The sequence below is a fragment of the Pleurodeles waltl genome, chromosome 5 (assembly GCF_031143425.1).
Source record: "Pleurodeles waltl isolate 20211129_DDA chromosome 5, aPleWal1.hap1.20221129, whole genome shotgun sequence".
Taxonomy (NCBI): Eukaryota; Metazoa; Chordata; class Amphibia; order Caudata; family Salamandridae; genus Pleurodeles; species Pleurodeles waltl.
This window is the reverse complement of record NC_090444.1, coordinates 1,333,326,014-1,334,479,446: the sequence shown is the minus strand read 5'-3', so window position 1 is coordinate 1,334,479,446 and position 1,153,433 is coordinate 1,333,326,014. Positions and strand designations below refer to the sequence as shown.

The 1,153,433-nt window shown below is 45.9% G+C and overlaps 1 protein-coding gene across 1 annotated transcript; it reads right to left on the bottom strand.

The window, feature by feature from the left end:
• Positions 1-294,231: 294,231 nt before the first annotated feature.
• On the bottom strand, positions 294,232-991,659 carry CEP162 (centrosomal protein 162). The gene is made up of 27 exons (XM_069235591.1): positions 991,548-991,659; positions 967,886-967,981; positions 923,250-923,391; positions 888,256-888,408; positions 877,678-877,864; positions 859,966-860,042; positions 815,672-815,793; positions 788,718-788,748; positions 761,659-761,775; positions 739,513-739,695; positions 707,450-707,531; positions 692,114-692,396; positions 676,268-676,526; positions 649,692-649,831; positions 646,033-646,302; positions 625,180-625,317; positions 575,116-575,228; positions 564,633-564,738; positions 535,652-535,778; positions 535,178-535,341; positions 481,086-481,184; positions 443,629-443,847; positions 365,476-366,146; positions 363,386-363,527; positions 343,168-343,266; positions 320,602-320,736; positions 294,232-295,727 (listed from the first exon to the last, which is right to left on the bottom strand). The coding sequence occupies exons 2-27, from the start codon at positions 967,943-967,945 to the stop codon at positions 295,509-295,511; spliced, it is 4,338 nt and encodes a 1,445-aa protein (XP_069091692.1). The 5' UTR covers positions 967,946-967,981; positions 991,548-991,659; the 3' UTR covers positions 294,232-295,508.
• Positions 991,660-1,153,433: the final 161,774 nt, after the last annotated feature.

The window sequence follows — 1,153,433 nt, the reverse complement described above, 5'->3', positions numbered from 1 at the left end:
TTGGGACCATGCACCTACACACCTTGCACAAATGCTTGGATACCCTCTCAAGTGATTAGTGCGCTTTACAAGTCAACATAACATAACCTAACATATTCTGTTCTACATGTCTCCACTCAATGTCACTATACTCTATGCCACTCCACTCTACTTCTCTCCACTCTATGCTATTCCACTGTATGCCACTCCATTCTACAACACTGCACTGAACACCACTCCACAGTATGCTATTACACTGTCTGCCACTATGGTCTACCCACTACACTCCACCCCACTCCATGCAAATCCATCAAACTCCCTCCAGTGTGTGCCACTGCAATCTATACCACTCCACTCTACACCACTCCCCTGAATGCTACTCCAGAAAGGCCCCTCTACGATACTCCACTCCTCTGTATCCACTGTACGCAGCTCCACTCTTGCCACTGCAGTCTATGCTATTCGATTCTATGCCAATCCACTCCAATGTACTATATGCTATAACACTCTATGCCACTACACACTTCAACACTCCACTTTACAGCACTCTATTATATGTTATACCACTCTACACCACTGCACTCTATGCTACTTGGCTGTATGCACTCTACGCTACTTCACTGTATGCTTTTGCACTACACTCTATGCCAATCCACTCTTCGCCACTCCTCTTTATGATACTCTACTGTATGCCACTCCACTCTACGCTATTCCACTCTACATCATTCCATTATATGCTACTCCACTGTGCCTCACTGTGCAACACTCCACTCTATACCACTCCACTCTACACCACTCAACTGTATGCTATTCCACTGTACGCCACTGTACTGTGCAACATTCTGCTCCACTCCACTAAACTCTATGATAGTACACATTATGACACTCTACTCCACTGTACTGCACCACACACGACTTAATAACATTCCATTCAATTACTGTAAACACTATGGTTTCAAAAAATGCTTTATTAAAAATAAGTTAAAAAAAGGTGGAATTCAATTGAAAATGAATGAAACAAACAAAGGTTGTTATAGTTTGTAAATCTTCACTTATTCTTTCTATACAAACCAGACTTAAAATACACAAGCATTAGAAATTCTTGTTATCGTTACACATTAAATTTATAATTTACACACCACCTTTAAATTTATATAACTTTATCTATTATTTAGCTACAAACAAAAGAACACAGAAATGTTAGTGTCTATTCTTAAGACTAAGGGCCTCATTTCAACCGTGGCGGTCACCGACTGCCAGGGTTAAAGTGGCGTTTGTACCGCCAACAGGCTGGCGGTACGAAATGCCACATTTTGACCCTGGCGGTACCGCCGCGGTCACACCGCTGGGACCGGCAGTTTACCGCCATGGCTGTCCCGGCGGTCACAATCCACCAGGGCAGCGCTGCAAGCAGCGCTGCCCTGGGGATTTTAACTCCCCTTACCGCCAGCCTGTCCATGGCGGTAGACACCGCCATGGAAAGGCTGCTGTTAAGGGGACTCGTGGGGCCCCTAGGGACCCCTGCACTGCCCATGCACTTGGTATAGGCAGTGCAGTGGCCCCCAGGCACAGCCCCATCGCAATTTCCACTGTCTGCTTTGCAGACAGTGGAAACCGTGACGGGTGCTGCTGCACCGCCGCACCGCCACATTGCCGCCGGCTCCATTAGGAGCCGGCTGCAATGTTACAGCCCAGCGGGGATGTTGAAATGCAGCAGTTTGGCGATTCAACCTTGGCGGGCAGCCTCCGTTGCCCGCCAAGGTTGAAATGAGGGCCTAAATATATTGTTTTTTGTATTAACCATTCATCATCGCACACAAAACATTGCACAGAACGCCAATGAAATGACAAGCTGATCCACCGATTAAAATTGCATGGTAATGAGAGTATGCATAAAGGCAAGCACATGGTCTGCCCCTCCTTGAACCCTCCCAGCAGCAGACTCCTTGACACCATTGTCCTCACTCCAGATCTTTGAAATTCCTATTCGGCTCCCTCCTCCATAGGACCAAATCTCCTAGTCCAAAGTGCAACCAGCTTTCTCTGGTATCTGCAGTGTGATACTTGGATACTGGCACCACAATGTCCATATCTTTTAGTGTTTAAGGGGACAGCCTCTGGCCTTATACATACACATTTCGAAAGTAATGCTGCAATCCAGCCCCTGTTTCCACCGTGATGTTCCTTATTGCTATCACCAGCCTCAACCACAACAGAGCAGAGCGATATCTGCCGGCTTCTAGTTCTTCAGTTGTGTGGAGGAAACCAACTTAGGGTCCCGGTACAGTACCCATCTGAACCCTTTCCCCACGCACTCCAAGACCTCCTCCCAAAACAGGACAAGTCAGCTGCATGTCCAATTTGTGTGAAGGAAGTCCCCTTTTTCCGGCTGGCATCTCAGGCAGGTCGGTGTGTTTATGGTACCCATCCTCCACAGCTTCTCTTGGGTGCAGTAAACCCTGTCTAGATACTTCCACTGTATAAGGTGGAACCGTGAGATAATCACTGCCTCTCTGAGGGAGATGCAGGCTTCCCTCCAGTCGGAATCTGTCAGTTGTCCCAGTTCGCCTGCCCAGGCCTCTCTCAGCCGATCAAATGTGTCAAAGGTGTTAATCACTAATGTTCGGTACATCTGGGAGACTTTGTGCTCATTTAGGTCTTCCGCTTTTCTGTAAGTATTTTGGCCTCCAGGGGATTGTATTCTGGAATGTTTATGCATCCTCTAATGTATGGGGTACTGAAGTGTCTCAATTGCAGATATCTGAACGATTTTTAACAGTGTAGGTCATAGTGCACCTATAGTTCCTGAAATTATTTCATATTGGACCCTGACATGATGTCTCCCAGTTTTGTGATACGGATAATGTCCCAGGACCTAGAACCTTCTAGGACCACAACTTGTGACAGTTCCATGCCATAATGGGGTTTCTTGAGTCAGTTGTCCCCTCCAGCCAAGGGCTCTATGAGAGTCCCACCAAGTCTGGACTCCCACCTGAGTGGCTGCTGGGAGTTGCACCACTGGTGCTCCTCCATACAACAGATGAGGAGGGGGATTCCCTGCGTCACCCACCATTCAGTGGTGAAGGGAGGGTCATCTGCACTGGTGAACCACCACTCATTGATGACATTAATGTGAAATGCTCTGTAGCAGGAAAGTATGTCGAAAGTGGTAATTCCCTTGCCATATGTGGATATGTAGCACTTGTAAAGAGCAATCCTCGGGGTGCAGTTCCACCACAGAAAAGCCCTCAGCAGGGATTCTAGTCTCCTAAAGACCAAAGGTGGGAAGGGGTCATTCTGCAGTTGATTTAGCAGACGGGGCAGTATGACCATTTCATATTGTAAGACCTGACATGCTAAGGTAGTGTTTCCTCAATTTTTTTTGCTTTTCCTCTAGGTTTTGCTTATTCTCTTTTAGTGGACTTAGGGCTCTGTAGCACTTTCCCACTATGAGTACAGAGGAAAAGTGCGTGCGCCCATCCTACATATGTTAGAAAGTGGTGCTAACCAGTACGTGCACGCTTGCACAATGATGTTTTAATATGCAGTGAGCTTGCCAATCCAGGCCAGTGTGTGTACACTTAGGTTAACATGCAGAAAGTTTACTATTACTCTTAACTACAAAAGTGGATTACAGTGGAACAGCCTCATGTTTCCTATTATTGAAATCGTCCTGACAAATCCCTTCCCATGGTAAAAGTGGGTTTGTCAATGAGCACTGAGAAATGCCACTTCTAGAAAGTCGTCATGCTCTAAAACACTTTGGGGCAGAGTCCACTTTCCCTGCGCCCCTTACCGCCCCCCTACTACCATCATGTGTGCGCTATTTTTAAAATATGGTGCACCATGGCACAAGGTAGGGGACAATAGCTTAATTTTTCATGACGCTATTGATGTACTCTGCAGGAGTAGCGCCAAAATATTGGCGCTACTCCTGCAGAGTACATAAGATAACATTATAAATAATGGAAGCCACCTTTTAACACCTGATCTAAGCAGGCATTAAAAGTAACGTACAAAATGATGTAAGAAAGTCTCTTATATTTCCGTGTGCCATATTTTTGCCCCCCTTTGCATACATTATGCCTGGCACAGGCGCAAAGGGTTACAAAGTGGAGCAATGCATGCATTGTGCCGCTTTGTAAATATGGTGCTAGGATTTTGGCCTCGTTGGGCCACATTAGCGTAAAAATAAATGACACTAATGTGGCACAAGCGGCGCTAGGGGCTTATAAATATGCCCCTTTGTGTGCCTTGTTATGTTTAACTCTATTCCACACTGGAGGCTGGGGAGCACTCTGTGCATTCCCCAGCGACAGTTATAAACCTTGGCCACACAAATGGAACAACAGACTTCTTCCATTTGAGGGCCTGGCTTGGTGGAATTGGACGGAGAGGTTTTGACACTAGGCCTTTCGGGGCCAGATCATGGCCCCACTAAAGATTAAGGGGGTCATTCTGACCCTGGCGGTAATTACCGCCATGGCGGAGGTCGGCGGTAGCACCGCCAACAGGCTGGCGGTGCACCGCTGGGCATTCTGACCGCGGCGGTTCAGCCGAGGCCAGAAACGCTGCCCTTGAGAATCCTCCATGGCGGCGGAGCGCGCTCCGCCGCCATGGGGATTCTGACACCCCCTACCGCCATCCTGTTCCTGGCGGGTCTCCCGCCAGGAACAGGATGGCGGTAGGGGGTGCCACGGGGCCCCCGTAAGAGGGCCCCACGAAGAATTTCAGTGTCTGCTTTGCAGACACTGAAATTCGCGACAGGTGCAACTGCACCCGTCGCACCTTCCCACTCCGCCGGCTCCATTCTGAGCCGGCGTCCTCGTGGGAAGGGTGTTTCCCGCTGGGCTGGCAGGCGGACTTTCGGCGGTCGCCCGCCAGCCCAGTGGGAAAGCCAGAATGACCGCCGCGGTCTTTTGACCGCGGAGCGGTCTTTCGGCGGAACCGCTTGGCGGGCGGTGCCCGCCGTCCGCCGCGGTCAGAATCACCCCCTAAGATCTGTGTTCCAAGGCGCCATGGCAGACAGGACTAAAATTTAAGGGAGACAGCTGTGGTTCAAAGGGGAACCCTCTGAACCACCCCCAACTTCAAAGGCACACTACAGTATAACTACTGGTCCCACCCTGCAGCAAGCAAGAGATGCACTTGCAGGGATGTGAGACTGTAGAGCCTGGACCACATGGTGCACACTGCCACAGGAATCTTTTGTACACAGGAGTACTTACTGCCCTTGGGAGGGACAGTGCACCCTTCCTGCATCATAGCTGGCCTGAGCAGACTGCCTGTTGCTGTGTGACACTCCAAGGGCTTGTTTGCTTGCCCCCTGTTCTCAGTTGAGGTCTCAGGGACATCAAAGACCTTCTGCGAGGGACCTACACCTTCTACCTGTGTCATCTGGAGAGTAGTGCCCTCCTAAGTGGCTACAACGTCTGCTGGATTCCACCTGGTTGCAGCGGTGTGAGTGTGGGCCTAAGTATTGTGCCTGGAGACAGGATTCCCTGGTGCAGAACCTTCAAAGTACTGCCCACATTCAAGGAGTGTGGCCCTTCATCATGGGGCCATGACACGTTCAGGTGTTTGGTAGGTTGTGAGCGGATTCACAGGTTGCCGTACCCCTCGTGGCCTGCTTTGTCAAACATGCAGCATTTCTCTCATGCAACACATAGACTGCACGTTCATTGCGTGTGGCGTCCAATTCACAGGTTGTGACCCTCGGAAGTGGGGGGGTATGTGGAGCAGTGCCACATTCTACCTCATGTGGCAATGCTGAACTTGCGTCTTTTGTAAGTGGCCAGAATTGTCTGGTGCAACTCAAATCATTGTGCACCAAAAATTGTGCCTCATTCCAAGGAGGTGCGGAAGTTGATAGCTCTTCATGTGTGTTGGAATTGTCTGGTGCAACTCAAGTCATTGTGCACCAGATGTTGTGCCTCATTCCAGGGAGGTATGGCATTGGTAACTTTCTAGGTGCAAGCGGAATTATCTGGTAGTCATTGCGCACTAGGCTTTGTGCCTCATTCTAGGGAGGTACAGCATGTGTGTGCAATCGGAATTGTCTGGTGTGACTAAAGTCATTGCGCACCAGATGTGGTGCCTCATTCCAGGGAGGTGCAGATTTGGTAACCATTTGTGTACTGAAGTGCATGGCCTAAGAGGGCACTGTTGTGATCAGCGTATATCCTATGGTGACCCTCTCCCTGTGCTTTGCAGACCTGGGCCCACACCAAAAGGCACGGTGTGGAGGCTTTTGAGTGAACTTCCCGAGTGCTGGCCAAATCTCCATTTTTTGACTGTGGCCTGATAAACCTGCTATCAATTCTTTCTCTCCACCTTTCCCCCCGGGACCCTGAAGAAGTATGACACCAGCCACGATCGGCCTAGTATCTGGGGAAAGGTTGCTTTCATCTCCACTTTCTGAGGGAACAGGTTAGTGGGGAATGGTTGAAGGAGGAGGGAGGTTTGGGCCCATGGCTTCTGACAGTACAGTGACAACTGACCTGCCAGATATCAGTGCACCGCATTAGGGTGCTGAGAGTGAGTGTGTGCAAGTGCGTGCTATTCGAGCTTGCCTGATATCTGTGGCACCGCTTAGCGGTGTGGAGTTAGTGTGCAGGAGTGACTGTCTGTAGTTGACACGTCGGTGTTGCCGTACACATTTTTTGCTTGCCAAAAGGCTATCATGGTTGGCAGTGGTTCTTACCCGTGTGTCCTAGGCTGTGACGCTATTTAAAACAGCTGGAGCTATCTGTGTGTACACATTGCTGCTAACATTGTGAACCGGGTGCACCCTAGAACTGTGTGATACCGAATTGGGGTACTTCCTTGGGTGGGCCTCATGTAGACAACGTTTTGCACTGCATTGGGGTGTTGGGAGGGAATTTAGGTTTTTTTCCAAGTGTTCATATTGCTAATATTGGCCCATATTTAAAAGAAAATGACGGATCATGAAGCTGCAAAAAATTGGCAGCACCGCGCTCCATCATTTTAACAACACCTTTCCACACATAAACAAACCCCTCAACGCAGACATCCTTGCATGATGGTGCAAGGATGCCTGGGTTGGCACTAAGAAGCTCAATTTAGCACCAGCGCAGGGGACAACACAAGGGTACGCCCTATTCAAATAAATACGGCATTTTGCTCTTTCTATGCGTGTTGCAGAAAAAGGAAAAAACGAGGAGGAATAAAAGTATTCCTTCTTGTTGCGCCTTGCTAACGCCACCCTTGGGGTGGCGTTAGATTTTAGCGCTACCTCCGGTTTACAAAATCTCGTAAATCTGAGGCAGCGTCAAAATACACTAGGTGTTCCTGTGGCATGCCCACAGTAAACACCCATTGCACGCCCCTTCCACGCAAAGGGCTGCATGTGAAGGGGCCGTATTTACAAGATGGCGTTAAGCCACAAAATTTAGCTTAACGCCACCTTGTAAATGCGGTGAAGGGCATAGCGCCACCGGAGTGGCACTAAAAATGACCCTCGGGTGGCACTAGAGGCTTTTAAATATGTCCCATTGTTTTTAACACGGTTGGACCTAGTATCGCTGGTGATATTTCTGAATGTGATTTATGACCAGATTGACATGATGTTCATGTAATGTAAACTGATTTGCGTGTTCAATCAATCAATCAAGAAATTTGTATAGCGCGCTACTCACCCGGAGGGTCTCAAGGCGCTGGGGGAGGGGGGACCGCCACTGCTCGAACAGCCAGGTCTTGAGTTGCTTCCTGAAGGAGAGGTGGTCTTGGGTCAGACGGAGGTGGATGGGGAGGGAGTTCCAAGTCTTGGCTGCCAGGTAGGAGAAGGATCTTCCTCCCATGGTGGCTTTTCTAATGCGTGGCACGGCGGCGAGGGCGTGGCTGGTCGATCGTAGCTGGCGGGTGGGAGTGTAGAAGGTCAGGCGGTTGTTGAGGTACCTGGGGCCCAGGTCGTGGAGGGCCTTGTGTGCGTGGGTGAGGAGGCGGAACGTGATTCTCTTGCTGACGGGGAGCCAGTGCAAGTCTCTCAGGTGTCCGGAGATGTGGCTGTGTCGGGGGATGTCAAGAATGAGGCGTGCGGAGGCGTTCTGGATGCGTTGGAGTCTTTTCTGTAGTTTGGCCGTGGTTCCGGTGTAGAGGGTGTTACCGTAGTCCAGTCGGCTGGTAACGAGTGCCTGGGTGACCGTCTTCCTGGTTTCGGTGGGGATCCATCGGAAGATCTTTCGGAGCATGCGTAGGATGTTGAAGCATGATGATGAGACGGCGTTGACTTGTCTGGTCATCGAGAGGGAGGAGTCCAGGATGAAGCCCAGGTTGCGTGCGTGGTCCGTTGGTTTGGGTGCGCTGCCCAGGGCAGGGGGCCTCCAGGAGTCGTCCCAGGCAGAGGGTGATGATCCAAGGATGAGGACTTCCGTCTTGTCTGAGTTCAGTTTCAGGCGGCTGTTCATCATCCACTCGGCTACGTCTTTCATCCCTTCGTGCAGGTTGGTTCTGGCGGTGGCTGGGTCGCTGGTGAGGGAGAGGATCAGCTGGGTGTCGTCGGCGTAGGAGATGATGTTGAGGTTGTGATGGCGTGCGATGGCTGCGAGGGGGCTCATGTAGACGTTGAAGAGGGTGGGGCTGAGTGATGATCCTTGTGGTACGCCGCAGATGACTTCGGTGGCCTCGGATCTGAACAGGGGGAGGCGGACTCTCTGGGTTCTTCCGGCGAGGAACGAGATGATCCACTCTAGTGCCTTCTCTTGGATTCCGATGTTGCTGAGGCGCTGCACTAGGGTGCGGTGGCAGACAGTGTCGAACGCTGCGGAGAGGTCCAGGAGGATCAGGGCCGCTGTTTCCCCGTTGTCGAGCAGGTCTCGGATGTCGTCAGTGGCTGCGATGAGGGCGGTCTCGGTGCTGTGGTTGGCTCGGAAGCCGGACTGCGAGTGGTCGAGGGATCCATTAGTCTCGAGGAAGGCGGCTAGCTGTCTGTTGACGGTCTTCTCGATGACTTTGGCAGGAAACGGGAGGAGCGAGATGGGGCGGTAGTTCTTGAGGTCGGTAGGGTCTGCTGATGGTTTCTTCAGGAGGGCGCTGAGTTCGGCATGCTTCCAGCTCTCCGGGAAGGTAGCGGTGTTGAAGGAGCAATTGATGATGTCCCGGAGATGGGGTGCAATGACGGAGTCGGCCTTGTTGAAGACGTGGTGGGGGCATGGGTCGGTTGGTGATCCGGAATGGATGGTGTTCATCGTGTGGATGGTGTCTTCGGTGCTGACTGGGGTCCAAGCGCGGAGGGTGGTGTTGGGGGGCGTCGGTGTGGTGGTTGGGTGCGTGGCCTGTGCGCCGAAGCTGTTGTGTATGTCGGCGATCTTGCGGTGAAAGAACGAGGCGAGTGAGTCGCAGAGGTCTTGTGAGGGGGTGATGTCGTTGTTTCCGGCGCTGGGGTTGGAGAGCTCTTTGACGATGCTGAAGAGTTCCTTGCTGTTGTGTGCGTTGTTGTCTAGTCGTTCTTTGAATGCTGTCTTCTTGGTGGTGTGGATCAGCTGGTGGTGTTTGCGGGAGGCGTGCTTGAGGGCGGTCATGTTGTCTGTAGTCGGGTTTTTTCGCCAGGCTTTTTCGAGGGTGCGACAGTTCTTCTTGGAGTTCTTGAGGTCGTTGTTGAACCAGGAGGCTTTCTTGCTGTTGGGCCTGATGGGATGGGTTTTCAGAGGTGCGAGGTTGTCAGCGCAGTTGGTGATCCACTGTGTGAGGTTGTTGGCTGCTTGGTTGGGGTCCGCTGAGCTGGCGGGAGGGTTCTGGCTTAGTGATGTGGAGAGCTGGTCGGTGGTAATCTTGTTCCAGCTTCTGCGGGGAGCCTTTTGTGGGTGGTGGTGAGTTGTGGTTCTTCTGAAGCTGAAGTGGACGCAGCTGTGGTCTGTCCAGTGGAGTCCGGTGGAGTGGCTGAAGGAGATGTACTTGCTGGAGGAGAAGACTGGGTCAAGCGTGTGTCCGGCATAGTGGGTGGGGGTGTTCACCAGTTGCTTGAGTCCGAGGTTGGCGAGGTTGTCCAGCAGGGTGGTTGTGTTGTTGTCGTTGTTGTTCTCCAGGTGGAAGTTGAGGTCCCCTAGGAGGATGTAGTCAGCGGAGGAGAGGGCGTGAGGGCTGATGAAGTCTGCGATGTCTTCGCTGAATTGTTTGCGGGGTCCTGGGGGTCTGTAGATGAGGGTGCCTCTGAGTGTGGTCTTGGGGTCGGTGTGAATCTGGAAGTGGAGATGTTCGGCAGCTGTGAGGGTGTCGTCGGAGTTGGTCGTGATGCGGATGGTGTTCTTGTGGACGATGGCAATGCCTCCTCCTGTCTGGTTGACGCGGTCCCTCCGGGTGATCTTGTATCCGTCTGGGATGGCGATGGCGATGTCGGGCGCTGAGGAGGCGTTCATCCAGGTTTCTGTGAGGAAGGCGACGTCTGGAGATGTGGTGTCGAGCAGGTTCCAGAGTTCCACGGCGTGTCTGTGGATGGAGCGGGTGTTGAGCAGGATGCACTTCAGGTGGTTGCTGCTGGTGCTTGGCTTGGCGGGTGCGGTGCGGGTCTGGATGCAGGAGAACTTGCATGATTGGCAGGCGAAGGGTCCGTGGGTGCGTCTTGGGTCGGCACAGCAGCACCCGGGGATCCGGCTGGTGTTGAGTGCGAGGAGGGTGCCGGCGTCGTAGGTCCGGCGGGTAGGCTGGCTGCGGCGGGGGACAGGTCTGGCGCTGGGCGCGGTCCAGGCACGGACGGGCGCAGACTGGCTTGCCTTTGGCGCACCTTCGGCGCGCCGGTGGCGCGCTCGCTGCACGGCCTCCATATGAGGGGAAGAGGGAGGGAGGAGCAGCTGGGAGGTGGGAGCGGGTTGGCCAATGAGGTGCAAGGGGGCAGAGCTACCCGGACGCGGCAGCGGGAAGAACGGGCGGCGAGGGCAAGACGAGGGAAGCTGAGAAAGGGAGCACAGTCAAGGCAAGGCAACAGGTAAGGGAGAGCAATCAGGGCAACAATACAGATACAATACCAGGGACGCAGGCACTCGGGGCACAGGATCGGCGGACACTGGCGCTCGGTCACAGGAGGCAGACACAGGCAGTCAGGGCACGGCAGCGAGAGCGGTCACACTGGGGGCTGCGTGGCGGTGAGGGGAGCGACCTACCTGGGAACCAGGGTCAGAGGTCACTCACTCCGCCGCTGCGCGGCCTCCATATGAGGGGAAGAGGGAGGGAGGAGCAGCTGGGAGGTGGGAGCGGGGCGGCCAATGAGGTGCAAGGGGGCAGAGCTACCGGGACGCGGCGGTGGGAAGAACGGGCGGCGAGGGCAAGACGAGGGAAGCTGAGAAAGGGAGCACAGTCAAGGCAAGGCAACAGGTAAGGGAGAGCAATCAGGGCAACAATACAGATACAATACCAGGGACGCAGGCACTCGGGGCACAGGATCGGCGGACACTGGCGCTCGGTCACAGGAGGCAGGCACAGGCAGTCAGGGCACGGCAGCGAGAGCGGTCACACTGGGGGCTGCGTGGCGGTGAGGGGAGCGACCTGCCTGGGAACCAGGGTCAGAGGTCACTCACTCCGCCGCTGCGCGGCCTCCATATGAGGGGAAGAGGGAGGGATGAGCAGCTGGGAGGTGGGAGCGGGGCGGCCAATGAGGTGCAAGGGGGCGGAGCTACCGGGACGCGGCGGCGGGAAGAACGGGCGGCGAGGGCAAGACGAGGGAAGCTGAGAAAGGGAGCACAGTAAAGGCAAGGCAACAGGTAAGGGAGAGCAATCAGGGCAACAATACAGATACAATACCAGGGACGCAGGCACTCGGGGCACAGGATCGGCGGACACTGGCGCTCGGTCACAGGAGGCAGGCACAGGCAGTCAGGGCACGGCAGCGAGAGCGGTCACACTGGGGGCTGCGTGGCGGTGAGGGGAGCGACCTGCCTGGGAACCAGGGTCAGAGGTCACTCACTCTGCCGCTGCGCGGCCTCCATATGAGGGGAAGAGGGAGGGAGGAGCAGCTGGGAGGTGGGAGCGGGGCGGCCAATGAGGTGCAAGGGGGCGGAGCTACCGGGACGCGGCGGAGGGAAGAACGGGCGGCGAGGGCAAGACGAGGGAAGCTGAGAAAGGGAGCACAGTCAAGGCAAGGCAACAGGTAAGGGAGAGCAATCAGGGCAACAATACAGATACAATACCAGGGACGCAGACACTCGGGGCACAGGATCGGCGGACACTGGCGCTCGGTCACAGGAGGCAGGCACAGGCAGTCAGGGCACGGCAGCGAGAGCGGTCACACTGGGGGCTGCGTGGCGGTGAGGGGAGCGACCTGCCTGGGAACCAGGGTCAGAGGTTGAATACAAACTTTTCTTTACAACTTGTGTGAAGTCTCTTTTGTGACAAATAGTGTATTTATTGTACAATTGTGCTGTGCCAAAGCTTTATACATTGCCCCTGTGATTAGCCTGACTGCTCAATGCCAAGCTACTCAAGGGTGAGAGCAGGTTATAAAGAGAGTGTAATCACCCATCCCTGATAGGAGTGGTAGGTTCTGCCTGGCTAAGGCCTCACCTCTGCCAGTCAGGACATGCCACCTCCAACACATATATAGCTGACCGTCCCATACTGGATAGTGACATTGTTTCCCAATAGGCCAGATCCTGGGTCACCAGATCAAGATGGGGTTAGATGCTTCATTCCCAGCCCGGTGCAGGGTCATTGGTCACGTACACTCCCAGGGATTGAAAAACCTCCCTACGGATCTGTAATTTTGTTGCCCATTCCAGTGCTCCAGAGTCACAGGCCATGGGATACACCGAGGATTTGGAGTACTCACCGAAAACTGCCATTATCTGTTGAGCTTGGGGACCCAAGTAAGGGGGTCATCCAGAAAAACCAAGACATCATTGGCATATAAGGTGATCCTTTCTGATGTCTCAGGCTCCCACTCCAGGTCCCTGATCAAGGCATCTATTCTCAAGGACGCTGTCATGTGCTCAGTCGCAAACAACAGAGGTGACAGTGGGCAGTCCTGTCTCATCCCACTGTACAATGGGAAGTGGCCAGAGAGGGAGCCTCCCACCGTCACTGTCACCTGACAATCAGTGTATAGTAGTTGCACCCAGGAGATGAATTGAGACCAAAGTTGAGCTTCTGCAGCAGAGGTTCTGCAGCAGGCAAATCAGGAAAGCCCAAAGCACAGAGATAAAAGCCTTGTGAAAATCCACCAACAGAAGCACATAGGCTCCTGGTCGTCTGTGGGCTAGTGCCATTGCACTGTGCACCTGCTGAATATATTGGTCCGTGTTGCTCTCTTAGACATAAAAGCAGATTGTTTAGCATGACTAAAGTGGAAATCACAGAATGTAACCTGGTGGCCTTTGCCCAGAATTTTGCCTCTGTATTAAACAGGGAACTAGGACAGTACGATGAAAAATCATCTGGTACATGTCCCTGCTTATCTATGACAACTATTTCAGCTAGTTGAAGGTCGGGAGGGAGCTTGCTGTCAAGCAACAAACCCCTGTATACCTTAAAAAAGTAAACCTGTAGTTCATTAGGGCTTTGAGTTTTGCCCGAGTGGGGCTGCAATAAAGACATCCCCAGCTCTTCCCATGTGATGTTTCTGTCCAGATAGTCCCCAGCTTTATGAGATAAGGGGCACATGGGCAAGTCTCTCACAAACTCTCTGAGGGCCTCAGGATTACCCTCAGGTGGTTGGTCATAGAGCAACCTGAACAGGTAGCAAAGCACTGGGCAATAGCAACGTTCCTAGCTTGTCTTACCCCTGCCCCATCTGTTATGGAAGCAATAGGTCTGTGGTGTGCAGTGTTGGTACATAGCCAGTGCATGGTCTTACTCGTCTTGTCTTCCATTGATAAATCTGGCTGTGTGTAGCGATTTAAGCCACTCTAGCCTCATCCATAAGCGATTGATAAACTATTTCTTGTTGGTGTAGGGTATCTTGCACTGGGTAAGGGAGCAACTTGGCTATGTGGGACTCCAGGTCAGTTATTTCTCATCTTCGCTGCTTGCCTATACCGGAGATATGGCTAATGATGTTGTCCCAGGCTATTGCCTTTAAGGCCTCCCAGAAGGTCTCTGGGAACTATATTGTACCTGTATTGATGTCAATGTATCCCTTAACCGCAGTGTAGATGGGAGTCTTAGCCTCAGTATCCTCAAGCCACCAGGCATTTAGACGCCAGCCCAGCAGTGAATGCCGCAGTCTGATATGTAGCTGCAGTTCCAGGGGAGAATGGTCTAACAGGCAGCGGGAATCGGTAGGAGTGCCTTGCACCCTGTGGGACTCTGATGAAGGTAAAAGGAAGTAGTCAAGTAGGATGAGGACTTTGTGGGCTCCAAAGTAGAAAATATATCCCTGTTCTTCTGGATGGAAAGCCAGGCCCATGGCCTTGATAAATCAAGCAAGGGGGGCATACTCATCTATTGACGCCCCCAGTCTCATAATAATTACATCTAAAGAAATTAAAAGTTCTTTAACCATGTTCAACTGAGACATTAAAACCACTGAACATTGACTCATTATCAAAATATTGTCTAGATAAATTATTAGACGAGCTCCTCTTTCTCTTAAGAAATCTACAACAGCTACAACATTGACTTTGTAAAGCACCATGGTTCTGAGTCTCATCCAAATGAAAGGCATAAGAATTTAAACAACTGCCCTTTCCACCTGAGCTGCAAAGATGTTTGGCTGTGCACAGCCACTGGAACAGTGAAATGTGCATCTTTTAGATCCATTTTTAATAACCAGTCTCCATCTAACAACACATCCCTGACAAGATGGATCCTCTCAATCTTAAAATGTCTGTAGGTCTCAACATAATTCAATTCCCTTAGGTTTATCACCTGACAACCCTTGTACTTCTTCTCTACTACACATAATGTGCTTACAAAACCTACTTCTTTGTTGCTCACCTTCTTTATTGCACCTTTCGTCAACATTCAATCTAATGCGCAACTTACTGCTTCCTGTAATTCTGAGCTGAAACAGAGTTCTTTTGGTTCTCAAGCTTGCCAAGGACTTGGATCGAGCTCTATCTGATATCGTGAGACCATGGAAAGAACCCAAGCATCGCCTGTGATCAATTTCTATTTCTCCACATGGTAACTCAACCTTCCTCCCATGTTCATGTGGATAAAACCAGTAATATTGCTCATACTCACCTGCTCCTGAAGAAGACAAGTGTTCTCTCCCACGTGATACTCTTGCTCTTGCTCTAGTGCCTCTTCCTCTTTGAGGGTAGAAACCTCCACTGCTTGATCCTTGGGCACGTCTAATTGATCCTCTTCCTTCATAGTGGGACTGATAACAGGCACAGCCAAGAGGTTGCCCTGTTCTCCCAGCCCTGCTATATAAATTACTTTGTGCAAAAACCTTCTTCATTGAATAAGGTGTCTTATCTAAGGCTGTGAAAGTTTGTTCATATTTTCCCAAGCCTTTACCACTCCCTCTCCAAATAAGAATACTTTTACTTCTTCACAGACAGTGCCCATTTCAATGGTGCTGGGCAGCGGGACCCAATGGCATGGGCAGTTCAGGGGCCCCTCCTGTGGCCCCCTGCACTTGTCCTCTGCCAGCCTTTTCATGGCAGTGGTACCACCATGAAAAGGCTGGTGAAGAACAAAGTTATAATCAGCAGGGCGGCGCTGACTTCAGCGCCAACCTGGCCGATTGGAACCCGCAGCCAGCCTCATAATCTGGCCCTTAATGTTAAATTAATAATTTTTAGGGGCATATTTATACTCCGTTTGTGCCGAATTTGCGTCGTTTTTTTCGACGCAAATTCGGAGCAAAACTAACGCCATATTTATACTTTGGCGTTAGACGCGTCTAGCGCCAAAGTATGAGGAATGAGCGTCATTTTTTTGCGTGAACGCCTTCCTTGCGTTAATGAGATGCAAGGTAGGCGTTCCCGTCTAAAAAAATGACTGCGACGCAAATGCGTCGTATTTATACTCCCGGGCAAAAATCACGCCCGGGAGTGGGCGGGGCAAAAAACCCTGCATTTGCGCCTCTTTTTAACGCCTGGGTCAGGGCAGGCGTTAAGGGACCTGTGGGCTCAAAATGAGCCCACAGCTGCCCTCCCATGCCCCCAGGGACCCCTCCTGCCACCCTTGCCCACCCCAGGAGGACACCCAAGGATGGAGGGACCCATCCCAGGGACATTCAGGTAAGTTCAGGTAAGTATAATTATTATTTTTTTTAATATTTTTTTTTGGCATAGGGGGGCCTGATTTGTGCCCCCCTACATGCCACAATGCCCAATGACCATGCCCAGGGGACATAAGTCCCCTGGGCATGGCCGTTGGGCAAGGGGGCATGACTCCTGTCTTTACTAAGACAGGACTCATGTAAATGGCGTCTGGGCGTCGTTAAAAATGGCGCAAATCGGGTGGAGGCGATTTTTTTGCCTCAACCTGACTTGCCCCATTTTAAGACGCCCTAACGCCATTTTTCCCTACGCCGTCGCTGCCTGGTGTACGTGGGTTTTTTCCACGCACACCAGGCAGCGCCGGTCTGCTAGCGCCGGCTAACGCCATTCAATAAATACGGCGCCCACATGGCGCTTCAGAATGGCGTTAGCCGGCGCAAATCTTTTTGGCGCAAAACTGCAGTTTTGCGTCAAAAAGTATAAATATGGCCCTTAGTGTTTTGTGGGAGATTCTTCTCCCAATCTGCTTTGCTTCACGGTGTGGTTATTCCTCACATCAAATGGGCCCCGCACACCTGATTCCTTTTGAAAACACAGTGTTTGACCTTAATATAGATGGCCACCCGCACTAATTCAAGACTGGGACATTTTTACCACAGTACATAAGTGAGCATAGTGCGAGCAGTGGTTCAACTGCCAATTTGGAGGACTTTGATCTCAATATATTTCTAGAATTTTTCTTTAACCAAACAGCATTTAGAATCTGTTTCTAGCACACTGACAAAACAAAATATATTTTGAAATCTGCAAAGATTTGCCACTCACATGGAAAGATTCAGCCCTTCAAAACTCTCACATGAAAGATCACAAGTGAAATGGCGATTGCACAAGTCTGTCAAAATATAAAGAACTGTCTTCAAAATACACCTCCTTTTTTAAATCATTTTGCTTATAACAGTAGATGAGATTTCAGATTTTTTAACCAGATCAACCACTTAAGAAACCTACAAAATCCATATGTTGCATTATCAAACACACACAAACACTCTCAAAAGGGTTAACAACTGTTCGAAATTCATCACAACACCAGTAATACAGTAAATTAGCAAAACGAGGCCCAGGCGTAGTACTCCATTCTGCCAGTGGAGTTTGTGGAATTTGGGCACTTCGTGCTACACACAGTAGTGTGGAGTTCCGCAGTCCAGAGCGGAGTTCGTTTGCGTGTGCAAGGTTGCGTTTTGGTGTTCTCCAGTGAGCACCACAATACCCCCAGGCCACTAGCGAAAGCATGCTACACCTTGAGTTCACTAGTGCTGTTACAGTCCGCATGTGCAAGACTTTGCTCACGCTGCTTCCGGCCACGGCAGCGGCCAAAACAGTCCCATCCCACTTGCAAGCGTGAATGCACCTGGAGTAGATTTTCTACTCCAGATACATCAAAATCTAGTCAAAAAGTGGTTTTTGAGTGGATTTTCTTCTCCAATGGACCCTTCAAGTTGTTTTTTATATTGATAAGTCTTTTTTTTTCAAACAGGAAGGAAGTGCCCCAGAGACTCCAACTTCCTGTGCCTGTCTAGCAGCTTATCTCAGTGCTTTCTCCATCTCCTGGTTACTGTTCATTTGGATTTCGAGGTAAAAGGATCACTCTCTTTGTCTCCTGGATATTCCCTTGGATTTTAAGACTTTGGGGCATATTTATACTCTGCTCGCGCAGGATTTGCATCATTTGTTTTACACAAATTTGGCACAAAATTAACACCATATTTATATTTTGACGCTAGACCCATCTAACGTCAAAATATCTCCGTGTGCATCATTTTCTGGATGTGTGAAACCACCTTGCGTTAATGACATGCAAGATAGGCGTTCCCATCCAAAAAATAACTTAAACACTTGTGCGCCCTATTTATCCAACTGTGCAAAAATCCTGCACTGCTGGGAGGCGGAGTCAAAAAATGACGCACAGCCCGATTTGTGTAAAAAATTAACGCCTGGGTCAGGGCAGGCGTTAAAATGGGGCAAACACACCAGTACTTAAGGAAAACACACAGAAGCAACATCAGAGCTCCATAAGGAAGAAATGGAGGTGCTATTCATCCAGCATGCATGAAGACGCAGAGCACAGGACCAACAGCTGCAGCTTCCACCACACCAGCAGGGACCCCAAAGGCAACACAGAAGGCAGGAAAGGATATTCTGGACCAGGACAACCCTTCAGGGCCTCAGGGAACATGACATCATCCAGAGGTACAGACTAAACTGGCAAGCCATACAGCAGCTGCTGTGCCACATTAAGCCACAGTTGGCACCCAGCTTGCAGGCACCCCACATCATTCCACCAGAGACCAAGCTGTTACCCGTCCTTCACATGTTGGCAAGTGGCTCTTTTCAAACAAGTGGTGCCCTGGTTGCAGGGATCTCACAGCCCTCATTCTCTGCCTTCCTACCCAAGGTATTGGATGCCATCATCTCCCTCACACCCCACCACATCAGCTTCCCCAACACACAGCAGAAGCAGCAGGAGACCACACAGGGCTTTTATCAAATCAATGGCTTCCCGCACGTGCTTGGTGCTATTCACTGCACACATGTACGGATTGTGCCACCTGCTGCAACTAAGCATCTATACCGCAACAGGAAGCACACACACTCCATCAATGTGCAGGCCATTGTGGATCACCGGGGATTGATCACCAACATCGTGGCTAAGTATCCTGGGAGTGTACACGATTAATTCATCTTCTGACACTGCACCATCAATCAACACTTCCAGGATGGACGATATGGAAATGGCCTACTTGTTGGTAAGAACAGAAACCTAGTTATATACACACTGCACAGCAACCCTGTAGGACATACAACACATACACCACTACATGGACACTTTGGCCAGGAAGACACTGAGGTTGTGACACTGCTAGTCATGTTTGAAATCCTGACCCAATGGGATACACACCTATAGACAAATGACAGATGCAAATAACAATAGATGCCACGCCAGAGCCATAAGGGACCAATTTAAAACCACACAGTGACAATGACATGGCCTTGACTGGCAGTACAACTTGGAAGATGAATCTTACAATATCACATCAATAACACTCAATCATACACCCTTCCAAGCAATACATACTGTGTAAGGGGTGTGTAATGTGTTTCACTGCAGGTCAAACACCATGAGACACATAACATGATGATGCTGACTCTAATCAAGGTGACATGGAATCATTGAGGCAGTACCAACATCTCACATCACTCCTGGTGTGACATTGGCCGCTAGCAATAAGGAAGTGAACTGTACAATGAACACATATTGATGTGACACAAATGCAAAGTGCACACTGCTGCACATACAGATTGAGACAATTACACATATACACAACAGATGTACAGGCACATGGACTTTCTGACACTTAAACCTTCACCCCTACAACCAAGTTAGCCAGCTTACCTGGACCAGGTTCAGTAGTGTAGGTACACATTTGCACATGAGTCAAAGCGGTGAGGGCACAAAAACAGGTTTGCATAGAACTAGTCACACATGGGATATTTGTGCATTGTCAATTGTGAGCACTTCAGTCCTGCAAACTTATGGAGATGTGTTGTACATTGTCAGTTAGCCAAATAAAAGGGTATCACTGTGTTTTTCACTTGCTATTACATATGTTGAATTGGATGGGTTGTTCAGGCCATATAGTGCAACCGTGTTACCACCACAGTGGAATCGATTCTGTGTGTGGAGTATCATGTCACCTCCAGTGAAGGCACATGGACACTTCTTTCACATGACATAATGCATGGGAGATACACAATGAACTGCAAGTTTACAAATATACTGCAGATATCAGGTCAATCAGCATAACACCAGTTTAGATAAATAAACAACCCAATGCTGAAAGAACATCCTAGAAGCCTAGGATCCCACACAATAACACAAACACCGATGAGTCACAGACAACACAAGATAACAACTGCCATGCAAAGTGATAAACAAGGTGCAACCAACATCCAAATATTTACACTCATTTTCTCTTTCAGCTGATCAGGGTTATGGGATCCATCCATGGATCATGACCCCATTTGCCAACCCAAGCACAGCAGCAGAGCGTGCCTATAATGAGGCACATCGGAGGGCACGCACCATAGTAGAGAGGACCTTTGGCATCCTGAAGTCAAGATTCAGGTGCCTCGACATCACCGGAGACAGCCTCTTATATTCACCTGAAATGTTCTGCAAGATCATTCTGACCTGTGCCATCCTGCACAACATTTGTGTAAGGAGGAACATTCCCCTCTATGAACCAGACCCACAAATGTCTGAAGAGGAGGATGCTGTTGGTCAACATGAGGGGGACCATCCAAACAATGCAGCAGGATTGCGTCGGAGACAACACATTGTACAAAACGTCTTCGAACTATAATCACCATCACCACTTTCTTACCATATGTCATTAAACACCTCACTTCATCACTCAGTCATGCTCTGGGTAATTTTATATGCATCACCTGATCCCTAGGAATCATAATCAGAGTTTAGCCTCATGGAGCATTGCAGTAATACAGATTAGGATACTGAAAAAGCAACATCACATTTGATGGGTATGAATGTACAGCCAACATAACACACAGTGTAAATGACATATGTCCTGTCTATTTCACATGTGAAGGGCAGAATCAGAGGACCACAGATATGACACACATCCATGTTGCCAACATGGTTCATTGCAGCACATGACAGACAACTAAGACACCATCAATCATAAGGTAAAAAAGTGTTTCATACATGAGGCAGTGGATGTGCTATTGCATTGGTAACAGGAATGTATGACCAGAACCATGACAGCACTAAGTGTGACATCAGCTATCTCTGCAAGGAGCATGTGTGACAAGGAGTCCAACTATGCTGAAAATGGATAGCACAAGTGCCCCAGTTATGACAAGCATTGCTCACAAGACATGCCCTCCGCAGTCCATCCCAGGTAATAAGTCCTGCCACTGCCATGTTTTCAGTCTCTGTACACCATTCTCTAGGAGGCCCTGTAAATGGACTCTCTGTACCCTGATAACTTTCATCTACACACACCCAGACTCCGATTCTGACTCCTGTTCGCTTCCCTCTTCAGTATGGCATGCCATAGGCATAGTTCATCAGTCTGCATGGACTTCAGGTCCAATAATGCACTGCCTGGTAGTCGGTAGGACCTGTAATCAGCTGTCCATTGCTTCCCATGTGAAAAGTCCAGTCAGCCCTTTTAACTTGATTCTCAACTACAGGACTTGTGAGAGACTGAAGCTGCACACACCTGTGAGCACTTCCATGCAGACCAGCCACATTGAACCTACATTGCCATTGCTGCTGCCTGGAACTGCTGAGAAGCTGCCATTTTCTGAATATCCTTGTTGTGCATTGCCGTATCAATCACTTGTGTAACAGAGCCCTTGGGGGATTCTGTAACATTGCAGACCACAGCACAAATACAGTTTTTAGTTCCCACAGTGTTGTTCCAGCTTTTCCCAGTCAGAGTCTGCTCACTGTGTATTTGCCTTGTTCATGTTTGTTCCTGACAGAGCCTGCATCCTGTTAGCCTGACTGGTTCCTGTCTTTGCGTTAACCATAGAGGTTCCCTGTGGCTGCATTTGTCTCATAGTTGCTTTCCATGCCCTCTCTTTCCTCATGGGGTATTATGTCTGTTAGGTCTACGATGAATCCTCAAATAGATAGTATAGTGTAATCAGTTTACTGATCGTATTATGGTCTGGGACATGTATTCAAATTGCCTAATCCAGCCCCCATCCCTTGTCTGGGTTTCATGAATTCATGAGTGACAAACAGTGACAGTGTACTATGGGTGTATGCATGGATTTAGTACGGTGCCTCCAGCACAACCAACAACGTTTGCTAATGTGTATGAAAGGACAAAGCATGTTTGTGCCCTGACAGTCTACACACAGATTCACATTGGCTGCAACCTATTGATGGTGCTTGCGCGGTGACTAGCTATGAGATTAATCAGCACAGAGGCACTGATGTTCCCTATTGCAGTGGGAATTTTAAAGGCCAGCCTGTGTACAAATGTTGTGATGAAACCTGCCTGTTTCCTATTACTGATCCATAAAGTTCTTGAGGACACCAAGGTTGCCCTGTTGTCAGCCTTATACAAGTTCTGCAGTGCCATAGCTGGAATATCCCCATGTGTGTCATCAATTTATGTTTGGCTTTAGGTCACTTCTGCTTTGAAGGATACTCTGTTAATGCATGGAATGGCTCCACAGACTCATGACTAGACCTGCACGTAACTGTGACAACATGTAGGCCAATACTGACACAGGGTACACATGGCCACACACTTGTACTGGACACCTTTGTGCAATGAACCACTGGAAATATGTGAACACATGCAGCATGGTCTGCTGGTTCTCCACTGCCACAGGAGAAACATAGGTCATTTATATGACTCAAACTGTGGTGTAACATAACATTTTAGGATTGGTTTTGGGACTCTGTGTCACAAACACTGTACCTATCTAGCATGTTCGAATGCCTGACTCATGGGTAGTATACAAACAAGTGACCAGGAAGTGGTATCCAACATTCCAGTACATGTGATGGCTTACCCTTGTAACATTGCCATTATCAACTGTCCTCTATCTATCCTGTGCATAGTTTGTCATGGGAGATGTTTTGTCTCCAAAGACAGGGAAGTTCAAACAGCATTAGACGCTACGGGGGAATGACAAACACATATCCTGACTGATGTACCGCAATGAATGGCATCTGATCGTTATCCACATTTACAACACATGCATACAAGCACATTATTCAAAACACGTCTTGTGACGTTCCCACAGGGGCACAACAACAATTGAAATATCCAATTCACAGACATATACACACAGGCCATGAGTGAAGGTATTAAGTTGCGTAGCCTTGCTATCCTCTGTTGACGCAACACCTGTTCAAACTAGGGAAGACCAATTTTTATTCCAAATGTTTGGGTTGCTGTTGCGTCAGTTAAGAGTGCTAATCCGGCACAACAACATGAGTATTATTGTCCGCAGTAGTGTGGTCTGCCACATGTGCCCAAACACTGGAACACACTCAGCAGGCCCTAATAGCCTATCTCTGTTTAGTTACAGCTTTCATGCACGTTACAAATGAGAAAAATGACACAAACACAGTTAAAGACAGATATTTTGACGCAAACACATCAAAAAAGAGGCATATGCATAACATTTTGTCGCATATGCGTTGAAAAATGACGCTCACAGCCATTACACAGCCATTGGTCCCTAGCGGTAATTCCAACACTGCACCCCATGAAATTGGTTATCCATGAAAAATATATTGATCTTTGAATGCGGGGAATTTTTAAGCACTTGCGTCAAAAGATTTTGAAGCAAAGCCCGTAAGCGTCATAAATTTTTCACGCATCATAATAAAAACACACCACTTTTGAGACAGGAAGTGATGTAATAGGATATCCTGTTTACAGAAATGGTACAGTGGGTGTACTTTCACTTTCACTTTGCAGTCTGTGATTCTTCTAGACTGTGTGGCTGTGCTGAGAGTTTTGTCTGTCCAAATTGTGCTTTTATCTCCTGTGTGCCATTCCAATTGTCATCTGTTGTTTTTGTAATTGTCTCAGTGAATCAGTGTAAGTGTGTATTTGTCATTTTTTGTGTCTGATTTTGTCTTTGTACTGTTGGGAATGTGTAGTGCGTATTGTTAGTTGGGGTATTGTTGGGCTGTTTGTGGGTTATTTCAGTTTCATTTTCCTCCCTCCTTTCCCTGTATTTTCCTCTTTACCCTTTCCTATCCCTATTATTTTTGTCATGTTTGGAAGGCCACATCTGGGGAGAATGGGTGAGGAGGAGCTGGGGGCTTTCATTTGGCTGGTGTGCAACTTCCTCCCCCGATGTTAGAGGCTGGTGGCAGGGTTGTACAGGGGTATCACACGGAGGCGAGGAGGCTCAGGTGGTCCAAGGTGCTTGTTGCAGGATTGACACGAGTAATAGCACGATAGTCGTTGAATATATGGATGAATGTTATTTTATTGGTTGCATACAGCAGTCTAATGTAATGGATGTTCGTCTTGGGTTGTAATCTCTCTCCAGGTATCTACTCCAAACAGGGGTTCATGGTTTCTTCCTCTTCTCTTTTCTTCCTTTAGGTCTCTCGGGAAGCACATGTGAGAAGAAGAAGAATAGTCTCAGTAAGTGTTTGTGTTTTTTCTGTTTTCTTCCTGTCTCTGTCTTTCCCTTTTCCACTGGTTTTCACTTCTTGGTCTTTGAGTTTACTTTTTCCTCTCTTTCTCTGTTTCTCTCCCTCTCTGTCGATACCTCTTTTCCTTTTCTCTTTCTGCTCTGCGGTGTCTTCTCTGGTTGCTATTCTACTCCTTTCATCTGGGTTGTTCCCCTTTTGTTCCTGGTGCGCTGTCACTGTATTGCTTGCACCTAGTTTATCTTTTCCTGCTTAATATCCCTTTTTTCACTTGCCGCAATTATCGTTACCCCTTCTCCTTTAATCCCGATTTTCTCCCCCCCCTTTGTGCCTTTGTCATTGATATTATGTGCTCTCCACCCCCGTAACTATGTCTTTTACATATATGTCTTCCAACTCTGGTGTTTTTACTTCCCCTCCCGTCCTCCCTAACCCTGCTCAGGCCACTGCCACGCACCTGCCTTAGCCGCGCTCCTCCTGGAGCGTGGCGGGTAGTCGCGTTCTGCTCCCCTGAGTCTGCACTCTTCGTCCCCAATTGGGACCACCAACTTCCTTGGCGTCTCCCTCCTCCCGTCCTCGAATGGAGCAGATTGCTCCGTGAGGACACTGGTTCGTATTGGATGTTCTGCTAGCTGTGTTCGTCCAGGACGTTTGGAAAAGACATCATGGTATTTCTCAATTACTTGTATTAGTTGTCTATGATGTGTCTCTGTGAGGGTGGGATTTGTTTGGGGACAAGAGTCCTCAGTAAGATGCTGCGTGGGGAAGGACAGATAGGGGATTTCATCTGTGGTCACATTAGTGATATACCGAATGGGTTGCACGTCTGTCGGCTCTTGCCATTTTTTAAAGAGGTTTATATGATATATCTGTTCTCTACCTTGGCCGTGGGGAAAAGCTAGTTTATACGTAGTGGCATTAACTTGCTCAAGAACTTCGTAGGGACCTTGCCACTGGGCCAGTAGTTTGTTTTCACAACTGGGAAGGAGAATCAAGGCCCTGTACCCTACGTTCAGACTACGGAGCACACTTTTAGCATCATACCATTTTTTTGTTTCTCTTGTGATTCTCGTAAGGAGTTGTGGGCTTCTTCCCATACGGTATGGAGTGTATCCCTCAACTCCCGAGTGTAAGTCAAAAGGTCTTTGGTCTCGTCTTCAGACTCTTCCCATTGCTCAGCCAGCATCTCGAGGAGAGTACGAGGAGGTCGGCCGAACAATAATTCAAGGGGGCTGTGCCCTAGAGAGGACTGAACGTGTGTACGAATAGCATAAAGTATGAGGGGTAATTTCTTCTCCCAATCTCTACCTCCTTCGGAAATTCTCTTCCTGAGTAAGGATTTAATGGTTCTATTATACCTCTCCACGAGGCCGTCTGTTTGTGGGTGATATACTGATATACTGATGTTCTGATCTGTTTCACTCCTAGGCCCTCATTCCAACTGACCATATGGCCGCTCCGCGGTCGGAAGACCACTGGGGCCATTCTGACCTTCCCGCTGGGCCGGCGGGCGCTAACATTGTTAGCGCCCGCCGGCCCAGCGGGAAGGCTGCCTGCAACACAGAAGCTGGCTCCGAATGGAGCCGGCGGTGTTGCAGGTGTGCGACGGGTGCAGTTGCACCCGTCGCGCTTTTCACTGTCTGCTAAGCAGGCAGTGAAAAGTTTCATGGGGCCCTGTTAGGGGGCCCCTGCACTGCCCATGCCAGTGGCATGGGCAGTGCAGGGGCCCCCAGGGGCCCCAGGACACCCGTTCCCGCCATCCTGTTCCTGGCGGTAAAAACCGCCAGAAACAGGCTGGCGGGAAGGGGGTCAGAATCCCCATGGCGGCGCTGCTTGCAGCGCCGCCATGGCGGATTGGACCAACCGGGGTTAATCCGGCGGGAAACCGCCGGACCCGGTTTTCTGACCGCTGCTTTTCCGCCGCGGTCAGAATGGCCCAGGAAGCACTGCCAGCCTGTTGGCGGTGCTTTCCGTCGTTCGCGGCCCTGGCGGTTTTTACCGCCAGGGTCGGAATGACCCCCCTAGTGTTTGCTTACTTCTGCCATGAGCCTAGACATAAAAGGGGTCCCCTGGTCTGTTAGTATCTCTTTGGGGAAACCTACCCTAGAAAATAAATCGATCATTGCCTGTGCGATCACCTTAGTATGCATACTAGGGAGGGGAATGGCTTCTGGGTAACGGGTGTCATAGTCCACTGATACTAAAACATATTGCCGTCCCCTACTGGACGGTGTGAGTGGACCAATAATATCCATGCCTACTCGTGAAAAAGGGGTCTCTATGACTGGCAGGGGCTGGAGCGGAGCAGGTTGGTGTGGAGGTGGATTGAACAATTGACATTTGGGACAGTCAGAGCAGTGCCTACGTATGTCCCCGAAAACCCCAGTTCAATAGAACCGCCGGAGTATTGCCTCCTCAGTTTTTTCTCTTCCGAGATGCCCCTCTCCATTGTCTCCATGAGCTAGATGCAAGACCTGCTGTCTGTGACTTCTAGGAACTATCAATTGTTTTTGCCGCCCCTCTTCTGTATTTGGTATTCGATATAAGAGGTGATTTTGTATAAGGAATTTTGGACCTACTGCATGCTCCTCTGGGTTCAGTGCTTGTTGCCACGCATTTTTCAGTGAGGGGTCATCTCGTTGATGCTGTCTGAAGTCCCCTGAAGCGGTATACACCTTGCTTGCTACGGCCGGACTAGAACTGGGTGAGGTATTGTGGTTTTGCATATATTGTTGTCGCTGTACTCTTTTTTGTTGTCTACTGAGGGGTTCCTTTAGGTTTCGACTTACTCCCTCACCTGCTCCCAAGGGTACTTCCTCCCACCAAGTTTTAAGAGTGTGCTCCTGACCTGCTTTTGTTAATAAAGTGGGAAAGTCCTTATAGTCGGTTCCGATGATGATGTCCTCTTCCAGGTTTGGTAGTATGCCTGCTTTGAGGGTTTCTTTTTCTTCTCTCCACTGTAAGTGTATCAGCGCTACCGGGTAATACTTTTGATCCCCATGGACACATGCGATCAACACTTGTGATTAGGGAATTTCTTGTCCGTGTTCTGCTAACTCCTGTCGTATTACACTCTGGCTACACCCAGAATCGATTAGTGCTGTCCTCTCCAGGCCATTGAGCAGGATAGGGAGAGTGTAGGTAGGTTTGTCTCCACCGGCCCAGAAGACTCTTCCTTTTACTACTCCGATCTACATGGGTTCCTCCATGTCCTTTTTATGTGGACAATATTGTGCTATATGACCCCACTCAGAGCAGTTGTAACACTGAGGAACCATGGTGGGATAGGTGGGGTGAGAAGGGTTGTTCACTAGAGAATGCTCTTGCCCCTGTAACAACATTGGCCTTTGTGTTGTTCCTCTCCCCACAGTTGGGCGCACAGGAGCAGGGGTTGGGTGTCTACTAGGGTTGGCCCTGAAATCCGAACCCCTGTGATACGCACAAGCGAGATCAATAGCTGTTTCATTGGTCAGCCCTGGATGTTGTCTCACCCAGTTACGGGTGGTACTGGGTAATGCATCCAAATACTGTTCCAGGACTATGATATCAAACATTTCATCTCGTTTTTTTCGATTGGGTGCAACCATCGTCCTGCTGCATGTTGAACCCGATAGTAAAGTGTGCGGGGATTCTCTTGTGGTTGCCACTTCGTTTGGCGAAATCTGGAACTGTAGCTTTTGCTGTCTAGCCCTACCCGTTCTAGTATTGTTTTTTTGATAACTTTATAGGGAAGAGTACCACTGGGGTTGAAAGCTTGATAGGTGGCTTGTAGGTGCCCCGACAGTAGGGGTGCGATATAATGTCCCCATTTCTCCTCTGGCCAGCTCGCAGTGCTTGCTACTCTCTCAAAGTTAGTGAAAAAGGAATCCGGATCCTCATGTTCCTGGTACCTTTGCAACACGCTGCTGGGCACATTGGGATGCACCTTCGTGTGTGCTATGGTGTCTGTGAGCTTCCCCAGGGCAGTTTCATGTACCAGTTGATTGTTCGCCATTATTGTGGCTTGGTTCTTGAGAGCGGTCTGTAGGGCTTCTCGCTCTTCTCCGGCTTCCTTCATTTGCTGCTCCCACATTAGTTGCAGGTGACGCTGTCCCTCCACCAGCTGGGCAATGACGTCTGCCATGGTGTGTTTCTCCTCCATTATGACGTGTTGCGAATCCCACTTCTGACACCACTCGTTGCAGGATTGACGCAAGTAATAGCACGAGAGTCGTTGAATATATGGATGAATGTTATTTTATTGGTTGCATACAGCAGTCTAACGTAATGGATGTTCGTCTTGGGTTGTAATCTCTCTCCAGGTATCTACTCCAAACACGGGTTCACGGTTTCTTCCTCTTCTCTTTTCTTCCTTTAGTTCTCTCGGGATGCACATGTGGGAAGAAGAAGAATAGTCTCTGTAAGTGTTTGTGTTTTTTCTGTTTTCTTCCTGTCTCTGTCTTTCCCTTTTCCACTGGTTTTCACTTCTTGGTCTTTGAGTTTACTTTTTCCTCTCTTTCTCTGTTTCTCTCCCTCTCTGTCGATACCTCTTTTCCTTTTCTCTTTCTGCTCTGCGGTGTCTTCTCTGGTTGCTATTCTACTCCTTTCGTCTGGGTTGTTCCCCTTTTGTTCCTGCTGCGCTGTCACTGTATTGCTTGCACCTTGTTTATCTTTTCCTGTTTAACATCCCTTTTTTCCCTTGCTGCAATTATTGTTACCCCTTCTCCTTTAATCCCGATTTTCTCCCCCCCCTTTGTGCTTTTGTCATTGATATTACAAGCTCTCCACCCCGTGACTATGGGGGTCATTATAACCCTGGCGGACGGTGTTAAAGCTGCGGTAATACCGCAAACAGGCCGGCGGACCAATAAAAAGGGAATTATGACCGTGGCGGAAACCGCCAACATAGTCAGCCACTTTAACACTCCGACCGCCACCGCGGTACAGACAAGCAGCACGGTGGTCACCGCCAACAGACAGGCGGAAGACAAAGTACCGCCCACAGTATCACAACCCGCCAATCCGCCACCTTTTCCGGGGCGGATTCACCGTGGATAAAAACACGGCGGAAACAGCTTTTGCAATGCGAAAACGCTCACCTGAACACACTCCACGACGGAAGGAGGCTACCATGGAGCCCGAACTACAAATACTCCCTGCGCTTGTCTTCCTGCTCCTGTACAATCACCAGCAACGTAGGCGCTGAAGACAACGGTGAGTACTGCACCTACGACAGAGGGGAGGGGGGAGGCAAACGTCAGGGGGACACACACGGATCACCCCCACCCCCAACCCGACCCTCGCACACTACAACACACACACCAATGCAGTTCCAAACAGCACAGTAACAACCCCCCCGGAAGAATGCAAAGACAAAACGAAATCAGTTCAAACATTGTAATGTATCAAAATACAGTAACTTACTATATACAGATAGATATACACTTTCCAAATATATACATCACGATTAGTAGTGCAGGTATGCACATTTCAGTGTCTGTGGACCACTGGGCCCAAAATGCATGGGCGAGGCCCACACTAGATACCTGTCCACAAACGGAGAGAACACTGCAGGGGCATCAGATAGAAATACAACAGGCACCACAGGGGGAAGGGAAGAGGGGCACCTCAGCCGGATTACAGCACCACGCCAGATCCACGACGGGGCTCCATGCCCATTGATGTATCCTGGGGAGTGCAAAGCCACAGTCTCTCAAGTCTCTACAGTGGGTGGCTTGCCCACTGTACCATACTGGGGAGTGCAAAGCCACAGTCTCTCAAGTCTCTACAGTGGGTGGGTTGCCCACTGTACCATCCTGGGGAGTGCAAAGCCACAGTCTCTCAAGTCTCTACAGTGGGTGGTTTGCCCACTGTACCATCCTGGGGAGTGCAAAGCCACAGTCTCTCAAGTCTCTACAGTGGGTGGGTTGCCCACTGTACCATCCTGGGGAGTGCAAAGCCACAGTCTCTCAAGTCCCTACAGTGGGTGGGTTGCCCACTGTACCATCCTATCCTGGGGAGTGCAAAGCCACAGTCTCTCAAATCGATAACAGTGGGTGGGTTGCCCACTGTACCACCCTGGGGAGTGCAAAGCCACAGTCTCTCAAGTGGATAACAGTCTCCACTGGTTCTGGAGGGGGACTGGTGCCCAGAGTGCTTCATCCTGTGAAGGACAGACAGAGTGGATGCAGGTCTCCACTGGTTCTGGAGGGGTACTGGTGCCCGGAGTGCATCACCCTCCCCGTGACAGACCCTGTTCCGTCACTGTCCCAGCTGCACATGGGCTAACGATGCTTGATTTGGCAGTGCCTTGCCCTGTTCAGCGGTCTTCACCATGTCGGTCTTTGGCCTGTTCAGCGGTGCTTTGCCATGGCGGTGCTTTGCCCTGTTCAGCGGTCTTCACCATGGCGGTGCTTTGCCCTGTTCAGCTGTGCTTTGCCATGGCGGTGCTTTGCCCTGTTCAGCGGTCTTCACCATGGCGGTGCTTTGCCCTGTTCAACGGTGCTTTGCCATGGCGGTGCTTTGCCCTGTTCAACGGTCTTCACCATGGCGGTGCTTTGCCCTGTTCAGGGGTGCTTTGCCATGGCGGTGCTTTGCCCTGTTCAGTGGTCTTCACCATGTCGGTCTTTGGCCTGTTCAGCGGTGCTTTGCCATGGCGGTGCTTTGCCCTGTTCAGCGGTCTTTACCATGGCGGTGCTTTGCCCTGTTCAGCGGTGCTTTGCCATGGCGGTGCTTTGCCCTGTTCAGCGGTCTTCACCATTTCGGTCTTTGGCCTGTTCAGTGGTGCTTGCCTTTGCTGTCTCTGACCTGTGCAGCGGTGTGCGGCATTACGGTCCCTCAGTGCCCAGCGGGGCTGTGGCTGCTGGGGCCCTCCAGGTCACTGACTCCGGTGGTGGTCTCCTGACCTGTGATGATACTGGTGCCCTCCAGGGCACTGACTCTGGCGGTGGTCTCCTGACCTGTGACGATACTGGTGCCCTCCAGGGCACTGACTCCGGTGGTGGTCTCCTGACCTGTGACGATACTGCTGGCGGTGGCGTCCCGGACGGCGGGGAGGATGGCGGCCTTCTCCGCCGTGCTGCTCTTCCCAGACTTTGGAGACTTCTTCTGCCCCTTCAACACCTTGGGAGGAGTCACAGCAGACTCAGCACTCCCCCCGGGACCCTTGTGAGCTGTTTTTCCGCCAGGAGTCTTCACCCTCTCCCGTCGGCCACTTTCCAACTTAAGGTGCTTTACAGGGGGTGGACTGGCAGTGCTTTGGCTCCGTGTCACACTGGCTGCCCTGGTGGCCGGTGCACTCCACACACCTTTAACACGCAACACTGGTACCGGACTTTTTTTGGCTGAGGTGCTACTACGGGACCTATGAATTGGAGGGGTGGGGGTGGGGGGAAAGAGGTCAACGTAGCGGAGGAAGAGTTTCTGACGAACCTTGGGATGGGTAGCTGGAGGGGGTCTGGGAGTGGAGGAAGAGGAGGTGGTTGTAGGAGGTGTCACTTTAGGTGATTTGGGTGCAGGTGCAGGTACTGGAGGCTGTCGTGAGGTGGATGGATGTTGGGTGTGTGGGTGCCCGCGTTTGTGTACTTTGGGAGGGGGCGTCACAGACACACTGGGAGTAGACACAGGGGACGTGTAAATGGTAGTGGGGGTGGTGAGTGCAGGTGAGCGGGGTATGGTGGTGGGTGTTCTGGTGCGAGTCCTAGTGCCTGTAGATGTAGTGCATGCAGGTGAGAGTGTAGACGACACTGGGAGGGAGGAGGGAGACGACGAGGAGTAGGACACAGTGGAGGCAGTGGATGTTGCTGTGTCTGTATGTGGGTGATGCTTGTGTAAGTGCCTGTGGGATGTGTGGTGCTTCTGTTTGCCTGAGCTACTTTTGTGTGTTGGGGTGTGTGCATGCTTGTCTGATGGTGTGCTTGGGATAGGCTGGGGTACAGGGGATTGGGTCTGGGTGGAGGAAGTTGGAGGGGGGAGACTAGACACAGGGACAATGGCTGCCATCAGTGCTGTGGCCAGAGATTGCAGGGTTCGATGAAGGGCAGCCTGACCAGAATGAATGCCCTCCAGGAATGCATTACTGTGTTGCAACTCCCTTTCTACACCCTGGATGGCATTCACAATGGTAGACTGCCCAACAGTGAGTGACCTGAGGAGGTCAATGGCCTCCTCACTGAGGGCAGCAGGGGTGACTGGGGCAGGGCCTGAGGTGCCTGGGGCGAAGGTGATGCCCACCCTCCTGGGTGAGCGGTCACAGAGCAAAGGCTGAGGGGCTGCTGGGAGGGTGGTGCTGGTAGGGGGGGTGGCGGCTGTACCTGTAGAAGTGGGGGGCACAGATGGTGCCGCCACCACAAGGGAGCTCCCATCGGCAGACGAGTCCGTGTCGCTGTTTGGTGATCCGGTGACCGACGTGAAGCTCCCCTCGCCCTCCGTCCCACTGGTGTATTCAGAGTCTGTGGTGTGGCCCTCCATGGCCATGTGGGATGCAGCTCCCTCGTGCTCTGGTGCCACTGTACCTCCGCCTGATGATGCTGATGCACAAAAGAACAGGGAGAGCACAAAAAGGGGGGGGACAGAAGAAAGACAGGTTGAGTGCATGGCTTACCGCTACTGTTGGCGGACAAAACAGACACATCAGCCCCCTGCACTATGCCGTGCTCTTGGCCTCTACAGATGCAATTCCTGGGATCTGGCCTACATGGCTATAGTGGACTTCTGCACACATAGATGACACAGGGGCATGTATACCTGTACTTGGCACTCTACAGAGGTGGGGTGGAGTGCCACATGGCATGCATTACGGAGGGGCCTAGCCTACCTAACTCGCCCTGGCCTAGGGGAACTCACAGCCCTCCTCCCCCACCCAGACCCCTCCACTGTGCGCAAAGTCCGCAGAATGATGTTGTACTCCCCCTCTTGTGTCTGCTGTGATGCCCTCAAGCACCCATCCAACTCAGGGTAGGCCACCGCCAGGACCCGGAACATCAGGGGGGTCATGGTGCGACGGGCACCCCTCCCACGTTGGGAGGCCATCCCCAGCTGAGCCTCCACCATCTTCTTGCTCCAGCGGCGAATGTCCTCCCATCTTTTACGGCAGTGGGTGCCCTGTCTCTGGTGGACCCCCAGGGTCCGGACGTCCTTGGCGATGGCATGCCAAATGTCCTTCTTCTGGTGGGCGCTAACCTACATGACATGTACAGGGGAAGAAGAGAAGTCATTAACAAGTGCACCGTCGAAGTGAGTGGCCCCCATCCCTACCCTTGCCATGTGGCACATGCATTCACAGTCCTTCATGGTCGCTTAACTCTGCCCCCTTGCTACTGACATCCAGCCCTCTCCACCCAGCATAGCCCATACAACATGCTCCCTGTGTACTTATCTGTTGGTCTGGAGGACCGTAGAGTAGCGTGTACTGGGGGAGGACCACGTCGACTAGCTTCTCCAACTCCTGAGCAGTGAAGGCAGGGGCCCTTTCCCCAGACGCAGCAGCCATTGTCTCTTCCAGACCGAGGTCACAGCAGCACTTGCAGTATAGGTCCTCTCCTGTCGAAGATCAGGTATCGAGTGATTGAACAGATAGTAAATGGCGGTCACGTCTGCGGCAGTGACGTCCGCGGCGGTGCGTATCATCACCGCCGGCGCACTTCGTCATTGGCTCCTGGGACCCATAGGGTCCAATGTTAACCAATGCAGCATTGCGCCGCGGTCTACGACCGCCTACCGCGACGGTGTACAACGCCAGCGCAGATACCTCACACCCCATTGTCCCACTTTAGAGGTCAGGCAGCCGCCATTTCAGGGGCCCACATGGCTTCATTTACTACTGCGTCACACATACCTAGGCCTACACTCAACACACATACATGATGAGTTTTGTATTTGGTGTCGTGTTCTGTGTAGCTGTGGGTACATACCTGGGATTTTGTTGACTCTGTGGTCGCTGTTGTCCTTTTTAGGCACCGTCAGCTGGGACATTTGAGGAGATGGCGGAATCCTCCGGTGTACCGACCGCTGGTGGACCTGTTAACAATGGAGGAGCGACATTTGATCATCACCTACAGGTTTGACCGTGCCACAATCCAGGAACTGTGTACCCAGTTGGAGCCAGACCTGATCTCACCAATCCGCCATCCCACAGGAATACCCCCTGACGTGCAGGTGCCATCAGTGCTCCATTTCCTTGCAAGTGGATCATTTCAAACAACAGTGGCCATGGCATCAGGGATGTCCCAGCCTATGTTTTCCAACGTGCTGTCCAGAGTGTTGTCTGCCCTGCTGAAACACGTAAGGAGCTACATCGTTTTCCCTCAGGTAGAGGATTTGGCTACAGTGAAGGGTGACTTCTATGCCCTGGGACATATCCCCAACATCATAGGTGCTATTGATGGCACCCATGTAGCTCTGGTCCCCCCACGCAGGAGTGAACAGGTGTACAGGAACCGGAAGAGTTATCATTCCATGAATGTCCAGATGGTATGTTTGGCAGACCAGTACATCTCCCAGGTGAATGCTATGTTCCCTGGCTCAGTGCATAACGCCTACATCCTGCGGAAAAGCAGCATCCCTTATGTGATGGGTCAACTCCAGAGGCACCGTGTGTGGCTATTAGGGGATTCTGGTTATCCCAACCTGTCATGGCTACTGACCCCAGTGAGGAATCCCAGGACCAGGGCAGAGGAACGCTACAATGAGGCCCATGGGCGGACTAGGAGGGTGATCGAACGCACCTTCGGGCTCCTGAAGGTCAGGTTCAGGTGCCTCCATATGACAGGTGGTTCCCTATTCTACTCACCAAGGAAGGTGTGCCAGATCATCATCGCCTGCTCCATGCTTTACAATCTTGCTTTGCGATGCCAGGTGCCTTTTCTGCAGGAGGATGGTCCAGATGATGGTGTTGTGGCAGCTGTGGAGCCTGTGGATAGTGATGAGGATGAAGCTGAGGAAGAAGACATAGACAACAGGGAGTCAGTCATACAGCAATATTTCCAGTGACACACAGGTGAGAATTTTTTTTTAACTATCACATTCACTTTCACAATTCTACCTCTATCCTGTCTGTCAATTTGTAGCAGTATATGGTAACTGAGTTGTACATTTCCATTACGGTTTCACAGGTGTGGTTACCAACGTGTGTCATCTGCTTGCATCCTTCATGGACTTGTGATGTGTGACATAGGTATGTTGACATTACATTTTCGAACAGATTTTGCCATTGTCATAGTTAATACACATTTTCATAATCACAGACTGACTCCAGATTGTTTTGTGGTTCAAGGGTGTTTATTGAAGTGCTAATTATTGGAGGGGGTGGCAAAATGGTGATGGGTGATGGTGGAGGAATGTCCATGGCAGAGTCCAGTCTATTAGTCACACAGGTGCATTGCCCATATGGGCATAGGAAGTGGAGCTGGGGCAGTTCAAATCTGGACAGGGTAACAAAGTGGGACAGTGGGAGGACAATCAGGGTGGTCTCATTTCCTGGCGGGTGTCTTGCCATCTTGCTCTGTCCTGTTCCTGGATCTCAGGGACTGCTCGTGGGGTGGTTCTCCGTCTGCAGGGGGTGGGGTGCTGGTGTGGTGGTCCTGTGGTGGGGCGTCCTGTCCACTAGCGCCGGCAGAGGTGGTGGGCAGTTCATCGTCCATGCTAGTGTCAGGGGCCCCTTGTAGTGCCACGGTGTCCCTCATGGTCTTTTGTATGTCCTTCAGCACCCCTACGATGGTGCCCAGGGTGGAGCTGATGGTTCTAAGTTCCTCCCTGAACCCCAAATACTGTTCGTCTTGCAGGCGCTGGGTCTCCTGAAACTTGGCCAGGACCGTCGCCATCGTCTCCTGGGAGTGGTGGTAGGCTCCCATGATGGAGGAGAGGGCCTCGTGGAGAGTGGGTTCCCTTGGCCTGTCCGCCCCCTGTCGCACAGCAGCCCTCCCAGTTCCCCTGTGTTCCTGTGCCTCCGTCCCCTGGACCGTGTGTCCACTACCACTGCCCCCAGGTCCCTGTTGTTGTTGGGGTGGTGGGTTACCCTGGGTTCCCTGTAGTGGTGGACACACCGCTGATTGACGTGTCCTGGGTACGGAGGTATGGGCCCGCTGGGTGGGTGCTGTGCTGGTGTTACCGAGGGTGGAAGGTCAGTGTTGGGCTGTGCCTGTGCAAGGGGAACCGACTGTCCCAAGGCCCACGATGGTCCGGGCTGGTCATCTGGATCCAGTTGGCCAGAGCTGCTGCCATCACTGTGGGCCTCTTCTGTGGGTGGGGTAGAGATGTCTGGACCCTCCTGTCTGGTGACGTTGGGTAGTGGTCCTGCAGGGGTATAAAAGCATGATTATTGCATGTGTGTGTGTCATTGTGTGCAATGGGTGGGTGTGCGTGTACCCCAGTGCTAGCATTCCAGTGTTGGGGCTTGTGTGATGATGGTTGGGGGGGTGTTAAGGGTATGTGCTGTGGGCATGCTTTAGTGAGGGGTGACCATGCTTTGGTGTTGCATGCAGGGCTTGGTGTTGGGATGTGTGGTTTGTGTATTGAGTACATTAGTGAGGATTTGGCGTGATAGGGTAGGGGGTGAGGGTGGGGTTGTGAGATAGCATGCAGGTAGGGTGGGGGATATGATAGTTAAGATTTGACTTACCAGTGTCCCATCCTCCACCGACTCCTCTGAGGCCCTCAGGATGCATGATGGTCAAGACCTTCTCCTCCCATGTTGTTAGTTGTGGGGGAGGAGGTGGGGGTCCGCCGCCAGTCCGCTGAATCGCGATGTTGTGCCTGGATATCACGGAACGCACCTTCCCCCGTAGGTCGTTCCACCTCTTCCGGATGTCCTCCCGATTTCTTGGATGCTGTCCCACAGCGTTGACCCTGTCGACGATTCTTCGCCATAGCTCCATCTTCCTGGCTATGGAGGTGTGCTGCACCTGTGCTCCAAATAGCTGTGGCTCTACCGGTAGGATTTCCCCCACCATGACCCTGAGCTCCTCCTCGGAAAACCTGGGGTGTCTTTGGCGTGACATGGGGTGGTGTAGGTGATGTGTGGGGTGGTGTATGTGTTGATGAGTGTGGTGATGTGTGGTGGTGTGGGGTGTTTTGAGCGTGGATATTGTATGGGTGATGGTGTTGTGTGCCTCTGTGTGGTGGGGTTGTCTATTGCTGTTGTCTCTCTCTGGCCTTCTTTCAGATATTTTGGTCATAGGGGTTTGTGGGTGATGTGGGTGTGTGTTTTATATTGTATTGGGTGTGTGGGAGTGGTGTGTGTATGTGTATCAGGTGTGTGTATTTTGAATTGTCCAATGTGGCGGTGTTTTGTATATGTGTGTGTATTTTGAGCGCGGCAGTGTGTACCGCCAATGGAATACCGCGGTTGTAAGACCGCCGCGTGGATTCGTGGGTTGTAATAGCATGGGCGTGTTTCTGTTGGCGTGACGGTTGAGGTTTTGTTTTTGCCAGCTTATCACTGACCATTGGTGTGGCGGAGTTGTGTGGGTGTCTGAATTTCGGCAGATTCCGAACTGTGGGTCATAATAGCTGTGGCGGGATTCCGCGGCCACGGCGGTGTGTTGGCGGTCTTATGTACGGCGGTAAGCGGCTTTTACCGCCAATGTTGTAATGACCCCCCATGTCTTTTACATATATGTCTTCCAACCCTGGTGTTTTTACTTCCCCTCCCGACCTCCCTAACCCTGCTCAGGCCACTGCCACGCTCCTGCCTTTGCCACGCTCCTCCTGGAGCATGGCGGGTAGTCGCGTTCTGCTCCCCGGAGTCCGCACTCTTCGTCCCCGATTGGGACCACCAACTTCCTTGGCGTCTCCCTCCTCCTGTCCTCGAATGGAGCGGATTCCTCCGTGAGGACACTGGATCATCCGGTCACCTCCTCCGTTGCTCTCTCGTCCTGTCCCTTTTCCGTCGTCTCCTTCGTCGTTCTCCTCTCGTTCCTTCCTCTCTCGTTCGTCTCCATCCCTGCATAACGCGATGCCCGGTATTTTAAAGGGCTAAGTCCCCCCAAGGGCTGACGTAGGACCTCGCGATAGGTGGGACCTGGAGATGCTTCCGGGTCAGCAGGGGCAGCGACGGCACAAGAAGGGGCATAGTGCGGGCCGACCCAGTCCGGCCCGTCACAGTGCTGTTCCATCTGAAGAGAATATTCAACACCCAACGACCACCAACTCAAGCATCGCTGGGCAAGACCTGCTGGACCACCTGCGTGTGGTGATTGGTGGCCCTGTTGGTGAGTACAAATCAGACTAATGTGCACATTTAAATGCTCTGTAGTGACAGTAGCAGATTTGTTGACATGTTGCATGCAATGTTTGGGGACATGTGGAATGCAAGTTATATATACAGTGGCCCTGATTTATACAATATTTGCTACACATTACCATCATTTGTTGACCCAAAAGCTGCACAGACTTATAAAACACAACTTGATATTGTCAATTAGTGCTGCTTTGACGTCAATAGATGATGGTAATGCGGCTCAAACATATGTTTTATTCATGGTCTGTGAGTGTACCAGGAATGAGATGTATGTCACATGCTAAAGCAAGGAATGAATGTAGTCCCCAATTATTTGGAATACATGTCTGAACTGTATTAATGGCTATACGTACAAAGTTCTTCCTAACCTCTGGTAATATCTTAGGCTGATACTTTGACCTGGTTTGTGCTGCATTTAAATTAGAATTGGATGCCAAAGTAATGCACACGGGATAAAATCTAAATGTTTGGTGCTACTTTCCATAGCTGGAGCGTAAAAACATAAAGCAAAGGCTACACATTGAAGAAAAAAAAATCTGGCCCTATGTTCTTTGTTCCTGTGTGTTTTAATTTGCCTTGGACCCAATTGCTGGAACGGAGCTGATGCATTTGCCATCTGTGTCACTTTATAGCCATGCAATTCTCATACGTTAATGGGTCATCATGGGATACCTGAACTTGGTGAATGCATGGTCACAAATTATTTATTTGCATGATGTTGTGCAAGGGACCCCTGACCACTTCCATCATACATATAAAGTGACGGAATAGTTTGCTAGTTTACATTTGGTACACCCCTGCTGATCTACTGCAGCAAATGTACAATAGTTAACTTCTCAGTATGAAGGCTATCACAGACATGGGTGTATGCTAAGATCAGCAGACCAGCATTCCTGTGACTGCTGCCATTCCCAAGGTGCATACAAATTGAGACCTACCTCATCAAGATTGCCACAGTAGGACCTTTGCTAAACCATGTTTCAATTAGGGGACAGTGTCAGTTCTTTGCATAACCACAGATCACCCAATTTGGCAAATATAAGATGATGAATCTGGCTAACTGTGATTTACAATACCTGATATAGGTACACAGGGCAATGCGTAACACATTACAGGTGCAATGACTACACCTGTGCCCATGCATTCTGTCACGGATTATCAAAATAGACACTGTCAGCATCTATTTCTTTGTTGTATTGATTTAGATGAATGGCCAATCCATGTTTAGCGTAAGATTGTCATCAAGTAACACACAGGATCCCTGCCATCATGGTGTCATAGGGGGCATATACGGCTCTGGGTATACTGGCAATGTGGCATATGTAACCTACAGACAACACAGGCCCACATATAATGGACCATAGAAAGCATAATAATTAATGAGCTAAACTCAACCTACATGAGCATCACACAGTTACTGATTGTCCCTTGATGCACAAGCCACAAAAGCTGAGTGACTGGTATTGCAGTGCACCAGGAATGTGGCTTTGCATGTCTCTCATAACAACAAATGAAAAAATGGAGTACCCTCTATAAATAAATCTGCACCCAATTGAGTAATCATGTTTGTCACCACATGATTGTTAGGGCCACTGCATGTGTGCATATGTGTGTGTATCACCACTGGAGTGACAGGGTCAATACATGTTTGCAGTGGTATGTCTGTTGGGGTGTCTACATGCCTGAGGTGCTGGTCTATCATATATAGGGCCGTATTTATACTTTTTGGTGCACAACTGCGCCAACGCAGTTGTGCGTCAAAAAATTTAACGCCGGCTAACGCCATTCCAAAGCGCCATGCGGGCGCCTTATTTATGGAATGACGTTAGCCGGCGGAGGTGACTGGTGTGCGTCAAAAAAAATTACCCACACCAGGCAGCGCCGGCGTAGGGGAAAATGGAGCTTGGGCGTCAAAGAATGGGGCAAGTCGGTCTGAGGCAAAAAATCTGCCTCAACCCGATTTGCGCCATTTTTTTTTTACTCCCACCCTCCATTGACATGACTCCTGTCTTAGCAAAGACAGGAGTCATGCCCCCTTGCCCAATGGCAATGCGCAGGGGACTTCTGTCCCCTGGGCATGGTCATTGGGCATAGTGGCATGTAGGGGGGCACAAATCAGGCCCCCCTATGCCACAATTTAATAAAAACAAAAAATACTTACCTGAACTTATGCCACAAAAAAAAAAAAAAAAAACTTACCTGAACTTACCTTAGGTTCCCTGGGATGGGTCCCTCCATCCTTGGGCGTCCTCCTGGGGTGGGCAAGGGTGGCAGGGGGTGTCCCTGGGGGCATGGGAGGGCACCTCTGGGCTCCTTCCGAGCCCACAGGTCCCCTAACGCCTGCCCTGACCAGGAGCTAAAAAATTACGCTAAAGCGGCTAGACGTCATTTTTTTTGACCCGCCCACTTCCGGGCGTCATTTTTGCCCGGGAGTATAAAAACTGCGCACATGCCTCGGAGTAATTTTTTAGACGGGAACGCCTACCTTGCATATCATTAACGCAAGGAAGGTGTCCACGCTACAAAATGACGCAAACTCCAAGATCTTTGGCGCTAGACGGGTCTAACGCCAAAGTATAAATATGGAGTTCGTTTTGCGTCGGATTTGCGTAAAAAAAAACGACGCAATTCCGGCGCAAACAGAGTATAAATATGCCCCATAATGTCACACACAGTGAGTTGTTGTTCCAAGTGTTGTACAGTGCACAGACATTGAGCACATTTCACCCTTCCATGTTTTACAGGTGGACCAGCCCCCTACACAATTGGAGAAGTGGCTCGATTTGCGGACCCAGACATATACGGTAAGTGTTGATATGTTAGTTCTGTGTTGTGTTTGCAGCTGTTGTGTGATTGACTCCTGTGTGTCAGACACATAGCAAGGCATGATGTGCTGGCACATGATCTGATATGTGACTTGACTAGAGCTTGACTTGTTTTTCCATATTTGAGTTGGACAATCAGTGGCGAAGTGTCATATTTTGGGAATCTAGTGCTGCACTGTAGGCATGGGCAGGTGAACAGAGTGATATTTGTTGCTACATTTATGGCAATTAAAATTTTGGAGGTAGCCATTTTCATGATTTAGTCAGCAAGTCATACCCTGATTCACACCGAACAGTGATGCCGAAGTATTACCCACAGACTTGAGCCTCCCTGTTAACTAATGAACATGTAGGACTGTATGTTTGACTTCCTAGCAGCATCTAGCTCCACATGTTGTGCTACGTTTATGTGGCACTTGAGTAGAATGTCATAGGTGTGCATGCAGCTCAAGCCCAGATGGGTGCTTATATGTCCAATTTTTGTGTCTATCCTAGTTGGAAGCCTTCCTTACCTGTGGCGGACTGACTAAACCCATGGACAGCTGTCCACAGCTTCCTGGCTGTCCTTGATGTTTGAAAGTATGTGTTGCATGTCCATCACCCCCTGAGGCACAGGGTTAGGTTTATGAAATATGTGTAGCTAGGTGTGAGGATCCCAGTGTAGAAGACAGACATGTAATTCTAACATTCATTTGTTCCAACCTAGTATACCCCCTCATGATTAGCAACTGCATACCGTCCTGGCAATTCCATTTACAAATCACAGTTCTTGTGGCCCTTCATTGTCATCCAGAAGATAGTCATTAGTTGGCCTGTCACATGTGGAGTACTTGCAGCATTTGTTATGTGACTAATGGCAGAACAATGAGGCATAGATCATTTAAGTAGGTACACACCTTATTGAGCATTGCTGTGCTGTTGGATGAGAGATTTGTAGGCTGCATTGGCATGTAATTCCTCAGGGACAATCTATGATCTGTACTGTGATTTGGGCTGTTTAAGCTAATTTTGAGGCAGTGTTTGAATATCATCAGCAGATGTATCACACAATGATGTCACTAATGTTTGGCTTTCCCTTTTTTTACAGCTGCCAACATGGATGCCAACCATATCCAAGAATTCCAGAGGAGGGCGATGCATTACCGCCACATTCTGGATGTGGAGTCTCGGTTCCGCAACATGGCACGGCGTTATCACCATGAGAGAGCCACAGGGGTCTGGAGGGCATTTGCCCAAGGGGGGCCATCCATGGCCACAACAGCCGCCACCACCAGCACCACCACTCCGACCACATTGGCACCAAGGATGACAGCCACTGTTGTAGGTCCCTCTACATCAGAGGTCTTCAAACTTTTTGATGCCGGGACACCCTCTTAAAAAAATTTAGGTGTAAGGACCCCCTTCTGATAAAAATTTCTAGAACCCGGAACACCTCATCATCAACAACAATAATAAACGTCCCCATTTCCCACAGCAAATCATTTTTACTGTGAGGAAATAATATTAAACAGTGTTTAGCAAACCAAAGGTCAGTGAGTGTGGGGGTGTGGTCAAGGGTGTGGCTAAAAACAAAGGTACTCATTTATGAGGATTTGGCATAGGAGAGTGCCACAAGTCTTCTTGCTACACTGCCCCACGCCAATACAAAAGGGCAGGAATGTACCGTATTTATGAAATACAGTGCATTCCTGTCCTTTCCCCCGCGCTGGAGCTCAATTGTTGCCTAGCGCCAATATAGACAGGATTGTATTTGTGAAGGAAGGGGCACCTTCCGGCGCAAAAACAATCCAGAGAGGCATTGTACCTTTTTCTATATGTGCGGCAGATAGCAACACACATGGAAAGAGGAAAAAACAATGAGAAATGAAAACATTTCTCCTCATTATGCCTCTGGGGAGGCGTAAGGTTTTGGCACTGCTCCAGTTTTCGTGATTTTGTAAATATGGGGCAGCGTCAAAATCCATGCGTGTTGCATGGGAACACCCACCACTACTCCCATGGAACGCCTCCTCGACGCAAAGTAAGGCAATGCAGCAGCTTGCGCTGCTTTGCCTTTCTCCGTATCTACAACGCCATTCAAAGCCACTCAGGAAGGCTTTGCGTCACCTCATAGGTATGATTGAGAGGCCTGTGCCGCTGGAGCATCAAAAAAGGTGATGCTCCAGCAGCGCAAGCCTCTCATAAATAAACTCAAAATATTCTCTATGTTTTTTTTAGGTCTTTCACTGTCAGATAGCTACATATAAAATAACAGCCTGCTTAAATGAAAAATAAATAAAAGAAAGTTGTTACTTATTGGTAAATGCATTGTAGTGCATTATGAAACCTCTATTAGTTAATGCACTGCAGAGGTCTGCGTGTAACCAGAGAGCGACAGAACGAAATCTTGGTTAGTGCAGTTGAGAATAGTGACTTGTGTATTTTTAGTGCCATGAGGTCACAGACTGTGACAGAAAGCATTGTGAATATGTGAGGCATTATTTTATACTTGCATTACACACAGTATAAGATAGGCCACTACAAAAAGGTTTAAGACAAAACTGTGGACCTCTGCTCTACATCATCAGCTCCAGGCCCACAGACAGCAGCTCCTGCACCTCCCCTCCAAGCATGGCACTGGCACCAGCACAACCATCCACTAGTGGCACACAAACAATCCCTGCTGCAGTCATAGACAATGCCGAATTTATGAACATGAGACGTGACATGCAACGGATGTTGCGCAGGATGGACAGGCTGCAGCAGGAGGTGTCCCACAATAGCAGGAGACTGCGTGGGATAAAGAAGATCCTGCAGAGGGCAAACTTGTGACTTTGTGACCCTCAGTCATGATTCCCTCCCCTCCCTCCTCTTTCCTGGTTCTTATATTTAGTGGGTTTAGGGGGCTTAGTGTTAGGTTAGAATAGGCTGTTAGTTTAGTTAGTATAAGTGGGTTGGGGTGGAGGGTGTTATATTATTACATGTGTTTTTTTGTGGGTGGGTGGGCGGGGGATGATGTTGGTGGTTATGTTTATAAAAGAATAGAAAATACAAAAAATATATATATATAAAAATAAAAAAAAATAATTTAGGATAAGATAGTGTGGGGGTCATTACGACCTTGGCGGGCGGCTACCGCCGCCCGCCAGGCGGTAAACGCTGTGCGGCCGCATTCACGCGGCCCCCATTACGACATCCCTGCTGGGCCGGCAGGCACAAACCAACTTTGCGCCCGCCGGCCCAGCGGGGATGAGGCCGCAACATAGGAGCCGGCTCCTAATGCAGTTGCACCCGTCGCGCTTTTCACTGTCTGCTATGCAGACAGTGAAAAGCTGGACGGGGCCCTGTTAGGGGGCCCCTGCACTGCCCATGCCAGTGGCATGGGCAGTGCAGGGGCCCCCAGGACACCCCTTACCGCCAGCCTCTTCCTGGCGGTGCAAACCGCCAGAAACAGGCTGGCGGTAGGGGTGTCATAATCCCCAGGGCAGCGCTGCTTGTATAGGAAAAGTGTTGCACATCTCAGTACCTGTCGTTTTCTACATGTTTGTAACATTTCAATATTATTTTACTATGTGACCTAGATTTCTAAATGGCCATCCAGCCTGTAGGCCCAGTACTAGTTGTCATCAGTGCATGAAATAAATATTTCAGTGGTATATGTTTTTAAAACTTAATTTAGGGCAGGGATGGCATTAGAATAAATTAAAAATGATTTGCATTTCATTTTTTTTTAGCAAAAATGGTACATGTTGTGTGGTAACATTTGATTGCATAGGAGGATGTGTGCACTGTTGCTGTGAAATGTTTACAGCTCAGTTAATTTTCATGTTTTTCACTGCTGAATTATTGTTAGTGCTTTCTTTAGCATTACCACCATATATGTGTGTTTGTCATCGGCCACCATTTGTCTTTGTTCTCCATGCCATGTGGCCAGGGGCCATTTTGTGTGGTCTATGTCCAGAAGCTTGCATGTGTTCTTTTTTCTTCGTGCCTCCTTGTTCGGAGATCTTGTTTGACCATGTGGCTGGAGGGCATTTTCTAAATCTAGCTAGTGTGTCTTTGCCATAGGCTTGCATGTGTTTTTCTTTGTTCTCCTTGCTCCTTGTTGTTGTTGTTTCCCCATGTGGCTGGCAGCCATTTTGTTCATGCAGCCAGTGTTCCTTTGCCATAAGCTTGCATGTGTTCTTTCTTTGTTCTCCATGCCTCCTTGCTCCTTGTTCTTGTTGTTTGATCATGTGGCCTGTGGCTATTTTGTGCATGCAGACATTGTTGCTTTGCCATATACTTGCATGTTTTCTTTCTTTGTTCACCATGCCTCCTTGCTCCTTACTGTTGTTGTTTGAGCATGTGGCTGGCGGCCATTTTGTCCATCCAGCCAGTGTTCTTTTGCCACAGACTTGCATGTGTTCTTTGTTCCCCATGCCTCCTTGCTCCTTATTGTTGTTGTTTGACCATGTGGCTGGTGGCCATTTTGTGCATTCCTTTGCCATAGGGTTGCATGTGTTTTTCATTGCTTCCATATCTCCTTGCTCCTTGTTCTTGTTGTTTGACGATGGGGCTGGCAGCCATTTTGTGCATGCAACCAGTGTCCCTTTGCCATAGGCAAGAACAAGTGTTCTTTCTTTGTTCTCCATGCCTCCTTGCTTCCTATTGTTGTCAGTTGACCATTTATTTTCTATTTTAATTTTAATTTTTTATTTTTATTATTTTATTTTTCTAATTAAATGTTTTATTTCATTTTTTTATTTCATTTTTTTATTTATTTATTTTAATTTTTTACTTTTATTTTTTAATTTTATTTTTCTAGTTTCTTATATTTTCTTGTAATTGTCATTTCATTTTTTGATTTATTTTAAAGACCTTTTTATTTTTTAAACTATTTATTTCAATGTATTTAATTCTGCATTTTGCCTTGATCCATCCATCCACCTACCTCCATTTCTCCATTCACCCATCCATCCATCCTTCGATCTATCCATCCATCCAATCACTAAAGGCACACAGCCGCTCTACAGCATTTGGTTCTTTTGGTGTACTGTATAATAATTTCATTTCTTCCTGGACACCCTGGCTGCAGCGCACTGCAGACAAATCACTGTACTGTAATTCATTTTTAATGATTATTCCATTTCCCTGGGCCACCTTGACGCCATAGAATTTTTAAAGATTGTTCCATTTACCCATGCACCTCTCTCTGACTACCACTGGCGTCTCCTTTAAAACAGATGGAGATAAAACAAAGAGCTTTATGTGCATGGTGTGCTGCCTGATTTGACATGAGATTTTATGGGGTTGTGGTGTGGTGTGATGTTACAATGTTTGATTAAATTGGTATTTATTACATAAATAACCAACCGTACTAAGATTGCATTTGTTTGTACTATTTTGACCTGCAACAATGCCATGTTTCACTAACTACATGTTTTTCTTTCTTTCTTGCTTTTAGGTTCACAAGAAAAGAGACATTATATCACCTGCAGTACTGCCAAAGAGAAGGCCTGTACAGTTAAGTCCTCATATCTCTTCCACTTGTGTAGCTTAGTGCCACTGCCAACTGAGAGCTTTAAGATGGCCCCAAAGAAGTTGCTTCCAAGAAAGTGGTGATGAACAGAAGCTGCTTTCCACCAGTGGTCTGTCAACTGCAATAATTTTAGGAGATGTGTGCCGCCTGCCACACCGGACTCCGGAGAGAAACACGGAAGCAGCACTTCTGCATCTACAGCACCACCCCAACCTAAGCCCAAGACAATGTGTGTCAGTAAGGCAGACACTGTAATTTTCAACAAGCAGTGACGTTGAATTGGGTTTGTCTCTTTTGCAATGTAGTACCCAATCATTTCAGGAAACAGAGCAAAGTGGACAGCAGCCATTAATAGTGGATCTTCCTGAAATTGGAGCAGGAGGTTGAGCTTCCTGCTAAGCAAGAGCCTCCTCTTTTATAATCAATGGCTCTAAGATCTCCAGCAATAAAAAGGAAGGGTACTACTCCACCATCTTCTCCAAGCATGAAGTACAATGATAGGGACATGGAGTGGACCCCGGCAGACTCTAGGAGACCCCAGGAGGGGCAAGGGAAAAGAAAAATTCCCAAAAGCCTTAGATTCATGGAACGGGGTGATAGTGAGGAGGATGATGACAACAAGCCAATCATTGTGGGAGCTGGCACAGAGAAATCCGACCTTACTATCCAACCTGCTTCGAGGGATGTGGCACAAGCAGGACAGCACCGCCAGATTCCATATTTGTAAGATCCCAGCAGAGACCTGCACCAACCCATACCTTAGTAGAAGTATGCACTACAGAGAGGCAATCGACACACCCACCTAGCTCCAGTTCTTCTTCAGGCATTTGCCCAGTAAGAAAGTACTCCTCCCCAGTTTGGGACCTTTTTACAATTAGCAAACAGGAGAACTTTGTGATATGCTCCATTTGTGATATGCTCCATTTGTCACACAAGTGTTTGTTGAGGTAAGCCTGGTTCACATTATGGTACTGGAAGTCAGATGACCCATATGAAAACACATCACGCAATCCGGTGGGAGGAGCACCTAAAAAGATTACTGAACATGCTTGTGGTGGTGAAGGTGAGGAGAGCCTGGAAACATCAGCTACAATTGGTCAAATCACAGTGGAAGGTGAGGAAGAAGAGGGTGACATTCTTACTCAAAGCAGCCCTGTCCCCAGCAGTGTCCCAGAATCACTTGCATCAGCAACCTCACAATGAAACAGGAAGATTCAGAGTCAGATGGAGACATCGCAGCACATAGTGACTGCACCACGATGAATATTGAGTCTACCACACCATCTCAAACATCGTCTGCATCAGTGGCCCCTGAAAAGAAGAAAATCCAGGCTACAATTAAAGGCATGTTTAGGCAGGAGGGGGCCTATGACTGCAACCACTCAATGACACCTATGCACAATGGGAAACTGGCAAAAATGTTAGCGCTGTACCTCTGCCCTTTTTCATTTGTGGAAGGAGTGGGACTCTTACAGTTTGTGGCAGCCGCCAGACCAAAATGGAAGGTTCCAAGCTGGACCTGTTTTGCCCAAGTTGCTGTTCCAGTGCTGCATCACAATGCGCTGCAATTGGTTGGATAAGCTTTGCAAAGTGTTGTCCACACTATCCATCTGATGGCAGACATTTGGACCAGTTGTCAGGCTACTGATTACATGTGCATCACTGCATACTAGATCTCTTTTGTGGGGGCAAAGCAAAAGCTATCCATTCGTCTTGTCCCTGAAGAAATTTGTAGGAGCAGTCCGCGGCATGCAACATAGCCATCTTTGTCATGGAGAAATCACCCACAGCTGCAAACATGTTGGATGAATTTAATATCAAGGTGTCTAAATGGCTGCAACCCAGAGGTCTCAGAATTGGATTTGTTGCCACGGACAATGGCAATAACATAGTCAAGGCCATGGCAGACTGTGGCTATTTCAGGGCCCTGTGTGTGGCGTACTGCATCAATCTGGTTGTGTAAGACTTTCTTAAAAAAGAATACATGGTCAGCATCAGACTGACCACCTGCAGATGAATCTGCACTCATTTTAGCGATTTTTTGAAAGCCCAGAAAATAAAGCCCTGATACAGGAGGTGCCGACACATTGGAACTCAATCTATTATATGTTGCAATGTCTGTTTGAGCAGTACATATAGATCAATGACTATGTCATTCTAAGAGGGAATGCAATTGGGAAAGCTATGACCAGGGATGAGGACAAATGGGGCCTAGTCAAATGCCTGACACAGATGAGGCTTCCCTTTGAGGTTTTCACATGCAAAGTTAGCAAGGAGGACAGTACAATAAGCCAAGCTATCCCATTGTTGCATGTGCTACAGGAGCATCTGAAGAAGGTGTATGAAAGGTTTCCATTCGGAGGTGTGAAAGAAAACCCAGATGCACATGCCTTAGTTGAGAGTTTAATCCTTCCCTTGACTTGTAATGAAAGGCTAAAAATGACATAATTTCACCCAAAAAGTGCATCTGTGCCACCCTGCTTGATCCACACTACAAAAAATTCTTCACACGTTCATTCCTTTTTCTGATGGGGATGTTTCAAAATACAAGAGGTGGATTGTTGAGCAAATCAGAGAACTGGAAGAAGAATGACTTGAACTTAGAGTTCCACTCCGCAGTTCTGGCGTGCTGCCTTCAACTTCCAGAGAGGGCAGTCTTGTCTCATATCAGTCTAAGCCAGCAACAAGAACACCAGCAACAACAGCATCAGGTGAATTGGACCCAACCTCTGCATTGGCTTGGTTTCAAGTGGCAGGTCTTAAGTCTTCTGCAGAGGCAAAGGCAAAAGAGGTTAAGCAAGTAGCAGCACCAACAACACTTCAGAGTATGGTCCAGGAGTATCTGGATGACCCCAAAAAAGGTGTATGTGGATCAAAACCCATTGGTGTATTGGTATGGGAAGATGCACTACAGGGCAGTACTCAGCAGGCTGACAATAAAGTATCTGGCTTGTCCTGTAGCCAGCATGTCTGCTGAATGTGTATTCAGTGCAGCTAGTGCAGTTGTAGCAGTGAGAAGACAGACCACTCTCGCACCTCAAAACATGGAAAGATTAACCATGATCAAAATGAACCAGCACTTTATACCACCTGCTTACACCATTCCCGAAACAGCACAGGAGGAGGAAGTGGATGATTGGTCAGAATGTTATGTTATGTTATGTTATGCGTATTTATATAGCGCCTAACTGCCCTAAGGCCTCGTAGCGCTTCAAGTGCCATCGCAAAGATGAAACTATTTCTATTCGTTGAAGAATTTAGGTTTTAAATAACCATGTTTTCAGGTCCTTCCTAAAGGAAGTTTCTTGAGAATTGGATCTTATACTGAAAGGCAGGTTGTTCCACAGCACAGCACCTTGATATGCCAGTGATCTTCCTCCCCATCTTGCCTTCCTAACCAACGGTACCATGATCAGGTTCGCTGATGAGGATCTGAGTGGCCTAGCTGGAACATAAATCTGTGCTAGTGTTTTAAGCATTTCAGGACCCTTATTAAAGATGGCCCTGTGAATATGACAGAGGGCCTTAAACTGAATCCTCTCTGCAACCGGAAGCCAGTGTAAGGAGACGATTCCTGCTCTTATAGAGTGTTGTTTAGGGATGTTTAAAAGTAGGCGTGCCGCGGCATTCTGTACTCTTTGTAGTCTTTGGATAACAAATTTAGGAGATCCTATAAACAAGGCGTTGCCATAGTCAATTCGCGAGCCTATTACCGCCTGGATGACCAATCTTCTGGCCAAAAAAGGTAGTATTGTTAGAACCTTTCTGAGCATTCTAAGCAGGGCAAATGAAGTTCCTGCTATTCTATTGGCATGTTGTGCCATTGATAGTAGGGGATCCAACCAGACGCCCAAGCTTTTAATAAGGCTTTTGGGAGGAGGCAGAGTGGAGGCTCCGTCTAGATTGCTGGACATAGCTAAGGGCTTATTATTCCCAAAGTACATCACCTCTGTTTTTTCATTGTTAAGCTTCATTTTACTACCCGCCATCCATGTAGCCACTGCTTCCAGGCATGGTCCTAATGCCGTGCCCAGGTCTGGTCGGGCTTTCGAGAAGGAGACAACTAGTTGGGTATCATCTGCATATGAGACCAATTTTACTCCAAATGGTTCTACGATCCCTGCCAAAGGCCGCATATAGACATTAAAGAGTAGCGGACTCAGCGCCGACCCCTGAGGAACACTGCAAGTACTGAAGGTGCGCTTAGAGATGTAGGATCTATCCAGTACCTGAAAGGATCTACCATATACATATGAGTTGATCCATACTAGTGCCGTGCCCGCGATTCCACATTCCCGTAATCTAGTTGCGAGGATGCTTAGATCAACTGTATCAAATGCTGCGCTCAGATCTAAAAGGATGATTGCGGTCTCACATCCGTTATCCATCCTTTTTTTTGCTTCCTCCGTGATGGCAATCAGTGCGGTTTCTGTTCCATGTTTAGGCCTAAAACCCATCTGAGTATGATGTAAGAGTTTTTCTTCCTCCAGAAGCGTAGACAGCTGGCTATGTACATGCTTCTCTGTCAGTTTAGCCATTAAGGGTAGCAGCGAGATTGGTCTATAATTATTCAATATTTTAGAATCTGCATTGGGTTTTTTCAGCAGAGGTTTCACAATTGCTTGTTTCCAAGAATCTGGCACCCTACCAGAAACTAATGAGGTGTTAATCAGTTTAGTGATTAATGGGCCTAAGATGGGTAATCCCATAGTTAAAATCTGGGGGGGCGCAGGGTCCAACGGGGATCCTGATTTTATTGAATTCAGTGATTTTTCCACTATATCCAAACTAATAGGCATAAAATTTGTAAAGCAGATGTCCTCCTGCTCTTCCTGATGCCCCATCTCCTGTTCTTTACTTTGGAAATTAGGAAATGTTTCATAAATATTCTGAATTTTGCTCAAAAAGAAGCTTGCCAGATCCTCTACGTGTTGCTGTGGAAAATCCCTATTTTCTACTTCCTCGGTGGGATTAATGAGGTCTTTTAAAGCATTAAATATCTCTTTAGATGAGTTAGCTGCTGCCTCAATTTTTCCAGCATAATATGCCGCCTGTGTTTCCCGAATTTCTGAGTGATACTCTCGAATCATAGTCTTATACTCCTTTTTGATAGAGTCATCTTGAGTATATCTCCATTTCCTTTCTAGTTTCCTACAGCCTCTTTTCTTCTCTAGGAGGCGGTCATTAAACCAGGGTGCCGAATTCTTTCGGCCTATATTTCTGGTGTAGTAGAAAGGTATTGTATCATTCAAGCTATCCTTTATCCATTTATTCATGGATTGCGTGAAGTCTGATATATTGTTTGTATTTATCTGCCCTGGCTTCTTTTTTTCGAGTGCCTTAATCCACTCAGTGGCTTTTAGTTTATGCCACTTTCTTCTGCATGAAGAGGCGGCCGTATTCAAAAACCTCTGCTGTGAAATAGATAGTTCTAATTCTACCAGATAATGATCTGACCATGCAAGTGGAAGTGAAGATATAAATTCTAAACGTGATACGTTAGAGAAAACTAAATCAAGTGTATGTCCTCTGTTGTGAGTAGGTCCCTGAATTAACTGTACTAAGTCACAGGCCATCATATCTGAAATCAACATCCTAGTAGAGGCCTTATCCATCTTTTCGGCCTGTAAATTAAAATCTCCCAACACTAGAAAGTTAGGTTTAGTATATATTGATTGTGAAATATTTTCCGCTAGTGAGGTCATAAAATCTCCCATAGGGCCTGGAGGTCGATAGATTAGAACCCCCGATAAAGTATAATGAGGATTCACATTGATGGAGAAAGACATGCTTTCACCATCTTTAATTGACGTGGGTGCTGTAGTAATCTTACAGGAGTCTCTATAAATTACTGCTATACCACCTCCTCTAGAACGTCTATCTAGTCTACTCATCTTATATCCGCTTGGAAGAGCCATTACAATATCTGGCGCAGAGCTCTCATTCAGCCATGTTTCAGTCAGGAACATGGCCAGAGGCTCTCTTTGTTCCACCAAGAGATGAATATCCAGTGTATGAGCTCCTAACGAACGGCAATTGAGTAAGAAAATGGGTAGATTGTCAGGACCCTTGTCCTCTCGTCGGGCCAGGTCAACTTGGAAGGACCAGGCACAAGAAGGGCATCTAAACTGACCATTGTGGAGGTCAGTGCTCTTTCCACACCTCTTGTAATGAACATTATTTAAGCTGCACAGATCCTCTCTTGAGTAGGTAATGATTTCTTTCCCTAAGGGATTTTGAGCATAATTTCTTGGCTCTTGGCTCGTTCTGGCGCGGACGGGCGCAGACGGGTTTGCCTTTGGCGGGCCTTCGGCGCGCCCGCTGCGCGCCGCGGTCATGTACTGTTTAAATAGTTTACTAACAGAAACTAGAATGCCAACCTCCAAAATGGCGGCCGTTTTCCGCTTCTTATCTCCAAGAAAGCTTCCTATATTTAATATGATTTTAACGTTGCTAATGTATAGAATAACTTATTTAAAACAGATTTAAAACAGATTTAGCATTAAACCAGCATGTCTTCAACAGCGAAATTCATACAAATAAAAACACTTTCAAGAAACGATTAAAACGAGTGTTTCATTAGGCAGAATACCCACTGCACACACGTATTCTATGGGACAATCAAATTCAGTTTTTAGCTTTTAACCCTTTTTGCACTTTTCTTCAACCAGAAAAATAGTTTGCTGTAGGCACATAAGCGTAGGTAAGGCGCAAAAGCTCTCCCTACCTGCCGCTGCGCGCCGCGGTCATGTACTGTTTAAATAGTTTACTAACAGAAACTAGAATGCCAACCTCCAAAATGGCGGCCGTTTTCCGCTTCTTATCTCCAAGAAAGCTTCCTATATTTAATATGATTTTAACGTTGCTAATGTATAGAATAACTTATTTAAAACAGATTTAAAACAGATTTAGCATTAAACCAGCATGTCTTCAACAGCGAAATTCATACAAATAAAAACACTTTCAAGAAACGATTAAAACGAGTGTTTCATTAGGCAGAATACCCACTGCACACACGTATTCTATGGGACAATCAAATTCAGTTTTTAGCTTTTAACCCTTTTTGCACTTTTCTTCAACCAGAAAAATAGTTTGCTGTAGGCACATAAGCGTAGGTAAGGCGCAAAAGCTCTCCCTACCTGCCGCCGAATCAAGTGTGCTTGTTGATCAACTTCTAGGTGAACCACCTGAGTTTGAGGATGAACTCTACTTTTCGGACTGAGTATGTCAGCTCCACCAAATACTTTTTAATTATTTCTCATTTAACTTTTTTCTTTCTGTGCAAAATAAAATTCAAGTGGAACGTTATGTTTTTGTCGGATTTATGCTGCCTGTTAGGACTCACACATGAAACGCTTCTTGCTGTACTCTTACAAAATAAATCAGCATGTATGAAGAACGATGAAACATGTCATGAATGTTTTTACAGCACAGCACTTCCCTGCAACTTGTGAGGAAAACTGCATTGTATGTTTGTTTATATTGAGAAAAGCAAGTGTTGTTCCATTTGTGAACTGTGTGCCAAGTGGTTTATGAGACATTGAGGGCCGTATTTATACTCTGGTTGCGCCGAATTTGCGTCGTTTTTTTCGACGCAAATTCGACGCTAAACTAACGCCAACTAACGCCATATTTATACTATGGCGTTAGACGCTTCGGGCGCCAAAGTGCCCGGAGTGAGCGTCATTTTTTAGCGTGAACCCCTTCCTTGCGTTAATGAGATGCAAGGGAGGCGTTCCCGTCTTAAAAAATGACTCCCAGGCCTTTACGTGGTATTTATACTCCCGGGCAAAACTGACGCCCGGGAGTGGGCGTGGCCAAAAACGGCGCATTTGCGCCGCTTTTTAACGCCTGGGTCAGGGATGGCGTTAAGGGACAAGTGGGCTCAAAATGAGCCCACAGTGCCCTCCCCTGCCCCCAGGGACCCCCCCTGCCACCCTTGCCCACCCCAGGAGGACACCCAAGGACGGAGGGACCCATCCCATGGACATTAAGGTAAGTTCAGGTAAGTATTTTATTTTTTATTTTTTGTGGCATAGGGGGGCCTGATTTGTGCCCCCCTACATGCCACTATGCCCAATGACCATGCCCAGGGGACAGAAGTCCCCTGGGCATGGCCATTGGGCAAGGGGGCATGACTCCTATCTTTACAATGATAGGAGTCATGTTGATGGGGGATGGGCGTCGAAAAAAAATGGCGCAAGTCGGGTTACGACGATTTTTTCGACGTAACCTGACTTGCCCCATTTTAAGACGCCCATACGCCATTTTCCCCCTACGCCGGCGCTGTCTGGTGTACGTGTTTTTTTTCCACGCAAACCAGGCAGCGCCGGTCTGCTTGCGCCGGCTAACGCCATTCCATAAATACGGCGCCCGCATGGCGCTTCAGAATGGCGTTAGACGGCGCAAAATTTTTTGACGCTAAACTGCGTTAGCGCAGTTTACCGTCAAAAAGTATAAATATGGGCCTGAATTCCTTCATATAAATTATCAGAAGAGTTTGATGACTTATCACCAGCATGTGTCTGATGACTCATCACCAGAATTCCTTCATATGAATTATCAGAAGTGATTGATAACTCATCACCAGCATGTCTATAAATAGAACTGCCAAGGTGTTTCCTGTGCTTGGCTTTGAGTCTTCCTTCGCTCGCAGGTGTTCCCAGTTCAGATGGAGTTTCTCTGATTCTTTCTGGAGTCATCATTTCAGTGCGAGGGTTCCTCAAAGCTTCCCTCTCTGGAGCGGATTACTTTCGCAGCGGCTGGAGAATTTATGAACAGTATTCCATCTCCCTCAAATAAGCAAAAACATTCCAGGAGAAGTTGGTTTGTGAGTAATCCCCTCTCGTTACCATGTTTTCAGCCTTCTCGAAGTTAGTGATCTTTTAGTGCACTAGGAAAAAAAATTGTCGATGCTGAGAAACCTGAGATACAAGACTATTTTCCAAAGACAGATTGAGAAGTATTTTTAAAGGCAGCATTGAAGTTAAGTGTTGTGAACTCCTGAAAGCATCAGTCGACATCTATGCAAAATTAGATGTTTAGTCGGATTATTTTTGGAGCAAGTCTATTGTGTGAAAACAAATAATAAAACACAAATTCATAAGTTTGACTTTATAACGATTTTATTGTGACTTACAAAAGCGTATTTAATAGTTGAGCATTCAAGTGCTAATAATTATTGTGATTTTGCTGAAAGGCTTGGTGATTGCTCAATGGAATAATAATAATTATTGTTATTTTGCTGAAAGACTCTGTGATATTTGTAGTTCTTTTGTTTTTGATTTGTTTTTGGTCTTAGAAATTCCTGCACCAAACCCTGAGGCAACTTTCTAAGAACAACAGTGATGCTCCTTTGTGAACCAGTGTTTTGTTTCTCTTCCCTTCTCAAATCCCTGTTCCCTATCCCTTTCCCCCACAGAATATTCTCTCATTCCCTGTTGAGTTCAGATACGAGAGAGTAGTGTTTAGGGGTGAGGGTTTTATTTTCTTTGCTCCCGCGAAAACTGGAATTCAGGTGAGTGGACATGGTCTTGTCACTGCCCAACAATTTTCAGTCATATATATCTATGGCTGGCTTGGAATTCGACCCATGTGCAATGAAGAAGCCCCCACATTCCCTTCAGGACATTGGACATGATGCCTGCCTCCCTCACATGCCATTGCATATCCTTTTTTACACCACCTGGCAGGGCTCTCACAGAAAATCACTGATTAAACGACTGCCAGTGCCAATGCCAAATTCCAATGTGTTGAGGCCATCAAAGAGGAGATAATATTTTCAACCACTGTGCTTGGATTGGAAGAGGTAACTACTAACTATTGCACCAATGAGTGGTGATATATTGGGTGATTGTGAGTGATGATTGATGATTTGTGTGGTTGCTGACAGTGAGGGAGGGAGTTCAACATATTGTAAACTTGTTTCCGATCATTTGCAATGTTTGGGAGTTGATGAGTGATCATTGTTTCCTGAAAGTAATTGGCCTTTCAAACTTAGTGAAATTTATCTGCAGGGTCCACTCCTTTTTTCTGGTTCCTCAGACCATTCACTTTAGATAACAAGCACAGATCTACACAAAATACTCCAGTTCTGTTTCTATATTTGTTCTTCAACAGCAGTGTACTACACAGTGTACTACCTTGCTTGGTTTGGTACTGTGACAGAGTTACTCAGAATCAGAAGGAGGATTGAAGGACTCAGGGCAGGGCTACCTCAATAGCTAAAAGGACAAAGTTGTCTACTTCAAAGAGAAACCATGATAGTGGTGAAGACTCTGTGGCCTCGTACTCACTCAGCTCTGTGCACTGGAGAGAGGTGCGTTGATTTGGGAAATGCTGCTGAGTTTGTGTTTGCTCCATTTCTGGCTGAAACGTGAAACTCCTCTTATGTTTTTGCTCTATCTCTGAGTTCTTGGCACACTCCTGACTCCTCATTAAGCTTACCTTGCTTCCTTTTGTCCTTCTCCTTTACTCTAGTTACTGTTTTTTTCAATATGCAGGCCTTCTACCAGTCCTCTCCTGCATGAACAAAACTTGATGAAAGCACAAGACCCAGGCTTACCTACTGGACATTTTCAGCCAGGCACCCAAGAGTGATGGACATTCCAAGAATGGAAATGTGCCACCCAAATTTGGTAATACAGTATCATTTTCATTTTAACAGTCATGATTTTCAGACCTGGGTGGGTTAACTTCAATCCTCAATAATTAGTATTTTTCAAACCTAGAAGACATAACATTTAGGGATATAGGGGTATATTTATACTCTGTATGCGCTAAACTTGCGTCATTTTTTTAATTCAAATTTGATGTAAACATAACTCCATATTTATAATTTGATGCTAGGCCTGTCAAGCGTCAAAATATAGGAGTTAACGCAATTTTTTGGATGCATGAAACCACCTTGCATTAATGAGATGCAAGTTAGGTGTTCCCGTTAAAAAATGACTCAAAACCCCTAGCGCCTTATTTATCCACCCGTGCATGGGAGGTGGGCCTAAATAATGGTCCTAAGCCTGCTCAGGGCCATTATTTAACACCGGGTCAGAGCAGGCGTTAGGGGACCTGTGGGCCCACTTTCATGGTCAATCACCATGGAATGGGCCCACAGGTGCTAACTCAAAGCCCCAGGAACACCCCCACCCACACCAGAGAGACATCAGAGGATGGGGGACCCCATTGCAAGTAAGTAGGGTAAGTATAGGTAAGTATTTGAAAAAAAATTAAGTGCAATTAGGGGCCCTGGAACGGATCCCCCTGCATGGCACTGGATGCAATGGCCATGCCCGGGGGACACTGGCCCCCTGTGCTGGCCACCGGGGTGGTGGACATGACTCCTGTCTTTTATAAGACAGGAGTCATGTGGTATGGATGGTTTTGCGTCAGGAAATGACACCTAGCTGGTTAACGGCATTTTCTTTGCCTCTAACGAGCCACCCCCTTCCCCCTTACCGCCACTCCCACCTGGCTAACGGCATTTTTCCTGATGCTAGCCCACCCTTAGCACAGGCTTGTGGGATTCCATAAATTTGCCGCCCGGGTGACGCATTGGAATGACGCAAGCCAGCACTATACTTTTTGCTGCAAAACTGTGTTTGCGCAGTTTTGCTGCAAAAAGTATAAATATAGGACTTACTATCTTGGGTCTTTGGAGGCAGAAGGACTGTTTGCAATGCATTTAACTTAACTATGTCATACTTATCCTTTCATCATTTCCTTTCACAGCGGATTGATGATGGTGTGCTGCTCAGGGTCTCAATGAATATTGTCATGGTTTCTTTTGTGTAGATTTTGTCTTTGTCACACCTTTCTTCAAATCAACTTTCTTATTGATTCATCGAGCCCCAAATCCTCTCCCCCAGGGCTCTGTGATTTATCGAGGTATGACTTAATTTTACACCATAAATGTTCACACACCTGCTGGGGCGGATGTGGTGAAAGAGGCACCAACTAACTGCATGACCTTCTATTACCTGATCAATATTTCACACTGACCCCATCAACATCATCATTCATGCCTTGTGTTGTGTGTTGCATAAACACTTAACCTTCTCCAACCACTCTTGACTCTGAGCCCACGTCTCCTGACTCCATGATTTCATTTTCTAAGTTTAGTGATTAAATACCAGCTCCCCTCATTGCTCATAAGAAGTTCACATTGCTAGTCTTTATTATCATATCAAATCTTCGTTGTTGAGTGTCAAATACTGTCATTGTGACAGTCTGGTCTCAGTCTTCCTAAAGGTATAATTTAATATGAACTACTAACTCTCTGTTTTCTTTTAATCTAGTTGCCAGTGATGAATAATCCTTTGATTAATCCTGCTGTTGGAGTTCGCATAGGTGGGAGTGGCACCTTCTGTCTTCCCTGTTAGCGCACTAGCCTGCTGCAACTACTACTACAACCCCCTTAGAGAACAAAGATGTCAACTTTGGGAAAACTCCTACAGTAAGAACACTCCCTATCTTCATCTATTCAGGTAAGAGAAGAACTATGGATTGAAGTGAACTTATTTAGATAGTAATTAACTCCTACTGAAGAAGATGTTGTCTGTCTGTATCTAGGTTTTTGTAGGCAAAATAGTATCATAGCATAATACCATCCCGTAGTGGTCAATATAGTTGCAGAGGACAGTAGAGCAAGGGTATAAGCAGATGACCTACACTTTCTTTAAAAAACAGGCTTCACCAAAAGACAGCAGTGCAAACTAAAACACCAAAATACACATTTGAGGCTTAAATCAAGTCAAATAAATTATCCCCTTTTTATGTTTAATAAATACAAAAAGCTACCCTTCCCGCCCACAAAATGCCAACCCCTCTCCCCAAACAAATAGCCCTGTCCCCAAAAAGTCCAACAAAAAGTCCAATGTGAAACTCGGTCCCAACTCCATCCCACCCTCTCCACCCATAAGTCCATCCCACCAAAAGAAAACGTTAGAATAAGGGCTTAGAAGAGGGCACTATCTATATGGTTCTGGAGCTGCTGCAGGCTCTGCTTGATCCTGATGAGTCGGCTCTCCAATCGGTCCATCTGCTGCAGGATAGAGTGCATAACACCTCTACGTTTGTTGTGTACCACCACCTCCGAAGGAGGTGATTTAATTGGGACAATTTTCAAAATGATTTGGTGACTATGTTTGTTTTGTGCAAATGTTGTAGTTTGATGTGACACAAATGTTTTTTCTGTGTTATTTAGTTTCTGTAATAGGGACAATTTGTCTCATTGGTGATTCTCTTTGCCCTATATGAGTAATACATTTTATTTGATAAAGAAATAATCATGCCAAGAAAATATTGAGTATTTTGCTTGTTAGAAATTAGTTCAATTTATCCCAGCTGTATGACCAATGTTTAATGCATATACGTATCCTTACCCAGGTCAGGTAGGGTTTTTGGGTAAACCTCTTTTTTGTTTCTGCAGGATAGAGTAAAGCAATGCCCTGTCAGAGCTGAAAGGGACGGCAGCAGGTGCAGTCAGGGACCCTGACAGCTGGAGGTGGCACTGGCAATATAGTGGCTGGGAGGCTGACAGCTGGGGTTGGAATGCTGCTGAGCTGGATCCTGGGACTGAGGCAGCTATTCACCCTGTTCCTTCTTCAGGACCACCAGCCGGCAGTATTCAGCCTGGATGTTCGCCAGTCTCTGCCACTGCAGATGGGCTGCTATCTCCTGCTTGGTGGGTGGTGCTGGTCTACCAGCAGGAGTAGCTATATCGAGAAAAACTAAAATAAAAAAGACAAATTGTAAAGAATGCTCTTGACAAACACTTTTAAAAGTAGGTAGTGGGTGACATTGTAGCAGTACATTGCTGGTCCCTTAGGGACATTAGAATTTGATGTGATTTTAATGATTAGGAGAGTCACAGGGCCAGTTTTACTTGTTTACCCACACACATCTCACATAAAAAACACTGATTGTCTGGTAACAAAGAATTGAGGCAGAGAAACACCAGATTAAAGAAACAGTGATTTCATTTTTTTCTTTTAAAGGCTTTTCTAGTAACCAAACAGACACTTTTAATGTAAAAATAAAAAAAATACCTCTCATTTATGCGTAAGGCATAATGCACTAAGGAGTACAAGTTGTTGTGACAAATTAATGGAGGCATGCTAGCCAGCACTTCGATTACTTTGCTACTGTCTGCAGCTGCGGCAGCTGTATTTGACAATTAACTATTGTTAACTCTAATGGTCCTGCTCTTCCCCAAAATCCTTTCACTTAGTTTTTACCCTGACTCCAAGGAGGCAGATGAATAAAAGGATATGTCATGCATATCACACATAAAATACAGATACTGTATCCTGTCTGATGTAAGTAGAAAGTGGATAAAATGTTGCACTGCACTACAGGGAAAGGAATGGGATATATAGTTTGTATTTGTCACGTTTGTCACAGAGTTTTCCTTAAACCAAACTTGAAATCAAATCGGGCACTCAGTGTCCCACTTTACTCACTGGCATCGTCCATCACCACAAATTCTTTCCAACAAATTCCTTTGCTGGGTAGTAAGGAAAAGAAGCTTGACTTACTCTACTACAGAGTAAGGCAGGAGGATTAAGCGGGTAGGTAGAGCTTTTGCTATAGGATACAGAGGTGTCACTGATCCTCGAATCAACATGTGCCTAAACTTTGACTTATTCAGTCTTTGTCTAAACGAAAGTCTAATGGGAAAAATCTGGACAGGCATAAAATAAATCTGTCATCTGAAACCATGAAATATATTTTGGAAACACTTGACATAGCTGTTAAAATGTGGCACATGCCAAGAATAGATTTTTTTAATTTGTTTGCTAGGCTGGGATGGAGGAATTTAGGAAAGAATAAAGAAATGAAGTACTAGGAGATGACTGAGTGGGTGAAGGGAAACAACACATCTTGTGTGTTCGGTTTGCAATACATTGAAAACAGTGTAAATGTTGCACCAACTGAAGCAGGTGCACATTGCATAGCCACACTGTGGGCATGAATTGAACCACACTGCACTTCTTCTGTCATGGGTGGCAAAATCAAGTGCCATGGGTGGGGGGTTGATGAATGATGATGGGTGGGATACATATCAGTCTTGTTTAACAAATACAGTGAGTCAAAGGGTTAGAACACAAATTAAAATACCCCCACTTTAAACCATAACTTTGAGAACCATATAACACAAAGTAATTGAAGTAGGTGAGCAGCATGCCCCCCCAGAAGAGCTCCCTTGTTTCTTCATCCAAGCAATTATACAATCATCCTTTCATTCTTCCTACTATATTCACCCATAGCCACAATGATTTAAGCATTACTTTCTCTTATCCAGTGTTTTACCAAAATTCACAATCTATTATCCATTCATTCAGTATCCACTATCCACCCTTCATTTCAATTATACTTTAACCCATCCATCCATTTACCCAAAACTCACCTACGCATCCTTTCACCCACCAATTCATCCTTTACTTTTACTAATTTCACCCATACTTTCCTTTAACCTTCTGTTCTTTCCCGTTTCCATCAAGCCACCATTTTTAGCCTACATTATGTGTTCTTTAGCTGAGTTGCAGAAAGATGAAGCCATAAGTAACCCAATCACCACTGTAGCTTGTAATGCGGCGGGTTCAGGATCACGATGGCACCCTTGTAGCTAGTGAGTAATAGTAATTGTCAATAAGCAAGCAATGTGACTTACCACTGCTCTACCTGCTCCTGCAGCAGAACTTAAGGCAGCTCTACTGGTGGTCGGTGTAGCTAGAAAAAAACAGTATGCAGTTTTTATACTTAAAGAAGCTGTTAAAAAGACGCACTCATTGTCATTAATGGGCCTCCTTGCACTTCGCTCCACTAGCAAAAAATGCTTTGATGCTAGTGGAGCAAAGCACCACAATAGCATTAAAAATGATGTTGTTAGGTGGCAGTCGGGGCACGCAAGAAAAGTGGTGCTTCGGGACCGATGCACCACTTTCTTGTAAATCTAGCCTGTGTTTCAACTGCACCAGTTCGTTATAGCCCCTCAGAATTGTCTATTACTCAGATTACAATTGGAATAGGAATACTCTAATCCATAATTCGTTTGCAAAGAAAATACATAAAATGCTTAGCTACAGAGTTAAAGTGGTCGTTTTCATAAATCCATTTTAGTCTTAACAGTATGAATAAACTGTTTGGCTTTTCATACCCCTTAGTGAATCCATGGACATTGTAAAACAATGCTTAGTGTTCCATGAGTACATTTCAGTATTGGTATGGCCACATTCCTAAATCTTGCAGAATCTTGCAGAACTACAACATTTTACATCCAAGTTCCAAACCAGTGTAGTAACATGACAACATATGGTATAAAATATTACTACTCCAATTTCATAACTTTTGTGGCACACATTATGGGCTTGATTCACAAAATTAATGTAACTTCATGTACTACAAAATGCAATTCACAGACCTGCTGCCCGAGACCTCCATCTTTGCCTCATCTATCCTTTCTGTACAGAGATCTCAGTTCGACTGACCGATACTTCCTCAAATGTAAATATAGGATTTAGTAGTTAAAGTGGGGGTTCTAAGAAAATGGGGAATAGTTAGTTCAAAACAGGTGGGGTTAGTAAAAAGTTAAGGTGGGCTTTAGGGAGGGGCATTGTAATACAAAATACACACTTACACAATAATAAGTTTTATTCTAAAAATACAAGTCTAATTCCACTACAGCCATAACAGTGACAAAACAGGCTTTATGTATACTCCAGGCCAGCCCTGGGGTAAGTCAAGCACTGCCTATGGCCAACCAGTAGTACTGCAACACACTATCATAGACAACAATGAAGGCAGGCAAGAACACTAGCAGGCTATACCACGAACACCCCTCAAAAAAGAATGTAAAATAAATTACAATATGTCAAATGACAATGTGCATGCGAATAGAGTCAAAGTTGTACCTAGTTTATTGTTCAGAATACAATTCAATATTTTTTTCCTAAGTCATGTGTCTCCTCCCTTCTCTTTCCACACCTTGTATTCTCTCATTGATTTCTGTGAATCACCTGAGCACTGAGCGGGTTTGTCCACACTGGTCAGTCAAAATGAAACAATAGTCATGTCATAGTATCCTTGCTTCTGTGTTTTAAGTTTTTGGGAATTTGTATTGAGGCATTCACTGTCATGGAGTTTTGACTTCTCTTTATAACGATTCACTCAGGTACCTTTGTTCTCATATATTACATATCCTGAATGTTCTCAAATGGAAACAAAGTGGCTGGAATACCTCTGGAAAATGTTCAGCAGCCAGATATCTTGCTTCCATGATTTCACAAAACAAAGGTCTATGAGGGGAAAAGGTGTGCATCTCTAAACGAAAACACTTCCAGATGCTAACAAACATCAGGATGATTAAAGGTGGAGAAACAAGCAGTATGGTGGTGGAGGTGAGAGAAAAGTTAAAAGGTCTTAACCACCAGCTGAACCTGACCTGCTAAGCACCAGGGAAGTTTGACTAAAGCACCCCTGTGTTGTCTCAGAGCTGTGGTGCTGTTAAAGACTATGGCTCCTGGTCATGATCAAGGGGAAGGTAGGATTACATGAGGCCCATCAAGAGCATATCAGACACTCAGACCTGCCCGAGAGCAAACAAAGATTGCAGTTGCTCCCTCCCTGGGCTTTGCTCAGGGTCAAATAAGTGTTGAGATGGACTACATAATTTCATTTCCCCTGACCTTGCACAAGAGCTTGAGTGGGTCGTACTGCCCATGTAGGACTGGCCTATAAGCATACTGAGTGGGAATTGAGAAAACAAAAGTTTGTAAAAGTTCACAAACTGATGAGTTTGTGTCCATTCACAAACTTTCAAAACAAATCACCCCTTGAACGGCCTACTTGCCCACTCCCCAGACAATATCATGCTAATGTAGTGTAATATTGTGGTAAAATGAATGTATTTTACTGGTTGAGATTCTAAAGCTTTGATAAATCCAGCCTTGTTTGGTCCTCATGTATTTACAGCCAACCATGGTTTGGTGAATCGAGCTTTATGAGTATGCCATCCCTTTATGAACGTAAATTGCAAATGTTCAAGGTCCCTGCATGCGTATTTCGTTATTCGTCTAAAAGATTCTTAGGGGCATATTTATACTCTGTTTGCGCCGAATGTGCGTCAAAAGTTTGACGCACATTCGGCGCAAACCTTGCCCCATATTTAAATTTTGACGCCGTACTCCGCAGACGTCAAAATTCCACTGTGTGCGTAATTTTTTGGAAGCGGGAAACTGCCTTGCGTTAATGACATGCAAGGTAGGCGTTCCCTTCCAAAAAATGACTTTAAGGCCTGTGTGCCTTATTTACACCCCAGCCTCATTTTGACGCACAGAAGAGGGTGGGCCTTAAAAAACAGCACACAGCCTGATGTGCGTCGTTTCTTAATGCCTGGGTCAGGGCAGGTGTTAAGGGACCTGTGGGCTCGGAAGGAGTCCAGAGTTGCCCTCCTGTGCCCCCAGGGACACACCCTGCCACCCCCATCCACCCCTGGAGGACACCCATGGATGGGGGGACCCATCCCAGGTAAGTGCAGGTAAGTTAAGGTAAGTAGATTTTTCTGTTTTTTTTAAAGTGGCATAGGGGGGCCTAATTAGGGCCCCCCTACATGCCACTGTGCCCAATGTCCATGCCCAAGGGACAGAAGTCCCCTGGGCATGGACATTGGGCAAGGGGGCATGACTTCTGTCTTTGCTAAGACAGGAGTCATTGCCATAGGGCTTGTGTGTCAAAAAATGGCACAAGTCCGGTTTGAGGACTGATTTTTGCCTCAGACCTGACTTGCACCATTTTTTGACGCACAACCCCCATTTTCCCCTACGCCGGCGCTGCCTGGTGTGAGTCATTTGTTTTGACTCAGACCAGTCCGCAGCGCCGGATAACGTCGTTCCTTAAATAGGGCACCCGCACGGTGCGTTGGAATGGCGTTAGCCGGCGGAAAAAGTTTTGACGCACAACTGCGTTGGCGCAGTTGTGCGTCAAAAAGTATAAATATGGCCCTTAGTTCCTGAATGCTTAGCCTTAAATCTATGCGTGAAGAGGTGTGTGAATTTTTAAGGTTGAGTAATGGGGGCTATTTAGAAAGGATTTATGAAGGCCCAAGTATAGCACTAAGCGACGTGAAGTGATGAAAAGCATTGCGTTAATTTACTTATCATTATAAAAGCCTGCAGCCAACGTGCTGAGTTAGCGCAGAGCCATGCGAGCACCCACCAAACATTTTTAGAAACACCCCAAGGTTTCCCTCTGGCTCCTGAGAATAGAGTATTATACCAGCATCAGATGTAGGACTCACATTGACAAAGATTTCAAAGATTTCAAATATATGGTGTAAACGCATGATGTGATTCATTAACTCTGTGAAGTACTGTGCCACACAAGATATTCTATGACTGGAGGTTTTTTACATGTATGATTGCCATGTTATGACAGTCTGGACAAGCAGTAGCTGGAGGTACACACAATAAACGATGCCAGTAAGTGTATTACCAGAAACATATCGTTAGAAACTGATATTTCTGAATATATGGGAAATAATAACTTTGACTTCGATGAGTTGCAAGAAAGGTTTGTTATTTGAACATAAATTTAGGCAGAATATATGTTGGTTCCAGTACGTACCAGTACCGGCCAGGTTTTGAGCATATCATTCATGGCACAGGCACAAACACGGATCCCGGTTGGTCCAAGGTGGCTGCCCTCAAATTTCCTCTTGTCTTAACATCCGTAATCCATCTTGGAGTCAACATGGTATACCCCCGCTAGACATGGTATACTAATACCATGCGATGTGCTGTACCTAATCCTGCACAGCATCACCCTGTGCACTGCCTCTATGTCCCACAGTAGTTCAAAAATTATGTAGTTAATAAATAATGGATCTTGTTTATCCAGTGTCATGTATTTATTGCCGTACATTGCACCATGTTCTGGAGGATTCTCCATACCTGCCCACATTTTGTTATTGTAACGCACAGTACACCATGTTTGAACATAGCGTACCAGGGAAGGAACGGGACGCTAGACATTGTGATATCATATTATAGATTTGAAACTATAAATATTGCAATTGTTAACCTTTCTGATGAAGGGAAATTTGCCCGAAATAATACTTATAAATGACAAAAGAATGCTTCTGTAATGAAACTGAATGCCAATCTAACACACATTTTAGAGAACAACTTTGCGAGATTAATTAAGTGTTAAAATAAGTTTATGTATAGAGCACGCAGAACAAGACATACATGATTTATTCACAAAGACGTTTTGAAACCCTATTGGACATGGAAACACTTCAAGGGTTGACACTGTGCAGGATTCGATAGTGCATTGCATGGAAAGTGAACAAACCTGTCCATTTAAAAATTAATGGAAAATTACCACACCACTCTGCTTGCTTTGAGTGAAAAAGACCGCTTTGTTCTTAGCAGTAAAGCAGAGTACCTAGCCCTTCGGCTGAGCCGCACAATCTACTCTGTCAACTGGGCAAACATAAGGTTCTTACCAGCCTGTTTCCCCTAGGCAACCCTCCACCCCCACATCCTACCCCTCAAACACTTCTGACCTGCACACAACCTTTGAAATGCCACATGTCCTTGTGGTTGTTGCACCAGAACCACATTAACCAACTTGTAGTGCTCACACTGGAACACACAATAACCATCTTGTCGAGCCTGCCCGCTCAAGGACAAGATCTTCATCCTTGACCCAAGTCTTGGCTCCATTGTTCTTAACCCATTCTTAACTCCTATCATCTTTCTTCCAATCCCCCAACACAGTTGGCCTTCTACCACCACCTAAAAGACCTTCCCAGAGATACAATTACTGTTCCCCCCAACTCAGAGTTTACTATGTTCATTCATCCACCCTTCCAGTGACCTTGTCATCCTTTCCAAATACAGGTTATTGCCCTGATCAGTCAAATGCACCCATTGTTCCGGAAAAGGTGTGGGGACCCAAAAAGAGTGCTCTGGTTCACCACCACCTGTACCCCTCTCACCTTGCAAAAATAGTCATCTCACTATGCAGCTCCTTCCTTTCTCTGTTGATCATAGCTGACCACTATGCACTTCCCAACTGCCTAGGGAGAAGCCTAGTCCAAAACACATCTGTGTCACCCCAGCTGACCTTCAACATTTCCATATCCCACCTCATGGACTTTACCAATTCTGACCCAGTGATTTCACCAAGTCATTCTCTCCCAGGTGACTGACCAACAGGCTAACACATCAGGCTTGCTGAACTGTGCCTTGTAGTCCCATAAAACCGGCACCGGTTGCCCTCAACGAATCCCACCTAAACCGAACCAGTACTCCTTGCACCATCTTTCTGCAGCCTCAGCTTGTTTTAACCAAATTGTCTCTCGCCTGTACTCTGGTGCACTTCACAAAGGAGTCCAAGCAGATCTATATTTCAGTCCTGTGCGACTTCACACAAGAAGCACTTGCCAATAAACCAAACATCCCATTAGTTAAGTAACTGCTGTATATACCTCCTTACACAATTGCTCCATCATCTGCCCAAACCCTTCAATCTGTTCTCCACTATCACCAGGCAGAAGCCCTCAGTTGCAGCCCCTATCCAAAACAAGTGCATACCAAAGTCCCATGGAGATAAGCCCTAAGCCTGTAAGCATCTTCTCAACACTCCCAGCACTTGCCCTGAGCATACTGCAGAGGTGTTGCCCCACTAAAAAATGGGGCCCTCACTCCATCCCCTTAACTCTAAAAAGGCCCATAACAGCAACCAAGGGCATACCTGTTCCTCACACGAATGATGTAGGTGCACCACTGACTGCTACCTTTCTGGTCAATCTAAGACCTCCTCAAATGCACTTTCAAACCCTTTGCCTTCCATACAAGATCGGCCAACACCACCTGCATGCTGCCTTTCCCACCTATCACCTCTGAACCCCTAAAATCAGACTGAATTTCACTCTGAAGAGCTGTGCCTCACAGGCAGAACCGCATGCAACTCTTGCCTGCCCCACTAGTGCCGTTAGAACCCCAATCAAAATTGGACACCTTACCCGGGGCACCTTGCCATGCAGTCAGGACCAGCTGTCTTATATTTTCTGACACAGCTCATCACTGCATGGGACATACGCCCATTACATCTTCCCATAGAATGAGATACCTGCCAGCTTGTCCCCTATGGTGATTGCGGACGTTTCCTTGTTGACTCTGCCAGTGAAATACCACTATTATGTGCACTTTCACAGCCCCATGTCCCACAAGTCATCTGGAACCTGAAGCTCTTCATTTGTCACATTTATAGCCAAACCAAAGGACCTCTCCCACTGTGAGTGAGAAAGTGCATTGGCCACTCTGTTGTCCAGACCCATAATGTGCTTCGATTTAAACAAGATGTTCTTCACCAAGCATAACAAAGCTATTTCTCTCAGAATCTTCAACACCTAAATATCAGAAGCACTCATCCTCTTCATCACTTGTACAGCTGCTGAACTATCAGACACAAATGGCACCTTCCTATTCTTTAGCTCATTGCCCCGAATACACACTGCCAGCAGTAACTGAAAAAAATCCAAAAGACAGTACTATGCCCCTTGTCTTTCTACATACCAATGCCCCTCCTGGAAAGCCCCAAAAACCCACATTCCTGAGACAACTAAAAAATCTCCTTATTCACATCATCACTTCGTTATAACCCCCACCCCCCAAGAAGCACTTCCATACCAACATGTCATTCTTTAACTGGCTGAACAAGCAGATCTTATGATGGAGTTTTACGGCCCCCACAATGCAAATGTGATGCTCCTCAAAAAGATACACCCCAGGGCTACTATTCTACATGCAAAATTTAGATGACACAACACCTTTTGGCCAGAAGCAGCTCACACTTCCTTCTCCACAGTAGTTCATCAATCAGCCAATTCAGCACCTCCAAATTGTCACTTTGAGTCCAACTCAGTCCACAAAAATGTCAACTTGGTTGCTGACACCTCATTCTTTCCAGCTGCCAAAGGTACACCAAATCAGTTAGCCACCCCGCCAGTGTCTTCATCAGTGTTGCACACTCACCTGTTGCCCCACTGTCCCAACTAGCAAGAAAATGTTCAAGTAACGAAGAACCTGCTATGATGCCACCACTGTGTGAACAACCCATTCTAGGAAGGTGCCAAATTTCTCAAACACTGCACACACAACCAAACAACCCATAAGCATACACTGATCTACCAAGTAGCCACCCAAATACTGTATTGCCAACAACTGTGCATCATTTGTGTGCATCAGCAGAAGGCGAAAAGCCAATATAATATCCTCTTTGCCCATTTCTGCATCGGTCCCACAACTCTGCACTAACTAAATGGCTATGTCTATGCTGGAATATGGCACTAAACATTCCCCCTAGTTAAAAAAATCATTTACAGATCCTCCTTCAGGCCATGACAGGTATTGTATCAGCCTAAACTCTCTAGAATTCTTCAGAACCACACCTAGTGAAGACACCATCATGTTCCTTGATGGCTGGAATGGGAATGGGCCTTCCATCCTCCCCTAACTCACTCTTTTCCCTAGCTTCACCCTCACTAGTTCCTCCATGGCTTTGCATGACTTCAAGTTGTCTAACTGACAACCAGTCTAGAGACCTGTGTAAAGTATGCAAAAAACTAAAATGAAAACACTTCTACAAGAGAACCGTCACTGCACCATAAAGATACTTTTGGGGGGTTGCTTACCAGTCCTCCCTACCCTGTTCTTGATGGTGTGTCTCAGAAAGGGCCAGTGAGGAATATGCTGCCCAATCGAAGTATGAGTTGAGTGCACTGGTCGCAGGTGTCATGTCCAGTCGCCAAAAGTTCCTAGTCAGTATCCCCCCATAATTTAGACAGCATGGAACTCTTCTGTGCTCTCAACTGCTTGTCATATTTTAACGATTCATTGCCCCCAAAGCTAATGCTTGCCATCCTAATGACATCCAAATATTTCCATAAGTTCACACTCTACTCTAGGGTATTTTCACAGATGATGCAAGTGAATATAGTGATTGCTACCCTCCAAGTGTTAAGGTTAGTGGGCACCATAGGCCTCCTAGCCAGCTATTTTTTCGCTGATTTTGAGCCTTCTCTGCTCACCGTCTCTCTGTGCAGCAATTGAAACAAACCAACATACCCATAGGCCCAAATCTTATCCTTGGTCGCCTGCGTCAAGTGACCCCCAAAGTGGCCCATAGCCCTGTTTTATGACAAGAGCACATCAGTCCCCTTTGCCGTCCTCCACTATGCTATGCCCCTTCTGGCCCACCTGTGTCATTGTTGAGGCTGCCCCTACCCCGCTGTACTGACCTCTACAGTCTGAGCTACACTCATCCCCACTGTTGCTTCCTCCCTCTGCACCTCATCACTAAAATTCCCCACATTGGCTACTTGGTTTCCCACTTCCACTTTCAGCTGTGCCACCAAAAACTGCTCTCACAATTTCCAGCATATCTTCTGCATCCTCTAAAATTCCACTGTTCCCCAAAGACCCCTGGAACCCTGTTGTCCCTTCCTCCCCCATCTACCTCCCTAGCTCTCCCTCCATGAGTCTGCCCAGACCTTATCTTACTCACCCCCTGGCCCTTTTTCCTGGGAGTGCCAGCTGTCTCTTTTCTTTGGCCGCTTGCCACCTTCCTGATGCTGATTGATTTCACGCCATTGTCGCACATGGGTCTTGCCCTGATGTTCACCTCTCCTGCCCAGACTACTCTCCCCACTGTCCGAGGCCTCACCCTTTCCCTGTTACCCTTCTGGACAATGACCACAGTTGTTCTGAGCTTGCGCCAGGCCAGTAGCTGACTCCTCTCCTCCTGACGAGTAGGTCCCATTCTCTGGCAATCGTTATCATCCACACCAGACAGGTGGTCATCCCTAGCCAAAGCATCCCGTGGCCTTTGCATCACTCCTTGGTATGCCCCTCAATTGCGCTGCTGGCTCCATGATCCTTACCACAACTCACCTGGGAGCAGCCCTATAATTGAACCCTGCTCCTCACCTGCAGCTCTTCCGGGGCCACCAGGACCACTTATATACCCGCCAGCCTTCTCCTGCTGTCTGTTCCAAGTTACTGTTCAAGAACCCAATAACTCTCCTTCTAGTGAGAGAGCCCACAACAGGGCCTGATCCCCACACTGCAGAAATCCTTACCCTGGTGAAGTCTCTAGGAGGCCTTCCATGCTCCTCTGTGGGCCCCGTCCTAACATTGTCCCAGGGAGTCTGCCACAGGCTGCTCACTCTAGCTCCTGCATGCCACTAACTATTCTGAAGAAGTGGTGCTGTAAAGTCTGGAGCCCCCCACCCCTCACTCTGCCTTACCGCTGGCCATAGAGATTGCCAGCATTTGGGGCTGCACCCAAAGCTCTCTTGTCCACCACGGAGAGAAACAAAGATGACCTGAACTTCTGTAAGCACCTTCTGACTGGGGCACCCATCAGGCTCAGCTCCCCAGGCCTCTCCCCCCCATAGGGGAGATAACTAAACAGGGGCCTTACACCAGACTTACTGTGTGATGTCACCAAAGACTTGCCTGAAGTCGTGCCCACACCAGGACCAGTCAGGTCTGCTCTTTCACCTGCATCTATCTGAGGCCTGATTCCTCCAGAAGTCCTAGTTCAATACCTGTCCACTCTATGACTGGTGTTGCTGTTCTTCCGTAGAGCACGAGACCACAGCAGAGCCAAAGTGACGGGGACGGCCACGGGTCACTTGACCCACCCGCCAGAGGTCGATGCCAGAGGGAAGACACCCCAAGGCTTGCAGAAATATGCACTAAATCTCAAGTTATGTAGAGGAAATTGTAGCTATCATGCGCCTTGAGTTCTAAAAATTAACATCAACCTGTGCCAGGTACAGCCAACATGAGGCCTTCCGAAAGCTGTGTCACAAAGCTGAGAGATTTGCTTTCACCCGATGGCATGCACAGCAGAAAGCGTGGTAACGCTGGATGCTCTGACGCTACGTGGGTGGCCCCACGGCCGCCACATCACTGCTTCGTTCCTCCCTTTCCTCTCCACACCCAAGTGAAGATCACGCTGCACTGCTCGCACTCAAACAAAGCCCGGATTGTGAAAGACAAACAGGTATGCATTTGAAAGATGTCAGTTGTGAACAAAATGTTTTAAATATATTTTTCAACCATTTGTATTAGTGTTAATACAAAATAACAGCAAAAAAATATACAGTACACTTCTCTGACAGAATCTTTTACACGGGGGTAATTGCGGGAACAGAGAATATTTGTGATCCAAAATATTCTTAGATGGAATTTTATTTGATGCTGCAGTTCGTTCCCTGTGACAGTGATTATGTTATGTTCGCAGCTGTCAGTTTCCTATTTACTGAAAGGTAAATATGACATGAATATTACTTGTGTATATTTACATCTACACCTAGGTGTAAGTCTACACTTTGTTGGTATTCACCGAGTCTAGATTTACATCAAATTGAAGACTTACATGCCTCCCCCTCATAGTGAAGCCTCCTGTTCAGGACTTACAAATGCAACTTTTCACACAAAGGCAGAGTCCGCTACCACCATGGCAGAGATCTCCCTATAGGAAAGAATATGGCAAATTGTAAACGTTTATTAAACTTTCAAAACATGATTAAAAATGTAATCTAAAATTATTTTAAATATTTGTTTTTTAACCTAGAACTAAGAACTAATCAAATAAAATGTTACAGCACATTATCATATTAAATTAAATGTGTACTGAATAAATTATTAATGAAAATATATTTATTTAATTTATAATTAACATTTCCTAAATAATATAATTTTTTAAAAACCTCGCCCACAGTAACATTTTTATTCTCATTTAGTATGTATTCATATGTATGAAAAGTTATGTGCAATCTTAATTTACATTATTTCTATTTTTTGTAAACAGAATAATACTTTAATTTCATTTTAATTTTAAAATAAATGTATTATTACATTTTAAAATAATATAACATTATTCATTCTATATATTTTTTACGATGTTATATATGTTTTCACGCTTCACAGCATACAGATATATATTTATGTTAAAAGTCAAAATATTTGTATTAATTTAACATTATTATCCATGGGGAGTTATTTTATTTCCATTGTTTTCTCTGTGAGTTTGTTGCAGTCCCTATGAGTAGACGTGTTGTGCACCACATACGTCAAAGCTGCACTGGAGTGCATTTACTATTGTTTTGGGACATTTTTGGCTGTGGTAACTTTAGAAGTGTAATTAGTTTTATTTTGTAAGTGGGTGTTTGTACTTAAATGTCCCATCCCCAACTCGCCCCCCCCCAAACCCCACCCTTTTATGTGTAAGTATACCCCATTTTCTGGCCACTCCTCCCTGCCTCTCTCACATTTACTACTAAAAGGTGCACTTACATGTGTGGAGCTCTGCTCTCTGAACAGAATAGACACAGAGGAGGTCTAGATTAGTGAATAGCACTTTGTCGTACATGAGTAGTACTGCAGCAGCAATACTTCTACAAAATTAAGTTCATGAATCGAGCCTTTTATATATTTTTGTGTCAAATACATCCACCTACCACAAAGACTGAATGTACTAGAATAAGGACATTCAGGTTTAATAAACTGTCAAAAACATAGAGATGGGTTAGTCAACAAACAAACAGGAAGAGCTGAGCAAAGGACCTGGCTTGGTGCTAAGAGTCTGTGCACAAACAAAGCTCTGGAAATGTTTGGCAAGTAAATCATGTCACACATATCATGAAAAAATATGATAAGGTCTCTTTCAAATTAAAAGCAGTGTATTTATTTAGCACGTAGAAGCTTCTCACCTTAGTGCATCAGATTATATCACAGCATTGAGAAGGGTTTATGAAATAGAATAGATTTTAAATGTGAACTTGGAAATAATCCTGTCATTCCCTACCCTTCCTCCAACTACAATGGCATTAATAAACTAAGAGGTTAGTCAATTGTCATATATACCATAAAAGTTGCCCAGATACTTTTAAATGGATCAACATTTTAATCTATTAAATCAAACAAAAAAGTGATTTTTTGAACAGCGCATACCCTTAACTCGTGCATCTGAAAGTGCTCTCATATGTGGAGTTAAAGAAAAGAGAGAATCGTTGAACCAAAATACTTGCCTAGGATAACACAATTTAGGACTATGGCAGCCTAGAATGATCACTGGTTTTCTTGTTGCACATTGTGCAAATCAGCCCGTAGATGCATAACTTTTTCTTTCTCATATTTTAATGCTTAATTAATGCTTTGTCTTCAATTTCTTTCTCCTATTTTAATGCTTAATCAATGCTTCGTCTTCAATTCTCGGTGCACAAGATCAAAGCAGGATGGCAGCCAGAAGCCACATGAAAGCATAGCTCATGTTGGGCTCCGAGGTGCATGAATACCTTGAGCTGAGCCATTGCCAGGCATGCGTTTGGAGCCTGGCTCAAGCTTTCAGTGGTCCACACACCTCTAGAAAATGATACCGCGCTGCAAAGGTTTAAAGCATGGCCGACTAGGGAACAAAAAGCAGCCATAGTAAAATTGCTCAAACCAGCCCCATAATCTCCGACTTTTCTCTCTCTCTTTCCATCCAATCTGTTTCTCTTTTCCTCCCTCTCTGATCACTTTCTTTCCACACTTCCTTCCTCTCTCTTTTGAAACCTCCCTGCAATTAACCTCTTGAAACTGGGGAAAGTAACACAGGCTCCATTAGCAACCCTTGGCTTTGAAAACCGGCCTCCAAGGGCTCCAGCCCACCGGAGAATTGCCCAGTGGAATAAAAGGCTTATCCAACCTTGTTTAAAAGAGCATATTTCACCTAGAGAGCGGACTGCTCCAATAAATAGAACATGTGCAAGGGTGGGGGCTTGACAGATAATAGCCCTTATTCATTTTAGGTTAGTCTATTGTCATTTGCAATCAAAAGCCGTGGCGTAACAAAGGCCTCCGCAGCCCCCAAGGTGCGAGGGGAACCCGAGCTCCAGGGGGCCCCGCAGCACAGTACCCTGGTCAGAGAGCTCCTGAGTGCATCTGGAGGGGGGGCCCTCCATGTAATTTGCAGGGAGTGCGGGGCTTCAAGTTTTGATACGCCACTGATCAACAACTCTTGGATTGTAGTACCCCCCTCCTAAGGCTGTTCAAACAGACAATATATTCTCTCGCCAGGTTCCAGAAGCGTCTTCCGCACCTGGAGTGACCTCAATCAAAAGGTCTACTAAAGGCTCGTCGTCTGGTGATGGCTGTTATTACTTCCTTGATAGAGAAACTGACACATTAGCAGAAGGTCCCGCTGTTTTCCACCAATGTGGGTATTAGATCGAGAGCCAAGCGTTACCTGTAAACACTGGTGTCACATATTATATCCAACATCACACAGTAGCAGCAGCAGTATGGAAGGCTCTATTAGCAAGCACTAGGGTCTAACAACTCCCATCGAGCTTCAACATACTAGAATTTAGTAAAGTTTCAAACTGTCTCTTTCCTTCGGCTTTTACTGTTTACCTCTCTATTGCATTAAGGCTTGCACTTGCCTCGTTTTGTACAGATTTATAGACAACCTGCTATTAACTCGACTCCTTAAGAAGAGGATGCCAATGTTTTTGTAGACTGCTTTTTTAAAGAAATGTTTTTACTCTGGAAATGAGTGATAATGAATGTTAAATATTACTATTAAAACAATATCGCAGTTAAGAATTGTACAATATTGAAACAGTCTTATCAAGCAGATTATAAACACTATTTTCACAATACCTTATGACATAGCTGGCCACTGTAAACTATTGTTTAAGAATACAGCCATGACGAGAAAGAGTAGAAGGGAAACTGGAAAAAAGGTAAAAGCGGGGTAGAAAAGGGCGATAGGGGTAAACCTACATTTAAACACAATATTACATCATGATCTGTCCTGCAATGAGTTTTATATCATTAGAGGCAATAAGAATCGAACTGGGGGCTGTCACATAAAAATCCTGCCAAGTGTCGTTGATTTCTCTGGAAATTATAGATCAAATATTAGCTAACACCAATAAATTAGGTTGAACAAACCTTGCATAAAAAACGTAATTAGGTCAACAAGCATGCTCCGGCTTTGACAGACCCACATGTCCCAGTGCTTATGCGTTTTTAAAAAGGTCATAAATATTGTAAGGCTAACGTAATGTCAAATTGCGTTTAGTAGGATCCCAGCTGTGAGAAAACGTGTGAAAGTCCCTATCAAGGTTCGTGGTGTATACCTTTGTTGGTTTTGGCTGCCCTCTGTGTGTCTGTTCTTATGGTGACGTAGTGTTTTCTAAGCCTGTATGTGGTGTGAGAGAGTGTTTTCTGTTCCGTGTGCCACTCAGTTGGTGGTTGGGACCAAACAGAAAAGATGCCGCCTCTGGTTTGAGCGTCTACGTCTTAGCTTAACTGACTGACTGGTAGCAGTTCTTAACTACATAATACCCAAAGGGTCACTTATTATTATTGTCTTCTGTAATGTAAGAATAAGGAATCCACGTTTTAAGTGTGAAATTAGAACTTTGTCTTTTCTAGGGCAGGATGTGACCTTTTCTCTATTCATTCTTGTGGGTAGAGGACATCATTTCTTAAATGTTTGGCTAGATTGGTATCTTGGTGAACGAGGCCAATAGACAAGTCATTTTCCAAAGGGCTCTATCTGGTTGCATTCTTACACTAATGTGCATATTTATGAGAGCTTCCCGTCATGATTGCACCATGCAATGTGGTAAAAGCGTGACGCAAATCTCTAAGTAAGATTTTTAAAGTCAGGCAAAGCCAATTAGCGTGGCTTTGAATGTCTTCAAAGACCTAATGCCAAATATATGAGGGGTTTGCGCCATGCTTGCACTCCACAACATGATACATGCATGGCACAAACCACGAAGTCATATTATTGAAGTCACGCAAAGCCACTTTGTGTGGCTTTGACGGGCTACAAAAATATCTAGTAAGGCAAGGCTACGCAAATCACTGCATTGCCTTACTGTGTGCTAGGAAGGTGTTCCAAGGGTGTTGCATGGGTGTTCCCATGCAACACCCATGATTTTTGATGCATTCCAAGAGTTACCAACCCTGGTAAACCTGGAAATGTGCCAAAATCCTATGCCTTCTCAGGTGCAGCATAACAAGGAGAAATATCTTTATTTCTCTTTTTTTTTTACTCTTGCTATGTGTGCTGTATAATGCAGCACTCATACAAAGAGGAAAAAGGCGCTCTGATTTTTTTTTGTACAGGAAGGTGCCCCTTCCTGCACAAAACCAATCCTGCCTAAAACATAGGCACCCTTGTACCATTTTGCAAGTGTGTCTTAATTGGTGCTAGGCTGCCAAAACAATGCAAGAGCAGGTGAAAAGGACAGGAATGCACCATATTGGATAAATATTGGCACATTCCTGCCTTTTCCCTGTGGCACAGAGCAGCAAGGTGACTTGCTGCCTGCCCTGCACCACAAAAGACATAAATATTCCCCTAAGTGCTTAGCACGTGATGCCTGAGACATAAATTCTCACCAGCATCCCCAAATTCTTAAATCCAGTCCAGTGTATCCGAGAATAAAGGAAATCTTTGCATTTACACTTTGGTTGCTTGAAGACTAGCTGGACCCCTGCGGATGACCAAAATGGTAATCCTCAGATCTCCCTCCCCAATGAGGTTGAAACTATAGTGTTGGTATCATCTTAATACAGTGGTTCGGACTGGCTGGTGATGAAGCATGCCAGCAAAGATAAATACCTTTATGCTCTGTCTGGGTAATTATCCTGTAGCACATAATGATTTTTTATCCCTGACAAAATACAGGTAATCAACTCCTGTAATGCTAGTTATGTGTTATAGGTCAATTATTCTAACATGAATGTCAATGACTTATTTTTAACATAAATCATCTACAAAGCCACTGCCTGCAACAATATTTGTGCTCCAAAATGTTTTTGGTGTTTCTGAATGCAGAGTTCTCCCAAGCGCCTGCCCAGAAGAAGACTAGCAGTTGAGGGATACTTTCACCCTTTATGCACCCGAGCCCTCATGTTTTTCCCACTCTCTTCCTCCTAATTATCTTTCTTTGACTGCTCTTAAAGAGATCCTGAGGCCCATTGAAGTGGTTCAATGATCAATCTCTCAGGATGTCTGTATGTTAGTAGGAGAGATAAGGATACTTAGAAAGTATATAAGTGAATAGCTTCAGACATTGTATGACTGTAGGAAGCTGGCTCTGTATATACTATCTCAAAGTAAGAGATAGTGTGCAGAGTCCAAGGGTTCGCCTTAAAGGTAAGATAATGGCAACATTAGATAATTCTAATGCTCTATTTTGTGGTAGTGTGGTCGAGCAGTAGGCTTATCACAGGGTAGTGTTAAGCATTTGTTGTACACACACAGGCAATAAATGAGGAACACATACTCAAAGACTTAACTCCAGGCCAATAGTTTGTTATATAGAAAAATATATTTTTGTAATTTATTTTTAGAACCACAAGTTCAGGATTTAAAGTAAATACATAAAATGCAAGGTACTCCACACAGGTAAGTTAGGAACTTTGAATTAGAGCAGTAGCATACACAGTAGCAAAAATGACAATAAGCTATTTTAAAAGTGGACACTGCAAAAATCAACAGTTCGGGGGGAGGTAAGTAATGGTTAGTTTATCAGGTAAGCACTGGGGGGGGACACAAGAAGGCACACAAAACACACCCTCAGCGGCACAGGGGCGGCCAGGTGCAGTGTGCAAAGCAGGCATCGGGTTGGTAATAGAAATCAATGGAGGGACCTTGGGTCACTCTAGCGGTGCAGGCAGCGCACAGGGGGGCTTCATGGGCCAGCCACTGACTGGGCTAGGCAGAGGGTCACCTGATGGTCACTCCTGCACTGAAGTTCGGTTCCTTCTGGTCCTGGGAGCTGCTGGTGCAGTGCTTGGTCCAGGCATCAGGTTCCTTGTTACAGACAGTCACAGTCAGGGGGAGCCTCTGGATTCTCTCTGCATGCGTCGCTGTGGGGGTTCAGAGGGGTCATCTCGGCTACTCATGAGGTCGCAGTCACCTGGGAGTCATCCCTGTGGTGTTGGTTCTCTGGAGCTCGAGTCGGCGGCATTGGGTGCAAAAGGTGAAGTCTCACGCTTCCGGCGGAAAGAGTGAAGTCTTTGAAAGTTGCAAAGTTGATGTTGGATTTGAACAGAGCCGCTGTTTACGGGAGTTTCTTGGTCCTTTGGTTCAGGGCAATCCTCTGAGGATTCAGAGTTCGCTGGTCCCTGTCGGATGTGTTGCTGTTGCAGTTTTCTTCGAGCCAGGAGACAGGCTGGTAGGGCTGGAGCCAAAGCAGTTGTCGTTTCCATCGTCTCTGCAGGGCTTTCAGATCAGCAGTCCTTCTTCTTGTTTCAGGTTGCAGGAATTTGATTTCCTGGGTTCAGGGTCACCCCTAAATACTCAATTTAGGGGTGTGTTTAGGTCTGGGGGCGGTAGCCAATGGCTACTGTCCTTGAGGGTAGCTACACCCTATTGTGCCTCCTCCCTGAGGGGCAGGGGGCACATCCCTATTCCTATTGAGGGAATCCTCCAAAATCAAGAAGGAGGATTTCTAAAGGCAGGGGTCACCTCAGCTCAGGACACCTTAAGGGCTGTCCTGACTGGTGGGTGACTCCTCCTTGGTTTTCTCATTATCTCTCCTGGACTTGCCGCCAAAAGTGGGGGCTCTGTCCGGGGGGCAGGCATCTCCACTAGCTGGAGTGCCGTGGGGCATTGAAACACGAAGCCTGAGCCTTTGAGGCTCACTGCTAGGTGTGACAGCTTCTGCAGGAGAGAGGTGTGAAGCACCTACACCCAGAGCATGCTTTGTTTCTGGCCTCAGAGGTCACAAAGGCCCTCACCTCATGGGGTCAGAAACTCGTCTCTCAGCAGCCGGCTGGCACAGTCCAGTCAGCCCTGCACTGAAGGATTTGGTAAAATAAAGGGGGCATCTCTAAGATGCCCTCTGTGTGCATTTTTTAATAAACCCAACACTGGCTTCAGTGTGGGTTTATTATTCTGAGAAGTTTGATACCAAACTTCAGAGTATTCAGTGTAGCCATTATGGAGCTGTGGAGTTCGTTTTTGACAAACTCCCAGACCATATACTTAATATGGCCACACTGTACTTACAATGTCAAAGAATAGACTTAGACACTGTAGGGGCATATTGCTCATGCAGCTATGCCCTCACCTGTGGTAAAGGGCATCCTGACTTAGGGCTGTAAGGCCTGCTAGAGGGGTGACTTACCTATGCCACAGGCAGTATTTTGTGGGCATGGCATCCTGAGGAGGATGTCATGTCGACTTTGCCTTTTTCTCCCCACCAATGCACATAATCTACAATGGCAGTGTGCTTCTGTTAGGTGAGGGGTCCCTTAGGGTGGCACAACTTGTGCTGCAGCCCTTAGGCACCTTCCCTGGTCACAAGGCCCTTGGTACCACTGGTACATTTTACAAGGGACTTATCTGTGTGCCAGGGGTGTGCCAATTGTGGAAACAATGGTACATTTTTAGTGAAAGAACACTGGTGCTGGGGCCTGGTTACCAGGGTCCCAGCACACTTCTCAGTCAAGTCATCATCAATATCAGGCAAAATGTGGGGGGTAACTGCAACAGGGAGCCTTTTTCCTACAATGACCCTATGATTTCCTTGATAGTAGACATAATGGGGGTCATTACGACCTCGGCGGTCTTTTCAAAAGACCGCCGAGGCCTCGGGAGACAGAATACCGCCATTGCCGGCGGTATTTCTGTCTCCCTATTATGACATTTCTGCTGGGCCAGCGGACGGTAACAGTGGAAATGTCACATCAACATTGCAGCCGGCTCGTAATTGAGCCGGCGGCAATGCTGATGTGCAGCGGGTGCAGTAGCACTCGTCGCACATTTCACTGCCCAAAATTCGGGCAGTGAAATGCGCGATGGGGCTATGCCTGGCGGCCCCTGCACTGCCCATGCCAAGTGCATGGGCAGTGCAGGGGCCCCCAGGGGCACCCCAAGTCCCCTTACCGCCGGCCTTTCCATGGCGGTGTGTACCGCCATGGACAGCCCGTCGGTCGGGGGACTCATAATCCCCAGGGCAGCGGTGCATGCACCGCTGTCCTGGGGATTATGACTGCCAGGCGGAATCCTGGCAGCAAAGTGGAGGGGCCGGCGGTCTGGCTGTGGCTTTTCCGCCACGGTCATAATTGCTGGCAGAACTCTGCCAGCCTGTTGGCGGTGTTACCGCCAACATACCGCCGGCCGCCAGGGTCGCAATGACCCCCAATGTCTCATCTATCTTCCCAACCCACTCAATCTTCTGGAGTTCTGTCTCCCGGTTTGTCTGTCTTACATGTTTCTCTACTAACCCCAGTGCATCAAATTCCCGGTGGTCACCAGTCTTGCACGGCCATTCATTCTACATCCTCTTCAGGGGAGGAGGAGAATCTTGTGGTGATCAAGTCTAAGCCAGACGATGGCCTTTGCTTGCAAGCCAGGAACATGACTCAAATACTACTTCTGGCTTTGGGGTCTGATTTTATACTTATTTTAGACATTGGATATAGATTTCCTTTGAACAGCTCATATTTTAAGGTCGTTTGACTATTTTATAACAGAGTGCTTTTGTTGGACATTTTTTTAATTCTTAGAATTTTCTTTTTCCCCTTTGTAACTTAAACTTGTCCCTGATATTTCCCAAAATGTTTTTTTATTTTGCCACTCCCTCCAAGTTTAAAAGTTCCCTCTAAAAATGCCCAGTTCAAAACATAATATATATTTTTTATTAAATATCCTTGTTCTCCTGTTCTTCTTTTTCTTGGTTAGTTTTACTACTGAGATAGTTGCTTGGACAAGCATTGAAATTTCTCCTGGGATTGCCCGCCCTCCTTTTTGTAGATGGTTCAGCATCATCATAAGACTCAGTGGTCCAGTATCTGCCAGAAGACGATTAAAAAAGTTATAAAAACTTCAAACAAAGTGTTGTCTTAATTTATCTACAGATCACTTTAATTAAAAAAATATATATATATGTGAGAAGATAGACATCTGAAGGTAAGGATTGATCCTTGCATGGAATTGTTACTCCTCTTAACTCATCGGTTCCTGCCGCAGATGCTTCCCTTCTGGATGTCCACCTTAACACCAGTTGCTGAAACAGTGCTCTTGAAGTTGGAGGTTGCATGCTATCCCCTGATCCAGCAGTTGGAAAGAAGATTAATGTGAAATGAGAACTTGAGATTTTTTTAAAATATAAATATAAAAGTAAAATTTTATGCAAATGATGTCAAAATAGAGACAAGTGTTTGAAAGATAAACAATAAAGCATTATAAAATAAAATACTAAAAATAAAACAACATACAGATTATGCTGTGTAGGTGAACATGATGAGATATAGAAGTAAAGATCAGAAGTTTCCAGATCAACTGATGGTAGAGGACCTAACTGCTGCTGCCATGCTGTCCCCTGATTTCATCTGTGGGTTGATCGCAATGATAACATGAGGGGCTGCTGTCTGACTCCAGCTGACAGAAAAAAGAGAGAGAAATATATAGTGGCATAAGCAATAAAAGCCATACTTAATGAGGCTATATTGACAGTTCAAACAGAGTATGCACACACACAAGTTAACACCAGGCTCAACAACAATAATATAGTGGTGCCATTACAATGGCAAATCTAGGGCTAAATATAAATGAGACAGTATAACATAATAAACACTTACAATAAGTATGGACATGGATGAATATAGGATTGTGGCAGAGTAGACATTAAAGTATCATGTTACTTCCTAAGAGTGAGCTAGGTTAGACAAAACCCCAAAGATGACAGACAGTGTACTTACCAGATTCTACCCTGCATCTGCTCTGAGTAGGTAGCCCTGGTTTAGCTGCAGTGCTAAGAGCAGAAGTTTAGGTGATGGATGGGACAACAAGAAAGGGCCTTAAAAGTACATAGAAATTACCTGTATGGCCATGCCATTTTTAGGTTATATTTCCAACTTTTATTTAAATACTCTCAATAATCACAATAAATGACCATTTTAAAATAAAGTGAGGAACAAAAACAAAGATATACAAATTCCATATACTGTGATAGTGAGATTGCTATCATTAGAGTTTACTTTTGGGTGCTGCATGGTTTCTTTTAGAGAACAGTCATCTGTTTTGCTTTGCCACATTACAAAGTAATCCTGTTCCAGGTGTAGCAACTACTTTCCTTGGGATAATGACTGCGTGAGAAGAAGGAAGTATAGAGTGAAATTAATATAAACTTCAACTTATTTTAATGGTGTTTGTTAGAGGCTGTGTTTGAGGAGTATATATGTGATGCTTTGAAATCAGTGTAGGTTTAGGGAAAGGGCAGAGTTGGTTGAGTGTTTGTGGAAGGTACTTTGGAGACAGAGGCAGTCTATTTTACCTGGTGTAACACTTGTGTTGTGTGCAACAGGCAGCCCATGAAGCAAGTGTTGAACGTACTGTGGAGAGGACAGCCCCCTCGAGGGGGATGAAACAGAGATTGGATCCCAGTGCTCTTTGCTGAATCTTCCCACCGTCTCTCAAGCTGCCATTTTTCCTTTATCACCCCCATGATGTGTGGCTCCTCCTCCAATGCAGTAACAGAATCTGTCCCCTCATGCCATAGGATGCCTTCCACTGAGGTGCTATCTGTATTGAACCACCGATTCCATCTTGACCATTGACTCCATTTTGTGCTTAGCTTAGCTTCGAATGCTATCACTTTGGTGACACAGGTATTTTGACTTGCACAGTTTGTTCTCTACATTGAACGTATTTTAGCTTTTCTTACCAGGGATGGGAACATAACATGGGGGATTTAACGATGATAAGAGTGTACAAGGATGAGAATGTTTAATGCAGAAAAGGGTACAGCTCTGTCTTATAAATATACCTTGGGATCTGGCCAATCCTTTTGTGTGTGTTTTGAACACTGACCAAGTACAGCCAGCTCTTGAATTTCACAACTTATTCAAAGGGAGGGGGGAGCTTACCAGAAACCTTCCTCTTAAGTTTGTTTAAGGTATATAAAGTGGGGAAACTTGGTGCTTAGGCAGAAGGAACTCATTGGGGAAAATGTCACCTCTCTCAGCTGTCCAGGGTTCCACAGCTTGATGTTGGCAAAGACAAGGATGATGTTAGATTTAATCCCCAGGGTGATGCATTTTTAATTCTTAATTATCTAGCTTTGCTGTGTGCATGCATATAAATGATATATATATATATATATATATCTTCACTGCATACATATTCATTGTTGATATATTGCACTTTTTCTGATTATTATTATTCTACTGTTGTGTTTATTTTAGTAGCTGCACATGTTTTGCTGCATTCAAGTTAAATGCTCATGTTTATATCTTTGTATACTTTTGTTTGAGCAGTGTGTGTGTGTGTGTGTGTGTGTGTGTGTGCCTTTGTGAGTCTACTGAACTAGTAGAGCACAGAGTAACAACTTTCTAAAAGGGGCCTACCTTTAATAAATATATTAATTTTGACCTGGTCATCAGGTCGCATTTAATGCCACAATTAATTTGAAACCTCACATGACCCAGTTTGGTAGTCCCAGTCAAACGTTAGCTGGATTGGGATGCCACCCGGTAAACGTGTTAGCCAATGGGGCTACCAACAGCAAAACGACAATTTATATAGCTGCTAAGACATATCAGAAAACATATGTCTCACTTAACAGAATACAGCTCCCTACCATAGGACTCCACAGGACTGGCTTAGGTGTGACTTATATATAACTTTAAGGGATAAGGTGGGTTTACAATTGGTTTGAATGGCAAAGTCGAACTGGCAGTGAAAACACTGTCCTTCCAGTCTCCATTGGCAGGCCATGAGACATTTTGTACCTTGTCACTCAAAGGGTGACACAAACAGTTTTGCAGCCCTGAGTGGACCCTCTGGGGCTGATTCACAAAGGGCCTCTGCACTTGTGGCAGAGGCCCAACACTCGTGGTGGAACCTCTGCAATGTGGAGGCCCTTTGTGAATTGGCCATCCTGTCTTACATGCCTTGGGTACACTGGGTACCATATAGTAGGGCCTTTTATTTAAGTCAGGCCTCGACAATTGGGTTTATCCAAATTGGCATGTACTTTGTATGGGGTTAAAACACTGGCACTGAGGTCTGGTTAGCAGGCCTCAGTGCACTCAGAGCAGCATCAGTCCAAAAATATGGGGGTGAACATGCAAAAAGTGGCATTTCCTTACACCTGCATCCAGAGATCTCCACCTAGGTGGCAGAGTTTTTCATCTCCAATGCAGGGTTCTGCCTTGTATGCCACGACCTGTCTGCCAAGAAGGCAAAACTTAAAATACAGTGGTAAAGTTAGTAGTAGTAACTTTACAGTCATAAATTAATTTGCAGGAGGCTCCACCTCCTGGACTGGGGGCTGAAGTTTTGTAAATTCATACCTAGGTCTAAATCTACATTTGAAATGGTTAATAGCAAAAAAATATAGACTTTCACGTAGGTTTAGTAGTAAATATACTCTTGTGTGAATCTACATGTGTAAATGTACTTTTGTGAATAGCCCCATAGTGGTTTAAAAATAATATGCCTTACCTCTGATCTCAAAAAGCTTCAGCACGATACTCACAGCCTTAATTTGATTTTTGTATTTAATTCTTGTCCCTTTACCTTCGCTCCCACTAGAAAAATAATTTTATTTGCAGCGTTGTTCTGTCCTACAGAAAGCTCTCTTTCATGGACAACACGCCTGTCTTATAGATAAGCTTACTACCTCTGGTCCATTTTATCTTATTTGAAGAAAGTCAGCATTAAATTTTGATTCGTTACTATGACAGTTTTTCTTCTGTGCTGTGGTACTCCCCATGTCTTCCGGATGGACTACAATGATTTACTTGGGCTACCTGTATTCAATGTATGCATGAGGATCACTCACCTGTTGCTCCAGGGCAATACGTAGACCAGTTGGTATGACTGCCTAGATCCAGTGCATGCCGTGGGCTGCTTCTCTGTCACTCAGGCACAGCAACGAATTGATGTAAAATATATGCGTCTAATGCTCCCTCTTTACCCTCTCTCCCTCTGTGGAGAAGTGTGGCATAATGGTTAGAGCGGCAGACCCTGATGCAGATATCTGGCCTGGGACCAGGGTTCAATTCCCACCTCAGTGGGTCTTGGGCTCAATTCCCTTGGACCAGATCATTTTCGCCCTCACTGCCTACTCTAATTAATGGGTCCAACTCTGGGCAATAACTTGCTTAATCTCCACAATGGCCCTGACAGTGCTTGGATGCCTGGGGTTGCCAAGGAGTGGGCACCTCACGGGGAAAAGCCACAAGGGGTTTCACAGCAGTAGGTATACAGTGCCTTGAGACCCTAACTGGTGAGTAGTGCACTATACAAGTGCAAAGTTTACAGTTTTTTTTTTTTTTACCCCTGGTTTAGGCAGGGTAAACTAAAGTCTAGGTAAGACCAGCACGACGGTCACTCAAGCACAACACCAGATCACTTCCCAATATTAATTCAACTCTTTTTTAATCAAGCACTTCCTCCCAAACCAGGTAGCATTTGTTTAGTCTACTAAAGTGCTGCAGCGCCTTAGCGCAGTGTCAGGGGTTTGACGTTCTATATTAATGCAATCACAGTACATTATTATACCATGTTCAGTTCAGATTCATTTCAGACTTTTTCTGGTAATGCTCCAGCTGATGGGATACCCTTGGAACAGCGCCTCTGTCCCTGAGCCTGGTTCATCTAGTATTATCTCCGAGTAATCCGAAAGCATTTTTCCATGTTCTCTCACACTGGCTAGTGGATTTCGTATGAACTATTGATTGTATAGGCGTCATTCAGAAGTCAACTCTAGTGGTAAAACCGTTGCCAACGTTCTGTTTTGCTAATATTAGTTCTGCTTTCATTGTGCTTCCCAAGGTTCACTTCTTACCTTTAACACTAGATACAAGCTGGTGTGAAAAGCTGAGCAGTACATGATGGGAATGATGTGAAAGTGGGCAAAAACCGACGAAAGAACGTCTGAGGACCACATACCTCATGCTTTTAAGCACTTATTTGTAAAATGGGAAGTAAAACTTCTCGAAGTTATATGCAAATTTCATGTTTGCCAGTGAACTCCCGCTCCACTTTTCTGTGCAGAGATTTGAATTACTTGTTTTCTGTTTCTGCTTTTTGTATCGTCCTAAAAACTGTAGCCATCCACGTACATTGTTTTTTCCTTACATTATTATTCAGATTTCGGTGGGACTGAAAACTGTAGCTATCCACGTACATTGTTTTGTCTGTACATTACTATTATTGATATTTCTGTGGGACTGAAACTGTATCCATCCATGTACATTTTTTTTTCTTACATTGTTATTAATATTTCGGTGGCACTGACGTTCCAGCCTGAGGCTATGATCCTTAATTGTAGGCAAACAGGTGCCTTTTGTGAAATGTATTGGATTGATTCATGCTTTTCTTCTATCTAGTGGTAGAATGACTCACATTTTAGGGCCTGTGACCTCCAACGTCTTTGCTCCTGATGTCAGTTTGATTACTGTTTTTTATTATTTAATTTTATGGTGCGACCATTTATTTTATCGTTCCAGGTATCGCGAACTTTGCACAATCTGTGATGCTCTTGTGTCCAGTGACCTCTGGATAAGCGCTCTGATGCACGTTTACGTTGTACTTGCTACATAAAACTCTCAATAAATAAAAAATAAATAGCTCTTTCACATTAAAGAGCACAGCCTTGACTCTTCTATCAGGCAAAAAAAAGCCTGAGAGTTGAGTCAGTCTAATGGGAAATGAGGAAGGGGTTGGGAACGCTTAGTGTGCCCCTAGTCTGTAGCTGCTGGTGATCACTACAGACAGTGCAAGCTTTTCAGAAGTGCAGGCATTAATCACTTTTTGGGTTTGTTTGCTCTTTATGAGACTACTAAACAGCTAAACATTCCATTTCACTGTTACTGTCTGTGCCAAAATGGCTGTGTAGAACAGGCCTCTTATTTCTTAGTACTTTGTTTCTTTAACCAATTTTTATTGAATTTTTCAAAGGTACACGCATATGTCAGGTACATTCGGATTCATATTTGGGTTATATTGCCTACAGTCGCATCAGGAGTATCATACATGTGGTGGAACATAATATATGTGGCAGGAGTCCTTGGTCCATTTTAAGAACATGAGAACAATTAGAAACAGGAAGTCATAACAGTTATATAGTCGTTTACCAAAAAGTAGGAAATACAACATACTTATTTTACTTATCATGTGCCAGATGTAAACTTTACAAACAAAATATAATCATGGAGTTTATGTCTGGAGCATCATGTGATGCTCGTGACATAACCTCTCGGCAGCATCCTACATTTTTTAATCTAGTCAAGTGTATCCTATAATAAATTAAATCTTTGGTTTTACACTTAGGTTGTTTTAAGACTAGCTGGATGGACCCCATGGATGACCAGAACAGTAATCTTTTGCTCTCCCTCTTCAATGAGGTTGAGACCACTGTGTTGGTATCACCTGTTTCAGGTCCTGAGCTCGCCCCCCACGACCGCAGCACCAACCTGCTGCCTTCTGCCTCTGTCCCACGAGCACGCTGCCGTTTGCGTGTTCGAGGCCCTCCTCCACCCGCAGGCATCCTCCTGCGCCTCATCCCTGGTGGCTAGTGGGCTCACTTGACCCGTGTGCCGCTTCCGCCGTCCTGTAAGTGTTTTTTGGCTTTTTCGTTTTTTCAGCGCCTCGCCGCCGGCGCTTCTGCCCCCTTTGTGCCCCCCTGATTGCTGTCTCCCTGATCGTGTATTGTGCCATTATTGTATTTCTGATTGTATTTCTGATTGTATTTTCTCTTTGTAACTGCTTGTAGTTTTGCTCGTTTTCAGTGTTTTTTGCCCCTTGTGCGCTCCCCGTTCCCTGCCGCTGCCTCCCTGCGGCCCCGCTCCCCTCGCGCCCCCATTTGCCGCTCCCTCCCGCCTCCCGCCTCCCAGCTGCTCCTCCCTCCCCCCTCCCTTCTTAATGGCTGGCGCTGCGCGTCGCGAGTGAGCGAACTCTGACCTGTTTCAGGTCCTGAGCTCGCCCCCCACGACCGCAGCACCAACCTGCTGCCTTCTGCCTCTGTCCCACGAGCACGCTGCCGTTTGCGTGTTCGAGGCCCTCCTCCACCTGCAGGCATCCTCCTGCGCCTCATCCCTGGTGGCTAGTGGGCTCACTTGACCCGTGTGCCGCTTCCGCCGTCCTGTAAGTGTTTTTTGGCTTTTTCGTTTTTTCAGCGCCTCGCCGCCGGCGCTTCTGCCCCCTTTGTGCCCCCCTGATTGCTGTCTCCCCGATCGTGTATTGTGCCATTATTGTATTTCTGATTGTATTTCTGATTGTATTTTCTCTTTGTAACTGCTTGTAGTTTTGCTCGTTTTCAGTGTTTTTTGCCCCTTGTGCGCTCCCCGTTCCCTGCCGCTGCCTCCCTGCGGCCCCGCCCCCCTCGCGCCCCCATTTGCCGCTCCCTCCCGCCTCCCGCCTCCCAGCTGCTCCTCCCTCCCCCTCCCTTCTTAATGGCTGGCGCTGCGCGTCGCGAGTGAGCGAACTCTGACCTGTTTCAGGTCCTGAGCTCGCCCCCCACGACCGCAGCACCAACCTGCTGCCTTCTGCCTCTGTCCCACGAGCACGCTGCCGTTTGCGTGTTCGAGGCCCTCCTCCACCCGCAGGCATCCTCCTGCGCCTCATCCCTGGTGGCTAGTGGGCTCACTTGACCCGTGTGCCGCTTCCGCCGTCCTGTAAGTGTTTTTTGGCTTTTTCGGTTTTTCAGCGCCTCGCCGCCGGCGCTTCTGCCCCCTTTGTGCCCCCCTGATTGCTGTCTCCCCGATCGTGTATTGTGCCATTATTGTATTTCTGATTGTATTTCTGATTGTATTTTCTCTTTGTAACTGCTTGTAGTTTTGCTCGTTTTCAGTGTTTTTTGCCCCTTGTGCGAACCCCCGTTCCCTGCCGCTGCCTCCCTGCGGCCCACCCCCCTCGCGCCCCCATTTGCCGCTCCCTCCCGCCTCCCGCCTCCCAGCTGCTCCTCCCTCCCCCCTCCCTTCTTAATGGCTGGCGCTGCGCGTCGCGAGTGAGCGAACTCTGACCTGTTTCAGGTCCTGAGCTCGCCCCCCACGACCGCAGCACCAACCTGCTGCCTTCTGCCTCTGTCCCACGAGCACGCTGCAGTTTGCGTGTTCGAGGCCCTCCTCCACCCGCAGGCATCCTCCTGCGCCTCATCCCTGGTGGCTAGTGGGCTCACTTGACCCGTGTGCCGCTTCCGCCGTCCTGTAAGTGTTTTTTGGCTTTTTCGTTTTTTCAGCGCCTCGCCGCCGGCGCTTCTGCCCCCTTTGTGCCCCCCTGATTGCTGTCTCCCCGATCGTGTATTGTGCCATTATTGTATTTCTGATTGTATTTCTGATTGTATTTTCTCTTTGTAACTGCTTGTAGTTTTGCTCGTTTTCAGTGTTTTTTGCCCCTTGTGCGCTCCCCGTTCCCTGCCGCTGCCTCCCTGCGGCCCCGCCCCCCTCGCGCCCCCAATTGCCGCTCCCTCCCGCCTCCCGCCTCCCAGCTGCTCCTCCCTCCCCCCTCCCTTCTTAATGGCTGGCGCTGCGCGTCGCGAGTGAGCGAACTCTGACCTGTTTCAGGTCCTGAGCTCGCCCCCCACGACCGCAGCACCAACCTGCTGCCTTCTGCCTCTGTCCCACGAGCACGCTGCCGTTTGCGTGTTCGAGGCCCTCCTCCACCCGCAGGCATCCTCCTGCGCCTCATCCCTGGTGGCTAGTGGGCTCACTTGACCCGTGTGCCGCTTCCGCCGTCCTGTAAGTGTTTTTTTGCTTTTTCGTTTTTTCAGCGCCTCGCCGCCGGTGCTTCTGCCCCCTTTGTGCCCCCCTGATTGCTGTCTCCCCGATCGTGTATTGTGCCATTATTGTATTTCTGATTGTATTTCTGATTGTATTTTCTCTTTGTAACTGCTTGTAGTTTTGCTCGTTTTCAGTGTTTTTTGCCCCTTGTGCGCTCCCCGTTCCCTGCCGCTGCCTCCCTGCGGCCCCGCCCCCCTCGCGCCCCCATTTGCCGCTCACTCCCGCCTCCCGCCTCCCAGCTGCTCCTCCCTCCCCCCTCCCTTCTTAATGGCTGGCGCTGCGCGTCGCGAGTGAGCGAACTCTGACCTGTTTCAGGTCCTGAGCTCGCCCCCCACGACCGCAGCACCAACCTGCTGCCTTCTGCCTCTGACCCACGAGCACGCTGCCGTTTGCGTGTTCGAGGCCCTCCTCCACCCGCAGGCATCCTCCTGCGCCTCATCCCTGGTGGCTAGTGGGCTCACTTGACCCGTGTGCCGCTTCCGCCGTCCTGTAAGTGTTTTTTGGCTTTTTCGTTTTTTCAGCGCCTCGCCGCCGGCGCTACTGCCCCCTTTGTGCCCCCCTGATTGCTGTCTCCCCGATCGTGTATTGTGCCATTATTGTATTTCTGATTGTATTTCTGATTGTATTTTCTCTTTGTAACTGCTTGTAGTTTTGCTCGTTTTCAGTGTTTTTTGCCCCTTGTGCGCTCCCCGTTCCCTGCCGCTGCCTCCCTGCGGCCCCGCCCCCCTCGCGCCCCCATTTGCCGCTCCCTCCCGCCTCCCAGCTGCTCCTCCCTCCCCCCTCCCTTCTTAATGGCTGGCGCTGCGCGTCGCGAGTGAGCGAACTCTGACCTGTTTCAGGTCCTGAGCTCGCCCCCCACGACCGCAGCACCAACCTGCTGCCTTCTGCCTCTGTCCCACGAGCACGCTGCCGTTTGCCTGTTCGAGGCCCTCCTCCACCCGCAGGCATCCTCCTGCGCCTCATCCCTGGTGGCTAGTGGGCTCACTTGACCCGTGTGCCGCTTCCGCCGTCCTGTAAGTGTTTTTTGGCTTTTTCGTTTTTTCAGCGCCTCGCCGCCGGCGCTACTGCCCCCTTTGTGCCCCCCTGATTGCTGTCTCCCCGATCGTGTATTGTGCCATTATTGTATTTCTGATTGTATTTCTGATTGTATTTTCTCTTTGTAACTGCTTGTAGTTTTGCTCGTTTTCAGTGTTTTTTGCCCCTTGTGCGCTCCCCGTTCCCTGCCGCTGCCTCCCTGCGGCCCCGCCCCCCTCGTGCCCCCATTTGCCGCTCCCTCCCGCCTCCCGCCTCCCGCCTCCCAGCTGCTTCTCCCTCCCCCCTCCCTTCTTAATGGCTGGCGCTGCGCGTCGCGAGTGAGCGAACTCTGACCTGTTTCAGGTCCTGAGCTCGCCCCCCACGACCGCAGCACCAACCTGCTGCCTTCTGCCTCTGTCCCACGAGCACGCTGCCGTTTGCGTGTTCGAGGCCCTCCTCCACCCGCAGGCATCCTCCTGCGCCTCATCCCTGGTGGCTAGTGGGCTCACTTGACCCGTGTGCCGCTTCCGCCATCCTGTAAGTGTTTTTTGGCTTTTTCGTTTTTTCAGCGCCTCGCCGCCGGCGCTTCTGCCCCCTTTGTGCCCCCCTGATTGCTGTCTCCCCGATCGTGTATTGTGCCATTATTGTATTTCTGATTGTATTTCTGATTGTATTTTCTCTTTGTAACTGCTTGTAGTTTTGCTCGTTTTCAGTGTTTTTTGCCCCTTGTGCGCTCCCCGTTCCCTGCCGCTGCCTCCCTGCGGCCCGCCCCCCTCGCGCCCCCATTTGCCGCTCCCTCCCGCCTCCCGCCTCCCAGCTGCTCCTCCCTCCCCCTCCCTTCTTAATGGCTGGCGCTGCGCGTCGCGAGTGAGCGAACTCTGACCTGTTTCAGGTCCTGAGCTCGCCCCCCACGACCGCAGCACCAACCTGCTGCCTTCTGCCTCTGTCCCACGAGCACGCTGCAGTTTGCGTGTTCGAGGCCCTCCTCCACCCGCAGGCATCCTCCTGCGCCTCATCCCTGGTGGCTAGTGGGCTCACTTGACCCGTGTGCCGCTTCCGCCGTCCTGTAAGTGTTTTTTGGCTTTTTCGTTTTTTCAGCGCCTCGCCGCCGGCGCTTCTGCCCCCTTTGTGCCCCCCTGATTGCTGTCTCCCCGATCGTGTATTGTGCCATTATTGTATTTCTGATTGTATTTTCTCTTTGTAACTGCTTGTAGTTTTGCTCGTTTTCAGTGTTTTTTGCCCCTTGTGCGCTCCCTGTTCCCTGCCGCTGCCTCCCTGCGCCCCCCTTTGCTGCTCCCTCCCGCCTCCCAGCTGCTCCTCCCTCCCCCTCCCTTCTTAATGGCTGGCGCTGCGCGTCCGCGCCGCTGGCGCGCCGTAGGCGCGCCAGAGGCAAGCCCGTCTGCGCCCGTCCGCGCCTGGACCGCGCCCAGCGCCACACCCCCTGGCCCTCGCGCCCCCCGCATCCGCTACTCGATCAACGAACTCCGCACCTTCAACCCCGGCCCCTCCACTGAATACTGCCGGGCATCCCCGAAGCACACTAAAGGACCTTTTTCCTGCCGTACCTGCAACTTCTCCTGCATCAGAACGACCAATCCAACTACTGAAACATTCAACCCCAACCACCTGAACTGCATCCTCATCAACACCCGCTCCGCACGAAAACACGCCATCGAGCTCTGGGATTTGCTCGACACCACTGCTCCTGACGTGGCTTTCCTGACCGAAACCTGGTGGAACGACTCCTCGTCTCCGGACATCGCCATCGCCATACCGGACGGCTACAAAATCACCAGAAGAGATCGAACCAACGGAATCGGCGGCGGAATAGCCATCGCTCACAAAGCTACCCTCAAAATCCACACCCACTCGGACGACACCCTCAAGACAGCCAAACACCTCCACTTTCAGATCCACACGGACCCCAACACGACCCTCAGAGGAACCCTCATATACCGCCCTCCAGGACCAAGAGCCCCCTTCAGCTACACCATCGCCGACCTTGCAAGCACCCACGCCCTCGCTTCCCCGGATTACATCCTCCTGGGAGATCTGAACTACCATCTGGAAAATGCCAACGACGTCAACACCGCATCACTGACCTCCAACCTCCTCAACCTCGGACTCCGCCAGCTAGTCAACACGCCCACCCACATCGCCGGACACACCCTTGACCCCCTCTTCACCTCAAGCAACCACGTTTCCTTCAGCCACACCTCCGAACTCCACTGGACCGACCATCACTGCGTCCATTTCACCTATAAGAAAACCACAGAGCAACACCGCATCCAGCTACCTCCCCACCGCCGCTGGGGGAAAGTCACCCAAGACCAACTGACCAGCACCCTCATCAACAACCTTCCACCCGACGCAACCGACCCGAGCACAGCCGCCATCAACCTCCATCAATGGATCCTTGACTGCGCCAACACCCTTGCCCCTCTCAAGAAACCCACCGCCATCCAAGGAAAGAAAAAACCAGCCTGGTTCACAGACGATCTAACCACCTCCAAAAGCATCTGCCAGAAGCTCAAAAAGAAATGGATCCAAGAACGCACACCCGACAACCTCGTGGCCCTCAAAAACGCCAACTGCGAACACCACCAACGGATCCGCATCGCCAAGCGCGCCCACTTCACCGAACGCATCAACAACAACGGCCACGACTGCAAAGAACTCTTCAGCATCGTGAAGGAACTCTCCAATCCAAAAGCCAACTCCAACGACATCCCGCCCTCCCAGAAACTCTGCGACGACCTCTCCACCTTCTTCCACCAGAAAATCGCTACCATCCACGACAGCTTCAACACCGGTCCACCGCCAGACCCCACCCCGACGTCTCCTCCCGCGACTGCCGCCTCACCGCCTGGACCCACGTGGACGAGGCAGAAACCATAACAACCATGAACACCATCCACTCAGGCTCCCCCACGGACCCCTGCCCCCATCATGTTTTCAACTCAGCCAACGCCACCATCGCCCCCGAACTCCGCAAGATCATCAACCTCTCCTTCACTTCTGCCACCTTCCCGGACAGCTGGAAACACGCAGAAATCCAACCCGTCCTCAAAAAACCCAAGGCCGACCCCAACGATCTCAAAAACTTCCGTCCGATCTCTCTCCTCCCTTTTCCAGCGAAAGTCATCGAGAAGACCGTCAACACTCACTTCCTCGAAGACAATTCCATCCTGGACCCCTCACAATCCGGATTCAGACGAAACCACAGCACTGAGACTGCTCTCCTCGCCGCCACAGATGACATCAGACATCAAATGGACAACGGCGAAACCTCAGCCCTCATCCTCCTCGACCTATCAGCCGCCTTTGACACCGTCTGCCACCGCACCCTACTGACCCGCCTCCAGGAAGCCGGCATCCAAGACAAAGCCCTCCACTGGATCTCATCCTTCCTCTCCGACAGAACGCAGAGAGTCCGTCTCTCCCCTTTCCGCTCCAAAGCCACCAACCTCATCTGCGGCGTCCCCCAAGGATCCTCCCTCAGCCCTACGTTGTTCAACGTCTACATGGCCCCCCTCGCTCAACTGGCCCGCCAACATCATCTCAGCATCATCTCCTACGCCGACGACACCCAGCTCGTCCTCTCCCTGACCAAAGACCCGCTCACCGCCAAAACAAACCTCCACGAGGGACTAAAATCCATCGCCGATTGGATGAACAACAGTCGCCTGAAACTCAACTCCGACAAGACGGAAGTCCTCATCCTCGGGCGCACTCCCTCGGCCTGGAACGACTCATGGTGGCCCTCCGTCCTCGGACCCCCGCCCACCCCTGCCAGCCACGCAAGAAACCTCGGCTTCATCCTGGACTCCGCCCTCACCATGTCCAAACAGGTCAGCGTCGTCTCCTCCTCCTGTTTCAACACCCTTCGAATGCTCCGCAGAATCTTCAAGTGGATTCCAACAGAAACCAGAAAGACGGTGACCCAGGCCCTCGTCAGCAGCAGACTTGACTACGGCAACGCACTCTACACAGGCATCCCAACCAAAGACATCAAACGACTCCAACGCATCCAAAATGCTTCCGCCCGACTGATCCTCGACATACCCCGCCGAAGTCACATCTCCCCTCACCTAAAGAAACTCCACTGGCTCCCGGTAGACAAGAGGATCACCTTTAAACTCCTGACCCACGCTCACAAGGCACTTCACAACACCGTACCCTCCTACCTCAACACCAGACTTAACTTCTACACTCCAACACGTCAACTCCGATCCGCCAACCTCGCCCTCGCCATCGTACCCCGAATCCAGCGCAAGACATCCAGCGGCAGATCCTTCTCCTTCCTCGCCGCCAAGACCTGGAACTCTCTCCCCACATCTCTTTGCCAGACCCAGGACCTCCTCGCATTCAGAAGGCTCCTCAAGACCTGGATCTTCGACCGCTAAATCAGCAGCGCTCCCCCCCCCCTCTCAGCGCCTCGAAACCCTGACGGGTACATAGCGCGCTTTATAAATACTATGATTGATTGATTGATTGATTGATTGATCTTAAAAATTAACCCAGTGTATTGGACTGGCCAATGATGAAGCATGCCACAAAAGAGTGGAACACCAATATGTTTTTTACTTGTGTTGTTGCTATGGCACACGTCATAATACAATGTAGTGATTCTATGGGAGAATGGTAAAGAGGACGGTTGAGGATGGTTGTGTGCCGACTTTGTGAGGCTAGACGCAGTTACCTGCTCTTCCGCTTTACAAGAATAAGCTCTTACTAAAATTGTTTCTTGTTCGCCTTGTCAATCGTGGAAATTCATAAAGCAGCTGCAACATTGGTGATGATCGTTAGCATGTACAGCGGGGAAGAGTAGGCGATGTACCAGAGCGGAGTTGATCAGTGCTAAGCCAAGGGCCATCGCGGTGTGATTTTGATCATCTGCTGTTGAGGTACTGTGTGGCAAATCTGTGTTGGCATTTCTACGGATTTTATGATAGTGTGAGGCCTGTGTGGAGACAGTGCAGTCACAAACAAGCGCAGACGAGACGCCTTAACAGAAGCGTGCAGCACTGTGTATGCAGCGTTATATGGCAGAGTCATTCGAAGCAGCTATCTTAATAGTATAAGAAGGAGACTGTGGAATCACGCACAAGTGCAGATGCTGTAGCAGCAGCATGCAACACTGCACGTGCAGCATCACACGCAGCGGACATCTTGATTGTATAAAAGACTGGTGAGTCGCTCGCAGACGAAGGTGTCATTTGTTGTAGGCAGAAGCAAGCTATTTCAGAGCAGGATTTCTCGCGCAGTGGCACGCACTCCTATTGCAGGTTGTGTGTGAGGAACCTTGTAGAGGAATTACATATAGGCCCTGATTCTAAGCTTGGCGGGCGGCGGGAGCCGCCCGCCTAGCGGGAACCGCCAGAAGACCGTACCGCGGTCAAAAGACCGCGGCGGTCATTCTGGGTTTCCCACTGGGCTGGCGGGCGACCGCCAAAAGGCCGCCCGCCAGCCCAGCGGGAAACACCCTTCCCACGAGGAAGCCGGCTCAGAATGGAGCCGGCGGAGTGGGAAGGTGCGACGGGTGCCGTTGCACCCGTCGCGAATTTCAGTGTCTGCAAAGCAGACACTGAAATTCTTTGTGGGGCCCTCTTACGGGGGCCCCACGACACCCCATACCACCATCCTGTTCCTGGCGGGTGAACCGCCAGGAACTGGATGGCGGTATGGGGTGCCAGAATCCCCATGGCGGCGCAGCAAGCTGCGCCGCCATGGCGGATTCCCATGGGCAGCGGAAAGTCGGCGGTACACCGCCGGCTTTCCGCTTCTGGCCGCGTCTGTACCGCCGCGGTCAGAATGCCCGGCGGTGCACCGCCAGCCTGTTGGCGGTGCTACCGCCGACCCCGGCCCTGGTGGTATTTACCGCCAGGGTCAGAATGACCCCCATAGTGATCCTCATGTCCTGCAGCTTTAGTGTTTCACAGTATCTAGCAGTGTTACACACATTAAAAGGTTATCACTATAATATAAGAAAATTATCAATTTGGCTACAGAGACATTATTGATTGCCAGCGTATCACAACAATGTACTGCATCAACAGTGATACGCACACTATAATTATAGACAATATAGTCAAATTGTTATGTAATTTTTAGTGTTACATTTGCTATCCCTTATATATTAAGTGTTACAGAGTATTAGGTAGTTGGTCATAATTATAAAGAATTTACTTATGTGTGTCCAAACGTTTTTATTTACCTCTCCCTTACCTTTTCTACCATGTACTGGTGAACCTGAAATGAAATGGCCAGAATGGAAAGAGTACTTTTTAAATTACATTTAAGCCATTGAAGAAGAATGGTCAGAAGAATTTTCCGCTGTTAGGAAGAAGAAAATTCTTCTAGGTAGCTTAGGTCAATAAGGATTAGGAGTTTTAAACAAAATGGAAAAAAGCCAGATCTAATGAGGAACAAAATGTATTTCAAAATGCATTAGAAGATCTTGACGGGTATTACCAACCTACATTTTGTGTAGCTATAGATAGATATAATTTCTTTCAGATGAAACAAGGGAAGTCTGAACTAGTAGAAGATTATGTTTCAGCCTTGAAATAATTGGCAATATCTTGTAGATTTGGAGCACTGCATGATGATTTGATATGCAATCAAATTATCATGCACACCAGTGATGCTAATTTGCAAGATAGATTATGGTTTAGTGAGGATTTCTCACTTAAGGATATTGCTGCTTTAGTCAAAAAGAGCGAATTATCGAAGAGTTATACAAAGGCAGCTATGTCTAATGTGACTATCTCATCTGAGAGTAAAGGAAATTAAACTGTCTGCAAAGTCTCTAGTGCACACAATAATAAAATTAAAGAGAGTGAGGGTACTAAAAAGAAGCACAAGAGTCTTTTTAAAAATAAAAGTATAAGCTGTTTTAGGTGTGGTAGTAAAGACCACCTTGCAAAAGATAATGCACTTAGAGTAATATGTTTGTTTTGTGGAATTATGGGACACTATGCAAAATTATGTAGAAAAAAAGAACAAGAAAAACCATAGTGTGAAATTGATTTCTGATTAGTCAGATTCCAACCCCTCAGAAGGTGACTACAGGGACAATATTGAAAATGTGTTGTGTGTGGAGTGTCCAGTACTCAGTGTGCAAATGATACCAAAAAATAAACCAATATGTGGGATGACCGTAGGTGGTGTAGGAATAAATATAATTGCAGATTCAGGATCACTGAACACTATGCTCAATAAGAAAATGTGTAAAGAATGTTTCACACAAGTATTGGGTGAAAACTTAAGAACTACAGACATTCATCCTGTCACATTTACTGGGGAGAAAATTCCCATGTTAGGTTACTGTGGATTATCATTTGAATTTAAGGATAGGAAAACTATAGGGAAGTTGTATGTAGCTAAAGTTGGACCTTTTGTTTTGGGGTGTAAGGACCAAAAAGCCTTGAATATATTATTGAATCCCAATGGGGAGAATCAAGTTCTTTTGTTGGAAGAATCGGAGCAAGCCTTAGTGACTAAACTCAAGAGTGATTATCCTGAAGTGTTTTCAGTTAAAATAGGGAAACTGGAAGATGGTGTACATAAGATAATTTTGAAGGGAAATGAAAATCATGTAAGTCATAAAGTAAGGAATTGACCTTTGATTGTCAGGAATGAAGTGTAGGTTGAACTTCACAGACTGGTTGAGGAAGGTATTATTGATCCTATGGAGTGTGCAGAGTGGCTGGCACCCTTAGTAAATGCCAGAAAAGCAAATGGTAAATTAAGACTGTGCATTGACCTTAGAGACTGTAATAAAAATATTACAGTATACAAATTTCCCTTACCAGAAATTTCTGAACTATTGGCAAGGACTAAAGGAATTTCATGGTTTTGTAAGATCAATTTGATATCAGTCTATCACAAAATAGCATTACAGAATGAGAGTAGGAAAATGACTACCTTCATGAGGCCAATAGGATGTTTCCAATTTTATGCATGTCATTTAGATTAGCTACTGCTGCAGCAGTCTTCTAAAGGTTAATGCATAAGCTTTTGAAAGACATATCAGGTGTAATCTACTTTCAAGATAATATCCTGATCATGGGAAGGGATAAAATTGAACGTGATAATAACTTATACAGACTGTTAAAGAAATTAAAAAAATTCGGGTTAATAACGGAATTAGATAAATGCAAATTTTGTAGGCACTCAGTTACATGTCTGGGTAACGAAGTAAAGAAAGATTATCACCTAAAAAGAAAATTGTAGAATCTATCAGAAATGCCATGGCACCTATATGTAAGGATGAGGTTAGATCGTTTATGGGTCTTGCAGAATTTTACGCAAAAATTTGTAAAAAACAATTGCAGAAAAAAATACATTATTCGCAAAAGCAGAGTTTTGAATGGAATAGGACAAGGCAAACAGAATTTCTGAAGAATAAAAAGGATATCTATAATACCATTTCTTTACAAGGATTTGACCCCAAAGCTCGTACAGTTCTAACTACAGATGCTAATGGGAAAGGATTGGGTGCTGATTTGATCCACATTTCAGGCAAAGAAACAGTGAGTACCACATCCTTTGCTTCCCAATCTCTGATGTCTTCAGAAGGAAAGTATTCTGTCATAGGAAGGGAAATGTTAGCTTGCGTATGGGCCGTTAGGATGTTCAGACAGTTTGTATGGGGTATGAAATTTATCTTGGGTACTGATCACAAGCCACTGTTAAAGGTTTCAACCATCGAAGGTTCAGCCAATGCTACTCCTCGTATAGCTAGAATGTCCTTGCAACTACTAGATTATACCTGTGAAGTAGAAAATGTGCCGGGAAGGAAGAATAAGGTAGCAGATTATCTGAGTAGATCACCAATAAAGGGGGAAGTACCATGCTCTAATGAATGGGATGACTATAGTGTAGCAATTGTAGAAAGTGAGACAGGAACTATTTTGGAGAATGAATGGAAGACAGGATATGAGGAAGATGTGGTTTGAAACACAGTATCCAAATATGTATTACAAGGAGGGAGAGACAAATGTAAAATCTCCAAAGGGTGTAAAACATTTTGGGAATTGAGAGAGGAATTATAGCCTTTTTAGAGGAAATGAAGTAATTCCTCCACTCAGTTTGCATTAAAGAATTTTAGAATTAAACGGTGTGTAATGCGAGAAAGCTGATAAAACTTGAGACCTTTGGGTCTCAATGAAATACCTATGTGGCTTTGGAAAATACCGGCAATTGGCATTTTAGGTTGTATTTTAGATAAGAATGGGAATCCAAAGAATATTATTGTGTTACAGACATATATTCTAAATTGCCTTAACTGGAAATATGTGAAAGAATAGATGCAACACGTATTGTTGCATTCCTAGAAATAATCTTTCTGAGGGAAGGAATACCAAAATCATTCTTAAGTGATCCACAATTTGTGGCTGAGAAATTCCCTATATTTATCACAACGATTGGCATTAAGGTGAAAAAACACCAGTGTATCATCCTGCCAGTAGTGGAGCTGTTGAGAGATTCAACAGAGTGATCATGGGATGTATTCAGGCTGCCGTCAATATAGGGAGGAATTGGGAAACATAATTAGACAAATTGGTATGGGAATACCGTATAACTTCTACTGTGACTGGGTACAGCCCCTTTACATTTTTGAAGGGAAAGGATCCCTTCTCTAAAGACAACGTAGTGTGGATGTCATAAAGCATTCAAAATAAATGGTCACCAGAAATAGACAGAAGTAATCTGGAGAAGGTACGCCACAAATACCAAAATCACTACGATAAACATCATAAGGTGAAGAAAGTTACCTTAAAGAAAGGAGATTTGGTATACATTAAATTGAATAAAAATGTGAAAAAGGGAAAAGTCTATTTTCTAATCTACTTCAAGTGAACAAAGTGTATTCATGTTCAGCCGAGCTAAGTAATGGGAACTTTTTTAGTAAATTATCTAAATGTGATAAGCCTGTATATGTGGAGAGTAGCAAACCAAGAATTTCTGGAGCAATGCTATGGGAAGAAGACTACATGTATCCTGTCCCAGCACTACTCTCGCATTGCAAAATAATCCATTGTTAATCCTGTGAACTCATCACAAGAAAGAAGATGTGACAATGCATCTACAGATGCAAAAAGAAGGAATCAGTTTAACAAATTGGATTATGGCATCACAGGAATGAGGAGTTTCACCATAGCTACATCATCACTCAGCAATTTTAAAGATTTTGTAATAGGATGATGTGAGGTTATTTATGATTTTATATGAACTTACACAAGTTGTTCTTATGTGAACGTAAACAATTTTGTTTATAAGGCTTTGTACATCTATTAGCATACCTAGTTTAGCCTAATTTATGTTATTGTGTAAATCTCTTGTAGTAAAGTTTTATTATCCCATGATCAACATGTGGGGAAGAACTACTGGTTACGAAGGAGGAGGATGTGTGATGTTGCTTAGGTGTTGCTATGCCACACGTCATAATACAATGTAGTGATTCTAGGGGAGAACGCTAAGGAGGACAGTTGAGGACGGTTGTGTGCGAACTCTGCAAGGGTAGATGTACTTACCTGCTCTTCCCCTTTACGAGAATAAACTCTTACTAAAATCATTTCTCGTTCGCCTTGTCACAACAATGCTCTGCCAGAGTAATTATCCAGTAGCACATACATTTTTTAAACCTGACAAATTATGGGGAATTAGTTCCTGCCAAACCAGTTATGTAAATCTAAGTTTTACCACTCTAGGTAAACCCACTTTTTCCACAAAAGTCTGTTGAATCTGATCTTCGTTTTAATCTGTTTTAAATTGATTTTAGTGTTTAGCTTTCTTTGCACATTTTGTGTATTGGGGCATTGCTTCAAATGGGAAACGACGGTAGGAGAGCAGGTACTAGTTTTGCTCAGGGGGAAGGCAGCCTTTTATACCCCTATTGACAACTAGAGGTGCCATTTTTTGGCAGTGTGCACTCTAGTTTTCAAAGGAGGTTAGGCTCACATGTAGAAAGCACATACAGCGGACGTGCACGATGGGCACATCACTGGCGCACCAAAGGCAAACCCGTTTGAACCCGTCAGCGACCAGCGCCAGCCATTCTGCCTGTGGTGTGTCAGGTTGTTTCCCTTTCTTTCGCTATTCACTAGATCACTTATATAGGCTGGGCACCTCGCAGAAGTGTTCCTTGCCAGTCCACTCGCTTATTATCAAAGATTTTTATTCCACTTCCAGGTGCGGTTTCCAAGTTAATCTTAATCCCAATTGTAAAGTTCCCACCCCTGCCTCACAGGTCAGTTGGTCTAGTGTGATGTATTCTGACTCTTTGTTATGTGTTTGCTCTTTGTAGAAACATGCTAATGCCTTTTTTTTTTTTCTATGTGACAAACAGCAAGATGGTCTATTCATGATAGGTGGTAGGATAGCTATATTTTACAGGGAAGACTATAGCTGCTCGTTGTTCCCTACAGAGGAGCTGGAGATGTGAATAATCTGTTTTTCTCTCACATTGACCCCTCACCAATCCTTAGCAGGGTTGCTGATTTACAGACCACCTTGGCCCGGTGGAACCTTTCCTTCATTTCTTGGATAATGCTTTATGAACATTTGGCCCTATGGTTTGTGCATTTTATGGTGCTGGGAGATTTTAATTCACACATGAATTGTCTAGCTAATAAAGAGATTTCCATGCTATTACACACTATGGCATCTATCGAGCTGGACTAACATGTATGTAAGCCTGTTCATCAGGCAGGGCATGTGCTGGATCAAGTGTTTTCCAATGTCAAGCTGCAAACACGTGACTCTAATCTGCTAGGCAGGACTGACCATTTTTGATTAAGTTCAGAGGCCAACTCTGTTAAAAACAAAGGCCCAAATTGATGGAAAATGGTGCACAACTGCACTAATGCAGTTGTGTGTCATTTTTTTTTAACGCTGGCTAATGCCATTCCCTAACACCATCCGTGCACCATATTTATAAAATGAAGCACAATGGCACTAAGGAATGGCTACCTTCTCAAAAAAAGACGCTAGCCGGTGAGGGATGGTGTTAGGGGAAATGGCACTAGTGGGTCAGAAATAACATTAGGCTGGTTAGCGTCAAATAGTCTTCTGCTAGTCAGCCTATCATAATTGTTTGATGCACAAGCAGCAAAAAAATGATTCCTGTATAGACAGGAGTCACTCCCCCTGGCCCAATGCCCACCACAGGGAACCAGTGTCCGCTGGGCCAGCCAAACATACCCCAGTGCCAGGCAGGAGGCCCCATGTGAAGGGGCCCCAATGGCACACAACACTTGCACACATACACTTACCTGCAAATTACCTAGGATGGGCTCCCTCCTCCTGCAGTGTTCCTCCTGCAGTTTTCCTGTGGTGTGGGTGGTGGTGTTGCTGCAGCTTGCGGTGGGCATCTTTTTACCCATTCCATGGTGTTTCCCTATGGAAATGGGCCTACCTGCGCTTTAATGCCTGGTGTGACCAGGCGTTAAATAATGTTGCAAAACGGTCTTAGTGTCATTATGTAGACCCACCTCCCAGTTGCGTGTCATTTCTGCGTCAGGAGTTAAATATGGTGCTGGGGGCTAGCGTAATTTTTAGAAGGGAACGCCTACCTTGCAGCTCATTTACGCAAGGTGGGTTGGCGCTTCCTAGAAATTGCAATAACTCAATAACCTTGTTGCTAGATGGGTTTAGCATCAAATTATATATATATGGAGTTAGGTTAGTGCTGATTTAGTGCTAAAATAAATGGTGCTAAGGCGATGCAAACCTCCCATAAATATGGGTCTAAGGAACTAAAGCTACTTAAGGGGAAAGATTGTTCAATAAGATCAAACAAACTAAGCTGCTTCATTCGCTGGAGGAGAGTACTCCCACTCTTTGGTGCGGTCAAGTACGAAGCAACTAAGGTCGACAGTTAGATATGAAATGTGGTGGAACAGTTGGCCCTTGCATCCATCACTGCATAAACCTTGTAGAAATAAGTCTTCAGGTCCCTGGTTTTTGGATAGTATCAGGCTAGACAAAAAATCCTGTAAGAACGGGGAAATACACTGGTGTAAAGGCTACAAGGATAAAGACAGAGCTGCATATAAGACAGCATTAAGTAATTACCATGCCTTGATCAAAAGAGCTAAGAAGCTCTACTTTACAGAAAAGATTGAGGAAGGGATAACAAATCCAGGGAAATCTTTAAGGTGGTGAAAAATGTAATTTCGCCTCCGGCATGCACCAGAAGCCAACAACCATCAACTGTATGGTGTGCACAACTTGCCTGCTTTTTTCAAAGCAAAATCTCTATTATCCAAGCCAGTTTTATCACTGGTGCCCTGGCTGATGGGGGAAATCGGTGGACGCAATTAAGAAGCTGTTGGCTATAGAATTGGAGTGCTCACTATTGTCCTTTGACCACATTCCTCCGGAAGAGACACTTGCAGCTATCTGAGGACTCAAATCAGAATCACCTGTGGATCCTTGTCCTCCTAACCACCTAGGGTTGGGAGCAAATGCAATTAATCCTTCAGTTAACAACGTGCCTAATGACTCTTTGTCTATGGCGGTATAATGAAAGTTTGGAAACAGGCTAAAATTCTCCCTCTGCTATAAAAATCCCCAGGAGACTCTAAAGTACTGTTCAATTACACACCAATACTTTGCTTCCAGCTCTGTCTAAAGTGCAAGAGAACTTTGTAAACAAGCAACTATCCCAGTACCTAGAGGCCAACAACATCCTGCACCCAAGCCAGTCAGGCTTCAGACTTAACTGTAGCACTGAAACCACACTGCTCGAGGTAACAGAGTACATCAGAGACAATGGGGAAGGCTGTGCTGATACTATTAGATCTGTCAGCAGCCTTTGATACGGTTACCCACTTCAGGCTCCTAGGTCACTTCGAGTCAATTGGACTGAAACGGCAGGCCTTGATTTGGCTAGCACCCTTCTTGAGTGGCAGGGGACAGGAGGTGGGATCCCTCCATTTTCTTCCGGGTCCTCGGAGTTAACAGTGGGGGTTCTCAGGGCTCTGCCCTGAGTCCCACTTCGTTCAACATTTATCTCACGCCACTAGCACAGCTGGCAAAAGCTTGTGAGGGCAAAAATAATCTCTTAAGCCAACAACACACAGCTGCTCTTCTCTTGAAAGAAGGGCAAAGAGATTGCAGGGGATTTGATTACATCCTGCTAAGTGGCTGTATTGCATTGGATGACCCTCAATCAATTAAAATGTAATGCAGATAAAACCAATGTCTTGCTCTTCAGTCAAAATCCCCTGGCAACTTTGCAGACCTTTTGGTTGCATGGAGCCCACCCGCTTAGCCCACAGGCTCGAGTGGCCAAAAATCTTGGTGTCAAGTTTAGTAATCTTCTATCCTTACAACCACAAATCAAGTATGTGGTGGGTTTCTGCTTTGGTCTTTCACACATATTGAAAACATTTCTGCATTTTCTCTCCTCCGCCAGGCAATCAGTTATACATGCACTCATCACATCTAGGTTGGACTATGCAAATGCCCTGTATTTGAGTCTGCCGGGATACCTGGTTAGCAGACTCCAGGTTGTCTAGAATGCCGGAGCCCATTTTCTCCTCAACCTGCATTTTGAATGCATGTGTCCTCTTACATTCACTTTCTACATTGGCTCCCGATGCAGAAGCGAATTCTATTTAAAGCTCTGGTTATTACTCACAAAGGGATTCATCATACTGGGCCGGGCTATCTGGTCTTTAGAATCAGATTCTTTTAACCCACTAGGAATCTGCACTCCCCTAACAAGCTACTGGCAAGGGTTCCTAAAATATGCCGTATCAGAGAAGGAGGGCGTGCTTTCTCCTATTTGGGGACCTTCGCTTGGAATAAGCTCCCTCAAGATCTGAGCACAGTTGAATTAATTTCCATTTCTCAAAAGAGGTTGAAAAAAGGGCTTTTTGTTCAAAATAAGTGGTCTTTCCATGAGTTGAGCGCTGGGACACTCCTAGAAGTAGCTGTGCACTGTGCAAAACCTGTTTCATCATATTAATCATCATTATGTGTTATGTTATAGAGGGTGTGTGGAAGGTAGATCTCTAGTTCTTCCTTTGTGTGACTCAGAAAAATTTACTTCACTATGTGAGTGATTATAGTTGTCTTCTAAGTGAAAAGTGCTTGAATTATCTGAAAAGGAAGTATAAATATAACAAAAAGCTAGAGTACGGCATATTTGATTGTGACACTATGTTAATTAAACAGTGTTGCCTCTGGACAGTATATGTGGATGATGTACTAGCTCAAAATTCATCATTAACTAGACACTGTCCAACCACAGAAATACAGCTATAAAACTAGAAATTCACGTGAAAAATATATTTATCAGTTGACCCACACCTCTGATATATGTCCCACCCCTGGAACCCAGATATCTTCATAGATTCTGGCTAATGTCTATACGTAAGCCACATCATTTTGTGATATTTTGCTACACTACACACAATAGGCTACTTCAGTCTTGCACACAGCATTGGGGAGTACACCAGCACCCTCCCTGTGTGAGCAATACACATTAATCATGACAAAGGAACCCAAAAGTCTGATGACTCATGTACTTGTGTGTGCCCTATTGTACCTCTTTTGAGGTAGTGTCGTTGGATAGCTCAAAGGTGTGAGGAGAGAGCATACCCAGCATCATGTGCAACAAAGTCAAGTAACATTTTCATACATGTGCTTCTAGCATAATTGTGGAGTGCTGAGTGAGTGTGTTTGAGCTCCCACCCCCCAGTTGCCTACCCTACTGCAACACCAGTGTGAAATATTTTTACTTACTGAAGTTCCACATGACACTAAAATCTCAGGAACCAAGCAACATGAAAGAGGTAATTCACCGAAGATGTAGCTGTCATGTGTGCTGCCACCAAAGGGAGCATACAGGAGCAGCCCCTAGCATTGCAAACAACATGCACATTGATGGAGTGCCAGCGGTGTCTGTTGCTGAAAACGTGTTTTCTATGGTGGGGTGGCTGAACTGCCACATGGGTGCAATCAATCTCACCTAAAACACGAGGGAAGTGGGCAAAGGCATAGAATTCCCTTTTCACACTTTGCCTTTCTCCCAAGAACTGTAGGGAGTATATAAAGTGGTGCACTCTTCTGCTGATGCATCTCTGTACCTGATGGCAAACATCAAAACTGGCTTGCCTATGAGATGCCTGCAATGTCAGAAGTGGCCTTCTTGAAAGACCCGGTGGGCAAAAAATGGAGTGCAACCAAAAATATTTTTCACAGTTTAATATATCACAAACTCGACAAGAAGGTATTTGAGCACTTTACTCGAACATCAGTTACATTACAAAATTCACATTTGTGTTTTTAGTTTGAATACATTTTGGGGACATTCAGAAAGCGTCCCTGGGAATGCATTCTGCCCATTGCTTATCATTGGCTTAGTGGTCTGTAACTCACATTTCCCTGCTTTCTATTAGCTGACTCTATTTGTTTTAGGCTGTCTAGTTTGAGTTTATCCTTCCCTTGCCCAAACCTTGTTTACTGTAACCTTCCAAGATCTCACTTTCTGTAGACAGCCCTTTAAGTTGTGTTCTTCTCTTGTCACATTTGTTGTGCATTAAAACACAAAGGTCAAATGTCAGGCTCTGTCTCCCAAGTGACTTCAAAATAGGAGCGTTTATAGGAAAGCAAGAGGAATGCAGACTACTCTTCTCCTGGAGCCTGTTCATGCTTCTCCTGTGCTCCAGTTTACAAGTCTATAACACAACCCTTAAAACAGGCATCGAGGGAGGTAGTGCACACACTTTCTTTGCCAGCAAATATTCATGTCGAGGTGCTTCTATTAAAGCGCTGTTGGCTTTTCCTTAATGTTACCATCTAGTGAATGTCTAATGATCTTTCTGTTTTCAGTCAGCGAGTACCAAACCCTTTTAATAATAACACGCATTGACAAGACAAAAGGTATAGCCTACACAACTACACTTAATGAGCAATAGCCTCAGTATGTGCAACATATGCAGTAGCTCTGTGCCATAAAAGCCTAGATAACACAGATTACTGCTTTCCAAAAAAGTACAAACAGTGCAGCCCTAAGCATCCTACCTATTTCAAAACATAGGGGGTCATTATGAACACGGCGGGAATACCCACCGTGTTCATGCTGGCGGTCTTATTGCAGACCGCCAGCTCCCTTGAGACCCTGCCGGCCGAATTCTAAACATTCTGCTGGGCTGGCAGGCGGAAACAGTGTTTCTGACAGCTGGACCAATGGAATGCTGGGCCAGGGCATCCACATGGAGCCGTCGTCAATGCTGCTGTGCGGCGGGTGCAGTACCACCCGTCGTGCAGATCACTGCCCATAAATCGGGCAGTGACCTGCTCAATGGGGCTGTGCACGGGGGCACCTGCACTGTCTATGACAAAGGGCCCCTGCACTGCCCATGCTAAGTGCATGGGCAGTGCAGGGGACCCCAGGGGGGCTCCGGAGCACCCCTTCTGTCAGCCTTTTCCTGGCAGGGGAAATCGCCAGGGAATGGCTGGCAGAACAAGGGTTCTTTATCCAGAGGGCATCACTGCTTGAAGCGCTGCCCTGTTGGATGAAGAATTCTGCCATCGTCAGGCTGTCTGTCAGCAGTAGCCTGGCGGTGGTGGAAGGCCACCTGTGGCGGTCCCCAATGTCTGACCGCCAAGTTCATAATGAGGGCCATAGGTTTTATACTATTTGGTGGATCCGTGTGTTGTCAACAGTGAAATAGGTGAACATGTTCCACTGAAACATCAACATACTGCAAGGGCCAGCTTTGCATTCTATGCCTCTCAACTCTACGCTGTACAATTCTACTCTATGCAAGTGCACTCTACAACACTCTTATGGACCACTGTACTCTTTTCCACTGCACTATACACCACTCCAGTCAAAGTCACTCTGATGTACTCTACACTACTCCACTCTATGACAATAGACTCTATGCCATACTACTCTGTAACACTGCACTCTGTGCCACTGAATTTTATGCCAATGCACTTTATGCCACAACCCAATGCCACTGCACTCCACCCTGTACCACTTTACTCTACGCCACTTCATCCTGCTCTGAAGCAATCTACTTTACACCACTGTACTCTATGCTACTCTACTCTGCGACACTCCCAGTTTATGCCACTCTGCTCTGCACCACTCTGTGTGCCACTGCACTTCATGGTACTAGTCTATGCTACTGTACTCTACCCTGCACCACTCCACTCCACTTTACTCTACCTGAAACAATCTACTCAATGCCACTGCACTCTATGCCAATGCACTCTAGGGCACACTACTCCACTCTGCACCACTCTACATCACAGCATTCTATGCTGCACAACTCTACTCTGCAGCACTCTACTCTATACCACTACCATCTAAGCCAATCTACTCTGCACCACTCTACTCTATGCCACTGCCTTCTACACCACTCTACCCTAACTCATTGTACACTACACCAATGCACTCAACACCACTTTTCTCAAAACCAATGCACTCCACACCACTGCACACTGTGCCACTCTAGTCTACTATGCACTACTGTACTCTGTGCCACTGCTCTGCTCTGCACCACTCTATTCTATGCCACTGCACTCTACACCATTGCGCTCTATGTCACTGCACTTTATGTCACTCTATTCTACTATGCAACACTGTATTCTGTGCCACTGCTCTACTCTGCACCACTCTACTTTATGCCACTGCACTCTACTCTGCACCACTCAACTCTACGGCACTCTACTCCGCTCTTCGACATTACTCTCTGCATCCCTCCATGCCACTCTAATCTATTCTGCATCACTGCACTCCACAACATTGCACTGTTTGCCACTTTCCTCTACACCTCTACACTATCCACCACTCGACTCTGCACTCTACCCCACACCATCCCACTCTGTCCTGAACGCCTTCACTCTACACCGCTTCACGCTACTATTAAACAATCTACTCTATGCCATTGCACTCTACGTCAATGCACTCTACTCTGCACCACTGTGCTCTACACTACTGCACTCTATGCCACTCTACTAAAAACCAATGCCCTCTATTCCACTGCACTCTATGCCAATCTACTGTGCACCGCTGTACTTTACGCCTCTTCACTCTATGCCACTCTACAACACTACACTCCAAGATACTCCCGCCTATGAGCTGTACTCTATTAAACTCTACTCCCCTCTATGCCACTCTACTCCACTCTACAACACTCTACTCCACTCTATAACACTTCTCCTCTCTAAGATGCTCTACTTCTCACTCTCTATTCCTCTCCATGGCACTTTATTCTGTTCTGCTCTATGCCACTCTACTCTATGCCACTCCACTGTATGCCACTCTATGCTACTCCACACCATTCTAGTCTACGCCACTTCATGCCACTCTATTCTATGCCAATCCCCCTCTATGCCACTCTAATCTACACCACTCTACTCTATGTAACTCCACTCCACTCTGCACCACTTCACTCTGCACCACCCCACTCTATGCCACTTCACTCTACAACACTTGACTCCACTGTATGCCATTCCACTCTTCTACACTACTCCACTCTATGCCACTCCACTCTACGACAATCTACTCTGCTTTACACCACTCTACTCTAGAATACTCTACTCAACTTTACGCAAAACCCTCTACACCACCCCTCTGCTCTACACCATTTCACACACACTCTCCATGCCACTCCACAACACTCTACTCCACTCTGACACTCTACGCCACTCAATTGCACGCCACTCCCTTCCACTCTATGACACCCTACTCCCACCCTGAAACCCCACACCACTCTATGACAGTCCACTTCACTCTACGCCATGCCACTGAACTGTAAACCACTCCACGCTGCTCCATAACACTCTACTCCACTTTATGACAGTCCACTCCATGCCACTCCCTTTTACCCCACTAACTTTTGGCCATGTGATCAGAAGCCACACTGGTGTGCAACATGGCTAAAACATACTGGCAAAGGCAATAGCTCTTGCATAGGCAAGTTCCATTGGCTTTGCCAAAGCTTGTTTTTTTGGCACATGGACATTAGGTGATGTGCCAGGAGTCAAAGATAACTCCAGGTGAGAAGTGGCATCTTGCAATGAATGCTTCCTTGGACATGCCAAAGATGTTGACCCTTTGCCTGCTATCTTCTCCCACCCCCCAACACATGTAAATGGGTGTTAGAGTTCACAATCAATTGCCTCACTTACAATACCAGGTTAACTGTAAGCATAGTAAGCCTTGTTACACATATTTTAAAAAGGAAAAGTAGAAATTATGTAAACTAAGCTTCTTTTAGGTCTGGAGTTAATCAAGACCTTTTGTTTTCCCCAAAGATCCCCTAAACATACACATATATAAAAAAAAATACATAGCGGGGCTTTCAGTCAGCCCTCTTCATCCATTAATCTGTTGTGGTGTCTTTCATATTCTTCTGCCACCCACCACATCATACAGTATGGAGCAGTGAGTCTGCCAGCTTCACCTATAGGCTTGCGTCATTTTGTGTGATGGCATTTTACCTCACTTCTGTTTTGTGAAGTTGATCGTTATTAAAGTGTGAGCAAGTGCGTAGCTACAGGTGGGGTGTTTGAAATGTATTTTATGAAAAATTGTTGGGTACAGATGCTTTCAGTTGGTTGTGGTGAGGTGTCTGTTGGATTTCACAAGGAAATTTTACATACACAGAGACAAAAATGCACACAAACTTTCTCCCTCTCTGCTTTGAAAGTCTTTACAAATGTTGGGTATTTCACAAAATATTCTGTTTTCTCTCACTTAGTACCCCTACCAACCCGCATTTGTCCCCCTTTTCACTGCCCCTTTATCCCCTCTTGTGTGCCCTGCTTGTCGTATAATGTTTTGTGACATTATATGCCAACGCGATTATGGGAAAATCTAAAGCTCACCCCCCAAATCTTACTGACCAAGCTATGCCCCTGAGTGCAAGATTTGAGAACAGTTGCAGCTTCTGTGCAGCTTTGGGCTCAAAACCACCAGCCGTGACCACCACATTAAAGCAGAGGAGCGTCGCCCTCCTGATGCCAGTGCAGCTAAAGTGAAAATAAAATGGTAATAAAATGAATTACCATTTTATTTTCCACTGCTACCAGCACAGCAGTGTCTGTGGGTGGGGACATTGCTGCTGACTGGCAGCAGTGGAGTGACACTCACTTCACCAGTGTACACTGAGCAAGTTATATGTCCGGCTGTCTTCTGACAGCCAGCCTGACATGCGCAGTGCAAACCTCTCCACCTAACTGTCTTAGACAGCTGGGTGGAGAGAAGGCACAGGCACCCAGTGCCTGCTGGAGCATGAAGGCTTCCCACTCCAGCCAATCCTGGTGCTGTGCTCATGCTGCCCATCTGAAGCATGAGAGCAGCAACTGGATTTGCAGAAGGGGGTTGGCTGAGACTCCATGAGGTGCGGTCGCGCTGACTGCATTCAAAAAGGAAAGAGGAGGAGGAAGAATCGTAGGTAGGTCCATGTTTTATTTTCTTATACTTTTTGGCCCACTGACAGGCACTGTGAGAAACTAGCAGTGCCTTAATTCTCAGTTCTAGAGCTCTCAGTCAGGGCCCGTTTTAAATCTGTTAATGAGCCATGATTGAGAGCTTTGGCCTTTGAGTCTAAAGGTATTGTGATTTATTATAATGGCTGTCATTGCCTTTGCCTCTCTGTCCGCTCCATGCCCCTGATGACGCAGAAAAGAAGGTCCGACATATATTCATGTATACCGTGTGATCAATACATAATGAAGTGTGATTTTAATTAAAGAAATAATGAACGAGGGAAATTGTGCCCTCGGGGTAGTTCGCCATCATTATAAACGAGCTTTATTAATCACGAAGTATTAAAAATTGTAGTAATCCGTTATAATCGCAAATGTACGCCATGATTTCTTGTTTGAAAACTGTTTTGCTTAGCTTAAATTTAGTACAGGCTTTGGCCTAGTTGCTTGGTTTCAAATTCTAACTGCGTGATTTTTTTCCTTGAACTAATGAAACATATATTCTTGCTTGAAGTTGTATTTTTCCAGTAGAAACTGGCTGGTACACTTATCTCCAAGGTTTCGTGCTAGGCCGGTTACATCCCCTTTGATACAAGGTCAGTCTCTGCAGGCGCGGACAATGAAGGTACAGATAGTAAAATAATTGGCAAACCATGATACAATTTGTGTTCCAAGGCTCCAAGGACAGTGTATGCATAAATGGGCGCTAGTAAAAGACAATTTTTGATTGGACAATTTGAAGCCAACCTATGAACCCTCCAATGGAAGACCCTGCAGAATTTGGAATGTTTCTTACTTAAACCCACCGGACAAAGAGAAGTCAGCCATTTTCCTCGATGCCAGTTTGAAGCCTGATGCCAGACTCCATTTTGGACGACACCCTGATGCCCTTTTCTCTATCTGAGAGAAAGAGACTTTAAGAATTCTCACCCTAGAGACTTTAACTTTGATTTGCCCCCGTCTTGCCCATGCAGTAGCTTTGCCCTATTCTCCTTGCCGTTGCAAGGAAGCTTGCCCTTAACTTTGCCCCTTTGAAACTTACCCCATGCTGATCAACCGGTACCTGAAGGACGAAGACTTTTCTTGAATGCTGATTGTATTTGGTAAATATGAAAGGATAAATGTATTATGCATTGTGTTTTTCCTTTTAGGTACCAACTGCTATTTTGATAGGATCCTAACTAGAAGTTTTCCAAATTTGTGTTGACTAAATTTGTTTTGCATGAAGTCCCACATGCCAATGCTAATTAGAGGTTAGTCGAGGTATTCATTCAATGTATCATGAAGAATTGAAATCGTGTTATGCTGACCGAATGTATGCAATTAGTCAAATACAGTTAGTCACATTGGTGATTTGCATTGCTATAACAGAGTGTATCATTATTCAGATTTTGCGTAGATTGCGTTTCTTCCGCCGTTATGGACAGCTAGTAATGTTCATTTACATATATCAATTGGTTTTGAGACATATATACATTGTGCTAGCTTTGTTAATATAGGGAAATAAATTCACTAACTTTTAATTAAACTGGTGTGGTTATTCATGACTGAAAGGTCATGGTGCGCCGAAATACCAACTGTTATTGATTTCTGATGTGTTATATTGATCTATTAATTGAGTACTGATTACCGATTGCAACAGTTATTGATTATTGATCTGAGTGACTCGACTATTGAGGATGAGGAGAGCCCGACTCGGTTAAAAGATTCACCGACCTCCAACGTGTCCAGGTACAGATAGTTTATAAGGGCTGGACGCGTTATCACCCCTCCTGCTACTGAAAACCACCTCTTAAAACATAGATCAGAAGCTTCGCTGCTTTTTTATTACAAATTCTTAAAGTAACCTAATAATAGGTAAGCAGCGCGCCCTGCTTCATGTGAGCTCCACCCAACCCTTGATTCTGAAGCTGCAGGAAAGGAATCCTCTGTGGGGGTTCTTGCTCGGCACGATGCCCACTTTAATATTCTGTAAGCGAACCTATCTCTATTACAACGAAGTGGATATAAAAGTTTAAAAAAATGCTTACATTGCTGTGCCGTGTCTGTATGTGTGTGTCTGAGTCCAAGCATTGTATTTAGTTGTTGCAAGTTTGCACAACTGTACACATATTGCATACACAATCTCCCCTGCATGTAAACTGACCCACAGAACCTCATCGCTTCACAGAGGAGACCTACACCTTTGTAAAAGAGAGCAGCAACACGTGTCAGTAGTCCACAAGTGGAACGCCCATTCCTAAACATCAATAACAATATTCATAGTTATTGTCCTTGTACAGTGGGTACGGTTGTGGTTGCAGACTCAACCGCTAGCATCCGCTATTTCTTCTAACCCCACACCTCATCTCTCGAGGAGATTTCAGTGTGCTGACGGCACTGTAGACAAATGAAAAAGTTCAGCTTAATCGTGTTCAGTTCACGCTTTCTGCCTCTCACTTGCGCTGACTGACACGCCTTGCGGGTGAGAGAATCCAAAGTGCACAAAACCTGGCCAGGAATTCAGAACTAGGAATAGTGAACATAAATCTGCCGTACACAATAGGAGAACTGGAGCACCTTTGGTTGAGCATTGAACACAGATGGGTCACATAGAACGATAACTCACTTGGATTATCCTGGAAAAAATTGAATCTACAAAAAGCAAGGACGATATCAAATTGCGGAAAAAGGGAAGTGTCCTGGATTTTTACTTTAGGAACACAAAACAAGGGCTCAATTAAATAATTCCGTGGGAGAATGCTATTATTTAGATATATATGGTTTTTAGGTCGAGCGCCCAAGTGCTCTGACGTGTTGTAATCTATCTGTGGGCTTTTCCCCACAGGCCCATCACTATCACTTGTTCATGGGCTTGCCTTTCAACAATCCTTTACCATCATTGGTAAATGCTTTACATTTGTCCCTCCATGGGGCGAATTTGTTACCGCCTTGGCCATCAACCCTGTTACATGGATAATTGCACGTTTGCCAATACGTTTGACTGCAAGATAATTTCTTTTTCATTTTGTGTCTCTCCTTCACACTTATGGTGGCCATGGGGCTTTAAATTGGCTCGCTTATGTCAACTGTTTTACTTTTTATTTTCAATTTATATCCCAAGAAAAGTCTAGTTATGAATTTACAACGCAAATAGCTCCAACGCGATCAAACGCGAGACCAATTGCATCACAAATGCTTGTTTGTTTTGTCATTTTTAGCAGGATGTCAGTAGGTGAATTTAATGGTTCTGGTTTTCTATTCTGCATTTTTCTGCTTTTCTATACTGCTTTGTTGTGGTTTATTGAGGCGGAGCAGACTTTGTTCTCCCCACTATTCATCCAGCGACTTCGTCTCCTTGGCATGTACCTGTAAGCAATTCTTTTCTTTGTTTTGGTCTTTTTTCTTGTGTTAAGAGTGAGGTAGGCCATTTTCCCTTCTTTCTTCACAGCGCCTATGTGCTATCCCTTCTGTTATCCCGAGGGACAGGAATGTTCTCCCTGGTGGGAGCGGGAATTTTTTAGTTTCCAGCCCTGTCCCTATATTCCATTATTTTGTGTTGATTTTTTAGATAGATCGAACAGTAGTGTGCCCATTCTTTTATACAGTTCTTTGTTCTATTGAGGCTGTGCAAGTTTTTGCTTCCCTCTCTATTCATCCAGTGGTCTGGTCCCCTTGGGAGGAACTTCTGTGCATTTTTTCCTTTGGTTTGATCTTCTTTATCAATTTAGGGGAGTGGTGGAGTTCTGTTCCCCACTTTCAACATGGCTCCAATGTGCTATCCCCATTCTTTTGCTCAGGGAGGTAACTGTTTTCCCTGGATAGAGCGGATAATTGCTCAGCATTTGTCCCTGTCCTTAGATCTTATTATCATGCTTTGATCTTAAGATGCATATAACAGTTAGACATATCTTATCGACTGGTACAGGCTGGTCCTTTTAATCTTTTTTTCTTTGTCATAAACAGGTTATACCTCCCCATCACGTTATTGCCAGTTAATCATCACCTCTTCCTTCCCTCTCCAAGATGGGGCATTTTGTACAAGCCTTTCGGTTTTAGGACACTTTTGTCTTTGTTTGTCATTTCTGGATCCACGCCTATTTGAAGTGTATTTCAGCAAAGATGCCGTTGTTGGCAATCCCTGGCTTAAAGAACTACATTGACAAGCTGTTTTCCATGTGGTTATTGGACTGCAAGAAACAAATAACTAGGCAATCTTGGGAGCAAAAGGGCGCTTTATTAGGACAGGTATTCAGACTCATATTAAGTTAACGAAACATAACTTAACAACCGCGGCCTCGATAATACAACAGAATTCCAAACACCCCCTGCTCCTTAAACTTCCCCCACAACAAAACAGTACCCCAAAGTCAACCAAACACTCATTCGTCCTAACCACCTTCTTTCCTACTCTGCCGTTCAGAACTCCACCCCAACCATCTGTTCCCTGCATTCCCTGAGCCCCGTCTAACCTGCCAGGTCCCCATCCCTTCTGTCCTGTCTTGAGGTTCCCCTTCTCTGCAATTTGTCCTAAGCGACAATTAAATCTGCTGCCCTACTCCATCAAGCTGTGCCTGAACAACCCTCAAATTGAGGGAGGGAGAGAGGGGTCACAAACTGAACAGCTCCTACCGCCGAGATCATCTGTGCTAGAAAGTGGATTAACCCAAGTGACATTGACCTAAAACTGTCACCATAACCCCACTCCTGAATCTAAATTGCTCAATGAATACCCCCCTTGCCTGTCTCGTCATACCACCCACCCGAATATTCCCAGGGGTTGACATCCATGGGATGCCACCCCCGCAGCGCCATCAGGCAGAAAGGCATGAATAATCCGGCAATCTTGAGAGCAAAAGACCGCTTTATTAGGACAACAATGCAAACTCATATTAAGTTAACAAAACATAATTAAACCACCCCGGCCTCACTAATACAACAGAATTCATAACATCCCCACCCTTAAACTCCCCCCCTACAAAAATGCACCCAAAGTTAACCAAACACTCCATCCTCCTAATCACCGTCCTTCCTACTCTGCCCTTCTGAACTTCACCCAACCACCTGTGCCCTGCATTCCCTGAGCCCTGCCTACCCTGCCAGGCCCCCAACCCTTCCGTCCTTTCTTGAGGTTCCCCTTTTCTGCCACCAAGAAAAATTCCTGAACAGGCGTTATTCTTATCCACACCCCCCCCCATTAGGTGTGTTTGTGTAGCTAACAATGCTACAACATAGAAACTGATGCCAAAACAGTGCTGTGACTGTCGCCAACAGCCTTTATCATGCAGACTCAACTGTATGAGGAGACAATGGTTTTGAAATAGAAATTAATACTTAATACAAGACTATTGCCAAACAGTCATTAATACCAGCCTCTCTTGTACGGAAAGCTAGTTAATGTATCTTTAATCTCTAAGAGGTATAATTCCTTACCTAAAAAAGATAAATGCACCCCATCTATAAGATTCTTATAGTCTCACCTGACAGTTTCACATGTTCGACTGCCAGTCATCCCACCATTCTTCCCCACAAAAGTTCTGAGATCCTAAAAGCACCAAAAAGTAACCAAATCATACAAAGGTGGAACAACCTATTGTCAAATTTGGAAGAGCAATGCTGCTGCAAACCTTGAACTAAATTGGCCAACTTACCCATAGCAATGGGCTCTCTTATGAAGACCTTCTCTGGCTTACTGTGCCCATCCAGACAAAATTTGTTTCCCCAATTCACATGAGGATGGTTCATACCCCCAGAAAAGTTTGCTATAGAAACTAACGCCTGACAACTTGCCAGCTATGCTGATGGACGATACTCTGTTGTCAAAGTTGAACATAATGAACCTTACTACATCATTGTGCCACATCCAATGAGACCTAAAGTGAGCTCCACTTCCTAAAAACTCAGCCCAAGCTCTTCTGTATGCATCCCTTGTACTTGGAGCAATAGATTATTCTACTAGGTCCAAGACCCTCTTCTGCCAGGTCCCAAACCTCCTGAGGTACCACTATCTTCTGCAGATCCGCTCTGGGCACCACACCACAGAATCTCTGCTACAGCAAATGAGATGAAGCATCCACAATGTTATTATCCTTACCTGGCACACGCTGAGCTCAGAAAACAATGTTTTGCATTAAGCATCCTAACCTGAAGGGCTGTAAATGTTTAATCAGCCTCTTGTCTTTCACTCTCTGCTAAGTCCTGTCCTGTTGTCTATGTGTAAAAACACAGTATTGTTTGCTTGCTGCCCACCCAAGACCACCAGAGCCACTAATAAAGGAAAGAACTCAAAGAAAGCAATACTCCTGCCTTCGGTGTTCCAGTGTTGCAGCCATTGATCTGCATACCACCCGGAGTCCCAAAAAACTCCAAAGCCTTCAAAACCTGCAGTGTCTGAATAAATCTGAACCTGACACTGAAAATCCTCCTCCAAGGACTACATTGACACCCCATTGAAGAGTTCGAGAACAAACAACCACACTTCAAAATCAAGCTTCAAGGCTGCAGAAATTCACACCCTGTGAATGAGGGAAATATGCACCTGTCATCAGAAAACCTAATCTACGACAAAAGGCTCTTCCTGCTCTGAAGACAGCAAGCAAAGTTGAGATGACCTAATAACTGTTGTAGTTGCCTAAGTTGCATCTTGTGTGCTTTAAGGCCTGGTGTAACAAACTGACCAACTCTTGTACTTTTGAAGCCGGCAAACTTGCTTCAATCTTCACCGTGTCTATTTGAATGCCTGGGAATACTAGCTGCGTACTACCCCGATCTCTTTTGCAACTGCATGAAAAGCCTGCAAAGCAAATTCGCAAACCACTGTACGCGCGCTACCAACAAAAAATGTCATCTAATTAATGAGCAACTCTCTTACGACCGGTATGAGCAGTAAAGCATCACTGACGCTTCCTTAAATTCCACTCCAAGAAGAGAAACCATAATATCAGGTAATGGCTAAGAGCTCTAGGGACCAGACATCCTTCCTTCTGAAACCTCTTTTTCCAAATTAGCTTTAACCCCCATAGAATGTTTCCTAGCTGACACCAACTTTTCTGCAAAGCATCTGACCCTAGCGCCCTGATAACCAAAGCGAAAACCTAGCTCAAAACCCTACTGTAGTGTCACTGCTGCCTCTCTAGTGGGATAGAAACCAAGCCATTTTTTCAATGCCTCTAAATTAACCAGGGTAAAAGCCGATGAAACCCCAACCTCTACCTTGGACCTCTGGTCCTCCATGCTATTATTCCACCTAACACGGGAGTACTGCAGTTCTCCTACCACATCTGGAGCATTCATTCTTATATTTATAAAAGGCTCTGTTACAGAAACCTCTGTTGAAGTCACAACAAGCCCCCGAAGTACTGATGTGCCCCTTGTTCCAGATTTCCAACCCCAGGGCTGGGCTTCCCTTGAAAATGCTGATGAGGTACCGCTAAACCACTAGCCGTATGCATAGTGGGTGGTCGCCTCTGTGGATTCATCCATTGCACTCACAGTTCATTATCTACCTCCCTTCAAGGTTTGTCCATTTTCAAAACTATCCTGGCCCTGAACTCCTCATCATAATGAAGCCATGCATAGCCTCCAAACTCTGCATGCGCTTTCCTGATGGTATCGCCACCAATCAGGGAATTTTGAGCAGTAGACACTTAAGCAGATAAAAATCACAGAGGTCTACATATCTATATTTGTTGGAACTCTCAGGTGACTAGCTAACTCTCAAGCCTCTTCCCTAGAACCATCTTTTGCCTGTAACTCCCTATGTAATAATTTATAGACATCAATGAACTCACCTTTCCAAATGTTCTCCTTCATTGCATTAGAAAGATAAGCCCCCAGTGGCATCCATGTAAGGAAGCCACTGAAAAACAGCCGTTTTATCAGTGTCCTCTTTGGCCTCTTCAGATATACTGTCAAGTTTCGAGGAGTCCGTCTGTTGTTTTATCTGTCCCTTTGGTTTGTTCCAAAACAAACCCCTCATTTTGCACCTTTTTTCCCTTTTTTTTGTAACATTCTCCTCCCCAATTTTCACTGTGTTCCCCTTATTTTCCCTGTAGGAAAGTACCACTGTTGATATGGTTACCCCCCACTTTTTGCCTACTGTTGAAGCCAACTTTGATTAAAAGTATGCTGGGACCCTGCTAACCAGGCCCCTGCACCAGTGAGCTTTCTCAAAAACTGTACCTTTGTTTCCACAATTACACACCCCTGGCACACAGTTAAGTCCCTTGTAAAAGGTACCCATGGTACCAAGGGCCCTGTGGCCAGGGAAGGTCTCTAAGGGCTGAAACATGTATTGTACCACCCTGGGGGATCACTCACCCAGCACATACCCACTGCCTTGCAGCTTGTGTGTGCGGGTGAGGAGAAAAAGACACGGTCAACATGGCACCCCTCACAGGGTGCCATGCCCACCAAACACTACTTGTGGCATAGGTAAGTCAACCCTCTAGCAGGCCTTACAGCCCTAAGGCAGGGTTCACTATACCACAGGTGAGGGCATAGCTTCATGAGCAATATGCCCCTACAGTGTCTAAGTCCATTTGGAGGCATTGTAAGTGCAGTGTAGCCATATTGAGTATATCATTACGAGCTCCAAAGCTCCATAATGGCTTCACTGAATACTGGGAAGTTTGGTATCAAACGTTTCAGCACAATAAACCCACACTGATTCCAGTGTGGGATTTATTGAAAATGCACACAGAGGACATCTTAGAGATACCCCCTGTATGTTAGTCAAACTGCTAGTGTCAGTCTGTGCCAGCCTGTACTGGGTGGATGTGCTTCACACCTCCCCCTACAGGAACTGTAACACCTGGTGGCGAGCCTCAAAGGCTCAAGCCTCGGATTACAGTGCCCCAGGGCACTCTAGCTAGTGAAGATGCCCACCCCGGACAAAGCCCCACTTTTGGTGGCAAGTCCAGCGGAAAAATTAGGGAAAACAGGAAGCAGTGACCACCCCAGCCAGGACCACCCCTAAGGTATCCAGACCTGAGGTGACCCCTCCCTGCAGAATCCTCCATCTTATTTGGAGGAAAGGGACCAAAAGGGTTAGGTTTGGGCCCCTCTCCCCAAAGGGAGTGGGCACAGGGAGGGTGTAGCCACCCTCAGGCACAGTAGCCATTGGCAACTGCCCTCTGACCCCTAAAACACCCTAAATCTAGGATTTAAGGGCCTCCCTGAACTTAGCTCACCAGATTCCTGGTGACCTGACTAGAAGAAGAAGGGCTGCTTAGCTGAAACCCCCAGCAGAGAAGAAGGAAGACGACAACTGCTTTGGCCCCAGCCCTACCGGCCTGTCTCCTGCTCTAAAGAACCTGCAAAAGAGCAGCAGCACATCCAGCAGGAACTCAACCTCACCCCTTACCTCCAACTAGAGATGGCAGAGTTAAGGTCCCTCTGTAAAATGAAAAAGATTAGGACAGGTTCCAACCCTACCAAGGTCAAGCACCAGAAGCTGTTGACAGAGTTCTCACCCCCCCCCCCAAGGGGGAACACCTCCTTTGCATACATTATGCCTGGCACAGGCATAATGTAGTACAAAGGGTTACAAAGTGGCGGCATGCAATGCGCCACTTTGTAAATGTGACGCAAGGATTTTGGCCTCGTTGGGTCACATTAACATTTAAAAAATTATGCTAATGTGGTGCAAGGTGGTACTAGGGACTTATAAATATGCCCCAAAATACCTAGAGGTGTACCACTGTGTTTACATTTGTGCCATAGGTTCCTCAACTGTGTGGCCTGGGTGTCTGTAACTCTGACAGTATGTGTTATCTTGATTTTTGTGACTCTGAAGTGTTGTGTGATTTTTTGGCATTTGTGCAACTGAAACAGAGTGCAATCATAGTTGAATTGTACACCTCCCACCATCATATTGTCAGATGAGCATCCAGAGACGGCCTCCTTGCAGAATTCCACCATCGAGCCCCCTATAGATTGCATAGGCATGCTTGGTGTGGTATTTGTATCTGTCAGATTAATTTAACTCTGGAGATTTGTGGTTCTAACATGGTGTGAGCTTTTTTTTACATCAGACACTGTGATCTTGGTACCTTTGCACCCAGCACTGTCTGATCTTGTTTTAAACTAGCATCTCTATCTTTTTTATTTTTGTGGCGACGACTTACAATAGAAACAAATTAAAAATCATTGCAATTTCTGTCCAAGGCCAGACTTATTGGTTTTGCCAGTTCTTGCTCTCTATTTTTATTTTGTGCCTCCATTATTTTCTATGGGAGTGGTCTGAAGTATCGATGAGTAGCCACATATGGTGCTAGACTTACTCCAAAGCTGAGCTGAAGTACTCAGTGGCCCAGATCTACAAAAGTTTTACGCAGCAGCCAAAAATGCTGCACAGCGTGAGAATGAGAGTGCAGGAGAACACCATATTTACAGAGATATGGCACTCTCCTCTCTCCCTAGCGGCAGTGTAGAAATTTGATGCCGTGCACCATGCGCACCCCTTTGCACCATGCTGCAAGGGTGTATGTGTGAGTCTAGCACAGATTTTGCACGGGAAGAATACCATTCCAGTACAATATACTATGCTTACACTAACTTTAAGACTTTTCCCACTTTGTATGTGTGCTGTACAGTGCAGCACACATGCCAAGTTGGATAAAAAAGAGAAATAAAGCATTTCTCCGTGATAAAGCCTATTTGAAATGGGCTAATGAAACACCCCTTAGGGCTAAATAATGTAAAGCAGCTCTATGCGCTGCTTTGCTCTACTTTCGAGGGTTTTTTCAGTGCATACAAGTTTTGCGCTAGAAAGTAAATTAGTAAATGAAGATTGCATCAATGTGCGTCACTTTTGTGACGGAAACACAGCGCAAAATCTTAGTAAATATACCCATATAACTCCACTATCAGTTTCTCACTGAACATAGACTGAGCATGGGCCATGCAGCCATGCGGTTCTACAAGTGGATGAAAAAGGATCACTCTTGCAATTTAAACAGCTGACAAAGATATTAGAGGTAAAGGGGACAAATGCAAGGCAGGGAAGAAAGAAATGAATTTAAAAAATCAATGGAAATAATGTATATGTTTTCTGCAGCCTTCTTGCCATTAAACTTCACAGCTTCATTCTTGCCCCCAGGGAAGAAAGGCTCCGGATGAACAGAAGGCCTTGGAAACAACCATCACACTCATAATGTGAAATGCTCTGTATCGATTCTACTGACCGGAGGCCGTTTACGGATGTTTTGTTGGAAAAAATTAAGAAAGTCAGCCACTAACCGTTTTTCATAACATCTTTTGCCTTAAGAGTTCATTCTTACAGCTTTGAATGTTACTGGAAAAAGCCATGCGTGAAGTATAAACATACTGTAAGTAGTCCAATATGAAAAAAATATTTTAATTAATAATGTGCAAATTAATGCACAATCGAGATATTAGCTTCCACAAAATGAATCCATGGTCTTGAAGGCTAGGGCAATGCTCTATTATTCATTACGCATCATAGTTTAGTTTGAAGTTTACAGTATATACATGTGTATATATATATATATATATATTTATACATATAGTAGGTAGTTATAGTTAGGACCTAGTTTCCACAGGAAAAGCATTTTTTGTTTTGCTAAATAACTTTGGCGCTCTGTTGACGAATCTTCACACCATTTTCAAAACTAGTTTGCTAATCACTTCATCTGCTTTTGTGACAAGAATTTCAATTCTATTAAGGACACAGAGGCAAGGGTTATCCCACCCTGTATTTATGGCGGAGCATATACTGTAGTATTGTATTGCTGCATTCATTGTATACAATGTTTATATTTCTGTGTTTATATTGTTTCCCACCCTGATTGTGAGCGAAGATGTCAGCTGCTGCCTAATTTTTATGGGCGAGCACAAAGTGCTCCGTCCATTCTGTAATCTCTCTTTGGGCTTTAAACCACGCCCATGACACGTCAGTCACTTACATTGGTTCGTGGGCTTGCCTTTTAAAATCTGCTTGCTTTCATTTGTGAAAGGCATACATACGTCATGCCTTTTCCGGTGTTTAGCCCACCTACACAGCACCAATAAAGTACCAAAAACATACGAGGCTCGATGTTTTCAGCCTGGAGTCCGGAATACTTTATCTGTTTATTTTACACGCAGCACGATTGCGCTGCATTTTACATTGCGTGATCGCGCTGTGTTTTTTTTTGCTTTACAACGCTAATAGCTCTAACTCGAACAAATGCGAGACCCGTTGCATTGAAAATGCTTGTTGTTCTTGTTGCAGGTACAGAGCCAGTTGAGATTCAGAGAGCTAGCAGGAGTATACCCTGTTGGTGTATTGCCTCTTGAAGTTTGAACCATTTGCTGTTTACAATATTGGAATTGCTGTTTGTCTTCTTCGTCACTGATAACTGGACTGGCTTCACAAAGAAAGAGGTAGCAATATGGTGTTTCTCAGTTTTGACGACATTGAGGTGCAGTGATTGGTGGACTGGGTAGGAGGTGTAAAAGGATGTGTGTTTTGATACTCTTGGGATTTGTAGTTTTGTTTACTGATGTTTCGATTGGCTGCTGTGATTTAAGCAGTAAAGTAAGAGACGCATAATCCTCGCCTCTGTCCTTAATAGAATAAAAAATTCTTGTTGCGAAAGCTGGAATCTTTTTTTATTAGGGATCAGGCCGGAATGCAGATCAGGCCCACTTTGCATCTTACTGCTGTGACCATTATTAAACTATCCAGGCCCCTTCTTTGGCCCCAACTATGGCCTCACTTGAGCTGACAGTGGCTGGCTTGGAACCTGCAGAGAACTAGGAAGCCAGCCAAGTCAGGAGCGACTCCACAGCCAGTCACAGTCAACAGGACATCAGAGGGTCAAGCTTTAGGTGGCAGTTAGCAACCTATCCATTCAGCACCCTAATCCTGAACAATTGTTTTTTTGCCAGCTCCATGGTGCTTGGTGTGAGCCGCTTTTCCCCAAGAAGTGGGCGCATACAGATAGCTCTCACTTCCCTAATCAGTTGGTGGTCTGGTTGTCCTCAGCGAATAGAAAATAGCACTTCTTGGGACATAACAACTGGAGCAGGCCTTCCTTCACCAGTGTGCCCTTCCCTCTTGGGGAGCCGGGGAGGGGTTGGGCATACAGAAGGGTGGGGTCAGGGGTCTTTGGCTCATTTTGTGTAAGGGGTGCTGTTCATATAAACAGAAGGAGCCGCACAAGGTGGACTGATCATAGGATTTGCATAGACGTAATTGGAATGAATCTAGTGTAGGAAGCTCACCTGGTGTGTGGTGAATACCTAGGGTATTATCTCCTTATACCAGGTCCAGGTATCCCCTTATTAGTGAAGTGTAGGCAGTGTCTAGAATTCAGGCTCTCTAGAGGTAGCTGTGAATGAGTAGCCAAGACTTAACTAAGAGACATGCAAAGCTCATGCAACACCACTTATAGTCACACAGCACTTACACACATGAACGCACCACAGTGTTGCAAAAATAAAAGTACTTTACTTTAGTGACACAAATACTAAACTACTAGGTAGGCAATTCTCCAATAGGAGGTAAGTAAGCACACTATTGTATGTACAGTAGCAATCAGAAATAGGCATAAAAAGTAATTGACAGAGTGAAAAACAATAGGCAATACTGAAAGCCTGGGGGGGACCAAACCACGCACTAAAAAAGTGCAATGCAAAGGTCGGTCCCCAACCAAGAAAGTGGAACAGTAGAGGGGAGCTGGAGGAACTAGGAAACCCCAAAGGTAAGAACCAGAGTACTCCCTAGTGACCAAGAGGAAAGAGGGAAATTACTGGTTCTACCCAAACCAACCCACAGGACTTCAGAGAATGGTGTTGCAAGACCCAGACAAGACTGCAAGAAACCAAAGGTGGATCCTGGAAGAGGAAGACCTGCAAAGGAAGGGGACCAAGTCCAGTTCCAGTTGGAGTGTCCGGTGGTGGCAGGAGCCACTACCCACCCGTCAGTGGATGCAGGAGTTGGTCAACGGTGAGACGAAGACGGTCAGCAATGCAGCACTGGAGCAGACGAAGAGTTTCTGGGTGATGCAGTCGATGTCCCACGCTTTATGAAGGATTGCAGTCACTCTGTGGTGTTGAAAAACCACCAACAAGCCTTGGCAAAAGCAAATGTCACGGTTGGTGGAAAAGTGGAGCTGCCAGGGACCAGCAAAGTCCAAAGGGAACTCAACCCATTGAGAGAGTCCCAGGCGACCCTCAGCAGAGAGTCCAAAGAAGAAGAGGCAGCCCCCACAGAAGACCCACAGGCAAGGAGCCCAAGAGTCGCAGATAGGCCCACGCAGCACACCTGAGAAGAGGTTCCACATCACAGGAGAAGCACACAGAGTCTGTGCATCGCAGGGAAGAGTGCTGGAGCTACACAGAGCCTGAAGGTCCCTTGGATGAGATGCCAACAAGCCTCAGTAGCTGCAAGATACGCGGTGCACTGGGGTACCGTCCTTCATGGGAAGGCAAGGGCTTACCTTTACCAAAGTTGGACAGCTGGACCAAGGTGACCACTCTAGACCACCACCCGTGATGCAGGATCCACGCAGCTCAGGATGAGAAGAGATCCACTTAGCCGGTCGTTATTACAGTTGGTGCCTGCGGATGCAGGGAAGTGACTCCTCCTCTCCAAGAAAGATTGCTTCTTGTGCAGACTGAAGACTTGCTGCCCTCAGAGGATGCACAGCCGGGGAAATGTTGCAGTTGCTGGAAGGACCCAGAGAAACAATGTTGCAGAGCAGAGTCATCGCTGTTGCTGCAGATTGTAGGTTCCTGTAGAGTCCATTTGCAGTTCCAGTGGCCAGAAGTCAAAGTAAACATTGCAGAGGATTCCTGCTGGAGTCTTGCATGTCGAATCTGAGGACCCATTGAAGAGGGAGACCCTAAATAGCCCTGGAAGGGGGACTGGTCACCTAGCCAGGTGACCACCTATCAGGAGGGGGCTCTGACATCACCTGCCTGATCTGGCCACTCAGATGCTCTCACAGGCCTCTGCCAACCTTGGATTCAAGATGGCAGAATCCAGGGGACATCTGGAGGAGCTCTGGGCACCCCCCTGGGGTGGTGATGGTCAGGAGAGTGGTCACTCCCCTTTTCATTGTCCAGTTTTCACGTCAGGGCAGGGAAGGAGGTGCTGTGAGGGATCCTGGCTGAGCATCAGACAGAAACCAGCATATTCTGAAGCAATTGAATTTAAGTATAGAGCACAATAATGGTCTGAGAGGGCGTGGCCAACTGCAGAGGTAAATGCACCACCAACACAATCCTGCAAAAATCCACCCATGATCTGTCCACAGTGGTGAATAAACTCAAAATTTGTCAGCGTCTCACCACAGAGATACCAATGTGCTGAATCCATGTGATTCCAGGTGCCCTGTGGTCATAAACTGGGACAGGACATAAACAACAGGGAGATCCCGGCCTGAAGTAAGGATTGAGTCCCAGCCGTGAATGTTGGCGGGAAAGGGAGGCCGCAACTCTGAAGCAACCCCAATCAGCGGAGCAGCTCTGAGCTCTGGTGTTGAAGACCCCTACCAGGACTGCATCGCTGTGTAAGAGAGGGGAGAAAAGTATAGGGGAGCTGGCAGCCGAGTTCTAGAGCAAGGAGATTGCCTCAGGGCCACAGTGGTCCAATATCAGACATAGCAACAGCTCTGCCACCAAGGAGACCAGTGCAGTGGCTGTCCCGAATAGCGGTGCCCGTGGGTGGTCCACTATCAGACTGGGGCGTTGAGGTGGAGCAGCCCCTGAGACCAGATACAGCCACCCCGAAAAGTGAAAAAGATCCACTTGCGGCGAGTTCCATGATGCAGGGAGCCACAGACTACGAACACCCACAGTGGCAATAAGAAATGGATGGCCCTGTGCCATGCTGCTGACAAGGGTTAGGACTTTTAATTGTATGACACACAGGTGAGAGCCACAATGCTTTGAGAGCGCACCTGCTGAGCCCACCCCTACAGAAAACTCCTGCGCGACCTGAAGCTCAGGCACTGCTGCCACTTAACACTTCCATGAGTACAGGTGACTTCTTACGAGAGCAATGAGCCCCACATAGCTTCCTCTTAGCCTGAAATAGGCCCTGTGGGTCCTTTGAGAAATAATGCCTCCATGATACTTTACCAGCACTGCAGGGCACTGGGGGTTTGACTATCCCTTCAAAGTGGGCTCCCCTGGGCAGAGTGATCTTCTTAGGCCGCTATCAAAGTGCTTTCTCCACTGCTCGCTTGAGAGCGCTGTGCCGGGGACTGGAGGGGATCAGAGGGGAACAGTGAGAAACCCGAAAGGCCGTGAGGTGCACTGAGGTTGCGCCCAAGCAGGCAGCAGTGAGTACTGCACCCTCCCTTGCGTCCTGATCACTTAATTTCATTGCCTCCGAAGAAGTACTATTGCAGACCCTACTAGTGAACCATTACAAGTGGCAAGGGAGCTAAGGAAGCTCACCAGACCAAGCAGGACAAGTATGCACGCCCCAGAGAGATGCCCACAGCAGAAGGGGGTCATGTGGATCCGGTGTCCCCGGCGAGTGAACAGCTCACACTTCATGGCATAATGACAGCGGTTCAGGGTACCTACTTGGAGACAAAAACTGATTCCATCACGACAGAAGTCATGCTGGCAAGAGCAAATCTGCGCAACCTGGGTGACCACAAGAAGGAAGTGGAGGACTCTACCGTGGCCCTCAAGGGAGAGAAGATGGCTCTGAAAACATAGGTTAATGAGTTGCATACCATGACTAAGGCTCTGGAGTCTCGGCTAGAAGACTACGAAGGCAGTTCGAGACACAACAATGTTCTTATAATAGGAGTGCCTGAACGCTCGGAGGTTCTGGCAGTGGACTTGTTTGTTGAGGACCTGACACTGAAAATATTGCAGCCGCAAAATCTCTCCAAGTATTTCTCAGTGGAGCACACTCACTGAATCCCAGGCATTCAGCCGAAGCCTCGCCCACTACAGCAGGAATATTGAACTACTGTGAACGCAATGTTATTCTACAAACAGCTTGCAGCGTCCCACCACTCGTCTTTGAAAATGCCACGATTACCTTCCTTCTAGACTTCACACTCAAAGTGCAAAGAATGTGCAGTAGCTTCTTCAAAGTCAAGAGAGACCTGAGGGGCCACAGAATTGAATATTCAATGACCTTTCCTGCAAAATTAGAAGTTGAGACTGAAGTACTTTTCAGTACTTGGTACTTTTCCTCCCCTGAAGAAAGCTGGGGCTGGCTCGACAGCTGGAGATCCGTGGCTGGGCCTAAACATCATGCGTGCTCCGAGAGACAGAGACAAGTGACTAGCACTCAGGAATCACTGATGTTGGCATACAGCCGGAGCGCAGTGACTTCTCACAGCAACAGATATCATGCAGGACTATACGTTGAAACCTGTAGTGCACCTACCTAAGGAGCACATACCAGCGGTTTGCATGTGGTCTGATACTGTCAGTCGATAGAGACATCTTTTTTGTTTGATATTCATGGCGCCCACTGACTATGTCCTAGCTTTCCACCTTGATGATCGTATGATTTTGCAGAATCTCATGGAACATTGGTAACATCTTTCAATTTTACTTATGGGGTGGATAGAGAGCAGCTTGGCATTGACCTTATTCACATCTTGTTAGACATATTATACTGCGGCAAATGGTGCTCTGCAAAGTTGGAGTTGGGCATTCATGCAGAGAGGCAGGGAGGGAGTATTTGTTGGAAGTTTTGTTTATTTTGTTCTTTGTTTTCTTGAAACAATGTTTTATGCTTTTCTTGTTATATCAGTTTATTTGTGACAATCAGTCATCTACGCGGCAGCAGCACATGCGGAATACATACCTATCTAGATCCTGGGTCAACCCTACGATTGGATCACTCCCCATGATGCCCAAAATACAGACACTCCTATGGCCTCCAAAGCAATCCCACTACTATCCCCACTACTTTCTTGACCCACTCATAGCCCCGGAACTGGACTCAGTTCCGGGCTTCTCCGACAACCCTTAATCACTGGTATCCATGGCCTAACCCAAACTTTAAAATCTTTTCCTGAAATGTTAATAGATTGGAGAACAAAATTAAATGTGGAGTGGTATTACAATGCCTTAAGAAACACTCTCCTGACATAGTGCTCCTACAGGAGACCCACCTTCTGGGGAATACTTACCACACCTTGGATAGATGGGGATATAAGCTGGTTGTTCACACAGGCTATACAACAGGTTCTAGGGGAGTAGGTACCCTAATGCATAAGTCACAACCATTTATCGTACAAAACACCTGGTCTGATATACATGTGTGAAATGTGGCGATCTCTGGATATTCTTAACATTATTTCACTCTGTATACACACACAACTCCATGCTGTGGCTCTCTCTGACCTTAGTGCACTACTCCTCCAGCTTCCAGATAGTGGAGTGTTACTGGAAGGAGACTTTAACACTACCTTTGTGATATCAACGACCATTGTCCCTCTCACCCAACAGAGTCCACATGTCCGCCTCTGGCTGGGTTTGTCAAGTTGCTCAGACTGGTCGATGTATGGGGTGCATTTCACCCCGCAGAGTAATAATACACATTTCATTCAGGAGCTTAGAGCAGCCTTTCACACATTGCTTACATTCTCACTTTAGCCCACTAGCTCCCCCATATCCTTCAGATACGCCACCTCGCTAGGGGCATATCCGATCACTCCCCAGTTTGGGCAGCATACGGCCTGCTTGCCCATAAAAAACACCCACGAACTATACTCAGTCCCTGGTCTGTTAAACTACCCACATCCAGGTGGGGCTCCATGAGGCCACGGACGAATATTTTGAAGCAAACAAGGGCTTGGTGATCACTCAGCAGACCTTGTGAGAGGCATATAAGGCAGTCATACGGGGTCAGGGCCTGTCATTGATAGCGGGCATAAAAAAGAAAAGAGGGCCCATTTACGAAGGCTTGAATGAGAAATTCAAGACCTAGAATCCCAACTCATTGGGGCTGGTCAAAGGAAGGCAATATAGAGATGCTACAATAGTAGCCGCTGAAGTCACCTACGACGCAATCCAGCATCACCTCTATAATGTGAGAGATAAGGCTGGAAAGCTACTGGCCTGGCTCGACAAAAAGAAAAAAGAAAACCATTGGGTTCTCAAGACATCGAGCACCACAGGTGCAAATACTTGAAACAGGTAGGTCATAGCTAATGCCTTTGCAACATATTGCATCATATTGCATCCAACGATATTCTCCAGCAGTCTGGCTAAGGTAGAGTCGTCCCGTGAGTTGCTCTCAGACATTCAGCTCCCATGCCTTTTGCAGACAGATAAGGTACTCCCAAAACAGGAAGTTACAGAAACTGAAGTGGTACAAGCTATCCAAGACTTGAACGCTCAGACTACTTATTGAGATCTACAAGCTTACTGCTTCTAAATCGCTCCCCACCACCTTTGAATGTTTCAAAAGTGCCACAAAACTGGTATCCTGCCTGATGACCAAGGACTGGCTAGAATAGTAGTAATTCACAAGGAGGGCAAACCACCAGAGGATTGGGCCTCCTACCACCCCGTTTTTCTTTTAAATATGGAGGTTTAAATCCTATTGAAACTCTTAGCTTCATGTCTCATACGGTGATCCAGATGTTTGTTCACCGGGACCAATCCGGGTTCATGCCGGGGAGAAACACCTCACTTAAATTGTGGTTTCTGCACTGCGTTCTTGATCATGTAGGAGTGTTCTGAGAAGATGCTCCTGTGCTTTCCCTGGTTGCATGATGGGCCTTTGACACAGTTGAGTGGCCTTTAATGTTTGAAGTTCAGACTAAACTAGGATTCAGCACCAGTTTCAGGTCCTGGATTCACCTCTGATACACAGATCCCCCAGCCCAAGTGACAGTAAATGGTGCCACATCCCCGGTGTTTCAACTCTGGAGGGGTACCAGACAGGGTTGTCTGCTTTCCCTCCTAATTGTTGATCTTGTCTTAGAGCCGTTGGCTGCTTGGAAAAGAGAGGACCCCCTGATCAGAGGGCTGAGATGGATTGCAGACTGGGAAGATAGAATCTCCCTCTAAGTAGACGATATCTACCTCCTTCACGAATCTGAGCCATGCTTGCCGAGAGAGTGCGCAGCTCGAGTAGTTACAGAAGAATTCTGCTATTTGGGGATCTACATCACTGGAGACCTCATATTTTTCACACTTATAATCTTCACCCACCCTTGGTGCTCCTATGGAGAGATGTTCAATATTGGAGAACCCTGCCTCTGACACTTTTAGGTAAGGTCGTCCTATTTAAAATGATGCCCTTGCCTCGTTTTTTATATGTGCTCCAAAATACACCCTACCCTGTCTTGAACTCCTATATAAAAATGATCGAAAGCGAAACCCATACGGGGATGGCGATCCCTCCCGAATAGTTCTTAAGAAATTGACAAGGAGCTGGTATGATGGCAGGACTGCCCTGCCTGATTTACAAACTATTGGGCGGTGCAGGTTGTCGCAATTAACCAGTGGATCCACTTGCCGGAAGACGAACCAGCATATCGAATGGATAAGAGAGTTATGCAACCTGGGGGCTACCTCAGAGGCCTTTATAGGGGATGTGCCCACCAAGTCTTTCCCAAGCCCTACCACAGTCACACTTACCCTTTGGCATACCGCACTTTATGCTTTGGGTTAGAGAGGCAGAATCACACTGGCCACCCCTCTGTGGGTTACGAAACAACTAGGTACCCTCGCTACACAACAGGGCTTCGATAATTGGGATTTAATTGGCCTGTCTAGGGTGGAAGACATGTGGATACGGAGTGAGGTAATTCGATTCACAGATTTATAGAAAATGTACCAACTTGCACCCACCAAAACTTACTGATATTTACAAATCTGACATGCCTTGCAGAATGCACTGAATGCACTGCCAAACGGTGCAGACCTCCCTGACGTCCCCATTTGAAAACAGGATACCAGATGATCATATGTCAAGAATGGCAATTTCCCTCACCAATAACAAATTGATAAATAACTCTCCAGATCTCTTGACTCACCTGCGGGAGAGCTGGGAGTGAGATCTTGATGGCTTGAAGGATGATGAGTTGCCCCATGCCCTGGCGTCCCCCAGGGAGGTGGCTATTACATCAAGGTTCTGCTTAGTGCAATTGAAAGTCCTACATACATGTTACTATGCCTGCACCAGAATGGTCAAGATGGGCAATGCAGTGTCTTCACTGTGCCCAAAGCAATGCAGTAAGGAGGGGACGTTCTTCACATGATATGGAGCTGCCGATGTTTCAGCGAGACTGGGGTTCGGTAGTTTCCTGTCCAAATATTATATGTGGAAGCATCATTGTGTCAGCTGCAAAACGGTGACTACTGAACATATGGGACACAACAGACTTTACTCACATGGATCAACTCTAGATGACACTGGGGCAGATGGTGGCCAATAGGGGACAATTGTGTAAAGGCTCAAAGGGAGCACACATAAGATAGTAGAGAACTAGATTTAAGCCCCACTGAGGCATAAGAAAGGGCATAGAAAGAAATATATGTACAAACCTTTTAAGAAATCTATTTACAATAGGAGATTTGAAGAATGAAGGCTGATCAGGCAGCCAAAGAAAAGCCGATAAGGCAGTGTCCAATGCAAAGCCATGGAGGGCAAGGGACAAGCTAAAGAGAAGAATGTCAGAGAGAGACGCAGAAAGAGGATCAATAGGTCTTTCTATACAATAATATACAAAGTGCCTCCAACGGCAGGCGCATAACGTCATGGTGGAGGGACGCCTGGCTTCCAAAATAACTTTACAGACTTCGGGAGGGCAGTCAAAAGCTGTCAACAGCAGCAGCTCAGTCCCATGCATGAAGACGCAGCGTTGACAGGTTCAGGTGGAGATCTTTCCCCTGCTGCTGCCACAGAAGATATTCCCGAAGGGGCAGCCTGATCAGCAGATCGATGCTTGTTTTCAGGAGCTCGGATACCAAACTTTCCTTGCCCAGTCCAGAGCCACCATGATTACTCAGGCCCGTCGTTCCTGAACTTCTTGAGAACTCTGGGCAGAAGTGGTATGGGTGGAAAGGTGTACAGAAGGCCTGAGCTCCACTTGTGACGAAGAGTGTCACCAAGCAAGTGCCGCCTTGGAAACTACTACGTGCAATACTGCTGACATTGTGCGTATTCTGTGGAGGTGAACAGATCTAAGTAAGTCTCTTCCCACTGCTGAAAGAGTCCTTGTGCCACCTCCGGATGAAGATGCCACTTGTGATCCACTAGGCATCGATGGCTGAGTTCATATGCTCTGGGGTTCAGTGAACTTGCCAGCGGTTGAACCACCAGTGTATGCCCTGCTGTTCCAGCCATGTCCAGAGACACAAGGCCTTTTGACAAAGGGTCCACGACCCCACACCACCCTGCTTATCACAATACCATATTGTGGTGGTATTGTCTGTAAACACCTGCACTTACCCTTGACAACTGGAAGAAATGCCTTCAATGCTAGCCGGATCGCCAGGAGCTCCAGTAAGTTGATTTGGAGCCCGGAACCCACTGGAGACCAGAGGCCTCTGATCTCCACCACTCCCAGCTGGCCATCCAAACCCAGAAGTGATGTATCAGTCACTACTATAAAATCTGGTTGGGGAAGGGAGAGGAGTCTGTCTCTGACTCAATCGCGATTCATTAACCACCAAAGCAGATCTTTTTCAGTTCTCTCCGACATCTGAACAATGTCGGTGAGATGTCCCTGATGCTGTGCCCACTGGAACTTCAGATCCCACTGCACAGCCCTCATACACCAACTGGCATGTTTTACTAACAGGATGCAGGAGGCCACCAGGCCCAGCAGCCTCAGAGTATGTCTCTCCAAAATCCAGGATAGAAGCTGAAACATCGGAATCATAACCTGAATATCCTGGAGTTGCTGCTCGGGATGATAGGCCCAAAACTGCACTTAGTCCAGAACAGCTCCGATAAAAGGGAGCATCTGAGAGAGAGTCAGGTGTGACTTCAGCACTTTTATAGTGAACCTCAGCGAATGCAGGAGGTTTGCCGTAGTCTGAAGGTGGGTGAGTACAGCATGGGGTGAAGAAGTCTTCAACAGCCATTCGTCGCGGCAGGGGAAGACTGAAACCCCTAGCCTGCACAGATGAGCTGCGACCATCGCCATCACCTTGGTGAGCATCCGAGGGGCACTGGTAAGGCTGAAGGGTAGCACGGTAAACTAAAAGTGCTCGTAGCGTACCTTGAACCACAAGTAAAGCATGTGGGCAGACAGGATGGGGAAATATGCATCCTGCAAGTCCAACGCTACCATCTATTCTCCTTGGTGCAGGGCAGACAAGACCTGAGCCATAATGAGCATTTTGAATTTCTCCTTTTGAGGAAGAGATTGACGTCCTGTAAATCCAAAATAGGGCCAACGTCCTTGTTCTTTTTGGGCATCAGAAAGTAGCGGGAATAACAACCACTGCCTACCTCTGATATGGGAACCATTTCTATGGCTCCCTTTGCCAAGAGAGCAGCAAATTCCTCCCAGAGCAAAACAAAGTGATCCTCCATCAGCTGTTCGTTTGAGGGAGGCATTGGGGGAGGGAAAGACCGGAAGGAGAAGGAATAGCCCTTCTGTATGATCTGCAAGACCTATTTGTCCGATGTTATGCACCACCAGTGAGGGAGATGAAATGGCATCCTCCCACCAACTGGATGTATATGGTCATGCAGAATCACACTAGGAGGGTTTGGACGCTGTAGAGGTGGGAGGGCTGGGTGGCATAGGACGTCGGGCCAGACCGTCTGGGTCTGAAGGCATCATGACCACGTACCCGCACAAGATGCTGGCCTGACGGGGGATGGTGGTTCATCTGTGGATGGCGTTGAAAGGGGCGATAGATAGGCTGTTGGCGAGGGGTTGCCGAGAGGCCCAAGGACTTGGCCGTAGCCCGGGAGTCCTTAAAGCACTCCAGAGCCGAGTCTGCCATTTCCCCACATAGGCGGGACCCATCGAAGGGCAGGTCCATGAAGTTTGCCTGGACATCACCCGAAAAGCCAGATGTATGAAGCCAGGCGTGTCGACGAACTCGCTCTACCCAGTGAGTCAGTGGTGTCCAAGCCACACCTTATGGTAAACTTTGCTGCGTTTCTCCCGCCCTTAACTACTTGGGAAAGAATGGCCTATTCATCCTCTGGGACCTGAGGCAGCACCTGCCCCACCGAATCCCACAAAGTGTGGGTAAAATGGCCCAATAGACAAGAGTTGTTTACCAACCTCAATGCCAGGCTGTTGGAAGAAAACATCTTCTTTCCAAGCTGATCCAGCTCTTGGATTCCCAATCCGGAGGTGAGGAAGAAAGCACCATGGGATGTAGATGCTTGGACTACCAAGTTCTCTGGGTAGGGTGTTGGATCAGGAACTAGGGTCATCTGGAGCCGGGCGATGGCAGTAGCCGATTGTCCTATTTACAGGAGCCCCTCTGCTGGGTTTGGACCATGTCCCCAGCTGGACATCAGTGAGGGCTTCATTAAAGGGCTACATCGGTTCTGACATGGAAGCCCCTGGATGGAGTACCTTTGTTAGGAGGTTAGTACATAGGCAGATCAAGGTCAAGAACCTCCACAGCCCTACACACCAACACTGCATATTTTGCACCTTCTTCCGTAGCCACCGTATGAGGAGAGAGCAAGCCAGTATCTGGAGAGGTATCCAGTCCACTGGCCTCTCCTAGTTCCTCATACCAGTCCAATGGTTCCATGTGGGTCTCTCGAGGGTCCAAAGAACCCTCCTATTCTTTACCAGTGCCTGGCTAGTCAAGAAAATGCTCAGACATAGATCTGGCACCTGTGGGCACTGTCGAAATCGGCATTGTGCACCGCTGTTGTAGTTCCGGATTGTCAGTGATCCGAATGGGGCTCGCGCCACCAGTGGGCGTCGGTGATTCAGGGAGCGGTGCCCGAGAGTCAGGCTCCGTTCCGGATCCATGAGGCCCCATCAAAGCCGAGGCCAAAGCCGCTGGTGTGGAATCTGATGGGGCCTCTGTCGACTCTGCAGGGCCCAAGGGTACTCTGACAGCCCTGACCTGCTCAAAAAGGGGCCCATGGCCTCATAAAACTCTTGAAGTTGAACGGGGTCGCCCCTGCTTCAGGAAAGGGAAGAAGGTGCGGAGTTGGCCCTGGAATCAGTTCCATGGAACCGTGACTGGAACGTTGACGTTCCCAAGTCACCTCGTCTAAGTCTGCTTGTACTTCCTCTTGTGCCTCTTCCAGAGTGCCTGGAGGACCTCGAGTGGGACGAAGAGGACTTTGGGCTCCTGGAGCAGTCCTGCGATCTTCTCCTTGACCTCCGAGGAGTCACACCAGCCAATATTGAATGCCGGGCTGCCATAAGTTTCAGGGACGACTACCACAAAGCTTTCAGAGCCATGGGCCGGCAGTCCAAGAACGACTTTGAATCGTAGTCGTGTTCGAGACACCATAAACATACCTGGTGTGGCTCTGTCACCGACGTGGCGGAATGGCAGGTGCCACATAGCTTGAATCCAGTCTTTCTCGAAGTCACCCTCGCACAGACACAAAAAGTCTCAATAAAAAGGTTGAAAAAAGCCATGTAAAAAAAGACAGTGGGTAGCTCTGTTCATGATCTGCACTTAACCGGAGCGGAAAAAAAGGAACTAACGTATGCATGGCTGGGTGGTGACTCTATAGGCACCCGTGATGTCACATAAGGCTCCAACGACGCAGAGGACGCCACGAGGATCCGAACGATGCCAACCGACCATGTGCGCAAGGGTACTTCTCAGCAAAAGTTATAGATTCAAAATTGACGCCTGGAAATTCTAAAGGTAAGGAATCTGCAGCTAGAAGCTTCTCTTAGCTACATCACATTGATTAAGACTGTCCAGACATATCAGTTATAGAACTACCCTCATCACTTCATTCAGTTAAGGAAGTGCCCTCTAACTTATCACCATGAATCCCAATGATTTTAGACAATGCTGATTCCCAATAACTAAATTGTTAGACCTGGCATCCTTGGCGTGGTATCCCCTGTCCTTTTTGCATCTGCTTCCCATGTTTTGACTGTGTGCTGGACTTTGTTTTTGCAGTTACTTTGGGCACTTTACCACTGCTGACCAGTGCTAACGTGCAAGTGCTCCTTGTGTAAACTATGGGGGTCATTCCAACCCTAGCGGTCGGTGTTAAAGCGGCGGCCAACCCGCCAACAGGCAGGCGGTGCAAAAAATGGAATTCTGACCCTGGCGGAAACCGCCAACAGAGACCGCCACTTTAACACTCCGACCTCCACAGCGGGATAAACAAACAGCGCGGCGGTCACCGCCAACAAACAGGCGGGAGACAATGTACCGCCCACCCTATCACAACTCACTAATCCGCCACCTTTTCGGGAGCCCCGCCGATAAAAAACACAGCGGAAACAGACCACGAACGGGAAAACGCTCACCTCTACACACTCCACGAGGAATCTGGACAGCATGGAACCTGAATTACACATCCTACCAGCTATTGTCTACCTGCTCCTCTACCAGGAGCACGAACGCCGCCGCAGGAGACAACGGTGAGTACTGCACCTACGACACAGGGAAGGGGGGAGGAGAAAAGATTACGGGCACACACATACGCGACACACCCACCCTCACCCACAACTACCTACACATCAATGCAGAGCAACAACTCAGAGTGACACCCCCCAAACCCCCTGGAAGAATGCAAAGACAAAATAAAATGATCATGAAATTCAAAATATATTGTAAGGCTACGTAAAACTATTTTTTAAATAAATCCATAACTATATACACATATGTAAATTGTCCGGTCCAAATTGGGTTTCAGTCATTGTACGTGGGCCGATGGGCCTCAACACATGGGCAAAGCCCACACAGGAGACCCGAATCCATTGGAGAGAACACTGCAGGGGCATCAGATAGAAAAACTACAGGCACCTCAGGGGGAAGGGCAGGGGAGGCACCTCAGCCAGATGAGTCCACGACGCCAGATCCACGAGGGGCCTCCATGCCCACTGTGCCATCCTGGGGAGTGCAAAGCCACAGTCTCACAAGTCTCTACAGTGGGTGGGTTGCCCACTGTGCCATCCTGGGGAGTGCAAAGCCACAGTCTCACAAGTCTATACAGTGGGTGGATTGCCCACTGTGCCATCCTGGGGAGTGCAAAGCCACAGTCTCACAAGTCTATACAGTGGGTGGATTGCTCACTGTGCCATCCTGGGGAGTGCAAAGCCACAGTCTCACAAGTCTATACAGTGGGTGGATTGCCCACTGTTCCATCCTGGGGAGTGCAAAGCCACAGTCTCACAAGTGGATTACAGACGCCACTGGTACTGGAGGAGGCATGGTGCCCAGAGTGCATCGTGCAGCCCTGCCCGACACAGATCCGGCCTTGCCCATTCTGCCAATGGGCCAGCTGTGCTTGAGACGGCGGTGCCCAGCGGAGCGGTGCTTGAGATGAAGGGCCCAGCGGAGCGGTGAAGAGACGGCGGTGCCCAGCGCAGCGGTGCTTGAGATGAAGGGCCCAGCGGAGCGGTGCTTGAGACGGCGGTGCCCAGCGCAGCGGTGCTTGAGATGAAGGGCCCAGCGGAGCGGGCTTGAGATGAAGGGCCCAGCGCAGCGGTGCTTGAGATGAAGGGCCCAGCGGAGCGGTGCTTGAGATGAAGGGCCCAGCGGAGCGGTGCTTGAGATGAAGGGCCCAGCGGAGCGGTGCTTGAGATGAAGGGCCCAGCGGAGCAGTGCTTGAGATGAAGGGCCCAGCGGAGCAGTGAAGAGACGGCGGTGCCCAGCGCAGCAGTGCTTGAGATGAAGGGCGCAGCAGTGCTTGAGATGAAGGGCCCAGCGGAGCGGTGCTTGAGACGGCGGTGCCCAGCGCAGCGGTGCTTGAGATGAAGGGCCCAGCGGAGCGGTGCTTGAGATGAAGGGCCCAGCGCAGCGGTGCTTGATATGAAGGGCCCAGCGGAGCGGTGCTTGATATGAAGGGCCCAGCGGAGCGGTGCTTGAGATGAAGGGCCCAGCGCAGCGGTGCTTGTCTTGAAGGGCCATGTTCAGCGGTGCTTGTCTTGAAGGGCCCTGTTCAGCAGTTCTTGTCTTGAAGGGCCCTGTTCAGCGGTTCTTGACACGGCGGTGGCCTGTTCAGCGGTGCTTGTCTTGAAGGGCCCTGTTCAGCGGTGCTTGTCTTGAAGGGCCCTGTTCAGCGGTTCTTGTCTTGAAGGGCCCTGTTCAGCGGTTCTTGACACGGCGGTGGCCTGTTCATCGGTGCTTGTCTTGAACGGCCCTGTTCAGCGGTTCTTGTCTTGAAGGGCCCTGTTCAGCGGTTCTTGACACAGCGGTGGCCTGTTCAGCGGTGCTTGTCTTGAAGGGCCCTGTTCAGCGGTTCTGGTCTTGAAGGGCCCTGTTCAGCGGTTCTTGACACGGCGGTGGCCTGTTCAGCGGTGCTTGTCTTGAAGGGCCCTGTTCAGCAGTGCTTGTCTTGAAGGGCCCTGTTCAGCGGTGCTTGTCTTGAAGGGCCCTGTTCAGCGGTGCTTGTCTTGAAGGGCCCTGTTCAGCGGTTCTTGCCTTGAAGGGCCCTGTTCAGCGGTTCTTGACACGGCGGTGGCCTGTTCAGCGGTGCTTGTCTTGAAGGGCCCTGTTCAGCGGTGCTTGTCTTGAAGGGCCCTGTTCAGCGGTTCTTCACATGTGTCTCCAGGGCACCATATCCGGCCAATCTCTGGAGTTCACTCGCCATCCGACTTCTCGCTTGCGGGGCCCTCCTGTGCTGGAGTCCCGGGCCCGTGGGTGTCCTCCTTCACACCCGGAATGGGGCTGGTGGGGCCCTCCTGGGCAGCTCGCCTGCTGCCGGACTTGTCGGCCGTGCTGCCCTTGCCATCCTTCCGTGAGTCTCTGTGGCCCTTGCCTCCCTTTGTAGATGTGCCAGGTGGCACCCCACTTCCTGACAGTGCCAGGGTAGTGCCTTTGGAGGCTGCCGTCTCCGGCCTCTCGCGCCGGGCCTTGCCTTTTTTGTTTTTTTTCCCAGGGGGTGGGCTGGCTGTCCCTTTACTGCTGGCCGATGTAGCTGCCCTTGAAGGTGCTGGACTCCAATATCCCTGTACTATGGTCCTTGTAGGTCCAGGGGTGGTGGTGGCTGAGGTGCAGATTGGACTCTTACGAGATGGAGGGGGTGGGTCAGGTGATGGAAAGAGGTTAATTTTGGACAGGAAAAACATTTTAGGAGCAGTGGGAAGGGTAGGTGCAGTGGGTATGGGAGTGGAGGAAGAGGATGTGGTTGTAGGAGAGTCAAGTCTGGTGTCTTTGGGTGCAGGTGCTTGTAACGGAGGCTGTCGTGAGGTGGATGGCTGTTGGGTGGGTGGCTGCCTGCGTTTGTGTGGTTTGGAAGAGGGGGTGACAGACACACTGGGAGAGGACACAGGGGACGTGTAAATGGCAGTGGGGGTGGTGACTGCACGTGTGCGGACTGTTCTGGTGGGTGTGCTGGTGATGGACGTAGTGCCTGATGATGTTGTGCATGCAGGTGTGAGTGGAGACGTCACAGGGAGGGAGGAGGGAGATGACGAGGAGGGGGACACAGAGGAGGCAGTGGCTGTTGGTATGTCTGCATGTGGCTGTTGCATGTGTGAATGCTTGTGTGATTTGTGGTGCTTATGTCTGGATGAGCTGCCCTTGGGTGTTGAGGTGTGTGCGGGCTGGTCTGTAGGTGTGTCTGGGATAGGCAGAGGAACAGGGGAGTGGGACTGGGTGGAGGAAGTTGGAGGAGGGAGGCAGGAGACAGGAACAATTGCTGCCGTCAGTGCTGAGGCCAGAGCGTTGAACGATCGTTGATGGGCAGCCTGACCCGAATGAATGCCCTCCAGGTATGCATTGCTACGGTGCACCTCCCTTTCTACCCCCTGGATGGCATTCAAAAGGGTAGACTGCCCAACAATGAGCGTCCTGAGGAAGTCAATGACCTCCTCACTGAGGGCAGCAGGGGTAACTGGGGCAGGGCCTGAGGTGCCTGGGGCAAAGGAGATGCCCACCTTCCTGGGTGTGTGGGCACGGGGCGAACGCTGAGGGGCTGCTTGGAGGGCGGAGCTGGTGCGCGGGGTGGCGGCTGTACCTGTTGTTGCGGTGGGCACGGATGTTGCCGCCACCACAAGGGAGCTCCCTTCCGAGGACGTGTCTGTGTCGCTGATGTCTCCACTTGTCCCCGTTGTGGAGCTCCCCTCGCCCTCCGTCTCACTGGTGAACTCCGAGTCGGTTGCATGGCCCTCCAGGGCCATGTGAGATGCAGCTCCCTCGTGCTCCGATGCCACTTCTCCTCCGCCTGATGATGCTAATGCACACATGAACAGGAAGACCACAAAAAAGGGGGGGAGAAAATAAAGACATGTTGAGTGCATGCATTGGCAACACAGTTGGCGGAGAGGACAGACACAGAAGCCCCCTGCACTACGCTGCGCACTTGGGGTACACTACTCAATCATTGGGACTTGGCCTACAAGCCTATGGACGACAACTGCACACATAGGTGACACAGGGCCATGGATAGCTGTACTTGGCACCCTACATAGGTGGGGGGCGGGGGCACAGGGCCATGCCTTACGGAGGGGCCTAGCCTACAGAAATCGCCCTGGCCTAGGGAGACCCACAGCCCTCCTCCCCCACCCAGACACCTCCACTGCGTGCTAAGATTGCAGAACGTGCTGGTACTCACCCCCTTGTGTCTGCTGTGATGTCCTCACGCGCCCATCCAAATCTGGGTAGGCCACCGCCAGGATCCGAGACATCAGGGGGGTCAATTGACGAGTGGCACCCCTCCTACGTTGGGAGGCCATCCCCAGCAGAGCCTCCGCGGTCTTCCTGCTCCCACGGCGGATGTCCTCCCACCTCTTGCGGCAGTGGGTGCCCCGTCTGTTGTGGACCCCCAGGGTCCGGACGTCCTTGGCGATGGCACGCCAAATGTCGATTTTCTGATGGGCGCTGACCTATGTGACATGTACAGAGGGAGAAATAACATTATTAGGATTTTCTGCATGCTCGATGTGAGTGGTCCCCCCTCCCCACCCTTGCCATGTGGCACATACTCTCATCCGTCCTTTGATGCATGCCTCAATCGCTCCCCTCCCCACCATCTTACATCCACCCGACTCAACCCAGGCATAGCCCCCAAAGCATGGTCCCAGTGTACTTACCTGTTGGTCTGGAGGACCGTAGAGTAGCGCATACTGGGGGAGGTCCCCATCCACGAGTTTCTCCAATTCTTCAGAAGTGAAGGCAGGGGCCCTTTCCCCAGTCACAGCAGCCATTGTATCTTCCAGACCGAGGTCACAGCAGCACTTGCAATATAGGTCCTCTCCTGTGGATGATCAGGTCTCGAGTGATTAAGCAGATAGAAAATGGCGGTCACGACCGCGGCGGTGCGTACCGCGGCGGTGCGTCCCGCGACCACCGGCGCACTTCGTCATTGGCTCCTGAAACCCATAGGGTTCAATGTTAACCAATGCGGCTTTGCACCGTGGTCTTCGTCCGCCTACCGCCACGGTGTGCCACGCCAGCGCATTGACCTCACATCCCATTGTCGCACTTCACAGGTCAGGCAGCCGCCATTTCAAGGGCCCACATGGCTTAATTTCTACTGCGTTGCACATGCCTAGGCCTTGCATCGACACTCATACAAGCCATTCAATGCATAGAGAATCATGTACTGTGCAAGCTGTGGGAACTTACCTGTGGGTTGATTGACTCTGTGCTCGCTGTTGTCCTTCCTAGTCACCGTCCGCTGGGACTTGCGAGGAGATGGAGGAATGTTCCCGTGTACAGACCGCTGGTGGACCTGTCGACAATGGAGGAACGACATGTCATTCTGACATACAGGCTTGACCGAGCCACTATACAGGAACTGTGTGCCCAGCTGGAGCCAGACCTGATGTCACCCATCCGCCAACCCACAGGGATCCCCCCTCTAGTGCAGGTTCTGTCAGTACTCCATTTCTTAGCAAGTGGGTCATTTCAAACAACAGTGGCCATTTCATCAGGGATGTCTCAGCCTATGTTTTCAAAGGTGTTGTCCAGAGTGTTGTCTGCCCTGCTCAAACACATGCGAAGATACATCGTTTTCCCTGAGGTGGGGGATTTGCCTACAGTGAAGGGTGATTTCTATGCCCTTGGACACATTCCCAACATCATTGGTGCCATTGATGGGACACATGTGGCTTTGGTACCCCCCAGGGAAAGTGAACAGGTGTACAGGAACAAAAAAAGTTATCATTCGATGAATGTCCAGGTGGTCTGTTTGGCTGATCAGTACATCTCCCATGTAAATGCCAAGTTCCCTGGGTCAATGCATGACGTGTACATCATGCGAAATAGCAGCATCCCTTATGTGATGGAACAACTACGGAGACACCGTGTGTGGCTAATTGGTGACTCAGGTTACCCCAACCTGTCGTGGTTACTGACCCCAGTGAGGAATCCCAGGACAAGGGCAGAGGAACGCTACAATGAGGCCCATGCGCGTACTAGGAGGATCATAGAAAGAACCTTCGGCCTCCTGAAGGCCAGGTTTAGGTGCCTGCATATGACAGGTGGATCCCTAATGTACTCACCAAAGAAGGTGTGCCAGATCATCGTGGCCTGCTGTATGCTTCACAACCTGGCATTGCGACGCCAGGTGCCTTTTCTGCAGGAGGATGGTCCAGATGGTGGTGTTGAAGCAGCTGTGGAGCCTGCGGAGAGTGAAGAGGAGGAAGACGAAGAGGACGACACAGACAACGGGGACACAGTGATACAACAGTATTTTCAATAACACACAGGTAAGAATCAACAACGGCATTTTACATTTACTTACAGTCTCCTGCCTCTCTACTGTCTCTCCTTTTCACCCGTGTATGCTAACAGAGTTGTGACTTTCCCTTCAATTTCAGAGCTGTGGGCCCCACTGCGTGACCTCTGCTTTGTTTGCCCATGGACTACAGCTGTGTGACAGTGGTATGTTGTCATCACAATGTAACTAGTCATTTTTGCACGTTTATGTCTAATACATATTTTTAAAAATACAGGCAGACTCCAGATTATTTGTGTGCAATAAGTGTGTTTATTAAAGTGCTCAATTTTGGGACATGGTTGAAAATCGGTGATGGGTGATGGTGGAGGAATGTCCATGGCAGAGTCCAGATTTTCAGTCTCACAGGTGCATTGTCCATATGCCTGTGGAAGGTGGAGCAGGGGCAGATTAAGGTTGGACAGGGTGACAATGTGGGACAGTGGGATGACATCAGGGGGTATCCTTTCCTGGCGGGGGTCTTGGCATCCTACTCTGTCTTCTTCCTAGATCTCAGGCCCCGCTTGCGGGTGGTTCTTCTTCTGCAGGAGGTGGGGTTCTGGTGGCAGGTTGTTGCTGTGTCGGGGCCTCCTGTCCACTAGCGCCGGCGGAGGTGGTAGGCTGTTCCTGGTCCATGCTAGTGACAAGGGCCCTTTGTGGTGCCACATGGTCCCGCAATGTGGTGACAATCTGGTTGAGAGCCACAACGATGGTGCCCATTGCGCAACTAATGTTTCTCAGTTCTTCCCTGAACCCCATAAACTGTTCCTCCTGCAGTACCTGGATCTCCTGGAACCAGGCCAGGACCGTCGCCATCGTCTCCTGGGAGTGGTGGTATGCTCCCATGATGGAGGTGAGGGCCTTGTGGAGAATGGGTTCCCTGGGCCTGTCCCCCCCCTGTCGCACAGCAGCTCTCCCAGTTCCCCTGTTTCCCTGGGCCTCTGTCCCCTGGACCGTGTGCCCACTACCACTGCCCCCAGGTCCCTGTTGTTGTTGGGGTGGTGGGTTAACCTGGGTGCCCTGTAGTGGTGGACACACCGCTGATTGACGTGTCCTGGAGACAGAGGCATGGGCCCGCTGGGTGGGTGCTGTGCTGGTGTTCCCAGAGGGGGGTAGGTCTGCTGTAGCCTGTGGCTGTGTGAGGGGAACCGACTGTCCTGAGGTCCCCGATGGGCCGGGCTGGTCATCTGGGTCCAGGGAGACAGAGCTGCTGTCATCACTGGGGGCCTCTTCTGGGGGTGGGATGGACATTTCTGGACCCTCCTGGGCGGTGTGGTGGCGTTCGGGTCCTGCAGGGGTATAAGAGTATGGTTATTGCTTCTGTGTGTGCCATTTCATGAAATGGGTGGGTGCCCGTGTACCCCAGTGCTGGCATTCCTTTGTGGGGGCTGTTGTGACGGCGGTTTGTGGGGGAGATGGGTATGTGCAGTGGGCATGCTTAGGTGATGGGTGTCGATGGTTTGTGGTGGCATGCAGGGTTTGGTGTTGGGATGGGTGGGTTGTGATGGAGGGACAGCAAAGAGGATGTGTGATGGTGGTGGGCAGGAGGGTGGGGGTATGAGTTGGCATGCTGGTGGGGTGGGGGGGATGAAGTAGTGGAGATTTGACTTACCAGAGTCCATTCCTCCGCCTACTCCTGCGAGGCCCTCAGGATGCAGGATGTTCAAGACCTGTTCCTCCCATGTTGTAAATTCTGGGGGTTGAGGTGGGGGTCCCGCCGCCAGTCCGCTGCACCGCGATGTTGTGCCTGGATACCATGGAACGCACCTTCCCCCGTAGGTCGTTCCACCGCTTCCTGATGTCGTCACGATTTCGTGGATGCTGTCCCACAGCGTTGACCCTGTCCACTATTCTTTGCCATAGCTCCATCTTCCTGGCAATGGTGGTGTGCTGCACCTGTGTCCCGAAAAGCTGGGGCTCTACCCAAACTATTTCCTCCACCATGACCCTGAGTTCTGCGTCTGAGAACCTGGGGTGTCTTTGGGGTGCCATGGGGTGGTGTGGATGAGGTGTGGGGTGGTGTTTGCGGTGATGAGTGTGGTGAGTGTAGTGGTGTGTGGTGTTTTGTGCGTGGTTGTTGTGTGGGTGATGGTGTAGTGTGCCTCTGTGTGATGGTGTTCTCTATTCTGTGCTGTCTCTCTCTGGGCTTCTTCTCTGATTAGTGGTCGTAGGGGTTTGTGGGTGATGTGGGTGTGTGTTTTATAGTTAATTGGGTGTGTGGGAGTGTTGTGTGTATGTGTCTCAGGTGTGTGTATTTCAAATTGTCCAATGTGGCTGTGTTTTGTAAGTGTGTGTGTATTTTGAGCGCGGCGGTGTGTACCACCAATGGAATACCGCGGTTGAAAGACCGCCGCGTGGATTCGTGGGTCGTAATTGTAGGAAAGTACCATCTTGCCTGGCATGTTACCCCCATTTTTCACTGTATATATGTTGTTTTAGTTGTATGTGTCACTGGGACCCTGCTAGTCAGGGCCCCAGTGCTCATAAGTGTGCCTGAATGTGTTACCTGTGTTATGACTAACTGTCTCACTGAGGCTCTGCTAATCAGAACCTCAGTGGTTATGCTCTCTCATTTCTTTCAAATTGTCACTAACAGGCTAGTGACCAATTTTACCAATTTACATTGGCTTACTGGAACACCCTTATAATTCCCTAGTATATGGTACTGAGGTACCCAGGGTATTGGGGTTCCAGGAGATCCCTATGGGCTGCAGCATTTCTTTTGCCACCCATAGGGAGCTCTGACAATTCTTACACAGGCCTGCCACTGCAGCCTGAGTGAAATAACGTCCACGTTATTTCACAGCCATTTTACACTGCACTTAAGTAACTTATAAGTCACCTATATGTCTAACCTTTACCTGGGAAAGGTTGGGTGCTAAGTTACTTAGTGTGTGGGCACCCTGGCACTAGCCAAGGTGCCCCCACATTGTTCAGGGCCAATTCCCCGGACTTTGTGAGTGCAGGGACACCATTACACGCGTGCACTACATATAGGTCACTACCTATATGTAGCTTCACAATGGTAACTCCGAATATGGCCATGTAACATGTCTATGATCATGGAATTGCCCCCTCTATGCCATCCTGGCATAGTTGGCACAATCCCATGATCCCAGTGGTCTGTAGCACAGACCCTGGTACTGCCAAACTGCCTTTCCCGGGGTTTCACTGCAGCTGCTGCTGCTGCCAACCCCTCAGACAGGCTTCTGCCCTCCTGGGGTCCAGCCAGGCCTGGCCCAGGATGGCAGAACAAAGGACTTCCTCTGAGAGAGGGTGTTACACCCTCTCCCTTTGGAAAATGGTGTGGAGGCAGGGGAGGAGTAGCCTCCCCCAGCCTCTGGAAATGCTTTCATGGGCACACATGGTGCCCATTTCTGCATAAGCCAGTCTACACCAGTTCAGGGACCCCTTAGCCCTGCTCTGGCGCGAAACTGGACAAAGGAAAGGGGAGTGACCACTCCCCTGACCTGCACCTCCCCTGGGAGGTGCCCAGAGCTCCTCCAGTGTGCTCCAGACCTCTGCCATCTTGGAAACAGAGGTGCTGCTGGCACACTGGACTGCTCTGAGTGGCCAGTGCCAGCAGGTGATGTCAGAGACTCCTTCTGATAGGCTCCTTCAGGTGTTGCTAGCCTAACTTCTCTCCTAAGTAGCCAAACCCTCTTTTCTGGCTATTTAGGGTCTCTGTCTTTGGGGATTCTTTAGATAACGAATGCAAGAGCTCATCCGAGTTCCTCTGCATCTCTCTCTTCACCTTCTGCCAAGGAATCGACTGCTGACCGCGCTGGAAGCCTGCAAAACTGCAACATAGTAGCGAAGACGACTACTGCAACTCTGTAACGCTGATCCTGCCGCCTTCTCGACTGTTTTCCTGGTGGTGCATGCTGTGGGGGTAGTCTGCCTCCTCTCTGCACTAGAAGCTCCAAAGAAATCTCCCGGTGGTCAACGGAATCGTCCCCCTGCAACCGCAGGCACCAAAGAACTGCATCACCGGTACCTTGGGTCTCCTCTCAGCACGACGAGCGAGGTCCCTTGAATACAGCAACTCTGTCCAAGTGACTCCCACAGTCCAGTGACTCTTCAGTCCAAGTTTGGTGGAGGTAAGTCCTTGCCTCCCCACGCCAGACTGCATTGCTGGGAACTGTGACTTTTGCAGCTACTCCGGCCTCCGTGCACTTCCGGCGGAAATCCTTTGTGCACAGTCCAGCCTGGGTCCACGGCACTCTAACCTGCATTTCACGACCTCCTAAGTTGTTCTCCGGCGACGTGGGACTCCTTTGTGCGACTTCGGGTGAGCACCGTTTCACGCATCCTCGTAGTGCCTGTTTCTGACACTTCTGCGGGTGCTGCCTGCTGCTGAGAGGGCTTCTTATCTTGCTCGACGCCCCCCTCTGTCCCCTGACACAATTGGCGACATCCTGGTCCCTCCTGGGCCACAGCAGCATCCAAAAACACTAACCGCATGATTTACAGCTAGCAAGGCTTGTTGGTGGTCTTTTGGCGGGAAAACACTTCTGCACGACTCTCCACGGCGTGACGGATCAGTCCTCCAAAGGGGAAGTCTCTAGCCCTTGTCGTTCTTGTAGAAACCTACGCTTCTACTGTCCAGTAGCAGCATCTTTGCACCCATAGCTGGCATTTCCTGGGCATCTGCCCATCTCCGACTTGCTTGTGACTTTTGGACTTGGTCCCCTTGTTCCACAGGTACCCTCGACCGGAAATCCATCATTGTTGCATTGTTGGTTTGTGTCTTTCCTGCAGAATTCCCCTATCACGACTTCTATGTCCTTTGGGGAACTTTAGTGCACTTTGCACTCACTTTTCAGGGTCTTGGGGTGGGCTATTTTTTTAACCCTTACTATTTTCTAATAGTCCCAGCGACCCTCTACAAGTTCACATAGGTTTGGGGTCCATTCGTGGTTCGCATTCCACTTTTGGAGTATATGGTTTGTGTTGCCCCTATCCCTATGTGTCCCCATTGCATCCTATTGTAACTATACATTGTTTGCACTGTTTTCTAATACTATTACTGCATATTTTGGTAGTGTGTACATATATCTTGTGTATATTTGCTATCCTCATACTGAGGGTACTCACTGAGATACTTTTGGCATATTGTCATAAAAATAAAGTACCTTTATTTTTAGTATATTTGTGTATTGTGTTTTCTTATGATATTGTGCATATGACACTAAGTGGTACTGTAGGAGCTTCACTCGTCTCCTAGTTCAGCCTAAGCTGCTCTGCTAAGCTACCATTATCTATCAGCCTATGCTGCTAGACACCCTATACACTAATAAGGGATAACTGGGCCTGGTGCAAGGTGCAAGTACCCCTAGGTACTCACTACAAGCCAGTCCAGCCTCCTACAGTAATGGCATGGGCGTTTTTCTGTTGGCATGACGGTGGAGGTTTGGTCTTCGCCAGTTTAACGCTGGCCGTTGGTGTGGCGGACTTTTGTGGATGTCGGGTTTTTGGCGGTTTGCCTCTTGAGGGTCAGAATGACCGTGGCGGTTTACCGCGACCGCAGCGGTGTTGTGGTGGCCTTCTGTCCGGCGGTAAGTGGCTTTTTTCCGCCGAGGTCAGAATGACCCCCTATATGTGTAATTGTCTTTTCCATGATAGGTGTCTTTGATTTAGTAGTAATCCCTAGTAAAGTGCACTAGAGGTACACTGGGCCTGTAAATCAAATGCTACTAGTGGGCCTGCAGCACTGGTTGTGCCAGTCACGAGTAGCCCTGTAAACATGGCCCAGACCGGCCACTGCAGTGTCTGTGTGTGTAGTTTTAAACTGCCAATTCAACCTGGCATGTGTACCCACTTACCAGGCCCAAACCTTCCCTTTTTGTACATGTAAGGCACCCCTAAGGTAGGCCCTACGTAGCCCCATGGGCAGGGTGCAGTGTATGTGAAAGGTGGAACATGTAGTTACGTGTTTTACATGTCCTGACAGTGAATTACTACCAAATTCGTTTTTTACTGTTGCAAGGCCTATCTCTCTCCTAGGTTAACATGGGGGCATGTATCCATTTTATAGTGTTTTCACTGTATTACTGTGTGTTTTGGTACAAATACTTTACACACTGCCTTTAAAATAAGCCTGACTGCATGTGCCAAGGTACCAAGGGGGTGCGCAGGGGTTATCTTGAGTATCTCCCTTGCCCTGACTAGAGTGAGGGTCCCTGCTTGGACTGAGTGTAAATTGAGTGCCATCTAGAGACCCCATTTCTACCATAAATGATCAAGAGTTAGACGCCCCCAGAAATGCTGAAATCACTTATAGACCATCTCAAATCTTTGAATTCCATGTGCAACGAGACAGCTGGTACACTCACAAAAGAGACAATACACATGTCTTTTAGAGTGTTTGCCCTTGACTCCCTGCCTCTCATTGACTCAGTAAAAGAGAACCAGAAAATCCTGGGTACAACAGTTAATAACAAGCATCTAGCCAGTGAACTCCATTCTTTTGAGAAAAGAAATTCAGATTTTAAGCAATAAACTCAGAAGGAAAATAAGTAATTAAAGAAACAATCTAAGTCCAACAGAACCTTGACCAATGGGAATGCATTAGAAGGGAAGATAAAATCTATCCTATCTATGTAAACAAGCAATGGACAAAGAAGGAAAAAACTACACCCTCAAAATGACAAAACAAATGCCCCATTATAGAGAAACATCAGATTATATTCCCAGCAAAGTTATTTCATATCTATAAATAGCAAAACAGGCAAAGTTACACTAGAGCAACAAATACAGCAAGCTTTGGGGACATCTAACACATTCTCTATACAAGGTCCTCTGCTTTCAAAAGGCATCAGAAATTATAAACAAGGTCCTTGAAAATCATTGTAGCAGGCCTGAGGGCAACAATATAGTTCCCAGCTAATTCAGCTGTAAACAAGAAACCTCCCCATAATGAAATTAATCATGAAGACAGAAAAATTCAGTCCTGGCTTTACCACCTCTTCAAATACACTCAATTTCTCCTCAGACTACTAACACTAACGTCCTCATTACGAGTTTGGCGGTCCGTGCCCTACCATGTTGGCCGTGGTGGTCAGACCACCATCAGCTTGGCAGTCAGAACACTTTATTATGATGGTGGCAGTCCCAGAGAGTAAAGACCGCCACGGTCCCACCAGCACAGCCAGGCAGCGCAGACCACCGGAATGACAAGGCAGGACAAAGAGATCAACAGACCCAGTGTTGCTGCTGGACACCTTATAATGTTGTGCACCGCCAATGTGACCTTGGTGGTCCAACCAATACATCCCAGCAGGTGGAAATGGAGAGTATAAAGGGGGCAATTCACCTGTAGGTAGCGCTACACGTCCGGTGCCACCATGGAGCCCATCACACATGTCCTGCTGCTGCTATTGCTGCTCATCAAAGGCACTCAAAATCCACACCACCATGGGCACAACCGACAGTAAGTACACACACCTACCTGTGTCATTACACTCAACAGATCGTTGCACCATCATCCACATGATATGGGGGTCAGACTACGGTCACTAAGTACACGTGTCATTGTGTCCACAGTCTGAGTTATTCACAATGAATGACACATTCACAGCTATTAAATGCCCCATTTGGGCAGGTCACTGACACTGCACCGCAACACTACACAAAAACACACGTCTGCTCATCTCAGACACAGGGACAGCAAAGTGTACACAGCACTGTGTCACACAACAGCAACACCTCAACAACATCACATCTACCAATACAACTGGCACCCTCACATTGCACACATGCCATCGACTGTTGTCAGATTGAACACACATATGTATGGATGTGGCACGACTGAGCACGCTCTATGTCTGGACAAACAAAACTCAAGCTTCCACACGTGAGACAAATGTACAATCCATAACAGGGGGACAAGTCTAACACAACACATGCTCACATTGGACAACACAAGATGAAATACTTACCATACCAAATATAACACAACACAATGTAATGACACCCCAAATGCATTAACATCCACATATCCATACAGTCAACATCTACCCTTGTCTTTGGTGACATCTGCACTGCCCATAAAGTCAGATATTGCAAACAACAGCAAATGGATCAGTAATCAGGCCAAAACACACAACTGTAGGCATACAACTCAAGTTACTCAGGAACAACATAAAGGTAGAAAAGAAATTGCAGGACAAATGTGTACCCAAAAAAACAACTTGAGTTTATTAAAGGCACAATAATGAGAATCAAAGGCCAGTGGCCAGTCCATTTCAAAGTCTCTGCACAGTACTGTGCCCACACTTGACTCCAATCACTGCCATGGAACCTTCAAAGGAAGGGGCAGCAAATGAACAAAGAGGCACCTCAGGGTTCATCCTTGGGGGGTGGGGTGGGGGATTTGGGATGTGTGGGTTTAGGCTTGGGAAGGGGGGTCTTTTTCTTTGGAGGGGTGGGCTTCTTCTTGGGGGAGGGATATGAGTGTGGGGGCAGGTGTAACAGGGGAGGACGTGGATGTGGAAGGGATAGTTTGGAATGTGGGTGGGGCCTCTTGGGTTTGGGAGGTAGGGTGGAGGGAACAGGGGAAAGGGCAAGCTCAAAAAGGAAACTCTCCTTGGGAACACGGGGCGGTCTGCACAAGGGGTTGGGGATTTGGAGATTGAGGGAGTGGTTGTCTGGTGAGTGAATGTAGATGTCTTGGATGTGTGTATGTGTGAGGAATGCTTCTGTTTGGGTGGTGTCTGTTGCATGTGTGAATGTGGGCGTTTTCGTGTCTTCAGGGGTTTGGAGGTGGAGGTGTTGAGCGATGGAGTGGTTGATGTGTTTGTCTGTTGGGGTGGTGTCTGTGGGTATGCTGAATGTTGTGGATGTTTCTGTGTCTATTGGGGTGGTGTCTGCAGGTATGCTGGATGTGGTGGATGTGTCTGTGGGTATTGTGGTGGTGTCTGCAAGTATGCTGGATGTGGTGGATGTGCCTGTGTGTGTTGTGCTGGTGTCTGTGGGGATGGTGGGTACAGTGGATGTGTCACTGGCTGGTCTGGTGGTGTCTGTGGGTATGCATGATGTGGTGTATGGGTCGGTGGGGGTGGCGGGAGTGTCTTGTGAAGTGGTGGCTGATGTGTTTGTGGGTGTATGTTGAGTGCCTGCATGCTGGTGTGTCTTGTGGTATTTGTGTTGATGTGTGCTGCTTGTGTGTGTTGCGGTGGGTGCATGTGGATGTGTCTGTGTGCTTGGGACAGATAGGAGAAAAGGGGATTTGGACTGGGAAGGAGGGGGAGGAATGTACAGGGTGACTGGCTGTCATCAGTGAGGAGTCCAGAGCCTAAAAAGATCTCAGTAGGCCAGACATGACACTATGAATGCCTTCCAGGAAAGCAGTGGTCTGCTGAAGTTGGCTGGACAACCCCTGGATGGCATTTACAATGGCAGTCTGCCCCACAGAGATACTCTTCAGGAGGTCAATAGCCTCCTCACGTAGGGCAGCAGGGGTAACAGGGGCTGTGGTCTGGGGTTTGCCTGTGGCTAAGGAGATGCCCACCCTCTTGCATGAGCGGATACGGCCAACTGGGTGGGGAGCAACAGGGAGGGTGGCAATAGAACTGGGAGTGGCAAACAAAGATGGTACAGGAGTAGGTCCTGATGGGTCGGCCACCACTAGGGAGTGGGAAACTGGAGGTAGAACCTGATGATGAAGACATTGATCCTATCTTCTTCGTGGCACTCCCTTCACATTCTGGGCCACTGGGTCCCTCTGTGTCAGTGGTCTCATGCCGGGAGGTACTGTGGCCAAATGCTTCCCCAGTTGGGTGAGCCTTGTTTCCTTTGTTTGCCTGGGCTGATGCCGCAAATACAAAGAGGAAAAGGGCCACCACATGTTCAAGAACACATTTGAACAACAGCTGTGGTGAGCAAACATTACCATGACGTCAAGTAGACCCCAGCAACAAACTACATCAAAGTGCCTCCTACATGTAAAATACCATGTGCATGCCTGTCATCTGAACTGTCAACTGCTGCCCACAGGAAAATCAGGATCTCACACATCTACAATTGCATGGCTAAAGCTGTGCGCTCATAGTAACCATTGAACAAGTAGGAAAACACATCACCTTCAATACTTTGCCTCACTGAGTATACCTCAGTTGCCTCTTGTCATACAATAGTAGGCCAATGCCAAATTAATTCTCACAGATCCCACACAAGGTCATGCAAACACCTATTAGTCACATACACAATAAGAAATTATGTTAAAAAAATCTGACGTTGCTGACAACAGTACAGTAGCCTGGAGAAGGTGACATGGAAATACTCATGTCACACTGGAAACATATCAACAATGCACACTTCACCATGTGAAATTTGTCCCAGTGGAGTCATGGAGGTAGTACCAATGTTGCTCAGATATGCTACACTTTCACATGGAAATGTACACTGTAGACAAAATGGGCGAATTGTCTGGGAGATATATCTCTAAAATCCACAACACCATGAATCAGCAAGCCCCTGGGAAATCACCACTGATGTCTAGCACCCCTTACATTGACATACTCTGATTGCATCACTAGATGCCATCAGTCCTTTGTATCTTAGAGAGGCCCAGAGATTTGAAAGTACTTATAGAAAGCCCTCAATGTGTTGCCAATGGGAAGCTACATCACTGTCTCTATTTTGGTCCTGCAAACCCATATATCAATGGATGAATGGTTGTCCCGACCCAAATATGATTGTAGCATAACTGCAAGTCACACCATGATGCACGCCGACAGTCAGGTAACAAACCTTACCCATTACACATGTGCAATGTTCTTTTCTACATTATGCCACATAAAATGCATGGAAATGCACATTGTGTGTAAAAACTGTAGTCCTACCCATCACATCCCTCATTGCTACTGCAGTTGTACATGCCAAATGACATGCTATGATGAGTGAGGGTATGTTTCAGCCACCAATCAATGGTGACACATTCCTGTCTGTGGCACCACATGGCATGTATCCCCATTGTAAATGGGCTATACCACACACAGATTGGCATGCATATATATGTGAGGAATACAGAAATTATCCCTTGAACACAGATAGACCATGCATGAAACAGCAGAGTATACATTTTGTCAGAAGAGAAAGGGATGGCACAAGGAATATTGGCAACAGTAATGTAACATAAATCATGTCAATGGGCATTCCCCACTTACCAAGGGAAAATTCTGATCGGTAGCTGACCCAAAGAAAAACAATGGTATGCTCTGTCACATGTATGATGACCATCTGCACATTACAGACAGTAGTGAGGCACCACTGAAGACAAGTGGCTTCTGGGTGGTAGATGCCTATTTACTTACTTAATCTGACACTTGGCTGAGGACTGTTATCCATCACTTCATTTTCTTTGGACTGGAACACTGAGGAGTAGTGGTCTGTAGTGTAGAATGTACACCCATTATGACAACAAACATTACTTGATTGATGAATGTACACAGCCATGTGTTGTTCCTGGAGAGCAAATTGTGAGGGGATTGTACACAGTTGTGTCCTAGGTCCCTGGGCCAATAGGCAAGACACATCAGTATGCACGACATTACACATCCACACAAACAGCTACTCATCTACTGTGTCACACACGGCTCATCCCTAATCATCAGGCAGAGGTTTCAGAACTTAACACATTAACTTGGAAATGTGACAGGCAGGAACATGCCCTGTACTCATGCCCTTGTGGCTGCTGTGCTCTCCTCAAATGCCCATCAAGGTCTGGGTATGCCACCACCAGAATGCGGGCCATAAGGGGATTATGGTCTGACATACCCAGATTGGGAGGACAGCCCCAGCTGGACCTCCACGATCTTCCGTGCCCAGCGTCCCAGGTCCTCCCAACTCTTGCGACAGTGAGTGCTCTGCCTGCTGTAAACCCCCAGGGTCCGCACCTTCCAGACGATGGCTCACCATATCTCCTTCTTCTGATGGGTGTTTACCTGTATGGATGCAAGAGACAAATCAAGCGATTTTGCCCAAATGGTTGTGTCACAAACATTAAAAATACAGAGCAAAAAATGGCCAATTTGTCAGCACACCACAAGTGTAAAGCACACAAGCCCATCAGTACAGGGACATGACTACAGATTTTTGAATCAATCTGCAGACTAACCCACTACCCTGCTCATGGCCTACAATGGCGAAACAAACCTCGTGACATCAGGTAGCCCATGCTCCAGCAACATGTACTGTGATGTAAGCCACAATGAAACACCACACATATGTGGTTTCTGAAGGGCAAAATCCTCAGGCTTGACTGGACCAACACATTCATAGGCCTTCATTACAACCCTGGAAAAAAAATGGGATTACGACCGTGGTGGAAACCGCCAACATAGACAGCCACTTTAAAACTCCGACCGCCCCGGTGGTACAAACAAACAGCGCGGCAGACACCGCCAACAGACAGGCGGAAGACAATGTACCGCCCACCCTATTACAACAGGCCTAGCCGCCACCTTTTCCGGGGCGGAACCAACGCAAACAAAAACACAGCGGAAACAGTACACAGAGGGGAAAACACTCACCTCTCCACACTCCACGAGAAACCAGGACGCCATGGAGCCCGAACTGCAGATACTGCCGATGATGGCCTTCCTCCTCTTCTATCAGGAGCACCAACGATGGCGGCGACAACCTCGGTGAGTACTGCACGTACAACACAGGGCAGGGGGGAGGGAAAAGAGAGTGACACACACACACACGTAACATCCCCACCCCCACCCACAACACCATACACACAAATACATGCAGCAACAGTACACATACACGCCCCCACCACCTGGAAGAATGCAAAGACAAATGGAATTGATTTGAACGAATGTAATCATGTGAAATCTCATTATCAAAGTTCAAAATCCAGTAAATGCAATTATGTACACCACCTACACAAGTCTGGATGGTGCACCACTCATTGTCCGTGGACCACTTGCCCAAAATACATGGGCCAAGCCCACACATGACACATGACTGTAAACGGAGAGAACACTGCAGGGGCATCAGATCGAAATGAAACAGGCACCTCAGGGGGAAGAGGAGGGGGGGGCACCTCAGCCAGATGAAAGCACAACGCCACTGTTGCACGAGGGGGCTCCATGCCCACTGCTTTATCCTGGGTAATGCAAAGCCACTGTCTCTCAAGTCTCTCAAGTGGGTGGTTTGCCCACTGCTTTATCCTGAGGAGTGCAAAGCCACAGTCTCTCAAGTCTCTCAAGTGGGTGGTTTGCCCACTGCTTTATCCTGTGGAGTGCAAAGCCACTGTCTCTCAAGTCTCTCAAGTGGGTGGTTTGCCCACTGCTTTATCCTGGGGAGTGCAAAGCCACAGTTTCTCAAGTGGGTGGTTTGCCCACTGCTTTATCCTGTGGAGTGCAAAGCCACAGTCTCTCAAATGGGTGGTTTGCCCACTGCTTTATCATGGGGAGTGCAAAGCCACAGTCTCTCAAGTGGATAGCAGTCTCCACTGGTTCTGGAGGGGGCCTTGTGCCCAGAGTGCTTCATCCTGCCAAGGACTGGATTAGTGGATGCCTTTCTCCACTGGTTCTGGAGGGGGCTTGGTGCCCAGAGTGCTTCATCCTGCCAAGGACTGAGGTAGTGGATGGGGCTTGGTGCCCAGAGTGCTTCATCCTGCCAAGGACTGAGGTAGTGGATGTGATACTCCACTGGTTCTGGAGGGGGCTTGGTGCCCAGAGTGCTTCATCCTGCCAAGTACTGAGGTAGTGGATGCCTTTTTCCAGTGGTTCTGGAGGGGGCTTGGTGCCCAGAGTGCTCCACGTGCAGTGTGGCCGGTACAATTCCCTCACCTGGGTGTGTGTGCCACGAGATTGCTGAGGTACAGGTACCATGATACACCATGGAGGCTGCGACATACCCCACACTGCTGCGGCTTCGCATTCCACCTGCAGGTGACTACTGTGATGTCTGTAATGCTTCATGGAAGCTGCCCAGGGTCCTTGAACTCACCACCAGCCTTGGACGACTGGCCACTGGGGATGGCAGGCATGTCTGTGGTGGTGCCACTGTCCGAGGACATCGCGCTTCCGCTGGCGATGCTTGTGGCGGTGCTTGCGGCAGTGTCAGTTGTGGCAGTGCTGGCTGCGGGGTCTGTGGCGGCGGTGATGGCTGCGGGGTCTGTGGCAGCGGTGCTGGCTGTGGGGTCTTTGGCGGCAGTTCTGGTGGCGGGGTCTTTGGCGGCGGTGCTGGTGGCGGGGTCTGTGGTGGTGGTGCTGGCGGAGGGGTCCGTGGCGGCAGTGCTGGTGGCAGGGTCCGAGGCGGCGGTGCTGGCAGCGGGGTCTGTGGCGGGGGGGACATGTGTCAGCACCTGCTGAGGGAGAAAGCTGGATTTCTCCTGCAGCCTCGGACGGCTGCCCACCGGGGAAGAGGCTGGGGACTGTTGCAGCGGCTGTAGACGTGCTGGAGGCGGTGCAGGTGGTGGTGCAGCTAGCCGTACAGGTTGGCGTGGACGTGGACAGAAGGTGTGACACTGGTCCCTCTCTTGACCTGCCCTTCATTTTTTGGCCCTTCCCCACCTTTGATGGTGGCGCTGTTGTCTTGCCACTTTCCCCTTTTGTTTTCACGGACCCCTTGGTGGCAGGTGTTTTCGGCTTCTCCCTCTGGGATGTGGGCAACTTTTTAACCTTGGCAGGTGGCAGAATGTCCTTGCCCTCGCTCCGTGGCACACTGGCAGCCCTGATGGTTGGCGCACTCCATGATCCCGTAGTTGCTGGCACCACTGTGCCTGGGGATGTGGTGGCTGAGGTGCTGGGCTGGGACCTGGAAAGTCTGGCCCTAGGGGAAGGACGTGGGAGAGGTGTAGGCAAGAGGTCAATGTTAGCCAGGAAAAGTTTTTTAGACACACTGGGATGGGTAGATGGAGGGGTTTGGAAGTGGAGGAAGAGGTAGTGGTTGTAGGAGGTGTAAGCTTGCTGAATATGGGTGAAGGTGCATGGGCTGGAGGTTGTTGCGAGGTGGATGGCTGTTGGGTGGGTGTGTGCCTGCTTTTGTACTTTGGGAGGATGGCTCACTGACACACTGGGAGAGGACACTGGGGATGTGTGAATGGTAGTGGGGCTGGTGAGTGCACGTGAGCGGTGTGTGGTGATGGGTGTGCTGGTGATGGAGGTAGTAGCTGAGGATGTAGTGCATGCAGGTGTGAGTGGAGACGAGACTGGGAGGGAGGAGGGAGATGTGGAGGAGGGGGACACAGTGGAGGAAGTGGATGTTGGTATGTGTGCATGGGTATGTTGCTTGTGTGAGTGCCCATGGGATGTGTGGTGCGTATGTTTGCCTGAGCCACTCTTGTGTGTTCATGCTGGTCTGATGGTGTGCTTGGGATAGGCTGAGGTACAGGGGATTGGGTCTGGGTGGGGGAGGTCGGTGGGGGGAGGCTGGACACAGGGACAATGGCTGCCATCAGTGCTGAGGCCAGAGCCTGAAATGCTCTCTGTTGGGCTGCCTGGCCAGAATGAATGCCCTCCAGGTATGCATTTGTTTGATGCAAATGCCTCTCAACACCCTGGATGGCATTCAGAATGGTAGACTGCCCAACAGTGATGGATCTTAGGAGGTCAATAGCCTCCTCACTGAGGGCAGCAGAGCTGACTGGAGCAGGGCCTGAGGTGCCTGGGGCGAAGGAGATGCCCACCCTCCTGGGTGAGCGGGCACGGAAAACATGCTGAGGGCGGCTGGGAGGGCGGTGCTGGTGGGGGTGGTGGCGGCTGTACCTGTTGATGTGGTGGGCACAGAGGGGCCCGCAACCGCAAGGGAGCTCCCATCAGAGGAGGAGTCGCTGTTGCTGGTCTCTGCTCCTGTCCCCGCTGTGAAGCTCCCCTCGCCATCCGACCCACTGGTGGCTTCAGACTCCGTTGCTTCACCCTCCAGGCCCAAGCGGGATGCAGCTCCCTCCTGCTGGTGCCAAAGCTCCTCCGCCTGATGATGCTATTGCACACAAGAACAGGGAGACCACAAAAAGGGGGGGGGAGACAGAAGAAAGACATGGTCAGTGCATGCAACACCACTACCGTTGGTGGACACAACACACAGGGAGCAGCCCTCTGCACTAGGCCATGCACTAACAGTTCCTAGAAATTTCATCTGACCATGGGGTACGAGGCCTAAGCCCAATTGCTGCACACCTGGAAGTCACAGGAGCCTGACTAGGTGTAGATTGCTCTAACCACTAGTGGGGTTGGGGTGCCACATAGCCTGCCTCACAAGGGACCTTGCCTCACAAGATCGCCCTGGCCTAGGGGAACCCACTGGCCACCTCCCCCGCCCAGATACCTCATAATGCGCGTAACATCAGCTGAATGAGAGTGTGGCTGCTGTGATTCCCTCAAGCACCCATCCAACTCTGGATACGCCACCGCCAGGATCCGTAACATCAGGGGGTCATGGTGCGACGGGCACCCCTCCCATGTTGGGAGGCCATCCCCAGCTGCGCCTCCGCCGTCTTCTTGCTCCAGCGGCGCAGGTCCTCCCATCTTTTCCGGCAGTGGGTGCTTCGTCTGTCGTGGACCGCCAGGGTCCGGACGTACTTGGCGATGGCACGCCAAATACCCTTCTTCTGGTGGGCGCTGACCTACAGGTATGGTACAGGGGGAAAGGACATTATTTACCCGTCTGGACCGTCATACTCATTGCCCCCCGTTCCCACCCTTGCCCTGACGCACATACACTCCCCATCTGCAAATCCAGGCATCAGCACCCCCCCATGTATCTTCCATCCACACCACTCACAACAGGGATTGCCCATGCAGCATGCTCACAGTGTACCCACCTGTCTGTCTGGAGGACCGTACAGTTGCGTGTACTGGGGGAGGACCCCATCCACTAGTCTCTCCAACTCCTCTGAAGTGAAGGCAGGGGACCTTTCCCCAGACACATGAGCCATCGTCGTTCCAGACACAGGTCACAGCAGCACTTGCAGTGTAGGTCCTCTCCTGTTGAAGGTCAGGTATCAAGTGAGTGAACAGGCAGAAAATGGCTGTCACGTCCGCAGCGGTGCATACCGTCACCACCTGCGTACATCGTCATTGGCTCCTGGGACCCATAGGGCCCAATGTAAACCAATGCTGAATAGCGCTGCGCTCCTCGACCGCCCACTGCGACGGTGTAGAACGCCAGTGCAGTTACCTCATATCCCCTTGCCCCACCTTACAGGTCAGGCAGCCGCCATTTCAGGGGGCCACATGGCATTAATAATAACTGCGTCACACCTATGTAGGCCTGGAATACTCACAGTTACAGGCACATTGCGTATTAATATATTTGTGCAAATTACATTTTGGGATACCTCAGTGTTGGCTGACTCTCTGCTCGCTGTTCTCCTCCATAGGGCACGTCTGCTGGGACAGGTGATGAGATGGCGGCATCCTCCGGTGTACAGACCCCTGGTGGACCTGTCCACAATGGAAGAGAAACACATAATTATCACATACAGACTTGATCGTGCAACAATCCAGGAACTGAGTGCCCAGTTGGAGCCAGACTTGATGTCAGCTATCTGCCATCCCACAGGGATACCCCCTCTAGTGCAGGTCCTGTCAGTACTCCATTTCCTGGCAAGTGGTTCATTTCAAACAACAGTGGCCTTTGCATCAGGGATGTCCAAGCCAATGTTCGCTAACGTGTTGTCCAGAGTGTTGTCTGCCCTGCTGAAACACATGCGCAGCTACATCGTGTTCCCTCAGGTGGAGGATTTGCCAACAGTGAAAGGTGACTTCTATGCCATGGGACATAGCCCCAACATCATTGGTGCCATTGATGGGACACATGTGGCATTGGTACCCCCACTCCCTGCAGGAGTGAACAAGTGTACAGAAACCGAAAGAGCTACCATTCAATGAATGTGCAGATGGTGTGTTTGGAAGACCAGTACATCTCCCATGTGAATGGCAAGTTTCCTGGCTCAGTGCATGACGCTTACATTTTGAGGAACAGCAGCATCCCTTCTGTGATGGGGCAACTCCAGAGGCACCGTGTGTGGCTAATAGGTGAGGCCAAGGACCCAATGCAGTGTGATAGGTATCTGGGTATGGGCTTGTCCCTAGGGGTTAGTGTGTGTCTAACAGTTGTCCCTCGATATTTGCAGGTGACTCTGGTTACCCCAACCTGTCATGGCTACTGACCCCAGTGAGGAATCCCAGGACAAGGGCAGAGGAATGCTAAAATGAGGCACATGGGCAAACTAGGAGGGTGATTGAACGAACTTTCGGCCTCATGAAGGCCAGATTCCGGTGCCTCCATATGACAGGTGGTTCCTTCTACTACTCACCGAAGAAGGTGTGCCAGATAATCATGGCCTGCTGTATACTGCACAACCTGGCTTTGCGACGCCAGGTGCCTTTTCTGCAGGAGGATGGTCCAGCTGGTGGTCTAGTGGCAGCTGTGGAGCCTGTGGACAGTGAAGAAGAGGAGGCAGAAGAAGAGGATATCAACAACTGAAACAACATAATCAGGCAATACTTCCAGTGAGACACAGGTAAGAACATGTCACTGCTTCCCACATCTCATACAATTTCTGGAGCTAGCATAAGTCTATCATTTTCACTCAGTGAATGAACCCTGACTTGTCACTTTGCCTTTACATTTCACAGGTGTGGGTCCCACTTTGTGCCCTCTGCTATATTTTTCTCCAGGCCAACAGCAGTGTTACATCGGTATGTGCACAAGTAAATTGACATTACTATATTCCATGGTTATTGCAATTACACGTTTGTGAAAGCACAGACTGACTCCAGTTTGTTTTGTGATTGAAGTGTATTTATTTATTTCTGTGCAAATAAGTGGAGGGGGTTGTAAAATGGGCTGGGGGTATGGTGGAGGAATGTCCATGGCAGAGTCCAGTCTATTTGTTTCACAGGTACATTGTCCAAAGGGGCATAGGAAGTGGAGCAATGGCAGTTGAAGGATGGACAGGGTGACATAGTGGGACAGAAAGGTGACATTCAGGGGGGTCTCAGTCTTGGCAATGTTCTCTGTCTTGTTCCTGGATCTCAGGGACCATTTGCGGGGTGGTTCGCCATCTGCAGGGGGTGGGGTGCTGGTGTCGTGTTCCTGTGGCGGTGCCTCCTGTCCACTAGGGCCGGCGGAGGTGGAGGGCTGTTCATCATCCAGGCTAGTGTCAGGGCCCCTTGTTGTGCCACTGTGTCCCTCCTGGTGTTGACAAGGTCTTGCAGCACCCCTGCAATGGTGACCAGGGTGTTGTTAATGGACCTCAAGTCCTCCCTGATCCCAAGGTAGTGTTCCTCCTGCAGCCGCTGGGTCTCCTGAAACTTGGCCAGTACCGTTGTCATCGTCTCCTGGGAATGATGGTAAGCTCCCATGATGTTGGAGAGTGCCGCGTGGAGAGTGGGTTCCCTGGGCCTGTCCTCCCCCTGTCGCACAGCAGTCCTCCCAGCTTCCCTGTTTTCCTGTGCCTCTGTCCCCTGAACCATGTCCCCACTGCCACTGCCCCCAGGTCCCTGATTTTCTTGGGTTTGTGGGGTTGCCTGGGTTCCCTGTAGTGGTGAACACACTGCTGATTGACGTGTCCTGGGGACAGAGGGATGGGCCCGCTGGGTGGGTGCTGTGCTGGTGTTACCTGCGGGGGGAGGTTTAGTGGTGGTTTGTGACTGTGTCAGGGGAACCGACTGTCCCGAGGTCCCTGATGGGCCGGGCTGGTCATCTTGATCCAGTTGTGCAGAGCTGCTGTCATCACTCTGGGTCTCTTCTGTGGGGGGACTGGCTATGTCTGGCACCTCCTGTCTGGTGATGTTGGCGTGTAAGGGCATGATTATTGTATCTGTGTGTGCCATTGTGTGCAATGGGTGAGTGATCCTGTACTCCAGTGCTTGCATTCTTGGCTTGGTCCTTGTGTGATAGTTGGTTTGGGGTCTGTGTGGGTATCTGTAGTGGACATGCTTTGGTAATAGGTGTCCATGCTTTGGTGTTACATGCAGGGCTTGGTATTGGGATGTGTGGGTTGTGAGGCCTATGTGAGGTGTTGGAGTAATGGGGGTGAGGGTGGGGGTATGTGATGTCATGCAGGTACTAAAGATTTGCCTTACCAGAGTCCAGTCCTCCTGCTAATCCTGCGAGGCCCTCAGGATGCAGTATTGCGAAGACTTGCTCCTCCCATGTTGCCATGTTGTTAGTTGTGGGGGAGGAGGTGGGGGTCCACCGCCAGTCCTCTGTACAGCAATCTGGTGTCTGGAGACCATGGAACGCACCTTTCCTCGTAGGTCGTTCCACCTCTTTCTGATGTCATCCCATGTTCTTGGATGCAGTCCCACTGCGTTGACCCTGTCGACAATTCTGCACCAAAGCTCCATCTTCCTTGCAATGGAGGTGTGCTGCACCTGTGATCCGAATAGCTGTGGCTCTACCCGGACGATTTCCTCCACCATGACCCTGAGCTCCTCCTCAGAGAACCTGGGGTGTCGTTGAGGTGCCATGATGTGGTGTGGGTGATGTGTGAGGTGGTGTGTGCTGTGATGTGTGAGGGGATGTGTTGTTTAAGGTGCGTGGATGTTGTGTAAGTGATGGTGTTGTGTGTCTGTGGATGCTGGTGTTGTTTTAGGTAGTGTATCTCTCTGGCCTGCTTTCAAATTTCTGGTAGTAAGGGTTTGTGGGTAATGTGGGGGTGTGTTTTATAGTGTTGTGAGTGTGTGGGAGTAGTGTGTGTATGTGTATTAGGTGTGTGTATTTTGAATTGTCCAATGTGGTTGTGTTTTGTAAGTGTGTGTGTATTTTGAGCGCGGCGGTGTGTATCGCCAATGGATTACCACAGTTGAAAGACTGCTGCGTTGATTTGTGGGTCATGATAGTGTGGGCGTATTCCTGTTGGCGTGACGGTGTCGGTTTTGTTATCGCCAGTTTATCACTGACCTTTGGTGTGGCGGACTTGTGTGGGTGTCTGTATTATGGCGGATCCTGAGCTGTGGGTCGTAATAGCTGTAGCGGAATTCCGCGGCCGCAGCGGTATGTTGGCGGTCTACTGAACGACGGTAAGCGGCATTTACTGCCAGGGTTGTAATGAGGGCCATAGTCTGCAAGACTCACTACCATACTACAGACTTCAGCCTTACACATAAATAACAATGAAGGGGCTGGCATGGTGGGTACAGTAAGTATCCTTCCTGTACATGTGTGGACATGTGGACTACCAAATGCAGACTCATGCCACTCCGGGGCTGGGGGGGGGTCTGTGGTAAGTACCTGTACTACAGAACACTTCTTTGGACATCTGTGTCTAAGTAAAGAGATGGCATCCAACATACAAAGGTATGCATTGTGCAATTTCTGCTATTTGATCAAGCTACATGTCATGGCCTCCCAAGAATCTACACACTGCACTGTGTGTCTGTCAATTGTGAAATAAGCCTGTACAGGACAATTGTGACTAATGTGAAGGTGACAACAGAGCTGTGGGGGTAAGGGACCTGTCACGAGTCACAGACACACACTGACAATGATACTAAATGCACATATGGACTAGTTCAGGGTTGTACCTCTGTACCCATTCCTGACCTAGTCAATGGACTGAGGCATCCAGGGCACGTTTTGCCACTAGAATATCATATTGGCAATATGACAGGATCCACTGGTGTACAGGGAGTAGGCACAGTGCAACAGTTGGATAGCTACAGTGACTCTCTCACATCCTGGACTATGCCCCACACTTGGAGATACATTTGACAGGCCCTGGTTTCTGCAGGATGAGCATAAAAACTTACATTACACTCACATTTCTATCACTTCTATGCATAACAGTACATCATATGGCCATCTGCAGTGAGGCTTGTGGTTTGTGTGACAATCTGAAGGGCACAGTGAGTCCTGATATGCCTTCCAGACAACAATTTTGCAAGGCCAGATGTGGGGTGAAAGATCTGTGGCACTATCCACATTGCTCACAAGATCCTCAAATGGCTCAGACAAGATGCATACACAGCTTATGCATTCATGCACATACATGTTGTCTATTATTTACAACCATCATAAACAAAGAAATCTCATTGTATGGCAGTAGATTCTCCATGCCTAATTATGTGCATCCAACACTAGGAAGATCTAGGAGCCCAAAAAACATCACACAACGCAATGTTAATGTCCACAACATATAGTATTGGTCACCAATACCTGCACCTTGTACTTCCCTTGACGCAGTTCAGGTAGTGGAGGTACTGCTGGCAGCAGTGTCAAGAGTCAAGTGAGTGAATTTGCACAACATGGCTGTCACATATGCCACGTAGGTGGTCATCACCGCCAACAGACACTGCCATTGGGCCGTGACCACCACATGCATTAATGTTAGCCTATGGCTGTGTCTGCCCCTACCGTGTGTATGACTTCCGCTGGCAGACGCGGGCGGTTCTTAATGTTCGCTGTTTGAGATAATGCATAAGGCTGTCTAAAATGTGTCACACATATACAATATATGTGTAGGATTGTTGATTTGGCCCTTTTTGCAGGGTCATTCTCAATCTTTTTGCCTCCTTCCTCCTATTTTTTTCTAACCTGTTTTTGTTGGCTTTAGGACTCTGGGCACTTTACCACTGCTAACCGGTGCTAAAGTGCATATGCTGTCTGTGTAAATTGTATTGTTGATTGGTTTATTCAAGATTGGCATATTTGATTTACTAGTAAGTCCTTAGTAAAGTGCTCTAGAGGTGCCCAGGGCCTGTATTTCAAATGCTACTAGTGGGCCTGCAGCACTGGTTGTGCCACCCACACTAGTAGCCCTGTAAACATGACTCAGACCTGCCACTGCAGTGTTTGTGTTTGCAGTTTTAAACTGCCAATTTGACTTGGCAAGTGTACTCACATACCAGGCCTAAACCTTCCCTTTCTATACATGTATGGCACCCCTAAGGCAGGCCCTAGGTAGCCTCATGGGCACGGTGCAGTGTATGTTAAAGGTGGGACATGTACTTATGTGTTTTACATGTCCTGACAGTGAAATACTGCCAGATTCGTTTTTCACTGTTGCAAGGCCTATCTCTCTCCTAGGTTAATATGGAGGCTGCCTTTAAATATTATTAAAGCGCAGATTCCCTTTGGGAGCAGATAAAAATATGGGGTCTCTGAACTCACAATGTAAAAATACATCTTTCAGTAAAATTTGTTTTTAGATTGTGTAGAAAATGCCACTTTTAGAAAGGAGGCATTTTCTTGCTTAAACCATTCTGTAACTCTGCTTGTTTCAGGATTCCCTGCCTAGGTAAGTTTGACAATTGGGCTGTTTGCACCTCTTCTCTAGACAGTGACACAGAGGGAGCTGGGGTGTAGCCTGCATATCCTGATGAGCCATCTGTGCTAGGAGGGAGAGGAGGGAGGGAAGGAGTAGAAAGGGCTGTGCCTAACCTCACACAAAGCAGCCTCCAACCCCCTGGTGTGTGTCCGAGGCCTGGCCTGGGCAAGGCAGGATCTTGAAAATAACAGAGACTTCTCTTTGAAGTAGGCTACTTCAAGGGCAGAACGGATCACTCCTCAAATCAAGATGAACCTCTGCGAAGGAGAAGAGCTGAGCAGAAGTGCTACCCCTGCCTGTGACTGTGCTTTGTTGGGCTATCCTGCACTTGCTGCTTCTGCCTGTGAAAGGGGACAAAGATTGGCCTTTGTTGTGCGTTCCTGCTTGAGAAGAATCTCCAAGGGCTTGGACTGAGCTTGCCTTCTGTTGTTGAAGTCTCAGGGACAACAAGGACTTCTCTCTGCTAGCACTTGGGCTTTCTGCTGAGAGACCTGCCTGCCAGGTGGTGCCCTAGCCTGTTTCTGGGCCCTTGAAAAGTACAGCTGGTTGAAAAGGACAGAAATCCATGCAAAGACCGCTGTGCGGGGAAACCTTCGACGTACCACCCGCTTTGTTGCTGATAAACGATGGTCCACTGGCCTTGTGGCTAAAATCAACTCTCCACCTGCATCACAGCTGGAAGATCGACGCAACATGGCTGGAGAAACGACATGCAACACCCGTAGCAGCTGCTCTTAATGACGCAAGTCCCCACACAGCGCGGTTTCTTGACATCATGCGACTGGATTTCAACGCAACATTGGTGGGCGCGGGAAATCAACGCAAAGCCTGCCCAGACCCGAGGTGCACGTCCGATGCATCGCTCTCTTACAGGACAGAAGGAATGATGCACGCTGACCTGACTGGAGAAGGAACAACGCACGTTCTTACTTGCGGGTGAGAAATCAACGCATCGCTGGCCTTTTTTGATGCACACTCGCCCATGCAGCTTTATTTTGACGCTACCCAGGTACTTTTGCGAAATAACAGTGTTCTCACTGTTTTGTAAGGATTAAGACTCTTATTCTTTTTAAAATTCATAACTTGACTTGTGTATGTTGGATTTTTGTTGCTTTGGTCTTGTTTTCTTTAGAGAAATATTACCTATTTTCTAAACCTGTGTTGTGTCATTTTGTAGTGTTATCACTGGGTTACTTTGTGTGTTGGTACAAATACTTCACACCTTTACCTTGACTAGAGTGAGGGTCCTTGCTCGGACAAGGGGTAACCTGACTGCCAACCCCTGCCACTGCGTCCCCGTGGCACCACCCCCTCCCTCCACCTCAGTTCTCTTTCCTGCCGCTGGGTCCCTGCAGCCCGCCCCCCTGCTCTCACATTCGCTGTTTCCCCTCCCTCCTCCCTGCTGCCACTCCCTCCCACCTCCCCTCATATAGCAGCCACGGTGCAGACATGCCTGAGGAAAGCCCGTCTGCACCTGTCCGCGCCCTGACCGCACCACCTGTCCCCCTGGCCCACGCGCCCCCCTGCATCTTCACCAGCACCCTCACCACCAAGCTCCGATACAGAGCTGCAGACAACCACCTCAGCTGCATTCTGCTCAACACCCGCTCCGTCCACAAGCACGCAAACGAACTCTGGGACCTGCTGACCTCATCATCACCTGATGTCGCATTTCTCACCGAAACCTGGATGAATTTGGCCTCAGAACCAGACATAGCCATAGCCATACCTGAAGGCTACAAGATCACTAGAAGAGACCGCAACAACAAACCAGGAGGAGGAATCGCCATAGTCCACAAAAGCACCATCAGAGTCTCCACCAGCTCTCACGAGATCATCAACTCCGCCGAGCACCTCCATTTCAAAATCCACGTCAACGCCAACACCACCCTCAGAGGAACACTGGTCTACAGACCCCGGGGCCCCCGACCTTACTACTATGACGACATCGCCGACATCATCAGCGCCCAAGCCCTCGCCTCAACTGACTACATCCTACTCGGCGACCTGAACTTCCACCTAGAAAAAATAATGATATCAACACCATCAACCTACTCGACAACCTCGACAACCTCGGCCTCAAGCAACTCGTCACGTCACCCACCCACACCTCAGGACAAACACTCGACCCCATCTTCTCAGCCAGCAACCACGTCTCCTTCAGCCACACCACCGAACTCCACTGGACCGACCATCACTGCATCCATTTCTCCTTTCAGAAGCCGGTCACTCACCACCTCAACACTCAACCCCCCTGCTGCTATTGGAACAGAATCTCGACAGAACAGCTGAGCTCCACCCTCGCCCAGGTACCTCCTCCTAGGACCCGGAACCCCAGCACAGCCACCACCAACCTGCATCAATGGATAGACGACTGTGCCAACACCCTCGTGCCACTCAAACAACCCTCAGTCATCCACCACACAGCCAAGGCCAGCTGGTTCACCCCGACCTACAGGCCTCCAAACGGGAATGCTGAAGAATGGAGAAGACCTGGTGCCTTGTACCTACCGAATCCAACCACATCGCCCTCAAGACTGCCATCCGCAAACATCACCAGCTGATCCGCACCACCAAAAGAACCTACTACAAAAGCCGCATAGACACCAACGCTCACAACAACAGAGAGCTCTTCGGCATCATCAAAAAATTCTCCAATCCCAGGCACTGTTCCTACAAACTCCAGCCATCCCAGGAGCTCTACAACTCCCTCGCCATTTACTTCCATCGAAAGATCGAAGACATCCACAACAGCATCAAACCCCAGACCCACCAGCCAACCACAGACAGCCACGAACCAGACACACCAAGCAACATCAACCCTCTATGCGCCTGGACCCACGTCAACAATGAAGACACCATCAACACCATGACCTCCATCCACTCCGGCTCCCCCCTCGGACCCCTGCCCACACCAGATCTTCAACAAAGCCAGCGACATCATCGCCCCCCACCTCCGCGCCATCATCTACAGCTCCTTCGAGACAGCCACCTTCTCGGACAGATGGAAACACGCTGATGTCAACGCCCTGTTGAAGAAACCCAAGACGGACCCGGATGACCCCAAAAACTACGGGCCCATCTCCCTCCTCCTCTTCCCAGCGAAGGTCATTGAGAAAATCGTGAACAGCCAACTATCCCACTTCCTGGAAGACAGCAAAGCGCTTGATACCTCCCAATCCGGATTTCGCAAGAACCACAGCACTGAGACCGCACTCATTGCTGCTACAGATGACATCAGGACCATGCTCGACGAAGGCAAAATCACAGTGCTCATCCTCCTGGACCTCTCCGCAGCCTTCGACACCGTTTGTCACCACACCCTTCGAACACACCTCCACAACGCCGGGATCCACGGCAAGAACATCGACTGGATCTCTTCATTCCTCTCCGGCAGAACCCAGAGAGTCCGCCTTCCGCCTTACCTGTCCGAATCCTCCAAAACCATCTGTAGCGTACACCAGGGATCCTCCCTCAGCCCAACACTCTTCAACATTTACATGGCTCCTCTCACCAACATCGCACGATCTCACCGCATCAACATAGTATCCTACGCAGACGACACCCAGCTGATCATCTCCCTCACGAAAGACCCTACAACTGCAAGAAACAACCTCCACAATGGACTTCACGCCATCACCAACTGGATGGAATCAAGCTGCCTCAAGTTAAACACAGACAAAACAGAGATCCTCAACTTTGGCAGCAACTCCTCCACTTGGAACGACTCCTGGTGGCCTACCTCCCTAGGAGCTGCACCCACACCCACCACCCAAGTACGAAACCTGGGAATCATCTTGGACTCAGCACTGTGCATGGCTCAGCAGGTCAACACAGTCTCCTCTTCCTGCTACAACACCCTTTGCATGCTCCGCAAGATTTTCAAGTGGATTCCCGTCACAACCAGAAAGACAGTCACCCACGCCCTGGTCAGTAGCCGACTGGACTATGGCAATGCACTCTATGCAGGAACCACTGCCGAACTACAAACGAAAATGAAACGTATCCAAAACGCCTCCGCCCGACTCATCCTCGACGTCCCACGCCACGACCACATCTCTGCCCACCTCAGAGACCTACACTGGCTACCCGTATCGAAGAGGATTACCTTCAAACTACTCACCCATGCACACAAAGCCCTCCACAACACAAGTCCGGCCTACATCAACAACAGACTCACCTTCCACACTCCCATCCGCCAGCTCCTCTCCGCCAGCCTCGCCCTCCCCTCGGTCCCCCGCATTCGCCGCACCACCGCCGGAGGAAGATCCTTCTCTCACCTCGCCGCCAAGACCTGGAATTCCCTACCGCTCCACCTACGCCATACCCAGGACTTCCTGACCTTCAGGAAACGCCTCAAGACATGGCTATTTGACCAGTAGCTCCCCCCCCACAGCGCCTTGAGACCCTGACGGGTGAGTAGCGCACTTTATAAATTATGTGATTGATTGATTGATTTCTAACACTGGTGATTAGCGGTTGGGATTGGACTTGTATTTGTACTTGACATACAGTGATTAAGTGTACACTACTGCTTTCAGTGCAGACCATTACGTGACCACATACTGTTTTTACTTTTTGTTCTCTGGTGTCCTCCTGGATACATTGTTTATACATGGACTTTGTTTTTTGATTGCACCTGTGAAGCCTTTCCGAAATGGAAGTCAACTTCTGGCACTTGGAGATCTATTCAAAGAGGGAGCTAAACGTTTTCTGCAAGGAGAGGGGGCTGGCTGTGAAGAGAAGTTCCCAAAGGTGTGTTCTTGAGACAGCCCTGTTTCAGTATGAGATGAAACGCTGGGAAGCAAACATATCAGATGATTCTGAAGAGGAGGACCCCTCTGAGGAGGAGGGCTGTGGCCCTGAGAGAACAGAAAGAGAGGAATGGGTCCTAGCTCAAGAGCAGAGGCTGAGAGAGCTAGATGAAGAGCTTGGGAGAGCTGAGGTTGAGAGCTGGAAGCCATGAGTGCTGAGTCCAGTTCAGATGGCAGCAGCCAAAATCTTATGTTCAGTGCTGATGAAGAAGTGCACATGCCCAGAGACTTAGGTGGTCATTCCGAGTTTGGAGGTAACTGAACCGCCACGCCGGCAGCAGTCTTGTGACTGCTGCCAGGGTTGCAGTGCAGACTGCCATATAACGAGTAAAGCGGTGAACCCAACGCAACACAGACAACCTACCGCCAGCACCGCCAACGCAGACGAGCAGCATCCAGCAGCGGAAGCCGACTCCATGCAGGTGGAAGCCAATGTCCCGCCCTCCATATTCCGAGTAACCACTCCGCCAGGATTTCCTGTGCGGCATTGCAGCCATTAAAAACCTGGCAGAAACAGAAAGTATAAAAGGAAACACACACCTTCCGCGGCTGCCATGGCAAACAAACTGCTAGTCTTCCCAGCGTTGTATCTTGCCATACACCATCAGGGCTACCGACAACGATGAAGACGACAACTGTAAGTAGACCTAGCACAGAGGGGAGGAAATTGCAGTGATACACTCCCACAGAGAACACACATACCTCACACAAACAGCAAAGGCCAGACATAGGCACACACAACATACGTCAATGCAAAGTACCCAATACACGCACAAAGCCAAGCAGATACATGCCAAACATACAGCACAACACACACCAACACCACTAACACACCCCATAACCACACAACAACTAGACCACAAACACCTCAACGTTAGCATAGACAGGTACATTGTGTGACACACATACACACACACACACCATGAACTCCATGTAGCATTGACACACAATCAATAGCTGTGAACACACATCCAAACAATCATATGGGTGACACAACATGTACAACCAACATACAAGGAAATCCACACATGCAGCATTATACACACAGACGCACACAACACCCCATACAATCACACAAGCAAGCAGTCACACACATCACAACATCCCCATGGCCCAAACCATCTATCCAGCGCATGCAACAACACAGACACAATCCAAACACAGACCTCACACACCAATGCACACAGATGTCACAACACCATGTAGAAGGAAACCAGGACAAGCATCTCATCTTGCCAAATACAGCAATGTGGGCAGATGTATTCATAAACAAAGAAATAAACTATATACAAAATGTGCCAATGGCAAGTCCAATGACCACAACTGCAGGACACATTGTCCATCAAACATGGGCCAACTTGACTCCTGACTGCAAATAGGCCTCCATGGCCGAGGGGAAGCAATGGGACAGGCAGGCACCTCAGGGGTTGTAGGGGAGGCTTGGATATGGAAGGGGCACGTTTAGGTTTGGGCTTAGGAGTGGTGAGTTTGGCACTGGGAGGGTTGGAATGCTTACTGGTTACTGGTTGGAGGAGCAGGGGAAACACCAAAGTGGGCACCCGAGGAATGGGAGGTGGAAGGGCCTGAGATGGGCAAGGGGACACGCCGTTTACAGGGAAGACGGGTGGGAGAGGAGTAGGGAAGAGGTCAAGGGCGGCAAAGAAAACTTTCTTAGGTACACAGGGCAGTCACATGATTGAGGGATAGGAGTTGAGATAGAGGAAGTTCTTCTCTGATGTGTCTGTGTGCTGTATGTGGATGATGGTGTGTGCAATGTCTGTATGAGTGTGGTGGCTGAATGTTGGGTAGGTGAGTGGGTACGTATGCATTTTTGGGAGGAGGGGGGCAAAGATGCAGGGAGAGGGAATGGGAGATGTGTGAGTGAATGTTGTGGTGGTGTGTGCAAGTGAGGTAGATGTGCTGCCGGTGGCAGGGACGGTAGTCGTGGTGAGTGCAGATGTGTTGTGTGGGGTGTGTTTCTGTGAGTCTGCTGTTGTGGTGATTCACGGTATGACAGGAATGGTAGTAGGGCCAGTGTGTGATGATGCTGTGCTGGCAGGTGTGAGTGGATATGTGACTACAAGGGAGGAGGTGGTGGGGGAAGTGTCTGTTGTTGTGTCTGCAGATGTGTGTTGTATGTGTGCATGCCTGTGTGAACTGCGACTGTCTTTGCACACCTGGTCTGTTGTATTGGGTGTATGCTGGTCTGTAGGTGTGCTTCGGACAGGTGTAGGGAGAGAGGTTGTGGATTGGGAACAGGTAGCTGGAGGGGGTACAGAAGAAGAAGGTACACTGGCTGCCATCAAGGAGGAGGCCAGAGCCTGAAACAATCTCTGGTGTCCAGACAAGGCACGGTGAATGCGTACCAGGAACACATTTGTCTGCTGCATCTGGGATGCCAGTCCCTGGATGGCATTCATGATCGTTGTGTGCCCCACAGAGATGGACCTCAGGAGGTCAATAGCCTCCTCATTGAGGGCAGCAGGGCTGACAGAAGCAGGGGCAGGGGCAGAGGTGCCTGCAGAGAAGGAGATGCCCACCCTCCTAGGTGAGCAGGCACGGGCAACTGGGTGGGGTGCTACAGGGAGGGCGGTGCTGGTAAGAGGGGTGGCAGACAACAATGGTGTTGGTGGGGTCCCAGAAGGGTCTGCCACTGACAGGGAGCCACCATCAGAGGAGGAATCTGAATCAGATGTGTTGGTAGCTCCAGTCTCCCCCGTGGTGCTCTCCTCGCCCTATGTCCCAGTGGTCCCCTCGGCTTCGCTGGTGCCAGCCTCCTGGGTCCTGTGGGCTGCTGCATCCCCACTCGCTGGTGTCCTTCCTCCTTCGCCAGAGGATGCTAATGCACACATGGACAGAGGAGGAGAAAGAAAAGGAGGGTGGGAGAAATAGAAAGGGAGTAAATGATGAGAACCCACACATCCATGTAAATAATACCAATACAGCAGTAAGCTTTGGCGCCACACAACAAACTCAGACGATGCACACTGCCAATATCCCACACATATCATGTGCATGCTACACGCCTGATTAATAATGACATGTCAATGTGCACACATATACATCGTCATACATCACTCAACATGTACGACAAAGGACGTTGTACTAACCTATTGCCCTGGAGCACCGAACAACTGCCCATACTGGGGCAGGACCCCTTCCACCAGTTTCTGTAGTTCCTCTGTAGAGAAGGTTGGGGCCCTTTCCCCTGAAGTGCGTGCCATCATTGCTCCAAGAGACAGGACACAACAGCCCACAAAGTGGAGGTCTGTTGTGCCCGAATGCCAGGAGTCAAGTGAGCTAGCCCACACAAAATGGCGGTTACGACTGCAGCGGTCATGACCATCACCACCAGCGGTGATCGTCATTGGTCCCAGTCTCCCATAGACATCAATGTCAACCAATGAGGAATTGCACGGCGGTTCAGACCGCCCTCTGCCACAACGACTTCTGCCGGCGGAACAAATTCACTTCCAGCTGTCCAATGCATGCTGGACACGCAGATGCCATATTATTCTGTGCCATTACTGTCCGGAGTTTACACAGCATAACTACCTACATGTCCTCACAAACACATACTTTAGGTCACACATTGTGGATATTGACACATGTAGTGCGTCATTACCACACTTGTCACAGCATTTGTCAGCATATATGAACACATGGAAGGTGTATGTGTACATGTCCTATATATGTCCATTCCCACAGGAAACATGTGACATCGTCTGGTTAGGAATGGAGGGTGGATTAATGTGTTTTCCCACAGCATGACAGGCAACTTGCATGACTAAAACCTCATGGCTGTTATGTGTCATACTTGGTAGCCTACATTGTGGGATGTTCACAGAGTGTTGTTTGTGTCTCCACACAGATATCGCCAATATGGAGTGATGAGGAATGCACCAATTTACCGGCCACTCATAGATCTTGAAACCCTGAAAGAGCGCCACATTATCATGACCTATCGACTAAACCGTTTGTGCATCAAGAAACTGGTCGCCCAGTTGAAGCCAGACCTCCTGCCGGGTTTGAGGAATCCCCTTGTCACACCTGCTGGAGTATCCCACTACGTCTGTGACTTTGACATTATTGTTGTGTAGACACGTGTATTCTTTTGTTGTCCTGTGACAAAATTGCCAGTACAAACAATGAAGAGACATACACCATGACTTGTGATAAGTGGTGTTTATTAAGTGTTAACTATCACAGTCCTGAGGCATGGGGTAATGCTCTATGAGATGGTCAGAGTGGGTGGTACAGCTGTTTGGTTCACAGTTCCTTTATCCATTTGCCTCGGAAAGATGTGACCTTGGTATTGGACAGTCAACTGGGTTTAACAGTGGAACACAAGGGTGACAGTTCAGAAGGGGGATCTCTTCCTGGTAGGGGGATTGGTCTTTGGCTGAGGTTCTGCAGGGTGTCTTGTTGGGTGACCTCTTTTTGCGGGCGGGTTCCTCAGCTGCAGGAGTAGTGGTGGTGGTGGTGGCCTGTGGGTCCTCCTGCTGGGCCTCCATTCCAGAAGCAGGTGCTGATGTTGAGGGCAGTGGTGTTACTGGATGGGGCCTGCTGATGGGTGGAGAATGTCCGCAGGATGTTATTGAGTTCCTTGAACTCCCCTAATATGGAGACCATGGTGGCATTGAGTGCCTGCCACTGCTGCCTGGCCTCCTGGTGGTATTTTCCTTGCAGCTTTGGGTGTCCTGCAAGGTTGTGAGGGGCATATTTATACTCCGTTTGCGCTGAATTTGCGTCGTTTTTTTTACGCAAAATCGTCGCAAAACTAACTCCATATTTATACTTTGGCGTTAGATGCGTCTAGCGCCAAAGTTCCTGGAATTAGCGTCATTTTTTTGCGTGAACACCTTCCTTGCATTAATGATATGCAAGGTAGGCGTTCCCGTCTTAAAAAATGACTCCGATGCTATTGCGTCGGATTTATACTCCCGGGCAAAAATGACGCCCGGGAGTGGGCGGGTCTAAAAAACCCGCATTTGCACCGGATTTTAGCGCCTGGGTCAGGGCAGGCGTTAAGGGACCTGTGGGCTCAGTGTGCCCTCCCCTGCCCCATGGACCCCCCCTGCCACCCTTGCCCACCCCAGGAGGACACCCAAGGATGGAGGGACCCACCCCAGGGACATTAAGGTAAGTCCAGGTAAGTATTTAAAAAAAAAAAATAATTGTGGCATAGGGGGGCCTGATTTGTGCCCCCCTACATGCCACTATGCCCAATGACCATGCCCAGGAGACAGAAGTCCCCTGGGCATGGCCATTGGGCAAGGGGGCATGACTCCTGTCTTTCCTAAGACAGGAGTCATTTCAATGGGGGATGGGCGTCGTAAAAAAATGACGCAAATCGGGTTAAGACGTTTTTTTTGCCTCAGCCTGACTTGCCCCATTTTTAGACGGCCAAACGCCATTTTTCCCTACGCCGGCGCTGCCTGGTGTATGTGGTTTTTTTTCACACACACCAGGCAGCGGCGGTCGGCTAACGCCGGCTAACGCCATTCAATAAATACGGCGCCCGCATGGCGCATCAGAATGGCGTTAGCCAGCGCTAATTTTTTTGGCGCAAAACTGCGTTAGCGCAGTTTTGCGTCAAAAAGTATAAATATGGGCCTGAGTATCTGGCCTATCTTGTCCTGGGTTTGCGGTAGACTTCCAGGACTCTGGAGATGGCCTCCTGGCCAGTTGTGTCCTGTACCTGCCTCATCCCTTGGCCCACAATTGCCCTCCCACAGTGCCCTGGTGCAGTGTGACCCCCCGAATGACAACAGGACAGTAAATGTCTTGTGTTTTGTTGACTCCTGCCCATGTCCTGTGGGGCCCACTGATGATTGATGTGACCTAGGGACATAGGTATGGAAAGGTAGGCTCTGCTGTGCACTGGCTGCCACAGGGGAGGTGGTTTGAGTTGTGGGCAGGGCGAGGCTGGTGGTGGTAGACTGACCACTTCAGCCTGATAGGCCCGGTTTGTCCTCCGAATCAAGCAGTCCTCCCGTATTGAACCTGCTTCCAGGTCAGAGCTTTCTGTCACCCGGCTGCTCTGCTGTGTAACAGTACTTGGGAGACCTGCATAATGAGAGGTATTGTGTCAGATGATGGTACTGTTGCAGTGACACACATGGTTGTATGCCGTCATTAACTGTATTTGCAAATTAGTAATGGCATTGACAGTTACCAGTCCACTGCTTTTGTTACCATCAGCGGAAAGTTGCATGGGCCTATTTTGGAGTACATTTATTATTTGTCTTGCTACTGTCATTGCCATGTACTGATGTGCATTACTACTACTTATTGGTGATGGGAAGTGACATGGTTTGATGTACAATTGCAGAGAAGTGATCTTGATGTAGCAGTCAGGCAACAGCAGGGAGTGTTGCATTGTGGTACTTGCTGCTGTGTGAGGCATACATGCACTAGGTGGGGCTGTGAGGGAATGGTGTGAGTGGGGAGCTGTGGCATGCAGGGGTGTATAGGGTCCATAGAGGTATAGGGTCCATAGTGGGTTGGTGCACGTTAGTGTGGTGTAAGGGGGTGATAGGGTGGTGGGGATACATCCTGTGCATGGGGACATGTTGGCCGGTGAGTACAGTGGACTTATCAGTGTCCAGTCCAGTAGCTATTCCCTTCAGCCCTTCCGGGTGTAGTGTGGCCAGGACCATCTCCTCCCATGGTGACATTTCTGGGGGCGGTGGTAGGGATCCTCCACCAGTCCTCATGACGGCTACTTGATGCCTGGAAGCCATGGCCTGTATCAAGCCATGGCCTGTATCTTCCCCCAAAGGCCATTCAACCTCTTCCTTATGTCCTCCCTTGTGCGTGGATGGTTCCCCACTGCATTCACCCTGTTGACTAGCCTCTGCCTTAAGTCATTCTTCTGGGCTATGGATATTTGCTGGATCTGTGCTCCAAATAGTTGCGGTTCCACTTTGAAGATTTCTTCTACCATTACCCTGAGCTCCTCTTCTGTGAATTTCTATTTTTTATGTGGTGCCATGATGGTTGTGCTGTGTGTGGGGGTGTATGGTGTGCAGTGCCTGTGGTATCTAGGTGCAGTGCCTCCTTTCAGTGTTCTTTTCTCTCGTTCTATCACAGTTTTTAGTTGCAATGGGTTCTGGTTATGTGTGGGGGGTGTTTTGTAGTGCTGTGGACAGGTGTGTGTATGTGTCTCAGGTGTTGGGTATTGGTGTTGTCCACTCTGGTGCAGTGTTAAAGCAGTGGTCTCTATTTTCCCGCAGCGGTTTGGGCCGCCAATGGATTGGAGCCATGTTGGGATCCGCAATTCTGATTTGTGACTCATAATTTGGCGGGCGGTATATTCTAGGTGTGGCGGTGGTGGTGGTGCAGCCGCCTCCTTCACACCGTCGTTTGGGCCGACGGTGTATTTTTTTTCCGTTGATTTTTGGCGGTGTTGTGTGGGTTACTCATAATGCGGCGTTCTTCACTCCGCCATCGCTGGCGGTGTTTCGGCAGCCCTTTGCACGGCCGTCTTTGATTATGTCTTCGGTTATGCCTGCCAAACTCGGAATGACCACCTTAGTGCCCAGCTTGAAGGAGGGGGTTTACACACACCAGGAAGTTCAGGGGTATAAGGTAGCTCCAGTGGTGTGAAGGGTCCCTGAGGTGGACTGGGGAACTGGCATGAGGGGTCATATTCCTTGTGATAGGAGGGACACTACTGGCTCTAGGTGAGAGTGACAGGTAGAGGGTTCCGCCCAGGTAGAGGTCTTGGTTGTGGAGTGTGGAGACACACCAGAAGAGTGTGGGTTGAGTGTCAGGGACAGTGAGGTGCTGTCTCACCAGTCTCGGGAGTTATGCCAATTCCAGGTGGAGTGGTGTGAGTTCTCTGGCCCCAGGGAACTTTCAAGGGAGGCAGACCTCTGGGTGAGTACCAGACAGTCTGAAGAGGCATTTGGGGGTGCTCCTGAAGGGAGTCTTCTGGGTATTTCCCAACCAGATGAGGTGGGAAAGGATTGCAGGGACCCAGGTAGGTCCCAGTGTAGTGGGATAGGTGAGGGATCCCATGTCCAGTCTCATAGGAGAGGGGATGGTCTGAGTCCCAGAGTGCCCGAGATCCAGTCCCAGGTCCTGGGGGATTCCATGAGTGAACACCTGGCGGGAAGCCTCGCCTGTACCATAGGACCATCTGCTGAGGGAGTCCCCATAGTATCAGGAGAACTTGGGGGGTGTCTGTAGCCAGCAACCCACTGGTTCTGGTGTCTGGCAATACCACTCCTATTGAGGGGATGCAGAAGTCCAGACAGAGGGTTGGGGGATTGTGGGCTCCAGTGGAGAGCCTGGAGGGTCAGGGTTTAGCTCTGAGGTCAGAGCCCCCCAGGAATGAAGTTGGTGACACCATTTCTGACCTGGGGGGAACCAGGCTCTACCAGGTGGGCAGGGATCAGGGGACCAGCGCCAGCCAGACTCTCATGTGGCACTTAGGGACGGTGTTTCCCTTGTGGGTGGTAGGTGTGCTCCCCAGGAAGTCCTAGCTCGCCAGGCAGTGGTCCAGTCGGAGGATACAGACCCTAGGCTGGAGGGTAAGGTGCTGGGGTAAACCCTGACCTGATGGTGGGGAGCTTTGTCCAATCACCCCCCCTGGTGTGACTTCTAGGGGTACTCTTTATGGTGGGGGGTGCAGAACCCTGAGAGTAAGGGCATGGGAGAGAGAGCCTCACCCCTGGCCCCAGTTCAATCCAAGGGTACAGACTCTGGGTTGAAGGGCCAGGTTCAGGGTCCCCCCTGACCTGGAGGGAGGGGCTACTGCTAACTGTGCCCCTACCATGTTGTATTCTGGGGGGATACTCCTAGCGGGGGTGCAGGACCCCAGAAGAGAGGGCAGGGGAGAGAAGCCTTGCTCCTGGCCCTGGTCCAACCTGAGGTACAGACCCCAGGTTGGAAGACCAGTTGCTGGTTAACATCCCTGCACTGGTCGAAGAATTGTGCAGGATTACTTCTACAAGTAGCCTGACAATTCTGGATTCTGGGGGTGCATCTCCTAGAGGGAGGGTACAGAACCCCAGAGGGGAGGACCGGTGTCAGGCTGTCATCCCTGACCTGGTGGAAGGGAGAGTGGTAAAAGGGTGCCAGGCACCTATGGCTACTGCTCCCCACTCCCCACAGTCACAGTGGCTGGAGAGCCTTGAAAGGCCTGGGGCCTGGTTCTCATCCCTGACAGCTGTCAGTGGCCACTGTGGCTTGCTTTCCTGGTGGCCAGAGTTGCCCCTGGGGGGGGGAAGGAGTCACACCCCGGGGGGATAGAGTGGACCACACTACTGTCTTGGCCGTGGTGGTACTGTCTCCCCCCTGGGATGCATCTGTGAGCCATATAAGGTTAGGTGGTACACAAATGGTATCTGCGGATGAGGAGAAGGGTTCCTCAGGGGTTAGCTTAGTGGGCCCTGAGAGTATAGACAGAGGGATCCAACTGGAATCAGGAAGGTGTAGAACTGGAACATTCCCCTGCTGTTGTGGGTCTAAGTCCCTGTTCTATCGCCCCAATCAGGGAAGTCCATCAAGGTATTGATTAGTCTCCCCTGGCTTTAGGCTAGTTGGGGGTTGTGTTGGACGTGGCCCTTTTCGCAGGGTCATCCCCAATCTTTTTGCCTCCTTCCTCCTATTTTTTCTGACCTGTTTTTATTGGCTTTAGGACTCTGGGCACTTTACCACTGCTAACCAATGCTAAGGTACATAATTGGCATATTTGATTTACTCGTAGTCCCTAGTAAAGTGCACTAGAGGTGTCCAAGGCCTGTATATCAAATGCTACTAGTGGGCCAGCAGCACTGGTTGTGCCACCCACACTAGTAGCCCTGTAAATATGGCTCAGACCTGACACTACAATGTCTGTATGTACAGTTTTAAACTGCCAATTTGACTTGGCAGGTGTACCGACTTGCCAGGCCTAAATCTTCCCTTTTTATACATGTAATGTACCCCTAAGGTAGGACCTAGGTAACCCCAGGGGCAAGGTGCAGTTTATGTTAAAGGTGGGACATGTACTTATGTGTTTTACATGTCCTGACAGTGAAACACTGCCAAATTATTTTTTTCACTGTTGCAAGGCCTATCTCTCTCATAGGTTAACATGGGGGCTGCCTTTAAATATTACTAAAGCACAGATTCCCTTTGGGAGTTTAGGGTCTCTGAACTCACAATTTAAAAATACATATTTTAGTAAAATTTGTTTTTAGATTGTGTGTTTGAAAATGCCACTTTTAGAAAGTAGGCATTTTCTTGCTTAAACTATTCAGTGACTCTGCTTGTTTGTGGATTCCCTGTCTGGGTCAGTTTGACAGTTGGGCTGTTTGCACCTCTCCTCAAGACAGTGACACAAAGGGAGCTGGGGTGTAGCCTGCATAGCCTGATTTGCCATCTGTGGTTATAGGCAGGGGAGGAGTCACTTACACCTGAAAGGGCTGTGCCGACCCTCACACAAAGCAGTCTACAAACCCCTGGTGTGTGTCTGGGGCCTGGCCTGGGCAAGGCAGAATCTTGAAAACAACAGAGACTCCTCTTTGAAGTAGGCCTACTTCAAAGGCAGAAAGGGGTGTAAGAAGAGCGCCTCAGACTCCTGAAAATTCAATCACTTCTGGAATCAAGAGGAATCTCTGCCAAGGAGAAGAGCTAAGGAGAAGTGCTGCCCCTGCCTGTGACTGTGCTTTGTTGGGCTATCTTGCAGTTGCTGCTTCTGCCTGTGAAAGGGGACAACGATTGGAGTTTGTTGTGCATTCCTGCTTGAGAAGAATCTCCAAGGGCTTGGACTGAGCTGGCCTCCTGTTTTTGAAGTCTCAGGGACAACAAAGACTTCTCTCTGCCAGCACTTGGGCTTTCTGCTGAGAGTCCTGCCTGCCAAGTGGTGCCCTAGCCTGTCTCTGGGCCCTTGAAAGGTACAGCTGGTGGAAACGAACAAAAATCCACGCAAAGACTCTCATGCAGGGAAACATTCGATCCACTACCAGCTTTACAGTTGATAAATGACGCATTGCCGGCCTCTTGATTAAAATTGATGCTCCACCTGCATTGCGGCTGGAAGATCGACGCAACGCGGTTGGAGAAACAATGCGCAACATCCCCAGTGGCTGCAGTTAATGACACAAACCCCCAAACAGTGTTTCTTGACACCTTTCAACCGGATTTTAAAGCAACATCACTGGGCGTGAAAAATCGATGCAAGGTCTGCCCAGACCCTCGGTGCACGTCCGGGATCAACACATCACTCTCTTGCAGGAGAGAAGAAACGACGCACGCTAACCTGAGCCGAGGAGGAACGACGCACATTCTCGCTTGCAGATGAGAAATCGACACATCGCTGGCCTTTTTCGATGCACACTCGCCCGTGCGGCTTTATTTTGACGATACCCAGGAACTTTTTTGAAATAACAGCGTTCTCACTGTTTTCTAAAGATTAAGAATCTTATTCTTTTTAAAATTCATAACTTGACTTGTGTATGTCGGAATTTTGTCATTTTGGTCTTGATTTGTTTAGATAAATATTACCAATTTTCTAAACCTGTGTTGTGTCATTTTGTAGTGCTTTTACTGAGTTACTGTGTGTGTTGGTACAAATATTTTATACATTGCTTGTGAAGTTCTACCTGCTTTTGCCAAGCTACCAAGGGGTTGAGCGGGGGTTAACTGAGGGTGATTCTCCTTTACCCTGGCTAGAGTGAGGGTCCTTGCTTGGACAGCCAACCAAAGACCCCATTTCTAACGAGGATCATCACAAATAACATAATTCTGTCTTGTTATGTCGGTCCTACTACACAACCACAAGTGTAATGGTAATGGTAATGTAACATTTCGAGGGGCCATTGTGTAGCAGATAGTTGGGTATCGCCCAAATCCATGTAGTGGACACATGTGTGGACACCCATGGGGATCACATGTGACCCTTGTGTACTTGCCAGCTGGGATGTGTACTGTGTGTCCTATCTATCCAGTCAGAAATGCGTTGTCACATGATATTGTTGGCATGCATCATGAATGTTGCTATGGACACACTGACTAATGTTACAAATCATGTCTTTTTACACATAGGTACCCTGGGAGAGGGAGGATGCGACAGCCTCCTGTCTACCGTCCACTGCCAGACCGACAGACCTTAGGAATAACGGCACATCATACAGTTACACCGTCTGAAGAGGCAAACAGTAGTGGACTTATGCTATCAGTTGGAGTCAGATCTGATGCCAGCTATCAGTAATTCAACCAGCATACCACCCATTGTACAAGTCATGTCAGTATTGCACTTTCTGGCCAGAGGGTCCTTCCAACATACAGGAACCATATCTGCTGGTATGTTCCAGTCTATGTTCAGTCTGGTTTTAAAGGATTTCCTCAATGCAACGTTGAAACATATGGACAGCTATATCAGGTTCTCCGATGTGAGGATTTAACCAATGTGAAAGCTGACTTTTATGGATTGCCCGCCTCCCACATATGGTGAGGGCAATTGATAGCACACATGTAGGCTTGGTGCCACCGCAGGCCACTGAACAAGTCCATCACAACAGAAAGAACTTACATTCCATCGACATGCAAGTGGTCTGTTTGGCAGATCTCTATCTCTCAAATGTGTTTGCCCATTATCCTGGATCAGTCCATGATTCCTTCATAATGCGGAACAACACCTTACCCCATCTGATGTCACAAATGCACCCAGAGAGGGCCTGGCTGGTTGGTAAGTCACATCTGGCCTGCCTGTTTATGAGCAATGTCAAGTGCTACAATCATGTAGTGACTGACTCACTGTTGCACTTATGTCCCATTCCTTAACAGGAGACTCAGCATATACAAACTGTCCTTAGTTGTTGAAGCCACTGAGGAATCCAACTACGCCAGGGGAAGTCCACTTCATTGAGGCCCATGGAAGAACACGACGGCCAGTGGAGTGTGCTTTTGGATCCTGAAGGCCATATTTCTGCATCTGGGCCAGACTGGTGGAGTCCTTCTCTACTCACCCGGGAAAGGGTGTCAAATCACTGTGGCATGCTGCATGCTCCACAACATCACCCTGTGGAGGAATATCCTATACATCCCAAAGGAGGAGAGCCTCCAGTGCCACCAGGTGAGAATCCTGAAATGCCAGGTGAGAATGGCAGTGGTGAAGAGGAAGGAGCTGACTTGTGAGAAGATCTCCTCCACAGCTACTTCTCACGAGTGTAAGTATGTCATGTGCCGTCATGACTGTGACTGTACAATGAACTGTAGTTTTGAGAGTGTGTGGAGTTGTGTTTTGGAAACTGTCAGGGAGTTGATACTCTGCAATATTCAGCCTAAGGCTGCTTGATAAGATCGCTTTTGACACATACCCACCTTGATGATGTTGCTTTGTTTGTGTCAGTTTCCTTACAATGCACTTTGTTTTCCAGATGCTTGCTATGTGACTTGTGTCAGGACTGGGGGGCATGCGATGGTAGACACTGTGCTAGGGACTCAGGTTGGGGGACAAACGGTTACCTGGGATGTTGAAGCAACAGGGTTGGGAGGTCATGTGGGCACACTGAGACTCACTGTTACCGTCTGACCAGTTGCACAGATGGGCCAGAACCGTCCTCCACGTTCAGATATCCAGGGGTAATGTTGTCACTGGGGGCTTCATCCAGGGGGGTAGTGGCAGTCTATTCTGTGGCCTCAGTGTGCCCAGTGGCAGATCCACCTGTTGATGTAAAATGTACAATGTTACTAGATTGTGACTTCTACGTCTAACGGTTCAGAGTTACAGTAAGCAGAGAACGTGTACAAAGTAAAGTTGTAGTTAATCCATTTGTAGCAAGTAACCATGGTATTGGGTGTATTGACATACCATGTGTGAAGCATGTCAAATCATTCTGACTCAAGCTGCTGCTGAGATGAGCAGATAAGTTGCACTTGGGAGGATGGCATGAAAATGGCAACTTGCCACCAGTGCAGCCAACATAGTGGTTAGGCAAGATATGGCTTGACCATTTGGAGGCCCAGTTGACTGTGAAGCAGGCAGGCCCAGGACTTTGTTGTATATGTGACTGGAGTCATCCTGTGCACAGTGCTGTGTCAATGTATCTGCTGACAATACCAATCTGGTGATGCAGTTTGAGGCCTTAGGAATACTTGTTGTACACACTGGGTGAGGTGTCATGCCTGTCCTCAATAGTTTCATCTTGGCTTAGCTGGTCAGGATGGAGCTATGTAGACAGACATGTCTCTGATTTGAACGTGATCTGTGCTTGATCACTCCCAGGTGAGTACACTTCAATTGAGAGTTAAAAAACAGGTGTATCTGGGCAAGTGACCACTGGGCTGGTGTTTAGAGTTACGGACACAAGGCCTCATGGGAGTTTCAGACAGGTCACACCCTCTACTACACACACTATACGAATGGTATCTTCTCAGGTAAGAACACTTTAATTGAGAGTTAAGAAACAGGGGTATTTGAACAAGTGAACAGTGGGCTGAGTGTTGGAGTTCCTGAAACAGGGCCTGCTGGGATTTACAGTCAGGTCACTCTCTCTACTCTCCAATGCTTGACAGTTATTCTCCTCCAAGGTGAGTAAACTTCATATGTGAGTTGGCACTGGGTTGGTGGTTGGAGTTGGAGAAACAGTGCCTGCTGTGAGTTGCAGTTAGTTCACTTCCTCTCCTACACTTCACAAATGTTCTGCCCCCAGGTGAGTAAACTTCATTTGTGAGTTCATTTACAGGTGTATTAGGGCACGCAAACACTGGGCTGGTGGTTAGAGTTAGAGGAACAGTGCATGCTGGGAGTTGTCAATCCCTGTGACACACACACTATGCAAATGTTAACCCCCCAGGTGAGTACACTTCATTTGTGAGTTAACAAACAGATGTACTGGGGCAAGTGACCACTGTGTTGGTGGTTGGAGTTAGAGAAGCAGGGCCTGCTGGGATTTTCAGTCGAACTTGACAGTTGTTCTTCTCCCAGCTGAGTAGACTTTGTTTGTGAGTTGACAAGCAGGGGTCTTTGGACAAGAGGACACTGGTCTGGTGTTTGGAGTTACTGAAGCAGGGCCTGCTGGGAGTTGCGGTCAGGTCACTATCTCTACTTCCAGACACTTGACAAATGGTATCCCCCCAGGTGAGTAAACTTTATTTGTGAGTTAACAAACAGGGGTATTGGGGCAAGTAACCACTGGTCTTGGGGTTGGCATTACAGAAACAGTGTCTCCTGGGAGTAGCAGTCATGTCACTTCCTCTACTACACACACTATACAAATGGTATCCTTCCAGGTGAGTACACTTCTTTTGAGATTTCACAAACAAGGGTATTTGGGCAAGTGACCACTTGACTGGTGTTTGAAGTTACTGAAACAGTGCCTCCTTAGAGCTGCAGTCAGGTCACTCTCTCTACTGCACACACTATATAAATCGTGGGTATTACATATCTGTATGCAGACTGCATTTAAGGTTTGGGCATACATTTACATGTTGAAGCATATCATGAGTCCTGGGATTATTGTTGCATATTGGAAGACTTGCAGGCACCATTTGGACATATGGCATGTAATGGGCCTTAGTAGCTGTGATGTTTGGTCCAACAATACACACTGACAGTGTTTAAACTCAGATAATCTGGGTATTGAATATTGGTGGGGTACATGAACCAAGACAGTGGCAAAATGTGAGCAGTGAGCATGCATGACATTACACTTTTGAGACTTTTCCAGTGTGGCAACTTACCAGACTCCACTCCCCCAGGTATTCCTGTCAAGCCCTCAGGGTGAAATATGGCCAGGACCTTCTCCTCCCAGGGAAAGAGTATTAACAGGGCACTGGGAGGGCCACCGCCAGTCTTCTTGGCCTGCAGCTGGTGCCTGAAGACCAGGTAAGGGACCTTGCCCAGGAGGTCATTCCACCTCTTCCTAATATCCTCCTTTGTGCACAGGGTGGTGCCTACAGCTTTCACTCTGTCAACGATCCTATCCCACAATTCAATTTTCCTACTGAGATGAGTGTGCTGGACTTGTGCTCCAAACAATTGTGGCTCTACACTTATGATTTCATCCACCATGACTCTTAACTCATCTTCTGAAAAACAAGGATTTTTTTAAGGTGACATGGTGGGGAAAAAAACTACTGGTGACAGACTTAGTGAACTGGGGATTTGTAATAGGGTGTGAATGGACAAAAGGGTGTGCAGGGTGTTCTATGGGATGGTGAAAGAAAGGGGTGCATAGTCAATGTATTCTACATAAAAAATGTGCTCGGGCTTCTGTGTCTTGCAGTGGAAATGCAAAGGATTGTGGTCTGTGAAGCGGTGTGTATTATAGTGTCCTTTGCAGGTGTGTCTACTTGGCCAATGTGTATCAGCTGTGTTGTTTTTTTAACTTATCCAACGTGCAGTTGCCTATTACTTTGCTGACCGCGAACCACTGTGGTCCTGACAGCCCTTGACTGACCACCACAAGGGGACCTCCATGGCGACTGTGTGCTTGTAATAAGCTCAGTGGATGGTTGCAGCACTGATGGCGCTGGAGGTCAGATCGCCTATATCCAGCGCGCCGATGGCAGTCTGCCTTTTCTATTTTGTGGTCAGCGGTCCTGCCTATGTAACTCAATAGGTTGGAAGAACTCTGGCATGGCGGTCTTTTCAGGGCCGCCAACATGGCAGTCTGGTGACCCGACCACCAAACTCGTAATCAGGCCCTAAGACACTCATTCAGTATTTCAAGGTACAAACTCAGAAACATTCTAGGCTGTAGAAAGGCCAACTTCTGAAGCTCCATACAAGAATCCCAACGGTCTCATTCTACAGTGGAGGAGTTACAGTGGAATAGCACTGAAGGGGAAGATGTGACATCTTGAATAGAAGTAATGTACTGCAGCTAATAACTAATATTCCAGCTCTAGGGGGATTAACCTCTTATGACACTATTAGCATTCATTTCGAACTGTGTGAAAATTCCATAGGGCTTGAGGCAATAAAGGTAATATGGAAGTCACACAAGATAGCAGAGACAGTATATAAGGCCAAGACAGACATTGAGAAATTAGGCAAATATGAAAAATAGACAGACATCTTGCCATCTTGAGAAATATCTCTGAATGCTCTCCTTGTCATTCCCAACAATCAATACTAGAAGGATGTCTTGGTGCCATGATTTCTTTCCTTCACTCAATATCAGTGGGTTTGTGCAGATTACCCTACAGAAAGACTAAGGTTGGCAGTGCCAGATCACCTCTTTTGATGATCAAATGAGCTCATCAGACTGAGCTGGTTACCCTTGGCTTTGGGTCTTGGTACTAGGCGGCAATCCTAGCCAGCCTTCAACAGAGTTAGCAGTCTACTTATCCACTGCATCTATCCATTTCACAATTATTTCCTAGAGTGTTGCTGACTTGCACAGATTGCTCCAGAGCCCAGGCAATGCCTCATATTTTTTTTAACTCAATGGGATATCATTTGTCCCCAAGAAACCTGTAGCACACAACCAGTTCATTTAAACTATCACCAAGAATTGTTTGAGCTGGCGATCTCCAGCAGAGTTCATGGTAGGCTGTCAGGAGGCCTAGCCAAATATGTATCCACGGCCATTAAAGTTAGGATAACGAAGTCAATATCACCTGCAGCTTTTTTGAAGCAATAGCCTTTCAGAACTTAAGTTTTATCAATAGAAAAATCATAATGATTTTTATAAATGTCTACTTAAATATCCTCACTAAAGATTGATAGGCCACAATTACAAAATGTATTGCCAAGTTTAAAAAATGTTAATCTTCTTACTTACAGGATATGAGCTTATTATCACAGGAGACTTCAACCTGATCTTATTAGAGGACAAGAATCCTTCTCTTCATCGAATGTTGTGTATTGCAAAGACATGGTGAAACAAGACACGCCAGGAAGATTAACTGATTCCTTTTTTCCCCCATCCAGCTACTCCCCTTGACAAGATGCAGTAACTTCAAAACAGCAGAAAACACAGCCCATATTTCCCATGGAAGATGTGCCATTCCTGATAATACTTACATCTTGGAATTTCCCTTTTTGATATGCTCAAACTACTCAATCATTGATAGACGTGAAAGTGACTGCCATACAGCAATAACTTATTTGTTTGCTTTAATAACACCTTCCAATCAGCTGCCCTAAATTGGAGATAGTACATCCCCTTTGACACTATAGAGGGTCACTTGGAAGCCACTTAAGGTTAAAACAATGGCAAATTAGTCTGGAGTGTCTGAAAGAAAGGACTTGTTCGCTAACACAAGTCCTGATCTCTTACTAGTTTGGTCAATAGTAATACATTCTTTGCAGAATAATATGAATTCTGGAAGCAGCAATTTAAATACTTTTAAACAAAGCAAATGAAATCATAAAAGATAGTTCACCCCAGAATTAAAACAACTAAAAGTAGAAAATGGCAAACAAAAGCACCTTTTGGCTAAAACGGCTCCAGACTGATTTTTAGATTTCGCCTGCATGCACGCTTGCGAAATCAATTGTGAATAAAAACCCTTAAAAGGCACCTAGAACCAGACCCTTACTTACCTAAACTTACTATTGGTTTATTCGAACGTCACTCGAATGTCCTTGCATCTGATTGGCCAGTACCTCGTCTGCTTTCACTTCCTGCTCTCTGCTGCTTGCTGCTTTGCCCTCCTGCTGTCGTTTTGCCTCAGGACCAAGTATTCCTTCTAGTCACTGCCATTGGCTAATTGTCAATGTCCTTCCACTAACCATATCCTTCCAAAGGTACTTTTTGGTTTACTTCCACAGTGTATGGGGCTGCATGAAGTACATCCTGGAGATGCTGCCTGTTTGTTAGTTCCACCCGTGAATGGAGACTGTGAGACCAGCACAACATAACCAGTTAGTTTGTTCACAAGAAAGTTTTGTCTATGGGCTTGCGTTTCTGCGATGTTGTGTGTTGTTCAGATGGTCATGGTGGGAAGACAGTGACCAGCCCACTGTCATCCCTGTATCCTTTAACCTACGCCACACCACCAATGAGACTTTCTTATATTGGGAGACTATCGATGTGGCCGGACGATGAGTGCGGGATGATGGTGAGTGTGGTACTGGGTTTCCCTAGCCCTACTGCGCAGTTAGTATGGCTATCTAGAGCTTTTGCATGTCTGCCACTACAACTAAACCACAGGGAGGTCACCCAGTTATTTGGGGAAGAGGTGCGTTTCCTTCATTCTGGACAGCCAGCAGGGGAATGAAAGACTATGTTCATTTTTAGGATGATGTATAACTGTATAAACGCTGGTTTGGTATTTGACCCCCGGTGATGAACCTTCTTAGTCTTGTATATAATGAGTGATAGATGTAGGGTGGGCTCTGTTCATGCTTTCTTGCACATCACATTTTCTCTAGTAGCTTTAGAAGAGTACATGTATCTTGTTTGCTTTGCAGTTTAGGAATGTGGCGGAGGCCTTTGGTGGAGTGATTTCTGTTTTGTTGATTCAGTAGCAGTGGGCACAGTAAAACGTGTTTATCTGGGGTTGACTAAACAGGGTGTGCTAATGTGTAAATTAGTGATAAGCTCAAGTTAAATGCAATATATTAAGTAATCACCTTTGGTGTATGGCTGATTTAACAATGTAGGAGACTGGCCATCTATTTAGTGTGCAAAGAAAGCATACTGTGCAGGAGGTTCAGGCAACCACACGTTGGTTCACAGAGGTAAAAACTGGACCACCTAATTTATATGGTAGCTTGGTAGAGCAGTTAAGCTAATCTTGGAGAAGTGTAATGCATTTGTTGTACTCACAGTCAAAAGAATAACTCAAGACCAATTTACAAAAACACTTCAGATTCTTATAAAATGTTTAGGACCAAGATCATCAAAATTGAGTAAGTCCTTTTTAAGTTACAAATTTTGAAAGTTTTAATAAAGTTAGTATTTCTGTGCGTAGTTACGCACCATGGGTATCAATGGAGAAAATTCACAGTAAAGCAGACAATGCATTTACCAATGTCTCCTTTTGCAGGTAGGTCGAGGTCGTCGATGAGTACCCTGGACCAGCTGGAGAAGTTCAGGGGACTCCTGGTTCCGGCGGGAGCAGCTGCAGAAATTCGAAGGAGCTGGTGCCAGGCCACTAGGGGGATCACTTGCAAAAGCACTGTGCAGGCGTAATTAAAGGTAAGTCCAGTGGGGCCACTTGGGGTGTTGAGGTCACAAGGGGTGTGGGACCCTTGGGTCACAGCTGGAACTTTGGTGCAGGGCACAGGGCGTCCGGGTGCAGAGCGAATTGGTGAGCCAGGAGCTGTGCACAAAGGTGCCCTTGGAAGCAGGAGGTATGTCACTTTGAGGGTTGCTTGCAGGTAAGCAAGGGGACTCTGGTGGGAGGTCTAGGTGGTTCCTGAAGTCCATCAATAGGGGCTTCCTTCTGGTCCTTTTTCAGTTAGGAATGGACTGTCCTACTGGGTGTCTGGGGTGAGGAGACCAGTATCTAGGGCTATTGCACAGTCTGGCCACTAGAGGTAACAGTCCCACCAAACTTGACTCACTGGTAGGATTCATCCCCATGGTCTGACAGGTGAAGTTTGGTCTAGCTGCGGTATCCAGTTCTGTGGTCAGCAGCCAGTCAGTGAAGTGGCCTTCACTGGGTCTTTGGTTCCTTGGGGTTGTAGAGTGATGCCTTCACTCTGGAGAGAGATCTTTGGTGAATTTTGAAGAGTGGAGGTCCTATGGGGGTTTGTATAGTTTCAAGTTCCAAGCAACTCCTCAGTGGTGATTGTCGAGTCCTGGGCGCAGCAGGCAGGGTTTAGTGCCTTTTCTTGGTGCAGCAGTACTACAGTTCTCGAACCTTTGGTCTTCCTTGTTGCTGGTGTTTTTTGTCCATGGAATCTGATTTCTTGGTCTAAGGATCCCCACTGAATTGGACTAAGGATCCCCACTAAATACTGTATTTAGTGGGTATATTAGGGCGGAACCTAGTAGTGACCAATGGGTCATCTAGCTTGGGGTGGCTACACCCACTAGGTGACCCCTTCCTGTGGGCAGAGGTCACTTCCCTACACCTGATTGGCTATTTTCCTTCCATGCAAGATGGAGGAAAATTAAATGGAGAGGTCACCTTGCATGCAACACCTGAGGGGTTGTGCAACCCAGAACTGACCACTCCTCCTGTCCTTTGTCTGGTTTCCTGCCATTGCTCCTGCCAAAAGTGGGGATTTGCAATGGGAGCAGCCATCTGCTGCTACCAGCAGGCTTGGGATCGGGTTTATAGAGTGGTAAGCCCTTTGAAGCTCGCTAGCTAGATGGAGGGGGTGTTAGCACCTCTGCCCAGGAAGGGCTTTGTTCTGAATCCCAGGGAGCAGGATCTCTCACCCCAGGGATTCAAACTCTCATATGGTGGTGGCAGGCTCGTTGTGACTGGCCAGCAACCATGCCAGGGTTGTTAGCTTTTGTAGGGGGCACCTCTAAGGTGACCCGGGTACAATTTGCAGAAAATCCAATGCTGGTATCAGTTTGGATTTATCAGTCTGAGTTGTTTGATACCAAACAACCCAGAATTCAGAGTGGCCATCACATAGCTGTGAAACTCAGATTGACCAGTGTCCAGCACACACACTAAAAAATGGCTGCTCTGTTCACTCACCATGTCTCAGGTTTGGCAACGACACAGTGGGAGCATATTGCTCATGCATCTATGCCCACACATACCATAAAGTGCACCCTGCCCTAGGGCTGGAAGGCCTGCCAGAAGGGTGGCTTACCTATAGGGCATGTAGTGTATGGTGGACTTCCCTCAGGGGCCTAGCCTTAATACCCCATGCCCTGAGTATCTAAGTGACATTTACTAGGGGCTTATAGTGGCAGTGAAAGGTGTCTCCAACTTTGCCAATGCAGCACAACAGTTTTGGGGAAAGAGATGTGGCCCAGGGAATCTGATTAGCAGGGGCCCTGGGCACTTACAACTTTGAGGCTACAACATTTATCAAGAAAAAAGTGGTGGGCTAACCATGTCCGAAGAGGCGTTTTCTCACAACAGAAAAGCATAAAATGCATGTTGATTACTGCTTACCTAGCAGATGTGATATAAGTCACACATTTCTTAAAATATAGTCAGGATATGTATCTATGTGTAAACTACCTTGTAAACAGATCACAGATTGTTGACAGAAACACTTCTATCCTGGAGAATAAAGAGTCTGGGCCAATTAGTACCCATCCAACCAGTCTTCTGCGACAGACTGATAAAAAGAGGCCTGTGCCACTGGATACACTACAGATGGATTCCTAATTTACTTGTTGTCGATTTCTTGCAACAGACAACTCTGAAACACCAATGCCTGCTGGGTAGCCTGCTCTTTCCTTAGTGTAAGACTTATGCATCCCTACAGACCTTGGCTTACAAACAATGTGAGATGGGTCCTTTCACTCATAGAAACATACTGCATATAACAAGCAGTATGTACCAACTTGAACACTACTGAGTTAGGTAATATTTTTACAAGTTACTGATTTCTTTGTTCCCTCTTGTTTATGTTGTGATGTAAATTGAAGTAATAAACAATAACATAAAAAACTAATAACGGTTTATCAAATTTAAAACAAAAAGTATTATAAACATTTTTCTGTATTTATAATCCAGTTAGATAGCAAGATAGAATACAAAAGAAAAGGCAAAGGCGAAACCTATGGGCTTTGCCAATGATTGTTTTTTCAGCAAATAAATACTAGAAAGAGAATATAAGCTTAAACTCTGAGAATTCAGAACCCTAGTGGCAAATCCTTTACAAGTTATCCAGATTAAAAAACAATAGTAAATTACGTAATATCTTTAAAAAACTGGATCATTGTTGCTGCTCTGTAACAGAAAATTGAGTCAGCATCACAACATGGGAGCTTCATATATTGCAACTATACTCTGCTGAGAACTTAACAGTTCCTGCTTTTTCCATCAATATCAACATTTCAGTCACAAGGGAAAGTTCATTAACATGCAAAGTACAATGTTTGCCTTACAAAAGAGCAGATCAAGTGGTGCCCTGTGCCCTAATGGTATAACCAGCTCAGTGCTGAAGGCCGAAATAGTCTTTTAGTCATCCAGGTTAACTTCCTTGTGCAAGGAATCATTTCAACTGTCTTTAGTTAAGGACTCCTGGTGAGGATTGGTCCTTTACCCACATTTTTTTTAAAAAGGAAATCTGGAGGGTCTAACCTGCTACAGTCTTATCGCCTTATTGGATATGAAGGTAAAGAGTATGCATGAACTGTATTAAACAAATTAGAATCATGGATCGAAGAAAAGTAAATTATTCCATTCTATAAGTCAATTTTCAAGTCAGGATGCAGCATGGTAGACAACATAGTGACTGCTATTTTTGGTACAGCTGGCTATCTTGAAGAACAATCTTTCTTCATCAACTACTCTGCATCTTTTGATAAGGTTGACAGACACATCCTATGAAAAAACTGTATCTATGGGGGATTCCAACTGCCTTATTACAGACCTTAATATTCCTATATAGGCATCATGTCCCCTGCTCTCTTCATCCTCTGCAAAGCAGACATTAGTGATGCAGTGGGTACAGATACATAATTTCCACCAAGAATACATAATTATCACATTCAACTTCTGCAATACACCAATGATATCATACTTTTAACTTGAAAAATGAGCTTACTTTCAACTAATCTAAATCAAAGGTAATGATTTTCATGAAATATACAAATAAAGCCGCAAAATGGTATGCTTACCCAGCAACTTTGAATTACATTGCTGCATACAACTACCTTGGTGTCTGGTTTATGGTCAAACGGTCCCCAAGAATTCACTTAGCAAACTTAAGGCACAGAGGCACAGAGGGATCGACCGCACCTTTGGATTATGCAGACTTCAAGCCAGACTCCACAGCCCTTCCGCCTCCATTTTAACAGAAACCAGAGCAAAACTTCTCCCAGCCTTGAACTATGGGCATCAAGGGTATCTTGAATGGTGTTTGCTGTAAGGTTGCATTGACAAAGAATATCTGGAGGGTTCTGAGTGGGAATTCCACACGGAGTCGGTTGAATTGCCCTTACTGGTGCGGGAGGACTACGAGGAGCTGTCGTTGAGGAAAGTACTTTACCCAAAAAGACATACTTGCAAGAATATTCTCTTTGATACAACATATTTTTGGATACGATTCACCAGTTCAGCTGTGAGGACAGCTTGTAGTCCGAAGGAACCTACGTTATCCAGGCTGTTTAATCGGAGACTTGGAGAAACGTTTGTTTCCCTAACGATCAGAAGGTACTATCATCAACCTAACCAAGCGTTAACTGAGGGTTATGTTCAGAACACAATTTATTAGGCCAGGTTGCATACCGGTACTTGCGTGAGCAGTACAAGCGCGAGGTGACCACTATTCAAGCGCGCGTGCCGCATAAGCGCGTGGTGCATGCATTCAAGTCATCAACCATCAACGGTGTCATCAAATATCATTGCCGTACATCATTTGATTGAAAATCTTACCCAAAGCGCATTTACATACCATCGATGTATATATATATATATATATATATATATATATATATATATATATATATATATTTGCTTTCTTAATTGGAAATTTTACCTGAAATGCATTCTTTCTTTGAGGGAGTGCGTTTCTCTAGGCTGCCAGCAATGTAATAAACACAGACGAAGGACTACTGGTTAAGTTACAAAAAAACAAAAAAGGACCACTGATTGAGCTACAAAAATCAAAGAAGGACTAAGAGCTTGAAGATACAACACATCTGGTATAGAAAGAAGACTTTACTGTTGGAAAATGGTATTATTACTGGTATAGGATTTTATTCTTGGATAACAACAATGTTCCCAATTCAATTACAGATTCAGCAATAATTCCACCACCATTGTTTTTGCAGGACATAGGTTCTCCTTCCATCGAATGGGAAGAATGGATTGACACATTTGAAAACTGTTTAGAAGCGTTGGATGGCCCAGATTTCTGGACTACACGTAAAAAAGCAATTTTAGTAAGTGTGTTAGGTAAAGAATGTCAACATGTCTAAGTATTTACCTGTTGCCACCAATGAGGATGGAACACAAATTGAGGATGTTTACTTAGAGGTTAAACTACGATTACATAAAAGATTTGCTAAAGACACTAACGTAGTTATGTGCAGATACAAATTTTACACACAACAACAGAAACTTGATGAATCTATTAATGATTTCGTATCCAGACGAAGGAAGTTATCTACTAAGTGCCAGTTTGGCGGACTGATTGACGAATTGACGAATTAATATGTGACCAACTTATTGTACAGTGCAAAAGCAAGAAAATACAAGAAAGGTTATGGGCAACTAAAAACCCTACACTAAAGGATGCTTTGGAAGTTGCTAAGGTGGTAGAATAATCAGAATTTTACATGAAGGAGATGGGAAAAAAAGAAATAAACAGTGATGAAGTTACATTCACTTCTGAAGTGTTACCTATGACTAGTCAGGGCTTTGTGAACAAAACAACGGGGAGTTATAAGCCTAACAATAGAACATGTTTCAGGTGTGGAGTAGTCTCCATAATGCAGACTTCAAAGGATATATAGCGGTAGGAAAAGAGTGTAAGAAATGTGGACGCAAAGAACATTTTGTGAGAGTATGTAGGTTAGGTCTCATGCTCAATCTAAGGTGGCAGCAATTTAAGACGGACACAACATCAGCAGTGACAACACTGAAGGATATGATGGAGAGGAAAGGATTCTTTGTGTTGAAGATGCAGATTTGGATTCTGGGAGGCGAATTAGACCTAAAGCGAACTTTGTTATGTTGAACAAGGTTGTGCAGCTCATGGTAGATTCTGGCTCTCTATATACTATTGTATCTAAGAGCATGTTCTTACGGGAATGGCCTGGAGTTCGTTTATTACCCAGAAATATAAATCCGGGGGGTTACCAAGTCGAAAACATCAATATTATTGGATACATGTTAACAAAACTGGAATTTCTAGATAGATTGATGTTCTTACGGGAATGGCCTGGAGTTCGTTTATTACCCAGAAATATAAATCCGGGGGGTTACCAAGTCGAAAACATCAATATTATTGGATACATGTTAACAAAACTGGAATTTCTAGATAGATTGATAGAGGGCAAGATACGTGTGGCTGGGTCAAGACCTCCAATTTTAGGGTGGCAACATCAATATGATCTCCACATCATTATTACTCCCAGGGCACCTAACCAGGTTATGGTTGTTGAAGAAATGAGCATAGAGGAGATCATTGATGGTGCCAAAACAGTGTTTTCTGAAAAACTGGGTGAATTGAAGGGATACGTACACAAAATAATAGTAAAGAATGATGCAGTACCTATACAGCATACTTTACGGAAAATACCAGTGGTAGTTAGGGAAGAAGTAAGTAAAAAGATTGAAAGTATGGTATCTGAGGGAATCATTGAACCCGTTGAGAGTTTAGAATGGGTTTCTCTGGTGGTGATTACAAAGAAATCAGACAGCAGTTTGCGGTTCTGTGTGGATTTGTGTAGCATAAATCATAACATAGTAACTGACAATTTTCTGTTACCTACTATTAACAAGATGGTACTATTACTTGAAGGAGGGCACTTTTTCAGCAAATTGGACTTGAAAAGTGCAGATAACCAGATTAAATTACACCATGAATCAAAACAAATCACAACTTTTATAACCATGGAAGGCATTTTTCAGTTTAACAGAATGCCTTTTGGTTTATCAGCTGAGAATGTTTTTCAAAGAATGATGGCAGATATTATTAAAGGTTTGAACAATGTCATATTTTTCAGGATGACATTTTGGTGTTTGGAGAAACTATAAAAGCTCACAACTTTGCTTTAAAACAGGTTTTAGACAGACTCATGACTGCAGGTTTGACACTTAAAAAACAGAAAAACAAATGTTTGGTTGAAGAGATTGAATATTTAGGATATTCTCTCTCTAAGCATGGTGTGAAGCCAAATAAAGATTTGCTTAAGGCTATTAAAGATGCTCCGGCACCTCACAATAAGGATCAGTTGAGATCGTTTATGGGGATCATAGAGTATTATTCAAAATGTATCAAGAACTTTGCATACAAAACAGAAAAACCTCCAAGTGCTGTAAAAAAAAGAAAAACAGTTTTGTATGGGGTGAGAGACAAATGATAACATTCAATACCCTTAAGGATGAGTTGTGTAATGCTGAATTTTTGTCCACGTTTGACATAGGTCTCAAGACTATTATCACTGTGGATGCAAGTGCTGCAGGGTTGCGGGCAGTGTTGTCTCAATCGCATAATGGAGCCTTTGCATCAAGGTCTCTCACTGTTGGTGAAAGAAATGATTCAGTTATCGAGAGAGAGGCATTGGCTGCAGCATAGGCATTGGAGTACTTTCGCACATACATCTGGAGAATATCTATAACTCTGCGCCCAGACCACAAACCCTTAGTCAAGGTATTAACACCAGGGGGGGCAGGAAAGGGTTCTGCAAGATCAGCGAGATTGGCTTCTTGTCTCTTGGAATACATGTACAACATAGAATATATACCGAGGTGGCGTACTGTTCAAGCAGATTGTTTGTCACGCTTGCAGTTGAATGGGAGAAGATGGACAAAGCGAACTTTGAAAAATGGGAGAGGGAAGGTGCAGTTGCAAGCATAGAGGATATATTGGAGTATGGTCAGGGAACAGTATCTAAGGATGAGTGGCACCTAGCAATGAGGGAGGACGTTTCCCTGGTGGAAGTAGCATCTTTGGTAAAATTCGGTGGTAGGAGAGAAAGTTCAGTGAGTGAGCCAACACATCCGTATTTAAAGGTGTTGGATGAGTTGTCAGCGGAAAGGAGTGAGATACTTATGAGAGGTAATAAATTTATACCCTGAGTAGTTTACGCTTGATATTGTTTAGACTAACTCATGAGGGCCATTTGGGGCAAACGTTGCCGAAAAGAAGATTGAGAGAGAATTTTTGGTGGCCAGGTATGGATGGAGATATGGAAGAATGGGTAGAAAAATGTAAAGAATGTAAAGAGAGTGAGAAAAGACTGAAGGTAGGAAACCAAAATTAGGGTGAAAGTGTGGACGATTCTGGTAGTCTGGCATAGTGTTTGTATGGATTGTATTGGTCCGCTTGGTGGTTTGAGTGGAGAGATCAAGTTTGCTTTAGTCATGGTAGATGTTCATTCAAAATGGCTTATTGTGAAATTTCTTAGTGAAATCACAACTAAATCCACTATAAGAACCATGGAAGAAATTTTCAAGGAAGAGGGGTATCCCAACAGGATTATAACTGATAATGGGACACAATTGTTGTCTGAAGAAATTAAGTGTTATTTGGAAAATCTGGTATCAGACACTCACATACTATTCTTCACAACCCACAAGCCAATGGCATTGTTGAAAGGGCTAACCGTATGGTAAAGGGTGCTATTCATATGGCAGTAACTAATGGTATGAATGTGAAATCCACAATTTTGGACCTGGTATGGACATGTCGTACAACCAAGAATGGAGTAACTGGGAAAGTACCTTTTGAATTAATTAGAGGAAGGTCAGCAGGGACAAAAAAATTCTCAGCATGGATGAGAAATTTATTGGATACAGGGTTGGAAACTAAGGCGGACATTCAAGACAACAAAAGTAGTATCAAAAACAAAATACAGGTTGGAGATTTAGTTAAAATAAAATCAGGCAGGATGTCGGGGAGTTGGAGGAAATTTCGGGGACCATTCAAAATGAAAGCAGTGCATCGCTATTTCCTTGTATTAGAAATTGGGGAAAGATGGATCTTGAGGAAGGTGGCAAGGCACGGTAATGCGAATTCTGTTACTATGAAAAAAGAAGATAGATGCAATTATCTTCTTTTTTATTAGATAGTAATTATATGTTAATAGATGATGAAGCACTTTTACATATTGATATCAAACAAGGAAGTTCAGTTGGGGAAGAATTTGAGAATGGAAACATACGAATAGAAGAAATTGGCACTGATAATAAAACTATGGAACTGAGGAAGACACAGAGAAATCTCAGTCCCTGGTTGCCTTTAAGGATTTTGTGATGTAGTTGGAATTTTTATGTATTCATATTTGGGTTTGTGTAGGTGTTGCTACAACTTTGTGATGTCATACATTATAGTGCAATTGACTGAAACGTGTATATAATCATTCATGGTTTTATTTCTGTTAAAGGTATGTAGCATTGTTATTTTGTTTGTTTTTTAATGCCTTTATTGTTTTCTTGTTGTTTCATTTATAAAGAAAGGAGATGTGTTATATTTTGAATGGTGTTTACTGTAAGGTTGCCATGAAAAGAATGTCAGGAGGGTACTGAGTGGGAATTCCATTTATAAAGAAAGGAGATGTGTTATATCTTGAATGGTGTTTACTGTAAGGTTGCCATGAAAAGAATGTCAGGAGGGTACTGAGTGGGAATTCCACACGGAGTCGTTGAATTGAGCTGACTGGTGCGGGAGGATTACGAGGAGCTGTCCTTGAGAAATAAAGTACTTTACCCAAAGACGTACTTGCAAGAATATTCTCTTTGATACAACAGTATCCAGGTTAGATTGCTTCTGCTCTTGATCAGATTCAAAGTAATGCATACAGGAAACCACTTAATATGCCAAACAGCTCCTCAAGGGCAGAGCTGTGCCTGTAGCTTGGTTGAAAAAGGCAAACCTTAGCTTGCAAAGCAGACTTCTGAAAATAATGTCATCAGGTCACTAGCACAAAGGCAAGCAGCAAAAATACATAATTCGTTTTTTTTTGGTAGTTGGAAAAGCTGTAACCCACGGTCCAAGTGTCTGAATGAAGCGATACAAGCTCTTGAAATTGGCCATATATGGGGAGAGAAACTGATGAGACCGACCCTGATTCAACACTCAAAACCCAATTAATGTGATAAGCATGGGTGTCAATTCATCAAAATGCCAGGGTAGCAGAAGTGACATCACATGCCATTTGACCTTTACTGTGACTCATACACACATGCTTACATATACACACACATTCTCTCACATAAACACACTCACCCGCAACATACATACCACGTACATTTGAAAGCATTTTTACATATCTTAGCTGCTAGTCATAATGGAGCGAATTGTACTCCACTTTTATTACACGAAAAGTGAATAATGTTATTCACTATTCATGTAATAAAAACATTGAAAAAAAACAGGTAAATAGACTTCAACTGAAGCCCATTCGGACGAGCTGCCCCTGTGTTCCAGGTACTGATTTTGCCACCTCTGAGGCCAGGGGTCGCAAAGGAAGTGCCAGGGGTCGCAAGGGGAAGCTAAGGGTCGCAGCTGCAATCCCCGACGACCCACGAATGACTTCCATGATTATAAGCCCATCAGAAGACACAGCAGAGTTCGCCACGAACACATTTTCACCATTAATCCATTATAATCATGAATTCCTATCACTCATTAAATACACAATAATAGTTACATACAAACACACATAATTCATTAAGGCCGAAAATAATGCGAATGAGATTCATGTCGTTCCCAGAATAAGAGTACAGAGCATCACGGCCCTCACAATAACACCCTAGCTTAAGATGCATTCTCTGTAACTACAAATACGAGTCATTCATTCATCTTCTGTGCTGTTGTCAGGCAGTCAGCAGGGAGAGGAAAATCTACTTAAAACAGATAATGCTAACAGACAACCTAAACCACCTGTAATGAAGCAGCAAGGCACTGTGTGAATACAAAAGACATAACTGAACTTTGTTCATGTGCACAATATCTACAAACTGGTTTTGAAAAGCTCATTGATTTCCTTTCGTGCTAGCTAGCCTAGTCTTTTTAACCTTTAAACTACTAGATACATTTTATAAATTAATCGTGTTAGTGTTATATATCCTCATAAATCTTTTCGTCTGTATTTGCAGTGGCTTTAATTATTCAAGGAAATTAATTGCTCGTGATGCTCTAGCAAGGCAGCAGGGCCCCGGATGGACTCAACCTATAGCCTACCAGGAATCGGTACGTCCCTGCACATGCCTTTTTCTGAGACGTTCCTTACAATGAGCCCACCGTTGTCATCTGGAAGAAGCCTGTTGCCTCTTGCAACGAGCCTGCTCCATCCACAAGTACCCTGATATGAGCGCACCTGAGCAAGCCAGGGGGGCCAGTGCAACTGATTAGGATCTGCATCACCCAGCTATAGCCCTGTTCTACACCATGCTTAACTTCAGCCGGTGGGTGCACAGGCACTCATTTTTGGGGACCGCATTTATTTCTGATGTTTCCCCATCAGACATTTCCTGAGAGCAAGAGAGGGAAAAACAAACAAAGAGGAAAGTCAAGAGAGGAGAAAGATGGAAAAGATGTCCGAAAGGAAGAAAGAGGGAGCCTGTAAGAATAAGATAATGGGGCAAGGAGTATCTGGCAGTAGATTAAAGAGGCCTGAGGTGGATTCAGGACTACACAGCCTTGGTATTCTGCACACTGCATTTAATAGCGCTGGCCGCAGGCTTCTGAGCAGCGCCTTGGGCACCAGCACTCATTATTTTTGCAAATTCACACTGGTTCTACACCAGCAATGACCCACCCCTCTTTCGAAATGGCCTCTTCCATGTCTAATTAACAGAGCCAACTTCAAGACCCAATCAGATTTGTTTTGGTGGGCCAGCTCTTAAAGGTATCAAGATTCTGCATTTTAATTTTATGACCAATTCAGGATGGAAGTCAACTTTCTTCACCAGGGAAAAGGCTCATATATACGCATATGCAGCGCTACTTTTTACCTGAAACAGCGGGATCACTTGCTTTCATTTTTTTCTACCAACGTGAACTTGACTGACCTTTTTGGTGTACGTCTGAGCGTGAAAAGAAAGGTGAAGGCAATAGGAGAAGTTAACAGAATTTGCCACAGCCGTAAAACAAGCAGTGACAAAGCCAATAGTATGTCTTTTGTACAGTGCTCTGGATTTTGGGTTTATGTGTGTGTTGCACGCACAAAATTAGTGTATTAGACTGATATACTGTATGAGAAATACGTGAGAGAGGTGAGGTACAATGTGCAAAGTGCAAGTGTCTCTAGATCACACTGTATGTTGCATCACGTTTTTTATCGCCCAAAATACTCTTTCCTGTAATACAATGCTGCACTAATTTAACCCAACCCAAGTATTAGTGCTGGGCATTTGAGACATGCTTTATTTTATTTAATAAGTGGGTGCCTCCTTACCATTTATGTCAATGTACCTATTGTTGTTGCAATGTTCTTTTTGATATGAAGTAGTCCTCACTCAGGCTCAGTTTTCAGTTCTCACCTCCAACAGAGCATGCGCACTCGCTTGCAAAATATATTGTTTTCTACAAGGGACTTGAAGCCCACCCATTGCTTACCATTTGTGGGGTTCATTGTCACTCTCATTTGCTGCCCTCTAATTGGGCAGCATGTGAATGCATCACTTCCTCTTCTATCGTCTGGAGCATGGACCAAATACTGATTGCTCCATCTCGATAAGAGTCCTTCCTCTGCTGGTGCCATGTTTGAGGTACTATTTGGCTTTCTGGCTAGCACAGTCGTCCTTGTTGCTTCCCCCCGCCCATCCCCAGGCCTGTCTTGTCCTGTCGCTTCTTCCCTCCCACCCCACCCCTCATCCATGTTGCTTCTTCCCTGAAACCCCACCCCATGTTACTCATGTTGCTTCTTCCCTCTCATGCCCCAACACCCTCCCGTTGTCTGTGTTGCTTCTTCCCTAACCCCATTGTACATGTTACCTCTTGCCTCAAACCCCTCATTGTCAGTGTTTGTTCTTCCCGCCCACTCCTCTACGCTCGTGTTGTCTTTGTTGCTCCCACTCTCACCTGCCATAAGAAAAAAAAGCGATATGATGCGGCCAGCGCTGGCTGTGTCACCGTGCTTTTTTGTTTAGCTTCCCGTTCCTGCTTCATAGCACTTTTTTGGAACTTTCAGCTATGCTGCACAGCAGTCACACTGCTATGCAACATGGCTAAAAGACATTGACAAAGCTAAAGTCTCCCACATAGGTGAGACCTATTGGCTTTGTGATGCTTTTTCTACGTTGAGATATGCATAAGACCCTTGATAACACAAGGTTGATAAAAATAGGTTCTGGCAGTTTAATGGTTCTGAAAGAAGTAAGCTAAAGGGCGGAATCACCTGTAAACCAGAAAAAGTATTCATAAGAGTTGATTTTAAGTGCCACCTTAAAGAGATTAAAAGACTAAGGCCCGTATTAATACTTTTTTAGTGCTGCATTTATGGCGTTTCTTTACTCAAAATCGGCGCAAACTTACAAAATACAACTGTATTTTGTAAGTTTGAGCTGCTTTTGGTAAACAAATTACGCAAGTGCGGCGCTAAAAAAGTATAAATATGGGCCTAAAAACTTGTTCACAAATAGAATCTACATTCCACTCACTTTTCTAGCAGCTATAATGGTTTTCAGAAAAGCTAGGTTTAAATTTAGTATTTAAGTTAGTATATCTTCATTGACTCAAATGGGGCACCCATCAAATTTGATAGAATACTGTTAAGATGCCTGGACTCTGAGGGTAGGAGCCAAGATGGCCGACAAACAAGACGCAGCGGCACTGAGCCCTGTCCAAACGCATAATTTGGACCCCTCCAGGACTCATAGGAGATACTTGGTCCCCCCCATGACAAGGCACATGCCTTGAGCACAGAGACGCTAGAGCACGGTACCCCCGACAGGGACTGCAGCGAAGGCGCAGGCTGCCTGAAAAAGGACCTGCACCACCTGGGCAGAGCTACGGAGGTCAGGATCACCTGCTGGTGAGAGTCCGGTGACCGGTGGGGATCGGACCCGGCTGGGCCTTCACCCCGGGAGCACTCTTGGTGACATACGCCATGACATGGCGACATATGAGCACGGTGTCCCGCTCAATTGCACAGCGAGGAATGAGGTGAGGCTGGGCAGCCTTCCAAATACACAGGGAGCCTCGTACACATATTGAAGCACGAAATGAGGATCGTTGTCGGTCCACCTCACCGCCTTGCAAGAGATCCCAACTAATAACGGGCAAAGGAACTGAAAGTGGGAGAGTATTGCCGCACGCAGAAGGGAGCCAATACACAGAAACACAGTGGGGATAACAGAGATTAAAACAACAGGACCCCCAAGAACACTAATATTAAGGGATACTGAGGCCTATTAGAACGCGCAACAAGCTGGAGGTACGAAAAGGGTTGCTTAGACATTTTTAGCCAGCACAAGCAGTTTATTTCCACTTGTGCAAGCCCACCCTAGCTGGCAACTGTGACCTTGCTGCAGGAAGGTAGGGCAGCGCAGGACATCAGGAAGGAGGCCACCAATATGTGAGGTGAGCACCCTCTCTCAGACGGACTGAGACTGCCTGGTGGTGTGTGTCTGAGCAGGGGCATCCGGGGGACCTGGACTGGAGTTTCACCTGTATATCTCCCCTTCATGTGAATGCCTCCTAAAATAAAAGGGGGTCCGGTGTGGCTCCTAAACCACGCCACACAACAGAGGAGGACATTGCCAAAATGTCATGGGGGGCACTTCGGAGTGGGAGCTGCAGACAAGTGAGATGATGACACCAACTGCCCTAGATATCAAGAACCTGATCCTGGAGGGGAACAGGGCCATCAACACGAAACTCAATGGTGAGGCAGTCACTGTGACACTGTTTCATCAGAATATGGAGAAAATGAGAGTGAGAGGGTGAAAGATTTAAGCACCAGGGCCTACGGTGCGGAGGAGACCTTGCAACCACTAGTCAGCTGGCAGACCAAGAGCAGCGACTGCAACAACTGGAGGTCAAACAGCAAATCTGGAGGTCACGCTGAAATACTGTGCGAATCCTGGGAGTGCCAGAGGGCACTGAATGAGCACCAGTTGAACATTTTCTGAAGAAATGGCTGCCTACGGTGCTGCTAGGGCTGGACACTGGGACTGAATACCAATGGACAGAGTGCATAAGACGCCAAGTGGCAGGCTCACCCCTGGTGCGCAACCTTGTATGCTGCTTGCCCGGATGCTACGGTATAAGGGCAAGCTGGGTATACTGGCAGCAGCTGGACAGCAAGATAAGATTGAATACAATGGGGACCGTATATCGTTTTTCCCCAGATTACGGAGGGGAGACACAGAAGAGACGCAGAACATTTATAGCGGTGAAGAGAAAACTTTGCTATAAAGGCTGGGCCTACGCTTTGCTGCCTCCCACACATTTAAGAGTTGACTTCGGGGGGAGAGGTATTTTTTCAGTCAGACTGGGGAAGCCATGCAATTCACTGAGAGTCACTGACCGACTGGCCGAGATGCACGTTATCTGTGCTGCTCCCAGCTGTTGAGATATATTAGTTACTCACATAAAGAAGAATGCTGTAGACCAGCTTATAGAAGTTTGAGGAGACTGGGGGGTAATCACCAACAGCTACCTTCCAATGACCAAAGAGGGGGTCATCGCAGACAATTACTATACTATGTAAGTTGGATGGGGGCAGGGACCATCACATGTGGCTGTTCCTTGATGCAAGTTTGCTCCATGATGATGTAGTCCCTGGGGTGCCCAACACCAGGGAGCACAGGGGACAGCACGCTGTAAAAGGGGTGACTCTTTCTGATGTTAGGAGGGGTATAATGGACACTATTGGGGTCATTCTGACCCCGGCCAGCGGCGGTAGCCGCCGGCCTGGCTGGGACCGCCAGAAGACCGTACCGCGGTCAAAAGACCGCGGCGGTCATTCTGGGTTTCCCACTGGGCTGGCGGGCGACCGCCAAAAGGCCGCCCGCCAGCCCAGCGGGAAACACCCTTCCACGATGAAGCCGGCTCCGAATGGAGCCGGCGGAGTGGAAGGTGTGCGACGGGTGCAGTAGCACCCGTCGCGAATTTCAGTGTCTGCTGAGCAGACACTGAAATTCAAATTGGGGCCCTCTTACGGGGGCCCCTGCAGTGCCCATGCCATTGTACAGGATGGCGGTGAGGGGGTCGGAATCCCCATGGCGGCGCAGCCATGGGCAGCGGAAAGTCGGCGGTACACCACCGACTTTCCGTTTCTGGCCGCGGCTGTACCGCCGCAGTCAGAATGCCCGGCGGAGCACCGCCAGCCTGTTGGCGGTGCTCCCGCCGACCCCGGCCCCGGCGGTCCTTGACCGCCGGGGTCGGAATGACCCCCTATATCTGTCACTTGTGTTGGCCAGGTTGGGGTCGGCCACACAGGAGGGTGTTGGAGGGAAGTTAAGGTTTTTGACCCAGAGAGAGGAAGCACACACAACTGGAAGGGTATGGACAGGATGAGGCACACAGCAAGTGGACACCTGGGAATGTTAAAGGTCCACAACCCCATTAAAAAGCAAAGAATATGGTCATACATACGTAAACAACATGCCAAGATAGTGATGCTCCAAGAAACACATTTATCACCACAGAAGCATGAGAAACTGTGTGAAAAGTGGGACGGCATAATGTAGTATGCTAGCTTTAACTCCTCAGTGCACAGGGTACTATTGTGGGTAGACGCTAGTGTCCCCCTGAGATTAGATAGTGAATTCAAAGCATCATATGGATGGTATATCGGAGTCATAGGGGAGATTGGTGGCATGCCTACAGTACTATTGAACACATATGCTCCTAACACAGACACCTCAGACTTTTTTTGAAAAAGTTATGAATCTTTTGGTGCCTTATGTACATTATTATAAGATAATGTGGATGAGAGACTGTAATTGTATATGAGACACTGGCCTGAATAGTTTCAGATCTACAGCTAGACCACTGAAAAGGGCCTCGAAGGCATTATCAACAGCTATGGGCACACTGAACCTAGTGTAATTATGGAAGGAGACACATGACAGCACACAGGGGTATTCCTTTTACTCACATCCTCATGGTACATTCTCTAGGATCGATTACCTATTCACACAAACACAGCAGGCAGTATACTTAGGGGAGGTCCATTATTTAGACTGCACATTCTCGGACCATGCTCCCCTGGTGGCAGAATCGACAGGTCGGGTATATATGACGTCACTGCCGCAGTGGCGGCTCCAGCCCCGGGCACTAGGGGACCAAGCATACAGAGAAATAATTAGAAACATAATCAGAGAATACTTTGCCCTAAATACGGGGTTGTGGCATTCACTGGGACACTGTGGGAGGCTTTTAAGGTAACAATAAGGGAAAATGTATGGCCACCAGCTACAAGTACGCAGGTTCTTGACACACATGGTGAAACAATTGGAACACCAAATAGGTGACATTGATAGGCAGGCTCCACATACAGCTGAAACATGGGAAGAACGACGCCGACTACAAAGTGAATTGGGGAAGCCCCGGACACACTGGGGAAACATGACTATAGGACATACACAGAAGTTCAACACAAACACACTGGGTGGTCTCGCATGGTTAATCAATAGAGAGAAAGGAGGGGACGCAGTAACAACAGTAAAGGACTCTGCTGGGGTGGATCTTACAGAGCAGGAAGATATTCTGAGCCATTTCGCAGAGTTCTACTCTGGACTATACACACAAGAGGCACATAGGGGGGGTCACACGAATTCTAGACAAAGCATGCCTGCCCCGAGTGGGGACCGAGGCAAAATAGGTTCTGAATGCCCTGTATCCCACAGCGTTTGTTTTGCTTTGTTTTGCTTTGCCCTGATAAATAAAACAGATATCAGGTGAGCCATCAAAAAGATGAATATGTGGAAAAGTCTGGTATTGATGGCTTACCTGTGGACTTCTACCGGGAATATCTGGATCTCCTAAGTGCACCACTCTTGGAGATGTACCAGGAGGCATTTGAGGCAGGGGTACTCCCAGAAGCGCTTAGAGAGGCATGTATAATGATTTTTCCCAAGAAGGGCAGGGATCCCACCAACTGCGAATCATACCGACTCCTATTGTTGATTAACACAGAGGCTAAGATTTTAGGTAAAATTTTGGCACACCATCTGGCTAAAGTGGCTGGGGACATTGGCTAAAGTGGCTGGGGACAATATACACACAGACCCGGCAGGCTTTGTAGTAGGTTGTACTACTACAACCAATATCAGGAAAGAATTCCTAATAATGGAATAGATCAAGAAAGAAGGGGAGCCCTATGCTTTAGGACGCACACAAAGCTTTCGATATGGTGGATTGGCAGTTTATGGACCAGAGATTAACACAATATGAATTGGGAACACATTACTTGAAGTGGGTTAGTCTCCTGTACAGCAGCAGCAAGACGAGAGTAAGAGTGGGAAGGATATATGACTTTTGGCTGGTGGAGCGGGGCACCCCAAAGGGATGCCCCTCTCTCCCCTCATATTTGCCCTAGTCATCAAGCCGCTGACCTGCATAGTCAGAACTAAACTTGCAGACAATGGTGTACAGATAGGGGATAAAAGGTAAATTATATATCTATAAGTGGATGATATTTTATTGACTATCCAGAATCCAGAGACTACTTTGCTGGCAGTCTATAATACAAGTGCAACAGTGGGGACGCACTCAAGGTCCAGCTCAACGCAGATACATCAGCGTTATCCCCCATGGGGCATGACCTGGTGGTGGGCAATGGCTACTCTAACATACATCATCAAACGACCCCGGTTAAATCTTTAGGTACATATCTAAGCTTGAATATGTCGGAAGTATATTAATCAATTGTGGGCAATACGATCACATCATTAAAGAAATATATACATAGATGGTTGAAGTTCCTGATGTCCTTAAAGATACGCATAGCGCTGAGTAAAATGTTAATGTCACCTAGAGTTCTATATACATTGCAACACATGCCTAAGCGTATCCCAGAGACTTGTTTCAAACATCTTGATGAGCTGCTACGACTCATATACTGGGGAGAAGGTAGGGCGCGTATCAGCCTGGAGGTGCTGTGCTTGCCTTGGACTGGGGGAGGACCGCAGGCTTCAAGCTCCATACATACTATAGGGCCTCCCAATTGCTATATGTGACACACTGGTTCAAGGAGAAGGACACCGTCCCAGTTACTGACCTTTTGGACAGATTGGTTGCACCACGTAGATTGCTAGCCCTACCCCTCAATCATAAGAAAACACGAATGCGGATGCCAATGCAATTTAGAACCATACTGAAGATATGGGAAGAAGCCTCACAAAAGGCGGGTGATGACCATATAGATCTACAACAGTTAATACCATGGTACACGGGGATCAGCCCAGCTATGGCCCCTCCTCTGTGGAGCAGGGAGGTAGGCACTGCCCCACGGACAATGGGCAACCTATATGAAGACAGTCATTTAATGGGATATGCCGCCTTCCGCACTAGGTGGGCTTTGACGGAGGGCTGTCTTTTGGCCTATGCAGTCCTATTGCAGGCAATACATAGGGCCTGGGTGGGTTCCCCTAGAAGCCAGACACACACACATATTAAATTAAACCTTTTCAGATATGGGGGGAGAGAGCAAACTGACCACATAATTACAAGCTTTGTTGTTTCTACAAACAGCCCCACGCATAGATACACTGAAATCACAGTGGGAACAAGATCTGAGGGAGTAAATCCGAGATAATGAATGTACATCCATGTTAAGCAACTGCAGTAAGGTGACACGCAATGCAAAACTGAAACTAATCCATTATAAATGCGTTCCAAGAGACTATGGCCCTCATTCTGACCTTGGCGGGCGGCGGAGGCCGCCCGCCAAAGTCCCGCCGTCAGGTTACCGTTCCGCGGTCGAAAGACCGCGGCGGTAATTCTGACTTTCCCGCTGGACTGGCGGGCGGTCGCCTTCAGACCGCCCGCCAGCCCAGCGGGAAAGAGGCTTCCACGATGAAGCCGGCTCGGAATCGAGCCGGCGGAGTGGAAGCTGTGCGACGGGTGCAGTTGCACCCGTCGCGTATTTCACTGTCTGCGCAGCAGACAGTGAAATACATGTAGGGGCCCTCTTACGGGGGCCCCTGCAATGCCCATGCCAGTGGCATGGGCACTGCAGGGGCCCCCAGGGGCCCCGCGACCCCCCCTACCGCCATCCGGATCCCGGCGGTCGGACCGCCGGGATCTGGATGGCGGTAGGGGGGGTCGGAATCCCCGCGGCGGTGCAGCAAGCTGCGCCGCCGTGGAGGATTCAATGGGGCGGCGGTACACTGGCGGGAGCCCGCCAGTGGTGCCGGTCCGACCGCGGCTTTACCGCCGCGGTCGGAATCCCCATTGGAGCACCGCCGGCCTGTCGGCGGTGCTCCCGCGGTCCTCCGCCCTGGCGGTCTTTGACCGCCAGGGTCAGAATGAGGGCCTATGTTACACCCAGTTGGGTTCATCGGATAGATCAGACTAAGCCCGAGGGTTGCCCCAAATGCAAGATATCACCAAGTCCCTACATACACATATGGTGGTCATCCCCAGTGGTCAGGGGTTACTGGGAGGTCGTGGTGACTGAACTCACGCTGAGACCAACGATTCAGCTAAACCTACTAGGCCTAGTGAAGGGGGGTTAACATACTAAACATGCAGAGAAAATATTGGAACTTGGGCTAGCGGTAGCGAAGAAATGCGTAGCTGTAAGATGGATAACAACTCATTTACCAACTTGTAAACAGTGGATGCACGAATTAAGGAAATGGATATATACTGAGGCCCATATTTATACATTTTTAGCACCGCATTTGCGACGCTTTTTGACGCTAAAGCGGCGCAAACTTACAAAATTAGGCCCATATTTATACTTTTTGACGCAAAACTGCGCTGGCGCAGTTTTGCGTCAAAAATATTACCTCGGCTAACGGCATTTTGGTGGGCCGTGCCGGCGTCATATTTATACTTTGACGCACGGCGGCACAAACAACAGGTGGGAGTTGTAGGAAGTTGGCTCTGTATGTGCTATTTCAAAGTAAGGAATAGCATGCACAGAGTCCAAGGGTTCCCCTTAGAGGTAAAATAGTGGTAAAAATAGATAATACTAATGCTCTATTTTGTGGTAGTGTGGTCGAGCAGTAGGCTTATCCAAGGAGTAGTGTTAAGCATTTGTTGTACATACACATAGACAATAAATGAGGTACACACACTCAGAGACAAATCCAGCCAATAGGTTTTTGTATAGAAAAATATCTTTTCTTAGTTTATTTTAAGAACCACAGGTTCAAATTCTACATGTAATATCTCATTCGAAAGGTATTGCAGGTAAGTACTTTAGGAACTTTAAATCATAAAAATTGCATGTATACTTTTCAAGTTATTGACAAATAGCTGTTTTAAAAGTGGACACAGTGCAATTTTCACAGTTCCTGGGGGAGGTAAGTTTTTGTTAGTTTTACCAGGTAAGTAAGACACTTACAGGGTTCAGTTCTTGGTCCAAGGTAGCCCACCGTTGGGGGTTCAGAGCAACCCCAAAGTTACCACACCAGCAGCTCAGGGCCGGTCAGGTGCAGAGTTCAAAGTGGTGCCCAAAACGCATAGGCTAGAATGGAGAGAAGGGGGTGCCCCGGTTCCGGTCTGCTTGCAGGTAAGTACCCGCGTCTTCGGAGGGCAGACCAGGGGGGTTTTGTAGGGCACCGGGGGGGACACAAGCCCACACAGAAATTTCACCCTCAGCAGCGCGGGGGCGGCCGGGTGCAGTGTAGAAACAGGCGTCGGGTTCGCAATGTTAGTCTATGAGAGATCTCGGGATCTCTTCAGCGCTGCAGGCAGGCAAGGGGGGGATTCCTCGGGGAAACCTCCACTTGGGCAAGGGAGAGGGACTCCTGGGGGTCACTTCTCCAGTGAAAGTCCGGTCCTTCAAGTCCTGGGGGCTGCGGGTGCAGGGTCTCTCCCAGGCGTCGGGACTTTGGATTCAAAGAGTCGCGGTCAGGGGAAGCCTCGGGATTCCCTCTGCAGGCGGCGCTGTGGGGGCTCAGGGGGGACAGGTTTTGGTACTCACAGTATCAGAGTAGTCCTGGGGTCCCTCCTGAGGTGTTGGATCTCCACCAGCCGAGTCGGGGTCGCCGGGTGCAGTGTTGCAAGTCTCACGCTTCTTGCGGGGAGCTTGCAGGGTTCTTTCAAGGCTGCTGGAAACAAAGTTGCAGCCTTTCTTGGAGCAGGTCCGCTGTCCTCGGGAGTTTCTTGTCTTTTCGAAGCAGGGGCAGTCCTCAGAGGATGTCGAGGTCGCTGGTCCCTTTGGAAGGCGTCGCTGGAGCAGGATCTTTGGAAGGCAGGAGACAGGCCGGTGAGTTTCTGGAGCCAAGGCAGTTGTCGTCTTCTGGTCTTCCTCTGCAGGGGTTTTCAGCTAGGCAGTCCTTCTTCTTGTAGTTGCAGGAATCTAATTTTCTAGGGTTCAGGGTAGCCCTTAAATACTAAATTTAAGGGCGTGTTTAGGTCTGGGGGGTTAGTAGCCAATGGCTACTAGCCCTGAGGGTGGGTACACCCTCTTTGTGCCTCCTCCCAAGGGGAGGGGGTCACAATCCTAACCCTATTGGGGGAATCCTCCACCTGCAAGATGGAGGATTTCTAAAAGTCAGAGTCACCTCAGCTCAGGACACCTTAGGGGCTGTCCTGACTGGCCAGTGACTCCTCCTTGTTGCTTTCTTTGTTCCCTCCAGCCTTGCCGCCAAAAGTGGGGGCCGTGGCCGGAGGGGGCGGGCAACTCCACTAAGCTGGAGTGCCCTGCTGGGCTGTGACAAAGGGGTGAGCCTTTGAGGCTCACCGCCAGGTGTCACAGCTCCTGCCTGGGGGAGGTGTTAGCATCTCCACCCAGTGCAGGCTTTGTTACTGGCCTCAGAGTGACAAAGGCACTCTCCCCATGGGGCCAGCAACATGTCTCTGGTGTGGCAGGCTGCTGGAACTAGTCAGCCTACACAGACAGTCGGTTAAGTTTCAGGGGGCACCTCTAAGGTGCCCTCTGGGGTGTATTTTACAATAAAATGTACACTGGCATCAGTGTGCATTTATTGTGCTGAGAAGTTTGATACCAAACTTCCCAGTTTTCAGTGTAGCCATTATGGTGCTGTGGAGTTCGTGTATGACAGACTCCCAGACCATATACTCTTATGGCTACCCTGCACTTACAATGTCTAAGGTTTTGTTTAGACACTGTAGGGGTACCATGCTCATGCACTGGTACCCTCACCTATGGTATAGTGCACCCAGCCTTAGGGCTGTAAGGCCTGCTAGAGGGGTGTCTTACCTATACTGCATAGGCAGTGAGAGGCTGGCATGGCACCCTGAGGGGAGTGCCATGTCGACTTACTCGTTTTGTCCTCACTAGCACACACAAGCTGGCAAGCAGTGTGTCTGTGCTGAGTGAGAGGTCTCCAGGGTGGCATAAGACATGCTGCAGCCCTTAGAGACCTTCCTTGGCATCAGGGCCCTTGGTACTAGAAGTACCAGTTACAAGGGACTTATCTGGATGCCAGGGTCTGCCAATTGTGGATACAAAAGTACAGGTTAGGGAAAGAACACTGGTGCTGGGGCCTGGTTAGCAGGCCTCAGCACACTTTCAATTGTAAACATAGCATCAGCAAAGGCAAAAAGTCAGGGGGCAACCATGCCAAGGAGGCATTTCCTTACAGGAGTCATTATTTTTTACGCACACCGCGGCGTCAAGTCGTAAAGGAAAACAGCGTTAACGCGGCGGAAATGACTGTGGTCGATTTACGACACCGCAAACCGGATATGCGCCGGTTTTTTTTACGCAATAGCGTCAAAAAACCCTGCGAACACAGCCATTTCACCAGAGGAGAGCCAAAATGGATCCCAGATGCCACTACAGACCCCAGGAAGATGACAGCAGACCAGGAACCAGCCAGGAGGACCCACACAAGAACCAGGACACATTTAAGAAGAAAATAAAGTGTTGCTTTAGTGCAGAGGAGCAGGAAATTCTGGTTAAAGAGGTGCCGGAACACCAGCACCAACTGTTTGTCACATCAAAGTTGCCAATCAGTAGGAGAGAGGCCATATGGCAACAAATTGTCGACAAGATTAACAGTGTGGCTGAAGTACGCAGAACAGTCATCGAGTGCAAGAAACGCTGGCATGACTGCAAGCGCAGGACCAAGGAAAAGATGGCCAGGAACAGGAAGGCAGCACTGCAGACTGGAGGTGGGAGTCCAGTACACCAGGAGGCCCTGGACCACATGGAGGAGATGGTCGCAGCCGTCATCCCTGAGGAGATCGTCACAGGGATTCAAGGACAGGACAGCGCAGACTACCAGGAGACAATGCACATGCAGGGTAAGTCGCATGGGGAATTAAAATGCAATAATGTCAACTGTAAGCATGGAGGGGATACCGACCACAAAATGCATGGAAGTCATCATATACATGGAGTGGCATGGGTAAAGGGGCACAGCATGGGGGCATGGCTTGCACAGACAGAAGCTGGGGCACACCATTACACTACACCAACAACAGTCCCATGGGGGCATGCTGTCATGCCAACGATGGAGCAAAGGGAAAGCCACGCCAGGAGGGAAGGCCACTACGTCAAACTGACATCCTGGCACTCGTCAGCCAACATACCCCCTACATTAACTAGGGCCCTATTAGCAATCCTCTAGTCATACCGACAACTGCAATGTAACTGCGACAACAGTTGCCACTACCACCTCTGCTCTGTGTGCAGCTCAAGTAGCCAATGGCAGTAACCTCCCCATGGATTATACACACCTAAATTAGGGGGTGAGGATGACAACTGCAACAATCCCCAGAAACAAGACAAAGGCCCCAGTACTCTCAAATGTCAATGCCCATAGTTGTCACAAACATCAGCAAATGTAAACAACAATAGGAGCTACACAGCACTAAGGACACACCCATGCTGCATATGTCAGGGTCCATCCTGTGCCTGGGTAACAATGCAACATCCCAAATGTCATACTGCTCAGACAACAGCATTGAGGGGGGGACACATGTAACTGGTCACTGAAATACACCTGCACAGTCAGAGGAGGAAATAGGACACTGATACGACTATCAGGGCAATCCAATGTAACACACATTCCCCAACATCAGCAGGACACATTAACAATGTCAACATCCATATCGGATCTGTAACATTGCCTTGCATAGGATATGCCACATGTCAATTACATTTAAGTGGATGTGAACGATCAGGGATTGGGGCAGGTCCAGATTGTTAAGTGTGCTGCCAGGGCCATCAGTACACCCACAGCCAGTGAAAGGTCTCACCATTAGAATGGATGTACACGGAGGGTCGAGTAGGAAAAGAAGGTGGCAATTCTCTATTTGGCAAAAATCAACACCTAGAGGCGATGAGGCTGACAAGTCTGATAACTCAATAACATACATGTGACACACAGGTGGGCCATAGGCCTGGAAGAATGCCCATCTGAAGGACTGGAGAAATTAACACAAAACAAGATCACAAAGTGAATTCATCAAAAGGCAGGCACGTCACATCAAAATTGCCACAACACAGACACACTAATTGTACCCTGTTTCATTGCAGAGGAAGATGGATCTCCTGCCGATATGCCTGTCCCAGATTTCCCTGATGACATGGATGATGAGCCGATAAACATTCCCCAGGAGACCATCCAAAAGGTCCTTGAAACCCTCCAGACCCCACCTTCTGTCACAAGGAGGAGCACAGAACAAGCAGCCATCGCAGAGGAACCACCCACCACCCCAATTGTAAGACCTGCCAGCTCCAATACAGCTGAGGACTCAGACGACACTGGCACCAGCTTTGAGAGAACTGTAGTGGGAGTACAGCGGGAGCTGGCCAAGGAGGTGCGGGTGGGGATGCAAACTATGGCAGCCAGCCTAGAGGGGGTGCGTTTGTGCATGATGTCATCTGCAGATCAGGCAGCAGCTATGCAAGCCCTAACATCTATCTTGCAGGAACTGCAGAAAACCCAGAAGGAAATCAGCACAGCTGTAATAAAGTTGACCCAACACCTACAACAGCAATCCTGTCAACGCGTGCACGAATGCAACATTGAACCCCTCAGGGCCGACCTGGCTGCCTACCATTGTGATGTGGCTGCTATTCTCAAGAACCAGCAGGCCCTCCTTGCAGCAGTACTGCCCTTAAGACCTTCACAGGGAGCATCGACCGGGATGTCTGACTCCACGTCTTCTAACACTGAGGTGTGTGTTGCCCCTTCACAACCAACAACAAGGACAAAGCAGGCAACACACACATCAGAAGAAGAAGACATGGAACAGATCACATTCACAAGGAAAATTACCCGGAAGCACTAGTCCCTGCCACATGGCCAACTATTACCAAGGTCCTGCGCTTTGTAACTTGCCAGTCTTGAAACAACTGTACTCAAGCACTGTTCTGAAACCACTGTATATCTTGTCACCCACCCCAGTGATTGTCTCTCTCCTACTCATTGGCTAAGTCTGTCCCTCTGCAATGTCTGAAACAGCAACCCCAGCATGACAAAAGCATTTTGGTAAACCCTTGTGTTGGATCACAATGTAAGATGTCACTATAATGGACTCACAATCATGGACAATGTACAGATAGCACTACAGCACTTTTCAATAAATAGCACTTACACAACAAATCTGTCTCTGGGTAATGTGACATATCAACTGTGCAGTAGATAACTGAAATGTGCCTACTGTCAAATTACGTAGATTGTCAATACAACTGTCCTGATAATATGTAGTTAGAGAAATCTGCACAGTGCCCATGATTGCATCATACTCTGCCCATCCTGAGGGACAAATCTCATGAAGTGAGAAACCATACACCACCATGCTGTGTAGGACAGAAGAATGCTTCCTCAGGGGATAACTAAGTCATCAAATAGTGTTAGCAAAATGTTGTAAACATGCAAAAATAACAAAATAAACATGCCACACTAATCTAAGTAAACACTAAAAAAAACTGCACAAATGAAGGTGTTTGAGTTAACATACAAATAGGTAATCATGCCGAACTGTGTCACAAATGATGTATGAGGGTCATGAAGACAAGAATACAAGATTGCCAATGAGAACTCATCTTATAAGGGTGTGCATGATCATCACACTGCAGTCAGACCTAAAACTGTTTCCCCAATATCAAGTCTGGAAGCACTGTTAGTGACTTTGAAAACACACTTATCAACAGAAACACATTGGGATCCATATTAACTGTGATTGGTGGTTGCAACAAAGGGTAGACACTTTGCAAGGTAGCTCTGGGCTAGCTGCCAATCGTACAGCTCAGTTGGGATTTGTTTGTAGCATAGGACACAAATGTAATAGAGCAACATTTATGTACACTGAATCCAAACCCACGATCAAGTACCATTCAACCAATACTATTAAGGGGTAACCAAATATTTGCTAAAAGCTAACCATAGATGTATGTATGTATGTATTGAGTATTTATAAAGCGCGTTCCGGCCCAAGGGCATCGAAGCGCTAACTGGATGAGGCGGGGTAACTTAACCGGAAAACTCCCAAACTTATTGAGGAAACAGCCAAGTCTTGACCAATTTCCTAAATATTAGATAGTTATGTTCTTGCCTTATGTTCAATGGTAGAGAGTTCCAGATTTTAGCAGCCGCAATGGTAAATGCTCTGTCTCCCCACTTTACTTTCTTAGTGCGGGATGTTTGAATTTGATAGGCACAGGCCGAGCGCAACAGCCGATTCGGCCTGTGCCATTGCAGCTTGGTGGTTAGAGCCTTAGGCCCAATCCCATGGACAGCCTTATGGGTGATGCAGAGAGCCTTAAAAGAGAGCCGCTGGATTACCAGAAGCCAGTGTAGATCTTTAAGGCACCTCTTAACAGAGGCCCCGCGAGGCAGATTTAATAAAAGCCTGGCAGCAGTGTTCTGCATCAGCTGTAGTTTGTGCAAAGATTCTTTATCCAGATTGAGTAAAAGCGCATTTCCATAATCTAATCTGGAAATGACTAAAGCCAAAATGACCGTAGTTCTGCAGGTTTGTGGAATAAAAGGAAATATTTTTTTTAATTTCTTCATAGTCCACATACAGGTCTTAATTATCAGATTGACCTGAGGTTTAAATGATAGTTGCTTATCAAATACTACTCCTAAATTTTTTGAGGCAGACCGTGGAACAGGAAGCGTCCCACATTCTTCAGGCCACCAGCTGGAAGACCAATGTACCCTTCCAATTCCAAAGCACAAAATCTCAGTTTTTTCACAGTTGAGTTTCAACCAGTTGGTCTTCATCCAGTGATTCACTGCTGTCATACAGGCGTTGAAGCGGATGGCCACTTCTTCAAGATCTTTATTAATAGGGATGATGATTTGAGTATCGTCTCCATATGAAGTAGGAATAAAGCCAAAAGAGCGAACCAACTCTGCCAGCGGTGCTACGTACACGTTGAATAGCGTCAGGCTTAAGGAGGAGCCCTGAGGGACCCCACACGGCAAAAGGTAGGCAGGGGATCTAAAGTCGCCACTACTAACTGTGGCCCACCTGTCAGATAGAAAAGATTCGATCAACTTAAGAGCCTGGTCTCTAATACCTGCCTGATATAAACGGTCTAGCAGGATATGGGGAGCAATGGTGTCAAAAGCTGCCGACAGGTCCAATAGCACCAGAAAGACTATCCACCAGTCTGCGTATGGTGTCCGATGATGCAATGAGAGCTGATTCAGTGCTGTGGGATTTCCGAAAACCATGTTGCGAGCTGTCCAAGCCCTTAGAGGCAGACAGGAAATCAACCAATTCTTTATTAAGATGTTTTTCTAAGATTTTGGCCGCATACAGGAGAAGGGCTATTGGGCGTAAGTTCGTCAAGTCATCGGGTTTGCCAGCTGCCTTCTTTTTTAACGGAATAATAGTGGTTTCTTTCCATGCCCTGGGGTATGAGCCTGTTGCAAGCACTTCCTGAAAGATAGGGGCCAGCCTAGAAACCGCTAGCTCTGGTACTAATTGGAGGATAGCAGGGGGGCAGGGATCCATAGGGGAGCCTGATTTACCTTCCAAGAGCAGTTTACACAAGGCCTCATGAGAGGGCATCTTAAACTTTGAGAGTAAGAGTGGCTTGTCTGGCACCCCGTTAATTGTCACCCCAGGGTGCAAATAAGTAGGATGAGGAAACTGAAGGAAAAATCTTACCTACCCTAATCTACCCTGACTACTCATTACCCACAACTGTCCCTAACTAACCTAAGCTACACGTACTTATCACATGTAACGAAACGTTCTAAACATCTACCCTCCACCCCCCTTATGAGACGGGACACATTGAGGACAACACATACTAACCTAAACACATACTATCATTAACAAATATATATTTTGTTGTATTTTTTTTTTTTTTTTTACACACAAGAACCCCAACATAGCATACACATGTAATAAGTAAAAAAAGAAACAAGCAGGCCCCCCCACCCCACACCCACTAACACTAACTAAACTAACAGCCTATACTAACCTAACACTAAGCCCCCTAAGCCCACTATAAGAACACGGAAAGAGGAGGGAGGGGAGGGTATCATGTCCATCAAATCAAGTGTCTAGAGGTTGGCCCTCCGGAGGGTCCTCTTAATATCCTTGACCCGCCATTTAATGTGCCGCACATCCCAGCACAGGTGGCTCACCTTGCGCAGCACTTTGTCCATCTTATGTTCCATTCTGTTGAAGGCTGCAGGGTCAACAGATGGAGCAGTGGCAGTCTGGGTACCGGTGGAGGAGGTCTGTGTGGGCTGTCCTGCACCGGTGGCAATGCTGGGGCCAGGAAGTCCTGCAGATGTTGGATCAACAGTGGCAGCTGTGGATGGGGCCACCTGGCTCTGATTGGTGGTTGTGCTTGTGGTGGCTGTGGTGGGCAAAGTAGGCCCACCCTGTGGGAAGGCTCGCCATGCCCCAGAGGCACGTTTATGGCGATATCGCCGGGCCATCCTCCGGAACCCCGACTCCACCAGCAGGATGTGCTGGTATCGCATGGCCCGGCGCTGAAATTCACGGACCTGGTCTGGAGTCATGTTAGCTGCTGTGAAGACAAATGCAGATATGCTACATTAGTAACTGCATTGTGTGAAACGGCACAGCAAATTAATCAGACATTACAGCTACTGCACTTGTAACAGCTCATATCACGATACAGAGCATTGAATGTCCCAGAGGAAGTATATGGCAGGCCAGACAACAAAGGTCACATCACACAAAGCACATCCATAACCTACAAGATGGGTAACAACTGGCTTTGACTTGCAATCTGACTTCTGACAGTTATCATCTAAGAATCATGCTGCATATCCTCCGCCAAGAGCTGGGCTACAAATGTCAGTGTACGGAAAGCAAAACTAAAGCCACATGGTCTGCAAGTTGTAACTGGACTTTCCAATATAGTACCAAGTGCCAAACCTAAGAGTGTATACTAGTATGCAACCAAACCGTCACTTATTCACATGTATGTGTAACATACTGGTAGCATCAGTACTAGGTACCCCATTCACAAACCCATGGCCGTGTTTGAGGGGGGTCGGTGGATACACAACTATAATTTGCCAACAAAATGTACACCGAGGAGTGTATAGGCAACTCCACACATGTTTGTCTCTACAAACACACCACAGGTAAGGTCTATCTACAATTAGGAGTCAGCAAACCCTAGAGCACTCATAGGGTCAGACATGTCAGGAAATGCAGAACTTAGTACACAACATATACTTCCAGTGAGGCCTGACTTACATCAGACACAGAGTTGCTAGAACACCCATGATCATGAATTGCATGCACACCTAGGCCATTACACTCAGGTTCCACAGACTTGATGCACTACATGTGGAAGTACATGCTGCTAGGAGGTTCTACCTACTGTTTCAAACTTACGTAGGTAAATAGGGAAGCAGATGTCTATTGGAAAGCTATTAGCTCTACCAATCTTAGAGAATGTGGGTCTGACAGGCTGACTAAATTGGGGCTGACTTCCATTGCGACTCTTGGTGATACAAGTGTCATACACATGACTATCCCCTGTACTCACAGTGGGGCCTACAGAGATGTCCTACAATCCCTACATGATACCATTGCATACGCATTGGCAAACTCAAAACATGTGAGGACTGCATTCCCACTCATGGAACAAGTGAAAAGCTTGCCCAACGCATCACACCTTGCTATGCGTCCAACTCACATGAGTCCATAACCAGCAAACACAACACATAACAGACATATCAACACTTACTGGAGTGGTCGGGTCCTCAAATGTCGCCACCTCTCCCACAGTGTAGTGTGCCGGTCCACCTGTAAGGTATGAAAGGAAGAAATGTGCTCAAAATCTGTGCACAGTGCAACAATTTCATAAACATTTACAATGTGTAGGCTGAGTAAGGAAATGGAAGCCATTCAGACATGATGGTACTGCATCTGATATTTCACGGCCAACTTGTACATAGCATGGGTCTCCTGTGACAGTTACACACATATCTGCACACATACACTGGCCCTAACTATCATGTGGTTGCAAACATGCCCCATAATTGGTGAGTACTAAGAAATATGGAGTGTAATCGTCTCATCATGTGCATCCAAGAGAGACATCCAAAGCCTGGTTACTTGAGGACTGCAGTACCAGTCAAACATGCCTTGTAGCCATGACACATTTATTGCACATAGGCCCAATGTACAGAGGGAGGGGCAGGGACTCTTGTAAGCCATCCTGTTGTTATAGTATAGTCAATTGATGTGGCCCAGCTATGGTGATTTGCACCAACCGTGGAGATGTGAAGCCATGTGCATACACTTGGACTGCCATCCATATTTGGATTGTTGCTCAACTAATTCCAACAAACATCTTAAGATGTTAGCTGAGGGCACCTTACACCTTTTCACGATGTTTTCAAATCAAGAACTGACATGTATCCAAAAAGATCAAGAAGCGCAATAATCCCACACATTCATAGTACTTCTGTGAACGCTTTCCTTCCACACTCACCAAATCTCACACGAGACAAATGTCTGAGCCACTTTGCTATTATCAATTGACGTGAAGGCAGCACTCATTTTCTGCATCATGTAGTGATTCTAAAGTCAGTCTAGCAATTGCGTCAACATAGTTGGCCTAAATGTTGGTACATCTGTACTTCTCTGTCAATAGTACCCTATATAGACATGATTGGCTCCTATTTTTGTTAGCTGGTCTGACAAAAAGGCCGCACCAATTTCCTTCATGGAAAAGTAACCTGTAAGTTTTCTGAGCACGTGCTACCTGACAGCTAGCAATTGTGATCCTTGCCATAGTGCATCAATGATCCCCTTATATTTCCCCAGCATTACACAAAGTCAGCAAGTTAGCTGGCAGACATTGCACTAATCCCCTGATGTCACTACAGAGCATTTAATGGTGCACATTAACATTAGTCGTACTCACCAACAGTGCCACCAATCATGATTCCCAGGTGGTCCAAGAGATCCTGCTCCCTGGTTATGAGGTCAGCCCACCGGTGCTTCAGCTGGTGGTCACTCCTCTGGCTGGCATACACATGCTGCAGGTGATGCAGCACTTTTCCCCACCGGATTCTGCGCGCCTCTGTCGGATACCCCTGTATAACCCTGCCCCCTGCCTGGATCATGAGCGGCAAGAAATGTGTCACCAGCCAGATGAAGCCCCCCAACTCCTCTTCCCCCATCCTGCCAAGACGTGGCCTACCAGACATACTAATAATTGACGATAAGGAATAGGGGTAAAAGAAATAGAAAGGGGAAAAGGGTGAAAGTAGGGGTACAAAGACAGAAAAAAAGTAAACCTAAACTCTAAAGGAGCCCAACTATCCCCAAACTATCACTACCCACAACAGACTCCCACAAACAAGAAAAACACAAGATAAATGGACAAATGTAGACAAAACACAGTACTACAGTATACACAAACAATATTTATTTCACAAAAGGACTTTACAGATAGCACACAGGACAAAAACAGCACACAATCTCAGGACAACACTCTGTACACAGCCACACAGTTTAGAAGGATCATAGACTGCAAAGTGAAAGTAAAAGTACACCCACTGTACATGATCTGTAAACAGAATATCCTATGACATCACTTCCTGTATGAAAAGTCCCACCTTTTTCACGTTATGCGTCATTTTTCGTTTACCAAAACTGTATTTGCGTCATTTTTTTTTACGCACAGACGTGAATATTAACCCGCATCCACATAATGATACATGGACTGTACAAATATCTGGATGCGGGCTAAATTTCACTCCTGTGCATCAAAAAAAAATACGCAAATACAGTTTTGGTAAACAAAAAATGAGGCACACTGCTAGGGACGTCAAAATTACAGTGCATTAACTGGTTTGGGGCATTTTTACTTGTTTTTTGGTTATTTTACATTTGGAACACATCAGAGATTGGCTAACTGAAGACAGTATGGTGTTGATGGTGTATGTTCACATGTGTGACATCATACTGCAGCAGAACATCATACACTACACCCTTCACAGTATTTTTACAGTTGGCTGACGCAATAGATGGTCATAAGTGTGGCCTACATATATGTGTTGCACATAACGAGAGAATAGCAATGTGACGCACATATGTACAATACCTAAATGCCTTTGGCTCAAAGTGTTTGCTTTGACAACTAATGTGTTGGTTGACCAAATGTGTGTGTATCACATGAAGCATAATTGCACATATGATTGTATGAATGTAACGTCCATGTGTCCAATCCTTAGATGCAAGTCAAATTGAAAATGAGCAAGGGCATGTGTTAGTCATACATGTAACAACACCCGTAAAGTGTACTTCCAAGTTTTAGGCTCACGTAGACACCACATGTGACATAGCATGCACCAGATGGATGGCAGATGCTTGTTCATGTCAATGGTCCACATTTTCTACAGCCTATGTCTTAGAGTATTGGTAAGAGCTTCCTAGGCACTAATTGGTGAATCCCACAGTGAGTCATACACATGCATTGAGGAAGTGGGTACCATGTTGTTTGCACAGACAGACAAGGGTGAATCTCATATGTATGATGACACCACAGTTGAGGCCATAGCAGTGAGACCCAACTATCAAGTGGCTGGGGTGGACCAGCATACAAGACAGCACGTGTCCACATATTTCCAGTGATCAATTGCACATAGGTGTCTTGTTCATGTGTGTGGTCCAATGATGATCCTGTAGATTGTTAGGGGTGTAATTTGTCACAGTTCGGTCCAGGACTCATCATGGGTCAGTGGCAGCTATTACTGTAACTACTGAGTATCCTTGGTTGATCAATGTGAGTAAAGTAGATGTGGACATGTGAACCAACATGTGGATGGTCCCACCCTGCCTCATCACTAAAGACGTGTAATGAGACAGTCAACAGGACAACCTTGGTGTGCTGAGTGAGATAATGTCTCAGGTATCATGTTCCGGCAGGTGTCATTACAACATTTGTACACAGGTTGGCCTCTGCACTTCCCACTGCATCTGGGAACATCATAGCCTCTGTGCTGATTATTCTCGCAGCTATTCACCACACAAGGCTCATCACTATGTTGTGCGCACTGTGATGCTGTGTGTGAACTGTCATGGTCCTGACATTTGTGTATTATTCATGGACATTATCAGAGGTTGCTGGTTATGCTTAAAGCCCCATACCCAATCCCTGCCTACGGCCCTGGGACACTGTCACACTTTGTCATTCATGCATAAATGCAACCCAGACAAGGGATGGGCCATGAATTTTGTTTTTCCAAGAGGATGTAACTCAAATGGTGCAGTTAATAGGTAGATGATGCTATACAAGGTATTTGGGTATGCATGGAAGAAGCCCATGCCCAATGCCCCCTGATGAATGGCAGGTTTGCTAACGCAAGTGTGATACATATGTAGACACAGGGATACTTTAGTGTGATGCACAGACAGTTGCCAGTGAGGCTGACAGAATGCAAGGTGATTCAGGATCCAGTTACTTGACAAGTTACGTAATCAGTGGTCTGACTGAGACTGTTTTGAGGACAAAGTAGGCAGTTGACAAGTCAAACTGTGTACGTCCTGTGTTTTTGAAGGTGACAAATGAACCCAGTGGCTGTGTTACACGGCTTAATTAGTATCAATGGTTGACGGTGTAGTTGATATTATGGCAACCCTTATGCTGTTCCAGGCATCATCTGGGGCAGTGCTTTTTGAAATGTGTGGTGTGCATGGAGGTGATCATAGGTGTGGGCTGCATCTGTTTCTCACCAGTCCTGTAGGTGAGACTTGCATTCTAGGGGCCAACAGACATTTTCACAAGGGGAAGCAATCTACATGTGCTAACAGGGCTTTGAAACTAGAAGACAGTGTATAAATTGACCTGACATCCTTGCAGTCAAATGTTCTATGACAATGGCATACCATAGGAAAGGGTATAGCACACTGGTTTGCTAATGTTGGTCTGTGTGTGTAGAGGAAGTATTATCAAGGTACACATCTTAGTATTCCAGGGACGTCTTCCGACAGGTGGGTTGTGACCAGGTGCATGGGTGTGTAATGAGTTAGGAAATGGCCTGACATGTACATGGAATGTCATGTGCGCAATGCATGTCTTATGTGTGGCACTTGTGCTGTCTATGTTCTGCTTCTATGGAACTCTGGTCACAGATAGTCCTTGCAAATATTGGATGCAGTTGGACTAACTGCTGTCAAGGGTCTGGTCAGACATTCCTGTTACTGATGCCAAAGCACATTGACTGCCTCATGTATGAGGCTTGTTTTCTCCTTATTGACTGATGGTGTCTTAGTTGTGTGCCATATGCTGCGTTGGACCTTGCTTTCAACATGTATGTGTGAAATAGTTGTGGTCCTCTGCTATTGGCCTTCAAAGGAGATATGTGCATGATATATGTCATTAAGAGTGTGTGTGTATGTGACCATTGTGTGTTAGGCATCACATTAGCTCTGGGATGTTCCGTGTCCTACTCAGTATCTCAGCAATGCTCCATGAGGCAACACTCTTATTCTGATAAGTAGAGATGAAGGTGTGCAAAAAGGAATAGCCAGACCATGATATGGTGATTAGAATAGGTGTTTATTTAAATTAGTTAACTAAAGTGGTGAAGGTGATCATATTCAGAAGAAATTATTTACAATCTGTTGCCGCCTGCGTATACCAGCGGCCGTGTTCAGTAGTTCCCCCTCCTGTTGCAGGCCAGCATCCTCCTCTTCCTCCTCTTCAGGCATGTGTGGCTCTGGTTCCAGGAGGGGAATGTTTCTATTGATACAAATGTTGTGCAATATTGCACATGTGAGGATGATCCTACAGACCATCTGGGGGGAATATAGGAGGCTACCACCAGTGATGTTGAGGCAGCGGAACCTTGACTTGAGGATGCCGAAGGTCCGCTCGACAATGCTGCGTGTCCTCCTATGGGCGTCGTTGTATGCACGCTCTGCAGCAGTACTCGGGTTGCCAAATGGTGTCATAATCCATGGCTGGATGCCATGCCCCTGATCAGCTGCAAGAGAAAATGAATGGGATCATGTTGATGTAGCTGGCACTATTGAGAAGACCTTTCATGGCAGTAGTTGTCTTGTGTTGTCTGTGACTCTTTTGTGTACTAATGTGGCATCCTATGCTTGTATGGCTGTACCATCTCCATTGTGTTGTTTCCTTGGCTGAACGAGTGTTTGTCTGCTAAATGTTTGTCATCAGTATGTTCTGGGATTTGCAGTACAGTGTGCCCTCCCTAGCATTGTGACTTGTGATACAGGTGTCCGTGTGTCTTCACTGGGGGTGAGATGATAGTTCCATGCACAGTTAAAATTGAAAGTGTTGTTAACACGTTCATATCATAGTACCCTGGACATCCCATACCTTGAAACTTATGCAATGTATTAATGTAAAGGTCATTGGGACACTTACAATTTGCAAGGTGACATTTAGGCAACCACACTCATTGACGTCTTAACATTAGGCTGTACAGTAATTTCCGATGTGTGACAGGTTCAATGGTGACTTAAGAAACATGGGTAGTGATGTCACGCCCTCAGTGTGTTCCTGTTGACATGTTGCTGTTGTGGTGTATGTGTTGTGTGTTCTAGAGGGTTGCTGTGCAGTGTGTATATAAGTAGGTTTTTGTACTTATCAACAAGTAGTCCATTGCCATACCGTCCATCCTGGAAGTGTTCATTGATGGTGCAGTGACTGAAGATGTATGAGTCATGTACACTCCCAGGATATTTAGCCATGATGTTGGTGATCAATCCCTGGTGATCGACTATGGCCAGCACTTTGATGGAATGTGTGTGCTTCCTGTTGCAGTAGAGGTGTTCAGTTGCAGCAGGTGGCACAAGGCGTACATGTGTGCAGTCAATTGCACCAAGGACGTGTGGGAAGCCACTGATGAGGTAGAACCCCTGTTTTGTTTCCTGCTGCTTCTGCAGTGTGTTAGGGAAGCAGATGTGGCAGGGTGGCAGTCGAACGATGGCATCCAGTACTTTGGGCAAAAAGGCAGAGAATGATGGTTGTGATATTCCGCCAACCAGGGCACCAGTTGTTTGGAAAGAGACACTTGCCAGCATATGAAGTACGGCAAGCAGCTTTGTTTCTGTTGGGATGGTGTGGGGTGTCACCAAAGTGGGGGCCAACTGCTGTTCAATGTTGCGCAGCAGCTGCTGAATTGCCTGCCAGTTCAACCGGTACCTCTGTATGATGTCGTGTTCCCTGAGGCCCTGCAGGGTGGTTCTTGGGCAGAATATCCTCTCCTGCCTTCTGCGCAGCCTTTGGTGTCCCTGCTGGTGTTGTGGTAGCTGCTGTTGTTGCGGCTGGGCTCTGCGTCTCCGTGCACACTGGATTAGTATCACCTCCATGGCTCCCTGTTGCTGCTCTGCTGTTTGTTCTGTGTGTTCTGATTAAATACAGTTGTGTTTGCCCCATTTTAACGCCTGCCCTGACCCAGGTGTTAATTTTTTACGCAAATCGGGCTGTGCGTCATTTTCTGGCTCCGCCTCCCAGGAGTGTGTCATTTTTGCCCGAAAGCATAAATACGACGCATGGCCCTTTAAGCCATTTTTTGGACGGTAACGCCTACCTTGCATATAATTAACGCAAGGCGGGTTGCCACATCCCAAAAATGACGCACACGGTGGAATTTTGTTGTTTGCAGCCTCGGACGTCAAAGTTTAAATACGGGGCAACGTTTGCGCTGATTGTGCGTCAAATGTTTTGACGCACAATCGGCGCAGACGGAGTATAAATATGCCCCTTAATTTGTATTTAGTAAGTTTGCGCCGCTTTTGCGTCAAAAAGTGACGCAAATGCAGCGCTAAAAAAGTGTAAAAATGGGCCCGAATGCAGCGTGAGACACAGATTAAAAACCACAGGAATGGTACAGGGTGGCAGGATGACCTGGGACAGGGCAGAGATTCGTTTACAGCTTTACAGCAGGAAATTGGGTTAGATGCGGAGATACAATCGAATAGGACACTGCTATTCACTTGGAATAATGTAATGTGATAAATCTGCCTGTACTACTCAGAGATAAGAATTATTATGTTCATCTCATTCTCCACGTTCGGGGGTGGGGGGTGGGGCGTGGGGAGGAATTTCACACTGTTTTTGACTTTATGACTGAAGACCAATAAAATATTTATTTTTTTAAAAAGATGCCTGGACTCTGGACTGAGGAAATGTTCAATAAAAAATAATGTACAAAGGGATTTTAAATAAATGTATTCTTGAAGAGATTTCCTGTATGCATTTATAGTTGAATGATTGACTTTGATCAAGGTATAGTGGTCAGCTTTTGCCAGATAAAATAGAAATGAAAAAAAGTGTTTTACTGTGTGACCAGGAACTTGTCGACATGAAAGACTGACCAAGTGTAACTCATGTAATACTTAAGCAAATAACAGTTCCTCTTAGAGGGACGGTGTTCTTCTCTCAAAACTTTCATATAGCCTTTTGGAAATTTCTACTGTCCACACTGGAGGACTCCAGAAGCCAAGCTGTCAAGGTAAGGGTTGTCAAGTTCGGATAGAGAATGTTCTCTCCGTTCCTAGACAGTGGGACTGGTTTGAAAGGGAGTATATGGTGCGAGATGCTACAGACAATTAAGACAGGTGAAGGCAACAAATATGCCTCTCCCAATTAGGAATCGAGAGAATCTTTGATTCAGAGCTCCTGAATATTCGTACAGAGAACAGAATCAACAGATTATGAGAAAACGCATATAATGATGTCCTGTCCTAATCTAGTATGCCTCTGAATGCTGGACTTGGCTGTCTTGGTTAGTAGAGCTGGCATTTCTGGCTTTCTTCTGTGGTTAAAATATATATGTAAGAATATTCCTATAAGGCAGAGATCAAACTATGCCTAGGAAACATTCCCATTTGTGGGCTCATGAGAAGTATTTGCGTACGGTGTCCGGTCACTTGCTATGGATTTATTAAAGCAAGACCTGTATCTCTAAAATGTTGACTTACATAAACTCACACCAGTGCATCATGCTTGCAACGATACACAGCAGTGAAAGCACACTTTTTACGGAGGAACACAATGTGAAGCATGCCCTAGTTCTCAATGGCATGCACCACTCTAGCAATACCAATGTAATAGTTTAACAATCAGTAGGATTTGGGGATACCTTTCCTCATCATTCAAAAAGTGACAGCTGTCCCGCCCCCTTTGAAGTGATGTCACATCCGTTACCGGGACTTCTGGTGACCCCTGGGAGTCCGTCCCAGAACTGATATGATGTGATGACGTGTTATTCACTTGCCCTGTTGCTGTCCCTAGGGTCTGGGTGTATGTGTTGTATAAAATGGCTGCCGTGCAGGTGTGCACTGTGTTTCTGGACCTAAGAGGACAGGTCTGGGGATGTTCATGCCATCAGGCTTGTTGGGCTGCAGTGTGGCTCCTCAGAGGGAGGTGCGGTGGAACTACGGAGCCCCCACCCACCCTCCCTGAGCGTTGCATAACCTGGAGGGAATATACGATGGTGACCTTTTTAATAAAAAAGAATAAAAATCTTAAAGCCCACAGGCACAGAAAGGGTCAAGCAGGGTGTATATGGACATAGAGTGTGACCTTTAAAAACACAAGTCATAGCTACCTAAGGAATGTAGCTGTGTGTAAGGCAAAGATAAGTGAGTCCTAACAGGCCACGTGGGGATCTTCAGGCAGATACGCAGTTTCTAGAGGAGCTGCCGCCCACCACCCCTATTATCTTAGCAGTCCTGCTTGTTACTGCTTACATCCAGCGTTGAACTTTCAACCTCTGTTTTTGAAAGTCAGAGTGACCCATACATGCTTAGCAGATGTCAACATAGAAAGTGATAGCCCCCAGGTGACATGTTATGATATTGTAACCATAAAACATAATATGTTTCTGAGCCCACCTCTTCACAATGCCTAAGTATAATTAGCCTGTCGTAGCAAGTATAAAAGCCCCCCAAATGTATCATACACACAAGTATCTCACAAGACTCTTTTTGTGAGCAGTGTATTGAAGCTTGTGGAGCGCAGGTCTTCCCCACTGACCATCAAGAAGAAAAATATGAAGGCCAGAGCGCAAACTAGTAATGCAAACCAGTTTCTACTTAAGGTAAATAACTATGGCCTGTTTGTATATTTTTGTAATTTAATTTCAGCCTGATTTTGTCTTTAGCCTCTTTCCCTAGGTCACACAGAGCGTAATGTATGCCATGTACTTTGAACACTATTTTCTAAGGGCATGTTTTCTATTTTATCTGTTTATTATTACTATATTCTATTTGTGTGGCACGCATAATGTGTTTTTAATTATGATAAAATGGGCTTGGGGTGCCCATCGTGAATCCTTACATCCCTCAGCACCACAAATGGCTACGCTCAAGGAGGGTGGGGGCACAGAACCAGGTGCTCCCACCCAAAGTGGCCATTACCTTAAAGGTGGGGGCATAGGGGTGTCCAGCATTTTGAGCGTTTTGGGTCACTCCAGCACCCCAAAGACCAGGGACTGGTTTAGGTAGGTGCTAGCGAGGGGAGGCCACACCGAGTGCAACCCTGGATAGGGGTGCTAACTGTGAAGCCTACCATTTAGAAGCACATGTTGAAAAGTTCCTAGTGTATGCAGCCTTTAGGAAACAAAAATGTTTCAATATACCGCTCATAATTAATGTGGCTACTAGTGAGCGCTAGTTTTGACTCTCCATAAAGTGCCACGGAGTGTTAATACATATGCTGTAAAGAACAGAACTATATTTTATGTGGATAGCTGCCAGGAAAGGCAAAGCATGCCTTTAAATGTGCTTGTAAATAATACCAATGGAGTACTGTGGAGAGGTGTGGGGCACATTGTTTTTATTGGTGGGTAGGGTGGGTGCCAAAATGATTGTTGCATGGGGCCGCAGACTATAACCCTGAGAGCACGCATGCAAAGTTATGGGCTGCAGGGTGGGGGGGCACCGAGCACATGTGGCTCGGCGTTCTCCGTAATTAACCTAACAATGCCGGTTCTCAGGGTCCCGAGCCTTATAGCCTGCGGTCCGTGAGGCTGACATGTTAAGTTAATAATGGTGGTCGCCATGCGATTTGTGGCTCGGCGACCTGTTATTAGCATAACAAACCTGATCACAGAGGACGCGCCTTTAAAAAAAATATATATATATATTAATTAAAATAGAAATAATAAAATAAAAAAAATTAAAAAGTTTTAAAAATAAACAAATAAAATAAACATAATCACATCAAGGGTTGGGTGGCATTCAATACTTGTGGTTGGGCTCATGATGTCCTGCGGAAATGCTGAGCACGACGCAGGGGCCCCCCATGCTCCCTCCACAGCCTGTAATTTTTCAAAAATACTGTGTCCAGGGTGGTGGAGCTGGCTCTGCCTATCTGCTCCACCCTCTAGGCTGTACCTTAGAGTGAGCTCTGCCCCAACATATGGTCCAGAGCATGGGGTAGCTAGGGCAAAAACACAGAATTGGTACCAGGATCAAGCTGCCATTCTATTGTACATGTATATATACAATGAACTGTAATGTTTCAAATTGTTTTGAGTTATATAGTTTTATAATTAGTGTAATTATGTGGCATTATAAAGATTATAGGCGGCATTGTAATATGAGTAAAATAAGGCGGCTGAACCATATAAAATAATGCCTTATTGAGAGATTCCTAGATCTTATGTTGTGCAGCAGCGCCACCCTGTGGACTTTTAAATAAACAGTGTCTGGTTTTTGAGAAATGTGAACAAGAGGCTTTGGGCCAGATGTACGAACTGTTTTTGCATGGAGCAAACTGCGATTTTTGCAGTTTGCACCATGCAAAACGGCCATCGCGATGCATATTCCCATTTTGCGAGTCGGTACTGACTCGCAAAATGGGAATGCGACTTGCAAATAGGAAGGGGTGTTCCCTTCCTATTTGCGACTCGCACCGTGATGCAGAATTGCTTTGTGACCGCGAAAGCGGTCGCAAAGCAATTTGATGTTAGCACCCACTTGAGGTGGGTGCTAACTCATTCACAAAAGGGAAGGGATCCCAATGAGACCCCTTCCCCTTTGTGAATGTCGCAAAACATGTTTTTTCAGAGCTGTTTCAAAAATGGTTTCATTTTTTATTTTGTATTGCAACTCGTTTTCCTTTAAGAAAAACGGGCTGCAATACAAAAAAAATAAAAACTGCTATATTGAAAAAGCAGTCACAGACATTGAGGTCTGCTGTCTCCAGCAGGCCACCATCCCTGTGAGTGCAGGGAATCTCAAGGGGGACTCAAATTGCGACCCACCTCATTAATATTAATGAGGTAGGTCTTTCCGACCCCCTTTAGATTCGCAGAAGGTGTCTGAGACACCATTCTGCATACGATTTTGCGAATCGGAAATTGCGAGTTGCACCGACTCACAATTTCCGATTCGCAAAATCGCATCTTCCTACATCTGGCCCTTAGTGTATTGTACTTTAAGAACAATGTAGGGTCTGATAGTGTACTTAATAGTTAACATCCTGAGTGAGATTGTTTAATTGTGTATGTAAAATTCAGGGGAAATTTGACTGTTGCCTTAGCATATACCTCTGAAATTACATATACCCCCACTATTTAATAATGATTACAGTCGTTAGCCAGGGGTAACGTTTCAAATCTTAATTATTCAAGTAAGCACTTTTACAGTCTTATGGTATATTTATGAATGTGATATGACGGTACCATAAAAATGAATGGTGGTCTAAAATCAAGTATGTTTCTTTTTTGTACATAGGATCCCCAAGAGCAAGCGCCGACCCCTGAGGAAATGGATGCTTTTCAGTTAGGTACAGCTACCTATAGCTTTGTAGTTAGAGAACCGTGTCAATGACCTAGTCTTATTACTTATTTTGCTTTATTTCTAATAATGTTTTCTGGTACTTTTCTTTCTTTATACAGGATATGAGGCTGAAGTTCAAACGGCTGTCAAAGCTCTACAGCAGATCCTAGAGGCTCAAGACGCACAGTCTTCAGCGCAACAAGATACAGCTCTTATGGGTAAATAAAATTATCCGATGCCTCAGAGGATGCTAATAGTGACTGGTTTATATTATAAGTGTGACATTGTTTTTCCGACTTCTGTACAGAGCCCCTGGCATACACGTACAGAGCGTCATTGGCGCAAAATGTGCAACACAGCGTTAAAAAGGCAGGCCAGAAAGGGAAGTCTACAGCAACTAAAGATGGACCACCTATAAAGAAAGGTCCCAACCGTGGAAACAAATCAGGTGTGTTTTAAAAATGTAAAGCCAAAATAATCCTAACCTCTTTCTCTCTCTCTCTCTCTCTCGCTCAACCTACTTTTTTTTCTCTCTCTAGCTTCTAGCAGTTCTAGCAATACCTAAAATGTATTCTTTTATCATTCACATCGTAGAACCGTCACAGAATATCTCAGAAGGTGTCCGCCATAAAACCAAGCGGTCTGCATCGCCTCTAAAGGACATCACAGGAGTCTTACAAAACACAAAGTCGTCAACAGCTGCGAAGATCGGCGCAGGGCGTCAGGACAAGCAAGGACCCGGGTCTACAGATAATTGTCATAGACCAGGTGGAGCCCTTAACCACTGCACCACTTTACAAATAAGCACCGCCACCGATACATTGACAACTTCTACAGAAAGTACATTTCTGCAAGGGTTGGTACACACAGGTGATGGAGCTGTTACACCCGCAGACACACAACATCAAGTACTGTTTAAAACAGCTGAAGGGGATCCAAAACAGTGCAACAACCCTAAAATAAACCGTCTTTCCTGAAAGAATCGTAAGAAGAAGCAAACGGTCCCTGAGCTACAAACGGTTCTCTCAGTTAAAAACACAGCTACGCCTCTGACAGGACCCCGTAGTCCACAGAGGTCTAAGTGCTTTACGGATGAAACGGGTAATGTAGCAGCGGTTCTGAGCGGATCGGTCCCAAAAACTCATATAATTATTTTGGACTCTAGGTTTGAAAATGATCACATCATAGAGGACCCTTTTGCCGGCTGTCCTAGCCCCTGCGCATCCCAAACATCCACGGCCCTAAGCTATTGCAATCACGATTTTGGTTCCCCATATCTGATGTCCCCAATCACACCTCCAAGAGCGTACGTTCCCACCAGTCCCCCATAAAGTGTATACGTTCCTTAGTCTTCTCCCTCTTCAACATACCCTGATAGTAGCACAGGTGGCAGCAGGTCACAACATCTAAGTCTTGGAACCCCGTCTAGCGAGGAACAGTCCTCTGAAACACCCGGGTGTTCGCATTGAAGCCCTGTTTTTATGACCCGTCCTGGTCCAGCTATTCAGGAAGCAGGTATTGCTGTTAACAAAGAAACTACAGCTGGTATGGCTCTGGGAAATATCAACCCACATCTAACGCCTCAAGTAATGACTCAGAACATGACGTTTTGAACTGCACTAGAGTCCTGGACACATATATGAAAGAAATACACCAGTCTGTTAGAAAACAAAAATTCAGACTGAGCCTCAAGACTTTAAAACTGGGGAAGGGGGATCACGATACTGCATGCTCCAGAGCTGTCCTGAGGGCTTTAACCCAGAGGTTGGCGTTGTGTAGGAGGAAGGTGGTCCTATCATCTGAATCAGACGCTGCAGACATAACTAATATACAGGAGTGACTAGGCATGCAGGGTAGACTAAGGAGTGTAAGAACCGCATTTATTAATACTAGTGTCCACAGGTCTAAATCTAAAAAGAAGACCCAGGATATACTCACTAAAGCTCTACGGATCTTACGAGCACTCAAAATAAAAAAAACGCAAGAGCCACCCAACAACTGTGTAAAACCCATAAAATCAGCACCCATAACATATAAAATGACTCCCACTAGACTTAAAACATAAAGTTAGGAGAAAACATCACAAACATAGGGGTTTTTAAGACCTCAGGGGGTAGAGTCCAGAGCCTGGTTACCCCCGAACATCCTGCAAGACCTCCACCCGTAGTAGGTGAAGTGGCAAGGACACAGCTCGTAAATACACCGACTATTGTTCAAATAGGCTGCAGGTGATTACCTAAAACCAGCTGGGCTTGTAAGAAACAGAAGTGGGCTAGTAGCGCTAGAAACCGTAAGCTTTTAATAAGGAAATTAAAGAAAGCCAGATTAAGTGTTACAAGGAGATATAAAAATACGCCAACAATGACACATAGTCAACTACCAGTGAATGATACCCCAGTGAGCCCATCATCCTGCTCAAGCTGAGGATTCAGAACCGGTGTTTTTAGAAAGTGTAAAAAGGTACAGTAATACTGTAAAGAGGTTTAACACCACAGAGCATTTAAGGAATTCCGTTTTGTTAACCTGGATCGTATAAATTCCTCTGATCATGACATTATAGCTATCCATCCAGCCGTACAAACGCTCATAGAAAGGCTGTTACATGATGTGGGTCCTAACGATTTCTTCCAACTACGCTTCCAGAAGCAGGGCATTGACAGCCCCTTGTTCAGCCATCAAACACCCTGCCTGTGTTTGACGCTGTAGAATTTCTAAAAAACCTCTCTAGCCTGCTACAGAATAAGGCTGAAATAGTACCATATGTCACCTTCAGAGTCATCGACCTTGTTGTCAGGGGTCACAAGGGTGGTGTTTACAGACCGTTAAAGAGAATCTTGTATAGTAAGATAATTGGTAAGAAACAAAGATGGTTGCTCAACTTTAACACATGGGCATCCAACACGTGTCTGGCTGCTAGCATAGCAGGGTTACTGATGGATCGCACAACACCTGATGCTCACATTATGTCTAGAGCTGGTGAAGCCCATAGGGCGCTTGAAATACCGCACAACAGAATGGTCAGTTTTGGGGACCTAGGGCTTTTTGAGAACTATTTTGCCATTACAGTAAAAGTTGTTTACAACAACGGTTCCTAGAAGTACTTCACGACCGGGGAGAGGACAAAAAACAAGACTGTGTATGTTCTCCATCATGAAAATCACTTTTGCGGTATTTTGAACCTGAGGGGTTTTCTAGGAGCCAAGTACATGTGCACCCATTACGACCATATCCACAACATACATGTGCCAGAGAGATGGGTGTATTGAGATCGCAGGGCAGAAGGTATGGTGCCGAATGTGTAATATGTTTTGTCGCTCGCAAAACTGTTTGAGTTTACATAACAGACTTGTTCGCTGTGTCTCTAAAGCAGACTGTAAGAGATGCGGGCACTACGTCGCCTACATGGTTAAAGGATTCCCTCAGACTAAAACCAAAGACTACATAGTGTTTGATACAGAGTGTACACAGGAGACGGGTGTACATCAGTCTAATTATATTTATGCTCATCATCTAACTTCCGATGACAGCTGGGAGTTTGAAGGGCGTACGTCCGTGAAAGATTTCCTCACCACTTTCATGCAACCGAAATTCTACGGGTATACTATGCTGGCTCATAACTCAAAAGCGTACGACTCCTTCTTTATGTCGCAGACCATGATTGGTGAAAAGATGGCTGTAGAACTCATCACCGAGGGTTCCAAACTGATGTTGTTAAAGGCAGTGCCTTTTCAAATAAGGTTCATCGAAACCCTACATTTTCTACCCATGAAATTGAGCAAATTACCAAAAGCCTTTCGTTTCCCAGGGTGCAAAGGTTATTTCCCCCACTTTTTCAACACCTGAGCCAATCAGAATTATGAAGGTCCCATGCCACCACCACACAGCTACGGTGTTGAGTATATAATGCCTGCTGAGAAGAGAGCTTTCTACAGTAGTACGATCAAAACTGTGAAAATCACTTTCATTTTCAAACAGAGTTGAAAGCGTACAGTCAGGCGGATGTAAAGATATTAGGAAAAGCCCACAACTTTTTTAGAGATATGGTGATGGAAATTACCAAAAGGGTTAAGGTTTTGAAGCGCAATACCCGAACGGTGAAAAAGACAGCACATTACATAGACCCTTTCCAAAATATCACACTGGCTTCCATGTGTATGTCTATCTACAAACACATGTTTCTGAAGCCCTGCACCATAGCTCTAGTACCGCGTGATCTCTATAACGGCAAACAGAAACGTTATTCAACCCCCTCCATCCAATGGCTCATGTACGTCTCTGACAAGGAAAACATCTTCATTCAACACGCCTTACAGGGCGGTGAACACAGAGTGGGGCCTTATTATCTAGATGGCTACACTATAATTAACGTGTGCCTACGGCTTTCGAGTACAACGGTTGTTTTTACCACGGTTGTCCCAGCTGTTACAAGGCCCATGAGTTTAACAGACTGTTGGGCACCAAGTTTGAACACTTACACTGCTGTACTCTGATGAAGGCAGAATAGATTGAAAGCTGTGGCTTTGTAATGAGAACCCTATAGGAACATGAATGGCTAGATATGCTAGCTTTGGATGCAGAACTCGCGTCTTTTAAGAGGCAACAGTTAACCGAGCCTTTGGAACCGCGCAACGTCTTATTTGGCGGTCGTACAAATGCTATACATTTGTACAGGGCTGCGGGTGATGGCGAAAAAATACACTATTATGACTTCACAAACTTGTACCCATTTGTGAATAAACAGAAGTTATACCCTGTAGGCCACCCCACCATCATTTATAGGAAGTTTAAGCCCATAGGTGAATATTGTTGATCCGGCCTCTAAGCAAAAGTACATTGAGGATTACCATGCTCAGAAAGGCATAAGATTGAGACCCAAGTTCATCGAAGTCAACCCCGCCAGGCGTCAGTTAGCCAAGCTCTGCCTAAACTCCTTATGGGGAAAATTTGCCCAACGTACAAACCTACCAAACACTAACATAATAACAAATACTGATGAGTTGTTTTAGTACCTTTTTTCACCTAGTTATGATGTGTCCAGAGGCGAGTTTATCAATGATGAGACCGCCGCTCTCTGCTGATAATACACAAAAGAGTACCCCACCACATGTAACAATATCAATATTTTCCTAGCTTGTTTCACAACGGCTTACACTCGTTTAGAGCTTTACAGGGTGCTGGATAAACTTCAGGAGCGCTGCCTGTATCACAATACCGAGACTATGATTTTTGTAAAGATGGTGATGAAGACCCACCCCTAGGTGATTATCTATGAGATTTGACCAGCGAATTAGATAAGGACGACTACAGAGTAGAATTCACTTCATCGGGACCTAAGACCTAGTCCTACAAAATGGTAACCAACGCCATGTGTATGAAAGTGAAAGGTATCACCTTAAATATTAACAACATAGTCAAAATCAATTTTGACAGTTTAAAGGATTTGGTGAACGAATACCCTATATCAAAAGATGGCGATAATAATAAAACCATTGTTGTACAACAGCCTGGCATTGTGCGGTCCAGAAAGTGGTGGGAAATTACAACCAAGCCTTTACATAAAACCTTACGTGTAGTGTTTGATAAAAGGGTCCTTACTGAAGACTACAAAACCCTGCCATACGGTTACTAAAGGTGCTTTAGAATCTTGAATCCCCACAACTATGGACACAAGATTGCAACACCCATTCTCCTGCATTTTAGCAGGCCCCTCAAATTGCGGTAAAAGTTATTTTATGAAGAAGTTGTTGGAAAACGCTCCGGGGGTTTTATTCAAGACCCCGAACAACATTGTATGGCTTTATCTATGCTGGCAAGATCTTTATGCGGATCTATCCCTAAGGATCCCTCACATTAAATTTATAGAAGGCATACCCGACACCCTCAACGACGATGCCTTGTTAACTAAACACCTTATAAACATGGTGATTGTAGATGATCTTATGCGCGAGGGCGGGGACCATCCCGAAATAGAAAAAGCTTTTACCCAATGTAAGGAAATGCCTCCTTGGCATGGTTACCCCCTGACTTTTTGCCTTTGCTGATGCCAAGTTATGATTTGAAAGTGTGCTGAGGCCTGCTAACCATGACCCAGCAGCAGTGTTCTTTCCCTAAAACTGTACCTTTGTCTCCACAATTGGCACACCCTGGCATCCAGGTAAGTCCCTTCTAACTGGTACCCCTGGTACCAAGGGCCCTGATGCCAGGGAAGGTCTCTAAGGGCTGCAGCATGTCTTATGCCACCCTGGGGACCCCTCACTCAGCACAGACTCACTGCTTGCCAGCTTGCGTGTGCTGGTGGGGAGAAAATGACTAAGTCGACATGGCACTCCCCTCAGGGTGCCATGCCAACCTCACACTGCCAATGGTATAGATAAGTCACCCCTCTAGCAGGCCTTACAGCCCTAAGGCAGGGTGCACTATACCATGGGTGAGATGAGCACTATGCTCCTACAGTGTCTAAGCAAAACCTTAGACATTGTAAGTGCAGGGTAGCCATAAGAGGATATGGTCTGGGAGTCTGTCATACACGAACTCCACAGCACCATAATGGCTACACTGAAAACTGGGAAGTTTGGTTTCAAACTTCTCAGCACAATAAATTCACACTGATGCCAGTGTACATTTTATTGTGAAATACACCACAGAGGGCATCTTAGAGATGCCCCCTGAAAACATACCTGACTTCCAGTGTGGGCTGACTAGTTTTGCCAGCCTGCCACACACCAGACATGTTGCTGGCCACATGGGGAGAGTGGCTTTGTCACTCTGTGGCTAGTAACAAAGCCTGTACTGGGTGGAGGTGCTTCTCACCCCCCCACCCCCCTGCAGGAGCTGTAACACCTGGCGGTGAGCCTCAAAGGCTCACCCCCTTTGTTATAGCGCCACAGGGCATTCCAGCTAGTGGAGATGCCCGCCCCCTCCAGCCACGGCCCCACTTTTGGCGGCAAGGCTGGAGGAGATAATGAGAAAAACAAGGAGGAGTCACTCGCCAGTCAGGACAACCCCTAAGGTGTCCTGAACTGAGGTGACTCTGACTTTTAGAAATCCTCCATCTTGCAGATGGAGGATTCCCCGAATAGGATTAGGGATGTGCCCCCTTCCCCTCAGGGAGGAGGCACAAATAGGGTGTAGCCACCCTCAGGGCTAATAGCCATTGCCTACTAACCCCCCAGACCTAAACACACCCCTAAATTGAGTATTTAGGGGCCCCCAGAACCAAGGAAAACAGATTCCTGCAACTTGAAGACGAAGAAGGACTGCTGACCTAAAAGCCCTGCACAGAAGATGGACACACCAACTGCTTTGGCCCCAGCCCTACCGGCCTGTCTCCCCACTTCAAGAAAAACTGCAACAGCGACGCGTCCCCCAGGGTTCAGCGACCTCTGAAGCCTCAGAGGACTACCCTGCATCTAAAAGGACCAAGAACTCCCGAGGACAGCGGCTCTGTTCCGAAGAAGCTACAACTTTGCAAACAAAGAAACAACTTTTAAACGACTGCACGCTTCCTGCCGGAAGCGTGAGACTTTCCACTCTGCACCCGACGCCACCAGTTCGACCTGCGGCGAACCAACACTACAGGGAGGACTCCCCGGCAACTGCGACCCTGTGAGTAGCCAGAGTTGACCCCCCTGAACCCCCCCCAGCGATGCCTGCAGAGGGAATCCAGAGGCAACCCCTGACCGCGACTGCCTGCTTCTAAGAACCCGACGCCTGGTAAAGACACTGCACCCGCAGCCCCCAGGACCTGAAGGATCCGACCTCCAGTGCAGAAGCAACCCCCAGGTGGCCCTCTCCCTTGCCCAGGTGGTGGCTACCCCGAGGAGCCCCCCCCTTGCCTGCCTGCTTCGCTGAAGAGACCCCTGGGTCTCCCATTGAACTCCATTGCAAACCCGACGCCTGTTTGCACTCTGCACCTGGCCGCCCCCGTGCCACTGAGGGTGTACTTTCTGTGCTGACTTGTGTCCCCCTCGGTGCCCTACAAAACCCCCCTGGTCTGCCCTCCTAAGGCGTGGGTACTTACCTGCTGGCAGACTGGAACCGGGGCACCCCCTTCTCCATTGAAGCCTACGCATTTTGGGCACCACTTTGACCTCTGCACCTGGCCGGCCCTGAGCTGCTGGTGTGGTAACTTTGGGGTTGCCCTGAACCCCCAACGGTGGGCTACCTTGGTCCCAACTTTGAACCCTGTAGGTGGTTTACTTACCTGCAAAACTAACCAATACTTACCTCCCCCAGGAACTGTTGAAATTTGCACTGTCTGATTCAAGGTTCCTATGATACCTAAGTGAAGTACCTTTCATTTGAAGTATTGATTGTAAAATTTGAACCTGTGGTTCTTAAAATAAACTAAGAAAAGATATTTTTCTATATAAAAACCTATTGGCCTGGAATTGTCTTTGAGTGTGTGTTCTTCATTTATTGCCTGTGTGTGTACAACAAATGCTTAACACTACCCTCTGATAAGCCTACTGCTCGACCACACTACCACAAAACAGAGCATTAGAGTTATCTCTTTTTGCCACTATCTTACCTCTAAGGGGAACCCTTGGACTCTGTTCATGCTATTTCTTACTTTGAAATAGTACATACAGAGCCAACTTCCTACACCCAATATTCACACCATCGCAATCTAAGCATATGCTACATTGTGCAGAACTTGTTTTACAAGAGTAAGACCAGTCGTTCTGTAGCTCTGAACGCCTCATACCTCGTCCTATTTAAAATAAAACATGACAAACAGCAGATATCTATCATCGCTAAACAGATTTACCCCAGAAACACCCAGTTTTTCTTGGAAGCCTTTAACAACGCTACCACTAAACCTCATGGCTACCTGCTGGTAGACTTGAAACCCAACACTCTAGAAGAAGACAACAGACTACGTGCTGATATTTTCCCATCCAACTTCCCCGTTGCTTACATTCCTAAAACCAAACCCAAATCTTTTAAAAAGAATTGTTAAAAAGACTTTTGCAACATTTACACTCTAAGCCTTATAATATAAGATGCTGACCATGTTCGTGCATCTACACCGCAATTTAGCCCTCCTAAAAATGCTGGTCACAGCTAGTCCCCAACAAAGAAAGGCCATCCTTTGCTCGGCTTCAGACGACTTAGTCGCTGCTATTTCAGAAATCACGCTAAATACCCTAAAAGGCAACGTCCTTATATCAGAGAGTCAGTTCTGTGTGCTGAAGAAGCTTAACCTCATCAAAAAGATTAGTAATAAAAGGGCTTCCCTTGTTTCTAAGAAACAACTTGTAAAACAGTTGGGCGGCTTTATAGGAGCGCTTCTGGGCATAGCGATTCCTTTAATTACAAACCTCCTAACCAGGAACTAATGGATTACAGCCAAAAGATGGGCTTGGTACCGCGCCAACAGCTGGAACAGTTAGGCCCTTCTATGAGCGACGCTTGGTATATATGAAAAAATGAAACACTACGCCTAGATGCCGAAATTAGAAACATTTTAAATTAAATCTTACAACAAAGCCCATCTTTACTCCAGAGTTTGTCAAAACGTTCTACCTTATTACAAGCAATGGCAGTCAGAAAAAATATTCTACTGTTGAGTCTCATAAGTACGACCTCGTCAAAGGTTTCACACACCCCAAAACCCTATCACTCCAGAAAGTGCCTGGAGGTTGGGACCAGTTTCTACAGGCTGCTGTAGAACTCAGCGTTCCTTCTACGATTGTTGGTAATGCTGAACCCAGACAGCTGTTTGAAAGTTTGAAAGATCCTACTTACAGCCCCCCAAGTACTCCAACACCTGTTGTTTTTAAATCTGGCCCTACAGTGCCCGCCACCCCGCTTATCCCCCGGCTACACCCTCATGGAACACATCGCCTCTTCCTTTAGATACTAAAAAGACATCGTCCAAAAGTTACACTTGATTAAATATTTGATACTCCTACCTTTTGAACCTATGTATATATTTTACACTGTCTGCGTGTAAAGTTTTACACCAATTAATGTATTTAGTGATTTCTTTCATCATTTATTTTCTTTAGTATGTTTGGTTGCTAGTACTAAAATTATGTGTAATAAACACATTTTAACCGTTTCACCACTCTTTTGTCATTTTTTAACGTGTGCCCCGCAGGAACAATGAAAATGTATGGTTTGATTTCGAGTTTAAATTCTTTTATTGTAGACAATTATAGTTGCATGTATATAAGCATTACATGGCCTTACACTTTTGACAAACATTGTATTCTGTTTTAACAACGGTCATCGTAGACCCCGCACATTCTTTTACATACTTCACAACCATACGGTCGTTATTCACTAGATCACTCAAATATAGATTTAGAAAATTTCTAAACGTCAAACCCTCAGACATTTTACTAATAAAATATATACAGTGTTCCTCACATGTGACTGATAAAGAACCCTGCACCCGCATCTTGTTATACTCGACCCTACCTGCAGCTTTTTTACATACTTGAATATGGGTTTTGTATAGATGCTATGCTTGGGGAATGCCGCTGAACTGTCAAACACTGTAACCTTGTCAATATTCAGAAACATTCCCACCCAGTGTGTTCCACCCTTGTGATGTGGCTCTGTGTTAAAGACTAGCGAGTGCGGTCTTTCTACACCAGCTTCCTCGGGTAGCCCATCACTCGGAAAAACATCTAAAAAGTATCTCCTTGCATATTTATGTCTCCTTAAGGACTCACATATCTGCACAGTGTCCATTTTGGAATATTTTAAAGATAGTCAAACATGATTTGGTGGGCATGGGTGACCTGGATGATTCTGTCGAACACTGCAAATACAATCATGTTCACATTGGTAGCCAAGGGTTGACTAAAACGTATTTCAGCTTTTAGATTTCCATTTTTTATCAGGTTTTAATGATCACCGTCTTCTATGTCGGGCATCAGATCGAAAGTGAACAGCGTGTAGCCGGCCCCATATCCTTCTCTTGAAACGACGACTCTAGAGTCCCTCAGATGTTTTCCTGTTATCGACACCAGTCCAAGATATTCCCTGATAAAATTAAATGTTCCAAAACTGGGTGTGTACGGTTTCGCAGGAATCACAGCCCCCTTGTGTACCAGCGCCACGTAGTTGATGTCGTAGTGTTTGAACGTGAATGGGTTTGAGGTATATTGACAGGTAAAAGCTGTATTGTCCAAACCCTTTAATAATGAGTTTCGGTAGCTGTCCAAGAAATACATTTTGCTGCTGTGTTAATCTGGTACCGGTTGGAATACTACATATCTTCAGGGCTACTCTTTCCACAGCGTACTTGGGGTTCGATAGTTGTAAGGCCTCGACATGAGCCAGTCTGACACTTGGTGACACTTTCACTCACTTTACAAACAAACTGGCGGACAGTGTAATGAGTTTATACTGTTCCGCATCCCCACTGATGAGACAGAATGAATCCTTGTTGCGGATTAGTTTGATCTTAAGATTGATGCCGTTGACAAGTAGTTTATCTTGGTATAAAAGGTCCGAGTGTATGCGGCCTAGTAGGTCAAACTGCCTACTGCCGGCAGCAAAGCTTTCTCTTTTTACAAAAACCTGACTGCAAACGTCCAGAGCAGTAGCTTCAAAATGACCATAAGTATCTTTGTAGAAGAGTCCCGCTGAAAGCTGTGTGTCCAGGGCATCGCTGCTGTACTTAAGAACACTCTGAATGTATGCCCTATACGCATATATGTTGTCACTTTGCGTGATAAGGCGATCACCGAGGTTAATGTCCACCTGATTAAACATGGTTGCTACGGGGTAAGCAATCGTTGCTACTTCAGCGTCATTTGCTATATCGGAACCATCAGCCTTTACAATTTTACAGATGAGGTGAAGCAGCGTGTTGTTGAGATCCAAATACATATCCGTGGAACCTGACACATAAACCTCAATTGGCGCCAAAGGTGTAAAGCGGCTAGCGGTGATACCTCCATGAAAAAACTGTTTTCGATGCTAGTCTGCGTTAGTTTTACAGAAAACAGGTCTAACTCTGATTTAGCACATTCACCCAATGCGCAATGTACGAAGGTTTATGTTTGCAGGTTGATCAGCTTTTTAAAAAATATTTACATTAGAGACACTTCTCTTCTTCTTCTTCTTCAAAGCTCTGTTACGACTTACGGATCTTCGTTTGTGAGTGGTTTTTGAAGATTGTCATCTTTTTTTATAGGGGGCCGGTGGGCCCCTGCGCTTTGAAGCACCACGCTTCCTTTCAACAGGTGTGCGAGACTTGAACACCAGCCCTGCTGCTTCTTAAGGTTGTTTATTCAAATGTTCAACAACTGCAGACGTCACAGAACCCACCACGTCCTGTGCAGCCGCTTTAACATGCGTTTTTGCCATTTCATAGCCTCTTCTCAAGAAAGGCATAGCTCTTCTAAACAAACTACGGAAGAAACTCCCCAAGCCTGCCCCATACATAACTGGGGCCTCTTGAAAGTACATCGGCAGGGCTCCATATCCAGCCTGGTTTCTGTAATAATCCCTATACATAGAGGGGTCGCCGTATGTTTTCATATTCGCCATGATGACTCATTAATAGTCGCTCTCGCATCGCAGTCTTAAATGAAGCTCAACAATAACTTTCCCATATTTAAAGGACACCAGCTCAGCCTGATCGTCAGAGATTGTGATCGTAATGGTGTCAAAATGTTTTTTAGAAATTGATACGTAGTCGGGTTTGTTGTATTGTAAATTAACCATTGTGTTATTTTCACCCTTTACCTGGACCCATCTCAGCGAAGGTGAATAACTATCCCCTATCCTATGCGACTCTACGATGTCACCATACACGTAGAGTGTATAGAAACCTCAGTTAATATCAGGGCACGACCGGTCCGGTTCTACTTGACTTCTTAAATTTTGCACTGTTCCTAAAACCCTTTTTAATTTACCCAAACAGTCAAACATTGTATTGCGATTTGGAGTTTTAAGAAACACCTTACGTCTAATGTTATCTAACACTAACTGAATATTCGCATACGACTCATTGCTGGCTTTGGATTTGTTGATGGCTTCGACCACCGCAGCTACAGATGGGTAATAACCGTGAGGAAACCCGGCGTGGATGCTCAAAGCGTCCTGAGCACGCTTTATATTAAATGTGGCGTTGTACATTGAAAATGTATTCCATGTTCTGGGGTATTGGGTTTCTGTTAGGGCTACCTCTCAATCCCCTTCCAGGTCAATGGGTTTAGCCAATTTCACTGTATAATTAGAAATTCTGTTGTCAGGGAACATGTCCTTCGAGGCGTTGGACGGCAGAGTGATATAATATGGCACTGTATCCACCTTCGCATCTACACTGAGCTCCCCATTGTACTCACACAACCTGCACGGAATGCCATCTGCGCCATTTGACAAAAACCTGATGGTTAGCTCCGCTACCTTTCCTTTTCAGAATCTTTTCAACCCAGTACATCCTGTGCGGATCATTAGGTATCTTCTGCAGCTGTTCCTTGTAAAAGACACCCGACACGTTTTCCCCGTCATAGACCTTTAGTCTGTAAATATATACATCCTCTTTAAGCTCCACACTTTCCACTATGACTATCTCGTAACTAAAAGTCTGTTAGTAGCCCTTCGTAAAAACCCCTTTCAATTTTGAAACTCTAACATGGTGACCTTCTTTTAAAAGTGGCTTCTTTATATCTGCAGCGATCTGGCTCCCATACACAGTTCATCACACCTTTAACGAATTGTCAGCCGTTACGTCTACGGGTGCCATTTTGATGGTTCTGTGGTAAGTGGTGTTATAAACATCTAAAAAAACTTGTAGAACATCCACGGACCGGTAGGTGTTATAAGCCGTGAAATGTCTCCACATCTTAGACTTTAAGGTTCTGTTAAAATGCTCTATAACAGATGCTCTTACCTCCGTGTGTGTTACAAAATGTTTAACATTATGCTGCTTTAACAATTTCTGAAACACTTTGTTTAAAAATTATTTTCCTGCGTCTGTTAGCAGTTTTTGAGGGGTTTGCCCTTTCCTGAAGATTGCTTTAAAGACTTCAGTAAGACTGGGGCCACTTATAGCGCTTAGCACTTCTGCATAGACGTACTTGGACACCACATCTGTAACCATTATTATGTATCGAGCACGGTTATTTTGCTTTGCTAAATCTTGAAGACTGATTATGTCCGCCTGCAATTGGTAATCTACTTGCGCATTAACGATGGTAGGTCTTCTCTTAAAATATTTCCTGGCGGGCTTATGGAGTAAATACACCTCTTCCCCAGATAACCACGTCTTCCCCACTGCTCTGTTTACCAGTTCATTTTCAACTAGAGGCCTTCTAAACTGTGCTTCAGCGCCACCTAAGCTATCAACACTGCTTGTATCGTAATAAAGCTTCCTTAATCCATCACTCGACATATTGTCATCTCTTACAAACCATGAAATGAAAGACACTGGTTTTGTGTAATGCCATTTTATTAAAAATAAAAAATATTAGCAGGGAATAAAATTATATACTTTACATTTCTAGATACAGATATTATGGTGGGGTATTGTTGGACATTAGGTTGTCTTTTGACTACGTGTACATACTACCACACTCGCTACATACGTTACTAGGCACCATGTCGCTAATCTACACAAGTTTTGCTATTTTTATAGATATACACTCGATAGCTCTAGACACAACTTCCCTCTTACCCCTCCTATAATCTTGTACACACAGGATACTGACAGCATTCATAAGAACGTGCAGTTCAAGGGCCAACAATACTAAACCCCTCTTTGTGAAATAATCATCTGTCAGAAGCTCCAATGCTGTGTGTAACGCGATCGTCGGCAAAAGCCTTAACTTGCACATACGCCTTTTGTACACGCTCCAATATTTATCAGCTGTGGTCATCCACACGTTGATACACCATTTGGTTACACATTCAGGACTGTTGCACATCATCGTAGTGGGCGGCTCAGAAATGTTCAAATAATGCAGAGTTACAGGGTGTATTTCATCTGCACGTATACCATTCTGCCAATGCAAATGTATCCAGGGTGTAACTCGTAGACATCTTGCACCTTGACATTCTGATACACGTCCTAAAAGTGAGTTAGTATGTATGTTAAATAACAGCGTGATGACCCTCTACCCAGGACTCTAAATTTTTTTTAAACAGTCTTCGTGGAGCTAATGGACCGATTCTTCTATTTTTAAAATAAACATCACACAAACGTCTCCCTATAACCCTTTCTATCATCTTTCTATCAAAGTACGTACACATCCCCTAGTTTGTTCGAGCATTGGATCTCTTTGAACGCTGCTGCTATGATCTTAACCATATCGGGTGTACATTTTTCTTTTCCTCAGACATCCCATACACAACTCCTAAAATTTTATTCACCTTGTATGGGTCTAGCCTGCTACATATATATCGAATTGTTCTTGGTGTGTACGACTCATGTAGACACTCGTGAGCCTCCAGTCGTGGTTTGTTAATTTTATGACCATAACAAAGATTATAATAGTTGCGTTTCAAATATGTGTTCACAACAGTCGCTGCAAAACCTTTAACAGGCCATACTGCGCCTTGTGGGACGCCCATATTTCCTTTTCGAAAACACCGCCATTGTAGGTACAAACACAATTCTCACGCAGCTCTTTGTGCTGGCTTGTGGAACTTTCAGACTGTTTTGAACAACATAAGCAGTAAAAATTTACATCATTAACCTTTGATGATGACCCTTCTCCCACAGCGCTTTTTGTTATTGTTTTCTACGGTTCAATCAGAAACAAAAACATACTATTAGTTAAAGGTAACAAAATATACACATAAATGCGTTAAGTGTCTATTTCGTATTCTTTACTAACCTCTTCATTTTCTGGATACTCAGTGGCGCCTCTGAAATCTTGAGGATCGCACAGATACATTGATGCGTAAGTGGCGTCGGTATTTATACACAGCTGCTGCACAATAACTGAGTCCAATGCCTTTTACTCCAAAAACCCTATATCTTCATAGACAGGGGAGTTGGGAGGCGCTACAGATTCTTCGACATCGTCAACGACGGTGAAAATGTTTCCAACATTTAACTCTTTACTAGGTGCATCGCTGCCGCTGCTGTCGCACTTAATAGGAGATATCAGCTGTGGTAAATTCTTGAGGCTGAGCTTTTCAAGCCGATGGCAAAGATCCTCTTGAAATCCCATAACATCGCACCCCTCGTCTTTAGGAGTGCCCTGCTGTGCGTTCTCATCCAATACCAAAGGTTTTAGGGCCCCTCTCAGGCTGCCTTTGTGATGAGGGGGTTGTATTTCTTCACCTTATGGGTGGGATTATCTAGAGGTGGTACACGTCTACTGACTAGCTAACTTTCCCACCTGTCCAGGTGCCTTATGGGTCTCAGGGCAGGGGCGGGTACACCCAGGACTGGGGAAGCTGGGGGATATGCATACCAAAGATGGCAGGGTCTTTGATGATATTGGCTTTGGTTTGCAGACATGCTAGCCAACCTGCTGGAGTAGATGGTAACACCCCTCTACAGAGCAGGCACTGTTTCTGCCCTCTCAGAGCATGGGCTCTCACCTCCAGGGGCTCAGAAATGTGCCTGGTAGTGGCAGACTGGACAAAACTAGTCAGTCAGTACACCAAGGGGCTGGTGATGTTCAGGCTACACGTCCAAATAAATCCAATGCTGGAATCAACCTGTATTTATTAAGATGAGGTGTTTGATACCAAACACCATGGGGTTCAATGAAGCAATTATGTGTCTGGGTCACTAGTGTTAACGAGTGTCCTGCACATACCTTAAAATGGCTTCCTAGTTCACTTGCAATGCTCAGCAGTGGGGCTGAGCATCACAGGGCCATATGCACTTGCACAGATGTGTTCATGCACTAAGGCCCATATTTATGCTTTTTGCCACAAAACTGCGCTACCGCAGTTTTGCAGCAAAAGGTTTACTGCTGGCTTGCCTCATTTAACAACGCCAGCCAGGCACCGTATTTATTGAATGGCGCAAGCCGGCGCTAAACTAGATGCTAGCCGGGTGGGGGTGGCAGAAGGGAAGGAGGCGGTTGTGCATCAGAAAATGACGCTAGCCAGGTTAGGGGCAAAAGAACATGCCTCTAACCAGACTAGCGTCATTTTTCTGGCGCACAACCAGCAAAAAAATTACTCCTGTCTTAGGAAAAACAGGAGTCATGCCCACCATCCCAATGGCCAGCACAGGGGACAAGTGTCCCCTGGGCATGGGCATTGCACCCTGTGCCATGCAGGAGGCCCCAAGTTAGGGCCCCGGATGGCACTTAAAAAAAAAAAAAAAACATACTTATCTATACTTACCCTACTCACCTGGGATGGGGTTCCCCATCCTCTGGGGTCCCTCTGGTGTGGGTGGGGGTGTTCCTGGGACTTGGGGAGAACACCTGTGGACCCATTCCATGGTGTCTAATGCCTGGTTTGACCCAGCATTAAATAATAGTGCAAAGCAAGCTTTGCACTATTATTTAGACCCTCCTCCCACCAGTGCTTCATTTTCGCACAGGGGGATAACTCAATTTTTTAGTTGGGAACGACTACCTTGCATCTCATTGACGCAAGGTAGGTGCACGCATCCAAAAAATGGTGCAAACTCCTATATATTGAGGTTAGACGTGTCAAACCTCAAAATATAAATATGGAATTAAGTTTGCGCCGAATTGGCATAAAAAATATGCAAATTCAGTGGAACTGAAGTATAAATATGGGCCCAAGTGTACTGCATCCTGCCTTAGGGCTCTTAGGCCTGTCTTAGGGGTGACTTCCATATACTGAGCTGCAGTGATGATGGCATAGCACACCAAGGGAGTTCCATGTTGTGTTTTCTCCTGATTTGCACTAGGTCACACAAACTGCTATGGCAGCGGTGTGTTTCTTGTTTGTGGTGGGGGGGGGGGTCCTGAGGGTGGCACAATCTGTGCTGCAGCACTTAGAGACCCTCTCCTCTATCCAGGCCCTCGGTACCAGCGGTATCATTTACTAGGGTCTTACATGGGTGGAGGAGTATGCCAATTGTGCACCATTTTACCTGTTTTGGGGAAAGAGCACTGGCACTGGGGGCCTGTTTAGTAGGAACCCAGAGCAGCTCTGTCGAACAACTTCAGTACCAGTGAACAAAGAGGGTGGAGAAAGAGGGGTGACCATGTTAAAAAGGAGCATGTTCTTACACTCCCGATGCAGAAGTGAAGTCTTTAGTTGTGTATGTCTAAGTAATGTCCAACTAATACACACTTGTTGCTTATGACGGGGGGGGCTTTTGGAGGTAAACAATCGACATAGTTATGGCTTAGAAATGCTGTTTGATTGTCTGCCCGATGCTTGTTTTTCATAGATTAGCACTGTAATACTCTGTCATACATTCATCAGTTGCCCTCTTAACACACTCCTTTGAAATGGCAAATACATTCTAAATGCGTGTGGAAGGGTCTTTATGATACTTCACATTCAACTGCTGTGATCGATCAGGTCACCCCTGCACGGATGGCCACGACACTCAAAACCCAAACTCCAAGTTCTGATTATATCAGGAGTTGACTAAAGTAATATGCTATACCTGGTGGCTGAAAAGGCTGTAGTCCGGCGCCTGCAAATAGTACAGAACGCAGCTGCCAGATTACTTTTTCAGTTACCACAACATGTGTTCCAGGAACTGCACTGGCTCCCCATAGGCAAACGCATACAGTTTAAAGCTCTATGACATATGTATATGGCTAGCTCAGGCTCTGCACCGCAATACTTACAAGACTTTGTGACTGCATACCAGCCCACCTGCATGCTTCAATCAGCTTCGCTGTCCCGTTCCAAAGTGCCAAGAATTCACCGAGCATGCATGGGAGGGCACTTGTTTGCTTATTTAGTCCCCAAATTGTGGAATGATCTGCCAGAGACCCTGCAGAATAGTCCGTCTCTGGTGGCACTTTGCAATGGTTTTAAGACCTGGCTTTTTTAGTGGGTTTAGAGCAGGAGTGCTTTTACTTCATTTGGCTCAGCTCCAGGAAACCCTCTCTGGTGCCTCTGCGCTTTATAAGACACAAAAATAAATAAAATAAACATGACATGATGCCTTTTTATTTCAGTAATGATTGATTGAAGCATAATTATGCTGTGCTACTGTGCCATAATACACCTTAATCCAAGAAAGCATTTCAGACCCGCAGCACTTCAGGCCTGGTTTCCGACACCAAACTTGTACCGTCATCAGGCCGCTTGTGCGGCCTGAAAACCACAGCTCTATTAGGAGTTCACCGCAGGGCCGGCGGGCAGAAACAGGGTTTGGTTATGGGTCTATCTGTTCTCTGTTTGTCCTTCTTCTTGTCAGGAACTCACCATGTTCTAAGTATTGGTCTCTCCTTTTTCCACCTCTCCCTCTGGGGCCGCCTCTGCCAAAAAGCGTTTTGACCCCTGGGTGCTGAAAGTTAGTGGCAGAGGGTCCGGGGGTGTCTTACTCCGAGTCTGATGAAATGTCGGAGAATGTTATGCACCTTCTCCGTGATCTCGTTTGGAATTGTGGGGCATATTTACAATCTTTTGACATAGGGTAGCGCTGCAAGCTTTCTTGCAGCACTGTCCTGTGTCAAGAGAAAAGGGCTGGATTGCGCCGTATCCACAAGATATGGCATATTCCTGTCCTTTTGCCCTGCTCTGGTGCACAATGGGCTGCGGTGCGCCAAGGCAGGAACCCTTGCACTGTGGTGCAAGGGGTCTGCATTGTAGGGATGATTGTTTTTGTGCAGGAAAGGACACCTTCTTGCACAAAAACACTCATAAGAGGCATTTTTCTCTTTCTATGTGTGCTGCAGAATGCAGCACACATAGAAAAAGGAAATAAACGTGGAGAACTAAAGGTGTTTCTCTTCGTTGCACTTCCCTTATGCCTCCACTGAGGAGGCGTAGACTTTTGACACATCACCGGTTTAGAAATCCTTGTAAATCTGGGAATGTGTAAAAATCCATGAGTGTTGCATGGGAACACCCACCGCAAAACCCATGGAATGCCTCTTTGCTGCAGAGCAAGGCAATGCAGCAACTTGCGCTGAGTTGCCTTACTCTGTATCTACAAGGCCATGAAAAACCATACATATGGCCTTCTAGATATTGGCCTGCAGTCTGCCCCCGTCAGTACGTCAATAAATGTGATGCACTGGAGGCACAAGCCGCTTGTAAATAAGGCCCTGTATATTTAAATTGCTTGGATTGTTATTTTTATAGAAATCCTCTTTTAAGAAGGGGTAGACATTTTCAAATGTAATTTCTTTGGTATCTCTTGAGACCTTAGTGGTTTTCTGGTTGACCATATGGGTTTTAAAGTTAGCTATGGTCTCATCTACAGTTTCTAGCAGCATCTTGGCTTTCTGAATTGTTGGGTCACTAGCTATGTCCCTTTCCAGTGCTTTGATCTCTTTAATTTGAACGTTGCTTGTGGTAAGGCTCTTTCTATGTTTAGTGCCAAACAATCGCAGGAGCACTTTGTGCCTATGCAGCTAAATTGTGATAAATGCGTTTTGTCAAAAATGAAGATCACAGGAATAGTCTTAACTAAGAGGTATTGTGTTATTCTTAAGGTGCTTTAACTGCACTTGTGCATGTAATTGTGTTCTTAATTTTTTTTCAGTTGTTTCAGTCTTTCTACTTTGCCAAGATTTCTCATTGCTGGAGTTGCTTGGTCCCCACTCAATAGGGAGGGGTGTTCTAATAATCTATTTATTTGAGCGTCTATATAGCTGACCATGTGAAGGTCTGACATGTCTACTAACTGAATGCATATGAGCAATCTATTTTTTTTTTCTATTAACAAAATATTGTTTCTCTAATATTTTTTATCGACACCCACGCACCTAACCAGGCCGCTTTGGTGTGCATTAGGGTTCACTAATGACTTGTGGAAGAGTTGTTGCGGCTTACCCTCATACATCAAATACAAGTGGATGAAGGGTAGGACACAGACATCTACTTTTTGTACCACTGACAAGACATTAAACCAATGTTTCGGAGGAAAACATGCTCCTCACTGGGAAAAAACATTGCTGTGAAGAAAAAATAACCAGTAACTCTGATGAAAAAGCTCTTAATAATAGAGGAAGACTTTGATCCTCAAGAATAAAAGAAAGGAGGAATGCATGTGACAGGCACAGATGGCACCATCCATAATTTGCTCGGTCATGTCTGGTGGAGTGCAGTGTATCGGTGGATGGATTTGCAACAGTGCCATCTAGTGCTGGAATGCAGCTATAGTGCAATTGAAAAGATTTTCCACATACAGTCTGATGCCTATTGAGAACTCAAAGATGAGAAATTCAGGAATACGTATCTATCAAGATATCAGACAATGAAAAAAGAAATGGAGCACAAGTCGGACATCCCTGCACATAGACACACCCATCGACAGAATGGAAGTGGGAGTAGAGGAAGACAAATCCTCAGAAGTATGCACATAAAATGGTTCTGAAAGGATTCATTCAAATCAATGTCATCATTTATATGAGCAGAAAAGTGCCAGCTATACCCCAATTATAAAACAACATAGTTCTTATTGCACAAATACAATAGTATTATTCACAAAAATCATATGTTTCTGATTTTTTTTATCAACTCAAAATTGCTCAAAAATGACCACAAAGTGAAAATGTACAAATGTCAAAGTTTACATATAAAATAGAAATCATCCAAGGACCAACTACAAAGACAGGCCATTGGAAACTGGAATGGACAGTCCTGTAGATGTTTAGATATATAATATTGAGTTTTTAATATTGTGGTAGCAGAATATTGTCCCAAGAATATCGTGATGTAGGAAACATCAACAGCAATATTGCAGTTAAAAATATTGTTTTAGGTATGTTTCTGATATCATTGTTAAATATATCCTTTAAAAATATTGCTTTTACTATCATTTTATCAATATATATTTTTGAAATGTATTTGTTGTTTTGTAGGTGATTTTTAATTTTTTGTAAAATATTTCATAAAAATATGTAAAATTATATATATTTTTCTCTAGCAGCAGGATGTTGGATTTATTGGGGAAAAGGGTGGAGAAAGTTTTTTAAAAAAAAATTGTAAGTGTTACTTTAAAAATTAAATTACATTTATAATGTGTTTTTACACTTCATAGGTTTCAATATTTTATTTTCATGGTAGAGTTTAGAAATGTGTTTTCTATTTTATTTACTTTTGATTCATGAATATTTATTTTACTTTTTATGTTTCATTTCAAAGCTATTACTCTGATATTTCTTGTACATTATTTAAAATGCTTGCATATTTTTATAATTGTTAAACAAAATATTTTACAATGTTAAGTATTTCCTAAATTAAAATTTTAAATGTTGTTAAATATGTATTTTTTTTAATTGGCTTTTGGGTTGATGTAGTTATTTAACAACTATTATATATAGATAACATTATTTTATCTAAATGCTTTTTTATGTTTTGTTTTAGTGTTTAAATATTTATTTACTGCATTTGTTATTGTGTTTAAGTAAATGTAAAAGTTATTTGGTATTGTGTTTAAGTATTTTTGTGTGTGTTGCATCTGTTCATTTCTATATCTATATCAATATGAGCACGTTACATGTTGTAGTACATAATGTAAGTATTTTATTGTGCTATCCCTTGTCTAAAATGGTTTATAATGGATTGGGAAGAGTTAATTTGACCACTTTGATTTAGAACAACGTTCCCAAAATGTTTTAAATTGGAGTTCCAATAGCCAATTTGACCCCTTTAATTTGAGTTCTGTATGCATTTGTTTTGATAAAGTAAAGTGTTATATTATTGTTCTGGTTTAATTTATAGTAGTCTAGTGCTTGTTTTGTCATAAATAAAAAACACAGTTACAGTTTTTAATATATTATATTTATAGTTGTAAAATATTTTTGAATGTTACTATTCATACTTTATTTTTAACATATGCATTTCTTATTACACAAAACTAGTATCATTTTATAGTATTTGTTTACATTTAGATACATGTATAAATATAATTTATAAAAATTACAAACATGTTGTAATGTTTAATGACCCGTTTATGCTAAATACATATTAATTTGTTTTTACACATAATAAATATTTGTTTCTTAACATATTTATTTTTCCCACAAGTATACTGCTTACCAACATTTTTGTAACATTAAGTTCACTTTTCCATATAAATGATTTTGAACTACTTTTTATTATGTATATGTTTTTCAGTACTTTTAAAAATATGTGTATATACATTGGTAGTGGTTTAATACATTTTTTTTAAATAATACAAATTGTATACAATTCTTTGAGACATATGTATATATTTTACTTCAACATTTGCATTTATTTTCACTGGAAAATATATTTTTTGGTGGACATTTAATTACCATTATCTGCATTTTATAATGTCCATCATCATTGTTTTTTATTATAAGCATGATTACGAGTCTGGAGGTCTCGAGACGGGGTCGAACCGCCGCACTGTGGCGGTCGACTGCCACATTACAACCCTAGAGGTCCAACTGGAAGGGGACTGCCGTCTCTGCCAGGATTTCTGATCCCGACAGGATGATGGTGGTCTTGGTTAGGATTAGTCAGGTAGGCACTGAAGTCAGTGCCGCCCTGCTGATTACAACCTTGTTCTCCACCAACTTTTTCATGGCAGCCTGACCGCCATGTAAAGACTGGTAGAGAACAAGTGCAGGAGGCCCCCCTGCCCAACACCCTTGAGCAGAGTGTGCATTTAAAGGGTGCTGGTGCACCCTGCGTGTGGCAGAATTGCCACTGGTTCAATTATGAGCCAGGAACAATGCTACTGCACCTTTACCACTGGGATGATGGGCAGGAAACTTGGTCAGCCCAGTAGGAAAGTTGTAATGGGGATGGTGAGGAGTCCACCAGCACCGTGGCGGTCTCCTCATCGGGAGTTAGGTGGTCGGAAGCTTCCAACCACCAAATTTGTAATGACCCCCTACATTTTTCATCTTGTTTCGTAGTTTTGGTTTGTGGGGATGCAGTTCCCTGCTGCTGCTCAAGTTATAAGGTAAGACTTTTCACACAGGTTTGTTTTGTTAGGATTTTGGTGTTGCACAGTGTAATGTTGTAGGCCTTACTTTAGTTTTTGTTGTGTAGTTACTTATAACCATTATTGTAGTTACATTAGTAATGTGTGTGATGTATTGTTGAAATATTTGCAGTGTTTTTGCATGTATGTTTTGTGAGGGTGTTCTGCTTTCCTACATATCTCCTATCGGAGCTTACAGAACCTCTCTGGAATGCACTTCTGACTTCAAAGAAGACCTTTATTGTTGTTAATTCTCCCCCACCCACAAGTTCCTGAGAGACTAAATTAGTAGATTTCAAGCACACAACGTAGTCGCAGCAATGAAAGCAAAATATATCACAGTACTTCTCAGATGCAATGTACACAGCAAATATATATGATTATAGTATCAAAGCAAAGCATAAAAGTCAAATTCATCACCGTATGGGCAAGGCGGCAGGGCCTATATATTCAGCTTCATCTTTCTGGGGTCTGCAAGTTGATGACTCCGGTCAACTCCGAAAAAGAGATTATCTACCCAAACGGGAGACTGGCAACTGACGTCTAGCTCCAGCCTGAAGTCAAGCAGATTCGAATCCAACTCACTGTAGCCCAGAGTCATCCTTAAAAGCAAACTCAGTGTGAGACTTGAACGACCTTGGAGAATGGCCAATTCTCTGAGCCATTCCGCTCTCAGACTGGATTGCGAGGTAAACACAAAATCTACGTGCTCTTATCAGCTAAGGTCTGGTGTGAAGAAAACAGCTTGGTTCATCTTGTAGAAAAACACAGCTCGGAAGAATACAGACATCTGCGATGTTTCAACTGCAATGTCTAACTCCACGTTAAAGCCAATAGGCAGCTAACCTAAATATCAAATGTAATGTCTAATGTCATGTCAAAACCAATAGGCAGCTAACCTCAAATGTAATGTCTAATATCATGTCAAAGCCAATAGGCAGCTGAGCTGAATACAGAATGTAATGTCTAATATCATGTCAAGGCCAATAGGCAGCTGAACTGAATACAACATGTCAAAGCCAATAGGCAGAATACAGAATGTAATGGCTAATACCATGTCAAAGCCAATAGGCAGAATACAGAATGTAATGGCTAATGTCATGTCAAAGCCAATAGGCGGCTAAACTGAATAAAACATACAATATGCTACTGGTGAACATTGAGCTACTAATATGCGCAGTGGTGAAACACAAAGTCATTGGTCAAACACAATTAATAGCATCACATTCCACCCTATGACCAATGAATTTTTGTTTCACATACCTCTTATTTCAAACAAAAACAAAAAACAACTAATAGCATCACAAAAAACATTATAAGCAAATCAGAATTGAATAATCAAAGCCATCACTGTAAAGCAATGGAAGTGGATTAACATATTGATCTCATAACCTTTCACATCAGATACATCTACACAGAAAAGACTGAAACTTTTATACTCTGAATGAGATTATAGTGTCTCTAAAATAGCAATTTGATGTAGCATGAGTTCTACTCATGTAAAGGTGCACGGTCCACCTGAAAGGTTTGCTGGAATGTAAGCGAAAGTCAGAGTTCCACACGAAAAAACACAGACAGTTAACTGTTAAGGTTGATTAGTTCCGGTGGAAGAATGTAATCAAACAAGTTGAACTTGAACTGAAGGCGCCATTTGCGCAAAATGGATCCATGGTGCTTGCACTTTACTCAGTCAGGTTCAGGTTGGGGGTTCGGTCCCTTCCCCGACCCCACACGCACACACCCAAAGGGGGACCACACAGCACACTCAGGGTCAGTGGCGAAACATGGTAGGATCTGCAAAAGAAAAAAGTATGACTTTTCTTGCAAATAACATTTGTCATCTGAAATGTGCCCTTCCTCTTACTTTCCCTGTTTTATAATCAGCAGGACGTTTTTAGGGCCCTTTGTTATAATTTCTGCAGGTTCTGGAGGGTCATCTGGGGCTTCAACCCACACCTCAGCACAGAGTTTTTTATCTGCTGCACCACAGCTTACCTTTCCTTGCACTGTCAGAAGGGTTGGGGCAGACTCATTCTTTACCAAACCTCCATTCACTGCATTTTTTACAAGTTGGGCCATTCTGTCTCCAATTTGTATGAATGAATCAGATTATTTTCTAGTTATCAACATAATTTTGATTTCTCCTTGGTAATCTGCAGCAATCACTCCCCCTAAAACCTGATCAATTTGCCAATCTGTCCTGGTAACTTTCCTCTCCCCAACTGCTCTGTGACTGTTTGTGGGACAGATCTCTCTTGTGCATGCTGCACAGTTTTTATCAAATCTAGGGGAATGTGCATCTCACCCATCTCTGCCCACCTGTAAGTGGCTTTTTCTCCCAGCTGTTCACATTTCTGGTGCACCCACTTTGCCATCCCCACTAAGTCAGAATTCTGGGTGAACACTTCAGACTCTGAATTTTTCTCTTCAACATCTGCAAGGGAATTGAACCAGTTATATACAAGCCATGTGGAAAACCAAACGGCTAAACCATTGGCAGTGAACCAAGAATCAGTGTAAAAATGACACATCTCACGCAGCTCTTGCTTTAAAGTCTGACACACATTGTACAACACTGTTCCTTCTCCTGTGCTAGAAAACAACATTTCAGTCAATGAATCATTAGTCAAACAAACATGCTTTTTATCCTCAGGGGACACATATTCAAATGGTGCACTCAATTTCACTGGTGACTCTTTTACCTGTGGTACTCCCTGCACCCTCTCCACATCCTGAAAAGGGGCTTGTGGCACCTGTTCATGTAGGGCTGCAGTGACTCTAGCCCTGTCTTTCATGTACCAGATCCAGTGTATGATCCTAGCTAGGGGCACTCTTTTCTTCCCCTGTCCCTGATTTGCATGTAAATCAGTGTTTCCCTCTTGCACTGCACAGAAACCTAAAGTCTGCATTATTTCATTTGCCAAATCAAAAGCGCGCAGCTGCTTATATTTTTTCCTAGTGTCTTTATACCAAAGTGTTAAGATTTCACTCAGATGAGGGCTATACTGTTTCCAAAAATCAAACAAACTAATGAAACTCAGTGTCTCTTGCTTAGTGCAAACAGTAAGAAACTCTAAAATCTTTTGTTTTACTTGCACATTTTGCAACGGTAACTCGTAAATCACATTCTGAGCTCTGTTCTCCGTGTTATCAGTTAAGGAATGCACTTCAACTGCCAAAAAGCCTAGCTCACACGGAGGCTCAGACTGGCTCACAGCTGTCTTAACCCCCTCATTACTGGAATGGGAAAATACAGATTTTTCTAAAACAGCAGTTTTATAGATTTCAGCATTATCTTGCATTAATGTGTTCTGGCTAATTTGCTCACGTAAATTCTTATTTTCATGTTCTAACTGCCTACATCACTCCTGCATTTTTCTGTAAGCAGATAAAGGTATCCAAACCCTTCTGTCAAGAACAAAAGGAACATCATTGCTTTCAAAAGGCACATTTTCTAAATATGCTTTATCACAGCAAGAAAACATGTTTCTCACAGCACCATCAGACAGTTTAACTACACATGCATTTTCAAACATGGTCTGCTGTGCTTCTGTAATTCTCTAAACAACAAAAAAACAATTGCACTTTTAAATTGTGCACGTAGAAATCTCCAATGGCAGACTCTGAATCTGCCGACTACGCCACAATGTTCTGCTTTCCTACATATCTCCTATCGGAGCTTACAGAACCTCTCTGGAATGCACTTCTGAGTTCAAAGAAGCCCTTGTTGTTAATTCTCCCCCACCTACAAGTTCCTGAGAGACGAAATTAGTAGATTTCAAGCACACAACGTAGTCGCAGCAATGAAAGCAAAATATATCACAGTACTTCTCAGTTGCAATGTACACAGCAAATATATATGATTATAGTATCAAAGCAAAGCATAAAAGTCAAATTCATCACCGTATGGGAAAGGCGGCATGGCCTATATATTCAGCTTCATCTTTCTGGGGTCTGCAAGTTGATGACTCCGGTCAACTGCGAGAAAGAGATTATCTACCCAAACGGGAGACTAGCAACTGACGTCTAGCTCCCGCCTGAAGTCAAGCAGATTCGAAACCAACTCACTGCAGCCCAGAGTCATCCTTAAAAGCAAACTCAGTGTGAGGCTTGAACGACCTTGGAGAATGGCCAGTTCTCTGAGCCATTTCGCTCTCGGACTGGATTGCGAGGTAAACACAAAATCTACGTGCTCTTATCAGCTAAGGTCTGGTGTGAAGAAAACAGCTTGGTTCATCTTGTGGAAAAACACAGCTTGGAAGAATACAGACATCTGCGATGTTTCAACTACAATGTCTAACTCCACGTTAAAGCCAATAGGCAGCTAACCTAAATATCAAATGTAATGTCTAATGTCATGTCAAAGCCAATAGGCAGCTAAACTGCTAATGTCATGTCAAAGCCAATAGGCAGCTAACCTCAAATGTAATGTCTAATATCATGTCAAAGCCAATAAGCAGCTGAGCTGAATACAGAATGTAATGTCTAATATCATGTCAAAGCCAATAGGCAGCTGAGCTGAATACAACATGTCAAAGCCAATAGGCAGAATACAGAATGTAATGGCTAATGCCATGTCAAAGCCAATAGGCAGCTAAACTGAATACAGCATGTCAAAGCCAATAGGCAGAATACAGAATGTAATGGCTAATGCCATGTCAAAGCCAATAGGCGGCTAAACTGAATAAAACATACAATGTGCTACTGGTGAACATTGAGCAACTAATATGCGCAGTGGTGAAACACAAAGTCATTGGTCAAACACAATTAATAGCATCACAGAGGGTCATTATGTTATTCATTATTTCAGTTCATTCAGTCACGAGAGAGGATTTTGTGATGCTGTTTTATTTAGAGAAGGACATTTTATTGGTTATATTTTAACCAACATTATTTTTACATTTCCCTTTTTTTCAGTTTTCCTGGAGCATTTTTTAATGATTTCCTTGGATTATGCAGCATTTCTGTGGATTTATTTTTGAAACACTGCTCTTTGCATTTTTCTGGAGTTTATTTTGGCCTATTTAGAAGGATTTGTTTTATTTTTGTGGAGGCAAACAAGTTGCTTACCTTTGGTAATGCATTACCTAATAGAGTCTATATGTAGCTGCTGATTCCTTGCCTTTGAATTTCCCAGGTATCAGAGTTGATCTGGACACTTTTGATTGAGCAGTACCCGTGCGTGCCGTCGGGTGGCTTTGTTCTGTTCCATGCAGCAGCATCAGTGCCAGGAAGGACATTGCATTTACCTATATAGGCGCCACCGAGGTGCGTGGACATCAGTTCTTTTCTTTTCATGGCAGTAAGTGCTAATCCGGAGAAGAGCTAACCCTCTAAGGCCTTTTTGGACTTTTTATTGAAGATTTTTTTCTCGTTGTGTGTTGAGGATTAAATCTAGAAGGGTGGGGTTCAAGCCATTTGGCACCTGTCACCGCGCCATGGTGGTTACCAACCTGTGCCTTCTCTGCTTGTGATTCAAAGTCGTGCTCGGACTGCTGAACCATGGTAATGAAGGCTTTCAGGGAGTGGTCCCTAAAGCTGCTTGCAGCCTGGCAGTCAATGTCACTAAGCGCAACTCTTCAGAGATCTCGCTCCCAATCAACAAGAAGGTCATGGGACCGCTCCAGGAGCCCCAAGTCCTATTTGTCCCACTCAAGGTCCTCTGGACATTCAGAGAGGAGGCACATGAAGAAGAAGTCCAATTGGACTTTGACTTCACCTCGTCCATTAGCTGACGCAACAAGGCTTGGAATGTCAGCACTCCAGGCACAGTTCCTCAGAGCCGGACGTTCAGATACACTGCGGCCACTAGATTCGGGAACGCTGCGGGTGAATAAGACCGCGCGGCGTTTTTCCCCTTTTTTCCGATATTGAGTCACTCTGACACTTTGATGGAGATAATATTCGATGACTACCTAACGATATGATTATTGTGAATATATGAAGTACAGTAAGCCCTGATGAAGTCCTTAATGAGAGATACTTCTCAGAGGATGAAACACGTGTTGGCTGTTCTTATGGAGGATATCTGAACATTATAAATAGGCTGTTCCTTTGGAGGATTTCTGAACAGTACTAATAAAACTTGGACCTTGATACAAACACAAGTTTGGTTGATAATTTACGAAGAAGACTGGATATACGTACAACGTCTAACTCTGTTTTTATACCACGAGTGCTACGCCTTTTGTTTGTATGTTTTTGTGTTTCTCTGGAAACATTGGAGGATTGAGGGAGATCCTCCTGTCAGAAGCACCGTGCCATGAACTAAATGTGTGATTTATTCTATGGACTTTCTGTGAGCGCCCATATCCTATGAGTATCTTCCTCATTGTCACTTTTTGATTACAGTTCCTCAGAGCTGTTGCCAGGTCTGACTCTGTGCTTCCCCCGTATCCGATAGCCAGAGCGACTCTCACTCAAGTTAAGGAATTCTACGAGGCCATGCGCCATATATTTGGGTGAACTGACCCCTCCAGAGCGCCTTCGGGTCCGCAGGGTTGTAGGAGGCCCCATTAGGTTCCACACCAACTGTCCCAGCCTCTGCTCTGATGGGGTCTCACGGATCTGATCACGGATCGGGATAGACACTGCTCATAGCCAACGCAATCCTTCTTCAGTGCTGGTCCCAATGTTCACAGTGTTGCCAGCGGTGCCAGCCCCATTCTGATCCCCGATGACTCAAAGTCAGAACGGCATTGTTTAATGCTGATTCTGGCTCCGGTAGGGCCCATAGGTCCTAGGTCATTACCTGAGTGTTATGTGGAGCAGCCAGGCATGGTAGAAGAGTGGGAGGGGTCACTGGACCCTTTAGTACACCAGTTATACACCCCAAGTGAGACTTTGGACTGGTATGAGGAGATGCCAGTGGACTGGACACCTCTCCAGATACTGGCTTGCTCTCTCCACCCACCATGGCTACGGAGCAGGAAGCATCTTATGCAATGATGGTGAAGAGCGCAGTGGAGGTCCTTGACCACAAACTTCCCACGGTGGCGATCAAGACTAACCTCTTGACCAAAGTGCTTCAACCTAGGGCTTTCTCATCTGAACCCTTATTGCCCTTTAATGAAGGCCTTATAGATGTCCTTCTGGAATCTTGGTCCAAGCCCAGCACAGGGCCTACTGCCATCACCCAGCCCCAGGAGATCCTAGTTTCCTCAGTCAAAACCCCACCCCTGAGAGCTTGGTGGTCCAAGCTTCAACTTCCCATGGCACGTTCCCTGGCACCCCCCTGAACATGGAATCAAAGAGGCTGGACACAACATGGGAAGAAGATGTTTTCTTCTGCCAGCCTGGCATTGCGGTCAGTGAACACTGCATGCCTTGGACTTGCAGGATGCGTATTTCCACATTCCCATCTTGCTTATCCACAGGCGTTACTTGCGGTTCAAGGTAGCCACGAACACTTTCAGTTCACCGTGCTACCTTTTGGCCTTACCAGTGCGCCTCGGGTGTTCACCAAGGTGATGCCAGTGGTCGCAGTTTATATATGCAGTTTATGTGTTTCAGTCTTCCCCTACCTCGACGAATGACTTTTGAAGGTGGGCTCAACCCAGGCTATCTTCTCCCATCTCCAGACTACGGCAAACCTCCTGCAATCGCTGGGGTTCACTATGAACATGTCAAAGTCACACCTGACAACTCCTCAGATGATCCCTTTCATTGGAGCTGTTATGGACACAGTGCAGTTTCTGGCTTATCCTCCTGAGCAGCAAGTCAAGGATATTCAGGTTATGATACCGATGTTTCAGCCTCTATCCTGGATTTTAGTGAGAATGAATCTGAGGCTGCTGGGCCTCATGGCCTCCTGCATCCAGCCAGTGAATCATGCCAGATAGCATATGCGGGCTTTGCAGTGGGACCTGAAGTTTCAGTGGGCATAGCACCAGGGGAATATCTTCGACATAGTCCAGATCTTGGAGGGAACTGCAAAAGATCTGCAGTGGTGGCTCGCAAACCCTAACTGGCTCAAAGGCAGACTCCTCTCCCTTCTCTAACTAGGTCTGACAGTAGTGACAGATGTGTCACTCCCGGGATCGGGCAGCCATCTGGGAGAGATGAAGATCAGACGACTCTGGTTTCCAGCGGACTGTGGGCTGCACATAAACTTGTTGGAACCCCGGGCAATTCGGGTAGCATTGAAAGCATTTCTTCCCTTTGTCACGGGGAAGTACAAGTGTTCATGAAAAACACCACAGCTATGTGGTGCTGCAACAAGTTGGGTGGGGTGGCATCATGGACCCTCTGTAAAGAGGCTCTGCGTCTCTGGGCATGGCTGGAACAACAGGGCATGGTTCAACACCTGGCAGGTGCTCTGAACACCAGGGCGGACAAACTCAGCTGTCAATGCCTAGTGGATCACGAGTGGCGTCTCCATTCGTAGGTAGCACAACAACTCTTTCAGCAGTGGGGAGAGCCTTTGGTAGATCTGTTTGTCTCCTCAGAGGATGCGCAATGCCAGCAGTATTGAACATTGGAGTTTCAAAGGCAGCAAACGCTTTGGGACGCTTTTGCTCTCGAGTGGCGTTCAGACCTCCTGTACGCCTTTTCACCCATACCACTTCTGCCCAGAGTTCTCAAGAAGATCAAGAACGACTGGGCCCAAGTGATCCTTGTGGCTGTGGACTGAGCATGGAGAGCCTGGTATCCCGAGCTTCTGAAAATGAGCATTGATCCCCCAATCAGGCTGCCCCTTCAGGAGGATCTTCTGTTGCAGCTGCAGGGGAGGGTCCTCCATCCAAACCTGTTACCTCTCCACCACCTTGCCTGGAGATTGAGCTGTGAAAATTGATATTTTTGACCTTCCTACCGATGTCTATAAAGTTATCTTAGAGGCCAGGTGGCCCTCCACTAATATAGAATACGCCTGTCATTGGCAGAAATGTTTAAAATATAATACAGAAAAGTCTATTTACACTCTTTCAGCTTCTATTTCTGATAGTTTTCTCTTCATTCTTACCCTTGCTCAACAGGGCTCTGCTCTAGGCATTCTTGAGGGTTATTTCTCTGCTCTGTCTGCCTTCCTGTGGCTGCCTGACCAACCCTCTTTATTTAAGCACCCTTTTATACATAGGTTTCTCAAAGGGCTTGTACATATATTTCCCCTTCGCCCTTTATCATGCCTCAGAGGAGGCATCTAAACTTAGTTCTAATCTACCTTATGTGTGCTCTCTTTGAGCAGCTGCACAATTGTTTCTTCTGGCTGCTTACCATCAAGACAGCCTTCCTAGTGGTGGTAACATCTACCTGGAGGTTGAGTGAGCTGCAACCTTTATCATGCAATACTCCTTATCTCTCTGTGTTCCCAGGCAAGTTGGTGATTCACACCAGGGCCTCTTTCTTACCAAAAGTGGTGACCCCATTTAATTTGGGACAATCTGTCACTCTGCCCACCTTTTATGCTCCTCCACATCCCTCTAAAGAAGAGGAGCGACTCCACAGTCTGGACCCAAAAAGAGTGAGTGTTGCTGTCCTACCTTGACCGCACAAAAGAGTTCAGGGTGGACGACCAAATCTTCGTGGGGCATGTTGGAGCGAAGAAAGGTCAGATAGTACAGAAACAAACCATTTCACGACAGGGCATTCTTTTTATTAAGATCTCCTACGCCCTGGCCAAAAATCAACCTCCTAAGAGCTTATGGGCCCATTCTACCAGAGGAAAAGCTGCGACAACGGCGTTAGCTCATGGAGTTCCAGTCCTGGACATCTGCCAGGCAGCAACATGGGCGTCCCTTCACACATTTGCCAAACACTACTGCCTGGCCAGTCAGTTCTGCAGATACAGGCATTTCACCCGTTCGGTCCTGCAGGACTTTTTGGTATAGTCAATTTGTCCACAGCCCACCACCAGGAAGGTATGGCTTGGGTATGTGTTCAAAGGTAAGGAATCTGCAGCTAGAAATCTCTCTCAGATGACAACTTGTTTACCTTAGGTAATGCATTATCTGGAAAATACTTAGGGGCTGATTACTAGTTTGGCGGTCTCAATGCAGGACTTCCAAACTCACGGGGAGGACGCCATGATGGTGGAGCCCCCCCTACCCTAATACAAGTTTTTTGCCGGTCTGAATTAGAATCCTTGAATAGAGCCTTCCCACAGGACAGTGCTACAAGATAGTACTCAGGTCCATTAAAGGAGCTGAGACCTATCTCGTAGCACAGAGGGGGACGACCAGCACACTCAGAAGCAGACAGTGCACATTCCAAGGATGCTGGGCAGGGGGCCCCCTGCACATGTTCTCCGCCAACCTTTTAATGGTGGGGAAACTGCCATGAAAAGGTTGGCAGAGAACAAGGTTGTCATCAACAGTGCAGCGCTGAGTTCAGTTCAGTGCCGCCCCAGGTTATTACAACCAAGACCGCCATCAGTCCGTTGGGATCTTGGATCCTGGTGGAGATGGCAGTCGGTTGGCAGGTCCGCCCACCAACCTCATAATGTAGGTCTAACCACCACCAAGAGTCTGGTGGTCTTGTGTCTGCCAGACGTGTATTCAGGCCCTATATCTAGCTGCAGATTCCTTACACCCACCCATGCCTCCCTGCTCTGCAGATTTTTAGGGCTAAGATCGATCCCTTTCAGGACCCTAGGAAAAGCAACTGATGTCCACGCACCATGGTAGCGCCTAAATTGATGACCACACCGTCACTTCCGACGCCAATGACGACAACGTGCGGATCCAAATGAAAACACCCAATGGCATGCACAGAAAATTTCTTGATCCAGTCTGACATCTGGAAAATTAAAAGATAAGGAATCTGCAGTTAGATGTCACTATCAGATATGGTGAATCACAGACATCAGATGCAAAACCATAAGTTTATTTTACTTTTCTTTCTATATTTTGAGCTAGGTAATGTTATTGTTGCAATAAGTATGTATTTATATATATAAAAGTGAAAATGTCTTGTATTTTGTTTGTATTTGATGTTATAATATGAATGCATTTTAATTTAATCTGATTTTCTTTTACACTGTTTGGAGGTATATTTTAAATAGTTTTTACCTTATAAGATTTGTATCTCACTGTTTGTTGCATGTTCGACACAGTATAGATTTTTGGAGGTGTCCCCAAATTCTTTGATTAAAATGATAACAGCAAACTTGTACGGCTGTGTGTGGGTAGATATTGCGAATTGTTTGTATCATTGCATGATCAAAATGTATTATTTTTTTGGGATAGGAGTTGTTTGTTTGAATACATTGTGTTAAACATATTATTGTAATTATAACTAACAGATCAAAATAATTTTTTTACATTTCATACTTACATATCTGCTGTGCTTTGAACAACGTGTTTCTTTTCTTCTGATTATGTTTAAATCATTTTAAATGTGGGACAGGTGAGACGTCTTATCGTTAGGTAGAAAGTAGGGTAAAGGTAGAAAGTTTGCTTAATTTAGAGTTTAAAATATATTTTAGTTTGGCTTAGGAGTTTGTTTGGGGTATGTTTAATTTTCAGGTTTTAGGGGATAGTGCGTGTTGTACTTGTACTAGTTTTACTTTTAAAGTGTATTAGTTCAGGTTGACATTTATGGGGTTCATGTTGTTGGTGTTAGATGGAGTATTTCTTCAAAATGGTGAAGTGTAAGCTATAGTTGGGAGATAGAAACTGAAAGATTAATTGTAGTTATATATTTTAAATTAAGGTGAAAATTAATTTAAGTTACATTGCAGTTTGTTAATGTATTTTACTTACTTGTAGTGATTTGTAGTTAGGTTTGTGAATTGCTGCTGCTGGATTTTGTTGTGGAAATCTGGCAGAGTTTTGTTTTCTTGTAGTTGTACCATTTTTGCTGTAAAATGTAGTTGTTTTCCGTGCTCTTTTAGTGGTATATGAATTAGGTAAAGGTTTCTATTGGTTATTTTGTTTCATGCTGATTGTTATTGGTTAGTTGGCATGTTTTCTGGATATTTATTTTAGTTTGTTCTTTATTTGGTAGACTCTAGTTGAGGTTACTTTTTTGATTATATAAATATATAGTGCATGTAGGAAGCTGGCTCTTTATACAGTGGACCAAAATGGGGTACACTGTGCAAAGAGTCCAGACAAACCTCAGAGGCACAAATTACATCTCACATATTCTCTTTTGGGGTGGTGTGGTCAAACAGCTAGGCATATCAGAGGGTAGTGCTAAGCATGTAAGGCACACACTCATACAGTAAGTGAGACACACACTCAATTAAGTAGTCCGAAACCAATTTATAAAATTAACGCATACTTTTATATAAACTTTGATTCCAAGATCACCAGAATCAGGTGAGTAGTTTTCAAGATATAGATTTTTAATTTTCAGTGACAGTGCAATTTTTGGGTGTGGTAATGTTATCCTATGGGGGAAAAACATGTACTGCATTTGGACACTTCACAGCGACTTACGGGACTGTTCTATGAGACTTACAGTGAGTAGGGGGCAAGGTGCAAAGCATCACCAACAGTTCACTTCAGGAGGCACTGAGACGTCCAGATGCAGAGGTGCTTTTCAGCCTCTAGTGCCCCCATGTTATCCTATGGGAAAGAAACAGACACTGCATACGGGCACTCAGCAACTACTTACAGGACTGCTGTTCTGGCCTTGAAGTGAGTATGGGGAAAGGTCCAAGGCCACATCAAAAGGTTACCACGGGAGGCCCTGGGACGTTCGGGTGCAGAGCTGTGTTACTGCATCTAATGTCCCATTCACTTCAAGGGGGAACAGTCCGGTCACAAAGTGGCTGCAGAGATGGACTGTAAGATCAGTCCAGGGGAACCCACAGAGAGGCTTGACCCTTGAGGTTCTCGGTCTCATGGGGACACCGTTGGTCCACTCCTCCTCAGGCTGTAGCACGCGGGTGCAGTGGTGTCTTCTGGTGTCGGGTCCGGTGCAGGAGTTCTTTGCGGTTGCAGGGGGTACCGCAGAAATACTGTGCAGGCATAGACTGGGGATCCAGTCTGACCCAGCCAACAAGTGGGCTTAGGTCTCATGAGGCTGGGAGACATGGCGACAACCTTGGTCTTCTCCTCGGTCCGGAGCAGACAGGTGCAGAGGTGTCCTGAGGGGTTGGGTCTCTGTCTCCTGGTCACTCATGGTTGCAGGAGGGTCTGCAGAAACAGGCTGGAGACGCTGTTGTGAAGTCCACAGTGAGCACACTCAAGGTGGACTTCATTTCTGAAGGGCCTGGGGACTACACTGGCACCAGTTGGGGACTATACTGACACCTTTGGCCCATTTCAACACAGACTAGGAGGCTCTAGTGCAGTGGTGATGCCGGTGTCGGGTTTTGGCGGTCCCGGTCCTCTCAGCTTTTTATTGGGTGCCTGCACATGCAGGGGAGCAGCTCCTCTACTCCCAGGGAGTTCTTCTTGGTGATTTGCGAAGAACTGTCCGCTCTCCCAGTTTCTTGGAGGCTGCAGTGGCAGGAAAGGTCAGTTGCTCCTCTAGGGTCAGGTGCAGCAGGCAGGCCGGCAGGGTTGGTGACAACTCAATCGTGCTCCTCAGTTCTCGGGTTCAGCAGGATTCTTGTCCGCTCCTTCTTTTGTGTCCAGCGAAGATCTGAAATCCTGGTATCAGAGGTCCATGGGGTGTTAAGGGGAGTGAAGAGTAGTAGCCAATGGGCCCAGATGATAATTTCCAGTGGGGAGTGGGCATCACCCTGTCCAGAGTTTGTAAATTCCAATACACACAAGATGGGGGGATTTCCTAAGTTGTGTCCACTTCAGGCTGGTCACCCTAGGGATGTGTCCAGCCTGGAACAGTGACAAGCCACATGCATAGCTAATTTCCCACCTGTCCAGGTGCCAGATGGGCCTTGGGGCAGGGGGAGTTGGCATCCTCCTCTGAAGAAAGCCAGTTCTGCAAATCAAAGGTGATGGGCTTCTTTGAAGGTCCCTGGCTTGGAATGCAGAACTGCAGGTCATCCTGTTAGGAGGGGTGTATTAACACCCCAGACCAAATTGGCTTTTGTTTCTGACCTCTATAGAGTGCCTGGAGGTCAGATTTTCATCTGCTGGTGGCAGACTGACCAGAACTGGTCAGTAAGTTCACCAGCAGTTGGAAGGTTTTTCAGGGGGCACCTCTATGGTGCCATCTGTGCGCATGTATTAATATACCCATCACTTGAATCATTGAGGGTTTATAAATACGAGATGTTTGATACCAAACATTCTTAGTTTCAGTGAAGCCATCATGTAGCTGGGGAACTCGTTTTGAACAGTGTCCAGCACATGCATTTAAAATGACTTCCCTGTTTACTTACTACGTCTAAGAATCAACAAAGACATAGCAGAGGCATGTCTGCTCAAGTAGATATGTCCTCGCATGCAATATAATGCACCCTGCCTTAGGGCTGTTTTTTTATATTGTTGTTATCAGTATTGGTGATTTTAGATATTTTTAATAGCAATATTTTTCTTATCGATCTTTGTGTTTGTCTTGTTTATGTAAAGGATAGGTGAAATTTTTGCCAATGACATATTTTTTGCAATATTGTAGTAAATCAATATTGTGTTTGTCAATGTTATGTAATATAACTATCCAGTACTTCATAGGGTTTCAGCCTTATAACATAATCTAAAAGGTGGTCATCAGGGCTACACACTACCCAAGGTTCTTTTTTGCATACTGGGTTGCCTTTTATTAATTTTTTCACTACCCCTTAGAAGTAACATGACATACCTAGGGCAGGAATAAGAGCCCTTGACATTTTAAACACTTCCTCAATATTAAGGGTAAAGAAGCCATGTTTAAGGAAGAGAGGTTCTATAAAGGAGTCTGCTCTGGGGCAGACTAGGGTAATACTTTCTCTAGCTATTTTCCGGTACCGGTCTGGATAAGGCCATCAATGACGTCGGATGGCGCGGAGAAGGAGTCGGATGAGAAGCCGACAGATCCACATTCCCAGGCGAAGGACTCCTGCCATGGGAAACCCCCGGCGCTGGACCACCAGGCTCTGTGGGGCAGAAGGGCATGAATGGAGCAGCCCTGTACGACGCCGGTGAGCCCAAATTGAATGCCAATGGCCCCGTGGGACCCGCCGGTGCACCAGCAGGAGCCATGGATTGAAAAACAGCATACATTGCATTCAAAAATGCGGCCAGATCCGTCCCTGGAGTCGGGAAAGCCGGGTACTGCTGTGTAGATGTCTGGGGAACATCAGGATCCCTTGGCGCCGGCGAAAAGTGAGGACTACCTTGAGTGACCTCATAGACTGAAGGCGCCGGTGACAACCCCGGACTCTCCGGCTGAGGCGTGACCGTAGGGCTCATCTCCCACGTCTTCTGGCACCATGACGAACGAGACCTCGAACTCGAACGACTCCTCGATCGGCTCCGCTCCGAACGGCGCCGAGAGTCATGATGACGCCGCTTCTTATGTTTTTTGGGAGAAGCATGGGAAGAAACCTTCTTGTGTTCCTTCTTCTTTGCCTTGGCCAAGAAGAGCTTCGCCTTGCGTTCTTTTAGAGCTTTCGGATTCATGCTCTGGCACGAAGAACAACCTTCCACACCATGTTCGGAGCTTAAACACCAAATACAGTCCGAATGGGGGTCGGTCACTGACATCCGACCCCCGCATTCCCTACACGGCTTAAACCCGGACTTCTTCGGAGGCGACATTGTAACTTCGAGAGATTGCTACAGTTACCAACGGGCCAGGAAGAAAAAAACATTGTTGTTGAAGCACGGAAAAAGGAAAACTGACGTCAGTATGCCGACGAGGACCTCTTATTGGCACGTTGACGTCAGACGAAGTCCCGCGGAGCCGTGCCATTATGACGTCCTCGTCGACAGCTAGGAAGACGACTTTCCGTCGGATGCTGGCGCTAGGATCGAATTCATAAGGTGAGGAATCCACAGGTAGTTATATCCACCAGAAACTGTGGATTCAAATACTGAGAGAGAAGATAAACAGCTGACTGTGAACCAACTGAATCTGCCCAAAAAAACTAGCAAAGTGGGGAAAGGAAAGAGATTTAAATGTTAGGACAGTTGGTGAACTGCAGGCCACTCCAGGGTCTACCTACCCCTTGAGGAGACAGACCACAGAGCATGGCCTATACTCCAGTAACCATACCCTTCCCCCAAAGCCAGTCCCTCTACTCTGTGAATGGGTTGACTGTTCAAACAAATGAAAATATCAGCAGCTAAAAATGGCTTATCTTCCGTAACGATCTTTCTGGTGCAGATTCCTCACCTATTGAGTATCCAACCAAGACAAAACCAGCACCCCACCCCCCCAGGGCATCGGAGAGCTTTGGTAAAGTTTGCAGATCCTGTCTGGCTCCTGTGAATATTCAAAAGGTGAGGAATCTACAAGTGGATTTTTCCATAAGAAGATTTTGGCCCTGGAACAATCCTTTAAATTGAGAGAGGGGCTTTGATTGGGAGGGCACAGATGGAATTCAGGTGTGCTTGCTTACTAGTAGGGGGATGTATACACAGTACCTCAGTTGTGTTGTGGAAAAACCAGGCCAATCACACACTGTAAGCTCTTGAATGGACAATTGTACAGTCCAAGTACAAATCAATGTGCCCACACACCTTTTCCCTTCACTTTCAGTCAAGTTTCCTGATAAAAACACATCATCCACTGAGCAGGAAAGTGGATTTATGTTCCACGCAAGTGTGCAGTGGTAGTACTGGTTGAAGGGGTTCTGTTGAAGGACTTCATAGAGGCTGCTAGGACCTCCAAGTTCATCAGAGCCATGTACTTAATCTGAGAGATGGCAGGGAAGAATTCAGAGCTCTGCTTTCCTCCATGAAGAACAAGTTACTTACCTTCGGTAATGCATTACGTGGTAGAGACAATATCTATCCTCAGATTCCTTACCTTTGAATTTCTCAGGTGTCAGACAGGATCGGGACGTTTTTTGGTTGCGCTGTACCCCTGTGCCCCTTCAGGTGGCTTTGTTTGGTTCCGCGTGTCATCAGCATCGTTGGTGCCAGAAGTGACGTCACGGTCACCTATATAGGCGCCACCCAGCCACGTGGACGTCAGTTACGTTTCACGACTTTCCACACCAGGAGCGCAGAGCCATGAAGTGAACTGATGAATGTGTATCCAAACTAGGGCCCTGAAAAGGGAGCAACTCTGGCCCTAGAAATGTATCCAGAGTGAGGAGGCATGGGTGGGTCTGTAAAGAAACTGCAGCTAGATTTTTTCTCTACTAGATAATGTGTTACCGAAGGTAAATAAATAACTTGCTCATCTGATAGAGATGGCTAGCTGCAGATTCCTTACATTTGAATAGGTACACAAGCCATACCATGTGGGTGGAGGACACATTTTCTATACTGAGAAAGTCCTGCAGGACCCAACAGGTGAAATGCCTGTCCCTGCGGACCTGATTGTCCAGGCAGTAGTGTTTGGCCAACATGTGCAGAGACACCCACGCTGCTGCCTGGCAGATGTTCATAACCGGGACTCCATGAGCCAATGCCATAGTCACAGCTTTTCCGCTTGTTGAATGGTCCCGTAAGGCTGCTTTTTAGCCAGGGTGTAGCAGATCTTCATATAGAGAATGACCCAGTGCGAAATGGGTAATTTCTGTAATGCTGACCTTTCTTCGCTCCGACACATCAAACAAAGAGTTGGTGGTCATCTGCTCGGAACTCTTTTGTGTGGTCATGGTAGAACAGCAACACTCTTTTTGGGTCCAGCCAGTGTAATCGCTGCTCTCCTTTAGAGGGATGTGGTGGAGCATAAAAAGTGGGCAGGGTGACAGACTGTCCCAAATGGAATGGGATCATCACTTTCAGGAGGAAAGAGGCCCAAGTGTGAAGCACCACTTTGTCAGGAAACATAATTAGATAAGGAGGCTTGGATGATAAGGCCTGCAGCTCACTCTCCCAACGGATGCTATTGCCACTAGGAAGGCTGTCTTAATGGTAAGCTGCCAGAGTGGACAATTGTAAAGCGACTCAAAGGGAGCACACATGAGGTAAGTGAGAACCAGATTTAGGTCCCACTGCGGCATGATAAAGGGCAACGTGGGATACATATGTGCAAGACCTTTAAGAAACCTATTTACAATAAATAAAAAGGGTTGGTCCACGCAAGGAGGAAGAGAGTTGACAGGTTCAGGTGGAGGACCCTCGCCTGCTGCTGCAACATAAGATCCTCCCAAAGGGGCAGCCTGATCGGTGGGTCTATGCTCGTTTTCAGAAGCTTGGTGTAGGAAAGTGCCCTTTTTGGCATGGTTACCCCCACCCACCCACTTTTTTCTTGATACTTATGCTGACTTGACTGAGAGTGTGCCGGGATCCTGCCAACCAAGCCCCAGCATCAGTGTTCTTTCCCTAAAAATTTACCATAGTCCCCACCATTGGCACACCCCTGGCACACAGCTACGTCCCTTGTAAAAGGTACCCATGGTACCAAGGGCCCTGTGGCCAGTGAAGGTCCCCAAGTGCTGCAGCAGGTATTATGCCACCCTAAGGGACCCCTCACTAAGCACATGCACATTGCCACTGCAGCTTGTGTGTGTTGGTGAAGAGAAAAAGACAAAGTCGACATGGCACACCTCTCAGGGTGACATGCCCACAAACTACTGTCTGTGACATAGGTAAGTCACCCCTCAAGCAGGCCTTACAGCCCTAAGGTGGGGTGCACTATACCACAGGTGAGGGCATAGCTGCATGAGCAATATGTCCCTACTTCTTAGACATTGTAAGTACAGTGTGGCCATATAAAATACATGGGCTGGGAGTTTGTCATTACGAACTCCACAGCTCCATAATGGCTCCACTGAAATCTAGGATGTTTGGAATCAAACTTCTCAGCTTAATAAACCCGCACTGATGCCAGTGTTGGATTTATTGAAAAATTTACCCATAGGGCATCTTAGAGATGCCCCCTGTATTTTAGCCAAACATCTAATGCAGGACTGAAGGGTCTGTGCCAGCCTGTCACTTGCAGCCAAGTTTCTGTCCACATGGGGTGAGAGACTTTGTGCCCTCTGTGGCCAGAAACAAAGCCTGGACTGGGTGAAGGTGTTTCACACCTTCCACCTGCAAGAACTGTAACTGGCGGTGAGCCTCAAGGGCTCAGGCCTCTTGTTACCGTGCCCAGGGCACTCCAACTAGTGGAGTTGCCCACCCTCCCGGACAAAGCCCCAGTTTTGGCAGCAAGTCTAGCGAACAAATTAGGGAAAACAAGAGTGACCACTTCAGCTGGGATTCCCCCCTCCCCCAAGGTGTTCAGAGCTGAAGTAACTCCTTACTTGCAGAATGCTCCATCTTGGTTTGAAGGACAGGTACTAATAAGGTTAGGTTTGTGTCGCCCTCCGCAAAGCGAGTGGACAACGGAAGGGTGTAGTCACCCTCAGGGACAGCAGCCAATGGCTACTGCCTCCGACCCCTGTAGCACCCCTAAATACAGTATTTTAAGGACCTCTCTGAACCCAGCTCTCCAGATTCCTGGCAACCTCAAGAAAATGACAAGAAGAAAGAAAAAGGCCTTCTAGGCTGACCCCCAGTAGAGAAGACTGAAGACACCAACTGATTTGGCCCAAGCCCTACTGGCCTGTCTTGAGGTCCTGAGGCCCTTGCTACAACAAGGCTACGGATCCTGCAGGACCACAGACCTCTTGAAAGCCTCAAGAGGACTGCCTGCACACCAGAGGACTAAGATCTCCTGTGGACAGCAGCCCTGTCCAGAAAGAAATTCCAACAAAGGATTCTAGAACCGCCCCGGATCCACGAGTCCTGCCCACTCTTCACCCAACACCCATGGCCCGTGTCTAGGTGGCCCAATGGATTACAGCTGGCCCCCAGGTGATTCTGACCTAGTGCCCACCCTGAGTTGATCCTTGATGTCCCCCACAACAACACCTGCAGACTAAATCCAGAGTACCCCACTGCCTGTGAAGGATCCAGACGCCAAAAGATAGCCTGCACCCACAGCCCCTGGCCTTGGGAAACCCGACATCTGGTGCAGCAGGCAGCCCTCCTCACTGTCCAGCCTGTAGTTTTTCTGAACCAACCTCTTGGACCCAGCCTGCAGCCTACTTGTGGCCCTTGGGGTCCCTCCTATTTTAAAGCATTGGGGGCTGTGTTTGCACCCTGCACCTGGCCACCCTGTGCCACTGAGGGTGTGTGTTTGGTGCTGACCTGTGGCCCCTCCAGTGCTCACCTAAACCCCCCCAGTCTGCCCTCCAAAGACACAGGTCTTTACCTGCAAGGATGCCTGATTCTGAGTACCCCCAATCTCTATATGATTCCATTTTAAATCCTGCATCATCTTTGACCTCTGCACCCGACTGACCCTGCTGGTGGTGGGTGTTTGGGGTTAACTTGAACCCCTATCTGTGGACATGCTGACCCCCGGAGACTGGAACTGTAAGTCATGTACTTACCTTGAAACAGCACTCATTTTTCTCCCCCCCCCTAGAACTGTGGTTGAAAATTGTCAACTTTTAAAACAGATATGTTATTTTCTTAAAAACTTTTTAACTTGCCAAATTGAAACAAAGTGGTGTTGATACATATGTCTGATACTTACATACAAATGCACTTACCAGCAAACTGAATCTTGTAGATCTAGAAATAAAGTAACAATATATATTTTTGCTATATAAAAACAATTGACCTGGAGTTAGTCATTGAGTGTGTGCTTCAACAAATGCTTTGCACTACCCTCTGATAAGCCTAACTGCTCACAAAAGAGAGCATTAGTATTATCTACTTTAGCCTCTGTTAAGCCTTTGGGGAATGCCTGGACTCAATATCTTATTTTGATACAGTATATACAGAGCCAGCTTTCTACACCTGGGATACCAGACTCTCTGTGCCCAGTCCGGAGCCACAGGGATTACTTGGGTCTGGTCATTCTTGATCTTCTAGCAAATTCTGGGCAGAAGTGATATGGGTGGAAAGGCGTACAGGAGGTATGAACTCCACTCGAGACAAAAAGCATCTCTGAGTGATAGCCAGCTTGGAAACTCCAAAGCGCAATAATGTTGACACTGTGCATCCTCTTCTGAGGCAAACAAATTTAACCAAGGCTCTCCCCACTGCTAAAAGAGCCCTTGCCGCCAACAGATGGAGACACCATTGATGATGCACTAGGCATCAAAGGCTAAGTTCGCCTGCCCTGGCGTTTAGAAAACATGTCAGGTATTGAATCACCATGGTTATGTCCTGTTGTTTTAGCCATGTCCAGAGACACAGGGCGTCTTGAGAAAGAGTCCACGACCCGCCCTGCTTGTTACAGTATCACATGGCATTTGTTTTGTCCATGAACACCCTCACTAACTTCCCCATGACAGAGGGAAGAAATGCTGTCAATGCTAGCCTCTTCACACAGAGAACCAGAAAGCTGATGTGAAGTCCAAATTCCACCATAGACCAGAGACTTCTGATCACCACCTCTCCCAGATGGCCAGCCCATCCAAGGAGTGACACATCTGTCAATACTGTCAGATCTGGTTGAGGAAGGGAGAGGAGTCTGCCTTCGGCCCAATCGTGGTTCTTTAGCCACCAATGCAAGACTTTCCCAGGTTCTGGACCTGGTCCAGGTCCAAGATCTGGACCATGTCAGAGAGATTCCCCTGATGCTGTGCCCAATGGAACTTCAGGTCCCACTGCAGAGCCCACATATGCCATCTGGCATGATTAACCAGCAGGATGTAGGATGCCATGAGGCTCAACAGCCTCAGAGTCATTCACACTGAAATCCAGGACAGAGGCTGAAACATCTGTATCATAGCCTGAATATCCTGGACTCGCCTCTTGGGAGGATAAGCCCAAAACTGCAGTGTGTCCAGAACAGGTCTGATGAAAGACAGCATCTGAGAAGGAGTCATGTGTGACTTTGGCCCATTTACAGTGAACCCCAATATATGCATGAGGTCTGCTGTAGTCTGGAGATGGGAAGCAAGAGCCTGAGGGGAGCCTGCCTTCAGCATCCAGTCATCGCAATAAGGGTAGACTGATCTCTGCAGATAAGCTGCGACCACTGCCATCACCTTGATAAACACCAGACGGGTGCTGGTAAGACCAAAAGGTGAATTGAAAGTGCTTGTGGCCTACCTTGAACTGCAGGTAACACCTGTGGGCAGGAAGATCCTGCAAGGCCAATGCTACCCGCCAGTCTCCTTGGTCTAGGGCAAACAAGACCTGAGTCAAAGTGAGCCTTCTCAAAGTTCTCTTTTTTGATGAAGAGATTGACAGTTCAGAGGTCTAGGATAAGACGAAGGCCTTTGTTCTTTTTAGGAATCAAAAAGTAATGGGAGTAAGAGCCACTGCCTAATTCTGATATCGGAACCCTCTCTAAAGCTCCCTTGGCCAAGAGAGCTGTAACTTCCTCTTCTAGCAAAGATAGATGATCATCCATCAGCCATTCTTGTGTTGGTGGTATAGGTGGAGGAGAAGACTGATCGGCAAGACCCATTTGTCAGATGTGATGGATTGATAGTGGAGCAGATGATGTTGAATTCTCCCTCCAACTTGGCACCCACCGTCTTGCAGAACTAAACTAAGAGTGTTTACAGGCTGCAGCTGCCAAGGGATTGGCAGCAGACAACTTCTGGCTACCTGACCCACAGCTTGGAAAGCTTGCGCAAGACAGTGGCTGGCATAGAGCTGGCCCTGTGGCAATCCCCTTCCGTAGCCATGAAAGGGGTGACAGGCATACTGGGAGCAGGGTGTCAATGAGAGGCCCAAGGACTTGGCCGTAGCCCATGAGTCCCGGAAGCCCTCCCATGAGGTTGGACTGGACATTCACAAAAGGCCAGATGTTTTCAGCCAGAAATGGAGCCTCAAGGCCACTGTTGATGAAACTACTCTGCTCAGTGATTCAGTTGTGTGCAATCCACACTTGATGGTGAACTTTGCTGCATCTCTCTTGTCTTTCACTGCTTGGGAGAGGGTAGCCTGGGCCTCCTCTGGAACCTGTGCCAGCACCATATCCCACAAGGAATGGGAATAATGGCACAAAAGGCATGCAGTGTTCACCCACCACAATGCTAGGCTGGTGGAAGAAAACATTTTCTTTCTCAAAGTGTTCAGCCTTTTGGATTCCTTGTCTTTTGGGGGGCGGCGGGGAACATGCCATGGGAAGTTGAGGCACGGACTACTAGGCTATCAGGGGTGGGGTGTTGGGCAAGGAAACTAGGATCACACAGGGCAGGGCAATGGAGGCAGTCAGTTGTCCTATTCACGTTCCCAGCAGGACATCAGTCATTGCTTCCTTAAAGGGCAATAAGGGTTCGGATGAGGAACCCCCAGACTGAAGCACTTCCGTCAAGAGGTTAGTCTTGACTGCCACAGAGGGAAGCTCCATGTCAAGGACCTCTTCACCACCACTCCATAAGATGCTCCCTCCTCTGTAGCCATGGTGGGTGGAGAGATCAAACCAGTATTTGAAGAGGTGTCAAGTCCACTGGCATCTCATAGTTTCTCATTCAAGTCCAATGAAATTGGGGTGTCTAACTGGTATTCTAAAGAGCCCAGAGACCCCATTCACACTTTTCCACCATTCTTGGCTGCTCCAGAAAACGCTCAAGCAACGATCTAGTACCAAAGGGCCTTGTCGGTGCTGGAGTCGGCGTCAAGCAACACCTTTCCAAATCCGAGTTGTCAGGGATGAGAATGGGGCTGGTGCTACCGGTGGATGACGATCACGCCCGTAGCATCTGCATCTGGACCGGCAAAGGAGAAGGTCATGTAGGCACAACCAGCACCAGTACGGATCAATGATTTCATCCATGAGACCCCATCGGAGTCGAGGCTGGAGCCGTCAGCGTGCAACCTGATGGGGCCTCCAATGACCCTGCGGGGGCTGAAGGTACACCGGAAGGGTTGACCTGCTGGAATACATGGTGCATGGCCTCGTAAAACTCTTATATTTGAGCATGGGTTTGCTCCAGGACCAAGAAATGGGGGGGAGGCACAGAGTCAAACCTGCCAACGGCTCTGCAGAACCGTGCCTGGAAAACCAATGTTCCAAACTTGTTGCTCGGCCGATGGATGAGAAGAAGTCAAAGACCTCTCTAATTTCTTCCATTTCTTGTGCCTCTTCCTCAAATGTCCAGAGGACTTCAAGTGAGAGGAAGAGGACTTGGGGTTGTTGGAAAGATTTCATGACCCTCTTCTCGATCGGGATCAAGACCTCCTATGAGTCATGCTGAGTGGCATCTACTGCTGGGCAGCAAGAAGCATTAGGGACCGCTCCCTGAAAGCTTTTTGCGCCATGGCCCGACAGTCCGAGCACAACTTTGGGTCGTGGTCACAGTCGAGACACCTCAAGCATACTAGGTTCAGGTCTGTAACTAACATGGCATGGTGACAGGTACCTCAAGGCTTAAACCCGACGGTTTAAAAATTACGAAAAAAGTCTATCAAAAAGACACAGGGGTAGCTCTTCTCAGGATCAGCACTAACTGGTGCAGCAAGAAAAGAACTGACGTCCGAGTGCCTGGGAGGTGCCTATATTGGTGACTGCGACATCACTTACGGCACCAAAAGTGCTGTGCGTAACCAAACAAAGCCACCCGATGGGGCGCATGGGTACTGCTCACACAAAAATCTTCCAGATCCACTCTGAGGCCATGGAAACTGAGGTAAGAAATCTGTAGCTAAATGCTTCTTTCAGATTATGAAACATACTTGTACAAGTCCCCAGAATAAACAATGCAGTGCCCTGCACAATGTTTTTTCCTTTGTCCCTGAAGTTCCCATTTCTTTTACATTTTGTCTGTGTCGTCCCAGATTCTGATGGGTGTCCCAAACTGCAAACTGGTGCCCCCTACTCTCCCCCCAGAGTCAATCTTTTGGTAAGCCATTAAAGGAAAGATTGTAAATTGGCCTCTCACCAAATGGTCTGAAGGGGTAGTTCCTCTTGACCTCACCTGCACAAGCCTAGGTGGTAGCTAGGTGATAGCTGTATACTTTTGCTTCCGAGCAGCGTAGGTACCACTGCCTCCTCATGCAATTAAGTCCTGAGTCTTTGTGTTTATTACATTTAATATGTACAATCATTTTGTGCACCTGCGATGCATAAAAACTTTGTGAACATTGCTGGTGCATGTGGTATTAGGGATAGACATTGATATTCATGAACACTTTTTTGGAAGAATGGCATTTTCAAGATGGAGGATGAGTACTGCCCACAGACAACTATCCCATCTCCAACTATTTCTTCTTCTGTTCGGTGCACATGTTCTAATAACTAAATGAATGATAGCTCCCAAACAGACCAGGTGATCACCCAGGAAGCACTCAACAATGCCTTGGTTTTCATGAACTCTATGTAACTAAAAAGCAAGTCAAAAACTATAAAGAGCCCGGAAAAAAGAACTTTGATCCAATGAATAAGGTACAATATAAAGAAGCTATTAGGAAGAATACAGGAATCTCATGTCGTTCCACAATTCTGTTGTCAGAACATCTTATCAAGGAACTGACTTCAATAGTTAACAAGTTTAGCAGCCTAGAGACAGTGAACATATAAATAACCCCCTTTCAGAATTTCAGTGAGGATTTGGATATATTTCTTGAAGTGAAAATACAGGGAGTGCAGAATTATTAGGCAAATGAGTATTTTGACCACATCATCCTCTTTATGCATGTTGTCTTACTCCAAGCTGTATAGGCTCGAAAGCCTACTACCAATTAAGCATATTAGGTGATGTGCATCTCTGTAATGAGAAGGGGTGTGGTCTAATGACATCAACACCCTATATCAGGTGTGCATAATTATTAGGCAACTTCCTTTCCTTTGGCAAAATGGGTCAAAAGAAGGACTTGACAGGCTCCGAAAAGTCAAAAATAGTGAGATATCTTGCAGAGGGATGCAGCACTCTTAAAATTGCAAAGCTTCTGAAGCGTGATCATCGAACAATCAAGCGTTTCATTCAAAATAGTCAACAGGGTCGCAAGAAGCGTGTGGAAAAGCCAAGGCGCAAAATAACTGCCCATGAACTGAGAAAAGTCAAGCGTGCAGCTGCCACGATGCCACTTGCCACCAGTTTGGCCATATTTCAGAGCTGCAACATCACTGGAGTGCCCAAAAGCACAAGGTGTGCAATACTCAGAGACATGGCCAAGGTAAGAAAGGCTGAAAGACGACCACCACTGAACAAGACACACAAGCTGAAACGTCAAGACTGGGCCAATCAATATCTCAAGACTGATTTTTCTAAGGTATTATGGACTGATGAAATGAGAGTGAGTCTTGATGGGCCAGATGGATGGGCCCGTGGCTGGATTGGTAAAGGGCAGAGAGCTCCAGTCCGACTCAGACGCCAGCAAGGTGGAGGTGGAGTACTGGTTTGGGCTGGTATCATCAAAGATGAGCTTGTGGGGCCTTTTCGGGTTGAGGATGGAGTCAAGCTCAACTCCCAGTCCTACTGCCAGTTCCTGGAAGACACCTTCTTCAAGCAGTGGTACAGGAAGAAGTCTGCATCCTTCAAGAAAAACATGATTTTCATGCAGGACAATGCTCCATCACACGCGTCCAAGTACTCCACAGCGTGGCTGGCAAGAAAGGGTATAAAAGAAGGAAATCTAATGACATGGCCTCCTTGTTCACCTGATCTGAACCCCATTGAGAACCTGTGGTCCATCATCAAATGTGAGATTTACAAGGAGGGAAAACAGTACACCTCTCTGAACAGTGTCTGGGAGGCTGTGGTTGCTGCTGCACGCAATGTTGATGGTGAACAGATCAAAACACTGACAGAATCCATGGATGGCAGGCTTTTGAGTGTCCTTGCAAAGAAAGGTGGCTATATTGGTCACTGATTTGTTTTTGTTTTGTTTTTGAATGTCAGAAATGTATATTTGTGAATGTTGAGATGTTATATTGGTTTCACTGGTAATAATAAATAATTGAAATGGGTATATATATTTTTTTTGTTAAGTTGCCTAATAATTATGCACAGTAATAGTCACCTGCACACACAGATATCCCCCTAACATAGCTAAAACTAAAAACAAACTAAAAACTACTTCCAAAAATATTCAGCTTTGATATTAATGAGTTTTTTGGGTTCATTGAGAACATGGTTGTTGTTCAATAATAAAATTAATCCTCAAAAATACAACTTGCCTAATAATTCTGCACTCCCTGTAGAAAAAAATGAGTTCTACCTTTGACCCTAACCCCACCATAGGCCATGAGCTCACAACTGCGGAAACCCCAGCCTCTAAACCATGCTCAGTGAATTTGCCAAATTAACACAGGAATAGATACTCTTCTTGCCACAGTTATGTGAGGTTCCCCAATGGATGTCCCCACATTAAAAAAAAACAAGCAGATGAAATGACAATTCCCTCTATTAACACTCTCATTAACTGCTCTTTGGAATTGGGAGAAGTCCTGCAAACTGGAGAGAAGCAATAGTCACTTGTCTTCTAAAAAAGCCTAATGGGATCCATTGGTCTTAACTAACTATACACCTACATGACTTCTACCTTTCGTTTCCAAAATTATTGAGAAAGCAGTGAACACACAGTTGTCCAACTTTATGGAACATAAAAACATCTGGACCCTACGCAATAAGACTTCGGCCCAAACTACAGCATGGATAATTGCAGATGATCTAAGATTGATCTTTTACCAAAGTGACTCTGCAGCACTGGTCATTCTGGACTTCTCTGTTGCCTTTGATATGTTTCACATTTACTCTTTCTGTCCTTCTGGAAAGACCTGCAGCAGCGGAGAACAAGAGTTTGGCTTTAAAATGGATCAAATATTTTTTTTTCCATTGAGAGGGCTAAGGGTTGCGGTGGGAACATATAAATCAGTTCCCTTTTCCTTATGATATGGGGTCCCATCAGGGTTCAGCCTTAAGCCCCACACTGTTCAAAATATATATGGAAAAACTAGCCACATTACTGAAATCCTTTGGACTCTTGCTAGTGTCTTGCTATTGTCTTACGGGGATGACACACAAGCCTTTGTGAATATAGGCAACAACTCCCGGGATGCAAAACAGAATTTCAAGAACTGTTTACAGACAGAAGCTGCATGAAAATTAATGGCGAGAAAAATCAAGATGTTAATTTCTGGAATGCCATTTGTGAGTTGACCACCAGACTGAAGGCATAGGAGCTTGTACCCCCTCTGCAGTCAGTAGAAGCTGCTAGAAATCTGGTCTTCATATCTGAAACCAAACTTGTTTTTAATAAACAGGTGACCACAATAAGAGGTACAACCTTTATTGTGCTTATGTCATATAACGTTTTTTCTTTAGTATCATTAGATCAAATAGAAAGGCGTTACTAGCCCCAGTTGTCGCTAAGATCGAAAATGGGAATTCCCTATATTTAGGGGCCCCAGAATACCTCCTCAGATACCTTCTAGTGATTTAGAATGCAGCCAGTAGGCTCCTTCCAAACATTCCTAAACATGTTGACTCCACAACTCAGATCCTTGCACTGGCTGCCTGTAAAAAAAGAGGTTTTGTTTAAGACCCTAAGTATCACATATAAAGGTCTGGGAGGTACTTTATCAATATATCTGAAAAATAATTTCTCTCAGTATCACCCTATCCCTGAGCTTTGGTCCAGCTCTTAATTCTGAGTATCTATTTCAAGAATTAAATGCAACAGAAATTCAGTAAGGTGTTTTTTCATATTTGGCAGCAAAACTATGGAACAAACTCCCTCTACTTTTACATTCCCTGCCCTACTAGTCTATTTTTAAAAAACAAATAAAACAAGGTTTTTGCATTTGTAATAGTTCCCAGCTCTGAATGTCTCATTTGTCTTATGGTGCTGGGGCACATTAGGATAGCTGTTGCACGTTAAATGCTGTTTTTTAATTATTTATTCACATAGGCAAAGGCTTCTGCAAAGCGATGAAAGAGAGGCCCAGATTCATGTGTGAGGGGGGAAACTGTACATCAAGCACACAAAGATGAAGATAAAAATACTTGCAAATAGTGTAACCACTGGGAATCCTCGGGGGAGCATTCCAACCCATTGTTTTTCATCCATGTGTGCCACTCTAGATAGGGACTGGCCTTATGAAAATCAGTCCTGGCCCTGGTACTAATGGGAACAGTCCATCCAGAACTGCTTGGTGAGGCCATCTCCAGAAGGGAACACAAGTAAACCAGACTATTTTCTGCCTACTTAGCCTTATCAGTAAGATATACCTTGGATCCTGTGGAACAACAAGCAAGGGACCCACTGTAGGAAAGTAACCTCTTTCTTGGTATGGTTACCCCCATTTTCTGCCTGTTGTCAGTGGGTTTGACTGTGTTCACTGGGATCCTGCTAACCAGGACCCCAGTGATTATGTTCTCTCCCTTCAAACTTGGTTACTTGAACCACTTACAACCCACATTTGGCATACTGGTCCCACTTGTAACTCCCTTGTATATGGTACCCAGGGTATTGGGGTACCAGGGAATCCCCATGGGCTGCAGCATGTATTATGCCAAACATGGGGAGCCCATGCAAAGTGTATCTGCAGGCCTGCCATTGCAGCCTGCGTGCTTTTCAGTACTGGTCACTACACCAGTCACCCCTATGGTAGGTCCTCCTAGCCCAGAGGGCAGGGTCCAAGTACCTGTGTGTAAGGGCACCCCTGCACTAGCAGAGGTGTCCCCATGAACTCAGTTCCATTTTCCTGGACTTCATGAGTGCGGGATGCCATTTTGCGTGTACTGGACATAGGTCAAGCTACATAATGGTAACTGCAAACCTAGGCATGTTTGGTATCAAACATGTCAGAACCATACCCCACTACTGTTTCCAGTATTGGAAGTATGATTCCATGCACTCTGGGGGCTTCTTAGAGGACCCCCAGCATTGCTCCTACCAGCCTTCCAGGATTTCCCGGGCAGCCCAAGCTGCTGCCACCCCTCAGACAGGTGTTCTCCCTCCTGCTGCTTGATTTCCTTTGGGAGAGGAGGGTAACACCCTCTCCCTTTGAAAATAGGCGTTACGTGGCTTGGGAGGGGTAGCTTTGAAGGGCACATTTGGTGCCCTAAATGCATAAACCAGTCTACACAGGTTCAAGGACCTCCAGTGCCTGCTCTGGCACGAAACTGGACAATGGAAAAGGAAATGACCACTACCCTGTCCATCACCATCCCAGGGGTGGTGCCCAGAGCTCACCCAGAGGGTCCCTTGGCTCTGCCATCTTGAATCCAAGGTTGGCATGGACCTCTGGGAGCATCTGCATGGCCAGGTCTGGAAGATTACTTCAGAGCCACCTCCTGATAGGTGGTCACCTGGCTAGGTGACCAATCCCCGTTTGACGGCTATTTAGGGATCTTTCTCTTGAATGGGTCCTTAAATTCGGCTTGCGAGATTCCGGAAGGACTCCTCTGCAACCTCTACTTTGACTTTTAGCCACTAGAACCACGAGTGGACCCTCCAGGAAATGGCAATCTGAATCCACAACAAAGAATCTGCTTGCAACATTGTTTCCACAGTTTCTTCCAGCTTCTGCAACATTTCCCGGCTGTGCATCCTCTGAGTGTGGCAAGTCTTCAGCCTGCATAAGAAGGAAGAAGGAATCTCCCTTGGAGTGAAGGAATCACTCCCCTGCATCCACAAGTACCAACTGCAACGATGACCGGTTGAGTGGATCTCCGCTCTTCCTGAGCTGTGTGGATCCTGCATCACAGGTGGTGGTCTGGAGTAGTTTCCTTGGTCCTCTCTGCCAGCTGCCTAACTTTGGCAGAGATAAGCCTTTGCCTTCCCACACAGGACAGTACCCCCATACACTGCATCTCCTGCAGCTACCAAGGCTTGTTGGCATCTCCCCCAATGCATCTTCAGGCTCCGTGTAGCCCCAGCACTCCTTCCTGTGATGCACAGCCCTCTGTGTGCTTCTTCTGCGGCATGGGACCCTTCTCCAGTTGTGCTGCAGCAGTGTGGGCTGTGTGGAAAATCCTAGAAGACTGGTAGGAGCAATGCATGGGGTCCTCTAAGGAGCCACCAGAGTTCATGGAATCATAAAACCAATACTGGCAACCGTATTGGGGTATGAATTTGACATGTTTGATACCCAACATGCCCAGGTTCCGAGTTACAATTATGCAGCTGGACACAGGTAGTGACTTGTGTCCAGTACACGGGTAAAATGGATTCCCTGCACTTATGTAGGAGCACCTCTGCTCATGTAGGGGAAGCCTCACACACAGGTACCTGCACCCTGCCCCCTGGGCTAGAAGGGCCTACCATAGGGGTGACTTACAGTGACCTGGTGCAGTGGCCTATAGTGAAAGAGTGCATGCACTTTTTCACGCAGGCTGCAATGGCGGGCCTGCAGACACATTTTGCATGTGCTCCCATGGGTAGCACAATACATGCTGCAGCCCATGGGGAACCCCTAGTGTCCCAATACCCTGGGTACCTAAGTACCATATACTAGGGACTTATATGGGGGCACCAGTGTGCCAGTTGTGGGGTGTGCTAAGTCCTAAGCAACCACATTTTAGAGGGAGAAAGCACAATCACTGGGATCCTGGTTAGCAGAATCCCAGTGGAAACAGTCAAAACACACTTGACAGCAAGCAAAAAGTGGGGGTAACCATGCCAAAAAGAGGGTACTTTGCTACACACAGTACCACAAAAAGAGCACTAGACCTATCTATTTCTGCCTCTGCAAGCCTTTGAGATCCACTGGACTCTCTACAAAGTTCACTTCATTTTAGAGCACTATTTAGAGTCAGCTTCCTATAGCACCCCACTGGAAAAAAACAGATAGCCCTCCACTCATACAGTGGCACCAGAGACTGTGAGCTATTCTGGCGAAGAAGCGCTTGACCACCAATATCTATGGATCACACTTGGCCTTCGAAGGGAAGCGGAAACCACTAGTTCAGCAGCTGAGCGGAGGCCTGCCCGGCCAGTACCTACTCCCTGTTGGAAGGTTCTAGATCTTTTTTACTGACACTCACAAGGCGAGACCCATATAATTAGCCTAGACACCGTCATCGTTGGGACCTACTTGGGCATACAGGGACATGGGACAACCTATTTTGGTTCATTTCATTTTCAGGTGGATGGGTTGGGACATTTCATCTTTCTGCTGTTCGGGAGGGCAGAAGGTGGAGAGCAGGGAAGTTGGCAAACAAGCAGATAATGTACAGAGACAGGGTAACCGGTGCCCTTTATATAGATTTGCCTGTGAACATCTTTGGCCGACGGTACCTGTGGCCCACATTAATCTTTTGGATACAGCCTACTAACCCTATTGGCTATCTTCTTCTAAACAAGATGGAGGATATGTTTTCGAAAACACCAATAAAATATTGTAAAATAAAATATATTCCAACAATAGAAAGCTTGTGCGCAGGAGACAAAAAAGGCAAAATTCTTTCTAGACGTAAATCATGGATTGAAAAAAAGAGAACAAAAACCACTATAGGAAAATACACTGTATATTAAATAAACGTATTCATGGATTAAAAAAACAAACTTTAAAATATACATTTATAACAAGAAAACACTAATTAATTAAAAGCATGTACAAATATTGCTGCATGATAAGGTACTGTAGTGTGGCTGGTTTAAAGCGTCACAATTTGGAACTACAAAACATACTGTAAATCCTCAAAAGGTGGAGGTAATAATCTCTGCAGCACTGACATTCAAGGAGCATTCTGGACTCATGACCCCTTGCCTAAAGGGTCACATCTGATAGGTAGATGTATATTGCTTGGTGGCCGCCACTGCTCGGGACCGGGTCTGTATTGCAGGAGTTGCAGTTTCGAGATGAATGCATCTTACCTTTGAAATTTAGTCAGACATTGACTAGCTGAAGAGCTAATCTGTCCCACCCTGTCCTTCTGTGAAACGGAGTAAATTCAATTACTATTTAGTTGTTGTTTCAGGGGGGCTGGTAATATTTGAACGACCTAATTCCGTTAAAACACTGTAGTGTGAGCATTAAGGATGCAATGCACAGTCTTCTTATTGTGTGCAACGGGCACAATTGTGTACAGTGTTTGACTGGACATGAGCTTCTACACAGGATTTGGAATCTGATGGACGTTTGATATACTGCGCATAGGTCAATCTCACTTTAACCCCTTGTACTAATCCCACTAAAATTGGGGTAGATGTTACAATTCTCTTTCTTGTAAAACAGCAATAAACTGGGGTACCTTGATGGCCAGGAAAGGGAAAACGTTGTTGGAGACCAGAGGACTGCGATCCACTGCTTCTTGCAAGCTTTGTCAATCCTGATTGCAACACAGAGGGCATTACACCTTGGATGCTACAGGCAAGAAGGAAAAAAGACACATAGATGGCAGGGGCACAGAAGCGCTCAATGAGGCAGGTATCGCTTGAAGTATGATGTGTTGACCTTATGCTTCATAAGGCCAAGGTAGAACTCCTGATGCCTATGCCACTGGTCGGATGCGCCTGTGCTCTTCATAACCAAAGAGAAGGGGAAACCGCTTCAGGCCCTCATTTCAGTCCTTCCGTATTTCCCTGTGCTGCACTGCCGTTCATATGTTGTAGTAGTTGTACATCCCTGGTATTGAAGATTCCACACTCCAAGTGACATAAATAAAAATATTACTTTACACAACAATCGTCTTTGCGTTTCAAGGCACGTCATATGTGATAAAGCTAGTAGGATCCCTAGGTGGATGGATACAGAAGTTGAGCTCCAGTCCGCGAATCATCTCCAAGTCACGCATTCCAAAACATTTCAGGAAGGTTAGGTGGAGATGAGGCAGGAGCTGGAATAACAACACCCTGCCGCTGCAGTTCACGCAGTACATCCAGGATGGAGTCCAATTCAATTCTGAACTTCTGCAGTTCTTGGTTCTTTGAGTGAGCAAGCGCCTTCCACTTTTCCACTTCTTGTGTTTGCTCTTCTTCCACGACAGTGCGGGTCTGCCGAATTACCTGAAAAACAAAACGAAGCAACTTCTCAATATCTGTAGCACAGATTAGTACTTGTCCCTCTCTTTCTTCACATTGCACTGTTACAAACGTCAAAAAGCTGGGCATGTGCAGTGAGACAGATGACTGGGAGTTCCCTAGACAAACCTTTTAATGCTTTTGGTCTTTTGAGAACTAAAGCTTCCAATACTCCGACCTCAACACCTCCTAGAGGTTGACTTGCAGAGTTGTGAACACCTTGATACAAGTTAATTCAGTTATTTTTATCACTCTTGTAGCAGAGGTAGCTAACAACTTCAGTAAGCACAAACTGATATACTCCGTAGGAGTCGACCCCCAGCAAATGATGCAACGAAACGGAGGTTACGGAAATAGGTACACAAATATTTCTTGCTCTCAATAACGATAAAATGTATTAATTAAAAGCCACTGTGTATTGTTATAAATAAGGGGTGTCCATTACAGGTCTAGAAGGGAAGGATACATGCCAGATTTTTGAGATAATGATGCACTATGTGGATAGCATTGTTCACACCACCTTAACATATGTTTAAAAAATGTGCAATTCATATGAAAAACAGTTAAAGGTCACTTCCAGTTCCAACTTAAAAAACGAAGAAAACTCTGGAAATTGCCAGTTATGGTCTGCTCCGCAATCCAATACTCTTAAAACAGCCATGCAAACCATAAATCGCAAAACAAATGTAATACCGGGCGCAATACTGGGGTTCCAGGAAATGTTTTAAACTGGGGAGCAAAGTAGGCGTGCCCGATTTACCTAGGGGCACACTACGGTGACTTAGGAGGTGAGTACACCACAGTGTATGTTCTCTTCATCTGAGGGGAAACGCACAATTTTTATCAGCTCGATTACCATTCCTTCACAATCGCAGGGAACCTTTCCTTTTCAAAGCCCGGGAGAGGACAAACACATCGTTGTTAACGCTATCATCACTGAGCCAGGAATGAACAATATATGCAGCTTCCATTTATAAGTCTGATGTAAGACGTCCTAGGATGACATGCCATTATAAGCATCTTTTAGGGATAGCTAGGACATTGATAGCCCTCGCAGAGTTCGCAGCTTGAGACTACTTCCTGAAATCTGGAAAAAATGTCACCCGGCACACAGAGGAGACAGGACTCGCGGTTTCCCCTTGTTCGTTCTGTTTTCCCTTAAGCATCCTCATGTTGACTGCTGAAGGCTGGTAGAGCGAGGAGCTAGAAAGTCTCTCACCCAGTCCCATCTCCAGCACGTCACGCGGCAGTGGGAGGAAGAGGCCCTGCACTGAAGTGGCGCCACACGCTCTGTCCTGCATCTGGCCAAAAGCCACCACCTTCCAACTTCCTTCAGTGCCTGCTATGCCAGGCAGTGGGCCTACATTACAGAAGAGAAGTACAACCACAAAGCAAGAAGCTCGCCCAGCATCCGGGGCCACATGTATGAACCTTTTTTCTAGTCACAAACGGGACGATTTTGCGACTGGAAAAATGCAGCTTGGGATGTACAAAGCCCAATCTGCGAAACGTGTTACTGAATCACAATTTGTGTTTGTGATTCGTTACCAGGAAGGGGCTTGTTGAGGGCTCCCTTCCTAATACCGAATCGGAAAGGTATGTACGAATGCCTTGCGACCGAAATGCGGTGGCAAAACATTTGCATATTACTCTGTGTGCGCACATGAAAGAGCACATAAAGCATCTGGGCATGTGGCGTACAACCAGTGCTTGAAATGGAAATATAAAAGTGCTGGTACTCAGCATCCCAGAATGCTACTGAGTGCTGCTACTCTCCCATTAAAACTATTACACCCTTGCAGAAAAGTACTGGCACTATCATTGTCAAATGAAAGAAGTGCAGGCACTCAGTACCTGTGAGTGCCTATCTATCTAAAACAGTGCGTACACTGGATACTGACTGACACAGCGCGCTGCTTGGCACGCGAGGCAGTGATGGAGAAAACAAGCGACTACAATGGCAAATCAGGCTCCACACAGGCTTGGCATATGAAACATTATATAATTATATTTATCTGAAGTAACCAGACACTTAGCACTGTACAAAACATCCACATTAATGCAACGAAGCTCAGGGGTATGAGTCTCCTCCTGGATATAGGATACTGTACCCAAGTATACAACGCCTAATTTTGGCATACAGGCGTTGTAACTGCAATAAGAATGCACTGTGCTTTTTATTGGACGAAAAGGGCAGTGTTATGGGATAGTCTGGCAACAGGAAATGCTCCAGTGACTGCACGCACCTTCTCGCGATAACTTTATATATGATCTGCAAAGGCTATGATAATGCTGCCCCCTCCCCTTCCCCCCCCAAAAGGATGGGTGACAATAAAATCATAGATCAAAGAGGACTGGTCAGAAGTAAAGAGCAACACCCTCTATTTTAACAGGGTAGATTTTCTATATTCCTATAGAGTATTTTAGGAAATAACACACAGTCTCAGACTGGAAAACTAACAGCCTATGGGAAACAGGTGGCCCCTAAATGAGTCTCATTGCAGTGCTGAGAGAGTTTCACCAGATGTCAAACAGTAACACAAAGGTATCAACTGGCACCCATGGCGTGTGTTCTTCCACGCTTCTCCGCTACACAGAGCTTAGCAGTAGGAGAAAGAGAGACATAGAGAACACAAAAGAAAAAACTGTTACAGAAAAGTTAAAAAATCACATACTCTGAAACGAACTGAGAGAGGAGGTGTAGGAAGTTGGCTCTGTAAATACTATCTCAAAGTAAGAGATAGTGTGCACAGTGTCCAAGGGTTCCCCTTAGAGGTAAGATAGTGGCAAAATTAGATAATTCTAATGCTCTATTTTGTGGTAGTGTGGTCGAGCAGTAGGCTTATCAGAGGGTAGTGTTAAGCATTTGTTGTACACACACAGGCAATAAATGAGGAACACACACTCAAAGACATAACTCCAGGCCAATAGTTTTTATATTGAAAAATATATTTTCTTAATTTATTTTTAGAACCACAAGTTCAAGATTTGAAGTAAATACATAAAATGCGAGGTACTCCACATAGGTAAGTTAGGAACTTTGAATTAGAGCAGTAACATACACAGTTTTAGTTAAAATGGCAATACACTATTTTAAAAGTGGACCCTGCAAAAATCAACAGTTCCTGGGGGAGGTAGGTAATGGTTAGTTTGTCAGGTAAGTAAGACACTTACAAGTTCAAGTTCCTGGGCATAGGCAGCCCACCGTTGGGGGTTCAAGGCAAACCCAAAGTTACTGCAACAGCAACACAGGGCCGGTCAGGTGCAGAGGTCAAAGGGGGGCCCAAAACACATAGGCGACTATGAAGAACAGGGGTGCTCCGGTTCCAGTCTGCCAACAGGTAAGTACCTGCGTCTTCGGAGGGCAGACTAGGGGGGTTTTGTAGGGCACTGGGGGGGGGACACCAGTAGGCACACAAAACACACCCTCAGCGGCACAGGGGCGACCGGGTGCAGTGTGCAAAGCAGGCATCGGGTTTTGTATAGGAAACAATGGAGGGACCCGGGGGTCACTCTGTCAGTGCAGGCAGGGCACAGGGGGGCTTCCTGGGCTAGGCAGAGGGTCGCCTGGTGGTCACTCCTGCACTGAAGTTCGGTTCCTTCTGGTTCTGGAAGCTGAGGGTGCAGTGCTTGGTCCAGGCGTCGGGTTACTTGTTACAGGCAGTCGCAGTTAGGGGGAGCCTCTGGATTCTCTCTGCATGCGTCGCTGTGGGAGTCCAGGGGGGTCGTATCAGGTTACTCAGGAGGTCGCAGTCACCTGGGAGTCCTCCCCGTAGTGTTGGTTCTCTGGAGCTCGAGCCAGGGGCGTCGGGTGCAGAGGGTGAAATCTCACGCTTCCGGCGGGAAGAGTGAGTTCTTTAAAAGTTGCTTCTTTGTTGCAAAGATGTTGCTCTGGGTGAACAGTGCCGCTGTTCTCTGGAGTTTCTTGGTCCTTCGGGTTTCAGGGCAATCCTCTGAGGCTTCAGAGGTTGCTGGTCCCTGTTGTATGCGTCGCTGTGCAGGTTCTTTGAATCTGAAGACAGGCCGGTAGGGCTGGGGCCAAGTCAGTTGTCGTCTCCGTCGTCTCTGCAGGGCTTTCAGGTCAGCAGTCCTTCTTCTTGTTGTAGGTTGCAGGAATCTGATTTCCTGGGTTCTGGGTCGCCCGTAAAAACTGAATTTAGGGGTGTGTTTAGGTCAGGAGGGCAGTAGCCATTGGCTACTGTCCTAGAGGGTGGCTACACCCTCTTTGTGCCTCCTCCCTGAGGGGAGGGGGGCACATCCCTAATCCTATTGGGGGAATCCTCCAAACCCAAGATGGAGGATTTCTAAAGTCAGGGGTCACCTCAGTTCAAGGCACCTTAGGGGCTGTCCTGACTGGTGGGTGACTCCTCCTTGTTTTTCTCATGATCTCCTCTGGACTTGCCGCTAAAAGTTGGGGGCTGTGTCCAGAGGGGCAGGTATTGCCACTAGCTGGGATGCCCTAGGGTGCTGAAACAAAAGGCATGAGCCTTTGAGGCTCACCGCCAGGTGTTACATTTCCTGCAGGGGGAGGTGAGAAGCACCTCCCCCCAGTGCAGGCTTTGTTTCGGTCCTCAGAGAGCACAAAGGCTGTCACCCCAGGGGGGCAGAAACTCATCTCAGTGGCAGGCTGGCACTGATCAGTCAGTCCTGCACTGAAGGAATGGGTAAATTGCAAAGGGCATCTTCTAAGATGCTATCTGTGTGCATTTTGTAATAAATCCAACACTGGTATCAGTGTGGGTTTATTATTCTGAGAAGTTTGATACCAAACTTCCCAGTATTCAGTGTAGCCATTATGGAGCTGTGGAGTTCGTTCTGACAAACTTCCAGACCATATACTTAATATGGCCACACTGTACTGACAATGTCTAAGAATAGACACTGTAGGGGCATTTTGCTCATGCAGCTATGCCCTCACCTGTGGTACAGTGCACCCTGCCTTATGGCTGTAAGGCCTGCTAGAGGGGTGACTTACCTATGCCACAGGCAGTATTTTGTGGGCATGGCATCCTGAGGAGGATGCCATTTCGACTTTGACTTTTTCTCCCCACCAACACACAGAATCTGTAATGTCAGTGTGCATGTGTTACGTGAGGGGTCCCTTAGGGTGGCACAACACATGCTGCAGCCCTTAGGGACCTCTCCTGGTCACAGGGCCCTTGGTACCACTGGTACTTTTTACAAGGGACTTATCTATATGCCAGTGGGGTGCGCCAATTGTGGAAACAATGGTACATTTTTAGTGAAAGAACACTGGTGCTGGGTCCTAGCACACTTCTCAATCAAGTCAGCATCAATATCAGGCAAAAAGTGGGGGGTAACTGCAACAGGGAGCCATTTTCCTACAGGAGGGTAGTGATGAATGTGCGTAAAGACATTTTCCCTCAGGAACGTCTGTATGAAGGTAACTGGTCTAGCTAATAAATACTTCTTCACACAAATTATTCCTCTTTCGAACTACCCCATTAGCAGGAAGTATCAAATAAGGCGTGCCCGTGAAACAACCATGTCTGAAGAAATGGAGAAAACAACTGAGTTGATTACCAGAATCTATATTGTGATATTTTGTGTAAGTTGCACAGAGGCCTAAGTTGCCTCTTACTTGTCAGCAGACAGCCATCCCTAAAGAAGGGTCAAAGTCCCAGCTCTCTCTTTCAGTAAATAGAAATAAATACCATCACAAAGGTATTTCCAGGAGAGTCCAGGTAGGACCATCTATTAAGACTTATGGAACTGGTTTGTTATTTTGTAAGGTATATTGACCGTAGTCTAAGGTACAGAGACGGTAGTGTGAGATGTGACTGCGTTTCCACAAAGCAAAAACAATAAGATTTTATTTAGGCAAACTTTTTGCGTTAGGAATACCTATAGCTCATTCATTGCATCGTGGCAGAAGCAGCAAGACCTTCCTCTAAGAAAAATCTATTTGGTGCTTGTGCAACAACAGCAACATAACATTACATTGAAAAAACATAAAACAGTCAACATTTTCATATGAATCAAGTTAAAATGATATAAAATAACTCCTGAATAAAATAGTAACAAAATGAAGAGTTGGTATGGAAACTGTGCTTATTTTGAGCCAGTGGTCTCTGGTGCTTGGCAAGGGCACTTAATTGTCAATACCGGTGCTTGTGAAAATCTGCTACAAGTTGGCACTGTCTGGGTAATTTAGAGATGACCACAACAAGAGTTAATTATTAATTCAATATACATAAAAAATGACCATTACATGCCGCCCAATCAATTCTTATAGCTTTAGGGGCCTGGAATAGCCCGACTTATCACACTTGTAGGAGCGTGATAGTTAGTAGTTGTGTTGTTACGGTCATTGGCAGCAAGCCAGGGCAATGTGTGATACAAGCTGCAGAGGTGACTTGACAAAAGCCCTGGCGCCTTTGTTTTTTTGTTTGTTAGTTTTTTACAAATTAAGCACTGTATGGAAAGAAACCCATGGTAATAATAGGGAATCAAAAATCAAAGTAAGTCAATGGCATCTTGTCGACCAGGACCTTGGTACCCTCCTTAAATCGTCAATGCATGTTGATTTGTTAAAAACATAATGACAAATAGAACAGGCAAAAGACAGGTGATGAAAAAAAGTAAATACACTAACGGATTAATATCAAAGGCCTCCATTATATTCTAAAAGGAATACATATTAGTGGAGTAACAAATGAAGTAGCATATTATCTTTCAATATTAACCAGGTTTCTTGGACAGAAGGCAGTTCAATGCCTACCACAGATTCTCAGGTCGTTTTAATAAAATACTGTAAACTCTTCTTCCAATTTTCAGTGATGTATTTCAAGTAGTGCACTTTACAGGCTAGTAATACAAAATGCACCCAAAAAGAGAATCCTTGGCAACAAATGGAAACAATATGACTTGGATCATTTGCCAGTTACAGCCACTTAACCTTTCAAATTTCACCCTCTGAGAACAATAAAAGCACTAGAGGGTTTGCTAAGAGCACTCTTTTCGAAAGCATTTGTACACTGTACGTTCAACTACTAATAACATGGACACCAGGGGCGGCTCCTCCGTTAGGGCGGAGGAGCATCGCCCTCCTGCCAGCAGCAGAAGCTGCAAAACCTTTAAGAAACAAAATAATATTAGCATTGTTTCGTTTGTTAAAGGGACGGGCCACAGGGGTGATGAGCAGCGAGGGGGAGTGCTGTGTACTCCCACTCACTGCGCATGTATGTCTGGGGTGGCCAGACACACGTGCACTAGGCTTTCAGTAACACAGCTGCCGGGCTGGAGAGAGTCTGCACAGGCTCCGAGCCTACCTGGGAGTGCCCAAGGCACTCCCAGCCAATCCTGACACTGCTTTGAGCAGCATCAAGATTGGCCGCAGGGCAGGCTGGGAGCATGTGCCTGCCTGAAACCTCCAGAAAGGAGACAGAGGAGCAGAGCGGCGCGTGGCAGTAAGGGTAAATGTTTTTTTAAATCTATTTTAAAATACATTTTACCCCCTCGCATCCCCCCACACCACCCCCGTGACCCAAGAGAGCCGCTACTGATGGACACAGCATTCAGAAAGCAGAGGGGCACACAAATGCTTGTGCAGGAACATCTTAAACCTCAGTCTATTACACAAACATGCATTTTTATGTTCATTACAACAGAGTGGAATTTCACTTACCTCCTAAGGCTGAGCACAAGGAATTCATTCAAATCTTGTATGACTCAAGCATTATTTACTATTGCATGAAGTAGGATGTGAATTTTACATGTAGAATTTTATACAAAAAAATGAGAGCAGGGAACCTGTCAATTATAAACCAAAAGTTAAAGCCCAGCCTGTGCCACTGCCCCAATCAACAAGGGAGAGATCCCCAGTTGCCCATTACACTGTATCACTGAACTCACTGCATCCAAACTAGGTCAGGACATGTTCTTCTTTTCTCCTTATTTCCCCAGTGACACCTTCTTCTGATACCATGTAATGATCGCTGCAACAAAGAGTTTCAGTTGCTGCGAGCCAAAGCTGACCATCCAGGTCTGTGGAACCTATGAGGATCCGCAGGTTTTGCACTGAGCAGAGAAAAGAAAGGTTCAATCACCTATTCAGGTTTATATTTCAAATATGGGCCCTTCATGCAGCCTAAGTGGCAAGATACACAAATCATTTATCGCTCCAAACCCCGCTACGTACATTTTTGTAATGCAAATCTCCACAGATCCATTAAAGCCAACTTTGGGATAATTCTGCTCAGCAGCTTTTGCTATAGCAGAGAGCGAAAATCTCTGAGGCAGATTGATGAAAATGTTACTTACAAATATTAACATGGACTAGATGAGTCCATTCCACAGAATGAGGAGGAAGGTGGGTCACTGAGATACCTGTTGTTGGTTGGAGTATCCACCAGAAAGAGCGGTACCAAAGGGAAGAACATTTTCCTCTGATCGATACTTTTAACCGTAAATTCCTCTCCAGGTGACTAGATACCCAAGCAGTACCTCCCCAGTTTGTGGGTCTGTGAAATGGCTCAGATCAGGGAATCCTGACCTACAAAATGCCCCTTGCGTCAGATGTGGCTATCCACAGTTTTGTTTCATGAACGTGTCAACTGATGCCCATATAGCTGCCTGGCAAATATCCAAGACTGGGACATTGTACACCAGTGCAGTGGTAGAAGCCTCTCCTCTGGTGGAATGAGTTTGAAGACCTTCTGGGGGATGTTTCTTGGCCAGCCGATAACAGATCTAAATGCGCAAGACAGCACATCTGGAGATATTTCTCTTTTGCAAAGCTTTGCACTTTTTTCACCCCAGAGAAACCCACACAGGCTGACCGTCAACCCAATGTTCCTTGGAGTGATCGATTTAGAAGCTCAGGGCTCTCACGGGGCCAAGGTGACGAAGTCTTTCTTCCTCTTTAGATGGATGAGATTAGTTGGGAGGGGGATAGACTGACCTATTTGGAAAGGTGTGATGATCTTTGGTAGGAATGCATTGTCCCGAGTACCATCTTGTATGGGAAGAAAGTGGTATACAGAAGGTGGAGAGGCAGTGCTTGCAGCTCACTCACACGATGAGCTGAATTGATTGCTATGAGGAGAAAAGTCTTCAGCATGAGGAGGCAGAGAGATTAGCTACGTATTGGTTCAAACACAAGTTAAGTGAAAACCAAATTAAGGTCCCATTGGGGCATCACAAAATGCTTTGTCAGGAGCATATGAACCAACCCTTTCAAGAAACAGGTCACTTGAACAATGACGGCTGATCAGATAGGTAAAGAAAGGCCGAAAAGGCCAATAAATAACCCTTAGCTGCGGCAACAGCACAGCTTTGCTAAGCCAAAGAAAGAAAAAATAACAGTAAGTCAGCTAACTGTTCCTGTAAAGGCTGACTATAGAGAAAGAAATACCATATAACAAACTTCTTCCAGTGTCCTGTGTAAACAGTTTTGGTTGGGGGACCCCTGGCTGCCAAGACAACACCAACATCAGGAGGAAGATCGAAAGCCATCAACTGTTCCCACTAAACTTCCATGAATGGAGGTTCAAGTTGTGCAGGTTTGGGTACAGTACCATGAGCTGCTAATGTGACAGGAGGTCCTTCTGAAGGGGCAGCCAGAGAAGAGGACAGCTGCTTATGACCAGTAGTTACGGGAACCACATTCTTCTTGCCCACATCAGGGCCACTGGGATCATTTTGGCCCGGTCCTTCTTGATCTTAAGAACTATGTGGAAGCGTACAGGAGTCCAGAGCTCCAAATGAAATGTTTTAGGAAAAAGTCTGGGCACTGTACTGTCTCTGTGGTGGTGAAAATATTGACTCAGGGTTCTCTCCATTATTTGAAGAAGCCCTGTTTCACCTTGGAATGCAGCCGCCATTCATGAGCAACTAGGCAACTTCAGCTGAGTTCATCTGCCCTGGCATTTAAAGACCCTGCCAGGTGCAATAAGACTAGGGAGATACCCTGGCCTTTCGGCCACGTACAGAGGCGCAGGGGCCTTCCTGGCACACCACCCAACACTCTACTTCTTGTTGTCTGTAAGAACCTGTACTCGTTCTTCCTTTATGGTCGGGAGCAATGCTTTCAGTGGCAGACAAATTGCCTGCAACTCCAGCAAGTTGATGTGGAGATGGGCTGCCGTCAGACACCAGAGCCCTCTGATTGCCACCTCTGCCAGATGATCTCCCCAACCATGTAATGCCTCAGTCATGGCCCAGGATTGGCAAAGAAAAGGGTATACCAGTGGACCAATTGCAGTCTAGCAGCCACAACTGCAGATCGTTTGCAGTCTCCTGCAACACCCGGAAGGAATCTGAAACTTTTGTCCTAAGCTCACTGAGGCTTCAGATCCTAGTGCAGAGCTCGCATGCACCACTTGACATGATCAACCAGCAGGATGTAGAAGGCCAAAAGGCCACAGAGCGACTCTCACTGAGACCCAAAACAAGGGTTGAAATATCAAAACCACAGCATGAATGTCCGGGACCTGTTGAGGGAGAGAAGGCTCAGAAGAGCAGGGTGTCCAGGATGGCGCAAATGAAGGGGGATCCGTTGTGTAGGAGTCAGGTGTGACTTCAGCATGTTGATGGAAAAGCCCAAACATGTCAACAATGCAATGCTGTCTGGAGGTAGTTTACGGTTGTCTGAGATGAGTCCTCCTTTAGTAGCCTATCATCGATTTATGGTAAGACTGGTATTCCCAGCCTCCACCAATGGACAGCGATGGCCACCCGAGGTGCATAGTAAGACCGAAAGGGAAATGAAAGTGCTCATAGTCTACCTGAAACCGCAGGAAGCATCTGTGACTTCATGCAAAGCTAGACAAGGAGAACATTTTTTTTGCCAAAATGTCCATGTGTTTCAGCTCTGAAGTTGGGGGTGTATTCAGGAATGCATTGGGGGTCAGTTAGCTGGTAGAAGTCTGTACCACCAGACTTTCTGGTGAAGGATGCAGGAGGAGGAAGGCATGATCCCCAATGCAGGCTTGTCTGTTCACTGGAGAGGAAGATTCTGGCTTTGCCCAGTTGCCCAACAGTGTATTTGTGGGGGCCTTGTTGAAGGGAGGAGAGACTCCTGCTTTGTTTGTCCTGGTTTACACACCTCTGTTAAGACGTTTGTCGTGACCTCAGTGGTGGGCAGGGTGAGGTCTAAAACTTCTGCTGCTCTTCTAATGACAGTGGCAAAGGAAGCAGACTCTTCTGTAGCCACATTAAGTAAAGGCCAGGTGATGTGTCTAAGCTACTGTTGTCCTGGAAGTCTAAAAACAAGATGTCATAATCATACAGTGACTGGCCTCATCAACATCAGCATATTCATGAAGCTGTTGCACAACAGACTCTGGGTCAGAGTCTGAGTATACGCAAGATCAGTGTGACATTGGGTAAGCTTCTGACTCCAACAGCACTATTGGCTCCCCTTCCCGCATCGGTGGAGATGTCAGCGCTCGAAGATGCATTGCAATAAGAGGTATTGGCATTGGTCCCAAAGCTGGGGCAGATCTTGGGGTGGGGTCAAGTGGCATGGTCGGCATCTGTAACAGGTCTGTTGAAGATAGATCAACTAGAGGTCACCTCAGATCCTTGAGGCCTGAACGTGTTCCAGAGTGCTCTGGTTGAGTACCGGCTATTCAGTCCATAACCTCCTCAAATTACCTTAATTGTTGCGGCATCGTCGCAGGGCCAGGTAAGTCAGGTCGAATTGGAAGGACAGTCGAAATCAGTTTCAGGGTGGGAGATGTAGCTGGCGGTCTTGGGGTACTTGGAGTGTTGCGCGACTCCAATAGGAGTGTGAAACGTAAGGGGGCTGTGCTTAGATTTTTTCTGCTTCTTAAATTTTTGGATTTACCTAAAGATCTTGATTTCAATGAGAAGAGTTCATGAGTATACATACAACTTGGACTCATGGTCTTAGATGAGCTTCAGGTGCATCTTGGCACATTTCTGGCCAGGTCAGAGATAGACTTTGTGAAGGTCTGTAACAAACATCTGTTTGTGGCAATCATGCTCAGTTTCAACCGTGTCGCTTTAAGAGGAGACATGTCCCTAGCACACTGGAAACAATTTTGAAAGAAAAACTCTGTCAAGTCTGAAAGCACTTGAGAATGAAAGGCAGGACCACACCAAAAGGTGCGGAAAAACAAATTACTTACATTAGGTAGCGCATATCTGACTGAGATAATACCTGGTTGCAGATTCCTTACCTTTGAATTTCCCCCAAGCGTCAGACTGGATCCAGAGAATGTTGTGAGCAATACCCCTGCAAGTCCTCAGGTCGTGTCGATTGCCTCCGCGTCCGTCATCACCACACCAGACATGATGTTGCAGGTCCTCTACAGGCACAACCCTAGCGAGCTGACGTCAGTTTATTTTCACAACTTTCCATGCCAGAAATGCAGAGCCATAAACAAACAGACTACTGGTGGGTCAAAACTAAGACCCTGAAGGGGGAGTCTGTGTCCCTAGAAATCTGTCTGCAGAGTGGGGAGGATGGGTGGGTCGGTAAGGAATCTGCAACTAGATATTGTCTCTATCAGATAAGGCGATACCGAAGGTAAGCAACTTGTTCATCTGAAAGAGACCACTAGTTGAAGATTACTTACCTTTGAATAGATACCAAAGCAATACCATCCCTGGAGATGGGTCTGTGAACCAAGATCATACTAGAAAGTCCTGCAGGACCAAACAGGCAAAGTACCCATCCCTACGGACCTGAATGAACAAGAAGTAGTGTTTGGTAAACATGTACAGGGCTGCCCATGTTGCCGTCTGACAGATATCAAGGCATGGAACTCTGTGTCCTAACGCAGAGGTCACAGCTGTACCTCCATTAGAATGAGCATGCAAACCCTCGGCTGGTTGCATTTTGGCCAGTGTGCAGCAGATCTTAATGCAGTGGACGACCCATCTGGAGATGGTCCACTTCTGCAATGCCTGAGCTTTCATTCCACCCACATCAATTACAAAGGGTTGATCATCTACCCCAAACTCTTTTATACGATCAAGGTACAATGCCAATGCTCTTTTTCGGTCCAGGCGGTGGAGTCTCCTCTTCCTTAGAAGGATGTGGGGATGCATAAAAAGTAGGCAAGGTGATGGATTGGCCTATATGAAAGGGCGTAACCACTTTTGGCAGAAAAAAAACCCTAGTGCAAAGTACCAATTTATCAGGGTAGATGGAAATGTAGGGGAGCTTAGATGGCAATGTCTGCAGCTAACTCAGTCTGGGGGCAGCTGTAATGGCCACAGGAAAGGCTGTTTTCAAAGTGAGAAGCCTGAGAAAACAACTGTAGAGAGACTTGAAAGGAGCGCACATCAGAAATGTCAGAAACAAATTCAGATCCCATTGGGGGACAATAAATAGGGATGGAATAAAAAGATGTGTAAGACCTTTGAAGAACCTATAGGGAACTTAAACAAGGAAGGTTAGTCTGCAAACTCAAAAAAGCAGAAATACTAGAAAACTTTTAAGGGTGCCCATAGCAGAGCCCTGCTTGGCCCGGGAAAGGATAAACAACAGGACCACAAAGAGAGGGGCAGAAAGGGGCTCAACAGGCTTGTCTGCACCATGCCACAAATTTCTTCCAACGACAGGCATATACTGTTTAGGTGGAGGGACGCCTGGCTGCCAAGATTACATTATAGTCTTCAGGAGGAAGGTCAAAAGCTATCAAATGTCGCTGCTCAATCTCCACACAAGAAGGCAGAGAGTGCAAAGGTTCGGGTGCAGAACCCTTCCCTGCTGCTGCGACAACAAATCCTCTACAAGGAGCAGTCTGATCGGAGGATCGATGGACATGCTCAGTAGCTTGGGATACCAGACTCTCCGTGTCCAGTCCGGAGGCACAAGGATTACTTGGACCCGGTCGGTCATGATGTTCCTGAGAACTCTGGGCAAAAGTGGCGTACAGGAGGCCTGAGTTCCACTTGAGAAGAATCTCAGAGCAATTGCTGCCTTGGAACCTCCAACTTGCAAAACTGCTAACATTGCACGTCCTCAGCAGAGGCGAACAGACCTAACCAAGGCTCTCCCACACTGATGAAAGGGACCTTACACCACCTCCAGATGGAGACGCCATTCGTGACCCGCTAGACATTTTTTGCTGAGTACATCCGCTCTGGTGTTCAGAAAGCCAGCCAGATGTTGAGCAACCAGGGATATGCCCTGCTGTTCCAGCCATGTCTAGAGGTGCAGATTCTCTTGACAAAGGGTCCACGACCCCACCCTGTCCTTCATGTTTCAGTACCACATGGCGGTGGTGTTGTCAGTGAACACCAGCACCATCTTTCCTTTGATAGAGGGAAGAAATGCTTACAATGCTAGCCAGATCTCACAGAGCTCCAAAGGTTTGATGTGGTTTCCAGATTCAGCCATAGACCAGATGCCTCTGATCTCCACCTCTCCCACATGGCCACTCTATCCAAGGAGTGACACATCTGTCACTACTGTCAGATCTGGGTGGGGAAGGGAGAATCATCTGCTTCTGACCCAACAGAGGTTGGTTAACTACCACTGCAGATCTTGTGTAGTTCCCTCCAAAATATGGACCTTGTTGGAGAGATTTCCCTGATGCTGCGCTTACTGGATCTTCAGGTCCCACTGCAGAGCTTGCATTTGTCATCTGGAATGTGTCACCAGCAGGATGCAGGAGGCCATGAGGTCCCGAAGCCTCAGAGTAATTTTCACCAAAATCCAGGACAGAGGCTGAAACATCAGTATCATGGCCAGAATATCCTGGACTTGTTGCTCAGGATGATAAGCCCGAAACTGCACTGTGTCCAGAACAGCTCTGATGAAAGGAAGCATCTGAGAGCGAATCAAGTGTGGCTTCTGCACGTTTAAAGTGATCCCCAGCGAATGCAGGAGGGCTGGAGTAGTCTGGAGGTGGGAGAAGACAGCATGGAGTGAGCCCGTCTTCAACAGATAAGGGAAGACTGAAACCCCTGATCTGCGCAGATGAGCTATGACCATCATCACCTTGGTGAACACCAGAGCGACGCTGGTAAGTCCAAAGGGGAGCACAGTGAACTAAAAGTGCTTGTGGCCTACCATGAACAACAAGTAATGCCTGTGGCCAGGCAGGACCGGAATATGGAAATAAGCATCCTGGAAGTCTAATGCTACCATCAAGTCTCCTGGGCAGAGGGCAGATAGAACCTGAGCCAGAGTGAGTATTCTGAATTCCTCCTTCTTGAGGAGGAGATTGACGGACCGCAGGTCTAGGATAGGGTGGAGGCCCTTGTCCTTTTTGGGTGCCAGAAAGTAGCGGGAATAGCAAACACAACCTACTTCTGGCACGGGAACCCTCTCTATGGCTACCTTGGCCAAGAGAGCCGTAACTTCCTCACTGAGGAGGGACAAGTGATCCTCCGTCATCCGATCGTAGGGTGGCTGCATGGAGAGGGGAGGGAGTAACGACTGCAGACTATCTGCAAAACTCACCTGTTTGATGTGATGGATTGCCAGCGGAGCAGGTGATCCTGCCTTCAACTGGCCCTAGGTAGGGAAGGGTCAGACTAGGAAGGCTTAGAGGCTGCTGCTGGGGGGCAGCAGATTGTCCAAACCACTGGGTATCCAATCCATGAGGACGGAGGATCCCGTGCCTTCGGCCACACAGAGGCTGGGCAGCATGTGTGGCAGCGTGGCTGGCAGGGAATGGATGCGGTTGGAGACCCTCTTTAGCCACTAATGGGGCAAAAGGCAGACTGGGGGGATGAGGGAACCCCGCGAGGCCCAAGGACCTGGCTGTAGCCAAGAATCCTTGAAGTGCTTGAGTGCCAAGTCTAACTTGTCTCCGAAGAGATGGGTGCCCTCAAAGGGCATGTCCAATAAGGTAGCTTGGACATCCCATGAAAACCAGTCCTTCTCAGCCATGGGTGGTGCTTCAAGAATATGGGCGAGGAAACCGTTCTACCTACCAAGTCGGTTGTGTCACCAACACCCCCTTCCACTGTAGATGGATATTCATAAAACTTGACATGCCATGCAGAACAACAAAACAGCACAAGTTACTAATAAACAAAGCAAAACAAAACATAAGAACACCCTTTTGATCGATAGTGAATCACGACCATAATTACACAGTCACTACAACTTTCAGATTTTCTGGAAAGTGTTGGGCTCATATTCAGTCATGCAGTTTAGTCAGTTCTAGTGGCTGTGACTGTGAAACTCATTCAGAGGGTGTATGACAAAGCTATCAGTGCTATCATTTTATTGGATATTAAGGCAGCATTTCACACTGTTGATTACCCAACCGTCCAAGCATGCTTAAGGTCCTGTTGGAGGTGCGGATAGCAGGACCATTCGTGTAACATATTTTCATCCTTTTTAAGTGGAAGTTCCCCTTACTTAATAGTCCCCGTTATATCTAAGCTGCTTGGTGCATCAGGGCCATCACTCAGTTCTGCACTGTTCACACTAAAGTGCGTTCACTGGCCACCCTTACCTTGAGCTTCGATTTTTCATGTCTGCATGTGATGGATTTTCCCAAGTATCAATAATGCTAAGCCTGCAACTCTTCAGACAATACTAAAGACTTGTTAAATTGACATCTCTTCATGGATGGAACAAACATTCTTAAAAATTAATGGGACAAAAGACTGAAGTGGTAATCTGTAGTGATAAATGTCAACTGGCATTCTGCAGAATGGCTGCAATGCCCAGGTAGTTTGAGCTGTCCCACACTGAAACAACAGCATGGCTAGTTGTTCAGGATGCCCATTCACATTGTCTCAGATGGTGTTAGTGGGTGTGGACCGACAGGAGTAGAGGGAGGAGCATGGTTTAGAGGATTCTGAATACTCAATGAGCAGTATCACACCCCTAGTTCCCCAGTTTCACTCTGGATTCAAGATCTAAACAGCTCCCGCTCTTTCATCCTAAGTGAACAGGAGGGAACAAACAACTGGGGATGTTCAGAGACTGAATACTGAATGATCAATACAAGAAGGAGGAGCAGAGGCTGTGGTCCTGCAAATTTCGTTTTCAACATGCCAACACAGACTTAAAGCTAATCTCCATTGTGGCCAGCTCCCACCTCACCTCCCTCCTCTTGTCCTACTGAGGGACACATGGAGATGACGTGATGAGAAAAGGAGTAGAAGAAGGACACTTGGAAAGACAGACAGTACAAGGGAAAGACAAACTCATCCAAGGGCAGAGGGGAAAAGTAAGTGAGAGGGACAAAGGGAATAAGGGGAACAAATAAAGAAGAACTCATGGGGTGGAACCTGGAGACAAGGGGCAAATGTAGATAGATACATGGAGAAACAGAAGAGGAACAGGAGAGTGACAGAAAGAGGAAGAGAAGTCTAAAGTGGGCAGGAGTAAAAGACAAAGGAAGAAGAAGAAGAAGAAAGAATGACACAAATGTAAAGAAAGATGATGAAGAGAATCAGAGGACTAATGGAGGGAAGAGACAAATGGAGAAAAGGAGGAAATGACAAACAAAGAGGGCGAGCACAGGGCTAACGGGGAGAGGGACAAAAGGGAGGAAGGGCAGAGGGACAGTTAGAGAAGAGGGGACAATGAGGAGGAGATGGAAATGAAGAGAAGAATGACAAATTTGAACAGAAAAGAAAGAAAAATTCAGAGGGACAAATGCACAGCAATAGGAGGGGGAACATGAAGACATTGGCGAGAGTAGGACAGGAATAAAGGAAGAAACAGAAATAATGGGGACTGGGCAAGGGGAAGAGGGGCAACTGGATAAAAAGGGGAGAAGAATAGAGAGAGCTGGGAAGGAGAAGAGGAGGAGATGGGCACAAGTACAAAAACAAGGAGGTGAGGGACAAATCAAAGGTAGAGGAAAGGGGTAAATGGAAAAAGGAGCAATGGGTTAAATGTAGAGGAGCAGAAGCAGGACAACAAATGGAGAGAAAGTGGAGAGGTGAAATTGGACAGTAATAAAATTAGCACACATTGAGAGGAAACATAGGGGAGGGAACATGGGAGCAAACAGGAAAATGACAGAAGGAATACATAGATAGTAAATATAAAAAAGAGGAAAAAGAAACAGACCAAGAGAGAGGCAGAGCAGGAGAGGGGAGAATGGTGGAAAAGAGGAGATGGACACCAAGATATGAAGAGGTTAGGAAAAAGTGAGAAGAGAATCAGGACTACAAATGGAGTGAAGGAAATGGGCCAGCTGAGGAAGAGAGGGACAAAGAACATTCTAAGGGAAAAAGTAGAGAGAAAGATGGAGAAAGAGACCGCTAGAAAGGAGGATCAATTGTATAGGTGAAGAAGCCCAAATGAGGAGGAGCAGCAAGAGGGAGAAAAATTTAGAGAAACAAATTAAGAGAAGATTTAGATTAATCAGGAAGAGTAGAAGAGGGATAAATGAGAAGGACAAATGGGAAAAATCCTAGAGGAGAGGGACAAAGTACAAGCGAGGTGAGAGAGGAAGACAAATGCAGTGGAAAATACGGGCAAACAGACAAGAGGAGGAAAGCAACACATGGGAAGAAAAAGTGGGACAATGTCCAGGAGGATGAGGAGACAAATGGACATGAGAAGAGAGACCAATGGAGAAAAAAAGGATGTGGTAAATGAAGAAGTAACAATTTACATTTGGTAACACTGCCTGGTGGATACTCTATCTGCTAGCACATTTCTCTCTTCTTGACAGTACCCCCAGGCATCTGACTGAATCCAGACATATCTCAGGATGTGACGTCTCAGAGCCACATGTGGCACCATTTGGTGCTCTGATGTCAGTTCTTGCCCTATTTTTCAAATGGTCTTTGAAGTGACAGACATAAAGGAAAAGAGTGTTTAGAACCAACATCCACACTAGTGAACCAGTACAGTAACCACTACACAGACTAGGAAGACTGGTGGGTCGTTGAGAAAACTGCAGGTAGATAGTATCCACCAAAAAGATTATTAAAGAAGGTATCTTTTTGCTGATGGATACTTCTACTTTCAGATTCCACACCTTATCAACCAATTTCAAATCAGTACCAGGAAGCAGGAGGGTTTGAGGAGAATACAAGACAGCTAACCAACCCAAAGCTCTGGCAGACAGTAGACACATCACAAAATACACACTAACCAAGATAAATTGCAAACAGCAAAAACACGAAACAAGGCAAAAGCCTAACCCAAGGGACATACCCATCAGACACCTCAGGACTACAGCAAATAGCTGCATAACCGACACGTGCAAGAGAAGGGGCAAAATGCCTGTTTTGTAACACCCGATACCACAGGACCAATAGCCCAGCAGGAAAGAAACATCTGATGCCAGTAAACCAACAAGAAGTGAAAGTCAGCCAAAAGAAAGGAAGCAGGGTGTTCCAGATTCTAGCCTTCGTTAAACACAAGGAAGCAAAGCCAAACATGCCAATCACTCACAACATCACTGCCAGTAACTGTTAGCTACTAGGTAGGTGCCTCAACTTAAGCAGCAACAACGTTGCAAACATCCAAGGACAAAGGGAAACAAAACACCCTTCTAACAGAGATCCAAACTTGAGGAACACCAAAAGAAAGGACAGCGAGTGTCAAAATGGAAACCCACGCAGCAACGAGGAAGAGGATACATATCACCAGAAGCCAATTGTTTAGGAAAGGCCAGAGAAACAAGGGCGAGCAGGATGAAAAAGCAGAATCCGTGAAACCTGCACAGCCCAATCAATAACTAGGACAAGAACAAAGATAACTACCCAGCAACACACACCCGAACAGAGCAGTCATTCTTCTTGATAAACGTTTAAAGGAATATGCACCATATTCAAAACAATCGCAAACCCCACAAAACAGCAGATACAGTGAACTAAAGAAAAACAGACACTAAGCAAAACCCATTTAAGAACCAAGCAAGAACTAGGCCACTATTGGTAGCAACATACCACCATTAACAAGTAAGAAACCGAACACAAGGGCATGCAACTGCAAATATCCACCTGGCCAGACATCCAAGCATAGCATGAATCAGCCCTCTCTGTCTTGAAGCAAAGGGCAGAAGTACATACAAACAAGAAACAAGGACCCAAGCTTATCGCACTTACATCACACTCCAGTAGCACAGCTGCCTTGCTCAAAACAAGAAAGGATTAGTGTAGGAAGCTAGCTATCTATGTAGTGTACTAAATGTAGGGATGCACTATGCAGATAGTAGTGGTGACCCTTATTGGTTTACAGGGTTAAAAGTGACAATCCCAAAAGCTCTCTTTCGTGGTAGCGTAAGCGAGCAGTTAGGCTTATCAGAGGGCAGTGCTAAGAACTTGTTCAACTTGCAAAGGCAATAAATGAGACACACACTGGGGACTTGTTTAGCAGGGACTCAGTGCACCTCAGTCAATAAACCTCAGTACCAGTAAAAAACACTTTCCTACAATCGGACTCTGAAATTTCCTTGCAAATATAAAGAACAGGGCACAATGCAGCTCAAAACCTTATCTGAAAAACTGATCTCAGTATGGAAGGCATCAAGCAAGAACAATAGGCAACAGAACCAAATTAAGAACATACCTTACGCACCCTCAGGTCTGCAAGCACGACTACACACTGTCCTGAAAAACAGTACCATTACACACTGCAGTGACTATCCAGTACAATTGTACAGAACCCCTGCAAAGGAAGCCAAGAAGGCTACAGAAAGACACCAGTAAAAACATGGTAGAGAGAAGTTAGGAAGCATAAACAACTGGGTTATGGCTTATAAAGCCAACAAGGTGGTCATCTTCTGAGAGTGTGCGGCTGAATCACTATGAATTTGCTGCAATACGTTTTCTGGTTTGGGAAGAAACAACTGCTTTGTATACTCAAATGCCTTTAAAAGGGTGGCAGTGGCATACCTGGGACAATGTTTCACCTTCTCTACCCCTAGAGGCAATTTTGGAGCATGAGTGGACACTGCTCTACATATATGGCTGACAAGATGACAGCTGACCCTAGATCCCTTGTGGCTCACCCAGAGGTGCCCAACATTGGGAGGCTGAGTGGAGCAAATGGAGTCTGTGCTGACCCTGTCACACCTGGTGCTCTCTGAGACAGAGGGGCTTGGAGGGGCACTGCGCTGTGCTAGGGGATTGGAAGTGAGCCACTGGAGCATTGACCTATAGGACAACCCCTGATATCTGCCAGCATCCCTCCTCAACCGCTGTTGGCCACAGGCCTTACATGAGAACTGTAGCTGAACACCCTGTAGATAGGGCTAGGGGCAGTGGCCTGCTCTGGACTGTAGTTGGCCGCTTGGCAGAGGTATGCTGTGCCTGGAGTGTTCAAGAAGCCTTGGGCTTTGGGAGCACCTCTCTCCCCAAAGCTCCCTCAGAACCTCCATCTTTCTTTCGTTGAGCGGGCAATACATGGGGGAAGGGTGTGAACTTAGTCCTGGGCCCGAACTGTGGGCACGAGGTTTGTGCTGCCCCCAGGGCCCCTGACCCCCCCACAAAGAATATGAAGCCTGCTGGCAATGGGGCACCCCCTGGAACTCCAGCTGCTCAATCAATCAATCAATCAATCAAGGACTTATAGAGCGCACTACTCACCCGTTAGGGTCTCAAGGGGCTGGGGGGGGGGGGGAGAGCTACTGGTCGAAAAGCCAAGTCTTGAGGTGTTTCCTGAATGATAAGAGGTCTTGGGTCAGGCGGAGGTGGAGCGGTAAGGAGTTCCAGGTCTTGGCGGCTAGGTGAGAGAAGGATCTTCCTCCAGTGGTGGTGCGGCATGGCATGGTTTTCAAGATGTAGTGCAAGCAGGCCAGCGGGAGCTCAGCCCTATGTGAGGAATTGACAGCAGCATTCAGCCAGGTTGTCAACTGGGTATGAGGCAGGCCTCGCCCCCCCCGATGTAACGTAAGGACCCGGCAACAAATGATGGTCAACATCGCATATTACTCCTGCTTGTCACTACCGGGGCAGTTGTTACGAGACCAGGGGTAAAGAACTAAGTGGCATGGCCTTGTCTTGGTCTGAGCCAAGGGATTAACTAACAAATTACATTACCCACCCCCTCAATTGCCTTCAAGGCATTATCACTTGACCCCTCCAGCCTTCACTTTTCTCTCCAAGTTGCTTGGTGGGGCTGAAAAATGAAGCTGGTCCAGGATGAGAGATCTATCCTTAAACAGGGCATTTCCTTGTACTCCTTTGCCTCCTTCTGGACTGCTGTGTCCTGAAGGGGCTGAAGAGTTTTCACCCACCATCTGCTCGTACTGCCCATGACGCAGTGCAGCAATCGAGGTCCCAGCAGGCAAAGGTTGGGCTTATTACCTCACTGCTCCCCTATTTGTTTCCGACTGCACTGTAACCATCCATGAATCCTGCTAGCTTGGAATCTTCCCTGTAAGGCTGGACTGGGAAAGCACAATCACCACATGCAGCTCCCAAATGATATTCCTTCAGGATTTGTCCCCCTAGAGTGCCCTGTTCCTTGCACTGGAACATCATGGGCAAGGACCAATCTGTTGCCTCAATTGCACAAACTAAAATGGACAGATATACCTCGCCACCCTCAGACACTCTTGTGAAGTTGACCAGCTCGTACCCTGACCCATCTGCTTCGGTGCCACCTGCACTGAAATAACCCGTTCAGAGAGTGTCTGACCTGCCACTTTACACAAGACTGTTTCTACGGAAGCAGGATCAAGACTGATTTGTATATGGCTATTTCCTGTTTGAGGTGGCATGGAGGGCAAAATAATGATGGACTGTAAGGCGGCCCAGATTAATTACTAGTGGCAGAGATTAATTGAAGCATTCCACCCATTACTTTTAATGCAACTCTATCAGAGGGACCGAGCAGAAAAAAGGGAAATGGTCTTTGCTTGCTTCTTGTCATTCAGAACGAGCCTGGCATGGTAGTTTGGTCTGGATTGGTCCTATTGGAGCAGGATTAAGACTGATCCATATAGTTGCCTGAAGTGCCATGGTTGCAAATGAGCAATGGACTGAAGGGGACTGAAATGCGGCCCAGAGTGATTACTAGTGACTGAGATTAATTGAAGCATTCCACCCATTACTTTTTGTGCAACTCTATCAGAGGGACTGAGCAGAAAAAAGGGAAATGGGCGAAACAGAAACACGACTAACTTTGCCCTTTCAGTGGATTTGCCTCAATCAGCAGAGGTTTCAAGGGACTTTAAAGGAAGTATACCATGGACTTAAGAGACTTCAACCAGGGTGTACTATGGACTTCAAGTGATTCGGAACCATGTATGTGATAAGTTGAACACCACAGCTTAAAACACAGGACAACAATGAGATAGAAGGAATGTGGCGAATGATAGTACTGCGCAGGCAGAGCAGGTGTTTCCTGATACAGACTGCATATGACTGCTTTACTGCACATTTGCCCACCTTTAAGGACTGCATCTTATTCCGAATCTGACACAATCCTTGCTGCTATCATGCAGAGCTCAAGATTTTTGTGATCACTTCAGGCCTTGAAAAAGCCCTAGAAAACACTAAGCGGATGCGGTGGAACACATGCTTGCTGTCCTCCAGAATGAGGCCACTGCGAACAACACTAAAGCAGAAAAGCACAAGAAAGGAGAATAAAAAACTTTAAACTAAAGAAACTTAAACTTACATATTAAGAAACTTCTGCACATTCTCTTGAATTACTGAAACACAGCAGTGTTGGACATATATATGACAACTGTTTTATGAAGATTACGTTAGCATATTAGAATTTCAAAGTTGTAAACACAATGATTTCTTCTATGGCTACACACTCTTCTTGCTCTAAAAATGGTCGAACCAGGTTTAGCAGTCATACTGGTGAATGGCAAAGTAATGAGCTCCTGTCAGAACAGGATAACAGGTAAAGTGCCCATTCATAGCTAATATATTTTATCAGGAGTGCTTTGTAAAATAAAAAGGAAGAAGCCATAATGTGTGTTCAATGACTGCATTTATCGTAATACCTCTTTTCTGCCACCAACAACCTTTTGCCAGTGAGGGCTAAAGAGGAACATAGAGCAAGGTTCTTTCGCAAAAAGATGAAGTGTGGTACGTGAAAACTCTGATTGCCCCATCGAGACGTGGGCTATGGCTCATTCTCGGGTGCAGCTTGCTGCTAATGGCCTTCTCTGTATCCTCTTCCGCTCCATAAGATCTCAACACCTACTGAGGTCTTCACCATGTCATATGTCCAGTTGTGCCTTCTGACATTACTGTTCAGACGAGGCCTAGATAACCCACTAATATCCACTTGGAGAAAGTGATGAGGCTCTGACTTCTGTCCTTCCCAGTGCAATATTGTTTTTACAGGGTTACAGTCTGCTAAATCACGATAACGCTCACTTTTTTATAACCTGAAGGCTTTGCTTCCTTTTTCCTCCTAATGTGAATTAATGGGCTGCACAAGAAAGTAGTTAAAAATGGAAGACACCAGGAAATCTCATCCTTATTAAGGGTACACTGTGCAGCTATCAGTGTTCCATTTCGCTGTGACCCTAACAGCTGCAAGATTTTGGCTTTATGGTATTGGGACGACATCCGCTCACAATAGGTAAGACAGATTGCTATAATTTTCAGGAATAATTAAAAGTGCCACACTAGTTTTAGAATTCATACAATCAAGCACACGAAGAGGTGCAGAACATATGTTTCAGAAACTGCAAACCTCAGCTTTCTGCTTTTTTTTAAATTTGAAATGGTATATAGACAAAATCAACCTTTGGTGAATGCCCACAAATACTGTGAGATAATGGTTAGGATTCCAATAGGCAGCAGCTATTAGAAATGTCCACATATACTCACCCAGCTCATCCACATTAACACACCTGCTTTCTTTATTATAATTAGAGAAAAAAGAATGCAGGCAAACATTAATAGTGACAACAATCTAAGCATTCTGATTGGCAAGGCCAATGTCTGATTTTCATACAAGGTGTGTACATTCAGTAAAAGATGCAGTATGAGATGACAGCATCTAGTTTATTACCTGCTGAAGTTCCAGCTCTCTCTGTGCATGCCTGTTCTCCATTTTCCTTATTTTATTTTCCAAAGCAAGGAAGTGCTTCATTTGTGGGCTGTGGCTCTCTTTAGCTTCTCTCAGTTCTTCCAGAAGTTTTGCAACCTGAAATTTGAGATGGAAGGAGGAATTCATTTTTGCAAAAGCTTTCTTTGCATACACACCTTTTGAACACACAGTTAACGTGCCATTTTGTGAAAAGTCAAAAAATAAAACCCCACTAGTTTTTTTATTCTGATGAAAGTGACATTTAATTACAGTGATAGATAACTACAGCAGTATGAAACACTATCACTGATGAGCAAATATTATTATTTTTTAAACATGCCAGTGCGCTGTCAATGCTTTTAATTAATAAATCAAAATGGTTGAGAAGCAGGGCATAAGCCATGTGCGTCTCATAAGATAATGGCCTTGTTCAAATAAAAGAAACCTTCACAGAAAGCAATACAATGTCAAACCCATATAGACTTATTCAAATTTAAGACACAGTACAGAAGGCAAAAGTTGTTAGTAAAATGCAAATCAGCATCAATAATGCATGAAGTGATGCAAATGCGAGAGGCTTACCATAAGGTAAATGACAACGCAAGCAAATAGGCAAAACCAGAGTATAGTTCTGCAAGAGGACTTATGGAAAATCTGTTCAAATAGTTTAAGTATTAAGCCAATAGACAGACTATGGCAGAGTCTGCACAGTTAAAAAAGAGGCAAAAAAGGCTAAGTATAGGCTAACAGAGTCTGCACAATTGAAAAAGCCATAAAAGTCTGGCACATTTTATAGATTTCAGGCAGTCAAAGCCACATACTTGACATCAAGGAACACCCACTTTCATGCATAATTATAATACGAAATAACATGATATTTGTGCAAAAGACTAAAACAATAGACAGTCCAACTGATGGATGACTCCCAGAGCAGATTCGGGTAAAGAACCTTGAATATGTTGCAAATACAGTAACATTCTGCAAATGTCTTCTTTCTCGAGATACACATTAATACATTTCAGCTCGACCATAATTTTGCGCAATTCTATCTTGGTTATTTTCTAAAATAGACACAAGAGAATCATGCACATAGAAAACTAATTAATGTGATTCAAAAGCACATTTATTATTCTGTCACTATAAATGAATGTCAATGCTGGATGATTAGGCCACAGTTATGTTAACTGAAGCCTGGTTATGCTAACTAAACATATCTAAACAAGCATTAGTTTCTATTAATTAACAACACGTGTACACATCCACCTTTAATGATTTCTGAATCATCATCAAATTCTTCTATTCTATATTACAACAGTTCATCAACCATTCCCAGCTTCTTTGATTATGTCTTTTCAGAGGCCTTCATTTTATCATAAGCTCAGGCTTTGAGGTCATCAAGGCCACTTTCATCCTTCTTTCTCTTTGTGGTTGTCAGTTTCTTCTTCTGACAATCACATTTTAAATCTCCCTTAAAACAAATAAGTTCTAAAAATTAATATTAACATTAGACCAATGGTATTCAAGGTTAATATTGTAAAAATTGTAAATTGTGTTAGCATTTTCTTTAGTAAGTCGCCACCTACATCACCAAACCGTTCACCATTGTTTCCAATTCCCTTTCAAATCTTACTAAACCACGAACCAACTGTTTCCCCTACACCAGTCTCCCAGCAATTTAGTTTCACTCGCAACATTAGTTATATTGTTAATATATTTATTAATGTCCACATTGTTATCAGGTAGAAATATACAACACTACTGGACCTGAATAACACAACGCACTCAATCTTGCTTAGAAAACAATATGTCCAAAGCCAATCTAGTTAGTATTACCAACCGATGAGTTACAATGACACATACATTCTTGACAAGAACACAAATAACAGTTATGCCAAAATCAAGGAATGTACGTCTCACATGGTTGACTGGATGTCGTGTCTTTTCATAAAAACTGAATACGGACAAGACTGAAATCTTAATTTTTCCCAGATGGAAGGTTTCTGTTTTCTCGTCCGTTAATTTCTGGCCATGTCATCTTGGGGCCACTCCCTCACCAGCTCGTTTAGTTTGAAATCTAAGTGTCCATCTTGACCAGGGCATCTCTTTGATGGCTCAGGTACCAGGTTTTCCTCCTCCTATTCCAGGATGCTCCAGCTTCTGTGGAAAATGCTTCCGTACCTCTCGCACTCTTCTCTTCTCACGGTAGTGCAGGTATCAATTATTTGCTGCGTAGACTACTGTAATTCTTCATTGCTTGAGTTCCTGACTATATCTCAACCATCTTCAGCATCTCCAATATGGAGCAGCCGGCACACTGTTCCGCAACAAAAGATCTCTGTGACTGTTTTTTTGCTTTTCAAAGCCATCCATGGACGTGGCCTTTTTTTACATGAAAAATAGGTTTCAGTTTTACATCACACCTAGATCTCTCATGCCTTCTGCGGCTAGGCTGCTACTCATCTCCCAATTCTGCTTGACCGGAGCTGAGGCCAATGCATTCTTATCACATCTGCTGAATTCTGGAATCCCTCTCACCTCCGGCCAATTACCTTTTAGCTTTCCAGAAACAATTGGAAGCTTGGCTATTCTCTAAACTTTAAATTATGCAGCCTGTGCATTCAGCGTTCAGGTAACAGCGTGCTTTACACATATAAGTGCAAATACCCTTCCATTTTATGACCCTGAATGTTATACTTACTTACCATGCTGTATACCGTCCAATGATCCAAGAAAACAATGGAACAATAGAAATGAAAAACCAGAGTACATAAGAGGCTCGACTTTCCTGCCGATGACAGTTGTATTTATTTTATTTGATGACTTTGATGTGTTCTATGACTTTCGTCTATTCAGTATCTATAGGTTTCCCTTAGTCAGTCGAAGAGCTAACCCTATCCCCAGGATAACAGCTATCTGATTTTGACGAATGGGCAATGGGATACTCCACAATCTTTATTGGTCTTTGCACTAGTCGTCACATGATTTTGACAACAACATGTTTAGGTTAAAGTCCCCAGTAATCACCATGAAATTGTGTGGCTATTTTCCAGATAATATGTTGTATCATATCTAAGAGCTCATGTAAATGTTTTTCTCTCACCCCCTTAAAATGTGCTAATTAAAAACGTAAGAAAAGAATAGAGAATACAACATTTTGTACCTACCTATTAATGTGTAGCCCGGAACTGTTATTTTGCAACCTTCATCAATCACTTAAAAAGGAAACGATAAACATACCTGTAGCCATAGTCCTGCATCACAGGAATCTTCATTGAAGTCAGAAACCTAAAATAATTCCATGCTGCCTGAGTGAACCCCGTCCAGAGACAAGCGTGCCTCTTATCATAGGGTTCAAGCCTCTAGATGGCTGTACCAATATCAACAACTGAGGAAAAATCAAAGGTCATTCTAAAACAGGGACCAGAGGAAGCAATCTCCTCCACATAAAGCCCTCACAGACCAAGGGCAAGAATTTTCAGTCTAAGCAATGAGAAGTGCATACCCCCTCCACTGTTACCCACTCCTGTGGGGGGAATGTGCATTGTTGTCCATAAGAGTGGAGAAAGATAACGAAAGACAAATGGGTACGAAGCATCATTCAGTTTCCACTATTATTTGTACTACCCTACTACAGCATTTCAAGGCAAATACATCACTGATAGTCTACACTGCGACTATGAAGAAAATGATTTCAGTGATGAACACTATAAAGACATTTTTATAAAACCTAAACATAGGCTGATGGAGGTGTTCTGAAGTCCGAACAGGCAGCACGGAATTATTCTAAGTTTATGACTATCAATGAAGATCCTACGGTGCAGAGCTTAATTTTATCAGTTGGAGTTAAGATCACTCCGCAGGATCAGCCACTTGTGTGAACACACTGCTTTTCTTAAAAAATCTTTAATAAACATTTACATGTAATATATCAGTTGCCTAGGTTTCAAGAAAACATGCTATCCTACCAACGTAGAGATATTTTTCTAAACATTTCTTAATTCTGCAAGATACAAGGACTATAAGGGTATTATTTATATTTTGAAAGAAATTGATTTTGAAGGACTGACATTGTTTTAATTAGTTTTATCTAGAACATTAGGAATTCATTTTTGTGCCTTACTTTGTGGTCGTATGTAAACTAGACAGGTCATATTCACTCAAACCTTTGTTCTAGATGTACATGGCGTACGAGCAGGATGGCACAGTGAGTTAAATTCTCACTATTTTATTATCTGCATTTCAAAAGTTTGAATACAGGTAAAGCAAACTCAGTCTTTCATCTTTTAGAGTTTGGAGAATGAAGTACCATTAAATTAGTAACACTGGTTACAGCAACATAAGTGCCATACTGTGATAAAAAAATGCCAGAAGTGCAATATGAAGAGCTACTTAAAAAACAGTTTTTGGCTTTAGCAATACATGCTGAAAGTGCCTAGAATCCTCCTATTGACCAAACTTTGAGGAAGGAGGTTGGTATTCAGGAATTGAAAAGACATTTAATATTTGGCAGGTTCCTTTTTGTGAATGCAAAAAAAGAGAATTTTACAGATTGTTAGGGTTATTAATTTGCCAACACAATAACCAACTCTAATTAATATAAAACACAGTTTTGAGAGATTCTCTGCTCAGCCCCCAAAAACTATGGCATAAGCAGCAGGCAATCCCCTGAGAAGTGTGTGGTAAAGTAAGGAAGTAAAAACAATTTCAAAACGAACACAATAGATTTCCCTAACTAATTTAAATAAATAAATAAAAATGTAATGAGCAAAAAGTCAAAGAAAAATGTAATGAGCAAAAAGACAAAGTTCTAAGAGAAAACACTCCTAGAAAAAGTCAAGCATTATGGAAAAGCATTTGTTCGCAGTAGACTGGAACCTAGGTGCAGTTTCACGCAGACTACAATGGAATGGAGTTTGGATACACAAAGCAGGTCCTGGTCAAAGGTTTCCATCAGTTTGGCAGTTTATTTAGAGTTTGATGAATGGGCTACTCTGTCACAAATGTAGGGAATGTCTTGATCACTGTATTGTAAGTACATTTTATTTTAGCATATGGCACTTGTAATAGGTGTATGGGATATCTGTCACGTTTTGATGGAGTATCTTGCCCATCAAACACCAAATGAAGCCATTGATCTCACACTTCTTGAAAACTTCTTCTGGCCAGTTCTGCAGACTCTACCCTCTTGGGTCAGAGTTCTAGGCACCAAGTCTCTCTCCAGCCAGGCCTCCTGCAAGGCCTAGCCTTTAGTCAGCTGGGGCATCTTAGAGTTATGAGTCTTTCTGCTTTTTATGTCCCCAAAGCTGGTAAACAGGAGTACTGCCACCTGACCCTTGGTCAGCAATTCAAGTCCAGGGGTGATAAAAGAATACAGGGAGGTGTTGGTGGAGGAGCCAGAATTAATCAATGCACTAGCCAGTCCCTGAAATAATTCTACAGCCATACCCTACTAATTATGTCATAGGCTCCCACTTCCTTTTGTAGCGCTTCATCTTTGTCTTGCTGTAAAGTTACTCACAAACCCCTGCTTCAAGATGCCAGGACCCAGCTGCCACTAGATAGGCCTGTCTTTAGCTTCTTGACTACTTTTCTAATTGACGGGGTCAAAACTGGTTTTCCCTCCTACTTTGGCTGGAAGCTAATTGTCTGGAAGAGTTCTTGGAATGAATAAAAAAACCTTCTTGGCATCTTCAAGTCAGAAGATGTGGGAAAGCTGCCCTTTGTTCTCCCAACTGTTCCTGTACACTGCCAGATAGCTAACCCCTGCCAAGTGGTCAGCAGTTAATGCTAATTCGCCTTTCCTTGGCCCAGAGGCAAGACATGGTCCTTTGAATTGTCTACTCTCCCAGCCAAGGAAAGTGTATTACAAAACTGGAGGTGTGATGAGTGGCAAAATTAGTTTTAATTCAGTTCTGGCTCAGGCAGCCTAAAGTGCATTTTTACAAAGTTACTTTTCTGACTGAGTTATCAAAATTCCAACTTCACCATTAGGTTACTGTAAAACCTGGCATCCTTGGAGTGATTAGCCCTTAAATTCTCCTATTTTGCTGATTTTGTTTTTGCTGGCTTTAGGACACTGTACACTGCTAACCAGTGCTAAAGTGCTTGTAATCTCTCCTTAAAGTATAGTAGAGTGAAACTGGCTTAAACCAAAATGGCCTATTTATGTTATGTCCCTAGTAAAGTAGTACTATCTGTGCCCAGGGCCTGTAAATTAAATGCTACTAGTGCGCCTGCGGCACTGATTGTGTTCCCCACTTAGGAAGCCCATTGAACCTGTCTCAGGCCTGGCACTCTAGCATGTGTGTGCAGTTTTAAACTGCCAGTTTGCCCTGACAAACTACACCTAGTCATGTAAAAACCTGGGTCACATGACTAGGTGTAGCTGGCAGTTGGTCTTTGTGTATTGCTCCCAGACTGTGAGACATTGAGAGAAGGGAAAAATAGGTGTTGGCAGGATGGGCCACTCTGAGCGAACGAGGGAGAAGAGATGTCACCTACCACACTTGGACATCACAAAGGCTCTGTCTGAACACTCTCACAAAAGGGTTTGTCACTGGTCTTTTGTGACCCCTGACAAGCTAGGGTCAGGACAGGGAGGAATGGGATGACTAACAACTCAAGGGGGAAGAGACCTATAGAAGCTTCCTCCACTTCTAAGTGGTCACCAGGTATAAATGATGGACCTCAGACACCAACTCTTCAGTACACATCTGGACCGGTGGACCCTTCCATGAAGAAGGAGTGCTGTGCTGCTGAGAGGTATGCCACTTTACTGGAGTGTTGTTCATTAGGATGCTGCCTTGCTGTGCTGACCTGCTGCCTTCTTGTCTGAGTGAGAAGGACTGGACCTCTATCTCTGAAATGATAGCTAGTTGGCTGGGCTTCTGATCAGAACTCTCAGAGACATAACAGCCTTCCAACAACTTTGACCCCAGCACCTGGACTCCACCATCTGTGAGCCTTTCTCTCCCAAGCGGTGCAGTCCTAGTCCTGAACCTTTGGAAGTGGCCCTGAAGGTGCCCTGCCAGCCCATCTGTGAATCCAGTAGAACCAATGCATCGCTTCCGCGGCACATCTCCAGCACAACCTGCACATTACTTCTGCTGCTTGATGCATCATCCTCAGAACCGGTGCGTTGCCTCTGCTATGCGCTATTCCCCGATGCAAGGACTTTGTATCCATCAGAGTAGACGCATCTCCACGCAAGTACATCGCCTCACCCAACGTAACTCATCAGAACCCTGCTGCACGACCCATCTCCACACAAGGATATTGCCCTGCACTTTGTAGCTCCCAGACACGCCACTGCACAACACATCGCCTCTGCTGCACAACACACCCTCAACCCGGGACTCTGCATCTCTTTGCAAACAGCATTAAAGGCACTCTTGTTCAGTGGGCCTAAGTGGGCAACTGGAGCCAGCTCGCTCTCCACTGTGGTCGGCCTGAGCTTGTGACTTTGTCTCAGTCCAGTGTGACTAGATAACCACTGATTGCACTTTATGCTTTTTGGTGCTATTACCAATATATCTTTATGTAGGAAAGTACTCTCTTTCTTGGCATGGTTGCCCCCATTTTCTGCCTGTTGTCAGTGTGTTTGACTGTGTTCAGTAGGATCCTGCTAATCAGGAACCAAGTGATTATGCTCTCTCCCTTCTAACTTGGTAACTGTACCCTTTTCTCCCCACATTTGGGATACTGGTGCCCCCATGTAAGTCCCTAGTATATGGTACACAGGTACCCAGGGCACTGGAGTACAAGGGGATCCCCATGGGCTACAGCATGCATTATGCCACCCATAGGGAATCCATGCAAAGCGTTCTGCAAGCCTGCCATTGCAGCCTGCGTGAAAGGGTACATGCACCCTTTTCACCATAGGTCTCTGCACCAGGTCACTATAAGTCAACCCTATGGCAGGCCCTCCTAGCCCAGAGGGCAGGGTGCAAGTACCTGTGTGTGAGGGCACCCCTGCACTAGCAGAGATGCCCCCACGAACTCCAGTGCCATTTTTATGGACTTCGTGAGTGCGGGGATGCCATTTTAAGCGTGTACTGGACATAGGTTACTATCAGCAACATAATGCTAACTCCAAACCCAGGCATGTTTGGCATCGAACATGTTGTAATCATACCCCAATATTGTTGCCAGTACTGGAAGTATGATTCCATGCATTCTGGAGCCTCCTTAGAGGACCCCCAGCATTGCTACCACCAGTCTTCAATGGTTTTCTGGGCAGCCCCAGCTGCTGCCACCCCTCAGACAGGGTTCTGCCCTCCTGCTGCTTGATCTGATCAAACTCAGGAAGGCAGAGCAAAGGATTTACTTTGGGAGAGGGAGGTAACACCTTCTCCCTTTGGAAGTAGCCTCCCCAAGCCACTGGTATGCTTTGAAGGGCACATTTGGTGCCCTCCATGCATAAACCAATCCATACTGGTTCAGGGTCCTCCAGTACCTGTTTTGGCGTGAAAATGAACAATGGAAAGGGGAGTGACTGCTCCCCTGTCCATCACCGCCCCAGGGGTGGTGCCCAGAGCTCCTCCAGAGGGTCCCTGGGTTCTGCCATCTTGAATCCAAGGTTGGCAGGGACCTCTGGGAGCATCTGAGTGGCAAGGCCAGGAAGGTGAAGTCAGAACCCCCTTCTGATAAGTGGACAACTGGCTAGGAGACCAATCCCCCTTTCAGTGCTATTTAGGGTCCCTCTCTTGGGTGGGTTCTCAGACTGGGCTTGTAAGATTCCAGCAGCATTCCTCTGCAACCTTCACTTCGACTTCTAGCCAATGGAAGCACAACTGGACCCTCCAGGAACCGACAATCTGCATCCACAAAGAAGACTCTTCTTGCAACATTGTTTCCATGGCTCCTTCCAGCTTCGGCAACATTTCCCCGGCTGTGCATCCTCTAAGAGCGACAAGTCTTCAGCCTGCACAAGATAGAAGAAGAAATCGGAGTACTCCTCTTGGTCCTCTCTACCAGATGTCCAACTTTGGTGGAGTTAAGTCCTTGCCTTCCCACGCAGGACAGTACCCCATGCTATGCGTCCCTTGCAGCTGCCAAGATTTGTTTGCTTTTCCTCAAAGGCATCTTCAGGCTATGTGTAGCTCCAGCCCCCAGCACCACTTTCTGCGACACACAGCCCTCTGCGTGGTTCTCCTGCGGCGTGGGATCCCTTCCTGTAGTGCTGCGTGGGCTCCTTCTGCAACTTCTTTGTCCCCATCCTGTGGGACTCCTGTGAGTGCTGCCTTTGCTCCTGTGGACTCTGTGTCGCTCTGTGTCCCTCTGACTCCCCCTCCTGGGTTGAGTCCTCCTGGGCCTAGCTGGTCCCCGGCAGCACTACTTTTCCACTAAGAACGAGTTTGCTTTTACCAAGGCTTGTTGGTGGAATTCCTGCACCGACACCCATCTGCAATCTTCCTTCCAGCGTGGGACATCTTCTACATCCCTCAGGAACTCTTCACCGGCTCCAGGGCTGCAGTGCCGACATTCCCTTCATCACCGACGACCAACTCCTGCACGTATAGCTGGGTGGGTAGTAGCTCCTACTCCTCCTGGACTCCACTGTGACTCTTGGACTTGGTCCCCTCTCTCCACAGGTCTTCCTCTCCATGAATCTACTGCTGGTTTCTTGCAGTCTTGCCTCTGTGTCTTCTTTTCTTCCTTTTGGGTGGTTTGGGGAAAATCCAGTGATTTACTCCTGCTTTCTTGGTCGCTGGGGGGTACTATGTTACTTATCTCTGTGGTTTTCTAGTACTCCCAGCTCCCCTCTACACATTCCACCTACCTAGGTGGGGTCCTGTGTTCGCATTCCATTTTTTTAGTACATGGTTTGTGCTCCCCCTAGGGTTACTATTGTCTAACTGCATTTGCAATTTTCCAACCTTTTCTATGTCTATTGCTGTTTACTGGAGTATATAATTAGTGCATTACTTACCTCCTATTAGAGGGTTGCCCTTCTAGTACTTTGTGGTATTGTGTGACCAAAAATAAAGTACATTTATTTTTGTACAACCGAGTGTTTCTTTCATGTGTGACTACAGTGGTATTGCATGAGCTTTGCATGTCTCCTAGATAAGCCTTGGCTCCTCATCCACAGCTACCTCTAGAGAGCCTGGCTTCTAGGCACTGCCTACACTTCACTGATAGGGGATACCTGGATCTGGTATACGGTGTCAGTACCTTAGGCACCCACCACACCCAAGGCCAGCATCCTACACTTTAATACTGTATATGTCAGGTTGTGATCATTGGATTTTTTTCGCATTTTGGTCATGATTTATTTATTAGCATTGACTCTGTTTTTCTAAATCAGTGTGGAATTTTTCTTGTGTTGTTTTTTCACTTGATTACTGTTTGAAGTGCTGCATAAATCCCTTTCACTTTGCCTCTAAGTTAAGCCTGACTGCTCTGTGCAAAGCTAGCAGAGGGTTGCGCACAGGTACTTTGCTTGTGGCATCACCCTGACAAGGATTGTGGTTGGTGCTTGAGTTGGTTTTCACCCTCTCTCCCCCAACCAATAACTAATTTCTTACAGTTAGATTTCAAAAACTAAGCAGGAAATAGCTTTGAAGCATTTTTCTAGCCCTTTACTAAGCAGAGGTGAAAGATAAAGATTTTAATCCTACCTTGGCCTAATAACGTCCAGACTGGACTACATTGTGAAATAGCTCATGGGTTTTATTTCACTGTGAGGGCACTCTAACGTCAATATATAGTGTGCCCTATTTTCATATGACAGCACCCTGTGAAATTAGAAGGCACACTTTGAGAATGAACTATGAACATATACAAATAGGCCCTGTCATGAATGACTGCAGTGCACTGAAATAGATGCCTAGTTAGGGCACAGTTGTTCTCCTGGAAGAGATATATTTTATCATACATGAGTTTTCTTTAAATACACAGTCCTACTTACATATTATATTTAATTTTCCATGCCATAGGTTCCCTTTAGGCTCCATGTACAATGGCCTTACTGGGAAATTAAATAGGCCAGATAGGGAGTTCCGAAATAAATCACATGATTTAGAGGGGAAGCACTGACGCCTAACTACTGTTTAGCAGTGTTAAAATGCACAGACTACTAGAGCCAGCAAACACAGGGTTTAGTAAAAGCCAAAATATCTGAGTGACCATGCGGTCGATTTTCCTACAGTTGTGCATATAAGTAAGTACCTTGAAGTGTCAGTGTACACAGACAATACAATAGTCATTCATATAGAATGCAGACACTGCGTGGCAGGTCTATGGTGACAGAAGCATATTTACTGTCTACAAGTTACCTGAGCAACACTTATGCAGCTTAAGTACCCCAGAACAATCAAATGTGCTTCAAAGCACTTCCGTTTTGGTAAAAACACTGAAAATAGTGAAAGATAAATACTAAAACGAAAGCCACAGTCATTATATCCATGCACCAGCATAGAACAGTGTGGGTGAGCAAAATTGTTTAACAAAGTGTTATTTACAGACTGTCTGGTGAAAGAGAAAACCACATAAATCAGCCTTAAAGTATGATAAGTTCACTTGTAAGGAGGTAAACATAATCTACCATTGACTAATCCACAAGAATCACATTCTTCAAGAACAAGCAATTTGACATATTTAATCCCAATGATTTCCAATGCTGCACAGAGTCCACATGAGTGTGCCCCATGCACAATTTGGTTCACATAGTTCAGCCTCTTCAGACATAAGATATGCACCTGCGCCTCAATGCAGCACTAGTGGCCACCACAGAAACTGGCACGGCTCAGCAAAGTTTGGCTTATATCATGATAGCCATTGCAGGCTTAGCGCATAGCTGAGTGCCTGTTTATCTGCGCTTTGACTGTATAAAGTGAATTATTTAACCTGATGTTTCTCTTAGGTACTGCTTTGTTTTCAAACAGCACAGCTCCAAAACAAAAAGAGGCAATCATTGCTTATTGTTTCCTAGCTGTACGGTCTGAAAATAAAGCTGGTGCCATTTAATCTCTAAGCACGAAGGTGAATAATGCAAAGACCCGGGTGCAGAAACACCCAGTGTAACAGCAAATCCTTCCAGAGGGGCAGCCAGATTGGAGGCCAGACACTCAGGCCCAGGAGTTCTGCATACTATACTCCCAAGTGCCCAATCAAGAGCCACCAGGATGACTTGGCTTGGTAGCTCCTGATCTTCTTTAGAACTCGGGACAGGAGTAGTATCAGCCAAAAAAGGCATTCAGGAGTGATGAGTTCCATTTCAGGCAGCATGCATCTCAGGGCGAGAGATACCTTGCAAACTACAAGGCACAGAATTTCTGACATTGTGAGCTCTCAGCAGGGGTGAACAGATCAAGCCAAGGTTCTCCCCATTCGAGGAAGACATCTTGCACCACCTCTGGGTTTAACTGCCAATTTTGATCCGCTAGTTGCCAACGGCAGAGCTTGTCCCTGGTATTCAATGATCCTGCTCAGTGGTTCACCACCAGGAAGATTTCTTGTAGGTCTATCCCCTTCCAGAGATGCAAAGCCTCCTGACACAGGGTCTGTGACCCCATCTGCCCAGTTTGTTGCAATATCACATGGTGGTGTTGGCTATGAGCACCTGTGCCAGCCTCCTTTTGATGGATGGAAGAAAGGCTTTCAGCGCCAAGTAGATTGCCCTCAGCTCTAAAAGGCTGACATGGAGCCGGAACTCCACGAGAGACCAGAGGCCTCAAATCTCCACCTTTCTCAAGTGGCTGCCCTAACCCAGATGTGATGCATCAGTTTCCACTCTCCGCAAGGTAGGCAGAGGTGGTCAGCTGCTGACCCAATCACAGTTAAGTAACCATCACTACAGGTCTTTTGCAGTTTCCGCTGAACTCTGGGCCTGGTGAGAGAGGTCCCCTTGATGTTGGACCCACTAAGGCTTCAGGTCCAACTGTAGAGCCCGCATATGCCACCTAGTGTGCTCAGACAGCAGGATGCGGGAAGCCATCAAGCCCAGCATCCTTTGAGTCGGCCTCACTGAAATCCAGGAATGAAGCTGAGAGATCAGGATGACACCCTGAGGCCCTCATTATGACATTGGTTGTCAGCTGACCACCATGCCGGCGATGGCGGTAGTTCCATTGCAGGCTGGCGGTGAAGACGCCAAATTATGACCATGGCGGTGATCCCTCCCATAGACAGCCAAAGTACCACCTGAACCGCCAGTGCGGGCCACCCACCGACCACGGTGGTTGACGTCTTCAGGCTGACTGAACACCATTCCCCGCTCACAATATAATGACATAGCAGACTGCCAGTATTTTCGGAGTGGGACCACTGCCAGGAAAAGCCTGGTGGAAACAAATCATATAAAAGGAGACACTCACCTCCAGGGACACAGAGGAGTCTGCGGCAACCATGGAACCTGCACTAGAAGCCCTGCCGATGGTGTACCACGTGATGGCAGACCAGGAGCAGCGACAGCAACGGTGAGTACAGCTGCCTAGCACACAAGGGAGGGAGGGGAGAGAAACCTACCCACATGCACAACACACACCATATACAGATACCACATACCAAGAACAATCTGCTGAGAAATCAAACAACATAAGCCAGAAGTAAAGAAAGCCAGGACACATACCTTTGGTCCAACCACTGTATTCCGGTGGACTTTCGCCCACAACAAATGAGGAAACCATATACAAAGGGCCATTGGCCTGTCCAATGTCAGATACAACCCACAGGGCAACGTACAAGGCCCAACTTGACTTCTGACGGTCCAAATCACTCCACTGGGCAGGGACTGGGGGGGTTGTTTCGGGAGGGGGGACCTCAGGTTTGGGTTTGGGAGAGGGTGGGTCTTTGCTCTTTTGTTTAGGGGGCGGAGGAGTGGCAGTTTTGTGCCCCTTAGTGGGAGGTTTTGCTGCAGCGGGAGGGACATGAGAGGACAGGGAGCTGGAGGAACTGGGCTGGGGGAGCAGGGCCTTCCTTTTCCAGACAGGATGGGGAGGGGGAGAAGAAGGGAAGTGGTTTAGGCGGGCAAGGAACAGTTTTTTGGGTACAGTGGGGTGGGAGCAGGTTTGGGAGTGGAGGTACAGGGAGGGTTTGTAGGAGGAGTAGGTGTGCTGGACTGAGTTGCAGGGGCATGTACAGTGTGCGTGTGTGAGGTGGGTGGCTGTTGAGTGTCTGAGTGGGAGCGTTTATGTTTTTTGGGGGGTTTGAGCAGACAGGATGGGAGAGGACAAACAGGTCGGGTGAATGTATTTTGTGGTGGTTTCTGCAAGTGAGGTGGGTGTGCTGCATGTGGTTGTGCTGGTGGGGTAGGTGACTGCGCATGTGGGGAATGGGGTGCTAGTCTGCATGTTTGCTGTGGTGGTGACTGTGGGCAAGGCTGTACAGGTGGCAGGATCTGGGACTGATGAGGTAGTGCTTGCAGGTGTGAGTGCTGATGTGACTGTGAGGGAGGAGGAGGGGTAGACAGTGGGGGCAGTGGCTGGTTCTGTGTGTTGGCTGTTTGTATGCTTGTGGTGTGATCTGTGGTGCCTGTGCTTGTCTGTGCAAGTCCTGTCTGTTGACTTGGGTGCATGCTGGTCTGATTGTGTGCTTGGGATGGGGGGGGGAGAGGGCTTTGGGACTGGGAACAGGTAGTTGGAGGGGGGACGGAAGAACCAGGGACACCGGCTGCCGTCAAAGAGGATGCCAGAGCCTGAAACGATCTCTGTAGGGCAGCCAAGCCTCCATTAATGCACTCCAGGTAGGCATTGCATTGCTGCATCTGGGCTGCCAGCCCCTGAATGGCATTCACTATGGTTGACTGCCCTACAGAGATGGATCTTAGGAGGTCAATAGCCTCATCAGTGAGGGCAGCAGGGCTGACTTGGGCAGAGCCTGAGGTGCCTGGGGCGAAGGAGACGCCCACCCTCCTGGGAGAAAGGGCACGGGCAACTGGGTGGGGGGGCTACTGGGAGGGCCACCACCACCAGGGAGCTTCCATTGGAGGAGGAATCAGAGTCAGTAGTATCACCTCCTGTCTCCCCCGTGGTGCTCCCCTCGCCCTCCAATATACTAGTCCCCTCGGCATCTGTGTTCTCCGCCTCCTGAGTCCCGTGGGCTGCAGCTCCCCCACTCGACAGTGCCCCTGCTCCTTCGCCAAATGATGCTGATGCACACAAGGACAGGATGACAAAAGGAGAGAGGGTAGGGGAGAAAGAAAGGGTCAGTTTCAGCAACAACAGCACATAAGGCATACACATCACAAGGACTCACTGGGACTAACAGTGTGCAGTATGAACCATATTACCAAACCATTGCCTGGGAACTACAGCAGAAATGAACTCAAACACTACCATCTGCACACCTACTGTGACTCACTAAGCCATGTCTGCCATGGTATGCCAGCTACTTGTCAATAGCAAATGTACATACCACTCTTCATTGCTAAGCAGGACTCTACAAGATTAGCTAAACAGGCATATTGGACCATCCATTGACTAGAATCTTGCACCCATAAAAAATGGAAGGCATCAAGAAAGAATTCCACACATTGTGTACTCACCCCCTTGTGGCTGCTGTGCTGCCCTCACCGCCCATCCAACTCCAGACTGGCCACCGCCAGTACGCGGGCCTTAGGGAGCTCAGGGTCCAACAGGCACCCCTCCCTCATTGGGAGGATGTTCCCAGCTGGGCCTCCGCAGTCTTTCAGGCCAATTGTTGTAGGTCCTCTCACCGCTTTCTGCAGTGGGTGCTCTGCCGATATGTACCCCCAAAGTCTGCACGTCCTTGGCAATGGCACGCCATAACCCGTTCTTCTGATGGGCGCTGACCTGCATTGGGAACACAGACGAAAGGACACCATGAACTCAACACTACATTCTGTTACAGCAATGGCTTACATATTGAATAGATCCACACATTGACCTCACAAATGACTCGTACCTCTGCGTACACACTGCATGCAGCAAAAATATACTCCTCAAATGACACACTACCAGCACACACATACATCTACATACAGCCATGTCGCATCCAAAGTACCCAAAAGAGGCTCACCTGTTGATCTGGAGGCCCACACAACTGTCCATTCAAGGGTAGGACCCCATCCACAAGCTTCTCCAGTTCCTCCGATGTGAAAGCTGGGGCCCTATCCCCTGTAGCAAGGGTCATCGTGAGTTCCAAACACAGGACACAGCAGCACACGCAGTGGAGGTGTTGATGTGTTGAGAGAAGTCAGGAATCAAGTGAAGTGGGATGGAGAAAATGGCGGTCGCATCCGCGCCGGTGAACACCGTCACCGCCGGCGGTGATCATCATTGGTTCCTGTGCTCCATAGACTTCCATGTTAACAAATGAGGAGTTGCACGGCTGTGCAGACCACCTTCCGCCAAGACGCCTAACGCCGGCGGGGTGAGGTCACTTCCACCTGTCCCTGAATACAGGACAGGCGGTTGCCAATTCCTAATGCTGGTACTCACAGCAGTCAATTTAATGTGTGACATAGGTACCGATGGTAGACACCAATGCAATTCCAGTCCGCTACATACTTTGGTTTGCTTGTAGACTCAGGCACTCAAATTATATTGCATTCCAGTGCACTGCTTGAAGATGAGTATTTGACAGTACATTTAAAATGGGATGCTAGTAATCACGACACACGACTCCGACTACATCTGTGTGACACAATGGCTAATGAACAGTATTGGTAATTTTTGAAGATGTATGTTTGCATGTAAAGAACATCAGTGCAAATTACAATAATTGTTGGAGTATATTGGATGTGACTGCTCTGTGTACCGTGATATTGTGTGTCCAACCTTCCTGTAGTCACACACTTCTGATGTTTGGTTTACTTAGATACCAACCGGAGGAGGAGGAGGAGGAAGAGGCAAGCACCTGTGTACAGACCCCTAGTCGCCTTGGCTACACTTGATGAACGGCACATTACAATGACCTATCGTCAGGACAGGGCCACAATCACTGAACTGTGGCAAAAATTGGAGCCAGATCTGATTCCTGCTATTCGTAGCACTACAGCAATACCCTCTGCAGTAGAGGTCTTGACAGTGCTCCACTTCCTGGCAAGTGGTTCTTTGCAGGTGACTGTGGGTTTTGGTGCAAGAATCTCACAGCCAATGTTTTTGATTTTGCCTAAGAGAGTTTTGGCTGCCTTGATGAAAGACATGAGCAGCTATATCGCATTCCCCAGAGTGAAGATTTGCCCACCGCGAAGGCTGCATTCTACACCATGGGACACATACCACATGTGCTTGGGGCCATTGACGGGACCCATATTGCCTTGGTCCCTCCCAGTGCAGGTCTACAGGAATAGGATCTGTATGGTGTTGACTCGGGTCCCTGTACAGGTGGGCACACTGTTGATCGACGTGTCCTGGGGACAGAGGCTTGGGGACGTTGGGTGGCTGATGTGGTATTGGACTCAGCTGGAGGGGCCCTCCAGTGAGACCCTCTGGATGCAGGAGAGCCAAGACTTTCTCCTCCCATGCTCTTTACTGTGGGGGAGAAGGTGGGGGTCCGCTGCTAGTCTTCGTGATGGCAACATGGTGCCTGGAGGCCCTGCACGCACCTTCCCCCATAGGTCGTTCCACCTCTTGCGAATGTCCTCCCTTGTGCGTGGATAGGTTCCCACGGAGTTCACCTTGTCCACGATCCTCCGCCATAGTTTCTTCTTCCTGGCAATGGATATCTGCTGGACCTGTGCACCAAACAGCTGTGGCTCTACCCTGACGATTTCTTCCACCATCACCTGCAACTCCTCATCAGTGAAACCGGGGTTCTTTTGTGGGGGCATGTGTTTTGTGTAGTGTGTGTTGTGCAGAGGGTGTTCGGTGTTGAGGTATGGTGTGTGGTGTGTGATGCATGACGGGCGTATAGGTGGCTGTGGTTTGTGTGTGCAGTTTAGAGTTATGTGGGCTGGCAACGTGTAGCAGTCTTTTCGAGTTTGCGAAGAATTGTGGTTTGTGTGGAGGGGTGTTTTATAGTGCTGTTGGTGGGAGTGTATGGTGTGTGTATACGTGTCAGGTGTGGGTTTTTCAATCTGGCCAATGCTGCGTTCTGTTGGTGTGGAGTGGCCAACTCGACCGCGGCTGCCCACCGCTGTGTGTCCGCTGTGGTGATTCATGTTTCATAATTTGGAGGGCGGTGTGCTGTAGGCGTAGCGGGGAGGGTGGTGGGTCCGACAGTTTTTCACCTCCGTTGGGTCTGGCAGAATTATTGTTGTGGCTGCTTTCTGTCAGTTTTGTGCTTGTGTGTCATAATGTGGCGGGCGGATTTCCGCCTCCGCGGTGGTCTGTTGGCAGCCGTCACCACGGCGGTCTTCGCATAATGAGGGCCTGAATGTCCTTGACTCTCTTTCCTGGGGAAAGGGCACAAAACTGAACTGTGTCCAGAAGGGATCCTTTGAAGGGGAGCATTTGAGAAGGAGGCAGGTGTGACTTTGGCACGCTGATAGTGAACCCAAAGATGACAGGAGGTTTACTGTAGTATGGCGGTGGCTAATGGCTGCCTGGGGTTAGCCTGCCTTTAGTAGTCAAGGTAGGAGAAGACTGCCCCCTAATCTCTGAAGTTGTGCTGCTACCACCATTACCACTGTTGTGAACACCGGAGAGGCACTGGTGCGACCAAAGGGAAGCACAGCAAACTAAAAATGCTCCTGTCCCACCATGAACCAGAGGTAGCGTCAATGGGTCTGAAGGATGGGTTACTGGAATAAGGGTTCTGGCAGGACCAACACTACCATCCTGTCTCCAGGGTTGAGGCAGACAAGACCTGGGCCAGAGTGAACATCTTGCAGTTTTCTTTCCAGAGGAAGGTGTTGAGATGGCACAGGTATAAAATTAAGATGAAGGCTTCTGTCCTCCTTGAGCACCAGAAAGTAGCAGAACAACAACCACAACCTACGTCTGGCACAGGCACCGTCTAGATAGCCCCCTTGGCCAAAAAGGCTTGCACTTTCCAAAGCAAAACAGAAAGGTGGCCCTTGGTCAGTTGTTGGGGAGACGGTGGAAGGTGCAGTGACGCTAAAAGGAAAGACAGGGCATAGCCCTTCCAAACAATTCGCAGGACACAACTGTCTGATGTTATGTCCTGTAAACCCAACAAGAATATTTGGATGATGCCTCCTATCAGGTTGTTATGCTCCACAAAGGGCATGCTAAAGGAAACTGGGGACTGAGTGGCCCTTTGACCTAGCCAGCAATAGAGGCACTACAGCTGCAACCGCAAAACTGCTAGACGCCATTCTGTGGTTGGATTGTCTGGTGGTATTGGGCATCTCTGCCAAAGCCGCAAAAGGAGCTGTAGGTCTGGTGTAGTTGGTGAGGTGGGGCAGAAAGGCCTAGACAGTGAGCCATGGCACTGTTCTCCTTGAGCCGCTCGAGAGCAGATTCTGCCTTATCCCCGAACAGACGAGTTCCATCAAACTGCATGTCCATGAGGGGGCAACTAGATGTCACTTGACAAACGGTGAACCGCAGCCAAGTGTGGTGGTGAATGGCAACACTGGTGCCAGTGGCCCGCCCGCATCCTGATTGTCCTGAATGACCAGGACAAGGACAGGTCGGAGATCTTTGAGGATACCACAGAGTCCCAAAGAGTGTTATGTGGGAGTAGGGTCCCAGGAAACAGCTGGCATTTACTGAACGAATGCTAGGCTGGTGTAAGAAAATACTTGTTACCCAAAGGCCTCTACTTGCTTGGATTCCCTAATGGAGGTTGTAGGGTAGAAAGTGTTGGGGTTGTCGCCCAAGAAGGTATACGTTAGTGCCTCATTAAACGGCAGAAGGGGCTGAATTGATGATTGTCAAGGGTGGAGGGTTCCTTCAACACATTAGTTCTAATCTACGAAGTGGGAAGCTGGAGATCAAGGACTTCAGCTGCCCTACACATCACCATGGCATGTGGGGGGATACGCAGGGGGTATTCCTAGGTGGTTGGGCCAAGGGGTGAAAGAAGACATGATTAAGGGGAAGTAATTGAGACCCACTGCCCTCCTACAAGTCATTGTACGACTTGTCCTCAGTACAGGGCTGACTAAAGACATCAGTCATGTCATAATCGTTGTTTTGAGTCTGCGCTGAAAGGAAAGTGTAGTGTATATATTTTCCCTTGTGAGGGAAGCAAATCAGATGGGGGAAGCACAGCTTCAACAGTGGTTGGTTGAGGTTTCGGTTGAGGTTGTTCAGGTGCCGAGTTAGAGTTGGAGAGTGCTGTAGGTATCTCTATGTTTGGCATTGTTGGATTTGGTAAAGGTGTTGACATTCCAGGAAACTCCGTGGACTGTGGGTCTGGAATAGTTGAGGAAGCATAACATGCTCTGAGTGGCCAAGTGGCACGAAGGGTGAACTTGTGGTGGGTCTCCAGATAAGAGGCCTCTCAGCTCCTTGGGGCCTGAAGGTGTGCCAGATAGAGTCTGAAAGAATCAGAAGAATTTTTAATCTGTTTAGGACCAGTGGATGGTCCCAGAAACACAGGCTGTGCTGGAACCAGTTGCAGGATCGGCTCTGAGGTTGATGGACTCCGGGAGCAAGATCGCGAGCCATGGTGCTGCCTCGCACCTTCTCAGGTGAGTGTCAGTCCTGATATGGGGCAGAGTCCCACTTCGATTTCTTATGTTTCTTTTTAAACTTACAGGACAATTTAGATCTTGACAAAGACTGACTCCTGGAATGACTTTGTTGACTTTTGGAGCAAGAATAGGACCAAACCTTCAATTTGGACCGCACCTGCACCTGTCTTGTCACGTGGTCCTATACCTAGCAATTTAGAGTTTTGCCTTGCAGTCTAGGATGACCTTTGGATTCATTAACACACAGTCTCTCCAGGCCTTAGAGTTGTGACTTGACCAGTAGCTCACCTGATTGAGATCTGTCACAGACATGTGTTTGTGACAGTCTCTAGAGGGCTTAAAACATGTACATTTTGGGTTTAACATTCTCTTGCACACTGACTTTTTAGACAGAATATATCAGATAAATGTCTCTGAGAGAGGAAAAGCAGCTCCGGATCTATATCTGGTGGTGCAGAAAGAAAGGAACAGATGTCAGCATGTAGTTGTGGAGACTACACAGACCCGCACATAATTTTTAGAGTGGGGAGGCATCAAAGCAGAGCTGCGTGGAGACACCTTCAGGAGCACAGAGGTACTGCTGAAAAGTTTCCAAATCAACTGTGATGTCTTGTGAGTATTCTAAAGGTGAGGAATCTGAGGCTAGAAGTCTCTATCCAAAGTTTTGCACTGTATTGTTACAATAAACGGAAACACAATGATGTTATCATGTGACTTGAATGTGTTGGCCAACTCTGCTGAACTTTTTAGTCATCTAACCAAGCTCATCGCAAAGCTGGTTAATGCAGCGCTTGTTACTGGTAAAGGGTTAAGAGATACAAGAAATCATGGCATCGGACAAACAAACATCACCTGTGAAATCTTCATCATCTCATTTTACATATGCATATAGATCAGGATCAAAAGAGAGAAAACGAGGCAACAATAACCTTCCCTTCTAAAAGTGAATTTGTTAGGTCCAGCATTTTTCGACTTTAAGGGTACTAATAGGTGTTCATCTCTCTTCTTGGCAAAAGGTTTAGTGCCAGCATTCTAACATGTCCTTGAAACTGAGCCACAAGCCCCAATCCAGAATAGAAATAATTTCGTACCTTCCAAGGAGCAAGTACGTGCACAGATGTTCGAGATATCACTAGTCAATCTCAAGGAAAAGCACAAAATTTGACAATCAGAGAAACACTTTTTTCAAGACAGAGTTTACCAAAAGTAACTGCTGTCTCTCTTTCCTTCCATTTATGTCAATATTTATGGCGCAGTCAGGCTGAGACATACCATTCTTAGATTTGTGACTCAGAACTCTACCGGAAGATATCCCACAATATTTTAAAAAGAGAAAAAGGTTAAGTAAAATCACAAAATATGGCCCCTCTGTTCTGGTACTTACACAAGTAAAGGAGATGGACTTTAGTGGCTAAACTGATAAATATGTAAACTAGAAATCTGGATTCTAATACTGCCTTTGGTACTTGATCAAAATAATCTGGTTGATCTTGGCCAAACAAATTCATCAACCGTTGCTTGAACTTGTAAATTTGTGAATAGTAATAGTGCAATGTAAAATGCATTTAATGCAAGTATACAACATCTCCCACCCACTTACAACGCTCCTGTCTCAACACGCCTCCAACTATGCTGTTCCATGTGCAGCTAAAACTGTCCTGCTAAAATACAAATCAAATATCTTTTATAAAGAGTTCTGCTGCTGTCATAGACAGATTTCATTTACATGAATTGCCCAAGATAAAATAAATACTCGTACACTACAAGCCTAAGGAACGGCAAATACGTGTATAATTAATTAGGGTATGCGTTCCTATAAACAGTAACACAAGCTCTGGGACATGGCAGTTATCAATGCACCTTCACTCCCATAGTATGATTCTGGCCTTCAATCCTTTTAATATGCATTATGGGACACCAGTAAAAATTAATAAAAGACTATGAATGCACAAAATGAAATATACAGTTGCGGGAAAAGAAGCATTAAGGAATGAGCAATGTGAAAATGTAACAATATAAAGTGTTTTTCTAATCACCTCCTTTTGCAGAACGTCCTCTCGAACTTGAAGCCTTGCCAGGGATTCGCGATCTCGCTGAAGCTCATTAACTTGCTCTTGAAGATGTTTTATGAGAATCTAGGGAAAAGGTTTCAATACTCTCCATTAATAAATAATCACGCACTTGATAAAACACTGGTAAACGTGAACATTGATGACTGATACTGTCTGATGGGCTCCTTTTGTTAATTGATCTGCCTTACAATAGTACTACAGAGCTCAAAAAATTGAAAGAATGAACTTAAAGTTCAGAAAAAGTTTGCAAATGTACTCACTGTAATGGCTTAAAGCTTCACGCATTCAGTAATTCGTGCTAAACTGGACACTAATCTTAACCAAAGGAAGAAAAAAATCGCAATATTAATTGTATTAGTCATAATTTCAAGATCACGTGACAGTGGAACTAGTAAAACAAAGCTCTGACAGAGTGCTGGAATATGGAAAGTGTAGCAGTCTCTTTTGGTATTGGCAGTTTGCTTCTGCACTGCACCCTTGCTAAAACACCTTAACTAATCTACTTGGATGGAGTACACACTTGTGATATTCTAACTGCAGAGTGTGTCAGCACAGTCGTTCCTGACACACAGCATATGTTCTGCTATCAGACAGATCCTGTTGCTTATGGCCCAGGTCCACATCCACAGCACTCCGTCCCAAAAAGAAATGGGATCCATCTCGTCCACTTATCCTAGTTGACTTGTAAAGCGGCAGAAGTGCTTCCCTGTCCAGGTCAAAACTGAAAACTTGATGATTCTGGAACGGAACAACTAAAAGGCCCCTGATGAATGGCACTGAGCTCCAAGATACAGTTGCATCCACAATTTCGTAGATGACAGTTTATGGGGGCACAACACAATCTGAGACGTTGGTTCGAAAATGGAGGCCAACTGCAATGTTCTGTTGCTGATCCCTCCATGCCAGACTTAATTTTAAACTAATGCACAATGCAAACAGGGATTAATTTAAATCTGCTGACCACTTGTCACTAAATGCAGCTCTCACAATGCAAAAGCAACACAACTAGTTACTGTGGGAAGAGGTTTCAGTTATGTTCATTAATTGATTTCATCCCTCTTCTCCGCCTTCATATTGCACCTCAAAGACATTTGTGAACATCAAATTCGGTTATCAATCCTGATCCTGTTCTTCAAAAAAAGTAATTTCTGTTGCATTTTCGATATACACATGGGCTTAGTTCATAAGTTCAATTCATACTTTTGAGGAGCTTCTTGAACAGCAGACACTCAATCAGCCATTTATAGAGCACTGCGCTGTCACCTCAGGGGTAGCTGGGATGTGATGTCTCTATTGAAGAGCAAGTTCTCAATTCTCTTCTTGAAGTCTGCCACTGAGGGTGCGGGCCGGAGGGGGATGGGTAGGTCGTTCCAAGCTTTGGCTGTGATGTAGGCGAATAAGCAGCCACTGCTGCAGCTGAGACGGATCCTGGGAGTGTGTGCTAGGGCCAGGGAGAAGGAGTGGTGGAGTCTGGCAGGCTGGTGGAAGTGTAAGCGGTGGTTGATGTAGTCCAGTCCTTGATCGTGCAGGGCTTTTTAGACGTGCGTGAGTGGAGTGAAGTGGCATCTCTTCTGGACGGGAAGCCAGTGGGTGTTTCTGAGGTGGGGGTGATGTGGGTGCATTTGGGTAGGTCCAGGATGAGTCTGGCTGCGGTATTCTGTATTGTCTGGAGTTTCTTTAGAAGCTGGGATGAGATGCTAGCATACAGAGCGTTGCCTAGCCTGGGTGATGGTTTTCCTGGTATTAGCTGGGACCCATTGGAAGATTCTCCAGAGCATGTGGAGGGTATGGAAGCAGGAGGAGGAGAATGCATTGATCTGACGCTTCATGGTCAGTTTGCTGTTGAGGATGATACTGAGGTTGTGTGCGTGGTCTGTGGGAGTGGGAATGGATCCGAATGTGGTTGGCCACCAGCTATGGTGTAATACTGAAGTTTTTTCCAAAGCACAGGACCTCCGTCTTGTCAGAGTTGAGTTTGAGGCAGTTTGCTCTCATCCACTCAGGTACATTGGTCATTTCATTGTGGATTTTTGCTATGGTGGTGGAGGGGTTCTCAGTGAGAAAGAGGATGAGTTGAGTATTGTCTGCATAGACGATGATGTTGAGCCCGTGGGAAATGACAATATCGGCCAGGTGGGACTTGTAGGTGTGGAATAGGGTGGGGCTGAGAGATAAAGCCTATGGGTATGCCACAAGTGATGCTCTTGGGTGCAGAGGTGAAGGGAGTTAGTCAGATGCTCAGATGCGTCCTGTCAGGAAGGAGGTGGTCCATTTGAGGGTGTCGTCTTGTATGTCGATGCTGTTGAGTCTGCTGATGAGGGTGTGATGGGAGATGGTGTCGAAAGCAGCTGATTTGTCATGGAGTATCAGGGCAGTGGTTTCCCCACAATTGAGGAGTGCTCCAATGTCTGTTGCAGTGATGAGTGTGGTTTTAGTGCTGAGGCAGGAGAGGAAACCTGATTGGGAGATTTCCAGTAAGGTGTTTTTTCCCAAGTAGCAGGTGAGCTGTTGATTGATGGCCTTCTCAAGTACTTTGACAGGATAGGGGAGCAGAGAGACGGCTTGGTAATTTTTGAGTTTGTTGGAGTTGGCAGAGGGTTTTTTCAGGAGAGGTCTAATTTCCGCATGTTTTCATTTGTCTGGAAAAACTGCTGAGGTGATGGAGGTGTTGAGGATGCTGGTGAGTTCTGTGCTGATGAGGTTCCTTCTGAGAGGTGTGGCAGAGGCAAGGGTCGAAGGGTGCCCCAGAGTGGATGGATGACATGATAGCAGAGGTAGATTGTGTGGGGAGCGGTGAACACGTGGTGATTGTTCTGATGGTTTGCTTGTTTGTCGCCAAACGGAATCATGTTAAGAAGAATATCATATTTGAATCGTAAGCCCTGAAGAAGTCTGTTGGACGAAACGCGTTGGCAATGACTAATTTGATTAACTTCTGAATGTATATATGGACAATTACAGATGAATTAATAAAGACAAAAATCTTTTTAAGAAGACCTGACTGGTGGAATAATTTTGACGCATGGTACATTGTGAGTATATGAGATACACAAGGAAATGTCTTCTCTTGTTAACAGTGGACACAAACATGTGCTGAGTCTCACTGTTAATTGTTCTGATGGTGTCTGCTGGGAGGTTGAGAGAGCGGAGTTTGGTGATCGAGAGTCGAAGTTGTTGTATATGGTGGTGATGTTGCTGTGGAAGTAGTCAGAGAGGGTGTTACAGAGTTGGTGTTACAGAGTTCTTGGGAATGGTGGATTTTGTTCTCTTTGGCTGTCTGATTGGAGTGTTCTTTGACTAATCTCAAAAGTTCTTTTGTGTGGTTGGTTGCTGAGTCAATATGAGTCATGATGGCCGTTCTCTCAGCTTGCTTCATTTGTCGATGGTAGTTGCTGAAGACTGCTATGTGGGTGGTTCCATTGGAGGGGTTCCTGGTGGAGCGCCATTGTTTTCCAAGTCTGTACAAGCTGCACTTGGTGGCTCTGAGCTCTGGGGTGTACCAGCTGGTGTGTCTTAAGATTGTAATGGTTCTGGCTGGTTTCAGTGGGGCAAATCTGTTGGCGCATTAGGTAATCCGGGTGGAGAGGTTCAGGATGGCCTAGTCAAGGTAGGATGAGGCTTTGGGTTTGGATGAGGCGAGGGCCTGCGTCCACTGTGTTCCTGTTAATTAGCTCTAGCTCCTGTAGTCAGCTCTGTGGTTCTTGGTGGTAGTGGTGTGTTGAGCACTGGCAATGGTGAAGTGGATGATGCTGTGGTCAGTCAAGTTGAGTTCTTTGATGTGGCTGAATCTGGCTCTGTCGCTGGAGGTGAAGAAGGGGTTGAGTGTGTGTCTGACTTTATGTGTGGGCACTGGAACCAGTTGGGTGAGGCCTATGTTCTTGGGAAGAGTGGCAGAGTTGACATTATTGGGATCATTAATGTGGAAGTTGAGGTCTCTGAGTAGGATGTAGTGGTTAGAGTCGACGGCTAGCGGTGTCATGATGTTGGGGATGGATTCTGAGATGGCCTGTCAGGGTTCTGGGGGTCTGTATACAAGGGTGACTCTTTATGGTTGTCTTAGCATCAATTTTTTGCTGGAAAATTAGGTGTTCCATGAGTGGTATGGTTTCATTGTTGGTGGCAATGCATTGAATGGTGTTCTTGAAGATGATGGCGATAACCCCCCACTCTCCCCCTCCCCCCTTTCCCCACCCTGGGTTTGTTGTTGTGGTCTTGGTGTATAATCTTGTAGCTGTCAGGTGTTGCAGTGGGGATGTCGTTCGAGGAGGGTGATAGCCAGGTTTCGGTGATGAAGGCCACATGGGGGGAGAGGGAGATGATGGTGTCCCAGATTTCCATGGCATGTTTGCAGAGGGATCAGATGTTGAGCAGGATGTATCAGAGTGGTTCCGGGATATTCATATGGTGGGGTGAGTATGGTGGGGTCCTGTGTGGGCTGGTGCCTCCAAGTAGCAGGAGAAGCAGTAGCATCGGCAGGTGAAGGGTCCTCTGTTTGCTCAAGGGGAGGCCCTGCAGCAGTTGCTGTTGTTGAGTCCAGGGTTCATAGCTTTGAGCATCTCAGTGGAGTAGTGGTTGGAAGGCCTGGGTTCCTGGTACGGTCAAGGTGCGGACAGGCGCAGACGGGCTTGCCTTTGGCACACCTTTGGTGCACCCGGTGTCCACATTCGCTGCAGCTTCCATAAATAGGTCCTGTGGGAGGGAGGAAGGGAGGGATGCTGGGTGGCGGGAAGAGGGAAAAAGGCGGGAAGGGGGTGGTGGCAGTATGGGGCAAAGGAGACAGAAGGAATTAAAGAGCCTATGAGGCAACAGACACCGAAGAAGGCAAAAAGACAGAGAAAGACAAAACAGACAGGAAAAAAGGACAATGAATGGGCAGTAGAGGGACAGTAGAGGGCGTGGGAAGACAAGGCAAGAGGAGACAAATAGAGGAAAGTGAGTACAAGAGTAGATGGCAACAGGAGAGTAACTAGTGAAAAAAGGCATGAGAAGGCACAAAGGGCACGAGGGGGAGTAAGGAAGAGGAGAGCAGCAGCAGCAAAGGCAGACGTTACACTTATCTACTCTTTTACCTATCAAAATAATCAATGAAGACGTGCTTTAAAAAAAAAAAAGAAATAGATTAAAAATGTCTTCTCTGAACCCTGTTTGCAGCCCAGACAACTACATTACTAAATTAGAGACCTTAGCTTGGCTGAAATAATATAGCAATACCAAAACTGAAAGGTTTACATTCAAGATGAAACTATGTGTATTTTCATAACTCACAAGCTAATGTTTCAAGAAAACTTGTTGAATTTCAAAATGCATTTAAAGCTCATATTTGGGTGATAAATCATGCAGCTTTGTGGAGACTTATAACTAATATTGTTAAACAGGGTCACTTCCGCTATGTCAGTTATATATTACCATTCTATGGGTATTTCCAATTTGACAAGACATTTTTTACATTACTGCAGCAACTGTGCTCGGTGCACTGAGGTGATCACCGCTGGTAATCTTACATATGGTGGTCACTAAGGTAAATTTGGCTGATGTGGTCACTAGTAAGACTCTAATAATATTAGTAGGTTGGGATGATTTTCATTGAACATAATAACAAGTTACTTACCTTTGGTAATGCTTTTTCCGGCAGATATAGGGGGTTATTCCAACTTTGGAGGAGGTGTTAATCCGTCCTAAAAGTGACGGTAAAGTGACGGATATACCACCAGCCGTATTACGAGTCCATTATATCCTATGGAACTCGTAATACGGCTGGTGGTATATCCGTCACTTTTAGGACGGATTAACACCTCCTCCAAAGTTGGAATAACCCCCATAGTATCTACCCATTTCACCTTTTGAATATCCCCAATGCACCGGCATTCCACGGAAACATTCCTTTTTCAGCTCTCCCACATCAGCAAGGTGATCATAATGCCACGGCTATGCACGCAACTCTGCATAACATCATCGGAGCCATAAGAAGCCCTCGTTTGTGTGCTGATGTCAGTTTCCACCCATTTTTGACATATATATGTAAAGAGAAATACAATACACTATATAAAAATAGCTTTGTTTTTGACATACACAGACAAGCAACAGGGAGGAAAGTGGGTCAGCGAGGAATGCACAGGTTGATACTAAATTCACCGGAAAAAGCTTTACTGAAGGTCAGTAACTTGTTCTTCTGATGGATATCTACCTGTGGATTCCTCACCTTTTAAATAGAATCCACAAGCAGTCTAGCAATCAGAGGCGGGTGCCTGTCCGCCTATACCAAAAATTCTTGCAAAACAGAACAAGCAAAGTGACCGTCCCTCCTCACTTCAGAGTCTATACAATAGTGCTTTGAGGAAGGGTGGAGGGAGGCCAAAGTTGCTGTTTTACAAATGTCAACTACAGGGAAAAATCTAGCTAAAGAACAGCAGAAGACTTAGCTCTAGTAGAATGAGCTCTAATATCTTCAGGTGGTTCTTTGTTACCCATGGCGTAGCAGATCTTTGTGCACAGAATGATCCATTTGAACAATGTCCTCTTATGCACAGCTTTTCCTTTCATCTTGTTGCCCAGATAGCCAACAAACAGGTGATCATCCAGCTGGAGATCACAAGTTCTGTCCACATAGGAGCTCACAGCCCTTTTAGGGTCCAAAGGATGAAGTCTTTCTTCCTCTTTAGATGGATATGGAGGAGGACAGAAAGTAGGAAGAGTAATAAACTGGCCTAAGTGGAAGTGAGTAACCACCTTTGGTAGGAGAGCAACCCTGGATCCCAATACCAACTTATCTGCATGCATAGAAAGTCGTAAAAGGGGGTTTCACACTTAATGCCTGCAATTCACGAACATGTCTAGCCAACGTATGGCGTCCAGAAATATAATTGTAAAAGTAGTCTCAAGGGGCAACTGTCTAAGGGTTCTAATAGAATACCCCTAAGGTATGTCAGTACCAAATTAAGATTCCACTGAAACATAATTATCGGAGTGGGAGGGTGTTTGTTAGTAAGTCCCTTAATAAACTGTAGCACTATAGGGGAGTTAAAGAGTTGATCGGGTCAAAAAAGAATGCCCAAAGGGCAGACAAATATCCATTAAAAGTTGCAAATGAACAACCTTGCTGCGCTAGGAAAAACGCAAAACGTAAAATGTCAGACAATCAGGCTTTTAGGGATTCAATAGAAACTGCTTCGCACCACTTTACACACCTAGCCCATCTGCCAGAATAAACAGATTTGGTGGAGTGTATTCTGGCTGATTTAATAACATCCACCCCATCAGGGGGAAGAGAAAAATAACTCAGGTTGCATTTTTCAATCTCTAGGCCTGTAGGTGCAGGCTCTGGAGGGGTTGGGAATAGAACCTGCCCCTGTGACTTGAGAGAGGTGGCCTGCCCTGAGAGCGAGACGGAGGGGAGTGCACAGTGAGAGGTGAAGAATGTCTGTGTACCATACCCTTTGTGGCCAGTCCTGACTATTAACATGACTTGGGAATGGTCTTTGTGAATCTTCTTCAGAACACGAGGAATCAGAGCAGAACCTGAGGTATCAAAGCAGCTGGGAGTCCCAGTCCAATTGACACACATCCCCCAGTGCTCCCTGTATTGGATACTGGAGGCTGCAGAATGATTATATATATATATATACACACATTTAACCATGAGTAAATATATATTTGTTAAACAGGCTTAAAGAGCATGTAAATATTATATTGTTATGAAATAGTAATTATACATATTTCTTAAAGAAATACACATATCTTGATGTATACACATAATCAAATTATAAATCTTTACCAACATAGGCATATGCAGTCTATTGCTGTTTGTATATGGTGGTTATGCAGGAAAGAGTCAACTCTTGAGTAGTCTTCTGAAGACAAGACAGTTATCCCTGGATCTTATATTTGGGGATAATGAAAGAGGCAATTAAAGATTTGTGACTTTCAAATGTCTTGGGGCATTCCAATTAAGAAGTATTTGTGTGTTCTCTGCATAGTTGTAGCATGTGAGTTGAAATGAATTGATAAATTCTAGTAATGGCATCATGTAGATGTTGAAAAGCATAGGTGAGATGATTGATCCTTGAGGGATCCCTGCTTTTGTGAAGTAGGGTTTGGATGAGAAAGGGAGAGAATAGATGATATTTGTTCTGTTTTGAAGGTAGGATAAGATCCAGTCGAGAACAGTTCCTTCTATGCCGGCTTTGTGGAGTCTTTGAATTAGGGTATGATGGTCAACAGTGTCAAAGGCAGCTAAGAGGCCCAAGACAAGTAGTGCAGCAACTCCTATGAGGTCCACTATGTTTTTAAGATCATCCCAGATTGCGATGAGTGCAGGTTCAGTGACTCTTTCTGGGCAGAATCCAGTTTGGTAGTCTGAAAGTATGGAGTTATCTTCAATTAATTGTCACATCTGGGTGAATACTGATCTTTCTACCTGTTTGCACAGGAAAGATCCATTTGTAATCAGTCTGTAGTTGTTGGGGTCCTGTGGGTCCAGGTTTGTTTTCTTTAATAACAGGTGTATGTATGCCTTTTTAAGGTCTTCAGGTTCCCATAGTCAAAGAATTATTGATGATTCTTCTTACTGGTGTGGCAGCAGAAGTAGTTCAAAGAATGTTCTTGAGGATGTGTGTTGGACAAGGGTTGGAAGGGCTGTCGAAAGGCCTGCTTGCTTTCACCAAATCCATAAATTCACTTTGTGATATTTGTTTGAAGGAGTACAGATGCTGGGCTGGCTCACTCTTGAAGGGGATTTTAGGAAACAGGTTGGTGCTGGTGGTTTGTGTTTGTTTTAAATAGGAGTCGACTGTGTCTGCCTAAGTTGTGTAATGATTTTCCAGTTTGTCTTTGAATTCTTGAGTAATGAGATGAGTTCCATACATGCATTTAGATTTTCAAAATTCGTTGAGAATTTTAGAAAATTCTTTATTAGTAGATTTAGCATTTTGAATTCTGTCAGGGTATAATCTATTATTTTTGTTGTTTTTTAATGGATGAGTTGTATACTTTGTTAAGTTTGTTTAGAGCCAGGTTCGTTGCAGCCTTCTGATTTGTTGTTTGATCTTTTTTAGTTCAGTAAGGAAGATAATTTATTGTGTCTAGAGCTGTGTGGTCTGGTAGTTGAGTTTGTTCCATGGTCAATAGATGTATGTAGGGTGGTCTTAGGTGTGTTGGTTTGTGGTGTTTTATGTTGGAAAGTTATTGAATAGTGGTCTAACCATGTGACAGGTGTGATGCTTTAAACAGTAACTAGTTTTGGGTTTGCAAAAATGACATATAGGATGATTCCAGCGATGGGGGTGGGACTGTGTACAATCTGATGTAGGTTCAATGTGACTAAGCCATTGCTGATAGTTTTTGGATGTCGACTGTGTCTGCCTAAGTTGTGTAATGATTTTCCAGTTTGTCTTTGAATTCTTGAGTAATGAGATGAGTTCCATACATGCATTTAGATTTTCAAAATTCGTTGAGAATTTTAGAAAATTCTTTATTAGTAGATTTAGCATTTTGAATTCTGTCAGGGTATAATCTATTATTTTTGTTGTTTTTTAATGGATGAGTTGTATACTTTGTTAAGTTTGTTTAGAGCCAGGTTCGTTGCAGCCTTCTGATTTGTTGTTTGATCTTTTTTAGTTCAGTAAGGAAGATAATTTATTGTGTCTAGAGCTGTGTGGTCTGGTAGTTGAGTTTGTTCCATGGTCAATAGATGTATGTAGGGTGGTCTTAGGTGTGTTGGTTTGTGGTGTTTTATGTTGGAAAGTTATTGAATAGTGGTCTAACCATGTGACAGGTGTGATGCTTTAAACAGTAACTAGTTTTGGGTTTGCAAAAATGACATATAGGATGATTCCAGCGATGGGGGTGGGACTGTGTACAATCTGATGTAGGTTCAATGTGACTAAGCCATTGCTGATAGTTTTTGGATGTCGACTGTGTCTGCCTAAGTTGTGTAATGATTTTCCAGTTTGTCTTTGAATTCTTGAGTAATGAGATGAGTTCCATACATGCATTTAGATTTTCAAAATTCGTTGAGAATTTTAGAAAATTCTTTATTAGTAGATTTAGCATTTTGAATTCTGTCAGGGTATAATCTATTATTTTTGTTGTTTTTTAATGGATGAGTTGTATACTTTGTTAAGTTTGTTTAGAGCCAGGTTCGTTGCAGCCTTCTGATTTGTTGTTTGATCTTTTTTAGTTCAGTAAGGAAGATAATTTATTGTGTCTAGAGCTGTGTGGTCTGGTAGTTGAGTTTGTTCCATGGTCAATAGATGTATGTAGGGTGGTCTTAGGTGTGTTGGTTTGTGGTGTTTTATGTTGGAAAGTTATTGAATAGTGGTCTAACCATGTGACAGGTGTGATGCTTTAAACAGTAACTAGTTTTGGGTTTGCAAAAATGACATATAGGATGATTCCAGCGATGGGGGTGGGACTGTGTACAATCTGATGTAGGTTCAATGTGACTAAGCCATTGCTGATAGTTTTTGGATGTGGCATATTGGCTTTGTCTAACCAAATGTTTAGGTCTCCAAGAATGCAGAGGGTGGAGTATAACATTATAAGGTTTGAAACTGTGTCCAGAAATGTGTCTGGGAATGTTGAATTGTTAGGCGGAGTTCTGTGAAGGAGGAGAAAGTCACAGGAGGAAGTTGGTGTCGGATTGCATCTGGCAATGAGGGCCCCACAACCTTATATGGAGATGCTTTCTATTTTGCTGAGATGAATTGCTTGTTTGAATATAATAGCTAGTCCACTTCCTCTTTAGCTTTTATGATTTTGTATGATAGTTTGATAGCCTGGAAGAATGGCTTCATAGAACACTGGGGCCGTGTCATCTCCCAACCATGATTCTGTCAGGTTGTGTGTCAGTTAGCAGGTCGTAGATGTGGTGCTTGTCTTTTGAGAGCGAATATAATAGCTAGTCCACCTCCTATTTTGCCTATACGGTTTTGTGTGATAGTTTGATAGCCTGGAGAATCGGCTTCAAACAACACTGGGGCCAACAACACCGAGGCCATGTCATCTGCCAACCATGATTCTATTATGAATAGTAAGTCAGGTTGTGTGTCCGTCAGCAGGTAGTAGATGTGATGCTTGTTTGTTGAGTGATTGAGAATTTATGAGCAGGCTGTTTAGAAAATGTGTTTTGGTGGTGATGTCATTTTGTTTTGGAGAAGGGTGTCCAGTATACTTGGAGCTTGTAGCAGATGTGTTATTAGTTGTGATAACTTTATGAGGGTCACAATAGTGTTGCTTTTCCATATTGTGTTCCTCATCCAGCAGGCTGTGCACCGCGACTGTTGCACTTTCTAAGACTTGTTGACTCTTCCTCCAGGAGATCTTCAGGCACCAAGAAGCCCCAGCCTCCAGCACTCTGCAACTTAAAGATCAGCCCCTGTCCTGCAACTCCTGCAAAGTGGGACTTCTGTTTTGTTTTGCAGGTAAGGCCTCCTTGTGACTCCCTCTGTTCTTCGCCTGTCGGTAACTTGTGGGGGCTCCATCGACTTCTGCTGGCCTTCCTGCAGCTGAGGGCCAGCCCTGACTCCCCCTCAAGGGTTGAGTCCCCCAAACTTTGCAAATACTCGTTCAGCTCCTGCTTGCATTTGCCACTACTTTTTGGTGACTTGGCTGGTCACTGACCCTCCTGCAATCTGGCAATCGTCGAGGGACAGCTTGTAGGTGACTCCTGGGATCTTCTGCAAGTCCTAGACCCTGCAGCTGGACCTCTTCCACCAACTTGCAGGAACTTCACCTTTAGGAGGATGGGCATTGCCACCTGCACCACCTGGGCACCTCTGAGGGTCCTGGACTCTGTCCCCTTTCTTTGCAGGGCTTCCACATCCGGAATCCGTCCCTGGTTTCCACCGGCCTGGACCAGGGGTTGTGACAGCAGCTAAACAATCCGAGGCATCCACTGACTTCAGAGAGAGTCCCTTCTCCCCTCTGCATCCGGGTCCCCTGGTGTAGGTACTCCGTCTTCTTGGTATACTGGTTTGGGGGTCCTCTCCAACCTTACTCTTGCCTGCTGGTTTCCTCGGGGTCCACTGGGAAGGGTCCTGAATCCGACAAACTCCAACCACTACTCTGTGTTAGCCTACGGGACAGCTGGGTGGGTAACTACCTTGAAGTGGTTGCTGGGGACACTTACAGTAATTATCTCTGTTGTTTCTATCTACCCCCAGCCCTTAGCTAACTACCACACTTACCTTACAGGGGTTCACTATTTCACATTCCACTTTTTTGGTATGTGTTTTGGTCCTTCCATAGGGACCTGTATATTTTATGCTATTTCTGTTGGTTATTTTGTGAATATACTGTGTGTATATATGTCCAAAGGGAGATATACCATTGTGAATCTAGTAGTAGTGCTGTAATAAGTGTGGTTCTTTTTTGTAAGTTACTGTCTGACTACTGTGGTATTGCAAGTGCTTTACATTACCCCTGGATAAGCTTCAGCTGCTCACCTCAGCTACCCCTAGAGAGCTTTTGCTTTCTGGACACATATTCACTATCATTAAGGGTTGCCTGGACTCAGTATAGGGTTCCACACCATAGGTGTACACCACAAACTGAGCCAGCCTCCTACAATACATGGCAGCACTGTGGATGTAAATCGGTGCCTAGACAGACTGATTCCTACTGAATGATGACTATCCTCAGTGCATACGCAGTGCCCCATAGTTTTTTTTGTACTTGAAAATAGTATTCTTTACTGCAAGTTGCTGATGCTGCATAAAAAGGTTTGACTTGAGAAAAAACACCTTTTAAGACATTCCATAAGACTACAAGAATGTATTGCTTCTCACAGGAAGTCAGATCCATATGTCTGATAAGAATCCCTTTAAGTTGCACAACGTTTCCAAGGAAGGATTGTAGGTTATAGACCTATACAGGCCCCATTAAATTGATAAAAAATAAATTAAAAAAAAACAGTTGTGCTCCACACTAAAGATCTGTTGTAATTGCTCTGAGGTATTTCGTTATGGTGAGCAAGTAAAACAGAATGTTTAACCTTAATAAATCCTGAATGTTCTTAAAGATATGAGGCGGTGAGACGTTACAACAGCACAAACACTGGAAAAGAACTACTAATCTGAAATCAGTGTCATACTGATAGATTTGGTGTGTGCGCGCAAACACTACAAACCAATTTATGAATACAACTTTATCCTCCTGAAACTGGAGTTTTGGAGTCTGACGGAAAAGCTGGCATTTTGGGGGGGGTGGCCGTTTGGTGTCTACCACTCAAAAGTACTTCTGTAGGGCCATGGCTATGCATCTCTCACCTATGTCTATAGAGTCCAATGCCAATAAGCCAGTGTGCCACTAACGGTTGAAGGGCAAATACCAACTAGCTTCAGTAAGCAATACATGATGACTGAGAGAAACAATGCCTTTTGGGAAGAGGTGCCATGACAACCACCTCATGTTCAAAGATATCAATAAAAATGCAGACTTGCGGTGTCCTCTTACCTTCTGAATATATTTGATACAATTTGACTGACTTACCTGTAAATAATTGGCTTGGAACTTGCTGCATTGTAGTCACATGCTGTTACTAATTGCTTTCCAGTGGTGGGTTCAGAATATACTGCAGTTTTATGTTAGGTGTCTAGTGATTTGTGATCCCTTTCTGTGAAACCTAGGATCCACAGGAACACAGACACTCTTCATATGATATAAATTATCCTTCAGAGAAGAAAGCAAATCGAAAACAGTGCATACAAACGCAGAGGGCTTTAAGAAGGCCATTAACTGGGCTTGACACATCCACAATTAAATCTCCAGAGCAAAATCCTATATACACGAAAGTAAACGGTTTGGGTTACCCAGCGTGATTTATGCTTCAAACCATCTAAAGGAAACTTATTCATAGTAAGTTTTAGATCCACATACCTATCTAGCAGTGAACCTTCAACTAATGTGAAGGCTCTTGCCCTTAATGCAGTCAAATAACTTAATTCTTAGGTGAACTAGGCACACTTGTGTCTGACCTTCAGGTTCAAGGCCATAACTGTGAATAATGTACCCTTGGGATAGCTTGCAAATCACAGAAAAACTACTATGTCCACTATTCTTTCACAAGGAGCTAAGTCCACATCCTTAACAAAAATTCCTTAATGGGGAATTGTAGGAGGCTGGCCTGGCTTATAGTGGGTACCTGATGGTACTTACACCTTGTGCCAGGTCCAGTTATCCGTTATTAGTAGATTAGTAGTGTTCTAGCAGCTTAGGCTGATAGAGGTAGCTATAGCAGAGCAGCTTAGGCTGAGCTAGGAGACATGCAAAGCTCCTACCATACCACTTATACCATATAGGTACTATATCATAAGAAAGACAATACTCAGAGTTACTAAAAATAAAGGTACTTTATTTTAGTGACAATGTGCCAAAAACATCTCAGCGGATATACTCCCTTAGGAGGTAAGTAAAATACACAAAATATACACACAAACCAAACTCAGGTAAGTAAAACAGTCAGAAAATAGTGCAGACACTGTAGAATACAATAGGATGTAATAGGCCTAGGGGCAACACAAACCATATACTAAGAAAGTGGAATGCGAACCATGAATGGACCCCTAGGCCAGTGTAGTGTGTTGAGGGTCGCTGGGAGTGTAAGAAAACACTAAGGGTGTCCAAGATACCCCACCCCAAGACCCTGGAAAGTAGGAGTAAAGTACTACTATTTCCCCAGAAACACACTAAACTAGTGATAGAGGATTTTGCAAAGACCACAACAGACTGCAAAGCACTCAAGATGGATTCCTGGACCTTAGGACCTGCAAAGGAAGGGGACCAAGTCCAAGAGTCATGAAAGTGTCCGGGTGGGCAGGAGCCCCCTAAACCCCGGATGAAGGAGCAAAAGGGCTGCCTCCGGATGGAAGAAGCTGAAGATTCTGCAACAACAAAAGGTGCTAGGAACTTCTCCTTCGTGCAGAAGATGTCCCACGGAGTGCTGGAGGATGCAGAGTTGTTTCTTTGGCAAAAGGCCGCAAACAAGCCTTGCTAGCTGCAAGAGTCGTAGTTGAAGAAAACGGGTGCTGCCCTGGCCCAGGAAGGACCAGGATGTCGCCACTTGGGACAGGAGACCTAGGGGGCCCTCAGCAACGTAGAGAGCCCACGCACAAGCAGGTAGAACCCGCAGAAGTCCCCGAACACGGGTTCAAGAAGACTGAACACAACAGTCTTCTCAACACTACAAAAGAGGGTCCTACGAAGCCGGAGGTCAACTCAGGGAGTTGAGCAATGCAGGATGGAGTGCTGGGGACCTGGGCGTGGCTGTGGACAAAAGATTCCTTGGAAAGGTGCACAGAAGCCCTAGCAGCTGCAGTTCACGCAGTGCACAGAATTACTGTCTGGAGAGGGAAGGCAAGGACTTACCTCCTCCAAATTTGGAAAGTTGGACCACTGGACAGTCTGGGACACTTGGGTCTACCACCTGTGTTCCAGGGGCCACACTCATCAGGCTGAGAGGGGTCCCAGAGTACGGGTGATGCTGAAGTTTGGTGCCTGCTGGAGGAGGGGGAAGATTCAGTCGACCCACAGGAGATTTCTTTGTGGCTTCCAGTGAAGGATGAAGGCAGGCAGCCCCCAAAGCATGCACCACCAGGAAACAGTCGAGAAAACCGGCAGGATTAGACGCTACAATGTCGCTGGCAGTCTTCTTGCTACTTTGTTGCAGTTTTGCAGGCGTCCTGGAGCAGTCAGCAGTCGATCCTTGGCAGAAGTTGAAGAGAGAGGTGCAGAGGAACTCTGGTGAATTCCTGCAAGTCGTTATTTGACCCTAAATAGCCCTCAGAGGAGGATTGGCCACCTAGTCAGGTAAGCACCAATCAGGAGGGGTCTCTGACGTCACCTGCTGGCACAGGCCACTCAGAGGGCTCCAGAGTGCCCTCACACCTCTGGATCCAAGATGGCAGAGCTCTGGGACACACTGGAGGAGGTCTGGGCACCACCCCTGGGGTGGTGATGGACAGGGGAGTGGTCACTCCCCTTTCCTTTGTCCAGTTTGCGCCAGAGCAGGGACTGGGGGTTCCCTGAACCAGTGTAGACAGGCTTATGCAAGGAGGGCACTATCTGTGCCCTTCAAAGCATTTTCAGAGGGTGGGGGAGGCTACTCCTCCCCAGCCCTTCACACCTATTTCCAAAGGGAGAGGGAGTAACACCCTCTCTCAGTGGAAATTCTTTGTTCTGCCTTCCTGGGACTGGCCTGCCCAGACCCCAGGAGGGCAGAACCCTGTCCGTTGGTTGGCAGCAGCGGTAGCTACAGAGAAAACCACGGAGAGCTGGTTTGGCAGGACCCGGGGTCCATAGTGGAGCCCTGGGGATGCATGGGATTGGCACCCCAATACCAAATGTGGCATGGCCGTGATCTTAGACATGTTACATGGCCATATTCGGAGTTACCATTGTGAAGCTACATATAGGCATTGACCTATATGTAGTGCACATGTGTAATGGTGTCCCCTCACTCACAAAGTCCGGGGAAATGGCCCTGAACTATGTGGGAGCACCTTTGCTAGTGCAAGGGTGCCCTCACACTTAGTAACTTTGCACCTAACCTTCAGCATGTGAAGGCTAGACATAGAGGTGACTTATAAGTTACTTAAGTGCAGTGAAAATGGTTGTGAAATAACGTGTGCATTATTTCACTGCAGTGGCAGTCCTGTGTAAGGTTTGTCTGAGCTCCCTATGGCTGGCAAAAGAAATGCTGCAGCCCATGGTGATCTCCTGGAACCCCAATACCCTGGGTACCTTGGTACCATATACTAGGGAATTAAAAAGATGTTGTGCCAATCAGAATTGGTAAAAATGGTCACTAGCCTATAGTGACAATTTTAAAGGTGGAGAGAGCATAAGAACTGAGGTTCTGATTAGCAGAGCCACAGTGACACAGTTAGTCACTACACAGGCCACAAACTATGAGCACTGGGGTCCTGGCTAGCAGGATCCCAGTGAGACAAGCAAAAACAAACTTACATACATGTAAAAATGGGGGTAACATGCCAAGCAAGATGGTACTTACCTACAGGAATCTTATATTACTTGGAGGTATGAATTAAACATTGCAGAGTATAACATGCACCTGCCTGCACATTTTCTTAAACATTCACCCACTTCAAGCCAACAACTGAGACTTAATTCTTATACTCTCCAAGTGATTTTAGGACTTGCAGGGCAACAGACTCCTTCATGCTCGTGTCGCAAACCCATTTTGTCAGGCATGACCCATGTGTACCCACTGAATGGAATTGGACAGCCAGGAATAACAACCTGATACCAGAAACGCATCAGTCCCTCTGGGTTAACAGCCAAGAGGTTGGCCAAGAATACTGGAGAGCCAAGCTACATCTTTCTGCAAAGTATGCATAGAAAATCCAGTATACAGCCACGGGGTTTCAGCTGGTCACGTTTCTTCTTCTCAGACTGCTGTACAGGAGCAGATGAAATTGTCCAACTTGACTCACCAGCAGAGCTTGAGGTTTCTCTGAAACAATCCGTGTTTTTGTTTCAGTCAAGTCTGGTTTTAGCCAGTTCATACTAAGCTTCTGTCCATACAACCTCAAGTTATCTTCCACTAAGGGGCGGTCTGGATAATTTGGAATTCTTGGTCACCTTGATTATGTTGGTGAACCAGACTAACCTTTTCCTCCTCCTAATCATGATAAATCACCATGTGCAAGGATGTATTTCAAGTAGTACCATACGGTACTAATAGGCTCAGGATGCACACCTGAAATCTGCTATAATTTTTTAAGTCAAAGGTCAAGAATAACACTTTGTCCAAAAGGATGTTTTTTGTAGCAATGCTGGACTTAGCATGTATAGAAACGTAAGTAATCCTTGTGATGCATCTACAGGGAGGTGTGAAATGAGCCACCCTGTACTTCTAGGACAAATGTCAATTCCCAAATTAAAGAGTCAGTAATATATAAGCAGGGCCACTAAAACTAAGGGATTCTGCAGCTGCGCCATTAATCCACCAGCTGCGGTATAATTTGCATATTTTAACCAAAAAAATTGTTTCTAGCACAAACGGATAAAAAGTTACTAAAAATTCTGCAACACAAGAAGCAGTGCTCTGACAGCTCCTTCACCAATCTGCCTGTCATTTGCTGATTGTAAACTTTAGGTGGTAAACTTATGCTGAAGAGATGAAACAGTTGTCCAGACAGTGCAAAAATGTCAAAAGAGTGAAGTAACACAAACACAAAATGTACTACATTATGCTGCAAAATTTGCCTTTTCTTCCTGCATTTTTTTTAGCAACACTTATGCCTAATTCGATCTTCCCCTGTTAATTTCAGGGGGCCTGTATATATATATATCAAACTCATCACTTTTAAGTACTGATTTAGAAAAAATAGTAACAATAACTTCTATCTTTCAGACCACTGTGCGAAAGTGTAAGGTGATACCCTAACTGGTGTCTTCTGAAGAAACCAGCTAATTTGATCCAGCTCTAAGAGCTCCTACTTCTTGAAGAGATCAGAAACGACAGTGTTGATGGTGTGGGAAAGAGAGAGAGGGGTACTCTGAAAGCAGTAACAACAGAAAGTCTCACAGCCTCGAATATTTTTCCCCAATGCAGAAAACCAACACCTACAACTTGTGATTCCTTCCTCTGCAGGCAGAGGTTTTGTGATTGTGTAGGGTTAATCAGTTCTGTATTTTTTATTTTGTGTTTTATGTTCAAGCAGAGAATTACTTGGAGGACAATTTGGTGTTTTACGCCTTGGATGCTTAAGTATATATTTTGCCCAGCACAACAGCTGGTAAGGCCTCTTAGCTCAGATAGAGCTTGGGTCAAATCATCAGTGGGATTATTGCTGTTTTAGAACTTGTTTATATGTAGTCTAAAAGTTGCCATTGATGAAGCAGCTGCAGATTCTAACCTTGTTTCCTTTGTTCTTGTAAATGGCATAAGTCAGTCTTATATCCTTTGTTTAAACAGATTCCCACAGAAACCTTCCTGTCACGTCAAGTTGGTCAGAGGAGATAAACCTAAGCACTGTTGGTGTGGTAGAATATATATGTCTTGCATACAATGCTTTTGGGAACAATTCTGCAACTTGTCTGTGAACTTCTCCGAGTTTCTGACATTTGACGACGGCATCTGGCGAGGACACCCTCTGCATTTTTTGCGTTAGGTAGAGGGGAGCATTTTACTACAAACAGTTGTGCATGCTGTCAGATAACTTAGCCTTCTGAAAGGAAGGGAAGTCACAGCCGAAAGTGAGGATTCGGATTCATTGTTACAAACCTTGAAATACCTATCCACTTTATTAAAAGCTAGAGATAGTACAAGGACTCTTCCGGCTGTACCAAGAATTATTTCTCGGACCAAACCTTCAGACCGTGGGTGTACATGATTTATGACGGTTCAGGGACACTTGATGTAAAAGCAGCGTCAGCTGTGGTTGTACTAGCTGATGCCTTAGGCTTTGGTGTCTTCTCCTTGGGGGCCCTATTACTAGTTAGTATAACCACACTAGAAATGACTCCCGTATTAGGTAAGGCACCTTGGGAACAATCCTGGGGTAGGCAAAGAGGGCACCTCATGCAAAGCACCTGTAGGTTGCCTGAAGTGCAGCGTTTGAGTATGAGACTCCTTTCTTGAATTAGAAGATATGCGTGATAATACCAGAGCACCAAGACTGGAGGCTTATGAGTAAACCGCTCGGCTAACATTTTAATTTCAAATAAGGAATTACCGAGATGAGCCAATCCCAAAGAATCAATAACCCCACAGCAATGGAATGCAGTGATTCCAGGAATGTGGGCAGAAAGCAACATGCACTTTAGGATAAAGTTGAAAGTTTAATTATTTCAGCTTGCACATAACTGAATGAAATAGAGGATTCTGGTGGGATAAAACATGAGAGCCACACAGCAGCGTAAAGGTCTTTCACAATGTTCTCCCATTTAAAGATAGAGCAATGAAGGTCCATCAGGAGATATATTGAAACCTTTTTATTCCTCATTACAAGTTTTATCCTGATATGCACTAGGCCCCAGAGAAGGTGTGGCACTTCCATGACTTAAGCATCTGTCTACAAATGTATATATAAAGAACTGAATTATCAGACAATATGTTGGCAACTAGTTACACATTCCTATAACTTATAGATTGCGTGGTAGAGGCAAGAAGACTATCCCTTCACTACTGCATTTACAACACATACAACTGCACACTCTTTACCTCCTGTGAAGAACTTTTGCTGCTTAGTTCTGCAACACGGGAAGCAGAATGTTCAATAGCATGCTGGCAGATTATTTTTTCTAATTCTCTCTGATGTGATAATTTCAAGGCAGCTATTTGCTTCACAGCTTCTTCGTTTGCCCTGTAAGAGAATACAGAAATAGATTCATGATGCGACTGACAAGAACCTGATTATTTTCTGAATTTATTTAAGCTTTAGCTCCACAACAGAACAGTGGTTGCACAGATGTATCTATCTGGTGGAATAACTTACAAATCAATCTTAATTCTGACAACAAGATGTTCTGGTCCTTGAAGAAAAAAAAAAAATTAAAGGAGGGTTCTGGTTGAGGGGCATAAAATACTGGCTACAGCTCAAAACCTAAAAGGACGTGAAATCTGCAAGTTAATAACTTAACCTCCGTTCACGCCTCTGCCTTCCTTTGTCAACCTGAGCTCCCACCAACACAATGACTTGTGGAAGGTGTATATCGGATGTGAATAGCGAATGAATAATTATGTGCATACGTGTTTACGTTTTTGTGTTGGATTGTTTTTGTTGTTAAATTGTTGATGTTGCGCGAAACAGTCTGATATTAAGGACATCAGTGTTTGGTTTCTTATTATAATCATGAAGTGTATTCATGCGTCAAGACATTCATTTTATGCGCGGTAGACAACTAGTACTTGGTTGTGTTATTTAAGTTTTTTGTCAGCATAAATGTGGATATGCATGTCTTTTCCTTAGAAATAGAATGTGTTATTGTAGTGAAAACTTGTTTGATGTCGGAAACTGTGTCTTGAGATGCTGGAGTTCAGACTAAGGATGATGGGAGTGGTAGCTAATGTTTGAATATTACAACATGGGTTATTTCAGAGAATGTCTATGTTTTTTCCTCAAGGATGGGGGTCCTTGTTACTCCCTCCTCCCTCTTTCGCACTGCCCAAGAAATAAAGGGGTCGAGAAATGTGCCCTCGCTGCTTTGGCTAAGGGTGAATATGGTATTTTTTCTGCTTTGCTCTGTATTTAGAGCTTTTACAAGCAAGGCATTCAGAGATAATACTCTCTTCCACCGACAGATATATTTATTTCCCCCATCTTGGCCAAGGGAACGGCGATTTTTTTTTAAATGCCTCCCTTGCCATGCACAAGAGTGTGGGTTAAATATCTCCACCTTGGACAAACGCAGGGGTTTTATTTGTTCACCTCGCCCCGCCGACTGACCTGTGTAGTAAAGGTTATTTACAGCCCTTACTCTTCATTAGTGTAATACCCCTGCAATGCTCGAGGGTGGGGGTCGGTTTAAAAACTGTCCAACTAAGTCGTAGTGTTTTTCACTCCCCCTCCACCTAACCCATGGGCAGAGGTATATATATTCCATCCCGCCTTGTCTAAAAAGGTTTTCCTTGGCTGGCCCCCTTCCACCTACCCAATAAAGAGGTGAGGTCATATTTTTCAAATGGAGAAGTGTTTAACGCTGCCCCAGCACGCTCTTTGCATTTTTGGGCAGGGCACTAGGGCATCTGCCTGGGACCTCTGTGGCAGCCAAATGCAGGGAGAGATTTGCATAAGTGGGTGGTCTCAAAGCCGCAAATTTATCTATATTGCACTATCAGCTTCTCTCCCATACTGGTTGGGGGGAGAGGCTGGAGATGGTGAGTAATGTAATGCACATTCATCTTAAATTTATTCCGACAATACAGCGCATGCCTTTACCGCAAAGACATTACAATGCATTGCAATACCACCCAATGGAAAATATACTTTTTTCTGCATTTTACTGCAAACCCTAGTGTGCCAGTGTGTGTCTGCGACTCCTTTGCCACAGAGTGTTTTTTCTTTGGCAGGGATGCTTGGGAGGGTTGTGTGTGTGTGTGTGAGTGGGAAACCACTCAACAGTCTTTAAACAAGACGTACTATTTAACCCGCCAACTCCTATACCACTTCCCAGGCTTTTCCATTAAATGGTGCTTTTTGTTTTTATAAACAAGATTCTTTTATTCAGCGATGGCCTAAAATTCACAAATTCCATGATCAGGCTATTTCAACTAGCTGCTGAAACAAAAAGAAAAAAAATGTTTCTCGTTACCTTCTTAGGTTTCTTTCGGCATGAGCGATGGCAGTTTGGCATTGTGTCTTCTGGTGGCTGATGGTCTCGGACATCCTTTCAAGCTTATTTTTCAACATTTCATTTTCCTGCAGGACTTCAGAAATATGAGTTTCTGCAAAGTTGTGAGGCTGGTAGGCTTTCTCATCCAAAGTTGTTGGGAAATTATCTGTGTTTTTAGACTCTTCATTGGCGGTAGGCATCTTGTCTTGTTTCGCTTTATTTGCAGTTTTTGGTTTGCTCAATATTTTGGTGCTTGAAGTATGATCAGACAACATAGACATCCTCTCTTTTTGAAGTCTCTCAACTGTTTTGGAAAGCCCTTGAACTTCCTTAGTTTTGGCAGTCAATTCTTGGTTGAGCCATACCAAGCGTGCATTCATGTTAGCCTGTTCAATTTGTTGCTCAACAGAGATAAAATCTTTATCATTAACGTCCCTGTTCTTAATTTCTAGCTCAGCGTTCTGTTTTTTAAGCATTTCTATTTCCCTCAGTAAATGTGCTTCTGTGTTTTGATGGGCTTCTTTGAGGCTTATGAAATCTTTTTCAAAGGCTAGGCGGCTGGCTACATGGTCTTGTCCTTTCTGGATGTCGTTTGCTGATTTGGACGCAAGTAGTTGCTCCAGTTCCGTTATCCTTTGCTCATATTGAATCTAAAAAGGCAAAACATTGACTGATGCGTGTGCACACAACATTATCGTCAACAGAAACACATTATAGTCAGAGGAAACTGCTTAGTCTAGAAGTAGAGACAAGGGCAGAAATGAATGAAATGCAATTACCTACTTGTTTTAACTTTTGTCTTAAAAAAAAAAGAGTATTAAACTTCAATTACGCACCACAGAGGTATATCGAGAGCAACCGCAGTGCCAGCTTCCATACAACAACGAGTAGAGGTAATGTTGAAGCAGCAGAAGTAAAAGCATGATGCCGCAGAAAAGTGGCAACCAAGGCAGCAGCCTCGCCCACTTCCTCACACACAATTCAAATAAAACTCATACACACAGCCACACACCATTTACAACATATGTAATGCTAAAAATAAACACAAAAGAGAAAAACGTGACTTCTAGAAACCAAAGGCAGCAGCAGGATGTCAACAAAACAAATCCACCTGTGCAACTGCAAGGCTCACTAAGTGACATCACTGGTCCAAGCTTCATCTTCGCAACAATACAAGGAGGTACTCATGAACATTGTTGGAAGCTGGCCTGATGTGTGGTGGACACCTGTAGTGTTTACATCTTATACCAGGTCCAGGCAACCCCTTATTCATTAGTAGCAGGGTCTATGAAGCCAGGGCTCTCTAGGGGTAGCTGTGGCTGAGCAGCCAAGACTTATCTAGGAGGAGTGTAAAGCACTTGCAATACCACACTAGTCAAACAGCAACTTATCACACATGAAAGGAACCACACAGGGATACAAAAATAAAGGTACTTCTTTCTTATAGTAACACTTAACTAAATTACTTATACACAGTCCCCCAACTGGAGGTAAGTACAAACTATATATACACAATCAGTATTATGAATTAGCATATAGGAACAATAAGCATTGGCAAGAAGTAGTAGAACAAAAGCTAGGGCCCTAGGGGAGGGCCAAACCATATACTGAAATAGTGTAATGCGAAGTTCGGTCCCCCACTTAATGATGTGGAGTAGTTAGTCAGGAGCTGGGAGAACTCAGGACCCCAAGAGCTGAGTACTTAGATGAGCCCCAGGGACCAGGACAGCAGAGGTAGGTTACCTGGTTTTCCCATAATCTAACAAGAGGACTTAGAAAAGGAACTTTGCAAGAACAGGACCAGACAGGATGAACCCAAATGTGGATTCTGGAAGAAGAGGACCTGTTAAAGAAGGGTACAGAGTCCAGTCCACGATGGAGTGTCCAGACAGGACAGGAGCCACTGCCCACCCTTCTGTGGGTGAACATCTGTGTCGAGGAAGGAGGATTAAGACCACCTGCAGACTCCAGGATCTGCGGATAAGTCCGCGGAGTCCTGCCGAAGATGTCCCATGCGGTCTTCAGATTTCAGAGTGGTCAGCAGTCAGGAAGACCACCGACAAGCCTTGGCAAATGCAAACCAGAGCAGAAGAGGAGTTGCAGGGCTGAAGAGGACCAGCAAAGCCTTGGGGACTCGACCCTGGGAGGGAAGTCCGGGCTGACCCTCAGTAGTCAGGAGAGCCAGCAGTCGCAGCCCCCACAGGCAAACCACTGACAGCAAGCACAGTAAGTTGCAGCAAGGCCCAGTCAGCACACCTGGAGAGGAGTCCCACGTCGCTGGAGCAGCAAAGGAGAGACTGTCCGTGCATGGATGAAGTGCAGGAGGCCGGGGCTACTTGAAACCCAAAGATCCCTTGGAACAGGAGTCAACAAGCCTTGGTTGCTGCAAGAGTCGCAGTGCACAGGGATTCCGTCCTACAAGGAGAGGCAAGGGGTCGCCATCTCTCAAGTTGGACAGGAGGCAGAGAGGACCACGGGAACCACTCAGACCCACCACCTGTGTTGCAGGATCCACGCAGTTCCAGAGAGGAGAGAAGAGAGCAGATCCACGCAGCCGGATGTCATTGCCTCAGGTGCCTGCAGATGCAGGGGAGTGACTCCTTCACTCCAAGGGAGATTCCTTTTTGCTTTTTGGTGCAGCTGAAGTCTTGCTGACCCCAGAGAATGCACAGCCATGGAAATGTTGCAGCTGCTGGAAGCAGCCAGGGAAACAATGTTGCAAGGTGAAGTCATCTCTGGAGTTGCAGTCCTGAAGTGTCCAGTTGAGGTTCAGGTGGCCAGGAGCTGAAGAAGTTGATGCAGAGGAGTTCTGGTGGAGTCTTGCATGCCGAGTCTGCGGACCCACCCACAAGTGAGTCCCTAAATAGCTCTTAAAGGGGGTTTTGTCACTTTGCACAGTGGCCACCTATCAGAGGGGGTCACTGACTTCACCTACCTGATGTGGCCACTCAGATGCTCCTAGGGGCCTCTGCACGTCTTGTTTTCAAGATGGCAGATTCAAGTGGCCACCTGGAGGAGCTGTGGGCACCACCCCTGGGGTGGCGATGAACAGTGTAGTGGTCACTCCCCTTTCTTTTGTCCAGTTTCTCGCCAAAGCAGGGACTGGGGGTCCCTGGACTGGTGAAAAATGGCTTATGCAAGGAGCGCACCAAATGTGCCTTTCAAAGCAAACCGGTGGCTTGGGGAGGCTACCCCTCTCCAGCCTTGTAACATCTATTTCCAAAGGAGAGGGTGTTGCATCCTCTCTTCCACAGAAAATCCTTTGTTCTGTCTTTCCCCCTGCTTGAGCTGGTCAAGCAGCAGGAGGGCAGATCCCTGTCTGAAGGGTGGCAGCAGCATGGGCTGCCCGCCAACCCTGATAGACTGGTAGGAGAAGTGCTGGGGGTCCTCAAAGGAGCCCCCAGAGTGCATGGAATCAGCCACCAATACTGGCATTGGTACTCTGGTATGATTCCAATATGTTTGACACTAAACATGCCTAGGTTCGGAGTTACCATTATGTAGCTGGACACAGGTAGTGTGGCTCTTACACGGATAAAATAGCTTCCCCTGCACTTAATAAGTCCCGTGCAATGGAACTGGAGGTCGTAGGGGCACCTCTGCTCTTGCAGGGATGCCCTCAGACACAGGGACCTGCACCCTGCCCATTGGGCTGAAAGGGCCTGCCACAGGGGTGACTTACAGTAACCTGGTGCAGTGACCAACAGTGAAAGGGTGCATGCACCTTTTCATGCAGACTGCGATGGCTGGCCTGCAGGCACAGTTTGCATGGGCTCCCATGGATGGCATAATACATGCTGCAGCTCATGGGGGTCACCTGGTGTACCAATGCCCTGGGGACCCGAGTACCACGTACTAGGAACTTACAGGGGTACACCAGTATGCCAATTGTGGTGTGTAAAAAGGTACCAGGGTGACCAACTTTGGAGGACAGAGCACAATCACTGGGGTCCTGGTTAACAGGATCCCAGTGAAAACAGTCTGAACACACTGACAGACAGGCAAAAAGTGGAGGTAACCATGCATAAAAGAGTGACTTTCCTACAAACGTGTAGCTCTTTACAGGTCTGGCTTGACAGTGCAGCTACCTGGAAACATAACACCAATTCTTGAAAATATTACACAGAGTGGCCTTTGACGCCACCGAGAGGGATAGTCTCTCTGACCTCATGCTACTGCCTTCTAAAGAGTCATAGGTATTGCAGTGTAGGAGGAACTATTGTACATCACAAAAATACACTTCAGCATTGCATCTTACATTCTTTACTGCCTGCATTCTTTGAATACTCAAATCAGCGTTTTTTCACAGTTTCAGTCGAATTTTAGTAGTTCAGTTGGAATTTTTTTTAAATGCAAACCAGACCAATTTGTTTTGCCAGTGCTTGGTACCGTGAATGACACTCCTACAGCTATGTTTTTTTGAATCACGGAGGGATAAAATGCTTACAAATCTGAGGGTTGTCTTCAGTCCTAACCACAAGTCCATAGTACACATTTTTAATACCCTCGCTGCTTCCTTTCGCTAAAATTTTACGAAAGGAACAGGATTAAATGGTTGATTTATTCACCCGTGTGTTAAACGCGCTGTAATTACAGGTTTCCTGGCTGAAAAACGAAGTTTGGATTCCAACCATTGCATGTGTCAAGCATCCCTGTCACTCTTCACCATACGGTGAGAAAGAAAAAGGAGAAAGGAAAGTGCTACTTGCTTTATCTACCGAGTCAACATTTCCATGGGCTGCAACTGGTGGAGCACTGGAAAACAAATCCGTGCACTGGGGCAGTTTAGAAACGCAGGCCACTATCTGACATACAAACGAACAAACTGCACAGCATAGAGATGTGCTAAACATCTTGCTTCTAAAACATTCACAAAAGCAGCCACAATTCTAAACGTGCAGAACGACACTGTTCTGTTCAAAACTCCAGTGTTGACACACTCTGCCCTTCATGCGTCTGGGGCTGATTATCTAAGACCAAGATTCTGTTTTCACCAACCAGCCCGCAATCTGAGATCTGCAAACAAAGCCTTGGCAGTGATCCCTACGGAAGACCAGAGTTGGAGGCAGTTCTGTCACCTTTTTGGGGGCTGCAGGCTGAAACAAGCTTCCTCTGGAATTATGAACAGTGTCCTGTCAATCGGCTTTTAAGAAACAACTGAAAACGTGGCTTTTTAATTAGTGATCCAACTTCTGGATTTCTGGCTTGTGCGATGGCATTCCCCCCCCCCATATGAGCCTGCTGGTTAGTGAAAACATGTATGAGTACTGTTGCAGATCCAATTTAAGGTCCCCTGCCTTCCTGCTAATATCACATGCAACAATTCCTAGAGGAACTGCGGTGGCCTGGAGCAATGCTAAAAAAAAAAAAAAAAAATGTGACAGCTGCACCGCAATAGGTAGGTGAGCAGGCCTCTCCCTCTAAACGCGAGATATGGGGCTGTCAGCACTCTAATCACCTAAGGAGAAGTGCTTAGTCTCTACATGAATAAGCTCTGGGTTCGAAATTTGTCTTAAAAGTCCCCTGGCGCGACAACCAAATGTCGGGGGTTGCCGAATACCAAGGCTGTCTAGTCTTAATTTCAACCTTATGCCTTTTTCATCCATCAGCCTACTATCCCTACCACTTTATCCTTTTCTTGCAGGTTCTTTTTCATTCTTGCTTTGTCACTGTTTTTCAGTATTTCTCTTCTTTCTTTTCTCCCTCGCTGCCGTTCTCTTTCTTGTTCTGGGTCAAAGTTTGATGGTTAAACATTAGTCCTGGTCCCTAAAAAAGAGTGCCTATGGACCTCAACTGCAACCATGGCTCAGCATGAGCACTGTTTTAGGGTACTATCGTGAAGCTTCACAGCCACAGAGCTTACGAAACCAAGGGAGCAGCAGTCTTCCCAGGCTGTGGACCTGGTTTTAGAGGGGGCAACCTATCCATCTTTTGTATAATACTTCATGTAGGGTCTCCCCCTCCACTCTCTGCTTAATCACCGTCACCATGAACAGCATTTACTTGGGGCAATTTAAGTAACTGGGGGCATGTGTGAAATCAGCAGAGGCGAAAGGTGCTGATAATAGGCACAATTTAACAGCAGGAAGTACAGTGTCACACTCCCAGTATAAGAAATGAGACTGCAACAACAAGCACCACAGAAATACAAGTTACGGCCTTGGCTTTCATGGAAAAACTCGAAGGTTTCAATGGAAAATAAAAGTTACAACTGGTGTATGCTACAATGCTTAAGAAAGCCAGTATGAAACGTATTGCAACGCATCCGTGAGGTATTTTTTTTAAATAAAAAAGTCATATATTAGCAATATCCAAATTCTATACCTACTCCCGAAGAATGCAAGGAGTTGTGTCTTAGAAAATGTGTGACCATTCAGAATTGTTGAAGGATTCTGCTCGACACTATTAAGTGTCTCTGCAGACAAACCTTGCCTGTTGCTTTTCAGTACCTTTAAGATATTGTACAGGTGTTGTAGCCTGCACTCATAATACACTTAGCTCCTGTTGGATACATTGTATTAAGTGAATATTAGTGATTAAGCAGAGCTACAGAGCACTCAGAAAGAAGCTTTCCAAACAGAGAAAGCATTCTTTCCATGCCTATTTAGTAAAAGGCACAGCATACGTAATTTTTAGTGAATAATCAGCGCTTTTTTCTTGTCCGTTCGCCTGGCACGTGTAAAGCTGCATCCTACAAATTGTGCAGATATCGTACCAATTTACACTTGGCTTTGTTACTGTAGATTCTTTGTTCTGAACGTAGATTATTTTATGCGATTGTACATTCATAGGTACAGATGTATTTTTGTAGGTCACATCGTAAATTGGTCACAGCGAATCTACACTTGTTTGAACTAATGTACATTCCGTATCATTCCGTATATCAACTGGATACACTGGCTAAGGCTTAGTTTCGGATGTTCCATATAGGTAAAGCAGCAGAGGTGGTCCCACAAGGAACACCTATTTCATAGGATAGTAACTGAAGATGGAGAGATAGCATTGGTAGTGGGCCTCTGAATTACTGCCCACGTTATTTTTTAACGTGTTAACTGAATATAAATAAGTTCTTAATGTGCACACACAACCTATACACAAGTTTTAAACACATTTGAAGCGTTTTTTTCCCAAAATAATATATATATATATTTTTTTTTATTTACAAGTTAGGATAGTAGACGTGGTCCAATTCGATTAGGTGCATGTCAGAAGGAAATAGCTTTGAGTGCTTTAAGTGAATCTACTAGTCCTGGTGCTGGGACTGGCTGTCAAAAAGTGAAGATCTTTAATTATCAGCAGGTGGATCTTACGCTTCTTGCAAAAATGATGGAAGGTTTTGATTTAGGCACAATTTCAGGGAATTAGTTCCACAAAACCACCTCTGTATATCAGAACAAGCGACCACCTGCATGGGAGCATCTGAAACGCAACATACAGATACATCTATTACCAGACCTAAGAGTCTATATGCGAAGACAAAAAAGAGAACTTCTTCCGAACAAACTTTGGTCCAGCTGCCTGGGTGCCCCAAGTGGATCATGAACATGACTCTAAATGAGATTTCCTTGACTACTGAGAGTCAAGGAAGCTTTGCAGATGAGAAAATATTATCTCAGTCTTTCTAAGGCCCAACAGTAGTTAAGCAGTGGCATTCTGGACCACATGAAGATTACTGATTTAAGAATTGGGCAAGATCAGCTTAAGGGCATTTTTATAACCTAACCTAGCAGATGGAGTCACTTACGTAACAAGTCTTTTGCTATCAATGTTGTCAAATGGGAGAATTTTCCTCAACAGTCTCAGAAAAATACAGATGCAGACTACTTTATTTAACTGGTGAGAATAAATTAAACCTAAATCAAGTTTATTGACTGTGGTTACTTGCCTGGGAACCAAGGCGATGTAGGGGAACCAAGAATAGGTCCAGGGGGAGGAGGCGGGGTGCCGCCCCCATGAAAAACACCTCCATCTTCTTAGAGTTTCATTTTATGTTGTAAAGTGACAACACGCCTGCTACTGCTGATAGACATTCTTAGAAGTTTGAGGACACGGCCAAAGAATCACCTCGACATACCCAGAATTCACAGTTAATACATCAGACTATGGGCCTAATTACGACCTTGGTGGATGGGTTACTCCGACACAAACGTGATGGCTACACCGCCCGCCGTTTTACAATTCCATAAGATATAATGGAACCTGTAATACAGCGGGTGGGATATCCATCACGTTTGTGACGAAATATCCCACCTGCCAAGATCGTAACCAGGCCCATAGTGTGTAACCAAAACATCCCTCTCTGCTTTAATGGTTAGGGCTGGATATGCTTATCAGTCAGTGATCACAATTAATGGCTTGAGCCCATGCTTTATGCCAATACCCTGCTCAGAGTGCCCACTGGGCATGGTCTGCAGCTCTGCAGAATGGGGTATGGGCACAGGGCATTGGTTGCGCCCATGCCTTGTGTTGAGTAGCTGTGCTCAAAGTACAAATTGTGTACCAGACTAATGTTCTCACCATTAGACTAAAAATTATGATGACAGGTAACTTCTAAACCCTAGATGTTGTCAGTGCCTAAAAACCAGTTGATTTCCCCAAACCCCCTCACTTGTAGGTAGAGCACGCAAGCGCTCTGACGTGTTGTAATCTATCCATGGGCTTTTAACCAGGCCCACCCCACGCCCATCACTTTCACATGTTTGTGGGTTTGCCTTTCAAAAATCCTTTGTGATCATTGGTAAATGCTTTATGTTTGTCCCTCCTTGCGGAGGTTTTGTTACCGCATTGGCCATTGATCACCCTGTTACATGGATAGTTGCACGAGTGCTGATACGTTTGACTGCAAGCAAACTTCTTTTTCCTTTTGTGTGTCTCTTTCGTGCTCCTGCTTATGGCGGCCATGGTGCTTCGAAACGGCTCGGTAATGTCAACTGTTTTACTTTTCCTTTTCAACTTATGTGGCAAGAAGAGTCCATTTAGGAATTTACAATGCTAATAGCTCTAACTCAAGCAAACGTGAGACCCATTGCATTGCAAATGCTTGTTTTACTTGTGACACCATGCACCTGGATAGCCCACCGAGGGTTCTTCATGGTCCTCCAAAATTCTGAAGGCACCATGCCAGGGTCCTATATGAGAAGGATTTGGGTGTGCCTCATTGTTCTCTATACATCTCCTCATGAAGTAGGGGGGTCACTGGGCACAAAGAAAACCTTAGCAAGACCCTCTTGGTCCCAGAAACCTCACATCGCTACAAAGGGGCTGAGGTGGTGTGTAAAATGCTGCTGAAGCAAAAGTTGACCCCACACTTTCTTCCACAATGTGTCATGGAACACGGTAATCTCAGCACCAGCGAAAGGGAAGTGAGTACCAAATGGGACACAGGCAGTAAGAGAAAAAAAGGAGAATGGAGCCAAGCACTGTGGGGTGCAAAGGGGCCAAAACAGATCACAGGTTCCTAATAGATGGACAAATAATGAAATTTGTTTGCATGGCCTGGAAGTTGCATGCCTTAGCAATATTTCTTTTGGGTACTCTGATTATGTTTAATTATGTTGCGACCAGTGGTGCTGGAACTGGAACAATGTTCAGAGTGGGGGTGCGGCCATCAATGTTACATCATGAAAGTCATAAGGATTGTGAAAATTCCAAGTGTCACACAAAGAACAAGTATAGCAAGTATAGCAATTAAGCCACACCCATTACCTGGAGAGTGGTAAGGGTGTGGTAGGTAGGCAGTGGTGCATTTTGGGGTAAACTTTAACAGACATATAACTAGGCCATGGAGTGACAGCACCCAAACATTTTCTATTGAAATGGCCGTGAAATTCACACTGACATACAGTTTTGCTCATAAAACTAGATAGTGCACAGATGACAGTGCGTGGAAACTGGAAATCATCAAAAACGGGTCTGCACATCAAGTACAGTGTCGACTTGTTTTGATCATATTAAAATCCGTGTTTTCATCACTTTAGAATTACTAAAATGTGCTTCATGTGTGCTTTCATAACTCCTGATGTATTTTGAAAAAGTTGTACAGTTCATTTTTGTTGTGTGTTCGAAAAAAAAAAAACAACAACCTTCAGTCTTTCTTTTTTTATTCACAGTACAACATTGTCAGGTACCTCGGTTTACAATATCCTTTAATCTTGCAGTAACGGACAATATGACAGGATAAAGCAATCATTTAAATGCATCTTTATTACTTAGTCACTTTCTGAACTTCAGCGTGGTCACTTTGGGGGTGCTGCAGTACCCCCAGGACTCCTGCTTCCTGCCACACGACAGGGATGATTCGGGAGACGTTTTCGGAGAGCTTTGAGGGAAGATTACAGGCCACCGAGGGATCGACTCTACCGAATACTTTTCCACTTGGGCTAAGAAAAGAACAGGTCCCCCTCAAGCTCTACAACAGGCGCGAAATATTCAGAAAGTTTACTGGGTCTCTGGGGAAGAAGCCTTGGAGAGCGCAAGCCCTGGAAACTGCACCAGAAACATACAATGCACTAGAAGCAGCAATATACACAGTAGTACGCATACATATCAGGGAGTCAGTCCTTCAGAAAAGCATAAGTGACAAGGCGACGTTTGAATCTATTATAGTGCTAAAACTCTTAACGCTCATGCATCCTAATTTTTTATTTCCTGCACATCTTCCGACAGGTGCATATCTTCCACAAGGCCATTTTACAGAGTCAATTATAGAAGTAAAAATATAGAATGTAATCACTTATAGTGGGCCTGGGCTTCTTCGCGAGATGGCAAAGGGGCTTCTCCTTGATCAGGTTAATGGATGCTCGCACATGGCATCAGGCAGGTTCTATGCAGTATTTTTAGATCCATATTTATCTGCTTGCACAGAGTGACTGACCCCTCTCCTCTTTATGTACACTTTGAGGCTGAAAGGCCAGCAGCACGTTAACCTTTCCTGCTGACGTAACGCCGTATGAAGGACACGTCAACGTGAGATGCATTATGCTGCACTAGGTAACAGACTTGAACTGGAGATTAACAAAAGATGTGAAACAGCTGTCGAGACGCCATTGAAAAAGACTGCTTATCTACCTCCACTTTAATGCATATCATTGCCACATGGATTTCAAAAGGATTTATTTTTATCAAACATGTATAATAAAGTACATCTCTTCATGTTTTATAACACCCTCAGGTCCAAACTGCATACCGCATTGTTTGGTCGGCTTCAGACAGATTTAAGTATTTGATATCGTAGATAATGCACTATTTTCAACAAGCATCGGAACTGATGAAGGTGCTGCATTAACTTAGTTGGAATGAGAAGGGATAAAATCAACTTTGCAGGGGCAACTCTATTGGGACCCCTACTTTGCCAAAGACCATCTATATCTGTGAAGGATCAGCTCAAGTGAAATTTCAGGGACACCTCGACCAATTCTGAAAATACCTCTTTAATGTGCATTCTATCAAAGCACCTCTTAATTTCATAATATTGTCAGGTCAAGTGTACTAGCGACCTAAAAATATGTACATCATATGCGTGCCTGCGAAGGGGAATTCGGTAGTCAAAATATATTGTGGGAAAATACAAATCTTTCTTATTGTGCCTTGACTGTGTGTGCATATCTACTACGCTAGACCCGAGACTAAGGCATCTTGGTACCTACCTAATAAACATAAACAAACATTGGCAAAGCCAACTGGTCTCGCCTTTTGGACCTCAGAGGTGTGTAACCATGCAACATTAATATAACACAAATACACTAATATATAGGCACTTAAGCAACTGTTGACAATGTTGCCCCTTCTGAATGATGCTCACCTTATCAATGGGTTGGTCGTGTTTGTATTTGCAAGATTCCCACAACACACTAAAATGTGCGTTTGAACGCTTACTTCCTCCCTACTGAAATACTGACCATTTCAATCGAAATGGCCTGGGAGCTTGAGGAGGAGAGGCTAAATGTTCCTCCTTTCTGCTGCAAAATATCACTTAAGCACTTACTTGCTAGAAAGGTGAGAACCCTTACAGAAAAAAGTGTCAACCTCACTTCAGCCGTCACTGCGGTGCACCTTTCACTACACCTTATTTCACCCAAATGATTCATTGTACAAATAGGCGAATTACAACTAACTAATTTTTAAACATATTTTAAAGTGTCAAATAACCAAAATAATGTTGCAACACATACAATGTGTGGCCATTATAAAGAGTGCCCACGTATAAAACTGAAAGGCTGTCTAGGATGTAGCATTTTGGTAGAAACACTTGGCCTATGTGCTCAGCATTGTGTGAAAGGAGCCCTGAGGGATGTCATAAGATGGCCATCTTGGAATGCAGGTCAATCAATCAGTTATTTGTAGAGCACGTCACTGACACCCCTGGGGGTATCTAGGCGCTGGGGTGAGATGTCTCTGCCAAAGAGTGAAGTCTTCAATCTCTTTGTGAAGTCTGCCTGTGAGGGTGCAGTTCGGAGGGGTAGGTCATTCCAGTCCTTGGGGGCAACATAGGAAAAAGAGCGGCTGCAACAGATTCTGGGTGTGTATGCGAGGGCCAGATAGGAAGAGCACAGGTGTCTGGTGGATTGGTGGAAGTGTAGAAGGTGGTTGATGTAGTCCCGTCTTTGATCGTGTAGGGCTTTGAAGGCATGTGTGAGGAGCTTGAAATAACATCTCTTCTGGACAGGGATCCACTGAAGGTTTCTGAGGAGGGGGGTGATGTGGGTGCGCCTGGGAAGGTCCAGGATAAGTCTGGAGACAGTGTTCTGTATTGGCTGGACTCTCTTTGGGAGCTGGAAGGACATGCCGGCATAGAAAGCGTTGCCGTAGTCGAGGCGGCTGGTGACAAGGGCTTAGGTGACATTTTTTCTTGTGTTGGCAGGAATCCATCTGAAGATTCTGAGGAGCCTGCAGAGGGTGTGGAAGCAGGAAGAGGCAACTGCATTGATCTGCTGCTTCATGGTTAGCTCACTGTAGAAGATGATGCCAAGGTTGTGAACGTGGTCTGTAGGTGTGGGAGTGGGTCCGAGTTCGGCTATCCACCAGCTATGGTGCCAAATAGAGGTGCTTTTCCCACAGATCAGGACTTCCGTCTTGTTGGAGTTGAGCTTCAGGCAGTTGGTTTTCATCCCGTCAGCTATGGTGGTCATGGCATTGCGAAGTTGGTTCTGGTGGTGGAGGGGTCTTCGGTAAGTGAGAGGATCACTTGAATATTGTCTGCGTAGGAGATGATGTTGAGTCTGTGGGATCTAACAATGTCGGCAAGGGGGTTCATGTAGGTATTGAACAGAGTGGGGCTGAGGGATGAACCTTGGGGTACACAGCAAATGATGCTCTTGGGTGGGGAAGTGAGTGAGGGTAGTGGGCCGCTCTGAGTGCATCCTATCAGGAAGGAGGCGATCCATTTCAGGGAGTTGTTTTGTATTCCAATGATGTGGAGTCTGTTGATGTGGGTGTGGTGGGAGATGGTGTCGAACACGACTAATAGTTCGAGGAAGATCAGGGTGGTGGTTTTCCCGCAATTGAGGAGTGTTCTGATGTCATCAGAGGCAGCAATTACTGCGCTCTCAGTGCTGTGGTTGGAACGGAAACCTGATTGGGAGGTGTCCAGTAGGTTGCTTTCTTCCAGGTAGCTGGTGAGCTGCTGATTAATGGCCTTATAGAACACTTTGGCAGGGTAGGGGAGTAGAGAGATGGGTTGGAAAATTCTTACGTTTGTTGGGGTCAGCAGAGGGATTTTTCTGGAGGGGTTTGATTTTTGCATGTTTCCATTTGCTAGTAGTGTCAATACAAAGGAGTACATTCATGACATTCATTTAATGTAAAAAAAGGGCAGTCAAATAAAGGCACTTTTGTGGACAAACTTCAGCAGTATTTATTCTTATGAGAAGCAGATGAACGATCATTATTCGTTACTTGCACCGATAATTAAAAACAAGTTTCATGAAAATATAGCTAAACACTAGAAGTGCACAACATGACTATGGGATTATTAAAACTATAGCACGATATTATCGTTATGTATGGGTTCAACGCACATGTGACCTTTGTGGATGTGTAAGTGTTCCATTAGCTTTCAAATAGCAAACGTAAAAATGGTAGAAACAAATCCTCATCATTCCAATATAGAGGCTGGCAGTAGCAACGTACTTCACATGAAACCCTTTTGGCATTTCTAACGATTGTGATGTAAGCTTTGTGCCAATGACGTGGGGTGGAGGGCTAATGGCGAGGCAAGCAACAATAAAAAGATGGGGGAAGGGTGAGTGTATGCTAGAAGAACGAGTTACTTACCTTCGGTAACGACTTTTCTGGTGGATACATTAGCTACCTGTGGATTCCTCACCTAATGAATACTCCCATGGCGCCAGCATTCGACGGAAATCTTCTTCCTAGTCTCTGCACGTCGACGAGGACGTCACTCCAGCCCACGCGACGCCGTCTGACGTCATACAGGCAATAAGAGGTCCTCGACGACGTGCCGACGTCAGTACCAAAATTTTTTACGTGCATGAGAACAACAACCCAATGCAATGAAAGAGCAAGGTAACATCCCATAACATTGTAAAATACACAACATTGCAATGAATAGCTGTAAATTTAATATAACTCTTTTTTTTTTTTTTTTAAACCAACAAATATATGCAAATCATGTATATACACAAAGATATATACATATATATATATATACAGATAAATATACACAAATGTCCATATATACAACATCTACTGCAACCTTGAAGACCAAGAGGAGCGCACTCAAGGATTACTTGGTAAGACCAGAAAGGCAACGGGGAGGCGGGTGGGACCGTGAGGAATCCACAGGTAGCTAATGTATCCACCAGAAAAGTCATTACCGAAGGTAAGTAACTCGTTCTTCTGATGGATACAACTACCTGTGGATTCCTCACCTAATGAATAGAGTCCCAAAGCAGTACCACGCCCGGTGGCGGGTGCCTAAATGGTCAAACCAAGAAATCCTGCAGCACTGACCGTGCAAAATGGCCGTCCCTTCTAACCTCAGAATCCAAACAGTAATGTTTCGCAAAAGTGTGAAGGGACGACCAAGTTGCGGCCTTGCAGATGTCGACCACAGGAACACCTCTGGCCAAGGCCGAAGTGGCCGACTTAGCTCTGGTGGAATGAGCTCTAATGCCATCAGGAGGATCCTTCTTTGCCAAAGAGTAACAGATTTTAATGCAAAGAACAACCCACCTGGATAGTGTTCTCTTGTGGACTGTCTTTCCTCTCCTCTTGCCCACGTATCCAATGAACAGCTGATCCTCCAGCCTGAAATCCTTTGTTCTATCAATAAAGAAGCTTAACGCCCTCTTTGGGTCCAGCCGGTGCAGTCTTTCTTCCTCTTTAGAAGGATGAGGCGGAGGATAGAACGTGGACAAAGTCTTGGTCCTCAACACCACCTTATCCCCATAAAAAGTTGTATAAGGGGGCTTTACCGATAAGGCCTGCAACTCACTCACTCTCCTTGCAGATGTTATAGCAACCAGGAAGACTGTTTTTATAACCAAATACTTTAAGGGGCAAGAATGCATAGGTTCAAAAGGGGACCCCATAAGGAAAGTCAAGACCAAGGACAAATCCCATTGCGGCATACCGAATGGTTTTGGAGGATATTTATTTAGAAGACCTTTCAAGAATCTGACAACAATAGGAGATTTAAATAACAATGGTTGGTCTGGAAGACATATGAAGGCTGACAAGGCCGATAAATAACCCTTAATAGTAGCCACTGCACAACCTTTCTGCGCTAGATACAGAGCAAAAGACAAAACGTCCGATAGATGAGCTTGTAAGGGATTAATCTGCTTCTCTCCACACCATGCCACAAATTTAGACCACCTATTAGCGTAGATAGATTTAGTGGAGTGTCGCCTGGCCGCTAATATAACATCCACTACATCAGGCGGGAGAGAGAAGGAACTCAGGTTGCCCCGCTCAATCTCCAGGCATGTAGGTGTAGACTCTGGAGGTTGGGGTGTAAAACCTGCCCCTGCGACTGCGAGAGGAGGTCTACCCTGATAGGGAGACGGAGCGGAGGGCACATTGAGAGTTGGAGAAGGTCTGAGTACCACACCCTCCTTGGCCAATCCGGAGCTATTAAGATTACTAGAGCCCGGTCTTGGCGAATCTTCCTCAATACTCGAGGAATCAAGGGTATGGGAGGAAACGCGTAAAACAACTGGCCGCACCAGGTTATTTGAAACGCGTCCCCCAACGCTCCCTGCATCGGATACTGGAGGCTGCAGAATAACGGACAATGCGCGTTCTCCAGAGTGGCAAACAGATCTACCCGAGGAAACCCCCATCTTTGGAAGATTAAACGGACTTGATCTGGATGGAGACGCCACTCGTGGTCTGCCGAGAATTGGCGACTGAGACTGTCCGCACGTACATTCAAGACCCCGGCCAGATGATTTGCTACCAAGCAAATCTGATGGTCCTTTGCCCAGGACCATAGTCGAAGAGCTTCTCTGCAGAGAAGGTACGACCCTACTCCTCCCTGTTTGTTTATGTACCACATCGTGGTAGTATTGTCCGTTAGGACCTGTATCGACCGACCACGAAGGGAAGGGAGGAAGGCCTTGAGAGCCAGACGTACAGCCCGTAACTCTAACAGATTGATATGAAACATCTGTTCCTCTGGAGACCAAAGGCCTTTGATCTCCAGATCCCCCAGATGAGCTCCCCACCCTAGAGTGGAAGCATCCGTTATGACCGTGGCCACTGGTGGCGACTGCTCGAACGGCTTTCCTTGTGAAAGATTGTCGCTCGCAATCCACCACTTCAAGTCCACAGCAGCATCTCTGGAGATCTTGACAGCACCCTCTAGATCTCCCTTGAGTTGAGACCACTGCCTTCGGAGGCACCACTGAAGAGCCCTCATGTGTCAGCGAGCATGCGTGACCAACAGAATGCAGGAGGCAAACAGACCGAGCAGACGAAGGACCTTGAGGACTGGAACTACCGCTCCATTTCGAAACATTGGAACCAATTCCTGAATATCTTGAATCCGCTGAGGGGGAGGAAAGGCTCGACCCAATGCTGTATCCAGTACTGCCCCTATGAACAGGAGGCGCTGAGAGGGCTCCAGGTGAGATTTGGGCTCGTTCACCGAAAAACCCAGGTCGAACAACAACTGAGTCGTTGACTGCAGATGATGTGACACAAGCTCCGGAGACTTGGCTTTGATCAACCAGTCGTCCAAGTAAGGGAATACTGCTATCCCCTTCCTTCTGAGCTCCGCCGCAACCACCGACATCACCTTCGTGAAGACTCGAGGTGCTGAAGTAAGACCAAACGGAAGGACCGCAAACTGATAGTGCTGCGATCCTACCACAAACCGGAGATACTTCCTGTGTGACTTGAGTATCGGGATATGAAAGTAAGCATCCTGCAAGTCGACCAACACCATCCAATCTTCCTTGTTCAACGCCAAAAGCACCTGAGCTAGGGTCAGCATCTTGAACTTTTCCTGTTTGAGGAACCAATTCAAGATCCTCAGGTCCAGGATTGGTCTCAACCGACCATCCTTCTTGGGAATCAGGAAATACCTTGAGTAACAACCTCGACCCCTTTCCTGCTCTGGGACCAACTCCACCGCGCCCTTTGAAAAGAGGACTTGTACCTCCTGTTCTAGCAACAGGAGGTGTTCTTCTGAACAATAAGATGGGCGAGGCGGGAAGGGGGGCGGGAACTCCCGAAAGGGAAGGGTGTAGCCTTTTCCCACAATACTGAGAACCCAAGTGTCCGTTGTAATAGTCTTCCACTTGCGGAGAAAATGCTGTAATCTTCCCCCTACAGGAGAGGAGTGAGTGGGAAATGGTGGAAGCCTAAGGCTGCTTTCCCTGCTGCACCCCTCCAGAGGACGAGGAAGAGGCAGAGTGCTGCTGAGAGGCTCCTCTGGTGCGGGCCCTACCTCTCCCTCTAAAAGATCTATAGGGATGGGAAGAGGCAGGTTGCTGGAATTTCCCCCGAAAGGAGGAGGAGGAAGAGCCACGCCCAAATCCACGAAACCTCCTGAAAAATCTGGAAGAGGCAGAGGAAGAAGGAGCTTGGAGTCCTAACGATTTGGCTGTGGCCCTGCTCTCCTTAAATCGCTCCAAGGCCGAATCAGCCTTGGCCCCAAACAGTTTGTCCCCATCAAAAGGGAGATCCAATAGGGTTGACTGCACATCCGCAGAAAACCCCGAATTACGGAGCCAGGCCTGTCTCCTTGCCACCACAGCCGTGCCCATTGCTCTGGCCACCGAGTCGGTCGTGTCCAGCCCAGACTGAATAATCTGGGTCGCGGCAGCCTGGGCGTCCGAAACAACATCGAAAAGACCCTGGGGAAGCTCCGTAAATGATGAGGAAATGTCATCCATCAGAGCATGGATATATCTCCCCAGAATACAAGTTGCGTTGGTGGCCTTCAACGCCAGACTGCAGGCCGAAAAAAAATTCTTGGACTGCGCATCCAGTTTCTTCGAGTCCCTGTCCCCAGGCACCGTCGGGAAAGAACCAGGCGCTGATTTAGATGAACAGGAGGCCTGCACCACCAAGCTCTCCGGTGTAGGGTGTCTAGAAAGAAAGCCAGGGTCAGATGGTGCAGCTCGATACCTCCTAGCCACGGCCCTATGAACCGCTGGGGAAGATACTGGTCTCTTCCACACCTCTAGCACCGGATCCAGCAAAGCGTCATTAAACGGCAAGAGAGGCTCCGCCGCAGCTGAGGCCGGATGTAGCACCTCTGTCAGAAGATTCTGCTTTGCCTCTGCCACCGGCAAAGGTAGGTCCAGGAAGTTAGCTGCCTTCCGTACCACAGCGTGAAAGGAAGCAGCCTCCTCCGTGTATTCCCCTGGAGACGAAAGATCCCACTCAGGGGAAGTGTCCAGCCCACTGGCTGTATCCAGACCATGCAGTCCATCCCCCGAGTCCTCTAGTTCTCCTTCCTCCAGGACTCGTTGGTACTCCTGCTCCTCTAATAAACGGAGAGCACGTCTCCTCGAATGAAGCCTCTGCTCGATACGCGGAGTCGACATGGCCTCCGCCGAAGTCGAAGATCGGCGCCGATCCCCAGAAGAAACCGACGCCGCGTCCGGCGCCACAGGTAACTTCAGCGCCGATGAAAGAGCAGGACGTAGAGAACACGGAGCTGATGGACCCACCGGAGTCACAGGACGAAATCCCGACGTCGACGGGATGGAAATCTCCGGGGCCAATCCCTCTGAAGCCACCGGAGCGGCCACCGGCGCCGACACCGGCACCGAGCCCACGTTCCCAAAAGGGAGAAAGGGGATAAAGGGTGCCGGCTGTAGAGGCGCAGGATCACCCAATGAAAAGGCCAAAGGGCCAGCCGGAGCACCCCCTGGAGCCATCTGTTGGAAGATGGTATACATCGCATTTAGGAATGCGGTACTATCGGCTCCAGGGGTGGGAAAAGCCGGATACTGGGGTGCCTGTATCGAAGGCGACCCCGACGCCGGCCTCGACGTCTGCGACGCCGGAGACAACACCAGAGGCTGCACCACTTCAATCACCGACACCTGTCCAGGTGAAGTCGGTGACGCCGGAGAGGGCAACGGCGTCGACGGATGCGGCGTGACCGTGGGACTGACCTCCCAAGTCCTCCGGCACCGATCCGAAGACCTGGAACGAGTCTCCTTGCTTGAATGGCGCCGTGAATCACTACGGCGCCGGGAGTCTCGATGACGCCGATGCCTTGGCGAAGAAGACTTCTTGTGATGTTTTTCTTTCTTCGACTTCGCCATAAACAACTTAGCCTCACGTTCCTTGAGGGCCTTTGGATTCATGTGCTGGCATGAATCGCAAGTCGAGACGTCGTGGTCGGAGCTCAAACACCAAAGGCAGTCGGAGTGAGGATCCGTAACTGACATCTTGCCCCCACACTCACGACAAGGCTTAAAATCCGACTTTCTCTGCGACATTATTACTGCAGAGAAGGACTACGCAGCAAAAAAATACACTGTAACCACGAAAGTAACAGTTGCTCCCTCGAAGATAACCGTTTCGAATGCACGGAAAAAAGGGAACTGACGTCGGCACGTCGTCGAGGACCTCTTATTGCCTGTATGACGTCAGACGGCGTCGCGTGGGCTGGAGTGACGTCCACGTCGACGTGCAGAGACTAGGAAGAAGATTTCCGTCGAATGCTGGCGCCATGGGAGTATTCATTAGGTGAGGAATCCACAGGTAGTTGTATCCATCAGAAATGGGGTCTTTGGTTGGCAGACAGGTTACCCCCTGTCCGAGCAAGGACCCTCACTCTAGTCAGGGTAAAGGAGAATCACCCTCAGTTAACCCTCGCTCACGCCCTTGGTAGCGTGGCACAAGCAGGCAGACTTAACTTCAGAGTCTAGGTGTAAAGTATTTGAACCAACACACATAGTAACTCAGTGAAAACACTACAAAATGACGCGACACAGGTTTAGAAAAATAGATAATGTTTATCTAAACAAAACAAGACCAAAACAACAAAAATCCACCATACACAAGTCAAGTTATGAATTAAAAAGCAAGAAAGAGTCTTAAATCCTTGAGTAAACAGTAAAAACACTGATAGCGTGAAAAGTACATGGGTAGCCTCAAAATAACACGCACAGGCGAGTGCATGTCGGAAAAGGTTAGCGATGTGTTGATTTCTCACCTGCAAGTGAGACCGTGCATAGTTTCCCCTTCTCCGGTCACATCGGTGTGCGTCGTTTCTTCTCTCTGCAGGAGAGCGATGTGTCGTTTTTCCACGCCCAGCAATGTTGTGTCGAAAACCCGGCAGCAGGGTATCAGGAAAACCGCGGTGTGTGGGTTGCGACGTTAGCCTCCGTCAGGGGGTGTTGCGTGTCGTTTCTCCAGCTGCGTGCGTCAATCTTCCAGCCGCCATGCAGGTGTGCGTTGATTTTAGCTGCAAAGCTGTAGGCGCGTCGTTTCTCAGCCACGTCTCAGAAAGTGTGTCAAAACTTTCCCCGCACGCGGTCTGTCCATGGATTTTCAGTCTTGGTCTGCCAGCTTCACCTTCCAAGGTCCTAGGAACTGGATAGGGCCCCAAATGGCAGGGCAGGAGTCTCAGCAGAGAGTCCAGGTGCTGGCAGGAGAAGTCTTTGATAGCCCTGAGACTTCAACAACAGGAGGCAAGCTCATGACAAGCCCTTGGAGATTTCTTCACAAGCAGGAATGCACAACTGTTAGAAATGGGGTCTTTGGTTGACAGTCAGATTACCCCCTGTTCAAGCAAGGACCCTCACTCTAGTCAGGGTAAAAGAGAATCACCCTCAGCTAACCCCTGCTTACCCCCTTGGTAGCTTGGCAGAGCAGTAGGCTTAACCTCAGAGTGCTAGGTGTAAAGTATTTGTACCAACACACACAGTAACTTAATGAAAACACTACAAAATGACAACACCGGTTTAGAAAAATAGGGAATATTTATCTAAACAAAACAAGACCAAAATGACAAAAATCCAACATACACAAGTCAAGTTATGAATTTTTAAAGATTAAACTCAAAAATAGCGCTTAAAAAACAAAAATGCTTCGATGAGATGTTAACACGGCGTCGTAACGGAGTCATTTCCAACAAGCCGACACCAGCGGCGCCGGACACGGAGTCGTGTAGACCCCCAAGTACAGTACCTTTGGTGAAGAGTGAAAACACGCTGATGCGCGAAGTCGGGGATCGCGGCGTCTGTGCGAAACATTGAATCCATGCACTTCAAGCGGCGTCGGTCACGCCGTGGTGCGGTGACTTCCACGGAGTCGCGGACTTCAGCGGGGCTGCAGCGGCGTCAGGCCTGCGAAGAGCGTCGCATTCCGGCGAAGGTCACGGCATCAGTTGCAGGCGGTGTTACCGGATTCAGCAGCGGCGTCGGTCCGGAGTCGTCCGAAGTCGATTTCCTTGGATTTCCACCAGCTTTCCTTTCAAGGGCCCAGGAACTGGATAGGGCACCACTTGTCAGAGCAGGAGTCTCTCCAGAGACTCCAGGTGCTGGCAGAGAGAATTCTTTCATGTCCCTGAGACTTCAAACAACAGGAGGCAAGCTCTAACTCAAGCCCTTGGAGATTTCTTCACAAGATGGAAGGCACACAAAGTCCAGTCTTTGCCCTCTTACTCTGGCAGAAGCAGCACTGCAGGAAAGCTCCACAGAGCACAGTCACAGGCAGGGCAGCACTTCTTCCTCAGCTATCAGCTCTTCTCCAGGCAGAGGTTCCTCTTGGTTCCAGAAGTGTTTCTAAAGTCTGTAGATTTGGGTGCCCTTCTTATACCCATTTTAGTCTTTGAAGTCACCTTTCTTCAAAGGGGACTCACACCTACTTGTGAAATCCTGCCTTGCCCAGGCAAGACCTCAGATACACAGCAGGGGGTTGGAGCCGGCATTGTCAGAGGCAGGCACAGTCCTTTCAGATGAGAGTGACCACTCCACCCCTCCCTACTAGCAGAGATGGCTAATCAGGAAATGCAGGTTACACCCCAGCCCCCTTTGTGTCACTGTCTAGTGCGAGGTGAAAAACAACCCAACTGTCAAACTGACCCAGACAGGGAATCCACAAACAAGGCAGAGTCACAGAATGGTTTAAGCAAGAAAATGCTCACTTTCTAAAAGTGGCATTTTCAAACGCACAATCTTAAAATCAACTTTACTAAAATATGTATTTTTAAATTGTGAGTTCAGGGACCCCAAACTCCACATGTCCATCTACTCTCTAGGGGAATCTACACTTTAATCATATTTGAAGGTAGCCCCCATGTTATCCTATGAGAGAGACAGACCTTGCAAAAACGAAGTTGGCAGTATTTCACTGTCAGGACATATAAACCACATTACTATATGTCCTACCTTATCCATACACTGCACCCTGCCCTTGGGGCTACCTAGGGCCTACCTTAGGGGTGCCTTACATGTAAGAAAAGGGAAGGTTTAGGCCTGGCAAGTGGGTACACTTGCCAAGTCGAATTTACAGTGCAAAAAATACACACACAGACACTGCAGTGGCAGGTCTGAGACATGATTACAGAGCTACTTATGTGGGTGGCACAACCAGTGCTGCAGGCCCACTAGTAGCATTTGATTTACAGGCCCTGGCACCTCTAGTGCACCCCACTAGGGACTTACTAGTAAATCAAATAGGCCAATCATGGATAAACCAATTACATACAATTTACACAGAGAGCATATGCACTTTAGCACTGGTTAGCAGTGGAAAAGTGCTCAGAGTTCAAAAGCCAACAGCAACAGGTCAGAAAAAATAGGAGACAGGAGGTAAAAAGATTCGGGATGACCCTGCATAAGCAAAAGTCCAACACGACCCCCTACCAGCCTAAAGCCAGGGGAGAACAATCAATACCTTGATGTACTTCCCTGATTGGGGCGATAGAACAAGGACCCAGGCCCACAACAGCAGGGGCATGTTCCAGTTCTACGCCTTACTGACTCCAGTTGGATCCCTCTGTCCATACTCTCAGGGCCCACTAAGCTAACCCATGGGGAACCCTTCTCCACATCTACAGACACCATCTGTGCAGCACCTAACTTTACTTTGCTCACAGATGTATTGCAATGGGCAGATAGTACCACCAGGGCCAACACAGTGGTGTTGCCCACTCCACCCCCGGGGTGTGACTCTCGTCCCCCCCCCCCCCAGGGGCAACTCTGTCCACCAGGACAGCAAGCCACAGTGGCCCCAGACAACTGTCAGGGATGAGAGCCCGACCTCAGGCCTCTCCAAGCACTGTGACTGCAGAGAGTGGGGGGCAGTAGCCCCAGGTGCCTGACACCCTTTGACCACTCTCCCTTCCACCAGGTCAGAGAAGATAACCTGACCCTGGTCCTCCCCTCTGGGGCTCTGTACCCTCCCTCCAGGAGCGGCACCTCCAGAGTAAAAAATTGTCAGGGTGCTTGTAGAAGCAGTCCTGCACAATTCTTCCACCAGTGCAGGAATGATAACCTGCAACTGATCCTCCAACCTGGGGTCTGTACCTTCAGGTTGGACCAGGGCCAGGGGTGAGGCTTCCCTCCCCCTGCCCTCTCTTCTGGGGTCCTGAACCACCCAACTAGGAGTGGCCCCCCCAGAAGACAAAATGGTAGGGGCACTGTTAGCAGTAGCCCCTTCCTCCAGGTCAGGGGGGACACCCTGAACCTGGCCTTCCAATCCAGAGTCTGTACCCTTAGATTGCTCTGGGGTCAGGGGTGAGTCTTTCTCTCCCCTTCCCCTACTCTCAGGATTCTGCCCCCACCCCTCAGGGAGAGTACCCCTTGAAATCACACCAGGGGGGGTGATTGGGCAAACCGCCCTCCCCTTCAGGTCAGGGTTTATCCCCTGCACCTGATCCTCCAGTCCAGGGTCTGTACCCACAGACTGGACCACTGCCTGGCAACCCAGGAATTCCTGGGGGGCATACCTACCCCCCACCAGGTCAGAGTTTACCCTCTGAACCTGGTCATCCAACCCAGGGTCACCACCCTGCGGTTGAACCACTGCCTGGCACATCAGGACTTCCTTGGGAGCACACTTACCCCCCACCAGGTCAGAGTTTACCTCCTGAACCTGATCATTCAACCCAGAGTCACCACCCTGCGGTTGAACCACTGCCTGGCACACCAGGACTTCCAGGGGGGCACACTTACCCCCCTCAAGGGACACACTGTCCCCAAGGGCCACACAAGAGTCTGGCTGGCGCAGGTCTCCTGACCTCTGCCCATCTGACAGAGTCTGGATTCCCCCCAACCCAGAAATGGTCTCACCAAGGTCATTCCTGGGGGGCTCTGCTCTCAGAGCTGACCCCTGACCCTCCAGGTTCTCCACTGGGGTCCGCAACCCACTCTCAACCCTCTGTCTGGACTTCTGCACCCCCTCACTAGGAGTGGTACTGCCAGACACCAGAACTGGTGGGACGCTGGCTACAGCCGCCCCCCCAAGTTCTCCTGACACTGTGGGATCTCCCTCAACAGATGGCCCTATGGTACAGGCTAGGCTCCCCTCCTGGTGTTCCCTCATGGAACCCTCCAGGACCTGGGACCGGATCTTGGGCACCTTGGACCTCAGCCCATCCCCATTCCCTCTCCTCAGACACTGGACATGGGGTCCCTCACCCATCCCACTACACTGGGACCTACCGGGGACACTACAATCCTTCCCTACCTCACCTGGTTGGGAAATACCTAGACCACTCCTCTCAGGAGACCCCCCCACCAAATGCCTCTTCAGACTCTCTGGTACTCACCAAGAGGTCTGCCTCCATTGTAAGCTCCCTGGGGTCAGAGAACTCACACTCCACCTGGTGTTGGCGTAGCTCTGGAAAATAAGGACTAGACATATGCTCTCCAGCAATTACATCACTCAGCCCCTTACATGAATTAACCAAAGTACCCTTCACCCAACCATCCAGTGAATCTGCTTTGAAAAAGCACCCACATCACCCTCCTGAGACTGGTGAGACAGTACCTGTCTGTCCCGGACACTCAACCCACACTCTTCTGGGATGTCTTCACACTCCATAACCAGGACTTCTACCTGGGGGGAACCCCTCTCCCTGTCACTCTCACCTAGAGTCAGTAGAGTGTCCCTCCCACCAGTAGGAATATGACTCCCCATGCCAGTTCCCCAATCCACCTCAAGGATCCTGTGCATCACTGGAGCTACCTCATACCCCTGAACCTCCTGGCGTGTGTTAACTCCCTCCTTCAAGTAGGGCACCACATCTCTGGGCATGTGCACTTCTTCAGCAGTACTGGATACAAGATTTTTGCTGCCACCATCTGAACTGGACTCAGCCCTCATGGCCTCCAGCTTCAGCTCTTCACAGCTCAGCTCTTGAGCTGTAATCCTTTCTTTTTCCAGGACTAAGGCTCTCTTCTCCTCAGCCCTCTCAAGCTCTGCATCTAGCTCTTCCAGACTCCGGAGTCGAGCTAGGAGCCAATCATCTCTTTCTGTTCCCACCTCAGGGCCACTGCCCTCCTCCTCAGAGTAGTCCTCCTCCTCAGAGTAGTTATCCTCCTCAGACTCATTTGGTGGTGTTGCCTGACAACGTTTCAATTCATACTGAAACAGGGCTGACTCAAGATCCTCCCTTCTGGATTTCTTGTTCACAGCCAGTCCCCTTTCCATGCAGAATGCTTTAAGCTGCCACTTTTTATACATAAATAGGTGCCAGAAATTGACTTCCATTCTGCAAAGGCTTCACAACCAAAAACCAAAGTCCAAAAATATTAGCAATACTTCCAGGAGGACATCAGAGAACAAAAAGCAGAATCACAAGACAAGTAGTATGTGTTCTGAACTCAAAACAGTAGTGTACACTTAATTACTGTATGTCAAGTACAAATACAAGTCCATATCCCAACCGCTGATCACCAATGTTAGAAATGGGGTCTTTGGTTGACAGTCAGGTTACCCCCTGTTCAAGCAAGGACCCTCACTCTAGTCAGGGTAAAAGAGAATCACCCTCAGCTAACCCCTGCTTACCCCCTTGGTAGCTTGGCAGAGCAGTAGGCTTAACCTCAGAGTGCTAGGTGTAAAGTATTTGTACCAACACACACAGTAACTTAATGAAAACACTACAAAATGACACAACACCGGTTTAGAAAAATAGGGAATATTTATCTAAACAAAACAAGACCAAAACGACAAAAATCCAACATACACAAGTCAAGTTATGAATTTTTAAAGATTAAACTAAAAAATAGCGCTTAGAAACAAAAATGCTTCGATGAGATGTTAACACGGCGTCGTGACGGAGTCGTTTCCAACAAGCTGACACCAGCGGCGCCGGACACGGAGTCATGTAGACCCCCAAGTACAGTACCTTTGGTGAAGAGTGAAAACACGCCGATGCGCGAAGTCGGGGATCGCGGCGTCTGTGCGAAACGTTGAATCCGTGCACTTCAAGCGGCGTCGGTCACGACGTGGTGCGGTGACTTCCACGGAGTCGCGGACTTCAGCGGGGCTGCAGCGGCGTCGGGCCTGCGAAGAGCGTCGCATTCCGGCGAAGGTCACGGCATCGGTTGTAGGCGGTGTTACCGGATTCAGCAGCAGCGTCGGTCCGGAGTCGTCCGAAGTCGATTTCCTTGGATTTCCACCAGCTTTCCTTTCAAGGGCCCAGGAACTGGATAGGGCACCACTTGTCAGAGCAGGAGTCTCTCCAGAGACTCCAGGTGCTGGCAGAAAGAAGTCTTTGCTGTCCCTGAGACTTCAAACAACAGGAGGCAAGCTCTAACTCAAGCCCTTGGAGATTTCTTCACAAGATGGAAAGCACACAAAGTCCAGTCTTTGCCCTCTTACTCTGGCAGAAGCAGCATTGCAGGAAAGCTCCACAGAGCACAGTCAAAGGCAGGGCAGCACTTCTTCCTCAGCTGTCAGCTCTTCTCCAGGCAGAGGTTCCTCTTGGTTCCAGAAGTGTTTCTAAAGTCTGTAGATTTGGGTGCCCTTCTTATACCCATTTTAGTCTTTGAAGTCACCTTTCTTCAAAGGGGACTCACACCTACTTGTGAAATCCTGCCTTGCCCAGGCAAGGCCTCAGACACACAGCAGGGGGTTGGAGCCGGCATTGTCAGAGGCAGGCACAGTCCTTTCAGATGAGAGTGACCACTCCACCCCTCCCTCCTAGCAGAGATGGCTAATCAGGAAATGCAGGTTACACCCCAGCCCCCTTTGTGTCACTGTCTAGTGCGAGGTGAAAAACAACCCAACTGTCAAACTGACCCAGACAGGGAATCCACAAACAAGGCAGAGTCACAGAATGGTTTAAGCAAGAAAATGCTCACTTTCTAAAAGTGGCATTTTCAAACGCACAATCTGAAAAACCAACTTTACTAAAGGATGTATTTTTAAATTGTGAGTCCATCTACTCTCTAGGGGAATCTACACTTTAATCATATTTGAAGGTAGCCCCCATGTTATCCTATGAGAGAGACAGACTTTGCAACAGTGAAAAACGAAGTTGGCAGTATTTCACTGTCAGGACATATAAACCACATTACTATATGTCCTACCTTATCCATACACTGCACCCTGCCCCCTTGGGGCTACCTAGGGCCTACCTTAGGGGTGCCTTACATGTAAGAAAAGGGAAGGTTTAGGCCTGGCAAGTGGGTACACTTGCCAAGTCGAATTTACAGTGTAAAAAAATACACACACAGACACTGCAGTGGCAGGTCTGAGACATGATTACAGAGCTACTTATGTGGGTGGCACAACCAGTGCTGCAGGCCCACTAGTAGCATTTGATTTACAGGCCCTGGCACCTCTAGTGCACCTTACTAGGGACTTACTAGTAAATAAAATAGGCCAATCATGGATAAACCAATTACATACAATTTACACGGAGAGCATATGCACTTTAGCACTGGTTAGCAGTGGTAAAGTGCTCAGAGTTCAAAAGCCAACAGCGACAGGTCAGAAAAAATAGGAGGTAAAAAAGTCGGGATGACCCTGCATAAGCAAAAGTCCAACAACAACAAAGTCCAGTCTTTGTCCCCTGGCACAGGCAGAAGCAGCAACTGCAGGATAGCCCCACAAAGCACAGTCACAGGCAGGGCAGCACTTCTTCTCAGCTCTTCTCCAGGCAGAGGTTCCTCTTGATTTCCAAAAGTGATAACATTTTTCAGGGGTTTGGGTGCTCTTCTTGTACCCATTTTGGCCTTTGAAGTAGGCCTACTTCAAAGGAAAGTCTCTCTTGTTTGTGAAACCCTGCCTTGCTGGGGCCAGGCCTCAGACACACACCAGGGGGTTGGAGACCGCATTGTGTGAGGGCAGGCACAGCCCTTTCAGGTGTAAGTGGCCACTCCTCCCCTCCCTCCTAGCACAGATGGCTCATCAGGGTATGCAGGCTAGAACCCAGCTCCCTTTGAGTCACTGTCTAGAGAGAGGTGCAAACAGCCCAACTGTCAAACTAACCCAGACAGGGAATCCACAAATAGGCAGAGCCACAGAATAGTTTAAGCAAGAAAATGCCTACTTTCTGAAAGTGGCATTTTCAAACACAATCTTTAAACCAATTTTACTAAAAGATGTATTTTTAAATTGTGAGCTCAGAGACCCCAAACTCCAGATGTCTATCTGCTCCCAAAGGGAATCTGCATTTTAATCATATTTAAAGGTAGCCCTCGTGGTAACCTATGAGAAAGACAGGCCTTGCAACCATGAAAATTTGGCAGTATTTCACTGTCAGGACATATAAAACACATCAGTATATGTCCTACCTTAAACATACACTGCACCCTGCCCATGGGGCTACATAGGGCCTACCTTAGGGGTGTCTTACATGTAAGAAAAGGGAAGGTTTAGGCCTGGCAAGTAGGTACACTTGCCAAGTCGAACTGGCAGTTTAAAACTGCACACATAGACACTGCAGTGACAGGTCTGAGCCATGTTTACAGGGCTACTAATGTGGGTCGCATAACCACTGCTTCAGGCCCACTAGTAGGATTTTTATTTACAGGCCCTGGACAACTCTAGATGCCAATCATGGAAATCCAATTACACATACATTTTACATAGGAGCACTTGCACTTTAGCACTGGATAGCAGTGGTAAAGGGCCCAGAGTAACAAAAACAGCAAAAACAGAGTCCAGCACACATCAACAACCTGGGAAATAGAGGCAAAAAGTTAGGGGAGACCATGCCAAGTCTAACACGTTTCCCCCTCAGCTGAAAGTGGGGAGCAACTACCCAACCTCATGGGAGTTCTCATTACTAAGGTGGAAGAACCTGAACAGACCATCAGCATTGGTGTGTTCTGTGGCAGGGCGGTATTCCACCGTAAAGTCCATCCCCTGTAGGGAAATGGACCACCTCAACAATTCTGGATCCTCACCCCTCCTCTGCATTAACCATCTGAGGGGCCTGTGGTCGGTCCGAACCCGGAAGTGAGTCCCAAACATGTAGGGTCTAAGCTCCATCAGCGCCCAGACCACAGCAAAAGCTTCACTCTCAATGGCACTCCACCTATGTTCCCTGGGAAGTAACCTCCTGTTAATGAAGGCTACAGGTTGATCTAGGCCCTCTTCATTAAGCTGTGAGAGTACTGCTCCAATACCATGCTCTGAGGCGTCTGTTTGCACAACAAACTCCTTGGAATAGTCAGGTGTCTTCAGCACAGGTATTGTGCACATGGCAGCCTTCAGGGCATCAAAGAGGCCTGGGAAGACTCAGTCCAGATCACCTTTCTGGGCTGCTTTTAGGAAGTCAACTCAGTCAAGGGAGAAACAATTGTGCCATACTCCTTGACAAACCTCCTATAGTATCCTGTGAGACCTAAAAAGGCTCTCACTTCAGTCTGGGTCTTGGGAGGCTCCAAAGCCAGAATGGTCTACCTTTGGCTGTAGGGGTGCCACCTGGCTACTCCCCACCTGGTGTCCCAAGTACACCACAGAACCCTGCCCTATTTGGCACTTGCTTGCCTTAATAGTGAGGCCTGCATTTTGCAGGGCCTCCAACACTTTGCAGAGGTGTTGCAAATGTTCCTTCCATGTGGAACTGAAGACAGCAATGTCATCCAGGTAGGCAGCACTGAACTCACTCAGCCCAGCTAACACCTAGTTGACCAACCTCTGAAAGGTGTCAGGGGCATTTTGCATCCCAAAAGGCATCACCTTAAACTGAAAGTGCCCATCTGGGGTAGAAAATGCAGACCTCTCCTTGGCCCCCTCAGACAAGGTAATCTGCCAATACCCAGACTTTAAATCAAACATGCTGAGGTATTTGGCAGCTCCCAACCGATCTATGAGCTCATCAGCACGGGGGATGGGGTGCTTGTCAGCTTTAGTGACCGCATTGAGACCCCGGTAGTCCATGCAGAACCGGAGTTCTGGGGTGGCACCAAGAGCAGCAGCTTTTGGGACCAAAACCACAGGGCTGGCTCAAAGACTGCTGGAATGCCCAATAACCCCTAGGATAACATCTTGGATACCTCATCCTTGATGCTAGCCATGATCTTGTCAGTCACCCTGTAAACCTTTTGATTTATGGGTGTACTGTCCCCAGTGTCCATATCATGTGTGCACAGGTGTGTGACGCCCTGGAATCAAGATGGTGAGGCGAACTGACCCAGCACCTGGCGACAGTCCCTCTGCTAATCTGCAGTCAGGGAGGGGGAGAGGTTCACTTCCTCCACAGACCCATCGTTCTCTCCAGCATACAGGAGGTCAGGAAGAGGCTCACTCTCCTCCTCCACCCTGTCATCTGTCGCTAGGAGCATGGACAATTCAGTCTGCTCAGAGTGTGGCTTGAGCCGGTTCACGTGCAAGACCCTCAAAGTTCCTGGGAGTCTGCAAGTCCACCAGGTAGGTGACTTCACTCTTGCGCTCCACTACCTCTAATGGCCCAGTCCACTTGCCTTGGAGCGCTCTATGCTCCACTTGTGCCATTACCCACACTTTCTGACCAGGTTGAAACTCAACCGGAGAGGCAATCTGGTCATACCAGCGTTTCATATCCTCCTGGCTTGCTTCTAGGTTCTCCTGTGCGTGACTCCTGAAGCGGGCAGTCTGGTTTCTCAGAGCCAGCATGCGACTGAATACATCCTGGGGGAGTTTACTAGGAGCTTTTTCCAAAGCCTCCTTCACCAGACTTAAAGGTCCCCTCACAGGGTGGCCATAGATAAGCTCAAAAAGACTAAAGCCAAGTCCCTTTTGAGGCACCTCCCTCTAAGCGAACATAAGGCATGGCAAGGGGACGTCCCATTATCACCTCAAGGGCTCTGACAGGCCCATGATCATGTCCTTTAAGGTGCGGTTGAATCTTCAACCAGACCATTACTTTGGGGGTGGTAAGGTGTGGTGAACCTGTAGGTTACCCCACACTCCTTCCACAGAGACCTCACATATGTTAATATGAAGTTGGTACCCCCATCGGACACCACTTCCCTGGGGAACCCCATTCAGGTAAAAAGTCCCATCAAGGCACGGCCCACCACAGGGGCAGTGATTGATCTTAAAGGAATGGCTTCTGGGTACCGGGTGGCATAGTCCACCAAGACCAGGATAAACCTGTTGCTTATGGCTGTCTTGAGATCCAGAGGCCCCACAATGTCAATACCAACCCTTTCAAAGGGGGTACTAACAACTGGAAAAGGTTGGAGGGGAGCTTTACATTCCCCCCCCCAATCTTGTCACTTGCCTGACAAGTTGGGCAAGACCTACAATGAGCATCAGAGGGCCTGCATATTTGGGGCCAATAGAACTGGATCACAAGCCGCTCAAAGGTCTTGTCCTGTCCCAATTGACCAGCTAAAGGCACGTCATGAGCCAGACCAAGTGAGAAGGCTCTGAAGCACTGGGGTACCACCAGCACACGGGCTGACCCAGGCTCAGGTACCTTAGACTCGCTATATGGGAGGCCATCTTCCCAGTAAATCATATGTGATCCAGGCTCTTTGCCAGAGGCCTGGTCTGCAGCCGCAAACCCTACAGAGTAGGGGATGACTTCTGTGCCTCACAGAATGCTTCCCTGGTGGGCCCCTGGCTCCCACATATCTGGTACCAACTCCTCCCCAAGCGCTACACTAGCCAAACACTGGGACTGCGCACCAGTATTTGCCAATGTACTCTTGGGGCATTTGGGGTCCCCCTCACATGACCCACTTGGTCACATGCAGAGCACTTACATGACTGACCCCTGCCACAGGTTTCCCTTTGGAGAACCATGGCTTCTTCTCACTGGGGGGTTGGGAATCCTTACCCTGGGAATCAGACGGGGGCCCTTTAGAGAACTCCCCCTGTTTACCCCTACCCCGCCCTTTCTTCTGAGAGGGACCCTGCCCACCGTTGGTGTGGTCTTCCGCATACCTCTTCTGGACCCTGGTGCTCTCCCAGCAGCCTGCTTCCTGCGCAAGCTTCCTGGGTCAGTCAGCTTGCTGTCAATTAGGTGCTGGCACAGCTCTGGAAAACAAACTGTACAAGTGCTCCCAAGCAATCAAATTGAAAAGCCCCTCATACGTTGTCACCTTACTGCCCTTCACAAAACCATCCAGTGACCTGCAAAAAGAGTCAACACATTCCAACCATGTTTGGGATTCCTTCTTCTTATGGGACCTAAACTTGTCCTTATACTGATCAGGGATGAGACCATAGCTAGTGATCAGTGTGCCCTTCATGATAGGGTAAGTGAGCCCATGGGGACCCCCTAAGGATGTCAGAGTATCCCTCCCTTCTACATCAAAGTGCTTCCACAGACCTGCCCCCAATGAGCTTCAGGGACCAGATTCATATGGACAGCAGACGCATATCCCTTAAACCACAACAGTATGTTATCTTCCCTCTTGTAATCCTTCACAAGGTCCTTAGGAATGTGCACCCCCCTCTCAGTCTGCACTTTGTTATTGCTGCCACCATCTCTACTAGACTGGCTCCACTGATCCAGCTCCCTCAAGCTGAGTTCATAAGCCAACAATAACTTTTTCTACTCTATGGCCATCCTCATTTTCTCCAACTGCAACTGGTGAGCCCTCTCTGCCTGTCTGTCCTGCAACTCTTCAGGAGTCAGACCCTTAGATGAGACACTGCTACTTGCTCTGGAGACCCTCCCCCTGGACAGAACAGGCCCTCCCACAATACCATTGTGAATACTCTGCACCTCCTGCTCCTCTTTACCCTCATACTCATCTTCTGTGTGCCCCTCAGCTTCCTTGGCTGCCACCCAGGCCCTCAGTGCCTTTTGCAGCTCCTCCTTCCTGGTGGAGCTCTTAATGGGGCAGGCAAGATCCTTACAGAACTGTTTCAATTGAACGACTGTGTAACTCTCCAGTTTCCCTAAATCACAAGCAGCTCCAGCTGATGCATCCCCAGATTGAGGCATGATGGAGAGTTAAAAGTGCAAAGTTCCAAAGGCAGAAAAACAAGTTCCCAAATGGAGTTCAAAAGTCAATCAAGGATTACCACAAAATGGATGTAGGGAGAAATCCAAAAAAGAGAAAAAACAAAAATCACAAGACAAGTAATATGTGGTCACGTGGTGATCGGCACTGAAAACAGTAATGCACACGTAATGACTGTATGTCAAGTACAAATACAAGTCCAATCGCAACCGCTGATCTCCAATGTTAGAAATGGGGTCTTTGGTTGCGAGTCAGGTTACCCCCGTCCGTTCAAGGACCCTCACTCTAGTCAGTGTAAAGGAGAATCACCCAGACAGGGAATCCACAAAAAGGGCGAGTCACAGAATGGTTTGGGCAAGAAAATGCCTACTTTCTAAAAGTGGCATTTTCAAACACACACTCTCAAAAACAATTTTACTAAAAGATGTATTTTTAAATTGTGAGTTCAAAGACCCCAAACTCCAAATGTCCATCTGCTCCCAAAGGGAATCTACACTTTAATCATATCTAAAGGGAACCCCATGCTAACCTATGAGAGAGACAGGCCTTGCAGCAGTGAAAAACGAATTTGGCAGTATGTCACTGTCAGGACATATAAAACACGTCAGTATATGTCCTACATTAAACATACACTGCACCCTGCCCACAGGGCTACCTAGGGCCTACCTTAGGGGTGTCTTGCATGTAAGAAAAGGGAAGGTTTAGGTCTGGCAAGTGGGTACACTTGCCAAGTCGAATTGGCAGTTTAAAACTGCACACACAGACACTGCAGTGGCAGGTATGAGCCATGTTTACAGGGCTACTAATAGGTGGCACAACCAGTGTTGTAGGCCCACTAGTAGCATTTGATTTACAGGCCCTGGGCATCTCGAATGCACTGTACTAGGGACTTACCAGTAAATCAAATATGCCAATCATGGAAATCCAATTACACATACATTTTACATAGGAGCACTTACACTTTAGCACTGGATAACAGTGGTAAAGTGCCCAGAGTAACAAAAACAGCAAACACAGAGTCCAGCACACATCAACAACCTTGGAAACAGAGTCAAAAAGTTAAGGGAGACCACGCCAAGGTTGCCAAGTCTAACAGTGTATGAGCAAGCAAGGAGGGCGCGGAGGGGTGCAGGGACGGGGAAACAAGAAACATGAGCACCAAGTTAAACAAGCAACGACAAACACAAGTAGGAAAGAAAGAAAAAAATAGTCCCCTAAAATAAACACATGGACAAAGAAGTGTTTATGTGGCAGTGCTGCATGGGAGGACAAAACACAAAAAGGAAGGATTAACCACTAGCAAATAAGCATTTTTGAAGGACAATCAAAAGGACGAATAAAAAGGCAATGGGCGGGCTCTAAGCCTGACCCCAGATAGGATGACGATTGATGGGTCCTGAACGTTTCATCTTTAGAAGTTTATGGCATTTTAGACAGAAAGAAAACAGCCTCTCCCCTGAAGGATACACTCTTGCTGCTTAGTGTTCAGAACTGACCCCAAGTAACAGATGGACAGGACTAGAAGCTGATTGTATTGGTTCACTGAGACCCAAGCACTGCAAAATAGAAATAACTGCACTTTAGTGTTACCAAGCCTCCTGGTAAGGGGCTGCTTTTACAAGCCAGTGACCCAAATAGGGATATAAAAAAAATAATTACAAAAAAAAGGTCAGATTTCCAAGATGTGCAGTGACTATCCCATGCACTTTGAAAATGTTCTAGGAGCCAACAAATACTGGAAGGAAGGATTCTAAATTGACAGCGCATATTTTCCACTCAGGAATTTGTGATATTTCTGCACAAAGGGGATACAGAAATAAGCATCCCGGAAGTCTGCGGCACACATCCAAACCCCATCAGAGTTGAGGGAAGATTTAACAAATAGCCAGATTTCGAAACTCCATTACATATTTTCTTAATTTGGATCCTTCTTTCGAACGAGGAATACTTTCAGACCTCTTTGCATAGAAGAGTGCTGACCATCAGCTGAAATATAACAAACTGCATTAAGAGGTTTTGTTTAGGCAGAATGAATGGAGGAGATGGTCAGCACCTGAGTATAGCCATGCTGACCAATATTCAGCACCCATCTGTCTTTTGTTATATTGTTCTAATCTTCCAGATGGTTGCTGATGTTTTCACCTAGGACTGATGAACGGAAATGGGGCTATAGGAGTTGCCTCTTGAAGGGTTTTCCTGCAGCACTGAAACTCAATAGTTGACTCTTAATTTTACGGACATCTGAGGCTGGTAGGGTTGTTTCTTGTGTTGCAGGGACTGTGGTTACTTCTGGAGCCTATGAGGGGTTGAAATCTCTGCTGCACATCAAGACCAGTACAGGGTGTGGTAAAATAGGAGCTACCAGAACCACAGGAGAAGCAGACGTTAAGCAACAGAGCCGGAGACTCCAGACACCCTGGAGAGGGTGCACTGGGAGCAGCAGCCAAAGAAAGGGTTACTCCATGTGAAACTTGTTGAAATGGCAAGTATGCTCCTCAACAGTCTGAATCAGCAATATACAGAACTCCTTTTCTGTCTTGCAGACCCAATCTGCAGAGAGTTGAAAAGATCTGCTTCAAGTTGGGACATCTGTGTTGGCCAGGTGTACGTTCTTGTTTTTCTGTCAAGGTTTTTCCTTGGATCCCCCCATCTGAGGCATCCTTGGAAAAAAGGGGAAGGAAAAGTAAAAGAGGGTATTTGAAAGAGAAATTATTGAAAACAAAAAAGGCATATTCCCCTTTAAACACTCAAAAAACTGTAAGTGTATTCAGAATGGAAAAACAATGATCAATCTTACATTGGAAAAATTGTTTTTAAGGGTTTCAGTACTACTGATAGTAGAAACAGCACCTATCCAATAAGGTGTTCCTACTGAAAATATTAAGTGGCATGGCTGAAAGAGCAGTGAAGAATAGATGGAATCAAGATTGATCCAGTATCTACTTGAAAGATTCTCGATCTATCGTGGAGAGACGTTTCTCAGAGGTTGGATTATCAGATTCTTTGAGACACAACAGGAATCCCTCCCGTTAAAGGTGTACATAAATCAAGTGGAAGAGGTTAAGACTGAATAAAGTAAGGATGAAGAATGATAACTTGATTGTTACATAATTAGAAGCATACGCTTTGGATTAAAAGCAGCAGTCTACTAGCCTTTGATGGAATGGTTCTTAACGTAGAATTATATATGTGTGCATCACATTAGTTAACAGTAATGCAATATTAAAGTGGGTGCATCACAGATATACAGCGCACGCAGTGTGAATAAGTGATGCAAAATACGTTTACAATTCCTGTAACTGAATTGCGCTCCACATCAGAAATGCATGCTGAATGCTTGAGACAGAATACAAAGACTGATAACTGGTCCCCCACAATATGAACACTACGCACAAAATCAGGACTGGACAGTTAGCCGGCACCACATATAAATACTGAATACGCAGGAGGGTCTTTGCAACATACTCATGGACCTGGCATTTGATTACGACTGTCACCTTCAATGTGAAACAGATGCTCCATCTAAATACACACTAGATGTGTCAACATTCAGGTACTGTAATTTTTTTTTTCATTCTGACGTGACAAATGAACGCAGGTTTACGGAACGCTGGTGGTTAACATGACATATCATAGTTAAAGTAAATATGCCAGTGGACTACCTTACAAAATGGGCGCTGCAGTATTCAGGAGTCTGCCTTGTAGGACGCAGGAGCCCGGCACCCGCGCAAAGTTATAGACTGGCCATATGTAGGTACAATATGGAAACTAATGAAACCCTAATATAAGAGGGAGAGAAGCTCTGGGGCCATGCTAGGGCTCCATCGTAAAAGGCAATGTAATATTAATTTTGCAAACATTCCTGTACACACAAACTGAAAGCACCCTGACCCAAAGCTCACAAATGACCAATTAATTGTTATAGCACCTCACCACCGCAGACATATAGGCTACTATGGTGAGTGTACATACCTGACACTGCTGACTCTCGAATGATCATAGTGCACCTGCAGAAAGTGCTGTATTACATATCAGTAACTCGTTAACTTCATAACTACATTACAAAGCATCTGCACACGGTGCAAACCTACAAATCATAATAGGCGCGCACACACTTCACAAATACACACACAGTGGTGACCTGTATGGGAAGCCGTTCATGTCAAAATTACAGCTCCCTATATAGGACACCTCCTGAAAGGCATAGCGTGCTGAAAAATGAATATGCCACACACCAGAATGAATGTAATATGTGTCAAATAAATATACCACCTGCTAGAGTGATTCTGATCTGAACCAAAACAAATATGAAACCTCGCAGAGTAAATATGCTACTTAGGGATTAATATGAATAACTCACACTCTGATTTGAATAAGAGATATATTGAAACACATATAAATCGTGTTGAAATACATATGGCCCTCCCTTGGCAATAAAGCAATAAGTAAAACAAATACAATAGTCATCAAAAAGAATGGGACATTTCTTGAAAAGACTGCCATATGCTAAGAGGAATATGACATACTTTGAAATTAAAATGACAGATTGAAATGAATATAAGGTACTCAAATGAATATATATTATTCTGAAAAGAATATAATGTACATTGAAAATAATATAACATACCCTCAAATGAACACAACACCGTTTCCCAGATTCAAGGTGGGAGAGATGGGTTTCCAGCAGTAGGGAGACATCTACGCTCTAGGATTGCAAGTAGGACAGTACTGTACTTTCCTCCGTTTGATGTAATGCATGAGGCCATTCACATTTCAGGAGATGGCACGCAATGCGGAGGTTGTCTTGGGTCCCGTGGTGGACATCTTGACTGTGGGTGGGGTGGTTCTTGGGAGGGGTGGTGAGTTGTGGGCTAGGAAACAAGGGCCTGGACAGAGGGGAAAAACAGGGGGAGAAGTCGATATGGTAGGAATCCCTCAGTCACAGTGGGGATGGTAGTGTCTGCTAGAGGTTAGAGGAAAAGAGAAGGGAGGGATAGGGGAGAGAAAGAGAACAGTGGGACAGCCTTGAGTCAAAAGGGAAACCTTATCGAAGGCTGGGAACTATAAAACATGCACCTAAACTTGCGCGGCTCGCACACCAAAGGCCCCCAAGGGGTGGGGTGAGCAGAGCGAGGAGCACAACGTAGAACCAGGTCATCAATGGAACTGGAGGGGGCAGGTAGGATAAAAAAAAAAGAAAGGGAGGGTGGCCAGCATCGCGGTCCGAGGGGAGGGGCTTGGAGAACTGTTGGGTGTCCCACAGTATGCGGATTGAGTATACACAGGTGCGTTATGGCACGGGCAAGGGCCACTTAGTGATCTAGCTGTGTGTCGGGATGTGACAGAGCATTCTGGTGGTGCGGGGTGGTGGTTTGTTGGAGACTGTGATGGGGCAAGGGGTGATGAATGATTAGGCTTGGCTCTCCCCATGGAAAGGGGGGGGAGGGGAAGGTGGGATAGGGAAGTAGGAAAGACTGGAAAGTGGCTGAGGCCAACTAGGTCAGGTTATGCATTCCAAGATGCAAAGCAATGCAGCAACAGACAAGTATTATGTTCAGCACTGGATTTTATGTGTGCATAGGATGCCTAATCACTGAGGGCAACTGGCCTCATAACAGTGCAAAGACATTGTTATGTAGGGCTGCGTGGGGCAGCATGATCAGGCGATATATAAGCAGGACCTTCAATGCCAAGAATGAACAATCAGTGGAAACGGAACAGCAGGGATTATAAGCTGTAAGGGAATAACACAGTATAAGGGACAAAGAGAGGGCTCAGGGGCTAGCCTCTGCGTGTTCACTGAGGTGCATAGAGATGCCTAATCATCTGGGGGCAACAGGCCCCATAGATACAATAAGACACAGTGGCACAGGGCCACATATAGCGGCATGACTAGGAGATATAGAGATGGGGTGTAGGGTGCATAACATAAACAATCAGGCTTCACCAGGGCAGCAAACACTGTAAACTGCAGGGGAATAACTATGTATAGGGTACTAGGGGCTAGCCCCCGAACATTCATCAAGGTACATAGGGCTGTTTAATCATTAGGTGGAAACAGGCCCCACAGCAATGCTAGGGTATTGTGCCAAAGGTTTGCATTTGGCAGCATAACCAGTAGGTATACAGACAGGACCTGTGATGCAGTTCACGAACAGTCAGTCTCAAATGGATTGGCAGAAGCTGCAAGCTACAATGAGATAACACTGTAGAGGGGACTAGGGGTAGTCCTCGTGAAAGCATTAAGCTACACGAGGAAACCGGGTCATTCAGGGGGTAAACAGGACCCGCAACAGTACAAAACATGTGTGGTACAAGGGCGCGTATGGCGGTACATCTAAGAGCCATGCAAACTGTAACTGCAGTGTATTATCAGAAACAGTCAGTTTTAAACGAGGCAGCGAGAACTGCAGTCTGTTATAGGATAACAGTGTATAAGAGACTAGGGCCTAATTCTATGCTGCATTAAGGCTTATGGATACGTTCCAACTGTGTGCCAAGGTACAGAGGAAGGGTTGGTAGTGGTCTCCGTGGAGTCTCCTAAGGGGGGGGATCAAGAGGTGTTAAGCATATGATCAGTATAGAGAGCATTCGTGTAGGTACAGTGGATATACTTACCAGGCAATCGGACGGGCGTCGAGAGGTCCTAATTGCAGCAGCAGTAGGGCAGCACATCCTGGTGAAAAGAGAGCCTCAGTCACCTGTGGGGGAGGGTTTTAGCAGGGACCAGGATTTGACTCTGCCCTGGTCCTGAGTGACGGGAGCTACCAACTGTAGAGCTGTGTCTCTGCCATCCTGCAACCTGGAGGGTTGCTCCGGGGCTCTGTCTCATTTTTGGTTTCCGACAGCACACCAGCGACTGTTGGGGGCAGAGGGAAGCGAGGATGCATCCAACGAGGGAGAGACAGTCGGGTTTCCAAGGGGGTGTGCTTCATTGGCTGGACAAGGAGGTCATCCAGGAAGTGGCGTAATGCTACTGTGTCGTAAAAATCTCTGGACCTGCTATCCTTTGTTATCCACATACAAGCAGGTTCAAACAGGCCGAATTTAATTTCTAGTTTCTGTAGCTGTTGAAGAACGGCCAGGAATGCCTTCCTTTTATCATTGTTGTCACAGGGGAACTCAGGAGTGATAAGTATTTTGCAGCCCTTGTAGTCGTATGGACTGTGGGTGCGGGGAGCAGTCAGTAGTTGTCACACCTGTTCGTGTCGTAGGAAGCAGGCTATTACAGGGTGCGCTCTCCCAGATTGGTATTTGCTTGTGGGACCCATCCGGTGTGCCTGCTGGAATTCCAAGGGGGGGGGAGCAGGGGAGTGAGGGCGGTAAGAGTATCCTTGATGAAGGCCCTGGTATCTGTGCCCTCCGTCTCTGAAGCTTCTATCCTCGAGGTCTGTCAGTTTTTTCCAGTGGAACAGCAGTTACTGATCCCCATCCGGTGCGTCATTGAGCCTGTCCACCCTGATAGTGATGCAGTGCTCCACTCCTGCCACCCTGTCCTGGAATGCAGGAATGTCAGTGCGGATGGAACGGTATTCCACAGCATGGTCCAAGATCTTGGTGTCCATGCCCTCCAACCATCTGCCGACTGCTGTGATTTCTTGTAGAATGCACTCCATCGTGACTTATGGCCTTGGCACTTCAGGGGTATCTGGTGGGCCTGACGCAGGTGGTGCCTGTTGGGAGGGCATGGACCGTTGTTGAGAGAGGGCCTCGGAGAAAAGAAGTTGGCAGGCAGGTTTTCCAGCAGGTTTGTCTGTGGGCATCATCAACTTAGGATCCCGCAGCCAATGAGATGTGTCCCTTAAGGGGGGTGGAGAGAAAGAGAGCGGTGTGGTAGACAGAACACCTCACTGCAGTGGTAGCGGGGAGCACAGTCCAGTCGGGTGTAGTAATGTGCCAGGGACAGACACTTTTTAAACCTGTGGTCCTTGTACGTGTCCGTAATGTGGATCTTTCTCTCTGGAGGGTGGTACCGGCAAGATGGGAGCAAGCCGGGAGGGAGGACGGGAGATGTGCTGCTGGCCCTACATTTTACTCCTGGGCCCGAAGGCATGGGAATAGGTGGAGGGTGACTGACCTGTGGAGGTCATGTATATTGGGGGCTGTGCAGTTGCCACCTGTTGGGGGAGGTGATGGTCCCCCTTGTGGTGCAGAAGAGCTTGCCCCAGGATCCTCAGTGAGTCGTAGGGAGGGGAGCAGGATATGCAACGGTTCGTCCATGGGCTCCACCTCCCTTTCCGTCTACTGTTTATTATGGGTGGAGACAGGGGGTTGCTGTTGGTTAACAATCTTCTCTCTGAGGCCCAGGGCTGAGGAGCGGCAATAAGGCTTGGTGCAGTGTGCGTGACTGGGCCCAGGCTGAGGGCAGATCAGTCAGCAGGTTCCCCAGACGTGGTGTGGAGGGGGCCACTGTGCTCCATTTGCAGGCGCGGGATCTCTCATCATGGCCTGCGTTAGTCCATAATTCTCCTCATGGTGTAGACTGCGCTGACTGTGAAGGGGCCTTCTACCATGTGGCCCAGTGTCTCGTACTGCGGGCAGGTGAGACAGGGTGGGCCCCAGTGCCCCCCGGCAATTGTTGCGAAGGGTGGGTGGGCAGGGCTCCCTGGGGTCTCTTTTAATGGGCAGTGGTCAGTGTGGGAGAAGGCTCAGTCACAGTTGTGCCCTTTGGGCACAAAGCAAGTACCTCTCAGCAGCATCGGGAATTGAGCTTGCGGCTTCCTTCACCTCAGTAGGCCCGAGTTCAGGATGGTAGTCATTGAGCTCGCGGTGGGTGCTGCAGCTGGCTGTAACTTGCAGTCGGAGCACTGCCACTGTCTCAGTCCCAGGGGACATGGGAGGGGTGATTAGGGTGCCCCCACAGCTCCCTGGGTTCCGTCATCGCCCTCACGTTGCCTACCAGCATGCAGAGTTCTTACAGCAGGAGGCCATCATCGTTTGTGGCCAGAACATGCCCGAGGTGATGTCCATTTCAACACAGGTCATATTAATTTCAATACATGCAATATTCATTTTGATGTGTCCCATATTCATTTCAAAGCATAACATATCAATTTTGACAAGTTTCATTTTAATTTCTGCATTGGTCATATTCATTTTAAGGCATGTTGAATTAATTTCAATGGTGCTTACATTCATTTCAATGCATGTCATATTTATCTTAGCATGTGTCATATTCCTTTCAATGGATGTCTCATTCATATTAACACCTACTTTTAACATGAATCATATCCATTGCAAAATGTATTACAATCATGTCAGTGTATCATATTACTTTCAACGCGAGCCAAATTCATTTTGATAAATGTAATATTTATTTTAGCCGTACTCGTATTAATTTTAAAACATCTCAAATTAATTTCAATGAAGCTCGTATCCATTTCAAATTATGTTATTGTCCTTTTAATATGTGTTATATTCCTTTCAATCAATGTTATATTTATTTCAATGGATGCCATATTCATATCAACATTTGTTAAATTATTTTTAAGATGCAGCTTATCCATTTTAACATAGATATTCATTTGAATACGCGTTATATTTATTTCAATACATGCCATATTCGTTTTGACAAATGTTATGAGAATTTAAGCTTTGGTCATACTCATTTGAAGGCATTTCAATTTCAATTCAATAGGACATATTAATTTCAACACAAGCCATATTCATTTTAAATTATCTCCTATTTGATTCTGTATATCTTATATTCATTTTAACACAATGCATATTCATTGCAACATGTGTAATGTTCATTTCAGTGTATGTTATATTATTTTCAATGTGCATTATATTCTTTTTAGAATATAATATATCAATTTAAGTACATTTTATTCATTTCAATCTCTCACATTCATTTCAGTGCATGTCATATTCCTCTTGGCATATGTCGGTCATTTCAAGAACTGTCCCATTCTTTTTTATGAATATTGAATTTGTTTCAGTGATTGCTATATTGTTTACAGTAAGGGGCATATTTATTTCAGTATGATCAACATATATTTCAGTATATCTCTTATTCACAATGCAGTGTGTGTTATTCATATTAATCACTAAGTAGCATATTCACTCTGCCAGGTTTCATACTTGTTTTTGTTCCAGTCATAGTCACTCTGGCGGGTATCATATTTATTTTGACAGGTCTTACATTCATTCTGATGTGTGCCATATTCCTTTTCCAGCACATTATGCATTTTAGGAGGTGTCTTACAGGGGCAGCTGTCATTTTGACGGATTCCCATAGACTTGCAGATGCTTGTGGCATATTGCTGACCAAGCACTGATTCAAAGGTCTATTAATAGAACAGCCCAGTGTTTAGAGAGAATGGAAAGGACAGCTTTTGTCCAACCCAAACAGCTTGTCTTGCACTTGCAAGTGTGACCAAGGGGACTGCACACATATAGAATGGGGAAAAACTGTTGCGGTCTTGGGCACATACTCTTGAATGGATGTTTTATGCATGGACCATTATCATTGGGAAGGGTGTAGAGGAGATACAGTATATAGTAAAAACAGGAAAACATGCATTGAACGTAAACAAGCGCACACAGGTGCAGTACACCTCAAACCAAGGGAACGCTGCACTCAGATTCCAAGAAGAAGCACTGAAGGCACTAGCATGAATGTGGGCTCTGTCACACATTGCTAAGCCCTGCAGATAAGTGCTGCAGAGCTCATTTACGAGCTGTGGCCTCCCGGCTCCGACAGCTTAGTTTTAATACGGCATAAGGTACGCTGGCTACTTACAAGAACCTTTGGTAAACAGCATCAGGACAGAAAACTCAAGGGAAGAACAGTGTTACCCCACTTCGTTCCCTGGCAGGTCTGCAATAAGTGCTGGGGAATCACAAATTAAGCAGGGGATCATAGTACTAAGAAACAGTGACTACCTGGTCCTAGTCTTGGCTCGTCAGCATGTTGGGAACTGTAGTCTGTTACTTAGCGAGTTAGGTGTTGGCAAAGGACGGGGTACAAATCTGTGGCTAAATGGGCGTAGCCCTTTGCTCTTATTTTAGTAACCGTTAGTGTTACTCCAAAGCTGTGCCTTTACTGCCATGTTGTTAAATAAATAAATGACTCATGCACATTCCGTCCTGACTGCAGCCCGCTAAATAAATAAATAATTACATCATACAAATGGATCACAAGGCCTCTGACAGAATGAGAAAGTGGTAACACGCTTATAACAGTGACAGGTTGGTGAGTAACATCCCACTCGGCCAAAAGTGCAACCAATGAGACAATTGCCTACTGCACTGCAGAGGAAAGGAAATGCCACCTTCCTCCTACTCTGCAGCAGCCCTGATCAAAGAAAAAAAATAGTCCCCCCCCAAACAACACATAAACACAAAGGCGTAAGGATAGAAGTAATAGGCCAGTGCTCCATGGGAGGAAAAAAATAGACAAAAAGGTGGGACAAAGAGGATGAATTAACCATTAGCCAGCAAGTATTTTTGAAAGAGTATGGAAGGGGTGAATAAAAAGGCAATGGGCGGGCTGTTAGACCACAGAGTGAAAACAGCATGTCTCGAGGCAGCGCATGCGCTGCCTAGGCTCAACCTGAAAATGGAAAGCCATGAAAATGCTGGACCTAATCACGGCAATAACACGTATAAATAGACAAGAGCTAACTCCAGGAACGATAGGCCAATCCAGTATGATGAAGGTAGATCCACGTTGTAACAGGCTTTGAATCTGAGCCATGCAAAATGCTAAAGGCCCTGGAGGCATGCTGCACATCACATGAACGTTTAATGGACACTATTAACATCAAAATCCACCTGCTGAGGTTTGATCTGCAAATCTGTCTGATAACATGAGTGAAACTGAGGAGGTCGTCTACAATCTGCCAAAGAAAATACTCATGGATGCATGTGGGTGATCTTGCAATAGAGGTCCGACTATTAAGTCTGAAAGCTGAGACCGGAAAGCTGAGGATGTGAAATGAATTCTAGGCAAAGCATTGTATGCTATTTAGAAATGCCAGAAAAAGAGGAAGGGAGCAGTGTGGGTCTTTTTATTATAAAGAAACTGATTGTGAACACTGAAACTGCATGGCTTATTAAATTCTCCTTTGTAGAAAAAGGTAGCGTTGGTCACCAATTACTCTGCCCATCCCAGGTGTTCGCCCCTCCATCTTACAACTGCCAGCCTCCCAGACAAGGGAGCTTTTCACAAACCTATCGGTGGAAATATTCACCTCTCCTACCCTTTATATGGAGAGGTCACCACACATGTAAGTTTACTACCTAGTACAAATGGGAGGGACTAGGGGAGTAAATGGAAAGTGTACTATAAATAGGAAGGGTTCAGGGAGCAATAAGGAGGGGTTTAGGGAGGGACATGCTAATGCAAACACCAACCCACAAAAGAGTAAGACCATTGCTATTCACAAACAAAGAGGGAGAAGGAGGTTGTGGGGCTGGGTCTGTCTTCCGTAACATTACAAAAGAGGCTCAGCTAAAATAACTATCACAGGATGGACAGGAAAAATAATTTTCCTGTGAGAAAAACCCTCACCCACTAGGGTTACCCCTTGGTGGCACGCTTCATCATTGGGTTTCTACCCGTTCCGCTACGGAGCGGGCGAGCTACGACCTACGGGATAATTGGGAGCACTGATGAAGTCTTGTCAATATGAATCATAGGAGGGATTGGAGTGGTGGGGTCTTGGGTGAGTTAAAAATACCTGACTCCTAGTAATTCCAATGATTTAATAGATCCCTTGGAGGCGGTATGATTAAGAAGGGGCTGCGAAAGTGGGGGATGTAATGTACCTGACTTCCTAGTCTATATTTTTCTGAGCCTTACCCCTAGGCTCCTCTTCAGGACCAATGTGGACTCCCTGGTGCCACTCCTTGTTTGACTACCTCTAATGAAAGCATAAATAATACATGCTCTGTGATAAGGTGCAATTCATCTTACTAATGGGGTGCCATCTGTTTCAGACCCCACGGAGGTGAGCATTAGGGAAAGAGCGGGAGTGTTGCTTTGAGGAAAGTGTGTCTACAAGCACACTCCCCTCCCGGAGGAGCTATGATATGAGAATCCAAATACTACAGAGTATCAATGACGGACACCATAAACGATAGGTATGATCTTATGACACCACATTAGTAAGGTGAAATGCACCTCACACTAATCAGGGTGAGGGAGACACACAGCCAAGATAACCCGGCTTGCCCCGTTGGCAGCTTGGCACGAGCAGTCAGGCTTATTTCACAGGCAATGTGTAAAGTATTTGTGTACACACACACACACACACACACACACACACACACACACACACACACAGAGAGTAACACAGTGAAAACACCACAAAAATACTCCACAGTAGTTAAAAAAAAATAGTCAATATTTAGCTGAGTAAAACAAGACCAGAACAACAAATTTCGAACATACACAAGCAAAGATACACATTTTCAAAGATTAAATCGTAGTAAAGCGCTTAGAGACACACTAGCTCCAACTGAAGCTATCACAATGTTTTGACAGTTGTTCCCATCAGTCTGACACCACTCGCAAAGGAGAACGGGCGGTCAGGGATTCGCACCGACCCCAGGTACAGTACCTTGGAAAACGAGGAAACAAAGAAATTGCACAGAGTCGGGGAGGTGAGGTGTCGCTGGAGCTGGTTACTACTACCGGGGAGATGAGGCGTCGGCCCCTTAATGCTAGGCTGGGGAGTTGAGTCATCAGTTCCTTACTGTTGCAGGGGAGGTGATGAGGCGTCGGGGGCGAGGCATTGGTTCGTTATGATCCAACTGGGTCGATGAATGCAGCAGGTGAAGACGCAAGGCGTCGACTTTGCGGTGTCGCGATCACACCACGGGGCCACAGATGCTGCAATGGAGTTGGAGTCTGATGTCACGACATCGGTGACACAGTACTCACACTGTGGTGGGACTTTGGAGGTGCTGCGGTGGCGTCGGACCTGCGGCTTTGGTCACAGTCGTTGCACTCAGTGGAGACCACGGCTCTGGTGCAGGCAGCAGCACGCAATCTGACAGCAGCATCAGTTCTGAAGTCGCTCTGGATCCGATGTACTTGTTTTTTTCTTGGTTACACCAAAACTCACTCCGAAAGGGCCCAGGAACTGGATCTGGCATCCCTTGTTAAGTCAGGACTCTCGGCAAGAGAGCCCAGGTGCTGGCAGATTAAGGGGGTTATTACAACTTTGGAGGAGGTGTTAATCCGTCCCAAAAGTGACGGTAAAGTGACGGATATACCACCAGCCGTATTACGACTTCCATAGGATATAATGGACTCGTAATACGGCTGGTGGTATATCCGTCACTTTACCGTCACTTTTGGGACGGATTAACACCTCCTCCAAAGTTGTAATAACCCCCTAAGTCTTTAATGCCCTCAAGACTTAACAGGAGGAAAACTCAATCCAAGCCCTTGGAGAACCTTTGGAAGCAGGATGTAGAAAGCAAAGTCCAGTCCTTTCACTCCCATGACAAAAGCAGCAAGCAGCAGGCCAGCACAGCAAAGCAACAGGCAGAGTGGCAGTCCCTTCAACAGAATCCAGCTCTTCAACCTGGCAGAATGTCCTCAGTCCAGAAGGATTCTAACTTTGTGTGGTCAGAGGTACAGTACTTATACCCATTTCTGCCTTTGAAGTAGGTAAACTTCAAAGAAAAGTCTTTGTAGTGCACTAGAGCCTGCCTTTCCTGTCCTGGCCCCAGACACACTCCAGGGGATTGGAGACTGCTTTGTGTAAGGAAAGACATAGCCCTATTTAGGTGCAAGTGTCAGCTCTTCCCACCACTCTAGCCAGGAAGACCCATCATGATATACAGGGTACATCTCAGCTACCTTTATGTGACTGTCTAGAGTGAATTCACAAACAGCCCAACTGTCACCCTGACCCAGACGTGTATTCCACAGACAGACAGAGGCCCACAATTGTTAAGCCAGAAAATGCCCACTTTCTAAAAGTGGCATTTTCAAACTTACAATTTAAAAACCAACTTCACCAAAAGATGTCTTATTATTTATTTATTAAATTGTGAGTTCAGAGACCCCAAACTCCATGTCTCTATCCGCTCCCAATGGGATAATTACACTTAACCCCTCCCTGGTGCGGGTCACGACCAGTGGCCGACACCAGGGAGGGTGTCGCACCCGAGGATTATTATTTGTTTTCTTGCCCCGGGAGAAACGGAAGCTTCCGTGTCTCCCCCCGCCCCTTTGTGACGTCAGCGTGCCGCGAGGCGCACTGACATTACAAAGCTGTTTTCCCCATCGAAGCAGGAAGCAGCCTTGCAGCCGCTTCCTGCTTCGATGGGGAAAACGGCCTTCCCCACGTTCGGGAAGGCCTCGTAAGAAAGGGGAGACTCTCCACTTTCTTACGAGGCCTTCCTGAAAGTGTTTCCTGGGCCAGGAAACACCACTAGACGCCAGGGATTCGGCCCCCTCAGAAAACACCCCTCCTTCCCCCCCGGGGGCATATTTTTAAAAAAAAGGTAGGTGCCCCCTGGGGACATTTTGTTTTTTTCCTTAAAAAAATAAATAATACAAAAATAAAAAGGACTGGGGGCAATATTTTTTTTTAGATGTAGGGTTTCCCTGGGGGCCATTTTGGCTCCCAAGGAAACCATACAACAACTAAAAAAATAGATCTATATATACAGATCTATATATATAGATATATCTATGTAGATATATCTATGTATATCGATGAACATGGATATATCTATAGATATATCTATGTAGATAGATAATATATAGAGATAGATCTATATATATATCAATCAATCAATCAAAGAGATTTATAAAGCGCGCTACTCACCCGTGAGGGTCTCAAGGCACTGGGGGGTGGAGGGGGTGGGGGAAGGGAAAGGGGTTGGGAGGTTCACTGTTCGAAAAGCCATGTTTTGAGGCCCTTCCTGTAAAGAAGTAGGTTTTGGGTCTTTCGAAGGTGGGTTGGGAGGGCGTTCCAGGTTTTGGGTGCAAGGTAGGAGAAGGATCTGCCCCGGGTGGTAGTGTGTTTGATGCAGGGGACAGAGGCGAGAGAGAGGTCAGCTGAGCGGAGGTTTCGTGTGGGGGTGTGGAAGGTGACTCTCGTTGAGGTAGGCAGGGCCTGTGTTGTGGAGTGATTTGTGTGCAAGGATGAGGATCTTGAAGGTGATCCTTTTGTCAATGGGGAGCCAGTGGAGGGATTTGAGGTGTGGAGAGATGTGTTCGTGTCGGGGGAGGTCGAGGATGAGTCGTACTGCTGAGTTCTGGATGCGTGTAGTTTGCGCTTGAGTTTTAGAGTGGTGCCGGTGTAGAGGGCGTTTCCGTAATCAAGTCTGCTGCTGATGAGTGCGTGAGTGACAGTTTTTCTGGTCTCTGTGGGGATCCATCTGAATGTTTTTTTCAGTATACGGAGTGTGTTGAAGCATGAGGAGGTGAGAGCATTGATTTGTTGGGTCATCGAGAGGGAGGAGTCTAGGATGATGCTGAGGTTGCGTGCGTGGTTGGCGGGGGTGGGTGCAGGGCCTAGAGTGGTGGGCCACCATAAGGGGTCCCAGGTGTTTTTGTGTGGGCCAAAGAGGATTATTTCGGTTTTGCTTGAGTTGAGTTTCAGGTGGTTGGCGGTCATATATATATCACTTTTGTCAATATGTGTGTGGTTTTTCAGACTTGTCTAGTGGCAGTTTTAGTGCCATAAAGAAGCGCAGAAAAGAGAAAATCTGTATTTTATGTAAATAGCTGAGTACATTAGTAAAGTCAGCCATTACCTGCGGTATAATACCAATGAAATATATGTGCGGGGTGGAGGGCGGCTATGGAGAGATGAAGGGCACTTTTGCTGGGTGGTAATGAGGGAATCCGAGGAGGAGGGAGTGGGAGCACCAATAATGATTGTTGGACTGGGCGCAGGAGGTGCTAAAGACTGTGACGAATGGTATGTGACAAGGTGTTTTTTGAGTGTCTTGAAAGAACGTGCTGATTGAGGGAAGAAGCGCAGGTAAGGTGGCCTCTACTGTTGCAAGTATCTCACACACACCATCGATTTTGTGACTGTCTACGTAGGCTAGTGTTTTAGAGCAACAGTTTAGCCAATAGCAGAGATGGGATCTTGATGGATGACTGCTGCCTGCACTTGGGTTATAGAGGACTGCTCTGACATAGGATCAGAGACTGAGACATCAGATACTGAGACAGCATCTGAGGGATAGGACAATGGCGCAGACTCTTGGAGTGATTTTTCAGTCGGAGGAGTCCCATTCGATAACTCCTCTTCCAGTACATTATGAGGGAGGTGATGAGGACAGTCCTGCTGTCCCTTCACAAGCTGTTTGTGCAACTGGGTAATAGTGGGTTAGCCCAACCCAGAGAGCAGGTGAAGGCGGCGCCAAGCAGAGAGAGAGTGCTCTCTTGGGAGCTCCCCAATTTAGTTCAGCCCCAAATTCCACCACCCAAATCGTATTGTGGAGACATCAAAATTATCTATGGCAAAACAAACTGGTTTTGTAAGGCAGGCACCTGTGTTTTTGGTCCTGGGTTCGGCGGCCATATAGAGAAACAAACTAAACCCAAACATTTCTGGAAACTAGACATTCGGGGGAGTCCACAGAGGTGTGACTTGTGTGGATTCCCCAAAGTTTTCTTACCCAGAATACCCTGCAAAGCTGAAATGTTGAATAAAAACTCTAATTTTCTCGCATTTCTGTCACACAAACTACAGGAATATGATGGGATCCACAAAATTCCTACCACCCAGTGACTCCTCACCTGTCCTGATAAAAACACTACCCCACTTGAGTGCCTACATCTAGTGCCTGCGTCAGGAATGGATCACCGCAGGGTCAACAGCTGCCTCATGTAAGGACCAACATTGACCGTTGTGTGATCTATTCCTGTCGCGGGCACCAGGCCTACCCACACAAGTGAGGTGTCATTTTTATCGGGAGACTTGGGGGGAACGCTGGGTGGAAGGAAATTTGTGGCTCCTCTCAGATTCCAGAACTTTCTGTCACCGAAATGTGAGGAAAACGTGTTATTTTAGCCACATTTTGAGGTTTGCAAAGGATTCTGGGTAACAGAACCTGGTCAGAGCCCCACAAGTCACCTCATCTTGGATTCCCCTGGGTTTCTAGTTTTCAAAAATGCGCTGGTTTGCTAGGTTTCCCCAGGTGCCGGCTGAGCTAGAGGCCAAAATCCACAGGTAGGCACTGTTTTCTATGAAAAAATGTGATGTGTCCACGTTGTGTTTTGGGGCATTTCCTGTTGCGGGCGCTAGGCCTACCCACAAAAGTGAGGTATCATTTTTATCGGGAGACTTGGGGGAACTCTGGGTGGAAGGAAATTTGTGGCTCCTCTCAGATTCCAGATCTTTCTGTCACCGAAATGTGAGGAAAACGTGTTTTTTTTAGCCACTTTTTGAGGTTTGCAAAGGATTCTGGGTAACAGAACCTGGTCAGAGCCCCACAAGTCACCCCATCTTGGATTCCCCTAGGTCTCTAGTTTTCAAAAATGCACAGGTTTGGTAGGTTTCCCTAGGTGCCGGCTGAGCTAGAGGCCAAAATGTACAGGCAGGCACTTTGGAAAAAACAGCAGTGTTTTCTGTCAAAAAATGGGATGTGTCCACGTTGTGTTTTGGGGCATTTCCTGTCGCGGGCGCTAGGCCTACCCACACAAGTGAAGTATCATTTTTATCGGGAGACTTCAAGGAACGCTGGGTGGAAGGAAATTTGTGGCTCCTCTCAGATTTCAGAACTTTCTGTCACTGAAATGTGAGGAAAACATGTTTTTTTAGCCACGTTTTGAGGTTTGCAAAGGATTCTGGGTAACAGAACCTGGTCAGAGCCCCACAAGTCACCCCATCTTGGATTCCCCTAGGTCTCTAGTTTTAAAAAATGCACAGGTTTGGTAGGTTTCCCTATGTGCCGGCTGAGCTAGAGGCCAAAATTTACAGGTAGGCACTTTGCAAAAAACAGCTCTGTATTCTGTCAAAAAATGTGATGTGTCCACGTTGTGTTTTGGGGCATTTCCTTTCGCGGGCGCTAGGCCTACCCACACAAGTGAGGTATCATTTTTATCGGGAGACTTGGGCGAACGCTGGGTGGAAGGAAATTTGTGGCTCCTCTCAGATTCCAGAACTTTCTGTCACCGAAATGAGAGGAAAACGTGTTTTTTTAGCCACGTTTTGAGGTTTGCAAAGGATTCTGGGTAACAGAACCTGGTCAGAGCCCCACAAGTCACCCCATCTTGGATTCCCCTAGGTCTCTAGTTTTCAAACATGCATAGGGTTGGTAGGTTTCCCTAGGTGCCGGCTGAGCTAGAGGCCAAAATCCACAGCTAGGCACTTTGCAAAAAACAGCTCTGTTTTCTGTCAAAAAAATGGGATGTGTCCACGTTGTGTTTTGGGGCATTTCCTGTCGCAGGCGCTAGGCCTACCCACACAAGTGAGGTATCATTTTTATCGGGAGACTTCGGGGAACATAGAATAGCAAAACAAGTGTTATTGCCCCTTATCTTTCTCTACATTTTTTCCTTCCAAATATAAGAGAGTGTGTAAAAAAGACGTCTATTTGAGAAATGCCCTGCAATTCACATGCTAGTATGGGCACCCCGGAATTCAGAGATGTGCAAATAACCACTGCTCCTCAAAACCTTATCTTGAACCCATTTTGGAAATGCACAGGTTTTCTTGATACCTATTTTTCACTCTTCATATTTCAGCAAATGAATTGCTGTATACCCAGTATAGAATGAAAACCAACTGCAGGGTGCAGCTCATTTATTGGCTCTGGATACCTAGGGTTCTTGATGAACCTACAAGCCCTTTATATCCCCGCAACCAGAAGAGTCCAGCAGACAAAACGGTATATTGCTTTCAGAAATCTGACATCGCAGGAAAAAGTTACAGAGTAAAACATGGCTGTTGTTTTCAGCTCAATTTCAATATTTTTTTATTTCAGCTGTTATTTTCTGTATGAAAACCTTGTAGGATCTACACAAATGACCCCTTGCTGAATTCAGAATTTTGTCTAGTTTTCGGAAATGTTTAGCTTTCCGGGATCCAGCATTGGTTTCACACCCATTCCTGTCACTAACTGGAAGGAGGCTGAAAGCACCAAAAATAGTAAACATGGGGTACGTCCCAGTAAAATGCCAAATTTGTGTTGAAAAATGTGGTTTTCTGATTCAAGTCTGCCCGTTCCTGAAAGGTGGGAAGATAGTGATTTCAGCACCAGAAACCCTTTGTTGATGGCATTTTCAGGGAAAAAACCACAAGCCTTCTTTGGCAGCCCTTTTTCCCAATTTTTTTGGAAAAAACGAATTTTTCACTGTATTTTGGCTATTTTCTTGGTCTCCTTCAGGGGAATCCACAAACTCTGGGTACCATTAGAATCCCTAGGATGTTGGAAAAAAAGGACGCAAATTTGGCGTGGATAGCTTATGTGGACAAAAAGTTATGAAGGCCTAAGCGCAAACTACCCCAAATAGCCAAAAAAGGGCTCAGCACTGGGGGGGAAAAGGCCCAGCAGCTAAGAGGTTAAAAGATATTTGAAGGCCTTCCCCATGTTACCGTGTGGGAGAGAAAGTCCTTGCAATAGTGAAAACCGAATTCAACAGTATTTCACTATCAGGACATGGAACACACACCAGTACATGTCCTACCTTTCAAATACACTGCACCCTGCCCATTGGGCTGCATTGAGCCTACCTTAGGGGTGACTTACATGTAGTGAAAGGGAAGGCTTGGGCCGGGCAAGTGGGTGCACTTGCCAGGTCGAAATGGCAGTTTAAAACTGCACACACAGACACTGGAGTGGAAGGCCTGAGACATGTTTGCAGGGCTACTCATGTGGTTGGCACAATCAGTGCTGCAGGCCCAATTGTAACATTTGATTTCAGGCTCTGGGCACACCTGGTGCACTATATTGGGGACTTACTGGTAAAGCAAATATGCTAATCATGGATACACCAATCACCAATAGCATTTGGACAGAGAGCACTTGCACTTTAGTGCTGGTCAGCATCGGTAAAGTGCCCACAATTTTAAAGCCTGCAAAAACGAAACTCAGGTACAGGATCAAAAACAGAAGGTCAGAAGCAAAAAGGCAGGGGGAACCATGCCAGGAGAAGACAGGTCTAACACTACAGAATGGTACCGTCAGATTTGCAGGAAGAAAGACTAAAGGTACTCTTCTGCACCACGCCATGGACTCTTAATGGGCTGAGAGAGGCACTAAACTATTGGACCAAACTCTTCTGTTGTGCGTTTGTGTAGGATGCATGCACTGTTGTCATTAACATCAATGGCATTACCTTCTTTCTATCTCGTTGTTCGTAAACTAGCTTCAAGTTTAAATACATTGTTTGTTATTTTTAATTGTTAGGCCACTGCTCATTCTCAGTGTGATTTTCCAATATGAATACACTGGCTGTCAAAATGGGAATTTTATGACTCTCAACCACAGTATGGGGATCTAAGAGTGTGTTTTGCTTATCTGGATGTGTAAAAGTGTTTGATTACAGGGAAGTGCCTCTCCTTCTCTTACTTCTGAAGTGGAACTGAGCCAATTAGAGAGAAGGTTAGCACACAAATAAATAATACTTGTATATACCTTTTCCAACTTGCAGTGGTGTGGTCATCATTGTTCAGCATTTTAAAGGGTGTGATACACTTCACTCAGAGGTGTGGTGCACAACGTTTACTATAAACCATTGAGTGATTCTAATTTTGCAAATATGAAAGTTAATTATATATTTGATTATATTTTGTCACAGGTAAAAAAAAGAGGTACATATACCAGGTACAAGAGCATTTCCGCCTCAACTGTTGTGTTGCATACTAGCCAGCACATACTTAATAGGGCCGGTCCTAGAGCCCTGAAGAAGGGAGTTGATCCAGGTGGTCAGTAAATGACTGAATTATAAAAACAATAGTTAATGGATGTCAGAAATACTATTTTCAGTACTCATCTAGGACTTCTGGGTTTTAACAGTGCCAGAGGTGACCTCTCAATAAAGCGAAATCCTTTAGTATATACCACTAGGTATTTTTAGGATTATCTGGATCCCAGTTTATATCCAGTTGAATTTATTTTCTGAACTCCCAGCTTCAGCTTAGTTCGTCTAGGTTGTATTCTCCTATCTATATGTGGTGAGGACACTGATGATGAAGAAGGCCACAATAATAACAGGGTGCGGTGTCCTCAACTAACATTTTGTTATATATGATACTCGTTTTGGGGACAGGTACAATTGTCCCTATCTTACTACGTCTGTGTACTGTTAGTGTCTTAATATAAGTTTAAGGGGAGGACAGCACACGGTTTTAGTTTTTTTCCAAATTTCTCTTTAGTCAGGCTGCTGCTTGCAGCGGCGGTGTCTCCCTGAGGGCAAAGAAGCATCACCCGCCGCTGAAAGTTAAGGGAATCATGAAAAATAAAATGGTAATAAAACAAATTAATTATCATTTTATTTTTCATTCTAGGAAGCAGCTGAATCTGAGAGGGTGGGCCAGCAGCAGGTAGGAACAGTGGGCACAGTGCACTTCAGTTTCAAGTGAGCATGTCACTTTGGCCGGCTGTCTTGCGATGGCTAGCCTGACATGCACACTTTAAACACTCCAACCTGAGCTGTCTTAGCTGGGTGGTGAGAATGCACAGGCCTCCACGGCCTGAAGGAGCATTGGATCAGGGCGCTCCAACCAATCCAGGCCCTGCTCTCATGCTGCTTGGGCAGCTTGAGAGCAGGGCCAGGATTGGTGAAGGGGACTTGGACAAGGCTTTTGTAGCCGCCTGTGCTGGAGGAGCCACCAAGTACCTAGACGGGTACGTAAATCTTTATTTCAATTTAGATGAACTCACTGACAGACACTGTGAGAAACTCACAGTGCCTTCAGCCTCTAGTCCAGAGCTCAATCATGGCCTGTTATAAGATGGACGATGATTGAGAGCTCTGGCGCTGAGCCTAAGGGCACTGCTGTTTAACTTCTTATGACTTAAAGGTATTTTGTTTGTTGGTTGCAGTGTCCTTTAAAAATTCTTGCTCGCTAGTGGTCAGTTCTGCCTTTTTTCTCCCTCCTTTTTTTGTTTCAGAGCAGTGAACAACTACTCTATTATTCCACTTAGGCTTCTTTATCTGTTGCTGTGACTGACTACTTTGGCATTTTTTTTGGTGCTCCCTTTTCACTGTGGGTGTTTTAGGCTGGTAGCTGCCTGCATTTTATTGCAGAATTCCGGTCTTCCCACCTCCACCCATGTCGCTGACATTTGTTCTGGCTTCATTCCAGTCATGTCCTCTCCTCTGGCTCCTAAAATAAGCTTCTTTTACAAAAGAAGCACCCGGTCCTTTAGGTCACTGCTCACGAAAGCCACAATATGCCCTTCCTGGTATAATGTGCCTAAACCTAGAAGCAATGATGTGAAACCTGATTAACCTTGCAACTGGAGTCAGCAATCAGAACATTGCACATAGGGCTTTGCTTATCTCCTTTATAGGGCCATAAATCTTCTCTTTGTTGAAATGCGAAGCAAGAACGCTTGCAAGATTTCATTCTGTTAAAATAAAAATAAAATACTTTTCCAGCCTTATTTTCCATCTCTCTCCTCAACGGCTTGTGATTTCTGATGTCAGTAGCCCCTAGTGACCACCAAAACATGGCAAAAAAAAGACATAATTATGAGACAGGGTTGACCAATTTATGTGGCAAGAAAAGTCCAGTTCTGAATTTACAACAGCAATAGCTCTAACTCAAGAAAACGAGACCTATTACACTGCAAATGCTTGCTTTTTGGGTTTTTTTAAGCACCATCTGTCAGTGGGTTACATATTTGCCTCACCACTTTTGTTTGACTCTGGCTGCCCCTGGCTGCTTGTTTAAACGCAATGACCGCGCTCCTGTTTGGCATGAAATGTTTTAAAAGGTGAGGTTAAAATATGTATAAAATCTGGATTTTTGAAAGAGATGTCTCTCTTTGAAATAAGTGTCTCTATGCCGGAGTCGGAGAAAAGCAATTTATAAATATTAATGAGTACTGTTCAATAGAGAAGCTATGTCCTCCCCTCTTACAGGATTCTGAGCATTGCTTCAGGCCTGAACAGAAATGCATTGAACACCTGGATGAGGGGAAAATGTACATAAACAATCGGGTGATTTCCAAGGACAGTCTCTTCAGACATCGCAGTGCAGAAAACCTGAATGCGGATGCTTCGTGTTTGCAAATTACATCAGCTCTCGTTGGAGGAAGAACTGCAATTTCTGTGTGCTTGTATTCAATCATAACTGGCTGAATATTGGTATCACTGTCACAGTGGGCCCAGTATGGTTTAGGCTGATAGCTGGCACAAATCTCAGGAGAAGTGGAGAAATCAAGTGGAGAAGGGTACTCATCATGAAGAAATATGGTGTAGTCTCTCGCTACACATCAACGAAGCAAAGCACAAAGTTCTGGCAGGGCTTTTACCCAATTTGCAGGGACACTGGTAATTTGAGACCGTGAAGTAGGCAAGAGCGCAGGCGCCCCGGGATATTTTGTGCAGTGCCCAACCGTGCTGCTTAGATGTCAGTTAAGGGTAGGAGCTACTCTGGCCTCTGGTACACCTGACCAAGCCTTTCTTACTACTGGTCCCAAGGACATGACAGTACTGGCATGATCAGGAAGTAAACTCGCCCCTGACAGTCCTTGCTTACCCTCTTATGCTTTCCACACATTGACCTATCAGCATGAAACAGCAATCAAAGGGTTCAACTCTGTGATGCATATCAGTGGTATGTGAGGTCACATCCGCCGCCTCTGTTATTTGAGTAAATCAACATCCATGCTGTGATGTCGTGCACCTTGAACAGCGGTGCCCTTGCATGGATTAGAGTTGCAGAGGATAAAATCAACCACGGACAAAGCCAACAGTTCGGGATTAAATGTTTCAAAACATGCAATGATGTACACGTGCTGCTTTCATGTGTTAGCACAGTAAGGCCCGTTTTATAGCTTGTTTTGAACTTGCGCTGCTTAAAGTTCTGCAGCAATCGTTTTGTCGGCCATTCAGACTTCCCATGTGGGCTTCTACAGAGCATTTCAACAATGAAGGAAACTATGCATTTGTGTTAAAATTAAATTCCCATCTAGTCAATCGCAATACATTGTGCGCAGAGACTGTGAGTTTTATGTCTGATGCACCCGCAGAGGCCATGTTCAAATTAAGTAGTATGCACACTTAACTCTTAAAAGATCAATTAAAATAACTCAGGCCCTCATTACGTGGACCCGGCGGTAAAGACCGTCACATTACAAGTTGTGGGGCTGGGCCGAAGCTACAATGCTGCCTGGCCCGCTGGTGCGGTCACACTGACGTGGCTGGCAGTGAGCTCCTCCGGGCCGGTGGCAGGCCTCAGGCCGCTGGCCGCATTACATGACAGGGCACGGCCAAGCTTTTCGCTGCAGTCACCCCACCACGAAAAGCCTAGCAGTAACGCACCCGGTGACAAGAATCCCCATTCCTGTCACCAGCAAATACACACACATATGTGCACACACCCCCATACACCCTTCCCACTCATCAGCATACATGCATACAGCCCCTCCAAATTCAAACTCATGCACACACCTCACCCCCTTCATCCACACACATGCATGCACCCCCCTTCATCTACATACGTGCACACACTCAAGCCCTCCATGTACACAGACATGCACTCACGCACACCCATTCAGGCACCCATACATGCACACACCACCACACACATGCACCCAATACACCTCCCCTTTCGGACGATCAATTTACCTTTTCCAGTGAGGTGGTTGTCCGGGAAGGGATGGGTCCTGGCGTTTTCCAATGCCAGCACCGCCGTACAGGTCTATGCCATGCTGTATTACATATCGTGATACAGTGGGAGGACTCTTGTTGGCGAGGCAGTGCTGGTGGTGGAACTGCATCTTCAAATCCGTCGGCCAGCCTGACGGAGTCGGATTTCAACCCCTAAATGGGCAGAAGTCCTTTCAGGACTCCTAATATGGTGGTCAGAAGACCGCCAACACTGGCGGACTGTTGACTGCAGCGGCTTCCGTAATGAGGGCCTGACTGTATAAAAGGTTTATTGCCAAATAATGTTTACATTTATTTTAATGTACAGCATAGATGAAACTCAATTTGTTAACGAATAATCTGTTTCTACCTTGTGATCCTCTAAGATATTCACCCATCCCTACACAACAGACCGATTACAGAAGCTCAGCTGACAGATGGGCAGCCAGGCCCCAAAGCAAGAAATGCGCGGACAGCAGGAAACCAGGAAACAGTAGTGCAATTTCACCGTCGCGAGTCTGCAAGGGCACAGCTAGCAGCTCCCCTGTGCCACCAATACCCAGATCTGGGTCCAGGAAGAGACACCTCAACTTCATGGTGGTAGGCGCTGTAACAGTGCACGCTGCAAGGGAATTTGAGCAATCACAGAACATGAAAAATCCTCAACTGACCAGCAATATTTTTTGATCACAATAGACACTAGAGTATTCTTGAAATGGGACTGCATTATTTTTACTGTCATAGAAACCCTTGTAGTCGTCTCTGAGGAATACGTTAATCAGATTCACTAAGGAAATCTTGCGTTGGGTAAAGTTATGAAGTTAACAGGCATAATGTTTAACAACAGAAACATAACTGTAGTTAGTGCGCAAGGATTCAATGCAATATATAGGAGGGAGGCACAATTTCCACACAAATAGTTGGCATTGGCCATGGGTACAGAAAGACTAAAATGATGGCTGCATCTGACATATATATCTTAAAGAAATAGGGGTATGCCCATATAACTCCACTGTACCTGGGTCACAAACATTATTATATATATGTATTGTGGTATATAGTAGCAAAAGAATCAACATAAATTAAAGCAAAGATGAGAATATCATTTGCTCACCGCCTCCTCTCAAAATATTTTTAAAATCTCTTTTACTCACTTGAAAAATGAATAATCCACATTCTCGGTTAGTTTAGGTTGATATATAAATTTTAAAAAATAAAGCGAGCACATGAAAAATCACTTCTATCACTCTATAACGTTACAAAAAGTCAACAAAAACAAAATTCACATAAAAACTTTGCCAATTCTACCAACTATGTTTTGAAAGGCTACTTTATTATACAGTTACAGTCCTTTTCAAAGGTAGTCCTTCAGGACAAAGTCAAAATAAAAGGGCTGAAATGTCCCGTAAACATTTATGAGATAATTCCCATATACTTGATTTCATTTCTTTGTTTCAATTTGTTTTTGGACTCCTCCAAAATATGTGTTGATGCGTTTTGACCATACAACTGCAGGCCTCCTCAAGACAAACAGGAAGACAATAGAGTCTACAAAAAAAATACTACATATAATCAAAATCTATATACATATATATAATAGATAATTTAGACAATTAAAACACTGCGGGGCATATTTGTACACACTGCACTATGGCCTCCATGTTGGCAACTTCCCTTCAATTACAGTTATGTCACATAACCTCTTCAAATTTACCGAAGTTGTGTACAAAAGGTATACATAAAAGAATGAGTGCTTGTCAAACTCACTAGAACGTCTTTGACATATACTGTGTTTATTCATTGTGCCCCTACCTAGCATGCCGTGATTGGGTGAGGCTGGTATAGTAGTGCGATGACCAAACTCTGCCCAAACCCTCTTAAACCACCTACAATATAAATGCTCACTGTAAATGGCAGGAAAAATGTATGTGCTAACTAAGATACTCGATGTGCGCCCACAGATTCAGAATCGTGCTTGTGGTGTGCTCCCGTCAACTGAGGAAGGTTGCTCAATCTGATAATCATGCTGCATGCAAAAGCCCACAAAGTACGTGGAAAGGCATGCTATCAAATGAAAATGAAATAAATACCTGTTCAGCTCTCCAGAAGATGAATTTGGATAAGATAGAGTTAACAAATGCTTCTGTGCTATCTACCACATGGCAAACAAATACTGTGGCAACTGAAATTTCAAACCGTCCCGAAATCGCTAAACATGCCCGAAAAATTCACATGTCACTGATGATGCTGCGGGAACACCCAGGACGCCATATCCGTCTCCAAGGGCATGGGCCTCTAACCGGAGAGCTACACAGACTGGAAACTCAATATTACCGCTATCCATCTGCTGGCGCTAGATAAACACATTCTCATCAAGCCTGATTTAGAATTTGGTGGACCGGTTACTGTGACAAATACGATTAATCTCCTGTCCGCCTTATTACAAGTGCATTATATGTTACTGCATATGTAAGAAGGTGGTCGGAACATTCTTCACGTTTGTGACGGAGTTCACATCCGCCAAACCTTAAATTATGTCCAAAGTGTGAATGCTTGGAACAAAGAAAAATAAAGGCTGGGATTAAAAGGTTGTGATATTAGGTAGGCTTGACTCCAAGATGGTCACCACGGAAGTCTTGTGAGATTGCAGTTTTAATGTTGTTGATATTTCAAGACTACGCAGGCAGTCACGTTGAGATCTGAATCACCCAATCTGAAAGTCACAATGGGGTGATCATCTTAAAGCCCGGTTTGCACACATGTTCTTAATACTAGTCCTTCATTCTGATGGACCGTTAAACTAGGTTAACAGAATAACTGGAATTACAAACTGGGGGAAAACTGCAGATTAATTTAATTATACTTTAAAATCCCCTACTGAAACTTCAGGGGATTAGGGGGTAAGAGTGAGACCCAGAAGTACCAATTACCCTGGTAGTACTCATTTCTATGGTGAGCCGGAGGGTGCCACTTGCAAACCCTGGTAACTGTCTTTCCCACCCCGCACCCCACCACATCCAAAAGTAATCAATGCCACTGGTATCTCTCTCAATAAGGTGGAGTTACTGGGCATAACAGCGGACATCCTAATGAGACCCTGAAGAATTGAAAAAAATCCTGCAGTGGTGGGAAAAATGTAAAAGATTGATGGACAAGTTACTTACCTTCTGTAACGCCTTATCTGGTAGAGACTATGGGAGTTATTATGACCCCGGCAGTCGACGTTAATATGGAGGAAAGTACTGCCAACAGGCTGGCGGTACTTTCCTCCATATTAAGACAATGGCGGTTTGGCTGACTTCAATATCCAGCCCGGAGGTCGTCACTTGCCCGCCTGCGGGATTATGACCCCGCCTACCGCCATGGTTTTCGTGGCATCCTTACCACCGCAAAAACCATGGTGGTAGGCACTATCAGTAATAGGTAATCCTTCTGGCAGAAATCCGTCTGTGGTCTGGCGGACGGCTGTATTTTGGAGAAGAGTACTGCCAACAGGCTGGCGGTACTCTTCCCCAAAATATGACATTGGCAGCTTGGCTCAAGCCAAACAGCCAATGTATCACTCCGTCCGCCAGAGCGGTAACAGCCGCCGGGCTGGAGACTTCAGTCTCCAGCCAGACGGCTGTCACTGTCCCATCTGCGGGATTATGACATCGCCTACCGCCATGGTTTTCGTGGTTTCTTTAGGCACTATCAGTGACAGGGAATCCCTTCCCTATCACTGATAGGTGTCTCCTCCCCCACCCTCCCGCTCCCCCTCCCACTCCCACTCCAGAACCCCCCATGACAGACACACACAATCACGCACCATCATAGACACTCATACCCACATTTACCCACGCATGCATACATCCATTCACACACACATCCACACACACACTTACATACATACAAGCACCCACGCATTCACACAACACAACATACACGCACACTCACAACCATGCATGCACACACGCATTCCACATGCAATACACCCAAATGCGCACACACACACATACACCTACGCCCCCACACAACACTCACCTCCCCTGTCAGAGCACCCGACTTAACTGATTGCAGGGGGTCCTCCTGCAGGAGACAGGACGGGGTGCTGCTGCCAGCAGCAGCGTCCGCCAGCAGAACACCGCCAGGCCGTATCATGTGTCATGATACGGTCTGTGGCGGTCTACTGGCGTGGAGCTGCTGCTGCCTTACCGCCGCCATGGCCGCAGCCAGAATTCTGTCATCCTTCTGGTGGAATTCTGGCTATGGTAATAATATGGCAGGTAGCCGCGGTGACGTGTTTTGGCGGCCGTCGCCACGGCGGTAGGCGGTCAATATCGCCGTTGACATAATGCGGGCCTAAATCTAGCTGCAGATTCCTTACCGACCCACCCATCCTCCCCGCTCTAGAAACAGATTTCTAGGGCCAGGGACTTCCTTTTCAGGCCCCAAGTGGTCTGTATTCTTCATGGCTCTGCGCTACTAGCGTGGAAAGTTGTGAAAAGAAACTGATGTTGGCACGCCTTGGTGGTGCCTATATAGGAACCGCAACATCATTTCCAGCGTCGATGATGACGGATGCGGAGCTGATCAACCCCACTTACCGGTATGCAGGGGTACTGCTCAAGAAATATCTTCCGGATTGAGTCTGACGCCTGGGGAGAATTCAAAGGTAAGGAATTTGCAGCTAGATTTAGGGCCTCATTACAACCCTGACTGGTCAAAGACCGCCAGGGTTGTTTTGGCGATTGTACCGCCAACAAGCTGGCGGTACAATTTGCAATTTTATGACTGCGGCAGTAGCGCCGCGGTCGCACCACCGGGACCAGCAGTTTCCCGCCATCGTTGTCTCGGCAGTTATAATCCGCCAGGGCAGCGCTGCCCTGGGGATTATGACTCCCCTTCCCGCCAGCCTGTCCATGGTGGTAGAGACCGCCATGGAAAGGCTGGCGGGAAGGGGAGTCGCGGGGCCCATAGGCACAGCCCCACCCTACTTTTAAGCGCGACGGGTGTAGCTGCACCCGTCACATGGCCGCAACACCGCCGGCTCCATTAGGAGCCGGCTCCAATGTTACGGCCCAGCGGGGATGTTGTAACGCGGCCAGCGGGATTGCGGTCGCATAGGCGGCCGCTCGCCGGTCCAACCTTGGCGGGGGCGGCCTCCGTCGCCCGCCAAGGTTGTAATGAGGGCCATAGTCTCTACCAGATAAGGTGTTTTCGGAGGCAAGTAACTTGTCCGACTGATACAATAAAATTAATGGGTGATGATCAGTCTACTTTTGAGATGTGAAATAGTCCTTCATGCATTTCATAGCAAGTCCATCAAAGAGAGGTAAAGATACACGCCAAAGAGCCAACAGTATGAGGTCAAAGTAAATACTACTCCTGGGCGGAACCAAAGACCACACTATATAAATATTTTAAACAATTGCTAAAAATAGGATTTACAGACAGCTAAAGATATCTATAACTAGACCAAATTATGGCAATATGTTTGTATTAAAACCAACTCTTGGACAAAAAACAATGCCAAGGCTGACTGTTGGAAAATGTAGGCTTGTGAAAAACAATCCAGTAACACAAAGTGCACGTCATTCGCACAATGAATAATTAATCAGCTATTGTTTTGAAAAGCATAAAGGTGTTTGTATATTACATTTGAATGACATTTTGGCCCTCACTACGACCCTGGCGCTCAGCGGTAATTTGGGGAAAGGTACTGCCAACAGGCTGGTGGTACCTTTTCCCAAGGGGTTCTCCCCCGCCCCTCTACCCCTCCCCAGAGTCCTCCTCCTCCCTTTCCTGCCCCCGCACATTTACACAGCCAAACGTGCACACATCCACACTCATATACACACGCATACCCATATCCACTCACACATGCACACATACATACCCACACACCGCAACACACACCAACATGCATTGTCGCACACACGCATTCACAACACACACGTACACTCACATTCAGGCACTCATTCAACGCGACTCACAGCCGCATGCACGCAAACAAATACAGACACACACACAAACACCCCCACACACAACACCCCTCACCCCCTCTCCTGTCGAAGAACCCGACGTACCTGCTTGCATGGGGTCCTCCGGCAGGAGACGAGACGCAGCGCTGCTGTCAGCAGCAGCGTCCGCCACCAAAACACTGTCAGGCCGTATCATTACTCATGATACGGTTGGCAGTGTTTTGCTGGTGTAGCAGCGCCACCTTACCGCCGTCCACTGCCATGACTGTTGACGGTATTCTGCCAGCCTTCTGGGGGATTTCTGTCTACGGTCATAATGCCACGACAATGGTATGTTGGCTGCCGTTGCGGTAGGTGGCATTTGCCGCCAAGGTCCTAATGAGGGCCTTTATCTCTTGGGTTTTTCTTTTACAAAACACTGCTTTCAGGTGCGGTATATAAATTAGTGCAATTGAAATGACTCCATTCTACAACTCATAGAATGCACTAGTGTTAAAACAATGCCTAGGGTGGAAACAAGATGCCCCAGTGACTTTGAAACACCAGAAGCTGTATTACAGCTGTGTGCACCTGGTTTGTGTGCCCCCGGGGAACTATGGTATTACAGAAGGAGACTGAGACACTTGTGCAGCCTTTTCTGTAATACTGATAGCACTGGAGCACAAATAGTGCCATCGTGAGAGGGCATTCCCTCATTTGTATGTGGGCGCAGCCTTATGTAAACAAGGGAATCACTTTCCCTCTGCACCCAAGTACCTAGTACATGCCCTTAGGAGGTGCACCAAGATTAGTGAGCCCCCTGAGGGCTGCATTATAAGAGGGAAATGTGATCACATTGACACCAACCACCCACCAATCTCAGGTATCCCCCTCGAGGTGGTTGGTGCACTCACTCACTGCACCTGACAGAAGGTCTGTGCCCTCTTCAGAATGCAAGCGGTTGCTGTCTGCACAGATAAATATGGAATGGCTTGTAAGCAGTCGCTCTGTATTTTACTGAACGAGTTGCCCTCAGGGCAGTGCAAGTTTGTCGCTGCCCTGGGGGCAGTACATTCATAATTGGTCACACTATTCCGGTCTGCGCCCTATGAAGGAAGGTGCGCCATGGTGTACAGAGGGAAAGTGTGCCCTGTATACAGGACCTGGTATCCTCATGTAAGTTCTCACATGGTACTAAAAGAAGTAAGAGATTTTAACATGCTACCACAGCTGATGGTGAAGACAAACTCCTCCTTTGACACCCATGCTCAGCAATCGCTTACAGGCTCAACATACAGAAAACGTCAGCACTGCTGTTAAACTTGGAAATATTCGGGTGCTGCTCTGCAGTGCTTTAAATGGGCAGGTACTGTCCAGTATTGAGTACCTGTACTTCTTTAATTTGAGAGGGGGAGTACCTCACTTCTCAGCACTGTGCAATACATTTAATGGGAGAGTTAAGCCACTTCTTAGGAGAAAACAGGCACTTTTTATTTCGATTTAGAGCACTGCCACGCTGCAAAACATTACAAAAAGAGACAACCTGAATAAAAGCGCTTGCTTCCTGGCACAGTGCTAGGAGAATAACAATAAATCTAATTTAGAAGACGTCTATTGTTCTAGTAAGTCATAAACATCCACGCAGCAGTTCAATAGTGTCAGCAGTTTTTCAGTAAATCACTTCATGGCAGATTTGTTTCTTGGAAAATCATCTCTGCTTAAAATGTCACTTTTTAAAATTATACTAAAATAAACTGTTAGCCTGTTTACAAGAACTTTAACCACTAATGAAAACTAAATTTAGCAGTGCAATAGAAGGCTTTACTTTCATTATATTTGTCTTACTTCAAGGTCAGATGATAAACGATGGATCCATACCACTGATAGAGTACAAAATAATTGTTTCTTTTTAAATGATAAAACAAACTAACGAGTTAATTAAACTAAGTTCTACAGTGAAACACATTGTTGGGTAGCAAAGACAACCTGGGGAAACAATATCTCACAGCTCTCACAATGTAGGGCCCCACGAATTCCACATCACGGAATGATTCCTGCGATATGTAGGCCCCGATGTATAAAGATAAATGCTAAACTAGGAATCTCGAAATGCAGAACAACGTTGGCTAAAAATCCTGAACCACGTGGTGTCCACATGGGGTCACTGGCTCCTACACACTGTACACCCAAGAGCTGCAACCAAAATGAAGAAACCAGCAGCAAAATGCAATCCAACTCGAGTAGAATCACATAACCCTAAACTGAGCTAGAGTGTCTTCAAAATATGTTAGACTCATTAAAAACAACTACACAATGTGTCTATGTTAGCCGGCCTCGAGCTCACATTATATTAAACTGTATAAGAAAAGGCATGCCATAGCTCCTTAGGGCACGAACTGTACCCCAAAATTGTGCATGTATTCCAGTATTACATTAACTAAACGAATGACCCTGAACCTGCATCTTTAGTAGCAGAACGCAAAGTAGACATAATTTCGAGAAAATCTCAGATCAGTGCTGATGAGCTAAACATTTCAGATAATTTAAGGTACGGCTTCATCTGCAGCGTTTTTGAAATCAAAAGCCACCAGCAGCCCAATATATCAGTCAGGTCTCACTGGATCCGCCTAGGATGCCTCAGAGGCAGAAGACTCAGATCACGAGCAGACCTTGGCAACAGCAAAGGAATGCCACAGATGTTGTCTTATAAGATGCTGCTCTTCTACTTGTCCGCATCGCTGCAAACTCTGCAGGCCTGGGATCAGGCCTCATTGGAGGTTTGCAGACAAGGAATATAACCTCTGTCACCAATGACACACTTTTGCTTTGTAGAGCATCTGACAAACATCCATCCAAAGACAAGTTTATTTTTACAATTGTTTCATAGTAGTCTGTGAGAGAACTGAAATATATTTCTAACAAAGTGCGAGGTTTAGGTAACTCAAGCCTTGTAAACATTTCCATTCAATCGGGGCAGAATGGCTATCGGGGAAGTCTCTACTGGGGAGGTTAAACATTTTAATTACCTAGGAGTACGGATGGCGGATAATCTGACATGGCCCCACAAACCGAAAAAATTGAACTATTCATCACCAAAGGGCGGCTGCTATTGCCAGAAAACACGAGGGTCTATGGGGGGGAATCTCACCAGCCCTCAGTGTGTACGTAGCTACAGGGGTGGTAGCTGAAACATATGGTGCTGAGCTACTGGGTTATACTAATTGTCATGCCCTCACGTTGACCGAAAATAAATTAGTTCGGGTTTTGGTAAATTTACCCACAGGTATCCCATTTACACCGCTCATATTTGATACGGCCCTTGAGCACATCCATCGCGTAACTTTTATAAAATCACTACTATGCTGGGTACGCTTGTGGACCACTGAGGAATGGAGTCCATACTGGGATGCTTTGGCAGAATTAATTCCCCAAGATACTCATGTTCACACCCTATGACTCAGACATGTTAAGAATCTGTCCAAGTCGATCAAAATGGGTGAGATACGGAACTCTCCATTAAAAATAACCAAAGGTGTTACCCAGGAAGTAAAGCTAGCTTATTGGGAATTTGTGCTAATGCAGATCCGGAAAGACCAGGCAGTGGAAAGCTTAAAGGGGCAATTTCTTAATCACAAGTGCTCCCCCAAGTACGAGCAATAACTGGACAGAATTTATCCACCACAGGCCAAACACTTGTATGTAAAATTTAGACAGCTGACCGGAGATGTGGCTGCGGTGGGGGATGTCCAGGATGAGTCTGGCCGAGGTGTTCTGGATTCTCTGCAGTTTGTTTTGGAGTGTTTGAGTGGTGCCGGCATAGCATGCATTGCCATAGTCTGACTGTTCTCCTGGACTCGATTTGGGTCCATTTCAAAATCTTCCGGAGCAGGCAGAGTGTGTGGAAGCACAAGGATCAGAAGGCGTTGATTTGGCAGTTCATTGAGAGCCAGGAGTCCAGGATGATGCTGAGGCTGTGTGCGTGGTCGGTGGGTGTGGGGGGGCTCTGAGCGTTGAGGGCCACCAACAGATGTCGCAGGTGGAGGAGGTGGAACCTCTGATGAGGACCTTGGTTTTGTCAGAGTTGAGTTTCAGGCAGTTGTCCTTCATCCAGGTGGCCACTGCCTTCATTTTGTTGTAGAAGTTGCTTTTTGTGGCTGCAGACTCGTTGGTGACGGTGAGGAACAGCTGGGTGTCGTCGGCGTAGAACACAATGTTGAGTCTGTGGTTTCTGATGATGTTGGCGATCGGGGCATTGTAGATGTTTTTGAAGAGGCTGGGGCTCAGAGAGGAGCCCTGAGGAACTCCGCAGCTGATGTCTGTCAGTTTTGAGGAGAACGGTGGGAGCCTGTCTCTCTCGGTTCGGCCAGTGAGGAAAGAGCAAATCCATTTTAAGACTTTGCGGTGGATGCTGGCGTTGTGGAGTCTAGAGCAGAGGGTGAGGTGAGAGACGGTGCTGAAGGCAGCGGTGAGGTCCAGGAGGATGAGGGCTGCGGTTTTGCCTCTGTCGAGGAGAATGCAGATGTCGTTTGTTGCTGCGAGGAGGATGCGGTCTCAGTGCTGTGGTTATATCTGAAGCCTGATTGGGAGGGGTCCAAGACGTGGTCGGTTTCGATGTATTTGGTAAGTTGGGGTCGATGGCCTTCTCAATGACTTTGGCTGGGAAGGGGAGCAAAGAGATGGGTATGTAGTTCTGGAGGTCCATCGGGTCGACATAGGGTTTTTTCAGCAGTGGGTTGAATTCTGATTGCTTCCAGTCTTCTGGGAAGGTGGCAGACTCGATGGAGCAGTTGATGGTGTGGCATAGTTTGAGGGTGATGGTTGCGCAGGCTCAGCTGAAGACGTGGTGGGGGCTCCAGAGTATATGGTTTTCATGATCTTCAGGGTGTCGTCAGTGGAGAGAGTGATCCAGTTCAGCAGGGTCAGCTGGGAACTGGAGCTTTTGGGTGTGGTGGGTGGGTCTTGAGTGGTGAAGCGGTCATAGATGTTTAAGATCCTGCATTGGAAGATGGTGGCAAGGCTGCCGCAGAAATCCTGGGAGGGGGATGTCTAGTTTAGTTTAGTTTTAAGGATTTATAAAGCGCGTAGTTACCCTAAGGCATCCCAGCGCTAAGACCGGTGCTAGCAGCAGGAGGAATTCAGAGAGTTATCTACAAAAAAGAATGGTTTTGAGTTTCTTTCTAAAAAGCTGCTCTGAGGGTTCAAAACGAAGTTCAGAGGGGAGATCGTTCCAGAGTCGAGCGGCCTTGGTGGAAAAGGAGTTGGACCCCCAGGCTCTCTTAGACCGCAGGATGGTCACATGTCGGGAGGAAGAGGACCTCAGACTTCGCTAGGGGGCATAGAGATATAGCCTCTTTCTAAAGAACATCGGACCCTTATCTTGAAGGGCTCTGTGAACAATGCATAAGGCTTTGAAATGGGTGCGCTGCTTAATAGGGAGCCAGTGAAGCGTTGCAAGAGCAGGCTTCGCAGATAAATGTCTGGGAAGATTGATGAGAAGCCTAGCAGCTGCATTCTGGACTATCTGCAGCTTTTTTATGACATAGGCCGGGGCGCTAAGAAACAGTGAGTTCCCATAGTCCAGACGGGAGAGGATCAGAGTTTGAACGAGGATTCTTCTAGCCGTAGGGGGGGATAAGATTAAAGATCTTCCTAAGGACTCTTAAAATACCAAAGCAAGTAGAGGAGACTTTTCTTGCTTGATAGTCCATGGTCAGGCGAGAGTCCAGCCAAAAACCAAGGCTTTTTACCTGGTCCTTGGGCGGAGGAAGATTATTGAAAGCCTCTGAGTGCAATGAGAGGGGAGCGGCTGGGGGGGCATTGCCCAGTACAATGACTTCTGACTTTCCATCATTGAACTTAAGCTTAGACTGGACCATCCAGCTTCCAATGTCTTTCATACAGCACGAAAGGTTGGCCGCCGACGAGTCCCCAGAACTAGATAGTGATACCACCAGTTGAGTATCGTCGGCATAGGTGACCAAAGATAGATTGTAGGGAGCGATCACATTAGCCAGCGGGGATAGATAGACATTAAAGAGGGTTGGACTCAGGGAGGAGCCCTGAGGAACTCCACAGGTCAATGGAAAGGTATCGGAAAAGTAGGCTCGATCCAGAACCTGAAAAGATCTACCTTTGACAAAAGCGGACAGCCAGGAAAATGCTAAGCCTCCTATCCCTAATTGAGAGAGCCTACAGCAAAGAAGGTTATGATCCACCGTATCAAAAGCTGCGCTAAGATCAAGCAGAATCACGGCTACATGAGCCCCTTGGTCCAGAAGCTGCCGAGCTGACTCTGTCACTGTGAGGAGGGCTGACTCCGTGCTATGATGGGCTCTGAAGCCCATTTGAGTGGGGTGGAGAAGTTCGTGGCTCTCTAAGTAGCTGGTTAATTGGTAGTTAACATGTTTCTCCAAGATTTTTGTTGAAAGGGGGAGGAGAGCAATAGGTCTGTAATTTTCCAGCAGAGATGGGTCCAATTTCGGCTTTTTTAAAAGAGGCTTAATAATGGCATGCTTAAAAAGTGGGGGAAGAGAACCTGAGGATAGGGAATGATTCAGTATTTTTGTAAGGGGAGGGGCAATAATATCTGAAACCCGCGAGAGAATGGAAGGAGGGGCGGGGTCTAGGGGGGAGCCTGATTTAATTTGAAGAAGAAGATTGGTAGTAGCAGTATCAGTGAGGGGTGCAAAGGCAATTAATATACTTCCGAAGGGGGAAGGATCCATTGTTTGGTGCTCTAGTGTCTCTAGGGAAGGAGAAGAAGAGAACCCAGAGTATATCTTAATGACTTTGTCATTGAAATGGGATGCCAAGAGGTTACTGTGTTCAATGGAGGGCTCTGTGGGGGGGGGGGGGGGGGGGGTAGGGGTTATGGTTAATTCTTTAAAAATCTGAAAAATTTCCTTTTGTGAGCAGGAGGAGTTTTCTATTTTTGTCCCATAGTATGAGGACTGGGCGGCTTTAATATTTTGGTGGTAGAGTCTGATAGATTGCCTATATATTTCTCTATCAGTGGGATTGTAGTTCTTTCTCCAAGATCTTTCTAACTTTTTGCACTTTTTTCTTAGTTCTGATAGAAGAGGAGAAAACCAAGGTTTAGCCTTATGGGAGGGCTTGTTAGATCTTGATTTGATGGGCAGAATAGCATCCAAAGAAGAGGAGATCCACTCATTAAATAAGTCTGCTGAGGTGGAGGGGCTGCTGACCCCAAAGGAGGTCTGGAGAGCAGCACGCCATTCTCTAAGAGCCAATTTTGACCAGGTACGGCCAGAGGTTAAAGAGGTGGACTGCATGTCTAGCGTGGCCTTATAAGGGAAAGAGAAAGATAAAAGACAATGATCTGTCCAGGTTGGAGGCAAGGACGGCAGAGTAGTGAGAACAGGGAGATTACTAAATAAGAGGTCCAGCATATGGCCTTTGGTGTGAGTGGGTCCAATTGCGTGTTGAGTTAAATCAAGCGCAGAGAGAGACGCAAGTAAGGACCTGGCATGCAGACAGTTTTCGTTATCAAGGTGGATGTTGAAATCCCCAAGAATAGTAAAATTAGGGGATTTACAGATAAGACTAGCTGCGGCTTCTGGCAAGGAATCTAAAAAGCAAGTGCATGACCCTGGGGGTCGGTAAAGAAGCATACCGGAAAAGGTAAAAGTGGGGGAAAGATAGAGAGAAAAAGTTACGCTTTCACAGTCCAAAATATCAGAGGGATAAGTGATACACCGAAAGGTATTTTTGTGGATAATGGCTATGCCACCACCTCTTCCATTGGGTCGATCTACATGCACCATAGAGTAGGTGGGGGGTAGGGAGTTGCAGATATCAACAGCTGAGTCACTGCCTAACTAGGTTTCAGTAAGAAACAGAGCGTCGGGGAAGAGATCTTCTATGAGGGTATAGATGTAAAGGGAATGCGCAGGTAAAGAGCGACAATTGAGAAGTAATATTTTGCTCAATTGTGGAGGGGGGGAGGCGGGGGTAAGACAGCCGTGGAGGCACTAGGACAGGCAGGGCAAGAGGGAGAAGCATGGGACCCAGGGGGTACTGAGAAGGATAGGCCGGACCCTTCCCCTTTAAGCGCGTAAAGCTGTGAGGGAGAGTAGACTAACCTGTCTGCAGTAGAAAGGGCAGCATTTCTGGGCTCTGGGCGCTTCAGGGCGCAGACGGGCTTGCCTTTGGCGCTCCTTCGGCGCGTCCGGCGGCCTTCTGGCATTAAATGAGCCGGGGGAGCCGAACGAGGCTCAAGGGCCTAGGAACAACTAGACCGCTAACAAAAATGGCGGTCTAGTTTAGTCACAACCAGGAAGTAGGGAAGCAGAAAGAAATAAGCAACCGGAGACCACTGAACACGGGCCCCCGAGGTTGCTGTGAGCAGAAAAACCAAATAATGCCCCCAAGATACAAACGAAGACAGGAATGTGCCCCCAATGCAGGTAAAATAAAAAAAATACAAATGTTCGTTTTTTTTCCTTTCCCTAATAATTAATTTTTAACGAAGGAATTGCCCCAGAAAAGAGAGAAAGCCAAAAACTTATGGCCTTCAAAAGTAAAAAAATACCTAATAGCAGTTAAAAATGCCTAATAACAGTTAAAAACATTCATTTCATTTAAATAAAGGCTTACACGATTGTATCTGGTGCCCAGCCGGCGTCCTTCTGGCATTAAATGAGCCGGGGGAGCCGAACGAGTCTCAAGGGCCTAGGAACAACTAGACCGCTAACAAAAATGGCGGTCTAGTTTAGTCACAACCAGGAAGTAGGGAAGCAGAAAGAAATAAGCAACCGGAGACCACTGAACACGGGACCCAAGGTTGCTGTGAGCAGAAAAACCAAATAATGCCCCCAAGATACAAACGACTATGGAGTCTGTGCTTGGTTTGATGAGTTCTTTGATCAATCACAGTGAAGAGTTCTTTGCTGTTGTGTGCACAGGCGTTGATGCATTTGTGGATGGCCATTTTCTTTGTAGTTCTGATGAAGTGGTGGTGTGTGGTCATGGCGGTTTGGAAGGCTGCATGGTCGGCTGGGATCTTGCTGCTCCTCCATCTTCTCTTGAGCCGACTGCAGGTGCTCTTGGAGGGTGGGGGAGAACCAGTTGGCTTTCTTGGGGGAGTTACTTGTCAGAGGGTTTCCTGAGGGGGGCCAGTGTGTTGGCACAATCAGAGACCCATTGGTGGAGGTTGTATGCTGACGTGTTCGTGTCCATGGTGTTTGGGGGAGGCGAGTTGGTCTTTGGAGACCTTGTTCCAGCTTCTTCGTGGGTGGCAGTGGGTGCAGTGGTATTCATTGGGCTTGCTGAAGGGTAAGTGAACGTAGTGGTGATCAGTCTAGTGCAGTTCGGAGGTGTGGGTGACGAGGATGTAGTTGCTGGTGGAGAAGACGAGGTCGAGCGTGTGTCCTGCTGAGTGGGTGGGAGAGGGGACCAGCTGTTTGAGTTCCAGGGTTATGAGGTTCTCCAGTAAGGAAGGTGGGTTGTGGTCGTTAAGGTTTTCCAAGTGGAAACTGAGGTTGCAGAGGAGGACGTAGTCCGTTGAGGTGAGAGCATGGTGTGCGATGAAGTCAGCTATGGATTTGCTGAATGGGGGACCAGGGCCTGGGGGGTCTGTAGAAGAGAGTACCATGAATGGTGGTGTTCGGGTTAGTCTGGATATCGAAGAGGAGGTGCTCCATGCCGGAAGAGTGGTTGTCAGAGCTAGTAGTAAGGTATTTCTGTGAATGATGGCGATGCCTCCTCCCAGTCGGTTGATGTGGTCCTTGTGTATGATTTAGTAGCCATCGGGATTGGGGTAGCGATGTCTGGGGCTGAGGTGGGGGTCATCCAGGTTTTCCTGAAGACGGCGATGTCTGAAGAGATGGAGTCGAACAGGTTAAAAAGTATGAAGCTGAGTTGGTCGGATCTGGTACTAGGTGGGTGTGTGCTAGGAGGGTCTGGTGTGTGGACGCAGGAGAAGGCGCAATTGGCGCAGGTGAACAGGCCTTGAGTGTCCTTTGGCAACGCGAGGTGGCAGGTGGTGGATCCTCCGCTGTTGAGGGTGAGGAGTGTGCTGCCGCCTTAGCAATGGGAGGTGCGGGGACCGGAGTCTGTGGCACTGGGCGCAGTCCAGACATGGATGGGCTCAGATGGGCTTGTCTTTGGTGGAGGACTGGTTGGCCAGCTGGGAGGCAGGAGGTGGAAAAGCAGCGCTGAGAGGGGGGCAGGGATGCAAAGATGGAGCAGCAATAGGGGTAGAGAGGCAGAGGAGTGAGGGAAACGGCAGAAGGAAAAAGCAAGGAAAGCGGCAGAAATGAAAAAACAAAGGGCAAAATAGAAGGAAAAAAGCAAAAGTAAAAAGCAGAAGGCAAGAGAAACAGAGACCGAGCTCACCACTGTACCACCAGAGATGAGGCACAGGTGGGAGTCAACGGGTGTAGGTGGGCGTTGACATGCAAGCCTGGAGCGCAGAGCAGCACAAAGGGCAGCAGCAGACAGGTGGAGCTGCGCAGTGAGGAGCAAAAGACACTGACCAAGAGTCAGTGAAGTCGCTCTGTCACTGTGCAGTGATGGCCATTAAGAAGGGCAGGAAGGTGGGAGGGGCTGGTCAGCTGGGAGGCAGGAAAGCAGCACTGAGATGGGGCGGGGCTGCATGGACGGAGCAGGGGTAGGATGGGAGAGGAGTGAGGGAAGAAGGGAAAAAGCGAGGAAAGCAGCATACATGGAAAAACAAAGGGCAAATTAGAAGGAAAAAAAGCAGAAGTAAAAAGCAGAAAGCAAGAGAGACATAGCTCACCACTGGACCACCAGGGATGAGACGCAGGTGGGAGCCTACAGATGGAGTGTCTCGATCGCACACACCTGGAGCACAGAGCAGCGCGAGGGGCAGCAGTAGACAGGTAGAGCTGTATGGTGGGGCGCAATGGGCGCTGACTAAGGTTCAAAGTGGATCACTGCATTATGTAAGTTGCTTAGGGTCAGGAATTATCGGGAGTAATTTAGGATCTTGAAAAGTGAAACAAGTGAACAGATTGTGTTCCCTGTCTCTCGATTCCTGTTGTGGGCATAGAAACTGAGAATAAAAGGAGCTCCCTACCTAGGTGCTTGCTAAAATTGATTTTTGTTATGAATAAAAGCAAAAGCACTAGGTCCCACCCAGCCACCCAGTTTCCTTTAAGAAATGGATATTACCATTGTCTTATGTTTTTTATTGTCTAATTGGTAACAGAGTGAAGTGACTATAATGACTACTGCTGCTTGGGAAAGATTGTTTTACGTTTTCTGTGGGACTTATTGGTAGTTGTATTGCACTTCATATAAACATGTGTAAATATGATTTTTAACTTATTGTTTTTACTTGATGATGTGCAGGACTTTATTTTATATACTAATCTATTTATTGTTGCATTGTGATGAATACTTTTATGGCTTTTTAGCCGAAATAAAGAAATAAAAAGAGAAAGTCAGTTCAGTGAACTTGTTGAACCCTCCAGTGTTCGCAAACTCCTTGGTTTGCTTCTCTTTGAAACTTACACCCCACCCCACTCAGATGGAGAGCTAGCAGGTTCTGGTGCAGGACTGCATTAACCACTGGGGATGCAGCACTATACAGAGGCGATGTGGAAATCTTGCTCACCCACCCGAGACCTATGACTTCTGTCACTACAGCCACTACAGGCTCGCAAAAGATTTTCATGTAAGTGTTATCCCAGTGTGTGACTCAGTATTTTTGTAAACAGTTATATAAGTTTGTCACTAATAATCTAACTTTTACCAATGCTCCTACAATTGGGAAAACCTGGATGTGTGATAAAATCTTTGTATGACAATGGCTCTTGAGCGGACACCATTTCAAGATACCTGAAAGAAGTAAAGCAGCCATTCCCAGTGAGACACATCATGACTGCATTAAAGAGGTTGGTGAGCTGATGTTTGCATGTTGCACTCCTGGATTTTAAGAGCAAGATGTAATGCATGAAACACCCACAGTAACAGCAAGAGCGACACAAAGACATACATTGAAAAAGAACCAGAACAGGGCTGATGTGTGGTGAACAGGGGGACAGGGAGAAGAGGGTGAGTAGGAATGAACCACTTTACTCTGCGGACCGGCCGGTCCCTTGTTGAAAACATTAGGTAGTAACTTGCAACTGAAGAAATGTTCATCAAAATGAACGAGAGGAACCCCTTTAGACAATGACTTCTAGACGATTTGTGATTAAGCATGGAAATCAGACCAGCAGGAAGGCATTTAAGCTGTCGCATCTACAGACATTACTTGACAAATGAACACTCAGATGACGGGCACGGTTGGCCCATTACTAACAATGGTAAAACCAATTCCCTTAGAGCCAGTATGGACAGGCTAAATTTACTATGAATTACAACCTTTTCAAATGAAAACAAAGAGAGGGGACATACCCAGGAGGTTATCTGGTTCCACCCTAATCCAATTTCTTGATTAATACAGTTGTCCTTGGGAATCCATTAGATTATATGAAGTGGCAACTGTCATTTAGATCTTAATTGTGGCTTACCTCCTAAATTTTAATTCAGGTTCCAATACACCATTGGCTTCCGCATTCGAAATTCTGTAAGCATAATCGCTTAGCAGAAGAATACACGTAGCGTCAGTTTGCAGTAACCGAGTAGCAAACTTAAATATGGAAATGTGTACCTTTAATTTTTGGAACTGTTGCTCCATGCTTCGAAGGCTTTTCTTTGCGTCCTCATCTTTTCCTTCAAGCTCCGATTCTAACTTTTGGATTCGTCTTTCCAAAAACAACGTCGTATGAGGTTTAGCCGAGCTCGAGTCATCTGCTGTGGCAGCAGCATAAATTAACGCAGGTAAAGAATTGGGATGTCGCTTTTTTATAATTGTTTCCATTTCCTTTACCTGTTAAAAATAAAGTGAAAATATGAGGGAGGGCAAATTCCAATTCAATTTGAAAAAGAATGGGTTTTTTCCCCCCAATCGTAACAAACATGGACTCCTCACTTCAAAACCACCACGAACAATTTTACCTTTGGCCGCATTCATTTTCTATTATCTCCTTAGCTGCCTTCTTTAACGCAGTATTTAATGAGAAGAAGCCACCCTCCTCTGGCGCCCCGGATCCAAGTCTTTCACTTGTATCAGTGCCCTGCCTACCCGTGCCATTAAAGCCATTTTCGCTCACTAGACGTTTTGCTTTTACGTTAAGTTGACTTTAATCAATACCTTTTGATTGCATTATAATTGTATATAATGTACTTTCAGTCAGTCCTCTTCATCCGTTGGACTGCTGTTAATTAATATTTTTCTTTCATCACTGCAGAATACAACATAGTTGGTCAATACACTTCACACACTGGCTAACTTCAAAACTATGAAAAAATAAAACGAGCGCTAACAAAGCCAAAATGCTTGCAGCCAACGCAAGGCCAGTTGGCTTTGTCAGTGCTTGTTTATATGTGCTTCGCTTGGTGGATACCTGGGGCTCCGGCAGGTTCGGAGTCACTGCTCAGTGAAATGCATGCGTGGATGCAGCATTAGCTTGTCTCGAGGGTGCCTTTTACCCCTTCTCAACCCTTGTTCTTCAGATTCTAAATAAGCCTTTGTTTCCATGGACCTTGTGTTCAGGACCAGACTGGCCGTAGGGCGTTTTACAGGTAGGCTCGGAGGGTGGGGGCTGGTTTTGTTACTGGGGGGCGGTTTTGCAGCAGTGCTGCAATATCAACCCTCAGTAACAAAAAAAACAAAAGCAGCACTGCTTCTCCCCCCACCCCGCAACTCGGGGGCTGGTCTGACAACATTGCCGGGGCTGCTTTGGGTTCCCAGTCCAGCCCCCCTTGTGTTGTGGGTTTGGCTCGATGGTCTGCGTACTGACTCCTTCCTGTGGAAGACAGGGCCCTATGAGTTGCATTTCTAGTGGCATCCGAGCCTCAGAATGACAAAAGGAAGCTTCCAGCACAGATGATAGCTGGGACTGCGACTAAGACTCTCCTGGATGGGGCTCTGGTGCTCCAGTTATGCCAGGATGACTCCTGCAGCACGAACCCTGCCCCTGCAATAAGGGTCTATAAGCAGTGGCGGCTAGTGACATTTGAAAGTGATGGGGCGTAAAAGTTGGGTATGACATTTATGTAGCGAGTGAATCGAGCAAGCTTAATGGACAAACGTGGGGTCCAAGGTAAGTCCTCCTCTCAAGGAAAAAAAGAACAAAGATTAACAAATGGCGCATTTGAAAACAAATGAATTTAGTGAGAAAGCCAGGTTTTTAAAGCAGAGGGAACGTATAGTCTTGAAATACTAAACACATTAAAAATGCCCCATATCTTTTGGCATTAATATGTTCAACAGTTACTTTAATGTGCAAATTGTACAGCGTGACAATTTCAGGTCCTTTAAAGTGTGTGCTTGCCCAGTGTCTTGCACTGCATGCAGCATCAACCCTGGAAGAAAATACTCTAACTAGGCATCAGGAAGCACCCACAACTGCTGACTGCAATCAATCATACAGAAATATGTACAGACAGATCTTTAAGTAGGATGAAAAAGGTGTGGGCTCTCTAAAAGGAAACATGTCAAATACATTTCTGTGATTCCCATAGTGTGCCATCCGGCTTGTATTTTGGTTTCTCTCTGAGATGTTATTGCTTACAGAAATATAACACAAGTGACGTACACCTAAAACCTGTCAGAACTATTGGCTTAGTCAATGGTGTTTAGATGTTTAAGATAAATGAGTAACAGCAATGATTAGTTATAAATAATTAAGACTCAAAATGTGTCAATTCTGAAATTGTGAGACTGTGAATTAAATATTAAGGCCTATGGAAGGAGCATAGCCATCAGTTATGTGACCTTTATTTTAGATATATATACCCTTTTCTCTTCACAATCATCCACCTGCACATTTTCAACCTCCTCTCTTTCTTCTTCAGCACCCTCTTTTCCCTCTCTCCTGAATACACTCCCTCCCATCTCCCTCATTTTACCACCCCAAACATACACTGCTCTCACTCGCATTTAAGCATTTTATTTCATTTTGCTTTAACCTTCTAAATATTTTGACCTATTTTGACCTCTACGCACCCCTTCACACACATTTACACTGAATTTAATTTGCAACTGGAATAAATGACCATCGTTCTGTGTGCTCTGCAGAGAGACCAGTCAGGCACTTTGCTTTGCCTTCAGCCTCAGCACCCTCATGGAAGCCCCTCATAAACAGCAGGGATGTGGAATTCCTGTTGCCCCATGCCCGGGACATTTTGTTTGTGGTCAAGGGCAACAAGTTTTCATGTTTATTTTGTTCTTGGGACAAGTAGGCCCAACCCCCTGCAGCACAAACCCTTTGGCTGCCAGTTTACAGAGAAGGGAACTGTTTGCATTTGAGGGAATGTATGTACATATGTTAATGCTGTTCAAAATTGTATTTATTGTTTAGTAATGAAAAGCCTTCATAATTAGTGTGAATGTTGTAAATAAACGTTTTAAGCTCACACTGGACTACTGACAGTGGTTCCAGAAAAAAACAAAAAAAGTGTACACACGTTTGAAAAGTTTAACAATATGAGGCTAAGCATAATGCTCCCAGAATGCTCTATGATTAGATACAAATGTTTGCAGAAGTTTGTAAGCAAGGGTGATGATTCTTTGCTTTCAAAATAAAATGTTGTGAAAAAAATGCAAGTATGAAAAAAAACGTTTTGCTACTGTGAAACCTTAGGTGCTATTTCTTTAAAGAAGCATTTAGTAAAATGTGTTGATGCATGATAGTATTTCCAAAAACATATTCCTAATGGAAAATCAGTGTAACCATTTTCAATGACATTATGGGAAGCAGGAAAATAAACAAGCACTGGCAAAGACATCGATCCAACATTTTCAGTGAGTCTTTTGGTTTCATCAATGCGAGTCTTGTTTTGACCTGGGTTTTATAACACTTTATTGTTGTGGGAGCTGCCAGGCCCTCACCATTGTAACAAACACTGGCAAAAGGAAAAAACAGTTTTTGGTCTCAAAAAGCACATATTGCCACCAGTGGTGTAACACAGGCCCTGCAGCTCCCCTCAAGGGGGGCCCCTCAGCACAGCACCTGCCCTGACTGATGCTGGGGGAGGGGGGGACCCTCCATGTTCTTTGCAGGGGACACCCTCCAGTTTTATTATGCCACTGACTGCCACAATAGTTCCTGGCACTGAACAAAACTACTTTGTGTGCCAATATGGTCCTTGTGGAAGAGCAGAATGCGATCACTCACAGTAAAGCCAGACAATTTATAGAGAGAGAAACAGAAGTTTCATTAAAAAAATTTTTGTTGTTAGCGCCAGACCTAATTAGGGACCCAATTCTTAAAGAAGGTCACAAAAGTGCACCCATGGTATATGTCTTTGAATTAGTGGGTTTCATGAATTCACAAGAACTTACAGAAGTAGACCAAGAAATCGTACTCCTAGAAAATATTTGTGAACTGTATTTTAGCACAATCAAATGGGCAAGTGTAGATTTGCTCATGTGAAATTCTATTGAGAGTTTACAAGTTCACTTTCCCTACCACCGCTATTATCCCAACCCTGGAAGAACGTCTACTTCTGCCACTGTCAGGAGTAAATTTCCAACCTTTCTCATTATGGGAAAAGATTAGAGAAGAGCTGGTGAAAATCCTTAAAACTTGCAAATTAGTAGGTTTGCAGACAAAAATATTTCACCCTGGAACGATTGCTTACTGCTTCCTCCAACCCGAGTATGAAGATCTGCGGAAAGGTTGCAAAATAAGGAAATTGCAATAGTAGGGATTGAAACTGCAAGTACTCAAGCCCTACTACAGTAGTAGCCCTGGCATAATTAGAGAGGCTATTATCAGAGCTCTTACATAATGAGATTGCTGCCATAATTTGTCACCACACTACCTGGCACCAAAGGGACAAGTAGATTTTTTTTTACAGGACATGTAGATTTAAGAAGCAACCGGTCCCATGGACAAGTAGATATTTTATTAGATCTCCACCCCTGTAAACACCTGGCACGCGTCAAAGTATGCACTATGCAAGAGTAATACAATACACAGAAACAGTTAACTCTCGCGGAGAGTGCAACATTAGGTACAATGTGAAATAAGAGGAACTAGATGGCTGACACACATTACACACATTTTAACATTCATTGTTTGCATATCAATCCATGTTTGTGACTTTAATGTTAAGGGTATGAAGATTGGGCCAATTTTAACGCCATACAGCTGATAACTGCCTTTATGGTAAGCACATGGTTCTCCCCTTGAGCTTGACTCGGATATTTAGATAAATTTTGCAAGGGAGCAAGAACTGTGGTCGTGTGTGGAACAATTTCACGAGGAACAAATACAGGAGCTACACTTCTAAAGGAGCCAGTGATCTGCAGCCAGGGCCTGGGGTGTCACATGGGGGAGGTTAGCATGACAAGGGGTCTCAGTACAACAAACATAACACAAGATTAGCATTGTAACACTTACCGTTACAGAAGACATGGTACTAAATCACATGTGCTTGCATCCATTCCTACTGCATGAGGAATGGGGAAAGGATGGTATCTATGCCTGCTACTGACATGGCTGCCCTCACAAAGGGATGAAGACTCAGACGCCCAAAATCATGACGTTAAAAGCATCCCTGGCCCAGAGTGGATACTGCCATAGACCACAATGGGAATGAAGGGTTTTAGAGCAGTCAGCCTTGTGTCGTGTGTCACAGTGTAGAAAGTTGATTTACTGCCTGGCTTCCGTCTCATGCTTCAAAGCGAGGGGGGCAGCCAGCCTGGGACAGACAGCCCAGACTTAAATGCATCGATTTCTTTAAAGATACAATCGTATCTCTAAACAAATCGATCAATTTCCTATTTTTTTATATGAATGTGTAGGAATTTCAGAGGGGTGCAGTCCCTTCAGCCCAAAAAGAGAAAACATCTCTGGCTATAAGTGCCAATGTTATTTCAGTTCTGAGCAGTTTCAGGATAATGAGGAGATGATTTAAAACTTCCTGCCACCATTTGTTCTGGCTCCATTGATGCTGTGTGTATACACTGTGAATGGCAATGTATTATAGATTGGGCCTCTACAATATGCCTGATTTTATTTGGTCAGTTCCAGGAATGATTTCAAGTGGGAACTCGCCAGCCAATATGAGGTCCTTATGGGCATGCATAAGGGCAGCCTGGGCATGTTTTTGCACATTGTGGTTCCAATTCATAAGAAGCAAGCACACTCGAAAATGACATAATTTGCCTCCATTCAGGGGCATGCAGTGGGGTGGCAGCCATTGGAGACATTCCAGTTCCCATCAGCCTCCTCCCCCTTTTCCGCACATCAGGGGCAGGTACTGGCCCAGCTTGTATTTGAGGTGCTGGACAGGCCATAGAGTTTTCACAGGAAAGCCCTGCTTCTCCAGTTCTCTCAGTCTCTTCCCGGTGTACTGTCTCCTCTTCTTTGACTGTGGAATCATCTTGGGAGTATGATGATGGCATGACTGACCACAACACAAGAACTCTGCTCTTAGGGGTAAAGAGGAAGGGGAGTTAAATAACACGGTCAGTAATTTGTCCCCCAACCTTCAGCCATCTCCTTATGAAGACTAGTCTGGCCCTAGTGGTGAGTGGTTCTGCCACTTTCATGTACCTGCTCTTTCCAAGTGCAAGTGAATTCAACAGATTGTGTCATTTTGCTATAAGAAGGGAAGTGTCTGAAAAGGAAGCTGGTTACAAGGTTCATTGGTCATGTACACACCAAGGGTGACCAGACCCTCCCACAGTACCTTTTACTGGGATCCATGTCGGTGAACTCCACAGGTCATGCGACATAGAAGATGAAACTAACAAAAAAAGAAGAAGCTGCCTTAAAATGATCATCTCGGGATATAAATGTAAGTTTGTGAGCTGAGATTTATGAATCCTATGCATTATAATCATTGGTGAAAGATTTTCAGGCATTATCCTGCACCAATCGGGAGGGTGAGGATTGTTTTCAACTGCTGGACCTTTCAAAATCGACCACAAAAGTCTAATTTGAGTTTTGATAACCTAAAAGATCTAAAGAGGCGTTGGCTTCTTCTCACTGGTATTTCCTTTATGTGGTTGGTTTGGGGAAGCTTCACACAGCTTATGTTTTTTGATAATGCAGTTCCTTGGTCACAAATTATTTGGCAATGATCTTGAAATGGGTTTTATACATTTTCAAGAACCAGAAACATGCACAGCCCTTCAGGTGCAGGTATCCAGATTGTCCTTGTCAGCATATGATAGAACCTGCATTGAACCTAAGAGTCCACATAGCCCTCTCTCAAGACATCACAAGGACTTTCCAAGGAACAATCAACAGCTATCCTGACTAAGCAGATATTCATGGAGGAAGGGTCTGGAGAAAGGGTTGACAGTCACATAAATCATTTTCAGACCAATGGGTTCAGGAAGTAAATACATGCACAAAGGAATTTACATAACACGGTCAGGAAATACCATTGAATTCTGCATGTCCCCCCAATTCCAGCACCATTTACACACCTTGGCCCAGGCATCTGCAGAAACAATAGGCTTTGATAAACAGCATCAAGACTCTGGTCCCAGTCGAAGTGGAGTGTCAGGACTGACATTCCATTTCATTCCAGGTACTGAAATGTTTAGGAGGCTACAGACAGAAGATCAATATAAAAAAGCTAAATCTCTTTGTGAAGACTCCTAGACATCAAATAAGAAATGCTACAACACCTTATCCTACTGATATCCAAAGAAGACTTGTTAACATTTGTCGATCTGCAAGATGCCTAGCTACATGTCCTCCTATGACTCTGTTATCAATGGTTCCTGAACACCTGGCCAACAGTCCAAGTCCTCTAAAGCCAATATTCCTTACAAACCAGTTCAAATTTAATCTCAATCCAAGAGAGGATCTGTTATAGGCCATAGCATGGTTATGTCCAAAATTGAGCAATAGCCTGGCGTGCCTTCAAAATGGGCAATAGCCCGGCGTGCCTTCAAGTGGAGGGTGGCATGGTGAAAGACAGTTAAGGTATTCTTCTTCCACCTTTAGTTGGTCTTAAATAATTTGATCTAATTGCTTGTGTTCTACAGGCTTTTAGGCAGCCTCTACATTTCTGATGCCATACCTTCAGTACCGCTCTTTCTGGTGAATACTCTATTTAAATGCAGATTCTCTCCCAGACACCGGACTGAATCTGGAAACTTTTCCAGCAATTACTCTTGTACGCCGGTATGTGGTGCCATCAGACTCTGCAGCAATCTCTCCCCAACAATGAAAATGAAGTGTCAGGAATAAGGCTGTGCGCGGTCCAGGTCCCGCCCGAAATTCCGCTGTGCGTATTTGCGGCGCTTCATGCGCACCACTTGTCATCCCTTCCTGTTCTAAAAGTGGTCATCAGCATCGCCTGCCCTATGGTAAAGCTCATGTAGCTGCAGGGTCAGGACATTGGTGGACAAGATGCACTTATCAGTGCTATTCTATGAAGGGACTACAATTCCCAGGTTTTTAGAGGCAGCGGCCATCTTGGGGTGTGGCAGGCCTATAACGCCCAGCCACACCCAAGCACATTGCTCACTATTTTGAAGACTTCAATGCAGTCAGACCTTGTGGGGGTTCCTCTGAAGAAGAGCAGATTTCCTGCATGGCAGATTGACAGCAAGTCGGAGTATCCTTGTTTCCATGGTGAATTCAGATACGAGTAGGTCGTACTCGTAGCGGTAAGGAATTGATGAGCCCAATCTTGAAGGAAGTTGTTACTTCCAAAAGTACAGCGCCCCTTAGCACAACGAGCAAAGCGTTTCCAGTTCTAAGAGTAAAGCGGTCTTGGCGCGACGATCAAAGTGATTCGGATCACAGGAGTAAAGCGCCCCTTAGCACAACGAGCAAAGCGATTCAGGCCACACGTGTAAAGTGCCCTTGGCACGATAATCAAAGCGTTTCAGTCCACATGAGTAAAGCACCCTTGGCACGACAATCAAAGCGTTTCAGGCCACATGAGTAAAGCGGTCTTGGCACAAGGATCAAAACGCTTTAGTCCACATGAGTAAAGGCGCCCCCTTAGCACAACGAGCAAAGCGCTTAAAGGCACAAGAGTAAAGCGCCCTTGGTACGACAATCAAAGCGTTTCAGGCTACATGAGTAAAGCGATCTGGGCCCGAGTATGAAAATGCTTCAAGCCACATGAGTAAAGCGCCCCTTGGCATAACGAGCATAGCCCTTCAGACAAAGCAAGTAAAAGCGCCCTCTGGCATAATGAACAAAGCGCTTCATGTATGATGATTAAAGCGCTTCATGAACAACAAGCAAGGCACTTCTGCCCAATGAACAAAACGCTTCAATTTCAATGAGTAAACTTTCAGGCCTAGGTAGTAAATGTGAAAACGTTTCAGAGATAAGCAAATTATAGTTTCATTGCTTTTTGGGAAGCATAATATGTGAGATACATATTTAAGTCTTTGAGAATTTCTAGGCTGAGATCAAACGTTTATCTTATGAATAGATAATTGTTACATGATTGATATTTAGAGGATGACATAGTCCAAAGCTCTTGCCATCTGTAGGTTTAGAGGTTGCAGTTTGTTCTTGTTCCATGATTCAAAGAAGGGGCTACGCCCAATTCACAAAGCGTCTCAATCTGATATCACGGAGACGCCTTTATTCAAGAGTCTATTGGTGAGTTATACTGTTATGAATGAATGTATGCATATTTGTTCTAACCGTTTCTTTTCAGATCTCTCTCCCTGCAGTTCCGTACCCTAACTCCCTTCCCCCGCCTTGCTTCATTATAACTCTGTGCTATAATAGCCTCCTGAGTTGGTGACGCCGGGAGGTGGGCCTTTTGCTCAGCAGCGTGCAGATCCCGAGGAAAGGGCACTGTGACATGAAGGCACAGAGCCATATATGTGCCATTCCTGTGTGCTGACATTAGTTAATGACCAAGCATTCTACGCCCTCAGATGCAAAGTGTCAGTGATATAGTCCAAACTGCAACTTTTTGCAAAACCTAACTTGGAAGCTTATTAGTGCCTAGAAAGCATCTCCATAAAATGGGGAAGGGAAAGGGACAGTGATCCACCAGAAAGAGAATTAATAATAATAACAGTTGCAAAAATTAAGTAATGTCCAATCTGCAGGGGAAAGAATGTTTTTTTATTTTTTTTATTTTTTTTAATGACCAGGCATTCTACGCCCTCAGATGCAAAGTATCAGTGATATAGTCCAAACCGCAACTTTTGCAAAACCTAACTTGGAAGCTTATTAGTGCCTAGAAAGCATCTCCATACAATGGGGAGGGGAAAGGGACAGTGATCCACCAGAAAGAGAATTAATGAAAGTAAGCAACTTGCTCTTCTTATGGATGTTTTTAACCACAGACTCCTTACAGTTTGAGTAGATAACAAACAGTACCTCCCAAAAAGAGGAGGTTCTGAGGAGTGCATTGAACACCAGAAAATCCTACAGGGCCAAGCAGCGTGATAGTCCTCCATGTCAAGACAGTAATGTCTGGTGAAGGTGTGGACAGATGCTCATGTAGGCACGTAAGTGATGTCCAGCACCTTAACATTCCTGGACCCAGGCCATAGTGACGGTCTTAGCTCTCGTAGAATGTGCTCAATGGCCGAAAGAGGCTACCTTTTACCCAAAGAAAAGCAAATTTTTACGTTTAGCTAAACATCTAGATGAGATCAATTTCAGGACTGCATTTCCCTTTTATGCCCAAGAGAACCCCACAAAAGTTGACCAACCACTTTGTGCTTCTTAGTCCAATCTATGTAATAGCTAAGGGCCACCTGTGATCCAACCAGTAAATCTCTTCCTCCTACTCAAAGGGATGTGGTAGAAAGAAGAAAAGAACATGGGGAGCATGATAGTCTGACCCACATGAAATGATGACACCACCATTGGCACAAATAAGGCTCACGTCTGAAGTACCATCCTATCCAGAAGGAGGTACATGGTGATTGCACGGATAATAACTGCTGCCCACTGATACAGTGCATGGAAGTAATCACAATGACGAAGACAGTTCTACGGGTTAGGTACCTCAAGGAGCAATTCTGCATCAGCCCAACAGATGTGCATCTCAGGGAGGTATTAACCAAATTAGGGTCTCATGATGGCATAACAAAAGGTGCAAGGGGGAACATATATGTGCACCCTTTCAAAAACTTAATCGCAACTGGTGATTTAAGTAAAGAGGATTGAACTGGCAAACACGGAAAGGATAAAAGGGCCCACAAATAACACTTTACAGATTCCATGACAAAACCTTGCCGGGCCAAAGACAACACAAACAGGAAAACATAATAAAGTTGAGCTTGCAGAGCACCAACATGACAGTACTCCCACAAGGCCACAAACTTTGTATAATGCCCAGAATAGATTGACTTCGTGGACAGTTGACAAGAAGTCAATATGACATCTGCTACTTCCTTGGGCAGATTGGTCCAGCCAGTGCCATAGCCTATCCTCAGCACCTCTTAGCACAGAGTACATTACTCACCACCCTGTTTGTTGCAGCATCACAGGGTGGTCATGTTGCGCATTAGAACCTGCACAAAACTGGTATTGATGGAAGGCAGTAAAGCTGTGCGAGACAACTGGATGGCAAGCAACTCCAGACGAATGATGTGGTGCTGCTGCTCCAGTTAAGACCAAAAGCACCTGATCTCCACTTGGTCTATATGGCCTGTTTAGCCAAGAGTCGATGAATTCATCACCACTCTGAGCCCTGAATAACACAAGGAGAAAGGCCTTCTGGCTGAAAGTGGTCCTTCCCTAGTATAAGGCAGAGGAACTGTCTGAGGGAATGCACGGGGACATGAAACTAGACATCTTGCAAGTTCAAGGACACCATCCAAATCTCAGAATCTAAGGTGGACAAGACCCGAGCCTGAGTCAGCATCTTGAACTTGTACCTCTGAAAGAAAGTGTTCAAGAAACAAAGGTCTAAAAACTGTCTGAGCCCACAGTCCTTTTTGGCCACCAAGCGTAAACAGGAGTGGCACCCGCTTCCTCTTTTCTTCTGAGGGGTTCTTTCTATTGTCCCTTTGCTCAGCAATGACTGAACTTCTTTGACACAGATGGAGACATGTTCTGATGATGTCTGAGTGAAAACAGGGGGAACTGTGGGAGGGGTTGATGGGAATGGAAGGGCATAACCATGACAACCAGCAGGAGTGAATGGTACAAGGTATGTGTGCACTAGTTGGACAAATTGTATTTTGCTCACCACTGACAACTCCTGAATCAGAAGCTTGCTGCAACAGTGGCAAGGGAAGAAGAACACAAGGACTCACTTTGTTGATGAGAATTCTGGTGAAAAACTGTCCAAGTGCACCACAGTGAGGAGCATCTCCATAATGAGGAAAGAGGCAGGTCAAAAGAAGACTAGTCCAGTATTAGGCCTAGCTATGCATGAAATCCTATAATTTTCACCTGAAGCTACAGGGATTGTACTCCTTTTTAGAGGAGGGAAATTAAATGCATTTTTTAATCCTCTAGAAATCTGTAGGGATGATTAGTTTTTCTTCTTACAATTATTTTTCTTTTTTTTGTTGCTTTTAAATGTTTTACTATGGTGGCCTTAAATATAGTTTTTCCTTGGTTATTCCAAGATAAGTCTATACTGCCTACCTGCTTTTCGAAAGCTAATGTTGGGAGGCCATCCAGGGTCCACAGCAATGTATTTTACTAGTCTCTGTCCCTCTATTATAATATTTCTAGATAGATTGTAGGAGGGACCAGATGACCAGTCTACTACCTCATCTGGCTGCAACTTTAGGGGTTTCTTGAATTCACAGAAGTATGCCTCGACACCTATGAAAATTGTAGGTTTCAAAGTGTATGCCAAAAATACTTGTGTAAATTCCATATAAATGTGCTCTTGTGAACATCTACTAAACAAGTACAAATTAATCAGCTAACTTTTATTTTTCATTTCATTCCACAAGTGAAACATTCTTCCTGTGGAGAAGACCGTCGTCCCATTTTACTGCACCAATTTCAGGGATATTCCTTTCCCATTCTGGAAGGGGATTTACTCCCACCTTTGTCAGGGGTAAATGTATGATCTGCCCCAAGGGAATGGGTCAGAGAGAAGCATGTGAATAACCAAAAATACAATAGTACATTTGTGTACACAAATATTGCAGGATGTACCAACCTAAAACTTCTACCTAGCACCCACACTCTGCACCTATGAATAGATATACTCACACAAACCAATTTTTTGGAGAAAATCCTTTAAGGCAAGCAAAACCAACTATTGTGAATTACAAAAGTGTTTCTGGACTTGTAAAAAGGCTAATTGTGCAGATAAGCCAAACCTAAACAAACAAGTAGTTTTGTGCATTGATCTTTTAAAAATCTACACTAATCTCCTTTTGGTAGTGCCCTGACACGTACGTTTAAGAAAACAGTATTTTCACTGTCATAAAATGAGGGGAAAAAAACCCATGGACAGAGCAATCTAGGTAATATCCGAGGTACTGCTGAGAAAATGCATCATGAAAAGTAATGTAGAAAAAGACTACAGTAAAAAGTCTTCAGCTAGTCCTCTGCATCTGCTACTATGGCTTCCCAAACGCCAGTGAACTGTTTTCACTATGTTCACACTGGTCCTCAGCATACTTTATAGAGCAACAGAGTAAAATCAAACAGCAATATCTACTTCCTTAGTCACCAACATCTTAGGTAGGACGCCAGCTTACCAAAGCACTGCTTAAGGACTGAAGATAAGTGGAGTTTACAAAGCTCCTGGACGCCTATGGACTTCTAATGTAACCAATCCACAACTTACCATCTTGAAGAGGATCAGGCTTTTGCATTACTGTCTAATAAGGGATTAGTTAGAGGGTATTTTCAGGGGCTTTTCAACGTGTGCAATTTTTGGATGCAGATTTTGGTATTGCCCTTCACGGTTCCCAACTTTTTACAAACACACAAAACCGAGATTGATTGCAAATATCCATCCACCTCTTGCAACGTAGGTCCCACGCAAATTCATTATATTTAACAGGAGCTGTCACCAATTGTGATTTTACCCTCGAGTTGCACACACGAGTAGCCTGACTTATGCTAGGAAATGTATTTATTTATTCAGACTTGCTTCCTACTATTCTAGATGGCAGGGACAGCGCCATGTTGATTTCTGGAGCAAAACAGAACTCCAGTTCTTTTATACTAAACGAGTATAATTGTAGTAAATCCTGTTTCGCCACAACTGCTTTTTTTTTTATTTCAGCTGCAACACCGCATCAAGAAATTATGATTCATAGGACGGACCAGTTCTCAGACTCTACTTTAAAAGCATCCCTTTAAGCCCCATTTTAATTTGTTTCTTTTTATGAGAAACAATTCCTGAATGAAAACCCCAAGGAATATTAGCCTATCCTTCGCTCCCCACTAAAATATTTGCATTTACCTCCTTGAGGGAATTCTTTACAAATGTAGCACTCTCTCTCCGCTCCTGCTTCGCTCCTTCCCTTGCCTCAAGCTCTGATGTACTACTGCTGCATACGTTACTACATTATTCCCAGGCCTATTGCTTTACCAATGCTGGTTTCTAACACAATTAGTTGAATGGTGCAACCTTTCACCAGCCTTACAATTTAGAAGACTACTGCAAGAGCTGGAATTCTGCACAGATTAAATGGAACACATTTGAAAATTGTAAAGGGTTCTCAAAAATAGGTTTTTCAAACCTGCACAGGCTATTCCAAATCCAGCAGCAACCTGTTAAACTGTTATGCAATTATATGTACTGATGAAGCTGGAAAGGGATCAGGGCTGGTAACCTTTCCACCTGTTAAGATAGAATACAAAAAATGGTTATACGCTCTCTGTACAGGTGGTATCAGAAACAGTCGAAGCTACATTCACCCCTACCTTAGTAGCAACCACGGGGCCGGGCAAGGGGGGGTGACTTTAGGGAAGGTCTTCACATCTAGTATATATCTGCAAAGGACTAATGCTTTTGGAAGGAAACTTTGCCTTGCATTACAGATATGGCAGTGATATAACTGCCCACAGAACTACTGATGATTGTTTAATGTCTATTTTGCCAGAGTATCCGGTACCTAATGAACGATTCTATGTTGTGCATTTTAACTCTGCATTTTGTTGCTTTGCATTTGTTATTTGGACAGTGAGTCTCGACTGAAATATGGCCGGGCATGACTGCATTCCCTTTGTGGTCTGTCATGTCTGCTTGTTAACAAGGTTGAGAGTGATCTTACCTTGTCTTTTGAAGAGTGGTAGTAGGTCTAAAGGGGGACCATCTGGTGACGGACATCGTCAAATAACCTTGTTTTTGGTGTCCTGGTGTAGGGTTAAAAGACCTCGGGCCGCATTTATACTCTGGTTGCGCCGAATTTGCGTCGTTTTTTTCGACGCTAAACTAACGCCAACTAACGCCATATTTATACTATGGCGTTAGACGCTTCGGGCGCCAAAGTGCCCGGAGTGTGCGTCATTTTTTAGCGTGAACCCCTTCCTTGCGTTAATGATATGCAAGGGAGGCGTTCCCGTCTTAAAAAATGACTCCCAGGCCTTTACGTGGTATTTATACTCCCGGGCAAAAATGACGCCCGGGAGTGGGCGTGGCCAAAAACGGCGCATTTGCGCCGCTTTTTAACGCCTGGGTCAGGCATGGCGTTAAGGGACAAGTGGGCTCAAAATGAGCCCAGAGTGCCCTCCCCTGCCCCCAGGGACCCCCCCTGCCACCCCAGGAGGACACCCAAGGACGGAGGGACCCATCCCATGGACATTAAGGTAAGTTCAGGTAAGTTTTTTTTTTTTTTTTTTGTGGCATAGGGGGGCCTGATTTGTGTCCCCCTTCATGCCACTATGCCCAATGACCATGCCCAGGGGACAGAAGTCCCCTGGGCATGGCCATTGGGCAAGGGGGCATGACTCCTATCTTTACAATGATAGGAGTCATGTTGATGGGGGATGGGCGTCGTTAAAAAATGGGGCAAGTCGGGTTAAGACGATTTTTTCGACGCAACCTGACTTGCCCCATTTTAAGACGCCCATACGCCATTTTCCCCCTACGCCGGCGCTGTCTGGTGTACGTGGTTTTTTTCCACGCACACCAGGCAGCGCCGGTCTGGTAGCGCCGGCTAACGCCATTCAATAAATACGGCGCCCGCATGGCGCTTCAGAATGGCGTTAGACGGCGCTAAATTTTTTGACGCTAAACTGCGTTAGCGCAGTTTTGCGTCAAAAAGTATAAATATGGCCCCTCATTTTTTAGGTCGCTGCCTGCCAGACTGTGCGGATGTCTGGTTTGCTGAAGACATTTTGGGGACATTCAGAAAGTTGACCTAGAAATTAATTCTGTCTGTTGCTTACCATTTGCTTTGTATTTCACATTATCTGGTTTGGTATTTGCTAGCTGTATTTGCTTTAGGCAGTCCAGTTTGAGTTCATCGCTCACCTTGCCTAAATCTTGTTTACTGTATTCTTCCATAAACTTCTGTAAACCAGCCTTTAAATATTTTCCTTATCTTGTCACATTTGCTGGGCATTCAAACACAGAGGTCAAATGTCAAGTTGTCTCTTCCATGGAAGCTTGGTGTTTGCTTTCTCTGCGTTCAAAGTGAGAGAGTTTAAAGGAAAGAGGAAAGCAGATTACTCTCCTCCTGGAGCCCACTCGGCTGTTACATAACCCTTACAAAGCACATTATTGTTATATGGGTCCACAAACTACAGCAGGATACTGGAAGATGATAACTGGACGTTTATTTGAGTAGAGTCAAATCCTCTGCCTGGCAACTCAGACACCCGCAACTTTTCTCTCTCAACCACCTTAGAACAGAGTATTGTCATAAAGCTTAAATTCTATCCCTACCATGACACCTCAAAGCATTAGAAAGAAAATGCAAACCATTACACAGTAACATAAAGTACCACAGTATAACGCATCTCCTTTCCTTCACAAACACAACACACATCCTAAAACAACACAACAAACATCACCAACCACAAACAAACAAGGAAAGCAACAACACACACAACTCTTTCCATCATAAACTCAATCCAAAGTCACGGTCATCACAAAACACATATCACCCATTACCCACACACAAAGTCACCCAACCAACCGGTTAGTCTGCAACCCGACTTTCTCTAGCTGCCACCCAAACATCCCCTGAACCTTGAGCATGCCAGGAAACTTGACCCTATCTGACCACCTCCCTTGCACCGGCAGCGTTCGCTTGAAAATTATTAATCTCCATCATCAACCACGCCGAGCAACTACCGCCTGCATCGCCCTGCTTTGGTTGATTTCCAGCTCCCTTCTGGAACAATGCCACCCTTCTCAAATTCCACATCTGCTCATTCTCCAATTTCACTCATTTGCGACCCACCAATTTCACTTGATACGGAACACAAAACTTAGACAAACCCTGACTCACATCCTCCAGCCCATTTTTCACCCAGTCACAAACTCCAATTCTGCCTAATTTCCGACCATCACTCACAGTTCTTGCTTACTCTTTAACACAGCCACCCAGCAACTACCTCTTACCATCTTGAAAGGGGTATACCCTGTGGCAGCATCTGGTGTGGTGCGATATGTCCACAACACATCCTTCACAGCTTTTTGCACACTCAAGCACACTCTATTATTCAACTCCATGGTCCCTTTTACTAGAAAGTTAACCCTTTCCACCTGACCATTTCCTTGGGGGTAATATAGGGAGGTGCGAAAGTGTTTCACACCCACAATCTTCAAGAATTCCTTCATCTCAATAGAAATGAGTTGTGTGCCATTGTCTGTAATCAATTTCAATGGTACACCTTTGCTCCTAAAAATGTCTTCCAACACCGCAATGGTGGACTTGGTACTTATGTTCTTCAAGAAAACCATTATAAACCACCTCGACTTGGCATCAACTAAGACAGCTGCAAACTTCTCTTGTTCATACAAAAAAAAAAATCTAAAGGTTCAATGTGTCACGGCGCGGCATTTGTTAAATACCGCGGCCTGTGTGCGGGCCGCGGGAGAAGCCGCGGCTTGCAGACAGGCCGCGGGAGAAGCCGCGAGCCTGGTCAGGGGTCGCGACACTCGCTGCGCCCCCTTCTTTCGGTTCTGCCGCAAGGGCAGACGCGGCGGGACTTGAGACCCCGAGTGGGTTTCAGACCTGCCGCACATAGCGCATTTAGTGCGCTTTACATTCAAACTATTTTGCATAAACTTCTGCTTCACCACTTACCAGTATTTACAGGCAAAAGCCGAATACCTGCACATGGTGGTGTTTTTATGCCTGCCTTTTCCCTTTCCCAGCATGCTGCCCACCTCCTCTCTTCCCAGCATGCATTGTTTCTCTCTGTTTGGACGCATGTGCTTTATTCACTATTATACTCTTTTCCACATTCCAAGATGGTGGTGTTTCTACTTCCTGTTTCCTACTTCCTGTCTAGGGGTATATAAGGGGAATTCAGCTGCTTGTTCACTCCTTTGGTGGTAGTCACGCTCCGGCTGGTTTCTTCTTGTGAATCCAGTATTTCCTGACCTGTCTTCATCTCCAGTCTTCCTGTACCCTCGGATCTTCAGTTCTAACGCCTTGGTGTCCTCCTTCTGTTTCAGGGAGTTTCTGTTGGAGGTTTTTTACCCTTTTGGGGTTTTTCCTCTGGGACTCCTTCTGGAGGGCACGGACTGTAGTGGCTTGCTATTGTCAAACAGCACCGTGGGTACCGGAAGGGGTCGCCCCTACCTCAGCCAGAGCAGAACCTGCCGGAACCGGGGTCGTTCCCCAACCCTCATCAACTTCGACGGTAAGCCCAGTGAAAACCGTGACACAATGAAATACAAGCTCACCTTTTCCCACACAAATCCGCTTCAGCCATATGTTGCTGACGTCCATACCTTTCCGCACCTACTCTCAACCTCTTCTCAGAATTCTTACACTCCACACAGCTCTCCACCCGCATGTTTACCTCACTGTCCATCATAGGCCACCAAACATTTTCCTTCAATCCTTTCAGGGTTAATGTCTGTCCCATGTGCTCTTCATACGCCAGTCGCATAACATTACATGGTAAAATCAAATACCACAGTATAACAATCATGTAACATATGGACAACAGATTTTTATTTTAGCTAGATATGTATGTTGGTTACTCATTTAACTGCTTTTAACACAGAGATCCTTTGGTTACCTGCAGTTAATAAATTGTAATCCTTCTAATACAGCATGGTGAGCTAAGAAGGACATGTGACTCCTACACCTGTATCCTTCACTGTTTTATGCAAAAAACATCTTGTACATTGATTTACATACTTACATGATTTATTGTCAATGTATAATATGTTTGTTATGTAAAGCACTCTGACACCCTGCACTGGGATCAGTAGCACTACAAAAGAAATAAATTGTGGTATTTATATTGTTATTTGTGCAAATACTGGGACAGACCAACGCAACTGGCATTCTTACAGTGCCTGCATTTCTTTTATAAAAAGGGACTGAACAAAGTCAAAAGCACGCCTCTCTTAAGCATCTGTGAAGTGATAATAAGCTGTGAGCCTTTCTTTCCCTTTGCTTTCATTTGCATCTACATTTGGGCCTCCAGAACGAACTAAGCCAGAATCAGACTGGAACAAATGGAGGCCTGATGGCCCCTCAACCTTGGCCTTTATCTTTGGCTCAGTTGTAGGTGAAAATAAAAAAAGGCCTCTCTTCGCCTGCAGGCTGCTGCTTAGAATGAAACCAGACAACCATGCAGGTGCTGTTAAACATGTCTTGGTGTCTGAAAATTACACCAGGACAAGTTCAGCATAGGAAAAAAGGCAAAGTTGTTTATCATAAACAACAACACCCATCATTGCTCTTCTAAGCATCTCAAACCACCTCTTCCTTCCCTTTCCTTTGAATACGCACTTCCAGGGGTTTACTTTATTTTCAAACAGCAAGTGCATGGACACCAGGACAATAAGAACTCATGGAAACATAAAACCTACACTAATTTTTCAGTTTACATTTTAGACAAACAAAAAGAACACAATTCTTTTACTTGCACTAGGATAGTGGTTCCCAACCTGGTGAATACTGTGGACCCCCACTTGATCATTACTGGAGGCCTGGGGATCCCCACTGAATCATTATTGAAATCCAGGGACCCACCACGGAGTCATTACTGGAAGCCAGGGATCCAGACCTAAACATTGTTGATGATTTGAACCGCAAAACACTACACACCAAATACCGAAACTTGCATTTCATCAAACAGATGCACAAATTATAGCATTTTTTTTTTTTTTTTGCAAACAAATAAAATGAAAATAAAAAAGAGAATGTTAATAGTAAGGTTGGAAGTTTTCTAAATTCAAGTGAAGCCACAGTTCCTTCCATACTATATTCTGTTTGATGCACCTGCACTGCTCCCATGAATAAATTTGAGGATACTAATTTACTTTATAGCCTCCAAGTTCCTAATTCCTTGAAATTTACAGTACATTTTCAAAATTTTCAGTTGTACATTTAGCCACTATATTTATAGACATTTTATTAATCTGTTAATATTAGTTAATTTTCTAGGCAGTCACAGACCTCCTGAGAAGGCTTCGCGGACCTCCAGGGGTCCTCGACCACAGGTTGGGAACCACTGCACTAGGAGATACCACACACTGCTTACACCATTATATACATTTTGACCCTAGCTTTATGTTAAAATACTAAGTATGGCTATTGTTTACAAACACCACAGCTTATCACCCTGCTCCTGGGCACACACACCAACAACACACCTCTCTCTTTATCAGTCATTATGAACTACACTTATCAGACCAGACATTACACTTGTGCAGCAGGTACAGTGGCACCATGCCCAACATAAGCACAATGAACATAAACCACAACTGCATTTCACCAATTTACAAATTCCTCTTCTGTCCCTAGACTCACCTCACCTTTTCCCACGCCCCCATGCTTTTACAAAGTCCTCACTTCCATTCAGGCAGTAAGTCTACTGGCTCCAGGACGGTAATTTCACCCCTTTGTGCTTTTATGCACAAACTGTAACATTAACCTTCATGCTACCTGTAAGCAAGCAGACACCTCAATGATAGAGCCACTCTGAGAATCCCTACTCCACCCACCCATAGGTCTATGCAACCCCAAGCTCCTCTCCATCTTCCTTTACAACTTCAAAGCTTCAAAATCTGCCTTTAGGTTCTTTTAATACTTTGTCCAACACTGTGTCTACTTACACCTCACCAGACGCTTTAACAACAATTACAATACATCCTTCATGCCCTTTCACCATGGACAATTAAAAATGCAAGCTCTTTCAGGCCCAGTCTTTCACTTATTAAATCACATAAGCAACACAAACAGGCCTCTCACTTTTTATTACTTTTCCAGGCCTAGCGTATAAAACATTACTTAGTGCGCCTTGATTACATTATACGTACTCTGTGCAGTAACACCCTATGCGAAAAATAAGATCAATATACAATAATTTGTTGTTCTGCAATCAAATACAGCTCCATATTTAATTAATACCATTAGAACACAGGACACACTAAATCTGCCACGGAGCACACTTCCATTAAAATAGATTTGCCCTGCTTTTATAATCACCTCTAACCAACGCCAATGTGTTCTTTCAAAACAACAACAAATCCTCATCATTAACCCCTTAGCTGCTGGGTCTTTCCCCCCACACCCCAGTGCTGAGCCCTTTTTGGGCTATTTGGGGTACTTTGCACTTAGGCTTTCATAACTTTTTGTCCACATAAGCTATCCACTGCAAATTTGCGTCCTTTTTTTCCAACATCCTAGGGATTCTAAGGGTACCCAGAGTTTGTGGGTTCCCCTGGAGGAGACCAAGAAATTAGCCCAAATACAGCTAAAACAGATTTTTTTCTTCAGAAAAATGGGAAAAAAGGCTGCAGAAGAAAGCATGTGTTTTTTTCCCTGAAAATGGCATCAACTAAGGGTTTGCGGTGCTAAAATCACCATCTTCCCAGCTTTCAGGAACAGACAGACTTGAATCAGAAAAACACATTTTTCAACATAATTGTGGCATTTTACTGGGACATACCACATTTTTACTATTTTTTGCCTTCTTCCAGTTAGTGACAGAAATGGGTGTGAAACCAATGCTGGATCCATGACAGCTAAACATTTCTGAAACGTAAACAAAATTCTGAATTCAGCAAGGGGTCATTTGTGTAGATCCTACAAGGTTTTCCTACAGAAAATAACAGCTGAAATAAAAACATATTGAAATAGAGGTTTAAAAAACAGCCATTTTTCTCCACGTTTTACTCCGTAACATTTTCCTGCAATGTCATATTTTCAAAAGTCATGTATCGGTACCTCTGCTGAACTCTGGTTGCGGGGATATATAGGGCTTGTAGGTTCATCAAGAACCCTAGGGACCCAGAGCCAATAAAGGAGCTGCACCTTGCAACGGGTTTTATTGCATACTGGGTGTACATCAATTTATATGGTGAAACCTAAAGATCGAAAAATAAGTATCAAGGAAACCTCTGTATTTCCAAAATGGGCACAAGATAAGGTGTTGAGAAGCAGGGGTAATTTGTACATCTCTGAATTCTGGAGTGCCCATACTAGCATGTGAATTACAGGGCATTTCTCAGATAGACGTCTTTTTTACACACTGTCTTACATTTGGAAGAAAGAAATGTAGAGAAAGACAAGGGGCAATAACACTTGTTCTTCTATTCTGTGTTCCCCCAAGTCTTCTGATAAAAAATGGTGCCCAGCGGTGTGGAATTTATTAAAATATCTACTTGTCCAGGGGACAGGTTGCTTCTCAAATCTACTTGTCCTGTAAAAAGATCTACTTGTCCCTTTGGTGCCATGTAGTGTGGCGGCACATTATGGCAGCAATCTCATTATGAAGAGCTCTGACAATAGCCTCTCTGATTATGCCAGGGCTACTACCATAGTAGGGCTTGAATACTTGCAGTTTCAATCTCTACTGTAGCAATTTCCTTATTTTGCCACCTTTCTGCAGATCTGCATACCGGGGCTGGAGGAAGCAGTAAGCAATAGTTCCAGGGCTGGAATACCTTTGAGTCTGCAAACCTACTAACCTGCATGTTTTAAAGATTTTCACCAGCTTCTCTCTAATATTTTCCTATAATAAGAAAGGTTGGACATTTACTCCTGACAATGGCAGAATTAGAACTTCTTCCAGGGTTGGGAAGAAAGTGGCTGGAGGGAAAATGAACTTGCAAATGCTCAATAGATTTTCACATGAGCAAATCTACACATGCGTATTTACCCATGCTAAAATACAGTTCACAAATTTTTTATAGGGGTACGACATATACCATGGGTGCACTTTTGTGACTTTCTTTAAGGATTTGGGGCCACATGTAGGTAGGTTCAGATTTGCGACTCGCTAATCCGAATGTAGGATGGTATCCCTGACACCATCTGTGATTCGCAAGGGCTTCGCAAATGGCCACCTAATGAATAATCATGTGGTGGGTCGCAATTTTCAACCCCCTTGCGAATAGCGGCCCTCACAGGGATGGTGGCTTGCTGGAGACAGCAGACCACCATGTCTGTGACTGCTTTTCAATAAAGCAGTTTATTTTTTTTTTGTAATGCAGCCCATTTTCCTTAAAGGAAAACGAGATGCATTACAAAAACGAAAAATGAAACGTTTCGTTTCATTTTTTCAGAGCAGGCAGTGGTCCCAAGGACCACTGCCTGCTCTGAAAAAATGTTTACAGTGACATTCACAATGGGGAAGGGGTCCCATGGGGACCCCTTCCCTTTTGCGAAAGTGTTAGCACCCATTTGAAATGGGTGCAAACTGCGAATGGTTTGCACCTGCGTTCGCGGTCACAAAACAATCCTACATTGCACTGCTAGTCGCAATTAGGAAGGGAACACCCCTTCCTAATTGCGACAACCCGTTTTGCGATTCGGTAACCAGGTTACCGAATCGCAAAACTGGGTTTGTGCATCGCAATGTGCTTTTTGCACGTCGCAAACAGCGAAAGTCGCTGTTTGCGACATGCAAAAAGCTACCTACATGTGGGTCTTGGTCCCTAATTAGGTCTGGTGTTAACAAAGACATTTTGTTTTTATTAAACTTCTATTTCTTTCTCTTTCGGCTGGCTTTACTGTGAGTGATCGCATTCTGCTCTTCCACAGGGAGCATATTGGCACACAAAGTAGTTTTGTTCAGTGTCAGGAACTACAGTGGCAATCAGTGACGTAACGAAACTGGAGGGTGCCCCTTTGCAAAGAACATGGAGGAGCCCCCTCTCCAGACTCACTCAGGGCAGGTGCTGTGCTGAAGGGGGCCCCTGGAGGGCGGCTGCGTGTGCTTTTAGAGTTCAAAAACTTTTTGGGGGGTTTTGCCAGTGTTTGTTACAATGTTGAGGGCCTGGTAGCTCCCACAACAATAAAATGTTACAAAAGCCATGTCAAAATAGACACGGATTGATGAAACTAAAAGACTTATAAAAATATGTCAGATCAGTTGGCTTTGTCAGTGTTTGTTTATTTTCATGCTTCCCATATTCGTGTTGAAAATGGCTACACTGATTTTCCATTAGAAATATTTTTGGGAAATACTAGCATGCATCAACACATTTGACTAAATGACACTTCAGTTGCATCTAATCAGAGAGCATTCTGGGAGCATTAGCCTCATAGCCTAAACTTTTCAGACATGTGTACACACATTTTTTTTTTTTTGTACTGGAACCAACGTCAGTAGTGAAGTGTGACCTTAAAACATTTATTTACAGCACTCACCCTAATAATGAAGGCTTTCAAATAATGAACCATAAATACAAGTTCGAACAGCATTATCTTTTGGAAACACATTACCTCAACTGCAGAGTTCCACTCTCTGTAAAAAAAAAAGCAGCCAAAGGGTTTGTGTTGCAGGGGGTGGGGCCTACTTGTCCCAAGGACAAAGTAAACATAAAAACTTGTTGCCCTTGACCCCAGACAAGATGTCCCGGGCGTCGGGCGATAGGAATTCCACATCCCTGGTACCTCACTTGCATGGGTAGGCATGGGTAGGCGACAGGAAATTCAACATGGACACATCGCATTTTTAAATTGAAATCTGACGTGTGTTTTTGGAAAGTGCCTAGCTGTGGATTTTGGCCTCTAGCTCAGCTGGCACCTAGGGAGACATACCAAACCTGTGCATGTTTGAAAACTAGACACCTGGGGGAATCCAGGAGGGGGTGACTTGTGGGGCTCTCACCAGGTTCTGTCACCCAGAATCCTTTGCAAACCTCAAGATTTGGCAAAAGACAAAACTTTTCCTCACATTTCGGTGATGGAAAGTTCTGGAATCTGATAGGAGCCACAAATTTCCTTCCACCCAGCATTCTTCCAAGTCTCCCGATAAAAACAGCACCTCACTTGTGTGGGTAGGCCTAGTGCCCATGACAGGAATAGGTCACACAACGGTCAATGTTGGTCCTTACATGAGGGCAACTGTTGACCCTGGGGTGATCCATTCCTGATGCAGGCACTAGGTACAGGCATTCAAGTGGGGTAGCGTTTTTATCAGGACAGGTGGGTAAACACTGGGTGGTAGAAATTTTGTGGATCTCAGCATATTCCTGTAGTTTCACCTTTGCAGGGTATTCTGGGTAAGAGAACATTGGGGAATACACACAAGTCACACCTCCGGCTGTCTAGTTTCCAGAAATGTCTGGGTTTGGTAGGTTTCCCTATATGGCCACCGAGCTCAGAAACAAAAACGCAGGTGCCTGCCCTACAAAACCAGGTTGTTTTGTGATAGATAATTTTTATGTCTCCACAATACGATTTGGCGTTGGAAATTGGGGAACTCCCAAGAGAGCACTCTCTCTCTGTGCTTGCCGCCGCATGCACTTGCTCTCTGGGTTGGGCTAACCCGCTATTGTCCCACTGCACAGACTGTGCTTGCGAAGGGACAGCAGGACTGTTCTCATCACCTCCCTCATAATCAATGGAAGAGGAGTTATTGAATGGGACTCCTCCGACTGAAAGATCACTCCCAGAGTCTGCACCATTGTCCTATCCCTCAGATGCTGTGTCGGTATCTGCTGTCTCAGTCTCTGATCCTAAGTCAGAGCTGTCCTCTATAACCCAAGTGACGGCTTGAGCAGCAGTCATCCAAGGAGATGCCATCTCTGCTACTGGCTAAACTGTTGCTCTAAAACACTAGCCTACGTAGACAGTCACAAAATTACTGGTGGGTGTGTGTGTGTGATACGTGCAACAGTAGAGGTCACCTTACATTTGCTTCTTCCCTCAATCAGCATGTTCTTTCAAGACACACTATTACTTCACCGTGTCACATACCAATCGTCACAGTCTTTAGCGCCTCTAGGGCCCAGTCTAACAATCATTATTGGTGCTCCCACTCCCATGACCTCGCCCTCGGATTCCCTCACTACCACCCAGCAAAAGTGCCCTTCATCTCGCCATAGCCCCCCGCACATACATTTCATTTGTATTATAGAGCAGGTAATGGTTGACTTTACTAATCTACTCAGCTATTTACATAAAATACAGATTTGATTTTTGCAGTAGGCATATAAACCTTCTGCGCTACTTTATGGCATCAAAACTGCCACTAGACAAAAGTCAGATCCTTTTGTAGCAGAAACATAATCACAAGGCTTACTTGACTTTTTTATTGCTGCCTAAAAGCTACAGTTGAAACGCATCAGTTGAAGTATGTGCATTGCTTTGAAGACGCAAGCTGCAACTGCAAGAGAACTGGTGGCGAATACATATATATATATATATATATATATATATATATATATATATATATATATATATATATATAGAGAGAGAGAGAGATCGAGATCGATCACTTTTACATGTGTGTGTGGTTTTCCTGGGGGGGCGATCGCAGTCCCCAGGGAAACCACACACGCATTGACAAAAGTGATCGCTATATCTATATCTATATCTATATCTATATCTATATATATATATATATATATATATGTATATACATATTTCTATATATAGATATTTCTATCTATATCGATATATCTATCTATCGATATAGGTAGATATATCTACATAGATATGTCTATTTAGATCTATATATATAGATCTATATATTTTAATAGCTGTATGGTTTCCTTGGGGGCCATAGTGCTCACGGTTGACCCCCTGTCAATTTATTTTTTCTTTTATTATACACCCCTGGGAGCACGATCGGGCGCGGTCACGCCCCACCCCCAGGGGTAAACCTGTATTTAAAAAAAAAAATGCCCCTTGGGGGATATGAGGAGGGGGGGGAGGGAGATTGGTGGTGGCCTGTTTTCCGAGTGGGATGACCCCCCCAGTGAAATCCCTGGTGTCTAGTGGGGTTTCCTCGCAGCGGGCAGGTGGGTGGGAGGGAGACACAGAAGATCTTACGTGTCTCCCGGGGCTTTTTTAACCCCCTCCCTGGTGTTGGCCACTGGTCGTGACCCGCACCAGGGAGGTAGTGCTGGCACTTAAGCAGTTAATAATTCAGAACACTTTAGCAGGCGTCTCTTTCTCCTGTCCCTACCTTTCGCACACAAACTTATATGTCACTCTTTCTCTTTGAGCAACAGGTGCAGTTGCTCAAGGACAATCCGGCATCAAGTACATATTGAAAACAAATTACTGCTTCTTTTTGAATTTTTTTAACACGACACAAGGGCATCATTTCCTCTACCTCTATACCACAGTACTCTATACCACTGCTCTCTACATCACTTTACTCTACCCCACTGCACGCTAAGCCACCCTACTTTACACCACTGCACTCTACAACACTCTACGCCACTGAACTCTATGTCACTCCACTCTGCTCCACTGCACTCTATGCCACTGGACTACTATACTGTACACTACTTTATGCCAATGCACTCTATGCAGCTCTAATCTACTGTGCACCACTGCACTCTACGCCACTTTACTCTGCACCTCTGTACTCTACACCACTGTACTCTATGCCAATGCACTCTACTTTACTATGCACCACTGCATTCTTGGCCACTAGACTCCACACCACTCCAGTCTAGGCCACTCCTCTCTATGCCCCTCCACTCTACCCTGCCCAACTCCACTCTACCTTGCAGCACTTCACTTTACGCCACTTCACTCCACTGTGAAATAATCTACTCTACACCACTGCACTCTATGCTACTCTACTCTATGCTGTGCCACTCTACACCACTCCACTCTATGCCACTGTGCCCTAAGTCAGTCTACTCTAAACCACTGCACTCTACCCAAAGTACTCTTCACCACTTTACTCAAAACTGATGCACTTCACACCATTGCACTCTATGCCAACTGCTCTGCACCACTTCACTCTACGCAACTATACTCTATTTGAAATACTTTACGCTACTGCACTCTATGCCATTGAACACTATGCCCCTCTACATCATTGCACTCTATGTCACTGCACTCCATACCACTCTATTCTACTCTGCACGCACCACTTTACTGTAAGTCACTGCTCTCTACAGCTCTCCACTCTGCAACACTCTATGCCACTGCAGTCTAAAGCACTGTACTCTACGCGAATGCACTCTACACCACTGCACTCTAAGACACTCTACTTTGCAAGACTGCACTCTTCAACACTTAACTCTATGCTACTCTGCAGCACTGCACTCTGTTCCCCACCACTCATCTTAACTCCAATACACTCTACGCCAATGTAATCTACTCTGCACCACTGCCCTCTTTGTGGCTCTATGCCACTGCACTCTACTCTACACCTCTCCACACTATCCTGCACCACTCCACCTTACCCTGTACCACTTCACTGTATTCTGAAACAATCTACTCTACTCTGCACCACTCCAATCCACTGCAATCTACGCTGCACCACTCCACTCTATACCACTACTCTACACCACTGCACTCAACACCAATGCACTCTACACTACTTTACTCAAAACCAATGTATTCTAAGCCACTGCACTCTATGCCAAGCTAATCTGCACCACTGTACTTTACGCTACTACACTCTAGGCCACTCTATTCCACTTTATGACTCTCTACTCCATTAAACTCTACTCCATTCTATTACACTACTCCACTCTAAGATGCTCTAAGCAACTTCCTCTATGTCACTCCATGCCACTTTACTCCACTCTATTCTACAACATACTACTCCACTCTATGCCACTCCAGTACTTCACTCTATGCCATTCCACACTACTCTTCTCCATGCCACTCCACTCTACCTCAGTGTACATCACTCTATGCCACTCCATTCTACTACACTACTCTATGCCTCTCCACTCTATGACAATCTTCTTCTCATTACACCGCTCTACGCAATAAACTCTACGCCATTCCGCTCTATACCATAAACACTCTATGCCACTCTACTCTACACCACTCAACTCTATAACACTCCACTTCACTCTGCACAGATCCACTCTACTCCCTCCACGACAATCAACAGCACTATGCGATTTTACTCTATGCCACTCCATGACACTCCACTCCATGTTACTTAACTCTACACCACTCTATGCCTCTCTACAGTACTCCGTAACACCCCACTGTACTCCATGACACTGTATGATACTCCAGGCCACTCTCCTTTAAGCCACTTTTAACCATGCTGAACAGCTGCCAAGCTGGTTTACAACATAGCTAAATCATATTTGCAAAGCCAACAGCTCTTGCATTGGCAAGACCTCTTGGCTTTGCCAATGCTTGTTATTTCACTGGTAGGCCCCTTATAGTTAAAGCCGCTCAGTCATGTCACTTCTTACTTCTCTCACATAGCCACGGACCTTTCAATAATCCATGCAATTTCGAAAAAAAAAAAATTCAGGCCAAGAAATTTGTTCTTTGACCTGTAACTGTCATTATCCTTTTTACACGTTTTTCAACTGCGCACTACAAAAGGAGGTACACTCTGACCAGCTTTACCCGGATGTTGCTGAGACGCGCTTGTGACAGCCCGTGCCTCATTAACTATATCGCGACTACGAAATTCTGCAGAAGAAAAAAACTTAACTGAGGTGCTATCAAGTATAGCATCCAATCTGGCAGTCACTGTTTCAGTTTGGGAAACGTTTCCGTATTTCCCCCATGGCTTCCCTCTATAATAGCAGGAGTAGGGGCCATGGGTTGCCTCCTGTGGAATAGTAAAATGTCTCCAATTGTATTCTGAAGTTGCAATTAGAATTATAATTAGAACATTCCTTTTTTGTCGTTTCACACAAAGATCAATTTCAATGCACTGAGAAGGCGCCTTGAGTGTAAAGCTATCACAGTGGTTAAATTTTTCGGAGTGACATGCACTGCTACACTTATGATTCTGAAAGCTGCTGTGCCTCTCAAAAAGAGTACGTATGTCTTTTTTTTAATCCATCAAGCTACAACAGACAACCACAGTCGTATACGTTTTCCATAGAACATTTAAAGAATGCTACTGACTGAAAGACATTATGATGCCCAGTATGAAGCTGCAAGCCAGGCTGTACTGACCGATTTTTGAACAACTTGGCTTTCTCAGCCTTGTTAGAAAAGTATACTTCGGTTAATCTGGTTGCAAAGTACACGAAAGCTGAGATCACTCAATAATCTGAACACGGCGAATGAGTTCAGAAGCTGCCATCCCTCAGAGGGCAGATGGTGGATTGCACGCTTAATGATCAAACTTTAAGAGCTCTGCAGACCACAAAGAGCATATATCAACACTTCAAAAACGAGGGGATTCTTCCAGCGCTTTTAACATTTATTCTGCAGTTCTTAAAGCAGAATAGGATTTCTCGCTGACACGCTCCTGAAGCAAATGGAAATAAGAGCAGAGGCAGAGACCAAGAAAGTATTTCCAATGAAAAGAGTTGCAGAATAATTGCTCTCCGGCCACGGGCCAAAGCCTGGGGCTACTCAGTGACTCGTAATAAGAGACAACTGTGCAGGAAGAACTCAAGGGTTTACTTCCTACTATATTTTAGCCCACGCCATTTAAGGAGTTTAAATATTGATCCAATTACTTCACCATCAAGGTTTAAGAATAAATGACCTACAAAAACGACACTTTTCAATGAAACGTATATTTTTCAGTTTATTCGTCTGATATTTTAGAAGATTAACAAGTTATCATCTTATCTGCCAAATTAATTGAATGCTAATGCTAAACAAATGTAATGGAAAGGTAGTGACCTAGCTTGTATTGTCAAATAAGTTACTTATCTTTGGTAATTCTCTTTCTAGGGGATACTCTAACTGCAGATTCCTCACCTTTAGAATATTCCCCAGTTTCCAGGATGGATCTGGAAGTTTTCATAGCAGTGCTCCAGTATACCAATAGGTGGTGCCGCCATGTGCTCACATTCAGCCCCGGAAGTGACAGAGTGGAGACGCTTAAGAGCACCACCCCACTGTGGTAACGTTTGTTTCTAATTTGACTCTTTGTGTGCCCTTGGACGTGGAACGCATAAAAACAATCGGAGGTATCAGTGTAAAGATCAATAAAATGGGGCCTTTTTAGAAGACAAACGGAAACAACTCCACAGGGCGAGGAGGTGGGTGGGAAGTGAAGAATCTGTGGTTAGTTCGAGTATTCATCAGAAAGAGCATTATCAAAGGTAGGTAGCATATTCTTCTGAAAGATATGTCTTATCGCAGATTCCTCACCTTTAGAAAAGATACCAAAGCAGTAACACCCACATGTGGAGGGTCTGTAGAGTGGGCTCAAACCAAAAAGTCCTGCAGGATCAAAAAGGCGACACCCTTCCTGTCGGATTTAGCTGTCAGTAGAGCTTAGTGAACCTGTGAACAGATGTCTACATTGCGGCCTGGCAGATGTTGAGAACAGGCACTTTGCGCGCCAACACAGGGTAGCAGACTTGACCCTAGAGGAATGAGATGTCAGACATTTCAGAGACTGCTTCATGGACAAAGCGAGGCAGGCAGAGGACTATCTACCATGACAGAGTCATTTTCTGTACCGCACTGCCTGAGAATCCCACAAAGAAAATGTCCCCCTCGTGATATCTGGTGTGATCAATATAAAAGCTCAGAGTCCTCTTGGGTTACAGTCAATGGAGGCTCTCCTCCTCTTTCAATTGGTGCGACAGAGAAAAGAATGTTGGCAGAGAAATGGGTTGTCCAAAACGAAATGGCCTGGCAACCTTCGACAAGAAGGCTATCCTGGATCTCAACACTAGTTTATCTAGAGAAAAAGGTAGTGTAGGGCAGCTGCACAGATAGAGTCTAGAGCAGTGGTTCCCAACCTTTTGACTTCTGTGGACCCCCACTTTATCATTAATGGAACCCAGGGACCCCCACTGAATCATCATTGGAATCCGGGGACCCCCACTGAGTAATTATTGGAAGCATGAGACCTAATTTGTCAAGATTTGTTAATATTTTTTAATTTTCTTAGCAGTTGCGGACCCCCTGAGAAGGCTTCGCGGACCCCCAGTGGTCCCTGGACCACAGGTTGGGAACCACTGGCCTAGAGCTCTCTCAAGTGCTGAAGCGAGCTGAAGTGACTGCAATAAGAAACACTTTTTTGAGGGTAAAAAGGCACAATGAGCAACTATGCATGGGTTTGAAAGGAGTACACATAATTAAAGTCAGGTTCAAACTGAGACCCCATTGTGGCATCTCAAATGGTTTGGGAGAGAACATTTTTTATCAAACCTTTAAGAGCACAGAGAGAGGGCAGCACAACAGGTGATTTAAACAAAGATGCTTGGACCGGCAAACACAAAATCGCCGACAAGGCCAACAAGTAACCTTTAAGCACGCCCACAGCAATAATTTGCTGGGCCAAGCACAAAACAAACAGCCAGTCTGGCTTGTAAAAGGTCTGTGTTTGTGGACTCTATATGAGGTCATATATTTGTCCCTGTGTTCGGTGTACATGGATTTTGTAGAAGTAGGTCTAGACAAATTAATGATATCCACAACCTCAAGTGGCAGAAGTTCAAACATATTGAACTGCCACCTCTCGATCTCCATGCAAAGAAGTGTGGACTGCAAAGGCTCAGATGCAAAACCCTGCGACAAAAGATCTGATCAGCCTAATCAGAGGTCGACTTTGCATGCCCAGAATTTCTAGGTACCACACTTTATTGCCCAGTTTAGAGCCACTGGGATGACTTGAGTCTGGCCGTACCTGATCTCTTTCAGAACACAGGCAGAAGAGGCAGTAACGAAAAGGAGTCCTGTGCTCCAGTCTAGCCTGAATGTTCCTCCTAGAGAGAGCTTTCTTGTAAACTTCAACATACAAAAGTGTTGACATTGCGATCTCAAAGCTGACAAAAAAATACAACCAAGGTTCTCAAGGGGGCTGTGCACCCTTGAGGTACAAATATAATGTCGGATTCTCTAGGCACCACTGACTGAGCTCGACTTACCTGGTGCTCGAGGATCCCACCAGGTGGTTGCCGATCAGGGAAATGCCCTGACACTCCAGCCAACTTCAAAGGCACAAGACCTCTTGGCATAGAGCTTAAGACCCTACACTGCCCTCCTTACTGCAGTACCACATGTTGGTAGGGTGGTCCATGAGAACATGTGCCAGCCTTCACTTTATGGATGGTAGGAAGACTTTGAACACCAAGCAACTGACCTTGAGTTCCAACAGACTCATGATGAGATGGGTCTCGGAGTCCATTCTGATCTCCTCTCCCAGACAACTTCCACAGCTTGGTAGGGAAGCATTTGTCACCACTGTCAAGTCTGGGTGGGGAAAGGAGAAGGATCTGCAGTTGGTCATGTTGTGGTCTAGCAGACACCACTGCAGATTTTGTGCAGTCATCATCTGAAATCTAGATGACATCCAACAGGTAGACAATGGGGACAGGGAGGATGCATGATGCCACCTGGCATAGAAGACTAATAGATGCTTTCAATAACAAAGTACAGAGGATGTACATTAGGATCATAGTCTGAAAGTCCTGGACTCATTGCAGAGGAAAGACCCTGAACAGCATCATATCCAGGATGACAGCAATAAAGGGAAGCCTCTGCAAAAGAGTCAGTAGTGACTTTGACTCATTAATCGAGAACCCCAGTGAATTTAAGAGGTGGTCACCAACTGATTCTGGTGAGTCCACCTTCAGTAGCCACCCGTAATAGGGAAACTGGTATCCCCAAACTCGAAAGGTACACAAAGACTACGATAATCACTTTTGTGAACACCTGAGGTAATGATAAGGGCCAAAGGGAGCATGAGAAAAAGAAAATGCTCATTGCCAGGGATGAACTGCAGGTAGCATCTGTGGGGCTGCAGAACAGACACATGAAAATATGCATTCAGCAGGTCCAAGGCAACCACCCGGTTGCCCAGATCCAATTCAGACAGAACTTGGACCAAAGTAAGCATTTTAAATTTATCCTTCTGGAGGAAAGCATTCAGAAGGTGACGATCTAAAACAGAATGAAGGTCTCTATCCTTCTTTTGCATACGAATTCCCATTCCCACTTCCGAGGCTGGCACTTTCTCAAAGGCCATTTTGGCTAATAGGGCTTGCACCTCTTGCAACACAATGATAAGGTGCTCCTCTGAAAGCCACTCTGATTTGGGAGAAAGTTAATGTGGGTTGGAAGGGAATGGTAGAGTATAGCCCTGTTGGACAATCTGAATGACCCATCTGTCATATGTGATAGTCTGCCACCCTGAAAGAAAATGTCTGATCCTGCCTTTCACCAGTGCTCTGCTCTGAAGACCGCAACAGCACTATCTGATGTGGGTATGCCCAATGCCAAGGCTGTGGAGTCTTGAATCCACCTCATACCTCTGTGAGAGATGCTGTGTGCTCCTAAGGGACAGATACAGTGGCTTGGAGGCCACGGAGACGGGGCAAACGTCAACTGAGAGAAGCACTGTTGCTGGTGATCTATGCAATGTCACTGCCCTGAAAGGGTGGGTGACTGCCAAAGAGGTGGTAGGGGCCCAGTGCTTATAAGCTAGCACCCTGGATCTGGAGTATCATCGAATGGGACAAGACTGCTGAGGAAACTGCTTGGAAGTAGTAGAAAGGTCCAAGCAACGGGCAAAGGCTCTGCTTTCCTAGATTCATTTGAAAGCAGAATCAGCCTTTTTAACAAACACAGCCAGCACAACTGCAGTCATTCTTGCAGGTGATGCACTCGAAGAGGGTGGCACAGATGCCGATGTCAAGGCAAGAATAAGCAAAGCAAGGGCTGCTTTCGTTCAGCTAAAGAACATATGGATCCCTAATGCTGCAAACCAAGGTCAGGCTTTTTAACACCAACATCAATTTGGTCATTCTGTTTCGAGCAGAAACTTGGAGGCAACAGTGTCCACCACCAACAAAATCCAGACCTTCATCAACAACTGTCTAAGGAAAATCCACAGAATCAGCTGTTTAAAGAGCGTCAGAAACAACGACTTATGGCAGCAGACTTTCCAACTCCCTGCTCATGAAGAAATCATGAAAATATGTGGGCCTGGATAGGTCACACCTTCCGTAAGCCTGCATCAAACACCATCGGCAAGCACTGACCTGGAGCCTTCAGGGAAAAAGGAAAATAGGAAGGCAAAGAAACACCTGGTGCCGAGGCCCTGAGGCTGACTGCAAGTGAATGGGTTATCCCTGGAGTCAGACTGAAAGAAAGGCCCAGGACAGAGGAGGCTGGAGAGTCTTTGTTGATGGCTTAAACTCCAGAAGAGGTAGTAGCCATAAATTAGTAAGTGTGCCGATACTGGAAAGCTACAGTGTCTTGGGGGCTGATGCTATGGAGGACCAGGGGTGTGGACTGAGTGGAGCATTGTCATTGAGTCCTATGCAATGTCACTGTCATGAAAGAGTGGGGATGAATGCTGTGGAGGTAGTGGGGCCTGGCAGTACTTATATGCTAGCCCTCTGGAGTATCCTTGAAAGGAATGGGACTGCTGAGGAAACTGCCTGCCAGTAGTAGAAAGGCTCAAGGAATGAGCTATGGCTCTACTTTCCCTAAAGTCTTTGAGGGCAGATGTACCCCTTTTTGCCAAAATGGTGGGACGCACCAAACAGCATATCCATTAGGGATGAGTGCACCTTCCCAGAAAAGCTAGTAGGTCTCATCTACACGTGGCAGTGGAGCACCACACTAGTTCCACCTGCACACCCCAACCAATCAGTAATGTTGAGGCCTGCTGAGATGACATATTTGACTGTGTCCTGGCTGTCCTAAATGGTTTAAGTTAAAGTGGCCCAGGACTCCTCTGGAACCGCTGGCAAGCTCTTGCTGGCTATATCACAAAGGACTGGCTTATAATAGCCCAACAAACATACCACATTGGCTGAATACAATGCCAAGCTGACAGAGAAGACGTCTGTTTTCAGTACCCCTCAATACTTTTCGACTCCCTATCTGCAGGGGGGTCATAGGATATGCATTAGGGTTAGTGTTGCTGGTAGAAACTTGCACCACTTGAACCTCAGGAGTCAGGTGCTGAGTAAGGAAATCCAGGTCATGAAATGATGGTTGCCTCAGAACACCAGACGGACCATCACACATGCACTCATTACTAAGCAGGCTGGACTACGTCAACACTGTCTACGCCACAATCTCGAAATAACTCCCACATAGATTCCAGACCATCCAGAAAGCAGCTGCACGATTCATACTCAAACTCCCATGCCGCAACCACATCATGCCACAACCACATCACACCGCACCTCAGGAAGCTTCATTGGCTCCCCAATCACAAGCGCAGCCAATTCAAACTCCCCACGCACACATACAAAGCCCTAAAAACACAGGAACAGAATACCTAAACAGCCACAAGCACTTTCACAAACTCAGACACTTATCCTCTGCCTCACTCTCACTTGCATACACTCCCTGCATTTTGACATAACATAACATATTCCACTCTACAACACTACACTCAACACCACTCTGTGCTATTCCCCTGTATGGCACTCCACTCTACAACACTTTACCAGAGTCAAGGCACGACCTCTGTCAGGGTTGGGCGGATTCAGCTCGAGATCAGACATTTGAGTAAGCAGAAGCTCAAACACCGTCGTCAGCAAGGGTGGATCTGGCCTTAGTGGAGAATGGACTGGTGGAGATCCTGGAGTCAGAATGGAAGTTTGCAATGGAGTAAGTGCAGAGCCCAAGGCAGGTTTAAGGGCAAAATACATTGCAGAGGATAGACCCACTGGTGATAACTCGACTGGGGATCCCTGGGGATCTTTGGTGCGCAAAGGTGCACCAGGGGTAGGTGGAGGAGAGCCAAAAATGCACAGCACGGCAGCCTTGAAGGTCTCATTCTGCACTCAGTGTTGCCAATGGCCCCAAAAACCTGGGGCTCAATGGAACCAGTTAAGGAATCGTCTCCGAGATCAGGGATCAGAAGGGGGATCATTGGGCACATTGACACTCTCCATACTTGTTTTTGGACAGAGGGGTGGGATAGAGACAAGTCTCGCTTCGACTTCTTGCATTTCTTCTTTGACTTACTCAATGACCTTGACCACAAAAAAGATATGTCATGGGAGCACCCTCAAGAGTGAGAATGAGTCCACACCCTCAAACTGTAGCAGGAATGGGACTTATGTGAGGTCTGAGACATCGTTCGGTGTTCATCAACGTATAGCTTAGCTTCACCATCATAGATCGCCTTCAGGTGTATGAGAGCAGATTATTCGCAGGTCTTGGAGTTGTGCCCCCAGTAGGGGCAGATTTCATGAGGGTCCACCCCTGACATCTGTTTTCGATAATCAATACAAAGTTGAACCCTGTAGTCTTCAGCGGGGACATTGCTGCCTTGCAGATTGGAAAGAATTGCTAAACAATTTGTCAACCCAAAAAGGAGGCAGAACTCCAGGTCTACGTACGAAAGCATGGAAAGAAAGAAACAGATGTAGGCATGCTGCTGTGGGGCTTATATGCAGGTCTGCTCTGTCACTTCCGAGGTGGATCAAGGTCAATGCGTAGCTACCTAGAGGCATACAGGATGACTTGAAAACCTCTGGATCCATTCTGGCCCAGGGGAATTTTGCAAAGGGTGAGGAAGTATCCATCAGAAATTATATTTTACTTGTTTTCCGAGTATATCATATGTCCAAATGCCATCTTGCACAGGCTAGGTCAATATCTGGACTATTCATGTCTATTTTTTATGACTGGGTTAGTTTCAATGTAGTACACTGGAAAGACAAATAAGCAAGTAACTGAAGACTTACTTGACGTTCAAGGTCCTGGATTCTTTTAGCATCAGCTGCCCGCTCTTTGAGACGTTTCTGTTCAGACTGGTTGCCAGCCTCCATTTTGAGTTTCTGCACCTGTGGAGATACGAGTCAATTACACAAAGCTGCAGATAATGAGTGCCTTCCACAAGACGTACCAGCTTGTTATTCTATGGGTCTTAGCTTATTCATCCAATACTCCATCTTTAATATAGGTATGCCAAATGAAAAGGTCTAGGAAGCAAAAGGTCAAACTTCACTAAAGGGTCATGCCATTAAGATAAGACACAATCAAGTAGCATGATTTATGGAGAACTCTAAAACACAGCTCCAGAAATATGAAAATACATCTTTTATGATCTTTTTAATTTCTAAGACTAATGATGATTCTCCTAAGCAGTCGGAAACTGATTGTACCCATAAGTGTGTATGTGTGTATGTGTGTGTATATTTAGAATTAGGGCTGGTATTAATATTTTTATTTATGTTAAACAAATAGCAAATTAACGGAAAAACAAAGGTTATAGTTACATTTTAGTTATGTGAAAATGTCACAAAAATCCCATTCAAAACTACAAATAAAAAACACTGGACTTCCCCAATTATAGTTTACTGAGTTAACTATAACTTGTGCCCCCGCCATGCATTACCCATGGCATGTTCAATGACATTATTGATATCACTGGTGACATCACAAATGAGATCACTGTTGACATCACTGATGACATCATCCAGTGAGTTATTAGTTTGCTGAATGCTTCAGACACAGGAAGATATTTAGTGACCTTCATCTAGAGCAAATTTTTGATTGCTTCTGTACTGTTAATGAGTATAAGCTTTTAAAACATGCTAAGCCTCATAATAGGGTTGCATGTGTGGAGGGTGTGAGCTCTCTGTGAAGAGTTGTCCACAGGTCAAAGGCTGTGTGTATTAAGGGCTTCACCATTTAACAGGGTGTGAGAGTCTGTAGGTAGTGGGCTCTCAGGTACTGGCTGTGAGAGTAGAGCTTGGTGACCCAATGGGGGTTGGGTGCATGAAGAGTGCCCTCTCTATGAAGAACTGTGCAAATGGTGTGTAGTGTGGGCATGTCCACCTAATGTGCTTGGGGTTCTTCAGGAAGTGAGCTTTCCATAAAGAGCCGTGCACATGCTGAAGGCTGTGTGTGGTAGGGGCTTTGCCACCAGGTAATGAGGATTGAATGTTTGGAGGGAGTGGGCTCTCAATAAAGAGTTTTGCACAGGGTGAAGGGTGATGTGTAGTAGGTCCTTGGGCACCTAATGGGGCTTTGGTGTCTGAAGGTAGAGGACTTTCTGTGAAAACTGGGGTACATTGTAAAGGATGTGAGTAGCAGAGGTTTGGCCACCTCCTGGGGCATGTGTGCCTAGAGGCAGCGTGCTACAGTTTAATTGAACACGTTATTTACCTTCTGTAGAAACTCTACCTAACCACAGATTGCTCATCCTAGAATATTCCCTAGGCGTCAGACTGGATCTGGAAAATCTTGAGCAATACCTCTATGTGCAGGTAGGTGGCGGTGATCGGCTCCACATCGCAGCATTGGAAGTGAAGTTGTGGTGCCCATATGAGTGCCACCCCGGTGTGCTGACATAATTCTCTTTTGTACCTATTTCTGTGCCAAAGACACAGAGACACATTTAACCTGTGTGCAGTGACTATTAGGCACTTTAGGAATATGAGCCCAGTTCGCAGAGCGGGAAGGATTGGTGAGGAGTTTGAGTTTAGATAAAGTCTCTACCAGAAAAAGCATTACCAAAGGTAAACAACTTGTTTTTCTGATAGGATTTTCTAATCGCAGACTCCTCACCTTAGAATAGATACTCAAGCAATACCTCCCCAGAGGTGGGTCTGCGGACTGTCTTGAACCAAAAAGACCTGGAGGATCAATCAGGCAAAATACTAATCTCAACAGAGCACACTGTCCAAGCAGTAGTGCTTTGTGAACATGTGGAGTGACGCCCATGAAGTGGTCTGGCAGCTCTCCGCGCAGGTACCCTGCGTGCCAACGCAGTAGTAGCAGCCTTAGCCTTGGTGGAATGCTTCCACAAACCCTCAGGAGACTGCTTCCCAGCTAGTGCATAGTAGAGTTTAATGCAGAGCACAATTCATTGAGAGGTGGTCCATTTCGGCATCCCCTTGCCTTTCTTTGCCATTGCAAACTCAATGAGGAGTTGATTGTCCATCCAGTGATCTTTAGTGGGGTCAATGTTAAAAAAAGAGGGCTCTCTCTGTCCAAACAATAAGGTTTTACCTCTTTAAAAGGATGAGGCATTTTGAAAAATGTAGGCAGCATGATGCTCTGCACAGTATGAAAAAGGGTAACCACCCTTGTTAGAAAAGAGGCATATGTACAAAGGACCAGTTTGTCTAGGTAGGAGCTGATGTATGGAGTGAGAGTGAGCTCACTGATCTCCTGGCTAATGTAATGGCCACAATGAAAAACATTTTGAGGGTCAACAGTCGCAAGGGGCAGATGTACCAGGACTCTAATGGGGCAAACATCAAGAATGTTAGGACTTGAATGAGGTCCCATTGTGGCAAACGAAGTGATTAGGAGGAAACAGACTCTGTAAACCAGTGACTTGAACAAAGATGGTTGAGCAGGCAGCTTCAGAAAAGCGATATAGCCACAAATGCAACCTCCAACAGGGTCCATGGCAAGGCCTTGCCGGGCTAATTGAAGAACAAACAATAACTTCCATCAATGAAGCAGAAAGAGGATCCTCCTGACCCGAGACGCACCAGGAGACAAATTTATTTCAATGACAGGCATATACTGTCTTGGCGGAGGGACGCCTAGCTGCCATAATTACATCACAAACCTCAGGAAGGAGATCGAACACCCTCAACTGCCTTCACTTAATCTCAGGCATGTAAGTGGAGATTTGACAGATTTGGGTGCAGGACCCTGCCCTGTTGCTGCAACAGATGGTCCTCCCTGGGGGGAAGCCAAATTGGAGTACAGAGGCTAAGAAGGTCAGTTTAGCATACTCTTTGTGCCCATTACGGAACCGCAAGAATGGCTTGGGCCCAGTTAGTCCTGATCTTCTCGAGGTCTTGGAGCAGAAGTCGTATCAGAGGAAAGCATATAGGAGACCAGAGTTCCATATTAGAGACTCCAACGCGCAGAAGAGCTGACACTGCGCGTTCTCATTGATGGCTAACATATTGCGCCAAGGTTTTCCCCACTCCTGGAAGAGACTTTGTGCCACCTTTGGGTGCAACTGCCACTTGTGATCTGCAAGACGTCGACAACTGAGCTGATCTGCCTTGTTGTTCAGAGATCCTGCCAGGTGATGCACAACCAGGAAGATATTCTGGCTGTCCAGCCAAGTCCAAAGGTGCAATACCTCTTGACACAGGGTCCACAACCCCACCTCGCCCTGTTTGTTGTACTAGCACACAGCAGTGGTTCTGTCCAAGAACACCTGAACCAGCCTTCACTCGATGGATGTAAGGAAGGTTTTCAGTGCCAAGCGGATTGCCTTCAGCTGAATAAGGTTGATGTGGAGCTGAGATTGTGTCAGAGACCAGAGCTCTCCGATCTCCACCTCTCCCAAAAGGCGTCCTCAGCCCAGGAGTGACGCATCGGTAACCAGTGTCAGCTCTGGGTAGGAAAGAGAAAAGGGTCTGCCATGTACCCAGTTGCGGTTGGGGCACCACAAGTGCAGATCATTTGCAGTCTCCTTAGAAATCTGGTGCTCAGGCCACTAAGACTTCATATCGCTCTACTAAGCCAACATTTGCCATCGGGCATGCTTCACCAGCAAATGTAAGAGGACCTCACACCCAGTAGCCTTGGAGTCAGGCACACAAAATTCAGGATTGAGGCTGAAACATAAGGATCATTGCCTGACTATCTTGGACTCTGCATCCCTGAGGGTAGGCCTGGAACTACAAATTTTCCAGAATGGCTCTGATAAAAGGTAGCCATCAGAGAAGGAGTCAGGTGGGACTTCAGCATATTGACAGAGAACTCCAGCGAATGCAGGAGGTTTGCTGCAGTCTGGAGGTGGGTGATGACTGCATAGGGCAAGCTGCCTTCAACAGCCACCAGTCGAGATAGGGGGAACTGGAATCCTGGACCTCCGAATATGAGCAGCATGCAACTGGCATCACTTTCACTGACAGAAGAAGGAGAAAAGGACCTCCATGAGCCATTCCTGGGATGGTGGCAAATGCAAACAGGTTTCCACGTGTGGAAGGGCGTACCCCTTCTGCACAATTTGGAGCATCCACTTGGAAGAGGTAATGGAAGACCTTCGCGGCAGGTGGTGCCTGAAGGTACCACCAATGGGATGGCTGTGCACGAAAGAGGATTATAGGCTGCGGCAACTGGTGAGATGAGGGACAGGACAGTACTCTGGCTCTTGAGTTCTCTTTGGGATCTGCATCCCCGTCCATGAAAGGACTGGGTAGTATGTTGCACTGGTCGGTATGGTTGGTATTGCAGACGCCCGTATGTAGCGACCATGGCGGGGGGTGAAAGGAATGTTGCTGGGACCTGGCAGTTACAGAAAACCCGGGAAAAAGGGTGGTGACACGGCTCTCCCAAAAGTGTACAAGCACTGTGTCCAATTTATCCCCAAACAGCTAAGAGCCATCGAATGGCAGGTCAATCAGGGATGATTAGACATTCCCCGAGAAACCAATGGGTCGCAACCATGTGTGGTGATGCACTGCCATCACTGACGTCATGGCTTTAGCAGGGAGTCCAGGGTATCCAGTCCACACTTGATGGGGACTTTCGCTGCATCTGGCCCATTCACTACAGCTTGGTTGAGGATGGCTCTGCCCTCCTCGAGAATCATGGGAGGCAGCAGTGGGGTCCACCAACTGTAAGGCCAGGCTGCTGGAAGAGAAAATGCGCTTTCCAAAGGTATCTGGACTCTTGCATTCCTTGTCCGGAGGAGTGGAAGAGAAGCTATTTGGGTTTACCTTAGTCGTAGAGGCTTGTAAAACTAGGTTCTCACTGGAAGGCTGTTGTGCAAGGAAGGCTGGGATGGTACAGTTGGCATTGGGCAACAATACAGTACACAGGGTCTCCGACACAAGGTTTGGTAGATGCACCAATGAGCAAGTCAGTGAGGGCTTGATTGAAGGAGAGGAAAGGCTCAGCCAAAACAAATCCTGGGTGAAGCACCTATCAAGACATTGGTACTGACCTTCACTGCAGGCAGCTGAAGGTCAAAGACCCCCGCTGTCCTGTGCATCATGGTGGCATACAATGAGTCTTCCTCTGAAACTGGGCAGAGAAAGCATGCCAAACCCTGGAGAAGTGTCCAAACTATTAGAATCAACCAGCTCCTCATAAGTTTTCTTCTGGTTCAGGGTCCTCTTACAGGGGACTAAACCCCTCCTTCTTATCTCCCCCTTCAGGAGGGAAGGGACGATCCAGGAGCAGAGTCAAGTGAGTGGCACTGTCTGGACAGTACTGACAGTGACATCAAACTGCACAAGGGTGGTGCTGGCTCGAAGATGGGGTTAATAATGGGCTTGCCATCAAGTGACGTTGGGAGGAAAGGAGCCGGGGTGGAAGAAAGCACCCATGGCAGCGTCAAGCTGGATCCAGGGGCAGATCCAGAGGGTCCTGCTTGAGTCCAGGGTGGTCCTGTCATCTGTAACGCAGCTGGGGCACCTTGCGTCTCTCTGAGGCCCAAGGGGGCGCCAGAGGGAGTTTGGGCCCAAAGATGGCGTGCATGGCATCGTAGAATTCTTTTAGTTGGGTGGCAGTCACTCTAGCTACTGGGAAAACCAAATAACACTTCAACTTCTACTTCTTGGACTTACCGCACTTGTGGGAAGAGGTCTTAGAGTACAAATACTATCATCCATGAGAAAGGCCCCAAGATCTACCCCGGAAAAATGGTGTTGAGCCTTCTTTCGTCACACTACCAATAGCTTCACTGCCCATTTGTGAATCGCCTTGGAGTGCATTGATTTACACTTGACGAAGGCCTTGGTGTCATGGACCAAACCCTGGCACCCGAGAAGTGGGGATCAGACAGAGCCATTTGTCTGTGATATTCTCTGCAAGGTTTAAACCCTGTAGCTTTTGCAGTGGACATGTCCCTACTACACTGTGAGCAATAGGTTTTTCAGGGGACATATCTCTAGCACACAGAGAAATAGCTCCAAAATAGTTTACAAAAAGGTTAAAAAGATGGTGAAAAAATGACAGAGGTAGCCCTCTGCACTGTTGACAAGGAAAGAAAGGAACTGATGTCAGCGCACCGGGGTGGTGCTTATATGGGCACCGTGATTTAACTTCCCAACGCTGATGATGCTGACATCGAGCCAATCGATGTCACCTACCGGCAAGCAGAGGTTATGTTCAAAGTTTTCTGGACTCAGTTTGACACCTGAAAAAATATTCTAAGGTGGGGAATCTGTGGTTATAAGTCGCTACCAGATTTTTTTTTTATAAGCACATATGTTTACATAATTTATGCATCACATGATTCTGTGCCATCTGGTATTCATTTACATATGTCAAAGGGTGTACTGGTTTATAGAGTAAATTGAACAGCAGTATCTAGATGGTGCCATCAGTGATGTCATCAATGATGGAACAATAAACATATCATGAGTGATGTAATATATGAGGTCATAACCAGTGCATGGCTGGGGAGGGCAAGTTATAGTTAGCTCAGTAAGCTTTAACCAGTGTATTTCAGGTTTATTTTGGCTTACAATTCTCGTCTAACTATAACGTTATTTTAACCTTGTTTTTTTTTTCAGTGACTTGCTTTTTTTTAACGCAAAGCATGAACTTACTACCATATCTATGGCAACACTGGTCTGTGGTACCCAGGCATTGCACCCAACCTACCCAGGGGCCGCAAACCCTCCATGCACAGGCAGCTAATGACAGGACTCATCACAATATAAAGGGATGTCATTTTAAATATTGCAGGTCTACTGGATGTGTCAAGAGGGTCACCGCATCAGCATATGGATGAATATGGATTTGACTCTGGTTAGGATTTATCCCCTCATATTGCTACATTTGTTTGTGAAAAATGGATATGCTATGCTGAATCGAACATCATTTTAACTAGCTGCTTAAAACAAATTTGCTTAGAAGAAGCGCGCTTGCATTACATCTCACTTTCTATACTGCCTTGTCCCTTACTCTTGTTACATAATGGGTAAGGCTGATCAAAGGAAGAGTAAATTTTCCTTCAACCAGTTCAAATCTGTTAGACATTGCTCAGCTGAACTGCCTGTGGATGGCAGGTCAAACTCAGGAGTCCGAGGAGGCACTAAATACCTGCTCCTAGATGTGAATGCAGGACTGGCATCCATTGATGTAAAGCTAGACACTGTGTCAATGTGTCAACACAGCATTAGTGAGCACTTAGAGAGGCATAATGTACATTGAGATGGAGTGGAGCATCAAGTATCGGGGCTAGAGGAAGAGAATGTGGAACAATTGGCCCGGGTGCAGGCCACTGAGAGGAAATTGTTGGCGAATGTGGCCAAGAATGAAGATCTGGAGGCATGCTACAGTAGCAACAATTTTACAGTTGTGCTGAGCTGAACATACAAACATAGAGCTTTTAGTTGAAAATATGCTGATGGAACTGTTTGGCTGTGAAAACTTCACTACTAAGTTTATGAATTAATGTGTTTATCCATCCCTGGGTCTGAGACCAGTCCGTGGTACACCTCCGCACCCAATCATTGCTCGATTGCACAGCTATCATGAAAATGGCCCGCTGTACTATCAGGGTGAGAATATTGCCATGGTCCCCGATTCCACACACATTGTGGTGCAGGAGGCAATTTAGTGACACCAACACACTGCTGCAAAATAAGAGACTTAAATACACTGTGTTATATCCTGCAAAACTCTGTGTTGAAATTTGAGTTAAAATGAAACATTTTACAGACTTCAAGACTGCCCTGGCATTTGCCTGGGACTAGAGGCTGCTACATCCGAGAGGGCCTTTGGGTCTGGACCCATCACCTTGGGTCATGACTTGGGTGGCCTAAAAGTGATACTGAATATTATTGTCTCAACCTTTGTAACGAATCTTCGGATGAGACACAGCTGATGTGATGTAAATCCTTTGTTAACACATATAATTTTGGTTGGGATATATATGTTACAGAAAGTAATGATGTGATTTTTTTCCTCCGTACCCACATGTGTAATGTACTTAGTTGATTAGTGGTATGTGTTTTGCTGGAAAGGATACATTTACTGACAAATTGAGTGTTCAGTGTGAATGAATCACTGGCTATTTCTTGCCAAGTGCAGGGAGAGGCAAGGATGGGATTTTGATTTTTCTTGTTGTTTGAGTTACATGTTAATTGCATAGCTCACTATCCTACTGTTGTGGGTACACCTTCTTATTCAGATGATGGAGCTCACATCCCACTGATGTGTATACACCTTCTTATTCAGATGATGGCTTGTCTGTTATAGCCATGTAGTCTCTAAAAACTGATGACCTGGAATACTTGTGATTTTAAATAATCCTGAGAAACAATGGTTGGTTTAAGGCATACCTCAACAAGAATTAGGTGTCTATAGCACTGTCTATCCTAACTGTGTGACAATAACCAGGGGAAATTTGCTATGTAGTAGGGGCATTGCTATCTTGGATCCTACAGCTCCTACTCACATGGAGTTACTATATTTGTAGGAAGCTGGCTCTGTATATACTATACCAATATGAGGTATGGTATATACAGAGTCCAGGAGTTCCCCAAAGGCTAAAGTAGATAACACTAATGCTCTCTTTTGTGGTAGTATGGTTGAGCAGTTAGGCTTATCAGAGGGTAGTGCAAAGCATTTCTTGTACAAAAACAGTCAATAAATGAGGCACACACTCAATGACTAATTCCAAGCCAATTCTTTGTATAAAGCAAAAATACAGTGTGTTGCTTTATTACTAGAACCAAAGTATCTCATTTGCAGGTTAGTACAGTTGACAGTATGTATGAAGCATATCTATCAAACTTACTTTGTTGGGAATTTTCAGGTAAAACAGTTTACAAGTAAGTAACACTTTTCAATTTCAAAAGTAGACAGTGACATTTTTCATAGGAGTCAATAAAGTCCTAGGGTGAGAAAAGTGTTAGGATAGAAAGCAGGTAAGTACACAACTTACAACTCCAGTCTTCAGAGGTTAGAATGTCCACTGGTCAGAGTTCAAGTTGACCCCACAAGCACGCCACCAGCTAAATGGGGCCAGCTGGGTGCAGAGGTCAAAGTTGGTGTTGGGTTCGCAATGGAATCCTAGGAGGACTGGGGGGACTTAGTTGAAAAGAGCTTGCAGAAAAGTACTTGTGGTTTCAAGACACAGGACACAGGCCAGAAGGGGTCTACGGGCCAACAACAAACACACACCCTCAACGGCACAGGGGAGGCTGGGTGCAGGCTGCAAACACAGCTTAGGGCACCCAGTGCTTTTCTATGCGGAAACCCCAGGGGCCACAAAGAGGCTGCAGGCTGGGTCCATGGGGTCGGTTCTGGGAAACCAAAGGCTGGACAGGAAGGAGGGGTGCCCGTTGGGCGTTGCTGGACCATTGGTCAGATTCCCAAAGACCAGGGGCCTGCGGGTGCACAGGAACCTATAGGAGTTGGAAATCTTTATCGGATCTGGTCGCGATCAGGGAGAGCATCTGGATTTAGGGGCGTTACAGGGGCCAATGGCTACTGTCCCCTGAGGGTGACTATACCCTTTGGTGTCCTCTCCCTTTGGGGAGGAGGATACAGAACCCTATTGGTCCCTACCCTCCAAAGCAAGATGGGGAATTCTGCAAGGAGGGGTTCACTTCAGCTCTGGACACCTTAGGGGTGGTCCTTGCTGCAGCGGGAACTCCTCCATGTTTTACCGAATTTTCCTGCTGGACCTGCCGCCTAAAAGTGGGGCCTGGTCTGGGGGGCGAGCAACTCCACTAGCTGGAATGAGATGGGGCACTGGAACAGGAGGCCTGAGCCTATGAGGCTCTCTGGCAAGCGTTACAGTTCCTGCAGGGGAGAGGTCTGAAGCACCTCCACCCAGAGCAGGCTTTGTTGCTGACCCCAGAGAGCAGAAAGGCTCTCACCCCATGGGGTTAGAAGCATGTTAGTGGCAGGTTGGCATAGACTGGTCAATCCTGCACTAAAGGGTTGGGTAAAATACAGGGGGCATCTCCAATATGCCCGCTTTGTGCATTTTACAATAAATCCAACACTGGGTATCAGTCTAGGTTTATTGTGCTGAGAAGTTTGACATCAAACTTCCCAGACTTCGGTGAAGCAATCATGGAGGTGTGGAGTTCATAATGACAGACTCCCAGCCCTAATACTCAGTATGGCCACACTGCACTTACAATGTCTAAGAAAATGGACTTAAGACACTGTAGGGGCATATTGCTCATGCAGCTATGCCCTCACCTGTGGTATACTGCACCCTGCCTTAGGGCTGTAAGGCCTGCTAGAGGGTTGACTTACCTATGCCACAGGCAGTGGTTTGTTGGCATGGCACCCTGTGCGGGATGCCATGTTGACTTTACCTTTTTTCTCCCCACCAACACACACAAGCTGCAAGGGCTGTGTGCAGTGTGCATGTGTTTGGGGAGGGGTCCCTTAGGGTGGCACAATACATGCTGTAGCCCTTAGGGATCCTCACTGGTTACAGAGCCCTGGGTACCACTGGTACCTTTTACAAGGGACTTAGCGATGCACCAGGGGTGTGCCAACTGTGGAAACAATGGTACATTTTTGGGAAAGAACACTGGTGCTGGGGCTTGGTTAGCAGGATCCCAGCACACAGTAAAGTTCAGATTTCAGGTAAAACGTGGGGGGCACTGTAAACAAGGGGCTAGTTTCCTATAAATGAGTTTGCAAAAGAACAAGTTACTTACCTTTGGTGACGCTTTTTCTGGTGGATACACTAGCTACCTGTGGATTCCTCACTTCATGAGTTCTTCCAATGCGCCAGCATTCAACAGAAATTTTCCTTCCCAGCTCTCTACGTCGACGAGGACGTCACAATTGCCGGGCTCCCACGCGACTCCATCTGATGTCATCGTGGCAATAAGAGGTCCTCGTCGGCGTGCTGACATCAGTTTTCACCATTTTTTACGTGCCTTTGAGGCAAACAGGTGATTTCCGACATCACATACTCAACATAAATACATCAATCAAATATAATACATAATATTTATTCAAATATAAACAGTAAAAACAAATATATATATATATATGTATATATATATATATACATACATATTCATCCAAAGAAAACTTGGTATGACCAGACAGGCAATGGGGAGGCAGGCAGCTAGTGTATCCACCAGAAAAAGCGTCACCAAAGGTAAGTAACTTATTCTTCTGATGGATACAACTACCTGTGGATTCCTCACCTTTTGATTAGAGTCCCAAAGCAGTACAGCACTCGGAGGTGGGTGCCTGAGTGGTCACACCAAGAAATCCTACAGCACTGACCATGCAAAATAGCCATCCCTCCTAACCTCCGCAATAATGCTTAGCAAAAGTGTGGAGGGAAGCCCAAGTTGCAGCCTTACAAATGTCAGCCACTGGAACACCCCTAGCCAAGGCTGAAGTGGCAGACTTAGCCCTGGTGGAATGGGCCCTGATTCCAACAGGAGGATCCTTCTTTGCCAAAGAATAACATATTTTAATACAAAGAATGACCCACCTGGACAGTGTTCTCTTATGGACGGCCTTGCCTTTCCTCTTCCTCACATAGCCAATGAAGAGTTGATCGTTCACTCGAAATTCTCTGGTCCTTTCAATATAAAAGCTTAAAGCCCTACTTGGGTCAAGCCGATGCAGTGTCTCCTCCTCTTTCGATGGATGGGGAGGAGGGTAAAAGGACGAGAGTGTAAAGGATTGCCCCATATGAAAGGGAGTAACTACCTTTGTTAGGAAAGCCGTCCTGGTTCTCAGCACCACCTTGTCTGCATGAAAAGGTGTGAAAGGGGGTTTAACATTAAGAGCCTGGAGCTCACTAACACACCTAGAAGAGGTGATGGCTGTGAGGAACACTGTCTTCAAAACTAAAAGCCTTAATGGGCAAGAATGCAAAGGTTCAAACGGTGAACCCATCAGGAAACCAAATTCAAATACAACTAAGGCATAACAAAAGAAGTGGGAGGAAACCTATTAGTTAGTCCTTTTAAGAACCTTACAACTATAGGGGACTTAAACAAGGAAGGTTGGTCAGGAAGGCACAGAAAGGCCGACAGTGCCGATAAATATCCCTTGACAGTTTCAACTGCACAATCCTTCTGCGCCAAGCACAATGCAAACAATAAAACGTCTGACAAATAGGCTCGTAAGGGATCAAATTTGCTTCTCTCCACACCAATCAACAAATTTTGCCCATCTGCCAGCATAGATAGACTTGGTGGAGTGTCGCCTGGCCGATAAAATAACATCCACCACTTCTGGCGGGAGAGAAAAGGAACTCAGATTGCCCCGTTCAATCACCAGGCATGAAGGTGCAGGCTCTGGAGGTGGGGGTGTAGAACCTGCCCCTGCGACTGCAAGATGAGGTCTGCCCTGTAAGGGAGACGGAGCAGACGGCACAGTGAGAGTTGGAGAAGGTCTGTGTACCACACCCTTCTCAGTCAATCTAGAGCTATTAAGATGACTTGGGCCCGGTCTTGGCGAATCTTCCTCAGAACCCGAGGAATCAAGGGTATGGGGGAACGCATAAAGTAACTGGCCGTTCCGCATCCCTCAATGCTCCTTGCACCGGATACTGGAGGCTGCAGAACGACGGGCGGCAGTGCATGTTCTCCCGTGTGGCAACCAGCTCTACCTGAGGAAACCCCCACATCTGGAAGATGTAACGGATCAGGTCTGGATGGAGCTGCCAAACGTGATTGGCCGAGAAACGCCGACTGAGACTGTCCGCACGCACGTTCAGAACTCAGGCCAGATGGTTTGCTACTAAGTAAAGCTGATGGTCCTGAGCCTAGGACCAGAGCTGCAGAGCCTCTCTGCAGAGAAGGTACGACACCACTCCTCCCTGCTTGTTTATATACCACATCGCAGTAGTGTTGTCCGTCAGGACTTGAACTGACTGACCGCAAAGGGAAGGGAGGAAGGCCTTGAGAGCCAGAAGTATCACCCACAATTCCAACAGATTGATATGAAACATCTGTTCCACTGGAGACCAATGACCTTTGACCTTCAGGTCCCCCAGATAAGCTCCCCACTCCAGAGTGGAAGCATCCGTTATAACCGTGGCCACTGGAGGCGGTAGTGAAAACGGCCTTCCTTGGGAAAGGTTGCCGTTCACATCCCACAGCAGGTCCGCTGCAGTGTCTCTGGAGATCATTATCATCTCCTTGAGATCCCCTTTGTGCTGAAGCCACTGTCTGCGGAGGCACCACTGAAGAGCCCTCATATGCCAGCGTGCATAAGTGACCAACAGAATGCAACAAGCGAACAGACCGAGCAGACGTAGGACCTTGAGGACTGGAACAACCGCTCCATTTCTAAACATTAGAATCAACGCCTGAATGTCCTGAATCCGTTGAGGCGGAGGAAATGCCCGATCCAACGTTGTGTCCAGTACTGTCCCTATTAACAGGAGGTGCTGAGAGGGGTCCAGGTGAGAATTGGGCACGTTTATCGAAAAGCCCAGATCGAACAACAACTGGGTTGTCATCCGCAGGTGATGCAACATGAGCTCTGGTGACTTGGCTTTGATCAACCAATCGTCCAGGTAAGGGAATACCGCTATTCCCTTCCTCTTGAGACTTGCTGCAACCACCGCCATCACCTTCGTGAAGACTCGAGGTGCGGAAGTAAGACCAAACGGAAGGACCGCAAACTGGTAGTGTTGCGACCCCACCACAAACCGGAGATACTTCCTGTGCGACTTGAGAATAGGAATATGAAAGTAAGCATCCTGCAAGTCGACCAACACCATCCAATCCTCTTTGTTCAAGGCCTGAAGCACCTGCGCCAGGGTCAGCATTTTGAATTTCTTCTATTTGAGGAACCAATTCAAAACCCTCAGGTCCAGGATAGGTCTCAAACGACTACCCTTCTTGGGGATCAGGAAATATCTTGAATAACAAGCCTGACGCCTTTCCTGCTCTGGAACCAACTCCACTGCACCGTTTGATAAAAGGATTAGAACTTCCTGCTGTAACAACAGGAGATGATCTTCTATGCAAAAGGATGGGGGGGAGGGATGGGAGGGGAGGGGAACTCCCGAAAAGGAAGGGCATAACCTTTCCCCACAATATTGAGGACCCAGGAGTCCGATGTGATAAACTCGCACCCGCGGAGAAAGTGAAATAACCTTCCCCCTGCAGGAAAAAGATGAGACGCAATGGGCAGAGAACTAAGGCTGCTTTCCTTGCTGCACCCCCCCCCCCCCCGGAGGAAGAAGAAGAGGCAGAGTGCTGCTAGGTGGCCTCTCTTGTCCTAACTCTACCACCCCCTCTATAGGATCTACAGGGCAGACTTGAAGGTTGCTGTCCTGCTGGTTGGGGTCTCCCACGAAAGGAAGCTCCTTGTTCGAACCCCCTAAACCTTCTAAAGGATCTGAATGGGGTGGCATTGGAAGCCTCCAGGTCCAAGGACTTGGCAGTAACCCTACTCTCTTTAAAGCACTCTAACGCAGAGTCAGCTTTAGCCCCAAATAATTTGTCCCCATTAAAGGGCAGGTCCAAGAGGGTCGACTGGACATACATCGAGAACCCAGAAGACCTCAACCACGCATGTCATCTGGTGACAATGGAAGTGCCCATCGCTCTGGCCACAGAGTCCGTAGTGTCCAGACCCGGCTGAATAACTTGCTTAGCAGCAGCCTGAGCATCCGACAGGAGTCCCTGCATCTTCAAAGGCAGATCCGGTAGCACAGCCTTGGCCGCGTCCATCAGAGCATGTATGTATCTGCCCAAAACACAAGTCGCATTGGCAGATTTGAGAGCCATGCTACATGAAGAAAATGTATTTTTGGCAGACTGCTCCATCCTCTTGGATTCCCTATCTGAAGGCGTGCCAGGGAAGGAACCAGGAGCTGAATGAGACGAGCATGAAGCTTTGACCGCCAAACTCTCCAGAGTAAGATGTTTCGACAGGAAACCACGGTCCCCCAGAGCCAATCTATACCTCCTTGCAACCGATCTGCTAACAGCAGACGAAGTCACGGGCTTCTTCCAGACTTCCAGAATAGGCTCCGTAAGAGAGTCGTTAAAAGGCAGAAGTGGCTCCGCAGCAGCTGAAGCAGGATGGAGGACCTAAGTTAAGATATTAGTCTTAACCTCTGCAGATGGTAGTGGGAGGTCCAAAAAATCTGCTGCCTTCCTTACCACAGAATGAAAAGAGGCTGCCTCCTCTGTGAATTCCCCAGGAGAGACTAGATCCCACCTAGGGGAAGTATCTAGTCCACTTGCTGAGTCCAAACCCTGATAGTCCCACAGGGGCTCAGCAATTTCTCCTTCTCCATGAGTTGCCTCTGATACGCTTGTTCCTCTAAAAGTCTGAGAGCCTTTCTTCTTGACCTTAGCCTGGCCTCTATTCTCGGCGCCGACATAGAATTCACTGACATCAAAGATCTAGGCTGACGTGGACCAGGAGACATACCCCGCTGTACGGATCCATCTGCCGCCAGAACCGAATCCATCAGCACCGAGGGCACAGGGGCCCGCTTCACCGGCGTCGAATGAGGATGGGGCGACGTCAACAGCACCAGTGGTTTCGTAGGTGATGTCATCAGCGTCGAAGGTCTTCCAGGTGCCGGACCCACACCCCCCGCAGAGCAAAAGGGCATTAACGGCGCCTGTGTATATGGAGCCGGAGCGGCTATCGAAAAGGCCAAAGGACCTGTGGGACCAGCCGGTGAACCACCAGGGGCCATAGAACTGAAGATGTTGAACATGGCATTTAAAAAGGCCGCTGGGTCCGCACCCGGAGCCGGGAAGGCTGGATACCCTTGTTCCTCCTGTGGCGCCAGATCCGGAATGTCCGACTGCGCTCCAGGTGAAAAGCGAGGACTCTCCTGAGTCTCAACCACCTCAAAGACTGAAGGCGCCAGAGAAGCTTGGAGTCGCCGTCGGACTAACCTCCCACATCGTACAACGCCGACTTGATGGAGACCTCGATCGGGACCGACCTCTATCCGAATGCCGTTTCTTGTGCGACCTTGAGGATTTTCCAGAAGAAGACCTCTGATGACTCCTATGCTTCTCCTTCTTTGTCGCCTTGGCCAAAAAGAGTTTGGCCTCCCGCTCCTTGGGCCTCTTTGAGTTCATCATCAGGCATGAGCCACACTCCTCCACATCGTATTCGGAACTCAAGCACCACGGGTACTCATTGTGCAGGTCCATCACCGACATGCACCCCCAGCACTCCCGACAAGGTTTGAATCCGGATTTCCAAGGAGGAGAAATTGTAACCTACAAGGAAACACCTTTGGTAACAGTAACTCCCAAAAGAGCTAGGAAAAAAACGTTATGCTTCGAAGGCACAGAAAAAAGGGAACTGAGGTCAGCACGCCGACGAGGACTTCTTATTGCCACAATGACGTCAGACGGAGTCGCGTGGGAGTTGGGCAATTGTGACGTCCTTGTCGACGTAGAGAGCTGGGAAGAAGGATTTCCGTTGAATGCTGGGGCATTAGGATAATTCATAAGGTGAGGAATCCACAGGTAGTTGTATCTATCAGAAATGTAGATTACAAACACAAATAGGACTAGAGAGATTCATAGGGCAGATATATTATAATCCACTGTTTGCTAATGGACCACCTTGTTTTCATCATCAATGTCTATCGCCCCAGTCCAGAAAACACCAAGGTGTTTAGTGAAATCTCTGAAATATGTTGTTTAAACAGACTGCTCGATTATTTGGGGTGGAGATTTCAATTTGGTTTTAGATGAAAATAAAGATAGATCTAAACAAGCATCTTCCCCCTGCAGAGCCCTCCTGATGCATTACGGTCCCAAATGGAATTTCATGACATACATGACAAATGAATGAACACATTTATTGCATATTTACTCAAAATCATTACAAATGCACCTAGATACAAAACAGTTAAATTAAATTCCAACAATTATAATGTACACAAATATCACGGCAACTGTGGTGCAAGAGTCCGCCCCTTCATTCTAATAGCTTTTGCATATAAAGTGCTTGTGCATTTTGGGGTGGGCGTGCCCTCTCATCACTAGAAAACACAATTGCTTGAGGCAGCTCCTTCTTCTAGCAACTCTGACATATAAAGTGCATGTGAATTTGGGCGTCGGGGGCCCTCTCATCCCTCTAAAAAACAGTGGTAAATGTCTGCCCCTCCTGACTAATAAGTCTTGCATGAAAAGGCTTGTGCAATAGGGCATAGGGGGGCTCTCTCACGGCGATTGTCTCTGCGGATGATTGCTGTTTGCCCAGTGTTTGCCTTTGAGTGTTCCTTGGCTGGCTTGTTATTATCTTGATTTCTTAATGTTTTATTTTCCAGGTGTGCAGCCTTATTCAATTCCGCCAGGACCGCTCTCATGTATCTTCCAAAGTTGACCTACTCTGATGGTTTGTGATATATAAGGTGCTTGTGCATTTCGGCGTGTGTGGCCCTCTCGTCCCTCTAAAAAAAAAACAAGGCACCAAAATTCCCCCTTTCCTAATAGCTATTTCATGAAAAGGCTTGTGCATTAGGGCATGAGGGACTCTCGCATTGTAATGGGCTCTAAGGAGGATTACAAGTGAGCCCAGTATTTGCCTTTGGGTGACCTTTGGCTGGCTTATTACTATCTTGATTTCTTAGTGTTCTGCTCTCCAGTTGTGGCCTATCAAAATGGGAAGCCATATTCAATTCTGCCCGGGCTGCCCTGATGTACAGTCCAAACCTGACCAAGTTTGAAGGAACTGTGCAGGCCAGGAGCCATGAAACTGCCTCTACGCATGTCCTTCCCTCATGCTGTAAGAACATTGGTCTAAAGAGGGCCCAACGCTGTTAGAGCAAAGCAGGACAGCACCAAATGAGGTGTATCAGGGGCTCCATACTGTAATTACAAGTTCAACATTTGGTTATCTGCTTTAGGCATTGCCATTCTGGATTAAGCTCCTTAATTGAGAGCTGCGCTACCCGGAGCCCTTGTATATCCTTCAGGCATTTCCTGCTCAGTTCACTAGTCAGGTATGGCTGGATGATGTTAGCCTCATAGGAGGGAATTAGGCCTGGTAGCCTTCTATTTTCTTTATATCTGGCCAAGCCCTCATCCCTTGATAACTTGAAGTCTTGTTTACATCATGCTTTCTTTATTGCCATGTAGTTTACTTCCTCCTGTGTCCAGTTGGCTAATGCTAAATTCTATTTCAACACTGCAATTTGCAGATAGCTGTTTCAGGGGTTGGGTTCCCCCTACAAACAGCGTTTTGAGCACTTCCTTTAATGTTCCTGTGTCCGCTTTGATGATCTAGAAATAGTATTTCTCCAGACTGCTCAGGCATTTGTACTTCTACTGAACCAGACCAAATTCAAGCCGAATCACACAGTTGCTTCTGTACTTTGGTAGACTGAAGATATGTTTGTAACCCTGGCACTGTACTTTTTCCATGGTGTGGTCAACAATTAACAGGTCATCTGCGTACTGGAGTAAGTGTAGTGTATGTGATCCTATTTTTGTGGTCACCATTTGTAAGGCAATGCCTCCTCGGCATGGCTACCCCCTGACTTTTTGCCTTTCCTGATGCTAAGTTGTGATTGAAAGTGTGCTGGGACCCTGCTAACCAGGACCCAGCACCAGTGTTCTTTTCCTAAACTGTACCTTTTCTTCCACAATTGGCACAGCCCTGGCACTCAGATAAGTCCCTTGTAACTGGTACCCCTGGTACCAAGGGCCCTGATGCCAGGGAAGGTCTCTAAGGGCTGCAGCATGTCTTATGCCACCCTGGAAACCCCTCACCCAGCACGTACACACTGCCTCACAGCTTGTGTGCTGGTGGGGAGAAAATGACTAAGTCGACATGGCACTCCCCTCAGAGTGCCATGCCAACCTCACACTGCCTGTGGTATAGGTAAGTCACTCCTCTAGCAGACCTTACAGCCCTAAGGCAGGGTGCACTATACCACAGGTCAGGGCATATGTGCATGAGCACTATGCCCCTACAGTGTCTAAGCAAAACCTTAGACATTGTGAGTGCAGGGTAGCCATAAGAGTATATGGTCTGGGAGTTTGTCAAACACAAACTCCACAGTTCCATAATGGCTACACTGAAATCTGGGAAGTTTGATATCACACTTCTCAGCACAATAAATGCACACTGATGCCAGTGTACATTTTATTGTGAAATACACCCCAGAGGGCATCTTAGAGATGCCCCCTGAAAACATACCCGACTTCCAGTGTGGGCTGACTAGTTTTGCCAGCCTGACACACACCAGACATGTTGCTGGCCACATGGGGAGAGTGCCTTTGTCACTCTGTGGCTAGTAACAAAGCCTGTACTGGGTGGAGGTGCTTCTCATCTCCCCCTGCAGGAGCTGTAACACCTGGCGGTGAGCCTCATAGGCTCACCCCCTTTGTTACAGCGCCACAGGGCATTCCAGCTAGTGGAGATTTATTGTAACATGCACCCAGAGGGCATCTTAGAGATGCCCCCTGAATACCAATCCGACTACCAGTTTCTGCCAGCCTGCCACAAACCAGACAAGTTGCTGGCCACATGGGGAGATGCCCGCCCCTCCGGCCACTGCCCCCACTTTTGGCGGCAAGGCTGGAGGAGATAATGAGAAAAACAAGGAGGAGTCACCCAGCAGTCAGAACAGCCCCTAAGGTGTCCTGAGCTGAGGTCACCCCTGCCTTTAGAAATCCTCCATCTTAGTTTTGGAGGATTCCCCCAATAGGATTAGGGATGTGCCCCTCTCCCCACAGCGAGGAGGCACAAAGAAGGTGTAGCCACCCTCCAGGACAGTAGTCATTGGCTACTGCCCTCCCAGACCTAAAAACACCCCTAAATCTAGTATTTAGGGGCACCCCAGAACCCAGGAAATCAGATTCCTGCAACCTGAACTACAAAGGACTGCTGACCTACAATCCTGCAGAGATGACGGATGACGACAACTGCTTTGGCCCCAGCCCTACCGGCCTGTCTCCAGAGTCGAAAACCTGCAACCAACGATGCATCCAACAGGGACCAGCGACCAGCGACCTCTGAAGCCTCAGAGGACTGCCCTGACCCCCAGGACCACGAAACCCCATTGAGCAGCGGCTCTGCTCAATAACAGCTACATCTTTGCAACAAAGAAGCAACTGCCAAAGAACTCACTCTTCCCGCTGGAAGCGTGAGACTTCACACTCTGCATCCGAAGCCCCCGGCTCGAGATCCAGAGAACAAACATCACAGGGAGGACTCCCTGGCGACTGCGACCCCACGAGTAGCCCCAGATGACCCCCCTGGACCTCCACAGTGACACCTGCAGAGAGAATCCAGAGGCTCCCCCTGACCGCGACTGCCTGTAACAAGGGACACGACGCCTGGACCAAGCGCTGCACCCGCAGCCCCCAGGACCTGAAGGAAACAAACCTCAGTGCAAGAGTGACCCCCAGGCGACCCTCTGCCTAGCCCAGGTGGTGGCCCAGAGAAGCCCCCCCAGTGCCTGCCTGCACCGCTAGAGTGACTCCCGGGTCCCTCCATTGTTTCCTATCTAAAACCCGATGCCTGCTTTGCACACTGCACCCAGCCGCCCTTGTGCCACTGAGGGTGTGTTTTGGGTGCCTACTTGTGTCCACCCCCCCAGTGCTCTACAAAACTCCCCTGGTCTGCCCCCTGAGGACGGAGGTACTTACCTGCTGGCAGACTAGAACCAAAGCACCCCTGTTCTCCATAGGCGCCTATGTGTTTTGGGCACCTCTTTGACCTCTGCACCTAACCGGCCCTGAGCTGCTGGTGTGGTAACTTTGGGGTTGCCTTGAACCCCCAACGGTGGGCTGCCTATGCCCAGGAACCGAGACTTGTAATTGTTTTACTTACCTCACAATCTAACCAATAATTACCTCCCCCAGGAACTGTTGATTTTTGCACAGTGTCTACATTTAAAATAGCTTATTGCCATTTTAACAAAAACTGTATATGTTATTGCTCTAATTCAAAGTTCCTAACTTACCTGTGTGGAGTACCTTGCATTTTATGTATTTACTTCAAATCTTGAACCTGTGGTTCCTAAAATAAACTAAGAAAAGATATTTTTCTATATAAAATCCTATTGGCCTGGAGTAAGTATTTGAGTGTGTGTTCCTCATGTATTGCCTGTGTGTGTACAACAAATGCTTAACACTACCCTCTGATAAGCCTACTGCTCGACCTTCCCCAAGTCAGCTGTATTCAGGTTGAATAGTGTTGGTGCCAGGACGCAGCTCTGTTTTAGACCACGTTCCCATTATAGCTTGTGGATGACCATGTCCATATCCAGTTTTATTTTTACCCAAGTGTTACTTTATAACAAGATGATGGCCTTCAGAGGTTGTTAGAGAACTTCCAATGTTTTAATTTGTTTCACAACTTGGTTCTGGACACCACGTCAAATGCCACAGAACAGTCCACAACGCAGGCGAACACCGGTAGAGTGTTCTTATTATTCGCTTGCTGTGCTAAATAGGGTAGCGCAACAATATTGACAGTGGTTGCACCACCTTGGCGGAACCTACTTTGGTAGAACAGTAGAATGTCTTTGTCCTTAATTCATTTATTTAGCATTTACTTTACTTCAATATCTAAAAGGGTGATTAGCCTATAGTTCTTTGGATCCGTTTTTACACCCTTCTTATGTATCGGCTGCAGCAAGGAGCCTCGCCTCCATGAATCATACATTCTGTATACAAGTTAGATAGTATCTCTGCCAAATATATCAGTTCTTCTGTAATCATGCTGCCCGGGAGGCCTTTGGACTCCAGTGCTCCATTCCTTTTTATCTTTTTTATAATTTTTACCACAACCTGCTGGTATTGGGCCTTGCATCCTTCTTCCTCTTGGGACCCAGCACTGAGTGATGCACTATCTGCTAATTCTGTCTCGCTAGTCCCTTGCCAAGGTTCCCCCAAGACTGTGTATACTCTCACTAACATGCACTAGCCATGCTTATACTGTCAATGAGTTGTACTTGTCTGATGTTTCATTCTCCAGTTTAGCAACGTATTCACAGAATTGCTTCTGTCTGTTGCCTTGGCAAAGACCATTTACTTTGTTCCATTCCTGCTCCATGTGCTTTTATTTCAGTTTCCAAGTGCGGCGCTTATGGTCTTGATTAGCCTTCTTGTATGCCCTCTCGGTGTCCTGCGTCCCAGTTTTTTGGTGGGTACTTTCTGTCTTTCTTAAAATCCTGACACTTTCCCCCAGGCCTCTGTTGTATCGTTGACTGCTTCCAGATTTCCAGTTTCTCTTGGGCTTGGTCATCCAAACCCCCTTTAACAGGGCTGTGTTCAATCCAAGGGCTCCAGTTCTGAATAGGGGAGTCGAGATTTCTTTAACCCCTTCTCTGGGCTGCTCCATTATCCATTTCTTCATTTTGTCAGAATTGACTGAGTTCCACTTGATCCTACTTAGGAGCTTCTGGTCCTCGGCGCCCCTAGTGTGGCTAATGACAGAGCTTCAGATCTAGCCTGAGCATGGCTTGATTGCTTGCTTTGTGTCGAAGCATCTTGAATCCAGTCATCCTTTGCCTGGTATTCTTACTTAAAAAGGTGTAGTACATGTAGTATGGTTGTTAAAGAAGGGGACGCTTGTGGCTTTGAGTTGTAGTTCATTGGCCCAAGCATCTGCTGAGACTAGTTTGTAGGCGTGGAGAAAGAAGCTAAAAGCTCTTTCAGGAGGTGTGTTGCTCCTATGGTTGGCCACCTCGGTACCCAGGTGATGTAGATTGGAGTCTCCTGTTATCGCTGTGGCTGCAGATAGATGTTTTCACAAAAGTTCTTCTAGAGCAGAGATTACCTTTTCAATTTTCTCTAGTCCTGAGGCTCCATGCCAGTTCAGGTAGATGGTGATGATTAGCAGATCCTTCTATTTTTCTCAGTAATGTATACCTTCAGCTAAAACACTCTGAAGGGTAAACAAAGTTCTCCTGTGTTCTTTCATATTGACTTGCAAATCATGTTCCACATATATTGAAAGACCTCCCGAAGGTCTTCCATGGCAGCATACTTTACTTTCTGGTATGTGCAGGGCTGCAAAACCTTCTAGATTTACATCCTCGGTTGCCCATATTTCTTGGAGACAGATTACGTCCCCCTTTTGCAGCTCTTTCCTTGCTGATTCACTAATTAAAATATTTGCAATGCCTGCCACATTCCAAGAGATGAGTTTAAGGCTTGTCTTTTTTTCACTATTGTGTACTTTGTCAACTTGAGTTGCTTGTGTTGCTGCTTCCTCTCTATCCGTGGGAACCAATGCCCCTCCTTTATACTGGGGGTGACTGAGGTTAGTGCTCTACGAAGTGGTGGGTGAATAGTTCTGGTCCTAGTGTAATCTTACTCCTACTTCGTTGCATTTAATTACTCTTCTCCTGGATAGACCCTAGGTTGGTCTATGTTCTATAATGAGGTTCTGGAAGGGCATCGGAGCGAAACCCCACTTAGCAGGTATTGTGTGGCTTTGCTGTGGGAGCTGCCTTGGGTGCCTGCGAGGAGGACTAACACATGAGGGTATTTTTCTTCAGTTGGTCCTGACCTGTATTCCCCAGTCCTCTAATCGCTGTTTCTCCTGCAGGACCAAGTAAGCGATCCAGCCGTCTTCCATGTGGTTCTAGTGTATTCCAGGGCATTGGACTTGTTGCTTCCTTTGAATTCGATGCTTAAGAGGTTTCAGCTTGTTATTTGGGCTACTGCCAGATAAGGGCATTTGTGGCTGCAATAACAGTGGCATTAATTGCCAGTAGTGTGTCTTGAGTATTATTTGTTTTATGGAGGTTTAGGCTCGGTTCAGGGCTAACCTCCTGGATACTGTCGACTAACTTGTCTGCCTTAATTACTGCGGGTGCCCTACAGATTGGACTTATCTGTAAGGGGAACCCTTGGACTCTGTGCACACTATTTCTTACTTTGAAATAGTATATACAGAGCCAACTTCCCACACCATTGTAGCTTCTTCGAGGACCTTCCCCAAGTCAGCTGTATTCAGGTTGAATAGTGTTGGTACCAGGACGCAGCTCTGTTTTAGACCACGTTCCCATTATAGCTTGTGGATGACCATGTCCATATCCAGTTTTATTTTTACCCAAGTGTTACTTTATAACAAGATGATGGCCTTCAGAGGTTGTTAGAGAACTTCCTGCTGGCATACCTCGATCCAGGGTCCCGAACTAGCCCGTCTAATCCTTCTGGGCTCTTTTGCGATGGTGGGTTCACTGAGACATTTCCAGTCTGCTCTCCCGTATTAACCTCAGTATGTACTTCCACCACAGTGTAATGCTATGTGTATTTAACCAATGATTCCACCTTGACTGCTGACCCCATTTTGTCCTTAGTTTAACTTCAAATGCCGTCACATCAGTGACGCAGGTATTTTTTCACACACAGCTTGTTTTCTACATTGAACGTGTATTCACTCTTTCTCACCAGAGAAGGGAACTTTAGGAAAGTACCATCTTGCCTGGCATGTTACCCCCATTTTTACTTGTGTGTCAGTTTGTTTTTGCCTGTCTCACTGGGATCCTGCTAGCCAGGACCCCAGTGCTCATAGTTTGTGGCCTAAATGTGTTCCCTGTGTGGTGCCTAACTGTGTCACTGAGGCTCTGCTAACCAGAACCTCAGTGCTTATGCTCTCTCTGTCTTTAAAATTGTCATTGCAGGCTAGTGACCATTTTTACCAATTCTGATTGGCATACTGGAACACCCTTATAATTCCCTAGTATATGGTACCTAGGTACCCAGGGTATTGGGGTTCCAAGAGATCCATATGGGCTGCAGCATTTCTTTTGCCACCCATAGGGAGCTCAGACAATTCTTACACAGGACTGCCACTGCAGCCTCAGTGAAATAACATCCACGTTATTTCACAGCCATTTTACACTGCACATAAGTAACTTATAAGTCACCTATATGTCTAACCATCACTTGGTGAAGGTTAGGTGCAAAGTTACTAAGTGTGAGGGCACCCTGGCACTAGCCAAGGTGCCCCCACATTGTTCAGGGCAATTTCCCCGGACTTTGTGAGTGTGGGGACACCATTACACATGTGCACTACATATAGCTCAATACCTATCTGTAGCTTCACAATGGTAACTCCGAAAATGGCCATGTAACATGTCTAAGATCATGGATTTGACCGCCCATGCCAAGTCTGGTATTGGGGTGCCAATCCCTTGCATCCTCGGGGCTCCAGCATGGATCCCGGGTACTGCCAAACTAGCTCTCTGGGGTTTTCACTGCAGCTACCGCTGCTGCCAACCCACAGACCGGCTTCTGCCCTCCTGGGGTCTGGGCAGCCCAGTCCCAGGAAGGCAGAACAAAGGATTTCCTCTGAGAGAGGGTGTTACATCCTCTCCCTTGGAAATAGGTGTTAAGGGCTGGGGAGGAGTAGCCTCCCCCAGCCTCTGGAAATACTTTGAAGGGCACCGATGATGCCCTCCTTGCATAAGCCAGTCTACACCGGTTGAGGGATCCCCCAGCCCCTGCTCTGGCGCGAAACTGGACAAAGGAAAGGAGAGTGACCACTCCTCTGTCCATCACCACCCCAGGGGTGGTGCCCAGAGCCCCTCCAGTGTGTCCCAGGCCTCTGCCATCTTGAATGCAGAGGTGTGAGGGCACAATGGAGGCCTCTGAGTAGCCAGTGCCAGCAGGTGAAGTCAGAGACCCCTCCTGATAGGTGCTTACCTGGTTAGGTGGCCAATCCTCCTCTGAGGGCTATTTAGGGTCTCTCCTGTGGGTTTCTTTTCAGATAACGAATGCAAGAGCTCACCAGAGTTCCTCTGCATCTCTCTCTTCGACTTCTGCCAATGATCGATCACTGACTGCTCCAGGACGCCTGCAAAACCACAACAAAGTAGCAAGACGACTACCAGCAACATTGTAGCGCCTATTCCTGCCGGCCTTCTGGACTGTTTCCTGGTGGTGCATGCTCTGAGGGCTGTTTGCCTTCACCCTGCACTGGAAGTCAAGAAGAAATCTCCCGTGGGTCGACAGAATCCTCCCTCTGCTAACGCAGGTACCAAACTTCTGCATCACCGGTCCTCTGGGTCCCCTCTTAAATTGACGAGCCTGGTCCCTGGAACACAGGAGCTGGATCCAAGTGACCCCGACAGTCCAGTGGTCCTTCTGTCCAAATTTGGTGGAGGTAAATCCTTGCCTCCCCACGCCAGACGGTAATCCTGTGTACTGCGTGAACTGCAGCTGCTAGGGCTTCTGCGCACTTTTGCAAGGAATCCTTCGTGCACAGCATAGCCCAGGTCCCCAGCACTCCATCCTGCATTGCTCAACTCGCTTAGTTGACCACCGACTTTGTGGGACCCTCCTTTGTAGTGTTGAGACGACCGCCATGCTCAGATTTCTTGAAGGCTTGTTCAAGTGCTTCTGCGGGAGCTGCCTGCTTCTGCGTGAGTTCTCTGTGCTGCTGACTGCCCCCTCGGTCTCCTCCTCAAAGGGGCGACCTCCTGGTGCTTCCTGGGCCCCGGCAGCACCCATTTTCTTCAACTGCGACCTTTGCAGCTAGCAATGCTTGTTTTCGGTCTTTCTGCGTGGAAACAACTCTGCATCCTCCAGCACGCCATGGGACATCTTCTGTGCAAAGGAGAAGTTCCTGGCATCTTCCGTTGTTGCAGAATCTTCAGCTTCTTCCACCCGGAGGCAGCCCTTTTGCACCTTCATCCGGGGTTTAGTGGGCTCCTGCTCCCCCGGACACTTGCGTGACTCTTGGACTTGGTCCCTTTCATTTACAGGTCCTCAGGTCCAGGAATCCATCTTCAGTGCTTTGCAGTCAGTTGTTGTCTTTGCAGAATCTCCTATCACGACTTTAGTGTGTTTCTGGGGAAGTAGAGTAACTTTACTCCTACTTTTCAGGGTCTTTGGTGGGGTATCATGGACACCCTTAGTGTTTCCTTACACTCCCAGCAACCTTCTACACACTACACTAGGCCTGGGGTCCATTCGTGGTTCGCAATCCACTTTTAGAGTATATGGTTTGTGTTGCCCCTATGCCTATTGCATCCTATTGTACTCTACAGTGTTTGCACTACTTTTCTAACTGTTTACTTACCTGATTTTGGTTTGTGTGTATATTTTGTGTATTTTACTTACCTCTTAGGGGAGTATATCCTCTGAGATATTTTTGGCACATTGTCACTAAAATAAAGTACCTTTATTGTTAGTAACTCTGAGTATTGTGATTCTTATGATATAGTGCTATATGATATACGTGGTATAGTAGGAACTTTGCATATCTCATAGTTCAGCCTAAGCTGCTCTGCTATAGCTACCTCTATCAGCCTAAGCTGCTAGAACACTACTAATCTACTAATAAGTGATACCTGGACCTGGCACAAGGTGTAAGTACCATTAGGTACCCACTATAAGCCAGGTCAGCCTCCTACAGGAACATAACATGGGGGATACAACAATGGTAAGAGTGTCCAAGGATTAGAATGTTTATAGCAGAGAAGTGTACGGCTCTGTATTGGAAATGCACATTGGTATCTGGCCAATCCTTCTGAGTATCATCCACACTGACCAAGTACAGTCAGAGCCTGAATTTCACAACTTAATCAAAGGAGGGGGTGGGGTGGGGGGTGGAGGTTACCAGAACCTCCCCCTTGAGTTTGTTTAAGATATATAGGTGGGAAAACTTGGCGCTGAGGCATAAGGAGCTCATTTCTGAGGGTGGACGCATTGCTCGGAAAGTCATTGGAGAAATTTTTTTCTGCCTCAGCTGTCCAGGGTTCCACAGCTTGACGTTGGCAAGGACAAGGATGATGTTTGAATCGATCCCCACGGTGATGCATTTTTAATTCTTAATTATCTAGATTTATATATATATATATTCACTGCATACATATTCATTGTTGATATATTGCATTTTATCAGATTGTTATTTTTCAACTGCTGTGATTAATTTAGTAGCTGCATTAAAGTTAAATGCTCACATTAATAATTTTGTATACTTTTGTTTGAGCCCTGGGAAGTGCCTTAATAAATGTATTACTCAGACTAGGAGTGCTGCATTCTTGGCATTCTTTAGCCTTGTTTCCTCTTAGTTTGAAGCTAAGCAGAACATTTTGGCGTAGTCGTTTGCAGGATACGAAGTGAAAGATTTAAAAGTGAAACATTTTCGGCAAAAAGTCAAAGGCAGTTTTCCAGGTTCCAAATGACATGCCAGGATCTGAAAACGCACCTTATGATGTTCTTGCGAATTAATGGTCTTGTGGAGCAGGATTATGTGAGAATTGGGGCGGATGTCTTAGCGATGCTGAGCCAAAAACAGAAAGTGTCAGAAGAACAGGGATGTGATTTATTTATTTTAGGCAGACAGGGCTGGATCCTGTTATCTGCTTATAGGAAAATGCACTAAAGATAAGGGCAGTTGGAACAAGAAAACCAGCAAGGATAGAGGCAGCTAGTTGAAGCTAAAAATAACGTAAGAATGCTGTCTTGTCAGAATAAGTTATTGCAAGACAAAACGGATACTTATCAATGTGTCGCCAAAAAGGCAGCTGTCCGCGTTGCCCAATACCGGTATCAGAAATGTAGGGGTAGAGTCAATCAAAAGAAAGTTCACTTAGCTATTGCAAAAGAAGGGTTAAGCTGGGATCTAGAAATCTGGGACGCAAATATCTGAGACTCAACTGATTTTTCCGATTCCAGTGATGAGTCAGTTAAAAAAGGTGGGGGCCAGCTTCAGCCAGACGAATAGAAAGTGGTTTGTGCACAGCCTATATTTAGATGGAAAATACAGGGCACCCCACAGAACCCAGGGTGGGGTTGGGGAGAAGTTGTTGAGATGCACTCCCTAGAAAATTATACACAACAGGATGTCAATGATATGGTTCAAATTTCTTTATTCATTTTCAATATAAAATGGAAAAAAGGAAAAACACAAAGGGTGTCACAGCACCCAAAAAAACTATGAGGACAAACAGGCAACCAGCCTGATCGATGTAATTTAAGATTCCCTCCCAATACGAAGACAGCTTTGGGCATTTCCATTAAGAATATGAGTCAGGGTACCCAGTTAGCCGCAACCCCTCCAACAGAGTGGTGATCATGAGCAGTCCACTTGATGGAGCCGGGCCGGGGTGAAATACTAGTAGGTAGCGATCTTCAGTGCAGTCTCTGTGCTAGTTTTGCAGTATGCTGTGTGGAGTGTAGGGTACTAGATCGCCTCCCATTCCCTGGGTGTCATGGATCTTCCCAACTCTGTCTCCCAATGTGCCTGACTGGGGATTTTGGGTATCTTTACCGCCTGTTGGAGCAGATCGTAGAGTTCTGAAATGGCATGTTTGTCTATCGTTTTGGCAACAGCCATCTTTCATATTGTGTGAGAGGTCTACATGCCTTCTCCATAATTGAGGGATGCCTTACCCAGTGGCGGATCTGAAGATAGCGCATTCTCTCCATTTCTGGGAGAGAGTGGGTTCTTCATAAGTTTTCAAAAGGCAGTATTGCCTCTGAGTCAAACAGATGTCCAATTGAGCAGCATGAGGGGGACGTCAAAGAGCAGTAGGCACCGTGGTCCAAGCCCGGTGTGAAGTCCGGGTTCCCCAAGATGGGTGTCAGGGAGGAGGGAAAGGAGGTTAAGTTGCTCGTTCAAGCTGTTTGATCCCATACCCACATAGTAGCTCTGGTGACGGGGAATGAGTACAGGCCCCATGGTCTATGGCAGCACAGCAGGAATGGGATTCTCCAGAGGGAGGTACCCACAGTCCATAAACAGCCAACGCTTGTCCGAGTCTGGTCTGGACCACTCCACCAGGTACCTGAGATGAGATGCCCTGTAGTATTGCAGAACATCTTTGATTCCCAGACCCCCCCTGTGCGGGGGCTGGTAAACTAGGAGGTGAGCCATTCTGGGTTTTTTACCCCCCCACCCCCATAGGAAGCAGATGATTTCTCCCTGCAACGCTTGGAGGTAGCTGGGAGGAGGCTCGGCCAGCAGTCCCTGGAATATAAAAAGTGCCCTAGGGAGACATCTTACTGGCAGCTATTCTGCCAACCCATGAATGGGGTGGTGTCTCCACCCGGCCAGGTCTGCCTTGACGCCTCGAAGGAGAAGCAGGTAATTCATCATAGCTGATTCTGACACTGTCCTATCTATCCGGATGCCCAGATATGGGATGGAGTCCTTCTGCCATTGGAATGGATATTGCTGTGCCAGTATGTTCACCGTCTCCCTCAGGAGCGTGACACTGAGGGCCTGTGACTTTGAAAGGTTTATCCAGGAACCCGAAACCGTCCCAAAAGCCTCCACCTCCCACAAAAAAGGCATAAGGACCTTTAACGGGTCATCAAATGCAACCACCACATCATCTGCATAGAGCGCAATAGTATATTCTTCTCCACCAAAGATCGCTCCAGAGATCTCTGGGCTGCCCCTCACCCTCTGCACAAAGGGCTCCATATAAAGAGCAAAATGTAGGGGGGGACAACGGGCACCCCTGGCGGGTCCAGCGACCCATCGGAAAGAGAGTGGATGTCACCCTGTTAATTCTGACTGAGGCTCTCAGTTGGCTATATGCACTTGCAATCCAAGCTCAGAACCGGGACCCCAATGTTGTGTAGAGGTGCGGCCAATAAACTTGGTTAAATGCCTTCTCAGCGTCTATGCTGAGTAGCATTAGCTCCCTCCCCGCTCGCTGAGCCTTGTCCAGTGTGTGTAATATCCGTTTGGTGTTGTCTCCACACTGTTGGTGTGGGATGAAACCCGCCTAGTCGGGGGTCTACCAATCCAGGCATCAGCAGGTTCAAGTGAGCAGCAAGGATGCCAATAAGCAGCTTGAAGTCTAAGTTTAGTTATGAGGCAGGTCTATAGGAACCGCACTCTGTGGGGTCCTTTCCAGGCTTAGGGATTAACACAATGGATGTGTCCAGCATAGTTGGTGGCATCTCTCCCAGGCCCGTAATGGCATTAAAAAGTCGGGTTAAAATCGGAGCCAGGCTGGTGCAGAATGTTTTGTAAAAGGGGCAGGGAAGCATCTGTACCCTCAAATGTCAAAGCCTACAATTGGGCTACTGCCGAAATTGCCTCCTCAATCCTAATTGGAGCCTTGAGCGGGCTGCCTCTAAGGGCGTCAATTGAGTCGTGCGGGCCTGGTTAAGATATTGCTGTGAGTCCCTCGAGTCAGTCTGTTGAGGAGAGTAAAGAGCCTGACAAAAGCTACGGAAGGCCGAGGCAATCTGAATGTCGCTCGTTACCTCTGATCTCTCTGGGGTCCTTATTACTTCCACTGCCGTGGTCTTGCCTCTGAGCCCTGAGCCTGGTTACCAAAAGACGTTTGCATTTATTTCCACCCATGTAATAGGAGAGGCGTAGTCGGAGGGCTGTGTATTCCGCCCTGTCTAGCCCCACAAGTTGGGTCCTAGCTGTGCTGAGCGGTCTCAAAACTCTTGGGGCCCCGTCCTCTTGTGGATCCTCTCAAGTTCAGTCACCTGCTGCTGTAGTTCTGTCCTTTTCTCACGCTGGATATGGTTATCTGACGCCGCTATTGTGATAAATTCCCCTTTATTACCGCCTTCAGCGTGCCCTCACAATAGACAGATTGATGTGTCAGCTGTGTTGTTAAATTCTAGAAAAGTGGCAATAGTTTTAGCTATCTGGGCCATCACCTCTGGTCTCATCAGGAGAGTGGTTCTCAAACGCCAGAGGCGGGGACCCTCGGTCCATGGGGAGACGTTGAGCGTGAGGGCTATCGATGCATGGTCTGACAATGCGCAGGGCTTGATACCTATATCTCTCAGTGTCTGTTGGATTTCTTTAGAACCCAGAAAAAGGTCAATGTGAGCATAGGTCTTATGCGCGTGGGTCTAAAAAGTGTAGTCTCTAGTGGTAGGGTGTCTACATCTCCAGAGGTCCCCCAGACCCAGTTCCTTCAGCCTCCCCAGCCCCCTTGTGGATGGGGCCCCCGTCCCACCATATCTGGAAGCTGACCTGGCCCAGTCCTTGTTTAAACTTGGTTATAATCGCCCCCTATGAGCACTGGTCTGTCATGTGTAGTCATGGCCTCTGCTAGCGCCTTGTGGATTAATCCTTCCTGTCCCTCGCTGGGGGCATAGATAGGTGCTATAACCACTTGTGGGCTGCTGATGTGTATTCTGTAGGCCAGCAAGCGACTGTGTATTTCAGCAATCTTGTCTCCCACCCTCCCTTGGAAGGAGCGTGATACTAGAAGGGCCACCCCGCAAACACGGTCTTACATGAGGAAAAGTGTTTTGTTGGGAAAGATTTGGGGCGCATTCTATGATGGTCTGCTGGGATTAAGTGCATCTCCTGCAGGAGGAATGTCGGGTCGCACGTGTTTTAGATAGGAGAGGACCGCTCTGCGCTTGATTGGGTTGTTCAACCCTTTGACATTAAGAGTGACTGTTTTAACAGTTGTGTGGGCGGAACGGGGGAAGTATCGCCAGCCAGTGTGCGCCTATGCATAAACCTTTATCCCCTCCCTCAGATAGATGAGTCTTAGTTGGGGCTCCAGTCCCATCTGTGAGACATAAAAATGTGTATGTGATTATTGCGCTCCAGGCCCCACCCATAAACAAAAAAACACAATCAAACAACCCCACTGAGGAGAGCCAGGACTGCCCAGTGCATTCCTGAGGGTAAACCTAAGTTCTAGGAGCTAGCGCCCAAGTGTCCAGTGTTCATCAGGCGCCCCCCCACACCCCCAACACCTCTCCCCCAACCGCTGCAGCTGCATGTCTTCTGGCCTCATGGCCTCACCCCTTGTCCTTGTCTGCATTCTTCATGTCCCTGGTGAGGGACTCCAAGACTGCTCTTCTTTCTGATGCCATAGTCTCTCTGTCTGGCTTGGTGCTCCTGTGCAAGACAGTCTGCCAGCGTGTGCCCCTCCAAGGGCTCCTCCAATTGCAGTACATTGTATACCTCTTTCAATGAGAGTAGTTGGTACAGTTTGCTCTCCCATCGGAAAATTAGATGGAAGGGGTGACCCCAGGAGAAGGAGACTTCCTTGTCTATGTGGTGGGATAAGATTGGGCGAAATTTTCTCCTTTTTTGTAGGGTAATGGCTGCTAGGTCCTGATAAAGGAGCAGGAAGTGGCCCCAGAATTTCAGCGGGTGCTGTTCTCTCACCATCCAGGGTATGCGTTCTTTCAGGGGGAAGTCTTGGATGCAGGCCAGGATGTCCACCGGTGGTGAGTGAGACGGCCTCGGTGGTCCCACCCTGTGTCTATCCGTACCTCCCTGCCCAAGGTCTCCCCTAGTATCCGGCAGAAGAGAGCCCCGAAGTATGCTGATATGTCCTCCTCTTCGGCCCCGGTTGGTGCTTCCTGGAAGCAAATGTTGTTCCGTCTTGATCAGTTCTCTAAGTCCTCTGAGTGGGCCTGAAGTTTGATTTGTTGGATTTGTGGCCGGATTATTTCCTGCTGGAGTTGCTCAATCTCCTCATCTCTGGTTTGGCCACTCTCTCACCGACCTCCTCCAGCTCCAGTCGCACCACCTTCAAGTTCTGTGACAGGTCTCTCTTCACCGCCTGTATATCATCTCTAAGCAATGTGAAGGGGCCTTCAAGGAAGGCCCGTGTGATAGGGGCCTTATGATTCTCTTCCGTTTGCTCAGCCATATGGTTCCCTGTTACGGAAGTATCTGCTTCGACTTTGCCCGCTCCAGGCCTAGTCAGCATGTCCTTAATGGATCTGTCCTTTTTAGGCCATCTCTCATCACCCCATCTGTTGGCCCTGTCGGGCTCCACTCTGCTCACCGCTTTTTGGCGGGCACACAGGTCCCACAAATCCCTGGGCATGGGGCCAGCTTAGGGGCACACACCCTCACTTCGTCTCGTGGAGAACTCAGGTCTGGGGCGAGGCCAAGGAGACCCGATCAGCCTCTCCCTGCAGGCCTCATCGTCTCTGCCCAGCTCTCCTCTTCTCGATGGGCGTGCAGGCCTCGGTACCCAGTCTGCCTTCAGGTGTGGGGGGGGGAGGGCTACCTCCTCCTCCCCTACGAGCAAGGGGCCTCCATCGACGTGGGCTCCCCCAGCCACTGTCCCCGGGCCCCTGTGCAGATATTCGTCCTGGGCCCCACCCTTCCTCGCAGGCAGAGGCCCCGGTCGGCTCCTCAGGAGTTGGCCATCCGCTGCCCTCTCCCGCTCGTTCTGGCCTGGGAGCCCCTCTCCTCTACCGCCTCCAGGGCCACTGCTCACCGCCCTCACTCACCGAGCAGGCAGGCGGACCCGGCAGCAATCTGGCCCTGCTCCACCATTCCCGCTGGAGGCCCCTGGTTGCCCCGCCAACCTCAGTGCTCCACCTGGCGCATTGTCCCCCAGGGGGACGGGCACACCTGCTTCACCGTCCGCTCCACCATCTGAAGGCAGTCGCCTCTCTCCGAGTCCCTTTGGAGCTTCCCAACAGTAATCGGACCCGCCCAAACCACTGCCGCTGGCTTCTTTAATGGAGCGCTGGAGGCACCCCCATCTTGCGACACCCCGGATCCTTCAGACCGTGGGCTAAGTCCTCCTGCGCCAGCCGTCTCCAACGTCTCTCACTCCCCCACACTCACCTGTGTGTCACTCCCCCATGTTGTGCGGGGTGCCGCATGTGTGCTAGGGGCATTAGGGGCTGTGCATATACTCAGGAAGTCAATGACATCATAGACAGATTCAAGCAGAGATCTCGGGAAACATTAATTACATGGATGGTGCGATTATTTGCACAGGAGCCTCTGGAGTAATGTTAGATATAGGAGGCGCTTATGGTTTGGTTGCTATGCTTTGCTGTGCTGATAGACCAAACCTTCTCTGTGTTTAAAATGTACATCTTCCAGCTTGAAATATCCCATTATCTGGGTGGTCTCCCTGAGGATTGATGGTTCTCAAGTATCTGTATCAGATTTGCTGGGGGAAGTTGGCACCAGGCTTGACCCAGTGGTGGGAGTTGGGCTCCCTGCCATAGCTCCTAGACCACTCCCAAAATACTCAGCAAGGGACTTCGTCTCCATCTCCCCCTGCTGGCCCCCCCTCAGACATCTGACTTTTGATTGCTGTTTCCTTCTTCCCCCTTTTGCTATGATAGTTGTCCTCTTTTGTAAGAAGATCCCATGGGTGACTTTCCAGTACACTGCAAATCTCGAAGGTCACTGAGCCAGTTTGGGCCCTTGATTCCTTCTAAAATGCCACCAGCTGGATCCTAGGTTTCTTCCTGACCCCTCCGGTGCTGTCTTTGGGGTGCCCCGTAAACAATCTTCCAGGCAGCTCATTAGGTTGCGCTATCCCCTGGCCCGTGGCTCTTCCTTGACTTTACTACTTTTATCCTGCACTCCTTGTTCCTTACTCCTTAGTGCACTCTGCTCTCAACTTGATCAAAGGTTGCTGAGCTGCGGTTTTGCAGTGTGGCATCATTGCAATGCTGCCAGGTTTTTCCAGTAGGAGTAGGGGGGCAGAAGCTCACCCCTGGGCCACAAACCGCACTCTTAGCTAGTCAGGCCGCCACTGGAACCAGGGGGCTCAACCTACTGCTTCGGCTTTATCGCTTCTTCCTCCCCTACGACTCTGGACAAATTCTGGCATTGTTCTCATGCTGTTTACCCTTTGCCATACTTTAGTGCCTTGTTTTTAGATGCATGAGGGTTTACTGCGTAGTGATCTCCTGCTTGTCAGGTGCCTCCTTACACCCCTACAGGTGTGCGGACGCACAGGTTTGCAAAGTAGCGACTCTGGTTGTCTGAATGTCCACTTCCCCCCTCCCTGCTACCCACGTCCCCCTTGAGGCTTTCTACTTTTGTGGTGTGGAATTCACTGCTAATGTCTGCTTTTCCACTTGTGGATGTGAGCAGTGGCCTTTGGGCTGGTGTGGGGCCATACAGCTGTGTCACCATATTTCCGTGCTGGCAAGGTGAGCGAGGAGAGGAGTGACAGGGTGGCCCTCCACAGCTCTTGCCATCTCAGTGGCCTCTGCAGCCTCTGATCCCCCGGCACCTCATTCCGCCTCCTCCTGCTACATCCGCAACCGTTGCCTCACTGCAAACTCGCTGCCTCTGCATCCAACTTTGTCACTTTGTGTGAGGAAGTACATGTACGCCATTGTTTGTTGCTGTACGATAGGTAACCAAACTTGGATTCTGCCCCAAGGCTGCAATTAGCACCATTCAAAGATCGGTGCAAAGATCTTCAAATGTTTTTGTCTTTAACTGTCTTTAACTGAGGACTCTGAGAACTGCAAAGCTGTCCATGACACTTGGCAAGCCCAATATAGGGACAAAAGTGCATACTCGTATTATTCCAGTTACGATTCAAACTCCAAAACAGATCTCTGGTGGTGCTCATATGGAGCAGGCTTCTCCAACGAATAGCTCATGAGTTACTGGTAGCTCTCCAGCCACCTACGAGTAGCTCTCCTATATGCATCCCAGCTACTACATTTAAAGCTTTTGCTTGGCTGAATATATTTATAACAAAATTGAAAACTGTATATTCAGGACAAAAAAGTGAGAACCTGATTTAGAGTTTGGTGGATGGGTTACACCTTCACAAACGAGACAGATATCTCACCCGCCGTCTTTTAATCTCTATAGGCTATTATGGTTCATAATACGGTCGACCTAATATCTGTCATATTTGTGACTAAGTGACCCCCTCCACCAAACTAAATCAGGCCCTAAGTATTTTCAAAACTCATAACAAGATGTTTGGAGAAATATTTTAAAGCTGATATCTGAGAGATAAATCATGCGGTGGTGACAAAACCTATTACAAATATTATTACCTTGGTGCTGCAAGCATTGAAGGTATGACTGCTCTGTATTACCCATGTACAGGCATTCCAAATTGACAACGCCTATTTTACATTATTGCTGGCAACCCTGCATGATGCACAGAGGTGATCATTGTTGGTAATCTTGCATAGCATGACCACTAATATAATCCTGTCTAATGTGGTCACTATTACAACACTAACAAAACTAGTAGCTTGAGATAATTTATGCTGAACCTAAGTAGTTGTCTTGCTGAAAAGGTTGGAGATCTGGAAACTTTTGTGTGAGCAGTACCCCTGCATGCCGTCTGTTGGCTTAGTCTGATTTCGTGGAGTCCCAGTCCTGGGCATCTGCCAGACAACAACGTGGGCTTCCCTGCACACGTTTGCCGGAAACTGCTGCCTGGACAGTCAGGTCCAAAGGGATGGGCATTGTGCCCCTTCGGTCCTGCAGAACTTTCTAGTTCGGAAAATGTGTCTGCAGCCCACCATCAGTAGGATATGGTGTGGGTATCTATTCAAAGTTAAGGTATCTGAAGCTAGGAGTCTCTATCAAATGAACAAGTTACTTACTTTTGGTAACACATTGGCCCTCATTACAACCCTGGAGGTCGGTGTTAAAGCAGCGGTAACACCGCCAACAGGCTGGTGGTCAAAAAAATGGGATTACGACCACGGCAGAAACTGCCAACATAGACAGCCACTTTAACATTCCGACTGCCAGGGCGGTAGCAACAAACACCGCGGCGGTGACAGCCAACAGACAGGCGAAAGACAATGTACCGTCCACCCTATTATGAGAGGCCAATCCGCCAGCTTTTCCGGGGCGGTACCAACGACATCAAAACCATGGTGGAAACAGTACATCGAAGGGGAACCACTCATCTTCCGACACTCCACGAAGAACCAGGATGCCATGGAGCCCGAATTGCAGTATCTTCTCATACACCAGGAAGTAGAAAGAAGGCGGCGACAACGGTGAGTACTGCACCTAGCACACATGGGGGGGAGGGAAAAGAGAGTGACACACACACGCAACACCCCCACCCTCACCCACAACACTAACACATCCAACAACATTACTGATACACCACGTCACCCCCTGGAAGAACCCAAGGACAAAAGGAAATGAGTCTAACCAGTGTTATATTGGAACATTCAGATATAGCAATAGAATTTAAAAAAATCAATATATACAAATTTTACATTATGTACACAAGGCCGTACACTGTCCCTTGTAAATGTAGGTGGACCAGTGGTCCCAAAAAGCATGGGCGAAGCCCACACATGACATCTGCCTCAAAACGGAGAAAACACTGCAGGGGGATCAGGTCGAAAAAATAACAGGCACCTCAAGGGGAAGGGGAGAGGGGGCACCTCAGCCGGAAGATGGTACGCCACTGCTCCTCGAGGGGGCTCCATGCCCACTGCCTGGTCCTGGAGAGTGCAAAGCCACAGTCTCTCAAGTGGGTGGTTTGTCCACTGCGGGGTCCTGGGGAGTGCAAAGCCACAGTCTCACAAGTCTCTCAAGTGGGTGGGTTGCCCACTGCTTGGTCCTGGGGAATGCAAAGCCACAGTCTCTCAAGTGGATGGCGTCTTCCACAGGTTCTGGAGGGGGCATTATGCCCAGAGTGCTTCATTCTGCCAAGGATAGGGGGAGTGGATGCACCTCTCCACTGGTTAAGGAGGGGCATTGTCCCCAGAGTGCTTCATCCTGCAAGGATAGGGGGAGTGGATGCATCTCTCCACTGGTTCTGGAGGGGGTGTTGTGCCCAGAGTGCTTCATCCTGCCAAGGATAGGGGGAGTGGATGCATCTCTCCACTGGTTCTGGAGGGGGAATTGTGCCCAATGATGCTGCACCTGGGGTGTGGCAGTTAACATCCTCTCACCTGTGTGTCTGAGCCACGAGATGTACATGGAAGATGTACGTGGAAGAGGTAGCATGATACTCCATGTAGGCAGAGCCACACTCCATCCTGCGGCAACTTAGGCTGCAAACTGCTGGTAGTACCAGTGCTGGTGCCTCATGTGGTGTGTCCAGGGTCCAGGACGTCATCTGCACGGTGGTGACCGTGGTACAGGTCGCTGGCATCTCTGAGGAAATGGTGGTCACCAGCCTCTCACCAGGAGGCATCGTGCCCTGAGGTGGCTTGCCCTTTGTCTTGTGACCCTTACCCATCTTGCTAGTCGCTGTTGGGACCTTGGTACTGTCCTCTGTGTTTGGATGAGGCCTTGCTGGGTGGGTAGTACGACTTTCCCCTGCTGCATGCCGGCCCCTTCTTGACCTTGGCAGGTGGCGGAATCTGGTGGACCTTCCCATCTGTATTGTGGCACACTGGCAGCTCTGACAGGTGCCCCCTTCGATCCACCCAGACTTGCAGGGAGCACAGCAGATGCAGATTTGGTGGCTGAGGTGCTGGGCTGGGATCTAGACATCCTGGCCCTAGGGGAAGGACGGGGGGAGGTGTAGGGAAGAGGTTAATGTTAGCCAGGAAAAGTTTTTTGACACACTGGGATGGGAAGATGGATGGGGTGTAGGAGTGGAGGAAGAGGTAGTGGTTGGAGGAGGTGCACGTCTGCTGAGTTTGGGTGAAGGTGCATGGGCTGGAGGCTGTTGTGAGGTGGATGGCTGTTGAGTGGGTGTGTGCCTGCGTTTGTGTACTTTGGGAGGAGGGCTCACATACACACTGGGAGAGGACACAGGGGACATGTGAATGGTTGTGGGGTAGTGGTGATTGCTCATGAGCGGTGTGTTGTGATGGGCGTGCTTGTGATGGAAGCAGTGGCTGATGTAGTGCATGCAGGTGTGAGTGGAGAAGAGACTGGGAGGGAGGTGGAGGACGTAGAGGAGGGGGACACAGTGGAGGAAGTGGATGTTGGTATGTGTGCATGGGTACGATGCTTGGGTGAGTGCCTGTGTGATGATGTGCGGTGCCTATGTTTTCCTGGCCACTTGTGTGTGTTGATGTGTGTGCATGCTGGTCTGATGGTGTGCTTGGGATAGGCTGAGGTAGAGGGGATTGGGTCTGGGTAGTGGAAGTTGGAGGGGGGAGGCTGGACATAGGGATAATGGCTGCCATCAGTGCTGAGGCCAGAGACTGAAAAGCTCTCTGTTGGGCCGCCACGCCAGAAGGAATGCCCTCCAGGTATGTATTTGTTTGTTGCAAATGCCTCTCGACACCCTGGATGGCGTTCAGAATGGTTGACTGCCCAACAGTGAGGGATCTCAGGAGGTCGATAGCCTCCTCACTGAGGGCAGCAGGGCTGACTGGAGTAGGGTCTGAGGTGCCTGGGGCGAAGGGGATGCCCACCCTCCTGGGTGAGCGGGCACGGGAAACACGCTGAGGGGCTGCTGGGAGGGCAGTGCTGGTACAGGGGGGTAGCGGCTGTAACTGTTGTTGGGGTGGCCACAGAGTTGTCCGCCACCGCCAGGGAGCTTCCATCAGAGGAGGAGTCGCTGTCACTGGTATCCCCTCCTGTCCCCGTCGAGAAGCTCCCCTCCTCCTCCGTCCCACTGGTGCCTTCACCCTGTGTGGATTCACCCTCATTGGCCATGTGCGATGCAGCTCCCTCGGTCGCCGGTGCCTCAGCTCCTCCTCCAGATGCTGCTAATGCACACAAGGACAGGGTGACAAAACAAGAAGGGGGGAAAGACAGAGGACACACATGGTCAATGCCAGCAACACCACTACCGTTGGTGGACACAACACACACTGAGCTGCCCTATGCACTAGGCCTTGCCCAACCAGTCACTATGGTAGTCACCACCCCATGGGGTACAATGCCCAACACCAGCACATGCACACCTGACACCCACAGGACCCTGCACACTAGTTGCTACCCAATTGTACCATTGGGGTAGGGGTGCTTCAGAGCCTGCAAACAAGGGACCTACCCTGGCATGATCGTCCTGGCCTAGGGGCACCCACAGCCCACATCCCCCACCCAGCTAGCTCCTAAACTGCGCAGAGTCACCTTTCTGAAACTGTACTCACCCCCTTGTGACTAGTGTGATGCCCTCAAGCGCCCATCCAACTCCGGATAGGCCACCTCCTCCGCAGTAAAGGCAGGAGCCCTTTCCCCAGACACTGTAGCCATTGTCGCTTCCAGACTCAGGTCACAGCAGGACTTGCAGTGTAGGTTCTCTCCTGTTGATGGTCAGGTATCAAGTGAGTGAAGAGATAGAAAATGGCGGGCACGTCCGCAGCGGTGCGTACTGTCACCGCTGGCGTACATCGCCATTGGCTCCTAGGACCCATAGGGCCCAATGATAACCAATGCGGAGTTGCGTGGAGGTCTTCGACCGCCTACCACGAAGCTGCACAATGCCAGCGCAGTTACCTCATTTCCCTTTGTCCCTCCTCACGGGTCAGGCAGCCACCATTTCAGGGAGCGCATGGCACCTAACTGCGTCACAGCACATATTGGCACATATACTGACTCACGATTTAACACACGGATTCTGTAACATTAGTTCAGACACAGTTGTGCTATCTGTGGTAAATGACCTTATGCTCACCGTTCTACTCCATAGGTTACAACCGCTGAGGCAGCATATGAGATGGCGGCATCCTCCGGTATAAAGACCCCTGGTGGACCTGTCGACAATGGAAGACAGACACATCATAATCACATACAGACTTGGTCGTGCCACAATCCAAGAACTGTGTGCCCAATCGGAGCCAGACCTGATGTCAGCTATCCACCAGCCCACAGGTATCCCCTCTCTTGTGCAGGTCCTGTCAGTGCTCCATTTCCTGGCAAGTGGCTCCTTCCAAACTACAGTGGCCATGGCATCAGGGATGTCTCAGCCAATGTTCTCAAACGAGTTGAGCAGGGTGTTGTCTGGCCTGCTGAAACACATGCGCAGCTACATCATGTTCCCCCAGATGGAGGAATTGGCCACAGTGAAAGCTGACTTCTATGCCCTGGGACATAGCCCCAACATCACTGGTGCCACTGATGGGACACATGTCGCATTTGTCCCCCACCCCCCAGAGAAATGAATACGTGTACAGAAATAGAAAAAGTTACCATTCGATGAATGTGCAAATGGTGTGTTTGGCGGACCAGTACATCTCCCATGTGAATGCCAAGTATCCTGGCTCTGTGCATGACGCCTATATCTTGCGAAATAGCAGCATCTCTTATGTGATGGGCCAACTCCAGAGGAACTGGGTGTGGCTAATAGGTGAGCCCAAGGTACCCACACAGTAGGAGTAGGTGTCTGGTATGGGGTAGTCCCTAGAGGGTTAGTGTGTGTCTAACAGGTATCCCTCGATATTTGCAGGGGACTCTGGTTACCCCAACCTCTCATGGCTACTGACCCCAGTGAGGAATGCCAGGACAAGGGTAGAGGAATGCTACAATGAGGCACATGGGCAAACTAGGTGGATTACTGAGAGGACATTCGGCCTCTTGAAGGCCAGATTCCAGTGCCTCCATCTGACAGGTGGCTCCCTGTACTACTCACCCCTAGAAGGTGTGCCAGATCATCGTGGCATGCTGTATGTTGCACAACCTGGCATTGAGACGCTAGGTACCTTTTCTGCTGGAGGATGAGCCTGGTGATGGTCTTGTGGCAGCGGTGGAGCCTGTGGACAGTGAGGAAGAGGAGGCAGAGGAAGAAGAAGTTGACAACAGGACAAACATCATCCTGCAGTACCTCCAGTGACACACAGGTAAGAGACTGTAACTCCTCTTCACATATCAGTTTACTTTAGGACATTGTACATGGCTGCCTCTTAACCTCGGTCTATGGATACTGACTGTTCCCTTTGGAGTTCCTTTTTTCAGATCTGTGTACCCCATTCTGCCTTCTGCTATGTGTACTGCTGCCCAACAACTGTCATACATTGGTATGAGCAAATGAACATATACCCTGCAATGCTTTGCTAATGTTGTAGTAATACATGTGTGAATCATCAGACTGACTCCAGATTGGTGTTTGATTAAAGGTGTTTATTTAGGTGCTAATGGGTATAGGGGTATGTGCAAGGGGCTGGGGTGATGGTGGAGGAAGGTCCATGGTAGAGTCCAGTCTCTTGGTATCACAGGTGCATTGTCCAAGGGGGCATAGGAAGTAGAGCAATGGCAGTTGAAGGTGAACAGGGTAACAGAGTGGGACAGAAGGGTGACAATTAGGAGGGTCCTATTTCCTGGGGGGAGTCTTGGCAATGTTCTCTGGCTGGATCGCAGGGACCGTTTGCGGGGTGGCTCTCCTTCTGCAGGGGGTGGGATGCTGGTGGCCTGTTGGTCCTGTGGCAGTGCCTCCTGTCCACCAGCGCCGGCGGAGGTGGAATGCTGTTCCTCAGTTTGGCTAGTGTCAGGGGCCCTTTGTTGAGCCACTGCCTCCCTCATGGTCTTGCCATTATCAGCCAGCACCCCTGCTATGGTGTCCAGGATGGTGTAGATTTTGGTGAGGTCATCCCTGATCCCCATGTACTGTCCCTCCTGCAGCCGCTGGGTCTCCTGAAACTTGGCCAGTACTGTGCCCATGGTCTCCTGTGAATGGTGGTATGCTCCCATGATGTTTGAGAGTGCCTCGTGGAGAATGGGTTCCCTGGCCCTGGCCTCCCCCTGTCACACAGCAGTCCTTCCAGCTTCCCTGTTGTCCTGTGCCTCTGTCCCCTGAACTGTGTGCCCACTGCCACTGACCCCAGGTCCCTGATCGTCCTGGGTTAGTGGGGTTGCCTGGGGTCCCTTTAGTGGTGGACACATTGCTGATTGACGTGTCCTGGGGACAGTGGCATGGGCCCGCTGGGTGGGTGCTGTGGTGGTGTTTCCTGAGGGGAGAGGCTCTGTGGTGGGTTGGGACTGTGGCAGGGGAACCGACTGTCCAGAGGTCCCAGATGGGCCAGGCTGGTCATCCTGGTCCAGGCGTGCAGAGCTGTTGTCATCACTGTGGGCCTCTTCTGTAGGGGGACTGGATGTAGCTGGCACCTCCTGTCCGGTGACGTTGGGTAGGGGTCCTGTTGGGATGCATAAGCATTGTTATCGTATCTGTGTGTGCCATCTTGTGCAATGGGTGTGTTTCCCTTATAGAACTGTGCTTTCCCTGTTGCCTTGGCCTTGTGTGATTGCTGACTGTGTGGGGTGGGTGAGTCTTTCTAGTGTGCATGCTGTGATGATGGGTGTCCATGCAGGTCTGTGATGGGTGTCCATGCATTGGTGTTGCATGCAGGGCTTGGTATTAGGATGTGTGGGTTGTGATAGTGGGGTATATGTGAATGTGAGGTGGTGGAGTGATGGGGTGAGGGTAGGGGTATAAGTTAGTGACGGCATGCAGGTAGGGTGGGGGTGGGGGGATACTGTGGTAAAGATTTGACTTACCAGAGTCCAGTCCTCCTGCAACTCCTGCAAGACCCTCAGGATACATGATCGCCTAGACTTGCTGCTCCCATGTTGTTAGTTGTGGGGGAGGAGGTGGGGGTCCACCGCCAGTCTTCTGTACTGCTATCTGGTGTCTCAATACCACGGAATGCACCTTCCCCCTTAGGTCGTTCCACCTCTTCCGGATGTCACCCATGGTTCTTGGATGCTGTCCCACGGCGTTGACCCTGTCGACGATTCTCCGCCATAACTCCATCTTCCTTGCAATGGAGGTCTGCTACACCTGTGATCCAAATAGCTGTGGCTCTACCCGGATGATTTCCTCCACCATGACCCTTAGCTCCTCCTCAGAAAACCGTGGGTACATTTGATGTGCCAAGATGTGGTGTGAGTGATATGTGTGAGGTGATGTGTGGGTTGATGTGTTGTGATGTATTATGTGATGTGCGTGGACGGTGTATGAGTGATGGTGTTCTGTGCCTCTGGGTGAAGGTGTGCTCTTTGCTTTTCTCTCTCTGCTTGATCTAATTTTTTCGTTGAAAGGGTTGTGGGTAATGTGGGTATGTGTTTTATAGTGGTATGAGTGTGAGGGTGTGGTGTGTGTATTGGTGTCATGTGTTTGTATTTTGAATTGTCCAATATTGTGTAGTTTTGTAAGTGTGTGTGTATTTTCAGTGCGGCGGTGTGTACTACCAATGGTTTACCGCGGTTGAAAGACCGCCGTGTTGATTTGTGGGTTGTGATACTGTGGGTGTGTTCCTGTTGGTGTGACGGTGTGGGTTTTGCTGACCTTTGGTGTGGCGGACTTGTGTGGGTGCCTGTTTTGTGGTGGTATTCTCTGTGTGGATCATAATACCCGTGGCGGTTTACCGCCACGGTCATGGTATGTTGGCAGCCGTCAGGACAGCGGTAGGCGGCATTTACCGCCAAGGTTGTAATGAGGGCCATTATCTGGTAGAGACAATATCTAGCTGCAGCTTCCTTACAGCCCACCCATGCTTCCCTGCTCTGCAGACAGATTTCTAGGGCTAAGGCTGTTCTCCTTTAAGGGTCCTAGTTGTGACACACATCTGTCAGTTCACTTCATGGCTCTGCATTTCTGGTGTTGAAAGATGTGAAAAGTAACTGAAGTCTGTGCGCCTTGGTAGAGCCTCTATAGGTTACTGCAACATCACTTCCAGCGCCAATGATGCCACAAGGAACCAAACAATGCCACCCAAAGGCGCGCAGGGGTTCTGCTCACGCAAAGGTTTCTGGATCCAGTCTGATGCCTGGGAAATCCAAAGGTGAGGAATCTGCAGCTAGAAGTTTTTATTAGATCTGAGAAACATTCCTGCCCCTGCCCAGATGACAAAGCTATTAGTCAACTAAGAGGCAGGTCTGGGCTTATGTTACCCTATATGTGGGCAAGATCCTTATTATACATCAAGCAAATGTTTAGTCTATTAAAACATATAAAACAGTTTCTGCATAGCAAAAATACTGAACTTTGAAGGTGCCCTCATAAGTGATAAGGAAGTAAAATGCAGAGAGGAACACAAAATTTGAGACCAGATTATGGTCTAGGACATTACATCTAGTTTGGGTAGATTATAGAAGTCACTAGACCTGCAGGTCTTGTAACATTTTTATGATTTTACAAGACCTTTGGTAGGTCTTTGGCTGCTCAGAGATTATTCAAAAAGTAAGTGGCACTGTTAAACTTATTATAACTGAGCTCCAAAATTGCCATGATCTGTACTAAATATTACTCAGGCCTATATGCCCCCAAGGCTCTATTCACAGATAGCTGAATATCTGGATGACATTGCTATGGCTTGGTTGGGGTCTACGATACATTACCAATTAATGAACCCCTGTCACTGGAGGAAATATATGAGGCCATTAAGAGTCAGGCTGCTGGTGAGGCCCCAAGTTAGATGGCCTTAGTGCTTAGTTTTACAAGGCATTCGCCTCAGTCTCAACATGCATTTCGAGCCCGAACTATGCCATAACATGCCTGACAAACACCTTTAGGAGTTGATTTGTTGCCACTGATGGAGAAAATGGCAAACTGCCCTTACAACAGATGATCTGTGATAAGAGGAGAGTGGATTTCATGCCACTGTTTTGTAGGGGGAGGCCCCTTGTTGGAACCTGCATACCTGTAGCCCCAGTGATTGCCCCTCTAGGCTCTCCTACCATATCCCCTGCTTACTTGATGGTGGTAACCCGCTGTTCTTTGGTAGGAATGGGCTTTGTCAGGTTAAGTGGGGTTTGCCCCTCCTCTGAATTGCTGCCTGAGAAAGAGCCACTGAAAGCTGTGCCATGGAGACCAACACTTCATTCTGCTGTCCCCATATACTTTGTTTTCTCCAGCATCTCATCGATTTGAGGCCCCAAGGGGTGTTTGCGGTCAAATGGAAGGCTGATGCTATTGCACCTCGGATTTAAACCTGGCGATACAATGACAGCTGTGACATTGTAGAAAGAAGCTGGTGTTTATCACTCTGGAGGCTGTACATGCAGCATCCAATGCACAGCGTACACTGGCACTAGAGATGCTTTTGCCCTCTGGTCCCTTTTTCTCCCCCCTTTTCCAGTGCCGCTCAGGGAGGTATTTGAGGAGAACCTCCATCTCCTCCCACTGAAACCTATAGTAACAGGATAGGAGAGCAACCAAACTGGTTATTGGCCACTGGTAGTTGCTCCTACCATCGCCCTCTTGCTTTCCTTATCTGGAGGGTGAACATCGCTGGTGATTTGAGCAAAGGTGTGCTTGCGGGAAGTGTATACTAATAGGGAGTCTGGTGGAGCCTGCCCCCTAATGAACGTGGGAAGAACGTATTACATTTCTTCTGTACTCTAGGGGGAAAAACTCCGGTCTTAAAGGGCTCTTCAAAACTTTTTGGGGCAGATTTTAACATCCCTTTCAACATGGAGAGAAACTGGAATGACTGCTCCGATTTGGAGAGCATCTCCATGATAAAGTCCTACTCCTTCTGAACAACATGCATATCCATCTTGTGGTAGGTGGCTGAACACTGATTTACCTCATGGTAGGCCGATGTATCATCTGAAGTGGAAGTCCTGGAAGAATAGATTCAAGCCTGGGTCACCTTATCCTAGTGGGTCTACATCACAAATCTCCCACAGATCTTGCAAAGGTCCCTTCATCATTGGTTTATAATATGGATCAAAGGGCTTGTAGTGGTTTGCCTGCAGAAATGTTGTATAGGGTGACCCCTGCAGGGAGTCTGATGGAGGGAGAAATGGCAGGTGGGTTGTGGAGGGGCTGGGGTGAAAGGAGTAGGGCAAGGGTGGGAGAGAAGCAAGGCAGGTGGCCACATCCCTGTGTCTCTATGGCAAATGATCCTGTTGGGAAGGCTTAGGAGCAGTTGCTTTCTCAATTGTGATTTTTTCTTTTTTGGAGTAATAGGGTCTGATGACAGATGAACCCTGGCAGAGGTCTTTCCAGTGAGCTGATCAAGAAATAAGAGCTTTAGTCTAACGTTAAGTTCCTGCTGAACCAGCTCAAATATTGGTGCCTCAGCTTCCCCTTCTGAGGGTGACATTTCTTGAAGTCCAAAATAAGTTCTGTGTGTACCACAGGATGGCATGGCCACACATTATGCAAAGCCCTGTACTGAATGGTGGAAGCATCAATTAGAAGATGCCTTCACCTCTCTCCATCAGAGATTTTCCTACTTTCTTCAACAGCACTCCATACTAATACAGTCCCATACCCTGTAACCACAGTTTCAAAAGCTTAACAGTACAATCTTCATCTTAATCAAGATTTGTACGTTGGAGAAACAGGCCATTAGTCAGTGAATGTTGTACGCTGATAACTTTCTTGTAAAGTTGCATGCCTACACAACATAGTAATGTTTTGGTTGACAAAGCCAGACTCTCAAGGGTTTAATGCAGAGGACGTGGTGTGAGGATGGAGCCTTGTAGGTTTTTAGGGGCTGCCTTAAGGGCTCAATATACAAGAGCCTATGATAAATGTGAATCTGAGGCTACTTGCACGACCTAGATTGTGGCGTTTTTCACAGTGCATGTGAATAAGAACCAAAAAAGGTATTCTTGGCGCAAATGGAGATAAGAGAGTAGATGTTGTCTAGTGGATATGCAGCTGGAATTGAACCAGGGGTCCTCAGTTCCAATCCCATCTCCAGCACTTTTCATAAAATTGTGATTCTGGGAAAATCCTTTAAACTGCCTCGACCTAAAATTTAAATATATGTGAAATGTAATGTAAATATAAAATTTAAATCTGTACACCTCATTAGATGTACAAGATAAAACTCCATTAATATACAGCACTTAGGTTTGCACTATACAAACACCTATATATATATATATATATATATATATATATATATATATATATATATATATATATATATATATATTCACTTAAAAAAACAAAGGTTACAGGAACGTTATTGTTAGGCTCACATTTTTAAACATACAAAACCACAGATGTTCAACTGTTATAGTTAGATTTAACTCAAGTAACTATAACTCATGTCCAAAGGTAACTATAACTCGCACCCCTGCCATGCACAATTTTTAAGTCAAAATTGTTACCGCAAATATTACATGAATATTATCAATGATGTTATCAAAGATGTCATGTCTGCCGTCATTTCTGAGGTAATTAGCAGTGCATGGCGAAGGCGTGAGTTATAGTTACCTTGGGGCACGAGTTATACTTACTTGAGTTAACTTTAACTATAACAGGTGAATTTCTATGGCTTTGTACAATTAAAAAGTGAGCAAAACTTTAAAATCCCTGTAATCATTTTTTTAACATATAGTAATTTTCATTACTATACGTTAATCTAACTACAGCCACGCACGCCCTTCTGCTGCGCACGGCGATGGTTGGCCTCAGGGCCAACCCCCTACCCAACCCTGTGCCATGCACAGCCTTCACCAGTACGCAGAGGAGGTTGCCCACAAGGCCTGGCCTGCAGTGAGACACTGCGTCCAACCCCTCTAATCACCCAACCCCACCATGCGCATGGCCCTTTGGCCATGCACAATGGTAGCTGGCAGCATCCTGCCTCTCTGGGTGTGAGAATAGGTGTAAGAGGGTGTATGAGGGTGTGAGAGTACGTACATCATTGTTCTAGTGGGTGCATCAGTTTGTGCTCGTGGGCCTGTGAGTGGGTGCATGAGGGTTTCAGTGGGTCTGTGAGTGGGTGGAGGGGCTGAGTGGGGCTGTGAGTGCGTGCACTAGGGTCTGCGTGAGTCTATGAGTGCATGACTGTCTGAGTGGGTATGTCAGTGGGTGCATAAGGGTCTGAGTGGGTGCAGGATGGAAGAAAGATTCAAAATGAGAAATTGAGAGAGTGAGATAAAGAAAGTGAGAGGGACAGCAATAGGGGTGTTTTTTAGAGTTTGATGAATGATACACTTAGAATTAGATATTTCTGGACACAATGAAAAGAAAAATGCATTTGTCAATTAAAAAGAGTGCCATCACCTTTTATTATGAACCCTAAACTTTTAAAGTAAAAAATAATTAAGGTAGGGAAATCACCACAGACACACCTGGACTAGAACCCTCAACTGTCCGCATGAGGGTCTGTAGCCTTAGCCATTATGCCACAGTCTCCCACGCTCTTTCATCCCAATATGGGACAGTGAGAGACAGAGAGTGGGAGAACCACATGGGGGGCCCCAAGGTCCCCACAGTCCTAGCCAGCTCCCAGTGTTCCGTGTCCAGCGGGAACCGACACTCCTCCCAGAAGCAGGGAGCTGCTTCAAGTAGCAGCCCCATGCTTCTGACAGCAATGTTTTCATCTGTCATATTTGCGTGCAGAGAAGACAGATGAAAAGTCCGCCTTCTGACAGAGGGAGCTGTTTGACAACTCTATCTGTCATAAACCGGACTTTGTTTGCTTTTGTTTGGTGGGAGCTGTTAGCTCTCACCAGGCAAAACCAAACAGCTATGTCCTGGGTGTGGGCAATTCGGGACATAGCAGGAGCTGGCCCTGGGAGGTGGTGGTCCCCAGGACCATCAGTGTCTCCTCAATGGGGGGGCATTTGGCCCCCCTACACCTAGCACAGCCCTCAGGAGGTGGTGACCACAGGGCTCTGAGCTCTGAAACAGACCCCCTTAACTTTTTTATTGAAGCTCCGGGGATGGGGGTGGGGGTGGGTTGGGGGGGCGGTGCGGAGGATAAGGCGGGTGGCAGTCCACTGGGCTGCACGGGGTGGGGGCCTGAGTTGGGACAGGCACCCCCTTTATATTTGTGAAAGCCCCATTGAGGCAGTGGCTCCTGGGGCTGCGAGGCGGAGACCATTTGGCCCCCCTGCACCACATTTGTTTAGTGCCTCAGGGAGGTGGCAGACCCCAGGGCTGTGGAGGGGGGGGGCAGCCCACCTCACACCACATTAGTTTAGTGCCCCAGGTTAGTGGCAGTCCTCGCGGCTGCTTGGGGGGCTGTGTGGCTCCATGCACCATATTTGTTTGTGCCCCAGGCTGGTGGCGATCCCCGAGGCTTCTTTGGGGGTGGGGGGATAGGGTCCCCCCATTCATTTTGACCAAAGCCCTGGAGAGTTGGCAGTACCCAGCCCGAGGGGGGTGAGGGGGCGGAGGGGGCAATAGTTGGCCAGGCAACCCCTCCCAGCATACGTAAATAAATGCCCTCTGGAGTTTTCGCCAGATCCTCTGTGAATCGCAGCAAAATGTAAAAAGAATTGTTGTTTCACTCTGGGGGTCCCTCTGGGATCTCAGCACCCAAGGTAAGGGATCAGGGTGACTCTACGCAGGCCTCTTTTTTTTTTCTTTTTTTTTACTTTTTTTTATGGGACTCGGCTGAAGCCAAGTCCCAAGACTTCTGCCAACACTTCCTGGTTTGAAGTGTTGGCAGCCAATGAGAGCTGTGCATTTGCCGTGCACGAGCTCTTAATCTTCACAGAGCCATCGTGGCTAAAGTTATACAAATGTAATTTCTCTTTAATATCTCCAAAACTACTGGATGGATTTATGCCAAATAAGGGAAAGTTTAATCTGAGTACCGCAAGGTAGTTTTCTGCCAAATTTGGTGTAATTCCGTCCAGCGGGTCGGGCTGTAGTTGTGTCTAAATGTCCTATGGGAATTAACATGGGAAACACAACTTTTTTGACCCCCCCCCCTTTTTCTCGGCCCCCGCTTGACGGATCACCCCGAAACTCTTTGTGTGCAACAAGATTCATCAGTGCACTTTTTGGGAAAGTTTTGTGAAGATTTGTCAAACTGTGGCAAAGATACAAGCAAGTAAAAAAAAAATTTAAAAACGCTTTTTCTATGGAAACTTGACCCTAACTATAACTACCTAGTGGTTGACTGCCACTAGGTTATTTATATATATATATATATATACATACATATATATATATATACACACACACACACACACACACACACACACACACACACACACACACACACATATAAATAAATAAATACACACACAAACATAGATAGGGTTTTTTTCTGCTAGATGGCAACTGCCCTTTACAGTATCCTTCCAATTAATGGGAAATGGCTACATGGTGACCAATAAAGCGAATGTGTGGATCTTAATCTTTTTTCTTTAATAAGAACAGATTCTGCCCTACATCAACAAGGAAAGAAAGAGGGGCAAAAGGAGCGGACGATCTCAGGATTGGGGATGAGTGTTTTGGAGGACGTGATTTCTAGAGTGAGGATATTGTTCTTCTCTGTAGTGGCTTTAACTGAGGGCACATTGCTAATAAGGTCATCAAGAGTCAGAGGATGAATGAATGCCAGGTGGGAAAGTCTGGGGAAGCGATGTGGGAGTTGCCAAATGAATGAATTGTTGGTGAGGTTTATGATGTCTGATGATGCTGATGATTTGGAAAAGTAGTGATGTATGCAAGTATTCCAGTACTTTTCCTCTGAAAGACGTCTATGAAAAACTACTATCAAGACCTAAAAGTCTCATAACTGAAAAGGCCAGGGGGCTTGAATAGCGGGGCAGTTTGGAAAAAAATATTTTTACTTTAACTATTCTTTGTGCACTGGAGATGTTCTTTAGATCTTAGAAGGTACACAGATGTAGAAAGAAACCCCATCTTGATAGGTCAACCGAAAGAGAACAGCTGTCTAACTGCAATGCAGATTTGAAGAGAAAAGGCTTGGTAACTCAAGGCTTGGTGACTAAAAAATATTTAAGTGCAAGACAGAGTAAAGATACTTCAGGCTTCTTATTTCCTGATGAATAAAACTAAAACAGAGTCCTCACTAAAATATATGCTAAAGTGATCACAGTTATAATTTCCCAAATTGCTCATTAGCTTACCAAAAGCAAAATATGAATAGGACTTTGATTCCTTCAGGCTAGCTGTTTCATGCTATCCAAAAAGAACCTGGCAGAGGAAGATGTAAATGCGTTTTTTCACACCTCAGTAGTAAATCATTAAGGGGGTCATTACAACCTCGGCGGTCTTTTAACAAGACCGCCGAGGGACCGCCGTTAGGAAGACCACCAGTAGAGGCGGTTTGCCGCTCGGTGTATTATGACCGTTGGCTCCCCACCGTCGTTTTTCCGACGGAGAGCCGCCAACAGCCATACGTGCGGGCGGCGGGGAAGTGGAGGTTGCTCCGACTCCACCACCACGCCAACAGAGCACCGCCCAGCTAATCACGTCCTGTGATTTTGCGCGGCGGTGTTCTGTTGGCGGTGTGGTGTCGGCAGAGCTGCCCCCATGGCTCCCGTCCCCTCCCGGCGGATCGACGGAACAGGTAAGTCGATCGTCCATTAGGGGAGGGGGTGGGGGGGTGTTGTGTGTTGTGTGGGTGCATGGGGGTGTGCGTGTGTGTATGTAGGGGGGTGTGTGAGTGCGTGTATGCTTGCGGGGGTGTTGCGTGTTTTTGGGAATGAGTGCGTGTATGTCTGTGGGTATGTCTGTATGGATGTGTGCGTGTATGCTTGAATGTGGGTGTACGTGTCTGACTGTGTGTGTGGATGTTGGCATGTATGTCGGTGTGTGCGCGTGTATGTGTGTTGGTGGTGCCTGCGTGCGTGTTGGGTGTGTATGTGTAAGGTAATGTCGGGGGTCGGGGTGGGGAGGGGGGCCCTGCCACCTTTGGGGGGTGGCGGGGGGTGTAGGGGAGGGAGTCGGGGTGGGTGTGGGGTGTGGGAGAGACCCCTATCAGTGCCAGGGAAGGAATTCCCTGGCACTGATAGTGCTTACCGCCATGGATTTCATGGTGGTTCCTACCGCTGGAAATCCACGGCGGTAAGCCGGGTCAAAATACCGGCGGCGGTATTGTGACGGCCGCCGGGCTGGAGACCCAGGTCTCCAGCCCAGCGGTCGTCTCCGCCCTGGCGGCCGGAACGGAGAACCGGCGGATGACCATGGCGGTAACGCCATGGTCATGATTCCACAAAGTAAGACCGCCAGCCTGTTGGCGGTCTTACCGCCGGTTTAACACCGACCGCCAGGGTTGTAATGACCCCCCTAAATGTCACCTAAAGCCCGGTTAACTGTAAAAAACGATGGACAAGGAAGAAAGCCTATCACACTCTATCTGTTGCTACTATTCTGATGTATTTGGGTACACTTTAATCCAACATGCTTGCTCCCTCATATAGTATCTGCAGCAGTGTGTTTTTATCCAACATCCAGAGAATACTGGTTGACTTCTGGGCTAGTCTAGCCTTCCTATGAGTGATTCTTATTTTACTTGTAGTCTGACAGAAATGAGCTAGCTCAGGAATCATCACGCTACCAAGACGGGAAGGGAAATGGCAAACCTGGATGCCATATATTTTCTTCAACAATATTGCCACCATCCAAAGTAATTTTCCTTCAAAATGAGGGAATACTTTAGGGCCTCCACCTGGATGTGAGGTGCTACAACAGAATAGTTGTAATGAAATATATGCAAAAAGATGTTCAAAATCTTACCTCTGTTTGAAGCATTTCTATTTCTTTACTGGCATCCCTTAGTCGACTTGCATCTTTGTCTAACAGCTCCTGATTTTCTGCAAACCACTGCAGTCTCTTATTCAGACGACTAATTTCTTGTTTGTATGATTCTTCCATGATCTTCATCTCGTATGATTTATCACCTAAAATTAAACATTTTGACTTTAAGTAAACAGAGAGAGATTTGAAATAAACAACCATTGGGTGGCATTTTAAAATTCTGAAAACAGCAAAATGGTGTTGGAATAACATTTTATTAAACAACTGATTAACGTTTAGAAAAGATGTGACATTGTAACATTAGGAGCCTTGCCTTGTTGAAATGCCCTGAGGAGTATACACTTTTTTGCATCAAGCAAACATAAAAACACATTTGATGAATGCCAGACTAATGTTTCATCTGAACAGGACCATGTTCAACATCACTTTATCCCGACAAAATATGGACTTTACCTGAAGCGTGGATTATCTGGGCCTTTGCAAGATCTCTCTCTTTTCTTATTTGACCAATATCCACTTCAAGAGACTGCTTGTCTTGCTTGAGTCGCTTTACCTCCTCCAACAAATCTGCTTCCACCTTCTTTAATAGAAAGAGAAAACAGACTGTAAGAAAATACATTTTCAGAAGACATATACAAATTATTTATTCTAAGGAATTCCTAATTATACAAGGAAGTCCTCAGAGACACATGAGTCCTCAGAGGGCTGTCCTCCAATTAGGTCTTGGCACAACATTCTGCAAGCTTGCAAAAATGATGGCAATGCCTATAGTTTATAGTTAAATGAACTAAATGTGGAGTGGCATTCTGAAGTGACTCTAGAAATCACCTTTGAATGCCTACGTGGCTGACAACTAAGGTTGGTTATCTTCACAACAATTGTTTTCACATGTTATACACTCAATAGTTCACATTCCAACTATGATCATGAGAGAAAATGCCTAGACATTGATGAGGAAGAAAGGGCACTGAAAACCACCCGTGAAAATGCACCCATCATTAAAGCTGATATTCGCTGTAAACTGAAGTATACATTTGGGAAAACATTTTGTATAACAATTCCCTCACGCTCCAAAAGGTGGTGTCCTGCCACATCGTTCTATCACATGCCGCTCGGTCCCACACAGACGTGACTTCAGGACCATTACATACACTCCATCTGCTTGCACTGGTGTCAGTTTCTTTCTGGGTTCTGCCCATCCCAACAGACATGGAACCTATAGAAATTAATATGAAACAGTGTGAAGAACTTTTATGTGATAGAATCTTATTAAAACTGGACTGTATGAGATCATTCCACAGAACAGAGAGGAGAGAAGGTAGGTGAGGAGTCTGCAGTAAGAAAGGGTCTCTACCAGAAAAGGTGTTACCAAGAGTAAGTAACTTGTTCTTCTGCCAGATACTTCTAACTGCAGGTTCTTCGCCTTTTGAATAGATACCAAAGTAGTAGCTCACAGGCTGTGGGTCTGTGGAATGACTCAGACCAGGAGATCCTGCAGGACAGATCAGGGGAGGTGCATGTCCCGCCAGTCCTGGCTATCCAGGCAGCAATGCTTGGTGAACGTGTGGACAGACACCAAAGCTGCAAACTGGCGAATGTTTAGAACTGGCACAAAGCACCACCACAGTGGTCCCAGCCTTTTCTCTGGTGGAATGAGCATGCAGGCCTTCTGGGAGCTGGTTTCTTGTTAATTCATAGCAGATCTTAATATTTAATAGAATCCAACTAAACATGGTTCTTTCTGTATCACTTTGCACATTTTGTCCCAGAAAAACAGTTGGTCATCTTGCCGAAATTCTCTAGTCCTCCCGAAGTAGAAACAAAGGGCCCTCCAAAGATCGAGGCAATGTAGCTGTTCCTTCTTTGATAGACAAAGTGGTGGATAAAATGTTGACAAGGTGATGGTTCTCCAGGAAAGGGCAGGACTACAGTAGGCAGGAATACTGTTTTTGTTTAATGAGTAATTTGTACAGAGTAAAGGTAAAAAATGGTGGAACTGAAGATAAGGCCTGAAGGTCACTCACTCCTCTAGCAGATGTTATGGCAATGAGGAACACTGTTTTATCTGGTACACGTAAAAGGCCTTAAGGGCCAATAACTAACATTTAAATGTGGTCACAGTAAGGCCTTGCTTAGTCAATGATAAAGAAAATAACAAAATATCAGATAGAGAAGCTTGTAAGAGTTGAATATGACAAAAATAACACAAGGAAACAAACTTCTCCCAGCGTACTGCGTAGATAAATTTAGTTGAAGGACACCTGGCTACCAGAACAACACCAACCACCTCGGGGAAAGGCTGTTTGTCATCAACTGTTGCAGCTCAATGTCCACATGGGGAGGAATAGGGGGTCATTCTGACCCTGGCGGTCATGGACCGCCAGGGCCAACGACCGCGGAAGCACCGCCAACAGGCTGGCGGTGCTTCTGGGGCCATTCTGACCGCGGCGGTACAGCCGCGGTCAGAAAAGGGAAACCGGCGGTTTCCCGCGGCCCCAGGGAATCCTCCACGGCGGCGCTGCAAGCAGCGCCGCCATGGGGATTCCGACCCCCTTCCCGCCATCCTGTTTCTGGCGGTTTTCACCGCCAGAAACAGGATGGCGGGAACGGGTGTCGTGGGGCCCCTGGGTGCCCCTGCAGTGCCCATGCCACTGGCATGGGCACTGCAGGGGCCCCCTAACAGGGCCCCATTAAGATTTTCAGTGTCTGCTTGGCAGACACTGAAAATCGCGACGGGTGCAACTGCACCCGTCGCACACCAGCAACTCCGCCGGCTCCATTCGGAGCCGGCTTACTCGTTGCTGGTGCTTTCCCGCTGGGCGGGCGGGCGGCCTTTTGGCGGTCGCCCACCAGCCCAGCGGGAAAGTCAGAATGACCGCCGCGGTCTTTTGACAGCGGTACGGTCTTCTGGCGGTTCCCGCCGCCCGCGGGGGTCAGAATGACCCCCATAGGTTGTTCAGGCTTGGATGAAAGACTCAGCTCTGCTGTTGCAGCAGGAGATCCTCCCGTAGGGGCAGCCCCTTTGGAGGGCTTGTGCTCATGGCCACAAATTCAGGTTACCACACGCTTCTTGCAGAGTCCGGAGCCACTAGGGTGACTTGGGCCTGGTATCTTGATTTTCTTGGGTACTCTGGGCAGGAGAGGTAGAGGCGGAAAGGAGTAGAGCAGTTTTTAGGCCCAATTTAGTCAACTGAAGAAGTTACTGAAGAAGACTTCCTTAGGAATTCCAATGTACAAAAGTTGGAACACTGCGAGTTCCCTGCAGTGGCGAATAGATTGACCCAGCGTTCTCCACATTGCTGGAAGATGACCTGTGCCACCTTTCAGTGTAACTGCGATTTGTGATCTGCTAGGCACCGTCAGTGGAGTTCATCCATCCTGACGTTTAAAGATCCTGCCAGGTGTTGGGCAATCAGGGAGCTACCCTGAGTGTTCAACCACTTCCAGAGACACAAGGTTTCCTGTCACATTACACATCACCTCTTCCACACTGTTTGTTGCAGTACCACATGCCTCTAATGTTGTTTGTAAACAACTGTAGCCATTCTCCCTTCATGGTCGGGAGGAACGCTATCAGAGCTAAGTGAATCACTCATAACTCAAACAAAAATGGATGTGGAGGGAGGTTTCCGCCAGAACGTGAGTCCTCTGATCTCCACCACTCCCAGGTAACCTCCCCAACTCACTAACCGTCCATCTGTCACAAGGGTTAATTCTGAGTAGGGTAGGGAGTGGAGTCTGCCGCTGGTCCAATCATGGTCGAGTAGCCACCACTTTCACAGTCTGCTCCCATACCTGGATGGAATCTGACAAATTTCATTGTTGCTGAACCCATTAAGACTTCAGATCCACTGCAAAGCCCTCATATGTTCCACCTGGTGTAGTCCACAAGCAGAAGACAAGAGGCCCAGAAGACTCAGAGCCAACCTCATTGAGAACCAAGCTTCATGTTGAAACATCAGGATCACAGCCTGAATGTCTTAGACTCATTGAGGTGGAGGTATGGCTCTGAATAGCACTGTATTCAGGAAGGCTCAGATGGACAAGTTACTTACCTTCAGTAACGCATTAGTTGGTGGAGACTCTATCTAGCTGCAGATTCCTTACCTTAGATTTTCCTGGCGTCAGCTTGGAATCCAGAAGTTTTGCTGGGCAATACCTTTGTACGTGCCACCGAGTGGCGTCATTTGAATCCACGTGGCGTCGTCGGAGCCGTCTGTGATGTCACGGTCGCCTATACAGGGAGTGCAGAATTATTAGGCAAATGAGTATTTTGACCACATCATCCTCTTTATGCATGTTGTCTTACTCCAAGCTGTATAGGCTCGAAAGCCTACTACCAATTAAGCATATTAGGTGATGTGCATCTCTGTAATGAGAAGGGGTGTGGTCTAATGACATCAACACCCTATATCAGGTGTGCATAATTATTAGGCAACTTAACAAAAAACAAATATATACCCATTTCAATTATTTATTATTACCAGTGAAACCAATACAACATCTCAACATTCACAAATATACATTTCTGACATTCAAAAACAAAACAAAAACAAATCAGTGACCAATATAGCCACCTTTCTTTGCAAGGACACTCAAAAGCCTGCCATCCATGGATTCTGTCAGTGTTTTGATCTGTTCACCATCAACATTGCGTGCAGCAGCAACCACAGCCTCCCAGACACTGTTCAGAGAGGTGTACTGTTTTCCCTCCTTGTACATCTCACATTTGATGATGGACCACAGGTTCTCAATGGGGTTCAGATCAGGTGAACAAGGAGGCCATGTCATTAGATTTCCTTCTTTTATACCCTTTCTTGCCAGCCACGCTGTGGAGTACTTGGACGCGTGTGATGGAGCATTGTCCTGCATGAAAATCATGTTTTTCTTGAAGGATGCAGACTTCTTCCTGTACCACTGCTTGAAGAAGGTGTCTTCCAGGAACTGGCAGTAGGACTGGGAGTTGAGCTTGACTCCATCCTCAACCCGAAAAGGCCCCACAAGCTCATCTTTGATGATACCAGCCCAAACCAGTACTCCACCTCCACCTTGCTGGCGTCTGAGTCGGACTGGAGCTCTCTGCCCTTTACCAATCCAGCCACGGGCCCATCCATCTGGCCCATCAAGACTCACTCTCATTTCATCAGTCCATAAACCTTAGAAAAATCAGTCTTGAGATATTTCTTGGCCCAGTCTTGACGTTTCAGCTTGTATGTCTTGTTCAGTGGTGGTCGTCTTTCAGCCTTTCTTACCTTGGCCATGTCTCTGAGTATTGCACACCTTGTGCTTTTTGGCACTCCAGTGATGTTGCAGCTCAGAAATATGGCCAAACTGGTGGCAAGTGGCATCGTGGCAGCTGCACACTTGACTTTTCTCAGTTCATGGGCAGTTATTTTGCGCCTTGGTTTTTCCACACGCTTCTTGCGACCCTGTTGACTATTTTGAATGAAACGCTTGATTGTTCGATGATCACGCTTCAGAAGCTTTGCAATTTTAAGAGTGCTGCATCCCTCTGCAAGATATCTCACTATTTTTGACTTTTCTGAGCCTGTCAAGTCCTTCTTTTGACCCATTTTGCCAAAGGAAAGGAAGTTGCCTAATAATTATGCACACCTGATATAGGGTGTTGATGTCATTAGACCACACCCCTTCTCATTACAGAGATGCACATCACCTAATATGCTTAATTGGTAGTAGGCTTTCGAGCCTATACAGCTTGGAGTAAGACAACATGCATAAAGATGATGATGTGGTCAAAATACTCATTTGCCTAATAATTCTGCACTCCCTGTAAAGGCACCACTCAGCCGAGTGTACATCAATTCCTTTTCCACTAACTTCCATCCTTTCCAGAAGCACAGAGCCATGGAAAGAACTAACAGTTTGTCTGTGAAAAAACTAGGGCCCTGAAAGGGACAATTCCTTACCCTATTAGAAGTATCCACAGAGTGGGGAGGCATGGGTGGGTGTAAGGAATCTGCAACTAGAGTCTCTACCAGATAATGCGTTACCGAAGGTAAGTAACTTACCCATCTGATAGAGCTGCAGATTCCTTAACTTACAATAGATACCCAAGCCATAACCTCCTGGCGGTGGGCTGCAGACAAATCTCCTTATACTTAAAAGTCATGTAGGACCCAAAAAGCAAAATCCCCATCTCTACTGACCTGATTGTCGCTGCAGTATGGTCCTGCAAAAGTGTGCAATGATGCCCATATTGCTGCCTGACAGATATCCAGGACTGGAAAACCTTGTGCCAGTGCAGTGGTAGCAGCCATGCCCCTGATGGAATGAACCCTCAGGAGGCTGCTTCTTGGCAAGCGCGTAGCAGATCTTAATGCAGAGAGTTTGTTTCTGCACTGCCCAACCCTTCTTTGCTCCCATGTACCCCACAAAGAGTTGATCATCCACCCAGAACTCTTGTATGGGGTCAAGGTAGAACAACAATGCTCTTTTTGGGTCCAGTTGGTGGAGTCGCTCCTCTTCTTTAGAGGGATGTGGTGGAGCAAAGAAGGCAGGCAGGGTGATGTTTTGACCCAAGTGATTGCCACTAAGAAGGCTGTCTTGATGGTGAGCAGCCGGAGGGGACAGTTATGTAATGGATTGGAGGGAGCAGACATGAGAAATGTGAGAACTAGATTTCAGTCCCACAGAGGCATAACAAAGGGTGAGGGGGACACATATGTACAAGCCCTTTGAGAAATCTATATAATATAGGTGAATTGAATAATAAAAGCTAATCAGGCAGCCAAAGTAACGGTGATAGGGGGGAAAGATAGGCTTTAAGAGTGCCCAAAGCAGAACCCTGATGGGCAAGGGATAAGGGAATAAGATAAAGATAACAATGTCAGAGGAAGAAGCAGAAAGAGGATCAGTAGATCTTTCTGTACAATAATTTACAAATTGTTTCCAACTGCAGGCATACATCGTCTTAGTGGAGGGACGCCTGGCTGCCAGAATAACTTTACAAACTTCGAGAATAAGGTAGAAGGCTGCCAACTGTTCCCACTAAACCTCCACGCATAAAGGGGCTGAGTTGACAGGTTTGGGTGAAAAACCTTCCCCTGCTCCTGCAACAGAAGATCTTCACAAATTACAGCCTGACTGGAGGATCGATGCTCATTTACAGAAGCTTGTGATACCAGACGCTCCCTGCCAGTTCAGAGCAAACAGGATTACCTGGGCCCAGTTTTTCTTGATCTTGAAATCTCTGGGCAGAAGTAGTATGGGCAGAAAGGCGTACAGGAGGCCTGAACTCCACTCACAACGAAAAGCGTTGCAGAGCGAGTGCCGCCTTGGAAACTCCAACTTGCAATACTGCTGACAGTGTGCATTCTCTGTGGAGGCGAGTTAATCTAACCAAGGCTCTTATGCCTCCTCTGGATGGAGACACCACTTGTGATCCGCTAGGCATCGCCGCCTGAGTTTGTCTGCCCTGACATTCAGAGAACCTGACGGGTGATGAACCACCAGGGACCACCAGGGTTATGCCCTGCTGTACCGGCCATGTCCAGACACTTGACAAAGGGTCCACGACCCCACACCGCCCTGCTTCTTGCAGTACCACATTGCGGTAGTGTTGTTTGTGAACACTTGCACCATCCTCCCTTTTACAACAGGAAGAAATGCTTTCAATGCCAGCAGTATCGTCTGGAGCTCCAGTAAGTTGATATGGAGTCTGGATTACACCAGAGACCAGAGAACTTTGATCTCCACCTCTCCCAGATGGACCCATATGTCACTACTGTAAGATCTGGTTGGGGAAGGGAGAGGAATCTGCCTCTGACCCAATCGCAGTTCACTAACCACCAATGCAGATCTTTTGCAGTTTCCTCCGAGATCTGGACCATGTCAGTGAGATTCCCCTGATGCTGTGCCCATTGGAACTTCGGCCCCCAGTGCAGAGCCCTCATATCCCATATGGCATATTTGACTAGCAGGATGCAGGAGGCCATAAGGCCCAAAAGCCTCAGAGTCTGCCTCAACGAAATCCAGGACAGAGGCCGAAACATCAGTATCATAAACTGAACATCCTGGACTCACTGTTCAGGAGGAGCTGCACAGTGTCCAGAACAGCTCAGATGAAAGGGAGCTTTTGAGAGGGAGTCTGTAGTCTGAAGGTGGGTGACGACAGCCTGGGGTGAAGGAGCCTTCAACAGCCAGTCGTTGAGATAGGCGATGATTGAAACCCCTAATCTGCACAGATGAGCTTCTACCACTGCCACCACTTTGGTGAACACCCGAGGGTCACTGGTGAGACCGAAGGGGAGCTTGGTAAACTGAAAGTGCTCGTGGCAGGCAGGATGGGGTTGTGAAAATATGCAAGTCCAACGCTACCATCCAGTCTCCTTGGTCTAGGACAGACAAGATCTGAGCCAGAGTGGGCATTTTGAATTTCTCCTTTTTGAGGAAGAGATTTACGTCCTGCAAACCTAGAATAGGTCAAAGTCCCTTGATCTTTTTGGGTATCAGAAAGTAGTGTGAATAACAACCACTGCCTACTTCTGACATCGGGACCCTTTCTATGGATCCCTTGGCCAACAGAGCCGAAGCTTCCCCACACAGCAAGACAATGTGATTGTCTGTCAGTCATTCTTTTAATCAAGGCATAGAGGGAGGGAAAGACTGGAAGGGGAGGGAATAGCCCTTCTGTATGGTCTGCAAGTCCTATCTGTCCAATGTAATGGACTGCCAGAGAGGGAGATGAAATTGAACCCTCCCTCCAACTGGATGCGTGTGGTCTTGCAGAATCTAGGAGGACTTGGGCGCTATAGAGGGTGGGGGCTGGGTGGTGGACGACTTCTGGCCAGACTCTTTGGGTCTGAAGGTACCACAACCACGTCCCCACACAGGATGCTGACCTAATGGAGGACAGAAGGTGGTCTGTGGATGGCATGGTACCCCGCCCCTTCTGAAGCCTCGAAAGGGGCGTAAGACAGACTGGCGAGGAGATGCTGAGAGGTCCAAGGACCTGGCCATAGCCAGATAATCCTTGCACCAAGTGAGCCTTTTCACCAAATAGATGGGACCCATCGAAGGGCATATCCATAAGGTTTGCCTGGACATCCTCCGAAAAGCCAGATGTACGAAACCAAGCGTGGTGACGAAGGGCCACTGTCGACAAAATCGCTCTACCCAGCAAGTTAGTTGTGTCCAAACCACACCTGATAATAAACTTGGCTGCATCTATCCCATCTTTGGCTGCTTGTGAAAGAGTGTCGCACATGCCCTCCGGGACCTGAGGCAGCACCTGCGCCACCATATCCCATAAAGTATGGGAAAATCGGCCTAACAGGCATGAGCTGTTTACTGACCTCAATGCCAGGCTGGAGGAAGAAAAATCTTCTTCCCAAGCTGGTAAAATCTCTTGGATTCCCTAACCAGGGGAGCGGAAAGGAAGGCGCCATGGGAAGTGGAGGCTTGGACCACCAAGCTCTCTGGGGTGGGGTGTTGTGTGAGGAAGCTAGGATCACTCGGAGCTGGGCGACTGTAGGGAAGCATCCTCTTTTTGGCATGGTTACCCCCACTTTTTGCCTGCTGTCAGTGTGCTTTGACTGTGTTCACTGTGATCCTGCTAACTGGAACTCCAGTGACTGTGCTCTCTCCCTCTAAATATGGTTGCTTAGGACTTATCACACCCCACAATTGGCATACTGATGCCCCCATATAAGTCCCAAGTATATGGTACTTAGGTACCCAGGGCATGGGGGCATCAGGGGTTCCCCATGGGCTGCAGCATGTGTTATGCGACCCATGGGAGCCCATGCAAAATGTTTCTGCAGGCCTGCCCCTGCAGCCTGCGTGAAAAGATGCATGCACCCTTTCACTACAGGCCACTGCACCAGGTCACTATAAGTCATCACTATGGCAGGCCCTCCAAGCCCAGAGGGCAGGGTGGAAGTACGTGTGTGAGGGCACACCTGCATAAGCAGAGGTGCCTCTACGAACTACAGCTCCTTTTCCGGGTGTGGGGAAGCCATTTTACTTGTGTGCTGGACACAGATCTGTGTCCAGCTACATAATGGTAACTCTGAACCTGGGCATGTTTGGTATCAAACATGTCAGAATCATACCCTAATACTGTTGCCAGTATTGGTTGTATGATTACATGCACTTTAGGGGCTCCTTAGAGGACTCTCTGCATTGCTCCTACCAGTCTTCTGAAGTTTTCCAGGCAGCCTGTGCTGCTGCCACCCCACAGACAGGTTTCTGCCCTCCTGCTGCTTGACCAGCTCAAACAGAGGAAGGCAGAACAAAGAATTTCCTTTGGGAGAAGAAGGCAACACCCTCTCCCTTTGGAAATAGGTGTTACATGGCTTGGGAGGGTTAGTCTCCCCAAGCCACCGGTATGCTTTGAAGGGCACAATTGGTCCTTGACCCCCGGTCCCTGCTCTGCCGCAAAACTGGACAATGAAAAGGGGAGTAACCACTCCCCCGGGATCCATCACCACCCCAGGGGTGGTGCCCAGAGCTTCTGCAGGTGGCCACTTGATTCTGCCATTTTTAATCCAAGGTGGGCAGAGGCCCTGGGAACATCTGAGTAGCCAGGTCAGACAGGTGACATCACAGCCCCCTCCTGATAGGTGAGCACCCTGATAGTTTACCAGTCCCCTTCCTGGCAATATTTGGGGTCTCCCTCTAGGGTGGGTCTTCAGATTTGCCATGCAAGATACCAGCCGGACTCCTCTGCATAATTTACTTTATCTTCTGGCCACCGAGACTGCAACTGGACCCTTCAGGAACTGACAAGCTGCAGCTCCAGCAACGGCTCCACTTTATAACATTGTTTCTCCAGCTCCTTCCAACAACTGCAACATTTTCCCGGCAGTGCATCCTCTGAGGGTGACGAATCTTCAGCCTGCATAAGAAGCAAGAAGAATTCTCCCTTGGAGTGAAGGAGTCACTCCCACGACTGACTGGGTGGATCCTCTCTACTTCCAAACTGTGTGGATCTTGCATCACAGGTGGTGGTCTGGAGTGGTCCCCTTGGTCCTCTCTGCCAGCTGTCCAACTTGGGAGACGTTAAACCATTGCCGCTTCTTGCAGGACAGTACCCCTGTGCATCGCGACTCTTGCAGCTACCACAGTTTGTTGGCTCTAATTTCAAGGGATCTTCAGACTCATTGTAGCCCCAGCCCCCAGCACTCTTCTCTGCAACGAGTAGTCTCCTGTCTGCTGCTTCAGTGACGTGGGACTCCTTTTTAGGTGTGCTGAGGGGGCCTCACTGCGACTCTGCCGGTTGCCTGTGGAGGCTGCATCCACGACTTCTTGCTCTCCTTACTGCTGGGGGTCGCCTGGGACTCCCCTTTGTTGGTTGAGCCCCCTCAGACTTTCCTGGTCCCAAGCAGCTTTGCAAATCTTCTCCTGCAACTCTTGCCTTTGCCATTGCTTGCTGGTGGTTTTTCCACACCACTGATGGACTGCAACCCTTCTTCCGACGTGGGGCATCGACTGCATTACTTGTGGAACTCTTCCTCTTCTCCTGTGCTGCATAGCCAACTCCTGGTCTCCATCGTCAACCTGGTACTGCATTTCCAGAAGGGTGGGTAGTGGCTCTTGTCCTAACTGGACACCCCAACTGGAACTGGACTTGATGTCCTTCATTTGCAGGTCCTCCTCTGTCTGGATCCATCTTCTATTTCTTCCAGTCTTGCACAGCCCTTTAACAAAGTTTCTCTGTGGGTTTGGGAAAAAACAGGCACTTACCTCTTCTCTACTGGTCACTGGGGGGCACTCTGATACTTACCTTTTGGGGTTCCTAGTTCCTCCAGCTCTCCTCTACAGATTCCACCTACCTAGGTAGGGGTCCATCATTCGCATTCCATTTTTTAGTATATGGTTTTGGCTCCCCCCAGGGTCATTACTGTGTATTGTTATTGCACTGTTTTCTATTACTTTCTATTCTCATTTCTGACAACGCGGTGTATATAATAGTGTGTACTCACCTGCTAGTAGAGCATTGCCTATATAGTATTTTAATATTTGTGTCACTAAAATAAAGTACCTCTATTTTTGTAACACTGTGTGGTTCTTTCATGCGTATAAGTGCTGTGACTGTGGGTGGTATTGCATGAACTGTGCATATCTCCTAGAAAAGCTTTGGCTGCTCATCCACAGCTACCTCTAGAGACCCTGTCTTCCTAGACACTGTCTACACTTCACTTATAAGGGGATACCTGGACCTGGCATAAGTACCACAGGTACCCACCACACACCAGGCCAGCTTCCTATAATATCTTTTTCACTTTGAGTAATAACACTTCAAGAACATCTTTTGTTTTTCCCATACATTGTATGTCTGTTAAGAGTGGGTCTCGAAAAGTGGCACATAAGCATGTGACTTTGCTAAATTGAAAGAAGAGAAAAGTGGTCATGTTGAAAGTCCCTCAAACTGTCACAGTGTGTATTTGTGTGTAAGCATGTGACCTAGACATTGGTGTGGCTGCCATTGTAATGGTCCAGAGGTGTATATGTCTGCCTTCTTCCATGTGCCTAAATCACATACTGTTCTGGACTTCACTTCAAGAAGCTACTTTCAGGGTACTGGCGAGCTACAAGTAGCTCCTGAACTACCCGTTGGAGACCCCTGGTCTAGAGAATAGGCTGCCGAATGTGTGTCTCAAAATCTGATCGCACAATCAGATCCTCCACTGGCTCGGTGAAGTTGGTTTTGGAGGCGTAGAAGGCAATGGCGTAGGTTGTCAGGAATCATGACGTCGTACCCGGTGCTGTTATTGGAGCCATAGGTAATTTCGGAAGACATAACCAGTCTCTGAACAAGGTTTAAGGACACAGCTGAGTTTGAGGATGAAGCTGGTGATGATAAACCAGCATGAGGCTCTCTCAAATCCATGGGGCCCGAAGGTGCTCCAGTGGAATCCTGCATGGCACCAAAAATCCTGTCAATAGCTAACTTAAGTGTCAATGCCCTTGACTGGGATCACCAAACCCTGGACTGTGATCAGGAATGGGTCTTTGACTTCAATGGGTCTTTGACTTCAATTCGGCGACAGCAAGCTTTGCTTAATGGTCGTGGATTGCCTCTTTCTTTATCTTGGCACATGACGAACACTACTTCCAATCATGATCGGAGTCAAGACACCAAAGACAGATGTCATGAGAATATGTAACCAAAATCTGTTGGAAACAGTCCTTACATGGTTTAAAACTTGTAGGTTGTGGTTACATATATGAGGTAGAAGGATGGAGCACCATGCCACCTGTTGGTGTGAAACACAATTGCTATACGAAATGTCTTGATCCAGTCTGGGGATTCTCAAAGGGTAAAAATACCTGAGCTCTTCTTTAGATGCAAGATTGATTTATGACACACTGCCTAAATTAAACTGAAAAACTTACATGGTTTTTGAAAAATCTGAGGTTAGAAATCTTTATCAAAAACACTAGTTCTTGTTTAGATGGAGATTGATTTATGGCACATTGCTTAAACTACAATCTTACAAGGTTTTTTAAAATGGAGGGAAATTTTCTAACCGGTGTTTATTTTCTGAATTTAACTTAAGACTTGAGAACATTAACTTAATGAACAACTTACCCACCTCCGGTAATGCAATATCTGGTAGAGACTAGGGTGGTCATTATGAACATGGCAGTAAACACAGCACTGCCGGCGGTGGCGGTAACTACTGCCAACAGGCTGACAGTCCGGACTGCCAAATAATGAGGCACATGAGAAACAGGTGGCAGCCCATCCACCCACTGCCGTTTTGGTAGTGCCGCTGACGACGTGGAAGGCCATCTTCAGCCTGGCGGAAAGGCCCTACCCGCCCACCAAATAATGAAACACCACACCACCATCAGTTCTGGGGTGGAAACCACCGCCACGCAAAGCTTGGCGGAAACGACCCATATAAAGGGAAACAATCACTGGAGGCACACAGAACACGCCGACAACGACATGGAGCAAGAGTTGGAAATAATCCCAGTGCTTCTCCTTGACATATTTCTCCAGGACCGTGACCGACGACGACGGTAAGTACCGCAGCCTAGTACACATGGGAGGAAACTACACAGTTACACACCCACCCCGCAATGCACTCCCAACCCCTCCCACCATCCCAAGCCATACAAACCATAACAAGATGTACTTACCAGACACAAGCCAACAAATACCTGCGCCAATGCACACACCTGTGCACACCAAACCCCCACAGTGAAACGCTGCACAACGGGTCAATATTGTGCCAACAGGACTGCTGGGCACTAAAATTGACTCCAACTGGATTACAATTAAATGTACAAACAAGGCCATAGGCCAGTCAATATGTACAAGTCCCGGAAAGGCAAATATAGGCTACACTTGACTCCTATGATGGCAAAGGAAACTCCACTGAGAAGGGGCATCTATGGGGCAGCCAGGCACCTCAGGGATCAGGGGCAGGGGGTAGTGTCAGGTTTTGAAGGGGGGGTCTAGGGCTTAGGTTTAGGAGGTGGAAGTGGAGAGGGTTTGGGTTTGCCCTTGGAAGGAGAGGGAGTGGGCCTGGACCGGGGAAGCAGAGGAACCATGGGCAATGCAGGGCTTCTTCCTCCCTGGGGAAGGTGCACTGGAATGGGAAGGGTGGACTGGTGAGGACTTTGAGGAGGAAGGAGTGGACTGGGCGAGGTCATGCTTCCTAGGTACAGTTGGAGGGGTTTTGGAACCAGGTCTGGGAGTGGAGGTTGAGGGAGTAGTAGTATGAGGTGTAGGTGTGCTGGACGTGGATGCAGGTGCCTGTTTAGTCTGCTTATGTATGGTGGATGTGTGTGGTGTGGGTGAGTGTGAGCGTTTGAGTGTTCTGGGAGTAAGGGGGTGGACACAGTGGGAGAAGACATGCTGCCAGTGTATATGGATGCTGTGTGGGTGTCTGCAGGTCTGGTGAGTGTGCTGCAAGTGTCTGTGAATATAGTCGTGGTGAGTGCAGGTGTGGTGTCTTGGGTGCTGTTGTGGTGACTGCAAGAATGGGGCAGCAGCAGTGACTGAGGGTACAGTGCATGTAGGTGTGCATGGTGAGGTGACGGACAGGGAGGCGGGGGAGGTGGATGTTTCTCTGCGTGCTTCTGGTGTGTTGATCTGTGTGCATGGCTGTCTGTATGTGTGCTTGGGATGGGTGAAGGGAGTGGGGTGCTGGAAAGGGTAGAGGTGTTGGGAGGGGGGATGGAAAGACCAGGGACACTGGCTGCCATCAAAGAGGAGGCCAGAGCCTGAAAAGATCTGTGGGCCAGACATGGCACAGTGAATGCCTTCCAGGTATGCATTGCATTGCTACATCTGGGATGCTATCCCCTGGATGGCATTCACAATGGTCTTCTGCCCTACAGAGATGGTTCTCAGGTGATCAATAACCTCCTCCGTGAGGGCAGCAGGGCTGACTGGGGCAGGAGATGAGGTGCCTGGGGCGAAGAAGACGCCCACCTTCCTGGGTGAGCGGGCACAGGCAGCTCGGTGGGGAGCTACTGGGAGGGCGGTGATGGAATGGGGGTGGCAGAAGATGGCAAAGAATGGGTGTGTCCAGTACGCTCCGCCACCACGAGGGAGCTACCATCGGAGGAGGTATCGGAGTCACTACCTCCAGTGGTAGTTGCCTCCCCCGTGGTACTCCCCTCGCCCTCCAACCCACTGGTCCCCTTGGCATCAGTGGAGTTTGCCACATGGGTCCCCTGGGTTGCAGCATCCCCACTCGCCGGTGCCTCATCTCCCTTGCCAGATTATGCTACAGTACACAAGGACTGAGTTTAAGTTTGCCCACCCTTGCGTTCAGAGAACCTGCCAGGTGTTGAACTACCAGGGTTATGCCCTGCTGTTCCAGCCATGGCCACAGACGCAAGGCTTCTTGATAAGCAGTCCACGACCCCACCCCACCCTGCTGGTTGCAGTACCACATGGCAGTGGTGTTGTACGTGAACACCTGCACTATCTTCCCCTTGACAGAGGGAAAAAATGCATTCAATGCTAGCTGGATCGCCCAGAGCTCCAGCAGACTGATGTGGAGCCCAGATTCCACTGGAGACCAGAGACCTCTGATCTCCACCTCTCCCAGATGGCCACCCCATCCCAGAAGTGATGCTTCTGTCACGACTGTGAGGTCTGATTGGGGAAGGGAGACGATTCTGTCTTTGACCCAATCACAGTTTGTATTCCACCACTGCAGGTCTTTTGCACTTTTCTCCAAGATCCGGACCATGTCAGAGAGATTTCTCTGATGCGGACCCACTGGAACTTCAGGTCCCACAGGACCAGTGCCATGAGCTTGGTGAACACCCGAGGGGCATTGGTAAGGCCAAATGGGAGCACAGTGAACTGAAGGTGCTAGTTCTAGGACTCTGGCCCCTTTTTTGCAGTACCCCCACTTTTTTGCCTGATATCTGATGTTAACTTGACTGAGTGTGTGCTGGGATCCTGCTAACCAGGCCCAGCACTTGTGTTCTTTCCTAAAACTGTACCATTGTTCCACAATTGGCATACCTCTGGCACACTAAGGCCCTCATTCCGAGCCTGGCGGGCGGCGGAGGCCGCCCGCCAGGCTTCCCCCCTCCGAAATACCGCTCCGCGGTCGTAAGACCGCGGAGGGTATTCCGAGTTTTCCCCTGGGCTGGCGGGCGGTCTTCACAAGACCGCCCGCCAGCCCAGGGGAAAACTCCCTTCCCACGATGACGCCGGCTCGTAATCGAGCCGGCGGAGTGGGAAGGTGCGACGGGTGCAGTTGCACCCGTCGCGTATTTCAGTGTCTGCTTTGCAGACACTGAAATACTTTTAGGGGCCCTCTTACGGGGGCCCCTGCCGTGCCCATGCCATAGGCATGGGCACGGCAGGGGCCCCCAGGGGCCCCGCGACTCCCCCTCCCGCCATCCGGTTCCCGGCGGGAGAACCGCCAGGAACTGGATGGCGGGAGGGGGAGTCGGAATCCCCATGCCGGCGCAGCATGCTGCGCCGGCTTGGAGGATTCCTTTGGGGCAGCGGGAAACCGGCGGGAGACCGCCGGTTTCCCTTCTCTGACCGCGGCTGAGCCGCCGCGGTCAGAATGCCCCGCGGGGCACCGCCGGCCTGTCGGCGGTGCCACCGCGTCCCACGGCCCTGGCGGACTTGTTCCGCCAGGGTCGTAATGACCCCCTAAGTCCCTTGCATAAAGTACCAGTGGTACCAAGGGCTCTGTGACCAGAGAAGGTCCATTAGGGCTGCAGCATGTATTGTGCCACCCTAAGGGTCCCCTCACCAAACACATGGACATTGCCAGTGCAGCCTGTGTGGCCAGGTGGGGAGTAAAAGATAAAGTCGACATGGCATCCCTCTCAGGGTGCCATGCACACAAAGCACTGCCTATGGAGTAGGTAAGTCACCCAATTAGCAGACCTTGCAGCCCTAAGGTAGGGTGCACTATACCACAGGTGAGGGCAATATGCCCCTACAGTGTCTGAGTCCATTCTTAGACATTGTAAGGGCAGTGTGGCCATACCATACTTAGTACATGGGCTGGGAGTCTGTCAATACGAACCCCACATCTTCATGATGGCTTCACTGAAGTCTGGGAAGTTTGGAATCAAACTTCTCAGCACAATAAACCCACACTGATGCCAGTGTTGGGTTTATTGTAAAATGTACACAGAGGGCATCTTAGAGATGCCCCTGTATTTTACCCAACCATTTAGAGCAGGACTGACCAGTCTGTGCCAGCCTGCCACTAACAGACAAGTTTCTGATCTCATGGGGTGAGAGCCTTTGTGCTCTCTGGGGTCGGAAACAAAGCCTGCTGTGGGTGGAGGTACTTCACACCTCCCCCCTGCAGGAACTGTAACTCTTGTTGGTAAGCCTCAAAGGCTCAGGCCTCCTGTTACAGTGTGTCAGGGCATTCCAGCTGTAGTTGCCTGCCCACTGGACCAGAGCCCAGTTTGGGTGGCAGGTCTGGAGGGAAAATTAGGAAACAACAGGGAGGAGTAACCACTACAGCAAGACCACCCCTAAGGTGTCCAGAGCTGAAGTGGCCCCCTCCTTGCAGAATCATCCATCTTGTTTTGGAGGGTAGGGACCAATAGGGTTAGGACTGTCTCTCCCTCCCCAAAGGGAGTGGACACTGGAAGTGTGTAGTCACATTCAGGGACAGTAGCCATTGGCTACTGCCTCATGACCCCTGTAACACTCCTAAATCTAGTATTTAGGGCCCCCCCTGATGCTCACTCACCAGATTCCTGGCGACCTCAAGAAGAAGGATTGCTAAGCCGACCCCAGCAGCGAAGACTCCAGATGACAAATGACTTGGCCCCAGCCCTACTGGCCTGTCTGCAGCTTCTGAGACCCTTGCTTCAAAAAGGCGATGCATCCTGCAGTACCAGTGACCCCTCCAAACCCCAAGAGGACTGCCTGCCCAGCAGAGGACCAAGAACTCCAGAGGACAGCTGCACTGTCCACAAGAAAATCTTTAAAAAGTCTCCAGAACTGCCCCAGATCCGTGAGTCCTGTCCACTCTGCACTCGATGCCCACGGCCCGAGTCCAGGTGGCCCACCAGACCAGCAGATGTCCCCAGGCGATTCGGACCTCGAGTCCATCCGGGTTTATCCCCGACCTGGCCACGACGACGACACATGCAGCCTGAATCCAGAGGCTCCCCCTGACCACGACTGAATCTGACGAAGATTCCAGGCGCCTAATGGTACCCCTGCAGTCCCCAGGCTTTGGGGAATCCAACAGAAGAACACCTCTCCTTCTTATCTAGCCATTGGTTTTCCAGAACCGACCCCATGGACCCAGCCTACAGCCTCTTTGTGCCCCCCCCCAGGGGTTCCCTCATAGAAAAGTATTGGGCACCTGACTACGTGTTTGCACCCTGCTGTCCCTGTGCTGCTAAGGGTGTGTGTTCGGTGCTGACCTGTGGCTCCCTGGTGCTGGCCTAACTCCCTAGGCCCGGTTCCTGAAACCACAGGTACTTACCAGCAAGATCTTTTCAACTAAGTCCTCCCAGTCCTCATAGGATTCCATTGCAAACCTAACACCAAATTGGAACTCTGCACCCGGCCAGCCTTGTGTTGCTGGTGGTACGCTTTTAGGGTCAACTTGAACTTTGACCAGTGGAACTCTAACCTCTGAGGACTGGATTCATAAGTTGTGTATTTAACTGCTTTCTATGCTAAGACTTTTCTACCCCTAGGACTCTACTGACTTCTATGAAAAATTGCACTGTGTCTACTTTTGCATTTGAAAAGTGTTACTTACTTGTAAACTATTTTACCTGCAAAATTCAAAGTACATTTGATACATATGCTTGATAAATATTTACAACTGTACTTACCTGCAAATCAGATCCTTTGGTTCTAGTAATAAAGTAAAAAAAATAGATTTTTTCCATATAAAAACAATTGGCCTGGAGTTAGTCATTGAGTGTGTGCCTAATTTATTGACTATGTGTGTACAACAAATGCTTTGCACTGCCATCTGATAAGCTTAACTGCTCGACAACACTACCACAAAAGAGAGCATTAGTATTGTCTACTTTAGCCTCTGTTAAGCCTCTGGGGAACCCTTGGACTCTGTACACACCATACCTCATTTTGGTATAGTAAACAGAGCCAGCTTTCCACAATAGTTGCCTGCCTTGAACTGGAGGTAACGCCTGCAGGCAGGCAGGCTATGAATGTGAAAATATGCATCCTGTAAGTCCAGCACTACCAACCAATCTTACAGGTCTAGGGGAGACAAGATCTGAGTTAATGTGAGCATCTTAAACTTCTCCTTCTTGAAGAAGAATAGAGCAAAGACTCTTGTTTTCTTTGGGTATCAGAAAGTAGCAAGAATAACAACTACTGCCTACTTCTGATATTGGGACCCTTTCTATGGCTCCCTTGGCCAAAAGAGCCATAACTGCCTCTCGGAGCATAGACAAATGATCCTTCGCCAGCCATTCTAATGTTGGTGGTAGTGGGGAAGGAAAGGATTGGAAAGGCAGGACATAGTCCTTCCGAATGATCTGCAGTACCCAAGTGTCCGATCTTATGGACTGCCAATGGATGATGTTGATTTCTCCCTCCAACTTGGCAAGCATGGTCCTGCAGAACCAAATTAAGAGGGCCTGAAGGCTGCAATTGCTGGGGGCTGGGTGGCAGATGACTTCTGGCTTTCAGACCCTCTAAGTCTGAAGACACCACACCCACGTCCTTGCATAGCTTCAGGATCTTGCAAAGAATGGTGGCTGGCATAGGGCTAGCACAGTGGTACAGCCCTTCCATGGCCACAAAAAGGGCAAAAGGCAGTAGGCGGATGTGGGGTCGCTGAGAGGCCCAGGGACATGGCCGTAGCCCAAGAGTGTTGAAAATGCTCCAGTGCTGAGTCTTCCTTCTCGCCAAAAAATCGGGTCCTGTCGAAGGGCATGTCCATAAGGTTTGCCTGGACATCCCTCGAAAAGCCAGATGTTCTCAGCCAGGTGTGGTGCTGTAAGGCCATTGTGGACGAAGCCGGTCTTCCCAGCAAGTCAACTGTATCCAGGCCACACCAAATAGTGAACTTCACTGCGTCCTTCCCATCTTTCACCTCTTGGGAGAGGCAATGAGGTAGTACTTGCGCAACCATATCCAACAAGGTGTGATAGAAATAGCCCAAAAAGCATGAGGTGTTCACTGACCTCAATGCCAGGCTGGTGTAAGAAAACATCTTCTTCCAAAGTTGGCCCAGCCTCTTAGATTTCCTGTCCATGTGAGTGGAAGGGAATACGCTGAGGGAAGTTGAGGTTTGGACTACCAAGCTCTCAGGGGTGGGGTGCTGACTGAGGAAACTAGAGTTGCCCAGTGCAGGTCAATGGCAGCGAGCAATCGTCCTATGTAAAGGAGCGCCTGTGCTGGTCTTGGACCAAGTTCCCAGCACATTGTCAGAAAGTGCCTCATTAAAGGGCAAAAGGGGTTCGGAAGTGAAAGCCCCCGGCTGAAGCACTTCAGTCAAGATGCTAATTTTTCAAACCACAGAGGGCAGTTTGAGGTCAAGGACCTCTGCTACCCTATTGTGGGGGTGGGATCAGGGCTACAGAGGACACGGACGCAGATTTCAAAAACCCTTGACAGGGATTTTACGTGATTTATTTGAGTTATAGGAGAGGTGGAACAAATAATATAATGGTAGGTCTTCTTTTCTTCCTTTGTTTCTCTTCTGCGTGAGTGTTGGGTTGCAACGGGTCTTTTAACGGTTTTCTTTTCTCCCTCTTAGGTGGCGAGCTCTGGGTGTCCTCCTCTGGGTATCGCGATTTTTCTCGGAAGAACAAAAAGGACACAGCAGGTAAGTGGGACGGTATTTCCTTGTCTCTTAATTTTAGGGTTTAGTGTGGGGGGGGGGAGGTGTGAGGGGATACGAAGTGAACAATAAAGAAAAAATTAATACAAGTGGTGTTTTAGTGGGGAAGTTAGGAGCTTGTGAGGGTAGGCTGTTCTGAGCTCTGTTAGGCTAAAGGTCGGGCCCCTCTGCCTCCCCTTCTCCCTCCTTATGGTGGCTGCCCTTGAAGAGGGCACGTACCTTGTGCAGCCACGACCCTCCTGGGCCGTGGCAGGCTGTCTCGTTTCCTCTCGGTCGTTCCGGCTTGATAGGGTCTGGACGGGGTGCCGGTGCAGCACGGCTTGTTGCTCCGGTTACGGGCGTCTCCTCCCGGTCGGGATCTTTCCTCGTCTTCTCCTCTCCTCGATGGGGATCCGTGGCGTCTCTCCTGCTCCGTCTTCTTTTCGCCCCTTTCGATCGCGGCGTCTTCCTTTTGTGGCCGCTCGGCAACCCGGAAGTCCGGTCCCGATTGTCGTCTCCGCCCCCACGCGTCTCCTTGACGATGTGGACGGAAGCCGAAGGAGGCGTTTGGCGATCGCCAGTGTTGCACGAAGGTAGGCGAGGCGAGCGACTCCCGCCTACATACCCCTTCCCATGAACGGGACTGGTATAGGACCGTGGAGTCTGGGCAGCGGGAGAGAAAGTCAGCGGGACATTGTCGTGACCCAGGAATGTGACGGACCTGAAAGGTAAAGGGTTGTAATTCAAGGAACCAGCGCAACACTCGGGAATTGGTATCCTTATGGGATGCCAACCATGTCAAGGGTGCATGATCGGTATAAAGGATGAAAGGACGACCCAGGAGATAGTATTGCAAACATTCTATCGCCCACTTTATGGCAAGGCATTCTTTCTCGATGGTAGGATAGTTTGTTTCCCTAGGTAACAACTTCCCACTGATATATACAATGGGGTGATCATGTCCCTGATCGTCCTGCTGCGCTAATACGGCCCCTAACCCGACATTGGAAGCGTCGGCAAAAAGATGAAAAGGTCTGGAAAAATCAGGACATCTTAACACAGGTTCTGTAGACAGGGCTTCTTTGAGACAGTGGAACCCCTGGAGTTGTGAGGGAGAAAAAGGAGGAAGGGTGTTTCAGTATTGCTTCTTTAACAGGTCAGTAAGGGGGGCCGTAATGGTCGAGTACTGTGGTATAAACCGTCTGTAGTACCCTACCAACCCCAGAAATGAACGGAGTTCTTTCTTAGTTTTGGGGAGTAGTATCTGTCTAATGGTGTCTACCTTATCTTTTTGTGGACTCAACACTCCCTTACCGCTGACATAACCAAGATAAGCAATCTGGGTCTGTCCTAGGACAAATTTTTTTGGATTGGCGGTAAGGCCTGCGGCTGCCAGTGCTGAGAACACTTTCTCTAGATGGAGGAGGTGGTCTGGCCAGGTAGAGCTAAAAATGACAATGTCGTCGAGATAGGCGGCCGTAAAGTCATGGAAGGGTCTCAAATGTCGATCCATCAAGCGTTGGAATGTCGCGCGGGGGAACCATGAAGGCCGAATGGGAGGACGGTAAATTGATATAACCCCGAAGGGGAAACAAATGCTGTCTTATCTTTGTCTGATGGAGCTAAGGGAATCTGCCAATATCCCTTCGTCAGATCAATAGTGGACATAAAACGGGCCTGCCCGATTTTCTCTAAAACTTCATCTACCCGGGGAATGGGGTAGGTATTGAAGAGTGACACCTCATTGAGTTTTCAGAAATCGATACAGAAGCGGACCGAACCGTCCGGTTTCGGCACTAATACTACAGGAGAGCACCATGGACTTGTGGATGTTTCAATGACTCCTAGAGATAACATCTTTGTTATCTCTTCCTCTATAAGGATTTTTCTAGCTTCGGGGATTCGATAGGGACGTAGGCGCACAATTTGGCCCTCGGGTGTTCGAATATGATGTTGAACCAAAGAAGTTCTTCCCGGAAGTTCAGAGAAGAAGCTGGCATAACTTTGGATTAGCCCCATTAACTGCCGTGTCTCCATCTCAGAAAGGGACTCATTGATACTGGGGAGTTTTTGTGGGTCTGGTTGGGATGTGGGACATAGTTCCAACCCTAGAGGGTTTGTCGGGGTGATCAGGTACCCCCTTGCAGGTGCATCGTTGTCGTTTCCCGGGTCCTCCCATTTCTTTAATAGATTGATGTGATAAATTTGGGTTCGTCTTGGGTGGTTATTTAGTTCAACCAAATAGGTAACCGGGGTGACCGCTTTTACTACCAGATACGGCCCTTGCCATTTGGCTATTAGCTTATGTTCAGAGGTGGGTCGTAGGATTAATACCTTATCGTTGGGTTGTAGTACCCGTAGTTTGGTACCCTGATCATAGTAGTTTTTTTGATTTTCTTGGGCTTTCTCTAAATGGTGTCTTACATCCTCCCAAACCGTCTGGAGATGGGTCTTTAATTTGTGAATATAGTCTAGGATGGGTCGCTCCTCATTGTTCTCCTCCTCCCACAATTCCGCCGCCATATCTAGTAAATTGCGGGGTTGTCTCCCAAATACAAGTTCAAACGGGCTATGCCCGGTACAGGATTGCTCATGTGTCCTTATTGCATACACCACTAGGGGAAGTTTCTGATCCCAGTCTTTTCCCGTCTCGCTCACTATTTTCCTCAAAAGGGTTTTGACCGTGTGATTATATCGCTCCACTAAACCATTTGTTTGTGGGTGATATACTGACGTCTTTATCTGGAGAACGCCTAGGGACTTACATATCTGTTTCATAAGTCCAGATACGAACGGTGTCCCCTGGTCAGTAAGGATTTCTTCAGGGAAACCAACTCGGGAAAAAAATGTGATCATGGCTTGTGCAACTGCCTTAGTGGTGGTACTGGTAAGTGGAATCGCCTCTGCATACCTGCTCGCATAATCGACCAGGACGAGAATATGGGTGTGTCCTTTACTGGATGGCAAAAGGGGTCCAACTAGATCCATACCAACTCGTTTGAAAGGGGTATCGATAATAGGTAATGGTCGTAACGGGGCTCTTCTAGTAGCTCCCGGTTCTACTAGTTGACATTTTGGGCAGTGGGCACAATATCGTCGGATATGCGCATATACTCCGGGCCAGTAAAACCGTCTCAGTAAGTATTCCTCGGTTTTCTCCTAGCCACAATGACCTCCCCCCGGTTGGTTATGGGCTAGGAAGAGTACCTGAGTTCTGTACGGTTCGGGAACTACGAGCTGTCTCTTCTCCCCATTCACGTTTGTGCTTACTCTATATAGCAAGTCCTTGTGTACCAAGAAGTAGGGACCTACCTCTCCAGTAGAGGCATTTTTGGCATTCTTCCAGGCATTCCCTAGGGTAGGATCTTCGCGTTGACTCATTCTAAAAGATATGGGGGCGCTGTCTATATTGGCCACTAATCTCTCCTCTTCCTTCCGATCTTGTTTAGTTGAAAATCTCTGTTTCTCTGCTCTCCTTTCCTTTCGTGTTAACTTTTTCCTTTCGGGGGGGCTATATATAGAATCATCCCAGAAAGGAGCAGTACCCCACCAATCATCAACCGGATTATGCTTCCGTGTTTGATCCAGGATCTCATTAAACCTCTGATAATCAGTCCCAATGACGCACTCCTCTATTAAGTTATCCATGAGCCCCATGGAGAGGAGGTCAAGGTGAGTGTTCCATTCTACTTCTACCACCGAAAGGGGGTACTGAGCACGGTCCCCATGAATGCAACATATCGTTACCCAATGATCGTCATTAGGTTTGACAGGGTTGATTATACTACGACGGATTACCGACTGACTACATCCAGAGTCAATCAAGGCCATGACCGGAAGTCCATTTATCCGAAGGGGGTGTTTGAAGGACACATCACTTTTCCCCAGGCACAGGACTCTTCCTCGAGTAACTCCTATTTCCATCGGCTCTACACCCTCATGTTTTTTTGGACATCCACGGGCGATATGACCCCACTCCCCACAACTGAAACACTGAGGTTGTTGCATGGGATTTCTCTCGGTACTCCGGGAGGGTCCTGGTTCTTCAGCTGTTCGTCTGGGTGGAAAATGGGGAGGAGCTATAGGCATTTTACTCAAGGGCCGGGGTTGTTTATGTTTCACATCTACAGATCTGTGGTAGGCGCATGCCAGGTCAACGGCTGTCTCGGTGTCTATTTTAGGGTGCTGCCTTATCCAGTTTCGGGTGCTGGGAGGCAGGGAATCAAGGTACTGTTCTAAGATAATGACTTTGATAACGTCCTCACGGTCAGTCCCTATGGGTCCCAGACATTTTAGTCCCAGGTCCTTCACCCAGTAATAATAGGTACGTGGGTCTTCGTTGGGTCCCCATTTAACCTTGCGAAATTTGGCCCTGTAATACTCAGTATCATGTCCCACACGCTCTAAAATACTTTTCTTTATCTCAGAATATGGGGTGGTGCCACCCGGATTGGCAGCCTGATAAGCGGATTGAAGAGTGCCCGTCAAGAGGGGAGCAATGTATTGGCCCCACCTATTTTCAGGCCATTGAGCTGAGGAGGCTACTCTTTCAAAGTTCGTGAAAAAAGAATCGGGATCTTCTCCCTCCTGGTACCTTTGTAATACCGAACTTGGCACGTTTGGATGTACCTTGCTGGCAGCGATTGTGTCGGTCAGTTTTTGGAGAGCAGTCTCATGGACCAGTTGATTACTGGCCATTATAGTGGCCTGACTCTTTAGTGCGGATTGCAGGGCCTCTCTGTCCTCCTTGGCCTCCCTTTGTTGCGCTTCCCACACTAATTAGAGGTGGCGTTGACCTTCCGCAAGTTGTTTGATCATGTCCTCGAGGCTGGGTTTGTCCTCCATAGTTGTATTGTCTCTGTATGCCCGTATGGAACCGAAATCCCACTTCTGACACCACTGTGGGGGTGGGATCAGGGCTACAGAGGACACGGACGCAGATTTCAAAAACCCTTGACAGGGATTTTACGTGATTTATTTGAGTTATAGGAGAGGTGGAACAAATAATATAATGGTAGGTCTTCTTTTCTTCCTTTGTTTCTCTTCTGCGTGAGCGTTGGGTTGCTACGGGTCTTTTAACGGTTTTCTTTTCTCCCTCTTAGGTGGCGAGCTCTGGGTGTCCTCTGGGTATCGCGATTTTTCTCTGAAGAACAAAAAGGACACAGCAGGTAAGTGGGACGGTATTTCCTTGTCTCTTAATTTTAGGGTTTAGTGTGGGGGGTGGGGGGGAGGTGTGAGGGGATACGAAGTGAAAAATAAAGAAAAAATTAATACAAGTGGTGTTTTAGTGGGGAAGTTAGGAGCTTGTGAGGGTAGGCTGTTCTGAGCTCTGTTAGGCTAAAGGTCGGGTGGGAAGGTGCCCTGGTAGCTCCCCAGTCCCTGTCCTCCCCCTTCTACCTCTCCCCCCTCTGTCTCCCCTTCTCCCTCCTTATGGTGGCTGCCCTTGAAGAGGGCACGTACCTTGTGCAGCCACGACCCTCCTGGGCCGTGGCAGGCTGTCTTGTTTCCTCTCGGTCGTTCCGGCTTGATAGGGTCTGGACGGGGTGCCGGTGCAGCACGGCTTGTTGCTCCGGTCACGGGCGTCTCCTCCCGGTCGGGATCTTTCCTCGTCTTCTCCTCTCTCCTCAATGGGGATCCGTGGCGTCTCTCCTGCTCCTTCTTCTTTTCGCCCCTTTCGATCGCGGCGTCTTCCTTTTGTGGCCGCTCGGCAACCCGGAAGTCCGGTGCCGATTGTCGTCTCCGCCCCCACGCGTCTCCTTGACGACGTGGACGGAAGCCGGAGGAGGCGTTTATCGATCGCCAGTGTTGCGCGAAGGTAGGCGAGGCGAGCGACGCCCACCTACACCTATGCACCACCACTGCATAGGAAGCTCCCTTCTCCATAGCCACAGTAGGGGGAGAGAGTAAGCCAGTATCTGGAGAGGAATCTGTCCACTGACTTCTCCTAGATCCTCATACCAGTCCAAATGTAACATAATAAAATGTGCAAACATTAAATAAATGTACTCTTTCTTCTAAGGAGGAAATCTTAAAATTCCTTTGCAATTGTGTAATTCTGTCCACAAAACAAACTACCACTTCTATAGCTCACCTTGGTAGAGCTTGGTATTTTAAAGGCCTGTTACTAGGGTTTGAGATCACTGCATGTAAAATGAAAAACTTGTTATCACCCTTATTCTGGTTCTGAAACTGTTGGAATCCTGTGTTTGATAGCACTATTCTTGACACATATTACCATTATTATGAGGCGACATTGTTAAATCTGCAATATTTGCTCCTAGCTATCTAGATCTTTCTGGTAAGGCTTTAGATGCTACATGCCAATATCAGAATTTGACACTATCCTTATCAACTTTAAAAAAAATCTAAAATTCTTTCAAAAGAAAATTATATATTTTAAAAAAAGTCTTTACTTCAGGGTCAACTAATTTAGTGTTAATGATCTGGACTTAAGGCCCTCTGTCAGTGATGTAAGTGGATTGTCAGGAGGGATTATGCCTGCAGCTGTATTGTCTGTAGAACATGCCCTAGTGACATTGACTAGCACTATAATACAATACAAACTAATGATTCATTAGAATAGGGTTCAGGTGTGAATAGGTAATTGTCATGTCATATTACTAGAGTCTTTTTTTCCTTTGTCTTCAGTAACATTCAAATATTCTGAACCTTATTTCATATAATCAAAGGTGTTCAAAGTAAGATTAACGTAGGTATTTCAGTTTTGATAACATTATATAAGTTAGTTTCATTGAGTTCCCAGGTAGCAATTGACATGATTGTTGCACAAATATGACATGACACTATAATGATGATACATTTTGGACTGGTCATATGTACTCGAGTTGAGGGAGTTAAAACGGAACTTTACTTGTGAAATATGTTGTCTGAGGTTCTGAGTGCAATGAAATACAAGACAACCAAACTAGAGTCTAAAAGGGTCCTCGTCTATTTCATATGATACACTTTGAATGTATAAATGGACAATGTAATGTGAAGCATATTTTTAACTGTGTGGAACACAAGTACTGTTGATATCCTAAATGGATTTCCTGTACATATTTTACAATTTTCGAGTGTGATATAATGTTCTAATCATTGTACAATTATTCAGACTTCAATATGGCTGCTTCTGAGATGTTGAAGAATTTATACATTTTTATGTCGAAGCCACAGCACTTGATCTTCGCAAAGAACATTTCAAGCGATTGAATCTAACATAATATGAACGTCCAGCACCTAAGGTACTGTAGCTTTGTAAAGACTTTAAGCAGTCAGATCCTACTTGAGAGAGACATCCAGTAAAGTCTTACGGCTTTGCAGCCATGTTAGAGCCTTTTCAAGCAGTTCCTTTTCACTCGAGAGGGACGTCTAGTAAAGTCTAAAAGCACAGTACTGCAGCCTTGTTAAAGACTGTTGTTTATGACTTAACAGGGAAATCTAGTAACGATGTCAGGTACTACTACTATGTGAATAACGAGAATTATTGGCATTGCCCAGGCTTGTTGTTGTCTTCCTAGTGACAAAAGTAGCAAACCAAAATGGGGTTGGCAAATTGATTTGATCAGTTTTTATGTAGCAGTGCATGGTCTACGGAATAGGCCAGAAGTATTATATAATTTAGACAAATTTTGATTCCTAAAAGGAGCTGATATTCAGGACATGAGATGTTATTAACCTGGTGAATTATTGCCAATGGTACATGTTTTAAAGAAACCAAAAATGTTCTCCAGTACTGTTCTCTGTACTGTCTATCCTGTCAGTCACAGATATCTGGTTAAGAGCAGATTTTTGAAGCAATTCATCTAAAGAATCTCCCCAGATTTAAAATATTAAAAACATCAAATGTCGCTTGCCTTCTATATGCAGGATTCACTGGTTTCTTTGCCAAGTTGATTGTTTCAGCATCAAAACACTATCTTTTTGAAATGTGAAAAGGCCGCAAAGTGTAATTGCAAGGTCAGGCAGTTAAGAGATTCACGCAGTTGACCGTTACTGCTCAGATCCAGAGCACCACAATTTCTGGTATCAAACTGCCATATGATGCTAGTATTAATAGAACCCGTCATCAACAACCATGTTTAAGTCTATTGGAAACCAGACGTTATTTCACATGAAAACAGCATTGTGGTTCAAAAACAGAAAATATAAGCTCTCCCACCGACCTTCAAGCACACCACTTAATACTGTACCTGTGCAGCTCGCAGTTCTGAAATCAATTCTGTAAAACAGTGGTTTTTTATCTGCTCAGAACCATGTTCCGTTTGCTGGTATAAATTCATGTTTGTCTTCTGCTCCCTGTGGTAGAAGAAATCAACAAAGGTTTGAAGGCAAGCACTTGATGGGGACGTCACTGTGCTTAAAGGTAGAAGAACAAAACGCTGTTTTGCCAAGAAGAGGTTTACCATCTCTCACTTCATACTCCACACATCCTCAAAAACAGCTAACATGCCTGGAGCATTTAAGAGTATTGAGAAGGTTAGAGGGACCTGTTCAGGTAATGGGTCATACAGTACAGTTACCAAATGGTCACTCGGCAGAGTTATGTGCGTCAATGGACAACTGACCCGTAGTTAGATCATTTTACCAATGCTTTTGCTATCAAATACCAGAAATGGAAGTTGTAAACAGCAGATAAGGGTGACGAAGTTACAATACCTGTTCTAGCTGAAAACAGATGAGCAACAAAGACCCCAAAAACAGAGAAACCAAAATAAATTGGAGCCAAATCTACTATCTAGAGCAGTGGTCCTTTACCTTTTGAACCCCCTCTGTGTCATTTTTGAAAGTTTGAGACCTGGCCTTAACCAATTTCTATGATTTTAACCTCAAAACAATATACAAAAACAATGAAAGAAGTACCCGTCAAACAAATTCTCAAGTATTTTGTCAAAATCAAATAGATAAAACGTATTCAAACATGTACATGTACTGCCTTTTACCTACATAGCACCGTGCCCTATGAGTTACCTAGGGCCTACCTTGGCAAGTACTTTTAAATGCCAAGTCGAAGTGGCAGTGAAACTGCACACCTAGGCCTTGCAATGGCACGCCTGAGACATGGTTAAGGGGCTATTTATGTGGGTGGCACAACCAGTGCTGCAGGCCCACTAGTAGCATTCCATCTAGAGGCCCCGGGCACATGTAGTGCACTTTACTTGGGACTTACAAGTAGATCAAATATGCCAATTGGATATGAACCAATTTTACCATATGGTGGAAGGCAGTCTTTGACACCTTGGATAAAGATGCCCCTTGTGATAAGCCAGGTGATGTGTGCTCCATTTGTTTGCCGGCGTTCAGGGACCTAATCAGGTGGCTAGGGACCAGAAAGATATACCTGGAGCACCAGCTACCTCCAGAGATGGAAAGGCTCCTGGTACAGAACCCAACACCCAACTATGCCCTTCTTGTTGCAATATCACATGGCAGTGGAATTGTCTGTGGGAACCTGCACAAGCCTCACCTTGATGGACGCGATGAAAACCTTCAGGGCAAGGTGAAAGTCCCACAGCTCCAGTAGACTGGTGTGGAGCCTGCCTGCCAGTGGAGACTAGGGTCCTCTGATTATAACCCAGTAGTAATGCTTCTGTCACCACTGTTCGCTCTGGGTAGGAAAGGGTAAGTCGCCTGCTACAGGACAAACTGCAGTCATTCACCCACCTATGCAGATCTTGAGCTGCCTCATCAGAGGCCAAGATGTAGCTATAAAAGGGAGTTGGATGCTGGGACTACTGGGACGTCAAGGTCCACTTCAAGGCCTGCATGTGCCACCAGGCGTGGCTGACAAAGAGCATGCACAAGTGTAAAAAGCCAAGAAGCACTACAGTCAACCTCACCTGGCTCAAGGATCAAACCTGAAACATCAGGATCAAAGCCTGGATGTTCTGGATTCATCGCTGTGGAAAACAATCTCTCAACTTGACCTTTTCCAGGGTCGTCCCAATGAAAAGAAGCCTCTGAGAAGGAATCAGGTGGGACTTTGGATTGTTTAAGGTGAAATCAAACTATGTCAAAAGGTCTGCAGTGATCGGAGGTGACCCACGAGTGACAGTGGCGAGCCTGCCTCCAGAAGCCAGACTTTGTGGTACGGTAAAACAGCAACTCTTGACTGCCAAAGGTGTGCCATGGCCATCGCCATCAGTTTTGCAAACACCCGAGGGGTGCTGGTAAGGCCGGAGTTGTTTGAAGCAAGCTGCAAATGCACCTGGACTACCTTGAACAGCAGTTAAATCCGGTGGGACTGTAGGATGGGGCTATGATAATGAGCATCCTGCATGTTCATAAACGTGTAGAGCAGATACGATCTGGGCCAATGTGACCATTCTGAATTGGCCTTCAGCAGGCAGACGTTCAGGGGATGGATGTCCATAACAGGCCTGAAGACCCATCCTGGTTTTGGGACAAGGAAATAGCGAGAGCAAAACCCCCACCTTTTTTCAAGTCTGGTACCCTCTCTATTGCACATTTGGAAAACATGAGGCATATGTCCTGCAGCAGAAGTGACAGATGCTCTTCAGAAATGTGCAAGGCCTATCTTTCCGATGTGATGGATCGCCAACCTGGGAGGACGTAGACTAAGTGGACCTTTTCCAGGCATGTCTGCTTATGACAGCACTGGTACCAACCACAAAATCATTACAATATGTGGTATCCAGGCCTGCTCGGAAAGCATACTTAGCTGTGTCCTGATCATCATGTTTCGCCTGGGCCAAAGAGGTCCTAAGATCCTCTGGGACTGTCAGCAAAATCTTGCTAGCCATATCCTAAAAGACATATGTGTATCATCCCATCAGACTGACTGCATGGACAGATCGCAGTGCCAGACTGGCAGAAGAAAATATGTCTGCCAGAGGTAACAATCATTTTGGATTCTCTATCTGGAGGAGTGATTGTAAATAAGTTAGGATTTACCTTATTGGTTGAGGCCTGTAAAATAAGGCTCTCTGGAGTGGGGTGCCTGACACTGTACCAAGGGAACAGTTAGCCCTTGGGAGGGACCCACTTGTTGCAATCTGAATGGAGGTGCCTAGAGCTCCTTGGGGCTAAAAGGTGCACCAGAGGGAGCACTTTTGAAAATTTGCATCACGGTTTCCTTGAAGGCCTCGATCTGCTGAAATGTTGGCAAAGGTTCAGGAAAGTTGGGGAGCGTCAAGATCAATTAAGGAATCTGTTCTGTGGCTGGTGATCTCGATGGAGTGCAACTTACATCTTGACACCCTCATGCCTCCTCTTTCGCATCAGAGTGACAGGATGGGGTTGAGTCCACTTCACTTTCCTATACTTGCATTTGAATTTGGATTTCAACTTACTGGGTGGCTTTGAGTGGGAAGGGAAATGGTCAAGTGAGAGGCCCCGGAACCAAGAACAAGCCTGGGCCTGCAACATGGAGCTAGAGTGAGATCCATGTGAAGGCTTCAGCTTTTTCTTGTGTTTGGCAATGTACAACTTCCCCTCCCAGTCCCAAACAACCTTCGGGTGCCTGAGGATACACTTATCACGCAACTTAAAGTCACGTCCCTAAGGCAGGCACCAAAGAACCGCTTGTGCAGGTCTGTCACCAACATCTGCTTCCTGCAGTCATGGTATAGCGTGAAACCTGTAATATTCGGTGGGGACATTATTCCCTAGCACACTATGAAAAGTTTGAAGTCGTCAGAAAAATGACTCATTTGTAACTGAGCTCTGGAACCTCATTTGAAGGTGTAGAAAGAAACAAACTTATGTCAGTTCACAGCAGAGGCACTTATATGTTCTGCTCTGTCTCATCTAGGCTAGTATGGAGACACATGGCACCTAGCAGGGCATGGGAGCACTGCTACAAAAAATCACCCGAGTTAGTCTGGCACCTGGGGAATATTCCAAGATGAGGGATTAGATGTAAGATGTTTCTGTCAGAATATTCATTACTGGTGGAAAAGGCTGGAATGGAAAAATGGCATATCCTTAAGCAACGTCTGCACACCACCAGACAATTCCATTGCACACATCCAGGCATGACATTTTATCGCAACACAGGTGTCCATGGCCTGTCCTACAGCCTCGTCTGGTCACCGTGCCCCTCAACATGTACTTTGCTGCCGATTTTGGATCGTCTGGGCAACGGTTTCCTAAATTATTTAAGAATGCCTAGAAAGATCTCACTGGCCACATCCCAAAGGATATGAGTGTAGTCACGAACCCTCATCAGCAAGTGCCTGGACACCAGATTAACAAGGTCAGTCAGCACCAGTGAACAACCCTTCAATGGAAGTCTAACTGGGGGCCCCTCCTGCTTCTTGGGAAATGAGGTGCTCCAGAAGGAGCCTCAATCATCCTGAAAAAATGTGACTCCATAAAGACCGTTGTTTGCTGCAGGATTAACAATGCTCTGGCAAACTCAGGGCGCACTGGGACCAGACTTGGAACGTGTTCAGAGTTGGACGATGGTGGCAAAGGTGAGCCTTTGGAGTGCCAAATGAATTACTTCTCCCTGGAGCTGGAGAGGTGGGACAGGAAAAGTCTTGTTTTGACTTCTTGTATTTCTGGTGCAGAGACAGGAACCAGAGCAGGAGTAGACCGACAACTTGGATCATTAGCATGTCCTCTGTTTGGAGTGCGACCTACCTCGTTTTTTGTGTTCAGTGACATATAATTTTGCCTCCCACTTCCTGATCACCTTCACGTGCATCAGGCAGTATCTGTTGCATGACTAACTCATCCTCCGACTCCTAGGTACCTTAGGCAGAAGTTATGTGGATCTGTGACCAACATCTATTTCATACAGTTGCAGAATAGTTTTAAAATTGGGGTTTCTGGAGGTGGAATGTTCCTAGCACATTATCTTTGAAAATCCAACTTTTGGTGGGAGTAAAAACCGTCTAGGTTGGGAGCAGAGGTCCGAATTTGCACTAAAAAGCAAGAAAAACAGGGAGCTGATGTCATTGTGCAAGGGTGCATACGGTCCCACGCCATCTGATTACATGTATCTATCAAAAGAACAAAGGCCACATGATTGTTTTGTGACCCTGAATGCGGTTGCAAAACAATTGCAGTTAGCACGAGTGTCACACTTGTGTACCCCATTCGCAAACGGGAAGGGGCCCCCATGGTACCCGTCCCCTAAGGGACCCCTCACCTAACACATGCACACTGCCATTGCAGATTGTGTGTGTTGGTGGGGAGAAAAAGGCAAAGTCGACATGGCATCCCCCTCAGGGTGCCATGCACACAAAACACTGCCTGTGGCATAGGTAAGTCACACCTCTAGCAGGCCTGAAAGCCCGAAGGCAGAGTGCACTATATCACAGGTGAGGGAATAGCTGCATGAGCAATTGCTCCATTCTTAGACATTGTAAGTACAATGTGGCCATGTTAAATATAAGGTCTGGGTTTTTGTGAAAACTAATTCCACATTTCCATAACAGTAACACTGAATACTGGGAGGTTTGGTATGAAACTTCTCACAATAATAAACCCACATTGATGACAGTGTTGGATTTATTAAAAAATGCACACAGAGGTCATCTTAGAGATGCCCCCTGTAGTTTACCCAATCCTTCAGTGTAGGACTGACTGGTCTGTGCCAGCCTGCCACTGAGAGACTTGTTTCTGATCCCATGGGGTGACAGCCTTTGCGCTCTCTGGGGCCAGAAAAAAAGCCTGCACTGGGTGAAGGTGCATCCCACCGCCCCCCTGCAGGAACTGTAACACCTGGCGGTGAGCCTCAAAGGCTCAGGCCTGGTATTACAATGCCCCCAGGGCACTCCAGCCAGTGGAGATGACCGACCTCTGGACGAGCCCCCACTTTTGGCGGCAAGTCCAGAGGGATAATGAGAAAAACAAGCAGGAGTCACCCCCTCAGTCAGATTCATTCCTAAGGTAACCAGAGCTGAAGTGACCCTCTCCTTGGGAAATCATCCATCTTGCTTTGGAGGATTAGGACCAATAGGGATAGGGATGTGCTCCCCTCCCCAGAAGGAGTGGGCACAAGGAGGGTGTGGCCACCCTCAGGGACAGTAGTCATTGGCTACTGCTCTCTAACCCTAACACACCCCTAAATTTAGTATTTGGGGGCGACCCTGAACTCAGCTCCTCAAATTCCTGAGGACCTACAAAGAAGAAGGACTGCTCAGCTGAAAAACTCAGCAGAGAAGAAGGAAGACAACAACTGCTTTGGCCCCAGCTCTACCGGCCTGTCTTCTGCTTCAGAGAACCTGCACCAGCGACGCATCCTGCGGGCCCAGGGACCTCTGCCGACTCAGAGGACTGCCCTGCAACTACAAAGGATCAAGAACTCCAGTGGACAGCGCACATGTCCAACCAAAGAAAGAAGAAACCATCTTTAAAGGGACTCTCACCTCACTCCAGAAGCGTGAGTCCCCACCACTCTGCACCTGACGTGCAGAGAAACCAACGACCCAGAGAGGATTCCCAGGCGACCCCGACTACGTGTCCACCCTGGGCTGAACTCCCTGCACCCCCACGACAACGCCTGCAGAGGGAATCCTGAGGACCCCCCATGACCACGACTGCCCGGGATGAAGATATTCGACACCTGTAGAAGCACTGCACCCGCAGTCCCTAGGCCCGTGAGGTGCAGCAGTGACCAGTAGGTGGCCCTCACCCATGCCCAGTCAGTGGCTGTCCCGGGAAAACCCCCTGTGCCCTGGCTGCAACGTCTAAGTGATCCCCGGGTCCCTCCATCGAATCCTATTACAAACCTGATGCCCTGTTTGCCCATTGCACCTGGCCACCCCCGTGCCTCTGAGGGTGTGTTTTGTGTGCCTACTTGGGCCCCCCCAGTGCTCTACTAAACCCTGAGGAGGTGGGTACCTACTTGCCAGCCGACCGGAACCGGAGCACCCCCTGTCTCCATAGGCGCACATGTTATTTTGGCTCCTCTTTGACCCCTGCACCGGACCGGCCCTGTGTTGCTGGTGCTGGGTGTTTGGGGTTGACTTGAACCCCCAACAGTGGGCTTCCTATGCCCTGGAGACTGAACTTGTAAGTGCTTTACTTACTGTGATAACTAAACTGTACTTACCTCCCCCAGGAACTGTTGAAAATTGCACAGTGTCCACTTATAAAATAGCTTATTGCCATTTTAGAATACCTATTCAAATTACCTTACATTTAATGTACTTACCTGCAATCTCAATCTAGTGGTTCTAAAAATAAATAACAAAAGAATATTTTTCTATATAAAAACCTTTTCGTCTTGAGTTAAGTCATTGAGTGTGTGTTCTCATGTATTGCTTGTGTGTGTACAACAAATGCTTAACACTACCCTCTGATAAGCTTAACTGCTCGACCACACTACCACAAATAGAGCATTAGTATTATCTATTATTGCCTCTGCAAAGCCTCTTTGGGAACCTCTGGACTCTGTGCACACTATATCTCATTTTCGTATAGTATATACAGAGCCAGCTTCCTACAAGTACCAAAGTTCCAGAAGACGCTCATAGATCACCACTACCCCAATAGCTACCATACCTCCGATTTCTCAGCACGTGTGAAAGGTATTTGCAAGTTGAGCCCAAATTTGAGGACGAAGGTAGCACACACGTTGTGAATTTATGAAAGATACAATGTGTGGAGAACTAAATTTACACTTTTTTATATATCTTTCTTATATTATGCATACCATAAACAGAATAAATGCTGATATCCGGCAGCTAAGAAAGAAACGGATTAGCAACAATCATGGGCATGGGTCATGAACAGCTTGGCTTTGTGCTCTTTGATGGCCTTAGGATGCATGCTGAGCTATGAGCAACAGGAGTGAGAACTGTGATCCGATGCCAAACCCCACAAACAAATGGAATGTGGGCCAGTGATGAACATCTGTCCCTCAAAGTCCCTACGGGCTTAAAGCCCAAACGTACTGAGGGTGACATGACACTACACAAAAAAATGTTATGAGAGGAAATAATTATTTCCTCCAGAGAGAAAGCGAGCGCTAGATCTCCATCGAAGGTGCGGAAAAAAAGAAAGTGATGTCAGTGAGCCAGAATGGGTGCTATATGGCTCTGACTCTGCTTTCGAAATCGATACAAAGCTGGCACGCCCTCCCAGCAACATGAGAGCTTTGAAGTTTCCAGATCTAGTCGGACACCTGGGATTATTCTACAGGTGTGGAATCTGCAGGTGTAATTCCATCTACTCATCTTGCAGAGGCTAAAGCCAACAGAAGAGCCAGTTTCCAATAAATAATTTTTACATATGCCTTGTGTATTGGCTCAAAATGGCTTTCATAAGCTGAGAAAGTACAATACTGAGTTGCAAAGGAACTGGTGAATATTCCATAGGTTGGAAAACTCTGAATGATCCTTTCAGGAATTCCTTTATAATTCTGTTGGATCAGAGGGCAGGCTGATTTTCTGCTCTTTGTAATGTGAACTCACAGCCAAGCTGACTCTCACTGAATCATATCTAAGGCCCGAAAGCGGTAATAATAGAAGGTATGGAAGGATCTGATGTGGAAAATAAGAAATTAGATGCAAGTTCCATTCATTACACCCAATTTAGAACCTTTTTATTAGGTTCCGTTAGATTTATTTGTTGTTACAGCTCTGGCTTTAGCCAATTTCCCTATGGTCATAAAGAATATGTAGAGTGTTAAAACTCATTGTAGCATGCTGATAAACCTAGTGACATAGGTTCTGGGACCAGTATTTGTCCCTTACTGAGAGAAAGCAGGTTTGACAGAGTTACGTATCGTGATCAAGGCTTGTTAGTCACAGTTATGAAAATCAACGCATGACAATTCATGGGCCATTAAGTATGAAATGTTCACTGCCACGCTAATGCTATGGTTTAACAACAGTAGTCCTTCAGTCACCAGATTCATGAAGTTCTATCTCTTTTTTCCAAGTCTCTTTAACAAAGAGATCTCTAGGACAATGCCCCGTGGACATCAATTTCAAATTGGAAACGCCACCAAATAGGCTAAATAGAGTGATAGTCTTCATACAACTAAAAGCAGAAGTCGAGTAGTATTAACAAACATCTTGACCTAAACTATTCTGTGTTGACATTTGCTCAATTAAATCAAGGAGCCTAGCTATCTTTTTTTAGGGTTTGCAAGGGATATTAATTCAGAATTTATTTTTTTCTTCATTTTTTATTATATTTTCAGTAGGACAGATGTGAGACATAAATGTTTTTAAAACCTATAATGTAGTTTGCAAACTGCTTATGCCCTTCTTCCTTTGTAAGAACGAACTTGGGGTGCCAGCTTGATTTAGGGTTAGCCTGAGGGAAAAATAGGCCTTGGGAATTTAGTTACTGGGTACTCCCACTCAGAAGCACGTTAATGATGTGGGGTGGCAGATAAGGAGGACGCTAACCTCTAGGGATTATGAATCAGTAGTACAGCTCATTCTTCATAACGCTTAACACTGAAATTGCTCACCAGTGTTCCTTTCCAAAACACTTGTAACCGGCATATCAAATGAGCAATTGAGGACAAAAAACACTCGCCAAGGAACAGATGCTCAACCTTAATTGCCCTTTTTTTGTGACTCTGGAAAAAAACATGACTGAGCTGCGTAAGACTTTGCTTTGTGCATTAGTCACAGAGTGAGTCATCAGGGCCCACAAGTTTCCCAGGCTAACACATGAGTAACCCAGAGCTGAGAGTTTTTTCTATACATTCTGGGACTTGCAGTTTAAAAAAAAAAGAAAAAATCAACAGTACAGTACTACACATTCCAGAATGCAATGAAAAACACCTGGACTGGGTGTGCTACTCACGCACAGACATGTGAAACTTAGCGTTGCAACCTAAGACGGATACAGCTACTTTCTGCTATAAATGGAAACAGTGGTCTAAGATGCTTGTTTGAAATCACCAATTATCAAGATCTTGTGTCCATTTAACTGAGGTTGATTAATTTTGGGTTGTGCATTTATTGCCCTACCTTTGGTATCAGCATTTTCACGGGCGGCCAAGACTGTACCTTCCACACTCGCTGCTCCCTCAGGACCTGTTCTGGGAGGATGGGATGCTTTGAATGTTTCCGACGCAAGAGACAACTCCATTATCTATTACCAAATCTCCAGTTAGTCTTTTGCTACCATTTTATGCCTTTAGCATTGGTAAATATTAACAGTCACAGTTTGCCTCTTTCATTTTGTTCTCCATAAACTCAGCTTTAGAAATAGTTTGAAGAGAAATATGAAGTTGCGGTTCAGAATCTCAATTAACGTCCTGTGAAACACCTGTTTCGACAATAATCTGCCCTCAATAGTTGTCACTAACTGTTCTGCTGTGCTTTCGAGGGCCTTGTTTGAACCCGCCACCTCTGTCTCCCTAGGAAAATGAAACGACCTAGAAGAATGAGTTCTCTGGCATGAAGGGGAAGGATCTTAGACCCTGGCCAGGTGTGGCCTCTATCTTGCCACATATGTTTGCTGATGCGACAGGTCATGTACAGGACGGTGACACACTTACAAAAGGAACTGATTTTCTCAAGGAGTGCCTCATACACTGCTGCCCTAAACGAAGCTTGATTTTTAGTTCTGCGTTTCATTAGCTCAACGAGACTGTGGTATGTGCTAAAATGTGGGTAACACAGAAGCACAATATTCCGGTTTTACAAAAGATAATGGGTGTATAACGAGAATGATACATTTTTCAGCAAGGCTATCACGTGCAGGATAGTTTTACTAAATGCTGCAATAACTCACTTCATGCTTGCCAATTCAGCCAAAAGAATTTGATTTTCATGAAACATTCTTTCTTCATTCATCTTGTTCTGACTCTGCAATTCTTTTACCTGGCGATATAATTTTTCATTTTCCTTCAAGACAAAAATGTTTTGTTAATGGACTTAGTAAAAAGTACATTGTCTGAAGAATAACAACGATAGTTGATTTTCCTAGTATTAAAAACATTGATTTATTACTTCTACAAATCAATCAGGAAACATCAAAAGTACTCTATGACAGAAATACACTGATCCCTTTGGGATCCATGAAACTCATTTTAGTAGTTGTATCGTATTCCTAGTTAAGGTGTGACTTTTTCCTGAATTTCCAGGAATAGGACACGTTTGCTCATGCAAAAAGAGTTTTGTGAGCTGGGCACTTTGTGAGTATCCTACAAGTCACTTGCAAATAGCATCAACTCGTACACATTTTCAACATTTTCACAACTAATCGTGTAGCATGTTTTGTAAATAAGGATATCAAAACAGCATTTAACGAAATAGTGATAAACCAAGTACGCTTACAGCTTCCATTGAGAACATCTCTAAATAATATCGGGGATCAAGTGGAAACACCTTGAAATAGAAACTAAGGGGTTACATGCTTTGCCTCCGTAGTACAAGCCTGCACACTATGACACGCATACTTAGTAGCCCTAGAAGGATGGGTTATGGTTAAGTATGTAGTAACCTGTGGAGCAAACCGCTCATTGCTACTCTTTTCACACCTACGGAAAGGTAATCACAGATCTGGTCCATAGCCAGCTAAGATGGGAGAAAGTAGGCATATGTTCAGAGGAGAGCAGGGCCTTCACCATCACAAGCACAATGTCATCAAGATTTTCTAACCATGTTATGCTATCTTTAATGAGTGAGTAGTTAGAGACCACTGCCCAGGCAGTCATCCCCTAGGATAAACAGCAGAATGGGCAAATAAGGCAGATTTGTTTTGCATCCCAATGGCAATGCAGATTCCTTACCTTTGAATTTCCCAGGCGTCAGGTTGGATCCGGAAACTTTTGCGTGAGCAGTATCCCAGTGCGGCGTCAGGTGGCTTTGTTCCGTTCCACGTGGTGTAGTCAGCATTGTTGGCACCGGATGAGACGTTGTGGTCACCTCTATAGGTGCCACCTAGGCATGCAGACGTCAGTTACTTTTCATGACTTTCCACACCAGGAGCGCAGAGCCATGGAGGGAACTGATGAATGTGTGTCCGAACTAATGCCCTGAAAGGGATAATCCCTAGAAATCTGTCCACAAAGGGGGGAGGCATGGGTGGGTGTAAGAAATCTGCATCTAGATATATTCTCTACCAGATAATGCATTACTGAAGGTAAGTAACTTGTCCATCTGATAGAAACTTCTAGCTCCAAATTCCTTACCACTGAATAGATACCCAAGCCATACTATCCAGGCGGTGGGCTGCGGACAAATTTAACTAGACTAAAAAGTCCTGCAGGACGGAACAGGTGAAATGCTTGCCTCTGCGTACCTGACTGTCCAGGCAGTAGTGTTTGGCAAACATGTGTAGGAACGTCCACGTTGCTGCCTGGCAGAGGTCCAGATCAAGTACTCCACAAGTTAATGCAGTGATCAAAGCTTTTCTTCTGGTGGAATGAGCCCTTAAGCCCTCAGGACGCTGCTTTCTAGCCAGGGCATAGCAGATCTTGAAAAAGATAACAACCCAGTGCGGCATGGTTCGTTTCTGCACTGCTCGACCTTTTTTAGCTCCTGCATAGCCTACGAAAAGTTGGTCATCCACTCGGGACTCTTGTACACTCAAGGTAGAGCGACAACTCTCTTTTTGGGTCCAGATGTTGGAGTCGCTCCTCTTCTTCTGGGCAGGATGACAGACTGTCCCAAATGGAATGAGGTCACTACATTCGGGAGGAAAGAGGCCCAGATGAGAAGCCCCACCTTGTCTGGGAACACAGTAAGGTAGGGAGGCTTGAATGATAAAGCCTGCAGCTCACTCACCCTTCAGCCAGATGTTATCGCCACTAAGAAGGCTGTCTTAATGGTAAGCAGCTGGAGGGGACAACTGTGTAGTGGCTTAAAGGGAGGACACGAGGTATGTGAGGACCAGGTTCAGGTCCCACTGAGGCACGATGAAGGGGGAAAACACATGTATAAGCCCTTTCAGAAACCTATTTACAATAGGGGACTTAAAGAAAGACAGTTGGTCAGGCAGCTGCAGGAAGGTGGACAGAGCAGAGAGATTACCCTTAAACGTGCCCAGAGCACAGTCCTGCTGGCAAGGGTAAAAATAATGAGAAGAATATCAGAAAGAGAAGCGGAACGAGGTTCGATAGACTTTCCTGTACAATATTTTAAATTTTTTTGTCAACTGCAGGCATATGCCATTTTGGTGGAGAGATGACTGCCCTCCAAGATAATGTTACAGTCTTTGGGAGGAAGGTCAAAAGCTATCAACTTTCGCTGCTCAATCTCTACGCAAGGAGGTGGAGAGATGACAAGTTCGGGTAGAGGACCCTCCCCTGCTGCTGTGACAGAAGATCCTCCCAAAGGGGCAGCCTGACTGAAGCCACAAGAATAACTTGGGCCTGGTCGTTCCTTAACTTCATGAGAACTCTGGGCAGAAGTAGTATAGGGGAAAAGGCGTCCAGGAGGCCTGAACTCCACTTGAGATGAAAAGCGTCTCCAAGCGATAGCTGTCTTGGAAACGTTAATATGCGAAACTGCTGACATTGCGCATTCTCTTTGGAAACAAACAGATTTAACAAAGGCTTTCTCCACTGCTCAAAGAATCCTTGCGCCACCTCTGAATGGAGACACTATTTGTGATCTGCTAGGCAACGAAAGCTGAGTATGTCCGCCCTGGCATTAAGAGAAGCTGCAAGGTGTTGAAACACCAGGGTTAAGCCCTGTTGTTCCAGCCATGTCCAGAGATGCAGGGCCTCTTGACAAAGTGTCCAGTGCTTGTTGCAGTACCACACGGTTATAATGTTGTCCGTGAACACCTGCACTAACTTCCCCTTGACAGAAAGAAGAAATGCTTTCAATGCTAGCCAAATCGCACAGAGCTCTAGTAAGTTGATATGGAGTTGGGATTCCACCAGATCTCCACCTTTGATCTCCACCTCTTCCAGATGGCCGTCCAATCCCAGGAATGATGCCTTTGTCACTACTGTTAGATCTGGCTGGGGAAAGGACAGGAGTTTGCCTTTGACCCAGTCGCGATTTGTAAGCCACCACTGCAGGTCCTATGCAGTTCCCTTTGAGATCTGAACCATGCTGGAGAGGTTCCCCTGATGTTGCGCCCACTGGAGCTTTAGGTCCCACTGCAGAGCCAGTATATGCCATCTAGCATGATTCACCAGCAGGATGCAGGATGCCATGAGGCCCAGGAGCCTCAGAATCATTCTCATCGAATTCCAGGATAGAGAGTGAAATATCATTATCATAACCTGAAAATCCTGGACTCACTGCTCTGGAGGATAAGCTCAAAACTGCACTGTGTCCAGAACAGCTCCAATGAAAGGGAGCGTCTGAGAAGGAGTCAGGTGCGACTTTGGCACATTTATAGTGAACCCCGGTGGATGCAGGAGGTTTGCTGTAATCTGAAGGTGGTAGACAGTCTAGTGCGAGGCCGCCTTCAGCAGCCAGTCGTCAGGGCAGGGGAAGACTGAAACCTCTAACCTGCGCAGATGAGCTGCGACCACCGCAATCACCTTGGTGAACACCCGAGGGGCACTGGTAAGGCCAAAGCACAGTACAGTGCCCATGGCCTACCTTGAACTGCAGGTAACACCTGTTGGCAGGCAGACTGGGGATGTGAAAATAAGCATCCTGCAAGTCCAATCCTACCAGCCAGTCAGTCCCCTTAGTCTAGGGCACTCAAGACCTGAGCCAAAGTGAGTATCTTGAATTTGTCCTTTTTGAGGAAGAGATTGACGGTTTGGAGGTCTAGAATAGGATGAAGACCCTTGTCCTTTGGGTATCAGAAAGTATAGAGAATAACAACCAGTGCCTACTTCTGATATCGGAACCCTTTCTATAGCCCTCTTGGCCAGAAGAGCTGTAACTTCCTCTCGGAGCTAGGTCAGATGATGCTCCGTCAGCTGTTCTTGCGATGGCAGTATGGGGGAGGGAAAGATTGGAAAAGGAAGAAGTAGCCCCTCTGAATGACCTCCAAAACCCATTTGTCTGATGTTATGGACTGCAAGTGGAGAAGGCAATGTTGGATTCTCCCTCCAACTGGGCAACCATCTTCCTGCAGAACCAAACTAGGAGGGCTTAGAGGCTGCATCTGCAGCTACCAGGGGTTGGTGGCAGATGACTTCTGGCTACCAGACTCACGGGGTTGGAAGGCACTACGTCCATGTCCTTGGACAACTTGGGAAGCTTGCACAGGATGGTGGCTGGTGCAGGGTTGGCTCGGGGGCACGCCCCATCCATAGCCACAAAAGGTGTTAAAGGCAGACTGAGGGCAAGGTGTCACTGACAGGCTCAAGGACTTGGCCGCAGACCACGAGTCCTTGAAGCATTCCAGCGCCGAGCCTTCCTTCTTTACGAAGAGATGAGTACCGTCGAAGGGCATGTCCTTGAGGATGGCCCTGACAACCCCCGAAAAGCCAGATGTTCTCAGCCAGGCATGGAGCCGTAAGGCCACCGTTGATGGAACTGCTTTGCCCAGCGAGTCAGTCATAACCAGACCATGCCTAAGGGTGAACTTCGCTGCGTCCCTCCCATCTTTCATTGCTTGGGAGAAGACGGTCCAGGCCTCCACCGGGACCTGTGGCAACACTTGCACAACCGTATCCCACAAGGTATAGGAATAACGGCCCAACAGGCATGCAGTGTTCACCAACAGTAATGCTAGGCAGGTGGAAGAAAACATTTCCTCTTTGGAAGCAAACAGTATCCTGTTTCCTGGATTCCCTGTACAGGGGAGCAGCAGGAAATGCACCATGGGAAGTTGAGGCTTGGACTGCACAGCTCTCAGGGATGGGGTGTTGGGTGAGGGAACTAAGATTGCCCGGAGCAGGGTGATGGTGGCAGGCAGTCGTCCTGTTCCCAGCAGACATCGGTCAGTGCTTCATCAAAGGGCAATAGGGGTTCGGATGAGAAAGATCCAGGCTAAAGCCCTTCGGTCAAGAGTTTAGTCTTGACCGCTACCAAGGGAAGTTCGAGGTCAAGGACCTACGCTGCCCTCTTCACCGCCATTGCCTAAGATGCTCCTCCGTAGCTACAGTAGGTGAAGAGTGCAAGCCAGTATCTGGAGAGGTGCTGAGTCCACTGGCATCTCCTAGCTCCTCATACCAGCCCAATGAAGTTGGGGTCTCTAACTGGTATTCTAAAGGGTCCAGGGACCCCACCCACTCTTCTCTCATGCCTGGCTGCTCCACAAAACGCTCAGGCAACGACCTAGGGCCCACCTTTCAGCACCAGAATCAGTGTTGATCTATGCCGGCCCAACTCCAAGTCGACGGGGGTAAGAATGAGGCCGGCGGCGCTGGAAGCATCAGCACAAGAGAAGGTTGTGGCGGATCAGAGATCGGGTCTGTGAGACCTCATCGAATTAGAGGCCGTAGCCATCAATTCATACCTGATGGGGTCTCCTCCGACCCCGCAGGGCCCAAAGGAGCTCCAGATGGGTTGACCCTCTCGAATACACATTGCACCGCCCCATTAAACTCATTGATTTGAGCAGGGGTCACTCTGGCTACCGGATACAGGGGGAGGCGGAGAGTTGGACCTGCCAACAGCCGTGCAGAACCGTGCCTGGAATGCCGATGTTCCTCACTCATCTCATCAGCTGACAGACGAGGTGAAGTCGAAGTTTGTTTAGACTTCTTTTTCTTGTGGCTCTTTCCCGAGTGACCTGAGAAATTTGAGTGTGACAGAGGACTTGGGGTTCCTGGAGCGGTCCTGCGACCTTCTTCCCGATCGAGACGAGACCTACTATGAGTTGTGCTACATGTCAGCGACTGCTGGGCAGCAAGCAGTTTTTGGGGCCGCTCCCTCAAAACTTTCAGCATCATGGCCTGGCGGTCCGAGCACGACTTTGAGACGTGGTCGCATGCGAGGCACCAAAAGCACAGACAGTGCGGGTTGCAGCTGACATGGCGTGGTGACAGGCACCACATGGCTTAAACCTTACCTTTGTAAACAACATTCTCGACAAAAGAAAAAAAATATACAACACAACGTTGAAAAATCTGTCAAAGAGAGGCAGAGGGGTCGCTCTTCTCCAGATCATCGCTAACTGGCATGGAAAGAAAATAACTGATGTCCGCGAGCATAGGTTGTACCTTGACAAGCAACTTTCTAGATATATGTACTTGTATCGGAGTGCTGTGGTCATAGCTGGATTTGTGTACATTGTGTATTTTCTATAATACACAATTATTTTGCCTTGCGGTAGTAAGGCATTCAACCATATAGCACCACACCTAGGAGACACCATTTGTATTACTCATTGGACACACGCAGGAAGTGCTGTTGTTTTACCAATACTACCATTTTCTGTTTATGCTCGTACATGTATAGGTGACTGCGACCACTTCCAGTGCCAACAACGCCACATGGAACCAAACAAAAACACCCAATGGCGCGCTTGGGTACTGCTCACGCTAAAGTTTCTAGATCCAGTCTGACGCCTGGGAAATTCAAAGGTAAGGAATCGGCAGCTCGAAGTTTCTATCAGTTAAACTAGTTCACACTCAAGACAATGTACCATTTATAGAATCCCCTTAATACTATTGTGTAGTTTTGTGATGGGCCGCTTGCTGGAAGCACGTGCTTGCCATCTGCACAAAAATTAAGATGCCCAAATTCTAGTGCTTGATTGTTGGCTCCAAGACATCTGATGGATCACAGAAACTAATAGCACAGAGTCAGATCTGCCCAATAAAGGGCATTCATGCCTGACCTTGAAGTAGTATAGAATGTTTCTACATAACCTTTTTGCACAAGAGGTAATGTTGGGAAAGCATTAAGTGCTTAACATCTGAACCAGAGAAGATAAACATTCAAAGCACTTCTTTCCTCCTGTTGTGATCAGTACCAAGTATGTTCCATAATAACTTCTTTTCATTTTCTAACAATAGGTATAATATGATAATATGTTTCATCCATGTACAGGAAGGAGATGCAAAAGGTTGAACACTACGGTTATCAATTTACTAGAGGATGGTGTTAGAGACATTACCGGTTGTATGTCAGAGGGAAGTATCATATCTGGGGCTGTATTACACAAAATGCCCTGGTAGTGCAATTGGCATGTCCATCTGCTTTATGCGCAACTAGGGCCTTTTGGTATTACAAAAGGGGCTGCAGACATTTGTGTGGCCCTTTATGTAATATTGATATTCCTGGCGCACATGTGTGTCACTGCTATCGTGAGGGGGAGTACCCTTATTTGCATGGGGGTGTGGCCCCATGCAAATGAGAGAATCTCTTTGCCTCTGCTTCTGTGCTGTATCATGGATGCAAGCGTGAAGGCAAAGAAGCCATTAGGAGGAACACTGACAGTGCGTTGCAAAAAGGTGGTGCACTGAGAGCGGCCCTCTGGAAGGGAGGACAAAACGGGTCCCATGAGCACAGACCTCCAAAGCAAGTTCAGCCAAACTTGGATTACGGATTGTGAAGTAATTACTTTATGAGTAAAGACAGTTATGTTGGTCTGTTTTTGAATGGATCTTGCCCTGAAGAAGCAGATATTATGCAAAACACATGTTGGCAACTGCAATGGATGGCTACTTCAGCTACGTCTTGCGGATGGATACATTTTGGCAACTATAATCAATGTATGATGTACATGCTATGAACATTATAGGTGCAATTATGATGTACATGTAATGAATATTATTAGTGCATTTCACTGCTGAAATGTTATATGGGAAACAATTCTCATGATCAGATAGATAATAGAGAGAGTGATTTGTCTTATCTTTTTGATACGATGAAAGTGCATTAACTGAATAATATAATAATTATTTTTCAATGATTTAATATTTGTGACATATTTATTTTGTTTTTGTGTAAGTGTTTCTAGTATTGAGTTTTTTTCCCCACAATTCTGTGGTATAGTGGCATATGTTAATGTTGTTCATATGTAATACAACAAACCATGTGCCAAAAAAAGGAAGGGTGCACCCAATAATTATTCATGTTGTATAAGGGAAACAAAAAATAAATTGTTCTAATGTATATATGCACTGGTTTAAGCCTTCCTTTGAGGGGTAAATGATTATTTTGTTGACTGTGTGTTTCTCATTGAACTTCAGGCAGTTCTTTCACAAACTTGAAACAGCTTGAGATGTTTGTGTAGTCTTGAAGTTGTACATAATTGGTATTTTTGGCTTGTTTCATAAGGCACTTATTTTCCCTCCAAGGTAGACCTCTAGTCATATCTGGGAGCTCATTTATGGCGAGTGGCAAATGCTTACAGCCTTACTCACCACTATTATGAGCGGTGTAAGCGGGTTAACTTCCCTAAATATAGAATTTAAGGGCCTCCCTGAACCCAGCTCACCAGATTCCTGGCGATCTGACAAGAAAATGAAGGACTGCATACCTGAAATTCCATGCAGAGAAGAAGGAAGATGACAACTGATTCTCTACCGGCCTGTATCCTACTTCAAAGAACCTGCACAAGAACAGCAACGCATCCAGCAGGACCAGCAACCTCTGCCAAGCTCCAGAGGACTGCCCTGCACCCAAAAGGACCAAGAACTCCTGTGGACAGCGGCCCTGTCCACAGTAGAACCAACAACCAAGGACTCCAGCCTCTGAATGCATGAGTCCTGACCACCCTGCACCCGACGCCCACGGTCTGTGTCCAGGTGGCCCACCCAGCTATAGAGGACCCCCAGGCGATTCTCACCAAGTGCCCACCCTGGGTTGACCTCTCCACCCCTCCATGACGACGCCTGCAGAGGGATTCCTGAGGACCTCCCTGACTGCTAAATCTCCGGACAAAGGTATCCAACGCCTAAAGACACACTGCAGCCACAGCCGCCCAGCCTTGGAGAAACCAACCTCCAGCACAGCAACGTTCAGCAAGCAGCCCTCCTCACTGTCCAGACGGTGGTTTGCCAAAGCCGACCTCCAGGACCTCGCCTGCAGCCTTTGAGTGATCCCCAGGATCCCCTTGTAGAGAATCACTGGAGACCCAACACCTTGTTTGAAACTGCACCCAGCCCCCCAGCGCCGTTGAGGGTGTATGTTTAGTGCCTACTTGTGGCTCCCCCAGTGCTCCTCTAAACCACCCAGGTCTGCCCTCTAAAGATGTGGATGCTTACCTGCCTGCAGATCTCCATAGGATCCCCACTCTCCAAAGGAGCCCACGTTAATTTTGCCTACACTTTGACCTCTGCACCCGGCCAGCCCCGTGTTGCTGGTGGTGGGTGTTTGGGGTTAACTTGATCTCCAACCTGTGGACTTCCTAACTCCCAGAGATTGGAACTGTAAGTGTTGTACTTACCTGCAAATCAATCTAACTTTTCTTCCCCCCAGGTACTGTTTATGAAAATTGTACTGTCAACTTTTAAAGCAGATAATTGCCAATATTTCAAAAACTGTATAACTTATCGATTTGAAACAAAGTGCTATTGATACATGTGTGAAATACGAAACTATTGAAGTACTTACCTGCAACTTGAATCTTGTGGTTCTAAAAATAAAGAAATATATTTTTGCTATATAAAAACCATTGGTCTCAAGTTAAGTCCTTGACTGTGTGCTTCTTCTATTGACTACAACAACAAATGCTTTGCACTACCCTCTGATAAGCCTAACTGCTCGACTACAGTACCACAAACAAGAGCATTAGTATTATCTACTTTAGCCTCTGTTAAGCCTCTGGGGAACACCTATACACTGTGCACACTACATCACATTTTGATATAGTATATACAGAGCCAGCTTCCTACAGTAGGTTTCTCGGCAAGGGAGGGTCTGGGCTTGGCTAGGGCCCAAATGCCATAGCGACCCACATTGTTAAAAGAAAACATAGATTTTTCTGGATGAAATGTGATATCTCTCTGTCGTTTTTTTTGGTGTTCTGTGTCGCGACCCTAGGTCCATCTACACAAGTGGGCTATCAATTTTATCAGGAGATGCTTTGGAATGTAGACTTGTAGAAAAATGTGTAAATAACAATTGGATTTCTCTGCATTTTTGCTTCCAAATGTAAGCTAATGTACAGGAAAAGGGGCATTTTGGCTAACCCCAAATTCAGAAATGTAAAAATTATCACTGTTCTAGAACTCAGTATCTTGTGCAAATTTCAGCGATATATAGGTTTCCTTCATACCCATTTTTTATTACTCATTATACTTTTACCATGTGAATTGGTGTATGGTCGTGCAAAATGAAAAATCATTATAACTGCAGCTCATTATTTGGTGCTGCATATCACATGTTTTTGGAGAAACAAACAACCCTGCATATCCCTGTAACCAGAAGGGTCTGTCTGAAGTAACAATACATTGGTTTAGGTAATCGACCATCCTTTCAAAAATTTACTGATTTTAAAATGTTGTTACCAATGGCTATTTTTTCCTACCTATTTTCATTATTTGATTATTTCAACTATTAGTTTCTTTGGCAAAACCTTGATGTATCGACTCAAGAGACCATTTGCTGATATAGAATTATGTCCACTTTTCAGGTATGTATAGCTATCCAAGATCATCCATGGGTTTCAAACCTGTTTTCACCTCAAACTGCAAGTAGTTTGAAAACACAAAAATGAGGAAAAAATTGACTACCTCTTTGAAAAAATGCAAACACTGAGGTATTTGTATACAACTCTGCTTGTCCTGAAGCTGGGCATATGGTGATCCTAGCATTGCAAACCTTTCATAGATGCCATTTTTAGAAAACAAATTGTGTGCTCTCTGGCCCAGCAGTGTTTTCTCCATTTTTCCTAAAACTAACATTTAGGTATATTTTGACTATTTTCCCAGTTCCCAACTAGGAGACATTCCAAAGCCTGGGTACACTTTTAGACTCTTGCGGATTTTGGGTAAAAAGTATGAAAATTTGGCATGTATACATTTGTGGAAAAAAGGTGTTACAGTTTAAGTGCAAACTATCTCAGACATTCAAAAAGAGCTATGCACCTGTTAGCTTAGTAGTTTAATTGAACTCATTCTCTTTCCTATTTAGTTTTGTGAAAAGTATGCTACCTTTTTTCTTGTACCAAGAAAAGCGAGATGTGTTTTTTTTTTTTTTTATGTTTGAAGCTCACTAATTGCTTGACAAAAAGTTGCCTCCTGTTGTTTGAGCACTCCTTTTATCTTGTTATCCAGCGATTTTCATCAATGATCTCTGCTGGCACCCACACGGAAGTAAAGTGGAGTGCTTATTATGCTCATAACTTATACCTAGGAACTTTAACCAAGGATGTAAAAAGTGCTGCGTTGAGTCCACTCACCAAATTGTGATCCGTGAATAATTACAGTCCGCAGGAAAATACTAGAGTAGGTCCAACCCCCCACTTGTAACAATCCAGTGAAAACTGTTAACACTGTTGAGGTCATTGACACTCTGTCACCTCGCAGATTACTGGCACTCTAATCCGAGGCTTGAGCCTTTGAGGCTCACCGCCAGGTGTTACAGTTCCTGTAGGGGGGAAGTGTGAAGCACCTCCACCCAGGACAGGTTTGTTTCTGGCCACAGACAGAACAAAGGCTCTCACCCCAAGTGGTCAGAAACTTGTCTGACAGTGGCAGGCTGGCACAGACCGGTCAGTCCTGCACTAGCAGTTTGGCTAACATACAGGGGGCATCTCAAGGCTGCCCTCTGGGTGCATTCTTCAATAAATCCCACACTGGCATCAGTGGGCGTTTACTGTGCTGAGAAGTTTGATATCAAACTTCCCAGTATTCAGTGAAGCCATTATGTATTGACAAACTCCCAGACTATATACTCAATATGGCTACACTTACAATGTCTAAGAATGTACTTAGACACTGTAGGGGCATACTGTTCATGCAGCTATGCCCTCAGCCTTAGTGTCTTACCTATGCCACAGACAGTTGTTTGTGGGCATGGCACCCTGAGAGAGGTGCCATGTCGACTTTGCCTTTTTCTCCCCACTAGCACACACAAGCTGCAAAGGCAGTATACATGTGCTTGGTGAGGGGTCCCACTGGGTGGCATAATATATGCTGCAGCCCTTAGGGACCTTCCCAGGCCACAGGGCCCTTGGTACTATGGTGCGTTTTACAAGGGACTTATCTGTGTGCCAGGGGTGGGCCAATTGTGAAAACAAAGGTACAGATTTTGGCAAAGAACACTGGTGTCGGGCATGGCTAGCAGGATCCCAGCATACTTTCAAATTAAAGTTGGCATCAACACTAGGCAAAAAGGGGGGGGTAACCATGCCAACAGTGGCACTTTCCTACACCTACCAAACCCAGACTTTTCTGGAAACTAGACATCCCAGGGAGTCCAGACTAGTAGTCCCACAAAGTACGACTCGTGAGCATCTAATATTATTTTATTTTTTACCAAGAAGATCTGACAAACCTCAAACTTTGGCAAAGAAACACCCATTTTTCTTACATTCTGTGACAGAAAGTTCTGGAAGCTGTAGATATCCACAAAATTCCTACCACCCAAAGTTCTCACACTTCTACCAATACAAATGGTACCCAACTTGTGTGAATGGGACAAGCACTTGTGGCACAAAACACTCCAAAACACAATGTAGAGATATCAACAAAAATCTGAAAAAAAAACGACTGGGGTTAGCGATGTAGGTAAGTGGAGATTTTAGGCCCTGGCTCAGCCACCATCCAGGGAAATAAACAAAACACAGATATTTCTCAAAATTTGACACCCACAACAGTCCCAGAAAGTGTGACTTCCATGTACCTCACAATGATTTTGTAGCATGAAGTCCTTGCAAACCTCAAACCTTGGCCAAATATATGCATTTTCCTCCCAATTCTGTGAGGGGAAGTCTTGAAAGATGTGTATATCAGCAAAATTCCTACCACCCAGCATTCACACATTACCCCATATGGGCCCAGCGCCTGTAACAGTAAAGGCCGCAAAATGGACAGATAAAATTTTTCCACTCAAATCCGACTGTCTTTTTGCAATTTAGGTAGCTGTGGATTTTAGACCTGGGCTCAGTGGCCAGCCAAAGGAACTTACCAAACCTAAATATTTTTTAAAACAAGACACCTGGGGGAGTCTACTATGGTGTGTGTTATGTGTATCCAACATCGTTTTGTTACCCACAATGCCCTGCAAACCAAAAAGTTTGGCAAATAGCATTCATTTTCTTCATATTTCTAGGAGGAAACGTTCCAGAATTTGAGCAGATCCACAAAATTCCTACTACACGAGGGGAGGCAGAAAACCTGTTGCACCTGTTTTGTGTGGCAGCATCATCCATCAATTTGTCCCCAGGGAGTCATAAAGTCTGTTGTGCCTGTTCAGGGATGGGACATGGTACCATGCCTGTCGGATGTGCCCCACCCCTTCTTTCTTTTTGGCAATTTTGTCCCTGGAGTCTAGTGAGATTGTGCCCCTAGTGGCAGAATGGAGATACACACCCACAAGCCACCCCACTGTGGCTGTTCTGGGGTATTCACAAGGACTGATGCCTCAGTGGGCTAGTCCCCCCCCCCCCCCCCCTTTTTCGTAGCAGGATCTCTTTTTTTCCTAGGGAGCTTTCTGACCTCCCCTCAAAGGCGGCGGGGCAGAAAGAATGTTGCACCCGTTTTGGGGTGGCGGTACAGCCCGATGCCTGGGTGGGCTGGCCCCACTCCTTTTTTCATGTCTATTTTTCCCCTGGTGCCTTTCTGGGCCCTGAGGCAAACTGGCTGCAAACCCCATCTGCCCTCCTGGTGCTTAGTAGGCATTCCATCCCCTGGGAACATATTGGAGACAACACACCCAACAATTCAATCAATCAATCAATCATTCGCATTTATAAAGCGCGCTACTCACCCATTAAGGGTCTCAAGGCGCTGGGGGGGGGGGGGGGGGGGGGGTCAGTGCTCAAAGAGCCAGGTCTTGAGCTGCCTTCTGAAGGAGAGGTGATCAGGTATGGCGCGAAGGTGGCTGGGCAGAGAGTTCCGGTTCTTTGCTGCCATGAAAGAGAAGGATCTTCCTCCATCGGTGGCTTTGCGGATGCGGGGGACGGCTGCCAGGGCTTGTCCGGTCGAGCGTAGCGTGCGCGGAGGAGTGTAGAAGGAGACGCGGTTGTTGATGAGTTTGGGTCCGAGGTTGTGCAATGCTTTGTGTGCGTGGGTGAGGAGTCTGAAGGTGATCCTCTTGTTGACTGGGAGCCAGTGGAGTTTCTTCAGGTGTCCGGAGATGTGGTGGTGGCGGGGTATGTCCAGGATGAGTCGTGCGGCCGCGTTCTGGATCCGTTGAAGTTTCTTCTGCAGCTTGATGGTGATGCCGGCGTACAGAGTGTTCCCGTAGTCCAAGCGGCTGGTGACGAGGGCGTGGGTGACGGTCTTCCTGGTGTCGATGGGGATCCAGCGGAAGATCTTGCGGAGCATGCGGAGGGTGTTGAAGCATGCTGAGGTCACTGAGTTGACCTGTCTGGTCATGGAGAGGGATGAGTCCAGGATGAAGCCGAGGTTGCGTGCGTGGTTGGTGGGCTGGGGAGTGCTGCCTAGGGTGGGAGGCCACCAGGAGTCGTCCCAGGCGGTGGGAGTAGGGCCGAGGATGAGGACCTCCGTTTTCTCTGTGTTCAGTTTCAGCCGGCTGTGTGTCATCCAGTTTGCTACTTCCTTCATACCGTCGTGTAGTCTGGTCCTTGCTGAGGTGGGGTTGTTGGTGAGGGATAAGATGAGCTGGGTGTCGTCAGCATAGGATATGAGGTCGAGTCCGTGTTTGCGTGCGATGTTCGCTAGGGGGGTCATGTAGACGTTGAAGAGAGTGGGGCTGAGGGAGGATCCTTGGGGTACGCCGCAGATGATCTCCGTGGCTGTAGATCTGAAGGGGGGGAGGCGGACTCTCTGGGTTCTTCCGGAGAGGAAGGAGATGATCCATTCCAGGGCCTTGCCTCTGATGCCGGCGTTGCTGAGGCGGCGTATTAGGGTATGGTGGCAGACAGTGTCGAAGGCCGCAGAGAGGTCCAGGAGTATGAGGGCCACGGTTTCTCCCTTGTCGGTCAAGGATCTGATGTCATCCGTGGCTGCGATGAGGGCGGTTTCGGTGCTGTGGTTAGCTCTGAAGCCGAACTGTGTGGGGTCAAGGGAGTCGTTGGCTTCCAGGGCGGTGGTGAGTTGGGCGTTGACGATTTTCTCAATCACTTTGGCGGGGAACGGCAGGAGAGAGATTGGCCGGAAGTTTTTGAGTTCGGTGGGGTCTGCTGTAGGTTTCTTTAAGAGGGCGTTGAGCTCTGCGTGTTTCCAGCAAACCCGTGTTTGGGGGCAAATCTTCTATCTGACCTCCAGAGGAGGAGAAAGATTCTACTTCCCCTTCTGGGTCAGAGGTATGGCCTGATGCCTAGGTGGCTGCCCCCAATTCCTGGTGTCTAGTGGGCTTTCTGACCCCTCTCACAGATTTGGGTGGGGCTCAGATTGGAGGCAAAACCCCCAACATGCCTCTCAAAGGAGAGTGAGGGGGCTGAAATGCTGGTTTGACGCTACAGGGTTAAAGGCATAGCTTGATGCCAGGTAGGCCACCTGCTGTCCCTAGGGGGTGCAATTTAGGGGGGGACAGATTGTAGACAAAACCCAATTCAGGTCAAACTCTTATCTGCCCCCACCCTTTTAAGGTGGGGGGCTATGGTCTGATGCCAGACAAGCTGCACTCATCCCCTTTTTGGTGGCAGTGTAAAATTCCTGGTTCTAGTGGGCTTATCTAGCCCCTGGGTGTGGGGAGGGGGGAGTTGGCAGAGCCGAAATCTGCCTCCTGGGGGACAGAAAGACTGTATTGCCATTTTTGGGGTAGGAGCATAGTCCGAAGTTAGGGTGGCCCATACAGCCCTAGCCTACCCCTTTCTTTAAAAGAACACCCTGTTGTCTACTGGCCTTTCTACCCTGTCATGGGCAGACTGGGGACAAACCATCCAATTTATCTCGCAGGAGAAACAGAAAGACTGTACTTACCCCTTTTGGGGTGGGGGCATGGGCCAATGTCCGAGTGGGCTTCCCCACCTTTTTTGTTTCAATTTGAATTCCCTGAGGTCTAGTTGTTTTTCTGCCCCCCTGGGGGAGGCAGACATAGGTAAACACCCCCATTTGGCATTAGGGATGCATGAATACTGATTGTGTGTATGAGAGGGGGGGCTTCTACCCCAATTGCCCATGGTGTCTGGTGGAGTAGATCTCAGGGACTGCACTCCGAGGGTGAAGCTCAAGCAGGGATCCACTAGGAAGAGTTATCTTTAGAAAGGGGAAATTCTCCCTTTCTCAACAATAACTTTCCCCTTTAAAACTGGTGCTTGTGTGTCTGAGCTATGCCTTAGAGCATTGACGTAATTGTAAGTGAAATGAGTAAAAGGGCTCATATTAGTTTTACTTTCTTTATAATGATATCAGCAATTGATATCATTACAAAGAAAAAAAAACACTTGTGTTCGACTTGGAAATAAAAATGGAATTATCTGGTGACAGCACCAAAGAAATTCCCTGTCTCTAGAGGCTTGACATTATCTCCCCATCCACAGCACGGGCGAGTGTGCTTTTGACAGGGAGCTCACGCCCATGGCCGGCCTTTTACATGGGCAAGCTGGGCCCAGACCCAGGGTGCTGACCTGCAGAGAATCACTTGAGCTCTCTGCAGCAGTCTCCCTACTACTTAGGTACAAAGAAGAGTCTTTTTAAACACTTTATCCTAAAGGCCGCCAGTGCCCCAGTCTGCTTTTTTTGTTTATCTTTTCATGGCACTCCTTAATGTTGACCCGCTTGTCTACTCCTACTCCTCTGAAATGTTCAATACATAGGCTAAGGAGATGAGTGGGAGGGGGCTAGGGCAGTCTCTAGCAAAGGCCTGCTTTGGTCACGTCAATAGCACCCATGGGGTTAATCTTAGGAGCTATAATTTTTTTGTTGTTGTTGCTTGCAATGGTCTTCTTTACTGTTTATAACTATTTTCTTAGGCAGAGAGATGAAAACCTAGCTTCTGTGTTGACCCGAGTGTAATTTACTGCCGAAGATGTAGCTGCTGCTCAATGATGGTCACTCGTTCACCGTGACTGAAGTAGAGCACGACTTACCAGCAAAGGGACATTCATTTCCAGAGCACTCAGTAAAGTGTGATTTAGAACAATAAACATATCTGGCATGGCTGACTGAAATAATTTTCTAAAATCTAATGTGAGGCTTTAGGAATAATTAAGGAACCAGAGAATTTAGGAGCGTTTAGATTTATTTTAAGAATAGGATGTTTTGGAGACAAAAAATATTAACATGGTGTTCCTATTGAAATCGAGTTGGGCTTACTGTTATAAACTTTTATGGGGCAAGCACAGGGGTAAAGATGTGGTTTTCAGAAGAAAAAAAACTGCAAGTGAAGTTCTTTAGCACTGCACAGGAGATTTAAAGACCAAATAATGAAGCACTGCATTTATGGAGTATGTAAGCTATAACAGCATCAGATATACTGTGTTGAGACAATGGAAGATAGAAGAATCACTAGCAAGGAAACAATTCCTAACATTGACTGTGTCTTGACAGCTTCGGCAAAGAAGGGTCCGCCAACAAAAACAGTCAGTGACCTAACCTTAAGCAAGAAAGGAGTGATAAAAATGTTCCTTTCTTAAAGACTGGATGAAGTAGGTTGGTGTTTACTACAGAGCTGTTTACAGCTGAATGGAGGGAAGACGGACATTTTACTGTAGGTTAAGGCGCAGGAGCTTTTGTCTGAGTACTGGTGACTTGGTGAGCTTGGTACTGCTCCTCGCCCCAAGAAAGCGGTAAACAATCTGGACGTTCTGGTGGATGACAAGCCCCCTACAGTGGAAAAAGTTAATTGTACCTGTTGTTGCTGCTTTGGCATCTTTTGACTGCTGAGGAGACTGTTCTTGTGGCTTCCTCTTACTTCGGGGAAAACTGTAATCCTGGTTCTCATAACGAGTCGCTTAGACTATGGAAACACACTCTTGGAAGCTGTAAATGAGGCCCTCTTGTCAATACTACAGGTGGTTTAGAATGCAGCAACCTGTCTGGTCTGTAATCTTCCCCTGGCTCTCCCTCTGTACCGATGTAAATAGCCTTCCTATCAGAAAGAGCAGCCTGTTTAAACTCCTTTGCCATACTCACAGAGTTTTGTATCGGCACACCTGCAGTCAAGGCTCTCGTTCTACTATAGAGCAGGAATTTGAGGTCTTCAGAATAGGCGCTAGTAACTCCCTAGCGCATTGGTATTACTCAGAATGGGAGCCGTTCTTTCTAATATCTGGCTCCTTACCATTGGAACAGGTTATTATTTCAAATCCACTCGTCAGCATTTTGTGATTTTTAAGAAAATGCTGAAAACCTTTTTTTAAATAGCTCTAGCAATCCATATCCTTTGGGACTGTAGCATTAGCGCTGGGACACTCCTGAGGGAGTGAATTGATGTGCTATACAAGAACCAATAAAATAACATTAACAAAAGAAAATTAAGAAGGACAAAGTGGAGACTTCTTGAGCACAGCATTTCTAGGAAACTATGGGAGCAGGAGCAAGAGGACAAATAAAACAAACAGGCAAACGTCATACATGGTGTAAGGTACATGTGTTGCATCAATTATTTCTGCAGGAACATTGAGAAAAATATATCAACTGTGCAAACAATTCCAGGATTGAAGGAGCAGACTGGAACACAGATAAGAAATAAATGACCTCCCCTCCACATTTAACTTGTTTAGCAAATGCAGGCCGGGTCTGTGCTGATTGGCAGGCAAAGGAAAGAAGTGTGTAGGACGCAGAAGTGGCACCTATATATGAACCGCACGCATCACTTCCAGAGCTGACAATGCCACATGGAGCCGAACAATGTCACCTACCAGTGGGCGGGGGTATTGCTCATGAAACATTTCCAGATCCAGTCAGATGCCTAGAGAAAACCTCATTACAAAGACGGTGTAGGACTAGGAATAAAAAGTAACAATGGTGATTAACATCACTAATTATTTATAATTGTTACATAGCAGTTTATTTTGCTTGTACTGCCTGTGATCTTATTTTAATTTGTTGTGTTAGTTTACTTGCACTTTCATTATTTTAATTACTTTTCTTTTCTTTCAGTTTACCTTTTATTTTAGCTTTTTTTTTTTTTTTACTTTCTCAATATAAACTAATCAGAAGTAGTTATTTTTATGGGAGCTGAGCATCTGGCTCTGGTTTGATTTTTGTATTATCCACCCCGCACATATGTTTTCATTTCAAAACATATCTGCACCATGAAGGTGACCCGATGGCATGCATCAGGGGCACCAGTAGGACACCAAAGGAAGCACACTGACACCTATTCGAGGTCAGGATGTGTCCAGAGCCCAAAGCGCGGCTTAGACCGATGGCTTGATGTCTTACTCAATGATCGCCTATTCCCCCAACACGCTGCTGGGCCTTAAACTGTTTGGTGCGGAGCCGCCCTCACACATGAGGCAGGAAATCCCTCTGGTGTGGGCACCAGCATTATTACCTGCAACTAAAATTAACCTCAGGAGCTGTGGAAGAGCTTCCCCTGCTCCTGAGGTGAATTTAGTTTTCTCTTTCAAATGACGATCAGCACACGCGGTGTGTTGACTTAATTTCAATGAAAAAGAAAGTGAAGTGAGCCAATTGGCTCTTGAGGGGCTGTTTCAGCTAGGGGTGGGCAAATAATTCTGCTCTGGCGGCGAAGTTCGTAGAGCTTTCCCCACTCCGCGTGGAGCAGAGTTTTTATTCTCACTTGTGCTCGCCAACATTAAGTTGGAGAGCGCGAGCGAGAGAAATCGCTAAGTTTGGCGAGCGCAAGCGAGATTTCTGAACGTTGAGGAAGCTGGAGTAGAAAACCTACTCGACTGGCAGAAAGAAGTTAGCGCCCTCTGGCTCTCCCAGGAATTTTACAGTGCGCTGATTTTACAGTGCGGGAGAAACTCCTGGCACTAAAAATCAGCGCAACTTACCCAAACCCTGCCGCTCACGGAACTCTGCATATCACAGCAGAATTTTTTTGGGCACTTCACAGAGTTCCGTGTAGCAGGACTCCGCAAACTCTGCCCAGGCCTAGTTTCAGCCCGCCTGAGCACCGATGCATAAGGGAGAGGTATCGCTGGAAAGAAAAGAACCACCCCCTTTAATTGGTCCCATTTCCTAGTGACTTCCTTCCCAAGCAGTGATCCACCCATAAGACACCACGGAGAGGGGGAGCAGCCCCTTGGACAAGGGCTTGTCCTCCCCCTGAAAATGTTACTATAGACAGTCTTTCTGCCCCCTGGGGGCAGAAAGCCCACTAGACACTAGGGATTACTTTTTGTTTTTTTATTGTAGGGTGAGGGCTGCCCAGTATGGGCACCGCCATGTCCCTACCTCACTAAAAACAGGTACACAGTCTTTATGCACCCCAGGGGGGCAGAAAGCCAATTACACACCAGGGATTACTATTTTAATTGGTGGGGTGGGGGAGGCCCAGCATAGGCATGCCCCCACCCTATCTACTAACACCCCCCAGGCAGAAAGCCCACTAGATACCAGGGATTTATTTTTTAATTGTAGGGGTGGGGGCTGTCCTGCATGGGCATGGCCAGTTCCCCCACCCGAATAAAAATAGGGACACAGTCTTTCACCCCATGCCCCTCTTCTCTCCCCCCCCCCCCCCCGGCAGATGGGGTAATTAACCCTGATCTTCCCAAATGGGGGTCAGGGGGCAGAAATCCCACTGCATGGCAGCAATGTATATTTTCAATAAAATAATGTGGTGCATCTTTCCCAGACTAACATCAGGCCCCACCCTCACCCCTAAAGCTTCAACAGTCCTTCTGCTCCCTTGCAGAGAAAAGCATCTCATCCTAATGGCAAGCAAGAGGACATCCGATTATTTTGGGTGTTGTTTCTACAAATGGGCCAGGAGAGTTTGGCTAACTCACAGTTTTATCCTACTTGCAGTGGTAAACAGCTGCACTTTTTGGGCTTTGGGTAGGGACGCCACCTAGAAAGACCTACCAGATCCAGACAGTTCTGAAAAGTAGATAACTGGAGAAGTCCAGGGTGATTTGCTTTGCATGCATCCCACACCATTTTCTTATCCACAATGCCCGCAAACCTCAAATGTTGACTAAATACGCAAATTTTCCTCACATTTCTGTGATGGAAACTTCTGGAATCCACAAAATTCCTACCACCCAGCATTTCCCCACTTGTGTGGATAAAAATGCTGCACCGCTTGTGTGGTTGTGCCTAGTGCCAGTGATAAGAGTGCCCACGCAAGGCCTCCCATTGTCCTTGGTTTGATCCATTCCTGTCACAGACACTAGCCTAGCCACACAAGTGGTACAGCATTTTTATTGGCACTAGTGGGGAAATACTAGGTGGTAGGAATGTTGTGGATTCCTGCGGATTCTCTGAAGTTTGCATCACCAAAATGTAAGGAAAATGCATGATTTCAGGCAAAGTTTAAGGTTTGCAAGGCATTGTGGGTAAAAAAATTAAAAAAACTCATGGGATCCACACAAATTACCCCACCCTGGATTCCCCTAGGTGTCTAGTTTTAAAAAATGTACAGGTTCGCCAGGTGTCAGGTGTCCCTAGATGCTGGTGGAGCTAGGTCACAAAAAAACACAACTACCCACTTTGTAAAAAAAAACAGGTCAGTTTTGAGTGGAAGAATTTGATGTATCTATGTTGCGTTTTGGGCTGTTTCCTGTCGCGGACACTATAGTGAAGTGCCATTTTTATCAGAAAACTTAGGGGAATGCTGGGTGGAAGGAAGGTTGTGGCTCCCTGCAGATTTCAGAACTTTACATCATAGAAATGTGAGGAAGATGTGTTTTTTCAGTCACAGTTTGAGGTTTGCAAGGGATTCGGGGTAAAACAACCTGATAAGACACAAGTCACCCCATCCTAGAACCCCCTAGCTGTCTAGTTTTTAAAAATGTAGAGATTTGCTAGGTTTCCCTAGGTGTCGGCTTAGCTAGGGCCCAAAATCCAAAGCTAGGCACATTACAAAAAAAGGGTCAGCCATCAGAGGAAAAATGTGATGTGTCCATGTTGTGTTTTAGGCCATCTCCTGTCGCGGGCACTAGGCCTACCCTCACACGTGAGGTGCCATTATTATCAGGAGAGTTAGGGAAACACAAAATAGTAGAACAAGTGTTATTATGAATTGTACTTCTTTGCATTTGTGCCTTCCAAATATAAGCCAGTGTGTAAGAAAGAAGACATTTTGAGAAATACCCTCAAATGCTAGTATGGATACCCACAAATTCAGAGACGTGCAAATGGCCACTGCTTCTAAACTCCATATCTTGTGCCCATTCCAGAAACATATAGGTTTGCTGGATACCTATTTTTCACTATTTAGATTTTACCATATGAGTTGCTCCATACTCTGTACACAATGAAAAACCACTGCAAGGTGCAGCTCAGTTATTTGCTCTGGGTGCCTTAAATTCTTGGAAAATACACAAACCCTATATATCCCCGCAGCCAGAAGGGTCTAGCAGATGTAATGGTATAGTGATTTTGTAAATTGGACATTGTGATGAGAAGTTACAAATGAAAAGGTTGTCAGAAATGCCTATTTTTTTCCTAATAATTTTTTTATTTTTTATTTCAACACTTTTTTTAAAGAAAACCTTGAAGGGTCCACACAAATGACCCCATGCTAAATTCAAAAGTGTGTCTAGTTTGCAGAAATGTATAGCTTTCTGGGATTCACTATGTGTTTCACACCTCTTTCCACCACAAACTGGAGGAGGTTGAAAGCACAAAAATAAGAAAACTCCCAGTAAAATGCCAAAACTATGGTAAAAAATGGTTTTCTGAATTAAGACTGCCTGTTCCTGACAGCTGGGAAGATGGTGATTTTAGCACTGCAAACCTTTCCTTGATGCCGCCTGAAGGAAAGAAAAAAAACACACACTTTCTTTTACAGCACTTTTTTCCCATTCCCCCCTGCCCCAAAAAAACATTTTTTTGTATATTTTGGCTAATTTCTAAGGGCCAGATGTATAACAGTTTTGCCCATTCTGTGTTTATGGGAACATGTGTTGGCACATGGGGCCCTTGGTCCCCCCCCTAGGGGAATCTACAAACCCTGGGTATCTTTAGATTCCCCAGGATGTTGGGAAAAAAGGACACATCATGTGGATGTAAAGTTATCGAGGCCTTAGCGCAAACTACCCCAAATAGCCAAAGAAAACTTAGAACTTGGGGTGGGGGGGAAGGCCTAGCAGTGAAAGGGTTAACCCCTTGGCTCGAGTAAGTTTAATATCTGTATTAGAAGCTGGCCTTCTACAACCTCACCTCTTTTGTGTCTTCTGCCTCTGCAGGCCAGTACCCCCTAATCTGCATAGATAATCTGTGTACTCTAAAATGAAAAATCTTTATCCAAATAAAACAAAATGTTCACATTTAATTCTTGTGTCACTATTTAGTTCTTTTTAATAAAGAAACATGGATTTTCAATTTATCCCAGCATAACATAGCATATGCTGTTCATCCCAACTGTATCGTTTTTCATGTAGATGACTCCAACAAAATGGCAGAGGAGTACTAGTCACATTTCCTTCTTGATACATTGTTTCTTACAGCCAGGCATGAGTTTTAGTCCCATTCAAACACAGTCTCTTTCTCCCCACTTTGGCCATCCTTGGCTCTTATTTAGTTATCTTCAGTGATTTTAACTTATAGATGAAAAACATGGATGAACAACTCAAACTTACTTGCTTTGAAAGTGCAGTTTGATCCCTGAGCCACTGTTAGCCTTCAGCCCGAAGACTCCCCCCACCCACATCAATCAGGCTTGATATATACTTGATCTCCAAACCGAACACTTCTCTTATGGTCTGGATGGACCACACAGGCATCTGTTTCCCTTCTTGATCAATACTGATAGCCCCTGAATCATGCACTACTACTAGCTTCAGTCACTGACTGATGAAAGTCAGCTGTATCAACCTTTTTTGCAGCTGTAACACAGATATTACACCAAATAATTTCAATGTATGGCATTATTTAGCACTGCCACAACTAAAGTGTCTTCCACTTAATATCATTATACTTGTACACCAAAATTTGCCTTCAAAGTCCTGACTACTCAACCTACACTGCATGTTTATTCCTCCACACTAAAAGCATATAAGAAGAAAAACTGCCCACATTAATTACTGTTCTTCACAGATACTCTTCTCAAGACATTTTCTGCATTGTACAGGGTTGTTCCCCCCCACCACACACAGGACAGTTGTTACTTGTGCAGTACGCTACCTGCTGCCCCGTATTCTTCCTTAGTACATTTATTTTAGAATTCCTATGACTCACGCACACTTCTTTTATGCTGCTACACTTATCGATGAGATCTTAGATTGGCCCTTGAGCATCTGCTATAGACTACTCTTTAAAATTTGCCCCCTCTCTCTAAGTGACATCAATAAAATTAATCAGAAAATGAAAACTTCTCTCCTCTAGATCGTGCCCAGCTTTCATTTTTTACATTTTCCAGACATTGTGGCCCTTTTCTTGAGAAATCTTGGCAAACTTGTTCTCAATAAGGGTGGCTGCCCCAAAAGATGAAAAACTCTTTGGTAGTACCACTTCATAAAAAGCCCTTGTCTAGTCCTTCTGACGATGAAGACCACGCATGCGGAGTCGAACAACGTCACGTACAGGCGTGCAGGGGGTAGGGGTACTGCTCAAGAAAATTCTTCTGGATTCAGTTTGACGCTGGGGATACTTCTAAGGTAAGGAATCTGCAGGTAGAAGGCTCTATCAGATTACACAGCTACTAAAATCCTAAATTCTTCTCTGAAGCACATTTTCATCCCAGATCAGTTTTGGATCGCTATTTCCCAAGGTGGCATGGCTGCTTTGGTCCTCTTAGACCTTAGTGGCCTTCGATGCTGGGTCCAATACTCTCTGATGAAGGTGTCACCAACATAGTTTTGTCTCAAAGTTCTACCTTTTTTACTGCTTACACTCAGGAAATGGTTCTTCCTCCTTCTCTATATACTTTTAGATCTCTTGCTGTGGTGTCTTTTAAGGAGCTTCCCTCAGACAAAAGCTGCTCAATCTTTCTGTGACTTCTCTTGTAGCCCACATTGGAATTCTCTGCTTTTACCTTCAAAGCCTAGGCGGATGACAATCAGGCAATCAACCATCTTGATAAAGACATCAGCAGGAACGAGAACAACTTCCAAAATGGTTTCTAAACTGCGGGGGCATGGATGAACAAGAACTCTTTAAAACCAAAGCCTGACCAGATAGAAGCTTGATTGTGGGCTGTCTGACCTAACTGTGGTTACACAATTTGTGAATGGCAGACCTTTACCCCTCTTCCACCCGTCAATACTGTACAGAATTTATGCTTGTTCTTTGCTAGTTCTCATACTTGTATCCCTCATATCAACAAAGTTTCTACCACATGTATCTTTTAGCCAAGGGACATGTGCAAGACCCTTCTGCTTCACTGTAATCCAAATACTGTTTGGCTCCCTTTTAGTAACTGTTTGTATCTTGGCCTGTCTAGTTATCTTCTCAATGGCCTTCAAATTTCACCAACATTCTGCAGCCAGACTTCTAGTTGGCTACGCAAGACCCACATTTACGGACATCTGGTGAAGATTCACTGGTTTTCAATAGGAAAAAAGCGTAATCAAGATCATATGCATTTGTCAGAAGCCTGTTAATGCACTGGGACCCAATTTCCTTCAGAACATATTCAAACTGGTTTTCAATAGGGAAAAGCGTAATCAAGATCGTATGCATCTGTCAGAAGCCTGCTAATGCACTGGGACCCAATGTCCTTCAGAACATATTCAAACTGGTTTTCAATAGGGAAAAGCGTAATCAAGATCGTATGCATCTGTCAGAAGCCTGCTAATGCAGTGGGACCCAATGTCCTTCAGAACATATTCAAACTATATAATCCCACCAGAAGTCTCCAATCTTCAGCTGATACACTTCTGTCCATTTTTAAAATCAGTAGAACATTGCCAAACTTGGAAGACTCTTCCTCTTTGTACCACACTTGGAAGGCTCTTCATCTTCGTACCACAGTTCACCAATTCACATTATGGAAATGTCTAAAAAGATGGCTTTGTTCAATAAATCACTTCTGCAATTCTTGGTGCCAGGAATACCAGAAGAGTGACTGCGCGCTTTAGAACACTCTCAAATAAAACAATGTACAGTGAATAACCAGTACTCACTACTACTTTTCAGCATCTCCTCCTCCAGAATGATAAATTACCCACTTAAACAAACCCAAAAGGAGGCAGCAGTTATGAAAGATGACAGTAACTAAAGACAGATTGGCTTCAGAAGAAAAGGGGAATGCAAACTGTTTATTAAAAGCAGATAGGGCAGCTTTGAATATTGATGTATTAAAATGTCCCTGGCATTACCTTCGCTGACGTTTAAACTAATGAGGATGGATTCAGGAAGAAGCAATAAGCAAATTCTTCTAGAGTCTTAAAAAACTCCAACAGAATCTTCTTCCCAAGGATGAGCTCTTAGAATTACTTCGCAATTATCAATCAATCAATCAATCAATCACTTGTAGAGCGCGCTATTCACCCGTTACGGTCTCAAGGCACTGGGGGGGGAATGGTGCTACTGCTTGAATAACCAGGTCTTGAAGCGTTTCCTGAAGGTCAGGAGGTCCTGGGTCTGTCGTAGGTGGATGGGGAGGGCATTCCAGCTTTTGGCAGCGAGGTGTGAAAAGGATCTGCTGCCGGCTGTGGTTCGACGGATGTGGGGAACGGTGGCAAGGACGAGGTTGGCGGAGCGGAGGTGGAGGATGGGCGTGTGGAAGGTGAGTCGCTTGTTGAGGTAGGCAGGTATCAATAACTAGAGATATTAGAAAAGAGGACTGTAGCTCACTTACCCTAACTAGGTGCAGTCTTGCTTCCACATTGCATTTTTTCTACCATTATTTAATTTTGCAACCGTAGACTTAGTAGTTCTGTTTGCATATTTGGAAATTTACATTGTTACTTTTAAACAGTTTGCTCCATTCGGGTATGGAATTTTTTTTGTTCTGTTCTGCCAAGCACCCCTCACCCACCCAGGGCAAGTCAAACTCATGGAGATAATGACTGCACACCTCTATGTCAGTATCCTGATCAACTGTATGATGTAGGTTCCAATTTTTTAAGACATTCAATCTGAAAATACAAATGAAGGGGCCTATAACAATGATGCTTGACATTTGAGCTATGCAGTGAATGGTTGACATTTTACATGCACATACTGACATCAGACAAGCAGTGCTGGCAAATTTTCAGGTTGCTTATGTGTGACTTGTTTGTGTTTGTGTGTTTATGACAGACATTTCAATGCCAAATGTGGGACATTTTGAGTGACATTTTAAAGCGAGCATGAAATAGTGTTATCCATACAATGAGATGTTTCTGAAATTATTCCCTTTGTGCTTTTTAATGGTCTGGCAACAGTGTATCACATGTGAACAGCTTATGGAAAATCTTTACCTTACCTTCTGCTATCTGTTTCTCATTCAAAATATCTACACTAGAATGTGTATCGTGGCTAGGCCAAAGAAATACAAGTCAGAATTGTATACTGCACTAGAACCAACAGACAGCAAATGGTTCCCAACAGGGCACCTTACAATGTGGTGAACAGAACATACCACAGTACCCCATTAGCAAATGTGTACCCAGAGTTGGAGCAGTGTTCCAGTGGCCAAACATGCTTTAAAAGCAGGAAACCAGTGTGATATGCCCAAGTAAAACTGACTATTTTTTTAGGCCAACAGTGCAAAACTGTATTCAGGGACTTGCAGTTTCACTTTTCATATGGGCTGTGTCTAAAAAACTACAACTCACTGAATTTGCGTCATATAATTGATTCTAAGTAAAAATGTTCACATTTTTCAATTTAAAACCAAACTAAGAAGAATAGGTGGCATGTGAGTCTGGAGCTGGTGGCTTGGTAGGGAGAGGGTGAACAGGGCCAAGAAACAATAGCAGATACTGAGTTTTCGTGACTGTGTGCTGTGAGTTTATCTACCATGATTACCTAAAATGCAATTGCCAGCTTACATTGCACTATACAAAGGAAATCGCGCAGAACATATTCTATGTAATGCTGTTACGATCTAGATGAGTTTGAGACTTAGGGGCCCAGCTTAATTTTCACTTGGACTGAAGGTAAGCTGCGACATACTGTCTTCTACCGGTACTGCATTGTGTGTCTCAGTAGTCACATGCACTACATGCATTGAAGGCCCCAACGAATGACTCTGGGTTCACGCAGGACCTGTTACACCAATGTCCCCCCCTTACACCTTCTTCAATAGCGTTCGCACCCTGAACCTGCTGCATCAATGTCCCCACCTTGGATCTGCTGCAACAGTGTTTTCATCCTTGACTTGCTACATCAATTCTCCACCTTGTTCCTTGCTCAATAGTGTTCTCACTCTGGATATGTTGCATTAATGTCCCCACCTCAGACCTGCTGGGCTATGCCCTAGAGGGTGGTGTGCAGAGCAAAAGAGGCTCTCCTTAGAGGTATTCCTTTACTCACGTTTGGTAACGTGATTCGAGCAAAAAGGCTCAATTCCAGTTTGCCCATCATATTTTAAAGATAGTCAAACATCCTGTAGCGTCCCCATCACAGGCAACAGTCTACATCGAGTCATCATACATGAAGGACAACTTAAAGCATAGGGACTTCCTAATCAATATGGCTACACTGCTAGAGTACCCGCAAGACAAGCCAAAGTATCTATTCTTCCCCCAGACAGCACTGAAGATCCAGTATGTGTGCCATACCAGGTGATTTCCTTGTGATTTTCACTTTAACCTCTTTAATTCCCAAATATGCTGATATCCATTGTTTCTTTTTTTACGGTTGCCTAGATCTCCAATGTTTCATGTCATCACTTTAAGTGTCCGCATTTCTTGAACTTCCCATTTCTGATGTAACTCCCTGACGTCCTTGCTCCTACAACTCCAGTAACCCCTCTTGCTGTAACGATGATCCATAAAAACTCACATTGTATCTTCTGCCTGCAGTCCCAAACTTGTATTCTCTACTTTCCCACCACCTACGCAGATACTACCCAACTTCAGGTGATATAATCCCACGGCTTTAGGGCGTCTCGAGCACCGGCCAAGATGGCCACTGTAACTTGAGCCTCCCGGCCGGCCTCAATTTTATTTATATAAGTCAACGCACAGACTCCAGATAGTTATCTCTGGAGTTCAGATTTTGAAATCGGAAGGTGTCATCCTTCCGTTTATGTCTCTGTTTTGTCCCTGGCTGGCGGTGCTCCCATGGGCATTCTGACCGCGGCGGTACAGCCGCGGTCAGAAACGGGAAACCGGCGGTGTCCCGCCGGTTTCCCGCTGCCCAAGGGAATCCTCCATGGCGGCGCTTCCGACCCCCTTACCGCCAGCCTGGCTCTGGCGGTTTTGACCGCCAGAACCTGGCTGGCGGTAACGGGTGTCGTGGGGCCCCTGGGGGCCGCTGCAGTGCCCATGCCAATGGCATGGGCACTGCAGGAGCCCCCTAACAGGGCCCCACCAAGATTTTCAGTGTCAGCCGAGCAGACACTGAAAATCGCGACGGGTGCAACTGCACCCGTCGCACCCCTTCCACTCCGCCGGCTCCATTCGGAGCCGGCATCCTCATGGAAGGGGGTTTTTCCGCTGGGCTGGCGGGCGGCCTTCTGGCGGTCGCCCGCCAGCCCAGTGGGAAACTCAGAATGACCGCCGCAGTCTTCCGACCGCGGTACGGTCTTCTGGCGGCTTCCGCCGCCCGCGGAGGTCAGAATGACCCCCTTAATGTTCTGACGCCATGTTTATAGCCTGACAGGAATTCCTGAGTTGAACAGTGTGAAGGAGTGGATGACTCATCTTTTACTTTGTGGAAACTGATAGTTCTGGCTGTAAATGTAAATGTAAAAATGTAAATTAGCACCTGTATAGCGCACTACTCACCCGTTAGGGTCTCAAGGCGCTGTACTCATACCGCTATGGAACCCCTCCTGGCTTTTCCCTGTGAGGCGCCCACTCCTGAGCACCCCCAGGGTGAAGCCAGGCATCCAAGCGCTGTTGGGGCCGTTGTGGAGATTAAGCAAGCTATTGCCCAGAGTTGCAGAGTGGGACCCATGAATTAGATTAGGCACCGAGGCGAGAATTATCTGGTCAAGGGGAATTGAGCCCAAGACCTGCCAAAGCGGGACTTGAACCCTGGTCTTGAGCCAGATCTCTGCTTCAGGGTCTGCCGCTCTAACCATTGAGCCACACTTCTGAAGTGAATTCTGTGTTGGAAGGTAATTACCTTTATTTGACTAATTTTCATTGGTTTCGGAGGCTGCTTTGGCTTACAGAATGCAAAGAGCTTTCCTGTCAGAATTTCTGAGGTGAAATACAGTTTGATTACCGGCCTTCCAAATTTTATATGCGAAGAATTCTAGTAAGGAATTTTTTACTTATAATTGCTTTATGTTACTATTGCTTGTATCTACATTAACTGCAAATGTTCCTCTATTCATTTAAAAAGAAAGATTTATTTTGGCTCTTTTTGACAAATTAACTTTGACTTATTTGATTTATGGGCAAACCGCCAAAGTCAAAAGATAAAGACTCCACTTTTTACCTCTCGTCTAAGAGTATTGCCCGTTCCAAGGCTCAAAAGTTAAATTTACCTCCTAAATCTTTGTCGATTATAATGGAAGCAGCAACGGAAATTGTAACAGGTTGCTTGCCCTCATCTTCTGGTGCAACTCCTAAGAAGCTTTCTGCCACAGTTAAATGACATAAAGACACAGAGTCACCATCACTTTTCACCTTGGATGATGTTATGGAAGAGTTAGAACCTTGAAGCACTTTGTGGTAGAAACCAACACCTCGCTTCCAAGGATTGAAAATAAACTTTCTTCTCATGACCAGCGTATTACTGCAACAGAACAAAGGATTAGCAAGACTGAGCAATTCATTCCAAATGTGAACAACTTACTAAAGAAATTGAGACTCTCAAGAGTGCCACTAAGGATTTAGAAAACAGAAATAGAAGGAATAACCTCCATTTATATATATCCCAGAGAACTCAGAAGGACCAAATAAGATCGCATTTTTACAACGGATACTACCTTCTATTTTTCAAGACGTTTCTAATGCAACAGCTGCCAGACGCAAACGTTTTTTTGGAGTTTCAACCACAACTTAAATCTTTGAATATAAGATAAAGCTTACTTCATCCTTGTATCTTTAAGATAACATATAAGGAAACATTTTATTCACTTGAAGATCCTGCTAAACTTCTAGACTTCCTTCATCAACATTGCCCTGAAGACATGGAACTTGGAGCTACAGCAAAATGACATTTCATTTTTATGCATTTACTATATTGAGGTTACTTTACACTTCCTTTATGGTCCTTGCTTTTTGCTGTTATATAATATCCCATGTATTTTAGTATTTGTTTCTTTTTTGTATTATTCACTAGTCAACAATTCCAGACTGTTTGCCTCCAGTGTCATTCTTATGTCATTCTTATGTAGTATCTCTACCTCTGTTAGCTCTGGTAAGTCCTCTGATATGGTTTTGGTTCTATGTGTCTTAAATCCCTTTCTTTTACTGTTGCTCATATAATGTGGTTTCTTTTTGATTGTCACTATTACCACTAAGATTTTCTTTAGCCAGGGTCGAGTTCAGTCCTATCTTTTGTGGCTCTCCACTCTCTCTGTATCCTTTGGGATATACTCTTATTCCTTAAGGTTCTTTCTTTAACCAAGGTTTCTTTTACCGGAGTTGCCTTCTTTTCTAACATGCTTTTCAAGGTTTTTTTTTTTTACCCTTTGTCCTTCCTTCTCTTTCTTTCTATTCTTTGTTCAGGACTTTTCCTTCATTTCCAAAACTTCTGATGTCTGTATTCAAGGAACTAAGTAATACTCCTAGGGCCATATGTACCAACGAATTTTCCCATAAACACAGAATGGGTAAAACCCTTTGCTACATCTGGCCCCTAATGCATATTGATGACTTTGCATGACATGCTGCTCAAAATTACTTCTTGGAATGTTAATGGTTTGAGGAATCCAGTGAAACACCTTTCTCCCTTACACTGTCATTTAGCACTTCTTCAAGAAACTCACCTGACAAATGCAGATTCACATAAGCTTAAGAAACAATGGGTGGGGGAATGTTCTCCTTCAGTTCAAGGTAAAAATGGGGTAGCAATCCTTTTTCATAAAAGAAAAAACATTAATGTTGTCAAGCAAGAGACTGACAATGATGGTCTGTGGGTCATTATACAATTTAAAATACATAATATTCTATTACTGTTATGAATGTTTACGAGCCCACAACCCCAGACCCTAGTTTTTGGAAAATTATTTCCCAAAAGATTTTTGAGTATCATACTGACAACCTTATCTTAGGAGGAGATTTTAATACTATATTTGATCCTTTTTTAGATCGAAAACCCACAAACAAATCCATTCTGAACAATGCACATAAAGCCTTCATTCATACAATTAAACATAACGCTCTTTCTGATTCTTGGAGACTAGCCCACCCTTCTCTTCAGGAATACACTTTCTATTCTAATCCCCATGGATCCCAAACTAGACTAGATATTTTTCTTAGTAAACATCTTACACAATATATTCTACATTCAGAAATAGGCTCTATCTTTATTTCAGACCTTGCTCCCGTCTCTACTGATATAGACATTCCCTGAACTCTTCCATCAAATCTAGATGGAGGTTCAATAATTCTTTGCTTTCAGATACATCTTTCATATTTGCATTTAAAGAATTTATCTCTGAATACTTTGATAATAATGACACAGTTGACACTTCCTTTCAATTTGTTTGGGATACTTTTAAGGCTTCTTCCAGAGGCTTTATTATCAATTAGGTTTCCAATAAACGGAAAAATATGGAGAAACAATCAGCTTCCATCTTAAGTAATATTAATGCACTGGAACAAAAGTTTTTCCTAAATTATTCAAACTAATTAATTATTTAATCACAAATAACAATTCATCTGGTACCTTCACAGAAGCAATGATTTGCGTCATCCCTAAAAAAGAAAGAGATCTCTCCAAATGTAGCCATTATTGCCCTATTTCCCTTTTAAATATGGATTGTAAAATGTTTGCAAAGGCACTTGCCATTACATTAAATAAATGTATACCTGATTTAATTGAGGGTGAAGTCAGCTTTTGTTAAAGGCAGGAATGTACTACTCACGTGTCTTTCTGAACATTCGCAGCAAAGCCCCCAAACTTAAACATTCTTTGGCTGCGATTGCTCTGGATGCTGAAAAAGCATTTGGCAGAGTCAACTGGAAATTTATGATTCAGGCCCTATGCTGGCATGGTTTTGGTGCAGGATTCATTAAATTAATATCAATATTATACTCTTCTCCACCCTCCTCTGTAGTAGTAAATGGAATTCAATCACCATACTTTTCCTTAAAAAGGGGTGCACAACAGAGATGCCCATTATACCCATTGCTTTTCATATTAGCATTAGAACCCTTTTACATAGACTCAAAAATTCCGACAATTTTTCTGGTTTTCATTGTAGAGATGTCCATGTTAAATTTACCGCTTACACTGACGACATTTTATTATACATTTCCAAATCTGAATCCTCCCTTCCCAATGTTTTTGACCAATTGCATCAGTATTCAAATGTCTCAGGGTATAAACTTAACACAGATAAATCCAAAATAATGGCTTTAAATAAATATGGTCTTCAGACTGAATTTGCAGGTACAGGTCTGGCATGGAAACCTGACCAGATTAAATGCTCGGGAATATTATATTGTAATAACCTTTAGAGACACTATTAAAATCAATATGGACATTTTGCTTTCCAAAATTACCAAGCTGTCCCAAAATTGGTCTCCTCTTTTTCTTTCTTGGTGGGGAAGACTTGATTGCATTAAAATGATGGTTCTCCCAATTATCAACTTCTTTTTAATTATGTTGCCTCTTAAAATACCTGGGAAATATTTTAAATCAATTAATACGATTTTAACACATTTCTTATGGAATGGGAAACACCTCATATTTCTTTAAATCATTTAAAGTTACCTAAGAACTCAGGTGGAGTTAAATTTCCTAATTTTTGCCAATATCATAAAGCATTTTAAATTAAGCGATGTCAAGGATGCTTTCTAAATGATTTGCAGTCTCTAACTAAGATATGGTATCAATTAGAACAAGCTTTAATTTCTCCCTTCCTTCACGAACATGTCTTCTATATGTCTCAGCCCCCTAAATACTGGATACCATCATTGCTTTCTTTCTCATGCTCCCTATTTCAACCATATATCATCACTAACTCTTCTTCTAGATAAAACTTTTTATGTAGCCCTATTTGTTACAATAAACATCTTTTACATAATGGCAAGCCACTATTTTGGCGTACTTGACTACATAAAGGTATTGTTATTGTCTCCCAACTCCTTCTTCCTGATTGTGTCATATTTCCCTTTAGATCCCTTTCCTCCAATTATTATCTACCTTCCACATGTATTCAGCAATACCAGATTCTGAAACTACTTCTTTCACATGCCATAGCATTGTTTTCTTCCTCTTCTTTACACTAAACTAATTCACAGTCTTTCCCAGATCCCATCACAACCTACTTCAAAGCAGCACATATTTATAAAACCCTCATAACTCCTTCAATAGATAGGCCCATATTTAAAATAGAAAAGCTATGGGAACAAAATCTACTTTCTGATTGGCCTATCCCCTTATGGCAACGAGTATGGGATAAATTACACTACACTGTATGCCCAGCAAATCTCACTCAGACTTTATATCATTTTTACAATGGAATGTTTTATACACCAGCCCACCTTTTTAAACAAAAATTCAGAAAACTGACAATTGTTGGCGTTGTCACTCTAGTTCCGGAACCTATATTTATATGTTTTTTTCATGCTCCAAGGTTACCCAGTTTTGGGAAAATGTTTGGTCTACCATTGAAAAAATTACTGGTTCCCAGGTTCGTTTTTTATGAAAGCAGTCTGAATAATCTCTGGCTCCATATTAAAAGGTGTCATAAATTAATCGATCTGCTTTCTGCCAGTGCTTACCAGGTGATTACATCCACTAGAAGTCTACTGAAAATGTTTCCTATCTGCAGTGGTGGAACTTGGTGTGCCATAATCACAGTCTAGATCGCTACAATTTACCTTCAACTTTACTAGCGAACAAGAGGGAAAAATTATGGGAACCATTAATGTTATTTTTATCAAATACTGCTAAGATTCTTCATTAGGAATTTTTTAGTCTCAGTAGATTACGTTACTCTACAGTTGTATTTTATTAAATATATTGTCTAATATTCCTTTTTATATACAAAAAGCTTTTAGCCTTGAGTTTTTTATAGTTTCATACTTTGCTATCTTATTCTTTTATAACTTTGAAGTTTTGGTATACTTGTCTTCATATAACTAATCTTCTATACATTTGGTTATTTATAATATACAGTTTTTACTTATCTTTTCTTTCTTTATTTCCTTCCTTTCTCACTCTTTTCTTCTTTCCTTAAAATTCCTTTCTATTTTACATTGTTATAATTCGTCATACAGTTCATATATTATGAGTACATTTTATTTGTACATGTTATATTGGAGTTGTTATGAACAGTTTAATCAATATTACTCTATTTATTATTGAACTGTTATTCTTGAATATTTGTACTTTATTAATCGTCCTCTCAATAAAGTATATTAAACTAAAAAAAAAACTAAAAAATTCCACGCCTTACATAACAGCCCATACAGCACAACTATGCATTCACACCTAAGGGTGGCCTGTCCCTGTTCCACCCTGCACTCCTTTCTAGGAGTATCGTCATAATGTTAACCCTGGCTTCCCTCTATTAGTAAATCATTGAAACAGTTGGTCCAGGGGACCAATGGAACAACAGAACTAGAAGGTCAGTATAGTCAGCATTGCAAGTGTAGCAAGAAGGTGAGGTTATGAACATCTTCAGTCAGTAAACTTTAATAACAGTTTAAGTATTTGTTAAGTATCACAAAATTAGTAAAGGATAACATCTCATACACAATGAAAAAGGACCTTAGTGCCAGAAATAATCATGTCTGATTGGTGTTCGATTCTAGTTGACCACTAGGTCTCTGTTAATATCTTTCTTTTGTTTTCCTAATGACATCTCTTGAGAACTTCATGGTCTTTTTAGGCTGGCAAAGATGTGCGCACAATCTTTACATTGTATTCAGCATTGTGTTTGAAACAGCACAGTATACTTGATGTTTTGCACTTGCAGCAGTCTTTTCACCTATGTGTATACTCGCCTTGCCTTTTGCCTCTGCAGTAAAATTCAGAAAAAGAGTAATAGTAGTGCTTTGACACTACAAAGAACCCTTCCCTGGACAGTTGTAGAGCTGTGTCCTGGTGGCTTAGTACATGAGCCACTATTGGCTGGGGGGAGGCCCCCGATGGCACTCTTGAATCCAGTGATCCATGTGCTCTTTCAACTACCAACTCAGAAAAATTTGCTCTGCCCAGAAGATCATCCAGGAGAGACTCTACAAATATTTCAGGCCTACCGAGGTCGGTGGACTCAGGGAGTTTGTTTTTCCAGATTGTTCCTACAGGAGTGACATTCCAGGTCCCCTTCTTTGCAGTGATTCTCGCCAACTTCCTTTCCATTCATTGAACAGTATTTTTCAGCTCAGGGCTGCTGTCCTACAGGTCTGAGTTTCTGCTTTCTGCGTTATTAATACAGTCACTATGTTCATCTAGGCTATCTTTTCAACAAGTCCATTCGTAAAGTGAGGTAGTAAGTTTTACAGTATTTGGAACGAAGACTGGACTCCGTGTCGACGAGGATAGTTCTAATGCCCACATTTGTTAATTCATCTTGTTCTTCAGAGCTCAACATTTTAGGCAGAGAGGGAGGTCCAGAACAGCATTCTGTTGCTTAAATAAGGGTTTATTCTGTTTGGCATTGGTTGTCTCCATCTTGCAGGTGTGAGTGAGCTGATGCACGGAAGTTTGTTTTCTCCTTTCCTCCAAGTGCCCCCACAGTCCTACAAGAAATGCATGTTGCCAGTTGTGATGCCGAGGCCCCAGCTTATATTGAGTACCCTTGCCGTGCCAGCTTGCAACCTCATTTGTCAAAAGGACCTCCATGCCCCAGCGCGCTATCCAGGGCATCCTGAGTCAAATGGAAGGGACCACTGAGCCCATACATTCCAAAAGGCCCCACTACAGTGCGAGCCACTCCTCCAGTGGTCCTGTGTCTCTCAATTGCACCTTTTGCATGTCTTAAGCCAGGGCACGTATTCTCTCTTGCTCAGCTATATGAGGTAGATGGAAGACGTACAAATCTACCTCAAACTACAATGTCTCCAAATACACACCTACTGCCTCATACAAATCCAAATTTGGATGCAACTGGACTGCTTCTGCCTCAAATCTTTATAGATGAGACCGTGATCTGGGAACTACTGAATTCTTCCCCCTTTAAACTCAGCTGGTAGCCCCTCATGGATGTTTTTTCCTTCACGCACGAAGATAATCTACAAGCTGAATGTCATCTTTGACAAAGATCTGGTATTCATGCCAAAAGCCCTCTCAATAGCGACTAATCAATTCCACTTTTGGCTTGGAATGTTCTCACTGCCCTTTCAAAAAAAGGTCATCTTTAGAAAATGAAAAGTCCTGCAAAACTGCAATGTATGCAATGCTGGTTTATTCAAATATAATTCTTTTACTTGTTTGGTGCAACCTTTTACCGCACAGAGGTGAAGTATATATATATGTTCTGACCAAATAATGATCTGGCTAAAAATTCCTTGATAGAATTTTCTTTCAAATTGGTGACTCCTTATCTTGTAGAGCTGCAGATTCCTTACCTTAGAACAATCCTCAGGGGTCAGGCTGGATCCAAACATTTTTCACGCCATTAGGTGCCGTCATTCATCTCCATGTGTCATCGTATACATCATCTGTGGCAGAAATGATGTGCGCAGTGCCTACACAGGCGCCACCCCAGCACAACTTTCCACGTCAGAAGCGTGCACCCACGAAAAGCACTGACCACTATTAAACTAAGGCCCTTAATTGGGAACAACCCTTTACTCTGAAATCTGGTCGTATAGAAGGAAGGATGGGTTGGTAGGTGAGAAATCTACAGCTAGACAGAGTCTCTACAAGATAAGATGTTACTGAAGGTTCATCTGATAAAGACTTCTAGCCGCATTTACTTACTTTAGAATAGATACCCAAGCAATACCTCCCCGAAGGTGGGCTGCAACATGGATTAGACTAGAAAGTGCTGCAGGACGGACTGTGCAAAATGCCCATCTCGACGGACCTAACTGTCGAGGCAGTAGTGCTTCGTAAACATGTGCAGGGAAGCCAATGTTGCAGCAGGACAGGGACTTTGGGAGCTAACACAGTGGTCGCAGTCTTGGCTCTGATAAAATGAGCTTGCAAGCCTTCAGGAGGTTACTTGTTGACCAAAGTGTAGCAGATTGTGATGCAGAGTACTATCCATCATGAGGTGGTCAATTTTTGCACTGCCTTTCCTCTTTTGGCCCGACATACCCACAAAGATCATCCAACCAAAACTCTTTCATGCTGTCATGGTAGAACAACAACGCTATTTTTGGTTCCAGCTGATGAAGTCTCTCCTCTTATTTAGAGGGATGAGGCAGAGTGTAAAGGTTAGGCAAAGTGGTAGACTGGCCTACAGGAAAGGAGGTTACTACTTTTGGAAGGTAGTATGCTCTAATACAGAGGATCAGTTTGTCTGGATGGATGGTAATGTATGGGTGCTGTGATGACAGTGCCTGTAGCTCAGACCCTTCAGACAGATATTAGCGCCACTAGGAAGATTGTTTTTATGGTAAGGACCCTGAGAGGGCAATTGTGTAGCGACTCGAAAGAAGCACACATCAAAAAATTGAGAACTAAGTTGAGTTCTCACTGTGGCATAATGAAAGGGGCAGTTGGATACATATGTTGAAGACCTTTAAGAAACCTATTTATAATATGGGATTTGAAAAGGGATGGCTGATCTGGCAGCTGGAGAAATGCCAATAAGGTAGGCAGATAACCTTTTAAGGAGCCCAAAGCAGAGACCTGCTGGGCTTAGGTAAGTGTAAACAAAAGAACTTGGGAAAGGGGTGCAGATAGAGGCCCAACCTGTTTATCGGTACACCATGCCACAAACTTTCTCTAACAACAAGTGCATACCGTCTTGGTGCAGGAACTCTTGGCTGCCAAGATAACATTGTAAACTTCGGGCGGAAGGTTGGAAACTTAACTGTCGCTGCTCAATCTCCACACATGATGGCAAAGCAATTTCAGGTTTGGGAGCAAAACCCTACCCTGCTGCTGTGAGAGAAGATCCTTCTAAAGAGGCAGCCTGATCACAGCACCGTGCTCATGCTGAACAGCTTGGAATACCAGACTCTCCATCCCCAATCTTGGGCCCAGTCATTTCAGATCTTCTTGGGAACTCTGGCAGGAGTGGTACTGGTAGAAAGGCATACAGAAGGCCTGAGCTCCATTTAGAAGAAAAGCATGGAAACTCCAGCCCACAAAACTGCTGACACTGTGCATTCTAGACAGAGGTGAACAGATCCACCCAAGGATCACCCCCATTCTTGGAAGAGACCTTGTGTCACCTCCATACTGAGACACCATTTGTGATCAGTTAGGCGTCAATGGACGAGTTTGTCCATCCTGGCTTTCACAGAGGCCCCCCAGGTGTTGAACCACCAAGAATATGCCCTGACATTCCAGCCAGCATTAGAGATGCAGCGCCTCTTGACAAAAGGTCCACAAAACCACCCTGCCATGTTTTTTTGCAATACCACATGGAAGTGGTGTTGTCAGTGACAGGCTTTCCCTGACTGAAGTAAGAAAGGTCTTCAATGCCAGCTGGATTGCTTGGTTCCCCAAGAGGTTGATGTGGAGCCTGGATTCTGGTGAAGACTAGAGCCTTCTGATCTCCACCTCTCTCAGATGGGCGCCCTAGCCCAGAAGTGACATACCTGTCACTACAGTCAGCTCTGTTTGTGGAAGGGAGATAGGTTTGCTACTGACACAATTGCGGATCATTAGCCACCACTGCAGGTTTTTTGCAGTTCCACACGAGATCCAGACTAGGACAGCATGGGCACATGTCACAAGAAGGATGCAGGAGACTATGAGTCCCAGCAGCATCAGTGTCACTCTTACCAAAATCCAAGATAGGGGCCAAAACATCGGTACCATAGTCAGAATATACTGGATTTGCCACTCGTGAGCATAGGGCCAAAACTAGACAGTGTCCAGAACAGCTCAGATGAAAGGGGGAGTCTGAGAAGGAGTCATAAGTGACTTTGACACGTTGATAGCGAACCCCAGTGAGCACAGAAGGTTTGCCGTAATCTAAACATGGGAGACAGCTGCCTGAGGGCAAGCCTGTCTTCAACAGCCAATCATCAAGGTAAGGATAGAATGAATCCCTTACCTTCGCAGATGAGCTGCAACCACTGCCATCACTTCATGTACACCTGAGGGCCGAAGCAGAGCACAGCAAACTGAAGGTGCTCTTGGCTGACTGTGATCCAGATGGAATGCCTGTGGGAGGGCAGGATGGGAGAGGGGAAAATAATTGGCCTGTAAGTCGAGCTGTACCATCTAGTCTCCTGGGTCTAAGGCAGACAGTACTTGTACGAGCATGAGCATTTTAAATGCCTCCTTTTATAGGAAGAGTTTGAGAAGGAGCAGGTCTAGAATAGGAAGAAGGCCCCAATCTTGGGCACCAGGAAGTAGTATACATAGCAACTATGACCAACTTCTGGGGCCAGCACCTTCCGCTACAGCTCCCTTAACCAAGAGAGCTAAAACCTCCTGAAGGAGTAAGGAGAGGTGGTCTTTTGACAGCTTGTCGTACGTAGGTGCCATGGGTGGGGGGGAGGGTGGTAACAAAGGGATGGGAGTATCGCCTCTAGAAAAGCTGCAAACCCACAGTCAGATGTTATTGACCTCCAGTGGTGCAGGTGATGGCATATCCTGCCCCATCGGATGCCTATGATGGTCAGAGGGCATATTAAAAAGGTTTGGAGGCTGTGGCTGTCAGGGGGAGGGGTGAAATGGTGGACTGGTTCAACTTCTGAACGCCTGACCCACGTCTGTGGGAAGGGCGTCCTCTGCCACAAAGATTGTGCGGGTTGCTGGTTGGGGTGGCTGGGTGAATAAAGATGCGGTTGGAAACCCCTCCCGTGGCCCCAAAAGGAGCCAAAGCTAGATAGGGAGTGGTGAGGGGCCACAGAAAGGCCCAATGACTCGGCCATAGCCATTACTGTTCTTGAAGCGTTCCAGCGCTGAGTCCGCCTCATTTCTGAAGAGATGAGTGCCATCAAAGGGCATGGCCATGAAAGAAGCCTAGACATCCCCAAAAAAGCCAGTGATTCTTAGCCAGTCGTGGCATCTCAATGCCATTGACGATGAAATTGCTCTACTCAGCAAATTGGTTGTGTCCACTCCACTTCGGATGGTTAACTTTGCTGCATCTATGCCATCTGCAATTGCCTGTGACAGTATTGCTTGGACCTCCTCCGAGAACACTGGAAGCACTTGCACAACCAAATCCCAGATTGTGCTGGTATATCGGCTCAACAGGCATGTGGTGTACACTGACCACAATGCTAGGCTGGCCGGAAGGGAAATCCCTCCTACTGAAGGTATCCAGCCTCTTGAATTCCCTGTCTGGTGGAGTGAAAGGGAATGTGCCAGGATTAACACTGGATGCGGTGGCTTGAACTACCAGGCTGTCCAGGGTGGGATGCTGGATGAGGAAATTGGTATCCCCTGAAGCAAGGTGAGGGCAGTGGACAACTGTCCCCTTTCCAGAAGTCCCTGTGCAGGGTTTGGACCAGGCCCTAAGATGGTTATCTGTAAGTGCTTCATTAAAATGGAGTAAGGGTTTGGACTGGGTAAATTCTGGCTGAATCACTTCTGTCAAGATATGCATCTTGAAGGCCACCGAGGGTAGGTTAATGCCCAAGACCTCAGCCATCCTCCTCACTACCACAGCAAATGAGGCACCCTCCAAAATAGCCAAGGTAGGAAGAGAGAAAACGTCAATGTCAGAGGAAGTGTCCAAACTACTGGCATCTGCAAATTCCTCATACTAGTTGTCTTCAACATCTTCTACAGGGTACTGGTAACCGTAAGGATCCTCAGACCCCCTCCCATTTACCCCCAAATCCAGGCCTATTGAAAGAATAAGGCACTGGCTCCAACATGAGGGGTCAGCCCCCCCATCAATCAATCAAGGATTTGTAAAGCGTGGCTGCTCACCTGTGAGGGTCTCAAGGCGCTGGGGGTGGTGGGGAGGTGCTGAGGATCAGTCGAAGAGCTAGGTCTTGAGGTCCTTCTTGAACTGTGACAGGGTGGGGGACAGCCTGAGGTGGATGGGGAGGGTGTTCCAGGTCTTGGCGATGATGTGGGAGAAGGATCTTCCTCCGGCTGTGGTTTTCTAGATGCGGGGGACGTTGGCGAGGGCCTGGTCGGCGGAGCAGAGTTGTCTGGCGGGAGTGTGGAAGGAGAGTCTGTGGTTGAGGTATGCTGGTCCGGTGTCGTGTACAGCCTTGTAGGTGTGGGTCAGGAGCTTGAAGGTGATTCTCTTTTCGATAAGCAGCCAGTGTAGGTCTCTGAGAAGGGTGGAGGTGTGGATGTGTCTTGGGCGTTCTTGATATGTTGTAGTCTTTTCCGGGTCTTGGCGGGGGTTCTAGCGTAGAACGCATTGCTGTAGTCGAGGTGGCTGCTGACGAGGGCCTGGGTGACTGTCCTGGCTTCGGTAGGAATCCACTTGTAGATTTTTTTAAGCATGCGCAGTGTGTGGAAGTAGCTCGATGAGATGGTGCTCACCTGTCGGTCCATTGAGAATGATGAGTCTAAGATGACTCTGAGGCTGCGGGCGTGGTCGCTCGGGGAGGGGGCATTTTCGAGGGCAGTGGGCCACCAGGAGTCGTTCCAGGTGGAGGGTGTGGAGCCAAGGATGAGGACTTCTGTTTTGTCCGAGTTCAGTTTGAGGCAACAGTCTTTCGTCCAGGCAGCGACTGTTTTCATTCCTTCCTGGAAATTGTTTTTGGCGGTGGTTGGGTTGTTGGTGAGGGAGACTATCAGTTGGGTATTGTCGGTGTAGGAGACGATGTTGAGTGCACGGCTTCTGACAATGGCGGCCAATGGGGTCATGTAGAGGTTGAAGAGGGTGGGACTCAGTGAGGATCCTTGGGGGATGCTGCAGCTGATCTTGGTGGCTTCCGAGAGAAAGTGAGGGGGGGAGGAAGGGAGGGGTTGACATTCAGTGTTCTGCCGGTGAGGAACGAGAAGAGCCATTGCAGTGCTGAGTCTCGGATGCCGGCATCGTGGGAACGGGTGCGTAGCGTGTCATGTGAGACTGTGTCGAAGGCGGCAGAAAGGTCGAGGAGGATGACTGTGACGTCTCGCCTCGGTCGAGGAGGGTGCGGATGTTGTCGGTGGTGGCGAGAAGTGCGGTCTCAGTGATATGGTTGCTTCGGAATCCTGACTGAGAGGGGTACAGGATGTTGTTGGCTTCCAGGAAGGCATTGTTTGTTGACTGCCTTCTCAATGACTTTGCCTGGAAAGAGGAGCAGGGAGATGGGCCGGTAGTTCTTGAGGTCTGGTCGGCTGGGGTTTCTTCAATAGAGGTTTGATCTCGGCGTGTTACCAACTCTCTGGGAAGGTAGTAGTTTTGAAGGAGCGGCTGATGGTATGCCAGAGTTTGGCTGCGATGATGTCGCTGGCTTTGTTGAAAATGTGGTGAGGGCAGGGGTCGGTGGGTGTTCCTGAGTGGATGGTTGCAATGATGTTGCGGGCCTCATTGTCGGTGATGTTGTTCCAGCGGAGGAGAGCGGGGGGCGTGGTGACGCTTCGGTCGACGGGCTGGTGGTGAGAGTAGATGACGGTGAAAAGTTCCTTGCTGTTGTGGGTGTTTTTATTGATTCGTTGTTGTAGGGCGAGTTTTTTGGTAGTCCTGAGCTGGTAGTGGTGTTTGATGGTGTTTTTGAAGTTTTTGTGATTTGCGTGGGTCTTGTTGGTGTTCCATTTCCTTTCTAGACGTCTGCAGACCTGCTTTGATTCTTTGAGTGCGTGGGTGAACCAGTTTGCTTTCTTGGCTGTGCCTCTGTAGTGGGGCGTCTTGAGGGGGGCGAGGGTGTTAGCGTAGTCTGTGATCCATTTGTGGAAGCTGTGTGCGGCAGTGCTGATGTCGTCGTCAGCTTGAGGGGGTGTTGCATAGAGGCTGGCAGTGAGCTGGGCTTCAGTGACCTTGTTCCAACTTCTGCGGGGAAGTTGGGGAGCCTGGTGGCGACATATGGGTTTGTTAAAGGTGAAATGAATGCAGCGGTGGTCGGTCCATTGGAGTTCTGTGGTGTGGTTGACGGAGACGTGGTTGCTGGTGGAGAAGATGGGGTCCAGTGTGTGACCGGCCCAGTGAGTGGATGTGGTGACGAGTTGTTTGAGTCAGAGGTTGGTGAGGTTTTCGATCAGGGTGGTGGAGTCGTCGTTGTTTGGGTTTTCCAGGTGGAAATTGAGGTCCCCCTGTAGGATGTAGTTCTTGGATGTAAGAGCGTGGGTGGTGGCTAGTTCAGCGATGGTGTCGCAGAATAGAGGGTCGGGCCCGGCTGCCTGTAGATGAGGATGCCCCGCAGAGTGGTGTGAGGGTTGGTTCCAATCTGGAAGTGGAGGAGTTCCATGTTGGTTGTGGAGTCTTCGGTGCTGGTGGAGAGGCGCAGGGACTCTTTGGGGACAATGGCTGTTCATGCAGTCTTTGCAGATGATCCAGTAGCCGTCTGGGATGGCGATGGCGAAGTCTGGAGCCGAGGAGGGGTTAAGCTGTGTTTCTGTGAGGAAGGCGACATCCGGGGATGTGGTGTCGATGAGGTTCCAGCGTTCAATGGCAAAACATTTCCAGATCCAGTCTGACGCCTGGGGATTATTCTAAGGTAAGGTGATAAGAAGTCTCTATCACATTTAAATTTTACTTCATGTTATGCAAAGTTTCCTCATTCTATTTTGATCCCGGAAGGGCATCTCATTAGTTTAGAGAATGCACAAAAGGGATATGGGCAAGACCAGTACAAATGTGCACTTTTAGATCATGTTATGTTATGTGTATTTGTAAAGCACACTATCACTAGCAAGAGTATCCTGCCACAAAGTCAGTATGTGTGCCTTAAGCTACCTATAGTAGGTTGGTTAATTGATTCAAGAAAGGAGGAGGATCTGATGTGGAGAGGGCGGTCTTTCCATGCTTAAGGTGTGATGTAAGAGAACACTCACTCTCCTGATCTGGGTCTATGTATGCATGCTATGGGGGCGAGTAGGAGTACTGTGGAGCAGAGGTGTCTGGTTGGTTAATGAAAGGAAATGGAGTGCCTTGAATGTGTGTGTGAGGAGTTTGAATTGAGCACTTTTGTTTATTGTAAGCCAGTGTAGCTCCCAGGGGTGTTCTGTGATCGGAGTTTTGTGTGGGGAGGTTGAGAAAGAGTCTGGCTAAAGAGTTCTGGGTGGCTTGTAGACTTCTAGTGACTTGCCTGGTGATACCAGGATAGAGGATGTTCCCATAGTCCAACTTGTCAGAGATTGGGGCATGAAAGACAGTTTTTCTTGCGTTTGGGATCCATTTGATGATCTTCCTCAGCATCTTCAGGGTGTATAAGTGGGATGCAGTGACAGCATTGATTTGTGCAGTCATGTCCAGTTTGCTGTTGATGATTATTCAGAGGTTCCTGAAATAGGTTCTGGGTGTGGATTTAGTGTGACTGGTCACCAAGTGGCGTTCCATGGTGAGGTGTTCTTGCCAAAGATCACTACTTCTGTCTTGTCTGTGTTGAGCTTGAAACAGCTGGCTTGACTTAGGGACTTCGGTCATACTGGCAGCAGGTGTGTTTCGGTGTGTTTCTTGTGCTGGGGGTCTTATTTGAGAGGGAAAGTATGTATTGCGTGTTCTCTGCATAGGAGAGGATGCAGAGGTTGTATCCGCAGATAACATTGGCCAGAGTAATCATGTAAGCATTGAAGAGGGTGGGGCTGAGAAATAAACCTTGAGGGACTCCACAGATGAGGTTGCAGGCTTTCGAGGAGTATGGTGGCATGCTGACAGCTTGTGTCCTATCAGTTAACAAGGAGCAGACTCAGCGAAGAGCAGCTCTTTGGATGTCAATCTTGTGCTGGTGCCTTATGAGGATGGGGTGTGAGACTGTGTCAAATGTTGCACAGAGGTCCAGGAGAATGAGGGATGCTATGCCTCCTCTGTCAAGGATCATGTGTATGGCATCTCTTGTGGCAGTGAATGCTGTTTCTGTACTATGGTTGGGCCTGAATCCAGACTGTGTGACATTGCGGAGGTGGTGGTTGATGATGAGGTCGGTGAGGTGTTGGCTGAGTAGTTTCTCCAAGACCTTTGCCAGATATGGTACAAGAGAGATGGGTCTGTAGCTGGAGAGCATGACTGGGTCAGAGGATGGTTTCTTCAGCAGGGGCACTGTAGGAAGGTACCCTCTTTCTGGCATGGTTACCTCCACTTGTTGCCTGTTGTCAGCATGTTCTGTGTTCACTCCGATCCTGCTAACCAGGACCCTGGTGACAGTGCTCTCTCCCTTTAAACTTGGTTGCTTATCACAAACCCACACATTTGGCATACTGGTGCACCCTTGTAAGTCCTTAGTATATGGTACCCAGGCATTGGGGCACCAGGGGTCTCCCCTGGGCTGCAGCATGATTATGCCTCCCATGGGGAGCCCAGGTAAAGTAACTGCAGGCTTGCCATTGCAGCCTGCATGAAAGAGTGCATGCACCCTTTTCACTACTGGTCACTGAACCAGGTCACAGTAAGTCACCCCTATGGTAGCACCCTCCAGAGAGCAGGTACCTGTGTGTGAGGGCACCCCTGTATGAGCAGAGGTGCCCCCACGAACTCCAGCTCCATTTTCATGGACTTGTGAGTGCGGCGACGCCATTTTACGCGTGTACTGGACATAGGTCACTACCTATGTCCAGCTACATTATGTTAACTTCAAGCCTGAGCATGTTTGGTATCAAAATGGACAATGGAAAGGGGAGTGACGACTCCCCTGTCCATCACCACCCTAGGGGTGGTGCCCAGAGCTCCTCCAAAGGGCTCCTTGATTCTGCTGTCTTGAATCCAAGGTGGGAAAAGGCCTCTGGGAGCATCTGAGTGGCCTGGTCTGGCAGGTGACATTAGAGCCTCCTCCTGATAGGTGGTCACCTAGCTAGGTGACCAATCCCCCTTCCAGTGCTATTTATGGTCGCCCTCTTGGGTGGGTCCTCAGATTCAATGGGCAAGACTCCTGCAGGACTCCTCTGCACCGTTTACTTCGACTTTTGGCCACGGGAACTGCAACTGGACTCCACAGTAACCTACAATCTGCAGCTCCAGCAACTCTGCCCTGCAACATTGTTTCTCCAGCTCCTTACAGCTTCTGAAACATTTCCCTGGCTGGCATCCTCTGAGGGTGGCAAGTCTTCAGTCTGCATGACAAGGAAGAAGGAATCTCCCTTGGAGTGAGTCACTCCCCTGCATCTGTAGGTACCAACTGCAACGACAACCAGCTGTGTGGATCTCCTCTCATCCTGAGCTGCTGGATCCTGAAAGGTCCTCTCTGACAGCTGTCCAACTTTGGTGAAGGTAAGCCCTTGCCTGCCCATGGAGCACAGTACCCCCGCATCAACTCTTGCAGCTACCAAGGCTTTTTGTTGGCTTTTTCCACACCACAGACAGACTGCAATCTTCCATCTGGCGTAGGACGTCGACTGCATCCTCTGTGAACTCTTCACTGACTCCAGGGCTGCATTGCTCTCCGTCTTTGTCCTACCGTCGACCAACTCCTGCAACCACAGATGGGTGGGTAGTGGCTCCTGCCACCACCGGACACTTCCACAAGTTCTGGATTTGGTCCCCTTCTCTTTTAGGTCTTCTTTCTTCAGGATCCACCGCTGGTTTCTTGCAGTCTTGTCTGGGAGGTTCATTTATTCTTCTTTTCAGTCCTTTTGGTGGTTTGGGGAAAAACCAGTAACTTACTCCTCTCTTCCCGGTCGCTGAGGGGCACTGTGGTACTTTCCTTGTGGGGTTCCTAGTTCCTCCAGCTCCCATCTACAGATTCCAGTTACCTGGGTGGGGGTCCTGCATTCGCATTCCATTTTTTTAGTATATGGTTTGGGATCCCCTAGGATCACTATTGTCTATTGCTATTGCACGGTTTTCTATTGCTTTTTACGTCTATTTCTGATTACTAGTGTTTCTATTTAGTGTGTTACTTACCTCCTTTTGGAGAGTTGCCTATCTAGAATTTTTTTGGTAATTGTGTCACTAAATTAAAGTACCTTTATTTTTTTAACACTATGTGGTCCTTTCATGTGTGCAAATGCTGTGTGACTACAGTGGTACTGCATGACCTTTGCATGTCTCCTAGATAAGCCTTGCCTGCTCATCCACAGCTACCTCTAGAGCGACTGGCTCCTAGACACTGCTTACACTTCACTAATAGGGGAACCCTGGACCTTGTATAATGTGTAAGAACCATAGGTAGCCACCACGCACCAGGCCAGCTTCCTACAGACATGACGGCCGCAAGTGTTTCAGGAATGTAGCGGAGGTGATGGAGGCACTGAGGATGGTGTTAGTGCTTTACTGACTGAGAGGAGTCCTTTATTGAAGGCATGGTCTGGGGAAGGATCAGATGAAGCCCCATAGTGGATGGTCTTCATGGTAGCACCGATTTCAACAGTGGTCACAACAGGTCACGAGGTCAAGGTATGTTCATCGGCCATGATAGGAAGTTGAGTTTCAACTATGAAGGGGTCCAGTTGAAGGTCGAATTTGCTGTACATGGAGGTGTTATTTTCATAGAAGAATTACGAGAGCTTGCTGCAAAGGTCTTGTGGGGAGGTGATGTTGCTGGAGGCGGCAGAATGCCTTGTGAAATCTTTGATGGTGCAGGTTTCCTTTCTGCTGTTAATGCTGGTGTCAATTATTCCCATGCCCATAGAAATCGTACAGTAATTTAGTATTTATAAACTGCTATGATCAGTAATTGCTTAGTACTTAAAAACTGCACTGATCGATGTGAGAGCGACAAACATAATGTGGATAACTGAATCTGACAGAAGTCGTCTTTCAAAACAGACGGCTCAGATTGTTTTACTGTGTAATTACATCACGTTTCTTGGAACATGCATGTATTTAAATGTCCCAAATGACAATGTTTGCAGCTGTCATATTAATTTAAGTAAGATAAATGTACAGATTTAATTGTAAATGTTCATCTGATATTTCCATTCACATATAAAAACATGTTTTGTGTATGGAATGGGCCACACTTCAAAATCCCACAACCATTCAAGCATTTCATTTTTTACAAAGTAACGTCAATCACTTCGTCAAAAGAGACAACAAGAGATAGCCGTCATATTTTTTCTATTCGATTTAGGGGCACATTCCCAGTGGAACTGAGGCATGCGTCAATTTGTTACTTTATGTAGATCCGTTGGCACCAGTGCTGCATATAAAGTAACAAAGGAACGTGTCCACTCTTCCAGTTGCAATGTATTGGCTAGACTGATTCTGGCAGATAGAAAGAGTGGCGAATTAAAGTGAAAAAACAAATTGTCCGGTATATTTAAAAAAAAATGATCTGGCTGGACGTTCTGGGACTTTGTATTATGGCCCATTTAATGCCCCAAATCAGCAAATTATGCGAACCACTTCTGAAAGAGTAACTTCAAGTGATTGCAAAATGCTCTGTCTTTTCTACGAAATACTCTGATGTGCAATTTTAAAAATGAAGACTGCAGACCATTTATCGGCGTTCAGATGCAGCAAAAACACAAATCCTCAATACGTATTCAAAAAACTGTTACAGCAGAATAAAAGATAGTTTTCAAAACTAAAATAGTACCTGTTGATAACCTTTAAGAAGTTCCTCTTGTTCTTTTATTTGTTTTTGTATTTCCTTAAACCTTTCTTCAGTGATAGGGTCTTTTAATTCTTCCAGCACACGCTTGCTTATTTCACTAACTTCCTTCCCACTATGTAACTGAAAGCAAAACAACTCTAAATTAGGGCAAGCAGAAATCACCAAATTGAGATAAACAGAAAATATATACATTATGCACAACACAATATTGTTAGCAGCAGCATAATGAGTAGGATATTAGGGGAGCAACAGATTATTATACAGCACAGATGTTCCTCTTAATACAGACAGTATAGACACCGACAAAGCTCATACAAAACAGCTAAATCAGTTTAGAATTTTCATGCAGAATGAGCGGGTGAAATAGGGGTTTGACTAAATAAAATAATAACTTTTTGTCTTGGAGAACACAGTGATAAACAATTATTTAAGTGACAGCGGGAGCGACTCTGATCTGAAACTTGCAAATCAGTCAAGAAGCAAATCATTTTTGATTTTACAGCCTCGCCTTCAGATGACACAACAGCCAGCAAGTAGACCTAGCCAGAACACAACAGTGTCTGACAGCAACTACCTCATGACGAGAGGTAGCAAAGCATTGTCCTGCAAGGAGTCAGGTGAGATCAAGGCGATCTCAGCGATCCGATCTGGCAGGCTGTGAATACTCAATGCTTATGAAACTGGACTTACTACAACAGCATATTAAAGAAAACGACATAGCTCGGCTGGAAGATGTAGTTCAAAGCATGGAAGGCACTGCGACTTTTAGAGATTACAATTGCAATCTGTTTACATACAGACAGGAGAGCAGAAAAGACTGATCAAGGTTGAAAAACATACTTTTTTTAGGATTGCAGCGGACACGAAACAGAAAAGATGAAACTGTTAATGGAAGGCTACATTAAAAAAAAAAAATATATGGAAGAAGGAATTCAAATGTATCTGTGACCTACGACTATTCTGATGTGCCTACAATAGGCACAATAATCTTCACCTGTTGCGATGCAATCATATGGGCAGTCAGGAGGAGTTTTTTTCCCTTTCTGTTTTTTATAGCATTTACTCGACAGGAGCGCTTTAGATGAGCACCAAGTTTTGTTGTTGTTTTTTTGGGGGCACGGGAAGAGTACTGTGTGCTTACGCAAAGAAACAACCCTGGTTCCCAGTCCCATGTTCGGCAGCTCTGGCTCTAACAATGTGAGAGTAACAATTTACTCAAACAGGAGTTAAAAAATGAATAAAATGCATTCTGGAAAGTAGCAAACAACACGACGTACTACAACTAAACAACTTTACATTCAGAGCCATATCTAAGATTTGTTTGGCAGATTAAATGCGCTTTTTTCTTGAATCTTCCGGTGGCAAATAATGTAGGCAACACCACGGGATTTGCCTAGACTGGAGTGGGAACTGTAATTTTGCCAAATGCTAGTCGGCATGTATCAAGATATACACTAACACAATCAATGGTTTCATCTGTGACCGACGCAGATATCCTGCACCTGCACAATACCCCTGGGTACTGTACATTGTTAATGTCAGGACAGCATAAATAGTGGGGAAAACAATGAATAACACACGATCTCGGCTTAAATATTTATTCAGCTTGCTTCGAAAGTAAAGAACGTGAATTACTTGTGGGTGCAGTTCGTTTTAGGAGCTGGTGTCCTATGTTGGCCTTGTTAGATGTGGGGGTCAAGCCAGGTACCGTTTTGATGAGAAATATGTCAGCAGTAGTTCCAATCGTTAGCAGTTGCCCACTCCTGTAGGTACACATTTGGAGTGAGATTTTCACACCTACAACAGAACTGTGATTTATGGTCGCTGGCTAACCTGATGCCAGCCTTCCCAGGATGTGAGCTAGGCAGGACAACGATGATGGGTGTGGAGGTCCATGACTAGAGAAGGTGTTCCTGTGGCCGATAAAGGATGCTGTGCTTCAATGTTTGGACTGTGCTGCATACACCTGTGCACATTGCAATGTGACTGACTACCCCCAACAAGCAAGCCCTCAGAGCTTCGTCAACAGGAATCAAGTAGATAAGTAGACAACAGTACCGTAGACAGCATTGGCCGCTCCTTCGCTAACCATCCTTCGTAGGTTAATTACCTGAGTACCACTGAGTTAGGTAAGAATAAACATCTGTTATTTTAGCACCAAGAGACCCGATAGTGAACATGCCTTTTACATGTAGCTGTAGTTCTCCTATATTCATCTTTTGTGGAATAATTATAAGATAATGTACTGTAGGGTGACCATTCGGAACCACTGCTCCTGCTTTTAACTCTGATAACATAAGCTTGTCATTCTTCATTTTTCCTCACTACTTGAGCATAAAGGCAGCAGCTTGTGTTATAGGTTGTGCAATGTAATTTTGAAAATCGGGCTTTCATACCATACAATGTCTAAAACTCATAAAATATTGCCTGTGCTAGGCTTTTGGAGAGTGCTTCAAAACATATGGATATAGGGGGAGGAGTGAGGATTTACCCGTATTTGCCCCGCGTAGTAGAGGTTGGGGAGTGGGCAGAAAGCTACTGGATACTACAAAAATGTAGATTTAATTTTTGAATAAATTAATGGGGGGGTTAGGCCCCACTCCTAAAGCATCATCAGTCTTTCTGCTCACCTGGGGAATAAGCATACACATCTTTATAGCAAGCAAGAGGAAGTTTTGATTCTTCTGGGCATAGCTTTTACATGTGGGCCAGCAGAGTGGAGGAAATCCCAATTTCATCCTACCTGCCATGCGGAATGGCTGCACTATTTAGGCCCAGGGTTGGCTGACACCAAAGGAAAACTACCAAACCCAGACATTTTGGAAACTAGATATCCAGTGGCATCAAGTGTGGTTTGGCTTGCATGCCTCCCATGACGATGTCTTAACCACAATGCCCTACAAAATATGTCAACGATCCTAAATTCTCCTCACCTTTCTGTGATAGAAATTTTCAGGATCTGCAGGCATCCACAAATTTACTTCCATCAAAAAAATGTAAGGAAAAAGCATAATTTTGGGCAAAGTCAGAGATCTGCCCAAAAACCTGAGCTACTTCCTTTGCGAAATCAGGTCATTTTTTTGACAGGAAAATTTGTTGTTCCATACTGCATTTTGAGGCCCATGTGTCAGGGGTGCTAGGTTCACCCACTCAAGGGGGTAGCATTTTATTGGGACAAGGGTGGGATTGCTGGATCAGAGGAATTTTGTGGGAGTCTGCAGTTTCTGAAGCTTTCCCTTACAGAGAGGATAGGAAAATATGTGTGTTTCAGCCAAAGTTTTAGGTTTGCAAGGGCTTCTGTGTAAGAAAATGTAACAAAATCCATGAAAATTACCAAATCCCTAGTTTTCCTTAATGTCTGGGTTTTGTGCCTTCTGTGATTGGCGCAAAGCCCAGACCCAAGATCCATGGCTACCCACATTGCAAAAAGATTGTCAGTTTTAGGTGACAAAGTTGTGTTTTTGGGCCCTGTAGGAAGTTGGCTCTGTATGCACTATTTCAAGGGTTCCCGTTAGAGGTAAGATAGTGGCAAAAAGAGATAACTCTAATGCTCTATTTTGTGGTAGTGTGGTCGAGCAGTAGGCTTATCAGAGGAGTAGTCTTAAGCATTTGTTGTACATACACAGGCAATAAATGATGAACACACACTCAGAGACAATTCCAGGCCAATAGGTTTTTGTATAGAAAAATATATTTTCTTAGTTTATTTTAAGACCCACAGGTTCAAGATTTACAAGTAATACTTCAAATGAAAGGTATTTCATGTAGGAACTTTAGGAACTTTGAATTAGCAAAAAAGCATATACAGTATTCACATAAATGACATATAGCTATTTTAAAACTAGACAGTGCAATTTTCAACAGTTCCTGGGGGAGGTAAGTGTTTGTTAGTTTTTGCAGGTAAGTAAACCACCTACGGGGTTCAAGTTTGGGTCCAAGGTAGCCCACCGTTGGGGGTTCAAAGCAACCCCAAAGTTACCACACCAGCAGCTCAGGGCCGGTCAGGTGCAGAGGTCAAAGTGGTGCCCAAAACGCATAGGCTTCAATGGAGAAGGGGGTGCCCCGGTTCCAGTCTGCCAGCAGGTAAGTACCCGCGTCTTCGGAGGGCAGACCAGGGGGGTTTTGTAGGGCACCGGGGGGGGGGGGGAACACAAGTCAGCACAGAAAGTACACCCTCAGCGTCACGGGCCGGCCGGGTGCAGTTTGCAAACAAGCGTTGGGTTCGCAATAGGATTCAATGGGAGACCAAGGGGTCTCTTCAGCGATGCAGGCAGGCAAGGGGGGGGCTCCTCGGGTAGCCACCACCTGGGCAAGGGAGAGGGCCATCTGGGGGTCGCTCCTGCACTGGAGGTCGGATCCTTCAGGTCCTGGGGGCTGCGGGTGCAGAGTCTTTACCAGGCGTCGGGTCTTTGAAGCAGGCAGTCGCGGTCAGGGGGAGCCTTGGGATTCCCTCTGCAGGCGTCGCTGTGGGGGATCAGGGGGGTCAACTCTGGCTATTCACGGTCTCATAGTCGCCGGGGAGTCCTCCCTGTGGTGTTTGTTCTCCACAAGTCGAGCGGGGGCGTCGGGTGTAGAGTGCAAAGTCTCACGCTTCCGGCGGGAAACGTGTGTTGTTTCAAAGTTGCTTCTTTGTTGCAAAGTTGCAGTCTTTGGGGAACAGAGGCGCTGTCCTCTGGAGTTCTTGGTCCTTCTAGATGCAGGGTAGTCCTCTGAGGCTTCAGAGGTCGCTGGACCCTGGGAACGCGTCGCTGGAGCAGTGTCTTTAGAAGGGGGGAGACAGACTGGGAGAGCTGGGGCCAAAGCAGTTGGTGTCTCCGTCTTCTCTGCAGGTTTTTCAGTTCAGCAGTCCTCTTCTTCTTAGGTTGCAGGAATCTATCTTGCTTGGTTCTGGGAGCCCCTAAATACTCAATTTAGGGGTGTGTTTAGGTCTGGGAGGGCAGTAGCCAATGGCTACTGTCCTTGAGGGTGGCTACATCCTCTTTGTGTCTCCTCCCTGAGGGGAGGGGGGCACATCCCTATTCCTATTGGGGGAATCCTCCAAAAACAAGATGGAGGATTTCTAAAGGCAGGGGTCACCTCAGCTCAGGACACCTTAGGGGCTGTCCTGATTGGTGGGTTACTCCTCCTTGTTTTTCTCATTATCTCCCCTGGACTTGCCGCCAAAAGTGGGGGCTGTGTCCAGGGGGCGGGCATCTCCACTAGCTGGAGTGCCCTGGGGCATTGTAACACGAAGCCTGAGCCTTTGAGGCTCACTGCTAGGTATTACAGTTCCTGCAGGGGGGAGGTGTGAAGCACCTCCACCCAGAGCAGGCTTTTGTTTCTGTCCTCAGAGAGCACAAAGGCCCTCAACCACATGGGGTCAGAAACTCGTCTCTCAGCAGCAGGCGGGCACAGACCAGTCGGTCCTGCACTGAACAACTGGGTAAAATACAGGGGGCATCTCTAAGATGCCCTCTGTGTGCATTTTTTAATAAATCCAACACTGGCATCAGTGTGGGTTTATTATTCTGAGAAGTTTGATACCACACTTCCCAGTTTTCAGTCTAGCCATTAGGGTGCTGTGGAGTTCGTGTATGACAGACTCACAGACCATGTGCTCTGATGGCTACCCTGCACTTACAATGTCTAAGGTTTTGCTTAGACACTGTAGGGGCATAGTGCTCATGCACTTATGCCCTCACCTATGGTATAGTGCACCCTGCCTTAGGGCTGTAAGGCCTGCTAGAGGGGTGACTTACCTATGCCACAGGCAGTGTGAGGTTGGCATGGCACCCTGAGGGGAGAGCCATGTCGACTTAGTCATTTTCTCCCCACCAGCACACACAAGCTGACAAGCAGTGTGTCTGTGCTGAGTGAGGGGTCCCTAGGGTGGCATAAGACATGCTGCAGCCCTTAGAGACCTTCCCTGGCATCAGGGCCCTTGGTACCAGGGGTACCAGTTACAAGGGACTTACCTGGGTGCCAGGGTTGTGCCAATTGTGGAGACAATGGTACATTTTAGGTGAAAGAACGCTGGTGCTGGGGCCTGGTTAGCAGGGTCCCAGCACACTTCTCAGTCAAGTCAGCATCAGTATCAGGCAAAACGTGGGGGGTAACTGCAACAGGGAGCCATTTCCTTACAGGCCCTTTCCATTCGTGGGTGCTAGGCCAACCCATACAAGTGGGGTATAATTTTTATCGGGAGATATGTGCGTACACTGAGCCGCGGGAAAGTTGTGGATCCCTGCAGATTCTGGAACGTTCCCTCTCAGAAATGTGAAGAAAATGTGTGTTTCTAGCAAAAGTTTGAGGTTTGCAAGGGCTTCTGGGTAAAAAGCCTTGTGAAACCACTCATCCGCATGCCTTATTTTTGGAAATGTCTGGGTTTGGTAAGTTTCCCTGGGAGACGTCTGTACTACAGTCCAAATTCTGCAGCTACTTATATTGTAAAAAGAAACACAAAAAAACATTGATTTTGCTGGGTGCAATATGACGTCTGCAGGTTGAGTTTTGGGGCATTAGGCCCAGCCACACAAATGGGATACTATTTTCATCTGGAGACAAGATGGAACACAGAATAGTAGAACATTTAAATACCAATTGGATTGCTCTGCATTTATGACTTCTAAATGTAAGCCAGTGTGCAGGAAAGAAGGCATTGTGCAAAGTGCCATCTGAATCTCATAATTGTATGGGTAACCACAAATTCAGAAGTGTACAAATAATCACTGTTCCTAAACTCATCATACTGTGTACATTTGAGGAAAACATAGGTTTTTTTCCTACCCATTTCCTACCCATTTTTCATGTGTTATAGTTTACCATACAAATAACTGTACTATGGGTGCACAATGAAAAAGCTTAAGGTGCTGTTGAGTTGTTGGAAAACCTGCAAACCTTAACATGCCCTTGATCAGAAGGGTGTAATGGAATATTGTTTTTGTAAAATGGCCATCATGACAAAAAGTTTATATTTTCCTACTCATTTCCATTATATTTTTGTATGTCAACGATTAGCTTTTTTGGGAAATACTTGAGGGATCTCCACAAATAACCCTAGTAAAATGCAGAATTTTGCCTACTTTTCAGAAATGTATAGCTATCTGGGATCACCCATAGGTCTCATCACTGTTTCCACCACAAACTGCAAGTAGGTTGAAACCACAAAACTTAGGGCCGTGGTGAATATTGGTCATTTGAATCCAGGCTACTCCTGTCATTTGACATGTACATCATCAAGAATGCGGGGTAGCCCAAAGAGTTCTTCATTAGCAGATTCCTCATTGCCTTCTTCAATGTCAGTCTCAAAGAGCTTTGCGGGAGGCCTCAGTGCCATCTTTCTATGTAACGTGTGGGCAGAAATAGTACAAATGGTACAGTTGATCTGACTATTGATGTAATTGGCGATGAAGGTGGAACTGTCAACGCTGTTGTCATTCATGGGAAGGCCATCAGTGGTTTCTCGACAGGGAAGCCTTCTATGGCTCGGTTTTCAAAGAAGAACTCTTTGTTGTGGGTGATAGTAGCTTTTCTGTAGATGGGGAACAAATGGTTTTCTGGATGATGATGGCTTTGGTGACTATTTCCTCATCTGTGGTATTGTCTAGAGTAATAAAGAAGGACTTGAATCTGAGGGGTGACTCAGAAAGCTTCCCTGGTTTGGAGTCAGATTATTTTAGGGATCTTCGAGGCTGGTTCCCTTGAGGCAGAACTATCCACTGCTGCAGCTGTAAGACAACCTTTCCACTTGCCTAGCTGTGCCTGACTGGGACTATTTTTGTGCAGTTTTTGAGGCATAAAGCGCCACAGAATATTCCTCCTCACATGAATGCACTTCATCCTTCAGCCTTAAAAGGACTGAGCTTGCTATGTCTTGTAGACTCTTTGTTGCAAATTCATGACAAGTCTTGTAGTCCTGTGGTTTATGGCCCAGATGAAAGCAATATATACAATTTTAGTGAGCGATGAAAGCAATATATACAATTTAAATGTGGATCTTCAAAGTGAAGGGCTTTTTTGCCCCAGGCAATGTCTGAAAGAGTTTTTTTCTTAGACATCCCAGCCATAGTAAAAGAATTTAAACTTACTGGCTCAAACAATAAGTTTCCCCAGAAACAGTCTCACAATATGATATGCCTAAGGTGTTGGGGTAAAATATCGAGCAAAATGATAGAAGCTCACTTACTAGGTTGTAGAGCAAGTCCAAATAAAAGAGCAAAGTATCCCTAAACTCATGACATGAGGCAGAAATCTGTTCCTTGGTGGCCTCTGATGGAAAGTGCAGTACAGATCAAAGAGCACAGACACCTCCACTGTACGTGCTGAAGTTTTGATCATTTTCAATGAGTCAGAGTGGCTACTAAACTAACTTGTTTTGCTCGTTTTTAGGGCTTGTTGTAGTATGTACTGCTCTTGCGTGTGACCAGAGGCTCTTATCCTGATGATGGTTAATCATTTAAGCATGTGAATTCATGAAAGATGCCATGTTAGAAAACTAAGCCATTTAGTACCTCGCATTCAGTCAGCCAAGTATTCGGCTGTCCTGAATCTGAGGTAATTTTGCTTTGTTGGAATATGGGTATGTTACAATTTGTGTTCTACAACAGTGGCTTCTAACCTGTGGTCTTGGGACCCCATGGGGTCCGCAAAGCCTCCTCAGGGGGTCCGTGACTGCTTAGAAAATTAACTAATATTAACAGATTAGTAAACTATATATGAATAAAGTGGCTTAATGTACAACTGAAAATGTTAAAATGCACTGTAAATGTTAAGGCATCTAAAAAACTGGAGGCAAAAAATTAAGTTATTATCCTCAGATTGATTTGTGAGAGCTCTGTAGGTGCATCAAACAGAATGGAGTATGAACGATGTGTGGCTTCAATTGAATTTAGAAAGTTCCAACCTTCCTATTATTTTTTTTTAATTTGATCTGTTTGCAAATTAAATACAATATGTTATCATTTGTGTATGTGTTTGATGGAATGCTAGTTTCTGGATTGTTTGTGTATTGTTTTGTGGCTTAAATCATTGCCAATGTTTAGGCCTGGGTCCCCAGGCTTCAAGTAATAACTCAGTTGGGGGTACCCAGATCCCAATAATGATTCACTGGGAGGTCCCCGGGTTCCATAAATTATAAAATGGGGGTGCACATAAGCCCAAAGGTTGGAAAGGATCAGTAACTCACCTGTAATCCTAGTTCTCTTCCAGTGGAATCCTCATCAAAGTCATAAAAGCTAAATATTCCCGCTCACATGCGGGCCCCCAGAGCACATAAAAAAAAATATATATATATATATATATATACATATATATATATATATATATATATATAGAGAGAGAGAGAGAGAGCGCGCAAAAGCGAGACAGAGATATACAATTGCACCTAAAATTGTAACCCATATATATATTTATCTACATATCTATGCAGCTTATGTTAAAAGTTAATAAATGCCTAATTTTCGTTAAATTTTTCTTTAATAAATATCAAACCAGACTCAAGTATTTCTGTAAGTCAGAAAAAGAGAGGCATAAAGTACAAAATCATCCTTTATTGAAGAAAAACTGTGATGAAGTGCAAAGGCATTGTTAGCCAATAGGCTTCATTTAAAACATATCAAAGCAAAAAACTGGCACCATGCCTTTAAGACCTTCAGGACTTTCAGTATCCCAGCATGTCCCAGAGGTGAAAGTGAGGTCAGTACTTTTGACGGTGATATGAAGAACAGAACACCACCATGTAATAACTGCTGTATATGAGATTTCGCCTGGGGAGGTGGGCAGGTTGCTTATGACTTTGATGAGGATTTCCCTGAAAGAGAACTAGGATTACAGGTAAGTAACTTATCCTTCTCTTCCAGGGGATCCTCATCAATAGTCATAAGTACTGGATAGGGTAGCAAGCCTATCCCACACCACTGCTGACGAAGCAAGATCAAAACTAAAGCAGGTAGCATGCTTATTTAAATATATTTTTAATGAGGCCTGTCCCACTTGGGTATCTGCTTTAATGTCTGAATCTAGACAATAATGTATTTTGAAAGTATGCACCAATCTCCAAGTGGCTGCTTTGCAAATTTCAGAGATTGGATTATATTTTAGCAGAGCTGCTGTTGTTGCTTTATCTCTTGTGGAGTGGGGTTTGGGCCTGCCAGATATTTGTTTATTGGCTAGCTGATAAGTAAATAGAATACAATCTATAATAATGGCCATAAATAATATATAATATAAATAATATATGGTATAATAATATACCATCTTGAAATTGTTCAGAGGAAGCGATGCTCGTCCTTATAGGGCCATAGTTAAACAGATGGTCAGACTGTCTAATGTCTTTTGTCTTGTCCAGATAAAACTTCAATACTCTTTTCAAATCTGGTGTGACTGGTTAGGAAAGAAGGTAGGGAGTGAAACTGTCTGATTAATGTGAAAGTCAGATACTACTTTTGGAATAAAACTGGGGTGAGTTCTTATCACTACCCTGTTAGCATGGAAAACAGTGTAAGGTTCTTTGGCACAGAGAGACTGAATTTCACTAACTCTGCAAGCTGAGTGACAGCGACAAGTAAGGCAGTCTTCCATGTAAGGTGATGAAAAGAAGCCTTATGTATAGGCTCAAACGGTGAACCCATGAGCTTTGATAGTACTACATTCAACTCCCAAAGAAGAAAGTGGGGGCGAACTGGGGGAAACACCTTTTTCAAACCCTCTAAAAAATCTTCAAAAATTGCCATTTGGAAGAATGATCTTTGAGAGGGTCATTATCTGTAAGCAGCAATTGCTGCAAGGTGAACTTTAACAGAGGAACTCTGTAAACCTGAGTGTGCTAGATGGAGAAGATAAGGTAAAATGACCTCCTCCTGGCCCAGAATTGGGTGATTATTATTCTGAGCACACAATAAGTAGAATTTGTTTCCATTTAAAGGCATAGGAGCATCTTGTGGCCGGTCTTTTTGACTCCTTGAGAATGTTCAGGCATTCCTGGGGTAGGCCTCAGTGACCATATTGCAGGAATTTAGGAGCAATGCTGTCAAGCTCAGCAAGGGAAGTTTGTGGTGGTATATCTTCCCTCCGAGCTTTGTAGGAGATCCGGTTTTCACAGCAGTCTCCTGTGTGGTCTTTCTGAAAGTTGCAGAAGGTCCGGGTAACACCACTGGTGAGGCCATTCTGAGGCTATTAGGATCATTTTGGTCTTGGCTCAGTAAAGTTTGCTTATAACTGTTGGTATTAATGGAAAGGGGGGAAAGCGTATAGAAATGTCTTGGATCAGTCTATCAAAAGAGCATTCCCTTTTGTCCCTGGTTGGTACCACCTTGATGCAAAGGTTGGGCATTTTTTGTTTCTTTCGCCTGCAAAGAGATCGATTTGAGATGACAACATGCCTGAAAAATATTTTGGATGACTTCTTCGTCTGGAATCCAGTCGTGTGTTTCTGTGAAGCTGGATTTAGGAAGAAATCTGCCTGGTTGTTTGATTCTCCTGGAAGATAAATGTCAGATATTGACAGACCTCTGACCGGTAGCCACTTCAAGATGGCTTGTGCCTCCAGGAATAGTGCACAAGAGTGATCTCCTCCCTGCTTGTTCAAATAATGCATTGTGGTCATGTTGTTCATCTGTATGAAGAGAGCATCTGTCTTTATGGATGGGTAAAATGACATCAGTGTGAGACGAACTGCTCTGAGTTCCAGCATGTTTCTGTGATACAGCTTCTCCTTGTCTGAACACAAACCTTGAACCAGAAGAGAGCCCATGTGAACCCCCCCCCCAGTCCTAAAGGGAAGCATCCGTTATGACAGTCTGTGTGGGTAAGTTCTGGTGGAAAGGAACTCCTGTTAGAAGGTGACGTTGTTGCATCAAGAATTTGAACGACTGTCTGGCTTCTTGTGACAGGACCAGCTTGTGTTCCCAGAGGTTGGATTGCTGAGAGCGCTGGTCTTCCAGAGTCTGTTGCAGTGGCCTAACGTATAACCTGGCATTGGGGACAATGAAAATGCAGGAAGCCATTGACCCCAGTAACAACGTTACTTGTCTGACCATCGGACGAGTAGTTTGGAGGAGAATGTGACATTTCATGTTGATTGAGGATAACCTCTCCTCCAAAGGATATAATATTGTGAGGTTTGTATCCAGAGTTGCTCCTGAGTAGTGCAGTTTTTGAGTTGGTACTTTTATGGATTTCTTGGTATATACTTGCAATGATAGTGTTGCTCTGTTTGTGCTGGAGAGTGTCTTTTGATTAGTGGATCGTCCAGGTAAGGGTAGACTAATATTCTCCACTTCCTAATGTGTGCAGCTACTACTACCAATCATTTCGAGAATGTCCGGGGAGCAGATATGAGCCCGAACGACAATACATTGTACAGGTAGTGCTTGGATGCCACTTTGAAGCGGAGAAAACTCTGATGTCTTTTTCTGATCGGAATGTGGAAGTACACATCCTGAAGGTCTATGGAGCACATCCAGTCCCCCTGATATAATTGTGGGTAGATCTAGTGAAGAGCCACCATCCTAGATTTTCCTTTGAGAATGTACTTTTTCAGGAGTCGGAAGTCTAAGATTGATCTGTACTGAGGAATTGGATGCTTTTTCTGAACCAGAAAGTATTGTAAATATATCCCTCTGCCCCGCTGAGGAAGTGCAACCTCTTCTTCTGTCTTCTTTGTGTATCCGTGCGTTCACTTCTTTTTGCAACAGTTGTAAATGAGGTGATTTTATTTTTGAAGGAACAGCAGGGGGAGGTGACTTGAACCTTATAGATTAGCCATTATGAACAATGTTCAATACCCATTTTGTCGCTTGTTCTTTTTCTCCACTCATTTAGATGTTTTGTAATGCTTTCCCCCTCCACAGCGGGAGACACGGATGGGGGAAGCGAGCACTCATTTTTTTGATTGAGTTTTAGCAAAGGAGGTTGATTGATGAGAAGTTCCTCTTCCTCTTGCTGGTCTTCGAGGATGGTAGTGTGACCTGGAATGTAGTTGAGAATGTTGGAACCAGTAAGGGGTTTGAACCCTCTGTTGGTACAGCCTGCAGTCATAGGATTTGTATTTGTGCCTGAACTCTCTGCGCTTCTCAAAGCCTAATGCTTTTAGAATATCCAGTTCCGACTCTATTTTTGCCATCTCATCATTTGCATGTGCTCCTTAAAGAGATGTGCCAGTGAAAGGGAGATTTAATATTCTATGTTGTGCTTCGGGCTTGAGGCCCGTGAGTCAGAGTCAAGGTGAGCATCTTGCACAAATGCCATGGGCGTAACCATTAGCTGCAAGGTCTGATGTATCAGCAGCCGCACTAATTATTAGGTTTGCTACTAGAGTGCCCTCTTCAAGGATATCTTGAAAATCTTGCCTGAGAGTCGCAAAGAGCTCCGTCATACCTCCCCAATAAAGCTGAGGTGCTAGCAACCTTCATTCAAGATGCGGAGATGTTACACATCTTCTTGCCAAAGCAATCAGTGGGTTGACTGTTCTTGTCTGGAGGTACAGTGGGAGAGGCGGTTGATGACTGAGTTTTCCTTGCTGCTGGAAAGGAAGTATCACAGAATCCAGAGGAGAATCAGCTTGGAAGAAAAGCAGATCCTGATGTGCTGTGCCAATGAGATCTTCCTCTTGGGGATCTGGACTGTGGACTTGGAGATCTTCATGGTATCAACTGCTGCCCTTGAGGCCTGGATGCAGGTGATGTAGAAGAAACCCTTCCAGTAGGGGTGCGCTGAGGAGAAAGGGTAGGCATGGTACCTCTGCTTGGAGTGTATGTCTGGGAGTAATCAGAACCTGGACTTTGATTAACTTTCCTTTGTTTCTGTGAAATCTGTGGTGATTGAGGAGTCACCCTAGGCACTATGGTGACATATGGGGACAAGGGTCTACTTCTTGACGTCGATATATCTGAGCACGGTGTTGAGTAATAATCAGTACAATGTTTTTTCCTTGTTGCCCGTGATTTTATCGACGTCTATAACCTCTTCCTCAACGTCTCTGTAACAGGTACTGGAGTCGGTTTCAACATCGAATGCCTGTGCAGCGCTGAATGACTCAACGTCGAGCAAGGTGTCACTTGATGCAACATAAAACTTTCATGCAACGCCGCATGCTTCAACAGCGTGTCTCTTGACTTGGAATAATGTCTTGATGTTGATTGCTGTCTAGTTGACGTCCTCGTTGAGGAGTGTCTCGACTGCGATTTCTCTATCGTCGACCTCTTTGACATCGATGGAGGCAGCACAGGGACACTCAACGTCAACGCTGAAGGGGAACATACTGGTATTTCTCTTGCTGCTGATATTCTGCTTGGCGACAGCAGTGGAGAATGATGCTTTTGAGTAGATTTTTCTGTTGTCCCTCTGGTGATGAAAGGAGGGCTCTTTCAAGGAAGGCTTAGACCCCCCAAAGGCCGCTTGCATGTCTCACCTTTCCTCTCTCCTGCAAGGCATGTAACCTGCTCTTTTCTCTGTCTTTTAAAGTCCTTTTTGAGAAGTTCTTACAATAGTAGCAGGTGTTAGGACAGTGTGGAGAAGGCAAGCACATCACACACACAGAGTGTGGGTCAGAAAAGGCAATTTTCCTGCCATAAAAAGGGCATTTGTTGAATAAAGCTGGCATTATTTCAGACTGGGAAATAAATTTCAGTCAGAAATTTAGTGGAAATTACACAGGGTACTTAAAAAGGTCACGTGAAATGAAGGGCTTTGAAGAGTAAGTTAATTTTTTTGACAAAAAGTCAAGTAAACTGAAGAGCTAATGCTCAGGGATCCGCACAGAAGAAACCAGAAAAAGGAAATGACCTAACTATCACTTAACTGTCAGTGTGTATATATATATATATACACTGGAAGATGCAGGATCACAGTTCTTTCATTAAGAGCTTCAGATAACCAAACCTATACATTTGATGATGACACTCTTCTGGCTACATTTGATGTAACATCTTTATACACCAATATACCACATGATGATGGGCTTATGGCATTATCTGAAGCTCTTAATAAAAGAACTGTGAAAAAACCATCAACAAATGTGCTTACCAACTTTGCAAGAGTTATCCTTAAATCCAACAATTTTACCTTCAATGGTAAACACTATTTGCAGATACAAGGGATATCAATGGGCACTCGGATGGCTCCTTCCTATGCAAATATCTTCATGGGAAAACTGGAGGACTATAAACTTGCGAGTTCTAACATCAAAAAACTGCTATGGCTACGATCCATTGATGACATATTTATAATATGGAATGCAGGAAGCAGAACACTTGAGCAATTTACAGCTTTTATCAACAGTATTCATCCTACCATCAAATTCACTGGCAGCAATACTAAACAGAAGAGTCATCTCCCTTTTCTGGATGTGTTACTCACCATTCATGAACAAAAAATTATTACCATTCATGAACAAAAAATTATAACTGATCTGTACCACAAGCATACAGATGCTCATTTGTATCTAAACTGGACCTCATGTCACCCACGCCACACTAAACTCAGCATCATCTACAGCCAAGCACTCAGAATAAGACGCATCTGCAGCAATGAAGACACTTGTAAAGGCCATCTACAGGAGCTTGTTAGATTATTTAAAAAGCGAGGCTATCCTCTGCATATCATTCTGCAACAAATTGACAAGTCTTTGCAGTTGCCCAGGGAAGCACTTATTTGGAATAACAACAGAGGAAACAAAAGTGACAGAATCCCTTTTGTGGTTGACTATCATCCATCAGCTCCCAACTACAGAAATATAATACAAACAACTTTTCCCTTACTCTCTACTTGTGAAAAATTGCAAAAGCTTTTTCCAAAACCGCCAGTCATTGCTTGCCGCAGAGGTCCCAATTTACTTATTGTGAGAGCTGAACTTAAGCAAGCTGTAACAAATGCAGGAGTTAATTGCTGTGATTCCAAAAGGTGCATCACATGTGAATACCTTTTACAAACATCATCAGTAACTAGCTCTGTTACAAAAAGGAGCTATGGAATAAGACAGCATCTTACATATCGCTCAACATGCATTATTTATGTGATTAAGTGCCAACGTCAAAGCTGTAGAAACAATATGTCGGTCAAACTGTGAATGACCTCCGTACACGATTCAGGAGCCACAAATCAGCAATAATTAACAAGAACCTTGACCAGCCTGTAGTCAACCATTTTAACCTTGTGGACCATTTACTATCAGATTTGAAGATTTTCCCTGTGGAACATGTTTTAAAGGAAGAACTACTGGACATCAGAGAACATTTCTGGATGTACTGTTTAAAATCTCTGCATCCAGATGGACTGAACATCACTGACAATACCACTTGATTTCTGCATATCTGAAGAGTTCTCAGGACTGCGTTGATTCCACATTGCAATTGGAATCTTCACTCATGATGCTTTTTGAATATTCACCAGTGTCAGCTGTGCAGCCACTGAGCAAACAATCTTGTACTACCTGAGGAAGGCGGAAGCTGAAACGTAGTAGAAATATATTTTTGTTCTTTAGTGAGATCATCTGTTGAGTCACTTCTTTCTTGGATATATATATATATATATATATATATATATATATATATATACCAGGGCTCTCTAGAGGTAGCTGTGGATGAGCAGCCAAATTTATCTAGGAGACATGCAAAGCTTATGCAATACCACAATAGTCACACAGCAGAGATAAAATAAAAAGTATTTCACCCTCGTAGGTGCAGCCATTTGCTGGAGGTGTTCCAGACATCTCTTTCCTTGTTAAAAGACTGTCTTTTCACAGAGGACAAAGTTTTTTTGCAATAAATTACCGCCCTGTCTAGCCAGGAAAGTAGCACCACTGCACATAGGAGCATGTCTGTGTGTCTAAAATGGATTGTCACATTTCGAGCATCAGGTTGGAACACTTACAGCAAATCTGACAATTTTACTTTGAATTTACCTACATAGGTCATGCACTTCTTTTAAATTTTTCTTCTGGCTCCAGCAACCCACTTGGGGTAATATGATATAATGTGCAGGACTACCGTAACCAGCGTGCACTTTGTAACTCACTTCAGAGGTCCACTGGGGCGAGGCTGGTATTTAAACAGGCTAATCAGGTGCCTGCAATTAAACCAGCTGAAGGGCCACGCACTCTGTCGTTTAACAAGGAAAGAGGTGTCTGGAACACCCCTCCAGCAATGGCTGAACCTACGAGGGTGAAATACTTTTTATTTTTTCTCTGCTGATGAAGGGATTAACCCAGAAACACGTGTCCAGAGATGAATTAACAACACAAGGCCTGGAATAATGAAAATGCTTGAATAATTCACTGTGAGTTGCTGGCTTTGCTATTTTTCCAGATTACATAACCTGTTGGGAGTGCGCTGTTTACAGAGGACAACCTTGTTTTGCAAAATATATATATATGTACATACATACATACCCAATAATAATTAGGAATTAGCATAGGAAACAACAAGCATTGGTAAGAATTGTAGAAAAACAGTAGTTGGGGCTCTAGGGGAGGACCAAACAATATACTAATATAGTGGAATGTGAAATGAAGCCCCCCACACAAGGATATGGGGTAGCTAGAGGGGAGCTGGGAGAATGCGGGACCACAGAGTTTAGCAGCTAAGTGACCCCCCGGTGAACCAGGAGAGCAGAACTAAGTACCTGGCCTTCCCAAGGACTAACAAGAGGACTTAGAACACTGATTGTGCAAGAACTGGACCAGGCCAGAGGAACCAAAGGTGGATTCTGGAAGAAGAGGACCTGCAAAAGAAGGGGACAGAGTCCAGTCCACAATGGAGTGTCCAGTCGGGGCAGGAGCCAATACCCACCCTTCTGTGGATGAAGATCCGGGTTGACGAGGGGAGGAAAAGATCGGCTGTGGAGCCCAAGAGCTGCAGAGGAGTCCTTTGAGCAGTGCAGATGATGTCCTACGCCAGTCGCAGATGGTCAGTGGTTAGGAGAACCACCAACAAACCTTGGCAAATGCAAGAGGAACAAAAGAAGAGTTGCAGGGCTGAAGAGGACCAGCAAAGTCCACAAGACTCAACCCTTAGAGGGGATTCCGGGTTGACCCTCAGCAGTCGGGAGAGCCAGCAGAAACAGTCATAGCCCCCACAGGCAACCCACTGGCAGCAGGCACATTAGGTGAGGCCCAATCAGCACACCTGGAACGGGCTCCACATCACTTGAGCAGCAGAGGAGAGACTGTCCTTGCAAGGATGAAGTGCTGGAGGCCCGGGCTACTCGAAACCTGAAGATCCCTTGGAGCGGAAGACACCAAGCCTTGGTTGCTGCAAGAGTTACAGTACACAAGAGTAAGCAAGGGCTCACCATCTCCTAAAGTGGAGAAAGGGCAAAGAGGACCAAGGGGACCACTCTAGACCACCACCTGTGTTGCAGAATCCACGTAATTCCAGAGGAGGGTAGATCCACGCAGCTGGACGTCTTTGCTGAGGTGCCTGCAGATGCAGGGGAGGACTCCTTCACTCCAAGGAAGATGCCTTCTTGCTTCTTGGTGCAGTTGAAGTTTTGCAAACCTCAGAGGATGCAGAGCCAGGGAAATGTTGCAGTTGCTGGAAGGAGCCGGGGAAACAATGTTGCAACGCGAAGTCATCTAGGGAGTTGCAGTCTTTTTGGTTCCTCAGGTGTCCAGTTGTGGTTTTGGTGGCCAGGAGCAGAAGTATACGATGCAAAGGAGTCTTGCATGCCGAATATGGGGACCCACACGCAAGGGAGTCCCTAAATAGCCCTAAAAGGGGGTTTGGTCACCTTGCACGGTGACCACCTATCAAGAGGGATCTCTGATGTCACCTGTCTGACCTGGCCACTCAGATGCTCCCAGGGGCCTCTGCACATCTTGTTTCCAAGATGGCAGAATCAAGTGACCAACTGGAGGAGCTCTGGGCAGCACCCCAGAGTGGTGATGGACAGGGGAGTGGTCACTCTCCTTTCCTTTGTCCAGTTTCACGACAGAGCAGGGACCAGAGCTTCCTGGACTGGTGCAAACCGGTTTATGCAAGAAGGGCACCAAATGTGCCCTCTAAAGCAAACAGGTGGCTTAGGGAGGATACCCCTCCCCAGCCTTGGAATACCTATTTCAAAGTGAAAGGGTTTTGCTTGTTCTGCCTGAGCTGGTCAAGCAGCAGGAGGGCAGACACCTGTCTGAGAGGTGGCATCAGCGTGGGCTGCCTGTAAAACCCTGGAAGACTGGTAGGAGCAATGCTGGGGGGGTCCTCTGAGGAGCTCCCAGAGTGCATGGAACCATACAACCAATTCTGCCATTAGTATTGGGGAATGATTCCAACATGTTTGATACCAAATATGTGCAAGTTTGGAGTTACCATTATGTAGCTGGACACAGGTAGTGACCTATGGCCAGTACACGGGTAAAATTGCTTCCCTGCTCTTAAGAAGTCCATTGCATTGGAACTGGAGTTCGTAAGGGCACCTCTGCTCATGCAGGGGTGCCCTCACACATAGGGACCTGCACCCTGCCCTCTGGGGTAGGAGGACCTACCGTAGGGGTGACTTACAATGACCTGGTGTAGTGACCTGGGGTGCACCTTTTCACGCAGACTGCAATGGCAGGTCTGCAGACGCATTTTGCATAGGCTCCCATGGGGGGCATGATACATGCTGTAGCCCATGAGGGGGAGGGGGGGCTGGTGTCCCAATGCCCTGGGTACCTAAGTACCATATACTAGGGACTTATAAGGGGACACCAGTGTGCCCATTGTGGAGTGCACAAAAGTCCTAGGTAACCCCATTTGGAGGGAAAGAGCACAATCACTGGGGTCCTGGTTAGCAGGATCCCAGTGAAAACAGTCTAAGCACACTGATAGCAGGCAAAAGGTGGGGATAACCATGCCAAAAAGAGGGTACTTTCCTATATATATACATTTATTTTAATATTTTATGTGCTCCGGGGCCCCCGGACGTGGGCGGGAATATTCTTTGCTTATGACTATTAATGAGGATCCCCTGGAAGAGAACCACTGTTCTAAAATATTAAATTGTACTAGTTTGGTGTTCTTCACTGAGAGGTGTTCAATTGGAGCTATACTTTTGTATGAAATCGCCCCTTTTGTCTTTCCTTCTTTCACGGATTTGCTGATCTGAATTCCACTAGCTTTTGAAGCTAATCAAGAACAGAATCTCCTCCCACTATTGGCAATGCTTCCTGCCACACATATGCCTCGACACATGTACTTCACTCTAAGTATTAGTTCTACTATTTTTTACCTTATTCAGTTTCCCAACCAACAGGCCTTATCTGCCCCTGTCTCCATTGTAATGAGGAGCTTCCCTATGTCCACAAAGTTGGGCAACCTTATGATTATAAATGTGTGCCTATCAACCCTCACTCTGTGCCACCTTTATGAGCTTACTGAGAATTAGAAAGCTGTGTGACTTGGAACAACACTAGACAAATCACTGATCTGGTAAAGCCACTGCTTGCATTAAAGACGACTGAGCCAGCCACTGCTGACCCAATGAGACTTTTCAGAACTCTGCATTTCTCATCATGATAGTAAACGCAGACATGCCTCAAACCATCCAAATGGAACAAAGTTATGTGCACTCTTCCAGGCTGCCACAGCCTAAAATGGGGTACACAGAACATAATATTGTCCACTGGAGAAAACTGTGTGGTAAGAGAAAAATCAATTTGAAAGGGGTATGTCAAGTTAATAAACTAAACTGAAATGTTGCTTTATCTGCCAGTCCTGGACATAGCCAAGCGCATCACTATTAACATTAACCTTTAGAACTTTAGTAATACACCTTTAAACAAAACATTATTTTTGGTGAAGACTACCCTGTAGAGCATAAACAAAAGAAGGAAAAAAAACAAAGAAGATTGAAAATCAAGAGGAGGATTGTGGATAATGTGGGAAATACCTTGGTTTGAAGAATATAGTTATCCTGTTTAAGTTGCATCAATTCTCTCTCCTGTTGTTCTTTCATCTCTTTCATCTTCTGCTCCAGATCATTCTCTTTTTCCAAAAATTCCTTTTTCATATGTTCGAGCAGAAGATGTTCTTGTCTCCATTTAGCCTCTAGATCTTCAATTACCTTTCGTAGGTGAAGTTCGTTTTGCGTAGGCCTGCTCATGTTGAGTGAGGAATAATCCCCATGAACGTTCTCAGGAATATCCACTGGCACATTAATCTGTAAGAATTAGTACACCCTAGTAAATTCTTAAACTTTGTGAGGAAGCACTAGAAAGTATTTTTTGGTGGTTACAAATGGAGACATTAGAAGGTCAGTCAGCAGGCAAGCCATGTATTTGGAGACCTTACACATGGACAATGTATTTTCACTTCACTTAATTTTATTGGTATACTAATTTAAGAGTGTGTTCAAGGTACCCTGGGTTGAAATACCATAGAAGATTTTCTTCAGTAAGGTGAAGGAAAGAAAACTACATTCATGTTCTCTGAGAAGGTTTTATTCCATTCTCTTGGTGCTTCCTAACTTTTTGATAACCTTACCTATCAAGAACACCTTACTGCAAAGTTCTTACAATTACAAAAAAACATTGTAGCTTGACAGCCCTGGTGCACCCTCAATGGTATAACAGAGAACTCTCTATTTAGGCCCCTAAGAACAATTTGTGAGTTCCTACAGGCTTTTTTATGTCCTAATTAAATATGATCCCTTGGAGTAAGTTAGTATGGGAAAGGGAATGACATGTTGTGTAGTGTCAAGAAGGGAGACCAAGGGAACAAACAGTACCTGAATTACCGCCAATCGTCTAGACTTACCCAGATGTCCTGCTTTCTCTCCTTCCCAATATATTGAAATATATTCAAAAGAAGAGAAGTACAGCAAGTAAGGGATAGCAAAGACATTACCACCTAAGAAATAATGCCTACATATAAAGACTAATTTGCTGCATTACACATCTCTAAAAAAACACATGCATTTATAAAACTACAGAAATTGCCTTTGATCTTAAGCACCAAACCTGTTAAGGAACATGTCAACCAATGGCTTCATACAAATTAGAAACACAAAGGACTAACTCCCCACAAAGGGACCTCAGAAATCATCTTACCCTGGCTCAAACAGTGTATGACACACAGAACTTTTGAACAATTAAGTTATGTTGATGAACAAATTAAGGGCCCTAGCCACAGCAATTTATTCAAAAATCTTTTTAGATGGAAGCCAATGTCACTGAAGAGAGATCAATGATAGAAAGAGAGGAACGGACAGCATAAAGCAAAACTCAGATCATCGCACAGACAAAAGGTCTTCCTGGTCCACAGGATCATGAACTTTTGCACTGTAAGTTTTCCAAAGGAAGAGCAGATGCTAGCATTCATCCAGTTTAGTTGAAATGGTAAGTTGTTTACATTCCAGTAATGAATCCAGAGCATGCCCATGTTTCTTATTACATTCTGCCTCCACACTGGTCAGAAGCAGCTCTGCTCTCACCAAAATGACAATATGACCAGAACAAAGGATTTGAGAGGCCAAATAAAAATGTGTTTGGTATTTTAGTAGTTTACAGATCTAGTCTTGGCCTGAGAGCACTTTGAGCAAAACAGAGGGAGTTCCCAGTCTCCTTTTTGATTGAGCGCCAACTGTGAGTGACCCTTCACATTCCCTACAGAAGGTATGGAAATGGCAGTAGATTTCAACAAATAAACACCTTTAAAATATGCACACAGCATAACAAAAAAGTGCATCTGGAAGATGCTAAACTTAATCTCTGTTAATCAACCTTCCCACTCTCAAACATTATGCCTACAACATAAAGGGGAGCTAAGGTCAGGTCAAAAGCACCTCATATGTTGCAACATCCATACCAGCAATTCGTACACCTTTGGGCAGCTTCCAAAATACTGTTTAAATGTTGTGTAACACATTATCCATTTGTTAAGATTTCCCTTCAACATCCCTTCAAGCCAAAGGTCTGTACCTATATAACTCATGACACAGCAACTATGCCCACATGTACTGTACTTCAACCCAATGAAGGTTGGGCCTCACTTTTAGGGTACGACCATTGACTCTTGTTTGGACGACTACAAACCATAGTTTTCAGTTTAAATCCTAAGCACCATGTAAATTATCTCCTGAGTTCCAAAAATGCAGGACCCAGGATGGCACTATGTCGGTGCAAACAAAACCGTATCTTAGAAGGTGAGCAGCATATATGTCAGCTAAAAAGTTGGGGACAGAGAGCAATTCAAGGCTGGCCCATTGAGGAATGGATGTAAAGGGACTGCTTTTCTGATTAAATGCACCCACACATCTGTCCAAAAGCACTCCAAGCAGGAGGGGAAAATATTGAACAGCTATCACTGGGGATAAGATTTGAAGAACAACAACTTAATCCAGTTCCTGTGGAAATGGAAACACAAGGATGGTACTCTGCCTCTCCTTGAACATTATTTCCCAAAATTTAAAGGTGTCACAAAGCTGTATGTATTTCCTCTTATGCATAGGTTTGTAAGTTCACATTGAAAACTCAATAAATGTTGTTAAAAGAACACCACTATCTTAGGTTTCCTTAGACCTGTTCATAGTGTGCACTACGAAAATGTATTGAATAAACCAGTAGCTGCTAATGGACATAGAAAAATACAGCACGCATTTCCTGAGATCCCACCCTCCAGTGTCTATCAAAAAAACCTGAAAACGGCTGCTACAAGAATAGAAGGCAGGCTAATTTTATATATATATATATATATATATATATATATATATATATATATATATATATATATATATATATATATATATATATATATATACATATATATATATATATATATATATATATATATATATATGTGTGTGTGTGTGTGTGTGTAGTTAGAAAACAGAATTCAAAAAATAACATAGAAATTCACTTACAAAAACAAATGTTATAGGAACATTATAGTAGGCATACTTTATAAAAGTATAAAACCATATAAGATCAACGGTTCTAGTTAAGTGTTCTTTCAAGTAACTATAACTCATGCCCTAAGGTACCCTTAGGGCATAAGTTATAGTTGCATAAACTTGTGTGCCCGTCATGCACAGTGTTCTCACCAATAATTGCACTGCAAATGTTACACTGATATTATCAATTATGTTATCAAAGATGTCATGAGTGTTGGAATATCTGTGGTAATTAGGAGTGCATGGCAAGGGTGCGAGTTATAGTTACCTTAGGGCGCTTTTTTAAAATATCCCTGGGGAGGCTGTGGTCACCAAGGCTGGGGGTGGGGGGGGGGGGTGGGGGGGGGGGGGGGGTGCCTTGTATTCTTATTATACATTCCCCTCAGGGAGGTGGGGATCCCTGAGGCTTTTGAAATCCCTAGGAGGGGGGGCAACGTGTGCTCCACTCCTTATTAATTATTATGGAAAAAAATGCTTCTTTGTCCTGCACCAAGGCTGGGGGGGTGGGTAACCCTACCCCTTTTCTATTTTTTTGCGTTTGTTTTTGAGACACGTTGTCCGATCCGCAACAAAATATTTTTTTACAAAGCGTCTGGTGTCTCATTGATAAAGATGATGGTAAACTGACACACAGGTTATGTAGGAGTATCTCGACTTACATGCTCGTGGTGCAAATTTGTCGTCCTAGTAACATGGTGTTCAGAATTTTTGATGTATGGCGATGCAGACGAAGGGTTTTCATACTTAAGGCCGGGCACGTTTTTGGCAGCTTCCATAGTCTTGTGCGGAGATAAGGGTCCTTCATTTTGCATAAAAGAAAATTAAAGCACAAAACATTCAGCAGACGCAACGTTGGAAAAATCAGTCAACACTCTTCAGGCATCGCGTGAAAGATTAGCTATTTAACAACCATGACATGAACATGTCATGCTTGCATTAGACAGGCGAATTGCACTTTACCAGACAATACTTTAAGAAAATGTCCTGCAAAAGTCGATTTTTTTATTTAAAAAAATACAACTGCATTATATGGGCATGTCCTCGTGAATTACCATCTCGAATGTTACTTATGAGAGAATAAACAGTTCGCTAATTGTAACAGTTCAGTACAAGTACTCAATTGAACCACTAGCGTCATGAGTGGAATAATGCTCACTGCTGTAAAATATATGTATTTTATAACGAACTGGTGCATTTACAAACCCAAAAGGATAAACGATTTACTAAGAAAAATTAAAACGGGCAGATTATTGTGTAAAAAGTGTATGTTGTGTACATTTCATACTTATCTGTATTGTACTCTTCCTGGCGATTATGCTCTACATAATGCTGGGCCTTACACACCAAGCCAGAGGCTCGGCACTGGGAATAATCCCAAAACTGGAGTAGAAAGGCCAGGGAAAGGGAACTGCAGACTCTGCATGCTTTGCTATGAACATAGAATAAACCAATAGAGGATGTCAACATAAAGGGGTGAGAAATTACCATTACCATAGAGACAGGGTGCCTCACTAATGTAGGCACGGGAAATGGTTCACAATATCACGCAGTGAGGGGGCAATTAGGGCCTTCTCAAAGAGCGAAATTGCCATTACACTTTCTCCATTAACTCATGGTATGCTAGCTTGGCTATTTGTATAGTGCTTCAAGATATGGAGGGGACAAGACAGATTGTGAGAAAGAATCTCTGTAGATTCAGTATATTCATCAAAATATTAGTTTGCCAATGGAAGGAGCCATGGTGCAACTTGCAAGCTATTCTAGAATCCTTTCCAGCCATTCCAGCGACAGATCACATCCTACCCAACAACTGAAGCAAATTGAAACTATCCTTCAGAAAAAAAAACTATATACTAAAGAAACAGAAACAAGGCCACGCTGACCGAAACTAATTACAGACAAGTATCAAATGGACCATTCTTAGTAAATTGATTAAAACTGTAGTCTGTTCCAAGATTTCATCAAAAAGCATACTATCTAACAAAAAAATAAAGGTATCAAGACCTGGAAGAATGAAAAGATCTCCTTCCAGTATCATCTCAAGAACTCTGTCAATAGCAACAAAGTTCAATGCTGTATTACTACCCGACTTATTGGAGACCTTTGACACAGCTCACCACCAAATACTAGCCCAAAGACTTTATGACACAGGATTTCAGGGCACTGCAATAAAATGAATAAAATCCTATTGTATGACGGTTACAAATATGTAATGTTACTCGAGCCATCTCAAAACTAGCACATCCATTAGCAGTCAATACATTTGGGCTCGGAGAATGTTTGAACAGCCAGTAAACAATGGATGATAATGTCCTCAAATTTAAATACTCAAAAATTGAAATACTAGCCTGTTGATCGGGCTAGACAATATCCCGCGCTATTTCCCCTCACTTCTTCAAATGTGACTGCTGCTGTCTGCCATGCCAAGTGAAGGATACAAACCTGAAGTGACCATGAACTCTAAGCACGCAATCAAATCACAAATTAACAAATTGACTAGCAGCACTTTCTATACTATGAGAATACTTTGGAATATCTTCCCATACCTAGGTATTTCATGCAGGGTTCAGGAATCCCCTGCCCTAGTGATAGTCCATCGAGACTATGATAACGGGATGCAGATTGGAGTCTCGGAAATCTAATCCATAAATTACAAAACATCCAGGACGCTGATGCAAGACAAGTTTTCAAACTCTTCACTGGGTGTCAGTGGCAACAAGAATCTTCTTCAAAGCACTTTGCACTGCACATGGGTGATCCTTGGTGAGGACCAATTTCCTAAGCTCCAGGATGGCTCCACGAAAATCCCCACTTATCAGAAAACTCACCTTAGTGGGAGCTCCTTCTGAGTACAGACCTGTAAGCTGTGGAAATAAACTCCCCAAAAGTATAAGATCCAGCAGCAGTTTTGGACAATTCAGAAGAGAAATAATGGACCTGGTTCTTCCCAAATACTGATCTGATCGTAACTGCATGCTGCAATTGTTGACAGGTTTGTATATGATGATTGCACTGTTATTCTCACACTCCTTTGTTCACAGGAGTATATGACATAGTACATTCCCATTTCACAAGGGTGGCACATAAGTCCCCAGTATTACTGCAGACCTACAGGAAAGTATAGCATTACTTATGAACTACACCTAGCTTTATTCAGCTGGACTAGGAACTGGTCCCCATCTAGATGCATCAGAGAATTCCGCAAAATGATTTACTTCCCACCACTGTGAATGAGGCAGATTTTAATCAACCACCCCACCACTGTTTGCAAAATAAGACTTCTACCCCCCACTCAAAAAGGCCAATGCTTCACTGAGGCATGAGGTCCTTCATTGAGTTCCAGTGACGTGATCAAATCCTATCCAAAACACAGATAATCCACAGCAATTCTGCTCCTATCTCCAGAAATCTAATTCCCCTCTTCCTCCCTGCATGAAAATTAAGGGATGCCTGGAAGCAGTACCACTCACTCAGATGCCTTTGGAGATGCCTCGTCTGAATATCCTCTATCAGTATCAGAAAGAGACTGCTTTCAGGTAGTCAGAGGCAGCTTCTTCTTCAGGCAAAAATGTTTCAGCCCATGAATATGAGGATGGAAATGGAAATACTAGATAGCCAGTCAAGGCGACCCAGTACGACCAGCCCTCTGGTCCTAAGCCTCCAGCAAACAATTATTCCCCATTTCAAACGGAGACACAATAAAAATTGAGAGATAGTAATCATTTACTCTTGTAGGTTAAGAAGCACACAGAGCTAACATTCCCGCTGCACTGTTGACGTTTAACCCACCATCTGAAACTAACAGTGGTGTACCCTCATATAGTAACTGATTGGTCACTAGCAGTCTTAAACATTTGGTTGTACCGTTCGGCGGTTTTTTGGTTTGAAGTGTCAATCTGTACATTTTCTAATCTCTGTGGGCCTCTTGGGAACCTTTCTACAGTTGAGCGGTGCCTGGGCTTAGAGGAAAAGGCCAACAGTGAACTACCTCTCATGAAGACTGGTGGTGGAACGAGTGAAAGGATCCAACTGACAGAGCTAAATGGTCCTGTTATATGGCTTGCTGAATGATACAGCATCTAGTATTTTAGTGCACATCCTGAGATTGTGTGAGCTATTGATTCTAGTGGGCAGTGCTACCTGGTAGTCTAGACCAGTGGTTCCCAAACTTTTTTGACCCGTGGCTTCCTTGACCTTTTGACCATTGCCCGCAGCTTTCCATTATGTCCCTTTTTGTTTTAAGGGGTGGGGAGCCAGACCTCGGGAGCACTTCCATTTTTCTCCCTAAAAATAATTGGGTGAAGCAGATAAAGGGTTTCTGCGACAGGGACTTGCCTTGAATGATTTGGCAGAATGCACTGCCAGTAACCTGCTGCTACAGGCCAGTGCACAACAGTTTTCTCATGCTCTTTCTGCCTAACAAAGCTTTCACGTTGCTCCTGGCAGGTTAAAATAAACAACAACAAAAAAAGATTATTAGCATTTTTGATATCGGATCCTGCAACACCACCCACACTTGCAATTCCCACACATGACAATATACCCGGATTCAGGTCTCAATGAGAGAAGTACATTCTCCCGATTCTTTTTTTAAAACCTCCCACATTCCTCTTAAATGTTGACATGTATATGATTTTATGATTACCTGCTTCTCTTGAGTAGCTGAAGAACATGGACAGCAATACCACTCCCCCACTGTTCTAATTGTGGATGGCCCTGCCTAAGCAGACACGCTATTTATTTATTAGGCAAGACGTCATGCGCTGGTCCAAACCATTCCAGACGCTGACAGATGTGGCTTCCATAATTCCCACACATGTCATTCCCAAATGGGTTACTCGGGCCACAAATGCACATTACAAAAACTTAACAAGTTTAATTTATTTGCACTGGGATTCTTTTTTTTTCATACTAACATACAGCTCCATTCTAAATGTAACATCTTTAGAACAGAGCTGTACGTAGTATGAAAGAGAAAGTATAGCAGTGCAAATAAACCAAACTTGTTAGGTTTTTGCAGTGTTACGATGACAATTGTAAAACCCATCATGTTTGATTTGTTTCCACTGCAAGTCTTTTTCTTTCATACTACCATGAAAGCATTTCCAGTGTAGACAAGATGTGCGCAGTATCCCTGGTGAGTTCTGATGCTGCACCGGAGTGCTGAGGCGCACACTTTGGAAAACACTGGTGTAAGGAAATGCCTCCTTGGCATGGTTACCCCCTGACTTTTTGCCTTTGCTGATGCCAAGTTATGATTTGAAAGTGTGCTGAGGCCTGCTAACCAGGCCCCAGCACCAGTGTTCTTTCCCTAACCTGTACTTTTGTTTCCACAATTGGCACACCCTGGCATCCAGGTAAGTCCCTTGTAACTGGTACCTCTGGCACCAAGGGCCCTGATGCCAGGGAAGGTCTCTAAGGGCTGCAGCATGTATTATGCCACCCTGGGAACCCCTCACTCAGCACATACCCACTGCTTGCCAGCTTGTGTGTGCTGGTGGGGAGAAAATGACTAAGTCGACATGGCACTCCCCTCAGGGTGCCATGCCAATCTCACACTACCTATAGGTATAGATAAGTCACCTCTCTAGCAGGCCTTACAGCCCTAAGGCAGGGTGCACTATACCATAGGTGAGGGCATAAGTGCATGAGCACTATGCCCCTACAGTGTCTAAGCAAAACCTTAGACATTGTAAGTGCAGGGTAGCCATAAGAGTATATGGTCTGGGAGTCTGTCATGCACGGACTCCACAGCACCATAATGGCTACACTGAAAACTGTGAAGTTTGGTATCAAACTTCTCAGCACAATAAATGCACACTGATGCCAGTGTACATTTTATTGTAACATACACCCCAGAGGGCACCTTAGAGGTGCCCCCTGAAACCTTAACCGACTACCCGTGTAGGCTGACTGGTTTTAGCATCCTGCCACACACCAGACATGTTGCTGGCCACATGGGGAGAGTGCCTTCGTCACTCTGTGGCTAGTAACAAAGCCTGTACTGGGTGGAGATGCTTATCACCTCCCCCTGCAGGAGCTGTAACACCTGGCGGTGAGCCTCAAAGGTTCACCCCTTTTGTTACAGTACCCCAGGGCACTCCAGCTAGTGGAGTTGCCCGCCCCCTCCGGCCACGGCCCCACTTTTGGCGGCAAGGCCGGAGGAGATAATGAGAAAAACAAGGAGGAGACACTGGCCAGTCAGGACAGCCCCTAAGGTGTCCTGAGCTGAGGTGACTCTAACTTTTAGAAATCCTCCATCTTGCAGATGGAGGATTCCCCCAATAGGGATAGGGATGTGCCCCCCTCCCCTCAGGGAGGAGGCACAAAGAGGGTGTAGCCACCCTCAGGGCTAGTAGCCATTGGCTACTAACCCCCCCCCGACCTAAACACACCCCTAAATCGAGTATTTAGGGGTTCCCCAGAACCTAGGAACTCAGATTCCTGCAACCTAAGAAGAAGAGGACTGCTGAACTGAAAAACCTGCAGAGAAGACGGAGACACCAACTGCTTTGGCCCCAGCTCTACCGGCCTGTCTCCCCCCTTCTAAAGACACTGCTCCAGCGACGCGTTCCCAGGGTCCAGCAACCTCTGAAGTCTCAGAGAACTACCCTGCATCTAGAAGGACCAAGAACTCCCAAGGAAAGCGGCTCTGTTCCCCAAAGACTGCAACTTTGCAACAAAGAAGCAACTTTGAAACAACACACGTTTCCCGCCGGAAGCGTGAGACTTTGCACTCTGCACCCGACGCCCCCGGCTCGACTTGTGGAGAACAAACACCACAGGGAGGACTCCCCGGCGACTACGAGACCGTGAGTAGCCAGAGTTGAACCCCCTGAACCCCCACAGCGACGCCTGCAGAGGGAATCCAGAGGCTCCCCCTGACTGCGACTGCCTGCTTCAAAGACCCGACGCCTGGTAAAGACACTGCACCCGCAGCCCCCAGGACCTGAAGGATCCGACCTCCAGTGCAGGAGCGACCCCCAGGTAGCCCTCTCCCTTGCCCAGGTGGTGGCTACCCCGAGGAGCCCCCCCCCCTTGCCTGTCTGCATCGCTGAAGAGACCCCTTGGTCTCCCATTGATTTCTATTGCGAACCCGACGCCTGTTTGTGCATTGCACCCGGCCGCCCCCGTGCCGCTGAGGGTGTACTTTTTGTGCTAACTTGTGTCCCCCCCGGTGCCCTACAAAACCCCCCTGGTCTGCCCTCCGAAGACGCGGGTACTTACCTGCTGGCAGACTGGAACCGGGGCACCCCCTTCTCCATTGAAGCCTATGCGTTTTGGGCACCACTTTGACCTCTGCACCTGACCGGCCCTGAGCTGCTGGTGTGGTAACTTTGGGGTTGCTCTGAACCCCCAACGGTGGGCTACCTTGGACCCAAACTTGAACCCTGTAGGTGGTTTACTTACCTGCAAAACTAACAAACACTTACCTCCCCCAGGAACTGTTGAAAATTGCACTAAGTGTCAAGTTTTAAAATATCTATGTCATTTGTGTGAAAACTGTATATGCTATTTTGCTAATTCAACGTTCCTAAAGTTCCTAAGTGAAGGACCTTTCATTTAAAGTATTATTTGTAAATCTTGAACCTGTGGTTCTTAAAATAAACTAAGAAAATATATTTTTCTATACAAAAACCTATTGGCCTGGAATTGTCTCTGAGTGTGTGTTCCTCATTTATTGCCTGTGTATGTACAACAAATGCTTAGCACAACTCCTCTGATAAGCCTACTGCTCGACCACACTACCACAAAATAGAGCATTAGAATTATCTCTTTTTGCCACTATCTTACCTCTAAGGGGAACCCTTGGACACTGTGCACACTATCTCTTACTTTGAGATAGTATTTACAGAGCCAACTTCCTACAACTGGTCTAGACATACAGAGGAGCAACATACATGTTCATAACAGTTTGGGAAGAAAACTAGCTGCTTTCAGGCAGTTTACAGGTCACCGCTGTGCAAAGTTGATAACTACTTCTTTTGTTTACTTTGTTGTCAAGACGTTAGAAGAAAGTTATAAAACTTTGATCCAGCTGATGATAACCTATGTTAACAAGATTGAGCCACAGGTTGAGATTCTGATATCCACACGCAGCACACCTTGTGAAGCCCCCTGTCTCTCTGCAGTTAGAATAGCAAGCATCTCTTTATTTCTAACATACAGAAAGACTTCTCAGCAGAGGCTGCTGGTCTACAAAATAGATCGGTAACATAATTTGCTGGTTTAAGTGAAAGTCTGTAGGTACTTTGGGTAAAAACAAGGGTTTGTCCTCAGTATAATCCAATCATTCTGAAACCAATGATATGGTTCTCTGATCAAGAAGGTATTAAGTTCACTAATCAGTGTCATCAAAAGGAAGCCCAAGTTAACAATTAACATCATCATTGTGGACAGAGGGAGTGTAGGAAGTTAGCTTTGTATATACTATCTCAAAGTGAGAGATAGTGTGCACAGAGTCCAAGGGTTCCTCCTTGAGCTTGATAGTGGCAAAATTAGATAATACTAATGCTCTATTTTGTTGTAGAGTGGTTGAGCAGTAGGCTTATCAGAGGGCAGTGTTAAGCATTTATTGTACTCACACAGGCAATAAATGAGAACACACACTCAAAGACTTAACTCAAGGCCAATAGGTTTTTATGTAGAAAATATTATTTTCTTAATTTATTTTAGAACCAACAGATTTAGAATTCAAGAAAGTACATAAATTGTAAGGTACTTGGCTTAGGTAAATATGGAACTTTGAATTAAAACAGTAATGTACACAGTTTTGGCAAAGATGGCAATAAGCTATTTTAAAAGTGGACACTGCAAAAATCAACAGTTCCTGGGGGAGATAAGTATTGGTTATTTTCTCAGGTAAGTAAAGCACTTACAAGTTTAGTCTCTGGGGCATAGGCAGCTCACCGTTGGGGGTTCAAGTCAACCCCAAACACCCAGGCACCAGCAACACAGGGCTGGTCAGGTGCAGAGGTCAAAGTAGGGCCCAAGTAGCATAGGCGCCTATGGAGAACAGGGGTGCTCCGGTTCCAGTCTGCTAGCAGGTAAGTACCTGCATCCTCGGAGAGCAGACCAGGGGGGTTTTGTAGAGCACTGGGGGGGGGGGGGGGGGGGGAGGGTCTCCAACAGGCACACAAAATATACCCTCAGCGGCACAGGGGTGGCCAGGTGCAATGTGTGAACAAGGCGTCGGGATTTGTATTGAAATCAAAGGAGGGACCCGGGGGTCACTCTGGCGATGCAGGCAGGGCACGGGGGGGCTTCTTGGGCCAGCCACCGACTGGGCTAGGATGAGGGCCGCCTGATGGTCACTCCTGCACAAGTGGTTGGTTCCTCTCGGTCCTGGGGGCTGCGGGTGCAGTGCTTCTTTCAGGCATCGGGTTCCTTTGTTACCGGGCAGTCGCAGTCAGAGGGAGCCTCTAAATCCTCTCTGCGGGCGTAGCTGTGGGGGTGCAGGGAGGTCGACTCAGGGTGTCCACGTCTTAGGAGCCACCTGGGGGTCCTCTCTGCGGTGTTGGTTCTTCTGGACACAAGCCAGGGGCATCGGGTGCAGAGTGTGAAGACACACGCTTCCAGAGTGAGGCTGGAGTCTTCTTTCAAGTTGGTTTCTTTGTTGTAGTTTTGGACAGTCGCTGTCCTCAGGAGTTTCTTGGTCCTGCAGGATGCATTGCTGTTGCGGGTTCTTTGAGTCTGGAGGCAGGCCGGTAGGGCTGGGGCCAAGTCAGTTGTTGTCTCCGTCGTTTCTGCAGGGCTTTCAGGTCAGCAGTCCTTCTTGTTTCAGGTTGTCAGGAATCTGGTTTCCTGGGTTCAGGGTCACCCCTAAATACTCAATTTAGGGGTGTGTTTAGGTCTGGGGGGGCAGTAGCCAATGGCTACTGTCCTTGAGGTTGGCTACACCCTCTTTGTGCCTCCTCACTGTGGGGAGGGGGGGCACATTCCTAATCATACTGGGAAAATCCTCCAAAGCAAGATGGAGGATTTTCCAAGGCAGGGGTCACCTCAGCTCAGGACAACTTAGGGGTCGTCCTGGCTGGAGGGTGACTCCTCCTTGTTTTTCTCATTATCTCTTCCGGACTTGCCACCAAAAGTGGGGGCTGTGCCCGGGGGTCGGGCACCTACACTAGCTGGAGTGCCCTGGAGCATTGTAACACGAAGCCTGAGCCTTGGAGCTCACTGCTAGGTGTTACAGTTTCTGCAGGGAGGAGGTGTGAAGCACCTCCACCCAGTGCAGGCTTTGTTTCTGGCCTCAGAGAGCAAAAAGGCCCTCATCCCAGGAGGTCAGAAATTTGTCCCTCAGTGGCAGGCTGGCACAGACCAGTCAGTCCTGCACTGAAGGTTTGGGTAAAATACAGGAGTCATCTCGAAGATGTCTTGTGTGTGCATTTTGTAATAAATCCAGCACTGGCATCAGTGTGGGTTTATTATTCTGAGTAGTTTGATACCAAACTTCCCAGATTCAGTGTAGCCATTATGAAGCTGTGGAGTTCGTTTTGACAAACTCCCAGACCATATACTTAATATGGCCACACTGTACTTACAATGTCTAAGAATGATTTTAGACATTGAAGGGGCATATTGCTCATGCAGCTAGGCACACACCTGTGGTGTAGTGCACCCTGCCTAGGGCTTTAAGGCCTGCTAGAGGGGTGAATTACCTATGCCACAGGCAGTATATTGTGTGCATGGCATCCTGATGGGGGTGCCATGTCGACTTTGCCTTTTTCTCCCCAACAACACACACAATCTGCAATGGCAGTGTGCGTGTGTTAGGTGAGGGGTCCCTTAGGGTGGCACAACACATGCTGCAGCCCTCAGGGACCTTCCCTGGTCACAGGGCCCGTGGTACCACTGGTACCTTTTACAAGGGACCTATCTGTGTGCCAGGGGTGTGCCAATTGTGGAAACAATGGTACATTTTTAGTGAAAGAACACTGGTGCTGGGGCCTGGTTAGCAGGGTCCCAGCACACTTCTCAGTCAAGTCAGCATCAATATCAGGGAAACAGTTTGGGGGGGGGGGGGGTCACTGCAACAGGGAGCCATGTTCCTACAGGGAAACAACAAAAACTGTCTCACATTAACAAACAAGTTATTTACCTTAGGTAACGCCTTATCTAGCCACATATACCTTACTTTAGAATAATCCCCAGCCGTCAGACTGGATATGTAAATTTGTTCATGAGCAGAACCCCTGCATGGCACCAGGTGGCATCCTTCAGCTCCACGTGGCATAGTCTGTGCCAGCAGTGATATGCGCAGTGCCTATATGGGCATCATCCCAGCGTGCTTATGTCAGTTTCTTTTTATGACTTTCCATGCCAGAAGCACTGACCACAGGTGTGTGAAACGAAGGCCCTTAAAGAGGAACAGCCCTGAATCTAAAAATCCATTCACAGAGCGGTGGGAGGTTGGGTGTGTCAGTAAGAAATCTGCAGCTAGATAGTTTCTATCAGATAAGGCGTTACCAAAGGCATATTTCTTACCTCAGAATAGAAACTCTAGCAGAACCTTCAGAGGTGGGTCTGCTAAGCATTCACCGTAGGAAGTCTTGCAGGACGGAAGGGCAAAGTGCCTGTTCCTACAGACCTTTCGAACCAGGCAGTAGTAATTGATAAATATGTGCAGCAATGCCCACGTTGCTGCCTGGCAGATGTTTAAGACCGGAACTCCGCTCACTAACGCACAGGTCACAGCATTGGCTCTGGTGGAATGAACATACAAGCCCTCAGGGGGTTGTTCCTTTGCCAATATGTAGGAGGTTTTGATGCAGTACAGGATCCATCATGAGATGCTCTGTTTTGTACCGACTTCCCAGTCTGGGGTCAAACATACCCCATGAAGAGCTGGTCATCCACCCACAACTCTTTGTGCAGTCAAGATAGAATGACAACGCTCTTTTTGGGTCCAGCCAGTGGAGTCAATCCTATTTCTTTATGAGGATGAGGAAGAGCATAAAAGGTAGGCAGGGTGATAGACTGGCCTACATGGAACAGGGTCACTACCATCAGATGAGAAGGATGCTCGAGTCTGAAGGACCAGCTTGTCTGGTTAGATTGTAACATAAGGAGGATGTGCCGATAGGTAGCCCTCCTGGCAGATGCTACTGCCATAGGAAAGGCTGTCTTCATGGTAAGTAGCCTGGTTGGACAGTTATGGAGTGGTTTGCAGGGGGCACACATCAGACGAATCAGAACCAGTTTTAGGTCCCACTAAGACATAATGAAGGGGGCTGGGGGAAACATATGTTAAAGACCCTTCAGAAACCTATTTACAATAGGGAACTTGAAAACAGAAGGCTGATCTGACAACCGCAGGAATGCAGATATGGCAGACTAATAACACTTCAATGTGCCCAATACAGAGTCCAGCTGGGACACAGTGAAATTAAACAAGACAACCAGTGAAAGAGGAGCAGGCAGAGAGTCAACCTATTTTTTGCACACCGTGCCACAAACTTGCCCCAACAGAAGGCGTAGATGCCTGGTTGCCAAAATGACATGAAAGACTTCAGAAGGAAGGCCAAAGGCTGTCAACTGTTGCTACTCAATCTCCATGCATGAAGGCAGAGCGTTGACAGGTTTGGGTGCAGGAACCTAATTTGCTGCTGTGACAGAAAATCCTCCCAAAAAGGCAGCCTGATCAGAGGACCAATGGACATACTTAACTGCTCAGAATACCAGACAATCCGCGCACAATCCAGAGCCACAAGAATGACTTGAGCCCACTTGTTCTTGGTCTTCTTGAGAACTCTGAGCAGTAGTGGTATTGGCAGAAAGGTGTATAGAAGACCTGAGCTCAACTCAAGGTGAAAAGTGCTTCAGAGCGAGAGCTGCTTTGGAAACTGTGCACAGGACTACTAACATTGCGCATTACCAGAGGTAGCAGACAGATCTAATCAAGGTTCTCCCCACTTTTGGAAGAGATCTTGCACCACCTCGGGATGGAGACGCCACTTGTGACCTGCAAGGCATTGACGACTGAGTTCATCTGCCCTGGACTTCAGAGAGCCCGCCAGATATTAAACCACCAGGGAAATGCCCTGACATTCCAGAGATGCCCAGAGATGCAGGGCCTCTTGACAAAGGGTCCACGACCTCAACCCTTCCTGTATGTTGCAGTACCTCATGGCAGTGATATAGGGGTGGGCAGTGAACTCTGCGCTTCGCTTAGAGCGAAGACTTCAGAAAAACTCTGTGGGGCGGAGTCTTTTCCTCATTTGTGCTCTCCCACTTTGAGTCGGCGAGCGCGAACGAGGAAAATCACCACCTCCCAGAAAGATTTCTCAACACAGGTGGTCGCGGATGGTCACTACCGTCCACATTCAGAAACTTCAGTCCATGTTGAGGAGGTTGCTGCTCGAGTAGAAAATCTACTCGAGCGGCATAAAAGAAGCAGTGCTCTCTTGTGCTGCGTGGTGCCGTTTGAGCTGATTTTTCAGCACGGGACAAACACCCAGCGCTAAAATTGAGTGCAAACGGTGTGACCTAATGCATTGCGCTGCTTGCAGAACTCTGCATAGCGCAGCAAAGTTTTTTGGTCACTTTGCAGAGTTCTGCATAGCGGAACTCCACCCAGGCCTACAGTGGTGTTGTCCGTAAAAACACCTGCACTAGCCTCCCCTGGATGAAGAGTAGAAACGCTTTCAATAGCTATCGGATCGCCTGAAGCTCCAAGAGGTTTATGTGGAGTACGACATCTGGCTACCTGATCCATGAGGTCTGTGGGTATGGCATCCTTGGTCAAGCAAAGGCTAGGAATCCTACAGGCCAGGGAGGCTGGGCAGGTAGAGACACAGCTGGAAGCCTTTACCTGACCACAAAACGAATGAAAGGCGGACTGAGATTAGCGAGAGGCCATTGAAAGGTACAACAACCTTGCCGTATCCCTGCCATCCTTGAAGCGCTCTAGCGGGGAGTCCATCTTGTTTCCAGAGACAGAAGCGCCATCAAAGGGTATGTCCATTAGTGAGGCCTAGACATCTCCTGAAAAGCTAGGTAGTTCTCAACCAGGCATGACACCGAAGGACCACCGAAGATGAAATTATTCTGTACTGCAAGCCTGTCGTGTCCAGCCCACATTGAATGGCAAACTTAGCTGCATCTCTCCAGTAAGTAATGGCATGAGAGAGTATGCTTTGGGTCTACTCAGAGACCATAGGCAGCATCTGCGCAACCAGAGTCCCAGATTGTATGGGAGTATCTTCCTAAAAGGCATGCAGTGTTCACCGACCGCAGTGCCAGGCTGGCAGAAAAGAACATCCTCTTTGCAAAGGTATCCAGCATCTTGGATTCCCTGTCCTGTGAAGCAGTAGGGAATGTGCCAGGATTTACTCTCGAAGTGGAGGCTTGGACCACCAAGCTCTACGGGGTGGGGTGCCAGGTGAAGAAACTGGGGTCCCCTAGGACTGGGCGATGGTGGCAGGCAACTGTCCTCTGCACAGGAGCTCCTGTGCAGGGCTTTAACCAAGCCCCAAGTAGGACCTCTGCAAGGGCTTTGTTAAAAGGGAGAGAATGCTCAGAATCCCAGTTGAAGTATCTCAGTCAAGACGTTTCCCCCCTCTCTTGGTCCTCTGCTGGGCAGGCAGTCCTCTGGGGGTTCGTAGAGGTCACTGGTCCTGCAGGGCAGTCACTTTCTTGGAGCAGGGATCTTTGAAGCTGCAGACATGCCAGTAGGCCTGAGGCCAAGTCAGTGGTTGTCTGGAGTTTTCACTGCTGGGGTCAGCTTTGCAGTCCTTCTTTCTTCTTCTTAAGGTTGCCAGGAATCTGGTGAGCATGGTTCAGGGGAGCACCTAAATACTAGTTTTAGGGGTGCAACAGGGGGCAGAGGGTAGCCAATGGCTACTGTACCTGAGGGTGGCTACACCCTTCCTGTGGCCACTCCCTTTGGGGATGGGGGGCACATTCTTAACCCAATTGGTCCCTGCCCCCAAAGCAAGATGGAGGATTCTGCAAGGAGTGGGTCGCTTCAGTTCTGGACACCTTAGGGGTGGTCCCAGCGGAAGTGGTCACTCCTCCTTGTTTTTCCTAATATTCCTGCCGAACATGCCACCAACAGTGGGGCATGGGCCTGGGGATGAGCATCTCCACTAGCTGGAGTGCCCTGGGGCACTGTAAGAGGAGGCCTGAGCCTTTGAGTCTCACTGCCTAGTGTTACAGTTCCTGCAGGGGGGGTGGTGTGAAGCACCTCCACCCAGAGCAGGCTGTGTGTCTGACCCCAGAAAGCACAAAAGCTCTCACCGCATGGGGGTCAGAAACTTGTCTATTAGTGGCAGGCAAGCATAGACTAGTCAGCCTTACACTAAAAGGTTGGTAAAAATACAGGGGACATCTCTAAGATGCCCTCTGTGTGCATTTTACAATACATCCAATACTAGCATCAGTGTGGGTTTTTTGTGCTGTGAAGTTTGATACCAAACTTCCCAGTCTTCAGTAAAGCCATCATGGAGCTGTGGAGGTCATAACGGCAGACTCACAGCCCATGTATTTAACATGGCCACACTGCACTTACAATGTCTAAGACTTAGACACTGTAGGGGAATATTGCTCATGCAGCTATGCCCTCACCTGTGGTACAGTGCACCCTTGGTTGTATGGCAAGGCCCTATGGCTACAGCTAGTTCACTGACCGAGTGGGTAAACACACTAAACCCATATTTGAAATTCACTTCTACGGAGTCGGATAAGGAGGTTCATTTTTTGGACTTACTGATTACAATTGAACAGGGGAAATTATTAACCTGTACTTACCAAAAACCTACAGATCGCAACAGCCTGCCAATGTACGAGAGTCATCATCTTAAATCCCTCCGTGACAACTTACCATTTGGCCAATTCTAGCGACTACGACGAAACTGTTCCTCAATACAGGAATACAATACCCAAGCAGATGATCTTCAAACAAAACTCCTTGAACTACATTATCCCCAACACGTCATCAACCGAGCTCGTAAGAGAGCAAGGAACAATAATTGTGACTTTCAACTTCAAACTAATACTAGAGTCACGAATAGACGGTTGACTTGTGTGTCTACTTTCACCCCACTATCTAACCAGATAAAAAAACTGATTAATCAAAGGTGGCCTATCCTCAACAGTGGGGGCAATACCATTCCTAGGCCCCTATTTGCATTTAAACGATCTAAAAATATTAAAGATCTGATAGTCCATACCCGTCCAAAAGACACATTGCGAACACAGACACAAACTACACTCTGGAACCTTCCACCTGTAACTGGACATTATCCCTGTGGACACTGTAATGTCTGTCAATTGACTAGCCCCAACAAAACTTTAGATTTGGCACCTATAGGCCAATGGCACCTGACAAAACACACAAATTGCAACACTAAAAACTGCATTTACATGATTACGTGTCCATGCGGGCTACGTTATGTGGGCATGACTTCTAGATCAGTTAAAATAAGAATTAACGAGCATAGGAGCAACATCAGGTGTGGACGCATTACAACAAAATTATGCGCACACTTCCTAGATGCCCCCCACAGTCCCGATGATTTAAGTTGGGTTGTACTTGACGCCCCTAGAATCACTACTGACTCCCCACACTCCTTGTTCAGACTGGAACAACGGTGGGTTTTCAAGCTTCATACTGATACAGATGGGTTGAATGATGCCATTCCCTGGACTACATTGTCCGCCTAATCAACCCCTTTTAAGGATTTACCACGAATATTCAGAATCTTCAATCTATATTTGTTCTGTTTTTCACTTTTTATTTCCATCCTAATTGGACTGACTGTGAAAGACTATGGTTTTAGGGAGCCCCATTTTATGTATTACTCTGTGGCCCATACCTTTCTTTTGTCTACTAGGGCGGTTATTTCCGGCTTCCCACTCCAAACCACTCATTGTATTAACTGACATAACTCACTATCCAGTTCCAGCCATTCCAAGATGGCCGACGATGTTTTTAGTCCATTGTTTGTTTTGACTACCACCCACGAGGCTATTGGAGTAATGCTCGTTCTAGTCTATTATATCTATGTTCACAAAGATGGCCGCCATAATTTTGCTTGAGTCCTTCTTTTATTTCTGAGACCTGTTCCCGGAGTGTAGTCCTTCTACAGTTTTGACCACCCTCTCCCATTTTTGCCGGGAAAACTTCTCTTTAAAAGACTCGCACTGAGTCGGGAAGTTGTCTTTTCGGGAGAGCACGTCAGGGTAGGTTCCCCTGCAGACTGCCGTCATCCACAAAGTAAATGACCTCGCGTTTGTGTGTTTATCGCTTTTTTCGGGTACTTATTTACTCTGTGGACGTATATTGAGCTCAACTAATGACATCTCTCAAAGTATTAACAGACTTAGGTCGGGGTAATCCCTTAATATTCTATGGATAACCACGCTTTGCCAGTGTGTTTTTGCCTTTGTAAATCACCACGCAGACTATTACACTCTGCTACAGTACTCACCAAGCCTTTTTAGAAATATTTTCTGTTGTAAAACTGTTTTATTCCTCCCAGTTTTCCTTCAACAAATGTCATAAATGCTAGTGACGAGTCTGTGTATGAATTTCCAAGTGACATGGACTAATAATGTGCTTGATGTTCATAATCAATTTAACCAACCGACCTCTAGTAGTGAATGTGACTGTTTTGGTTCTGATTGATTACACTGCATTCATGGTGTCTGCTTTACCACTTTATTAGTAGTGACCGCTTTCGGCATGCTACTTCCCCAGGGGCCCCCCATGTACCAAGGGATGGTAAGCATATTGTCTTATTATGTTTTTACACAACTGGTTACTACACACTGTTGTGTCACGGGTGTCCTTCCTTATTTTTCCGTGTGTTTTGATCAAAATGATTTGTTTGTATTTTTCTAGGGCGACCATTAGAGGTTTCTGACAATTAGTGAACTTCAATGTAAGTGACTATATGATTTGTTTGACATTTTTGCAAACTTTCAGTAATATAGACAGGAGAAGTCTTATTATGTATTGGTCCTGAAGAAGCGTCATAGGATCTTGTTAGACCACTGTACGCGAAACATGTTGACCATGTCCTAGGAGCCCGACGATAATCTCTTTAAGCTCCAGCACCATGCAGAAAGTCGTTGAGCATTATTCCTCATTTTATACTTTCCTTTTGTTTTTAATCTTGGTCCCGGTCTTATTCCATTGATTAATTAAATTGACTTGCTCCTATTAAGACTGGGAACCAACTTTAGCTTTCACTCTCCTGCCAGGATTAGCGCCTGACCGCAACACCAGGTCTTGTAGTGTCCGCTACCACGGCTGCTACCTAAAAGATCTCCGGCAAAGAGCCCCCTTACGGGGAGCCCGTCAGACATTGCAGCGCCAGTCTGACGAGGAGCTACCCGATGATGAAGCATGACATCCTCTCGGATGTGTGAGGGCTCTTGCTCCTGAACTTTAATGTTCCCCTAGTGACTATATTATTCCATTTGGAACAGTGTACACCTTTTTTGTATGTTCAGTTAATTGGGAGACCGTACACTGGACCAACTACAGGGAGTGCAGAATTATTAGGCAAGTTGTATTTTTGAGGATTAATTTTATTATTGAACAACAACCATGTTCTCAATGAACCCAAAAAACTCATTAATATCAAAGCTGAATATTTTTGGAAGTAGTTTTTAGTTTGTTTTTAGTTTTAGCTATGTTAGGGGGATATCTGTGTGTGCAGGTGACTATTACTGTGCATAATTATTAGGCGACTTAACAAAAAAAAATATATACCCATTTCAATTATTTATTATTACCAGTGAAACCAATATAACATCTCAACATTCACAAATATACATTTCTGACATTCAAAAACAAAACAAAAACAAATCAGTGACCAATATAGCCACCTTTCTTTGCAAGGACACTCAAAAGCCTGCCATCCATGGATTCTGTCAGTGTTTTGATCTGTTCACCATCAACATTGCGTGCAGCAGCAACCACAGCCTCCCAGACACTGTTCAGAGAGGTGTACTGTTTTCCCTCCTTGTAAATCTCACATTTGATGATGGACCACAGGTTCTCAATGGGGTTCAGATCAGGTGAACAAGGAGGCCATGTCATTAGATTTCCTTCTTTTATACCCTTTCTTGCCAGCCACGTTGTGGAGTACTTGGACGCGTGTGATGGAGCATTGTCCTGCATGAAAATCATGTTTTTCTTGAAGGATGCAGACTTCTTCCTGTACCACTGCTTGAAGAAGGTGTCTTCCAGGAACTGGCAGTAGGACTGGGAGTTGAGCTTGACTCCATCCTCAACCCGAAAAGGCCCCACAAGCTCATCTTTGATGATACCAGCCCAAACCAGTACTCCACCTCCACCTTGCTGGCGTCTGAGTCGGACTGGAGCTCTCTGCCCTTTACCAATCCAGCCACGGGCCCATCCATCTGGCCCATCAAGACTCACTCTCATTTCATCAGTCCATAAAACCTTATAAAAATCAGTCTTGAGATATTTCTTGGCCCAGTCTTGACGTTTCAGCTTGTGTGTCTTGTTCAGTGGTGGTCGTCTTTCAGCCTTTCTTACCTTGGCCATGTCTCTGAGTATTGCACACCTTGTGCTTTTGGGCACTCCAGTGATGTTGCAGCTCTGAAATATGGCCAAACTGGTGGCAAGTGGCATCGTGGCAGCTGCACGCTTGACTTTTCTCAGTTCATGGGCAGTTATTTTGCGCCTTGGTTTTTCCACACGCTTCTTGCGACCCTGTTGACTATTTTGAATGAAACGCTTGATTGTTCGATGATCACGCTTCAGAAGCTTTGCAATTTTAAGAGTGCTGCATCCCTCTGCAAGATATCTCACTATTTTTGACTTTTCTGAGCCTGTCAAGTCCTTCTTTTGACCCATTTTGCCAAAGGAAAGGAAGTTGCCTAATAATTATGCACACCTGATGTAGAGTGTTGATGTCATTAGACCACACCCCTTCTCATTACAGAGATGCACATCACCTAATATGCTTAATTGGTAGTAGGCTTTCGAGCCTATACAGCTTGGAGTAAGACAACATGCATAAAGAGGATGATGTGGTCAAAATACTAATTTGCCTAATAATTCTGCACTCCCTGTAATCTCCCAGTCCCTCCCTTTGTTGGTACAGTGCACCCTGCCTTAGGGCTGTAAGGCCTGCTAGAGGGGTGACTTTCCTATGCCACAGGCAGTGGGTTGTGGGCAAGGCACCCTGGAGGAGTGTCATGTCGACTTTGCCTTTTTCTCCCCACCAGCACACACAATCTGCACTGGCAGTGTGCATGTGATTGGTGAGAGGGATCTCAGGGTGGCACAATTCAGACTGCAGCCCTTAGGGACCCTCCCTGGTCACAGAGCCCTTGGTACCGCTGGTACCTTTTACATAGGACTTATCTGTGGGCCAGGGCTGTGCCAATCGTGGAAACAATGGTACAGTTTTAGGGAAAGAACACTGGTGCTGGGCCTGGTTAGCAGGATCCCAGCACACACTCAGTCAAGTTAGCATCAATACCAGGCAAAAATCGGGGGAGTAACCATGCCAAAAGGGACACTTGCTAACACAACCCCCTTCTAAACGAAAAGATGAGATTACCCTTTCCCAAGAGAGTATTTATTGTCTAAGTGGAAAAACCTGGAAAGTCCATCTGCATTGACATGGGCAGTCCCAGGTATGTGTTTCACTGTAAAGTCCATTCCCTGTAGGGAAATGGACCACCTCGAAAGTTTAGGGTCCTCAACTTTCATTTGCAATAGCCATCTGAGCGGTTTGTGGTCAGTTTGAACAATAAAGTGAGTACCAAACAAGTATGGTCTCAACTTTTTCATGGACCAAACCACAACAAAGGCCTCCCCTTTTAATGTCCCTGCAATGCTGTTCCCTGGGGAGTAGCCTCCTTCTAATGAAAGCAACAGGCTGGTCTTGGCCATCATCCTTGGTTCATCATTGGTTTGGGACAGGACAGCTCCTATCCCATGTTTAGAGGCATCTGTCTGCACATTGTACTGCTTAGAGTAGTCTGGAGGTTTGAGAACTGGTGCTGAGCATTTTGCTTCCTTTAGGGTGTCAAAGGCCTTTTGACAGCTAAAAGTCCAGTTTACTTTCTTGGGCACTTTCTTAGAGGTCAGTTCTGTGCGGGGGGTCACAATGGACCCATACCCATTCACAAGTCTTCTGTAATAACCAGTCAGGACAGGGAATGCCCTGTCCTGAGACAGGGTTTTTAGAGCTTTCCAATCCAGCATTGTCAGGATCTTGGGTTGTAAGGGATGCACTTGGCATCCACCCACAGATGGCCCAAGTATCCAACAGTGCCCTGCTCTATCTGGCATTTCGATGCCTTAATAGTGAGGGCTTCAGATTTCAGAGGCTGCAAAACCTTCCCCAGGTGGGCCAGGTGATCCTGCCAAGAGAAGCTAAAGACAGCAATATCATCTAGATATGCTGCACTGAAGGACTCCAAGCCAGCAAGGTTTTGATTCACCAACCTTTGGAAGGTGGCAAGGGAATTCTTTAAACCAAAGGGCACAACAGTGAACTGATGATGCTCATAAGGTGTAGAGAATGCAGTATTTTCTTTTGATCCTGGTACCAATGTGAATTTGCCAGTACCCTGCAGTCAAGTCAAAGGTACTGATGATCTTTGCTGCACCTAATTTGTCTAATAGCTCATCAGGTCTTGGAATAGGGTAAGCATCTGTCTTGGTGACAGAGTTGAGACCTCTGTAGTCCACACACAACCTCATTTCTTTCTTTCCACCCTGGGGATGAGGTTTGGGGACTAAGACCACTGGGCTAGCCCAAGGACTGTCAAAGGGTTCAATAACCCCTAAATCTAGCATCTTGTTGACTTCAACTTTGATGCTCTCCTTAACTTGGTCAGACTGCCACTAGATCTTGGATTTGACAGGCAAGCTGTCTCTAGTATCCACAGTATAGGTACATCAGTGTGTATGTCCAGGGGTTAAAAAGAAAAGCTCTGAATTATGCTGTAAGACTTGCATGCAGTCAGTCTGCTGTTGGGCAGCGAGGGTGTCTGAGTAGACAACTATCAGCTGACCCATCTTTAGGGTTGTGTGAGAGGAGGTCAGGGAGAACTCACTCTCTGCTTCCTGATCCTCATCAGTAACCATCAGGATGGTTACATAAGCCCTGTCACAGAAAAGCTTGAGGAGGTTTGCATGGATCACCTGTTTGGGTTTCCTGCTAGTGCCCAGGTCTACCAAGTAGGTGACCTCACTTTTCTTTTCCAGGATAAGGTAAGGGCCACTCTACTTGTCCTGAATTGCCCTGGGAACCACAGGCTCCTGAACCCATACTTTCTGCCCTGGTGTAAACTCCACCAGTGCAGTCTTTTGGTCATACCACTGCTTCTGGAGCTGTTGGCTGGCCTCAAGGATTTTGGATTTTTTTTCCATGTACTCTACCATCCTAAAGTGGAAGCTAAGCACATAATTCACCACATCTTGCTTAGGTCTCTCCCAACTGTCCTTCACAAGTGCAAGTGGTTCCATAACAGGGTGGCCAATAGAAGTTCAAAGAGAGAAAATCCCATTTCCTTCTGAGGCACCTCTCTGTATGCGAAAGGCTAGCATGACAGGAGGCCATCCCATCTCATTTTGAGGTTTTCAGGGAGCCCCATGATCATGCCCTTCAATGCCTTCTTCAACCTTTCAACAAGTTCATAGGCTTGTGGATGGTATGGTGAACTTTTAAGTCACCCCACACTCATTTCACATGTATTTTAGGTACGATGATGTGAAGGTGGCACTTCTGTCAGAAACCACCTCCGTAGGACATCCTACCCTGGTAGATACCAATAAGGGCTTTGGCTACTGCAGGAGCTGTAGTAGACCTACGGGAATTGCTTCAGGATATCTGGTAGCATGATCCACTACTACCAGCATGTATTGGTTTCCTGAGCCCATGGGTGGTTCAAACAATGTCCACACCAACCCTTTCAAAGGGAACCCCCACCAGAGGTAGTGGAAGTAGGAGGGCCATTGGGTGGTTACATGTCTTATCAATGGTTTGGCAGGTGACACAGAAGCTGCAAAACATCTTCATCTTTCGAGACATGTTGGGCCAGTAGAAATGGCTGACAAGCCTATTTCACGTTTTGGATTGGCCCAGAAGCCCAGCTAGGGGAAAGTCATGTGCTAAAGTGAGGGTGAATTCACTAAACTGCTGAGGCGCTACAGCTCTCCTCGTTGCACCAGGTTTGGAGTCTTTGGCCTCAGTGTAGAGGAGTCCTTCCTTCCAATAGACCCTGTGGGTGCCACTGGCATCTACCTTCTCCTGTGCAGATGCTTGCTGCCTCAGGACTTCAAGAGTGCAACAGGTTAACTGTCCCTGGCACAGCTGGTCCCTAGAGGGTTCCCCTGGGCACAAGAGCTTTACCTGGTAAGGATCAAACTCCATGGGCTTAGTTCCCTCAGGGTAGGTTAAGACGTCTTCCTGAGAATAGGGGTTTTGTGCTTTTTGTTGTACAGAAGCTGATCCCCCAGTCTTCTTGCCCTTTCTCTTAGAAGGTTGGGCCATTATTCCAGGCTCCAATACTTCTTTTTCACCCTGTGTTTGGCTCTGTGCTCTGGTTTTCACACACACCACTTCAGGGATTCCCAGGATGGCTGCATGGGTTTTACCTCGGCTGAAGCTGAGGACTCCAGACCATTCCCTAGAAGACATTCAACTGGGATTTCAGAAGAGACCACTACCTGTTTCAGGCCAGTAACCCATCCCCATTCTAAGGTTACCATAGCCACAGGATAGACCTTAGTCACATTGTCAGCATTGGTGACTGGATACATTTGTCCAGCCAGATACTGTCCTGGGGAAACACTGGCACCTGTATCCCTCAGGGATTCTACCCTAGTCCCATTAATCAAGGGATGCTGTCTGTATTTGTTCATGTTAGGGGCCAGACAGCAAGAGTGGCTACATCTACGCCACCCTCGGAGACTAAAGTAGCTTCAGTCTGAACCCTGATTTGCTCTGGGCACACTGTTGATCCCACCTGGAGACTTTCTATACCAGTGCTAGAGCAGTACTAGGAGGATTCTTTTTCGGACAGGTCAAGCCTCCAGTTTAGTGTCCATGCTGTTTACAGTTGAAATACCTGGACTTTTTAGGATTGAGGTTTTTACCCTTGTACCCATGTGAAGAGACTCAGGCCCACCCTCCTGCTCAGGTTTTTGGGGGCCTTTAAAAAATTATTTACTTTTATGTTTAGGTGTCTCACCATCCTTCCCCTGGGGGGGCTTTGTAACCCCTTTCTTTTGTTCACCCCCAGTGGAAGTCTTGGTTACCCTAATCTCGACTCAATGGTCTGCCTTCTTTCCCAGTTCTTGGGGAGAAATTGGACTTAGGTCTACCATATATTGATGCAACTTGTCATTGAAGCAGTTACTTAAAAGATGTTCTTTTACAAACAAATTATAAAGCCCATCATAGTCATGCACCCCACTGCCAGTTATCCAACCATCTAGTGTTTTCACTAAGTAGTCTGCAAAATCAACCCAGGAATGGCCCGAGGTTTTGTGAGCCCCCCTCCACCTAATTCTATAATCCTCAGTGGAGAACCCAAAGCCCTCAACCAGGGTAGCATTCATGTAGCCATAAGATTCAGCACCTGCACCAGTGAGTGTGAGGAGTCTATCACTACACTTAATAGTTAACAGTTCCCAAAGGACAGCTCCCCAGTGAGACTTTTTCAATCGTCTGGTTCCACAAGCCCTCTCACAGACTGCGAACTACTTGATATCATACCTTTCCTCATACCTAGGGACAATTTCTTTGGGGACATAAGGGATGTAAGAGTTCTCTCTGTTCCTAGTTAATAAGTTGCTGCCACCATTAATGGGTGCTAATCCCATTTCTGATATCTCCCTTTCTATAGCCAGGAGCTGTCTCTCCAAAGATAGTCTTTTAGCCATCCTTGCTAAAAGGAGGACCTCTTCATTGAGGCTGCCCTCTATGCTTCCAGAGGAGCTGAACTTCCCTGTGGGAGATCCAAATCCTGTGAGTAATTTCCTTGGAGAGAGGGGCAATTGAACCCTGTCCTCTCTAATTAGGTTAAGAGGGGGGAGTTCATCCTCCTGACCCCTAACTTCTTCCCCAACTGGGGGGATGTCTTCCTCTTCAGCCTGGTGTTCCTTTGCATACTCTGCAAGGAGCTCCTGGAGCTTAACCTTGGTAGGGTTGGAACCAGTTTTGATTTGTTTCAGTCTGCAGAGGGACCTTAACTCTCTCATCCCAAGATGGAGGTAAGGGGTGAGGTTGAGCTCCACAACCAGGTCTTTTGAGCTGCTCATTGTGTTACTAAAGTTACGGATTACTTTTAGGAACTAAAAACTACTTCCAGCTACTTACCACTAACTATGCTAACTTTTAATTCTAAAAAAGGAAATGCTAAAGGCAACCTAGCCAAGGCCCTAGGAGGACTTTAAAAAAATGTAGAAAAATATTGTCATTGCAAAAACCAACTGAATCTAAAGGCAATTGTGAACCTTAGTCGTCTGATCAGATATTGACTGAGAAGTCCAGCAAAGTCGTAGACCCCACCGCTGAGCCACCAATGTAGGAAGCTGGTTCTGTGTATACTATACCAAAATGAGGTATAGTGTGCAAGAGTCCAGGGGTTACCCAGAGGCTTAACAGAGGCTAAAGTAGATAATACTAATGCTCTTTTGTGGTAGTGTGGCCGAGCAGTTAGGCTTATCAGAGAGTAGTGCAAAGCATTTCTCATACACACACAGTCATGAAACGTAGCACACACTCAATGACTAACTCCAGGCCAAAGGTTTTTATGCTGCAAAAAAGATACTTTGTTACTTTAGTACTAGAACCAGAAGAACTTTGTTGCAGTTAAGTAGTGGTCAATAGGTATCAAGCATGTGTATCAAATATACTTTGTTTGGTTTTTGTAAATAAAGCAATTTACACGTAAGTAGCAATTTTCTGTTTCAAAAGTTGACACAGTGCAATTTTCCATAGGAGTGCATGGAGTCCTGAGAGGGAAGTGTTGGCACAGAAAACAGGTAAGGACATGACTTACGATTCCATTCTTCAGGTTTTACGATGTCTGCAGGTCAAAGTTTAGGCTAACCCCAAAAGTGCACCACCAACAACATGGAGCCGGCTGGGTGCAAAGGTCAAAGTTGATGTTGGGTTTGCAATGGAATCCTATGAGGACTGCGGGTGCTCGGTAGAACGCAGATTGCAGATAAGTAACAACAGTTTCAGGACACAGGCCTGGGGGTGTTTAGGTCAGCACTGTGGGGGATTTGAGGGGGGCAAAGAGTCACACCAAACACACACCCTCAGAGACACAAAGGTGGCCGGGTGGCAGGGTGCAAACAGAGCTGGATAATACATTATAAATTTGGAAGCGAAAATGGCAATCAACCATCCTCAATGTGGCCAATGGCCCACAAGAGGTACCACACCACATGATACCTCACTATTTCACCACTCGTAACAAAACAATTGTGAGATCGAGACGAAACAAACCTACATAGCTCATCATTGATTGAGACACTAACAATATGTGAAATATGCCCTCACAGGATGCCCCTCCCCACATGGCACTTGACCTTCCAGCAACTTATCCCGATACTGATACACTAGGAAAAATGCAATAAGGTTGATCCTTCATGACTCCACACACGTTGTTTCTTGTTTTTATGTTATTATTTTTTCTCGATGCCAAGACTATTGCATATAGAGTTGCTTGTATATAATATGCTAAAAATGTTTAAGGCTGAAAGTTTTAAAGCCCGTAATGTCCAAAATGTTACATACCTCCTCGTAATATGTACTGAAAACAATAAAAAAAAAAAAATGTACTTACGTTTGCAAACTGAGTTTTGCATCCTAGGCACAACCTTGTAGTGGTCTTTGATGACTCTGGGTTAGTTTGATGTTTAACAGTCCAAAAAGCCGCGTTCTATCAAGATACATTACAGTTGTGCTACTTTCAACAAGTACAATGCAAATGGCATTCACATCTGGAATTAGCACAGCTATACAGCTCAAGAGATCACCATTAAAAATGAATCTTTTACATCACTTGCAAGATGACGAGATACAAAAACTCCCCAGAGTGCTAGAATCCATGCATTACTTTCCTTGCTTAAAGGGTAACATCAAAATCAGGGACTGTGGGAGGGTCAAAGGTAACATCAAACACAGGGGGTAAAGAATTCAATTTTTGATGTTTCAATCTGCATGAAACGAAATATTATGATTGACAAGCCCGACATAGTTGTCGAAATCATCCACTGTACCTTTCCTTGGTGCTTGATCTGGCGAGATTTTCATTTTCACGTTAGACCTTCTGACTGCCTCCTTTGCAGTTGGTTTTTCTCCAGAGGACACCACCTGTTTTACCGGAGAGCTGACTTTACCATATCCAGAACTCCGGATAGATGCATAGCGTCCAACCCGCGGTTTTCTAGGCAAAACGGATGAGCTCTTGGTCTTAAATGTCACTTGCTTATTGTTCACAGCATAGGTTTCCCAGAGATTGAGAGGATGGTGGGGCACCTATATGAAAGAAATGCATTTTGAAGCTTGCAGCAATACAAACTAGTTCAAATTACTCAGAAGTCACCTGTGATGTAATGATTTTCTCACACACTCCTACTTCTTGCAGCACTAACAACATTGTTATGCTGTGTAACGTGGGAAGAACACACTATGGACCAAGTAAATTACGGTAAATTGCAAAGATTTGTATAGCGCTGTAATGCCACTAGAACGCCCGGGTATTCTGTTGGAGTTCTGATATCTTCATACACTTTAAGAGCGCCTCACAGACCAGAACCAGATTTCTGCTTGTTTAATTTCCCTCATTAGTAGTGTGGGTGTGCGTAATATGCGGTTTCCTTGTGTATGGTTATATGTGTGTTTTAAGAATGGTTAGTTTGTGGTGTGTTCAGCTGGTTATCTTTACCAAATCTGAAAACGTCACTTGGGAGGATTGGTATATGCGTTGCTCATCTTGCAGCACTTATATATCAGGCCTAGAGTTAGCAAATACTCAAGGGACTGGTTGTATGTTCTTCCATCCCTTTGTCGAAATCACTGTCACTTCTTTTATCAATTAAAACCAGGGTCCCTAGAATGATACAATTTTGTGGCTGACGCCGTCTTCCGCATTATTATAGGATTTGTCATAGTAATTCATCACCTTCCACGTAGTATTCCGATTTGAGCAAAAAATGTGTCTCTAGCTTGAGTGGATCAAAAGTTACAATTAATGTGGCAAAGCATGTTGTCATGCAGTGGAAGACCTTTCACAAAGGTTGCCTGGTCACATTTCTGTTGCTATATTTCGGTGTAAAATTGTACTTTTGAAGTGAAACCTTTGCCCAAACAGCATTAATAAATACAAAATTGTCAAAATAATCAAGTAATACCATCATACGATGTGCTGCATTACGTCACATAATTTGACTTTTCTTTCAGCATAATTTAGTCAACTCCGCTGCATAATTTAATCTTTTGTTGCAGTGTAATTTCAGAGGCCCGGGTGAGATTTTAAAATATTGCTCTCTGCATGTTTTACTAAAAACAAGTAGCAATGGTGTGAAAATTCAGCTGAGAGTCAGTCAGGGAGGCCAGGATAGCCATTAAGAGATAAAGGGGGTCATTCTGACCCTGGCGGTAATTACCGCCATGGCGGAGGTCGGCGGTAGCACCGCCAACAGGCTGGCGGTGCACCGCTGGGCATTCTGACCGCGGCGGTTCAGCGGCGGCCAGAAACGGAAAGTCCGCTGCCCTTGAGAATCCTCCATGGCGGCGGAGCGCGCTCCGCCGCCATGGGGATTCTGACACCCCCTACCGCCATCTGAACAGGATGGCCGTAGGGGGTGCCGCGGGGCCCCTGGGGGCCCCTGCAGTGCCCATGCCAATGGCATGGGCACTGCAGGGGCCCCCGTAAGAGGGCCCCACAAAGAATTTCAGTGTCTGCTTTGCAGACACTGAAATTCGCGACGGGTGCAACTGCACCCGTCGCACCTTCCCACTCCGCCGGCTCCATTCTGAGCCGGCGTCCTCGTGGGAAGGGTGTTTCCCGCTGGGCTGGCGGGCGGACTTTCGGCGGTCGCCCGCCAGCCCAGTGGGAAAGCCAGAATGACCGCCGCGGTCTTTCGGCGGGAACCGCTTGGCGGGCGGCGACTGCCGTCCGCCGCGGTCAGAATCATCCCCAAAATGTCCCCACTTCTCTGAACCTACCAACCAGTTTATTGTCAAACAATGAACACACACATGGGCAATAATAACAACTTAACGCTCCCTTTAAAGAAGAACGAAATAACATGGTGACTGAGGTAACCGAGGTGAGTGGTACCTGTTAACAGCAGCGGGTACATCAGTCATATTTTCTAATATTGACTATGAAAAAATTATAGTTAAAGGAAAATCTTCCCCTAGGGCTGAGTGATGCTTAATAAATAGCTAAATGAGCTTCATTCCTCACTTCTTTTCAGGACAAGAATTGTCAAAGGTAAGGAGATGAAGGCGCAAAGAGCTAGGGCAGTACAGACGGGCATCCGAGGAAGTAAGCCACTGCAAGCTTTGAAACTGCACACGTTTTCCAGTGCTACTGGTCTCCTTGCCAAAGATCACAACTAATCATAATGCAAAAGTGGGAAACTAGCAGCTGTTTTCTTGATAGTTTACCACACGATCCTTCGGTTCCCGCTTTGCCAAGGACAATGAATATTCACCAGACCCCACTGTCATTTAAGCGTACCTGCCTAGACATTACACTCGGTCATGTACAGAAACTCTGCAGGTGTGACGGCCTGGCAGAATATTTAAGTTTACTACTTTGTGGCAGTGCCTAATTTGTAAATAAAAAGGTGCCGGTGCCGAAAGCCCTCATCTTAAACACGCAGCTGCTGCATTTAATTATGTAAACACGGAATACTGAGGCGGCGTAATCTCGGGCCTCTTTAATCCATAAAAAAACACTACCTGCCCCTTCAGCTCACTCTTGCAGCTTTCTACTTTCCCCCTTTGTGGCGCTTTTTCGTTTTTCCCTTCCTCCGTCTGTCCCATATGTGTCTTTTGCTCGCAGAAAATGCTGGAGGCTGAAGAATAAGCCCCGACCCTCAAAAATAAGTGCCGGTGCTCAGCACCAGAAACAACAAGCACAAATTAAGCACTGCTTTGTGGGCCATTGATTCAATTATCCTAGGACCGATCAAGACAATTTACCCATGAATAAAGAGTATTTTCAATAGTTATGCAATGCACAGTGATTGGAAGAAAACAACACTTACCTGTGACTTGCGTTCTCCATTGTGGGTATCTTATATAGAGTAGATTCACATTCATGAATAATTTTAAGTTGCGAGGATGGAACCCCCTATAATATTTCAAAACGGCAGCACAAACACGAGTACGTTAATAGCCCATTTATCTCACTGTAAATGGTAAAGAAGCCAACAATGGAATGTGCACTGGAAGTCACTTGAAAGCACTAATGCGCAAATAACAAGTGTGAACCTTCAAATGATAAGGGAGGGCTGCATGTAAATCTATGAAAAATACCATCACTGGAAATATGTACCTACGGTAAATTCCATTTTCTAGACCAGCATTGACTCCTACATAGATTCCCACGTTAATAACAAGTCAGCAAGGCACACCCCATTGGTTGAGTCTAAGTGGGCACCTTGTTGGGTATTTGTGCACTTTACAAAATAGTAAATATGTCACGTCCTTGATTCAGGAAGATGGGATGAAGCTCACTGCAACTGGACGACTTTTCTGAGCACAGCTTGTCTCCATATACAAGATTCTCTGGTAGGAACATAAAGCAGTAGTGCTTCGTGATTCTATCATAATCTCAAAATATCTCCCCTGCCAATTTTCAAAAGCCCTTCAGAAGCTTACTCAAGACTACAGTTGATACCAGTTTCCGTTGCACCAAGGAGATCCAGAAAAATCAGCATCTTAGTGTCATGCCATCGCACTCCCCATTCTAGGCATTTGAGATGTTCTACATCCTGTAGGCGATCATCAGGATGTATACATGTATCTGGGTAATATTCACCTGTCTCACAGTCTTAGGTCTACATTTAGGATTGGAAGGTATTCTCTGACTAAATCTTCTCCTGGCAAAATTCACTGGTTACTGAACTAAACACATTTCAAGAATACTGATCAGGTGTGCAAATAACTTAAATATCTCTTTACTGGCTACAACTTCCATCTCTGGGATTTTTGAGACTTCAGGATTTCAGCAGAGAACCTCTTTAAGGCATCTTCTTCCACTGGTTCCAAGCTTCATGGAGCCAGCAACTGAACTTTCCCCGACACATGCTTTACTAAATTGGTACCATCAAGACTGCAGAAAATGTATAGGCTAGTACAGCATGATTCATTATGGATCTTCCTCCTGACTGGTCATAGGTGTGATGGCAGGAAAAAATCATGTCACTGTCCCTTCGTCCAATGTCCCTCCAGACAAGGAGAGTAAAAGATTGGACTTGGTGGGAAGAAAAGTGACACTTAAGCAACAACCATGAAAACAGCCAGTGCCACAGAGCTCTCTTAGGCAGTTGACATACCTCTCTGAGACCCACTTCAACATCTTTTTATGAAATTCCTTAATGAAGGAGCAATGGTGTTGAACCAGATCACCAGTGTTACTGCAGACACCTCAGATCATGGGTATTATTATGCTTGGCAGTGAGATGATCTTCCTGGTTGAGGCCCACTGGTCTTAAACTAGAGGCACAGCAAACGATGATCAACCTTTTTTGTGGTATCATCTTGTTCAACTCACATGTATTTGATGAAACTGCTCAAATAAAGGCAGAAATGGAAACCCTAACGGTGGTACCCTTAGAAAGGAGAATAGAACAGAGGCAACAAGCTTACAGCCTTATGACAGTCTCTATTTCCATCAGAGGATTTAAACCCAACAGTGACCTCAAGTACAGCAGCAACATCAGAGGCAGCCTTATCACCAGCAAAGGTGACCATCCAGAGGAAAAGGAAGCCAACAATCATGAGTAGCCACAGGCAAAGCATACACAAGAGCCAACCAGTGTCTCATCATTTTCCTCTCTTCTGGTATCAATTCTCACTGTACAAAATTGTTACTGTCTCAGCGATTCATGTCCAATGCACTTGTGACACATTCAAAAAATTAATTTTAACTTCAATCGGAGGTTTATATCCTCTTGTAAAACGAAAACAGTGGAGTGGACTGGGAGTTTAATCCCAATACTTTCTGGTGAAGAACAAAGTTCCACAAAAAAGGCCACAAAAACCAGTTTGTTCAGACCCAGGATGGATATACAACTGGCAAACAAATGTATATGGAGGAAAATCAGGATTCTAGTGCGCTATCAAATTTACCCACAGCTTCATGAGAATGTTTGAAAAAACATAGTATTTATAGTGGGAAGCAACTGTTTCCAATACAAGGTCTTCTATTCAACCTCCAGTCTGCACCAAAAACTTTCTCAAAGTGCATGGCTGTAGTAGCAGCTCATCTGAGGAAGCTGAGAATCTTACTCTGTTCATATCTAGATGACTGGCTGATTAAACTTTGGCTATCCTAACAAGTGCAACAGCATTTTCAACACACACAGTTGCTACTCTCAATCAGCTGGGGTTGTCATTCAGGAAAAAGAAACATTCAGCCTGTCCCGAGGTCCCAGATGGGCCGGGCTGGTCATCTTGATCCAGTTGTTCACGGCTGCTGTCATCACTGTGGGTCTCTTCTGTGGGGGGGACTGGATATGTCTGCACCTCCTATCCGGTGACGTTGGGTAGGGGTCCTGTTGGGGTTTAAAGGCATGATTATTGCATCTGTGTGTGCCATTGTGTGCAATGGGTGAGTGACCCTCTACTCCAGTGCTTGCATTCTTGCTGTGGTCCTTGTGTGATAGTTGGTTTGGGGTCTGTGTGGGTATCTGTAGTGAACATGCTTTGGTGATGGGTGTCCATGCATTGGTGTTACATGCAGGGCTTGTTTTTGGGATGTGTGGGTTGTGTTGGTGGGGTATCTGCTTGCATTATCTGGGAGCAGTTTAGATACCCAAGAAGTAAAAGTGTATTCTTTAAAGTGGAGACTATTATAATTCCATCTGAAGTGCTGCAAGCTTTAGAAAATGAACTGTCTGACAGCAAGGCAAATCTTCTCATCTGTGGGTCTAATGGCATTCTGCATTTTGCTGGTACCAAATGCCAGTCTCCACATGAAGCCATTACAACAATATCAGGAAGACCAGTGGTGCCAGTTCTCAGACAAATGAGAAGGCAAACTCATCTCATCACCCTTTGCAGCTCAGACCCTTCTGTGGTGGTGGTGTCCACAGATTCTTTTTGCATGGGCCGAGTTTCCATAAGGAAGTACCATTTCAGACATTTGTGACAGACACCTCTTTGACTGGTTGAGGTGCTCATAGGATCACCTCCAGATACAAGGGATTTTGTCTTGTAACTAAATGTTATATCATATTAATGTGCTGCAACTAAGAACAGCAAACCAGGCTCCATAACCTTAACTTCTTCCTCTCAGTACAGACTCCCTGCTTGTTCCTAAAGACACATTCACAACAGTGCACTCAATATGTGAACAAGCAATTGGGAGCGAAATACAGAGAGTTAACTCAAAAAGATCAACCCGTCTAGAAATGGTTGATAGTCAGGAACCCAGGGATAACTACAGTTCATCAACCAGGTTTTCAAACTGCTCAAGCAGGCGATTGGAGCAGGAATTGTCTGGAGAACCACAAGTGTGTACTAAAAAAACTGTTTTACACAACATCTTCTTCAGCAAGGGTTTACCTCAGTTAGATCACTTTGCAGGCAAAGACAACAAAAGATACTTAGGTCCTAATTACAACCCTGGCGGTAAATCCCGCTTAGTGCCATGCAGAAGACCGCCAACATACCCCTGCACCTGCGAAATTCCGCTACAGGTATTACGACCCCCAGCTCGGAATCCGCCACAATACAGACACCCACACAAGTCCGCCACACAAAAGGTCAGTGATAAACTGGCGATAACAAAACCGACACCGTCACGCCAACAAGAACACGCCCACACCATCACAACCCACAAATCAACGCGGCGGTCTTTCAACCGTGGTAATCCATTGACAGTACACACCGCCACGCTCAAAATACACACACATTTACAAAACACAACCACATTGGACAATTCAAAATACAAAATACACACACCTGATACACATACACACACCACACTCACACACCCAACCCAATATAAAACACACACCCACATCACCCACAAACCCTTATTCCCAGAAATTGAAAGCAGGCCAGAGAGATACACTACCTTAAACAGAAGCAGCATCCACAGACTCACAACACCACCACTTTCACATCATCCATGCACCTCAAACAACACACACAAACACATCCCCTCACACATCACAACACACACCACCTCACACATCACCCACACCACATCATGGCACCTCAACGACACCCCAGGTTCTCTGAGGAGGAGCTCAGGGTCATGGTGGAGGAAATCGTCCAGGTAGAGCTACAGCTATTCGGATCACAGGGGCAGCACACCTCCATTGCAAGGAAGATGGAGCTATGGCGCAGAATTGTCGACAGGGTCAACGCAGTGGGAGAGCATCCAAGAACTAAGGATGACATCAGGAAGAGGTGGAGCGACCTACGGGGGAAGTGCGTTCTGTGGTCTCCATACACCAGATTGTTGTACAGAGGACTGGCGGTGGACCCGCACCGCCTCCCCCACAAATAACAACATGGGAGGAGCAAGTCTTGGCAATACTGCATCCTGAGGGCCTTACAGGAGTAGCAGAAGGACTGGACTCTGGAAAAGGCAAATCTTTTCTTCTTTATCCCCCACCCTACCTGCATGCCATCACATACCCCACTTTTACCCTCACCCCCATCACCCCAACAACCCACAGATACCCCACCAACACAACCAACACATCCCAAAAACAAGCCCTGCATGTAACACCAATGCATGGACACCCATCACCAAAGCATGTCCACTACAGATACCCACACAGACCCCAAACCAACTATCACACAAGGACCACGGCAAGAATGCTAGCACTGGAGTAGAGGGTCACTCACCCATTGCACACGATGGCACACACAGATGCAATAATCATGCCTTTACACCCCAACAGGACCCCTACCCAACGTCACCGGACAGGAGGTGCCAGACATATCCAGTCCCCCCACAGAAGAGACCCACAGTGATGACAGCAAGGATCAAGATGACCAGCCCGGCCCATCTGGGACCACTGGACAGTTGGTTCCCTTGACACTGTCACAAGCCACCACAGAGCCACCCCCCCTCAGGAAACACCAGCACAGCACCCACCCAGCAGGCCCATCCCTCTGTCCCCAGGACACATCAATCAGCAGTGTGTCCACCACTAAAGGGACCCCCGGCAACCCCACTAACACAGGATGATCAGGGACTTGGGGGCAGTGGCAGTGAGCACACATTCAGGGGACAGAGGCACAGGACAACAGGGAAGCTGGGAGGACTGCTGTGCGACAGGGGGAGGACAGGCCCAGGGAACCCACTCTCCACGAGGCCCTCTCCAACATCATAGGATCTTACCATCATTCCTAGGAGACAATGGAAACCGTACTGGCCAAGTTTAAGGAGACCCAGCGGCTGCAGGAGGAACACTACCTTGGGATCAGGGAGGACTTGAAGTCCATTAACAACACCATGGTCACCATTGCAGGGGTGCTCAAAGACCTTGTCAACACCAGTAGGGACACAGTGGCACAAGAAGGGGCCCCTGACACTAGCCTGGACGATGAACAGCCCTCCACCTCTGCCGGCGCTAGTGAACAGGAGGCACCGCCACAGGAACACAACACCAGCACCCCACCCCCTGCAGAAAGAGCACCACCCCTGAAATGGTCCCTGAGATCCAGGAACAAGACAGAGAACATTGCCAAGACCCCGCCACAAAAAGAGACCCCCCCTGAATGTCACCATTCTGTCCCACTATGTCACCCTGTCCATCCTTAAACTGCCATTGCTCCACTTCCTATGCCCCCTTGGACAATGCACCTGTGAAACAAATAGACTGGACTCTGCCATGGACATTCCTCCACCATCCACCCAGCCCATTTTACAACCCCCTCCACTTATTTGCACAGAAATAAACACACTTCAATCACAAAACAATCTTGAGTCAGTCTGTGCTTTCACAAATGTGTAATTGCAATAACCATGGAATATAGCAATGTCAATTTACTTGTGCATATACCAATGTAACACAGCTGTAAGCCAGGAGGAAAAATAGCAAAGGGCACAAAGCGGGACCCACATCTATGAAATGGAAAGGCAAAGTGACAAGCCAGGGTCCATACACTGAGTGAAAACGACAGGTATATGCTAGCTCCAACAGTAGTATGAGATGTGGGAGGCAGTGTCATCTTCTTACCTGTGTCTCACTGTAAGTATTGCATGATTATGTTTTTTCGGTTACCGATATCCTCTTCTTCTGCCTCCTCTTCTTCACTGTCCACAAGCTCCACAGCTGCCACAACACCACCATCTGGCCCATCCTCATACAGAAAAGGCACCTGCCATTGCAAAGCCAGGTTGTGCAGCATACAGCAGGCCACGATGATCCTGCACACCTTCTTCGGTGAGTAGTAGAGGGAACCACCTGTCATATGGAGGCACCGGAATCTGACCTTCAGGAGGCCGAAGGTGCATTCGATCACCCTCCTAGTTTGCCCATGTGCCTCATTGTAGCGTTCCTCTGCCCTTGTCCTGGGATTCCTCACTGGGGTCAGTAGCCATGACAGGTTTGGGTAACCAGAGTCACCTGCAAATGTTGAGGGACAACTGTTAGACACACACTAACCCTTAGGGACAACCCCATACCCAGACATCTATGTCAACTGTATTGGGACCTTAGGCTTACCTATTAGCTACACACGGAGCCTCTGGAGTTGGCCCATCACATAAGGGATGCTGCTATTCCTCAAAATGTAAGCGTCATGTACTGAACCAGGAAACTTGGCATTCACATGGGAGATGTACTGGCCTGCCAAACACACCATCTGCACATTCATCGAATGGTAGCTCTTCCGGTTTCTGTACACCTGTTCACTCCTGCAGGGGGTAGCAATGCCACATGTGTACCATCAATGGCACCAATGATGTTGGGGATATGTCCCAGGGCATAGAAGTCACCTTTCACTGTGGGCAAATCCTCCACCTGAGGGAACACGATGTAGCTGCGCATGTGTTTCAGCAGGGCAGACAACACTCTGGACAACACGTTAGAGAACATTTGCTGGGACATCCCTGGTGCAATGGCCACTGTTGTTTGAAAGGAACCACTTGCCAGGAAATGGAGTACTGACAGGACCTGCACTAGAGGGGGTATCCCTGTGGGATGGCGGATAGCTGACATCAGGTCTGGTTCCAACTGGGCACACACTTCCTGGATTGTTGCATGATCAAGTTTGTACGTGACCAGGATGTGTCTCTCTTCCATTGTCAACAGGTCCTCCAGGGGTCTGTACACCGGAGGATTCCGCCATCTCATCACCTACCCCAGCAGACGTGTCCCATGGAGGAGAACAGCGAGCAGAGAGAAAGCCAACACTGAGATATCACAAAATGTTATTTGCTGTCAATTTATTAATCCGCAATGTGCCTGTAACTGTGTGTATTCCAGGCCTAGATAGGTGTGACGCAGTTATTATTGATGCCATGTGGCCCCCTGAAATGGTGGCTGCCTGACCTGTAAGGTGGGACAATGGGAAATGAGGTAACTGCACTGGCGTTTTACACTGTCGCGGTCAAAGACTGCGGCGCAATTCTGCATTGGTTAACATTGGGCCTTAGGGGCCCGAGGAGCCAATGACGATGTACGTCGGCGGTGACGGTACGCACCGCTGCGGACGTGACCACCATTTTCTGTCTCTTCCCTCACTTGATACCTGACCTTCAACAGGAGAGGACCTACACTGCAAGTGCTGCTGTGACCTGTGTCTGGAAGCGACGATGGCTACAGTGTCTGGGGAAAGGGCCCCTGCCTTCCCTTCGGAGGAGTTGGAGAAACTAGTGGATGAGGTCCTCCCCCAGTACAAGCAACTGTACGGTCCTCCAGACAAACAGGTGAGTACACTGTGAGCATGCTGAATGGGCAAGTCCTGCTTTGAGTGGTGTGGCTGGAAGAAACGGGGGTGGGGGGCTGAGGCCTACATGTGCGGATGGTGAGTGTATGTGCGTCATGGCATGGGTGGGAACTGGTGGGCAATGAGTATGACGGTCCGGCCGGGTGAGTAATGTCCCTTACCCCTGTACCATTCCTCTAGGTCAGCGCCCACCAGAAGAAGGGTATTTGGCGTGCCATCGCCAAGGATGTCCGGACCCTGGGGATCTACCACAGACGGAGCACCCACTGCCGTAAAAGATGGGAGGACCTGCGCCGCTGGAGCAAGAAGACGCAGAGGACCAGCCGAGGATGGCCTCCCAACGTGGAAGGTGTGCCTGTTGCACCATCACTCCCCTAATGTTCTGGATCCTGGCGGTGGCCTATCTGGAGTTGGATGGGCGCTTGAGGGCATCACAGCAGCCACAAGGGGGTGAGTACACTCTCAATCAGCTGACTCTGTTCGCATTGCGAGGTGTCTGGGTGGGGGAGGTGGGCAGTGGGTTCCCCTAGGCCAGGGCGAACTTGGTAGGCAAGGTCACTTGTGAGGCAGGCTATGTGGCACCCCACCCCCACTAGTGGTAAGAGCCATATACACCTAGTCAGGCTCCTGTGACTTCCAGGTGTGCAGCAATTGGTCTTAGGCCTCGTACCCCATGGGCATGTGAAAAATCTAGGAACTATAAGTGCATGGCGTAGTGCAGAGGGCTGCTCCCTGTGTGTTGTGTCCGCCAACGGTAGTGGTGTTGCATGCACTGAACAAGTCTTTCTTCTGTCTCCCACCCCCCTCACCCCCCTTTTTGTGGTCTCCCTGTTCTTGTGTGCAATAGCATCATCAGGCGGAGGAGCATTGGCACCGGAGCAGGAGGGAGCTGCAACCCACTCGGCCCTGGAGGGTGAAGCTACGGAGTCTGAAGGCACCAGTGGGACGGAGGGCGAGGGGAGCTCCACGGCGGGGACAGGAGCAGAGACCAGCGACAGCGACTCCTCCTCTGATGGGAGCTCCCTTGCGGTGGCGGGCCCCTCTGTGTCCACCGCATCAACAGGTACAGCCGCTACCCCCTCTACCAGCACCACCCTCCCAGCAGCCCCTCAGCGTCTGGCCCGTGCCTGCTCACCCAGGAGGGTGGGCATCTCCTTCGCCCCAGGCACCTCAGGCCCTGCCCCAGTCAGCCCTGCTGCCCTCAGTGAGAAGGCTATTGACCTCCTGAGATCCCTCACTGTTGGGCAGTCTACCATTCTGAATGACATCCAGGGAGTTGAGAGGCATTTGCAACAAACAAATGCATACCTGGAGGGCATTCATTCTGGGCAGGCAGCCCAACAGAGAGCATTTCAGGCTCTGGCCTCAGCACTGATGGCAGCCATTGTCCATGTGTGTAGCCCCTCCAACTTCCTCGACCCAGTCCCAATCCCCTCAACCCCAGCCTATCCCAAGCACACCATCAGACCAGCATGCACACACATCAACACACAAGAGTGGCTCAGGCAAACATAAGCACCACACATCCCACAGGCACTCACACAAGCACCATACCCATGCAGACATAGCAACATCCACTTCCTCCACTGTGTCCTCCTCCTCCACGTCTCCCTCCCAGTCTCATCTCCACTCACACCTGCATGCACTACATCCTCAGCCACTACCTCCATCACCAGCACGTCCATCACCACATACCGCTCACGTGCACTCACCACCCCCACTACCATTCACACATCCCCAGTGTCCTCTCCAGTGTGTTTGTGAGCCCTCCTCCCAAAGTACACAAACGCAGGCACACACCCACCCAACAGCCATCCACCTCACAACAGCCTCCAGCCCATGCACCTTCACTCAAATTCAGCAGATGTACACCTCCTACAACCACTACCTCTTCCTCCACTCCCCAAACCCCCTCCATCTACCCGTCCCAGTGTGTCTAAAAAACTTTTCCTGGCTAACATTGACCTCTTCCCTACACCTCCCACCGTCCTTCCCCTAGGGCCAGGCTTTCCAGGTCCCAGCCCAGCACCTCAGCCACCACATCCCCAGGCACAGTGGTGCCAGCAACTGCGGGGTCATGGAGTGCGCCAACCATCAGGGCTGCCAGTGTGCCACGTAGCGAGGGCAAGGACATTCCGCCACCTGCCAAGGTGAAAAAGGTGCCCACATCCCGGAGGGAGAAGCCGAAACCACCAGCCACCAAGGGGTCAACGAAAACGAAAGGAGATAGTAGCAAGACAACTGCACCACCATCAAAGGTGGGGAAGGGCCAAAAACATAAGGGCAGGCCAGGAGAGGGCATGGTGGCACCGACTGAGGGACCAGTGTCACACCTTCTGTCCACGCCAACCTGCACCGCCACCTGCACCGCCCCTGGCACGTCTACAGCTGCTGCGACAGTCCCCAGCCTCTTCCCCGGTGGGCAGCTGTCCGAGGCTGCAAAAATGGGAATGTCTAAAGACATTGGATGCAGATAAAAAAAATTACAAACAAAGGTTTTCAGCCAAAAGAAAACAGCCTAAGAAATGCAACAGTGTTTGGTGAGCCTTCTCTAATGAGTCACAAAAACTAACTACCTTAATGGCCTTGCATAGCATGATTGGAAGGCTTACTGGCACAGGAGTGTCTTAAATGTGCAGTGTCTAACCAGCAATGTGTGCATAAAGCCTAGTAGAAGTTACATTTTCACAGGTTTTCACGTTTTAAAAAGGGGCACATCAGTATGGTATTCAGTCAAATCTACGTTTTCTTATTTTGGCTAATGGGTTTTCCTTTTTTTTATTTTTTTAGATAAGGTGGAAAATGTTGCCTTTTAAGGGCAATTTCTCACTTTTCGAAAATATGGTGTTCCAGGGATCCCTCACATGCAAGGAGACATTTTACGGTTTATGATTATCAGGTACAATGCCATAGAAAAAAACATGATTGTAAAAAACATGGTTGTAACAGGAAGACTTGCTGTAACTTCAACCGATTATTTAACTTCCCTTAGCAGCTATACTTATATGATATTGGGTTAAAAATGATTTTCAGAAGCAATAGACATCTCATTAAGTACAGTCATCAACCACCGAACCCAAGACGATTAACTAATATTGGCCTCTCAAGAAATGACTATCTAATTTCGGAAAATTGGAACGAGGAGGGCTAGTGGGTACAATGTCAGAATAGATGGGGTAGATGTAAGGCACTCAACAGGATATGAACAGTTTGCAGTTTGTTTAATTGGGGTTAGAGCTGTCAACCAACATGAACAAAAAATATCTGGATAACATTTCAATTCTATACATTAACTACACCTGCTGAAATGAAGTCATGTCTCAAACCTTTGTCATATAGTCTAATGTGACCACCTTCCTTTTATCTGCTGGCATTCAGGAGGACTTCAGGATAAGTGTGTTGGGGGGGGGGGGGGAGGATCCAGAGGAATGCTTCTTCATTTCAAAAGAAAGGTTACTTAAAGACCAACAGTACATTCAAAGTCTCCACATTGTCTCTAAGGCAGTATCTGATCAAGGAATTATTCTGTAAAGTCGGAGACTCTAGCTCTGTAAGACATAACATTTAGGAACTTGTGCTGTATTTCAAGGCAAAGTAAAGCCACAATCCATGAACTGCTTTTTAAAAATGTGTTTAAATGTTTTTAATGAATGTCTTCGAAAAGTACATAACAGATGTATGTGACGGGACTTTCCAGTAAGGATTGACACAATGGGAATGCCATTAAAAAGTAAAGAATCGTGAGTATTTTTTCAAGACACCAGAATTTGACTGAGTAACCACACAATTGTGTGCAACTAAGTTAGACTTACATACTGTTTGATCAGAAGCCACACTCACCGAACCTCAATATTAAGATCACGCATCAGTGAAAATACCACAAGAGACCTTAAGACATGGACACCCACATCACAGCCAACATCAGCTCCGCACATCCTCGTTTAGAGTGGTAACTAGCAGCAAAACCAGCCCTACCATGGAGAAAATCATATGGATACTAATCAACCAGAAACTAGCAGTAGGAGGGTGGGAGGGGATATGAACTAATCACATACATGAAGGATGCATGTGAGAACACACAAGCACTAGAGAAGTGCCAAACAACACTAGTAAGAAATGTGCACTAGACTAACAGGGACAACTCCTCCCAGGATCATGAAGCACTGTTATAATAAAGCTGCAAGAGGGTAGACAGGTTGAAGGTCACAATACCTGATCCCCCATAGATGCAACCTTCACTTAAGGCCAATCTAACATCACACTGATAAACACAAACAGGTGTCAGGAGGGCAGTTGAAAATGGTGAATTTGCACCATATAAAAACACTATGACACACACAACATAACAGTATCCTTTCTTCTTACGTTTTCAGTTGTAAGTCTATCGTATCTACTGTGTCTGTTGAATCTTAAAACAGAAACAAGACCCATTTTCATTCATGGAGTCTAAGGTAAAATCAGCATAGCGACATTGGAAACTGGGAAAAACTGGTAACAGAACAAAATACTCAAATGTGATCACAGCAGCAACATATATATGGGAACTTAGAACAATGATTCTTATGTATTTATCTATTCATCTTTGAATATTCTGCTTCGGTAGCCATGATAAAAAAAAAACCACTGCTTTAATTTCATTTTCCTACTGCATGTTTTTAATTATCTGTAACAAAGCACTTGTTTTTAAGTGGATTCAGTTCCGTCAGGCTCACAATTTTCAATACAAACATATCTGATGTTTTTGCGACCATGGGGTAAAGCCGAACAGGATCGCAGAAAGAGTGGAGGATGACAAAAGAAGACTGGAAGGAAAAAATGAATAGAGTCGACATACTCCAAAAGTAAGTTTAAAAGGTAGAACTTATTCCCGTTTTACCAACTTCAAAAACACCTATTCTATTTTTACAGCTTAAAGTCGCTGCAATCACCTTGCCACCATTTTGAGTACTTAAGAATATGTCGCTCACCTGGTGGTTTCCTTGGCCCTGTGGGAGAAACGCAGCACTTTGGCGTTCGTGTGGCTTTGGAATGATAGAATGTACATCATCCAACAAGCGCTCTCTGATTATCCTTTCAGCCTCGCCGCCATCATAGTCTCTACTTGCAGTTTCTCGTGGAGGCACACTTTCCTCGGTACTACGCCATTCCTGCAAGAGATCATCCCGGATCTTCTCAGCACGGGCGCTCAGCTCGTCGGATGGCGATTGGGTCTCATTTTGCTCCAGCCGCCTACTTCCCGCAGCTATAGGACTGCAATAATGTATATTTAAATAAATACAACACATAATTATTCGATTAATCTACCCATTCACTCGATTTAATAGGCATGGTTTCATACGAGCAGTTAACATAATTTCTCACCTTTTACGTGTTTTAAAATTAGAAATGTATAACCGGTTAATAAAGAGAACTGTTTCAACTATCCTACAGAAATGACAATTTAATTATCAGTTGTAGTGGGATTTAAATCTGACAGCCGAACAACATACTTTAGCAATGAAAAAACAGGAAAGGCATCAAAACAGGTTTTTATTCTAACACAAACTCTTTAGTTTTCAAAGCAACCTTGATTATTGCGTTCACCAATTTGCAGCTTACTGTTTTACAGTGATATGATACGGTTGGGAGTATATGTACTAAATTATGTGGCTTTATGAAGACGCGTGCAAATATCTAAATTATAGAGGGCGTGTGGAAAATTGTAGAACATCAAAACATTTTCACAGATTCTCGAGTGAACTGCTCTTGAATGAACCCTTGAAAATGAATGCATATTTCAGTGTGTAACAGGTTTCTATTATCAAATACAAACTTGAGTAAATTATATCTGTACAAATAAGGGATTCCCTTCAAGGCTGTTGAATGAAATAATCAAACCCATCCCCAAATACACATGTGGGACGCTGCATGAAAGTGGTAATTAATTAAATGAATTTGCCTTCCTGAGACCTTTTATAGACAGTAGCAGAAAGTAATTCCAAGTGTTTAAGAGAAGAATGTTAATACTTTACTACCACCACAAACTGCTTGATAAAAGACATGCTGGACGCTCGAGTTCAAATTACATTATAGAACCGATTTACCGAGAAAGCTTTGAATAGATTTGAAGAATTTAAAAAAAGGAGACCATACACTGTATTACCTTGGCCTCCTTCTTGGTGGTTTGTTCATTGCCTTACACTGGCGTGAAAAATACCAGGGTGGGGAGGGATTTCAACATCTTCAATAGGTAAATTAGGGGTTTCCCCCCATTGGGAGAGTTAGCTTACACTGCTAAGTGTTGTGATAATTAAAGGTAAGTGGGGCATTGCCACTAGAAGATCTATTATATGGACCACTAGACGATCAAATTGTTGGGGGCCAGGCTCTGAATTTCAATACATCCCCTGAAGCAATAATATTGCAGGTTTCCTGATCACTAGATATTTGTTTCCTGCAATCGGCTCCTGCATTGCATTCATCTCCCTCATGAGAACAGCAACCACTACGCAAGTTGTGCTATGACTTACTACACTATTCTGGCTTACAGACTCTAACACGCAGGTAGCACAAGTCTAATCCATCATCATGCCCAAATCCAGAAATACCGGGAAAACCTTGAAATAAGCTCCACATGCATAACCCTGATGCTCTATTATCAGGTCATTCATGCAGAGCGAAAACCACAGCTTATCCAACATCACCATCCCTGTGCTACATTGTATCTCCACACTAGCCACTGTTCTGAAAGGTCCCTCACCCTAGAGCAAAGTCCAAGACCGCCATTTTCTGTTCTCCCGCATATATCTGTACTGCCTGACCAGTCATCATTCAGGCATTCATCCCTCAATACCAGATCAACAGCTAAGCATGCCTTCAATATCCATGACCTCAGTGAGGATTTCATACACACTTCCTTCAACATGACCTCAGTAAAACTTATTCACAGACTCAGCTTGGCTAGGATTTCAACATATTCCAACGTCACAAGGGCAATCTCTGCACCAACTTATCCAAAGACTCTGAATTGTAACTCAGCAGTTGGAAATTCTAGGAGAAGATTCAAGTTGGTGTACAACGGAATTACACTAATGTATACAAATTGCCTTATGACTCAGCCCCAATGTGGCTATTTCCATTTCCAAAAACTTTGATATGATTATTTGAAACCTTTAGAATTCTTCAACAAATCTTTTGTATTTAAGTACTTTCTCATCTAGCTATTCCCCATTCAACCCATCCCAGGCTTCATGCACAACGCCAGCAAAATACTTGAAAGAATTATTGAGGTCACCTAAAACTGGCTTCTCAAAGGATCTTTGATTTGGTAAAATGTTGAAGCAGGTACACAAGGTCAAAATTTACAATATATAAAACTTCCTGGAATGGAAGAATAGAGTGTATCTCCTCCCACATGAAATGTAAAAAATAAATGTGAAAGGAATATTTTTCACAATTTACAAATGTAAAGGCGAACTCAAGGCTTAAGACCTTCATGGTGTGCAAAGCTACCCCGACTCGCCTCATAAGTGTAGATGGTTTATTGCAAACCCTTAAAATCCAAGGTAAATAGGGCAAAATATGCATTTTTATGTACCATTTCCCTAAACAATGTGCTAAAAAACAACAGTCTGTGTGTACAATGACATGGCCACCTATTTTTCAAAATGCATATGGTCTATTCCTTTACTCCATATAAATATGCCGAAAACAAAATTTCAATCAATCTGGGTGTGCAATTTAACATTGCTCTCTATCATTTTCCAAAATACACATGGCATATTCCTTCACGTCTACCTTTCACATACCTTCATTTTCCAATCCAGTCTAAGTCAAAATACAAGAATTAACTTTGACTGATAATGACACTTACTTGTAATCCTGGCTCATCGTTGGGATAGTCATTAAACCAAATTACAGGGTTTTCACACCGCTGCAGGATCCTAGTGCACAGAAACCAGCCTGTTATGATTATGAGAGCAAACCACAATTTGAGTCTGTGCCGTACAAGCCTTACCTCGTAGCCCAAATATCATTGGAGTAGAAAAAACGTAAATTACCAGTAAAAAAGATTTTTTGCAGGCAAGTTTTGCAGTTTTTCATGATAGACTTCATGTCCTTTTGTTGTGTTCCAACCCCTTCTATGCACACCCTTTGTGGGTTGTGGGGCTTGGCTGCAGGGCCTGACCTGCAGTGAGGCTCATGCCATGCACCCAACATCGGCTGTGCATAGCCCTTTGGCCAGGGCGTAGGTCCAACCACTCACTCACCCATCCTCCAATGCACTGGGTAAGCCACTCATAGCAGGCTCTGAGTACAAGCCTAGCATCAGTGTTTGCACTTCTAAACCAGCTACACAGCCTGAAGCCCGAACCTCCACTGCCACTATGCCACTGAATCAGCTGCCCAGGGCCTTTGGCTCTGGGCACAGGGCCTGGCCTTAATACCTGGCATCCACAGTGCTCACTGTGCACAGACTTGGCCACGCATGGTTGCACTGTGAACTTTATTTATTGTTTTTACTTTTTTTCAGGCTTTGCAGGAAAAAAGGATATTCATTAAAAAATGAATGTATCAATTTGTGAAACATTCTGAAACTGGATCTGCGAATTCCACAAGAAGAATGAGGGTAGTACAGTAATAGTTTATTGTATAAAGTTATTTAAAACAATTTAAGATTCAAGAATGCAAAATCAATTCTCAAACTAAAAACAGTTCATAAATATTGACTTAAAACAATGTTATCCAAAGTGCAGGTGCATAGTTAATGATAGTTATTTAGGTATTGCAGTATGTGCCTGATCAATGTTCCCTGTTTTTTCATACATCAAAAATGTAATTAACTTACAATTTAATCAAGGGTCTTCCGGATTGAAGTACTGGTCACTGCGTCCCTACATGTTTAGATTGTTCTATCCAGAAAGCATCCTCTAAGTAGCTTAACTCGTGCTTGCCGCAGGGAAGGGCAAATACATAGTAAGTGTATTAGATTTTCCTTTTCACTTCTACATAACCTGCATGTTATTGGGCCGTTATAATTCCATTTCGGAAGTTCTGCAAAACGGAAGAGCTGACCAAAACGTAGTGCCATCAGCCTTTTCTTGAGGCAAGGTGAAAAAGTCTGGCTTAAGTATGCAGCTGGCTTCATCACATCATAATTATTAATTACCTTCCATGCATATGTCCTTTTCCTAAATATATTTTTATCTTCCATAACTGAATGAAACTTTGCTGCCTTACTTGTCAGACGCTTACATTCCAAAACAGGCACGTTCTTTTTAAATAGTTCTCCCAAACGTGTGTACTTTAATGATGTATAAACAAATTTGTGATGATTGGAACTAGTATAATTTTTCACGGCCGACCATGAGGCACTATTTAACATGTTATCCCGGGTTGCCCTAATATTGTAGCATGTTGTGATGGCCGCATACTTTCTTGCTAGAGTCTGCTGCATCAGGTCAAGTTCCGGGCCCAACTAGCCCCAGATAAACTATTTTCGACAGGCCAAACACTGATTTATACTTAGTAACTTGCAGATTGTCCAGCAAGGGTCTTTTCTTTCCATGCATGACCGTGCTGGAATATGCTGTAGTGGGGAGAAGGTTTGCAGCCATTATCCTCAGTAATGGTTTAAACAACGGGCCCTCTAATTTTTTATGAAGCATACAAAATGAACGTATTAATGCTTTGGCTTTCCTAGTCATATAGCGTTTCTGATCCACAAAGTTAAATTAATAGTCTAAATAAACTCCCAGATATTTATAGTTATTAACTTCCTCTAGGTTCTCATCAGCCAGTTGGATCCTTGTCAGGCGACCAAAGTGATTTCTAAGCACCATAATTTTAGTTTTTGCAATGTTAATTTGCAGTGTGTTTTCTTAGGTGTACCTTGATAGCTCAGTGACTAGCCTTTGTGTGCCAATTTTAGAAAAACTCAGCAGCACTATGTCATCGGCATATGCGAGGTGGGTCAGGTTCAGGTTCCCCAAGCGCGGTGGGTGCAAATTCACCTTGAATAGAGGCTGATTATGTGGTCGGTGGATGGTTTACACTGTCCACCGAACTTCCGGTAGGGAGGTTGCTGCCATACTGGCTACCTCCCCGCCAGCCCCATTAAGAGTTTCCTGCTTGGTCAGCGGGTAGAAACCTGAGTTTCCGCCCGCCGGCCTATCGTGAAACAGCCTACCGCATTGTCTCCAGCTCATAAACTCCAGCTCATAATCGAGATGGAGGCAATGCTGTAGAGTTTAGGGTGCACCAGCACCCTCGCAATGTTCACTGTCTGCAAAGCAGGGTGCTGGCCAGGGGGCTCTGGAACTCCCCATGCCAAGTGCATGGGCCGTGAAGGCTCCCCCCCACCCATTCTCTGCCAGCATTTTCATGGCAGTGGTACCGCCATGAAACCGCTGGCGGAGAAAGGGATCTTAATCCTAAGGGCAGTGCTTGCAGCACTGCCCTGGTGGATTAGGACTGCTGCCACCTCAAGCCCACTGGGATATTCGATCTTGGCAAAGCTGGCGGTTCCATGGTGGCCCCACTGCCAGGGTTGTAATATGGTGGTTGGACCGCCACACTGGCGGCAGTCTGACCACCATCTGCAAGTCTGACGGTCTAGTGACCATCAGGCTCATAATCAGGCCTTTAGTCTTTTTGATATATCAGCCATAAAGACACTAAAGAGATGAGGAGCCAATACGCATCCTTGTTCCAACCCAACTGCTGTTGGAATTTTCCACAAAAGCTTGGACCTGTCAACCCAACTGCTGATGGAATTTGGTGGTTGGCGGCCGCACTGGTGGGAGCCTGACCACCATCCGCGAGTCTGGTGGTCTAGTGACCGCCAGACTCGTAATGAGGCCATTAGTCTTTTTGACATATCACCCATAAAGACACTAAAGAGATGAGGAGCCAATACGCATCCTTGTTCCAACCCAACTGCTGTTGGAATTTTCCACAAAAGCTTGGACCTGTCACCTATTTTAACCTGAATCCATGTATTTGTAAATAGCTGTTCTATAGTCCGTAAAAGATTGTCAGGAATATTCCGCCTTCAATTTACACCACAACAACCCACGATCGATGTTGTTGAATGCGGACTGAAAATCAACAAAGCAAAAGTATAGTTTTTTCCTTGTTCGATTACATTTTTCAGCTAGTACACTTAAAGCTCAGATGTTCCAGGTGGTGCCAAAGCCCTTTCTGAAGCCTGTTTGATTTGCCGGTACTAGCTTGTTATTTTTTTGACCAGTGTTTCAGATCTTGCAAGAATAAAGGTGAAAAATACTTGGCTTCAGAATCAATTAGAGCTATGAGCCGATAGTTTGCTGGTACTTAACAATTCCCATCCTTAAATATTGGGTGTATTATTAACCCCCTTCAGCGGGCCGGAATTATACCAGCAGAAGATACTTCTCTGAAAAGGGAGGACAATACTTTTGGGCAGTATTCAGGGTCGCTTTTGAAGATGACCTGAGGGATGCCATTTGGGCAGCATCTCTCTGCCCCATTGCTATTATCTTTTGAACCTCGGTATGGGACTAAGACAACAGGTCAGATTCTGAAGATTTGATATAATTATCTTGATACATGATAGGAGCGCTGCTTTCCACTGCTAGAGGAATATCCATACTTATTGCTGTGGATGACAAGGAAGAGGTGATAAACGATTGATATGGCGATTCAGATACGCCTGAGGTTGGATTCTTATTGAATGTACTGAGCAAATGCATAGCCCAAGTTCCCTCTGGCACATTTGAGTTAGTTATTTGCTTAGTAGATGTCCCCAGAGCATTTGCTGTATTCCAGAATTTGCTAGTGTTTGTTTGTTTGTTTTGAGCTGTGCATGAGTTTCGCCCAAAAGTCTTTGTTCTTCCTCCTTCAATCTTCCCGGACTTGTTTTTTGTAATCCTTACATTGTGTCACATGTTATGCTTATCTGTATACCTACTTTCCTTAAGATACTAATTGCCTTTTTAAGCTCCCTCCTTAAGGGATGGCTCTTGATGACAAACCAAGTTGATTTTCAGTATAATTTTGAGCCTTCTTTAGTAGTGGAGCTTGAGATAGCAGCTTTGTAGAAAAAAATCTCCCAACATTCTTTGTGGCTTTTTGTTAGTGAACGTAAGTTTTCCAGCAGCTCTTTTGCTGGGTTGGCTAGATCGACTAAGGTGTCACTGGTCCACTTAAGTCGTTCTAAGTTGATACTTTTGAGGAAACCATTGTCAGGCTGTGCTTGAATGTGCTTTAGGAGATTTATGCTTAATGTCACACTTTGGTAAGCATGATCACTTAATGGAGTGAATTATATTGCAAATGTTCTAAAAAATGGCATTAGGGAGAGGGGGAAGTTATGTAGTCTAGATAGGATTGTGTGGATGTGCCATAGTAGGTATACTTCGGCGGATTATCATCACTTGACCTTCCGTTGATCACTTTAAGGCCTAAGTGCTCCAAAGCTCTAACAAGCAACTCACCCTTGATATCATGACATTTAAGGTCAGGGTGTTTCTGATCACTTATTTCCTAGAAGACATTGTCTGCCAATAGCTCATCATCGTCTTCCAAGGTGTGGAATAGATTTCCGTTAAAATCACCAGTTATAATTATCTCCCCAGTAGGATGTGCAGATTTTTTCACTGATATTTTTGTAAATAAGTTGGTATAGTGATTTTGCTTCTCTTTAGCATTGGGGTATGTGTATACACTGCATAACAGCATAGGGTCAGTTTCAGATTTCTTCCAGATACTTATTTTTATGATTTGTATGCCAGTGGTGGAGGACAGCAGTTGATCGGTGATGGTGTCTATTGATAATGAAATGTAGACTGCAAGTCCTCCCTTTGGTCTCCGGAATCTACATGATTTTTCAGCACTGATGTGGTAATATGTAACCTATCAACTGGATTGGCTCCATTGACCAAGTTTCTTGCAGTACAATGATGTCATATGATTGCCACTTGTCAGGGGGGGGGGGGCATCTTCATGCAGAAATGATTTGGCCCCAGATAAATTCCATGACAGAAGTCGGAAGACACCTGGCGGGCCTTTCTTGGTAGTGATGACCTTGTCATCACCCTCTATGCGTGGTGTTTAGGTTCACTGCTAGCCAATCCCATTGCTCATTGCCGGACGTATTGACTGGATCAAGGTCACATTCTGAAGAAATTGAAGATTCCCTGGCTGTCTGCAGAAGTGAGTATGGTGTCACTGCTTTAGTGATGGCTTTGGAACCTGAAGATTTCAGAAGAGAACCTGCTTTAAATTTTGTAAGCGAAATACCCCAGTCTTCAAATTGATCAGCACGTCTTAATATCATATGCGCTATGCCTTCAGTCCACCACTGCATGAGTGTCTGCTCCACCGAGTGAAGATTTTCACTAAAGCAAAATCTTACTGAGATCAGGTCAGCTGATTTCAAATGCTTCAGTGTGGAAATTTCAGTCATAAGTAGGATGATACGTCCTCTGTTTAAAATGTCTTGTGGGCCTCTAGAAACACATTGTGGTGTGAACAGAATGCAGGTGGTTTGGTCCACCCTCTTTGTAGAGTTATCCATGCTTAATCCTGAGTGCCGAGCCCACTGTTTAAGGCTGCCTACACGAAGACCACATTTTTTATCTGTTGGTTTAGTTGCTGACCATATGGTCTCATCCTCCTTGTTGTGAATGTGTGCCCTAGTTGCATTGCTTGCGTCCTTACTGATGTACTGATCAGCTGCATTTGTTATATATTCCCATTCTTCGGCTGTTTTTGAATGGGGCGATGTATCCACTCAAATATTTAACTGTACTTTGCCTTGAATGCTATCATTAGATCTAAGTGCAGTGGGAGGCATTTGTTCTATGTTCTTTTTTATTCAGTAACCTGAATTAAGTGGTCGATGCTGTGTTTTAGCTGACTGGAACTGAACAGCTATCCCCTTTGTGGGCGCTGTTTGGAAGGGTTGTCTATGTGGCTGTAAATCACTGTGAGCATGTATTCCCTTGGTAAGCAGTTGCGATGAAGTCTTAGAGGGCATTTGTGGATCTCAAGTGTGTGACTGTAACTCGTTAGGTGCATATATTTCATTATTATTTGAGGGCACCGAAAGGATCACCATGTCTATACCTTTAGTTTGTAATTATATAATTTCTGATGCCTTTTCTTTAAGAAGGCAGCTCAATTCTTCATGTAGCTCATGTATATATGATGTTAATGTCGATTCCTTCAAATTCGAATCCAGTCTAGTGTATGGACTGGAGGTAGGTCTGATTTTTTGCCTGTCCGCAAAGATTGTATATAATTTTGTCAAAACGTCCTTTGATGGATCCTGGAGTTTGTCCCTGGCCCACTTCCTTTGGTGCTTGGTTTGCCTTTCTACTTCAGAAAGGTTTTGATCATCGGGAGGTATTACTTAATCCACCCGGGTCCGATTTAAATCTTGGTGTCGTTTTTGCACTTTCTGTGAAGTTAAGAGAAATTCACCGGTTATCTCAATCTTATAAGAAGTTACTGCTGTGCCTTGTGCTGCTAAGGCAATAGGGTTGGTTACACCTAAGGGCTGCAAATCTGGCATTGATGTTTGAATTTTAGGTTCTAAAAGTCTGTTGATCTCCTGTCTGTGTGTTACTAGTAAATTGTTTTGTTCCATTTAAATGTTAAGACTGCTGGAAGTGTATTTAGTTTATCTATTATAGGGCCACACATACAGGTAGGTTGAAAGATTGTGTTGTTGCTTTGATCTCTTGTTATTAAATCTGTAAGATTTTGCATTTGACCACTTATGTTGACTATGTGTGAAGCCATAATGTTCATTAATTCAATTTGAATGTCCAGCTTGTCTGATTTCATATTGAGTGCCTGGACTGATGATTGCATAGTTCCTAAAAGAGGGCTATAGAAGTTCACTAGGCTCTCCACCCTCACACCTATAGGACCATCTTTTTTTTTGTTTCCATATCTTGAGTTAAACACTCGCCTAGAGGTATGCTTGATTGCACACCTGATATTATGATTTCAATCACGTGGTTTGTTGTTTGGTCCTATTGAATGCTGTACTGTGATGTTGAATGGTCTACCAGACCTCCTTTAACTTTAAGATTTTGCATTGAGATGTTTAACTGGTTCTGCTCTAAAGGATCTCCATTTTTATTAGGGCTTGGCAGGGCATCATATGGTTGAATGTTTTTAAGGGAGGGGCTGTCCATGTTAACTGTCTTAACCTCCAATGTCTTGATTAAGTCAATGTTATTCAAAAAGAAATAGAGTGTAGCCATGAAGAATCTATATGGGCTTGATGTTCGGGAAGGCTGCCTGACGTTCCTCCCATTGTTGAATTTGTGTGACTGCAAGTTAACTTCCTAACTGAAGTCGAGTGGGGGCTGCATATTGCATGAACCAGAGCCTGCACCTGTACTTCAGATGTTTACAGTGCAGGTAAGATCTCATTATTTCCTGTCGCTGCCCCTAAGCCATGCTCCAATTGTTGCCTTCGTACTAAGGCTAAAGTGGGATCAATTATCTGCAGTGTTAGTGGGTCTGGCAGGCCCATTGAATTGCCAGTTGTTGAATAATTGGATGATGCGGGGTCCTTAAGAAAGAAAAACGTCTGGCTTGTAGGACCTCTACCACTGCCAAAGTAGTTTTGTATGTGTTACTAGATGGATTACTTCGTTGTAGCTTGATGTATTTGTTGCCTTAAGATTTTTTGTATTCCTTTTTTGGCTAACACGTTTAACTCATTTTTGAGGAGCCTGCTGCTTACCTCACCCTGATCTCATTTTCCCACAGGAGTATTTATTAAATATTTATAACGTGCTATAACGTGTCAAGTTATTGCTGGCGCTTTTCAGCTTTTTATATCAGAAATCTGGTTGGTAACTGTTGTTAATTATTTGTTATTAACACAACAAATTTACTGATTGCTGATTGAACCAGAAGCTTGCCTCTTATAACCTCTATTAACACAATAAATTTGCAGGTGTATCCTGGCATAACCTGGCATGTCCTAACCCACTGGGAATGATCAGTTGTCAGGTATTCCGAAACATGCCTCTTGTCTCTTGAGGAACTCCGATGGTTCTGAGCTGCACACGCGAGTGGGGCTCAACAGGCCACACAGCAAACTGCACCAGAAACTGGATTGGCCACTTCCGCAGTGGGCCTGGGCTCGCTTTCAGCACTAGTCCGCTACATCCACTGCAATAGCTATTAGTTACTCGCCTCCATGGCACCCCTTTGGCCTCTTCCAAGAGAAGAATAAGGGAGTTTAATTAAATGTTGAGGCAGTAATTGCCCCTCTGGAACCGTTTCACATCCTCAGCGGAGTCACAGGATGTCTTCCCAGGCTCCATACGCCTATGCCACTTTTTTCAAGACACACACTTCGGTGTCTGGCATTCTTAATTGGCCACTGAAAGAGTCGCCACCAGCCAAATCAGTCGGAATCACAAATCTTCTGAGGATCTAGCACTGACAAAGAGAATAATATTCTCTCTTTCAAAGAGATTTGTCTAATTTTAGAATTTGTTATCCTTGGAAGATTCATGAATCCAAAAACGTGAACCATCTGTATATTAACGTCAGCCTTTCAAAGCCAGCCCAGCAGTTTTTGTAATTCAAATTTCTCAACAACTACTAAACTGATTTACACCGTACGAAACAAAGGTAAAGCAAAGTTCTAGTTTCATGGCAGGTTTTTATGGTGACTTTTGTTCAGCAGTTTCTGCTGCACCACAGAGCGAACCGCTGTATGGAAGTTAAAACGGAAAACACACTTTGGTGCCCCATACCATCTTTATTCCAACTCTATATGGAACTGCATGAAATTTGACCTGCTGAAACTTAGGGCCAGATTTATAATTTAATAAATTACTCCGTAGCCCTGGTGGAGGTCCCATCCACCAAACTTTGAAATGTCGGTAGGGCCAGCGGACATTTCAAGCACCAACAGGAACCAGTTCCTGCCAATGTACTGTAACTTTGGCATACTGCTCAGTCAAACATGACGGATCTGTACAGCAAAGTTACAATTTATTTTATTTAAAAAAACAAAACCCCAAAGCGAGATTTTGGTTTTGAAAAAATATATATATATCCCCCTCACCATTGGAGTTATTTCCAATGGCGAATGGGGCATTTAGCAGTTTTCACTGCCTCTTACCACTAGGGTTTTCTTGGCAGTGACGGACACTGAAAATTGACCTGTATGGTTACCAATCTAAATTAGGTTGGCAGAGATACAGGTCATCCTCCGATGGCCTTTACTCCATCTGGCCATTGGAGGTGTGTAACCATGGGGAAGAAGGAATAGTCTTCACCGTTGTTACACCAAAGATCCCCCCTCATTTAAATTGGGGGGATGGATCATTATGTTGGCAGAAAGGGTACCTCTCCTTCCCCACAGTGACAGAGTATCCTTTCTTCCAGCAAATTTGAATGGAAAGTTTCATGCAGACTCATCAAATGGTAACAAGGTTACGTGAAAAGCAAAAAATTGCCTTTTACAATGGAAACTTAAGACTTAGTTATAATTATCCAGTCACTTCTGCAGACGCCTTAATATATGTAAAAACACTGCATTTAAATGCAGATAGCGTACTCTATCGCAAGCTACCTTTTCTGAACTTCATTTCCTTTATTTAAAAAGCATAGCCAATTAAACCTAAAATCTAGTGCCTTTTTTTGTGTGAAGGAGAACAATTAGACACATAGGGGAATATACACAGATAGGCGTGTGAGAAATATTCTGAAATATGATGTTCCCTCTTTACGGAAAGCAGCAGCATCCACAGCCTATTCTGAACACCTCTAGCAAGTTGCTTCTTAATTTGCTTCACTTTAAAAACATAATTAAACCTACACACTAATTGATAGCAAACATTGCAGCATAAACAGCAACAGGCTCCTTGTAAACCATCAAGCAACGGGAAAAGACAAACAAACAGGCATAAACAGGCTTAAATTTGAGGCTGCGTCTTTAAGGATACCAGCAGCTGCTACAGCCCATCTGTCACCTGTTTGAAGGCTCGCTAAAAACGGGGTTGTCACTTTCCACATTTTTTATACTATTTTCAGAATCTTGAGATTGTCTTAAATACTTGATAATTTGAAGCGCAGTAATGTTTATGTATATTTTACGAATAAACCCTTAGTTTTATGGCCAGTTTTATTGTTTTGCCAAACACCATGCCTTCCCTCTTTATAAATATTTCAAAGTGGCATAAGCAAGGAGAAACAGATCTTTATGCATTAATCAATCTGTCTTCCTGTATCACATTGTGTGGAAAGATGTATTTTTTGTCAGCACATCTCCAGGAACAAGGATATAGAAGGAATGAGCTTGAACGGGGGAGAAGATGAGGCTTTGAAATGGCATAGCATTAGAGATGAGCAAGAGGAGCTGACAGGAGTGGGCACAGCAGGGGTTCCTTCAACTGTGGTCCAATACTTTCCTTCACGTTCTGTTATGGAGAAAGATCCAGGAAGAAGAATAATGAATACAAAATACACTTGGCAGGACCCTTACTGACCATTATAAAAGCAATTAATGCAGCTAACAAGCATAGCTGCAAGTTGTTAGCCATCAAAGATGGATGCCACACCAAGAACAATACTGAAATAAAAGAAAACGCCTCAATCATATCACTAGCAACATTAATGTCACACATCTAACCTCAACCTGAAGTCACTAAATGTCAAGTCATGCAAACTTAACACACACCTTGAAGGAGAGCAGGCGTCACTCAGCTGTCATAGTGTCTTCTGATAATCCGGACAATCAAATATTTACCAAGACTAAGGTCTGGTAAACAGGACAAAGACCTGAGATTTGGCCTAGATTTACCGAATATGGATTTTTGTGTGGTAATAAAATTACACATGTCGAACATTGTCTTCTTAATGGACTTTTACTCATGAGTAACGCAGGGTTACAGGTGAAATACAGGTAGGAGATCAGTACTCAAGAGGGAGCAGAACCAAGGAGGAGAGCCCATGCAAAATCAGAGGAACACCAACATCGTCAAAGATTTACCACCCAGGAAACACATGGAAACTTTGTCTATGTGTTTAGGGTCGAAAAGATCAAGAAACCTTTCTATATTTCATGGACGTTTCTGAGAAGAGGTTCCCCCGCAGTGAAAATATTGCCCTGTGTTGAGAGAATTGCATTTAAAATAAAACAAAAATGCACAAAAACGGCAGACTGTCAAACATCACGTAATATGCATGACATAGGGGAGAGCGTTTTGCTGGAAATCTCTGCGAGAGTTCCTTATGTCAGAGTCTGAGATTTATTTCGTAAATTCCAAAGAACTAGTCTATGATAAAAGCAAGCTTCTTTCTAGGATCCCTTCCTTTTGTGATTCAGACCATAAAGTACCATTTCTACAAGTCTGTCTGCAGTTCATTCGCAAGTGCCAAGTAACCTTTGATTAGATTTGTGGTTTAATTTTGAAATATTGGCTTAAAAGCACAGTTGCTAAGTGCCACGGTGTTATTTGTGACCCCTTCAATTAGTCCAGCTTTTAAGACAATATTGTTGCTTAAAATGCTGAAACTTGTAATTTTATTATCATATTAAGTATAGAACTACCAGAATAATCATGCAAAGAAATACAGACTACCAAATACAGAACGAGCTAAAGGGGTCACACATGATATGCAATCACTTGTCAATTAAGGAAAGCGGAAGACCTTTATCTGGTAAGATTGAAATCAGCCATTATAATAATATGGAAAGTTTTACAAACATTGTGTAATCAACGTGGATGAGAATGACAATAAAACAAACAGTATTCCACTTCCTTTAATTCACTGCATCGACCTACCAATACACCTAAGGTGCTGTGGAGGTCAGCACTACATTGAATACAGTTTAATACAAGAGTAAGTGTGACTGTTGGGATTAGTGTAGGGGTAGCAATAGTCATGGGTTAGGTTTCAGGTTAAGGTTAGGTTAAGTATTGGGGACGAAGAGTTAGGTAGTAGCTTAGCCTAGGGTAATATTTAAGTTTTGGGAGAGGGTTAGGTGGTAGTCTCAGAGAAAGTGTTGGCATGCTGTAAGGTTTAAAGTTATGTTTACCGTTAGGATTGTGGTATGAAGAAGGTTGGAGGTAACGGATTGGGATAAAAGCTGATCTAGTGAATAAAGGATAGAGTTGCATTAAGAGATAATGTAAGAGACAGGTCCTGGGTTGAGGTAGTGGGTTGGTGCAATGGTAGGTCAAGATAATGCTCTTGATATAAGAACATACATACGATAGACGCAAGTTAAATGAGAAGAAACAATAGGTCTGTGCAACATTTTTAGATAGGCAACTTTTGTGGATGATGAGCTATACCTTGCCGGTTCCAAGTCGAAGCCTCTCTGAAAAGCTGAATTTTCTCGAATAGGTTTCATCAATTCCTCCACTGTTGGTATATCTAAAATACAAATTAATTATCAAATACAAACACCATTTTAAAAACACAAAAACAACAATGAACACACTGTAAAAAATAACACTAAACAATGTCCTAAGAGTACACAATGGGATAAAGGTATTAGGCATTGTGATTTAGACACAAAGCAAATCTGAAAACTATTCAGCTAACTGCAACTCCTCCATAATGCATTATAGTACCCACTACACCTTTTAAGATATTAAAATGAGCACTTTCATAAAGTATTAGTGAAAGATTGGTCTATAACAAAGGCAATTTGTGTCTCACTCAAATGTTCAGTTGACAAGGAGACTCCTGATCTCAATCCCATTCTTGTAATAAGCTACCAGCTCCTTTAGGCATACAATTAGATTCTTATCAAATTCAGCATCTATGATTAACTGCGCACTATAGGACGGCCAGTAGACTGTTCCACTACAGAAGCCACTAAATGGCATCAGATCTCCACTGAAGCTCTTCTTGAAGTACATGCAATTCTTTTTATAGATTCCAGGGCAGCACATGTGTAGACATTTTATAAAGACAGGGACATGGCCACTTTAGGGGAAACCAGGTGTCTCCCTTTACAAAGTGGAAGACCATTTTTTAGCAAGTTAAAAATGTCTCTACGACGAACTCTCCCTATCAAAGTGTCAGGTACAGCACATGAAAGAGGATTTGAAAAAACTGGGTGACTACAAATACGCCTTAATCAATACCTAAATTCCAAGACTGTATCTGACTAGCAGACAAACCTGCAGGATCTTGTCATAATATAACAAGCTTTATCCAACCTCAGTGCCCACGAAGATGGAAAACTGAAAAAAAGCCAACAGGCAGAAGGATGCCCTAAGTCTCATTAGTGATATAAAGGAAATCTTGTGGGTAGAAGCTCACAGTGCATTTCTTAAGTAGGAGTATTCAGATAGTCAAGCTCTTGCTTTTACTGCATGTTATCTATTTCACTTCTTTCATTCAATTTCCTATCATGCTCTCTCTTAATTTAATTGTTCGATTCTCTATGAAATACAAGCTTTAGGTATAAACAAATCACTGAACTGGATCCTTTCTCAGAAGCAGATGATTTGACTCTGCATTGAGCAGTCATGGCTACCACCAACACTCAGTGGTGCAAGTTCAAGGCCTAAATACAGAGGTATGAACACACCATGGGGTTTGGGAAGAAACTATTCAATACTGCCCCATTTACCATCCTGATGCACCTGCACAAATCATAACGACAAGGAAGTCAGTTTAAGAGAGATTATTTCAGTCACTGGGCTCAGATGTGAGATCATATGGATCCTATGGAAAAGGAAAAGTTACTTATTTGTAACAATTTGCAGTCTGCTATTACAAATTCTCTTCATTCACTTCCTGCATTATATTACAATGACTGGGCTTGGAAAGCATCTTGTTTACATGAATGAAGTTTCAGTGTCAACACTTGGCGACGTCAGTATGACCCATGAGGTGTTGGCACGAAACAGATATGTGTCATGAAGCAATCACACTGTGTGAGGTTTTATGCAATGTGGTGTGTTAGAACAGCTTTTTTTTTTTTAAGCTCTTTATATTAACATTCTGAATAGGAAAAGCAATATACTCACCTTATGATCACATATTGACTTTCAACAGCTGCAAGAGACAGATCAACTTTTTATCTGTACATATTTTTGTGTAGTCTCCATCACTCCTACTAAACAACATAACTACACAGACCTCATAAGAGTCAGGAATTACCCTTTATGCCTTGAATTATAAGAACCCTTTATAGCACTGACATGATTGTCCTATTTTGGCCCATTTTCTGGTCATCCTCTACCCTGATAGACCTGCGTGTCAGCCAGGATACACCAGTCCATATCTTCCTTCTGGCTACCCACCTCGAGTGGCTCATTTGTTCTCCAATTTATAGCAATGTTTCTTCTCTCCATGATTAAACCAAAGCTGTATAGTAGTTTGATGTATTGTGGCAGGCCACCACCCCACGATACATTGAATAGTAGCAACATAGCTGTATGATCTACCTGCGAGCGAATGACACACCCCAAGCAATCCTATACTCCAACCCAAAAGTGCTCCACCCGGGGACAAGACCATAATGAATGCCTGAAAATGCTCCTTTGGTTGTACACTTTTGTGCATCTACTAGTGTCAATCTTCACTATTTTCCCTTGTGTGGTATGATCTATGCAGGATCTGCAACTGTGAAATTGCCACCTCCTTCAGAGCTCTCTGGGCCTCCTCCCTTTCTTCCACCTCTAGTTCACCTAGATCTTACTACCAGTCACCTCTTTACTTTGCCAAAGGGTTCACTGAGTTTTTTACTACATTTTGTACATCAGTGAGTTAACTCTCTTGGGAAGAAATTCAGAGAGGACCCTATTTCCACTGGAAAAGAGTCCTCTACGAACGAACCTATCATAATGTGAGTTGCTAGCGTATGCCTGACTTAAATGTAGTTATAAGCCTCCATGTACACCAGCTGGTTCTTTCGGTGAAGTGAAATCAACAGAACGGGTTCACCCTCCTTCCAGAGTTTGCCTAGTTCACTTATTCCTAAGTGAGATGAACCATTGTAACTTTACCACCTTTACTAGCAACTTACTGGCCAAGTAGTGTTTTGTTAGTCCTGACTCTGTCCCATCCAAGGTATTTGTCTCTCTCAATATTTTAGTACTAGAACAGCCTTGAGCTGCAAAATCAATGCTACATGGTAACTTATCTTTTAATTTCGTAGATGAAAAATATTTTATGTTCATATTTTGTACACAAATGGCAAAGCGCAGTCCACACACTAAATCAATGTACATTAAGAGAATCAGCAAGTGATTGTGTAGAGATCTCTTAGTATAGATTGGATTTTAGTAGTTTCCTGTCTTGCTTCAATGTCCGTGAAATAGTGCCTAATGACCATATGAAAGAACTTCTACTTCACAGCTTTAAATATGTCGGCAAGGGTGACTGTGTCAATAAAAGCTACACAAGCTGAATGTGCCCCTGGCTAACAGACAGCACAACTGACTGTACTATACAGTCCAGTTTGCAATTCCTGATTTTGTTACAGATCTGCCAGCATTCTATTGCGCACATGAAAAAAAGTTATCCTTAAGTACAGTATCCTCTAACACATAAGAGACTGTCTCATGTCTAGTACATTTAATACTCTTACTGGAGGCATCCTGGGGTCTGAAAGAAGGGGAATAATTTGATAGTCTAGCATGACACTTGGATTCCACTTTAGGTACAAACTGAGTAGCAAAAGTTGTTGCACTGTCAGTGTTCATGTTTCTCATGTTCGACATAATGGGGTAACTGAATTTAAAAAAACAATCTTTAATATAATACGTTTGGGTCAACAATTATGCATTGGTTTAAAAAGAAGAGGATTTGTTTAGGTGAATTTCACATGGGTGTTGGAAAGCAGTGGGAAGGGTAAACACCACAAGTCCATGATAAAATACATACGTGAAATTCTAAGAAGCAATGGAGATTCTATAACTTCAGGTAGACCTACAAGGTAATGTAACTCCTTGCAGATGGATAACGAAAGATGCAACTAGCAAGTAAACCAAGTATTGTGCCTAGTTTTACACCAATACTGATGTTCATACTCTATGTCTCAGAAGACATAATGTGACAAAGCACTATCAATATGCTGATTAAAAATTTGCATAGTATGCTTTCTTTCCTCCCTGATTGTGGCCACACATCAAGTGTTTCCAATAAAAGACTTCAGGAACCATGTGATGCATTTCAGCTGTGGCACTCAACTTGACCCTGCAACAATGTTAGAATCTTCTGCTTTATGGAATGTCTGTTGTGCTGTGTGATATGTTTGTTAGGCGTGAGAAATATAGCTGAGTAATTCACACAGGAGCAATCACAATTAACATAATTTGGGGAAGCACATCTACGGCAAACCAGAAGCAAATTTCATAACAACTAAGTCATATGGTGTGGCCAACTGATCCTGACCAAGAATGCCCTAGGAGGTAATGTGGGAATTTACATAGTAGTTTGGGGTGATTAAGAGTGCAGCATTCAGTACATGAATATTACGAGTTCCCTTTGGTGACAAGGCCAAAAAAGCTATTTTCACTGTGGCAGGCCTCGCTGTCCTACGCAGAAAATCAATGTACAGATTTAAATACTAATACTGTATCTTTTGGGCGAGACCACCTAGAAACATAATTAAACCACTGTTTTTATTAGCAATTAGAAAACCAATTCAATGGTGAAGTTTGATTTTGATAAATATTAAGGAAAAGTAACTTTTTAAAAGTTATCCTTTACTTGCCTTGTCAGAAGGCTAATTAGTTTAAGCCTCTGCTAGCATTCAGCCTGTAAAATCCATTGTTCGTCCTGATGTTGACCTTGTTGCACAAATTATAGTTGATGCTTCAAACAAATTAGCCTGAATTGTAATATTGCAATTGAGCAAAAATTACACAAGTATACCATTGCCCACTCTGGAATAATTGTATTGAATATGTCAAGTATTATAATTTTGTATATGTTATTTTGATTTCACTAGTTTCACACTACAGGAGCACTGCGCTGCTTCATCTCCCATGAAGCACCTATGTTTAAATATTGATATTATTTTATTTGTATCAACATATGACTCACCATTTTAAGAGAATGCTCAAATTGATTGTGTATTATTCTTTAGTGAATAATAACATCCTGAGGACACCAGAAACAGCCTCTGAGAATATATGAAAGTAGACTAGGTGCCCACTAATGTTGGTCGGCTTCAGTGAATGGCAATAAAGACTCAGCAGAAGACTACTAAGATTGTAAAACCTTAATTAGAATGTTAGTTTTAACTTCCATATATAATAGCTGTAAATATAATACCTTAGTCGGATGTCTTATGACCACAGCACACAAAGCACTCTCCTCCGTACAGGGGAAGAACCCAACCTAATATCAGATAAAGTGTTCAACCCAATCGCCTTTTGTAAATCCATATAAAGAGTGCCATTTTCATGGGATGGGGCCAAATCATCCCCATCATCTCCACTTTCATATTCGGTAGCTGGTTGGTTCTGATCACACTCAGGAGAGCTGGAGGAGGCTCTGAGGTAAAGACATGTTACTATATTAATCACATTAAACTGAGACCGGGTGCGCCAGTACAGATTCAGGAAAAGCATCATTGGTTGAAGCCGAAACAAGTTCAGCTCGGAGTCAGACATTGGAACATAGTCCTCCAGCAGTGTGAGGGGTCAGCATTGACGTCAAACAGAATCTTATGAATTTTGGCACTGGAATGTAAGTTGGCTTTTCAGGAGGCACAGATGATGTTGAGGACAAATCTGTCACTGGTAACCTGTCTGCAGCCCTTAGCAGATCCTTGGGGCGTAAAATCGCACCAGAGGGGGTCAGCAGTGTGCCAAAGATTTTCAACTTGGATCCCTTAAAGGCCTCAATCTGTTGCAACATCGCAGATGGTCAAATAAACTCTGGGTGAATTGGGATCTGTTGTGGAATGCACTCCTTGGCACGGGACAGAGTGAGACAGAGCTGCATCTTGACATCCTCACAACTTCTCTGGCATTGTGGCAGGACAGGGGTGAGTCCTGCATGCCCTTCTTTTGTTTCCACTTCAACTTATTGGAAAACCTGGACCACGACGAGGACCTCTTGCAGAATGGGTCCGAGAGCAGGAACAGGTCCGCACCCTTGACTTCAAAGGGGGACTTATGTCACTTCTTTCGGTTTTCAGCAATGTATAGCCTTGTTTCCTGTTTGGATTGATAAGGGTACAATCTTTATGCGACTTGCATTGTCTTATTTCTCCGAAGACACCTGACCCTTAATGCTGAGCCAGTACTGGAGTGTTCTAATGGTGAGACAGGCATTACGAACGAGATGAATGTATGAATTTGTCACTCCTATTTAAACAGTGCTTGACTTTGCCTTTTCAGAGAATGAGACATCATGTGTACAGGAATATTGTTCTGAAATGTTAGAAGCTGCCCTGCTGTCTGAATTTCTTCTGTTCACTGGGGTAGGGGCATGGCTTCTGAAGGATGACTAAGGACAGGTAGAGTACTTCAACAGCCATGCTCATACACAGCTGAAGAGAATTTTCCTTCATCAACCAATCATCTAGTTACGAGTGTGTGTGGCTCTGTGCCATAGGCGCACTGCTACAAGCCAGCAGTACTTCGTTGATGAGACCTTTCTATAAAAATGCATCTACATCTTCCATAAAGAGACAGTTGTAGTCTTTTGTACACGACTGCTATGGTTTTCACTTTTGTGGTAAAGTCTAGGACAGTCTAAATCACATTAAATGTAACTCTCACTGATCTAATGTAATGTATTTTTGCTATATTCATTAAAGTAACATGACAACAGAGGTTTGACTCCTTTTGGTGTGTGCTTTATCTATGCCTTATACCTCAAAGGAGCTGCCACTGACATAGGAAGTGTTATTTCCAGGAGGTTGGTGGCCAATTTGTATTGAGATCTTTGCTTTGGCTGGGGTTTGTGGGATTCAGGAAAGCTCCTGGGAAAGGACAGCTGAATGCTCCATGGCCTTCAATATCAATCTATTTTTGTTAATTCTGTGTTCTACCACAATGTCAAGAGTTCTACATTGACTTACAAAATAATGAATCCAGAATATGGCCTACTGCTATATCGTCAAGGTAAGTACATCAATCATTCAGTCAATCAATAGTATTTTTATAATGCACCTTGTCACCCAGGTGGGTATCCAGGCGCTTGCTCTGTTGGTGTTATTCGAAAAGCCAGGTCCTCAGCCCCTTTCTGAAGTGGGTCAGTGATGATGCGGAGCAGAGGTGCAGGGGGAAAGCATTCCAGACCTTGGCGGTGAGGTGGGAGAAGGAGCGTGCTCCTGTGCGGCAGCGGTGTATTCAAGGGATTTTTGCAAGGGCAAGGTGTGCAGAGTGGAGGTTCTTGGGAGGCTGGTGAAGGTGCAGGCGGTGGTTGAGGATCGGGAGCCAGAAGTGGTCCTTCAGGTGTTGGGTGATGTGGGTTCTCTTACGTAGGTTGAGAATTAGTCTGGCTGGTGCATTCTGGACTGTTTGGAGTCTCTGCAGGAGTTTGGTAGTAGTGCCTACGTAGAGTGCATTGCCATAGTCTAGGCGGCTGGAGATGAGGGCTTGTGTCACTGCCTTCCTTGTTTCGAGGGGGAGCCATCTGAAGATCTTAGGGAGCGTGCGGAGCATTTGGAAGAAGGTGGAAGAGATGGCATTGCCATGTTGTCTCACAGAGAGCTCACTGAAAAGGATTATGCTGAGGTTCCGGGCATGGTCCTAGTTCCCCTGGCCACCAGTTCCAGAGAGTTGAGTCTCTACCAAAGATCAGCATTTCCGTTTTGTTCGGGCTGAGTTTCAGGCAGTTGTCCCTCATGCAGGTGGAGACACTTTTTGTACATATAAATGTCCTATTATTAATCCCATATGTGTGTACCTTAATGATGCAATGACTCTGTACTTGTGACCGGAAACCTGAAATGTGAGGTATATAATTTCTGCGGAGAAATAACCACCTGATGACATTGTCACTGAATCCAGAGAATTCTTAAAGATGGAGTATTAATTAGCTTCACTTTATGGACCACCGCAGATGAGTTCTTTTTTTTGAGTTCCTGTGACAGTAGTTGGGGCAAGCCCAAGATCTCCTTTAGTTACTATCTTTTTTTGCAGGGAAATTTGTCACTGTGGTGTCTGATACATCTACTTTGTTTCTCATTTTTTCTCACTGCTTACTCTCCTTATGGTCATAGGGCAACAAGTGGTAGCTGGAATAACTGAGCAGTTTCTTGATGCAGCTGCAATCATGACGTCTAGCAGAGCATGTGAGTGTATCTACTTCAGATTCTGCCAGTCAAAGTAAAACCAAAGTATTAGTCCTCTGCCTTCCCGGATATCCCATACATTTAATGCAGCTCTCCCTAAAACTTCATAACTTCATAATCTGAGGCCACATCATAAGGTCAGTTGGAAATCCTCAGACTTTTCTCCTCGGCCCCTTACTTTACTTTTTTTTTTTTTTCCAGAGTTTCATTGAGCATTATAACTATAATTAAAGTTACTTCAGAGAACTGACGTCTAGTGGAGCCTCGTAAGACATACACATGATCCTAGAGTAGCACATGTTTTGTCATTAATGTAGTTTACAAACCATATTGAGAGTATTAGTCTTTCACTCTAACTCTCGCCTGCCACATCTTAAGAGTCAACTCCTCTCAAAACCTTACTGGCTGTGATTGCTGGGGCTAGTGTGAGAGCCAAGCACCTCTTTAAGAGGCGAATCAAAGGTTTTGGTGTCTACATACTTTATATGCCAAAATACTTTGAAATATTTTTAAATGGAGCTACTATGATCATACAGAAATTTTCAGCATCAATTTGGAGGCTACAATTCCAGAACAAACATCTATTTTTGCTGACAGCTCAGAACATGCTTTGAATACATATTTTGGCCAGATGTTGAGAGGTTCTGCTTGGAAATGTAAAGCTTTTGGTACTGATTCACAGGAGTGACTGAAAGCCAACATCATTAGAAAGGGAGTAGTGTATTTTGGTCATGGTATGCAAAGTCTTGTGCCGTGAAGGCCAGTTGGTGTGAGTGGCTGTAAAATTCAGGACTTTGAAAGGTGAATATAAACATGTGACCAGTTTTAAGCAGATTCATAAATTGGATCCACTTATTTTTCTGAATTAGATATCTGAGGAGTCTCTGCTTCCAACATATGAGGTTTTAGCATCAAAGTTGAAAAACACCTCTTGCAACAGCAGTTCTAGAACCTGATAGCCACTCGGTTCAATTCCCAGGATTTCTCCCTCTGTGTTTTCAAAGTTCTGGCCAATAACTGAATGCAAGTATGATAATGAACGTCACTGTAATCTTGTGGAAGACAGAAGTCACAATGGGTGACAGATGGTAAAATCTTTCCGAAGAATTTCATGGCTCTATGCCCTTGTCAGATTTGAAGCGGGTATGGGGAAGCTAAAATGTGTACATATTGTGGAGTTATTAAATAAGACCTGAACATGGGTGAAGAGTTTACAAGCCTAAAACTGCCACTCACTGTTGAGCTCCAGGTCGCCAATTGGTTGATTTATCTCATGTTGTGACCAGATGACACATCCCTCAAAGCACAAACAATCCAAAGCTGAAATATCTTGTGTGGGAGGATAATGTGGGCCTTAGGACAACTTTTATATGAGTGATACAGTCTACAGGTGGATGGCCAAAAATGTTAGATGTGTACAAAAAGTGCTTTTCTATGCCCATCTGCAGGATGGGCATAGATGATGACCAGCATGTGAAACTGGAACCGGTTCACACTGCTAAAATTAAATCAGTTGAGTTTTCCTACGAAGAATTATAAAATAGTCCAGAAGAACTTGCAACTTAACCTGTAGAAAAAGTTTGAATACATTACCATGGAGATTGCTAATTACCACCAGAAACACTGGCAGACAGAAAAAGCAGGAGGAGAACACTTGACATGGAGAACTCACTGTCACAAGAAAATGTGTGCCCACGCCAAAGTCCCCATGACCTCTCTGGGCTGCAAAGTGGTTTCACGAGGCAGCAGGGTATTTAACTGTTTGGGCTGGTGACCTTGCGGGTAGTAAGAGTGACATGAATGGGGGGGGGGGCAATCTGATGTGTTGCATGGAGGCCAGTTTAAATGGCTGAAGTAAGTTGTTCTTTTTGTCTAACTACCTAGCAACGGACTGGAATGGGCTGTTGGATGTTGGCCACTCATGCTGGATAATATATAGGCTGACTTCTAGGAGACCACTCCACTGTTTTCATGAATTTGACAACCATGCACAGTAGGAGTTGGCCAGTCACAGCAGTTTGGGAATAAGAACTGGCAACAGGCTGGGCCCTCTAGCCACTGCAGCAGGGATTGGCAACCTAAGGACAACCCGATTTATAAAACGATTGGGTCTATTCACTGACTAATGAACCATCCATAAAAGTAGGCTATGAGAGAAATCCTACCAACACATGGTGTACATGGGAAAAGTGGCAACAACATCTGCCACAAATGAGGTGATAACTTACACTAGTGTAAAAGAATACAGTAGATAAGAAAAGCGCTGTATGGCAGGGGGCACTGCTAAGGGATATCACAAAGTTGAAATAATTCATTCAGTGAGATCAAACTGACATGTCCAAATGTAGAGACATGGCATGGACAGGTGGAATCAAATCATTTGAATGCCCGAAGACATAGTATGACTTGTCCCGGACAAAGGAATACCAAAATGTGCAGCTCCAGCATGCCTAGACTGCATACCAAATTGACTGGAATGACCTCAGACTACCCCCCCCCCCCCAGAAACAAGGGCCCTGGAGAGCAATTGGCAAACATAGCTGTGTCATCCATATTTAATGGCAATGATAAACAGTATGTTTCACTATCTGGGTAACCTTAGGAACCAATGGAAAAGAGATGTAGATCCTTGAAGGAAGCTGGCACTCTATTTAGTGCACTAAAATGAAGTACACTGGGAAGAGAGTCCACTGAATCCCCAAAGGCTTGCAGAGGCAGAAATAGATAGATCTAGTGCTCTTTTTGTGGTAGTATGGGCGAGCAGTTAGGCTTATCAGGGAGTTGTGTTAAGCATTTGTTGTATTCACAGAGGCAATAAATGAGACATGCACTCAAAGAATAAATCCGAGACCAATTTAGAAAAATAACAGTTGCTTTTATATATACTTTGAACCAAAGAACTTTGTTATAATGTAGGAAGCTGGTTCCGTATATACTATATCAAACGAGATATAGTGTGCACAGATTCCATGAGTTCCCCAGAGGCTTAACAGAGGCTAAAGTGGATAATACGAATAGTGGATAATACAAATGCTCTCTTTTGTGGTAGTGTGTTCGAGTAGTTAGGCTTATCCGAGGGTAGTGCAAAGCATTTGTTGTACACACACAGGCAATAAATGAATCACACACTCAACGACTAACTCCAGGCCAATGGTTTTTATATAGCAAAAATATATTTTGTTACTTTATTTCTAGAATTACAAGATTCAAGTTGCAGGTAAGTACATTTGCAGGTAAGTGTCCAACATATCTATCAATACCACTTTGTTTCAAATTGGCAAGTTATACGGTTTTCGAATAAGTAGCAATAATATGTTTTAAAAGTTGACAATGCAATTTTCAGAAACAGTTCTAGGGGGGAAGACAAGTTAGTATGGTTTTGAGGTAAGTACAAGACTTACAGTTCCAGTCTCCGGGGGTTAGGATGTTCACAGGCTGGGGTTCAAGTTAACCCCAAACACCCACCACCAGCAACACGGGGCTGGCCGGGTGCAGAGGTCAAAGTTGAGGTTGATTTAACATGGGCTCCTATGGAGATTGGGAGCACCTGGTATCCGGCCTGCTTGCAGGTAAGAACCCCCGTCTTCAGAGGGCAGACCTGGGGGGTTTAGAGGAGCACTGGGGGGGGGGGGCACAGGTCAGCACCAAACACACGCCCTCAGTGGCGCGAGGGCAGCCGGGTGCAAACACAGCGTCAGACTCCCAATGCTTTCCTATTGAAGGACCCCGGGACTCACAAAATATACTGCAGGTGAAATCCAAGGGGTCGGTTCTGGGAATCCAAAGGCTGGACAAGGAGGAGGGCTGCCTGCTGGATGTTGCTGCACCAAAGGTCAGATTCCCCAAGGCCAGGGGGCTGCGGGTGCAGGGGTACCTTTTGGCGTCCGGAATCTTCATCCGGTTCTGTCGCAGTCAGGGGGTCCTCTGGATTCAAGCTCCAGGCGTCGTCGTGTTGGACATAAAGGGTCAAACCAGGGTGGGCACTTGCTCAGAATTGCCTGGGGACCAGCTCTAGTCAGTTGGGCCACATGAACACGGGCTGTGTGCGTCGGGTGCAGAGTGGGCAGGACTTGTGGACCCAGCCGGTTCTGGAATCCTTTGTTGGAGTTTCTTCTTGGACAGGGCCACTGTCCACAGGAGTTCTTGGTCCTCTGGGGTGAAGGCAGTCCTCTGGAGGCTTTTCAGAGGTTGCTGGGCCTGCAGGATGCGCCTCCTTCTTTTAGCAGGGCTTTAGAAGCTGGAGTCAGGCCCGTAGGGCTGGGGCCAAGTCAGTTTGCATCTTCAGTCTTCTCTGCTAGGGGTCAGCTTGGCAGTCCTTCTTTCTTCTTCTGAGATCGTTAGGAATCTGACAAGCAAGGTTCATGGGAGTCCTTAAATCCTGGATTTAGGGGCGTTACAAGGGTCATAGGGCAGTAGCCAATGGCTACTGTCCCTAAGGGTGGCAGAACCCTTCCTGGGTCCACTCCCTTTGGGGAGGGGGACACAGACCTAACCCTATTGGCCCCTGGCCTCCAAACTAAGATGGAGGATTTTGTAAGGAGGGGGGTCACCAGCTGAGGTGGTCACTCCACCTTGTTTTCCCTAATTTTCCTGCCGGACTTGATGTCAAAAGTGGGGCTTTGTCCAGGGGGCGGGCATCTCCACTAGCTGGAGTGTCCTGGGACACTGTAAAAAAGAGGCCTGAGCCTTTGAGGCTCACCACCAGGTGTTACAGATCCTGCAAAAGGGGGGGGGGGGGGTGAAGCACCTCCACCCAAAGCAGGCTATGTTTCTGGCCACATACAGCACAAAGGCTGTCATCCCATGTGGCCAGAAACTCGCCTGGAAGTGGCAGGCTGGCACAGACTGGTCAGTCCTGCACTAGCAGTTTGGCTAACATACAGGGGGCATCTCTAAGATGCCCTCTGGGTGCATTTATCAATACATCCAACACTGGCACCAGTGTGGGTGTATTGTGCTGAGAAGTTTGATACCAAACTTCCTAGTATTCAGTGAAGCCATTATGGAGCTGTGGAGTTCGTAATGACAAATTCCCAGCCCTTATACTCAATACATCCACATTGCCCTTACTAAGAATGGACTTAGACACTGTAGGGGCATATTGCTCATGCAGCTATGCCCTCACCTGTGGCACAGTACACCCTGCCTTAAGGCTGTAAGGCCTGCTAGAGGGGTGACTCTGCTAAGCCACAGGCAATAGTTTGTGGGCATGGCACCCTGTGAGGGGTGCCATGTTGATGTTGTCTTTTTCTCCCCACCAGTACACACAAGCTGCAATTGCAGAGTGCATGTGCTTGGTGAGGAGTCCACAGGGTGGCATAATACATGCTGCAGCCCTTGGGGACCTTCCCTGGCCACAGGGCCCTTGGTACCATGGGTACCTTTTGCAAGGAACTTAACTATGTGCCACGAGTGTGCCAATTGTGGGAACAATGGTACAGTTTTTGGGAAAGAACACTGGTGCTGGGGCCTGGTTACCGGGATCCCAGCACACTTTCAGTAACGTAGATATCAATATCAGGCAAAGAGGGGGGGTACCATCTCAACAAGGGCACTTTCCTACATATAAGGTAAGCAGTTTTTATATTAAAAATATTTTGCTGTTTCAAAAAATCGACAGTGCAATTGTCAGAGTCTTCAATGATAACCTATAGTAGGAAAACAAGAATGCAGTTTCACAGGTAAGTACACAACTTACAATACCAGTCTTCAGGGTTTTGGACTAGCTACGGCCAAGGTTCAGGTTGGTACCAAGAGTGTACCCACAGCGGCACTGGAGCAGCTGGGTTTAGTGGTCAAAGTCGGGGACAAATATGAATCAATAGAGACTGGGGGATGAAGACATATTGTTCCCAGGTAAGTACAAGCAGTGTCAGAGGTTGGTCTCTCAGGGTTGAGGTAAGCAGCAGGGGGGGCCACAAGGCAGCACCAAACCTAAACCCTCCGTGGCACATGGGCGGCAAGGTGCAGAGTGCCAACACAGTGTTGGGCGCCCAATGCTATCCAACAGAGACAGGGGTTATCCACTGTAGCACTGCTTACTAGTGAGTAAAGGGAGGTCAGGGGTTGATCTCCTGGAACTGAGGTAAGTACGGGGGGCCACAAGGCAGCACAAAACGTACACCCTCAGTGGCACAGTGGAGGCCGGGTACAGAGTGCCAACATAGCGTCAGGCACCCAATGTTATTCAATGGAGGAGATCCGGTTCAGAAATAGGCTGCAGACTCTGGCCAAGAGGTCAGTGAGGTCAAAACAGCTACCCAAGTAAGTAGAGATGCCGGGGGTTAGAGGGTCACCGATGGTCCAGCTCCCCAAGGGCTCTGGGTTCAGGGATGTCTTTTGTCGACAGAAACAGCTTACCGGCAGTGCTTGATTTGTAAATAAAAACGTGCTAGTGCCCAAAGCTCTCCTCTAAACAAGAGGCTGCTTCAATTAAATGTGCAAGCACAGAATACTGATGCAGCGCAATCTTGAAGCCATCTCGGGCCTCTTTCATCCATTTACAGACACTCCCCTGCTCCTTCCACTCACTCTTGCAGCTTTTTGCTTTCTCCCTTTGTGACCCTTTTCCATTTTTCTCTTCCTCCATCTTTCCCATATGTGTCAGAAAAATAAGTGCTGGCCCTCAAAAATATGTGTCAGTGCCCCGCACAGGAAACCACCAGTTCAAATTAAACACTGCTTACGCAGCAGGTCGCGGTCAGGGAAATTCTTCAAATTTAGGCTGCGGGAGTCGCTATTGAGTCTGGCAGGGGTCAGCTCACAGTGGACTCTTGGTCAGAAGCACTGGAGAGCCTTTGTTGGACTGTCAGGCCACTTGCATATGGGCTTTGGGCGTCCGGTGCATAGGGGGTTCCAGGGGCAGTTTCACAGTTCCTCAAGGCAGACTTGTTCTTCTTTAGAGATGGTTCAATTTGGACAGGTCCGCTGTCCACAGGAGTACTTGGTCTCTAATGAAGGCAGGTAGTCCTCCCAAGGCTTTGGAAGTCGCTGGGCTGTAGCACAAGCAGTCTTCTGGGTGCAGGTTCTTTGAAGGCTGCAGACAGGCCGGTAGGGCTGGGGCCAAGTCTATTGGTGTCTTCAGTCTTCTCTGTTGGGGGACTTCTGTGTTGTCCAGCTCTTCTTATGTCAACAGGAATCTGATACTAGGGTTCAGGGGTGCCACCTAAATACTGAATTTAGGGGCGTTTCATGGAGTGCCTGGTGGTAGCTTTATCCTTCCTATGATCACTTCTTTTGGGAAGTGGCATAGCCCTAAACCTATTGGATTAATTCCTTCCACATTAGATGGAGGAATTTAAAAAGTAGTGTCCACTTCAGCTTGTTCAACCTAGGGGTGAGACTGGTATAAAGTGGGCACCCCTCCTAATTTACTTAATTTTTCCACCAGTCCTGCAGCTAAATGTGGAGTCAGGAATTGGGGGTCTGCCTGCTTTACCATTTGGGTCGCATTTCAAATGTGGCAAGGCCTTTAAAGTTCCCTGCCCTGAAATGTCCATCCTGCCTGGGAAAGGAGGTCACACTTCTGCCCAGAGCAGGCTTTTCTTCTGAGCGCTTGAGAGTACTGGTCCTCACCTCAGGGGGCCAGAACTCTGTTTAAGGTGGCTGTACTGGTTTTGACCAGCCAGTGCCCACGCTAGGAGTTAGTAGGTTTTCAGGGGACACCTCTGGTTGCCATCTGAATAGATGTATTATTAAATCCATCCCTGCATTCAGTTAGGGTTTATTAATACGAGATGTGTGATACCAAACATCCCTATTGTCATTGAAGCCATCATGTATCTGTCCAGCACATGTACTCAAAATGGCTTCATTGTTCACTTACTATGTCTGAGAATCAACAAAGACATAGCAGGGGCATATCTGCTCATGCAGGAATGACCTTACATATACTATAAAGCACCCTGCCTTTAGGGATGGTAGGGCTGCTAGAGGGGTGACTTACAAACACTGCATGCAGTGTAAAGGGGACAGTGCACACAGGCTGTGTGCCATGTCATGTTTTCATTTTACTTCTGTACCAAGAAACACAGTCTGCGAAAGCGGCACTGTGTGAACTTAGTGAGGGGGTACCTGGAGTTGCACAAGTCGCGCTGCAGGCCTCAGTGGCCATCCTGTAGTACCCCATGCCCTAGGTACCGGGGGTACCATTTACTAGGGACTTATAGTGGTAGCTAAAGGTTTACCAATTGGGAAAAACGATTGTGCAGTTTTAGGGAAAGAGATTTGGCACTGAGGACCTGTTTGGCTGGGACCCAGAGCACTTTCAGTCGAAACTGTACCAGAAAACAGGCAAAAAGTGAAGGGGGTGACCATGTCAAAAGAAGCACTTTTCCTACAATCTTTTAGAAGATAGACCCAAGCTCTGATGTATCCCAGGAAGGGGCATGTGCTTTGCGTTTTTTGTTTGTTTACGTGCGCTCCTTTTTATTCATTTACCCATTGATTCATAAATTCATTATAAACACGTTTTTTTTTTTTTTATTACATCTCATGTATCAATATGATAGGAAAACAGGTAGTGCATATAATATGTATAGTCGTTTACTGAGATAAGTGTTAGGTTTAAACATGCGTGCGATAGAATTCATAGGCTGAATCAAACACAAGGTCTGACTCAGCCCAAGATAATGGGCACAGAGTATTTAAACTGAATGCACATGTATCCAGGATCGGCTCATGGCACGTGGCGGGTTGAGGCGGTGCCGGGGGTGGAGAAAAATTAGCAATAAAAAAAAAAAATTACCTGAATCTGACACCGCCACCTCTGCTCAGTTCCTCTTTTCTTAACCGCAGGCACAGGCTCCCCAGCCTGCCCTGCGGCCAATCTGAACACTGCTGTCATGCTGCTGGCAGCATGACAGCAGTGTTCGAATTGGTTGGAGCACCCAGCAAGGGTGCTCCCAGGCAGACTGGGAGAGTTTGAACAGAGCTTAGTGCGAGTGTATGTTTGGCCGGCCTGAGACGGCCGGCCAAACATACTTGCACTGAGGGAGTAGTGCTGAGCATACCCTCTCTGTGTTCCTCACAGCCTGTGGCCCCGCCCCTGCTACAATACAACAATAATAAATGTAGTTTATTATCATTGTATTATAGAAGTTTGACAGCTGCTGCTGCTGGCGGGGGCGACGCTTCTCCACCCTAAATGAGGAGCTGCCCCTGCATGAATCACTAGGAAGACGACATCTTCAGTTTAGCAGGGAAAATGAGGCTCACAACAAAAACATCTCAACTTTAACGGTCATGGTTATTGAGTTGAGTCTGTACTTTTGGAGTATGGAAAGCCAAATATAGCTACAAGGAACCTTTCTTCTGAAGTGCGTAAAATAGCAGACAACAGTCGGAAAAACATCATGTTAGGAAAGTGTGGCTGGGCTGTCTGAAAACCTCACGAGTAGTGCTGAATAGGTTTTAGCTCGTCTAAGGCTCCGGAAGTTTGGGGTTCCATCATAAATTGATTATACTGAACACCATCAACCATATTGTTATTTATTATAATCGTATCTGTTCTGTTCATTTTTTTTTTTAATAATATCTCCAATAAGATATGGCATTAATTTTCATTAAAACCTTTTAAAATATACAGTGTGGATTTCTTGTACATATGCATCCACGAGGAAAGCGTTCTGGAACTGACTAATAAAAATAATCCTTCAAGTCTCACAGGACTGATCATTGCCAGATACACATTATCGCAGAGGAAGAGGTGGGAGTTGCGTGGGTTGCAGTCAGCCTGATTTCCTTCCTCATAACTTTAAGGTAGGAGAAGCCTGCTCTCCTCAGACAGTTCGATTTCTAAATCTGGGCAATATTTGCTCTGAGAAGTGCAAAAATGTATCAGGAGGAGGCCATTAAGGCTGGCCCACATCCAAATACTTTATAGGGTGTATTACAATTGTTATAGGTGTAAATCTTGTATGCAGGAAATTTCTGGCATAAATATTGTGTCATAAATATCACATACAAGGATATTGTTGCACTGGGCGTGAACTTTCAATTACTAACTCCAAGTAAGCAATATTTTTTGGAAATTATATTTTGGATATAATATTTACGGCAGCTGACATTTTGACAGCGGTATTCTTATACCATACCATTACAATAGGATCAGATTGTACAAAATGAACAAGTTACTTACCCTTGGAAACGTTATTTCTGGCGGATACTCTATTATTGTTTAGAATATTTTGAGGCACAAGATCGGATAAGGAGATAGGCAGCAATGTGTGGCTCAGCTGTGACTCCATACCATCCTGGAGTGATGGAGCAGAGCCACATATAAGTCTCACTCCTGTACGCAGATGTCAGTATCTTCGTCTTTCTTGTTCCTCGTCCCAAGGCACAGAGCACATCAAACACATTGCCTGTGTGCCAGCATTTTACTTAGAACCTTATTAAAATGCTCAGAGTTGCACTGCATGAAATGGGGAGGAGGGAGGGCAGCAATAAATGTGTTTAGACACAGCATTCAGCAGGAAGAGTATTACCAAAGATAGAAAACATGATCTTCTCATGGATACTTCTGACCACAGATTCCTATCTTCTAGAACAGATATCATAGAAGTATCGCCCAAAGGGGGAGGGGGCCTGAGGAGTGAAATCAGTTATTGAGGTTCTGCTGGACCAACCAACAAACCTGAACCTGCCCCCGGATCTGACTGTGAACGCGGTAGTGTTCTGTGAATGAGTGCACCGAACACCATGTCCCAGCCTGGAAGATAACGAGAACCCCACACCTCCCCCGACAATGCCACCGCAGCAGTCTTGAGTCTGGTGAAATGAGTCCAGATTTTAATACAGAATACTATTCCCCTGAACACAGTCCTCCTTTGCACCGTTTTGCCTTCCTTGTTCCCAGTGAAGCCCTGAAGGAGTGAATCATACACGTCTCACGTATGGTCAAGGTAGAAACTCAAAGCCCTCTTATGGTCAAGTTGTTGAGCCTCTCCTGCTCTTTAGAGGTGTGCGCCAGTGGAAAAAATGTTAGCAGGTGATCAACTGACTAACATGACCGGTGATATCATCTCGTGCAGCAAAGCAGGTACAGTCTGCAGCACCAATTTGTATTAGAAAAAAGTGGTAAAGTAAAGGTTGCATAGCACAGGACTAAATAACGTGGCAATAGAAGCGAAACGCCAAGAAAGACTGCCTTGATCATCAGAAGCCATAGCAAGCCACTGTGCATATGCAAATACATTCAGGTACCACTGAGGCATGATGAACAGTTTTGGAGGAGACTTATCACAGACCCCTCAGGTGTCATCACAACTGGTTATTTAAAGAAAGCGTTGATCAGGCAAACATAAAAAGGTCAAAAGGGTTTACACATAATCCTTGCAGGTGAATAACAATACATCAGAAAGCTGGACTTGTATAGGGTCTAAAGTAGGTACCGCATAACAGGCCACAAACTTTTCCCAAAACCAGACATCAGGGGAGTAGCTTGGTAAGTATGATTGGGGGGGGGGGGGGGGAGCTTCAGATTTCCCAACAGTCACACTGAGATATCTTGTTAAAACACATTATATGAGAGGCAAGACATTGGGGGGCTCATGGGGCACTGGAAAGAGAGAGGACAGCAGACCATTAGGGGTACTTAAAACACAATATTTTTCAAACTAATAAACATTTCCTAAGGCCTTCAACACATAAGAGAAAGTGTGTGTGCTTTTATCATTATGGGCATGTAAAAATTCCAGGTGAAATCCGACAGAGACTTCACATTACCTGACTGAAAGCACTTGTACCAACTATTTACTACAGAATACAATTTTTACGAGGGTGTAACGCCCCAAACAGCCCCCAGAGCTATGCCTTTGCCAAGGATAGATGAACTTTGCAGAGGTTCTTCTGGCAACAAGAATGACATTTATCACTTGAAGAGGTATGTCAAAACAATTCAGCTGTCACCACTGAAACTCTAGGTGTGGAAGTGTAGGATGTGAATATTCAGGTGCAGGACCCTTCCCTTTAGCTGATTCAGAAGACCATCCTGAATGGATAGCCATATCAGAGGGTAAATGCTCTGGGTACCACACAATCACGGCTCAGTTTGGGGTTATTGGGATGAGTTGGGCGAGTCTGTCCTGACCTTCCTCCAAAGTCCAGACAGGAGAGGCAGAGGGGGGAATGTATATGGAAGACCCATGTTCCTTCACAGAGGGAAATCCTATCCCAATGACCTTTTTGAGGCAACACTAGAATACAGAAGCTTTAACACTGTGTTTTCTTGACAGCGGGAAACAGATTCTACCAGGGCATGCCCACTGTTCGACGATGGCATGAATAATCTTGGGGTGGAAATGCCATTCGTTATTCGGCAGCTGAGGTCTACTCAGCTTGATCTGCTCTGGAGTTCAGGGACCCCACTAGATGGCAGCCTGTTAAATAGATCTTCTGTTGGTCCATTCTAGCCACCTCCAGAGATGTACAGCCTCCTAGCACAGAATACAGAACTCCACCCTCTGCTGTTGTACAATAGGACCTGCACCATCCTTCCTTTGATTGTAGGTAGGGAAGGCTTTCAGAAGCAGGTAATCTGCCTGAAACTCCAAAAGGTTGATGATGAACTGCCCATGGAAAAGAGGACTCTGATCTCCACCTCTCTCAAATGGCCCCCCCTAACTCAGTAATTGATGCATTCATTACAACTTTCTAATTAGGGAAGGCAGAATGGCTGGCCAAATTTCAAGCCACCACAAGCAGTCCAGAGCCATTTCTGATGAGATCTGGATGGAGTCAGATATGGAGCAGAGTTGTTGTACCTACTTAAAACTTAGGTTCTAAAGCAGTCTGCAAATGCCATTTGCATTAAAGGGCAAGAAAGATGCACACAGCCAGAAGCCCAAGAAGCCTCTTAACAGCAATTACTGACTGAGCCTAAAACGCCAGGAGGATATCCTGAACACATCCTAAAAGCCCGAACTCACTGCAGCAGTGGTTAGGACTTGAATGCTACTGTGTACAGCACAGCTTCTAACAAGGAAATCCTCTCCTAGGAGATCAAGTGAGACTTTGACTCATTAGTGGAAAACCCCACGAAGAGCAACAGCCTGGCAATCACAGAAAGATGGCCTATGTTTGACTGCAGTGAGCCCACATTGAGCAACCAATCATCAAGGTACATCAATACATGTGACCCTGACCACACCATAACTTTATCGAACATTCAAGGGGCTACGATAAGGAGGTAGAGCAGTACGGCAAACTAGAAGTGTTTCAAAACCATTGTAAACTGCAGGTAGCATCTGAGGGGCCAATGGGCAGGTATATAAAAAAAATGCCCTTTAATTCCAAGGACACCATCCAGTCCCCTGGATGTAGAGTAAAGAGGATCTTAACCAGAGTGAACCTTTTGAATTTGCCCAACCTTTAACTGTGTGATATACTATATATAGGACTTGCTTTCCACTGCTGGAATATGGAATGCTGGGGCAGTTGATAATTTAAAATTGTGGAAAATTAACTAGAATTTTAACAATACATGGATACAATGCCACACACCAGACATGTTGCTAGCCACATGGGGAGAGTGCCTTTGTCACTCTGTGGCCAGGAACAAAGCCTGTCCTGGGTGGAGGTGCTTCTCACCTCCCCCTGCAGAAACTAACACCTGTCACCCCTTTTGTTACAGCGCCCCAGGGCCTCCCAGCTAGTGGAGATGCCCACCCCTCCAGCCACTGCCCCCACCTTTGGCTGCAACGCTGGAGGAGATAATGAGAATAACAAGGAGGAGTCACCCACCAGTCAGGACAGCCCCTAAGGTGTCCTGAGCTGAGGTGACCCCTGCCTTGAGAAATCCTCCATCTTGAGTTTGGAGGACGGTGTGGTCCCACACCTGGGGCAATCTTCGAAGCGGGCTCTGTTGATTCTATGAAAAGGTTGTGGGGTCATATTTGCTTGGTGTAGGTTGTGAAACTGTACAAGTTTAAACTTCTCATTGCTGGCTACCTCCCTGACAAATGCAAATGCTTTTCTTCCATGCAACCACAGAAAAGGACTCTGGTAAACACTGTCCATCTGTGTCGAGCCCCCGCCACATTTGTTGGGCCGTCCCCTTTAAGTGCCTTATAGATGCGGGAAATCAATCCCTTATTCGACCTGGGATCTAGTATCACTTGTAATGTCTGCGACTCCTCCAGTTCAGCCGGGAAGTCAGTCCGTATCTCCCAGAATGTACAGAATATATTAGCGTACTGCAAAAATTGACCCTGCGGAAGACCAAAGGTGTGAGGAAAGTACTATTAAGGTACAGATCACCCACTGTGCTGCAGCCACCTTCAAACCCAGTGCGAGATACCCATTAGGGAATGCATGGCTTGTATGGGCTGCAGTCAGAGAAGGGGCAGACGTTTTGCATAAGATGCTTGCCTCAGCACTCTGCTAACTGCCTGCTCTCAGGGGTCACCGCCACCTGTCTAATAATAAAGGTGTGGTCACGTGGAACTCCTGTTCCCAGCATGAGGCATAGTGGGAGGTCCGCCTCCGCTCCCCATGTCCCTTGGAGTTTCTTTTCTGTGTTTGGTCCATCCATGCACCACGTATTGCAACACACTCGCTAGATGATGCGATTTCATATCTGGTAGTCCCAGACCTCCCTGTTTGGTGTCTAGTTTTTAGAACATCCAGTTTGACCCTGCTACTCTTACCAGTCCACGCAAGTGATATTAGGAGGCTATTAAGTTTGGCAAACGTGGTTCTCGGGATATCATACATGGCATTTTGGGGTGCATATAGGCAGCAAGGTAATAGAACCATTTTGCTTAACGCAACTCTGCCCATCACTGACAAGAGTAGGTGGACCCAGAATCAGATAGATTCCTTGTATGAAGTTGGCTCTGTATGTACTATTTCAAAGTAAGAAATAGTGTGCACAGAGTCCAAGGGTTCCCCTTAGAGGTAAGATAGTGGCAAAAAGAGATAATCTAATGCTCTATTTTGTGGTAGTGTGGTCGAGCAGTAGGCTTATCACAGGGTAGTGTTAGGCATTTGTTGTACACACACAGGCAATAAATGAGGAACACACACTCAAAGACAATTCCAGGCCAATAGGTTTTTGTATGGAAAAATATATTTTCTTAGTTTATTTTAAGAATCACAGGTTCAAGACTTACAAGTAATACTTCAAATGAAAGGTATTTCACTTAGGTACTTTAGGAACTTTGAATCAGAAAAATAGCATGTGCAGTTTTCACAAAAATGGCAATAAGCTATTTTAAAACTAGATAGTGCAATTTTCAACAGTTTCTGGGGGAGGTAAGTGTTTGTTAGTTTTGCAGGTAAGTAAACCACCTACAGGGTTCAAAGTTGGGTCCAAGGTAGCCCACCGTTGGGGGTTCAGAGCAACCCCAAAGTTATCACACCAGCAGCTCAGGGCCGGTCAGGTGCAGAGGTCAAAGTGGTGACCAAAACGCATAGGCTTCAATGAGAAGGGGGTGCCCCGGTTCCAGTCTGCCAGCAGATAAGTACCCGCGTCTTCGGAGGGCAGACCAGGGGGGTTTTGTAGGGCACCGGGGGGGGGGGGAGGGGAACCACAAGTCAGCACAAAAAGTACACCCTCAGCGGCACGGGGCGGCCGGGTGCAGAGTGCAAACAGGCGTCGGGTTTGCAATAGGTTTCAGTGGGAGACCCAGGGGTCTCTTCAGCGAAGCAGACAGGCAAGGGGGGGCTCCTCGGGGTAGCCACCACCTGGGCAAGGGAGAGGGCCAGCTGGGGGTCGCTTCTGCACTGGAGGTCGGATCCTTCAGGTCCTGGGGGCTGCGGGTGCAGTGTCTTTACCAGGCGTCGGGTTCTTAGAAGCAGGCAGTCGCGGTCAGGGGAGCCTCTGGATTCCCTCTGCAGGTGTCGCTGGGGGGTCTCAGGGGGGTCAACTCTGGCTACTCACGGGCTCGCAGTCGCCGGGGAGTCCTCCCTGTAGTGTTGGTTTTCCGCAGGTCGAGCCGGGGGCGTCGGGTGCAGAGTGGAAAGTCTCACGCTTCCGGCGGGAAACGTGTGGTCTTTAAAAGTTGCTTCTTTGTTGCAAAGTTGCAGTTTCTTTGGAACAGGGCCGCTGTCCTCCGGAGTTCTTGGTCCTTTTAGATGCAGGGTAGTCCTCTGAGGCTTCAGAGGTCGCTGGACCCTGGGGAACACGTCGCTGTTGCAGTTTTTCTTGAAGTGGGGAGACAGGCCGGTAGGGCTGGGGCCAAAGCAGTTGGTCTCTCCGTCTTCTCTGCAAGGCTTTCAGGTCAGCAGTCCTTCTTCGTCTTCAGGTTGCAGGAATCTATCTTGCTAGGTTCTGGGAGCCCCTAAATACTCAATTTAGGGGGGTGTTTAGGTCTGGGGGGTTAGTAGCCAATGGCTACTAGCCCTGAGGGTGGCTACACCCTCTTTGTGCCTCCTCCCTGAGGGGAGGGGGGCACATCCCTAATCCTATTGGGGGAATCCTCCATCTGCAAGATGGAGGATTTCTAAAAGTCAGAGTCACCTCAGCTCAGGACACCTTAGGGGCTGTCCTGACTGGCCAGTGACGACTCCTTGTTTTTCTCATTATCTCCTCCGGCCTTGCCGCCAAAAGTGGGGCCGTGGCCGGAGGGGGTGGGCATCTCCACTAGCTGGAGTGCCCTGGGGCGCTGTAACAAAGGGGGTGAGCCTTTGAGGCTCACCTCCAGGTGTTACAGTTCCTGCAGGGGGAGGTGAGAAGCACCTCCACCCAGTACAGGCTTTGTTACTAGCCACAGAGTGACAAAGGCACTCTCCCCATGTGGCCAGCAACATGTCTGGTGTGTGGCAGGCTGGTAAAACTAGTCAGCCCACACTGGAAGTCGGGTATGTTTTCAGGGGTCATCTCTAAGATGCCCTCTGGGGTGTATTTCACAATAAAATGTACACTGGCATCAGTGTGCATTTATTGTGCTGAGAAGTTTGATACCAAACTTCCCAGTTTTCAGTGTAGCCATTATGGTGCTGTGGAGTCCGTGTTTGACAGACTCCCAGACCATATACTCTTATGGCTACCCTGCACTTACAATGTCTAAGGTTTTGCTTAGACACTGTAGGGGCATAGTGCTCATGCACCTATGCCCTCACGTATGGTATAGTGCACCCTGCCTTAGAGCTGTAAGGCCTGCTAGAGGGGTGACTTATCTATGCCATAGGCAGTGTGAGGTTGGCATGGAACCCTGAGGGGAGTGCCATGTCGACTTAGTCATTTTCTCCCCACCAGCACACACAAGCTGGCAAGCAGTGTGTCTGTGCTGAGTGAGGGGTCTCCAGGGTGGCATAAGACATGCTGCAGCCCTTAGAGACCTTTCCTGGCATCAGGGCCCTTGGTACCTGGGGTACCAATTACAAGGGACTTACCTGGATGCCAGGGTGTGCCAATTGTGGAAACAAAGGTACAGGTTAGGGAAAGAACACTGGTGCTGGGGCCTGGTTAGCAGGCCTCAGCACACTTTCAAATCATAACTTGGCATCAGCAAAGGCAAAAAGTCAGGGGGTAACTATGCCAAGGAGGCATTTCCTTACACCTGGGGTCAGGGTACCTCCAACCTTGATCACTTATGCCACTTTTCATTTTATTTTTTAGTCCAGGACACTGTGTCTCGTTACCTAAAATGGTGGCCGCAACCTTCTGGTCAGGTTGGGGCCAGTCAATCACAGCATTCCCGCTGGCGCTCGTATTTGCAAATTGGGCGCCATAATCACAAAAATGTTGCAACAGATCCCTGGCCCTAGACATAGAAATTTGGTTTTCCTTTAATTTCTCTTAAACTTCTGAACGGATGTACACTAAATAACAAAAAGCGTAGTCTGCATACCAAGAGCTTCCTTTCTGCCAAATTTGGTGTAATTCCGACCAGCGATTTAAGCTGTAGTCATGTTCAAAACTCCTAGGGGAACTAACATGGGAAATGCAGGTTTCTTGACCCCCCCCTTTTTTCTCAGTCCCCGCTTCACGGCTCACTCCGAAAATTCCCATGCACAACAAGAATCATCGGCATACTTTTCTTGGAAACTGTTATTAAGATTTGTCAAACGGTGCTAAAGATGTAGGCAAGTCAAAAAATGTTTTTTCTATGAAAACATGGTCCTAACCATAACTACCTACTGGTGAACAGCAATAGGTACTACATACACATGCCCTCACAGATATATATATATATATATAGACACACACATATACACACACCCACATATATATGTGTGAAGGTCAGTGACAACATTAAAGTTCTGAACTCAAAAAACACAGATATTGTAGTTATAGTTACAGCCAACTATAACTGGCATGCCTACCAGTAATATAATATGTGAGGTCAGAAGCAGGGCATGGTGGGGGCGCACGTTATAGTTAGCTCTGCTAACTGTATCTGGTGAATTTCTGTGTTTTTTTTTCCAATTCAAAAGGTTAATGTTGCCACTGACATAATCACCTAAATATAACCTTACTTTAACCTTTGGTTTTCTCAATAAATTTCAGAGTTTTTGTAAAAACAAAAACATCTTTTTAGCACACCTAACTCTAATGTTACTTTAATCTTTGTTTTTATTCAGTGAATTTCATTTTTTTTTTTTTTTTTAACATAAATAAATATTTTAAAGCTAACACCCACCTGTAGTCATGAGCTGCAGCAAACCTCCCACAAGCAGCCAACCCAAAGCAGCCCACAGCCTTTGTTGGCACACAGTAGGGGGCCCGGCAACAGGACCTGGTCTGCGGCCGGGCACTCTACCCAACCCATCACTACGCAGTCACCCCTACAATAAGCCAGCTTCAATTTGCACGCAGCATGGGTAGGCCACAGGGCCAGACTAGCAGCCAGGCCCTTCATCCAACTTCTCGAGGCAGCCAACCCCACACCAGACACAGCCCTTGGTCGTGCATGACATGGGTTTAGTCGCAGGTATTGCCTTGCAGCCAGGCCCTGCTTCCAACGCCCTGCAGGTAGTTAACCTCATTCCATGCACTGTTTTTGCCTGTGTGCAGAGGGGGGCTGGCCACAGGGCTTAGACTGCTGCCAGACCATGTGGCCAAACACCCCAGCAGGCTGCCAACTCCACACCATGCTCAGCCTTTGGCGTGCACAGTGTAGGGTTGGCCTTCGTGTCTAAGACCCCATCCTCCAAAACATATATATTAAGGGGAAGGGGTGTGCAGCCCCCTTCCTGACCCTTAACTGGCCTTGGAGGATGGGAAAGGCCATTTGCTCTCCATCCCCATGCCCCGAAAGGAAGGCCCCAGAGACAATCTCCTGGGCGAAATACAATTTAACAGGGGAGGAGGGTGTGCAGCCCCCTCACCGAGCTTTAATAGGCCCCGGGTACCACATTCCCCGAGCCAAATAAAATAAAAAAGGGAGAGAAGACACAAAGCCCCCTTCCCCAAGCCCCAAGCTGCGGGATCAACCCAATAAAAAAGGGGAGGGGGCCATATGGCTCCACTTTTCTAGCCTTCATAGGCCCTAGGTCCCCATCCCCTGCGGCAGTTTTTTGTTTAAAAGCAGGGGGGTGCTGCACTGCCCCCGCCTTTCCTCCCCGTGCCTTATCAGGCCCTAGGGATTCCATCCCTTTGGGCGAAAGACAGTTAAAAAAGGGGAGAGGGGAGTGTGCCTCCCTTCCCTGAGCCTTTTTGGGCCACGAGAACTCCCATCTCCTTAAACCAAATTAAAAAGGGGAGGGAACCACGCGGCCCCCTCCCAGAGTGAGCCTATTTTGGCCCCAGGGACACCATCCCCTGGGATCTGTATTTTAAATGGGTGGGTGCCCCAGTACCCACTTAGGGCACCCTCCAAGCAAACACTGGGGGCCAACAGGGTGAGCCCAAGGGCCACCAAGGCCCCAGCTTGCTCCCCGCATTGAGTGGCACTTGGCCTTGCCCCTGCCCCGAGGGAGCACCTGTTTACCCTGCTTGCTCCAGGCGGGAGCAATATGTTGCTCTGTTTCTCTGTCCACATAAGGGCTGGCAGGGAAACAAATCACAAGTCTGCTCCCAGCCGGTGGTAAAATTTTTAAAGCTCCTGCCGGCTGGGGACAAACTTGCTCCTGTGTGGTGGAAGATTTGAAAATGCTCCCGCCAGACAGGAGCAAAAACTTTTCCCTGCCCGCAGTAGTACCGGCAAGGAAACTACTACATCCTGGTGGTAGGGTCCCGGGACACACAAAACACACAAAAGGTGATGGGAGGAATGCTTGCAATTTGTCTAAGCACTGACAGCCGCTCGGGGTAGCATCCAACCCATCGTTGTTTTGTTCATCATGCAGCCTTGAAGAGCCCTAACTATGGTAAAACCGGTCCTAGGTTGCTTGTGTTCCGGTTCAGGGGGACGTGGCCTGGTACTTTGGGCTATATTGTTCCCATGAGGAGCAGGGTAAAGACTGATTTGCATACGTCTGGGTCCAAACCGAGGTGGCATGGTGGGCAAAAAAAAAACGATGAATTGGGATGCAGCCTGAAGTGATCCCCAGTAGCTGAGATTATTTCAAGCATTCCATTCATCACATTGTTGTTCTTGCATTTGCCACCCTAAGTGCACTGAGTATGCCCAGACGTGGGTTCTGGGCTCATTGGAACCAAGCTATACCTGGCTGAAGAACCTTATCTAGGATAAAACCAGTTCTAGGTTGCTTGTATTCCAGTTCAGGGAAGACCTGGCCTGACTGTTTCAATGAGAAGCAGGGTCAAGACTCATTTGCATATGGCTGGGTCCAAACTGAGGTGGCATGGTGGGCAAAAAAAACAATGGATTGGGATGCAGCCCGAATGATTTCCAGTGGCTGAGATTTATTCAAGCATTCAATTCATCACTTTGTTTTTGCATTTGCCGCCCTAAGTGCACCTGGTAGGCCCAGACCTCGGTCCTTGGCTTACTGTGCCACTGGAACCAATCTATACCTGGCTGAAGAACCTTAACTAGGAGGAAACCGGCCATAGGTTGCTTGTGTTCCGGTTCAGGGAGGACCTGGCCTGGCAGTTCGGGCTGAACTGTTCCCAGGACATCGGGCAAGACTGATTTACATATGGCTGGGCCTAAACTGGTGGGCAAAAAAACAATAGACTGGGATGCGGCATGAACGATCGCCAGTGGCTGAGATTAATTCAAACAATCAATTTATCACCTTGTTTTTGCACTTCACTGGACACAGTAAGTGAGCCGGCTCTTGGAGGGATGGGTCCCTGGGGCAATTACAGGCTCAGAGGAGGGAGCTGCCTCACCTTATCCCTGGGGCCAAATACCATCTGGGGGGTGGGGGCAGGAGATACGCACCACCCATCCACTAAATAATTAAAATAGGCCCTTGGGGGATGGGGTTTCTGGTGTCATCAACAGCTCAGGTGGGATGCCATATGAACCCTCTCCTTTTAATAAATACATTAGGCGCCGGGAAATTGAGGCCCTGGGGCTGTCTACCGCTCGGGGAGAGGGGCAGCGCACCGTCCCCTCCTCATACTAATTAAATTGGGTCCTGGGGAGGGAGTCCCTGGGGCCAAATACAACTTGGGGAGAGGGGCGGTGCGAACCCTCCCCAAACTAATTAAATTGGGTCCCAGGAGATGGGGTCCACAAGGCCAAAAAAGGCTCGAGAAGGAAGGCTACTCGTCCCCTTCCCCCTTAATATACCCAGTCCCGGGGTCCTCGGGAACCTAAATGGGCTGGGGAGGAAGCCCTACTCATGCCCCCTCCCTATATATATATATATATATATATATATACCTGTTCTTACTTACCTGTGAACAAGGCATGCTGTTGCCGAAACGCATCAGGATTTTTTGTCTTGCTGCTCAGAAATGCTATTAAAAGCTTGGATTTTAACATGGACTTGTGCCTGGACTTTTCGTGTTTGGGATATATATAATAAATGGCAGCTGCCACTTTGTTATTTTTTCCTGCGATTCAGCAGGGATGCTTTTAAATAGCATTGTACCTGAAGATCAGCCACTTTCAACCTTGATGACAGGTTTACAATGAAATAATTTAGGTGAGTAGTACAAAGTAGTGTAAGAAATGAGGGTGTAGCTGGCTGGCTATGTTCAAATCGGAAGTTACTTACACTCATTTCACACAGATTTAACAGATTTCTTTCTTGTAACAACAAATTTTCCAATAGGGCACTACGTGCAACGGCATTTACCATACCTTATCGTCAAGCTTAACTATGACAAGTAGATACATTGGCTTTAAAATTTCAGAATATTATATTGGTATCTGATCTGCCACAGAAACGTGTTCAAAGTTCATCAACAATAATTGCTCTTTGGCTGGTGACTCGCTATCTGTAGGTACTGATCTTGCATATACAATGAAGAGATGAACTACGAAAGACACTCCAAGAGTGACATCAAAGTGCTTAGTAAGGATTCTCTGTATTCATTGCTTTGACCAGTCTATCCAGGACAGCATGTATCAATATCAGAAGACCCAGTCCTAGATGTCGTTTTTTACTCTGTACCGCTACAATGTTGTATGTATAACATCCCTGTATATACAGAAGGGTGATATGCAAGGTTTCCTGGAAGCAGTAAATATCAGTTTGTCACCAATGCACCCCGGTCCAAATCATCTGGCTTCAAGCCACACACTTCAAATCATGTTCCCAAATCACTGCAAGGCTGGAACCCACAAACAGCTGGCAAGCTATCAAATAAGAATTGTAAGCTGAAAGATTAATCTGCAATCATGGCACTACCCTATAAAATTCTCTCCTTTCCTATTAAGGATTGCAGATTATTTATTGAGAATCCATAAGGCCTTACAACTCATCTTATCCTATCCAACTAAGATTGAAACACATCATGAGCTAGAATAGAGACCAGTGACTTGAACGTGGTCTGCACACAATTCCTCATTCTTTAGCATTTGGAAATCACTACGCAGTCTGAACAGTATATAAAACCCCTACATAAACATATAAATCATTAAGTAATATCGTCATTGACTTCAACATCCAACTGCAAACAGCACTTACTCTGAAGCCATCAAACCGCACTTCTATATTAAGTCAATGACAAACTGATGTTTGAGAATAAACATCTAGAAGTTATCAGGGCCGTTTTGGACCTATAAAAGATTAACTGATAAAGGAAACCTCATAAAGGTGAATGGTAAATTAATAAAAATGAGGCTTTGTTTACTGCTGCAGATTACAATCTTTGCTCACCTAAAATCTGGTCAAACACCTTACACTTAAGGCACGTCTCTATTACCTCGGCTTCGCATCATGGATTGTATATGACACAATCCTCTCCTTTTCCTCCCTCCATTCAACGGTGTAGGCATGGTCTGGGGTTTCCATCTTGATGAAGATCCTGTCCATGCTCTCTAACTGAGTGAATTTAACATTGTCTACACTATCTTCGGAGTTGCAATATTTTAACAGGTTGTATGTGCCTTCATCTGATTCCGTTATACAGAATTCCAGCCGGAAAGTTGTGTGTCAAGAAGGCATAAAATATTATAGCCTTTTCCTAGTTACACTGGTTGCTCAAAGTTTTTAGATCAGACCATTATGCACCGACAGATCTTATCGCCATATTGCCTCACGTTTTCAGACTACTTGTATGAAAATTATATATTTAAAATATTATTTGAAACATCTCTTAAAAGTTACAAAGTTCTTGAATTATGTCTTGCACTAACGCTACAAAAAACATTATAAACAATTCACAAAGGCACTGAATATGTGGCTATTCTCAATTATATTCCTTTCACTCTTCAGTGAACAGGTTAGCCCTTTCTGATTACATAATCCGAGCCAGAGAACCGTGTGTAATGTATTCAGAATCTCCTAACTGAGATAATATAAAATAGTGGCTTGGCAGTTTTAATAGAACTTGAGTACACCGATCATTTAAAAAGATGGAGGTTAGTATAGCACATTTAACAAAAGAAGTGCTACTAACACAGATAGTCAAAGATGGACGGTTAAGGATAGAAATTCAAGTGACACAAAAACACACATGAATTATACTAGCTCATACGGAACAAAAGTTAAATTTAAACTCAACAAGCACTAATTACAAAATCTAACCTTAACTCACAAACTTAACTTCAGAAAGTATGGCTAAAAAGTGGTCACATTTGTTCGGTAACAAACTACAGCTAGTTTAGTCAAGGAAGGCTACTGAAATTGAATAACCATCAGTTATCATGTCATAAAGGAAATTACCTGATTCAGTAGTGGATATATTTTTCGCACCCTTTTCTTCAGTTATCAGGGCATCTGGGAAAGTACGGTTTGCCACATTAAGGAGTGTTTTGGTCTCATTTGTGTCTCCCATTGATTGATCAATGTGATGGTAGGCCCGTTTTAGTGCCTCAATATCACTGTTCGTGTGTCCATATGAAATACCTGATTTGCAACAAAAGAGAAGTCAGCTCTGGTCACACATGGTAGGTAAATAATATCATGCAGGGAATACATCAACAGCAAATAAATCACAAGGAAATACATAAAACCTGTAAGCAAAAATGTCAAACCATATGAACGGAGAAGAAAAAGGGGTGTGGTAGTGTATGACAGGCAATACGATGGAATGTTTTGACTTTGCCATTGGGCTACCGCTTATCTAACCGATATAGGGTTCAGAACCCCAGATCACAATTCAGATTTAGGCGACAGGACTGTATCACAACAGGCGTTAAGTTATCTATTTTCTTCTGATCACCAAAGGAAGACAAACAAAAGACTATATGCACACTTCAAAAGACAATGTATGACTCTACTCCCGAACACCCACCTTCTACTATAACACTGAAGTCTATGGGGAATATTACCTTATAGGTCCGAGATCGCCTGTCATAAGCAATCTTCACAGATCTTTCGGTCATAGCTGATTAATATGGAAAATGTCTTTTAGTGACAATGTGCTAGAAAGCATGTTACAAATAACATGTCTGTCCTTTGTTCCAGTATCATGAAGTGAAAGGGTGGGCAGATAGGTGGGTTTGAGTACAAGTGATTCAGAACCTGTAAAAAATATCAAATCTCAAAACCCTAAAAACTCGAATCAAAAATGATCTGGGATTGCTAGTTCACAGAAATTTTATAATATGTGTTTTTGTATAACACAACTCGCCACCCCCGCCTCCCGGAGGATATCCTGGCACCGAAGCAGGAGCTGTGAGGGCTGAATGGTGGTTTCTGGTTCGCAACACAAACGGGTACCCAAGTCATAGCTCCAATCAGCAAGTAAAGGGGTTGAGGGGTCAATAATAGAGCCACCAGACATTTTAGGAACAGTAGTTTCATCTCCAATGGATCCCAAAAGCCAGTGTCTAATTTGGAAGCTAATTCTTCTAGGTCCAGACTTAACACCCACACACTGCTCCCTGAAGGTAATAGACTTGTACCCCAACTATTCACTAACGGGTTTTATAATATGTTTCTCGAAATTTTCCAAAAAAGCGGATTAGTCTGAATAACCCTTCAGGATTATTCCAGGTTTTAAAAGAAATCACCAAGAAGCAGCATTCTCCTTTAGTAAGCAGCTCACGAAAAGAAACCTGCATATATGTAATTCAACTAGACTAAGTATATGAATCATAGAAAACACATCTTAAAAAAAACCTTCCTTTCAAACTGATCCTGTGTAGTGATCATCAAAGGAAGTAACATGATCTCTTCCTTTCAATCCTAAAACAGTTCAATGAACAACATTTTTAGCTAACTCATTTAGAGTTTCTCGACAATTAGCATATAAAGAATTACAGTAGTCTAGGCATTCACTGACAGCTACATACACAATGATAATCTTGTCTTTCTTAGATTGCAAAAGAGATGCAGAACATTGTTTCCAGAATGGCTCCGATGAAGGGGAGAGTCTAAGGAGTCAGGTGTGACTTAAGCATGTCTATAGTGAACCCCAAAGATGACTGGAAGTTTGCTGTAGTCTGAAAGTGTGTGATGACTGCCTGCGGTGAGTTTGCCTTCAGCAGCCTGTGTTGAGGTAAGGGAAGACTGGCTACCATGACCTCTGAAGGTGTGCTGCACCACCGCCTCCACTTTTATGAACACAAGGGGCACTGGTGACACTAAAGAGGAGTACAGCAAACTGGAAATGCTCCTTGCTCACCATGAACTGCATGTAGCTCTGATGGGCCAGCAGGACGTTGCTATGGAAATATGCATCCTGCAGGTCTAACTCCACCATCCAGTATCCAGGGTCAAGGGCAGACAAGACCTGCGCCAGGGTGGTCATTTTGAATTTCTCCTTCTAAATGAAGGTATTGAGAGGGTGCAGCTCTAGACTTGGCCCAAGGCCTCCTTTCTTCTTGGGGACCAGAAAGTTGCAGGAATAATAACCACACCCCACTTAAGGCTCTGGCACCCTCTCAATAGCCATTTAGCAAAAAGGGCTTGCACTTCCTGCCACAAAATCTGAAGTTGGCCCTGCGTCAGATATTGGGTGAACTGCAGAAAGTGCGGCGGAGAAGAAATGAAAGGCAGAGATTAATGTTTTCTGAAGATTTTCAGGACCCACCTATCAGATGTAATCTCTTGCCAACTCAGATGCACCAAAACGGTTTTGCCGATAGGGTTGTGGGGGGCGAAGGACAATGTGGCATACTGACCTTGGCCACAGGGGTGGTGGGCACCTCTGCTTCTCCTGTGAAAGGGCAGAGTTATCTGCTGGGGCTGGATCAGCTGATGGTAGGGAACACAATGGTCAAAGACTCAAAATGAACAGTGGAACTGTGAGGCTAGGTAAGGCTGAGGAGAAAAACCCAGAGAGCGAGCAGTATCTCTACTGTCTTTAAACTCTCAAAGAGCTGAGTCAGACTTGTCTATAAAAAAGATTAGTCCCTTCAATGGACATGTCAAGGAGGATTGGACGATGTTAGAAAACCTAGTCGATCGCCGCCACGCATGGGGATGAATGGTAACACTGGTGCCCATGAACCACCCACTGGATTTGGTGGTGTTCAAGCCACCCCAAACCACCCCAAATGAAATTGATCTGTAGGAAAATGCCACGGTTGGCATGGTCACCCCCCCCCCACACTTTTTGCCTAGTGTTGATGCCAGCTTTGATTGGAAGTGTGCTGGGACCATGCTAACCAGGCACCAGCAACAGTGTTCTTTCCCTAAAACTATACCTTTGTTTCCACAAATGGCACAGCCCTGGGACACAGTTAAGTTCCCTGTAAAAGGTACCCCTGGTACCAAGGGCCCTATGGCCAGGGAAGGTCCCTAAGGGCTGCAGCATGTATTATGCCACCCTCAGGGAACCCTCACTCAGTATGGGCACACTGCTTTGCAGCTTGTGTGTGCTAGTGGGGAGAAAAGACAAAATAGACATGGCACTCCCCTCAGAGTGCCATGCTGACAAACCAATGCCTGTGGCATAGATAAGTCACTCCTCTAGCAGGCCTTACAGCCCTAATGGAGGGTGCACTATACCACAGGTGAGGGCATAGGTGCAGGAGCACTATGCCCCCACAGTGTCTAAGTCAATTCTTAGACATTGTAAGTGCAGGGTAGCCAATCAGAGTATATGGTCTGGGAGTCTGTCATTCCGAACTCCACAGCAGCAGAATGGCTACACTGAATACTGGGAAGTTTGGTTTCAAACTTATCAGCACAATAAACCTACACTGATGCCAGTGTGGGATTTATTGAAAAATTCACCCAGAGGGCATCTTAGAGATGCCCCTTGTATGTTAGCCCAACTGCTAGTGCAAGGCTGACCCGTCTGTGCCATCCTGCCACTTCCAGACGAGCTTCTGACCACATGGGGTGAGTGCCTTTGTGCACTCTGTGGTCAGAAACAAAGCCTGTCCTGGGTGGAGGTGTTTCACACCTTCCCCTGCAGGAACTGTAACTCCTGGTGGTGAGCCTCAAAGGCTCAAACCTGGTGGAGGTGTTTCACACCTTCCCCTGCAGGAACTGTAACTCCTGGTGGTGAGCCTCAAAGGCTCAAGCCTGGTGTTACTGTGCCCCAGGGCACTCCAGCTAGTGGAGATGCCCGCCCCCCGGACGAGCCCCCACTTTTGGTGGCAAGTCCGGAGGGATAGTGAGAAAACCAAGGAGGAGTCACCCCTCCAGCCAGGTCCACCCCTAAGGTGACCAGAGCTGAAGTCATCCCCACCTTGAGAAATCCTCTATCTTGCTTTGGAGGATTAGGACCAATAGGGATAGGGATGTGTATCCCCCTCCCCCGAGGGAGTGGGCAAAAGGAGGGTGTAGCCACCCTCAGGGACAGTAGCCACTGGCTACTGCCCTCTGACCCTAACACACCCCTAAATTTAGTGTTTAGGGGCGACCCTGAACCCAGCTCTTCAGATTTCCTGACGACTTCAAGAAAGAAGGACTGCTGAGCTGAAAGCCCCGCAGAGAGGAAAAGGAGACACCAACTGCACTCGGCCCCAGCCCTACAAGCCCGTCTCCTGCTTCGAAAAGCTGCAAGAACAGAAGAGACGCGTTCTGCAGGAACAGGGACCCCTGAAAAGCCTCCAGGAGACTGCCTGCATCACTGAGGACCAAGAAACTCCTGTGCTCAGCGGACCTGCCCAAAGAAAAGACCAAGAAACCAACTTTAGAGGGACTCTCACCTCACTCCAGAAGCGTGAGTCCAACTACTCTGCACACGACGCCCCCGGCCTGTGACCAGAGAAACCAACTATCCAGAGAGGACCCCCAGGCGACTCCAACGACGTGTCCACCCTGGGCGGATCTCTCTGCATCCCCACGACCCCACATGCAGAGGGAATCCTGAAGACCCCCCTGACCGAGACTGCCCGGGACGAAGATATCCAACGCCTGGAGAAGCACTGCACCTGCAGCCCCCAGGCCTGTGAGAAACCAACCACCGGTGCAGCAATGACCAGCAGGCGGCCCTCACCCTTGCCCAGTCAGTGGCTTGCACGAGAGGCCCCCCCTGTGCCCTGCCTGCAGCGCCTAAGTGAACCCGGGTCCCTCCATAGAGTTCTATTGAGAACCCGATGCCCTGTTGGCACTCTGCACCCGGCCACCCCCCTGCCGCTGAAGGTGTGTTTTTTGTGCCTTTTTGGGGCCCCTCCAGTACTACTCAATCCCACCTGGTCTGCTCTCCGACAACGAGGGTTCTTACCTGCAAGCAGACTGGAACCGGAGTACCCCCATGTCTTCATAGGCGCCTATGTTATTTTGGCTCCTGTTTGACCTCTGCATTTGACCGGCCCTATGTTGCTGGTGCTGGGTGTTTGTGGTTGCCTTGAACCCCGAACCGTGGGCTACCTATGCCCTGGAGACTGAACCCGTACGTGTCCCCTTTTAACCCCTCGGGTGCCTGGGACGTAACAGTTACATCCTGGGCAGCACCGCTAGGGTGCCCAGGACGTAACGGTTACGTCCTGCACCAGACCCTCGGGGTAAGCGCTAGCGCTCCTGCCAAGGGCCTCCCTCCCCCCCTCCACCTAGGAAGGAACGGAAGGGGAATCGATTCCACTTCAATGGCCGTCCCCTCCCACCACCATCTAATGACATCAGCGCACAACCACACCCTTACATCATTAGAGGTCGTCCGACACACTGGAAGCCATTTGCTTCCAGCGCGTCTACAGAAGAGGAGGTAAGTTTCTCCTCCAGCCAGAGGGGGATTGCTTCAAAAGAAGCATTGGGGGAAAGGAAAGGGTTTTCCTTTCCTCCCTCGATGCCTCTTTTAGCATTCCTGCTGCACGAATGCCCACTAGGCACCAGGGATTTTGTTTGTGTGCGTGTATGTGTGTGTGTTTCTTGTGCGGGGGAGCGGCCCCTTGGGCAAGGGCCGCTCCCCCAAGGAGGCATAATATTTTACATAATTTCTGCCCCCGAAGCCCCCCCCCCCCCGGGGCAGACCGCTCATTATTTTTAAGCCGATCTGCCCCCGGGGGGTCGCCCCCCAAGGGGGTGAAAAACTTTTGCCCAGCTCTGCCCCCTTGGGGGGCAGATCGACTTTTTTTTTTTTTTTTTGGCCTATCTGCCCCCAAGGGGGGCAGAATCCACTAGGTACCAGGGATTTTCTTTGTATGTGTGTGTTTTTTGTGCAGGGGTGTAATATTTTATGCCGTTTCTGCCCCCTGTGAGGGCAGATTGGCTCATTATTTTTAAGCCCATCTGCCCCCAGGGTGAGGGTAGAAGTCACAATGGCACCAGAGATGTTGTGCGGTTTGTTTTTTTGTGTGGGGGGACGGCCCCTTGGGCAAGGGCCGCCCCCCAAAGGGGGAGAAACACTTTTGGGAAGTTCTGTTCTATTGGGGGGGCAGATCGGCCGGTTTTGTTTTATTTTTTAGGCCCATCTGACCCCAAGGGGGGCGTAATCCACTTCACACCAGGGATCTTGTGTGTGTGCTTTGTGTGGGGGGGATGTCCCCTTGGGCAAAGGATTCAGCACAGTACTGGTGGCGATCTCTGCCCCCTTGGTGGCAGATCGACCTAGGTGTTTTTTTTAGGCCTATCTGTCCCGGAGACCACTGGACACCATTCAAAATTTCTAAATGTTTGGTGGCAGTGTGTTTCTCAACTGGCAAAGGTATTTGCATTTGTGATTATAACAGTTTATTTCTCTTTTTTGTTCTAGTTCAAAGCTTTTGCTTCTTTTGGTGTGGCTCGTTTTGGCAGTGGTTGACCTGCGGTTTGCGTAGTTGCATGTTTTAGGTAAGTAAATTTACTCCAAAGGAGTATTGTTGCAATGCATGAATTACATGTTTGTAGGTGGATACTAAATGCAGGATTGTGTGTGAAATTGTCCTTAGATTTGGGCACAATTATATTTGTGTTGTCTTATGTCTAACATGCTTTTCTTTTTCTTTTTAGTGGGATATCATTGGTGATTGCTGTGTCTGTGCAGATTAGTTGATGGTGAGTCTAGCTTTTTCAGGCAAGTGAGTGTTATAGTTTTTGAGTAAATAACTCTTTGTGATAAAGCCACACTTTATTACTTATTTTAGACAGAGCTGATTGTTGTTGGTGCATTTGTCACGTTACACTTCTTAGAAAGGATCATGGCTAGCCACAGAGTGACCGCTCAGCAGGTTGTTGGCAAGCTTTTTGAGTCATCTTCTGACCATGATTATGAGACGGACTCTGCAACTGAGGCAGAGGAGGAAGAGAGAGATTCTGGCAGTGAGATCTCTGTGCAAGAGGAGTCTTCTGATAAGGAAGCCACTCTCAGTGCATATGAAGGGCCTGTTTTCGAGGAGGACATTGATGTGCCAATGGTGCAGCAGACAGCGGCTGAAAGGCTTCCCATTGGAAGTCCTGACACCTGGGTTGCCCCAAAATGGAGCAGCCACAGTAGACTCCCAGGGTGTAGAGTAAATACAGAAAACGTTTTGCCTGTCAATTTCTTTGAGTTGTTTATGGACGATGTATTTTTGGAAGAGATTGTTGAGCAGCCTAATTTGTATGCGGAGCAGTATTTGAGGGACAACGGTGCCAGACTTAGGCCTCAGTCTAGAGCCACCCATTGGATTCCCACAAATTTGGAAGAGATGAAAAGGTTCTTGGGTTTGACTTTTTAATGGGGTTGATAAGGAAGCCATCACTTGCTTCTTATTAATCTACTAGTCCCTTGATGGTAACTGCTATATTTCCTGCAACGATGACTCATAATCGGTATTTGCTTCTTCGTCGGATGCTGCATTTTGTTGACAATGCTTTAGCCTTACCACAAGATCACCCCGATTGTGACCGCCTTTAAAATTAGGCCTGTCCTTGATCATTCTGTAGATCGTTTTTCAGAGGTCTATGTGCCAGGCAAAGAAATAAGTGTGGACGAGTCTTTTGTCCTGTTCTAGGGTTGTTTAATTTTTTAGGCAGTACATTCCTCGCAAGAGGGCACGATAAGAAATTAAATTGTATATGCTGTCTGAAAGTCGTACAGGATATGTTTATAATTTCCGGGTCTACACTGGTAGGGATTCCAGTAGTGACCCCCTGGTTGTCTGCCCACTTTTGGAGTTAGCGAGAAAATTGTGTGGGAACTTGGTAGACGACTGTTTAACAAAAGTCACCATTTGTATATAGGTAACTTCTACACTGGAGTTCATTTGTTCAAGGAGTTGTTCAGAGTGGATGCAGTTGCTTGTGACACAATCCGCTCTAACTGGAAAGGATATCCAAGGGAGCTTGTCTGTAAAAAAAAACTTGAGAGGCGACAGTGCAGTGCCTTGCGGAACGTGGATCATGCAAGAGTTCCTAGAGTAGCTGTTGTGGAGGATGTGGCTAGATTGAAAGATCGCCACTTTCCTGATCAGATTCCGCCCACTCCCAAAAAAGTATTTCCTGCTAAGAAATGTAGAGTCTGTGCCCAAAGAGGTATCCGGAGGGAAAACCGGATGTACTGCCCGGACTGTTTTAAAAAGCCCAGGCTGTGTGTGGCAGGCTGTTTCAGGAGTTACCACACACAGAAGAATTACTGGGAGCTACAGTGAGTGTAAACAAACGTTTTATATTTTCATATGTTGAGTTTCACTGTTAGAATTACTGTCATGTATTCATTTAGAGCTTTTGTGTTTGTAGTTTTGCACTTATTTATAATTAGTTAGTGGTTTCTTTGTTGTTTAAAAACAAAACAAAAGTGATGGTGGTTTGCATGGAGTGGCGCTTGGTTGGCGGTGTGTGGAGTGGCGCTTGGCTGGCGGTGTATGTGGGGTGGCGCTTGGCTGGCAGAGTGTGTGGAGTGGCGCTTGGCTGGCGGTGTGTGTGGAGTGGTGCTTGGCTGGCGGTGTGTGTGGAGTGGTGCTTGGCTGGCAGGTGTGCGTGGAGTGGCGCTTGGCTGGCAGTGCCAGTCAAACGGCACTCCACACACTCCCATCAGCTGGTGTGATTGCTGTATCAGACATGTGGGCGTATGAAAGTGATGGGCGCTTGAGTGGTGCTGTCTGTCAATGCAAGTGTTGTAACGTGCTGGGCTCATGGCTGGCGGCGTGAATGGTCTTGTGTATGTCATGTATGAAAGGTGTGTGAATAGACAGTAAAGCAGTTGGTGCCTTGTTGCGGCTTTACAGCTCACGACCTGTTATTTGTTCAGTTATTTGGCTTTTCTGTTAACATTTCATTTCATTTTTGTGAAATCTTGTGTTAATAAAATTTGATCTACTGAACCATAACTCACCCTCATACCAAATCCAACCAGTATGTGTGTTAAAATGACAAAACCTGCTCCGCTGTAACCAGGTGTCGCAGCACACCAGTGACACACTAGGTGTCTCGAGTGGGACCCCGATGATGAAGCATGCCACCAACTTGGTTGGTGGATGAGGGGTCTTTTTAACATAATCTAAGTGTGTTTCTTTTCACAATTTTAGTGTTTGGAACATCACAGAAGTATGTGGACACATCAAAATGATCTGTTACAAAAGTACCTGTGTTGGGGGGATTCCAGAACTTTCTGTCACCGAAATGTCAGGAAAAGATGTTTTTTTGCCACATTTTGAGGTTTGGAAAGGATTCTAGGTAACAAAACCTTGTGAACCACAAGTCACCCCATCATACATTCCCCTAGGTGTCTGGTTTTCAAAAAATGCATTGGTTTGGTAGGTTTCCCTAGGTGCCGGCTGAGCTAGAGGCCAAAATCCACAGCTATGCAAAAAACAGCTCTGTTAGCTTTGGAAAAATGTGATGTGTCCAAGTTGTGTTTTGGGGCATTTCCTGTCGCTGGCTCTAGGCCTACCCACACAAGTGAGGTACCATTTTTATCGGGAGACTTGGGGGAACGTTGGGTAGGAGGAAATGAGTGGCTCCTCTCAGATTCCATAACTTTCTGTCACCGAAATGTGACGAAAAAGTGTTTTTTTGGTAAAATGTTAAGGTTTGCAGAGGATTCTGGGTAAGAGAACCTGGTGAGAGACCCACAAGTCACCCCATTCTGAATTCCCCTAGGTGTCTAGGTTTAAAAAATGCACAGGTTTGGTGGGTTTCCCTAGCTGCCGGCTGAGCTAGAGGCCAAAATCTACAGCTAGGTACTTTCCAAAAAAACACATCATATTTCTATGTAAAAATGTGATATGTCTATGTTGCGTTTTCTGTCGCAGGCATTAGGCCTACCCACACAAGTGAGGTACCATTTTTATCAGGAGACTTTGGGAAACACAGAATAGCAGAACAAGTGTTATTGCCCCTTGTCTTTCTCTACATTTTTTCCTTCCAAATGTAAGACCGTGTGTAAAAAAGACGTCTATTTGAGAAATGTCCTGTAATTCACATGCTAGTATGGGGACCCCAGAATTCAGAGATGTACAAATAACCACTGCTTCTCAATACCTTATTTTGTGCCCATTTTTTAAATACAAAGGTTTCCTTGATACCGATTTTTCACTCTTTATATTTCACCAAATGAATTACTGTATACCCGGTATAGAATGAAAAACCATTGCAAGGTGCAGCTCCTTTATTGGCTCTGGGTACCTAGGGATCTTGAGTAAACTACAAGCCCTATATATCCCTGCAACCAGAAGAGTCCAGCAGACGTAACGGTATATTGCTTTTGAAAATATGACATGGCAGGAAAAAGTTACAGAATAAAAAGTAGCGAGAAATGGCTGTTTTTTCACCTCAATTTGAATATTTTTATAGCATATTATATGCTAGGGATACAGCATTGGTTTCATACCCATTTCTGTCACTAGGTGGAAGGAGGCTAAAAGCACAAAAAATAGTAAAAATGGGGTATGTCCCAGTAAAATGCCAAAATTGTGTTGAAAAAATGTGGTTTTCTGATTCAAGTCTGCCTCTTTCTGAAAGCTGGGAAGATGGTGATTTTAGCACTGAAAACCCTTTGTTGATGCCATTTTCAGGGAGAAATCACAAGCCTTCTTCTGCAGCCCTTTTCCCCTATTATTTAAAAAACAAAATCGCTGTATTTTGGATAACTCATGGTACCTCTAAAATCCCTAGGATGTTGGAAAAAAGGGACGTAAATTTGGCGTGGGTAACTTATGTGGACAAAAACTTATGAGGGCCTAAGCGCAAACTGCCCCAAATAGCCAAAAAAAGGTCTGGCACCTGAGGGGGAAAAAGCCTGGCAGCGAAGGGGTTAAAATAGCTTTTTGCCATTTTAAAGAAAACTGTCTGTGTACAATATTGAATCTATATTAAGTACTAAGTATTACTATGCAAAGTACCTTTCATTTAATGTACTTAACTGCTAAATTAATCTTGTGGTTCTAAAAATAAATTAACAAAAGAATATTTTTCTACAAAAAAAAACTTATTGGCCTGGAGTTAAGTCATTGAGTGTGTGTTTTCACTTATTGCTTGTGTGTGTACAACAAATGCTTAACACTGCCCTCCAATAAGCCTAACTGATCGACCACACTACCACAAATGGAGCATTAGTAGTATCTATTATTGCCTCTGTCAAGCTTATTGGGGAACCCCTGGACTCTGTGCACACTATATCTCATTTTGATATATTATATACAGAGCCAGCTTCCTACATTGGTCGATCAGCGGTGGGATCTAAGACTTTGCATTTGCTGGACTACTCAGCCAATACCTGATCACAAGACTAAATTCCAAAATTGTCATTCAAAAATTGATTTTTGACTATTTTTGTTTAAAAGTCCTGCTCTGGCCTTGTGCAAGTCCCTGTTAGCATCTCTTTTTTTAAGTTTAAAAGTTTTGTAAAAGTTTGGATTTAAGTACTAGAAGTAGCTTTTAGTTTCTTAACAAGTAATCCCAACATTTAGAGACATAATGAGTAACTCAGAGGATATGGTGATGGAACTCAACCTCACCCCTTACCTGCATCTAGGGATGACAGAGGTAAGGTCCCTTTGTAAGTTAAGAAAGATTAAAACTGGGTTGAACCTTACCAAGGTCAAGCTCCAGGAGCTCTTGACAGAGTACACCAGGGACAACCTTACTGAAGGGGAAGACCTCCCCTCAGTTGGGAAATAAATTAGGGATCAGGAGGTGGAACTCCACCCTACTACCCTAACTAGAGAGACCAGGTATCCAAGACCTCTTTCTCCACAAATCAGACTCAGAGATTCTGGTTCTTCCACAGGGGAGTCCAGTCCCTCTGGAACTATTGAGGACAGCCTCAATGAGGAGGACATTCTTTTAGCAAGGATGGCTAAAAGATTAGCTTTGGAGAAACAGCTCCTAGCTATGGAAAGGGAGAGAGCAGAGATGGATTTAGCACTCATAAATGGTGGCAGCAACATAAATAGGGTCAGATAGAATACTGACATCCTAAACATCCCCAAAGGGATTGTTTCAAAATATGAAGAAGGTGATGATATGAACAAAACAATTGATGGAAAAACCCAGATCTGTGACTGCGGGTGAATGTTTGATTGGTTCCGCATTCCGTCCATCATTTGTGTTTGTTTGCTTTTCTCGCGAGAAGGTGATGATATCACCAAATGGTTGACAGCTTTTGAGAGGGCATGTGCAACTAGAAAGCTAAACAGATGTCACTGGGGAGCTCTCCTTTGGGAACTGTTTACTGGAAAGTGTAGGGATAGACTCCTCACACTCTGGTAAAGATGCAGAATCCTATGACCTCATGAAGGCTACTCTGATTGAAGGCTTTGGATTCTCAACGGAGGAGTACAGAATTAGGTTCAGGGGAGCTCACAAACCCTCGAGCCAGTCCTGGGTTGATTTTGTCGACTACTCAGTCAAAACACTTGATGGTTGGATAACTGGCAGTGGAGTGCATGACTATGATGGGCTGTATAATTTATTTATGAAAGAACATCTGTTAAGTAACTGCTTCAATAACAAGTTGCATAAACATCTGGTAGACCTAGGTCCAATTTCTCCCCAAGAATTGGGAAAGAAGGCAGACCACTGGGTCAAGACAAGGGTGACCAAGACTTCCACAGGGGGTGACCAAAAGAAAAAGGGTCACAAAGCCTCCCCAGGGGAAGGCTGGTGAGACATCCAAGGACAAAAGTAAAGAGTCTTCTCAAGGACCCCAAAAACCTGCTCAGGAGGGTGGGCCCCGAGCCTCTCCACAGTCCACAAATGGGAATAAGGGTAAAAACCTTGATCCCAAGAAGGCCTGGTGTCACACCTTTAGAGAGCATGGTCACCAAACTGGTGACAAGGCCTGTCCCAAGAAAAGTCCCACAACTTCTACTCCAGTTAGCACTGGAATAGCCATCCACCAAGTGGGATCAACAGTGTGCCCAGAGCAAATAAGGGTTCGCACTGAAGCTACTTTAGTCTCTGAGGGTGGGATGGATATAGCCACACTAGCTGCCTGGCCGCCTAACATGCACAAATACAGCAGCAGCTCTTGATACATTGGACAAAGGTAGAAGCCCTGAGAGATACAGGTGCCAGTGTCACCATGGTGACAGAAAAACTGTTTTCCCCAGGACAGTATTTGGTAGGACAAACATATCCAGTCACCAATGCTGACAATGAAACTAAGGTCCATCCCATGGCAATGGTGACTTTAGAATGGGGAGGGGTTACTGGCCTGAAACAGGTAGTGGTCTCTTCTGCAATCCCAGTAGAATGTTTGCTAGGGAATGATTTGGAGTCGTCAGCATGGGCTGAGATAGAACTCAAAACCCATGCAGCCATGCTGGGTATCCCTGAACGGGTGTGTGTAAAATCAAGAGCACAGAGCAGAGCACAAGGTAAAAAAGAAGTGTTGGAGCCTGGAATAATGGCCCAACCTTCCAAGAGAAAAGGTCTCCATCTAGTGCAGACAATAATATACCTCATCTTCTTCGAATCATAACATATATACTAAATATCAAGATCCTACCAAGAATGTGCAAAAAAGTCATCCTGTTGACTGTCATCATCTTCAGCATCAGAACAGATCTGCATAAACTGAGTGTAGTAGTATAGTACAGTGTGGTAGATGACATTCCTGTCTTAAACTAAGTGACAGATGTCGGACTCGCGGTCGTTGGCAACATTGGTGGTATGTTGTCAACAGAACTACTGGAGAGCTCTTTGACATCAAGCAAGACAATGACAGGGATGTTAATGTTGAAGGCCGGGTCACTGTTGAGGTCTTTCTTGTCAACGGGGTCATCAAAGACGGTACTTACATGAGCTGTTTGTTGCTAATCATCAACAATGGAGCTGACAATGGTTTGTTCAATGGCAAGTCTGTGCTCATCAATTGTCTATATGACAGATCAGTCCACCGAAATAGGTTTGACAGACCCCTTCTCAGGAGATAAAGATGACCCTCGCTGTTCTTCTTAGCCTTGAAAAAGAGGTTTTGCTCCTGTGACAGATGTCTAGTCCTTAGAGGCAGAACAAGGGAGTGATTCACTGCTAGTCTTTTGAGGAGTACAATTTTCATTTTTTGCAACTGTGTCCGGGACACTTAAGAGTCAACAATAAATCAAAAAATTAAGTTGCTCTTAAGTGCTAGCAGTAGCCGTTCTGAAGTGCCTCAGAGCTAAAGTTTTTACAAATGATGCATTTTTTTTTTTTTGCAGAATCCCATCCTTCTGCAGACACAAGAGACACATAGGGCCTCATTATGAGACTGTCAAGCAGACCGTTGGCCCGCCAGAAAAATGAGGAGGAGAACGCCGCACAGCTGGCGGTCTCCCCCGGCCCAAATACAATGTTTCCACTGGGCTGAATGGCAGAAACCTCCGCATTAGGAAGTTTCCACTTGTCAGCCTGTGGAAACAATACAGTGGCATTGGCCTCAGCTGTTCACGGAGCCGAGGCCAATGCTGTCTCCCAGATGGTGCCCTAAGCACCCTTGGAATGCACACAGTCTGCTGTGGCAGACAGTGCACATTCTTCGGGTGCTGGGCAGGGGGACCCTTCACTGCCCACAGGGGCACCGCTGTGGCCCCCAGCACTGCATTTCTGCCAGCTGTTGGGAACTCCACCAGGACAAGGGTGGCAGAAAGGGGACTTGTAATCAGCACAGCGGTGCTGAATTCAGCACAGCCGAACTGACCACGACTCCGACCACCACTACCCTGCCTTGATCCATGATCCTGGTGGTTGCGGCAATCCCCTGGCGGTCTGACCGCACAGGTTGTAATCTGGCTGTCGGACCGCCAGGAGTGCGGCAGTCCAACCACCACCACAAGTTTGGCGATCTTCAAACTGCCAAACTTGTAATAAGGGCCTTAATTCGTGGATCATCCACAAATTGCTTTCTTGCTCCACAGGACTCACAATGAGTACAGAGACTTTATTTCTTTGTTGGAGTGTTGGCCAATATGTGTCCAATTTTTTTGGTATCAGCCACCCAGCTATAAAAAGGCAAGGGCGACTGATCTTCTACAGACGGGGTAAAGGATGAACAGCCTAGAGACCAAATAAAATGCTTAAAGTTACTTGAATAGTTCACTTTTGGAGAAGCACAGATCATTCCTACCCATTCACCAGAAATGTAACAGAAAACATGAACAATCGAGCCTCTGGGAGAGAGTGGGTTTCTCCAATTGATTAGCCTAAGCCCAGGTCATAAAATGAGGAAAGCCAACTATACAGAGTGTAGGGATAATGTTCATGTTATATCACTGTAAATGCATACTGCTATTTTAACATTAATGAGGTTGCCAAGCCTTTAATGAGGATCCCGAGTTCTATGTTAAGGAATAATTAAAGCATGTGAATCTATGAAAGATCCAATGCAATGGAAGCATATGTGCTTGACAGCTCAACAACTACATACAACACACCATGTAATTATCCGGACCTGTTCCCATATCCTTCAGTCTCTCAAATATAAATACATTTTACACAGAAGTGGTTGCCACTGTGTAGTTTTAGTTAGGTCAAAGTTTCCACAGGAACAGCATTTTAGTTTTGCTTATAACTTTGGCACCATTTGAAGAATTTGCACTGCACACAACTTTAAAAAAAGTAATCTACTCAGCTTCTTTCTGGTAAGTTTTGGAGTAATCAGTTAAGCAGGGGCTAAGATAAAGGTGGGATCCCAAAACATAGATTTTCATTGTTAATTCACAAATCAAACATCTGTCGCAGATACAAAAAAAAAAACACAAAAAAAAACAGATGAATTGCACCAAATTTATCAGAAGGTTTGAACTTTACTCAGAAAGTATGCTTTTTATTATCTGGTGTAAACCCATTCAACGTTTGAGAAATTTGCATTAAAAGAAGTGCTCGGTGGGCATGAAGGGGTCAAAGAATAGGTATATCTGGACAGTTAGTCTTGTAGGAATCCTGTGGTACCAAAAACGAAAACATTTTTGGCCCTCTGATTGGCCAAGGGAGCTTTTTTTTCTTTCGCACCTTTCAGTACTGCAGGACTTACAACATATCTGATTGGCTAGCCGCAGCCCAGGCAAAAAATGGACCAGCTGCAACTACAGGCCTCAGCGATTCCGTTCCTGTGTCCTGAATTTGTTTCAATAATGTAATATAAGTGGAGCAGGATAGGGAAACCCTAATCTTCAAGCACTTGTTGGGGGGACAGGGGGGACTCTGAGGGACCTTTCGGGTTCAAAAACTAAAGGAATTTTCGGGCAGCCAAAGGCTGTGCATAGTGGGGTGTAGCTGCTAACCAAAGGCCAGGCCCTGCTTCTCATCCCCCCGCCGCAACACCTCGTTGAGCACAGCCGAAAGTCATGCTCAGTGCAGAAATTGGCTGAAAATTATAACAAAAGTCAGAAATTTGCTGTAAAAAACAATGGTTAAAGAGACATTTTTGGTATGATACTAAGCCCTTACCTTGTGTTTACAAAACCTAGATATTCATTGAAAAATCCAAAGCTTAAATTGACATTATAGCTATAGCTTGTGTCCCCGTCATGCACTGCTTATGATCTCATATATTACATCTCTCACTATAACCTTTGTTTCATAACTGTTTAATAACTGAACAAATATCCATCTCTATATGTGTGTGTGTATATATATATATATATATATATATATATATATATATATACATATATACACACACACACACCTACATCTTTATCTATATATATTAAATATCTATCTATCTCTATCAGCTATAGTCAGTAGTTAGTTATAGTTATGACCAACTTTACCCATAGACAAAGAGTTTTTTGTTTTGCTAATAACTTTGGCGCCATTTGACAAATCTTCCAAAACCAGTGCACCAATTATTTTAGCTACTGTCTGGAAATGTATGGTGATTCATGAAGCGGAGGCCAAAAAAAAAAAAAGGGGGGGGGGGGGTGAAACACCTTTTCCTCATGCAGAGTCTATGGGGATTTTGCAGCCCGAACTGCAGAATGGAGTTACACCAAAATTTGCAGAAAGGTAGATCTTGGTGTAGAAAGAGCCTTTTAAGTAATTCTATGTAAATCTATTCAGTAGTTTTGGAGTTATTAAAGAAAGAAAAATATAGACATCTTGGGAAGCTGATCATTCGGGTATCCACCCTCTGGGGTTCAATGGGTCCAGAGGGAAAGCAATGCCCTGAATGGCTGGCTGCAACCAGAAAGGAAAGTTGCAGCCGCCATTTTGTTTCTCTGTCGGTTGAGGGGGAGGGAGGGATAATAAAAGTGGAATATAGCATAAGGAGTCAGGATAGAGGTTTCCTGACCCCACAGGACACATAGACACAAAGGGGTCTCTGGGAGACACCCCATGTGCAAAAGATATCCCATTTTATTTTTTTAGGACCGAACCGTGGTTCCGCAGATCAATGGCGAGTCGCAGTGCGACCTCAAGTGTAAATCTGTGATAAATCTGCTGATTCAAAGCCAAAGGGGAAAAGAAAAAAATCCACCCACTGGTACAAGAAACTCCAACTGCTTATGGCCAAAGGCCATACTTGCGTGGGGGAGGGGTGGCAGCCAGGCCCTCTGGCCAGGTCCCATGACCAACCCCCGCCAGGCACGACCAAAGGTCATGAGTGGCAGCGGTTTATTAACCTACAGTAATAATATATATCTTTATGTTAAAAATAAAACGTAGAAATTCACTAGACAAAAAAGGTTAAAGGAACATTATAGCTAGGTTGAGGTTTTACCCAAACAAACCCATAGAAATTCAGCAGTTACAGTTATACTTATCTGAAGAAACTATAACTCTTCTGTAAAGTAACTTTCCACAAGTTATAGTTTCTTAACATAAATGTAACTATAACTACTGAATTTCTATGGTTTTGTGTGGGTAAAACATCAACCTAACTAAAACGTCCCTGTAACCTTTGTGTTTTTTTCAGAGAATATATATATATATATATATATATATATATATATATATGTGGCTAACCCCCCCCCCATAAGCACCAAACTCTGCATCAGGTGCAGACTTAGGCCATACATGGCAGAGGTTGGCCACAGGACCCAGCCTGTGGCCTGGCCCTGCGGCCTACCCTCAATATGCACCAAACCCTGCACTATTCACGGATTTTAGCCAGGCATGGCAGTTGTTGGCCCTGCGGGTTATCCCTACAAGCACCCAATGCCATGTAAGGCCTTTGGCCCTGCACTATGCACTTCCTTGGGAAAGAAAAGAAAAGGGGGCCGGGTAGGGATACCATGACCCCCTAAGGTTGGTGCTGGGGTCCCCTGGGGACTCAACAGAGCAAAAAAGCATTTTTTTAAAATATTGTTCTGCAAAATCACAGCAGATACTCAAATCTACAGCAAGATTTTTTTTTAAAGTGCAGTCTCCCGCGCTTGTTAAAAATGTAGTCCTCGGGTCGGTCAAGTCCTGGAGGCATGTGGCAATTAAAAACAATAAAGGAGGGGGAGGGTGCAAAGGGCCCTCTCCTGTAGGCTTTTTGAGCCTCGGGGACCACCACCTCCCCGGGGCTTGATTATTTTAATGGAGATGGGGCACACAGACGCCCCTTCTGTAGGCTCTTTGAGTCCTGGGGAGCACCAGCTATTTTTTTTTTTTTTTAATACAAAAAGGAGGGGAGCCTTGCAGATCTCCCTCCAGGTGCTTTGATATGCCCCAGGGACCACCACCTTTCCAGGTCCAAACGCATAATTTAAATTACGGCCCCGGGTACCCCATCCCCTAGGGCCCAGCAACTAGTGCCTGGGTGCCCTCGGGTGTGCTTTGATGGGGATGGTCCCAGCAGCTCCACGCATCCAGCAGGAGCCGGCATTGCTCCCGCAACCAGGGAGCTGCTAGAAATGATGCTCCCTGGGTGCTGGAGCAATCCTTTCATCTGTTTCCCTGTCCACGTGGCAGCAGGCAGGGAAACTGATGAAAACTCTGCTTCCAGTGAGCAGGAGCAGTTTGACAGCTCCAGCTTGCTGGAATCAGAATTAGTGTTCGCTCTCGCTTGTCCCACCAAATGAAAGCAAACAGTTATCTCCCAAGGGTGGGCACCTCGGGAGACAGCAAGACTTGGCCCTGGGGCGTGGTGGTCCCCACGGTCATTAATGGCTCCAGGAGGGGCCATGCAGCCTCCTCTTTTCTTTTACAGGGGTCAGCGCCAGGGAGGTGGTGGTCCCTAGGACTGTATACTTCCCAGAGGAGGTGTGGGGGACAGCGCAGCGCCCAGGGAGGTGGTGGTCCCCGAGGCTGGGGTGTGGTCCCCATGCTTAAATTATGACTTAGCCACAGGGAAGTGATAGTCCCTGGGACATATTAAAGCCCCAGGAGGGGTATCCGTGTGCCTCCCCCTTCCTTTTTTTGTACAAAAGGTCCCAGGGAGGTGGTTTTCCACGCGGTCCCCATGCTTTATTTATAATTTAGCCCCGGGGAGGTGGTGGTTCCAAAGGCACAATAAAGCCTAAGGAGGGGGGAGGGTGCGCAGCACCCCTCCTTTAAAAAAAAAAAAAAAAAAAAAAAAAAACGCCCTGGGCAGGAGAAGTTCCTTAGTGCCCGAGGGGTCTGTGCAGCCCCTCTGTATAGGCCCATGCAACACTCCCCCTTTTTTTTTTTTTTTTTTAAATCATACATGCCCCCAAGACATCGCCCACCTGGGGGCTTAATTGAGAACAAGCTCGGGAAACAGTGCTTGCTTTGTTTTTTTTGTTTTTTCCTGGTTGAAGTGTTGGCGGGCAATCAGATCTCAGCATGATATTTTTGGGATCTGCCAAGCCTTCATGGCTCTATATTTCTTTTTACTTCAATATCTCTAAAACCGTTGAACAGATGTACACCAAATCACAAAAACATGCTTTCTGGACCAAAAGCTAGCTTTCTGTCAAATTTGGTGTAATTCTGTCCAGTGGTTCGGGCTGTAGTCGTGTTCAAGATCCCTTTGGGAAAATGCATGGGGAAAACTCGTATTGGGACCCAACTACTTTCGCCGCCCCAGCTTGACGGATCACCCCGAAACTTGCAAGACAGCAGTTGAACTGACTGTCGTATTAGTTTTGAAAATGTCATCAAGATTTGTCAAATGTTGCCAAATACTATAGTAGACAAAGTAGCTGTCTGGCAAATTTCTGCAGTGGACACATGCTTCTGGAAGAATGCTGTCTTACCCTCAGCAGAACAAGCATAAAGTCTGGGAGATGGCTGTCAAACGTTGTGAATATGCATGAGACTATCCAACTGGAAACACTGCTTCAGCCACATATTGCTTTGGTTTAGATGAGTATAAGTAAAGATGATCAAGTTTCTTTAAAGTAGTGATTCTTTATGAAAAGAATACCACAGTCTACAAATATTCAGACTGTGAAGCACCTTCTTGACCAAAGAGGCAAGTTTTATGTTTAAAAGACCAGAAGATTTTGCTCACATGGTATCTTCCATTTAAACTTTAGGAATAAAAGAGGGGACCTGTGGAAAATCAAATATGGATTGTCTGAAGAAAGCGTTCTAAACTCTCTCACAACCTTGCCTTATTAGTAGCTCACAAGATTGTTTCAAACAGCAAAAGAACAATCAGATCAGATAGCATCTCTTGAAATAGGTTATGCAAAGACCCACCTGAGAACCTACCAGGAAGCTGGATCTCTGGAGAATGCAAACTGAGACGACTGTCAGGCTCAAGGTAGGTAGCAAGAGCTGAGAGATAAGGGTCTACAGGAAGTCTGAATCTACTAGAAAGTTAAGAAATCATCTAATAAGACAATGTCAAAGTGTCAATAACTACTGAAGCTCAGTATATTCTTTCCTTGCTGCAAACAACATTGCAATGTTTATTTCCAACAAGCCTAGACACTAGCTCAGTAGAGATCAGTAAAAGGCGGGGGAGAATTATCAGAAGACTTGTAACATGAAGAAGTAGCTCCAGAAGAAGCTGGACAGCAGAGTAAGGTATGAAATAGATTTCATTAGTATCACTGCATTCACTGAGTTTTGTTCTCTTCAGCGACGCTTTGATTTTGTCCTTTTCCTTCTCTGTCCTTCACCTTTAAAAATGTGTACAGTAGAGAACATTCAACAAACAACCTGGCATAGAGATTTAAATGATCATTAATCTTTATGGTATAAAACTTGTGTCCTCTTGAGTGGTTCGGATTTTTTCAGCTACCTGGTGCACCAACGGTGATCAAGTTCTTACCAGTAAAAAAGTAACAAAGCACTAGTGAGGCAGTCTGCACCTTTGATGAAAGGAATTTAGAAAGGGGACTCATTGGAGATGAGCATGAAAAGGACCAATAAACACAGAGTGCTCAGAGACTGTTCAATGGTGTTCTAAGGTGGGAGTACTCACCTATGGCTTTTACCATGTTATCTGTCTTGATGAGATCATCCAGTAGTGTGACCTTAAATCTTGAGATGGTGTGCATTCAAGAAGGTACTCACAAATTTGTTTACCCAGAGAGTCTGCCTGCTGAACAGCTGGCTGATGACCCTGGCACGTGGAAGATGGCACTTGCATTGGTACTAACAGGTAATACCAAATCAGGTGCCATACTCACTCCTGAAACAATTCCTACATATTATAGGCAACTTCCTGCCACAAAGTCGCAGGTCTCCTCTGGTACCAGTATCAGGAGCCTCCTCCTTAGAGACCTTGGTGGGATTCTGCCTAAACAGAAACGACCTGAAACATTTCCCCAAACAAGAAAGGCAAGACTTGTGAGAACTGCAGCTGAGAAGAAAATGCCATATCCTATGCATTGCTTGAAGCCAGTTTTCAAATGCTTGACCGAAAAAAGGATGACACATTATATTTAGGCATTTCAAAAACAGAATGAACAATAATAGTTACTTCTTAGAAAAGGTGAGAAGGAAAGAGCATTAACAATTACAACTTCTAAAAAAAGACTGGGCTTTAAGAGGCATAGTACAGCGTCCCGTAAGTAAGCAAAAAAAAAAACTGCCCAGGGTTGTTGGTGATACATAGGTAGAAGCTGTTGAGTGAACTATCAAAATAGATCCATATATAGAGTTTTTAAAGGACCAACATCTTTTGAAGAAACATTTTTCTTGTCATGCCAGGCGTACAAAAGCATGACAGTTATATTTTTCTTAGATACACGCAAAGTGAAATTCATAGTAACACAGAGTGAAAGACTATAAATTCAGACTTACCGGATGCTATCATCTCATTGGTACCTTGTTGCACCGTAGATTCCATTGATTTTACCAGTTGCTGTTCTTGCAAATTTTGAGTGTCAAGGGTAGACTCCAATGAATCAAGCAGTAACACTGTAACAAAATGAACATTGAATGACGAATATTGAACTTGCAACTGTGACTGATACATCAGCGATGCATGCGATTTACATCAGTGTAAAAAACACATTTTCATTGAGCCTAGAATAACAAACACAGTTCTAAAGACTGGTTAGCCACTGTTAGTATTCAACTCTCTCTGGAAGTAAAGAGCTCCGACAGCTCAAATGCTTTTGTGCTTATATGCAGAAGATACAATACTTTGACTGTTCAGTTCCTTAACGGATTACCACTTCCCTCGTTACTATCTAGCAATCTCTCACTCTCTCTACCCATCAGAAGCATCTTCTCCCTATAGTGCCCTGACTCCCCAAGGACCGAAATGAGTGCTATGAAAAAAATAGTAAATGAAAATACCAAACATTTAATATTGTACAAAATTAAGAAAACTTGTGAACGTGAGTAATCCTTGTTGCATCAAGCTTATTCACTGCACTGATCAAGTGAAAAAATACAAAACTTGTTATTAACACCTTTTTATAAATTTTAAATATTTATAACACGTTGAACAATTGTACAATTAGAAATACGAGAATTATTTGGAGCAAACCTGGACTTATGAATAAATATTTGTACAACCTACAAAGTAAACTCATGCCAGTGTAAAATTGATAATATTTCCCCTTTCAGAAAACAATGAACTAGAATCAAAAGAACATTTTTCATTAGGAAACACTTGACAAAAAAGTCAGTTCTTATCCCCTTTCTCATTAATCATCTGTCCAAGGGAATCAATTCTCTTCCCCGTGGTACCCTACCAATTATGAGCCTGATTTTACGTGTGTGCAGACAACACCCCACTCTTGAGAACTCTGGCAACCTGCTAGGTCATCATGTGATGTTGGATAGCCACCAACTTTCTCAATCCACTCACTTCGTCTGACAGCGCCCTCAGGAAAATCATATGAGCAGATATTTTTGGACAACCTCATGCACTCAACTCGCAGGTAGTGTCTGCAGACCCACAAAAAGATCTCCCCTTCATCAATATCAATCGTCATATCCCAGTTGTAAACCTTTAATATAATCTATGATAGGTTATGCCAACTCTCTGTATCTGCTTGCTTGGTTTCATGCACAGCCTCACAACCTAATGTGAGCATATATTATCTATGGCAAGGTCCCTACATTGGCTCTCCACACCCCATGGGGTCTCCTGTAAAGTTTTGATGACGGTCTACAAAGTGATATATCAGAATCCCCTTGTAATCTAGCCACAAAGAATAGATTACTTACTTTTGGTAACTCTGGTGGATACTTTATCTAATCGCAGATTCTTAACCTTGTGAACATTTCCGAGGTGTCAGACTGGATCTGGAAACTTTAAATCAGTATTCCTGCGCGATGGTAGGTGGCATTGTACACGTAGATTTTGTTCTGCTCTGGAAGCGACAAACTGAGCTGCATATAAGTGCCATCTATGTATGCTGATGTCAGTTATTTTCTTAGGATGTCAATGCCCTCAGAGGTAGAGTCTATCGGCACAGTGATATGACCAGTATGCAGATTTCAAAACTGGGACCTTTTTAGATCAAAAAAGAGCCCAGTTCAACAAACAGCCCAAACAGGTAGGTGAAAGGGTCAGTTAGGAATCTGCAAATAGAGTATCCACCAGAAAAAGCGCTGCCAAAGGTAAGTGACTTGTTTTTCTCAGAGATACTTCTAACCACAGATGCATCACTTGGTGAATAGATACTACAGCAGTGCCTCCCCAGGTGGTGGCTCAGTGAACTGGCTCAGACCAAGAAGTCCTGCAGACTGAGTGGACAAAATTCCCCTCTCTTTCTGGTTGTCAAGGCACTAGTGTTTAGTGAACATGTGTACCAATGCCTAAGTAGACAACTGACAAATGTCCAGATGCAGTCAAATTGCTGAGTACCGTCTATCTGCATCTGTCTTGTAGGGCTGGAGGTACTCAGTGATGAAAAGATCAAACAAGTCTTTCAAGATAAATGGGAGGATGATTACCTTCCCCTACGTCTCCTAGGTCTCAGCCCTATTGTCCACACATTGAAGGTAGGTAAGGCCTGCATATGGAGAGGCCAACGCTCATGGTCTAGGTGGCTTTGTCAACGAGGTCTCAGAACAGTTTCTTTCCAACTGCTTCTTCTCCAAATGGTACATAAACGTATACTTCACCTCAAGACATTTTGTGCTAAAATTACAGTTAGCAGCTCCCCAAATGCCACTGACATTAGTCTCAGTCAGAAACCCCCAGACTGATGTATCTTTTTGCTGTAGAACTCCAGACAATCTATTTCCTAGTCTGTATAGGAGGACAGAGTCTTAAACTTCAGACAAGACTCTATTACAGGTAGGCACGTAGCTCAGGGATAGTGTTATCCAAGACAAAGATGGTAATGCCCTTAGGTACCAGTTGTTTGTTATCCAGAGACTTGTAGACAGCTTGCACAGAAAGTGGGGTCTTTTAACAGCGTTAAGTGAAATACATTTCTGCATGAAATGTTCCCTGGCCCTGCCTGTGCTGTGGAGTTTTCACTACTAGTTTGAAAGGATGAAGAGCCAAGACTGACGGAATAATTGTGTGAAACAGTCAAGACCCCTTAATGAGGTCATAGATTACTCCAATATTCCTAAAATAGGGAAAATGTGATTAAGGACAATGGCTATAACAGAGGTGGCCTGTATGGAAGCGGTTAGGCATTGTAAAGCATAACCATCCCACATAAACTGTGAGGCCTCTGTTTCAGTGGTGATTTAGATCAGTGGTGACAGAGGTTAAGCTCCCCTCCATTTGTGTGGATTAACCAGAGGAAGAGAAGACTCTAGGTTTGAAAGACTTTGTCAGGCGGAAAGAAGATTGTAAACAAGCCAGTACCACATAGAAGGTACTCAGCAATTTGACTGCATCTGCCTTGTAGGGATGGAGGTACTCAATAGTGAAAAGATCAAACAAGTCCTTCAAGTTGAATGGGAGGATGATTAACTTCACCCAGGTCTCAGCCCTAGTGTTGAAACACTGAAGGTACGCATAACCTGCATAAGGAAACGCCAACACTCCTGATCCTGGTGGCTGTGTCAATGACGCCTCAGAACAGTTTCTGCTCAAATGCTTCTTGTCCAAATGGTATATAAACTTATACTTCACCTCACGACATTTTGTGCCAAAATTACAGTTAGTAGCTACCCAAATGTCACTGACATTAGTCTCAGTCAGAAACCCACAAACTGATGTATCTCTTTACTGTAGGACTCCAGACAATGAATCTCCTTGTCAGTGTGGGAGGACAGAGTCTTACACAACAGACAAGACCCTATTATAATTAGACAAGCAGCTCAGGGGTGGAGTTATCCAAGACAAGGATGGCAATACCCTTAGGTACCAGACTTGTAGACAGCTAGCACAGAATATGGTGTCTTCCAAACCTCTTGAAACATCTTAAAAACTTGAGGCACAGTAAAGAGGGTCAGCTTTTGTAGGGGGGCTGTCACCAGCATGCAGAAGCTCTTATTCTCCGATAGGGATCGAGTGTCTCTAAAAGCACATTCTTCAGCGCTATGATCAGCAGAGTGTAGGACTAGTTGCTCAAAAGGTACGAGTTGAGGCTGTGGTGTTCAGGCCCCTCAACCAAAGCCTCCAACATGGAGGAAGTCCACTGTTGGATCCTCTGGAGCCTTGCCATCCCTTTGAGCATTGTTGAGACAGCTTGAGATTTTGAAGTCAGCAGCTGAAGTCTGCTAGCCTTATGATAACCGTAACTGCACTGGAGACACAAGATGCCGAGCTCGGACAGCAGTGCAGTCTCCCTAGGCTTCTCTTTAGTACTCAAACCGAACAGGACTGAAAAATTTGTAGAAACTTCAGTCTTCTAGCCAGAATTTGAAAAGGCAGAGCATGGTGTGTCACCTTCAGGACCACCTACGTCTGACCCAAAAGAAAGATGTTAGATCTTTAGGTCAGCCAACTGCTAATCATTGTTTAGCTTGATACGACAGTCTGATACTGTGCCCCATGAGATCTTCCTTGAGAGGTTGGAAATAGCTGGAATAGTGGGCAAAATCAAGATGTGACTAAAATCTTTCTTATCCAAAAGAGAACAAGCTGTCCATCTTCCACCCTTTATCTCAAGCTACAAGGAGTTGCGATATAGCAGACTGCAGGAATTAGCTCTGAGCCACATGCTGTTTAATATCTATATGGCCCCGCTGGCAAAGGAAGTGGAGCCTTGTGATTTAATATTGTGTCCTGTACCAATGATACAAAATTAATGTTAGCTTTTTAACAAGTTGACACCACAGTTGCGGAAAACTTCCATGATTGCCTCACTGCTGTAGCAAGCTGGATACACTTTAGTTACCTCAAACCAAACTCTGAGATTCTGTTTTTTTGGAAACTCTGAATCTTATGAGACTCTGGCCCAATGAGCTTGGTGAATCTCTGACTGCCACATCTGGTTTCAAAAACTAAGGATAACATTTGACAAAGAACTTCCATTAAGCCATAAGTGAGTGCCATACCTGCTACTTGTTTCTCAGCCCTTCAGTAGCTAAAAAAACAACCATCAAATTTCTTCCTTTCCACATGTGGCACAAGCTCTGATAATATCCAGATTAGACTATGCTAATGTCTTATACCGGGGGGATCCTGTAGGACTGTTAAATAGGCTACAGCTAGTGCAGGATGTGGCTGCCTAATCCTGAGTTCACCTAACAACCAATCAGGTCTTTTATTTATCCCAGGAATCCGCAAAGCCAGATTAGGTAGGAGATCTTTATCCCTCTGGGCGACCAAGCTGTGGAATTTACTTCTGAGACACCTGCACAACACTGACTTGGAACATGCATTTAAATCTGGGCTGAAGACCTTCCTCGTTAGAGCGGTGTAGTTATGATCTATTATACGACTACCTTAGCACCAGGGTGCTTCCATTGCGAGCAACTGTTTACATTCTACATGTCACATTTTGTACATTCATTCATTCGTCAATTACTTTCCAGCCTCTTCTTATGTTTATCTCTCCTCTGGAGCATAACCGCTTTAGCATCCATTCGATTGGATGACTAGTATCCTTCCACAGCTGACATCCAGGAAGTACGTGTTTTGTTATTTTGTTCCAGGCAGGCATTACCAAGTTGATTACTTTGCCAAAACTGGAATAGGCAAACAACAAACACCACATACCCTTTAAAAACATTTTCATTTATTCAACAAAAAAAACTGTAAACATCTTGTGATCTATTTGGGTTGTATTATTTAACATCCCTGACAGAACATGCAGCATTACATGCAATATGAATTATAAGCATGTTTTTAAAAAAGAGACGTCTTGCATTAAAGAGAGCATGGTAACCAAAATTAGCATGCTTTAAGTCTTCTAATTCTAAGCGACACAAAGGGTGGGTTGTCTCATGAAAATTATTTTTGTACCATATACATATTTAACTTTGCACTAAAAGACCTTTTGTTCTTTGCTTTAAAATACACCTATGCGTTTCATGGTTGATTAAAAAAACCTAAGAGGGGCTGCATCATTTTCAATTGACAGGTGTTTTGAGTAAATTCATAAGACTGATACTCTTTGCACATCGCTGTATCTGTCAGAAAGCTATCATCAGTTATTACTGTTGAGGTAAGAGCTCAAAATACATTTTTGATAAGTAAATTAATCTTGGCTTCAAGTTGAGGACAGTAGAACCATGTATGTTGTTTTTTGATATTTTATAGACAGTAGTTATTTCAACCCTCACTTCATTCTTAATGGCTGCTATTAATGAACGTAGAACTACCTCAATAATTTTCTGTCCATCTTAAGACTGCACCCTGAGCTATAAATACAGTTGCAGTTATACACAGTTCAAATCGAATTATATAGACTGGGGGACTACGTCTGATAACAAGAGATGTAACATTTTCACTTTCACTGTATTAAAAAAGTGGTATTTTGTGAAGGAAATATATTCTGCCCTATATTGTAACATTGGGGGGAATTTTACATTTTATATCTTAAGCACATGTCCTAAATGCTTTTTACTTTATGCTTGGCATACCCCTTCTATTGCTGCCACCTAAGGAAATTCTTGAGCCTCTAGTTGGCAACATGACCAAGGTAAAGTTCATGCTATAAGTGAATATGACTCATAGTTATGAGCTGGGACCGCTGATGGTGGGAAAGAAGAAAATACCATTTAAAACTCAGTGAGAAGGTTCCACCAAAGGTGATGATTTTAGAATTACCCACATTAATTTTCAGGCGGTAGTCAAAAGCATAATAATTGAGATATGCTAAACCACGGTGATGGCCAGTCGGGGTCAAATTTGCTAGAATGGTGTCTTCTGCATAAAGAAGGAAATGGACATTTTTCTTACAAATACTTTATGAGAAACAGATATTACAGAGGACAAATCCTAAATAAAAGAGGTACTAAAAGACAACCTTGTTTGAGGCTGTTGGGAGTAGGGATTCTCCGAGTAACCCCAAAAGAATCTGGGTCTAAGATTAAAAATAAAATGATATTATTGCATTTAGGCAATTGTTAGATATAGTTATAGGGAAACCAACTTCCGCCATAAGATGTTACTGTCTATTTTACCAAGGTAATAGTGAAATCGACAAAGGTGACATATACTAAATGTTTTTTTCTCTACCACATATTTCTAAAAGATATATTGAGCAGTTGAAATACCGTCCAATTTAGACTGATTTTTACAGAACCCCTTTTGTTCTAATAGGAGTATGTTTTTATTTTCCACATATTCCTTTAGTTTATTTAAGACAGCAGCTGAATATAGTTTATCAAAGGCATACAATAGCACAATATGCATACGTGTTTTTTTAATCTAATTGTGATCCACTTTTAGTGGATGGGTATAGTTATGATCCCTTTCCACAAATCAGGATCATTGCCACAACTAAAGGAAACTGTAAATGATGAAGCCAAGTAATGACTTAATCTTTTGGGGGTCTAGTTTTATAAGGGATAAAGGTATACTTTCATCTCTTTATGCCCGAGCTACTCTTGCTTTCCTAATTCATTTTGATATATTCTTCAGACAGAATAAACAAGGTACACTCTCTCCTAGAGACCTAACCTAATTTCTGTCTATTGAGGTGTCTCAATTTAAAGAACAGAACTTGAGTAAGTAATCTGCCCATTGTTTTTCTGGCATTAGTCAGAGGATTTATATATTCTTGTCTTAATGATTTTTGCTATTATGTTCCAGTATTCTCAAGGTTTCCTTGTGTGGCAGTGAAAGAAAGAGAGTGCCAGATTTCTATGAACTTTTTTCCTCTGCTTTTGTGTCTCTTTTCAGCCACTGTATAGGTCGTTTCCTTATAAACTGTAATCTAATTAATCGATTTAACTCAGGTTTATAACTAATTTTCTCTGTCTCTAAACCCTTTTTGTAGTTTGCTTAATTTTAAGTTAGGTGTATCTTATGTGTTTTATATTAAATCTGAGCTGTGGGGAAATCTGTGTGGTTTTGTTTTGATTAAAATTATAAATTAAAATCACTGTTATTTCATTATTAATTGAGTTCTACAATGTTGTGTTCAGTAGATTCTGAGGTTGTATTTTGCAATTCATAGTTTTTCCCCTTCATCTATTGTCATCAATGTTATCTTACTAGCTAGTATCAATAAAAAGTGGCCATTGAGGTCGATCTGCAGTATTTTCATTTCAGAAATTTAAGAGTAACATTAACAAGAAATTGCTACAAAGTCTATCACAGTAGTGTACCCTTTACTGGGGAAAGTGTAAGCTATGGGAAAATCACCTTTCAACTTCCCAATCAAAATTATACAACAAACTTAAGTTAAAGTGGAGACTACGGGTTTGCCCCTCAAGGCTACTTTCCTAATTCTAATAGCAGGCCCTGAGATCCCACATATGTTATTTTGTTCAGCATCTTTTAAGGAACTACATGTGTTAGCTATTTTAGCACTAACGTCACCTACTTTTACTATGTTAGTTATGTCATGTGTGAGACTAACCACTAATTTCATCAAATATTTGTTATATTGAATAATCCTGTTTCTTTCCCGGGGGTCAATAGACATCACATAGCAATTAATTATCAGACTTTTCACTTTTCATGTAATAACAAAATGCTTCCAGATAGAGGGATGAATGCAGAAAGACCTCCACTTTGATTCCCTTTCTTAGAAGGGTCAGCATGTTTAGGAAAAATAAAATAATCTGAAAGGACCCATTGACCTAGTACTCACATCTCTTTCAAACCTAAAATAGCCAGATTTAAAGTGTTCCACAGGCATTTCTTCTTCACACAATTTTTAATCCCAGTACAATTCCTGCTCCCGACCCTTATGCGACTGCTAAAACATAATTTTTGCCTTGTTACTATGATAGGTTGAACTTAAAATATCAGCGAACCAATCTCAGGTCATGTCCACTTTCTGATGACTATTTGAAACAGATGTCAAAGAAGGAAGTCTGACTCTTCCTGCAGAGTTAGGTAAGATGGTCCCAGAACCTGCTAATTTGAAAATACCATTCAATTTTACTTTTAAATTTGTGGTCAGAGTGCTATAACTCTTTCAACCTGACGTTACATGTTTTTTTCAATAACTGTTCAACTGAAAGCACGGCAAGTTTACAATTATGTAGTCTGCTATAGCTTTATTTGCCATAAACACCATAGACAACTGAACATTTTCTGAATCTAATAGGGTTACACACTGGAAAAGCCTTTGCTCTTAATTATTCTAAACTGAGGTACTGCAAAAACAAATGTCAAGAATGATTTAGGTATTATTTTAATTCGGGAAAAGGACAATAAAGTCCATGCACAGAAAGTAATTAGATTGCAAAACAACATTTCACTCTCTTTACATTGTAGTCTGTTTATATTCTGTATCATTATGTCTAATTCTCAACTAATTCTTTGAGCGTTGATAAGCCTTGATGATTTTTTTTCTTGTGTAGTGCAAGTAAAAATTGGGGCCAATGGATTCAAATTTGTAAATATATTAACCTTTGCTTGGGGTGCTCAATTTGTAGTAGTTGCAGTTTCCACGCTAGGAATTACGGATTCTTTTTTTGCTGAATTGAACATGTTTGGAGAGGAAAATCCTCCTTTAGTAGGATTAAATTATAAGAAGTTTGAAATCTGAGAGACCTTTCCACATTTTTGAGATGCACCATTTTTTTGGTGTATGTCTTCTTATGCTTAGTCATCAACAGAAGGAAAGTTTGTTTAGTGGATTTAAATACTGGAAACACATAATTCTTATGTAAGACTCCTGTTCTTGTTGGGAACAATTTAACATCTTTTTAGTATAGAGAAATGTGTCACAAATGTTTTTGAGGGAAAATGTTTGACCTTTCTCTTGTAGTGCTGATATTATTACTACACTTTGCCGTCTTATGCTTTGTAATGTCATGGTTAAATCTTTGATTTCCCCTACTTTTGCACTACTTTATCCAATCCTACTTGAGCAGAAATATCAATTGACCGGTGAGAGAACTGTGTACCTGTAAATCTGACGGCTTGATTTGTTCATTTGAAAACACCAGTAATGCTTTCAGAAACTCAGTAACTATGTTTAAGGTTTGATTGGAATATATGGACTATATTTTCTAGCAATGATAGTATTCATGACAGAACATGGTACAAAGCTTGTAAAGATTCTGGTATTATAACAGATTCTAAAACCAGATAAAGTAAGCCAGGAATGTCTCAAGATAGTGTAAGAAAATGCCTCCTTGGCATGGTTACCCCCTGACTTTTTGCCTTTTGCTGATGCCAGTTATGATTGAAAGTGTGGTGGGACCCTGCTAACCAGGCCCCAGCACCAGTGTTCTTTCCCTAAACTGTACCTTTGCTTCCACAATTGGCACAGCCCTGGCACCCAGATAGGTCCCTTGTAAATGGTACCCTTGGTACCAAGGGCCCTGATGCCAGGGAAGGTCTCTAAGGGCTGCAGCATGTATTATGCCACCCTGGGGACCCCTCACTTGGCACATGAACACTGCCTCACAGCTTGTATGTGCTGGTGGGGAGAAAATGACTAAGTCGACATGGCACCCCCCTCAGAGTGCCATGCCAATCTCACACTGCCTGTGGGATAGGAAAGTCACCCCTCTAGCAGCCCTTACAGCCCTAAGGCAGGGTGCACTATACCACAGGTGAGGGCATAGGTGCATGAGCACTATGCCCCTACAGTGTCTAAGCAAAACATTAGACATTGTAAGTGCAGAGTAGCCATACAGAGTATATGGTCTGGGGGTTGTCAAATACGAACTCCACAGTTCCATAATGGCTACACTGAAATCTGGGAAGTTTGTTATCAAACTTCTCAGCACAATAAATGCACACTGATGCCAGTGTGGAATTTACTGTAAAACACACCCAGAGGGAATCTTAGAGATGCCCCCTGAATACCAGTCCGACTCCTAGTGCTAGGCTGACCAGTTTATGCCAGCCTGCAACAACCAGACGAGTTGCTGGCCACATGGGGAGAGTGCCTTTGTCACTCTGTGGCCAGGAACAAAGCCTGTACTGGGTGGAGGTGCTTCTCACCTCCCCCTGCAGGAACTGTAACACCTGGTGGTGAGCCTCAAAGGCTCATGCCTTTTGTTACAGCACCACAGGGCATCCCAGCTAGTGGAGATGCCCGCCCTCCGGCCACTGCCCCCACTTTTGGCGGCAAGGCTGGAGGAGATAATGAGAAAAACAAGGAAGTGTGAGACTTCACCCTCTGCACCTGATGCCCCCAGCTTGAGCCCCAGAGAACCAACACTAGAGGGAGGACTCCCAGGCGACTGCGACCTAGTGCGTAACCCAAGGCGACCCCCCTGGACTCCAACAGAGTTGCATGCAGAGAGAATCAAGAGGCTCCCCCTGACTGCGGCTACCTGTAACAAGGAACCTGACGCCTGGACCAGGAACTGCACCCGCAGCCCCCAAGACCAGAAGGAACAGAACTTCAGTGCAGGAGTGACCACCAGGTGACCCTCTGCCTAGGCCAGTCGGTGGCTGGCCCGAGAAACCCCCTGTGCCCTGCCTGCACCGCTAGAGTGACCCCCGGGTCCCTCCATTGATTTCTATTACAAACCCGACGCCTGCTTTGCACACTGCACCCGGCCGCTCCTGTGCCGCTGAGGGTGTGTTTTGTGAGCTCACTTGTGTCCCCCCCAGTGCCCTACAAAACCCCCCTGGTCTGCCCTCCGAGGACGTGGGTACTTACCTGCTGGCAGACTGGAACCAGAACACCCCTTTTCTTCATAGGTGCCTATGTGTTTTGGGCATTCCTTTAACCTCTGCACCTGACCAGCCCTGTGTTGCTGGTGCGGTAACTTTGGGGTTGCCTTGAACCCCCAAAAGTGGGCTGCCTATGCCCAGGAACTTGAACTTGTAAGTGCCTTACTTACCTGAAAAACCAACCATTACTTACCTCCCCCAGGAACTGTTGATTATTGCACTGTGTCCACTTTGAAAATAGCTCATTGCCATCTTTACTAAAACTGTGTATGTTACTGCTCTAATTCAGAGTTCCTAACTTATCTGTGTGGAGTACCTTGCATTTTATGTATTTACTTCAAATCTTGTGGTTCTAAAATAAATTAAGAAAATATATTTTTTCTATATAAAAACTATTGGCCTGGAGTTAAGACTTTGAGTGTGTGTTCCTCATTTATTGCCTGTGTGTGTACACCAAATGCTTACCACTACCCTCTCATAAGCCTACTGCTTGACCACACTACCACAAAATAGAGCATGAGAATTATCTAATTTTGCCACTATCTTACCTGTAAGGTGAACCCTTGGACTCTGCACACTATCTCTTACTTTGAGATAGTATATATACAGAGACAACTTCCTACAGATAGCATCAGGATAATCCATGTCAGGACGTTTACAATAATTGATTACTTCTTGCTGGCCCTTTTCGCAGGGTTATCCCCAAAAATTTTGCTTTCTTGCTCCTATTGTTTCCAACCTGTTTTCGTTGACTTTAGGACTCTGGTCACTTTACCACTGCTAACCACCACTAAAGTGCATATGCACTCTGTTTAAAATGTATTGGTGATTGGTTTATCCATGTTTGACATATTTGATTTAATAGTAATTCCCTAGTATAGTGCACCATGTGTGCCCAGGGCCTGCAAATTTAATGCTACTTGTGGGCCTCCAACTCTGATTGTGCCAACCCCACAGAGTAGCCCTGTAAAAATGTCTCAGACCTGCCACTGCAGTTTCAATGTGGGCAGTTTTAAACTGCCATTTTGACCTGACAAGTACAATCCCTTGCCAGGCCCAGGCCTTCCCTTTTACTACATGTAATTCACCCCTAAAGTAGGCCCAAGGCAGGCCCATGGGCAGGGTGCAGTGTATTTAAAAGGTAGGGCATGTACTGGTGTGTTTTACATGTCCTAATAGTGAAATACTGCTAAATTCATTTTTCACTATTGCAGGGACTATCTCCCCTATAGGGTAACATGGGGATTGCCTTGAAATATATTTTAAGTGTACTTTCCCATTGGGAGCAGATAGAGATGTAGAGTATGGGGTCTCTGAACTCACAAATTAAAAATACATCTTTTGGTGAAGTTGGTTTTCGAAATGTAAGTTTGAAAATGCCACATTTAGAAAGTGGGCATTTTCTAGCTTAATCTTTCTGACCCTCTGCCTACCTGTGGAATCCAGGTCTGGGTGAGGATGACAGTTGGGCTGTTTGTGAATTCACTCTAGACAGTCACACAAATGAAGCTGAGGTTTGCCCTGCATTTCATGATGGGTCTTTCTGAGCTAGAGTGGTGGGAACACTTCTGGTGAAAGGTGGGAGATGGATCCTCTGGGTTCTTCAGGTGAGGAGGTGATCCATCTGAGCGCATCCCCCTTGCATGCTGATGTGGTGTCTAAGGCTGCCGAGAGGACCAAAGCTGCTGTTTCTCCTTGGTCAAGGAGGGTTTGGATGTCATCAGTGGCTGCAATTAGGGCAGTTTCAGTGCTGTGATTGCTGCGGAAGCCGGATTGGGAAGCGTTGAGTAGCTGGTTCTGCTCCAGGTATGTCATGAGTTGCTTGTTGATGAGGTTTTCCAGTACCTTTGCTGGCAATGAGAGCAGATAGACAGTCCCAGTGCAATAACTACTAGAGAATGTTTTAATCCCTGAACCCACTGGCGTCTTTTTTCCATATCACTGAATAATGAGGTTAGCAAATCAATTTCACCATCTCAGAAGTATTAGTTTAAAGAAGTCTCCCAAGCACAGAGTGTGAAAACACTCCTCCATAGGGCTACAGATTTATCAGGGAGACATGCGGAGTTTTAAAAAATGAATATATACCAAAATAATAATATGGTGCTGCTTCACCTCCACACTTTCATATTCCCAGTACTATGTAAAATTCCAGCCCCCATTCACCCCCTGGTCTTTCCAAGATTCCTGATCTTCCTACTTCCAACTCTACGGTTGCCCCCCCCACCTCTCACCTTTCATGCTCAGTTTTTTGTATAAAATTGAATTTGTTGTTTCTTTTGAACGTATCAGCTGCAAATTGCTACTGGGCTGCCCCTTTCTTGCTTTTGCTACCAATGAGCACCTTCCATTGTCTTTATTTTTACTATAGAACTCTATGAATACCTTTTCCCCATCTTGAAAAGGTAAATTAAAACAGTCAAAATGGCCGCAGGGTTATGATATATGTACCCATGCACTGTGATGCATGGGAGCAAATATCCATTGAACCGGCAGCCATTTTAGATGTTCTTTTTCAGAACTGATCAGCAACAAGCATTTTTTGTCATTTTGAAGATTCTGTTAATCAGAAACAAGTCTTGTGGAAGCCAAATGTTTGGCTGACGTCTTTCAAGGACTTTGCCAATGCTCGTTTTATGCTTGAAATTCATAAATGAAAGGCTTCCACCTTGTATCTCACCTAATTAGAAAATGTATTTTTGTAATGGAAGTAATTTCTGTGAAAAATGTAACCAAAATTTGTAGCCACTGAATTAAAAACAATCTAAAAGGGCTAACTGGTGTACTGCTGAGATCTGTTGGTAAGTATTGATTTTTAGGGCAAATGTATTACGGACTGCCCCCAAAGCACTGTGGATAACAATAAGTTACAGTCACAGCACCGAGATAAACTGTCAATAATTCAAAAGAGCCCAAGAAACTAAAAAAAATGTATTGCTAATGGCATATACTTTAAAGAAATGGTAACCGAGGATACACCTATGAGATATGGCTAGCAGATTTTCAAAACTGATAATCATAATTAAATGAACTGCAATCAGACGAGCAACTCGATGATGGTATGAACAAACTCAACGACGGTTTTCCCCCTTCTGGTTTAATGTAACATTAAGTCGTTCAGTAGAACTATGGCATGTAAACGCAAACTCAGGATGCTGTAATTGTTTTAAACCATGCTAAAGGATAAAAGTATGACGTAAAATAAATACAGTAGTCCCGCAAACACAATGTGCAGAGACAGATTAGAGGGAAAGATTATCTGCAGGGGCGCAGCTTCAGGGGGAGCGTTTGGGGAGTTACACACTCCTAATAAATGAATTGTCTCCTAAATATATGGATACGGGTGCTTTCAGTCGGGTATGGGGATGTGTCTGTTGGATTTCACCAGAACTGTTGACCTACACACAAACAAAAACGTACACACACACTGTTTTGAAAGTATTAAAACGTGTTGGTTAGTTTGCAAAATATTGTGTTTTCCCTCAGTACCAGACCCATTCGCATTTTTCTTCCTTTCCACTGCCCCTTAGGCCCCTCTGACGCGCCCTGCGTGTCGTATAATAACCTTGCGAGCAATGTGGTTCCTAAATCCAAATGAGGTGCGAATGACAACCATCTTCTAGACCCTTTGCTTTCATGTAGATCGGCGATCCGACATACAAACGTCATGCAGATCTAAAAAAAAGAATGTATTTTTGCTCCCCTCTTGCAAATTATATCGGCATTTCCCCCATTTGTATGCATGCTCGCTGTTTGGGGAGAAACAGTACTACGGGGGAGAAAATATCTATCTTGTTATGGCTAAGTGCATTTCTCTCTCCATTATTGAAAGCACGGGCACTCGACTCCTTTGAAGTGAATCCACTAATTATCATATCACATCGGATATTCATTTTTTTTTTAAATTCAGAGAATGCTTGAAATGTACAAATAAACTACTTAAAAAACGCAATTGCTGCTGAAGATAGAAACTGATCCAGCCAAGAGGAGACAGAAAATATATAATTAAATAGAGGCAACAAAGTGGAAATGGCAGAGGCAGAGAAACGTACTAAGCAATAATCTACACAACTGTTTCACACTTGCCACCAGTACAAAATAAGCATTGGCAAAATAAGTGTGGCCTTGGCTAGCTGTGCAAGGGTTAGCTATTTTTTTGCAAGCATATGCCAGAAAAAGAAAACAAATACAACCAAACCGTGGCTGCCACGTTTCCATTGAAAATGTACATTTAAAAAGCATTCACCGACGTGGTCATTTCAATAGTGATGTTTTTTTAAATAACAAACCTTTCAGTTACACGATGCATTTTATTATTATGATTTGCGAAGGAAAAAAGAAAAAGAAACACTGAATAACCAAGCACTCAAATCGCAGGCAATGTTACTAAAATACTTCATAACTTTAAAAAGGAGAAGGAAAATAGATAATCATCCAACTTGGCACCCAAACTGCAGGCATAAGAAATAGTTGATATTTCAAGATGATATACAAAATAAAACAAAAAGGCACATATCAAAAAATTCTTTGTCACTGAAGATAAAGGAAATAGTCAGGCAGATCTAAATAATGTGCACATACTTTGCCTTCACTCCAAGTGAACTGAGTTAAGGGAAAAAGCGGAATGGCCCATTGTCCAATGCTGTGGTGTGAGGAAGTAAAACGTGAATGGCAATTTAACATACCACTGGATAATGTCCTCTCATCAAAAGCCTACGTATGCAAATTATGTATGAACTTTATGAAAAAAAACAAGGAAATCTACAGCGGTCTCTAAGGCCAGACCTAAAACAAAAACAAAACAAGATATGAAAGGGTACGTCCTCGATCTGTGTCATCAGGATACCATGCATCCAGTCCAGGCTTTTCTTTGACAACCTAATGACTTCTGGGAATTGTAATTTTGATTTGCTTAGCACACCAGATGACAATGACTTCTAACTGAAAAATCCAGACTGCAAATATAATGCACTGGTTGACATGGAGCAAAGTGTAAGACCACCCTGTGCTAACTCAGGGCAGTGGATGTCGAAATGGAATAAAGAGGCTCGTTTGTGAGTGGAACTTTACTTCCTCAAATGAAACTGAACAAACATGGCAGCAAGCTGGAGGGATCTGACTGCTACAACAGAAGTCATCGTTACGGTGGTAATACTGAAATTCGGCATAGTCAAAATTAGAGTAGGACATTTTGAAAGCTTCATATCGTTGACGACATATGCAGTCATAAACCTGTCCAGATTCAAAATTGTCCACCAACACCTTCGTCTACCAGACTTCTAATATGAAATTACCACCACCTAAAACCATACAACTAACATATGCAACTCTCAAGTGCCCAAAATGACATATTGCCGATGACAAATACTATTACATCACACTGCTACTCTGTCGGGGGGGGGGGTATTTTAGACTAGCATATCCACGGGAAGCACTGGCACCACTGTACTGTGTTGATAAGTAGAGTGGCATTGCCATTATTGCTGCTTTGTCATGCTGTAAGTTGTTTGAGTAGAACATTGCAGCCTTGCTAAACGTACAATACTCCCAGCAGTAAAACCTGTTCTGTATTATTGCATATTTCACTACACATTTCAGCATTCCTGAAGCAGTAAACTAAGTGCAGGGATGCTATCATCTTGTGAATGCAGTAAATAGAATTATGCACTAGGATACTTTGACAGGAGAGAACCCTGGCCTTCAAATAAGGGCCAAAGGATGAGCTTCTGCATCACAGTTGTCTTCTATCGCAAGCATCTAAATATAATAGCTAGTTTTCATTAAGAGTAATGGAGAATTTGGTATGGATATCGGATTGCTAAACTCATCAATTCTAGGGGGTATCCCTGCACCAAATTCTAGCGATTACAAGGTTTTCCCTGAAATGGGAAATAAAAAAATAGTTACTTACATTTACACTGTGGTTCTCCAAATTTGACATCTTTAATTGATTCACATGCTTGAATGTGCCCTGTCGTCATGATGTGAGGCCCACAGTAATTAAAATAAGCAGTACTAAAAAGTACATTGACAGGCCATAGAAAAGTAAGTGACATTGTTAACCAATTCACATTGTTTTAATAGACCCTAACTTCAACCAATCAGAGGCTGGACCCAGGACCACTTCACCTGAGATTTCAACCACAAGTGTGAATATATATACATATATTCGTGAAGTATAAGAGTGGTATGCGTAAACGGGGAGGTGGGTGGGTTGCATGTGAATCTATGAAAGATACCAACACTGGAGAACCACAGCGTACAGGCAACAATTTTTTTCTCCAGTACTTAATCTTTCATAGATTCACATGCTTGAATCAGAATAGCTAGCAGTAGGCAGTTTTAGAGGGTTTAGGTAAAACCACACTTAACGAGATGCACTTAAAATAAGCTACGAAGTATTGTGATATAGAACTTTTGTTAGTAGAAACAAGAAAAATTAACAGCTGAAATACATTTCAATTGTAATCCAGTACATGAACAATAAAACAAAGTGGAATAGAAAGTGCACCTCAATTAAAAAGGTGACGTAAGACTGCCTGCCTAACAGCCGCATCCACTTTCTATGCCAATTCTAAACAGTAATGCTTGGTGAAAGTATGGGCATTCAACCATGTTGCTACCCTCCAGATATCTGGGAGTGATACTCCCTCGAATAAGGCTGTGGATGTAGCCATCTTTCTAGTCGAGTGTGCAGTCACTTTTCCAGATAGTAGTCTTCCTGCCTTGTCTTAGCAAAAAGCAACAGCTGTCAATGCCTAGCATGCTATGCTGCTTCTTGATAGTGTATTCTCCTTCCTGTGAGGTGGTAAAGAGACGGAAAGCTGATCAGATTTTCTGAAAGGCTCTGTCCTGTGAATGTAGAATTTTGAACAGCGTTTGACATCTAGAGAATGAAGAGCCCTTCTTCACTGCTGAAGAAGGGTTCCTGAAGTACATACTCAAAATATTGGGGTTATTCAAATGGAAAGAGGAGGGAACCTTAGGAATGACTTTTGGGTTTGTTCTTAACAGAATTTTATCGTCTTTGAATTGTAGAAAAAGTTCAGAGATCGTAAAAGCCTGAATCTCGCTAACCCTCCTGGTCGATGTGAGGGCTACCAGAAGGGCCTTCTTCCATGAGACATACTTCATGTCTGCCTTATGAATAGTTTAAAAAACGTGGCTTCATAAGTTGGGAAAGAACGGTATTCAACTGCCAGAATGTAGCTACTGGGTTTAATCGGTGGGAAGGCCCTTAGGAGGCCTTTCATGAATTATTTTACAACTTAAGTGGCCAGAGAAAGTTTTCTCAATTTTTTCTGTGGAATCTGGAGATTGCTGCTAAATGCACTTTGATGGAAGAGTGCAACAAGCCTGACTTTGCCAAGTGAAGAAAGAAAGCTAAGAGCCGTTCTGGAGAAGAGTAAAAAGGATGAATGTCATTCTTGATTCACTAATAGCAGAATCTCTTCCAATTTGCCACGCAAGATTTATTTGTGGAAAAAGTTCTTGCCTGTTCCAGTATCAATTTACATTCAGCTGGTATAGCTAGGGATCCAAACTCATGTTCATGAGGTGCCATCCAGATAATTTGAGAGACTGTATTTGTGGATGCAAGATCTGTCTTTTGTTCATTGAAATGAGATTGTTCAGCTGTTGGAATTGATTGGGTGAATATACTGAAAGCAGGAGCAGTTCTGCATACCAGTACTGTCTCATCCATGCATGGGCTATTAGAATGAGATGACATGGCTCTTTCTTCATTTGGTGTTACACCCTGGGAATGACAGGGAAGGGTGGAAACGGAGAGGCAAATATTCCAGTCCGCTGAATCTGGACGCATTACCCCAAGATCCTCTCTGTGGGAGTCTGCTTGCAAATTTTACACGCTTCTTGTTGGATAGAGTTGCAAATAGGTCAATTCTTAGAGCACCCCATTTCTTGAAGACCTGAGACAGTTGCTTGTGACCTATTTCTGAGAGGAAAGGCTCTTCAGCCTCATGCACCCTTGCTTGGCAAGATAAAACATGGTGGTTGTGTTGTATGTTCTGACTAGGGCAGAGGAACCGAAAATTCTGGGTAGAAATGACTGGAGGCCTAGAAAAACAGCCTTCAGTTCTAAAATACTATGTGCATTTGTGCTTCCTTGGCCAACCATTTTCCTGACGTTTACTAGCTCCTGGGATACGCTCCCCAACCTTCTAACTGGGCGATGTCACTTTGAAGGAGAGACCTAGAGATATATTGCTTTCCTCCTCTCCATGACAGAGATTTTCTCATTGTAGGGGTGATGTTGGTTTTGTCCTGGAACCAGCCAGGGCTCTGAAACCACTGAGTATCCAGCTGTTCTTGTAGAGGTCTCATCCGTAGATAACAGTTTAGAATTAATGGGATGCATGAGGATAGATTTCCCAACATTGATTACTGCATTCTCACTGAAGTGGACCTTCTTTTCAGGAGGGAAGCCCCATCCATTATTTTTTGTAATCTTTCCGTGGCTGGGTAAGCTTTGGTGTCCGTAGTGTCTAGAGTGGCCCCCAAGAATGACAACAACTGGGTTGGAATGAGACATGACGTTTCTGTAATCATTTGGGGTCCCAGAGACTTTAGGAGCTGCAGATAAGCTAAGGTAGAGCCTCTTGTAGTACGAAATGTTGATCCTTTGACTAATCATTCGTCCAGATAGGGGAATACCTGGTGACCCTGCCTCCTCAAGAAAGCAATGACTGTTTCCATACACTTTGTCAAAACTCTTGGAGCTGACTGTAGTCTCAAAGAGGGAACCTTGAATTGATAGCCTGCTACCTCAAACCTTAAGAACCAATAATGACTTATGTGGAAGGGTATGCGGAAATATTTGTCTAAAAGATCGTGAGAGGTCATGAAATCTCTTCGGTTGATCATGAGCAAGATCTCCTACAATGAGAGCATGCAGAAGGGTTACTTTTTATGTATTTGTTTAGCTGTCTGAGATCGATGCCCTGACTCCATTTCCTAGACTTTTTCTTTATCAGGAAGAAGTTGGATTAAAAGCCTTTGCCACGTTGCCGGAAAGGGACTTCTTCCATAGCTCGCTTTAATAGAAGATACGAAATATCCTTCTTTAGGAGAGAGAGGTGTTGATGTGCTCTCTTGTATAGTGGATGATATGGGGGCATTTGTAGAAATTTTAGGGTGTGACCTTGATGCATAATATCCAAAACCCATTTGGCGTTGGTGATACTCTCCCATTGATTGAGGAAGGCTGAGATGTGGTGGTTCATATGTTTTCTGTGGCAGTGTGAGGTGACCTATACCTAAGAAATGTCACTGTCTTCTTGCCAAGTCTTGGACTTTTCCTCCCATCGATGGCCTCTTTCTAGCTGACTGTTTAGAATAAATTGCACCAGAACCCCCGTATTGCTGTTGTTGCCCAGGGTATTGCAGTCTATATCCTTGTTGTGCATATGGTTGGTATCTGTACGAATGGAAGGACGATCTTTGTGAGAAATGCCCTCTTCTCTTTCCTCCACAAAAGGGTTGAAAACATTTTTGTTGGAGAATGCCTAGGGAACGCGCAGTGTGGGTGTCTGTTTTGATTGCCTGAAGGGGGTCATCTACGCATTTCCCAAACAAATTCTCCCCATCGAAGGGCATGTCCAATATCTTAGCCTGGACATCAGGGTGAAATGATGTGGCCTTCAAACATCCGTGTAGGTGCAGGACTACTGCACCTGCCATCTGTCTAAAAGTGACAGAAGATATGTCTATTGCTGTGTCTATATTCTCCGAGGATGCCCTGGCACCCTCTTGCAGAATATCTTTAGCCTCCTTCTTTTGCCCTGCAGGCAGGTGCTCAAAAAGAGTTGCAAAATCTGACCAAGTTTGTCTGTCATATCGAGCTAGAGGGGCCAATGCGTTCGACGCTCTGATGGAGGTGGCTGACATCGCTGCAAAACATTTTCCTACATTGTCAAACTACGACCTTCCTTGTCCAGTGGCGCTGGCTGAACAAGGGGCAGATGGGTTTCTTGAGCGTCTAAGCTGCTTGCATCATTATTGAATCTGTCTGAGGATGAACTATCAAACAGTCTGGGTATGAATCAGGGACCTTATATTTCATTTCCATTTGGAACCACAGCAGTGATAAACGCTGGATTTTTCATCAGTTTTAGAGCTTCCTCTCAAATATGATAGACAATTGGGATAGAACGTACAGATTTATTTGTGGAATCTTTAAAGCCAGAAAGAAAACACTCTGTTTGTTTGATTAGGATAGGCAGATCGAATCTCTTGGAAGCACATTCTGTTATTTCATGAAATTCTCTGATATTCCCAGGAGGAGAACAAGCCGGAGACGATGTAGGTGAAATAGATAATGGCTCTATGTAGTCATTTCTTTCCTGACCCAGTGTACTTGGTCATTAAGTAATTCTCCTTCATCTTGATCACTGTCTATGTAGTTATCCCTGATGGTAATGGTGGGAAGTACCACTGTATTTTCCCAAGCCTTGTTGAGTACAGGAGAAGTAGGCAAATGTTGCACAGGAAGTGGTTCCAGGCGTTCTGGAGTGAGAGGTGTTGGTGTTCGTGAATCGGGAAAGCGATTAGAATAATCATTGAGCATATGCCTCATCAGATATTGGAGAGATGGGTATTGCTATAGTATCCTGTTGTGCAGTTTGTTGTTGTTCTTCTGGCTCATCATAAGGATAGTGTTGCTGATAAGAATCATATCGATGAGAGACTGGCTTTTAGCAAGTCGCATATTAATGGCTCCCTTCCAAGTAACTGGAAGTGTCCTTCTGAGGAATATTACCATCATCATCTTCAGAGTCCTGACATTTCACTCGTAGCTGTGAATGGCTGTATGCAGGCCCGAAAACCCTTCCATCTGCTGATTCTTCAGTAGCAAGAAGATGGACTGGAGGCATTGGGGATACTCTGCTGGGTGGTGTCAAAGCTGGTCCGAGTTGGTCAGAAACATCTTTAGAGAAGGATGTTGTCTTTTTGATTAACTCCGACGGGCTCGATGTTAAGATTTTCTTTGTTATACTAACCATTGCTGATACTGGTCTCGTCGACTGTGACTTAAAAACTGCAGCAGTCAACAGAGTGGATGGTAATATGGTTGTCGACGGAGCAGTCGTCGACGGGGTGGCAGTCGTCACTGTCATTGACAAAGTGGTGGTCGTCATAGCTGCCCTTGTCGATTAAGTCTTCGTTGACGTGACTGTTCTCACAGACAAAGGTGTAGTCGTCGATGAAGTCCTAGCCGACACTGTTTTTCTCGTCGACATGTCAGTCGACGGTTTCACTTTCGTCAACGAGACTTTTTTCTTGAGTAGTGACAGATGACACAGACATTGATGAGAGAGATTTCTTCTGCCCAGACCCTGTAGAAGAGTCCTCGATGACTGTTTTTTCAGATTTTTCAACAGTCTTCAATCTTTTAGAGACCTTTACAGATGAGGTAGAGCTCTCATTTTTGTGTTTTTGCTTCTGAGAAGAGGAACTAGGGCCTTCCTCCTCATCAGATTCAGAATGAGACCCGTATTGTTTTTTTTTTTTTGCAGCCATAACGGTAATCTGGCTTCTCTGTCTTTAAGGGTTTTTGCAGACAAAGTTCTATAATGTTTACAGTCAATTGGTATTTGGTTAGGGTGTAGGTATTAAAGACACTCCTTGTGAGGATCTTCAGAAAATAATCTTGCCCTTCCACAAGACCGACATGTCCTGAAACGCCTTGTAAGAAGCTGGCCTGGTATGTGGTGACAGAGTGGTAAGGCAATTGCAAGAGTCTTATTCCACTGATGTCACCAATGTAGGGAGCTTGGCCTGGTGTGTGGTGAGCACCTATGGTGTTATCACCTTATACCAGGTATCCCTATTAGTGAGGTATAGACAGCGCCTAGGAAGCCAGGGATCTCTAGAGGTAGCTGTGGATGAGCAGCCAAGACTTATCGAGGAGACATGCAAAGCTTATGCAATACCACTACAGTCACACAGCACTTACACACACAAAATAACCACACAGTGTTACAAAAAAAGGTACTTTATTATAGTAACACATATACTAAAATTCTGAATAGCCAATATTCTAATAAGAGGTAAGTAAACACACTATTATGTACACATTAGAAGTCAGTGGTTAGCGTAGGAAGCAATAGCAAATAGTAAAAATAATAGCAAATAGTGAAGGTCCCCAGTGGTTCCCAAATTGGGAGCTGCGGCTCCCTGGTGCGCCATCAAAACTAGCCAGGGGCGCTGCACACAGTTTGGGAACCACTGAGCTATTTCCAGTTCGGACACAATAAAACTACAGCCAGTGGTTCCCAAACTGTGTGCGGTGTCCCTGGCTAGATTTTATGGCGCACCAGGGAGCAGCGGCTCCCAGTTTGGGAAACACTGGGGGGAGACCAACCCATATACTAAGTAAGTGGAATGTGAAAGGCAGTCCCCACCCAAGGAAGTGGAATCAGTAGAGAGGAGCTGGAGGAACCCCAAAAGGAAAGTACCAGTGTGCCCCACAGCGACCAGGAGAGAAGAGGTAAGTACATGTTTTTCCCCCAAACCCACAGGAAAACTTTGGAAAAGAACTGTGCAGGAGGACCCAGGCAAGACTGGAAGAACCCAAAGGTGGATCCTGACAGAAGAGGGCCTGCAGAAGAAGGGGACCAAGTCTAGTTTGAGTTGGAGTGTCCGGCTGTGGCAGGAGCTACTACCTACCCTTCTGTGGATGCAGGACCAGGTCGGTGGTGGATGAAGAAATTCAGCAGTGCAACACAGGAGCAGAAGAGGAGTTCCAGAAGTGATGCAAGTGAAGTCCCACATCGGCAGTCATAATGCAGTCAGTCAGTGGTGCTGGAAAATCACCAAGAAGCTGTGGCAAATGCAAGAGTCGGAGAAGAGGGTTTTGTGAGGCTTGAGAGGTCAAGCAAGGCCCTGGAGACTCAACCCAAGTAGGGAAGTCATAGGTGGCCCTCAACAGCTGGTAGAGTCACAAGAAGAGGAGGCCGTCCCCACAGGCGACCCACGGGCAGCAGGCACAGGAGTTGCAGTGAGGCTCACTCAGCACACCTGAAGAGGAGTTCCACATCACTGGAGCAGCAGGCAGGAGACTGTGCGCTGCAGGGAAGAGTGCTGGAGACCGGGGCTACACGGAGCCTGAAGATCCCTTGGAGGAGGAACAAACAAGCCTTGGTAGCTGCAAGAGTCGTGGTACACAGGGGTACTGTCCTACAAGGAGAGGCAAGTGCTTATGCTCTCATAAGTTGGACAGCTGGTAGAGAGAACCAAGGGGACCACTCCAGACCACCACCTGTGATGCAGGATCCATGCAGCTCCGGATGAGATAAGATCCACGCAGTCGGTCACGTTGCAGTTGGTGCCTGCGGATGCGGGGGAGTGACTCCTTCACTCCAAGGGAGATTCCTTCTTGCTTCTTGTGCAGGCTGAAGACTTGTCACCCTCAGATGATGCACAGCCAGGGAAATGTTTCAGTTGCTGGAAGGAGCCGGAAAAAACAATGTTGCAGAGCTGAGTTGCCGATAGAGTAGCAGATTGTCAGTTCCCAGAGGGTCCAGTTGCAGTCCCGATGGCCAGAAGATGAAGTAAACGATGCAGAGGAGTCCTCCTGGAATCTTGTACATCAAATCTGAGGAACCACCCGAGAGGGAGACCATAAATAGCCCAGGAAGGGGGATTGGTCACCCAGCAGGGTGACCACCTATCAGGAGAGGGCTGTGACGTCACCTGTCTGACCTGGCCACTCAGATGCTCCCAGGGGCTTCAGCCCACCTTGGATTCAAGATGTCAGAATCAAGTGGCCACCTGGAGGAGCTCTGGGCACTACTCCTGGGGTGGTGATGTACAGTGGAGTGGTCACTCCCCTTTCCATTGTCCAGTTTTGCACCAGAACAGGGACCAGGGGTCCTTGGACTGGTGCAAATCGGTTTATGCAAGGAGAGCACCAAATGTTCCCTTCAAAGCATACCAGTGGTTTGGGGAGGCTACCCTTGCCACGCCATGTAACACCCGTTTCCAAGGGAGAGGGTGTTTGCTCTCTCTTCCACAGGAAATCCTTTGCTCTGCCTTCCTCTGCCTGAGCTGATCAAGCAGCAGGAGGGCAGAAACCTGTCTGAAGGGTGGTAGCAACGCGGGCTGCCCGGAAAACCCCAGAAGACTAGTAGGAGCATTGCTGGAGGTGCTCTAAGGATCCCCCAGAGTACATGGTATCATCCAACCAATACTGGCAACACTATTGGGGTATGATTCCGACATGTTTGATACCAAACATGCCCAGGTTCGGAGATACAATTATGTAGATGGACAGAGGTAGTGACCTGTGTCCAGTACACAGGTAAAATGGCTTCCCCGCAATTACAAGGTCCAGTGTAATGACCTGGGGTTCGTAGGGGCAAATCTGCTCATGCAGAGGTGCCCTCACACACAGGTACCGGAATGCTGCCCTTTGGGCTAGGGGAGCCTAGTATAGGGGTGACTTACAGTGACCTAATACAGTGAAGTGTAGCAAAAGCGTGCATGCACCTTTTCACACTGGCTACAATGGCAGGCTTGCAGACACATTTTGCATGGGCTCCCATGGGTGTCACAATACATGGTGCAGCCCATGTGGAACCCCTGGTGCCTTGGGTACTTAAGTGCCATACACTAGGGAATTATATGGGGGCACAAGTATGCCAATTGTGGGATGAGTTAAGTCCTAAGCAACCACATTTAGAGGGAGAGAGCAGAGTCACTAGGGTCATGGTTAGCAAGATCCCAGTGAACACAGTCAAAGCACACGGACAGCAGACAAAAAAACTGGGTGTCACCATGCCAAAAGAGGGTACTTTCCTACACACCTCTTCTTAGATCCCTCAGACATAATGAGTAAAGCACAGTACCTCAAACAGTGAATCCAATAGTTCCTTTAAAGGAATAAGAGGTCAAGAGTTCACAAACTTTAACAATTAAGCAGAGCTCAGGGTGACTCCCTAACACACGACATGCAATTAGAAATCTGAGGTGTGGTGGCTCAGAAGGGGTTAAGTGGTCATGGGTCCAGGCTTTGATTGGCGGAAGTTTGGGTCTATTAAAATTGTGTGAATTGGTTAACAATGTCACTTACTTTTCTATAGCCCATCAATGTACTTCTTAGTACTGCTTGTTTACAATACTGTGGGGTTCCCACCATGAGGATGGAGAAGATTCAAATATGTGAATGTATGAAAGATTCAATATTGGAGAACTGCTTCGACCCAGTAATACCAAGTCACTTCCCAGTCAGTTTTGCCTCAATGTCAGAGATACAAAAACTGACATTTTCCACCTGCTCTGAGGAGGCGGAAAGTATCAGCGGGAGGGCTGGTCAGGTTGAAGGACTGGGGTGGAAGACAGGGCTGCAGGATAGACTTTTGCTGTCTGGTGGGAGCACTGTGCCCACCTCCGGTCTATACAGGGGTCAGACTGAGGCCAGACTGTGATGCTGCACATAGCCCCTGTGTCAGCACATGTAGGGACACTGAAACTATAAGGTGTAGAGTTTGTAGACTCAATAATTCCAGGCCTAAAGAGACTCAGAACTGCGAAATGCATATTTTCACTCCGGGTATGCTTCCGGGTCACATACCACATCTCTGAAAGCGGGCCTGTGTATGCAGTAATAAGCATTGCCAAAAAAACTAATGACTCATTGAACAGACAACAGGTACGTCAAAACATATAAAACATAGTGTGTTTTCTTTTAATAGGATGGGATAGTTACCTTTAGCAAGCATTCCAGGTTGTTCTTCTCTCTATAATGAAAAAATTAAAAACATTAACTTACTCAAGACTTTATTCTAGTTAAAACATAAACAAATATGACTGTAAATGCTCATTTTTCAAATGCTTTAAAAAACTCTGATGTCCACTCAGAGGAGCCTGCTGCAATAGATGCTGTTTCTATCAGAGGCAATTTTCCTGAACAGATAATGTCCTTCCTTTTAGGGCAAACCAGATTTTCTCATTATATTTTGTGATGTTGCCAACAGAATGTACAGACAGCTTCGTAATGGATTAAGGATTCAGACCATACTAATGAAAACAAAAGTACTGCCCATGGAACAATATGAGTTTATATAGCTCCCTTTTTTTCCTGAACATTCTTTCCTTGTGCACTGAAATACATCGACTATGTGCAAACATACACAAAAGATCACAGAATTCTTTGAGTCAATTCAAACCTCAAAAGCGGAGGCAATACCTGGATCCTGGAAATGATTAAAAAAAACAACGTGTGGGAGTTTAAGATCTAAAATATTAAATCTCATACAAGGAAAATATCCTGTCTTTCAGGCACCAAAAGCCCAACACCTTTATTTCGTTGGGTCCAAAGTTGTTCTTTTCTAGTTGATTTCCCCTCATGTCTCTTTCTTTCACCACTCTAAATTTTTTGTCTCTTTATCTCACTCTTATGGGTTATTTATCATTCCTGCTTTTGCTCTTTACCTTTCATTCTACTCTTCCTTCCTTCTCCCTTTCCCGCCTTTATCTCTATCTACAGAAAGTCACAAAGATGAAAATTAATCCCTGGTGCCCAGAAGTGAGTTCCAGTGCCCATCATCTGCAATCACATGATAAGTACATAGGAGAGTATAAGGGTTAAACATAACTCAATAATTAAATTAGAAAGTGAAAAAGATTAAATAACAATATCAATACAGAGTGCAAATAGGGGCGAAAAGCGTCAAGAGAAGAAAACAATTAAATTTCTCCGACTTAAGTTTGTAAGGTGGGTAGGAAGGGAAGTGATGCACAAAACCGATAAAGTCAAGAAACACAGGATATGGCTCAAAGGGGCAGCTTAAGAAATGAGTAGTTAACAAAAGCCAAAACAGCAAGGTCCTCAATAAAAAAACCAACACTAAAATTGAATTGGTTTTCCGTTCGATGTTAGGCCTTCTTGGTGTGGTTTAGTCAAAGTTTTCACACAGACAGTAAACAATGAACTGCACACAGAGAAAGAGCCTAATGAAACTTTGTGTCTAAATGTCTAAATCAAGTCCATACTAGGAACCAAAAGCAGTTCTGGCAAAATGTTCAAACAAGCTCTGCTCTCTTCGTCATACTGCATCTCTCTCACGTCTCTTGTTTTCCATGGGTGACCTATATCTGGAGCGCACATATATCCCAACTCCCCCCACAAGTCTCTAATATGTGGTTCTCCAGTATTTGGTCCCCACTTGACAAATTCATTGAAGACCAAACCACCTCTTGTAAACTCAAGCTCACTATGGCCTACATGTTGCCACAAAATCTTGTCATATTTAGGACTGGGCGTCAAGTTGCATGCTTGCAGGCTCCTCATCTCCTTATTTTTCTTTAATCCCTCTTCAAATCCCTCTCTTCTTGCCCTCCCTTTTCTGTATACTCCTATTATTTTTTCAATAGTCTTTTTGGGGTTCTAGGTCAGAAAATATGTTTGGCCTCATCATGTTCCTAAATAGGCTGGCGTCGATATTGCATACACTTATCTGATATCAATACAATATCAAAAGTTAGCCATATAAGGTTTACTTATGTTATACTATATGTCCTCTCTGGCTGAGATTGTGGAACCTTACAGCTTGTCACTGGTTTCCTATGCTGGCGATACACAGTTGGTCTTCTCATTCTCAACCATCTCTAAGACACGCCAGCCCAACCTGACACCCTGTCTTCAAGCAGTAGCTAGATGGATGGCCAGCTGTAAACTTAAGCTGAACAAAGAAAAAACAGAAGTCATGCTGGTGGGTAATTATGGCCCACTCAGATCCCCTTCTCTGCTCCCTGATGGCTCAGGCTCTCATAATTTTACACCTGGACTATGGAAATATCCTCTGAGTTCACCTCAATGTGTACTAAAAAGACTTCAGGTGGTGCAGAACGCCGCAGAACGCCGCAGCACGCCTACTTATGAAGATTCACAGACACCTGTCTGCAAAACCTGCTTTAGGTTCCCTTCACTGGCTGCTTGTGGAACAGCGGATCAACTTCAAGGCCCTCTGTACTTTGCACAGAGCTCTGCATAATCAGGGTCCAGCCTTCCTTAAACAGATTGGAATGCTCTACAACCCTCGAAGGGCTCTTAGATCCTCGAAGGCCTCCCTAATTAACGTTCCACGGATTGGGAAAGCAAGATGGGGAGGTCGATCTTTAGCATTTAGAACCTCAAATCTCTGGAATTCCCTTCCATTGGAGCTCCGCCAGGAGAGTCAAGGAATTTCCTTTCGTAAGAATTTGAAGACCCTTCTGTTCACAGCATAAGTAGCCTCCTTGTCGTACTGCTTCCTCTCTAGCGCTGGAAGGCCTTCGAGTAGCCATGCGCTTTACATACTCTTAAAATAAAATAAACTTTCCTGTTCTAGATATGTACTAAAATAGTGTTAGAGCTGCAAGCCTAGGGTGGTCTTCCTCCAAACATTTTGCCTTCTCCCCTATGTCTGCTGAAATTAGTTTTTGTTGGCTCTGGGACTCTGTGCCCTTTATCACTGCTAAACAGTGCTAAAGTGCTTGTGCTTTCTCTTTAAACATGGTAAAACTCACCAACCCTTGACTGGCACATTTAATTTACTGCTAAGTCCCTAGTAAAGTGGTACAAAATGTACCCAGGGCCTGTAAATTGAAGGCTACCAGTGGGCATGCAGCACTTTTTGTGCTACTCTATTCAGGTAGCCTTTAAACACACAGGCCAGCCATTACAGCCTGTGTGCAGTTTTAAACTGCCAATTCTACCTGGCAAAATAAAGCTTTTCCCAGGCCCAAAACTCTCTCTTTAATACATATGCATCGCTCCTAAGATAGTCCCTAAATAACCATAGGGTAGAGTGAATTGTATTAAAAATGTGAACATGTATTTTTTAAGTTTCACATGTCCTGGTAGTGAAAAACTCACAAATTAGTTTTTACTACTGTGAGGCCCATCTCTCCCACAGGATAACATTGGATTGCCTTATTACTTTTAGAAAGTGATAACTTTTGTTTGGGAACAGGTGGAAATATCATGTTTTGAGTCAAGAGAATTGTAGTTTAAAATCACCTTCAATGGTAAAATCTGATTTTAAGTTACAATTCTGATAATGTTGCTTTTAAAAAGTTGGCATGTTCCTGTCCAAACCAAATGTTGCCTGCAGCCTGTATCCTGTGCCACCTGACTAGGTGTAAATGGCAATTAGTCTGTGTGTGTTCCTCCCAGACAGTGACACAAAGGGAGAGTAGATGTTGGCATGATGGCCCAGCTTTCCAGGATAGGAGGAGCAGAGCTGTACAAAGCCATGCTTACATTTCAAAGGAGCTGCCTCAGCAAACTCACAAAGAACTTTGCACTAGCCTTTTGTGAGCCCAGGCCTTGTGGAGCCTGGGCCAAAAGGAAGGAGATTTCAGGACCTTCTTCAGGGGAAAACGCCAACATTTTCTTCCACTTCAAAGCTGGCACCAGATATGATATTCTGGAATAATATAACCCACCAGAATTGAAATAAACACAGTAAAATGCACATTGCGAGTGTGGGATAAGAGAAGACAAAAAAATGACCTTACCACTTACTCTACTCCCAACTATCCCACTACGGTCTCATCCATTCTTTAGTGCGACAATTGAGCAGAAAGGATACACTCAACTCTGCAAACTCAATATAATTAAATGTGGAGACTTCCACAAAGACAACAAATTCATTTCAATCTATAGTATTACCACACAACACCTCCCTCTCCATTGGAACATTATTTACAGAATTCAAATAACTAGTAAGAATTTCACTCTTGGCCTTCCAAGTGAACCTGAAAAATCAGGCCCATTTTAAATTCACTGCTGCCAATAGTTCCAAAAAATGTATATCTTCATTATACAGCACCATGCAGAAGACTTCTCCGGGAATCTCCAGCCCTGCTAGGAATACATGGAAAAAAGACCTGAACCAACAGACACTGGACAAAGTATGGGTGTTCTGCTGTGCGCTAATGGGAGAACTACACCCTAGCAGTAGATTGCACCTAATACACTTCTGATTTCTCTCCCATAACACTACCACATGCCCTGGAAACTACAAAGGTGGGGATGGAGGACTGATTACAACTGCAATAGATGTGGGAGGCTTACATTACTCACCTTGCGTGGCACTGTGGGGTAATCACAATTTTTGGCTTGAGACTATAATATTATTGCAGGAGATGACTGGAATCATGATTCAACAGAAACCACTTACTGCATTGTTGGGCTGGGTTCAAATGATTTCCTATACAGACCACAAATTTGTCATCCTTGCATTGCTGTTGGCTTAGTGATTAGTGACCAAACAATGGGGCGGTGGAAGAGCGCGACTAGTGAGCAATGGATACGAAAACTTACATACTGTAGTGAGCAGACTGAACTATATAACAAATTCATGCCTGAGCCCTCTAGATCACGAGACATCTGGGCACTGTTTTGAAACTATCAGCTAACAGCCAGTAATACAGAACAAATGAGTCTCCTCCTTAGACACTGACAGCTGCCCTGCCCTACTTTACTTTCTCAGTCAATTTTTTCTCAAACTTTCTTCTAAGTACGAAGGTATGCAGAGTCCGGCACATTATAATTTAGTGACTTTTGTGATACACTCGGACTTGAATTGTTGCTTTTGCTTGAGAAGGGTTCTCACCCCCCTCAAACAAAAAACTAATTTTTAACGCAACCCATAATACTTATTATCTGTTTGTCCACTTCTACCAATCAAGATATTCTCAAAACATGTCTATAAGATTCCTTTCTGTTTAGGTTATGATGTGTACCTTGTTTTCACGAAATTGTGATAAAAATGTACAGATTTTTTTTTTTTTTTAAGTGCAGTCCGAGCCTGGTCTAAATGGCCCTCATTGTAAATGGACTGGATTTTTCACACACCCTGAGTTAGAAAATACAGTCTATCGAGAGGTGGGGATAATCTGGCCTATTATGAATTGAACCTTGCGACCACTAAGAAACAAGCAATTACTGCAGAAAGCAGTAATTCTAGGTTCGATTCTCCAGGTAAGTCTGTTTTAGCAGCCAAGATATCTGGGTGAAAGTTGAGATCTGCGGAGTTTCAGCAGATCCCATAATTCCAGTGGGGCTGGTCATGTTGTTAACCACCCCGATCAGAATTATGAGGTCACTCTTAATGAGTTAATGGGAGTGGTTGTGTTGTGGTATGTGGATGAATGAGAAAATCAGCCCACAACTGGATGGATATAAGTGCATGGTTGATACATGACTTGATGAATGGATAATTAATTCGGTAGTACATTTATAAGTAGATGGATAGATGAATGAATAAATGTGTGTGAATGGGTGAACCGGTGATTGCATGTATGGATTCCAATAATTCCAAATAGTATTGCGAGATGGGGATCACTTTGGCAAGTTTGACTACAGTATGTTAAGAATTACCAACATTGAGCCAGTTAAAGCATTACATGGAAGTGACCACCATCATGGTAAGAATGCTGAAAATTAGGTCAAAAATTACTACAGTTATGAATGATTTACCTCATAACCCAGTAATCACCATTGCATGTTCACATATACACAGCTCATTAAAGAGCATGACAATGTCAAAGGGAAAAGGTTTAGTAAGAGCACATTAGTGCTGCTCGTTTGTGTATGTTTCTATCGTTTTAGATAAACAGATTCCAAGCATAGCACAAATACAACTGCCAGGCAGAATGCAGTCCTCTGCACAACACCAACGTTTGGCTGGTTCAAAAGCAACACGAACAAATGCAGCATCACAAGGCCTTGTTTCCCACCACTGTAAACATCTGCTTGCTACAGCACCTGCTGGTGGCTGATGGTTAAGACATAAGGGTAAAGTCTTGCCAAAAGTCTTGGGAGTGGGTGGAGAGAATCTATGGCCTTCCTGTATTAAGTGCTGCTTTCAAGGAGTGCCAGTCTGTGTGGAACACATCAGACAGGGCCCTGCCACCCACTGACTATCCATGGCTTGTAGCCCACCCAGCACTCAATGTTCTCCCTCCGTAAAGTCATGAAAGCTGTCCTGTATGGTGCCATATAATGAGAACTGACCAGGAACAACTGTAAGAAGCCACGTCACCCTGACCCAAGAAAGAGGTTGCACATACAGCATCCTCTCGGCAACACAGATGCACGGTTTTAGTAGGGAGTGTCAAAGAGCGCCACAACAGTGGTGGAAGGAAACAGGTGACTAACAAGGATAACATGCTGGTCCCTCAGCACAGAACACAAAATACCAAAGCAGAGGTGCTTTTGCCAGCTAACACAATGGGCAAGGGGATGTAGTCACAATTATCTCAAAAAAAGTTATACTTGTATAAATCTTTGCCACATGTTTTTTCTGTGTTTTGGGGACCTACTTTTACATTTGGCACCACCTACATGAAGTACAGCCTCCATCTAGTCCTGTCATTCTTTGAGCCTAGTGATCTGCTGCTCAGAGTTTTTGATCCACACACTCCCACAGCAATAGCTTCATAAGTCGAAATGTAGGATGTATTTGTTTTGGCTCCTCTACTTCACTGTTGACCTGGCATTTCAGATAGGGATCTTTCAAACAAAGCTACCTGTTTGTCTAGTTCTAGCTATATATAGGTGGTCACTGGTCAGGCCTCTGTGATCGAAACTCTTGCTCATAGCTCGTGCTTAACTGACCTTGAGAGGCCAGTTTCAGAGCTCCAACCTGCTCCTCCTTCCCTTGGTTTCAGCCACAATGCAGTGCCTGTGAGAGAGTTGGTGCCCTACAGAATCATAAGCCCAGTCATCTTTACTTAATACATCCAGGAGGTAGCAGATTCCATTGATCTGGTTTATGAACTTGGTCCTCAAAATGACCTCTTTCTTGCCAGAACGCTGCTCAAAGAGTGTGGAATTTCGCCATCGCTGCCCAGGTCGGAGCCTGTCTTCATGACACAGACGTGCTGCTGCTGGGAAGTATTTGTGTCAGCATCTCTCCTATCAGTACGTAGGACAGGGTAATGTATGCTCAAAGAACTATAGTTTTAGCAATGTCAGGTGAGGGGACAAACCTCCCAGCAAATCATATAACCACATTTTTAAGGAGTTTCTACATTTTTTAGTATGAGATAACACCTGCTGTGTGATTGAATGATTGTGGAGTGCAGATGATATGTGTTGATGTTTACTAGGGGGAACATTTATAGAGTTGGTATAACTATCTACCCATAAACATTTATCTATGCCTGTATGTGTATATATACAAGTGTGTGTGTGTCCGTATATATATATATATATATATATATATATATATATATATATATATATATATATATATATATATTTTTTTTTTTTTTTTTTATATAAATATATATATATAAACCAAGCATTTCCTTATAGTAAAAGAAGAGGTCAGGACACTTTCAGCCAGTTGTAAAAAAGTTTACTATCACACAGAAGGTTCATCCCCACCGCCAAGTGGCAAGACATTTCCAAGGAGAGCATCAGGGTAATGAAAAACTGCTCAGTTATGTGGTTTGTGATCAAGTTAGATCTGACATGCGGGGTGGTGATAGACAAAAAACATTACGTATTTTGGAATCTAAATACATTATCATATTTATGACTCTCTCCCCTGGGGGACTGAATTCCAGTGAGGACATGAGCAATCATCTTGGATAGTAATTCGGGGTATTAGTTGAGGTATATGTTTTTGGTGGTGGGGAGGAACCTTCTGTGTGATAGTAAACTTTTTTTACAACTGGCTGGATGTGTCCTGACCTTTTCTTTTACTATAAGGAAATGCTTGGTTTATTTTATGGAAATTCCCGAATCCACGGTCGGACCGCCACATTTATGAGCTTCGGGAGCTGTTGGGTGAAGCATATATATATATATATATATATATATATATATATATATATATATATATATATACACATATATACACATACACACACATATTTATGCCATTATGTATACACACGTATGTGTGTGTGTGTGTGTATATATATATATATATGTATATATATATATATATATATATATATATATATATATATATATATATATATACACACACACATAGTCAAGGAAAAAAAACAAAGGTTGCAGGGATGTCATAGTTAGGAAATAGAATTAAAAAGACACAGAAATTTACTTAACCAAACAAAGGTTACAGGGATGTTGTAGTTAGGCTCACATTTAAAATGTACAAAATCATACAAATTCAGCTGTTAGAGTTAGTTCAAGTAACTATAACTCGTGCCCTAAGGTAACTATAACCCGTGCCCTCTCCATGCACAGTTTTCTCATCAATAATGTTGCTGCAAATGTTACAGTGACATTATCAATGGTGTTATTAAAGATGTCATGAGTGTTTTTATATCTGGGGTAATTAGCAGTGCATGGCGAGGGCGCGAGTTACGGTTACCTTAAAAAGCACTGTCTATAAAGCCTAGAGACATGAACATGAACTATCAATATAGTACAAGAAAAAATTGGAGTCTATAAATGCTAACAGAGAATGAAACAACCAGCAGTTCTGCAGCTATGAAATGGAGTACAAAACTGGACTTTCGGAACCAGCTGACACAGCGTCTTGAAAATCACTACAAGAAATTAAAGAAAATGCAGAAAATTGCTCAAGCTAGCATTTGTAAAATGGCAGTGTACCGTGGGCACCTACTGTATTTGATTTGTAGGTATTTGATTTCTATGCTCAGTCAATAAAAATCTCATCATCACATCTGGACAAAATAGAGGCAACAGCTATATCTAATATTTAGGACACTACTGCAGCTTAAACGTCCAAGTGGAGCAAATGGGCTATGACTTTGTAAGATTTCAGATGTCTGTAGTACAAGACAGCATGACTCTTTAAATAAAGCTGAAGACCAAACTTACAAGCGGGTGAAATTCAGTGTGATTAATAGGAAATTAATAATTTGTTCTAAGGGCATTGACTCCAATCACACACACATATGAGAACCTACAAACATAATACTTTACTTGTAGTGACTAACATACATATGAATGACAGGTCTATTCTGTGCTTACATAAAATAAAACACTCATAAAATAGTTTCCAAGCACTGAGAATTGGCCAATAGAGAGAAACAAATAACTCCCAATGAGATCAGATTACTCACAAGACATTGTAAGTAATATCAAAAAGCATTCTCAACTACATCTTAACAGTAGAAAAGAGAACATGCCTATTATGTTTGTTGAAAGGATACATAATATTTACATATACAGCCAGGAACATATGTGTAAATGGCTAATAAATAAAGAGGAAATCAAAGTACAGACTTTCATATGAAGAGGTTTCCGTCTTGCACTGTAGAAAGACCAAGTAAGTGGAAAACAACTGTATATTTATGTATGTATTTGTATAGTGTTAACCTAGCAGTAGAGAGCAGTACATGGCCCAAGACAAGCATACAATCAATGAGTGATAGGAGCAGTAGCTATTTATTGGGTTGCTACCGTATTATGATGTAGTGCTCTTTAAAGAGACATGTCTTCAATCATTCCTGAAGTAAAGCAGCATTGGGGCGATCCTTAAGGATAATGGCTTGTTGTTACAGACTATGGGTGCACAGATGGAAAAGGCCTACTGCCTTGTTTTCTTTCTTTTTTGTAATTTATGGATTCTAGTCTGATGGTGTCCTGGATATAGGTATGCCGAAAGTCACCAGATAGTGAAATTGTCTTCAAGATAAGTGGCAGTACTTGCCTGATGGCTTTTTAAGTGATGCAACTGATTTTGAAGATGAGGCTGGCAAACTAGCAAGATGGAGATGATGATATTTCTTCCGAACTAGGATGAGATGTGGTGAGACTTGTAGTAAGCCCTAAAGAGGTGCCTGCATGGAGTCTGAGAAGGCCATGGACAGGCTGTACCACTACCCAGATGCAAGAGTTGTAATGTGTAACCAGCCATTCCAAAGTCGCTTTCTGAAAAAAGTTTCACTTTGTTTAGAAGAGAGAGCTGGTAACAGGCTGTGAGAGGTTGAAGCCCAATGTGACTAAGTAACTTGGCAGTCAGTGAAAGTTGGGATCTAAAACTGTCAAGGTTTATGTTATTGAGCCAGGTTTGTACAATTTAATAATTATTCTTGACAAATAACAGGAATTCTATCTTGGTTTAGTTGAACTTCTGATAGGTGCGGGACAGTGAGGACGCTCTGAGGTGCAAACAGTCTTTGAGGCTCTCAATGTCTGGAGCGGAGGAGACTTTGAGGTACGGTGAGTAGAGAGCCCAGGGTCTCCACATAGAAGTTAAAGGTGCCAGGAGACAGTATGGGAGCAGGGAGTTCCACAGTTAATAGGGATATTTTGAGATCTGGAGGTACCATTGTGAACAAACTCATGTTGGTTGGAAAGGTATGTGGAAAACCAGTTAATGGCACTGCCAGTGAAACCCATTCAAGACACCAGGTGTGGATGACAGTTGTATAGCTGACTGTGTCGAAGGCAACTGAGAGGCCCAGGAATATCAGGAGTCAGGGTCATGTTCATCAGTGGTCGGGAGGGCATCATCTACGATGTGAAAGGTAGCGGTTTCCAAGCTGCAGCATCATTAGAAGCTAGACTAGTAGTCATTTAGGGGATGATTGGTGTTGATGTGATTTTGGAGTTGAGCACACACTTTTTTCAGTGATCTTGCCAATAAAGGGTAGCTGAGTAGTAAGCTGGTAGGGAGAGAGGCTCAGAGAAGAGACGTTTGATGAAGGACAAGGGTAAGACATCTTCACAGGTGATGGCTTTTTGAGAGATGAACGTATGCTCAATAGATCTGTAAGAAGCAGGGCTCTGAGGGATGACTTTGAAGAGTGATTGTGGGATTCCATGAGAAGAAGTGTGTGTAGGAGGAAAAGCAGGCTTTGAGTTATCAATAGGCTGCTAGACCTTTTTCATAATTTCCCAAAGAAATGGTTGATGGCATTGCACTTGTTAGTGGGCTGTTAGACAGGTGGATCAGGAAGGGTATTGATGCAAAACCTGATTGTCTTGAGAAGTGGTCTGCGCCTGTTGGAGGTTTCAGTGTTGGTGTTGGTATAGTACTTTGATATGGTTGATGTGATCAGCTGCCTTCCTGGTACATAGAGGGACTTCAGAATCATGAGGTCTTCAGGAGTGCTGTTTTTTTGTCTATTTTTTTTCCAGTCTGCGGATGGAAAGATTATTGTGTGCAAGGTCTTCTGAATACCAGGGAGATGAAGGTTTCGGCTTGCACTTATGTACTTTTTTGTTGCCACATGGATGAGCTCAAATTATTTAGAAAGGTGTTGGCATCGGACCTGGAGTTGGCAGGTGAAAAAAAGAGTAGGGTGTTTACGGAAATGTTTTTGAAGAATCTGAAGGTTTAGTCTACTATTTTGGTTGACATTGCTTTATTGGTATGATCCCGAACAAGGAAATAAGATGGCAAAGTAGTCAGTTTAGCCCAGGAGTATGGCTGGCATGAACTGAATTGTTGGTGATATTGAAAAGCCAAGGCTGAGCATGTGTATTTTGGAGCGTGTTTGCTGGTGACATGCTGCATCCAGTTGAATGTGTCAATAAGGTTGAGGAGCGAGGTTCACGGTTCTTTTTTGTTTTAGCTTGTATTGTCTGGGATGTCAAAGTCACCCAAAAGGGTGATTTAGGCGTGTCGGATGGATAAGGAGGTGAAGAGAATCAGGAATTTAATAATGAAGCTCTAGTAATGCTTGGTAGGCATCTAGTAGAGATGGAAGGCGGTGGACTAGTTCACAGAATGTAGGAAGTGGCATGCCAATAGTTCCAAGGAGCTGTCATTTGCATGCCAAGACGGCAGGATCATGAAGACTTATAGATAACCTACAAGGCATCCTCCCTTCTTAAGTGCTCAGTCTGTACAATGGATGTTGTACCCTGTGAGAAGGACATCTAAGATGTGTAGGGCTAAGTAATGTTTCTATAAGGAATAAGGCATCATGTTTGTGGGGGGTGATGAGGTTTGGCGATATCTGGTACATGGAGTACTCAGAAAACACTCAGAAAATAGTTTCCAAGCACTGAGAATTAGCTAACAGAGAGAAAAAATATAGGTCCCAACTGGATCAGATTACCCCCTAGACATTAAAAGTAATACCAAAAAAACATTCTCAACTACATCTTATCAGTGGAAGAGAGAAAATATCGTATATGTTTGTTGAAAGGATGCACAATATTTAAGTATACAGCCCGTAACATATGTGTAGAGCAAGCATTAATGAACATGTATTAGAATGTATGTTCTGCAGTCTGAAATTGGGTGGTAGTTAGTTGGATATGTATGATGTTGGGTCTAAGTGTTTTGAGGATGCTACATTGTATTGTATTATAAAAGTATTTATATAGCGCTTAGTACCCCTGACGAGGTGTCAAAGTGCTTTTTGGCGAGTAGCACGCTACTCTGGAACCCAAAAGGAATTAGTGGTGGATTAGTATAGGCAAATATGAGTACAGTTTTAGTATTATTAAGAGTTAATTTGAGACGCGGATATGTGAGTTTGTCAGTTGGATTGACTGGAGTAATGGAGGTGTGGAGGAGGGAAGAGTCCAGAAGTGTTAATTGGGAGTTTATGGTAATAGGATTTAGGCTTGGAATGAGTAAAGGGGGGGATGGAGGAGGGAGGAGTCTGTGGAAAGGGTTAGGGAGATCATAGTAGCAGGGTGAGATAAATGAGGGAGAATTTAGTAGGGTTCTTTGGGAGATCATGGACGTGTCCAGAGATGATTTTACAACATAAGGCCTGGAGTAATGAAAATGCTTTAAGAATTCACTGTGAGTGAATACACACACATATATATACATACATAGACATATTTAAACCAGGAGTAAATATACATAGGTTAAACAGGTTTAAGAGTATGTGTGTAGTTTATTGTTATGACATAGTAGTGACACATATTTTCTAAAGAACTATATATAACTAGAATACACACAAACAGATAAATATTTATCAATATAGGCATATGCAGTCTATAACTGTTTGAATATGGTGGTTATGAAGGAAAGAGCCAACTCCTGAGTAGTTTTCTGAAGACAAGATAGTTATCTGTGGCTCTTATAGTTGGGGGTAATGAATTCCATAATATGGCTGCTTGAACGGAGAAGGATGTACCACCTATAGTCTTTTTCTTGTATGGCGGTGTTCTAAGGCGGGGTGGCAATCTTGAGCAGATGTTTTTTTGTTGAATGTATTTGGTTATTTTGTTTCTGCTAAAGAGTGGTCCTGTTCCATGTATAGCTTTGTGGGTGATACAAAGTAGCTTGAAGGAGCATCTTCTGGCAACGGGTAACCAGTGTAGTGCTCTCAAGGCAGGGGAGATGTGGGCTTGTGGCCCTACATGTAATAGTAGCCTGGCTGCGGAGTTCTGAATACGTTGTAGTTTTTTCATAATAGATAGAGAAGATCCATGGTAACAGTCACTAATGATTAAAATCAGAGCAATTATATCAGAACATTCAAATAACTCTATTGTGGTTTAAAAAAATTACATACGAATGTTCTTTTCAGTTAATTTCTCACAAGACAAATGTTTTACAGATGAAGCTTGGAACAGAATTTTAAAGAATGGATGTAGTAACTAGGCAAAAATCTTTGACCTTGAAAATATCAACAGCAGCAAATCCCGCACAAATTAAGTAAATTGATATCCCCGAGGACTTTAGAAAATATACCAAACACTAAGCTTTGGTTACCATTCAGGCCGGTGGAGAGAAGCCTGCCTTGTGTAATCGAATGGGCCTATGCCCACGGAGGTTGCACTTTAAGTTAAAGAAAAGAGAGGAAAAAATATAGGTCCTTGATTTATGAAAATCAGAAGTTTGCAAAAGGTTTCCAAGAGTTCTCCTACGAAACTACTGCAAATCCCGCATAGCGACCATGCACAGGGCTTTTCATGTACTTCAAATGAAAAACAAAATGACTGTCTCTCCTTCTCCTACATTTCTCTGAATCGGCACAGACCCAAGTTCGCCACAAGATAATTGGAGCAAGCACCAAACCTCACATAAAAGATTAAAATACTTCCCACTACGTACAAGATACCACTAAACGGAGAAGCTACTTACTTAACCACATAGAAAGCACTTTGAGGCCTATTTAGGCATATCATCGTCTAGGAAAGCATTATACAAATAACCAAAAATAACCACCTGACTAAACACTAACCTTGGGTACTGGAGTAGCGTGCTTCTCGCAGTAAAGCGCTTCAATGCCTCATCAGGGGTAATAAGCATTATATAAATGCAATTACAGTACACAAATACAATATTAATTTCACACAGTAAAAAAATTGTGAATAGGGAAATTACTGGAGTCATGTGGCTGCTCTTCTACAGGGAAATGTGCCCCATCTGCGCCTCCATACATAAACACCTCACCCTCCACCCCATCAGTCTCAAGGCTGGTCCCTTCTGATTCCCACCTTGGAAATGTATTTACCCTTGCCCCTAACTGGAGTATATATCTATCAGTTTGCAGGTTGTGATGAGTAAACGCTTTAGGAGTACACACAAGCGTCCTGTTGGTGGGAGTTCACGATATTTCCAGAGTATCCCTCCGCAGAACGGCCATACTCTGCCCCTGGAGTAGGCGTTATATATTATAGTGCACATTCTCAGAATAGTATTACACATGGATAAATGGATTTAAGAGTGCAGGCTCGAATTTGAGGAGGAACCTGCACTGGCAAATCAAGCCATACTTTTGTAAGCTGAACACAGACATAAATGATATTGTGAATAGGCTCTATTGCATTTAAATATAACTTTGCTGTAAGCTAATGTTTGCTTGAAAGGTACTGGCGACGCTCCTTTTATCTTGCATTATTATGCACAATAAATACTGTCTTGTGGCGACAAAATTCCAGCAAGGAGGTTTTACCTTATTTGCATAGGAAGCCACAGAGGGGACAGGTACAGTAATGTTGTATATCCATTGATGCAGTCATGCAATACACAATTTACATATCTCGCACCACAAACCAAATGTTCTTGACGATTTTTTGCAAGTATAGTAGATTGTATGCTGGAACATTTGTACTAGTTTTGAAAATCTGTGCAAAAACTGCAGATCGCAGGTTTACACTCATGCGGGTCAGGCCCAATCTTTCATCCTACTGAGACGACACAGACACCAATATCAAGTATGAAAGGGCGACTCAGCCATGGTACAATAGAATTTCGAGGTTAACAGACATCGGTAGCAACTGCACAGCTGCGAAGGGGCCACGTGGTACCATTCTTTTGTAGAAAGTCACTTCCTCGTCCGAGGCCAGGGTTTTCTGGCAGAGCTCCAGGTATGATTCACTGTTGGGTGCGAGCATTGAGAAAAGAATTTCACAGGTCGCACCTTGTGCGTGTGTAACCGCAGCCACTATGAAGGTAGCCCAAGCAGAGCTACACAAAACAGGTGGAGCAAACAATTGCAGCAATAGGGACATTCAGTATCAGAATCATATAAATAAATTGCTGAAGACAAGTATGCCATCTGGCCTTTTGATCTAGCAGGATGCAGGAGCCGTAAGGCCCAGCAGCCTCAGAGTCATTCTCACAGGAATCCAGGACAGAGGCTGAAACATTGGTATCATTCCCAAAATATCCTGGACTCGCTTTTTGGGAGGACATGAGTGTTTGTGTTGTCTTTGTGTAGCTATAATTGTGGGGATTGGTAGTATGTGGTACTGAATGAGGCAAAGTGGAATAGGGCTTCTTGTCAAAGGCTCTTCCTGGCACAAGCAGACAAGGTCTGTGTCTACACTTTGGTCGGGATGCCCAGGCGGTGAAGCACCTAAAGGAGCTGAACGAAATAATGGGAAGGCAGAAAGTGATGTCACTTCCTTTGCAGATTGATGATGGGAAATGCAGGGGGTATGGAGAACAGGATCTGAAGTCGTTTTACCTATTTTCTTCTTTTGGGGATTGTTTTCTTAATTCCTATGCAGATGTATGATGGTGAAAACAAAACTACCTAGCTGAAGAAGCAGTCGAATAATCTGAGTTAAATACCCAAAACACTATTTATCATGGAACACTACTGAATATAAACTTTGGATTTTTCCAAAGAGGAAACCAGGAATCTGTGCCTGGCAAACGTCTGAGGCAGCAGTATGTATGCTGGTGGTGACTACACCATGCTGTTAGAAGGAATTTGTCACCATTTTTAGTAATAGCCAAGGTGTAGACTATCCTGAAGAACTATGGATACGGATATTCTACACTAGGAAGAACAGTTAACCAGCTACTTCCTAAGCAACTTGCGAAGCAAGTGCATTCATGTTTTCATAAAAGCCAATTAATATCTAAAGCATCTGTCTTAAACTCTATATTAAATGTGATATTTGAATGCCATTTTAAGGCACATCGATTCTTAACCCCTGAACCTCAGAAAGCTAGGGAAAAAATCTATTTGAAAGAGGCTGCTTGTCCACTTTACTGAGGGTTGTCCATGAGTAAAACACGGTTAGATCACATAGTTCAGTCACAATAGACATATTAAAATGCTTTCCACTGCCAGCGTTTGCTTGATCTGGATACATCAAACATCATACTAGCATTCAAGTCTTTGGGCAATGCAGCCCTGAAGGTCCATTAGACCCTGTACTGTGACATATGTCGAACTGAAGCACAATACAACTGGGAAAAAAGAGCAAATCTCTGCACACATGTTAGAGAGAGGGAAAAGGCATCTATGATAAAAAAAACCTTGTACAATGTTCTGCAAAAAGAGGACTAACTACAAACTGTCAGCCAGAGAGAATTTTTCACTATCACCATGTGGTCAGCCCAATGCATGTCCATAGAAACCATAAAGGCAACAAGATGCATAACAAAGTGATCCATAGTGTTGGGAAAGACGTATACAAAAGGCTGTGGATGGCTATTGTGTAGCACTGATGTCACAAAGTTAAGGACCTTTTCACGAGGCTGAAAGCATGGATGAAGAAAACCTCACTTGGACGTTGAGGGTTTCAATATGACCTTAAGGGCTCCTCCATGAGCTCAAAGGCCAGTGTATTATGCAGAGGACCTCCCCATAATGCCAATGACACTAAGATCACTCAATAAACTATGTGAAAATGAGTCTGAAGGACTTTGCCCATGGTATCAGAGGGAAGGTCAAAGGGGCTTGGGTAGGAGCGTATTTCCTCCATACTTCCTCCAAAGCCCCTTTGCTGTCCTGACTCTTATGCTCTTTGGAAAAACAGGTACAAGGTCATAGCCGGAAGCCCTGCAATGGCTCTGATATTTTTCTATTAAAATCCTAAATTCTGGAGATAAAGCACTTTGATCTCCACAGAAAAACTGCATAGTGAGAGAAATCAGTGAAAATATACAGGTATTCACTCCTAACAATCCCACTGAGCAAAATTCTTGCAGCGCAGGGTTCTGTCTACTTACTGAGAAAAAGGAAAAAGAGAAGGTAAAAGAACAAGTTACTTACCTTCGGTAACGCTTTTTTGGGTGGATTCAATAGCTACCTGTGTATTTCTCTCCTTATGAATTAACCTTTGTGCCAGCATCCAACAGAAAACCTTCTTCCCAGCTCTCCACGTCGACGAGGACGTCACAATTGCACGGCTCCACGCGACTCCGTCTGACATCACTGTGCCAATAAGAGGTCCTCACCGGCGTGCTGACGCCAGTTTCACCCATTTTGTACGTGCCTTTGAGGCGAACAGGTGAGAACCGACTCCACATTAACTCCACTAAATACACATATACATAAAACCTTCATGGTGCAACATAATCAAAACCATCATTTATATACACAGGAAAAATATCAATATATACATACATCTATAGAACCACATATCCTAGTGCAATCAGACAGGCAACGGGGAGGCGGGTGGGACTGTGAGGTATCCACCAGAAAAAGCGTTACCAATGGAAAGTAACTTGTTCTTCAGATGGATGCAACTACCTGTGGATTCCTCACCTTATGAATAGAGTCCCAAAGCAGTACCGCACTTGGAGGTGGGTGCCTGCCTGATTACACCAAGAAATCCTGCAACACAGATCGTGCAAAATGGCCATCCCTCCGAACCTCAGAGTTCAAGCAGTAATGATTTGCGAAGGTATGGAGGGACGCCCAAGTTGCTGCCTTGCAAATATCCACCACCAGACTTAGCCCTGGTGGAGTGGGCTCTGATACCCTCAGGGGGAACCTTTTTTTTTTTACCAACGAGTAGAAGATCTTGATACAAAGGATAACCCACATGGATGGAGATAGTTCTTTTATGGACTGTTCTGCCCTTCCTCTGTCCAATACACCCCACGAACAGCTGATCTGCCAGGAGAAAGTCATTCATCCTTTCAATGTAAAAACTAAGCACCTTTTTAGGGTCCAAGCGGTGAAGCCTTTCTTCCTCCTTCGAGGGGTGAGGAGGAGGGTAGAAAGATGGAAGAGTAATAGTCTGCCCTATATGAAAAGGAGTGACAACTTTTGGCAGGAAAGCGGCCCTGGTTTTCAACACCCCTTTATCTGGGAAAAACAAAGTAAAGGGGGGTTTAACAGAAAGAGCTTGAAGCTCACTAACCGCCTAGCGGAGGTTATGGCAACAAGAAAAACTGTCTTAAGCACTAAAAACCTTAACAGGCAAGAGTGCATGGGCTCAAAAGGTGACCCCATTACAAAGGTTAAAACAAGATTTAGGTCCCACTGAGGCACATGAAAAAGGAGTGGGAGAAAACTTATTAAGTAAACCCTTAAGAAACCTAACGACAATAGGTGATTTAAGCAATGAGGGCTGATCCGGGAGGCAAAGAAAGGCTGACAAAGCAGCTAAATAACCCTTAACCGTAGCCACTGCACAACCCTTCTTTGCTACATCCAAAGCAAATAATAAAATATCAGAAAGGTGGGCCTTCAAAGGATCAATTTGTTTTTCTCCACACCAAGCCACAAATTTTGCCCACCTGCCGGCATAAACTGACTTAGTGGAGTGTCGCCTGGCCAATAACATAACATCCACTACATCTGGTGGGAGAGAAAAGGAGCTCAGGTTTCCCCGTTCAATCTCCAGGCATGAAGGTGCAGGCTCTGGAGGTGGGGTTGTAGAACCTGCCCCTGCGACTGCAAAAGGAGGTCTGCCCTGAGAGGTAGACGGAGCGGAGGGCACAGCGATAGTTGGAGAAGGTCCGTGTACCACACCCTTCTTGGCCAATCTGGGCTATTAAAATAACCTGAGCCTGATCTTGGCGAATCTTTCTCAGAACCCGAGGAATCAAGGGTATGGGGGAAAACGCGTTAAGCAACTGGTTGTAACAAGAGATCTGGAACGCGTCCCCCAAAGCTCCTTGAACCGGATACTGGAGGCTGCAGAATGACGGGCAGTGCGCGTTCTCCCGGGTGGCAAACAGATCTATCACCGGAGAACCCCACATCTGAAAGATGTGCAGGAACAGATCCAGATGGAGACGCCACTCGTGATCGGCCGAAAGGTGCCGACAGAGAGTCAGCACGCACGTTGAGCACCACAGCCAGATGATTTGCTATCAAGCAAATCCGATGGACCTGAAGCCAGGACCAGAGACGCAGAGCTTCTCTGCAGAGAAGATACAAGCCTACTTCTCCCTGCTTGTTTATATACCACATCACTGTAGTGTTGTCCGTCAGGACTTGAACTGACTGACCGCAAAGGGACGGAGCACGGCCTTGATAGCAAGACGTATCGCCCGCAATTCCAACAGATTGATATGAAAAGTCTGTTCCACTGGAGACCAATGACCCTTGATCTCCAGGTCCCCCAGAAGAGCTCACCATCCTAGAGTGGAAGCATCCGTCATGACCATGGACACTGGAGGCAGCAGTGAAAACGGCCTTCCTTGCGAAAGGTTGCCGTCCACAGCCCACCATTGTAAATCCACTGCAGCGTCTCTGGCGATCGTTATAGACTCCTTTAGATCCCCTTTGTGTTGAAACCACTGCCTGCGGAGGCACCATTGGGGAGCCCTCATGTGCCAGCGTGCATGAGTGACCAACAGAATTCAAGAAGCGAACAGACTGAGCAAGCATAAGACCTGGAGTACAGGAACAACTTCTCCATTTTTAAACATTGGAATCAACGCCTGAATATCCTGGACAATATACCCGATTCAATGTTGTATCCAGTACTGCCCCTATCAACAGGAGGCGTTGAGAGGGCTCCAGGTGAGATTTGGGTACATTTATCGAAAAACAGAGCCTGAACAACAACTGAGTTGCCATCCGCAAGTGACGCAACACAAGCTCTGGAGACTTGGCTTTGATCAACCAATCGTCCAGGTAAGGGAATATCGATATCCCCTTCCTTCTGAGACTTGCTGCCACCACTGCCACCACCTTTGTGAAGACTCGAGGTGGGAGGCTGGTAGGCTGCTGGACCAAGGACTGGGTTCTCCCTCAAACTGCCCCATGCCCAAACCCCCTGAAATACGAAAGGACCTAAAAGCGGTAGCAGAGGAGGCTTGCAATCCTAAAGACTTTGCCGTGGCCCGGCTATCTTTAAAGCGCTCTAGGGCAGAGTCCGCTTTATCTCCAAACAGTTTTTCCCCATCAAAGGGCAAATCCAACAAGGTGGTCTGTACAACTGAAGAAAACCCAGAGGACCTCAACCAAGCCTGCCTCCTGGTAGCAACAGATGTACCCATTGTCCTAGCCACCGAGTCCGTAGAGTCTAGGCCAGATTGAATTATTTGTTTCGCTGCAGCCTGCGCTTCCGACAGGAGTTCCCCAAACGGTCTCTGTACATTCTGCAGCAGGTCAGGAACCACGGCCCTCGCAGAGTTCATGAGGGCGTGGACATATCTACCCAGCCCACAGGTAGCGTTTGCAGCCTTGAGAGCCATGCTGCAAAACGAGAAAGTCTTCTTTGCGGATTGCTCCATCCGCTTGGATTCACTGTCTGATGGAATCACAGGGAAGGAGCCTGGAGCAGACCGTGTAGAGCAAGAGGCCTGAACCACCAAACTCTCTGGGGTAGGATGTCGTGATAAAAACCCTAGATCACCAGGCGCCACTCTGTATCTCCTTGCCACAGCTCTATTCACAGCAGGTGACGATACAGGCTTCCTCCAAAGTTCTAATATGGGCTCCGTAAGAGCCTTGTTGAATGGAAGCAAAGGGTCAGCAGAAGTCGAAGAAGGATGTTCGTCCTTAAATTCCCCTGTGAAGACAAGTCCCATTCCGGGGAAGTATCCAGCCCGCTGGCCGACTCCAGGCCCGATACTTTCCCAAGGGCTCAACAATCTCTCCTTCATTCAACAACTGCCTTTGATACTCTTCCTCCTCTAAAAGACGCAAGGCCTTCCTGCATGACCTCAATCTAGCCTCCAACCTCTGCGTCGACATGGAATTTGCACACGCCGAAGACACCGGCTTCAACAACTGACGTGGAACAGGAGAGTAAGGTTGACTCCGTTCGAATCCATCACTCGGATCCGGTGCCGGCATGGATCCTGATGGTGCCAAAGATGCTTGTGGCTCCACCATCGGTGCCGGCTGACGGGGTGATGAAATCGGCGCCATAGATCTAGAAGGCAATGTCATGGGAACCACAAGGCCTTGAGGCAATGTCATTGGGGCCGGTCCTATACCCTCAGCCGGATAGAATGGCTTAAACGGCGCCGCCTAGTACGGAGCAGGGGAGCCCAACGAAAATGCCAGTGGACCCGTGGGACAAGCAGGGGCCATGGCATTGAACATACAGAAAATGGCATTCAAAAATGCTGCCAGATCCGCTCCCGGAGCCAGGAAGGCAGGATACCGCTGGTCTCCCTGTTGCATCTGTGCTTGCTGAACATCGGACTCCTGAGCAGCAGGTAAAAATCGAGGACTGTCCGGAGGTACCACAACCTCAAAGACGGACGGTGCCGGAGAAGCCTCAGGACTCTGGGGTTGAGCAGTCACCATCGGACTCACCTCCCACGTCACCAACGAGATGGAGACCTTGATCTTGATCGGCTCTGAGCCAAACGGTGCAGAGAGTCATGACGGAGCCGTTTCTTATGCTTCTTCGAAGAAGCATGGGAAGAGGATCTACGATGGCTCCTATGACCCTTCTTCGCCTTGGCCAGAAAGAGTTTGGCCTCCCTTTCCTTTAACGCCTTTGGATTCATGCTCTGGCATGACGAACACTCCTCAACTTCATGCTCAGAGCTACAGCACCAAATACAATCGTCATGAGGGTCAGTGACCGACATGCGACCCCGCACTCTCTGCATGGCTTGAAACCGGACTTCCTAGGGGGAGACATTGTAACTACAAAGCGCAACAAGATGAAACCTCCAAACGAAGCAAGTGCTAGGAGAAAACCGTTAGCGTCGAAGGCACAGAAAAAAGGGAACTGATGTCAGCACGGGGACGAGGACCTCTTATTGGCACTGTGACGTCAGACGGAGTCGCATGGAGCCGTGCAACTGTGACGTCCTCGTCGACATGGAGAGCTGGGAAGAAGATTTTCCATCTGATGCTGGCACAAGGGTGAATTCATAAGGTGAGGAATCCACAGGTAATTGTATCCATCAGAAATCAGAGTTTAAAACCAAAGTATATGACAAAAAAGGTTTCAAAACTCTATAAATACTTTAAAAAAAAAAAAGTTCAGCGAAGCATAAAATATGCTATTAAGGAGCATTTTCTTTTACATTTTTTATTAGACATATTCATCATGATCAGTGTAGGAAGCTGGTGTGGTGTGTGGTGAGCACCTATGATGTAGACACCTTATACCAGGTTCCGGTATCCCCTATAAGTGAGATGTAGACAGTGTCCAGGAAGCCAGGGCTCTCTAGAGGTAGCTGTGGAGCAGCCAAGATTTATCTAGGAGACAGGCAAAGCTTATGCAATACCACCACAGCCACACAGTACTTACACACCTGAAAGAACCACACAGTCGACACAAAAATAAAGGTACTTCATTATGGTAACACAAATAACAAAATACTGTATATGATACACTCCACTAGGAGGTGAGTAAACACACTATTATATACACATTAGGAGTCAGTGATTAGCACAGAAAGCAATAGCAAACAGTGAAACAATAAAAAATAGTGAAGGCCCTGAGGGAGACCAAACCATATACTAAGTAAGTGGAATGTGAAAGGCAGTCCCCACCCAAGGAAAAAGGTAAGTACCAGTGTGCCCCACAGCGACCAGGAGAGAAGAGGTAAGTACCTGGTTTTTCCCCAAACCCACAGGAGAACTTTGGAAAAGGACTGTGCAAGACTCAGACAAGACTGGAAGAAACCAAGGGTGGATCCTGACAGAAGAGCACCTGCAAAAAAAGGGGATCAAGTCCAGTTCGAGTTGGAGTGTCCGACTGTGGCAGTAGCCACTACCCACCCTTTTGTGGATGCAGGGCGAGGTCGACGGTGGACAAAGAAAGCCAGCAGTGCAGCCCAGGAGCAGAAGAGCAGTTCCAGAAGTGATGCAAGTGATGTCCCACTTTGGCGATCATGATGCAGTCAGTCAGTGGTGCTGGAAAACCACCAACAAACCTTGGCAATCAGTGAAGATGGTTTTGCAAGGCTGAAGAGGACTAGCAAGGCCCATGAGACTCGACCCAAGGAGGGGAGTCCGAGGTGACCCTCAGTATCTGGGAGAGTCACAAGAAGAGGAGGCAGCCCCCACAGGCAGCAGGCACAGGAGTCGCGGTGAGGCCCACTCAACACACCTGGAAAGGACTCCCATGTCACTGGAGCAACAGGCAGGAGACTGTGCTTTGTAGGGAAGAGTGCTTGAGGCCCGGGGCTACAGGGAGCCTGAAGATCCCTTGTGGGAGGAACAAACAGGCCTTGGTAGCTGCAACAGTCGGGGTGCACAGGGGTACTGTCCTGCGAGGAGAGGCACAGGCTTACCGTCTCCCAAGTTGGACAGCTGGTAGAGAGGACCAAGGAGCCACTCCAGACCACCACCTGTGATTCAGGATCCACACAATTCCAGAGGAGAGAGGAACCACGCAGCTGGTCGTCGACACAGTTGGTGCCTGCGGATCCAGGGGAGTGACTCCTTCACTCCAAGGAAGATTCCTTCTTGCTTCATGTGCAGGCTGATAACCCGTTGCCCTCAGAGGATGAACAGCCAGAGAAATGTTGCACTTGCTGGAAGGAGCCAGAGAAACAATGTTGCATAGTGGAGTCGTTGCTAGAGTTGCAAATTGTTGGTTCCTGAGGGTCCAGTTGTAGTCCCGGTGGCCAGAAGATGAAGTAAACGATGCAGAGGAGTCCTGCTGGAATCTTGTTTGTCAAATCTGAAGACCCAACCCGGAGGGAGACCCAAATAGCCCAGGAATGGGGATTGGTCATCTAGCAGGGTGACCACCTATCAGAAGGGGGCTGTGACGTCATCTGCCTGACCTGGCCATTCAGATGATCCCAGGGGCCTTTGCCTACCTAGGATTTAAGATGGCAGAATCAAGTGGCCACCTGGAGGAGCTGTGGTCACCACCCTGAGGTGGTGATGGACAGGGGAGTGATTACTTCTCTTTCCATTGCCCAGTTTCACGCCAGAACAAGGACTGGGGGTCCCTGAACTGATGTAAAACTGTTTATGCAAGGAGGGCACCAAACGTGCCCTTCAAAGCATACCAGTGGCTTGGGAAGACTACCCCTCCCAAGCCATGTAACACCTATTTCTAAAGGGAGAGGCTGTTGCCTCCCTCTCCCAAAGGAAATCCTTTGCTCTTCTTTCCTCTGCTCGAGCTTGTCAAGCAGCAGAAGGGCAGAAACCTGTATGTGGGGTGGCAGCAGCGCGGGCTTCCTGAAAAAACCCCAGAAGACTGGTATGAGCAATGATGGGGGTCCTATAAGGAGCCCCCAGAGTGCATGGAATCATATAATCAATACTGGCAACAGTATTGGGGTATGATTCCAAAATGTTTGATACCAAACATGCTCAGGTTCGGAGTTACCATTATGTAGCTGGATAGAAGTAGTGACCTGTGTTGAGTACATGAGTAAAACGGCTTCCCCGCACTTACGAATTCCAGGAAAATGGAGCTGGAATTCGTAGAGGTACCTCTGCTCACGCAGGGGTGCCCTCACACACAGGTACCTGTAACCCTGTCCTCTGGGCTAGGACGGTCTGCCATAGGGGTGACTTATAGTGACCTGATGCAGTGACCTGTAGTGAAAGGGTTCATGCACCTTTTCACGGAGGCTGCAATGGCAGGCCTGCAGACACATTTTGTATGGGATCCCATGGGTAGCACAATACATGCTGCAGCTCATGGAGAACCCATGGTGCCCAAATGCCCTGGGTACAATATACTAGGGACTTATATGGGGGCACCAGTATGCCAACTGTGATGAGTGCTAAGTCCTAAGCAACCAAATTTAGAGGGAGAGAGCACCGTCACTGGGGTCCTGGATAGCAGGATCCTTGTGAACACCGTCAAAACACACTGTCAGCAGGCAAAAAGTGGGGGTAACCATTTAAAAAAGAGGGTACTTTGCTAGAATCAACAATAAAGGACGACAAGCGAAAAAAATTCTCTGGTAAATACACAATTAGGTACAAAAAGAAAGGATTACATTATTAGAAACTTTTGGTGCTACATTTTCAAAGTGCATAAAGTGTTTATACCTTACAACAATGGCGATTCTTGGGCGCTTTGTAGCACAGTATTTTTTCTCATTGCAAAAAATAACTCTTCAGGGTACAAGAATGTATAAAGTGCTAATGCTTTACTATATTAGGACTAGTAGGACCCGTGCAGAACGTAAAACTAGATATTTTTACGGAATCATCTCGTCCAATGAAGTCCAAATATACTGATATTTTTACAGGCCACCAGTTCGCCTGGCATATGCTTCTTCAAATACATTAAGAAGTATTTTGTTAGATAGAGATGAAAGAGCAGAGCATTGTGTTCTGGGAGCTTTCTCGTGAAGATGAAAAAAAACATAACTGGGGGACTGTCACTGTGATTGTAGTGGCCAATGGCAGCCTTAAAGTGACAATGCAGTGTTTTCTTAATGCAACACGGTATGCCTACGACAACAGTTTCTTTTCATTATCTTCACTTTTATAAAGGGAATGTATAACTCTTTCCGACCAGCAATGGTGTTCTTTGTTTCTTATATTTAATTTGAGTTTTTCATGAGTTTGCTCCTTAATTCGTTTGTAAAAGTGCTAAAATGCAAAGAAGCGTATGCCTATTCTTATGCATATCATTAGTTTGCTTTATTGCAGTTTTGATTCTTTTCACATTTAAAAGTGTTGTGCAGGCACGAGGAGGACAATCCAGTGTTTATGATTATTAATGAAACTCCCTTGACAAAGAAATAATAAAAAAAATTCAAGTTGAAACTTACAAAAGTCACTTAATTATAACCAACCTAAGACCTTAAATCAATTCAAGTCTGGAGATCAAACATAACATTAGGACATCAACACAAATGCCATTAAACACTAAGAAAACACGTTTTATCCGATAAACACGAGGTGCAAAAAACACAAAGGTAGACAAACAGAGGTGTGGGACTACAACGCTGAGATACATTTCCACAGGCACGAAAATATGCCAGAAGTATGTTCCTTCTTTATTTGTCGAATTAGACAGCCAGCCCACAACAGGGAGACATAAGGCCAGCTCCAAGGACTGCAGGCAATAGAACGTTGCAGTTCCAAGATCTCGCCCAATGTTCTAAATATCTATAATGACATCATGATAGGAGAGATCCCTTTTCTCAATAAACAATACACCTAGAACACCACTAAACATACTACAGTGCTTACGTGATGTACCTGTTTTTCCTTATTTAACCCTTCTCCAGTTTGCGAAGCTGGCTCTTTGCGGTGTGTTTCTTTTTCTGTATGAACAGACGGATGGGTCTCTGATTCGTCTTCGAAGTCCTCACTATAATTTCCTACAAAATAATTGAAAAAAAATACAGTGAAATATTAACAGCGTGAACTTACTCACACACAAAAACCCAGGTTTAGCTCCTTACCAGCATAGGCAATCAGGGACGGCAGGAGCCTCAGTAAGTCTACATTTCTCGAATCTGACATCAAGGTCAAAAGCTCCTGACACAATTTGGAAGGACACCTCTGAAATCCGATTTCTTTCAAATACAGAATGTCAAATATAGACACTATAGGCCAGATTTACAAGGCCCTAGCGCCTCCTTGCGCCACATTAGCATAATATTTTTTTACGCTAATGTGGTTCATGGAGGCAAAAACCAGCACGCCATATTTACAAAGTGGAACAATACATGCAGTGCTCCACTTTGCGACCCCTTGCGCCACATTATAACTGAGCCAGACATAATGTATGCAAGGGGGGCATTTTGGCATTAGGAGGCATGCAAAAGTGTTGCAATGATATCTACAACATTTCATTGTGCCATTTTTGACGTAATTTTTAATGCCAGCTCAAAGTAGGCGTTAAAAAGGCACACCCATAATAACCTATGGGCCTCCTTGCACTTTGCTTCATTAGTGTTAAGCTTTTTGCCGCTAGTGGAGCAAAGCGCCACAATAGCGTAAAAAATGTTAACACTATTGGCCTAACATGTGCCATGGTGCACCGTATTGGAAATACAATGCAACCATAGTGTTGTTAGGTGGCTGTAGGGACACACAAGAAAAGTGGTGCATCGGGACCGATGTGCCACTTTCTTGTAAACCTGGCCCTATGTGTTTTGGAGAAGGATGTTTTAAGTAATCGTCCTCTTGCAAAAACCAGCAACTGTTTGTGATACAAAGAGCAGCTATTCATACACAGCTTAAGACTTATGAAGCACAAACCAAATCAGAAGGGATTTCTGGCATTTCAACTTCTATTACTTTATGTACTTTGCTTTTTGGGGCAAAGTGGTCCACAGATTCTTGCTGACAAATCCACAATGAAGTAAATAAATGGGCATTCAAAGGAAAAGAGAAGTGGGCCAACACTAACCTTGCCCTTTGAAACAGCTTAAGACTTATGAAGCACAAACCAAATCAGAAGATATTTCAGGCCTTAAATAGTGAAATCTGCTTCGTCCATTCAGTGGTCACTGTGAGCAATAGGTGAATGGCTCGAGAGAAATGCAAATCAAGATTTAAAGATAAGAGCGTACAGTGTCTAGTAGCTTAGCATACGAGTCTAATATTTGTCACAAATTTCCGTCACCTTTATGTGGAATCCAGCAGTACAGAGGCCATGGAGGTAGAAAAATGTAAAGCTAACTTTAGATGGACATAACCTGGAAAAGGAAATCTGTGTTTCCCCCAACACTAACGATTTTTAAAAATATATATATTTTATTGTTTTTTTAATGATACACAAATAACATAAAATATTATCAAACAAGTTCACAAACTCCATGGACCCCCAATAATAGACAGACTGAGTGATGTGACTGGGAGATGTCCTGCAGCAATCAGGGATGAGGCCGCAGGAATAGCCTTGTCCTTCTTGAGGGAAATTATTACATCACTAATTCAGAAGTGACACACTCGGCTGCAGCCGTGTCCACGTAAACCTGCCTGATACTCGTTTTTGCATATCGCCACCTAAACTTGGGGATTTAACAGAAAAGATTCAATTGTAATATTTACACTGTTCTCACTGATGGTCCTGATTTGATAGTAGCTCAAGTAAGTAACTAGAGGGAGTCCAACTTTAATAATTGTTTTATACGCCCTTCTCAAAGGAGAAGAGGAGGAGGAAGAAAGGAAAAACAAAAGGAAGAGGAAGAAGATGAAGAAGAAGAAGAAGAAGAAGAAGATGATGATGAAGAAGAAGGTTTAAAATATGATACAATGTAGATAAAACAAAAGTCCATTCCTTTCCAGTCCTACAAGCACAGCGTTTGCACAAGCTGCTTGGTGGTGTGAAGCTTAGGCATCCCAAGGAGCAGAGAAGAATCAGCTGAAAGTGTTGGAGGATAACTAGAAGCTCACTCATACATATTAGTGCAGCTTCAGAGACAACCTTCAAAGCAGCCGCTGTGCGTTTTTCACAGGATCAAGCATAGAAAGTATCACTTACATTCAAGACGTAGCTGAGATAAAGGTCAACTCTTTTCATAAGAAAATATTAATTTTCTGTGAAATTTACACATTGTAAAATGTCTGCCAAACGTGGCATTAGCATGGGTTTGTGATATGTGCATCACTTGACTTAGAAGAGCATATATCATCTGTTTTGTGTATTGTGAATTATAAACACTCCATTGTGATAGGCCACTGATGGGCCTGTTGCAACAGAAAACTTGGAATCCATGCTTTGTTCAATGGATTAGGAGAAGAAGTCATTCACATATCAGAAAAGCATTAACGAATTCAGACCTTTCTATATCTGGAAACATCCCCAAAGGAAGTATGAGCCATAATGTAAATGAAAAAAAGTAAGGGGAAGGAAACAATGGCAACGTCAGTCTGAGATCAAAGAACCCCGCCTCTTCAGCTTCCGGCCACAATCTGGTATTACTCTCCAAATATCGTTCTTCAGCCCCTACAGTACTAAGAATAGTAAAAATTGCCACAAACTGAGATATTAAACATACTAACTCATTACAACTTGACTACTATTTTAAAATATATGCTAGCAACTGTTTCTTACATGTTGTGTTTGATTGCTTCACCCAGCCCTTGACAGTATCTATCAATGCTACTGCCCATAAAAAAACGAAACAAATTTGCACTTTAGAAATCAGTCGGTTCAAAAAGACCTCCTGACCACTAAACAATCATGTCCAGATTTGTAACCCAAGAGCGGAAATCAAAAAATAACACCAACAAATACAACTAACTACACTGAACAGCCACCATAAGAAACATTTGATTTACTCTGTAAGAAGCTGTTCATAGAGTTTAGTGCTGTAAACTTACTCGCTCTGCATAATCCTACCATTTATTGTTGGGCTCAAACATTTGCAGATTGTGTTTCTTCAAAAAGGTCTTTGAGTCACAAGGTAGAGTGGCTCAAATCTTAGTTGGCAATGCACTTAGGCAATGGTTCCCAAACTTTTTCGACCCGTGACTCCCTTGACCTATTGGCCATTGGCTGCGGCTCCCTGTTATGTCACTTTTTTTGACAGGTGGGGGGATGTGAGCCAGGATTTGGGAGCACTTCAATTTTCCTTCCTAAAAAATAATTGGGATGAAGCTGATAAAGGGCTTCTGCGATAGGGACTTGTCTTTAGTGGCTTGGAGTATGCACTGCCAGTAATCTGCTGCTGAAAACCAGTGCACAACATTTTTATCACACTCTTTCTGCCTGCCATTGCGCTTTCTCCTAGTTCCTGGCAAGTTAAAAAAAAAAAAGCACATTAGTATTTTCGATCTCAGATCCTCCAGCACCATACTTGGAAGTCCCATATGTGACAATAGACCTGATTCAGGCCTCAAGGGGAGAAATACATTCTGCCGATTCTTATTTTTTCAATTTCCCGCTTTCCTCTTAAATGTTGACATTTTTGTAATTTCATGATTACCCTCTTTTCTTGAGTAGCTGCAGAACACTGACAGAAGTGACACTCTATCATTGTCCTGATTGGGCCTGACCCTGCCTAAATGGACATACTCTTTATTTATTAGGCAAGACGTCATGTGCTAGTCCAAACCACTCCAGACGCTGACAGCTGTGGCTTCCATAACATCCCCACATGGCATTCCCACATGGGTTACTCAGGGCTGCAAATGCACATTGCAAAACCCTAACAAGTTTGATTTTTGCACTGTGATTCTTTCTTTATCATACTACCGTACGGCTCTGTTCCAAACATAACATCTTTATAATGGAGCCGTATGGTAGTATGAAAGAGAAAGAGTCGCAGTGCTAACAGTGCTTAATTTGAGCCAGTGCTTTCCGCAGGGATTAATTTGAACAGGTGGTTTCCGGTTTTCTGCATCAGACATTTAGAAAGAGCAAAAGATACATATGGGAAACGTGGAGGAAGAGAAACTAAAAAGCATCACTAAGGGAGAAAGTAGAAAGCTGCATGAGTGAACTGAAGGAGTAGGGAGTGGCTGTAAATGGATTAAAGAGGCCCGAGAAGGCTTGCACATTTAAATGCAGCATCCGCTTGTTTCAAAAGAGAGATCTCATCACCATCACATTTTTATCTACAAATTAAGCACTGGGTATACAGTGGGGGGCACAGCACTTATTTTTAAGGACTGGCACTTAGGCCCATATTTATGAAACGTTTGTGCTACATTTGCATTATTTTGTGACGCAAAAGCAGCGCAGACTTACAAAATATACTTATATTTTGTGAGTTTGCGCTGCTTTTGCATAAAAAAATGACGCAAATGCGGCACAAACTTTTCATAAATATGGGCCTTAGTTTTCTGCATCAGGCATTTACTGTGAGCAAAGGCACATATGGGAAGGATGAAGAAAAAGAAGGACGTAAAAGCTCCACATTGGGAGAAAGATGCAAGAGTGAGCTGAAGGGGCAGGGAGAGGCTGTAAATGGATTGAAGAGGCTGAAGATGGCTTTAGGATTACTGCTGCCTCAATATTCTGTGCATGCATATTTAACTGCAGCAGCCACATGTTTCAGAGGAGAGCTTTCAGGCATGTTTTTATTTATAAATATTTAAACACTGAGTGGAAACAAATCAAACTTGATGGGTTTTACAATTTACTATGTAACATTGTAAAACCCTAACAAGTTTGATTTATTTCCACTGTGATTCTTTCTTTTTAATACTACTGTTCGGCTCCATTCTAAACGTAACTTGTCCTTAGAATGGAGCCATACAGTAGTATGAAACAGAAAGAATTGCAGTGCAGATAAATCAAACTTGTTAGGTTTTTGCAATGTTATGATGTCTATTGTAAAATCCATCAAGTTTGATTTGTTTCCACTGCAAGTCTTTCTCTGTCATACTACCATGCAACTTTGTTAGCTGTACCGTAGTATGAAAGAGAGACTCGACGTGGAAACAAATCAAACTTGATGGGTTTTACACTTTACAACATAACATTGCAAAACCCTAACAAGTTCGATTTATTTCCATTGTGATTCTTTCGTTTTCATACTCCTGTAAAGCCTCATTCTAAATGTGATGTACTTTTAGAATGGGGCCCTACGGTAGTATGAAAATGAAAGCATTTCAGTGTTCCTTAGAAGTGCGCAGCGCCCCTGGTGAGTTCTGATGGCGCACCAGGGAGCCACGGCGCACACTTTGGGATGCACTGCACTTAGGCATCAGCTCCACTGTTAGATTGTTTTTTGCAAAGCGGGTGAGTATACTGTTGGAGAAGTATGTAGGATATTTTAGTAGTCAAAGTGCATAACAAAGTTAAAGTGTAAAAGAAAAAGAAATCTGAAGCAACCACTGGCCTCCAGGGAAGTAGGTGGGTGCAGTTGAATCTAAAGCACTACACGCTATTAACAGATAGAAGAGTAACGTTTCAATTCGTAGCATGTGCAGATGCAGATACACATGCTCTGCATATACTGTAAAGCAGTACTCCCTCTAACAGTGGTCAGCCAGTGGACAGCACGGATGCTTGAAAGAAAGTCCTTAAAACAGATGCTTGAAAGAAAGTCCTAAAGACAGTCTGACCAACTCTAGGAGATGGCGAGCTAGGACTTCCACACAGTAGTCTTTAGTGAATGTGTGTGAATGTGTGTGGAGTGTAACATGTAGATGCCTTGCAAATGTCAGCTATCAGGATGCTACCAAGGAAAAGCCATGGTGGCACGGTTCTTATGGATAGATTGTGGTCTGGGCAGGGCAGGCAACATTCTCTTGCTTTGAGATAGAAGGTTTAATTGCACTTGACAATCCACCTGGCTATACCTGCCTTTAACAGAGGGTGACCTTTGTAATGTTTAGCAAATGTGATGAAAAAATGGTTGTGTTTTGTGGAAAGTCTTGGTCCTGTCAATGTAGTACATAAGTAAGCATTTTACATCAAGGGTGTGAAGCGCACCTTCTGCTACAGAACCTGGTTGAGGGAAAAGGCAGGAAGCTCAATTTTTTGGTTGAAGTGAAAGGAAGGGGAATATGACCTTTGGGAGGAATTTAGAGATGGTTCTAAGGACGTCTGTCAGTATGGACCTGAAAGAAAGACTCTACCAAGGTGATGGCCTGCAGCTTGGTAACATTCTTTAAGGTTGTAATAGTGACAAGAAAAGCAACCTTACTGGTTCAAACGGATGGCCTATAACAGCTGTTCCCAACTTGTGGTCCGCGGACCGCTAGGGGTCCGTGACACTTTCCCAGGGGGTCCGCAGGCCTGGGCCGACAGGTTAGAGCCTCTCGCTGCTTGTCTTTTTTATATTTATTACTTCATTTGTGCAGCAGTTTGAAAAGATTAGGCAAAATTCTATGTACATCCAGGAGCTTTCAGGGAAAAATGAAAGCGTCAAGATAACTGATGATTAATGTACCAGCTGGACAGAGATGGAAGTTTTGTCTAGTGGCAGTTTTGACTCATCTAAGGTAGCACAGATGGTTAATATGCCTGTTGCAAAGAACATGTATCATGCAAAGAACAGTATTTTATATGCATGGCACAGTGGGTTACTGTTTTTGTCACAGGGACTCTTTTGTTGGTCTGCAGCTCATAAGTTATAGTCGTAATCTAGCACAGTGAGCTATGAACTGGCATCAAAGATTGGCATGCAAACTGCATGGCAAAAATTATGCTTTTTTTCCCAGTCTTCCATTAATCCTTATGCTGCTAAAATAGTTTGCTCACATAGAAATACATTCTTATTAAAGTCAACACTAGCCACTGTGTTATGTTCTGAATCCTGAGTTTGTGCTACTCCAGACTGAGCACTTTTAGCAAATGCCTACTAGTATGGACGGTATGAGAATCCTACACCTTGTAGCCCCCTGTAAAGTGATCGACACCCTACACTGGTATGAGTAGAGCTATAAAACAAATGAAATACAAGTGACAGAGAGGCTATGGAGAGATGAGAGGCCCTTATGGTTTTACTTCCTTTCCCCAACACATATTTTTGTGAAAAAGCTTTCTCACATATTGTGTAACTAAAGAATAAAAACAGAAATTGCTTGCGAAATGTAGAATTTGACCTGAGAATTCAACTTTCCTAAATAAAACTAAACATTGAAAAAGTTAGTCACTGAGATGCAGCACCAACCTTTCCATTAAAGTTTTTTGATTTTTGTATCTTTTTCCATAATAAAATAATTATATCTTTAGTAATATTGAGTATTTGTTTGCCGTGTACTTTTTATGTATTTTTTGTGAATTACTGTTTTAATGTTTGAAATTTAAAATCGTACAAATTGCCGGGGTCCCTGGCATCCACTAGTGATTCAGTGGGGGTCCTCAGGAGTCAAAAGGTTGGGAACCACTGGCCTATAAATTTCACAGGAACAACATTAAGGTTTCAGACCAGGACAGGAGGTACTCTAGGTGGGATGACCTGCTTGAGAGCCTGCATGAAAGCCTTGATGATAGGTATCCTAAACAAAATAGTGTTCCCTGGTTTGCATGTAGCTTGGCAGCTTAACAGGCATGTGTAGTGGGCCTGTGTGTTTCTTTCAGAATGTTCATGCATTCTAGAGGGAGATTAAGGTAACAAAGCTCTAGGACTTCAGGAGCCAAGGTGCTACTCTGAGCTGCCTGGGATTTTGATGATCTTGCCTTGATTCTGCATGAGAAGCTCCTGCCTATTTTGGACCTTCCTGTGGGATTTTACAGACATCCTAAAAAGGGTTGAGAACCTGGGTTGTCTGGCATGTGGCAGCCACCAGAATGAGAGCTAGGGAGGTTTGCCAAAGCTTCCTGATCACACATGAAAGGAGTGGAAGAAGAGGAAAAGCATAGGCAAAGATCCCTCACTTTCATCCATAAAGCGTTGCCCGTGGACTGAGTGTGTGGAAACTTGGAGGTGAAGTTTTGGCATTGTGCTGTGTGGCTGTGAAGAGGTTGACATCGACAATTCCTCCTCCCAATGACAGAAGTCCCAGAGAAGGGCTTGCAGGTGGAGTTCCCACTCGTGGACTTGTTGCTGCATCCTGCTGACTAGGTCTGCAAAGCTGTTTCCCTCTACCATACCAGAAGGTACTCCACCAAGTGTGCATCTGATGGTCATTTCCCCAATGCCAAATACTCTCCTCTTGTGCTGATAGCTGTGGAGAGTGTGTGCCGCCTCTCTTTCTGTTGGTAATACATTGCAGTCATGTTGTCACTTTTTATGATGATCATTTAGTTCTAGATGATCTGAAGGAAGGCCATGATAGCTGGATGGCTAGAAGCTCTAGGTGGTGGATGTGGAGGCCCCGCAGTAGCGGTGACCACAAGGCATGAACCATTAGGCCTTGGAGACGCACTTCCCATCCTGAAAGTGAAGGGTCTGTGGTGAAGGTCACCTACGGATAGGGTCCATGAAGGGCCGGCACGGCAACAGTTTGCCACAGTTCCAGCACTGCAGAGAGCAATAGGTGCTGGCCATATCAACACTTAATATTCCAAGTGACCCTCTGCCTGTGACGATTGCGCAGATAGACACCGCTGGAGAGGACACATGTGTAGTATGGCATGGCTATGCAGGAGACGATCATCCCTAGGAGACACATCACTGTTCAGACTGTTCGATTATGATGTGGCTGAAACGGAGGGAGTACCTGTTAGAAACCTGGTACTCAGAGTTGGCTGGGGCAGGCTTTGCCCATGATTGAGTTGAGGATGGGCCCTAGAAAGGGCTGAATCGGAAGGTTCTGGAAATGGGATTTGGTTGCATTTATGATAAATCTGAACCTGTGAAAGAGGGAAATGGTGGGTTGAGTGTGCACCAGACACTGGAGCTTCCCTGCACTCTTGATCAGCCAATTGTCGAGACAGGAGAACATGTGAATGCCCTCCCTTCTGAGATGGGCAGTCACCACAGCTAGGCATTTGGTCAACCACCTTAGGGCTGCGGTGACTTCGATTGGCAATATTTTGAACTGGTAAAGTTGACCACTTATCACAAATCGTAGATAGCTGCGGTGAGAAGGATAGTAGGGTATGTGAAAGCAGGTGTCAACAGATCGACTGCGTTAATGAAGTCACCTTGCTGTAGCAGTGGAATTACATCAAATAAAGTAGTCCTGAAAGTGTCTTGACAGGATGTACTTGTTGAGGGGCATAAGGTCCACCATGGAACTTGGCGGCCAGTCTTTTTTGTGGATCAGAAAGTCCAGACAGTACACGCCTTTGCTGTGACGCTGCAGTGGTACTAGCTCTATGGTGCCCTTGAGGATGAATGCCTGCACTTCCTCTTGAAGAAGGCACTGGTGTTTCAGGAGAGTGTGTTTGTGGGGTAGGACGCTTGGTGGAGGTGAGCTCAAGGCAGTACCTGTGCTCTATGATGGAGAGAACCCATCAATCGGAGGTGATCTCTTCCCAGCAGGGAACAAACTCCTGGAGTCCCTCCCCCCCCCCGAAAAGAGGTGTGTGGTCGAGGGGATGAGAAGAAAATCATTGCTTAAAGGTAGAGGCCCCCTTGGAGGCAGTGCCTCTGCCTCAGTAGTGGTTACTCTGTAAAGAATCCTGTGTGTCACCTCTGCCCCCTTGCTGGTAAAAGGACTGCTGCTGGCACTGATAGAGGTAGTCTTGGAGGTGCCTCTACCCTTTCACCATCGAAAGGAACACCTGAGAGAGGATGTCTGAAGGGCATCCCTGGCTTTAGCTGTGTACTTAGAATTTCCCTAACATCTTATCAACTTGTGGCCCAACAAGGTGTTCCCAGTCAAAGGGAAAGTTGATGATATGCTGCTGGACATTTGGCTTGAAATAAAAGATGAGCAGCCAGGAGTGGCAACACAAAGTGATGGAGGTACTAACCCCTCCAGCTGAAGTATCAGCAGTATCCAGGTCACATTGTATATCAGCATTAGATATTAGCTCCTCCTATGGCACTATCCCTTCTCCTCTTTCCTTATGTTCTGGAGGGAGGTGTTGGAGCAGGTCATCCATTTCAGCCCACTCTGCTCTGTTTTAACAAGACAGAAAGCCCATGGAATTGATGATGCAACAGTGGGTTGCAGCACCTATGCCTACTGTCTTGCCTGTAGCGCCACTCCTGTCTAAGAGATCGGAATCAAGAATAAAAGCCCGAAAGGGGGCAGTTATGATGTTGCAAGTTAACATATGGGCCCAAATCTGAGATTCCCAAAGATAAACATACAGAGTTTCATGACAGTCAACATAAGATCAGGACTTCTGATAAAAAAGTCACAATTCAGTAGCTGCCATTTTCCAGAGCTGTAACTATATGTTCAAATTTGTTAATGCCCAATTGTTTTTATTTAAGGGACACGCCTCACTTATGTTATATCCTGAGGAGACTGATTCAATTGACCGGTCATTCAGTAATCAAACAGTTGCAGCGTCTTCAGTCTAACTGGGGCATCCAATCTGATTTCCATACATTTCAAATATGTAAGTGGAAGGGTCACTTTTTCTTTTTTTTAAAGGTTTGTCTTCATATAGCAGTGTGTATGTGACTTTTTCCAAAGCCAGTACATGCCATACTCTATGGAGCCACAATGGAATGTGCAAAGATTCTATATGTTTCCAAAAAAGCACTCTCTGTGCTTTAGGACATCTTATTGTTTGCCGTATTTGTAGTCTTCTCTACTGTGGAAATCAGGAAATGTTTCTTACTTGTAAACCTAGTGCTCTTCCAGGGAATCCTCATCACAGTGATAAGCATGGAGTTGTCCCGCCCACGAGCCAGACCCAGGAGCATTTTGCAAAATATATACCTGTGTATGCACACATTCCTTTTTGAAAACTAAAAAGGCATATACATGTTAATAAATAATTGGCTTTTCAGCCCTTAAGTGGCTAGGAATGGTCATATTTCATTTGTTTTATTTTTAAAGCCTTTCCAAATGTATTAATATAGTCACTGTACATAAAGTGACTAGAAACATCAGTCACAAACCTCTTTTTCAAAAAGGGAAAATAAAGGACATGCAGGACAATGCTAGAGCAAAGGCTGCACAGCTAAAATAGTAAAACTAGCACAGTGCCATTACGTGCCTCACCTTTAGTTCAGTATCCCATCATGCACCAGAAGAGAAAGTTAAGTCAGTTCATGTTTACAAAAATAAAATGAGCACAAAACAGAAATCTCTGCTAAGTGTTGCTTGGGGAGGTTGGGGGCTGCTTATGACTTTGATGATGATTCTCCTGAAAGAGAAATAGGATTACAAATAAGAACCTTTTCCTTATTTTCAAGGAAATCCTCATCAATAGACATAAGCACTGAATAGAACGGCAAGCTGATCCCACAAGAAAGATAGCAGACAAGAAGTAAAAAGCTGAAGATTTCCCACATTATGCAAAAAGATTCCTTAGAAAGGCCTGATCCACTTGGTCATCAGCTATCAAATCTGAATCCGAACAACTGTGTCTGGTAAAGGTATGTACTGATCTCCACATAGCACCTTTACATATTTCTACAATGGGTACATTTTTAGTAGAGCCATATTCTCTGCTTTTACCTAAGTTAACTGAGCTTTAGGCTTACCAGGGATGGATTTATTTGCCATTGGTAACAGAAAATTATACAAGATGATCCACCTGATAATGAGCTGTTTTGAAATGGAAAGACCAGGGATACGATGACCACCGTTGACAAATAAGTGGTAAGTTTGTCTCTTCTCTTTTGTCTTATCAAGATAAAATGTTAATTCTCTCTTGAAATTCAATAAATGAAGGTCTCTTTCCACCAGATTAGACGGATTTGGGAAACAAGCTGGTAAAGAAATTGTCTGATTTATATGAAAATCAGACACTACATAGGGAAGAAAAGGAGGACGAGTTCTCATTACCAACCTGTTCTTATGAAAAACTGTACAAGGCTCTTTTCAGCCTAATGTTTTAATTTTGCCTACTCTGCGAACAGTTGCAATGTCTACAATTAATGTTGCAGACTTGCTTTATGTACTGGTTCAAAGGAAACACCAATGAGCTTTGAAAGTATTATGTTTAATTCTTATGTGAGAGGAGTTCGAACAAGAGGAAAAATCTTCTTATTCCATTCTTAAAAAAGGAGGTTGGTAGGTTGGGATGCATGGCAGCTTCCTGTGTGGTCTTTCTGATAGGGAAGAGGATCTATGAACCATCACTTCTGAGGCTATTCCAGGGCTATTAGAATCATCCTTGCTTTGGAATGTCATAGTTTGGTCAAGACTATTGAAATCAGAGGGATGAGAAAAAAAGCCAAATGTTTTTGACCAGTCAATCAAAAGGTCATTCCCCATGGTTCTTGGATTGTAATATCTTGATGAGAAGCTTTGTCATTTTTTGTTGATGTGTCTTCAAAAAGATCTATTTGAGGAAAACCCTAATTTCCTAAAACGTTTTGCAGTATTTCGCCCTGGAGGACCCAATCATGATTTTCTTCTATCACACAACTTAAGGTATCTGTTTGTAGGTTCTGAATGCCAGGCATGGGGAGAATTCATTAGGTGAGGAATCCACAGGTAGCTGTAGCCATAAGAAGCGTATGTTTTCTAAATAAAGGGAAGAATAATTTCTGAGCAAGATGGACAGCTACCAAATCCAACAAATAGATATGACAGGATTTCTCCTTCTCTGTCCAAGTTTCATCTACCTGCAGATGGTCCATGTGAGCACCCCAACATAGAAGGGACGCATTTGTTACTAAAGTCTGAGAAAGAATGTCCTGATGAAAGGAACCCCCTTTCAAAACACTGGTTGCTTGGTTCACTACTAAAGGATTGATTGCACAGCTTCTTGGGATAACGTTATCTTGCTCTCCCAGCTCCTCCCTTCTGATTCGCTTAATCTGCCAGGCATTGTTGTAAAGGACTCGTGCAGCTTGGCATTTGATGTTGGAAAAATGCATGATGCCTTTGATCCCATTAATGAGGAGAGTTGACGATGAGTTGGCTAGAGTGTGTGTTTCACAATGTGACATTTCCATTTGCTAGATTGAAGACTCTCCTCCAAAAGCAACACTTTTGCAACAGTGGTGTCTAGTGTTGCACCTCAATAGTGAATCCTTTGTACTGGGGTTAAATGTTGATTTTCGATAGTTGATTTTCAATACCAAGTTCTGCAAGACGTTTACTGCCAAACGAAAATATTTCCTCACTGTATCTGGAGATGATTCTTTTATTAACCGAATGGCCAGATAAGGGTAGTTGAAAATCTTTCATTTTCACAGGCAAGCAGCTACCGCTTCCACGCCCTTTGGCCTCTAGTCTGCTCTTTGTACCTTTTCAAAGGTGAGAACTTTGAACTAAAAATGATGTTTTCCTAACACAAGTTAGGAGCATCCTGTGTTTCTTTATGTTAGGAATGTGAAAATATTGTGGAATGTGCATGAAGCTCTATCATACACATTTAATCTCCTTGATGTAATTTTGGGTAGATTTGGTGCAAGGACAACATCCTGAATCGCTCTTTCTTTTTCCATTTGTTTGTCAGCTTCAGATTGAGGATGGGTCTGAATTCCCATTTTGGATCTTTCTTTGGTAAGAAGCTACTGTGAAGATTTGGGTGTGCTACGTGATGTGGCAGGATAGCATTGTTGTGTAGTACACTCACAAATAAATTCTTAGGTCCAGTCAGGTATGTTTACTTAACCTTAAGCTCAAACCTTGGTAGTTTGGCTGCAAGCAGTAAGGCTTAGCAAAGAAACAATGTGTAAAGCATTTAACAGCACCAAACAGAATAAGAAAGTCACACGACATGAAAGAAACAAGACACCGATTTATAAAAGTAGATTATATTTTTATGAATTTTGAGACCTTGATCATCAAAATCCATTGCAGGGTTCCAGAGATATAGATTTGAGAAGCAATAAATAACTTAAATCAGCCACAAACAAGCTTTGGCCAACAAAAAATTTGGACACTATCGAACAGATTTAAACAGTTAGTTTGGCAACTGCAGCCCGAGTTGGGTGGCCAAGCCCCTCAGGAAAAAGGTCGGGAGTGCCAGAAAGGATACTTTGGACCGTTACCTGGCCACCAGGGCATTTTTTAAGCAAGATTCAAGCTTTACAGGTGGACCACCACAGACGACAATGGAGTGGTCCTGATAATAAGAAATGCTGGCAAAAGATGCTCAACGGACTTTGCTAGCCCACAGTGCAGCAGGAGTAGTCCTTCCGCGTGTGCAGCCTCTCTTTATGCGGGCCAAAGGGAAGTAGACAGTCTTTCGACTCTCTCTCCAATTCCAGAGAGATCTGAGGGTCAGTGTGCCAAAGGATCCATATTTATCCCACAAATATGCATTGAGAGGACCATGCAGTCACTAGCCAATGGGCTACTGGGTCCCCTCCTATGGACTATTGCTAACCCAGGTTGCCACATTCTTTCCCCTTCAAGATGGCACGACCCTTCCTTGGTCATCAGGAGCAAGGCAGCCCACCCCAGTGGTATGGCTGCCTAAGGGCAACATGACCACTGGGGCAGAGTTTCCTCTCTCTGGCCCTGTCTCCAAGCTATCTACAGGAACAAAAGGCATCTTGCTCAGGGGTGCTGGGCCAGGTGCCCCATCAAAGGAAGCTTCCCCTTTGAAGCTCGCCTCTGAGCTAACCTCCCAAGTGACCACCCTGGCTGAGAGGTGACACCTCGCTGCTGCGGCACTGCCTTTGCTCCTGAGTCTGGAGGGCATTCACACATCTCCCCAGGCAATCAGAAAGCTGTCTGTGTGCGTATGTCTCTGAACCAGCAGAGCACAGAGAGGCAAAGTTCTAAAAGTTGCTTATCCTTAATAGTGACATTAATTTTCACCTGGCCATCAGGCCATATTTATTGTCACAATTAATTTGATATCTTACATTACCCAGGTTGGAAGTCCCAATTAAAAAAGTTAGCCAGGTTGGGATGCCACCCAGTAACTCTGTATTAGCTAACTTTACCCACAGACTAACAGGGGAGACCTGTATATATAATGTTAAGTGATAGAGTGGTTTTGCGATTGGTTTAAATAGCAACGTCGAACTGTCAGTGGAAACACTTTCCTTCCAGTCTCCAGTGGCAGGCTGTGGGCTATTTTGGACTTCGTCACATGAAGGGTGGCACAAAGAGTGTTGTGGCTCTGTGTGGACATTCTGTCTTACATGCCCTGGGTGCCATATACTAGGAACTTAAAAGTAAGTCATGCCTGGGCAATTTGGGGTGTCCAATTCAACATGCAATTTGTATAGGGTGAAACCTGGCACTGAGATCTGGTTAGCAGGCCTCAGTGCACTCTCAGAGTCAAGCAACCTTCAGCATCTGTCAAAAAATGTAGGGGTGAACATGCAAGACGATGCATTTCCTTTCAAGGTCCCCACTCTAGATGAAAGGTGATGAGCAACTTAACCCTTAACCTGATGATTCTCATCATCTAAGCAGAAAAACCTGGAAAGGCCAACTTTATTGGCATGGTCAGTCCCGGGACAATGTTCTACTGTAAAGTCCATATCCTGTAGGGAAATGTACCACCTCAATAGTTTGGGAGTCTCTCCTTTCATCTGCATAAGCCATCTGAGAGGTCTATGCTCAGTTTGAACTTTGAAGTGAGTCCCAAACAAGAAGGGTCTTAGCTTCGTCAAAGGCCAAACCACCACAAAGGCTTCCCTCTAAATGGCACCATAACGCTGCTCTCTGGGGAGGAGTTGCCTGCTAATAAAAGAAACTGGCTGATCTTGACCCTGGCCATTCAGTTGTGACAGAACTACCCCAATCCCATGTTCTAAAGCATCAGTTTGAACAACACACTCTTTACTAAAGTCATGTGCTTTTAGGACGGGAAGCACATAGCTTCGTTAAGGGTGTCAAAGGCCTTTTGACAAGAGTCAGTCCAAATGACTTTTATTGGCTGCTTCTTGGTGGTTAACTCAGTTAGTGGTGCCGCTATGGTAACATTACCCTTCACAAACCTATAGTTTCTGTCTTTGGAGCTTCCCAGACCAGAATTGTCTGTATATTGGATTGGAGAAGTTGTACATGGCCTCCACTAGTGGCCCAGGTACACTACAGACCCGTGCCCTGTCTGGAACTTACTTGCCTTGAGGGTCAGCCCTGCCTGTTAAAGTGCTTGGAGCACTTCCTTGAGGTGGACCACGTGATTCTCCAAGGAGGAAGTGAATACAGCATTATCATCATGATATGCTGCACTGAAACTTTCCAGTCCTGAAAGCACTCTGTTCACCAACCTTTGGAAGGTGGCAGGTGCTTTTTTCAGCCTGAAGGGCATCATGTTAAACTGAAAGCAGCCTTCTGGGGTTGAAAAGGAAGACCTCTCTTTGGCTCCAGGTGTGAGGGCTATCTGCCAATAACCTGAAGTTAGGTCAAAGGCACAAGATATTTTGCAGCCTCCAACATATCTATGAGCTCATCCACTCTTTGAATTGGGTGAGCATCAGTCTTGGTGGCTGTGCAGTCATCCATAGTCTACACAACCTTAGCTCACATTTTCCTCCTTTTGGATTTGCTTTGGGCACCAGAACCATTGGGGTGGCCCAAGGACTACTATAGGGCTCAATCAAGCCTAACTTTAGCATTCTCTGTTTTATGCTAGCCTTGACTTGATCTGACAGTCTGTAAGTTTGACTTTTGACAGTAAAACGGTCACCTGGGTCCACACATGGGTACACCATGTTGTCAGACCTGGAGTCAAGGAAAATAACCCAGCAAACTGCCTAAGTAAGTTAAGACAGTCTGTCTGTTGCTGATCTGCCAAAGCAGGGGAAAGTGCTACTCCTTCCACTGAACTATCTTTGACATTGGTAGACATCAGGCCTGGGAGAGGTTCACTTTCCTCTTCCTCACCCCCATCTGTCACCATGAACATAATATCTGCTCTGTCATGATGTAACTTGAGCATGCTCACATGAGGAATCCTTGGGGTAAATAAATCCACCAAGTATGTGATGTATCCTTTTTATTCCCCAAGGTAGGGTAAGGCCCAGTCTATTTTTCTTTGAGTGCTCTGGGTGCTACAGGCTCCAACATTCAAAACAGTTGTCGTGCCTGGTATTCTAACAGGGAAGCCTTTTGGTCATACTAAAGCTTGATAAGCTCCTGGCTGGCCTCCATGTTTCTGTTTGCCCTTTTCATATATTCTGCCATTCTGGAACAAAGGTCTAGTATTTATACTAGGATGTCCTGTTTGGGTTCCTTGGGAGGTCTCTCTCAACTTTCTCTCACCAAACCTAAAGCATCCCGACAGGATCAGTTCAAAAGAGCAGTTCAAAAGGGCTAAAACCTGCTACATTCTGTAGGCAAACAACAAGCATGGGAGAAAAATATCCCATTTCCTCCTGAGTTTCTCTGGTAAACTCATAATCGTGTAAGGCATAACATTAACATTTAGTAACTACTCAGGTGGCTTCTATGTGGTTGACATTTGTTACTGGAGGCCTGCTTACCCTCAAGGCCCCAGTGTCCCAGGTTGATGTGTATTGAGATTTAAGTACAACCGGTTGGTTGTGGGAACATTTTTTTTGGCGGGGGGGGGGGCAATTGAAATTCAACAGATGTCGAAATTGTGTGGTAACATCCAAGAGAGGGATTAATTACCCAGAGCATGGGAATACTTGGATCTATAGTTACGATGGAGGGAAACAATGAAAGTGTACCCATGTGACAGAGGAACACTATGAGAGACCTCAGACTACTCAGTATCAGAGAACCCAGCCTCGATTTAGACCTACCCCGTGGAACTGGACATTCAGCTCAAGGGGATGAGAGGAGCAGCAGTAGCAGCAGTAGCAGCAATGAGCGTGGTACAAGAAGCCAACTGGGACCTCTCTATCCAGGATGCAACAGATAACTTATTGATGATGCCCTTTGGGTACTGGCCACAACCATTTACACCTGTGCAACAGGGGTTCCCTATCCATCAGGGACGTCCTCATTTCTTATACAGAGACAGAGGCCGAGGAAGAGGCAAGCAAAAAAACGAGAAACAAGCCCCCAGGGTGCAATGGGAGGACAGCAGATTGTCATGAGGAGCAATGGGAGAGAACCAATCCCATTCTCAAGCAGGAACCCTCCATTGTAAGGAATCTGAGCTCAGTGACCCTCACAAACGATGAAATGGACGTTCTGTCAAAGGGTTTAGAATTTGTCCCAACAATGAAAAGTGATCTGTTTACATTATGTCCCAAATTGGCACAGTTCAGACGAAAAAAGTTACAGGCCTTTTTTTAGAAATCAGGATACCTCCACAGAGGAAGACAAAAACACAGGATTGAGGAGAAAATCAACCTTTATGCCTCGTCCATAAGCTCTTCCCTGTGAACTACTGGCCACTGAGCAGGCCGTTCTCAAGGAGATTGATGATATGGAGTATGACCCTAATAAGGCTTTCCACAATCTGAATAGGAATGAGTCTCAAGCGTTGGAGACCTAGAAGAGGAATACTGAACTGGTGATAAAACCAGCTGAAAAAGGTGGAGCAATGATGGTATTGGACAGAGAAATGTACACCGCTGAGTATCACTTACTTCTACATGATAGAATGAGCTATGAAGTCCTGAAAATTGACCCTATGGCGAGATTAACTGACAGGATCAAATCTGTGATGGAGAAAGCTTTAGCCCACAACTGGATTACGAACCACAAAGCAGTTCATTCTGGAGAGAGATCGGAAAACTGTCTGGTGTAAGTTTTGACTCTATCGTAAGGTGGTGCGGAGGGTTAATATGCCTGCTGCAAAGAACGGCAGTGCGACCGGTGCCACCACACTGGGTGTTGACTTTGGATGGGGGTGCAGTTTTAGCAAGTATTTTAATTTTAAAAGCACCTACTGTTGGCGTTCCTTGCCACCTGCTATTTCCAGGCAACAATAAAAATGTCAACATAGCTCCGTGATTAATGTTCTTTCTGGAGAGAGATCAGAAATCTATGTACTAAAGTTTTGACTCTATCATCAGGTAGCACAGAGGGTTAATACATAAATTATGAAATAAAGCAATCAGAGAAAAACAAGCACAGAAGATGATTATTGTGGCGGAATTGTAGAAACGTGAGCACCGACCGACTGGGAATTCCATTAATATAAGCACAGAATCAGAATCCGAGCAAAAACTAAACGTTCGGAAACCAATAATAAAACTGTTTTCAAATGTGTGGACTGCGTATTTAAACAAAATAAACAATACAAGTAAAATATGAGCCAGCATTTGTAATCCTATGCAAAAGCAAACAGTCATAAAAGCAAATGGCTGAAGAAAACCTGGCACATTTACCATTCTAATGTGCACGAAGCAGGGATATGGTGCAGTACCACAGGCTGTCCCTTGGGACTTCTTTTGGCCACATATAGTACTGCACCCTGCAATTGTGAATAATGAACACATCTCCAATGACTTTCGGGCGTTGTGCTGAAAAATTAAGCACAGCGCCCGTTTTGTGAAAAGTTTTATGCTGTGTATTCAGGTTATGAGTGAGTGGAGACAAGAGTATTATGCTGGCTGAATAAAGCAAACATTCCTAGAGAATGCTATTAAGTAAACCATGTCAAATGCAAGCAGGAACAACATGGTTACGTTAGCTGAGAGCAAGAATTCTGTGGAAATGAAAGGGGAAGCTTTGCCGAACACGAGCAGGAAACCAAGAAAGAAAGTCCCCCAAAGAATAAGTAAGCACAACAAGGCGTAATTATACAGTAGTTAGTACCTGCTCCCAAAATGAAAAAGGAGGGACAAAGAGGCATGACTGACTACTAGCAAGCAAGGATTTTTAAATGACACAAACAAAGAAATGAAATGGTTTTAAGCCCACCGAAGTATAGAAGAGGCTGTACAATTACGCTCACCCTAAAAAGAGGGGAGCACTGGGGAATGAACACACCACAACGCTGTCGCTTAAACCAGAATTAAACGGCACCAGCTAGTCAGAAATACATTTCCCATAATTCAGGTGAAGTCGCCTCGCCATTACACTGCGTATGCACCCAATGACCAATGGAATGAGGGCTTTTGGGTATACATATACCAGTGGTTTGTAGACTCCCTCATTCATGAGGAAGGAGTTGATGCACATAGGATAAAGAAAAGGAATGCACCTTGATGAAGTAAGAGGGTTAACAATGGGGGTACATTTCTCGTCCCACGGCCTGGATGGTGGGATGCAAGTACCATGATTTAGTGGTTGATACATCACTGTTTTCCCTCGGGTTTATGCAGTACGTGACTATAGCGATTCCTTGACCCTTCCTCCATGAGGCACAGCTGACCCGCAGTGGAGGTAAGATGTGAGCTGTTTTGACAGCACGTGTAGGTAGTGTGTACATAAATGTTCTCTCTTGGGTGGGTCCTCAGATTCGGCTTGCAAAATTCCAGCAGGACTCCTCTGCAACCTCTACTTTGACTTCTAGCCACTGGAACCGTGACTGGACCCTCCAGGAACTGACAATCTACATCCATGACGAAGACTCTGCTTGCAACATTGTTTTCACAGCTCCTTCCAGCTTCTGCAACATTTCCCCAGCTATGCAGCCTATGAGGGCGGCAAGTCTTCAGACTGCACGAGAAGGAAGAAGGACTCTCCCTTGAAGTGAAGGAGTCACTCCCCTGCATCTGCAGGCACCAACTGCAACAACCACCGGCTGCGTGGATCTTCCCTCATCCTGAGCTGCTTGGATCCTGCATAACGGGTGGTGGTCCGGAGTAGTCTTCTTGGTCCTCTCTGCCAGCTGTCAAACGTTGGTGGAGGTAAGCCCTGGCCTTCCCACGCAGGACAGTACCCCCATGCACCACGTCTCTTGCAGCTACCAAGGCTTGTTGCAGTTCCACTAAGGGATCTTCAGGCTCCGTGTAGCCCCAGCCCCCAGCACTCCCTCCTGTGACGCACCGCCCTCTGCAAGCTTCTCCAGTTGTGCTGTGGGGGTTCCTCTATGACTCCTGGTTCCTCATCCAGTGGGTCTCCTGTGGAGGCTGACTCTTCTTCGGTGGACTCTCTGCCTTGCTGAGGGTCACCCCCCTTGGACTCTCCTCCGTGGGTTGAGTCCTCCTGGAACTCACTGGTCCCCAGCAGCTCAAGTTTTGCTTCACCACGACTTCTGCCTTTGCCAGGGCTTGTTGGTGGCTTTCCCACACCACTGACCGACTGCAATCTTCCATCTGGCGTGGGACGTCAACTGCATCCTCCAGGAATTCTTCACCTGCACCAGGGCTGCATTTCTGATGTCTTCGTCTTACCGTCGACCAACTCCTGCATCCACAGCTGGGTGGGTAGTAGCTCCTACTCCTCCTGGACGCATCTGTGACTTCTGGACTTGGTCCCCTTCTTCCACAGACCTTTCTCTTCAGGAATCCACCACTAGTTTCTTGCAGTCTTGCATTTTCTTCATTTTCTTCCTCTTGGGTGGTTTGGGGAATATCTAATAATGGACTCCTTTCCTCCTGGTCGCTAGGGGGCACTGTGCTACTTACCTTTGGGGTTTCCTAGTACCACCTGCTCCTCTCTACACATTTCACTTACCTAGGTGGGGGTCCTGTGTTCGCATTACATTTTTAGTATATGGTTTGGGCTCCCCCTATGGTCGCCATTGTTTAACTGCATTTGCATTGTTCTTTATCACTTTCTATGCCTATTGCTGATAACTTGTGTATATATTTAGTGTGTTACTTACCTCCTATTGTCTCTCTAGTACCTTTTGGTATTGTGTCACTAAAATAAAGTACCTTTATTTTTGTAACACTGAGTGTTTTCTTTCATGTGTTTAAGTGCTGTGACTACAGTGGTACTGCATGAGCTTTGCATGTCTCTTAGGCAAGCCTTGGCTGTTCATCCAGAGCTACCCCGAGAGAGCCTGGCTTCTAGACACTGCCTAGTCTACACTAATAGGGGATACCTGGACCTGATATAAGGTATAAGTACCTTGGGTACCCACCACACACCTGTCCAGCTTCCTACATACTCTTAAGCTTCTCACTTTGAAAACAGCCTTCCTTGTGGCCATTACGCCTGCCCGGAGGGTGAGTGAGCTGCAGGCATTGTCATCTAAACCATCCTACCATTTCATTTATCCTTACAAAGTGGTGCTTCACAGCAGGGCCTCTTTTTTTTGGCAAAAGTGGTCACGCCCTCTCACGCAGACCAATCCATCACCCTGCCTATTTTTTATGCACCCCCACATCCTTCTAAGGAAGAGAAGAGACTCCACTGCCTGGACGCAAAAAGTGCTTTGGCGTTCTACCTTAATATTCCAATGAGTTTTGGGTGGATGATCAACTCTTTGTTGGTTATGTGGGTGTGAAGAAAGGTTGGCTAGTGCAGAAGAGAACCATCTCCAGATGGGTCATACTCTGCATTAAAATGTGTAAGCACTGGCTGAGAAGCAACCTCCTTAAGTTTTGCATGCTCTTTCAACCAAAGCTAAAGCTGCAACCACTGCGTTAGCACACAAAGTTCCAGTCCTTGACATCTATTAGGCGGCAACGGGGGCATCCCTGCACATGTTTACCGACTCTACTGACTGGTCAGTCAGGTCTGTAGGAACAGGCACCTTGCCCGTTTGGTCCTGCATGACATTCTAGTATGATCTTAGTTCGCAGATCCGCCTCTGGGGATGGTATTGCTTGGGTATCTATTCTAAGGTAAGGAATCTGCAACTAGATGTCTCTATCAGATGGACAAGTTATTTACCTTCGGTAATGCCTTACCTGGCAGAGACAATATCTAGTTGCAATTTCCTTACCGATCCACCCATCCTCCCTGCTCTGCGAATTGATTTCTACAGACAGGAACTCCCTTTCAGGGCCCTAGTTTTGACGAATCAGTGGCAAGTGTTCTTCATGGCTCTGCTCTTCTGGCGTGGAAAGTTATGGAAAGAAACAGACGTCAACACGACAAGGTGCCGCCTATATAGGAGATGCAATGTCATATTCGGCGTGGACGACGGACGTGGAGCCGGTTGACGTGACCTCACGGCATGGAGGAGTACTGCTCGAGAAAAATCTCCAGATCCAGACTGACGCCTGCAGGAAATTCTGCAATTAGATCTTGTCTCTTCAAGATTAGGCATTACCGGAGGTAACCACTTGTCCTTCACCACATGTTGCCATCCACAAGGTGTAATGGCTTTGATTAAAGATTTAACAAGACCATGAAAAGCATGATTATGAGTTTTGATACACATCAACCCAGGACACTGTCCGTGGTAAGGAACTAGAGGTTGTGGGGCCTCAAGGGTAAGCTGACCTCCAATCACAAATGTCACCCACCCGAATAATGCCTAATGTCGATGTTATGTCTTGCATCAGCCTGTCCTAGACCATGCACCAAAAAATGTGACTGGCTGTCCTCACACACAACCAGGTGTCGTGCTTCATCATAGGACTTTCCACGCTCTTCAAAAACCCGGTTTGACGAAGAGCGGGCGTACGCCTACACTCAGGGAGGAACTTCCATTTAGCTGTGAACCCATGACCTAGTGAAAATTAAAAACCAATAGGTTATACCCAACTGGACTCTTTTAATCGAGGGATACCACTTTGTATTAAAAATTCAACATGGAGATAAGGGGAACTAGTACCCTTTCACCACTCGCAGTATCAACATGTTTCTGCCCGTCGGCTCAAAAGGAGCCCATGGCATTGCTCAGGATGGAAACACAGGGTCTCTTCAGAGCACACCATCTAGTGTGTGCCACTATACATCAGGTTAACCTCGGACAACCTTCCACATCAATAGATCTCTGGGTAAAATAATGAGATAGTCATTCTTCTTGCTTCAAGATAGGCTGGCCAGGACAGGCAATCCATAAGCATGCAGCACTTGCATGCAAAGTGATAGTGACACTGCACTCATTTATGTACATTTATGACCACCTATCAGGAGGGTGCTCTGATGTCACCTGTCTGGCCTGGCCACTCAGATGCTCAGAGGTCCCTGCCAACCTTGGAATCAAGATGGCAGAACCCAGGGACCCTCTGGAGGCGCTCTAGGCACAACCCCTGGGGTTGGTGATGGACAGTGAGTGGTCACTCCCCTTTCCATTGTCCAGTTTCGTGCCAGAGCAGGGACTGGAGGTCCCTGAACCGGTGTAGACTGGTTTATGCACGGAGGGTACCCCTCCCAAGCCATGTTACACCTATTTCCAAAGGGAGTGGGTGTTATCCCCCTCTCCCAAAGGAAATCCTTTGTTCTGCCTTCCTGGGCTTAAGCTATTCAAGCAGCAGGAGGGCAGAAACCTGTATGAGGGGTGGCAGCAGCATAGGCTGCCCGGAAAAGGCTGGTAGGAGTAATGCTCTAAGGAACCCCCAGAGTGCATGAAATCATACTTCCAATACTGGCAACAGTATTGGGGTATGATTCTGACATGTTTGATACCAAACATGCCTAGGTTCGGGGTTACCATTGTGTAGCTGGACATAGGTAGTGACCTATGTCCAGTACACACATAAAATGGTGTCCCGGCACTCATGAACTCCATGAACATGGTACTGGAGTTCATGGGGACACCTCTGCTAGAGTAGGGGTGCCCTCACACACAGGTACTTGCACTCTGCCCTCTGGGCTAGGAGGGCCTGCCATAGGTGTGACTTATAGTGAGCTGGTGCAGTGGCCTATGGTGAAAAGGGTGCATGCACAATTTCATGCGGGCTGCAATGGCAGGCCTGCAGAACACTTTGCATGGGCTCCCGATGGGTGGCATAATACATGCTGCAGCCCATGGGTATCCCTAGGTGCCAGGATCCCAGTGAACACAGTCATTAAACAGGCAAAAAGTGGAGGTAACCATGCCTAAAAGAGGCTACTTTCCTACAGAGGACAATTTTGAAAAGGCTAGAAAGGAGCGCACATCAAAAATGTCAACATCAAATTCAATTCCCATTGGGGCATAATGAATGGGGGTGGAGGCAACATTTGAGTAAGGCCTTTAAGGAACCTATTTACAATAGGGGATTTAAACAACGAAGGTTGATCAGGCAGCTTTAAGAAAAGCAGGTACTGCAGAAAAATAACCTTTGAGAGTGTCCATAACAGAGCCCTGAAGGGCCAAAGAATGAATAAACAACAGAACGTCTGAAGAGAGGGGCAGTCAGGGGGTCAAGGACTAGTCTGTGCACCATGCCACAAATTTCTTCCAAAGACAGGCGTACGCCATTGTGGTGGAGGGATGCCTGCTTGCCAAGATTAGATTACAGACTTCAGGCAGACAGTCAAATGCGGTCAACTGTGCCACTCAATCTCTACACAAGAAGGAGGAGAGAGGACAGGTTCGGGTGGAGAACCCTCCCCTGCTCCTGCGACAGAAGATCCTCCTAAAGAGGCAGTCTGATCGGATGATCTGTGGCTATGCTCAATAGCTCAGGATACCAGACTCTTCGTGCCTAGACCGGAGCCACAAGAATTACTTGGGCCCAGTCATTCTTGAGAACTCTGGGCAGAAGTTGAGTGGGCGGAAAGGCGTACCGGGAGGCCCAAGTTCCACTCGAGACAAAAAGCGTCACCAAGTGATTGCCGCCTTGAAAACTCCAACGTGCAATACTGCTAACAATGCGCATCCTCTGCAGAGGTGAACGGATCTAACCAAAACTCTCCGCACTGCTGAAAGAGACCTAGCGCCACCTCTGGATTGAGACGCCATTTGTGATCGACTAAGCATTGTTGGCTGAGTTTGTCCACCATGGCGTTCAAAGAGCCCGCCAGATGCTGAACCATCAGGGAAATGCCTTGTTGTTCCAGCCACGTCCAGAAGCACAGAGCCTCTTGACAGAGCGTCCACAACCCCACCTCTCCCTGCTTGTTGCAGTTCCACATTGCAGTGGTGTTGTCCCTGAACACCTGCACTACCTACACTTTTAGAGAGGGAACAAATGCTTTCAATGCTAGTCTGATCGGTCAGAGCTTCAACAGGTTGATGTGGAGTCCGGACTCCGCCGGAGATCAGATGCCTCTGATCTCTGCCTCTCCCAGATAGCCGCCCCATCCTGGGAGTGTTGGTTGAGTCTGTCATTACTGTCAGATCTGGTTAAGGAAGGGACAGGGATCTGTCTCTGACCCACTTGCAGTTTGTAAGCCACCACTGTAGATCTTGTGCAGAACCTTTCGAGATCTGGACCATGATGGAGAGATTTCCCTGATGCTGTGCCCACTGGAATTTCAGGTACCACTGCAGAGCCTGCATATGCCATCTGGCACATGTCACCAGTAAGATGCAGGAGACCATGAGGCCCAGCAGCCTCAGAGTCATCACCAAACTCCAGGGCAGAGGCTGAAACATCAGTATCATAGCCTGAACATCCTGAACACGCTGCTCTGAAGAATAAGTCAGAAACTACACTGTCCTTAACAGCTCCAATGAAACAGAGCATCTGAGAGGGAGTCAGGTGTGATGTCAGCACCTTTATAGTGAACCCCAGCGAGTGCAGGAGGTCTGCCGTAGTCTGGAGGTGGGAGATGACAACCTGGGGTGAGCCCACCTTGAAAAGAAGTCGTCAAGATAGGGGAAGACTGAAACCTCTGATCTGCGCAGATGTGCCGTAAATACCGTCATTACCTTGGTGAACACCCGAGGGGCTGTGGCAGGGCCAAAGGAGGCAAGGTGAACTGAAAGTGCACGTGGCCTACCGTGACCCACAACTAACATCTGTGGGCAGGCAAGACGGGGACAGGAAATACGCGTCCTGCAAGTCCAACTCTGTCATTGAGTCTCCTGGGTCCGGGGCAGGTAGAACCTGAGCCATAGTGAGCATTTTGAACTTCTCCTTCTTGAGAAAGAGATTGAGGGACCGAAGGTCTAGGATAGGGCGGAGAACCTTGTCCTTCCTGGGTACCAGAAAGTAGTAGCAGTAGCAACCATGACCTACTTCTGGCACAAGAACCCTCTCTATGGCTCCCTTGGCCAAGAGAGCTGTAACTTCCTCATGGAGAAGTGCAAGTGATTCTCTGTCATCAAATCACAGGATGGTGACATGGATGGAGGGGTAATCTCAAAGGGGAGGGGGTAGCCCCTTTGGCCTATCTGCAAAACCCACCTGACTGGTGGGAACGGACTGCCAGCGGAGCAGGTCATGGCGAATCCTTCCTTCAACTGGACACTGGTGAGGAATCATCAGATTAGGAAGGTTTGGAGGCAGCTGCGTGTGAGGGAGGGGGGGAAGCAGACTTGCCAGACCACTGGCTCCCTGATCCATAGGGCAGTAGATCCCAAATCTCCATCCACGCATGTGTGGCACGGTGACTGGAGGGAAATTAGCGTGGTTGGGCGCACATTCCGTAGCCATGAATGGGGTGAAAAGCAGGGTGAGCGGGACAAGGACCGTCGTAAGAGGACTAGGGGCCCCAAGAAGGAAGACCCAGGCTAAAGCACCTGTGTCAGGAGGCTAGTCCTGACTGCCACCGAAGGCAGTTCGAGGTTCAGGACCTCGGCCACTCTCCGCACCACCACTGACTATGAAGCTCGCTCCTTCGTAGACACAGAAGGTTGGGCGCATATTCTGTAGCCATGAATGGGGTGAAAAGCAGGGTGAGCGGGACAAGGGACCGTCGCAAAGCCCTGGTCGTAGCACGAGAATTCTTGAATCTCTCAAGCACCAAGTCTGCTTTCTCTCTGAAGAGACGGGTGTCATCAAACGGCATGTCCAGAAGGTTAGCTTGGAAATCCCCCAAAAAGCCAGATGTCCTCAACCAGGCATGGTGCCTCAAAGCCACTGTTCAAGCAACCACTCTCCCCATTGCGTCAGTCGTGTCTAATCAACATCAGATTGTTAACTTTGCTGCACCTCAGCCACAGAAGGTGGCGAGAACATGCCAGTATCTGGGGAGGTATCCAGGCCACTGGCTTCACCCAGGTCCGTACGTCAGCCCATAGGGTCTTGGAGCCGATATTCTAAAGGGCCCAGTGATCCCCTTCCCTTACTCACTGTAACCTAGCCCACAGCTCAGGATCAGACATAGGGGGCAATGACCCTGCTGGAGATGGAGTCGGGGTTGAACAACGCCAAACTGGCTCTGAGTCAAAGTCTGAGACATTGATCTGGCATGACCGGCGACAATTCGGATCCATGAATGGATCCTTGGGTGCCCCTCTGAGCCAAGGCCCAAGCTGTTGGTGCGAGACCCAAAGATGCCCCTTCCAACTCCAAGGGGCCAGAAGGAGCACCTGCGGAGTCAGACTGCCCAAAAATGAGACATATGGACTCATAAAACTCTTAGCTGGGCGGGGGTCGCTCCGGCTCCTGGAAACTCAGTTGAAACACAAAGTGGTCCCAGATGCAGGTTCTGCAGATGGAGGCCTCGATAGATGATGCTCCTGCTCCCCTGTCTCTTCGGCTGAAGGACGAGGAGAAATCAAAGAACGTTTCACCTTCTTTGACTTCTTCTCATGCCTTCATTTACCCGATCCTCCCGAGGACTTGGAGTGGGATGAAGAAGAGGGAGGGTTCAGTGACCGACCCAAGACCTTCTCTCGATTGAGATTTGGACTTACACAGAGCTGAGTGCCAGGCAGTCAACAGCTTTAGGGACCGCTCCCTCAAAGCCTTCAGATTCATGGACTGGCACTCAGAGCACGACTTCGGTCGCACTCCAGACACCAAAGGCACATGAGGTGCGGATCCGTCACGGACATCACCTGATGGAAGGATCCATAGGACTTGAACCGGGTCTTTTGAAAAGACATCACTCAATGCACTAGGAGTGGAAACCCTCAAAAAGCTTTTACAAAAGTAAAAAAACATACCAGTCAAAAAGTGACTGAGGGGGTGGCTCTTTCTTTGGATCGGCGCTGGCTGGCGTGGAAAGAAAAGAACTGATGTCAGCGCGCCGGGGTGGCACCTGCATAGGATTTATGACGTTATATCTGGGACCAGACGACGCCGATGATCAAAGTATTTGTAAAGCGCAGTACTCACTCGTGAGGGTCTCAAGGCGCTGATGGGGGGGGGCGTTGCTATTGCTCAAACAGTCTCAGTCTTGAGGTGTCTCCTGAAGTTAAGTAGGTCCTGTGTCTGTCGCAGGTGGGTGGTAAGAGTGTTCCACGTCTTGGCGGCGAGGTGGGAGAACGATCTGCCACTGGCGGTCATTCTGTGGACGCGTGGGACGGTGGCGAGGGCAAGGTCAGCGGAACAAAGCTGTCGGGTCGGGTGTAGAAGGAGAGCCATCTGTTGAGGTATTCTGGTCTGGTGTTGTGCTGTGCCTCGTGAGTGTGTGTGAGGAGTTTGAACGTGATTCTCTTGTTGACCGGGAGCCAGTGCAAGTCTCTCAGGTGGGCTGTGATTTGGCTGTGGCAGGGGATGTCGAGGATGAGGCATCCGGAGACGTTTTGTATGCGTTGCAGTCTTTTCTGGAGCTTGGCCGTGGTTCCTGCGTAGAGGGCGTTGCCATAGTTCAGTTTGCTGCTTAAGAGGGCTTGGGTGACCACCCTTCTGGTTTCGGTGGGGATCCATTTGTAGATCTTTCGAAGCATGCAGAAGGTGTTGAAGCAGGAGGAAGAGATGGCGTTGACTTGCCGGGTCATTGATAGCGATGAGTCCAGGATGAATTCCAGGTTGCGTGCGTGGTCGGTGGGGTTCCCAGTGTGGCAGGCCACCAGGAGTCGTCCCATGAGGAGGGGATGGAGCCGAGGATGAGGACCTCAGTTTTGTCGGAATTCAGTCAATCGACAGAGTCAATCGACACTACGAAACGGCGAACACGGGTACTGCTTGAAAAAAAAATATTTGGATCCAGACTGACGCCTGGACGAAATTCTAAGGGAAGGAATCTGCAACTAGATGTCTGTATCAGATTTTATAAGTCACCCCCACTCATCCCAAATTGCTTTCAGATAGGTAGACATGAAGTGTGTGCCTCTATCTGAAATCAACTCCTTAGGAAACCCCACTCTAGTAAAAATACTAAGTAAGGCCTGAGCTACTGCAGGGGCAGTAACTGTCCTAAGGGGTATGGCTTCTGGAAATCTAGCGGCATGGTCCAACACCACCACTAGAATAACCCTATGCCCTGAGGCAGTAGGAGAGTCTAGGGGACCAAAAGTGTCAATCCCCACCCTCTCAAAAGTAACCTCCACCCGTGGAAGTGGTATAAGGGAGACCTTTGCCTAGCCACCTGCGTTGCTGCTGGCCCGGCAAGTCACACAGAGAAACAAATCTTCTTTACCTATTCTGATATCTAGGGCCAGTAGAAATGGTTGACTAAGCTGTCCCAGGTTTCAGTCTGCTCCAGATGTGTAGGAATTCTTTGCTGGGATAGTTGCTGGAGGAGGTTTGACCGTGAAAAAAATATCCATGTTGACTAATAGTTAAGACCCATTTGGCTCTTGTTATGTTTTGCCAGTCTTGGATATGGTTTGAAATGCCCCAGCCCTCAACTGATGAGACTGACTGTGAGGAGGGAAGGAATACCTTGTCTTGCATTTTCTTTATTTTCCCTTTTTTTTTTAATACAGGGAGTGCAGAATTATTAGGCAAGTAGTATTTTTGAGGATTAATTTTATTATTGAACAACAACCATGTTCTCAATGAACCCAAAAAACTCATTAATATCAAAGCTGAATATTTTTGGAAGTAGTTTGTAGTTTGTTTTTAGTTTTAGCTATGTTAGGGGGATATCTGTGTGTGCAGGTGACTATTACTGTGCATAATTATTAGGCAACTTAACAAAAAAATATATATACCCATTTCAATTATTTATTATTACCAGTGAAACCAATATAACATCTCAACATTCACAAATATACATTTCTGACATTCAAAAACAAAACAAAAACAAATCAGTGACCAATATAGCCACCTTTCTTTGCAAGGACACTCAAAAGCCTGCCATCCATGGATTCTGTCAGTGTTTTGATCTGTTCACCATCAACATTGCGTGCAGCAGCAACCACAGCCTCCCAGACACTGTTCAGCGAGGTGTACTGTTTTCTCTCCTTGTAAATCTCACATTTGATGATGGACCACAGGTTCTCAATGGGGTTCAGATCAGGTGAACAAGGAGGCCATGTCATTAGATTTCCTTCTTTTATACCCTTTCTTGCCAGCCACGCTGTGGAGTACTTGGACGCGTGTGATGGAGCATTGTACTGCATGAAAATCATTTTTTTCTTGAAGGATGCAGACTTCTTCCTGTACCACTGCTTGAAGAAGGTGTCTTCCAGGAACTGGCAGTAGGACTGGGAGTTGAGCTTGACTCCATCCTCAACCCGAAAAGGCCCCACAAGCTCATCTTTGATGATACCAGCCCAAACCAGTACTCCACCTCCACCTTGCTGGCATCTGAGTCGGACTGGAGCTCTCTGCCCTTTACCAATCCAGCCACGGGCCCATCCATCTGGCCCATCAAGACTCACTCTCATTTCATCAGTCCATAAAACCTTAGAAAAATCAGTCTTGAGATATTTCTTGGCCCAGTCTTGACGTTTCAGCTTGTGTGTCTTGTTCAGTGGTGGTCGTCTTTCAGCCTTTCTTACCTTGGCCATGTCTCTAAGTATTGCACACCTTGTGCTTTTGGGCACTCCAGTGATGTTGCAGCTCTGAAATATGGCCAAACTGGTGGTAAGTGGCATCGTGGCAGCTGCACGCTTGACTTTTCTCAGTTCATGGGCAGTTATTTTGCGCCTTGGTTTTTCCACACGCTTCTTGCGACCCTGTTGACTATTTTGAATGAAACACTTGATTGTTCGATGATCACGCTTCAGAAGCTTTGCAATTTTAAGAGTGCTGCATCCCTCTGCAAGATATCTCACTATTTTTGACTTTTCTGAGCCTGTCAAGTCCTTCTTTTGACCCATTTTGCCAAAGGAAAGGAAGTTGCCTAATAATTATGCACACCTGATATAGGGTGTTGATGTCATTAGACCACACCCCTTCTCATTACAGAGATGCACATCACCTAATATGCTTAATTGGTAGTAGGCTTTCGAGCCTATACAGCTTGGAGTAAGACAACATGCATAAAGAGGATGATGTGGTCAAAATACTCATTTGCCTAATAATTCTGCACTCCCTGTAGAAATAGGTTTGTGACCGATATTTCTAGTCACTATACAGTGATTACAGAAATACATTTATAATGAAACAAATTAAATATGGCTATTTCAAGCCATTTTGGGCTGCAAAGCCTATTATTTTCTAACAGGTATGTGCAGTTTTATTCTTCAAAAAGAATCTTGTACATATATAAAAAATATATATATTTTGCAAAGTGCTCCAGGGTCCCAAAAGTGGGCCGAACAATTCAATATTTATGACTATTGATGAGGTCCCCCGGAAGAGAACTCTTGGCACTGTTGAATAAAAAGTGAGATTTCATGAATCCTCACCACTTAGATAACTTTGCAACTATTATGATTTGAAGGGCTTCGGCTGCAATGCAGTGGCACATCCTTGGAAAAGATATTGCGAGTGTGCTTCCAGACAGTGCTTTCTGTCCAGTGAGCTCAACTAGCACATTAATGGTTAGGGGCTGTGTGCTTTTGATCCTGAGTTTTTTCATAGTTCCTCCCAATCTTGAGCATATCAAAACCAGATATCAATATATGTTGATGGTATTTCTCTGTTAAACTTGAAATGTTCCATCCCCATTCCTGATTTGTCAATGGGGAAGTTTGGCAGCAATGTAATACTTTACCAACTCTCTGCTTTCCATCACAGGTTCGAAACGTTCAGCTGCGACGTCAGCACCCGGAGAAACTGTAGTAGGTAAATAATGAAGCAGTGTTCTTTCCTGAGTGGAAGCCCTTTACAATGCTGATTCTTGACTTGAAAGTCTGAAGGCTTAAAAGACAGCTGAGATCTTAGGAAAATGTAGTAAGAATCAATTCTCTGAAGTAAAAATCACAAATGTTTACGAGCATAAGTGAAAAATTTGCCCAATTTCTAAGGACACTAGTTGCCTGCATGTGCCATCAGGAGTTAAGTTGAGTTGACGCTTGGAGACGCGTGAGGCAAGATGGCAGCCGAGTGAGGCGGTCTAGCAAACCCTCCTCCCTATCTTGCCCTGAAAAATCATTTACCCCGATTTCTGACTCTCAGTTGGCTGCCAGATGAGGGTGCTGCCTGAGGTGTTGGATTGCCTGTTGCTTGGGGGTGCTGCAGTCTGTGGGACCCTAGCAGCAGTGCTTCCTCCTGCAGGGACACTGTTGAGGCTTGCTGCTCTGACTGCAGCAGAACTGAAGCGATGCAGAGAAGCCCTCCCCCCCACCACTACACTATACATCAGCCCTCCACTACAGACGATGTGTGCCTCTAAGCAATGAGGGGAAAGTGCTGCTGGAGGTACTTGAGATAACAAGCCTGGCAAGCCTAGTATGCAGAGTAATGCTGCCGCAGGGAGGAAGATCACTGGCTGGAGCAGCCTTCAAGCATGCCCTATTCGAGCAAGCGCAGGTGTGGGAGCAGAATCATTATCAGAAACAGTGTAGGATTTTTTCAAAAGACCGGCCCGCACACAAGGAGCCCAAGATACGGCTGCGCAAAGTGCCTATTCCTTAACGGTGACACGATCTGTGGTCCCCCCGCTGGCCGGACCTGGACCTACTAATTTTCCCCCCTGAGAGGGATGTAGGGGAGGCTTAAACCGTGAGTACTGGTTCAGGGTCAGAGGGGGTACAAGCTGAGGGGGGCCAGTTAGCTGACCAAGAGGGGGCACAAGTGGAGCCAGGAAATAGTGGATTGAGCTTACCACCCAGCTTGGGAATGAGTACCCAACTTAATGACCACTTGCCCTGCACAGTCCAAACATTAAGGTTGGCAGTGGAGGCGGGGGTGCCCAGAGAAGGGCTGGCAAATCCTGTGGAGAAGGAGGGAGGAGTGGAGAGGGACAGTGGGGTAGGCACGGTGGAGAACTCTCCAGGCAGCAGACCTGTGCCAAAGGGTAACCCCAAAATGGTTAATGAGGCTGTGCCCCAGCTGCGCGGTAAGACGGCACAATGTTTGGCTGAAAAGCAAGTCAATCCTGAAGCAGATGAGCATTTTTTCTCTTTATCTGGCCAGGCAAAATGGTTGAGGAGGGAGCATTTAGGTGGCACCAGGGACCTCCAGCAAAGATCATCGCAAGGCATGATATCCAGCAATTTAGGTAGCTTAGACAGGGGTGGTAGCAGTCCAATGCCCGAGGAGGACCTGATGGTCAGAAAAAAAATAAACAGAGGCCACTGCAGGAGCTGTGACCTGAGGAAGGATTATGCTGCATCACTTGTGTTGGGAAGGACTACAAACAGGCTTTTGCCTGATCTTGGGCTATCACTTCTTGGCTGCACGCATCAAGGCTCTGCTTTTAGAGTGTTGCGGCTGTGGCAAAAAAAAAAAAAAAATGCTCAGCCGTCAGATGTGTAGCTGAAAAACTGGGCTGGTGGGTTATCTTAGAATGCCGGTTGGGCAAAGGGAGGCTGGCCCTATGTGCCATTTGTGGTTTGCATTGAGACGGGGCTAAAGTCTTCGACTATTTGAATACTGATCTTTCATCTTGGCCCACCCATATAATTTTATGTGGGGATTTTAATATACACTTGGACACTCAGAGGGGCCCATATCGACCTGCACTTTATACAGGCAGGAAACAACTAGTTTACAGGGCATTTCAACAGGTGGTTAGGTATCAGGGGCTTATCGATTTATGGGATAAGCTAAAGGCACTAGATTCAGGGTATACGTTCTTTTCTTTTCCACACAATAAAATAGCATGTTTAGATTATTTCTTTGTGTCTACTTATCTTCGTGGCCAGGCAGTAATCATGCGGTTTCCCAGAGCTCTTTCAGACCATAACCCACTATTGTTGGAAATACTGCATACGGGACTTGGTAAACCACGGGGAGACTGGTTGTTTGATAAAAAGATTTTGCTTGATGAAAGGTATTTATACCATATGCGTACATGAATTGATGAGTTTCTGGGTTTTAACAGGGGAGCGATTTCAGATAATATTTTGTGGGATGCGCTAAAGGCTGGTGTTAGGGGTGAAACCCTAAGCTACAGTCTGTTTCAACAGAAGCAAACAGACATTCAGGAGATACATAAGGAGATGGCACTGCCATCAGACTAAATGAATGGTGTGGAAATTGGACGGCACAGAAGTCAACCAAAAGATTGCTGTACTGAGGGGTAGGATTACCCAATATTTTAGCAAGGAGGTACCTGCAAAGTATTATAATCACAGATCTGAATGATACAAGTACAGAGAAAACACCAGTTGTTTACTTGTGTTGTGTATTCAACAACAGCAGACTAAAAGAAACATAGAGGCTATCTGTGACTCTCAGGGGCACAAGTTGGACTCCCCGGCAGATATTAGGGACAATTACGTAAACCTGCATGCAGAGGACACGCTACCTCCCATGGACGGATAGAAAATACGTTACTTACCTGTAACTGCAGTTCTCCAGTATTGGTATCTTTCATAGATTCACATCCTTGAATCATTCCCCGTCGTCGAGATGAGAGTCCCCGGTAATTTAATAAAGCAATATATGTAGCACTATCATAGGCTATAATGGCAATAAAAAAAGATCAGTTTAATAGCCTATCCATGTCCTTTTTAAAAAAAAGACCAAACTTCAACTATAACCAATCAGGCGGCAGCACCCTCTAGAACACTCCCAACAGAGGCTGAGTCCCACAGATTTTCAAGCACAAGTGGGAATAGATGATCCCGAGCTATAAGGGAAGCCTCTCTGGGGAGGAGGGTGGGTTGCATGTGAATCTATGAAAGATACCAATACAGGAGAAATGCAGTTACAGGTAAGTAACTTATTTTCTTCTCCAGTATTGGATCTTTCATAGATTCACATGCTTGAATCAGAATAGCAAGCAGTTACTGTATTTGTATATCTTATAGTATTAGCGCAATTAGTGGATGGTGGTTAGAAAATATATACATAACATTCCTATACAATATAATTCATTTATACATTTATATCCATATATACACATCCTACCTTAAAATCTGCATGAATACATAAACACAAGGAACCAAAAGAGGCTCCCCTTAAAGAAATAAGGGGTATAGTAAAACCAATCCAACCGCTGTATGATTGGGCTGCACCCATTCCAGGTAGTAATGCTGCATGAATAATATGCACATGTATCCAAGTCGCATAACAACACATCTTCTGCAGATGTACTTACGCAAACAAAGTAGTTGAAGTGGAACTGCCAAAGTTGAGTGCACCCTACTTGGTACCGATGGTTGTCATTGTGACTGGAGCATCCTTACGAGTGTGACTATCTGAGTCCAATTCACATGAGTTGTTTAGTGTGATGTTAGTAGAAATTTTAGATATCACTTGATACCTAGAGTATAATAGACCTATCAGCTGGTGATGTTGAATTCAGGTGAAAAGTCTGAAATCTTATAGGCTCATTGAGGCAAAATCTGAAGGAACCTTGGGAATAAATCTGTGGATTGGTTCAGAGAAGAACTAAATTGCCTGTGAGACGCAAGAAGGATCATGTTTTTGAGAAAGCCTGCATCTTCTCTACCCTACTTTTTGAGGTGAGCGCCAGTAACAAGATGACCTTCCAGGCAAGAAATATGAGGTGTGCTCTGAGAATGGGTTCAAATGAACTCTTCATAAGTTGAAATAGAAGTATGTTCAGGTGCCAGTCCGAGGAAGCAGCCCTTTCTGTAGGAAAACACTGAATAAATCTTTTATGAATTGTTTGACGATTCTGCAAGAATAGACAGTAAAAATGTGATGAACAGCCATATCTTGATAATGCTGTAAGCTGTAACTTAACGGACGCATGTAGCAACTCTGACTGAGCTAGTGATAGGCAATAGGATGTTTATTTGCCCAATTACGCTAATAGAGGATGTAGGTTTGATTTTCTGGCGCCACAGGCAGAAACTTTCCCATTAATGTTTATGTGTCCTTATCATGGCCTCCTCCTTGAGGTGGAGAGAATACACATGCAGTTCTGAGGAATATAGAGATCTTTGGATTGATGGAATTTAGGAGCTGTGCGCCTAAGAGGAGAGATGTCAGGTCAGGATGAAGGGCCTGGCCTTAGTTTATCATCAAAGGTTTACAGAATGTTGGCAGGTGAATGTGGTTGTATTCTGATAGCAGGAGAAGCTCAGTGAACCAATGCTGAACTAGCCACCTGGGAACTATCAGGACAAGAGAACACTGCTTTGCTTTCCTCTTGGTGAGAATCTTTGGTATTAAAGGTATTGGGGGAAAAAGGTACATATAGATCCTGGAGAATCTGTCGAAAGGCATTCTACCAAGATCCTGGATGTGGATGCCAACTTGCATGGAACTAGCCTTTGCGGGTTTTGTTAGTTGCAAAGGGATGTAGAGCCAGTTTGCCCAGAACATGTTAGAGCCACATGATCAAATTCTCCTTCTTTGAGGCTGTTTCCAGTTTGGTTTAGCATGTCTGCTATGAGATTTTTAGTCCAGGGACTATGTTCAGCCTGAAGAGGTATCCTGTGCGTTATTAGCTGACACCAAATTTCCTGGTCTTCCTTGGACAGCACCAAGGATCTTGTACTGCTTCGTTTATTCACGTATTGCATGCTAGTAGTACTGTCCTTGCGAACTAACAACGAAGACTCTGCTACATTGGCAGGAAAATCTGGAGACTGAACAGCTGGCTTTGAAATCTAGGTGAGTGATATGTATGCTCTTCTGGAGCACAGACCACTTTCCTCGAATTAGAGGTTCTATAGATGACTGCCCCAGCGTTCCAGGGAAGTATTTGTAGTCTGAGACTACCAGACTAGAGCTTCCATCACCGATGTGAAAATTCATCAGGCCCTGAAACGATTTGTTTAATTGAATCCATTATTTTTGTAGCTGCTCCGATAAGGCATTTATTTTCAGGCATACAAGAGGAACTCTATTGATCGCTGAGGACTTGACGCCCAAACGCTAATGGACAGAAAGTATCTTCTTTGATGGAGGAGTTGATTATTCCTGATATTTCACAAGGAGACAGCCTGTGGAACAACTTTAGGCAAGCCTCTGTGGCCTTGGACACTTGAAATGCCGTTGGTGCTTTTATCAACGAGTTATCAAAGTTAGGGAAACCCTTCCTGGAAAAGCTGATCTGAAGTGAAATGGAAGAACTCTGATGAGTGGGGATGCAAAAACAAAAATATATATCCTGTGCTGAAGGAGACCATATAAAAGAATTGTTTTCGGAAATACTTGTTAATTTCTGGAGGTGTATGCTGGAAGGACACTATGCTGTTTTCTGGTTTATGAGCCAAAACCAAGAATAGAAGTCTCTTTCTTGCTGAGAATGTGGGTTTCTCTCTATAGACACTTTGGTCAGAGTAGCTAGCACCTCCTTCGGAAGGTAGATGGCAGAATCTGGGTGAACTGCAGCATATATGTATATGTGAGGAGATCCAGGACTTATTTGTCCGATGCTATTTTCTGCCATAAATGACATTTTTGGAATGGTTTTTCCCAATGGAAGGTGTAATCAGCTCCAGAACGTTGTCACTGTAGGTAAGCTAGCATAAGTGCTACTGAGAGGGTTGCTAAGTCAGATACTTATCAATGGATAATTGTCTTTTTTGGGTCCCTCTAAAGATTGTTTCATTCTAAATTGTAATGCTCCAAAAAATCGTGCAGTTTCAAGAGTCATCGTTAACTGCTTCCAAGTAGTCGTCAACATGCATACAGAGCGTCCACATGGTACTATAAAATATTAGATATATTTGTACCTCAAATTGTGTTGTGGCCTTGATCCGTAATATCCAAGGACCACTGACCCTGCCAGTTGTGGGAATACTATTGAAGCTTTTTGTCTATAGCACAGACTATGCTGACATCTCACTCCACTACAGCTTTGTCTTTTTTTATTTAATCTTCCGGCAAACATTTTATTTACGTGGCCATGTCTGACCACATCTGGTGGCTCTACCTGCCCCGTATTAACAGTGAATTGGCAGCCTGTACAGTAGTCTGGACCTAGATGAGAATGTGTCCTTGCTGGTTATGCGGAATTATGAATGATAGGGTTTTCCATGATTGTAATTCCTCCTGGATATATGGAATAGGTTTTACAGCTTTCCTATTTAAATTCATAAAGAAAAAAACTAATTTCTTGTTTGCTATAGGAAACTGGAAGTGTTTGGTCGCTCGCTCCGAAGGGTATGGAAACCACCAAAATAAATCAGGTGGGGAAATCCATCAGTTGCGGCTGTAATATGCTCTAAATCTCTAGTATGAGATACATGGACCTGACCCATGCTCTGCAGTTGGAAGTGGAGTGGTGTAATTGCTCAATATATTTCCCCTCAATAGATCGACTGTTGAAGACATGCTCATATTGGTACATCAATGCTTGACACTAAATTATTCTGGATTATATGTGTTTTGCTCTTGTTGACAATTACATGTTTTCGTCTTAATTTGTATTGTGATCAAGTTCGATGAGGCAGATGTAAATGACTAGGCTCATGCAGACAATGTTTGTTGTTGACGAGTCCTTCGCCGCAGTCGAGGCCTTTGTAGAGGATGCATTCTTAGATAAGGCCGATGTCGACAAAGCATACACCGACAAGGCCATCGTAGATGTGGTTTCATAGACTAGGTCAATGTAGGCATGGCCGTAGTAGTAACCTGTCAGAAGAGGCCGTCGTATAGGACCATCATAGACTGTCGTAGATGATACTGCCATCATAGATGAGCCTGTCATAGACAACCGTCATAGATGAGGCTGTCGTGGATGACTGTCGTAGATTAGCATCGTAGATGGGGCCTATGTCGACGACCACCGTAGAAGACCACCGTAGGCGAGCGTCGTCGACGACCACCGTAGGCGAGCGTCGTCGACGACCACCTTAGGCGAGTGTCGTCGACGACTGTCGTAGGCGACCGTCGTAGGCGACCACCGTAGACGACTGTCGTAGACGACCGTTGTCGACGACCGCCGTAGATGACTGTCTTAGGCGACCGTCATAGATGAGGCCATAGTAGATGACCATCGTAGATGAGGCCACCGTAGATGAGGCTCTTCGTAGATGAGGCCATCATAGACCACTGTAGATGGCTGTCGTAGACGACCACTGTAAATGACAGTCAGAGACGACCACTGTAGATAACCGTCGGAGACGACCACTGTAGATGACCGTCATAGATGAGGCCATAGTACATGACCATCGTAGATGAGGCCACCATAGATGAGGCCATCATAGACCACTGTAGGTGACGGTCGTAGACGATCCCTGTAGATGACCATTGTAGATGACCGTCACAGATGGGGCAGTCATAGATGATCATCGTAGATGAGGCCATTAGTAGGTGAGGCTATCATAGACGAGGCCCTTCGTAGACGAGGTAATAATAGTCAACACTGTCATCAACCACCTCAAAGTAATTCCTGTGAATGATGATTTTACAGGCGGTTTTCAGACGCCCCACTGTAAGGTTATGAGGGTCTCTCTGATGTATTTTGTCAGAGTTTTTTTTTTCTTTCTGTGAGAAGTGCCTTATGAAGACTCATGGTAAGTCTTTTTATGGCTTTTCTGTGTGCCTTCTGGAGAGCCTGGCGCAACGTCTCCCTCTGACTTCTCCTGTGAGATGAAGGAATCCTCATTGTCCTCAATATTAGTGACAGATTTAAGATTTTGGAATCACAGCCAGTAATAGCCTCATCTCTCCGAATGTGAGAGTTTTTGAGGAAAAGGATAGACATTTTTATGTAGTCCTTTACCTTGTTTACTTAGAGAATGGAAACAAAAATATAATCTTGGGTGATCCAAAAAGCTAAAAGCTGAAAAAGTAAAAGCTGAAGAACTGAGCAGAGCTCAGGGAGACTCCCTTCACACGACGTGTGGTAGAAAATCTGAGGGACTCAGCCTCTGTTAGGAGTGTTCAAGAGGGTGCTGTCGCCTGACTGGTTCTAGTTCAAGTTGGGTCCTTGTTTGAAAAAGGACATGGATAGGCTATTAAACTGACCTTTCCATTGCAATTATAGCCTATGATAGTGATATATATACTGCTTTATTAAATTATTGGGGACTCCCATCTCGACGATGGGGAATGATTTAGGCATGTGAATCTATGAAAGATCCAATACTGGAGAATGAGTCCTTATTGGGTGCTTTGGATAAGCATAAGCTGAATGCAGAAGAAGCACCAGTTTCCTCTGAGGAATCGTTAGAAGCAATTAACTCACTTCCTTTGGAGAAAGCTATGGGGACAGATATTCTGCCCCTGGAGCTCTTTAAAGCCTGTTTTAGTATACTCTGCAAGGATTTGCTTCTGTTTTTAAGGACAAATTCTGGGGAAATTTATCAAATCTATCAAAGCACTGTACCAAACTCCTACTGCAAAACTGTGGATAATGGGGGCGGAATCTGATTCTACATTTATTACTGGGGGGACTAGACAGGGCTGTCCGTGCTCTCCGCTGTTGTTCACTCTCTATTTTGATCCCTTTATAACAACATTACTAGAGGGAAATCCACTAATAAGAGCTGCTGTGGTAGAGCTAGCTGAGTACAAAGTACTGGCCTATGCGGACGACATGGCAATGATTACAGTGGATCCCAGAAATGTTCTTGTGTAAATAGAGAAAGCAGTTAAGTACTTTGGGAGACTCTCTGGGTATAGATTAAATGACGGGAAGACTCAGGTGATCTGCTCTAAAGAAGCTGGATTTGATGATCATCGGGCAGTGGGAGAAGTGGTGTACTTAGGGATCAAAATAAGAGCAGCTTTGGGTCACCTAGCTGAAGTAAATCTCACTCCGCTGCTAAGTAATACCAAGCAGGAACATATGAGAATCAACCACATTCACGCAAATCTCGCTCTATTGCTTTGTAATATCACGCAGGAACATATGAGATTCAACCATGTTCAATTGTGAATTGTGACAATTCTACCAAAGGTGCTATATGTATTTAGGGATGTCCCCTTGAAAATTAATACATCTTGGTTGGGGAAACTTGTAAGTGTTTGCTCTAGCTTTCTGTGGGAACTTAAGAAACCTAGAAGGGCGGCTTAGTATATGGCCCTCCATAAAGCCAGAGGGGGATGGTCGGTACCCATCTTTATGCTTTACTACTGGTCCTGTATGCTTCAATGTTTGGGGATTCTTATCATGAGCGGAACAGCTGGGCAAAACATGGTGGAAGCTCCAACAATTGACGAGCTGCTCTTAGGGATAGAGGCCAGAGCATGGTTTTTGGAGAATGTCGAACCAAGCTATTACAAGAAGACCAGACTTAAAATTATAAGAGGAGTATACAGGGTATGGAGGCAGATAGTTAGGACAGTGGGAATTACCAAACGTAATCGGTATACACTGTTATGAGGTTCGCAGGCACTCCCATCCGTCTTTCAAGATGCAGTGGGCAGTAAATGGGCGCAGAATGGCATTACGGAATTGGGCAATCTTTTTGAGGAGGGACAACTGCATTCCTTTAACAATCTAGAGAGAACCTATGGTATAGGCAGGGGGTATTTTTTAAAGGTTTACAGATTGGACAAGAGTCAGCTTTCGGTCTGTCATAGCACCCTAACAGAAGCCAACAGCAAGGGGGCCTGGCATGGAGCAATGTATGAATTATTGACTCAAGCAATGCCGGATGATTAAGAGGCCTAATATAGCAATTGGGAAGCCAGGCTTGGGATAGAAGAGCCAGTGCTACAAGAGACATTGGTGGGAAGGTCCTCTTGATGGCTGGGTTTAAGAGCCAATACTTTAGAACAATGTTTGATCTGTACTACACTGCAGCGAAATTATATAAAGTGGGTAGGAGGCCCAACAGCAACTGTCATCGATGCAGGGCAAAACAGACGGAGATTGTTCATAGGTTTTTTTCTTGTCCCGAATTAGATTCTTTCATACAGGAGACTGGGAATTTTCCTGGCTCAGTTACAGGTGTACCGCTCCAAATCACCCCTGTGATGATGCTATCAGAGGTTAAGGGAAGTATGGAGAGCAATGGCCCACAGGAAAGGGAGGTGCTCTGGAAAGGGAGGTGTATTTGCTATTTGTTGCTTTGGCCTTTGCTCGATTATGCATTGCTTCGGGATGGCTAAGCCCAGAGTCTCCAACCTTTCCGGAATGGAGGTCCCGGTTCTTAGCAACACAGAAAATGGAAATTACCCTAGATGCGTGCAAGGGGCGAAAACTGGAGAGAAAGGAGCAAGGATATGGTCGTCTGTAAACAACTGGATGGATAACATGACTATTTAACTGCATATGCACCTGTACTTTGCAACAATGTCGTATTGTCGTACTATGTTTTTCATTTCGAGTAGAGCCTTCCGTTAGGCTTCATGTGAGGATGCCCAACTGGTTATCTGTGCTACTGGACTTTATTGCTATCTGCATTGATTTGTACTGTATTTAAACCTTTGTGCTGCTATAATGCATTGTCGCAATGGGATGTTCTCTCTCCATCGCTCTCTTTAAATGCAAAAATAAAATAAAAGGAACCTTTGCCCGATCTCAATAAATACAAGTAAACTAATCACTGAGCAACATTAGGGCGTTTCATTTTATCGTTCTCGGAGATGAAAACCAAATAATACTTTTTCAAATACTCAGGCGTATAAGCGCTGAGAGAAAAGAACTCGGCTCGTCCCTACAAAACCACTTAAGGCCCATGACACACATTCTATGTAACATGCGAGGCCAGAATTACGCCTGCACATATGTGAGTTGCTGAGGTAACTGCCTCTCGAAAAGAAGCGTATGAGAAGCACTGTCACTTAGGAACAAAAACAAACTACAGAGCTTCTATTCATACTTCAATGCCCCGCCAATTAATGCAGCATTCAACTGACATGCTCCCCAGTACCGAAAGAACTGTCACAGCTGGCTGCACACGTTGCAGTTCCAAGATGAAGGGAACACTGTCTGTTATGCAATTTATGGAAAACCAATCTTTTAGGTGAAAATTGGTTGACTTGACAGAACAGTGTGTGTGTGTGTGTGTTTGCTCATTTATTAAAAGACAATTCTCGAGTTTATTCATCAGCTTAAGAAAAGCATGGAATGAAACGCGCTGCAGATGTAAATATTGACAAATCTTATGTGGTAAGTCCCAGAAATGTCATAATAACCACCTTTTGCTCTTTAACATAAATGGGCAGGGAGCAATTATCCTGCTCGCTGTCTCTCCCTGTCTGCATCCTCTTAAAAATACAAAGAAGCAGGATTCAGTACTAGGCTCTAAAACAAAAAAAATGTAAATATGCGATATAGATTTCTTTTTTTACCTGACATGTCCTCATGTTTCAGTGTAATGTTTTCGTCCTTTACATCGTCCGGCGCCATCTTCGCGTTTGGTTCATTTCTATCACAGGAAAAATATATGTCAATATAAAATATTTAGCTATGATAATTTTGTATAGGTCGTAGCACTTTGCTACCTTCAGATTGGTGCTTTGAGCTACACAACTTGAGGTTGCAATGTCAGTAAAATCCTGTAGCAAACTTACAGATGATCGGTAGAGGAAGCAGAGCCTAAAGTTAAACTCTGCAAACTTCTAAACTATGCTCTGCTAAGAGATGACATTGCATTCTTCTAGCATTATTAACTTTAAAGGAGCCACAAATTAACGAGATCGATTTTCACGTGCAAGAACGGCTATGAACTCTAAAATATTTCCAAATCGATGGACTTTGAGTACTTTCAGTGCAATTCTGCAATCATCTTTGTGAAAAGAATTCCAAAAGGTGTGGAAAAGACTACCTTCAGGTTTGGTGTTGTGCAAACATTCATACTCATTCCCTTTATGTATGTAAACAATTCTTAATTTGAGCCCGTGGTTGCCGGTGGGGGGCACCGACACAGTTTTCCTCATCAGTGATTTACCGAGAGCTAGAAAGGGAAAAACACAAAGACAAGAAATACTGAGGAAGAGAAAGGGAGCAAATCCGACACAAAAGGAGAAAGTAGGTACATGCAAGAGTGAGATAAAGGGCAGGAAGTGTCTGGTAGTAGATTAAAGAGGTAGTAGATTTAAGACTATCACCCTTGGTATTCAATGCACTATTGTTTCATTGCACCAACAGCAAGCTTCTGAGCAGAGCTCTGGGCACTGATACTCTTGCTTTTACAAATTAAGCACTGTACGTAAATATGAGTATTGTTCCACTCTCACGAGAGCAGAAATAGAGAACTTCCAAATTTTACTAATGTTATCAAAATAAACATTTCCATAGACAACCTAAATACCATCCATCCCCATTGTATCCCTTTAGCTGCAAAAGAGACAATTAGGAGATGGACGATCCTAAGGGACCAGAATTACTGGTTGCAGCGGATAATTCCTCCACTGCACTGTGTAATTAAAGTAATTGGGACTAAACATGTAGACCCAGAATTACTGGGTACTTTGTCACAAGGTTAGCCCAGAATATGGGTCATATGTGCTCTGTACTTGTAAATTTGAGCAGGAAGCCAATGCGGGTCATGGGATAAGAGCTAGTGAGTGGTGGATGTAAGGGCAGGCTTTCCTGTGGTTGCTGACGGCAATGTTCCATGATGATCGTGTGGTGAAGGAAGGGGCTTTGTGGGGTTGCCTGCCATCAGGCCAATGTAACTTGACCCGTTGCGGAAATGAACCCCAAAAATCAGGGCCAGTGCTATAACACCCGATAACTGGGTGCATGCTAAATGTTACTGCAGAAGCAGTCTATATATGGCTTTTAAGTCAAAAAAAGATTTGACAAAAACCAGAAAGATTAAAGGATAGAGACGGGACACCGAAGTTTCAAGATTTAGGAAAAATGCAGGTTTGGTGTCTGAGCAGCTATTCTGTTAGTACGTATCGAAGGGGATGATGCAGAGGATTTACTACCAAGGTACTAGGAGGAGAGAAACAGCAGCATAGGTCACAGAAATATGATAGTCCTTACTCCTCTACCGCAGAAAGTGTGTGGGGGGAGGGGGTGGAGTTGGGTTTGGCTGGATAATGGGTAGTTTGTTTCCTCTGGAGACCTGGATGCTGGTGGAGTCAGGCCGGATCCTGGAGAAGGGTTGAGGGTCACAGCTGACATGGAGGATGGATCCAGACTGAAGGACTCCTCGGATCTTTGGGGCCCAAAGGTACTCCAGAGAGATCCGGTAGGGTACCAAACATTGACAGTATGGTCTCTTTAAAGGCCCAGACCTGCTTTGGTGCTGCTGATGGACCCAGCAACTCGCATTAAATTGGGATCAAAGTAGGGGTCGGTTCCGAGGTCAAAGACAGAAACTGTGACTTGGAGGTACCCTGGGGGCCACACAACTTTACGTCCTGAGAGTGGCGGGGTGAAGGTGAGCCAAGCTTCGACCTCTTGTGTTTCTTCTTCTTTGGTTTACACAATGACTTAAACCAGGAGGCAGAGAGCTCGGAATGCAGCAACTAAGAGAGCATTCCGGCATTGGTTTCTAGTGTATTGTGTTACCGGGCATGAGGCTGCTACCTCACTCTTCATTGGCAGAGGAGGGTTGGGGGCAGAGTTGGAGTAAAATTAGTAGGATGTCTCGGGCACATATAACGTCCTTTGTATGTAAAACTGAAGAAAATGTAAGATAAGAGCATAAAGATTCATCTAGGAGCCCTAGAAAGGGGAGAGTGGCAAACATAACTTGACAAGAATAATTGGAAATGAGTACCCCACCCCACAAAATACGTCTTTCTGACATAAAAAGTGCTACTAAACGGCATTAAGTATACTCTTACGTACAGGGGAAGGGATCTCACATTATATGCTTATAAGAGAAGCATTATCCTGGGTTGGAAAGAACCAAATTAAACAAAGACAGAGACAAAATGTTTAGCACAACATACACGGTCTATACAAGGGGTGCTCTAACAAGAGTGAGACCAAGGGTACCTTTTACAATGTGCAAAACCCACACTGACTGTAGGAGGCTGGACTGGCTTGTAGTGAGTACCAAGGGGTACTTGCACCTTGCACCAGGCCCAGTTATCCCTTATTAGTGTATAGGGTGTCTAGCAGCTTAGGCTGATAGATAATGGTAGCTTAGCAGAGCAGCTTAGGCTGAACTAGGAGACGTGTGAAGCTACTACAGTACCACTTAGTGTCATATGCACAATATCATAAGAAAACACAATACACAGTTATACTAAAAATAAAGGTACTTTATTTTTATGACAATATGCCAAAGTATCTTAGAGTGTACCCTCAGTGAGAGGATAGGAAATATACACAAGATATATATACACAATAGCAAAAATATGCAGTATAGTCTTAGAAAACAGTGCAAACAATGTATAGTTACAATAGGATGCAATGGGGAAACATAGGGATAGGGGCAACACAAACCATATACTCCAAAAGTGGAATGCGAACCACGAATGGACCCCAAACCTATGTGACCATGTAGAGGGTCGCTGGGACTATTAGAAAATAGTGAGAGTTAGCAAAATACCCCTCCCCAAGACCCTGAAAAGTGAGTGCAAAGTGCACTAAAGTTCCCCTAAGGACAAAGAAGTCGTGTTAGAGGAATAATGCAGGAAAGACACCAACCAGCAATGCAACAACTGTGGATTTCCAATCTAGGGTACCTGTGGAACAAGGGGACCAAGTCCAAAAGTCACAAGCAAGTCGGAGATGGGCAGATGCCCAGGAAATGCCAGCTGCGGGTGCAAAGAAGCTTCGACTGGACAGAAGAAGCGGAGGTTTCTGCAGGAACGAAAAGGGCTAGAGACTTCCCCTTTGGTGGACGGATCCCCCTCGCCGTGGAGAGTCGTGCAGAAGTGTTTTCCCGCCGAAAGAACGCCAACAAGCCTTGCTAGCTGCAAATCGTGCGTTTGACGTTTTTGGACGCTGCTGGGGCCCAGGAGGTCGCAAATTGGACCTGAAGAGAGAGGGAACGTCGAGCAAGACAAAGAGCCCTCACTGAAGCAGGTAGCACCCGGAGAAGTGCCAGAAACAGGCACTACGAGGATGCGTGAAACGGTGCTAACCGAAGTTGCACAAAGGAGTCCCACGTCGCCGGAGACCAACTTAGAAAGTCGTGCAATGCAGGTTAGAGTGCCGTGGACCCAGGCTTGGCTGTGCACAAAGGATTTCCGCTGGAAGTGCACAGGGGCCGGAGTAGCTGCAAAGTCGCGGTTCCCAGCAATGCAGCCCAGCGAGGTGAGGCAAGGACTTACCTCCACCAAACTTGGACTGAAGAGTCACTGGACTGTGGGGGTCACTTGGACAGAGTCGCTGGATTCGAGGGACCTCGCTCGTCGTGCTGAGAGGAGACCCAAGGGACCGGTAATGCAGCTTTTTGGTGCCTGCGGTTGCAGGGGGAAGATTCCGTCGACCCACGGGAGATTTCTTCGGAGCTTCTGGTGCAGAGGGGAGGCAGACTACCCCCACAGCATGCACAAGCAGGAAAACAGTCGAGAAGGCGGCAGGATCAGCGTTACAGAGTTGCAGTAGTCGTCTTTGCTACTATGTTGCAGGTTTGCAGGCTTCCAGCGCGGTCAGCAGTCGATTCCTTATCAGAAGGTGAAGAGGGAGATGCAGAGGAACTCGGATGAGCTCTTGCATTCGTTATCTAAAGTTTCCCCAGAGACAGAGACCCTAAATAGCCAGAAAAGAGGGTTTGGCTACCTAGGAGAGAGGATAGGCTACTAACACCTGAAGGAGCCTATCAGCAGGAGTCTCTGACGTCACCTGGTGGCACTGGCCACTCAGAGCAGTCCAGTGTGCCAGCAGCACCTCTGTTTCCAAGATGGCAGAGGTCTGGAGCACACTGGAGGAGCTCTGGACACCTCCCAGGGGAGGTGCAGGTCAGGGGAGTGGTCACTCCCCTTTCCTTTGTCCAGTTTCGCGCCAGAGCAGGGGCTAAGGGGTCCCTGAACCGGTGTAGACTGGCTTATGCAGAATTGGGCACCTCTGTGCCCAACAAAGCATTTCCAGAGGCTGGGGGAGGCTACTCCTCCCCTGCCTTCACACCATTTTCCAAAGGGAGAGGGTGTCACACCCTCTCTCAGAGGAAGTTCTTTGTTCTGCCATCCTGGGCCAGGCCTGGCTGGACCCCAGGAGGGCAGCTGCCTGTCTGAGGGGTTGGCAGCAGCAGCAGCTGCAGTGAAACCCCAGGAAGGGCAGTTTGGCAGTACCAGGGTCTGTGCTACAGACCACTGGGATCATGGGATTGTGCCAACTATGCCAGGATGGCATAGAGGGGGCAATTCCATGATCATAGACATGTTACATGGCCATTTTCGGAGTTACCATTGTGAAGCTACATATAGGTAGTGACCTATATGTAGTGCACGCATGTAATGGTGTCCCCGCACTCACAAAGTTCAGTGAATTGGCTCTGGACAATGTGGGGGCACCTTGGCTAGTGCCAGGGCGCCCACACACTAAGTAACTTTGCACCTAACCTTTACCAGGTAAAGGTTAGACATATAGGTGACTTCTAAGTTACTTAAGTGCAGTGTAAAATGGCTGTGAAATAACGTGGACGTTATTTCACTCAGGCTGCAGTGGCAGGCCTGTGTAAGAATTGTCAGAGCTCCCTATGGGTGGCAAAAGAAATGCTGCAGCCCATAGGGATCTCCTGGAACCCCAATACCCTGGGTACCTCAGTACCATATACTAGGGAATTATAAGGGTGTTCCAGTAAGCCAATGTAAATTGGTAAAAATGGTCACTAGCCTGTTAGTGACAATTTGGAAAGAAATGAGAGAGCATAACCACTGAGGTTCTGGTTAGCAGAGCCTCAGTGAGACAGTTAGTCACTACACAGGTAACACATTCAGGCACACTTATGAGCACTGGGGCCCTGGGTTACCAGGGTCCCAGTGACACATACAACTAAAACAACATATATACAGTGAAAAATGGGGGTAACATGCCAGGCAAGATGGTACTTTCCTACACAACCCCCCCCCCCAAACGAAGGACAATAAGACTAGCCATGACCTGATGAGTCTTCATTGTCTAAGTGGAAATATCTGGAGAGTCCATCTGCATTGGAGTGGCTACTCCCAGGTCTATGTTCCACTGTATAGTCCATTCCCTGTAGGGATATGGACCACCTCAACAATTTAGGATTTTCACTTTTCATTTGTTTTAGCCAAAGTAGAGGTTTGTGGTCTGTCTGAACAATGAAGTGAGTGCCAAACAGGTATGGCCTCAACTTCTTCAGAGCCCAGACCACAGCAAAGGCCTCCCTCTTAATGGCAGACCAACGCTTTTCTCTAGGGGTCAACCTCCTACTAATAAAAGCAACAGGTTGATCCTGGCCCTCAGAATTAAGTTGTGATAGGACTGCCCCTACTCCTAATTCAGATGCATCAGTTTGGACATAGAATTTTTTAGAGTAACAAGGGCTTTTCAGGACAGGTGCAGAGCACATGGCCTGCTTCAGCTCCTCAAAAGCTTTCTGACAGTTTGCTGTCCATAATACCTTTTTAGGCATTTTCTTGGATGTGAGGTCATTAAGAGGGGCTGCAATGGAGCCATAGTTCTTAATGAACCTCCTGTAATACCCAGTGAGGCCTAGGAAGGCTCTCACCTGAGTCTGAGTGGTAGGGGGAACCCAATCAATAATTGTTTGGATTTTCCCCTGAAGTGGTGCAATCTGTTCCCCACCAACAAGGTGTCCCAGATAAACCACCTTACCCTGCCCTATCTGGCACTTTGAAGCCTTGATAGTGAGGCCTGCCTTTTGCAGGGCCTCCAAAACTTTCCATAGGTGGACCAGGTGATCATCCCAGCTGGAGCTAAAGACAGCTATATCGTCCAAATATGCTGCACTGAAAGCTTCCAGCCCTTGCAGGACTGTGTTCACCAACCTCTGAAAAGTGGCAGGTGCATTTTTCAAACCAAAAGGCATTACAGTAAACTGGTAATGTCCTCCAATGGTAGAAAATGCAGTCTTAGGTTTAGCATCTTCTGACAATTTGATCTGCCAATACCCTGCAGTCAAATCAAAAGTGCTTAGATACTTGGCAGATGCCAGTGTATCTATAAGCTCATCTGCCCTGGGTATAGGGTGAGCATCAGTTTTGGTTACCAAGTTGAGACCTCTATAGTCTACACAAAACCGCATTTCCTTCTTTCCATCTTTGGAATGGGGTTTTGGTACCAGTACCACAGGAGAAGCCCATGGACTGTCAGAGTGCTCAACCACTCCTAGTTCTAACATTTTCTGGACCTCTTGCTTTATGCAGTCCCTGACATGGTCAGGCTGCCTATAGATCTTACTTTTGACAGGTAAACTGTCTCCAGTATCTATAGTGTGCTCACACCAAGAAGTGGTACCTGGCACAGTAGAGAAGAGTTCAGAGAATTGATCTAGGAGATTTATGCAATTATCTTTCTGCTCAGCAGTAAGACAATCAGCCAAAACTACACCTTCCACAAGAGCATCTTGTTCTGTGGAAGAGAAGAGATCAGGTAGAGGATCACTGTCTTCTTCCTGTCCCTCATCAGTTGCCATGAGCAGGGTGTGATCAGCCCTGTCATAGTAGGGTTTCAGGCGGTTGACATGGAGCACCCTAAGGGGACTCCTGGCAGTGCCTAAGTCAACCAAGTAGGTGACTTCACCCTTCTTTTCAACAATTGTGTGGGGTCCACTCCATTTATCTTGGAGTGCTCTTGGGGCCACAGGCTCCAAGACCCACACTTTCTGCCCTGGTTGGTACTGAACCAAAACAGCCTTCTGATCATGCCATTGCTTCTGGAGCTCTTGGCTGGCCTGAAGGTTTTTACTGGCCTTTTTCATGTACTCAGCCATCCTTGATCTGAGGCCAAGTACATAGTCCACAATATCCTGCTTAGGAGCTTTTAAAGGTTGTTCCCAACCCTCCTTTACAAGTGTGAGTGGACCCCTAACAGGATGTCCAAAAAGAAGTTCAAAGGGGCTGAAGCCCACTCCTTTCTGGGGTACCTCCCTGTAGGCAAAAAGGAGGCATGGTAGAAGGATATCCCATCTCCTGCGGAGTTTTTCAGGGAGACCCATAATCATGCCTTTGAGAGTTTTATTAAATCTCTCCACCAGTCCATTTGTTTGTGGATGATAGGGTGTTGTGAACTTGTACGTTACACCACACTCCTTCCACATGGCCTTTAAGTATGCAGACATGAAATTGCTTCCCCTGTCTGATACTACTTCCTTTGGGAAGCCCACCCTGGAAAATATTCCCAGGAGGGCCTTTGCCACTGCAGGTGCTGTAGTGGTCCTTAAAGGAATAGCTTCAGGATATCTTGTGGCATGGTCCACTACCACCAAGATAAACCTATTGCCTGAAGCAGTAGGAGGGTCAAGGGGGCCAACTATGTCAACCCCTACCCTTTCAAAGGGAACCCCAACCACAGGCAGTGGGATAAGGGGTGCCTTTGGGGTGCCACCTGTCTTGCCACTGGCTTGACAGGTTTCACAGGACTTACAAAATTCCTTTGTGTCCTCAGACATCCTAGGCCAATGAAACAGGGGAACAAGCCTGTCCCAAGTTTTCATTTGTCCTAGATGCCCAGCTAAGGGAATGTCATGTGCCAGTGTTAGGAGGAACTTTCTGTACTCCTGAGGAATCACTAATCTCCTGGCAGCTCCAGGTTTAGGATCCCTATGCTCAGTGTACAAGAGGTTGTCCTCCCAGTAAACTCTGTGAGAGTCACTGACATCCCCATTAGCCTGTTTGACAGCTTGCTGTCTGAGACCCTCTAATGTGGGACAGGTTTGCTGTGCCACACTCAGCTCCTCTCTGGCAGGCCCCCCTTCACCCAAAAGCTCAGCAGTGTCTGCTTCCAGCTCCTCTGGTGTAGGTTCTGCACAGGGAGGGAATTCTTCTTCCTCAGAAGTTGAATCCACTGTAGAGGGAGGGATAGTAGGAAGTGGTTTGCTTCTACTAGCCCTAGCTTTAGGGAGCACTTGGTCCATTGTTCCAGGATCCAAGCTTCCCTGTCCTTTTTGCTTTTTGGCCTGAGCCCTTGTCAAAGCAAAAATATGCCCTGGGATGCCCAGCATTGCTGCATGGGCCTCCAACTCCACATCTGACCAAGCTGATGTCTCCAAATCATTCCCTAATAGACAGTCTACAGGTAAATCTGAAGCTACCACAACTTTCTTTGGACCAGTTACCCCCCCCCAGTTGAGATTTACAACAGCCATGGGGTGGCTTTGTGTTATGTTGTGAGCATCGGTTACTTGGTACTGGTGTCCAAGTATGTGTTGTTCAGGGTGCACCAGTTTCTCAATCACCATTGTGACACTGGCACCTGTGTCCCTGTAGGCCTGGACCTCAACACCATTTATTAGGGTTAGTTGCTTGTACTTCTCCAAGTTATGGGGGCAAGCAACCAAAGTGGCTAAATCAATAGCCCCTTCAGAGACTAAAGTAGCCTCTGTGGTCTCCCTAATCAGACCAACCCCAACTAAGTTACCAAAAGTGAGCCCAGCTACTCCCTTGGATTGGCTATTAGTAGGTTTGCTCCCACCACCACTGCTATTAGTAGGGACACTAGGTGTAGCAGTAGGGGTTGTAGTGGTAGGAGCAGTGGTGCCTTTCTTTGGACAACTGGGATCTGTTGTCCAATGGCCTTTTATTTTACATAAATAGCACCATGGTTTCTTTTCCTTGTTCTGATTAAAGGAGGATTTGGGCCCACCACCCCCACCAGAGTGTTTTTGTGGGCCTGATGAAGACTCATTTTTAGATTTGTCCCCACCCTTGTCAGAAGACTTACCATCCTTCTTTTTGTTGCCATCTTTGTCACCCCCTGTATGAACTTTTCTGTTCACTCTTGTTCTGACCCATTTGTCTGCCTTCTTTCCCAATTCTTGGGGAGAGGTCAGATCAGAGTCCACCAAGTACTGGTGCAACAAATCAGACACACAATTATTAAGAATATGCTCTCTCAGGATCAAGTTATACAGGCTGTCATAATCAGTAACTTTACTGCCATGTAACCACCCCTCCAAGGCCTTCACTGCCTGGTCAATGAAATCAACCCAGTCTTGTGAAGACTCCTTTTTGGTCTCTCTGAACTTTATCCTGTACTGTTCAGTGGTTAAGCCATAACCATCCAGGAGTGCATTCTTAAGAACTTGGAAATTATTGGCATCATTTTCTTTCACAGTAAGGAGCCTATCCCTACCTTTTCCACTAAATGATAGCCATAGGATAGCAGCCCACTGCCTTTGAGGGACATCCTGTACAACACAGGCCCTCTCAAGTGCAGCAAACCACTTGTTAATGTCATCCCCCTCCTTATAAGGGGGAACTATCTTGTGCAGATTCCTGGAATCATGCTCTTTTGCAGGATGACTATGGGGAATACTGCTGCTGCCACCATGGGTATCTAAACCCAACTTCTGTCTTTCCTTCTCTAATTCAAAAGACTGTCTATCCAAATCCAGCTGTTGCTTTTTAAGCTTCAGTCTGGTTTGTTCCACCCTCAACTTATTGAGTTCCCTCTCTAACATTCTGTCATCAGGGTTGGTGGGAGGGACATTTCTAGAAACAGAGCTATGATGGGAATGAACAGAAGGAGACCTGTCCCTTACAGGAGCCACCCTAACAGCTTGGTTTACAGAAACATTACTACCAGTATGGTGAGAATAAATGCTTTTGCTAGGATGTGAGACAACACTATTTATATGGTGTGGCTCATCATCATTACCATCTATGCTAGATTGTCTAGTAATGGGCAGGCTAGGAAGTTTCTTTCCTGAATCTTTTCCTGGGGGAGTCCCTGAATCAGATTGTGAACTATTAGGTACTTTTTCAACAGATGGGGCACCTATGGCCTTATCCTGTTCTCTAAGCATGTTAAGTAACAGTTCCAAGGAAGGATTCTTCCCTACACTCAAACCTCTCTCTATACAGAGACTCCTTGCTCTTTTCCAGCTAAGGTTGTCATATGCAAGTTTGGACAGATCAACAGTTTGGCCTGTGCCAGACATTTTTTAGAGAGAGTTAAAGTGATAGAAAAAGAGAAAAAAGTTTTCAGAACTTTTTTTGGAAAGACAGAAAAAAACTTTTTAAACTTTTAAGAACTTTTTGAAAGTTTAGAAGTACTTTTCAGCACTTAGAAAAGAGTGAAAAGAGGAAATGCAAAACTTTTTGGCTATGTGTATATACACTGACCTTGTTTTGTATATTTTTCTCTTATGAAAAGTACAATGACAAGAGTGGTAAGCAGTCTCAAGCACTTATCCCACCACTGCACAACCAATGTAGGAGGCTGGACTGGCTTGTAGTGAGTACCAAGGGGTACTTGCACCTTGCACCAGGCCCAGTTATCCCTTATTAGTGTATAGGGTGTCTAGCAGCTTAGGCTGATAGATAATGGTAGCTTAGCAGAGCAGCTTAGGCTGAACTAGGAGACGTGTGAAGCTACTACAGTACCACTTAGTGTCATATGCACAATATCATAAGAAAACACAATACACAGTTATACTAAAAATAAAGGTACTTTATTTTTATGACAATATGCCAAAGTATCTTAGAGTGTACCCTCAGTGAGAGGATAGGAAATATACACAAGATATATATACACAATAGCAAAAATATGCAGTATAGTCTTAGAAAACAGTGCAAACAATGTATAGTTACAATAGGATGCAATGGGGAAACATAGGGATAGGGGCAACACAAACCATATACTCCAAAAGTGGAATGCGAACCACGAATGGACCCCAAACCTATGTGACCTTGTAGAGGGTCGCTGGGACTATTAGAAAATAGTGAGAGTTAGCAAAATACCCCTCCCCAAGACCCTGAAAAGTGAGTGCAAAGTGCACTAAAGTTCCCCTAAGGACAAAGAAGTCGTGTTAGAGGAATAATGCAGGAAAGACACCAACCAGCAATGCAACAACTGTGGATTTCCAATCTAGGGTACCTGTGGAACAAGGGGACCAAGTCCAAAAGTCACAAGCAAGTCGGAGATGGGCAGATGCCCAGGAAATGCCAGCTGCGGGTGCAAAGAAGCTTCGACTGGACAGAAGAAGCGGAGGTTTCTGCAGGAACGAAAAGGGCTAGAGACTTCCCCTTTGGTGGACGGATCCCCCTCGCCGTGGAGAGTCGTGCAGAAGTGTTTTCCCGCCGAAAGAACGCCAACAAGCCTTGCTAGCTGCAAATCGTGCGTTTGGCGTTTTTGGACGCTGCTGGGGCCCAGGAGGTCGCAAATTGGACCTGAAGAGAGAGGGGACGTCGAGCAAGACAAAGAGCCCTCACTGAAGCAGGTAGCACCCGGAGAAGTGCCAGAAACAGGCACTACGAGGATGCGTGAAACGGTGCTCGCCGAAGTTGCACAAAGGAGTCCCACGTCACCGGAGACCAACTTAGAAAGTCGTGCAATGCAGGTTAGAGTGCCGTGGACCCAGGCTTGGCTGTGCACAAAGGATTTCCGCCGGAAGTGCACAGGGGCCGGAGTAGCTGCAAAGTCGCGGTTCCCAGCAATGCAGCCCAGCGAGGTGAGGCAAGGACTTACCTCCACCAAACTTGGACTGAAGAGTCACTGGACTGTGGGGGTCACTTGGACAGAGTCGCTGGATTCGAGGGACCTCGCTCGTCGTGCTGAGAGGAGACCCAAGGGACCGGTAATGCAGCTTTTTGGTGCCTGCGGTTGCAGGGGGAAGATTCCGTCGACCCACGGGAGATTTCTTCGGAGCTTCTGGTGCAGAGGGGAGGCAGACTACCCCCACAGCATGCACAAGCAGGAAAACAGTCGAGAAGGCGGCAGGATCAGCGTTACAGAGTTGCAGTAGTCGTCTTTGCTACTATGTTGCAGGTTTGCAGGCTTCCAGCGCGGTCAGCAGTCGATTCCTTATCAGAAGGTGAAGAGGGAGATGCAGAGGAACTCGGATGAGCTCTTGCATTCGTTATCTAAAGTTTCCCCAGAGACAGAGACCCTAAATAGCCAGAAAAGAGGGTTTGGCTACCTAGGAGAGAGGATAGGCTACTAACACCTGAAGGAGCCTATCAGCAGGAGTCTCTGACGTCACCTGGTGGCACTGGCCACTCAGAGCAGTCCAGTGTGCCAGCAGCACCTCTGTTTCCAAGATGGCAGAGGTCTGGAGCACACTGGAGGAGCTCTGGACACCTCCCAGGGGAGGTGCAGGTCAGGGGAGTGGTCACTCCCCTTTCCTTTGTCCAGTTTCCCGCCAGAGCAGGGGCTAAGGGGTCCCTGAACCGGTGTAGACTGGCTTATGCAGAATTGGGCACCTCTGTGCCCAACAAAGCATTTCCAGAGGCTGGGGGAGGCTACTCCTCCCCTGCCTTCACACCATTTTCCAAAGGGAGAGGGTGTAACACCCTCTCTCAGAGGAAGTTCTTTGTTCTGCCATCCTGGGCCAGGCCTGGCTGGACCCCAGGAGGGCAGCTGCCTGTCTGAGGGGTTGGCAGCAGCAGCAGCTGCAGTGAAACCCCAGGAAGGGCAGTTTGGCAGTACCAGGGTCTGTGCTACAGACCACTGGGATCATGGGATTGTGCCAACTATGCCAGGATGGCATAGAGGGGGCAATTCCATGATCATAGACATGTTACATGGCCATTTTCGGAGTTACCATTGTGAAGCTACATATAGGTAGTGACCTATATGTAGTGCACGCGTGTAATGGTGTCCCCGCACTCACAAAGTTCAGTGAATTGGCTCTGAACAATGTGGGGGCACCTTGGCTAGTGCCAGGGTGCCCACACACTAAGTAACTTTGCACCTAACCTTTACCAGGTAAAGGTTAGACATATAGGTGACTTATAAGTTACTTAAGTGCAGTGTAAAATGGCTGTGAAATAACGTGGACGTTATTTCACTCAGGCTGCAGTGGCAGGCCTGTGTAAGAATTGTCAGAGCTCCCTATGGGTGGCAAAAGAAATGCTGCAGCCCATAGGGATCTCCTGGAACCCCAATACCCTGGGTACCTCAGTACCATATACTAGGGAATTATAAGGGTGTTCCAGTAAGCCAATGTAAATTGGTAAAAATGGTCACTAGCCTGTTAGTGACAATTTGGAAAGAAATGAGAGAGCATAACCACTGAGGTTCTGGTTAGCAGAGCCTCAGTGAGACAGTTAGTCACTACACAGGTAACACATTCAGGCACACTTATGAGCACTGGGGCCCTGGGTTACCAGGGTCCCAGTGACACATACAACTAAAACAACATATATACAGTGAAAAATGGGGGTAACATGCCAGGCAAGATGGTACTTTCCTACACTGACCGAGATGGAAGATGTGATAGTGGGCAAACTGGATTGAGTGGATGCGCTACTGGCAAGTGGTTATGTTCCTGGATTTGATCAGTCACAATTCCACAGTATTGCCGAATACACCCGTCTGCCAACATTAACTGGGGTGACTAGAACTGTGCAGTTGATGTAATCATGGATCCTTCTCATCCCCTTCTGTCTTCCTCTCCAGCACTGTGAATGGCTCAAGGGAAGGTCCTATAACTGAGACCTGGTAGATCACTGGAGAGCATAAAACAAATGCTAAATATACTCATGTGTCTCACAAGTCCATAATTTGCATGTTCGGTTGGAAAAGATATGGCGTTTGTAACAGTTATATCAATCAGTGCTGCAGGATGAATACCTCAAGGCTACTGGATCACAACAGATTACAATGTGAGATGTAATCCAGAGGAGTTTTACAAAACGATGATACCCTCATGTAATCTCCCAATTATAGGACCATCCCTTGAGCCATTCGCAGTGCTGGAGAGGAAGAAAGATCAGACACCTTTGGAGACGTCTCAAGAGGTCTAGAGTAGCTAGTGGTTGGACCAAGTACAGAAGGGTTAGTCTCAGCTTAGTACTTCTGCTTCTTTACTGTCTGTGTTTCGAGGGGATACCAAGAGCATGCCCATACACAAGAGGAGGCTTGCCTTTTGTGTTTCTTACTGTACCGATGCTCTCCCTTAGCTGTGGGGCAGAGGGAGGGATACTCCCAAGCATCGTTTGCTTACAGTCATTAGGGCAGATCTCAGCATGGAAGTGAGAGGATCTTGGTAGGTTTGCCTGGCTACCTCACCGCAGAAACTGTTATTGGCATCGTGCCTAGTACCCAAGACCACCTACTTAATTACCCCATTTTCCATCATGGTAATTTCCTTAAACATCTCTTTAGTGATTGATGCAGCATTAGTCTGCAAGCAAACCAAGCATGTCCAGCGGGACCTCGAACCGAGGGTAGCATAGAGAGCACTGGTGATGGTTCTCAAAGCACAAGATGTTGAGGTTAGGTTGATCATGCTGCAGATTGCATGGGTTAAATCCGAAATACTTAGCATTGGCTACTAGAGCAGAAAACGGGCTGAAAATGTGTAAAACAAAAAAAAAGAACAAAAACAAAAAAACTAAAGTTCTAGGCCTGTATTTAAAGTAAACAATTTCCTAAGAACGAGAGCAGCAGGTTCCAATCTACACCCTCTGGCGGAACAATGATTGCGCGAGGGTGCACACACAAGGCAGGGAGAGATGCTTGGCATATTTGGTGGCAGGGATATGGGCAAACTGAGGAAGGTAAGGAGCCAGGAAACTAGAGTATTAGCGTGACTGCCATAAACAGATTATTGAGGATTCAGGTTTTACAGTTTCGAATAAGTGGACAAAAAACATAACACTGAAGTACTTGGGTGATATAGTCTCTACAGAAGTGGAGGAATGCTGGAAAGCAAATATCTGCGCAGCATCAGCAAACAGAAAGAAACTTACATTTGAATTGTTTGCAAGACAGTACACTTGGTGGTGATGACTTCAGTAGAAATTGTGACATTAACTATTACTCTGCTTTCTCTTGTTTCTAGGCGCATTTATTGAAGACACTTATAGGTTTTAATGGGACTGGAAAAGACCACGCTTGAGTATTGCAAAACAGTGACTACCAAACATGGAGACGGAAAAATACATATGCCACCTGGCCTATTTTAGGAATGGTCTAAAGTAACCAGGGCTGCAGTAAACAACTGTACTTGCAAAGCAGCTTAGTAAAGTATAAATTCCTACGTCATTGACAGACAAGGGAAGATATTAAGGTTGTGAAACAGCTCCCTCTACTGTCAAGTATGTTTCTTTGGTTCAGAGAGCGGAGCAAAAGAGAGCAGAATGCGATTTACATAAATGCCACGTTAATAGATTGGAAAAGCAAAAACGCAGACGTCGGGAATCAAATAAATGAGGCGATACCAAAGGTAAGAACATCACTACAGGAATGGTCACAGGTGCAGAAGGTCAGTGTGTCTGCCTTTCCCAAGCAATGTATATAATTCCTCCTGTATAACATATGCTTAAGAAGGCTTTGTTTGGTAGTATGCATGGACCAACTGCGCTGCTGGCAGTGTGTCTCAGTGCCTTCAGCTATGTTAAGCTACAGAGAACACCACCTTTGCGTCAATGTGCAAAACAAGTTGTACTACGAAAGAGACAATAGAACATTAAATGGTGAAGAAAGTTGGAGCCATGTTGCGCAAGCATTTAGCACTTTTTGAAGGAAGTCTAGAATCTTAGACTCGTGGCCAGCAGTTGGGTGGCAGCGCTGATATCTCCAGACAGCACCTCTGTCAGTGCAGATGAGCCTGAGATCAACTGAAAGACCACTGACCCTGCGGTTCTCTGCGTGCCTTGTTAGTTCTATACGGGTAAGGGTGTAGTTTTTCAACACCAAGTGAGCGGAGTTCTGATTGGTTGCACCAGTGGTTGCATACCACTGGCTCAATATACGAGCACATTAAGCACAACAGTGCGCAATTCACATCTGTGGGTTTTTTGATTTGCTGTGTATTTTTTTTTTTTTTTTAATGGCTGGACTGTAGAACTGGCCAGCATGCTACAGTTCAATCAGGGTTTGAAAGAATTTTCAAAATACAGAGCAAGGAGGAGGCAGGTGATACTGAAGCAGATTCACAAGCACAGCACCACCACGTGGCGGGCCGTGGTATTGCACCACTTTGTAATACAGCTGGTGGGCGAAGTGAAATGCGGGGCCAAGTGATGGCAACCAACGGCACAAATTAAGCACTGGTTTTGCAGCACCCCTTGCAGCTTTCACTAAGATTCGGAGTACCTTTTTCAGAACTAATCTGACATGTAAATGAAATGTTTTGGAACAGAGAAGACACCCCCAGTAGACCAGGAAACAGAGGATAATGAGAGGTGCCAAGAGGGCAGGTCTCTGACCTAGGGAATACATTACATAAAAATCACTACAGACCATAAGAACATCGAGTATGATAATTTCTCTATTTACTGAAGAAGCTTAAGCCCCTGCATATTGAGCCGCCCAGCTTCACCCCGTTGCCTACTTTCCTTGCTACATAAGGTTTAAAGTAATAGTAGATGCTGTGAAATATATTGCTAATGGCAGCGCGTAAACGCAAATTAACATGAACAATCGTCTTTAATTTGTGAAAAAATAAGTGTGTGGGGCTAAAGTTTTCTTTAGGAGCCCATCACCTGTGCTGTTGAATGCCTTATATCAATGCTACCTAGTCTTGATTCTCCTCATCCCTCTTCAACCACCCTGTGATTTTTGTCTCTTTATCTCACTCGAGCAGGATGATTTTCACTCCTGCTTTTTCATGTCACACTCTGCCTAGTTTCTCTTCCTCTTTTCTTCTCCCTTTTCTGTATTTCTCGCTCTGGGTCAAAGTCTGAAGATGACATCTAAGGCCCATTCTTGAGTGCTCACCAGGTGCGACACCCGGCAAAAATTAAGCACTCAGTATAAGCAGTGCACCGATGGCATCAACAATGATGGATTGTCTGGAATGTGAAATATAAAACTATTCACCCTTACAATTCCTGGTCGAGTGCTGCAGACAAGAGAACACTCTCTGAGGTATGTATGTGTGAACAGCAGCTCCGGCCACTGTGCAATCGAAAGGCCACCACTTTTAACTTTGCATTGGCCACGTTTTTCTTTATCTTTTTTGTTTTTTTAAAGGCACGAAAATACATTAGGTGTGGGACCATAAAAATAAAATAAAAAAAGGTTAATTTTTCTTTGTATTATCTGTTTACCCAATCAAGGCTGCGAGTTGAATGGAGTCCGCAGAATCCATCTCTTTGTTTAATCGAGAATAATCGATTGTGGACGACGCTCCTCTCTCGAATCTGGCAAAGAAGCGTTCTTTCTCCTCCTGTTCCTCCAACGTGTCCAGCCCAATCCCGAAAGCAGCATGATTCGGCCCAGAGGCCACAACCGAATCTAAAATCAGAACAAGCACATTTAATCAGATTCCAGCACTGCCCTCCAAATACTACTTCAATACTCGTATTGACATTATTCCTTCAAAGTACTATGGGCTTGTGACAGATGAGCTAAAATAAGACCCCATAACCTGGCCTTCAATATATTCAATGTGATTGTACAAAGCACTGCTCAAGGATGCAGCAACCATGGCACAGCAGAGTAACAAATTACTCCTCTGGCAGGAGACTGAAATGATAAAAGGCAGTATTTCTGAACCATGCAGGACATCAACTTTGACGGTGGACAGGGATCTTTTCCACTAAAAGTGTCAAATATAAATTTTAGCATGATCCAGTGTCTACAAGGAATTTCCGGCGAAACGTTTTGAATATCGTCTGATGTTGGCCATCAAAACAAATTATTTAAATTCACACCAAAAGAAGGCTGATTTAATTCAACTGCAACAAAACAAAAACAAAACCATATCAGCAAATGAATACTTAAAGACAATACAGCAATTGGTGAGCTAACGATGCAAACTGAACGATCTGGACCATAAGATTGACTGTGCTTAACTACACTAAGAAGTCGCATCGGGATAAGTGATCGAAAAGAGTCAGTGGTCAGAACTTGGCTGATAGGGCAGACCTTCAATAGGACCATACAGCGTAAAGAGTGTTGTATCACTGTAAGAAGCTGTAGTAGTGCAATGCATATATGTTCTTCGAAAGGCTGTACAATGTATCTGCAGTGCACGTTTCATGCCCCTTATGGGAGAGGCGTACAGGGACTACGTGACATATGTGAGTGAATAATGGGAAATCAATCTGAAAATGTCATTAGTCATCCGATTTCGGTGTGCATCCTAACCCGTGGTTGCCAATAACATCCAGATTCAAAGTTGACATTTACAGCCAAGGTTGGAACTTGGTAAATTACCGCAGTATTAAGCTTCAGCATATGAATGGAACATGGGTAATCTCAGAGGTAGCCTCAAACATTGAAATCATAAGAATATTAGGGGGCCACAATCAACCCCTACTTTAGCGCCAACGGTTGAGAAAAACTTTGAATTTGAGTGCTCATTTTCTGATAATTCAAGCTATCACTATGCCAAACATTTTTGAACTATACATTAATCTTTCAGAAAAACAGCCAAAATATATCATGGCTAAGGGCCCGGAGCAGAGAGACAGAGTCAGAGGTAGCGGTAGGCAAAGATTGGAAGAGAGGTTGAGATAGAGAAATAGATAGAGGCAGGCTAGTACGAGAAGGAAAAGTAAAATACCTGTAGACAGTTCTGCATCGTAGGAATTTTACTTGAAGTCATAAACCTTGAATAATTCTGTGCTGCTTGACTATCAATGACGATCCTATAATGCAGAATGCACTTACCTATTGTGAATATCATCACAGTAGGCCATTACCCTTCTGAGAACATAGGGCCTGATTACAACTTTGGAGGAGGGTATTAATCCGTCCCAAAAGTGACGGATATACCACCTGCCGTATTACGAGTCCATTATATCCTATGGAACTCGTAATACAGTGGGTGGTATATCGGTCACTTTTGGGACGGTTTAACACAGTCTCCAAAGTTGTAATCAGGCCCATAATGTTTTTGGGGTGAGTATGGTGGAATGATTTTGTAATCGCTATAAGGAGGAGAAATATATAATTATTGTATGTAGGTGGAAAGGACACTAAACAAAGTCTAGGGCATGATTATGGTTAACATATTACCTGCAGACCTGCACTTACTCCTTTTTTTATGAAGCCTGAAATGAGGGGGGAAGCACAGTGTTAACTATGTAGATCTTCAATAGTTCTTCTGTATGCCATCAAAAAGTACTCTGGTTTGAGTCACCCTGAAGTGGTTCATCTCCTTCATCTTCAACCAGATCCTGAAGTATAGGAGGTAGTGGGCGCACTGGTAGTGGAAACTGATTAGGAGGGTATGGATGTGATCCTGGCAATGAAGATGGCTGAGGATGGGCTGGTGGCACCAGAGGAAGTTGTAGAGAACCTGATGGGGAAACAAGTAGTAAGGTTTAATCTGTGGATCTTCTGAAAGTTGTTGCAGGGTAATATGGAAGTTTACAGCCACCTTCTTCATTGGTTCGCTCCAGTGGTACTGTCTGATCTCATAAGACTGCTCATAGGCTCTACAACATTTGCCATACTCCTGCTATTTCTCAACAGCTTCTCCGAAGCCTGCATCACAAAGAGACTACCCATATTCCTCTCCAGTAATCTGGAATATTTTGTACATTCAACTGGGTTGGATTGTAGGCTGTAAACGAGTGCTTCTGGTAACAAATGTCAGCTTCTAGTTCATAATCCAGAATATGGACTGGCAGTTGAGAGAACAACTTAAACAGCAACGCATGAATCAGTGGACCACCTGCACAGGTGAAATAGTGCTGACTGCGTCACTGAACAGGTAGTCAATGGTGTCATTGATAAAACAGTCATCAATGATGTCAATAACGGAGCAGTAATCTATTAGTTTGATGGTTGTCAGTGGTGTTCCCTTCTTGGTTGATGAAAGGCCTCCCATCCTCAATGGTTCAGGTGGGAACTTCAAGAGCCTCAGAGGAGCTGTTTTTGTGCCTTCTTCAGTGTAGAGTGCTCAGATACCTTATTAGAGGAACATTTGATGTTTCTCTTTGAGTGGCAGATACTAGTGAGTTATCAGACAATTGCAGCTCTACAACTCCTAAAGATTTCATTTTTGTGCCACCTTGGTGAGGTCCTTGGTGGAGAACTGCACACAAAATTGTCCCTCTGATGTCAGTCACCATCCTCTCTTCTTGAGTGTCTGTGTAAGGAAAGTCTGACAGTTATCACACCAAGAGGCTGGAATATAACACATTTGAAGTGAGGGTCATTAGCAGAACATTCAGTGCTCACAAGAAGAACACATCTTTTAGAGAGGTATATTTTCCTTCTCTTGGTTGGTGACAGTTTGAACTTCTTCCCAGGACCAGAAAAAAAGTGAATTTATCCCAGAAAAAAACAGTACAGATGAAGCTGGGACTGACAGAATGCCAGGGAATTTGTATCAATGTATCAAATAACCCAAAACAGAGCAGAGCATTTTCAGGAGACTCCGTCAGATATAACATACAGTAGAAATCTGACCTATTGAGACCTCTATGGGAAGTAGGAAGCTCTAATATCCTCCTCATTGGCGGAAGTGTGTGTTGTTTCAAATGAGGGGGATGTGCTACTAAACAAGCACAATTGTTTGGCATATGGTTATTTTAACACGTTTAATGCGGTTTGTTTTAGGATCAATTCTGTTTATTAATATGGCTGTCACATTGTCCTTACACAGAATGAGGCCTACAACCCCCAGAGGCCGGCTGTGAAAAAGAGCAGAAAGCTAGTATCATTATGTCCCCAGCATCCACCTACAAGCCGGAGGCCGGCAGAGTCAGATAGGCAATTTGAAATGGAAACAAAACATACACATCAAAACAAAACCCCAAAACTCACCCGTCCCACCCACAATGCTCAGAGCAATCCGTGGCCGGAAGGTCTGTCTCAGTGGACATGTATTAAGTAATATGATGGTTGTGAGAACAGGATGAGTGGTGGTCCCCTTATGTTTCAGGAGAGGGCTCTTCAGGAATCAGCCGACATACCTCAAGTATACCAGGCACACCAGCTCCCTAAATTCAGAGGATAGTAAATTAATGAAGGGGGCACAGATATCCGCATATCGTGTGTGGCCCAGGTATGCTGCAAGGGATAACTTCTCCATCCCAAGATGTACCACAATCTATGTAGCCAGTAGATGTGCTCAGGTGTTTGTCCGTGCCCCATAAAGAGAGTATGGTTTGGTGTGCTGCCTTCAAGGCCAGAGCCATTTGCCTTCCCCAAAGAGATCAAAGAGGATAGGTCAAGGGACTGAGGAGGCCTAGGATGGTGTAGGCACTATTAATGTCTTGGAGGATCAGTTCCCAATAGCGCCTAAGCTTGAGGCGATGTCAAAGAGAATGTAGTAGTGTCCAAGTGCCGCTGCATCCTCGCCAACATTCTGAGGAGCTACCATGCTTCCACCGCTGCAGTCATACCGGGGTCAAGTACCAATAAGAGATAATCTTGAATGCAGTCTCAGTACTAGACATGTTCTGCGCTGTGTGGAGAGCCCTGTAAAAGACCTCTGCCCACTCTTTTTTAGAGAGAGATCTACCCAGTTCCTCCTCCTACCACCCTTTGGATTTGGGTGCAGGTCGCCCTGATTCAGGAGGGTATACAGTTCCGATATGAGGTGCCTGTCATCACTCTTGAGAAGCACCAATCTTTCAAATAGGGTCAGTGGTCGTCCCGTGCTCAGTCTCATCTCAGACCCTATCACCCAGTAGCGCAACTGAAGACAGCCGCCAGGTCAGCGTCTTGGAGGGAATAATCATCTTTGAGGCAATTGAAAGAGATCACTTCTAGAGAGTCAAAGAAGTAACCTATGTGTTTGCACCCCTCATCTGTCCATCTGAAAAATTGTTCAGGCTGTATTCCGGGCCGGAAGTCTGGGTTTGCTAAAATTGGAGTCATAGGGGCAGGGAATGTTGTGAGGCCTGCTTTGATAGCTATTGAATCCCAGACTTGTAGTGTAGAGCCAGTTATGGGGGAGGAGTAGAGGCCTATGTTTATGGGGTATCCAGACCTCCTTTCATATATGTGAACTGGAAATTGGTTGATCCATAAATGTCTAGTGCTTCCCCGTGAGCGGGCGGTTCCACTCTACAATAAAGAGGAGCTGAGCAGCCTGATAATATCAGAGCAGATGGGGAACTGCAAACCCACCCTCCCCTTTCGGTCGGTACCTCAAGTGTCTGATAAAAACCCATCATGTGAAGAATACGAATCGCGGTCAAAGGTGGAGTGAGGGGGAGGGTCTGAAATAGATAAAGGGTGCGGGGAAGCACAGTCTTCTTGACCGCAGTGACCCCTCCGAAATAAGAGAGATGAAGGCGACTCCAAGTCTCTATGGGTCTGTGAGATGAAGGCAGGGTAGTTGACCGACACAATTCTGGCAGCTGAATGAGCTATCTCAATGCCTAGGCATGGAATGAACTTCACTGTCCACTCAAAGGGGAAGAGGGAGTGGAGGGTCGCCTCTAGCGTTGAACTAACAGTGAGGTTCAAGATCTGTGATTTTTGCATGTTTACCTTAGAGCCAGAGACTTCTCCGAAAGCACCAAGCTCCTCTATCAAAGCCGGAAGTAACGTCTCCAGGTCTGTGATGGAAAGAATTACATTGTTCGCGTAGAGGCTTTTCAAGTGGTGGCTCCGGCTGAAGGGAATCTCCTGGATGTGCGAGTTGTCCCTCAAGTGTTGAGCCATCGGCTCCGTATTAGGAGCAAAAAGGAGAGAGGACAAAGGACAGTCCGGACATGTGCCCCTCTGGATGGGAAAAGGTAGCGACTTAATACCACTGACCCTGACCAAGTCCCTTGGAGTGCTGTAGATGCTATCTATTTACAGAAATGCTCACCAAAGCCGAATTTCCGGACCAACTTGAAGAAGTAGGGCCAGCAGACCCTGCCAAAAGCATATTCCGCATCGAAATGCAGGAGCAAAGCTTCCTTTTGAGACCGCCGGGCTTTATCTGTAAGGTGTAGCAGGTGCTTGGCATTTTCACTGTATTTGCGTGCTGGGATGAAGCCCGCCTTGTCGGGATTGATCAAGCCAAGCATCATGTGGCTTATGAGCTAAGATGCAGCATAAAGCTTGGCATCTATATTTAAAAGGGACATAGGTCTGTACAACCCGCGGTGTGCTGGGTCCGTGCCTAGTTTCGGAATTACTGTAATGACCACTTCCAGCATGGACTCTGTGAGGGACCCAGAATTTGCAAGGGAATTGTACACCCTGGTGAATATGGGGACCAATTCGTGGCAGAAGACCTCAGAGAATTGTGCACTAAAGCAATCTGGTACCGTGTCTTCCATTAGTTTCAGTCGGACTGTGGCCGAGATCACCTCCTCAATGCAAAAAGGTTGATCCAAAGCCAAAGCTTCTGCTGCAGGTAGGGTGGTGAGAGGAATGTTTTGAAGGTAATTCCCTGGGCTACTACCAGGGCTGTCTGTGCTTGCATAGAAGGACCTGTAAAAGTCCTGAAATGTGGAGACTGTTCCCTCTGGCGATCGAACTTCCTTATCCGTGCCAGTGCAGATTGCTTTCACAGTTCCCGCCTGGATCCTGCTGCACAACCGATATGCTAACATGCGGCTACTTTGATTACTGCTCAAATAGAATTTATGTTTGAGACACTTCATGGCATATTCTGCCCTAGCTCAATCCAGACATTTGAGTAGGAGCCGGGTAGTTTCTAACTCTTGCCAGATCCTAGGGTCCCACGCGCTTTTGAATAGTTTAGAACTCAGCGACTGACCGTTCAAGAGCGCTCCTCTTATCCTGCAGTGACGTTTTTTGGCCATAAAGATAACTATCAGCTCTCCGTGCACCACCAACTTCAGGGTTTCCTAGAGGATGGAGAGAGAAGTCACCCCATTGTCATTAATCTGAATGTAAGAGGTAATTGCTGTTTTGATGGAACGTGACAGATGCCAGGGACCTCAACACGAAGTCGTGCAAGCACCAATGGGAAGGCTTGGGGCACTTTGAGTGTGAGAGATACAGGCGCATGGTCGGAGAGTGAGCGAGGGGCGATGGACACCTCCGGAGCAACGTCCCAGAGGGATGCAGTTGCTTAAAAGTGGTCAGTGCAGGTGCACATCTTATGGACAGCCAAATAGAATGTGAGGAGGGATACAGTCCCCACCATAAGATATGAAGTCCGCAATCTGAAAGCCAGCGTAGGCCAGACACAGAGAAGGCCCCTGTTTGAGCTGATCGTTGGCCAGAGTGGTCCAAGTCACTGTCCATGACCTAGTTCAAGTTGCCCTGCACCAACACCGCCGTGTCTGGGGATTAAAGAACCATAGACAAAGAACTCATTACAAACTCTTCCTAAAATTCATTAGGGACATAGATGTTCACCAGCGCAAAAGAGAAGGTCCCTACTCTAAAACGGATTGCTAGAAAGCGACCCTTGATGTCCGCTAATGTGGACAGGATTTTTTCCTGAAATTCACAGGAAAACAGGATGGCCACACCCCCTTTCTTGACTGGGCAGGAGGACCAGATTTGACGTGGGAGCCACCGACAGCGCATTCTATGGGTGTCTTTGGAAAGCAAACGTGTGTCTTGTAGTAAACAGATGTCCCCTCTGGACTTCTCCAAGAGGTAAAGAACTGCTAGTCTCTTAGCGGGGTTATTTAGACCCTGGATGTTAAGGGTGATAATGTTCAGTTCCATGGCAGTGTGTCTGCGGCTTAAATGTCAATATGGTGATGCAGGGGGTTATTGTGCATGTGATGTGGAACGGTCTACCCTCCTCCCCACCAGCACGGTGACATGCTAGCAACCTGCAAGAACCCAGTTTGGGAACGAAGCCAGTATACCAAATATTTTGCAAAAACAAACAAGAAACACAAAACTCTTGAAAATCAAGCATCAGTTTGTAGAACATGGACAGTTGAGAAGATGAACGAGCCTGACGGGTGGGTCAGAAGCTAAGAAGAGGCACTCTGTAGAAGGATCACACCCTCAGGAGGATGGAAAGTTGTAGAATAAAATTGTAGGCATCTCCGCTTCCCATCCCGGCCTTTGTGTTCCCTACCCACCTGCATATGGCAGTGGGTGGGATGCCCCATTTCATTAGGCCCAAAGTCTGTCAGAGTCCCCCTTAAGCGAGTCCAATACTGATTGTCTCTCAAGCGCCATGGCCTCTGGGTCAGGATGCAGGGCATCACATTGCTTGCAGGGCTTCCATCTGCGCTGCCGTCTGAGCAGCGAGCGATTCCGGGAGCTGCTCGAACAAGAGTCCTGGGCGGATACCTCAATGCCCCGCACTTGGCAGGCTTCCTTGAGAGAGCTAATCTGGTGCACTTTACCGCCAAGTCTGAAGATTATTCAAAATTGGTGAACCCGGGAGTAGGGTACCCTCTCGTTCCTCAAGTGGGCCGTGATTGGCCGAAACTCCTGTCACTTTTGCAGAATAGAGGGCGTAAAGTCTTGAAACGGCATTGGTGTGTGCCCCCAAAACTGAAGTGGGTGCTGGTCTCGGGCCCCGCATAGAATCAATTCCTTAACCTGGAAGTCATGAACACAAACTAAAATATCCTCGGGTTCGCTGGTGGGCCTCAGCAGGTCGACGCAGTGGAACCAGTCCAACTTCATCTCCATTTCTGTCGAACCTCCCAATATGTGGAGGAAGAGAGGTCTATGTATTCTCCTAGGTCCGAACCTTCAGCAGCTGTAGGAGCACCCCAGATTTGTATGTTGTTCCGCCTCGAGCAGCTCTCCAAGTCTTTGGCATGGGAGGTCAATTTGCTGCTCCTGCAACTGGATAATTTCTTGCTGGAGCCATTCGATCTTGTCACTGCGTCCTGTGTCGTTTTCTGCGAGGGCCTCTACTCTTTCACCAATGTTATCCATGTCGCGTCACACTTTCCAAAGATCAGAAGAGAGATCTTTTTTGACTGTCTGAAGGTCTTCCCGGAAAAAGGCAAAAAGCACTTCTAAGAAGGGCTTCGGATTCCTGAGCTAATCTAGGTTTACCGCTGGGAGCGTGTCACTGGCCTGGCCTCCAGTAACCTTCACCAGCATATCTTTGAGTGAGCGGTCTCTCTTACCCCTAGGCGCTGACATGGCTGAGTCTTCCACGGGCTGAGTGTCACATGCGCTTTTTGCTCACACAGGGGCAACAGGAGGGTCGGGCGGCTCCTTCAAGTCTAAGCCAGTTCCGGAGAGAAGACAGCAAGCAGAAGCAATGACCGCTTGTGTTCCATGTGTCGCCAGCCCCCACCATGGTTCAAGAAGTCTAGAGCCCAGTATACCACTACCAATGGGGCCATTGCAGCTGGGCAGGGGACTCCGGGTACTGCTAGTAGTGTGTTTGCGGCCCCTTAAACCATGAGAGGTTCCCCACTGAGTGGGCAGAGTCTCAGAGGCCCTATATCTGGTAGGGCCCTGGTATGGCTGCTGCTCATGTTTCACTGTGCAATGATGGCCCCAAACCCACCACTGGATGCCTGTGGTGCGCATGGCCTCAATAATAAAGCTGTGAGGATTGTACTGACCCCCCACCACCCCCACCTGGCAGAGGCTGCGGTGGTCAGCGGCCTCAAGGGGGGAGGGGCACCCCTCAGCTCACTCCTGTCCAGTTAGGCACCCCCCAGGGCCTCGCACCCAACACTGCCACAGTGCCTCAAGGGCCCACACAAACAGCCGCTCGAACTTCAGCCCGCTTGGGGCACGAGTTAAACCATGCAGGCCGCAACAGCGAGACGGAGCAGCAGGTAGGCCCCTTGTCTTCTATAAGACCAAAGGCTGAAAGCCAGGCCTCAGTGTTGCAGTACAACAGGCCCCACCGTACTACGTCCTCTGAGATTGCCACAGGGTGGGGGGTCTGCATACAGACACAATCGCTGGTGCTGGAGGGCTGGGTCTCACCACTGGCTGGAGCTCATTGCAGGGGGGTGGCCCGACTGATCCCACCACGGCTACCAGCACTTACAGGTTGGAGAAGGGCTCACAGGCCCCTGTTATGCCCCCAGAGAGACGGCAAATTAGTCCTCGCTGCTCCCGGCTGGCTGCAGATGGCTGCGACACAGATGGGCGAGTCACCCAGTAGGCGGCAGGTAATAGCGGCCACCATCTCAATTTAAGCACAGAGAAGAGGAGGGTCCGGGGCTGACAAATGTACGCCGACTTCTCCACAGAGGGAACCGACAAGCCACTGCTGCTTCCCAAGCCGGTCTAGGGGGCCTCACTTCATATTGGGAGAAGTTCAGAGTGGCAGGTAGGGTGCTTAAGTGGTGCTGCTGTTTGCTGTTTGGAGAGGACGGGGAGACGGAGGAAGATGTCTTACCTGCCCACCATCTTAGACAAGCCCCCCTCTTTAATGCTGTTTTAAAAGTACTGCGATATCCAGCCTGATGACGAGGAATGATTGAAGCATGTGGATCTACAAAAGTGCCAAAGTGTGGAGAAATGCTAAACATCTCTTTCAATATGAATTGACAGTCCCTAGCACGCTCATTCACATCTGTATTCTCTATGCTGGATAATGTTCCACTTTGAGGGTCACCTCAACATCCTCGTGTACATTTTTTCATCTACTCAAAAGAAAAAGCCCACTACTTGCACAGCACAACAGTGCTCTTATCGCCAAATTCACACTACAAGTAAAGTAAAAAAGTTAAAGAAAAATAAATACAAATGAACTAGCATGTTCATTTTCACCAATGTTTAATCTTGCAATCATGAATTGCAAATTATGGCAAAGAGCGGTAGAAGAGTGCAATAAAGAAATATCATGTAACTCTTACCATCGGGTTCAAGACTGTCTCGACTTATAGAAACAGACCCATGATCGGTGTGTGGATGCTGGGCTTTCTCCGCATATTCATCCTCATCTACTTCCTCGATAGGCTGAGACGTCCTGTTGGATTTTAGAAAACTTTGGCTTGTGCCAATCATTTCTAAAAATTAAAGAAGAATTAAGAATTGAGTCCCTTAAAGAAAATATTTTATGGACTAGAGAACTGAACTGTATTTTAAAATTTGCAAGGGTAGATGTTGGAGTCACTTTTTGCAGATACACGCTGTTCCACAATGGCTCAAAACAAGGACCTTGTGCTTGTAAATAAATAATCGGCCAATGATTGTCCTATTTTTTTTGCCTTGATAGTTAAAGACATCTTTAAACGGGAAAACTACATATCGCTGATTCCTACCCATTCTGTAGAAAAAAATGGACGGATCACAATTCCCAAGTTCGGAGTGTTCTTTAACGTTAAGAGCTAGCTGTGCAAAAACCTAAATATGTTAAAAAATAATCAGTATAACATGGACAAAATCATAAGCCAAGAAAAGCAAAGAATTAGAAAAATTATGGCCAGTAGGATTTATTAAATCTTACTGAGTAGCACAACCATTGAAGACTAAAGGAAAACGGGTTATTTTTAGAAACCTTGGTGGATGTGGTGGGTGAGCTTAAACACCTTCTCGCAATTGTGTGTTTCGCAATCATCATAACCCCAGTACACTTTAGTAACTGATTCCAGTTCTAGTGTTTGCACTCTAGATATACACTTACCATTTAGCAAATTTTATGAAGTTCTTGGCAAAGTATTAAGGATGCCATGGCCTCTCTCACTGTTCAAGACATACAAGGTCAGGTAGTCAAAGAAAAGAAGTCGGTGACAATGTCTATCTTGCAAACTCAAAGACTCAAGTGGTCGATATTCGTCTCCGTCACATATGCCTCTTCTTACACAGCAACGGTGCTACAGGCTCTGAATAGTCTTACTTAGGTTTGTTAATTATGTCAACATACACCACACAGGTGTTTAACACGAAAGCCCAGCCCTTAGAAGTCAGACATAGAGTACCTGGGCTTGTAGTTAAAAGAATCACATTTCTAATTTGTGAAGCAAGTCAAAATAGTAATGGAATACTCTGATTCCTCATTAAGAGGAAATCCAAAAACTTGCCTCTTTAGACCTAGATATTATCAGCATTTTTGGCACTTCATGCTCTGTACCATGGGAAGGAAACCCCTGCGCTGGTACACCTCAGCTGACGTAACTATGCGCTCTACAAATTATCTTATTATTATTATAATTATCTTAATTGTGACCAGATAGGAAGGACCAATACTATTAGACCTTTCACCGCTTGTTAACAGTGGACAGACCTTACACAGAATATCTAACTTAAAAACTTCTCCAGGTGCATGATTCTTTTCCAATACTAACTGATGCAATGAGAGGGCATGCTTACCACTCAAAAAAGAGACCACCCAGTTAGCACTTCCAAAAATACCACCAAAACAAACAAACAAGTATCAGAAAATATTTAAGACTTAGTGTAATCAAAAAGAATAAAAGAACTTCCAAATTACTAAAAAAAAAAAAAAAAAAAAAAAAAGATCATAGCTACATTCAAATCGGCTATAAAACATGAGAGGGTGAAATGTTAAAAAACAACAATTTGCAAGAAGGTTTGCGCCAGATGTACTAACATTAGGAAAACTGATTTCCTCTGAATCGCAATTTGGAAATCGGTATTCCTAAAGTATGAAACACTCGAGTTTCACTAGCAATTCCTAGTGGGTCGCAAATAGACCTATCGCCTGTATATTAATGAAGTAGGTCGGAATTTGTGACTCTCTAGGAATCACAGCTATCACAAGGATGGTGGCCTGCTGTCAGCAGACCACAATGTCTGTGATTGCTTTTTAATAAAGCATTTTTTCAGCCCATTTTGTTTAAAAGGAAAATAGGATGTGTTTAAAAAGAAAAAATGAAGTTTCATTTTTAGTTTTTAAGAGCAGGCAGTTGGCCATTGAACTCCAGCCTGCCCTAAAAAAAATGTAAAAAACATTCTCAAAGGGGCTCCCCTTCCCATTTGCGAATGGGTTACCACCAACTCTGAGTTGGTGGTATTGTGTGAAGATTTTGCGACCACAATTCGGTCGCAGAACAGTCATACATCCTATTCTGATTCAGTATTTGGAAGGGATACCCTAAACAAGCCCCTTCCAAATACTAAATCAGTATGTATTCACAATTCCAAACTGCGATTCGTAAACATGTTAATGAATCGCAATTTGGAATTAATCCATACCAAAATGCATTATTCCATTCACAAACAGCCAGATTCAGTGAATACGGCGACCGGAAAAATGCTTGATATATCTGACCCTTAGTTCTGAGCACAGAGTTGAGCAAATAACAATCAAAATGCTGAAAAATCTATAGCTGTTAATCAAGTGCATATAACAGAACACAATGACGTGAAAAAATTAATTAAGAGCATACATGATCACCTATGGAAACTTAAAATTAGATGTACGACACTCCACAACTCTCGTTTTACAGAAGGTTCATTATTCTACATAATTAATGCATCCGACTATGATGGTTACCATCTGAACTGTCAGATTCTGGGCTGTCAGTGGTGCTGTCCAAATCATCTTTATGTAAAACATCATTCTGTTTTGCCTTGTGGAAGCGCTCCAGAGTACTAAACTTGTCCAGTGCCTTGCTGTGGAATGCACTGGAAGACTTATGTGGAGTAACTTGGATACACAACGAAACACGTACAGCCATGCATCAGAGAGAAAACAAATTAAAGGAGAAAAGAAAGCAAAAGAAGAGCATTAATATATTAAGAAGCAATAACAAAAAAGAAAACACTTTATAGGATGTACAGAACAGACAAAGGGGACAGCACAGATGCAGTTCAGAACAAACAATACAGGCAGCGAGAAGATAATGAACATAAGTTCAATTTGTAGAAGGGAGTGACTCCAGATTTCAATTTGTGCCTCTAATCTCTGTAATAGGAAGCCAAAATGGAGAAAAAAAAACAGCGTTTGGAAGATGGAAGAATCATCTCCAGTTTAGAAAAACTCTGAAGACCTCACTTCATGGGCACTCTCAAAACACGATTCTGGTGTCCGTCAAAAGAACCGAACATATCACTATCGCACATTCAAATAATGTTTCTTTTTCTAGTTTTGCATCTTCAGATTGCAGGCGATATAAAAAAAGCCTCCATCTACTATATTCCTAAAACACAGCATAAAAAAACTGACCTTGGCCTATAATTTTGGAATGTTGCATCTCATTTCTTTCTTTTGAATCAGCCTCGCCTTACCTTCCATTCTCCACATGAAGCCTCTCCTCAAGCTTAGCCTACTCTAAGACATATGCCTGTCTACTTTATTCTGTCTCTTGTATTTTTATCTGAATTCCCATACTTCATTTCATAGAGCACAACCTTTCTTTGAAACTGTACATCTAGCCTCTCTATTGAGTGCACTAATAATTTGCACACTCACATACCCTGACTAATGATCATACCTAACGCCACTAAATTTATTCTACAAATGAGAAACTGGAGTAAGTGCACTGAATGGTTTCACTGAGAGCACTACTAGACTAATCCCAATTACCAACAACAACTGGATGAACTTCTAACCTTGAGTTCCAGAGTAGCATAATACTCGCTGTAAAGCATTTCAGTGCCTCGTCAAGGGTAGTGAGTGCTATAATAATGGAATTACCATACAATACACGAAATGGACCATTTCTATGAGTCAGTGACATTCTACAGTAGTCCTCCATTACTTCTATATTTAGATTAGAAAATAGGCTAGATCACCCGTACGTATTCTGGACACATAAAGGTCATTTTCTCTTAGTCCCTACAAAGCAGCTGGTATTTTTCATGTATCCACCCTGTAAACATGATGGCACTAACTTTTGGTTGTTGTAATATTCAAGTTTTTGGAAGATGGAAATTACATGCAAAAGTTTTTTGAACCACACAAAATCCGACATTGTACCAGTTTCCAAAACATTTGCATGGCCACCCACTGGAGTCAGCCATGCACTTCTCTTTTCATTTCCCCAACACTAACCATTAATCACATGGGAGATGTGTTTTCTATAGGAAACACAATCTTCATTCTAATCCCTATTCTGTGAATCAGGATGCAGCTTTTACAAAAATAATTGCAGGTTTTGTGTACATGGACAGGGGCATGCAAAAACACTTGTAAAGCCTGTTCTATAGATTTATGGAAAAAGGACTATGTGCCTGATTTATAGTTCTGTGGATGAGACACGCCATCACAACTTTAACGGATATCGCGTCCGGTAATGCGGTGGACAGGATATCTGTCAGGTTTGTGATGAAGTAACCTGTCCAGCAAACTCTAAATCGGTCTCTCTGTGCCTAAATGTATATATTTTTTTTAAATTGTGAATTCAGGGCAAATAAAGGAGAGTGGGTTAGAGTTTTCCACTTGCACCTATTATTTAATATTTGGAATCAGGTACATTATTTTTTAACGATTCATACATTAAGTAATTACCAGAAGTCGGTCTTTCAATATCTGCATTACATAAATGGATATTGTGACATCTACTTTTATCTCCACGAAGGTGTGTAGTTGATACAGTAAATCAGTTGTAAGCTCCGCTGTTTCTACAAAAGCCTTTATTAGCTCTACCTTTCTGACACCTTTTTAAGTTTGTTCAGTGAAAAGTAGAAGCCATGCATCCGTTACATCTAAAATAGTAAGGAAAAAAAGCCAGAATCTATTGTTTCCAAAAACAACATTTCCCTCAAATGTGGAAATAAAAATAGCAAATGCTTTGTATGAATCTTGCAGACCACTTCGCAATTGGTATTGAAGAATCCATGCATAGCACCGGAATGAGAACATACTTATTGAATTCCTTCGGCCAGCACTGCGCAGACGGGTTCCACGCTCAAGAGCGTATTTTTAATCCAAAGAATGTCTCTTACTCCAATTAAACCAATTTTCTCACCTGACTAATTGGCCTGTACAGTGACTATGAAAAAAGCTCAGGCCATCAGCAGCAAGGTCGACCTCACCTGGATGCATGTAGGTATTACTTTCAATTCCCCTACATTGTAGTGTGGTCAGTTTTATGTATCCTTTGCGCATTAGCTTCAGGCTTTAGGCCTTTGTGCATTTTGCCCTTGGTGTATTTTATTCCTTTGCTCGTAGCTTAGAGCCTTCGTGCACTTTGCTCTAAATGCTTTTTATTCGGCTTCGTACTGTTATTTTTCAAATAGTCAGTTCTACGGTCTTGTTTTATATTTCATATCACACTGTTTAGCCTACTTCAGCACTGGAGTTCTCCATAACGCATTACTCTGTGCTTCAGTAAAGGATACAGTCTGGTACATTGCCAATAGACGTGGTAGGAGTTTAGTCTTTGGCATTCCTGCGTAGGGACATTTTGTGATCACGCTGACATGTTAGTTATAAAACACTTCCTTGTCCCAATACACGCGAGAGGGAGATTCCGACCAGCGAACCACAACTAGACGCTGACTGCCTCGTTGCAGATACTGAACCAGATCACAGGCCTTTGCTCAGGTATGAGGGCTGATGTCTCCCGAGGGATTCAGAAAGGCAAGTTAGAAGCTTAATGTAAAGAAATGGCTCCCTGTTGCAGTTACCCCCCACTTTTTGCCTGATACTGATGCTGACTTGACTGAGAAGTGTGCTGGGACCCTGCTAACCAGGCCCCAGCACCAGTGTTCTTTCACCTAAAATGTACCATTGTTTCCACAATTGGCACAACCCTGGCACCCAGATAAGTCCCTTGTAACTGGTACCCCTGGTACCAAGGGCCCTGATGCCAGGGAAGGTCTCTAAGGGCTGCAGCATGTCTTATGCCACCCTAGGGACCCCTCACTCAGCACAGACACACTGCTTGCCAGCTTGTGTGTGCTGATGGGGAGAAAATGACTAAGTCGACATGGCACTCCCCTCAGGGTGCCATGCCAACCTCCCACTGCCTGTGGCATAGGTAAGTCACTCCTCTAGTAGGCCTTACAGCCCTAAGGCAGGGTGCACTATACCACAGGTGAGGGCATATGTGCATGAGCACTATGCCCCTACAGTGTCTAAGCAAAACCTTAGACATTGTAAGTGCAGGGTAGCCATAAGAGTATATGGGCTGGGAGTCTGTCAAAAACGAACTCCACAGCTCCATAATGGCTAGACTGAATACTGGGAAGTTTAGTATCAAACTTCTCAGAATAATAAACCGACACTGATGCCAGTGTTGGATTTATTAAAAAAATGCACACAGAGGGCATCTTAGAGATACCCCCTGTATTTTACCCAATTGTTCAGTGCAGGACTGACTGGTCTGTGCCAGCCTGCTGCTGAGAGACGAGTGTCTGACCTCATGCGGTGAGAGCCTTTGTGCTCTCTGAGGACAGAAACAAAGCCTGCTCTGGGTGGAGGTGCTTCACACCTCCCCTCTGCAGGAACTGTAACACCTAGCAGTGAGCTTCAAAGGCTCAAGCTTCGTGTTACAATGCCCCAGGGCACTCCAGCTAGTGGAGATGCCCGCCCCCTGGACACAGCCCCCACTTTTGGCGGCAAGTCCAGGAGAAATAATGAGAATAACAAGGAGGAGTCACTGGCCAGTCAGGACAGCCCCTAAGGTGTCCTGAGCTGAGGTGACTCTGACTTTTAGAAATCCTCCATCTTGTAGAAGGAGGATTCCCCCAATAGGGATAGGAATGTGACCCCCTCCCCTTTGGAGGAGGCACAAAGAGGGTGTACCCACCCTCAGGGCTAGTAGCCATTGGCTACTAACCCCCCAGACCTAAACACACCCTTAAATTTAGTATTTAAGGGCTTCCCTGAACCTAAGAATTTAGATTCCTGAAACCTACAAGAAGAAGAAGACTGCTGAGCTGAAAAACCCTTGCAGAGGAAGAACAGAAGACACCAACTGCTTTGGCCCCAGTCCTACCGGCCTGTCTCCTGCCTTCCAAAGAAACCTGCTCCAGCGACGCTTTCCAAAGGACCAGCGACCTCTGAATCCTCAGAGGACTGCCCTGCTTCGAGAAAAACAAGGAACTCCCGAGGACAGCGGCCCTGCTCCAAAAGACTGCAACTTTGTTTCAAAGGAGCAGATTTAAAGACCCCTGCAACTCCCCGCAAGAAGCGTGAGACTTGCAACACTGCACCCGGCGACCCCGACTCGACTGGTGGAGAACCAACACCTCAGGGAGGACCCTCCGGCGACTCCGAGACTGTGAGTAACCAAAGTTGTGTCCCCTGAGCCCCCACAGCGACGCCTGAAGAGGGAATTCCGAGGCTCCCCCTGACCGCGACTGCCTGAACCTAAAGTCCCGACGGCTGGAAAAAACCCTGCACCCGCAGCCCCCAGCACCGGAAGGAACGGAACTTCTGTGCAGGAGTGACCCCCAGGAGGCCCTCTCCCTTGCCCAGGTGGTGGCTACCCCGAGGAGCCCCCCCCCTTGCCTGCCTGCAATGCTGAAGAGATCCCTTGGTCTCTCATTGAAAACCATTGAAAACCCGACGCGTGTTTGCACACTGCACCCGGCCGACCCCGCGCTGCTGAGGGTGTACTTTTTTGTGCTGACTTGTGTCCCCCCCGGTGCCCTACAAAACCCCCCTTGTCTGCCCTCCGAAGACGCGGGTACTTACCTGCTGGCAGACTGGAACCGGGGAACCCCCTTCTCTCCATTGAAGCCTATGTGTTTTGGGCACCTCTTTGACCTCTGCACCTGACCGGCCCTGAGCTGCTGGTGTGGTAACTTTGGGGTTGCTCTGAACCCCCAACGGTGGGCTACCTTGGACCCCAATCTTAACCCCGTAGGTGGTTTACTTACCTGCAAAAACTAACATTACTTTACCTCCCCCAGGAACTGTGAAAATTGCACTGTGTCCACTTTTAAAACAGCTTATTGTGTTTTATGTAAAAAGTATATATGCTACTGTGATTATTCAAAGTTCCCAAAGTACTTACCTGCAATACCTTTCAAATGAGATATTACATGTAGAATTTGAACCTGTGGTTCTTAAAATAAACTAAGAAAATATATTTTTCTATAACAAAACCTATTGGCCTGGATTTGTCTCGGAGTGTGTGTTCCTCATTTATTGCCTGTGTGTATGTACAACAAATGCTTAACACTACTCCTTGGATAAGCCTACTGCTCGACCACACTACCACAAAATAGAGCATTAGTATTATCTCTTTTTGCCACTATCTTACCTCTAAGGGGAACCCTTGGACTCTGTGCATACTATTCCTTACTTTGAAATAGTGCATACAGAGCCAACTTCCTACATTGGTGGATCAGCGGTGGGGTACAAGACTTTGCATTTGCTGGACTACTCAGCCAATACCTGATCACACGACAAATTCCAAAAATTGTCATTAGAAATTGATTTTTGCAATTTGAACTATTTTTCTAAATTCTTAAAAGACCTGCTAGGGCCTTGTGTTAGATCCTGTTTAGCATTTCTTTTAGAGTTTAAAAGTTTGTGAAAGTTTGAATTAGAACCTAGAACTAGTTTTAGATTCTTAAAAAGTATTCCAACTTTTAGAAGCATAATATCTAGTACAGAGATGAATGTGGTGGAACTCGACACCACCCCTTACCTCCATCTTAAGATGAGGGAGCTAAGGTCACTCTGTAAAATAAAGAAAATTACAATGGGCCCCAGACCTTCCAAACTACAGCTCCAGGAGCTTTTGGCAGAGTTTGAAAGAGCCAACCCCTCTGAGGATGGCAACACAGAGGATGAAGATAGTGACTTGGAGGGCAATTCCCCCCCTCCAGTCCTACTTAGGGAGAACAGGGCTGCTCAAGCCCTGACTCCAAACATAATAGTCAGAGATGCTGTTTCCCTCACAGGAGAGACCAACATCTCTGAAATCACTGAGGATAACTCCAGTGAAGAGGACATCCAGTTAGCCAGGATGGCCAAGAGATTGGCTCTGGAAAGACAGATCCTAACCATAGAAAGGGAAAGAAAAGAGATGGGCCTAGGACCCATCCATGGTGGCAGCAACATAACTAGGGTCAGAGATTCTTCTGACATGTTGAAAATCCCTAAAGGGATTGTAACTAAATATGAAGATGGTGATGACATCACCAAATGGTTCACAGCTTTTGTGAGGGCTTGTGTAACCGAAAAGTAAGCAAATCTCACTGGGGTGCTCTCCTTTGGGAAATGTTCACTGGAAAGTGTAGGGATAGACTCCTCACACTCTCTGGAAAAGATGCAGAATCTTATGACCTCATGAAGGGAACCCTGATTGAGGGCTTTGGATTCTCCACTGAGGAGTATAGGATTAGATTCAGGGGGGCTCAAAAATCCTCGAGCCAGACCTGGGTTGATTTTGTAGACTACTCAGTGAAAACACTGGATGGTTGGGTAACTGGAAATGAAGTGCATGACTATGTGGGCTTTATAATTTGTTTATGAAAGAACACATTTTAAGTAACTGCTTCAATGAAAAGTTGCATCAGTATCTGGTAGACCTAGGTCCAATTTCTCCCCAAGAATTGGGAAAGAAGGCAGACCATTGGGTCAAGACTAGGGTAACCAAAACTTCCACTGGGGGTGACCAAAAGAAAGGGGTTACAAAGCCTCCCCAGGAGAAAGTGGGTGACACTAGAAATAAAGAAAAAGAGTCCTCTGTAGGCCCCCAAAAACCAGAGCAGGTGGATGGGCCCCGAGACACAACCCAAAACAAAGGTGGGTACCAGGGTAAGAACTGGGATGCCACTAAGGCATGGTGCCATAACTGTAGACAGACAGGGCACCACACCAAGGACACTTCTTGTCCCAAAAACAAACCCCCTAGCAAAATCCCAGGGGTAACCAGTGTAGCCATTGGGGATGACTCCTCAGATGAGGAGGTCTTCATAGCCTTCAACTGGAAAAAGGGCCCAACAGGTGAGTTGGAGATTCCAGAGGGAAGTAGACACTTCCACCACCTACTAGTGAATGGAATCCCAGCCACTGCCCTGAGAGACACTTGTGCCAGTCATACTATTGTGCAAGACAGGCTGGTGTTCTCAAACCAGTACATCCCCGGTGAGACTGCCAGAGTAAGAGTTAGCCCAGACAGGGTCACTGATAGGCCTGTGGCTTTTGTGCCCAAAGAAGTGGGTGGGACTTTTAGCTGGAGAAGGGTGGTAGTCAGTACAGACCTCCCCCTTGATTGTCTCCTTGGAAATGACTACCCAGAGGTTAGTCAGAGCCCAAGAGAGGAAATGGTCCAGTGCCAGTCCTCTCCCAAGGATTCTGGAGGTGCTACCCCTGCAGTAACTGCAAGTAGGCCCCAGAAGAAAAAGAAAAGAAAACGGAGTAGGAAAGGTGGACAACCTTTAGCCAAGGTTCCAGCAAGCCAGGGAGATTCTGCTCCAGTAGGGGAGAACTCCAAAAGTGGCTCTGATAAAGTCCAACCTGACCCACAAGAAGTCCTGGCTAGTCAGGCAACTGTTAAACCTGAGTGGGTGGCTCCTCAGCTAACAGAAGAAAGAGTGGAAGAAGGGTGTTTACTACAAGATGTGGTAACCCCCCACTCTAATACAGCAGACAGGCACCCTGAACCCAAAGAAGCCTGTAACTTAGCCCCTTCCTTGTAGGTGAAGAGCTAAAGGTGTGGTTCTGGGCACTGACAGCTGTCAGTGGCCTCTGCTGGGTGTTAGCCTTTATGGCTGCACTATCCTTGGCATGGTGGTCTGACCCCATGCCCAATAGCAAGTTAGGCCCCCTGACCCTGTTGGTCATGGTGGGGTTACTCCAGCTCTGGGTAACCTCTTTGGGTAAGCTAGGGGTGACCCTGGCTAAGATAAGATTAGCAGAGGTGGATACCTCTAACCCCAAAATAGAGAGAATGGGTGGAGACATTAAAGACACAGACAAGAGGCAGTTCAGACTAGGTCCTATCACTGTGGAAGTGGGTCAGTTCCCCAGAGGGAATGACCTGAACAGGAGGATGTAAGGCAGAGTAGGCCCTGCAACAAACCAGCCTATTTCCTCTACTCTTCCTCGCCTGACAGACTAGGAAGACTCTCCCAGCTTTGGCTGAGTCTCCTGGCCTGTGGGCTGGGGGGGGCTTGTGTAAAGAAATGGCTCCCTGTTGCAGTTACCCCCCACTTTTTGCCTGATACTGATGCTGACTTGACTGAGAAGTGTGCTGGGACCCTGCTAACCAGGCCCCAGCACCAGTGTTCTTTCACCTAAAATGTACCATTGTTTCCACAATTGGCACAACCCTGGCACCCAGATAAGTCCCTTGTAACTGGTACCCCTGGTACCAAGGGCCCTGATGCCAGGGAAGGTCTCTAAGGGCTGCAGCATGTCTTATGCCACCCTAGGGACCCCTCACTCAGCACAGACACACTGCTTGCCAGCTTGTGTGTGCTGATGGGGAGAAAATGACTAAGTCGACATGGCACTCCCCTCAGGGTGCCATGCCAACCTCCCACTGCCTGTGGCATAGGTAAGTCACCCCTCTAGTAGGCCTTACAGCCCTAAGGCAGGGTGCACTATACCACAGGTGAGGGCATATGTGCATGAGCACTATGCCCCTACAGTGTCTAAGCAAAACCTTAGACATTGTAAGTGCAGGGTATCCATAAGAGTATATGGGCTGGGAGTCTGTCAAAAACGAACTCCACAGCTCCATAATGGCTACACTGAATACTGGGAAGTTTAGTATCAAACTTCTCAGAATAATAAACCCACACTGATGCCAGTGTTGGATTTATTAAAAAATGCACACAGAGGGCATCTTAGAGATACCCCCTGTATTTTACCCAATTGTTCAGTGCAGGACTGACTTGTCTGTGCCAGCCTGCTGCTGAGAGACGAGTGTCTGACCTCATGCGGTGAGAGCCTTTGTGCTCTCTGAGGACAGAAACAAAGCCTGCTCTGGGTGGAGGTGCTTCACACCTCCCCCCTGCAGGAACTGTAACACCTAGCAGTGAGCTTCAAAGGCTCAAGCTTCGTGTTACAATGCCCCAGGGCACTCCAGCTAGTGGAGATGCCCGCCCCCCTGGACACAGCCCCCACTTTTGGCGGCAAGTCCAGGAGAAATAATGAGAATAACAAGGAGGAGTCACTGGCCAGTCAGGACAGCCCCTAAGGTGTCCTGAGCTGAGGTGACTCTGACTTTTAGAAATCCTCCATCTTGTAGAAGGAGGATTCCCCCAATAGGGATAGGGATAGGAATGTGACCCCCTCCCCTTGGGAGGAGACACAAAGAGGGTGTACCCACCCTCAGGGCTAGTAGCCATTGGCTACTAACCCCCCAGACCTAAACACGCCCATAAATGTAGTATTTAAGGGCTTCCCTGAACCTAAGAATTTAGATTCCTGAAACCTACAAGAAGAAGAAGACTGCTGAGCTGAAAAACCCCTGCAGAGGAAGAACAGAAGACACCAACTGCTTTGGCCCCAGTCCTACCGGCCGGTCTCCTGCCTTCCAAAGAAACCTGCTCCAGCGACGCTTTCCAAAGGACCAGCGACCTCTGAATCCTCAGAGGACTGCCCTGCTTCAAGAAAAACAAGGAACTCCCGAGGACAGCGGCCCTGCTCCAAAAGACTGCAACTTTGTTTCAAAGGAGCAGATTTAAAGACCCCTGCAACTCCCCGCAAGAAGCGTGAGACTTGCAACACTGCACCCGGCGACCCCGACTCGACTGGTGGAGAACCAACACCTCAGGGAGGACCCTCCGGCGACTCTGAGACTGTGAGTAACCAAAGTTGTGTCCCCTGAGCCCCCACAGCGACGCCTGAAGAGGGAATCCCGAGGCTCCCCCTGACCGCGACTGCCTGAACCTAAAGTCCCGACGGCTGGAAAAGACCCTGCACCCGCAGCCCCCAGCACCGGAAGGAACGGAACTTCTGTGCAGGAGTGACCCCCAGGAGGCCCTCTCCCTTTCCCAGGTGGTGGCTACCCCGAGGAGCCCCCCCCCTTGCCTGCCTGCACCGCTGAAGAGATCCCTTGGTCTCTCATTGAAAACCATTGAAAACCCGACGCGTGTTTGCACACTGCACCCGGCCGCCCCCGCGCTGCTGAGGGTGTACTTTTTTGTGCTGACTTGTGTCCCTCCCGGTGCCCTACAAAACCCCCCTGGTCTGCCCTCCGAAGACGCGGGTACTTACCTGCTGGCAGACTGGAACCGGGGCACCCCCTTCTCTCCATTGAAGCCTATGTGTTTTGGGCACCTCTTTGACCTCTGCACCTGACCGGCCCTGAGCTGCTGGTGTGGTAACTTAGGGGTTGCTCTGAACCCCCAACGGTGGGCTACCTTGGACCCCAATCTTAACCCCGTAGGTGGTTTACTTACCTGCAAAAACTAACATTACTTTACCTCCCCCAGGAACTGTGAAAATTGCACTGTGTCCACTTTTAAAACAGCTTATTGTGTTTTATGTAAAAAGTATATATGCTACTGTGATTATTCAAAGTTCCTAAAGTACTTACCTGCAATACCTTTCAATGAGATATTACATGTAGAATTTGAACCTGTGGTTCTTAAAATAAACTAAGAAAAGATATTTTTCTATAACAAAACCTATTGGCCTGGATTTGTCTCTGAGTGTGTGTTCCTCATTTATTGCCTGTGTGTATGTACAACAAATGCTTAACACTACTCCTTGGATAAGCCTACTGCTCGACCACACTACCACAAAATAGAGCATTAGTATTATCTCTTTTTGCCACTATCTTACCTCTAAGGGGAACCCTTGGACTCTGTGCATACTATTCCTTACTTTGAAATAGTGCATACAGAGCCAACTTCCTACACTTAACATGCTGTGCTCAAAATAGAACAAGCAGAGGGAGAGTAGAAACTGTTAAACACCATGATAGCGTTGTTCTTATGTTTTACTCTCCTGGTGACTATTTCAATCCTACTGTGTTGTATGGTTCTGGTTATTGCGGCTCACGCCTTATTATCTAAAATGCAGTTGTTTTATTAAAACATTATATAAAACTTATACTGCTTTTGTCATTTGTATATGAGATCATACTGTAAATGAGAGAGTTGGTTTGGATCTGAGTGACCACGACTTCCCTGAGAAGTTCCAAAGATGTCATGCACTTGGCTGCCCAATCATCTCTTCCCTTTGGGAGAAATGAGGCACTGCTAGTTAGCCGGAGCAAACCCGGATTTAGGGTGACAGAGTTCCTTCCACGTGGGTCAGACTCAGTCCCCCACACCGTGAACGATCCTGCTGCCTAGAAATCCAGTAGTCTCATTTAGGATAATGAGAGCCCACGCGACATGGCGCCGCCAACGATTGGTCTGGCTCTAGTTTTTGGGTCCGGCTGACTCTCTCGGTCTCATATATATTTTGACTCCTCGGTTCCATAAGCGGAGACGTCCGTGGGGCTGAGGATTTCCTCCGCCACGGGATAGGTGCAACCTATTGCTTAGTGGTTGGTTGTTCAAGCTTAAACTTTGAAAGGAAAAACCCTGTTATTGGTGTGCCTTCTCTGCCCAAGTGCTTTTTTTCTCTAGATGGCGAATCCTCTAGTGGTGCACGTAGCGCTTAATATGCGCCAACCGCTCACGGGACATCTGTTAGCACATGGCCTGACGGTCCAGGGGGGTCTGGTCACATTTGTGGTGGACGCCCATGCAGCCTATAGAACAGAACTTTTTTATTCTTGGGTCGTGTTTCCAGCAGTTGATGGGGGTACAAACACTTTTCACGAATACACTGTTGCGAATGTCCCTGGACAGTACAGGGCTTATGCATACTTAGAGATACCTTTATCTTATCAAGAACACCATAATTGGCTTGATGGCGCCCTCCCACACACAGTAGCACAAGTAAGGTTAGGTCCACGGAGTAATGATGGTCCGACCTGGCCTTTATTGGCTACTTACACACCATATCCTGCGGTTGCTAATTTGGCAGTGGCTGACGTGCGTCATTTATATATAGACTTAGCAACTACATACAGAAGACTGGTTCAGTTTGTAATGCAGGCATTAAATACTAATGCAGCGCGTGCTGCTCCAGCGCACCCACAGGCAGTGGTTCCGGGTATCAATCCGGCCACTGTACACTCAGTTATGGGTAAGGTACCGGCTAAACGTGAGGAAACTCCATTTTGGCTGGCGCAAAAAATGAATACGCTGGAAGCAGTATTTCCCCATACGGGACCTCAGGATAAACATAGAATATTGACGATGTGTTTGCCGTATGGAATGGTTCCTCCGGTGGACCTTTGTAATACCTGGGGCACGGTGTTTGCCGCGCTCTACACTACAGCACACGGTACACCAACATTAGCTAATTTGCCGGAAGTGCTTAAACAAATTCAAGATGAATATGGGGCTGCCCCCGCCTTAGATTTAGGCATGCAGTTGATGGGCAATTTTGCTGCAGTTTCTTCTATTATTTTGAGTAATCTCAAGGGAGAGGCAGTAGCACTAGCAGTGCGTATGCGTCTTCGGGACGTTCCGCAGATTAATCAGGAGCGGGAACTCCAGAGAATAATAGCAGAAACATATTCAAGTATTGATCGCGATAACCTAGGGGCTAGACCGCAAAAATCCCCAATTACAGGGTAAAAATAATAAAGATAATGCTAAACAACAGCAACCTGAGGGTACTAAAAAGCACTGGGAAAAGAAATAGCAAAAACCTAAGAAAGATGGGGGACAGTCTCCGCAACCGGAGACCCCGCAGAATAGGTATAATCTCACGAATAGGGATAATTTGAAGACGCCTGATAGATATCAATATACTGATACACGCCAATCTCGTTCCTGTCAGAACTCCTCGGACAAGAGAAGTGAGAGAGGTGGGCGGTCAGAGCGGAGAACTGAGTATGTGAAACCGAGACTGGAATCACAACGCTCAACGGAGGTTTCTATTAAACAGGAAGAGAAACCACTCCAACAAAAGCAACAATTTAAAAAGAGGAAGGTGGCAGCAGTCTCAGTTAGACATGCCACTCAAGAAGAGGGTTCTCTTGACGAACAAGACATGGGCGTTGGCACTGTTAGACAGCCCGGCAGAGGTCACAATAGTTCGCCGGAGACTTCTAGAGCATCTGGAGGTGAAAGCAACTGATGACTTCATACAAGTCGAAACGGCAGATATGCGAGTCTCTGATCCTGATAGAGTATATAAAGTAACTCTGCAATTAGAAGGGGACATTGACTGCATTGTACACGCCATCTTTTGGGACCATGTGGTAAAATCATATGACGTTCTGCTGGCCGAACAAGATTGGCCACCTGACTTTGTTCGAGACTGTCCGGTTGGGGAGGAGGTTATTACACCTTCATTCTCACCACTTGTTCCGAGAGAACTAGTGGAGTCCTATAGTAAATCAGGGGCTCTGGCACAGGCCCCCGCTCTATATAGAAATAACGTGGGGTGGGATAGACAATCACCTTATCATGTAATTCCAATAAAGGCCGAACCTCAGCCGCAGCCGCAGTATCCTATCAAATTTGAGGCAAGGGCATCGGTTAGGAAAATTCTTACACAATTGGAGTATCAGGGTGTAACTGTAATTTTACCGCCGCTGCACGGGGCCAAAGGAAATCGCTTTGTTTCCATTGATAATGTCAAGTTACAACATGTGGCTGATTCTGCACAGCAGACCAAGGGGGACACCCAGTAGTTCCGGAATCCCTCTCACTACTGGGGAAGAAGTCCCGCTGCAGGTGATTTGCACCGATGCTGTTTCCTCTCCGAGCTTGGGGAGGGTGGAAGCTGATCTTGTGATTGTTCCAAAGACGACGATTAATTTGGAATCTTTTGATCAAGTTGCTGTACGTTCTACTGATATTTCTGAACATGTGGTTTATAGCGTGCCAAGGCGAGAGCCACCATCTGCTTCTTTGTTCACGGTTGCACCTTTTGCAAGAACTGCCTCTGGCTGCTTCAACGACACTGATGATGCCGTGTCAGACTCCTCGTCCTCACTATCTTCAATCCGACGTCCACGTAAGCTGCTGTGTTGGATTAAACACACATATTTTGTTTTTCCTTGGAACTATTTGTGGCTTTTTATGGCTGTAATGACTGTTTTCTTGTGGTTAGGATTTGTGGTTACTTTTTTTTTGGTGATACATGGTCATTTTCTTCCTGAACGATCTGACATTGAGCACGTGGAGACGGTGTTGAAACCACATTTTTCGTCTCATATGGTTCGAAGAGACTTGTCCAATGTGAACATTTCTGCAATACCGATTCCGGATGGGATTGTGTGGGATAAAGTGATGTTTGATATATATGGTCCCACTGAATTGATTCAAATACCGTATGTTCTCAAGTTATCAATGAATGATATCGTTATACCAGGCATTGTTTCTGATGATTGGGATGTGAAGACAGTAGATTCTATGCTGACATAGTTACAATATTATACTGTCTACGATGATGAAGATGCTTACCTGTTTAGAGATAATCATGGTGACATGTTTTGCTACAATTATTATGGACACCACTTTATTCATAAAGCAAGTAGCCCTAAATCGATATTTGATTATGTGTAATGGGAACATTGCCCGACTCCTCCATAGGGGAGTTCTAAAACGTATTATGATAAATTTGCATATTTTTCTGGGCATAATCGGCAGAATGCTAAGTCTTACTATTTTAAAGTTACTCCGTATGCTAATAAGCAAATGTTATTGACCGATACTAAATTACTGTATTCAAATTTGTTTGTATCTAAACTTTTGGTTGAGGGGTATGAATATTGGTTTAAGTCTGTTGATTTAAAAAGTGACTGGCGAACAAAAAATTGGCAAATGCAAGGCAGGGACACATTATTTAGGGCATGTATTATCCCTGTGCAGATGATTTTCCTCAATGACACAGTACAACAAACTAGCTGTTTGGGCTTAGCAACGATTAGAGAATTGAATTTGCCTGGTATACCTGTCCCTTCAAAATTGAACAATTGGCAGCGATATGTTAATGCCACGTTTAGTGAGTTTACACACTGGGTCCAGAATGGTACGCTTAACACTTTATTGATACATCCGGGCGGGTGGTTATTATGGCCCGTAGACACTAATAAGTGTCATCAATGTTTTGTCACCTCTTCAGGGGGGTTCAGGACTAGTAGGGCGGACCCTCGCTACATATCACCAGAACATGCTGATATCATAACTACATACAGCGTGGGAAAGCTTTGTCAGCAATGGTTGAAATCATCCACGCTGGATGCAGTTAAATCACATCTCACGTTGCTGTCTAATGATACTGACTTACAAGATTTTTTGTCAGGACCAAAGATGCCACAGAAGAAACTTTTTTTATATGAAGTATATAATGAGATTTGGAAGCTTTCACAACAAGAGGCAGCGGCCCGGTTGAGACAAATTGATCAAGAAAATCTGATACAAGCTTTGTCTGTTGTGGATAATGGAATACATACCCTTTCAGACTGTGTTTACACAATTGACAACATCGCTTCCTCTGCTATAGACATTATTAAATCAGATATGTCTTCTTTATTTCATGGGCAGAGTCAGACGCGGTCCATCATGCAGCTGGGTTGGACTCCACAGACCTTGAAGGAAGGTCGCGTCCCGTGGCAGCACATTCGTGCCAGGGAGATATTTGTTTCCTTTAATTTGACTCATCAACAACAGCTGATGGCTAAAAAGGAAGCGACGTATGTTATGGTAAATATTGAAAAATTGGAGAAACTGCCTTTCACGGTTGCTGAGATTCCGTCAGCTGAGTGGTTGATTCATGGGGTTATTAATCTACCTATCTCCACTCTGCAATTTACTTCTTGTTTGAAGCACATTCCGGTGGGTAGATACGAACAGTTGGGAGACAGTTACATACACGAGGTGTGGGGGCTTCCCTTTCTATACAGATGTATTAATGGTTTGAGGGAGGTTTTCTTAGCGGTAGCGAATGCGAAACATCTGTCAGCCATTCCATGGTTTGTAAACATCTGTCCTTGCACAGGGCGTGTAATGCTTCGATTGCTAACTTAGCTTGTTATCTGAAGGGAGTTCCAGTCCCAGTTATTAAAAACACTTTCCAGGTGCTTTCTAACGGCAGTTACATTCTTCCTAACAGCGAACACTGTTGTGGCATGCGTGTCGGAATAGTTTACGTAGTCGTTGTCACCAAGGCCGTTACGTGCTCGGGAATGTGTTGTTTCCCCCCACTCAAATTAGGGAGGTAGCAGACATCTGGCCTCATATTGCTACTTCCAAGGTAAATTTCGACAAGTTGAGTCGATTAAAGGCTCTATTGTTTCAAAAGCATGTGGCCCTTACATCTGCTAGCGAGACTTACGCACTCCAGGTGGCAAGGTCATCGGCGGAAATACAGTCCCTTTTGAATACTAACTTTCCGAGTCACTTTGGTGAACTTGTGGGACGTATATTTAATGCATCCAGCACTACTGGAATTGCACATTTTTTCAAAGCCGTTGGTGTTGGTTTTGCTCACACCTTCTCTTCCATATTCGGTTTAATACCTTCGGCTATACACTCTATTTTCGGAAGCATTTTTGGGGGTTTCCTGATTACTTTGGCTTTATTGCCTGGAGTCTTGCTATTGCTCCTTATCTTCCGCAATGGCTGTCCCGCCACGACGAGATCCCATATTGATGCTCCTGTCAGCGCAGCTGTGTCGTGAACGCATGATGCAGCATTTTGGAGCAACACTCCTGGGACATTTGGAGTGTGACGGGTCTCTGACATTCCGGCCGGTTTTGGATTGTGTGCAACCCGTGTTTCGGTGCCTCTGGTGCTCGTTTGAACATGTACTGGCTCTCTGTCTCTCACTGCTGCGCCCTCCGGTGGTCGATGCTGATCTGTTGATGTTCCCGATTAGGGCTCATTCCCAGACTTGTGCACTACTGTTGCGTTTGCTTCGTGAGGCAGTTTATGAGATTCCCTTCCTGGAGGAAGATGGTATTGTCTCATTCATAGGCCGTGCACGGGGTGCCGCCCTGAATGGTTTTGGGGCTTTGGAACACACCTGCTCCATGGTACTTTTTGGCATGGATCTTCCAATTTTGACATATATCGAAGTGGAGGAACTCCTGCTTTCTATTGCTTCTGTCTGACAATTGAATTTTTTTTTCTTCTCAATGAAGTAGAAATTGACATTACATTGAATTTGGCTTTATCGTCACATGCTTCCCAAATTTATGACTTTGTTGTCCTCTGACCTTGTCAAAATGTATCTTGTTCTGTTTTGTTTATATCTGGGGCATATTTTTATTTTTTAGAACCACTTGCTACCGACAAGGGGAGGGTGTAGTGTGGTCAGTTTTATGTATCCTTTGCGCATTAGCTTCAGGCTTTAGGCCTTTGTGCATTTTGCCCTGGGTGTATTTTATTCCTTTGCTCGTAGCTTAGAGCCTTCGTGCACTTTGCTTTAAATGCTTTTTATTCGGCTTCGTACTATTATTTTTCAAATAGCCAGTTCTACGGTCTTGTTTTATATTTCATATCACACTGTTTAGCCTACTTCAGAACTGGAGTTCTCCATAACACATTACTCTGTGCTTCAGTCAAGGATACAGTCTGGTACATTGCCGATAGACGTGGTAGGAGTTTAGTCTTTGGCATTCCTGCGTAGGGACATTTTGTGATCACGCTGACATGTTAGTTATAAAAACACTTCCTTGTCCCAATGCACGCGAGAGGGAGATTCCGACCAGGGAACCACAACTAGACGCGGACTGCCTCGTTGCAGATGCTGAACCAGATCACAGGCCTTTGCTCAGGTATGAGGGCTGATGTCTCCCGAGGGATTCAGAAAGGCAAGATAGAAGCTTAACATGCTGTGCTCAAAATAGAACAAGCAGAGGGAGAGTAGAAACTGTTAAACACCATGATAGCGTTGTTCTTATGTTTTACTCTCCTGGTGACTATTTCAATCCTACTGTGTTGTATGGTTCTGGTTATTGCGGCTCACGCCTTATTATCTAAAATGCAGTCGTTTTATTAAAACATTATATAAAACTTATACTGCTTTTGTCATTTGTATATGAGATCATACTGTAAATGAGAGAGTTGGTTTGGATTTGAGTGACCACGACTTCCCTGAGAAGTTCCAAAGATGTCATGCGCTCGGCTGCCCAATCATCTCTTCCCTTTGGGAGAAATGAGGCACTGCTAGTTAGCCGGAGCAAACACGGATTTAGGGTGACACAGTTCCTTCCACGTGGGTCAGACTCAGTCCCCCACACCGCGAACGATCCTGCTGCCTAGAAATCCAGTAGTCTCATTTAGGATAATGAGAGCCCACGCGACAACATCATGGGACAGAAGGTTACCATACATTCTAAGAAGCTAGCTTGTTTTGCCCACATGCTGGGAAGAAAAAGTAATTTGAAACGTTGAGGATATTAAGGACTGCAGACCATCCAGCTCAGGATAAGGGCACTAGCCGGAGCAGCGTCCTTGTCGCCAGTGTCTCATTTGCTCAACTAAAGTATCTATAACAGGTTTAATTGCTGCAATACTTTAGCTTCCCTGACTCCAACTCTACTATGTATTTGTGAGACGCACTTCTGTGACTTGTTTAAGTTGCAGTTGAAGGTCCAATTTACTTCCGAGTTATTTCTGCACCTCATGCATTGATAAATCTAAAACATACAAGTTTTCACAAAATAACTGGTTCTCTTCAAGAGCAATTGACTGTGATAAAGAGTTGGTATCTGTCATACAATCATTTTATTTAATTTTTCCCCCCATATCAGGGTGGGATGCTCAATAGTCAATTAAAAAAAACAGTATTACAATGCACCAAATAACATTGAAAACAAACTGAAATCCACAGAACTACCACTAGCCTTCCCAACTTCATTTTATGACCTTCAGCCCAGTTAATCAGGTGGAGGCCAACTGTCAGATTTTCAAAACTCATTTCTTTGAGGCATTGATAGCTTCATAAACCGGACGTAAGATGGACACATGCTAGTCTTTAAAAGATACCAGTGCTGAAGAACTGCAGTCACTTTTGTCTTCTCCAGCATTGGCTCTTTCATAAATTCACATGCTTGAATTAACATTACCAATGCAGAACATCATATTAAGAAAAATGCTTATGAAGTAATCAGGCTCACTGTTAGAAATTGGGTATTTAGTTGGCAGAGGTATGCACTCTGTCCAAGTAGGTACCACAATCCTAGTCATAGTAAGTCACATCACACCATACATTAACCTGTGCTCACCCTTTAGTACCTTGGCACAGAGGAGGCAGGCTTAATTCAGGAGGGAATATGGAAAGTATTTGTGCAACTCTTAAAATAGTAAAACAGCACACAAAAATAGTCCACATTAGTTTAGAACAACAGAGCTTCTTTTAATGAACAAAACAAGACCAAAACAAAAAAATACAATGCGTAGAAGTCAAGATATGAATTTTTCAAGAATATCTGCCAATATGTTGCTAAAAAGCATTAAGAGCCAACAGGGGCTATCTGGTCATGCTAGACTAGGTTAAATGTGAAAGGTCAGGCAAACCACGATGGAGCACAGGTTGGATACAAGGGACCAACCCTGTCCTGTTAAAGTACCTCGCTGTGCCACTGACAGGGCCTAATGCATGGAGCAGAGGAGGCGATGCATCAATTCCGCTTGATGTAGGCGATGCATTGTTCTAAGCCGCTCAATCAAGATGGGGTGGCGCCTTCCTCTGATGTAGGTGATACATCGTTGTCAATGCGATCTCCTTGACTCAAGCGATGCGTCGGCACCAAAGCAGATGCATTCGTTCTGATCGGTGCAACGACGTGGATGCACAAGTTCTGGCAGTTGCAGCACTTTATACCCACTTCCAAGGCTCCAGGACTTGATTGGCATCACTTAGCAGGGCAAGACTTTGAGCAAGCAAAGTCCAGGGGCTGTTGCAGGATGAAGAGGTCTTTGATGTCCCTGAGACTTCAGAACAGGAGGCAAGTGAGCAAGCCCTTGGAATCTGGGGATGTAGAGCTGCAGGTCCAGTCCTTCTCACTCTCAGGCAAGGAGGGCAACAGGCAGTAGGGCAGGCACAGCAGAGCAGGAGTCCAGTGAAGTCCTGCAGAATGACAGTCCCTTCAGCAGCACAGCAGTCCTTCTTTCTTGCAGAATGTCCTCAGGTCTAGAAGTGTACTGAGTTTGTGGTGTCTGAGGTCCAGAACTTACACCCAGCTTTGCCCTTGAAGTGGAGGAGACTTCAAAGAGAGACCTTTGAGGTGCCCAGGGCCCATGCCCTCCCTGCCCTGGCTCGACTTACTACAGGGGAAGGGGGGGTTGCAGCCCCTTGTGTGGGGTCAGGCACAGCCGATTCAGTTGTATCAGGTCCTCCCTCACATCGTGCCCAGGATGGCCCATCAGGATGCTGATGGCCTATCAGTCAAACCTAAGCTCCCTTTGTGTGTGGCTGACTGGAAGGAATGCACAAAGACCAGCTGTCACCCACCCCAGACGTGCATTAAGAGACAGGCGGAAGGCACAGAATGATTAAAGTAAGAAAATGCCAACTTTCTAAAATTGGCATTTTCAGAATTACAATTTAGAATCAGACTTCACCATAAACTGAGATTTTAAATTGTGATTCCAGAGACACCAAACCTGTTGGTCACATCTCTTTCCAATTGGAAATTACACTTATAAAATGCAATAAGATAATCCCAATGTAGACCTATGGGAGAGATAGGCCTTGCAGTAGTGAAAAATGAGTTTCTGAGTTTTTCACTACCTGAACATGTACAACTAAAAATTACACGTTGAACTATTTAAACTGCACCCTGCCCATAGAGCTGTACAGGGCCTACTTTAGAGGTGACATATGTATTAAAAAGGTTTCGGCCTGGCAAGAGGATTAATTTGCCAGGTTGACATGGCAGCTTAAAACTGTACACACAGACTCTGATGTGGCAGGCCTGAGACATGTTTAAAGGGACTGCTGAAGTGGGTCGCACAATCAGTGATGCAAGTCCATTAGTAGCATTTAATTTACTGGCCATGGGGACAAGTAGTGCACTTTACTAGGGACTTACTAGTAAATTAAATTTGCCAACTCTAGATAAGCCAATGTTAGCATATTTTAAGTAAAGAGCTAATGTATTCTAGCACTGGGTAGCGGTGGTAAAGTGCCCAGAGTCCTAAGGCCAGCAAAACAAGACGTCAGCAGGCAAAAAAGTCACGGGAGACCATGCCAAGGATGTCAGGTCTAACACTCACCTTAATGAAACAAATTGTGTAATATCACCCGTACAACAGCTGCTTCCGATCTGGACTAGATATCCTGGACTAGATATCCAAGCAGTTACGCTTCTTAAAGGAATGCATGGATGCCTACATTGCAGCTTTGCTTGTGTCAAAAGAGGGACTACACTGAAGAGAGCTGTGATGGCTGCCATGCCTCTTTTCGAGTAAGGTACTATTGTTTGTCACAGAGGTCTAGCAGCCTTGAAACTACAGAAAGTGTTGCAAGATGAAATCCAGGTTGAAATTTTTCATTTTGAGGCAATAGAGCTTTGGTTTTTACTGCAAATTATTATACAAAGTTGGTCTGATTGATGAAACTGACTTGTTCAGCTCATATAGGGGGTTATTCCAACTTTGGAGGAAGTGGTAATCCGTCCCAAAAGTGACGGTAAAGTGACGGATATACCACCAGCCGTATTACGAGTCCATTATATCCTATGGAACTCGTAATACGGCTGGTGGTAAATCCGTCACATTTGGGACGGATTACCACCTCCTCCAAAGTTGGAATAACCCCCATAGTCTTTTAAGCGCCAATTAACATCAAAAGTGTGCAATGCCCTTTCTTCTGGTGTGGAAGGGTAAGCGAAAAAAGTTGCCAAAATAATCTTTTCATTTAGTTGAAATGCCAAAGCGCTTTTTGGAATGAAACATGTATTGGTAGTTAAGATGACATTTACTTTGGAGAACTTTATGAATGGCGGCTTGAATTTCTCCTACTTGTTTGGCAGAGGTTATTACTAGCACGAAAGCAATCTTCCTAGAGAGTATTTGCAACAAAGGCTTGTATTAGTTCAAAAGGACCTATCATACGAGCCAACAATACAGTATTAAGCTTCCAGGTAAATATTTTTTCATCCATGGAGGGGAACCTCTAAATAATCCTGTCATAAACTTCTTTATTATTATTCTTATAATAGAAAAGGGACAGATTTAATAGTAAAAGAATCAGAATATGGTTGCAAGATGAACTCATAAAAGGTAAGACATCCAATGATGCAGGTGCTGAGCTTCCTGAGGCAGGATTTGAGATCATCTTCTTCCTTGCTCAATGATGTAATGTAAAATCATAATGCTTTCAGTTCTCATCAATACCTCGTGATTCTGGACACATGGCAAGAAGGTTCTTAACATCAGTCTTGCTGCTCTTAGTTTTAATACGTGAGGGACTGCTCCTGTTGGTCCCAGGATGCACTGGTTGAATGTTTCTGAATAATATGTGATTTGCTGCCAACAAAGGTATAGTTGCTCTTGCGCAGAGCGCATTTACAAATAGTATATGGGGGCCAGTTTGTGAGGTAAATTATATCATGGCCATCATTACTGGTTATGTGTGAGCTGTGAACTACTTTCCCAAATGAATGCATTGGGGACGAAGATATTTGCAGCGCTTGTGTAAACAAAAAAAAATATATATATCTTCTTGGCAAGTAAAAGATTTAATTTCTCAGCATTCAAAGTCCATATTAGCTGGTGGAAGAGGCTGGGTGTTATGCAGGTTGCACTGTTTAGTACCGGGACAGCAGGTGCTTTGACCAATTACCGCCCTACAAGGAAAAACTCACACTCTTATTTGACACAGATGGTCCACCACTGGGGCTAGGCATTTTCTAAATATCAGCACAGCAGATATGAGGCCAAAAAGAAAGACCTTTAATTGGTAATGCTGACTAAGTAATTTTGATGGCGAGCATTAATTGGTATGTTGAAGTATACATCCTCCAGGTCCATGGATGATATGTAATCAGCTGTGTTGATGGACTTGGGTATATCTAGTAACTTCAGTATTTTGAATTTTTGACTTTTGACAAATTTGTTGAGAACCTTTAACTGTAACACTGGGTGGCACCCTTCTAACCTTCTTGATGAGGAAGAACCCTGAATAGAATCCATGATTCTGTTGGCTTTTGGGAGACACTTGACTGCTTTTTTAGGAGGAGCTTCAGGATTTGTTTTGTGGTGTCTTCAGGTGAATATTGTTTTTCTTTCTTTTGAGGCGAGGGTTGTGGTTTTAAAGTGAACTCTATATGACCATACCAGATAATATCCCAAAACAATACCCAGCAGTCTGAGGTGGTGCTGAGCCGGCTGTAGGGAATGCCCAAATCTTTCTCCCAGCCACTACAGAAAGAGAAGGGGGCAGGCAGTCTGAAAAGTCAGGTTCAGCTAGATGTCTTCTCTGGTGGAAGAGGCCCCTCATATTTTCTTTTGCGGTCTGTAAGAGGTTTTCCATACTCTGAGTACAACTATACTTGTTGGTAAACATTTGGCTAGTATTGATGAAAAATAGAATATTTGCAATTGGCTTTTTTGTCTATAATACTGCCTCCTACATCATAGAGTTGACTTTTTTATTATACCCAAAGACCTGTCTGCAACAGTGTTGGTCTTGCTGACTTGCAGAGATTTATCCTTTTACTGACAAAATTGAAAGAAGAAGAGAATTAAGTTTTGCCACGCAGATTTATCGAATTAAGGGTAGAACCGGAAGGACAATAAACAGTCCTGGTTCACTAAATTATAGTATATGTGGATTCCATGAAATATATTTCCAAAAGACTGCGGAAATCAAGGAAAGTATTTATGCTAATATTTGGATCGGTTTGGATGATTTGATTTGGCATTAATGGAGGCTTGTTTTAATAAGTTTTGGGAGCACATTATCTAGTCCTGAAGAAGGTGGTGAAAAGGTCTGGAAGCCCACCAAAATGCGTCAACACTATATTTTATTACTGGACCCACAGGAGGAGGCCGGTATCGAATAAGGATTGATGACAACAATCGATTGGCCTTTGTCTACCAGAATTGGGACAGTTTACTTTTAATAGACTATTGTAGATGTCTTTTTATTGTCTCCCTTTTATTGGATTTGATTGGTTTCATTGATGGATTTGATTGATGATTTGGCTTTGTGATCATTAAGATATTGGGTTTTGATTTAGGACTATATTAATATATACCTTAGATTCCTTTGCTTTAAGATTGATCATTTGAGAGATTCATTGATTGCGAGTGTGTGGGTGATTGTATTGCTTTCCCTTGGGGGAATTTATTTATTTCATTGCAGAGCTTTATCTACATGGCTGCCAAATCAGCACTGGCTGTCAACGGCCATTTCCAAAGCCCTTGATGGCACTTCCAGTCTGAAAGATGTGCTGTGTACCCATCCATATCTACTTAGAACTCCTGTGGATATCTGGCAGACTGCACCATTAGATGAGTCTACTGAAGCATCGCTAAGGGCTGAAGATGCAAGCTCCCCTCTTTCAAAATAGTCCTGGCTTGGGCACTGTATTTATATGTCAGTTTATTGAATAAAATGATGTCACAGATGCCCATTATACCCCAACAGTATGGCAGAGGCGTTGGCAATTTTGGCTGATATTGCAGCAAAAATATCTATAAGTTTGCCCACGGTATCCAGAACATGACTATCTTTGTCAGGTGGTGGGGAATAAGGAGCTGGAGGGTTCAGTGAGAAATGTTGAGTTGCTGAAGAGATAACTGATTCAATGTACATCTTATTCAACAAAATAGGCAGGGACTAATCATGGGCCTTTCATTTTATTTCCCACATGCAGCACATGTGTTGATATTGCAGCCAGATTTGTCATATGGAGTAAACCTTCCTCCCAAAAGCAGTCTAACTTTGAAATAACTCTGACAGAAATCCCTGCTTTATCTTTAAAGTCAATTAGGAAGTTCCTCTTTATCTAAGTTTTAATTGATATCTTAAACTTTTGGGCTGCTCGATCTATTGGAGTGTGGAGCTTCCCAGTCATCAGTTGGCAAGTCGTATGAGGTGGGATTGCGATCACCTTCAGAAAGGATATAGGCAACCCATGCAGAAATCTAGCAACTTGGAGGCCGTGGGTTACCTTTGTGGTCACCATCTGTGAGCTGGACTTGGCCATCATCGGAGTCCAATGACTTGTCATGTGCATCTTTTCGTATTCTTAAGACGGACAGGAACAAAAGGGTCAGGTGTGACCGGCTGACGATTGGCGACAGGCTCAGGAACAGACGGTGGAGGTGTAGGATTCACAAGTTGTGAATCAAGCTTGGAATAGCCAGATGAGGCAAGCAGTACAGAGGATGCTGTCCAGGTGGAAGAATCCAAAGATAAAAGTCCTGAATGCTGTGTTCAGGCATTTGAACCATTGGTGGTAGAGGGAATTGTAGCTGCTCCCTAATACAGTGTGTCTTATAGGGTTGGTGTCCACAATGGTAAGATTCTTCTTCCTCAGTGTCAATCATAAATAAACTATATTTGTAAGTCTTCATCTGTATGTGTCAAACTATCTTCCTACTAACTGCCACTGGTATTGGAATAGACACACTTAATTTCTTCTTCCACATCACTGCCACTTAAAAGATCATCCTCATCATCTTCAAGAAACCTTGCTGGAAGTTATGGCATCATCCAAATTGGTTAGAAAACTGACTAGAGTAGAATGGTAGACACCTGAGGATTAGTTGGCATAACTGTGGACAAAATTGTCCTCATTGACATTTCCTTGTGGACAATGTTACTGTTGTTAGTAGTCATTGGTGGTTGCTCTGTCTTCAGGATCACTGCTGGTACACTTGTCACAGAGGATGTCAACAGAGATGTCATTGTCAAGGTCTTGGCCATCATCTGGGCTTTTGTCATTGTCGCTCGGGTCTTGGTCCTTGAAGGAGTAGCTAACAGCTATTTATTTGTAGTGTCAGCGTCAACAGAATGTGTAAAACTTTACCTCGAAATGTCACTGCTGAAGAAGGTTTGAGAGACAAGGGCTGAGTAGCTTCAGAAGATCAGCCATTGGTTTGCCAGCTCTTTTTTATGACAACTTGTCACCTGCTTCAGAAATCTAGTCTTTAGAGAAGCAGTTTTAACAGAATCACCAAAGTGCCAAAAGATACCGGCTATCACTGTCCTGTAAGTTTCTGGCACTTAATTTCATATGCAAGAAGTGCTGCTTTGCTGAGCGTCCATCTTTGTGGAGAAAAGTAAACATCTTGTGGATCATCATTAAAAACCTTTCTAGTCCAACAAGTGTCACAAACTCTACTATGTTGAAGAAAAAATAGAGGTCTCTGGATCAGCCACTAAATGGAGTGCAAGACTCCTATTCTTCAGGAGGGGGTAACAGATGTTCTAGCAGAGAGGGAGAAAAAACTGGTATTTCTACTGGAGAAATACTTCTGGAGAAGAGCACAGAGGATTACCATCCACTGACCATACATATGGTAGAACATTTGACAGAAGGTGCCTCTGAGGACGGTTGGAGTTCGGAGCTCATCCATCCGATTAGCCGGACAGATGCGGAGGTCATAAAATAAGGTGGGTGGGCTACTGATAGTTCTATGGTTGTTTTCAATGTAGGTTGCTGTATTGGAATATTAATGTGTAACGTTGCCTACAGAGAGCTCTCATATTGTTGTCTAGGAATAATTGAAGCATGCACATCTATCAAAGATCCATTGCTGGATACAATATGCATGAAGAATACAGCATGCTGTCAGGCTACATGAAAATTGTACTTGCTTTTAGCATGTTGAGGGCCCTGCCAAAAATGAATGAGGGATGTCAGTGTGAGAGACTCAACTGAGTCTAAAACAGTAAATATACTTAGTTTATGAAAAAAAAATCATAACGGGGATAAGCCACCATATGAAATGATACCACTCACAGAAAAAAAAGGAAGCAATTACTACAGGGTTTATCAGGGCAACTCCAACACTACTAAAAGTTAACTCCTTTCATCATCTATCAACACAGCAGTGAGGTATTTACCATTTGAAATATTAAGAAATAAACATGAAATTTAGGTACCCGAATCGACATCGGAGGCAGGGATTTTCTTGGGTAATTCTTCAGAAACATCTTCTTCAAAATGATCAGATGCAATTGATGATCTCCTTAGTTTTACAAACTTTCTGGTCTGACGCTCTTCAGAAAGAAGAAAAAATAGAAAGAAACGAGAAGCGGCAGAGAATAGAAAAGAAATCTAGCTACATTGTGTGGAGGGAGAGCTACCACGAAAGGATCTACAGCTACAGAAGGCAGACCGGCTGATTCACCGATATCTCCTAGGGCATAGCAAGAGGACAGAGAGTACACCAACCTGGGCAGGCCGCTCCATCAGCTAGAAGGCATGAGAGTCATAAATGAGAAACATACTATGAAGCTTGGATGCAGTTGCCACAGATATCAGAGAGATTCACACACTCACTAAAACACAAACTCTGAACTGCCCCTGGGGCGCCATTTCAACGCACCCTATAAGCATAGATTCCAGGCGTTAGCACAAGCGCGTTCGTTATGCATCAGGTGAACTGTTGTGAATCCACTCACACCGCATCCAGCGGTTTCCTATCCCTGGGTTTAAGGTTAGATTAGCATTATCAATCACACCACAAAGTGAGAAGGTAGCAAGAAAACCCACCATGAAGAAGCGTGAACCTTTTCTTGCTCATAATGATTTCTGTCTAGTAGTTCAGGTGCTAGTTTTTTTTTTTTTTTAAGTGATTATGGTAATGCTGTTTAAGTGGGTAACCATGCTTCCTGACAAATACCCATTTTTATAAGGTTGCAAACATTTTTAGAAACAGTGTTTCGAAAAATTGCAGATGTGCTACTAACTAGCTCTTTTTTTTTTACTTCACTGTGCTTGGCACGGGCTAGTTGTTACTACAATCTACTATGGATAATCTATGTTGGTAGGTACCCGAATCCTCATTCAAGGCCAAAATAAAAACTTACATTTTACCATCTTTTGAAGAAAACATTTCCCTAAAATTACCGATTTTGCAATTTAGCTGTGTCATTTATTTTACGTCACTGTGTATACATTGCAAAACACAGCTAATATTTTACCCATGCATAGTACAGTAAAGTTCGCGTGAGTAAAGGCCACGACACTGTCATTTCATTGCTCGCTGTTCTCTGGTATTAAACAGACCGTTAAAGTGTACTTAGCAAGCCGGCCACCTATTCTGCCGCCCTGGCGTTTCACCGGTACCCAGAAGGCCTACTTTCAGAGCAGGGTGGGCCATTGTGATCCCCTCTGGCCCTGATCTAGTGGCCTCCTGCAGAGTGGGTCTAGCTTGACCATTTGTGCCAGGGCTGAATTTTAGCTTCTATCTAGTTCACACCCACTTCCCTACCTTCCCTCTATGTGCAGCCGCTCAGACACTAACAAATTATTCCAAGGAGAAACACAAAATGTTACATCAGCAATTGTGCACGTTTAGGAAGTACCAACACATACATTAACGTATGGAGGTCATAATTTACAAGGCCTACAAGAAAAAACTCCACTGGAGGATGCCTCTTCTTCCTACAAACTGCCAAACTTTGGAACTCACAGCACGCCAAATAAGGAAACATACAGGATCACCTTAAATTCAGGAAAGATTTCAAACACTGGCTATTACTGATGTAGGTTAACACCCGTGACAATTGATCCACAAGGACAAACTCCAAATGACAGCCCGAGTCACTATAAAACACTTTGCTAAAGAGTGCTAAGAATGATCAAAGTCCTGGAAAACCACATAGCGACCCTCTATTGGCTGTTTGTATAAATGAAGACTGAAATCCAGCAAAGGTTTTCAAAAACAGAGAGTAACCTCTCACTACCGAAGGAGGCATGGTTTATACCCATATAACAAAATCAATCTCCCCTCTTTACAATTGTGTATGTATATACAGGTAACTGTTTGATGCATTACTAAGCCCCGAGCGACATTCACTCGTCATACTACACACAACACCTGTTTATTTAAAAAATATGTATATCCTTTTATCTTTATGTACATTTTACTATTCACCACATATTTAATTGAATGCCATTCGCATTTAAAACAATACATATTGCAACTTCATGTTTTGCTCAACCAGTGTCAACAGTGATACTGCTTTTATATAGGATTTTGTATATTTTGTAATTTTGTGTGTTATGCTTTTCACATGAATAGATGGATTACTTTTTAGTACAATCCACTGACGAAGACAAAGATTTTTTAAGACACAGTTGAGCAACCCTTTAGACCTCACAGGTGAATCAAGGCTTGCCTGGGGACACGAACTACAAGTCCCAGCACTCACCGCACAGTCACTGTCCGAATCGCGGCAGGAGGTGGCAACTACTAAAGTGGCTAAGGCTAATGGCTCCCGCAGTGGTAGGAGTGCCTGGGCGTGTACCCAGGATGAAGACCGGGGCCCTCTATGCCCATCATCGACAGGAGGAGGGTGGGCTGGGCCCCAACCCTTTGAATTAAGATTTGTATTAAGACTCCCCATAGCTCTTTGCCAGGTAAGCCTTTTGAATTGTATCGTATGCCTTCAACTACGTTTTAAATCTCCTGGAAAAAGGAATGGTCTATCTGTCCTGGTCAGTTTGGACACCCTGTTTGCACAACGTACAAGCAGGAGCTGCAGGGAGTTAGGGACCCTGCCCCTAGACTCACAAACAGCACCACTCTTGATTATTTTTTGGCATAAGCAGAGAGAGTGGTATCAAAGGAGACTGGTCTGGTGAAAAGAAGGCTATCCTTGGATGCAGGGAGGGGCCTAGCACCCTGTTAGGTGTTCAATCTGCCCAATGTGCACACAAGGATTTTCAACCCCAGCCCTGCTCAGAGGATCTCCACAGCTCCTTCAATATATCTTGTGTGGCCAAGGAACTAACGAATGAGAGTGCCTCACCTGAAGTTCTTAACAACGTCTGTCCACCTCTAGCAAAGAGGAAGCTTCGACCGAAGCGTATCGGCACTACTAAACACTCAACTCACTCCCAAAGAAAACGTGCCTCCTTTGGGGACCACCCGGAGACTTTGGTTATTTTAAACCCAGATTGGGGTCATATACTTGATAAATTTAAGGACACTAATGCACAGTGTGTTGCCCCACTAGTGGAAAGGCTGCATGACTTAGAGTCTGTTGTGTCAGATCTGTCTAAGACCACTGCAAATATTAATATAGCTATTAACTCTCTTCTCTCTGCAGGGTCTGGCTCCTCTGTCATTTCTAACTTAATCATCGGAGGGGACTTCCTCGACATCCACCCTGGGAAGTGGGAACCTAACACCCCTTCCCCCCCCCCTCCCCCAAAGGGCCTGACTGCTGGGCCGCCCACCTCCCAGTGTGGATGTCGAGGCATTCACCTTCGATGGTTGACGGGCTGTTGGGAGGGTTTCGTGGTTGGTAAAGAGCTAGCAGCAGAACACTCAGAAAATGAGCAGTAAGGCTTATCCACGCTACTGGTTCAGTTAGAAATGGCAGAGGAGCCAGAGCTTGCAGAGAGAAGAGAGTTAATGTCAGTGAATCCACCTACCAACTGAAAAACAAAGTCTGTCACTGGTTGTGTAATAATGCTGATGTCAATATTGCAGAATACAACTAAATCTTATTTGTGAGGCGAGTGGGGTGGGTGGGCCCTGCGGCCAAATCTTTAAAAGGGGACTGTGTAGTAGTTAACTGTAAGTCATTTACCTTGGTCAGACGCCTGATCCACAGTACTGTTCTAATGCACACAAGGAACATGGGAATTAACATTCTTGAGCTTGTTTTTTTATCTATACACACTTGCAAACCAAACGTCTACTGCTTACCACGAGGCATTATCCTTTGGAGCAGCCCATTTGTGAATGTAGGAAAATCTGTGCATAAGAATGGCATATATATGTATGGGTAACTGAGAGCCGGTGTCATATGTACTTGTGGCACAGGGCACACCTTTCTCCATATGTGGCACTGTTACATGTATAACACAAACATACAACCATGTTTTTAAATGGGAGAAATTTTAAGTGCAAAAATGTTCATAATTTGGAACATTTTTCTGCCCTTTAAAATTCTCCCATTTAAAAATGATTGTATTTTTCAGTTATGAATATTGCACAGTGTTCTAATGGCTACTGGGAGTAAGAGGCCTGCTGTTTGTAAATGCAAAACTTTGAAAAGTAATTTGAGAAAATTCAAATGAAACAGTAACTTAATCATGATGTAACTTTTCATTTTTTCCAATTTAAAGCATTGACAAACATAATTTTACTCTAATTTCCAAATTTGAGTTGACAGGGACTTTTATTTATGAGTTAAATACCTTAGTGCTTCAATTCTTCACCTCTGTGACCTGGTTTGTAAATCAGACTCCAGTAATGCTCCTTATCAGGCCCTGTTATCTGCAGCCTGGTCAAATTAATGTTAAAAATAAACACAGCCTTCCCTTAACTTTAAAAGGAAAAATGAGTGACCCTGTGCTTATGCAAAAATGAACACAAGGCGGTGAGCTACTCTGAAGGGGTGTGGAAACTATTGGTAGCTCCCGCTCGACTGGTTGGAGTCACCTGAGAGCAACAAGACTAAACAAACCAGGGCAGTAAATTTAGGGTTGCCCGCCCGAGGTCTGTAGACTTAAAGGCTCGCTGCCTAGTTATTCTCACAAATTTGACTTCAAATGTTTCAATAAAATAGAAATGGCATACAAAATGTGAGCTTTTTTTAACAGGACATACTAAGATAAAAAAAGAGAACCACGAAAGGCGTAAATACAAGTCAAACCATTCCTACCAAGTAGATAGTCAATTCGATTTAAAACGAGGCTGTTGCCGTCAGCATTTCATTGAAGAATAGGAAGCTGGCTGTAAGAATACCAAAGCTCCGATTTAATAATTGAATTTAGAAAAATGCTCGGCTCTACTTACAACATGGAGATACTGCCACCCAGTGGCTAATGCGACATGGTACAAAAATTAATAAAATATTTACCACCATTTTCCAAATCGTCCTCGGTTATCCACCAGGGCGCACGGGAAGATACCTTTTTCTTAATTTCGTTTTTTCTAGGACGTCCAAGCGTTTCGAGCACACTAGATTTCTTTGAACTCCCAAAGGAATCGTCTGAAAGAGACTGAAAATGACCTATTTAGTTCCCAAAGCCATAAAACCAATTTGTTTGTTCTGCTCATCGCCGATTCACTTTCTGCTATTTAGGATGGATAACGTTATGACAGCAGCATTCTTTACGTGTTAAACAGTAAGTTAAAATACGTTCTGGAAATACAGTCAGTCCTGGGGATTCACTCAGATCAGTGCATAACCATACATAGTATGGAACTAGTTTCTCAGTTTTCTTATTGTTTCATGGTTATACATACTTTCAAAACGTTACGACCGCGTCCTACCTACAGGATATGGTCAACGCGCGATACTGTAGGCGAGATGTACCATCTTGTTAACGACACTGTATTAAACGCTTACAATGTTAATAAAGATGGTTCGGAAAAATAACGATACTGCACGGCGCCTACATTATATTGTCACAAAAAGAGACACTAAACTTTCCGCAACATTAAAAGTGTGTTTTCCGTTAGTTGGAACATTCTAGGTACTCTTCTCAACAAGGGAGTAGTAGGACAAATTAAAATACCCCCACTTTGAAATAAAAGCTCTGATGGCACCAAGTAAGGGAGGAAAGTGAGGTCACTCCTTCTTAGAAGAGCTCCCACCTTCTCTCATCCATCTAACCATTCATCCTTTCACCCTTCCATCCTCTTACTGATATCCACTATTTCACTTTTACATTCTGTCATCCATTCATTTGTCATGAAGGGCCTGATTCTAACCTTGGCGGACGGCGGAGGCCGTCCGCCAAGGTTCCGCCGCCAAATGACCGCGGCGGCCATTCTAACATTTCCTCTGGGCCGGCGGGCGCTCTCCAAAAGAGCGCCCGCCGGCCCAGAGGAAATGCCCCTGCAACGAGGACGCCGGCTCAGAATTGAGCCGGCGTAGTTGCAGGGGTGCGACGGGTGCAGTTGCACCCGTCGCGTATTTCAGTGTCTGCATGGCAGACACTGAAATACTTTGCGGGGCCCTCTTACGGGGATCCCTGCAGTGCCCATGCCATGGGCATGGGCACTGCAGGGGCCCCCAGGGGCCCCGCAGCACCCCCTACCGCCATCCTGTTCCTGGCGGGTCAGGATGGCGGTAGGGGGTGTCAGAATCCCCATGGCTGCGGAGCGCGCTCCGCAGCCATGGAGGATTCCCCCGAGCAGCGGAAAGTCGGCGGGAGACCGCTGACTTTCCGCTTCTGACCGCGGCTGAACCGCCGCGGTCAGAATGCTCGTGGGAGCACCGCCAGACTGTTGGCGGTGCTCCCGTGGTCGGTGGCCCTGGCGGCCACCGGCCGCCAGGGTCAGAATGACCCCCATAGTCTTTCCTCTTGTCATTCAACCATCGACTCTGTCATCCATCTATCCGCTCCGCCATCCATCTATCCACTTCCCATCCATCCATCCATCCTCTCTGCCCTCCGTCCATCAATTAATCCACTCATCCATTCATTCATCAACTCTGGTATCCATCATCCACTCTGCCATCCATCTATCCACTCTGCTCTCTATCCATCCATCCATGCTGCCCTCCATCCACTCATCCTTTCACCCACTCATCCATCTATTCTTACCTCTCTTTACCACCGTTTCACATGTCCATCAACCTATCCCTTTTCTCTGCCATCCTTTCCATGCATCCTTTTACTATGCCATCCTTTCACATGGCCATCTACTTATCCACCATCCAGCCACCCATCCCTTTACTATGCCATCCTTTCATCTGCTCCCCCACCTATTCATCCATTTACACTGCCAGACTTTCCCCTGTCCATCCATCCATTTACACTACCATCTGTTGACCTGTCTATCCACTTATGCATTCACCCATTCATCCATCCATTTACTTTGTCCTCCTTTCACCTGTGCATTCACCTTTTGATTCACTCATCCATCCATAATTTCATTTCTTTGCTTTGCCATCCTTTCACCTGCCCAGCCCCCTGTTCACCCACCTATTCTTTCACTCATTCATCCATCTACCCACTGTTTCATAGAGCCACTCGCTCATCCACTTAACACATCCATCCATCCTTCTATCCAAGATTCATCCCCTCTTTCCTTTTCCTGTTTATTCATCTTTTGTGCTCCTCCCGCTTGCTCTTCTAATGTTGTTGGATTTCTTTAGAGTGTTATTTATGAGCTTTTGGCTGCCGAGCCGCAGATAGAAAAGACCTACATAAAAACTCCACTCCCGCTGTAGCTGCTAAAGCTGGGGGTTCACTACGCCCCTATTATTCAGCGCAGAGATTACCGAGTAATCCAAGAACCTTAGTTTTTCTCTATATGGCATCAGGCCGTCGAGCCACAGAATATCAAGTAATCCAAGAACCGTAGTTATCCTCTACATGGCACCTGCCCGGTGACCATGTTCTCAAAGTAAGTGCTGAGCTGATGGCTCTGCATGCCCACAGGAGGAAATCTCTGACAAGTAATTATTCTCATTTAGAACTGCTGGGTCCTAAAGCAGCGATATAACAATGTGGCATCACTATACACACGTTGGTCAAAAAGATAATGGTTGTAACCAAAGTCTCAGATGGTAAACCATAGAGGTTAAGGGGCAATTACTATTGTTAATGACCAGCTACAGGGGTGAAGGGAGGGACCGCAGTTACTGTTATTCAAGATAAGAATATTTCTAGGTCAAGCCCGCCCTTTTGTCTACCCAGATTACTAGTTTAGAGTGGCTGATGCGAGCAAATTAGAGACAGTTTGTACTTCATTCTACCAGTGCTGTAGCGTCTACAATTTGGAGAGAGCTCAAGTACTTACGACCTGCTATGAGGAGCATCACTTTTGCACAAAGGCTGCATTCGGAGGACAGCCTGAGAAATGAACTTAAAAGAGAACCACCCAAAGCAGCTCTGAAGTTTGAGACAGTGGATTCACATCCCTGTCCAGAAAATGTGCCTAAAAGTGGGATCTCAACCGCCTCACTTTGTTACTGTTTCATGGTTTTCACGTCTAAGGAAGGAAGTGCTCAGCAAAGCACTTGAATGACTGTTCCTTGATCAGAGTTGGTGTCTGTCGGCCAGTCTCTCAGAGATCGCGGACATCACCTAAAGTCTGCACTTTCTCCTGGCAGAGCAGAGGGTCTGCCTGATCCCTATAAGTATACCTGCCTGTTAAGAGAGGGAAGGAGGTCACCTGTCTATGGAGGAAGAAACACTACTCAGGAGAAGTAGTCCAGTATATTCCTTGTCTGAATAACTCCCTTCTGCGCTCCTCCAAGCTCTTAACCCTGGCCTCTGCTCGCTGCACTGCAGTCACACAACACAACACAACACAGGAGAGTTCACATGCATATCCTGCAAGATCTCATACACTCTCTCACAACCTATACCCACCACTACCAAACCAACAGCAGCCACCACCCCACATGCTCCCTCTCACACAAACAAGCCACCTGCTCAGGCTCACACAAACACCACCACTCAAGCAACACACCACACTCCCATGCATGCTCCTCAACACCACTTCCTCACCGAACATACAATGGAAATATGAGACCTACGGCACAACTTGCTCCAGGCCTGCTCTTTCTCATAAAAACAAGATTAAACACAACTTCGACACCGAACATCACTACAGCCATTCCCGCCGGTCCCAAGACTTTTAAGCAAGACCATCAGTACAAGCCTAGCGTATACTCCCACAGGAGAATAGGGGGCAAGCTAACAAACTGTTGGAGAATTTGGGTTCAAGGATGTATAGAATAGGTCTAGACCTTCTTACTCCAGGAAAGAAGCAGCAGGCCAATCCAGCACAGCAAGTAGCAAAGTGGCAGTCGCTCCTTCAGCACAGCACACAGTAAGCAGTAGGCCAACGCTGCAATACAGTTGCAGAGTGGCAGTCCCTCTTCCTGGCAGAATGCCCATGTTTCCAGTTGAGGTCTAATTTGGTGTGTTTTGGGTTGCAGTACTTATACCCAAATGTGTCTTTGTAGTGGAGGAGACTTCAAAAAGGCATTTGAAGATCACAAGGTCCCTGCCCTTCCTTTACTGGCTCCAGACACTCTATAGGGGGTTATGCAACCCCTTTATGATGGGAGAGGGACAGCACTATTCAGGCAAAGTGAGGAAGTGCTAAACTCTGCGCCCCCATCAAGCCAGTTAATGACCCACTAAGGACCATTAAGTCACACCTAAGTTCTCATTGTGAGTGACTGTCTAGAGGGAATGCACAAAGCCCAGCTGTTACCAACCTCGGCCGTGTATTCAGAGAGGCAGAGGCACAAGATGGTTAAAATAAGAAAATGCCAACTTTCTAAAAGTGGCATTTTCAGACTTAGAATTTAAAATCCAAATTCACCATAAGCTGTGATTTTATATTATGAGTCTTGAGACACCAAACTCCACATTTCTAACTTTTCCCAATTGGAAGTTTGACTTAAAGGCTGCTTTAAAATAACAGGAATGTTAACCTAAGGGAGTAAGCGGCTTTGCAGTAATGGAAAATGAATTTGGCAGTTTTTGCCCTACCTGGACATGTTAAACTTAAAAGTACATGTCCAACTTTTTAAATACACTGCACCCTGCCCTTGGGGCTACCTAGGGCCGACCTTAGGAGTGACATTTGTAATAAAAAGGAAGGTTTGGGCCCGGCAAGTGGGTGCACTTGTCAGGTCGAAATGGAGGTTTAAAACTGCACACACATGCTCTGCAGTGGCAGGCCTGAGACATGTTTGAAAGGCTAGTGTAGTGGATGGCACAATCACTGCTGCAGGCCCTCTAGTAGCATTTAATTTACAGGCACTGGGCACATACAGTGCACTTTAATATAGGGACCTATAAGCAAATCAAATATGCCAACTGGGGAGAAGCCAATGTTACCATTTTTTTAAAAGTAAGCGATCATTCACAGTAAAGCCAGCTGATTGATAGAGAAACAGAAGTTTAATAAAAACAAAATGTCTTTGTTAATGCCAGACCTAATTAGGGACCCAAGTCTTTAAAAAAGTCACAAAAGTGCACCCATGGTATAGATCTTTGAATTAGAGGCGTTCATGAATGCACAAGAACTTAGAGAAGTAGACCAGGAAATCGCACTCCTAGAAAATATTTTTTAACTGTATTTTAGAACAAGGAACTATGCGTGTGTAGATTGGCTCATATAAAAATATATTGAGCATTTACAAGTTCACTTTCCCTCCAACCACTTTTTCCCCAATCCTGGAAGAACCTCTACTTCTGCCATTATTAGGAGTAAACTTCCAACCTTTCACATTATGGGCAAAGATTATAGAAGAGCTGGTGAAAATCCTTAATACACGCAAGTTAGTAGGTTTGCAGACTCAAAGGCATTCCAGCCCTGAAACTACTGCTGCTTCCTCCAGCCCCAGTAAGTAGCACTGCAGAAAGGTGGCAAAATAAGGAAATTGGTATAGTAAGGATTGAATTGGAAGTATTTAAGCCCTACTATAGTAGTAGACCTTGCATAATCTGAGAGGCTATTATCAGAGCACTTACATAATGTGATTGCTGCCATAATTTGTCGCCGCATTACATGGCACCAAAGGGACAAGTAGATTCTTTTACAGGACAAGTAGATTTAAGAAGCAACCTGTTCCATGGACAAGTAGATATTTTAATAAATTCCACACTCCTGCCACAGTGATTCTGAAGCCACCAGTGGAGATGGAGGAACATCCGAGGCATCAGCAGCTCTGAGGCTGGAGCGCGCCACATAAGATGGCAGTCAAGTCTGCAAATCACCCCAGAACCACCGTCCTCCACTGAACCTAGATAGCCAGCCGGCAATATCCCTGGCACATCACACATCGAAATGGACCTTTGGGGGGAGCGATGATTGCCCCTCATTGGATCCTGGGGACGACAGAGGAACATACTGGCCATTAAAAATGTTACAGCTCGAGCTGCAGCATATCTTTCAATATGGCTGTTGGGCCCTCAGCTCAACCCTGAAAGGTCGTCTTTCACAGAACCAAAACAGCCAGAACTTTGCCGGCCACACCACCGGAGCAGTGTGCTACAGGCACAGACCTGTGGGGCGATCAGTGACCGCACCTCATTAACATCCCTGGGCCCCTACATCGGCCCTGTAACTCTGTCTACTGCGGAGCCACAATCACCAAATCCCAGCTAGCGCCATCTTCAGAACGGCACACAGCAGAGCAGATCTTAAAGTTGAGCTCTGGACTGCTGTGTACCAACAGCATGGACTCTTGGGAGGTGGGGGGGTGGTGGTGGATGGGGACTCCTGTGTAGCGAACCTGTCCCCGCTGCTTTCCCCAGCTGTCCTGAGTGCCTACAGAAACACCTTTCCAGGGAACGATACCCTTTCTCCGGGCACTTCAAACTGCAGTGAGGGGACACTGCCCAGTCGCCTCTATCAAACTCACATGGACCTACACACAGCTCCTGAACAACTTGAGGCTGCTAAGGAGTGGAGGGATCAGATCCTCATAGCTCCCACTCCTAACTGGTAACTGCACCTTGAGGTCTCCCCTCCTGTGACTCTATTGTCTCTCTTTGTTTTGGTGGCTGTTCCCTGGACAGTCAACAGGGGTGACAGCTCTCTCGGAGCTTCGCTAACCTACCCCACAAACCCTGCTGGCCTGAAAACCCTCCCGGCGGGCCTGGTACAGATAGCCATAACAGAACTGTGCCAAAACGCCTTCACCACCCTGCATGGTCCTGGTCCCCTGGGTGGCAGGTTCTGCTTCAGCAACTCATCCCTTGATTGGTACAGGCCCTGGGGCCTACCAGACCAAACTGCAGTGGCCTGGTTTGGACACTGTCTCTAGTCTTAGAAGCCTCACATGTGGTTCATAGACCCAGTCTAACAGACTGCACCCAACCCAATGGGCCCCCCCTGGTGAATGCTCAGCACAAGACTGCTGGGGTCCGGTGGACGCAAACTGTTGAAGAGTGTTCCTCTGCGGTCTGCACTTTGCGGAGCCCCAGAAGTGGACCCTGCTCCCTCTTCTTCCCTAGGAGCAAGTAAGAAGTAGTTAGACCTTTCTCTTTAAGTCTTGCCTCATTGTGTTGGAGCCTTGCCTGGGGCGTGGTGTGATTGCAACGCCTCTCCTCTCAGCTCTGGATTTTCCTACGGAGGTGTCTGTGCTGGGTGATCACCTATCACATCGAAGCATCAGTGAAGGGCTCTCAGATTACTCCCTTTGGTGAGGATCCATTGCCCATGCAGAGCTCCTGGGTCCTGCAGGTGTTGTGACATGGACTCTGTCACTCAGCTAAGTCACTTCCGAATCAGTAATTGCAGGAGGCTGGCCTGGTTTGTAGTGGGTACCAAAGGTACTTACACCTTATACCGTGTCCAGTTATCCCTTATTAGTGAAATGTATTCAGTGTCTAGAAGCCAGGCTGTCTAGGGGTAGCTGTAGCTGAGCAGCCAAGGCTTATCTAGGAGACATGCAAAACTCTTGCAATACCACTGTAGCCACACAGTACTCACACACATGAAAGAAAATACTCAGTGTTTCAAAAATAAAGATACTTTATTTTTAGTGACACAATGCCAAAAATACCATAGAGACTATATTCCCTTAGGAGGTCAGTAATATACACAGTATATACACTAGAATGCAGAAATAGCTGTAAAAACAGTTGGAAAACAGTGCAAATAGTGAAAATCACAATAGGTTGCAATGGGCCTAGGGGCAACACAAATTATATACTAAAATAGTGGAATGCGAAAGTCGGTTTCCCACCTAGGCAAGTGTAGTGCGTAGAGGGGCGCTGGGAGTGTGAGAAAACACCAAAGGTAAGCAATAGAACCCACCCAAGAGCCCAGGAAAACAGGAGTAAATCACAGTGAGTTTCCAAGAACACACAAGAAGATGTGATAGAAGATTATGCGAGAACCAGAAGAGACTGCAAGACACCAACAATGGATTCCTGGACCTCAAGACCTGTGGAAGAAGGGGACCAAGTCCAAGAAGCACTGAAGAGTCCAGGGAGAACAGGAGACCCTGCTAACCCGGATGAAGGTGTAAAAGAAGAACAGTCAGTACTGTCCCAAGAAGACAGATGAGAGTTCCACGCAGCACAACACAAAGGGATCCCACGCCGCCGGGAAACCACTCAGGAAGCTGTGCATCGAAGGAAGATGTGCTGGGGGCCGGAGCTGTGCACGAAGAACTTCGTGGAAGGTCGCACACAAGCCTTGGCAACTGCAAATCATGTGGTGCACGAGGGTACTGTCTTGCGTGGGAAGGCAAGCTGTTACCTCCACCAATGTTGGACAGCTGGACCTTAGGACCCTCGGGACAACTTCCGTCCACCTCCCGTGCTGCTGGATGCACGCTCTTCATCAGGGGAGGGGACCCATGCCACCGGTCGTCACTGCTGAGGGGTGCCTGCTGAAGCAGGGAAGTGACTCCTTTACTTCAAGCGAGATTCCTTCATTCTTCTGGTGCAGGCTGAAGACAGGCAGTCCTCGGAGGATGCATGACCTGGAAACACGTGCAGTTGCTGGCAGAAGCTGAAGATACTATGTTGAAGAAGTCGTCTTTGCTTCTTTGTTGCAGTTTGTAGAGTTCCTGGAGGGTCTAGATACAGTTTTGTCGGTAGAAGGGGAAGTAAAGGATACAGAGGATTCCTATTGGAGTCTTGCAATCGCAATCTGAAGAAACATCCAGATGAGAGACCCTAAATAGCCCTGAAAGGGGGGAATTGGTCATCTACACAGGTAAGCACCTATCAGGGGAGGGCTCTGACATCACCTGCTAGCACTGACCACTCAGATGCTCCCAGAGTGCCCCACCACCTTGGAATCCAAGATGGTAAAATCCAGGGACACTCTGGAGGAGTTCTGGGGCACCACGCCTGGGGTGGTGATGGACAGGGGAGTGGTCACTCCCCTTTCCTTTGCCCAGTTTCACGACAGAGTAGGGACTGAGGGTCCCTGAACTGGTGTAGACTGGATTACGCAAGGAGGGCACCATCTGTGCCCTTCAAAGCATTTCCAAAGGCTCTGGGAGGCAACCCCTCCCATGCCTGTAACACCTATTTCCAAAGGGAGAGGGTGTAACACCCCGTTCCCAAAGGAAATGTTTAGTTCTGCCTTCCAGGTCTTGAGCTGCTCAAGCAACAGGAGGGCAGAAACCGGACTGTGAGGTGGCAGCAGCTGGGGTGCCTGTAAAACCTCAGAAGGCTGGTATGGTAGTACTGGTGGTCCCCTGTGGAGCCCCCAGAGTGCATGGAATTGTAAAACCAATACTAGCGTCAGTATTTGGGTATAATTCCCAGATGTTAGACACCTTACATGGCCATATTCGGAGTTACCATTGTGAAGCTGGACATAGGTATTGACCTATGTCCAGTGCACGCATAAAATGGTGTCCCCCCACTCACGAAGTCTGGGAAAATGGTCCTGGACAACGTGGGGGGACCTCTGCTAGTGCAGGGGTGCCTCTCACACACGGGTACTTTGCACTCTGCCTTCGGGGTTGGTAGGCCTGACATGCAGGTCACTTATAAGTGACCTGGTGCAGTGTAAATGGCTGTGAAATGGGGCATTCACTATTTCACACAGGCTGCAATGGCAGTCTTGTAGAAGCCTTTGCATGGACTCCCTATGGGTGGCAAAAGTAATGCTGCAGCCCATAGGGATCCCTTAGAACCCCAATGCCCTGAGTACATAAGTACCATAGACTAGGGACTTATAAGGGGCACCAGTATGTCAATTTGGGATGAAACACTGGGTTACCAATATGTAGTGACAAATTTGAGAGGAGAGTGAGCATAAGCACTGGGATCCTGGTTAGCAGGACTCCAGTGGCACTGTTAAACACACTGACATAAGACAGAATTTGGGGGTAACATGCCAAAAAGAGGGTACTTTCCTACAGTCCTCCCCTAAAGTCGCCCTCACCCTCGGCCTAGGCCCTTAGTCTCCGACCCTCGCGGTGACCTTGTGAATATCACATCCTATCCAACGAAATGGCAGCACACAAAGGACATAATTGGTCAGATCCCCCACCCACTACTCCATTGGTTTCCACCCCTTCCCTCCTCCCCACCTCCGACAGCCTCGACAGCCCCACCGGCCAGTGGATGTAGGTGGGAGTATGTTTTATCCTCGTTTAAAAAAATTCAATAAACTTTTGAACTATGAAAGGGGATTATCCCTTACAGCTAATGCAATAGACCATAAAGCGGCTATGCCTCCTAGACAGGAAAGTATTAAAGTCATCCACGATTGATCGCTAGGAAAACAAGGATGATTTGCACATGAAACATAACTGGCACTGGTTGAAGAAGGTAGTACTTAGCTGACTCCCCAAATAAACATTCTGTAAGTGCTAAAGGGACAGAGTGAAGAGTTATTACATGAGCTTCTGGGGCTGCACCCACACCCCCACCAGCACTTCCTTCTGGTATAACATGAGAGTCCGTGTGAACAAAGCTGGGTGATTTAAACACAAATTTGTGTCATGCTCCTACAACAGTGGATTGCCTTTCACTGGGATACTTTTGTAATTCATATAACCATAGTGCCAATTGCTTATTTCTTCATGAGAGTCCTATACAGCTTGACGTAGATCTCTGGTAATAGTCTGTAAAGCTACTAATAGACTGATTACTTCAGCTAAAGTGATTCCGTCTCACTCAGGTAGGATCCTATACATGGGCCTGTTATTCTGTAACAACAGATCACTAACACTAACCTGCTTGATTGTGCAATCCTAGAGCATAGAGATGCAGTCAAAGAAGCTAGTTACCATCGCCACTCAAACAATGCCAAAGCCTGAATGCAATCTGCACTACATTCTGGATCAGTTCTTAGAGAAAGGGGAATAGGACTGAAAAAAAAGAAGAACAAACATCTCTGGTTCATCCTAGCCTCTCTCAACATGGGTGCTGCTCAGACCGCTTTCCTATTGGTTACCCTCTTAGATGATAGCGAGTGTATGTAAATGTGTTCCTACCAGGAGAGAAGGAAAAAAGAGAAATAGTGTAACTACTGAAAATCTGACTACAAAACTCCACCCAATCTTAACTGTCAAACCACCATATTTCTCTTCCTTACCTATAACTTTTCTCTTTCAAACTAAGCACTGAATTCAGCTCGCAGGGCAGAAGTGGATCTTTTTTTATGGTCCTAGACTAGGAAAATGGAGCAGGTTAATACATTTTAAATGGGGACTTTTCTAAATCTATTTTCAGAATACCGCTTTTTCACTACCCTTGTAGGACCTCATTTCCACGTCAAGTTTATAGTACCCGTTTTTACCGATCCAGGAATTATATTGTCATGCTTAAGTAGCTTTTGCAGCCTTATCCCCTTTATTCTTATAATCACAGGGAAAAATAAATGTATAATTGATCGCAGCCAGGCACTGAAGAGTGTTGGAATCAAAAGTAAAAAAACAAGCATTTGCAATGCAATAGGTCTTGTTTTTCTTGTGTTAGAGCTATTAGCATTGTAAATTCATAACTGGAGTTTTCTTGCCACATAAACTGGTCAACCCTGCCTCATAATTTCATCTTTTCCTGTCACATAATTTTAGGGGTCCAGCATTTAACTAAAGCACTTCCTCTATCCTTCTTCCTCTATCTTAAAACATATACAATTATTATATAAACCTTTATCAGAAATAAACATTTGGCATTAGAGTGTAAGGCTCAAAACACCATTACAAAAATATAATTTGGGACGGATTGGAGGGTGAAAGGAAAGAGGGAGTCGGGAGTGAAGATGGAGAGGACAAGTGGCGTAGTAATGGTGTCATGGGCCCTGGAGTAAGAAAGAAAAATGGGTGACTGGAATTTCGGTAGGAAAATACAACAGTAATTACAGTTGAGTGAGGTCTATAGGTCTCTAGGTCCCGGTGCCACTGCACCTGTTGCTCCATTGATAACTAGGCCTCTGGAGAGAAAGTGGATGGGGCAGAAAAAGAGAAGCAAAAGGAATACAACAGACAAAAGGAAGAAAGAGAAGGGGCTGCAAAGAAATAAAAGAAAGAAGGGAGAGAATGAACGAGAAAATGAACACACAACGAAGAAAAGAAATAGAGCAAATGTGTGAGATAAAATAAAAAAGGGAAAGAGGCTAGCAAAAAATAGGTAAAGAGGAAAAAATAATGAAAGAACTGTGAAAGAGAAAAATGAACATTAGACAAAAAAAGAGAGATGGTGAGAGAAACAAGCAACGAAAGGCCCAGGGCATATATGTAGTGACACATTTCCCACAGATACAGAATAGGAAAACCACTTTGGCACTTCAGGTCCCAACAAGTAACTTGCATTCCACATACAGACGGGATAAAAAGAGGGATTTATAGTAAAACGTTAATTGACAGATAAAGAAAAACAACAGAGGAAGGAAGAAAGATCTAAAAAAAAAAAAAGTGAAAAGACGTATACAGAGTCAAAGGAAAGATCAAATAAAAAAGATAAAGAAAGAATGAAGGGAAGAGAAAAAATAGTGAAAGAATGAATGCCCGATGAAGAAAAAAGAGAGGAACAAAACAGGGAATTAAATAACCATGCTATTGCATATTTGAAAGAGGAGGTAGCAAGAGGAAGAGGGAAATTAAAAAAAGGAAAGGAGTAGAAATAAACAGTTGAAAGAAAGAGCAAAACTGTTAACATTTGGATTTTAAGAGCTGGACAGAGAAAAGTGGGGGAGAAAGACAAAATTAAGAGTAAACTGAGTAAAGAAAAGAACAGAGTGTGATAGGTGAAACAGACCCTCCCAAATAAAGATGGCTGGTAAGAATAGATTTAATTGGCTTCCCCACATCCTCAAACAGAAGCCAAAGTGTGGAACAGCAGGGGGCCCTGGAGAGCAGCAGGAGGTGCATTAGCAGAGTTGTATGTGAACACCAATACAGCAATATTGGGGTGCTTCAGATCAGGACTGGGGGTCTAGCAGAGCTGTGTCCCGGACTAGTACTGGCATAACAGAAAGGCAGAGGGTGAGGAATGAGAAACGGAGCACCATGTAATTCCAGGTATTGGCACTGCAGGTGAGGGTTGAGGTCCACTGACAGAGCTGTATGTGGGTTGCAGTAATGGAATAGTAATGGGCACACAAAGTCAGAAGTGAGGAATGGTAATGGAGCTATGTGTGGAACCTAGTATTGGCGTGCCAGTATTGACGAGTGTTAGCCTGGAGGTGCCCTGGTGAAGTTGCAAGTGGGGCCCAGCATGGGAGTGGCATTGCTTCTGAACCAGAGAAGCAAGGAGTCCTGAAGGGCATGTGTGTGAGTCAAAAAATAGGAGGGATGGGGAGGTATTGTGGTCCAGTGTATATCCTCCCAAGGAATACGTCAAAAACATATAATACACTGTTCCAAATATGTGAAAGGAGACTAGGGAATACCGTAGAGGGGGTCCTAAATTTTAGGAGCAAGACACCTCACACATCCCGAGGGATGTCATGCTTCATCATCGGAGCAGCTCCTCGTCAGACTGGCGCTGCAATGTCTGACGGGCACCACCCCGAAAAGGGGGGGCTCTTTGCCGGAGATCTTTTATGGTGATGAAGCCGTAACCCCAAATGTGGGAAAAAGTATAGAAGGAGATCAAAAAAAGATGGTTAAAATTGGCTCTCTAAATCAGCACAGGGTAACTTCTTTATTAACCCAGATGCAAAGAAAAAGGGGCCAAGGTTAAAAGGGTCACAAGAGGGAGACTGAAATAATGTTCAATCACCCTGTATCTCATAGTTGTTTACTGGTCCTGATGAAGCATCACTGGATCCGTATGGACCACCAGGATGAGAAACATGTTGACCCACGATAGGGATGATCTCTCCACCCTTTCTTTGATCACTTTGATACAGGGTGACTGAACATTATTTCAGTCTCACTCTTTTTGATCTCCTTCTATACTTTTTCCCCACATTTGGGGTTACGGCTTCATCACCATAAAAGATCTCCGGCAAAGAGCCCCCCCTTTTCGGGGTGGTGCCCGTCAGACATTGCAGCGCCAGTCTGACGAGGAGCTGCTCCGATGATGAAGCATGACATCCCTCGGGATGTGTGAGGTGTCTTGCTCCTAAAATTTAGGACCCCCTCTACGGTATCCCCTAGTCTCCTTTCACATATTTGGAACAGTGTATTATATGTTTTTGGGCATGTGTGTGAGCCTTAGTACTGAGAAGAAATGTGCACTGAATGTTAGAAATAATGGATTCTGCCTGAGCTGTAGTGGTTCCCATCAATAGTGGTGTTGGATGTTAGACTTGAGGTGCACTGGCTGAGCTGTGTTTACTCTTTTGGGTCCAGTATTGGCTTGGCAGTGGGACTGAATATTAGAATTGAACTGCTGTAATGGAACTGTATGCGAGCGGGGTCCCAGTATAGGAAAGGAAGTGGCTTCACCAGGGTAGAACTGAGGTGCATTGATGGCGATGCGCACGAGGTCCAAGTACTGGAGCAGCAGAGTGTACCAACTGCAAGAACAGAGGTGCTCTGGCAGACAGTGTGCGTGGGGTTCCCAGCACTAGCACAGGTGAGGGCTTGGAGCGTGTGAACGGAGGTGCACTGATGGCGCTGTGCCTAAGGTCCCAGTACTGGAGCAGCAGAGTGTACCAACTGCAGGAACTGAGGTGCTCTGGCAGACATCATGTGTGGAGTTCCTGGCACTGGCACAGCTGAGGGCTCGAGGTGTGAGAACGGAGGTGCACTGATGGAGCAGCACCCAAGGTCCTAATACTGGAGCAGCAGAGTGTACCGCCTGCAAGAACTGAGGTGCTCTGGCAGACAGATTACATGGGGTTCCTGGCACTGGTACAGCTGAGGGCTTGGAGTGGGTGAATGGAGGTGCACTGATGGGGCTGCGCTCCAGGCCCAGTACTGGAGCAGCAGAGTGTACTGACTGCAAGAACCGAGGTGCTCTGGCAGTCAGTGTCCGTGGAGTTCCTGGCACTGGCACGGCTGAGGGCTTGGAGCGTGTGAACGGAGGTGCATTGCTGGAGCTGCGCCCGAGGTTCCAGTACTGGAGCAGTGGAGTGTACGGACTGCAAGAACTGAGGTGCTCTGACATACAGCATGTGTCGGGTTCCCTGCATGGCTGAGGGCTTGAAGCATGTGCACAGAGGTGCACTGATGGAGCTGCACCCGAGGTCCCAGTATTGGAGCAGCAGAGTGTACTGACTGGAAGCACTGAAGTGCTCTGGCAGACAGCGTGCGTGGGGTTCCTGGCACTAGCACCGATGAGGGCTTGAGGTGTGTGAACTGAGGTGCACTAATGGAGCTGCATGCGAGGTCCCAGTACTGGAACAGCAGTGTGTACTGACTGCAAGTACTTAGGTGCTCTGGCAGAGAGCTTGAGTGGGGTTCTGTCACTGGCACAGCTGAGGGCTTGGAGTGTGCGAACGGAGGAGCACTGATGGAGCTGCGAGTGGGATTCTAGTATGGAGCAGAAGTGGGCACTGTCTCTGAGGACTGCAGAGCCCTGGCAGAGCCGGATGCCTAGGCTATATGCAATTACAAGTGATCCTTCAGGTAGGCACACTTGGTAAAGAAAATCCAGCCCAAGGAAGGGTGGGAACCAGCCAGCTGAGAGAGGGTGCAAGGAGCCCATAAAGACCAAATTTGACCAAGAAACAGCCCGATTTATAGCCTTGTTTACAGCTAAGCTTAGAACAAGAATGCTCTGCAAATGAAGCTTCCCTAGACAGGAGCAGGAAACAAAGTCAAATAAAAGTTCCCTACAGACCAGATAAGGAAGACAACGCGTAACTATACAGTAGTTGGTCCCTGCTCCCACACAGAAGTAGGAGGGGCAAAGAGGCATGACCGACCACTAGCAAGCGATGATTTTTAAATGACACTGAAACTAACAAATTAAATAGCTGGAAGCCCACAGTAGAAGTATACTTAAAAGTATACAAGAGGTCTTATGCTCGACCTAATGAGAAGTCTTAAGGTTATCTGTACTGGACAGAAGTCAACAGTTTAAATGTTGATAGTGCTTCCTTATTCACTCATCAACTATAACAATCTCCTTGTCTTCCAGGAATCCCAGAATCCAGGTGCAGACAAGTACCAATAAAACTTTGTTCTGTAAGTACGAATCCTTCACTTCACAGAACATGCACATCTTACTGCATAAGAGAAGTAGGCATCTGTTGATAAGGTTTTTTTATTCCTATCTTTGCAAATTTCCTCCAGATCTCCAAGAGATATTGTGCAGGAGGCAGTCAAGGAGATGTAGACTACGCTGAGGGCACAAACTTCTAGAAAATAGCAGGCAGCAGTTGAGGAAGACAATGGTCACTTCGGTGGAAATAGGAATTTAAGTATGTAAATAAACATCAAAATAACTTGCACTGTTTATACGCGGATGCAGGTGTTGGAACAGCTCTGTTAAAAAACATGGCCGCTTGCCCCACGTGAAGTCGGATTTCAGAGTGTAATGCCCTGACGCACTGGATGCAGTCTGACTTAGAAGGCTAGGCTACCCCCTCGAGCCAGAACACGCCATCTGGGTTACACATCAGCACTATAACAATGTGGCCTGAGGCAGCCGTGAAACTTTGGGAACTGTAAGTCAAACCGACCATAGCAACCTTTATCTTGATATACTCCTGAATTCAGTCAGACATCTTGCAAGTCTTGCTTTTCATTTGCAAGCTGTCCCTATATGTCATAGAAAGAGACATGCGTCAACCCTGGAATCAGCAAAAGGGGATAAGGAATTCTCTCTGCACCTCTTTATTCTCTTTTAGCTACCTGGCGGTTATTTAAGGGGCAAGTTATACCCCATACACAGAGCCAGCCTTCATATCACCAAGCAGTAGGTCATGAGATGTCTCAATGTCTTCCTCAATCTCATGTGTCATTAGCATCATGTTCTCTGTGAAGCCTTTCTAGAGGTTTGGCTTAAGCCAGTTCACATGGAACACTCGTTGGCTCCTTTGTAGCATCTCTTTCCACCAAGTAGTTGTCCTTGAATCTTCTCCACTACCTTCTATTGCCTACAGCATTTATCTTCCAGTGCTCTTGGACAAATGAACTTCAGCATCAGCATTTCTTGACCTTCTGGACATACTATTTATTCAGCAGCTTTTGTCCTTCCTGAAGGTTTTTCTTCACCTGGATCGTACTGCATCATCAGATTTCTGAGGCCAATCTCATAGCCCATCACGTCCTTTTGAGGAGACTGAGAAGTTCCTCTCCGACTACAGTGAGTGGGCCATGACCGGGGTGCTCAATCAGAAATTCAAAGAGACTGATTTTGACTCCTTTCTGAAGAGTTTCTTTTGTAGGCAAACAAGAGCCATGGTAAGAAAAGCCCACTCTTCCTTTTGAGGTTCTCTTGCAGAGTTCCCATTATACTGTGGGTGTGTATGTGACAATCCTTGCTAAGCTAGTGCGCAAGTGGGGTTTTGAAGTTTGTTCAAATGCTTCTGACACACAAATGGTCATCTCAATAACAGACATAACCTTTATGGCTGCCTCGAGGAGGTAGCCAGCTGGATGAGGACTTATCATCCGAAGCTGAAGGAAAAACAAAAAGAGATTTAGCTTTTTTGAAGGTGCTCACGACATTTCGGACCCATCTTGGTGCAGGGGGCCTTTGGACCTGCCCCTAAACCAAAAAAAACGGTAAGAAATCTGAGGTTCTTGATTGATGAGTTCTTCACAATGTACGAGTAAGTTATTGCTTCCTGTGGCAAATGTTATGGTCTGTTGAAACTTAAGAAACTGTTCCACTAGATTCCAGTTGATTGGTATAACACCATAGTCTAGGCACTTGTGGTAGGCATACTGGATTATGGTAATGCCCTATACCTTGGGATGTCGGACCATCTTTTCTCCACCTGCAGGTGATTCAAAATATGGCTGCTGAACTTATATGCAAATAAGACAGGCTCAGTTTGACTTCTGCCTGCCTTAAAACTCTGCATTGGCTACTCATTCATCAGTGGGCTAATTTCAAATGTTTTTCCATGCACATAGGGCTCCTCACAATACAGGTCCTGTGATTCTCCACTCTTAAGTTGGAGTTTTATACCACCACAAGAAGTCTGAGATCGGCCAATCTTGCCCTTGCTATAACGAAACATGTAAAAAAAAGCAAGGTCTGAGAGTCGTTCTTTCACCCATACGGCTGTAGCGCACTGAAATGTACTGCCTCTAGATCTCCAATGCACTAATGACTATTTTGGATTCAGAAAGAAGTTTAAAACTTGGCTTTTCACAAAAGGATGATTATTCTATTTCTGCCTTGTACAGTACTTCTGCCTGTGTTACATGGTCTGCCATAGCCTCAGGATATCCCCTTTGAGATGAGTGTTGCGCTTTATTTAAAAAAAACAAAACTGAAATAATAATAATAATAATGCTCTTAAGATTATTGTTAAAACTTTCCATCAAGACATTGGTTTGTGGGAGAGTGGGGGAGGGGGCAGCAGTCAATGGATTGAGGCGCAATCTGCTGAATCTCTCTACAGGGCCCCTACAACTAACCTCATTCTGACTGTGTAATAGACCCCCGGGGGCCATTGACACTTACCACTGATGCCCTTTTGTTGGGCACCCCCACCAACGATCCTTGATTTTCTAGAGGACAGCCTGTTGTGAAAGAAAGAGGTCACCAACACTGGCCACCTCCAAATTCTTACAAAATGGCAGATGCCCACCTTTAAGATGACCACTCCGCTCTTGCCTTCCTGACTGCAGCAGGAGCTGCTATAGGCTGTCAAAAAGACTGAAGCCCATGTGTATGCAAGGAGACCTGTGCGAGGTCCTCCCCACGCTCACTTGTGCATTAGTGGTGGCGACTTTGAGCTGCCTGATGCTGCATGCTACCTTCGATTCTGCAACCCGCCTTCCTGACAACGCTTCCTGAAGCCCGCCTTCGGCAGTGAGCAGCCGCTCGTGCACACCCTTAGGCCATCTGTGGTGTAAGCAAAGGAGACCACCTCTGATATGTGAGATCCTGCCGCACTACTCCAGGGCCTTTGAGGGGGGAGTTTTGGGGCCAGCTGCATGCCCCCCCCCCCCCCCATCTCCACTGGTTGGAACTCGGCTATAGCAGTGAGCAACTGCTCATACACTCACCTCTGGGCCGGTTTGACTGTGGCTGGAGAACTGTTGGTACCTCCTCTAGTGCTGGTGGCCTCCTTGAAAGTCTACTGCTGCCACCAGGTGTGCCTGCTGTGGCTCGCTGGTCTACATAGCTCCCAAGATGGGGGCTAACTCGCACTCACAGCGCTAGTCTCCGGTTGCCTTCTCAGCTGAGACGGAGACAGCTTTGGGACACCATGAAAGCTGATGATTCTCTACATACTGTGGGAAGTGTGCAGGGGCCTTTTCTTTGACCTGTCAAGTTGATGGCGGCGTCTCACAGTGACCAGACACTGTTGCCCACTTCAGGCTGAGCAGCCTTGTCCTTCATTTTCTGATCTACAGAACGAACTATGGCGATCAGCAGCCAGTTCTGCCTGAGATACTGGGAACATCCTTAGCAACTTGCCAGAGTGAACATCAGTGCTGCACCAGGTTAGTGAGTGTGAATGGGGTATGGAGGCCCCATTGATGGTCACGGGCACCCTCTGAACTCTGTGACTTTGGTGATTGCCACACTATACCCTACTTGGGCGCTCCTGTACCACTTTACAGCTTATACAACTGATAATTTTGGTCTGTGATGGGGGGAGCCCTTTGACAAGTGCAGGCCCTCTACCAGGAAATACTGTAACTTCCATTGCCTCTGAAGAGCCTGCTTTGCCTTTTAATCTTAGGCATCCTGATCATACTCATCGCACTCCTAGAACCCCAAATCACCTGATGTGGGGACAATTATTTTTTTTTGTTGAACTTTTGCACTAGGGAGATATTGCCACATCCCTGTTTTCCTGTGAGACAAGAACAGAGAACACCTCGGGGGCCCGCTTCCAGCATGTGCCCCACCCTATGTGCCCAGGGCTGAAGATTACTGCGCTGACCTTAAATGGGTACGCCTCACTGTGCGCCGCTTCCACCGACCCTCTCCTGCTGCCCTATGTTATCATATACGAGGATGTGGTTTCGGACAGTCATTCAAATGACGACGTACATCGTGGGATTCTCCTGCCACAGCCCTTCCTGGTGACTTATCCTAAATCTTTCTTTATACTTCCTTTGTTCTGCCTCTACTCATGCCACGCCCTGCTCGAGGAAAGGAAACTCGGGGACCAAGCTGAAAAGTCCACTATCTGCCCAAATAACACTAGCCAGCCCAGTGAGCTGGTGATGGTCCCACAAGATGAATTGGATTCGATTCTCCTCTCTATTAAAGACTCAAAGGATACCCTCGAACATAAAACAGACACAGTAGTGGTGGACCTCGGCCTACTCAGGGCTGACCATTGTAAACTGGAGGAGAGTGTTGCTGCCACTGAACTCACCAGCAGTGTGGACGGATCCGTAGTTTTGCAGGAACTTGTCCCCAAAACTACGGATCTGTCCACACAGCTGAAGGATGTGATGGGACATGTCAGTGTCCTCAAGGTTAGGGCCAAAGACTCAGATGGTCACGCCCGTAGAAACAACATATGGTGGGTGTACCTAAGAAGATGGAGGGCGATGACGATGTGGCCTTCATGGAGACATGGCTATATGAAAATCTGGCATCAGGGAGCTTGTCCCCTTTCTCCATGCTTGAAAGCGCCCACAGAGTACTAGCTCACTCACCACCTCCTGACACGCTGCCTCAACCTATTGTGGCGCGTCTCTTTCACTTCAGGGATAGGGATCACAATCTCAAGTGCACCAGGACCCTTGGAGAACTGACATTGAATAAAAGCCTTTACTGTCGTTGTCCAGAAGCAAAGGGCCTCATCCTTGGAAGTGAAATGCAAGCTCAGAGGGGAAACATCCTTTATGCCGAATTTTTTATAACGAAGTCCTGGTTAACGAAAGCGGAACAACGCTTTCTTTAACCACGACTTTGTTATTTTGTGCCTTAACCACGCATGTTCTGAACAACGAACATGCATGGTTAAGGTACAAACAAGGGAGTCGGCTGAGGAGGACGACGCAGATGACAAGGTGACGACTCAGGTAAGTGGGGGGTTTTAGGTTTTGGGGAGGGGGTGGGGGGTCAGGGGGTTTTAGGTTTTGGGGTGGGGTTGGGGGGTGGGGCGTTTTTGGTTTTGGGGAGGGGGTGGGGCGTTTTTGGTTTTGGGGAGTGGGTGGGGGGGTCAGGGGGTTTTAGGTTTTGGGGTGCGGTTGGGGGGGTGGGGCGTTTTTGGTTTTGGGGAGTGGGTGGGGGGGTCAGGGGGTTTTAGGTTTTGGGGTGGGGTTGGGGGGGTGGGGCGTTTTTGGTTTTGGGGAGTGGGTGGGGGGTCAGGGGGTTTTAGGTTTTAGGGTGGGGTTGGGGGGGGTGGGGTGTTTTTGGTTTTGGGGTGGGGTTGGGGGGGTGGGGTGAGGGATGTAGGGTGAATGGTGCCTATTGCTAATGATTTTATCAGGAATGCCTTTACAACGAAATATCGTTGTAAAGGCATTCGTGGTAAAATCATTAGTAGTAAAGACGAAGTCGGTGTTCCGACCTCGTTGTTAAGGTTAGTAGTAGTTTAAAATTCGGTGTTTCCGTCATATAACCAGCTCAGAGACCTTGGTATCCAGTAGGCTATACTCTACCCCACAAGACAGCGGTTTAGCACTGATCAGTGCACAACATTTTTCATGGATCCAGAAAAACTATGTACCTGGCTTGATATCCACCATGCAGCTGACGTCCTCGGAATAGAACCTGGAATATCTGAGGAGACCGTGGAGCTCCCTCTTCTGATCAAGTGCACAGGGATCAGCAAAATGCCAAAGAGATGGCTACCAAACTTACGGTCTTCAGGCCAGACTGCCACTCACTGGAAGAACTGAGCATATCCAGTAGTCCTGATATAGGCTCGGAATCAGATTACACGCTGAACTCTCACCAAATTTAGGACATGCCCGAGGTCACTCAGCAGACTGCAGAACTCATCAACTGATATTTTGGGACTTCAGCATAATGCTCACATTCAATATGTATGCCTACATGTTTTATCTCTTGTTCAGAATTTTTTTCTCCTTATTTTTTAGATGTTTGTTCTGTTTGGATCTTATTTTATAGGTTTGCGGTGTGCCATGGGGTACTTCCCCCAATTTACCTTCTACACGGCCTGGCTGGGTCTTACTTATTTCCTTCAATCAGGGTCAGGAGTGGGGTTACCATGCTGGGGCTGCCTTCCCCTCTCAGAGATGCTGTGTCTCGCTTCTACTGCCCTTTAACTCAGTTCATAGGTGTATTTCTGGCCTATTTGTTTAGCTCATTATTGCTATATATGGTTTGCATGGATGGGGGGGTCATTGCCTTACTGTCCTGGGGTGGGGATGTTGGGTTGTTTTTTTTTGTATTCTTTGGCACCTGTGGCCGACCCCTCCCACTCCGCCCTGGTTGGTCGTGGCTGCGTTCAGCGGTCACTAATCATATATGAGTATATAACCATTTTTTGTTTCTCAATGGGGGATGATTGGTCACATTTATAAATTTCTCACTTGAGAGAGACGGGGGCCTCCAAAGTATGACTAAACGTTTCAAGATATTGGCATATTTTTAAGTGTGGGGGAATACATGCAGCCTTCCTGCACAAAGCTCATTTGAATGTGCAAGAGGGTGCAGAGCTCTGTAAAAGGTAGAGGGGTATAAGTGTGCATACCATCTACTCAGCTTTTGCAAGGGGGACACTGATATGGGTAGAACATGGGGTCCCCTTTCAGCTTACCAACAGCTGGAGGTGGCAAGTTCTGGTTGGATGAGGCAGAACCTGCCACTCCCGTCAGAGGCTGGAGATTACACTCACTGTATAACCTGCACTCACTCTTGGGTAGCTTGGCACAGAGCAGCCAGCCTTATCACAGGGGTAATGTGTAAAGCATTGGCACAGCACTACCGCAAAACAAATACACTGAGCATCACAAAAAAAAAATACTTCACACGAGGTGTATCACATTCAGGAACATCACTAGCAGTACTAGGCCCAATTGTGCCAAACGACATTAGCAGTATGCACACGTGAGAAAAATAACACTTTCCCTCCAGCCTCCTCATGAGGTGCCACCATGTTTTCAGCGTGGTACCCACCCTACTGATTAACCCAATCCAATATCACACAGCTATAGGGTGCACCCCAGTTCACAACAATAGCAGCAATGTGTACATACAGAGAAATGCAGCACTTTTAAATAGCTCCACGGCCTAGGTGACACAGGTAAAATCCAATGTCAACTGTGACAGTCCTCTGACAAGGAAACAATGTGTGCGGCACCGTGTGGCAGTGTAATCAATCACCGGCAATCACTCTCACTCACTTACTCCACACCGCTACGTGGTGCCATGGATATCAGACAGGCTAGTATAACATACACTTGCACACACTCACTCCCAGCACCCAGCGGTGCACTTATATCGAGCAAGTTAGTGGTCACTGCGTTCACAGACCCCAAGGGCCCAAACCTTCCTCTACCCTCCAACCAGTTCCTACTATGCCGCATCCTCACTAGCTACAGATGAACGCACCCTTTACTAGGCCACTGGTGGGCGAAAGACAGAGATAGCACCTGATCAGGCAACAGTCAACAACTGGAGGTCTGGCCACCATTAGGGAAGTTGATTCAGAGATCTCAGTACCGCGCCTTCTGGTATAGGCCCCAATCTGCAGAGCATGGAGGGATGGTCGCTTTGGGACACGTTGTTCACAGTGGCATCTAGCCACTCCAGTGCCTCGAAGGAGGCACCATATCTGGAGTGCAATGACTTGAGCTGTTCCGGACAGTCCCTGTTGAACATGAAGAGTTACTACATCTGCACCTGCCTGGAATGAGGCACTCCGTCTGGTGCGTGATGACTTGAGTCGCAGAAGATGACTACGATCACACATGAAAAGTTACCAATGCATTACCTCCCTGGAATGAGGCACAACTTCTGGTGCGCAATGACTTGGGTCACACCAGACAATTCCGGTCCACACACGTGAAGACTAGTTCAGAGATGTGGCATGGAGGTAGAATGTGACACTGCTCCAGGTACGCCCCCAACTCTGAGGGTCATAACTAGTGAATTGGACACTGCACACAATGAGCATGCACTTGGGTGTCATACAAGAGAAATGCGTCACACTTGACAAAGGCGGGGGGTCCTGCAACTGGTGAATCCGCTCACTACCAACAAGACACTTGTACATGTCGTGGCCCCACGATGAAGGGCCACACTATTTGAATGCAGGCAGTGCATTGAAGGCTCTGCGCCAGGCAAATCCGCTCTCCAGGCGCAATAGTTAGGTTCATGCCTGCACCACTGGTCCCAGGTGATGTCCAGCAGATGACGTAGTCACTTAAGAGGGCACCACTCTCCAGATGACACAAGTAGAAGGTGTAGATCCCTTCCGGGCGGTCTCTAATGTCCCTGAGACCTCCACCGAGAACAGGGGGAAAGCCAACAAGCCCTTGGAGAGCACACTTCATAGTGCCACACAGCAGCAACCAGTTTGCCCAGGCTAGCCACAATGCAGGAAGTGCATGCGGTCCTTTCCTAGGGCAGTAATTATTCCTTGTGCTAGTGTATCTCTACTTTGCTGCAGTGGGGCACCAGTAGTTATACTGTAGTGTGCATTTGAAGTTGGTGGAGGTTCAGCGAGTTTCAGTTTGAACCAAAGATGTCTCCCCTAAATTTCACTCCTGCCTGCAATAGGGCTGTGGAAAGCAGATCTAAATCTTTAGTGGGGACATGATCCCGGTTCAGAGAGGCCAAGTGTCAGATCAATCTATCCAGCCTGGCCCACAAAAGGCACAGGTCTTCCTTCTGGTGTGTGTCCAAGTTTCATAGCTGTTGCTGGGGAATGCACAGATGTGCTACTTCATCCCCCAGAGTGGACTTGAGTCAAATTAAAAGGCACACAAAACACTTTAGGGCAGAGAAATGCGCACTTTCTAGAAAGGGGTTTGTCAAGATGAATCCAGAGAGGCTGCTCTGCTACAGTCCACTGTTGCACCTTGAAGTCATTGTAACACTTCTCCCACGTTCACATATGGGCAGAGCAGCTCTCCTATGCAGTGAAAACACACATGGACATTCTCCACTCTCTGGGCATACGTGCCCTAGTGCACATACAAGGTTGCATTGGCAGGCTGGACACATGTTTAAAAAAGCACCAAAGGTGCAGGTGTGCACATAGGTCTGATAAATCAGGCCAGTTACATGTTTAAAGCACCATAGGTTCTAGTGCGCACACCTAGGCCTGCTATGACAGGCTGGATACATATTTAAGATTACCTAGGTGCTAGTAAGCACACACAAGCCTGCTATGACAAGCTGGATACATATTTAACTCCAACATAGCGGCCAGTGCACACCCAGGCCTGCTATGACAGGCCCAGCACGTTTGGCATGCCAGTGAACACATGAGCCCACACTGGCCAGCGTCCCCTTCCTCGTTTACATAGGAAACAACGTGTATGGCACAGCACCCACACTGGCCAGTGTCCGCTTCCTTATATATATATATATAGGAAGGTGCACCTACTGCCCCACTCAGGGCCCTAAGGCCACCAGGTAAGTAATCAGCAAATACTACGGGACCTAAAGGAAAAGCCAACCTCCCTAGGTATGGAGAACCCACGTGTGAGTTCTTCCCTACTGAGAATGGGACACCCATGTGTACTTGCCCAGCTTCCTGTCTACCACATGCCCTTCCCTACAAGGGGTGCTCTAGGTGTAGCGGAGCGTCCCTTCAGGATTAGCTACAACATTGGTAGTGTCAACCTAAGCCAAAGGGCAACTGCACCCCCACAGGCCTCCTTTAGCAGGCCTGCTACATGTTTCACAGGCTACTCTAGCGGGTGTACCATTTTACAGGGCACTCCAGGTTACAGCACCTGAACCAATCATATAAGTGCCCCCCTCCTAGCATGTGCAGGCGGGGCACACTCATTTTCCCACTGCAGCACAGTGGAAAAGTGGGCAGAGTCCTAAGGCCACACAAAGAGTCAGCAAAAGACGGGAGGAAAAAGCAAAAACAAATTCAAGGAAATCCACTAAGAAGGGACATCTCCACCACATGGTTCATACAAAGGGGCACTTTTCGGTTTTAACGGGCTGTGAAATTTTCCTCGTTAATTTATATGCCTCCAACATAAAAAAGGTGCTATTTTTGGATGGTTTGTCCCAAGTGTTTGCCTCCTCATTGCTGGAGGTGACTTAAATTGTGTTGCTAATTTTGACTTAGACCGCTCATATCCACTCCTTTCTTCGCTCCTCTAATATACTCAGGGCTATATTCTCCATTGAATAACTCGCCCGCACTATCTCTGATCAGAACCCCTTATTGATGTCACTCCAGTGGGGGTGGAGGGACAAATAACTGGATTCCTAGCTGGCGATTAAAAGCGGCAAGCTGGGAAGACCCATGTTCCGCGATTTAATCCGCAAGGGTGCTCAAAACTACTCCGATAAAAACTCGGGTACTGCTACAACACTTGTAGAATGGGAAGCCTTTAAAGTGGTCATCAGAGAACGTTGCTTGTCTGAATCTACAGGAACCCGCAAGTCACTTTTGCAGGCTATTGTAGTGCATGAACTGGCGCTTAGGGCCCTGGAACACAGACATCTGGAACACCCAGACCAGCAACAGGCATTGCTGGAAGCTAAGGAGAAGGCCGTGGAGCATTTGGAACGCCTCTGTTGCTTTGATCACAAGGCTTACATGGTCAGGGGGCACACTGACGGGGACAAATCTGGCTCACTGCTGGCCTGGTTGAGCAACCATTATCATTGTGGATCGCTAATTCAGGAATTGCTCACCCCGAATATTATCTGCCTAGGTAACATTAATGGCTCCTTTACAGACTTCTAATCCCGTCTATATGCTGCCCGCCCAACCTCACACAATTTCACTTCTACTCAATGGCTTGCTGCTCTGCGGCATGAGGAACTGACCCAGGAGGAAGTGGAGGCACTAGGAAGGGACATCACTAAAGAAGCGTTCAGAGCTGAAATCCGATTCATGGCCCGCAGGAAGATTCCAGGAACAGATGGCCTTCCGGTGGAATTCTATGCCACATATACTAATATTCTTGCCCCTGCCCAGCGGACTTATAAAAACATGCACTCCCCAACAGGGCTTTACCGTCCCAGTGAGGCTCTCATTGTCTCTCTTCTTCAGCTGGGGAAACCTGCCACTGATGGGTCTGCTTATTGGCCCCTGTCCATGGTAAACGTGGATTATAAGATTCTTAGCGGGGTACTCGCACATCACCTGTTTCATCAGAAGGCTGGATTGATACACGCTGATCAATCTGGGTTTACACCCGGCAGATGTACAGCCCTTAATATAAGACGGCTTCTGGCAGTTCTCGGAGAAGGCAAAAAAACTCCTGAGGTGGGCGGGGTGCATGCTTGTTGATATAGAGAATGCCTCTGATAGCTTAGATTGGGGCTATCTCCACGAGGACATGCTTCAGATGGGACTTGGACCTCAGTTCATAGCCTGGACCGATTTACTATACATGGACCTGTGGCCAGGTTATGCACTGGAAAGCACGATCTCTAGCCAATTTCACAGTGGGCTGGGGCACCCAACAGGGCTCCTCACTCTCCCTAATGCTTTTCGCCCTTTCTGTGGAGCCATTAGCATGCAGAGCACAATGTAGCTTACCCTTTTTGGTCTGCATATCAGTGGAATGACTCATTATATCTCCATCTATGCAGATGATATGGTGCTCTTACTTCATAATATGCATATGGAACCAGGAAGGACGGCCTCCCTTCTCTCGGCCTTCAGGGAGACCTCCGGGCTTATGGTTAATTGGCTAAAAACCAACCTGTTCCCGATGTGCAGCAATGGAGAGGAACACCCCAGGAACTGGGAGGCATGGGTTGAGAGCCAATGGTAGTGCATTATTTAGGTGTCTGAGTGTGCTGATCGCTCCCTGATCTCCTAGAGGGTAACATAGGTGCAGCAGTCACTGCGTTGTGTCACAGTATAGGATTCTGGAAAACCTTACCCCCATCTGTTGAGGGCTGCATTGCTGGGGTAAAAATATTGGCTTTACCCAGTCTTGTGTATTTTTTTGCGGTGCTCCCTCTGGTGATTCAGCGAGCCACATTTCGGGAGTTAGATTCTATCTTCATTGACCTTATATGGGAAAAGGACTAACGATTGGTGGCCCTAACTAAACTGCAGCTAGAAAGATAAATGTCCCTAAATTTTACCTGTATTATCTAGAAACCCAGCTGCAGTGGTGTGAGGGATTGTTCCCTGGACAAAATGCCCCAGGTTTGCTGCGATTACCAGAACCCTCCCAACTGTGGACCCTGATGCTTAACCCAAAACGCACCTTCCTTAAAGGTCGCCATGACTTAATAGTTCTCGAGACATGCTGGATACACGTTCTCGCTAGGGCATGTGTGCCGTAACCTTATTCCCCGAAAGTGCCACTACAAGCTTTGCTCACACAACTGCAGAGTATCGAAGAAGGTTGTCTACTGGGGTGGGAGGCAGCAGGGTTGGACATGTTGTACCCTGATGGCATGCTGCGTTCAGTGGATGACCTATGTGCATACTACGATATACCGCTGGGACAATTTCTGTTATATGGCACCCTGACAGCAGATATATATAGAATTTAGGGCCTGCGTGGGGTAGAACTCAAACCCCTTCCTAGTTTAGCTTTTTTTTGCAACACTGGCAAAGTCTTACACTTGATGATGATGCATGCTTTTCCCTCGCTATACTATGGGACCTTTGGGTAGAAGACCTAGAAGCCACCTTCTCAGATGGAGATTGCGTCACTATGTGGGAGACAGCACCAAAAATGTCCCACCCGGCTCGCTTTAAATTGATCCACTTCTATACCCTCCACCAAGCATACCTCATGCCTCTGAAATTTAGGGGGTCGTTATGACCCCGGCGGTCGAAGCTCATGTGGCGGTAGTACCACCAACAGGCTGGTGGTACTTACCGCCAATGTACCACTCTGACCGCCATGGCCGTAAGAGCTGCCAGGCTGGAGATGAGAATCTCCAGCCCGGCGGCCTCCATCGTGCCACCGGCGGTATTATATCCCTTCCTACCTCCATGGTTTTCGAAACCATGGCGGTAGGCCCTATCAGTGACAGGGAATCCGTTCCCTGTCACTGATAGGAGGCCCCCTCCCACCAAACCTCCCCAGACACCCTCCCACCCCCCCAACATCCAGGCCCCCCCCAGAACACACACACAGACACACGCTCATCCACACATACATCCACGCATGCATACATTCATTCACTGCAAACATCCACACACACATCATAACATACACACTGACACGTTTACACATTTCCATACATTCAAGCACTCACGCACATTCATACACGCACTCACACACATTCATACACGCACTCACACTACACACACGCACTCGATTTCACAAACACACTCACACACACACTACACACTACACCCCCCACCCCCTCCCCTGTCGGAAACCCGATTTACCTGGATCCAGGGGATCTTCCAGCAGAGGACGGGACGGGGTGCTGCTACCGCCAGCAGAACACCGCCAGGCCGTATTATTTGTCATAATACGGCTGGTGGCGGTCTAATGGCATAGCACTGCTGGTGGTAGCAGTGCCACCTTACCGCCACCTGCCAGTATGGCCACAGCCAGATTTCCGCCCTTCTTGTGGTGGAAATCCTTCTGTGGTCATATTATGGTGGACGGATGGTAGCTGAGGCGACGGGCATTAGGCGGCCGTCGCCGCGCGGTAGGTGGTTTTTACCGCCAATGTTGAAATGCGGGCCTTAGTGTCTATTTTCCCTTAGCATCGTCTGACTGCCCATGCTGTTGCATCACCTTGGGCGACATTCTCCATATGCTCTGGGGATGCCTCCACTTAACCTTTTACTGGTTGGAGGTAGTATGCCTCTTGGCAGAGGCCACTGACCAGGCTCTGAATCCTTCCCCCAGTTTTGTCTTCTGAGCATCTACTCCCACTTAGCTAAATACAATATCACTAACCAATTTACCTATTTAGCCTTTGTGTTGGCTAAGAGTAAGATCATCATGCTAAGGAAACATGCGGAGGCCCAGCGGGTTGAAAGTTGGCAGGCAGGCATGGTACGGCAGGCAACCTGGGAGGGTATAGGGCTGTTCAGCGAGGCACACCAGGGCAGTCGCCACCCCCTAGAATTGGAAAAAGCTTGCAATTTAGTTCTAGTGGTTTTCCTCTAGTTAAATTGTCCGTAACTACTTCCCTCTTGTTAGATGCTCAGTGACCTGGTGAGTGAACCCCTGGCTGTACTTGAGGCCCTCCAGACTTCTTTCAAGGGCTACTCATTGGTTTTTTGTTCCAGCCATGTTGGACTCCCTGTGTCATACCTCTTTTTGTTGCTATTGTCTTATTCTGTTTTGTATTATTGGGAAGAGGAGAGAGTGGGGGCAGGAATACGTCACAGGGGTGGGGCATTTGGGTTAGATAGTTTGTTGTGCACTCTTTATTCATTTGCCTGTTTAAGCCTTGATTTGTCTTTCCTGACACATGTCAAATCATTGCTCACCCGATCTTTATTTGCTATATACACACTTCAACTTGCAATGATGACTTTGTTTATAATTCATGTTTATTGACTTTTGGCACTCCTGATAGTGTCATACGGTGTAAATGCAGGGAAATATTGTGCATTTTAAAGAGTTGCTTTGTTTTTCTTTTTTTGTATCAATAAAACTCTGTTTAAAAAAACAAAAATGACATTGGATTGCAGGTGATGTACGTGGAGAAGTGGAAGGTCACACCAGCTTGCTCCCACATCACACTGATGTATGAGGAGATATAAAGTGCTCCATGGTTGTAAGTTAGTGTCTTGGGTAAAGCAACTTTAGAAAAGATCTACTGGAGTACCCATGCAACCCTCTTGGCTGTCGTGCTCCTTGGAGGTACTGTCTCTTTATACCTGGTGGCTTGATTCACCACAGCCTACATGTATTTTTTTGCATGATGTGGATAAGGTGGTTAAACGGACCAACTAGCATCCTTGGTCTGGGATTACTGAGGTAGGCTGCGGGTCCTGTTCTTTGGAGCAGTGTAGTGCCTACGAGTCGAAAGAGGCAAGTTGTTTGCTTTTTCACAGTAATGAATAGAAACTTTTTTTTTTTTTTTTTTTAATACAGTTAAAGCAAGCATGCACTTTAAAACTTGTTTTTTAACTGACAGAACTTCCTAAAAAAACCTTTCTATTTTCTTTCTTCAAATGTTTTTGTTTTGTTCGCCACACCACATGAGAACCTCGCTCTCAATAGAACACTGCAGCCAATCTAAGGTGTGGCTTGGTTTCCTGTTGTTCTTTATTCAGCACCTTTTCGGGCATGCCTGGCTGCTTTTCACTCTTCTCTGCTTCTACACATTATTACTCTCTCTTATATCTTGAGTATTCTTTCCTATGTTAGTACTTGGAGAAAGGAAGTAGCCAAAAAATGCGGACTCTCTTGGCGTGACCTTAGGACTCTGGGCACTTTCCCACCATACTGCAGTAGGAAAGGGAACACATCCTTCCAACAGAGGCCAGGAAGGGGCACATACATGGGCATTGTAGTGCTGTACCGAGGAGCGCCTTGTAAAAAGGTGCACCACATACCCATGGCAGGTACTGCCCTGGCTACTGGTGGGGCGCTGCACTGTGTGTGCTACCCGCCAGAAAAGCCTGACCAACACGTATAAGGCCTGACAGTGCAGGTCTAAGGAGATGCCGGTGCATCTGTGCCTAGGGTGGCATCTCACATGTCTTCACCAACCCTGAGCATGCCTTACACAACCCCTCGGGCACCCTCTGAAGGGTGGTGAGGGTGGTAGGCATTAGGCAGGGCAGGGATCGCAGGGTGTTCCCTATCCAGGCATGGAAGAGCCTCCATGTGGGTTCTCCCTATCTAGGGGGTCATAGGTTTCGCTGATTACCTGGGAGTGGCCTTAGGGCCCGGAGAACTGTCCCACTGTGAGTTCAATGTGGAATTGCCAGCGTCCTTTCTACACATGGAGGGACGTGGCACTAACCAGTGTGTACTGGACCTGCCACTGAGGACAAAGAGTGGGCACACTTGCAATGGTATTCTGACCTGATTCTGTGCTGAACCTAGCCTGACAGGTCAGTATGTGCACACTGGCCCCCTGGTGTCCAATAAGGGACCAGGTCTACCATTGCTTACTAGTATGTGCCCACTTACACAATGGTGTTTTAATGCACACTGAGCCTGACACAGTAGGCCAGTGGATGTGCCCTTGCACAATGAGGTTTTAAGTGCCTTTGGGGTCCCAAGCGCTTTCCCACTGTGAATACAGTGTGAAAGTGTGCATGCACCTTCCTCCCCACACCAGGAAAGTGGCACTGACCAGTACGTGAACATATGCACTCTGCTGTGCTTATATTTGCCAGGCCTGAAGGGGTGCACTGGCACATGTGTGTTGTCCTTTAACTTGTGTCCAGCCTGCCCCGGCAGGCTTATCCATGGAACAGGGAACATGTGCCTGAGAGCTGCTCTGACTATAGGTTAACATGCAGATAGCTTACAGTTGATTCTGAACTGCAACAGTGGATTGCAGAGCAGCAGCCTCATGGTGTTTACTATCGTTGGTTTCACAAGGACAAACCTCCTCCCATGATAAAGGTGTTTTATCAAAATGCTCTGGAAATACCACTTCTAAGTAGTGGTCATTTCTATGTTCTATAAACTCTCTTTTGGGCCTTTTAATTCAAACTCCATTTCACTGGAGGCTGGGGAGAGCACATCTGTGCATTCCCCAGCGACAGCCCTAAATCTTGGGCAACCGGAACAATAGTCCTCTGCCAGAGAGTCTGGCTGGATAGATTGGAGGGAGAGGTTTTGAAACTTGGCCTTTCAGAGCCAGATCATGGCCCCACTAAAGATAACAATCTGCTTTCCAGGGCCCCATGGCAGATAGGACTGAAATTAGGGGGGACATCTGTGGTTCAAAAGGGAACTCTTTGAACAACCCCCAACTTCAAAGGTGGGCACACTACTGGTATCACACTTCAGCAACTTAGAGCTACACTTGCAGGAACGCACATGGTGCACACTGCCAGAGGACTCTATTGTGAACAAGGAGAATTTAATGCCCACAGGAAGAGACTGTGCACCCTTCTGACATTGTGTTTGGCCTGGGCAAACTGGTCGATCCAGTGTGGCACTCTGAAGTGTACTCTCCAAGGGCACAAAAGTGTGCTCCTGTTCTCTTGTGTAGGTCTCAGGCTCATCAAAGACCTTCCGTGAGGGACCTACACCTTCTACAGGTGTCATCTGGAGAGCAGTGCCCTTGTAAGTACTTGCATCATTTGCTGGACCTCACTGGGCAGCAGCGGTGCGAGGGCTGAAGAAAGTATACTTTTTGGTGCCCACATTTCAAGGAGTGTGGCCCTTCATCATGGGGCCATGAGATGCATAAGCGGCTGGTTTGTTGAGAGGGGATTCACCGGTGCAGGCCCCGAGTGGCCCGTCTTTGTCGAGTGCTTTGCATTTCTCTCATGCAACTACCGACTGCATGCTTATTGTGTGCAGTGTCCGCGTCATTAGGGACGACCCTAGGAGGTGTGGACATCCTAGGAACAGTGCTGTATCCTACCTCGTGCAGCCCAGCTGAAGTTGCGTCTTTGGTTTGTGAAGCCAGATGGTCTGGTGTGACTCAAGTCCTCATGCACCGGCTGTTATGCCTTATTGCAGGGAGGCACAGAATTGGAATCCTCAAGGATCATCTGTTGCAACTCAAGTCACTGCACACCAGATGTTGTACCTCATTCCACGAGGTGCGACAGTGAGCACTCTTTGTTGGGGATCGGAAGTGTCTGGTGCGACAAGTCATTGCACACTTGATGTGCCTCATTTTAGGGAGGTACGGGAGGGGAATCTTCTTCATTTGTTTAACTGGATTGTCTGGTGCAGCTCAAGTCATCGTGCTCCAGTCATTGTGCCTTATTTCAAGGAGGTCCACTATTGAGCACTGTGTGTATGCAGTGGAACCTGTCTGGTGCTACTCAAGTCCTCCCATACTAGAAGTTGTGCCTCATTTCCGGGAGGTATGGCATTGAGCACTTTGTGGTTGTGATTCGAATCACCCGGTGTGACTTAAGACACTGGGCACCCACTGTAGCACCTCCATCCAGGGAGGTGCGGATTGGTATCTCTTCATGCGCAACCAGGATCATCTGCGGCTTCTCGAATCATCGTGCCCAAGACACTGCACCTCCTCCCAATGAGGTGCAGGATTTATTAACTATTCCATATTAGAGTGCCTGGTTCGGCTGGGTGCCACTGTGACCACACTGTGTCCCCCAATGACCCTGCCCCTGTGCTTTGCCGACCAGCAGGGCCCGCGCTGGAATAAGTCCCCCTAGTGCTTGAACAAATGTGACTCCAGCTGTGTGCGGCCTAAACCCGGGGAAAGGCTGTTCACATCTTCAGCTAGTGGGAGGTAGGGTAGTAGGGTCAGTTGGAGGGTGAAGGAGGGATTTTGGGCCCAAGGGGGGTCTGCGAGCGCAGTGACAACGAACCAACCGGATATCAGTGCACCGCATTAGGATGCTGGGAGCGAGTGTATGCAGCTGCCTAATTTACAATCCGTCTGATACCCGTGGCACTACTTGGCTGTGCTGAGTGAGTGTGTGGGAGCAAATGTGGCCGACTGTGACACTATACGACAGTGTTGTTGGATATGTTAATATTTGCTAGTGGACTTAACTTGTTGAGATTAGATTTTACACGTGCAGCCCAGACCGCAGAGCTAATTTAAAGTGCTGCACTGCTCGGTATGTACATATTTCTGCTATTGTTGTGAACTAGGTTGAACCCTGGGACAGTGTACCATTGAACTGGGATTATTGCTAGGGTGGTTCTTGTGCTGACAACGTTTGAAACCTCTTGTTGGTACTGGGAGGGAATGTATTATTTTTCTAATGTGTGCATACTACAAACGTTGGTTTAACACAGTTGGGCCTAGTACTGCTAGTGTTGTTTCAAATGGTGATTCCTGCCGAGAGTTACAATTTATTCATGCTGTGTTAATTAGTGTCTGTTGAATACAAAACTTATTTATATACACCTCGTGGGAAGTCTTTTTTGTAACGCTCAGATTAATTGTTGAGTGGTACTGTTGTGCCATTACTTTACACATTGCCCCAGTGATAAGCCTGACTATGCTGTGCCAAGCTACCCAAGGGTGAGCAAAAGTTATACAGTGAGTATAATCACCAGCCCCCGACGGGAGTGGTGAGTTCTGCCTGGCTAGGGCCCAGCCTCAGCCAACCAGAAGGCGTTGCCTCCAACAATCTGTAAATATCTTCACTTTTCCATACATTCATTCATTCATTCATCCTTTTGCCCTTTCATATATACAGCCATTCTTTCACGCACTCACCAATCATTATATTATGTATCCATCTATCCATCCTATCACCCATTCGTCTTTTCACTGTTCCTCCACCAATTCACGAGGCCCTCAGGCCCCCTTAAGTGGGAGGTTCCTTATGCCATTGACTTGGGAGCATCTCCTTATGGTCAACATGTCAAAGGAGTGTTGTCCTCTTGTGCCCTGCTACGTGTAACAGTACATGAGCTAACAAGGGAATCAAAAACTGGATAACTGTTGGTGCTCCTTGGTTTGTTTCCGCTGAACATCACAATTTTGCTCACAACAACAGGTGACCATGCTGCACAGTAAACAATACAATCCTTCACACCGTTAACAAGGACCCAAAGCTCCTTGCTCCCCATAAAATTTCTTCCTGCAATTGATCTCCAATAGGGATAGTATAAAACATAGTTGAGAAAGAAATACTAGCCTCTTTGTGACCCTCTTACACTTGTTTTTTTTTTTTACTGCAGTATACTTTTAAGTTGCTTGTGCATCAACAAAGTTTCAAAGCTGTAATTTCCTTGGCTACCCCTGATGAGCTTCTGATTGTACAGCATGCATGTATGTGCTTGGCTGACAATTTATTTTCACCTGGTTGAACGGTGTAAAATGTCCTTACAAAGGTTTCTAGGAGAGAACCAGAATCCTCTGTCAGAACATCTTCCTCTTTTTCATTTCTTACTTTGCCTTCTTGTTCCAGGGGCAATCATTTTTAGGGAAAGTTCTGTTTCCTCAAACAATGAAGCACCTCAAAAACATTCAGCTTCCTTTGTTGCAGGGCTCGCATATGGCAAGTGATTAAATGATCTATGCAAAAGAGTCATGATCTATATGAATGTGGAGCAATAAATTCACAGGAACCAATCAACCAGTGCAAGGGTCCATAAGGATTTGCTGATCCTTCATCTTTCCAAGGATAAACGCATGGCTAGATCTTGCATACACTAGATTTGCGATTCTGACTCCCACAACCGCAAGTATTACAGGGTTAAAATGTGGAAAAATTGAAATGCACCACTTCAACTAAGACATTTAGTTACATTTGGGTAAGTCCTAACCTGAAGCATTTTTTTACAATTCATTTTCATACCAAATAACTTAGTAAAAATGTATGGGATTCACATAACTCCAGCCACAGGAATGCAGACAATACATTTTCACTGTCAGGGGAAGCTGCCCTGATGCTCCATTTTGTGCCATGCTAAGCCAGGAGCATCCAAAAATGGATCCCACTAGCTTCAGTACTGAGCCTCACATACAACCAGAGTTGTATTTCACGTATCACCTAAGTCCATTCTCTACACAAACACACACTCATTTGACATATAAACGGGATGTCAGTGAAAGACACTTCCTTACACAAAAAAAGCCAAATCTTACACAAGAGGGATAAAGAGGCTACCTTTTCACTGACACAGACGTCTGGTCACAGTATAAATCACAAAACATAGTCCACTGTCCACAATGAGGGCACACTTGATGCACTCTTCCAGACATCAGGGGAGGTCTTGAAGATCTTAACTATTAGACATGTCAGTCTTAGGGTGATCTTCCCCCAAACATTCTGCCTAATTGCCTCATAGTTTTGTGATTCTTTTTGTTGACCTCAGGATTCTGAGAACTGTGTACCCAGTGCTAAATGCATGTGCTTCTCCCCTAAACATAATCACATTGGTGTATACACAATTGGCATATTTAATTCACATTTAAGTCCCTTGTAAAGTGATATACCATATATCCAGGGCCTGTAGGTTAAATGCTACTAGTGGACCTGCAGCACTGATTGTGCACCCACTTATGTGGCCTTTCATAAACTATGTCAGGCTTGCTATTGCAGAGCCTTTGTGTGTAGTTTACCGCCACTTGGACTTGACATTGAAACCCCTGCCAAGTCCTAAAATCCCCTTTTATTACATATGTCACCCCTAAGGTAGAGCCTAGGTAGCCCATAAGGTGGGGTGCTATGTAACTAAAAGAAAGGGAAAGGACACATACTTTTAAGCTTTACATGCCCTGGTAGTGAAACACTCCTAAATTCGTTTTTCACTACTGTGAGGCCTGCTTCTCTCATAGGCCAGCATTGGGATCTCCTTCATATACTTTTAAGCTGTAAATCCTGATCAGAAAGGAGTAGCTGCGTCATGTTTCATATCTTTGGAATGGTAATGATAAATCCTCTTTACTGGTAAAGTCAGATTTAACATTATTATTTTAGAAATACTACTTTTAGAAAGCAGGCATTTCTCTGCTCTTACAGCTGTGTGTGCCTGCAGCCTCTCTCCAATACACGGGTGAGGTGACAGCTACACTTTGTGCATTCCTGCTAAACAGCCACATACCCAGGAGAGTTAGGTGTGTCTGAGCACTCATCTGCATTGTGATGTCCTTCCTGGGCAGGAAGGGTGGACGGAGAGCTGACACATCTGAAAAGGGAGTTGCATACATCCAGCCAGCTTGTGGACGGCGCATCACAGCTCCCCGACGATTCTTCTTCCATCCAAAGTACTGTTTAGAGGGGTCTGTGTAGGTCCTGTAACCAGCTTGTCTTGCATCGCGGTCGGCCTGAACTTTGGATTTACCCCGGTCTAGCACAACCTCAAGAAACCTCTCTTAGAACTACTGACTTCAAATCACTGTTTTTGGTTTATTCTTTAAAAAATCGTAACTCCGCTTCTGCTATTTTTGTCGTTGTGGTCTTGTTTTACTCATAAAAATATTATGTATTTTTCTAACTCTGTGTGGAGTACTTTTTTGTTTTTTTCATTGTGTTACTATGTATGTGTTGCAAAAATACTTAACACATTCCCTCTTAAGTTAAGCTTGATTGATCTCTGCCAAGCTAAGAGAGGGTGAGCACAGGTTCATTTAGGTTGTGTATGCGACTTCTACTGACTAGAAGAACGAGTTACTTACCTTCGGTAACGACTTTTCTGGTGGATACATTAGCTACCTGTGGATTCCTCACCTCATGAATACTCCCATGGCGCCAGCATTCTACGGAAATCTTCTTACTAGTCTCTGCACGTCGACGAGGACGTCACTGTCTCGCACGCGACGCCGTCTGACGTCATACAGGCAATAAGAGGTCCTCGACGACGTGCGGACGTCAGTACCAATCATTTTTTACGTGCATGAGAACAACCAGGCAATGCAATGAAAGAACAAAGCAACATCCATTATATTGTAAAAATACACCACATTGTATGAATAACTGTAAATCTTTTTATGTACATATATATATATATATATATAAAACTCTCTCTTTTAAAATATATACACACACCAAGTATATACATAAAGATATATACACATATACCCATATATATATAAATATATTATATATATACATCTATCGCACCCTCAAAGACCAAGAGGAGCGCACTCAAGGATTACTTGGCAAGACCATAAAGGCAACGGGGAGGCGGGTGGGACCGTGAGGAATCCACAGGTAGCTAATGTATCCACCAGAAAAGTCGTTACCGAAGGTAAGTAACTCGTTCTTCTGATGGATACAACTACCTGTGGATTCCTCACCTCATGAATAGAGTCCCAAAGCAGTACCACGCCCGGCGGTGGGTGCCTAAATGGTCAAACCAAGAAATCCTGCAGCACTGACCGTGCAAAATGGCCGTCCCTTCTAACCTCAGAATCTAAACAGTAATGTTTTGCAAAAGTGTGAAGGGACGACCAAGTTGCGGCCTTGCAGATGTCGACCACAGGAACACCTCTGGCTAAGGCCGAAGTGGCCGACTTAGCTCTGGTGGAATGAGCTCTAATGCCCTCAGGAGGATCCTTCTTTGCCAAAGAGTAACATATTTTAATGCAAAGAACAACCCACCTGGATAGTGTTCTCTTGTGGACTGCCTTTCCTCTCCTCTTGTCCACGTATCCAATAAACAGCTGATCCTCCAGCCTGAAATCCTTTGTTCTATCGATAAAGAAGCTCAACGCTCTCTTTGGGTCCAGACGGTGCAGTCTTTCTTCCTCTTTGGAAGGATGAGGCGGAGGATAGAACGTGGACAAAGTAATTGCCTGAGCCAAATGGAAGGGTGAAGCAACCTTCGGGAGGAAAGCAGCCTTGGTCCTCAACACCACCTTATCCCCATAAAAAGTTGTATAAGGGGGTTTTACTGATAAGGCCTGCAACTCACTCACTCTCCTTGCTGATGTTATAGCTATCAGGAAGACTGTTTTTAAAACCAAATACCTCAAGGGGCAAGAATGCATAGGTTCAAAAGGGGACCCCATAAGGAAAGTCAGGACTAAGGACAAATCCCATTGCGGCATAACGAATGGCTTTGGAGGATATTGATTTAGAAGACCTTTCAAGAATCTGATAACAATAGGGGATTTAAATAAAGATGGTTGGTCTGGAAGACATATGAAGGCTGACAAGGCCGATAAATAACCTTTAATGGTAGCCACTGCACAACCTTTTCGCGCCAGAGATAGAGCAAAAGACAAAACGTCCGATAGATGAGCATGTAAAGGATCAATCTGTCTCTCTCCACACCACGCAACAAATTTAGACCACCTATTAGCGTAGATAGATTTAGTGGAGTGTCGCCTGGCCGCTAATATAACATCCACTACCTCAGGCGGGAGAGAGAAGGAACTCAGGTTGCCCCGTTCAATCTCCAGGCATGTAGGTGCAGACTCTGGAGGTTGGGGTATAGAACCTGCCCCTGCGACTGTGAGAGGAGGTCTGCCCTGAAAGGGAGACGGAGCGGCGGGCACGTTGAGAGTTGGAGAAGGTCGGAGTACCACACCCTCCTTGGCCAATCCGGAGCTATTAAGATTACTAGAGCCCGGTCTTGGCGAATCTTCCTCAATACTCGAGGAATCAAGGGTATGGGAGGAAACGCGTAAAGCAACTGGCCGCACCAGGTCATTTGAAACGCGTCCCCCAACGCTTCCTGCATCGGATACTGAAGGCTGCAGAACAACGGACAATGCGCGTTCTCTCGAGTGGCGAACAGATCTACCCGAGGAAACCCCCACTTCTGGAAGATTAAACGGACTTGATCTGGATGGAGACGCCACTCGTGGTCTGCCGAGAAGTGGCGACTGAGACTGTCCGCACGCACGTTCAAGACTCCGGCCAGATGGTTTGCTATCAAGCAAATCCGATGGTCCTTTGCCCAGGACCATAGTCGAAGAGCTTCTCTGCAGAGAAGGTACGACCCCACTCCTCCCTGCTTGTTTATGTACCACATCGTAGTAGTATTGTCCGTTAGGACCTGTACCGACTGACCACGAAGGGAAGGGAGGAAGGCCTTGAGAGCCAGACGTACAGCCCGTAACTTTAACAGATTGATGTGAAAAATCTGTTCCTCTGGAGACCAAAGACCTTTGATCTCCAGATCCCCCAGATGAGCTCCCCACCCTAGAGTGGAAGCATCCGTTATGACTGTGGCCACTGGTGGCGACTGCTGGAACGGCTTTCCTTGTGAAAGATTGTTGCTTGCAATCCACCACTTCAAATCCACAGCAGCATCTCTGGAGATCTTGACAGTACCCTCTAGATCCCCTCTGTGTTGAGACCACTGCCTTCGGAGGCACCACTGAAGAGCCCTCATGTGCCAGCGAGCATGCGTGACCAACAGAATGCAGGAGGCAAAAAGACCGAGCAGACGAAGGACCTTGAGGACTGGAACTACCGCTCCATTTCGAAACATTGGAACCAAATCCTGAATATCTTGAATCCGCTGAGGCGGAGGAAAGGCCCGACCCAATGTTGTATCCAGTACTGCCCCTATGAACAGGAGGCGCTGAGAGGGCTCTAGGTGAGATTTGGGCTCGTTCACCGAAAAGCCCAGGTCGAACAACAACTGGGTTGTTGACTGCAGATGACGCAACACAAGCTCCGGGGACTTGGCTTTGATCAACCAATCGTCCAAGTAAGGGAATACTGCTATCCCCTTCCTTCTGAGCTCTGCCGCAACCACCGACATCACCTTCGTGAAGACTCGAGGTGCTGAAGTAAGACCAAACGGAAGGACCGCAAACTAGTAGTGTTGCGATCCCACCACAAACCGGAGATACTTCCTGTGTGACTTGAGTATCGGGATATGAAAGTAAGCATCCTGCAAGTCGACAGACACCATCCAGTCTTCCATGTTCAACGCCAAAATCACCTGTGCTAGGGTCAGCATCTTGAACTTTTCCTGCTTGAGGAACCAATTCAAGATCCTCAGGTCCAGAATTGGTCTCAAACGACCATCCTTCTTGGGAATCAGGAAATACCTTGAGTAAACTCCTTGACCCCTTTCCTGCTCCGGGACCAACTCCACCGCGCCCTTTAAAAGGAGGACTTCTACCTCCTGTTCTAGCAACAGGAGGTGTTCTTGTGAACAATACGAAGGGCGGGGCGGGATGAGGGGCGGAAACTCCCGAAAGGGAAGGGTGTAGCCTTTTCCCACAACACTGAGAACCCAAGTGTCCGACGTAACAGTCTCCCATTTGGTGAGAAAATGCTGTAATCTTCCCCCTACAGGAGAGGAGTGAGTGGGAAATGGTGGAAGCCTAAGGCTGCTTCCCCTGCTGCACCCCGCCAGAGGATGAGGAAGAGGCAGAGTGCTGCTGAGAAGCTCCCCTGGTGCGGACCCTACCCCTCCCCCTAAAAGATCTATAGGGATGGGAAGAGGCAGGTTGCTGATATCTTCCCCGAAAGGAAGAGGAGGAAGAGCCACGCCCAAATCCACGAAACCTCCTGAAGAATCTGGAAGAGGCCGTGGAAGAAGGAGCTTGGAGTCCCAGCGACTTAGCCGTGGCCCTGCTCTCCTTAAACCGTTCCAAGGCCGAATCAGCCTTAGCCCCAAACAGTTTGTCCCCATCAAACGGGAGATCCAACAATGTGGACTGTACATCTGCCGAAAAGCCCGAGTTACGGAGCCAGGCCTGTCTCCTTTCCACCACAGTTGTGCCCATTGCTCTGGCTACCGAGTCGGTGGTATCCAGTCCCGTCTGGATAATTTGGGTCGCAGCAGCCTGGGCATCAGAGACAAGATCCAAAAGACCCTGGGGAAGCTCTGTAAACGAAGAGGAGATGTCATCCATCAGAGCATGAATATACCTCCCCAGGATACAGGTTGCATTGGTGGCTTTTAAAGCCAGACTGCAGGACGAAAAAATCTTCTTCGACTGCGCCTCCAGCTTTTTTGAATCTCTGTCCCCCGGCACCGTCGGAAAAGAACCAGGCGCTGACTTGGACGAACAGGAGGCCTGCACAACCAAGCTCTCCGGCGTAGGGTGCCTAGATAGGAAACCAGGATCAGTTGGAGCCGTCCGATACCTCCTGGCCACGGCTCTGTGAACTGCTGGGGAAGATGCCGGCTTCTTCCACACCTCTAAAACCGGATCCAGCAGAGCGTCATTAAAAGGTAATAGAGGCTCCGCCGCGGCTGAGGCCGGATGCAACACCTCTGTCAAAAGGTTTTGTTTCGCCTCCACCACCGGCAAAGGCAGGTCCAAAAAACTAGCTGCCTTCCGTACCACTGTATGAAAGGAAGCAGCTTCCTCGGTATATTCCCCCGGGGACGAAAGGTCCCACTCAGGGGAAGTGTCCAGCCCACTGGCCGACTCCAGTCCACGCAGCCCATCACCCGAGTCCTCTAGCTCTCCTTCCTCTAGGGCTCGTTGGTACTCCTGCTCCTCTAGTACCTGGAGAGCACGCCTCCTTGAATGCAGTCGTTGCTCAATCCGCGGAGTCGACAGGTAACTTCGGCGCCGACTGAAGAGCAGATGAAACGGATGGACCCACCGGAGTCACAGGCCGAAATCTCGACGTCGACGGGATGGAAATCCCTGGGGCCAATCCCTCCGAAGCCATCGGAGCGGCCACCGGCGCCGACACTGGCGCCGAGCCCACGTTCCCAAACGGGAGAAAGGGCATAAAGGGTGCCGGCCGAAGAGGCGCAGGATCACCCAAAGAAAAGGCCAAAGGCCCAGCCGGAGCACCCCCTGGAGCCATCTGTTGGAAGATGGAATACATCGCATTCAAGAATGCGGAACTATCGGCTCCAGGGGTGGGAAAAGCCGGATACTGGGGTGCCTGACTCGGAGGCGACCCCGACGCCGGCCTCGGCGTCTGCGCCGGAGAAAACACTTGAGGCTCCAATACCTCAATCACCGACGCCTGTCCAGGCGAAGTTGGAGACGCCGGAGAGAGCAACGGCGTCGAAGGATGCGGCGTCACCGTGGGGCTGACCTCCCATGTCCTCCGGCGCCGATCCGGAGACCTGGAACGAGCCTCCCTTGAATGACGCCGAGATTCTCTACGGCGCCGGGAGTCTCGATGACGCCGATGTCTTGGAGAAGACTTTTTCTTGTGATGCTTCTCCTTTGACTTGGCCATAAACAGCTTCGCCTCGCGTTCTTTAAGGGCCTTCGGATTCATGTGCTGACACGAATCACAAGTCGAGACGTCGTGGTCGGAGCTCAAACACCAAAGGCAATCGGAATGAGGATCCGTCACCGACATCTTGCCTCCACACTCACGACAAGGCTTAAATCCAGACTTTCTCTGCGACATTATTTCCACAGAGAAAGAGTACGCAGCAAGATATACACTGTAACCGCAAGAGTAACAGTTGCTCCCTCGAAGATAACCGTTTCGAATGCACGGAAAAAAGGGAACTGACGTCCGCACGTCGTCGAGGACCTCTTATTGCCTGTATGACGTCAGACGCGTCGCGTGCGAGACAGTGACGTCCTCGTCGACGTGCAGAGACTAGTAAGAAGATTTCCGTAGAATGCTGGCGCCATGGGAGTATTCATGAGGTGAGGAATCCACAGGTAGTTGTATCCATCAGAAATAGTGGTTACCGCTTGTACAGCGTGCATACTCTGACAAGCAGAAACCCCAGTTCTAACACCAATTTCAAGGGCAGGCCTAAACCTCTGTGCAAACGCTAGATTAGCTTGACACCAGAGCCAATAATAAAAATCAGGATACTAGATTCAAATGGAGTCAGGCACTCAAAATCGAGGAACATGAAATCACCCTACAGGAACATTCCTGTCCGAATAGAAGTATATCGAATTTCTTTACCATCTCCATTATGTGTATAGTACTGCTAAATAAGATTGTCTGAGAATGCAATAAGAGAAGAAAATGTTATCAACCTCATCATATACCCAGCCCATATACCTCTTTTAGAAACTGCTCAAACTGCTCATCCAATTCTTCTTTTGACATTCTTTGGGCCATTATTCAACGACTTAGCAGCATCCACAGTTTAGGGGACTGTAAAAAAAAATAGTAAAAGAAAAATTGTTACTTTCATGTTCTGTCTATTTAAGATGTAAAGATTAACACAAATAGATAAACAGAATGTTCTACCGGCGTAACCACAGTTAACGTTTTAGACGCAGTACAGTTGTTACACAGGGGAGTAGAGATGGTTTGGGGTAAAAAGACAACTAGCTGTCTTTGAACATGTATTTCACATTTAGTACCATTTTACAGTAGCTGGAACTGAGGCATTTTAAAATTAATAGAAAATAAAGGTGTGTTATATAGTTAGGAATAAAAAAAAATCAAAGGAGATCTGGAATATGAACACAACACCACATGCAATATGAAAGAGATTACATTTTTTTGGTCTCTGACTTTGGTATGTGCGGACGGGGACAGCGTTAAGCCACCAAAAAGCAATACTATACTTGTTGTGCTCTTAACTAGGCCTGGGTGGAACCCCCAGAGTTTCACTCTATGGAATTCCGCAGAATTACAGAAAGACTGCGAGATTCTGCCGAGTGGGTGGGATCGGGCAGATTGTGCTACTCATGCTGATTTTTAGCATTGGGAGCTTCTTCCACACTGTAAAGAGTGGCGAAACGCACCGAGCCAAAGGGTGCTACTTCTTTCTGCCTCTCGAGCAGATTTTCTACTCAATCAGCAGCTTTCTCAACGTGAATTGTTGCAACCTACTGCGACCGCCTGCATTGAGAACTCACTGGGAGGCATTCTAGCACCTGATAATCACACTAGTGGGTGCAAATTCTTGCTCGTGCTCACCAACTTAACGTTGCCATGCCGCAGTTGGTGTAGTTTTGCTGGGCAAAATTCAGCAAACTCTGCCAGAAGAGTGGAATTCTTCACCCACCCCTACTCTTACTCCACAATCATCATTGGTGTAAACTAGCATGAAAATAGGGCACTAACAGATAATCCCAGTCCAAACACATTAACATATGTAGATAACAAAACAAACACTGGAGGCTACAGAAGTTGGTTCCTCAAGCACAACAACTTAATGCACAAGAAGCTAGCCCAAACAGAAATGAGAATTCCCAGGATTGTCCCCAAAGAACATCAACGGGTCGAAATGTGAAAGAAACAACTGTGGCTAAAATAATTAGGTAGCAAACCAAAAATTTGCTAATTCACAGACCAGCTAAAAGGGTCAAATGCAGCATAACATGTCCTATTCCTTCACACATACAGAGTGCTTTGATTTGGATGAAAAAGGTGGCTCTAAAACGGGGTGTGGTCAATGAAGCAAGCTAGGAAACTTATGCAAATGATGTGGCATGTGTAATTAAGGTCATGTCCTAAAACATATTAACTTGAATTGCAATTACAACTGGCATGAATATTAACATCGCTCTTTGTGACCGGCATAGAAGCCTAGAACAAGATGAACATGCGGTCTGAACACCTTTATGACTCAGTGACAGGCACTATGAGTAACTTGCATTGCTTTCAGCTTCAACTCCAGCACTCTCAACCGTGTCACATAATGAATACCAAATCATGTTATGAACTCACCCAGACATCTAGAGATAGCATAGTTCAGACTAAGATTTTGCATTTAAAACCAAACTACAGCCACATTGGGCAGCATTTCGACCCTGGTGGTCTTATTTTGCCAGGGTTGCGGAGGCGGTCGGACCGCCAACAATGTGGCGGTCTAACAGCCACATTACGACGGCAGCAGTAGCGCCACAGTCGGACCGCCAGCACCACTATTTTACTGCCACAGGACCGACTGGCGATGCTGGTGGTCCTAATCCACCAGGGCAGTGCAGCAAGCGCTTGCAGACAGTGAACTTTGTAATGGGTGCTGGTGCACCATACAGACTACTGCACTGCTGTAATGCGTTTCCCGCTGGTTTCCGCCTCCTGACCCAGCTGGAAACTCGTAATGTTGCCCGAGGGGAGGCGTCCACAGTGGCGGGAACCTGCCCGTCAGGACTTCGGCCACAGCATCTGAGAAAGTGGCATATTTTTATACAGTGTTTTGACTAAATATCGAGTTGTAAATATAAAAATATTGAGAGACAGAAAAATCGGAACTAAAATATTGTGATACATAAATATCCTGACGCAAGAATGTCGCTGACAAGCAAATCATTTTTTGATGTAATATGATTTTAAATAATATTGATATTTTAATATCATTTTTAGTAATATAGTGGTTAGAAATATAACATTTTATTTTAATATGTTTTCATCGATATCACTATTGTTTATTTAAATGTTATAAAATAATATAGCAGTAAAATGTAACATGCAGGTCATTTAGGATTTATTTAATTTTAATAGTAATTTATAGAGTCGTAGGGAGTTGTTGTGTTTGCGGGGAGATAGGGAGCAACCTTCAACCCTGCTTCTGCAGGCAGGTCGCTCCCCGCTCCGCCATCCGCACCACCTCCACTCCGTATCTTTTTTCCTCCTTCTTCCCCGCTGCTGCGTCCCCTGCGGCCCCTCCCGCCTCCCCCCTCCTCCTCACCGTCTCTTGTTCTTGATTTCCCTTTTTTCCTTGCCGCTGCGTCCCCTCCCACCTCCCCCCTCCTCCTCACCGTCTCCTGTTCTTGATTTCCCTGTTTTGCCCGCCGCTGCATCCCCCGCAGCACCTTCCACCTCCCCCCTCCTCCTCACCGTCTCTTGTTCCTTGATTTCCCTGTTTTCCCCGCCGCTGCGTCCCCTGTGGCCCCTCTCGCCTACCCCCTCCTCCTCACCGTCTCCTGTTCTTGATTTCCCTGTTTTCCCGGCTGCTGCGTCCCCTGCGGCCCCTGCCCCCTCCTCCTCACCGTCTCTTGTTCTTGATTTCCCTGTTTTCCCCACCACTGCGTCCCCTGCGACCCTACCCCCCCAGCCCTCTCATTTGTCAAGCCCTCCCTCCTCCCAGCTGCCACTCACACCCTCCCCTCCTCTTATGGCAGCCGCGGCGCAGTAACAGGGAGCAACCTTCGACCCTGCTTCTGCAGGCAGGTCGCTCCCTGCTCCGCCATCCGCGCCACCTCCACTCCGTATCTTTTTTCCTCCTTCTTCCCTGCCGCTGCGTCCCCTGCGGCCCCTCCCACCTCCCCCTTCCTCCTCACCGTCTCTTGTTCTTGATTTCCCTGTTTTTTGCCGCCGCTGCGTCCCCTGCAGCCCCTCCCGCCTCCCCCCTCCTCCTCACCATCTCCTGTTCTTGATTTCCCTGTTTTCCCCGCCGCTGCGTCCACTGCGGCCCCTTCCGCCTCCCCCTCCTCCTCCCCGTCTCTTGTTCCTTGATTTCCCTATTTTCTCCGCCGCTGCGTCCCCTGCAGCCCCTCCCGCCTCGCCCCCTCCTACTCACTGTCTCCTGTTACTGATTTTCCTGTTTTCCCCGCCGCTGCAACCCCTGAGGTCCCTCCACCTCACCGTCTCTTGTTCTTGATTTCCCTGTTTTCCCCGCCGCTGCGTCCCCTGCGGCCCCACCCCCTCAGCCCTCTCATTCGTCAAGCCCTCCCTCCTCCCAGCTGCCACTCCCAACCTCCCCTCCTCCTCTCCTCTTATGGCAGCCGCGCGCAGTGGGCGTGCCGCTGGCGCGCCAAAGGCAAGCCCGTCTACGCCCATCCGCGCCAAGACCGCGCACAGCGCCAGTCTCCCTGGCCGTCTCAGACACACCTACCACCCCTCACCCTCCACTCTCTGAACTCAGGCCCCCGCCCCACATGCACCACATCTAGCCCCACGCACACTAAGGGACCCTTCACCTGCCACACCTGTCACTTCTCCTGCTCGTCATCCCTCACACCACACACCAACCACAGCGACCCCACCTTCAACAAACACAACACCCCCAACACAAGACTCTCCCACCCTGCCCCCACCAACCAACCCCGCAGCACACCAGCCCACGCTCTCCCACCCTGCCCCCACCACCCAACCCCGCAGCACACCAGCCCACAACCAGAACACACCCCGCAACAACACCCTCACGCACCACATCAACGCCACCCGCCACAACCACCTCAACTGCCTGCTCCTCAACATCCGCTCCCTTCACAAACATGCCATAGAACTCTGGGTCCTCATCACATCACACTCACCTGACATCGCCTTCCTCACGGAAACCTGGACCAACCCCTCCTCAGAACCCGACATAGCCATAGCCACCCCCAAGGGATACAAACTCCAACACAAAGACCGCCTCAACAGGCCAGGCAGTGGCATCGCCATCCTACACAGAGACACCAAAGTCACCACCAGCTCCCAAGACACTATCGACAACACTGAACACATCCACTTCCTCATCCACATTAGCAACTCCACCCTCAGAGGTACACTAATCTACAGACCACCCGGACCACGCCCCGCCTTCTGCGACACCATCGCCGACAGCATCAGCTCGCACGCCCTCACCTCCACAGACTACATCATCCTCGGTGATTTCAACTTTCACTTAGAAAACCCACAAGACCACAACACCACCTCCCTCATAGACAACCTCACCAACCTCGGACTCAAACAACTGGTCACCGCACCCACCCACTCAGCAGGACACACGCTCGACGCAATTTTCACCTCAAGCCAACAAATAGCCTACACCCACACCACCGAACTCCTCTGGACTGACCACCGCTGCGTCCACTTCTCCTTCACCAAACACCCCACACACTACCATCAACACACCACAACCTACCGCATGTGGGACAAGATCCCCACAGAACGACTAAACTCCCAACTGGACCATAACCCCCCCAACACCAACAACCCCAACACAGGAGCACACAACCTCTCCAAATGGATCACTACCTGCGCAGACACACTAGCCCCCCTCAGAAAGCACATCGCCACTCGCAACATCAAGAACGCCCCATGGTTCACCCCTGGACTCTAAGCGCAAATGCCGCCAAGCTGAGAAAATATGGAGACTAGAACCTTCCACAACCAACTTCTCCACCCTCAAAACCACCATTCGTACCCATCACCAACTCATACGCACCACCAAAAGAGATCACTACAAGACACGCCTTGACAACAACTCTCAAAACAGCAAAGAACTCTTCACCATCATCAATGAACTTGCCAAACCCAAAGCCAGCAACATAGACCCCACACACACACACAGCCCCTATGTGACGCCCTTTCCAACCACTTCCTCCACAAAATCCTGGACATCCACAATAGCTTCATACCACACACACCCACCACACACACCCCTCACTCACCCAACCCAACTCAGGACCCCCCCACAACACTCTCCACATGGACCCCCACCACACACGAAGAAACCGAAAAAACCATGAACTCCATCCACTCCGGTTCCCCCTCCGACCCCTGTCCACACCACATCTACAACAAAGCTAGCCGAACCATCGCCCCCATATACTGTACAACATAATCAACTCCTCTTTCGACTCCACCACCTACCCAGACCCCTGGAAGCACGCGGAAATCACTGCTCTCCTAAAAAAAAAAAAAAGCCGAACCAGAGATCCTCTCCACCTACCGCCCCATCTCCCTCCTCCCTTTCCCCGCCAAGGTTGCAGAGAAATTAGTCAACACCCGCCTATCCCACTTCCTCGAAGCAAACAACACTCTTGACCCCTCACAATCTGGGTTCCGCAAGAACCACAGCACAGAAACCGCCCTCATCACATGCACTGACAATATCAGGACCAAAGTCGACAAAGGCGAGACCGTCAAACTCATCCTCCAAGACCTCTCCACAGCCTTTGGCACCGTCTGCCACCACACACTCCGCATACGCCTCCACAACATAGGAATTCGCCACAAAGCCTTATACTGGCTCACCTCCTTCCTCACCGACCGGACCCAGAGAGTCCGCCTTCCGCCCTTCTACTCCAACACTACCGAGATCACCTGCGGAGTCCCACAAGGGTCCTCCCTCAGCCCCACAGTCTTCAACATCTACATGATCCCCCTAGCAAACAACCTCCGAGCACACGGAATCACCATCCTCTCATATGCAGATGACACCCAACTCATCCTCTCCCTCACCCGCAACCCCACCACCGCCAAAACCAACCTACACACCGCTCTCCTCGACACCGCCAACTGGATAACCACTAACCACCTCAAGCTCAACTCAAACAAAACTGAGATCATCATCTTCGGCCCCAACAAAACCACATGGGACGACTCCTGGTGGCCCACCGCACCCACCCCCGCAAACCAGGCACGCAACCTTGGCATCATCCTCGACCCCTCCCTCTCCATGACACAGCAAATCAATGCTCTAACCTCCACCTGCTTCCACACACTCCACACTCTAAAAAAATCCTTCAAATGGATTCCCCCAGAAACCAGAAAGACAGTCACCCACGCACTCATCAGCAGCAGACTGGACTACGGTAACGCCCTCTACGCCGGCACCACACTCAAACTCAAACGCAAACTCCAGAGAATCAGGAACACAGCCGCACTCCTCGTCCTTGGCCTCCCCCGCCATGAACGAATCTCACCACACCTCAAATCCCTTCACTGGCTCCCCATAGACAAGAGAATCACATTCAAGATCCTCATCCACGCACACAAATCCCTTCACAACACCGGCCCAACCTACCTCAATGAAAGAGTTAACTTCCACACTCCCACACACAACCTCCGATCAGCCGACCTCGCCCTAGCCACCGTCACCCGCATCCAACGCACCACCACAGGAGGCAGGTCTTTATCCTACCTCGCACCCAAAACCTGGAACTCCCTCCCCACCGACCTTTGCAAAACCAAAGACCTACTGGTCTTCAGAAAGAACCTCAAGACATGGTTGTTCGATCAGTGACCCTCCCTGGCCCCCCCTGCTCCCCCAGCGCCTTGAGACCCTCACGGGTGAGTAGCGCGCTCCACAAATTTATGGATTGATTGATTGATTGGTTTAATTTTAATAGTAATTTACAGAGTCGTAGTGGGTTGTTGTGTTTGCGGGGAGATAAGGTAGGAAATTAATTAGATAATTAATTAAGAATTTGTTAATAAAATTTATTTAATTATGTGATTGATATGTATTTTGTAAAATTATGTAATACTGATTTATTTTTGCTAAATGTTTTTTGCGGGCTTTTCGGTTTGGAGGGGTATAGAGAGGGAAGTTAACTAAGTAATAATTAACAATAAATTACTAATTGTTAATTATTAAATTTTTATGTCATTTATGGAACACTTATTTATTTTACATATATTTCAGTTGTGGGCAGTCAGGTTTGAAGGGGTCTAGGATGGGACATTAATAAATGACAATTATAATTTGTAAATTATTTAATTTTAAACATGTAAATTATGGAATGCTTATTTTAATTATATTTATAGTCTTAGCTGTGGGCTGCTAAGTTTGTAGCCATATACGGTGGGAAGTTAATTATGAACTGAATACAAATTATTTATTAATTGATAATTATTGAATAGTAATTATGTACATTAACTAATTGTTTATAGCTTTTGTAATACATATATAGTTTTCATGTTAATTAATATTTTTCATATTGAGTTTAATATTTTTTCTACCTTCATAGGGTTACACAAATGTAATGTGTATGAAATGACAAATGGCACACCCATGGCTGACAATGACTTTGACCGCAGCCAACCCGTCGGATCCCTGATCCTGGCGGAGGCGGCGGTCTCCTGAAGGTTCGAGCACCACTGCAAGTTTGGCAGTCCTTGGACTGCCAAACTTGTAATGAGGCCCGTAGTTTCGACCTATAATGAAATTGGACAATAGGTTTATATTGATAAAACATGCCTTCCATCACTTTGTAGTGAATCCTAGTTTGTTTTAATGGGATAACAGGAGTTAGCTTAGCCGTAGGCTTGTAAACTCGTGCCCCCGTCACCTAGTGACTTTTAACCTACTTAGCTTGCTCTGTCTTAGCTCATTTAATTATTTATTTCCTCTAAGATGGCTGCCTTGTTTATAGTTAAGCCACTTGTTATGAGTTTTATTATCAGTGTCACTGCGCCAAGGCGTCAAGATCAAGCACGAAAGATAAACAAACAGTAGGTGTTCACACTTAGGGATTTTCCCTCTCTATACTTTCGAGGGATTGTTGATATTAATTGCCGTCCCAAGCATGCCTGTTATCTATTGTTTTGGAATACACCTACGTCAGGGGACCTTGTAGATCTGTATAAATACATCACACTTTTAGACAGATAATCAGAGGGATTCCGACCAGAGGGCATCGCCACCATCGCTGATACCGATGCTGCAGTCATCTTGACGCTGACCCAGTCTTTGTGTCCCTGCGGAGTCTGAAATAGAGACCTCATTCCAAGGTAACGAGGGTTTGGGGCTCCTCTCATGGACCCGGCTTTGGCAGATTAGGTTTAACAAACCCAGCTCTCCTTTAGGTAGGAGGTTAGGCCTATTCTCATTAGGGTATTAGGGCATATTCCATCTTATACATACATATATTTCTTTCATATATTGCAAAATGGTGGGGGTCTTCATAACAATGACTTTCTTCTTCACAATACTGTTGCTTGGTATATTCATTATCCTAATCATTGCAGTTCATGCAACTTATCGCAAATTGTAGTTATGTTAAATAAAAACTATTATAACTTCACTGCATCTGTGTTATTGTCTTTGTTTGTATGAGACATAACATATCTGTGAGAAAAGGGTAACTTCCGTTCAACCACGACAACCCTGAGATATCTTACTTTGAGTCCATGCATAAGCGACTGTTACAAATCACCTTTTACTATTGTGTTTCTGGTGAGGTACTGCTAGTGAGCCGGTAAGGTTTGGACAACAGTTACAACTAGTTGTAGGAAAATACTTAGTCACCTACAAACGAAAGTACTGTCATCCTGAGACTAGCAGTCTTGCTCAGAGCAAGAGTCCAAACTACGACAACTTGTCAGTCAAAAACAATCATAACACAGACTTGATTCGATTTTTAAAACTTATCAGAACCTTAGTGAATCAGCAGTTAAGAACTGCATCAGTAAGATCCACAGAAACTAGTATTGCGCATCTGCATTAGCAAAAGTTATGTTGAAAAGAAGCATGTTGAAATAGCTCCATTCTGTACATCCGAGTTGGACAGACAGACGTGATGAATCGGGGTCCTCTTTTGCCAACTCTCCAGTTCGTATTTTCACCTTTCTTGAGCCATGGCAAAATGTTGTTGAACAAAGGAAAATGGCCGAACCGAAAGTTATTAATATTTGTTTTAAAAAGATTGAGTATCCTGATGCGAGATATAGTTGGATTTTAAATGTTTTCTGACACTTCAACAACGACGTTGCCTGAGATCGTTTGGACAGCATCACCTCGTCTTGTATGAGAGAAAGTGACCTAAACGTGCTGTTTACATTTTTTTTTTTTTTTTTTTAAATAGGCTTAGAACATGACTGGCATGTTCCAGGGCAACTGTTTTTGCAAGGATGTTTGACCTTGCAGGTGTATTTTGAGAACCATTTTCTATTTCAGACCATAACACTTTACTTAGCAATCTGTGTGTTGCTGATCTTAGTTTATGACAGCATTTTCTAGAGGCCCTCTGTCTGGCTAAAATGTGTATAGTTATACCAAACTCTAAGTGTATTTATGCGGGGAACACACTATTTGGTAAGGCAAAAAAGTGCTTGCCTGTTTTAGATACTGTAGTGTCCAACAGCTTTGAATCCCACCCACGCAATGCTTCACTACCACAAGTTAAAGTCACTAGCAGTGGTACAGACACAATTGTCACCAATGGAGTCAAAGAGGGCCCTCTGAAAGATTTGTAGAAGGTTGAAAATGCAGTCAATAATGTGCTGTCTTTGGCACTAAGGTGGTGTTTTTGAGGCAGGAAAGAACCTCAAGTTAATTAGCACCCCTAAGTAATTATACTCAACTGCTCTCCTGATTAATTTACCTTGAAGAAATCATGTTTGATCTTTCTTTATTTTGTTGTCAATTTCCATGACCTTGTTTTAGCATCTGTGTGTCTGTGTAGGCTCACTTTGGTTTGACATGCCATATGATGTCATCAGCATATAACAGGTTTGATAACGGTTAGCCACCAAGTACTAGAGGATGGGAGATGACAGCTTCCGGGTCTGGAGTTAGGTCTGGCAAAACTGGATTTAATAATTGAAGGGCCAGGACACTTCTCTGCTTTAGACCTAAATGGTTGTGGATTTGTCATCCTTTCACTGATCTTTATTCTCACTCAAATGTTGCTGTAAAAAAAAAAAGAAAAAAAAAAAAAAAGCTGAGCAGCTCAAAGGAGGGTAGATGGACTGCTCCAGTTTTCCCATATTTGTTACGATGGACACAATCAAACGCAGATTTAAAGTCTACAAAGCAGACATATAGAGATGACTGCTTACTTGGTTTAATCAATGTTTAGGGAAATAGCTCGGAGGGTGGTGATTGTGCCTGACCCTCTGCAGAAGCCTGTAGGTTTTCAGCTATCAGTCACACAGCTGATTAGATCTTGCAAAAGCAGCAGGGAGAAATATTTTGCTCCGCTACAGAAGAGCTCCAGGAGTCTTTAATTCTCTGGCAAATACAGTTCGCCCCCTTTATACATTGGATTGAAGATAGAGCCTCTCCAGGAATTGGGGATTTCCTCAAACAGAAGTACATAGCTGAAGACTGGGGACATATGAATGAATTTTATAAATGGCTTATGGAAAGCCATTCAACCCTGGTGTCCCGTCGAGTCACTCTTTTTCAATTACCTTGGCAATTTTAGTTGATGAATAAGATAGTGAATGTTTCTTCTTCCATAACGCTGGTTTGTGAGAGACTTTATATAAGGCAGTCAAATCTACAATGTTTTTGCCAAAGTCCCCTAAAGAAGTGTTTGATGTATCTGTTACTGGGTTGTTTGGACAGCCTGAAGTTGGCATTTATGAAGGCAAACCAGGTTGTTTCTGCAATGCTTGAGTTATTTACAGTACATGGCTTCTTTCGATATTCTTGACATTTTGACAAACGTTTTTGAATTGTTCTCCTTACATGCTTGGACTAGTTTCACCCCAAAAGGATCCTAATTAAATAATTTTTCTCTCCAAAGGAATATTTTTGTACTCAGCTCCATGATGATGAACACTGTTGATTAAATGAATATCAGAGGGTGATCTTCTCAATGACCTCAATACCTGGTTAACCTTTCTTTTATCGTAACACAAATGGAGAGTCAGGGAGATTGGAACTAAACAATTAAAAGGAATCGACCCATACTAACTCCCTACATATAAAGCCAAAAAACACAAAAACGGTATGGGGTTCACTTGTAATGAGGAGCTGTAACCAAGGGAGATTATCCAGGGGCTCCTAGACCTCAATAGGTGTGTGAATGAAGTGTGAGTGCTGTGGAGTGGTGATGGGTGTGGGGTTCCTTTCCAGACTAGGTGGTCTCACACACTATATAGTGTCATGCTTTGTCATTTGACCACCTAGCCCCACCCAGGTAGGACAATGCAACCTGGGCAGACTCAACCTCACCGTTAAAGGAACGGGAGGGAGTGCGTAAATTATTATTTTCTGGAATAAGCGGGATCCTGCTAAGCTAGGGAAAGATATAAAAACACCTAAGCAGTTACCGGTGTGCAATCTACACTTTTAATAATGGTGTCTGCTGGTGTATTAAAAACAAGGATGGGACACCAGGTTGAGAACAAGGACTCACTGGGTCATATATCTAAAAAATGGCCGACATGTTTCTGCCCTCTACAATGAGCCAAGGAAGGTCTGGGGGCATTCTTCAGGGCCTAGGATCCCTAAACGTCATGCAATGCAGAGACAAACATCCAACACTCAGTAAGAGAGTGGGTACAGAGATATAAGAAATGATGATGCCTACCTGTGGCGAGGAACTACCTAACGTAGGCCTAAGGGAACAGAAGCGTGATTAACGTTTCGTAAAAAAACAACACAGCACAGCAAAACACACAAGGGGTGACAGAGCAAGCCAAAGTCATGCAATGTAAAAGGTGTAACAAATATCTACCAAGAACATAATATCTTACCCCAAGTCTAAAAGCTACTTGCCCCAGATTCCAGGAGGGGGAGTGTCCCCTTATAGTCACAGTCTAGGGGAAGGGAAAAGAAATAGGCAGGGACGGCAGTCAATATAAGTGAAAGAATCATGATTCTGTGGAAGATAGAATAAATCCGTAGGTATACTCCATAGGGAAAATTTAGGAGAATAACTCTGTGAAACAACGAGATAGACAACATCTCGTGTCAAAAGGTAGGCGCAGTTTAATGGATACCTGCAGGGAGGCAATATGGTGCAACAGGGGGGAAAAAATGGCAAGCAAACAGTCAGTAGCCATCGTTATTACATGCTAGAATAACCAACTGTAGGAAGTTGGCTCTGTATGCACTATTTCAAAGTAAGGAATAGTATGCACATAGTCCAAGGGTTCCCCTTAGAGGTAAGATAGTGGCAAAAAGAGATAATACTCATGCTCTATTTTGTGGTAGTGTGGTCGAGCAGTAGGCTTATCAAAGGAGTAGTGTTAAGCATTTGTTGTACACACACAGGCAATAAATGAGGAACACACACTCAGAGACAATTCCAGGCCAATAGGTTTTTGTATAGAAAAATATATTTTCTTAGTTTATTTTAAGAACCACAGGTTCAAGATTTACATGTAATACTTCAAATGAAAGGTACTTCAGGTAGGTACTTTAGGAACTTTGAATTAGCAAAATATCATAAACAGTTTTCACACAAATGGCAAATAGCTATTTTAAAACTGGACACTGCAATTTTCAACAGTTCCTGGGGGAGGTAAGTGTTTGTTAGTTTTTGAAGGTAAGTAAACCACCTACAGGGTTCAAGTTTGGGTACAAGGTAGCCCACGTTGGGGGTTCAGAGCAACCCCAAAGTTACCACACCAGCAGCTCAGGGACGGTCAGGTGCAGAGGTCAAAGTGGTGCCCAAAACGCATACGCTTCAATGGAGAAGGGGGTGCCCCGGTTCCAGTCTGCCAGCAGGTAAGTACCCGTGTCTTCGGAGGGCAGACCAGGGGGGTTTTGTAGGGCACCGGGGGGGACACAAGTCCACACAGAAAGTACACCCTCAGCGGCACGGGGGCGGCCGGGTGCAGTGTGCAAACAAGCGTCAGGTTTGTAATAGAAAGCAATGGGAGACCAAGGGGTCTCTTCAGCGATGTAGGCAGGCAAGGGGGGGCTCCTCGGGGTAGCCACCACCTGGGCAAGGGAGAGGGCCACCTGGGGGTCGCTCCTGCGCTGGAGGTCGGATCCTTCGGGTCCTGGGGGCTGCGGATGCAGTGTCCCTACCAGGCGTCGGGTTCTTGGAAGCAGGCAGTCGCGGTCAGGGGGAGCCTCAGGATTCCCTCTGCAGGCGTTGCTGTGGGGGTCCAGGGGGGTCAACTCTGACTACTCACGGTCTCGTAGTCGCCGGGGAGTCCTCCCTGAAGTGATTGTTCTCCACAAGTCGAGCCGGGGGCGGCGGGTGTAGAGTGCCAAGTCTCACGCTTCCGGGGGGAAACACGAGTTGTTTCAAAGTTGCTTCTTTGTTGCAAAGTTGCAGTCTTTGGTGAACAGAGCCGCTGTCCTCGGGAGTTCTTGGTCCTTCTAGATGCAGGGAAGTCCTCTGAGGCTTCAGAGGTCGCTGGTCCCTGTGGAAAGCGTCGCTGGAGCAGTGTCTTTAGAAGTGGGGAGACAGGCCGGTAGAGCTGGGACCAAAGCAGTTGGTGTCTCCGTCTTCTCTGCAGGGTTTTTCAGCTTAGCAGTCCTCTTCTTCTTAGGTTGCAGGAATCTGAGTTCCTATGTTCTGGGGAGCCCCTAAATACTGAATTTAGGGGTGTGTTTAGGTCTGGGGGGTTAGTAGCCAATGGCTACTAGCCCTTAGGGTGGTTACACCCTCTTTGTGCCTCCTCCCTGAGGGGAGGGGGGCACATCCCTAATCCTATTGCGGGAATCCTCCATCTGCAAGATGGAGGATTTCTAAAAGTTAGAGTCACCTCAGCTCAGGACACCTTAGGGGCTGTCCTGACTGGTCAGTGACTCCTCCTTGTTTTTCTCATTATCTCCTCCGGCCTTGCCGCCAAAAGTGGGGCCGTGGCCGGAGGGGGCGGGCAACTCCACTAGCTGGAGTGCCCTGGGGTGCTGTAACAAAGGGGGTGAGCCTTTGAGGCTCACCGCCAGGTGTTACAGTTCCTGCAGGGGGAGGTGTGAAGCACCTCCACCCAGTACAGGCTTTGTTACTAGCCACAGAGTGACAAAGGCACTCTCCCCATGTGGCCAGCAACATGTCTGGTGTGTGGCAGGCTGCTAAAACTAGTCAGCCTACACGGATAGTCGGTTTAGGTTTCAGGGGGCACCTCTAAGGTGCCCTCTGGGGTGTATGTTACAATAAAATGTACACTGGCATCAGTGTGCATTTATTGTGCTGAGAAGTTTGATACCAACTTCACAGTTTTCAGTGTAGCCATTATGGTGCAGTGGAGTTCGTGCATGACAGACTCCCAGACCATATACTCTTATGGCTACCCTGCACTTACAATGTCTAAGGTTTTGCTTAGACACTGTAGGGGCATAGTGCTCATGCACTTATGCCCTCACCTATGGTATAGTGCACCCTGCCTTAGGGCTGTAAGGCCTGCTAGAGGGGTGTCTTATCTATACTGCATAGGCAGTGTGAGGTTGGCATGGCACCCTGAGGGGAGTGCCATGTCAACAGTCTTTTTATCCCCACTAGCACACACAAGCTGGCAAGCAGTGTGTCTGTGCTGAGTGAGGGGTCCCCAGGGTGGCATAAGATATGCTGCAGCCCTTAGAGACCTTCCCTGGCATCAGGGCCTTTGGTACCAGGGGTACCAGTTACAAGGGACTTACCTGGATGCCAGGGTGTGCCAATTGTGGAAACAAAAGTACAGGTTAGGGAAAGAACACTGGTGCTGGGGCCTCGTTAGCAGGCCTCAGCACACTTTCAAATCAAAACTTAGCTTCAGCAAAGGCAAAAAGTCAGGGGGTAACCATGCCAAGGAGGCATTTCCTTACACCGACCGTCTGTACCCCAACTCGGGGAAACAGCCAATGGGTAAAGTAAACTGCACACACTGCAACCAACAAACAAACACTCTGCCAAACAGTATAATTCTTATCTGTAGCATAGCAGTAGATCTCTGAAGAGAAAGAGGAGGAGGTGCTCCAGCACTCACTTTATCATTGATTAGGTGGGTAGCAACAGGACTGGTGTGCGATCCTACTACATTCCTTGGTTTGTACATAAATCCTTATTTCATCTACTAGCATAGGACCTTCGTGCTATGCTTACTACTATTTGTGTTTATTATCTTCCAGATAGCCGACCTTGTCTGAGCGTGAGTTAGCGCTGTAGATACCTGTGACTCCTATTAAACTGTTCTGGTTCAGCAATGTGTGCTATCCGTGCATCGCTTGTGCCTCAGTGTGAGACTGCACATATACATTAAGCTGCTGTCTTTAACCCAAACTCTCCTTCAAGGTTTACATTCATTATCTGACGCACCCCTGGACAACAACGGTAACCAAGAGGCTGCCTCCCTTCTTTGAGAACTCTTGCCAGCTAAATTGACTTGAGCACGAGCTGGCCACTGTGCACAGGTAGTTCCTGTATTTTTATGGGGATTCTATTGTCTCATTCTCATTATGTTTCAGCTTTTCCATGGTCATTTCGGCTTTATGCTTCTGTACAAGGCTGCTCCTCCCCGGGCACTTCTAATGCCTTGACTTGCTCTAAAGCCACCCCTTAAATTGACAATTAATCAATTCTGCTTCACGTAGGCAATCGAGAACCACATGTCCGCTTCTACATATTGAGTTGCTTTACCCTCTGTTGAAGGTTCCTTGTCGTAGTTTGGGTTTGCTTCCTACTTAATTATTGTTTTTCTTATGGAGTGCCCTCCAGGATGCCCTAGGATTTATTCCAGCATTGCTATATAGGGCTAGCAGTTCACCTTGGGATTGATTCCCATTCTACGTTCTCCCAGGCAAGTTCCCTTTTTGCAAGTACTGTTTTTGGACAGACCCAAATTAATTCAATTTAGAGCCTTAAATGTATATTGTGGGCCTAATTACAAGTCTAGTGGTCACTAGCCCACCAGACGCGCTGTGGTGGTCCGGACCGCTGGGGCTTTGACGGTCTGACTGTCAAATTAAGACTTTGGTGATACCAACGTGATGAAGGCAGTCATGGTTGTAATCAGCCAGGGTGGCGCTGAAGTCAGCCTCGCCATGCTGATTTTACAACCTTGTTCTCCGCCAGCCTTTTCATGGCGTTCTGACCACCATGAAAAGGCTGGCAGAGAACAAGGGCAGGGGGTCGCCCCTGCCCAGCACCCTTGAAATGCAGACAGTGGGCATTTCATGGGCACTGGTGCAACCTGCATGAAGAATCATTGTCGCAGGCTCCGTTCTGAGCCGGGAACAATGCTGCAGCACCTTTTCCACTGGGCTGACCGGCAGTGGGAAAGTTGTAATGGGGCCGATGGGTAAACCACCAGCACTGTGGCGGTCTCCTCATCTGGTGCTTGGCGGACAGATATTTCCGTCCACCAAACTCCTAATGACCCCCTTTATTTCTATATTCTGGATGCTCACGCCTCGTCCTGAAGATGACCTTTGTACAAGGTAGAAACCCCATCGACAACAGAAGTTCATAGACTCCACTTCCTGAAAATTAAAAGTAGTGAAAAGGCACCAGAAGTCATACGTCTTTATATCTGTGATGCACTGTCTCTTTTCATATATCACTGCACTCTTTCCTAATTTATATGTGAGCCTTGATCTTGACAAAAGACAAAAAAAAATTACTGAATAAATTGTTATAGAGTACTTATTGCCTGCCTTTCCTTTTTTGAAATATGTTTTTGTCTTGCTTTTGGTATCACATAATGTGTTTATTGGAAAACTGTTCTGCCAGGCATTAATTGTTATCTAGGAATTTATTGAGACATAACAGTTTCTTGTATTGATTCATTTCTAAGTGAACAACTGTCTTACCTGAAATATTATATCACTCCAAGTTTGTCAAATATTTTGGGTTTACCCTTGTTCATATTACTGTATTACAAATAGGATGCACTTTCCTTGTTTGCTCCATGGTGCACCTTTAAAAAGGTGCACCCTGCACAAACAAAAAGTGTGCACCCTGCACAAACAAAAAGTGTGCACTATTAGAATGAATGCATTGTCCCCAGGGCAGCGCAAACTCATGCTGCCACGGGGGCCGTGCAATCAAGTGAAATACGGAGTAGCTGTTTAAAAGCTGCTCCGGTTGCGCTGTGCAGGCAGCAAACTGTCTGCACTTTTAAGGGGAATAGCGATCCCCTTCCAGGTAGGTTGAGTGACTGCACCCACCTGCCGGGGGAATTTCTGAGGGGTTCATAGGTTCCCTTTTATGTTTAAACTCTCACTTTTAATAAATATATCACTAAAATGTAATGTGGTAGCACAGCGGTTCCCAACTGTGGTCCATGGGGATCCGTGACACATTCCCAGGAGTCCGCAGGCCTGGGCCAGCGGCAAGACACTTCTCCAGCTGGGGTCTCAGGGCAGAAACGTGCATGTTTTTATATTTATTACTTCCTTTGTGGAGCAGTTTTGAAAGCACTGCAAAGTTCCTTGCACATTCAGCAGCTTTCAAAGCATCAAGATGACTTTGGTAATTAATGTAGCTGCTAGAGACATATGGAAGCGTTATCTAGTGGCAGTTTTAACTCTTCTAAGGTAGTGCAGATGGCTAATATGCCTGCTGCAAAGAATGTGTATCATGCAGAGAAATGTATTTTATGTGCATAGCAAAAATGGGTTACTACTTTTGTCACAGAGATTCTTTTGTTATTGTGCAGAGTTCATAAGTTACAATCGTAATCTAGCACAGTGAGCTATGAACTGCCAAAGAGCTGCATACAAACTGCACTGTGCAAATTACAGAGTTTCATTTTTTTCCCAGTCTTTCATTTTCCTTATGCTGCTAAAAAAGGTTTGCTTGCGTAGAAATACATTCTTATTCTTAAAGTCAAAGTTAATTACTGTGTTATGTTCTGAATTTGTGCTTCTCTAGACCAAGGCTTCTTAGAAAATGCCTACCAGAGTGGATGACATGTGAATCCTACACCTTGTAGTCCCATGTAAAGTGCTCCAACACCCTACACTGGTATGAGCGGTGTTATAAAACTAATTAATTACATGTAAAAGAGAGTCTATGGAGAGATAAGAGGCCCTCATTGTTTTACTTAATTTCCCCACCACATATTTAATCGAAAAAGCTTTCTCAGATCTTATGTAGCTAAAAAATAAAAAAAACAGAAATCGCTTGAGGAAATTTAGAATCTGACCTGAGGATTCAGCTTTCCTAAATAAAACCAAACATTGAAAAATTAGTCGCAGAGATGATGCACCAATATTCCCATTAAAACTTTTCGATTTTTGCATATTTTTTCAATATAGCTTTTGTAATTTGAGGATTTGTTTGATGTGTACTTGTTTGTGCACTTTTTGTCAATTACTGCTTTAAATGTTTGATATTTAAATTGTACGAATTGCTTGGGGTCCTTGGCTTCCAGTAGTAAATCAGTGGGGGTTCTCAGGAGTCAAAAGGTTGGGAACCACTGTGGTAGTGCACTGTCATTTACAGAGAGTAGGTTTACAAGAAATGTTCAAAACCTTCCCACCAACTTGCTGCTTTACTGATAAAACTATATAGTGCTTTAACAATAATCTGTGAAAACTGGGGTTCAGAAAACATATTTCTCATAGCACATTATCAAGTAAAGGGGGTTATTACAACTTGGGAGGAGGTGTTAATCCGTCCCAAAAGTGACGATAAAGTGACGGAAATACCACCAGCCGTATTACGAGTCCATTATATCCTATGGAACTCTTAACACGGCTGGTGGTATATCCGTCACTTTACCGTCACTTTTGGGACGGATTAACACCTCCTCCAAAGTTGTAATAACCCCCAAAGTGTTATGATTTGTTTTCCGTCTTTTTAAATATTTTTTCACTACACAGGTGTACAAAAAATGGGCTTTCACATCTACTGAAGTATATTTTGAAATGATTGTACAGTTGACTTTGTTATCTAAATGTGGTGTGCTAGGAACAACCTGGTACCCTACAGCCTTTCATTTCACACTGTTTGTACAACAGGTCAGACAGTTCACCTTACAAAATCCTGGAACTCTACAGTCAGAAGGAAACTTTTGACCTCTGTCTCTGAACACAGAGCAAATGTGATCAGATAACAAGATTTAAAGGAGCCTTTATTGCAAGTGGAGCGAGCTCCTGACCTTAAAAGCAGGTCAGGGGTCACTCTTCTGCTTCGAGAGTTTTTATTATCAAATTCTAGGGTAAACTGCATCTAGTTTAAACATGACTATCTGGTTCTGCATTCTTTGTTAATCCTATTTCTTTACCTCTGAAGCCCCACAACTCTTCTTTATCTGCTTTTCTTAATTGAAGGTGTAGGTCATATTTTGTAAGAAATTGGAATAATTGAACTTTTGATTTTATCTTAGATTCTGACTCTTCATCTTGGGTTTTAATTGCAACACCATTGGGTGTGCAATAGATCACACAATTCATTCTTTCACAGCAAATATCTGCCAAGTAAATTAGCAGCACTCGAACCACATAATATGAATCAGTGATCTTTCTCAATGGGCCCTATGTTAACTGGGACATACGCTGAAACTTGATTAGTAATATACTTATTGCTCATTCCTACAACTTAGACTTATTTTCCCAAGAGGGGTAGGTTTAGAACCGCTACAGAATAAACAGTAGAGAGGGTAGTAGCAGTACTGATTAAAAATTATATGGGGTGGCATTCATCTCACCATCTACATATGGATCACTTTGGTCTACCTATAGGACTGCACCAAGCATTCAATCCTCCTCTCCCCTCAGGCACCGGCATTCCAAATGTGTTGCATTTGGTGAAAACTGGAAAAAAGCATTGCTCTGAATCAATGGATTCTGTGAAACCCTGGGCTGTATTGCATTTTGTCTCTCATGTTTTGCTGCAACACTAGAGTTACAGGCATATTCATAAGTAACTGCCCCTGATTTTGTACTATTTTCATCGAAGCGTATTGGGCTGGGACATTAAACACTTTAATGTGTCTGAATTGTACACAAGCAGTACTCTTGTGTCAAGTATGTCTTATAAAATTTCTCTGAATCCAATTTTCAAATTAACAATATTAATTTCTCTCTTCTCAGGTTGTGTAGTAGCAACAGCTTGAATAACGGAGATCAATGTGACGACAGCAGTTCCACTAAGACTAGGTAAAGCTGGCAACACACTCTTAGGCGGAGCAGTTATAGTACAGAGAGCTGTTGTTTCTTACATGCTTATGCCTGATTCTCCTGCACCCACATCCGATATTGCCAGTCTCTGTGTCTGTATACCATTTGTGTAAGGAGGAGGTTCAAAATCTAGCAGGTCATTTAGAAAACTCTCTCATCTGACTCAATGTCTTCATTTCTTTTTTGTTTTTTGCTTTTAGAATCATTCATTTTCTTTTTGTCCGATTCATTAAGTATAGCAGAAAATAACCTCATACCTTGCATTGTATCTTCTCTCCACACCTTTTTCTGTATGCTCCATATGGATTCTAACCACTCATTCTTACTGGTAACCTAACTTTGTAATAGATTTCCTCTTCTTTTCTATAGCCACTCAATCTCATTCAAGTAATATTTCAAATTGTGTAGGGCTAGGTTGTGGCTTCCTCTCACACATTGCATACCCCAGGAAATCAAGCTTTCGAGTATTAACAATACCCTATGAGGAAATTGCAAGTCCTTGTCGCCAGAAGTGGACTTGTGCCAGTCTGTGAACAACACACAAACACATAATGCCTGGCATTTGTCATAATTTCGAAAGCAGGTGAACTTGATCTTCTCCCTATCACTAAGAGCTTTAGGCTTTTTCTATACAGCACCCACTATTCTCACTCAAACTAATCTCAAAACCCTTGCAAATTAAACAAATGACAATCAACTATGCCAAGTGAGGCCTACGGCAAAGCTCAACCAATCACTGCAATACCTACAATGGCAACCAATCAATGATAACATGACTTGTGATGATTTCTCACCAATTCCAGAGTGACTCTCAGCGTCAGTCACCCAACTGCAGTGCGACTTCTTGAATAGATATGAACACAGTGCCTTTTGCCAGAAACACACAAAAATAAACAAAACAAATTCTTGTCTGCTCAACCTAAATAATACAAATAATATAAATAAAAGTGGGAAACAAGGAATGAAAGAAAATAATATTGCAGTTGATAAGAACAGAATGAGTACATTTACTGCACTTGCCAATGACAAATTCATACAAGGCAGACTCCTGTCCAGCTGTAGCCCACCCGTGATCAGCACGTTTACTTCTGTGCACCAAAGAATAAACAAACACCAATCTCAGTTAAGCACATCCAGTCAAAAAGTACAACCGTTCTAATACAGAAACCAAGACAGAGAATTCTGTCAGTGAGTTTACTCCTGCAGACAAGTTCAACAATATATTTCCAGATCTTGGATTACAACGAGGCTGATTACCTTAACCAACAGATATGGCAAAAAACAACAAAATCAAAGTAATTAAACCACCTAATTAATTGCAAATTAACAACGAAGGGGGCAAAAATATTAAATACAGTACAATGCACGATACAACATAAATCAACACACTCACACTATAAATCACATAATGCACCAGCAGCATGTCAATTACTCAAAATTCATTAAAACCTCCTAATACTCATGATCCTTTTGCCTGAAAACAGGAAATTCATGAAGGTTTATTAAATTCAAAGTGCAATGCAGAAAAATTGAATATGCAAATGCAGCACTAGCTCGCTGATTCAGTTAATAGTTAGAAATCAACTGCCATGAAGGCCAACGGTTACAGAAATCAATGCTAAAATGAGCACATTCTGGAAAAAAAGATGAAGTCTCAAATGTGCAGCAAATCACAAGAGAATCAGACAGCATTCCTAATAGAAACCGAAAGAATGTCTCAGGTTCAGGAGTGTATATAGCCAGTTTGAGCATAGAAAATGATGGAAACTATAGTCAGCATAGTGGGAGCAAAAGTATATAACAAATCACTTTGCCTTTTTTTAAAAAAAACGTCATATAGTCCTACATTTGAACACTAACCCACTAAATTAATATAGATCCGCCCACTCTGACCTAATGTCATCAGGAAGCATCAGAACAAACTAGTTACATGAGCAAAACAATCACGAATGAACGAAATACAGTGTGCTGGCAGGAAGAAACTTGGAAAGCAGCAAAGACTTCCTCCAACAAGTTTTTCCAAAACAATATGTCATACAAAATAAAAAGTGCACATTGTGCTGCGTGTTGGTTCAAGTGAGAAATATAAACACAACAATGGACATTTTAACAAAGATGGAGTCAAAGTCTACCCGAGGCCTAGTATACTGTAAAGCCAGGTAAACACACAGAAAAACATAATGATTTTGTTTCAATTGCAATAGTTTCGTGTTTATAAACATATACGAAATCAAATGTAAAACAACTAATATTAATACACACATAATTCAGAATCGGGGAATAACGTTCACACTCACCAGCAGCTTTATCTTTAACATAACACAACCAGACGTGTCAGGACCTCAGGCATTTCACACACTTTTTCAACATAAAACATACTAGGTCCAAGCACTCTCCATCTAACCATAAAGGTCCACTTGCAGTTGCTTCAGTTTAACTGTTACGGAGCTGTTACAGCTGCATGCTAAGCTGACATATTAAACCAGAAAAATAAATAAGAGCAGCATGGCAGACTAATTTAGGAGTGTCATTAAGGGTGAGGCTTTTCGGTGACCAATATCAGAAACAAATAAAGAAACAGTGTATAATACTGCAATGCATTATAAATGTACCAAACCGAGAAAGGAAGGTGCCAACCATGAAGCTGCTGTACAAATAGTGAAATAAAAAGTTTGATACTCAATCTAGAGAGTTGCATCTACTTCTAGAGATTACAACTTCAGGTGGACATGGGAAGAGGAATAGTAAAACGTTGTTTCTGTCATCTCCCTTCTTCTTAAAAATGCCACTACTTTGAAGAAAAACGAGGAAAGTATTACCGTTAATGCGTCACTGCCAATAGTAAAAAGCCGGACGTCCAACATCTTTATTTATTATCTATTTTTTAAAAATACACATATTCAAACAAAATCACACTGCTAAATTTACAACTTTTCTATAGGAGAGAAAAGTTTTCTAACGAAACGCAGCACAGTGTTGTGTACACGTCCAACAAGAAACAGCCAAAGCCACCCTGCTTAGCCCATCACAATCCCCTCTGGATCAACTGCACTGTACACACACAGCCAAGATACACTTTTCCATCCCAAACATCATCCCTTTAGCACAGGGGCACACACAACAACGCAGCCCGACATAAACAATGGCTACAGAAAAGTGGCGCACAAAACTCATCATTAAGCAAGACATACACAAGCACGTTTAAAAATAGTTTAGTGGGGTGCTTGGTATCAAGCTTGTCATGCCTGCATAAGCGGTGCTTGAGGTGCTCACTTGAATTTCTTAAAGAGTTACATTAACTCCAGGTGAGCTACTTACAAGAAGTTCCGTGAATTCACTCTGCTGTCTGGTGTCCGTTGTTGATCTTTTTAACGGGTATCCATAATTCTAGCACATTTGCGTCGCATAGCAACCAATCCCATGGCAGAACATATTGTAGAAAGCGTCTGAGAGTTTAAGAGCGACAGGAACTGAAAACATGTAAGGGGATCTATGATTGGACCATTGAAAGCAGGCACCTTAGCCAATCATAATCCGCAACAAGAAAGTTCGATGTGCTGATTGGTTTTCGAGGTCATACGTGTCTTTGTCCAGCCCCCTTCCACTTACATAGGTACCTATCGTTTTAGTCAGTTATAGCCCTTGATTTAAGGGCCTTGAAGTTGAAATACGTGCTTGTTACCTTTGAGCAGGTGGTCAGCTGCTGGATTTGCATGGGAAGAAAGAAGGGGGGTGGCTTGCACCGGTATACGTCGATTTAGGGGTGATCACGGATGAGTGAGTTGCGGTGTGGCTGGGACAGTTAATGACAGGCGGCTCACGGCGGGCGAGACAGATCCTGGTGTCCGTGGACGCCAATCATTATGAAACTTACACCGGGGTCTGCAGAATCCATAGTGGTGTTTCCTTAGTACATATGTCTTGTGATATGTACTGGCGCTGGGAATTTTGTTTATGCTACACTGTTTTTTTGTACTCTGCTGGTACATTGAGTGCCTCCTTTATTTCCACACAATCATAATTTTACCCGCATTGCCTACGTATTCACACCGAGACCGAGGAAACATCGGGAAAGTTTGGTAATTTTCCCTTTAACCAATACTAGATAAAAACGTGTTGAAAAAAAGGTAACGCTCTGAAGGTTATCTCTAAAAGATTGTAAAGTAAATGGAGGCCGAAGTGCTGTTTAAAAAAAAATACAGAGTGTTTAACATAAACTGTTTCCCCAGTACCATCTCAAGGCCAGCCCGGAACATGAATTCATTCACAGATGTTTGTCTTCTAAGACTGGTGACAACTCTGACAAGGACGGCTTGCAGAGTGTGCAGGTCACATTCTGCATATACATGCACAAGTGGCATTCTACATTGGATCTATACCTGTGTCAGTGTTTCTGGCATTCATAAGGAGGAGGAGTACTGCACTGGCAAGCAATGCTTTTCAATCACCCCTCTTTTTTTGCAATTTTCTTTATGGGTAATAACATAACTGGAGATCTCTTACCAACCCCATTCCTTTCTTTCATTCAGAATAGAATAGAAATAGGTAAGTGAGGACAGTTTGTCTGGGATATTTTGGCATTTGAAAAATGTTTAGCTCTTCTAGTTTTAATTGGTGGTCACAGTTTTTATAAATACATCAAAAAAGAGCTCACAACACAGTAGACATGATATACATGTGTATGTTCAAGTAGAGGGTGTCATTCAAATGGAAAAGAGATAGGAAGGGAAACGAAAGAGATAGTGACTAAATAAACAAGTGCAAATTGTTACAACAGTGCAGCTCTCAGAATTCCTAGGCTTTGTAGAAATTCAAAGTTGGTACCTCGTACTCTAGGTGAATTTCAAACTGGACGCATGCCCAAATCATCTGAGTAGCCTAGGCCTATCATTTAGCACGAACATAATTGTGTGATGAGTAGTACAGCAGCCACACGTTTTTTCTCGTTAAACTGCCTATAGTAGAATTAATACAGTTATTGTTGGTTTCACCTGGTTAATAACTGGACTGTTGAGTCATATTTGTTGAAAACTTTCCCAGTACTGCTGACTTCAGGCTCCTACTATCAGTAGATAGTTCCCCTGCTTTTCCCCACTCCTCCTGGGATGCTTGATGTTATTATGTAGAATAGCTCCCATAAGCACCTTGTCTCCATACAATGAGTCTCCCCACAGGGCCTTTGCTTTCAATCTTTGCAAGGCCAGATGATGTAAAGGCCCTGGAAAATCGCTTAAATGGAAGAAGATAGGAGACCTAGAAGTCTGGCTGACTCCCTTAGAAGTTATAGACTCTCATTTAAGAACGTATCTTATTTCCTTTCAAAATGTTGTACTCTTCTTTAGGGGTAGTAAAATCATCACTTTATAGTATTTATCGTGAACCCCCAAAACTCTAAGGATTTAGAAGGAGTAAGTATAGATTTCTCTTTGTTTATGATAAAACTCAAACATATCAGGCGAGACATAACCATGTCCAGATCTTTCATAATTTGCAAATTGCACTGAGACATAATAATCTAAATAAAATCATAATGTCGAAATAAAAAATCATCTGTATTCCTCTCTCCCTGAGATAGGAAACTACTGCTCTCAGTACCTTGGTAAAACAACATGAAGTTGAAGAAAGGCCGAATGGAAGCGCTTGGAATTGGTAAAGTAGATTCTTCCAGAGGAACTGAAGATAAGGCTGAAACTCTTTGGCCATGGGAATAGTAAAGTAGGCATCTTTCAAGTCTAACTTTATTAGCCAATCTCCCTTTAGTAGCATATCTCTTAAAAGATGGATCCCTTCCTCCCTGAAGTGTCTGTAAACTAAAAACTTGTTCAGCTGTCTTAAATTTTTCACCGGTCTCCACTCTTCGTCCTTTTTTTTTCACAAGGGAAAGTGTACTTACAAAAACCTTTTGATCTAAAGTTACCTCTAGAATTGTTCCCTTCTGTAATAAGTTCTTTATTTCTTCCTCTACAATTTTCTGTTGAATGGTGGATAAATAGGTTCCCATGTGGAAGCTGTTTGATAGGGTTGTTTACAAAATTCTGTTTTGAACCTCAGATAGTCCCTAACACCCAAGGGTCTTGTGTAATCGTTTCCCACTTTTGGGAAGAGTCTGAGTCGTCCTCCTAGTTTTTGCTTGGAAAGAAGAAAAACATTGATCACGTCATCTTTGGGGGTAAAAGAACACAGCAGAACCTGATTAGTAGATTCTACTTGAGCCTCTAGGAAATCTTGAGAAAGGGGACCTTTGGAAACTTCTGCCTGCAGAACATGCCCTTTTGCTAGCCCTTCCAAAAACACTTGCATTAAAAACTTTGGACATATTAGATTGCACTTTATCCAGTGCAGTGAATGTTACAACCTATTTGCTGAGTGATTTAATCATATCGTCCCCAAAGAGGAGGCCTTTAGGATTCTCTGAAGATTCTTTCTCTGCCAGATCTGCTAGTTTAGAGTAATCTTCATCAAGACAATCCTCCTCCTTTCGACATTAAGGCCTGCATTAGCATTCCAGAGGAGAACCGTAGCTCTTTGGCTCCATCCTCTGAGTAGGTTTATTTCTAAGGGGAGGTCATTTGTGTGAGCATCCTCCACCATATCTATTATTCTGGCTAGGGGACTGACTGTCTCAAGAAGGCAATCTTGACAAGATCTTAAAGCTCTCTGCAGTCCCTTCCTAGGGTCTCGACCCAGTTTAAAAATAAATTAAAAATCAGGATAGAAAAATGTGCATGAATTACCAAATGTCAACATGAATCACCAATGGTAGATAAGTTGCTGTAAGCTTATCAGTAATGCTCATTCAGAAACCCAGCACATATATCATCATGACACCCTAGGGTGCCCCCCACCCTGTAATGCCACCGTCTAGGAAAGAAATGCCCCCTAAACAGAGGCAGGCCCTAGCCCTTCTGGGTTACCCATGTGACATCTGGTAGATCGGGGGATGGGGCTTGCCTCCTTAGTTCACAGGCAGAGTAGGCTTCTGATGGAGAAAGGGCGTGGCTCATGGTGTGATGGAAGCGGGGTTTCTCCGCTTTCATCACAGCAGGGTTTCTCCACTCCCCGGAGGCGATGATGGACCCCGTGCCCTCAAGTAGGTCCTTAGCCGGGGTCGAGGGTTGGCATGCACAGTGTGACTGATGGGCAGCCCTCCCTGGGTCCCTCTGCCAGCTAGTAATGGAGGTGAGGACCACTTACTCAGGCGTGCGGCACAGCAGCTAAACCACATGATTTCCTTCTCGTCTCTCAGCCCACTTGAAAAAGATGCAGAACAGTGATCCTTCCTTTACAGGTCTACCCGGGCCCACGTCGGTAAACCCCAGCAGTCCTTGGGATGTGCTGAGAAGTGCTGCGGCAGGTGCGGACGTGGCGGCAATGCCGTTTTGCACTGGTCTGGGCAGACCATCCTAGTTGCTGCTGATCTGCCGATTGGGCCCCCAGCAACAAAGGGGAAGCATAGATCCACCACAATGTCTGTCCTTCAGACTTAGGACAGTGTACAAGCTCTCAGAAGTTTGGGACAGTGAACAGTGCTTGATGGGCACTGGGGAATAACAAATAAGCGCTCAACACGTGCTAATGGCCCATATAAAGTGGAAATAAAGGTGCTTCTCATGTGCTAATTTGAAGATTTGTCAGCCTCAATGCCCCATGACAATCTGGCTGGTGCAGGGTCTCTGGGGGGGCAGGGGTCAGACGGTAAGCTCTTGAAGAACACTAGGTGCTGAGCCCAGAGCGGGAAAGCAAGCAGCAGGCCAGCACAAAAGGGAGTTAATCATAGTGGTGGTTCCGCCTGGCAAAACAGCAGTCCTCTAGTAGAACAGAGTGATGGAGCAGCTGGCAGCAGGGCAACAAGCAGAAAAGCAATCCAGCGAGTCCTTTATGCCACCCAGGCAGAAGGACAACAGCAGAAGAGCAGTACAGCTAAGTCTTTTGAGCAGTGCAGCAGTCCTTCTGATATAGGTTTAGTCCCAGTTTGAAAAGTGCTCTAAAAACAGGGGTCAGAACCTCTGTACTTATACTCAAAAATGTCTTAGTTTAAGGGGTGACTTCAAACGGGCCCTTTCAAGTGGAACACAACCCCTTTTAACCAGCCCTACCTCCAGACATCAGTAGGGGGCAAATCAATCCATTGTGTGAGGTAGGGACACATCCTATTGACATGTAACTGCGCCTGCTTCCCTCTCCCAGCTCAGGAAGACTATGAGTATGCAGATGTACCTAGCCTCTGCTGTTGTGGCGGTCTAGAAAGTATGCACATGGTGTAGCTGTCCCTCTGTCTTAAACATGGATTGGAGTCAGGCTGCAAAACACTAAAGTTGTAAGCACTGAGAAATGCCCACTTTCTAAAAGTGTCATTTCTAAAACAGTAATGTAACACCTAACTACATCAGTAAGCAGGATTTGTCACTACCATTCCAAACATGCCTACTCTACTCCTTTCAGATCAGAAATATACTCTTAACATATAGAAGGGAATTTCCAATGCTAACCTATGAGAGGAGCAGCCTTGGTAGTGAAAAACAAAATAGGCTGTTTTGCACTACTAGAACATGTAAAACATAAAAGTATATGTCCTACCTTTTGCATACACTTTTACATGCCGATGGGGCTATCTAGGGCCTACCTCAGTGGTGACTCAGGTGTAGTAAAAATGGAGTTTAGACATTGGCAAGTAGTTTGAATTGCCAAGTCAATGTGGCAGTAAACTGCACATGCAGATCCTGCAGTTTTAGGTTTGAGACTGGTTTGGGAGGCCTCTTCTGTGGGTGGCACAATCAGAGCTGCAGGCCCACTAGTATCATTTAATTTACAGGCCCTGAGTACATGGTATACCACTTTACAAGGGACTTACAGATAAATTAAATATGCCAAACAGGTGTAAGCCAATCATACTGATTTTAGGGAAGAGAGCACATGCACTTTATCAATGATCAACAGTGATAATGTGCACAGAGGCCTAAAGCCAACAAAAGCAGAGTCAGTAAAATAGGAGGAGAAAGACAAAAGGTCTGGGGATAACCCAGCTGAAAGGGCCATTTCTAACAATCCTATATAAAAGGACCTCAAAATACATGTGTTGGAATGATTCTGGCATTGAATCCTAATAGATTCTTAGAGTGTTATGCTTAGAGTGGGTTTGGAATCTCACAGGCAGTTGGAGCAGTTTCCCTGTCTGGTCGGTTGTGTTCCTGTAAGTGGATCATCCATGTCGGTTTCAACTGATTATCAACATACCTGCTGTTATCGAGTCCTTCTCTGCAGTGGCAACAAGTGGGAGCCGCGTTCGCAACCGACCAGGGCATAGTGTTTGGCCGTGCAGTTGACAATCTGGACATCGTGGTAATCTGGACATCATATGCTAAAGGCGGAGGAGTCTTAAGTGCGGAGGAGTCTGTGCCGCGGGGTGTGCCTCATTAACTGTGGCACCGGTCACCTTTCCAACTCAGTTGGAGTCTAGCCTGGTTTTGCTTGTTTTTTGGGAGTGCTCCTTCTTTCACTTCTGCAGTCGCACGTCACATGACCAATGCAAGATGTGCTTCCATTGTTAGTTTTTTAAACGGGAAGGACGCTTCTAGCTGGAGTTACCTTGATGACCTGGACGCTGCTGATATGCGTCTCTTGGTTGCCTGGCAACACCTTCCCTGCACTGCAGCTCTCACACAGGCAGGTGATTAAACCGTATTGCAATGATCCACTCACCATTTACCTACGCCCCTCCAGTGTGGTTTGTGCAGATTATCCACAGCAGATTTTGGTAATTTGCTCACCTTTCAATAAATGAGTGTGACTTCTTGCATTAATAACATTGTTTACAGCAGATCTCGGTGATCCGCACACCTTCACAAGAAAGTTTCTGCCTCACACCGTTTCTGGCTGTTTTCAACAGATTAAGGCCCTCATTATGATATTGGCGGTGAGTGATAAAGTGGCGGTAATACCGCCAACAGGCTAGCAGTAATTACCACCAAATTATGACCATGGCTGTGATAACTCCCAGAGACAGCCAATGTACCACTCCAACCGCCAGAGCGTTAACACCACTGACCACGGCGGTAGCCATCAACAGCCAGGCGGAAGACAAAGTACCGCCCACCATTTCATGACCAAGGAAACTGCCACGATTTCTGGGGCAATACCAGTGCCATCAAAAGCCTGGCGGAAACAGAACACAGAAGACCAAAGACTCACCATCGGAGACACAGGGAAGAACAACTCCATCATGGAACCGGAACTGCAAGTCTTCCCGATGCTCATCTACCCGATGCTCCACCTGGAACGCCGCTGACAACAGTGAGTACAGCGGCCTAGCACGCAAGGGAGGAAAACGAGAGTGACACACACACTGACAACACATACCCAGCATACACCATACACACAACCAGCTGCACACGAAAAACAATGGTAAACGACACACAGCAGAATAATGCAAGGACAACAAGAATGCAGTAATGATAATGTATTGATTGTGAACAGCTACCAAAAGAACCAATTGTACGAAAAACAGAAATGTAGACAAAGGGCCAATGCCCAGTCCAAAGTACTAAGGGCCCAAAAGGCCACAGGGAACAGTCCAAGGCCCAACTCGAATCCTGACTTTATCTGGATAGAACTCTGCAGGGGCATCAGTTTGCAAGTGGGCAGGCACCTTAGGGGGATGGGGGTGTGAGATACCTCAGCCGAATACAGGAACAAGCCCATTGGATCTGGAGGGGGCTCCATGCCTATTTCTCTGTGCTGGGGAGTGCAAGGCCATGGATGCCCTCCAGGAATGCATTGCATTGCTGCAGCTGGGATGCCAACCCCTGGATGGCATTCATTATGGTTGACTGCCCTACAGAGAAGGATCTCAGGAGGTCAATAGCCTCCTCACTCAGGGCAGCAGGGCTCACCGGGGAAGGGCCTGAAGTGCCTGGGGCAAAGGAGATGCCCACCCTCCTGGGTGAGCGGGCACGGGCAACTCGCGGAGGGGCTCTTGGGAGGGCAGTGCTGGTATGGGGGTGGTGGCTATACCTGCAGCTGGGGTGATCACAGAGGTGTCCGCCACCACCAGGGAGCTTCCATTGGAGGTGGTATCTGAGTCTGTGTCATCGCCTCCTGCCTCCGCTATGGTGCTCCCCTCGCCCTCCGTCCCACTGGTTCCCTTGGCGTCAGTGGACTCTGGCTATAGGGTCCTGTGGGATGCAGCTCCCTCTATAACCGGTGCTCCTGCTCCTCTGTCAGATGATGCTAATGCACACATGAACAGGATGACAGAAGAAAAGGGGGGGGAGAGAAAGGAAATACTGGGTCAATTACTGCACTAACACCACAGTTGGCATACACAGCACCATCACATACAGGGATCAGGATTGAGCACTATGCATTGCACCGCCAGTGATTTGGCTAGATGCCATGGCAAGAAGAGGGCCACACAACGCCAACTGCACCCCTCCTGGGACCCATAAAGCCCTGACTGACGTGGAATGCTAACAAGCTAGGTTACCTGCATTTGCCATACACCCATTACCCTTGAGCTGGATCACGCTGCAATGTCTGACCTGGCATTAAGGGGCACCCACCAACTGACACCCAACACCCGGATCCCATGCAACTTACTAATTACTGTAGTAATGCCCACTGTACTTACCCTCTTGTGGCTGATGTGATGCCTTCAAGCGCCCATCCAGCTTTGGGTAGGCCACTGCCAGTATGCAGGCCATCAGGCGGGTCAGGTTCAGGCAGGCACCCCTTCCTCTTTGGGAGGCCAGTCCCAGCTGGGTCCCCGCGGTCTTCCGTGCCCAGCGTCTCAGGTCCTCCCACCGTTTCCGACTGTGGGTTCTCCACCTGCCATAGACCCCCATGGTCCACACGTCCTTGGCGATGGCACGGCATAATCCCTTCTTTTGATGGGCGCTGACTTGCAGAGGTAATACAGACAGGAGGACACCGTTACACATACAATCCAGCCTGTCACATATGGCCCACCAGTCCCGTTTCCATCACCACTGGCACACACATAGCCTGGCGCACACCATGTACACCACCACAAGACATCCCCCCGATGACACTATGCATGCACACATATCTCCATGTATCCTTCACACATGCATCGTGCCCATGGTGTACTCACCTGTTGGTCGGGAGGCCCATACAGCAATCCGTACTGGGGTAGGACCCCATCCACTAATCGCTTCAACTCCTCCACAGTGAAGGCAGGGGCCCTTTCCCCAGTCACACGGGCCAGGGTAGGTTCCATGCTCAGGTCACAGCAGCACACGCAGTGTAGGTGTTCTTCTGTTGAAGGTCAGGAAACAAGTGAGGAATCTGATGGAAAATGGTGGTCACGTCTATGCCGGTGTACCTCGACGCTGATCCCCATTGGCCACTGTACTCCATAGAGCGCCATATTATCCAGTGAGGAATTGCACGGTGGTGCAAGACCGCCTTCCGCCACGACGCCCTGCGTCAGCAGAGTTACCTCACTTCCACCTGTCCTTAGATACAGGACAGGCAGTCGCCATTTCATGGTGGTGTCCAACGATCATATCAACCTTAACTGCGTCAGCCTAAATTAGCACGTACCTCACCATTCCCACTGTCCCATCACATAAATGCACTATGTGCACTGAGGTTGTGGTTCCATTGTTCAAATTGTGACAGCCTACTCACTCTTGTGTCTCTTAGATACCTACCGCTGTAGATGAATAGGAGGAAGAGACAAACAACCATGTACAGACCCCTTGTGGACTTGGCTACACTGGAGGACAGGCACATTATATTCACTGATAGACTGGACAGGGCCACAGTCACAGAGCTGTGTGCCCAATTGGAGCCTGACCTGATATCCGTCATCCGACTCAGATCCCCTCTCTTGTGCAAGTGCTACCAGTGCTCCATTTTCTGGCAACTGGTTCTTTCCAAGTGACAGTGGGCTTGGCAGCAGGAATGGCACAGCCAATGTTTTCAATTGTGCTGGCAATAGTTTTGTCTGCCCTGGTGAAACACATGAGCAGCTACATAGCTTTCCCCCAGGTGGAAGATCTGGACACTGTGAAGGCCAGATTCTTTGCAATGGGACATAATCACATTATTGTTGGGGCGATTTAAGGTTCACATATTGCGTTAGTACCCCCTGGCAGAATGAACAGGCGTTCAGGATTTGGAAGTTTCTACTCACTGAATGTGAAAAAGGTGTGCCTGGCGGGGTGGTTCACCTTCTGAAGGGGGAGGGGTGCTGGTGGCCTGTGGGCCTCCTGCCCACCAGCTGCAACAGAAGTGGAGGGCTGGTCAATGGACTGGCTAGTGGTAGGGACCCGCTGGTGTGCTGTTGCTTCCCTCATGATGTTGGCCATGTCTGTCAGCACCCCTGCTATGGAGATCAAGGTGGTGTTGATGGCCTGCAAGTCCTCCCTGTTCCCCTGATACTGTTCCTCCTGCAGCCGCCTGTTCTCCTGCACATTGTCAAGGATCTGGCCCATCGTGTCGTGGGAATGTTGGTAGGCTCCCAGGATCTCGGTGAGTGCCTCCTGGAGAGTCGGTTCCCTGGGCCTGTCCTCCCCCTGGCGCACAGTGGTCCTCCCAGTGTCCCTGTTGCCCTGTGCCTCTGTCCCCTGAAGGGTGTGCCCACTGCCACTGACCCCAGGTCCCTGATTGTCTTGGGAGCGAGGTGTGGACTGGGGTCCCTGCACAGGTGGGCACACTGCTGATTGACGTGTCCTGGGGAGAGAGGTGTGGATACGCTGGGTGGGTGCTGTGGTGTTGGATTCTGAAGGGGAGGCTCTGTGGCGGACTGTGAGTGGGCTGGGTTGACCGACTGTCCAGTGGTCCCTGATGGGCCAGGTTGTTGGTCCAGATCCTGAAGTCTAGAGTTACTGTCATCACTTACAGTTACGGGCATCTTATTTTGGGGGATTGAATAGTTGTGACACCAATGTTTAATTCGTTCTGCATTCTGTCCATCTTCTGTTGTTTTTGCATTTGTTGCCCCAAGTGGGAGGGGTATGCCCATACGTGGGTCCCATGCATGCTGTGCCACCAGATTCAAGCTAGCCCGGCTGATGAAGGGTGATACCTGGGGAGTGCAAGGCCACAGTCTCTCAAGTCGGTGATTTGCCCACATGCTCTGGATGGGGTAACATACCCTGTGCTTGGTCCTGTGGAGTGCAAGGCCACAGTCTCTCAAGTGGGTGATTTGTCCACAGGCTCTGGAAGGGGCAACATGCCCTGTGCTTTGTCCTGGGGAGTGCAAGGCCACAGTCTCTCAAGTGGGTGATTTGCCAACAGCTTGGTCCTCGGGAGTGCAAGGCCACAGTCTCTCGAGTGGGTGGTTTGCCCACTGCTTGGTCCTGGGGAGTGCAAGGCCACAGTCTCTCAAGTGGGTGGTTTACCCACTGCTTGGTCCTGGGGAGTGCAAGGCCACAGTCTCTCTAGTAGATGGCTTCTTCCACTGGTTCTGGAGGGGGCATTTTGCCCAGTAAGCTTCATCCTGGGAAGGATGGGGTGAGTGGATGGCTTCTCCACTGGTTCTGGAGGGGGCATTGTGCCCAGTGAGCTTCATCCTGTGGAGGATGGGGTGAGTGGATGGCTTCTTCCACTGGTTCTGGAGGGGGCATTGTGCCCAGTGAGCTTCATCCTGTGGAGGATGGGTTGAGTGGATGGCTTCTTCCACTGGTTCAGTGTGCTTCATCCTGTGGAGGATGGGGTGAGTGGATGGCTTCTTTCACTGGTTCTGGAGGGGGCATTGTGCCCTGTGATGCAGATCTTGGTAAGTGCAAGGTCACAGTCTCTCACCTAGATGTCAGACCCACAGGATTTGCAGGGGCCAGGCCGCACAACAGCCCATGGATGCAGGACTACACACTGTCCGCCGGCGGTGACGGCTGTTCAGTGGTGGCAGTGGTGCTGGTGGGGGTGCTGGCAATGGTGCTGGTGGTGGTGCTGGCAGTGGTGGGGGGAGGCTCCAGCCCTTCCCCTGCAGTCTCGGATGGCTGGCAGTGGTGCTGGTGGCGGTGCTGGCAGTGGTGGGGGGAGGCTCCAGCCCTTCCCATGCAGCCTCGGAAGGCTGCCCACTGGGGCTGCTGCTGCTGGCAGTGGTGCTGGTGGCGGTGCTGGCAGTGGTGGGGGGGGCGGATCCAACCCTTCCCCTGCAGCCTCGGACAGCTGAACCACGGAATGAGTCCTAGCACTAGGCCTCCTGTCCTTCCTACCTGCTGGTGCAAGCCCCTTACCCTTCCTGTCAGCATCCGGGGATTGGTCCTTCCCCTTCCCTGTAGCAGCCTCCTTGTCCTACTCTGTAGCAGCTGGGGGTGCCTCCTTGCCCTTCCTTGAAGCAGCTGGGGGTACCTCCTTGCCCATCCTTAAAGCAGCTGGGGGTGCCTCCTTGCCCTTCCTTGACGCAGCTGGTGGTGCTTTCTTAGCCTTCCTTGCAGCACCTGGTGCATGCACCCTTTCAGTGTGGCTGCCTGGTGCCCGGTATCCTCTCTCACCTGGAGTAGCTGTCGACACTACTGTACCTGTGAACTGGGTGGCTGAGGTGCTCGCCTGGGTTCTGACCACCCTGATGTGAAGGACAGTGAGGGGGCCGTGGTAGGGAAGAGGTCAACAGTGGAGAGGAAAAGCTTCTTAGGGACATTGGGGCGGGAAGAGGGTGAAGGTTTGGGAGTGGTGGAAGAGGAAGTGGTTGTAGGAGGTGTCTGTCTGCTGATTTTGGGTGCTGGTGCATGGGCTGGATGCTGTTGTGAGGTGGATGGCTGTTGGGTGTCTGAGTGCTTGCGTTTATGTACTTTGGGAGGAGGGGGCACAGGCACAGTGGGAGAGAACACAGGGGACATGTCCATGGACGTGGGGGTGGTGACTGCCAGTGAGGGGTGTGTAGTGGTAGGCGTGATGGTGATGGTGGGAGTGGATGTAGTGCATGCAGGTGTGAGTGTAGATGCGTGATGGTGATGGAGGGAGGTGGACGACGAGGAGGAGGGGGACACAGTGGGGGGCAGTAGATGTTGATATGTCTGCATCTGGATGGTGTTTGTGTGAGTGGACGTGGGATGATATGTGGTGCTTGTGTTTGCCTGAACCACACCTGTTTGCTGTCTTGTGTACATGCTGGTCTGCCCATGTTCTTGGAATAGGTTGGGGGGAATGGGATTGGGTAGAGGAAGTTGGAGGGGGGGGGGCTAGAAATAGGAACAATGGCTGCCATCAGAGAGGAGGACAGAGCCTAGATTGATGTCTGTTGGGCCGCCATGCCAGTGTGAATGCCCTCCAGGAATGCATTGGTCTGGTTGATGAGAGAAACAGCAGTGCTCCGCTGTAGACACAGTAACAATAACATAGATGGTTGGATATTCTCTTTGTGTTCTAAGTATCACTCAGTTCTTGATTCATTCTGTATGTAGCTGTTACAAGTTTTTTCTCTTCACTATAAGCAACACCAACAATATTTTGATTACACAGTGACCAAAGAGTTGAAGATCACCTTTTCACAGTGTTAACCTCATACTGTGTAATAAGGACAATATCTCAGTAAAAGTCCAAAGAAGAAGAACACGTGCTGAGGGAGTGTGAGGATTTTGGAGGTTAAAAAATGTTATGCCTCTTTTCCGTAGGCTAACTGGAGCTAAATTGTGCCTGAGAGTGAATCTAAATCTTAGAAGCGAAAATGTATTTAACTGTCCACAAACGCTAGTGTTATCCTTATCTGTAACCTGGCAGGCTTCACCATGGGATGTAGTTGAATAGTTGTTGTATAATTAAGTACTCAGAATTTATTTATGTCATAGCATTCTGTATGATGCGTAATGGAATTTGGAATTTGGGAGAAGGCAGTAGGAGGCTGAGCTGATAGCGAGAGGCTGTGCTTAACTGTTCTTCACCGTTGGGGCAAAGTTTGACACTTGAATGAAATTTGTGTCCATGCCATTCTTTCATCTTTACAATGGTGATGATTATAATGTCTGCCCACTGTGGAGCGACCAGCAACGATTTGAAGTTTGCTGGTGATAATTTATTTGAGTTTATACTGCTACTTAAAGGTAATGTAAATTTCTGAGTATCGATTGTACCTACATCGATGCCCATCTGCGGATGTTTTGGTTTGAAAGCCATAGTAGATCATCACATTCACATTCCGTAGAGGGAGTACAAAGCGAGGCTGGCACATGCGATTGCTGTCCTGGAGGGCAGCGCGTGTACTGCAGCTCCACTCTAAGCTGGACTCGCTACACGTACAATGTCATCACATGCTCTTGGAACTTGGCAACCATCTTTGATCTGGATTATCTATGTTGTTTGCGGGATTTGAGATTGAGGTAGCGCACCAATATCTGTGAATCACACGCTGTTTCTTTGTTCAACGTGGATGCGGGTCAGCTCAATCAGTAACACACACGATCTGCCTTTTCAGCAGCTTTAAAGTGCTCTGCACTTGTGCAGTTCAACATTGCGTACATCACAACTGCGATAAGCACAACTTCAGCTCACTTATTTTTACATTTCACGGAGGTGTATATCACCAGATGAGCATACTGCTTTACAAGGTCAGTGATTCATATACTGAACTTTCTGATATATACACACACGCACGCACACATACTCTAACTATATATTTATTTTATTTATATATATATATATATATATACATATATATATATATATATATATATATATATATATATATATATATATATATATATATATATATACTGGAAGATGCAGGATCACTAGAAAACAACAGCCAGCCAGGGCAAAAATCTGGATCCCAAAGGATACAATGAGCCACAAGAAAATGTAATATCCAAGAAAGAAGTGACTCAAACAGATGATCTCACTAAAGAACAAAAATATATTTCTACTACAACGTTTCAGCTTCCGCCTTCCTCAGGTAGTACAAGATTGTTTGCTCAACCACTGAGCAAACAATCTTATACTACCTGAGGAAGGCGGAAGCTGAAACGTTGTAGTAGAAATATATTTTTGTTCTTTAGTGAGATCATCTGTTTGAGTCACTTCTTTCTTGGATATATATATATATATAGATAACTTTATTGTACTTAAAGTAAGATATACTGTTTTTCATGGCTAATTCACAGATGTTCAATCAACCATCTATATCTTTACATGTACCAGGTAAACCACCATTAGTTTGAAGAAATGGTTTAAAATCTTTGAGAATTATCTAATTGCTATTGATGGCGAAACATTTTTGCAGGAAAGTACTCTCTTTCTTGCCATGGTTACCCCCATTTTCTGCCTGATGTCAGTGTGCTTGACTGTGTTCACTGGGATCCTGTTAACCAGTATCCCAGTGAGTATGCTTGCTCTCCTCTAAATTTGATTGTTACTTACTGTTAACACAGTATTTCACCAACCATTGGAATACTGGTGCCCGCTTATAAGTCCCTAGTATATGTACCCAGGGCATTGGGGTTCCAGAGGATCCCTATGGGCTGCAGCATATATTTTGCCACCCATAGAAAGCCCATGTAAAGACTTCTGCAGGACTGCCATTGCAGCTTGCGTGAAAAGGTCCAAGCACCCTTTCACTGCCGTTTACACTACACCAGATCACTTATTAGTCAACCCTATAGTAGGCCTCCAGCCCTGAGGGCAGGGTGCAAAGTACCTGTGTGTGAGGGCACCCCTGCACTATCAGAGGTGCCCCCACGACCTCCAGGACTATTTTCCCAGACTTTGGGAGTGCGGGGACGCCATTTTACGCGTGTTCTGGACATAGGTCACTACCTATGTCCAGCTACATAATGATAACTCCAAACATAGGCATGTTTGGTATCAAACATGTTGGAATCATACCCCAAGACGTTTACAAGCATTGGTTGTATGATTCCATGCACTGTGGGGGCTCCTTAGAGGACCCCCAGTATTTCCATTTCAGCCTTTGGAGGTTTGCCAGACAGCCCCAGCTGTTGCCACCTCACAGACAGGTTTCTGCCCTCCTGTTGCTTGAAAAGCTCAAGTTCAGGAAGGCAGAACAAATGACTTCCTTTGGAAATAGGTGTTACAGGCTTGGGAGGGATAGCCTCCCCAAGCCACTGGAAATGCTTTGCAGGGCACATTTGGTGCCCTCCTTACATAAATGAGTCTACACTGGTTCAGGGACCCCCAGTCCTTGCTCTGGTGCGAAACTGGACAAAGGAAAGGGGAGTGACCACTCACCTGCCCATTACTACCCCAGGGATGGTGCTCAGAGCTCCTCCAGAGGGTCCCATGGTTTTGCCATCTTGGATTCCAAGTTGGCAGGGAACTCTGGGAGCATATGAGCGGCCAGTTCCAGCAGGTGATGTCAGAGCCCTCCCATGATAGATGCTTATCTGGTTAGGTGACCAATCCCCCTTTCAGGGCTAATCAAGGTCTCTCCTTTGGGTGGTTCAGCAGATTCAGATTGCAAGACTCCAGCAGGAATCCTCTGCTCCTCCACTTCAACTTCTCACTGAAGAAACTGCATCTGGACCCTCCGGGAACTCTACAAGCTGCAACAAAGAAGCAAGACGCCTTCTGCAACATTGCTGCAGAAGGCATCCTCCCAGCAACTGTAACTGTTTCCCGGTTGTGCATCCTCTAAAGATAGCCGGGCTTCAGCCTGCACCAGAAGAGCGAAGTAATTTCCCTTGGGGTAAAGGAGTCACTCACCTGCTTCAGCAGGCACCAACTGCAATGATGACCAGCTGCGTGGATCCCCTCTCCTGAAGAGCTGCGTGGATCCTGCATCACAGGTGGTGGACTGAAGTAGTCCAGACCGTCCTCACGTCCCACTGTCCAACTTTGGTGGAGGTAAGAGCTTCCCTCCCTGTTGTAGTTTAGCAGCGATTAGATTAAGCATTAGCAGAAGACATCTTGTATTTAGCAACTATTGTGTACATTTGGCGGAATCCATTTTGTATTCATGGCAGCCATTTTCTCTGCCACATGCTGCCATGTGCTCACCATGTGCTCTGTCCTACCTTTCTGCTAACTACTCTTGAAAATCTGTCTAGTGACAAGTTATATTTAGTATCTCCCACTTTCGCACATGCTCAGTAAGATCTGCAGCTGTTAGTATTCAGTAACAGACAGTAATGTGTCAACTAGTCCTTGAAACTGTTAGCCCCTCCTACCTGTCGACTGTGCATTTCCATATGACCTTACATGTATGTAAGCCTTGCTTCTATAATTGTACCACCTCCTTTTAGCCCCTGCGTGGGTATAAAAGGACCATGCTCGCTCAGTTCAGTGTGCTACTTCAAACATTACCGAAGGGTGCTGTTTGAACTGTAGTACCACCTCATGAGGTTTAATAAACTTTGTCTTTTATTTCAGTTTCTGTGCCAACTTCTTCCTATATGGTCTGAGGACTTCTTGCAGAGAAGGGTGAACCCCTTGCACTAGTAGGCCTTGCTGAGGCTTACTTCAACAAATTGGCGCCCGAACAGGGACTCATCGGCGACTCGGACGCCCAACGGATTGGTCGTGACGAAGGATTGGGATCTCGCTGCGGACGATAAATGCCTGAGGAGACCCGAGTCTTGGCAACCACGGTGTTTTTCCCTTCTTTCTGATTTGACCATCCAGGCGGCGCCGGTCCTCGACTGAGATCCTTTTTGTTCATTCGTCATGCAGTGACCATTTGGTCGATTTTAGAACTTGGCAGTTGGAACCTGGACACCCTGTGATTGGTAAGAGCCGTTTTACGGCACTTGCTGTGGGTTTTGATGCCTTTGTTTGGTAATGAAGTTTAGCACTACTTACTGTGGCTCTCGTGTTTTGGGTGGCTAGTCAATTTGTGTCCTTTGAATTGATATACAAATTGCAATTTATATAGGCAGGTAATGAGGAGAATTTTCTCCAATTTAATTTTGATTTGAACGGCACCTTACGTGCTACTTTGATTATAATATTGCATATTCTGCACTATTTTTGGCATGCCTGTTTTTAGCGCACTTCGTAGGATGTGTTGCTTTTGTAATGGTATCAATTTGAGACTGGAAGAATCGCAACCGTCACCCCCAGAGGGGACGCCCAATAGAGATATGTATGTTAAACATGGTCTTTCTTCTATAATGTACAGCACATTATGGAATAAATACACTTGTGCGGATCCTGAGTTACGTTGGCCTATGCATGGGTCATTTGATTTGCGAAAGATTGAGTATGTGGAACAATGTATGTGTAAGCGAAAGTCTAGGCAAGATATGTTTGACTGTGTACGAATGTGGGAGAAAGAAGTGCGTGGACGAGTGAAGCGTGAGCAAGCCTTGCTTGAGAAAGAGCAGCGGAAGAATGTATATGTGAAAGCATTGGAAATGAGAAATAAATAAATAAATGACTTAAAGGAGCTAGAAGAGAAAGAACGTAAATTACAGGTAACTGGCCAATACACCGTTAGGCAACCTCTCTATCCTATCCTTAATAAACCACACAATGATTTTTTGTTACTAGATCGCCCTCCACCTCCGTATGTCGTTCCTTCTGCCCCTCATGAGTTAGCTAAGGCCTCCGGTTCGGAGCAACAGAAGATACGAGACAGTCGCTCTTTGTTGCCTGCTGACCGTGCGTCTGAGATTAGATCTATTGCTCGTAAAACAATTTGTAGCGTTGTCTCTGCTTCTGAACTTTTAGACAACATGAAAGGGTGGACGGAAAAGGAGCAGCTATATTTTACTGAGGCATTTGGCACAGAAGTTATTGAACTATATCGGAAATATTTTGATGAGTTAGAGCCCGATGATGTAGCAGCTGATCATAGGCAAATGCTTGATGGTCTTTTTGTTTTCTGCCAGGTGGCTGATGCAATCAGGCGTTTGGTGAAATTATGTGTTGTGGCAGTCCGTTTGCAAGAGGAGAAAAGGGCTGTGGACGTAGTTGCACGGACATCTCAGACCGGCGGGTTGCAAGTTTCCATCTTCGGAACAGATAAGACTATGATAGTTCACGCGAAACCAATGTGGGAGGCCGCACCTTTGTATGTTCCTCCTAAAGGATTGGGTACAAGTGATGATAAAACTTCTGTTGATGCTAAGGGTTATTTTATTTAGCATTGGGTGTATACTCCCTGGAATAGGGCAGATGTAATGGCACTTAAAACAGCATTACCTGACCCGTGGAAAAATCCAGCCGCCTTTTATGAGGAAGTTGAGGGAGCAATTAGTTCTTGTACTATGACTTTGGCTGACATTGATTTATTTTTCGGATTGATATTACCGCTAGATATGTGGAGAACTGTTCGTAAAATTGATGATCGTGTAGTTTTTGGGGCGTCATGGAAAGAATTAGAACAGATGGACGGGGATAGGGAACCTGCGAAAAAGCCATATCAGTTGATTCTAGATCTTCCCGCAGCCATATTAGTTAAGTTAAAAACGATTATTCCCCCTAAAAAGATAGATTGGACTGTTTTAGCGTCTTGTAAGCAAAAGGCAGATGAATCGGTCTCTGATTTCTTTACACGCTTTGAAAAAGCATTTCATGATTTTAGCGGCCAGTTATTGTCAGATGATACGGGCAGACATATGTTTGTCGATAAAAATGTCGCAAATCTGTTACCAGGAATAGCTAGTCGTCTAAAAGCTAGTGAAAGTTCATGGACTACCTCTACTCCGGTTTCTTTTTTGACTATGGCTCAGTATTATGAACGTCAGGAATTAGAAGCAAAAGGTAGCAAGGATAAAAAGATTAAAGAATTAAAGACGAAGGTTATGTTGGCTCAAGCTTATGGTCCGCCTCTTAGAGGTAGTGATAGAGGTGGACGTGGATCTTATGGTTCTTCTCATACTCGTTCAAATTCGTCTGTTGATCAGTGTGCGTATTGTAAGAAATTTGGGCATTGGGCTGCCGATTGTCCAGCACTACGTATTCAGCAGTGTTCACGTGGCCGGGGACAAATGAGAAATCGCTCAGGATATTCAGGGCCTAGAAGAAGCACAAATGATCATGCTAGGGTTGATGCTAATGTACGAGGGCAGAATGGGTTTAACACTTTTGATAGATGCAACCAATACCAGATGTCTAACTATGTGCAGCCTGATTTCCACGATTCTGCTTATGCATAGGATTGACTAGGATGGGGTAAGGAATCAGTTAAAGTTCCAGTAGATCAGAGGGGTCCCTATGTTACAGCACATGTTTTGGGTTCTACTGATCAGTTTCTGGTTGATACAGGAGCTACTCGTAGCTCCTTGTCTAAACAACTGATTCCAAGGGCTCCCCTGTCTGGCTTAACCATTACATCGATAGGTTTCAATGGAACACCTTCCCCTAGCCCATTGTCACAACCACTTGCATTCCATGTTGATAAATTTACTGCTCCATGTCCATTTTTGCTTTCTCCAAATACACCAGACAATATTGTGGGTCTTGATATGCTCAAGTATTTCAGGGCTACAATACGATGCTCTCCTGAAGGGATGCGTGTTATTTTGAATGATAATGATCCTGTGATGGAAAGAGTTTGTCTTGTTAAAGAGGATATTGCATTAGCTTTACTCCCTAGTACTTTGTGGGCTACTTCAGATACTGATGTGGGACAAATGATTATTCCACTGGTACATATTAGTGTCAAGGAGGGAGCTGTATTGCCATGTTTGCCTCAATGCAAAATTTCACAGGAGGGCGAAGAAGCACTCATACGAATTGTGCATGATCTTATTGTAGTTGGAGTTGTTGAGGAAGTTCCGTATAATGTTTGTAACAGTCCGATTCTTCCTATTCTGAAAAAGGATACTGATACTAGGATTTACCGATTCATTATTGATTTACGAGAAGTCAATAAGATTGTGATACCACAATATCCTGTGGTATCTGACATCACAACACTTCTTACTTTGGTTCCCCGACAGCAACTATGTTCTCTGTGATAGACTTGAAGAATGCTTTCTTTTCGATCCCTATTCATTCTGACAGCGGATATTTGTTTGGTTTTACTTTGAATAAATGATCATATAGATTTTGCAGAGTTCCTCAAGGCTATACTGAGAGTCATAGTATTTATAGTCAAGCGTTAAAACGACAACTTGATTCTTTTGTTTTACCTGAAGGTGTGAATCTCCCACAATATGTCGATGATATGTTGTTGGCAGCTGATACCCCTGAGCAATGTGAAAAGTGCACTTTGTCCTTACTTTCTTTTCTTGCTTCACACCATCATAAAGTGTCACAAAAGAAACTGCAATATTGTAGACCAAAGGTAACTTATTTAGGTCACCTTTTGTCTAAGGAGGGCCGTGCACTTACATCAGATCGTATTCAAGCAATTTTAGACACACCAGTACCCTCTAATCAGAAAGATGTTCGTGCATTCCTTGGTCTTACTTCTTTTTGTAGGCAGTGGATATTAGGGTTTTCACACATTGTCAAACCTTTGCTAGCACTTTTGACTAAAGATACTCCAATGCCCCTCCCATGGACAGATGAATGTGAGACTGCTTTCCAGCAGCTATGACAAGCCCTTTGTTCAGCACCAGTGTTAGGTACTCCAGATTACATGAAGCCTTTTGCACTTTACGTACATGAGAAAGATGGATGTGCTTTGTCAGTTTTAGTACAGACACATGGCGATAAGCAGCGTCCCTGTGCATATTTTTCAGCAGTACTTGACCCTGTCACTCGAGCGTTACCTGGGTGTTTTCATTCAGTTGCCGCAACAGCTGTGTCAATACGTCAGAGTGAAGGGATAGTTTTGTCACATAAGCTGTTGGTGTTAGTACCCCATGCGTTTGATGCTCTTTTAAATCAAACAAAGACACAACATTTAACTAGCGCTCGCATGACAGGATATGAATTGACATTGCTGGCTCCTCACATTACACTGAAGAGATGTGCAACACTAAATCCAGCCACTTTGTTGCCATATCCGGTGACTCATCGTCAGTCACAAGAAACACATGATTGTATATTCCTTACCGAAGAACAGACAAAGGGTCGTATTGATTTACAAGATACGTCCCTTCCAGATGTAGATGGGGAATTGTGGGTTGATGGGTCTTGTTTGAAGTTGCCAGACGGTACGACCTCAGCTGTATATGCAATCACCACAATACACACGGTAGTGGAGACAGCTCGTATACCACAGAAGTCAGCTCAAGCAGCTGAACTAATAGCTTTGACACGAGCATGTGAGCTTAGTACTGACTTATGTGTGAACATTTATACAGACAGCCGCTATGCTTTTGGAGTGGCTCATGATTTTGGTTTGCTTTGGAAGGAGAGAGGCTTTCTCACATCCCACGGGATGCAGATAATGCACGGAGAATTAGTGCATAACGTCTTGACTGCATTGACATATCCAAAGAAACTAGCTATTGTGAAATGTAGTGCACACAAGAAAGTGACCGATAAGATAGGGCAAGGCAATGCTCTTGCGGACCGCGTAGCACGTGAGACTGCGATGCAGCAAAGTACTACTTCTATGTATGTAGTGAAGTCACAAGCTGAACGTTGGCATAATGCTAGACAAGATGTATTAGATAAACAGAAATCTGCTTCTGTGAAAGAACGTGAGCAGTGGTCTGAAGAAGGAGAATTGGATGATGAGGGCTGTTGGCGGAATAAGCAGATGGAGAAATGGAAATTGCCTATAGCTTTTGTACAACCTATGGTTCAGATGGCACATGGGCTGGCACATGTTGGAGCTTCAACAATAACAAAGTTGCTTACGCAAGTTTGGGAGCATCCAGAAATTTCCAGTACAGCTAAGAGAGTAGTACAGTCTTGTTTGATCTGTTTACAATACAATCCTGGGAAAGGGACACGTACTCCTGCGGGAGGGTTTGCTACACCAACTGCACCTTTTGAAGTTCTACAAATGGATTATAATCAGCTTGAACGCTGCAACAATTTAAAGTATGTCTTGGTGGTGGTATGTGCCTTCAGTAAATGGATAGAGGCGTACCCCACAAAGGATAATACTGCCATTACCACAGGGAAGGTGCTTTTGAAAGAATTTTTCCCTAGGTTTGGTGTTTGCAGACTTTTATGGAATGATAACGGACCTCATTTTGTTGGGAAAGTTATTAAGTATGTTGTGGAAGGATTAGGGATCAAACAGAAGTTCCATGCGGTTTTCCACCCACAATCAGCAGGGTTGGTGGAAAGGTATAATGCTACTTTGAAGCTGAAGTTAGCGAAGATACAGGCTTCCACATCCTTAACTTGGCCGGATGCATTACCGTTGGCATTATTGTCTATTAGGTCAGTGCCACACTCTCGAATCGGCCTTAGTCCTTCCGAAGTGGTGTTTGGAAGGCCAATGAACATTTGGGGAGTTCCTAAGCCAAATTCTGTATATGATGTACCTTGTGTCCTGAAGAATGATTATTTGACACAGTTAACCGACAATTTGGTTTCTATTCATCAACAGGTTCGAGAAGCACTTCCTGACAGATCTACAGGTGAAGGCCATGAACTCTGACCTGGTGACCAGGTGATGATTAAGTCCTTTGAAAGATCAAGCAGGTTGGAACCAAGGTGGCGAGGCCCAGAACAGGTGCTCCTTGCGGCAAGGACAGCAGTTCGAGTGACGAACCGAAAGAATTGGGTCCATAGTACTCACTGCAAGAGAGTGCTACCTACCTTGGTGGAACCTGCTGTGCTGACCGATCATCAAGAGATTTTGACTACGGAGAAAGGCCGTGCTATATCACCTGACGAATCTGCGGAGTTCTTCCCGGACCATACGACTTCTGGAGTGTTGCGATATAATTTGAGACCGAGGAAAGAATCATTTTTTTTTATTAAAAAACTGGTTGAGCTACCACCCTGGGTTAGTGAAACGGAGAGCCAATGTGGCAAGGGGTGGGGGGGGGGATCAGCCATGCATTAGAGTAGTGACACCCGTCTTGGCCCGTGGTGAAGAAATCAGCGGCTGCCCAGGGATAAGAGCTCCAACTATTGTTTTTAATTAATTTCTGAAAGGGTCGATTATCACTGTTGCTAAAATGAATAACAAACTGATCATTACTACTATGGGGTTTGTTGTTGTTTTGGTGGTGATAGCAATAATCACCTGGTTTGTTGAAAAGAAGGCTCCTGCTCGTGAGTTTTTTGTTGCCACTACTCCAGTACCAGAGGATCACTATTACTTTACGCTTCCCTATCAGGAGCTGAAGCACCGTCAATCGTACTTCAATAATACTTTCATTCAGATGTTGCATCATACTCAGAATGCTACAAATACTACTAACTGTTGGGTATGTGGAATGATACCTGTGCATCAAAAGAAAGGAGGAACACCTTTCATTCCTCTTCCTTTTTCACACAATGGCTCTTGTCAAGCTTGGTATACGCTTTTGTTTGCACCTGGAAAACGTACAGAGGGTGGACTTCTTTTTCGCCTTAATAAAGTATGCTACCAAGACAAAGATGGGTATCCCCAAGCCAAAGGAACTAAATGGGAATGGGAAGAGTATCAACCGGACAATGTTTCAATACCATATGTCTTCACAAATATAGGAGACTCTGACAATAAAGAACAATTTGTGATTTCTGTTACAAAAACTAAAGCAGATGTATGTATACGTAGCACTGGGTGAATTCCAGTAGGGATAAGCGATTGTACCTTGATTTTAACTATTGAGGGTGTAAATAATAGTAGTTTTACAGCTTCACAAAATACATATTTTGTTTGTGGTAGCTATGGATATTACCAACTACCTGTTGGGTGGTCAGGTGTGTGTTATATATCTTTTCTATTACCCCTTGTGTTTTTGGCCCCTGCATCATATCACCGAGATTTTAAACTGTTCAATGACATCATTAAAAATAGATATAAAAGGACAATAAGTACAAATGAGGTAGACCAAACGGATACTAGCCTGCAACAATATGTTGATTTTAATCTAGGGTTGTTCTCCTTTGTGGGTGCTGCGTTAAACAGTAGGAAAATTAGACGATTAACTAGGGTTGTGGAAGCTGTTACCAATCAGGCAGCTCTGGCACTTGGGAATATTACTGAGGAGCTCCAAATAGCGAGGATTGTAGCGCTCCAAAATCGTATGGTACTAGATGTGATATTAGCTGATCGAGTTGGTGCATGTCGCATCATCAGTAGTAGTTGCTGTGTTTTTATTCCAGATCACTCACCTTCAGTATATGATGCAATATCTAAATTGCATAACATTGCTGCAGAAATCCACACAGAGACTGGTACTTGGACTTTTTTTGGATGGTTTTGGGCTCTTGTTTCTGCTTGGGGCTGGAAACTACTGACTATCCTGTGTGTAATGATTGCAATAATTTTCACATGCTGTATCTGTATTCAGTGTGGTCCAATGTTCTGCTCCATGTGTATTACTGCTTGTATGACTACCAAAAGAAATATTACAGAAATGAAAGCACAACACATGTTAGATAAGGAAATAGCAGAAATTATGAGCATAAATATACAAGATGAATATTTAGATTATCCCAGAAAGACGATGTCTTCAGCTAATGCTGAAAGGGTCATCTGTTGTAGTTTAGCAGCGATTAGATTAAGCATTAGCAGAAGACATCTTGTATTTAGCAACTATTGTGAACATTTGGCGGAATCCATTTTGTATTCATGGCAGCCATTTTCTCTGCCACATGCTGCCATGTGCTCACCATGTGCTCTGTCCTACCTTCCTGTTAACTACTCTAGAAAATCTGTCTAGTGACAAGTTATATTTAGCATCTCCCACTTTCGCACATGCTCAATAAGATCTGCAGCTCTTAGTAATCAGTAACAGACAGTAATGTGTCAACTAGTCCTTGAAACTGTTAGCCCCTCCTACCTGTCGATTGTGCATTTCCATATGACCTTACATGTATGTAAGCCTTGCTTCTATAACTGTACCACCTCCTTTTAGCCCCTGCATGGGTATAAAAGGACCATGCTCTCTCAGTTCAGTGTGCTACTTCAAACATTACCCAAGGGTGCTGTTTGAACTGTAGTACCACCTCATGAGGATTAATAAACTTTGTCTTTTATTTCAGTTTCTGTGCCAACTTCTTCCTATATGGTCTGAGGACTTTGTGCAGAGAAGGGTGAACCCCTTGCACTAGTAGGCCTTGCTGAGGCTTACTTCAACATCCCCACACAAGACAGTACCCCACGCACTGCATGTTTTGCAGCTGCCAAGGCTTGTTGGCATCCTTCCTCCAAGTCCTTTGTGCATTTTGTAGCTCCGGTGCCCAGCACTGTATCCTGTGATGCACAGCTTCCTGAGTGGTTCTCCCGTGGCTTGGGAATCCTTGTCGTAGTGCTGCATGTGCCTCTTCTGCAACTTCTTTGTTCCCGTGCTGTGGGACTCCAGTGCACGCTGCCTGGTCTTCTGTGGGCTCTCTCAGTTGCTGAGAGCCCCCTCTGACTCACCCTCTTGGGTAGAGTCCACCTGGTCCTTCCTTGTCCCAGGCAGCATCATTTTCCGCTAACCCTGAGCTTTGCGTGTGCAGGACTTGTTGGCGGACTTCAGTGACGCAAACCAGGCTGCAATCCTCCATCCGGCGTGGGATATCGCTTGCATCCTCCAGAAACCCGACTTTGTCTTCTTGGGTGCAGTACTGACTGTTCTTCTTCACCGGTGGTTCTTCATTTGCACCTTCATCCGGGTTAGCAAGGGCTCCTGTTCTCACTGGACTCTTCTGTGCTTCTTAGACTTGGTCCCCTCCTTCCACAGGTCCCCAGGTCCAGGAATCCACTGTCGGTGTTTTGTATTCTCTTCTGGTTCTTGCATAATTCTTCTTCGCCTTTCTGTGTGTGTCCTGGGAAAGTTACTGTGATTTACTCCTGCTTTCCTGGGCACTGGGGTGAGTTCTAGTACTTACCTTTGGGGTTTTCTAGTACTCCCAGCTCCCCTCTACACACTACACTTGCCTAGGTGGGAGACCGACTTTCGCATTTCACTTTCTTAGTATATGGTTTGTGCTCCCCCAGGCCCATTTCTAACTATTGTGATTTTCAATACTTGCACTGTTTTCTAACTGTTTTTACACCTGTTTCTGCATACAAATGTATATACTTTGTGTATTACTTACCTCCTAAGGGAATATAGTCTCTATGGTATTTTTGGTATTTGTGTCACCAAAATTAAGTACCTTTATTTTTGTAACACTGAGTATTTCCTTTCATGTGTGAGTACTGTGTGACTACAGTGGTATTTCATGAGCTTTGCATGTCTACTAGATAAACCTTGTCTGCTCATCCACAGCTACCTCTAGAGAGCCTGGCTTCTATACACTGCCTACACTACACTAATAAGGGATAACTGGACCTGGTATAATGTGTAGGTACCATAGATACCCACTGCAAACCAGGCCAGTCTCCTACATTGGTGATGCAGTGGTGGGATAAGTACTTGCAATTGCCGTGTCACTCTATCACCTGGTGCTTTCCACAAGAAAGACTACTCTATACCTGGAGATATACATTATACCTAGTACAGGAATCTAGTCTCTTACCTTCTTTTCTGAGAGACTAGAGGTTAGGTAGGTTAGGTGCACCCTACACCATCCTAACACACACACCATGTCTGTAGCTGGACCTAACTCTGAGGTCATGAACTCTCCCTATCAGGGCATAACCCTCAAGGAATTGAAGAGGCTGTGTTCAGAGAGGAAGCTAGACATGAGGAAGAATCCAAATTAGAATTTCCTTTTGAGCCTCCTTCTTCAGGATGACAAAGAACATGCTGGTAGCCAGGAGGAGGAGGGAGACTCTAACCCCCTTGAGATAGAACCACATGGTGGCAGCAGCAATAGTTTAAGAGATTATAGAGTCAGGGGGGACTCCATTGATTCCAGATATTTGCATACAATTGACCCCTCATACAAGGTAGGGGATGACATCTACAAATGGTATTCTGCACTTTAGAGGGCCTGTAAAGTTCAGAGTGTCCCTCAAAGGTAGTGGCTGCTATTCTCTGGTTGTCATTCTCTGACAAGGGGAGGAATAGATTTCTCACTGTCAGAGAAGAGGATGCAGACAACTACATTATTTAAAAAACAGCTCTGTTAGAAGGTTTTGATCTCAGCACTGAACAATATAGGATGATTTTCAGGGAGACCAAAAAAGATGCCTCACAGGACTGGGTTGACTTTGTGGACTGTTCTGTCAAAGCTTTAGAAGGCTGGTTACATGGCAACAAAGTGTCTGACTGTGAGGGCTTATATAATCTGTTACTGAGAGAGCATATTTTGAATAACTGTGTGTCTGACTTGTTGCACCAATACTTGGTAGACTCAGATCTGACCTCTCCCCAAGAATTGGGAAAGAAGGCAGACAAATGGCTCAGAACAAGGGTGAGCAGAAAAACTCATACAGCGGGTGACAAGGACAAGAAGAAAGATGGTAAGTCACATGACAAAAGTAGGGACAAAGATAAAAACAAAGAGTCTTCATCAGGCCCACAAAACTCTTCTGGGAGTGGGTCTAAATCCTCTTCGCACAACCAGCAGAATAAAAAGCCTTGGTTCTATATTTGTAGAAACAAAGGCCATAGGGCAGGAGGCAGCTCTTTCCCTAGAAAAAGCACCAAACCTCCCACCACCACTGCCCCCACTGCTACAACTAGTGCCCCTAGCAATAGCAGTGGTAGTGGGAAAACTAATACTACAAATAGTAAGTCTAAGGGTGTAGCAGGGCTCACTCCGGGAAATGTAGTGGGGGTTGGTTTAGTTAGGGAAACCACTGAGGCTGTTTTAGTCTCTAATGGTGGCATTGACCTTGCCACCCTTGTTGCTTGTCCCCTTAATATGGATAAGTACAAGCAATAACCCCTTATAAATGGTGTTCAGTTTGAGGCCTACAGGGACACAGGTACCAGTGTCACAATGGTGGCAGAAACTGGTAGCCAGTGAGAAACACCTACTTGGTCATCAGTACCAAGTGACTGACGCCCATAACAACACTGTAAGCCACCCCATGGCAGTTGTAGATCTCAACGGGGGGAGGGGTTACTGGTCCTAAAAATGGTGTAGTGTCCACAGACCTACCTGTAGAATGTCTACTTGCAAATGACTTGGAGACTTCAGCTTGGGCTAAAGAGGAGTTGGAGGCCCATGCAGCCATGCTGGGCATTCCTGGGCACATCGTTGCTTTAACCAGGGCTCAGGTCAAGAAGCAAAGAGAACAGGGAAACTTGTATCCTGAAATCATGAAGCAAGAGTGTAGGAAGTTGGCTCTGTATATACTATCTCAAAGTGAGAGATAGTGTGCACAGAGTCCAAGGATTCCCCTTATAGGTAAGATAGTGGCAAAATTTGATAATTCTAATGCTCTATTTTGTGGTAGTGTGGTCGAGCAGTAGACTTATCAGAGGGTAGTGTTAAGCATTTGTTGTACACACACAGGCAATAAATGAAGAACACACACTCAAAGACTTAACTCCAGGCCAATAGTTTTTATATAGAAAAATATATTTTCTTAATTAAGTTTTAGAACCACAAGTTCAAGATTTGAAGTAAATACATAAAATGCAAGGTACTCCACACAGGTAAGTTAGGAACTTTGAATTAGAGCAATAACATATACAGTTTTTGTTCAAATGGCAATAAGCTACTTTAAAAGTAGACTGTGCAAAAATCAACAGTTCCTGGGGGAGGTAAGTATTGGTTAGATTGTAAGGTAAGTAAGACACTTACAAGTCTCAGCTCCTGGGTATAGGCAGCCCACCGTTGGGGGTTCAGGGCTACCCCAAAGTTACCACACCAGCAGCTCAGGGCCGGTCAGGTGCAGAGGTCAAAGAGGTGCCCAGAACACATAGGCGCCAATGGAGAACAGGGGTGCTCCAGTTCCAGTCTGCCAGCAGGTGAGTACCCGCGTCCTCAGGGGGGCAGAAGAGGGGGGTTTTGTAGAGCACTGGGGGGGGACACAAGTAGGCATACAAAACACACCCTCTGCGGAACAGGGACGGCCGGGTGCAGTGTGCAAAGCAGGCGTTGGGTTTTGTATTGGTTTCAATGGAGGGACCCGGGGGTCACTCTAGCGGTGCAGGCAGGCACAGGGGGGGCTTCTCGGGCCAGCCACCACCTGGGCTAGGCAGAGGGTTTCCTGGGGGTCACTCCTGCACTGAGGTTCAGTTCCTTCTGGTCCTGGGGGCTGCGGGTGCAGTGCTTGGTCCAGGCGTCGGGTCCCTTGTTACAGCCAGTCACAGTCAGGGGGAGCCTCTGGATTCTCTCTGCAGTTGTCGCTGTGGGGGCCCAGGGGGTTCATCTCGGGCTACTCATGGGGTGGCAGTCGCCGGGGAGTCCTCCCTGTGGTGTTGGTTTTCTGGATCTCGAGCCGGGACGTCAGGTGCAGAGTGTGAAGTCTCACGCTTCCGGCGGGAAGAGTGAGGTCCTTAAAGTTGTAGAAAAGGTGCAAGTTTGTTGCAGGTTGTTGAGCAGAGCCACTGCCACACATGAGTTTTTTGGCTCTGGGATTCAGGGGTCCTCTGAGGCTTCAGAGGTTGCTGGTCCCTGTTGGATGCGTCGCTGGTTGCTGGTTTTCGAGTCAGGAGACAAGCCAGTAGGGCTGGGGCCAAAGCAGTTGTTGTCTTCCGTTGTCTCTGCAGGGCCTGTAGGTCAGCAGTCCTTCTTCTTGTTTCTGGTTGCAGGAATCTGATTTCCTGGGTTCTGGGGTGCCCCCAAATACTAAATTTAGGTGTGTGTTTAGGTCTGGGAGGGCACTAGCGAATGGCTACTGTCCTGGAGGGTGGCTACACCCTCTTTGTGCCTCCTCCCTGTGGGGAGGGGGGCACATCCCTAATCCTATTGGGGGAATCCTCCAAAACTAAGATGGAGGACGTCTAAAGGCAGGGGTCACCTCAGCTCAGGGCACCTTAGGGGCTGTCCTGACTGGTGGGTGACTCCTCCTTGTTTTTCTAATTATCGTCTGCAGCCTTGCCGCCAAAAGACAAGAGAAGGGTAAAAGTACGAAGGGGAAAAGCGGTGGGAGAGCACTACTGCATGCAATCACCGAAATATCGAGCACAAAGCAAAGAAGCATACCAGTGAGATTCAGCACCAAGGCACCGTGCACAGAGAACAACCAAACAATTAGGACAATAGGAGAACACTAGACTGTTATATTTTATTACAGAGGAAGAGAATAAGGGCAAGAGGGTAGACTTAGGAAGAATCCCACTGTAAGGAGACAGATCAGAGAAGTAAGAAAAGAGTAAAAGAAGAAAAGATACCAAAAGTGGAATGGAACAAAAAGAAGGAAAAGACAGGAAGGCAACAGAACAAGATGAAAATACCCAGAGTGCCTTACAAATCACTTACCTCTATTCCTCTCTTTCTCTCCACATACGATTCCCGGGGAACCTGTGAGATGAGGAGACAAATGAGAAGTGTGAAGAGCAAATCCGATACCACAACATCCAACCAAGCTAGAAGAAAGAAAAACAAAAGAAGAGAGACCAGGATCTACCCTAACACGAATCCAAAATACCTCAAATAAACATCTTGTACATAGAACAACCGATTCATGTGTGATTACTACCCGCCAATACCGTTACACAGGGGTACCATTTACAAGGGACTTATCTGAGTGCCAGGGCTGTGCCAATTGTGGAAGCAAAGGTACAGTTTAAGGAAAGAACACTGGTGCTGGGGCCTGGTTAGCAGGGTCCCAGCATACTTTCAATCAAAACTTAGCATCAGAAAGGGCAAAAAGTCAGGGAGTAACCATGCCAAGGAGGCATTTACTTACCCCCCCCCCCAAAAAAAGAGGATGAGACTAACCTTTCCCAAGAGAGTCTTCATTTTCTAAGTGGAATAACCTGGAAAGGCCATCAGCATTGGCATGGGTAGTTCCAGGTCTGTGTTCCACTGCATAGTCCATTTCCTGTAGGAATATGAACCACCTCAACAGTGTAGGGTTTTCTCCTTTCATTTGCATTAGCCATCCGAGAGGTCTGTAGTCAGTTTGAACTATGAAGTGAGAACCAAAAAGGTATGGTCTCAACTTCTTCAGGGACCAGACCACAGCAAAGGCCTCCCTCTCAATGGCACTCCAACGCTGCTCCCTGGGGAGTAACCTCCTGCTAATAAAAGCAACAGGCTGGTCAAGGCCATCGTCATTTGTTTGGGACAGGACTGCTCCTATCCAATGTTCAGAGGCATCTGTCTGCACAATGAACTGCTTAGAGTAATCTGAAGCTTTGAAAACTGGTGCTGTATACATTGCTTGCTTCAGGGTGTCACAGGCCTTTTGACAGTCCACAGTCCAGTTCACTTTCTTGGGCATTTCCTTGGAGGTAAGATCTGTGAGGGGTTTCACTATTGATCCATAACCCTTCACAAACCTCCTATAGTACCCAGTCAAGCCAAGGAATACCCTGACTTGAGTCTGGGTTTTTGGAGCTACCCAGTACGGAATAGTCTGGATCTTTGGTTGGAGTGGCTGAACTTGGCCTCCACCTACAAGGTGTCCCAAGTAAACCACAGTACCCTGCCCTATCTGAGATTTAGATGCCTTGATAGAGAGGCCTGCTGCTTGCAGGGCCTGCAGAACCTCCCTCAGGTGGACCAGGTGATCCTGCCAGCTGGAGCTAAAGACAGCAATATCATCAAGACAAGCTGCACTAAAGGACTCCAAGCCAGCAAGGGCTTGATTCACCAACCTTTGGAAGGTGGCAGGGGCATTCTTTAAGCCAAAGAGCATCACAATAAACTGGTAGTGCCCATCAGGTGTAGAGAATGCTCTTTTCTCTTTTGCTCCAGGTGCCACTTTTATTTGTAATTACCCTGCAGTTAAGCCAAAGGTATGTAAGTATTTGGCAGCACCTAATTTGTCTATTAGTTCATCTGCCCTTGGAATAGGGTGAGCATCTGTCTTGGTAACAGAGTTGAGCCCTCTGTAGTCCACACAAAACCTCATCTCTCTCTTGCCATCTTTTGTGTTAGGTTTGGGGACCAAGACCACTGGGCTAGCCCAAGGACTGTCAGAGTGCTCAATCACTCCCAACTCCAGCATCCTGTGGACTTCCACGTTGATGCTTTCTTTAACTTGGTCAGACTGTCTAAATATTTTATTTTTGACAGGAATGCTGTCTCATGTGTCCATATCATGGGTACACAGGTGTGTCTGACCAGGAGTTAGAGAAAAGAGCTCAGCAAACTGCTGGAGGACTTGTTTGCAGTCAGCCTGCTGTTGGCCAGAGAGGGTGTCTGAATAGATCACTCCATCTACTGAGCCATCTTTAGGGTCAGTGGAGAGGAGATCAGGGAGAGGTTCACTCTCTGCTTCCTGGTCCTCATCTGTAACCATCAACATGTTTACATCTGCCCTATCATGGAAGAGCTTGAGGCGGTTCACATGGATCACCCTCTTGGGGGTCCTGCTAGTGCCTAGGTCCACCAGGTAGGTGACCTGACTCTTCTTTTCTAGTACTGGGTAAGGGCCACTCCATTTGCCTGAAGTGCCCTGAGAGCCACAGGCTCCAGAACCCAGACTATCTGCCCTGGCTGAAACTTAACCATAGCAGCCTTTTGGTCATATTACATCTTCTGGAGCTGTTGGCTGGCCTCAAGGTTTTTGCTTGCCTTTTCCATGTACTCTGCCATCCTTGAACGTAGGCCTAGTACATAGCCCACCACATCTTATTTAGGCTCATGGAGAGGTCTCTCCCAGACTTCTTTTACAAGAGCTTGTGGTCCCTTAACAGTTTGGCCAAACAGAAGTTCAAAGGGGGAATACCTACTCCCTTCTGAGGCACCTCTCTGTAGGTGAAAAGCCGGCATGGCAAGAGGACATCCCATCTCCTTTTGAGTTTTTCAGGGAGCCCCATGATCATGCCCTTCAATGTCTTGTTAAATCTCTCACCAAGACCATTGGGTTGTGGATGGTATGGTGTGGTGAATTAGTAAGTCACCCCACACTCATTCCACATATGTTTCAGGTAAGCTGACATGAAGTTGGTACCTCTGTCAGAAACCAACTCCTTAGGAAATCCCACTCTGGTAAAAAATACAAATGAGTGCTTTGGCTACTGCTGGGGCAGTAGTGGACCTAAGGGGAATTGCTTCAGGGTACCTAGTAGCATGATCCACTACTGCTAGGATAAACTGATTCCCTGATGCTGTGGGAGGTTCAAGTGTACCCACTATAGCCACTCCCACTCTTTCAAAGGGGACCCCCACCACTGGAAGTGGAATGAAGGGGGCCTTTGGATGGCCACCTGTCTTACCACTGGTTTGACAGGTGACACAGCAGGTGCAAAACTCCTTACCTTCTGGGACATATTGGGCCAATAGAAATGGTTGACTAACCTCTCCCATGTGTTGGTTTGTCCCAAATGCCCAGCAAAGGGAATGTCATAGGCTAAGGTCAGAATGAACTCCATAAACTCCTGAGGCACTACCACTCTCCTAGTGGCACCAGGTTTGGGATCTCTTGCCTCAGTGTAAAGGAGTCCATCTTCCCAATAGACCCTGTGTGTTCCACTGACATTTTCTCTTTCTTACTCAGCTGCTTGCTGTCTTAGGTCTTCAAGAGAGGGACATGTTTCTTGCCCCTTACACAGCTGTTCCCTTGAGGGTCCCCCTGGTCCCAAGAGCTCAACCTGATAAGGTCCCAGCTCCATGGACTCAGTTCCACAGAGGATAGAACATCTTCCTGGGAAGAGAGGTTCTGCTTCTTGTGCTGTGTTGAAGCTGGTTCCCCAGTCTTCTTTCCTTTTCTCTTGGAAGGTTGGGCCATTATTCCAGACTCCAGCACTTCTTTTTCACCCTGCGCCCTGCACTGTGCCCTTGTCTTGACACACACCAGTTCAGGGATACCCAGCATGGCTGCATGGGTTTTGAGTTCTACCTCAGCCCATGCTGAGGACTCCAGATCATTTCCAAGCAGATATTCTACAGGTATAGCAGAAGAGACTACCACCTGTTTTAGTCTAGTAACCCCTCCCCATTCTAAAGTTACCTTTGCCATGGGATTGACTTTAGTCTGATTGTCAGCGTTGGTGACTGGATATGTCTGTCCAGCCAGGTATTGTCCTGGGGAAACCAGTTTGTCTGTCACCATAGTGACACTGGCACCTGTATCCCTCATGGCTTTTACTCTAGTCCCATTGATTAAGAGCTGCTGCCTGTATTTTTGCATGTTAGGTGGCCAGGCAGCAAGTGTGGCTAGGTCCACCCCACCCTCTGAGACTAATGTAGCTTCAGTGTGAACCCTGATTTGCTCTAGGCACACTGTTGATCCCACCTGGAGACTGGCTATTACAGTGCTAACTGGAGTAGTATTTGTTGTGGGACTTTTCTTGGGACAGGCCTTGTCTCCGGTTTGGTATCCATGCTGAGTACAGATACGACACCAGGCCTTTTTTGGGATCAAAGCTTTTACCCTTATACCCAAATGAGGATTGTGAAGAGGCTTTGGACCCACCCTCCTGAGCAGGTTTTTGGGGCCCTGTAGAAGACTCTTTACTTTTTCCCTTGGATGTCTCAACACTCTTCCTTTGGGGAGGCTTTGTGACCCCTTTCTTTTGGTCACCACCTGTGGAAGTCTTGGTCATAGTTTTGACCCAATGGTCTGCCTTCTTTTCTAGTTCTTGGGGAGAAATTTTCCTAGGTCTACCAGATGCTGATGCAGTTTATCATCGAAACAATTACTTAAAAGATGTTCTTTCATAAACAAGCTATACAGCCCATAATAATCATTTACACCACTGCCATTAATCCAACCATCTAGTGTTTTGACTGAGAAGTCAACAAAATCAACCCAGGTCTGGCTCGAGGAGTTTTGAGCCCCCCTGAACCTAATCCTGTACTCCCCAGTTGAGAATCCAAAGCCCTCAATCAGGGTAGCCTTCATGAGGTCATAGGATTCTGCATCCTTACCAGAGAGTGTGTGGAGTCTATCCCTACACTTTCCAGTGAACATTTTCCAAAGGAGAGCACCCCAGTGAGATTTGTTTACTTTTCTGGTTGCACAAGCCCTCTCAAAAGCTATAAACCACTTGGTGATATCATCACCATCTTCATATTTTGTTACAATCTCTTTGGGGATTTTTAGCATGTCAGTATTCTCTCTGACCCTATTTATGTTGCTGCCACCATTGATGGGAGCTAAACCCATCTCTTGTCTTTCCTTTTCTATGGATAGGAGCTGCCTCTCCAAAGCCAATCTTTTGGCCATCCTGGCTAACAGGAGGTCATCTTTATTGAGGCTGACCTCAATGCTTCCAGAGTTACTGGTCTCCCCTGTGGAAGAACCAGTATCTCTGACTATCACTTGTGGAGTCAGGGTTTGAGGGACCCTGTTCTCCCTAACTAGGACAGGAGGGAGAGAATCCTCCTCCTGGTCAATAGCTTCCCCCTCTGTAGGATTGCCCTCAGAGGGGTGGTGCTTTGCAAACTCTGCCAAAAGCTCCTGGAGCTTCACTTTGGTAGGGTTGGACCCAGTCTTTATATTTTTTAGCTTACAGAGAGTCCTTAACTCTGACATCCCTAGATGCATGTAAGGAGTGAGGTTGAGTTACACCACCATCTCATCTGTGCTAGACATTATTTCTCTAAAAGTTGGGATAACTTTTTAAGAATCTAAAAATTACTTCTAGAACTTAAATCCAAACTTTTACAAACTTTTAAACTCTAACAGAAATGCTAACAGGGACTTACACAAGGCCCTAGCAGGACTTTTAAAAATTTAGAAAAATAGCTCAAATTTCAAAAATCAGTTTCTAATGACAATTTTTGAAATTTTAGTCATGTGATCAGGTATTGGCTGAGTAGTCCAGCAAATGCAAAGTCTTAGATCCCAACGCTGCCACCAATGTAGGAAGTTGGCTCTGTATATACTATCTCAAAGTGAGAGATAGTGTGCACAGAGTCCAAGGGTTCCCCTTAGAGGTAAGATAGTGGCAAAATTAGATGATTCTAATGTTCTATTTTGTGGCAGTGTGGTCGAACAGTAGGCTTATCAGAGGGTAGTGTTAAGCATTTGTTGTTCACATTCAGGCAATAAATGAAGAACACACACTCAAAGACTTAACTCCAGGCCAATAGTTTTCATATAGAAAAATATCTTTTGTTAATTTATTTTCAGAACCACAAGTTCAAGATTTGAAGTAAATACATAAAATGCAAGGTACTCCAGGTAAGTTAGGAACTTTGAATTAGAGCAATAACATATACAGTTTTTGTTAAAATGGCAATAAGCTATTTTAAAAGTAGGCAGTGCAAAAATCAACAGTTCCTGGGGGAGGTAAGTCTTGGATAGATTGTGAGGTAAGTAAGACACAAGTCTCAGTTCCTGGGCATAGGCATCCCTCCGTTGGGGGTTCAGGGCTACCCCAAAGTTACCACACCAGCAGCTCAGGGCCGGTCAGGTGCAGAGGCCAAAGAGGTGCCCAAAATACATAGGCGCCATTGGAGAACCGGGGTGCTCCGGTTTCAGTATGCTAGCAGGTAAGTACCCGCGTCCTCTGGGGCAGACCAGGGGGGTTTTGTAGAGCACTGAGGGGGACACAAGTAGGCACACAAAACACACCCTCAGCGGCACAGGGGCGGCCGGTTGCAGTGTGCAAAGCAGGCGTCGGGTTTTGTATTGGTTTCAGTGGAGGGACCCGGGGGTCACTCTAGTGGTGCAGGTAGGTACAGGGGGGCTTTTCGGGCCAGCCACCACCTGGGCTAGGCAGAGGGTCGCCTGGAGGTCACTCCTGCACTGAGGTTCGGTTCCTTCTGGTCCTGGGGGCTGCGGGTGCAGTGCTTGGTCCAGGCGTCGGGTCCCTTGTTACAGGCAGTCTCAGTCAGGGGGAGCCTCTAGATTCTCTCTGCAGGTGTCGCTGTGAGTGTCCAAGGGGGTCGTCTCGGGCTACTCACAAGGTCGCAGTCGCCGGGGAGTCCTCCCTGTGATGTTTGTTCTCTGGATCTCGAGCCGGGGGCATCGGGTGCAGAGTGTGAAGTCTCACGCTTCCAGCGGGAAGAGTGCGTTCTTTGGCAGTTGCTTCTTTGTTGCAAAGATGTAGCTGTTGTTGAGCAGAGCCGCTGCTCACGGAAGTTTTGTGGTCCTGCAGGTCAGGGCAGTCCTCTGAGGCTTCAGAGGTCGCTGGTTCCTGTTGGATGCGTCGCTGGTTGCAGGTTTTCGAGCCAGGAGACAGGCCAGTGGGGATGGGGCCAAAGCAATTGTCGTCTTCAGTCGTCTCTGCAGGGCTTGTAGGTCAGCAGACCTTCTTCTTGTTTCAGGTTACAGGAATCTGCTTTCCTGAGTTCTGGAGTGCCCCTAAATACTAAATTTAGGGGTGTGTTTAGGTCTGGGAGGGCAGTAGCCAATGGCTACTGTCCTGGAGGGTGGCTACACCCTCTTTGCGCCTCCACCCTGTGGGGAGGGCGGCACATCCCTAATCCTATTGGGGGAATCCTCCAAAACTAAGATGGAGGATTTCTAAAGGCAGGGGTCATCTCATCTCAGGGCACCTTAGGCGCTGTCCTGACTGGTGGGTGACTCCTCCTTGTTTTTCTAATTATTTCCTCTAGCCTTGCCACCAAAAGTGGGGGCAGTGGCAGGAGGGGCCGGCATCTCCACTAGCTGGGATACCCTGTGGCACTGTAACAAAGGGGGTGAGCCTTTGAGGCTCCCCACCAGGTGTTACAGTTCCTGCAGGGGGAGTTGTGAAGCACCTCCACCCAGTGCAGGCTTTGTTCCTGGCCACAGAGTAACAAAGGCACTCTCCCCATGTGGCCAGCAACTCGTCTGGTTGTGGCAGGCTGGCAGAAACTGGTCAGCCTCACACTAGAAGTCGGATTGGACACAGCTGAACTCTCAGGTGCAGCGGGCCTGCCAGGGAGGAGTTAAGTGTGGCTCACAAACTTGTCCCACACTTGAGGGTTTGAGATAGCAAGCTGTCAAAGATGAAGCATGGGATGTCAGTGGCACCTCAGGGTGTACTGGAAGACCAATCTCTTGTACTCAGAAGCAAGGGAACCCAAACACCAGGAGATTGGTCGTCCCTCTGAAATATAGATAATTTTTGTTAACCCTGGCACATGATATTCCCCTTGCTGGACACCTGGGGCAAAGCTAGACCTGGGACAGACTGGTCCCTTATTTTTACTGGCCTCCCATGTCAGAAGATACAACGGAGTTTTGTCGCTCCTGTGTTACTTGTCAAGCCAGTGGCAATACAGGTGGCACCACAAAGGCCCCCTTAATCCCACTGCCAGTGGTTGGTGTACCCTTTGAAAGCATAGGGGTTGATATTGTTGCTCCCCTTGATCCTCCCACAGCTTCTGGAAACAGATTTATTCTGGTGGTGGTGGACCATGCCACCAGGTATCCAGAAACCATACCTCTTAGGACCACTACAGCACCTGCAGTGGCCAAAGCTCTACTGGCAATGTTTTCCAGGGTGGATTTCCCAAAAGTTGTTTGATCAGACAGGGGTAACAACTTCATGTCTACATACTTAAAAGCAACGTGGAAAGAGTGTGGTGTAACACATACATTCACTACACCTTACCATCCCCAGACAAATGGGTTGGTTGAGTGTTTTAATAAAGAACTCAAAGGCATGATAATGTGACTCTCTGAAAAACTCAATTCACCGTTATGCACTTTGGTTTGAAGAATGCACCTCCCACTTGTCAGAGGTTGGTGAATACAGTCCTCCAAGGTCTGGAAGCCTTTAGTGCAGAATATCTAGATGATATAGCTGTCTTTAGCTCCACCTGGGATGACCACTTGGTCCACCTATGGAATGTTCTGGAGGCTCAGCAGAAACCAGGCCTTACTATCAAGGCTTCAAAGTGCCAGATAGGGCAGGGAAAAGTGGTTTATCTGGGACACTTAGTAGGTGGGGAAAAGATTCAGCCACTACAGTGGAAGATCCAAAATATTTTGGATTGGACACCGCCTACAACACAGACCCAGGTCCGAGCCTTTCTAGGTCTAACTAGGAATTACAGGAGGTTCATTATGAATTATGGCTCCATTGTTGCCCCTCTTAATGACCTCACCCCTAAGAAAATAGCTATGAAGGTATTATGGGCTGCCAGCTGTCAAAACGCTTTTGAGGAACTTAAACAGGCCATGTGCTCTGCACCTGTTCTAAAAAGCCCAAACTACTCCAAGATGTTCCTAAGTCAGACTGAATCTTCAGAGGTAGGGGTGGGGGCAGTTCTTTCACAGCTTAATACAGAGGGCCAGGATCAACCAGTAGCTTTTATCAGCAGAAGGTTGACCCCCAGAGAAAAGCGTTGGTCAGCTATAGAGAGGGAGGCCTTTGCTGTGGTCTGGGCCTTGAAGAAGTTGAGACCATACCTCCTTGGTACTCACTTCATTGTTCAGACAGACCACAAACCTCTCTTATTGCTTAAGCAAATTAAAGGAGAAAACCCAAAATTGTTGAGGTTGTCCATTTCCCTACAGAGTATGGACTTTATAGTGGAACATAGACCTGGGAGTAACCACTCCAATGCAGATGGACTCTCCAGATATTTATATTTAGACAAAGAAGACTCATCTGGGCAAGGTTAGCCTTATTGTCCCTCGTTTCGGAAGGATGTGTTGGAAAGTACCCTCTTTTTTGGCATGGTTACCCCCCTTTTCTGTCTGATGTCAGAGTGCTTGAATGTGTTCACTGGGATCCTGCTAACCAGGACCCCAGTGATTATGCCCTCTCTCCTCTAAATTTGGTTGTTACTTACCTCACAGTATTTCTCCCACAATTGGCATACGGGTGCCCCCTTATAAGTCCCTAGTATATGGTACCTAGCTATCAAGGGCATTGGGGGTCCAGGGGATCCCTATGAGCTGCAGAATATATTTTGCCACCCATAGGGTGCCCATGCAAAGGCTTCTGCAGTACTGCCATTGCAGCCTGCGTGAAAAGGTGCAAGCACTCTTTCACTGCCATTTAACCTGCACCAGGTCAGTTATAAGTAACCCCTATAGAAGGCCCTCCAGCCCTAAGGGCAGGGTGCAAAGTACCTGTGTGTGAGGGCACCCCTACACTAGCAGGGGTGCCCCCACGACCTCCAGGAACATTTTCCTGGACTTTGTGAGTGCAGGGGCACAATTTTTCACGTATACTGGACATATGTCACTACCTATGTCCAGCTGCATTATGGTAACTTCGAACATAGGCCTGTTTGGTATTAAACATGTTGGAATCATACCCCAAGGCTTTTGCAAGCATTGGTTGTATGATTCCATGCACTGTGGGGATCCTAGTATTTCCATTTCAGCCTTCTGAGGTTTTCCAGGCAGCCCCAGATGCTTCCACCTCACAGACATGTTTCTGCCCTCCTCTTACTTGAAAAGCTCAAGCCCAGGAAGGCAGAACAAAGGATTTTCTTTGGAAATAGGTGTTACAGGCTTGGGAGGGGTAGCCTCCCCAAGCCACTGGAAATGCTTCAAAGGGCACACTTGGTGCCCTTCTTGCATAAACCAGACTACACCAGTTCAGGGACCCCCAGTCCCTGCTCTGACGAGAAACTGGATAAAGGAAAGGGGGGTGACCCCTCCCTTGTCCATCACTACTCCAGGGGTGGTGCTCAGAGCTCTGCCAGAGGGTCCCTGGGTTTTGCCATTTTGGATTCCAAGTTGGCAGGGAGCTCTGGGAGCATCTGAGTCCCCAGTGCCAGCAGGTGACATCAGAGCCCTCCCCTGATATGTGCTTACCTGGTTAGGTCACCAATCCCCCATTCAGGGCTAATCAGGGTCTCTCCTTTGGGTGGTCCTTTGGGTGGTTCTGCAGATTCGGACTGCAAGACTCCAGCAGGAATCCTCTGAAGAAACTGCATCTGGACCCTCCGGAACGCTACAAGCTACAACAAAGAAGCAAGACACCTTCTGCAACATTGTATCTCCGGCTCCTGCCAGCAACTGCAGCTGTTTCCCAGTCGTGCATCCTCTGAGGACAGCTTGTCTTCAGCCTGCACCAGAAGAGCAAAGGAATCTCCCTTAGGGTGAAGGAGTCACACCCTGCTTCAGCAGGCACCAACTGCAATGACAACCAGCTGCGTGGATCCCCTCTCCTGAAGAGCTGCGTGGATCCTGCATCACGGTGGTGGACTGAAGTGGTCCCGACGGTCCTCACGTCTCTCTGTCTAACTTTGGTGGAGGTAAGAGCTTCCCTCCCCACGCAAGACAGTACCCCCATGCACTGCATGTTTTGCAGCTGCCAAGGCTTGTTGGCATCCTTACTCCAAGTCCTTTGTGCATTTTGTAGCTCCGGCCCCAGCACTCTATCCTGCGGCGCACAGCTTCCTGAGTGGTTCTCCAGTGGCGTGGGAGCCTTTGTCATAGTTCTGCGTGCGCCTCTTCTACAACTTCTTTGTCCCCGTGCTGTGGGACTCCTGTGCATGCTGCCTGGTCTTCTGTGGGCTCTCTGAGTGCTGAGAGCTCCCTCTGACTCCCCCTCCCGGGTAGAGTCCACCTGGTCCTTCCTGGTCCGGGCAGCGTCATTTCCCGCTAACTGCGAGCTTTGCATGTGCCAAGGCTTGTTTGTGGATTCCAGTGACGCAAATCAGACTGCAATCCTCCATCCGGCGTGGGACATCACTTGCATCCTGCAGGAATCTGACTCCGTATTCTTGGGTACAGTACTGACTGTTCTTCTTCAACAGTGGTTCTTCTTTTGCACCTTCATCTGGGGTTAGCAGGGGCTCCTGTTCTCCATGGACTCTTCTGTGCTTCTTGGACTTGGTCTTCTTCTTCCACAGGTCCTCAGGTCGAGGAATCTACTGTTAGTGTCTTGCAGTCTCTTCTGGTTCTTACATAATTCTTCTTCTTGTTTCTGTGTGTGTTCTGGGAAAGTTACTATCATTTACTCCTGCTTTCCTGCGCACTGGGGTGGGTTCTAGTAGTTACCTTTGGGCCTTTCTAGTACTCCCTGCACCCCTCTACATACTACACGTGCCTAGGTGGGAGACCGACTTTCGCATTCCACTTTCCTAGTATATGGTTTGTGCTCCCCCAGGCCCATTTCTAACTATTGTGATTTTTACTAATTGCATGGTTTTCTAACTGTTTTTACACCTGTTTCTGCATACTAGTGTATATAATTTGTGTATTACTTATCTTCTAAGGAGGTATAGCCTCTATGGTATTTTTGGTATTTGTGTCACCAAAATAAAATACCTTTATTTTTGTAATGCTGAGTATTTTCTTTCATGTGTGTGAGTACTGTGTGACTACAGTGGTACTGCATGAGCTTTGGATGTCTCCTAGATAAGCCTTGGCTGCTCATCCACAGCTACTTCTAGAGAGCCTGACTTCTAGACACTGCCTACACTACACTAATAAGGGATAACTGTACATGGTATAAGGTGTAAGTACCATAGGTATCCACTACAAAGCAGGCCAGCCTCCTACAATTTTCTGCAGAAAGGAAACTGGCATTGTTATTAGGGCCTGACTTAGATCTCTGCAGATGGGTTACTCTGTTGCAACGATGACAGATGTCCCATATGCCAAAATCTAAATCCCATAGGATATAATGGGATTTATATTTTGGCAGACGGGATATCTGCCACTGTTGTGACAGAGTAACCCAGCTGCCGAGATCTAAATCAAGCTCTTAGTTTTTTGGGAACTGCAGCCATTGAAATGATTGAAAATTTACAACCCAATCCAGCACCTAAAGGTGAAGGCATTCAGTGGATGTGTTTAAAGAGGATGTTGCAAGACTTGGAAAAACTGTTTTTTGAGGAATCTAATGTCATGATTGAATGTCATGCTTTCTTTAAGAAGAAACAGTTTGTTTGGGGATGAATCAGTGGAAGAATATGTAGCAGCGTTCAGGGTACTTGCTGCTAATTGTGAGTTTGGTCAAAATATTGTTGCGTATATAGATCATTTTGTGTTTGATTGTGATTTCAAGAAAATTCAAGAAAGACTGTTGGCTTGTCGGAATCCAAAACTGTCTTAGGTTCTCGATATTGCCAAGAGCTCAGAGAGATCTATATTGTCATCTAAAGTGTTAACTGTTGAGGAAAGTAATGCAAATTCACCAGTGGTTGTGATTCAAGTGAAAAGGAAAACCTTTAAGCCTCGTAGTAACAAAACAGGTTTAAGTTGTTACAGATGTGGTTGGAAAATGCATATCAGTAGCAGTCCAGGGTGTCCAGAGTGTGTGCAGGAGTATGCAGTCTGGTACAGGTGTGAATGTAAACACATTAGATGATGTAAGTGACAATGTGGGGGATATGGGTCTCCCGCCAAATGACTATTTCAATATAAGTGCAATTAATGCAGGATTTAATGTGCCATTGGGAGATGTACACATTAGGGAAGTGGTCTTAGTTGTAATGGCGGGTTCAGGTTCCCCAATCACTATAATGTCTGAGGATAGTTTTAGAAACAAGTGGAGAAATGTAAATTTGAGAAAACAAATATAAACCTAAAGCATTTTGCAACTTTGAAACTGATATGTTAGGATAGTTAGAGTACAAACTGGAACTTCAGGGGTGCAATATTTATACAAAAATGTATGTGGCATTCAATGAAAAGGATACTGTTGGATGGTATGATCTAGGAAAACCTGGGGTGATGTTACATCCAGAGACTGATTTTCCTATTGTTTTTAGGGATATCACACTGAAGCATGTAGACATTCAACACTCGAGTGTTGAAAAAGTGATTGCCAAATTCCACGCCTTATTTGCAGGTAAGGTTGGTCAAGTGAAAGAATTCACACATCATATTAACCTAAAGAAATGTATGGTTCCTGTGCAGCACAAGGTGCTTATGTTACTATTAGGAGTTTGCCTACAGCTCAGACAACACCTGAATACTTTATGTGCAGAAGGGTGTCACTGAACCAACGAATAGTTCGGAATGGATATCAGCGATTATCATCCCTTTTGAAAACAATGGAGATTTACGTCTATTGCCCTCGTTATGAACCTGGTGGTCACCCTGTGCACTATAGCATTGCCGCCAGCTCTATTACAAGCCGGAGACAATGCTGTAGGCCATTCATTTCCTGTTAGGCTAGTGGGTGGAAACTGAGGATTCCACCCACTGACCCAGCGAGAAACTCATAGTGGGCTTTCCGGGATGGTAGCCACAATGGCGACAACCTCCCAGTCGGAATTTCAGCAGACGGGCTTTTCCATCTGCCAAAATCGTAATGAGGCCCTATGTGTCTACTTAAGGTCACTAAACCAAAATATTATAGTGGGTAGTCGCCCATTGCCAAGAATACAGTGTGTGCTAGCAGCGGTTAATGGAGTTAAATATTTTTTTTGAGTAACGATCTCAATTCGAAGAAACAGTTTGTTTGGGGATGAATCAGTGGAAGAATATGTAGCAGCGTTCAGGGTACTTGCTGCTAATTGTGAGTTTGGTCAAAATATTGTTGCGTATATAGGAGATCATTTTGTGTTTGATTGTGATTTCAAGAAAATTCAAGAAAGACTGTTGGCTTGTCGGAATCCAAAACTGTCTTAGGTTCTCGATATTGCCAAGAGCTCAGAGAGATCTATATTGTCATCTAAAGTGTTAACTGTTGAGGAAAGTAATGCAAATTTATACAAAAATGTATGTGGCATTCAATGAAAAGGATACTGTTGGATGGTATGATCTAGGAAAACTTGGGGTGATGTTACATCCATAGACTGATTTTCCTATTGTTTTTAGGGATATCACACTGAAGCATGTAGACATTCAACACTCAAGTGTTGAAAAAGTGATTGCCAAATTCCACGCCTTATTTGCAGGTAAGGTTGGTCAAGTGAAAGAATTCACACATCATATTAACCTAAAGAAATGTATGGTTCCTATGCAGCACAAGGGGCTTATGTTACTATTAGGAGTTTGCCAACAGCTCAGACAACACCTGAATACTTTATGTGCAGAAGGGTGTCACTGAACCAACCAATAGTTCGGAATGGATATCAGCGATTATCATCCCTTTTAAAAACAATGGAGATTTACGTCTATGGCCCTAGTTATGAACCTGGTGGTCACCCTGTGCACTATAGCATTGCCGCCAGCTCTATTAAAAGCCGGAGACAATGCTGTAGGCCATTTCCTGTTAGGCTAGTGGGTGGAAACTGAGGATTCCACCCACTGACCCAGCGAGAAACTCATAATGGGCTTTCCGGGGAGGCAGCCACAATGGCGACAACCTCCCAGTCGGAATTTCAGTGGACGGGCTTTTCCATCTGCCAAAATCGTAATGAGGCCCTATGTGTCTACTTAAGGTCACTAAACCAAAATATTATAGTGGGTAGTCGCCCATTGCCAAGAATACAGTATGTGCTAGCAGCGGTTAATGGAGCTAAATATTTTTTTGAGTAACGATCTCAATTCGAAGAAACAGTTTGTTTGGGGATGAATCAGTGGAAGAATATGTAGCAGCGTTCAGGGTACTTGCTGCTAATTGTGAGTTTGGTCAAAATATTGTTGCGTATATAGGAGATCATTTTGTGTTTGATTGGGCTTTTCCATCTGCCAAAATCGTAATGAGGCCCTATGTGTCTACTTAAGGTCACTGAACAAAAATATTATAGTGGGTAGTCACCCATTGCCAAGAATACAGTATGTGCTAGCAGCGGTTAATGGAGCTAAATATTTTTTTGAGTAACGATCTCAATTCGGCTTATCGTCAGGTGACTTTGGAAGAGGAATCAAAAGGCTTGACAGGTTTTGTGGCTCCGTTCAGGATTTATAGATTTTTAAGGTTGCCTTTTGGGTTGGCCTCAGTGGTAAGTGTGTTTCAAAAGTTGATAGATCTATTGTTTCTGGACTTGATGGGGTGGAAGCCTTCCAGGATGACATACTTATTTTTGCTAAAACAAGTGAAGAGCATGATAGATTGTTAAACTGTGTGCTTTGTACATTTGAAAGTAAAGGCATAAATGTAAGCAGAAATAAATGCAACTTTCTAGTAAAAGAAATTGATTATATAGGTTATAGGAATACGTGTGAGGGCATTCTCCCAAAAGCAGATCTGCTCATCGCTTTAAATAATGCTGTTAAGCCATATGACAGAGAGCCTTTGAGGTCTTTCTTATGACTGGGAGGGTACTATGCAATATTTCTGCAAGGTTATGCCATTTTCTTGAACAGTTGAGTGAACTTGTCAAAAAAGGAAAAAAGGTGTAGCATTTATTTAGACAAAGACACATGATGATGGGGGTTATTCTAACTTTGGAGGAGTGTTAATCCGTCCCAAAAGTGACGGTAAAGTGACGGATATACCACCAGCCGTATTACGAGTTCCATAGGATATAATGGACTCGTAATACGGCTGGTGGTAAATCCGTCACTTTTCCGTCACTTTTGGGACGGATTAACACCTCCTCCAAAGTTAGAATAACCCCCGATTCATTTGAAAATGTTAACTCTTTAACTGCACAGGCTCCAGCTCTTAACACATTTGATCAGCAGGTAAAGTCTTATTGACCGTTGATGCAAGTTCAATTGTTGTGGAAGTTGTTTTTAGTCAAGTGGTTAATGTCAAAGACAAATGTGGTCTTTTTTATTTCTAGAGCTTTGAGCGGTGCAGAACTGCATTATAGCATGATAGAAAACAGGTTGTAGCTTGTGCCTGGGCTGTGGAAAAATTGCAAACTTTTTTGTGAGGGAAACCATTTATGTTGAGTATGGATCATAAATCTTTTGTTTATATGATGGATGGTGTGAGAACAGGAAAAGCTTCTTCAATACTCGTAAAACTTATTGCTAGACTATAAGAATTCAACTTTGAAATACAACATATTTCTGGGTGTAAAAAATATTACAGCTGGCTATTTACCAAGTTCGCCACTGAAAGTTGCTGAAAGTGAGGCTGTAGTGGATTAACTTGAGTCAATGGTTGCAGTGGTGGATATTTTAAAGGTATTATATCTGAATCTGAGTGGACGAGAATGTCAGATAAAGATGAGCAATTGTTGAATGTTAAACAGTATATTGTGAAAGAAATTTCTGGCCACACAGCAGAAATTTGGATTGTGGTTTGCAAAGCTTTGCCCGAGTGTCACATGAGTTGACTTTGGAAAATAACATATTATTGAGACATTGTTTATTTGTACCAACAATGGGACTTAAGCACAAGCTAGTGGGCAACTGGGTGTGTCTGGTGCCAAGAAATTACTCAAACAATATTATTGGTGGCCAGGTATGGATGCTATGGTTAAAACATTAATTGTTGCTGTTAGAAATGGGGTCTTTGGTTGGCAGTCAGGTTACCATCTGTCCAAGCAAGGACACACAATCCAAATTATCCTGTGCCCACCCTCTGGTAGCTTTGCACTGAGGAGTCAGGCTTAACTTAGAAGGCAATGTGTAAAGTATTTGTGCAGTAACTCATGCAATAACGCAGTATAGCACCACAAAAATACACCACACAGTGTTTAGAAAAATGTATAATATTTAACGGGTTAAATGCAGGTCAAAACGATCAAGATTTGCTAAGTAAATGTTAAAATATCACTTTAGAGAATGATAAAATAAGTCCTTAGTCTTTAAAAAGCAACATGTGTCTCTTGCAAGCACAAAGTACCTGGTTTGCGTTCAAATTCTCCGCAAGGGACCGCAGAGGAGAATATGCATGGAAAACGCAGAGACAATGGGTTGATAATTTTCCACTCAGGGAAGGCTTTGCATTGATTTCCGGTGCGCTGACTTGGATCCTCTTCGGGTTACGGGGTTTTCGGATGCCCCGGGGACGATGCGGAAAATCCTGGGCATGCAGGACGAAGTCACAGGAACTGTGTCGATCCCGTGGGTGATGCAGGGAAATTTCTGTCGCATAGCAGGCACTACGTCGATTCTTCTCGCAGGAAGTCTGGCTGCGTCGTTCCGGCTCAGCTATGCGTCGATCCAGTGGGCCGTGCATCAAAGTTCCGATTGCAACGCTAGTGCTGCGTCGATCTCCTCTCGGGAGCTGGGCTGCGTCGTTCCGGTTGGGCGTGCAGTGATTTTCTCACCACTATGCAGGCTGTGCATCGTTTCTGTCAGTTTGTGCGGCAAATTTTTGCCACACAAGGAGTTCTTTGCAGGATGAAGTCTTTTTGGTCCTGAGACTTCAAGGAACAGGTGGCAAGCTCTATCCAAGCCCTTGGAGAGCAGTTCTCAGCAGGACCACAGGGCAGCAAGGCAGCAGGGCAATAGCAGGGCAGCATTCCTTTGCAGAAAAGCAGTCAGGTGAGTCCTTTGGGCAGCCAGGCAGTTCCTCTTGGCAGGTTGCAGAGTCTGGTTCAGATTTTCTTCACCAGTGGTATCTTGCCCAAAAGTGTCTGAGTTGGTAGGGTCAGAGGCCCTGTTTAAATACCCAAATATGCTTTTGAAGTGGGGGTGACTTCAAAGGGTGGCTTAGAAGTGCACCAGGTCCCCTTTCAGTTCCATCCTGTCTGTCAGGGTCCCAGTAGGGGGTTGGCAGTCCATTGTGTGAGGGCAGGCCACGCCACTGTCCTTTCAAATGTAAGTGTCAGGCCCTCCACCCTCCCAGCCCCGGAAGACCCATTCAGTATGCAGATGTGTGCAGGCGTGACTGAGCATCCTGTGTTTCAGGTTTTTCTGAGTAAAATGCACAAGGGAGCTGTCAAGTAACCTAGCCAGATGTGGATTGTAAGGCACAGAAGGATTTAAGTGCAGAGAAATGCTCACTTTCTAAAAGTGACATTTCTAAAATAGTAATATTAAATCCAACTTCACCAGTCAGCAGGATTTTGTATTACCATTCTGGCCATATTAAAAATGACCTTGTTACTCCTTTCAGAACAGAATCTACCACTCAAACATTATATGAGGGTAGCCCTAATGTTAGCCTATGAAGAAGCAGGCCTCACAGCAGTGTACAACGAATTTAGGAGTTCCACACTACCAGGACATATACACCACACAGGTATATGTCCTGCCTTTTACCTACATAGCACCCTGCCCTATGGTTTACCTAGGGCCTACCGTAGGGGTGACTTATATGTAGAAAAAGGGGAGCTTAAGGCTTGGCAAGTATTTTTAAATGCCAAGTCGAAGTGGCAGTGAAACTGCAAAGACAGGCCTTGCCATTGCAGGCCTGAGGCATGGTTAGGGGGCTACTTATGTGGGTGGCACAATCAGTGCTGCAGGCCCACTAGAAGTATTTAATCTACAGGCCCTAAGCACATGTGGTGCACTTCACTGGGGACTTACCAGTAGATTAGATATGAACCAATGTCACCATGTTTTAAGGGAGAGAGCATATGCACTTTAGCACTGGTTAACAGTGGTAAAGTGCGCAGAGTCCTAAAACCAGCAAAAACAGTGTCCAGAAAGTAGAGGGAGGCAGGCAAAAAGTTAGGAGTGACCACCCTAAGGCTGTCAGGTCAAACAGATGCCTGTCCTGTTTGTGTGAATTTGGAGAAACATTTAAAACAATCTTGTGAACCAGTTAATTTCCAAGATATCTCACAAAGACCATGGGAGAAAGTTTCTGTTGATTTTTCTGGTCCGTTTAATGTGCAGGGACAAGAGAAAACATTCTTGTTGGTGCTAGTTGACAATTTTTCCAAATCGATATACCACACATTTGTGAGAAATCACATTTATGGAGGGTGTTTTCTAGATTAAAGGTTTTCCAAAAATACTAATGTCTGAAAATGTATAATGGTATACAATTTGTAACATCTAAAATGTTGATTTCCTAGGAAAATGTAGTATTAGAGCAGAAGGGAGGCCATTGTTTTGCCCCAAGGCCAATGATCAAGTGGAAATGGCCAATAGATTTTTGAAAGAGGGCATACGGGCTCCGTGGTCAATACCAAAGGTGTGACTACATTTTTAAGTAAGAAATAGTTAGGTTCCCATACTACACCATACTGAGCGACTAGGGTTGCCCCTTACCTTCTTATGAGGAGCACAGAATGTCACACCTTTTTGACCCCAGGGTTTTGCAAAACTAATGCTAAGATGAATGAGTTTGGTGATGTGATATAGAGAGTCAAAAGGAATTTGATTGATGTGCATGGCAAAAGCAAAGAATATCATGATAACATGCATCGTGTCAAACCTAAATTTGTTCAAAAGGTAGACTGGGTATGTATCTCTTCACTGGATGTGAATCTCAAAGCTACATTGAAGTTTTCTGCACCTGTGCAAGTGGATACAATGTCAGGTAGTGCAGAGTTGTTGTACACAAAAGGATGGTGGAACAAGAGTTCTGTTGTGGTCCTTAAATCTGGCCAGCATAAGGTGTTCAGCGAAATAAACATGAATGGTTCACATTTAAGTTATGTTTTTTGGCAAAAGGTAGCTAATGGGTACAATGGCAAAACATGGGCAACGGAAAATGTGTCCAGTGGTGATCATGAGAATTGTATGGGGCACAAAGTTGGATCCCCAGAAAGGCACTACACCAATCTAAAAGAATTATCAACTTGTCTAAGAAGTTAGAGGATTACTTTTTGAAGTGAGATACAATTTTGTAGTCATTTCTTACAGTATTATTGTTATTGGATATTGTTCATTTATTAAGTCTTATCCAGTATTCGTATGCATACTTCTCTTTCTTCGGTGTTTTATTGTATTTAATTTTAGTTATATTTTAATTTCTTATAAACCTATACATATATGCAAAAAGGACATGTTGTATTGTTAAGCATTCAGAATGTGTTTATGTTATGGCATTTTGTAAGATTTATAATGGATTTTGGCATGTGGCAGAAGGCAGAATGAGGCTGGGCTGATAGCGAGAGGCTGTGCTTAGCTGCTCTTCATCCGTGGGACAAACATTTTACACTTGAAATAAAACGACAGTACTTTATATTGGTTTCAAAGGTGTGTTTTATAGTGAATGGAATTTTGTGTAGGTTTATTCACTTGGTACCAAGATCGGGCTTGGGATGCAGCATCTAATGGATAAGGTTTCAATATTTAGTCATTTTATTAATTAATATTATTCTCACAGAATAACGTAACGGCCTGTTAATTCATACCCACTCGCCATCGCTGGTTTGAACTAAAACTGTACATCGGAGTTACCAGAAAACCAATTTAAATTCTATCATAATAGGACTAAAGAGGATTTTAATAAGTCCTCTATTCAACAATGTTAAGACTAAAAGGGTTTATGAAGAACCTTTCCTATCATTAGAACATGTCATAACGGGCAGGCTATCACTCTTTTTTTTATACCAAAAGTGCTCTCTTCATGTGGGCAAAACACTTTATACAAATATGCTTTGCCATATCCTTGGCAGTACCCGGTTCCTCCAAATGAGGATTTGTGTTTCATAAATAATGTACAACCATTATATGCACAACATGTATGAAGTACGAAAATATGTAAATATTAGCAAATAAAAATACCTGTTATTTAGCGAAAAAAGAGATAAGGGAAGCCAAGATAAAGGCAAAGTTTTAATTGATGCTGTCAACTTCAGATACCTTATTGGTAGTTGTGGAGGTTAAACCGCCATGTTTCAGTTGACTGAAATGATACTGTACGGTGGATGAAGCTTTGTGTCTATGCTCTAGTATCTAACACAGTGTTATAATTAACATACATTTTCAAATCCTGGATCATTTATCGACTAGATCTCATCTCTCTTAATATTCTCTCTTTGTCAGTTGTCATTCAGCTGAGGTAAAATAAATCTGTATTTTCGTATTTGTATGTTCTTACACCAATCCACCTAAGCCTTATTATGTAATGCAGCTGGTGCAGTGAGACCTTCCATATCTGCTTCAACATAAATTCTCTAAGGACCAAGCATGCATGAAACTTTCTAAGTAAGATGAAGCGTATTCCTAGAGATCTATACTAGTGCGTAGCCACTGTAACCAGGGGAAGATACTTTGCATCTTCTCTGAAAGCTAATTTGGTGAAATTTAAATTATTATAAACACAGATGAAAATGCAAACTCATGCATCAGTTTAGTGATGCTGGGAAGTGCCTGTAGGCTTCACTTGCTTCCGCTAATCCACAACAGATGTTTTCCACTGACAAAACAAATTATTCTGTGCTATGTTGTACTAGAAAGACTAAGGGAAGGGTGGGATCTCTGACCGATCCGATGTGTAAGCTGGAAGGCATTTTCTATGGCCTTTTATAGGTATGCCTGCCGCATGAATGTATTTGACCCACTAAAGTAGACTAGTTTTTTTCCGCTTTTTGACTGACAAAAATATATACATGACCCCATGCTTGTATCTTCTTTCATTGTAATTAATTTTTCCTTTTCACTTAATTTTTGTAGCAACTATGATATTTCATCTGAACTGAAGTCCGCGTAGTTCAGTTATTTCAAATCAAGTCTTTTGCATTGGTTGGTCACCCAAAGAATTAAAAATAGGCATTGGCCAAGTACCCACGAGAACCAAGTGATGCACGTAAGTATTGGTATTTTACCTTTTCATCGTTCTACCATCTTGCAAAGAATATTAGCTTCATATAGTAGTGACTGGCTTTGCATCACATTTCAAACATTTTATGACAAAATGGAACTGGGCTTACTATAAGTACAGTCCAGATGCCATTATGATGCGGTCCCACAAGCAAGCTATTAGCACACTGACAGACTCTTTCTGAGTGCTCCGGTGAAGTTGACATTGGCCCCCAATGGTGTTGATACAGCATTTCAGATTCCTAGTCATGGGCAAATTGTGTTCCCACCTGGGGTTAGAGCCCTTACAAATTCCTCCATGATCTCTGCATGGAGGGAAGTGCATTGCCAAAACCACACGGTAATCCGCATTTTTCATTGTTGGCTTCGTATTGAGCACAAAAGCTGCACGTGGTAATATGCTAGCGTGTGGTAAACTGTTTTTGCACCCGATAGAACCACTGCACTCAGAATAAGGCCGTGACTCAAACTGATACTTTCTTTGTAATATTGGAAAATATTGATGTGACTTCACTTTAAGAATCTCAATAGTATTACTGTCAAAACATGCACTAGAAGGTAAGAACAAAGATCAGTTGGCTGACTGGGCACTTTTTCCCTGCCAGTCCCAAATGCGCCAAATTCCACAGCTTGATTCATTGAATATTCAAGTCGTTTTCCAACAGTGAGCATACTAGTTTACAGGATTTCATTAAATAACCTTTGCTGAAGAATAGTTGGCTTGTTCTGAAACAATGCCTCTGTATTTTTCATACCACGGGTGTAGCAAACCCAAATTGAAGTTCGAAAGTGAAAAACAGAAGCTGTGTTTTTATTGCTGATTAATGCAAATTAGTTTTTATATTTTTGGAAATCAGTCCTAAAATCTGTTGGCTGCACTATAGCTAGCCCTAATTGTCTAAATTTTAAATTAGGATAAAAATGGAATTAGTGCCATCTTCCACAGCACATGCAAACACTCAGAACTGGTAGCTGAGTACAAAGCACTGTTAAAAGCTGACCGGGGGAAGGTCTGTTATTTTTATCTCTTAATCCAAAAGAACCCCTCTCAGCAGAACTGGCAGAAACCTCATCTTTGCCTTTCAAATTGTTGCTCAGTTATTTTTAGGAGTTCTACAAGCCTGGGAAATAAGAAATACAACCTCTTTGAACATTCTCAAAGAGCAAACTAGGGCCAGGCCTCTGAATCTTATTAGATAAAATAACAAAGAGATTCTGTTAGGCCAGGAGCAGGAAGGAGTAAGGTGGGTGGTAATGTCCGACTGAGCTCTGGGGACTCGCAACCTCAAAGCATCCGAAAGTGGGTGAAAAGACAACACAAGCTATGAGCAGTTTTCCCACATACTAGATCATCCGCGAAAGATAGAACAAACATTTTCTACTTGCTAAGTTTTGGGTATTTCAGAAGATAATAAATAAGGCCTCTGTGTTTTATTATCTTAATCCGAAGTTTATTTAAAGGAGTATCTCGTTACCCTCCAGTTTTCAGCACATTTCAAACCACATGAAAAAAAATGCAGGCAATTCATTATCGAGGCTTTGATATTTCCAGCACAGAAACCGGACCACGCATGTAGTGCAGGGAGTGATTATTTCTTCTGCAAAGAGAAGATTCCTATTTAATCATGGTGCTTTTCATTTCTAAAAGGCTGGTGAAGGCAGATGGGGGGGTTTGGGTTTCCAGTTGTACACTCTTCCCCTGAACCTTCGCTTCCTAAATACTTTTCTGACTCGTTGGCCATTTCGGATGTAACACTCACCCCTTGCATGACAATATCCTGTTAAAGAAAACAGTTTCCGCACCACTTTAGGGGATGATGAAACAAACGTAGTGCTTACGATCAGATCCGTTTACATAAGGATTCAAAGCTTTCATCACAACAGTGGGTGTCTTCCAGTTCACTTACCTTCTTTTGGCCTAGCCTCAGTCACTAGCGTCTTTCAAAGGTTTATGTCAGACATTTTCAGGCAGCAGGAGAAGGTCACCTTCTTCCAAGATGACAACGTGGACTACAGCAGTACGACTGAAGAGCACAACCTCGTCTTGAAGCAGGTTTGGACAAATTGTTGGCAGTGGCCTTGCACCTAGGTAAGTACAAATGCAAGTTTTTACATCAGGAGACGGAGTGTCCTGGGGCACTCCATTTCAGCGGAGGTGGTAAAGCCCAAACCTTATCTTCTAAGTGGCATCATTAATGCCACAAACCCATCATACAAGGACAAACTTAGGTCGTTTATGAGACTAGTAGAGTGTTATGCAAAGTTTGCTCCTGATTTTACTAATATAACTGAGAACCTATGGGGCCTTTTATGCGAGTTGAAGGAGTATGAGTAGGCTGAGGCTCAGTGGAGGGCATTTGATGACATTAAATCATCTATTGCTGGTGCCTCAATTTTATCTCTTTTTGATGTGAGGTAAAAAAGACTCCAGTTGCTGTCAATGCAAGTGCAATTGGAATTGGAGTTGTGCTTTTCAAAGTAGACAGAGATGGTGGGAAATCCATAGTGTTTGTCTTACGTTCTCTGTCCAGCTCTGAACATAACTACTCAGTCAGCGAAAGGAAAGCACTTGCTGCTTTCTGCTGTACTGAGTACTTCCACAGCTCTATTTGAGGACTTATATACTCTATTGGACTAATCATAAGCCGTTATTGAAATGTTAGAGCCTGTGGTGCCTGCAAAATGTCTGCATGACTGGCTTGACAAATTGTCAGGCCTCAGAGTTTTAATTACTTTGTGGAATATATGTCTGAATTAAAGAATCCAATAGCTGTTTGTTTGTGTAGCTTACGTGATGTCAATGACACTGGGGAAGAATTGGAGCGTGAGGAAATGATTGCCAGTCTTAGTGGTGCCAAAGAAGGCCTCATGAGAGGAACAGGGAGCCATCATGATGAAAGATGAGGTCTTAAAGGTGGTTGTAAGTGTTAGGAGAAAGGAAGCTGGAAGAGAGATTACTGTGTCCGAGTGTGCAAGGACTTATATTAAGGTTTTGGCTGAATTAACATGGTGCAGTGATTTTTTGCTTATGCTTTGAGAGACGTGTGTGCTTCCTTTCAAGGTGAAGGCTATACGTTTGAGGCAGGCCCATGTGGGACATTTGAGGCATACTATGGTGAGAAGACGTTTAAAGGAAAGTGCCTGGTATGCAAAGAAGGGAGAAAAACATTGAATGTGGATGATAGTTCTCCTGTAGGCTTTGCCTAAGATATAGGGGATCCTGGAGTACCTTGGCTAAAAGATTGTTTAGATTTTATTGGGCCATTTGAGCTGTTACCAGGTAATTTATGCCATTCAGTCATTGTTGTGGATGTGCAGTTGAAGTTGTATATTTGAGGCATATTACCATGGAGTCCACTTGTAAGGTTTAGAGGGAAATCTTTTGCAGAGAGGGATTCCCTGCTGTAGTGGATCCTATTTTGTTTTAATGGGAATCAGGAGTTTAGCTTACCCTTTTGGTTTGCAGGTTTGTGCCCGTCACCTTGTGACTTTTAACCTACTAAGCCTGTTCCGTCTTAGCATATTTATTTAATTATTTCTTCCAAAATGGCTGCGATGTTTATAGTTAGGAAGATGTTTTAATTTCAGGTTATCAGTACCACTCTGTGAAGGCGTCACTATCAGCAGCAAAGATAAGTGATATACATAAGTATTCACATCATGTACTTTCCCACTTTTGTGTGACAGTAGCATAATGTAGCTTTTCAGGGAATTGTTTATATAATTACCGCCCCAAGCATGCCTTCTTATCTATTTTTTATGAACATACTTGCGTCAGGGGTCTTATAAGAGTTGTATGAATACATCTCACACAGACAAGATAATCAGAGGAGTTCCTACCAGATACCATCAACGCTCTCTGTGTTATACGTCACCTTGATGCTAACCCAGTCTTCGTGTCTCCAGAGTCTGATCTAGTGACCTCATTCCAAGGTAACGAGGGTTGGGTGGCTGTTCTCATGGGAATATTACTGGCAGATTAGGTTTAACACACCTAGCTCTCATCATGCTAGAATATTAGGGTTTATTTCACACCTACTTTACATCTTATGTTATTGCAAGATGGTTGGGGGCCTTTGTATTCATGGCTCGCGTTTTTACCATTGTGTTTTTTGCATTGTTCATTATCCTAATCATTGCATCCCATGCAATTTACAGTAGATTGCATTCTTGTTAATAAAAACTATTGAAACTTTACTGCATCTCCTTCATTGCCTGTGTGTATGTATGAGACTTGTTGTTCATGTGAGAAAAGGGTAATCTCCTTTTAATCACAACCTCCCTCAGATGTCGCATTTTTGAGTCCATGCATAAAGGCTGCCACAAATCACCTTTTACTGTTTGGGTTTTTGGTGAGATACTGCTTGTGAGCCGGGAGAGTTGGGCTGACAGTTGTTGTAGGATTGGCCTAGTCACCTACAAACATAAGTACTGTCATCTCTAATCCAGCAGTCTTGCCTAGAGCAAGAGTCCAACTACGACGTGGTGCCACCAACGATGGTGTTTAGGCACTGATGTACGGATACCCTGACTATCACTGTCTCACACCGAACAGGTACCCTAACTACCATTGTACGGAGATGTCCGTGGTCTTTGAGAAGATCCTCCTCAGCTGAACAGGGAGAACCTAATTACGCTGTAGGTTATTCAAGCTCAAACTATTAAAATTACTTTCTCCCCACTTGGTGTTCCATCTCTTTACCCATTACACAATATGGCTAACACCATAGACTTTCCTGAGAATGCCAGACAAGCACCTAGTAGCGCATGGCTTAACCAATGAGTGTGGGGATGTCACATTCATCGTAGAAGCTAGTGAAGCTTACCAAACAGAAGCATTGTACTTCTGGGTCACCTTCCCTCAGGAAGACCAGAGATCATACACGTTCCACACATACAGAATTGCAAACGTACCTCAACGGTAGCAGGCATATCAGTATCTTGAAATCCTAATTACTTATCAAGAACATCAGAACTGATTTAATGGCGCCCTACCACACGTAAGACAACCCATGAGATTGGGTCCCTTAGGTAACGAAGGACCAATGTGGCCTATGTTTGCCACATATACACCTCATTCAGGTTTAAAAAACATGCAGGCATCTGATCTGCACAATCTATACATTGAGCTAGTAACATTAGATAGATGACTTGTTCAGTTCGTAATGCGAACTTTGAACACAACAGCAGCGTGTCCAGCACCACCATCACCTGCTGGATACCAATTGACTACTACTGGGATTAATCCACAAACAGTACATTCTATCATGGGCAAAGCGCCCATGGAACAAGAGAAGATCCCGTTCTGGATAGTTCAGAAAACAAATCGGCTGGAAGCTCTGTTTCCCCATACTGGACCACAGGAAAAACATAGAATTGTTACAATGTGCTTGCCCTTCAGGATGGTTCCCTCGGTCGATGACTGCGCCATGTGGGGTACAGTCTTCGCTGCAATTTATACTACCACACATTGTACCCCAACACTTGCCAATTTACTGGAAGTGCTAAAACAAATTGAGAATGATCACGGGGCTGCACTAGCCCTAGATTTGGTGATGAACCTAATGCGTAACTTTGACGCAGTCTCCTTAAGAATACTTAGTAACATCAGAAGGGAAGCAGTAGCACTGGCGATAAGCCAGTGCCTTCAAGAGATTCTGCACCTGGGACAGGAGAAACAGCTACCAAAGATAATTTCTGATACCTATACCAGTATAGGATGGGACAGTATGGAAGCAAAGCCAAAAAAGCCTGAAATACAGAGTACCACTCCTAAGGAAGGTACTAAGCAAGCACAAGAGGGTTCTAAAATGCGCTTGGATGAACAAATTAAAGACAGATGAAGTCAGAGAGCAGATTCTCCACACCCCAAGAACTCTGAAAGGAGATATAGGCCCTCAACATGACAATGGCTGTAAGTTATAAAGTGGCGGCTATACCGCCAACAGGCCGGTGGTTATTACCGCCAAATTATGACCATCGAGGTAAGAACTCCTATAGACAGCCCATGTACCATACCATCCGCCAGGGTGTTAACACCATGCACGCCGGCGGTTGCCATCAACAACCAGGCAGAAGACAAAGTACCGCCCACCATATTACGACACAGTACACCATCACGATTTCCGGGGCAGAACCAATGCCATCAAAAGCCTGGCAGAAACAGAACACTGAGGACGAAAAACTCATCATCAGAGACACAGAGAAGACCAACACCGCCATGGAACGGGAACTGCAAGTCTTCCCGATGCCCTTCTACGCCATGTGCCACCTGGAACACCAATGCCGACGAAGACAACGACAGTGAGTACAGATACCTAGCACTCAAGGGAGGGCTGGAGGAAAAGGAGAGTGACACACACATAACGCACACCATTCACACACACACCATACACACAACCAGCTGCCAACGAAAAACAATGGTACACGAAACACGTCAGAATAATGTAAGGACAAAAAGAAGGCAGTAATGAGAATGTATTGAATGTGAAGAGCCACCAATAGTACCAATTGGATAAACAAGAAATATGTACAAATGTCTACAAAGAGCCAATGCCCAGTCCAAAGTACAAAAGGCCCACCTTGCACAGTCCAAGGCCCAACTTGCCTCCTGATGTCATCTGCACAGAACTCTGCAGGGGCATCATTTTCCAAGTAGGCAGGCACCTCATGGGTATGGGGTTTGGGGGGGCAGCTCAGCGGAAGTTGGAAGTTTGCCTACTGCTTCTGGAGGGGGCTCCATGCCCATTTCTCTGTGCTTTGGAGTTCAAGGTCACAGTCTCTCAGGTGGGTGACATGCCCACTGGTTCTGGAGGGGGCTCCATGCCAATTTCTCTGTGCTGGGGAGTGCAAGGTCACAGTCTCTCAGGTGGGTGACTTGCCCACTGCTTCTGGAGGGGGCTCCATGCCCATTTCTCTGTGCTGGGGAGTGAAAGGTCACAGTCTCTCAGGTGGTTGGCGTGCCCACTGCTTCTGGAGGGGGCTCCATGCCCATTTCACTGTGCTGGGGAACGCAAGGTCACAGTCTCTCAGGTGGGTGACTTGCCTTCTGGAGGGGGATCCTTGTACAGCAGTCCTAGGAGGGTTGCCTACATGCCCTGTGCTGGAGGTGAGGGCTGCACTGTGTAAGCAGGTGAAGGTGCCTCCGGGCAGCCTCAGCTGGAGGTGAGGGCTCCATGACCACTGGTGGTGGTGTCATCCTGCCAGCCTCTGCTGGAGGTGAGGGCTACACTGTCAGCAGGTGAAGGTGCCTCCTGGGCAGCCTCTGCTGGAGTCGAGGGCTGCACTGTGTCAGCAGGTGAAGGTGCCTCCTGGGCAGCCTCTGCTGGAGGTGAGGGCTGCAGTATCTCAGCAGGTGAAGGAGCAGCCTCTGCAGGATGAGTGGGCTGCACTACCTCAGCTGGAGGTGAGGATTCCGTGACCACTGGTGGTGGTGGTGCTGGTGTCATCCTGCCAGCCTCTGCTGGAGTCAAGGGCTGCTTCCCCTTCATGGCAGAGGTCGAGGGCTTCTTCTCCTTCATGGGAGGAGGTGCAGCCTCCTTCCCCTTCATGGCAGGAGTCGAGGGCTTCTTTCCCTTCATGGCAGGAGGTGCGGCCTCCTTCCCCTTCATGGCAGGAGTTGAGAGCTTCTTTCCCTTCATTGCAGGAGTCAAGGGCTTTTTCCCTTTCATGGCAGTGGCTGTGGTATCCTTACTCTTCCTGGCTGATGGAATAGGATCCATCACTGTCTTGCCTCTATGACTAGGAGGTACCTCCACTGTCCGCGTGGACTGTTGGGCTGAGGTGCTGGGATGGGTCGTTGGGACCCTGCTCTTACGGGCAGGATAGGGGGGAGGGAAGAAGTCAAGTTGGGCAAGGAAAAGCTTTTTAGGGATGGTGGGGCAGGAAGAGGGAGGAGGGATGGGAGTGGAGGTTGAGGAAGTTGTTGGAGGCGTACGTCTGCTGGACTTGGGTGCAGGTGCAAGGGGAATGTGCTGATGTGAGGTGGATGGCTGTTGGGTGTCTGAGTGCTTGCGTTTCTGACCTTTAGGAGGGGGGACAGACAGGGTTGGAGAGGACACAGGGGACGTTTGAATGGATGTTGTGGAAGTGTCTGCTAGTGAGGTGTGTGTGCTGCTTGGTGTGGTGATGCAGATGGTGGATGTTGAAGCATTGCATGCAGGTGTGAGTGTGGACGTGACTGTGAGGGAGGTGGAGGAGGAGGAGGGCAGGGAGACAGTGGAGGCAGTGGATCTAGTTGTGTCTGCAGCTGTCTGGTGTTTGCGTGAGTGCTTTTGTGTTGACGTGTAGTGCCTGTGTTTGACTGTGCCATTCTTGTGTGTTGTGTGCATGCTTCTCTGTATGTGTGCATGGGTTGGGGTTGAGGAGACTGGGACTGGGAAGTGGTAGTTGGAGGGGGGACAGTAGGGACAGGGACAATGGCTGCCATCAGAGAGGAGGCCATAGCCTGAATCAATCTCTGTTGGGCCACCAATCCACCGTGGATGCCCTCCTGGAATGCACTGCATTGCTGCATTTGGGATGCCAGCCCCTGGATGGCATTCACAATGGTTGACTGCCCTACAGAGATGGATCTCAGGAGGTCAATAGCCTCCTCACTCAGGGCAGCAGGTCTCACTGGGGCAGGGCCTGAGGTGCCTGGGGCAAGAGAGATGCCCACCCTCCTGGGTGAGTGGGAACGAGCAACTCACTGAGGGGCTACTGGGAGGGCAGTGCTGGTATGGGGGGTGGCGGCTGTACCTACAGCTGGGGCATCCTTCACGACCAGGGAGCTTCCATCTGAGGAGGTATCTGAGTCTGCGTTGTCACCCCCTGTCTCCGCTGTGGTGCTCCCCTCACCCTCCATCCCACTGGTTCCCTCGGCGTCGCTTGACTCTGCCTCCTGCGTCCTGTGGGTTCCAACCCCCTCAGCCGCCAGTGCCCCCTGCTCCTCCGCCAGATAATGCTAATGCACACATGGACAGGATGACAGAAGATAAAGAGGGAGAGAGAGAGAAAGGGAACACATGGGTCAATTACTGCACCAACACCACAGTTGGCATACACAGCACCGTCACACACATGGATCAGGGATGTGCAGTATGCATTGAACTGCCATTGATTTGGATAGATGCCACAGCAAGATGAGGACCAAACATCACCAACTGCACATCTCCTGGGACCCACTAAGCCCTGTCTGATATGGAATGCAACCTCGCTAGGTTACCTTGTTTTCTCTTTCAACAATTACCCTGGACCTGGATCACACTACAATGTCTGGCCTGGTCTGGCATTAAGGGGCACCCACTAACTGACACTCACCACCCAGATCCCATGCCACCTACAAATTATTGTTGTAACGGCCACTGTACACACCCTCTTGCGGCTGCTGTGATGCCCTCAAGCACCCATCCTGCTCTGGGTAGGCCCTGCCAGTATTCGGGCCATCAGGGGGATCAGGTTCTGACGGTCACCCCTTCCTCATTGGGAGGCCATCCCCAACTGTGCCTCAGCAGTCTTCCGTGCCCAGCATCTCAGGTCTTCCCACCATTTTCGACAGTTGGTGCTCCTCCTACCATAGACTCCCAGGGTCCACACGTCCTTGTGATGGCACGCCATAATCCCTTCTTTTAACCCCTTCGCTGCCAGGCCTTTTCCCCCTCCTGTGCCGAGCCTTTTTTTGGCTATTTGGAGCAGTTCGCGCTTAGGCCCTCATAACTTTTTGTTCACATAAGCTACCCACGCCAAATTTGCGTCCTTTTTTTCCAACATCCTAGGGATTCTAGAGGTACCCAGACTTTGTGGGTTCCCCAGAAGGAGGCCAAGAAATTAGCCAAAAAACAGTGAAAATTTCGTTTTTTTTAAAAAAAATTGAAAAATGGGCTGCAGAAGAAGGCTTGTGGTTTTTCCCCTGAAAAGGGCATCAACAAAGGGTTTGCGGTGCTAAAATCACCAGCTTCCCAGCTTTCAGGAACAGGCAGACTTGAATCAGAAAACCCAATTTTTCAACACAATTTTGGCATTTTACTGGGACATACCCCATTTTTACGATTTTTTGTGCTTTCAGCCTCCTTCCAGTCAGTGACAGAAATGGGCATGAAACCAACGCTGGATCCCAGAAACCGCAACATTTCTGAAAAGTAGACAAAATTCTGAATTCAGCAAGGGGTAATTTGTGTAGATCCTACAAGGGTTTCCTACAGAAAATAACAACTGAAAAAGAAAAATATTGAAATTGAGGTGAAAAAAACATCACTTTTTCTCAACGTTTTACTCTGTAACTTTTACCTGCAATGTCAGATTTTTGAAAGCAATATACCGTTACGTCTGCTGGACTCTTCTGGTTGCGGGGACATATAGGGCTTGTAGGTTCATCAAGAACTCTAGGTACCCAGAGCCAATAAATGACCTGCACCCTGCAGTGGGTTTTCATTCTATGCCGAGTATACAGCAATTCAGTAAAAAATAGCTATCAAGAAAACCTTTGTATTTCCAAAATGGGCACAAGATAAGGTGTTGAGAAGCAGTGGTTATTTGCACATCTCTGAATTCCGGGGTGCCCATACTAGCATGTGAATTACAGGGCATTTCTCAAATAGACGTCTTTTTTACACACTGTCTTACATTTGGAAGGGAAAAATGTAGAGAAAGACAAGGGGCAATAACACTTGTTTTGCTATTCTATGTTCCGCCAAGTCTCCTGATAAAAATGATACCTCACTTGTGTGGGTAGGCCTAGCGCCCGCGACAGGATATGCCCCAAAACACAACGTGGACACATCACAGAAAACAGAGCTGTTTTTAGCAAAGTGACTACCTGTAGATTTTGGCCTCTAGCTCAGCCGCCACCTAGGGAAACCTACCAAACCTGTGCATTTCTGAAAACTAGAGACCTAGGGGAATCCAAGATGGGGTGACTTGTGTGGCTCGGACCAGGTTCTGTTACCCAGAATCCTTTGCAAACCTCAAAATGTGGCTAAAAAAACACATGTTCCTCACATTTCTGTGGCAGAAAGTTCTGGAATCTGAGAGGAGCCACAAATTTCCTTCCACCCAGCGTTCCCCCACGTCTCCCGATAAAAATGATACCTCACTTGTGTGGGTAGGCCTAGCGCCCGCGACAGGAAACGCCTCAAAGCGCAACGTGCACACAGCCAAATTTTTGAAGGAAAACAGAGGTGTGTTTTGCAAAGTGCCTACCTGTAGATTTTGGCCTGTAGCTCAGCCGCCACCTAGGGAAACCTACCAAACCTGTGCATTTCTGAAAACTAGAGACCTAGGGGAATCCAAGATGGGGTGACTTGTGTGGCTCGGACCAGGTTCTGTTACCCAGAATCCTTTGCAAACCTCAAAATTTGGCTAAAAAACCACATGTTCCTCACATTTCTGTGGCAGAAAGTTCTGGAATCTGAGAGGAGCCACAAATTTCCTTCCACCCAGCGTTCCCCCACGTCTCCCGATAAAAATGATACCTCACTTGTGTGGGTAGGCCTAGCGCCCGCGACAGGAAACACCCCAAAGCGCAACGTGGACACAGCCAAATTTTTGAAGGAAAACAGAGGTGTTTTTTGCAAAGTGCCTACCTGTAGATTTTGGCCTGTAGCTCAGCCGGCACCTAGGGAAACCTACCAAACCTGTGCATTTCTGAAAACTAGAGACCTAGGGGAATCCAAGATGGGGTGACTTGTGTGGCTCGGACCAGGTTCTGTTACCCAGAATCCTTTGCAAACCTCAAAATTTGGCTAAAAAACCACATGTTCCTCACATTTCTGTGGCAGAAAGTTCTGGAATCTGAGAGGAGCCACAAATTTCCTTCCACCCAGCGTTCCCCCACGTCTCCCAATAAAAATGATACCTCACTTGTGTGGGTAGGCCTAGCGCCCGCGACAGGAAACGCCCCAAAGCGCAACGTGGACACAGCCAAATTTTGGAAGGAAAACAGAGGTGTTTTTTGCAAAGTGCCTACCTGTAGATTTTGGCCTGTAGCTCAGCCGCCACCTAGGGAAACCTACCAAACCTGTGCATTTCTGAAAACTAGAGACCTAGGGGAATCCAAGATGGGGTGACTTGTGTGGCTCGGACCAGGTTCTGTTACCCAGAATCCTTTGCAAACCTCAAAATTTGGCTAAAAAACCACATGTTCCTCACATTTCTGTGGCAGAAAGTTCTGGAATCTGAGAGGAGCCACAAATTTCCTTCCACCCAGCGTTCCCCCACGTCTCCCGATAAAAATGATACCTCACTTGTGTGGGTAGGCCTAGCGCCCGCGACAGGAAACGCCCCAAAGCGCAACGTGGACACAGCCAAATTTTTGAAGGAAAACAGAGGTGTTTTTTGCAAAGTGCCTACCTGTAGATTTTGGCCTGTAGCTCAGCCGCCACCTAGGGAAACCTACCAAACCTGTGCATTTCTGAAAACTAGAGACCTAGGGGAATCCAAGATGGGGTGACTTGTGTGGCTCGGACCAGGTTCGGTTACCCAGAATCCTTTGCAAACCTCAAAATTTGGCTAAAAAAACACATGTTCCTCACATTTCTGTGGCAGAAAGTTCTGGAATCTGAGAGGAGCCACAAATTTCCTTCCACCCAGCGTTCCCCCACGTCTCCCGATAAAAATGATACCTCACTTGTGTGGGTAGGCCTAGCGCCCGCGACAGGAAACGCCCCAAAGCGCAACGTGGACACAGCCACATTTTTGAAGGAAAACAGAGGTGTTTTTTGCAAAGTGCCTACCTGTAGAGTTTGGCCTGTAGCTCAGCTGCCACCTAGGGAAACCTACCAAACCTGTGCATTTCTGAAAACTAGAGACCTAGGGGAATCCAAGATGGGGTGACTTGTGTGGCTCGGACCAGGTTCTGTTACCCAGAATCCTTTGCAAACCTCAAAATTTGGCTGAAAAAACACATGTTCCTCACATTTCTGTAGCAGAAAGTTCTGGAATCTGAGAGGAGCCACCCAGCGTTCCCCCACGTCTCCCGATAAAAAAGATACCTCACTTGTGTGGGTAGGCCTAGCGCTCGCGACAGGAAACGGCCCAAAACACAACGTGGACACATCAAATTTTTTCATAGAAAACAGTGCTTACCTGTGGATTTTGGCCTCTAGCTCAGCCGGCACCTGGGGAAACCTAGCAAACCAGCGCATTTTTGAAAACTAGAGACCTAGGGGAATCCAAGATGGGGTGATTTGCGGGGCTCTGACCAGGTTCTGTTACCCAGAATCCTTTGCAAACATCAAAATTTGGCCCAAAAACACTTTTTCCTCTCATTTCGGTGACAGAAAGTTCTGGAATCTGAGAGGAGCCACAAATTTCCTTCCACCCAGCGTTCCCCTAAGTCTCTCCATAAAAATGGTACCTCACTTGTGTGGGTAGGCCTAGCGCCCACGAAAGGAAATGGCCCAAAACACAACGTGGACACAACATATTTTTTCACAGAAAACAGAGGTGTTTTTTGCAAAGTGCCTACCTGTGGATTTTGACCTCTAGCTCAGCCGGCCCCAGGGGGGGGGAATGCCCTAAAATAAATTTGACCCCCCCAAACCCCCCCTGCCCAGGAGCGACCCTTGCCTACGGGGTCGCTCCCCCTGCGTGACATTGGCGCCAAACAACAAATCCCCGGTGCCTAGTGGACCTAAAATCGACCACTTCTGCCCCCAAGGGGGGCAGAAATGCTCTAAATACAGTTTGCCCCCCAGGGGAGCGACCCTTGTCTGATGGGTCGCTCCCCATCTCTAAAAAAACAAACAAAAAAAATAAAAAAACACAAAAAAAAAATTGCCCTGGCGCCTAGAGGTTTCTGCCCCCCCCTGGGGGCAGATCGGCCTAAAAATAGTCCGATCTGCCCCTAGGGGGGGCAGAAATGGCCTAAAATAAATTTGCCCCCCCAAACCCCCCCCCCTCCCGGGAGCGACCCTTGCCTACGGGGTCGCTCCCCCTGCGTGACATTGGCGACAAAAAACAAATCCCTGGTGCCTAGTGGTTTCTTCCCCATTGGGGCAGATTGACCTAAAATCGACCAATCTGCCCCCAAGGGGGGCAGAAATGGTCTAAATACAATTTGCCCCCCAGGGGAGCGACCCTTGCCTGATGGGTCGCTCCCCATCTCTAAAAAAACAAAAAAAAAAAAAAAAAAAAAACACAAAAAAAATATTGCCCTGGCGCCTAGAGGTTTCTGCTCCCCCTGGGGGCAGATCGGCCTAATAATAGGCCGATCTGCCCCTAGGGGTGGCAGAAATGGCCTAAAATACATTTGCCCCCCAACCCCCACCCCCCCCCCCCCCCTCGGAGCGACCCTTGCCTACTGGGTCGCTCCCCCTGCGTGACATTGGCACCAAAAAACAAATCCCCGGTGCCTAGTGGTTTCTGCCCCCTTGGGGGCAGATTGACATAAAATCGACCAATCTGCCACCAAGGGGGGCAGAAATGGTCTAAACACAGTTTGCCCCCCAGGGGAGCGACCCTTGTCTGATGGGTCGCTCCCCATCTCTAAAAAAACAAACAAACAAAAAAAAAAAAACACAAACAAAAAATTTGCCCTGGCAACAAGAGGTTTCTGCCCCCCCTGGTGGCAGATCGGCCTAATAATAGGCCGATCTGCCCCCAGGGGGGTCAGAAATGGCCTAAAATAAATTAGCCCCCCGAACCCCCACCCCCCGGGAGCGACCCTTGCCTACGGGGTCGCTCCCCCTGCGTGACATTGGCGACAAAAAACTAATACCAATAGGCCGATCTGCTCCCAGGGGGGGCAGAGATGGCCTAAAATAATTTTGCCCCCCCCCCCGGGGAGCGACCCTTGCCTACAAGGTCGCTCCCCTTGCGTGACGGCGCAAAAAAAAGATCCCTGGTGCCTAGTGGTTTCTGCCCCCCTTGGGGGCAGATTTACCTAAAATCGGCTGATCTGCTCCCAAAGCGGGCAGAAATGGCCTAAATACATTTTGCCCCTCCAGGGGAGCGACCCTTGTCCAAGGGGTCGCTCCCCATCTGTAAAACAAAAAACCAAAAAAATCCCTGGTGCCTAGTGGTTTCAAAATAGGCTGATCTACCCCCCAGGGGGGCAGAAATGGCCTAAAATAATCCCCCCCCCCCAGGGAGCGACCCTTGCCTAAGGGGTCGCTCCCCTTGCGTGAAATTCACGCAAAAAAAAAACTCCCTGGTGTCTAATGGTTTCTGCCCCCCTTGGGGGCAGATTGGCCTCATCAGAATAGGCCAATCTGCCCCCAAGGGGGGCAGAAATGGCCTAAATATAATTTGCCCCCTAGGGGAGCGACCCTTGCCTAAGGGGTCGCTCCCCACCGAAAAAAAAAAGAAAACATAACAAAAATAAAAAATAAAAGAAATGATCCCTGGTGCCTAGAGGTTTCTGCCCCCAGGGGGGGCAGAAAAGGCCTTCCCAAAAAAATGTCCCCCCTGGGAGCGACCCTTGCCCAAGGGGTCGCTCCCGTTGCGTGAAATTTGCGCAAAAAAAAAACTCCCTGGTGTCTAATGGTTTCTGCCCCCCTTGGGGGCAGATTGGCCTCATCAAAATAGGCCATATTGCCCCGTAGGGGAGCGACCCTTCCTAAGGGATCGCTCCCCACCTAAAAAAAAAGAGAACATCACAAAAAAAAAAAAAAGCTCCCTGGTGCCTAGAGGTTTCTGCCCCCCCCTGGGGGCAGATCGGCCTAATAATAGGCCAATCTGCCCCCGGGGGGGGCAGAAAAGGCCTTCCCAAAAAAATGCCCCCCCCTGGGAGCGACCCTTGCCCAAGGGGTCGCTCCCTTTTGCCAATTTCATTGAAAAAAAAAAAATCCCTGGTGTCTAGTGGGGTTTCAAAAGCCGGATTGCAAGCAATCCGGCTTTTGAAACCTGTGAGAGACTTCAAAGGGAAGGAAATACATTTCCTTCCCTTTGAAGCCTCTCGGGGCCTCCCCCATGGGATTGAAAGAGAAATGCAAAAGCATTTCTCTTTCAATCGCGCTGGAAGCTCTGCTTCCAGCGCGATGGGGGAGACCCTGTGACTAATCAGCGCGCGCTCGTGCGCTGACGTCACAGGGGAGGGTTGGGGGGGTCGGGGGTGGGAGGGGAAGGGCTTCCCCTTCCATCCCTGACTTGGGGGGGTGGGGGGGAACCCCACAGAGGGAGCGCTAGCGCTCCCTCTGGGCTCTGTGCACAGGACGTAATGGTTACGTCCTGGGCACAGCAGCACTGTGCCTCAGGACGTAACCATTACGTCCTGGGCACAGAAGGGGTTAATGAGCGCTGACCTGCAGAGGCGATACAGATGGGAGGACACCATTACACATACAATCCAGCCTGTCACACATATGGCCCACCAATCCTGTTTCCTTTACCAGTGGCACACACATCGCCCGGCACACACCATGAACACCACTACATGACATCACCCCCGATGACACGATGCTTGCACACACATCTCCATGCATCCTTCCACATGCATTGTGCCCAAGGTATACTCACCTGTTGGTCTGGAGGCCCATACAGTAGTCTGTACTGGGGTAGGGCCCCATCCAGCAATTGCTCCAGCTCCTCCGAAGTAAAGGCAGGGGCACTTTCACCGGTCATATTGGCCGTGGTAGATTTGAGACACAGGTCACAGCAGTACATGCAGTGTAGGTGTTCTCCTGTTGAAGGTCAGGAAACAAGTGAGGAATCAGATAGAAAATGGCAGTCATGTCCACGGCGGTGTACATTGTCACTGACGGCGGAGATCCCCATTGGCCACTGTTCTCCACAGAGCCCCATAATATCCAATGAGGAATTGCACAGTAGTGCAAGACCGCCTTCTGCCACGATGCCCAAAGTTGGCAGAGTTACCTCACTTCCACCTGTCCCTACATACAGGACAGGCAGTCGCCATGTCATGGTGATAACCAACAATCAGATTAAGCTTTACTGTGCCACTGCCTAGAGTTGCACATACCTTGCCATTCCCACTGTCCCATCACATAAATGCAACATGTACACTAAGGTTGTGGTCCCATTGTTCAAATTGTCACACCCTACTCACTCTTGTGTCCCTTAGATACCTGCCGCTGCGAATGAATGTGAGGAGAAGACTAACCCGCATGTACAAGCCCCCTGTGGACTTGGCTACACTGGAGGACAGGCACATTATATTCATCTATAGACCGGACATGGCCACAATCACAGAGCTGTGTGCCCAATTGGAGCCTGACCTGGTATCAGCTATCCGTCATCCCACTGGGATCCCCCCTCTTGTGCAAGTGCTATCAGTGCTCAAATTTCCTGGCAACTGGTTCTTTCCAAGTGACAGTGGGCTTGGGAGCTGGAATGTGACAGCCAATGTTTTCTATTGTGCTGGCAAGGGTCTTATCTGCCCTGATGAAACAAATGTGCAGCTACATTGCTTTCCCCTAGTTGGAAGATTTGGCCACTGTGAAGGCAGGATTCTATGCAACGGGCCATATCCCCAATATAATTGGGGCGATTGATGGTACACATATTGCGTAAGTCCCCACCACCAGAAGGAACAGGTGTTCAGGAATCTCAAGAGATTCTATTCACTGAATGTGCAAATGGTGTGCCAGGCGGACGAGTACATCTCCAACATCACTGCCAAGTATCTTGGGTCGGTGCATGACCCCTTCGTCATGAGGAATAGCAGCATCCCAAATGTGATGGCCCAACTACAGAGGCATAGGGTGTGGCTAATAGGTGAGCCAGATTCCCCACCCACTATATGTCAGTGTATGCCTTCAGGTGTTCCCCCCATAGGATTGTGTAAAGCTAAATGTTGTCCCTCAATACTTGCAGGTGACTTTGGCTACCCAAACCTATCATGGCTGCTGACCCCTGTGAGGAATGCCAGGACAGGGGCTGAGGAACGTTATAATGAGGCACATGGGCGAACCAGAAGAATAATCAAGCCGACCTTTGGCTTCCTGAAGGCCAGGTTCAGGTGCCTTCACCTGTAATCTCACCTGGAAAAGTCTGCCAGACAGTAGTGGCATGCTGCATATTGAATAACCTGGCCCTCAGACCACATGTGCCTTTTCTGCAGGAGGAGGGGACTGGAGATGACCCTGTGGCAGCAGTGGACCCTGAGGACAGTGAGGATGAGGAGGCAGAGGATGAGGATGAGGACAACAGAACATCAGTTATAGGACAATACTTCCAATGACACACAGGTCAGACAGTCAAACTGACCATTACTCCGACTATTGATTTATCTGTGTGCCTGTAGCATGATGGCATTCACTTCCTTTGCATCTCAACTTACCGTCACCTATGGCTTCTCATTTTCCAGATGTTGGTGATATGACAACATTGTCCTGATGTGATCACTATAGAGAGTTACAGGTCATTATTTGTGAGCTATTACAGTGTTCCGGTCATTTGCATTCGATGTGACTGTTCCCACAAATGCACATTTAAGACACATAAAACAGTGTTACTCAAATTGTGTTTAAGGGTGTTTATTGCAGTGCTATAAAATTGAGGCTGGTCAATAGACTGGCTAGTGGTAGGGGGCCGCTGGTATGCAGTCCATTCCCTCATGATGTTGACCATGCCGGCCAGCATCCCTACTATGGAGATCATGGTGGTGTTGAGGGCCTGCAAGTCCTCCCTGATCTCCTGATGGTGTTCCTCCTGCAGCCACTTGTTCTCCTGCATGTTGTTCAGGATCTGGCCCATTATGTCCTGGGATTGTTGGTAGGCACCCAGGACATTAGTGAGTGCCTCCTGGAGAGTCGGTTTCCTGGGCCTGTCCTCCCCGGCACACGGCTGTCCTCCCAGTGTCCCTGTTGCCCTGTGCCCCTGTGTAGGAGGCTGGACTAGCTTGTAGTGAGTACCAAGGGGTACTTGCACCTTGCACCAGGCCCAGTTATCCCTTATTAGTGTATAGGGTGTCTAGCAGCTTAGGCTGATAGATAATGGTAGCTTAGCAGAGCAGCTTAGGCTGAACTAGGAGACGTGTGAAGCTACTACAGTACCACTTAGTGTCATATGCACAATATCATAAGAAAACACAATACACAGTTATACTAAAAATAAAGGTACTTTATTTTTATGACAATATGCCAAAGTATCTTAGAGTGTACCCTCAGTGAGAGGATAGGAAATATACACAAGATATATATACACAATAGCAAAAATATGCAGTATAGTCTTAGAAAACAGTGCAAACAATGTATAGTTACAATATGATGCAATGGGGAAACATAGGGATAGGGGCAACACAAACCATATACTCCAAAAGTGGAATGCGAACCACGAATGGACCCCAAACCTATGTGACCTTGTAGAGGGTCGCTGGGACTATTAGAAAATAGTGAGAGTTAGAAAAATAACCCTCCCCAAGACCCTGAAAAGTGAGTGCAAAGTGCACTAAAGTTCCCCTAAGGACAAAATAGTCGTGTTAGAGGAATAATGCAGGAAAGACACAAACCAGCAATGCAACAACTGTGGATTTCCAATCTAGGGTACCTGTGGAACAAGGGGACCAAGTCCAAAAGTCACAAGCAAGTCGGAGATGGGCAGATGCCCAGGAAATGCCAGCTGCGGGTGCAAAGAAGCTTCGACTGGACAGAAGAAGCTGAGGTTTCTGCAGGAACGAAAAGGGCTAGAGACTTCCCCTTTGGTGGACGGATCCCTCTCGCCTTGGAGAGTCGTGCAGAAGTATTTTCCCGCCGGAAGGACGCCAACAAGCCTTGCTACACGCAAATCGTGCGTTTGGCGTTTTTGGACGCTGCTGGGGCCCAGGAGGGACCAGGAGCTCGCAAATTGGACCTGCAGAGAGAGGGGACGTCGAGCAAGACAAAGAGCCCTCACTGAAGCAGGTAGCACCCGGAGAAGTGCCAGAAACAGGCACTACAAGGATGCGTGAAACGGTGCTCGCCGAAGTTGCACAAAGGAGTCCCACGTCGCCGGAGACCAACTTAGAAAGTCGTGCAATGCAGGTTAGAGTGCCGTGGACCCAGGCTTGGCTGTGCACGAAGGATTTCCGCCGGAAGTGCACAGGGGCCGGAGTAGCTGCAAAGTCGCGGTTCCCAGCAATGCAGCCCAGCGAGGTGAGGCAAGGACTTACCTCCACCAAACTTGGGCTGAAGAGTCACTGGACTGTGGGGGTCACTTGGACAGCATCGCTGGATTCGAGGGACCTCGCTCGTCGTGCTGAGAGGAGACCCAAGGGACCGGTAATGCAGCTTTTTGGTGCCTGCGGTTGCAGGGGGAAGATTCCGTCGACCCACGGGAGATTTCTTCGGAGCTTCTGGTGCAGAGAGGAGGCAGACTACCCCCACAGCATGCACAAGCAGGAAAACAGTCGAGAAGGCGGCAGGATCAGCGTTACAGAGTTGCAGTAGTCGTCTTTGCTACTATGTTGCAGGTTTGCAGGCTTCCAGCGCGGTCAGCGGTCGATTCCTTATCAGAAGGTGAAGAGAGAGATGCAGAGGAACTCGGCTGAGCTCATGCATTCGTTATCTAAAGTTTCCCCAGAGACAGAGACCCTAAATAGCCAGAAAAGAGGGTTTGGCTACCTAGGAGAGAGGAAAGGCTACTAACACCTGAAGGAGCCTATCAGCAGGAGTTTCTGACGTCACCTGGTGGCACTGGCCACTCAGAGCAGTCCAGTGTGCCAGCAGCACCTCTGTTTCCAAGATGGCAGAGGTCTGGAGCACACTGGAGGAGCTCTGGACACCTCCCAGGGGAGGTGCAGGTCAGGGGAGTGGTCACTCCCCTTTCCTTTGTCCAGTTTCGCGCCAGAGCAGGGGCTAAGGGGTCCCTGAACCGGTGTAGACTGGCTTATGCAGAATTGGGCACATCTGTGCCCAACAAAGCATTTCCAGAGGCTGGGGGAGGCTACTCCTCCCCTGCCTTCACACCATTTTCCAAAGGGAGAGGGTGTCACACCCTCTCTCAGAGGAAGTTCTTTGTTCTGCCATCCTGGGCCAGGCCTGGCTGGACCCCAGGAGGGCAGATGCCTGTCTGAGGGGTTGGCAGCAGCAGCAGCTGCAGTGAAACCCCAGGAAGGGCAGTTTGGCAGTACCAGGGTCTGTGCTACAGACCACTGGGATCATGGAATTGTACCAACAATGCCAGGATGGCATAGAGGGGGTAATTCCATGATCATAGACATGTTACATGGCCATATTCGGAGTTACCATGGTGAAGCTACATATAGGTAGTGACCTATATGTAGTGCACGCGTGTAATGGTGTCCCCGCACTCACAAAGTTCAGGGAATTGGCTCTGAACAATGTGGGGGCACCTTGGCTAGTGCCAGGGTGCCCTCACACTAAGTAACTTTGCACCTAACCTTTACCAGGTAAAGGTTAGACATATAGGTGACTTATAAGTTACTTAAGTGCAGTGTAAAATGGCTGTGAAATAACGTGGACGTTATTTCACTCAGGCTGCAGTGGCAGGCCTGTGTAAGAATTGTCAGAGCTCCCTATGGGTGGCCAAAGAAATGCTGCAGCCCATAGGGATCTCCTGGAACCCCAATACCCTGGGTACCTCAGTACCATATACTAGGGAATTATAAGGGTGTTCCAGTAAGCCAATGTGAATTGGTAAAATTGGTCACTAGCCTGTTAGTGACAATTTAAAAGTAATGAGAGAGCATAACCACTGAGGTTCTGGTTAGCAGAGCCTCAGTGAGACAGTTAGGCACCACACAGGGAACATATACATGCACACCTATGAGCACTGGGGCCCTGTGTGACAGGGTCCCAGTGACACATACATATAGGCCACAAACCTATGAGCACTGGGGTCCTGACCAGCAGGATCCCAGTGACACATAACAACCATACTGAAAATATAGTGTTTTCACTATGAGCACTGAGGCCTGGCTATCAGGATCCCAGTGAGACAGTGAAAACAGTGACAAACACCCTGACATACACTCACAAACAGGCCAAAAGTGGGGGTAACAAGGCTAGAAAGAGGCTACCTTCTCACACCCTGTCCACTGAATGGTGTGTCCGCTACCACTGACTCCAGGTCCCTGATTGTCTTGGGTATGAGGTGTGGACTAGGGTCACTGTATAGCTGGGCACACTGCTGATTGTCATGTCTTGGAGATAGAGGTGTGGGGATGCTGGGTCGGTGGCTGTGGTGTTGGTAACTGATGGGGGAGGCTCTGTGATGGACTGGGAGTGGGCTGGGGTGACCAACTGACCAGTGGTCCCTGATCTGCCAGGTTCTTGATCCAGATCCTGGAGTCCAGAGTTACTGTCATCACTGGGGGCATCTTCTGTTGGGGGACTGGATAGTCGTGGCACCCCCTCTCCACTGAGATTGGCTGGGGCACCTGTGGGGATAAGTGATGTATTATGCTTCATGCCTGTGACATACTGTACATCCTTATCTTCCCCTCTATTGTTGCTATTGCCCTGCCACCTTTGTGTATGGTGTTGTATTGTGTGCTTGTTAGTTCTCCATGCTATGCATGCTTTGGCGATAGGTGTCCTTGCAGGGCTGGGAGGGCTGTCCATGCATTGATATGGCATGCAGGGCTTGGGATTGGGATTAGTCATATGTGTAGATGCAGTGTGTGGGATGGAATTAAGTGATGGGAGTAAGGGTGAGGGGGTCAGATGGCATGCATGTATGGGGTGATAAGTGGTAAATGTTGACTTACCAGTGTCCAGTCCTCCAGCTACTCCAGCGAGTCCCTCAGGGTGCAGTAATGCAAAGACTTGCTCCTCCCATGCTGTGAGCTGTGGGGGAAGAGGTCCACCGCCAGTCCTTTGTATGGCGAGCTGGTGCCTTGCTGCCATGGAACGTACCTTCCCCCATAGGTTGTTCCACCTCTTCTTGATGTCGTCCCTTGTTCTTGGATGCTGTCCCACGGCATTCACCCTGTCCATAATTCTATGCCATAGCTCCATCTTCCTTGCAATGGATATCTGCTGTACCTGTGCGCCAAGCAGCTGTGGCTGTACCCTGACTATTTCCTCCACCATGACCCGCGACTCCTCATCTGTGAAACTGGGGTGCCTTTGTGGGGCCTTGGGTGTTGTGTGGTGTGTGTAACTGTGTGGGTGTTGGTGTTGTGATTGGGTGTGCGTAGTGGATTGAGTGAGGGATGTATGGGTGTGTGTGTAGTTGTTGCAGTGGTCTTGATATCTGTCTGGTGGCAATGATTTGTATTTGTAAAGGGTTGTGGGTAATGTGGGTGTGTGTTTTATAGTAGTCTGAGTGTGTGTGTGTGGTATGTGTCAGGTGTGTGTTTTTTTAATTGGCCAATGTTGTGTAGTTTAGTATTTGGGTGTCCATTCTGAGTGCTGCGGTATGTACCACCACTGGTTTACCACTGTTGAATGTCTGCCGTGGTGATTCGTGGGTCATGATGTGGTGGGCTTCGTTCTGTTGGTGTAACGGTATGGGTGGTGGTGCCACACTGACCCCTGGGCTGGTGGATTTGTGTATGTGTCTGTATTCTGTTAGTTTGGTGTGTGTGTGTCATAATATGCGGAACGGGGGCGTGGTTAAGATGGCGGCCGGAGCGGACGCTTAGTTTGAGCTCCGCTCGCGCCCACCACTGATTCGCACATATCTCCATCCCTGAGGTCGCCTGGACGCTCACCTCGGCGGCACGGAGCCCCCGGGAGTCACCAGCAACTACCGGTGTCGCCCCCGATGCACAGGGAGACCTGTGTGAGGAGAATTGAGCCCTCGACGGGCCCGTGCGTTGGACGCGAGCGGGGCGTCCTTCCCCCTCGCCGGAGACCGCGGAGTTCGCCGAGGAGGAGATAGCCGGGCCCCTAGATAATTTACGGCCGGAGGTAAAGGAACGAGGCTGGGCAGCAGTCGGAGCAGGTTTGGGTCCCCGAAGGACTTGCGGGGGCTGGAGGCAGTCCTCGCACGCGGGCGCTACGGAGCCCACGCAAGTGAATGCGGTCGGATCGCCCGACCGAACAGAGGAGCAGATGGGCGGCCATCTGGTGCTTCCCCCCAGTATAATTAAACGCCCAAAGTGACTGCAAGAAGCAGGTAAAATCGAGTCTGGCACCGGGGAAACCAGCAGAACAGTCAGGATCAATCGCGGAGAAACAAAGCAAGCAAGAACACCCCCAAGTAAGTCAAATGGGACCCTCTCTTTAATGGCGAAGGGGGGCTGAGATCTCTCCTGTCCCCGCCTCCTTGCTCTACCTATGATCCACTGAACACGGCCCCACCGGAAGAGATCTTGATTCCACCCCTACCCCCCTCCAGCACCTCAATCAGACACCAGTGGGCAGGAATGGGGGGCCCAGTGACACCAGATCTTGAGGGAGCGGTTAGCCCCGGACTGCACAGCGACGCAAAGGGACTCTGGATAAGCTACAGATCGGCCTAAGAGCTAACAATCCTAAAATACGACAAGCATAGCAGTCCCCCGATCATTGCTGCCTAATAATGCTGGAATAATCATCCCTAATCTTTCCAAGGGGGCAACAGCGCGAGCGACTAGCACGCGCAGAGCCCCAGTAGGGCGTGAGAGGAGAGGAGGACAGACACCGCAGGTACAGGTCGGGACGAAAGCGCCTGAGGAGGGCCCTGCGCCTTGACGTGAAACCTGAGCGGACTACCACACACGACGGGACCCGGGCAGCTTGCGCTCTATTCAGCAGTCAACGCAGATACACCATAGGCAATTTTGGTTAAACCAAAGCCACTGAGGGCACACACCAATGCAGAGTCTGGGACCACCCCCGAGGGGGAACCGGGACCTCAAGCTTACGCTCTACACAGGATGTCCGAAACCTTGGCTACTCATTCAGCGCAATTCGATAAAGTGCTGCAGGTGGTACTGGACACTAAGGCCTCATTAGAAGGGAAAATAGACTCTGTGGTGCTGGAAGTTAATCTCCTCCGTGCGGATCACCGAAAACTGGCGGACAAAGTCACCATCACTGATTCGACACTTGATATGACCCAACCTGATATATCTGAAATGAAAGCACAAATCAGACGGATGGAAACTGAAATAACACTACTACAATGCAGAGCTGAGGATGCTGAAGGCCCATCACGCAGGAACAATGTCAGGTTCCTAGGTATTCCGGAACGAGCAGAGCTTCCCAACGCTAAACTCTTCCTGGAGCGATGGCTAAAGAACACAGTATTACTCCAGAGGGTATCACCGATACTGGTAGTGGAACGAGCCCACCGGATCCCAGGCGGGCCGCCCCGGCCGGGTGCGCCGCCCAACCGCTGATTGTAAGATTCCTAAACTATCGAGACAGAGATCAAGTTTTACAAGGCTTCCGGACCCAATGCCCCGTCCGCATGGAGAACACCGAGATAACAGCAAATCCAGATTACACAGTGGAAGTCCAGCGCAAGCGTGCCACTTTCACCAAAGTGAAAGAGGTGCTTCAAGACAAGAACATCACTTACTCCCTCTTGTTCCCTGCCCGATTGAGAGTGATAGATGGAGATAGAACCCTCTCTTTCCCGTCAGCGGAGGATGTATGGACATGGTTACACGCCAAGGGCCTAGTGGACCCAGTGGAGGAGCCCGATGGAAATGGGGAATGGCTGGAACAACATCCTCGACGGAAGAAAAAAAATAAACACCGGGATCAAAACACGCCCATCAAAGCTATAGGCCGCGGATGCACAGGCACAAGCCTTAAAAGAGGCAAATATGTTCGCGACACCGCTAGAGCTGTCCAGAAATGAAATCAGGGACACAGATTCTAATTCTTCACAAGGCCGTCTAAGCCCTCCCTCGTCGCCACTTATATTCGGCTCTGCCCTGACACCACGCACGGCTGATGACATATGAAAAATGCATGTAGACTTGGAAATGCTGAAACTTCGAGCCCTCAGTAACATAAAGGAACACCATGAGACATAAATGGCTCTGAAAAGACTAGCGCCGAGATGGAGGCCTGAGAACAACAATTTGAATGTGTTACACCCCCCTGGCCAAGAGGGAGCCAGACCAGGACCAGGAAAAAGAAACTGGATCAGTTCTCACTCTAGGGGGCCGAGCGCAGCCAGGAGGCCGGGCGACCGAGACTATCAGGGAAACATGATTATCCATTTGGGCCACGATCACTCGTCGACCCAGATTTTCCCGGACCACGCCTCCACACCCATATGGGCTACCGAATGGACCTTGGCTGGAGTAACGTATTTGTTGGCACCGGTTGTGCTACACAGTTTATTGTTGTTTTGGTTAATGTAAGTTTTATCACACCCTTATGCCTTTTTCTACACACGCCATCTCTTTCATGCTCGGGGGGGAATCATGTGGAGGGGGGCCCGGGACGGGGGGGTTCTTGCCTGACAAGGGGATGCTACGGCGTAAAGTAAATCTAATGCCAAGACTATGGATAATATTTTTATCTGGAATGTGAGAGGAATGGCTAATACCTCCAAATGCTGCAAAATATACAATTACCTTAAGCGCCATGCAATACACATAGAATACTCCAAGAGACACACCTCACAGCTGATGAACTGGGCAGTATTGACAGGAAGTGGTCGGGAACAACATATGGCACTAAAACATTGGCATACTCAAGAGGGGTGTTTGTATGGATAGCCCCTGGGGTCCCCTATTCAGTCAAGCACACACAAATAGACATGGATGGCAGGTATGCTCACTTGATAGGAGAATTAGATGGGAATTAACTGGCCATAACAGGAATATATGCACCCAATACTAAACAGGGAGATTTCTTCCTGTCCACCTATGCAGCTCTGTCATGGGATCCGTCAATACCCAGCATTTTTGTGGGGGGGGGTGATTTCAATTGCGTGCCAGATGTAATCACAGATAGATCCCACCCTCTGCTTGAGGGCGCCCATAGTAGAAGACTCTCCCAAGCGCTGAAAACTTGGCTAACAGAGAGAAGACTCCAGGACGTATGGAGGAGCCAACACCCCACAGACAGGGAATACTTCTTCTTCTCCCCGGTGCACAAACTTCACACTCGGATAGATTTGCTATTATGCTCAAGCGAACGTACTCAACTCTTGGACTAGGCAACATACCTCAATCAATCAATCAATCAATCTATTTGTAAAGCGCGCTACTCACCCGGAGGGTCTCAAGGCGCTAGGGGAAGGGGGGACCACTACTGCTCGAATAGCCAGGTCTTGAGATGCTTCCTGAAGGAGAGGTGATCTTGGGTAAGACGGAGGTGGATGGGGAGGGAGTTCCATGTCTTGGCTACCAGGTAGGAGAAGGATCTTCCTCCCATGGTGGCTCTTCGAATGCGTGGAACAGCGGCGAGGGTGTGGCTGGAAGAACGTAGCTGGCGGGTGGGAGTGTAGAAGGTCAGGCGGTTGTTGAGGTACCTGGGGCCCAGGTCGTGGAGGGCTTTGTGTGCGTGGGTGAGGAGTCGGAACGTGATTCTCTTGCTGACGGGGAGCCAGTGCAGGTCTTTCAGGTGTCCAGAGATGTGGCTGTGACGGGGGATGTCCAGGATGAGTCGTGCGGAGGCGTTCTGGATGCGTTGGAGTCTTTTCTGTAGTTTGACTGTGGTTCCGGTGTAGAGGGTGTTACCGTAGTCCAAACGGCTGGTGACCAGTGCCTGGGTGACCGTTTTCCTGGTTTCGGTGGGGATCCATCGGAAGATCTTTCGGAGCATGCGTAGGATGTTGAAACATGATGATGAGACGGCGTTGACTTGTCTGGTCATCGAAAGGGAGGAGTCCAGGATGAAGCCCAGGTTGCGTGTGTGGTCTGTTGGTTTGGGCGCGCTGCCCAGGGCGGGGGGCCACCAGGAGTCGTCCCAAGCAGAGGGAGATGGTCCAAGGATGAGGACTTCCGTCTTGTCTGAGTTCAGTTTCAGGCGGCTGCTCATCATCCACTCGGCTACGTCTTTCATCCCTTCGTGGAGGTTGGTTCTGGCGGTGGCTGGGTCGTTGGTGAGGGAGAGGATTAGCTGGGTGTCATCGGCGTAGGAGATGATGTTGAGGTTGTGTTGGCGTGCAATGGCTGCGAGGGGGCTCATGTAGACGTTGAAGAGGGTGGGGCTGAGTGATGATCCTTGTGGTACGCCGCAGATGACTCCGGTGGCCTCGGATCTGAACGGGGGAGGCGGACTCTCTGGGTTCTTCCGGCGAGGAATGAAATGATCCAATCTAGGGCCTTCTCTTGGATTCCGATGTTGCTGAGGCGCTGTACTAGGGTGTGGTGGCAGACCGTGTCGAACGCTGCGGAGAGGTCTAGGAGGATGAGGGCCGCTGTTTCCCCGTTGTCGAGCAGGACTCGGATGTCGTCAGTGGCTGCGATGAGGGCGGTCTTGGTGCTGTGGTTGGCTCGGAAGCCGGATTGCGAGTGGTCGAGGGATCCGTTCGTCTCGAGGAAGGCAGCGAGCTGTCTGTTGACGGTCTTCTCGATGACTTTGGCAGGAAACAGGAGGAGCGAGATGGGGCAGTAGTTCTTGAGGTCGGTGGGGTCTGCTGATGGTTTCTTCAGGAGGGCGCTGAGTTCGGCATGCTTCCAGCTCTCCGGGAAGGTGGCGGTGTTGAAGGAGCAGTTAATGATGTCCCGGAGTTGGGGTGCGATGACGGAGTCGGCCTTGTTGAAGACGTGGTGAGGGCATGGATCGGATGGTGATCCGGAGTGGATGGTGTTCATCGTGTGGGTGGTGTCTTCGGTGCTGACTGGGGTCCAGGCGCAGAGGGTGGTGGTGGGGGGTGTCTGTTCGGTGGTTGGGTGCGTGGTCTGTGCACCGAAGCTGTTGTGTATGTCGGCTATCTTGCGGTGAAAGAACGAGGCGAGTGAGTCACAGAGTTCTTGTGAGGGAGTGATGTCGTTGTTTCCGGCGCTGGGGTTGGAGAGCTCTTTGACGATGCTGAAGAGTTCCTGGCTAAAACTATATCAGACCACTGCCCGCTAGTTGCTGCAGTGAGTTGGGGTAGGTTGATTACAAGCACCCCTACCTGGTGCTTGCAGGCTGCCCTGCTACGGGATCCCCCTTCCTAGCCGAGTTGGCAGAAGGAATAGACTCATACTTTAAAATAAATACAAAGTCGGCATCATCGAGGGCAGTTGAGTGGGACGGACACAAGGTGGTAGTAAGTGGTTTATGTATGTGGCGGAGTTCGACGCACACTGATCGCGGAGTTGCATAGTATTGAGAAGAAGTTGCAAGAAGCTGAGAGGAGGGTGGAGACAGCGGGGGAGACATGAGGGATATGACTGAACTAAAAAAACAATGGGTCGAGACAGATGCACGCTTGAGGAAATTTGACTACCGACACTATGCGGTGCGAAAACATGCTGAGGGGGACCGCTCCAGCAGATTATTGTCCTGGCTGGTGAAAGGCGAACAACAACATTCCACCATAAACGCCATCCGCTTAGATGCGGGAAACATAGTCAACACACAGCTGGAGATAAATGAGGCCTTTAGACAATACTATGCCACTCAGTACAAGGCAGGGACCCCCCGCCCGAGGAACAGATGAGGGAATTTTTCCAGACATCGCAACTAACTCGTTTGACAGAAACACAATTATAAGATTTGGAGAAACCCATAGCAATGGACGAGATCCAGCAAGCCCTGAAACAAATGTCCCATAATAAAGCCGGGGGGGGGGCGGTCTCCCAGCAGAGTATTACCTAATTTTCTCAACACAGACGGTAACACCATATCTGGAAATGCTGCAAGAGGCATATGAATGGGGTCGCACAACGGGAAGCAATCATTGTGGTCCTCCACAAAGAAGGTTGTGACTCTCTAGATGTCCAGTCCTATCCGTCCCTGTCACTGTTACATTCTGACTGCAAATTGTTGGGGAAGGTGTTGGCAAATAGTCTCCTTCCATTGATGCTGATACTAGTTCACCCGGATCAATCCGGTTTCATACCCGGCCGCAGCACCTATACTAATATCAGGTGCCTCTTAAGGCAAATAGCTGAGACCCCGGAATTAGACCACTCGCGAACGGCGGTTTCACTAGATGTAGAAAAACGTTCGACACACTGGGCTGGCCATACTTGATGGAAGCCCTAAAATACATGGGTTTCAGAAACACATTTATGCGATGGGTAGCAGCTCTATATGCAGACCCGAAAGCAAGAGTGAAGACAGGCGGGATTATATCCGAGGGGTTCGTGGTAGGCAGAGGCACCAGACAAGACTGCCCCCTGTCACCACTCCTGTTCGCACTAGCAATTGAACCACTTGCGGCGCGATTGCGATTTGAGGCTCCGCACTGGGGTATTCTTGATGGGAGTGAACACAAAATCATCTCTCTATATGCGGATGACACACTAATATACTTACGCAATCGATCTGAATCCCTACCAGACTTACTACGACTACTAGATACATTTGGGGACATATCAGGTCTACGAGTAAATTGGTCGAAATCATGTCTGTTTCCGTTGCAACTGATTCCGAACTCCCAGAGAGAAACAGTCTCCACGTACAACTTACAGTGGTGTCACACCACCTTCAAAATATTTAGGAGTGCAAATATACCATGACGAACTGGACCTCAGAGAGGGGAACTTAGACCGGACGATTAGATCTATAAGAGGCTCGATGCCCTTCTGGTGTTCACTTCTACTCTCACCCTTGGGGAGAGCGGCAATAGCTAAAATGATCATATTACCTCAGATCTTATATTATTTCTCGGCCTTGCCACGAAAGCTCCCCAGGAATTACTTTGCGCCCCTATCTAGCCTGCTGACGGACTTGATATGGAGCGAGGGACGCCGCCGAGTGGCTCTAGCCAAGACTTATATGCCATTGGAAAAGGGGGGGGTGGGTATGCTGCAGTTTGAATTGTACTATGCAGCGGCACAGATACACTGGATTATGGACTGGATGTGTAATCCAAACGGCTCAGAGGGGCAAATGGTGAAAACCTTGCTGGGGCACTCAGACGTATTAAGTTGGCTAATCGGCCAAGAAAATCCACCGTCCCACAGCAATACTCTGATGGGAGTGGCAGAATGGGTGTGGCGCCGATATATGATGACGAAGGGACAGACCCCGCCATACTCGCCCCGAATCCCATTGCTCGCCATCCCTGGAACAAACAGAATAAAAGGGCAGTTTAAACTAACCGCCTGGGTCGCTAAGGGTGTGCAAACAATTGGAGATATATTTGGGGAGCGACACCTCCTATCATTCGAGACACTGGCAAACACGATCGATTTAGGCAGGTGCAACAGGTGGTGCGCAATACATGGAGGAACGGCAATAGTGAGCCGCATACATCAACGGTATTCCATGAACTATTGCTGGGTGCGGGCGCGCAATCCGATATATTCTGGATATATAAGACATTACAGGATTACCCAGAGGAGGCCCAGACACAGGCAAAAATCAGGTGGGAGGCTACCTTGCTTTCACCTTTACCCACGCAAACTTGGAACACAGCGCTCGCAACTACACGCGAAGTGTCGCGAAATGCCCATTTTCTATACACTCAATTCAATTACCTACACCAGACATATCTTACTCCAGCTAGGATAAAGCGTATGTTCCCACTATCTACCACAGATTACCCGAGATGCGGGACCCCGGAGGCTGACTTTCTACATATGACATGGAGTTGTCCACCGGTACTCCGCATATGGCAGGATGTAACGCAGCAGACGGCTAACTGGTTGGGATTACCCTTACTCCCAACTCCGAAATCCTGCCTATTGGGGGTGCGCCCACGATGAGGAAAGGACAAACAGAAACATTGGTGCACCGACCTGACCTTGCGTTTGTCTTACTCAAACACTTAATCGCAATTCAGTGGAAATCGCCCAGACCCCCAGATATGCACCGATGGACATCAGAGATGTTACATTGGGCTAAGGCAGAGGCACAGGTACTGCACACACTGCGCGACAGGGGGTCGAGATCAAGGGGGCGGACTTATGGGATTCCCTCATAGAGCAGCTGGAACCAAAAGATGACACCCAGCCTCCCTGAACCAATACTATCTCATTAGTATGTATGTCTTCATCCCACCTCCCTCTTACTTATGGGGTCTCTTCATGATGAGCAGCCCGTTTCCTACTCCCCCTTTCTCTCTTCCCGTCCCCCCTCCCCCTCCTCCTCTCCAACCCCTCCCTTTTTGACACTCCCCTCCACACCTTCAGACACGTGTTGGAACCACCAACGTGCAACTATTCTTTCAAATGGCATTTCACTGTTAATCTTTTTCTTTTGAATGTTGATCGTGAGATCTGTTGATGCATCATGTAGACAGAAGAGATGTCTTAGACGTAAAATGACTCAGCATAATAATTTGTTGTTATGCTTAACTCACCGCAAAGCATTTGACAAAATCAATAAACAGACTTAAAAAAAAAAAAACTTAGAAAAAAATAAAATAAAATAATAATAATAATATGCGGAACGGATATTTGCCACCGCTGCAGTATGTTGGCGGCCGTCAGCGTGGCGGTAATCGGTTTTTACAGGCAATGTTGAAATGACCACCATAATCTCAGAAATAGAGAAAATATAAAAGCTCCTGAAAGATATACTAATTCACGTCTCTCTTGTTCCTTTCAGGACGCACAAGATAGACGTAGCAAGAGAGTGGGCTTGTTAGAGCGACATCCTGACTACATGAAACAGAAGAAAGATTCACCACAGTGTTCAGACAAAAAAGAAGATAAGTCCCCATAACAAAAGCCACAGTTTATAAAGAAAAAGGTGGCAGCACTGTCAATTAAAAATGCCAGTACACTTGAGAACATTGCTGAAGAACAAGACATGGGCAGTGACACTGCTAGATAGCGCAGCAGAGGTCACGGTATGTCGCCAGAGTCTGAAAGATTATCTAGATGTGACTGCAACCAGCGACTTTATTGCAGTCGTGACTGTGGACGTGTGTGTTCTCCCACCCATCAGGGTTTATGATTTAATTATCCAAATTGAGGAACACACAGAGTGCACCATTAGTGTGACATTCTGGTATGAACTTAGTTGTGATACCCTGCTGGCCGAGAGGGACTGGCCACCCGAGCACGTCCGCAAGCTCTCACATGGGGAAGATGTAATTTTGTCGTCTTTCTCTGATCTTGTTCTAGAGGTGGTAAACAAGCCTACGCTGTCAATTGGGCTTTAGTGCAGGCATCTGCACTATACCTCAATCATGTAGGTTGGGACAAGGATTCTCATTTTGATGTATTACCTATTAGGTCTACACCCCAGTCTCAGTCCCAATATCATGTTAAACATAATGCTAAAGTTCCAGTGAGGGAGATCCTCACTCAGCTTGAGTACCAGGGAGTAATTGAGCCCTGTGTCTCTGCAATGAATAACCCGTTATTTCCCGTTTCAAAACCCGACCATTCATGCAGAATAGTATTAGATTACAGACACTTAAACAGTCATACATTCACATACGCTACACAAAATTCACACAGCACAGCACTAATTTCCAACATAGTGTATAAAATTTACAAAACAATATTGGATATCTCCAATGTTTTTCTGCCAAACCTTAGCTCACAAAAGTCAGGACCTGAGTGCATGCTCATTTGGCTCACAAAAATGCTTCTGCTGTTTGCCTGAAGGTTACAAGAACAGCCAAGGGATGTTCTCAGCCCAGTGTAACATCAATATTGCATGATATTAATCCTGAGGCGTTGCCCTATGTTGATGACATGTATCTCACAGATGACAACCTCAACATTCATCTTGCCAGGGTCGATCGGATTGTTCTAGGATTTGAAGACCTTGGTTATAAATTTAATTTTAGGAAAACTGAAATAGTCTTTCTCAGTGTATTTTTCCTTGGATTCGAGCTATCAAACGAGGGCAAGAGCCTAGGCCCGCACTTTTTAGAGAAATGTGCTCAACTCCAGCCACCAAATGCAATCAAGAAACTGCATTCTTTACTTGGTTTCTTTAACTTTGGCAGAACTTATATTCCTGACTATGCACAACATATCAAGCCACTCTGACTTAATACACCCTGATTTTTCTAGCAGACACTGGACAGTAGAACACACTAGCATCCTTAGAGGATTTCAACCAGACATGCTAGACGCAAAACATTTACACACCTGTGACAAGAAAACAAATTTGGTCATCAGAATAATTGATGGTGCCATTCGGTTGACTTGTGTCACCTTTAATGAAGGAAACACGGTGCCCATAGCATATAAATCACATTTGTACTCTAATGCAGAAGAACGTTTTGCACCAACAAAATAATTCTAACTGCTGTACCGATTGCTGTCATTATAGAGAGACCACGTGCCCAACAGAAACGCATTATTTGCCCCAGACACCGCAGCACTCAAAGATTTCGTAGATAAACAAGTCCTTCAGTTAAGTTCAGTTGCGGTAGGCTCTTTTATTGGAAGACATAGACATTGAGTCCATCGAATGTTCACCATTCTATAAACACAGCCATCATATCCATTGGATGAGCACCAATATATAGGCAAGCCAACACTTGTTTTTTCACAATATGTGACTTTTTCAAGGCTGCAAGATATATACAACAGTTATGGTAACCAATCCCTATCCAGATGTGTTTAAGGATGGTAGCATGATCAGTGGAAAGTGAGGGTCAAAATATTGAAACATGCGTCAAAATCGAAGAAGAAGAACGGTGGTAAGATATCCATCTACCAATGAGTAAAAGAAGACAATAAGAAGTAGATCGTGAAATCACACCTATTCACTGCGTAGACAGGTCAAAACACCCTGTGCCACATGTCCAAAGGTGCCAGAACACATAGTGATGTCATTAAAACAGACATTGAGCTGAGTATGTATTTGGCCCTGTCACCATCATTTATGCCATTGTGTGCTGGACACACCAAAAAAACTATAAAGGAATGGTAATAAATCACAGCGACAGAGGAGTGGAGAATTCATACCTTTTTTGTGACATTTGGCAGCAGATAAAGGGCTTGAACGCCTTCCACAAACATCCCTCCTAGTGTCCAACAGACCACTGCAATGTGTGTACCTGGACCATTGTGGTCCCCTACAACCTGATAGTGCATGCAAATAAATCTTAGTCGCTGTAGATTGTTGTTCTTGATTCCTGTGGGTATGGCCTCAGGCTGTTATAAAAGACTAGCTGATTTTTATCGGTACATATGCGGTTGTAGCATTCCATTCGAGCAGGGCCCTGCCTTTGCCTCTACGGCATTCAGGGACATCATGGGGATGATGGGTGTTGAACTCCATTACTCCTCACCCTACCATCCCGAGGGAAATTCGGTTGTGGGGAGGAGGAATCAAAATTTAAAGCAGTCCTTAACAGCTAGATTATTAGGTTCTGGTCGCAGCTGGCTTCATCACCTATATGGGTTTCAGAGTGCACTAAATAATCTTCCAAGAAGGTCCTTGAGAGGACACACTCCTTATGAGGTTCTCTTTAGGATACCTATTTATGTCAGAAAATACACAACGAGGTGCCCCTGAAGTAAACGAAGAACAAAAAAATACAGAATTCACATATATATTGTTGCGAAAATCAGTCCATGATGCCACCAGTAAATTTTGGAGTAAATCAGTACGAAAAATAAATCAGTCCAGAGTTTATTGAACATATGACTTCATATTGGACAGTCAGCAATCCAAAACAATGTGTACTTCCAGCTTTCCAGCCAACACGTGTTTCGTCTTTGGGAGTAATTAACATCCCTTACGACTTCTTCAGGGCTAGAACTCATAAATAACATACACGAGTTAAGACCAATATGCTCAATCGTCAAATTCATGATAGAAATTTACCAGAGCCCAAAGGGAGGTGAAATAATAGTTGAAAATATACCCGGATTTAGTGAAAAGACAGTTAATCACACATTCAGGAAACCTCAGGAGCCATTACACAGATATCCACAATCACTAAACAAGTAGAGGCTAACCATATGCTATATATGTGTGAAAAATTATTCACGATAATCAGTAACTAACAAAAAACATGCCACCCATAGTGCTATAAGACCACCAAAATAAAAATTGTTCTAATAAACAATACCTCAAAAATCCAATATCACTATTAGCACTAGACAGTAATGTCAGATGATCCGAAATCGATATGTTGCAATATGAATATTCACCGAAAAGAAATTCAAATATACTGTCAACAGAAAAAACAAATAAATCTCAGAAAATTGCGCTTCATACAAATACACCCCTAATTTAACAACCAGTAGTAGTACATATCCTCCAGAAAACAATAGTACAAAATCCAAGGTAGGTGTCTGGTAATGTAGCTATAATAGTGCTCATAATTCTAAAATCACTTGGACTATTTATGAAAATAACTCCCACAATAATCTTTAAAGTAAAGTTAATTATTAAACAAGGTTATAAACCTCACCGACCTGATCAAGTCGGCCCGTGCACTTACCCCAAAATTCTTTAGTTGTTATCCCCAATGTTTGAAAACCGGCGCCTCCGTATTCGGACGCCCAGCGAGTGCGCTAGCAACGCGCACGAACTCGGAAGTTTAAATATACTTCCGGGTTCTTCCCCATTCCGTGTTGGAGCAGGGAAATAAGAGATGGACTACACATCAGCCCCGAAATTACTTGAACGAAAACAACTCATACGTATATCTTCACGATCTACCTATTTATGTCCAAGATACAGATGGCCCAGGTTTGGTGGCAGCAGAGGCACCTTTTGACATAAATGAACGTCTCACTGTCTTACAGGAGCTTGTGCAATTTTGTGATGATAAATCAACCGCCAGTGCTGCCACAGTAAAGGATTTGCCAACAACTTCAACTGGCTAGATTCCTAAAGTCAGGGATCTGGTTTGTGAGAAGATTGCTGTAAAGAAGGAATTTGGCCCATCATACAGGGTACCGGTCCAAGTCCCGGGAATACAAGGTACCAGAACTGTCAACCTACCACCGCTGCCTGGTTCCAAAGCACACATATTTGTCTCCATTGACAACGTCAAACTCCATTGTGTGGCTGATCCTGCACAGTAGACCCAGAGGTCCCTTGGATAGTTCCCAGTCCCCTCTCACTACCCAACAGGACATATATCTTCGAAGAAGAAACAACAAAGTTTCTGACTGCAACAGCATGAACAACAATGCTACAAATGTCTCCTCGAGCATGGGGAGGGATGAAAATGAGCTTTTGCTGATTCATGTTACCACCTCAACAACACCTGTCAAAGATGTGACTGTTTTCCTTTCCAACACCATACAAACTGACGACATTGTTTACTACGAGCCTCCACGCGAAGTGGATCTATCCACCAGTAATGTACCAGTTCCTTTGTTTGCAGAGACTGCTTCTGGTAATTCCATTGACTTTGATGACTTTTCTTCAACTTAATCCGCACCTGCTATTGAAACTGTTTCAAAGACAAGGAAGCTGTACATATGGCTTAAAAATAACTATTTAATTTATCCATGGAACTATCTGTGGTTATCTCTGACATTGCTTGCATTTTTTCTATGGACTAGTTTTGTGACTTTTCTTCTTACTTATAAATGGTCATTACCTTCCTGAACGCTCCTCTGTTGAGCCTGTGGATGAAATCCTAGCTCCATATCTTTCCTCGCATAAGGTCCGAAAAGTCTTGTCCCTTGTGAACATTTTGGCAGTACCAATTCCTGATGGGATTGTGTGGGATACAGTTCCATTTGATATATATGTGCCTACTGAGGTAATTCAAATTCCATATGTCTTTAAGATTTCAATGACTATTGTAATTACACCTGGTGTTGCTTCCAATTACTGGGATGTCCAAACAGTTGATTCCATGTTAGAAAAAATTAAGGAAATTAATGCATATCCCCACACCAGCAAATTCACCAATTGGCAGTCCTTCTTCAACGTTACGGAGGAGTTAGAGGCAAAGGTTCAGGCTGGTGCGCATAGTTCTTCACTTTCCAGTCTCGGCAGGTGGTTAATGTGGCCAGTGTGTCAGGCGCGTTTTGTGAATTCCTCAGGAGGATTCTAGATGAGCCACCTTAGCAGCGGTTAAGGAACATCTTAATACTCTTTCTGCAGATATAGACTTGCAGGCCACGCAGGCCACGCTCTAAAAGATTACTCTATGCCATATACAATGAGATCTGGAAGCTTTCTCAAATGGAAGCTGCTGCCCGTTTAAGGCAGATAGATAAAGAGAAATTGAAAAAGGCTTTAGCTGTTGTCGATAATGGCATGAACACTCTGTCCAACAGGATATACTCCTTTAATAACATAGTATCATCTGTAATTGACATCATTCAAAATGACATGTCCCTTTTACACCATTGACAAAGTCTGCTGCATTCCATCATGCAATTAGGTTGAACATTACAGATTCTGAAAAACAGCTGCATTCCATGGAAGTGTATTAGCAGTAGTGACTTGTTTTTTGCTTTAAATTTATCCAAGGAACAATAGACAGTGGCTAAAGGGTAAGCAAGTTTCACCATGCTTCACATAGAAAAGCTAGAAAAGTTACCTTTCACAGTTGCAGAGAGTCCACCGACAGTTTGGCTCGTACATGGTATTATAAATCTGCCCATTTCCACCTTTTGTTTCTCTATATGCTTGAAACATCTTGCCGTGGGAAGATACGAGCGGCTAGGCGACAGCTAGATTAAAGAAGAGTGGGAGTTGCCCTTTGAATATAAATGACTGAACGGCTAAACAGAGGTCTTTCTTAGCAGAAGCGAATGTGAGACTACTGTTAGTCGTTCAATTATTTGTAAACAGGTGTCCCTTCATGGCCTTTGCAATGCTGGGTAGCAACTTGGCCTGTTTTCTGAAGGGTACTCCCATCCCTTTGATTCATCTGGCATTTTATTTACTTTCAAATGGAAGTTATGTGGTGCTAAACGACCAAAGCTGTTGCGGTATGCGACCAGGAATTGCCTATGCAATTTCAGTCTCTAAGATCATAACGTGTTGCGGACATGTTTTATTCCCCCCGCAAGAGATAAGAGTAGCAGAAATGTGGCCTCACATTGATACTACTAATGTAAATTATGACAAACAGAATAAAGGCACTACTGTTCCAGAAACAAGTTGTGTTGACATCGGCTAGAAAGACGTATGCTCTCCAGATAGCGAGATCATCAGCCCAGATTCAGTTCCCATTAAATAACAACTTCCCCAAACACTTTGGAGAGCTGATATCCAGAATATTCAAAGCCTCGAGCACTACAGGGATTGTCCATTTCTTTAACGATGTAGCGTCTGGATTTGTGTCCATCTTCCAGACTGTCTTCGGAGTAATTCCTGCAGCCATCCATTCACTCTTTTCCAGTGCGTTTGGCATTGATCGTCAGGATACTGTTGCTGTTGTTCCTGAGATGCAGTGGTTGTGCCTTCCCAGATAAGTGGAGTGATGGAGCTCCTACCACAAGCCCAGCTGTGCCGTGATTGCATGGTACAGTTCTTTGGTGCTCCGTTGCTGGAGAAATTGGAGCATGATTGGTCATTGTCATTCGACCAGTCCTATGGTGTGTGCAACCAGTCTTTCATTGCACCTGGTGCCTTTTTGAACATCTACCTTCAGTGTGCCTTGCTGCCCTGCCAGTGCCTCCTGTGGACAAAGAACTGCTAATATTCCTGATGAAGGGTTCATTCTTGGTTGTGCCCCATGAGACTGAGGCTGATTTGCGAGGCAACTTACGAGCCACACTTGGTGGGTTTTCTGGCTCCTTTGGACACATTGGATGGTGCTGACATTGTGGGAGATCCTGCGTCAGAGGCTGCTGCTCACTATTGCTCTGTGTACCCGTCTGCCAATCCTGTCATCGATCTAACATCTGCGATCTGGCTTCTTTCGTGAATGCCTTTCCTTTTGATGGCTTCAAATAAATTTTTCAAAATCATGACTATTGATAATTAAATTTGACAATTGGGCTATTATTAAATGTAAAAGTTTGCCAACATTGCCTTTGACCTTAGCCTGCTGTTCTTTGTTGTGGTCGACATTGTGTCTGTTTGTATGTTTTAGCTATTTTTAACAAGTTTTAATTAGATTTTAGTTATATTTTAATATGATTTCAGCCTGTTTTAGTCACAGAGCATTTTAGCTTGGGTTCATTCACTTTCTCTTGTGTCATTAGTATGGCGTCATACTTGTTCCGGCAATGGGAGGGTGTAGTGGATCCTCTTTAGTTTAAATGGGAATCAGGAGCTTAGCCTAGCCTTTGGCTTGCAGGCCTGTGTCCCCGTCACCTAGTGACTTTTAACCTACTTACCTTGCTCCGTTTTAGCACATTTACTTAATTATTTATTCCAAGATGGCTGCCATGTTTATAGTTAGGAAGATGTTTTAGTTTCACTTTATCAGTGCCACTCTGTGAAGGTTTCACTATCAGAGTCAAAGATAAATTGAGATACATGGGTATTTACATTATGTACTTTCCCGCTTTCGTGTGACAGTAACATAATGTACCTTTTCAGGGAATTGTTTATATAATTTCCACCCCAAGCATGCCTTCTTATCTATTGTTTGGGAACATACCTGTGTCAGGGGTCCTACAAGATCTGTATAAATACATCTCACACAGGCAAGATAATCAGAGGGATTCCTACCAGACGCCATTGAAGCTATCTATTCTCCACATCGCCCGGATGCCCCCTAGTCTTTGTGTCCCCATGGAGTCTGATCTAGAGACCTCATTCCAGGGGAACAAGGGTTGCGGGCTCTTCTCATGGACATGGTTCTGGCAGATTAGGTCTAACACCCCTAGCTTTCTTTAAGCTAGAGATTAGGTTAATCATGCTAGGGTGTTAGGGTTTATTTCTCACCTACTTTACATCTTATGTTTTTGCAAGGTGGTTGGGGTCTTTGTATTCATGACTCTTGTTTTTACCATTCTGTTTCTTGAATTGTTCATTATCCTAATCATTGTAGCCCATGCAATTTATAGTAGTTTGCAGTCTTGTTAATAAAGCCTATCAAAACTGTACTGCATCTCCTTCATTGCCTGTGTGTATGAATGAGACTTATTGGTCATGTGAGAAAAGGGTAATCTCCGTTTAACCACGACTTCCCTGAGATTTTGCATTCTTGAGTCCATGCGTAAAGGCTGCTGCAAATCACCTTTTACTGTTTGGGATTTTGGTGAGGTACTGCTTGTGAGCCAGGTGAGCTGGGCCGAAAGTTGTGACTTGTTGTATGTAGGATTGGCCTAGTTGCCTACAAACATAATTACTGTCATCCCCAAACCAGCAGTCTTGCATAGAGTAAGAGTCCAACTATGAGACTGTTGTTACTGTGTGTGTGTAGCACAAACACTTTACACATTGCCTTTTAAGTTAAGCCTGCCTGCACTTTGCCATGCTACCAGAGGGTGAGCACAAGTTAATTTAGGCTGTGTGTCTGACTTACCCTGACTAGGTTTGCAGTCCCTATGTGGCCAGAGTGCATAACTCTGCCAACTAGAGACTCAATTTCTTACACAAGCAAAACCAAATTAACCTAAGCTCAGCTCTCTGGTATCTTGGTACAGAGCCATCATGCTTAATGCAGAGGCAGTGTGTAACGTATTTGTGCAACACTTCAAACAGTTATACAGTGAAAACACACCACAAAAAATGCCACGCCAGATTAGAAGAATATAGTAATTACTGATAAACAAGCCCAAAACAACAAAAATACAATTAGTAGAACCAGAGATATACACGTTTAAAGATTTCAGTAAGTATAGCGCCAAAGAGCACAAAGGACCAACTGTGGATATCTGGCTGTGCCGGACTGGGACAAAGTCAAAAGTCCCAAGTCACGGGTACAGGAACCTAGTTAGGCCCCATGAACAAGAGTACCTTAAATCGTGGTTGCCGAGCGTTGCGAGGAACTGCATCCGGAATGCGTTGAGCAGCCAAGGAGATGTGTTGGTTCTGAGGAGTTGAGAAGGAGCTGTGGAGCTGCAATGCGAGGTACTGCGTTTTCATCAAGGATCCCGTTGATGAGGGCTTGCACTGCGAAATTCAGCATCAAGGATGTGTAGCGCAGTCAAGGCAATGTTTTGGTTCTAAAGAGAGGTGAGAATACCTTGCAAACTAACCTTGGAAAGTGTGTGGTGAGGGCCTGGTAGGGGGACAAATTTAACTCAGACTAGGCCTGTGAGACACCCTCTCCTCCCTTCTTTGGCAATCCTGATGCTATAAGGATTTGCCCCACAATTGAGACTTTAGCCTTGTAGACTTGTTCAGTTGCCCTAATCTGTGCCTGGGGCACTCCGCTGATCAGTGGGACCCATTCCTTTGGGGAGTCTGCTTGTGTCTCTCAGCCAACTTTCCTTCCTTATATGTTGGTGGCCGAGGGGTGGTGGGGATACATCTCTCTGCCCTTTGTCGTGGGAGAGATCTAGAGTTCCCGCACTTCCCCCCCATCTGACTGCAACCATGGGCAAACTGGATCAGAAGCAGAACAAGCTGAACTTCGATAATAAAAAACTGCTAGGGCCCACGAGGTGAGGAGGACACTCAGCAGGTGGAGAACCCTGGGGACATGCCAGCTGAGGATATAAAAACCCTTCTCACTGACATGAAACACAGCCTTCCCATTATTGATGCCAAAATCAACTTCTTCACAGCTGTCATGAAAGACAAATAGATAGATAAATACAAAAATTGCATAGGCCATCTTGGGAAACATGCGTCAAGCACTGACGATAAGGGATCCTCATACAACAAATTGTTACTGCAGATGGAGAGGGTGCTACCGGTCATCAAGGCCAAAAACGAAGATTTGAAGGCACACTTTAGGCACAACAACATCACGATTGTTGGCCTCCATGAATTTACTGCTGTGGACCTAATCTAAGACTACATTGAAGCGATGCTCCACTCTCTGTTTGAGGATGCACTTACTATCTTGATTTCCATAGAACGTGCCCATCGCACCTTGGGCCCGCGGCCTCCCGTGAAGGAGCCCGCTCACGCGATCATTGCAGGTCTTCTGAGTTACAAAAACTGAGACACCATCCTCTACTTTGCTCAAAAACGTGGGATCCTATATTATTCTGGCAACCACCTTTCAATATAACCGGACGTTACCGGCTCTGTCCAGGCTCTAAGATGCAAAGTCCTCCCACCAAGTGGATGCTCTTGAATGCAGGCCTCAAATATGCCCAAATATTCCTTGCCAGGCAATGAATTATGCCGAATGGCAAGGCCTACTCCTTCACAGATTCTAAGCAGGCCATTAACTCTTGTCGTTGACACGCTCAGGCCTCCTCCTCCGAAAGAGCTACCGAGGGGGGCATTGTAGTGGGCCCCCTCAGTGACAATGACTAGATCTGTTCACCATCATGGATGATGGCTGATGTTTCGGTCTCCCCTCCTTTCTGGATATTACTCTCCTGCAGACAAGATGTAGTGTTCTTTGCCGTCCATGAATACACCTCTTTATTATGCACCTTAACTTTCCAGGTCCTTATATCTGTCTTCATGATTACTTCCCAGACCATGTCCGCTATAAGAGTCTCGGACAACCATCTAAACATATATAGGGTGTTTGCTGACCTCTCTGGCCCTCTAAGGGTTGGATCCCACTTTATTCTGCAACGTTTAGTATCTGCAGATCAGTTTTGAGCTTGTTGGGGTATTTGGTTGCATATCGGGTAGATGATGTTTCTCAACAGGTTTGGGCTGTTGTAGTGGAAGAGGATATGACTAAACTGGGAATTTCAATGTTCACTAATACATACTTACTGCACATCACCACGGTAACATTGACAAATGCTATAATACACTACACCACCATTATAGGGACATATACTCCATGTAGAACATCCATAGGTCCAGCGACACACATTAAATGGCCTCAATAAAGCTACTCTCCAGGAACGTTAGGGGAATGAGTGGTCTGTACAATGCAAGACAAGTACTCGCTTACTGACAACTGCACAGGATTGATATTCGCCGCCTCCAAGAGGTTTTTCACTGTCTCGATTACAGGTGGGTTCGATCACTGAAACACACATCACACCAAACTCTGCCTACACCAGAAGTGTGACAATAATAATACACAGGGGGGTTCTGTGGCATACAGTGGACGTGATACGTTACAGGGATGAAAAATAAGTTATAATCAAAGGGACACTACACAGGACCACAGTTACAATCGTTTCAGTCTACTGCCCTAACACAGAAAGCCCAGACTTTTTTTGTGCTTTGGCATCAGATACACAGACTGTCCCAGGGGCATCTTTGTGGAGACTTTACTATTCTAGATCGGAATTGCACCGCTGGACCACCTCATCTATGTGCTGCACACCAACTCCTCATGGTAGATAATGATCTTATAGATATTTGGAACTCTAGACATGGGGACACCAGAGAGTGCACATGTATATCCTACTCACAGACAGCCTGGACTAGAATTGACTATTAGCTGGTGTCCATGGACGGGGGTGCAGCCACTATGGAAGCCATACATTCACCCTGGACACCTTCATACCACCCTCCAGTGCTTCTGCATCTCCAACCAGCTGACTGCATCTGCCGTGCATTATTTGATATTATATGGCAGATGGAATATCGTTCACGTTTTTGACGGAGTAACCCATCCACCAAACTCTAAATCAAGTCCATTGTCCAACGTTACCATAGCTTCATACCCATATACACTAGCACCCATAATCTCTGCACTTTTTTTGCACTACTGCACTCCCTAGATCCCCAACTTCAAACTATAGCCATATTTTTTAGATGGGGCTAAAGCGTTTGATATGCTTGAATGGAAACATCTGTTCACTCTCCGAAAGCCTTCCTGGGCCTGCTGTAGTTAACCTCGGGGAACTGGGAAAGTGACAGAGGCACCAGCAGAACCCCCCTCCCCTAAAAGCCAGCCTCCAAGGGCTCCTGTCTACTATTGCTGTCCGTTATTTTGAATGGTCTGTTGGGCAGCAATAATGGACTTCCATTTCTTTTTGTCTTGGAGAAATGTCTGCATGGTACCCCAAGTGTGATTCAGGGACCTCAGTTCATTTTCCACAGCTCACTTTCAGGTGTTATTTGGTCTGCCTCCCTTCTGCTCGCCTTCTGGGGATTCAGTGGAGATATGGGCCTGCACAATGTGCTGCTGGTGCGTCACAAAAAGTGACACACCGGCGGCGCACGCTTGTAAATAAGCCCCATAGAAAGAGGCAAACGAATTTCTGGATTGTTTTTGTGCAGGAAGGTGCCTGCCCCTTCATGCACAAATCCAATCCTGCCATCAACGGAGACACCATTGCACCATGGTGCAACGGTGCCTGAGTCAGCGCTAGGCAGCAAATTGTGCGCCAGCGCAGGGGGAAAGGACAGAAATGCACTGTCTCCTTTAATTGCTGTGCATTTCTGCCCTTTATAATTTTCGTAGGGCAGTGCCAGCCCCTCGGGAGAAAGACTTGCAGCACTGCTCAACGTCAATTCCTCTAAAAAAATGCCCCTAAATATGTTAGGAATGAAACCCGCACATTGGTCTGTTAACTATAATGTCGAACCAGAGCTGTGAAAGGTTCGATTATATTTCCATCTCCGAGCTTCTTCTGCCTCTTTGCAATTCTGAACAGTTTGTTAAAATCTCATTTATCTTGGAATGGTCTTGCGATATAGAGGATTGCTGTACCTGTGCAGAGTACTCAATGAAGAGCATGTGAAAATTAATTTAATGATTGTTCAATAACTAGACAATAATGTTATGGGAAAAAATGAAAGCTGAGTCACTTTTTTCAAACATTGTTTTACGCCTAGCACAACATGTTTACTGTTTTGGCAAAGTATACTGCATTATGCTCGGACAATTTACAGATTATCTTCTTTCAAAAATATCATAGGTTTGAAATTACAAGTGGAGGTATTAGTCAGAGAAGAACCATTTTACCTGAGTAAGACAATATTCTGAAATATGAGTGCTCTTTACAAGCAGGTCACTAATGAGGCAAAGACAAGCAATTGCCGTGCAGTATACGTGCTACACGGCTCCATTTTGCTGTAAATGGAACCGAGTGGATAAAGTCACCCAGGCAATTGCCTCGCTGATCAATAATCTGTCAAAAATCACAGCTCTTAAGAGCTCTTCTCTCCAGCGAGCTGTCACGAATCAAGTGCATCTCAGCAGCTGAGAATTTGATGTCCGCTGCCACCCACAGAGCACCAGAGGAAGCCACTCGGAAATCTGCTGCTGAAGCATTAAACATAGCAAAGCGCTGGATGTCTGGACACTCCATGACACCTGCTCTCGCGTTTCATCTTTCAGGATCTCTCTCTCCCCTACTAATCGCAGCTTAGTTCGTAAGGTACAAGATATAAACAGTTCCAGGGTCAAGGGTCAGACAAGGCGCTTTGAGACAAGCGACGTTTATCTTGTTGGTCAAGTGCATTTGAAAAACATAACAACCACAGTTTACATTCTGACAAGCCAGTCGGAAAAAACACTTGTTGTTTAGTCTTTTTGAGTTCCGTAATGTTTTTGTGCGTGCCAAGAAATTGAAATGTTTGTAAAAGGATCAAACATCGTGTTATGGTTTTCGTAGACTAGTGTTTGTGACTAGGGCTTCCTTTTTAATGGAACCTGAAATCCGGATAGAGCAAACTTAAGCATTTATGCCCAGTAAAAGGCACAATAATTTGGACCACTCATGTAGAAGACGTTTGGGGTAGAAAATATTTCCTTAAGACATTCCAGGTTAGCAAATAGTGTTTTTTGATGAGACAGTCAAAGACAGCCACTACTGAATTTCACTAATTTTGTGAACTGCAGAACGTATGGCTGTAGTTGGGAAATCAAAAGGAAAAACAATGAATGCCTCTCATTCTCAAATCCATCGAGCTCAGTGTACTCATTGGACAGTATAGAGATACATAGTGGTGGCTTTTACACGTGCCATATTTACAAAGTGGCATAATGAATGCATTGCGCCACTTTGTAAACCTTTGCGCCACATTATGCCTGTGTCAGACATAATGTATGCAAGGGGGGACCTTCTCCCATAAGGAGGGGCCAAACAAATGGTGCAAAGAACCTAAGAGATTTCCTTGTGCCATTTTTTTCAGCACTTTTAACACCTGCTCGGAGGAGGCGTTAAAAGGGGGAATTCCATTGAATACAATGGGCCCCTATGAATTCCGCAGGAGTAGCGCCAACATTTTGGTAATACTCCTGCAGAGTACATCGATACTGTCAGGAATTCTGATGCTACTGCCCCCTACCCTGCACCATGGTGCATCGTATTTTAAATACGGCGCACACATGGTGGTGGTAGGGGGGTGCTAAGTGGTGCAAGGAAAGTGGTGCTGCACTGGGTGCAGTGCCACTTTTCTTAAATCAGCCCCTAAATGTTTACCTGTGCTCACCCTCTGGTAGCTTGGTACAGAGTATTTGTGCACAAACACACAGTAACTCAGTGAAAACACCACAAAATAACACCATACCAGTTTAGAAAAATAGACAATATTTATCTGAGTACAACGTACCAAAATGGAAAAAATCCAACATACCAAAGTCAAATTATGAATTTTTTATGATTAAGGGCTTCATTACGAAGATGGTGGGCTGACCATTGGGCCCGCCTGCCCTATGGAGAGGAGACCCCCGCAGAGCTGGCGGTCGTCCCTGAGGCTCATTACGAGGATTCCACTGGGCTGACTGGCGAAAATCACTGAAATCAGAGGTTTCCACCTGTCAGCTCAGTGGAAACAGTGTGACAGCATTGGCCTCGGCTCCTTATGGAGCTGAGGCCATTGTCATTGCACAGAGGGTTCCCCCAGCACCCTCAGAATACACACTGCCTGCTGTATTGTGTAATTTGAAGGTGCTGAGCGGGGGGCCTAGCACTGCTCATGACGTGGTTGTGGGTAGTGCAGGGGCCTCCCTGTGGCCCTCAGCACTGGGTTTCCACCAGTCTTTTCATGGCGGGGTCCCTGCCATGAAAAGGCTGGTGGAAACTGGACTCGTGATCAGTGAGGCAGCGCTGAACTCAGCGCTCCCATGACTGACCATGACTCCGACTCCCGTCAGCCCATCAGAACTCATGTTTCTGCCATGGGCAGTGGTCCCCTGTTGGTCTGACCTGCAGGGTCGTAATGTGGGGGTCGGATGCCTGGAGTGCAGTGGTTGGACCATCACCACAGCTTTGGCAGTCCTCAGACTGCCAGTATCGTAATGAGGCTCTAAACCAAATGCAGTGCCTAGAAGGCAAAAGCTCCACCAAGGGCTATCTGGTCGCGCTGGATCAGGGTAAATCCAAAAGTTCAGTCCAACCGCAATGGAGCTCGGGCCGGGTACAGGAGTCACGCAACCCGCTGACAGTAACTTGTTTGTGTTGATGCTCTGGGACAATGGTTTGATCCAAAGCAGGGGATGTGTCACTATTGCAGGCAATGCATTGCTTCCTGTTTGGCCAATGTCAGTAATACATTGATATACAAAAGCAATGGGTGCCGGTTCCGATGTGTGGGTGCTGCGTCAGCCAAGTCTGGTTTATTTGGTCGAGCAGTCAGTGAGTGGTGTCCACGGCTTCGGTGCAGGCAGGGGCGTTGTTTCTAAAGCAGGATGCACCAGTTCCAATCGACACTCCAGGTTCGATACGTCGGCTCCAATTGACACGTTGGTGTTGATGCATCCGTTTCTTGAGTTGCAGCACCACACGACCTCCAATGGCCCAGACTGGAGTTGCCACCACTTGGCAGAGCAGGACTCAAAGCAGAGTAGCCCGAGTGGTGGTAGCAAGATGCAGATGCAGTCTTTGATGTCCCTGAGAATTCCGAAACAGAAGGCAAGCTCAGTCAGGCCCTTGGAGAAACTTTAGATTGCAGGATGTAGAGAGTTATTTTCAGTCCTCTCACTCCCAGGCAAGAAAGAGCAGGCGGCAGGCCAACACAGTAAAGTGTCAGTCCCTCCTGGCAGAACAGCAGTCTTTCTTCCTGGCTGAATGTCCTCAGTCCAGAAATGTTCTGAGTATATGGTGTCAGAGGTCCAGTGCTTACATCCAAAAAGGCCTTTGATGTAGGGGTGACTTCAAAGAAAATCTCTGAAGTGTACAAGTGTCCCTTTCAACCCAGCCCTGGCTCCAGACTACCAGTAGGGAGTCCATGTGTCTGGGGGCAGGACACAACTTATTGAGATGTAAGTGTGAACTACATCTCCTTCTCCCTGCCCAGGAAGATCATCAGTATGAAGTTGAACGCAGATGTATCCCCTGTCCCAGCCTGCCCTTTCTTTGTTGTGGACATCCTGAGAGAATGCACAAGTTTAGCTGTCACCTAAACCCTGATGTGTATTTAGAGAGAGGCTAAGGAACAGAATAGTTAAAATAAGAAAATGCCAACTTTCTAAAAGTGGCATTTTCGGACCTGCAATTTAAAAAACAACTTTACCAAAAGATGTGTTTTTAAACTGTGAGTCCATAGACATCCAACTCCATAGTCATATCTTTTCCCAATTGGAAATTACACATAAGAGATGTTTTAAGGTAACCCCAATGTTAGCCTATGGGTGAGGCAGTCCTTGTAATAGTGAAAAACGAATTTAAGAGTTTTTCAATATCTGGACGTGTTAAACTTAAAAGTACATGTCCAACTTTTTAAATACACTGCACCCTACCCTTGGGTAACACTTGCTGGGTTGATATTACCAGTTTAAAACTGCAGACACAGGCTCCTGCAGTGGCAGGCCTGAGACATGTTTAAAGGCTATTGTAGTGAGTGGCACAATCAGTGCTACGGGCCCACTAGTAACATTTGATTTATAGGCCGTGTACACACTGAGGGACTTTCCAGTAAATCAAATATGCCAATGATGGAGGCACCTGATGTATCACATTTTAGACACTGAGCACATGCACTTTAGCACTGGTCAGCAGTGGCAAAGTGCACAGAGTCCTAAAGCCATCAAAAACGAAGTTCTGCACACAGTCAAAACAGGAGGTCAGAAAGCAAAAATTCAGGGAAAACCACATCAAAAGATACCAAGTCTAACAGTGCAATCCAGAAATGTTTAGTAAGGAATGAAGATAGGTTGATTGTTGACATCTGAGGGGTGTAAAAGTGAGGGAGGAGGTGTGGTCAAGCCCAAGATGGCAATGGACGGTTGAGACTGGAGTATCTGCCAAGGTCTTGCATGTCCAGATGCCTGAAGGACCTCCTGAGGGTTTTCTGTGCATACAAGGGTGGGCATTGAGTCGCTGGAACTTCCCTGGGCACCTGCAAAGTGGTGCGATCTCAGGGCGTGAGTAGCAAGGCAGTGGGAGAGACAAGAGGGACCTGACCGTGATTTGCACAAGATGACAGCATGCTGAACAGCTATAGCACGGATCCCCATTACGTCTCTGAGGCGTGTGCCCATATTGTGAGAGCGGGCCCTGGGTCGGTGGATCCTGCTGGTGGTCTACAAGTCTGTACCCTGCTGGCCCTGGATGCAACTAGCCAGCAGAGAGTGTAGTGGTGTCTGTCACCTGTGTGCCCGGGGTCCATTCACTTTCTGAGACGGGGAGCTGGAGCCCTGGAGGTGCATTGAATAGAGGAAAGGTGACAAATCTGCATTGCGAGTACAGCAAAGGAATACTATCGGCTCTCATCATGATGGAAGGCAGGTGCCCACTACATGCATCCTGGGGCACCTGGTTGGTGAGTCCCACCACTGGGACTGCTTTTGGGAGGCACAATCTGTGGTGTTGAGCTATGGATGTAATGGGCTGTGGCTGGTGCCCCTGCTACCTCCATGCCTGTAATACAGCAAGCCACTGGGGCTATAGCGGTCACTGCAGTCTGACCAAATCCCCTCCACAAAAGACATTTTCACATCGTGGGTGAGGCCTGGATGATCAGATACCCCCTATCAGCAACGGGGACCAGTTCAGTGGGAAGGACAATTTTTGCACTCTCACTTTGGTCCTGTCACCTGACATGGGCTCCATGTAACCCCATTGGGGGTCCAGTTGGTGAGCTTGTACATTTCGGGTGACCTGCTGTTGGCTGTACAGACAAGGGACACATGGGCATGGGGAGAACTGGAGGCCTATATTGAGATCGCCCTGCGGACTCACACCACAAAGTGGTTGACTCTCGTTCTGGTACTGGGGTCCATCCAGGATGTTAACATTTCTCTGTGCACTAGGAGTGTGCAACTCTCAATTGGAGAGCACTGGAAGATACTATATGGATAGAACCAGCCTGTGAATGACCCGCGGAGCATGTGACCCGCGGTCAGGGTGAGTTGCCTCCCAGACCCATGTCAGTCTGCGTCCGATGCCTGACCATTGTTGTTGCTGGCTTCCCCCAGTGGGTGATACTTGAGCTATGGTGTCCTTGAAGCCCAAGAGGGAAACCACTACCAAGGATCTGCTCCGGGACCCACCCCCAAAGAGACAACCCAAACCCCACACTGGGCTCTCAAGTGGAGGGAAACCCAGCTCAAAAGCTGGCTGCATCTTACGACAATATGAATACGCTTTACGGTCCAATTGTTCACCGAGATCAAGAACAAACTCAGTGCTATCTATACGGACCTCAAACAGAACCTCTCTGAAGTTCATAGGGACATTTGAGATTTGGGTGACAGGGTAAATTTCCTTGAAATTAATGAAGATGAATGAACTCTCGACTTAGAGGAATACTACTTCCGCTTGGTGATTATGAACGACCAGCTGATTGCTCTCAAAGACAAAACAGGAAGATTTGCGAAACTGCTGCAGTCGCTGCATCCTCACATCATATGCTCATCTGTTGGCAAGCAGAGTAAGGACATAAAAATCTTTATCTATGACCTGGCAGAAGAGATTCTCTGTGAGCATGACCCCGACCCTCTTCACTATGACAGAGCTCACTGAGCAGCCCTGAACTCTAAATTGCACTGGGTATTCTGTTCTGCTTCAAACACTTTAAGGATAAGGAGACAATTCTGTAGGTGGTACACCGGAGGGGAGAGTTGATCTGCTACAATAGGGCTGACCTCCAGGTCTTTCGGGATCTCTCCACAGTTACATTGATCAAAAGTAGACAGTTCCAGCCAGTTACTACATTCCTGATAGAGAACAAAGTTAGGTACAGATGGGACCACCATTTCATCTTGTTTGAATAGAAAGGCAAGCATTGGAGTGTTAAATCCCTGTATGAGGTCTATCAGACAATAAACCTTCCTCTCTCAGAGGCACCGATGGACGGATCACAAGTGCGATGATGATACAGATGAAACCTACCCTAGAAAGAAGAAATCCTGATTGGAAAAGAGGAAGGCTTGACACTGGCCCAAAGAGTGAGCAGCCCACTGACTCCACCCCCACCTGCCTGGGTGTCCCTCTCCTGCCCTACAACTTGTGGAGGCGGAAGACTGATCCGTCTGATAGCCCTTGTGTAGACTGTGATGCAGACAGGTTCTACCCTGGATGACCGCCGGACCAGTGCAACATTTGGTATAGAGATATGGACGCCACAGGTCCGAGTGTGTACCATTTTGGCACAGTACTGACAGAAGCCTTTTCTCCCCTACTCCGGAACTGATACCACTGTTACAAACTTGCCAGGTCAGCTGGCCATGAGCCCCATAGAGTTTCCCAACTCCGTTGAAATGTTTTCTTTCATACCTTTCATTTCTTTTTCTTTTACCAGTCCCACTCCAAATGTTTATTGTTTATGTTTTTATATTGGGGGAAGTTTTAGGAAATACTCAACTGTCTGTGTTTTGCCGATCATATGTACCTTGGCCCTCCTAACACACTAATACACTAGACATCCAACCACTGCCCCAAGTGACATGACCCTTACCACTCACACATTGTGTGTCCTAACTTATAATGTCAGGGACCTTTATAAACCCATTAAACATTGCCCCCTCTTTCGCAAGTTGATATTCCTGTATGCAGGTATAGGGTTTCACAAGAAAACTCACCCCCTGAAACTCAATTGCTCCCTCTTGAAATCTAGAGACTACCCTGATCAGCACTGATCCTCTCGCCCAAAGAAAACTGCAGGGGTTGGTATCCTTATACATTGACGCTGCCCACTAGTGGAAGAGGGGATCCTTCGGGATGCCAGAGGATGGTGGGTGGCCATATGTGGCACATTAAAGGGAGAACTTCTTACCCTTGCCTAAATCATCAGCCCCAATCAGGGACTAGAACCCTTCCTTTCTCACATGATTTGGATCCTCACAGTCTGGTTGACCACGCCTCTGACCCTAGGTTGTGATCTCAATTTAGTGTTCGACCAGACTCAGACACTGACCCCACAGTCATTGGAACGCTACTACTAGAAGGTCCAGTATTGATAGATTTGGGTGGATTACTCCTACTTCTTAGGGGCACAAAACCTATGCCAGAGCTGTCTACCTACATTTGGACATACGTATAGTTTCTTGTTTGACAGACTCTGTACAACACCCTCTCTGAGCATGGGACAGTCTCTAGCACCCTGACGAATGTTGACTCCCAAGGCCACGGGTTACAAGAACCTGGCACCTTCAGGATGACATATTATGAGACCCGGTAGCACTTAACATGTCAAGAAGGGCATCACCTCACCCACAACAATACCAAGTAGGGGAGCACATCTACTCTCTGGTATGCACTAAAGGCAGTCCTGTGTGGCATCTTCATAGTAGAGGTCACATGCCTTCGAAAAATCCAAGAAGGGTTTCGTCTCAAACTTGGCACCAAACTGAGAGAATTTGAATTAGATGATAATCTCACCCATTCCCAGCAGATCTGGAGGAAAATACTTATGGTTTGCAGCTAGCTCGGACCCTAGAAGCCAATAAGTCATCATAAATAGTACCGCTGTTAGATAATAGACTTTGGAAGCATGGCACTAAATCAGGCAAACTAGTGGTGGACCTGCTGTGTGCCCATTGTGCTAAAACTGTTATGATAGAGAACACACACCCCCAGGGTTGGCTGTTGATGAGCGATAGGAAGAAAGTGGACTGCTTCCATAACTTCTGTACTCAACTATATAGCAAAGACCACACAAACCTGCAAGGCTGCTCCCGATATCTGTTATAGACACGATTGCCTACACGAGGTCAATGGAATGGTGAGATACTTAACAAGCCTTTAGAGAAGGATGACATTCTTACAGCTTCATCTACGTTGTGGCCCTACAGATCCCAGGGCCTTGATAGGTTCACGGTCGCCTTCTATAAATATTTTGGCCCCACTTCATTACCAATCCTCCTTAAGGCCTTTTGACAGCTCATTGTGGGTAGTAGGGTGACTCCCACTATGGCAGTTTTCTTGCTCCTCAAACCTAGCAAGGGTGTGGCTCCTATTGCCCCATCTCCCTTCTAAATATTGATGCCAAAATTCTTACCAAAATAGCAACCATCTGACTTCAGCCCCCTACAGGCGACCTGATGCATCCTGATCAATCAGGCTTCACCCACGAACCCCAAGCAGAGAACAATATGAAGAAGGCACTTCACCTTCTAGACACCGGAACCACTGGAACCAAACAATCTAATTTAGTTACATTAGACACTGAAAAGGCATTCAATAGAGTTGATTGGGATTTCATGGCTGAGGTTCTTTGTGTGGTGAGAGTGGGGGACCCCTTTCTATCATGGCAGGCAATCAAGCCAAGATCCAAGATAATAGTCTCTTCTCCAAGTGGGTGGACATTGGCCGGTGAGCTCACAGGGATGCCCCCTTCTGCCTTCCTATTTGCTCTCAAATTGCAACCCCCAGTGCAACCTATCCAGGCTAGCCCTCAAATCAAAGGTATCAAATTCGGCCAACAGGAATTGAAGTTGACCAACTTTGCTGACAATATCCTTCTGTCCCTTACAGACCCGAGTATCTCCTATCCACAGGTGCATGAGGAATTACAACTCTTTCAAAGAGTATTCGAGTTCAAAATCAGTGTAATTAAATCTAAAATTTTAAACATATCTGCACCTCAGTCTGTGATCTTGCACAGACAAATGTTCTCATGTCTGCACTGGGCTCCCGTTGCATATACATTATTTGGACCTAAGACTTTCACCAACACTAACTAAAAACAGATATCTTAAGCTCCAGCAAAGGAAACGTGAGCTCTACAGGGAGCTTACCAGTTGGAAACATAAATCTTTGTCTCTTATGGGGAGAATCTTGGCCTCTATGTTTTTCAGACCCTATCCCTTCGAATCCTGCGGGATTATATAGCTGACCTCCAATTGTAGTGTACTTCTTTTATATGGCAGGGTATGGCAGAAAAGATTGGTCGGAGGCAGGGCATGCTACCATCACAGATAGCGGAACTGGGAATTCCCAACTTTACTCATTACTATGCAGCAGCCCACCTCTGCTTTCATATTCATTGGACTCGAAGGGAGACTGAGAAGGGATAGAGTATAATAAACCACACAATGGTGATGGGACCCCTGAGGGAAGTCCCATGGCAGCCCAGAACCGAGCGGAGAAGATACTCTACATTTCCCAAATCGCAAGAGTGACTTTAAACGTCCCTGTTCACGCATTTGTGGGGAGAGGTCAAATTTGATCCTGGCCTGTCTAGAACCCCACATACCAAATGGCTGGAGCATGGCTACAAAACACAGGGATCAGTTAAATCTTTTGAGCAACTGAGGAAAGAGCACCTACTTCCAAAGATGTAAGAGATAGAGATACTGGCAACTGAGCCATTGGCTACACAATGCACGTATCAAGCAATCACCCTTTGAAAAATACCTCCTTCCGTTGTACAAAATGATAATCATCCACATCTATCATATACAACATGCTCACCACCAAACAGGTTACTACGAAACATACTAATCAATGAGTTTGGGAGAAAGGGCTAGGCACACACTAAACCATGACCCGTGGGAAGAAATCCTGATGCAAACTAACAATTTTGCATCACATGAAGAGAGAAGAGACACTACTCCAAAATTATTTTTCCTGGCACTACACCCTTACAAACCTTTCCAAGATGAGGAGAGGAGTAAACTCCCTCTGATGAAAAGGATGTGGGGAGGTGGACTCGTTGACCTGCATACTTAGGTCATGTCCAAAGCTATGACTGATCTTCAGTGTTGATTATAATAGAAAACATCAACAGGTTTGACCTAGTTTGATGCCCCAAAGTAATTCTTGTGGGATGACCTGCACCTACTCACTCAATAGCTCCTTAGGCAAATTGATCTCCCACCTTCTCTTAGCTGCCAAACAAACCATCCTCGATGTTTGGGGGCAACCAACGCTGCCCTCTGAACATAAATAGGTTAAAAAGACTATAGTGGCACCTGAGTATGGAGACATTGCCAATGCTAGCATGTAGCGAGGGGAAAGCCTTCACTAAGCAGTGGGTCTGACTGTTGGACTATTTTGGCAAAGATTTTTATACGTGTTGTCCAAAGTGCCTACGGGTCCTTAAACTGCTAGATCCCTCGAAACTGGCCAACTCCTATCCTGCGACTCTTTGGCATCATGATGACCCCCAGGCCTAATCCATTGTACTATCTGCGATCTGAGGGGGCCTGGGAATAGTATGACCTGTGATCTTTACTGTTAGGCAGGAGGGCTGGGGAGAGTGGAGCAGTATGGCGACAGAGTGGAGGGGGATTGTTTAATGTCAGATGAGGAAAAGTCTCTGTCTCTTTTTATTATTTCATGGATAGTTGGATCTTGTTATGAAATGCCAATAAAATCGTAATCAACCCTAAAATTTACACAGCAGTATTAACAGTGGTACTTGAAAAACATCAGAGGCCCATGCTAAATGATTTTCATTTAGGCAACTTCTATTTATTGGTGATACAATAAGGTAAACGTGCTTTCTTTACCAACTTGTGATTCATGCTTGTATAATGCTTTTTGACGCAGAAAGAAAACCATTGGCCAAAGGCAAAAATATTTTTTGTTCGAGTCCTTGGCACTGAAAGGAAGTACTTAGGCCCATATTTATACTTTTTTAGCACCACATTTGCATAATGTTTTGACACAAAAGTGGTGCAAACTTACAAAATACAATTGTGAGTTGTGAGTGAAACGAATTTGGGACATAATCAGCGACATAGACTTAACTAGTGTAAAAGACCATTTATTAGGACAGGATTGCATATTATAAACATAACATTAACATGATCTGAAATTTAACTTATCAACTTTTCAAACCCCACCCTTTTGAGACATCCCCCAGTCTTTCTTTTCTCTTCATTCCAACATTTCCATTCTCCCACACACCCACCTTCTCCTTTCGTCCCCCATCTGATTCAGGCATCCCCCACGATGTCATCCTTCACCTGCTGCTTCTTCCCCCCCTGGAAGGGTGGCCAGGCCCACATCTGACTCTCCACCCTCCCCCATCGACTGCCCTACTGCCCACCTTGCAACCTGCCCTAAGCTGGCATAGTCCCCTCCCACGACGTACTCTACAAGCATACCCCTTCTTGACAAACCTTCCCCACTTCCATTTTTGTGTAAGGTGGGTGGGTTGCCAAACTTCCAGACGCGTGACGGGCTGGTGCGGAAGAGGCCAATCCCTCCCCTAAATCCCCCTAATATACACCCACCCTTAAACCCTCCCACACGTAACCCACCACCAATCCCTGTCCTTACCTGTGTTGTTTCCGGGTCCCGAATGCTCCTGTGGAGAGACTAGACTGTGTCTGCTCTCCACAGGACCCTCCATCGGGACATAATCAGTGATACAGACTTAACTAGTGTAAAAGGCCATTTATAAGGACAGGATTGCATATTATAAACATAACATTAACATGATCTGAAATTAAACATATCAACTTTTCAAACCCCACCCATTTCCCTAGTCTTTCTTTTCACTTCATTCCCCCACTTTTTCCTCCGTTCACCCAGCCACCACTTCTATTCATCCACACATCCCCCTTCTCCTTTCGTCCCCTGCCTGATTCGGGCATCCTCCATGCTTTCATCCTTCACCTGCTTCTTCCCCCCTCCTGGAAGGGTGGCCAGGCCAGCATCTGACTCTCCACCCTCCCCCATCTACTGCCACCCAGCACAAACCCTTTGGGCATTTGGCTGCCCCACCAGTGACTCCCACTGCAACACTGTACATCCTTACGCAGATTCTTTTAGCCACATCTTCTCGCCCCACAAACCCCCCAACAATAAACGCAGCTCCGTGATGTAGTCCGCATTGCCCATATCTGACAGGTGCACTCCATCATCTCTGAAGAGCGCCGCTTCCTCCTCTCTAATCCCCTCATTTTTCAGAACCTTAATGTGATGAGCCCAGCAGAAAACCCTCATCGCCCGATTGAGTTTTCTTTGAGTCCTATTCATAGCCCCATGTTTCATAGCCCCTCTCCATTTTCCCCTGGGCACAAATTCTGCCCATACCAGGCAAGGTCCATGCATCTTTTGTTGGAGCAAATCCATATCCCGTTGCATGTGTTGCAGTAGGGTGAGCCCAGAGAGCTGCACCAGATCATTCTCTACCAGATGTAATACCAAAACATCAGGACATCCCCCAATTCGGTTTTATCGGTGTTAGAAAAGGAAGCAAATTACTCCACCTCATTCCGCTCTTCCACCACCACAAAACCTTGTGATGACTATTCAGCAGTCCAAGGGAGCGTCCATAAATTTGTTTCTCCTTGTACTTTGCTGCCCAATATATAAATGAGTACCTGACCAGCTATGTGACCACTTTCGAATTCTTTGGGCCAAGCAGACAACCTGCCAAGAAGCACAAATTTCAGTAGGTGACAAAAAATCCCCCTCCCCTCCCTTTCCAAGAAACCCTGCCCCATTGCCCCTTTACTTTCTTGCCTGTAACCCAAGACTCAAGCCCTCACATATCGCTCGCAGCATTTAGATCTCCACCTCCCTATATGCTTGATCTGGGCCAAGTCCCAACGTAACCGAGCTGCTGCCATTGCTGCCTGAATGAATAGGTACCAAAAATCAGTCGCAAAGCCACTCGCAAGACTGACAGCAACTGAAATGCTGTAAGTTTCTCACCATTCGTGTGATAAAAAACGCCTCCCCCACTCACCACCCTCTGTGTCCTGAAACTGTCTTATTCCAAAACCGGACATGCAGCTACATCACCCCTTTACACAACCACACCCATTTACCCCATTGCAGCTAATCAGTTTTTGACTTTCTGAGCCAGATACCCCAACGCTGCCCTTGCAAGAACACCTCACCCTCCTTCACACTAACAGGCCTCCCCACACCCAACAATTCAGACACACAAAACGCCGCCCAAAAATCCATACCATGCATAGCCTTAAAAGTGCCACCTCGTGGGCATCTGTGCAGCAAACCGGCAACACGTGCAGCAACTCCAGAAGCAAATTGAACGCACTAGCTTCCCTCACTGCCTTGCAAGACCTGATTCTTACGTTTCCCCATCCTTTCAACATTTTCCCCAAAATGTCATCCTTTTCTGGATCGCATCCAAAAAACAACTTTCCATAAAATGAGACACTTGCCAACTTGCCACCAATTGTGGCTGGCTACAAACCTTTGTGAATCGAGGAAAATACAAAACGCAACACACGTGACTCAAGTGAGCCACTATCCTGTGCCCAAAATTCCCCTTTGAAACCTTCGAAATTCTGGAACTCAAATCATGCAAGGCGATAACTCCTCCGAGTGGATTCCACTATTGACATCTCCACAAACATAATGACCATCACGCCACCACTTCCAAATGTCTGCTGGGACTGCTGTCTTGTGTTCTTCCGCGACTGGAGCCAAACTGCGAAACCTTTGCCATTGTGAACGAGACCGGGAATTGGCAATAGAATTGTTGACCCCTGGAATATATACCGCCTTAAATATGATATTTAAAGTTAAATATCGAAGCATAAAACTCCTCAGGAGCCTCAATACCCTGAGATCCGTTGCCCTCTGTCTGTTCACCAAATCCACAACTGTCAAATTGTCCATGTGAAACATTACTGTTCTGTTTGCCAGCTCCTCCCCCACACTGTTCACGCCACAAGCAGTGGAAAAAATTCAAGGAAAGCAATGCTCCGTCTTTGTGTCAACCACTGCTCTGGCCACGCCTCCGCACAGCACTATCCATCCCAGAAAAGACCAAAACCAGAGGCACCCGCCAAGTCAGAGAATATCTGCACCTACCAGACCGTGTTCTCCTCCCGAAAAACCATTGAGACCCCATTGAACTGTGTCAAGAAAATCTACCAGATGTGCTCTCTTATGCCCACTGACAAACAAATTCTGTGATGAGGGAGGGATGCACCCAGCATTGCTAGTCCCAAGTGCCTGCAAAATGTCCTACCCCTCTGAACCACCCTGCATGCAAAATTTAGAAACCGCAAGAGCTGTTGGGCCATGCGCAATTCAATCTTGTGTAACGACCTGATGTGTCTCAGAAAAATCGGAATTTCCTCCACCTTCCCTGCCGGCAATTGTGCTATGAGGGCCACTGTGTCCAGTTCAATACCCAAGAAGGTCAGTACACAGCTTGGGCCCTCTGTCTTTTCAGGAGCCAAAGGGACCCCTACCTCCAAAGTCAGCTGTTCAAAACCGTTCAAAGCCTTGCTACAGGATCTTGATCCTGGCTTACCCACAAAAAGGAAATTGTCCAAATAGTGTGACACCACCCGATGGCCACTCACCTTTATGAAAACCCATTGTAGGAAAATACTAAAGGCTTCAAACAATACACATAAGTTGGGGCAACCCATGGGTAGCACTCTGTCCACTTAAATGGCCCCAGCAAGTTGCATCCCCAGCAAGGCGAAATCCTCAGGACGTATGGGCAAGACCAGAAACGCTGCTTTGATATCGCACTTAGCCAACTCAGCTCCCCTGCTGCCCCCATGGATGAGCTGAATATCATCATCTACTAATGCGTACACTACCCGTGTGTCTTCTGGTGCGATTAAATCATTTACCGACACCCCCTCTGGCCACGACAAATAGTGTATGAGGCAGAACTCCCCTTTTCTCTTTTTTGGGACCACACCCAAGGGTGAAATCATCAGGTCATCCATGGGCCATTCAAAAAATGGGCCCGCAGTTCTACCCTCTGCCACTTCTTTACTCAATTTTGTAGCCACCACCTCTGGCCTTTCCTTGGCAGACTGCTAATTGTTCCTTCCATCTTTTCACTCGTGGCCCTTGATAACCTACCCGGAAACCCTTCCTTGAAACCCTATTCCAATGTATGCGCTATATCCATATCCGGGTACATGCACAGCCAAGGCAGTAACCTATCCAACTTAATTTGCATAGGAGCCCTTCGGCCCAGGAGCTCTTTGCATCCCTATGCCCCTGGTTGTGCTCCCCTGCTCTGCTGGGCTGGCAAGCATGAAGCATTGCGTAACTGAATGTCTCCCCCCACACTTTGAATGCTTGTGTTTAAATTTTCAAGGGTGTCTATAGCAAAAACCCTTGTAGAATGGCTACAACTCTTCGCACCTGGCTTGGCCGGACCCCCCCCGGCCACTCAGGCCTCCTGACCATTTCCTGTTTCCCCATTTGGAACCCTTACCCAGCTACTTTGACTTGTCCACCCCTCCTGATTTTCTTTTTGTGTGCCGTTCTCTCCCCATTGCCTCCTCCCTCTCTCTACATAGTTAGGCCCACCTCTCTTCTGTTCCAGCTACCGCTCTGCTTTGCTCCCTTATCCTGGCCTCTATGTCCACTGCAGACCAGTCAGTGGCCCCTTCCCTCCATGGCTTTCTGCTCTATTGCCCCTCACCCCTAGACCCAGCCTGCCCCCCAGCTGACCCTCCTGGCTGCTCTGCGTCCTTGCCGGCCTCCCTGTTGCCCCTAAGGGGTGCCACCAGCTGACCATGCCCCAGGCCCTGTTTGGCCTTTCTTTTGCTTATTTTTTGCACAGGGGCTCTGCCCCCCGCCTCTGCATGTTTTCCCTCATCTACTGAGAGGTCCATGGGCAGATCTAGCACACCTTTACCCCCAATCTCCCCCACTTCCACCTCTTGTGCTGCCCTGTAATGGTATTCTGCCCAAGGGGCCCCTGGGGCCCTGCATTATTTCTCAGTTTGCACCCCGCCCCTGCATCACCCGCTACCACAATAACGGCAGCAGAAAACATTTTTTGTTATGGGGGGATGGACGCTCTGCACCTCCCCCCCACTGATTTGGCCCTTACCAGTCGATTGGCAGGTAACAACTACTGCTGCCATGCTGTGTGCAGCAGTGCGCATGGGGCGCACCATGCCTACTCAGGCCTGGTCCAATACACAAGGCCTAAGCAGGTCTGCCCACCCAGCTTTGCCCAAAAAGCGAAGCGCGGCCCGCACTGCTTCAGCATTGTGGCCTGAAGCCATGTCGCTGTTGCCTGCAATAAAACAAAACACCTAAACTACCCTGCCAAACTTCCAAAACGCGCAACGGGCTGGCACGGAAGAGGCCCATCTCTCCCCTAATTCCCCCTAATATACCCCCACCCTTAAACCTTCCTCCACGTAACCCCCCTCCAATCCCTGTCCTGCCCTCTGTCTCTTCTGGGTCCTTTGGAGAGACTAGACTGCGTCTGCTCTCCACGGGGCCCTCCATTCCCGGACAAATCATCACTGACCCAGTCCTTTTGGGAAGAATTTATGATGGCTCCTTAACAAACAACCAGTTCAAATGTGCCTTCCCTTTCAGGATATTGTCCTTAAATAATCAAACCAGGCTTAAGCAGTAAGCGTGTCCAAGTCCCACTGCAGGACCAAGCATCCTCTGAATCCCAGTTAATTTAGAATTCCAGCACTCTAGTTATCTAATATTCCACAGAGCTCAGTAATATAATTCAGCTTCTCAAAATCCACTCTAAGAAGTAGCTTCCAGCAGCAAAGGCAAAAATCAAGCACACATTCCACAAAGGACATCAACTCAATTTCCTAGAACCTGGTTTAAGAGGCTCTCTGGTTATGGTCTTCACCATGTAAATTCAGGTGGAAGGTTTAAGAATATTCCCAGGTATGTGCTTCTCAGGTGTAGAATAATCTTCCTATTTTCAAGTGTCAAACAGCTCAAAACGGCTTGTGCATGACCTTGTTAAAGTCCTTTGGTGATTCACTTTATACAAGACTGACTAAGCAACACTTCAACTGGGATGCCTACCATTTCAACATAATAATGCAAGAAATATCTCGTGTCAGCTTTCAGCAGGTGAATGTCTCCTGAAGGACTCATTTTTGTTTGTAGTCTCAAGCAGGTGAGGTACTTGATTCCCACTGCCCTGGATGGCGACAGCAGTTATAGGCTTTTGGAGTGTATACATGCATCCATAAGCAATGTCTACTGGTCACCTCACATAAATAAAGACTGACTGCGTGCTGCTGATGGAGGCCTTTTCATGTTTTTATTTTGTGTGTTTGAAGTGTTTGTAAAGATTTTCTACGTATGTTTTACAAAACTAATGTACTCTTGGAATGTTTGTACACAAGCGATGGTTCACAATAACTCATTCTGCTCCTGTCTCGCCTATAATTATCACCTATGTATACAGCAGTATAGACTCACCACAAAAAGGCATCAGCAGCATAACGCTTCCTCCTCACACTTCAGCACATGAAGCTAGAAAGTAAGACTTGATGGTGTGGGGTTATATAGTTTGTCTCTCTGATATCACCCAATTCAGCTGTGAATCATAGAATTCTTGGGTAGGGAACTACATCTGTAAAATTACCTGGGCCTCCTCAAGAGAGTGGAGGGCATCAGGGATAACTGTATGTTATTGCCTGGCATATAACATACAGTCTATGACTCAGTGGATAGCAGGCATTCAAATAGCTTTCACCCAAGCTAGGACCGACCCTAAAGTTGGCGCATAGGTGAAAGTTCCTCTATATATCCTCTCACACTTCCCCCTTCCTAACACTCATGTACACACAACACATATTGGCAAACAGGTGCAATTTTCATCCCATGCACCTCTTTCAAATGCAAATGAATAATTAAACGTAGTACTTGCTGAAAGTGAAATATTTTAAAAAAAAGCAAGTTCTCTTGATTAGTGCATTTAAAAATTGTCAAGGCACAAATGTAATTTTTTCTAAAGATAACAATTTGTGAGGGAAGGCAGATTAAACCATTACCATTTTAATGAGATTTAAGAAGGATTATTTTATTTACTTAGGGGCAACAAGCTGGAGGCTACATGCTTCTCAGTAGCAGTTTTCAATATGCTGGCCACTTTTGCGAACACCCTGATAATGATTTCTCCACCCCCTTACAATTGTCAACCACCACACAAGTAGCATGGTCCATTTAGGAACATATATATGGCAGTGGCAACTTGCTGGAGGGAAAAGGAGTGGGGCAGCGGCGGGGGGGTTGGGAGGGAACATGACAAAGAAAAACGTACCTTTTTGCGCCACGCCACTCCCATCTGCTCCTTGACTGGACTGCAGGCACAGGCTCCCAGCCTGCCCTGCGCCCAATTCTAGTGCTGCTTTAATGCTGCCCGCCCCTTTTACTATAAAACGATAATAAACATAGTTTATTATCGTTTTATAGTAAAAGTTTCACAGCTGCTGCTGCTGGCGGTGGGGGGTGGGGGGCAACGCTGCTCTGCCATGGTAGAGGAACCACCCCTGATATTTGGATGCTAATTATCAAGAATAATTATTAATTGCCATATGCAAGCTAATTTAAGAACCAGAGTGATGAAGGGGCTGCAATTCTGTTTTAAAGGGACACTTAGGTGTGAAAAGTTAGCATGTCATTTGTAGGAATCAGTAGTTATGAAAATAGGAGGGAAATAGCAGGTTGATTAATTTATGAAATGTATGAGTGACAGCAATGAAAATACATAGCAAATTTACAGTTATGCAAAGTAACACAAAATTAAATCTTTGTACATTGCATTAATTATTTGATAATCAAGACGCTGATGGTTTTAGGGAAAAGGAGGACAACATAAGGTAAGGTCTTATCTGAGAAGCAAAGTGATGGTAAGGATGGTTTCCCTGGTTATGCCACCGCTCTCCTCCAGATTTACTGACAGGAAGGTGAAGAGACAACAAGCAAGGTGCTAAAAAGTGATTTCTCCAAGATGACAAAACCAACAAAGTGGGCAAAGTGCCTCCTAAGAGAGGAAAAACAAAAACAAATGCTCAAAATAGTCTCAAAAATTATAATAAAGCTGAAGAAAAGACTACTAAATCACCACAGACTAGTAGAGAAAAATCCTAACTAGAACACCTGTGGCAGAAGAAAGGGAATTAAGTGAAGTAGGCAATGAACATCATGAGGACAGAGCCTCAAACATTGAGACATACAGAGAATCAGGCTGTGTGCCCTTATATAGAAAACCAGTGTTGATGATACTTCATGACCGAGGCAATAGCATACCACCATCTAGCGCACAAGTCAGGAGTACACGCAGGTACATGGCATCTCCCCACTATTTTCACAAGGTGGACCCCGTCCACCCTGCCAAGTAGTTGTGCCACACTGTAATATGGTGAACTCCGTAACACATTCAGCAGCTCCTGCACATTATCTGCTTTCCTTCTGAGCAGCAGTATGCAGGCAGCAGTGAGGGGGCTTTTTTATTTTAAATCTGAGTTCAGGCCAAAACAAAGGCCGAAGTTAAGTGGCTACCAGGCCTCCTTTTGTTCTTGCTGGAGCTATCTGGAGCCTCACACCTACCCGCAAATACAAGGAGAGAAAACAAAGGCACACAGCTTGTTGTCACTTCACGGGTACTTAAGAGAGGCATGATTTTGGCTTTGGTCAGTCCCTGAATATAAGAGATATGTATGCACAGTACGAATGTCAGATATGCTGGTCTGTTTCTGTAAATACACAAATAGCAATGTAAATATCACTCTTTTGTTTTATTACTTTTATAGCACTACTTATTCCAATGCAGGGCTTCAGAGCGCTTTACACATGTGCACATTATACATTGACAACAAATCATATTAGTGTAAATATATGTACAGGATGTGTTACATAGTATAGTGAGGATTACAAGGTGTAGGAGTCACAGGTCCTTCATAGCTCACTGTGCTATATAAGAAGGATTACGATTTATGAACTGGAATTTACAAGAGGATCTCCATAATAAAAGCGGTGACCCACTTACCTATCTACATAAAATAAAACTCTGTCATGATATGCTTTGCAGGAGATATGTTACTCCTCTATAATACTTTGATTAAAAAGTGGGACTAGCCACAACACACATCTCTCCTGCAAATGTGTTAACCACCAGAGTTATTTTACCATTATTATTATTCCCTGAGATGTAGGGGGCATGTAAAGCTCTCTGCAGCAGGTGTCTTAACCCCATAAGAGTTTTTAAAATGGAGTCTTTGGAAATAATTATGGAGAACATATGTATTGCGAAGTTTCTCCTTGGGGCAATTTCTTTATGGCATAGATTTAAAAAAATAAATGTTGAAATTGATGCCCAGATTTTGTTTCAGGGTTGCATCGCTTTTTTGGCACAAACACAATGCAAAATCGCATTTGTTAAATCTGGTAATTTGCTCATATGTACTTCTTACAGAAGTACCTAAGCAGACTGTGACAGGTAAGTAACTTTTGTTAAGTAAGTACACAAGCAGAACACTTTTTTGTGGGATTTTATTTTCTTCTTTCGTTATCTTATACTTTAGATTATTCTCTAATTTTGGTATACGTCTTTAGGATGTTTCTTTTCTTTTCCTCCTATCAAATCAATCATATATCTTCTTTTTCTTCTTTCAGGCAGAGGTCTTCTAGAGCTCCAAGATGTCGTCCATACCAGGAGACGGAGAGAAAGAAAAGTAAGAAGCCTTTAGTAGGTAAGTACAGGGGAAAACTAGTTGCTGTTTTCTACAAGACTGTTTCGTTTTCTTTTTATGACTTTCCTTTACCCTTTCCTGTTTCTTCTGATGAGTAGTGCTCCGGTTAATTCCTAGATTTTCCTTCTCTCTAGGTTAGTAACATGCTTCTCCGTCTGTTAATCTTTGTTCTCTTTATTAATTTTCTTTTGTATTACTTTTTCCATTCAAAAGATACATCACCAGCTTCCCGTCACCTTGTGTGCTTTCTTTATTTTATTTGTGCTCTTGTATTTACAGGTCTAATTAGTGCCCATGAAGTTCTTTCCCGTTTTGTGACCCTCTATTCCCTCCCTGTTATTAATTGCAGTCCCTTCCCCTGCCCCGTTCAAATAACTTGATGAGCCACGCTCATCTTGGAACATGGCTGGCTTCCGCATATGCCACTCTCAGGCTCGGTCTTCTTTCGGTGGATTTTCTCTCCCTGTTGTCAGTCATCTGTATGCTTTTATTTCCTCCTTTGGATCATCGTTTGGTTTCCCCTCTCTAATTACCACACTCCGGGTTTCTCCTTGCTGCTGTTCAACACACCTCCTTCTCCTCGTTCTTCCTTTCTCCTCCCCGTCTCTTCTGGCTTTTTCTGCATCTACTTCCGGCGTTCCACTGCCTTCAGGATGTGTCAGCCGTAACGCCTCTCATCTGTCCTGAATAGTGCCCCCTTGTGCCCTGTCACATTCGCTCTCCCTTGCAAGTGGCTGTTGGAGCCACAACTCGGTAGGGTATTGAGACAGAAAGTGTGCATTGGAAAGTGAGGATCCCGGGGAATGTTTCCCTGAAACATAAAAGGCTGTAATGATAAGAACCAATGTAGTACTCAGGCATTTGTGTCCTTATGTTTTGATAGCCAGGTCGGAGGAGCGTGGTCAGTGAGGAGCTTAAACGATCTACCTAAGAGGTAATATTGAAGTGAGTTGATGGTCCATTTGATAGTGAGACATTCCTTCTCTACCATAGGGTAATGTTTTTCTCTAGGTAGAAGCTTCCTACTTATGCATAATATTGGATGGAGCTGTGCATCTTCCTCTTCCTGTGATAACACAGCTCCCAGTCATTGATCTGAAGCATCGGTTTGTAACTGGAAAGGCTTTTGAAAGTCAGGACAGTGTAAGATCAGTTCAGTGACCAGTAGTGATTTAAGATAGGTAAATCATTGATATTCCAGCTCAGAAAAGTTGGCTATATGGTGGGGTTGTCACTTCTCTAGTAAAGCCATGAGAGGAGCGGATATGTCAGAAAAATGTGCAATGAATCGTCTATAATAACTAACCATACCCAAAAAAGCCCTTACGTCTTTCTTATTCTTTGGGATGGAAATATGTGTGATGGCCTCCACTTTATCTACCTATGGTTTGATTGTTCCTTTGTCTATCACATCACCCAGGTAATTAATCGAATGTCCAGCTATGTTACACTTCTCCGGGTTAGCCGTTAGTCCTGCTTTTTGGAGGGCCTGAAGTATGTCTGAAAAGTGTTCTAAATGTTTCTCCCAGGTGGGACTGTATATCACAATATCATCTAAGTATGCCGCTGCATATTCCTGATGAGGGTGTAACACGATATCTATAATCTCTGAAAAGTAGCCGGTGTCCCATGTAACCCAAAGGGTAAAACCATAAATTGATATAGCAATCAGCGGGTTGAGAAATCTGTTTTTTCCCTGTCTGATTTCTGTAGCGGGATCTGCCAATAGCCTTTTGTTAAATCCAATGTAGTGAGGTATTTGGCTTGTCCTAGTCGTTCTATCAGATCATCTATGCGTGGCATGGCATAGGAGTCAAAGTGTGACAAGGAATTGAGTTGTCGAAAGTCTATACAGAAACAAATATAACCATTGGAATTGGGAACCAATACTACAGGAGAACACCAGGGACTGGAGGAAGGTTCAATAATGCCTGCTTTTAACATTTCCATGAATCTTTCTCTACTACTTGTTTTCTAGCTTCAGGGATGCAGGGTGGTCATTGTCGGGATACCCTTCCATCTAAGGTGCGTATGTGGTATTTTATGAGGTGTGTTATACCCGGTTTTCTAGAAAATACCCTCTTGTGGGTCTGTACTATCCCTTCTGTGTGTTGTCGTTGGGATGGTGTTAGTTCAGTACCATAATGAGGCTCTACCACTTGGTTAGATTCGGGTGAGTAGGGAATACCGGAATTTCTGAGTATTGATTTGTAGTGATATATAAAGTCAAGCCATTGTAATCTTTCTCATGTCATGTTTTCAACAAATAATATGATAAATTTGACTTTTATTGGACCCTATGGGAATCTCATTCCAGTACGTTACCAGAGTCACTTTTTCTAGGACTGTATAGGGTCCCTGCCATCGAACTAACAATTTGTTCTTGGTCGTGGGTAGGAGTATTAATATTTTTTGACCTATGTTTAGTTCACGTGTCTTGCTTCCAATGTCATATTGGGTCTTCTGTCTCTTTTGAGTCTCTTCTAGTTGGGTATGTACGTCCTATCACTCTGAATGTAATGTTTCTTTTAAATCCCTAGTGTAGGTAAAATTGTCTTTTGTCTCTTCCTCGGTTTCTTCCCACTGTTCAGCCATCATCTAAAATGGTCCTAGGTTGTCGCCTGAAGAGAAGCTCAAAAGGACTATGTCCAGTGGAGGATTGTATATGTGTACGTATAGCATATAACACTAAGGGCAATTTTTTATCCCAGTCCCTACCAGTGTCATTTATGGTTTTCCTAAAGAGGTTCTTGATTGTTTTGTTGTAGGGTTCTACGAGGCCATCTATTTGGGGATGGTATAGTGACGTCCGTAGTTGCTGGACACCCAAGGTATGACATATTTCAGTCATTAAATGAGACATGAAAGGTGTTCCCTGATCTATCAGAAGTTCCTTAGGAAATCCGACACGGGAAATAAATTCTATCATAGCTTGAGCCACACTTTTAGTCGTCATGCTTGACAAAGGTATGGCTCCAGGATATCTAGTTGTGTAATCAACCAGGACTAAGATATATTGGTGACCTTTAGATGACGCCACTAAAGGGCCCACCAAATCCATACCTACCCGTGTGAACAGTGTTTCTATAATAGGTAAAGGGAGGAGGGGAACCTTGGGTTCTACAGAAGGATTCATCAACTGACATTTGGGACATTGTTGGAAATGTTTTCGAATGTCCTCATGTATACCTGGCCAATAAAACATTCTCATTATGAATTCTTCAGTTTTTTCTCTTCCTATCTGTCCTTCCCCGGTCTCCCCATGTGCTAAGTGTAGAACCTGGGCTTGGTAGTCTTTGGGAACAAGCAACTGTGTCTTTTCATGTCCTTGCTGCGTGACCACTCGATATAGCAAATCATTTCTGATGTTGAAATAAGGACTTACCATAGGATTGGTATTGGTGAGGGCAGTATGCCAGGCCTGTTTAAGGCTAGGGTCATTTCATTGGGCCTGTTGGAAGTCTCCTGCGACAGATAATACATTCTTCATTGGATTAGTATTCCTTCCTTCTTTCTCACTATTTTCCCTGTGGTACATTTTCTTCTGTTTTCGCTTCTGGGCTTTTGTCAGTCTTTCCCTGTGTATGTTCCTTTCTATTTCTACTTTAGAAAAAGTTGCTTCTTCCCACCAGGACTCTGCCTGGTTAGTATGTTTTAGGCTGTCTAATAGCTCTTGAAATGCCTCATAATCAGTTCCTATAATGAGCTCCTCCACTAGACCAGGGATAACCCCTACAACAACTTGCTTTTCTTCTCCCTGCCACTTCACCCGTATGACAGCCAGTGGATAGGTTTTGCTGTCACCGTGTGCACATGTGATGAATAAATTTTCTCCCTTTAACCACTGCTCTGGGTGTACGTAGTTTTGGTTTACGGCACTTTGGCTACAGCCCGATTCTACCGGGCCCGTCTTACTTGTTGGTTTACTAGTAGATGTGTGGTATAACGAGTAGTGGTATTACCCAACCACAAAACTCTCCCTTTGGCAATCCCTATCTCCATGGGTTCTACCTGGTTCAGTTTCTGTGGACAATATCGTGCAATATGGCCCCACTCTGCACATTGATACCATTGGGGAGTAGACATGAGCTCCTTCAGTGGTGGTTGATAATGAGTTTTTTTTTCTGTGTTTAGTCCAGTTAGAGGTTTTATGGCGAAGGGTTGAGTAGATGGTTTAGTAACGGGCTGGATTGTTCTTGTAACAGTACCCTGAAAGTCCAGGGCCCTGTGATAAGCATAGGCTAGATAAATAGCTGAGGTGTTGTCCAAGCCTGGGTGTTGCCTGATCCAATTTTGAGTGGTTGTAGGTAGGGCTTCTAAGTATTGTTCAAGTAATATGGCTTGGAACATCTCTCCTTTGGTAGTTTCTGTAGGCGACAGCCATTTACATGCTTCATGTTGAACCTGATAATAAAATGTTCGGGGACTCTCAGTACTCATCCACTTAGTTCGTTGAAATCGCATCCTATAGCTTTCCTGATCTAATCCCACCCGTTCTAGTATATCCTTTTTTATGTCTACATAGTGGGTTATCTCACCCAGATTTACCGCTTGATAGGCTGCCTGTAGGGGACCAGTAAGTAAAGGAGCAACATACTGGCTGTAGCGCTCTTGTGGCCAGGTAGCCGAACTTGCTACCCTCTCAAAGTTTGTAAAGAATGCATCAGGGTCCTCACTCTCCTGATACTTCTGTAATACCCTGCTAGGGACAGTAGGATGCACCCGAGTGGTAGCGATTGTCTTAGTGAGCTTTCCTAGTGCTGTTTCGTGTACGAGTTGATCATTGGCTATAATTGTAGCCTGGCTTTTTAGTGCCGTCTGTAGAGCATCACGTTCTTCTCTGGCCTCTTTCCTCTGTTCCTCCCAAACTAGTTGTAAGTGTCCCTGGCCTTCTGCCAATTGGGTTATCATGTCTGACAGACTTGGATTCTCCTCCATTTTACTTTACTCTCTTGTATGCTCTTAAATTCCACTTCTGACACCACTGTGACAGGTAAGTTACTTATGTTAAGTAATTACGCAAGCAGAACACTTTTTTGTGGGTTTTTATTTTCTTCTTTCGTTATCTTATATTTTAGATTATTCTCTAATCTTGGTATACGTCTTTATGATGTTTCTTTTCTTTTCCTCCCATCAAGTCCTTCATATATCTTCTTTTTCTTCTTTCAGGTAGAGGTGTTCCAGGGCTCCAAGATGTTGTCCATACCAGGAGAGTGAGAGAGAAAAAAATAAGAAGCCTTTAGTAGGTAAGTACAGGGGAAAACTAGTTGCTGTTTTCTACAAGACTGTTTCGTTTTCTTTTTATGACTTTCCTTTACCCTTTTCTGTGTCTTCTGATGAGTAGTGCTCTGGTTAATTCCTAGATTTTCCTTCTTTCGAGGTTAGTAGCATGCTGCTCTGTCTGTAAATCTGTGTTCTCTTTATTAATTTTCTATTGTATTACTTTTTCCATTCAAAAGATACATCACCAGCTTCCTGTCACTTTGTGCGCTTGTTTTCTTTAATCTATTTGTGCTCTTGTATTTACAGGTCTAATTAGTGCCCATGTAGTTCTTTCCCGTTTTGCGACCCTCTAGTCCCTCCCTGTTAATAATTACAGTCCCTTCCCCTGCCTAGTTCACATACCTGGATGAGCCACGCTCCTCCTGGAACGTGGCTGGCTTCCGCATATGCTGCTCTCCCTCTCGGTCTTCTTGCCGCGGATTTTCTCTCCCCGTTGTCGGTCATCCATCTGCTTTTATTTCCTCCTTTGGATCGTTGTTCAGCTTCCCCTCTCCAATTACCATGCTCTGGGTTTGTCCTTGACACGCCTCCTTCTCCTCGCCCTTCCTTTCTCTTCCCCGTCTCTTCCGGCTTTTTCTGCATCTACTTCCGGTGTTCCGCTGCCCTCAGGATGTATTGGCCTTAACGCCTCTCTGTCGTCCTGAATAGAGCCCCAGGGGTACGGGAGGTCTGTCCCCATTCCTTGTGCCCTGTCACACAGACCTACTAAGCATATGTGTGTGCTCTTAAGGTCAGATGTCACTTCTTGTGATGTCACTTCCTGTGATAACACTTGTGATGTCACGTGCCATGATGTCACATGCTGTGATATTACGTGCCATGATGTCACTGGTGTACTGTCTAACTTGCTAAGGCCCCCCACTTCTGTTTTTTTGGACTTTTTTAGTACCCTGCCACCATCTCAAATTAGCACAGCACATGGAAACACAATGTACTTCTGGTTGATGAGTATCATGCTCCTTGGTCCTCTGACCACGAGGTATCTCAAGCCTATCATTTTCCCAGTTCAGCTCCCTCTCCCCATTTTCTATTGCTCAAAGAAATGTGGTCTCAAGAAGTAGTGGTGTCACCTGTAGGTAAGTGTACTTCTCTTTCTCCACCCCTGGAGTGCTTTAAGTCCCTTATCTGACAGTCTTTCATGGCATCAGTTCTCAACAACACTCTCGTGAGACAGATGGAACTGTGGAGCTCTTAACACAGTAGCGCACTGTATGCAAATATTCTTAGAACCATCACCCTTCCGGTGGCGACTCCTAACACATTCTCATTAATCTTAATGTCACTTGCTGTGGCGTTGAATGGTTGATATATAGTAAACCCAGAGAAGAAAGAGTTTACACATGCCCATTGAGACAATATCGTTGTACAAACCTGATTGTGAACATGTTAAAATGAGTTATCATTGTAGTCCACTGGCAACCCATTAGGCAAAGTATTCCCCTATAAAGTACTCCTCATGCTGCCCAAGGCCTTCCACAGAAGTGACTCACCTAACCCCTGCAGAAATGTCTGTTTCCCGAGTCTTGCATTCAGTTCAGCAACTTGATCTAGCCAACCCTAGCGGCAATTAAGCATGCATCTGGCAAGGTCATTCCTTCCTGAGGAATCATGTCAGAAAAATCCTGAATGAATCATTATCCAAAGCTGAAATCATCACTTTCTGTGAAATTGTAAAAGCTCACTTCCTCCCGCAGCCACAAATCCATGCCATTTCAAAACACAATGCAGAACGCCAGAAGGCTAGGTGTCACTTTGTGTCCACTCCATGCTGCTCTACTATGGAATCTGATCACTCAAATCCCCTTACATGAGGGGTTCGATCTTTGTAACAACTCATTGGGTGCTTGGCTGCCATCAATGGAAGTTATGTGTGGAAGTTTAGTAAGGTTTTAAGAATCCTTCCAGAGAAATCTATGACAAACATGTAATTCACCGTTCCTCTTTTCCTCTAATCTAGGGCAAATGGGCTTTCCGTTGTGAGGGTGTAGATTTTATACTTGGACACTAGTTCTATGCATAGGCAACAGTGTCTAAATTACTGGACCCCTGGCCTTAGGGCTCCTGACAGTGTGTGCGGGGAGGGCCCCCCTCCATGTACCTTGCAGAGGGCCCCCTCAAGTTTAATTATGCCACTGTAGTGGGGCTGCCTTGTGACTGGATGGGCTGGTGACCTGTGCATCAAGAGAACATTAACTCGTTATATGTGGGCTTCTTCTTCTATACACAAACTTTTACATAAATACCAGTTAGGAAAAACCATGACAGAGAATGCAGCCTATGGGCTGCTGCACTGTATAGGAAACCTAAAAAGAGGAATTATGAAAATAGGGGAAAACAGAGTGGAGGACAAATAAAAAAGTAAGCGTGAGAGACAAAGGTACGAGAGGACAAATTATGCATGAGAGCATGGGTAGAGGTAAAAAAATCAGAAGAGTAAAGAAGGTTGGCAGGAAGTAAACTTGATAAGAAAGAAGGAAGAAAAACCGAAAGGTATAATTGAAGGGTGTAAGAATGGATAAGTGCAATAGTGAAAAATATGAAAGAGTTTAAGGATGAATGTAAAAATGAAAGGATTTCCAGGTGAAAGGGTAAATGAAAAGAAGGATTAGAATGTGAGCGAAATGATGGTGAATGGACAATGAAAGGATGGCTACAGAAATGGTGTATGGAAGGATTAATAACAAATATATTGATTGGTGGATTGTTTAAATGAAGCATGTTTATACATTGTGAGTGTGGGACCGTATATTATATTATATTATTATTAGGTGTCATGTAATAAGGTAGGAACATATGGTACCTTAAGAGGTCGACTCGAATCTTCGGATTCAGACAGGAGTAAGAGAACACCCAATCAAATAATATGAGCCAGTATACATCAAATATATCACCAATAATTAAAATATTTAATTTAGAGTTGGTAATTTATACACACCATGACCTATGTGGCCATTAATCACCCCACCAGTTTAGTAAAGTTTAAACATTTATTGCCCTCAGATTAACAATGCTAAAGTTACTTAACTCATGCTCAAAACCAAATGACAGAGATATAAATACAACACAAGCTGACCAGAACATCTGAAGCAACTCAATCTAGCTAAAGCATTTATTATTCGACACTCCAGGATAACAATGCAGAATAATACCAATAAGTGAAAAATAGAAACAGTATACATTTAGTTATTGCAGATGAATTAATCACAATCAATTAATATTTGGACCAGACATCCCTAACTATTACTCTAATTTGGTAAGCATGTTTGAGCTTCATGCAAACAGAAAACCAAGGCAAATATTAATTTGGAAAACATCTAACTATGTTGCTAACCAAAATAAGCGGTTGGACTTTCTAACGGAGGAAAAAACCTGGAAAAAAAACAAATGCACATTGGTTATACCTCTTCTAAATGAGACAGCAGACGGCGGTATCTTCATCAACGGAGCACTGGTACATCAGGTCCTCACTAGCAGCATCAGGTATTAGAAATATGAATGGGGCAACAGTTCAGTAAAATTGGGCCTAATATAGCTGAACTGAGGGGCTGAATAACAGAAAGATATAATAACTCTAGAATCGAAGAACAGGAAACTAACTGACATCACCTAAAACTTTCCTATATTAAAATCCTACAAGTTGCCAGCTAAGCTTCTATTGGATAAGACTATAGGGTGAGAGTGTTAATAGCCAATCAGGTTTAACATGTGTCTTTAGAGTATCTTTTCTTCATACAGAATACTTCATATTGGTTTACATTGTCACTCCTCTCTCATCTCCGGTCAACAACTTCCGTTCAAAATTACAATTTTACAAAACAACATGAAACATGACATTGAGCACTGGAGCCCATTGTTAAAACTTACAATTATTATCTCAAAGAAGTACCACAAGTGAAGCAAGAACAGAAAATAATTTTTCCACTGTGCAAGTCACACAGAATGTTAATAAACTAAGCATGCAGACATTTCAGTAAAGTCAGCAACATTTGAACATCGTGCTTCTAGAAATGCTAAACATAGGCCTTTATTTCATATAATGCACATTGTGGTATGGTGTGATGTCCACCATGTCATTCACTTTAAAGCTGCACGTTTATTTTTCTAGCACAAGTTTTTCAGTTAGCTCTTTAAAGACATGTTACATTTATATTGCATTTTAGTGATTCATTGTTATTAATAATGTTTGCTCTTTAACAACATGAAAGGGTGAAAGGATGGATGGATGGATGGAAGAAAGTATGGTTGGATATGTGGATGAAAAGGTGAAGGGAAAGAAGGACAGATGAATGAATACATGACTATTAGATGGGAGAGAGAAGGGATGGATGAATAGAAGGGTGAAGGGAACACTTCTAAGGAGGGTTGGTTTGCCCGTTCATGTTCTGTGTAAATAGAGGTATGATTCATGTTTCAAGTCGGGGTATTTTAATTTTCTGGCTACTCCTTTTGTCTAAATAGACTTCTAATCACAGCATAAAGTTATAAACACCCCATTATTCCCTCCCTCAACAATGCTAAAAAGAAAGTAATCAATTTAGAGTGACTCCAATCAACTTATATTCTGAATATAAATGCTACAGGTGGTACTTAAAAGCCTCAGACTTTCGTGTTTTGAAGAAATATTAGACATTTGAATTTGCTGCTAATTGTAGTTTAGGGGCTAATGTGTACCTGTGATGTCCCGAATACCATTTAATCATTCATAGACAACAGTAGAGCAGATATAAATAATGTCTTGTACGGGAAGACCACTCAGCGCGTACCTTTTGATTAAACACAGAATGTATTGCAGTACTGGCCTTTTACACGTGGTTTGCCTGAATGTGTTCCTGTTCAAGGGGTTACTTTTCTCTCTTCCTACCCCAAGTACTTAACAAGACTGAGCCTGCTGTCCCTGGATGCCCCATTTCTAAGTGCTAAAATCGGAGTGACCAGCAAGACAGCCATATGGGCAGCGTGTGTAAGTGTTTCGCTTTTCTTTGCCAAAGTAAACGTGTACATTCCTTGAGCCAAGCACATTGCATCCAATACTACCCATGATGCAAGCGCCTGTGATGTCTGCCTCGTCTTCACTGAGCCATGCTGCATGTGTGAGACTGTGTTTCAGAAGGAGCACTCCAGAATAGCAACACTCCATCACAAACACAGTTGTGCACCTGTCCCCCAAATGGCAAAATAAAGCAAACCACATGTCATCAAAACACTACAAAAAAATCGCCAGCACCACAACATCAGAAGGGAGGAAATGATTGAGTTCCCAATGCAGGCCCCCAGAATAATTTATGTGCCACTAAACCTCAGTTCACCAGCCATGTTCGATTTCGCATCTTGCTGATGTACAAAATCGTAAAGAGTTATTGTGAAAACTGGTCAGTGAATGTTTCATTGAGAGAAATAAAGGACAGATCTTTTCGATGGGCCAGTATTCCTTTGTAGGGCACAAAATTATTTTGAAACCTAGCAATATACTTTTCCATGTGGCTTTTTTTGCTTTAGGGTTCAAGCAGAGTTATCTGTTGCGTCTTATTTTAAAGGCATGAAGCGCCACGTACCTTATTACACCCCATAAAGGCGCTTTTTGGAGCAATAGTTACATTTCACGTGGAAGAGATGGCTTTTTGAAAAAGGGCATTCTATGAGGAAAGGCAACTTAAAGCTTGTTAGAGGTGAAAGAAAAAACAGACAAGCATAAGCTGTATGAAAAGATGTGTGAATTATATTTGTTCCTTTAAAAAAATATATATATATCAACTATACATGTGTGTTTCCCCATAAACTATACGGAATGAGCAACCTATTCTTGAAAGTATCTGATTTTGTTCGCCGTGTATCGTTTTAAAAATTGAGTAAAAAGTAAACAAATGGAAACCTGTCTTGCAAGAGCAATCTTCAATGGTGCGCTAGCAATTTTACCAGCTAATAGTTAATGGCAAAGCAGCGCATATGTACCAGGTACGGCTCCTTCCCCATGGCGAAGGATCGTCGCCCCACTGGCTGTACCAGAAACAGAAAAATAAAACAATAATTTTCTATCGTTTTATGTTTCTGCTTCTGGCACAGCAGTGCCGGGAAGGGTGGGGCTGGGCCACGAGAGGTGGGAGGAGGGAGGAGGGGAGAGTGCTGTGTATTTGGCCAGCCGCCCGGCTAGGTTTCTCCAGCCCAAACTCACCTGTGCACTTAGGTTTCTCCAGCTCTGTTCAACAGCTGGTCTGGAGAAACTGCAGAGATCCCAGGGTGACCATTCCTGGCACTGCATTCATGCATGATTTTGCATGAAAGCAGCATCACGATTTCTGGGGAGCCTGTGATGGTGTCCCCGCAGTGAATGCTGGGACACCAGAAGAGGATTTAGGTGGCATGTGGCGGCGACAGAAAGATGTAAGTTATTTTTTAAGTAATTTTTTATTCCCTCCCAGCCCCACACCTCCCCTCCTTTGTTGTGCCTGTCTTAAATGCTTCCTTTTTATTGGTGCATTATTCTACATGCCCATCCTTTGTGTGCTTAGGTCCCTGCCAATCAATTTCACGAAGAGAACATTTGTGTTGGCCATCACACTATGTTCACATTCGTTCACATTTCCTCCTGTTACAGCGTGTGATGGCCCCTCCTTCCTCCTCCTGGCTGAGCATTGCAGCCTTAGTGTAGTGTTCTTTTGGTTGTTCATAGCAATGTGTTCACACCACACCAGTGAAAACATCTTGTTTAGATAGGCATGGAAGGTTTCAGGTTTTGTTTGTTCCTATGCCTCTGCTCGGTTATACTTAATTGATGTTTTTGAAGCTACTTTTCCTTCCACTGCTGTTTTAGAAATAATTGGCTCTGTGGGCATGTTTTGCACCCTCTGGCAGACACACATCGTCAACTTTCAAACTTCCTCATTCTAAATTCTTCTAAACAGTGCTGCAGCTGTTTATCTGGTCCCAGTGGTAAATCATCAATCTTAATCCTATAAGCAGTGCTGCTAGCTGCTTCACTGGTCTTGTGATAATTTCTCATTCTAAGTCCTTTAGACAGTGCTGCTAGCTGCTTCTCAGGTCCCAGTGGTAATACCTCATTCTTAGTCCTGTAGACAATTCTGCAGCTGCTTCTCTGGTCCTAGTGGTAAGTCCTCATTCTTTGTCCTTTAGGCAGTGCTGCTAGCTGCTTCTCTGGTCCAAGTGGTAATTTCTCATTCTTTGTACTGTAGACAATGCTGCAGCTGTTTCTCTGGTCTCAGTGGTAGTTCATCATCCTAAGTCATCTAGACAGTGCTGCTATCTGCTTCTCTGGTCAGAGTGGTTATTCCTCATTCTTAGTCCTGCAGACAATACTGCAGCATCTTGAATGGTCCCAGTGGTAATTTCTCATTCTTTGTCCTCTAGGAAGTGCTGCAGCTGCTTCTCTGGTCCCATTGGTAACCCTCATTCTTTGTCCTCTAGGAAATGGTACAAGCTGCATCTCTGGAACCATTGGCAATCACTCATTCGAAGTCCTCTAAGGAGTGCTGCTAGCTGCTTCTCTGGTCCCAGTGGTAATTCCTCATTCTAAGTCCTCTAGACAGTGCTGCTAGCTGCTTCTCTGGTCCCAACAGTAATTCTTCATTATAAGTCCTCTAGACAGTGCTGTTAGCTCTTTCTCTGTTCCCAGTGGTAATTCCTCATTCTTAATCCTGTAGACAATGCTGCTGTCTGTAATTCCTCATTCTAAGCCCACTAGACAATGCTGCAGCTGCTTCTCTGGTCTCATCAATAATTACTCATTCTAAGTCCTCTAGACAATGCTGCAAGCTGGTTCTCTGGTCGTACCAGTAATTTCTCATTCTAAGTCCCCTAGGCAGTGCTGCTAGCTGCATCTCTGGTCCCAGTGGTAATTCCTTTGTCTCAGTCCTGTAGATAATGCTGCAGCTGCTTCTCTGGTCCCAGTGGTAATTCTTCATTCTAAGTCAGCTACACCGTGCTGCAGCTACGTCTCTGGTCCTAGTGGTAATTCCTCATTCTTAGCCTGCTAGCAAGTTCTGCAAGCTGCTTCCTCGGGCCTGTCAGTAATTTCTCATTCTAAGTCCTCTAGGCAGTGCTGCTAGCTGCTTCTCTGTTCCCAGTGGTAATTCCTCATTCTTTGTCCTCTAGGAGTGCTGCAAGCTGCGTCTCTGGACCTATTGGTAATTACTCATTCTAATCCTCAAGGCAGTGCTGCTAGCTGCTTCTCTGGTCATAGTGGTAATTCCTAATTGTTGGCACTGTAGACAATGCTGCCATCCATAATTCCTCATTCTAAGTCCTCTAGAAAATGTTGCAAGCTGCTTTTCTGGACCCATTGATAATTACTCATTCTAAGTCCTCTAGGAAGTGCTGTAAGATGCTTTTCTGGACCCATCGATAATTACTAATTCTAAGTCCTCTAAACAGTGCTGCAGCTGTTTCTCAGGTCCCAGTGGTAATTCCTCATTCTAAGTCCTTTAGACAGTGCTGCTAGCTGCTTCTCATGTCCGAGTGGTAATTGCTCATTCTGAGTCCTGTAGACAATGCTGCCATAAGTAATTCCACATTCTAAGTCCTCTAGACAGTGTTGCTAGCTGCTTCTCCGATCGCAGTGGTAACTCCTAATTCTATGTCGTTTAGACAGTGCTGCTAGCTGCTTCTTAGGTTGCGGTGATAATACCTCAGTCTTAGTCCTATATACAGTCCTGCAGCTGCTTCTCTGGTCCCATCAGTGATTCCTCATTCTAAGAACTCTAGACTATGCTGCAAGCTGCTTCTCTGGTCCTGTCAGCAATTCCTCATTCTTAGTCTTCAATGCAGTGCTGCTAGCTGCTTCTCTGGTCCCAGTGGTAATTCCTCATTTTAAGTCCTCTAGACAGTGCTACTAGTTGCTTCTGTCATCACAGTGGTAATTCCTTATTCTTAGTCCTGTAGACAATGTTGCAGCTGCTTCTCTGGCCCCAGTGGTAATTCTTCATTCTAAGTCAGCTACACAATACTGCAGCTCTTTCTCTTTTCCCAGTGGTCATTTCTCATTCTAAGTCCTCCAGGAAGTCATGCAAGCTGCTTCTCCGGTCCTGTCGGTAATTTCTCATTCTAAGTCCTCTAGGAAGTGCTGTAAACTGCATCTCTGGACCCATTGGTAATTACTCATTCTAAATCATTCTAAGTGCTGTAGATAGTGCTGCTAGCTGCTTCTCTGGTCCCAGTGGTAATTCCTCATTTTTAGTCCTGTAGACAATGCTGCTGTGGGTAATTCCTCATTCTTAGTCCTCTAGACAATGCTGCAAGCTGCTTTTCTGTATCCATTGAGAATTACTCATTGTAAGTCCTCTAGGCAGTGCTGCAAGCTGCTTTTCTGGACCCATCGATAATTACTCATTCTAGGTCCTCTGGGAAGTACTGCAAGCTGCTTTTCTGGACCCATTGATAATTACTCATTCTAAGTCCTTTAGGTAATACTGCTAGCTGCTTCTCAGGTCCTAGTGGAACTCCTAATTCTACGTTGTCTAGACAGTGCTGCTAGCTTCTTCTCAGTTCCAAGTCCTAATACCTAATTCTTAGTCCTGTAGATAGTGCTGCAGCTGATTCTCAGGTCCTATCGGTATTTCCTTATTCTAAGTCCTCTAGACATTGCTGCTAGCTCATTCTCTGGTCCCAGTGGGTTTTCCTCATTCAAAGTCCTTTAGACAGTGCTGCTAGCTGTTTCTCAGTTCCCAGTGGTTATTCCTCATTCTTAGTCCTGTAGACAATACTGCAGCTTCTTCCCTGGTCCCAGTGGTAATTTCTCATTCTTTGTCCTCTAGACATTGCTGCTAGATCCTTCTCTGGTCCCGTCAGTAATTTCTCATTCAAAGTCCTCCAGGCAGTGCTGCTAGCTGCTTCTCTGGTCTCAGTGGTAATTTCCTAATCTTAGCCCTGTAGACAATGCTGCAACTGTTTCTGTGGTCCCAGTGGTAATGCCTCATTTTAAGACCTCCTGACAGTGCTGCTAGCTGCTTCTCTGGTCCTAGTGATAATTTCTCATTCTGAGTCCTGTAGACAATGCTGAAGCTGCTTCTCTGGTCCCAGTGGTAATACCTCATTCTAAATCATTCTAAGTCCTATAGATAGTGTTGCTAGCTGCTTCTCTGGTCCCAGTGGTAATTCTTTATTGTAATCCCTCTAGACAGTTCTGCTAGCTGCTTGTCTGTCCTGTAGACAATGCTGCTGTGGATAATTCCTCATTCTTAGTCTTCTAGATAATGCTGCAAGATGCTTTTCTAGACCCATTGATAATTACTCATTCTAAGTCCTCTAGGCAGTGCTACATGCTGCTTTTCTTGACCCATCAATAATTACTCATTCTAGGTCCTCTAGGCAGGGCTGCAACCTGCTTTTTTGGACCCATTGATAATTACTCATTCTAAGTCCTCTAGGCAATACTGCTAGCTGCTTCTCAGGTCCTAGTGAAACTCCTAATTCTACGTTTTCTAGACAGTGCTGCTAGCTTCTTCTCAGTTCCCAGTCCTAATACCTAATTCTTAGTGCTGTAGACAGTGCTGCAGCTGATTCTCAGGTCCTATCGGTATTTCCTTATTGTAAGTCCTCTAGACATTGCTGCTAGCTCCTTCTCTGGTCCCAGTGTTTTCTTCCTCATTCAAAGTCCTTTAGACATTGCTGCTAGCTGCTTTTCTGGTCCCCGTGTTTTTTACCTTATTCTTAGTCCTGTAAACAATACTGCAGCTTCTTCTCTGGTCCCGGTGGTAATTTCTCATTCTTTGTCCTCTAGATAGTGCTGCTAGCTCCTTCTCTGGTCCTGTCGGTAATTTCACATTCTAAGTCCTCTAGGCAGAGCTGCTAGCTGCTTCTCTGGTCTTAGTGGTAACTTCTCAATCTTAGTCATGTAGACAATGCTGCAGCTGTTTCTCTGGTCCCAATGGTAATGCCTCATTCGAAGTTCTCTAGACAGTGCTGCAGCTACTTCTCAGGTCCCAGTGGTAATTCCTCATTCTTAGCCCTCTAGGTAGTGCTGCAAGCTGCTTCTCTGGTCCCAGTGGTAATTCCTCATGCTAAGTCCCCTAGACAATGCTGCTGTTGCTTCTCTGGTCTCAGTGGTTTTTCCTCATTCAATGTCCTGTAGACAGTGCTGCTAGCTACTTCTCTGGTGCCTCTGGTTATTCCTCATTCTTAGTCCTGTAGACAATACTGCAGCTTCTTCTCTGGTCCCAGTGGTAATTCCTCATTCTTTGCCCTCTAGGAAGTGCTGCCAGCTGCGTCTCTGGACCCATTGGTAATTCCTTATTCTAAGTCCTCTAGACAGTGCTGCAAGCTACTTCTCTGGTCCTGTAGGTAATTCCTTATTCTAAGTCCTCTAGACAGTGCTGCTAGCTGCTTCTCTGGTCCCAGCAGCAATTCTTCATTCTAAGACCTCTAGACACTGCTGCAGCTTCTTCAGTGGTCCCCGTGGTAATTCCTCATTCTTTGTCCTCTTGGAAGGGCTGCAGCTTCTTCTCTGGTCCCATTAGTAATTCCTCAGTCTTTCTTATCCAGAACGTGCTACAAGCTGTGTCTCTAGACCCATTGGTAATGGCTCATTCTAAGTCCTCTGGGCAGTGGTGCTAGCAGCTTCTCTGATCCCAGTGGTAATTCCTCATTCTAAGTCCTCCAGACAGTGCTGCTAGCTGCTTCTCTGGTCTCAGCGGAATACTTCATTTAAAATCCTCTAGACAGTGCTGCTACTTGTGTCTCTGTTTCCAGTGCTAATTCCTCATTCTTAGTCCTGTAGACAATGCTGCAATTGGTAATTACGCATTCTAATTCCTCTAGGCAAAGCTGCAAGCTTCTTTTCTGTACCCATCGATAATTACTCATTCAAAGTCCTCTAAGCAGTGCTGCTAGCTGCTTCTCTGGTCCCAGTGATAATACCTCACTCTTAGTCCTGTAGACAGTGTTGCAGCTGTTTCTCTGGTCCCAGTGGTAATTCCTCATTTTTAGCCCTCTAGGAAGTCTTGCAAGCTGCTTCTTCGGGCCTGTCAGTAATTTCTCATTCTAAGTCCTCTGGGCAGTGCTTCTAGCTGCTTCTCTGTTCCAAGTGCTAATTGCTTATTCTTATTCCTGTAGACAATACTGCAGCTGCTTCTCTGGTCCCAGCGGTAATTCTTCATTCTAAGTCAGCTACACAGTGCTGCAACTACTTCTTTGGTCCCAGTGGTAATTCCTCATTCTTAGTCCTCTAGGAAGTCCTGCAAGCTGCTTCTCTGGTCCTGTTGGTAATTGTTCACTCTAAGTTCTCTAGGCAGTGCTGCTAGCTGCTTCTTTGATCCCAGTGGTAAACCCTCATTCTAAGTCCTCTAGACAGTGCTGCCAGCTGCTTCTCTGGTCCCAGCAGTAATTCTTCATTTTAAGTCCTCTAGGCAGCGCTGCTAGCTGCTTCTCCGGTCCTAGTGGTAATTCTTCATTCTTAGTCCTGTAGACAACGCTGCCATCGGTAATTCCTCATTCTAAGTCCTCTATCGAATGCTGTAAGCTGCTTTTCTGTACCCATCGATAATTACTCATTCCAAGTCCTCTCGGCAGTGCTGCAAGCTGTTTTTCTGAACCTATTGATAATTACTCATTCTAAGTCCTCTAGACAGTGCTGGTCCCAGTGGTAGTGCCTCATTCTAAGTCCTCCAGACAGTGCTGCAGCTACTTCTCAGGTCCCAGTGGTTGTACGTAGGATCTCAATATCCTAATGAGACTAATGGATTCTGGTGGCAGCACACATGTACTGTGGGGACTGAGTCTGAACTCACTGCAGGTGAAACCTGTCAGCCTAATCCAGGTTTTGTTCCGGCTAACTAGCAGTGCCTCATCTCCACCCTAGAGCAGGGATGATTGGGCAACCAAGCGCATGACCCAAATGACTCCTCAGGGAAATCCTGGTCAGTCAGATCTCATCAGTTTCTCTCAGTTACATTAGTCTCACGTATGCAGAGGCAGACTATAGTTCAATAAAGTTTCATTGAAATAACTGCATCTTAGATAATAAAGCATGTATTGCAATAACTAGGATGGTGAAGCATGACAGAATTAAAATTGTGACAAGGAGAGTGAAATATAAAAATAACGCTACCATGTTGTCACTAAAATCGTTAAGAATGGTTCCTACCTAAGCTATGTTAGAGCACATCATGTTAAGCACTATTTCTGCCCTTCAGGTTCCCCTGGGAAGACATCATCCCTCATACCTGAGCAAGAGGCCTGTAGTCTACATAAGCAGCTGCAGCGAAGCACTCAGCAATCAGCCTACAGTCGTGGTCATCTAGCTGGAATCTCCCTCTAAGGTACGTGGGTTAAAGTAAAGTTTTTATAATAAAACAGCTGATGTTCCCCACGTAAGAGTGTGTATATTTCTATGAACATTAAAGACAAAGTGTACAACTTTTGCCGGCAACCTATCTTTACTAAAGCCTTGAGAAAAGCACAGAGTGAAAGGAGTGTCTTGTTTAAGAACACAGTGCTGGCCTAGGCAAAGAACAGCTAGATAGAGAAAATAAAACAAGACCACAAATGTGGCTATTGTTCAAATAATAAAACAAAGCTGAATAAAATATATCTGGGTTAAAGTGTACAGCTGCAGGCTTAGTTTTCTAAAATAACGTGTATGAAGCTATGGCTAAAATGGCTACACAACATGGTAATTCCTCATTCTTAGCCCTCTAGGGAGTACTGCAAGCTGCTTCTCTGGTCCAAGTGTTTTTTCCTTCTTCTATGTTTTCTGGACAGTGCTGCTAGCTTCTTCTCTGTTCCCAGTGGTTATTCCTCATTATCAGTCCTGTAGGCACTACTGTAGATTCTTCAATGGTCCTAGTGGTAATTTCTCATTCTTTGCCCTCTTGGAAGTGCTGCAACTGCTTCTCTGGTCCCATTGGTGATTCCTCATTCTTTGTCTTCTAGGAAGTGCTGCAAGCTGGTTCTCTGGACCCATTGGTAATTCCTTATTTTAAGACCTTTAGACAGTGCTGCAAGCTGCTTCTCTGGTCCCATTGGTAGTTCCTCATTCTAAGTCCTATAGACAGTGCTGCTAGCTGCTTCTCTGGTCCCAGCAGTAATTCCTCAATCTAAGACCTCTAGAAAATGCTGCTAGCTGCTTCTCTGGTCCCAGTGGTAATGCCTCATTCTTAGTCCTGTAGACAATGCTGCCGTCCGTAATTCCTCATTCTAAGTCCTGTAGACAATGCTGCAAGCTGCTTTTATGGACCCCTCAATAATAAACTCATTCTAAGTCCTCTAGGCAGTGCTGCTAGCTGCTTCTCTGGTCCCACTGGTAGCTCCCAATTCTATGCCATCTAGACAGTGCTGGTCCCATCGTTAATTACTAATTTTTAGTCCTGTAGACAATGCTGCAGCTACTTCTCAGGTCCCAATGGTAATTGATCATTCTTAGCCCTCTAGGTAGTGCCTGCTTCTCAGGTCCTGTCAGTAATTCCTTATTCTAAGTCCTCTAGCCAATGCTGCAAGCTGCTTCTCTGGTCCTGTCAGTAATTCCTCATTCTAAGTCCTGCTAACTACTTCTCTGGTTCCAGTGGTAATTCCTTATTCTTAGTCTTGTCGACAATGCTGCAGCTGTTTCTCTGGTCCCAGTGGTAATTCTTCATTCTAAGTCAGCTAGACAGTGCAGCATCTACTTCTCTGGTCCCAGTGGTATTTTCTCAGTCTTAGTTCTCTAGGGAGTGCTGCAAGCTGCTTCTTTAGTCCTGTCGGTAATTCTCATTCTATGTCCTCTAGACAATCCTGCATGCGACTTCTCTGGTCCTGTCAGTTTTTCCTCATTATAAGTCCTCTATTCAGTGCTGATAGTTGCTTCTCTGGTCCCAGTGCTAATTCCTCATGCTAAGGTTTCTAGGCAATGCTGCCAGCCGCTTCTCTGGTCCCAGTGGTAATTCCTTGTTCTTAGTCCTATAGACAATGCTGCACCTGCTACTCTCATCACAGTGGTAATTCCTCATTCTTGGTCCTCTAGGCAGTGTTGTGACTGCTTCTCTGGTCCCAGTGGCAATTCCTAATTCTTAGTCCTTGAGAAAATGCTGCAGCTGCTTCTCTTTTCCCAGTGGTAATTTATCATTCTAAGTCCTCTAGGCAGAGCTGCAGCTGCTTCTTTGGTCCCAGTGGAAATTCCTTATTTGTAGTTCTGTAGGGAGTGCTGCAAGCTGCTTCTGTGGTCCCAGTAGTAATTGTAAGTCTTCTAGACAATGCTGCAGCTGATTCTCTGGTCCCAGTGGTAATTGCTTGTTCTAAGTCCTCCAGGCAGTGCTGATGGCTCCTTCTCTGGTCCCCGTGGTAGTTCCTCATTCTAGGCCCTCTTGAGAATGCTGTTAACTGCTTCTCTGGTCCCAGTGGTAATTCCTCATTCTTAGCCCTGTAAACAATGCTGCATCTTCTTCCTTGGTCCCAGTGGTAATTCCTCATTTTTTGTCTTATGGGAAGTGCTGCAGCTGCTTCTCTAGTCCGTTTGGTAATTCCTCATTCTTTGTGATCTATGAAGTGCTGATAGCTGGTTCTCTGGACCCAGTGGTAATTCCTCATTCTAAGTTCTCTCAACAGTGCTGCTAGCTGCTTCTCGAGTCCCAGTGGTAATTCCTCCTTCTACGTCCTCTAGACAGTACTGCTAGCTGCTTCTCTGGTCCCAGTGGTAACTCCTAGTTCTATGTCCCGTTGACAATGCTGCAGCTGCTTCTGTGGTCCCAGTAGTAATTCCTCATTCTAAGTCCTGTAGTCTGTGCTGCTAGCTGCTTCTCAGGTCACAGTGTTAATACCTCATTCTTAGTCCTATAGACAGTGCTGCAGCTGCTTCTCTGGTCTTGTCGGTAATTCCTCATTCTGAGTCCTCTAGGCAGAGCTGCTACCTGCTTCTACGTCCCAGTGGTAATTCCTCATTCTATGTGCTCTAGATAGTGCTACTAGCTGCTTCTCTCATCCCAGTGGTAATTCCTTAGTCTTAGTCCTGTAGACAATGCTGCAGCTGCTTCTCTGGTCCCAGTGGTAATTCCTCATTCTAAATCAGCTACACAGTGCTGCAGCTGCATCTTTGGTCCCAGTGGTAGTTCCTCATTCTTAGTTCTCTAGACAATGATGCAAGCTGCTTCTCCGGTAACATCGGTAATTCCTCATTCTAAGTCCTCTAGACAATGCTGCAAGCTGCTTCTCTGGTACCAGTGGTAGTTCCTTGTTCTAGCTCCTCTAGACAGTGCTAGTAGCTGCTTCTCTGGCCGTAGTGGTAATTACTCATTTGTAGTCCAGTAGACAATGCTGCAGTTGCTTCTCTGGTCCCAGTGGTAATTCCTCATTCTAAGTCCTCTACACAGTGCTGCAGATGCTTCTTTTAGCCGAGTGGTAATTCCTCATTCTAAGTCCTCTACACAGTGCTGCTAGCTGCTTCTCTAGTCCCGTCGGTAATTCCTCATTCTAATCCTCTAGACAATGCTGCAAGCTGCTTCTCTTGTCCCATTGGTAATTCATTATTCTAAGTCCTCTAGGCAGTGCTGCTAGCTGCTTCTCTGGTCCCAGTGGTAATTCCTCATTCTATGTCCTCCAGACAGTGCTGCTAGCTCCTTCTCTGGTCCGGTGGTAATTTCTCATTCTTAGTCCTGTAGACAATGCTGCAGCTACTTCTCAGGTCCCGTCAGTAATTCCTTATTCTAAGCCCTCTAGAAAATGTTGCACGCTGCTTCTCTGATCCCATTAGAAGTTCCTCATTTTAAGTCCTCTGGGCAGTGCTGCTAGCTGCTTGTTTGGTCCCAGTGATAATTCCTCATCCTAAATCCTCTAGACAGTGCGGCTAGCTGCTTCTCTGGTCTCAGTGGTAATTCCTCACTCTAAGTCCTCTACACAGTGCTGCAGATGCTTCTTTTAGCCCAGTGGTAATTTCTCATTCTAAGTCCTCTAGGAAGTGCTGCTAGCTGCTTCTCTGGTCCCAGTGGTAATTCCTTATTCTTAGTTCTCTAGACAGTGCTGCTTGCTGCTTCTCTGGTCTCAGTGGAAATTTCTCATTCTAAGTCCTTAGACAATGCTGCAGATGCTTCTCTGGTCCCAGTGGTAATTCCTCATTACATGTCCTCCAGACAGTGCTGCTAGCGCCTTCTCTGGTCCCAGTAGTAATTTATCATTCTTAGTGCTGTAGACAATGCTGCAGTTGTTTCTCTGGTCCCAGTGGTAATGCCTCATTCTATGTCCTCTAGACAGTGCTGCAGCTACTTCTCAGGTCCCAGTGGTAATTAATCGTTCTTAGCCTTCTAGGTAGTGCCTGCTTCTGGGGCCCGTCAGTAATTCCTCATTCTAAGTCCTCTAGACAATGCTGCAAGCTGCCACCCTGGTCCCATCGGTAATTCCTCATTCTAAGTCCTCTAGGCAGTGCTGCTAGCTTCATCTCTGATCCCAGTGGTAATTCCTCATTCTAAATACTCTAGAGAGTGCTGCTAGCTGCTTCCCTGGTCCCAGTGGTAACTCCTCATTCTTAGTCCTGTAGACAATGATGCCAGTGGTAATTCCTCATTCTAAGTCCTCAAGACCACTGGTTCCCAACCTGTGGTTAGGGGACCACTGGTCATCCGCGAACCCTCCTCAGGGGTCCACGACTGCTTAGAAAATTAAATTATATTAACAGATTAGGTCCCCAACTTTCAGTAATGGCTCAGTGGCGAGTCTCCAGATTCCAATTATGATTCATTGAGGGTCCCCGAGTTCCAGTAATGATGAAGTAGGGGTCCATAGAAGTCAAACAGTTAAGAACCACTTCTCCAGACAGGTGGTAGTTCCTCATTCTTAGTCCTCTAGGAAGTGCTTCTAGATGCTTCTTTGGTCCCATCAGTAATTCCTCATTCTACGTCCTCTAGAAAATGGTGCAAGCTGCTTCTCTGATTCCATTGGAAGTTCCTCATTTTAAGTCCTCTAGGCAGTGCTGCTAGCTGCTTGTTTGGTCCCAGTGGTAATTCCTCATTCTAAGTCCTCTAGGCAGTGCTGCTAGCTGCTTCTCTGGTCCCAGTGGTAATTCCTCATTCTTAGTCCTCTAGACAGTGCTGCTAGCTGTTTCTCTGGTCCCAGCGGTAATGCCTCATTCTATGTCCTCCAGACAACGCTGCTAGCTCCTTCCCTGGTCCTATTGGTTATCTCTCATTCTTAGGCCTGTGGACAATGCTGCAGCTGTTTCTCTGGTCCCAGTGGTAATGCCTCATTCTAAGTCCTCTAGACAGTGCTGCAGCTACTTCTCAGGTCCCAGTGGTAATTCATCATTCTTAGCCCTCTAGGTAGTGCCTGCCTCTGGGGTCCCATCAGTAATTCCTCATTCTAAGTCCTCTAGACAATGCTGCAAGCTGCTACTCCGGCCCCATCGGTAATTCCTTATTCTAAGTCCGCTAGGCAGTGCTGCTAGCTGCTTGTTTGGTCCCAGTGATAATTCCTCATTCAAAGTCCTCTAGACAGTGCTGCTAGCTGCTTCTCTGGTCCCAGTGGTAATTCATCATTCTTAGTTCTGTAGACAATGCTGTAGCTACTTTTCTGGTCCTAGTGGTAATTCCTCAGTTTTAGTCCCCTAGACAGTGCTGAAGTTGCTTCTCTGTTCCCCTCGGTAACTCCTACATTCTAAGTCCTCTAATCAATATTTCAGCTGTGTCTCTGTTCCCAGTGGTAATTCCCCATTCTTAGACCTCTAGACAGTGGTGCAGCTGTTCATACACCCACTACACTCAGGTAAAAGACATTGTCATTTACAATGCCAATAGCTCTAACTTTCACAAATGCAAGACCTATTGCATTGAAAATGCTAGTTATATTAGTTAACACTGCCTGGGCATTGGGTGCACCTCAGTAACAGTTTAACTCCCAAATATAGAAATAAGCAAGAGAAAGGTGACCAGCCATCCTTTACAAGGGCATTCCACTGTGCGGTATTATACATTGCTGCTTTTTTAGTAACTTTTTAACTATTTGTGCTGCAAACATTTTTTGTTAAAATTTGCAGATTATGCAACAAATGATGGATTATGTGGCAAATGTGGCAAAACAATAACCATGCAAAAAATGCCACAGCTGCACGATCACATAATTTCCAGTTGTTCTGACAAGAAATTATTATTATTATTAGTACTCACCTGCACAAACACCAGAATCACATTCGCAGGAAGAGAGGCCTAAAACAGAAAAATCTAAATAAAAAATACCACATGAACTATCAGCAAACAATTTAAAAAATACAGGACATAATCAATGTCTGTAAAATATTTATTTGTAGGATGCAAAGAAAAACTGCAATAAAATAGAACTCCATATCTTTACAATATCTCAAATGAATCGTAGAAAACATGCTTTAGGTTACTTACATCAAGGTACTTATCACCCCAACCATGTCACATGTGCCTGAGACACACATTCACTGCTCCCATTTATTCTGCAAGCACCAAACGAATACTCAAACCACCATACACTGCAAAGCACTCAAAGGAGGATGTGGCAATAGATCCAGGTCATTAACCTCTAGAAGAGGAGCTGAAGGGCATGGGACTGCAATTACACCTTCAGCACCTCATGAACAGTAAAGTGAGATGAAGGATGAAGAAAAATCTATGTGCACTCTGTTTTTAACCAATAGTTCCCTGTCCGAGATTCACTCGCACTCTGCAGCCATCTGTCTGCAAAGCCACCTAGGAACCCAGAAACAATTCTTTCTGGTGACCTCTGCAAGTAATGTGCTGTAAAGCTTTCAACGCTTCATTTGATTTTTTAAAAATGCGTTGGTGCCCCTCTATATTAAGAAGTACCTTTAGTGTGCCAATGCCAGAATTTTATCACAGTATCTACTTATGCCAAGACGTACAGTACAATATGTGAGCACCAGAATTGTGCAATTTATATCTCCCATATCTCCCATATACCATGTGTAACCCATGTGTCTAAAATTACCTCTAGTATGTCAGAGCTAGCATTTTCTTGTGATTTGCTTCCCCCAACCAGACCTTCTACTGCCAATAAGCCATGATTGCCAAGAAATAATTCCAGTATGCCAGCACTAGCTCGTTGCCATAAAAGGCCCAAATATGCCAAAATTACTTCCAGTATGTCAGGGCCTGAATTGTTAAATTACACTAAACAAATGCAAGAGCAACCCAGAATGTCCATATGAACCTGGGTATAATCATCACAAAACACATATTCACGTGAAACTCATTTTCAATCAGTTTAAACATTATAGCAGAAATATCTTGCTACTGGTTAACTCATACAAACAATTCTTAAATGAAGATGAAAACCATCTGTCTAGAATCTTTTAAAAAATCAACTACCAACACATATGTGAACATCGTGTTTTTAATGTTTTAGAAGCTTCATCATTATATAATGGTGAATCTTTTTATAATCATACTTTAGGAAAATATACAAAGGGTGATAGTTGAAAAAAGTGATCCCCAAGTGAGAAAAGAGACACCACACCATAAAGCAATAAAGAAATCACTTCTAGTTCTGTGATCTTTGGTGTATCTCACAAAGACAGCCTCTTATTAAGTTATAAAGTATGCTTCATAATACATTGATTGATAATTCAAAACATACTCAAAGAGGTCTTGTCTGATTAACATGTCAACAGCGTTTTGACCCTCATGCTGGATGCTACGGTCTCATCTGGACAGAAAATGACCTGGGAACTGTCAAGGATAAGACCATCAGTAAGGAGTGTGTTATGATGTATAGAAACAAAAAGGGCTATATTTAAAATAATATATGTACTGGTGAAAAGTTGGAATTATTAAAGCCTCAGCTGGATGTCAAATATTGGTATCGGGAAAAAAGGGGGCTCAATTCAGTGAGTAAGCTTATATTAAAATTAGTATTTGTGGGAGCAAGTTATATTAATGCATAACTCACCACTGTCTGACCAAGAATGGTGCTTGTGTCACCTAAAAAACAGAAAAGCTTTCATGAGCCTGTGGAAAATAAATGAATGACAGCTTGAGGGGAGAAAATAATTGTTTTTACCTTACTATAAGAGCTAGGTAGACTGGTAGCATCTTCCCACAGTGGGAGCGCTGTATTTTCTTATTTCTGAAGTCTGGACACTCCTTCTATAAATAGCCTCTGGAAACAAAGCCTGACTTTGGCGCTCGCCCCAGGGCAAAAGGCATGGACAAGTCAAAAAGAAAGATATTATACTTTGGGCTTGTTTGGATTAGGTAATATAAACAATAATTATGAGAAAGTTGTATGTCAATTAGAAAAGACGTATAAGTGAGGCAGATGTAATCTATTATTATAAATAAGTACTGAGCGGAAATGTTTAAAAAAGCGGAAAACAATAGGTCAAATGGAGAATTGAACCAAGTACCCCAGCCTTAATAGGTAAAGGAATTGCCACAGAGCCATCCGGAAAGCAATCTAAGTTGTTTCCCAAAATAAGGGGTAAATGTCTTTTGGACTAATAACAAAATGGGCTAATACCATTAATTTGGGAGAATTAAAGATATCGTCGAAATACAGGAATTGTGAGTGAATTATATTGAATAAAATACATTGTGGAAGAAAGAATTAATAATAAAAAAAAATGTATATATATATATATATACATATATATATATATAAAATACTAAATAAATAAAAAGGGAAGTGCTAGGTCAAAATAGGGATCGAACCTAATAATGGAAGAGTCGCACAGCCACCAAGGAGGTGATAAAAGTGGCTTCCCAATAAAAGGTGGAAAATCAGAAAGGCGAAGGAGTTGCTTTACCACTGATTCAGGAGAATTAGCAACATCATTGGAGTGGATATGATGTATATTTGTGGGATAGAGATTTTGTGGATATGTTCACTTAGCCAATTTGAATGTAAAAGAGTGTCTGTGAAGTGCTAGATATGGGGCATAAATAATGAGGGAAATGAAAAAGGTTCAGATAGGAAATGAATGAGGAAAAGGACATAAGGAATGAGGGGAATAATAACCTCATATATACATGGTTAGGAGTGGCTCATGGACATATGTATAAGAAGAAGGGCAAGGGACTTGCTTATTTGGAGATCAGAGTAACTTGCAGGAAGGGGCAATTGAAACCTGAATTGGACTGATACATTAATTGACAGTTGGTATATAAAAATGCTGACTGTAATATACAATTACACCATAAAATACGACACATCAGTTCAGTAGTGTAATATACTTCATCCATTCTTCTATGAAGTTCAATCCTTTTCTTATGGAATCACATTTATCAATCCTTTTATATTCCATTCTCTGTAAGTTCAAGGACATGTCTCCTCCTCTGGGTGAAGGAATAACCTTTTCAATGACTTGCCATCTAAAGTCTTCAAGGGTATGTTGTTGCTCCTGGTAGTGTTGGACCATAGATGCTGTTTCAATGTAGCATCTGATGAGGCTTCTGTGCTGGCTGATCCTTGTTCACACATGTTGGGTCGCCTGCCCAATATAAATCAAATCACAGGGGCACCAAACACAATAAACAACATTGTCCGAGGCACAGTTAGTGTGCTGTCTCAAAGTCTATTGAATGTTACCATGTACAAAAAGTTTTGTATTAGACGTATATTGACAGACAACACAGTTGCCACATTTGTAATGACCTTTATTGGTTCTAAACCAAAAAGAAGAGGCAATGTTAGTGCACTCCTTACTGATGGTCTTTTCTTTGACAGTTCGTAAGGTCATTTGTTGTCCTGATGAGACCCTAGTATCCAGCATAAGGGTCGAAATGAAGTTGACCCATTAATTAGACAAGACCTCTTCGATTATGTTTTGAATTATCAATCAATGTATTAACATGCATACTTTATAACTTAACAAGAGGCTATCTTTGTGAGATACACCAAAGATCACAGAACTATAAGCGATTTCTTTATTGCTTTATGGTGTGGTGTCTCTTTTCTCACTTGGGGCTCATTTTCTTTAACTATCACTCTTTGTTTATTTTCCTAAAGTATGATTATAAAAATGATTCACCATTATATGCTGATGCAGCTTCCAAAACATTATAAACATATTTTTCACATATGTGCTGATACTGGATTCAGTGGAGCTTTTTTGAAAGATTCTAGACAGATGATTTTCGTCTTCATTTAAAAATTGTTTGTGTGAGTTAACCAGTATCAAGATTTTTCTGCTATAATATTTAAATTGATTGAAAAAGAGTTTCACGTGGGTTTGTGTTTTGTGATGAATTTTTCAATGGGATTCCTCATTTATGCAAAGAATTACCTCCAATATTCCAGTGACAGCAAGTTACCGTGTGTGCCCACATAAAAGAAGGATTATCTCCAGTATGCCGTGGCCTGCACCAGACTCACAGATATAAAACATGTTAATAAACCCACTCTTACTTATTTACACCCACTCACTCATACCCACTCCCTGTCTCATTCACTCTTGCTCCCCCTCACTCACTCTAACCTACACTGTGCCACTTACTTATGCTCATTCCCGCTCACTGTAACTCACACACGAATGTACCCACATAGTCAAACTAGCTGATTCTCACTCTCACTCACAAACACACTTACACAATCTCATTTTTTTACACTCACTGTCTCTCACTCATAGCTACCGGTGTACAGGGGGCTCTGATATGACCTTCTGGTGTACATGCGTGCTGCTTTAATAATTAGGTTTCAGTAGGCTTATTAGGCCTACTGAAACCTCACAGTTATTGATGTTGCAGCACCTGCTGCACCATTCATAACTGCGATTGAACCACTGCCACTGCTTCTCACAATCTAACCTCACTCACTCACTAAACAACCATAAACAGTTTCACTCAAATTCTCTCTTGTCACTCACAAACACACATTCACTCACTTATGCAGAGACACTAGATTACTTTTTTACTTACCTTTCTTTTATTGCTGGCAACTTCTTACACAATGGCAGTAGTAGAACAGAAATCCTGTGCTGGACATCAGAACCAGCAAGGCATGATTTACAGCAAGGACACAACAGACTTACAAGGCCAGGGTTAAAAAGGAAAAGGCCCATCTCAAGCCCTATCCTAGCTTCTTGATAGAATTGGAAACATGGCCCATCAGAAGTTAGCACAGTGTTTGGGGCTTTGGTCCTGTTGCTCTGTGTGGCTACTTATTGACCTCAGGGATGCACTGATGTATGCCCTGATAGACACATTTTAGCAGGTATGCTGTGCTGTCTGAGTCATGCACAATATGGGTGCTAAATAAATTAGACGGTGCCTGTGTGAGGTGATCGTAGTTGAAATATGCCCCTCAAGTGCACAATCAAGACATCCACCAACAGAGTGCTATGTTTTTAAACAACCCTCTGTAGATGGATCATCACTGTGCTCCTTCTTCCTCCTCTGTCACCAGGAACCTTGGGTAGGGGCAGAGAGGATTGACCTGTGTGCTGGCAGTGTTAATGGAAACATTAAAGTCGTGTTCATGAATACTGCTAAGTTAAATAATTAGCACAGTGTGGGCTGAGCCTCAGGGCATCATGTTGTGCATCATGGGTGGCAGGGCTGCACCCCGAAGCCCCGTAAAACAGCCCCCACTGTTTCAAATGGAAGATCAAACACCAGGTGGGATGCAGTATTCTATGTGGTTGTCTCATGAGCACACCATTAAAACACAACAAAAAAACAGACACATCTAGATAGATATGTATAACAGTGGTAGACTGATTCCTTGCTGTTGTGACCATTTAGTAAACACTAGTGTTATGTTCTCTGGCATACTTCAACCATAGGGGATATACAAGCAACAACATACTACTTGTAAGTGAATAATGCTGTCCACCAAACTCAAAACAGACTTCTGACTTGTGCCATGCTGCTGCCACCATGGATACATTCTGAGGCACTTAATGCATATGAAAACGCACCTATGGGAGGTTTAGGTAAGTCATACTACACAATATATCTCACAACTGGCAGCTTAACCTCACACACCTGCAGCCACACATCACATTCCCTTTCCTTAATAGGTGTGACCAGATATCCATTGAAATCATGTAAGTGACACTTTACAACACTCCTGGCACTAGGGAACATAGAGGATACTACAGCACTCACACAAGCACACGATTTACCACGAAGAACAACTGAGAAGCCTATTTTATGTTATGTTTTTTTATTTATTTATTCATGTATTTGTTTACTTATTTATGCTGTTATTTAGCTCTTGTAGAGCACATATCTGCAGGACAACTCTTGAGGCTCTAGAGTAACATTGGTCAAGGCAGAAAAAACAATTATGGAAAGAAGAAATAGTACTCAATGTTTTATGTGGTCTTCAGGGCATGCACAAGAGGCAACTGAACCTGCTCAAGGCCTACTGACAGTCTGGATTATACTCTAGAAGAGTTCTTAACTCCTGGTCTGTGAACTCCTGGGGGTCTACAGCACATATTTAGCAAGTCGGTGGGCCCATATGACCGCTAACTTTTGTTTTAACATAAGGCTATTGACCTACAAAGGTGGTTCCTCTTACAATTAATTATTACATCAAGTAACAATAACATTTTCTTGAAGCCTACCGTATTGCCTCCCCAATATGGATTAACAAAATCAATGAAGATAGGTTTAAAAAATAACCATAGGAATTTAAGAAACGTTTTTAGTCAGAAGCTGATTGCTAGTTCAGGGCAGTGCATGTGTGACTGTCCCTGGTCACTGTTGCATTCAGATATGCTCCAATCTAAATTAGCAATCTGCTTCTGACTAAAAACACTTTTGAATTGCATATGATTTTCTAGAAAATCATATTCAACTGGGCATGTAGAACACCAATGTTGTAATCACTCATTGATCTAGGCATATATGCTCGGATAGGGTGCTCAAAAAACATTTCAAGGCTGCATGTTCTCCTAACCACTGCTTTACATGAGCAGGCACTTATCAGTCGCGAAACACCTACACATCTTGTGTTGGAAAGGGAGCATGCCTGTACTTTTAAGCAGAAGTCAAAAGTTTCATAGGCAGACTTACATTTGCCAGTAGGATGCATATGCTCCGGCATAATGAGCACCTGGTCTTCTACTAATTATTTTGCAATCATATTCTTTGTCCCATTTTTAAAAACAACGTGAATGGTCTTCGTCCATACCAAACACAACTGTTTGCTTGTGTCTATTTGAGGCCAGTGTCAATCCAGTTACTACTTCTGTTCCACCACTTCTCCTAAGAGCTCAGATTTCACATGTTAATCTATTAATTTGTAACATGATTTACGGCCTGTACCTGTAAGTGGCTCTTATATTTAAACATACAGTTGTAGAGTAAAGTAAATGTGCTGAGTTTATATAGTGTGTTCTTGTTTGGTGTTTTGTATGTTGTTGTTTTGGTACAAATTGTTAAAATGTCTTGGAAGTTCTTGGCTTCCAGTTGGGATTCAATATGGTCCTCAGAAGTCAAAGGTTTAAGAACCACTTCTGACTTCTGCTCTTCAGGGACTGGGGGAAGGACAGAGGAACCCACTTCATGATTGAGGATAGTTTGTTTGAAATTGTTCAATTCAATCTCTAGTTAACCAGTGCAGGCCGGGGCCCAATATGTCTTCGTCTTGCAAATGGTCTTGCATATTACATCTCCCTTGGGCCCTTAATCCCTCTCACTATACTTTGATTTATTATGGGAACTTCTGTCTGTCCAGAAAGGATGCACCTAGTCTCCCAGGTTGTTCCCCTCGGACTATACCTCTTGTAAAAAGATTTGAGCATATATGTCATCTTATCCCTAATATAGATTATGTCCCCTTTAACATTTACTAGGTAGTACATGCTTTTGATGCTTTATTTGACTTTTAGAGCATTCTTTAGTAGTTTGTGGACTTTATTGACTGTTTCATGTATCCTCTTTTTGAGTACTACTAACGTCCTGCCTCATTTATTAACCAAAGGTACTGTCAGCTGCCCCTCTATATTGTTCACCTCCCTTGGATTTCTCTAGATTCTGGTGTTTTTTTCCTGCTCTCTGCCACTCTTAAATCTGCCTCCAGTTTGTATTGTACCAAAACCAATTTTCATTTTGCTGCAGTAGCAAAGGATCTCCTGAGTGTGTGTGGAGTGTTGTTGAACTGCCTTTAGTTATCAATAGCTTTGGGACCTCTTCCCTATTTATTGCATCCTACAACATGGGGACAATTATGACTTCAACGGACAGAAAAGCCTGTCTGCCGAAGTCCTGATGGGCAGGTTGCCACCAGTACGGCCACCCCCCCAGGCCCTATTACGAGTTTCCCGCTGGGTCAGCTGGCGGAAACAGAGTTTCCGGCCGCTGGCCCCGCGGTAAATGGCTTACAGCATTGTCACTGGCTCATAATAGAGCCGGCGGCAATACTGTAGTGCATAGGGTGCACCAGCACCCGTTCCAGTGTTCACTGTCTGCAAAGCAGACAGTAAACATTGCAACAGGGATAGCCAGGGGGGCCCCTGCACTGCCCATGCTAGGTGCATGGGCAGTGCAGGGCCCCCCCGGGGCTCCCTGCACCCTGTCTTCACCAGCAGTTTCATTGCGGTGCTGCCACCATGAAACCCCTGGCAGAGGGGGAAGTCATAATCCCAGGGCAGCTCTGCTTGCAGCACTACTCGGGTGGATTAGGACCGCCAGCACTGCCAGTCCATCCTGTAGTGGAAGAGTGGAGGTGCTGGCAGTCCGACCATGGTGCAAACTCAGCAGTCGTAATGTGGCTTTCGGACCCCCACATAGGCACCGGTCCAACCGCCACCGTGACCCTGGCGGTCTTAAGACTGCCAGGGTCATAATGAGGGCCTAAGTGTCTTCCCATGTTTCATTGTTTCTCCTTACTAGAGGTAAATCTTCAGTCTATCTTTATCAATATTGAAGCATGGTCGGAGACCATGATCATGCCGGTCTCTGCTTCCACAATTCTCTGTACTACATCACTGGATTTTAGGATCTTGTCTATTCTGGTGTGGTGTACTCCTGAGTAGAAGGAGAAATGTTTTGCCCTGGTGTTGTACGTTATTGATCATAATCCCACCAGCAATTCCTTCAGATTTGCCAGTAAATCCCAAGCTAAACTTCTAGTTGTGGCTGATCTATCATTTTCCCCATCCACCATCAGATTAAATAACTGCAAGGATAAGGGTACCCTTGGCAATCCTACCTACTCTGCATTGTGCCTTTTCCAGGAATCAATGCTGGTCTTGATTGGGCATGTAAATGGATATTACAGTCAACATGTACTCCCCCATTTTCCCCTTATCAATTGCAGACCTGCTAGATGTGTCAGACAGAGGTTTTAGTGCCCCAAAGCTGATGGATGTTTAAAGTAGGATGTCGCTGCAGCATCTTCATGATGTAGATAGTTTTGTTTGGAGGTGCATGACACTTTTGCTTCAAAATTTATCTGGCCTGTTCACCAGTGTACAGTAACTCAGGGTGACCAATTTATTTCCTCCCCGTCCTCTTACTAATTGCATCTTTGATGCCCATGCAACGTGGAGTTGAGTCCTATAAAGATTTGGTTCGAATCTTCCCAATCCATTGTCCACAAAAGGGTTTCCTGCATTTCTGCTATATCCACTTTCTCACGTTACATAATCATGAACTTTTGATCATTCATAACGGGAATAAAGCCCATTTTCACTAAGAGATAAGACTCAGAGGGGGTCATTCTGACTCCCGCCGGCCGCGGTATCCGCAGGGCCGGCGGGAGCCGCCAGAATACCGCTGAGCGGTCACAAGACCGCCGCGGGTATTCTGGGTTTCCCGCTGGGCTGGCGGGCGACCGCCAGAAGGCCGCCCGCCAGCCCAGCGGGAAACACCCTTCCACAAGGATGCCGGCTCCGAATGGAGCCGGCGGAGTGGAAGGGGTGCGACGGGTGCAGTTGCACCCGTCGCGATTTTCAGTGTCTGCATGGCAGACACTGAAAATCATGGTGGGGCCCTGTTACGGGGGCCCCTGCAGTGCCCATGCCATTGGCATGGGCACTGCAGGGGCCCCCAGGGGCCCCACGACACCCCATACCGCCATCCTGTTCCTGGCGGCCAAAGCCGCCAGGAACAGGATGGCGGTATGGGGGTCGGAATCCCCATGGCGGCGCAGCAAGCTGCGCCACCATGGAGGATTCCCCAGGGCAGCGGAAAACCGGCGGTACACCGCCGGTTTTCCGTTTCTGACCGCGGCTGTACCGCCGCGGTCAGAATGCCCTTGGGAGCACTGCCAGCCTGTTGGCGGTGCTCCCGCGGTCCCCGGCCCTGGCGGTCCATGACCGCCAGGGTCGGAATGACCGCCAGAATGTCTTAGATACGGATACAGGTTCCTGTCAGTCCACCTATTGAACACATTACTTTCAAATACTTTTCTGTGCGTAAGCTTAGGTTTATTCCCATTCCCTTCAAACTATACCATATTTTATACAACTAAACAAATAAGTCCCTACCTAAGGAATGGAAGGCTAAAAAAAATATTTTAACTGAAATACGCTAACTAGCCCTACATCAGACTCAGATTCCACATCCTGCCTTTGTGGATCAGTCAACTCTCAATGGATTTGCCCCATGCCATTTTGTTTCATTTCATCATGGATTTGAGTTATTGCTGTCGCTGCAACATCTTCACGATATAGACAGTTTTGTTTGTAGGTGTATGGCTCTTTTGCTTCCCAACTTCTCTGGCCTGTTCACCGGTGTACAGTAATTCAGTGTGACCAGTTTATTTGTCACCTGTCCCTTGAATAATGGCTTCTTGTGGAATTATGTCTCTCCCGTTATTCCTAAGTAAGAGAGGTTCCTTTTTTCAGGACCTCGACTGTTATTTCCAATACCATGAAGCCAGCTTGAACTGTGAGCATGTGGTAGTTTCTGCCACTGAACTAGAAGTTTGCTGTATGTGAAGATCCTCATCTAAGTCTTAAGGTCTATTTCTTATCTTAAAGGGCTTCACAGCTTTCTGTTTTAGACTGGGATAGGTCTTGTAACAGGATGTGTGTTGTCTTCCTCAAATAGTAGCAGCAAACGTTGTCTTGCTTTCAGAAAGTTTTTCTCTTTTGAGGGTGGGATAACAACGCCACCACTATGTCCTTGAAAAACTCTTGGCAGAGTTAGAGGGAGATTTCTAAATAGTACAGGAGCCAGGGGAGAATGATAATCTTGGGCAGTGCTATCCTGCCCAGGGTAGACGGGGGAGAGTTGTCCAGAAGGTAACTTTCAATCTCAGCAAGTGTAATACTGTATTCAAATTGCCATTTAATAAGCCAGCATTTGAATGATAAATGTTTAAACCCAGGTTTCCAAATGAGGTCTCTGCCTACTTGAGAAGTTCACCTCAAGGTTATAGGGAATAGTCATGATTTGTCCCAGTTAATGCCGAATCCAAAAACTCTTATAAAAAGATCAAGCATGTTGGCTATACTGGAAATTTTGCTCTGTACGTCTTTAAACAATACCCCAATATTGTCTGCTTAGATTGCATTAGCATACAACTGGGCCCCCATTCCTCCCCTCCAGCCTGCATTTTAATAGCTAATGGCTTTATTCCTAACACAAATACTAAGGTGAGAGGGGGCAGCCCTGATTGGATCCCCTTCCTTATTTGACATGCGGCTGATATATTCCAACCAGTTTAAACCCTGGCCGTGGAAGCTGACCTGTCTAATCCAACTTTGTCCTAATCCAAACTTGCCTAATATGTGTATCATAGAAGTAAATTCTAGGGTGTCAAATGCTTTCTGCAAGTCGTAAGTGTGCGAAACATGGCCATTGAAGAGAGGCCAACTCCAGTATACTACATAACCTAATATTCAAGGAGACACTATAAGTGGGGTATGAATCCATTTTGATCCTTGTGTATTAACTGAAAGATGTGTAGGAGATTAATTTACTGAGTATATTATATTCTGATTTTAGGATGGACAGGGTTGATATGAAGAAGTGTCCATACTGTCCACATCTGGATAGGGAACGGGAACAATAATCACCTCATTTATAGAGGCGGAAAGGGACTTCCATTGTAGCGCTGACAATTTAACCAGTTTGCAGGAAATCTGAACACTGTTATGTTTTTATAAAATTCTACAAGTAGTCAGTTGGGACCTGGTGTTATACCTAAAGGCAAGCCAGATATTAGTGATCAAATCTCCTGCTCAGTAATGTGAACTCCTAGTTCCTCTTCTAGCACATCTTAGCTGAGAAAAGGCAATTCCCATCAAGAATTGTTCTGGCATATCAACATGCCGGTCAAGATTGGTGGCATATAGTTACTTGTAACAGTCAATGAAGGCATCTTTGATGCCCTGCTGTTATTGGTGTTCCACTTCTAGTCTGTCTGTAACTGCCAAAATAGGGTTGCTCAAATGAAAGGCTTAGCCAATCAGGCTGACAGCCTACTAGCTGCGTTCCCTCCGGTGTGCATTCTAATTATGTAAGTTGTATAATATACACACTGTAGTCATTTCAGGAGCATTACATGTTGTTCCCTGGCTTTATTTAGGTGTGGCATCTTGTCAAGGCACAGGACTGTTTCCCCTTCAAGAACCAACATCGATCCCTTCACTTTCCCTTCATAGCTCTCCATCACTTTTCAGGCTCCAGCTGTGGCGACAATGCTATTCCCTTTCCTCACAGTTATGAAGATATTCCACTCCAGGAAGGGGGTGAATATGGTGCCCCGGTTTTCTGCAAAGTAAATGTCAACAGTGACCCCCAATAAGTCCTTCAACAAGATATGTTCCAGGCACAGACAAGAAGTTGACAGGTCGGGGTAATAATCTTTACCATGGAGCCTTATACCACAATTTCAATTACCATGCGATCTTTACCATATGTATGGCTTTACAATGCATGTCTTTACCACACAGGCATTTACCACACATGCATTTACCGTGCATGCCTTTACCATTTCATCTTGGTAATTATATTGGTAAGTAGCATGGGCATTTTATTTACATTTGATGTGTATATATTTAGTATTATATTTATATATATTATGTTCTTACACATATCATATGCAAAAAAAAAAGTAAAATTAACTAAATAAACCTTTAGGAGAGGGATCCAAGTGATATAGGGGTAATGGTGGAGAAGATTATTAATACTCAGGTATCAACTTCCTGAGTATTACATTTGGAATCTATTTAATAATAATTTAAATAACTTTAAAATAATTTTTGCAAAATATTTTTAAAATACCACAATAACATTTTAGGAGAGGGATGCTAGGGATGTAAGCAAAATGGATGGGTAAGATTATTAATACTTGAGTAGCAACTGTGATGCTTTAGTATTTGGAATTCATTTAATAATAATTTAAATCATTTTGAAATAATTATTGCAAACTATTTTTAAAATATCATAATAATGTTTTAGGAGCTGGAAGCTATGAATATAAGAATAGTGGGTGAGAAACAGTGATACCCTAATATTAAATTTGTAGTTCATTTAATAATAATTTAAATAATTGTACAATAATTATTGTAAATGATTTTAAACATTTCAGAATAAGGTTTGAGGAGCAGGATGCTACTGATATAAGGGTAATGGGTGGGAAAGTGTATTAATACTCCGGTATCAACTGAGATACATGAGAATTAATTCTAAAAATTAATTTAACATATTTAGAGTTAAAGACTTTTAACTTAAAATTAAAAGATACATGTAGATGGTGCTAAATAGTTTTTGAAAGTAGTACAATAGGATTTTTTTTAAATAAAAAAGGTTTTAATATTTTTATTTAAAATTTAAAAAAACACACATTTGTAAAAATATTATTATGATAACTTAATTTTTTATTAAAATATAAAAAAGCAATCAAATATAATTTGCTTTTCAAAAATACAAAACATATTTTAAAGTTATGAAAAACATTTATATTTACAAAATTAAAACATTTTTTCCTCGGTTTCTCATTGATTTCAATGGAAGAAATTGTCTTATTTTAGTTTTAATTTTTCCAACTTTATGTAAATAGTTCAGCATACGTTTCTACAGTCGGTGGAGTGTCACGGTCAAGGTATGAAGCAAGTAGGAACTGCGGTCAGGTAAGAACAATTTCCTTTACTTTGCTAAACATATTGGGGTCTAAATGTATTGTAAGGAGAGATGGAGGGAGGTGGATAGACATTCTATATTAAAGAAATGCATGTTACTTAAGTTTTAGCCAGTTTTACATCCTCATACAGGTTGTGTTTGCAAGTTTCTAACATAGATTTAAAAAGGTGTTAAATAATTGTGCCTAAAAGTTTTTAAACCTATTTGAATTGAAAGCAACATTTTAATTATTTTGTGTCATATTTTTTATCGTTCTTCCATTGTGGAGGAAGAAGACAATGCCATTGAAAAAAAAATCTGGACTTTTGGATTAGTTTCCAATTTCTCTACTGATTTTGTTTTGGGAAAAGGATATGTTTTTACTTTCTCTAAAAATGTCGGATTACCTTATTTTGGTCTGTCAAAGAATGGAACCTGAAAAACAGTTTTTTACCCCAAAAGGTATTTTTTGGGATTTGTGTTTATCTATGTGGATTGTTGGACTATCTGAGACTCTTGGTGAGAGGTTTCATAAAAGATCACCAAAGTTGAAGAAAGAAGACTACTACAGATAGAGACGGAGATTTGTTTTATTTTCAAAAACATTTTTTTAAATTCCAGTTTAATTTGTTTATATAGTCAAAACACAGCAGTAATTTTGGAGAGTATTACCTGATATTAGTAGTGTAAAATGTATACAATATTGTTGAGATAGTCTGAAGCTCCCATTAATGGAAATAATGAATATTTGCCAATAGTCTTCCAGACATCTCTTTACTTTTTGGAAATACAAGGATTTAAACTACCTGACAATGATTGCACATCCTCATTTCCTCAAAACAACTCTTTTTCCAGGAAATTATACTGGTGAAGGTTGGTTTTCCCTATTGAGTTGTTTAATGTATTATGTCAACCCTCTATGGAATTATTGGTATTTGCAAATCATTCTAAGCAGGTTGAGTAATGGTTCTACCTTCAATAGGAAATCTTGGTATCCTTCTGAGACCTGACTTGCTTAGATGGCCAGTCCATGTATCTTTGAAGTATTTCAGAAGTTAAGCCATTTTTTCCTTGTTTTGTGAAAAATATTTGTATTGTATAATTGAAGTGTAGAAATCAACCAAACACTCAAAATACAAAACAAAATGCTATTAGTTTTTTGGAGCACAAATTCCAGTTTGCTGTTTGACATATTGTTCTCAGTTTAGGGTGTTTTTTCAAACTTTTCACAAACATACCTGGAAAAAGTGAACAAATCCTTGAATTTGTGTGTTAGGATATATTTTAGTAATTACATTGATCATTTGTAATTCAAAGTCAATTATTGGCTTTCCTAAGACTTTTATTCACTGTTTTAGATTTTGCAACTGTTAAAAATTCAGAGTAAGTTGAGGATTTTTTTGTCAGGAAGTAAACTGTAAACTAATGGGATGGTAGTGTTGTTAAAGTTTGTATGAATAGTATAAATGTGGGTGAATGGATGGGGAGTTGATTTAAAAGTTCCATCCATCATCCAAATTTCACTATTCTGCAGGGTTACTGTGTTACGTACTGTACTAAAGTTTAGTATTCCTTTTTTGAGGATTCTCATAAAGCAGAAAAGGTTAATTAGTAAAAGAAACAGTAAGTTCAGGGAGAATGTTAATATCAGAATTGGTTTGAGGAGTTACTGGATTAGATTACTCATCGGTTTTTGTCTTTGAACCATTCTTCTTAAATTTGGGATTGTGGGCAGTGACGGGCCACATGCATGGGGGTGTTCTGGGCTACCTCCCTCAAACTCAGCCACAGGTTTCATTGGAGGTGACCTAAAGTGTCTTCATTTGTTGACTAGTTTCCCTAACTTCAGTCTCCATTGCAGAGACAAAGTGGTTATGCTCTGTGGTTTTCACCACATAGCCTTTGCAATGGGATGAAAAATACTCAAACATCCCCAATCACTCCTGGCTCAGTGAATCTCTCCTTACAATAAAAATACTAACATACTTTAGCAGTCTCTTGCCACATGTTGATTTGATGTAGCTGGTTTGGCTTGTGTTTTCCATTTTTCAATGATTTGTAAAAAAAACCTGAAAAATATAAGTGCAATGTAATAATATTAAGGTTTATTTTCTTCTTTGTAATTGGTCCTGCTAAGAAAGAAAATAAGGTTAACTGATGAAGTTTGTTGAAAAACAAATGTTAAAGTACACCGTGAATGAGAGAAAATGTTTTGTAGTTCTGTGTTCTGTGAAAAGAAAGATGTTATTATTTTACATTTACTTCTAGTACTAAAACTTTTACGGGGTGATTTATATCTTGTTCCTTTGTCGTCAATTTTTTCTAGATGGTGTGCCTGACTCATTTGAGGTTTTCAGGCCTGCTGTGTTTTTCTTTATTTTTTGTTTTTTAGGTTAATAAGAAAGTTTTTAAATAGGTTCTGCTTTGCATGCCTTTCTGTATGTGTTGTGCTTACTATTGACTTTTGAACTACTTACTTTTCTCTTGGTGATTTTCTTTTACTGTTGCTCAGTGATTTTGCAGTCTTTTTTTTGGTTTGTGGTAATTTTTCAGTCTTTAGATGTTTTGTAATTTGGTTTTATAGTCTAAGAAAAAAGGTAGATGTGCATTTTTTCCTTCTCCAGTGCCTTTCCTTCCCTAAAGTAAGTACTGGGAGGTGTTGGGATGGTAATTTTGTCCCCCGGCCGCTGTCCAGCAACTTCCCTGACATAAGCACTTGGTGGAGTTACAATAGTAATTTTGTCCCCCAGCCAGTGCCCAGCACTTTCCATGAGGTAAGTACTTGGTGAAGTAAGAATAGTAATTTTGCCCCCAGCCACTATCCAGCACCTTCCCTGAGGTAAATACTTGGTGGAGTTAGAATAGTAATTTTACCCCCAGCCACTGTCCAGCACTTTCCTTGAGGTAAATACTTGGTGAGTAAGGATAGTTATTTCTTCCCCAGCCACTGTCCAGCACTTCCCTGAGATAAGTACTTAGCGGTATTAGAATAGTAAGGCCCGTATTTATACTCCGTTTGCGCCGAATTTGCGTCGTTTTTTTCGACGCAAATTCGACGCTAAACTAACGCCAACTAACGCCATATTTATACTATGGCGTTAGAGGCGTCTAGCGCCAAAGTTCCCGGAATGTGCGTCATTTTTTTGCGTGAACCCCTTCCTTGCGTTAATGATATGCAAGGGAGGCGTTCCCGTCTAAAAAATGACTCCCAGGCCTTTACGTGGTATTTATACTCCCGGGCAAAAGAGACGCCCGGGAGTGGGCGTGGCTAAAAACGGCGCATTTGCGCCGCTTTTTAACGCCTGGGTCAGGCATGGCGTTAAGGGACAAGTGGGCTCAAAATGAGCCCAGAGTGCCCTCCCCTGCCCCCAGGGACCCCCCCTGCCACCCTTGGCCACCCCAGGAGGACACCCAAGGCTGGAGGGACCCACCCCAGGGACATTCAGGTAAGTTCAGGTAAGTATTTTTTTTTTAATTTTTTGTGGCATAGGGGGGCCTGATTTGTGCCCCCCTACATGCCACTATGCCCAATGACCATGCCCAGGGGACAGAAGTCCCCTGGGCATGGCCATTGGGCAAGGGGGCATGACTCCTATCTTTACAATGATAGGAGTCGTGTTGATGGGGGATGGGCGTCGAAAAAAAATGGCGCAAGTCGGGTTACGACGATTTTTTCGACGTAACCTGACTTGCCCCATTTTAAGACGCCCATACGCCATTTTCCCCCTACGCCGGCGCTGTCTGGTCTACGTGGTTTTTTCCCACGCAAACCAGGCAGCGCCGGTCTGATTGCGCCGTCTAACGCCATTCCATAAATACGGCGCCCGCATGGCGCTTCAGAATGGCGTTAGACGGCGCAAAATTTTTTGCCGCTAAACTGCGTTAGCGCAGTTTAGCGTCAAAAAGTATAAATATGGGCCTAAGTTTTCCCCCAACCACTCTCTAGCACCTGCCGTGAGGTAAGTACTTGACAGAGTTAGAATACAAATTTTGACACACAGTCACTGTCCAGCACCATTCCTGAGGTGAGTACTTGGCAGAGTTGCAATAGTAAATTTGCCCCCCTGTCACTGGCCAGCACCTTTCCTGAGGTAATTACTTGATGGAGTTAAAATAGTACATTTGCCACCAGCAACTACCCAGCATCATCCCTGAGGTAAGTACTTGGTGGAGTTAAAATAGTAAATTTGCCCCCAGTCACTACCCAGCAACTTCTCTGAGGTAAGTATTTGGTGGAGTTAGAATATTAGTTTTGCCCCAGCCACTGTTCAGCATAGTCTCTGAGGTAAGTACTTTATATAAAAGTTATCATTGTTAGTCTTAAGGAAATATTTTCATTAAATTTAAAATTAA

Bases quoted from the DNA above. Each gene is read 5' to 3' on its own strand.
- CEP162 (XM_069235591.1), bottom strand. From the start codon at position 967,945: ATGGCCCAAAGAATGTCAAAAGAAGAATTGGATGAGCAGTTTGAGCAG. The intron at 788,749-815,671 runs GTACATCACGTA...TTTTCATTATAG, and splicing joins GGTTAAATAAGGAAAAACAG to AGAGAAGAACAACCTGGAAT. The intron at 646,303-649,691 runs GTAAGTCGAGAT...TAATTCTTACAG, and splicing joins CAAATTTGCACCACGAGCAT to ATTAATGTGCCAGTGGATAT.